Source organism: Martes martes, assembly GCF_963455335.1.
Source record: "Martes martes genome assembly, chromosome: 14".
NCBI classification, from domain to species: domain Eukaryota; kingdom Metazoa; phylum Chordata; class Mammalia; order Carnivora; family Mustelidae; genus Martes; species Martes martes.
The window spans coordinates 4,611,447-5,764,879 of NC_137902.1; the positions used below are offsets into that span (position 1 = coordinate 4,611,447).

The 1,153,433-nt window shown below is 46.6% G+C and overlaps 5 protein-coding genes across 6 annotated transcripts; 2 read left to right on the top strand and 3 right to left on the bottom strand.

The window, feature by feature from the left end:
- Positions 1-31,555: 31,555 nt before the first annotated feature.
- On the bottom strand, positions 31,556-33,295 carry FOXI2 (forkhead box I2; the record flags this gene model as incomplete). The annotated part of the gene is made up of 2 exons (XM_080823539.1): positions 31,556-31,998; positions 32,737-33,295. 2 exons carry the CDS (start codon positions 33,293-33,295, stop codon positions 31,556-31,558), a joined length of 1,002 nt encoding a protein of 333 aa, XP_080679665.1.
- Positions 33,296-170,294: 136,999 nt separating this feature from the next.
- Positions 170,295-183,221, bottom strand: NPS (neuropeptide S; the record flags this gene model as incomplete). Its single annotated transcript, XM_080822338.1, has 4 exons — positions 170,295-170,474; positions 173,595-173,676; positions 173,787-173,877; positions 183,158-183,221. The coding sequence occupies 4 exons, from the start codon at positions 183,219-183,221 to the stop codon at positions 170,295-170,297; spliced, it is 417 nt and encodes a 138-aa protein (XP_080678464.1).
- Positions 183,222-258,768: 75,547 nt separating this feature from the next.
- DOCK1 (dedicator of cytokinesis 1) lies at positions 258,769-753,932 on the bottom strand. 2 transcript variants are annotated; one of them, XM_080823568.1, is made up of 52 exons: positions 753,615-753,932; positions 697,766-697,849; positions 690,760-690,800; positions 688,167-688,222; positions 684,504-684,600; positions 682,040-682,188; positions 678,338-678,473; positions 677,273-677,430; positions 675,720-675,801; positions 675,172-675,307; positions 672,426-672,498; positions 669,156-669,235; positions 662,474-662,599; positions 657,562-657,686; positions 656,313-656,411; positions 655,281-655,353; positions 649,997-650,100; positions 649,453-649,636; positions 645,230-645,327; positions 640,666-640,755; positions 640,262-640,362; positions 635,610-635,744; positions 626,650-626,758; positions 585,349-585,419; positions 581,529-581,635; positions 563,909-564,036; positions 562,119-562,214; positions 445,707-445,808; positions 438,527-438,621; positions 357,889-357,967; positions 352,779-352,879; positions 343,457-343,515; positions 332,767-332,915; positions 322,291-322,376; positions 321,947-322,103; positions 315,070-315,110; positions 313,596-313,686; positions 310,606-310,725; positions 295,982-296,071; positions 295,102-295,206; positions 290,925-291,066; positions 290,712-290,790; positions 288,723-288,807; positions 285,709-285,795; positions 282,593-282,769; positions 281,504-281,587; positions 276,883-277,020; positions 270,726-270,871; positions 267,944-268,142; positions 265,732-265,885; positions 262,972-263,132; positions 258,769-259,900 (listed from the first exon to the last, which is right to left on the bottom strand). In XM_080823568.1, the coding sequence occupies exons 1-52, from the start codon at positions 753,658-753,660 to the stop codon at positions 259,805-259,807; spliced, it is 5,607 nt and encodes a 1,868-aa protein (XP_080679694.1). In that variant the 5' UTR covers positions 753,661-753,932; the 3' UTR covers positions 258,769-259,804. The 2 variants fall into 2 exon arrangements, with proteins under 2 accessions (XP_080679694.1, XP_080679695.1); XM_080823569.1 differs by lacking the exons at positions 258,769-259,900; positions 262,972-263,132; positions 265,732-265,885; ... (18 more) ...; positions 352,779-352,879; positions 357,889-357,967 and adding an exon at positions 437,662-437,775.
- Positions 515,349-553,020, top strand: INSYN2A (inhibitory synaptic factor 2A; the record flags this gene model as incomplete). The annotated part of the gene is made up of 3 exons (XM_080823570.1): positions 515,349-517,256; positions 537,438-537,509; positions 552,837-553,020. Exons 1-3 carry the CDS (start codon positions 516,070-516,072, stop codon positions 553,018-553,020), a joined length of 1,443 nt encoding a protein of 480 aa, XP_080679696.1. The 5' UTR covers positions 515,349-516,069.
- A 173,113-nt stretch (positions 753,933-927,045) lies between the features above and the next one.
- On the top strand, positions 927,046-1,130,734 carry LOC308355464 ((E2-independent) E3 ubiquitin-conjugating enzyme FATS; the record flags this gene model as incomplete). Its single annotated transcript, XM_080823688.1, has 9 exons — positions 927,046-927,285; positions 946,501-946,573; positions 1,062,034-1,062,125; positions 1,069,422-1,070,541; positions 1,111,161-1,111,360; positions 1,113,438-1,113,615; positions 1,126,498-1,126,561; positions 1,129,586-1,129,685; positions 1,129,775-1,130,734. 9 exons carry the CDS (start codon positions 927,046-927,048, stop codon positions 1,129,811-1,129,813), a joined length of 2,106 nt encoding a protein of 701 aa, XP_080679814.1. The 3' UTR covers positions 1,129,814-1,130,734.
- Between the last annotated feature and the right edge of the window lie 22,699 nt (positions 1,130,735-1,153,433).

A 1,153,433-nucleotide genomic window follows, 5' to 3' on the forward strand; every position in this document is an offset into this window, starting at 1 on the left:
CTCCTGTTCTCATTGGCAGTGACTCCCCATGACCTTCCAACCCCCAGCCATAGGCGGCCACTAACCTACTTTCCTTCTTCATGAATCTGCCTCGTCTAGATAGTTCACGTACATGGAATCATACAATAGCTGGTCTTTTGTGCTGGGCTTTTGTCACTCCCACCATGCAACTGTTGGGGTGCGTATCACTATGTTATTCCTGTGTATGGCTGGGTTACATTCTATCATATGGATATACCACATTTATGCATCCATTAGTCAGCTGGTGAATACTGGGTTGTTTCGACCTTTTGGTTATTACAAATAATGCTATTGTGGGTATTCACGTACACGTTTTTATGTGAACACATGTTTTCATGTCTCTTGGATGTGGAACTAGGATAGAATTTCTGGGTCATATACTAACTCTGTGTTTCACCATTTTAGGAACTGTCACGCTGTTTTCCAAATTGGATGCTCCATGTTACGTTCCCACTCCCAGTATGCAAGATTCTGTTCTTTACCCCATCCTTCTCCATCCTTACTAGGCTTCTCTTTATATTTTAGCTAGCCTAGGGGGAGCTAAATGGCACCTCATCATGGTTCTGATTTACTTTTCCCTGATAGCTAACGATTACAAGCATCTTTTCATGTGTTTGCTGGACTTTTGTACATCTTCCATGAAGACATGTTTATTCAGATCCTTCGCCCATTTTTCACTGGGCTGTCTTTTTAGCTTTGAGCCTCAAGTGTTCTTTATATAATCCAGACACAAGTTCCTTATCAGATATATGGTTTGCAAAACTCTTCTCCGGTTCTGCGGCTTCCTTTCATCCTTTAATGGTGTCCTTTGAAGCACAAAAGTCTTTTGTTTTGATGACGTCTAATTTATCTATTTGTTCTTTTGTTGCTTGCTTATGTTTTTGAAACCTAATTATAAATGGCTTTGAAATTTCAGATAATTCAGCCCTCTGCATACTTCTGATGTACATGGGTAACTGACCATATTGTCTGGGAGAGAAAAAAGTGCTCAGAGAATGTTAGCTATAATAATGGACATGATAGGGGCGCCTGGGTGGCTCATTGGGTGAATAAGCCTCTGCCTTTGGCTCAGGTCATGATCTCAGGGTCCTGGGATCCAGCCCCACATTGGGCTCTCTGCTCAGCAGGGAGCCTGCTTCCTCCTCTCTCTCTGCCTGCTGCTCTGCCTGCTTGTGATCTCTGTCTGTCAAATAAATAAATAAAATCTTTAAAAAAAATAATGGACATGATAATAATATAACAACAGAGCCAACAATATTCATTAATGACAATTATAATACTATACAGTATTAGACAAATTACTCAACTTTCAGGACTGTGGTTTTTCTATCTAGAAACAAATAAGTAAAGAGAAAGGACCTTCCAGTTTGAGTGTGGGTTATATGTTAGGCACTGTCCTAGGTACTTAAAAAGATAGATGGGAATCATGAGGCTCAGAGACATTAAGTAACCTGCTCAAGGTCACACAGCAAATTGTGGAACTGGAATAAATTTGAATCCAAAGGGATTGGCTCCAATATCTGTGCTTTTCCTGCCATCAGCGTGATGCATCATCACACAGCAAAAAATGTCTTGAGGACAATTTCATTACAATAATATAAATTATTCTACCAGCAACACAGAGGATCAAGTGGTTTGGTTAAAAACTAAGAACAAAACAATCAAACATAGAGCTTGAAAATGGGAGGTTATGGAGTTTTCTTCTTGTCCTTTGCAAGCTGAGACTTGACGGGATGCTATTTGATTAATGATATGAAATTCACTCACAAATTTAAATTTCAGAAAAGGGCAGTCTAGAGGGGCAGCCAGCCAAGGTGGTAGGGAGGATGCAGGGAGGTTCAGATGCAAATTGCATGACATCAGGGGTGGAAATACCCCCAAAGTGTCCAAGTCTTCTGCTACCCCATTTTGCAGAAGACCTGGCTGGGGGGCAGACTGGGGGGACTCTCCCGCACCCCTTTGTCTCTGACATCAACTTGGCAATCTCTCCACAAGGAATTTATTCTGAGAAGCCATCGCAGTAGTCCCCAGAATAAAAAAAAAAAAATACATTCTTTTGAAGCACTGATTGAAATTGCATATTGGCAGGAATCGAGTGCTGGAAGACCGTGAGTTTGATTGATTATGAGAGATAGTCTCTTTTTGAGATGACGCAATCACCATGTACATTTATTTTGCTGCTGATGCCTCTCTGTCAGGAGGGTTTGAAAGTGTGAAGCACTTGCACAGCTTGAACAGTAAGAACATTCATATGAAGTGATTGATTCCCTCTCCGTCTTGGGGCACTTTCTGTTCTGAGTGATAAGGAAATATTGAAGGCCCCACAGCCTCCTCAAAAGGCTCTTTGTCAGGGTGACACAGGCAATCCCTCCACGGCCTTGAGTTCCGGCCTCGCCGCTCTGTCACTGTCCAGGGTGCCTGCCTGTCCTTCCCCCCAAGCCAGAGGGGGAACAAGACTGTAGACTCCTGGGCTGCCAGACAGATAACGCCACCAGGGGCTGGCGTTCCTGTACCTAGACGGTGGAGGTCTGTTGGGCTGGGCTGGGGCAACCTCCCCAGGTGAACCCCATGGAGGGATGCACCAAGTTCCCTGAGCCTCCTGCACCATCTCCCGGCTTCACTGAGGCGCGAGCCAACAGCAGAGTTTTGCTTTTCACGTTTCGTTTCTTGTTGAGTTCATAAACTTCCCTGTGCTTCTGGGGAAGCTGCCAACTTCTCTAGCGGAACAACCTGCCTCAGCGATTTTGAGTGTGATTTTAGCCTTTGGACAGAATCCCCGAGAAGACAAAGTTCCCAGGGCTGCCTTTTCCTTCTGAGAAACAGCAGCAGTTTCTCTGCAAACTCCACTTCAGGTAAAACAAAACGAAACAAAACAAAAATAACCACAGAAGTCTGAAAACTGTCACTTTAGACCAATGAATGCCTGTCCCCAGGCCCCAGCTTTCCAGAGGCCACATCCAGGGCATTTACTGAAGGGCACTGGGTGGTTTCCTGATGTGCTCAGACAGCCTTGGGCCTAGACGTGCTACGTGGGGTGGGTGGAAGGCATGGCCTCCTGCCCACTCGCAGGCAAGGATGTCCTACCAACCCAAGCCCTCCTTCCACCGGGCAGAGGGAACAGCAGGACTGTGTCATCCTTGGGCACTTGCCAGTGGGAGGCTCTGCACTGCCCCCCGGATGACGTGGTTCCCCCAGTCCCTGTTGGGGCCACTATCGCCCCACTCCTTCCATTGCCTCATAGCACTATGTTTAAAGCAGACATATTCAAGACACTTCTTAATCATTGATTATTTGATCAACCAGTTGACATCCTTCAGAGATGAAGGAAACTCATAAATAATACTGTCTATTTCTCTCAGTCTTAGTTTAAGACTCAGAGAAGTCGACTTTGGGTCTGGCTATACAGCTAGTGGGTGGCAGCATCTCCTGAGCCCCCACAGGGTCTGCTAAACCAAGACAGACTGTCTCCATGTTAGATTTTAGTGACTGGTGGAAGTGTGGTTGGGGAGTGGAAAGACACATGGTTTGGACAGAGTGGAGTGCTATCCAAGAGGTCGAAAATTCAGTGCCAGAAGAGAGAAGGTGCTTTAATAACGAGTCTTCTAGAAACGTCTTCACCCCCAGACCTAGAGGTAGAGCATCTACAGCTTCAGTTATGATTAAAGGAAAATGTAAGGAAGGAAGACTTAGCTTACATTTGAAGAGATGCACGGCTTAGCTGACCTTATCCCCTGGTGTGTTTCCCCCTTCCTCATGACCTTGATTCACACAATCGCTAAAATGATCAAAGACTCTTCCTGGGTGGGATTTGTGAATCTTAAATCATAAAACGAGTGTGTGGCTTTAAGGTCTGAGGAGTTGCCACTGCTTTGGCCTTTTTTACCGGCACACGAGTCATAGTTTGTGTCTAATTCTCCTCAATTCTGACATTTTCTAGAGCAAGGATGCAGGTGAGGAGCGTCCCTCACCTTATGTCACCTTTTCGCGCTGTGGATTCGGTATGAAAGTTTAAGAAAGAGTAGATATCCACAGCTAAGTATGGAAATGTTCTCGGGAAGAAGGATGTCCAATATCTTTGACTTATAGAGAACACTGGCTGTGACAGCAAGAGACTTTACCTCTCTGTCCTGCAGGTGCCCTAAAACAGGCTCAGCCAGAGGACAAAGCCAATAAATGCCATCAAAAAGTGAAAGCTTGAAGTCCTTCAGAGACAAAAGTACTCCTCATTCTTGGCATAAGTGCCTACGGGCATCAAGTTTCAGTTGAAAAGTATCAGTAAATAGCATTTGCTTTGTAGGTAAATACTGGCTCAGAAGGTTGTGCAACAACAGCTGGTTTGCTCTGGTTGTATGCAAATTGCTAATGGAAGAGCGAGCCAAGGGCTCTGAGTGGTCAAACAGGGCTAGCATCCCTAGGCAGAGCTAGCCCAGAGGGCGCTCGCGCTGTGTGTGTGTGTGTGTGTGTGTGTGTGTGTGTGTGTGTGTGTGTTTAGTTGGGAAGAGGAAGTAGAGTTCAAGTTATTGTTTCCCTGAAAGATGAGGAGGGCCTTCCTCCCCTGCCCCTTTCTATGTCTCTCCTTTCTTCCTTCCCACATCCCTTCATCAAGCACTATGCAGTATCTCTCTGGGCCAGGCATAAAATGATAACTGCACCATCTTCTCCTTGCCAATACAAGTTGGATCCAAGCCTGAGTGGTGTAACAGCAGGATTTGCATGTCACTGCTTGTCACCAAAGCTCTAGACACCAAGCAGAGTGCTTCATGGGTTAGATACTCATCAAACATGTGAGGAAGGAAGTGAATTGTTGAGCCCATCATTTGCTTGAAGATACAATGGAGGGTAGAATGGGCACTTTTGTTGTGACCCCGCATCACAGAGTAAGTAAGGCAGAGTTTGGGTATAAATGGACAGTGTCTTCATCACTTCATCACTCGTGTCCCCTCTCTACTTCCCAGGCAGAAAAAAAAGGAGGAAGACAAGGAACAAAAGCAAAAAGATAGCACACAATCTGAATGGATGGCTTTTACCTCAATTTTAAGATTTTCCAGATCTTTACCAAACTACTTCTGATCGTATTTCATTGATGGGAACTTAGTTATAGGGCTACCACATTTCCATGGATGATGGGAAATTTAGGTTTCTTTTTTCTCTTTTTAACCAGGTATATTGCCAGTACCCTCTCACAGCATAATATTGAGAACTTGTAGATAAAGAAAGAAGAGAGACTATTTATTATGAAGGCAATTAACTATCTCCATTTTAAAATAAAACATTTAATTGATGAACATTGGAGAATGAAGCTCTATCACCAGTATACTCAAGGTATATAACCCACTGAATTAAAAAATATATGAAAATAAAACTTTGGGGATTTTTGTTGTGATTCAAATATATATGCAAACAAGGTTTCCAACCAGTTGAGTGGTATTGCTGGCATTTTTAAAAGGAGATATTGACTTTAAAAACAAGTTAGAATTTTAGAAGTTCTTCAAATGCATGATGCACGCGCTTTATGTCTAAGATTTATTACATTCCGTGTGACCTCTTGTTAGAAAATTATTAAAGAAAAGAAATCTGTAGCAGAATACTGTCGGTTAAAATAGTCCCTAAAACTTTAAATCCAAAACTTCAGCCCAAAGGTGGAGTGATGTGGCAATGAGTGTATGTAACTATTGGAAGAGGAGTTCTCTTCCTGCTTGTGTCTTGGCTGCATCATTTTTATATTAAAAGTTGTGCTTACTGGGATTTGTACATATCATATAAAAGTCCTGACATAAATTCTCCATTTAGCCATCAGCTATTATTTAGACTTGGAAATTACAAAATAGCATAAAAGACTATAATATGACGTTTTGAACAACTCATATTTGCTTTTCTTTCAGCTATCCTGAGTAATTAGTTTTCTTGTGCAGAAAACTCATTCTGATGACACGCTGTGTTTAAAACTCAACTAGCATGCACTGTGTGCCTGTTCTGGGTTGGATGCGTGCTGGGTTCTGGGAATATGAAGGTGACCAAAGGCAGACCCCGCCTTGGAAGAGCTGGTCGTGACATAGGCAGTAATGCAATGAACAGAAAGGCTCTGATAATGGGTAGCGTGGCATTGCACAGGAAGGCTCCATAGTATTCTAGGAGCATCCAGAAAGATGCTAGTAACTCTGCCTTCTTCCCAGGAAGATTGTCCTCAGTGATCCTTCATAGCCTGTCTTGCTATGCTTAATCACCATGTGTGGGTTCTTTCCTGGTACTTTGGCCAAAGATAATCACACCAGAAATTGGTGCATGAGCAGGAAGAAACCATCCATGGAGGTTTCCTACCAGAACACTACAGTGTTCAAAGCTTCCCTTTGAGAAGTCACACGAGAGGGAGGAGGGTAGATGGTGGTTAAGATAGAGGTAGGTAGAGGAGTAAGGTGGTCTAAAGTTAGAAGTCTTATCCATCTGGCTGTGACCCTTATGAATGCATGCGTGACCTAACTGACAAATAACCTTGAAAATGCCAGTACCCTTGGGCAAGTCAATCTCTAACTCTCGGTATCTTCATCTGTACCACGGGTGAGGATAATGCTTTTCTCAGAGAGTTGTTGCAAGGACTCAGTAATGGCATAGCATTACAGTGTGTATCACGGCTTCTGGCTTGTAGAAAAGGCCGAGTAAAGGATAACCTGCCTTTGACAGGGATGCTCGTGGGATAGGAGAAAATGGGCCATATGAGCTCCTGTGATGTCCAGTGATGCCAAGTGACTCACTGCTTGGGATATGTGCTGAGCCTGATGTACATTTTTGTCCTGGATATGAACGAATTTGGAAGGGATGAATAGCTGAAAAGGACATAGAATATTTTCCACCTTGTCAGTGTTCCTATAATATATTGCAGCAAAATTCTACTTAGTGTTATTTTTGGATCAGGAAAGGAATGCACAGATTAGTTTTAAACAACTAAAATCATGTCAAATGGGAAGAATATGTAACACAATAAAAAATTTATGATCGAAAAGACTTACTTAGAAGTTTTTTTACAACAATAAAGGTACATTGTATAATAAGGCTATAACTGCCATAATTCTTTATATACCAAATAATATTACTAGCATCAGTGTGCATAACATATATAATAATAAGAGCACCACTATGCATAAAATGTAAACTCCAAGAAATAAAAGAAAAAAGTGGACAGAAACATAATAGCAGTGGGAGTTTTCTCTAATTTCTAACAGCCTACCATAGACCTAGAAGACAAAAAACAATAGGTGATATGGACAACATTAAAAACATAATGGATACCATTACCTAATACATATATCAAACTTTACTCCATTCTACCCATGAATACATCTGTTTTGTCCAGTGCTTATGGTGCCCCATAAACAAATACTGACTATATCTTAAGCTACAAATAACATCTCAATAAACTCCTTCGAAAATGTAGAATGGATTTAGACTCTCTGAGATAATGAAATATACCTGTAATCTTTTAACAGAAAGCTTTAAAACTCTAGGAAGCAATGATAAATAATAATAAAATAAGTAAAACTTCAGGAAAATTTCTCAATTTCCATTACTGGCAGAGAAATAAAGTGGTCATGTGAATCTCTGCAGATAACAACATAAAAAATGGGTGAAATAAAATAACCAACTATTTAAAGATGCTGGAAAGCATCCAAAAGCAAACTGAAGCTAGAGAAGTTTAATTTCAAAAGACTGCAAATAGAAGAGATAAAAATTGTAGCTCACTGGAACAAGGATGCTCCTCCACCCCAAGGCTATGGCTGCAAGAAATGGTGGTTAGACAAAATATGATCTTACTTCCAGGGATCAGAGTTCAGAGCTGGCTGGGAAAGCAGCTGAAAATTGAAAGTGGAAATTATGGTAATATGAGAACTCCGATAGTATAGACCCAAAGTCAGAGAATAGACTCCACAACTCTGGCTCATAGTTGAACACACAGATGTAGGGCAAAGGTCCTTGAAGGGCAATAAGGGGACAAAAAGAAAACAGATTTTTGAGAGATTTGCTGTTCAAAACAGATAGGTGAGTTTGATGCTTTTTTTTTTTTTTTTTTTTTTTTAAACAGCGTGCATTCTCCAACCATGAGAATATTGAATGGCAGAAAACTGGAGCTCAAAGAGCTTAAGGTGTCAGACTATAGAACACAAATCCAGGAGAGCATGAAAATTGAAGAATTTCTAAAAGCAAAGAAAACACAGAGAGGTTGGCCCTTGCAGTTTCTTGGCTGACCACATTTCAGAGGCACGGGGGAGAACTATATAGGGAACCACCCCGTGAAAGGAGCAGAGAGCACCATAAGAACAGATACCAGAAGTCTCCCAATAGTAGGAGATAAGATTTGCAGCTTGAATCCAGACAAAAGGCCAGTAATCCTCAGAAGAGAATATGACAGAATTCAGGGCCATTACCATTCATCATTTACATGCTTCAGTTTTTAAGCAAAAATTACTAGATGTGCAAAGAAACAGGAAAGTGTGACCCATACTCTGGAAGAAAAACAGTCAATGCAAATAAACGGCAAGCAGAACCATTTGTTAGATTTAGCAGAAAAGACTTCAAAGCAGCTATTATAAGTATGCTCAAAGAATTAAAAGAGAAATGTTAAAATCCGGGGGAAAAATATGTTACCAATGAATGGATCTAGAATCTCAATACAGACATGAAAACAACAGAAAATATAGGAGGGACACCTGGGTAGTTCAGTCGGTTAAGTGTCCAGTCTTCAGCCCAGGTCTTGATCCCAGGGTCCTGGCATTGCACTCCAAGATGGTCTTCAGAGCAGGGAGCCTGCTTCTCTCTGTCCTTCCTCCTTTCTTCCCTGTTCATACTCTTTCTCTCTCTCCCTTGCTCGCTCTCTCTCTCTCTCAAATAAATAAATAAAATCTTTTAAGAAAGAAAATATTTGATCTAAAATGTTTGATACTGAAATAAAACTTTCCTAGCTGACTGCATTATCCCTTTGGAGATAGCAGAAGAATTAGTAAACTGGACAATGAATCAATAAAAATGATGTAATCTGACCAGAAGAAAAAATAATAAGTAGAGATATTGACAGAACCGCAGAGACCTGTGGGAAATATGTAGGGGCCCAACATATGTGTAATTGGAATCACAGGAAAGGAGAGAGAGAGAAAGGGGGCAGGAAAAAGAAAATCTTTTTGAAGAAAGAATGGTCTGATCTTGGAGTAAAATAATATTTTACAAATTCAAGGGTCTCAATAGACCCCAGGAAGGATAAACCCAAAGAAATTGCTCTTAACCATGGCATGGACAAATTGCTGAAAGACAAAGATAGAGGGACGATCTTGAAAGCATCCAGAAATTAAGAAACACGTCATGTACAGAAGGACAATGGCTGACTTCTCATTCAAAGTCATGGAAACTAAAGATCAGAATAGCCTATTCAAAGAATTAATAATAATAATAATAATACCCTGTCAATTAAGAATTTGATATCCATTGAAGTTATCCTTCAAAAAAGAAGGCAAGATAAAAAAATTTTCAAAAAAAAATTTTTTTTCAGTTAAACAAGAACAGCAAATCCTTTAAAAATAGACATGTTAACAACAACAACAACAACAACAATTAAAAAATGCCAAAGAATGTTTTCCAGGGTGAAGGGAAAGAGCACAGATAACTTGGATTTACTAGAGGAATAGAGAGTACCGGAAATGTTACATATATGGGCACATATAGATATTATTCATGTGCTTTTTTTCTTAACTTTCTTAACAGATATGTGACTTCTTCAAGTAAATGTGATAATACGGTATTGATGAGTTTATCACATGTTTAGATGGAATCTGTAACAGTATCAATGAGAATATATGCAGGGATGAACAGAAATATACAGTTTTAAGTTTCCTATATTTTACCTGAACTAAATCAATATTAATTCTAAATAGCTTGATATAAGTTTAAGATGTATGTGGTAATTCTTAGAGCAACCAATAAAACATAATGCAAAGGGATAGCTATAAAGCCACAAGATGAATAAAAACAGAATATTAAAATATCTGATCAACATACACACACACACGTACTCACACACACACACCCACACACACGTACTCACACACACACCCGTACACACTGGGGAGGGGGAATGAAGAAGAGATGGAAAATAAACAGAGGAGACAAAAAAAATAAATCATAAAATGGAGATCTTAAAATATTATCAGTAATTAAGTTCAAATGGATTAAACACTCTTATCAAAATGCAGGTTAAAAATTCAAGAACCAACTGTATAACATATGTATTACAAGATATATACTATGAGAAAAACCATGAGAGACTCTTAACCCTAGGAAACAAACTGAGGGCTGCTGGAGGGGTAGCGGCAGCGAGTGTATAGGGTAATTGGGTGATGGACATTAAGAAGGGCATGTGCTATGATGAGCCCTGAGTGTTAAAAGCAACTGATAAATTATTGAACACTACATCTGAAACTAATGATGTACTACATGTTGGCTAACTGAATTTAAATAACTTTTTAAAAAATATTTATTTATTTATTTATTTATTTATTTATTTATTTGACAGAGAGAGAGAGAGAGAGATCACAAGTAGGCAGAGAAGCAGGCAAGGCGGAGGGGGAAGCAGGCCCCCTGCCAAGCAGAGAGCCTGACGTGGGGCTCAATCCCAGAACCCTGAGATCATCACCTGAGTCAAAGGCAGAGGCTTAACCCACTGAGCCACCCAGGCACCCCTTAAGTAACTTTTAAAAAAAAGGTATATGCTTTGAGTACAGTCAGTACAGACTAAGAGTTGAACACTAAATAGAGATGTTCTATGAAAACTTTCAGCAGAAGTGTCTACATTAATATCACACAAAATAGATTTAAAGACAAAGAATAGTACTATGAAGGAGGATATTTTGTACATCAAGACAATATAAGCTTTTTTTTTTTTTTTTGGTCTTGCAAAAACTTTCCTTTGAGACATTAAACGTTTCAATCTTTTTCCTTACTGATTCTGGATTTTGAGTTTTTCCCACTCAGTCTGTATCAAACTGTGTAGACAAAATCACTCATTTATTTTGTCTCGTACGTATAAGGTTTCATTTTTTTACATTTACATCTCTTATTCATTTTCACAAACATTTAACCACATCCAGTACTTGTGAGATATTTTTGCCTCAGAATGTACAAAAGGTCTTAGATCTGTGTAACTGAATCAAACTGATACTTGACAGTTAAGAATGACTATATATTCAGTTGATTCTCTTGAGCATTTAATTGGTCAATAATCAGCATGAAATTTTGAGGGCATAAAAGGAAAATTCTGCAAATACGTTCGCTTTTCGCCATCAAAAGGGTGGGAAATTTCACAAGCAAGAAATACCTCGGGCCCCTCACAGCTTTCTGCTTGGGTTACTTTAAAGTCAGCGGGAAGCCGCGGGGGCATGGTTTGGACATGGATCACTTCTGGAAAAGACAGAGCTGTGATTTTGGTTCCCAGCATGATCATGGTCATTGCGTCCCTCCTTGTTATTAGGAGCTCTTAGAGGGTCTCTTGTAACTATCCCGCCAGGGTAATGAGCGGCTCTGTGCTCAGCCCAGCCCGAAAGCATGAAGACGGGTCAGGTTGTGGGCTGGTAATGAGCCGGGCAGACACACCAGCAGGGGGTGAGGCATCTCTACAGAGCCTCGTTTGATTCCAAGGGCTTCCCACGCCTGCCTTTGCGCTGCTATAATTTATTGATGGCATTAGCCGGATCCTGGTTAAGTTTCTCATTTTCTCGAGTTCGTATTGTCTTTTCAGAGAACACTTTTCCCAGGATTAGAATACTAGCATATATGTGACACGTACCTATTTTATCTGTCCTCGGCCTTTCTCGGTTCGCAAGTCAAGATTTACGCCTGTGTTGTGTCTTTTGAAAACTAGGATGAATTCGATATTTGCTGTTATTGTCAAGCACTATGTATAAGTAGTACATATAAGCCTGTTTGTAATGCACAGGTAAATACTAATACATGTGTAATCGTATGTATGAGCCACAGCTCCTGGGATCTGCAAGCGTTGGGGAATGGGAGGAGTTGGAGGTGTGGCTGGTGTGGGGCTAAGAGAAAGCACATCCTCCCCTTACTACAGTGCTTTGGCAGACCAGCGCACAGACGGCTACTCTAGTGATTAAACTGGAAGCTACCGGCGGTTTGTCTTTGGGAAATGGACCTCCCAAGCGGTGAGAAGGGCCCAGGAGTTGTCCTCCGGCTTAGATCAAAGACCTTGGGTGGTCTCATCACCGCTAAAGGGTCAGGTAGGGACCAGCCACTGAGACCGTCAGCCTCGACTTCCCCATATGGAAAGTTGTGATAAAAATGATCTGTCTCCCCTAGAGGCTTGTGGGGCTCCTATGGATCATCAATGAGCCATAGGCAACCTGGTTTAATGCTCATGGGAAGACTCAAGCCAGACTACTTGGGGTCCGATCCCAGCTCTACACTTAGGGCTTGTGTTATTTGGGGCAAGTTACTTAACCCTTTTTGTGCCTCAGTATCATCATCTATAAAGAATCAATAACCCTTGCTGCATAGGGTATGAGAGTTCCACAGATTAGTAAAAAGAAGAAAGAAAGAAAGAAAGAAAGAAAGAAAGAAAGAAAGAAAGAAAGAAAGAAAGAAAGATATATAGATATAGAGAACAAGGTACGGCACCTGGTATGTTAGTTACAATAATAACAAATGGAGGAATTTTCAGAGATGGTCGGGAACCACAGGATGATGTCCCTACACTGTGTCTCTGCCAGGTGCCATGCACTTTCCAGGCCCTTTGTGGATAGTTTCCCATTCAGTCCCCACAGAAAGCCTGCCAGGTAGCAGGTCCTTTACCATGGGGGAGCGAGAAGCCAGGGAGCTCCTGAACTGAACAATTGCCCAAAGTCATCCTGATGGCAAACACAGAGCCAATGTAAGAAGTGTCCACTCTACTGTAATTGTCTCCAAAAGCAAGGAAGCACACTGCTTCCACACAGTCCCCTCCTCACCACGTCAGTCCCTCTCATTACCATAAGCAGCCACTCCTTTGCTAGTTAGCCCTCCGGTCAAGTCCCAGCTCTGCTGAGGTTGTGGCCCCTGCCTACCCTTCCAGCCTCTCCACGCTGCCCCCGAGCGAGGTGCTGTGTCAAACAAGTCTCCCACTTCCCTCAAACAGGCCAACTTCTTTCTTGCCTCCAAGCCTTTGTTTGCCCTCGCTGCCTGAACTACTCTTACATTCTTGCTCAACTTCCAGCTGTTTGTTTGTTTGTTTGTCTGAAGTGGGCTCCACACCCAAGGTGGAGCCCAACACGGGGCTTGAACTCACGACCCCAAGATCAAGACCTGAGCTGGGATCACGAGTCGGACATGTAGCGGACTGAGCCACCCAGGTGCCCCTCCGCTTTTTATTTAAACAAAATGACGAGACACGATGAAACACAGTCAAAAGGCCTGGAAAACCACCTCAAGGACCCAAATTGATTCTGTTTGTTAGGGGGCTGTGCTGAAAAGTATCCTTCTTTCTGCAAGAGAAAACTAGAAAAGGAGACAGAATTGTCATCACTCAGCGGGCTGAACTCGAAAAGTGTTTATCTGACTAATCAGGTTGGAGCAACAGACATGAGGATAAACGTGGCTGTTCTTTGTTCGTTATCATTTTTTTTTTTTTTTTTAAAGATTTTATTTATTTATTTGACAGACAGAGATCGCAAGTAGGCAGAGAGGCAGGCAGAGAGAGAGAGAGAGAGAGGAGGAAGCAGGCTCTCTGCTGAGCAGAGAGCCCGATGCGGGGCTCGATCCCAGGACCCTGGGATCATGACCTGAGCCGAAGGCAGAGGCTTTAACCCACTGAGCCACCCAGGCGCCCCGTTTGTTCGTTATCATTAATTAGAGATCCTCTTCTGTGTTTCTTGACATTCAGTGTATGGCAGAAATGGGTCCCTGAAATGTCAAATTATTTTACTGCAGAGTCTGTTTTAATTTCTCAGGAATAGAACCTTCCAAGCAATGGCTTATGTTAACTCTAAAGTCGAAAACTCTAAAGTAGAAAAACCACATGAAGTCCTGAAAGTGTTGATTATAGGATCTCAGGATGTATAAGGATCTTTCACAAAGATGCCTGTGATGATGGGGTCGGATTAGAAATAAAAGCACCAGACCCTTCCCCCTTTCCTCTTTTCCTCTGAAATTGTGACCCTACCCTGGGCAGCCCCTAGAGACAGGAAAACGCAACCACCCCCAGCACCTTGCCTCTAATGTCTCTGGCGGTTTTGAATGCACACTTACAAGATGGATGTCTCTCTTCCATCCCCTACTCTCATCCCTACTCTCACCCACTTCCTGAAGCTCCCATCTGTCACTCCCAGAATCTGAGGCTTAGTCAGTGCTTATCTGCTAACGAGGGTGCCCCCCAACAGCACCCCACATGCACTCAACCATAGTCATGTGTCGAGCGGATTCTGGATGTGCAGACAGTGTCCTTGGGCAAGATTGGCACACTTTTCCTAAAAAGAGCCAGGTAGTCAATATTTGAGGCTTTTCCAGCCAGAGTCTCTGCCCCACATTATTCTTCACTTTTGTTCACTTGCTTTTTTGTTTGCTAGGATTTGTGTCCAACCCTCTAGAAACTTAAATGTCACTCTTAGCTCAGGGCTATACAGAAGAAGGCCACAGCCTCGGTTGGGCTCCTGTGGTATCCCCAGGTGATACTCTGATGGAAAATGCAAGCATGTCCCCACCTTCAAAGAGCAGTGGGGACTGTGTTGAGTCATCTGCAAGAGGGAGTCAGGGCTGTGAAGATAAAGAACAGGTTAAACCCAGGAGGGCTTCCTGGAGGATGTGAATGCTTATGGAGTGAGTGATGTTGTGAGGATGACCACAGCAGGTACACCAGCGAAAGAGTTCAGGCAGAAAAAGCTGTGTGTGCAAAGTGGGTGAGGTAGGAGAGAAATGGACAGAGCAGGCCCAGCACGGCTGCGTGGCTGGACCCTATATGCTGAGGCGTGTGTGTGTGGCCCGAGGAAAGAGAGAGACCTGTAGGAGATGTCAGCAAACTGGGTTTATAAGGAAGAAGAAGCTACTGAAAGGTGTCCAGCCAGGTGCCAGGAGTCATGAGCCTGGGACTGCGCATGTGGGTGGCTGGAGGGAGGCGGGGGAAGGATCCAGGAGACAGAGGGTGAGCCTTGCACTTTCTACAGACCGTGAAGTTTGCCAGCCCCTCTTAGGCAAATTAGAGACCAGTCAGGATGTCTGGGAGGTGGTCCCATCCCAAGCCCTCTCCTTGTAAGAGGACTGTTTGGGGAAGGGGGACCTTCCAAAGAGGAATCAGGCACCCTCTCTTCCCTATCAACTTACAGATGGAAAGCAAGTTTCTGTTAATACAAAGGGAGTGTCCAGGGCCTCCTCTGGGGTCCAGGTGCTCTTAGCAGGAACACTACACAGTGAGACACTCTCTCCACCAATGCTCCCTGTCTTGTATTTTAGAGTCCACCAACCTGTACCATACCTGGGTCTTGAGAATGAGAAGATGAATCGGCCAACTTTGTCTCCAGGGGGTTGACCATCCCGTTTGGGAGACCCGTAGGCAATGCAGTCAACACACAAGAAACAATAAAATAAGGATAAGAGCTGGGAGAGGCAGAAAGCCCTTGGGAAGAAGGGAAAGCTGGACTGATGGGAAAGCAACTTCCCAAAGGCCTTGGCACTTGAAGCCAGAAGGGTTTTATTGCTTATTCTAGTGGAACTTGAGTTCTAGGCAGTTTCTGTTTTCTGGTGCCCCCAGGGTATTTCCAGAGGTAAATGAGGTGACCTCTGTTTGGGGAACCCAAACTTGACCGCGGCGTGCATCATGAGTTGGGAAGAAAAGTGGCTGCTGGGGCAGAGAATCCACCAAACTTGAGTTGGTGTCTTAGTCGCCTTGATTCATTCCTTACCTGGCCATCTGCTTGCACCTGAAATGCAAGGTGGCTGCGTGACTGAGTCTTTCGTTTCTTGCTTTATTCCATGCCACACAGCCTCTGTCCTGAGTGCAGCAGTCATTAGCCAGGCCCGGGCTGGAGAGACGAGAGCAGTTCAATGATAATGACTCACATTCATTACTGAGAGATAGTAATGATTCAAGGGAAAATAATGACAAATTTCGCTTTCCCTTGAGCAAGGAACTTTGTGCCAAACTGGTGTTTGATGGTGCTTGAAAGAAAGCAGGAGGTCATTAAAAAATCTTCTCCCAGTTTTGTATCCTTAGTATAAAACTTTTAAAGGATCAGTTAGATTTATAATGAATAAAAATGTACAGCTTCTGGATCTTACATGAAATGTGCAGGAATGGGCATGATTCAGCGGAACCTTCCTCTGATTATGCTTTTCGGAAATGTATCCTCTCCAAAATTATAGGGTTTTCAGTAGGATGCCGAACAAATGGGATCCAGGGGAAGGACACAGTCAATTGCTTCACAGTCTGTCCTCACCAGAGGGCCATTGGCACCCTTTCTGGGAGAACAAAAACCCTGGAGAGAGGCAAATTTTATGGATGACCATATGACTGGATAAACTGGGACCGCCGTGTCACTTCACCCAATAGTCCCTATAGGTGGTGGGCCCGGGCTCTTATAGGAAACGCTGTTTTCAGTCCCATTGTTAGAATGAAATAGCCCTATTTGTAAACTCCAGTGAGGTTGAAAACAGTGCAGCCTTGACCCATAAGCCTTCAGCTGGGAAGGGAAAAGAAATAAAACCTTCTGACATCAACTTTCTGGGGCCTCGCCTGGTGGAGGGAAATTGGGCTGGAGAGAAGAGAGAAGCAACCTTCCACTTGAGCATGACCCCAGTCGTACCCTGTCACCAGCACACGGCATCCCAATCAGACTGCTCCTCTGGGTACGTGTCATCACTGTTCAGACAGGCGAGGAGATGCGGAAGGCTGATTTTCGGCCAGTGCAGCAGAAGAACGCTATCCTAAGTATTTCATATAAATTCAGCTTAAAAGAGGTTTTTGTAGTTACGGACTCTTTATTTCCACTGTTTATCAGACTATCTCTAAGTAAGAGCTAAGGCTATTCTTCAGAAAGATGACATTGGGAGAGATAGTTTCTGAAAGTATTTTCATTTTTACTACTTTTTATCCCTTCCAATTTCAAGAGAACAATAAAGCTTGAGCATATAGGTAATCCAATCAGGTCTTTCACTTTAAACCTGTACAAGCTTGAAGTTCAACATTATGATGATTTTCAGAAAATATCTGGAACCAGTAGGGTGCATTTAGGAAAGGGATTTTGCCTAGGAAATATCCCTTCAGAAGCTGTGTTGCCTGTCAGCTCCGAACTACTTCTGCTAATATTCAGTGCTTTAAGGGGGGTTCAATCTGGGTCATGGTGACACCACCCAAGGCCCCAGTGGGGAGATGTAACAAAAAAACAAACAAAAAACCACAACGGAATAGTATTTACCCAGCATCTGACTGTTGGCTCATTATTCATACAAAACCAGGGACAGAATAAACACACCTGTGAAAATTGTCTAGACCCAGTTGAAATTGAAGTAAAATTAAAAAAAAAATGAGTGACATTGGAATGAAAATATTAATTCTCCAGAAAGGTTGTCATGTTGCCAGTAACAGGCTTCTTTGGGGAAGAAAGAATTCTAGCTCCGGGCCTGGTATGAAAAGATCCAAGCCGTTTGGCAGGGACAGAGAAAATACAGTGATGAGTCAGAAACATCTCAGCTTAAGAATAAAAAGTGGGGAGGGGATGGCAGGTAAGGCAAATACCAAGTAAACCCTTCCAGCATCTTCCGGATGCCAGGGACAAAGCCGCATGCTGGGTGGCAGAGAAACACAAGTTCTAGGGTTTGTTTTTTGCTTTGGGGGGTTTTTTTTGCAAGAAGGAGAAGACCAACTGAGGAAACAAATTGGTAAACAATTAAGTCTCAGTATGGTGAGACAGGCACCCGGGGGCAAAGGGAGTCACTAGGAAGTGAGTGATTGTGTCCCACTGATGGCAGAAGGGGGCCCAGAGAAGGTGACCTGTGATGTGAACATATTGCCACCATAGGACTTTGGGGGATGTTCATTACCTTTTGTGCATGTCACATATCACAGAGATGCAATTCAGCTAGACTCACGTGCCTCGGGCTTCTGGTTGTCTTCCCAGAGACCACAGAGTAGACATTAGAGAGCTTTCCATTCAATAAATATTTTCATGGAAGGGGTGTTTTGTTTTGTTTTCTTTTGTTTTTTTGGAATCCACAGAAAGCGTCTGTGTGAAAATGCAGAGAAACAGAACCCCTGACTGAAATCTGAACTGAGTGACTGCTTCACCGGGGGTCTAGAATAAGTAGGATTCTTGTCATCTCAGCTAAAAAGACCAGGCACAGAGACTGCAACGGGAGCTTGGACCCCAGAGTGGTCTCCTTGGGGTCACAGCAAAGACATGAGAGCCAAGTTTCACATAGAATAAAATTCTAGGGGCACCTGGGTGGCTCAGCGGGTTAAGCCTCTGCCTCCGGCTCAGGTCATGATCTCAGGGTCCTGGGATCGAGCCCCGCACCGGGCTCTCTGCTCAGCAGGGAGCCTGCTTGCCCCTCTGCCTGCCTCTCTGCCTACTTGCGATCTCTGTTTGTCTAATAAATAAAATCTTTTTTTAAAAAAAGAATAAAATTCTAGCTCCATTAAGCCCTTTCCCTGAGAAGTTCTCCAGAGTGGTTAACCTGGCTCCTTCTCCCATTGGGTCTAGTGTCAGTGCCATCTTAAACTTGATTTCTGGTTGTTGTTGTTGTTGTTTTTAAATCAAAACTATGACTAAAGCCACGTCCTATTTCAGTCCTCTGCTACACTCCTCTGTTCACCTGACGGAACCTCAGTGATAGAGGTCATACCTTCATCCCTGCACTCCCTACATCTGTTTGCTGTTTCCATACTCCCAGGTCTTTGCTCACCTGGTTTCTGCCACCAGAGGTGCTTCCCACCCAGCTCACATGGAGACTCTCTATTCAGCCTTCCAGCGCCCATGAGTAGGGGTTCCTCATAATGAAGCTTTCTTGGGCCATGCATAGCCATGGAGTTGGATATAACCCCATCTCCCAAGTCAGGACCCTCTTTGATTTACTGACTCCCTTTCCCAACTCACCTACAAGCTGCCTTTATAGCATCCCAAGTATATGCTGAGCATCCAGTCATTGTTTGCTGAGAGAAGAAATACACAGACCTGTTCACAATTTTGATAAACTTTATTCAAGCTCCTCCAGTACAATAACATCAATTCAGTCAAAAAGTAATTAATCTGGCTGGCCCCCCCCCCCAACTACTTAAAAAATAACGTGACTCCAGCTTAATTAACCAGAAGCTGCTGTCTATTGTTTTATGAGGCGTGTCTGACTCAATCTGAAAACACATTAATGGAGAGTTTGTTTATCCCACTATTTTCTTCCTCAACGAATACTCAGGGTTCCTTCAAGTTGAATCTTAAACATTTAAGTCAAATAATTTACTCAAGAAATGAAAACAAGCAAAATGAGCCAAGCAAACATTGAAAGATGCATGGGATTCTGTTTACTTCTCCTAAGCTACATTATGGGTTAACACAACATTTGACTGTTTACCTAGTATGTGTCCAATGAGGCTATGATGAGAATGACAAGTGAGCAGGGACAGACCTGGAAATCTGCCAGGTCACCTCCAGGCCTCCATGAAGAAAAAGTCCGTGAGAAGGGCAGATTCTTCCATTCTATAATAGCAGCATCTGTGCAATAAAAATCTTAAATCAAACATTCCAATTTTCATAGAGGTGCTTGGTGCAGAAACTACTGTTCATTCCTTGTTGTGCATTGCAAGCTTGTAAGACAGTAAGAGGTAGATGAGGGATAAATGCTCTCAAAACAAAAAGCCACATCCTTTCCAGGGGAAGGGGGAAAAATATTTGAAAATATGAATAACCACTCCTTAGGGTGGGTAGGCTACCTTTTCCACAGTACCTTAGCGCAACAAAATGGTGGACTGAGTTGAGAAACCGGGCATCGAGGCTTAGCACTGCCGTGAACAACAACTCCCACTTTGAACAAACCATTTGACTGTTTCCAGTTTTCATTTGTGTTATCATGGCTGGAAGTACACTGAACTCCATGGGAGAATGCTGGAAGACAGATAACGGCTTCTGGAAGGACAACGGTGAGAAAGATTCTGAAGATGAGTCAAGATGGAGAAGATTAGAGCCCCATGATTACTGATGTCTGCTGTAGAAGGAAGGAAGGGAGCAACAGGTGCAATGTATTAGCCAACAGGGAGAATGATCTCAAGGGTCTTTCAGGCTCTAAAATGCTTGCATTTGTAACACTACTTTAAACCAATGTCACTTTAAGTTTTTCATTGGAAAAAATTCGTTGAAGATCCTTGGCATGGCGTTTTAGGTTTTAGGTGGGGCCTCAATGTTTTTGCCCCCACTGCTTGATGCCAGGATTCAGATCTGAGTAAGGAACCTGTTTCTGCCTTCATCTGGAATCCTGTTGATAGTCCTCAAAACTTTTAGGGACACTTACTCATCTCCTTTTGGTATTTACCCCTATAGCCTCCAGCACCTTCCTTTTAAGACCATTTCCTCCTTAACTCCTTCACTCCCTCTTTACTTTTACGTCTCAACAAGTTGACTTCCCCTTTTGCTTCTCAGAGAAAATAGAGACTCCCATGGGAACTGCGCCCTCTCCCCCACCCCCAGCTCCTTCCCTGGGGCCTCAGAGGAGAACATGGCCTTTGTCCCCTCTGGTTCAACCCTTCCCCACTTCTAAGTAGCCTCCTGCTTCCTCTCTCTGCTCTTCCCTCCCTGGCCTCTATTTTTCCCCTTGCCCTGCCTATAGAACCTTTATCTTCTGCATCTGAACAGGCTCCCACTAAACACCAAGCAAAATTAAAACGCATTTGACCTCCTCCTCCCCTCTCCTCTTTGGGATCAGTATTTGAAATAGCTGTCCACACCCTCTGACCTCTCACTGCTGCCTCGCCTTCCAGTCCTCCCAAAGTGTCTGGTACCGGTCTCAGGGCTGAAACTCTTGTCTCTAAAATGATTTCTGCTTGGAACACCCTGAACTTGAGGTGCGTGGAGGTCATCTACATGCAGATCTCCAAGAGGCAGTTGGATATACATGCTTGGAGTTCAGGAATGATGTCAAGTGTGAAGAAGCAGACTCAGGCACCATGTGACCTGTCAGGAGGCAGTGATGCCATAATCATTGGCCAGGGAGGTCTCAGGGAGCAGCTGGCGTGAAGGCCTGTAGGACCAGTCCTCCCAGTGCAATCAGCACTTCTGGGTAATGTGGTAGAAGGGACTGGAGCAGCCATCCTTCCCAGGACCGCTTAGTGAGCACTTCTTTTTCCTTTTCTTCTTGATCTGCCTTGCTAACATAAATTTATTTATTTTTTTCAGCTCAGGTCATGATCCCGGGGTCCTGAGATCAAGCCCGGAGTTAGCCGCCCTGCTCAGCGGGGAGCCTGCTTCTCCCTCTGCCTGCCACTCTCCCTGCTCATGCTCTCTCTTTGGGTCAAATAAATAAATAAAATCTTTAATAAAGAAATAAATAAATACATAAAATAACCTAAGAATAAAGGACCCACGCTTGGGTTTGTTGATTGTCTCTATTGTTTTGTTATCCTTTTCATTAATCCATGCTTACCATTTTGAGTCCCTTCCTTCTTGTTTCTTTAACATACTTCCTCTTTGCTAGTTACTTTCTTTTATTGGACATGTAACTCAATCATCTTTTAAAATATTTTATTTATTTATTCGACAGGGAAAGAGTAAGAGTGCACAAGCAGGGGGAGTGGCAGAGGGAGAGGGAGAAGCCGGCTCCCCACTGAGCAGAAGCTCTGGATCCCAGGGCCCCAGGATCATGAGCTGAGCTGAAGGCCAATACTTAACTGACTGAGCAACCCATAACTTAATTATTTTTATAGCCCTTGTTTTTCTAAATAAATTCATCAAAAATATATAATGCTAAATATTTACCTTAGCAACCATCTCTCAAGCATTTTTATAATTGTTCAATTTCCTTTTTAACCCATGAACATTTTTAAGAATTTTAAGAATATATTTTGATATCCAGACATTTTCTTAATGATCTTTTATTGTTGGTTTCTAATTTAATTGCCTCATGGTCAGAGAACATGGTCTATGTCACAAAGTTCTTCCATCATTGTTCAAATTCCCCCTGAGATCTAGCCTGTGGTTAATTTACAAAGTAACACTTGCGTAAAATGCATACCATCATTTTTAGCATATGATTCTAATTATCTCTGTTATATCAGTTTGAGTAATTTCAATGTCCTAGTCCACAATGTTGCTAACCTGTGTGTGTGTGTCTGCTTGAGTTAGGTAGAAGTGGATTCAGATCACTTACTCTGAATTTGTCAAATGTGTCTTTTTCTGTCAGTTTTTCTTTACTAAATTATGAAAAAATATTGTAGGTTGTTTATATTCCTTGTATATTCTTGATGTGACTTTGTTACTATGTAGACTTATTCTTTACCCATATCAATATGTTTTCACCTAAATTCTATTTTGTATTAATATTACTATTCCAGTTTTTTCTTGGTTAGAATGGGACCGCTGTGTCTCTCTTTCTTCACTTTTAATTTTCCTTGAGGTTTATTCTAGATATATTTCTAGTCAGCAGCAGTAAAAATAAATTCAGTCCTCTGTCCTTATTAGAGTAGTTTAGCCATTTACATTTATTATAATTGATCACATATTTGGGCTTATTTCTACATCTTATTTTGTGCTCACACTTAACGATTCTTTTCTAGTCTCCTTTCCTATTACCTAATAAATTAGGTGTAAACAACTCTTCTTCTGGAAAGGATATATTTTTGATACTTCTATAATAGGAGAGAAAACCAATTTCTACAAATTTTTGATGACATTCAAATTATAAAACATAATTATAATAGAACAAAATTGAAGACGTATGCTAATAGTCTTAAGTGAGTTTATTTTTTTTCTGGACATTTCCTGGGCACATTTTTCAGCAGCTGCACCAGATACAGTTTAATTATTTTATCATGAATTAATGGCTTTCCTTACCTAGCTGACAAATGAGACGCTCAGAAACTTACCATGACAGCAGCCTCATGTTCATCTCATTTTTGTGAAGAAATTTTGCTGTGCCAATATGCCTGTTGGCAATTGTCTGATTCTTCTGAGCATCGCTGTCCTGAATAAGGAAGTGCTTAGTCTGGTAATTCTGATGCAGCATTGTGTGTCTTTAGCACGGGTATGTTGTTACTGTGTAAGACACACAATGCCTCGCCATGGACCTCAATACCAAATAATCCACACTACCATATTTTCAAATTACAACACTTTTTTGTATTACAACACAAATTACAACACTCTTTTCTTCTTTTGATATAATGGGTATGCCACTGGTGATGGGGGAAAAAAAGTCTTGGAATGTCAACATATGTGCTTCTCAAGAGGTAGCACAGGGGCTGTCACCAGGATTGACAGTTTGTGGCTGTGTTAGTGGTGATCACGTCCAATGCAGCTGGGGTCTGTGATGAGTGTCAATGCAGCGCCAACACTGCGTGGGTAGCACATAAACAAATGGGCATGTTGTGTTCAGTACATCTGTATTTATGGGCACTGAGATTTTAATTTCATGTAATTTTCACACGTCGTGAAATAGCCTTCCTTTGTGTTTTTCTTTACCCAATGGGAAAAAAAATGCTCTTAGCCTCTGGGCCACACAAAAACAGGTGGTAGGTCATATATGATAAATAATTTGGAATTTCTTACTGTAATTCTTTTGTCCTTTCCATCCTATCTGGAAGCTATAGATCATATCTCTATTTATTTAGTGATTTCCCTCAATTTTAAAAATCACGTCTAATAAATTATATTTTATAATACAGAGGAGTAAGTCATACTTAATTTTTTTAAAGCGCATGCCTACTGAGTTGTGTTTCTTACAAGAAAGTCAAAAGTTGGTCATGTTTCTGTTTTTTAAAATCATTTTTACTAAATTTTTTATATATACACATATTTATTAATTAATTTATTTATAATAAAGTCCATAGTTGGTCATGTTTCTGTCCTGTGCCTCATCTCTCACAGGAATGGGACACAATGGATTCAGTCCTCAAGAGCTGAGCTCGAGAACCAAAGACACTGAGTTTCTCTGCCCCATCTGTCTGTTATAGGAAAGGCCATGTAGGTTATGGGAAGGTGGACTAGGGGGTCACACACCTGTGGCTTTCAACTTTGGTCTCTGGCCCCGCCACTTTAGACAAATCACTGAACCTCTCCAACCCTAAGTTCTCTCATTTGTAAAGCTTAGTTAACAATAACTCCCCTGCGTATGAGCTTTTAGTAGACATGGTGTCTGTGAAGCCCCTGCTCACGAAGGCCCATTCGCAGGTCACCACCATGACCTTCACTGACGCCCAAGCCTGTGCACCTCAGCTGGGTTCATTTCAACTGCAGGACTCTGCACTTCTACGTTCAAAAGCCCATCTCTGTGCTTTTACTCTCTTATGGAGAGTTCACTTAGTCTCTAAGTGTGGTATCATTTATAAAGCATTTGATTTGGTCAACTCTAGACTTAATGTGTCCATTTCACAATGGCCACTGCACCCCATCTGCTTTGGTGAAAGCCTGGTCCAGCAGGTGGGGAGCTAGACGATCTGTCTCAGCAGAGGCTCATCTTTCTACACTTGCTTACTCTGACAGTCCTTTCGACTAAGGATGCCCCATTAAGCCATCAAGGGAGCTTTGAGGTTGCTGTATGAATGAGCCCATGTGAAATCCGAGCCAAAGAGTGGGGTCCCTCCTGAGAGGTCAGAAGAATGTGGTAACATCCATCTTGTAGTTGCTTGAAAATGGATGGCCTTTTCCTGTTATAAATCTCATTTTAATTTTGTGCCTGAGATAAATGCATCAATATGGTTATGTGTACCAACAGACTCACACACTCAAACCCTGGAAATAAGTATTCCTGACAATGATGAATAAGAAATCTTGTTAATAAAAAAGTGTTATTGATGTGGATTCTTACATTTTATAAGTCTCTTATACATCTTTCATTCATTATAGATACCAACCAGGGTGCAGCAGAAAAAATGAAAGGAATAGTAAATGACCCCCCCCAAAAGTTGGGGGGCAATAAATCTCTGAAGAATTGCATAAAGGTGTTAAAAAGTACAAACTTCTGGCTCATAAAATACGCTATGGGGATGTAGCATACACCATAGTGACTGTAGTTAATAATACTGTACTGTGTATCGGGAAGTTGCTGAGAGAATAGATCCTTAAAGGTCTCATCACAAGAGAAAAATGTTAACCACGTGAATTGATGGATGGAACCAGACTTACTGTGTTGGTCATTTCTCAAGATACACAAGTATTGAATTATCACGTTGTACACCTGACACTAATATAATTATATGTCAATATCTCAAGAAAGTAATTTAATAACAAATGATCATTTAAAGTTTTTTCTTCCTTCCTTTTTGTACAATTTCTTTCTTATGCTGTTCTGTTGAATGTGACCAACTGTTTGGAATAGTCCCCAATTAAAATATATAATGGGATTTATTATTTTTAGCAGGAATTTAAAAATTAAAAAAAAAAATCAAAGGAAGGGATGTAAATGGAGCAATGAAGCAGTCATGTCCCACTCAGGATTCCAAAAACAGCATAGAGAATCCAGCACCGTACTTTTCAAGAACCCTGAAACAGAAACCTTTCATTAAAGTATTAATTCTACTCACTCCTGAAGTCCATCTCCCCCTACACTGACCTGCCCTCAGGCTTCCCGGAGTAAAGTGGACCCAGCAAAGCAAAGTCCAGTCAAAGGAGCAGGTGGTTTGGTTCAGGTGCAGAAGTTAATGTATGCCTTAGGCAGAGCCAAACCACTGATGCGTGCACGTGTGGGGGCCAGCCACAGTGATGGATTGTTGCAATGGATTGGTGGGGGTGGGAGGGAGACAGGCAGACTTCTGAACACTTGCAGAAGTAGATAGTGAAAATTATCTATTATATACACATGCTTTACCTCGCCCTGTCTTTCAGTCTTGTTAAGCCCAGACCCTGGGGAAAGAACCCAGAAATATGACACAATTCCTGTACCCAGATTCTTCCTGCCACCTTGAGGGCTAAGCCCAGTTCTGGATAAGGGGACTTCGCTCTGGGGAGAGCAGAGGTGGAAGGGAAGAGTGGCCTGGAAAATGCCCAGGCAACGTTGGCATTTATGGAATCAACCTTCTGGTAAAGGACTAGGTGGTTAACCTCTCATCAAGGTGTGGCCACGGAGTGTCAGCTTCATTGTCTGAAACATCATTGGGGTTGTTCTGATGGCTTTTGTGATCCAAGTGTGAAGCTCACGTGGGCTCACCGAACCTTACTGGTGTCTGAATTTCCTTACCCGTTGTCCCCCTGCTCCACGCCTCCAGTGTAGGTCATTCTGCATAAGGACAGTTATCCCCAGGGTTCTGTGCCAGTCATTTGTGTATCTGGAGGGTTCAGAAAAAGACCTGACCTTATGTATGGCAGAATCTGGCCCGTCATAGGGGACTGTGATGGTGGGGATGGGGGTTCCTCTGTTGAGACGGAGTGCATGGAAAGCTTAAGTTACAACTACACCCACTTGCATACTCGTTCACTCATTCCTTCATTCATTTATTCATTTAACTGCTACCACCTGGGTGTCTACTCTGGGATCTTACTGTGGATTAAAGCAGGAAGGATGCTCCCCTACATGGACTACAGTCAGGAGCAAGGTGGGGAGGCAGACCATCCAGCAGCTGCAAAAACAGAACAGAGGGACACCTAACTTTGACTTTGGATACCAGGGAAAGACCCTTGAAAAGTGAGATCATTCTGGAACCTGAAGGATGGAGTGGGAAGCAGAGAAGTCAGGGGCAGCAGGCAGGCCATTTCCTAATGACACTGCTTGGTATTATCTGTAGCCTCTGGGAAATAAATCACTTACTAGGTTAATTTCCATATCAGTAAAATGGGGATAATAGTACTTGCCTCACTGGATAGTTGTGGGGCTTCATGAAATACGTTCACAAACAGTTAACAGAGTCCTCATCACCTTAATGATCAACCAGTGTCTGATGGATGGATGTTTGATTCTTGGGGGTAGGAATCTACTCATCAGTTCTATTTGCTCTATGTTAAAGCAGGGATACGATTCTGAATTTTTAAATGAAAATCAAATTTGATATACTTTTCATTTACCCTCTCTGAGCTGAGTGAAACTAAAAATATTTCAAGTTCTTTGTGTTCAGCCACCGATGATCAAAGAAATAAGTCAATTTATTGCAGGTGCCAGGCAATTTGCCTTGAATAATGTTGTTTATCAAATTTTATATTAGGTTAAAAGAGGAAGAGTCCTCAGAATTTCAACTAATGGATGCCAAGACACACAAAAGGAATTCATACCCAGGAGCGCCGAGGAAGGACAAGCTCTGGGCAGAACTATTGCTGCCTCCTGTGACTATCAGACTCTAGATCTTCTAGTAAGAGGACAGGTTTCACATTAAGGTTCCTGAATGAATGATGCTGCGGAGAAGAGAGCAGACTAGACTGGGTCCAGCCTGGAGCAGGGCTCAACTCCTGGCCTCAATCACAATGAAGTTATAAAACTGAGAAATCAGTCAAACATATCCTGAGTTAGCACAGTGTGGAAAACACAGTGAGGTGCATTTAAAGACAAAATGCCCTCATCGTGTGTTCGCAGATGGAACGGCTTATTGGCTTGATCACAAAGTCGTCATTTTGGAGCCAAATAACCAAGATGCAGGCTGGAATTGTTCTCTCTTCTCTGTCTCGCCCACGGGAAGGGGGTCCTGGGAAAGCAGCATTGGGCCCAGGCGATTCGCTGCAGGGATTGAACACAAAGCCCAGTGTGTATCTGACACCTGAAACAATTTATTCAAAACCCTGCATTTCATTAGATGTGTGCGACTGGACCCCAACTGCAGTCTGTGATATTCACACGTGTTTCTCTCCATCCGAAGTCAAATCCTGAATGCGAATGTGATGTTCGCACACTATTAGTTGGAAATACTATGCCTTTGCACAGGTGCTGTCAGGCATGGCTTTTCTCTTGAGGATCCTAGCCACAGCATGGCACTATGGTGTGTGTGTGTGTGTGTGTGTGTGTGCACGCGTGCGTGGAGATCTTTGGGTATGAAGACGCACTTCTGAGTACGGGCCACAGGAAGACTGCGTGTCCATCCAGAATCCTTTCTAGCTTTCATTACATGAGCTTCTGGAGAACGCTTAGCCGACTGGCTCAGCTTTTCTTATCAGCGCAACGGCAATGAACTTCAGTTTCCTGCTGAGTCATAATACTTACTATAATGTTATTTCCTCGAATGAAAAACGCTGCTTGGATTGCAGTGCATACACTTAGGAAATTAAAGACTGAAAGTTGAACATTTATATCCCAGGGCAATATGACTAAAATACAAAACTTCTGTCCATAATAAATTAACGTACTCAATGTTTAATCAATATGTGAAACTTAAACCTGTATCTTGAAATCCAGTGCTCACCTTTTAGAACACTAGTTACTTCACTTTGAAAAAATACTTTTAACATATTTTAGAGTTTTCATCACGGATTGTTCTTTGCCTGGGGATTCCTCTTCACCCATGACTAACATGTTTCCGGGGGAGATTACAATTTATTTTATTACTATGTTCTTTATTTTATTTATTTATTTTATTATTATTTTATTATTATGTTCTATTATGTTCAGGTTTTCAATGACCTGAAAATTTCCACCACTGTTCAGCGATGGAAAGAATCCCAATAAGCTGCTAGCCTGGCAATTTCAGTTGTCTTTCCCTTCTGAAATTGAAGACACATTGTTTCTATATTTGCAACTACTTAGCACCAAAATGTTTACGCAGAGGAAGAGCAGAATATTCCAATGGCATACCATCCTTTCCCTATCGCGTCACACAGAAACACTTCTTTCGTCAAGGCTTACAGTTTTGGAATTTTCCATAGGCTTCCTTAAAGACTGAAGGGGCAGAGAGGCAGAGAAGACGGGGCCTGGGTGCCGTGATAGGGCTCCAAGCCAAGTCCCCAGGACAGGGGGTTCTCCTGGCCTCCTGGCAGCAGTTCCCCACCTGAGGAAGAAGAGTTGGCCCTTCAGTGGTTCATGGACAGGTTGCTTTAGAACCATGGTCAAGTTCATTGACTCCTGACCAAAGAAAGGATTTCATTATAAACTGACTACAAGCCGCTTTGTTTGGTTTATTTATTGTGGTTTCAGCACACACTTTCCTTTTTCTGAGAAAACATCTCTTTGGGGATTAAATAAGTGGCTCAAGCTGACGTGCCAGGGCCCAGAAAGGGCATTCGGGCTGCCCCTCCTCACCCCCCACTCCTGCTGTGAAAAGACATCCAGACGCCTGGACTGTCACCAAGGAGAGGAGAGACGGATTCTGATTTCTGAATGCCCCACAGGACTAGAATTATTTGTAATGATGCATTTTTCATGAAGTTTCCATCGATTTGGTTCTGACCTATGAATCATATAAAGCTTGAATACAGATGAACAATTTCAAACACCAAAAACTGGAAAATGTTTTTGAAAAGTTTTTTTTTTCTCATTTTTAACAGAAAACTATTGTTGGAAGGAAAAAGACCAGCTCTGCACCCATGTCTAGCAGTCATGCCACTAGGTAAGATACACAATGCTCGCCTACGGATTTGTCAGCCAACTTTCTGGAAGCTCCATTGATTGTCAAATTGCACAGTGTATTTTCCCAAAGCTGTCAAATATTTTTTCTTTTTAATTCTCTGTAAGTTTCCCGCAGACTCAGAGTCTCTGGTGGGGAGGCGGGGACTATGGCCGGGACTCTTCTTGTGTATAAAATAACACGCACATTCCAGTTCCATATACTGCTGTTTCTTATCAGCATTATAGTTTACTAAAATGGGCTCGAGATAAAATTCTTTTACTTACAGGATAAGGATTTTCTTTCTCTTTTCTGGCCTTCTTTAATCATATTACATTTGGGGAGTGTTTCTCCAAAAAAGATTTGCCCTTGGCTGTCAGTCGGCCTGGGCAGCACGGTAAGTGCCGACAGAACCAGCCCGCTGCTTACCTTCTTCCAGCGGGCCAGCGGCAGCCAGATGTCCTGAGATGCTGAGAAGTGAGCAGGATTGTGGCTGCTGCCAGGAAGGCCCAGTGACACAAGCCCCAGGATCCAAACTGGTTTGTCCTATTCTCGGACAACTCTTGGTTGTCCTATTCATGTCCCCAGTCTCTGACCTCTTCTTTCTCTCTCTCTCTCTCTCTCTCTCACACACACACACACACACACACACACACCACTGTTCATCAGGACCACTGGGGGTCAGCTCTGAGGACCAGAGGCAAGGGCAGCCCTCCTTTCGAGCACAGAAGCAATGCTGGTGTTCTGAATTAGGCAGGGAAAACCTGCTGTGGGTGGAGGCAGGGGTGCTTGCCAATCGGATCACTACTTTACTCCAGGTTAACCCCTTTCTCCCTGTGCTGCTCCAGGGAAGATGCCTCTCCAGAGTCCTTGGGTGCAGGGAAAGAGGGTGAGCCCGCCAAGCACCCTGAAATGACTGGTACCTAAGCCACCAGAGACTCGGAGAGAGCCTAAGTTTTGTGCCAGGGCCAAACTTCCTCCTCCTAGTGGCTGTGGGTGCCAAAGAGAACCTTCTGAGTAAATACAAATTAGGAGAGTGTGCTTCACTGGTCAGGAGGCTGCGGTTCCCCTCTGCACGCAGGGGGCAGCCCAGGCCCAAACTGGGTAAGGAGGGAGAGCACACTGGGTATGAGTGTGAGTGGGGTGGGAAGCAAACCGGAACCCATCCTGTGACTCTGGGGTGCCAGGCAGTGCTCCTGTGGTTCCGGGCCCAGGCACCCGGTCCTAGGGCAAGGTCGGTAAGAGCCAGGCACTGGGAGGGAAAGGAGCTGCTATCCCCTGGCCTCTGACAGCCCTACCCAGCAGGTGCAGCCACAAGAAAGTCCCTTCTTCACCATCCTGGTCTCAGGAGTCCCAGATCCCCCTCGAGGCTACACTGCCCATGAGGGTGAAGAGAAGCTACCTGGCCCCAGGGGGCTGCGGCTGACAGACCCCCCCCCCCCCCCGGGCTTCCCTAGAGCACTAAGGGAAGACCCCGAGCCTCCAGGTGAACCAGGCTGGGCTGGAAGAGGAAATGGACCCCTGAGAGCACCCAGGCGGCGCTCCCACAACACCTAGAACTCTCTTTACGGTCCCAGGCTCCTCTCCAAAAAGCAGGAGCTGGGTGCCCGTCTGTTGCCCCTTGAAGGTGGATCCGGCCAGAGCCGGGGTCGAGGCCCAGAGGAACTAGAAGAAGCCTTGGCACAGGGAGCAGCCACAGGCTCCATCTGAATGGTCGCTGGGGTGAGGCGCGACAGTGGGCCCCTGGGAGGCTAAGATGCGCTCAGCTGTCTGCGCTCCCTAAGCCACACAGACTCTGCGGCGGCGGCGGGAATCCGGGCTGGAGGGCAGCACCGCCGCACAGCACTTGGGACAATCCCCGCCTCCCCCTTAGACTTGGGTCCCCTCCGGACTGTAGACGAAGTGGCCCACGCGGAAGCCGGTGGCCGCTGTCTGATGGCCGGTGCTGAAGCCAGGTGCAGGGCCTGGGGCCTGCGGCCCGTGGGCGGCGACCGTCGTCGGTCTCCCGAAAGGAAAGTCTCCCGCCAGGCCCGCGGGGAAGGTACCGAGGCCGCCAGCCAGGGCCCCCATGGCCGAGGCGAAACTGGAGAAGCAGACGGCAGCGTCGGGCGCGGGCGGGGACGGCGGGGCCTGCAGGTCCGGGGAGGCCGCGCCCAGGGGCTCCAGCTCCGGTGCCTCGGCTCCTCCCGGGCTCCCGGCTCCCGAGAGAGCAGCGGCGCTCACCTCTCCTCTCCGCCTCCTCTTCCGTCGGAAGTTCCCGTTGTCGAACATCTTCTCGCAGTTTGGGTCCAGGGTCCAGTAATTGCCTTTACCTGGGCAGGAAGAGAGGACTCAGTTCAGAAAATCTGAGGTTTGACCGACCGTGGTGGGAACGTGAGGAACGCAGGTCAACTTCGAGATTTCCCCACCAGTCCCGTGAGTCCTCACCCCACCCTGAACCTTGAGTTTCGTACTCAAAGAGCCTCCGCAGCCAGACTGGGAAGAAGGTGGACATCCCAGAAAGGCCGGGGAAGGGCAACAACCAAGAATACCGAGTCGCTCTAAGCCCAAGGCCAGGGAGAAAGCGTATGGGGTGCACGGCCCCCTGGACTGCGGCAGTCCCTCTGCCCATGGAGCGGCGCGGAACAGCCTTGGCCTCTGTGCTGTCTCCCGCGCTTTGCGAAGTGGCCTCTCACTGGCTTTACCAGTTCTTTGGCTAGGCACTGTCCTCCCTGTTTTACAGCAAAAGACACTGAAGCCCGGAGAAGGAACCCCAAAGTCGCCCAGTTGACCAACTCTCCTGGTTCTTCCTCCGCGGGAGCGCACAGAGATTTCGAGACTCACAGAGCTCCAGACTTGAAGTCAGGGTCTGCGGGTCCCGGGGTCTTCTCCGGCCCTGGCCTCTGCCAAGCACGTCTGTCCTCCTCCCCCTCCTCCCGCCTCAGTACCCCTAGCTGTGCAGTGCCGGAGGGACTGGGTTGTCCCAGGCCGCCTCAGTCCTGGAGAGCCGGCAGCCGCGCTGCGGGAATAAGTGGAGTCCTGGACGGGGTGTCCACGCGCGCCCTTTTCACCTGGGTCGTCCTCCTCGCGGGGCACCTTCTTGAAGCAGTCATTGAGCGACAGGTTGTGGCGGATGGAGTTCTGCCAGCCCGCTTTGCTGCGCTTGTAGAAGGGGAAGTTGCCGGCCACGTACTGGTAGATCTGGCTGAGCGTCAGCTTCCGCAGCGGCGCGCTCTGGATGGCCATGGCGATGAGCGCCGAGTACGAGTAGGGCGGCCGCACCAGCCGCAGCAGCTCCTGCTGGCCCGAGAGGCTCAGCCACGCCAGGTCGGCGCCCGCCAGGCTGCCCGGGGCGCCGAGGAGGGGGCCGGGGGCCGCGTAGCCCGGGGCCGCGTAGGGCGGAGCAGACCCGGGGCAGGGCGCATAGGGCGCGGGGCTGAGAGCCGGCGCGTTCAGCCACAGGCGCTGGCCGGCGCCCGCGGCGCCCAGATCCCCGCGCCCGTAGCCCACCGGGTGCGCGGCTGCCCGGGCCTGGCTGTGCGGGGCCGGGCAGACACCCGAGCCGTCGCAGTACGAGGCCATGTTCAGTCGTTCCCGGGCCTGGCCGGGAGGCTGGGCGCCGAGGCTCATGGGCGCCCCATCAAGCGCGGCCGCCAGCAGCTCCCGGGTGCCGCCCGCCGGGCCCCGCCCTCCGCCCTTTAAATGCCGTCGGGGCCCTAGCCCGGGGTGAGTGTGGGTTACCAGCCCCCTCCCCCGACAGCGTTGTTAGAGTGTTGTCTGGGTCCCCGCCCCGGGGTCAGCTTTCTGCCCCGCCCTGGTCCGGACTAGAACCAGACACTCAGCCCCGTGACTCCCCCAGTCTGTGCCGCCTGTGCCCGAGACCAGAATCCCCGGGGATCTCACCGATCCCGGCCTCATCTGGCCTCTAGGGCCCCGAAGTCCCGTCTGTCATGGACCCTCGCTCAGGTACCACGTCTCCCGCAGGTCCCCAGTCGAAGGCACGGCACCCATGTTCGCCCATGGGGGACCCTGCCCTTGCCGAATCTCTCATCACCCCGGGCCGCTGTGTGGTTGGGGCCACCGGGAGGGGAGCAGAGGGCCGCTGCGCTGGGCAAGGATGAAGCCCGCGGATGTCGATGGGCTGGGGCCACGAGGAGAGGCAGCTCGGTGAAGGACGCGAGTGCCCGATGCCAGGCCTGACTGGGCCAAGACAGTGGCACTGGAGTCATACGGAGTCCCCGCGCAATTAATGCGCTAAGGTGGACCAGACCCCTGAGAAAGCCGAGATGCTGGAAGCTCGGGACACCCCAGCTGTCCAGGGAAGCCTCTTTTTTTCCCAAAACCCTGTCTGTCACGTTCGCGCATTGGCCTCCTACACGGAGTGCAGGGATTAGCAAAACCCTCCACTCGCCTTACCGGAACTCCCAAAACACCGGGCTTCTGTGTGTGCCTGATTCCGTGCTCTGGAGCCATTCCCCTGGCTCCCGCAAGCTCGCGGGTTTCCCGGGCTGCGTCTCCCCCTACCTCCCGGTCCCCCTGGCTCCCCGCGTCTCCCGGCTTCCGGCCACCCTAATCCCCACCAGCTCTACGGGGGCTCCCCCGATCCAGCGCTTCGACCCCGTGCGCCTGGCTCCCCAAGGCTGGGTGCCTGGGAAGAACGCCAGCCCCCAGGACTCCGGGTTCTTGCCACCTGACAGCGCGCACACGGGGAAGTGAAAATCCTCCGGTGATCAAGTTTCCGAGATAGTGGAAGGGGCCCATCATTCTGAAATGCAGCGCCTGCTGAAAGCGCCAGTCTCATTGAAATTGGCTTCCAGCCCTGGGTCTGTGGATCGCCAAAGCAAATATATTTAAATTCATTTAACAAACCAAAGTTTCAATCCCACTGCCGGCCTCCTTCTCCACTTAAGGAGGAGGGCGGCGGATCTGGGCTAAGGATGGGATGGAGGGAAGGATTTGGACTTTGGAATTAAGGGTCCCAGCTTGTGTCAGCCTTTTACTGTCGGGATGGGCTTGGGCCTCTCAAACTGTGATTTCAAATTTTCTGTAAAACAACCGATTTGTGGAACAATTTAACAAAGAGCAGAAGGCAGAGTCCCTCCATTGCAACACAGGGCTCCCCTTAAAAGTAATTGCCTTTAAGAAGTAGGGGGTGATCTCAAGGTGACTCAGGGTGTTCCAGACATCTAGAGGGTAGAAGCCAGCTTCTCAGTGGGTCTGTACCCACCTGTCCTCTCCCGCTCCCCTAGAGATTTCTAATTGTTGTCAGAGGAGTACAGGTAGTGAGGATCTCAGGTACCTTCCAGAAGCTCCCCAGGCTCATTGCTGCAGGGACAGCTGGGGGGGGCGGAGGGATGGGTGTTCTCAGTGTGGAAAACACTACCTGCTTCCTCCTGCTCCCATCACAAACAGCAGCCAGACCCGTCTGCCCGCTGAGCGATTCTCAGCGCTTCCTCACTATTTTAAACACGTGCATTCTCTGTAGGTGCGACAAGCTTTTTGGTAACAGCATCGTTAAAGAAAACGTCTTCCCATCAGCGAATATGGTTGCAAGCATGACTCAGATGTGTTCCTGATGAAGCAAACTGTCTTGGCTCATGTCCACGCCTCTTCCCCTCTGTAACAATACTTAGTTTGGTGAGAGTCTAAGCAGGTTTCCACATGGACATTTTGAAAAGACTGCTGGTTAGGAGGCAGCTTTCCAGAAACCAGGCTTTGTGAGGCTGGGACAGTGCAGAAGCCACCCAGCTTGGTCTTGACCCAAACCATAGGAGTCATGGAGAAAAAGCACCAGACTCAGAAGCACAGCCATGTGGGTGGGGCGGGGCAGGAGGGGGTGGGCGGGATTCCCAGCACAGCCCGCATCCATAGGACCTATAGCCCTTCTTCCCTTTGTTCTAGCAGTAGGTGTGGATGTGTAGTTTCTGCAGAGTCCAGAAGCTTCTGCTCCTCCCTAGGGAGGGGTGCGGGGAGGGAGGTTAGACTGCCCAAGACACTGAGTGTAGGAGACACTTGTCTTGGTGGAGTAACACTGTGATTAAGGAGGAAGCATTAAGGTTATCACAGTGAACTGCGTGACTGTGATAATAAAATCAGAGACACTGAATTTTAAAGAACACCTTGGCTCATCTCTTACAATGAAAAGGAATAAAAAAAAGATGATCACTCTTTCCAAATCCCCTTTAATTTTAATAGCCTTTCTTTCTGTTAATATTGTAATTAACACTTGTGAGTTTCAGGACTTCTAAGAAAATCGGATGAAGCTTCATGTAATTTCTCTCAATTTTGCTTTTATAAAAAGCATTACGGTTTGTGCAGGAAGGCCCATATTTTAATCATTGTTCCTGGCTTTCTGAGCCCAATGTCCATCTTCCGTCTCTACTGTAATAGTTTCCTATCTTTCAACAGATTGGACCCATAAAATGAGTATCTAGTAGATGGAGTACAGTCATTTGCGGGAAGAAATGCTTTAACATTTGAGTCAGAGTTGGATGGAACTCTGATGAGAATTTTTCAAAAAGGGGAAAAAAAACCCAAAAAACATAGAGGGATGAAATTACGTGGAAAAAGACTCCATCTTCAGAGTACCCGGCTCCCCCTGCGCCCTCAGCCCTTCCCACGTTTCCCAACAGAACCCCACCCCTTCCTCAAACCCTTGCCCCTTCCCCTTTATTCTCAAAAATGACCCCACTGCCTGCTTTGAGGATGGGTCTCCCCAACGTTTCCCACCCAGCTTCTGAGCTTCCTACAGCTGCACCCACACCTGTTCTCCTTCCTTCTGGTCACCATGGGAGAGGAGCCCCTCTTTGTCACACTGGTCTCTGTGTGAGGGAGGTAGGACTGGCACCAGGTGGGGCACAAGGGCCACCCGATGTGCACCATTTAAGGAGGCACTCCCCCCGAGGACCCGAGTGAGAGGTGCAGACCTCCCAGTTCTTATGCCCACACTTCTCCCAGGGGCCTCCCTCTGTGATCCTCCCCCTCCCCCTCCACCCTGCTGCATTACAGATCTTGGTGTCTCCACCCGGGGTCCCTCTCCAGATGCTGCTCCCTCTCTTTGCCTCTCTCCTGCTTCTGCTGGTGCTTGCTCTGCCCTCCCCTCTGGAAAACACCATCAACCCAAAGAGACAGCTGCTCTGGCATGTCTCTGGTGTCCTCTGTCTCCAGGACATCACTGGAGAGTGATGACTCTCTCTCCTCCTCACCTGACCGTCAGCAGCCCTTGATGCCTTCCAGATCCACACCAGTTCCTTTCCCTGTTTTTCAGCTTTGTTCTCTGATTTATCTCCCCTTTCCTGGGTTCTCCTCAAGCTCTAGGTTGGCCTGCCCCCCTCGTAGGGCTCTGTTTTAGGACCCCTTTCTCCATGCCCTGTGGGTTTAAGTACCAGCCAGTAACTCATGGTTTCTTAGACTCAGCGTGATTGACGCTGGGCTGGATAAGTCTTTGTTGTCCTGTGTCTTGTAGGATGATTAGCAGTGTCCCTGATGTCTGGCTCCTAGATGCTGGCCGTACCCCTCTGGTGTGACAACTAAATGGCTCCTAAGCATTGCCAACGGTTCCCTGTCAGGCCAAACCACTTCCAGTGGAGAACTCCTGAATTCCCTAAAGATTCTGTCATTTTTGTCAGCCGTTTGGATGTCCTCTTCTCTAACTCAACATGCCCCAACTGAATTCATCATCTTTCACACAAGAACAATGACAGCAACCTCTAGCAGCTGAGAGTGCCCCAGGCTGACAGCCGTCAAGGAAGCAGGAACTCCAGTCCTCCAACCATCAGGAACTGAGTCCTGTCAGTAACAGCAATGGCCTTAGAAGAGGGCAGGGCGCCAGAGACAGTACCCAACACTTTGATTTAACCCTCAACAGAATACCCAGTTATGCTTTCCAGACACCTGACCTACAGAATCAAGAGCCAGTGAATGGGCATTGCTTTAAGCTGCTAAGGTGTGGTAATAGCAATAGCAGACTTAAAACAAAGGCAAACAGGGCCATGTCATTCCCGTTCAGTGACCCCCACTCTTTGCAGTGAGAAGGAGGTTCCCACATCTCACTGAGTCTGGCCCTGCCCCTGTGCCCTTACTTCTCATTATCTCTTGTGTGGGACTCTAAGAAAGGCACATCCACTGATTTTTAAGGCTGGTTGGCAGGACCCACCCGGGGTGGAAATGTCTACCTAACCTTTTAAAAACATTTGAAATTGGAGAGAACTCCAGCTTTTGGTCCTTGAATGGATCACTTACAGCATCCACAAAAACTGTCCTTGACTTTTGCAGTTCTCGCCTTCCAAAGAAGGTCCCAAGTTCTAGAATGATATATGGATTTCCAGTTTCTCACTCTAGAAAAGGTCAGGCCAGGGGCCACTGTGGCCAAGAGCTCTGGCGGCACTGAACCCAACCTTGGCCTCAAGCCACAGACCTTAGGTCAGTGATTCCACCTCTGACTTCTATGTTTTCCCCACCTGTGAGGTGCTTTGACATATTAGGTTTCTCGATTAATACTAGAACTGAAATTTGCTTCAAACTCTTGTCACTGAGAAAAGAGACTAGAACATCATCAGGGTTCTGCAGATGCCAAAACATTTCTTAGAGACCGTAGAGGGTGAGAGATTACCTACAGATACACCTGGATCCAGATGTGGGCTCTAGTCCCAAACACACCTCATAGCCTCCTCCAAGCCTCAGTTTCTCTGTCTGCAAAATGGAACCAATCATGCCCATCTCATAGTTATTATGAAGACTACCTGAGTTGATACATGTAGAATATGCATGAGTGAGTGATTGCTATTGGACCTCTGTTGGCATTCTCTCTTTCAATTAATCAATCATCCTCTGGTCTAGAGAATGAATCTTACATGTAGCATTCATCCCCTGCTATAAGTTAAATATACTCACATATGTTCTTTCTATTCTTGACAGATAACTGAGGAAAGGCTTTATTTACGAGATTTTTTTCTCCTCCTTTTTCCTTTTATTAAGGAAAAACCTGACCATACTTAAATATAATATTTAAATAGATGACATATCACTGATTTTTCAGCTCTTAAATTTTGTATATTTTAACTTTCATTCTCACCAAGATCAGATGTTGAGTTCCAGTCTGTAAGTTCCGGCTGCATTTGCTTTGTCTCTGTGCACATGGGTATTTTGTCATTGAAGCCTTTAAGTATAAATTATAAACCTTTTGATTCTCTGCTCTTACACGTGTCAGCATCCATCTTTTAAGAAAAAGACATCGTCTTATACACCATCTCATAATCACAACTAACAAATTGGTAGTAATTCTATAATATTATCTAATATATACTTCATATCAAAATTTCTCCAATTTTTCCTAAATAACTTTTTAGCCTTTTTCTTTCCAAATCAGAATCCAGTGTACCTATGAGAGCTCTCCTGTATTGGTCATGTCCCTTCAGTTTCTTTTATTCTAGAACATTCCCTACCTTCTGCCCCCTGCCCCAAAGTTTTTATTTAAGGTACTGACTTGTGGGAGGTCCCACAATCTGGATTTGTCTGATTGTCTCCTCTGGTAATGGTAACCTTGTTAATGTATCTCCTGCACTTCTTTTATGCTGGAAGTTAGGTTTCAAGATTGATATGGATTCTGGTTAAGTTGTTTTACCCCACCGTATTGGCAGGCATACGACGCCAGGTTGGTCCCCTCTCACTAAGTGTGGTCATTGGGTTAAGGGAATGAGAGCTAGATCTCTCCATTGTAAAGACAATTAGGAACTAATCCGTGGTATGATGCTTGAATACAATTAAAAAAAACAAAAACAAAACCACGCAGCATTTGTGCTAATAGGTATCTATCCAAAGGATACAAGCATAGTGATTCAAAGGAGCACTTGCACGCCGATAGTCATAGTAGCAATGTCCACTATAGCCCAAATATGGACAGAGTCCAGATGGCTGTTGACTGATGAATGGATAAAGAAGATGTGGTGTGTATATATACACGGGAATATTACTCGGCCATCAAAAAGAATGAAATCTTGCCATTTGCAGTGATGTGGATGGAACTGGGGGTATTATGCTAAATGAAATAAGTCAGAGAAAGACAAATACCTTTTGATTTCACTCATATGTGACATTTAAAAAACAAAACAGAGGAACACAGGGGAAGGGAAGGAAAAATAAAATAAGATAAAAACAGAGAGGGAGACAAACCGTAAGAGACTCTTAACTATGGGAAAGAAACTGAGGGTTGCTGGAGGGTAGGTGGATGGGAGGGGATAATTGGGTGAGGAGTATTAAGAAGGGCACGTGACGTAATGAGCGCTGGCTCTTATATGCGACTGATGAAACACTAAATTCTACCCCTGAAACGAATAATGCAGTATATGTTAACTAAATTGAGTTTAAGTAAAAAATTAAAAACAAAAACAAAAATTCAGTTCCCCAAGTAAAAGGATCCGTAGGTAGGAATATCCACTGATCTTACTTTCTGTTGGTGGTGTCTGCCTGAATCAGTCTACTGAGGGTTACAACCCGGAAATTTCCTAATTCCATCACTCCAATAACATTCGTTACCAACTGCCATTTTTCTGTAAAATAGAGCTTTCTGTCATCAATTGAACTGTAATTCCTATTAAAACGACAACTCCCCCCATGATTCTTTCCCCTTATTGATCCATTTTAAGAGTAAGGTGTTGGTAAAACAGTCATCATAATTGGAAACAATAAGTTTAATAAGAGAAGTTTTTTTTTTTTTTGAGTATCACTATGGAGTCAGGAATTTTTCATGTACTTAATGTTTTAATAAATTCTCATTATTTTTGTGATGTCTTATCTTGCACATCTCCTGGCACACAACATGTCTATTTGTGTAGTTAGGGAGGTAAATAATGGTGCTTTTTTTTCTCTCTCTCTCTTCACTAGTCTGGATTTTTTTCCTAATAACTTTTTTTTAAATAATGAGTGCAATGTCTTCATTGTCACCGATAAATAGACCACGAACTCCAGGAAGCTGAGTTAAGACACTGAAGTCACCCTCTTCGTGACCACATGATGGCTTTGCGTGTTGATCGTCCCTCTTGGGAGTGTCTCTGTCCCTAATTATGTGACTGTAATGCCATCTAGTGGGAAGTTAGAGTCTATTTCCTCAAGTAGACCCATTTGATGAGAAAAATCCCACGTGTGTGTCACGTACCAGGTAGCTTCAGTTCCATTACTTCCAAGAAACTTAAGCTTACTTAAGTAGTGCAACTTAAGTAGTGAAACAGATAAGAGGAAAATAATATTCATAATTTTTTGAGGATATAATCTTTCTCCAAGAAAGATACTGTACAAAGTGGACAAGTTGTTTTTATCATAGTTTTTTTATGTAAATTTTTTAGAAATCAACTCATTTGACCTTTTCTTATTAGTTTCAGAGGTAGAATTTAATGATTCATCAGTTGCCTATAACACCCAGTGCTCAGTCAATCTCGTCCCCTCCTCAGTCCCCTCACGGTCCCTCCCTGCCCTTCACCAGTTACCCCATCTCCCCACCTCCCCTCCTGCAACCCTCAGTTTGTTTTCTAGAGTCCAGCCTTTCTTACGGTTTGACTCCCTTTCAATTTTCGCCTTATGTTTCCTTCCTTGTATTTTTAAAATTTGAATTAAAAATTGTAATGCCTATTTTCATGATAATTCTATTGAATTTTTTCTTAACAAAATGCTCTTAAATACACAGGACTTTGTAATAGGTGTAGAAATTTTATTTCAGAGAAAGATCTGCTGAAGTTAAACACCGTGAATATCCCCTTGATTTAGAAAGAAAAAAAGAAGAAGAAGAATGTATTTGAAAGGATTTAAAGTTTCACTGATTATTCGACAAAATGCACCCAGCTCCTAGTTGGAGGCAGGAAGTGTTTGGGGGCCAGTAGACCCGAGTTCCCACCCATGACAGGCGACCTCAGCTGGGCAGAGCCTCCTCCCAAGCTTCGCATATGAATGATCAGGTCTGTAAAAGCGAGACCTGCTTATTACAACTCTAAACTCGCCAACTGTATGAGCATCTAAATCCTATTTTTATTAGGAAATGCACACAGTAGCATGCATGTAATAGACAGGATAGAGGTTAGGATGCTCTTGACCCCTTGCTTGCTGTTACCCAGATGCGATTCTGGCTACATCCTATAATGACAAAACGTCCAAAATCATTTTATTTTTCAATTTCTTATCATTTGTTTTCCTCACGTTTAAGTGATGTCCCCTGATTTCTGGCCACATTGGTTCGGTCTTGAATTGGGCCAGCACAGGGAGGCAGACAAGGGGTCGGGCTCCTGGCTCTTCCTCACCAGGCAGGCAGGTGGATGTGATGTGGAACACTCAGGGGATGGGCACCGTATCTCCAGCCGTGTCTGGTCTGCGTAGGTGCCACAGAGAGAAGGTCGCTGCCGCTCCAGAAATGGAAAAGCTGGTTTTCCAGATCCTGCTGTGGCCCAGACTGCCTCTTACTGTTCTGTCCTGACACAGAGCATGAGCCAGGAATGCTCGTGCCAGGACCCAGATGGCCACGGGAGCCCACACCTTGCCTAAGCGGCAAGGAAATTAGCGTTTAGAAGTATGGACCCTGGAGGTAGGCAGTCCTGGCTTACAATCCACTTCTTTGCTCTGTCCCTTTGCCTAAGTTAGCAAACCTCTGTGAGTCTCATTATCCCAGTGGATAACCTATGTAGTAATAGGATCTTCTTCACTGGGTCATGGAGGGTAAGTGAGGTAATGCATGCAAAACACCTGTTTATTGCTCAATACGTCATTATTAAAGAATAACAGTTATAAATATCAAAATAATTGTATATTAATATATTAATAATGTAGCAATCACATCTTATGTTTTATCATATATAGTTACATGTTATAGAACACAACACAATTATTATATTAATATTTTATATAAAATATAAATTACTTATATATTTAATAATATATTAAATTAGATTAAAATATTGAATTAAAAGTTCAGTATATTGTTTAATACTAACCTGTTAAATTTTATTTACTGGTTTACTTATTAACTTAATTGGTTTTCTGGGAAACTTGGCTGAAGGAAATGATGTTCCTGTTTGTACATGATGATTGCCTCTAAATTGGTTCTTAGCTTTTGCCAACTCCACATGTCAGTTAGATGAGTCTGACTCCTTCTTCTTGCTTCATTTTCCAGGGATTTTTCAGGGGTTACCCCCTTGGAGTTTGCTTGTTTATAGTATTTTTTAAAAATTTTTGGATTGTGGGGGCACCTGGGTGGCTCAGTGGGTTAAAGCCTCTGCCTTCGGCTTGGGTCATGATCTCAGGGTCCTGGGATCGAGTCCCGCATCGGGTTCTCTGCTTGGCAGGGAGCCTGCTTCCTCCTCTCTCTCTGCCTGCCTCTCTGCCTACTTGTGATCTCTGTCTATCAAATAAATAAGTAAAATCTTTAAAAAAATTTTTTGGATTGTGGACAGCACTGAATATGGGAATATCTATTAAAATGGTTTGGTCCTTTGACCCACAAAGCCTACAGATTTCAGAATGCCTATGAGAAGAAAACTTGTCTTAAGGAAATTAAGATACTGCTTGGTCTTTTCTACTATTCTCAAGTAAACTCTGTTTTCTAACTACATAATTGAATGGAGAACAGAAGCCTACCAGATCCTAAGTATGTCTTATTAAAGATCTAGGTCTGTTTCTAATGTATCTATGAATTACAATAAAGATGACTGCATGTTAAAAAAAAACTTTTGGATTTCTGCAATTTTGTCAATTTTGTATGTTTGGGGGATGCTTTCTGGAGCAGATCAGGACCCTCAGGTCACACCCTCCGATCTCCATGGACTTCACCTGAAGGTTCCCTTTGTGCCCACATTGGCTCAAGCGTTGTCTATGATGGTCTGAAATGGATGGAAAGGGCACTGCGTTCAAAGGAAATGAACTCTTTGCCATGCCAGGCACTGTCTTCTTCCCAGCCGATGGCTAAGCATTTGCTCAGTTTCCATCAGATTCTCCCAGGGCCTGATGGAAAAGAAGTAATTTTCTCAGCATTTGATGACTATCCCCTGTGTCTTCAGTTACCTTCGGAAAGCTACTCACAGAACAGCAGCTCTGCAGACATGGAAGCAAACACCCAACATCTGTTTAGTTTGGTTACACATCTGTAGAGAATTGCATTAAGGAAAAATGAAACCCATCTAATTACAAGATGATAATTAGCTGTGGGTCTCTGCAGGCCCCGTGGAGCAGGGCACCAGTTCAAGGTTGGCCCGTGCACCTGGAGGCATCACTGGGTCGGTGGGCTCCATGCACCTCCGTAGTTCGCAGAGGATGGGTCGAGGAGTTGGGCTTCTTCGCCCGCGAAGTCTAGCTGCTTCTGTCTACTCCAGAGGCGTTCCTGAGGGAAGAAGACCCCAGGCCAGGGAAGCAGACGGATCACCAGCCCTGCGCCCTGGACATGCTCCTCAAACTTCCCCAAACCTCAGATTGCTCTATCCGTAAAACATGCCACACCTCAGAGAGGTTTTATGAGGGATTAAAAAAAGTGTTGTAGAAGTATTTGCAATGTACTATGCAAGATCACAGTGGGTATTTTTTTTCTCTGCAGAAAACACTTTGTTGAGAACCAAATAGATACACTTTTTAAGAAGAGGTTATGTTCAATGAAGACTTTACAACCAGAAATATCTTCTTACCACTTATTATGAAAGAATTATTTTTAAAATGAATTCTAACCCGTTGGTCTAGTTCTCCTTACATATCAGTGTGGTTATAATGGTTGGGGCTGGATTTAAAAATAGCACGTATTGAACACCGTGCGGGGTGTCGAGATGTCGTCTGCTGCAGCTCTTCGTACTTCTGTCCTTCCAGACGTCTCTACGCCCTTTGGTTCCGCTAGGATAGACGCCTTCGGAAGCAGCGCTCCCAGGGACACAGGCTTCCCGTGGACTTCTGGCAACGCAAGGCTGTATCTGGCAGGTGCACACAGGAGCCGCTCTGTTCCAGGCGGTGCCTCCAGCCGAGACGCAGCCATAGGTCAAGGGTGGGAACGGGAAAGTATGGGAAGCTGCCAGCTTTGGCAGGGGAGCTGGTTTCATTCCACAGAAGTGACCACCCACAGACGGTGGCTCCTGGAGTCCTGCTCAGGAGGGCAGAGATGGTGGACTGTGGGCTGAAGAGCATTGGCTCCAGCAGGAAGTGGCACCTTTCTGAGTCACTGTCATAATACCTTTATCCAGTAGTTACATCACCAGATTCCCTGCGTGAAGCCTGCCCTGTTTGTAATACCCAAAGTAATGTCTGTTTTCTTAAGTGGGCGCTGATATGTCGCAGGTGAATTCGGAGCTATTTATTGGATTATTGGGATCCTTTTAGCGGTATGATTCAGAATCTGTGCTATCAGCAAAAAAATTATAACTTGTCATTTTTACATGTGCTTTGGAGCATGCAAAACACCCTTACAGAGGTGGTGTCCTTTGAGGTTTTCCAGGGATCCACGAGGTAGGAAAACTGGATCACCATTATGCGGGTGAGAGCACGGATATCAGGCAGGGGGTGGTTCAGGAGAGTGTGACCGTAAATCTCCTGACTGAAGGTTGACTCCATCTGTCAGAGCCAGATGTGCAAACACCCAGCACGGGTACAGACATCGCTCCTGGAGGAAGCTCTCCTGGAAGGAGAAAGTGACTTCCCCAGTTTCAACTTTACCTCCTTCCCCCACCTTTGATTGCACAATACCCTTCTGGATCATGTCTTCTTCCTCAAGGCGTGTCCATGATTGTCCTTTCAACAAGGTGTCACCCGCATGAACATGTGTGGGGCAAGGTCATGCCAGTTCCTGTGATTTCGTTTTCCCTTGGCCACACTTCATAGTTCTCCTAAATTCCCAGAAGAACGTGTGTTAATGCTTCGTCAACCGATATTTAATCAACACCTAAGCTGTATGCCAGGATCTGTGTTAATTTGTGCAGGCATGACACTGTCTAGAAGGATGAACACCGGTAAGAAAGGACTGAGGCAAGCATCTAAGTGCAGAGCAGGACACAAAAGGAGAGAATATTGCAAAGAGGCCATATTGGTTCCCTGTGGACACATGATTTTGGCAGGGTTGGGAAGGCAAGAAAGTGTGTGCTAGGAAGGAGGCAGGGAAGGAGCAAAGGCTCAAAGACAGAGCAAGCTGGAACAAAAATTTAGAGCAGGTAAGGACAGCTAAGCTTGTTATAATGATATGTGTAGGCAGTATTTTCTCTTCTAAGCCAGGAATTTTTTTTTTAGGTTTTTTTAAATTTACTTTTATTTTTTCAATGTTCCAGGATTCATTGTTTATGCACCACACCCAGTGTTCCATGCAATACGTGCCCTCCTGAATACCCACTACCAGGCTCATACATCCCCCCATCCCCCTCCCTTCCGAAACCCTCAGTTTGTTTCTCAGAGTCCATAGTGTCTCATGGCTCATCTCCCCCTCCAATTTCCCCCAATTCACTTTTTCTTTCCTTCTCCTAATGTCCTCCTTGTTATTCCTTATGCTCCACAAGTAAGTGAAGCCATATGATAATTGACTTTCTTTGCTTGACTTATTTCACTCAGCGTAATGTCCTCCAGTCCTATCCCTGTTGATGCAAATGTTTGGTATTCATCCTTTCTGACGGCTCAGTAATATTCCATTGTACAAATGGACCACAGCTTCCTTATCCATCTGTCTGTTGAAGGGCATCTTGGCTCTTTCCACAGTTTGACAATTGTGGTCATTGCTGCTATGAACATTGGGGTACAGATGGCCCTTCTTTTCACGACATCTGTATCTTTGGGGTAAATACCCAGTCGTGCAGTTGCAGGGTCATGGGGTAGCTCTATTTTTAATTTCTTAAGGAATCTCCACAGTGTTTTCCAAAGTGGCCAGGAATTTTAGAATGTACCCAAATTTAACAGAGGGTACACATGCCTCAGAATGGATCAAATGTATCAAGACTTCTTCCCTAGTTCAATTTTATGTGTGTGTGTGTGTGAATGTTATTGATTATTTCTACAGAAAAGTCCCTGAGCCAAGTGTACAAATTGACAAATTTTCATAGCGAATTCATCTAATTCACTAATTCATCTAATTCATCTGTACCCAGAAGGTTACAGCCCATTAGAAAACTCCAGGCGGCCTCTGTCCTCCTAATCATGGGAGGATTTCTATGCTGATTTCTATGGTAGTTTCTGACATGGATGAGTTGTGCCTGGTTTTGAACTTTATACGAATGCAATCATGACTATGTGCTGTTTTTGGTCTAGATCTTTCATTCAACGTTTCTTTTGGTGAAATTCAGCTATATTATTGCAAGCACTTATAGGGCCTTTTTTTTTTCTATTATACATTCTGTTGTGTGACCATTTTATCCATCCTTCCTATAGGTGGATATCTGTACTGTCTCCAGTATTTTGGTTATTAGATATAGTGCTGCTATGAATATCCCACACAAATCTTTTGGTGAAGATACATATGACTTTCTGGGAGTAGAAATACCCACTCATAGGGTATGTATATGTTTAGATTTACTACACACAGATAATTTTCCAAAGAGGTTACACCATTCTCCATACCACACCTGCATAATTGTTCTGCTCTGGTCCTCACTAACCATTTAGGTATCCAACTTATTCATCTTATTGACTCAGTACACTTTGAGTGGGTGTAAGTGTAAGGTTTTTGTCTTCTGGATTTGTAATAGATAGGTCCATAAACAAAGTATCTCACCCTGAGCCCTAATAGGATTGGCAGTGGGCTTTGTTTTGTGAGAGGCCACTGAATTTTCAAATCACTGACATTTTCTTCCCTGAGAGCTCGTATTTCTGAAATCAGAGCTTCTTTTTATAGCCTAACACAGCTCTAACTCTGACACAGACCCAAAATCCAAGTTCTAGGGGGGAAAATGTTTCAACATAAATGAGAGATGTGAACAAGAACTTTAGCAAAAGTGAAATGTAAGACTTGAAAATCTAGCCGTAAATGTCTTCCAAACATTACTCACTGCTGACGCCATTTTGACATGAAGAAAAGAAAGATTGTGAGCACATTTTGGAGACTTCAAATTGCACAGGAATAATGCAAGATGGTGGTTAAAAACCAGACTGTTTGAGTTTGGAATTCGTTAGTCTTTTTTTTTTTTTTAATTTATTTTTTCGACAGAGAGAGATCACAAGTAGGCAGAGAGGCAGGCAGAGAGAGAGAGGAGGAAGCAGGCTCCCCACTGAGCAGAGAGCCCGATGTGGGGCTTGATCCCAGGACCCTGGGATCATGACCTGAGCCGAAGGCAGAGGCTTTAACCCTCTGAGCCACCCAGGGGCCCCTGGAATTTGTTAGTCTTGAATCTTCTTCCACTATGGTTTGTACGTAATCAAGTTACTTAACCCTGCTAAGCATTAACTTTTTCAGGCATTAAATTTCGGTTAAGTTGACTGTGACTACCTCATAGCACTTTAAACACCAAACATGTTAACTCATATAAAAGCATTTAACTCAGTAAACGGGCACTCAATAAGCTTTCAGTGTTTGTTAGCTTAAGGACATTTTCCTTTTGGTGGATTACTAAGATATTTTGATATCTATTTTTTAAATAATGATAATGTACTTAAATATGTCACTTTTTATCCTGTATTCTGTTTTTGCTATTAAAGCAATGGTCATGATGCTAAATGGGTGAAAGCAAAACATAAGGACCTCCTCTCCCCTCTCCTCCTTCCCTACTCCACAGAGGTGACCACTTTTGGTGGGCATTCTGACGTTTCTTCCATAATTCTAAAGTACATGCTAGTACTCATTTTCTTTTTTTAATTAATATTTTAATCAAAGTAATTCAAAGAACTTACAGCAAGAACTGATTTTCCTTCCTATCCTCCTACCTATTCCACTCCACAGAAGTAATAATTTTTAAACTCTATTGCCTGGTTTTTAAATTTTTACAAGCACATTTAAATAATATGCAGATATTGTTATTGCCCAACTCATCAAGTTTTAGCTTTACCTATTGGCTTCATTTGAAAAGAGATGAGATTTTGGTTCACTTATACCTAATCCTCCCATACAGTCTCTGAGTTTAGCATCTTAATTTTTATTTAAATTCATTCTCAGTATTTTATCTATTTTACTTCTGTAACTATCATTCACTGCTGACCAAGCAGAATGGTGTGATTACATTTTCTTTTACGTAAAATGTTATTTTTCCAGGAGTTAATGATTGCCTCCGTTTTTAAAATTTGCACTGTTTTCCTTGAACTTCTAAGTCTTTCCTTACCTTTAGTATGTTCTACAAGGCATATAAGTACAATTCTTTTTTTTTTTAAGATTTTATTTATTTATTTGACACACACAGAGAGAGAGACCACAAGTAGTCAGAGAGGCAGGCAGAGAGAGGGGGAAGCAGGCTCCCTGCTGAGCAGAGAGCCCGATGCGGGGCTCGATCCCAGGACCCTGAGATCATGACCTGAGCTGAAGGCAGAGGCTTAAACCACTGAGCCACCCAGGCGCCCCATAAGTACCATTCTTTACAAAGTCTAACTTGTCTGATGATAAATTACCTAGTTTTGTATATATGTCTGAGAAATCATCTTTCTGAAGTTCTTCTTTTATTTTTTTTCATTTTTTTAAAAAAAAGTTTTATTGAGGTATAATCAACATGCAAGAAGCTGCCCAGAAAATCAAAGTTTTTGACATACGAATGTCTAAAGTACACGTTTGACTTACACGTACGCTTGTGAATCCATCGCTGCCATCAAGATAATGAACGTAATGCTTCCCCCTTCTCCGGAACGAAGTTCTTCTTTTAATTAATTTCTCTAGACCAGAACCTGCTCTCTGTTTTCCTGTGGACTTTCCTTTGCAATTATCCAGGGAATTTCTTTTCCCTCTTTCTTCCCTTCTTGGGCCTCCTTCCCTTTCTGGGTCTCATACGTATCTTTTTCTTGGACTACGTACATCTTTTAAGGTAGAGCACTTCTTGTTGCTTCACAAGAAAGGGTGATTGGGAAGTGCATGTTTTTGAGAATTTTATACATTGAAATTTCTACCTTCACTCTGGTTAGTGGTCTATCAGGGTATAGACACATAGGTTGGAAAAGTTTTTTACACAGAATTTTGAATATATTTTTCCATTATACCAGCTTCAAAAGCTGCTGAGAAGTACAAAGTTATTTAAAATTCTTGATTCCTGGATTAGGGTCTATTTTTTTCCTCCTTAGAAGTGTTTCAGGTCTTCCCCTGCGCATCCTAAAGTGATCCATTATTTTCTTATCTTCTCTGTCCTATTAATCCTCTGTTCTTATTGCTCTACTTTCGGGGATAAATCCTTGGCTTTATGTTCCAGTTGTTCTATTTTTGTTTTGTTTTAGTTTTCATGGAAATTTTCAACAATTTTTTTTAACCAGAATACTTCCTTATTTTTTGCCTGTTCCTTGTTACAGCTTCTTCTTGTTTCATGGTTGCAAAATTCTCTCTTACAACTTTTAGGATATTAGCTATAATTATTTTGAAATTTTCTGTTGTCTCTCTTTCCTTTGAGCTCATTTACACTTTTTTATGTTTTAATCATTTCGAGCTTTATCTTTCACGTTGGAGCCTGTCACTAAAGGTCCAGTGACTCTTGGCTGACCATTCATATTTAGAAGTGAGGCAATAAAACAGTTTGTAGCTCGTGTGTGTGCGCACAGATGCACAAACGTGCAAAACCAAGGCAACTTTGGAGTTGACTGCTGAATGCCAAGTCAGGAAATAACATGGAGGCAAATTTCTTAGGGGGATGCCCCAGCGCTCTGCCTGGATACAGAGCCTGTTTGTGGTATTGTGGGCCTGGGAGATGGACTCTTGTGGAATTCCACTCAATCTCCCCGTTTGGGTAAGACATTTTACTTCCATCTCCCTCTGTGCTTGATGCTCTGGAGTCTGAGACCCTCTGGTTTAGTTGCTTGAGAAATCAAATGTTCTTTCTTTTATGGGCATAGGGTCTCAGAAAAACTGGATAGGACCGGGAGGTGCAATTACTCTTTGATATGGATTTTCAAGCCATTCCTCTATCTTTAGTCCTCTGCATCCTCCCGGCCTTTCTCAGTAATTGGTACTTTCAATTCTCAGGATATATTGGCTTGCTCCTGATAACATGATGAGTCTACTATTTTGTAAGGATCAGCGAAGTTCGCTAATCACCATAAAACCAAAAGTCCTTAATGTATTTGGGGACTCCTTTCTCAGCAGTTACTCTACCCCATCCTTGCCTTAATTACCTGCCCTCCATCCCTGCCTATCTAAGCTTTAAACCCTGTGAGAAGTTACAGTATTGACCAAGCAACTGCTGAAACCAGATCTTCTGACCCATTCCTGTAAAATCGTGGATCTAACATTAGATCAAGACCCACCTGAGTTAGGACCCAAAGATCATTTTACCATATAATGATTTTGTGTGGGAACCAAAAGGTGTACAGACCTGAGTGTCTGTAACCTTCTGTTGGGGGTGGGTGGTAAAGTTCCCAGACCCTTGGTGTCACAGAGGAGGCAGTGGGTGGAAAAAGAATCCCTCTTGTGCTTTAAAGAAAGAGTCTCTGTCTAATTCTACGGCAGGATACAGCAGGGTGTAGGTACCAGAACATGTCCTTATTTCAAATAAGCAGCTGACACAGCCTTCCCAGCACTTAATAGCCCAGTCAGACACTTCTGTGGAGTTATTACAGCATTTGTCCCTCATGGGGAGCCCTATCCCCCACCCCCCAGCACAGGCGAGCCAGCCTCAGGTAACTTAATCTGCAAGACACCTTAATTGACGATACAGAAGACGGGAGAACGGAAGGCTGGAACACAGACACCGTTAAATCACTCACACTAAGAATCTCTCTTTGTGGGTGAGCTGACGTCCCAGATGGCAGGACTCTTCAACAATAATCACACAAGGGGGAAAAATAATTAGGACCTTCTTAAGACAAAGCAAGATGGATACAAAAATTCTTTCAAGAAGTTACCTGGGGTCCAGAATCTGCCTTGAAGGAATCATGGTTTTATTTTCCAAGTCCCTTCCTATAAAAGCAGACATACTCAAGTTACTAAACATGAAAGACAGCCCCAGCCTGGAATGAACAACCCAAACCACCTTTGAACTTCGGCAGTATTAACTTCCTACCACGTGTATGACTAATTCTGCCAGTAGCTTCAGCAGCCGGAACCTCCCCAACAGACCTCCATCCTCGGAAGAAGACAGTGACAATGGTTTAGTTGACAACAGCGTCATTTCTCAGACAAAGGTCACGGGCTTAGTCTTTGCCGAAGCAAGGTGAGTGTATCTTATTTGGCTCTTAACAAAATAGGGGCTTCCTGGAAAAAGTGAACAGCTGTATCATGTGTCCTATCCAGTGACTGATTGAAGAGCTGTCAAAAACCAGACTAAATCCTTCTGGTTCTGATCTTATCTGAGGCAAGATTGAAAAGCGCATATGTTGCCAGACGGAGGGTAGCAGCCCTGAAGTTCTGGGCAGTATCCTATCCCTTGAAGAGTGGGACAGATCCTACCTGTCCCCCACTGCCTTGTCGATGTGGAAAACGAAGGTATTTTTTTTAAAACCAACAAGCTCTTTATTTATTTGTGGAGTTTTGTTTCTGCACACTGTGTTTCATAGAAGGGTCCATAAATATTGTATAATTCTTTTAAATAATGAGTTATATTTTTAAGCAGAAAGAAAGATATAAAAAATTGTCTCATAGTAATTTTCCTGGTGACTAAATGTATGGGGAATTACAGTGAATGATGATGTAATCAGAATGCATTTTGTGGGTTTAAAGACAAGTGTTCAAATATGTTTGTTCGTGGACTAGTCACATTGGATAAAATGATTTTTAAAGACACCTATAATAATTCTCAGTGTAAGAGGTTGTTGCTATTTCTTCTTGGATAAGTCACCGGAGAGCGATTTGAATCGAGTTGGTAGAAATTTACTCTTTACCAAAACCGGTTTTAAAAATGTCTTGTATGTGTTTCTAAAGTGGAATGGCTTTTCATTGTTGGTTGATTTACATGCTGTTAGTGGCTCCTTTGGAAAAGAAATAAAGTGTCTCAAACTGCTGGTGCTCTTCATCCTCCTCCACGGAAGGTTCAGAGCAAAACAGGAAGTAGAGACATCTATATTAATGTGTACATTCAAAATGAACAGACAAGTCTAATTTTAGGCCTATCAACCTTGATAGCTCCTTTTAATCATTTGGATTTGAACAGATATGCAAATACAGGAGTCAGAAGTAAAGAACTCACAATTTAGAAGTCACATCAGGGCTAAAATTGCTTGAGAGGTACATGGATTTGTAATTCGTTCATTACACTCTGATCCCAGAAATCTGTGGTTCTATTAAGAACGGAAGCCAGAAATCATCTATAATGTGCAAATCCATATGAATGGCATGCTTATCGGTAATTGTCACATCTGAGAAGCCACAGATGTCCCCTACACAGCTTCCTAGACTCGCCTGTGAATAGAGTGTCCCCCACTTTTAGGCACAGGGAAAATGAGGGCTGATCAATGCATCCTTCTACAAAAGTATTTGGTACAGGAGATGGGTCTTTTAAAAAAAACTCAGTAACGGAGAACTTAAAGTTTGAACTTCTACCTATCATTTCTCTCATTTCCGGGTCAGAATCAGTCCTATGGTTTATGCCAATTCGGGAGTTATCGAGTTCAACGATGATGCCAACAGAGGCTGGAGGAGAGCAAGATGCACATTCTCTAGGAAGCAGGAGAGGCTCCGATTCTATGGGCGTGTGGAACGTTAAGGTCAAGACAACACAGCATGGAGTCAGGTGAGCCCTACTTTATTTTCTGGTTGAAGCAGGACACTGTGTGGCTGGCTATAGTCCAGAGGCATTTTATTAAATCACGGCCTCTCTCGGAGCTCCTAATGCCCAGGATACGGTGTCCTACAACTCATCTGTCTTCCTGGCTGGTGAGCCACTGTACAATCAATTTCTCTGCAAAGGATGCTCATAAAATTTTTCAGAGGTAACTGCAGAACTCTCATTCCATGAAACATCATGTGGTGATGCGTTATGATCAATGTTCAGTCGAAGACAGGAATTAAAATATACGGCCAAGGCCCGTCGTGGTGGGAGAGATGCTTCTGGAATGTTGGTGCAAGGCAGACACAAAGCAGGTCCGGCTGGGCTGCTAATGGTCCTGGCCATTCTCATCCTGTGGCTTCTATGAAACGACTTCAGGCTTCATTTGATACATGCTCCCCCTCACTCCTCCCACCCCACTCCACCCAGCTGGCCCTCGTGCTGTGAACACTCCCCGTTAGTGCAGACTTCTAGCTGGGCTGGAATTCTCCGGCAATCGGGCTTGAACTCACCGGGCAGGAAGGCTCAACCACCCACACAGGAGCAGAGCAGAACGGCTGCCCGTGAGCATGTTCTGTGTTGGCCCCAAGTTCCAGGACAAAGAGGTGCTTCCTCCCCCTTACCCCGCAGGACCTTTAAAAATGGGAGAGCTGTAGGAGGGGCTGCCGGGCACTTGGAACATGCCTTCAGATTCCGGGGAGGTCTCTCCGGTCAGTCCTCTGCCTAGTCACAGGGAACCCTGGACAGACTTGGAATGTTTCAGTACTTCCCCCGGCCCGCCACAGGGGCAGGGGGAAGTACTGAATATCTGTACTGAAGTACTGAAATATCTGTTTGGGGTCTGTTTTTCCTCGTGTTTTATGAATAATGCTGTCATATGGGGCAAGAAGGAAACAGGAGAGCAGCAAAGCACTTTGACTTTGAAGGGAATTCAGAGGGACGGAGGTCTTGCTTTAAAAGCCAGAACCTGAAAGTACCCAGGGGACAGATCAGCACTGTCTATTTTAGAGTTTCTCCAGCGTCCCCTGCATGATTTTCCAGGAAGCCCTGGATGCGGGCTCTCGCTGTCCTCCAAGTGGCCACGGTTGGAGCGTTCCTATGGTGTGGACTGGCTTTCTCTGTCCCCAGTTTACAACATTCGCCCGTGAAAGTTATAACGGGGCCATTTCTGGCAAGTCCTCTCACTCACGGCCGGCTGACGCTTGCTTTCTCTCTTCCTTTTCCTCACTTTCCTGTTCCCTCCCGGGGCGCACGCACGCGGAGTTGTGTTTTGATGGCGGGCGTCTGGCGCTACGTATTCGTTTCTGCATACAGTCCAATGGTCTAACCTAATATGTCCCCAACAGGTGACTCTCAGGTCTTGGCATCACCATTTAGATGGGTGGGCAGGCTGCCCGGTACCCAGTGGGCACCCTTCAGACTGTTGAATACTTTCTGTGACGTGCAGGTGACTACTCGTATGGACGGTTGCCTAAACCCTCATTTATGGGACTCTCGTAGTCTACCGTTTTAGGAAATAATGAAAAGTATTCTCTCTCTATATTAGTATTTCACAACTAACACCAAGGAAGTAGAAACAATCATCAGAAGTTATTATCAACAGTTATATGCCAATAAGTTAAGCAGCCTAGATGAAATGGATGCATTCCTGGAAAACTATAAACTCCTAAAATTGAACCAGGAAGAAATTGACAACCTGAATAGACCGATATCTAGTAACAAGATTGAAGCAGTGATCAAAAACCTCCCAAAAAACAAGAGCCCAGGACCTGATGGATTCCCTGGGGAATTTTACCAAACTTTCAAAGAAGAAATAATACCTATTCTCCTGAAGCTCTTTCAAAAAATTGAAGCCGAAGGAAAACTTCCAGACTCTTTTTATGAAGCCAGCATTACCCTGATCCCCAAACCAGGCAAAGACCACACCAAACAGGAGAATTTCAGACCAATATCACTGATGAATATGGATGCTAAGATTCTCAACAAGATCCTAGAAAACAGGATCCAACAGCACATTAAAAAGATTATCCACCATGACCAGGTGGGATTCATCCCTGGGTTACAAGGATGGTTCAACATTCACAAATCAATCAGTGTGATAGAACAAATCAATAAGAGAAGAGAGAAGAACCACATGGTCCTCTCAATTGACACGGAAAAAGCATTTGACAAAATCCAGCATCTGTTCCTGATTAAAATGCTTCAAAGTATAGGGATAGAGGGAACATTCCTGAACTTCATAAAATCTATCTATGAAAGACCCACAGCAAATATCATCCTCAATGGGAAAAAGCTCGCAGCCTTCCCGTTGAGATCAGGAACACGACAAGGATGCCCACTCTGACCACTCTTGTTCAACATAGTATTAGAAGTCCTAGCAACAGCAATCAGACAACAAAGAGAAGTAAAAGGTCTCCAAATTGGCAATGAAGAAGTCAAACTCTCTCTCTTCAGAGATGACATGATTCTTTATATGGAAAACCCAAAAGACTCCACCCCCAAACTCCGAGAACTCATACAGCAATTCAGTAACGTGGCAGGATACAAAATCAATGTGTAGAAATCAGTGGCTTTCTTATACACTAACAATGAAAATACAGAAAGGGAAATTAGAGAATCGATTCCATTTACTATAGTATTTCAAATTTGATGGGTCAATAATTTGCATTCCATTTTGGAGGTAAGCTTTTTTTTAAAAGATAAGCAAAGCTATGTATAAGTAGTAGCTACCACCATCACTTGTCTTCTGAGCCTTTACCTTGTACTTCAGCAATACTGGCATGTTGATAAGTTAGGGTTCAGTTGTATTTTTAAAAAGCTAAGTAACATACTTCTTAGTGAAAAAATCAAATGAATATATGAAGTGCCATTTTTAAAAGCAGTAGGAAGATAAAACTAAAAATATGTGCCCATCTATTTATAAATACACATACATGTGTATAAACACATACATATGCATAAACATACATTTGCATATACATAAATATATTTGTGCACATATAGCTTTTATTTTTTTTTTATTTTTTTAAAGATTTTATTTATTTATTTGACAGACAGAGATCACAAGTAGGCAGAGAGGGCAGAGAGAGAGAGGGGGAAGCAGGCTCCTTGCTGAGCAGAGAGCCCAATGTGGGGCTCAATCCCAGGACTATGAGATCATGACCTGAGCCAAAGGCAGAGGCTTAACCCACTGAACCACCCAGGCACCCCTGAGCACATATAGTTTTTAACAAAATATTTCTATTACTTGACATTTAGGTTTCCTGATTTCATAGGGTTTCAGTCATCAGTTGCCTTTGCAAGGGTGGATTGGTTTCTTACTATATTCCTATGGGTTTATTACATTTTATTTACTGCTACTGAAACCCTGACTTATTTCTCTCTTGGGGCCGAGTTTGAATATAAACTGAAAATATTAACTATCGACAGGAAAAATGGTGCTCAACCCCCTCAGATTTCGTATATACTTTTATTTATTTTGTTTGATCTCGAATTCCTTTTAACTCTCATGTTTTCACTCATCCTACCAAGAAGTGGATTTCACTTAAAAATAAAATTTCTCTGAATGTTTATAGCTAATTTAGCTGTGTCTTTCCCAGCCTCCAGGTTATGCTGTCTAGTGGGAATGCTTCTGCATCTGACTAAATGTCAGCAAACAAACTAACATCTTATGTTGGAATGAAACAGAGCCTCCTAAAATGCATACAAAACTCAATATTATCTTTAAGTCTGTAATCTCTTAAAAATGCTTTTACTCTATGTTTCTAATTTCTAGCACATTTTCATTTGATTTATAAGTTTTAGAGCCTTTGTCATATTCATTTACTTAGCGCATAAATTTATTATGGTTACATTGAATTGTTTTCAATTGAACTTTGATAATGATCATTTATTATGACTGAAATATACTCAGACCTGTACTTTTATAATATTAGAATTATTTTTGTTACACTGAAAAAATAGGCTTGAGAAACTCAATCAATGTTATTTATAAGGGAAGGCAATTGGCTGAGGACTCCAAAATAGTGCTCTTCTCTCCAAAAGGGTCATCATCATCTTTCCCTGGCAGAAAGCTCTGAGAGGAGTATCTGTAGCCCACGGGGGTGGGGGGGTAGGGTAAGAGGGAGAGGATGGGGATGTGCGTTGCCCCACGAGCATCGTCAGCAGAAAGCAGTCATGTGATGCAACCAGACAACCTTAGTGGCCATAATTAAACTGAAGAAGTGGAGAAAGATGTTCAGAGAAGTGCACTATTAAAGTATAATACATTTAAAGTAATTTCTCCTCAAGAGTAGCCGTAATAGAGGTTAATGTGTTAAGTGAGGTCCCCATAATGAACATACTTTGATGATGAAAAGGAAAAGAATGCACAAGGGAGCAGTAGACTAACAAAAGGATTGCACTCAAAAAGTAACTCATGATCCAAAAGTCCCTGCTCATAATGGCTCTGCTTTCCCACATTTCAGATATCCGGGGTCAGCTACATTTTGGAACCAGATGACCCTCCTTCTGAAATAACAGCAGAAGGTCAGTAGTAGCCTCACCCTGTCCCACAGTGCCAGGGTCATTCACCTCCTTCATCTCATCATGTAGACATTTTATTGTCTCATATCATCACAAGAAAAAGGGCAAGTACAGTATAATAAGATATTCTGGAAGATAGAGAGACCACAGTCACATAACTTATTATATATATTGTTATAATTGTTTTTTTGTAAACATCTTACTTCCCTTAAATAATAAGTTAAATTTTATCATAGGTATGTACACGTAGGAAAGAACATAGCATATATAGGGCTTGGTACCATACAGTTTCAAACATCCACTGGGGATCTTGGAACACCTCCCCAGTGGATAAGGGAGGACTACTGTATAATATAGGTAACACTTCAAATAAACAGGGAAAAGGAAGAATATTTACTAAAAAGTATAACAAAACTATATACTGGAATTTAGAAAGAAAACAAAATAAGGAGTTAAGAGAGAAGGGGAGAGAGATTTCTGTTTACTTCTTACATCATGATCACCTCTAAACAGATTGAAGAGTAAGCTAAATAAAATAAAATAAAACCATAAAAGACAAAAAAAAAACAACTTACACATGAATTTGTTTATAATCTCACAATGCAGAAATCCTTTTTAAATGGCACAGAACTCAAAAGCCATAAAAGAAAATTGAGAGATTTTATTACTTATAAAATTGAAATTTCAGTATGGATAAAATATCTTAAGCAAAGTCAAAAGACAAATGACAAACTAGGAAGAAACATTTGTGACCCATATGGCAAATTATAGACTAATTTCCTTAATTTACAAAATGTCATAAAACCAATGAAAGAAAGACAGAAAACCCAACAGAAAATCAAGCAAAGGGAATAAACATGGAGTTCATGACAAAGAAAGTCTAACAACTAACTAACTTAAGAATATCTTATGCATAACTAAAGAAATGTAAGCAAAATTAATGATACAACATTTAAAAATCTGTGTGTTAAAAATTTGACAGTATCCAGTGCTAGTCTAAGTGTGAAACCTAAAACCCCGGTTACTAATGGTCAAAATATAAAATATAAAATATAAAAACATCAATACTCTTCAAAGAAAACCGGATAATTTTTAGAGGGCTCTGTTTGAATATTTTGAAATTTTAAAATTTAAAATTTTTAATTTTTAAAAATTTAAAAATATGAACCAGAATTTCTGCTTGGGGTAAGAAATTCTGGTAGGATAGCTGGTTTTAGACCCAATCCACATATAATAATTATAAAATATTTTAAAGTAACTATTTGAGTATATTAGAAAGTGTTCAAAAGAAGTCAGAAAATGGAGGGGGTTGAATGTTAAAGTGAAAGAAATGCATTGAGTGAGATTTACTTTTATGCAGCCTTTTGCTTGAGGGCACTCATCTTCTTCACCATGTGAGGTGGCTAGAAGTGAAGCAAAAATCCACAGATTCACTGCCTGAATATTCAAAATGTAGAGTTTAGCCTTACAGGGGTAGCTAAAAAGGTAAGAAATAGAGAGGGGTACAGAGGGAAGACTCAAAATCTGAACATAAAGTCTACTCAAATGCTTGACCGATTCCTGAACTACACATACTTGGGGGAAGACACCAAAAGACCTGACAGCAACAAATGAAAGATTGGAAGAAATGAGTGGGAATTTTAGCTTCTGCCCACCCCAGACCAGGGTCTGGAGTTTAATCTATCCAAGTTTATTGCATGCTGGGAAAACCATCAACAATCTTCAAAGAAACATAACAAAATCCAAGGTTTCCACATTGTTCAACATAAAATAAAGAATTACTGTAGAGAGGAAGGAACAGGAAAATGTTACAATCAAGAAGAAAGAAAGGCAATAGAAATTGATCCTCTTATGTGACTTGAGTGTTGAAATTAGTCTGTAGGGATCTAAGAGCAGTTATTATAGATATGTTCAAGGACTTAAAGGAAAATGAAGCATTGTGACTATACGGATAGGGAATCTTGGGAGAGAGATGGCAACTTAAAAAAGGACAAAGTTGTAATTTTGGAACTGAAAATAATACTACCTGAAATATAAAATTCACGGAAAAGGCTTCACAGCAAATTAGAGACAGCAGAAAAAGAATCACTAAACCTGAAGATAAATGAAGAGAAATTATCAAAGCTGAAGAATAAACAGAGAAAAAAAAAAGATTAGAAAAACAATTAACCTGGGGGGCACAGTTGGTTGAACATCTGACCCTTGGTTTCAGCTCAAGTCATGATGTCAGGGTCATGAGACTGAGCCCCAAGTCAGGCTCCACCCTCAGCATGGAGTCTGCTTGAGATTCTCTCTCCCTCTCCTTCTGTCCCTCCCATTCATGCTCTCTCTCTCTCTAAAATACATAAATAAATCTTGAAAAAGAAAAAGAGAGAAATTTAAAAAATTAACAGACCCTCAATGACCATTGGGACAATATCAAATAATCTTATCGACCTGTAATTGAAGTTCCAAAGAGGAGAGAAAATGGAACAAAAAGTATTTGAAGAAATAAGGGCTAGTATTTCTTGAATTGGTAAAATCTTAAGCCTATATATCCAAGAAGATCAACAAATGCCCAGAAGGATACATACAAAGAAAAAATCATCTAAGTACGTCATAGTTAAATTGAAGAAAACCAATATAAAGGGAAAATATTGAAAGCAGTCAAAGGAAAAAAACCATATTTTTGCAAGAGAACAATAATATAAAAATCAGCTAACTTTTCATCAGTGTCAATAAAGGCAAAGAGATAATCGGATATTTTTTAAGTATCAAAAATTGTCAGTCCAGAATTCTGTGAGAACATTCTTCAAAAGGAAAACAAAATAAAGATGTATTTAGATACATGAAAATTGGGAGAATTTTTCACCATCAAAACAACAATATAAGAAATATTAAAAGAAATTCTTCAGATTGAAGGAAATGTGAAAAGGAATGAAGAGCACTGGAAATGGTGAATATGGGAGTAAATTTTTTTTTTAAGATTATTTGAGAGAGAGAGAAAGATAACAAGAGAGAGCACAAGCAGTGAGGAGAGGGAGAAACAGGCTCTCTGTTGAGCATGGAGTGCCATGTGGGGCTCGATGCCAAGACCCCAAAGTGATGACCCAAGCACACAACCATCTGAGCTGTCCAGGTGCCCCTCTTCTTAACTTCTTTAAAACACATGATGGATTAAAATATTGATTGCAACACTGTGTTGTGTGGTTTCTAGTAGAGTTGGATATAATATATATATGATGACAATAGCACAAGGGATGAGAGATCCTGGGCAGGCTGTCTCTGAATACACATCATTACAAATAATAGGGCTTAAAGGAAAGAAGAAGTACCCTTCTCACACCAGGCCATCAAAGCTTGGTAAGCAGGGTTTGGGAAGAAACCCAGCCTCCATTGGGCCCCTAGTTCAGACAAAATTGTCCCCTGTACAAACTGCCCAACCATACGCAGAGATCCTGGAGGAAGTTATAGAAGCCTAGAAGATGGATATGACTCTGATCAAGAATCTTTTTATTTTGAGGAGTTTATTTTTTTATTATTTATTTTTAATTTTTTTTAGCTCTGATTTTTACCTGCCCCCTCAGTCACTTGGTAGTTATGGGATTTGAAGCAACATATTTAAAAACTCCTTCTTAACTAAAAGAAGAGAAAGTCTAAATATGACTTGTGTAGGGTTAAGATCATTAGGTTTCCTGTTGCTTTTCTCTTCTACTGAAAATGCCTGTAAGCATTGACCCCTTCATGTCTTTTTTCTTTTTTTTTTTAAGTAACAGCTTTATTGAGATATTATTCATGTATAATTCACCCATTTTAAGTGTACAATTCAATGTATTTTAGTAAACGCAGTATTGCACAACCATTGCCATAATCGATTTGAGAACATCCTCACCACCCCCAAAAGAAACCCTGTACCCTTTAGCAATCACTTCACAAGCTCTCAGCCCCACCCCTAGCCCTGAATAACCACTAGTTTACTCTAGATCTCTATTTGCTTGTTCTGGACGATGCCTAATATAAAGGAAATCATAAAATATGTGGCTTTTTCTGACTGGCTTCTTACACTTAGCATACCATTTTCAAGGTTGGTCCCTGTTGTGACATGAATCAGTACTTCATTCCTTTTTATTGTCAAATAATAGTCCATTGAATGGATATACCACATTTATTTATCCATTCATAAGTTGATGGGCATTTGGTTTCTTTCCACATTTTGCATCATTTAAATAATGTGACCATAAATATTCATGTACAAGGACTTTGTGTAGACATGCTTTATTTCTCTTGTTTAGCTATCGGGGGATCTCCAGACTGTTCTTCAAAGATGCTGCACCATTTTACACTCCCAGTCCAGTGTACACAGGTTCCAATTTCTCCACATCCTTGCCAACATCCTTGTCATATCTGTTTTTTTGATTCTAGCCATCCTAAGTGGTTTTGATTTGTATCTCCCAAATGACTAATGATGTTGACCATAGTCTTATGTGCTGATTGGTCATCTATCTTCTTTGGAGAAATATCTATTCTGATCCTTTGGCCATTTTTAAAATGGATTCTCTTTTTATTGAGTTGTGAGAGTTCTTTATATACTCTACGTACTTAAAGACCTCTTGCAGGCAGGTGTATTTACTAGATAATATAATAAGGAAAAGTAACATTTTATGAATTCTGTCATCTATTCATCAATCATTTATTCAACCTATATACCTATCTGAAAATGTAGGTATGAATGCACATGCATATATTTCAATAAAACAATGAACAATATTTAAAAATTTGAACTCAGGGATTACATTTTGTCAAATGATCGCTTGGGATTTTGCCAGCAATTGAGTTCTTGGTTCCCAGCCACAGACACCCTTTTTTCTCTGGTTTGTGGTCTAGGGCTAGGACTCTGCAGATTTGTCTAGCCCACTAGTCCCTGTTGGGAACTTCTCCCAAGTGGTACTAGAGGGAGGCAACAAGCCTACGGGACACAGAAAAGACTGTTCCCTGTGACCATCTGCGTTGTTTTTTTCCAGGAGGATTTGATTTCTGTCTTCAGTTTTCCCATCATCTAGACAATCAGCCTCATCATGCTTCACTCAGGGACACCTGCCCCGCCAAACAAGCAGTGACTTCCTCTCAAAGGTCTGGGTCCCAGCTCCAAAAGGACCCTCCTCCAAACTTCTTATACTTGACAATTCCAACAGCTTCCATTTGTTCCCCAAGCCCTATCTTTTAGTATTTATTTTCTTCCCTTTTCATTTCTGTAATACCTAACAATCCTTGTGTTAAATTCTCTTACTAATATAGCTGGAAAGGTTCCTGCCTCCTGACCAGACCCTATCTGATAGGTAGGCCATCTGAATAGTGGGCTGAATTTTCTGTTTTCATTTCAGTCCTCAGTCTGTTTCTCCTGTTTTTGTGGACACCAAGGAGACAAGATGTCTTCCTACTTCTCTTGATTTAGTGAACAAGTGTGGAAGGAGTGAATCAATGTGAAATAGGGAATTAGGAACAGAACAGGCATCCCTGAAGGACTCTGTGGATGGTCCCTGACGTGCAAGCGGTTTGGATGTCAGAAACCTCCCAGTCCCAAAGATACAGATGGAGTGAAAAGAAGGGCCATCTGTACCCCAATGTTTATAGCAGCAATGGCCACGGTCGCCAAACTGTGGAAAGAACCAAGATGCCCTTCAACGGACGAATGGATAAGGAAGATGTGGTCCATATACACTATGGAGTATGATGCCTCCATCAGAAAGGACGAATACCCAACTTTTGTATCAACATGGACGGGACTGGAAGAGATTATGCTGAGTGAAATAAGTCAAGCTGAGAGAGTCAAGTATCATATGGTTTCACTTATTTGTGGAGCATAACAAATAACATGGAGGACATGGGGAGATGGAGAGGAGAAGGGAGTTGAGGGAAGTTGGAAGGGGAGATGAACCATGAGAGACTATGGACTCTGAAAAACAACCTGAGGGTTTTGAAGGGGCGGGGGATGCGAGGTTGGGGGAACCAGGTGGTGGGTATTAGGGAAGGCACGTATTGCATGGAGCACTGGGTGTGGTGCAAAAACAATGAATACTGTTACACTGAAAAGAAATAAAAAATAAAAATAAAAAAAAAAAGAAAGAAACCTCCCAGTCCAGAAGGGGTTTGAAGGGACTATTTGGGACCTGATTAGAATGAGATGTGTGGCCCTCTGCAACAGTGGGCCATCTTGATGCTCCTCCCATGTAGTCTGGATGGGGGTTGGACTAAAAATCAAAAATAGTAACAGATGATCTGATCCTGTTGCACATTCCCACCTCCTGGATTCCTCTCCCATCTGACGCCCCACCTTTACTTGCTATGCAGCCCCCTTTGAATTAGCTTTCATACAGCCACAGGGGGGCTTCTAAACTGCAGTTCTGATCATGTTATTCTCCTCCTTGGGACTTGTAAGTTGCTTCTGTTGACACTTAAGACAAAACCACAAAGCATGCTGTATCCTCAAGGGTCTGTTGGTTGGCTCCTAACCACCACTGTGACTGTGATTTTGTCCCCAGCTCCTTGCTCCTTTCCCAAGCCCCAAATATATCGGCAACCTCCAGCTCCTTAAAGAAAGTCAGCAGTCTTTCCACATGTGAAGGCCATCTGCCCAGGATGTTCCTGCTCCAAGATTTACCTACTCAGTCCTACTCTTTCTTCAGGTCTGTTTTTTTTTTTTTTTAATTTATTTATTTTCAGTGAAACAGAATTCATTGTTTATGCACCACACCCAGTGCGCCATGCAATTTGTGCCCTCCCTAATACCCACCACCTGGTTCCCCCAACCTCCCACCCCCCGCCCCTTCAAAACCCTCAGGTTGTTTTTCAGAGTCCATAGTCTCTCATGGTTCATCTCCCCTTCCAACTTCCCTCAACTCCCTTCTCCTCTCCATCTCCCCTTGTCCTCCATGTTATTTGTTATGCTCCACAAATAAGTGAAACCATATGATAATTGACTCTCTCAGCTTGACTTATTTCACTCAGCATAATCTCTTCTAGTCCCGTCCATGTTGCTACAAAAGTTGGGTATTCATCCTTTCTGATAGAGGCATAATACTCCATAGTGTATATGGACCACATCTTCCTTATCCATTCGTCCGTTGAAGGGCATCTTGGTTCTTTCCACAGTTTGGCGACCGTGGCCATTGCTGCTATAAACATTGGGGTACAGATGGCCCTTCTTTTCACTACATCTGTATCTTTGGGGTAAATACCCAGTCGTGCAATTGCAGGGTTATAGGGAAGCTCTATTTTTAATTTCTTAAGGAATCTCCACACTGTTCTCCAAAGTGGCTGCACCAACTTGCATTCCCACCAACAGTGTAAGAGGGTTCCCCTTTCTCCACATCCTCTCCAACACACATTGTTTCCTGTCTTGCTAATTTTGGCCATTCTAACTGGTGTAAGGTGGTATCTCAATGTGGTTTTAATTTGAATCTCCCTGATGGCTAGTGATGATGAACATTTTTTCATATGTCTGATAGCCATTTGTATGTCTTCATTGGAGAAGTGTCTGTTCATGTCTTCTGCCCATTTTTTGACATGATTATCTGTTTTGTGTGTGTTGAGTTTGAGAAGTTCTTTATAGATCCTGGATATCACCCTTTTGTCTGTACTGTCATTTCCAAATATCTTCTCCCATTCCGTGGGTTGCCTCTTTGTTTTGTTGACTGTTTCCTTTGCTGTGCAGAAGCCTTTGATATTGATGAAGTCATCAGGTCTGTTTAAAAGTCACTCTTTAGGGAGCCTGGGTGGCTCAGTCAGTTAAGCAGCTGACTCTTGATTTCAGCTCAGGTCGTGATCTCAGGGTCCTGGGATTGAGCCCGTCATCTGGTTCTGCACTCTGCAGGGAGTCTGCTTGAGGATTGAGTCTCTGCTTCAATCTCTCCCTCTCCCTCTGCCTCTCCCCACTCAAATGAATACGCAAATCTTTTTAAGATTTATTTATTTATTTATTTGACAGAGATCACAAGTAGGCAGAGAGGCAGGCAGAGAGAGAGAGAGAGAGAGAGGAAGGGAAGCAGGCTCCCTGCTGAGCAGAAAGCCCAATGTGGGACTCAATCCCAGGACCCTAGGATCATGACCTGAGCCGAAAGCAGAGGCTTTAACCCACTGAGCCACCCAGGCGCCCCTACACAAATCTTTTTAAAAAATCACTCATCAGAGCAGTCTTCGCTGATCCCCTTCAGAAAATAGTCCCCCTGCTATCCTCATAACTCCTGTCCTTCTTCTTGATAATCTTTATTATAATTTATAACCAGGTATTTATCTGTGTGATCATCATTTGTGTAGTTTCAGTCTCCCAAAGCAGATCTATCCTCCTGTGGTGGGAGGCATGGTAGATATTGAATGAGTGAATGAACAAATGAATGCACACATGAACAGATGAATGCATGAGGTAGATTTAGACCCCTTGGAAAAATCTAGAAGTAGCCCATCTGCCCAGCACTGCCAGGTTTTAAGAACTGACCAAGTCTCAATTGTTTGAGTGTGGACAGAAATGGGTCTGTAGGCTTCACTCTCCCTGTGGCTCCGAACATTCAGCCCCATTGTCAGTCTGGTGGCTTCTGGTGCTTGATTTCTCCAAGCAAGGTGATGAATTCATGTCATGGCCTTGATGTGTCCTTTTTGAGAAAACTAGCAATCAGTTTGTTTCCTGATTACCTTTATCCCCCATGAATAATTATCAATGCTATTATTAGATCTAAAATGCAACTAATAAACAACTCTCTTGAAACGCCTCTTATGTTACATAGAAAGATCCTCAAGGTGCTGTTGACATTAGGTTGACAAGCCTAGGAGCACTTCATAGATTTTCTTTCAGGATTGGAGAAGGAACTGGGTCTTTAAAAGGGGTTTCTAAGACTTTGGTCCTACAAGGTTGGTTAGTGATAAATTCTGATATTTGAAATGGGGGTGTTGGACACATGCTGGACAAGGGGCCCAACACTTTGCAGGTGATTCCTCATTTAATCTGTATAATAACCTAACGGGATGTCAATGACACCATCACTGCCTCTTTGTAGGTGAGGACATTAGCTGAGTGGAGCTAGATAGTTTGCTGCAGGGCATGCAGAAAATAAATGGTTAGGCTGGCCAGGTCAAGCATAATCCAGACCACCCTCTCAAAAGCAATCTTACTTGTTGGCCTTGAGATAGAATTCCATTCCCTGACACTATGGAGACCCATAAAAAATCCAGATATGATCTTAAGGCTCAATAAGGTGATGTCCATGACCTCCCTTCAATCACATTTCAAAATGTGGGCTGTTGAAGAAGAGTCCAGACCACACCTGCATCTCCTGTAGTAAAGACCCCCACATGTTCTCATGAGATGTGCACACAAGACCCTCACTTTTGGCTCAATAGGGGAAATAATCATTTTCACCAGCATTACTCCTTACAAAGTGCTTAAATGACATAACATTAAAAGCACAATTCTTTTCTTAGATTTTTGTGTTTTGTAATCTATTGCTACAGGAGACCATGAAACCTTAATCAAATTAGGTCACTGCTTAAAAAGGGGGGAAATGTGAAAATCAAGTAGACTTCTGTATTTAGAGAGGCATGAATTTTGGTGATGGTACAATTAATGAAATGCTCTGGAAACTAATTTCAGTATCCGGGAAGGCAGATTAATTCTTTTCAGCATTGTGAGGACATTAGGGATTCAAGGAACCTCAGAGCTTAAAGCGACATTAGAGATAATGTTGCCCAATATGCTCATTTTACTGATGAAGAACCAAGCGGGGTGATTCACACTCGCACACCTGATTGTCTCTTTGACACATAGCTCTTCTGCAGATGGCCAATTCTAATTCTTATCAAGTAACAATGGAATAAAAATGGCCGAACAGGAGAAAATTGTCTTGGATTCAATTTCACTTAGCTCATGGCCTGTGTTCAATACAGCTTTCCCTTAAAGCAAAAGGATCCTGGGTTAGTGCTTTTATTATGACTAAAGCATTTGGCAAGACTTTTATACTGTTTTTGGAAGCTTTTTTTTTTTTTTTTTCAGAAGCAATCATGTACCCCTTATCCTGACCATCCAGCAATGCGTTGAAGGCAGATATATATCAGAGAAGCCAAAGCAAGCAGATCTGAAAAGGCACAAGAGAAATAAATCATTTTTTGCCCAAATGCTACTGATAACTTCAGTAGATAAAATTTATACAACAAGCATTTTTATTTGCAAGGGAGCCACAAAGTCGTTTATATGTTTTTTTCAAGAAGAAAAAATTCTTCAGAAAAAAGTTGGTTGAATATATTACATACATTGAAGTTAATATTTGGAATCTTGATATTTTCTGTATTTAAAAATAATTGCCTCCCTACCATCATTTAAAATGACTCATGGGCAAAGATAAACACATTAAGTTGTGGGGTGTGGGGGTTTTTGTTTGTTTGTTTTACTGTATATCATACTGAGCAGCACTCTACATGCAAAACTAGGTATACAGAAGTTCCAAAGCTAAATTCCACTCCTCTCATTAGAGTTTTTAGTGCTGAAAAAAAAAATGTTCTCATTTGATGTCACATTTAATTTGAAGCATTTTTCAGCTTCATTTTCAATTCCTTGTCAGAGCTATGCATTACAGAGTCATTTAAAACAGACCTGAGCTGGGCAGTGACCAAATAAATTCATTCCAAGGAAGAAGATCTATTGTGCTGTGTATTTTGGAATTATACCTTTTAGCTCATATTTTACCACACGCTGCCTAACTAGTAACAAGCCTCAAGATGTATTGTACTCTTGGGCACTTTTTGAAGGGAAAAAAGTCAAGGACATTCCTTGCCAGAAAAGTGTTTTTACATGAGGCAGAACACATTGGTGCGGTTCCATGGAACCTTCCTTTTCATTAACAGCCTCCCCTAAAAGCACTTGGCAAGAGTGGTGCCCTCCACCTTCTTGCTGCCTCTCTCAGTGCCCGGGATGAATGCCAGGGCCGTGGGTCGTTCATAATAGCTCTGGGGACACAGGCCACCTTCATGAAGAACTGAAATGCTGGATATAGGAACCCGTACAGAAGGGCTTTCAGGCTCCATTTCTCCCATATCAAGCTGCCTCAAACCTGTATAGAGAAAATGAATTCTAAGGAGAGAAAAAACTCAATTTTCAGGCCCGTTGAATCTCTGGCCTCTTTGTGAGACCCAGTGGTCCTGCAGGAGAGCTTCTCGACAGGCTGGGGGAGTTTTGGTGCATATGGCGGCCTCTTGTCCAGTGGATGGTGATTAGGTTCAGGAACGGTTCCTGGTTGTCACCACGAGCAGTATTCTGTCACTGACAACTTGGGGAGCTTTCAAATAATTAAGACATCTCAACACATGCCAAACAGAGAAAGGAAGAGAAACCCGATTTTATTACATTTGAATTTTAGCAGGCTGACGGGTAAGAACAAGTGAACTGGGCAGCGGCGTAGGCCACAGAGTGTTGGATCAGGAGCAGCTTCGGAAAGTGCCTACGGCTTCTACCCCATTTCATGAAAGAGCAAACGGGTTCCTGCATAGGGAAATGAGGAAGGTTACATGGCAAGCTTGCCTTTTTTATTATATACTAACTTTGTTCAACACTGAGTATAAAGGCTTGGACCTTTTCCAAGAGGTAGGGACATGATGTATTACATCCAGTCCTGGAGGCACAAGGATAGGAGTCACACACTTTCATGCCTGACAGAGTCTGGCACAGAAAATGAAGGAATGAGTTGGGCCGATAGAGGTATACCTCGGAGATATTGCGGGTTAAGTTCCAGAATACCATGATACCACAATAAAGCAAGCTGAATGACTTTTTTGGTTTCCTGGTGAATATAAAAGTTATATTTACAATTGACTATAGTCTACTCTGTGCCATAGGGTTATGTCTGAAAAAACAATATACATCCCTGAATTTGAAAATACCTTATTATTTACAAGTGCTAACTACTGGGGCACCTGAGTGGCTCAGTTGGTTAAGCGTCTGACTCTGGATTTTAGCTCAGGTCATGAGCTCACGGTCCTGGGATCCGGCCGGGTTCGGCCTCCATGCTCGACGGGGGATTCTCTTGCTCTTCTTCTTCCTCGGCCTCTCCCTACAACTTCCCTGCTCTCGCTCTCGCTCTCTCTCTCAAATAAATATATAAATCTTTGAAAAATGCTCACCATCATCTGAGCTTTCAGTCATAACCACTGATCCATCACAGGTCACCATAACAAATAAAATAATCATGAAAAAGCTTCAAAATGAAAAAAATTTTGAAAATTGCTGAAATGCGACACACACGTGAAGTGAGCAAATGCTGTGGGAAAAATGGCGCTGATAGACGTGCCCAGCGCGGGGTTGCCACAAACCTTCAATTTATAAAGAATGCAGTACTTGTGAGGTGTTGCGAGGCCGGGAGACTCTTGATCTCATGTCACCAAGGACAGAGAGGGTGGTGAGGGTTTGAGCAAAAGGAGGTGCTCACACTTTCTCCAAAAAGGGCAGCTGCCACCAGCCCCAGAGAGTCACGGCCCCGTAGGAGAGCAGGGCCAGGGTGTGAGCTCTTCCTCCCGCACAAAAGAAGCCAGAAGACCAGATGCATGTGTCAGGGTCTAAATTTTAAAGATGTCAGTAACTAATTTGATTTTGGAATTTGGTGAAAGTCGACCAAAATGCGTCCGCAGGCTAAGTTCCGCTCATGAGCTATAGCTTGAGACTCTGGTGGAGAGGCTGATCTGAACTTCAATTCCAGAAGCAGCTGGCCTGTGGACCGAGGAACTTCTCAGGCACGGAGATCTTCATCTTGGTTTACCAGCTGCTGCGAGTCAAGTGTCGAGGCATGAGTCACAGCTTCTTGGCACCCAGAAGAGCTTTGCTCTGCTGTTCTTCTTGAAGCCAAGGGAGTCAGCTATGGCTCCGACCTCTAAGGAAACGTCCCCACCACTTGGGCATCGCTTAGCCCAGAGGGGTCTCCATTCACCCATGCTGGGTGATCTGGGTGGACCTCCATCCCCAGGGCTGGATGCAGAGCTGGGGTCTACTGGGGACCAGCGCTCCTGGCTAGTGCTCTGTTGGTTGCCTCCACGCTTCCGGTATCTCTGGGGATCCTTATGCTTTCACATTAAAATGTTTCATATTCTATTGAGGAAAAACATAGTGGGGTAGCCTGCTTCCAAGGAGAAAAGGAACATTCTGTCTGTTTTCTTTGACTCCCAAATAAGGAGATGCCACAGGGTTTTTGAATTATCAAAGATACTTTCACGTTGTACAGATTTGCAATTATTTTCGCACCCTACAGACAAAAATAAACAAAGCGATAAATGCTAAATTAGTTACATCCAGTTATCAAGGCACGAACTCCACTGGTTTTCATTTTTGCCTGCTTTTCCCTTTCTCGCCCCTACATGTGTTTTCCTTGTAAGCCGCTTCATTTTCCAGTCATTCTGCCCTGCATGACTTGAAATGATGTTCAATAGCCCTTGCCATTGGGAACTCCCCTCGGTTTCGAACCCGAGCGCGCTCTCCCATGGTGTCGTAAGCCCTTGCTCGCTTCTGCAGAGGGGCGGAAGCTGTGTTGAGAGCCCCGGGATTTAATTCCTCATGTGCTGCCAGCCAACTGCACGCCTCAAGGAAATTCCTCAGCCTCTCTGGGACCCGTCTGCTCTGCATAAGAGGTGGGTAGGAATGTGTCTGATGGTGAGCTGATCCCAGCCAGGAGGCAGTAAATACAACTGTGAGAGCGAACAGTACGAGGCCCTCGGATTAGTGCGTGGAACAGATATTTTCTCATGAATCGACACTGGAAAAGCGAATCAGGAGACACACGGGTTGAGAGCCAAGAAGCACAATTTTATATATGAGATGCAGAATATGATATTAAATGTTTTATAAATATGACTTTTAAACTCAATTCCAGCCTGACTCCTCTGGTTAATTTTCCAGTTCACTTCATCATCGGTACGACTTTCGTGTGGAGCCTGCCGCACATTCCATTTCTTGTGTTACTTTTGCCAGAACAGTTTAAGTCATCTTTAAAGGAAACTTCAAATGGATAAAAATTTCCCCAATTCAAGTAACATATCACAACTGCAAAGCAATTATCTTATTTCTCTCTTTACTAAGAAGATTTATCCATGTATAAAACTTAATGTAGAGAGGCAAAATCATGATAAAAATTTTATGTTTGGGGGCTCCTGGGTGACTCAGTGGGTTAAGCCTCTGCCTTTGGCTCAGGTCATGATCTCAGATTCCTGGGATCGAGCCCCGCATCAGGCTCTCTGCTCAGCAGGGAGACTGCTTCTCCCCCCCGCCCCCCGCCTGCCTGTCTGCCTACCTGTGATCTCTGTCTGTCAAATAAATAAATAAAATCTTTAAAAAAAATTTTATGTTTGATTTATTGGGTCACCCCTTAGCAAACAAAATACCTTTTATTCTTTCTCTACAGTTTTATGAATTTTCATGTCTGCAAAATATCTCCTCAGTTATTTCCTTAGAGTTAATACGCCGTAACTCCTGAGACCTTCTCCCACGGGTGTGCCCATGCCGGGCTACAAACTCTGAGAGAGTGAAACCAAGTCTGATTTACCCTTTGCAACTCGGGGCTCAGTGCAGGAGACAAAAACACTGGAGGTAGTTTAAGCGGAGGGAGATTTAGTACAGGGAAGCAGGTGTTTCCACACCTGGTGCAAAGGCTCACAGAGGAGGAATTAGAGAATGTCACAGGAATTCCTGTTTTCAAGACACTGAGCTCGGACGGTGACTGCCGCCCCCACGTCTTAAGTTCCATGTCTCCACTGCTCAGCATAACTAGGGGAACAGCCCCAAAGCAGAATCGAGCATGGCTTCGGCCCACCTTCTGATTTCCACGTCTCATGTGAGTGCATCGTGCATTGAACTGCCGGGGCCTCGTCCGCATCCCCATCCCTGGCTGCCAGGCATTCTGGGAAAGTAGAGCTCTTACCCCCGCAGGGTGTGCAGTGAAGAGAGGTATGCTGGGAAGAAGTGGGCTCAGCTTCACCCCACACCCTGTTGCACCCGTCACGTTCCCAGTATCAAGACGTGTGCCTGGCATGGGCAAGGGCTCAGTTACTCAGTTCTGAATGGATGTATTAGTAGCTAGACCTCCTCTTTGAAAGTGCTTGTGGCTTTCCTAGGAGACAGGTGTGAAACAATGTACAATAAAAAAAAAGCCAATGAAATAATCTCTCAAGGCTGTACAGCGGAAGTAGCAATTCTCCGACCAGAAAGGCTGAGAAGGACTTTATTAATCATTTATTATTAATCAATTATTATTAATCATGCGGAATACGAAAAGATACTTCAAAGTGACCTCAGACAGACGCATTTATTGGTGGGGCTGCTTTCCCCTCCCTGAAGTGGCATAAAAGCAAAATGCTACCAGCAGACCAGACAGTTGCTGATGTGTTTTGTTCTCTCTTGCCCCCACGGATGTCTTCTGGAAAACCACCGTGCATACCAATTCCTTCTGGGGGGATTCAGCCCCACCGATGTGAACCACGAGGTGACTTAAGATAACCAAAGCATTGCCTAAGCTTTGCTGTTGTGACACACATGGGACAGAGGACTATTAGGCAATCTTGGGCCAGGAAACTTCCCTTCTGTTCCTTTGTTATGGGGGGGGGGCTGCCAAGGTGAAGGAAAGTGCTGGATTTAGGGAAAGCTGAAAGAATGTCTTAACATCCCAGCTTATGGAATCTTTGGGAACGCACACCTCTTTAACATTGACCTTGGGTGGGACATCGCTGGGGAGACACCAACGTAAGAGACCAATTCTAGCAGTCTTCCAGCGAAACGCTGTGATGGGTTACTCGAGTCAGTCATCAGTGCAGGAAGCGATATTTGTCAGGGACTTGGCACACCCAGCGGGACTGAGCGGCTGGAGCAACATAAGAAAATATCTCATGGCAAGAAAGCTCAGTTTGTCTGCGGAGGCACTTGGTTCAATAGGGTTTTGTTTTTTTTTAATTGGGTTAAAAAGAACACTGTGTACAATTCACCATTTTAACAATTTTTAAGTGTATATACAGCAGTGTTAACCATGTGTGCATTGGTAAGCCACAAGTCTCTAGAACTTCATCTTGTAAAACAAATTCTACACCCATTGAAGACCAACACCTTACTTCTCCCTCAACCCAGCTCCCGGGAGCCGTATTCTAGTTTCCACTTCCGGGAGTTTGACCTCTCCTAACATGAGTGGCTAAATTGTTTTCCAAAAACACTGTACCAGTTTATAACGCCACAAACTAGCATTGCACGGGTAGATCTCTTCCTCTTTGGTTTTTACAATCTCTTTGTGTTCCAGGCTTTGAACCATCCTTGATTTCCTGGGATAAATCTTGCTTCATCAAGAAGAATTATTCTTTGAATGCAGCTTTAATGTCCTTAATCAGAACTACACAGTGGCTCACTTCCTTTGTCATTATTTTTGCCATGATCGCCTTTAGCATCCGCAACCATCAACACTCTATTGTGTTAGCGGAAGAGCGGGGGTTCTCTGCGTCTTCTGGGTCGTGTTGGCGGGGAGGGTCCGAATCCATGGATCCTTGTGTATCCGTTCCCTGATTTTCTCAATCTCTGCTTTATTCAGAGACTAGATGTGACCAGCAGCCTGGAGCAGGACCAGCCACAGGAAAAATTGGACTGAGATCGGTTGAGAGCTGAGAAGAGAGAGATAGGAGGCCGAGGCTGCTGGGGTTAGAGCAGTGGTAAGGAGGCTGAAGGGAAGCAGTAGGTTCTACCAGTGATCCTGGAGCACCATCTCACAGTCTGTAGAATTAGAGTGTCTCTGTCAGATAAATGGAAGCATCAAAGTGTAGCTCCAAGTTTATCCTGAGTAAACTCACGTAGAGCGTTCTCTGTGATCACTAACCCAAAGCACCCTCCGAGAGGGCAGCCATTCTGGCCTCTTTTCCTTAGAACCCTTAACAACTTGATCCTCTGGGCTCATGTGCAGGAAGGGGTCTGTTTTGTGTGCGCTTGGAAGTAGAGATGGAGGCCTGGAGAGAAACCACACAGACCAGCTCCACCCGCAGAAGCGCTCAGAACTGTTAGACCATATGCTTCCTCCTTTACTACTGAACCTTACGTGCAAAGCTTCCTTCATGGCCATTATACGCCTAATTCAGGGCCAAATGGAGATGAATGTCTCTACCCTCATAGATGTCACCTAAAGAACTCACCTCCACCACCAGAGCAATTATGTCCATGAAGAACAATTTGTAGGGTGGACTTTCCACTTACCTGATGTGATGCTTCTACTGTTCTTCCACTAACTGCACTGAGGATGAAATGTTACGTTTTAATTAGTTCTTACATATACGTCAATCCAATTAGCAACATTTCCACATGAGCATGATGCGTGGATTTCCGCTAATGAGGTGCACATGCGCACACAGAGCGAGTAAAGATGATCGACGGCCCCACCCATGTGGCAAATAAAACATTTGACAAGCAATCTTCTGTTTTTAATAACATGAAACATTTTGAGGGAAGAGAAACAGGGAGGAGGATAAATCTATTTTTATAGAGCAGGAGAAGCAATGAAGTACCCTGTGAGAAGGCCAAGTATGTGTTCAATAAGATTATCATTATAGGTGATTTCAATTATTCCAGAGTAATTGGAAAATCTCTAAGGTATCCTGCACTCCAGGTTTCCTAAGACAGACATGCAGAACAGAGCTTGGCCCTGGCGTGATTCAGAAACTCCCTTGAGCAAAATTCCACATTCCTCACCACCAACCAAGATGGTGCCTACAAATTAGAATTAGCCAAGACACCAAGGTCAAAGAGGGCGGCAGATTTGTTACAAAGATGACAGGAGGTTTAATTTAAAACTGGTATTTCTCTCTGCTCCTAGGAAAGTGCCTTGCTGGCTGATTTTAGACTTGGTGGAAGCCTTCCAATCGCCTTCCAGGTTATCCAGGCTCTTCCTGGAGCCTGGCTTGCGTAAGTGGGGCCATCTTGAGTAATACATCATTGGTGTGTCCTGTGCAGGTTATTACACTAATATATCATTAAAGCAACAATTTGCTTTCGTGATGGATGGCATAATAGACCCTGGGAGGCACAATTCAGTCAATGATGAACTGCCCTCTTTCTGAAATATACTCACAATACTGTTCACTGGGTCCTTTGTGAAGGCGAAAGGACAGACTTTAGAGTGGGTTTTGTTCAAAGAAGGGCGACTGACGCTCTTTATGGTGGAGTGGTCCTTGTAGATCAACCCAGAAGAGGATTTGTGCTCTAACTGTCAGGTGGATAAAAGGACACAAGCCCATAAATCTAGCATGTCGCTAGATCCTAAAAAGCCAGGGTCTTGGGGAAGCTGAGGTTTTAAAGGGAGTGACCTCTTTAGGACATGTGTGTCTCAACCATCGGGGCAGCAGTGGATTATCTTTGATTGTCAATGAATGCATTGCTCTTGGTGTCCTGTATGTTGTTCTGAGCTATAGCTGCCCTGTTTTCTAATAGATTAGGTCCACTCTTAGGTAAGTAGGATATCCCTAAAAGTGAGACTCTCCCAATCCTAAGTAGGATTTGATTTCTGCCTTGCGATCTGTGGATTACAGGCAGATCCAACTGAGTGCAGGAAGAGGGGCCCCATATGCCTACATGAGCGTCATTCACATCTGGTAAATCTTTGCTATTCACTAACAAATGAGCTAGTGGGATTTAACATATCAGCTAATGAGATTTCCTCAAATCTATGCATGATTTTTTTTTTTTTTAAGTTAGTAGTGTAAGACCAACCCCGGGGGCATCTTTTTAACTGCCTTTGAATATTGCTCTAGTTTAAAAGTATTTCAGGGAATAGCTATAATGAAATGTATTAATATGTTGACCTGTACATTTCGAATCACCACTAAAATGATTAAGAACAGTGGTGGCCTCGTATTATTAGAGTGTTTTAGATTCTGAAAAATATTCACATTACTGTCCAATCCTTCAGGAGCTCCTCACATAGACTTGTCACATAAGCGGGCAAGTGTTAGGATTCCCCTTTACAAAAAAGGGAACAGATATGTGAGGGGTTAAGGACTTTGTCCTTAAGGTCAGAGCCAAGGTTGGACACATACCTGTGAGGCAGCACGTCCTACCTCTATCATGGTCTGTGTCTTCACCCCATGAATCACTTCCATGTCCCTGCAACCCAGAACATTCCTTCGAAGGGCCATTCCTGGGAAACCGGGAGCAGCACTGTCAGACAGTCATGCGTAGAGGTATTTGGCTGGAGCTACTCGAGTTATTTCAGCTGAAACTGACATTTCTGAAGTGAAGTAACCAGTAACCTCAATGGACCTAAAGAACCTCCATGTTGTCAAAGGCACCATCAGAGCAAAACACCTGTTGATCTAAAATCCATGTTGAATCCAACTGGAAAAATACTCTTTTTCACTTAGAAATATCCTTGATATTCCGGGAGCCTGGGTGACTCAGTTGGTTAAGCATCTGCCTTCGGCTCAGGTCATGATGCCAGGGTCCTGGGATCGAGCCCCGAATCCGGCTCCCTACTCGTTCTCCCGCTCCCTCTACTGCTCCCCCTGCTTGTGTTCTCTCACTCTGTGTGTGTGTGTGTGTCAAATAAACAAAATCTTTTTAAAAAAATTTGTTTTTAAAGAAATGTTCTTGAAACTCGACAGACTAACACAGTCTCATTCTCAGCCCCTCATGGAGAAATAAGGCCCAACTCTCAGCCTCCAGTCCTGCTTCTGTTAATGAAGGGTGTGTTCCAGGTGGACTGTCCTCCCGTTGCTCTGTGTCTCTGCCTGGGGCTGCAGGTCCTTGCTGGGCATCGCTGCCCAGGTAAGCTGCTCTCCAGCATCTCAGCACATCTGGGAATCCACCCAGTGGAGGTGAGACAGTCCCCCACAACATGACAGTCTAATGTCACCCCAGCTACCCCCTGAGTCCCACGTTGACCAGAGTGAGCAGACCGGCCAGCCCCACCTCTGCTTGTGCCTCCTTGTCTCCTGTCTCGGGCACACTGGCTCTTTGGAATAGGAGGGTTCAAAGTCAAGGCCCACAAAGGCAACCCCACAGCCTGGAACATGTGACTTTCTCAGGAATGACTGTGGACACCAAAGTTTGGTTCAGGTGGTTGTTTAACTGATGGCCCAACTCCAGCCCCTTAACATGCGATATCAAAGTATCACATGTTCATAGCCCAAAGGTACAGAATGTTCATGAACTGGAGGGGGAAAGGCCCCTGCCTCTCCACCTCCTCCAGCCCAGTGCCATTTCCCAGGGATGAGCTCTTATAGTGGTTTCTGTTCTGGTTCTTTCCAGAGTTACCCTCATCACCCTAGATGACAAGCATATACCTCTGCTTCCTGATACATTGACTTCAAATATTTTGTCTATTAGATTTCACCTGTAAGTTCTTTGGTTATTCTATAATTGGTATACCAGAGATCATACGTTAATTATTCATTTGTTACAATCCGCCCACGTTTGGTGCTTTTAACACTTGGTGGACAATGCAGTAGCCCTGGGGCTTTTGAGCTCGCTCCTTCTTATCCCACCCTTTGTGTTTGTTGTCATCTGCTCTCCTTCTACGTATGCTCTAAATGCCATGTGACGTCGAAAGCTGCTTTACGCAGGCAATATTAATTTAATTTACCCCATGCTTACCTTTCCAAAGCTCCCCCTACATTCCCCGGTTCTTTGACTCCAACCAACATCATTTTCCCTCAGCCTGGAGAATTGTCTAGTGTTACTGGTAGTGTAGTTCTGCGAGCGATGGTTGTTACCTGGAACTATAGGTCCTTCTTTTTTATGACTATGTGGAATTTCATTGTATGGATATTTATTTATTTATCTATTTACTCTTGATGAACATTTAGCCGATTTCCAGTTTTTAACTATTATGAATACTGTGGCTGTACACGTTTCTTTAAATCTTTTCCCCATTTTTTAAATTGGGATTTTTTTGTTTGCTTGTTTGTTTGTAGGAGCTCTTTGTATATTCAGAATGAAAATTCAGTGTTAAAGATCTGAACTGAAAATATCTTCTTCCAGGGTATGCGTTCTACTCTTCTAAAGCATCCTTTGATGAATAATATTTCTTAATTTTAATGTTAGTGCTTTTGCATTCCATTTAAGAAATCTTTACAATATTCCTCTATGTGTTCTTCTAGAAGCTTAATTGCTTTACATCTCATATTAAGTTTATGATACATCTTGCATTAATTTTACATATGGCTCATTCCTTTCTACATGGCTATCCAACTGGCATTTTTTCCCGTTGAACTACAGTGGTGCCTTTCCATAACAGATGTATGTGGATTTGGATATGGACACAAATCTGTTTCTGGACTCTGTTCTGTCTCATCATATGGGACAGAGTCTTTGTCTGCCTTGCACTGATACAGCACTTTTAATGTTTGTTAGGTTTTGTATCTGTGCTATACTAAAAAAGTTTAAGTAAAGTTAATATTTTCTCTTCTATAAATGCTTGGAATTGTTCACCAGTAAAGCCATCTAGACCTGGAGTTTTCTTTTCAGAAAGGTTTTAAATTAGGAATCAATGTACTTGTTATATGTAAGATTGTTTGGTTTTCTATGTTTTCTTTTGTGAGTTTTGGTAAGTGTTGTTTCATGAAATCCATACACATCATCAAAGTTTTCAAACTTACTGGTATAAATTTTTTTGTATTTTAAACATCCATAGCATCCTTTATGACATCTTTTTTTTTTTTTGCCTCTGATACTGAAAACTTATGTTTTCTCTCTTTTTTCCTCAGATGAAACTCACTTGAGATTTGCAAACTTGTTAAAAGAAGCAGCTTTTGACTTTGTTGATGTTCTTTGTTGTGCATTTGATTTCTATTTTATTAATTTTCATGCTGATTTTTATTATTTTTTCCCTCTATTTTCTTCAGGCTTAACTTACTGTATTTCTAGCTTCTTGAGAAGACAGTTTATGTTATTTATCATCGGCCTCTTTCTTTTCTATTGTGTACCTTTGTAGCTAAAACTTTTTCTCTGAACAGTTTTAACTATATTCTACACATTTTGATATATTATATTTTCATTGCAATTTAGTTCAAAATATTTTCCAGTTTCCATTGGAACTTCTCTTTGACCAATGGACAACCCAGAATTAAAGTGCTTTGTTTTCAACTCTTTGGAGATTTTTGTAGTTATCTTTCAGTTACAAATTTGGTAATATCAGCCTAGGAGAGTTCTAGATCTTCCAGATTCTCGCCAAGCTTTTGTATTCTTAGTCATTTTTATTTTTAGCTACTCTAGTGGATGTGCAGTAATATCTTATTGAGGCTTTTATTTTAATATCTCTGCTGACTACGAATGTTGAGCATCTTTTTATGTGCTTACTGACCATTTGTATATCTTCTATGAGATGTGTCTATTTAAATGTTTTGCCCATATTTTAATTGAGTTGTTTTTTAATTATTAAATTGTAAGAGTCATTTTTATATTCTATATATAGATATATATGTATCTATATATATCTATATATAGGTATATATATAGATATATATGTATATACATATACACATAATCACTTTACCAGATGTGTGTTTTGCAAATATTTTCTTATTCTGTGGCTTGTCTTTTCATTTTCCTAATATCATATTTTGAAGAGCAGAATCTTTTCATTTTTTTAAAAGATTTTATTTATTTATTTGAAACAGAAAGAATGAGAGGGGGTGAGGCAGAGCGGGAGCCAGATATGGGGCCCGATCCCAGGACCCTGGGATCATGACCTGAACAGAAGGCAGACACTTAACTGACTGAGCCACCCAGGCGCTCCTCTTTTCATTTTCATGACACTCAATTTACCTAAATTTTTTTTAATGATTGTTGGATTTTGATGTATTTACTCCCTGGTCACAAATTTTATAGCTGTAGCTGCTATGTTTAGATCTGTGATGCAATTCAAGTTAATATTGTGAATGTGTGAAGTAACAATGAAGGTTCATACTTTTGCATGTGGATATACCCAATTGTTTCAGTGCCGTTTAAAAAAAAATTATCCTTTTCACATTGAATTTCTTGGGAACTCGTATCAAAAATCAATTGGATATATACCCTTGGATCTATTTATAGACCCTACATTCTTCCATGCTGGTCTTACCCCATAGTGATTTCAGTTTGTCTTGATTACTGTACCTTTATAGTAAATCTTAGGATAAGATTCTCCAATTTTGTCCTTTTACAAAATTATCTTACCTATTCTAGGTCCCCTACATTTTGATATAAATTCTAAAATCAGTTGGTCATGTGGCATTACATTTCATAGATTGTTGAATTCAAATTATGAATATTTTATTTAGCATTTACCAATCTCCACAGATGAGTTATATTGATCTGATTTTTTTTCTAAAATCAGGGTTTAGTATTAAAGTTATGCTGGCTTCATAATAAATGAATTAAGATGTGATCTCTCCTCCTTATTTCTGATAGATTTTGTGTAATACTAGCATAATATTTTTATTAAATGTTTAATGTAATTCATCAGTGAATTTATCTCAGCTTAATATTCAACAAGACCAAAGCTTAAAAAGATCCTTCTACCTGGAAATTAAGAAGCCATCTATAAAACAATTATTGAGTGGAAATGCAAATACAATCAGAAAGTACAGAATGTGAAAAATAATGAAAACACTGTGTATCAGTTTATATGGAACACATCTGAAGTGGTGATAAGTGAGAGACAGGCAAGGCTAAGTAGGGAGAGACAGGTAGGGGGCTATGTAACCAGGCTCACAGGAACCCCAGATGTGGAGAAATATTATAGACGAGATATTAACCAGAGTGAAGGGAACATAACAAATCCACCCTGTTTGTTCTAAATATAGGTGAGATATTTTCCTAATATTTACAAATCCACTTTGTTTGTCTTAAATGTTATAGACAAAATATTAACAAGTTCCATAGTCAGTTTTCTATAAAAGACTGACCATAAAAATCCCTCAGTGACAACTCAGTTGGGACCCATCTCACTCTAGTTCCCTGATTTTTCTTAACTTAAGTATTTCTTCTCCAGTTGTTTTTTGTAGTATCATTTGCCTCCCACATAGCATGGACATGATTTGAAATGAGCTTATTCTATTTTCTCCTTCCCCCTTCCCTTTGTCCTCACTTTTAGTTACATTATTTTTACTTCATCCAAACATATAACATGTGGATATTATCATCCCACCTTTGTTTTGGTCTTACATCTATGGTTAAATGTTCACAATTAGTGTTCCTGCTGCTTCTCCCCTGTCTTCTCTTGGTAGGAGAAAACTCATTCTCTAGTACATTCCTCATGAAAGACCAATGGGTACAGAATTCCCTGCATTCTTGCATGTTTAAAATTGGGGTTTTCTTTTCTGTGCTTTTCTTTAGTATTTGAAGGACAGACTCAAATTCCTGGTTCATAATTTCTTTCCTCATGTTTCTTAAAAATGCTGCTCAATTTTGCTTGGCTTTATAAACTTTTTGGAAGTCCTGTGCTACTTGAATTCTTTTGCCCTCATAAATAATTTGATCTTTCTGTTTGAAGACTCTTTGAATGTTTTTCTTTACCTTTAAAATCTAATCATTTCCCTTAGCTATGGATCAGAGCCCACCATTCTGGGTGAGTTCTCACAGGTGCCCATGGAGCTCTTTCATTATGTAGACTCAGGTTTTTTCTCCTTTCAGAGAGTTGAACTGAATTATAGTTTTAAATATTAGTTCTGGTTCCTTATTTGCTGTCTAACTTTAGGAGCACCAATTATACATATATGAGATCTTTTTTGCCTAGCTTCCAGTTGAACCACTTTTCCTCTGAACATTTCTCCTCCTCCTCTTCCTCTTTTATTCTCATTTTCTCCCTCTGTATTTTATACTTTAGTTTTCCTCTATGCTTGTCATCACATTTTTATTCAACTATTTTCTCTCTCGGCCACCACGGAATGGAGCTGTCATTTCTGACTGATTTATCTGTGTCTTGCATTTTTTTTCCAAGCTTACTCCATTCTTGTTTTACATCCTTTTTAATTAAATTTTTAAAAAAACTCTGTTTCATGGTGGTTTCCCATATTCCCCAAATGCTTATTTAATGACATTTAATTCAGTTTAGGGCCTTTTCTTACATTTTTTTTCTCTGTTTTATGGTTGTTTGGGACAGAGAGGAAAATTATTACCAGATGAAATGCTGTCATTTTTTTATTTTTTTGTTTTCTTCTTGGGAGACTTTTCAGAGGAAGGTCTCCTATGTTTCAGTCCTTTTCGCACACAGAAGTTTGGAAGGATTACAAGAGCGGGCTTTTTTTTTTTTTTTTTTAATATGTTCTACGGTGTCTTCAATGGCTGGCTTCTTTTTGGAAGGAGGGTGTATACACTTGGATTTTATTTTAATTTTATTCTGTCATGCAGAACCCCAAACTTCCTCCCTTGTTCCCTGTCTTCCATCATCACCCAGTCTCCAGAGTCTCTTTCTTGTCATCTTTTTCCTTCAGAAACATTACTTTTCAAACTGGCCACACAAGTCTAGGCAGTGTTCTTATCTATAAGGATTCTTTTCCAGGATATTCACACTTACTGTGAACTTGCTATTTCTGAGGATAATTTATCTCAGCCCCTTTGTTCTTTCCTTTGCAGCTCTTTTTTTTTTTTTTTTTTTTTTTTTCCCAGAGCCTTTGCCTATTCTCTGGCAAAGGTTTGTAGTAAACGTTTGAAAAATCAGTTTGCTGGATCTTGATGTTTCTTTTTCTCACTAATTAGAAGTATTCAGTGTTCTGCATTTTTGTTCTTGTTTGTTTATTTGTTTTGTTTTTGGCGGGGGACTTTCCAGAGAGCATGGGATTTATGTGATTTAATTTGGTTTTCTTGAGGACTGGTAAAGTTTGTGGTGAATGTGTGGAGATCTCATATTTAAGTGGTCTCCTTGGCTACCTTGGTACCTTGGGTACCAGGAAATCCCCTCGATGCAGTTTTAATTCACATTTGTCCCTTCTTCAGCTTTGTCTCTTCATGCAAGCTCATTAAATAAGGGGAAAATTATATTTATAGAATAAGTGGAAAGACATTTCTTCAAAATTTGATTTGTGTTTTTGTTAAGACTTAATTAACATGTAGTATACATTCAATTGTTAATAAAATTGAAATAGCCATCAATATTGTGTATCCTTCTATTGAAAAACTCAAAATCACACATTTAGTTAAAATTTATTTCCTGACCTTTGAAATTCTGGACGATGTATGAATCCTGTCTGAAACAGTTGAACCACATCTCAACACGGGATTCTTAAATGTAGTATTCATCATGCTTTCTAGAGATAGGGAGCAGCAAGGGAACCAAAGAGGATTAAAGAGGTTTAAACTATACAATCTGCAGGATTTAACCTTGTTGAGATTTCTTTAGTGTTACATGTTCATAAATAACTTCATAACAGTGATTAGAAGTTTGTTTATACAAAATAATTATATTGCATAATGAGTCTTCCTGTTAGGCAGATAATAAAGACAACAGGGATGTGTTTTGGAGAAAATGCTGAAGTTTATTAAAGATATAAATTATGGATTCAACAATTGCAAAATAATAAGTTTGAACCATATTGTTTATGTACTCAAGTAATTATTCTCCTATTTTCTCCTAATATCCTGTTGTTATTAGAAATTTTACACCCTATTAATCTTCCTTGACTTTTTCCTAGAGTGTAATATTACTATTAAACACGCACGTATTTTTACATCCACACAGACATTCACACACAAACAGGCACCTAATGAGAATAATTATGAGCATGGGTCGTAATGGTAGTAAAATTGACACACGGTAGAGATAACAGGCATATCTTCCTAACAGTGTCTTAACCTATGTTCTAGCTTTACCATTAAAACACTGTGAATAAGGAAAATTTAAGGTTGAAGGAAGTCCTTGTCCATGTTAAATATATGACTTGAAGTTGGAGTGATAGTTTTTTTGTGTGAGACTTTGAGCCTGGCGTGAATTCATGGTAAAGAGATTTTGAACAACATCTGGCAACAGGAAGGTTTCTGTGGTATTTCATTCACAACCATGGAGAAATCTTGATTAAATGGATCTTCCTTATGGACCTTCGTAATTCCTTCTGACAGGTCTGATTCAAATTACTTTAATGTCACCCACGGAAGAAGGTTAAGCTTATTGACAAAAAGTCACTATCGGTGTATGACATTTATTCTCTAACCATGAATAATCAAGTGTTGACTACAGATCAGTTCACCTTCCATTAAATCACACTTTCTTCTGAAATATTGAGACTATATGTGACAAAGGTGGATAGAAAGAGAATGTTTAATTGCAAAAACTTTCTGTGATGCTTTAATGTCATAAAGATGCATTTATGTGCAGTCTAAACGAGCCAACTACAACCTGTTAATTACACAACACAAGTATTATCATCTCCCCTTTAATATACGGGGAACCTAAGCTAGCTTGACTTTGCTAAAATCAGCTGGCCGGCAAAGATAACGGGGACTAGAACAGAAGTCTTCTGTCTCTCCTCATTCAGTGTCCTCTCAACCACAGATGGTCTCCAACTTGCCATGGTTTGACTTAGGGGTTTTCCACGTTATGATGGTATGAAAGTGATGCACATCAGTAGAAACTACAGTTCAAATTTTGAATCTGAATCCATTCCCAGACTAACGCAATGCAGACAATCCTCCCTACAGTGCCGGCCTGAACAGCTACAGCCTTCAGTCCGCCAGAGATCACGAGGGTCAACAACCTTTGAAAAGTGTTGTTTTCACTTTCCATACACCATTCAATAATTATTATTCAACACTTTGATATACATAGGCTTTGTGACGTGATTTTTCCCAACTGTAGGCTAGTGCACATGTTCTGAGTACCTTCAAAGTAGGCGAGGCTGAGCTATGACATTTGGCAGGTGAGGTGTATTCTATGCATTTTCAACTTAAAGTGGGTTTATCGGTTTGTGACCTTATCGTATAATGAGGAAGACCTGTATACTCTTCCACTTAATTGCTTGCAAATTGATCCAACATTCTCTATTAGATTGTATTTAGGAAGCTGGGATTAAAGCTTTACTCTCAACTGAGGCACCTTTATTGACTAGACTTTAAATTGTTTCTACTTCATAGAAGGTTTTGGGAAATGGATGAAGATAAGGAAAAAAAGAATGAAGGAATGGAATCAATTATTGATCACTCAGTTATGGATGAGACATTTAATACACAAACCCAGTATGGCTGTCTGGGTCTTCCCCCACCTTTTCTGATGAAGCCGTTTCCATGCTTCATCAATAGAGCAGAAGTCCTTGTTACACTGGGTCTCTAAAACCATGCATGCCTAATCATTTTTTCAGTCCGTAGAGGGACGGCTATTTCCTGTGAAGCCTTCAATGTCTGAAGTCATTGGGTGCATTTCTTTCCAAACTGTTTTTTGAGCCAAATTCTACCTCTGCTCATAAGTCTTAATCAGATCAATATGAACCCAATGCTCACACTTTCTGACACATTCATCTAAATCATTTTTTTCCTTTTTCCTAGTATGGAAAATCCATCCTTAAGACAGGGGTGCAGTATATCTTTCCACATCAAAATAGTGCACACAGCAAGTCATATTATTTTTTTTGTCATGTGTAATAGACACTTATTATTTTCACCCAGGGAAGAGTCAGATTTGATTCCCATAAAGGAAGGGTCAGTAATAAGAACTTTATGAGTTTCAAATCCCTAGTCAGACTTCTTTAAGCAAGGTCAATGCTTAAAGATCTGGTCCTGAGGGCTGAAACCCAGCGTGTGGGAGCACATGTGCATGCACACACCCACCCAGTACATGAGTTAATGAGGATGAAAAGATTCTCACACCATTAGACAAATTCAGTGTTACTCAGCATTTTTGTACTTACTTACACAATAATTTGGGCTGTAAAGTCACCATTTCAAAGAAATTATTCAGAGAGGTAAAGTTATAGGATGCTCTTCTTTTTTAACCATACTGGGAACTGTGAAGTGGAAGTTAAGACCCAATTTTTGATTCATAGCTTACCCATAGGAATATATTTCAGACAGATATTTGACACATCGTGTAACCTCTGATTTATTAGAATCCGCTTTATGCATTTTTCAAAAATAGTAATTTGGTATCTGAAAATCCCAGGCCAAATACTCTAGGTCACATTATTGCTTGCTGTGTGATAATGACAGCCACAATTAATATTTTTAAAAATTGGTCTCTCTGGGACGTTTTAAAGTAATATTTTGATCTAAGTTTGTAAATATAAAAATTCTGTTTTTTCTACTAGTCTGGCAATGAGAATAAATCAGGTGCAGAAACATTTTCTTGATGTTTGCTGCATGCTTATCTTGCAAAGGATATATATGCTTCTTGATAAACATTAAGTTTACTTTTCTGGAAGGGTAGAGCTTTCCATCTATTCTTAGTTCATAAAATAGCTTTGCCAGCTTTCTAAGTAGTTACCCAGGCTAAAATTGAATCACCAAAATTCCAGAATTCTGGCTGAAATTCTTCTAATCAGAGAAATTCATGTCCTGCGGGTTGGGCATAGGTGTTATGATATATGTGAGAAGCGAAAACTGGTTAGAAAACAGTAAGTGGATAGCAGTAGACCTTTGTGCTCCAACAGGTTGGAAGATCTGGACACTTCCTGAGACCCTTTGCTACCCTCTTCTGATTTTAATTTTAATCATTTTAATTTTCATAATCCTTTATTATCTTAATTCACTTTTTTTAATGTAAGGTCTAGCCATGCTTTTTTTCCTTCAGCTTCTCTTAAAGATGGTTATACGTTTGGTTGGAATACTTCCGACCTCAACATCTTCCACTTGCCATCACTAGACTTAGATCGTGCTCCTGAAGTTAGGGACTTCAAACCTTGGTTTTTCTGAGGTCAGTTTTAGTTTTCATCTTTCCTGAATTCAGAGACCTGGCCTCCAGCGTAAGGACATCTCTCAAGCTGTGAAAACCTACCTTGAGGTGTCCTGAGGAAGCCTTACATCTCCCACTCCTGCTCCTGGCCACCCTCCCCTGGGGACTCATTGTTGTCCCAGCAGTCAGAGGGTCACAGGCTGGGAGCTGTGGCCCTACCTTCTGAGGTGTTTGGCTCATTTGTTCTGAAATAGGAAATCTGAAAACTAGCCAACCTCCTAAAATACTTTCAACATCTTTAGGCTTTCATCATATGTGTGCCAGATGCAAATAGGTGAAATTTCCAGAATTTTGTGTTACACTGAGAATCAAAGTAGTCTATCATTCTATGTAACGCATCTGATGGACTGTGAGGCTACATTGATTTGATACCCACCATCATCTAGTCACAAAATACACAACCTAAACTTTAACAGTCAGAAATTTTACATTTTCATTTTTTTTCCTATTTGAACTTGCATTTCTATGACCCTTCTGATACAGAATTTTCTCTAGGCCTAATATATTCATTCTATGATTGAAAGTCTGTTATTGATCAATTTAGTGCTTCTTAGAGAAAAACAAAAATATACATATACTTATATCTAAATTTTTAAAACACTTTTTGTGGTCCTAAAACTGTGTTTAAAAATTTATGCTGTCTGAAGCTACTATTAAAAGTACTATTAATATGCAATTGATCAACACAGCATAACGTGTACTATGCCATCTCCTAAGTCAGAGTTAAACACATATAAAAGGTTATGGGAAACACATCTTTTGGTAAGACAGGTAGGGATTTTTACAGTTGGTTTAAATATACATAAATGAATATGGCTGAGGATGATGTTTTAGAAGTGAGGTAGAGCTCAGCATCTATTTAAAAATGGATATAAATGCTGAGAGAGCTTGTTGACATAAGTAAACAGGTAAAGGAGGGTCATGACAGTAATGTATTGAAATGCTTCTGAGTTATATGTTAGCTGCCAACTCTGTTAGTTTCTCCTTCAGCTTTGTTCAAAAGCAAAGGTGTCAGAAACACCTGAATTGAACAAGGGCTTTGTACCTACTCCTTAGACTTGTTCCTGTTCCCACAGCACCCGGATATTTTCCGTCGCCCCTTTGTGTAGAGCTGGCTTTCAGCACCAGAACAATATACCATGGTAAGGGACGTGCCTTTTTTTCTGTGAAAGAGAGAAGGTGGTTCCACACGGCCTGCATCCACACGGCCATTTTTAGGAAAAGGTAAGTATGACATCACTGTTGGCTGTTCAGTCCAAAGTCCCTGTCAGAAGATGGAGGAGACAAAGCAATATGGCGGGTGTCAGGAGAAACCAGGGTGTCAGCAGAAGTCCTGGGTTTGGGGTGAGGACAGGCAAGTGACACAAACCTGTGGTCCAAACTTTGTGCTCTCACCCTACAAATACGGGGAGTTAACACTCATGGGGGACAGAATGCTCCCACATTTGACCCCAGCTGGGTGGTTGTGAAACACCTTTCCTAGGGCTCCCCAGGAGAATGGAACATTGTCATTCAGTGCAGTGGCCAACGTAATAAGGCACCCTTATTCCCTGGCCTACCTCAGTCCTTTACTCTTGCTTCTTGGGATTGCTTTCCAAGTAAGCTGCCTGCATGAAAGCCTTTGTCTCAGGCTCTGTTTGGGGGAAATTCTAGGCCAAGTTAGAACTCTGCTGGAAAGAGGAAACATTTGGATTTGACCATGAATAGCCCAACTTTATAGCCTGTATGTTTCACCAGAGCAAGAGTAAAGGTGAGAGTACCTGGCAGACCCCCATGAGGACCTGCATCATGGGGATGGATGAAGGGTCCCAGAGGCAAGAGATAAGAGTGATACATACTCACTAACTGTCCCTCCACCCAACTTCTTAGTACACAGATGGTCTAAGTAGGAGACTTGTCATTTTTTAAAGCACCTTAATGTTCCCCTTTTAGGAATAGTATCTGTTCCCATCTTGGCTTTCAGTTCCCTGTGATAAATTTTCACTCTACTCCCTTCAATCAGAATGTCTCCTTAGAAGACAAAGAGGAGCTACATGGGACCTAGATCCCCATCATGCCACCAGCTCTAAAAGGCTGACCATTTTTCTTCTTGCTCATCTTTTTGCTTTCTTTGTCATCCTAAAAGCTCTTAGTTGACCTTAATGTTGAGTAGGACCCAGGGTTTCCTTCAATTCTTTGCTGTTCCTTCTATCTTAGCCCAAGTGTCACCTTCTCATTGAAACAACTCTGACCACTCCATTTAAAGTTACAACCCACACCCTCCCTCTGTTCCCAGTTCTTCTTTAAAAAATATATTTATAGCACTTAGCACCTTCTAACACACTAAAACTTGTTTACGATGTCTATGGCTTATTTCAATTTCCACAGGACAAGGGACTTTCACTCTTGATTCACTCGTGTATCTCCAGCAACTAGAACAGTGCCCGACATTTGGTAAGTGCTCAGTAAACACTGATTGAATGAATAAATTGTAAACAGTGCAGCATATTCCTTGGTAAATGAAAGAAAGTTTAACTTGCAGCAAGCATGTCCGAATTTTCTCTGGACTGAAGCTCAGTCAAAGCACTCACTCCAGTCAAGGCAAAAGGCCCTGGTTGAATTAATGACTTGCCTTGAGAATAAAAACTTGAAGAGGTGCACAGTTAATATTATTTCATAACTGCTCACTATCAGGAAGTATGGGCTGTTGGCCCCCTTCCCAGTCCAAAATTAAAGATGCCAAAAAAGAACGAGGAAACTATATGGTTTCAGAAAAGGAAAAGAAAGCCCATGAGGCCTCCTGGGGACTCAGATGGAGTTGGGACCTGCTTTGGGAGAAAATGCTGGTGAAGCTGAGAGGAAGCAGATGGTGGGCTGGGCTGGGGGAGGAACAACGCTGTTCGTTGCCTCGCGTCCCTTTGCTGTGTCACACTCCGCTTCACGAACAAATATATTATATATATAAAAGATACATATATATAATTATATGTTATACAGCATATATAAAAGATGTCCCAGAAAAAAAAGTCAAGGAGAAAATATATGCAAAAATAATGATTAAAAATTTCCTCTAGAAATAAACAAGTAGTGATCTCAGATCACAAAGGCTCATCGAAAGCAAACTGTAAATAAGGAAAAACCCCCCACACATGTAATTTTAGACCATCTGAGACAAACATAAAATTCCAAAGGCTTTTAGGTAGGAAGTGCTGATCTCCCACAGGATACTTTGACTCTAGATTCCCCAACAGTAGTCCTGGAAACAGGAACATATTTCGTATTCAGCTAAATTATAATTTCAGTGTGAGGGCATAGCAAATATATTCTTAGGCACATAAGGGTCAGAAAGCCTATTTCTCCAAGATTTTCTTTGATCTTCCTTGAAGGATGTACTCCAGTAAGAAGACAAGTAAATCCAGAAGCATGCCATGGTAAATAAGGGTGAACAAATAACCAGCTAAAAGAAAAAATAACTAGATAAAAACAATTGGGGCTTAAAAATCAAGAAAAAACTAGGAAGGAAGGAAGGAAGGGCTGAAGGAAAGAGAGGGAGGAGGCTGAAGGAGGGAGGAAGAGATGGAGGGAGGGAGGGGAGAAATCATATTCATAACCCTTCATAAACAAAAATCTAGAAGACATTAAATTTCAAAAATGCTTTCATTGAGTTGATTTCAGATATTAGAGATGATGAACTTCATTAAAATTTCTGATTTCTTTAAAAGCATCTACAGAAGGCAGTTTCTTTGCGCTCTTGACCTAAGTTTAATGTCTTAGCCTAAACACTCAGGCAGAGCTCTTGGGCATCAGTCAAGGACGTGGATACTTGCTGGTACCTGGTGAATGCTCACATCTTGGTTCCCACTGAGGTGCTGGGAAGAGGAGTGTTAAGCAGATTAGAGCAGGGGAAGGGTCTATCAAAATCAGAATGTGTGTTCATGGTGATAAGTCGGGGCACCGCTGGCCGTGGGCTGGCCGGACTAACGGTGCAGCGTCCTCAACTCATTTCATTTCCGCCACGTAGCACCACCTGGGAACTTGTGCATGGATTCGGTTCAAACACCTCTGTGGAGAAGGGGTTCCTGTGGGTGCTCGGTGGAGGATGGTTTATGGGAGTAATTAACAGGCTCTTTGTCAAAGCTAATGAAGTCTTTTCAGTCATAGAAAATGTGACCGGCACATCAGTCTAGCACTTGACAGGCTGGCACACCAGGCTGTCAGCAATCTGGGGCTTACTCTGGGCTGGCTGGGTGTGGACTGGGGGCAAGCTGTTTGCCAGTCCAGGTCTAAGCTTACACACCTGCTAAATGAGGGCATTGAATGTTAGAACTCTCTGATCTCTTCTAGCCCAGATCTCCTGGGGCTCCTCAAATTGTGGATGAGATTTTGGGTTAGACTGCATTGAATAGTAACAGAAGGAGCACATTGAATTTGGCTGAGGTGACAGAAATAAGATTTCCCACCTCTGATGTGCCCTATGAACTCAACTAATAATAGCTACCGGTCATTAAACACCTGCTAAGGACTCCGTCTTGCCATTCACTGTTCCATTGAATGTCAACCACAGCTTTGCAGAGCACATGGGCTGCCTTCCCACGTCTCGAAGGGGAATTCTAAGGTTTTGAATAGGACTACAGGTGCCGAGAGTCAGAAAAGGATGTCAACCCAAGGCAATGAAAAAGGCCTTGCTTTGCCTCTTCCAAGTAGCTTGCCTTTCCCCCTACCTGGCAGAGGCTACCTACTGCTGTGTAGAAAATCACCTAAAAACTCCATAGCGTACTATCTTTCTGTATAATTCAAGAGTAGGTCAGTGGATTGTTTTGACTTGGGGTCCCTCATGTGGTTCAGCTGGATGTCGGCCAGGTCTGCAGTCACCAAAAGGCTTGACTGGGCTGGGGGATCTGTGTCCAAGATGGTGCATCCCCATGGCCAGCAAGATGGCACTGGACGGGTAGGAGATCTCAGCCTCTCTGTACATGGGTCCCTCCAAGGGCCGCTGAGGGTTTCGCTGCACGACCTTCCACTTCCCTCAAAATAAAAGAGCAGGCAGATGGTGGGCTGTTTTAATGACTTACCTTTGGAAAAGACATAGCACCACTCCCCACCATATTCTACTCCTTAGATGGGAGGTACTAGGTCTGGTCCACATTCAAGGGAAGAGAAATCAGACTCCAGCATTTGAAGGGAGGAGTATCAAAGCTTCTGTACCTCTTAAAAATTATTCAATATGTTTTTCTAATATATTTTAAACTGTGGTTTAAAAAACTGTATAATTTGCCACTTTAGTCATTTTTAAGTGTGAACCTCAGTAAGTGTTAAATATATTCATATTATCAGGTAACAGATCTCCAGAACTGTTTCAACTTGCAAACCGAAATTCTATACTGTGTACACATTTTGAAGGCAGCACGGGTGGACCAGGCTAACGAAGACTAAGAGGCAGAAGGCAGCCTTCTGGTTCGCTCACCTAGATACCTCCAGGGCCACAACAGCGCACGGTCAGGGGAAGAGCTCGGAAAACATTTGCTAAATGAATAATGAGAACCAGACAGAAGGGGTGAGAGGCACTGATATTCACACAGCAGCTGTGTCCTGTGTGAAATTCACATTGTGCTCCCTGCTTCTCTGCCCCAGGGTCCCACAAAGTGCCTGCATAGTACTTTGTAGACATTTGTCGCATTAAAATAGAGGACTATGACCAGGAGGCACTCCTGACCACTTGAATGGTTTGGTCTTGAATTTGTTTCAAAAAACAGTTATGGGGGCACCTGGATGGCTGTCCACTAAGTATCTGCCTTTCACCCAGATCATGATCCCAGGGTCCTGGGATGGAGTCTCCCATCAGGCTCCTTGCTCAGCAGGGAGCCTGCATCTCCCTCCCCCTGCTCGTCCCTGTGCTCGCTCTCTTTCTCTCTCAGACAAGTAAATAAAATCTTAAAAGAACAGTTATAAACAATATTTAAAAATGTCAGGAAAAAAAGGGCAAATCTTGCTTTGAACATAAGATGTTACAGTTTCCGACTTGACATCTAGGGCTATAGGACACATGATAATGGTTGTTTGTTTGTTTGTTTTCTTTTTTTTGCCACATTCTATATATCTACCTCTAAACCAAATTTAGAATCAAAGCTGCAGTTTTAGACAATAGCTATATTTTTCAGATAATCAAAACAAGAACCAGAGATCAGTGTACGAAACTGGCATAAAATGGATATCCTCTTATAAGTGAATATTTCACAGAAATATTTTGTATATATTCTGTCTTTGTGATTCAGATTTATTTCTGTGTCTCATTCGATCACATTTTGAGGGTAATCTTTCTATCTACTGTAAGGTGGATTTATATCTGAAGAAGCAGAACATTTTTTCACAAGGTCCACTTACTAGATTGTAATTTCCCTCTATGTATAGAAAGAAAATTTTCAAAAGAATTTTCTTTAAAGATTTTATTTATATATTTGGCAGAAAGAGGGAGGGAGGGAACAGAACCAGGGGGAGTGGCAGGTGGAGGGAGAGGGAGAAGCAAGATCTCCGTGGACCAGGGAGCCTGATGCAGGGATCGGTCCCAGGACCCTGAGATCATGACCAGAGCTACAGGCAGGTGCTTAACCAACTGAGCCACCCAGGTACCTCCCCAAAGAAATCTTTTAGTTGTTTTCAAGTACTTACCAGAACCTCTCTCTCTCTCTCTCTCACTCATTTATCCATCTATTTATAATATTGAAAATACTTTCAGTTTATAGGTATAACTTCATAATCTGGGTGTTTTTAAAAATTCGGTTTATCAAACTTTAAATTTGCAGCTGACTGTTGGGTCTGTAATCAAAGGAACGAGACTGATACAAAGCAAAGGTCAAGCAAAGCTTTATTTTGCGCCAAGCATCAAGAATCAAACTGACCATCAAACCGACCCGTAGGGGCGGCCTCTTACAGAGAGGGCGACCCCTCCCTTCCTTACCAACTAACTTTTACAGAGCAAAGGCGATGTGGTTGGGCCTGGCCACACACAGGTGGCCAATGAGATTGTAACACACAGAGAAAGCTGCACAGTCATGCTAGGTCACACACGGGGGGCCAATTGGATTACAATTTACCCTAGTAGATATTTGAACCGGCCTATCACCTTGGTCAGAATTGGCGCCCAAAAGGCGGGACCCACACTCCTTGGTAGATAGGGAGACAGTATGCGTGCCCCACTGATTGGATGTCTCTACCTGGCCTGACCTGCCCTTGTATTTGGGCTTTGTTACCTGGGACTGGTTTCCTGGACTTGCTTTTAAGTAAGTTTCCCGGGGGGGTGGGGGGTAGGGTCAGTTTAAGTTTTACTGCATAAACAACAAAATCAGTGTTTAATTGAATGGAATCACTCTGGCTAAATAGGCCCTTACACTGAACATAAATTAAATTTTACTTAATGACATTTCAAACCTGCTTATTTCGTATACTTGTAATTGGTAAGTCTTATCAGTGAGAATCACTGTCTTTAACAAAAATAAGTGGTCCAAACATTCTTTATAAGCACATTTTATAAGTATCAGCTCCACAATATTCATAAGTAGTCACATACATGAACATTCACATCATGAAAAATAAAGCACAGCCTCCAGATCTTAAAAGTTCCTGATGAGTTGAGCATTTCAGAGCATCTCACAACAGCAGTGCCCAGTATGTTAACAATTCCAGGGAAAATGACAGGTTCTAGATTTAGGAATACCAGCAGACTGCTGAGGCCTGCTTCTGCCCTGGAATAAGTGGTATCGTAATTATTTCTCATGCACAAAGTCCCCAACCTCGTATTTCAAAACACGTTCCTAAAGAGCATTCAACAAGAAAAGCAAATAAACTAGGGGATTACTTAAAACTCTGTAAGTGGTGCTAAAATAGAGTCCCGTAAGCATTCAACACAGCAAGCTGGTCATTGTGTAATAAATAGAAAATCCTGAACAAGAAGTGGAGTGTTTTTTGTCAGGGCGAGCATGCTGATGCCCCAAAGAAAAGTTACATAAAAGAAAAGGTTCTAAAAATGTGAAGTACCAGCAATTCACCAGGGCTGTACTTCCTCCTGACATTGCCCTTAAGTTTTTAAAAAATTAGAGAAAATGGTGGGTTTGGGTTTGCTTTAGGTCAGCTTTCTTTTTTCTCTCTCTTTCCATTCTCTATTTCTTTCCTGAAATACATATATATAGATAGATAGATAGATAGATATAGATATATAGATATATATATTATATAGTAATATAAATCTCTATAAATCTCTATCTTCACTACAAGTATAATCACTTTGAACTGAAAGTTGAAAATAGAGAAAAACATCCAAGGTCCTAGGATTCTAATGAAATAATCTAATCCCACTTCGATATATTTTTATCACTTCTCTTTGTTGCCTAGACTGAAACACACACACATGCATACTCACACACATAGAGTTAACTATAAATTTTCAAGGCTGCGTGTTTATCCACTCTTCCCACATTGTCCAACACTCAAGTTATTTTTAGTTCTCTTAAATTCTAAGTAATGCTGGGTTATATATCCTTATGAATACATCCCCCCATATTTAAAATTGCTACCTTTAAAAAGCAGAATTATTGGATTAAAGATTTAATACCTATTACCAAACTGCTTCCAAAGAAGTTGTACCTTTTTACGCTGTCACCTACAAAGTGTGGGACTTCCTGTGTCACCTCGCCCTTCCCAGCCGAGTGATATTAAGATGTCCCCTTATTCTAATGAATTGAAGTGGAGCCCATTCATCTAGCCAACTTTTTAATTACCTGCTGGGGAGAGTGATGCCAGAGACGAAGCCTCTGTCCTGGAGGGACTTCTTATCCAGTGGCAAGATGGCTGCAGGGGAATTCAGACGCAAGGCTCCCTTCACGCCAAGGGCAGTCTTCCCATGGGGCTAGGCACGATGCTCTGGTTTGTTGTCTCTCTCAAGGCTGCCTTTCTGCTGAAAGGTCGGTCAGCTTGTAGGATTTTTCCACTGTCCCCAGATCTCTGGGGGAGGGAGGGAGAAGGAGCACCAAGCCCTGCGGTTAAGCGCGGACATGGGTCTTCCTGGTCTTGCTCTTTGGCAAAGTTCTGACCCGTGCAGCTTCCTAGGGATGCTGGGTCCTTAGGAGAGACCAGACGATGAGCACGCCAGGCCCTCTCCAAACTACGCATTCCCTTTTTGAGAATAATAGTTGATGAGGTGCCTGCTTCTTTTTCCAGGTGCCATTTTTCTACAGAGTGTTTCTTTCCTGCTTCTCCGGGATTCTTCCTGATCAAAGGTGAAGGGCAGTGTTGCATAAGCATTAAGGTCATGGCCTTGGGTTTCTCCTCTGTAATGTGGATGTAGCGATCCTGTCCACCTGACAGGTGTGCGATGAGGGATACAGGTAAGACACATAAGACTTGTAGCCCAGCATTGTCTCTTCCTTCCACCCACTCCCCTCAGAGGATTTTGATATATTTGAGCTCAGCGATGTTGAGGGTGGCAGTCTTGGAGTGGCATAGCGGCTGTGGGTCTCTCCTGAAGTATTGGCAGAGACCAGGTCCCCAAGCTTGGACGACTAACTAGCAATTCTATAAGCTGGTGGTTTCCCCTGAGAAACTTCACATCATGAGCAGGAGCAAGCAACCCTAAGAACGGGCAGCAGATCAAACAAAGAAACCAGAAGGCTTGGTGAAGAATTTGATCAAAGAGAAGCAAAACTGAAGAACCATGTCCTCAATTAAGAAAAATCTAATTATACGCAGGTTGACAATAGCCAACATGTTCTAGACAAAATTAATTAGAAAATTATCACATTTTTGGAGAAGATAATCAAAGGAAACATCCTAGAAGCACCTTGGATAGATAAGGCATGTTGCTCCTAGGGACAGAAAACTCAGTTGTCTGAGACTTTTCTGAAAAACCATCGTCCAGAAAACAAAGGATCACTGTCCATAGGGGGCAAGTATTGTTAAGATCAAATTTTATACCCAGTCGGCTGCACATTTTCATCATGTGCAGAAATAATACAGGGATGTCCTCACCTGGGCAGGGTCTGAGATATGGTCTTTAAAAAACTCATGTTGACATACACACTCCTGCAAATGAAGAGATATGTCCTCATTAAATGTTCCAGGTTGGGTATGTCATTAGAAAACAGACAGCAAGAGGTAAGCCAATTAAACAAATAGCTACATGTGATACCTGAGACCATGGTTCTAAAAAGACCACAAATATAAATAAATATTCTGAAACCAGAGAGTTATACTGTACACTAATGCATACACTAATAATAATAATTATGGCCTCAAACCAAGAATATGCATAATTCTTCCTTTTACCTGGGGCAAGGAGAAATGAAAAGAAATCAATTAATTCTTGACTTTGTACCTAGAGAAATGCAGGTTTAAATATTTTGGGGAATGCATAAAGGTACATGTTATTTAATTTAAAACAACAACAACAAATGGAGAAAATTTAACCAGATATAGTTGGCCCAGGCTGAAAAATAAAATGAAGTAAAAAAGCATAAAATGAAACCATGTATAAAACAGGATGAGAGAAGTGAAGTGGAAATACTCAGTTGTGGCAAGAGGCAGAACTCTTTAATTCATGATTACTGAACAATGTTCTGTTGATTGGCTGTTTCAGAAACTGGTATTCTCTGCTAAAATGCAGACTCCTGGGCCCCACGCGGTCTGTGCTGAAGTAGGGTCTGCAGCAGAGAGAATAAGATTTTGTAGTTGAGTGAATTCCTCATGAATTTCCAAGAGTTAGGATTGGATTTAAGAAAATCCAGCAGCACACTGGCTAAAGACACACCTGAGGTAACAATACAGTGGAATGTTAGAAATGAACAGATGAGTAAAAAATTAGAAAAGTATAATCATAGAAAGGAACAGTCACATCAATCTCAAACATAGCAGAATTTTCTCTATTAAAGTATAATTAACATATGATGTTCTATTGGTTTCAGGTGTAGACCATACTGACTCAACATTTCCATATATTACTCAGTGCTCACCACAATAAATGTAGTCACCATACAACATTATTAATTATTGACTATACTCCCTCCGTGTGCTACAAATACAGTAGAGTTAAGGCCAAAATGATTAAGTAGGAAAAGAGTAATTTGATATTGATAAAAGGTGTCATTCCCAAGGAATATAATAATTAATGAACTATGTTGAATTAAACATATATGCACATAAAACAAGATATTAAGAAATTATGAGGGCTCTTAAATTTTCCCTTTTTCTCTCCTTCTTTCCAGCATTCTTTCTATCCTTAAATTAATAAGCAATCACAAAAATTAGGAGCATATAATACATAATAAAAATGAACAAATCATCAATTCAGTAATACCCAGAAAGCAAAAATTATTACTTTTAAAGATTTATTTACTTATTTTAGAGAGAGAGAACATGTAGGTGTGAATGGGGGTGGGGGCACATTGGGAGAGGGACAGAGAATCTCAAGCAGGCTCCTCTCTGAGCAAGAAGGCCCAAGCAGGGTTCAGTCCCACGACCCTGAGATCACGACCTAGAGTGAAACCAGGAATCAGATGCTTAACATATTGAGCCCACCCAGGGACTCCAAAGCAAAAATTATTGTCCGCAGCATCTAACCATGTTATAATTAAAATAGAAAATACTAGAAGATGACTTTAGCTAGCATCTCTACATTTTTCATTTTAATTTTTTTAACCTAGTTCACACAGTGTCACCTTAGTTTCAGGTATACAACCTAGTGATGCAACATTTCTATGCATTAGTCTATGCTCACCACAAGTATCACTACCTTCTGTCATTGTACAGTACTATTACAATATCATTGACTATATTCTCTGTGCTGTACCTTTTATTCCTGTGAATTATTCACTCCATAACTGGAACCTTGGATCTCCCACCATCCCCTTCACCAATTTTTCCATCTCCCCTTCCCTCGCCCTTCTGACAACCACCAGTTTGTTCTCTGTATTTCTGGGTCTGATTCTTTAACTAGTATCTACTAAATTTCTATAATATAGTCAGGTAGTAGGTTATCTATATCATACTTCTCATTTCCATCCTTTCTCTAAGTTTTCCAGGAAACAAATATTACATTTACTTAATAGATTAAGAAACTGTCGATCAGAAATCTTACAGAATGTGTCCAAGATCCCTAAGAATAAGAGTGAGAACTTAAAGCTGGGTTGGCCTGAGTTCTTTCTCTCATCACTACAGCTCATCCATCCATTAATTCAACACTATTTCTTGATTAACTACAGTGTGCCAGCCATACCTCTCCACGCTGGAGTCTAGGTAAACAAAACTCATGTGAACTTGCCTCATGGCTTTTACAAGATAGTAAGGAAGACAAACAAATATATATATATGTATATATATATATAAAATTAAAATTTGTGATACAGGCTAAGAGCAAAAATAATTAGAGGAATGCATTTTTAGACCCAGTGAGCAAGGAAGACCTCTCTGTTGAGTTGATTTCAAAAGGGAAACTGTAAGGACAAGAAGTCAGCCATGCAGACAACTGGGGAAAGAGCATTCTTACATGGGGCACAGTGTATGGAAGTGTTCTGGCATTGAGAGGGAGTTTGCTGTTGCAGCTGAACGACCAGCACTGAGCTGTGAGCAAGACTGAGAGGGATGGCCACTGAGCTTTGAGAGTGGACAGGATCTCAGTCTGCAGAGATCCTGCTGCTCTGTTAAGGTATTGGATTTCATTCCAAGAAATTGGGAAGACTTGGGGGGATCTTAAGTAGGGATATAACATCCATTTGTGGCCCTAGCTGCCAACTGGAGAATCGTTAGGAGGAGTGTGGGGATAATAATTAGAACTTTATTAAAGTAGTCCAGGTGGGAGGGAATGGTTCTGTGGATGGGTTAATAGGAGTAGAAATGGAGGAAAAATCAACGCAGCCAAGATATACGTTGGAGGTAGAATTCAAAAGAATTGATGTTACATTGAATGTGAAGAGGGATGAAGGTGGTGCCAAATGGCTCTCGGTTTTCCTGCCTGAACAATCAGATGAATGGTGGTAACATATTTTGAAATAAGAAGGTACTATTGTTTTCTAGATATATGTGTATGTGTCTGTCCCAGTCCAGAGAAACTTGGGCTTTTAAAAATAGTACTGATACCCAGTAGTGCAATTGCTGGGTCATAGGGTAGCTTCATTTTTATCTTTTTCAGGAAACTCCACGCTGTTTTCCAAAGTAGCTGTACCATCTTGCTTTCCCACCAACACTGTAGAAGGGTTCCCCTTTCTCCACAACCTCTCCAATATTCACTGTTTTTTGTCTTGTCAGTTTTTGCCATTCTAACTGGTGTAAAGTGGTATCTCAATGTGGTTTTGATTTGAATTTCCCTCATGGCTAGTGATGATGAACATTTTTTCATGTGTCTCTTGGTCATTTGTATGTCTTCTTTGGCAAAGTGTCTCTTCATGTCTTCTGCCCATTTTTTGACATGATTATTTCTTTTTGGGTGTTGAGTTTAAGAAGTTCTTTATATGGACTCTGAAAAACAACCTGAGGGTTTTGAAAGGGCCGAGGGGTGGGAGGTTGGGGGAACCAGGTGGTGGGTATTAGGGAGGGCACGGATTGCATGAAGCACTGGGTGTGGTGCAAAAACAATGAATACTGTTATGCTGAAAAGAAATAAAAAATTTAAAAAAAAAGAAGTTCTTTATAGATCTTAGATACCAGCCCTTTATCTGTAGTGTCATTTCCAAATACCTTCTTCCATTCCGTGGATTGTCTCCTTGTTTTGTTGACTGTTTCCTTTGCTATGCAGAAGATTTTTATCTTGATAAAGTCCTAGAAGTTCATTTTTGCTTTTGTTTCCTTATCTTTGGAGATGCATTTTGAAAGAAGTTGCTGCGCCTGATTTTGAAGATGTTACTGCCTATGTTGTCCTCTAAGATTTTGATGGATTTCTGGCTCACATGCTCACATTGAGGTCTTTCATCCTTTCAGAGTTTATCTTTGTATATGGCATAAGAGAAGAGTTTTGTTCTTCTGTATATAGCAGTCCAATTTCCCAGCACCATTTATTAAAAAGACTGTCTTTTAGGGATGCCTGGGTGGCTCAGTTGGTTAAGCGGCTGCCTTCGGCTCAGGTCATGATCCCAGCATCCTGGGATCCAGTCCCACATCGGGCTCCTTGCCCGGCAGGGAGCCTGCTTCTCCCTCTGCCTCCGTCTGCCAGTGCTCTCTCTCTCTCTCTCTGGCAAATAAATAAATAAAATCTTTAAAAAAAAAAAAAAAAGACTGTCTTTTTTTCCATTGGATATTTTTTCCTGCTGTTGAAGATTAGTTGACCGTAGAGTTTATGGTCCATATCTCAGCCCTCTATTCTGTTCCATTGACCCGTGTGTCTGTTTATGTGCCAATACCATGCTGTCTTGGTGATCACAGCTTTGTAATATAGCTTGAAATCAGGCAACATGACCCCAAAGATATAGATGTAGTGAAAAGAAGGGGCACATGCACCCCAATGTTCATAGAAGCAATGTCCACAATAACCAAAGTATGGAAGGAACCAAGATGCCCTTCAACAGATGAATGGATAAAGAAGATATGGTCCATATATACAGTGGAATATTACTCAGCCATCAGAAAGGATGAATACCAAACATTTGTATCAACATGGATGGAACTGGGGGAGATTATGCTAAGTGAAATAAGTCAAACAGAGAAAGACAATAAACATACAGTTTCACTTATTTGTGGAACATAAGGAATAGCATGGAGGTCATTAGGAGAAGAAGGGGGAAATGAAGAGGGAGAAATCAGAGGGGGAGACGAACCATGAGAGAATATGGACTCCAGGAATCAAACTGAGGGTTTTGGTGGGGAGGGAGTAGGGGGATGGGTGAGCCTGGGTATTGAGGAGGGCATGGATTGCATGGAACATTGGGTGTTATCACAAACAATGAATCATGGAACACTGCATCAAAAACTAATGATGCATGGTATGGTGACAAACATAACATAATTAAAAATTACCAAAAAGAGATGGCAAATAATATGTTATATGTATTTTACCACAATAAAAACTTTAGTAAAATAAAAAATAGTACAGAGCAATAAGAAGAAATAAGTTAATAAGCCACAAAAAGGTATGAATGAATCCTAAGTTCATTTTGCTTAGTGAAGGAAGTTAGTCTGAAAAGGCTACACACTATATCATACAAATTATATAACATTCTGGAAAAGGTAAAACTGGAATATAGTACTGAAATCAAGAATTGCTAGGAGTTTAGGGGAGAGAGGGGGAAGGTTGAGTGGGTGAAGCACCACAGGGTGGTGAAATGATTCTGCACGATACTGTAAAGCATTTGTCATGTTATTATATATTTGTTAAAACCCCTAGAACTTTATAGAATATGAATGCCAAATTTTCATTTAAAAAAAAAACCACTTAGTATATCAGAGCATCCCAGGATGGAATGTAGAATGTGATAAATGAATCTAATTATACACAAATATATGAAACAATCTCACTGAAGGGGACCAAAGTTGGAAATGTTACTGTAAGAGTAAAAGGCAAAAGAATTTGTACCCAAGTCTTGCATGCTGGTCGATTAGGTTACTACCCAGGAAAGTACATGTTAACAATGTTGACTGCAGACAGTGGGAGCAGGTTTCTCACTGTGACTTTCAAGTTCAGTGATTTTTTCTTCTCTAGTCTAACCCCTTGACAATCTCTTCCAGCGCTTTTCTCATTTCAGGTAATGTTTTCTATCTCTGACGGTTTTTTTGTTTTGTTTTGTTTTGTTTTGTTTTAAGATTTTATTTATTTATTTGACAGACAGAGATCACAAGTAGGCAGAGAGAGAAGAGGAAGCAGGCTCCCTGCTGAGCAGAGACCCTGATGCGGGGCTTGATCCCAGGACCCTGAGACCATGACCTGAGCCGAAGGCAGAGGCTTAACCCACTGAGCCACCCAGGTGCCCCTATCTCTGACGTTTGATCTGGGTCTTTTGATATTTTCCACCCTCTTTGTTGTGTTCATGTTTCCTCTACCTTCTGGAACCAATAGGGAATGTTTACAACAGCTGTTTTAACATCAATGTTTACTAATTCTATCATCTTTGTCATTTTACGTCTGTTACTGCTCACCAATTTCTGTTCTGGTTATGACTGCATTTTCTTGCTTCTTTGCATGCATGGTGATTTTTAGCTGGATGCCCATCATGAATTTAATGTTGTTAGGTGCTGATTTTTGTTTTATTTCTATATGCATATTTTGGCTTTGTTTTGGAATACAGTTAAGTGACATGAAATCAATCTGATACTTTTGAGACTTGCTTTAAAAAGAAGCATGTCATTATGATAAAGGGTTAACTCATCAAGAAGACATAATTGGAGCAATATACCATGTTCATGGGCCAAAAGATTCAGTATTAAGATGTGAGTTTTCTTCAAACTTATCTCTAATGCAAGGCAGTACTAATTTTTTTAAAGAAATGGACAAGCTAATTCCAAAATTAACCCAAAAAATTTATAAAGCAAAACCAAGTTGAAGAACATACTACACCTGATATCAAAACTTGCTCTAAAGTTATAGTAAGTAAGACAGTGTGGCATTAGCAAAAGACAGACATTTAGATCAGTGGAACAGAACAGAGAGTTCAGAAAATAAAAACATAAAAATTTGCCAAGGCAATTCAACAATGGAAAAGATAATCCTTTTGATATATAATACCAGAACAATTAGATTGCCATAAGCAAAGAGAAAAAGTTCTTTTATATTATATAATAAAAAGTAACAAAAATAGGTATAATTGTACCTTAAATAATAAAACTTCTGGAATAAAATATTTTAAAGAATTCTCAGTGATCTTTGCTTAGGAAACATTTCTTCACTAGGGCACAAAAACCACCAACTTTTAAAAGATGTGTGATTTAGATTTTACTGGAATTTAAAATGTTTGGTCTTGAAAAGACACTTAAGAAAATGAAAACAGAAGTTTTAGATTGAGAGAAACTATTTGCAAAACATGTATCAGAATGTATAAAGAATTATTTTTTTTAAGATTCTATTTATTTTATTTGACTGACAAAGATCACAAGTAGGCAGAGAAGCAGGCAAAGAGAGGTGGGGAAGCAGGCTCCCTGCTGAGCAGAGAGCTCCATGTGGGACTTGATCCCAGGACCCTGAGATCATGACCTGAGCTGAAGGCAGAGGCTTAACCACTGAACCACCCAGCCACCCCATGTATAAAGAATTCTTATGATACAGTGATTAGAAAATAAACAATCCAAATAAAAAAGAAAAAAAAATTTGGACACTTCACCAAAGAAGATATTTGAAAGGCATATTAGTACATAAAAGGATGCTCAATAACATTAGTATTAGGGAACTGCAAATTAAAACTATGATGAAATATGACTACTACCTATAAGAATAGATAAAATGTAAAAGGCCTGAAATTACAGTGTTTGTGAGGATGTGGAGAAATGTAACTCTTGCATATTGCTGGTAGAAATGCAAAATGGTACAAACACTTTTGGAAGGGGTTGGACAATTTTTTATATGATAAACATATACATAGTGTCTGACCCTGCCATTCTTCCACTCTTAGATACTTATTTACCTAAAAGAAATGAAAACATATGTCCACACAAATACATATACTTGGGTATTTATAACAACTTTATGCATAATAGCCAAGAACTATGGAAAACCCAAATGTCCATCAACTGTTGAATAAAACTGACCTAAAAACAAGACCAAAGCATGTCTATGCAAAATGTCTAAAAAAAAAAATAAATGAAAACATTAAAGAGAAAATATTAGAGGTGATTTGAGTTTCTATCCTAAACACCAAACTTCAGGGATTTACACCAAAGTCGCTATTTTAAGAAACATAAAATTAACTTATTTTCAAGTAAATTTATTTTATCAGGCTAATGTACAGTAGGTGACTTCATTAATTAGAAGACATTTTAATTAGCCTATCAAGTTGGTATGTAAATGAATTCATGAAAACACGGTTCTCTTGAGTGGTTTAAATGATGCCTCTAATCTTATTTATAGTCTTAGTTTGCCTTGCAAACTCTTCATTACAGAGGTAAAATTCAAGTGATCACACATTGAGAATGGAAACATCTGAGTTAATGAGGTTTTCTTAGATCTCACTTTTAGATTGTGTTCTTCATGGCTTCTTAAAAGAGGAATTTGTTGCAAAGTTGCCCCTGGAGCCTGGCAGATTCACTGGGTCCCATTCTTAGTTCTGGAATCACATGCCTTTTTTCTGTTTCAAGTAAAGCCATTTTTTAAATTTAAAAACAATTAATTAACATTAGTGTATTCTTAGTTTCAGGAGTAGAGTTCAGTGATTCATTAGTTGTGTACAACACCCAGTGCTCATGACATCACATGCCCTCCTTCACGCCCATCACCAGTAACCCCATCTCCCACCCTGCAACAATTCTGTTTGTTTCCTAGAGTTTGTCCCCCTCTCTGATTTCATCTTACTTTATTCTTCCTTCTCTTTCCCTACGTTCATCTGTTTCATTTCTTAAATTCCACATATGAGTGAAATAATATGACATTTGCCTTTATATGACTGCCTTATTTCACTGAGCATAATACCCTTTGGTTCCATCCACATCATTGCAAATGGCAAGATTTCATTCTTTTTGATGGCTGAGTAATAGTCCACTGTGTATACCTACACCACATCTTCTTTATCTGCTCATCAGTCAGTGGTCATCTGGACTCTTCCCACAGTTTGGCTATGGTGGACATTGCTGTTATAAACAGTGGGGTGCATGCACCCCTTCAAATCACTGTTTGTGCCCTTTGGATAAATACCTAGTAGTGCAATTGCTGCATCATAGGGTAGCTCAACTTTTAGTTTTCTGAGGAACCTCCATACTGTTTCCCAGAGTGGCCACTCCAGTTTACATTCTCACCAACAGTGTGAGAAGACTGCCCTTTCTCATGTTCCTTGGCCAGGTGTATGATCAAGTCTTCACCTGCAGAAAACATCGATTTCCTTGTTTTCTTCTTAGAGCTAAAATTGTATGGTATAAAGAATAAAACATAAAACCATATTTGGGTAATTTTTCACCACTAAAGTAGGCTAAGTCACTTGCCACGGTTAGACCACTATCAGTGGAGCAGCCAGAATTGAAACCACTACGATCGGCCTCCTGTGCTGAGAGGCCCAGTCACTGGTCTTCTCTGTCCTGCAACTCTGTCACCATCCTGTGCTCTCTGGCCCACTGAGAACAGACAAGGGAAGGTAGAGATGAAACTTCCTTTGTTTTCAGGGGAAGAAGAATGTCATTTGTGGTTAGACATGGACGTTGCCCAGAATTCCCTGGATTACCTTTTCACTCTGCCTCCTAGGATGCTCACACCAGGGATGGGGAGGACAGACATTTGCTGACACCATGCTCTGTGTGAAGTGTCTGTATCCTTCTAGAGCCAGGAGGCAGCTGCAGGACCCTCTTGGTCTAGACCCACTCTCCCCCCAACCCTCCAGCAGCTAGTCTCCCAACACACACCCACACCTTCCTCTGCCCTTTGATTCCTCCCACCAGACCACCAGCTCAACCCTTTCAACGCTGGGCACAAGTGAGGGACCCCGACTCCACTAGCCATCCTGTGGACTTAGGGGCAGAAGGCAGCTGTGAACTCTGAGTCTGGGAAGACAGGTGTAAGTCCTGGACATTCTCATCCCCTTGGGGCCCCCAGGGGTCTCACTGCACATTTGATGGCTGGGTCTGCACCCTCCCTCCCTGTTCGCCTGCAGATTTCCTTCTGTGCTGCAAGCTGGGCAATCCACGGCCCTCCAGGCCCTTCTTTTTCATCCCTGGCAGGCTGAAAGATGACCCCTCCGAAGATATCCACATCGTATCCCCACCCTCTGTGACTGTCCCTTAAAAGGCAAAAGATGTGATTAAATTCAGCATGGCGAGATGAGGAATTGATCCTGGGTTATCTGCAGTGAGCTCCAAACGCCGCCATACGTATCCCTGTGAGGCAGAGGGAGATTCCACACACTAGGAAGAGGGGAAGAGCAGGGAGATCACAGAAGCAGAATTTGGAATGTTGTAGCCACGATCTGGGGAGGACAAGAAACTGGAAGAGGCGAGGAATGGATTCTCCCCTAGAGCTTTGGGAGGGAGCACAGTCTTGCCAACATCTTGATTCTGGACTTCTGGTTTCCAGGACCACGAGGTAGCAAGTTTCTGTTGTTTTCTGTCACCCACATTATAGTCCTTGTTACCGCCGTCCCACAACCCAAATTCAAGGCCCGATGAGTTTTGGTTATGACGATCCCTCTGATTGGACCGGGAGCATCTCTGCTTCTCAGACTAGTGCGGGGCCTGATGGTTCTGGGCTCCTTAGACACGCACGGTCACCATAATCAAAGGCTCAAGACCTCCGGGCTGTTCTTCTGGGAATAAGGGTTCCCAGTCTCAGTCCCGGCTGAAGGGCGCCGCACCTGCACTGCGGACAGCCCAGCTCCCTGTCCGGAGCAAGAGAGGCGAGCAGGAGTGCTGTGGGTGGCTTCCCCTTCGCAGCAATCTTAACTCACACCTTAGGTCCAAAACTCGCACTGCGAGCCCTAGGCGTGCCATACCCCCAACTCTCCTTTGTGGTTAGTTGCTCTCCCAAAGGCGGTGAGCACCTGCACTGTGTGTAAGAAATGTCCTAGAAGCTGAGAAAAACCTTTAGCACGGCAAAGTCCCTGATTTCGAGGAACTCCTACCCTAGAAGAGGGCACAGAATAGGCAGCAAATAATTAAACAACAGAAGCCCAGTTCAATCACACTGAAGCTACAAATTATTTGGGTCATGTCCTTGGAAAATCCAAGGGCTAAACCCTCTTTAGGCATCAGGAAAACAACGTCATGGAGCTTTGCTTTTTTCTTTTTGATGCAGCCTGGCCTGCTTGGCTCCTTTCCAGCTGTCCCCAGGGCTCCGGAGCGACCTGCTTCTGGCCAAGCCTACCTGTCCCTTCAGCCTTTCCCCCGCACAGAAGAGGACGGGCCTCTCCAGGAGGGCTCTGACCGGCCTGCTCTGGTCATGTGCCCATCTCCCGACCAATCACCGTGGCTCAGAGGGCTCTGGGTGCCAGTTTGGGTCAGGGGCTCAGTCCTGGGACCAAGGAGGGGAGCCCAGCCTGTCGCCAGGCAAAGGGGTTGAACTGACTTCAAAGAACCCCCCCCGGGGGGGGGGGTAGGTTGTGACGCCCCAGGGAGGGGACGCTGAGCGGAGCCACCTGTCTACCACGTGGTTCTTCCTTGCACTACCCTGCGTCGTTGTCCTGGTATTCGAGCGCTGGGGTCGTCCCATGGGCCTCCTCCAATGGGGGACAACGCAGGAGGGAACGAAGGACAAAAGGCCTGGCCGCACCTGCCGCTCAGGGCGGTTCACCGTCCCTTTGGGGAGGGTCGCGTGTCTGGGCGTGAGGAGAGGGTGCCATCGCGTGCTCGGAACTCATTCCACGCGGACTCCTGTGTGTGTCCCGGTCCGGGGAGGGATGGCGGCTCCCGGGGCTTCCCCCCACCCCCCAGGCCCCGTTGGAGGATGACTGCTAAGGACCGGGGCAACAGGAAGGTGCTGGTACTTTCAGGTCGCCTATGCGGTTGCTCAAGGCCCTTCCGACCTGGCCCTAGTCGAGGGGGCACAGACGGTGGACGTGTTTCAGGAACAGAAGCGCCGCCGCCCAGCCATGCAGCACGGGTCATCTGGGCGGGCTGGCTCCGCCGGGCCTGGGCCGCTCCCGCAGCCCGTCCGCGAAGACGCCGCGGGCGCCCTGACCTGAAATCCCCAGGCGGCAGCGGCGCGGTGCACAGCTGGCGGCGCCCGTGCTGGGGAGCCGGAGCATCCTTAGACGCGCTCACCAGCAGCCTCTGCCAGGGCTCCCGAGAGCAGATTGGACCCCGCGAAGGGGGTAGACTCCAAAGCTATAATTTGAGCCAGGATCTCGTTACACTTACGTGCAGCTGCTGCATTCAGAAATACAATGTGTTTTTCCCCCTTCTAAACAGGCTCTGTTCATCTCAACGGCTTCATTTACTGCCTTTTTCTGCAAAACTTTGGCAGTGGGGTATAATAATGTCACTGTTGAACTCTCTGCGGTTAACAAGCTCCTTTTTGCAGCAGTCTTTTGAGGCTCCACGCACTTTTGAAGAAAGCCACGTTTCCCCTTTCTGTGGTTTTGTCAATCACCATTTCCTTTCTAATAGCATTTCATCTTTCCGCGTGTGGTGTAAGATCCCCGGTGTAAACAGGATAGAATGACCTACTGCGTAGTCACTGGATGACTCTGTAACGGGGCCAGCTCTGTTCATTAGCATGGTGTTGAGAAGAAGCGAAAGCACTTCCGAGCTTAAGTGCTGCCATCTGAGAGAGGGAGACCACTCTAGTTTTGCTCTGGGTTTTCTCGTGTTGGTTACTGTGAATTAATTCAAATAATTATCTCTTGTAAGAAAAAAGGAACATTTCTAGTGTCTGACCTCTGAAGTGGTTGCAATGTGTTGTTTTTCTTCAGCAAGTGGATCCATCCATTCCGTGAGTGCTTATCCAGCACCTACCCTGTACAAGTCTCCATGTCCCATTGTTGGGAGATTCAAAGATGAATCGTTCCCCCTCTGCTCGCAAGGAGCTTGCTACCCAATGAGAAAGTCAGGCAGGAAGACAGCTACCCCAAAGCAAAGCAGAGCACTTGGAGGGTTATCAACTACAGACAGCTGCCACTGCCCCACAGACTGGGACATTAGGGGACGGGCCATGGGGAGACATGGTGTTATCTGGGCCTTAAAGAAGGAGCAGGATTTAGATGGGCAGAGAAGGGAAGGCTGGGCACAGGTTCAGCAGCATCAAGTTGCTGGTGTTTTCGAGCAAAGGTAAGTGGTCAGCTGCACATAGGGAATAGTGGTAGGACGGGGATGTGATTACTCAAGCTGGGTTGGGAGAACCTGACACAGCAGCTCGGGAGACCGGACATTTTCAAAAGACAGTGGGATGCCGCCATGCTCATTTCGGCTTCATTGTCCCTTTTGGAAGAATTGATCCACTATGTCCATTATTGGCGGTCCTCATTTTTAGGAGGTGGTGTTGAGAGATTTTGGAGTTAAGTCTGATGATGTCTGAAATTTATTCCCAAGTAGTCCAGCAAAAACTGTTACACACAGAGAGAGACACACACACAATGAGACAAAGCATCAACAAATGTGAAATCCAGGGGCAAACCCAGGGGAAGGGTATGTGGATGTTCATTTTACTGTTTTTGCTTTTCTGGAAGTTTGCAAGTTCTAGAGACTAGTTGGTAATACCTGCCTAGCTCTGCAGCTATCCTGGGTCTTGGGATTTAGCTGTCCTAGCAAACACTCTGCTCTAACCAATGATCCCCACTCTACTACCTACGAGCCAAGGGGCCCCAGCAAGATACAGAACCCCTGCCCATGGGTTTCAGCATCTGTGCAACAAATGCAATGGGAGGGCCTGCTGGCCCACATGGCGCTGGGAAGATTAAGGAGAGAACCACATCTGAGGCATTTGATGTGGGGCCTGACCCATGTAATGGCTCAGAAAATGACTTGATTATTATAACCACTGGTACTATGTTAAGCTTTCTGCTTAAACCTTGCCGAGTCCTATTTCTGCCCAGCACGCGTGATCACTCCTATAGGTTCAGGGGGCCTGCTGACAGCTCTGCTGATGCCCTGTCCTCCCAAAGGGCTGAATGATCACACAGCATCCTGCGGTAGAAAATAACAGCATTATCAACAATAGCCAAACTATCGAGAGAGCCCAGTTGTCCATTGACAGATGAATGGGTAAAGACGATGTGGTATATGTATACCATGGGGTATTACTCCGCCATCAAAAGGAATGAAATCTTGCCTTTTGCAACAACATGGATGGAGCTAGAGAGTATTATGCTAAATGAAATAAGTCGGAGCAAGACAAATACCATATGAGCGGGCTTATACGTGGGATTTAAGAAAGAAAACAGATGAACATATGGGAAAAGGGAAAAGAGAAAAAAGAGAGTTGGAAAGAAGCCATGGGAGACTCTTAATGATGGAGAACAAACTGAGGGTTGCTGGAGAGAGGTGGACGGGGGAGGGCCTGGATGGGTGACGGGCGTGAAGGAAGGCACTTGTTACGATGAGCACCGGGTGTTGTATGTGAGTGATGAATCACTGGATTCTACTCCAGAAACCAAAACTGCTCTGTATGTCAACTGCCTAAAATGTGAATTAAAGAAAAAAAAAAAAACACTCTGCGGGTCCAAACTTGTATATTGTAAGGACCTCTCAAATTATACTGGGAGCAGAATTTGAATATTCAGATTAAATGTCACTATCTTCAACGGGATAATCATATGGTTAAAAAAATTTTTTAATTCAAGAAAGGGACGGAACAGTACCGTTTCTTCGGCTGTACCAACAACACCACTGTCCTTTTCAGATTTTATTCTCTAAACAAATGAAATATTTCAGTGTGACAATAAATTGTCACCAACGGGACACAAGTGATTTGAAGACAGAGAGAAAAGCTTAAACATCACTTTTCCCTGGAGTATTCTGGTCTTCTCTCTGCACTTGTCCCTATAAAAATGGCTTTACACAGAACCAAGAGGCCTCCTGCACTTTACAGAGCACATTCAAGAGCGCTCGCTCAACTAATTATGAGCAAGCTTAAAAATTCGGCAGATGTGAATAACTGAACTTGAATGTTGGTGACTGTGAATGCCCATACACGTGTACATATGCCTGAAGGACTAAGCAAAATAAAATGAGAGTGACTTAGTGCCTATGTGAGCATTTGCATGGCTGCATTGCCCGATGAGAACGGAGCTCATGCTCTGCAGGTACTAAGTGATGGGAGCAGCCAACCAACGTGCTTCGGTGCAGATGCACATGGGGTCTGGACCTCCACAGGCTCTTACTCTTTTTCTCTAGGTCAAATAGATTTTATTCTTAGGACAGTTTTAGATTTATAGAAAAACTGGGAAGACGGGAGAGGCAGTTACCATATACCTCACATCCGTATCCCTGATGAGTAACATCTCACAGGATTCTGGTCCATTTGTTATGATTAACCAACCAATATTGATATGTTACTATTAACTTACTTCCCTACCTTATTCAGATTTCCTTTGGTTTCACCTAACGTCCTTTTTCCATTCCAGGATCCCACAGGACATTTAACTGTCTTGTCTTCTCGGGCTCATCTTGAGTGGGGCAGATCCCTCAGATGACCCTCATTGTTGATGACCTTGACAGTTTTGAGGACTCCATGTCCTGTTATGGCTTCACTTTTCAGGCTTCCTATAAGCAGTAGCCTCCAACATCGCTAAACATCGTTAAAAGTGCTTTAATAGCCTTTGCAAAGGACATGTAATATCATGTCAGAGCAACTGCGATAGTTACACTTTGAAAATGTGCTTGTGGTTAATAATAGATTAGAACGTTTTATGCAAAACTGCTTCTTGGTAATTAGATATTTGAGATGTTTTGTAGAACCCCAATTTTTATTTAAAATTACAGTTTACTCCAATTATAAACATAATCCAGTTATATAGGATTGGTTGGGTAGCTACTATACATTGCGGGCATAATTACAACTACTCTCACTCTGTATGCCCCCCTCACTCTGTAAAAATATAACAATTGCCAGAAAGCCATAGTTGGAGGGAAATTCTTCGAGGTAAGAGCTGATCTGTCTCTTTGCTTCCAGGTCACAAAACCCCAAACCCCAAATGCCTATGTCAAGGGCGTTTTGCCCTAAACCCAGCTCTTAGGTCTTTGGCAATCCACAGGTCTGATTCTTCCAATTATTTAAAAATATATTCTGAGCAGTTTCCTGGACCAAGCACTTGGCACAGGTAGGACAAATACATGTCTCTGCCCTCACAAGTCAGTCTGGCCAAGGAAGTGGACTTGCAGCAGATAAATCACTCAGGACTTGACCCCCCATACGTTAGGAGAGTCTCCAGTCTTGCTTTTTCCCTCTCTGGTATTTCTGATGCTAACCTGTCACTCATGTGTTGGTCTGTCTGTGTGCATGCTGCATTGCTCAGATCCCTGCCTGTGGCTCTCCTCAGCCCACCTGGTCATGGATCAGCCCCATTCATGTCCATCTTGTTGCTCGGTTTTGCATGCAGATTTCCCAGCTGCCCACCTTGTTGACCAAGCCCCACTGCCTGGCCTGTGATGAGCCACCAGACTGCATTAGTGGCAGATTAGACACTTCAGAAGAAAAGAGTGGGGGAAAACATGGTGATCAAAATTACCCAAAATAAAACAGAGCAAAAAAGTCTGCAAACTTCAATAATCAGTGAGCTACTGGAAATTTTCAAGTGCCCTATTATATATGTGTAATTGGAGTCTGCAAAGAAGAATAGAAAGAGGGGGAGACAGAAAAAAACATTTGAAGAAATAATGGCCAATCTTTAAAAAATTTCCAACAAAGTAGATTGCAGAGCAAAGAACATTATTAGAAATAAAGTTATTTCATAATGATATAGGAATTAATTCAAGAGTATGTAAAATCTTAAACATTTATGTACCTAATAAGAGAGTTTCAAAATATATGAAGCAAAAACTGACAGAACTAGGAAGAGAAATAGACAAAATCAAACTTGTCAGAGATTTCAACTTTCCTTTCCAATCACTACAAGAACAAGAGACAGATAATCAGTAAGGAAATATAAAATTAATTTTGATATTAATATAGCCAATTCAGCTTTCTTTTGATCAGTATAAATAAATATACCTTTTACTATCCTAAGCCTTTTAACCTATTCCTGTCTTTGTATTTAAAGTAGATTGTTAACATGCAGCAGAGTTGAAGAAAGTATATTATCATAGAGTCTGTTATCAACCAAATTGACATAATCAAAAATTTAAGAATACTGCACCCAACACTAACAGAACACACATCTTTTTCAAGGACACAAAGAAAGTTTACCAAAATTAAGCAAATTCTGAGATATAAAAAAAAAGTCTTAATACATTTTAAGGGATTCAGTTTATACAAACTATATTATTTTACTACAGTGGTTTTAAATATATTCTAAATATTTGGAAACTAAACAACATATCTTCAAATAACCAATGGGTTCAAGAAGAAATTTAAAAATTAGAAAGTATTTTAAAATAGTATTTTAAAAACAAAAACATGATATTTTGAAACTATCTGGAAATACAACATGAGAAGATTTGTGGAATGCAGCCAATGCCACAATTTGAGGGAAATTTGTAGTCCTGAATATCTACATTAGAAGAGAAGAAAAAGCACAATATATGACTGCAGGTTCTACCTTCACAAAATTTTAAAAATAGGGCAACTCAAACCCAAAGAGAACAGAAGAAAATAAATAATGCAGATCAGAGTGGAAGCCAATGAAATATAAAATAGGAAATCAAAAGAGGAAATCAATGAACCCCAAAGCTGGTTATTCAAGAAAATTAATAAAATTGATAAATGTCTAGCCAGGCTGATCAAGAAAAAAAAAAAAAGAACAGACAAAAATTACCAATAGCAGGCTTGAAATAAATGGCACCACAACGTATTTTACAGATATTAAAAAAAAGAAGGAAACAGTATAAACAACTTTATGCCAGTACATTTAACAACTGAGATGAAATGAATAAATTTCTTGAAGGGTATAAAAATTATCAAAGCCCACTGACAAAGAAGTCATATTTGTAGTTATTTGTAGTTAAAAACCTGCCAGAGAAATACCATATGTTTCACTTATATGTGGAATCTAAAAAAACAAAACAAATAAACACACACATATAAAAAGGAGGAATAGACACCATAAAATCAGAGGATAAACTGGTTGCCAGAGGGGAAATGGGTGGAGGTTGGCAAAAATGGGTGAAGGAAGGTGGGGGATACAGGCTTTCAGTTATGGAGTAAGTCATGGGAATTATGGAATAGTGTCAATGGAATTGCAGTAGTGTCGTATGATGATGGTTGATGGTGATAATTGTGGAGAGCGTAGTATAACTTAAGAGTGGTGAATCACTTTGTTGTACACCCAAAACTAATGCAACATTATGTGTCAACTACACTTCAATTAAACATTTTTTAAAAAATAAAGAAAAAAGAAAAACCCTAGGCCCAAATGACATCAGTGATGACCAACCAATCGTTTCAAGAAAATATAATACAAATTTTATATAACTGTTCCAGAAAATTTTATAGGAAAGACTAATCCCTAGTTTGTTCTATGAATTTAGCTTTCCCATGCAGCCAAAACTATACCAAGACATTACAAGAAAAGAAAATGATCCACTAATACCTCTAATGAACACATATGCAAAAAAATAAAGTATTATGAGAAGGTGGAGTTTTTATCCCAGAAATGTAATTTTTTTAAAGATTTTTATTTATTTATTTGACAGACAGAGATCACAAGTAGGCAGAGAGGCAGGCGGAGAGAGGAGGAAGCAGGCTCCCCACGGAGCAGAGAGCCCAATGCGGGGCTCGAGCCCAGGACCCTGGGATCATGACCTGAGCTGGAGGCAGAGGCTTTAACCCACTGAGCCACCCAGGTGCCCCAGAAATATAATAATGATTTAACAATGGAAAATCAATGAATGTAATCCAATACATTATCATACTATAAAAAACCACCATATGATTGTCTCAATAGATGCAGAAACAGTATGTGACAAAATCTAACACCTATTCCTTTTTTAAAAAAATTCTCAATAGTTTAGGAAAAGAAGAAACTTCCTCAATCTGATAAACCATACTTAATAGTGGAAGAAAGAACTCACCACTTTTATTCAACATTGTTCTGGAAGTTCTAGTCTATGCGAGAATAAATGGAAGTGATCTAAATTTTACAAAGATGTAAAAATTATCCTTAATCATGAACAACATGATCATCTATGTACATAATGCTATAGAATACTGTAATTGACAAGTGAGTTCTGCAAGATTACAGGATACAATTAGTATACAAAATATATGTTGTATAAAATGTAAATGAAATAATTAATATATGGAGTACAGATTAATATTAAAAATTGATTGTAATGTTAATAAGAAACCATGATAAGTAGACATTTTAAAATAGTATTTTAAAAACAAAAACATAGCATTTTGAAACCATCTGGAAATACAACATGCGAAGATTTGTGGAATGCAATGTTTCCCCCTTTCTAGTCTTCTTTGCAGAGTCCAGTTACACATAGATAATAGGGCACTTGAAAATTTCCATGATAGGTAACCAACAATAGCATCAAAGGCATGAAATACTGAGGAATAAATCTGACACAGGAGTTCAAGACCCTCACACTGAAAACCGTAAAAGTGGAGGACATTCGAGACCCACATAGCAGAGAGATGCACCTCACTCATGGGTGGAGATCTCAGTATCATCAAGTTGTAATTCCTCCAAACCAACCTATAGATTCAACACAATCCCAGTTAAAATTCCAGCAGGCATTTTGGGGGAGTAGAAATTGAAAAGTTTATTCTAAAATTATATGGAAATTGCAAAGGCCCTAGCGTAGACAAAACAACAATTGAATGATTAGCATTCACAGCTGCTTTATTCGTAACATCCCCAAACCTGAACTCAGTGTGCAGCAGATGAATGGGGAGACAAACAACGGCTTAACCACACAATGGAATACTACTGAGCAATATAGAGGAATGATCTACGAGCACATATAGCAAAATGGATGAATCTCAAAGTAATTACGCTGAGTGAGAGAAGCCACATACAAAAGAGTGAATACTGCATGATGCCATTCATGTAAAAGTCTAGAAAATGAAAACAATTTGTCGTGACAGGAAATAGATCAGAGGTTGTCTGAGGACAGGAGAGAGGCACTAAAGACAAAGAGGGTGGATGGGATTACACGAAAACACAAGGAAACTTTTGGGGGTCATGACATGTTCTACTTGGATTGTGTTGATGGTCTCATGGGTACGTAGTAAGATTAAGCCATATCAAGTTGTATACTTTAAGTAGGTGCAATTGACGGTATATAAGTTATACTCCACCAAAAACATAAAAAATGCCACCTGCGTTTATGCTGTGCCCAGTAGTCCCTATGCTTTAAAAATTACATCACCTCTAGGTACAAATCATGTAAAGGGATATTTTTGCAATGTTTATCCTGGTGCTTATTAATAAATGGGCAATTAAATAAGTTCTGGTCCATATTTGCCTTGAAATATTATGCAGCTTTTTAAAAAGATTGAACTGAATCTCCAACAGCTGGTTGCTAATGTACCAAGTGTGTTGCTAAGTGAGAAAACCAAGATGCAGACATGTGCTTGCATATTTGTTCTCCTTTTGTGAAATAATGACCAAGCTCATGTCACATGACTCTGGGGGTGGGGGGGTTATTGTTAATATCGGTTTCAAGTTCCAGAAAGAGGGAGGGGAGGGAAAAGTAGAGGTAAACAAAAATAAAGTCTACAATTTTTAAAAAGAGGCTCAACTTGGTTTGGATACTAACCCGCATAAATTTTAAAATATGAAGTAATCGGGGAAATTTGCATGACAATATTTGGTGATATTAGGGCACGATGAGCGGGGGTTTTTTTTAGCTGTGGAAATGGTCTCGTAGATTTTTTTCAATATTCCTTAAAGCTTAGAGACACATACTGACGTGTACATTTCCAAAATGGTGCAATCCTGGAATATAATTCAAGGATTTGGAAAGGGGTTGGGAGAGACAAAACAGGCTTGGGAACACATTGATAATTACTGAAGCTGGGTGATGGGGTTAGGGAGCTTCTTGAATACTATATTGGTTCCTTTGTTTCACAATAAAATGATTAAAAACTGCGATTTCTGGTCTGACACATAAGGAGGCTAGAAGTTGTTACATCTGTTCTCACAACAAGAAGGAAGCTGAACAAAGTCTTCCTGGATTTATCAGAGACCCGAGGTCATGGGGCCAACTGCTACCCCTGAATCTGGGGAGAAAGACAGGCAGACACTGAGAATCACAGCTTCCTGGGACTGACGCTCGGGAGGGGACACACGGCTGGAAACAGGCGGAGTAAGAAAACCTACATTGTGATGGTCAAATCACAGGCCACGGAGGCTCCAGGGACACAGACTTCAAAATTAAAAATTCCCAGGGACTCAATTGTAGGGGAGCCCTGCACTTGTAGGAATTTTACCTCTAGGAGTCCCACCATGCTCTCAGGGTGGACATCAGAGAAAACAAAACAAAACAAAAAAAAAGCCCACTGCTGGCCAGGGTAAGGGAAAAGCAATCATCCTGAAGGTGAACTTCCAGAGCCTTCTACTGCCCTCAAGCAGAGCCTGAAGACCTTGGGGTTCACCCCAGCTTTACCGGCCTAGGAGGAGGGAAATACCCAACCCTGGCCCCTTGTAGTCTTCCTGCCCCCGGTGAAGGGGGGGTAGCAGGACAAAACTGAGCAGCACTTGTGGGGACAGGGGCTCACAAAAGACCAAGACCCAAGCACGGACTGCGGGACTTCCTCTCCCCATACCTCACCACCGCATCCCCGGGCTCCTCCGAAGCACGGGGCCTTCCAGCGGGAAGAACCGCACACCTCAGCCCTCACCGGAGAAGAGATCTCTAGAGAATCCCAAAGCCCAAGGGGGACAAGAACGGACACCAAAGGAAAGTAGCCGGTGACACCTGCCGCAAAGGCCGGCTGTGAGCTCGGCCCAACACCGGACAAGGTCCACAGGAGCCTCACACCAGAGGGCACCTCCCTCGCCTCCCCTTCCCCAGGACAGTCTGTCTGCCTTTCAACAAAAAGACTGAAAGCTAACTAAACAGCGCACAGAAGCGAAAGGAAGTACACTAAAAACCCTACACGGGCATAGACTCAGAACCCCACGCATCTCCCCATTTCTGCAGCTGCCACCCTGGTCCCAGCCTCCTTCCCATCCCGACGCCAGCCCTCCTCTGGTACAAACTCAGCATCTCATCTTTCCTCCCCTGACCCCGTAGGTCCGGAAATCCAAGCACAACTCCATGCCCTGAACACCCTCCCCTGAACCTGGCTGTCCTAGCCAGCTGCAAAGGCTAGGCGCACACGACTCCGTCTTGGGGGGGCGACCCCCTCTTCATCCACCTCAGCCCGCCCGACCCAGCCTGGAAGGGTCAGCTTCAGCTGAGACCCTCATGTCCTTTCCCGCCTCTCCCATCCGCATCCCCCTCTCCAAGTGTGGTTCAGCGCGAGGGTGCCTGCGGGAGGGCCACACTCTCACCTGAGGGGACCTTGGACACCCCACATATTTGTCTTGAGTCTCACTCACTTCAAAATGAAAAAAAAAAAAAAATCTCTCCCAGTTATCATTACCTCAGGATTGCTGGGTCAGGTCCTCTGTGAAGAACGTACCAACCCGTACACGGATGCATTCACACCGAGTGTGCTCTTGGAGAAATCTTGAATCTTTATTTCGCTTTCCATGCATTTGTCTTTGTCCTCAAGCTCTTTCCAGGGTGGGCCCCGCCATTGCTTTCTTTGTGGCACCGAGCAGCTTGTTCTGTAACGTGGGCATCACCAGGGCACAGTGAATGCTTTCCAGGACCAAGCACGGGTACCACTTCTGCAGCTGGGGACCACGGGCGTGCGATCCCGTCCCTGTCTGAGCAGCGACGTTTGTCATCCGGTACTTTGGGTGGAAGTCTCTGCAAACAAAATCCATCTCCGTCACTGATGTACCATCTCATTGTTTCCTCCAGTGTTTCGTGTTGCTTTCCAAGCAAAGCAACATGAAGGGGCTTTTAAATTTTTAAATCCACGTATGAAGTGAAAATCTTTTCTTGTCTGTAAATGCACCACATTTTGCTGATTTATCAGGTTCTTCCAGGCCGTTTGCTGGTGGTGCACATGGGGAGAATCCTGAGAGTATGAATAGAGAAGCCCGAGCTCTCAATGCATCAGAATTTCAAAAGGTACTGATATCCATGGACGCCTAATAGAATTTCCTAAATTTACTGTATTTGAGCAAGGTAAGCGGTATGTTTCATATTTGCCGGCTTCAAAGTGTGAGAAAGAGCTATGATTTTTCTTTTTAATCTTGACCTGTGCAACCTGAGTGCCATTGGCCTTGTCAGCCCAGATTTTACTTCCAGCCCTTCGGCTTGAGGGCACCGAACGGCCCTTCAAGGCAAACTTTAAAAGGGAGGGATCAGCCTTGGCGCATTTCGCTACCAAACCGCTACTCAACAGTGAAAAGGAATGTGCTTTTGGTACGTGGAGCAGAATGGGTGCATCTCGAAACTGCTGTGTGGCAGAAAAGAAGCCACCGGCAATGATGTCTATGATTCCATTTATGTGAATTCTTAAAAGGGGCAAGACTAATCTATAGGAGTAAAGTCCCGACTAGCGGCCGGCGAGGAGGTGATGGTTCCTCACTATGAAGGGCACAAGAGAACTTTCTGGAGTGATGGATTGGGAATTAGTGGTGGTCACGATGGGGCGTATACACATCTGAAATGTTAACCAGCTACGCGCTTAAAATTTAAGAATTTGTCTGTATGCATATTATAGCTTAACCAAGTGCTACTAAGCAAGCATCGTGGGACGACCTCTGCTTCTGGAAAGATGAGGTAGACGTACGTTCTCTCCTGCTCCCACTACGTACAACTGGACGTCCCATGTATAAAGCAAACATAAGGAAACTCTAAAACATGGGACGGAGAAAGCAGACTAGTCAGGGACCTTGGGACCGTGAAACCACAGAGCGGGCGCTTCCTTGGGTGTAGGCCTGAGGGTGTCCTAGGCCTGGAGCCGAAGAACGGGACAACTTGGACCTCGCGTTCGTCGCTGGCAGGAACGCAAAATGCTACGGTTGTTCTAGAAAACAGCTTGGCAGCTTCTTAAAAAAAATAAAAATTCAAATGCCACATGGCCCAGTGAAGGACTCCAGTACGTTAATCTCAGAGAAATGAGGATGATTGTTCACACAGATCCACACGTTTATGGAAGCTCCAGTCACAGTAACCAAAATGGGGACCCGCCCACGCATTCTTCCACAGGTGAATGGTTGAATAATCTGTGGCCCGTGCATGGACCCACGGACCCATGTGGCCCCTGGATCAGTACTCAGCAGTACTACGAGCCTAACTATTGGCATATACAGCAATCTGGTTAACATCCAGAGAACTATGCTGTGCGGGGTGAAAAGCCCATCCAAAACGCTTCTGTACTGTATGATTTCATTTATAGAACAGTCTTGAGATGACAAAATTCTAGAAATGGAGACAAGGTAAGTGGTTGCCAGGGGTTAGGGAGGCCATGGCTATAAAAAGAAGGTGAGTGAGGAGAAGGGTCCTTGCCAATAAGGACGCATTCTTTATCCGGCTCCATTAATGTCAACGTCCTGGTTGTGACATTGGATCTCATGAGACTGTTTTAAAAGATTCCACCACTGGGGGAAACTGTGTAAAAGATCTGGAGTATCTTTCTGTGTTATTTCTCAAAACCACATGCGGGGGCACCTGGGTGGCTCAGTGGGTTAAAGGCTCTACCTTCGGCTCAGGTCATGATCTCAGGGTCCTGGGATCAAACCCTGCATCAGCTCTCTGCTCAGCAGGGAGCCTGCTTCCTCCTCTCTCTCTCTCTCTCTCTGCCTGTTTCTCTGCCTACTTGTGATCTATCTGTCAAATAAATAAAAATCTTTTAAAAAACACATGTGAACCCATAGTTATCTCAAGATAAAGATTTTAGTTAAATGTTCAAAACTCACGGCAGAGCAGGGTTTGATTGGGAAAGGGCCCAAGAGAGCTCCGTGGGGTGGTGGCCCCAGGTAAATGCATCATTGGTAGGGATCTGGGCTAGACAGGTTTAAGCATGTTCAAGACACAGCAAATGGTCATTTAGGATCTCTGCGTATCATTGTATGTCAATTTCACATTAAAAAAAGAATTAGCTGCAAGTGCCTAACCTACCCTCCCTGCAGGCTGCAGATGGGCGGGAAAGCCAGCATCCTTTCCAGTCCTCTGAGGAAGCCTATGGAAGGGCAGGGGCTCCGCTGGTCTTGGCTGCAATGTCGCCGCTGCATTCTCAGTCCTCAGTGCTAACTCCTCCTCTCACATCGTCCTCTGGCTGGCTCCCTCCCCACACCGCAGTGCTTGGCTCAAACCTCTCCCCTACCGCGCAGCTCTGCGTGTGACTGACTTCCAACCAATCAACTGAAAGTTGGATGCTAGGCTTCCCTAGCCTTTAAAGTCTCTGAACCACGTCTGACCGCTCCCACCCCCAACCTCCACCGGTGGCTTCTCTTCCAGCTCCTGGGAACTGCCAAGGCAGCACTGGGAGGACCTCCCTCCCTCCCCTCCCCCTGCCACCTCCGGCCCGCCCAGAACCTAGAACCAGGAGGTGCAAGTGCCCTGGGAGGACCACCCTGATGAGCTCCTTCTGGAGCCTCAGGCCTCCAGCCGCTTGTGGTTGGAGGAGGATACAGCTCACAAGGGCGGAGGTTATCTTTAAAACAAAACAGAACAAAACAAAGAAACAACAGAGCATAATCTCCTCCAGTTCCATCCAAGCAAAGTCAATTATCAAATAGTTTCACTTATTTGTGGAACATAAGGAAAAGCATGGAGGACATTAGGAGAAGGACGGGGGGGGAAATGAAGAGGGGGAGTCAGAGGGGGAAACAACCGTGAGAGACTGTGGACTCCAAGAAACAAACTGAGAGTTTTAGAGGGGAGGGAGGGGCGTGGGGGGAATGGGTGAGCCCGGTGATGGGTATTAAGGAGGGCAGGGATTGCACGGAGCACTGGGTGTTATGTGTAAACAATGAGTCGTAGAACACTGCATCAGAAACTAATGATGTACTGTGTGGTGACGAACGTAACAATAATAAAAAATAAAAATAAAAATAAAAAATAAAAATAAATTTAAAGAAACACAAAATTCACTTTCTGCAAAATTGTGTGCTGTGGTAGGTGGAATGACGGCCCCCAGAGATGACCGCACCTCAGTCCCCCGGAACCTAAGGAATGTGTTAGTTACTCAACGTGACCATGAGGGATTAAGGCTGCAGGTGGAATTAAGGTTCCTAATCAGCTGACCTGGAGATGGAGAAATTTCCCTGAATTATCCAGGAAGGCCCATTGTAATCAGAAGGTTTCTTACACGTGGCAGAGGGAGGCAGAAAACGGTAGTAAGGGGCCGTGGGGTAGTAAGAAAGCAGGAGCTGGGACAGACACGGGGGGCCGGCTTTGAAGATGGAAGAAGGAGCCCCAAGCCATGGAACATGGATGTCTCTAGAAGCCAGAAAAGCAAGGGGATGGGTTCTCCGCTAGAACTTCCAGAAGGAACACAGCCGCACAGATCCCTTCCTGTTGGCCTAGGGAGATGCTGTCACAGATCTATCCTACAGGAGACAGGCGGGAAGTTGCGTGACTGCCTCCAGCGGCCGGGCAGGAGGCATACAGGGTTGACTACTGTTTGTGTGAGGCCTGAGCGGGAGGGAGCACAGAGAAGAAGAAAAGATGTCCAAGCTTTGCGAGAGAGTGGTTTGCTTTAACATTCTCGTCATAACTTATAACAGTCATCTCTGGGCTATCTGTGAAACAGATCAACCTCGACAGGGTTTTAATGACCTTTTTCTTAAGAGACTTACTACAGTCCAGCAGGGTCCGTTTTACTCTGACCAGCCATTTCTCTTCGAGAGAGAAAGAATGAGGGGCAGAGGGAAAAAAAAATGCTTTATAGAAAAAAAAAACTTTATAGTTCATGTATTTCGGCTATATTGGGTTAAATGAAACATACAGTTAAAATTACCCTCATTTCCTCCGTTTTTACCTTTTTCAATGTGACCATTAGAAGACTGAAAATTATAAATGTGCCTCCCCTTTAGGTTTCCATTGGACATCATTGCTTTACAGAAATGATTGCTAAGTTGTTTTTGTATGAAAGGTAATCAGAGTATGCAGCCAGATATGCAGGAGAATATTTTGTCTTCTGTGGATTTTGTAATGTTTGCAGATTTTCATCTTCTTAAAATTTGTAATTTGTTGCAACATATATCATTTTAAATAAACGTTTACTTGCATACCTACTTATGTATTTAGGAGACTGCATTCTTCTCCAAGAAGTACCCCAAATTGTATACATTTCTTGTCCCATCAAACCTGGATCTGCCCCGGAAATCAGGCCCCATTCTTCACAGAAGGCGTGGGGAACATTCGGGAGCCCAGGACTCAATTCCGGGAAGTGACTGTTTTCAGTTTGCTCTCCGGAGGTTCAAAGTAAGTGGAGGTGGGAGCGCTGAGAGGGGTGGAGGGACGTTGGGGAGGGGCAGCCTGGGAAGGAGGGGTGAGGGGAGCGCCGAGTTCCAGAGGCAAACAGAGAGCCACACCTGCTCTTCCCTCGCAGGTCACCCCTGCAGCCTCCAGTCCTTCCTCTCCATCAGCGATGATGTTAAAGAATAGGGAAGAATGGGTTAAGAAAATTCAGTTTATGCAAATGGAGCGAGAACAGAGCACCTCTGGAAAGAAAGGAAAATGTTATTATAGAAAGGGCTGAGCAAATCTGTGGGCAGGAATAGTGAGGAAGGAAGTCAGACACACCTCATCTGTGAATCTAAGTTTATTCTGCAGGACGCAATTGGAAATTTCCCAGTAACTGAATTTAAGGACAATGCAGACCTAGAATTAAGAGAGCCGGGAGACACCAAATCAGAGCTTCGGCCCACAGCAGTGTAGGAAGTGAGGAACTAGAAAAACTGACATGAAAAGTGAGTTCAGGCATTCCTGGCCTGTTAATTCCTCCAGCAGCCGAGTGTAGAGTACACTGCTGTGTGTCGTAAGTGTAGGGAGCACAGCGTGTCCTATGTGTACATAATACGCTGTGTAGTAAGCATATTTATTATATGTATGTAGCACAGTGTGTAGCATGTATAGCTGACACAGTGTGTAGTGTGTATGTGGCACCGTGTGTAGTGTGTGCATGTAGCACAGTATATAGTATGTATATATAGTACAGCGTGTAGTAAGTGTATACAGCACAGGGTGTAGTAAGTGTATACAGTGCAGGGTGTAGTAAGTGTATATAGCGCAGGGTGTAGTAAGTATATATACAGGACAGCATGCAGTTAGTGTATATAGAACAGGGTGTAGTAAGTGTATATACAGCACAGGGTGTAGTAAGTGTATATACAGCACAGGGTGTAGTAAGTGTATATACAGCACAGGGTGTAGTAAGTGTATATACAGCACAGGGTGTAGTATGTGTATATAGTATAGCATGTAGTAAGTGTATATACAGCACAGTGCATCGTATGCATACACAGCACAGCATGTAGGAAGTGTATATAACACAGTGTGTAGTATGTATATATAGCAGTGTTTAGTAAGTGTATAAAGCACAGCATGTAGTAAGTATATAGCATAATGCACTGTATGTATATATAGTACAGCGTGTAGTAAGTATATACGTGGCACCATGTGTAGTATGTGTTTGTAGCACATACATAAAATGTATATATAGCACAGCGTGTAGTAAGTGTGTACATAGCTCTGTGTATATTGTGTGCATGTAGCACACTGTGTAGTATATGCATATAACATGGTGCATACTCTGCGTATACGGCACAGCGTGGGCTAAGTGTAGGAGACATAGTCCACAGTAATGTATACGCCATAGCATACAGTATTCTTTCCTAAGCCTGGAGGAACGGAAGGAGAAGGGAAGGACAGCTTATGGCAGATCAGTGACGTCTCCAGTTTGTGGGGAGAGGGCTCGGAACACTCGGTCACCAGCTTTGATATAGGGCTCAGTCCACAGGAGCATCCAGTTAGTGACACATCATCAGCACCCAACTGCAGTCATCGCCCTTGACCCTGGTAATGACCTCTCAGTCACTGAACGCTACCTGGCTCCAAACGCGGGTGTATTTTAAAAATGGTTAATGATGGGGGTGCCTGGATGGCTCAGTGGGTTAAGCCTCTGCCTTCGGCTCAGGTCATGATCTCAGGGTCCTGGGATCCAGCCCCACATTGGGCTCTCTGCTCAGCAGGGAGCCTGCTTCCTCCTCTCTCTGCCTGCCCCTCTGCCTGCTTGTGATCTCTGTCTACCAAATAAATAAATAAATAAATAAATAAATAAATAAATAAAATCTCTTAAATAAATGGTTAATGACGAGCGACAAACAGAAGCACAGATGAAGTTACCCGGCGGTCGTGTATAAACAGGGCTTTATTGTCTTTGAGGTGACGAGAGCGTAACGAATGAACACTGGACTCACGAGTCACCATGGAGGAGAGCCGACGTTCGAGGCAGTTTCCTAACTTTAGGGAATTTGCCCACAATCTGCAGTGACATACAGTGGTGGTGGGTAGTTTTACTGACCAGCGGTCCTGAGGCGTTCGAGCGGGCACGCCATACCGTTATATCTGATATAATAGAAGGAAGATTCAGGACCCAGAGGGGCTCATTACAGGGTATACAAAGAGAGGTAAGTTCACTCTACTTGATGTGAGTGAGTCAGGAGATTGATAAGCAATATGCATTTGGGGGTTAGGCTGAATGATAGATTTTATCTTTCTAAAAGTCATGTTTTTAGAGAACATCTACATTGGAAATGTCCTTGGTTGCAGTGTTTAATATCTCCAGTAAAGAAATGGCACACCTGGGCTTGGGTGATCAGGCTGGGTGGGATGAGGGTGTGAGGCATAGAGAGAGCAGGATGGAATCAAGGTGTGGACCCGAGAGGACTGCAGAAACCCCTACACCTCCGGGTGCCTCTGGGCTATTGCTTCCCCTCCAATCCGCCCTCATGGATCCCATTCTCAAGAATAGGGGGTCTTTTGAAACCCTAAGGGCTTGTAATCATTTGAGATTTTTGGTAAGTATATTACTTTTAAAATGTATTTTACATGTAGAACATTTCACTTTTGATCGTATTATTGACTTTACCCAAATTAATTGTAATACAATTGAAAGTTATTTATAACACGTCTGACTTTTTTCCATTTAGCACGAAGTGAACACTCTTTAGTTTACTTTCAATTAATTTTATAAGAGAAAGCATGATGTGGTAAAGATAAATTTTGAAATTGCATATAGTGTCATGTTTGGGTTTGGGACCAAAAAATGTCCTTTGAAACATGGGCTTATTGTTAACTCCGTGTGATGAATGAGCTGTTCTGACCTTCCCAACTGGACATGGGGTGGAGAAATTGGGAGCCCCTCCCCCCATCTGTGGCAGTGGAAATTCCGGCCACGCAGCCCTGGCCTTCAACCCAGCCTAATCCTTTATTTATTTATTTATTTTAAAGATTTTATTTATTTATTTATTTGAGAGAGAGAGAGCCCACAAGCAGGGAGAGAGGCAGAGGGAGAAAAAGAAGCAAACTCCCCGCTGAGCAGGGAGCCCGGTATGGGGCTTGATCCCAGCACCTGGAGACCATGACCTGAGCTGAAGGCAGATGCTTAATCATCTGAGCCACCCAGGAGCCCCCACCAAATCCTTTATACCAGGCTTTGTCAATCCTGCAGTACTGAAATTCTGGCTTGATTACTTCTTTATTGTGTGGAGTTAACCCGTGCATTACAGAATGTTCGAGAGTCTCTCTGGTCTCCATCCACAAGAGGCCAATACCGCTTCCCACACCTAGGTTGCTACCACCGGAAATGTCTCCAGGCATTGCCAACACTCCATGGGGGCCAAATCTCCCTGGTTGAAGACCATTGTTTTATCTCATCACCACATATACTCTCCAGTTTTCCCCCAAATTGTGACCCATTGACATCCCTAATGTGGGAGAGAAGTCATTTCCAGAAGTTATCTAAGCACAAACATGTGAAAATTTTAAAAATCATTCTTTTGAAAGTTTCCCCAAAATATTTTCAAATCTAATGAGCAGGTGTTTACTTAACACTTACCTTTTGCAAAGCATTCACTGAGCTGGTCCAGTTTTCTCTTCCGACAGAGTTTTCAAGCTCTCCCCATGTTCCTTAATCAAACAATTTCTGAGGCCACAGACAGCCTTTGAGAAGAATATCTCATTTTGTCTTCAGTACCCCAAGTCTTACTTTGTAAAATCATTCTTTCTATGAGGAGGGAAGGAATCGGAGTCACCAAAACAGTCTAACTCCACTTTGTATCCAAAGCGACATTATAAACATCAGATTTTGCACAGTTTGGAGAGATTTTGCTCCACAAATTTCCAATAAAGTTGCATGGCTATAAATCTCAGAGAAGTGTGACATATACAGGAATCACTCACACATCCTTCATTTGTGCCCTGTGAGTATCACCACAGACAGTGAGTAAAGGGCACGTGGCTAACGATGCAGTAAGCATTCTCAAACAGCCCTTAGACTGAATTTGTCACACACAGATAGGACACTAGAGGCATCATCTAACTAATAAGACCAAGAAAGAAAATGTCATTTGCTTTAAAATAACCTACAAATTCAGCTTGCCTTCCTTTATGAAATCATGAGTATTAAAATAAAAGCCTTTGTTAACAATTTTTTCTGAAAACAATTTGGGAATTTTGGAAGTTATAACTTCTGGGATGCCTAAGTAGCTCAGTCCATTAAGCGTCTGACTCTTGGGTTTTGGCTCAGGTCATGATCTCATGGGTTGTGAGATCAAGCCCCGCATCAGGGGCCACGCTCAATGGGGAGTCTGCTCAAAGATGCTCTCCCTCTGCCCCTCCCCTGACTCTCTCTCTTGCTCTCTCTCTCTCTCCCTCTCTAAAATAAATACATAATTCTTTAAAAATTTTAAAAAATAGGAGAGCACATGTTCATAATGAAATCTGCAGAATCAGGAACGGACCCGTTCATAGAAACACTTAGTGCACGAATACCTTCAAATTTGAGCTTTTCCCACAAGCAAATAGTTCTGGAAATGTCTTCTTTTAATTGGTTGCTTAGCTGGGTCTTTTTTTCTGACCACGTTTTCCAAGGCTGCTTCAGAGCGAGGTTTTCCTTGGGCTGTTTAGAACCAACTTAGATGCCATGAAGACTAATTTTGTTTCTTGTCACTTCAGCCTATCCTTCCATCCAGCCACCAACCACCTACCCACCTTATCCATCCACTCATTGATCTATCTAGTTACTTATGAGAAATTCGTTGACTGGCGATTCACAGACCTGTACCCCTGGGGATAAAAATACATTATATGTTTATTAAAATAAATAAATTGATTTAAAAAATTAGTTGAGTGGCTTCTCTATGCCGTTGTGTGATCTCTCTATGCCAGGCACTATCTATTTCCCTAGAGATTCAGGGATGGGCTAGATCTAGTCCTATGCTCACAGACCTTGCAGACTTAGTGAGGGACTGGGTGTGCCTACACTGGCTTCTTAAGACCACTAGCGCTATCTCTTCTAGTAGAATTAGATAAATGCATCCGGTGAATGTGGTTTCTGTGGAACTGGGTAATTTAGAATCTCTTCTGATGTTACATCTGCAAGAGGCTATCTACACTTAACCATAATTAGACCCCCACCATCCTCTTAGCTTAAGTTAGCAGCAGTGGTAATAATAGGAAGTGATTTCTTCTAGATTCAACCCCTAAACCTCATTTGCTTCTGTGCCCACTTGCCCATGTCCTCTTGACCCATTGAGTGTGGTTCAAGAATCTGTCATTTCAGGATTGGGATGAATGATATCCATCTGCCATTTAATTTCTCTGAGTTCCAATGGCTTCCTCAGAAGAATCAAATTTGGCAAAGGGAAGAAAGTATTAGTATTTATTTTCAAAATCCAATTTAACTTTCTAGTCTAGAAGTAGCTCAAATCAAATAATGCAACTAATTAAAAGAAGATCTTTATTCTCAAAAAGCTCATCAGAGTTTAGTAGGACTTGAAAACCTAAATCAATGTGAAGACGATTTATCTCAGGCAATTTAGTGATTTAACTAGTTTCCAAAACATTTTCTGACTTTCTAGCAATTAGTATCTCCTTAGTCAGTGAAGTTGCCCAGGTAACCACATCCTTACCAGGACTTGATTATTATTATTATTATTACAAAGATTATTATTATTTTGTAACTTGGCCAATCAGATTGGAAAAGAAATACATGCTCATTAATGTTTTATATACATTTTTTATTATAAGACGTCTTTTTTCCCCATTGGTTTATTGCCTATTTATATTTCTTTATCAATTAGTTGTCTGTTAGAGTTCTTTCCCTATTTTTATTTGGGGCTCTTTGATATTTCTTGTAACGTGGGGTTTTGTTGTTGTGGTTGTCATTGTTACACACTTTCGAGACTTTCCCCCACTGAATTCCTATCCTCCTGGCTCTGGCCCCCGTACCCCTCACCCACACTCTTCCCCACCCCAGGGAGGACAGCCCATCTTTCCAATTGCTCAGTGAAAGTAACCCAGTGTTTTGTCATCTGTAATGTTACCAATACCCTTTCTAAGTTTATCTTAATGAAAACTCTTACTTATTATAAATAAATTTAAAAAGACACACACTGCAGACCATCCTTCACCCACTCGAGAGGATACTCCAGCCATCATCCTCTCTCTCTCTCCTAATCATCAGCTCTCTGAGCCGTTCCGGAAACACAGACACCAAACACACCAGACTTTCTCTCAGAAAACAAAGAAACAGGGGCACCTCGGTGGCTCAGTCCGTTCAACATCTAACTCTTGGTTTCGGTTATGACCTCAGGGTCCTGAGATGGAGCCCCAGGTTGAGCTCCCCACTTGGCATGGACCCTGCTTGGGATTCTCTCTCCCTCTGCCCCTCCCCTTGTGCTCCCCGCGCCCTCTGCCCCACGCACTCTCTCGCTTTCTCTCAATGAATAAACAAATACATAAAAATTGTAAGAATTAAAAAAAGAAAACAAACAAAACAACCCAAGCAGCAACAAGAACAATAATAATAATAACCCTTTCTCTTCTCTAACACCATCTGATGCATTCCCCGGGCTTTGGGGGACGCTGCTAGTATTTAGGATGCCGAGATCCCTGGAGGGTAAGAAGGACAAGCCATAGGCGATCTTGAGACCAACCTCAGTAGGAGAGGCTAAGGCACAAGGAATGTTTTTGTTTTTATATTTTTCAGAGTTTCGGCAACAGGAATTTTAAGTCTCCTTCACACGAAAAGATGGCACTAAAAAGGCAGGGCTGTTTTTCAGTCTGTGTCTGCCCGGAGACACCCAATCTCCTCTCAGGGGCCCCCAGGAATCAAGGGGACTGGGAGTTGAGTCTCAGTGGGTGGGAAATGCACTGGCCACCCCCACAAGGCTCTCAGGGAGCATCTCAGAGCATCCGGGTATCAGTGTGTGACCAATTCCTAATGTAAAAAATCAATCAAAGGGGCTTCTAAAGGTATAATTAATCGTAAGTTCTTGGTTAATCATTATTCATGTCATGGGATGATTTCAGTTGCCTCAAAACAGATGGGCAGAGCACAAACTTCTGTTTTAAGACTCAGTTTTCTAAAGTGAGTTGAGCTTTCTGAACTCTTTGCTGATTGGCGTGAACCAGTCACCCTTTGCTGCATACAAATCTGGACAGAGAACTTCTTGGCGCATTGACAGTCGTTAAAAAGGTACCCGACAGATGGCCCGATTGGTTCACGTTAGAAATAGATGGCGTTTGGAAAGGTTCTCACTGTGCGTCAGTGACTTACCAATCTGAACTCAAGGAGGGGAGGAGGGGGCTTCTAGATCCTGAATCTGCTTTGCCTGCTCTGCAGGGAGCATAGGAAGGAGGAGCCCAGCAGTCAGCTCCTCCCACCTGCTGGGGCTTAACACATGCCTGACACAGCGTAGATGCTGCATACCCCAGCTGGTGATTGCTTCGTTAAGGTGGGGAGTCAGTCTTGTACTTGCACTTGAATGCGTGACGCAGCTCACAGGGAAGTGGGATCAACCTCGTGCCCAGAGAATCCTTAACTGCCCTTGGCTCCAGATCCTTCCACCGCTGACCTCGATGCTGTCTACTGCACAACGCGCTGCTCCTTGATTCCAGCTCCCTCACTGCATGTTCGATAGTGGCTTGGGTCATTCTGAAGCGTGTCCCTGCTTGTTCCCTCTCCCATTGGCTCAGTGTGTTTCCTACAGGCAAAGGTAAATGTGTGGCTCAGGGACCATCTTGAACTGAAAGCTGAGGTGTGGGGAGCAGTGGGACCCCTGGTGAGCTGAAGATGAGCTGCTATTGAATTCAAAACATGCCCTTGGCCCTGTGGATCCGTTTGCCTCCCTGTAAACATTGTTTACAAAACAAAACAAAAAACAACCACCAGCAAAAAACGTCACTTAAGTAAGGGTCAGCCACAGAGTTTCCCTGATGACATAAATGTACTAAAAAACGGTGGATTTTATGAGCTCCTGTCATTCCTCATTTGACATTTTAAGATGTAATAATTTTTTTTTACAAATTTCTTCCCTTTTATAGGTTTTTTTTTTCTTTTACTGTCACTGGAGGTTTGTTCTGGGGAAGTAAAGACATGCCCTTGGTGCAAAATCTTGAATTGAAAGCCATTTTTCAAGTGAATGTGTCACTTCCTGAGCCAGTGTTTGATTACAGAAAATAAAATCGGCCCACACAAGCCACTTTAACTTCCTGCCATTGTTGTGGTGGTTCAAGCGTTTTGTTTATCAAAATGCAACTTTGCCTGGTTCCAGCTGCAGTGAATTCTCTGACAACAAGGACTGCAAACTGGCTTTTGCTGCAGCGGTGCCGTTCTTTATTTGCTTGCTTAAAACATAATTTAAAAATTATATTTTTAATCGGGAACTTGAAACATTTTGTTTTCAAAATGGGAAGTTAGAAGCCTAAGCTTGAAATGAGTGAAGACATGCCAGATAATGAAGACATTCAGAGCCCTCTGGAGTCACTGAAGATTGAGACAAACATCCCTTTGTCTCTGATGATTCCGACCTTGAACTTGACATGGCAGAAGTTGCTCCCAGACCAGCCAGCGCATCAGAAGTCAGCAGCACCGGCTGACATAGAAGGCATCATGTTCTTAGAAAGTTATTCCAGAAATGAATTTTATGATTGTGGCAAACATGCATGTTTAAATCTAATTGTCTCCTGTTCGGGAGAACAGAACAATTAATTACTTGAGGTCAAGATCATGACAGGGTATTTGACAACAAACCTGCAAGCTTTGAGGAAAATCTAAGGTCATTTTGCATCCAGAAAGAGCTTGACCAGAAACAATGAATGCAAAGTACAATTACCTAAAACTTGCAGAAAAAAAGTTGCTTGGCTCTTCCACCAAGCTTGGTCTCAGAAATCCCTTGAATGGTGGCATTCACATACCAGGAGAAAAGTCGGTGAAGCCCTACAAGATTAGTCTGATGAATTCTAGTCTGGATCCAATACAAGCAGCTTTGTTGGAAAACCTGCCCTTTTCAAATGGCATGACAAGAATGCATTTTATTCCCATTAAAAGTCACCCTTTGCTCAAATAAATGGTTAAGAGACTGAACTTCCCTCAATTTGCTACCTTGCTGTTTGTTGGCTGCCAGATACCTACCTGGATTTCCTATGCTTGTGATGGCGATACCTGTTAACAAGAGCCAGGTCCCGAAAAGCAGCTGATGGTTGGACCTCACACAGAAATTTTCAATGTGTGAATATCTTTTTAGTAATTGCTGGATAGATTAAGGAAAAAAACTGTACCTTTGGATGCACCAATGGGGCTAAAATGAAGATTGCTGATGTTATAGTTTGGGTTCCCGAAGCCCCCAACAAGGTGCAGATATCTGGGGAAGGGGTTTATTCAGAAGGATTCCCAGAAAAATCTGGCAAAGGAGGAGGAGGAGGAGAAGGTGGGACGAGGAAGGCAAGGAGTCAAGTGAGGGTGGGCGGCAGGTGGAGTTTCCGGAAGTGCACCTTTGCCCCCCTTCCCGCCCCAGGGGGAGCAGGGGAAACAGTAGGTCAAATCTCTTAGTGTAAAGAGAGCTGAGCTCTAATGTGCAAAGATGCAGATCCCCATGCCCTGCTCTTCTCTTCCTGTACATGAGCCAATTCCAGCTCCAGCCGCCAGAGACAGCCATCCAACAAAGAGATGTAGGTGCTGCCAATGAAGAGTGGGAACAAGTGTGCAGGAAAACAGTAGAGGACTGGGGGTGTGCCCATTGCTGGTGTATACCTGTAGTGCATCAAGCACATGTCCTTTCAGAGAGCCTGTCCCTTCCCTTTTGCATGTTTAAGGCAGGCTCCAAGTTGCCCAGCCTGTATCTACAGCCCTGTTTTCCCCACTGATGGAGCTCTTTGAGTTCCAGCACAAGGTGTCAGACTCAATACACACATTTCTAGACTCCTTGCAGCTGCAAGTGGCTGATGTGATGCTCCTTCGATGCTTCCTCTTGTTTTCTTCCTTCTGCTTGATGCTAGGCTGCAGGGACCATCTTGGGACCAGAGATGGCAAGTGTGATGAGGAGGATGCCGTGAGTGCAGTGGAGTGCGAGCATGGAGATGGCAATGGCCTGCAACCCGGGGGCACCTGAGCCAGCCCTAGGCGGCCACCTCCTAACTTCCTGTGCTGAGGCTGAACTGTAGCCCAAGCTGAGTCTTCCTGGTCAGAGGGTTATTTGCAGCTGAAACTGTTCCTAGTGAATGAAGCATTAAATGCAGGGGTAAAGATTCACCAAATGAAGCAGACAGTGGTTTATTGTTCGTTTTTAGTCAAATTTTAATAAAAATAGGAAGTACCTCTGAACGTTTGTCCTCCTGCCCCACGGACACGGCTGAGTCAGAGCGAAGCAGGCCCTGGTCAGGGTTTCCAACTCAAGGTCAAACTGGTGTTTTCCTTCCACGGAGGAAGAACAATAGACATCACTTGCGTAAGGGGAATGAATTCCTTGTTCATCCAAACGATAAAGAGTGGCTCACAGATCTGGTTTATTTCAGCAGATGTTTAACATTCTTAATCAACAATTGCAAGGCAAAATGGAATATGTTTATTGCACATGACAAGATTGTTGAAATGAAGAGAAGCTCGGGGACTGGATGAAGACAATTGATCGTGAAGATGATTAATCATTGGGAACTGCTGGCTCATTTACATGTGAGGAGATTTACTGCATTTGCAGCAAAATAAAGTACATCATTAACCATCTTTCCTCACTGAGAAATAGTTGTGGTGACCGTGTAAAGGACTGACCAGGGTGCATTCCGTGTGTTCAGTCCCCAGAGCTCCCCCACCTCGTGATAGCAGCAGGCACGATTGCCAGCTTTCTCCATCAAGTTCTGAGCTCCAGGAAGGGAGGAGACATCTCTGTTCTTTGTCTTATCCCTTTCCTAGGCCACATGATGGATTTGCAAATATCATGGATGCTTAATCCCAGAGAGGGCCAGAGACTCCTTCAGCCTGCCACCTGCACAAACAGTTAGCCTCCCACTCGGCGTTCACGGAGAGTCCCGCCAACGAGAGCCCGGCACTGTCCATGACAACTTCCTGCATAGCGTTGAGAGCATCTCTCATCAGAATTATTCTCCCAGTGGTGGTGGAAAATGATAAACACTGACACCATTCGTATTCACGCATTAGGCAGCCTGGATTCTTGAAATATTGCCCTCATGAGTCAGGAGATAAAAGATATTGGATACAGAACCTGATAGGCAGGGACAGCTTTTTGCAATTCAGTCCAGTTTGGGGAAATTGGCAGACACACTGCACCAACATTTCATCTGCTAAAGAACGAAGCAGGAAGGAAATCTTTTGTTCCTTCACAGTATATTTAAACTATTATTTTTCATGTTAAATAAACACTGAATCAGAATATAGAATTAACTTGTGATTGAATGGAAACAAGAAACTTCTAGGGGTGGGGAACAACTGGGAAGGACAAAAACATCAAAAGGAGTTTATGTTTTTTCCCATCTAATAACCCCCATGGTAGAGAGAATTAACTAGTATCCCCGGGGGTGTATGGTGAAGTGCAAAGAGGTCTTACAGGCATAAAGTTGTCCTTCAAGTCTAATAGTTCTGAAAAACTCACATTTTCCACAAAAAAAATCACATTTTCTATTAACTTTCTTTTAGTCTATAAAAAAGAAAATATTAACATAAATATTCTGAAGAAACAGGAGTTAGATAAAGCCTCATTAAAATTTGTTATATGGCATTAAATTCTAGTACTGAGGAGTGGCAATTAAATGCCCTGTTTATCCAAAAGTATCCTCAAACAAATGAACCCCTAGAAGAATGGACCCTTGGCTCTTCATCTTAAATCTGTAGACTTCATCAGTTAAAATTCCAAGTACTTGGTCGTTTCCCATGTGTGTACCACGGAGTCTAACATTTCTGAGTAGAATCTACTCTTCACATAATCTTTACTCTTGTGTACTTTTGTTTATAAAGAAGAGAAACTCAGTGCAGAAATAATACTCTTCAAAAGACTGTGCTGAGTAGCTGGACATCTACCTCCTGAACAGTAAACACTGATTCATACCTCATACTATATACAAAAATTAACTATGTGAGTAGTTCTAAATGTAAAAATCTAAAATTTTAAAACTGTTAGAAGAGGGATGCCTGGGTGGCTCAGTGGGTTAGGCATCTGCCTTTGGCTTGGGTAATGATCCCAGGGTCCTGGGATGGAGCCCCATGTCGGGCTCCCTGCTCAGTAGGGAGTCGGCTTCTCCTTCTCCCTCTGCCCCCCCCCCACCCCCGGTTATGTTTGCTCTCTCTCTCTCAAATAAATAAATAAAATCTTTTAAAAATAAACCAAAAAGTAAAAGCTGTCAGAAGAAAACACAGCAGAGAATCTTTGTGACCTTGATCACATTTTATTTTATTATCTCACGTCATCACAAGAGGAGGGGTGAGTAGAAGAACGAGGGATTTGGGGAGAGAGATACCACATTCACATCACTTTTGTTACAGTATAGTTGGTCATTCTATTAGTTATTGTTGCTTCATTTATAAAATAAATTGTATCAAGTGTGCATATATAAGAAAACATCATATGTTTCAGGTTTGGTACTATCTGCAGGAAACGCATCCCCTGAGGATGAGAGGGGCTACAGTACTAAAAAAAAAAAAATAGAAGAAGAAGGCAAGACACACACTGGGAAGACATGTTTGCAAAACACATACTGGATGAAGTACCTGTACCCAGACTATATAAAGAACACTCAACATTCAATATTAAGAAAACAACCCCATGGACAAAAGTTTCGAAGAGACGCTCAGGCACTTAACCAAAAAAGATGGATGATAGAAAGTAAGAATTTGAAAAGAATTTGAAAAGCACATCAGTGATTAAGAAAATGCCAATTAAAATTATAGGATCCATATCATACCTGTTAGGACAGCCTTAAAAAAGGGACAAAACCAAACACTGACTAGAGTACATAGCAACTGAAACTCTCACACAACTCAGGGGAACACACAACAGTGCAGACACTTGGAAAAGCAGTTTGTTAGCTTTTCATAAAGTTAAACATACTCTTACTATTCGACCCAGCAATCCCACTTCTGTATATCTACCTAAAAGAAATTAAGTGCACAAAAACCTACACCCAACTCTTTATAGCAGCTTAATGCATCATTGTCCCAAACTGGAAACAGCTCAAACATCCATCAGCTGGTAAATGGATGAAAAAAACTGCTCATCCACATGATGGAAAGCTGCTCAGTGACCCGCAGGAGGACACCACTGACCCTCGCGAGGGGAAGCATCACTCCCAGGAGCATAATGTTAATTGAAAAAAGTCAAACTCAACAGGCAATGTACCATGTGAGTCCATCTATATGACATTCTTGAAAAGGCAAATCCTTGGGAACAGAAATTAGATCAGTGGTTTCCAGGGAGAAGGGGACCGAGGTCATGATGGAAATCCTCTGTATCTTGAAAGTACCACCAAAGTAGCTTCCTTACTATATAAGTTTGCCACAATCTACAAAACTCTACACCTAGAGAGAGTGAATTTTACTCAGTGTCAATTCTGCCACCATAAGTCTGTGGGGGGAGGGAAGAATGAGACACGATAACCACGTGCGATGTGTGATCTCAACGGGAAGCTGATCCAAAGTATAAACAAACAAACAAACAAGCCCACCACATTTTCAAGACCCATGACATTATTGGAAGAGTTGGGGGAAAAAACCAGTGAACAGCACATTGGTTAATGTTATTGTATAAGCGGTAAATTTCTTGGACGCGGCAAAGGCAGCATGACTGCGTAAGAGAAAGTCCTCTCTATGGAGATGCAGGCTGAAGTGTTTACAAGTGAGTGAAATATCGTGACTTCTGCAAGTCACTTTCCAAAGCTGCAGACTATTCAGAGGAAAGCTTCTGTGGGGGGAGGGGAGGTGGTGAGAGCGAGAAAATGAACAAAATGTTCACAACTGGTGAATCTAAGCGAAATGGCAGTTTTATCATTCTATTTTTCTGTAGATTTGCAATTTTTCAAACAAAAAGTTGGCCCAAAAAGCATTAATTCTTTTTTTATGCAATGGTGAGCTTTGAAGAACTTTATTCAAATAAAATAATTGAAACTATACACAAAGTTGTAAGGAAAATATACTCCACACTCTGAAGATCATAAAACTGAAATGTTACAAAGTGCGGAGATGTCCAACACCGCAGGACCCCTAACTCAGACCGACACTCAATACATTTTTATTTTCAAAAATGACCATTGGTATCAAAGGTCAATGGGTAAATAAATTACAGGATAATGTAATGCAATGATATGCAAACATTAAATGTGTTTTCTAAATATATAATGAAATGGAAAATGCTTATGCTATGTTAAATAAAAAATCAAGTTACAAAACCTATATATATGAAGCTATTTTCTAAAAACATATTTTTTAAAAAAACATGGAGAGAAAACCCTGGAAGGAAATAAACTAAAAACTTAAATGAGGTTGTCTTTGGCAATGGGATTTATTTTTGTTTATCTTTTGTCCTTTTTTCCAATTTTCTACACCAAGCATATTCTTTTTTTTTTTTTTTCCCCCTCTGGAACATCTGAAAATGTGTTTGAGTTTAGCATTGCAGTGCATTGGGAAGGAAACAAAGTATATCCAGGAAAATCTCTCAAAACAAGTATCCATAGGTTATTTGACAATAGCGGTGAGACAATAGTAACACTGAATTGAGTTCAGTAAATGCTTGATGGACTGATTGATTCACAATCATTTACCTAATCATGGCAAACTCTCTGGATTTAAAGTGAGTTGTTCACTAAGAAATCATTTTTAAATATGCCTTAATAACATTATAGTAATTTCTAATTGTGCGTTACTCTTACAACATTAAAACAGAATGAAATAAACCCTTGCATCAGATGAAGTAGGAAAAACCCAGTTGTTCTGTCTTCCAGAGTTTTCACATCAACTCCCTTGACCCCCACCCCATCAAGTTCTACTCTAAACTGACAAAGGGGCATCCAAGAAGAGCCCCTTTTCAACTTACTTCCACCACTAGATTCTTCTTTGCCAGTTGAGTAATGTTCAAATAGTGATGAGAACTTTCTTCTTGAAATCATATGGTTGGGGCACCCGCGTGGCTCAGTCTTTAAGCGTCTGCCTTCGGCTCAGGTCATGATCCCAGGATCCTGGGATGGAGCCCCACATTGGCCTCCTTGCTCAGTGGGAAGCCTGCTTCTCCGTCTCCCACTCCCCATGCTTGTGTTCTCTCTCTCACTGTCTCTCTCTCTCTCTGTCAAATAAATAAGCAAAACCTTAAAAAAAGAGAGAGAGAGAGAGAGAAATCACATGGCTTAAGGGAGTGAGCACAAAACAGGAGAAAAACTGTGAAAAGGCCAGGTGGAAAAATGTGTGAGAATGTCGAGCTGTTTGTCAAAATCTTCCAGCCAGAGGCGGCCCTGGCACCAGGATCCTGTCCCTCCTGATCAAGTCTGAGTCATCAGGTAGAAGACCGTAGGCCTTGGATTTCTGGAAAAAGTCCCATTTGTGCAGCTGAGGTTAGCACACCTCCTGGAGGGGAGCTTGGCAGAAGGACCTAAGGCAGTGTGAGGTGAGTAAGCCTGGTAAGATGCTGCTTCTGATTCCTCAACCTCTGAGGTTGTGTGAAGAGGGTAATGAAGTGGAGGCCGAGAGCACCCATTTGGGGGAAATTGCTCTTTGGGGAATTAGGGGGGGTATGTATGCTTTGGGGGTTCCTCTTAGTGAAGGATTTGATTCCTGGACTGGAAAAAGAGCCCCAGCAGCCCAGACTCAGTCCCAGCAGAGTCAGAAACGTCAAGTGCGTCCTTCTGCACATGATAGAGCGTGCAAGGAGAGCCTGAGTCTTGTGGCAGAAAGGACCCAGGATACGTGTGGAAGATCTGGGACATTTAATAACTGATCACCATTTCTTGCTAAAATCAGTACCATGAATTCCTCTGGGCCTTGATATCATTAAAGCATCAGGTTGATTGGGTATTAAAAGATAAGGTAGACTGTAGTTCAGCAAGAATTTTTCAAACATAGAGTTTTTTTTTTTTTAATTTTCTCCTAAAACTCCCAAGCCCCATTTTCTGAATAAAAATTTTCAAATAAACACTTTTGAATAAAAATTATTTTTCTCTGCCTTATTTCTGGGGACCACTATGAGGGCCAGAGGGAACTTAACGTATTTGCCTTGCACCTTATTTTACGTTAACTCTACCATGGAATGCACGTGCCATCAGGCATTTATAATATCCTGAAATGGGCACTTGTCCCTCTATTACATAAGAGTGTTGCATAAATACTTTCATGCCTGTGAACTCAACTGAGTTAAGTATTAAGTATAAAGAGTTCTACAAAACCACGCAGTTAATAAATGATGTTGCAGCTTAATACCGGTGCTTAGGAACCTTTGAGAGCTTTTATCTTCATATTTTAAATTCTTAATGATTCCTCCCCCTTTCTTATTAAAGCCTGTTGGAGAAATGAATCTTTTTGTTCTGGAAATCCTTAACATTTTCCTCATTAGCTGGAAGGAAAATGACCCCAGTGAATGCCACCTCCTCTCTCTCTCTTTTTCTCTCTCTCTGGCTTCTATCTGACTGTTCACTTGAAAAAACTGGAATTAAATGTCAGTGTGAAAATTCAGTTGATATGATCATGATGTAAAGGTGGGACATCTACATGTTCTCCCCTACTTAGCTCTTACTATAGGGAGCGCACAGGCACATATGCGTGCGCACACACACACACACACACACAATCGTGGTTGTGGGAAACCTTAGAACTTAAAAAAAGCTTAAGTCCCCTAGAGATCATTTTGTCCAACAACTTCATTCTACATGTCAGAAAACTGAAGTCCAAAGAGGGCAAGTAAACCATTCAAGGTTACCGTCAGGTTCTAGGTAACCTTGAGGTCACTGCCCAGTCTTCTTGTCCTCTGTCCCGCCATGTGGTATGCAGGAAGCAGGAACTCATGAGTTTGAGTATCAGCCTGCTGCTTGCCCACTGCGTAAACTTTCACAGATCACTTTCCTTCTTTTTCAAGCCCATTTCCTGTCGTCAAAGCAGGGCCGGTATCACTCACCCCACCGGTGGGGAGGTGTTAGAAGGGTGATGTGCTTTCAAGCTCTTCTGGTGCCCCACTGGAAGCAGATCCTAGAAATATTAGAGTTATTCCCCAGCTCTTGTCTTTTGGGTCCCATGATGGTGATGCCACCCTGAGTGTGGAGGCCATGCGGCCAACACTGCCAGGTGTCCAGTGTGCCTTCCTCGGGCACATTTCCTGCCCCACACTTAGTAAAAAGGGATTTTGTAATGCAACGAGTTTGGGTAACACTACACATGATGCAACTCCAGTTAATTCAGCAGATCCTGAAATGATTGGACTTCATCCACCGCCATCTTGGTGAACGAGGGCAGTTAGGAAAACCCCAGATGTTGTTATAACAGTTAAAATCAAACCAAACCCTAGAAACAGAGCAAAAACCACTTCCATGGCTGACATTCTCCAACATGGGCACCTCAGATCACCCCCACCCCATTCTATAGTCACTGTGGCTGAGGAGTTCCTACCTCCTCTTCACACACTTCCTCTGTTCCCAGCCCCCGGGGGTGAGTCCTATCACCCTCCAGTGATCCTGGCTAAAATGGGAGCACTACATCAGAGGGGCTCCCAATGTGATATTCTTCACTCCCTTTCCTGGAGCACTTCCTGACCTTGAAAATCTAACTCTACCCTCTATGAAGAAGAGCCTGAAATGAGCCTGGCACATGGAACATGTCCATTACTTGCTCTATGAACTGTGTCAAAGGCCCCCAGCTCTCCTTGGTAAAGGATGTTTTCAAACAAAGTAACGGGCACAGCCCCTGATCCTGGTGCCACATTTGACTTCAACAAATGCATGGAAGTATTGAAGTGATCCCTCCGATTTTATAAAATTCGATCAGGTCTTGAGTTCTCTTTCACGCTTACCAGATGTAGCTGTTCTGGATTTTTCCCTTCTCTTCCTGTTTTGTGTCCTAACATTTGAAGAAATTGTAGGTCACTAAAAGATGTCCTACTGTCCAAATAAGTTCTTCAGAGCATATCGTGCACAAATGCGGAGATAAAGCCGGACTACTGTTTCTGGAGAATGAAGGACCACCCACCAAGCGTTGAGATGTTTTGAGGCTACCAGAGGACATTAGCTGTGATGGTCAGGACCCTAACCCAGGTTCTCCCTACTTCTGTGGAAGTGAGGACAACTGTCCCGTGAGCTAGATGAAGTGCATTGTGTGATCCACCCTCCAGAAATCACGAGATGCGACAATCCTGTCTGCAAGCTGTCAGTGCTCTATAGAACGATTCCCACTATTGCTGGGTGAACAGGTCTTTTTCAGAGCAGTTTACCCTGGAATTGATTGAAGAATGACAGGCATTATGAGATGCTATTAATTTTTATGAAAAGAAGAAAAATTACCTTTACTAGAAATTATGATCCTGTTTTAAATGAAGGGAACATGACTTGCTTATTTCACTCAATAAAAAGAGTAGACAAAACCATTTATTAACCAGATGGTGGCAGTGTTTTCATTAAGAAAAGATGAAGTGTTATTATGCACACTTCTGATCCATTTTATCAAACGATTAAGAGGATAGATTTTGGGGTCCTTCTTACTAAAATGCTTAAAATTCCAACCAAACAATGGGAAGCAGAGTCTCGGAGGTTCCTGATAATTATTGGTAGTTTCTACTACTGGGAAATTACATAGATTATACGAAGCAAAATTAAAATGTTTGACACTTTTTCTATTGCTACCCCTTTGTTAAGTAAGGTTTATAGAAATGGACTACAGTACTGCTTGGCTGGGGTAACCAGACTGGTTTACCAGTTGGCCTGACTTACATGGCTAAGATGCATTTTTGACAAGTTAAACATTTCTCTTTTTCATGTTCTATCAAAGAGGAGGAGAGAGTTATGTTCTGCTTTCTTCTCTAAAATTACCCAATGAATCCTTTGCTCATCCACTCCCTGCAGACAGCACCACTGAGTCATACGTCACAGACAAGCAGAGCACCCGAGTTTTATTTCTGTAACACAACCAGGTGACAAACAAGCCAGCGTCCTTGCCAACATTTAAATTCCATTATGCCAAAAAGGATTGCCAATCAGGTCTGAGAATAACATTGTCCTCCTACTGAAAGGCACCAAAAATATCCACAACCTTGACCTCTCCATCTGGGAATATGATGTTACTCCTCCAAGGGACTAAGTCCTCCCACCCGTATGTGCTGCCGGCACCATCTGCACCGTCTCCATCTGGGAATCAGATCCTAAGCCCACACAGATGTACTCAAAGCCAGTGCCTATACCCAGCAGACTCCCTGACCCCTGGGCCCGGTAGGAGATATTGAGCAGCAGAGAGCAATTTGTCAATCTCTATTGTGCTTCCTAATCTAGGATCCTTGTTCCTGTGCTTTCTTACTCTCCCTGGGACCAGAGTTGAGTTATTTTGGGTTGAGAGTTTTATTTCCAAAAGTATGTTTTTCTAATTGGCATTGTATTTAGGATGATCTTTGCTAATTGGTATTATAAAGCTCCGATGCCCTCCCCTGTAGCCATAAAATGCAAAGGCCTCCATACTGATGGAGGATCGGGGTCACCTGCAGAGTTGCAGAGCAGATTATAGGAAGATGAACTTGGCAGCCTTGGATTTACAGTTTTCAGTCCATGAAAAAAATTGCGTGTGAGCGAAATGCACTTTGCTGATTTAAATAAAAAGGAGTGCAGAGCCCACTCCAATAATAAAGATGCCATGGCCAAGAGCAAATGGGCCTTGAACAACTTTCTCTCGGGTGGTTACTCCAATCTTCGCACTGTTCAATCTGGCATAAGCTTCCAAAGATGACTAAATAAGTCTAATGTTTATAACAAAGGCTGTCACAAAGAGCTTTGGGGTAAGACCATCTGAGACTCTGAAAACCCAGTACCTTGCAGGGTTCACAAAATGGTCACCAGGGAGGAGAAATTTTCCAAATGCCCTTGAAGGTGACCTTGGTTTTTCCCCACTGAGAAGGATATTCGCTGTGGGCTTTTCGTAGATGGCTTTTATGCTATTGAGGTATGTTCCTTCTATCTCTACACTGTGGAGAGTTTTAATCAAGAAGGGACGCTGTATTTTGTCAAATGCTTTTTCTGCGCCAATTGAGAGGATCATATGGTTCTTGTCCTTCCTTTTATTAATGTGACGTATCACATTGATTGACTTGCAAATGTCAATGTTGAGCCACCCTTGCAGCCCCAGACTAAATCCCACTTGGTCGTGGTGAATAATCCTTTTAATGTACTGTTGGACCCTATTGGCTAGTATCTTGGTGAGAATTTTGGCATCCATATTCATCAAAGATATCAGTCTGTAATTCTTCTTTTTGATGGGGCCTTTGAGCTTTTCCTCTAAGGTCAGGAACATGACAGGGATGCCCGCTCTTACCACTGTTGTTCAACATAGTACTAGAAGTCCTAGCCTCAGCAATCAGATAACAAAAAGAAATGAAAGGCATTCAAATTGGCAGAGAAGAAGTCAAACACTCACTCTTAACATATGACATGCTACTTTATGTGGAAAACCCAAAAGACTCCACCCCAAAATTGCTAGAACTCATACAACAATTCAGCAACATGGCAGGATACAAAATCAATTCACAGAAATCAATTGCATCTCTATACACTAACAATGAAACAGAAGAAAGAGAAATTAAGGAATCAATCCCATCTACAATTGTACCCAAAACTGTAAGATACCTAGGTATAAACTTAACCAAACAGGTAAAGGATCTGTACTCTAAAAACTACAGAACACTTATGAAAGAAACTGAGGAAGACACAAAGAAATGGAAAAACAGTCCATGCTTATGGATTGGAAGAATTAATATTGTTAAAATATATAAGTTACCTAGAGCAATCTATACATTCAAAGCAATCTCTATCAAAATAACATTGACATTTTTCACAGAGCTGGAACAAATAATCCTAACATTTTTATGGAACCAGAAAAGACCCCAAACAGCCAGAAAAAGAAAACCAAAGATGGTGGCATCACAGTACCAGACTTCAAGCTCTATTACAAAGCTGTAATCATCAAGACAGTATGGAACTGGCACACAAAAAAAGACCCATAGATTAATGGAACAGAATAGAGAGCGCAGAAATGGACCCTCAACTCTACGGTCAACTAATCTTTGACAAAGCAGAAAAGAATATCCAATGGAAAAAGAACAGTCTCTTCAATAAATGGTGCTGGGAAAATTGAACAGCCACATGTAGAAGAATGAAACTGGACCATTTTCTTACACCATACAAAAAGATAGAATAAAAATGGATGAAAGACCTAAATGTGAGACAGGAATCCATCAAACTTCTAGAGGAAAACAGAGGCAGCAACCTCTTTGACCACAGCCGCAGCAACTTCTTGATAGACACATCTCCAAACGCATGTGAAACAAAAGCAAAAATGAACTATTGGGACTTCATCAAGATAAAAATCTTCAGCAAAGGAAATAGTCAACAAAACTAAAAGGCAGCCTAGGAAATGGGAGAATATATTTGCAAATGACATATCAGATAAAGGGCTAGTATCCACGATCTATAAAAAACTTCTCAAACTCAACACCCACCCCTCAAAAAAATCCAGTCAAGAAATGGGCAGAAGACACAAACAGACATTTCTCCAAAGGAGACATACAAATGGCCAATAGACACATGAAAAAATGCTCCATGTCACTTGGCATCAGGCAAACACAAATTAAAACCACAATGAGATACCACCTCACGCCAGTCAGAATGGTTAAAATTAACAAGACAGGAAACAACAAATGTTGACAAGGATGTGGACAAAGGGGAGCCCTCTTACACTGTTGGTGAGAATGCAAGCTGGTGTAGCCACTCTGGAAAAATAAGGAGGTTCCTTAAGAAGTTAAAAATAGAGCTGCCCTATGACCCAGCAACTGCACTACTTGATATTTACCCCAAAGATACAAATGTAGTGATCCAAAGGGGCACCTGCACCCCAATGTTCATAGCAGCAAAGTCCACAATAGCCAGGCTGTGGAAGGAGCTGAGATGTCCATTGACAGATGAATGGATAAAGAAGATGTGATTTTATATATATATATATATATATATATATATATATATATCAGCCATCAGAAAAGTTGAATACTTACCATGTAAATCGACACAAATGGAACTGGTGGGTATTATGCTGAGTGAAATAAATCAACCAGAGAAAGACAATTATCATATGCTTTCACTCACATGTGGAATATAAGAAACAGCACAGAGGGGGAAAAAAAAGAAACAGCACAAAGAATCATAGGGGAAGGGAGGGAAAATTGAATGGGAGGTCATCAGAGAGGGAGAAAAACCATCAGAGACTCTTAATTATAGGAAACAAGCTGAGGGTTGCTGGAGGGGAGGTGGATGGGGTGTGGCAAGTGGGTGGTGGGCATTAAGGAGGGCATGTGATGTGATGAGCGCTGGGTGTTAAACGCAACTGATAAATTATTGAACACTACATCTGAAACTAATGATCTACTCTATGTTGGCTAATTGAATTACATGACAAAAAAAAAAAAAAGAAAGTGACCTTGGCCAATGATCCAAGATGCTCATGTCCTCATGGGTGCTTATGCCTGAAGGACATTTAGCATCTTACCTAGAAATGGTGGTAATTGAAGTCTTAGCTTCCAACCATTGACTGGGAGGTCTGGAAGCCTGAAGAGCAGAGTAGCTGTTTTCAAATTCTTTAAGGGTCATCACAGCAAAAAAAGGAGCTGACTTCAAAGGCTGATTGATTCTACCTCAGTGCAAGGAAGAGCTGTCTAATAATTCACACTGCTCCCCAGAAATTACACTGGTGAGAACACTCCTACATGTGAGTTCAAATGATTTGGAGTCCTGGATTCAACTCAGCTTACCTACTTACCAGTTGGATGACCAGTTGGAGGTTTTTTAACTCCTCTGGTCCTGCTCATTCTGCTTCTTTTTTTTTTTTTTTTTAAGGCATTATCTATTTATTTGACAGAGAGAGAAAGGAGCACAAGCAAGGGGGAGCAGGAGAGGGAGAATTGCCCGATGCAGGGCTCAATCTCAGGACCTTGAGATCTTGGCCCGAAGCCAAAGGCGGACACTTAACTAAGCCACCCAGGTGACCCTGCTCATCCTACTTCTAGAGTTGTTCTTCTGGCCACGTAAAAGAATGCGTGTGATGGGTCCCAAGTGGAACTGTAGATGATACTGCTCGACGGGGTCATCTTTTTTCAGATGAAGTAGAGCCCGTGGTTATCGAGATTGAAGATGAAGCAATTCTTAGGGTAATAAAAGTTGCATTCATTGAACACCTGGTATGGTCGATCTTCTCTGCTTGTTTACAGGACCTCAGATAATCCTCTTAGGAACCTTTGAAAGAACATTGTAATCCTTATCTCATAGGTAAGGAAACTCGGGCTTGGAGATGTGATGTAAATTGCCCAAATGAACATCAGGGCTGAAATTTGAAACCAAGTCCAAGGGGCCTTTTCACTGCCCTCCCACTTAGCTGCCCCCAAGTCTCTCAAATGCCCCTTTTAGTCAAGCAAGAGAGTTGATATCCAGTGATTCTGACAGCCTGTCTTGCAATGCAAAATGGGAGGCTGCTACAAAGTGTGCCTTGTTACAAATCTCCTCCCACTGAGGTCAAATGACACCCAGGAGGTCAGCGTCAGTTTCAAGGTTGTTTGCCTCTTGTTATTCCACAGAAGTGCCCCGCTCCTCTGTTCCACACAGCCGCCCAACCTGCAAGTGCATAAATCGGGGAAGATCAAAGGGTTATCTTCACAAATCTGTTCTAAATAGCTGTAAAGTTCTCCTTCAATCTGGATTATAAATTCAACAAACATAGCTGTGATCTCCCGAGTGTACCATGAATGTGTGAACAGCTGGGCAAAGGCGACATTGGTGTTAATTGACTCACCTCAGACATGTCTGTCTTAGCCCAGCCTAAATTGGGAGAATTTTCCTGTGACATTCATTTGGCTTGTTAATGAATGATTATAGTCAGTTCAAAAGTAAGCTAAAACCTACAATTAATGTTGTGAAGAAAGGAGGGGAAATGTGCCAACACACGGTAAACCAATTTTTGCATTCTCAAAATTCTGCTGCCTGAGGTCCAGAGCCCTGTACACCAACAAGTTCATATATTAACCGAAGTGTCGTCTGTCCAGAGAAAAGAATCTACGAGGCTCTTTTCCTTTCATTCCTTGCCCTTTTTTTCATTCTTTCTTCCTTCCCTCCCTCCCTCCCTTCCTTCTTTCTCTTCTTCCTCCTCTTCCTTCCTCCCTCTCTCTCTCCCTTCCTTTCTTTTTTCCTTTCCATTAGTGTTTAGTTTTGCCAAACTCAAACATGTGTATACACAAAAGAGTCAATTAGTCATACACATTTCCTTATAAAAACAGTTATCCCCCACATCACTGCCATTTCCCCCTTTCCAGAGGCAACCCCTTTCAACACCTTCAGCTTATTATTTTGATGTTCATCTCCATATCTCTAAATACAAGCTTGTATCCTTCATTTCTCAGTTTTAGGCATTATAAAGTTAAGTCACAATTTTGGTGAGATCAATCTTTGTTGTTTTCGTCTTATGACTTTGTAGCACTGTTCCCAGGTAGGTCATATAGTAAGCCAAGTTTGCATTTGCTTTCTTGCACAATTTTTTTTTCCCCTGAGTTCACATTTCATCTCCCTAATTTGCCTGATTTTCTACACACATTTCATTAATCCCACCAAGAAAGCTTCATTAGTGATATAATCTCTCAAGACATTCAGACACATCGGGATTGTTATCAGTTTAAACTTCCAGATGAAGCCTCTCCCAGAGACTTCTGACTTAGTCCAATCTGGAGGAGCTGCCCTTTATGCCTGCACACAGCTGTCTCCTGGCTCTCCCTTCCCGGTCCCTATCAGGGCTCCCTTTATTTATCTTCTCTCTTTACCACCTGGTCTTTTATCCTGTGTTCCACTTCCTTGGTCTATCCTCTCTTCCAGTGAGAAGTACATCTTACTCTAGTGTCCTGAGACAGAACATATAAGAAGCACATTTCTGAGACCTACTTCTCTCAAAATATCTTTCTTTTCCTCTCATAATTTTTTTGCTGTATTAGTTAGGTATAGTATTCTCTGTAGGAAACCATTTTCTTTAGAATTATAAAAATCGCACTTCTTTGGCTTTTAGCAATTGGCTAGTGTCCTTGAGTAGCCTGAAGCCTTTCTGATTCTGAATCCTTCACAGTGACCTTTCTTTCTCTCTCTCGTTCATTGAATCGTAGGATCTTTTTTGTCCTAAATGTCCCAAAATGTCATAATGTGTGCTTTGGCGAGGTTTATTTATAACACTTGTACTGCATGCTTGCTGTGTTTTTTTCAAGCCTTAAACTTGGGTCCTTCCTTTATGGGAAATTTTCTTGTATTATTTCATTGATCATTTCTTTCTCTTTGTTCTTTCTTTTGGGTACTGTCAGTATTTAATATTGACTCTACTGGAGTGCTCCTCTAATTCTTTTCTCTTATGTTACATTTCCTCCTCATTTGGTTCTGCTTTCTCAAATTCTTTCTCAACTTCTTTTCAAACCTTTCCACTGACTTGTGATCTCTATGGCTGTGGTATTTGTTCCTGATAATTTTTTCTTCTACTGTTGTTCCTTGAATGTTCCTTTCCATACCATCCTGTTCTTGTTTTGTGGTTTCATTATATCCCCTTATCTACGTAATAATATCACTGACAGTTTGGTTGTTGTTTCGGTTTGCTTTGCTTTGGATATTGTTGTTTTCTCTTCCTGTATAGTTTTACTTCCTTTTTTCAATCTAGAAACCCTCATTTTTATCTTTGTCAAAGAATAAATTTTCAGTTTTGGACCATGCAGGATGCAGATGAAAAGTGGCCACCTAAAATGGGAGAGAAAATCTTGATCAGGAGGTCTGGTTGTTTCTTCACCAGACTTCTAAAAACCCTCTTATTTTAGTCACCTTACTTTAACCTACTTGCAGAGATATCCAGTGCTACAAATCATTAGGCCTTTTGAGGTTTATGTAGTATAAGTCAGCTTAATTCTAAATTTTTCCCACTGCCATACTAAAATTAAGTTTTCTAGGGTCTACTAGGTTATTTTTCCTTTTCTGTATTCTTTCTATCTTCCCAAATTTGGTTGTTATTGTTTTTTTTTTCTCATTCTCCTTAGTCTTGTGGGTTTATGCCCATTTTTAAAACCCCTTTGTTGTGATTTCAGTGCAGTTGCTGGAGGATATAAACATAGACATATGTGTTCCATCTTCCATGTTTAACTGGAATGCCAACGAACACTTCTCGGCTAAAGATTTTGAAAATCAGTGTCACCAGAAATCACTTTCTTATGTCTACCTCAAATATCACATACTAATGTCTAACTCATTTTCTCTTGTCTGATTTTAAATGAAGGTAAAAGACAGCTAATCAATGTCTTCCTTGCTTACACTGTCAAGTACTCTATTAAGCAACTCTCAAACATAAATGGAAGTGACTCTTCCTTTTCATTAAGAATCATCTTAGTTTCTGGGGCACCTGGGTGTCTCAGTTGGTTGGACATCTGACTTTTGATTTCAGCTCAGGTGATGGTCTTAGGGTTGTGAGATGGAGCCCTGTGTCAGGGTCCATGCTGGACATGGAGACTGCTTAGGATTCTCTCCCTCCCTCCACCTCTTCTCTGCACCCCCCCCCAAAAAAAGAGTCATCTTAATTTTTAATTTGCACTTAAGTGCACTTTATGATTCATTGTGATTCCTCAGGTCTTTCTTTTTTTTAGCTCTGTTTATTCTAACTAGTCATTTCTTAAGATAAAGCAAGGTATAGGTAAGTAAATAATTTATTCATTAAGTCAACAAGTGGAGTGATTGTGATTTTCCAGTCACTGTGATAAGTGCAAGGATTGCACCAGGAAATAAGAAAAATATACCTTGTCCAAAAGGTGTCACATCCCATTGCATAAATCCTGGTCGTCATTTTCTAAACTGATAATTGAAATTTGACATCCTAATGTTCTCCTGAGTGGCTATTTCTCAAATGTGTTCATGGTAACTTTGAATTCTTTTCTGAGGTTTTCTTCTTCGTGTGACAATCCCAGTAATATCTCAAAAAAATCAAACACACACACACAAAACTAAATAATCATTTTAGATGACATTTTGCCCGGGAGATGGGATTAGATTTCAGTTCCCTTCAACTCATAATGGGAACATCACTGGTCTTCTGGGAAAGATGGTTATCTGTTATATGTGACACAGAAATGCCACTTAACTAATCTTATCTTTTTTCCCAGATCCTAATGGGGACATTATGGAAAAGTAACGACTCCATTTCCTTCTATTCTTTTATGATACACAATTTTTTAACTTGAACATTTTACATTTCAGTATATTTAGATTTGCCTGTCATTAAACATTATGCTAAAATATTTATGTATTTATAAGAACCATGTTTGGGACATGGTTATTAATAAGGACATAAAATAAAATTCGAGAATATGGTGTTTGAAACAAATCAATTGCAACTGCTGCATTTTGGTATCAGGCTGGAAAACTGGCATAAAACTTGCTGCTCACCAGATATAAGAGAACCATACCAAAACTTAGAAATAAATGTGCACCTCTGCGGGCTTTGTGGGCATATTTAGTTAAAAAAAAAATTACCTGGGCATTTCCTAATCACCCCCACAGAAGTGGCTACCCATGCCAAATGGGCTCATTGTTGTACATGGCCAGGAATCCAGGAAAAAACATATTCTCTGAGGCAAGCAACGCCGAGTGCTTCCTCTTCTGCCTGAAACACTCTGAGTTCTCCAGAAAAACAGAACTAATAAGATATATGTATGGAAATTTATTATAGGAATTGGCTCACACAGTTATGGAAGCTGAAAAGTTCCACAATCTGCCATATGCAAACTGGAGACCCAGGAAAACCAGCAGTCCGATTCAAAAAGCCTGAGAACCAGGAGCTCTGATGTCTGAAGCCAGGAAACATGGACATCCTAGTTCAAGAAGAGAGAGGGAATTCACCTTTCCATCACTTTTTTTTTTTTTTTCCTATTTGGACCCTCAGCAGATTGGATGATCCCTGCCCATACTGATGAGGACAGACTGCTCTACTGGGGCTACTGATTCAAATATTAATTTCTTCCAAAAATACACCTACAGACACACCTAGAAATAATGTTTTACCAGCTATCTGTGCATGGCTGAGCTTGTCAAGATAACATAACATTAACTGTCACACATCTTTTTTCCAGGGAAGGATAGAATCTCTGTGTCCAAGGAGGAGCTACAAAAGCCAGCTGGTCCAAGGGGATGGTGGAGGTGACATTGTCATGTCTTATCACTCAGGTCACCTGTCCTATTCCAAAAAGCTGAGGGAAGGTGCTTATACATCAAGAATGACCAATCCTGATGACTAAGTTTAGTCTACATAATATCAAAGCAACTGGTTGATTTAATTTTTTTCCTACTGATTTGTCCTGACATTTTGATGTTTTGTAGACCTTGTGGAAGACTCAGAGAAATGCTATCTTTTTTTTTTTTAAGATTTTATTTATTTATTTGACAGAGAGAGATCACAAGTAGGCAGAGAGGCAGGCAGAGAGAGAGAGAGAGGGAAGCAGGCTCCCCGCTGAACAGAGAGCCCGATGCGGGACTCGATCCCAGGACCCCGAGATCATGACCTGAGCCAAAGGCAGCAGCTTAACCCACTGAGCCACCCAGGTGCCCCGAGAAATGCTATCTTGGAATGAAAGGCCAATAGACAGTCTACCTTCTGGTGCACTCCCATGGGATTGTCTTCCCTGAATGGCTCCCTTCTAAAAAGGACGCTCCACATCATTGCTTCATGGTTGTTACTCATAAATGAGGTTCATACATACATACATACATGTGGTTCACACCTGATTCAACATGATATCACATGCCACAGTCATATAAAGGAGGTTTAACTCTTGGTTGTAGTCAGTGGGTCCAGGAGGGGACCTCTCACTGAAGGGCTGAAGCTGTTAGATGAGCTCAAGGTAGCCCCACATCCAATTCTGTGAGGAAAGCATTCCCACAGAGTGAGAGAAGATTGAAGCCAACCTGGAGAAGGAGGAAAGCTGCCCAGACAGGCACCCTCACTGAGGCTCCAGCCACATTCCTTACTCCGTATCCTCCTGACACACTCCTTTATTCCTGAAGCTCATTTGGGTTGGGTTCTTGTTCAAAAAGGGCTCTCGACCAACCCTCCCATTGCAGCCCAGCAAATGCCATTTTGTGCTCCTCAGAAGCAGGTGTTGCTGATTTCCTGTGGTTCTTCCTGCCTCCAGTGCATGAAGCCAGAACTCTCGAGAGGCCCGTGCACCTCTTCCATTGGTGTTGCTCTTTCCAAACACTCACTTAATGCAGTGTTTCAACTTAGAGTGAAAAATGGGAGAAGAAAAGGAAAAAGAGAGACTGCTGGGATCAAAGTTGCTTTGAAATGCACAGAACACAGCCGGCCACAATGAAGAAATCCAACTGCCATGAGGGGTCACTCCACCCTCAGAGGGGAAACCTCTTCCCCTGTTTGCAAGAAAATTTCTTTTTGAAGCAAGGAGCCAACTGAGGCCGATTTGTCACATTTCTTTCTCCACTGATTTATTTGCTTACTTACTTGGCTACTGTAATATTTCAGGAAGCCTCCTACTTAATGGCAGCTGCTTGGAGACAGGGAATGCCTCTTCTTCTCCTGCCCTCCCTCCTCCTTTGACTCCTATGGAGTGGAAGAGGTACACAACAGACCCTTGGATATTAATAGATTACCAAGTGCCTTCCTTCACCAAGGATCTGCTTGCCATGCAATAAGCCAAATGTTTTTCCTGGTGCCCAGTAATATAAAAAATTTCTTATATGATTATGCCTATATCCCAAGACACCAGAATTATTATGTTTCAGTGTTTTGTAGTAGTGGCTTTTCCTGTGCCTCAAACCAATTAAGTTACATTAAAAAAAAAAAAAACCCAAATCCACAAAAATACCTAACACACAGCTCAGAGGGGTGGGCCTACAGTTTCACAAGGGCTAGAATTTTGGATTTGATACGGACAAAGAAATGCTGTTAAGTGTCAGCAGGATTGGGGTTAATAATAGTACAATATAAGCTTAGTTTTCTTTGTGTAAATATTTTCTCAAACTTGAGTGTCATCCTAAAATTAAATGTGGAAAGCAAAACTTATGCACATAACTTAAGCAAAGAAAATTTTAGCTGAAAGTAAATAGACATCCCACACAGCCACTCTACCATAAGAATTCAAAACCCTTATGATTTTTTACAATATGCAGTCTAAATGTTATAATTACTTTTCTTTTCAGAAACTGGATACCTTACTATGGAGGAGAGGAGGGAGGGGGGAACAAAATTAACTTTTCAAACCTGTTTTTCTTAATTCTTGGTGTATTCTGTTCCATCTGTCCCAGATTCATTCACCGAGCAGGAGATTTTCTTTTCTTTCATTACATCAAATTATACCCTGGAGACTCAAGAGCTTTTAGCAATATTTTTCAGCATAGTAAACATACCCAGATGAAGGGGTTTTCTAACAGTAAATGATTCTCCAAGCCATAGATTTAAAATATATATATTATTTATTATATTATTATTTATAAGTATATGTTATAATTATTAACATATTCTATAATTATAATTAATGTATTGAAATAATTGTATATTATATATTATTTATTATTTATTTTAAACCATATTTATATATCTATAGCTTTATATAAATAAATACATTTTATATATAGATATGTATATAGTTATTACAAGGTGATATTAATCAGCAAGACCGTGGCAAATGAAATCTTATGACTTAGACCTAGACGGAGCTCCAAGTAAAATGTGCCCCTTACCGTGCAGGGGCCTAATATGGATCCCTGAGTTTCCTCTTGGGCTGTGCTTCCGTGGGAAGCAGAGGGAAGGAAAAGCAGAGTAGTGACTACAGACAGCAAGGGAGGGTTGCAAGACAGTTAGCATCACAGCTGTGCAACAGACACACATGACCCTCTAATTTGTTGGTGCAGTGTTTGTAGAGTGACTGAGCCATTTGGCTTGAATGACATAAAACGCAATGTGTGTGTAAGAAATTGCATGTCTTGTCGTAGTTTATCCTGACCCTTGGGTGTGATGCTTGAGGTGTGCTATGCAGAACACATCTCTCCATCATGGGCAGACAGGCAAGGTCGTGGACCCTGGTGTCAGGGGGATAAACTACAGTATATCACAAGAAGATAGATAGCTAGGTCCCCTGAAAGAAAGACCTACCTGAGTTTTGATGTCAATGATGACAACAATGGTGGCGTTGATGGCAGTGGTGCCATGTTGAGTATGACGCTGGGACTAAAGGTGCTTTCTGAGTACTTACTGAGCATCAGGTATGGTACTGGGCATTTATAGGTATTACCTCATTTAATCTTCATAAAACCCTATAAAATTGTTACTGTTATCAAGGATGTTTTGCAGATTAGGGAACTAAATTGTAGAGAAATAAGTAATGTGGCAGGCTACCAGTTAGTCAATGCCAAGGCAGGATTGCCAGCTGGGGTCTTGATGCAGAGCCCACGACCCTGACAGGGTGTGGATGGAATCCAGTACATTCCAATCCCACCCAATGATGCCCATTGATCTGAGGCCAGGAGCCCGGGGAGAGCTGCCTGTCCACACTTGATTTGCAATGATGTGGCTGTTTCTAATCCATAATTGAGGTACGGTGTACTTTAACTGTCATCTTGCAAATGTCTGTCCCTCCTACCAGATACCACGTTCTGCTCCTGAAATGGTCACCTTTGAGACATTACAAATGAAATAATGACTTAACCTTCGAAAGTTCTTCTAAAATATTGGATGTACCTTTAAAATTAATTAGTTTTACAAGTTACTAATGGAAGTATAACATCATTTGGAATGCAGGCCCATTGCAAAGTCCTTCTGTGAACTGGAAACTTCCAGGGCATCTGACCAACCCATTCCATGTGCTCAACGGAAGCTCATGTATCCTCCCCTCAAAACCTAACATGCTAATATCCTCTGTAAATCGGAAAACAAGACAGTGATAATCATGAGAACTCCCAGAGTTAGATTACTCAAAAAGTACAGATTGGTAATTAGCTGTTTGTCCTTGGCTTATTCCTATGGGTCTCAGTTTCATCAACCGTAAAATGGAAATTCCAGTATCTTTCCTACTATGTCAATTCAGATATTGATGTGAACTCTCTCTGCGGAAAAAAAGAAAAAAAAAAAAACCTCATCCAAAAGGAAGTCATTGGATTTTATGGTTCCATCCACATGAAACCAAAGAAATTTTAAAATCTCTACCTCCTTTTCCCGCTCCTCCTTTATATCACCCTTTCTCATGCTCATTGGCGGGAATTTGTAACAGAAGATGCCCCTGCCTTTACTGCTCCTCACCGCTCCCGATTTGCACCCGCAGACAGTCAGTGCACACTTGAGACGGAGTGTCGTTCAGAGCTTTCCCATACCTGCTCTGGCCCTGGGAGTGTTTCAGCAGTCACTCTGAAGCTGAGGGAAGGGGGTCTCCCACCTAAGAAGAAGATAACTTTATATGAATTTTGCTTGTTGAAAGCTTTATGTAATACTTGTAGTGAAACGGCACCCTGAGGCAGGTTCCTCGGGCAAATGAAATGCTGTGACCAAGTTATTAGAGAACATCAAAGTTTTTTAGTAGAAACCAAGACCTGGGAGGAAGGGCTGACATCTGGCTTCAGCAGGAACGAAGAACGACGGCCTTCCAAGCCACAGAGGCGTACACCGTGGAACGGAAGTGCTTGTTGGCAAGCGGCAGAAAACTCAGCTCAAAGCTGTTTAAATAAAAGGGGATTTTATTGGTTCGCATCAAGGGAAGGGTTAGGGTGGATATGTCCTCAGGCTTGACAGACTCCAGAGCCGCAGCCCTTGCCTTCAGAGCCAGGCCTCTCCCCACGTCCCCATATCACTCAGCGTCATGTAAAGTCTTCCCTAACCGTGGAAAGACGGCTGCCAACAGCAGAGAACTGTCCCTCCAGGAAGGTTCAACAAAGTTTGATGTTTCATCTGCTGATTCCTGCAGTCATTCCTGGAGGGGAGCTAACTGGCCTGACTGGTCACCCCACTGGGACCACAGGGTCCAGCATAAGTGAGTGTGAGTCCCCAAAGCACAACCTTCCATTACCGATATCAGAAGGGGAAATGGCTACTCGGGTAGCAACCAACCAGTGTCCAAACACGCACGTGGAGAAAGCTTAAGGACCTCATGACCACGTCACTGCCTGACACCTCCTTGGCTTTGGAAGTCAAGTCCAACTGCTGCACTTTGTGGTTAAAAATCAGGCATTCTCCTGTCCCTATGGAAAAGTCAATTTTACCAGCTCTGTCGCTACGCGCATATCCCCAGCATTCTCAAATGTCATCTCTTGAAAACCGAAGGAAGTTACCAATAGAGAGAAGTTAATTTTTTTCTTTTTTCTCTGCAGAGATGTATGCTCCCTCCACAGGACAGCATTTATGTTATCATGACCCTGGTCTGAAGAGTTTGGATGGGGATTTGCATTAAGTCAGGGCCTGGAGCTGTGCTGAGTAACTGTTTAACTGCATGTGGTGGTCAAGGGGGCATCCTGGAACAACCTTTCTGAGCACAAAGAAAAGATCTACCCCAAAGATGTTTTCCAACTTTTGAGCTCTGAGAAGCAAAATTCTAGTTCTTTTCCTGTTTCCAGTAATCAACGATCCATTGCACTCTGCTACCCAATCAAGAAAATGTTGCAGGGAGAATGCCTGGCATTTGTGTCTGGTTTTTATAACTTCTTTTTAGCAGACAAGGAGCTAAGATTGAAGCCTCACTGCTTCCATCTTGGACAAATAGTGGCCCATGTTGAAAATCCGGGTTAGGTCTCCAAAAACCAGTGCTGTGCAGAGTACAGAGAAAATAGAGCCAAGACGCCCAGAGCCAGAAAGAACACAATTGAAACTGTGTCACAGATGAGGAAACTGAGCAAAAGTGGTGCAATTGCCTGGTCAAGGATCTGCAGCTAATTTGGTGAATAAACAAGGTTAAAAAGGCAGTCTACAACCTATCTGGGAGGGCACTGTGAGCACTCACACGTAGAAAGCACTCAGTCAATGGAAACAGGGCTTGGAGTCAGGCACAGCTGACTGAAGCCTTGGCTCCTCTGTGTTCTCGCTGGTGACCTTGGGGAATTCAATTAATCACTCTATGCCTCATTGAGATAATACTACTGATGTCATCGTTCTGTTGTGAGGATTAAGAGATAACTTAGGCTACATGCCTAACAACATATTTATCATCATAAGCCCTCAAAATGCATGATTATTCTGAAATTTTATTTTTTTTAAAAAAGGAAAAAGAAAAAGAAAGTGGAAATAAATATCCCAAAGCAGTCATTTTTGGAAGTCAAATAAACCAGGGAATTTTCTTCACATTCTTAGAGGGTAGGAAGGACAAAAGATAAAAAGTGGAGAAAGATAGCAGAATGAGATTAAAATAGATCGGGTCGGCCTAAATAAAAATAGAGAAAGAAAGAGTGTTATTGCAGAAATTGAAAATGTTCTAGGAGCTTCCATGATCAGAATCAATCCTTCAGAAACCTGCTTAACATTCGGGACAGAATGCAGTTTAGCATTCGGGACAGAATCTACCCTCCGCCATTGCTCCCAATGCCGCTGGGTGTGCATTGGCATGCAGCCCACCAGGATGAGACACTCCCACTCTTCCCACCATTTCCAGGCTCAGAGGAAGCCTCACATGATGGGACAGGGAATACAGTCTCCTTGGCAGCTGCCTGGGGCCCCAGGACCACACAGACTAGAAGGACAGAGGAGTGAGCACCCTGCTGGACGAACTTCAGTGAAAAGGAGCAAGCAGACAAATTTGACCGAAGCCTTGGGAGACCCATGATTTGCACCTCCACCTCCTCTCCAATGACCTGTTCCAAGACCCAATGGCTCCTGTCACCGCAGATACCAGCTGTGTTTTCTGATGCATTATGAGCAGCTCATGGTGTACAACTTTGTGTTTGCTTTTCCTCCCTCTTTGCCTAGCCTCTGTTTGTCTTTCATTGTCCCAGGGTTGCTCTCCAAACAAGGGGTTGCCATGAAGTTTTGCCCATTTTCTCTGTCCTGGGGAATTCAGACTAAAACAGTGATCAAAATGTGATTGGCATTGGAGACGATGTGGGTACTGGGTTCTACGAGCTGGAGAATAAACAAATGGAATTAAACAATATAAAAATATAAGAAAAGAGAACTTTCAAAGAAACACCATAACCCAGAAAGTTAATAGAGAATATAAATATGGAGATTTATCCTGGTAACACTTCTGAACTTTAAAGAAACTGGAAGACTTATAAATATTCAATAAGAAATAGGTAATTTACCAACAAAAAAATTAAAGACTGGCTAGGACTTACCAACAACATAGGACTCCAGGAGAAAATGAAGCTATCAAATGTTTACAAAATCTTGACAGAAAAAAAAATGCTAACCTCAAAACGCTATACCCAAAACACTGTTCCTTGTACAAGAAGTCAGCAAAAGGACATTCTTGATATGCAAAGAGGATTGAAATACCTTTATGAAAATACACCTGAGTATATAATCTGACTCAGCAAGAGACGAGGTCCTGGATCAAAGATTTAAATAAAACCTTAAAACCTTTTATTGTCTTGGAATGGGAACATTTTCTTTCCTGTGACTCAATAGCCAGAAACTGTGAAGGAGAAAAATGAAAGATACTTGGAAGCTAAAAAATAAATAAATAAAACAAAAATGTAATTATGAAATATGACAAAAATGCTTAATATCCTATTACATAAGGAGGTTTTAACATCAGTAAGAAAAGAAATCCAACTGAAAATGGACCAAGTACCTGATACGGCAATTCATAAAAGAATTCCACAAAGCATGTGTGTAGAGATGCAGACAGACAGACAGATACATAAATGTTTATCCTTACCAGTAATGGAAAAATGAGCAGTGCAAGTTTAAATAGTGTAACATTGCTCTTTACCCATCATGCCAGCAAAATTAAAGAAGACAATGTCCAGTGTTGCCGCAATGATATAAGTGTTCTGGAGGGCAATTCATCCTTATATGTGTAAATTTCAAATGTGTATATCTCTTGAATGGCTTTCCCGCTTCTAGCAATTTGTCATTATAAAGCAATTGGCCAATTGTATAGAAGCATAAATTATAGCATTTTTCCCCATTAGCACAATATTGAATGATCTAAATGTCCATTAATAAGAAATGAGATGGTTTATCTAATTGTGATATATGCACACAATTGAATACTATAGAGACATTAAACACAATGGTATATTTTATCATTCACAGACATGGAAAACCGTTCATGCATACTCTGGAATTGGAAAAACAGTTTTCGGACCTGGAATTGCGTGATCACATTTATGTAAAAATGTGTGTGCACATTTCCATCCACATCACTTAAGCATCTGAAAACGCTGAGGGGTTACCTATGGTTGTGAGATTAGGATTATATTTTTAGCTTCTTTGTCCTTTTTTCTTACATTTTCTGAATGCCCAATTTTTTAGTTTATAGTAAGATAAATTAAAATGTCTTTACTCAAAAGAAACACTTAAGGGGTACCTGGGTGACTCAGTGGGTTAAGGATCCGAGTCTTAGTTTCGGCTCAGGTCATGATCTCAGAGTCTTGAGATTGAGCCCTGCATCAGGCTCCAGGCTCAGCGTGGAGTCTACTTGTCCCTCTCCCTTTGCTCCTCCCTGCCCCCCAACAAATAAGTCAGAAATCTTAAAAAAAAAAAGTTCATGCCAATAGATTTTTACTTTTAATCCATAATGTGGAATTCCTGTGAAGTTTCCACCTTGGTTGCATCAGTGTTGTAGAAATGAATAGAGCACCCAAATTAGAACAAGCAGGCTACTGGTTCAGAGCTTGCTATAGAAAGGGAGTCAGCCACCATCATTTGCATTTGGCAGAGACTCACAAGGAGGCAGAGGAGGAGGAAAGCTTTAGAGTGGGGAAAGGAATGGCTTCGGTGTGCCCTAGCTGGAGGCTGAGGGAGCTGGAGGCACACTAACCAGAAATGGGGCATCCCATGTAATTGGTTCGGGAGTATATTTGCCTTTCTCTGCTGGCTTTGAGTTGGAAGTTGGGGGAGGGGAGAATAGAGAAACTGGAGGTTGTTGATCAAGTCCTGAGTATTTTGGGGCAACTGCTGCAAGATCGGCTTTCTAGGCTGGCTGCTGCTAAGGTTGCGTTGTTATATATGGTCTGGCCATTGCTGTCTGTGTACTCGTTCTCTCAGTGTACTTTCATAAATATACACTATTTGGCCACATTATTTCTAAAGAATATAGGAAATTTTCCCTGGACTTAGTCATACAAACATCTGTATTAACTTAGCAGTATATTTGAAATCATAGCCGATCTATTATTCCATCACTGACAAACAGTAGCTGCTTCCAATTCTTTGTAAAGTGAGTTTTACACCCACTTTTAAAAAAAAAGATTTATTTATTTGCAGGGCAGAGGCAGAGGGAGAGAGTCTTAAACAGACTCTGTGCACTGAGTGCAGAGCCAGATGCAAGGCTTGATCTCACAAGCCTGAGATCATAACCTGAGCTGAAACCAAGAGTTGGATGCTCGACCAACTGAGCCACCCAAGCGCCCCCACACTCAATTTTCTAAGCACTGTTAAACTGGAATGTTCATCCTTCTGCTGCAGCTGGCTACCATTTATGGACCATTCACAAGGTTGAGCACTGTGTTAGGTCATCACATGTACTGTTTCACTTATCTTTTACTACCACTCTGCTGTGATACCACTATGAGTTCCATTTTATAGATAAGGAACCTGAGGTTTGGGGAGTCCAGGATCCTGGCCACAGTCACAGCTTCTTAAGTGGCATGCTTTGGGGCTCACATGTGTCTAAATCCAAAGCCTGTTCTTATACATCTCAAGCATCATGAGACCCTTGAAACTGACTGACTGGGCCACACGCCTGGGTCTTCAAAGCCCCGAGGAACCCCGAGAGAGGATGCAGTGCACCAATATTGAGTTGCAGCTCTTGTTCCTTAAAGGCTATATAAAAAAGACTAAACTCATAATTATTTTATGTACTTGGAAGATTTCCATCATGGCGGCAGGAAGCAGGATTCTAACTAACGTCACCATTTGGCAGTGACTATAATTCAGTTTCATAATTACTAACCTGCTTGCTCAAGGATGTGAGACGTCCCATCACAGATAGGAGGACAAGAGATACAAACCTCCTTTAACCTGTCTTCTCCAGTAAAACCTTTAACACTTTTGCTGTTGTAGATGGAAAAGCATGGTCTCTCCATCATTTACAGGTAGGTTCCTGTACAATGTTCTGTCCGTGTTTACCAAGTGCATAGGCAGCACCTTCGTAATTTAAAAATTTTCTACTTGAACTGGATCCAGTCATTTTCTAATTGCTTCTTGGTTCTCTCCTTTGGGAAAACATTTCTCCATGGCAAACATGTCTTAGAAATTTCAGATATATCTTCATTTTCATTCACTGAGTCTTTTTTCCTTCTTTATTTACTTACTCAATGTAATGTCCCTCCCATAGTCCAGCTGTGGCCAGGTTTTCTTGACCCAGCTGTGCCATACAAAATGCCTGAAATTCCCCAGGAAATGGTATCTTTCTTAAGTCTAATTGGTCAGATTCTGAAGTGGGCGGGTGCTCCATCTCAGGAGGGAGTCCACCCAGGTTTGTATCTTGGCTCTATTGCTCACAAGTCATGTGAGCTTGGGCAGGTTACTTAGTCTCTGCACCTAATGCCTTATCTGGAAAATGGGACTAAGAAGAGCAGCTACATCAGAGGTATTTTACTGTATTGTTAAAGTTGTTATAGGAATCAAATGAGATCATACATGCAAACTCTTTAGCCAATGCCCGGCATATAGTAGGACACCAATAGTGTAATCTTCACTATGTGTTTAAACCTTAAAATGAATCCAAGTTATCCAAATTATTCCAAGATGATTTCATAGGACATGAATGTGCAGGTCAATCACATGGGGTGGAGAAGAAGCTTAGCTGAGGTGCACAAACTTGAGGATGTAGTACCTCATAGACATTTCCTTCCAGATGTTGCCCACATAGAGTGAGTCACGTTTGATATGGTTCCTCCTCCTTCTTAGGGCTCTAATCTAGAGATAGATGCTTATCTCCCATAGCCAGGGTAGTCACCCATCACTTCTATGGTGGACATACTCTGAAGTAGCCCCATGATTCCCACTTCCTGGTGTTCACATCCCTGTGTCAATCCATCCCCATGAGTGTAGGCAGGACATATGGCTTACTTTAGGCCAATAGAATACAACAAAGGTGATGGGATGTCAATTTCATGATTATGTTACATAAAACTCCAGTGTGAATTTTCTGGAAGATTCTCCCCATGGCCAGCTTTGATGAAGCTAGAAGCCATGGTGGGGAACCCACCTGGCAAAGAATTGTTAGCAGTCTCTGTGAACTGAGGGTGGTCTCCCCCAACAACCAGCAAGAATTTGAGGTACTCAGGTCTTCAGCCACAAAAACCAGAATTCTGCCAACAATTGAATGAACATGGAAGTAGATCCTTCCCTGTTTGAGCCTTGAGAATTGGCCACAGACCCGGGTGACACATGAATTGTATTCTTGTAAGACCCTGAATTAGGGGACTCAGTTAAGTTATATCTGCACTCCTGTCTCTCAGAACATAACAAATGTATGTTGTTTTCAGTCACTAAATTTCTGATAATTTGTTAGGTAGGAATAGAAAACAAATACACTGTATTACTCAGCGTTCTTCAGAGAAACAGAGCCAATAGGGTATATATGGAGAAGGAGGGAAAGAAAGATTGAGACAGAGAGTGATTATGAGAGATTATTATAAGCAACTGGCTCATGCAATTATGAAGGCTGCAAAGTCAGGATTCAGGAAAGCCAATAATCCAGTCCCAGCCTGAGTCTGAACCCCTGGGAAGCAGGAGAGCCCATGGTGCAAGTTCCGGTCTGATCTGAGTCTGAGAGCAGAAGACTCAGATGTCCCAGCTCAAAGACAGGGAGGCAGACAGAGAGAGAGAGAGAATTCTTTTCTTACTCAGCTTTATAGTCTAATCAGGGTTTCAACAGATTAGATGAAGTCCATCTACTGTGGGGAGAGCAACCTGCTTTACTTAGTGTGAGGATTCAAATGCTAATCTCATCCAGAAACACGCTCACAGACACTCCCAGAAGTAATGTTTAGCCAAGTGTCTAGGCACCCCACGGCCCAGTGAAGTTGGCTCATAAAATTAACAATTACATATACCTTCTCTGACTTCTCTTTTCCTTTTCTCCCATTCAGTGCTTGACATTACTCTCTGGGCAATGCCAACCTGCCATTTAGCAGGTATTTCACCCTGATCCTCCATAAGAAAGATCACAATCAGTCCAAGCATCAGTTTCCTGGCCTGTATATGGGGATAACATCCCAGTGTCTTCCCACAGGGCTATGGAGGGTGTGAATGGGACAGTATAGGGAAGTTTTTTGGCACAAAGCCCCAAACCTGGTTAGTGGGAGTTGATTTATTACTGCAGAGGAGTCTGTGTGTAACCACACATTGAGTCCCACTTAGTAAAGATCTTGTTCGATGTGATTTTTTGCGAGTTTGTTTGAACTAGAGCTTTCACAGTTGATGGGCAGAGGTCCGCCAGGAAGGTATCAGCCAAAAGGTCCAGGCTCAATGTCAACAGCACACCATGGAAGGCAGAGCTCAGGAACAGAAGGCTCAGCAGCTGGGCGATGCCTGCAGGACCTGGTGTGGGTCTCTGTCATCCCACGGAGAGGCATCCTGCACCTGCACGGCTGCATCCACCACAGTTTGTGCTCCAGGAGAGAGATCCTGCCAGCTGTCTCACTTTTTGTAGGGCAAGCAGGAAAATGGATTTGTTAGCCAGGGAGAAACAGACTGAACTGGAGTGTCAGCTGCTCAGGAAAGCTTCACACCCCGGAAGGGGGGGTCGCTGAAAGTGGGCCCAGCACTCATAAAAAGGAGGCGGCATGGGCCACACAGTTAATCGCAGGCAGCTCAGAAGAGCTGTCAGGCTACCCAGAAAACAATCTTTCCTCCACAGAGAGGAAGTAAAGCAATAATTTTCCATTGACAGTGAAATCCACCTCTACCTTAACACATGAGTCCACATGAATATTAGCAGAGAGAAATGAGTCCGGAGGGGAGGGGCAGAGAGCAGCCACCTGGATATTTGTTTTTTGCTGTTATTGTCTGACAGGCAAAAAATAGTTGAGAGTATTGAGCGTCAAAATGGGACTTTAAGTCAGAATGCTGTATTCTGGGTCTTACTATATGTGGGAAATGAAATCTAATTGTTTTCAGATTTTCCTTCCCTAAAATATTGCTCCTTCCTGGGAATGTTCAAAAATGAATGAGTGTTCGGAGTGGAAATTTTGTAGCAAACATCCTTGTTTGGTTTTTAATTCTTCTGCATTAGAAATAAATTGCCAGGAGAAAGAAAATGCAATGAGCATCCCAAAACTCATGTGTGTGAGTTGAAATCTCTATTCTTGTATTTCTTTGCTTGGGTTTTCTACCCACAGATTCACACACCCATGCATCACTCCCTCAAAATTTGGGATGCTTCTATGGAATTCTCGGTCAGTGTTTGTAAGAACAATATGCTCCTCACTCTTAAATAGGGACTCCCGTGGAATTTCTCCTTCAAGCCAAGTTTTGGTTGATGGGATGAGAATCAGATCTCTCATCAAGATTCTTTCAGTACCTTGGAGAGTGACAACTCTCCCTTCCCAAGGTCCTTACCCAGCCACAGGCTCCAGTTCACAGTGTAATTATTTCCCAGGGTAGAGTTGTGGAACAGGCAGGGAAGGAAGGGAATCAGAGTTCCTGGGTGTCCATCACAGAAGGAATTACTGCTGCTGTTGCTGAGACTTACTAGGTATGCATTTTATTTCTCGTGCTTACAAATTAATGATGGCTAAAGGATATATTTGATAATGTCATTTCTCTGCTCAAAACTCTTGAGTGGCTTCCCACGCCATTCAGAGGAAAGCGAAAATTCGGATAAGACTCTGCATAAATCCCCTACCCATCTGGTTCCATCCTTTCCACCCTCTCCCTGATCACTCCACTGTAGAAATTTTGGAATTCTTACTACTCAACTCAGCAACTCCTTCCCTGACAACACTATCTAAAATTACACCGACGTTCTTACCCCTTCACCTTCCTTTCCCCATTCCTGCTGTTTCTCCTTATCATTTATCATGATCTAACAAAACTATCATCTTTTCTCCAACTCCCCTCCCACTTCCAATAAAAGATCAATAAGAGCAGGAATTTGGTCTGTTTCCTTAATGATCGTGTTCCTATTGCCTACAACACTCTCCCTGGAATATACAAGGTGCTCAATAAATATTGGTCAAGTGACTAAATCAACAAATGATTAAGCAAATAGACAATCCTATAAGGGCAGGGGTATTAGCCCTATTTCATAGGTGCTGAAACTTGGGCTCAGAAAGATTCTAGAAGCTCAGGCAAGGTCATGCAACTGAGTAAATACTGCCCTGGAATCCAAACAGGTCCATGTGGCCCAGGGGTCAGTGGCACCATGCCTGCCCAGTCCTGCTTTGTATGCACCTTCTCCATACCAGCCTCTTCCCCTCAGGTGCCCATGGACCTCTTGAGTTCTTTTCTTTCCCCTTCAAAAAAAAAATCTCTCCAGATAAGAAATGAAACTTAAATGGTTTAAGGTACATTTGACCGAAACTAACTCACACCGTTCCTTGTCCCTGGAGATGTGTGCATTCTGAGGGCTTCCGAAGCCTTGCCAGAGGCAGTTGGCTCCAAAGGTGAAATTCAGCCCTCCATCAACAGCTACTGGGGACAAGGGAAGGGCAGTCAGTCATTAACATCTGGTGACCAGCTCATCTCCACCTCCCGTCATTCAAGGTCGTTCTCATGTGAACTTGGGAGCAGGTGGGCTCAGGGCCCTGTTGAGTGTCAGGTGTCATGGTGTCAGGGACTGAATGGTTGATGGGATTCATGACTGAACTGGTGTCGAGGATTGGATACAGCCCCCTGGCTCCTTCATTTCTACACTGGCTTAGGGTTCACTTTCCCCAGCTTGACATGGTTAGCCTTTGGTCACCTCTCTAATGACAACTATCCAAACATGACTTGTAAGTACTTTTCACCTTAAACATTTTATTCCTAAAATCTTAGCAAGAGGTACAATTTCTCATCAGAAAGTAAATTTAACTACTGCCAGCTTTTCCTCTGATACAGTTTTTAGAGTGCTACTACTTTTTCATGGGCCTTTTTCCCCCTTAGGTTAGAATGGGATTTTAGATCCAGAAGTAGGAAAAGAATTTTTCCAATTATGTTTTTAGTGTTTTATTACTCCAACCAATCCATATAAATGCAAATAGAAAATCAGGAAGACTCTTTTGCAACAATAATCTCTTCCCTACACAAGATGAACAATCGACATCACACTTACCATGAGCATATCAATGCAATAACTATTCTTCAACTTTGCAGGAGTAAATAACACCTATTGGGTTAGCTAATTAGCCTCCCTGCCAATAACACCAGGCAGATTAAAAAAAAAAAAGACACTAGATTTCTTGACAGTCTGCTGTCAGAATTTCCAGTTTATCGGAAGTCCTTTGCATCTCACCCATAGGCCTCATGGTGCCGCAGAGCCTGTGAGCAGACAGGACATAACTAACAGATAAATTCCTTTGCCACATTTCCAGATGCTCCTAAAGAAGTTTGGTCATCGAGGCTAGGGAGAGTGGAGCTGCAGCTGGCCTCCTGGTTAGACTTCTAAAGCTGTCCCCATAGGAACAAAGGCCAAGACCACAGGGAGAGAAAGAGAAAGAACATGAGGGTCCCTAGTCCATTTTAAAGCGCATGAGGACTTTTTCACCCCATCTGCGTCTATACACATAGAGCGAAGTGGAAAACATAATGATTTTCTCGGTCAGAATGCCCTTAGTGTGTTGCAGAATCAGACATGCACATACACATTTATTGAAGTTAGGCCTTTGAAGAAATAATCCATCAACCAGGGTTGCATTATCCTTTTAAAAGGAGTAATGTCAGGGGACAACTGGGTGGCTCAGTCAGTGAAGCATCCTACTCTTGATCTCAGCTCCGGTCTTGATCTTGGGGTCACGGGTTCAAGCCCCATGTTGGGCTCCATGTTGGGCTCCATGCTGGGTGTGGAGCTTACTTTAAAAAAGAAGAAAGGTAATGCCAGGGGTTTCCGTGGAAGGAAAGTCCAGGTCTTTTGTGGAGAGGAAAGGAGTGGGGCATTAATCAGCACAATTTAGGGAAACCGGCTTCCAAAGTTCTCCCCCCCACCACAGGGCAACCAGCAGTCCTTTTGTTGTCATTATTGTTACTGATGGTGTTTCTGTGTTTTAAGATAAAAGAAATCAACAAACTTCCAAGACAAAACAAAAATCCATGTGCAAGTATATTTGTTGGAAAGAACAAGAGTTACTCCCAGAGGGCACAGGTGATGTTTGTTTCTCTATCAATCAACTGGTGGAGGAAAATACAGTGGTGGCATGAATCTTAACTTTGGCTAATCTCACAAGACTCTCTTAGAAACTGAAATAGCACATCCCAAAAGAATTGGCCCTGCTGAGTCATTTCAGAACACTGTACTTAAAAGAAAGAGAAATCAGAATTATGAGAGTATGTGTTACAGGCAAGAAAGAAATCATACCATTGTCATTACAGTAAAAAATGTTCATACTTTCTGGCCAATTTAAGATCAAAGCAAATGTGTCCATCCTTAGCCAGGGAAGTTGCTAACTGATCACATGAATAGTTTATTCTCTTGCAGGGGAAGTTTGAGGCAGGTTTACATTTTTTTAAAAAACTCAATTTACACTGTACCAGCTCAGAGAGAAATGATATTTAAGCATTGAGAGCACACCAATACTTAATGATAAAGATATAACTGACTTTTAGCACATTAGTCACACTCTACAAAATTTGAGATCAATTCCCAGAGTCCTTTGCACACTTATTCATGATTTTGCTCTTCGAAAGGAAGTTTTTTTCATCCCTGTGCCAACTCCATTGCGAAAGGACCTTTTCATAAACGTCTTCTTGAAAATGGGCTTTAGAAAATCTAGTCCCTCACTCCTGTCCATCCTGGTTGGGCAGCTGTTCAACAGGATGAGAAAGTAATCAGATTTTCCAGACACCTGGCAATTCAGATGGGGGAGGAGGGAGAAAAAACAGGTTTAAGGTGAAAAGTTATTTCGGTTGTAACAATTTTCAAAATCTTAAGGGCTATAAATCCAATGTCTCCAAACTTTGTGAGGGAGAAATTACGCTAGAACACAACATATACTTCATCTAAAAATAAAGTGTTATTCAGAGCTATCTACTCTCTTGTCTAATTTTTATACCACTTATGTAATTGTTGTCCTTCAGGATTTGCATCATACACCCTACATAGTTCTTTTGTTGCTTTTACTTTATAAAGAATCTTTCAAGTGGCACTAATTAGTCCTGAGAGGTCTTCAAAAATTCACTAAGAAAAACAACCCATGATAACCAAATTTTAGGTTCCAGTCGGAAACACTTTCCCTCTGAGATCCGTCTTCAGCCATTCACCAAGTGTCTCCATAAGGCTGTCTTGCTACTTGAAAAATATCACCTTCATCTTTTGCCTTTGATTCAGTTCTTTATCAGTGATGGGAAGGTCTGGGTGGTAGAGGGGGTACTTAGTCTTGAAAGAAGTGCACGTCTGGAATCAAGAGCTCAAAATGACCATCAAGTATATTTTCCATATGAAGGAACCAAGTAAAGAGCAAAGGGCCTTGTCCCAAGAAACTGGGCTGGCTGTTCCAAGAAGTGGGCCCGACCCAGAGATCAAGTAAGAATTTTCAACACTTATCCTATGTCCCCTCCTTTGTGGTTTCAGAGGAAGTACATGCTGATGAGTTACAACTGCAAGTTCCATCGATAAATAGAACAAAGATTTATCAATGATCTTCTTTGTGGTAAATCCTTTACGGGCATCATCTCATTTTATCCCCCCAGAAAGTTCTCTGTATTAAGTGGTATTATCATTTCCTCAGTTTTAAGAGAGGAAATTAAATGGCTTGTAGGCGGGGCACCTGGGTGGCTCAGTTGGTCATAATTCCAGGGTCCTGGGATTGAGCACTGCCCCCCTGCCCCCGCCCAGGCTCCCTGCTCAGCGGGGAGTCTGTGTGTCCCTTGTCCTCTGCCCCTCCCCCTGCCTGTGCTCTGTCTCTTGTTTTTTCTCTCTCTCTCTTTCAAATGAATAAATAAAATCTTTTTTTTTTTTAATGGCTTGTAGGTGAAGCACGGATTTGAGTGGAATCACATGACTCCAAGCCCATTTCTCAAGCACATGAGAGCAATAAAAGAAGAGAGGGCTGAATGGTTTTATTATAAGGAAAGAAACATACTCCAGAGTAAAAATTACACATTTTCCTTTCCTGGTGCAGGGACACAAGTGTGGTTTCAGGTTACTTTGGAAGTTGAAATAGGGACAGAGTGAAAAAAAAATGTTCTCTGAGATGCTTCACCGCATGTCTGGGTAGGTTACTGAGGGTTCCAGCAGTCAGAGCACCCAGGCAAATCATTCTCACTGGCCTCTGGGAAAAAAAAAGATGGGCAACTTTTTTTTCTTTTTTTGGACCTGGAAAGAGTCAAACAGAGTTTCAGAAATATTGGTCATGGGAAACCAATCAAAAACTCTTATTTGAACGCCCACTATGTGTTTTTCCCTGTGTTAATGGAGGAAATCTAAGCATGATATAATGCCATCTATTTTAAATCCCCAACAAGGAGGACCCTATGAGTCATTCAGGAAGGGAAGCATTCCAGTTCTTTCCAGAAATACTCATGATACCACCTTTGTATTGCAAAAGAAATGCATCATTTCTGGTTATAAGATGCTGAAAACATCCCTAAAAAGATTCTGATGTATTTTGCTGATCATTGAAGGGAGTCCTTGCCAGAGCTGAGTTGTTAACAGAATAATATGGTATACGTGCCTCCTTGATGTACTTTATGAAGTTCACAACAAACATTACAAGAACCAACACATCTTTTGTTTGTAATTACTCACCTTAAACAGTCAAATTGATACTATTGCTACGTGATGGAATTGTAATGAGAATGAAATTGTCACATGCTAAAATAGAAATATGGAAAATGCATGGAAAGAAGAAACATTTCATTTATGGACAAGCAGATTTGTAAGTATATTTGAAAGTACATTCTTAATTTTTTAAAAAAGCTGGACACAAATGCCTCTTGTTCAACAGAAATGTCATGAACAAACCTTCGGGAAAAGGATAGAAAGTAATTAGGAAGACACTTGAGAAAATATACCAATTTATGGGTTGTGACTCATCGACTTGATCAATATGGTTTGTGTCTTATAGAATCAATGACTCAATTAGTGTTGAATGCTCATAGGACTAAATCAGGAAAAAAAGAAACTAACTTAAGTAAACAAAAATAGAAAGATGACAGATGCATAGATTAGTAAGAAGACCAATTATATAAACAGCTAGATCATTATGTTTGGATATATATCTGTTATTTTGGATATATGTAACATCTCATTATCCTAAAAGTAGTTCCATGAATTACATTGATTCAGTAATTACAGTATGCCAGGTTAAGTTTCAGTGAATACAAAACATTATCAGTGACAAAAAAAAATTTTTAATTTTAAACAAAATATTGACATTAAAACAACTGAAATATCATGTAGAAATAGTATTAAAATTCCAGAGAAAGACGCTCATTTTCTGAATGTTTTGAACAGTTCAGTGATTAACGGTAGACAATCAATATTTTTGAATAAACATATGAATTAGTGTTGTATGTGGTATTTCACTGAGATATGACATTTTATCTATATTCTGTATCTGAAAAAGTTACCATTTTTATAAAATTGGTAAACTCACTATTTTAAAAAACTGATCCATTGTATTTGTAATATAGTTCCAATGGTTAAATGTTCACTTTGATCATGAGTGGACACATGGAATAAATAAATTGTCATGGACAAAACTACATTTTACATTGAAATGAATGCTTTTTTATGTAGGAGCCAACTCCCAAATAATTCAAAACAAATTTTAATAAGTCTGGCATTATTTTTGTCACATAAATGCTTCTTTTTACTAATTTCATGACTCTACTTATTTTTTTTCATTGCAAGCTCTAATAATAAGAGAAATTACTCTTCTGTCACATATTCCTTGCAATTACTTTGAACTTAAACACTTATAAGCCATTGAGTCAAACATGAAAAACAGAGGCAAAACTCTTACCTTAGAAGGAGTAACAGGATAACACCAGAACATATGCATTGTAGAAATCAATAGAAGTAGAATAAAGCTGAATTTTAATGAGCTGTAGGGTAGGGAGAGAAAAACCCCTAAGATCAGTTTCATTTAGGCAAGTATAAGTAAAAAAGCATATATGAACTCAACAGTTTTCTTTGTGGAAAAAGGCAGTCTTACCTAATCATTTTGGATTTTCCAAAATTTCTGCAGGCCAGTGGTTTTATTGCCAAATTCCTCACACTTACTGTCAGATCCTCCGTGGGTGACCCTTTTATACCAGAAAAGTTCAGGAGTAAAAATGTCATCACGTCTCATCGTATGTGACTAATTGGTTCTTTTTTTGTTCTCGTTAAGTTGGAAAAGGACAATAATGCACAGGCATTGTCACTGAGCTACCAAGGATTGACTTCATTTAAAGTTTGCCATTTAAAATGTCCTTCAAAAGCATTGTCTTCTAAACTGTGTCATTGTGACACACATAGCTAGAGGTCTCAAAAGAAACCACAAGTTTGTTTTGCTTAGAGTTTAAAACTTGAGGGGGACAACTTTATTTCTTTGAATGTCCCAGCATCATGTTCCAGAGACTAACACAAAATACCTACGAGAATAAAGACTATCTACCCTCACAATGCACAGAGATTATTTAAGTTTTCCACAATGTATTTCCCTTCTTCAGGACTTCTGAGGTGAAAGAAGGGTCACTCAGATAAAGGAAGGGTACTGCGTCTACCCCTTTCTATGTGCACACCCAGAGTTCCAGCCCCAGCGTTCTGAAAAAGCTCCCTGCCATGGCCTCCTTTTTCTCTCCAGGGCATAGAGTTTCTCTAGGAAGCCTTTGCTGTCCTTGCAAACCAACGGGCATCCACATTAATAAATTGATTCAGGAGCACTAAGTGTGAACAGATGTTGCTGAAGCTTACAATGGAGAAAAACATCAAGGGAGGTGCCTTCTGCTTGGATAACTAGTGTTTCTGAGATGGAGCCAGCATTTTTTGTATACAAAGCAACTAAGGGAAATCCTTGCTTCCTCAAGATCAGCACCTTTTGGAGGACAAAGCTGCCCTGTGTCTGGGACATTTGTACCTATTTGTCAGTGCTACATCCCTTTCTTTAGGGAACTGTTATTTGGTATGATTCTCATGTAGCTGTCAATCAGATAGTCACCCTTTGTCTACCACGAGGAAAAGCAGGTGACCCAGATTCTTAAGAGAATAAAGATCACAGGGATTAATGCCGAGTTGGGAGTCGGCGTATGTGATCCAACATATATATCATAGTCTTTTGTGGGATATCACATGGAGGTTGGGAGATAAAAAGTTTTAAGAACACCAAAAACTGAACAGACGTATTTCCTTTTGGTGTCTCTTTAAACCCAGCTAAAATAAACACATAAGAACAAAAAGAATGGAAGACAAGATGACAGCAAGTGCTGTTTTGAGTGATGAGCAATTGACCAAGTAGATCCTGAGAAAGGTTCTTATTAAAATAGTTTAGTAACAGACCATCAACAGTCTTAAGTCTTCATGAGACCAGTTGCTTTTGGATGTGGTGAAGGTGGAACTAAAAAGAAGAGGATCAGCTGGAAGTTTAAGACATGACTCAAATCAATCCCACATCCCCTCTCTACTTCCCATGTCCAAACAACTTCTGCTCCAGTGGAGGACTATAGGTCTACGCTGCGGAAACACTTAAGCAGAATATCCCCGACCCAGGGAACCAGGTGTAGTGCTATTAAGGGGTTACATTTCTGAAAACAAAGGTTGAACAAGTGTTATACTCAGTGCTGAGACTGATGGGTCTCTTCCTTGGCACAGCTCCCACACACTGCTAGATGGGTCTTTATCCTCAAGACAAGTGAATGTAACACCTTCTCTGAAGAATCTGCCCAGGCCCAAGATGATAAACGTAGAGATACAGACATTCTCTCATAAAAGCAGACCAGGCAAGTGAAACCCACTAAAGTTCAGGGCTGATAGTACCCATTAAAACACACACAAAACTTATGGATATTTCAGTTAAGTTGTTTTGTATTCTTAAACAGACAACTCAGAGATGCAACTGAAAGGAGTACAGGATATTTATAAAGGCATAATTGGTTAGAGTGAAGAAAATGGGAGGGAAGTCCATAGCAGCAGTGTTTCATCCTGAAAGACAGAAACCAACCAACAGGAAGTGAAAGTAACTTGAAAGAGAGAGTAGAGAATGCAAGAGAAGAAAACGTAAAAAAAAAAAAAAAACAAAAACAAAAAAAAAAAAAAACACCCCACTAATATTCTCCCAGAGAGAAGAGAACATATTGTGTCTATAAAATAAGAAAAGAAAGCTATGTAAAGCAAATCATTTAGGGACAAATAGGAGTTCATGAAAATTAAAACTATACAAAAAACTCAGTGGAAGTATTGAAAGATAGGGTTGCATAAATCTCCCAGACATTACAGGAAAAAGGCTAAGGAGAAAATTTAAGATAATTAAAGAATAGTATCCATCCAGTAGTTCCAACATATAAATAGTAGGGATTCTAGAAAAGAAAATGAAAAAAAAAATGAGAGGAGAGGGAATCATCAATAAAGAAATTCAAGAACATTTTCTGTAACAGAAGATACTGACTTTGGGGAAGGAAGGGACTCATCAAGTGTCTGGCGCTACAGATAAAGTTGACACATACTAAGCTACATCATCATACAATTTCAGCAAATTGCATCCTGCAAACTTCCAAATTACCTACAAAGATTTGGACACCAGAAATATTTTGGAATTCTCAAAAATAACATTGAGAGCTTGGAGGAGAATAGAGCAATGCCTTCAAAATTCTGAAGTAAAATGATACCCAATCTAGAATTTATTCCCAACCAAACTATCCCTTCAGTAAAAGGCTATAATAAACATTTTCAGATATATAAGATCTCCAAATTGTATTTCCCCCATGTCCTTTGTCAGGAAGCATTTCAGAATATGCTCCACCAAAAATAAGCATATGTACCTATAAAGAAGAAAATGTGAGAGATACATGTAACAGGACATCAACACAGAAAACAAAGCAAGAAAATTCACAGGATGACAGTAAGAAGAGATCCCCAGTGAGATCTGCACACCAGGCCTGAAGGGCAAATATCCAGATCGGTGTGTTCTAAATGATTCTGGGAGAGATTTCTGTAAGAAAATGAAAGCTGTTGAATATCTGCATATCTTGAGAGGAGAATTAGACAACCGGAAAATTTAGTGACAAATCTACATAAACGTAAAGGAAAAGAAAAAGAAAAGCAAAAGTACAGAAAAAGCCATTTGTTCCAATTAAACAAAGTTGTGTAAGAAACAAAAGTCATCACAGCTAACTACTTGACTCAGCAGAGAGTATCATTTGCATAGTTATAGTAATGTAATTATTGAACAATGATCTAACCAAGGGGTAATTTAACTAAATTGGGAGCTAGATGTTGGAAAGGGTGTATTTCTGTAGTGTGGTGAATTGTCTAATTTGTACAGACAAAATTCATACTATACTACTGGAAAATCAAAAATCAAAAAAGATCATGTTATTGAGAGATAAATAGAAAGACAATCAGCCAAAAAGTTTGAAAGTGATGACTTTGAGATCAGGAATGGAACAGGAGGCAGAAAGTGTTGTTTTCACAGAAGTGCCCCCTTAGAGCTAGTCGATCCTTTAAATCAGGTGCATGTGATAAAACTGGGACAAAGGTAAGTTTAAAAAATTATGTGGTTATGGGCCAGATATATCTGGAGATGCCAGAGAACATATTTACTGTGATGTGTAAAAAGCTTGGCTGATAAGGAGACCTATGCCAGAGGTCAGAGAAAACAAAGATGGAGAAAGCAAAAATAGCAGCGAGGGACAGACATTGAGAGAGAGACAGAGGTAGAGAGAGGAAAAAACAGAGATAGAGACCTGTTGGTATTGTTAAACTTCCGGATCCATGCTTGAAACTAATTTCTCTCCTCTGACACCCCATTTATATAAGCGAAACCCCCTTTTTCCACAGACTAGTTATTTCACCGAGAAGTTTAGCCACCACACCTGAAGATGTATTCGCTTACTAAGCACTGACTGTGTGCTGAAGAATTCACCACCTCTTCCTCTGGGTCAGTTCAGGAAGTCTCCATCACTATTCTAAGAAAGCACTGTTACTAGTTCGAGCCTCAGTTGAAGAGACTGAGTCTCGTGGTGGTTAAACATCACCCTGTTTGTGAAGGGAACAGCCGGTTTTCATCCCAGTCCTGTGTGACTTTAGAGACCACACTTCAAACAGTATGCCACAGTCCCCTCTCATGGACCTAGAACATAGTTCATCCACTCATATCTGTAGGATACAGCATTTACAACATTCAAAAGCCCCTCCTTCACCAACCAACACACACACACACACACACACACACACACGCATGCACATGCCCTTAAAGTTTAATCCTCCGTGTCTTTGAAGCAAGATGTTAATGGGACTGTCTTGGTACTACTTCCCCATCCCACCACTTGACAATTCTTAATGCCTTCACGCCCATCCCCAACCCCAGCTCAAGACCTGGTTCTTCCTCTAGACATGGCAGCCGTTAACTGGTTGTCTCTTGTTATCCTACTTTCCAGGGCAGAGCAACCCTCCATAATTTTAAGGGCCACATTCCCCTTTGCATCCTCAGATCCTCAGAGATCCTCGAAGACCACCATCTGAGACACATTTTGCACTCACCTCAATGGCATCATTTGGATGCTTAACCATATACTGCCTTAAATGGCTTTAAAATGTTTCTCTTCTTTTCCAGCGTTTGCTTGGTCTCCTGAGAACTCCTTCTTGGGAGCTTCACATTTCTGAAGATATGCTGAGTATATTGCTGGTATCTTTCTTTGTTGAAATAATTCCATATCACTTGGAATTAGTTCAGTATAGGAGATCCAGGGACATTATCAAATCTGAAAATCCTGGAGTCCCTCAAGGTCTAGTTCTCAGGTAGAACAGACTCCCCAGGGAGTTTGATATCAGCATGCTCTCTAGAAGTCCTTCCTGATAACTCGGGCCTATCCCAACTTCTTCGGGCCTTCCAGGTAGAAGCTTTTAGACCAGTTGCTCTTGGCTAGACATCCATGAAATCCCAAGGAGATCCATAGGTGGACTTGGAGCCCTTAACTCCTCTAAAATTATATGTTGATAACTGTGCTTCCGTGTACATCGACATTCATCTGGGAAGAGGAAGAAAAGTTTTCATCACATTCTCAGATTTCCTGAGATCCACAACCTCTGCCCCTTCTCTACAGATAAGAATGACTGACTTAGACATAAATCTATAATAAGTCCAAATTATCTCACCACACAGCCAAATCGATTGTGGCTCTTCCTTCCTCTGTCATCTATCCTCATGACACTCATTTACTCATGTGTTTGGAAAGTTGGACCTGGAAGAGTACAAAGACTTACTAGTGAATGAGGCTGATGGGATATTCCTGGCACATGTTCGATATGGTAGATTAGATCCTTGTTCAGATAGATCTACTCCCTCTTTTCTCTCCTCTCCATGGACAGAGTTTACCTTCATAGTCCATGACGTCATCATTGGCTCAGAAGACGTAGTGCGACAAAAGCAGGAAAGCCCATTATGGTTGGGCTTGCCCTCCTCCATTTCTGTCCTGGCCCTGAAAAGAGCACACCTGTGTTGGCCTGTGATCCTGGGAGGAAGACGAGAGACCTGTGTAGTAGACCTGCCCAGACACACTCCCCCTACAGCCTCTGGCCGGCAATCAGCTGTGGACAAGTGGAAAGGCCTAGCTAAGGTCAGCAGAGGTGTCCAGCACCGTGAGCCTAGATCAGCCCTCCAGTCTGCAGAAATGTGAGCAATACTAAATAATTATTGTTTTAAGTCGGTGCATGTTGGGGTGTTTTGTGATACAGCAAACTAGCGCAGTAGCGGTTTAGTAAACATTCATTATAGGGAATAAATCACAAAAAGCCTTGAACGCTGTGAGAAGGAATCAGGATTCCTTCTCGGATCCAGCCCAGTAATTGTTCCTGGCAAACTGGCCTTCCCTCCCCAGCTCAAAAGATCACCCGGCAATACTGCCTGGAACCATGATTGGGGGAAGGGAACTCTCTTCCCATACTGGCAGCTGGCCAAAGAGCAGTCACCTCTCATACATGGTAACCAAAATTATAGAGCAAGGAGCTTTTAAATCAGTGTTCAACCCAGGCCGATATCCCCAGGAAAGACTTCAGCCTTCAAAAGTAACTTGCACAACAGGAACCCATCCCAGCAAACAGTGTTTCGCTGGAGAACTCTTCCATCCACTGTTTCCTCATTGGATATCTGTATTTTGGTCACCTGCTCTGTTCTAGGCCCAGGAGACACAGAGTAAAGAAGACAACTCCAGCTCTTGTCTTCATCGAATTGTCAGCTAAAGCTCCATCAGCAGGATTCTGGTTTGCATTTCGAGCTTATTAAAAATAAGACCCAGGCGGCAAGCAGGTGGACAAAACCTAGGACTGGACACGGCTGAGGTTCAGATCATGTAAACAGCTCTGACTTGTTTGTTTTTAAAAAAAGGTTGTATTTATTTATTTGAGAGAGAGCGAGAGAGAGAGAGCAGGAGCAGAGGGGGAAGGAAGGAGGAGAGAGAAAATCTCAAGCAGACTCCACGCCAAACATGGAGCCGGATGTGGGGCTCGATCTCATGATCCTGAGATCATGACACTTAATCGACTGAGCCACCCAGGCACCCGAGAACGGCTCTGACTTCTGAGGCAGGGCCAAAGCTCTACCTTCTCAGTTTCCTTTCCAAACTATTGGTCAAGGCCTGACTTCCTGTGAACCAGAAGCAGAGCCTTTTGCGCTTAATTAGAGTTTAGGATCAAAATGTTAGAATCCACAGCATTATCACCAATGTCTGCGAATGTCTAGTGCAAGACTGTTATTTCAACTGGGTTCTGATTGTAGAGAGCGGGTCGAATGCCAAGTACAGGTGACCTGAGTGTGTTTGGTGGCTTCTGGGCACAGAATGGAGTGAGGAACGGGATTGGAGTCGGATTTCTGCCTGGCACTGGCTCACAAGAGTTTTGCCTGGGACTGGACCGTCTTGGTGACCAGGCCTGTAGTCAGATGTCTATGACGAATACTTATGGTGCAGTTAGAACATTCGAAGACCTATTGTCAATCCCTAAAGGGCGGGTTAGTACTCCACTCAGCCTTGGAATTTAATGGACTTCGCAGTGAAAGTTTACCTCTCATTTATCACAAGGTACCTGTCTTAGAGACTCCCATGCCCTTCTCACAAATGTCCTCTTGACATCAGCATGAAAGCCAGAGAGAGAAGGAACAAATTCTTTTTGACTTTTGCTTCTCCTTGGTCACCCCTAAAGTTGGGTGACACTTTCTGAATCATGCTTCAGAAGTTCAAGCACATCAAGTCAGACAGATCTTGGACTGAAAAGGTCAAAGAAGGCCTCTTCTTTTACAATTTCCAGAACTTCCTGTTATAACGCAGGGAAACTTCCCAGAAACACCAACTTTTTTGCTATTGGGTTTAGCTCCTTGCTAAGCCTGCGATGGGGAACTGTGTTCAAATGATGGTAAGGAGACACATCACCAGTTGGAAACGACTATTAGCTCAGTGTAATTTAAGATTTTGGTGTCTTTAAAAAATATCTACAATTGATTCCGCCGCTCGTGCATTATGACACACATTAAGGCCTCCATCTTTCAGAATATATGAAAAAATCAGTTTACGTTTACCGCTTCTTAATTCATAGAACAGTTATACCCTCTGAAAGCATAATTATACTCTGAAAGTAGAATGTGGCTGAGTGAATTTTCTGGTATTATATTAGAGCAGGAGAAATAAAGGCTTGTGCAGGGCTTAGGTTAACTTATTGAAATAAATCATTGCTGTCATTCATGGTTCCTCCTAAAATGCTTCTATAGTTTTCATATGTGAATTTAGAGTGGGCCTAGTGCTTAAATATTTTTTTTCATTTATTTGACAGACAGAGATCACAAGCAGGCAGAGAGGCAGGCAGAGAGACTGGGGGAAGCAGGCTCCCTGCTGAGCAGAGAGCCCGATGCAGGGCTCGATCCCAGGACCCCGGGATCATGACCTGAGCTGAAGGCAGAGGCTTCACCCAGGTGCCCCTAGAGTGGGCCTAGTTCTTACAATCCAGGTCCTATGGAAATAAAAGGCGAAGAAAATCCAGAAGGTGATGATGGAATGTAAAAAAACACAAGCAACTCGCCTTGACTGTTTAGAGTCTGGTTTCGCAGCACTGGCAATATTGACGTTTGGGGCTAATGATCCTCGGTTGCTGGAAGCTACCCTGGATCTTGCAGGATGGTTAGCAGGATCCCTGGCCTCTACCCAGTAGATAAGAGTAATACTACCACCCTACCTGTGACCACCAAAAATGTCTATGGATACGACCAAATGTCCTAGGGTAGGGAAACGAAGTCACTCCCTGTTGAGAACCACTGTTAAGAAATAAAGAAGCTTGGGTGCCTGGGTGGCTCAGTTGGTTGAGCGACTGCCTTCGACTCAGGTCATGATCCCGGACTTCTAGGATCGAGTCCCGCATCGGGCTCCCAGCTCCTTGGGGAACCCGCTTCACCCTCTGACCTTCTCCTCTCTCATGCTCTCTCTCACTCATTCTCCCTCAAATAAATAAATAAAATCTTTTAAAAAAAAAGAAAGAAAGAAAGAAGCTCTAAGCTCTTTCTTTGTTCTGCTGGCGGCAGACATTTGGGGCAAGAATACGCTTTACAATAAAGGTATCACAGATAATTGGCGGCATATTTTTCTTTCTTGGTGATGCATAAAATAGTGGTGTATCTTCTAATTGACAGGGTCTTCAACTTAATGAGATAGAGTTATTTTTAGAAACCATCAAAAACATTTGAGGTTTTTGTATTTGAGGTAAATGACATATTTTACATGTTGATTTAGATAATTAGTAATAAAATATGCTACTAGGTTTTTTTTCACTAACATATGTTCTTAATCACAAACTTCTGCACATGGTTCTATTTTTCTTACACTTTGTTTTCATTTTAATGATTCTGTGAATTTTTTAAGAAGGCAGCTGTTATATATTAGACATAGTTTCCCCATATCATGAATGACATTTTATTTAGCAAGCCCATTAATCACTGATGTGTTCTTTACAGGATACTACATAGGTACCCAATGAGTAGCAGTTGGAAATAGCCTTTCTAACGAACGACCATGAGAGGGGAAAATCCTGTTATAAAGCACCGAGCTCTGCCAGAGGCTGGGCAGCCTCCTGAAAGCATTTTCGGGAATGTTCTTTGCGGCCGGTCAATGTTTCATTGATGGATTCATCAAGGAATCCGCAGAGTGCACTATATGCCGGGGACCGTGTGAGGCTCTGGGGGGCAGTGATTAGAAAAAGTCAAAGGAGTCAGTGAAGAGAGAAATGGGAGCTCCAAAGTTGGGATGGGGGGTAGTAAAAACATGCAGAGCTCCATCTTGATGGCGAAGAAGGGACAGAACGGCAGGTGTCCCAGTAGGACAGGGAAGGAGCCACAGTCGCCAGACGACCTACCAGTGACTCTGTCCAGGTGCCGCAGAGACCCATTTCCAAACACAGAGCGGGATCCCTCCTGCATAGGGCGTGCCCTGGACTCCACCCATAGATGCCAGTAGAGGCCTTGAAGCAGGAGTGATGGCCCAATCACATCTGTGTTTGAGAAGAATGGCCTGGCTGCCGGAAGCAAGCAGAAAAGGAGGGTCAGCCCCCCTCCATGGGCTGTGGTTAGAGTCCAGAAGAGAAGACGGGCCCATGCCCCAGGGGGTGGTAATGGAGGCGGAGCTGACCCGGCTCCTAGCTGGACGAGTGGAGTGGGGAGATATCACCAGCTTCCTCACCAGCTCAAATCGCCACGCAGAAGTACAGCACCTCCAGAATGCCACTCCCTCCGAGCCCGGCCGCTGCCTCCCGCCCGCCTGCCCCAGAGGAACCACCCCCAACCATGTGAGGTTTCTGGTCTGTGTTCTTGCCACAACCTCACAAGCCACCACCCACTTGGGGTCCTCCTCCCCACCGATCAGCTCAGAGTCCACTGTCCATCGTCAGAATCACACCCCTAAAAGTGCTTCTCTCTCCCTCCAACAAACACGACTGGCAAAACTCCGACCTTGAGCAAACCTATCTGTGAGCCTCCTTCAGGTTAAAGGAAAACCTGACAATCATGTCTCCTGGTCTCGTGCAAAAACTCATGACCACAAATCCCTAGTGATATCCGCTCTCCCCGGTAAGCATACAGTCCCTCATAAGTAGACCTATCCTCTCAAGAGATGAAAGGGGGGTGTCATACCCTCTCGTCTAACCCTCCTATGGTCCCATTGTACTCCAGCCCCCACTCCCCACCAACCCTGACACGCAAATCTGAGTTCATAGCTTTGCCTCTTACATTGTTGAGAAACCTGAAGCCATGAGTCACAGGCTTTGTCATCTTCTCACCACGAAACCTGTCCACCCACTCATGTCTGTCCCCCCGTACAGCCTCTGCCTGGTTGTTGTGGATGACAGTCCCTGCCCCCATGAGGGGTCAAGCCCCCCAGTTCCCCAAGGACTTTGTGATGATGGTTATCTCCCCACCCCTTGTGTTCTCTCTCTATCTCTCTATCTCTCAGAGATTCCTACTATCAGCTTACAAACATGTCATTAGAATCTTACAATTAAGCATCTGGATGTTTATTTTTCAATAGCCCACAGGCTGATACTTCCACCGTGACTTTTTCTGTAAGGTCACCAAAGATCTTTTCAAACGTGTGGTCACCTCTCTGTCCCTGTGCCCCCTATTCTCTCTCAGCAGCACTGGGCACAGATTATTAGCCTCTTCCCCTCTTGAAGCACTTTCTCCTCTCACCATCCATGACACCACACTCCCCTGGTTTTTTTCTCCCTCACTGATAATTCCTTTGCCACCTCTTTCCAGCTCTCCCTCCTCTCATCAAACTGTGACTGTTCCAAGTGCCCAGGCTCCATCCTGGACCCCCTTCTCATCTCTCCCTCAACACCCTTGTAGAGTCCCGACGTTTGCCCCCGACCCCCAGTTTGTGTCTCCTTCTCTTACACTCCCTCGGGTGCTATATGGACGAAGCCAGCATTTGACACAGCCTGCGATGAGCCTGAAGCCTGCCTTCACCATTTCCACTCTTGACTCCCAAAAATCTTTGCCATACAATTCCAGAGTGACCAGTAACAACCTCTAAGGATGTAAATTGGACACTGCACTGTCTTCCATTGCACAGAGAATGAGTCCACGCTCTTGTCCCTCGCCTAAAAGCCCTACTCAGCAGGTGCTGGCCTCCCGGGGGGCTGGAGATGAAAGGTGTCAACTCCCGGGTGTCACAATGAGTTGCAAGTGTTATCTGCATTTAGTGCTCAAAACCCGGATGCAGTCCTGCACGGTGAGGATCCCACCTGGCCGAAGTGTCAGCATGTCTCACCCTGAGAAACGATGCACACCATCCGGACTCAGCCCACCTCCCAGATTCATTTACCCTCTCCTCCCAACCGTACTGGCCTGCTCTCTCCCCCTTAAACCTGGAACGCCGTTGTCTACCTGGGATGTAATCCCCTCTGAGTCCGCGTGCTTGGCTCCACCTGCATTGGACTTGGTCTAAATGTCCCTTCTGCAGCGACACTTCCCTGAGCCCCCACCAAAGCACCAGGGAAGCCTCCACTTTGTTCCTTTTGTTTGCTCTTGGTACCCTGTCCCAATCCCCCCAGCAACAGGATGTATACTGCCGTGTTTCCTGCTCCATCATCCCCACAAAGAACAGGAAGGACTCAATAATTATTTGTGGAATGCCTGAGCAAGTGAATGAATGAAGAAATAAAGAGAATGAGCTGCTAAGCTGCAAAAGGACAATGGCAAGAGAGGTGCCCGGTTGGCTCAATCAGTAGAGCATCTGACTCTTGATCCCAAGGTCTTGAGTTCAAGTCCCATGTTGGGCATGGAACCACTTTAAAAAAAAGAAAGAAAGAAGTGAGGACTATGGCAAAGTCTTATTTTACAAGGAAAATAACCTGTTCAGTTTTGTTCTGGAAAAAGGATGTATTTATTCAACAAAGACTTTATAACCTCCTCCCTGGGCCACGTCCTGTTCTCATCAATCACAGGGTGGGCTTTGGCGAAACGAACTATATGTGCACCAAGGGTTGTCTTCTTCCTGCTTTTCCTGCCTGATGTCCCACCAGTCACCCACCCCCACACTCCCTCCCAGACTGGGGTGGGCGGGGTGGCCGGCAAATGCAGCAAGATTGATGGCACTGCTCGTCAGTGGGGAAAGCCTGGGGGATAACTGTGTGCACTAAGGTGTGGCAGACCCAGTCCCCTCATCACCTGTGCAGGAGAAAGGACAGACACTGGGAGCTGCACCAAGGATGCCAAGAGTGCCTGGCTTCCTAACTTGGGAATTAGCAATGGCTGCCTAAGAGTCTTGAGAGATGTCCAAGGGTGCCCATAAGGACGGCCCTGGCATGGCTGACCGGACGACACAGTGCAGGGTGTCATGGCCAAGTGGAGCCAGGAGGGGCTGATTGACTGAGTGTAGCTCCGGGTTTGATGAAGAGGAAGACAGAACTAATTGGAAGAGCAGAAATGAGGAGGAGGCAGAGAAGGAAGGACAGGTGAAAGGTCAGAGGAGGAAACCGGGGTCCCCTTGTCCAGTGGCAGTGGCAACCGCAGAGAAGCCAACCGGAGAGGAAACTCCGGAAGCCGAGAAGAGACTGCAGGGTAATAAATGGCCATCTCTTCCTTCCAACTCTCTCCCTTTCCCACCCCCTCCCGGAGGAGACCAGACTAAGGTGATCTCTGGGAAAGAGAACAATATGTCCCATGTGCATTCACACTGCCACCCTCTGCACCATCTGCATTGGTAGATGGGGACCCAGAGACACTGTATGGGCTCTGCTGTGGTCATCTCAGGTCCCTCTCATGACGCTCCAACCAGAGTGTGACACCAGCACGATGGTGTCCAAAGGAGACTAGAGTCTTTGAAGAGATGACCACCAGCTCTGGGACCCAGCCCTGCCTCTTCCTCCCACTCCCCTCCTTCACCTGGCAGAGGTCACTTCCCAGACAGTCTCACCAAGTATCATCAAGAGGAAAGCAAATTCGAAGAAAAAGAACAGCCTTCGCCCAGCTGCTGATGTCCCACCAGCTCCCATCGTGGGACTGGAGCAGGGACTCACAGCCCCCACAGAACCTTGGTGGGGCTCCCCAGTAAAGTCTTAAAGGGGAAAAAAACCCTCAGACCCTCCAGGCTCTGAGGGGAGAACTTGCTAGATTTGCCTAGTGCAGGCTTTTCCCGGAAGGCAGCCCTCCAGGACCCAGACATTCCCATAAGCCTCATCTCTCAGATGAACCCGCTGAGTATGTTCCTAATCTTGACCTCTCCCTGCATCTGCTCCCCCAGGAAGACCTCTCATCCGTGCATTCTGCCACCTAGCTTTTATGAGCATCATAGTTATTGTCCAACTATGTACCCATTTAAACTTTACAGTCTTTTATTAGGGTTGTATTCATTGGCAAATAAATACTAGGCCCTTGAAAGTTTATCTACTGGAAGCTTCGACCTTGGCCTACAAAACGATCCCATCTCCCAGCTCAACGGATTTCACATCGTTATCTCTAAAAGAGGGAGTCTTTGAGCCACAAATGCCTAAAAAGGGTGAAGATAAATTTCTGCCGAACCAAAATGCTTGTTGTTTCAGGCATTTTTTTTTTTACTATTTAAAAAATCATTTTATTTAGAAATCGGAAGCTATCAATGAATATTAAGTCTGCTTCGATTTTCTGCAAAAAGGAATGTTAACCTGGTTATAAATATGAAATCCACGCTACACACAGTGTGAGTGCGGGGTGGGGGGCTTCCCGCCCATGTGCCCCTGCTGTGGTGTCGCTGCCTCGCCTGTTCAGGCTAATTATTTAACTACGGTTGCCCGTGAACATTTCAAAGGCATCCAACTCATATTCTTGCCATACAATTAGTCACAGATAGCACAATTCCCTCCTGAACTAATGAAAGGTTCTGAGCCCACTGAAAGCATCTCACCTACTCTATGTGTCATTTCTCCTTCTCTTGTCAGAAGTTTAGTGGAGAAACATTTGTAATCGGGGTCAGATGCTGGCCAGAAGGAAAAATGTAACACCTGAGTAGTGAGGGTGTGTGGGAGGAAGGAAGGGAGACGAGGAAGGTTCAGGCAAGGAGCTACTTCATCAGAAAAATCTAATCAGGTTGGACAGCCAAGCCCGAGCACATGACCTCCCACATGAGGCCAGGAGAAGTGCCTCGGCTCCCGGGGCACCGGGAAAAGGCTTACGAGGCTGGCACGGGGACAGCGGGGGGGGGGCAGGGGGGTACTCATCTTTATCCCCTGCCCCTTCCTTCTGCGGGCTGAGGAGCTGTCACTGTGATCTGCACGTTCACTTTTCCAGTACCATTCCATCCTTAGGACAACTTTGTAGATACAAATGGGGCAGGCGAGCCACAGAGTGACGGGTGAGCGATAACCCCAGCCTCCGATTGTCTCTGTCTGGTGGTTTCTGTCCCTTCAGGAGCCATACCCAGATTTGTAAGGTAGGAGGAGGGTCTGGAAATGTGTTAAACTTTCCGTTTGAACATACCTCTGCTCCATAAGGATCTCCTTCTGTTTAAAGGGCCGCCTTCAGGTCGGCTGTTGGGCTGAGGACTCCGTGTCTGGGATGTCTCCCGCTGCCTCCTGCCCCGTCACAGAGGCACCTGGGTAAGGTGGGAACCGCCTGGTGGCAGCTGGGAGGGAGGGTCCCGTCGACAACTGAGACTGCAAGGGCTGACTGCTCTCAGGGTCCTCCCCTGGAGGAGCAGAAACGTCTAGATCTCTCCGTCTCCACCCGATGACCTGGAGGAATTATCTCGGGCTCTCTTTCTGGCTTGGAAAACAGAGCGGCACTTCCTGTGCTCCCATCGTCATCCCCAACAAAGTCCTTCCAGAAACTAAGCAGAGAGGTCGGACTTCTCTGCCTGTCTTTCACTTTATCTACCGGAGCTCTTGAGGCTGACCTGCCTGCACCCAGTCCGCACTGGGGAGAGGGCGAGGGAAGGGCTGACTTCCTCCTCTCGCCTCCTTCCTTTCCTGGAGGAACAGAAAATGTTTTCTTTTACCTCTACTTTCTGAATTGCAAGCAACGCCCCCAAACGCGACCACATTCCTTCTTCAGCGGGCACGGGCACAAGGGCACATAGGGAGCGGGTCGGAGAGCCGGCACCGGCCTTCTTTGGTTTCCTTTATTTAACATTCAGGAAAGAAATACCAGTTGCTCTAGGTTGAAAAGACGAGGAAAGCCCTCTAACTGGGGAGCCTGCAGCCCTTCCTGTGCACGGGAGGAATCGATGAGCGGGGCAAGGGGCCCTGACGTGGGGTCACATCGCCAAAGTCCTTTAGAGCTTGCGTCCGGGGCCGGCGAGTAGTTTACGTGCAAAGAACATGTGAGGAAGTATGAAGGCTCTCTGCCGTCGGCAAGGACAGATTTTGGACTTCTCTTGATCAAGTAGACCTCAGAGATGGGAAGAGTTAAAGGAAGCTCCTGGCGGTCACAGAGGGTTTGGTGTAGAATTGCTGGGCCTTGAAGCACATGAAGTCATCAGACCCAAAGTCGTTTTAGCATTTGCCTATTGCGGCTTCTTGCAAATGTCTGGGTGGATCATCCAGAACCGGCAGGGTGCACAAAGGGCAGACTACATTCTGGGGCTTTCTAAGTGGGACCCTGAGTGCCAGAGGCGAGCCCGGTGGGCCCCGCTGCGGTCCCTGGCCCCCGGGGCCGGCCCCCACTGGGCAGCGGGAGCTGGGAGGACCTTCCTGCTGTCGACTTCAACCCCAGATCTGAAGAGCACAAAAAAATCTGGTCTTGAAAGCATTATGAGGACTTACGAATTCTACTCCTTTGGGCATTATTTTACTTATTTTCAACACAAGCCTATTAAAGATTTGCCCAATTCAGCCTAGTGCATCACCGTATCTCCAAGGCAGACCACTCATTTCCTTTACATTCATACATGATGCTCTGAAGGAGGGTGGGGGGTTTGCAGGCAGAAAATAGGACAGTCGTGCAGTGTTTTGAATGTGACATACGAGGCCTCTTCTCGGCAGCCGCGGGAGAAGCGGAAGGGCTGTCTCTGCCAACACGGATCACCACTCACAAGCTGCTCGCCGGGATTCTAAAGGAAGCAGCTACTTGAGAAAGATGTCAGCGTTACGAAAAAGACACCTGTCAAAGATGAAACCTCATTTCACTTTAGAATAAAGAGCTCCTTTGGATTCTCAGCTGAGCGTATGATAAACATGTAATTTCTCCTCGCAGCCGCAAGAACGAATTCCCAGTAATACCGTGAAAACGCGAAGTTGCAAGAACGGGAGCAACATATTTCTTAACTTCCAGCTCGAACGGCTACTAGCACCTTTCTCTGGGTACCTACTGTGTGTCAGGTCTGTGCCAGGTAGGAAACAAACATCATTGTCATCACAGCCCGGGGAGGCAGGCGTGGTCACCGTGCCACAAGGGAGCACCTGAGGTCCTGCCCCGTTGGGGTTCTATGGTTGGAAGACACTGATGGGGGCTCAGGATAATTCAGAGTCCGAGGGAGATGCATGGAATTCAAGGAGGAGCTGAACAAGGGTGCCTGGGGCAGGGACGAGGCCGACCCAGCATCCAGCTAGCAGGAACTCGTGGTCTGCTACGGGATGTGGGTTACTGCTTGATGACGTTGTCCTGGGGCAAGTCTCCCACAAGAGAAGGTTGGAATAACCCGGCTGGGTCAGAAGACCTCCCTCTACTGGGTTCAGGGTATGGGAGAATTTGTGCACCAGAACCATCAGGAAAGCAAGCAGGGCCCTTCCCCAGAAGTGGAGTCCTGGAATGTCTGGCCCCCAGAGACACAGAGACAGACTCAGGGGAGGCTGGGCAGCCCCTGGAGGTAGGGCCCTGAGAAGAGACTGGATGGATCCCTGTCCTCCCACATCCTAGCTCTGTGACCTTACACAAGTGGCTTAACCTCTCTGTGCCTCCGTTTTCTCCCCCGCAGCATGGAGCTAACAATAAATCCCAGTAACTGCCTCATAGACTCGGGGTGAGATGTGTCCATGCACACGAGCTTAGAACAGGGCCTGGCGCCGCCATGGAGTTTGCTCCTGTTCTCATGACCTTGCCTGAGATCCAGGACCCAGCACATGGCTGCAGAGCCCAGAGTAAGGTGAAATTTTGGGGCTCCTTTTTCAAAAAGCAGTAGGGGTCCCTAGGCAGCAGCAGAACAGCAGGGCAGCTAGCGCGGGCCCTCCTGAGCCCCGGGCCCCATGGGACTGAGCAGATGCCCTGCGGGGACCACACGGCAGGCCCGCCCTGGCACTCCGAGGCTGCGCCGTCACCCCAGCTCACCCCTCCAGACGCTCTATCTTCTCATGCTGAAGACCTCTAGGAAATAGCTGGCTTCTCTTTGGAGCTCAGGAATTAGCAAACATCAGAGAGGCAGAGCAGGAAGCGGACATCTTCCCACTCTTTGGAAGGAGGTGAGCAGGCCAATCTGAACAACCGAGAACAGATGGCAGCGAGGGTCTGGGCACCGGAATCAGCCGCCTCGAAATCTCTCAGGTCTGTGGTTCTGGGGAGAAAGCTATGGTGGCAGAGTCAGACCTCGATGAGGGAAAGAAGGCAGGTGCGAAGAAGAAAGGCCAGAAGGAGCTCAGCACCATGCCATCTCCAGGTGAAATGGTTTATTAAGAAGTGACTGGCCGGGGAGAGCTGCCGGTGACGCTGTAAATGCCAGCAGGGGTCCGGGAGCCCGGGAGCCGATGCCCGGCATCCTATCACCGTCCACAGAGCCTCCTCCCAGAGAAAGCAGCTGCCCGTGTTGAGGAGCCTTGTCTGGCTCTGAGCCCCTGGCCCGTATGCACTCTTGTCGGAGGCTGTTAGACCCTCGGGGGAGGGAGGTGTTTCTCATCTCAGCCTCCTTTGACTCTGCTTTGCCAGCATCTTCCTCTTGACCCTGGATAGCCCGGCCACATTTTGTCTGCCTTCGTGATTTGGGACAACACGTTGGAAGGCAGGGAAGAACCCACGCATGTCTTTCCCTCTCCCACAGCCCGAGTCCACCGTTTTCCAAGAAAGAAAAATCAAAGCAGCTCCCTTCTGATGCTCGGTTCTGGTTCTCATCGGCTAAGCTCCCTGGTGACCACAGCACCCCCCTTTCCCTGCTGTCTTCCCTGATCCCCACCCGATATGTGGGGGCTCCATGAACAAGGACTCAGTTCTCGGCTCAGCAGCTCTCCTGTCCCACTTTGCTGATTCTGCACCCAAAGCTTCCAACGAGCTTTCGAAGACCAGCACCGCAGGAGCAAAGGATGACGTGGCAGGACCTGACACTGCAAACACCAACCAGGAGCTGTCCCTGCACAAAACCTGGCTGTGCCACCCCATTTGGGCAACACCGAGACATCACTTAAGAGAATCAGTCTGAAGCAGGACCCCATTACGCCTTTCTGGGGCCCGAGGCACTTCTGCCTTCATGGACCCCTTCATCCAAAAAGAAATATGAGTCCTTTTAAAGAAATATTGAAAGTTACATTTTATGACTGCATTTGTATGTAGACAAATAGAATCCAGACTGGCTTACAACCTTCTGATTTTTAAAAGAAATTAAAACATTTTTCTGAGCCCTGAAGTTACAGTGGGCCCCAGCCACTGGCCTTGCTGGGCCTCTTGGATGAAGTGTCCGGTCGTAGCTGGTTCCCCAGGGAGAGACTGGCCAGCGCTCACACCCTTGCTGGTCGTCCTCTTTTCCCTGGTGCTGTTTCCCACAGCCGACTGGTCTCTCTGGGAGCCATCCCAGCCCACACCCGCCGCCCCTGACTGAGATGTCCCAAGCTCATGTCCCACATCGCTTGTCCACAAGCGGGTCTATTTTCCCATCCGTCTGTGAACCCCGTGAGACCAACAGCCACTGCTTATCCAGTGACCCGTCCCAATACCTACCTGGACCCGTAATAAAGGACATATAACAAACACTGAATGCTTGTCAATTTCATCCATTCATTCTTTTACAAATAACCCATAATGATCATGATCATTGATGTCTGTAGGCATGTTTGTAACCCCAAAGCAACTACTTGGAAAAAACCCTAAACCTTACTTCCAAATTTGGGAGGACAAGAAAAATGATTCCTTTGCACTTCTGTGCTGTTCTCACCCATTTCGCCTTGGATGGGGATGACTTTCAAAGAGAGGAAAAGTCATTCAGAACCGGGGCTATGAATTCAGTAGGGGATCAAAACAAGCACTACTATTAGGGTAAAAAAAAAATGAAGCATGGCTGGGAAGCCACAGAATGATTTTCTGGAGTTTCAATACTGTGGTTCTGAACACCAAATCAAACAATTGTTTGAGCCATCACAGAAGCCCTGGAAGGCATGAGTAGACTCGCAAAGCGATGATTTTGAGAAGGGATGGCATGCTCTTGAATGCATCCGTTTGGGGTTATATTAAAAACCACACTCTCATCCCATTGTAATCATGCCTCGTTACAGCTCTGAAACGCGGCACGTGCGGATGATCGGCTAGCTCTTTAAAAGTGGGACGTGCTTCTCAGAGTTAACTAAATCAACAAAATTGCCGTTTATGCAAACACAGCGGCGATCACCAATAAGGACCCGAGACCTCTCTGCCTTCTTATTTCTGTAGTGAAGTGGGAATCTGATCACTCGCACACACACAAACGCACACGCACTTCACAAGGCTTCGGTGTCCCAAGCACTGATGCGTGGCGGGCAGGAGGTCTTCCCAGGCACCCAGGCCGGCCGGTTTTGATCCCGCAATGACTGTGTCTTTATTCCAGTTCAGCAAATGGCTGTAACTAACACTTTCTGCTCTTTCCTCCGTGATAGCTATTGGACATGCCAAAGTCTTATTTCCGTGTTGGAGTGCTAATTCATGACTTCACAGAACTGCCGTAGTGCTTTCTTCTGTGGGTGACCACATTTTCCAAGGACCGTCCTGAGGTGTGAGGTGCACACAGTCGGGCTACCTGAAAACCACCCTGGGCTCCCGTCTCCAGAAAGCCCGGCTGCCTGGGAATACCGTGGCTCCTACCAACTCCCTCTCCTCCAAACGTTGGCAGCTTGCAGTAGGAAGCAACCCGCCCCCCCTCCCCGGCCCCAAAAGATGCAAGGAAGCTTCTCGGGCATTTCACTCGGCTTCTTCCTGACGGGGCTGATTCTCCTGCCGTCATTTCATCTGCCCTGGGCGAATAGTGAGAAAATACTGAGAGCGCTTGTCTTCTCAGGGGGACCCTGTGCTTGATGGGGAAACCAGCCGCCCGCTGCCCCTCCGGTGAGCCTCCTCTGTTCTACCCAGAGGACATGTGAGCCTTGGCGCTCTGCTGCTTGCTTGGTGGGACGGCGTCACCCACTCCTCAATTCTGGTTTATGCGTTCAGTGTCTTTCCTCTCCCTGAGGAACATTCTGCACCGCCAACCAGTGTTTTAGGTGTTTGCGTTGCGCTGCAGAGTAGGAAAGCAGTGAGACAGGGACAGGGAAAGGTTGTGGAGAAGCGTGTGCAGGGAGAGATGCCAGGGCCTGGAGCGTGGGAGGCAAGAGGTTGAACGAAGGAGGCACCGGAGAAATGTCTCCACGCGCCGTACATCACCATTCACAGGAGTGGAAAGTACAAGCAAGGAATCTGGGTGATCTCGAAATTACTTTCTGAGCTGATGCTTGATCCTCTGCAATCAGGCTCTGGGGATTATGGCTTCAAGAGTGCACCCTATTTCCATGCTCAGGTGTCTTTGTCTCCTTGGGTCTTAACCCCAAGCCTTGCTGAACCCAGGTTCTGCTGAACGTCTGCACCTGTCTTAGCCTCATTGTCTTCCTTTGACACAGCCGCCCTTCACATGCCCATGACCTTCCAGCTGGACCGTGAGATCTGCTGCTACACTCGCCCTTCCCTGATGTAGGTGATCTGCCAGGGTGAGCTTCCAAAGTCATGGTGTGAGCCACTCACATCCGTGTTTTAAGATTACTGGCTCCTCACTGGCTAGAGGGTCAAGTGAAAAATCCTTCCCGTGGCCAATAGGTTCCTCCACCCTGGGTTCACCCGGCTTTCCAGCCTCATCCTATGACCCTCCTGCACACCCTCATCCCCTTCCCAGCCACCCCTTTCTCCGGGTGTCCTGCTGCCATCCTTTCCTGTCCTGAGAGGGGAACAAGTTGTCCTTTACTGGAAATTGCAGCTTCGTCTTGGTTGAAAATTTGTTGTCCAGATTTGTTGTCCAAATTGCCCTCTATTTCTCCATCACCTCTGCGGACTCCACGCCTGCGTGTCCTCAGAATGTTTGCTCCTCTGGCTCGCCCTGGCCTTTCTTGGTCCCAGCTGTAGCTTCCCACCAGGGGACCGTGCGCCTTCCCAAAGCTGGACCTGCGACCCACACACTGATGGCCTCGGAAGTGCATCCAAAGCCCACACTCCCTTCAGAGTCACAGGCTTGTCTTTCAAACTATGTGTTTGGCATGTTTACAAGAATATCTCTGGGACACCTTAATTTACTGTGTTCAAAACTGAACTTTGGCTTTCTTCCTGCTCTGTGGTCTCTCTCTCATTGTAAACAAGCCACCCGGTTGTTCATGCTTAAAACCTGAGAGTTGTTCTCTTCCCTCCCAACTCAATTCACCAACAAGTCCTGGTCATTGAACTCCAGGATAGAGCGGATGCTTGTCTCTGACCAAGCTCTGCGGGGTCCCTGTAATGTGCTCTGACCCAGAAGGTCTGTAGCGCTCGCTGCCTCTGTGTCCTCCTCGCAAACCCTCCGTCCTTTCCACCCCTGAGCCTTTACACATACGGTTCTCTCCCCCAGAAGCACTTTTCCTTCCCTCTCCATAAGTCTTGTTTCTCCCATCCTTTAGAGAAGCATAAGTACGGTTTCTTTGAATGGGCCTTCCCTGAATTCCCCCTCTGAAGGGCTCTCAGACCCCCCTGATGCCTTTATAGATCTTACAGCGTTTCTAATGTTTTTTTTCATTGACCTGAGTTTCACCTGACTGCCCCCACATAACTCACCAGTCCACAGTGACAGAAATTATATCCTCTTTATATGACTGGGTATCCCCAGAACAAACAAAATTGCATTCAACAAACATCTATTAAACAAATGCATCTGGGTACCACTCACGTCTATAAAATGATGGATGTATTCATCAGCTCAGGCTAGGCTGCGGTAACGAATAGACCCCGGTATGGGCCTCGGATCAGACACGACAGATCTTGCTCGTGCCATTCCCCACGGGGAGTTCCTGGTCAGTGGGTGGCTCTTCTCCATGGGGTGGTGAAGGGGCCAAGTCTCTTTCCATCCCAGAACTCCAAAGTCCTCTAGAGCCTCATCATTGTATTCAGTGGACAGAAGAGGAAAAGTGACCAGAGGAGCCATTCGCCCGCCACCTAGAAGTTGGGGTCCTAAACTGGATTCATCATGCGCTCCTAGAATGCAGTCAGGAGGCTGCAGGTGGGCTGGGAGAGGAAGTGCGTTTGCACGGAGAACAGCCATCTCTGCCCCAGGGTGAGTTGAAGGTTTTTACTTCGAGAGATGATGTCTAGGCTCGAGGAAACCAAGGTCAATGTTGGGTACAACTCAGAACACCCAGAAGGGCTTGGGGCAGTGCTTCTTGAAAGTTGACCTTTTGACTATTGTCCCAAAATTCCTCTCCCTGGTTGTATCTTTAAAAAAAAAAAAAAAAATATGTGGTTGAAACAGTTAATGAGCAGCATTAGTTTAATGCCTCTAGAAACATCAGCTCCGCTTGCTTTCTGCTTCCCCTTACTTTTATACTCATATAACCATTCCCAATTGGAATTTTAAATACAGGTAATTGAAACTATATCTTGTAGCTGGGAAATACGTGGAAGGTTGTCCATCTGTTGGCAAAGAAGGTAGGTACTATTTACCTCTCCATTGAATCTGCCTTCTATAATTTGGGTTGCAGATGGCACCATCTGTTCCCAAAGTCCACGTATCTACGGCAGCTGACCAAGACGGTAATAACCTTCCCGGGCTGGATTCCATCTACCCCACACTCTGCCCAGCCGCCATCCTCTCCATCCCATCTATGAGAAAGGTGGAGGAGAGACGACTGGGATCCCAGGCCAGCTCTGCCAGGACAGCCCCTAGTTCCCTCCGCAAAGAGGATGGGTCCTGCCCCTGACCAAATCCACAAGTCCAGGACGGAAGAGGCTGAGAGATCGCCCTGAACCTGGTGAGCTTGGAGATATTTCTGTTGCCCAGGAAACAGCTCCCTTTGTGTCCTGGGATCAGCAAAGACATATTCTATACATTTTCCTCTCAATGATATTCTCAGCTTGCCGACGTGCAGCATATTGAGAAAACCCTGACATTTGATAAAACTTGGATGGCAATCCACTAAATCTGATTAACCCTTTTTAGAGTTAACTGTCACTTCCTGACACCCACGGCAGTGCTAAAAAGCTTTAGGCATGAGCACAACTCATTTCAAGAGCTAATACAGCATCTTGGTTAGGGACCCGCCTCCCTCACTCTCCGACTTGAATTGGGTGAGGGGTGGGGTGGCGGGAATAGGGTTTTAAACCATCTGGTGTATTCTCAGTAGACCAGAAAGAACCTATGAGATAAGACAGCTGGTTAGTAGTCACTCCAAAGAAAGGTTGGGGGGAATTAAACTTCATCGATTCATTTAGCTGAGTCATCTGTGAATGATGGTTAAATATGGAAGGATCATTAAGAAGAGAATTTCCTCATTGAAATTTGTATGATAGTCGATTCATTCTTAACCACAACATGGTTAAGAAGTTGGGATCATTATTTCAGCTAAATCCAGAATCACAATTGCCATTTTATCAGCATCCCGTTCCACATACTCAATTCGAAAGTATGTAATAAAAAACTCTATTAGTATGTACATAAATTTTCAGCAGTTGTTTCCCCAAATTACTAACTGCTAGTGCCTCTGCCTAATTTAGAGATGTTATCCTAGAAAATTAACCTGTTCACAACTACTTCAACGCCAGACTTAGAGAACAGCTATTTGCGCATGTCTTAAACCCTGAGAGGAGAGCATTCTAACTTGTGGAGGGCAGAATAAAAGGAACCCAAGTAGGACGGGGAAGAATCAGCAGGAGGACACAAGCAACAGTGATCAAGGTGGGTTCACTTATGTGCCCGGGGCGCTCTGCGGGGAAGGGAAAAGAGACAGCAGACAAGGCTGCTCTCGTAGGGGCTTAATAACATAGAGTAAGAAATTCTGGCTCTATATAAGTGAGCATTTCAATATTCTGAGAGCGATAAAACACTTGTCTACAAAAGCCCCACTCTATGCCAAGCACTACTGCATGGTGCTAGGGACTCAAAGAAGTCTGTGTCCTAATTTCTGTCCTCAAAGGTTTCTAATATAGCTGGAGGGAGGCACACACAAAGAAAATGGGTGGTTCGAGTTGCATAGACATGCTAGCAGGATGGCATAGGAATGGGAAATGGACAATGCCACTACTCCCATCCTTAGTGTCCCCGGCAGGCATCACTAATTGATCATAGTACTCCTTTTGTCTGAACTGAGATGGAGCCTCAGAATTTTTCCTGGCATGGACCTCTAGGCAACCATTGATCAGTTTCAGGGGCCATATATAAGGACACCCATATGCCCTCCCTGGCACAGATGGTCTATGCTGGGGAGGAGAAGGAGGTGCCTCCATGGATGGGTTCATATCTGCTGACATTGCAAATGCCAGTCTTCCCCCCTTTTCAGAGATGAGCCAGAAATTACAGACAACAGTTGAAGTCCTTAGGAATAAAATATTTGACTATGGAAGAGTTACCATGACCCTTCTGGATAAGCTCAGCTTCTCTGGCATTAAGCTGGGGAGGTCTCAGGGGTGTTTCCCTCTTGGTGAAAGATGAGGTCACCTGTTCTAAGCCATTTAGCGGGGGCTAGAATGTGGGGGTCCTACTTGAGTCCCCATAAATAATTCCCAAGATAGGCAGAAAGTATAGTCTTACCTGGAAGGGCCATTTTCATTGCCATGTCAAGCATCCCAGTCTTACCACTTGGCCAAGATAAAGCATGTTTGGGACAGAAACAAACCCTGCAAGGTAAGACTGACATGGGGGTGCTTGACCCTGAAAGCAGATGACATAGCAGGAGTAACTTACTGTTACTCTTATGATGCAGAGACCGGAGCCCAAGAATTGCCGGAGTGAAAAGATAACGGGTCCTTGAGATGGACAGATGGTTGTCTTCAGAGCAGAGTTTTGAAGAAAGGAAATAATTTATTCATTCATTTGGTCAACAAATATCTCCTGTGTGTCTGCCACAGACAGACCACAATAGCAAGAAAATAGATTGGGGTTCACTCATGGGGTTTATGGAGCACTCAAAAAAGATGGCGTTCTTCATCCTCCCCCACCAATGCTGGCAGACTGGGTAATATCTTGACACATTACTGTACTGGTTTCTTATTTCTGCTGTAACAAATCATCACAAAAGTAGTGGTTTAAGACTAATCAAATTTATTAACTTCAAGTTCTGGAGGCCAGAGGTCCAAAATGAGTCTTACTGGGTTAAAATTAAGGCGTCCGCAGAATGAGAAAGAAGGGAATCCTGCCATTTGCCACAATATGGGCGGACCTTGACGGCGTTACGCTAAGTGCTTTAAGTCAGAGAAAGACAAATACTGCATGGTATCGCTTCTATGTAGAATCTGAAAAAGCCAAACTCAGAAAGACACAGTAGAACAGTACCAAGGCGGGGGTGGGGGGGAGTGTTGTTTAAGGTACACATTTGTGAGGCACCTGGGTGGTTCAGTCAGTAAGCATCTGCCTTCCGCTCAGGTCATGATCCCTGGGTCCTGGGACTCAAGCCCCATGTTGGGCTCCCTGATCAGCGGGAAGCCTGCTTCTCCCTCTCCTACTCCCCTTGCTTATGTTCCCTCTTTTGCTATGTATCTCTCTGTCAAATAAATAAATAAGTAATAAATTCTTTTTTTTAAAAGGATACATATTTATCACTAGTAGATAAGTAAGTGCTGGACAGCAAGCCCACAGCACAGTGATGACAGTCAACACTGCTGTATTCTAAACCTGAGAGTTCTTAATTGCTATCTCTACAAAAAAGAAATGATGTTTATGGGATGTGATAGAGGTGTTAGCAAACACTATAGTGGTAATTATATTGTAGTAAATAAATAGATCAGATCAACACATCGTGTATCTTAAACTTACACAATGTTTTATGTCAGTTGTATCTCAATAAACACAAATACATAAAGAATAAATTAAAGCACACTTCATTTTCTTTTAAAGGGTTGTGCTCCTTCTGGAGACCAGAGAGGATCTATTTCCCTGCCTTGTCCACTTCCAAAGCTACCTGAATTCCTTAGATCCTGGCCCTTTCTTCCACCAGCAAGGCTCATTACTCCCAACTACTGTTTCTTTTGTCACATCTTTTCCTGATTCTGACCCTCCTGTCTCTCCTTTACAAGGACCCTGTGAATACATTGGGCCCACCCAGATAGACCAAGATAATCTTCCCATCTCAAGATACCTAGCTTAATCACATCTGCCCCGTCCCTTTTGCCATCAAGGGTAACATCCCTGTCTCAGCGAGAAGGTTGTGCTCATCTTCAGTGGCCACTGTTCAGCCTAAAATAATAGTCACCTGTTTTTCCTTTGAATTCCTTTTACTCCTTCCCTCCCCTCCAACATTCCAGCAGCAAGAAGGGCTTTCTCCAGGAACTCCCTTCCCCCACCCAGAGCAGCCATGAGATGATGACCTCAAAAGCTATGGTGTTCTTTGCAAGGGCCAGGCTCCTGGGAGAGAAAAGCTGGTTTGAATTCTAAAAACCTCTATTTGGGAAACCAAAGCTGAAGTCTGAAGGATGAGGGCAAAAATTAATCCATATAAAATAGATTAGAAAGAAGACTCACTGGTTTCTGTCCAGAAGGTGGAGAAAGCTTTGCCCACCTAATCACAAGAGAGAGACCAGAGGCAACTGGCGTGAGTTTAGGAACCATGGGTCCCTAAGCGGTCTGCCGCCCTGACTTCCCACTAAGATCAAAACTCCAGAAGGGGGAGCGGTGTGACCACTGAGTCTCCAGGACACCAGGGGGCGGCCCACAGGCTCCTGCATTCTCGGGGCAGCCAGCTGTGCCCGTGGTCTCTCCCAGCTCTCCTGTCCTCGCCGGTTCTGCAGTTCTGTGCACCCTTCAGTGGGGCAGGAAGGCACCTGAGACATCCTTGTTTCCTTCCAGATGGGAGCAGAAGGCCCTGAAAAGGAACTAATGGGTCCCAAGTTTAGGGACAAGAGGAGGGTGAGCCTTTAAGAGCAGCCATTGATACCAAGGACTGGACAAGAGCAAAGATGAAGGCAGCCCAGGACCCAGGTGCCACCTCTGGTTCCAAGTGACACAGGAGCTCCTCCATCCCCATGGCATCTGGGTTGCAAGCCGAGAGAGTGGGGCACAGAGAAGGAAGGAGACAACCCTGATGCTTAGGCATCAGCCCCGTTTTGACCATATCTCAAGCAAGAGGCAACCAGTTACCTTTACTGGGGCTAAGGGGAAATGAGGGAGGCAGGTGGTTGGTAAACCACAGGTGGTAAAACCACAATTCTCATAAATTGCACTGAGTGTTCAGGAGAGATCCTGGTCTACACAGGTCCACAGAGGGTCCCCCGAGAGGAGGGATGTGGGATCCGAGACCTGGGGTCTTCCATGTGGTCTTGTGATCACAGTTCTTTACGTAGCACTGAAGAGAACAGCTGGCCAGGACCACGTTGGGGAGCTCGGAAAGAGGGGGATGGACCCGGAGTTGGGGATTCAGGTTTATTTTCCCTCGGTCCTGGTGATGGGAAGCCCCACCTAGACCTCAACAATCAGCCATCTATTCCCTGCTTCTGGCATCCCTGCACCAGACTCGGGGTGAGGGGCTGGTTCCGAAAGTTTCCAGATAAACCCTGTACATCTTCTTCAGCACCAATCTGCCTCCAAGACGTGCTAGAGAACAATTAAGTATTTAATTAGAAAATAATTTCAGTGTTTTCTTAAGAATAAAATCAAGCATACAACAAGTTTGAGCAGAAGCAAGAAATGGAAAAGTGAAATGTCCAAATGAATAACCACCATCTAACTCAGCAACTGTCTATAGTTACTTGTCCAGAAAGGAGCTTGTTGAACCATGAAAAATTATGTCTTGGGGCACCTGGGTGGCTCAGTCAGTTAAGCGCCTGACTCTTGATTTTGGCTCAGATCATGATCTCAGGCGTGGAGTCCCATAATCAGCCCGACGTCCAGCTTCCTACTCAGTGGGGAGCTTGCTTCTTTCTCTTCCTCTCCCTCTGCACCCCCCCAAACTCACTCTCTCTCTCAAATAAATAAATAAAATATTTAAAAATAAATAAATAAAAAGTATGTCACACATTCCTGACATTTTATTATTAAATAATTCAACTTGTATCTTTTAAAAATATGAATTATCACAGATGAGAGTATGACTGGTAATTTCCTGACCTTGTCCAATGTCCAGTTTATGTTCATATTTAATCTATGGTCTCCAAATACCTTTTATATCCAGTCTGTTTTCTAACTTAATCCCACCAAGTTGCATGTACTGCATGTAGCTGTTATGTCTCCAAATTAAAAGTCTTGTTTCCAATGACGTTGAGTCTTTGAAAAGACAAGCCCAATTGTCTTGAAGAATGCCCCATGTTCTGGATTTGTTTGATTGTTTTCTTGAAGTGTGGCTTAATTTGTGCCTTATCTATGGTACAAGCTTTCATAATTCACATTTTTAAAATGTGCATATTTTTAAAAATCTACAGAATTTGTATAGGATTGTGATAAGAAGGATAAGAAGTCACACTGAGCCAGAGAACCGTGTTAAGTGCATTACATGCATTGTCTTATGGAATCCTCGAGGCAACTTACAACGAACACATCCTGACACTTTCATTATATCCATTTTGCAAATGAGGACACTAGCTTTTGAAGAGGTTAGTCATTTTCTCAAGGCTGCAGATAGGTGGTTGCACCCGAATTTTTACTCTTTCTATCTCCAAAGTCCAAGGAGCTCTCAAGCCAGTGTGCCCCACCAGAACCCAGGCTCTTGCAGGATGAGGTCATGTTTTGGCCTCTCTAGACTCCCAGCTCATGGAACGGTACTTTTGCCCCAGCACAGACCCGGAAACATGAATACTGAGTGGAGCAAGGCCTCTGTCATAGTCCGTAACAATGGCTGGCGCATGGGACACATATTTCTTGAATGAATGAATGAATGAATGACCGACCATCTTTGGGGCGTTAACTCAGCCTTTGTGCTTCATGAAAACACCGGATTTAGGACCAGTTTTAACACCCGGTCATCCCAGGTTGTCCTTCGGGAGGACTTGTCTATCCCATGAGCTGCAGCATGGAGCTGGCTCTAATCTTGTGATCCTTTTGCAAACATCACCAGACTCTCAAACAATGTATCACAAAGAAGAGAGTAGCTTTGATGCTTAAACCTGTCACAGATTCCCACTTACTAAAACATTTTCTCTAAAGTAAGATTTGCCTCCCACTGTCCCTTACAATCTTGGCACTTTAGAAGCTGACTAGGAAGAATGAGGACAAGTCGATCCTCCTGCAGCTGGAGCATCTGTAAAGGGAGTGTTGACAAGAAAATAATTCTCCCCTAAGTCTCAGAGGACAGAGGTAGAGGGCACCCACGCAGCAATCCTGAACCTCTCTCTGCCTTCCTGATCGGAGGACAGGAAGTGGGTGCTTTGGAATTCAGCAGGATGGACACTCTAAGCTCATGGTGACTTACAGCAATGAGTCCACGCTGCTCATAGTTAGAGATGTACATAGACATCAAACAGTGTGTGTTTTCAGGAATAGTAAAACATTTTATGTCCTTTTTTTTTCTCCTGAGGATACCAGAAAGGAAAGAAATGCACAGAGACTCTTAAGGTTCCTGGATCACTATTTCTCCACCAGGATGTTATAAGGAGAAGTTTATGTCTGATTTCTCGGTGCTTCCCAGTAAAGAACCACAAGTTGTCTGCTTGGCATGGGCGTTCAGGTGCTTGATAAAGATTCTTGGGAGAAATCGAGGTATAAAGACTGATTTAGCAAGGACTCACATAGACCACTCGATTTCATCCACCTTGTTTCGTTTTTCAAAGAAGAAATCTAGATCCATGCTCATTTTTTTTATCCTCCATGGGTAACAATCTCTCTCTCCATGGGTAATCTCTCCATGGGTAACAAAGCAAGCCCTGTTAGCATTCAGATAATCATTTAGAGTTGTGGAACTTATAAAAAAGCTCTCCTTTCTGGTCTTCTCTCCTAGACATTCTGATTCAGCAAATCTGGAACTTTGCTCAGAAATCTCCACTTTCATTTTATTTTTTTAAAAGATGACTTATTATCTTGGCAATCTCTCCATGGGTAACAAAGCAAGCCCTGTTAGCATTCAGATAATCATTTAGAGTTGTGGAACTTATAAAAAAGCTCTCCTTTCTAGTCTTCTCTCCTAGACATTCTGATTCAGCAAATCTGGAACTTTGCTCAGAAATCTCCACTTTCATTTTATTTTTTTAAAAGATGACTTATTATTTATTTATTTACTTATTTGAGAGAGAGAGAGTGAGCAGGGGGGAGAGGCAGAGGGAGAGGGAGAAACACACTCCCTGTTGAGCAGAGAGCCCAACTTGGGGCTCAATCCTAGGACCCTGAGATTATGACCTGAGCCAAAAGCAGATGCATAACCAGCTGAGCCACCCAGGTGCCCCATAGAAATCTTCACCTTTAAATACCTTTTGGGATGGTTCTGAGCAAGCCCCTTCTGGGAACCACAAATTTATGACTATTCAAAGCCAGCAGCAAAGCCTACTTTGAAGGAGGAGTAATTCATTGCAAGATAATGGATCATCTCAGAGGGGGAGTCAAGCAGTTCAAACCTTTTGGTCTTGGCTGCACAGTCCAGTCCCTTGGGAGAGCTTTTTAAAAACATGATGCTTTGCCTTCTTTCCAGACCACTTAAGTCAGAATCCCTGCGGTGGGATCTAGGCATCATTATTTTTTGAGGGCTTCCCTGGAAGATTCTAGAGCAGCCCAGATTGAGGATGATTGAGTTAAATAAAACCCTGTTCAAATTCATGTCAGTTGGTCCCACTTGCTTGTCAGTTACCTTAATAATAGTCTATACTTTACTGAGTACACAGTCACACTCTGAATTAGGCAGGGCTGATCTTACGAACTCCATCTTTCAGGTGAAGAGAACAATGCTCAGAAAGCTGGTGCACGAGTTAGCATAGCTGCCCGTTATGGGACCAGCCTGTGGGCTCACAGCCCCAAGTCCATGGTCTTTGCATTGCACCATGTGGTCTGCACATGTTTAAAACTTTACTGCTGAGTTTGACCTCTCTCAGGTTAGAAGTTATTTGATGATGGTCTTTTGAAGACAATGTGAGTCTCTCAGCTTGACTTTGAGTGGCAGATAATTGTCCAGGGACAGGGGGGAGAAGATCAACATAACCACACACCTTCCTAGAAGACAGACAGCTAAGGATGGATTGATTCTCTGTGATGCTCAAAATTTACATCTTATTAAAATATGATATAAAGGGGCTCCTGGGTGGCTCAGTCATTAAGAGTCTGCCTTCGGCTCAGGTCATGATCCCGGGGTCTTGGGATCGAGTCCCACATCAGGCTCCCTGCTCTGTGGGAAGCCTGCTTCTCCTCCCACTCCCCCTGCTTGGTTCCCTCTCTCGCTGTGTCTCTCTCTATCAAATAAATAAATAAAATCTTTTAAAAATATATGATATAAAAAGAAAAAAAAACTTCAAAGACAAGCAGTTAAAGGAATCAAAAGTTTTCAAGGAAAAGACTAAATGACTCAGGGAAAGAGAGAACGAAAACAAGATAATATATATATTTAGGATCAGGCTTTCTAATTTACTGCAATCTGTAGTACTCTGAATCTGACTACATTGGGTATAATTATTTCTGTCTAAATAATTTTGCAGACTTGCAGCATAATAACTCAGGATCACAAATAAGAATCAACTGTGCTGTGCTCACCACACAGCAATAATTATGTTCTTGAGTTGGAACAGCTTCTTACAGCTTGGTGCAAAGTAATTATGTTTTTTCTTGGTGCAAAGCATATTAACCTGTGGAAATTACAAACCATGAAGTCTAAGAAAGGTCTTTGTTTCTAGTGGGAAAATACCAAATTTGGCCTACTAAATATTCCAATCTAAGTGAATTAGCTGGTGCTGTGAAGCCTCCCTGAAGGAAAGTACTGGTCAGTTTGTCAGCTTCCCACATGGCTGGAGAGCACTGTCATTGGAGGAAATATGAAAACAGCTGCTCCCATGCCCAACAAAGATAGAAATGTGAATTTATTGTGGAAATAGCACCAGAGTACTTGAGACCTAGCTTGGGTGATACAATGGTCCAGCCATTCATTTGCATGGCTGTATATTCTAGTCTATGAAGGTAGAATAATTTATCAGTTGGTGACTACCTCTGGGGAGTGGTGAACACTGCTGTGGGTTTGTGCCATGTGTTTGGAGGGGAATACCCAGTGGGCTTCTGCTGTATTTGTGATACTTTACTTCTTAACCTGGATGGTGACTATATGATGATATGTGTTATATCATTCTCCATATTTTTGTTCATCTGAAACAATTTATAATTGCTGTGATGGCTAATTTTATGTGTCAATTTGACTGGGCTAAGGGATGCCCAGATAGCTGGTAAAACACTATTTCTGGGGTGTTTGTAGAAGAGATTAGCATTTGAATTGGTGAACTGAGTAAAGCAGATGGCTACCCCCAATGTGGGTGGACCCCGTCCAATCTGCTGAGACCCTAAATAGAACAAAAAGGTGGAGGAAGGGTGAGTGTGAGCTCTCTCTGCTTGAGCTGAGATATCCATCTTCTCCTGTCCTTGATGCTTCTGGTTCTTAGGCTTTCAGGTTGACACTGAGACAACAGCAACTTCCTGTTCTCAGGCCTTTGGACCCAGATGGAATTCCACCACCAGCTTTCCTGGGTCCCCAGCTTGCAGATGACAGATGGTGGGACTTCTCAGCTTCCATAACCATGTGAGCCAATTCCAACAATAAATCTCTTCATAGACCTGTGTGTGCATATGTGTGTATGAATCTCCTAATGGTTCTGTTTCTCTGAAGAACCTTAATACTATTTCTTTTATAAAAAGAACAAACACAATTCAGGGAAGATGGCAGGAGGTATATTTTTTGGGTTTTCCAGAATCTGTATGGAGATACAGATAGAACAACTACATTGCAGGTCAAAACTCAAGGACAAAATTCATAATAAAACTAGACAGTAAGATATTCCTGCAAACCCCAAAGTGCAAGCAAGAAGAGAAGAATCTCCAAAAGCCACCAGACTTTTGGTGCCAGTGTAAAAGAAAGCAGAAGAACAAGAAGCCCTCAAAATAGTTAACATATTTACCGAGAAGCAACACATGTCCATCCAAGAACAGCAGCTAGAAGATGGAGGGGTTTTGACTGTTCTAATAATGAGTGAGACCCAGATTGAAGTGAAGAAGATTTAAAGGGTCTGACAATGTCCAGTCCCCATGAACTCTTGAAACTGACCGTTGGGGCTTCTGCCTAGGACAGGGTTCCAAGTTAAGAAGATCCTATTAGAATTCATCAAAACTGAGGAGGAAAGGGGTCCAAGAACAGTAGAAATAGAAAGTAAGATAAAGTGTAGGTGGAGGGGGCACCTGCTTAGTCATTAAGTGGCTGCCTTTGGCTCAGATCACGATCCCAGGGTCCTGGGATTGAGCCCCACATCAGGGTCCCTGCTCAGCAGGAAGCCCGTTTCTCCCTCTCCTGCTCCCCCTGCTTGTGTTCCCTCTCTATGTGTCTCTCTTTGCCAAATAAATAAATAAATAAAATCTTTTTTTTAAAAAGTGTAGGTGGAAGAAACAGAGCCATAAAAGTATTAGAAAGCGAGCAACCCTATTTTGAACATCATATCTAAACAGCAGAAGGAGTTCTGTGAAGCTCGAAAAGCTACATTTGAATCAATCTTCTTTCTAAACGTTCAGGAAAACTAATGTCATATGTGTATATAAAACCACAAATGGGGTACCTGGGTGGCTCAGTGGGTTAAGCCTCTGCCTTCAGCTCAGGTCATGATCTCAGGGTCTTGGGATCAAGCCCCGCATTGGGCTCTCCACTTGGCAAGGAGCCTGCTTCCCCCTCTCTCTCTGCCTGCTGCTCTGCCTGCTTGTGATCTCTCTCTCTCTCTCTCTGTCAAATAAAGAAATAAAGTTTTAAAACACACACACACACACACACACACACACAGACAATCATGATCAAACCCTGTATGAAGTTACAGTAAGGAAAAATAGATTATGGAGCAGAATAACATCCCAACCAACAGTGGAAGCACTCCCAAAATTTGTATTAAGAACTAAGGAAAACTATTTCAAAAGTAAATAAGATATTTTTAAAAACAACACAAGACACAAAAGAACAACATAAATCAAAATTAGATAAACTCAGAATGAGGTTAATAGGACTTGAGAACAACTAAAAATAAGAATTTAAAAATATCGTTGGAGAGGAGGATTAAACTGGAAGGAATGCAAGCATAAATGAGCATAAGTAATGTCTTTAAAAAAGTAAGTACAAATAAACAAGATATGAAAAAAAGAGATTTTTAGAAGATGCAAGATAGCACAAAAAGTATTGAAGATGGGCAAAGAAGGTCCAACATGCAGATCATGGCAGTATCTGAAGGAAAATACTACACAAAGAATGAAGAATAAATAAGACAAACTTGAGTGCAAGGAAGCCTTCCTGAAATAAAGAAAAAGATATGAAACTATATATTGAAGCAAGACAACATTAACATAGAACAACCAGTAAAAAGACACATTCTAGTAAATTACTATATTTATTAAAAGAAAAAGTGTGGAAAAATACACTTTGGCAAAAAGAAAATGGATTTATAAGGAAAATAAAATTAGGCTATTATCAGAAATTGTCCAGCACTGTTTTTGTGGCAGAAAATGAAGCATATTTAAGACATTTAAGGAAATATTAATTTGAGCCAGGATTTTATAACCAGCAAAGCTTATCCTCGAGAATCAAAAGCAATGACAAATGGTTATCAAGATAAAAGAACTCAGAGAATAATGTTCACATGAGATCTTCCTAAGGAATCTAGTAGAAAACAAGCTTTAGATAGTCAAAATGAGCAGAGAATCATGAGCATGAGGACTGGCAGTGAGCATTACACATATAGTTACTTGTAGAAATAAGAATAAATAAGCAAAAAGGGAATGTAATTAATATATGATCTGAAGAAATGGCTAGAGTAAAAGCATAATGAAAGAATTAAGATGTTTGCAATAATCATAGTTGGTGGCGGTAGCATTAGAACTGTCATCAAGAGATGCTAGTGTGTCTGCGTGGGCTGAACAAATCAATAATTATTAAATAGTCTACTTTTATCATCCCTTGTATTCTGTGGAACCAAGATTTTTAGTGCAAAAGAGAGAGAGAGAGAGAGAGAGATATTGATTCAGATATAATATATCTGAGGCCAAATTAAACCTCCATAGCCTTGAATATAATTTGGAAATATCAGTATGAATTCATGTGTTGTTGTATCTTTATTTTGGGGGAGAAATACATAGATCTCCTAACTCTGTCCACTCTGACATCCAATAGCAATGATCATTCCAAGAACACAGATTGTGGTCTTGAAATTTTTCTCAGTGAAAGAAACCATGGTTAGAGAAATGACTGATTTCAGGCCTGGACTAGAATATGTATAAGATGAATCTAGGACATGTTGTAATACCAGATAGCGAGGAAGCCCCTAAGACTACTTTCTACTACTGACCACATATGAGACAATTAGAGTGAACTTCAATAAGAATAAGAATGGTAGTGTTTACAAACATGTTTAAATCCAGGAACCAATGACAGGGACTAATTCATTGTCTTGGATGGGAAAAACAGGTAAAAGAGTCAAGCATTTCCTCTCCTTTTCCTGTAAGAATTATGCCACTGAATGATCAAATAGCAGGTGAAAGAAGTATATCCTTATAAAATTATTCCAGAGAATACATGCAATGAAATGGTAGAGTCAGGACAACCTGGGAATGAATGATCAATGGATTGAGAATCACGGTTGCTCATCCAAAAAGAGCACAAACCAGACCCTCCTAATGAAAGAATGAAACCTGTGGTCTTGCAAAGACGTCCAACCTGAGTCTGAACCACCGCTGGGATCTGGGTGCCAAATTCCAGGAGACACAGAGGTTGACAATGTTAAACCACATTGTCAACAGGCACCCAGCTAAGCCCAACCTATGGGAAACTATAGGACAAAGGGTCACATATATTAGAAGAAAAAAATAAAAGATGTTGATTACATAAAACTTTAAAAATATTGTTTTGAAATATGGGCAAGATTAAACTGTAATGTCAAAACAACACTTGAGTGATAAAAACATGGATGTGGCTCCAAGGATGTGGCTGTTCCAGAAGTAAGAGGGTCTATGATTGGACTGGGGCATGTGGAAGGATTTCTAAGTTGGCTGGCCAAGTTCTATTTCCTGATTGAGGCAATGGTTGCAGATTATTTGCATTAAAATAATACACTAAGCTATTCAATCAATAAATGCTAAGAAGAAAGAAAGATTGCCAGGTTCATGATTAAAACCCTCAGGATTGAAATCACACCCCTGGCCCTCATTAGCTATTTTGCTTGGGCAAGTCACTTAGCCTTGCTGAGACTTACTTTTTCTCATCATCAAAATGGAGTTGAACTTGCAGTGTAGCAGTTAAAAAAAAAAAAAAAAAAAAAACTGCTCCTACCTCCATATTTTTGTCAAGATGGAATAAAATATGATAACATAAGTAAATTTCACTCAGCCTCGCTGACTAGCACTAAGATCTTGGGAAATGATCTTGAAATATGAATATGGATCTCGAACATCTAGAGGCAGCTTTACTTTGGAAATAGTTCTGGATTTGCCAGTCATCCCCTTCATAAGCCGGAGGAGAAAAATCACTTGTAAGATAGGAATCATAATACCTGCATCCAAGTGATTGTGACACCTGGGAGAGAGGGTGGGCGTGGACACCTGGTGAATGGTCATTTCCACCACAGAGAGCCAGCTGCTTGTCATCAAGGCATGTCCTCAAGGCATGTGCTGCCTAATGGCAGGTGGGAGGAGCAGCTCCATCCCAAGGCCCTTTAGTCTATGCAACATTTATAAAGTCACGCTTTTGTTTAACCTAATAGGAGCCTTCTTGAGTGATTGCTATGTTTCAGGTAAGAGAGGTAGGCCATTTTCATGGATTATTGCATAAGCAACAGCACAGTTACCCCTCCTGTAAACACAGAGAGGTTGGGTCACAAGCTGGAGATGGGGGAGGGGATGGGATGGAAGCAGGACTCACACCCAGGCTTGCTGGCCACACAACTCAGCATTCCCTACTTCAAGGCCTCACTGAAGAGTGTAGATGAAAGAGAAAAGCATCAAAATCCTCATCCCGCCTGCCCTCCTACCCCCTAGAGCCAGCATGGCCCCCAGCCCTGAACACAGCTGTCTCAGGCATACCTTGTCAGGAAACCTCCAGCCACAGAGTCTCCCCGGGCCCCACAGCTCCCCACCATGGTACCACCGGAGTGCTTTGGGACCACGGCCTTTTGTTGACTCTTCCCAGCTTCTGCTCCCTTTTGAATCTCCATGTGGCTCCTCACCAACTCTTGTGGGCACCTTCCCTGATGGTGTTTCAACATCATGGGCTGCCATGTAAACCCAGACGGACTATTTATAAGGGCCTACTTAATCAGAGGGAGCCATTTTGTTGTTTATGCAGTAAACTTAGATTGACCCTGCCCCTCCCAGAGGAACTTACTTACAAAGCCCAGATACAAGGGCGGGTCAGGCCAGGTAGAGACATCCAATCAGTGGGGCACGCATATATCTACTAGGGTGAATTGTAATTCAATTGGCCGCCTGTGTGTGACCTAATATGACTGTGCAGTTTTCTCTGTGTATTGCAATCTCATTGGCCACCTGTGTATAGCCCGCCTAAACTACCTCTATAAAAGTTAGTCGGTGAGGCTGGGAGGGGTCGCCTCTTTGCAAGAGACGGCCCTGACTAGTCAGTTTGATTCTCGATGCTTGCGCAAAATAAAGCTTTGCTTGACCTTCGCTTTGATTACAGACCCTAACACTATTCACGACATTTTTATTGGAAAGTGGCCACTCACATCTACTATTTCTCTTTAAAAGTAGAAGGAAACAGCTGAGGGTAAAGGTTTAGATTTGGGGGTTAATTAACTGGAGGTTAACATTCTGTCTCCATTGGCCCTCCTGGTGGCTCACTTGGTTAAGCATCCAGCTCTTGATTTCTGCTTAGGTCATGATCTCAGGATCATGGGATTGAGAACCCCCATCAGATTCCATGCCTATGCTTGGAGTCTGCTCCAGAGTATCTCTCTCCCTCTCTCTTTGCCCCTACTTCTGCTTGAGTGCCCTCTCTCTCTCTCTCTCAAATGAAATAAATAGGATGTGAGGGCGATCTGGCTGTGACATCTGTCATCCCATTGATCACCAGGGTTGATTTGGCTGATCTAGCTGGATAGGCCAGTGTCCCCTTCCTTGCTCATGGCTCCGTGTGCATCCACCTAGAAGCTGCAGACCTAGTGGAAGAGGACAATCTTCCCTGATAGAGGAGGACCATTCTTCAGTCAAGGGTATAGAAGCAGCTGTTCTCCTTGCTAGAACTTCCAAACAAGCTCCCACATGAAATAAATAAGATCTTTAAAATCCCATCTGCATCCAATGCTAGCTAGATGGCCTTGGGCATGTCTCCTAGACTCTCTCCTTGTGCCTCAATTCCCCCACTAGCAATAAGGGAATAGCATGGACTACTTACAAAGTCTCTGGGAGGATGAAAATAAGGTGTTAAACACAGCCACAGGCTCATAGTCAGTGCTTAGTAATAAAAGGCACTTACTAAGTTATTGTTTTGTTATTGGAATGAGGTCCAGGTTGGGAAGTATGACCTGCCTTGCCTTTCAAACCCCCATCCAAAATGTTGCAAAGAGAGGTGTGTTCCTTAGCATGTAAGTTTCATATTTTATTTTGTATTTAAAACTCATATGATTTTTATTTATTTATTTTTCATATGATTTCTTAAAATCACCTTTATCCTGGCTTTATTGGAAAAGTTTCCAGTGTTCACACTAGCTGGATACTAGCTTTTGGCCTTATATTATAGACTGTGGACTCTGAAAAACAATCTAAGGGTTTTGGAGGGGCCGGGGGTGGAAGGTTGGGTGAGCCTGGTGGTGGGTATTATGGAGGACACTTATTGCATGGAGCACTGGGTGTGGTGCATAAACAATGAATTCTGGAACACTGAAATGAAATTTAAAAAATAAATAAAAATTTTAAAAAAAAAGAAATACCTGCTATCAACTCTAGTTCATTAAGATTTTTTGATCTTGACAAGACTTAATGTGAATTTTCTTAACATATATATTTTATCACCCATCAAAGTCATTTGATCATTCTTCTTTTATCAATGAGTATTGTGAATTATATTAACAGATGTCCTGATGTCAAACCATCCATGCATTCCTTGGGGGAACACATTTGGTGGTAGTAGATTTAGGCTTTTGTAATACATTACTGTGATCTATTGCTAATATTTGGTTTTAAATTTATTGCATCAGTATTCATACCTGAGATTGCCATGAGTCTTTATGGTCATGCTGTATGTGTCAAGTTCTATCTTCTATGTTATTCTGGTTTCAATAAATAATTGAGATTATGTGTACTTGGAAGTTTTGACAGAATTTGTCTCTGAAACTTATTGACAATCTTGTTTCTTTTATGGAAATCTGTCTTCTTTGATGTTTTGTATCTTTGTATGTGTTCCTTATTGCAGCATTGTGCTGAAATGAGCACCAACGTAGCATCTTAAAACAACATCCATTCACTACCTCACAGTTCTGTCCACCAAAAGTCCACACAGGATCTACCTGGTCTTTTGTTAGGGCTGCACAAAGCTGCGATCAAGGTGTCACCAGGCCTGGGCTCTTAACTGGAAACTCTAGGGAAGAATATTCTTCCAAGAATATTCAGGTTGTCAGAAGAATTCAGCCCCTTGTGGTTGTAGAACTGTTGTCCACATTTCCTCACTGGCTGTCAGTGGATGTCAGCTGTATTCCTTATCATGTGGCCCTTCCATCTCCAAACCAGCAAGGTATGCTGTGTCCTTCTTATGCTTCAAATCTTTGTGACTTTCTCTCTCACCACCAGCTGGAGGAAGTTTTCTGTTTTAAGGGCTCAGGTGACCAGATAAAGTCCACCCACATAATCTCCTAGTGTAGAGTTAGCTATGGTGTATAACAATCGTGGCAGTGAGACTTCAACAGTCACAGATTCCAAGTATTAGAGTAGAATGTCTTTGGGAGGCCAGTTTAGATACTCTACCACAATCTCCTAAAGATTAATTATCAAGTTTGGTAATTAATGTTTTCCCAGAACAAGTCATCCATTATTCCATCAAGGCATTTAATTATATTTATCTGCCCTAATTTTTTTCCATTTCTTTTTTGATTTTTTTATATTTATGTCTTGTGTCCTTTTCTGTTAATTATGTTAGCTATAATCTCTCCCACTGCAAAGAACCATCTCTTGAAGTAATTTATTAGTTCTACACTCTTCTATTTATAATACATTAATTTCTACATTTATCTTTATTAACATTTTAATTTCCTTTTGTCTTACTATTTTTTACACTTACCTATTTAAATTATAATTTATTTTCAGCCTTTCCTGTTCATAACATGGGTATTTAAAGCTATAAATTTGTTCATCCTTTAACTACTTGTAAGTTTTGGTATATAATTCTTTACCTACTATAATGTCCCTGGTCATTTTGGTTATACTTGCCTCTTACACTTGTGTTTAAGAGAGAGTTTTTAAATACTGAGGTGAGAAATGTTTCTCTATTAATACTTGGTTTTACTTAATTTGCATCAGCATTTGCATTGTGTATAATTTCTACTTTTTTGGAAATTTCTTTAGTTATATTACTTTTTAATTCTTTCAGAAGTTACCTATAACTTTAACATGTCTAAACCTTGACTTCCTTATCATGTTTGCTTGATTTATCATCTTTCCAAGCGTCTACTGAACAATGAAGAACCCACACGATTTACACCTCTCCCACCTCTACGCCCTCAACCTTCTGATACTTGGATTGTTCTGCATTTCAAGATTTGCAATATTTACTTTGTTTTCTACACATAATTATCACATTGACATAGATTCGATGCTCACCACAATTTTTTCATTTTGCTGGATTTTGTTATGTCACATTTTAAATAAAGGCTCAAATATTCCCTGTGTCCTTGTGAACTTGATTTTTATTTCCTTTTGTCTGAACTCACATAATTTGTCATTAAATTTCTGAGCATCTGTCTCAAGTTTTCATTCTGTACCCATTTTTCTGTACCTGTTCTCCTCTTCTGTACCTGTTTCATTCTGTACCTGTTCTTTCCAGGTTCATATGCAGGAATCCCATCATCACAGGGAAGTTTTCTTCTGTTATATCTTTGGATGTGTTTTCAGTTCCATTTCATTTTTTCCCTTCTCAAAGGATGCCGTTTTTATACTGTGCATCTCCTCTCATCTCCTCTATCTTCCATTTGTGACATGTTCTCTATGACTTTTAAACTCTGTTCTTTTCCATTTTATTGCCTCAATTTTCTCCTTCAAGCCAATCTCAATTTTCTCTATATTCATTCCAATTTGGCATTGATTTCTGCAATTGATATTTCTTCTCCATTTCTTTCCCAAGCTTTTCCAGGTCAGTCTTCACCATCTTCTTTTGTTTTATCATATGCTTTTGAGTTTTCGTAGCTCATTTAGGTGTGCTTGTTTCAGAGTGATTGTACCATCTTTTATTTGTTTGTTATCATAGAGAAGTGTTTGTCCACAAATATCTGCCGTCCCATGGTGTAATTCTTCGATTGTGTATTTCAGACCTACATTTGCTTTAATATGTTCTTTGTATCATTTTATTTTGCACTTTTACTTCTGAGATCCACATCTATTCCTTTTTGTTTGCTATTCATCTCTAAGTGAGTCCATTCAAGGCCAACCACTTGCTCAAATACAGCGTGGAGGGTGGGCCAGAAGAGTGAACTAGGACAGAAACTGAAGAACGCTGTCCTCTCCACTGGGTAATCTGCCCTCAAGACCCATGTTTTCCCAGATGAGCAGGAGATTTGCCTGGCTCACAGAGAAGCCAGGATAGAGCAGGTCATTCTGGTGATGACTTAATGGTTATGTCTTTTCTGCCAACGAAATCAACAGCTGCAGAGCTTATCACCACCAACTGTCTTTCTTAATACCTTATACTTAACACAATCAATTTTCTTGCAGAGATGCTGTGTCTGCATGAGTCCTGCTTCAGTACTTCCTCCCCTGGAACTGTATAATGTCACAACATTCTTAGGGATGCTCTGCCAGAACCCATGATTCCACAGTTTGGCTACTTGGTCCTGCAGAACCTGGTCCGTGGTGCAACATCTGCAGAGCCTCTGCACTTTCTTGGCACCTACATCGCATTCTCCTGCGGCTCAACTAGCAGACACACAGCTGTGTGCTTCCAGAAGCAATGTTTGTATCCTGGCAAAAAGAAAGCCTTCTCACTGGAAATCCACTCATTTTACAAAGAACCAAGGCAACACTTCCAAAAACATTGTTTCAAAGCCCAGAATTAACAGGTGAGGCTCTAAGTACTGAAACACAAAATGACATCTGGATGTTTGCCAGCGTTTGTCATTGATGATAAACTGAGTAGGAGTATTAGCACTTTATCTTCTTCCTGAGGGTTTCCACTTCTATTATTTCCTGTGAGCCAAGGAAATTGGACCATACTATCTGATAAAAATTCTGCTGCCTGCATAGCTTCCCGTGCAGTTACACGGAAACAGGAGAGTCCTGATAAGACAACTCGGCTGTGATGACAATATGTCTGATTTCAACTTTCCCTGTGTTAATTGGGGAACTTTCCTGACACATGGCATAATGAAGGTGGATGTGATGGATGCAGTCAATGATTACATGTCAGAGGCATTATCAGGAATGCTTAATGTCTAGATCTATTTCCAACTAATGACCAAGATGGTCTTAGGAAATTAGTGAGACCTAGACACGGGGTCAGGCTACTGCACAGTGATGAAATTGATGTAGTGTGGAAATAAAAAAAAATCTATTGGCAAAAATTAAAAAGTGTGACTCCAGCAGACAGGAAGGATGCTGGCGGAACGCATGCGAGTCAGAAGAGTTCAGCTCCTGTGAACCACTTTCATCGACAGAAATAGAACAAACAGAGAAGCAAGAGCTTCTCAGAAAGGCTGTGATTTGTTTACCCAAATAGCAATACAAACACAGTCACGAAAACAAGGGCTCATTATAGAGAGGATTTTGCAAGAAATCAAATAAGTATGGAGCAACATTAAGAAATGGTCGCGTTCACTCTGAAACGGGCTTCAGTTCTGGAATTTGATTGAGGAAGATTGGAGCATTGACCCCTCTCTTCCACTCTGTCATGGGATTATATGCAGACACAGTCAGAGCCATTTCAGTCCCCTCTGGCTATCAGAACAATATTCTTTCCCTGTGCGTTATTTTGGCCTTAGCCATGTGAGTTGGACTGATGGAGCTGATGGACTGTTTGTTGGTTTGACATGAGTAGAAGCCACGACTGTGCAGCACAATTGGCTCTGCTCCCTTGTACTCCTGCCATTTCCATGCAATGCCATGCCCCAGGTAGCTGCTGGTTCAAGGACAAACCCTCTAAGAAGACCTGAACCTGACCCATAGCCGGGAGCCATGGCCAGTCAACCCACCAGTGAGAGAGCTGGCCGGCCAGGCCTCGTGTAGATTCACCCCACTGCTCATTTCAAAGCTTGTTTTTTCAATTGAAACTAAATAAAACTTAAATCTCTGACACATAATCTAATGTGGTTTGCCTTTCCCAATGGCTTTACATTTTGTAAAAATTCAAAATTCCAATTTTATAAAAAGGTTTAAAACTTTGAATGAGTTATATCTGTATTCATATCACTTTTCTTAAATTGTGATAAAATACACATCGCATAAAATTTACCATTTTAATCACTTCTCAGTGTGCACCTCGGGGACAGGAAGTATAGTCTCACTGTTGTGCATCCACCACTAACCATCTCTAGAACTTTTCATGTGGCAGAACTGGAGCTCTGCGTCCATGAAACCACGCCCCATTCTCCCCTCCCCCAGCTCCCGACAGCCACCACTGCTTGCTGTCTCTGTGAATTGACCAGTAGAAACACCTCATATACGTAGAATCACGCCATATTTGATTTTGTGACGGGTTTATTTCCCTTCGCATCATGTCCTTGAGGTCCGCCCAGGCTGTAGCCAGCATCAGAACTTCCTTCCTTTTCAAGGCTAAGAGTCCAGTGTCGGGATCTGCCATCTTGTGTTTATCTGTTTGTCTGGGTGGACACTTGGGTTCCATCTGCCTCTTGGCTCTTGTGCATGACGCCGCTGTGAACGTGGTCATGCACATATCCACATATCTCTTCACAACCCTTCTTTTGATTCCTGTGGGTATATACCAAGAAGTGGAAAGTGGGGATCATATGGTAATTCTCCTTGAATATTTTGAGGGACAACCATACTGTTTTCTGTACTTCAAAGACTCTTGGAACGGTTGACCGTTGGAGGCCAAAATGCCCCTGTGAAGCCAGGGCAGGCCCTGCTCATTTTAAATGAGGAAACTGAGTCTTCAGAGGGTGGGACATGTGCACACGCTCACCCAGCAAACATCGGTGTTACTGGCAGGTAGCCTTGTTAATGCCAGGTTTGCTGGAAATCTGGAACATTCAGCTCAGCAGATGCTCCTCTCATTCCCCCAGAGGGAGCTGCCTTCCTCAGTGCCGTGGCCGCCCTGTTCCCTGTGGGCTGGTCTCTCTTTGTTTTGATGTCTGTCTTTTTGGATGTGACAAGGGCCACCAGGCACTTATCATCTCCTTTGAATGTGCAGTGATTTACATAATTCCTAAGTGCTTGCTTGACACTCACTGGAGATTCATGCAAAATGTCACCTCTGAATCCCAGTCCCCCATCCCCAGCCCTCAGTCCACCAGCATTTGGACCCCGACACAGGCTGCAACTGTGGCTCTCCGCAGCCCCTCAGGCGCCTGCCTTCCTGACCCACAAACAGGACATACCTGAGCCTTCCCTCTTTGGAACCTCCCTGCCTAGACTCTGCTCTGACTCTGTCGCTGCTTTCTGGTCATTGTTCCCCCTTCCTGGAGGCCTCCTGTTACTTTGTGTCCTTGTCCATCGGCTATGCCTGTTTCTCTACAATCACGGACCGTCCCATGCCCAGCCCCCCAGTTTCAACCGTGAACTCCATTCCTCTCTCTGACACCCACAGGCCCTGCCCCTGACATGTCTTCTGAGCTCCAGGACCACCTTTCTGGTGGCCTCACCCGGATTCCCACAGGGAGAGCCTTTGATCCTTCACCCTCACTATCTTCTGTCCTATCCCTCCCCTCATCCTGAGCTCCGTGTTTTGGTAATGGCCTTGCCATCTTCCTCGTCAGATCACCTGTCTCCATAACACCTGCGAGGGCACTAGGACTGTCGATCGGTGGTTCCCAAGGCCGGGCCTTCCTTCCCCCGATGCTGCCCTGCATTTGCTCAGGCATTTGCTGTCTGTCTTCCCGCCTCTGACTCCCCCTGCATACTTCCACCCGGTGAAGTCTCCGGAACACCGTGTAGATTATGCCAACCCTCTGCTCAAATAAACCAGCTGGTGTTTGAGTCTTATGACCCAGGCAGATCCCTGAGGAAGGCCCCATGCTCTCCCTCACCGGGTCAGCCCTCACCCAGCTGCTGGCAGGAAAGTGACGACGGGGAGCCCTGGTTTCAGCCGTCACTTAGAACACCCCTGAAGGAAGAGCACACACGCCCCTGAATCCTTCCCCTGTCATAAAAAATGTGTTGGTGTTTTCTGGTTTAAAAAAGAGATCTTAGCGCGTCTTCCATGTCGGCTCAGACACCTGCCCTCCTTCCCTGCCCTGCACAGTCCCGTGGAGAGCGCCTCTTGCCTCCCACAGCTCCCTAACAAGCTGCTTCTGTCCTGCCTTTGACACAAAATTTCACCCGAGGAGGGAGGAGAAGGCAGATGTCCCCACCCCTGAATTCCCTCTTTCCTTGCTGCAGACCCGTCTGCCGACCCCTGTAGCCCAGACATCGGCCGGCACGGGGTTCTTCGCTGTGGGTGTCCGTCCCCTTGGCCGCTGTACCCGCTGCTCAGGCCACGGGGTGCTCCGGCGGGGCCACGGGAAGAGGCTGCTGCAGCCGCCTCGCGGCTTAGCCGAGAGCCAGACGGTGTCCTCTCTGGAAATGTCGCATCGGGGCTCAGCGAGCATGAAGAGGTGAAGTCCGGGCTGGGCCGTGGCGCCGAGGGTTCCGCCAGCCCAAGCTCACAGAGGACAGAAGGAGCGTTTCCTCCGAGCCGCCGCAAGCCTGCTGTGCGCCCCGGGGACCCCGAGCCGCTCGCCGAGCTTCTGCAGCCCGCAGGCGCCTCAGGTCTGGGCAGCCAACGGGCCTCTCCAAGCAGACAAGACTAATCTTCGAGAGGAGAAGCCCACTAGGGAGAGACGGACGCATTCCAGAGGCTGCGGCCCCCGAAGAGCTGGGTCATCACAGGGCACCGGCTGGGCCCGCGCCGAGCCCAGCTCCGGACCCCCAGGCCCCGGGCCGCAGCAGAGCAGTCAGACCCCGACGGCTGGGCCTGGGCGGCAGAGAGGGGAGCCACCTCCGGCCACGGCCCCGTGTGCGCTCCTGGGACACATGCAGGCCCGGCCCCTGACTTGCCCGCGTCATGGAAAAACAAGTAAACTCCTGGGTCTGCTGCAGAGAGGCGGTGCAGGACGTCCGCCTGCCCGGAAGGGCCCAGGCAGCTCGGGTCGCCCGGCTGACGTCCCGGGGCTCCGGAGTGGGCTCGGAGCACGGCCGTGACGGTGCGTCTGGAAGCAGCTACGGACAGAGGTGATCCGGCAAGACCGTCCCTCGTGGCAGGCTCCCACGGTAGGAGAGGAGCCCGCGAGGCACAAGTGGGGACAGCAGAGTGGAGGAAGTGTCGGTTCACTCCACGGAGCAGATGTTACCCACTCACGGGGGAGACCAACGGAGCTTGGCCCGGACAGGAATCAGGGCCAGCAGGCTGCCAGGGCCATGGCGAGTGCAAGCCACGCGGAGGACACGGGCAGGGGAGGGCAGAGCGGCCCGGCGGGGGCCCAAGTAATCAAGGTCGAGCCAGGGGAGGAGAGCGAGCCTCTGGATAATGTGGGGGGCTGCGCCAAACCACAGAGTGACGTGCAAGGACGAAAGGATGGGGACAGAAGCAGCAGCAGTGGGGTCCTGATGGATCAAAGGCCCTAGATGGACGGTCGCCACAAGGCGAAGACAAAACAAGTAGGGACGCTTGCCACTGGGACCCTAAAGAGGGCACCCCCCACAGAGGATCTTTAGGGCAGTGAAGGTATCCACGGGGACCCTGTAAGGGCGGATACGTGACGAATGCATCTGCCAAAACCCACAGGGCGCACCGCACACGGAAGGACCTAAGGCCGACGACGGCTGTGAGTTGCTGAGAACGGGCCGGCGTCGGTTCGTCAGCCCGAAGCAACGCTCCGCACCCGCGCAAGGCGGCAGTTACAAGGGCGACTCCGGGGAGGGGAGAGAATTCTCTATATTGTTTGCTTAAATTTAAAGTAAACCCCAAACTGCTCCAAGGAATAACGTCTAGGGGCGCCAGGATGGCTCAGTTCCTTGTGTCTGCCTGCAGCTCAGTTCATGATCTCAGGGTCCTGGGATCGGGGTTCCCCGCTCAGCGGGGAGTCTGCTTCTCCCTCTGCCCCTCCCTGCCATGTTCTCTTTCTCTCTCTCTCTCTCTCAAATAAATAAACAAAATCTTTTTTTAAAAAAAGGAAAGAAAGTCTATTAATTAAGGAAGAGGACCTAATTGATCTCCCGCATACAGCTGTTAAATGTGACAGGCGATGAGGACATAGAAGCCATGTCCCCACCCAGTGACCCCGAGTCATCCCATAGTTCCCGGGGAGCCTCACTCACCACATCTTACTAGGAAACCTGCCCCACGTTTGACACGCGCTCACCTCGGCTTCCTCCTTTGCGGCTTCTGCAGCGCCCGAGTGGAGCTTTCGCGTTTGCACGCCCCTGCTTGGTGAAGGCCTCCGTTCCCTGGCGTTCATATTGTTGTGGGTTAGACGACACACAAACAAGGGGGACTTTCTCAAAAGAGCGGCGCCAGCTTTTCCGTCTGCTGGAACTCTTCCCCCAAATCATGCGCAATTCCTCCCACCGAGTGTCTTGTGCAAACAGCACCTTACCGTGGAACTTTTCGTTTGGAATCATGAACAAGACTAACTAGCAATTTAGCAACATCCTAGAACTTTCGTGATGTTAGATCTGTAGTCAGCTCAGAGACGCATGCAGAGAAGACCCGGCATGCTCCGAATTTGCCGCAAACCACTGAGGAGCATGAAAAGCCTGTCTTCCGTCACTGACGACTTCTTTTCAGTGACTGTCTCCAAGAAGCAGTTTTATTTCTGGTAACCCACGGGTGTGGTTAAATTCACGGCTTTGGTTTTGTGCGTCTGAGCTTAGACTGCTCTGTAGTTTCCCTTTGTCCTTCACCTCGGACCCGCTGGGGGTCGTGGTGCTGATGCGATGCGGCTGTGCAGGGGAACATGGTCGGAGCCTGACAGTAAGATCCTCCACTTCCCTCAGAGCCCTGGGGAGGAGACAAGGCTCTTCAGCGACGTGCTAAGATACACCCGGAGCTGCCCAGGACCCTGCCAGGAAGCCCACTGAAGCAACCCCCCCACCCCCCCACCCCGGAAATCAGAGAACCACAGCCCCTGCGCACAGGTTCACAGCGGAAGGAACCAAACTAGGACATTAGCATCCGCGCACACTCGCCCACCAGCAACAGAGGGCGTCAGCGGTCACGCTGGGTCTTTGACCCTCCCGTCGGCTTCCTCTTTTTTTATTTTTTTAAATTTCTTTTCAGCGTAACAGTATTCATTGTTTTTGCACCACACGCAGTGCTCCATGCAATCCGTGCCCTCCCCAATACCCACCACCTGGCTCCCCTACCCTCCCACCCCCCGCCCCTTCAAAACCCTCAGGTTGTTTTTCAGAGTCCATAGTCTCTCATGGTTCACCTCCCCTTCCAATTTCCCTCAACTCCCTTCTCCTCTCCATCTCCCCTTGTCCTCCATGTTATTTGTTATGCTCCACAAATAAGTGAAACCATATGATAATTGACTCTCTCAGCTTGACTTATTTCACTCAGCATAATCTCTTCCAGTCCTGTCCATGTTGATGCAAAAGTTGGGTATTCATCCTTTCTGATGGAGGCATCATACTCCATAGTGTATATGGACCACATCTTCCTTATCCATTTGTCTGTTGAAGGGCATCTTGGTTCTTTCCACAGTTAGGCGACTGTGGCCATTGCTGCTATAAACACTCCATCTGTATCACTACATCTGTATCTTTGGGGTAAATACCCAGTAGTGCAATTGCAAAGTCATAGGGAAGCTCTATTTTTAATTTCTTGAGGAATCTCCACACTGTTCTCCAAAGTGGCTGCACCAACTTGCATTCCCACCAACAGTGTAAGAGGGTTCCCCTTTCTCCACATCCTCTCCAACACACGTTGTTTCCTGTCTTGCTCATTTTGGCCATTCTAACTGGTGTAAGGTGGTATCTCAATGTAGTTTTAATGTGAATCTCCCTAATGGCTAGTGACGATGAACATTTTTTCATGTGTCTGATAGCCATTTGTAAGTCTTCATTGGAGAAGTGTCTGTTCATATCTTCTGCCCATTTTTTTATATGATTGTCTGTTTTGTTTGTGTTGAGTTTGAGGAGTTCTTTATAGATCCTGGATATCAACCTTTTGTCTGTACTGTCATTTGCAAATATCTTCTCCCATTCCGTGGGTTGCCTCTTTGTTTTATTGACTGTATCCTTTGCTGTGCAGAAGCTTTTGATCTTGATGAAGTCCCAAAAGTTCATTTTCACTTTTGTTTTCCTTGCCTTAGGAGACATATCTTGAAAGAAGTTCCCTATCAAAGAGGTTACTGCCTATGCTCTCCTCTAGGATTCTCACGGATTCCTGTCTCATGTTGAGGTCTTTTATCCATTTTGAGTTTATCTTTGTGTACGGTGTAAGAGAATGGTCGAGTTTCATTCTTCTACATATAGCTGTCCAATTTTCCCAGCACCATTTATTGAAGAGACTGTCTTTTTTCCACTGTATCTTTTTTCCTGCTTTGTCGTTGGCTTCCTCTTGAGTGGGATGGGTTAGGGCTCTGGGTAGAGGGCTGTCAAAACAGCTTTAACTTCCCAGTGCTGGATCAGCACAAAAGAAATCAGAGCCTAAGCAAAAGCTGAGACTTGCAATGAGTATGGTTATGACGGAAATAATGGTAGAGATGATTTTCGAGGGAACAGTGGTGAAAACAGGGCGTGTTTGTGTGTGCAGAGATGCACACATATACATGACCTTTGTATGGCCGGACGTGGCCCTGGGGTCCTGGTGACAGTCATTAGAATGGGCATCTGTGTATATGTATTTACATCCATTGACTCCTGGGAATGGCAAGAATTTTGATTCAACTATATGAGAACCGTGAGAAGCTCCTGAGGGGCTTGGGGGACGAGAGAAGAGGGCATCGGAATCAGGGATGAAGACAGCAAAGCTTAGTGGAATGCGAAGAAGCGGAATCTGTCTCTTGAAAACTTGCTAAAGAAAACAGCTGCTCCCGAAGGCCACGGGGCGGGCAGAGGGACCAGGCCCTCTGGAAAAGAGGGCGGAGAGGACAGAAGACCCTGGAGGCCAGAGTCCAGCTTTTCAGGGAATAGCGTCAGAAAGGTGATGCATATTTGGATAAAGATGAGAAGCAAAAAGCATATCTAGCAAAAGAAAAGAGCAAGAAAGTACACGTAGCCCATCAAAATGGCAAGCGTGAGGCCCCCAAACATTAAAGTGAGCAAAGGATGGTAAATACACGAGCTAACGTTCATTCATTTAACACATAAGAACAATCCTTACAAAATACGTAGCAAGTGCCAGACGCTAACGTCCTAAGAGCACTTCATGTGATCCTTGTGACGGGAGCTGTGACTGTCACCCCATTCTACAAATTGGGAAACGGAGGCATAAAGGGAGTCAATAAATCATTTGAACTGGACAGCGGGTGACTGTGGGAGCTGGGATTCCAGCCCCGTGTCTCTGCCCATCCCTGCTTCCTCACACTCAGCCATCCAGGAGCTCAGCGCAATGTCATTTTTACCATACTTATTACGCCCTTTTTTATTATTTTGTTTGAGCAATTATAGAAATAGTGATACAGTACGGAGATGAAGAAGAGTGCCTGCCACCAATATGCCCTGTCCTGGTCTGTAGGACCTGTGACTATGTTAGGTTAATGATGCGGGGTATGCAGGGTGCAGGGGCATAAAGATTGCTCATCAGCTGACCTTAAAATAGGGAAATTAGGGGCACCTGGGTGGCTCAGTTGGGTAAGTGACAGCCTTCAGCCCAGGTCACGATCCTGGAGTCCCAGGATCGAGTTGCACATCGTGATCCCTGCTCAGCCGGGGGTCTGCTTCTCCCTTTGACTCTCCCCCATCTCATGCTCGCTCTCTCTCTCTCTCAAAGAAATAAATAATATCTTTTTAAAAAATGGAGAAATCAGTTGGGATTATCTGAGAGTGCTGGATGTGATCACAACGGTCCTTAAAAGGGGAGACAGCATCAGAAAAGCCTTCACTCCTCCCCCCGTAGTTCCCCGTCACTGTCCCACACCTACCACACTCAACCCTTCGGACATCAGACGGGGGCGGGGAGTCTCCCCTCACCAAGCAACTCTCTGCAACACCACCTGGGGGACCTGCAGTTCAACTCAACCCTGACGCAACTGGAGTTAGCCCAGACGGCACAGGTGAAGGGCTCAGCCCCCAGGACGGCCCCACCGAAGACACCAACGCCAAGTCCAGCTCCTCCGGTTACCCACAGCTGCTGGCAGACGTGGCGACAGATCAGACGTCCTCATGACCCGCCCTCAAGTTCAATGAATTTGCTAAATTGGCTCGCAGAACTCGAAAGAACGGTCTACTAATTGCCGGTTTATTATAAAAAGGATATGACTCAGGAACAGCCGGATAGAGGAGCTGCAGAGAGTGTGCTGGGGGGGGGGGTGGTCAGGGCACGGGGCGGGGGGGGGGGCGTGGAGCACCCCTGCCCCCTCTGGGCCTCTCCCAGCGCCTCCGTGTGTGCCTCGATCCAGAAACTCTCTGCATCCTGCACTGGGGTGAGTTTTGTTTTGTTTTGCTTTTTCATGGAGGCTTCCTCGCCTAAGCATGGCTGGTCATTAACTCACTGTCCGCTTCTTCCCTTCCTGGAGGATGCGGTGGGGCTGAAGGCTCCGAGCTTCTCATCAAGGCGGGGTCTATCTGGCGTCCAGCCCCCAATCTGAGGCCATCCACCAAGAGTCACTTGGATAGAACAAAAGACACTCCCGTCATCCGGAAAATTCCAAGGGACTTAGGAGCTCTGTGTCGGGAACGCGGTCAAAGACCAGATACTAGAACAAAAGATGCTCCTCGCGCTCTTAGCGCTAGGAAATTATGAAGATGTTCGGTGATCTCTGCCAGAAATGGGGGGGCACAGAGACCAATACGTGTATTTTCTATTCTTTCCTAGAAGCAGCAGGGGAGATCAGAGAAATTCTTTGAGAAAAACTTGGCCGGTGTTTCTGGCTTTGAAGACGGAGGAAAGGGCCCAAGGAGCGCAGGAAACCTCCACGAGCCCGAGCAAACAAGGACGTGGATTCTCCCCTGGATCTTCCGGAAGGATGCGCCCCTGCTGACACCTTGATTTTGGCCTGGTGGGGCTTCTAGCCTACAGGACTGTCAGATAACAAATGTGTTTTATTGAATTTTTTGTTTTTATGCCATTATGTTGGTGGCACCTTGTTGCTGCCTCAGTAAAAAGCGAGTAGACCAGACATGACATTGACCCAACACACATTCACTGAGCACTCGGCATGTGGCAGGCGGGCACGGGCGTCCTTATCCCAGCCCTACAACAGCCCTAGGAGGAGAGCACCTTTCCTCTCCCCACCTTCAAGGTGCAGAAATTGAGTCCTAAGCAGGTTATCGTTTAAAGTAAAGAGGTGCCAGGACCAGAACCTGAAGGTGGCTTTAGAGAGCCTGCCGGCCTGTTTCCCACCGAGCGTTCGCAGTTAGAGAGAAGGAAGAAGCAGGGACGGCCTACAGCCCTCTCAGAGGCTCTGACGTTTCCTGGCAGGGAGACTCGTGGACAAGAGGAAGAGAGTGTGTCGAACAAGCTCAGCACCCCAGCAGGTGAGCTCTGGACCCTGACTCCTGCTTCCCAAGGCCCCTCTCTTACCTGTCATCTTGTCTTGCTGCCTGATATTTGCAGAGGCCCACAGCTCACAGCACATTGTCCTTCCTCCAAATCAGTCTTCGACCTGCATCTCGTAGCTCAGCAGGATTTCACGAGGTCACGTCCAATGGCGTGCTGCTGCGGAATCAGGACACCGGGATTCCAGTCCTTGCTCTGCGCGTGTAACCATAGTCAGCGTGCACACCCCTTCCTGGGCCTCAGCTCTTATTCCAGGTCCGGGACTGGTTTGTGCAGCCTGCCGAGCTGCATGAAGTCCGAGGCCTGCATCTTTCCAGAAAGGTTTGCCTCTGCTGTTGTAGTGACTCATGATGATGAAATAATATTCTCCTCTTCTAGTGACGTCACAGTGATTCCACTGTGAGAGAGAGTTTGAAATTGGATTATTTTGCCCCAATTCTTTTCCCATAAAAATTTTGAAAATAGTGAAATCATAAGCATACAATTAAAACATGGGAACCGAATTCCCATCAGAATCCACCTAGAGGCTCCTTCTTTGTGAATGTGGCGCTACTCGAGAGAATGACTTGTTATCCGAAACTAGTAAGGGGAAATCATGCACCTGCAGGGGAGAGAGAGCAGCCATTGTAAAAATAAGTCATCTGCTTTCTCGTTTCTATAGACACCACAGTCATTGGATAATGATGAAGAAGCGTAGTTCTGAGTTGGCAGGACAGAGCAGTACTGCAGCGGGAAGGGGGCAGGAGCAGTGGGGTGGGAGACGAAGGAAGAATTGCAGCCGCCCCTACGACCCTCACGAGATGTCCAGGAATCTGCTGTGTGAACAATGGGGAAGGAAATGCCTTCTCCCACACCCTGTTTGATCCAACGAATGGAACATGCCTTGAATTTAGATGATTATCAATAGCACTTACTTCAACAGACATTAATTGTGAGTCTACTGTGTGCCAGAACGTAGATACAGAGATGTCCATGCCCTCCAAGAGCTCACTTCTCAGTGGAGAGATAAAATAAACTGTGTACAGACAAGAGCAGGACATTAGGAATCCCATCACTGCCATTTCTTTTATTAAGAGGTCAAATGGGAAAACCATATGGTCATCTATGGGATGCCAAGAAGACATTTAATAAAATTGCACATCTGCTTCTAATAAAAATTCTAAGTAATTGGAGAGCAGACATAAATTTTTTTTAATTAAGAGCATCTACTAGAAACATGGAGCAGGATATCATACTAATAATAAATCTTTAGACGTTCCCATTAAAGTCAGAGTGGTAGATGGTTATAATGGCCACACATTTGCCCCACCCCTGTGTGCACACTCTTTTGTGGTGTTGCTTTGCCTCTTGTCCCACAAGTGGTGGAGTCTCTGACCCAACCTCTTGATATGGGCTGGCCTTGTGATGTGTTTTGACAAAGGAACTTGCTGGAAGTGACTTGATGTGAGTCCAAACCTAGGACCTTGGAGACCTTGTAGTTCCTGTCATGCCCCCTGGGGGTGCTGCTCTGAGAACACCATGTGAAGAAACCCAGTCTCACCTACAGGAGGTTGTGAGGCAACATGGAGTGGCGTTGAGCTGTCTCAGCCGAGGGCTAGCACGACCATTCGATATGTGAATGGGCCATCTTAGGCCACTCTGTCTTGGTAGAGCTACAAATGACCACAGCCACATCAAGGATCCTGGGTGAGACTAGCAAGGGGCAGTCCAATTCAGCCAGACCAACTGACTGACCCACAACACAGTGAATGAATAAAAACAGGAACTAGTCTAAACCACCAGGTGTTGGGATAATTTGCTCTGTATATTACTTTGCTAGAGCTGCCATTAAAAAAAAAAAAAAAGTACCCATACTTTGGCTTAAACATAAACAACTGAAGTATATTGTCTCACAGTTCTGGAAACCAGAAGTCTGAAGCCAAAGTGTCAGTAGGGTTGATTCCTACTGACGACTGGGAGGAAAGGGTCTATCTCGGACTTTTCTGCTTGGCTTATGGTGGCCGTCTTCATGTTCACATCCCTTTCTCCATGTATGTCTACTTCTAAATTTCCCCTTTTCATAAGGACATTAGTCATATTGGATTAGTGTTCACTCTAATGACCTCATTTTAATTCGATGATCTCTGTAAAGACCCTATTTCCAGTGAAGACCACATTCTGAAGGACTGGGAGTTAGGACATCAACATATGAATTTGGGGGACACACTGTTCAACCTGTAACATTACACAACAATAAATGACTTCTACAATTGGGGGCAAGAACAATGCTATCATTCAGCTTTTGTTCTGAAGGTTCTAACAATGTCTAAGTCAAGACAAAGAAGCAAAATCTTTAAATATTGGAAAGTAAAAGACAAGATTATTCTCTGAAATAAAAATTGAAAAGACAAGAATATTGTCACTGGAACATTATCTCATTTTCTACATAGAAAATCAAAGAGCATTAACTGAAACACCATCAAAATCAAGAAGAGCATTCCTTCGGATTCCTGCATACACATTAAAATATTTTCCAAAACAGCTTTCCTTGATATCAGTAATAACCAATTTGAATATATAATTTTAAAGACTACATACACAGAAAGACTCACATTTATTAAATAAAGACTCACGCTTTATTAACAATAGCCTCTAAATAGAAACAACTCAATTGTCCATCAACTATTTAATGTCTAAAGAGTGGCACTGTGATACGGTGGCGAACATGTGTGGCAAACATATTTATATATGAAAATATATTCATTAAGAACATAAAATTCATAAACCTATACTTAATACAGATGCATTCATTTTATTGTATGTAAATTATTTAAATACAATAATTATTATTATATTATAATTATTACAAAATTATAATTATATTTTATATTATTTATTATATTATTTATTATAATTATAATATATTATAATTAATACAAATTTAAATTTAAATTTAAATTACTTAAATAAAACCACTTAAAAATCCTAATTTTATTCAAGGGACAAAACTAAAATAAAAAAGGACATTAAAATGTCAAAAGAAAATTTAGAATATTCTTATAACCTTATTGTAAAAAATAATTTAAGTTTCATGACAGTTAAGCAAAGGCATAATTCAAAGATTAAAAGTTTATGTTCTATAAAACCTTTCAAGCAATTTTTATATCCAAAGGTGTCATCAAAGAGAGTTTAAAAATAAGCAACAAACCTGGAAAGATTGCAACATAGTTGGGTGGTGACCTGGCTTATCAGTGAATGTGATGTGATCAGTGGTCTATGAGATTACTGTCTTCCCTTCCTCAGATAAGACTACGGAATGACGAGAAAGATGTATATGCTATCAGTTCTCAAACCTTTTAGTCTCAGAAGCTCTTTACACTCTAAAAACCCATTGAGGAACAAATGGCTTTTTTAAAAAGTGAGTTGTATCTACCCGTATTTACTATGTTAGAAATCAAAACTAAGAATGCCTCTAAGTGTTTATAATACATTTTAAAAGAAAAATAATAAAGCCATTATATGTTAACATAAACAAATTACTTTATAAAAACTAGCCATGTTTTTCAAAACAAGAGGGTAATGAGAAGTGTACATTTCCCTGGATCTCTTGACTGTCTGACTTCCCAGAAGACAGCTGGATTGCTTCTACATGAGATGTGTGGTCATATGTTGGTTGACCTCCCGAAGACTTGTAATCCAAGGAAAGAACAATAGTGAAGAGTGTTTTCACATAATGGTGGAGATTCTTGCACATGACACTAAAATTCAAAAGAGTTATAGGTTCTTAAAGTTAGTAACCATGTAGAAACAGAAACCCATCAATGCATCAATGACCCTTTTCTACCCCACTAAATTAAACACTTTGGTTCATTTGTTACTTTCAATGGGTTTTTAAAAACCCACGTGTGATTTTGTATCATCAAGCATTGATCATCTGGGAAAATGTTGGTTCACTGAGTTATGCAGATCTTCCAAACGTCGGAACATTTAAACAATATTAAAAAATTATATTTGTCAAAAATCACCACCAGTCTCGTCAGTGAAGTCCTTAAGCCCTGGGAAGCTGTCAAGCCCATGGTGGTTGATGTGAGTGTTCCAAAATTCCGATTTTCACTTGAAAGTTTGAATTTTATCACCAGCAAAAAAAGAAAAAAGAAAAAAAAAAACCGCTGTCAGTCGCTTTCGTCAAAATGACAGGCTCACTCTGTTCATTTTTGAGAAAATGTCGAGCAAACACCCCAGTCTGAATTGCCGCAGCATGTCTGTCCGTCATCCTTTGAAGTCAAATGGTGTTCCAAAGAAGAAGCCACTCATTCGGCTCAAAACAGAAAGCATCACAGACGTGCTGTTCTTCCAGTCGGAGCAGATACCAGGGGAGGGAGCCGAAGTGTTTGTGCTCGTTCCCCAGAATATGAAAGAGACACACATCGGGTCGAGCTGTAATCAAATTAATAGTTTTTGTTGTTTCATCAAGGGCATTCTTCGGTGAATCCGGCTTTTTTTCTTTTAATCGGGAGTACACAGAATGACCTCGAGTGAGTGCCCCTCGCTGCCCCTTGCTTGCATTCCCACCAAGGCTCGAGCCGCTTACCCACCACTACCTCCAGCACCATGTGGCCACGCCAGCACGGTGAAAGAGAGAAAGGAAATCTTCGAGTAATTCTGAAAACAGTTCTGACCTCATGGATCTCCGGTAGGAGTGTCCGGGACCCTGGAGGTCTACACTCTAAGAGCCTGTGCTGGGCTACTCCACGGAAATAAGCAGAAGTTTCTTCCAAGACGGATGGTCAGGAATGTCAATCTCAACATCTTTAAGACAGTGGAAAATTGAAATCATCTGGATGTTCCTAAGGAGGACACAGTTTACATGTTGGTGCACCTGTGGAATGAAACAGAACGGAGGCCGGGCGTCGGGGGAACCAGACAAGAGACAGAGATCTGCCCCCTGGAGGGTTGCTGGGAAGTGCGTTCTGGAACATCTGTAAGGACACGGAGGGAGCAGGACCGAGCAGACGCCCTTGCAGAAGAAGCATCCGTTCACCTCCCCTTCCAGAGGCACCGAAGGGCCGGGGCACCGGGTCTCCCCGCCCTCTCATCGCGGGGCTCAATCTCCGGAGGGGGCGGGACCAGGACAGCGGAGTCCCTCGTGCCAAGCCAGTGCTTAGTCAGGCCCTGCGGGGCTGGGAGCCGCGGGCGGGCAGCTCCCCGGGCGGCTGGGGAGTGAGCGTCCTGTCTCTGGAGGAGGCTGTGGGCCGCGCAGCCCGGGAGGGCCTGCAGGCTCTCCCGGGAGACGAGGCCTTCCGCAAGGTCTCACAGGAGAAGCTGGTTTTGACGGAACGAAAAGCTCTAACCTAAACCCATTTTTTGGTGCTAAAAAATAAAAAGAGAGTTTCGGGGCACCTGGTGGCTCAGTCGGTTAAGCGTCTGCCTTCAGCTCAGGTCATGATCCCGGAGTCCCCGGCTGGAGCCCCACAGGGGTTCCCTGCTCAGTGGGGAGCCTGCTTCTCCCTCTGCCTCTTACCCTGCTCTTGTGCTCTCTCTCTCTCTCTCTTCTCTCTCTCAAATAAATAAGTAAAATATTAAAAAAAAATAAAAATAAATCAAAGGAGAGTTTATATAGAAAGCCCTAGAAACTGTTTCCAGTAATTACCTGCGGTGCTGGCATTTAAGGGGAATTTCTTCTTTAGAAACTCCTGGAACTTTCTAATGTTTAAATGAATATACACTATTTTTAGAACCACACGAAACAAGAAAACCTAAAGAAAGGAGCGCCCCGTCGGCCACAGTCTCTCGAACCAGATGGGGCACTGCACGTGAACGGCCCAGCCAATCCCTCACACAGACGAAAACCTCACCCCGTGAGGTTGAGGGACTCAGCCAGTTGGTGCAGAAGGGTTCTGAGTCCCCCAGGTCTGGACCCCTGTGCTCCTGATTCCCTAATCCTGAAAGCGATATAAACCAAGAGCTGAAGCTTGCCCCCGGAGGGAGCCTGGGAACAAGAGGAGGCGGCCTGGGGAGGACACGTGGTTCAGTGATGGGGATATGGACGGGGATGTGGACGGGGATGTGGACGGGGATGTGGACAGGACCTAAGCAGGGTAAGAGCCCAGGCAGAGGCTCAGAGGCCAGCGGTGGGGGGAGGGGTTCCAGGGAACGAGCCGTGGATCCACTGGGCAGGAGAAATGAGGAAGGAGCAGGCGGTCTAAGGCTGGCGCGGTGGCCCGGGCAAGACCGTGCGGCCTCAAGGACTTGTGCCCCGGAGCAGGACAAGCAGGGGAGCCGCCGGGAGCTTGAGTGAGCCAGCCTATGCTTCCGGGGTGGAAGCCGCACTCCAGGAAAACGAATCTGGCAGCTCAATCATCCAAGGAGACAGACGAGAAGCACACATACGGAGACAGGAAATAAGTGAAAATATTCATTAATGGGTTTCAAGAACAAAAATAGAGTCCTTAAAAAGGAAGGGTCCTAGAACCGCTCAGTGAGATGGATGTGCCCCACGCAGCTGGGGGTGCTCAATCCCGGGTGCCATCATGGCGGTGGCGTTCCGGACCCTCCACAGAAAGTATCTGCTCACGAACTGATTCCCTCACTCACTGCATCCGATTTCCCGAGGACTGACTGGGTACCAGGCCGGTGTTTGGTTGTGTACAAGATCTGATTAAACCTCACACTTGAAGCACGTCTATGCTGCCCACAGAGGCAATCTGAGAAAATTCAGGCAGCATGGGACAACGCTGAAAAGCGCTGTCATGAATTTTGAGAAGCCTCCGGAATTGTGTGATGGCAATCTGGGGAACACAAAGAAGTCACCTTCACGAAACTATTTTGCCAAGAGATTCGTGCCAGAAAGTTTAGGGCCTAAATCTTATGCATGGTTCAGCGGTGGGAGTGTCAGAGCTGTGTGGAGGGCACAGGCTCGGGTGATGTACCCGGCGTGGCTCAGCACCCAGGCCAGCCGGGGGGAAGCCTGGACAGCCCAGGAGGCCCGAACACAAGGACCCAAGTGCTGGGCACGGGGCATTGCCAGCTGCTCCAAGGAGGTGACACGGGGCAGACTCCCAGGCAGCCCTCGGCTGGTGGCACCAACCATAAGCTCTCTGCCCATTGATGCATCTTATCCCTTTCTAGAAAACCCACTCAAGTCCATTGCTACGCACGGACCCCTACCCTGGGCTGGGCCAGGCACCGGGGACTCAAAGAGAACAGTCCCCATTCTCAAGGAGCTCAGACCAACATATCCAGAAGCCCCACATCTAACAAGCTCCAGCCCAAGCCCGGAGCTGACAGGTGTGTGACAGGGGCTAAGACAGAGAAGGACGATGAGTCCAATGGTGACCGTGGGCCTCGAGAGACTCCGGGCATTCCAGCTGAGCCCTTGGTCGGTCAGGGTGCTTGCAAGTGAAGGGAGGTGTTGAGGGAGACTTTCTGAAATACGAGATGATTTTCCCTTTTCTCCAGCATGAATTTGTTTTAACACCGCTCCCTAAGAACGTGCGACCGTGCATTTCGAGAGTCCCTCTGCCTGTCTCTGCGGTGAGCAGTGCATCTTGAATGCTTGGGCCAGCGGAAGGAGTTTTCCAAAAACAGTTTTCATCATGTCACTCCTAGTTCAAAATCCTGCAGTAACTCTGCGTTTGCATTTTTTTCAAATCCATGGAACAGAGAGACATTCCCAGTAAAATGTGGGGGAGTCCTGCTTTCGGAGGAGTTCCCCTAAGAGAGTTCTGGGAATTACAGAGACGGACGCCGTTAGAACTGGGAGACGCCCCTGGGAGAGCACCGGCAAGGAGCTCGTCCACTGGAGAGAGGCAGGACCCCCTCCGGGGTCAGGTGCGGTCTAGGCCAAGGCGTCCCCAGAATCTGGAGGGGCCGTTGATCAGAGAAAGAGAGTGAGTTAGTTTCATTTAAGGGGGGCTTTGTCAAAGGGGGGACCCGGAGGTGCAGAGAGGGTGAAGGAGAGTCTGGCCACTGCGGGGATGGAGGCCAACGGCAATAGGAGAGGGTCTCCCATCAGAGAAGACTCGGCACTTCCTAAGAGCCGGGGGACGACTGACGAGGAAGAGTTCCACGGAGTCCCATGGACCTGGGCTCAGGAAAGGGAGGCTCTCTTGGGGGACAGTGGCGTGCTGAGCAGGGAAATCAGCTTCCCGGCAATCACAAACACCTGGTTCCTCCTCATTCCTTGTCCCACCGCAGGTGTCATCTTGGAGGCAGCAGCAAAGAACCATCACGTGTCGATCTCCACGCTGGGGACACGGCGGGGCAAGAACAGACACCGTCCCTGTCTTCACGGGCTGCATCGTCTCGAGCGAGGCTCAGCCAGCAGCCACCCACCCACCTCCTGTCCTTGTAAACAGTGTTCTTGGCACACGGCCACGCGGCTTTATTTCTGTGTGGTCTGTGGCTGCTCAGGTGGCCGGCGGCAGAACTCGTGACAGAGGCCACATGGCCCACACAGCCTGGGGTGCTCACATTCAGGGGAAGTTTGCCAATCCAGCCCCTGTCTGAGCAAAGGTCTGGTACGATACGGCCCACAGGTGCCCCAGTGCCTCTCGGGGAGTCTGTCCGTGTTCGAGGAGGTGGGTGACCCGGAGCGCCGAGCACGGTTCTTGTCACGGAGTCAGAGTCCGAGGAACCGCAGCTATTGACGATAACGACGAGGAGGAAGGAAGGTGTGCGGGATGCTGAAGGAGCACTGCAATGGCAGCTACGGGCGACATCAGGGAAGGCTTCCTGGAAGAAGGGGTGTCTGAGATGCTATCTGACGAGTCAGCTGGCATTACCAGGCGAGGTGCGGATCCTGGGCTGTCACACGGATCCCCGGTCTGTGTGAAACCAACGCAGCATGGCTGGAGAGGGGCACGTGAGAGACGATGCTGGGAGGGTCCGTCGGGCCTGGGAGACCTGCGACTTGTGTGGGGCCATCCTGAGGCCCCTAGGAATTCGACAAGGGTTTCCTGGAGGAGGTGCCATAAGCAGGCTTGTGTTTAAGAAATGATCGCTCTGCTTGCAGCATAAAGAATGCATCAAAAAGAGGAGTGCGGAGAGTGGGCGACCAGGCAGCAGGCCCTTGGGGTCTCCCGCTGCGAGGGGGGGGGGGTGTCCAGACAAGGCCAGTGGCAGGGGGTGGAGCGCAGCAGGGTTTGGGGTCCAGAGGAGCTTGGATGGAGTGGATGCGGGTGTGAGGGTGAGGGAGACGGCAAGGAGGAGCCCCGGTGTCCTGGCTGGGCTTCTGGGTGGTGTTTTGCCATCAGGGTTGCTGGGCAAGAGGCAAGGCAGGCAAGGAGAGGTAGAGTCAATGGGGAGGGCCGTGTCGGCCGCCAGGGAGCAGGAGACACGGGCACCAGGAACGGAGGGGACGGCAGCAGAGGCGCCAGTGATGACGGAGTGGAGTGGGCAGGCTTTAAGGCGCAAGGAGCGCCGGTGAAGGTGCAGGAAATGGGGGTGGGAGGCCAGGCCCCCCTTGGACGCCAGAAGGTAAAGAGGAACATCAGTTACCTGAGTCAGAGAGATTGGCTGCGTGGAAGGGGGGTTACAGGGTCAATCCCTTGCCCCCCAGGAAGGGGACTGGCCAGAAAACCCCCCACCTCAAGCTCCGGAAACCTGACAGCCTCCCAAGGGAGTGGAGGGCGAGGGAGCCACCCCGCGCGGTCCGCGCCAGCCAGGATCCTGGGGGAGGACGGAGAGGCGGCCCGGGCCGCGCAGCACCGCGCCGGATGCTGGGGTCCGACGGGGCGCGCAGGTGGCGCCGGCCCCGGGCGGCCGGACGCGGGCCCCGGGAGCTCGGGAGCGCGTCTGAGCTACAGACACACGTGCGAGGCGCCAGGAGCATGGACCTGGGACGGGCAGAGGGAGACCCACAAAGGACCCCAAGAAGGGCCATCAGGGAGGTGGGGAGACAATCAGGAGACCAAGGAGAAGATGCTTCTCAGAGGGAAAAGTCTACTGTGTAGCACGGTGGTCAGAGGAGAAACCAGCAGAGACTCACCACCGCCCCCCAGCACGACAGAGCACCCCTGGGGACCTCAGCCCTGGGAATTTCCCTGGCCGGGGAGGGAAAAACGCACCAGCGCTCAGTGGCAGGGGGAGGTAAGGGAGAGCAGGTGTCAGGGCGGTTTGGTCTGGAAGGGGGAGGGAGGCAGAACCGCATGACAGTGGGAGGGGCTTCGTGGTGCCGGAGCCTGGGGCTCCCGGGCGGCTGCAGAGTCCGGAACAAGGCTCCCGGGCAGATGCAGAGCCTGGAGAGCCCGGCAAGTCAGGGAAGCCCTAACAGACCCCCATTTCCTTGGCCCGGCCAAGTCTGTGGGTTTCGGTCCAAATAAAGCCCTGGAACCTCACATAAAGGATATTTGAACATTTTTCCTGTCCAGTTCCTTTTTCCTGTGCGGAGGGGAGCGAGGGTGACAAGGGGCTTCCCTGCATGCGCCACAGAGGAAGCCGAAGCGGAGGGCGAGCTGGTGGCACAGCCCCGTAGAGAACGGGGGGACGTGGGCTATGAAACACGAGACTTCCCGGGATGCCAGTCGCTTATACATAGTACGACCTCGAGAAAATGCCTCGGCCCCTTCAGGTTCGGACCTGACTTCATTCACTAACGGAAGATCGTCATATCCCTCCATAATGTCATGGCGACAGTTCCATGGGATGGTGAAGGTCAAATGCCAAAAAACGACTGGCACATAGTAGGTGCACAATACATTATTGCTTCTCCCCACTCCCATATGTTTCTGGACATGTTTATCTGCCTCTCCCATCAACAGAGAAGACTTGAAACCTGTAAGTTCAAAGGGAATGACCTGAGTATCGTGGTAGGGGACAAATGTAGAGAAGAGTTCACCTTCCTCCTAACGCCACAGGACACCCAAGTGTCTCCAAGGAGGGGTGTCCTAACCCGCAGCCAGCCGGTGGGTGGAAATCTTTAATGATGTAGAGGAACTAAAGAAAAGTACTTTACCAGATAGCGTTTCAGCTGGTATTTAAAATAAAAACAGAATAAACCTTTTTGGCAGGTCATTCAACCCTTATTTAATGTTGGTTTTAATTAGTTCAGGCTGTAGCTCCCTAAATTTTCAGAGGAAAAATTAAACCATGCCAGCTAAAAAAAACATTTAGCTACTAGCAAGCAATTGAAGAGGGCAGGGGAGAGGACATTCTATTTTTTTTTTTTTTCAGCATCTCTTAACTGTTCTTTTTCCACAGGAATTATGTAATTGTCAACAGATTTGTTACAAATTTATGAACCATTTTAACCTCTTTCTGTTGCATGGGGAACACTTCCTGGTGGAAGAATTTGAAGACATTGTTCAAAGCAGATTCTCACGTAGCCCTCCCCCACTCCCAGCCTCCCTGCAGGGACTCCGCAGAACTTCGAAAGAACCATCATTCGTGTCTGTAGATGGGAGCGTAGTATGTAGGACATTTGGAAGTCATCTTCCTAATACAATAAGTAGAATGAAGCACCACGAGATTAGTCATACCTATTGACCCATGAAAGTGAAAGAAATGATGTGACCACATTAGGAAAAAAAAGGAGAGTAACCAAAGTTCCTTTGATAGATACATTTTTTTAAACACTTCACAGTCTATCATTGATCAAAACACCCCCAAATTATTATTGGTTCATCTCCTGTTCTTAACCACAAGTCACCTCTGCATTCAGTAGAGGGCATCGCTACAACCATTATGAACTACTAGAAGACAGAATGTGTGTCCAATAAGCCAATGACACCGTCCCCTTCGGACAGTGACCCCCATGAGAGCGCTCGAAAACAGAAGACGAGGATTATATACCCCACGATGGCTTTACTACAATGAGGTAAATTGAAACATTTCCTTTCCCTCATAAATGTCATCATCTCTCCTAGGAGCATCGCCGATGGGAATTAGAATATGATCATTTAGCCAAAGTGTTGCCCTTTTTCTTCTGCAGGACGAAAGCTCTCAGGTCAAGTTCCTAAGCAATGGCCAGCCACTTTCCGAGTAGCGCGCCTCTAATTAGGCTTTCAGTCCCTGGCAGAGTTGATCCCATGAGCATTCAGGGAGTCAACAGGGTATCAGCAGCCTTTCAGCACTTTGGTCGTGGGCGTTTGCAAATTAAAGCTATCTCTAGAGCCACCTGGGTGGCTCGGTGGGTTAAGTGTCCGACTCTTGACTTCAGCGTCTGTCCACCTCTCAGGTTTGTGAAGATCGAGCCCCATGTCGAGCTCCATACTTAACGGGAGTCTGCTTGAGATTCTCTCTCCCTCCCCCTCGCCCCCCCCTCCACCCTTTCTCTAAATTGATTAATTAACTGATTAATTAAATAAATCTTTAAAAAATTATCTCAGAAGGAAATTCTGAATTTTAAAAATCCTAAATGATGAGGCGTGTAAAGAAGGCAAATCACAACCTCAGCTGTTCCTAATAAAATTAAAATGTAATATAAAAAGAATTACCCTCATGTAACACTTGGGAAAATGGTAAATATTCTTTCTTAGAAAATGTCTTGCATATACCATATGGTACTCTGCATATAACACATGGAACGACAGTTAGTGCCGGTAGGTAAGCATTGGGTAAATAGTTGCAAACGGAATGCTCTGAGGATTTTAAATCTCCTGTGTACCCTAGACCTTCTCAGGGAGAGCCGCTCACCCGCACTGCCACCTGTAGGAGCCGGGTAATTTGCACAGGGCCGTGGGTGTCTTCTTAACCTCCAACTGTCAGACCGGATTGAGAATAATGAAGCTTGACAAGACTGAAGTTGGAGAAGGGTTCATAACAACAGATCTGGGACAAGGGCTGAATTTTAACACAAAAGGTAATACTGTGCATTGATTGAAAAGGTAGCCGATCTGTGTTCTTCTAGAAAACACGACACTGCGCAGAGAAAATGTGTACCCAACTGACACTAGAGTAGCTGGCTTTGGAAATATATTATTCAATAAATACTTACTGATGTATGTATGAGAATACTACATTGTTCAAAAGATGTTTACCCCTTTGTGCCGAGCACATTGCTAATGCCTGGGAGGGCAAAGAGAGACCCGCCTGCATGGTGACAGTGACGGGGTCGACAGGTGATCTGGGAGAGCCATCTATGGGCCACCGCACCAGGAAAAGCTTTGTAGAGGAGTTTACATGTGGTTCTGTCTCTGGAAAAACTGAGAGTATTATTAAATATATAAATTGTATATATAATATACACTGTATATATATTATATATACATATGTGTATATATACATACATAGATGTATACACTATTAACTTTGTTACTGGTTTTAGATACTTAAGTTTATATACATGTATGTATATCTAAATATATAAAACAATATGCAAATATATAAAACTTGATACTCGCTAGATAATATACACTATTTCAAAATATCCATGGGGCAGCTCCGTGAAAAATGCTGATGGTATTTTGATCGGGATGGCACTGAACGTGTAGACTGCTTTGGGTAGCATAGACATTTTACCGAACGGAATTTAAGAAGCAAAACAGATGAACATAGCAGAAAGGAAGGAAAAATAAAACAAGACGAAAATTGAGAGGGACACAACCCCCAAGAGATGCTGAACTCCAGGAAACAAACAAACCGAGGGCTGCTGGACGGGAGAGGGGTGGAGGGATGGGGTAACTGGGTGACGGGCATTAAGGAGGGCAATGATGTGATGAGCACTGGGTGTTACACACAACGGATGAATCACTGACCTCTACCTCTGAAACAAATAAAAAAAAAAATCTGTGGGCCATGTACGAAAATGAAAAATATTCTAAGAAGTAAAGAATGCTTAGGTCACCTTCTCAGGCCACAGTGTAATAAAATTACAAATGTGTAATTAAAAAAATCAACCATTTGAAAGCAAAACCTATCAGTCCTTTAGCTAATACTCGAGACAACAGGATATCAGAATTGCAATTACTGGATGTTTATGTAATAATGACAATGGAACTCTAAAGGTAAAAACCTTAGTCTCATGCTCATTAGCTTGTTATTATTAAGTCACAAAACTTTAAATACACTGAGCATTCAACTAAAGAACTGAAGGGGGGGCCTGAGGAAAACATAGTGGAGAAATGGGATAAGATAAAAGCCAAAGAACAGAGCTGGAATATATAAAAAAGACATTGATGGGTCCAAGCAATGTTTCTCTAAAAAACAGTAAAACAGGCAAACCTCTTAAAAAATCTAGCCAGGGGAAATTATTGACAACAGAAGCACATCATTCTGAATGAGAAAGGGATATACAGGTGAGTCTAATAGATTTTAAGGTATAACATAACTCTAAGATAAGACATTTTAAAACTTAAATGAAATGGTTGATGTTTTAGGAAAACACAAATAAACACAAACAGCTTTTTTTTTTTTTTTAAAGATTTTATTTATTTATTTGACAGAGAGAGATCACAGTAGACAGAGAGGCAGGCAGAGAGAGAGGGAGAGAGGGAAGCAGGCTCCCTGCTGAGCAGAGAGCCCGATGCGGGACTCGATCCCAGGATCCTGAGATCATGACCCGAGCCGAAGGCAGCGGCCCAACCCACTGAGCCACCCAGGTGCCCCCACAAACCGCTTTTAAAAGAAGTTGAAATAACTTTTAAATCTATCAAGGAACCACTAAAAAGTCAAAAACCCAAAAAAGCCGAAGGGGACGTCTAAAATCTATCAAGGATCTACTTACAAAATTTAAAAAACAGAGCAATAAAGCCTCTTGCAACAAATGGATTTGTGAGTGACTTCTATTGAATTCCCAAGAAACAGATAATTTTGATGTGCTTTTCACCATCCAGAGGGCTGGAAAGTGTTCCAATTTAATTTTCCAGCATAACAGAGCTACATTAGTTACCCATTACCGCTTCATCAATTAGCCCAAGACTTAGGGGCTTTACACAACAAACACTTCTTATCTCACAGTTTCTGCCAGTCAGGAATTCAAAAGCAACTTGGGTGGGTGGTTCTGGGGCTTGGTCCCTCTGAGGCTGCAGCCAAGACGTTGGCGGGGGCTCTAGCCTCTGAAGCCTTCCCTGGCGCCCGGAGCCCCCCGCCCCCAACAGCCGTGCAAGATGGTTTTCGCTTTTCTGCCTCTTTGTTGGTGGCCTCAGCTCACCACGCAGGGTTCTCGAGAGAGCTTCATGAGTGTGTTCATGACAGGGCCGATGGCTTCCAGAAAGAGAGATTTCAGAGAATAAGGAGGTGGTCGCAGTGACTTGTCTGATGTAGGCTCAGAAGCCACAACCGGTCCTTTCCGCCTCACCGTATTCCTTCCACGGGAGTCCCTGCCCACATTCGAGGGGAGGGGAACGAAGTCTTACCTCTCAAAGGAAGGTGCATCAAAGGGTTCGTGGACATTTTGTAAAACCAACATAGTCTGTCTTCCAGCCCCAAGTTATTTACATTTCTCCCACATGCAAATACCCTCACCCCATCCCTAAATGCTTCCCTGAAGCCCATTTCCCTAGGGCATTAGTTCTCAATCCAGACTCTTGTCCTCTGAGTCGGGTTCAGACCCGGGAAGTCTCCTCCCATGCAACTCCTTAGAACAGCTCCTCAAGGACACGTCCTGTTCTTGGAGACTTGTGAACTCGGGACCTGGACAGAGAAGAGCTATCCGGCCCTCACACACCCGACATCTAGAAATGGGATGGAAACCCTGCTACGGACACTTGTTCAAAGGGGGAAAGGGAAGGCACAGAGAAGTCAGCATACCAATTCTGAAATCCAGCCAGGAAAATGCTGAGAGTTTTTTAAATTAGGACTCAGTCCTACTACTGTCTGGGCTCTTGGCTCTATCCTCTGGGCTCTTGGCTCTGCTTTCTGACTCATCCTTTCTTTTTCTATAAAAGGCAACCATGTTTGCAGTCACAAAATTTTCTCAGCTTGCTTTGTGCCCGTGGAACTTTGGGGGTCCCACTGCCTTCTTTGCTTTTTGTATTGTCTCTATCCCTTCCAGTCCAAGTTGGTGTTATTCTTGCCAATATCGCTTTTTTTCTTCTTAAAGTTTGTAGTTCTCTTACAAATCTTATTGGAGATTTAGTTCATTAAACAAAAGCTGTCGTCATAAATACCTTTGAGATAAATCCCGCTCTCCTTGAGCTTCTGCTAAGGGAAAACTTCCTTAAGATTCTTGTTTATTGGGGCACCTGGGTGGCTCAGTGGTTTAAAGCCTCTGCCTTCGGCTCAGGTCATGGTCCCAGGGTCCTGGGATCGAGCCCCACATCGGGCTCTCTGCTCAGCGGGGAGCCTGCTTCCTCCTCTCTCTCTGCCTGCCTCTCTGCCTGCTTGTGATCTCTCTGTCAAATAAATAAATGAAATCTTTAAAAAAAAAAAGATTCTTGTTTATTAAGATTCTGTTTGTTAATTGACTAAATAATTCTCTGAGCCACCACATTCCGCCCTTCTGAGGTCTACCCAAGGACACTCGGCCATACCCTCGACTTCCTTTGGAGGCCATGCTTTCCTACGAGTGCTCTGAATTTGACCTTTACTTGGCAACCATTTCTTAATTCCAGCATCATTTGCCATCTGGAGAGACTAAGAAGTTTTGAAAACATGAAATCCTAGCTCCTTTCATGTTCATGATCTTTCTTTAGGTTATTTTCCCTCGCTCCTATTTGAGTATAAACAGCAGGAAGAAACCAGACTGCGGCTTTCACCACTTGGCCCGGAATTTCCTTAGCTCGAGCATCCAGTTCAGTATTGTACTTTGGCCGTGACCTCGGGCCGCAGTGTTCCTCCACAGCACTCCGGCGCGCTCACGGTTCTGTCATTTTCTACCGCACCGTGGCGGGGACCTGCGCTCCTCCGGCGTCCATGACATCGTCCTCGCCTTCTGCGGGGCGCTCACCCGCCGGCGGCCACCACGCTTCCGCACGCAGCCCCTTCCGGGCGTCCGAAGCTCTCCCTAAACTCTGCTCAGGATCTTTCAGCTTCTGCCCGCCGTCCAGTTCCGAAGCCACGCTGACCTCCTCAGCTTTGGTTGTGACAATCCTCTGCCCTCGGTACCAAATTCTGTACCCGCAATGGTTCGGTCAGAGAAGGGACCCCTAGAACGTGTGTAAAGCGACTTGGCCCTACCGGTTGGGAAAGCTCGTCCGACCGTCCCGCTGAGCCCCTGCCTCCCCGGCTGCGGGTGGAGCCTGAGGGCCGCCGTGGGGGCGGTTGGGAAGAGCAAATGGGTGCGAAGTGGAGAACAGCAAAGGTGGGCTTGAGTCCGTGCCAGACTCGCGCCCTCGCCCGGCGTCCTGCCTTGTCTCTTCCTCCGGGGCAAGCTGGGACCCTGCCTCGCAACCGTGACCCACCACGCAGCTGGCCCCGAGTCCCAGGGGCTGAGGACGGCTCCGGGGACAGTAGAGAAGCTGCGGGTCCGGCCGCTGCCCCGTGCCGAGGACGCGAGTCGGCGGATACGTAACGATGTGTGTGAGCCACGGAAGCGCCTGCCTGACCTTCCAAGTGCGCGCGCGCGGGCACACACACACACACACACACACACACGCGGGTGCTGCTTCATCTCTACCTTCCAAATCTTACACAAAAATATCTCGCGGCTTATCTTAGCTCAAAGCGTACAAGGAAAAGACCTTGGAAAGCCTGGTTCGACCTTGCCAAATTGTACCATAAAGCCACCAAGCCCTACCACCAACGGAGCGTGAAACCAACAGCACACGGTTCCCCAGCACAAGACTGGAAACAAACCTCTTATAAAGACAAAATTAAAAATGCCCGCTACTATACTGCCACGTGGAATCCGCAGGGGCATTAAATGAATATTGATGCTACTCCGTGACCGAGGAAGGCGTGACACGCAGGAGAGAAACGGTGATTCAGTATTAGAAAACTAATGAACATCTTTCTCCCCCAACAAATTGACTCCATTATCTCAAAATTGATTTTGCAAAATAAGTGAGTGAAAATACATTCAGAAGGCTAAGTTAGCAATAAGAGCCAAGAAAAGAGGTTAAGAGACGAGCAGTGAGAGGGCCCCCCACTGTAAGATCTCTAAAAAGCCGGATTTTTTTTCCTTCATTCAGCAGCCATCAGGCACGCCTGGGGCAATACTGAAACTGAGCTACAACATCATTCTGGAATCGACGTGGAGAGAGTAGCGTGACGTTTGATGCTTTCTGGAACCCAAGGTAGAGACGTGGAAGCCATCAACCCTGGCGCTATGGAACGGGGCTGTCCACCGGGTTCAATTCCATCCGCGTCTACCACGAATAACGGTGCCCGCAGGCGCAGCTGCTCCACCTCTCGCCCCTCCCCTCTCCCTCCCCTCCTCCTCGTCCTGCTTCCCCCTCCCCCTTCTCCTCCTCTCCTGCATCCTTCTCCATTCCAGCATCACCACCATCCTTGCCAGAGCCCTTCCCGCGGGCAGCCTCCCTCACAGCCCTGCGGGTCCAGCCCCACACACCTCAACAAGTGAGCGATGTGTGTGTGCGTCTTCATTTCTTATCTTATAGAAATTCGTCTATATTCTTCTTTTTCAGAATTACGTTCTTGGTTCATTTTACAATGAACGAATCACTGTATCAGAACGAGCCAGGGAGCCGCGCGCAGCCACGCCACGGGCGGGAGGGCGTCCCCAGGCGCTCCACTCACCGGTCCTGCCACGCCCAGACTTGCTTCGCTTTATCCGGACTCACGGCTCGTGCGGATGTCCAGGAACGCATGGGCAGCCCAAATCTGCTTCTCTTCAAAACCAGTTGATGAGCACAGAGGGATGCCCAGAATTGTCGAATCACTGTATTTTACCCTAAAATAAACACGACACTGTAGATTACTTATCCCTGAATTTAAAAAGGGGGAGGAAACCCCCCGGTTCCGTAAGTGCCCGCTATCCTCAAAGGGAGCGCTGTGCTCGGGTGTCGGCGGGGAGGGGGTTAGAGAGAAGCACCACCGGCATCTCGTGGGCCGCAGACCAGGGAATGGGGTCCCTGCAGCAAGGCGGCCCCTGGGTCGTTTGTCTGTGGGGAACGAGGAGGACAGTTTTGAGTCCCGGTGGTATTAATGTCCAGAGCAGAGATGAGAGCAGGAAGTTCTTCCCAAGCGGCCACCCATGGGGTCCTTTGACTCCAGCCTGCGCTTCTACTCTGCTCATGGTTTCTGTTTCTGGGGAAGGAGCCCTCCTCTCTGACATCTTCCACTTTGAGGGATGCTACTCGAAGCGTGGAGCCATTCAGCCACCTGTCCATCATTCGGGCCAGGTACCCATTCCGGGCAGGCCACCAGGTGCCGGGGGAGCTATAAAGACAGACCAGCCCCTGGCCCACCCTGAGAAGTGGAGCCCACCCTTGGAAGCCAAAACCAGGCAACTTTGTGCCCTCCGTGCCCTAATCACAGAGCGATACTCACTCTGGAGCAACCAAACCTTTTTTCACTGACAAGTGCTACCCAGGGCTTAGTACCCTGCCCAGCATCCCTGGAGATTAGGTCTAGTAATGCCATCTGAGGACACACTTGCAGACTTCCTAAGATCCCTGCTTTCGTGTTGGGCAGACGGTGCCCTGAATGATCAGGCAAGTCTCGGGGGCTGTGAGGGAAAGCTGGTTTGGGATCGGAGACCATGGGAGGCCGGGAAGACTTTTGCCACTTGTGGGGCTGGGCTGGTGCCTCCGTGCCAGGATCTCCAGGCTGCGGAGGGCGTTCTCTGGTCTGAGTCCTCCTGGGGGTGGCTTTCCAAACCACCGCTGAGGAGCTTTCGGACTCGGGGCCCAGCCTCCTGAAGGCTGCTCTGTGCCCAGACTAAGATGGGTCCGCCCAGGCCCCGCGGGAGACCTTTGAAGGGAAACAAGGGTCAGTGCACACAACCCCCAAAACGGGGATGTGATGGCTCCCGGCTGGCAATGGCCAGGATGGCTGTCATCGGGACAGTCAGGGACACACTCCCCCAACGGCTCTGTCCTGCCTGCTCTGGGCTTCCAGCTTTCATCTCATCTGCTCAGGCCTGAAGCAAGAGCCCCTCCAGCCAGCATGTTCTGGGAGGGGCAGAAAAAGAACCAGAGCTGGACCTTAACTCAATTTGCTACATGAAAAGGCTCGAGACCACGAAGGCCAGAGTATTTCCCTGGACACGTGGAGTGGACCATGAATTTCTGCAAGACCCAAAACAGAAGAGTGGACTCTCTGGACAGTCTGTCCCTCCTGCTTGGTAAGACTCACATAAACTCTTACACAGGGCAGGCCTCCATACAGACATATTTTAGGTTCTAGAGTTCATTACTAAGGAGCTTAACAGTTTATTATAGGAAGTTCAGCAAGATAGGCTTGCTGGAGGTTTCCAAAGTCGATATGCTCCGGGGAGAGGTGTATATTAAAGATGATGTGTTTTAGAAGGTGTTTTTTTTTTTCTTGTTATTACTCCTGACTCAGGTTTCTGCTGGCTTCTTTTTTTTTTTTTTTTTTTTTTTTTTTTATTCTAGAAACTTAGTGCAGTGGCTTAACTCATTCAGCAATTACTAGCTGTGAGCTTACTGTATAAAGCGCTAGGAACGAAGAGCTAAGGGGAGTCCAAGAAAGTTAAAGGAATCGAAAGCCAAGCCAGAGGAGGCTCAAGCAGACTTTAAACAAGAGCGGAGCAGGGACGAGACGCGCATCCAGGTGCAGGGTGGGCCGGGGACCAGGCTCAGTCTGAATCGCGTTTGAAAGGAGGTCAGGGGCATGGGGTGACGGGCACGAGACGGGGAGGCGCGCTGGGTGAGGGAGGGGTGGCGCGCGCCGGGCTGCGGAGGAGGGCTGTGCAGACACGCAGCGGGTGGAGGGACGGGCGAGCCCGCGCCCTGAGCCAGGATCCCCATCTTCCATCCAGAGCACAACGGCCGGGCCACCTGGGACCCTGCTGTGTGCTCTGGGGTTATCCCGCTCTATGACCGCCTGCCGGTTTCAGAAGGTGGGCTGACTCGGTCCCCTGGGAAAACCGAAGGCCGTTCGGCTAGCCGGCCCAGCAGACAGGCGCAGGAGCTCCAAGGCCGCTTCCGGCTGCCAGCTGGCACGCAGGTCCGTGCTGGTCGCAGGCCCCACCCGCCCCCGATCTGGTTTGGCTGGCCTCCATTCTCTGTACCTTCCCCTGTCTTGGTGGGCCGGGGCCCCAGCCGGCGACTATCCTCTACATTTACTCTCTGATTCATCGGGTGCACGGCCTCTGTTTTGATCCAGACCCCGCGCCCCACGCCCCGCCCAGAAGCAGAGCCTGAGATCAAGAGTTTATTTCGGGAAGTGGTCTGTGCGCACACGGGGCACGATGGCGCCAACCCTCACCTGCCCAGCCTCGGCTGCAAGCGTGCGGAAGCTGGCGGTCACACGTGCCGCATCGGGCACCGCGAGCAGGCTGCTCTCCTCGCCTCCGGACGGCTGATGATACAAGGTCTCCTTCTGTGATGCCGCACGGAGGGGCCCGGCCCTGGAAGCAGCAGGGAGGGCGGCTGAACTCCCTCCCCACTGGGTCCTAGTTGGGTTTAGAACATCTATATCACCTCCTGAAAACAACGTGGGGTTGGGGATACATTGGGGGGTGGGCAGAGCGGATGGTCCAGCGAGAAGCTGGTGAGATCTGGATCGGAATGTCAGGCCTGCACCTCACTTCCTCTCCTGTGAAATGGATACAATCTTGTCTGATAATGTAGAGAAAGTATCTAGTGTGCCAAGAAACGTACAGTAGGTACTCCACAGACGGCCCTTCTGTCCTAATAACTATCTGTGGTCAGGGATTCCTAAAGCATCCTGCGCACGTGCGGGCACACACACACACAATCACACACGCGCGCACACACACACACACACACACACGCACACAACCACACACACTCCCAAATGCCCCAGGTCCCAGTACAGGAGCTGACGTAGCGATTCCCAGGAGCGAAGCCGGGAGAGCCGTGATCTACTGGGTCTTCAGCTATTACCCAAAGCCCTTGCGTCTCCCCGTCGTCTTCATTTACAAAGGAAGTGGAGTGGAGACGGTGGAACATTCCAGAAACATTCTGTCTACTCTGTGCAGCGGGCACAAACCCGAACCGGCTACACCCCTGGGCGGAGGCGTACCGGGAGCTGCTGGAGCAGGTGTCGCTCTGGAGTCCAGGGACACTAACTCGAGGCAAACTTCTGGTCTCTTGATGCATCGTGGGGGACGTGTGTGCCCCGAGCTGAACACTACCAGCACGCTGGCACGTAAATGGGAACCGTGGCCACGTCCCAGTGAAAAGAAGGATTAAATGAGAGGGAAGCCCCCGGCCGTTTCCCTCTATTTTGTGAGTGTGCAGACACCAACCATGCCGCGCTGGAGTTATCAAGATGATTTGGGAAAAACCATGGATGCGAGACTCAGTGCCTTCAGGACGAGGGGTCTGGGCTGCCCCAGACCCAGAGACACCTCGTGTACCAGCCCGCGTCAAGCGTGGGCCGGCGGCGTCCCCGTGAGGGCCTTGTCCCATCTCGGACAACGGAGACCTGCAGCCCAGCCCCCCTTCCGTGAAGGCAGGTGCGCTCCCTGCCTGCCAGCGCCTGAGAACGGAGCCCCGGCCGCACCGCCGCGTGGTGACCAGTCACTTTCAATTATGTGGCCCCGTCACCTAACGCTCTTTGTCAGGCAGAAATCAGAGCAGTGGAGGCAAGGCAGTTCTAAGAGGAAAATTGTTTCTTTAGTGCGACCGTGACCTGAAGAACAAGCAGGGAGACACATAGTGACAGGCTGGCGAGCGCTGGGGGACGCTCAGCGCCACGAGGCTTCCCCCGCTAGAGACGCTGCCCTCCCGTCAGCCGCCGGTCAGCGCCCACCCGCGGGGGAGGCTGTCGCCGGCTTAGGGACACTCCGCCACTGACAAAGGCGAGTGAGGCGTGGGGCACGGTGCCTCCGCAGCTCACGGGCCTGGAGAGTCTAACTGAGGAATTCGATCCGGCTTTGAATCCCAGCTTTTCCCCAGTGAGCTCTAGGATCTGGGCACATAACCTTCCCAGACACAGCTGCGTCTGCTGCAAAGTGGGGTTCATCGACGCGCCACTCCCTGGGTGCTGATCTTCGAGGGCAGATAATCACCACGACGGCTGCCATTCATTGTGCCCGGCACGGATGGGGCACTCCGTGCGCCTGGGTCACTTCGACTTCTCAACCACCACCAGGAGGGAGGTGACCTGGGGACATCTCACCGCTGTAAGTAACAGACGCCTGAGAGAAGAGCAAAGCAACCCAGAAGCGAACAGAAGGAAGGAGGCAAGGAACACCGGGAAGGGAGGAAGGGAGGAGGATGAGAGCAGAAATAAGTGAAATAGGGAGTAGAAAAACAGTAAGAGAAAATCATGGAAAAAGGAGTTTGTTCCTTGGGAAGAACAACAGAATGACAAGCCTTCAGCTAGGACGGAGGAATGATGGGAAGGAGAAAGCTCAAACTATTGAAATCAGGAAGGAAAGAAAGGACATCACTAACCTCACAGAAACGAACACTCAGCTCAAAGAATAAGCCAAAGTATTATTTTATGGAACTGTTGGCCCAGAGGCAGGTCAGGTGCAGGAAGGAGCGGATGCCGAGCTGCCAGGGCCCCGGCTGCTCTCTGCTTCTCCCCTCCGTGTTCCCCCAGCATTTCTCTGCCCCCCGCCTTCCCAGCACGTGGTCGGATTACCCTGCCCCCTCCTCGTGACTTGCTGTGGTTGGTAAAATGTAAGCATGTGTCACTCCCCGGGGTTGCATTAAGAACCACAGCCTACACCGGGGCACCTGCGTGGCTCCGTGGGTGAAGCCTCTGCCTTCGGCTCAGGTCATGATCTCAGAGTCCTGGGATCGAGCCCCACATCGGGCTCTCTGCTCGGCAGGGAGCCTGTTTCCTCCTCTCTCCCTGCCTGCCTCTCTGCCTACTTGTGATCTCTCTGTTCAATAAATAAATAAAATCTTATAAAAAAAAAGTTACTGAACTATAAATTAAGTCCTCTACTTAAAAAAAAAAAAAAAAAAAGAACCAGCGCCTACTCTTCTCATGCTCTTTTCTTCTGCTCTAACAATTGTGGACAACCTGGTGTTGAAATGGGGCCTCCACCTGCCTGGGCTGGTGGCTGAGTGACTGCCATGAGCAAGTCCCCCTCCAGCTCTGGGTGGGTGGGTCACACGGCATGAGGGAGAATGACCTGTGTGTGGTTTTAAGTGCCACAGATTGCAAGGGGACAGGTGCATGTAACTCACGCATTATCCCAGGGTAGCTTAACCTGCTCAAGGTCAAGTATCTGCACAAATTTGGTAAGTGGCAGAGCTAGAATTCGAAGGAGGCTGCCGGGTTCTAGGGCCCGTGTCCTTATGAGGATGGAAGCCCCGAGCGAAGGCAGAAGCTCTCTACTGGGTCGCTGCTTTGTCCCCAGCACCTGCAAAACACAGAGAGGTGTTGAATGAGTGAATACACCAAGCTCATCCATGGGGGTGCTGAGAGCATCGGACAAGACACTGGGGACCCCATCTTCCTCAGACACCAAGCTGGGTGCCACTCCCCTTCGTGTGGGAGGACCCAGGCTGCTGCTGACCCAGCTGCATGAGCTCAACTTCTTCGGGTTGCAGTTCTGCCTCCATAAAATGGGAGGGGAAACATGCTACTCCTCTTATTCTAGTACAAGGCAATTTGAAGGTCTGATGCGATAATAAATGTGAAAGTATTCTGGAAAGTAAAAATATTAAAGATAAAAATAAATTAGTATTATATTTTATTTATGACAATAATTTTCCAGCATTATCATTTTCTTAGCCCACTACTAAGTATTTTCCAAGAAGCAGGGATTAAAATCGGGGTCAGATTTTTCTCCTTCCCAGAATTGAGATGGCATTTCTGGTCCCACCAAATAAATCTCTGGGAGAGGGAGCAGGGCTTGGGAGCAGTTGGGGATTAGCCTGTGGGAAGGGCTCAGCTGCACTTGCCGTGGACACAGCCCAGAGCTTGCTGTTTGCTTCTTGTCTCTCTGGCTGCTCATTCTCTGCCTCTGTGGAGTTGATGGAATTTCCCCAGCGTTCCCAAATTCAGTAGAGCTGCCGTCCTGCACTTGGGCAAGATGTTCCTTTTCTCTCCTCCTGTTCTGTCCTTCCTCTCCTCTCCTGCTCCCTTCTCCCCTCTTAGGTTTCTGCCGATGTCCCTGTAAGGACCGGTTTATGGGACTGGGACTATATAAAGGAAACCTGTGCCCTGCACTGCTGTCTGACTTGGAAACCCGCTGTGCCCACGTGCACACACCTGCACTTGAAGCCCTCCTTCCACCTGTCCACCCTCCTTAACCCGACCCTGGACTCTCGCTGGTTCCCCTGCGACCTTCTTGAATGGAACCCACTTCCCCTCATCTCAGGGCAGGGGCTGGTGGCGAGTGGACTGGGCACTTGTCCTCTGTGCTCCTGGTGGCCACTTCTGGAACATTCCTCCCACAGCATCTTTCTGGAGCCTCCCCCAGCTGCAGTCCCTTAGCTCTCGGTCATCTGCTAACCTCCTGATCTCATTCCGCATTCAGCAGGTCCGGCCACGCTGTGCTGAGCCTCTTAGCACCTTACTCTCGGGGCGGCTGATGCCCTGTTCCGCCCTCTGCTCGCTCCTAGCCCATCATGGCACCTCATCCCCACTGCCAAGTTTGGGGGGTGCTCTCAGCCCACCTTGCTGCCCCATCATGGCCTCTGGGCACCCCCCACCGTCTGAAGTAAGGAGAGTGACAAGCCATAGCGCAGGGACAAGCAAACGGAACAGCAAGGCTTAGGCCTTCCCAGGGGTTGTGGAGGGAACCGGGAAGAGGAGAGAGTGTTGGGGGGCACAGCTGAGTTGGGTTGGGTTGAGGAGAGAGAGTGACAGGGCTGGGGACAGGGTATTCTCAAACTGTGCTGTGGGGGCTTTCAAAAAACTTACCTGTCGCTCCCCCTTCCCTTAAATTCAGTGGTTTTCTGCAAGTCTGCTGGTTTCGATGCTGTTTTTCTATCCAAATCTCATCTCTTTGAATCCACTTTTCCCAAAGACTGGCTCACCTAGGCCCTTGGCCTCAGATGAAGGCCGGTCCAGGATGTGCCCCTTCCGCCCGCAAAGGGAAGCCCCGTGGGCAAGACCTACACCGGCACGCGAGTCTCCTCGGTGTCAACAGGGTTATCCACGAGAGGTGATGGGAACTGATTGCTCTCCAAATTATCAGCAGGGTAATGACTTTGAGTAATTAATATGTACACAGTTTGCTAAGGTACTGTAGCATGAACAATCCTGCGATGCCGGTTCCTGATGGCACCATTGTGGGAAAAGGCCCCGCAGCCCTGCGGGCCATTTCGTCACACTCGTGCAGAGAAAACGACAGTGGCCCAAGAAAGCAGCACGACTGGCTCCTGAGCCTGGGGACTGAGTTGTGCTCAACGTCTGTTTGGGAAGGTTTGGAGCCTTAAGAAGAACGTAAGAAGTGCCTCCTAACCTGTCCATTTCTAATCCGAAGTGAGTTTTTTTTAAATGTCCCCAGACAGCAAGTGTGCTGTGTGACGTCAGTCCACCGCATGACCATTCTGTGCTCCAGCCTGGTGCTCTGCACCTGCCAGGCACGCAGAAAGCGTCCCAACAAGCGAAGAATCTCAAAACTGCGGTTTTGAGTCCTGGGAGCTCTAAGGGTCCTTACTGAGCCCAAATTCTAGGATTCATTTTCTACTTTTGCAAGTGTGAGTCTGTGCCACTTGTGGGCCCCCCAGTTTCTTTTCCCCTGACGGCAGTGCTCCTCCCGGGCACTGCAGGTTCGAAGGTTCCAGGCTGCCTTGCAGCAGAAGCTCTGGATGTCCCGTTCCAGCTCTGCTGGCCCGTCTCTAAAACTGAGCTGCTGGGTGCAGGCCTGGGATGGTCCCCAGACCCCTCCACGTCCTCCATCGTTCCAGGCAAGCCGTGTCTTGTCCCAGAAAGGAGACGAGAACGGTCCACGCCTCCCGTCTCCACGGTTTCTCCTGGGATATCCTCCCCTGAGGTGGCGTTATCCAAGGGGTGTTCAGAGGAGGAAAAGCTGCAGCCACCAGCCTCTTCTACCCACGGAGCCTTCTCTGGGGCTCGTGAAACGCAGGCGGCAGCAGCCTCTTCAGGAGAATGTGGTTTTCCTTTGTACAGGAGAACCAGTTCTGCAAAGCCGAGGGAAGGTTCCGATGCTGCTTTTCCATTATAATTGCTTCACTTTCCAAAATTCACTTTTCATGTGAAAGCTAGAGCTTTCGGAGGCAGTGAAAGCCCATGGAGGTCGTCTGTGCTCCCTGCGGAGAAACCCCAAATATGCAGGAGCTTAAAAATAACCTGCCTTCTGCAGGTAGCTCCTTTTTCGACAGTCAGTGCCCTCCGCTCCAACGCAAGTGTTCCTAATGCTAAATTAACTGTTAACAAGGATTTTTAAATAGGTATAATTTATGCTAATTCAGAAATATTCCTTTCCCAAACTGCTTATTTTTACCCCCAATTGCTGTGCTTCTGCATTAGGAGCCGAGGACTCGGGCTTTCAGGGCGGCTTCTAGACGCCTGCCCATTTCCACGTGTGGTTTCCGCACAGCCTGCCGCCGTGTCCTGCGGACATGCCCCGTCACGATCTCGGTGGGACGAGGGACGCCACCAGCCCTGGCCGACTAAGTGTCATCTCTCAAGGTCAGGGCAGCTCGGGAGAAAAAGACATCTGCTCCTGCCTGATCTGGCTTCACGGGGAGGGAGTGGCTCAGGTTTGCTCGTGGACACCCCTCCTAGGAGCATCTCTCTCTCCCTGTTCACCCCCAGTGAAAGCATCACGGACTCTGCGGGTGCCGCAAACCCAAAGCCCACCACCACGGTGAGGTGTGGCCATCGGCTTCATCTAACGGAGGACATTTCGGGAGACCCCGCAGCCACACCTTCCAGCTGCCTTCAGTCCTTCGCAGGGACGGTGCCCCCCTTGGCCCTCCCCCTGGGGAAAGCAGGTCCCTCCTGCTGCATTTGGCTCCAGGACTCGCCAGCCCCTCCCCCAGCTCTTGCCCCAGCACAGATGCCTACCTTAGGGCCGAACTGTTCCAGAAGGAAGGGAAGGGGAACGAAGGGAAAGGAGCGGCGCTTTGCTTTCGGAGCCACGGGATTTACGGAAGATCCGAGGGACTCTGTGCCCCCACGTAGTCTGCGACAAGGAGCGAGTCTACTTGGTAAGACAAGATGACAGGAGCGGTGCCAGGACGCAAGATGGTCCTGCTGCTGCTTGTGGCTTGTGACGCTGCCTGAAGCCAACAAGGGCAAGCGGGGCCACGGCCCAAAGACCCTTTCCTGGAAGAGCAGCTGAGGGCTGTTCGGACACCACTGACCAGGCGAGGTCTGACGAGGGGCCCCTTCACAGGCAGGTCCCCTGGGGATATGGGATCCATGCGTCCTGGAGCACTCACAGTCCCTGCCACGCCCGGGCCACCACAGTCCAGGATGTGCTCTGGAGAGGCTGGCAAGTCCACGCACAGTCCCCGCAAGCCCACCGCAGCCCTGCTCACACCGTCATCAGCTTCCGTCAGCCATGCTCCGCCCTGCTGCCCGTGCCCCACCACGCCCCCCGGGCTCCCCGTGCTCCGTCCTACTCCCTAGGCTCTGTCACGCTCCCTCCCCATGTTCTTCATGCTCCATCACTGGGCGCCACTGTGCCTGACAAAGCACAGCGCCTGTCGCTGTGAACACCATCCAAATGGATACAAAGTGGCACGCCCAGTTAAGAGAAGTAAGAGAAGGGATAAACCGTAGAGGAAATCCAGCACTTTCCAATGCTGAAAATAAACATGAGTAGCAACAGCTAGAGGGGCGGCCATAGGTGGGTAAAACTACAGGACACCAGGGAGATGCAGAAGCGCTGCCCCGGGGCCGGAAAGAGGGATGGGATCCCTTCCCGGGGCAGGGAAGGCCGCGAAATGGCTGGAGGACTGCAGGACCCATCGTGGAGACTTCAGACGCTGCGAAGGTAGGGAAGAGAACATGGAACGGGAGCCCGGCTGCTGCGGGAGGCCGTTTCCGCACCAGCCAGCTCCAAACCCGACCTGCAAAGGCTTGGGCAGCGCTGGCCCCCGGGAGCCCGGGAGAAGCTGGGACTCACTGGGACAGGCTGGGACTCAGAGGGAGAACACAGAACCCGACTGCGTGGGCCTAGAGGACGGGCACCCAGCACTGCTGCTGGGCCCCAGGTCACGCAACAGTCTCACAGTGGCTTCACAGAGAAGTACGTTCCGGGCAGAGTTTAAACAGGGAGAAACTTGGCCTTCCAAAGTCACCTCCTACAGATAAAATGGCCCTAGAGGATGAAAAACCACATCTACCAAGTATCTCCAACACAGTAGCTAGATTAGCGTCTGACTCATCAGATGCTATAGCTCGGTCGAGTTGACATGTAATAGTAATGGTCACAAATCTTTTGCTGGGGGCTGAAATGAACCCACCAGTATTAGCAAAAAGAGCTTTGCTGTGCATCACACACCGCACAGTTCCTGCTCCCCTCTCAGGCCCAGGCTGCTGGGTTGAGGCCGTCACAGGACGTGGATGGAGCACGGGTTTCTCTGTACTGGTGGAAGACAAAAGCCTCATCTGGCTTTATTCGGGTGCAAAGGGTTACTGACCCATCAGGTTCCCTGTTGGGTTTTTCGGAGGCATCACCAACTAAACATTAGAAGTTTAATTCAGAGAAGGCAGATTTAAAAAAAAAAAAAAGTAAAGTCCTGAAAAAGACCTTAAAAAATATGCAAAATGCTAAAAAGTAATCAGAGATAGAACGACAACACGAGAGCTAAAATCCATGATGTCAGCCAAGACTTCGGGGACGTGGACAAGAGCGCCCGACTGCGCAAAAGAATTGGAGTGAAGAAATCTGTGAGGGCATGAAACGATCAAATCTTTGGCAGAAAGAATGATCTTAACATTGATTAAAAACGAATTTCCTTAAATACTAGCGAGCACTCTTCAAGCACCAAGCGTGGTTTTTAAAAAAAAGACTTATATACTTGTAAAATACAGCTCATGCGCTATCTTCTTTTAATAAAGATTTGAGAAAAATATGTATTAAGCCGGGTAGTTAAAAATAAAATAAAGTTAAGTAAGGTGAAATCAAGATGGATTTGTAATAGACTAGAGAGCATTTTGAAAGGCAGGCGAGTAAACCCAAAATGTAGCTCGATGCGTGAGAGCTAAATTTGGCTTTGAGCTTCCTGGCACCCAAAGCAAAAACAGAACCTAAGATCCCCACCATTCCTGTGTTAGAGCACGCATTCTCAACGAGGCAATATTATCTCTAAGGGGGTGGAAATCAGTGCTTAGGGGACAAAAAAACTCGGTTGGCTCATGTAAAAAGCAGAGATACACATAAAATACATAAGTACTTACATAGCACATCTGTATGGTCAAAATTTCTTTTTTATTTATTTATTTATTTATTTGACAGATAGAGATCACAAGTAGGCAGAGAGGCAGGCACAGAGAGAGAGAGAGAGAGAGAGAGAGGAGGAAGCTGAGCAGAGAGCCTGATGCGGGGCTGGATCCCAGGACCCCGGGATCATGACCTGAGCCGAAGGCAGAGGCTTTAACCCACTGAGCCACCCAGGCACCCCAGTATGGTCAAAATTTCTTAATGGGAAAATGATTAGGAGGAAAATGTCTAAAAATGCTCCTTGGAAGTTAATGAGGAAAGAAAGGTTGAGAAACATCAACCAGAAAGACTTTCAGGAGGAGGCCGCATGGGGAGACAACTGGAACCAGAGGCCATTCTCGAAGAAAAAATATCTATTTTTTTTGTAGGGCCAGGAACTGCAGCAACAGCTTCTGCAGTGTGCGATGCTGGCTACCGCACAAGGACCCACCGCCAGGGGCCAGCCAGACTCTCTCGTTCTCTCCTCTCCCAGGTCAGGATGCCCAATGCACTTCTTTTAGGATCTCCGATGGTGTGCGGTTTCCAATACACTCAATGGAGGAGGAATATTTATCTCAGTTGAAGAGTAAGAATTCACAAAGGAAAAAATTCTATATTCACTTGAATCTCACACTTCCTTGGGGGTGGATGGGATATTTACAGCAAGGACGAATAAACTGGGTCGGGCGAGGGGAGCGATCGAGTAGGAGAGAAGGATCCCGAGTCTCCTGGGTTCTGCGGCAGGTTTCCTGGAGGTCTGGTAAACGGGGCCGTGGAGCACATCCTTAGGGTGGCAACAGGGACACATCTGGAACAGGCAAGTGAGCTTTACATGGAAAAGAGGACCCCGTCGCCTTCTTTGTTTCTCACCACTGAAGATCCAGAGAGCTCTGGAGTCTGATGCCGAATGACGCATCATCAAACAAAACCCTCTCTCAAGTCAGCCGCTGAAAGGCTGTAAGGGGCAGAAATGACGCGCAGCCGGAGCCGGGTCAGGCTGAGGGGGGAGCGTCAGCGAGCTGGGCTCCGCTCCGCTCCCTCTGTAGGGACACGCAGACACACGAGGGACAGACACAGGGGCTGTTGATCTGGGCGGGGCCGCAAGTGAGAGACAACAGAGGCGGATAAGAAACATGCACACATGTGTAAACGCAAGTCACAAAGCTCTTTAAGAAAGAAAAAGCACAACAATGGCATTTGGAGATACATGGTGTCACACCAAGGGATAAAAACATAGTGTTCAGACATTCCGTCTTTTTAAATGGCTTTTTATTTTTTGTTGTCAATGAATAACTTTTGAGTCTACTAGGAGAGTAGCATGATTATAGTGGATAAAAAAATATAGATGACAGAGTAAAAATATTAGATCATACAAAGTTAGTTGTTTTGTTTTTTTAAATCATCGTCCACCAACACTGTCAGGACTTCAGCGTTTAGGGGGAAAAAAATCAACAAAACTTAATTTGTGTTTTTTTACACTTCCAGCAGTTAAAAATTAAGAACATATATCGAGAATCATGTGTGGAAGCCTATCACAATAGACGGAACTAAGAACCACCATATATACAAACTTCTGTACAGACTGAGGACAGGAAGAACTCACCAATTAAAGCCATCTGGGTGCTATGGGCCTTTTCTTTTTAAAAAGAAAGAAAACGGACTTCCTATACTTGTATTCCCTCTCCCTCTTGATCCGGTATTTCTACTGGTGTTTCCACTCCATAAATTAGTAACTGTTCAGTAGCTGAGAAATAATCCTATTTTAAATTATACCAAAGGAAATCAGGAAACTGTCCCCCTCCTCCAAAGGGCTGACCTTAAACGCCCCATACAGTTTGAAGATACACTTGACCACAAAGTCACACCCGCAGGACCACGGCTGAGAAAACACCCTTCGGGGGCCAGCTGGGGGTCAGGCTCCGGAGAAATGAGCACTCACTCACTACATGGTCTCATAGGTGACAGCCTCGCCCCTCGTACTGCGCCAAACCTGGGTCAACCGTGTTCCCTGCTCGTGTCATTTGGCACAGACAGAGGGCTTCTGGGCGAGACTTGGGCTCTCTCCAGACAGACGCAGTCAGAAGCCGCCGGTTTTGATAAGTATAACAGGACGTTCCAGACCCTAATCCACGTCGCTCCCGATGTGGAAGGCCACTCACGCCACGGCTGGAAAGAGACTCCTCTGCAGGACAAGCGACCCCACCACGTGTCCGACACCACGGGCCCCATGAGGTAAAGAGCAGACACAGGAGAAGACGCGGAGGGAGAGGAGGGCGGGCCTGAGGCCTTCACTGCACGATGCCCGAGTCCACCGATGTCTGCTTGCGCGTCGTCTTTGGAGGGGGCGGCGGTGGGGTTTTGCTGGGCAGTGGAGGGGGCAGGTGCTGGAAGACAGACAAAAGGCAGGTGCCGGCGTTAGTGATGTGCTCTGGGTGGGGCCCAGCGGTGGGCTCAGGGCGGCCACGGAAAGTTACTCTGCACCCTTGGGGGGATGAGGGGACGGCCCTCTCCGTGGGACCTGGGGCCGGAGAGCTGGTGGTGACAGACCTTTCTGGCATCTCAAATCAGCTGCTTTTCGCAAAGTGCATCAGCCGTCTGTCTGTATGGACCTGAGAAGGGACACCACCGCTCTTTGCCTGGCAGCTTTCATTCCAGGGGCTTTCGGTCCCCAGGGCCCCTGGAAATGGACTGGTTTCAGAACTGGACAGTTTAAATGGTGAAGAGCCAGGGGATCCCAGGGGCAGAGCTGACCCAGGGCCACCCCGGTGGCCTGGGGCTGTCCCAGCCAAGTGCCCTTTGATGAGGATCCATGGGCCTTGACTTGTGTCCCCCGATGATGTCCCTCAACTGTGCAGGGACAAAGCGGTCCTGGGACAGGCTCTCCAGGGGTGGGTGAGAAGCACTCCCTTTGCTCTTGGAACTGGAAAAGCTGCACGAGAGAGGGTCAGCTGGGTACCTGTGGCCACGGGCCAAGAGACTCCTTTAAAGGCAGTTTTCCATCCAGGCTCTTCCAAAACTGCAAACTGGGGGGATGAGCAGCAGTAGGGGGGTGGCTGAACTATTCATGGGGGAAACACACCCTCCACGGAATGGACACAGCTGGGTCTCCATGGAACTACTTACAAAAAAAAGGTAGCTCGTCAGAACACCTGGTAGCTCAGTCAGTTAGGGGTCTGACTCTTGATTTTAGCTCAGATCATGAACTCAGGGTTGTGAGATCGAGCCCTGCGTCAGGCTCCGTGCTCCGTCGGGAGTCTGCCTGGGATTGTCCCTCTCCCTCTGCCCCGCCCCCCCACACTCTCTGTCTCTCTGGAAAAGAAAAAAAGAAAGGCAGTGGCTGTGCTTGGTCCACGGGCCATTGTTTGCCCTTGGAGTCCTGCATAGGATTCGACAATTGCCAAGGTGATGGGAAGACCTCCCACTTCATGGACCTGTCCGGGCTTGAGTGACTGAGGACAGCCGGCGGCACCCTCCCAATAGTCAGACTCCTGCCCCGTGGGAGACGCTCTGTAAATACACGTGGGCCGCAAAGGTAAGGGAATGAGTGAGTCAACGTGGGGAGAAAATGAAGCCTCGAATGAGCTGATGGAAGAAAACACGAGCAGACGGGCCACAGGCAGAGGGACCCGGAGGGAGATCGCAGAACACTGTCACCTGAGCGAGGGGGGTCTTGTGGCAGCCTCTCTTGGTGGAGACTCGTGTAAAGCAACGTGAGGGAAGAAGTTTCAAGGACAGAACGGCGACACCGTAGTTTCTCTGCCAGTGACCGAATTTCCTCCCGATTCACAGAGAGGGAACTACTAAGATGACCCTGAGCCTAACACACAGAAGAGAATAGGTAGGGACATGTACAGCCGAGGCACATACATTGAGACGTGATAAAAAATGAAGTAGCAAACAGACTCTTGAGTTTTCTCAAGGTTGATCAGAACAGTTAAAAACAGAAGCAAACACCTATTTCGAGATGTGATGAAATGGTCACTTCCGTACGCGTGCAAGCCACCATGGGGGTCGGAGTGAGTCAGGTGAACCCAGCCAGACGTGGACACAATGCTGGAGGTGCCCCTGTGCCAAATAGGAGGACGGCGGGTTTATTGCCATGAAGCAAAGTGACAGGTCGGATTATTGCTTGTAAGAGCCACTGGTAAAGAAATGACAGCTTAAAGTGGCGACAACCAGAGACAGGGTTGACCACAAGCCCGAGGCCGATCAATGACAGCGACAGGAGGTATCGATCATCCCCTGAAGGCAGATGAGCGATCGTTCCCCTACAACAGCCCGCAGGGCCTGCACAGAGGGGGACACCCTGGAAACACCACCGCCCCCAACGGATTATGACACACGAATCCACAGGCGTGTCACTGGAACTCGCTCTCGTGCTGCAGGGGAATCAACAAGACACACACAGCAATGAGACTTGGGTAATTAATCTAATTGAAATCACAACCCGTTTCTAACGGGAGCCAAAGCTCGCACATGTTCCTTCCTGACCCAATCGCACATGGCATCAGTCACTTCGAATGATGGAGCGACGGCACTGGAGATGAGAAAATGTTGCCCCTGCATTGATCTGTAACAAAATGAATTTGGTCATATTTCCAAGTTCAGAATTTTCAGTTCAGTGGTGTAGAGAGGCCCAGGAGACAGTCCTGCTTTTCCAATTAAATAAAGGTATGAAAACAAAGGTGTGATCGGTTAACTAAGCTGTTAGGAAAACAACACCCTAAACAATCAATGTTCTCACTCGACTCCCTGGGCCTCTCTCCTTCTAACTTAGAGTTAAAAGTCAGCGGGAAAGGTCAGACTCCTGTTTTCTGTGGTTAAACAAACCATCCCAGCCTCCTGCAGAGCCATCATGGAGGAACGTGGCCCCGTCTCCAGGGCCAGTCCCCCATTGTGCCATCTCTGGGGACAGAGGGCCGATGTGAAAGGTCTCAGAAGGTCAGTATCCCTTCAGCATCCAAGATGAAGTCCCACTGCTGATGTGTGTTTTTATATAAGAGGAAGAAGGAAATAGGTGTACTGTAAGTAAATCCCCTCTCTCTCCTGCCCCGCTCACAAGAGCAAATAATAAACTTGCAGAACAGCCCATGAAAAGTACTCATAGGAAGAAAGAAAGAAAGAAAGAAAGAACGAACGAACGAACGTAGGAGTTATATTGGTTTTTTGGGGGGAAGCGTGCACGCTGACCTCGGCCTGCAGCCACCTGAGAACAAAAACCCTTGAGAACCAGGAGAGGAATGGGCTGGATCTCCAAGGAGTGTTTCCAGAGCGTGTTGGATGCCACAGAACCAAGATCCCGTAGACAGAGCTCTTCTCGCTTTGACCTCTTTTGTCAAAATCAAACGTGGGCCGGCCCAACGCAAGCATGCTAACACTGGGAAGGCGGGATTCCTATTTGGTAGAGGAGGGAACGGTTTTAAAAATCCACATTTCGGGTTCCCGGCTGACTTACCCTCTGGTGAGGAGGAGGGGGCGGGGGTGTGGGTGAGCCAATCAAATCCTGGTTTTCCACCAAGTTCCCATAATCTGCCACACTGCCTTTGAGAGGAAGGGGCGGTGGGACCTCGGCCGTGTCCATCCCGGTCATGCTGCTCACGCCGTTCAACTCCAAACCTGGAAAACCGGATGGATTTAGAATCAAACTGGGCCACCAGGCCCGAGTGCCCACATGGCTGCTTCACCTTCTCTCCAGGAGAGGCAGGGGAGGCTGATGGAGAAGAAAGGTGAGCTGGGAGAGGTAGAGCAGGTGAAGGGTCGTATCCTTTCCTAAAGGAATGTTCTAGAACGAGAATACCAAGCGCCCTGAAGACATGTAAAACCCGAGTTTAAAGGAGGCATCAATCCATTGTAAACACAGCCATGTCAAGCCGGGACCCCTGCTGACCCCTCCTCGAGCCTCTATGCCCTGGTGGCATCTAAACAGCAGGGGGCACAAGGATTGTCTACACTGGCGGTTTCAGAGCCCCAACCAGTGTCCTGTGGCTGTTACTGGGAGGGCTGTGGGAAGGGAAAGCTAATGACGCAGCAGCCGGCCAGTCATCCAGCCTTCAAGCCTCTCCCGACACGGAAACCAACAATGGTCCAGAATACCGTTATTAGCCGTCACGGGCACTGCGGCTGCTACTTTTCAAGAAGCCGAGGGGGAAGTACAATTGATTTTTAAAGCCAACTGAAAAAACAGCCAGTTTCAAAGTTTCAACCCTTGTGGAGGCTTAGGGGAAAAAAATGTGTTTTTCTTTTACATTAGAAGTAAATGGACATTTTTAAGGATGGGTCTCTTGAAGGCTTCCCCACCCACCCACGGGATGAAAAATCCTTCTTTAGGGGAAAGAATTCCTGGGGGGAGTTGTGGGTTTCTGAGGGAGGCTCGCCAGTGAATCCAAGGCAGCGAGCGAGAACACATCCAATGGGACGACCGCCCTCATGACTTCTCGCTTGCGTATTTGTGAAACTTCACAGGACATACAGTTTGCCATTTCAACCGTAATTCATTGTATAAATCGGAGGCATTGATTACATTCAGTGTTGGGCAACCATTACCCATTTCTAAACTCTCTTATCACCCCGAATGCACAGTCTGTCCCCAGAAAGCAAAAAACTCCCCCACCCCCTCCCCAGCCTGATACCTCTAATCTACCGTCTCTACGAATTTGCCTGATTTAGGTATTTCACATAAGTGGAATCCTAGAAAACTTGTCCTTTTGCGTCTGGCATATTTCACTGAGCGTAATGTGTTTGAGGCTCGCTCATGATGGGGTTCTGTTCCTTTTTATGCCTGAGTACTACTCCACCATGCGGCTACGTCTTTGGATGTACGTCTCGATTATCCATTCATCGGGTGATGAACAATCAGGATGTTTCCACCTTCTGTTACTGTGAAGAACGCATCTGTGAAAGTTCATATACAATGAGTCCTTGTTTTTAATTCTTTGGGGTATAGACTTGGAGCGGCTTTGCTGGGGCCCGTGGTGATCCTAGGTCTAATGTCAAGACACCGCCAAGTGTTTTCCAGCTGCAGTGCTGTGTGATTTTTAATTATTAAAGGAAATAATAAAATATTTTCAGAAGCAGCTTCTGGGGCAATAGTGTAAGGATGTGAGGATAGAACACACAGAGACTGTCTGCTTCCCAGCGGCCAGGAAGCTGCTCCCTCAGTTGGGCTTGTCCGCGGCTGCAGTGCTGGCCCCCCCACCTGATGGTCCCCAGAACGGCCACTGCTCCCCTTTCCGCAAGAAGAAAACCAGGTGCAAAGGACAATGGTCCATGCCTTCCAGACCCTCTGCGCAGGGAAGAGGAAGGAAGGCGGGTTCTCCCGAAGAGGAAGGTGGCCCGCACTCCCGGATACCTTCCCCTTGCCAAGACCTCTCCTCTCCAGCAGGCCTGGATTTAGCAGTAAAAAGCTGATTACCACTGGTAGTGGGTTGAATTGTGTCCCTCCAAAATTCATGTCCACCCAGAACCCCAGAATGTGACCTGATTTGAATACAGGCTCTTTGCAGATGAAATGAATTAAGGATTCCAAGAAGAAATCATCCTTGATTTATGGCGGGTCCTACAGCCAAGGTCTGGTGTCCTTGTAAGAAGAGGAGAGGACCCGGGAGAGTAGGCCACGTGAAGGGAGAGGCAGAGACTGGAGGGGTATATCTGTAAGCTAAGGAATGCTGAGGACTGTCAGAAGTTACTAAAAGCAAGAAAGGCATGAAACAGAGTCTTTCTTTGAGCCTCTGGAAGCAACCCTATTATCTTGATCTCTGATTTTTGGCCTCCACAAGGGTGAGGGAATAAATCTCTGTTGCTTTAACCAACAAGTTTATGGTAATAAGTCACGGCAACCCTAGAAATTGGGAGAAACTAGAAAAATTAGTTATGTGCTTAGCTCTTCAGAACAGCCTGGAAATGCTTTTTCACTTTACGTTCCACCTCAACTCAGGAATGCCCAAGACCCTCGTGTGGCTCGCACCCTATGATACAAAGAGGGAGGCTATCCATGCGCCTCTCGTGCCCACAAGGGAGGTTCTGAGAGCTCACTTTTCCACCCAGGGAACTTGGGAAGACTGATCTGCCGAAGCCCGAGGGGATTCCCTGGACCCAGGTGCTTGTGGAAACTCTATCTATATCAAGGGGAGGAGGCGAGCCTAACTTTAAGCCTCTGGGCAAGGAGGGAGTCCCAGAACAAAGTCACAAATTCCAACGTGGAGAATGTTCCACTCACTCGACTGCAAACTGAAGCTGAGCTTGGCCCTTGGCGTGACCGGAGGGGGTACTGGCTGGGAGGACGGTGACGACGGGGACACTGAGAAACGTCGTTCACTTCCAGTGACGTTGATCACCTGGCTCTTCGGTCTCTGGGGCCGCAGGGGGCTTATCTACGGTGGAGGAAAGAGCATAGTCAGGGTTTGCCATGGCTGAGTTGTGTCCCCCCATGACTCACGGGTTGAAGTCCTCACCCTCAGCAGCTGTGACTGTGACCTTACCTGGAAATAGGTCCTCTGCAGATGAGGCCATTAGGGTGGGCCCCTAACCCAACAGGACTGGTGTCCTTATAAAAATGGGGAATTTGGACACAGACACATGCACTCAGGGAGAACACCAGGTGAATGTGAAGGCAGCGATCAGGGCGATGCCTCCATGAGCCAAGGTACACCGGATATTGCTGGGCCTGGGCGGGGCAGGGAGGCCTGGACAGGACGAATGTGCACGGGGACTGGCGACAGTCCTATCCCCCGAGGCACATTCTGATGACTCAGGACATCAAAGGATGCTTTCTTGGTGTGAAGCATACTGCCCCGGAGCGCCCCCCCTCCCAGCCCCCCCAGGCTCTGAGACTGAGTAGAAGGTCACGAGACTGGTGATGAGGCCAATCAAGCAGGAAACTGAGCCCAGCCCCCCAGGGGCCAACACGGGGCAGAAAGCCAAGGCCACCCTGGCGGGCCCAGGGAGCACTAGTAGGTGCTGGCCTTGCCCCGGGAATGGGGCTGCTGCTTCCGCTCAAGCAAACCTGCCTCCGACCTGCCCACCTGCTCTGTCCCGCGGCCCCTGGCTGGTCCTAGGCATGAGGAGGCTGGCCTAGGAAATTCCAGGTGCCCCTAAATCCTACAGACCTTGCTGACCCCTGTCCTCCAGAGGACAAGTCCCTCTGGAGAGAGATAGGTAGCTGGGCTGGACCGAGCATAGTGAGTCTGCCCCCAGCCAGAGGTCGGGCTTCCTGTCCCCGGGGCCACCATGGCTGTGGTTATTCTGAGAGTCATGAGAGGCTGACGGGGGACCGGGTTCAGTGCTCTGACCCTGGGCCATTCCTGTGCACTTGCCGAGGGCACGGTAGGCCTACTTTGGCTGAACTCACTCCATTTCTGCTAATGTCCCTGCAAGCCAACAGGGCCACAGCAGGGAGGGACAGACCCTGTGTGGAATGGCCAAGTGCCTGGCCTGACCTTTGACCCCTTTTCACACTATTTAACTGTGACCAGCTCTCCCATGAGAGCTCATCTTCTCTCAGGCCCTTGGTCTTAACAGCTTAAAAGGCAGCTTAAGGGGCACCTGGGTGGCTCAGTGGTTTAAGCCTCTGCCTTCGGCTCAGGTCATGATCTCAGGGTCCTGGGATCGAGCCCCACATCGGGCTCTCTGCTCCATGGGGAGCCTGCTTCCTCTTCTCTCTGCCTGCCTCTCTGCCTACTTGTGATCTCTCTCTGTCAAATAAATAAATAAAATCTTTTTTTTTTTTTTAAAAAAAAGGCAGCTTAAATGAAGATACATGAAAGGACGTGGACATCTTGAGCTTCTGTTAACTCCCCCGCCCAGTTCTGATATTCTAGACTTGAGATCTCTATCCTGAGCTTGAGAGATGGCGACCTCGGCTAGTGTCAGCAAGGTCACCGGCACCCCAGCTTTCCAGACTAGTGGACAGAGAACACTGGGTGGTTCACCAGGAACCGTCCGGCTCTCCGTCCGGCTGCTGGAAGCCCAGCGCCTGGGCACAAACACCGGCCTCTGGCCAGTCCCCTCCCCGTGCTCTGACGCCCCTAGCCACACTCACGCAGCAGTCAGAGCTGAGCCTGAAGGCCTAGAAGGGCATTTGCCTTCCTGAAGGCCATGTTGTGGCTCCCACATGGGCCTTCTGCCTTCAGACAGCCAAGCAGCATGTGCCCGCCGGTCTGACTGGCACGCAGTCTAGAGAGCCTAGAACCAGCGGAGCCCCTTTGGGACGAGGATGATTGCTAAGACAGGAACCTTCCAGAGAAGCTCAGCTTCTGAGCCTCTGGGGCCCCCACAACATTGTGTGATACAAGGGGAGGGTCGAGGGAGACCTCAGATTTGCAAAGTGACTGGTTGACAGAAAATTCAGTGAAATCCAATTGACAGCCCCCTTGGCTAAATGTGGAGCAGAGGTAGGTCCCAGAAGCTACCGCGGAGTGGGGACAAATTACCGTCTCAGAAAGAATCACGGCCTCAGACTGCTGCACGGCAACGTCGGTGGGTTTAAAATCCTTATCGAACATCTCCTGATGTTTGCTGTTCCTTTTCTCCTTCTTCTTGTCCTTCTTCTCCTTCTCTGGGTCGTCCTTGTCCAGCTTGTCCTGGGACCTACAGTGCATTTTCTTTGGCAGGAGAGGCTCCAGAGCAAACCTAGAAGAAACGGTTCCTTAAATCACTCGGGACTTAGGAGGAGAACAGTAGCTTCTCACCCTGCAGATGAATGCGGACTCGAAGCACTGACTGGGAACGTCGCAGGCTTACAGGAAAGGAATGATTTATAAAGAGAGGCCAAGGGGGAATTAAGATACATATTAACCAGCTGTAACAGAGAGACTGTGCAACCCGACAAGATCGAACTGGAAAGAAACAGAGACAAAGTGGAAAGAAGCAGAACACGTACAGGAGGACTGGGGAGATGTGAAGTCTGAGTAGCAGACAGGACACGATGACATAAAGAGATTATCGCAGATGTCTGATGGGAGGATGGCATTTGGGGTATGTTTCAGAAGGGGCACCCTCGCCTTATAGAGATTCATACTAAAATAGCCCAACTGCAGTAAGAATCGGCAGATGCTAATGCAAAGAAATTTCTGGTATATCGATTCTGACCAAGTTCCTATAGCCGGCTCAAGATTACAGATACGTCAGCTGCTTTAATTTGAAAGTCTTTTGGATGACTCGGGGAGAAGCTAGCAGATTCCTGCTCGCAGGTACATGAGAGGCCCTCAGTTTTTCAGCTGGGCACCAAGCTAGAAGACCTGGGTTCTGGCTCTGCCACCTACTGGGGAGTCTCGCCATGCCCTGGGGGCCGGACATCCCGTCTCAAGACAAAGAAAGGACACCACTGCCCCTGGGCCTACTAATGCCAACTGGCTGGTATAAAACCATGTTAATGGTTCTACTGAGTAGGTGGACCTTGAACTAGCTTCTAGGGCACGTGTCAAAGCTGACCACGCACACACTTCCACGTGCAATTGTGGTTTGCTATTTTAATACAAGACTGGGGCAGCCGGGGGTGAGGGGAGGTCCATCCTGTTTCTGTCCTAGTAAGCCACCAGGAGAGAGAAGAAATGACTTAGTCTGAGGTTGAAGTTACAGCCTCTGCTGCAGGAAGGAGTGAGGAGAGAGGGTCAACATGGATAATGGTATGAAAATATCTCAGAAACTTCATAAACTTCCAGTTATACAATAAAAAAAAGGCAGAGGAAGGAGAAGTAGAGCATAGAGAATATAGTCAATAAAAACAGAAAAATCCTCAAGATTTTATTCTAGGTTTCATATAACTTGAGACAATTAACATGGTGGGGGATAAGATCAGTGGACATCTTTCAGTTCGGGGGGAACAGCTATAAACATCCTGATGGGTGCGCAAAGAGCCAAGAGAAAGGCAGGTTATATGTAAAATTTTTCACATTATGAGAAGCACTTGTGGACAGGATGAACCTTTATTCTGCATGTAACCTGTGCCATTGGGACCGAAGTCTCATTTTCTCCACATTAATTACACAGCTAAGGGTGGTAACCCTAGAATGAACAAAAATCTGGAGTCTAGTAAAGATGCCTTTCAGTTCAAGGTTAAACAACGCCTCCTGGGAGAAGGAGGCGCGCATTCAGCTCACACGTGTGATGCACCACACCTCTAGCTACAACTGCTAGATCAATTTCCACCCTCACCCCTACGTTCCTGGAAATGTAAAAACCTTTTCATAACTAGCTTGGGGATTTTCTTGAGGAAAAGTTGAATTAAATTTCTTTAGCAATCTTGCTCTAAGTGACAAGCACACATGATTTAAATACCTCTAAATTGAGAATTTCCATATGGATTTGGCTTTATAAGTAGCAGACACTGATAAAAATTATTATTCAGAAAAAAAAAAGTGGGTTTAGTTTTCAATCCTCCATTGGGCACACCAGTCATCGGCAACAAAGGGCACTTAGATTTGAGCTGTTCCTTGGGGCGCTCTGGAAGTGTGTGTCTGCATGTGGCAAAGGCCGGAGTCTGCAGGTTTGGTATGGCGATAGACGGAAAACCAAATGGGGTTGTACACACACACCACTGTGCAAACTCACCAGTAAAATAATAAGCAGTTGTTCTCTGGGGTTTAAACGGCAGGACACATTTTTCCTTTTTATTTAATAAAAACAAACTTTACATGTTTGTTACTCAAAACCACAAAAAAATTATTGATGTTTTTTAACACTCAAAGTTAATACAAGAGACCAGTGGGAGCTCAACCAAAATTAACTAGTCTATTAGCTTCTTGTTTCGCTCTGAGGTCACTTTGTGCTGTTGGGTGCTCAGCAGCAAAACCGGGGTCTCCAGAGAAGTCTTGTAGAAGGAAGGCGGCCTTGCCAGCCCTCAAGGCTGACAGTGTGAGACAGTTCTGCGCTGCTATGACACCAGGGAAATGAGCAGGAGAGGAAAAGTACAAGCACACAGCCAGCAAGGGATGTACGGCACTCCTTCTAGAACTTCCGGAACAGAACTAAATCAACACTCACTGGAGTGTTTTAAAATCTGATGGAAACCTTACCCAAAGAATATTTTCTCAAAAACTCACAAGACCCTGAAAGTCATCGTGGGCACTAGAGTTGCCAAGTCTTGGAGGGTTTTAGTTTCAAAGATGGTTTCGATTTTGAGAAAAATCCTCTGCTGTGATCAGACAAACCCAGGGTCCCAGTGGCTGCTCACAGGACCCTCTATGCCCCCTCCCTGCTGCTGGGAGGACTCACCCATCAGAGCCTGGCCTGGAAGGGGTGCTGTCCGACGACAGGGAAGACACGGAGGCCACTGACAGAGGCCGGGATGAAGAAGGCATCGTGAAGGAGCGGACCATGGACCGGGGACGGCTGCCTCTTCTGTCATCCAGACTTGAGGGCTGACAGTGAGAGAGAGTGAGAGAGAGAGAGAGAGAGGCTTGTTTGATGCTCTTTACCAAAAGACTTCTGGCCTGCTGTGATCAGACCCTTGGGGCCAAGTGGTCTTAGCAACCGAGCTTCTAGACCAAAACTGTCCACATCTGGATGAGCAGTGCATACTCTCATTCAGAGTGAAAGATGAAAATGACGATTATTTCAGGGTTTTCTGAAATCTTACCTGATACTGTGAAAAATACAATAACTTCCCTGTTTTTCTAAAATCTTAAATGCACTTTTCTTTACCAACACCACAATCCATTGTAGAATGTACTGACCAGAAAATGTACAGAGTTGCATCTGGAGAAAGAAATCTGCAGAGTAGCATCTACATTAAAGAGAGTGTTAGGACCCTTAGATGAACTCTGCGCCTCTCTGCACGCTGACAGACCACACAGATCACCGAGTCATGTGTCTGACTCAATGTCTCTAGAACAAAGTAAGATACTCCTGCCGCTTATTTAAAGGCGGATTTGCTCCCCTGCCACTACAGCGGGGCCGAGGAAGCCACGGCTGGACCCACTCAAGCTCCTCCTCCCAGCCAGGCCGTGAACTAGAGATGCATTCTGGAGAAAAATGGCCTCTGGATGGAATTTTCCATCCTCTCTTTGAAATAGGATTTCTATCACCCAAACACAACTCACTGTACTATAGCTCACGTCACTATCTAACTACCTAGAAAACGCTAGCGTCTCTGTGCCCCAAGTCCAGCTGCTGCAGAGGCTCCTTCCTTTGACCCGAGGATGGAGGGCACTTCCTCTCTCTGCGGCTTTGACCTCTCCACTGCCCTGCCCCACAGCTCCGAAGCCAGTACCTCGGGCCGTCACCGGTAGAAGATGGGCTTAGGACCTCGGCTGATGATACCCTGAACACAACTTCTGCATCTGGAAAGTGGGCCCGTCTCTTCAAGAGGTATTTCGCACGTGAACTACAATTGATCTGTACGCTCTCCTGTTAGGAGTGGAAGGGTCACCACCACAAAGGAACAGTTTAAAGCAGGAGCTGGTACACTCGTTCTGTGAATGGCCAGACAGATTCTAGACTCTCCGTCCCCCCGCCCTGCTCATCCATCAGAGCACGAAAGCAGAGATGAGTGAGCAGGGCTGTGTTCTAATAAAACCGGAGCTACAAAGAGGGCAGCGGGCCCTGGTTTGCCAACTGCCAGTTCAGAGCCATGTGTGGCTGGAGTCTGCCCACACAGAGGGTAGTCTTGGGTTTGGCACCAAGGACGGCGCCATCGCACACCTTCAAGGAGACGTCCATTGTCACTAACTGGCCTTTGTGAGGAAACCAAAAAGGAAACGAAGTACAAATTAGTCCAAATCAGGGACGTGTTTCTTGTATAAGATCTAGCAACTCAAGGTCTACAGGATGCTCTTCTCAGGCTGAGACACATGATGAGCCATGGAGAAGGCCTGGTTCTCTGACACGTGGCTCCCCGCCACCACCCCTCCACCCCGGGACGTCCGTGTCCCACTGCTTCCAACACGGTCAGGACAGAGGCCTGTCTGCTGCTCTAGGCCCGCCTGACCGCCTCATCCCCCGGGGCCCCGCCTGGCCACCGCTCTTCTCTGCATCTCTATGCGGTTCGACCCTCTTCATGGTTTGACTGAGACCCGCAGGCAGCCTCTGCCTCGCGAAGCCCACACTATCCCCTACGATTTCCTCCACAGCAGCAGCATCTGAGGGCGGCTCATGGGGAGGGGGCGGAATCCGAGCAGCCGCCTGCCAACCCTGGGGGCCGCCTTCCCGCCTCTCCCCTGCAACAGCCTCGGGTTTCACTTCCACGGAGCCCTTCTGGACTGGAGGAAGGGGGGGGGGCGGGCGGCAGGCAGGGAGCAGAAGGGCAGAAAACCAGCGGGGTCGGGGTCAGGCTCAGGTGATTTCTGCAGCCGGGAGGATGCTGCCTCCATAGCCCATCATCTACCGGGCACAGGGAGGCTTGCATTCAAGGAAATACGGCTGAGCGTACAGAGAAGCAACGTGACCTGTCTGCCATCCGGGTGCCGCGAGCCCCGCTCCTGGCCTGATGGTTTCTGTCCTTCCGGTGAAATGACGCTCCCAGCTATGTCAGGTGCACAGGGCAGAGGAGGGAGCCAGCCATGGACCAGGAGGGGGCGACGGCCAGTAAGAACCACCTCAGTCCAGGAAGACCCTTGAACATCCTACCTCTGACCACAAAGGGCTGGTGATGTCTCTGGAGAAGCAAACTGCAGTTTTGGCAGATCTACCGGTAGGACTGGAAAGAACAAAGAGAAGGGGGTGGCAGGAGCAGGGCTCTGGCCAAAAGGGACAGAAGCCACTGCTGGGTCCCACACTTACAGGGCGCCCACTGGGCCATTTGTCTCACAATTCCTTCTTGACTGAGCAGAGCCTCTAAAAATTGAAGAATTGGGACTTTTTTCCCCCTTCTGAAGCAATATGAGTTTCTCCCAGCCCTGACAGGTGTAGCCCCAGCGTCAGAAGACATGAGTAATCTGGTGTCCCCGTGTCCCGGCACCAGGTCTGGCAGGGGTGGGGGTGGGACAGTGACAACGAGGCTAGAATTTTAGCTCTGGGACCGACGATGTGACCTGGCATCACGCATGGAAGGAACCACTCTGAGCCCTGGCTATCTCCGGAGCATGCAGGGATTAATCATCCCACCTGGAGAGAGGCCTGTGTGAGCACGAGATGGGAGGAGGCAGCTGGAACCCCGGGGCCTTGGCACACTCTGCCGGTAGCTTGTCCTCGCTGTCGTCATTATTACGGCCCGAAGCAAACACTCATTTTGCTTTTTACCAGAAGCGAGCCCCACCCTGCCCAAAAGGCTCTGATGTGTTTTGTGTCCTTGTCTTCCTGAGCCCAAATGCCCCCCCCTTGGCCCCCACGCCTGCCTACTGCCCAGAGATCAGGGGCGGGTGGGCAGGGCTGAATTTCATTGAGGCGACCAGTGTTTTATGGGATAGGGTGAGAAGCAGGCACGTTGCTTTTCTGGAAGACACAAGCGCTGGTGCTGAATGCAGCAGGTGCTCATGGCCCTTTCCTCAGGGACCTCAGGGTCTGCACTCCTCACTCCCTATGCACCTGGAGAAGCTGGGCTGTGAGCTTTTGTCCAGGGAGCTGTGGCCCCCTAGAGCCCCAGCACAGGCAAGGTGAAGCCCGGCGGGGAGGGAGCTGGGGTCTGGTGGAGCCAGCTATGGATTAAGAAGTCAGAGGGTGTCCAAGTCTTCTGTTTCTATCTATGGCTTTGGCTGGATCAGAAAAATTGACAAAATGCTTTATGTCTTTTCTATGGGGTTTTTATTTTTAAATCCATTTTTTTAAAAACAGGATGGTACTATATTGCTTTTCCAAGTATTCTGAGATTCTGCAAGTTTTCAGAGTAGATAAGACAGGAAAGGCTCATACCAAACTGCTTTTTATTTGCCACATTTCTCAGAACCTGACAAGGGCATCTGTCTGTCTCTGTCTGCTGGAGGGAAGCGGGCTCCCAGGACGGAGGACCCAGGAAAGCAGCTCCAACGAAGAAAGCATCCAAGGGGAGGAAATACAACCTTAATTCTACTCCTCAATACCAGTAAGCCTGACTAGCCCCTAGCTGGGCAGGGGTGGGGGGCTGTGCTGGCTGCCCCCACAGAGAGGCTGGCAGTTTGGGGGACATGACCATGTCCCACGATGGGGTGGACACTGCTCACCTCCAGCCAAAGATGGCTGCATAGGAACAGGGGAAACCTGTCCACGAGGAGGGGGACACCCTCAACACCCTGCCTCCTGGCCTGGCCTTCCGTGTCCCCTGGGCCCAGCAGCAAGCCGGCACAGACGTGACGCATCCCGGCAGAGAACGGAACAGGAAGGACGTGTGGTGAGCCAGACAGGTGTCTGCCATTTGGAAATATAAATTACATGAGCGGTAAAAGGGGAAGACTTTCACTTAGGACGCAAACTCTGAGACCTCACAAGTGTTTGTTTCTTAGAAGACTTAAGAGTGGTGTTAGACTTGGGAAGAGATGCACGACGAGGAGCTCTGAAATTCTGGCCCCTCGACTCCGACCACGATGAGTCACAAGCCCCGAGGCCATAAAGCCCTCCTTAAGGGTTCTGGCCGGCACGAGGGCACCCCAGTCCCCAAGCCTGTTCCCCGGGCGCAGATCCTGCTGGGCTGGCTGCCCTGGGTCCCCATGCCCTGAGTTTTCAGACCAGAGCCCGGAGGTTGCACTCTCTTGGCTTTGTCAGGTTCACACTCTGCTGGGGACACGTCGGCGCATGGGAGCCCGGCTGCAGCAGGCGAGGGCGGGTAGGCTGGGCCAGCATGGAGTGGACTCAGAGCCCAGTAGTCCCACCCTGGGGGCCTCTCAGCCTCTTACCAGCCTCCGACCACATGAGCAAGAGAAAGAAAAACTCTGCCGTGTCACCTGAGTGGTGGCTAGAAGCACAGACTTGGAGGCAGACCAGCAGGCTTCAAACTCCATCAGTGGCCACAGTGGCCACAGTGGCCACTGCTACTGTGTGATCTCACGTCCCCTTCTCCCCATCTGTCAAATGACAATGACCACGGTGCCTCGTTCGTAGTGTTAAGTGGATGAAGCCAGTTCGTACTTGTGAAGCACTTGGAAAGGCCTCTGGCATACGGTGAGCTCCGAACGAGTGTCTGCTGAGTGAGCCACGTGTGTGGAAAAAAGAAGTGAGTTCAACAGGAGGAGCACCAGAGAGCTGCAGAGAATGGCAGACGGATGGAACCGGGCCGAGAAAGAACCCAAAGTGGAGCCCTACATTGGACACCTGGTCCTTTAGGAAGGAGACGAGTGCCGTGCAATGTGAGAAGCGGAGTGCCTTCGAAAGCACGCCTTTCGTCGGCAGGAAGATGGAGACCATGTGTGCCCTCACCCCCTTCCTGCCAAGGGCTGGGATTCTAGATCGGACGCCTTGCTGCCTCTTTGTGTCACTGTTGCTTCCCTCCGAAAATCACGGAAAGCAGGCCTTGCGTCATCTGCTGTGCTGGACATCTCCAGAGTCCAGGGATGGCCAAAGTTAGGACCCACCAAGGCTCCCAGAGACCACTGTGTGGCGCTCTGGTTTCTGGTGCTCGGCCTCACCCCCATCTGGCTTCGACGCGTGGCTCACAACAGCATCCCAAGCCTGCCACAGGGCTCTCGCTGCCAGCCAGTCCGCATCACGGCGTATCACAAGCCACTCTGATCATGAGCTTGAACCCAGCCTCAAGCTTGAAACTTATACAAACTCCTAGCAAAAGCCCAGGTCTGCCCTTCATCCAGAGCAAAGCTTCCTGCCCCACACCGCCATTCCAGACTCTTGGAGCCTGGGCACCTTTCCAGCTTCTTCTGTGAATTCTCTTCCATCCAAGGCACGGCTATGTCTGCACGGCCTCTGGCCTGCCATTCGATTTCCAGTCTCCCGGCCTTTCTCCTCACCTCCTCCCCTGACTGCGTCCAGCTTACCTTTCTTGGCTCAGACCAGTAACCACTCCTTTAAGACCTGAGTCTTTGCTGACAATTTCAGACCTCAGTAACCCAAGCAACTCTCTCCAACGACTTTGACTTTGGACTGGACAAAGGCCCCAGCTCTGCGTCAGGACATCATGAGTACTGTTGCATGTGTTACCTCCCCCTCTGTGTGTGGGGTATGGCTGTAGGAGCGGCCTCTGTGACCAGCCAAAGTTGAGGCCCACGGGCCTCTGGGCAGTTTTGCTGTCGCCCCACCACACTGAGGATAGACTGTGTCCGAGGCAGGCGAGCAGGGCGCTTGGTGATCAAGCGAACTCATGAGTGCTTACTCACCCTGACATTTCCAGTTATCGAAAGGAGGTTGCTGGCTTACTGACAGACAGACTTCCGAGGGGGCCGAGGTCCTTCCAATCCCACTTCCCCAGCAGGCATCACGTATACCTCTTACTCACCCCGCCTGTGCGCCCGACAGAGTTGGACAATGTGACGCAAAGACGCCCACCTGCCCTTCTGCAGGGCTACCCACTTACCATGGTCCGGACGCCATACTGCTTTTCCACTTTCTCCTTCAGCTGTCTGAAACAGGCTTCCATTCTCTCATGAAATGGCCTCAGCGCTTCAGTGACTTTGTCTCCATGAATCCTGATCCCTTCAGCCAAAAACGGAATCTGAAAAACGTAGCAGTCAACACTCCTTATTTCCCGGTTAATGGCCTAGAGAGAGGCGTGCACACCAGGCAGAAAGTGGTGCTGTGTGCAAAATGCAACTGTTTTGTTTCCAAATCAAACCGTGAATCAAAGTCATCAGCAGGCACATTACCCCTAAAGAGCAAAATGCTCAAATTAAAATCCTTTGTGTTTTAAATTGGACACGTTCAGTGCAATGCTCGGCACACGATGGCCACTCGGTGACTTTGCCTGACTCCCATTGGCTGACCAACCCCAGAATAAACTCATCTGTGCCTTCCACGTGAATCTGGAAAGAACTGCAGTTTGAATCTGTTTAGCTGTAACTTGGTCTATTAGCAAAGGGTCATGTCACAGCGCAAAGATTTTTTTAGTTCAGAATATTGCCTTTGTAGGCAATTGAGAACCCTATTCTAAAACTTAAAAAAAAATCTAATTATATGTGATCTATAGTCCTGAAGGATCTTCTTATTTGGAAAGGAAAACCAAATCTATTCTTCCTTAAACCTAAAAATAATCGCTTCCCTGCCAACACTGCTGTCACAAATATCCGTGCCAACACTTCACTCCCAAGCGCAGAGATGTAGCTGACCTTTAAAAGCGTCGCAGGGAGACATTTTCATTCCCCAGCCCCGGAGGCCCTCTAGAATCACTGCTGTTGGGGGGTGGGGAGGCCTCCCAGGAGGGCTTCTCTCCCCAGGCTCTGCTTTCTTTCCCCCAATGCGCCGACCAGGAGTTAGACATTCCTCAATGCAATCAAGCTAAGAGGCTTCCTCTTAATAATTTATAATTAAATCAAAATCCTGATTAAAAACAGATTTCCCTAATATGACAGAACACCAACCTAAATGAGCAGATTTATTAGGAAGCAGGATAATAAGTACACAATTGAATTTCATGTGAACAAATTTGAGAACTCTTATCAAGATGAATCAACACATAAAATGTATTTGGTTGCCATTTGGAGCACGCGCTATTGCCTGTTGTGGTCTCCAGGGAAAGACGGAAGAAGTCAGGGCTCCCATGTCACAGCCCGCCCTGCAGCCCACCCAGCCTGCCCTCAGGCTGCACGGGCACAAAGCTTGTTTCGCTGACAGTTGGGCCTCCCCACCCAGGGTTCTGGCCAGGCGTCCCCTTCTGGCCGGTGACCGCCAAGAGGACGGTGGGTGTACAGGTGAGCTTTCACGATGGAGAAGACGTTCTAACATTCCACATGAATTACTCCTACAGATGGCAGCTTCCCCGGAGCTAGCCACAGTGTGGTCAGGTTCCACACTAGAAAATGCTCACAGTAATCCTTGTGCTTCCCAAGTTCCGCCTCGGGGCATGGCACAGGCAGGCTGGAGACAACTTTTGGTGGGATGGTAGATGTGCTGGATCTATCTGGGTGCGGAGTCGAGGATGGGGGTGCTGTCTCAAGATTAAAGCCCAGCCACTTGAGTTCCTACAAGCATTTTTTTGTGTAGAATCGACCATTTTCAAATACACAAAATGCAGTCTAAATGTCTCTGCATTTTTTTGTTGTTGTTGTTGTTTTTCTTGTTGGTTTGATTAAAAGCCTTAATGGGCCAGATTTGTTGACCTCAAAAGAAGCTACCTGCTGGACTAAAGTGAAGACCATTTGGTTTAGGTCCCTGGGGCTGTGTGAGCTGCAGTTTGGCAGGCGACATTTAGAGGGTACGAGAACTGACCACTTCAACAGGTCCCTGACGCTGTCAGATACGACCTTCTCCTGGGATGGGATCTGGCCTCTATTCTGTGTCCGACTGGGGCTAAGCCCCAGCTCTGCATAAAAAAATGCTCTGTGCAAACACTCTCACATACTGGGTGCTTAACATGTGAACACAGGGCATGGAATGCGTGTGAAGAGATCTCTGGGGACCCTGTAATTCAGTGGGTTCCAACCTGGAGACTTTTTCTTAAAAGTCTCCCAGAGCCCAGAGCAGGGAGAGGAGAGAGGACATCCCAAAGTTACACCTTGGGTTGTTCAAAATGAGCACACAGCCTGCTCCCCCGAGACACCCTTGGAACAGCAGGGCTGCATGTGAAGTTTGCCCCTGTGTGTCCCCTGCACTAACTCACAGCCCGCCAGAGCACGGAACATCAGGGAGCACAGCTCAGTGCTCCAGGAGCACCACCCCGGCAGGGCAACGGCTGTGCCCCTTATCAGTTGGGGATGCAGAGTGAGTCCGGTCTTTTATCTTTGTTATTTCGACAGAGACGTAGGTGCACAACACAGCGGTGGTGTATGGGTCTGTATGGACTCATCTTTGGGCCTTGGCAGGGATGCTCAGTAAAACAGCTGCATCTGGGGAAGGGCAGAGCTGTGCCTTTGAGGAAGGGGCTGGAGCCCGCTCTGACCTGGTGTCGGCTGTAAACATAGAGGAAGGCCCCATGCGCCTGCAGCCACTGGCTCCCAGCTGGGAGAAGCAGGTCAGCATCGTCCTGGTTTGGGGATGGCAAGAGCAGAGCCAAGAGCTGCCTGGGATTTAACAACCTGCCTTCACAACCAATTTCAGCACCGAGATGTGCTTATTGCTTATCAGTGATGGAAACTCTGCCAATGAGTCTTTGGGATTCCCCAGAGAAAGCCTCACTCTGCCCTGATGGAGCTTCCAGAAAAAAACCAAACCAAACAAACTCACAAACGAAAGCATTAAGACAGCATCCCGATAACCCCAAACTTCTTATTTTTAATGACCGCATGGCTCAATCAGTGATACTAAAATATGGGTTTCCAAACATTTGCAAATGAAAGCGAAATCACAGGTAATGTTTTGAATATGCATTTTCCATCACTCTTTGATTTAATGAAGTTGCTAGAAAATGGATTCTTTTTTTCGGCTTTCCTGTGAGCTGCTTTAAAATTCATCCTTTAATATAGTTATTAGGGGTGATGACATAGTGCTGACATAAAGTTCTCTCTGGGGAACAAATTATTTTCCTCTGTAGGACTTGAAACTCTTAAAATCCAATTTGCTGTAAAAGCTTACAAGAAAAAAAAAATCAATACAACTTTTGCAGACCAAACTAGTTTTTGTGTGGCAATGATGTTACAGCCTTCAACGCAGTTTGAATTTTGTACCCTTTGGTTTCTACATCTAAAATGGAATCACTTAGACTTTTAAACTCTCTTTTTGGAAACAGAGGGAGACCGTCCACATGAGGCTTATATTCCACGCAGAGAACCGTCCTTGGCCAGTCAGGTCGCCGGAGCCAGCCCCCCAGGTTTGTTATCACAGGGTAATTCTACTGCAAACGAATGTCTAGAGATTTGTGGCCAAGTCACACCCATGAGGACGGCCATTGTGAAAAACAAAACAAAAAGAAACTAGAAACTGACAAGTGTTGACAAGGGGGTGGAGGAATGTGGCTCCTCGGAAGATTGAAAAGTGGAATCATGGTTTGATCCAGAAATGCCACTTCTGGGAATGCACCCCAAGGAACAGAAAGCAGAAAAATGAACAGACATGTGTGTGGCCATGTTCACAGCCAAACAGCAGGAGGAGCCCAAGTGTCCATAGGCGGATGAATGGATGAACCGAATGTGGCCCGTCCACGCAAGGGGAGTGTTATTCAGCTCCACAAGGAAGGAGATTCTGATTCGGGCTACAACACGGATGAACCCCGAAGACTGTACTCAGTGAAACATGCCAGTCCCCAGAGCCCTATGACTTTACCATATGAGTCCGCAAACGTGAAGCACCTGGAACCATCAAGTTCATGGAGACAGATGGTGGAAGAGTGGTTTGCAGGGGCGGAGAATGCAGAGTTAGTGCAGAGATTTTTGGCGAGGTGGGAAAGTTCGGGAGACGGACGCAGGGGATGGTCGCACAACAGTGTGAATGTGCTTAATGTCCCCAGACTGTACTGCAAATTGGTCAAGGTGTTACCTTGTATGTTCTATTTATTATTGTGACGTCCTTCTAAACAGCAGGTCCCTCTAAGGTGAGACTCAGCGGTCTCAGGAGCACAAGCACAGAAGCACCATTATATGCAGAATTACAGCTGGGAAAACACGATGTGGACGCCCCCAGCCCCGGCCACCACCAGGGAGAATGTGAGCGGCAGGCGCTCTACAGTGGCCCGCTGTCATCTCCCACATGGGCAGCACTGGCCCAAGTGCCCTTCCCGGGACAGGCGGGAGCCAAGCTCTCCAACACATCACAGCTCTCACCTTCCCTCTGAAGTTCTGTCCATACCAGACAGAGATCTTCCATTCGAGACAGACCAGGCTCACTGCTAAGTGAGGACGATCTGTGTGTTCAACCTCATGACTGTAGCCTAGGAGCCTAGTTAATACAGCAGTGGGGGGGTGGGTTTATCTGGGGACACATGTGGCTCCGTGCCCTGTGGCGCATGTCCCAGGCCTCTGTGCTGGCTGGCGTGTGTGCTGAGGTGGCCCAGGAGGATGTGGGTCTGGCCTCCCCGCTCCAGCCCTGCAAGGTGGCCATCCCACACTTACCTGCCATGCGATGAGGTCCTTGAGCTTCTCGATCTTTTCATGGGCCTCTGGGTGCTCCTGCAGGTACCGCTCTGTAAAGAAGGCCTGGTGGAGACAGGAAGGGCCACTCGGTACACTGCTTCCCGGCCCCAATTCTGCACCCTGGCTGTGCACCAGATCCGGGGAGAGAGCCAGGCCCACCCTGTGTGTGTCAAACAGACGCGCCCCCCGGGGATGGGCCCTCCCCAGCACTCCGGGCTAAAGGTCTGGTTGGGTCAAACACAACAGGTGTTGAGATGTTGAACGGGCAGCCAGGAGGGGCATTTCGGGTAGCATCTCTGTCCTTGGAATCCAGCAAAGCCTCGGCTGACCTGGATGCTCAGCCCGCTGGGAGGCAACTCCCCAGCACCCTGACTCCCACCCTGCTCCCTGCCCCAGGCCGGTCCTCCACCTCCGGGCTGCTCACGACCAAGAGCCATCTCTAGGTCCAGGGCAATGACTCCTCTCGGCCTGCTCTCTGCCTCAGTTCTTACTCTGTCTGGACAAGGGCTCAGCAAACTTTTCTGAGAAGGGCCTCAAAGCCGCCCCTTTCCATCAGGAAAACAGCCACAGACACTAAGTAGTGAATGACCGCGGCCGAGTCCAAACTTGATGTCAAACACAGAGAGCAGCCCGTAGTGCAGACCGCTGGTCTAGACCACACCCCACATCCTTCGACTTCTGCCTGTTCCCACTGAGAGGCTTTCCAGGGAGCCCAGCCGGCCTTCTGCCGTGTACCCGCCATGCCTACTTACTCCACACATTCTAAGCCTTTCGTCTCTCACTAAAACCGTGTCTCTTGGACTTTCATGATCCTAGGACTCTTGAGAGCCACCCGAGGGCAGCCCCGCAGAGCTCCGTCAGCCCAGCCTGGGGGGACAACGCCCAGGGGAGCCTGGGGTCGGGCCTTGACCTTCCGCAGCCAGCAGGCGCTGCCTCTAGGGGGTCCCCAGCCTTGGCTCAGTCACAGCTGAGATCGGCCAGAGAGACCAGCGCAGCTTCTGGGCTAGGAGGTATGTCTCTGGAAACATCTGTCCCGGGACAGGGCTGGACCACAGGCATGCCACATGCCTTCTCATAATTCGCGAAGCCTCCCATGACGGCGGGGTCCACGATGCCGTTCAGGAGCATGGAGAGGGGATTGATGGGGAGGCTGGGGTCGTCAAGGTGCTGCTGCACCATGCTGTTCATCTTGTCGTTGGTCAGCTGCATGGTCTCGATGGCGTTCTCCAGGGGGCTGATCTCCACCTGAAGGGAGGGAAGAAGATGGGACCCCAGGCCGGCTGCTGCGTCCACCCCGCCAGGGTCTCCTGCTGCATCTCTGGCCCGTGGGGTCCTGCCAGAGGACGAGCACTCCCAAGGGGGGCCAGGCCTCCTATTCCTCCATTGTACCTTTCTTCCCGGGGCGGAGGTGGTTTCGGGGGTGTCTGTTATCACCCAACAAGAGCAGCTGGGTATCTCCGCAACACTGTACGTTTCCAGTAGGAGTGGCCCTTGCACGCAAATTCCAAAGTGATAATACAAGGCGGGCTGGCTCTGGGTGTGTGTGTGTGTGCATGTGCACAAGTGTGTGTGTGTGTGCTGTGTGCCTATACACGTGTGCACATGTGTAAGTATGTGTGCATACACATGTGGTCTGCTCCTTTTAATATGGGTAAGATTTTGGGCAACTGGGTGGCTCAGTCGGTGAACAGTCTGCCTTCGGCTCGGGTCAGGATCCCAGGGTGCTGGGATCGAGTCCCGCATCAGGCTCCCTGCTCAGTGGGGAGCCTGGTTCTCCCTCCCCCTCTGCCATTCCCCTCACCTCCACCCTGCTTGTGTTCGCTAACTCTGTCAAATAAATAAAATCTTAAAAAAAAAAAAGGGTAAGATTTTAAGGAATTCTGAGCACTCTATCACTGTCCCTGAGGCAGGAGGCCTCAGCACTTTGTAAGCCCCTGGTACCTGTTTGGTCAGGGAAGGGGGGAGGGCCCTGCCCTGATCTCCAGAGTAGACCATGTACTCTCTTAGGAAGGAAGAGCTCCGCTGCCCCGGGGGAGCACATTGCCACTTCCAATGGTACCTCACAGGCCTCATCGGAACACCTGCCACCGGTCAGCAGGACACTCCGTATGGGAGGCAGGGGACCGCGGCCCACCCTGCAATTGCCCTCCTTTGTCTGGGGGCCCAACAGCTCCCTGCAAGGCCCATCAGAGCATGCCTCTCTGGCTCAGCCCTAAGGTGCCACGAAAACATGGCTGGGTTTAAAACAGCAGCAGCCCCTGCCCCCACAGGCCTCCTCTAAGAGATGCTCAGCTGGCCGCAGAGCTGGCCGCAGAGCCACATCCAGGGGTCACCTCAACACAGGAGCATTTCAGTCCTACTGAAGGAGGTAGGAGGCGTCCCTCCCCATGCCTGGGAACCCAGGGTGTCTGTAGCAAAGCACAAAGAGAGCAGGGGGAACAGGGACCTGAGAACAGACAGCTCTGCTCACGGCAGGTCCCACATTGTAGAGCGACACTTGGGAGTCACGGTGGAGGAAAACACCCACTGCGCTCGTCCCGTGCCGCCTGGGAGCTGAGGGACAGGCCATCCCGTACAGAAAGGTGGCCCCCGTATAAAAAGGTGGTCGGCTCCGCGTCCTCACGGCATGTGGTCCAAGCAGGACTATGGCTCCCACGTGGACCCACGTGGGCCCTGGCGGGCTCAGAGCCTGGAACGCAGTGTCTCAGGCACACGCCTTCGCCAATCGCACACCCCAGGGCAGGACTCCATTCTGACTGACCGCTGACTCCCTGACACTGACCCCGTTTGCCTCAAGCAAGAATAGTTTCCTCTGTTCATTCAGCAGGAGGGCTGGCTGCCACCCCCTGGACATCCCCAGCGGACTGTCCCAGGGGGCACGCACAAGGCAAGGGCAGGCGGGATGGGTATCGAGAGCAGCTCTTCATTATGTGCTCTGGGATTACTCGGCTTCCGGCCTCTTAGTTTGTTAAAAATGGCAAACAGCGCCGGTGGCAGAACCACATCTTTACAGAAAGTCAGGACTCACCCCTCTCCACCTTGAGCTCTTAAGCTCCTTCCTCTCGAAATCTGGCTGGCTCACAAAATCCCGGATTACTGAGGGCTTTGGGCAGAGGCTCATTAGGAAGCTTAGTGCCTGTTTACGCCAAGTGTCCCCTACTCCGCCCTCTTACGTGCTACATCACCAGCTCTAAATGGTGCCAGCAAAAACTTGCCACCTGCCACATACCTTCTGAGCCCTCCAGGCATCTGGCCTGCCTGGGTGCTGGGGGGGGGCACAGAGTGGGCACTCCCAGAGCACAAAATGCAAGTGCCCAGGGCAGGGACAGGTAGAGAGACCCAAGGCTTCAGAGAAGTAGGAGGGGGCACCTGGGATGGGGGGGCGGCTGTGGCCCTGAGCTCAGATGGACATGGATGACAGAAAAAGAGAGGAAACAGAAACGGGGCTGGGAAGAGAGGTTCCAGCCAGGTTGAACTGAACAGGGAGTTTTGAGGAGACTCACTATAAACTATAGGGGGGGCACCAGCCCTCTGGATAAGATCCTGCTGGCTGAACACAAAAGGCATTGAGACATGTGAATTAAAATACATATTTCAATCAGATCTCTTTATCCCACTCTTGGATACTTCTGTGTATTCAGTAAGAATCTGCCGCCCGACTCCGGTTCACGGAGATGGAACTGTCCCAGGGCTCACCACTGAGGCAAAGCAAAGTTTAGCTAATGAGATGCGAGTCATTATTTCTTTAAAAAAGTGCCAGTGAGGGGTATATTCTCAAGCTATTTTTACTTGAAATAAGCAATTGCTATTAATCAAGTCGTTTGTCATGTAAATGGCAATAAAACCATCAGGAAGAAAGATCTTAAAAAGTGTATGTAAATTGGAACTTGTCTTAAACTTTTCATTTAGTTAACAGAAAGAGCTGTCAAAACAGCACAGCAATGACTAGATTTAAATATTTTGTAAGAAGAAAGAAAATCTTAATGCTGGTTTTCTCGTCAGCTAGCACTGGTCGTGATTACACAGCATTTCTACGACAATGTTCGTGGACCTGCACAGTTGATGGCCCAGGGAGCGTGCAGGGTGACGACGGGCTCAGCCTCGTCTGGCCTGGGGTCTCCACGTGCCCACCGTACCCTGTAACAGAGGGGAACGCACAATCCCTTCTGGGGGGGTATCCTTACCATGAAGACAGATTTGACCTCAAACCACCTTAAAATTCCAGGTAACTTGTACGCCGTGGTGTATATAGTTCTCTCGATCCACATGTTCTGCAAAGGAACACACACACGGTACTGGTCAGGAGGACGTCAGCAGGTGGACAGCGTCTGCCCTCATGGGGACTGACCACTCTCTGTGAGGCGCGTCCTGCCGGGGGACGGGTCTCCCGACGAGGAATCGCACGTGGCCCTTTTGCGTGCCTTTTCGCCATGCTCTGCCTGTGAGTCGGACAGTCACACGAGACACAGCAATGTCCCCTGCTTTGGCTGGCCAGTGGTGCCAGCCTCCCTGGCATTTGGCAAGAAAACACAACGGGAGAGCCAGGGAGGATTCTGTACGTCAAAACGAGGGAAGTTCCCTCTGAGCAAAGGGATTTTTGAAGAGGCTCCCACGCTGGTCTGACTTCGGGTTCAACAGAAACCCACAGGTGGAAGGGTGCTAAGGAAAACCAGGTTTCATGTAAGTGACCGCTCACGCCAGATACAGACCAGTCAGTCAGTATGCTAGGCTTCAGTGTGTTTCCTGCACAACCAATCTTTATTCACATCAGAAAATAAAGATGTGGACAAATCAGCCACCGTGGAGACAGTAACTTAAACCTTTCAGTATCTGTTGTTCAAGATTTTTCACTAAGCACTAGAAAGCCACGTAGATGCATATTTTCAATAAGATACCATTTTATAATCCAGAGTCTTCACAGAACAGTACATTATGTGTGGCAGGAAACTGCTGCAAGCCAACGAGCGTCACCCCCCTGTACCTCTTCCAGGCTGCGCGGAAACCCGCGGTGAGCTAACCAGCAGGGACCTTTCGGCCACCTGGTCCCGCCCAGGGTCTGCTACCGGCCACCCTCTCCCTGTCCTGGGTCATAACTGGGCCATGCAGGTGTTGTCGGGAGGGGTCCAGCCACAGTGGGCTGACGTCAGCCAGTCCAGGGGGCTGCATTGGATCATAGAGAAGCATCGATCCCCCCACCTGTGAGGCACCAGAGGGGAGAAGGAAGGGGACCCAGGAGAAGGCTCCCCCAGGCACCTGCCCGAGGCAACAGCGGTGTGACATTTCAGAGCACCGGCAGGGTCTCCCCAGAGGCTGACACAGCCCGGCTGGGGCCCTGGACTCCACCAAGGGCTTTCTGGACAACTGACACGGGCTAACCCAGAGCTCTCTGTCTGTCTCCCACCTCCTCGGCCGCTCTCGGGGCCCAGGGCTTCACGCCCTGCCGAGCAGCCGCGCAGAGTGCTCAGCCTGGCAGGGGGCCTCCCCAGCGTCCCGCCCGCAGAGCCAGGCCTCCCGCAAAAGGGCTGAGCCCAGCTTCCCATTGCTGCAAAGAGGCCCAGGCTTATCTGGCAGCTTTAGGCTTTGTCGGGCGCGTGAAGGACTAAATCCCACGGCTTCAGAAAGCCTCATCCAAGTGCGAGGGCCTAACGGGGCCATTAGGGGATTTCAGGGCCATTTGGAAGAAGCACAAAGGCTTAGTGAAGCCCCAGATGTCAGGGGTCTCGGTTATTCTTGCCTCTCCCCCAATTGGCTGCACCCCTGTCGGCAATTTGCCTGACCTCCGTGCTTCTCTTTCTCTACGGTATGACAGTATACGCAGCCACTGGATGCGAGACGTGGGAGGGAAATTCAAGAACTGCCTGTAAGTCCCACAGTCCAGAGATGCTACATAAACGGTCACGTTGTGGCCACCAGAGATTGCTCAGAAAGCTGCCCCCTTAGGGCTGATGTCTTGTCCCCTCCCTCACTATTAGAGACAACACTGCAGTGACCAGTTACCAAGTACGGGATCCTGGGACGCTGGCATTAACCAAGAAATAGGGTCTTCGTTTTGAGATCAGCAGTGTGGGAAGCGGGAATGACTGGGGTTCTTGGAATACGAGCTCGTAGTAGACACCCAGGCCACGCCTCGGGCAGGACGGGCCTGTGACTGGAGATTCTCAAGCCTCACCCTGAGGATGGGAAGACTGCAGGAAATGGACGGCTTTAGGGGGAGGCTGGATAGAAGCATCGTGGCTGGAAGTGCCCCAAACTTCACTCTGGGTCAGGTCACCTCTGACCTTCTGCGCCCCCCGACACCTCCCAATGACAGGCAAGGGGATGCAGTCCCCAGCAGAGCTGCTGGCCCTCCTTGGAAGTCCCTGCAGCGAATGGGTCATGGAAATAAGGGCCCACCTAGGGATTCCCGAGGATGTTTGCAGGGCAGAAGGAGGGGGAAATGTTAACAAGTTAAAGAACTGTGCTTTATTGCAAAGAATATTCTTTGCAAATGGAAACCATTAAACCAAGTGTACGCATATTTTTTTAAAAAGCTGCAAAAATTTCTGTTACTATTTCTATGACTAATGCAGGGGACAAGGTATGATGACCTTTTTGGTTGGTTGTCACAGCTGGGGAGGCACTACCAGTTATCTAATGGGCAGAGGGTCAGGGAAGCCGCTCGATGTCCTCCGAGGCACAGGGTGGCTCCGTCACAGAGAATGACCAGGCCCACGACTCTGTGGCGCCCAGGAGCCCCTGGGCCTTGAGCCTCAGGAAAACTCAGGCGCTGAACAGGAGTGTCTGTCTGGGTCTCTGCTCCGCTCACCTCCAACTGCTTGCCATCAGCAGAAAGCCAGAGTGCTCAGGCCCCTTTGCCTATTCGTATTAGAGACACCAACAGGGTGCCTGGGGGTCCAGGGCCCAGAGGGAGACAACTCAGAGAAGCCGAGGAGGGAAGCGAGGACACGAGGAGCATAAGAAGCAGACTCCCAGCACTCGTCCCCTTCTGCTAGCATCGTAAGGCCTTAACGACATCATCCGTGAGATGTTCATCCTTTCGCTACAGTTGAAGGGCTTAGGATTTGGAATTTGGATTTCTGCACGCAAGGCACAAAGGCATCGAATACTGCCCCGTGGTGGCCTCTGAGGCCATTTTCCACAGGCAGGGGCGGTGGTGGTGGAAGGAGCCCTTTGGGGGTTTTTTGGTTGTTTTCTTTACCGCGAATTCATTGTCTGGGTTTTTCTCTCCCTTGCGTATCGGCCGAGAATATTCAAACCGCTGGACTTCATTCACCCTGTAAAAACTGTACGGAGACAGATAAAGCGTTAGACATTTAACCCCCAAAGCAGCCGATATGCTTTTAAGACGTGGGGTCTGGCCTCCTTACAGGTCCCTGCATCCCTGAGAGCATCCCCAACCTTGACCCTGAGCAATCGCTGTGGCTTTCTCTCCCCGCCAGCCTCGGAAGAGAGATGTTGGCAGGTGGAAAAATTACCTTGAGTTTTTGCCTCTTCCCTGTCCCTGCAAACCCTCAGGGGAGAAGAGATGCTGAGTAAGAGTGAGGCGGGCACACACGGAGAAAAGGTGAAGCGAAGGAGAGGGCAACAGGCCTACGTCCCCCACTGTTGTGTTTCCTCCTTCAAAATCCCAATTTACTCTATTAGTTTAATTGAGTGATTCAATGATTAATTTATTAAAATAATTAATATTTTTTATTAATTTTTTTAAAAAATTATGTGTTTCTAATTTTTTTTCACTGTAAAGAATCCAGCTTTACTTATAATACTTTTCCTAAGAATTACTTTTCATTCTATAACACTTCCCATGGATTAGATGAGCTACTAATTGATATATTTATTTTTTTAATTTCTTTTTTTTTAAATTTCTTTTCAGCGTACCAGAATTCATTGTTTATGCATCACACCCAGTGTTCCATGCAATACGTGCTCTCCATAATACCCAGCACCAGGCTCACCCAACCTCCTTCCCCCCTCCGCTCTAAAACCCTCAGATTGTTTTTCAGAGTCCACAGTCTCTCATGGTTCATCTCCCCCTCCAATTTCCCCCAACTCCCTTTTCCTCCCCATCTCCCCATGTCCTCTGTGTTATTTCTTACGCTCCACAAACATGTTTCTTATTTTTAAAAAGACCTTATATACCTTAGTTTCAGCTCTACCAAAGGTAGAGTCTGCAACCAAAAGGATGGCACGCACGACAAGTATATCCTTTCTTTCCCTGGGGAAGGGCTGCATGGCACGCGTGTACCAGAAGCAGACATCCCTCATCAGCACTGAGACGTCGGCCGCCTCCCCACGTCCCAGCGAACAGCTGAGCATCAGCTACGATTCGGTATTGGCTTTAATGCCTCTCTCCGAACTACACCGTTGCAAAGCTTAAAACAGGTGCCTTGTGGAAGCCATTGTTCATGGGTAAACAAAGTCCTGGCTGGCCTGCCATCATGGCTGATACTAGGTTAAAGAAAGGAGAGGGAATGTGGAGGAAGAACACAGCCCCCCACGCTTCAGGAAATGAAATAAGCAGATTCTGAGCATTATCAGGCCACCAAAGAGGTTAATTTCTTAACCAGAGCATGGATTGCATAGAAAGAAAAGTCGGGACATCAACGGAACATCTCAAGCTAGGTCAGGGGCAACTCACCAGAGAGGCATAAACTCTCAAATTCGGGGACAGCCGGCCAGTGAGTCAGATGGCCAGCCCCATCATCCCATATTACATAATCGTGGGGTTGCAGGGATCTGGGGCTTCTCCACCCAGAAAAGCAAATGCCCCAATCCCTTGTCCTGCCTTACAGCACGCAAGCACTCCGGCCCTCCCCAGGCGTGTGGACTCGGCAGTGCTGGGTTGGAACTGGGCTGGAGCCCCGCTAAGCTCTGCAGGGACCACCGCCCCCGCCCCGCCCCCCTGGCAGGGCATAAGGAGACCAGAGTTTCCCTTCCGTCCTCCCGAGTTTCCCTCGTCTCCCCACGTCAGGAAAGGAATAGTTCTTGTACCCTCCGGCAACACACACTAACCTCTTCCCTCACCGTTCGGATGCTAGAAAGAATTTGCTTCCCTTGCTCTTCTAAGTCAACAGAAAGAGCATCTGGAAAGCGAATCGAAGGCTACAATCCACCGTCTGGAGGGTGAAATTCTTAGCGCCCAGCCCTTCTCCGGCCTCCCTGTGGGCGGGGGAAACGGGGTGCTTACCTCACAATCTGCTCCGACACAGGCCTGTGAAATTTCGGGGGCAGATCGAGTTTGGGCTTTACGGTGAAGCACTGGATATCTGAGGGCAAAGGGGGTTAAGGACCAGCAGGCGGGGTGCACGGCGGCCGCGACGGGGCCCCCGGGCCCACCCAGCCACCCGGGCGCACGGCGCGGCGGCCGTGTCCCATTCCGCAGGCTTGTCGGAAAGGATACACTGGCCAGGAGAGTTTTTAATGTCGTCGCCTGGTGGAGACGTTGTCTTCATTTTCTCGGCGTTGGGGAACTGAGTTAACAGCCGAGCTTCGAAATCTTCCCTGCGTTCATACTCCTTCCCTCGGTAAATGAAAACTTTCCCCTGGAAACAATGACAATCATTAAATACCAGCGGGGGAAAGGCCAGGACCCACGTACGCGCCCACGCACTGGTCTTCAAAATATGCTTTTTTTTTTCTTTTTTTAAGCCGTTGATTGAAGAACAGCTTGTACGTGCACCAGCCTTACTAATCAGCAGCACGCCGGCCCCGCACAGGAGTTCCCAGCGCCGAAGAAGCACCGAACGCGACACGCCCGCCGGCCGCGGATGCGCTTCCGCCCCGACAGCAGCAGCGCTCGGCCGGAGCAGCCGGGGGGACCGAGTGCGCCATCGGGGCCCGCCTCCGGGGAGGCGTGAGGCGGGCGGACAGGGTCAAGGCACGAGGGCAAGTGGGTCTTTTCGGGTAGGCCCCAATGAGCTGGCTTTCGTCTCCTGAGAGGACGTGAAGACCCCGCGAGTCTGAGGTGGGGCCTCACCGCTCGGAGCCCGAGCCCGACCTCCTGAGGCTTCTCAGACAGGTCGCAGCCAAGGGCACAGCTGAACCAGGGAATGGGGTGGAGACCCGAGGAGAGAGGCGTGAGGACCGCGGCCTCTCCGGTGGTGAGAAACCGGAGGGCGATGGCAGCACTTCCCTCACCGCACGTCCCCCTCGTGTGAAGAATTACCCACTATGAGCGGCGGGCAGAGTGTCAGAGTTCTCCTTCTGACGGCTGGCTTTGGTCCATCTCCCATGACACTCTGTCACCTCCATAAACTCCGAGTTGGAGAGTCTAGCTGGGGGGTGGTTTCTGAGGGCGAGGTGTCCTTGGGGGGGGGTGTTAGGCAGGCGAGTGTTCTTCCTTACACAGGTTGCCCTGTCGAGGCCATTTCTGTCTGGGTGTGACACGGTCCCTCAGGAAAGTAGCTCTGGGGAATTTTCTGATTCTAAGATGGAGCAGGCCTCTGTACCTTCGCAGAGTCAACAGTGTGTCCTGAGCTGTCAACTGGTCATGGAAAGGTGGCAATGGGTAGTGTGACGCCACCCGAGCCTATACCTCCTGTCTCCCAACACCCTGCCCGCCCCATCTGTCTGATCCTAAAGGAAAACTGTCACAAGGAAAAGATGCCACAGGACCCGAGAAATGGGAGGCTGGGGCTGATGCTTTTCCTCACGGGATCTGTTGTTTCAATCAGGGGACCCTGAGCCAGAGACCCTAGGCTGGCTGGCTGTGAGTCAGGTGCGGCCTTATCATCTGTCATGACCCCGGCCAGACGCCAGAGAGGAGAGACAGACAGCCAGACAGGAGAGCATTCTGCTGGATGTTCTTTCCCTCCTCTCCTGGAGACTAAGTGCGAAGTCAAATTAAAGTTTTTCTAATTAATGAATTTTTAAAAGATAAAGAGAGATCCTACGGCACTCAGTTTATTTCCTTCCTTAGCCCTGACTTATCTGAGTCCCTATAAATCACTAAAGAAGGAACAGTTTAAGAATTGAATTTTTTTTTTTTTCACTTTGTGCTCAGGTATGTCTTAAAGTACCCATTATGGAAGAAAAATGTTCTCTTTACCGAAAAAATAATGTCAAGCAGAAACCAAAGTAATATGTAGTCTTAATTAGAAATACAAATACAGTGTGGGCATCTTTTAAGGCTATATAAAGCCAAACATTTCAGAAATCCAGGAAGATTTAATGTATAACAGGCTACTACGAACTCACATGCATCTATTACTCCCTACCCTGGAAGAAAGACACAATAATAAAATGTATATAAAGGCTTTAACAGAAAAACACTAGTGAGTTACAGATGAAAACACCACTAACATTTTCTAGAAATGTCAATTATTGTGCATTCTGAAGCAGTCCCTTCAAACATGAAAATAAGGGAGAAATGTACATACAGTCAGATATTTATTGCTTTTAAGAGCCATAAGTATTAACATAAAGGCAAAAAAAAAAAACAACCCCAAAAAACAAAACCAAAGAAACAACCTAATGAGACCAATTCTCAAAGAAAAACAAAGCAAAAGGGACAGCCAGTTCTCAGAGGCATTAAACAGCCAAACATTTCACCTCCTTTTTTGTAACTGCTAATGTCATTGTCAGACTGACCCCTGACAGGTGATCTGTGAAGCATCGTAAATATATTGCTATAGTCCCACGAAATTATTCAGGTGCGGCAGGGAACTGAGTAATCAGTTCAATATTAATCAAGCCTGTTAAACTCTTCATTCGCACTTTGCATTTTGTCCTTTGGACGGGCAAGGTGACCCAGTGCAGTCCCTGGAGCACACGTCGTGTGTGCCCTCCCAGCACACACCAGGCGTCTCCTCACTCGGGGACTGCAAAGTGCCCGCCCCACCCCCAGCATGTCAAGAAGCCAGGGCAGAACCAGTCAGTGGCCTTAAGCCACAGCACTATCCCTGGAGGGCCACATACATGCTGTAATGACTTGGCACAGCACAGGTCAGCCGTGGTTTAGGGTTGGTCTCTCTGTTTCTTACAGACACAAACGGGGACACACCCACAGATTCATACACATTAATTAAAGCCTTTAACAACCTCGACTCCAAGCTCCTACTATAGCTGGCTTTTTTATAAAAAACAGAATTAATTTCAAAAATCTTCCCTGATTTAGGGGAACATTTATAACTTAATTTATAACGAAATGTCCTTTAGTCATTCTTTGGTAAGAAGACTGCTCCAGAATCTGGGCTTCTGGTCGACCACTGTCTTAGGTGTGTCCTGGCTCAGCTGCACAAGGAGAGAGGGTCGACCAGCAGTGAGAGGGTGGGGCCGATGCCCCAGTCACGCAGGACCCCGAGAGAGTGCATAAACCAACAGGTCACTTTTCGGAGCAGACCAGGCCTGCGAGGCTCACTGGTGGTTGTCTTACAAACAACATCAGGCCCTCAGCAAGGAAGTCCTTCCTGCTTGTGGCACCAAGGAGTATCTTATCCCCTATAGGGGACTTCCATGTAATCAGAACCACCAGGGCCAAAGGGACACACTCTGGGACGAGGAAAACCTCCTGACCAGATCTAACTGCCCCAGACAGCCACGTTCCAGGCGAGACCACCTTCCCGGAAACCAGACGAATCACGCATGGTCTCCCAGCATGAGAGAAAACCATGTGTCTTAAAAAAATATTGTAAGAAATGACAAGAAATCATGACCCACTGGTCAATGGCACCACGAGAAACTTCAAACAATTCTATTAGTAGGTCAAGAAGCATTTATTTACATAATTTCTCCTCCGGCCTCGTGAGCACCAGGGAAGGGGCATCTGGCGGACAGTCACAGTGTGTCTTCAATCGTGTGTCAAACGACACACACCTATCCAAGGGAGGGAGCGTGACCCAGAGTCCCTAGCAACGCGGCCACGGAAATCCACTTGCAATTGCTCATATAATTAAAAATATACATGTTCATGGCAATATTATTCACAGTAGCCAAAACAACCCAAATGTTCACTGAAGGACAGATGGACAAGTAAAATATGGTAAAGCTGTGCGGTGGAATATTACTCAGCCATAAAAAGGAGGGGAAAGAGACACGTGCTCCAACACGGATAACCTGAAGACGCCGTGCCGAGGGAAACGGACCAGACGCAAAAGGACGAGCACCGTATGACTTCACTTTATGAGCTACTGATAACAGGCAAATTCCTAGAGACATAAAGAAGCAGGGTGTTGCCAGGGGCTGGGAAGTTGGGGTAATGCAGACTTACTGTTTAACTGGCTACGGAATTTCAGTTTGGAGAGATGAAAAAGTTCGCAGATGGATGACTGCACAGCAGTGTACGGAACCGTACACTTAAAACTGGTTAAGATGGTAAATTTTATGTTATCTGTACTTTATCACAATTTAAAAAAAAACACACATAAATCCCCAGTTATGCTTAGGAAAAATCAGATGGAAGGTTTATATGCAATCAAAGAAAATATTATCAGACCGTCTTTCACAACCTAAGCTAAGCACAGAGCTGTTAAGAGCACAGATTCAGACTCTGACCCAAGTCCAAATCATTCCTCAGAATGGGAAGGAGCTCTCTGGCCAGGGAGCAATCCTGGCTCAGATTCAACAGAATCAAAATTTACCCGAAGGAATGTGGGGAATCCTTGTCCATAGTAGCCAACAGCAAAATAGTCTGGTTTAGGTCTTATCACTTTGACGATGTTTTCATAAAACTGAGCCTGTTTTTTCTGAAAGAAAGAAAGAAAACGTAAGGTTTGAATAGCATTCAGTTTCTTCTAGAATCTTCCGGTGGGCTCTTCAAGCTTTGGCAATTCCAGTTGGGTGGGAGGGTGAGGATGTGGGAGGCTCAGCCCAGGACAAAGGCATCTGGTCACCCTGCCATGCAGCTTTGACAGAATCTGTCACTCACCCCCAGTGTTTAGCAGAGAATCTGACCAGAAGAGCCGAATTCAGTAACCAGTAGGATTTATCTGTGTTTCTGATAACCAAAGAGGTGCCACAGAAATGTTGTTTTCTTATAATTAAATGGCTAGTCTTCAGGATTTAAAAAACTGGTATCAATTAGATACTGGGATATATTAAAGAAGATTTTAAAAGGGAAGAATTCTGGTCTAAATTAATGGCAGGATAAAGGTCTAGGCTCCTCTCCCACCACCCACCTGCCTCATGGACGGGGTCAGTTTTAATCCAGCAGCGACTCTCAGAGACTCTCGGGCCGTCAAGAGCCCTGCACGCATGGAGCCAGCAGTTGTTGACATATAAAAGCTCAGAAAAATCGTAGAGTCTGGCTTCCAAAGCCCTGCTGGGAATATAAGTGAGTACTTGTGGGCCAGAATCAGCCAGCAAATACATCAAGACTGTCCTCCTGGACAAAATGGAGGACCATGGCCACAGCCGCAGAAGACCTGAAGAGAATCTCCGAGTTAAAACGGAAAAGGAAATCCCAGAAAAACAAGCATAGATCACCCGTGTTCATTTAACTATAAAGAAAAGTGGACTTACCAGCAACTCACTGAGCTGTTCGTAATCAAACATCTCGTTTTCATACTGTTCGGCAAGTTCCTTACCAAGAGCAATGGCCTCCTCCCACATCTGTGAGGAAAAAGAAAGAGAAAGGAGAAAGAGAAACCCAACGCAGCATCGTGCAGTCAAGGAATGAAAGAGTAAAATACAACTGGTCGTCATAAAACAATCTGGAAACACACTTGCCGAATCTGAAAACAATACAGGAATAATGTTACAAAAATACAAGCACTTTCTAGAGCCTACGGTCCTTTGGCTCATGACCAGACGTCAGTTGACTAAACAGGTCCACTACTGGCTGGTCAGTCACGCTGGCCTCTGCCCAGGGTCAGAGCAGTCTGCCCACCAGGTCTGGCCCGCTCTGTCCTCTCTCCGGCTGCCAGGCATGGCTGCTGAGGCCCACTGGTCGGAGCAAGAGGAGAGCCAGCGGAGGGAGTCGCTGTGCAGGAGAGGCTATAAGGAGCCTGGTTTTGCTCCTTTCCCCAATCATCCCACTGAACAACACTGGACTGTCAGAAAGAACAGGATGTATTTCAACTCTAAATGAAAGCTCACAAGGAGTTGCTTTGTGTGTGCAAATACTGTGAGGCTATAAAGCCTGCCATCATTCTGAAAGAGGGAACCTTCTGGGGTATTAGTTTGAAAGAGGATTTCCAATCAGCTAACTGACTTATTAGAAAGCTGATAAATTTTGACATAAGGGATACTTTGCTGATGCATACGGTAAGACCTGAATTTCCCTTATTTTTCTTGGGGAAAACCAAGTGGTTTATGGTTTACTCAAGAAGAATAGGTCACATAGGGAGGAACCATCTCCTCCAGGAAGGCTTTCTGGGCGCCGACTCTCATGCCCCCACGATGACCCAGCATCCCCTGATTTCCAGCCTTCTGGTTATGTAGAGAAACTGGAGTGCTTCTCTGTCATCCCTTCTCAGAGACCACAAGCCCCTTGAGGAACTGAGCGTTAGTGGAAACGACTGGACCACAGCCGAGGGTCCGCTCAGGAATGTTTATCAAAAGAACTGAAGCTTGCTGACTTGGAATCGGGAAAGCATGACACCATCCCACATATGTCCGCAGCCAGGAACCATCCGTTTCCCGACTGCCACCATTCCCACAAGATGGTAGCGCTCAAGTCAGGACAAGTGACTCCGAACTTGCTCTCTGTCCAGCAAGTCCCCTGCCTTGTCAGGTGGGACTTCATTATGCCCATTTTGCAGATAAGGAGGTTGGGGATCAGACAGATCAGTAGGTTGCCCAAGGGCACAGAGAGGTATACCTGGCGCAGCTTGATCTTCTTCCAAAGTTCTTGCTTTTGATGACAGTCATAGTTTGGGCTGCTATATATAGTAAAGCACCATAGATGGGGCGGCTTAAACACCAGACATTTATTTCTCACAGTTCTGGAAGCTGGGACGTCCAAGATCAAGGTGCAGGCAGATTCGGTTCTTGGTGTGGGCTCTCTTCTTGACTTGTGGGCCAGCACCTTCTCACTGTGTGCTCCAAGGGCCTTGAGCGAGCTCTCTTCTTCTTTGTAGAAGAGCAGGAATCCCATCAGGATTCCTGATGGCGCCAACCCTACTCATGACCCAAGATGAACATAATTACATCCCAAAGGTTCCATCTCCGAATACTATCAGGAGGTAGATCGACAGATGAATTTGGTGGTTCGGAGTGAGGAGGGAGGAACGCAAACATTCAGCCCATAACAACGATGATGCCAGAGCATTTCCAGCTTCTCCCACCCCCTCCTACTGGGATGGGTTTGAGAGGATACTAGGCTAACCATGAACCCCAGGCTCCTGCTGAGAAACAAGCTGCTGGGCCCCTTCCTGGCACATCCTCGTTGCTGAGGACTCCTCTGCTGGTTGGTCTTTGCTACTTAGTAAAATGACCATCGAGGGCCTTACCTATTACTGAACAGCCCAATAGACTTAAAATACTCTTTAGAGCCACTACTTAAATAAACCATCTGCTATTTTTTAGGAGGAAAAAACGATTCTGGAATAAGAGTTACACTTTAATACTCTGCAAGACAAAATAAAAACAAGCCCAGAGCAGAAAAAGATTTCTGAGATGGGACCAGTGCCCAAGGAAGAGAAAGTGGCCAAGACGCCCTTCCTGGGTCCGCGCACCTGTTCCCCTCCCCAGAGCCATCAAGTCTCCATCCTGCTGGAGCGTTCAGAGCTGCCCTGCATTCTCTGTTTTAATCTGCGGCTCCAGATCCTCCTGGGTCCTCTGCCGAGGCCCAAACTCCCATTTCTAGGAAGGGGAAGCCTCTCGCACTTTGTATTTCTTTAAAGCTCCAGTGACCAATTCCTCCCTTAGAGTCTTTCCACTTCAAAGAAAACATTACCTTCACTTGTGATTCTCTGTCAAGGGAATTTTGTTTAAGTTTTGTGCAAGCAAACACATACTCTATTAGCTGCCTAGAATGTTTGGGCATCTAATTTATTACTGAGTAAAAGCTTAATCTGTTTTTATCCTAAATGACAGATGAGATGCTTTAGATACATATCAAAAGTAATTGTTTTTAAAAGAAATGTTAGTCTTGAATAAATACCTTATCCGGCTCACCCTGAGGTGACATGGTTGTGTTTTCTATCAGATTCTCTATAAATACACCTTCTCCCCACTCCCTCTCCCGCCCAGGGCCTTAAAGGATTCTCCATTAGGGAGATTTTCATCTACTTTTAATTGGATAGGGCTCGAAGGAGCGGGGGCAATTCCTATTTCCGATATGAACACCCTGAAAGATGCTTCAGTACCAGGGAGAAGACAGATCCATGCGATCAAGATCGAGATGACCTCCAAGAAAGAATTGCTTTGACCTGTGGGTTTGAACATCCCGCCTAGGCTCCTGGGCTAGGCGATGAGGTTTACCATAGCCATGAACGAAAAAGCACCAGATCCTCACACAGCCTTGTTTTCTGATTAAAATCCTTAATCCACTTTATTGCATTCTTGACATCCCCGGTTACTTGCAGCACAGAGCGCCGTCCCACCAGCTCTTGCCATCAGAGGATCTTGGCTCCTTCATGCTCGAGAGGACCATCTCGTTCCCCATCATTCTGAACCTCCCAGTTTCAGGAAGTCCCATTTCTTCACGTTTCATGAATATAATTTTTTTCCTTTCTTCTTTTTAAAAAGATTTATTTATTTGAGAGAGAGCACACAAGTGGGAGGGGCAGGCAGAGAAAGAGAATCTCAAGCAGACACCATGCTCCATGCGGGCCTTGATCTCATGACCCTGAGATCATGACCTGAGCCGAAACCAAGAGTTGGATGTTCAACCAACTGTGCCACCCAGGCGCCCGAAACTTCTTCTGATGAAACTATTCCCTTAATTCCCAGACAGCAGTGGCTGTAGAGAATAGGACAGCTACGTATTTCCTACGGAGAACTATTCAGTTGATGGTGAGCCACTCGGGCAGAACAACACTGACCTCCCTGGACAAAGGAGCCATGGCAGATGAGAGAAAAGACGCCAGCCGGGACAACTGTCCCTTATTGATAATTCAGGCTGGCGATGACTCACTGGGACTGCGTGGACAACTCTGGTTTAATTCACTTACTAGTCTAAGTGACTCACTGGTGAAGATGCTTTTTGTTTTGTTTTGTTTTAAGATTCTATTTGTTTATTTATTTATTTGAGAGAGAAAGAGAAAAAGCACATGAGCAGGGGCAGAGAGAGGGAGAAGCAGACTCCTTAATGAGCATGGAGGCCGACGTGGGCCTTGATTCCGGGACCGTGGGTGTGGGATCATGACCTGAGCCAAAGGCAGATGCTTAACCAACTGAGCCCCCCAGGAGTCCCCAGTGAAGACGTTTTATGGGATGCCAGGTTTCAGCCGTTCCTCTACCAGTCAGCTGTTTCTCCAGGCAATTGTTGGGGGAAGGCTCATATTCAGCAACCTCTGAATTTCCCATCCCATGTAGGTCTCTCATGTCTGAATGGATGAAGATGCTATGGCATGGAAGAATCCGGAACTCCAGCTGAGGTCCCGCAGCACAGAGGGAAGCGAGGTGGCCCAGAACCAGATTTAGGTCTTGTCCAGTAAGTGGGTCCAGGAGCCTGTGTGTCAGTCTCTTTCCAGTCCCTCCAGCAGGAGGGGAGGGAGTCCCCAGGGAAAATGTGTGTCATGAGAAGGGCCACGGTGACTCCAAGGGCTGTGGCTCAGCTGAATAAACAGAGACCCTGCAGGCCTCACCCTCTCTCTAGGCCTCTTGCTTTCCTGAGCCAAGCCCCATCCTGGGTCCTGGTGTTTTCACCTGGCGTCGGCTGATCAAATCAAAGGAGCCACATTTTTCCAAAGACATTTCTCAGGGACAGGGCCAGGCTCCCCCTTCCCAGCCCAGCAGGTACACTGTCTCTCTGGTCTGCAGCTCAGAGCTCCCCAATTGGGCAGTCATAATACCATCCTCTCCTTGAGGGTGCACAGACAGAGTCAGCACCCGAGAAAGCTGGTCAGACGGGGCAGGAAGCCAGGGGGACCTGGGACTTTGGGCTGGGCTCAGGGAGCCTCAATGACAAGGTTCTCAAACCACATCAACAATAAACCCTGCCCCTCTAAGCAGTCAAGGAATCACTGCCCATCTAAGTCACGTTCATGAACCTGGCCTGTTTCTCTCCGACAGAAATTCTTTACCTGTCGGGACAGGAAACTATCTGCTCAGCTTTTAACGCCCTGACAGGAAAAGCGAGGAAGGAAAGGTATCTTTATAACATAGAGGTTTTGCGGTTTTTCTTCTGGCCAGGACATCTGCAGTCCTGCAAGAAAAAAGCCTACATCAGGTTGCAAAGAAGGAACATTGCTTCGTTCCACGGGGAGTTACTGGGCATCTATGATGGGAGTGGGCTCTAGAGAACAGGGGAGAGGGACAGAAGTGAGGACAGAGAGCTCTTTGAGGAACAGTGCAGAAAGGAGGAGACTGACAGACAGTAGCTGGAGAGAGGAGTCAGAACGAGAGAGAGAACTTCCTAAGATGGGAGAAACAAGGGCACGGATGTAGGCGAATATGTATTATTAGCCTACAGAGAGCAAAACACGGACACTGCAGACGGGACAGACAGGCTGGCCTGACATCCAGGGACAGGCAAGGGGCTCCGGGGCACACGGTAGGAGCGTGGGGAGCCCATTCCTCCAACAGGATGGAAGCAGAGCACAGAGGGACAGACAGAGACCAGTGGATGAGGGTACACCAGGGATGTGTGGAGGGTGATGGGGCATCACATGCCGGGGAACTGCTTGCTGGAGAGTCAACTACTCGGAAAAGAGAGTGAACATGTGCCAGGAATGGAGCCTTATCCCCCGGAATGGCTTTAACTGCCTCGTGGGAAGTCAGACCTCACTGGGCTTCGCTGGAGCGTCTCTTCCAACTGTGCATCCACATGAGGACACCGACCCTCACCCTGCCTCACGCGACTGGGCTGTGCCGGGCACCCTGGCTCCTCCCGGCATTTGCTCTTCTGCCATCGGCCCATTTAAGAGGCACTCTGTGAACAGCTGACTTCAAGTCTCTGGAGACGTCACCTCCCTTTTGTGATCCCTGCTGCCGGCCACTTTGCCTGGGGCCCCCGCATCCCAGGCCTGGACAGCTGCTTTGGCCTCCCCGCAGGTCTCCACCCCCCACTCCCCCAGCAACACCACCTTCCTCTGCTGGGCAAGAGGAAAATGAAGTCACCGTTGCCTCTTCTCATGGGATCTCAATGGCTCCTTGTGCCTGATGCAGTAAATCCAATCCTCAGGAGACGTATGAGGCCAAGGGCTAAGTGGCTCTCAAGTCTCCTACGTCAGTGTGTCTCGGGACCCCTCACCCCCTAGCCTGTAGACACATTCCTTGGCATCCCCAGAAAAGCAAGATGGCCTGGGAGCCCTCTGTGAGCTAGCACGACTCCCACTCCTTACCATTCCTGCTTCTCCCAGCCATCGCCAGGCAAACTTTATCTCCCTCCTTAGCCAATCTACGTGTCACCTCCTCCAGGAAGCCTTTCCTTTCTCCCTAAAAGCAGCAGTCACTCCCACACTTGTTAGACAGGTACACCCAGCACCCACGAGCATGATGGACCAGAGGAAGGTTTTACGTATCTGCTTGCACACAAGCCCGGGGATAGACTGGCCACCCTGGAGGCAGACCTCCGTCATTCCAGCCCTGGTCATGGAACACCTGTTAGGGACCCTGCAGACAGTGGGGAGTAGTGTGGTTACAGACTCTAAGCACTGATTTTGCTCATGCTTTGATAAAAAGACAAAGTTATTCCTTTTTAATAGGAGCAAATCAATATCAACATGATCTCTGGGAACACATTAGCAGATCTGATTCTCCCTAACTGAACAGACGTTGGCAAATACCCAGATGCCCAAACATCTGGGGATGCTGAGAGTAACCCAGGAAGACGGTGTCTCTGCCTGTGCCCGAAGTCTCCGCAATCACCGCCGCGCTTTAAAAGGGAAACTCAATGGATGAGAAAACTTTACCCCAAAGACTTAGAGAAGAAATGGAATCATTTCACCAAATGCAGGCACTGACTCCCCAAATCCCTATTTTTAGTTCACAGGAAGACACGCGATGCCTCATTTTTGACTTGGGCACAAGGCAAAGTGCGAACTTTGTCGAGGCGAGGTTATTTTAAGGGAAAAGGAAATGGAGCTGCGCCTGGAAGCCGAGTCGGAGCCTCGCCCCGCACGCTGGCCAGCAGTCCCACTCTCCCTCTCCAGGCGCCGCCGGGCTGCTTCCCAGTTTCAGAGGTGGCTTAACGCGGCTTAATGCGGTCTCCCGCACTCCAACGCCGCTCTCCCGATAGCACGGCTGCTATTTTTGACTCATCCTCCATAGAGAAGCCTGGTAATTTTCAGCGAAGCACTTGGATTAAGGGCTTTATTGAAAATTACTAGGCCTCAACCAAACACAATAAGGCAGACAATGCAGAGCGTGTTCGGGAAAGAACGCCCGTCTGCCAGGATGAAACCCGACAGCAGGCTTTCAGGGGGACGCTCAAATGGGTGGTAAGAACAGAATGAAGAAGGAGCTAGGAGTGGTTATTAGCCCAGGAAGGAAGAACCGTAAAAGAATGAAAGGGGAAACAGATGGAAATGACGTTTTATTGAGAGAGAGAAAAAGATGAAAAGCCCAAGAGCTTGGCTAAAAGACATTCAAAACTTTTTAAAACGATAGAAAGGCAAAAATAGAAGAATGACTTCGTGTGGAAGAAACGCGGAAAGATAACAGGACATAATTCAAAAGCCAAGTGTCCGGTATTTAGCGGCAGAAAATCCATTCAGGGTTACAGCGTTCAGAGCACAAAGGCAGAGAAACTTTTAATATACTCCAAGCCTGGTCCCTTGTCCTCCATCGTCCCTACAGCCCCTGGGACGCGTTCCATGGGCACCCGCTCCTTCACTGCCCTCCAAGGTGTTCAAGGGATGTCCCTGCCTTGGATTCTGTCCCTGTGTCCCTTGGAAAGATGAATAAATTTAACAGCACAAATGAGCTCTGGAATGTGTAAAGTTTCCATACATTAAGGACATAATGAAGACTTTCTTAATTACACAAGGATCCAGCCACATGGTGACAGCCTATATCGATGAAGCTTTAACTGAGTCATACTTTTGCCAGACTGAGGCCCTGTTGAGTTTCCATTTTAGAATTTCGTGATCCCCAGCCTTTAAATGCAACCGTGCCGTGAGGTCCCCTTACCCGGATATATGTTTTTAAATCAGAGCTGTCATGTTTTCCCCTTAAGATGAAATAAATGTGAGATCACACCAAATTCTTATGATTTAAATGATCCTGCATCACACGATCGTGCAGATCACAGCACGCAGATCGTGGCATTGGGGATGGAACCTGGGTCAGCAATGAAATCAGAGGTCGTGGCTCACCCCGGACGCCCTCCCAGTGTGGTGGTCCTGCTCACTCACTGATGAGCCCCCGCAGCCATCCTGACCGAGAACTGTCATTTCTAGAAGATGCGCAGAATCCAGGAAGGAAAGGCCGGCTCAGGTTTTGCAAGACTGTCTTTGTCTGATCTGTAGGCTCTGCAGTGAACGTGGTACTGAAGTAGAGCAAGCTTCGGGCTTGGGAAGGGAGCCTGGGGAACGCTTCCCCAGCGCCCCCAGAGCTCACACACTGTAGAAGTGAGCTCAGGGATCTGCCCCCTTAGATCTCTCAGGGACTCAGTCTGGGCCAGGAAGCAAGACCACACAGAGGAGACAAACATGCCTAACAGAAGGCGCTTTGTGGCATGTCTGAGGGACGGTGCCCTTTCCAAGTCTTTTGCTCAAGTGCCGGCCAGAAGGTGCTCCACTCAGCAAAAGACGAACCAGAATGGCCGCGCTGATGGTGGGGGAGCTGTGCCTGTGCCAGGGCAGGGGTGGGGGGAGGGGGAGGGGAACTCCCTGCACTTCCCATTCAATTCTGTTGTGACCCCGAAACTGCTCTCAAAAGTAAAGTTTACTAAAAACGTTTTTCACCCGAGTGTCCAGTTTCTATGCAGCACCGGTCTCCCTGAGAGGGACACAGAAGCTCAAGGAGCTTCAGCCAAAGCGGGGCCTGGTGACTGAGGGGGTCCCTGGACCTGCTCCCTTGTCATTCCCAGGAGCTGCTTAGAAATACGCAGCCTCAGGCCCCACCCAAGACCTACTGAATCACAGTCTGCATTTTACCAAGATCCCCGGGGTGCTCAGGCGGCTGAAAAGGGTGAGATATTCAAAGCATGGAGAGACAGGAGACATATAAATAGTTCTAAGGCCAGGGCAAAGAGTGCCTAGGACGACATCTTCATGGACGGTGGGGGCAGGGAGGCTCCAAGATGGAGAGAGCGTGAGAACGCGACAGTAGGCGACAAAGGGACCTTCCACGCCCAGGGAAGACCATGGCAAGTCCAGGCGGATGGGAATCAAAGAGCATCTGGCCTTTTCTCGACAAAGGCCAGATGTTGTGGGTAGAGAGAGGATTGAAGGAGGGGGTGGGGGGACTGATGGAGGTGGGGAAATGGGTGGAGGAGGTAGGGGGACCCCAGGGGCACGGGAATCTTTGAAGTGCTTCAAGCCATGCTAGATACTGTGGCCACACACTTTACCGTATGTCTCATGAAGTGTGGTGCCCCCGGGGAAGAGCGGCAGGGAGAAGGGTGCAGGCCCCTGGAACCATACGCTGGGAAGACAGAGCTCATGAGAAGAGGACTGTGGATGAGCTGGCCCTAGAAGGACCTTTTCTGTCCAAAGACGGGAACTGCTCAGTGGGGCCTCAGGCAGGATCCCGGCCCAGCCAGTGCAGGTATCAGAGCGCGTCTGTCAGGGGCTGTCATTCCCAAAGGCACTCAGATACACAAATCACAGTGAGAGAACATGACTCATCACTTCAGAGCTTGGGAAACTGAGAGTGAGATTATAACTGATTTTGGTCAAAGCAGAAAAGAGAACAACATACCTGAGGGGCATAATGCTACATTTTAATAATAAAATAAGATAAAATAAGCACAAGAAAGCTGCATCTTGCTCCAACAAAGCTATGTTGATTTTTCTTGGTTTCTCATGATTTATCTTCATTCACAGCTCTGTTTCTCCCTCTTTCCTTCCTTAGCATTTGCCCCGTGTTTTCCCTTCCAAGAATCCTCTGCCATAAAGGAGCCCCTGACTCACGCATCCCCTCAAATTTCCTGACGTGAATAACTCCCACACTCCTGACAGGTTTTTCTCCCCCAAATTTTAGAAAAGACATTGGGTCACAAGAAAAAGAAATTCTAATTTTGATGCTTGTTATCATGCTTCCCCTTTCCGTTCTGACATAAGTTCTATTATTTCCTGGCTTTGGTCCCCATGTTCTAATTCTCTTAGATACTGTCTAGTTTTTCAAATATTCACTCAGCACGAGTGCCAACAAGCACAGAAGCAGTCCCAGCTGCCTGAGATGGCCCCGGAGGGTGAAGGGCAGACTCTCCCTTCACACCAGCATGTAGATGGACGTGCCAGCAGGACCAGGGTCTAGACACTCAGTAACAAAGTCTTTGGCTCAGATCAGCACCATCCGATAGAAACATGATGCACGGCAAGTATGTCATTTCAAATTACTAGTAGCCACATTTTAAAAAGTGGAATTCATTTTAGTAAAATTTATCTACAACATTACCATTCTGGCACGTAATCAGAACACAGAAATTAGTGAGATACTTGATGCTGGCATGAGTCGCTCTAGCTGCCATAAGTACGTACATCGACTGGGTACCCGCCCTTCACTTATGCCCTCAGAGTTCTAGAGGCTGCATGTCCAAGACCAAGCCCCTGGCTGGATGGTTTCTTTGGAGGCCTCCATCCTTGGCGTGTACAGGCACCTCTTCTCACTCTGTCCTCACAGGGTCCTTACTGTTTGTCTGTGTCCTAAAAGTGCACCTAGAGGTGCACAGGTCTGATTGGATCAGGGCCCATCCCAGTGACCTCGCTTTACTTTATCAACTCTTTCGTGGATGGAGGTCGAAACACAGTCACATCCTGAGGTCCTAGAGATTAGGACTTGACCATGTGAATTTCTGGCAGAAATAACTCAGCTCTCAACAACGTTCTTTACCTTACACTAAGTCTTAAAAGTCCCGCGTGTATCATATGCTGACAGCCCATCTTGGTTTGGACTGGCCACACTTCAGACGCCAATGACTATGTTCAGGTGCCAATGACCACATGTCCCTTGTGACTCTAGGATCAGAATGGTCAGGTTACAATCCCACCCACTGCCTGAGCGCCAGCTTCCCCAGTGCACCTGCTCAGGAGTCCCCCGCATTAACTGAGGCCCTTCTCAAGTTCCCATTGCCTAGAACACTCGCCATCCATCACCCAAGAGCCACTGTGAGATAGGTTCCCCCCAAGGTGACTGCAATCTGGGAACGGGGTATGGAAACGTGTCCATCGAGGCTCTCCCAAAATCAGCTTTGGTGATCTGCAGCAATGAGCACAGCCACTCGTCTTATTCCACTGTATTCCGAAAAGGCACAGAGGATGTTCTTTTTCTCAAGACCTCCACCCGGCAGGGACACCCATGTCTAAATGAAAGTGATCTGGCACAAAGTGCCCAACTCTGATCCCTTCTGTGACCTCCTACCTCCCTCCCTCCCTGGCTAGGCAGTTTCCAGGGTCCTAGCCACAGGGAACAGGAGGCCACTTTCTCCTGCTGTGCATGCCATGCCCAGCCCCACCCTGACAGAAGAAGGAAATTCAACTATGGAGAAATGGTGATCAAAGCCCAACACCAGGTTCTGTGAGATATCTCCATTTTCACATGTCCAGTTGTGGGGAGCTGTACTAGCTGGGGGACTTGTGTGTATATCACCTTTTCTAGAACATGCACCTACTGGGGTAATCTCCACGTGCCTTGAGAGGCCCCCGTTAGAAGCCCAACTCACATGTCTACTTCAATGTCCTCAGAGGGGGAGGTGCTGCACGTCTGCGTCTCCTTCTGGGCACTTCTACCCCCTGGGGCCCACTGTGGTCCCGTGACTTGCTTTAGCCAATGGCATGAGCAGAAACGCGTGGGTCATTTCTGGACAATGGTGTGCAAGGCCCGGGCTGGCGACTCGCCATCCCTTCATGGCTGCGTTTCTTTGTAGTGGAACCCGTGCCCATCTGGGCTCTGGGACAGCAGGACACACACGTGGCATGAATGAAAAACACCCCTGGGTGGCCCAGAGCCACTGAGACTTCGGGCAACTGAAACTCTAGCATATTCCTACCCATTGGGACTGATGGAGGCGATGAGTAATTGCTTCCTTCTGTTCTCTTCTTCCCAGGAAATGTCATGCTTGTTGATGTCAGACTGAGTTTTGTGCCTCGAAGCTAATCACCCGGATACTTCAGATCTCATCTGATGAATTTTCTCCCTCACCTGTGCTCACTCTCCAAGTGAGCTTCCGACGGATGAGGGGGCTTTGGTTCTCTGACACTCTGGTGGAAGAGTAACAAATCCTCAGAAAGTGCTTTTCAATCTGTTTTGCCAAGACAAGTCTAAAAGCTACTGTGGAGACAACCCTCTTACACTGTGATTAACAAGCACAGGCTTCCGGACTCCAGGTAAGCCAACTGGTCACTTTCCCGTAACCATCTCCATGTCTCCTCCGAAAATAGGACCACATGAGAGCGCTCCCTCTGCCTGCTTCTCTTTCTGCCTCTAATCTTTTGTCACTTGAGCTTTTTCAAAACCAGGATGTCTCAACCTTGGTAATACTGACATTCTGGGCTGGAGAATTCTTTGTTGTATGACTATCTGTACGTTCCAGGATGTTCAGCAGTGTCCCTGACCTTCATCCACCAGGGCGAGGGCTGTCTACTCCCCCAGTCATGCCAACCTCAAATGTCTCCTGAGGGTCCCGGTTGAGAACCACTCTATTCTAAACTGAACACATTCTTTTCTTTCCCCTCTCCATACGAGGCTGCCTTTGCTAAAAATGAAAAGGACTCCGTTCTTTGATTTAGTATTTATTGAAGGCCACTGACCTGCGATAAATGAGCATTTCCCACTGTCAGGAGTCACTCTTAACTGCTGAGTATCCATTCACTCTTTCACTGGTTTCTCCAACAAATGCACACCGGGTCACATGCCAATCATTTTGAGAATTAGACACACAGTGGGAAGAAAATGTGTGGCTACTACATTCTTGGCGCTGACAGCCTATTGATAGAGCTGCTGACAACCCACACGCACAAACGTATCGCTGTAAACTGTAGAGTGCTGTGGAGGAGGAGAGGACACCGTGGGGGTCAGAGGAGAGATGACATTCAAGCTGAGATGGGAAGAAACCAGCCAAGAGCAGGAGACGTAGAAGCCACTGGGCAGAGGCAGGCAGGGTTGGTGTGTGTGAGGCCCCCCACATTTGGGCGACGTGGCCGGAACACAGGGTGTGAGGGAGGGAATAAGGGGTGACAGGAGAAGTCTCAGGGCCGACGCTGTCGGAGGATGCATCAAACTGTGAGAGCTCAGAATGATCATGAGCAAAGGCACACATTCCTTCAGCCCCGAAGACATTCGGCTCCCCCAGGTCTCCCTCCTGCTCTGCCCACTCCAAGGCCCAGAAGACAGCAAGCCAGGAAGTTATCAGGGTAAGGAATGGTTGAATCAGCCTCATTGCTTCTAGGACTTTGCTGAGAAACAGGGTTCCCCCAGCTGAACTAATAAACTTTTAGTAATCAGCCTTAATTGTGAAAGCATCTCGTTGCTATGAAGAAATACATTCCGTTCCACTGCAGGACCAGGCAGAATCCACAGAACATTTCCAAGTGGCCTCTGGGCGATCTCCATGCTATTCTGAATAGTTTGATTTTTTGTCTATGTCAAGGACAGTAGGGAATGAATAAAACACACATTATCTTTTCAGCAGGGTTTGGTCTATATCGACAGCCACGAAAAGAGGTGGCCATCATCCTTTTGTGCTCTAAGTGCTGTTGTGGGTAGAACTGTATGTGTCCTGCCTCCCCCCCCCCGCTCCCTCCGCTCCAAACATATGTTGAAGTCTTATCCCTGGTTTCTGTGAATGTGACCTTATTTGGAAATAGGGCCCTTGGATGTGATCAGTGAAGACCGTGAAGTGAAGAGGTCACACCGGACTGGGCGGTAAATCCAAAGACCAGTGGGCCTGGAAGAGGGCAATCTGGACACGGTGACACACACGGGGTGGGTGCCATGTGCTGTCAGAGGTGGAGCTTGGGACGCCGAGGGTGGCCAGCAGCCCCAGGAACTAAGAGGAAGACATGGAACAGATTCTCCCTTACGTCATCCTCACACAGAGAGCACGGCCCTGCCAACACATTTGCGTCAAACTGAGAGCCTCCAGGACGGTGACAGAACCCACTGCTGTCATTTAAGGCCACTCAGTTGGTAGTGCTTTCCTACAGGAGCCCTAGGAGACGCACATGGTACCTCCATGGAGTCTCTGGTTACCTTCCCCCGAGTGAAGAAAAAAAAGCAGGTAACCAAGAGGAGTTCCGAATCCTGAGGAAGTCCCAGAAGGAGCTCCAAAGTCCCTTTGGTGGCAGATTTTCAAAACTTCCAAAGTTCAGGTACCTATTTCCCACCCTCCCCCTGAATAGTTACAGCTTATGTGAATCACAAACTATGCTAATGAGATCTGTTACTGGCTGGAAAAAATGATGGCAGGCTTCCTTTTCACAGAAGTCCAAGGAATAAATAATTTGTGGGAGCCGCTTAATCTAGAATCCACCAAAATGGAGCATTACGGGTCTTACCACAGGATTCATTTTTCAGTGGTCACAGAAAAACGCAAACTGTTAAAGTAATCCATTCGTTCTACGTGCCCAGAAGCTTTTCCAAGTCAAGGTTCCAGAGACGGTTCTCTCCGGCAGGACCAGCAAAACACTTGTGCTTTTTAGTCCTCACTTGCAGAGCCCCTGCAAAGGGAAGAACTGCAGGGTTTGGGGCGAGGATTTCTACTTAGAAGTCCCAGCGGGTGGACCATGCATAAAACCTTCCAATACACAGTCTGTGACAAGTGTCCGGTTCCACAAACGTCCTGTGTTACAAGACGTGCGCTGTAGGAAGGTACACATAAAAAGGAAAGCAGAGGAAAAAAAAAGTCTTTTTTTTTTTTTTTTTTTTTTTACCTTGCCTTTGTCGAAGTAGTGGATGATTTCCTGGTAGAGCTGTTCCTTCAGCTGGCCCTGTGTCGTCGCCTGGTACCCGTCCCGCTGGGTGAGGTGGGCCGCACACACGTCCTCCGACCACTGAGGCCAAAGCAAAGCACGAAACAGGTCAGGCGAGGGTGTGTCCAGTGCCACCCCTGGCCCACCGTTGGTCAGAATGCACCACAGTGAGGCCCCTGTGCCCTGCACGCACGCCGGCCATGGTTCCAGGGACACTCAGGGCTGCTGGGACCTGGAAATGAGGGCAGAACCTCTGTGCAGAAGCCCCATAAGGAAGGAAAGACAAGAGGGAGGCAAAGCTGGGCCTAGATTCATACAGAAGAGAAACCCAGCAGTTTCTGGAAATCACAGAACCATCCGCTTACTGGTAGCGTCTTGTAACTTCTGAGGTGAATTACGAGCCAGGCGATTTAGAGCTGTCCCAGGTGAGGCATCCCGGGGGGCTGCCCTCCATCTTGAGATGCTCAACATTTTAGTCAACAGCAGAGAAGACACTCGCATCTCACATACCAGTCGTACCTTTAAGCTTCGCCTTAAAATCAGACTTGCGTATCCTGTCTACAACCAGTCGTTACAAAATCATTAATTACAGGGTTCTCGCGGCATAGCTAGATTCCTACCTTCATGGGGGATAAACGTAAAATTTTAGGTGATTCTAACGCGTAACTACAATAAAATAAACAAAGTTCTGATCTCGAATAACTTCCTTGCATTTTAAAATCACTTAAAAAAATATTGAGTAGGGAGTAAAAATCCTTCTCCCATTTCCACTTAAACACTCACATGATTTCACTTGATTACTAGGGCTCCAGGCTAACAGTTTCACTGCTCTTATTTTTGACAAAATAACCAAAAAAGATTATATTTGAGAATGTTTAGTTAATGAACAAGAATATATTCGTCATGTTGAAGAACACTTCTCATAGCAATACAAATAATGCCTTTCTTCCCCCTTCCTTTTTTTTTCAAATAATACCTTCCGTAAGTTGATTAACCAGCATGAGTTCACGCTGAATGCAATATCAAAATGTATTTAGGGAAAACTATGAAATGTCATGGTGTAAAAGATATGGAGAGAAATTACAGAGCATTTGCCACTTAACTGGAAAATCCAAAGTCCCAGTGGAAAAGATAATGCATCCGGGCCTGTGGTTTGGGATGTGAAACGCCCTCGTGTAATCTATGACGAACCCATCTGTGCTCAACAGACGTTTATGTACGATGAGAGAGGAGGCTGAGTGAGCATTTTGTCAACCCCATTTCAACCCTGGTAAAAAGAAATACCTTCGTCTTTGCAAAAATGCCTTATCATTGAAATGTGGGCTCCTCACAGATGAAAACCATTAGAATTCCTAGTGGTACGGCTGGTGTCAGGTATGCCAAGGGAAATCTCTATCGTCCTAATCACATTCCTTGGGAGAGCTTTATGTGGTGTGAAGCCAAAGGGGGTCTATTGATGACTACTGATGAGGACCCCAGATGGAGCCTTCTCCTCCTTTCTTTGTCATGGACCCTTTTGTTTTCAAGCAAAGGTAAATGCCCACACTCCAGTGTCTCCATAGCAGCCTGTGTAGATATGTAGCATCAAGAGATGCTGGAGATTTGGGGGTTGGTCCAAAGGCTGGAAGATTCTTGGGAGTTTCACTCCCAATACAGTGTCCTCCTTACTGCTTCTCATCATTCTCAGACATTGCTTAATGCCCGTTTTAATGTAATCTTTCCTGGTTTTCTTTCATTCAGTTTTTGGTGCTCAAACGGCTGTCCTGATTTTGAAAACAGGATTCCTTGAATGAGTGGTCTTTCTGTTGGGTCACTCAACTACATTCTAATTCTCCTAATTGTTCTTGTCTATCTACTTTATAATTTTTCAATTTTTTTTATAAGGATGTAATAGGAAGGATGATCTAATGATTACCTGAAGTTTTAAAATGTAAAACTAGAGGTTGTATAGCATTTCCTTCATCCATCCACTCATCCATCCATCTTCCCACCTTCTCACCTACCTACTCATTTGGATAAATCTATTTACCCATCCACTCATCTATCCATCGATGTGTCCATCCATCCATCTACCCATCTATCCACCTACCCACCCACACTCCATCCCTCCTTCCTTCCATCCATCTACCCACCCATACTTCCATCCATCCATCCACCTACCCACCCACACTTTCATTCTTCAATGCAGCCAACCAATCAACCATCCAACCAATCATCTATCTATCCATCCACTCACCCACCCACCCACACGCCCATTCTTCAATCCATCCAACCAATCAACCATCCATCCATCCATCCATCCAATTATTTACTGAGGGTCTACTCTGTATGATTAGCTGGGCTAGAAGGATATGAGGGAAGAGCATGAATATATTATTGAAAACCAACCAACCAACCAACCAACCAATGTCAAAAGATGTGTGCATAACAAAAGAATCACTGGAACCAAGAGTTGTCACGCCAGGCCTGTGCTCAGGAGCAACACTCCAGGAGAATCAGGCAGGAGGTCTCACGTGAACTGATGGACCAATACAATACCTCAACGTGAACTCTTCTCTAAGGAAATCAGAGGTACGTTTCATCTTATCTCTTAACTGTCCACCTCAGAAATTCCCTCTCACTGACAGCACCCTCCTCTACTACTGAGTCCTGCTGGCATGAATAAGGACCTACAGAATCTCTAACTCATTGACAGCAAACACCCCAATGATGGGTGTTTATGATGCTTAGTGATAATTTCCTCTAACATCTTGTTAAATCTGCATTCAGTAGGGCCAAGTCTGTCATCAAGGTGCCTTCTAAATATCTTTGTTTATGTCACTGCATTTAGTCCAAATCCGTAAGAACTTAAATTATAGATTTATTAAAATTTATCATGGAAAAATAAAATTTTAAATCATCTTAGAATTTATAACAACAGAATCATGAACGTATGTAGCAATTTCTGTTACCTTCAGAAGTTTTGCGTGGAGAAGCAAGGTGTAGGCCGCCTCTGTGTAGTTGTCACACTCTCTGTGTAGGTCACACAGCTTGTACAGGTATCTGAGATGATGAAACAGAGTGAACGTCTAAGATGTCAACAAATCATTTGTGTTAAAGACTGCAAGAGCTAAAATCTACCTTCAACAGTAAATTGTACCTACATTTTCTCTTCACAAAGTTCACAATTCCCAATGCCTTGAACACTTTTGGTGCAGAAAGCACTAAGGAAAACCAACAAGAGTAATATACAATAGTATTTTGTAAAAAAATTTTAAGTGCTCCTTTTTCAGGTTAAAAATGAAGATGGCCCAAGAATGCAGAATTGTACTTCAAGGGTCTCTCATTCCTTTTCATCTTACATGTGAAATGAGATCACAAAGTTTGATTGTAATTTCTTATGTTTCTATTGAATACAAATGCATACCCTCCCAAAATCCATAAAAACACAAATCCATAAAAATAAAGAGCTCCAATGATCACAGTGAATGTGATAAAAAAATTTCTCTGCCATAAAGATATAAAATTGCTTTTTAATATAGAGTAAACTACATTTTAGATAAAAGAATCTGGCTGCTTTTGTAAAAGTTTGTTAAGTTTATTTGGTATATTTTAATAAAGGAGAAACTAAAAACATTCTTAGAAATCAAGTTAGGGGGCGCCTGGGTGGCTCAGTGGGTTAAGCCTCTGCCTTCGGCCAGATCATGATCTCAGGGTTCTGGGATCGAGCCCCACATTGGGCTCTCTGCTCAGCGGGGAGTCTGCTTCCCCCTCTCTCTCTGCCTACCTCTCTGTCTACCTGTCATCTCTCTCTCTCTCAAATAAATAAATAAAATTAAAAAAAAAAAGAAATCAAGTTAGAAGAGCATGCTTGATGTAGTAAACACATCATTAAACATTAAGCCACATGAACATACTCTCATTCTCGTCTAAGTTACCATCTTGCTAAATATTGACACTGGCCCCTCGAAATGACCAAGAGAGGGGATCCATCACAGCCAACCCCCTCTAGAGAAAAAGGCAAATGAAGGAGGAAAATCCAGCAGAAAATATAAAACATCAGAATATAGCATCAGTTAAAAGAATAGACTAAAAAAATAAACTATTGTCTATTTCTGATATAATTAAAACTGGTTTCTCATTTGATCATATGGTTTACTGTAAAATATGAAAATTGTGCTCTTGTCTCTTTTTAAAAGGGCCACATGAGTCAGCCAAGAGATACCAAAACCCTGTGAAATAGTATTTAGCTGGCTAAATATGACCCCTGAAATGTCAGCATTGGCATCTGCACAAGGAGTCAGGATACACCAAATTCAACCTCTAGGATTCATGACTCCTATAAGATAAACCCCTGTGGTCATACAACAGTTGTTAGCATGCACTTGACAAACAGCAATTATCATAAACGTGCAGAGGGTACGGACAAGTGGGATGCCTACATACCTTATATACATTTCTTCTCTTTCAATTTCTTTGTAGAAATTCTGAAAAATCAAACCACAACACTGTTTTAAGAAGCCTGTTCTACAAAAGGTGTCACATAAGCAATAAACCCTCAAGGTTCTTCCACTGTTGTCAAGCACAGCCAAAGGGACCCAGCTCTTTGGTTTAGAACCATAAATTCACATAAAGTACAAAGATGTCTTACATTGGTCTTCACTTTTTTGGGGGGTGGGGTGGCGATGCTAATGATTCCACTTCCTACACTGAAAGGACTGAAACCTAACTTTTGTCATTTGAAAGTCACCAGTCTTTAGCTAAATAAAGGTATTACCCCAAAGATATGATGCCTTAGACATTAGAAAGTCATTAGAAAATGAAAAATACATGAAAGATCCCATATTTGGGAGTGAGCCTCACTAACACGATTTAAACCATGCTGGGCCCAGCCTTGGCAAGAGCCGCGAGAAGGCAGTGTGGTATTCTAGACCCAAGGTGGCCAATACAGTAGCCACGCTACCTGTATGCGATGTAAAGTAAATTTAATTAAAATTAAATAAAGTTAGGGCTGGCTGGGTGGCTCAGTTGGTTAACCATCTGACTATTTGGGCTCAGGCCATGATCTCAGGGTCAGGGGATCAAGCCCCGAGTCAGGCTCCCTGCTTCGCAGGGCATCTACCTGAGATTCTCTGATTTTCTCTCTCCCTCTGTCCCTCCCCACTGCTCTCTTTCTTTCTCTCTCAAATAAATAAATAAATCTTTAAAAAAATTAAATAAAGTTAAACATTCGCTTCCCCTGGGAAGCCCTCTGGCCCTGGACTCTTGTTTATTGGGAGATTTCTGATTACTCCTTCAATTTCTTTGCTGGTTATGGGTCTGTTTAGATTTTCTATTTCCTTCCGTTTCAGTCATGGTAGTTTATATATTTCTAGGAAGTTATCTGTTTCTTCCAGATTGCCTAATTTGTTGCCGTATGACTACTCTTAGTATTCTCTTTTAATTGTTTGCATTTCTGCAGTGTTGGTTGGGATCTCTCCTCTTTCATTCATGATTTATTTACTCTGCCCTTTCTCTTTTCTTTTTGATAAGTCTGGCTAGGGCTTTATTAGTTTGTTAATTCTTTCAAAGAACCAGCTCCCAGTTTCGTTGATCTGTTCTACTGGATTTTTTTTTTTTTTAATTTCTACATCATTGATTTCTGCTCTAATCTTTTATTATTTTCCTTCTTCTGCTGGACTTGGGCTTTGTTTGCTGTTCTTTTTCCAGCTCCTTTAGCTATAAGGTTAGGCTGTGTATTTGAGACTTTTCTTCCTTCCTGAGGAAGGCCCGTATTGCTATATACTTCCCTCTTAGGGCTGTCTTTTCCGCATCCCAAAGGTTTTGGACTGTCGTGCTTTCACTTTAATGTGCTTCCATGCTCCCTCTGTTATGTTTGCCCTACCCTGAGGACTCAGTAACCCTGTGGGGCTACTGTTACTGTACCAAACGGTACAGACAGAGAGTATTACCATCATCACAGAAATTTCTATTGGACAGTGCTATTCCAGACAGACCGACCTTGCAAACCACAGTAAAGAAACCAGTTGGCCCTTGAAAGCACATTCTATATTTCAATGCTTATTGATGAAGAAACATTAATTAGCAGGTTATAAGCAATGGGCTATTTCCACATATTGTAAAATATCTTCTGGGTGACAATGAAAATTTCTTTCAAAATTATATTTCTTGGGGCACCTGGGTGGCTCAGTCGGCTTTAGCTCAGGTCATGATCTCAGGGTCCTGGAATCGAGCCCCACATTGGGTTCCCTGCTCAGCAGGAAGTCTGCTTCTCCCACCCTCTCAGCCCCTCCTGCTGGTTGTGCTCGCTCTCTCTCAAATAAATAAATTAAATATTTTTTAAAAAAAGAAAAAAATTCTATCTCTTAATGTAAACATCTCTATAAATACTTTAAAATCTTTTTTAAGATTTAAACCTTTTTTAAGATTTGGGGCCCCAAAAAGGTGCAGAACACTCACCTAACCAGGCCCAAGGGAGGGCAGGCACCATCACAGCCACTTTCAGTGTGAAATTTAGCACATGAATACAATGTGAGGACTCTAGGATTAGGCCCCAAGATCATAGTCCATATCACCATTATAAAGGACTCCAATTATCCCATAAGACGGAATAAGTTGTTTAATTTCATGAACAAAAAAAAGACCCTGCTTCTGAAATTGATCTCTCTGAAAAGAAGTGATAAATAAATATAGAAAGTTAGAGGGGGCACCTTTAGAAAAATGCTCCAAGATTTTCCTATTTTACTGCATCTGAGATTTCAATGTCCTCTGGTTCATATGCTATGGCTCAGTAATGAGGATATTTTCAGCCGACAACTCAGAGGGACGTAACAAAGAGAATCCGCATCAAAGGGAGAGGATGAGCCCTTCACTTCCAGCTCTAACTCACCAGTATTTACAAGCTACGATTTTATACTATCCTATTTCGCACTGGTATTTTTAATCTTTCCCCAAGCTTTTGATCATTCTCCTTTACAATTTCACAATGGGTATATCAGGTGACCTTTATTCCTCTCTCACGGATATGGAAATGTCTTCTATTTCCTGCCTGTGCTTAGTTCTGTTCCCTTCCTAGGACTTCAAAACCTCTCTACAACTGAAGGACGCTCATCTCAAACACCAGTTTCTATATAAAACTGTGGTTTCTTACGTAAAAGGTCACATTGCTCCGGCGCTCCACTTCTGGGCCCTGCAGGCATCAGCCCCTCCCATCATTCCCCCTTCTCAGGTCCCTTCTGCACTGATGCTGGGTCTGGGCCAGGTTCCAGCTCTTTGGATCTCTGTGGATCTCCGCAACCCTTTCAGGACTAGACCCCCAGTGCTAATGCACCATGACACACCCATCTTCCAGAACTTACACATTTGCTTTATACTCCAGTTCTGTGTTCCTTCATGATGACAACAAATACTGAGATTTTTAGAATTCTCATGAGAGCCAGCTTAATTAGCTTTCTAAAGGGGCAATGAAAAAAGTAACTTACATCTAAAAAATAACAAGGAGTCTATCATGTCTGAGAGAGGGCTGTCTTGATGACTGTGTAGAATAGTGATGACACACAACAAAATTACCAACCAGTCATGAAAGACTGCACGACTGTAAGGGGACAACAAAACTCTACTTCATTACAAATGCACATTCTGTCCAGGGGCAACCCTGATCCAGTGTAATACAGATGTGCTTCAGGGATGGGTACGTGTAGGGGACTCCGGTCCCTGCACAGAGTGACTGCTTATCAATTATTTTAAAAAAATTATTTTTAAATGCAAGGAATAGTAACACATTAATGAACCCACACAACTTAGAATGTTCCATTGATTCCATTAAAAAACACACACACACACACAAGAGCACTGGTTCTAAAGGAAATTTGGCAATGGGCTTAAAGGGCATCAATAAATCCTATGTTCTTGATTCTGTTTATTATTTTTTTTATTCTATTTTTTAACTTTAGGATTTCCAGGTTAGTAATTAACAGAGTGCATTTTATATATCACTAATGTATGCTTATACATCTATTTTCATCTAGAGATGGATATACATATTCATAATTTGTTTCATAAGGAAAGTACCAAGAGAAAAGGTGAAAATGGACAAGGAGATAAAAATATATTTATGTTTTTACTTATGTGACTAAACATGAGCTGGGTAGTGACTACTAAGAGACAGAACATTGGTCTGTAAAAACCCGGGAAGGCCTTGTGATAGGTTGGGACCCGTCTCATGATCCCTAGGAAAAGGCTAAGAATGGAACACCTGACTCTTCCTTGAATGATTCAGGGTGTTCCAAGTTCAGAGAGGTTAATGATGTCAGGTGTGCTTCTTGGTTAGAGCCTGGCTAGTGCTGACTGCAGCAACAACAGGTAGGTACTGCATGAGGCTCTGTATGACAGAGGAACACAGGTTAACATCAGAAACCGTGACTGCAGGTGGCATTTCGAGAGCTGATTTTTTGCCCCTGGGTTGTGATGATAAAAGGCCACATTCAGAGCACATCTCCACTAGGTTTCACATCCTGGTGAGCATGAGAGATCTTGCTTAAAATAAAAAAAAAAAAAATAGCATTCTCAATCATCAAAGTTGGAAAGTGAAGAAACGTATTAATAATTCTTCCCTCTGGACACAAATCAGCTTCTTAGATCCCCTTAAAAATCCTAGGGAGCACTAGAAAAGTATGTCCATAGTAGGAAATTATTTTTAAAAGGTTTCCATTTCTCTCCAACAGGAAAATACTGATTTCTATTTCATGTTAATCATTTTGTCATCATAAAAGCAAATTTCTCTGAACAGCTGTTAGAATGCAAGAAGACAATGAAGCAAAGGTCAGGGAACTCCTGAGCAGAAGACTGGGGCCCTCACCCAATTAGCCTCCAAGTGATTATAAAAGCAAACTTAGCAGTAGACCAGATCTCAGGGACAGAAGCCAGAAGACAGTGATGCTCACAGTTGCCTAACACCCTTATGACATCCACGCACTTATTTAGATTTTTCTAGCTCAATGATTCCTTCCTTGGCTCTGGCCAATCTACTAATGAGACCAAAGAAAAGGGCGCCTGGGTGGCTCAGTCATTAAGCATTCTGCCCTCAGCTCAGGTCATGATCCAAGTGTCCTGGGATCGAGCCCCATGTCGGGCTCCCTTCTCGGTGGGAGGCCTGTTTCTCCCTCTCCCACTCCCCCTGTTTGTATTCCCTCTCTCGCTGTCTCTCCCTCTTTATCAAATAAATAAATAAATAAATAAGGTCTTTAAAAAAAAGAGAGACCAAAGACATTCTCTATTCCATTATAGTTTTGGATTTCTAGCATTTCTTTTTGGTTCTTTCTTAGAGTTTCCATCTTTTTGCTTATATTACTTCAACATTTTTGCATAAGGTCCACTTTTTCCATTAGAGCTCTTCACATACTAATCATAGTTCTTTTAAATTCCCAGGCTGAAAATTCCAAAACTTGGGCCATATCCGAGCCTAGCTCTGACGCTTGCTCTATCTTTTCAAACTGTGTTTTCTGCCTTTAGTATGCCTTGTAATTTCAGGTTGCCAGCGGACACAAAGCACCAGGTAAGAGGCATCTAAGCTAGTCCTGGCCCTAAGGGTGGTTTCTGTTCCACTGAGCTGTCATTCACTGGATTCTCTTGCCTCTCCAGTCTGGGGGGCAGCAGGTTTCCCTGCAGATCTGAGAAGACGGATCTAAGAAGATTTGTTGATTTTTGGTTTTTCAGCTTTTTTCTTATGGTGAAGAGTCCAAGCTCCTTTTAAACCGGGAACCAGAAGTCCTCCACATTTGGATGTTTAGGGGAAAGAAAACTTGCTACAGAAGGTATTTATCATTAGAATGGGCTGCCTATCCACAGAAGGTAGGGGCTGAGGTGGCCCATGAGCCTTCAGTTTCCAGTTTCTCACGCAAAGTACAAATTCAGTATTGACAATAAACTGGATGGAAGGTGAAAATATGTTTTTAAACCTATCACATCTCTGGTGGTTTTCTAAAGAATGAAGGATGGGTCATATTCCTCTTGGCACAAAAGTCCATTTTCACGAGCTCAAAGTGCCTACAAGTCCATTCCCATGGAGGGGGGCAGGTATGAAGTGAAGGCAGAACATCTACATGTCATCTAACGACCAGATGGTGATATACAAACTCCTGGGAAGTGAAGTAGGCAGCCCGAAGCAGGAATAGTGCTTTCTCACATTCTTGCCTTGGGACAGGCAGGGGCAAATGGAAGCAAACCCTCTCAGGGCCCAGAGTCTGCTTTTCTGGCTCCTTCTGGGAGTGACAGAGGAGGATGACGCAGAGAGAGGCAGAGAGCTCTGAAGGGAGATATAGGAATCATGTGGTTCCTGACAGTGATGAGGCTGGCCAACCACTCCCTGCAGCTGAGCTTGTCATCAAGCTTCCTGAAAGTGCACTGTCCCAAGCTCCACACCACGGCTAAGCTGGGAAGGGGGTGTCCGTAGGACCTGGCCATGTCACAGTGATAGCAGGTGTGCAAGAGGACTGTGGATGGCAGCGGCCACGTTTACCCGAGCCCCCGCTCTCCAAAAGGCCATGAGCTAGTTCCTCGAGGCTGCTGTAGCAAATCATCATAATCCTGGTGGCTTAAAATGATATATATTCTCTCACAGTTCTAGAGGCCAGAGTTGGAAATCCAGGCATCACCAGGGCCACGCTCCCTCTAAAGGCTCCAGGCAAGAATCCCACCCAGCCACTCCTCGCTTTTGGGGACTCCAAGTGCCCCTTGGCTGGCGATTATATCACTGCAGTCTCTGCCTGCACCTTCACGTGGTCTTCTGTGTGTCTCCCTTCCAGTCTCTTATAAGGATGCTTGTTATTGGATTTAGGGTCCCAACTGGACAATAATTCAGGACAATCTCATCTTGTGACCCTTAACTAAATCACATCTGTAAGGAGGCTTTTGGCCCAAGTATGATCACAGGTTCTGAGGATTGGGAGCTGGACCCATCTCTTGGGGGCCACCACTCAACCCACGACAGGGCATGTTTGCAATCTCCTAATGACTAAGCACTAGACACCTGTCATCAACGAGGGTGCTACCTGGCAACAAAACAGTTTGGCTGATCATTCTCAGCCCCAGGAAGAACCACCTGGAAACCCCCAGGGGGAGATGATTCTGCAGACTTGTTTACAGTGGAGCAGCAGGACTCTTCTTCATTTGCCCTTCCCCGCAGCAGACGAGGAAATGAGCGAAGGAGGCTGCGTTCCCCCTCAAAAGGCTCCAAGGCCAGCTGCCATGAGGCCTTTGAACTTCCTGGTCCAGTTTCTGGCTCCCTGTGAAGACTGGAAATTTAATTAACTCGCATTTCACTCACCAGCACGTTGACAGTGCAGCTCATGCGATTTTCTTTGTTCTCATCATGCATGATGGTTCTGTAATCCAGAAGTCTTTCCATCAGGCGCACGACGAGTTTGACGAAAGTTTCTCCTGTTTTGGCGAGGTATTTGTGTTTCCTGCAGTGCTCCAAGAGGCTGAAAAATAATTATGCACACCTTGTTAATCACGCTCGGAAAAAGAAAGTTGACTGAGGTGCAATTTAAAATATTTTCCATTATTAACACATTTTAATTATTTTCTGGGCTACAAAGTTCATTGTAGTCTAATTACAGTCTCTCTGTCTCTATTCTGACATAAATCCTACTGTTAATCAACACTTACATTTTATCAAATAACACTTTGTACTGTTCATCTCCTCGGCCTCCTTCCACTTCATGATCCAGCTTGGTGATGATCTCATTTTCAAACTATAATTAAACACAGGAAGTGTAAATAATCAGCATGGCTGATATTTCTTTTTAAAACTGAGCATCAGTAGTACGTAAATCAGTGAGAGATCGTCATCAGACAGTTACCCCAAGCCTTTGAAGCCTGACTTCATTGAAGAGTTGCCATCCTGGAGCCCTGGAGATGTCTGACGATCCCCTGTCACGGGGGGACCCTTTCATTCCCTCCCCTGGTTAACTGAGTTAATAAACATGTATATTCTGATAGCAGGAGCAAGAACTAGAGAAAGACAGACGAGGGAAACACAGGAAAAACAACCAAGGAGCAAAAGCAAACAGCATCTCAAACTTCATCTCCACGAACAAGTAACATCGAAAATAGCTCGGTGGTTCCTGGAAAGGAACAGATGGCATTTCACTTGCCAGCAAAGAGTTCTCTGCAATCGCAAAACATCCAAGAGGCCACTTCACTGCCATTCCTTGATGGATCTAGTGAAATAGCTCACTTTGGTTGGAAAAAAAGTCACAAAACACAGGAGAGACATGTCTCTAAAAGACCGGCAGACGTCCCAAGAAGGTCCATCTGCAGGCCTTCTCCTTGACACCCCAAAGCTTCCGATCAGAATTCCAGAGCACAGCTGTGGGCAAGGATCCCCAGAACTGTCTCTTGGACCCAAACTCTGTCTCTTGGAGTTTTTGGGAAAACTCTAAATTCTGGAGAGGTACAAATATCCAGGCTGTTTTCACAGGGGTCAGGAACCTTGGGCTGACCGGGCCGGAAGCAACTACCTCACTAATGACAGATCTGAGCCCATCCTTGCTGCCCAGTCCCCCATCCTTGGCAGAATTCAGGGCCCACTCCTCTGGGATTCTCCACAGTTGATCTCCATGTTGCAGGGGCCCCGAAATTACCCACTGACTTAGGTCAGGGAGGAAGGAAGCCTGTGAGAAAGTTAGTTTCCACACAGAGTGGGAAAATCCACACCAAACTGAAAGAAGGCAAGTTTAGGAGGAATTGAGGGAAACAGCTAAATTCAGGATTCAGAAAGCAAGAACACTCTGTATGTAGGCAGGGGTCTCTAGAAGCCCCTTATATTATTTTATTTTTAAAAGATTTTAGGTGGGTATTGTGGAGGGCACGTATTACACGGAGCACTGGGTGTGGTGCATAAACAATGAGTTCTGGAACACTGAAAAGAAATTTTAAAAAATGAATAAACATTTTTTAAAAAGGATTTTAGGTGTTTATTTAAGAGAGAGCATGCACGAGCAGGGGGGAAGTGGGGAAGGGCCAAGGAAAAGGGAAAAGCAGACTCCCTGCCAAGCAGGGAGCCCAACATGGGGCTCAGTCCCAGGACCCTAGGATCATGACCTGAGCTGAAGGGAGACTCTTAACCCACTGAGCCACCTACGTGCCCCTAGGATCCCCTTAAAATACATGCTCAGGCAATGCTTTCCCAGGGAAGAATCCCCAAGTCTCCCACTGTTACTAGGATCCTGTAGTTATTTAAGCTGCGTGACAGAAAGAACTTCCGTCTCTCTGGGTCTCTCCTAGAACAGTCTGTGGTGTTTTAATGGCAGGAAGGCGCTATGTGCACAAGGACCCTTGGGGGATCAGTGCTGCATTGGAGCTGGGGAGGGCTTCACAGGTCGGCAGGGGCACAGTCCAGCAGGTTGCTAAGACACAGCCTGGGCTCTTGGCCATGCAAGCCAAGGGCTGGACACACTCATCTGATGATGGCTGGCAACAGGGGCTGCAGGCATCTGGTCCGCACCGGGCACTCGGGGTGCTGCTGCCACTGTGGCCCCTGTGAGGCAGAAGGCAAAGGGTCTGGGGAGACCCAGGGAGGAGCCTCACATAGGCACAGAGCTGCCTGACCTTGACTTGCTGCCTGCAGCCACAATTTTATCACAGTGCAGATGAAGTGGAGGCTTAAACGGGACTCAAGAGGTGTATTGATTCCTGCTTGACATCAAGGACTCGGCCGCATCACGGAACCCAGACCTCGGTGCATATCCTGCAGTTCTCTCCTTGATCGTCCCTGTTGCCTCCTCCCCAAATAAACACCCTCTGTTTGATTCTGTTTGGCCTGAAAGGTTCAGGGATTTTAGGAACATAGATAAAAAGGCAGCTCTAGTGAAGAAGAAAAAAGCTTGTTTTATTGTTTTTACCTGAAGCCTCATGATAACGACTCTCCTGTAAAATAACAACCTTTTGATACTAATCCACTAGTACGCTGTTCTTTTCAGTCAAGAATTCTGCAAAAGGTGGGCCGTTTGGGAATCAACTAAGGCAGATCAGCTGCCATTAGCCCAAACACTGATGCTTCAAGCCGGTCCCATTTCCCAGAGGGGACCATGATGGGAGACCACAGAGATTTTGGAGAATGCTGGTTCTTCAAAACAAAAATAATTGAGGTACAAAATAAGACTCAATTTCATTAAAACACACGACTGCATGTCGCACATGTTTAATGAGCATACAATGAGGAAGGCAGAGAGAATGCAGGAAAACGGGCTTTATCCTAACGTGGATCAACACATGCAGGCATTTCCACTGTTCATCCCTAGTTAAACGGGTGTATTTGAACTTGGAGTCTACTTTATGGAAATGGCATGCCTTCTCTGCTTCCACGTAAACGTAGCTGTCACAAACAAGGGGCAATAAGGAAACGCCAGCTCTTTAAGTGTGCTGCTTATCAAATTTTGACTGATGAATTTAATGTTTCCTAAAATGAGCGGATGAATGATAAGTAAATCAGAAGAACACAGCTGATTCTAATTTTACTAACCTCTAAACCAAGTAATTTGCACAAACACCTGGCAACCCTATTCTGTTTATCAGCAAGGATTCAATACCCCAGGATCTGCAGCCAGCCTCTCATTCCAGGGTCTGCATTGTTTTTTACAGAATATACCGGAATCAATTTGTTAGTGTGCTGCGAACCATGATCATCATCAGAACTCAACGATCCTGTCCAAATAAACGAGAGAAAGTCCATTTGCTGATTGAGCAGAGCTGGTTTTACTAAAAAGTTTGTTGATTATAGGACTCATAAATGCACACTGTCTGCTAACGTGCAGCAGGGTTCTCGATGGTTAGGTTAAAATTAGCAAGGGTTTACCGCGTTGCTTAAAAGGTGGCAGAGGCTCACTCATGTGATAAGCAAAATCATTACACTTCTTCTCTTTTCAGAATCACCAGTAGCACTACAAAAATGTCCATAGGTGTTCAACTTAAAATGCCGACCAGAGCATCCCTAAGCATCTGATACCAGTGGCCTTCCAAGAATATGGAACAGAGTCCACATATAAGTGGAGGGCTTTTTGGATGGCTGCTGTAAAGCCCAATGTGGCAGAGCAGGGGGCTACGCTTGCAGGGGTATTGACAGCGTTGTTAATTCAATTAACTTTGAAAGTGATGACTGGTTTCGACCCTCAACGCTACAGTTATCCACAGGTTTTTGGCTCCAATTTAAGGGATCACAGGGTGAAAGAGCTCAGTAGTGGATAATCCAAAAGCCAAGTCTGTTTGGTTTAGAATGTGTCATTTTTCTTGGGAGTCAGACTGACCATTCCCGGTCTAATGCACTTATAAATGTTTTGAACCAGGCCTGCATTTTCCAGGCATCCAAGAACACATTTATAAAAGAGATCTGAGCTTACGTCAGAGCAAGGAAGGGAGCTGGATGGACCCAGATGCAAGGGTTTGCACAAATGGTTCACCACATCGATAAAGTGCTCGGAGGTTGTCAAGAACGGGGTGAAATCTAAAATCTAGGCACAGGGTCTTCTACGTGCTTTCGCAAAAGTGCTTCTTGACTTTCATACAAATAAGCTTCAGTGAGAGTGCTCTTCGTCCAACGCTGCTCTGCCTTCTCCTGTTGTTCAAGAAAACGTGCTCACAGGTGCCACAACAATTCGCGAGCACGCCCTGGTCTCAGAGAGCTCCAAGGAATCAGATTCTCAATATCTGACCTTCCAGAAGGAACCAGGACAATCCATTAGGACTGCAGAGCCATGTCCCTTCTCATTAGTGTGGGCAGGAGGGGAGGGCAGGAGAATATCACTGAATTATACCAGCGGGGAAAGCAGGACCGAGGGACAAAGGAGCCAGCATGGCTGGGCAGGGAGCAGCCTGGCACGCCCACACTCTCAGGGCTCCGTGCTCATGCGACATCCTAGAACCCACTGAGTCCCCCCAGCCTGTCACAGCCTTTAATCCCTTTGCTCAGACGCACGAATATTTTTATGTATATGGCATTCCTCTTGCTTAACCGCTCTGTAAACTTAATTACACAGTTAATCTCCTGCACTCCATATCTCACATTCTAAAATCCCCACATCCTTCCAAGTCCAACAAGAAGGCTATTCACTGACCTTGAGCTTCTGCCTAGAGCCCAAGAGCCCCAAGGCTGGGGAACTGTCCGCTGCCTGGTTGGCTGGGAATGGCTCAGACAGGTACAGCCGCTCCCCATGTCCACACCACACACACACACTGACAAGTGGCTTTTGGGTGGTATTCAATGACCCTGGACTCCAGGAACATGCTCTTAGAGTGCGTCCTGTTTGATTTAGCTAAAAGACATACAGAAGTGCGGGCATCTCTCTGCTGGAGGGCTTGTAAGAATAGAATTCAAGGTAATCAGAACTCTTAAACTCAAGGGCTTTCATTTCCATGATCTCTCAAAGACTCTTAGGTCTGGGATTCAATGAAATAAAAGCCTAGTTCTTGTGCTGTACGTTCCCTTTCAGGGTCCAAAACAATAAAATCAAGTAGTATTTTGAAATCGAAAGCAAAAATAAACCAAACAAACAAAATCCCAAAGAATTAAAGAATAAGCAGGATAAAATCACCACCAAAATCATATCCACAGGCTAGTACAAACTATCCTGCTCTCCCACCAAGTGGCAGAAGCTGCCAACATCCTCTTGGGTCACTCAAGAGTTCCCAGCATGGGCCGTAGGAAGAGATTAATTGAAAGAAAGAAGGAGAAATCGAGAGAAAGAGATTATTGAAACAGCACCTCAAAAACATCGAAGATGCCAAGATTACTCATGTTCTAATAGTGTTACAATGAAACAGGAATTCCCGGAAGTTGTGGAGCATTTTACTGACCCTCACAAAGATGACAGAAAATAGCTCCATGATTGAAAATATGATTTTGCTGTGGGGACTTTTCCATTCCGTTTTTATTAATGGTATACAGCCCAGACGGTCACCGGCCACAATTCTCAGCTGTTAGTTCTGTTTCTCCCAAAAACATAACAAATGGAATTCTTTAAAAAGGTGCCAGGAGGGAACTTAAAAGTATGTTTTTTTTTAATGAAGCAAAATCCAGTGAAGCTGAGACTTGGAGTATTACTGATCTGGAGGGGGGGTGTTGGTGACCCAGGGGAGAGGTCAGTTTCAGGCCCCGTGAAGGTTCGTCTCGCGATAATGTGGTCCAGCGGGTGCACAAGGATGATGTAAGGGGCCCAAAGATGCCGGTGCCTCCAGACCTCGACACGCTAGCGGAGCAGATCCTGAAGTTGTCCCACGTCGGAGCTTTTCTTTGAAAAAAGTCAACTCCAGGACTGGGGTCAGGCTGGGGGCGGGTGGGCACTGGGGACAGGGAACTCACTGTCGGGATGACTTGAGAAGTGGGCAAGTGGCAAGGAGAGAGACCAGAAAATGCGTCCTCCAGGACGAATGGGTAGAGGAGGAGCAGTAGAGGGGGACAACGGAGGAGAACGGATGTGGCATCCACAGCATAAAAGATTCTTGGGAAGGACCGGAAGAGCCAGGAACTGCTGTGCGCTGGCCTTTGCAGGGCTTCTTCAGCACCTGTGAGGATCTGCCCAGCACAAATGGTATCAAGGGGACAAAAGGCACTGTCCCAGGCCCTGGAAAGCATGTCCCAGACCAGCAGGAGGACAAAGCACCTGAAAGGTAACTCCACGCCTCCCCATCCCACAGCCAGGTGAACCCATCCAGTGGCTGGATCCAGGAGAGGCAGGGACAACGACAGGGACACGCCTCTTTTGGATGAAAAGTCACGCTCTTTCTTGCAGAAGTAGAGGAAAGAAGTAGACTTTTGGGGAAATGTATGTGTACGAACACTCTAATGCAATTCCCTCCTCTGCAGCAGAAGAACACAGGAGCGGCAGCTCCGGGGAACTGGAGAAAAGCGCATCTGGAACGCAGGCTTTGGAAATTCCAATAGCGGCTTGATGCAGTCTTATCTTGAGTAAAACGGCAGGTCCTTCTTTTTTTTTTTTTTTTTTTTAAAGATTTTATTTGTTTATTTGACAGACAGAGATCACCAGTAGGCAGAGAGGCAGGCAGAGAGACAGAGGGGGAAGCAGGCTTCCTGCTGAGCAGAGAGCCCGATGTGGGGCTCAATCCCAGGACCCTAGGATCAAGACCTGAGCAGAAGGCAGAGGCTTTAACCCACTGAGCCACCCAGGTGCCCCAAACGGCAGGTCCTTCTTCTGCGTCCAGAGGGTTCGCTGTCCACTCCAGCGGGAAGAGCACACTACCCCTCCCCCGACAGAATGCACACCTCACCGAGGACAGCACGTTAACAGACCCACTCAGAAAGACACAGCACACTTTAAAAAAGAAATAAGCGACAAACCAGGTTCAAAACACGGATGTTCTGTAAAAACGAAAAACCCTAATGTCTTCCCGCACTTCATTAGGTTTGCGCATCTGCTCTAGAAGTGAAGCCAATTTAAGCCCTTGTTGATGTGACTAATAAGGTTAGGTAATTGGATTGGTGGCGGATTAGTGACACAGCAGCCAGCCAGCCCCAACCTGGAACCTCCGGGGATGGAGGCGGGGCTGCCCGCGCTCCGCTGTTCTGTGCGCGCGCCCCCTCGCGGCAAGAGCCCGACACCCCCACCAAGGACAGAGGGCACACTTTGTGCCTCAGGAAGAGGAGGAGCCCCTAGGAGATGAGGGCTGACCTGAGACTGGGAAAGAGTTAGACAAGATAGAAGAAGTCAAGAGACAGGTGCTGGGGTCCAGAAGACGCCTGGGCGAGGGCCCAAGAGAAGCTGCTGCCGTGCTGGAGATGAGACAGAGGAAGGATGGACGAGTCACCGCAGCCCACCTCGGAGGCTAGAAGACCAAACAAAGACAAGACGATTGTAACCTGCACCCATCAAACCAAATGACGAGGAGCCTGGCAAAAATGGGGATGATAGGGGAGCAGCAGGTCTAGGAAGGATGATACTGTGAGTGACATTGGGCCTGGGAGGCTGAGAGAGATCAAGAGAAAAAAATTAATGGAGGTTATCACAAGAGAAAAGGAGACTGATCTTTTTCCCAATTCCTAAAATGGGATTAATAGAGCAGAGAGATTTTATTTATTTATTATTTCCTCTCACAAGTTTTAGTTTTTCTGCCTTTAAAAACTTTTGGCCTTGGGGCACCTGGGTGGCTCAATGGGTTAAGCATCTGCCTTTGACTCAGGTCATGATCCCAGGTCCTGGGATCGAGCCCAGCATCGGGCTCTCCGCTCAGCAGGGAGTCTGCTTCTCCCTCTGCCTCTTCCTCTCTCTCTCTCTCTCTGTTGCTCATGAATAAAATAAATAAATAAAATCTTAAAAAAAGAACCAAGAAACAAAACAACGGTTGGCGTATCCTACCCTTTGTCTTTGAATGTACGAGTAGATGACAACACAGATGAACAAACAGTCGATGATTACTGACCAAAAAAATCTAAGTAGCAGACCACCCTCAGCCTGACGGCAGGTTGTGGGGACCTACGTCTTCAGGTTGATGTTCTTATTCACATATATCCAAGCGGGACATGTTTTTTGGACGTGAAACTGTGGAACAGAATTAAATGTACAGAACTACTTCTTGGTATAACACAGACGGTTCGGTTTTCTGGAAAGAGGTCTCCTGATATGAGACCGTTTTTGAACCCACCACTGGGGGCAGCGTTGAGAATGGAGGGAGAAACACCATGACTCTCCCTCATCAACTTCCTGCCCTTTAGGGAGGAGCCAGAGACCCTGTGAGTTGGAGAAAATGAAGCCCTGCCACAGGCAACTGTGTAAGATGTTTTAAAGCTGCAGCAATAAGAACCACAAGAATGGAAGGAAGAAGAGGAACAACTCAGAAGCCAAATTCTCATTCACACCCTCGTCCTTGTTCCAACTGCTCTTGACCTTAGTTTGACCCAAAGTTGGCTTCGAAGAATTACAAATGACACAGTGTTTTAAAGGCCTTTGATCTTAGTTTTCTGGGCTCATAACACTTATCATATAAACACAGTTTTCTCCTTTATCTGATTCTTTTTTAAAAAAAGATTTATTTATTTATTTGAGAGAGAGCAAGAGCACGAGAGAGCGTGGGCGTGAGAGCACGGGGAGGGGCTGGGGGAAGGTTTTGGCAGAGGGACAGGGAGAGGGAGAGACTCCTTGGCAGACTCCTCACTCAGTGTGGAGCCCAGCGCAGGGCTCGGTTTCACAACCCTGACAGTATGACCTGAGCAGAAATCCAGAGTTGGATGTTTAACAGACTAAGCCATCCAGGCGCTCCTACCTGATTCTTTAATAACATTTTTTCATAAGGTCCTTCTTTGGGGCTTGATTCATATAAAATTCAAAAAGTCAGATGTATTTTCAGCCTAGGAAAAGGCATTTTAAACTAGTTCTGGTGGGTTGGCAATGAGCTGGACCACGACTTAGTGCCAGTGGCAGTGGAGATGGATCAAATCTTATGGCAACAACACCCACAAAAAAAATTGGTGATGTCAAAACTTACAAAAATATTTTGAATTGGCAATTCCATTTCTGAGGATGCATACGAGGAAAACTTTCCAAAGAAAGTCAAGCTATATGCATGCATGTGTTCACTGCACATTTACCCACAGTAGTGAGAATGTGCAAGCCACCTAAATGCTCAGCGAAAGGGATGGGTACGAGAAGATTACCCATTTCATTTTATGAAATGTTATGCCATCATAAAAATCATGGTTACTACGTTGTAATCAAGAAAGATGTCTGTGATAGATTGCCAAACAAAGAGAACCCCCAAAATTTGGACAATGTTTACAACATTACATTACATGTGTACAAAGACTGATTGCAAACCAGAGGAATAAAAATAGCTGTTCTTTTAAAACAATCTCTTTAATTTTATAGATAAATAAGTGCAAGGAAGCCCTCTTCCCTTATGCAAATAACAAGAGAGAGAAACAAAGAAAGGGGGTGAGAAGCAAAGGAAGGGAGGGAGGGAGGGAAGGAGGTGGGCGGGTAGGCGGGTGGTTTTCACAGGTCTGTTTTATTCCCTTCCTACACAACATCCCTTCAGAGTTGGTTCCATTCTGTGCCAAGATTACGGCCTGAATCGAAGACCGAGGACATTCGGTCATCTGCCGGAGATCCAGGCGGTTCCGGGAGTCATGGTCCCCCGACCTCGGTGTGGGCAAACCCAACTGTTTCTCACAGAGCAGAGGTTTTTTTTTAGCTTTGTATCTGTTTCTGGCTCTAGAAAATACCAAAATTATTCTTCCTGGCTACCACCTTCGTGCCATAATAACAAGGACTGGCCAGTGGAAATCTATAAACAATGCACAATCAAAGAACTAAACAGTATAAAGGAGAGAAGGAACATCTACTCTTTAAATAAGAGATCCCACTATGATCATGCTGTTCTGGTGCAGTTTTGGTTTCCTTCCAATATAGGAGTTTTTTCCTTAAAATTTCTCAAAAATCCATGTGAAATGGATACTCATGTACTTGAATTATTATAATATTTAAGCAAAGGTTGCTTTCAGTATGGCGGACCCACTACCATTTGGCTCTTCTCGTGCACGTGAGTGTGTTACCCGACAGCGAATATGTAAACACATACTTCTCTTCATGGAATCCAGGGAAGATTTATTTAATCTTCCAACATAAATACTCAGATTTTGTCTTTCCTATTGATACCATATGTTCTGAACACATCACACAGACTTTCTTCAAGGAGCTCTTATCAGTTCCGCTGCACAGGTAAACACCAAGACCCAGGTGAAAGACGAAAAAGCAAAGACTTTTTTGACTTGAAAATAACACACGTTGGTAAGAAGCAGCCACTTTGACAGAGCGTGGTAACATCTGGTTAAATATTCGGAGGGTACGTACCAAGGGGGAAGAGACTTTTATCTAGGGTTGAATGTGTAGTAAATCTAATTAAAATAAGTAAAAGCTAATAATAATTGGAAATATATCTCCCTAAAGATGAGGACAAAGGATGATAGGCTTCTTCAAAAAGGGAACTCCTAGGGTTTTTCTCTTTTAAACTGTAGGGAATTAGGTTTTCATGTTCAACAACTTTACCTCCAGAGCCACTTAAAAAGCCTTTTTCAAGGTTTTCAGCCTTGTGTGACTTCTCCCCAAGCTACTTACCGCACACCTACTATGCCCTTACCATCTGGAAGCTTCGCGTCGAATGGAATTCACACTGCATCATATCGAAGAAGATGGGGATCGTGGCTTTGCGCAGTTCTGTCTCAGGAATTAGCGTCATTTCTAATATCGGGCCAACCATTTCTGGAATGAACTTTATCTTGTGTTGACCTTAAATACAGAAAGGCATTATTCAGAATTTTTTCTTTTTAAAGGATTTTAAATGAGCTTTGATGGACCAAACTGAACACAGATCAGTTTGACTTTGAAAGCTGAGATATTGGGAACATGCAACCATTTCTCATCCAGAAGAATTTTCAATGTGTTTAGCTTTTAGCATATGAAGTGGACTGTAGGGGCTCCTTGGTGGCTCAGCCAGTTAAGTATCCGACTCTTGATTTCAGCTCAGGTCGTGATCTCAGGGCCCTGGGATTGAGTCCCACATCAGACTCTGTACTCAGCATGGAGTCCGTTTGTCCTTCTTCCCCTACTCCTCTCCTCCCTCACTTTCTCTGTCTCTTTCTCTCTCTCAAATAAATAAATAAAATCTTAAAAAAGAAAAAACAAGTGGACTGTATTTGAAATGTTATAAGGGAAGCTATTAAAATATCCATCCAGTTTAAGATCTGTAGTCCGACTTACGTGTTACATAAGATAAATGCTATTTCACAATCAGACAACATTATCACAAAAATCAAGGACATGAGCGGGGCTCTATAGCAGGGCTGGGAGACAGCATACCTGGGATCTCAGTTGTGCCATTTTGTTATTAACACTCGCAACTTATCCAGAGTTAATCTATCTTACTCATCTTTTCTGCACAATCAGAAAAGAGAATGGATCCTCTAAAGAATTTAGTTTTGTTTTTTTTTTGTTTTTTTTTTTAGTTACTCAGCTAATAAGGATTTCTGTAAAGAGAGCCATAAAATAAATCTGGCTATTATAAATAGCCACACTTAACAAAGTTCATAACCCTCCTAATAAACCTTAATTAATAGATTTCTAAAATTTACATTAAGTGGACACATATGCAAAATGTAACCTCCAATAAGGAATCTGAATAAAATGAAAATCTTATTTTCAACTTTTACTAAATATGTGGTATTTTGACTAAGGCTATAAAAACGTGATTCTCATCACTTCCCCAAATGCTTAATGTCTCTGATAGGCATGTAACTGTGGTAAAGCATTCTCTTAAAAATGCTATTATACTCAGTCTCTCAGGTGACACTTGTCTTGTATTATGCCTAAAAGATGTCAGAGCCAATGTTTCAGAAAACAGATGATAGTGACACCAAGTCGTTCATCAACACAATTTGAGTGTCATGGAGTGCTCGGTCTGTCGCTGACAGCTTTTACTGTTCCAAGCTGGCAGCGACATTTAGAAATGGAAGGAGCAAGTGGTCGTAGATGCAAGGATTGGAAAAACAGGTTATAAGAATGACAGTTTTCTAATCTTCAATTATTGACCTTCCTACCCCTTAGTACGGGAACCTGGCCAGGGGCCAGTGCTGAGCTCTACCTATAGTGATAACCCCGGGGATTTAACCTCTGCGAACAAATGGTCCTCACAGTGAGCAAGGCTTGGGTGTTCTCCAGGAATCATCTTTACTTTCTTGTTTTTCCTCCACCCCCCCCCCGCCTTTTTTTTTTTGCATTTGCATTATGGATTTCCCCTGGAGCATATCTTGCTCAAATTTAATGATGAACTCAGGTTTGAAATCAATGAGGATCAAGGTGACTCTTGCAGTGTAGACTTCAAGAAAAAGAGGATTCACTTTTTTCCCCCTTTGAGACAAAGGAAGAACAAGGTAATTATCAGATCACTATAAGAACGCTTTACCTCGGGTCACCTTGCCAATCCCCTAGTTACAACTCCCAGATTCTTTAAAACCCACCGAGAGTCTTTCTTCTAGTTACAAAACATGGAGCCGTCCCATTCCGTCTGGACACCGGGCCATGCTCTCTCCGGGGAGAGAAGGTCTCACCCATCCGTAGCCTCTCCCTGGGTGAGAGATGATCTCGGCAATCACGAGGGTCCAAAAATCCGGGACATTAAACCCAGTCTTACCCCCAGAAAAATCTCCAGGTACACACAGGTAGACTGAGCAAAAATGTCCACTATCCAGGCAAACTGGGGACCTTTGATGCGGGCTTTAAGGAACGCACATAATTTGTCCAGTCCCCAGCATGAACCACGAAGGGACCCCCCGGATGAAAACTATCCCAGACAAACCCAGCCAATCAGGATCTTGCCGCGGGCGCGCTGGCTCTGGGGCACTGGCCCTGCCGGCTGGCCCGCCGTGTGTAATAAACAAAACGGAAGTGGAGGTGCGTGGGCGGAGGTGCGAGCAGGTGCTCTTGGCGGCTGCTTCCCCAAGCAGCTTTGATAAATAACTGAAAAGCTCGGGAAAGAGGCACATCCCTCCCTCCCCCTCCTTTCTCTGGGAGAGAGTGTACTTTTGATTTCTCCTTTCAGACTCAAAATGTGACAGGTCTGGGAGGGGAGAAACACGCCGCTCTGTCCCACGGGGCAACGTCGTGTTTGCAGTCCTTGCTCTGAAGCTCTGCTCGGAGGGGAGATCCGAGATGTTCATCTCAATGTACCACACATATGATTGCAAGGACTCAGGGAAGAAACAGTCTCGTGGAGCATTCGGCTTGTTAAAATCAAAAACAAATGGAGACCAGCGTGGAACATTCTCTGAGTGGACAAAACCAGTTCAGTCCTACAAGCAAAGCTTCATTTAGCTGATTTTGCAAGGCTAACTTGACCTGAGGCATTTTGTGCTTCTGCCTCTGGAAATCGTAGGCATACACATACACAAACACAAACAAAAACAAAACATTTTCCAAAGACTGATATGAGGTAACCACTAACCAATTCCCCTCATTTAAGAGAATTCTAAAAGTATAACCGATCACTAATATTATAACCAATAAACAGTCCCTGCTTTCTCACAACAGAAGCTGCTTCCTAACATATACCTCTGAGCCTCCCCCCACACACTGGTTTGAGTGTTCTCCGCCTGCTAATTGTCTCCTTGGTGTGTGCACAATAAACCTTTACTGATACTACTTCGGTGACTCCCTCATTTTGCTTCTGTTATTGGTGACCTTTTGAAAGGCTCAAGGCCCCATTCAGTGATAGATGACTAATTTTAAGATTATAAATATACCTGACTTCCATTTTTATTTTGTTGGCAGAGCTGGCTAGATCGAGCTGCCAATATGTTCCCAAACCTGAGCCCATTAGAAAAAAAAGGCTGTGTAGAAAATAGGTTGTGTACATTCTGGGGAACTGAGATGTGCTGTCATAAACTTCTAGAGTGGGGGCCTTGGCAGTGACACTCGGGGCAGGCTCCAACACCTGAGATTCGCAGTAGGAAAGAGCCAGGCAGCCTGACGTGACCCCAGGGAGCCATTCTTAGCTCTTCTGATGGGCTGCTCGGGGCAGATCTTTTGGGCAACTGATACTTTTTATTATGTTTTTAATTTTCCAAAAATAATGCAATTATTTTATAAGCAAGGAACCCAATCATGTTGGTTGGTGGTAATTTCTTGCTGTTACCAGATTCCGACCCTTCACTGACCAAGGTCATGGTACATTTGACCTTTTGGCGGCCTCTCAGGCCAGAGTCAAGGTTACTGGCTCAAAAGTAGCAGAACACAGATCTTCCGCATTCACCACCGTATTCAAATCAGTCACTGCCAGGATGCAATGGGACATTTGCTCTCCTAACTGCATCCTTTACCTTGCAAATCAAAAGATCTCCTGCTTGACTCAGCCTATTTGAAGCATAATGACAGATAATGTCAAGGGAACCAACTGCTCCAAAACAGCTTTAAAGACCTGATTTCCACCGAAGGGGGTGTCCTCAGAAGGTCCAGCCTTTCCCAGAGCCTGAAAGTGGCGTCACAAGGCAGCTCACACTACCCTGGGCCCTCTGTACCTTCCTTCACGACAACCATGGAGTTGCAAATGGTGGCCAGTCTCAGGGACTAGAGAGATGACTAGGAACATAATTTTTATAGGAAGAAAGAGAAGCCAGAAAGGCAGGCATGTCCATCAGTCAGGCCAGTCATGGCCTGACTGAGCTGAGTTCTGGAGCCTTCCATGCCAGGCAGTGACCCTTCAGTGACCCTCACAGAGGGGAGGGTCCTGGGGAGCACTAAGGGGCCAGGGTGGGTGGAGTTGGGGCAAAAACTATTTATCAAGCAGGAAAAAAGCAGTTTATTTTTTTTTCCTTTCTTTTTCCTTTTTTTTTTTTTTTAAGATTTTTACATTTATTTTTGTTTGAGAGAAAAAGAGAGAGAGAAAGCATGCGTACAAGCAGGGGGAGGGGCAGAGGGAAAGCAGACTCCCCGCTGAGCAGGGAGCTGGATGTGGGACTCAATCCCAGGACCCTGGGATCATGACCTGAGCTGAAGGCAGACGCTTCACCTGTCCGGGTGGATGTCTCTAGTCATCCTAAATGATGCACCAGGTATCAAGCCATTTCAGTTAAGCACTGTCATTGGAAATCATACCTAAAATTCTCTTTTGGGGGGAAACACACAACTTACAGTGTGTACTTGGGAAATGAAACTGAACAATTTACAAGAGGGTGATGCCCCTCTCTTGGGAAGGGCCAGTGTGTTGACAGATGGCCTGGAGACTCTCATGCAGGGGTGGGGAGGCAGGTAGAGCCCACAGCACCTGCCAGGTGGATGCTGGCAGCTAGGAGAGCCCTGGATTTCCTCTCAGCCAGCAGACAGCAATTCCCTCCATGCCACTCTCTAAACGTCCCTTGTTCTGTGCTCTCTATTGGGGCTGCATTTGGTCCCTTGCTGGCATGAGTTCTGCAGGGTCTGGCCTCCCAGGGCAAATGACAAATGCATCTGTCAGAGCATGATCAATTAAAATGAATCATGGATGGCCCTCCTCCCTGTTCTAGAAGCCTTGGCATTTCATTACTGAGATCATCATACATATCTAAAGAATTATGGAGCGTCAGGATTGGAAGGCTCTTGAAAACTTCGGTCCAACCTCTCTATCTTACAGCCTGGAAAACGGATGGAAGCCCAGAAAGACTGGGTCATGGGGGAGGCTACACGGCCAGGCAGAGGCAGGGTAGGACGAAATCTCCGGTAGGACTCATGTCTTCACTTGGAGCCAGGGCTCCTCCTCTCTTCCCCCGGGGGGGGGGGGGAGGTGATGGGGGGGGTTGGCAGGAAGATCAAGGACAGGACAAGGACTGGGAAGGCACAGTGTTGGAGATGCAGGAAGCCCTTTGACAGCCTGGAGCTGTAACTCAGATTCTGGGCATTTAAGCTGCTACAGGAAAGTCCCTTCCAATGACCCAGCAAAGAGTTTCCTTAAGGGGTGCTCAGTGCCTGAGCCCCAAACAGCACGCCGGCTGCAGGATCCTCGTGGCACGAGCAGATGGAGCCACTCCGACCGGCTCCGCATCAGCTCCTGGGAGCTTTTGTGCTGGAATCTGATCCCTGCGAACCCAGCTGCTGCCTCACCTTAAACCAGACTTCTTAATTTCTATGTTATTAGCATTATCCACAGAACATCTTATAGCTTTTTCCCCAAGGCCTTCTGCATTTGTTTTTCATGTAACAACCATTTGAAAAAGACTCCATCCTTCATATAAACAGGTGGACAAAGGATATTGGCAAATTCTAACTTTCCCTACAGAAGTGATAGGGCCTGCCTTTACACATGTTTGCTGACATCTGGGGACTCAAGAAGGATGAGCCAGCAACCCCCTGTGAGGAAATCTGGCTCAGGCTGAAAACAAGGGGCCGTGAACTTGCTGACCGCAAAGCTGGACTACAGGTGGGGTCCCCAAACCCCGATCCCGTCTGCTCGGAGGGACCTCGGGACAGCGATGGAGTCCAGGTCCCCACCTTCAGGGGAAAAAACCATGTTCCATGTTTATCATCCTGTTTCATTCTTCCCAAGGAACAGAGATATGTCAGGGGATCTTTCTGGCTCAGGTCTCTAGCCACGACACAGACAGCAGGAGTCTATTCAAGAACGGAGCAACATGGGACACAACTGAGCTGCTCCAGTCTTGGGGGAACAAATTTAACCTGGGTCCTGTGGGGAAACTAGAGGGAGAGGTGGACAGACACCTGCCTCCTTGGAGAGGAGAACAGAGTCACTGGGGAGAGCGGGGAGGGGAGGCCCTCCGTAGTCATTTCGGGCTTCGTGGGCCAAAGTAAGCAAAACGAACATTTCATTTGGGAAATGCCACAGAAGTGACAGGACCCTCCACAGGACCCTCCATGAGGCTGAAAGAAAGGCACCTGGATGCCTCGGCACCAAGCGAGCTGACAGTGGAGAACAGGTGCTAGGAAGAGTTCCATCTCCCAGCAACTGGAAAGAAAACTACCATATGATCCAAACTAGAAAACTCCTAGAGTTTTCATCTAGGAGAGAGGCAGGTCCATTGAGGACCCATTCAAGATGGTGACAGGACACCCAATTACCAGTTCTTTATTCCATTAAGGAGCTTACCTAACAGAATTACATGGCATAGTGACTAACATTTTATCAGCAAATCCCATGCTATTTTCATTAATAAAATTTTACTGGGGCTCCTCGGTGGGTCAGTTGGTTAAGCGTCTGCCTTTAGCTCAGGTCATGATCCTGGGGTCCTGGGATCGAGCCCCGCATCAGGCTCCCTGCTCAGCGGGGAGTCTCTTTCTCCCTCCCTCTCTGATACCCCCCACCCCATTCATGCTCTCGCTCACGCTTTCCCTCTCAAATGAGTAAATGAAAAAAATCTTTTAAAAATGTTTTATTATATTCTTTTTTCTTTTTATTATTTACCCTCATAAGAACACTTAAGATGAGATCTATCCTCTTAACAAATTTTTAAATGCAGGACACAGTATTGTTAAGTTTGGGTGTTACGTTGTATAGCACATCTCCAGAACTTTTTCATCTTGCATAACTGAAAGTTTGTACCTTTTGACCAATACCTCCCCATTCCCTCCTGCTCCCCTCAGCCCTGCCTCTGGCCACCATCATTCTACTCACGGCTTCTGAGAGTGTGACTCTTCAGAAACTCATACAAGTGGAATGTTTTTGCATTTGGCAAGATTACCTTTTTACTAAAAAAAATAAAGCTGAATAAAATTCCATTGAAGATGCACATGCCACATTTTCTTTATCCATTCAGCCATCGCTGGGCACTTAGGTTATTTCCATTTCTCGGCTATTGTGAATCATCCTGCCATGAACACGGGTGTGCAAATACCTCATCAAGATCCTGATTTCAATCCATTTGGATGTACCCCCAGAAGGGAGACAGCTGGATCATATGGTAGTTCTATTTTTAACTTTTTGAGGAATCTCCATGCTGTTTGCCACATTCCCACCAACCCTGTGCAAGTATTCAAACTTCTGTAAATCCTGGCTGACACTTGCTTTCTTTGGCTTTTTTCATAATAGCCATCCTAACAGGTGTGAGGGGACATCTCACTGGGGTTTTGATTTGCATTTCCTTGATGGTCAGTGATGTTGCGTACCTTTTCATAAACCTACTGGTCATTTGCATTTTTTCCTTGGGGAAATGTCAATTCAAGTCCTTGGTCCATTTTTAAATTGGTGAGGTTTTTTTGCTATTGAGTTGTAAGATTTCCCAATACATTTTGGAAACTAACCCTTTAGCAGATCTATGGTTTGCAACTGTTCTCTCTCACTCCACAGAGTGTCTTTCATTTTGCTGATTGCTGCCTTTACTGTGCAGGAGCTTTTGAGTTTGACGTAGTCCTACTTGTCTATTTTTGCTTTTGCTGTCATTTCCAAGAAATCATCGCCAAGACCAGTATCAAGAAGCTTTTCTCCTATGGTTTCTTTTAGAGTTTTAAGGTTTGGGGTATTGTGTTTAAGTTTTTAGTCCACTATGAGTTGGTTTGGGGGTATGATGTTAGACAATGGTCCAGCTTCCTCTCTTTGCATGTGGACACCCAGTTTTCCCAACACCATTTATTAAAGTGGTGACCCTTTCCCCATTGTGTATTCTCGGGTCTCTTGTCTAAGGTCAGGGGGCTGCATACATGCGGGTTTAGGTCCAGGCTCTCTTTCCTGTCCTGTTGGTCTCTGAGCCTGTCTGTATGGCAGTACGAGAGTGTTCGGATTCCTGCAGCTTTGTCACATATTCTGAAGTCAGGAGGTATGATGCCTCTACTTTTGTTCTTTGTCAGGACTCCTCTGGCGACTTAGGGTCTTTTGTGGTTCCATATGAGTTTAAGAATCTTATTTTTTAATGTCTGTGAAAAACGCCATTGGAATTTTGATGGAGATAGCATTGAGCCTACAGACTGCTTGGGGTAATATGGACATTTTAACACTATCAAGTCTTCCAATCTACAAAGATGAAGTGTCTTTATATTTATTTGTTTCTTCCTTCATTTCTGTCATTGACTTTTTGTACCTTTCACTGTTCAGGTCTTTCACTTCCTTGTTTTAAGTTTACTTTTAGTATTTTATTCATTTTGATGCTACTGGAAATGGGATTATTTTCTTAATTTCCTTTCCAGATAGCTGTTAGTACATAGAAATGCAACTGGTTTTCCTATGTTCATTTTGTATCCTGCAAGTTTTCTTAATCTGTTAGTTCTAATAGCATTTTTGATGGAGTCTTTAGAGTTTTCTATATAAACGATTATGCCTTCTATAAACAGATAATTTCACTTCTTCCTTTGTGATCTCGATGGATTTTATTGCCTTTTCTTGCCTAATAGCTTTGGCTGGGACTTCCGGTACTATGCTGAATAGGAACAAGAGAGTGGGCCCCCTTGTGTTCCAGATCTTACAGGAAAAGCTTTCAGTTCTTCACTCCTGAGTGTCTTAGGTGTGGGGTTGTCCTATGTGGCCTTTGTCATGTTAAGGTACATTACTTCCACACCCAGTTTGTTGAGTTTCTAACATGAAAGGGTATAAAATTTCATCAAATGCTTTTTCTGTGTCTATTGAAATAATCATAAGACTTTTATACTTCAATCTGTAAATGCAGTGTATCACTTTTGTTAGCATGTATATGCGGAACCACCTTTGTATCCCAAGGAAAAATCCCACTTGATCATGGGGTATGATCCCATTGATGTGCTGCGGAATTTAGTCTGCTAGTATTTTCTGGTGGATTTTTACATCTATGTTCATGAGAGACAGTGGCCTATAGTTTTCTTTTCTTGTAGTGTCTTTATCTGGCTTCAGTATCAGGGTAAAGCTTGCCTCATAAAATGTGTTGGGAAGTGTTCCCTTCTCTTCGATGTTCTGAAAGAGTCTGAGAAGGACTGGCATTAGTTCTTTAAATGTTGGGTAGAATTCATCACTGAAGCTATCTGGTCCTGGGCTTTTCTTTGTTGGTAAGTTTTTGACTGCTGATTACCTGTCATCTGTCTGTTCAGATTTTCTGTCTCTTCATAATCCAGTCTTGGTAGGCTGCATGTTTCTAGGAATTTTACCACTTCCTCAAGGTTGACTGATGTATAATCATTCATAGTAGCCTCTTTTGACCCTTTTTATTCTGTGGCATTAGTTGTAATGGTTCTGCTTCCATTTCTGATTTTATTTACCTACATCTCCTCTGTTCTTAGTTAATCTAGCTAAAGGTTGGTCAATTTTGTTTATCTTTTCAAAAAACGAACTCTAGTTGTGTTGAATTTTCTATTGATTTTTTTCATTCTCGATTTCATTTATTTTTGCTCTAAACTTTATTATTTTCTTCCCTTTGCTGACTTTAGGCTTTGTGCTTTTTATAGTTCCTGGAGGTGTAAGGTTAGGTTGTTTATATTTACTGATCAAGGCAACATTATAGACCAAATGGACCCAACAGACACCTAGAACATTCCACTCAGAAGCAAAAGAATCATGGTTTTCTCAAGGGCACACAGAGTGTCCTTCAGATATGTCACATCATAGGTCATAAAACATTTCTTAACAAATTTAAGGAGACTGAAGTCATACCAACGACAATGGAATGAAATCAGAAATCGAAAACAAAAGGAAAACTAGAAAATTCACAAACAGAGGAAATTAAAAAGCCTGTTCCTGAATAACCAATGGGTCAAAGACATCAAATGGGAAATTAGAAAATATCTTGAGACAAATGAAAATGAAAACAAAATCTACCAAAATGCCCGAGATGCAGCAAAAGCAGTAGTAAGAGGGAAGTTTGTAGTGACAAACACCTACATTAATTTCTCATCTTAGCACACGAAGCCACTAGTGTGTTTTCAGTGTGCAAGCATGTTCTACTGTCACCACCTGGTGGCAGTGTACCTACATACAGTGTCCGGTTTTGAGTAGGCCAAAAAAAAAAAAAAAAAAAAAAAAACCCTTTGAGGGTAAAATGTGATAAACTGAATTCAGTAAGCAGTGGGCCTTGTGCCGTGGGATGAGCCACCCGGTCACCTGGTCTGATGTCTGAGAAGCGGGATGAATGTTAGTGATGCCCGGAAGCAAGAAATTTCAAGGCCGAGCCGTGTTCACCTGACAGAGGGGCACTCTTACTGATTTTTCCATTTGCCCCACCGATCAGAGTTTCTTCCTACCTCTTACTTACTGAAAACAACCACTGCAAAGGTAGCAATCGCTCTCGGAGATAGAGAAGCAATTCAGACCTTCAAGATTCCCCGGCACTGACAGCCAGGGCCAATGTCAGTTTCAGGAGAGTCAGCACGATCCCCCAGAAATCCCAGCTACTCACCAAGGTTGTACCACATGTCTCTGATTTCGAAGCCAATCTGTCTCCTCATATCTCCATACCTGGGAACCGAGGACAAGGGAAATGCTGAGTCACTCTTTTGAGCATTTGGAAATCAGACTTAGATTTAAGTGAAATGAAAGTCTCCCAGCACGGAGACAAACAAAGAGAGTATCAAAGCTTCTCTTGCCACCAAAGGGAAATGAAGGAGGAAGAATCCAGCCAAGGGAGTCTCACCTACCCATCACCCCACCACCGCGGATTATGTAACTCCCCCCGCCCCCCACCTGCGGGGACTTGGGCGAAGCTGTGGGGGGTAAGGACGGCATTTTCCTTCTTCAGTCTCTAATGGCAAGAGGAGGACGACCTGGGTCCCTGGCCTGAGGGGAAGCTAGTTTTTTCAGAGCCTGCTCTCAGCATCCAAACCATGCAGACACCAAATGACATCCTCCAGCCCCGCTCACAAAAACAGCTTTCACATGTTAAAATTAAGCCCCAGAGTGGACAATCAGAGCAGGGAAGGCCTCTTTCAAATACCTCCCATCCTTCTTTAGCATTTTCAGTGTAAGGAAGGGCTCTGCACCAAAAGATGTCAACAAACATCCTTGTTTTTGTTTATCAGGGAAAATAAATGTTAATTTTCCTCCCACCGGGTCAGCAGAGGAGGTGTACGTTTCATGAGTAAACAGAATTTGATGCTTCAGAAGATAAACGTTTATTAGTTTGTGAGCAATTTCACTTTTTCCTTTATTGCCTAAGGAAGGAACTGATTATATTAAAAATAATAATTTGCGCAATTATCATACAGGATTACAGTTTAGCAGCTGGGTCATCAAACTGCTCTGTTCGTCCTCACGTCAGCTCACATGGAAAGGGAAGTGGTGTTTACAGATGACCTGGTTGGGGCTCCCGAGGCAAAACGCCTCCTGGTCAACCAACAGCCATCCAGGGCTGCCACCGTAGAGAAGTCTCCAGAGCCCTAAGCACCCAGCTGTCACTTTCGGCAGTAGAGGTCTGCAGACCTCCTGCTCTCCACCAGAGATGAGTGCTGATGTGGGTGAGAGAGCGAGGATCTGGGGAATGCACCCATCGCCAGTGCCACAGGGAGAAGACGCCTGTCCACTGTCAGCAAAGCTACTGGACCCAGCCAAGGGGGGACAGGAGAGCAGGCTCCAGTGTCTAACTGGCACCCAACATCACCCACGGTCCATATGATTGAAGCCCCCTTCAGTTGTACACCCTTCCTGGCCTTGGAGGTCCAGTTTCCCGATTCCCATCTGGCTCATGCATAAATGACAGAGGGCCCCCAGCGGCCGCTGCAGCCCGGGCCGGGAGAGGATGCAGCCGGCATGCTCCTGGCATCCACCGGCGAGAAGCACAGCGCAGCACAGAGCCACGCTCAGACCCAGTGCTGGTGCTCGCCGTGCAGGTGGACGAGTAGCGTCTCGGCGGAGTGGGCATGTGGTGAGCCAGGGGAGCTCCCGGTCACAGGCCCGACCCCCCAGGGCCTGCCAGCGCATGTTCAGATCCCAGCCTACTGAGCTGGCCTGAGCACCGCCCCTTCCCCCGCCCCCGACCAATGGAGGTGGTGCGAGCTGGTCACAGCAGCTGGCCTGCCACAGACTGACTCAAGCTTTAAACACTCTTCCAACAGCTGAGCGAATCCTTCTGGTTCTGGAATAATCTCTCTCACAAAAAAGAAGGATGGCTAAAATCCTGGGTGGTTTGGGTCATTCCGGAGTGACCCAATGTCTGGTGTCCTGCAGTGATGTGCCATTTCCCCAGAGCTGGGGTGGACACCTGGAGACCAGGAGGCCCACGTGGAGAGGGAACCCTCACCACTCCTGCCTCTCTCCCTGGACGCCCTCTCTCCTTGTGCGGTTGGCAGAGGATGACATGCTCATGGATGTCCGATGCACATTTCCCAGTGACACTATTCTGTCCTGGATGTGGAAAATGACATGTCCTCACAGTATTTGAGGATGGGGGATGGGGGATCAGCAAAGATCTGAGTGTACAGCCCTCGCTAGAGCCGGGCCTGCTGGAGCAAGAGTCTAAAAATGCCGTTTTCATACTCAAATAAGACAAAGGTGCTCAGAGCCAGAACAAAGGTAACAAGGGGAACAAGGTGCTAAAAGGTGAGGGGCAGGGCTGACTCTCTGGCAGAGAGACTGATCTTTCCTTTAGTTTTTATAAGAAGGCAGCTTCGATGAATCTCTACGCGTCTCAGCGTAATCCCCCAATCTGGTTACAGCTGCCACCAGACCTCAAGAGGGACTCCCGAGCCGTTCATACCTTCCTCCTGGGGAGGAGAGAGCAGCAGTGATGGGGAGTGCGGGGACCCATGCTCCTTACGCAGCCACAGGCTCCCAGGGCTGGTGGCAGTCTTACGGAGCACAGCCAAGTTCAACTCTGACAACTGACACTGGAGGAGGAAACGGAAGTGGTCCTAGAGGGAGAAGCCAAAGGACTTGGCCGAGTCACAGGCAAGGAGAGAAGAAAGAGAACCCGATTTTCAGACCCCAAGGTCCATGCTCAGCCCCATGCACACATCTCGAGGCCTGGCAAGTCTGGACCTCCGTGACGGCACGGCACAGCGCTGTGTCACATTTCTCAAAGGGCCCTGGTCTCATCTGACTCAGGTAACAAGACTACCAGGTGAGCAGAGAGAAGCTGCCGCAGCCCTCTTTCCACTGAGGGAGCAGAGATTCCCGGGGCTGAACCGCCGTGCCTGACCCCGCAAGGCTACAGCAGCAGGAAGCGGAGTCACTGGCGCTTCCCATCACGCCCCACGCACCGCACACACACAAGTCAGAGCGCACCTGAAGGCTGCCAAGGGGGTCGCTGAGGGGGCAGGCTTCCCACAGCCAAAGCTGTGGTCCACATCCAGCCCCGGAACTCTGGGCTAAAATAGCACGAATCTGGTCTCTGGGGCCTTATCTCAGCTCCTGGTTTTATGAATCTTCATCCCCAAAAGCAGAAAACCCATGTCCACCACAGATAGCCCAGGCCTGGGGATAAGGCTTGACCTGCACCTAAATCTAAGCACTCTGGGCCAGTGACCTGGCCACTCTGACCCTCAGTCTCCTCATCTGTAGTACCAGAATAATGATGTATGATGTTCATCTCCCAGGAGTTTCTGAGAATAAGAGAGATGACGTCCTTGCATGTCCTAGAGAGCACTCAAGCCAGGCTAGCTGCTTCCTTTAAAAGCCCAGATGAGGCCTCATCACAGGAACCCCCTCATGGTTACAATGGTCATTTACATTGATTCATTCAGGGAACATTACTCACTGATGCACTGATTACTGAATACTCACTAGAGGCCAGGCTCAGAGCTATTACAGGAAAATTAATATAACATGGAGAACAAAGTCCACAGACCTTCAGGGTCTAGTAGCATGGTAGCAGAGTCATTAAACAAATAATCACACTAGATCAACACACACATATGTACATACAGTAGTCCTTCGAAGTCTGTGATCATAGCCCTTTAGGAAAAACAGGAGTGAGAGTGTAACAGTGGGCCCAGACTGCCGTGGCAGTCCTCAGATATAAAAAAGGAAAGACATAATCCAGGCAGAAGGGAAGGAAGAGCATTCCAGGCAGATGGACCAGTAGGTGCAAAGGCCCTGTGGCAGGGAGTGGGTAGGTAAGTATATGGACCAAAGGAGGATGTATGGCTAGAAGACGGAGAGCCTGCTCTTTCCCTTTAAGAGACCAAGGGGGATACAGTGTGACCAAAGGCCACAGAGGCAGCTTTTTAAAGATTAATTTTCTAACTATTTTTGAAGTAAGAAATGTTTTACTTTACTAAGCAGCACACATATAAATATCTGTGTAGGACTGTTTTATGAAATAACACTTAACTGTACTATCTTCAGTAAATTCTGATGCTTTCTTACATTTTATTTCACTGAAAAAAAAAAAAAAAGTCTGTTGGGCATGACTGTTGTGGGTTGAACTATATCCTCCACAATACCATGTTCAAGTCTGAAACCCCGGGACCTGTGAAGGGGACCTCATCTGGAAACAGGGACTTTGCAGGTGTTGCCAGGTTAAGTTGACATCATACTGGACTGCAGATGTCAGAGGGGAGTTAAGTCCAAGGACTGGTGTCTTTACAAGGGGAGGGATTTTTATTTTTTTAAGATTTTATTTATTTATTTGACAGAGACCACAAGTAGGCAGAGAGGCAGAGAGAGGGGGAAGCAGGCTCCCTGCTGATCAGAGAGCCCGATGCGGGGCTCGATCCCAGGACCCTGAGATCATGACCTGAGCCGAAGGCAGAGACTTAACCCACTGAACCACCCAGGCGCCCCAAGGGGAGGGATATTTGGAGACATGGGAGGAAGGCCACAAGAAGACAGAGGCCGAGCGTGGAGGGAAGCGGCTGGAGCCAAGGAGCGCCAAGGCCTGGGGACAACCACCAGCAGTGAGAGGCACAGAGCACGTTCTCCCTCTGAGCCTCCAGAAGGAACCACCTCTGCCCACACCTTGACCTGGACTCCTGGTCCCCTGAACTGGGAGACAATAAATTTCCGTAGGTCTTAGCTGCCCAGGCTCTGTTAACTTTGAGGGCAGATGACTGCAGGGAACAAATACAAACACCCATTAAGCTGCCATCATGGCCCAAGGAAGGGTGGAGATGCAGAGCCGAAACCCGCCATCTGAAGGAGGGAGGATGGAATGAGAAGACCGAAGACCAAGGCATGAGGGGCTCCCCGACTTAAAGGTCTGATGGAGGATTCTGAGCCTGGCAAGGGAACAGAGAGGCCAGAAAGGAGGAGGAAAATCTCCATGAGGTTCTGCAGACAAAGGAAAGAGGAAGACCGTGTGGGGAGTGGGTGGAGGCTGGGGAAGGCAGACAGACGCAGAGGTTGCTGGAGGAACATGATGGGTGAGGCAAGATGCGCTGGGTTTAATGGCAAGTCCCTGGGGGAGGTGAGAGGCGGTGGGACCCCATCTGTGACCCAGGGAATAAATTTATACACAAAGGGCTTGGATGTGCCACGGTGCCCTGCGCCGTCCAAGGTTTACCATGTTGGACAGAGCACATGGGACACCTCCCTCAGCCAGGGACTCAGCACAGGTCACTCACTGTTCATTAAATCTGTCTCCCTGGGCCCCCTGCTAATTCTGGTTTAGAGTGGAGTTATTTTGAATAATTGGAGTCTCTTAACCAATAAGCATAAACACAAACTCTACTTTCTAAACCATTCCTTATTATAATCTGGGGTCCCCAATCCCAGCTTCAGATCAGCCCACACTGCAAGGTGGGACTTTTTGCAGCTTTGTTTGAGTTTCCCTAAAAGCAGTGTCTTTAGTTTGACCTAACGCACGAACATCTCAGAACCCCATACTCGGAAAGATGGAGATCTTTGTGTATATGGAATTTCAACCTGGTCACAAAACCTGTCCTCTCAGAGGGTGTGACTCCTGCACGAGAAAACACATATAAATAAGTCAATAAAGATGAGATAGAGTGTGGAGACCAACCGAGGAGAGGGTCTTCATGGAGGGTGGTCTCCGCACACAGGTTCAAATGCATGGACCTGGGGTTGGCCTTCAAACTTGACTCTCGGGCTGAAAATTTTAAGTGAGCCTTTTATGCTTAGATATGTTGGACGCCCAGTGCCTGAACCCCTTTCTCCTCCAGAACTAAGTCTGGTCCTGAACACAGAAGGCTGTTTGCAGTCACGGGTCACATTGTCCCACACAAGGACACACATGTCCTGCATACTAACGTGGTCAAGCTGGCTGCTGATGAAAAGCCAACTTTTTTCTATCTGAATCATATTTCCTAAGTCCCCATAATGTCAAAGGCTGGGGGAGGGGGTGGGGGTGGGGGATGGGGCGAGGAGAAATAATGGTCAGTTTTCGCATGCCTGCAACACCTCTGTCCTTTGCTGGGAGTCACTAGCACCAAGGTTTTCTGAAGGCTGAGTCAGTTACATTTTCTTATTATAGACTTTAATTCCTGGTGGTTATTTATTTTGTGGTTCATTGGAAAATCTTATACTCAGTTTGGGTTTGATATAATCAGTTCTCTGCATGGTCTGTCCCATTATTTTATGCTACTCCCATGCACGTTGGGGAATGTCTCTGGCATGAATATCCTAATTATCTCCCCAACCTAGGTCATCAGGAGGGCAGAGAGCTTCACATGAGGGAATGAATAGGCAGATCTTCTGACCCTGGGATTTCCTGTTGTCTGGGGCCCCATGCCATCAGCCAGGCAGACAGGAAGAGAAGGGCAGGCAGGAGTGTGAAGGGTGTGAGGGGAGGGGAGTTCCTCACTGAAGCCCTCACTCAGAGATGCATTTAGTTGACTTCAGGAACCCCAGAGCAGCAGACTGGCCCAAAGGGAGGCAGCCAGAGGCTCCTGAAGGGGTGTGGCATCCCTCCACCTTCAGAGCTCATGGGCTTCCGCTCTAGAAAGAGAGAGCCAGGTGAATTATCCGGTGTGCTCTGCGTCAGCACCGGACCCTTTGCTGAGACCCGTGAGGTCGATTCCCAGATCGCTGGGCCTCCCAATCTGCCCCAAGTCAGCAGGGTCTGGCCACTCACTTACACTTCAACAATCCAGAGCATCTCTCTGCTTGTGAAGCAGGCCATGACCTTGGGGGCTTGATGTCCCCTTTGAGGATTGGCTGTCCGTGGACCAGTGGCTCAGCCAGCCAACCTGGAAACCTCCCTGCTCCTTCCCCACCCAGCCTGGAAGCCTCTCCCACCAGAGGCTTGGGACACCCCCCGTCCACTCCCAAATGCCCATGTGCAGGCTGCCAAGGTGCCCGCTGGGCACTGATACTCCATGTGATCACCCACCTGCCCGAGACTGTGACCTTCTCACCTTGGCGTCCCGAGCACCAGGACCCTGAGCACGGGACAGGCACACAACCTCTTTTCACTAGAACCACTTGAAGCAGATTAAAACCTTTCTAGGCACTGGGGAAATGTAACCATGTGGGTAGGATGACTTCAAATATGTCTTATGTAGATTTTGGTATTTAGAACTAAAACGGCACATTGATTATAAAGTGTTTAAGGTAGAGACAGAGGCATGATGAGTACAACAAGCACAGGTGAACCGGCCACGCGTCTGAGGCACATGGCCTCCCGGACCACAGGCACTTGTCTCCGACAGAGAACACTTCTACCTGGTGGCCCATCATGGCCACACACTGAGCCTAGGTCCCTGGGAAAGGGCCCCTCGGGGTGCATAAGGGGCTGAGGCCGTCCTGCCAGAGTCTTGCAAAGACAATTTCTAAAACGCTTGGGTTCCCCACTCCCCCTTGGGGAATCCATGAGAAAATTTCAAAGGGAAAATCTGCAGTCTCTCCTTGCCACGGTTATGAGGAAGAGAAGACTCAAAGCTCCATTTGGAAGCCCTGCATCTCTGGAAGGGAGACACCGGCTGGCCGTGTTTCATTTTCCTTGGCTTTGAACCCTTTGAAGGCACACGGTTATGTGGGAAGCAAGTGTTTTCTTTGGCAGTCAAGGCCCTGTGTGGCCAATGCTTATATGACGTGGCTTTAGCTTAGGCTGTTAACATCCACACGCCGAAAGGAGGCCCAGCACAGAGACACTCAGCCCTGACCTGGAGAAAGCTCGGAATCAATGGTTTTACTCTAAAAACCTCACAGGAGATGCCAGCTCTTTTAAGACAGATTTCTGGTTTAAATTCTCTTGTCCTGCAGGCATCTTGAAGGGTTGGCCATGCTGTGCGCTTGGCAGAGAATGGGTTGTGCTGCCGGCTGGAGCTGAGTCTGGATTCCAACCTCACCGCACAGCGACCCCCGCACACACATAAGTACGAAATCCACCTGCCACGTCCTAGCTGTCCTTCCGAGGGACTGGATAACAAGGCGTCCCAGGTGCCCGGGGCTGGCTGTGAGTAAGCTGTGCGGTACTCAGAGTGTGCGAGTTATCTCTGCCTCTACTATGGAAATTTCCACCATGAGCACATCGAAACAAGGACAGAGACAGCCACCAGGCACCATCCCCAACTTCACATGAGCCCTGAGAAGATGTAAATTTGGCAAAGTGGAAGCTTCCCGACGGAGCCCGTCCCCAGAAGGTGCCACCTGGCGTCTGTCTCTGGAGCCAGGACTGGCAGTCAGACCCCACATGGTCTGCGTGAAGGCAGAGCCTGCCTTCCCAGCAGTCACCGGCGGGTGAACATCTTGGTTCAGAACCGCCTGGGTTAGAATGACTGGGCGTGTAGCAGCGGCCATGTGACTTGTTCAAAACATGTTTCACCTTCCTTTCTGGAAAGTTAAAGATGAGAAGGGAATCCAATGAACAACTTCCATTCTGGTTTTAATGATGATACGTGAAAACTGCACTCGGAGCGCTTAGAAAGTCACTGGCATACAAGTTCGATAAATATTTGCTGACATAATTCTCACTTTGAAGGGATGATGTGCTATTGGTGAGGCCAGCAAGTGAGAGACACACTCAAAGAGCATGAGGGGTGCTGAGCCGTGCTTTTGCCATCTTCTGTGACTACCTCTGGAGTCCCCAATGTCAGGGAGGGACAAAGTCTTAGAAAAGTCAATGTAAAGCAGAGGAATTATGAAACGACACACAGGGTCCGGTGACATGGAGACGTGGGAGCAGCAAGAGAACTCTTGTCAAGTATTTATGAAAGGGGTGCTCAGAAGAGAGAAGTCAGGGAAACTGAGGCAGAGAGGCGGCGAGACCCTCCGGGGCACCCAAGGGCAGAAAGAAAGCACGGCAGGATTCTTTTCTTTGTCCTGAGCCAGAAGCCAGGCAGGACTCAGAACTGAAGGACCAAAGCAGCGACGCAGGGCTCCTGAGAGGTTAGGATCACCCAAGAGCTAGTCTAGCCCTTCGGATCTCCCACCTTGAGCAGGACCTGGGTAACCTCTCTCAAAGGAAGAGACCCTGGGCAGCTCTCACTCTAACGGAGTTCATCAACAATCCCAACTGTGCCAACCGCTTGCACGAGATGCTTCCTTTCTCGAAGGAGCATTGCACAGCAGACGATAAAGAAAAGCACATGTGGAAAGACATCAGGACGGTGCAGAGCAGAAGCGATTATCTCCTAAAACTCCCATTCTGGGTGGTGCTAGCAGTGGTGAATGACAATGACTAGAACTCATCAGAATGAACCCCACAGTTTTAGATCTTGATTCGTGGGCTAGCAAAGGCAGCACCAGAGTCAGGATTTGGAGCCGACCTTTCATGACACCAGGATTACATCTCCCGTTGCACACCCAGCTGGTTTAGACACGACCCAGAAACGATGCTAAGACTTGCAGGCTCCCGCCCGAGATTTCAGGGCTGGACGCAGACTTACTTGTTCAGGATTTTGGCTCTCTTCGCGCTTGAAAAATTCTCCAGTTGCAAGGACTCCTGAGTAAGGAAAGCAACAGCCAGGTGGAAGTAGTTGTTCCAAAGCTGAAAACCAAAAAAGGGGAGACGCTGAGTGCCGGACAGCTTCCTAGCGGATCTCAGAACGCTCGGAGGCATTTCTCATCTTCCTGTACACTTTTCTGAAATCCACGGCCACTCTGGGCAGGCAGCGAGCCAGCCGGCCACGGTGTGGTTCACGGCCATGTGTGGGCATCGAGGTCACGGTGCGCGTGCTCAAATCCTAGCTCTGCCACCTCCTCGGGCAACTCATCTAATCTCCTGGGGCGTCGGTTTCCTGAGAGGCAAAAGGGGAGTCTCACAGCATCCGTCTCCGGGGGTTGCCGGAGGGGCACAGGTGTGAGCAGAGGAGAGGCTTCGCGGCAGGGGGATGGGGGGCTGCGGAGCGAGCGGTAAGGACGTGATAATGGCGGCTCCTGTTCCCGGGGCATCATGGAGCCCCTTCCTTACTAGTGTATCGATTTCTATAATTTACGACTTTTTCAGCTACCAAAAGTGTCCATAAACACTAGATAACTAAGGAAGCAAGTTGGAAAAACTCCGAACATTTTATATTTCAAAGACTTACAGATGATACATGGCTTAACAGACGATTTACTAAGAAATGATTTTTTTTTAAAGATTTTATTTATTTATTTGACAGAGATCACAAGTAGGAAATCACAAGTAGGCAGAGAGGCAGGCAGAGAGAGAGGAAGGGAAGCAGGCTCCCTGCCAAGCAGACAGCCCGACGCGGGGCTCGATCCCAAGACCCTGGGATCATGACCTGAGCCGAAGGCAGAGGCTTTAACCCACTGAGCCACCCAGGCGCCCCTGAAATAATTTTATTATAAAGCTCTAACCTGTGGAAGCTTAGTCTACTTGAACACGGTAACCTAGACTTACTCGTAACAGTGTCATTATGGGGGTGCCTGGGTGGCTCAGTCGGTTGAGCATCCAACTCTTGGTTAGGGCTCAGGTCGTGGTCTCAGGGACCTGCTTGAGATTCTCCCCTTAGCCCTCTGCCCCTCCCCACTAAAATTAATTAATTAATTAATTAATTAATAGCATCATCATGTGTAGATTCTTAAAGTCATGGAACTAATAGCCCTGGTTATATCAGTGCTTAAGAGCAGGTCAAGAACATCATGATGCAGGAAGAATTCTTGGATCACAAACAGGGATGATTTGGACATACTCCTGGCCTTTACACATAATTCCTACACCCACGAGCTTATTCCAGAGGACAGTCTGGTGGTGGATGGGGGGGTTTCCACCTGCTCCCAGGAGGGAAAGAGCCTGGACAGAGCTCCCATCACACATCCAAGCTCGAAAGGCTTCCACAATCTTTAGAAGAAACCTGGAGGTGTGGGTTTTCTCGTTTACCAAATAGGAAAAATATTTATTATATCAAATGAGACAGTCGCAAAAGGCTATATAAAAATAAACAGTAGCGACTCTATTTTTGGTCACCTGTGAAGTAAGTGGGAATTTTAGAGCCTAGTTGTAAGAAAGTGTGGTCTTCCATTTACCTAACACTTTTCATGAACGGGGCACTTTCTTCAGTAGCACAGCAGCTCGTTTGATTGCTGCAGAATTATCCAAGTAAGTGCTGGGCCCCTGCTTCCTGGATGCGGGGCAGCGACTCACACAAAGCCATGGGTTAAATGTGACAGTCTTGAGGGGGGTGTCCCGGGATGGAGCCCATGTGGGGCTTCCTGCTCAGCAGGGAGTCTGCTTCTTTCTCTCTCTCCCTCTCCCCTTCCCCTGCTTGTGCTCACTGCCTTGTGCACTTTCTCTCTTAAAAAATTAAAAATCTTAAAAAAAAAAAAAGGTTGTAAAAAATCACATAAAAATACAAGCCAAAAAACAGCATGCCCTCCGTGATTTGAGGTATGCCAAGCTGTGACTGGAGTGTCCGAACTTGAACAGGGTCTGAGCACTGGACGGTAGTAATAATGTGAGCTTGGTGTGGGTCCTTTTACAGTAGTTATGCAGAAGAAAGTTCCTGTTTGTAGGAAATACACATTATAACACTGGGGGGTTGGATGAGGTCCTTTGTGCTGTATTGCTGCGAACGGGAGGCAGGCTGGGCTGGAACACGGGGACACCGAAGGGGAAGTGGCTGGCAGCCCTCGGGGTTGATGAATTCAGTGCGAAGGAGGCGTCAGTAGATAGAACTGTGCGGTGAACACGATGATGTAAGAACATAGAAGCGTGCCCGTCAGAGTACCAGCTCCCTGGAGCTCACATTGAAGGCCGCTGCCGCCATATGACACCCAAGCCCTCCAGCCGAGGGTGGGCAGGTGGGGCTGCTGCTGGCTGGAATGGCAGGCCCGATGCACTTCATGCTCTCCAACGGCCAAAGAACACAGGGCCGCTAAGGTGTGTGAGCGTGAGGGAAGCAGCCTCGGGACCTTCCTCAGGAAACCATGCACGAGAGCAGTGATAACGGACACGCTGGGGAAAAGGAGCCCAGACTCACAGCAGCCACTCTTCCGATGCATGACTATCTACCCAGTGAGTACGGCGTGAGGCTCACAGGGATAAAATGGAAAACCCTAATGAAGGATACAAAAAGACGACCTAAATACTCCTGTATGGGATGGGAAAAAAGAAATACGGCAAAATACTCCCCCTCATCCTGTAACATTTCCCCTCCATTTATTTATAAACTCAATGGCTTACCAATAAACAAATGCCGCATTTTGAAAAAGTAAGGCTAACAAGCTGATTTTGCATTTCGTATGGAAAAATGAAATATAAAAGGGGCGCCTGGGTGGCTCAGTTGGTTAAGGTTCTGCCTTCAGCTCAGGTCATGATCTCAGGGTCCTGGGATCAAGCCCCATGTTGGGCTCAGGGGCGTCTGCTTCTCTCTCTGCCTCTGCCAGCCACTACCCCTGCTTGTGCGCTCTGTCAGATAAAGAAATAAAATCTTTAATAAAAAACAAAAAAAAGGAAAGGAAAGGAAATACAAAAGAGAAACCAAGATGGTTTTGCAATAGCACACTAATGGGGAAGTTCTGGCTCTATTAGTAGGGTATAAAACCAGAAGGTAGTAACGCAGGGAGCTGAATGGATAGATACACACACACACACACACACACACAGTTGCAATTATGTTTTTTACGGTGGCGTTTTTAAATCACAGGGAAATGCGAATCTATTCATGAAACGATATGGGAAAAAGTGAAGTTTCAACTCTTAGCTCTAATGCTAACAAAAAAATTCCAGATAAATTAATCATCAGGAAGTTTTAAAAAAAGGGCAGAATTATAAAGGTATTAGCACATACTAACTATGTAAAAAAATAGTTACCTTTATAACACTGAGGCAAAGAAGGATTTGCCAAGCAAAACATAAAACCCAAGAGGCATAAAAGAAATGACAGATTCAACTGCAGAAAAATTAAAAATTTCTATATGATAAGCCTAAACCCATGACTAGACTATATTACGAATTTCAACTTAGAAAAAAGAATGACAAATAGCCCAATAGAAAAATGAGTATAGGGAATGATCAGTCGGTTCCCAGTAGAAATCACACAGACAGTAAGTATTCTCAGCCTAAGTAGCAATCAGAGAAATTCCAACAAAAATAAGAAACAACAATTTTAAAGAAATTGGTCCTGGAGATGGTTTTAGAGAGTGGCTGCTCTCAAAGAAGGCTGATAGGATCGCAAATTGCTACAGAGGATAATTTATCAGTGTCCATTCACGTACACTTTCTTACCACTCCACCTAGCAGCTACCCTTCCAGGAGCCCGTTCACAGCAATACAGCACAGAGAAGCATTGCCCAGAGCAGGGACAACCCGGAACAGCATGGAGGTCCTCAGTGCAGGAGGGCCTGTGCAAATACTGGTACACATATACTGCTAAGTGTGACGGAACAGAGCAAAAAATACAGAATATAATCCGATCAGCGTTAAAAGCCAAAAGAAAGCACGCAGGGTCTGGATGAATGCTTAACTAGGCATCAGGAAGCGCCCACAGTTGGTTAAAAGTCACTCCGCAGAGGGGAAAAGGGTGAGGAGGGGTCTTTCATATTTCACCTGATGTGCTGGTTTGCAGTGCATGAATATTTTACAATGCGCATATACCTGTGTTTTAGGATGTGGGAAAATAAGCATTAAGCAGAGAAAATGATACAATCCTAAATATTGTAAAAAAAAAAAAACACTTTTAGATCTACAGTTCCTGATACATTAATATACACTTCTATTTCATAGTGTAGATAGAACAGACATTTACCATTTAAAAATTATTAAGGAAATACAGGCACAGGTTCCATCTCAGTGAAGAGTCCTGCCCGGGGAAACCAGTACCATTTACATCTGGATTTTTATGTTTATGAACAAACTTTAGTAAACTACGTAATAAAAAAAAATCATTATTAGCAGAAATACACCCAGAGTGCAATGAAACTGAAAGCCACAAACTCCAGATGTGTGGTAAATCATGCCAGGCAACATCAATCCTTATCATTCATTCATACTCACACTCACACACACACACACACACACACAGCCTCCCTCTCCCTCCCCAGCTTATCTCAGCAAGCACTGAAGAAACAGGGCCCAAACCCATAGATGGGCTGATGCAGCCCAGAGCCGTGTGGGGGAGGGTCAGTGCCAGGAAAGGCCACTGCAGGTAGCACCCGCAGAGAACCCAGTTCTCAAAGCCAGCAGAGCTCAAGGATGCAAACCACGGCCACGTCTGCGGATCCCTCCCTCCCGACGTGTGGACAGTGTGGGTCTGAGTCAGTCTCTCTGCTACAACACACGTGGGTGACCTGCCTTCTCACTCCCTACGTGTCACTCTGATTCCTACTTTTGCTCTGAAACCGCTCCATCTCCCTCCTTGCTAATCGAGCAAATACTCCAAACGCATAATTTTCAGTCCTCGGGTTCCAGTAGTACATCTTGTAAATTCCATTTCCATACCTTGCATGGGAAACCAATTAAGTTCGGGGATTAGAAACCCAAGATATTGGCTCCGACCAGCAATTTGTTTTAGCATATTTCCCAACAAAGGGCACGTCTACCTCTTCTCTTACCTGTAGCTCAAAGTTGGCTTGATCCAGAAATTTTTTGTTCAGCATATCTGCATACTGATTAATCGCTCGCAGGAAGACTCTGAAAAGATCAAGAGAAAATTACATAATTACACACTTAGGCTTGGGCACCTCTGTCAGCTTGGCATTTCAATGAGACACAGCCCGTGTCTGTCTGGAAAGTGAGCGCTCGAAGTCTAGTGAAAAGCTATGAGGTTGTGCCAATAAAAAGCCCAGAGAATTATATGCATATGTGCTCCAAATTAATCAAGGAAATTAGCACATGCAGAATAAAAGAAAAAGACCAAAATGCTAGCATCTGAAAGTAACATATGAAAAGTATCATTAAAAAAAACCTAATTTTTTTTTTTAAAAGGAAATGGTGCTAATTAAAGTCTCCTGTCAAGTCACCATGTCTTCATGGAATATTATTAAACTGGTCTTTGCTTAGCAGGCTTTTTACAGGTAAGCATTCGAAAGTGCTGTGATACACGATCCATCAGGCGTGGCGTGGTCTGGTGACTATCTGGAGTTACGGCTTAGTTCAGTGTTATTCATCCTCTGATCCAAATGTTGATTTTGGTAACTAACGACTTATTAAAAAAAAAAAAAGCTATGGTAGATGCATAAGTGATTTGACAAGAGGTTAGCAGGAATTTTAATGCATTGATCCATTGATAATGGACAATTTTAAGCACCCAGAGCAAACTATCACATCCTTTAATACCTGGACTTTTGCTTGTCTGTGTTGACAGGTTACAGATGACCCCGGAGGTCTAAGCCTTCCCCCCGCTTGTGCCTCCTGCAGATTACTTTTATTGTCCCTGAGTGCTCACAATAATACAGCTCAATCCAGATACTTCTTTTTAAAGGATGCTTCTCCCTCTGCACAAAGGCAGGATGCATGGAGAATTAACATTAGGTCACAGATAATAAACTTAATTACACTTCCTCTGTTTAGGCAGCAGGAAGCAGCCAGAGAGTGTAAGAAAAATCTAGGTTACTTCCCAGGAACCAGCGCTCTCCGAAAGCATGTTTTCTTTAGCCATGCATGCCTGGAGAAGCTCCCCGTGCCAGACTGTCCCTGAGTCCCTGAAGGTCAGGCAGCCTGGGAGGAGGAAGAAAGGGGCTTTCTGCCTGGGGCTTTAAGGAGGTCTCTATCCCCCACCTCCTGCCCAGCACTGCAGCATCTCACACACTCGGACAACTCCAAGAAAGGGGGTTTGCAGACAGCATCTCATTAAGGGACTGATCGGTTGGATCCAGGGCCAAAACAGGTATGACAAAAGGGCTGGGATGGAGTTTGCCATCACAGCTGCTGAAGAAAACTGTGGTCAGACTTATCCAAATTCTTCCCTGGGGACATTAAATAGAACCGAAAAGGAGGCGTCCGTGTTTTAAGTGACTCTGAGTGGAGGGGTGTGGGGATCCTGGCCTTGTCCATTATTAGTCAGGGGCACAGAAGGGACAGCAGCATCCAACAGCCAGAGGGTTGTCTGACAATACGACTACAGGCTGCCCAGTTAAACTGAAAAGCAGCTCTTACAGCTGAAATTTGGGACTTATTGGGAAAAGCTGAACGCAGGGCACTAAGGGTGTCTTGACGAATTAATAAAGGACCGGGATAAAAATCACTCAAGTTAGGATGGGTCTTGAATCTAGAGTACACCCGGCAAGCCTCATCAGCCCTCCAGGCCTGGGCTGGGGTCTCCTGGGCCAGGGTTAGCCCTCAGAAGCACAAGATGCAGGCCTGAAGAGAAAATGGTCTGCCCTGTCCATCTGGCCCTCAGCAATTGTGTTCTGAGAGCATCTGGGGACCCGCACTGGCATGAACGCCAGCAGCCAGAGAAGTTCTCCCGAGTGTCAGTGGAGTGGGACCACTCCCTGTCATTAGAGGGGGGCTCTCACGCAGCACAAAACCCTGGGCTACTGACCACCTTGCAATTTTTTCTTCAGTTTTAGAACTCAGCTGTTGACTAGGGTCCCCCGGGGTCCTTCTGAGCTTGAAGGAAGACCCTCCCGCCAGCCCTCTAGGACAATAAAGGCAAGTTTACTAGAACATGTGTTATTATTACATGGTAATGATTCTGCCTCAAGATAGCACCCAAACAGTTGCAATGTGCTCCTTCTAATTAAGCTCTGGAACAATTTCAGTCAGTTAAATAAAGATATTTCTCAAAATGACTTTAAAAAAAAAATAATGCCATGCTGAAATAATATGAATGCCAAATAAAAACTTTTTAATGAACCAACAGCTGAGAAAGTATGGGGCTGAGAGATTCTGTAATTTAGATTCACTATACATTTTTTAAAGGGCAAGGACAAAAAGCAAATAACACAGAATGAGAGTTGTAGCAGGACAACTAAAGGGAAGATCAAATGAAAACTGTCATTAGTGCCATCAACAAGGGCGAGCTGCTCGGGCTCCACCTCCGGGCCCTCGCACCTTCTACAGAAGCAGCCGGGACCTATAAATTGTACACATCCCAGAGCCCACACCTGATGGGATTAAAAGCTAAGCCATGCCAAGGCCTTCTGAAGATGAACCAATGACCTAACTAAGGAAAAGAAACATGAACAGGGGTTAGTTTTTGCATAAGAACATCTATTATCTGCTATAATTCATAGGTTATTTCTAATAAATATCAAACTAGAGAGAATAAATAAGAAAATCACACGAGAAGCTTTTGCATAAAAATCTGCTGTCAGTCACACAGAGGAATGTGGAAAGGATTGCAGCTAAGCTGAGCGACTGGACAGCAGGACACCTTCCCAGTCTGAAAAGAAGAGCTCAGGCGGGTTCCACATGGCTCAAGATCAAATCCTTTTAGTCAAGAGGCAATGAGAGGGGGGCAGTGTGAATGGGCTGGCTCTGCGGTCCTGGTGACTGCTGGAGCTGCACTCAGGGACAGGGAGGCCCTCCGGACTGTTCCCAAATAGTCCTGTCTGCTTATTCATTCCTGTGCCTGTGATGCTAAGTCAGGATCCAGCACGATTTCATATGCCCCCTAGGTGTCTGTCATAGGAATGGATGGATGGATGGATGCATGCATGGATGGACAGACGGACCGATAGATGATGGACGGATGGACGAATGGATGGATAGATGCATGGATGGATGATAGATGGATCGACAGATGGACAGATGAATGATGGATGGATGATGGATGGATGGATAGATCGACAGATGGATGATGGATGGACAGACGGATGGATGGATGATGGATAGATGGATGTGTAGCTCAGAAGGTCAGACTCTAACTCAAATCAGAGGGCACAGAGAGGCTAGAATAGTCAGTAGCCCCTGATATCCATGAGTAGATTGTCCACTGTGGGGTTCTGCTGTTTTGAGTTTCTTGTTAACCAAATTTCTCATTTGGCATTTGGCATTTATCAGTGGGCATTGCTCCCTCATTCTCCTCTCCACCTCCCAAGCTAGTCCCCTCATTTTCCTCTCCACCTCCAGACCTAGTCCTACATTTTCCTTTCCACCTCCCAGAGCAGGTCCTCATTCTCCTCTCCACCTCCCAAGTTAGTCCCCTCATTTTCCTCTCCATCTCCAGAGCGAGTCCCACACTTTCCTTTCTACCTCCCAGAGCAGGTCCTCATTCTCTTCTCCACTTCTCAAGCTAGTCCTACATTTCATCTTCCTCTCTACCTCCAGAGCTGGTCCCTCATTCTCCTCTTCACCTCCAGAGCTAGTCCTCTCATTCTTCTCTCCACACCTAGAGCTGGTCCTCCATTCTCCTCTTCACCACTGGAACTTGTTCCTGATGACAGGAACCTTGTCATTTATATATCAGGATCCCCTAGAGCATTTTAAAGGACCCCTTCAGCACCATGAATATTCTGAAGTGTTCTGATCTAAGAAACCTTTGGTCACTACCTACACTAACAGATCTCTTAGAGCCAGTGGTGTGTCCAGGACTGGCACCAGCCAAATACAACAAAACAAAAACAAATAAACCAACACACCCCGAGCCCGCCCTAGTGCAGAGAGAGAATCCACCCTCCCTATTCAATATTATTGTACACAAGCACAGGACACAATGAGGAGAGGTCATGCATAATCTTCCCCATGTGCCAGCTTCCAAAACATGACAGTGAGATGCTGCAGGGGGTAGAGACTTTGGGCAGTGGAAGGTGGGAAACGGTACAGACTGGCATTGCTTCTACTCTGCCAGAAAAGTGAGGTACTCGGGGGAAAAAGATTCATAAGTCTGTGAGCCAAACAAGTTATGTCTATTCCCAGCCAGGAGGATTAAGTAATTTCTGAAAACAAAGCTAATGGTGTGAGAATGAAATGCTTCCATGGATGCTGTCCCATGTGGTCAAATGATTAAGAAAAAGTGTGAGCCTGTGTTTAATAGAGTTATTTCAATCATTTTTAATCTTTGAATGGCTTTATTTATAACCTAAAATCTTGGAAGATGAAACCAAACATACAAATAAATAATGTAGAGCGAACCACAGGCAAATTATGTCATCTCAAAAAGACTTAAAGAGCCATAAGGTCTAGATGCACTTTTCTCTAAGACACTCAAATTACTCAAAGCAAATGACTGCAAATTTTAGTTTTAATGGTCGCAAGGAAAGGACTTGATCTCACGCTTCTTGGTAACTGATTCCCATCTCCCCAAAGTCAGAGTCGTCCCCTTTACCACTCCTGTTACAATGTTCCCATTTTCAATCACGTAGGGGTTAGTGTGAGATGGAGTTCATTCCCAAACCTCATACAACTAAAACAAACAGGAAGTTTTCCTGACCTCCTTCTCTTCTACGGGGACACTTAAACACAGTGAGCTCCCACTAGAAACAAAATGCCTACTGTAATTCCTAACGGTGTCAGATATGAGCTGGATTCTTGTCCACACCCCCCCCCCCCACACACACACAACCAATTACAGTCTGGATTCACTTCTTTCTATCCATTATCTACCATCTATCCGTTCTCTCTCTCTCGCTCTCTCTCTCTTTTTCCCTCCCTATCAATCAATCTACCCATCTCTTCACATCCATGTAAACATTTAGCTACGAGACCTTCAGAAAAGTCTTCCTAGCCATCTCTCATCTACCTGTCAATCATCTATCTATCTACTGATCTATCTTCTTCATGTCCATGTAAACATTTCGCTCCAAGACCTTCAGAAAGTGACTCACGTCCTTGAGATTCTCCTATTTTCAACCAGCAAAGGAAGTACTAACTGAGAAACCTCTGAACTGTGAACTTTGAATATAAGGGTTTTGGGTTTTTTTTTTAACGTTGAGATTAAAGGTAACACAGAGCTATCACCACGTAGTCCAAAGTCATTTTAACACCATGACCTCCACCAACACTTTACAGAATGTTAAGTGGCATTTGGCAGACTGAAGAAGACATGCCGTAGAGTTCTACACTTCGATACACACCTTGGGAGACCGGCTGGGTATGTGGAGCTCAGTGGCAGGAGGCACCTGCGGGGATCTAAGCCCCTCAAACACGAGCACTTCACCAGAAAAGTCCTGCGGGCCTTGCCTCTGGGGCCACATCCTGCTCTGTCCTGGCACGGAAAGGGCCAGGGATGCCGCGTGGGCTCCAACCGGGGCCCTTCCCGATAAGCTGCCTATTGGAAAGCAGTGTGTGCAGAGCAATAAAAGTATCAGAGTCCTAAATAATTATGTGTTAATTGAGTGGAGGGGGGTTAGCAAGCGGAACATAATCAGGAACCAATTTAACTGTTACAAGTTCCTGGCACAATTACAGTCGCTAAAATGACTTTATCGTGATGAAGCCTCGGGCTTTTCTAGCATCGCTGTTACCCGGTGTTTGCTGCCGATGAAACTGGAAGATGAGGTGCCTCGTTACGACACCGGGAAAAACAGCAAGAAAGCCAGTGAACTTCCAGTGGAACCCAAAACCCTGTTCTCAGGCGGTGAACCTATGGGGTATTTCATTCCTTCCCTGAACTCACTTTAAGTTCCATAATTAGATCGTACAGTTCACCATGAGGGCATTTAAATACCTCTGGCATTAAGACAAGAGATGCTCTGGGGCAAAAAAAAAAAAAAAAAAAAAAGCATCTTTTAACAAAATGTTTTGCCCAAAACGAGTGGAAGAAAGGAAAAAAATTTAAAGTGATTAAATATGCCCTTAAATGATTTCCGCAGAATTCAGGAATGCTGGGAAGGAGGGAAGACCTGGGGGGAAGTGACAGGCAGATGTAGAGAACATCACTTCAGCCAGCCGGCACAGAGAGAGAAGGACCGGGTTATCGCCGTGAGCACAGCCCACACCCAGCAGAGGCTTCGGTCTAGGCCACGACCAAATGGGATCAGCCGCTTCCTCTACCAGGAGCCCGGACGGGCAGTGAAGACCACACGTGCACGAAGAAGTGACGTCCTAGCAAGACCCTGGGATTGCATGTGTGGAGCGGAACATGGAAGGCAGCCTGGCTGGGACCTCGGCTCACATTTGTTATTTGGGAGATGTTGGGAAGACCAATGTCAAGAGAGCCTCCCAGGGAAGAGGCTGGAAGGGTCGGCGGGGGTCAGACTGTGGGAAGCTGGAAATGCTGGGGTGCAGCCCACGGCAGTGACTTCAAGCAGGGAAGGAGCAGTAAAGCCCAAAGAGGCAGGTGCCATGGTCTCCCCAACACACTAGAGGTGTTTCCTTTTGCTGAGATGGCCGGATTTCTTTTTCCTTTCAGGCTTTAGCATCCATCAAACTCTGAACTAAAATCCAAAGTGCTGTGAACCATCGCGCTGGCCAGCCGTGGTGGAAGCAGGCTCAGCCCGCGGGGTGCAGGGGCTCCCAGGGAGCGGTCGCTCAGGGCTGAGGCCACATCACCCCTGCTGTGTGGGTTCCCAGGGCAGACATCCGTGGCACAGGGCCCCCTGTCCCACCACTCTGGAGACATACTCTGTCTCCAGGTCCCACCAAAATAGGACTATGGCTAAGGAGCTACCACAGTGGGTTGAAGGTGAGAAGCCCTGATGGTGGCCGAGACCCACCCAGCTCGTCCATGCCCGGCCACCCCTCAGCTCTGCGGCTTTGCTGGTTAGCACTTACCGAGTGCCTTGTATATTCCCAGTGACTTCTGTCACTTCGTAAAAACTGTGCCAGTTAATGCACCCAAGTCCTGCGGGGTATGAATTACCTCGTATTTTACCCAAAGGGCTCCAAGAGGCAGAAGCACATGGCCCTGTAAGGGCACAGCAGGCTCAGCCAAGCCCATGACCGGACCCCACACTGCATAGCCTTCCTTAGGAAGCCCAGCCGGCGTGGTCGGCAGAATACAAATAAATCCCGGAAATTATTTTGCTTTTACAATATATTCCAGAAAACTCCAGGCGTGTACAATAGTAGACCCCATAAGGAACTCATGTCCCCTTCCCTGGACTTCATTGATTATCACCTTCTGCGTGTTTTGTCTTTCTCCCATCCCAAACCCTTTCACGTTATTGTTATTATTAGTGTTTCCTTGGAGTGTAGAGGACAGAGGTTCCTGGATGTCCCCTGTCTCCCCCGGTCAGCGCCCTGCACTGGGGCTACACAGCCTTCTCTGGACGAATGCACACGGTCACGGTTATGCCCCAAGTCTGTGGTCTGTGGGAGGGCACACTCCTGTGAACATCCTGCGGGTTTGGAGACACGTGTGACAACGGGAATGCAGGATCACGGTGCCCTGCTGAGCGGCTACACCGCCCTGAACACCCTCTGAGCTGCACTATCCCTCCCTTCCTCCGGCTGAGCCCCTGACCACCGCTCGTCCTTCTGCTGTCTCCACTGCTCTGCCTTTTCCAGGATATGCTATAGTTGGCATCATACAGTAAGTAGCCTTTTCAGATTGCTTATGTGATCATTATAGTATTTCCTAAGTCCCTTCTTGCCAGGTTTCAGACCTCCGATGCTTAAGGCGCTTTACAGTAAGGGCGTACAACTCTCTCTCTCTCGTGAGGCTCTCTTCTTACACACCTTGGCCGTTGAGAGGGCCGGCCTTCTGAAGGGTTTCGGGGCCATTCCCAGTGTCAGGGCATATAGTGCCCCATGCTGCTACCTAGCGCTCGGACACATCCCTGCCACTAACGAGCTGCGTAGTTTTGAGCAGGTCACTCTGCCCCCAGAGCCTCAGTCTTCACCTACGTAAAATAGGCTGTTGACACCAACCACACAAGGCTTTTACAGAGTCCTGTGTCTGCAGCCCAGCAGGTGTCCCGTGAATGGCACCGAGGCCCGCGTAACTTGTACAGTATAGGTCGAGACCAGCTGGGATGCACATCACACTCGAGCTAATTCCCCGCAAGCTCGCTGGCTGGAACTCTGTTTCTTACACTGGCTACAATCCCCACCCTGTCCCAGGCTTCAAAGCAGCAAACTGAGCCCCACAGCCTGTTTTTGCAAATAAGGTTCTTCTAATAAAAGAAAACTTGAAAAAACCCTGGTAAAATGCATATGACATAATTTTACCATCTTAACCATTTGTAAGTGGACGCTTCATTGCCATCGAGGCCATTCACACTGCCGTGGAGCCATCACCCCCAGAGCCCTTCCCTCCCCAACAGAAACTCTGAACCCATGAAGCAACAACCCCCCATGCTCCCCTGCCCCAGCCCTGGCAACCACCATTCCACTTCCTTTGTCCAGAGTCAGACTAATCTAGGCACCTCACACAGGACTTGTCCTGTTGTCACCGGCTTATTTCCGAGAGTGTCGGGTCCTCCGGGTGCATCCGTGCTGCCGCACTGTCTGAACATCCTTCCTTTAAAGACTGGTACGGATGGACCACATTTCATTTCTCTGCTCAACCGCAGACGGACACTTGGGGGGCCTCCCTCTCTGGCTACTGTGAATCATGTTGTGGAGAGCCTGGGTGCACAGATGTGTGTTCACGTCCCTGCTTTCCATTCTCTGGGGTGTATTCCCACAAGCAGACTTGCCGGACCACGTGGGAATTCTATTATCGACGTTCTGAGGAGCCATGACACGGTCTTCCCCAGCGGCTGCACGACCTGCCGTTCCACCAACAACCCCCAAGGATGCCGATGTTTCCACATCCTCAGCCACGCTTGTCAGCGTTTGCTTCTGGACACGGTAGCCACCCTCCTGGATGTTCGGCGCTATAAATAAAGTATTATTAGAACACAGCCACACCCACTCATTTAGGGATTTTCTGTGGCTGTTTTCCTACAGGAGCGGTGTTGAGCAGTTGTGCCTGCCACGTTCTCTGGCTCTTGAGGGAACATTCTGCCATCCCTGGGAAGCTGTGATTCTATTCTGATCATCCTTTACAGGGTTTTGGAGAATTTTTTGCCTGTAGATGGTTGGGAATGGGGCTCACATGGTTCTTGGTCATCAGAAAAGATGTGTTGATCAAAAAGGCCCCAGACAACCCCCTTGAACATTTACTTGGGAGGAGGTTACTTCGAGCTCTGAAGCAGAGTTTGGGATACAAGGGATTTAGAATCCAAAGCAGGCAGGGCCTTGCCACTTACATCTCTAGGGTACCAAGCATGTCTCAACCAGCAGTCTTAGTTCAGGGTCAAGTTTTAAAAATTCAGAAAGCCATCCTTTCCCTCTACTCTCTCATTTCCTCCTTTTTACCCTCCTCTTCCTCCCAACCCCCCTGGTTTTCCTACATCCACATCACAAAATAAAGTGTTGATGGATTTAGGAGCACCACGGGCACAGGAAAACATTCCCAAGACCATGGGAACCACGGGTGGATCTGCCGCACGGGCGAGAGGCGGACGAGAGGACAGAGCAAGCAGAGCATGGGGTCACCACTGCCCCGTCCCTTGGGCCGAGGCCCACGCAGCCTACGTAAGGGTGCGTAGAAGATCACCTGTCACTGCCGTATTTTCTGAGTTCCAAATATGGGAACGGGGAGGGGAGGGCAGGCATGGGGAATTAAAGTTTCTGTTTGGTGATGAAACATTCTGGAAATAAGCCCTGGTGATGGTTGTATAACATTGTGAATGTAATTAATGCCATTGAACTGTACCTGTATAAACGGTTAAAATGGTGAATTTTAAGTCACATATATTTTACCACAGAAAAGAAAGAAAACATGAGAAGGAAAGGGAACCAGACATTTCCAGAAACTGCAGCAGTGGGGACCATGATTTCTCTGTCTATAACTCTACCATCAGTGTGATTCGGCTCCACGATTTCACACACACACACACACGCATGCGTACGTGTTTTCAGAAACAAGAAACTCTGGCCTCTGCTTCTCAAAGAATAAGACTGTTCAGATCTGTTCTGGGAGCAGATAGGCCGGTAAATAAATAAGCATAAACGTAAGTAAACAGAAATAATAATGGCAACGACCATCCACCCAGAGTCCTTTATGGCCCCGTATGTCACTTCTCACTTGACTCCAGACACGACAGTGGTCACAGACATAGTGTGTTCCAGATCTACTGTGAGCCCACTGATGGCCCATCTGTGCTGAATCTTTATTCCCTGTAGCACCAAGCAATGTATCTTGTATAAAATAAAATACAGTATAACTGAATCCATCTAGTGAGCCCAGGGAAAAATTAAGTGGTCGGAGGCCTTGAGCCAACTGTAGGGTTCAAGGCAGAAATTCTAAAGAGAATCTAGGATAATTACAAAGGGGAATGCTTTCCAGTTATTTCATGCTTGGAATATCCCAGCCATGCCGAGGAATTTATTCTGGTTCATGTTCAAGACTTGCTAAAGGGCACTGCCATCATTTAGCAAACGAATGTAATTTGCTTTAGGCTCATTTGGTATAGAATAAAAATTGGGTCACATTTTTTGCCCTGTTGGGGGTCTAGGTGCTCATGAACGTTCTGAAAGTGACTAGCTGGCAATGGGTGACGTTTTACACGCTTCCCCATCTTTGCTGGTGTTTGGCTACTTCTACTTCTACTCACTCCTGGTTTAGTTTCCTTCTCAAGAGGCCAGCTGGGCCTCTCTCTGTGGTGTATCCCCACGGAGAAATGCACGAGGAGGTGGGGCGGTGGAGAGAAGCAGGAGTCTTGAGATCTGTGCCTAAGTCGTGTTTCTCACGTACAGGCTGTGCAACCTTGGGCAAGTAAACGAACAACTCTGAACTTGCTTTTCCTGGTGGGTAGGGGAGACTAGAGGGAGTCGGTGTTTGTAAAGGGCCTGGGCCGTACTAGCTGTTCAGTGACTGGCAGCTACATTGGGGAGTATGAGAATGATACTAGAGATGAAAGCCTCGACTTCTCCTCTTCTATTTGTTTCAGAAGAGGCATCCGAAGGAAGGCACAGGAAAAATTAGGAGGCCAATGTTCATGAAAGCTCAGCTGTTGACAAGATGTTAGGAAAAGAGAAAATGTTACAACTGAGAGATTCTTGTTCTCTGATTTTATTGTGGCTCAGAATTCTCACCACTCAGCTGTTGAGTATATGGTGATTTCTTCAACCATCTTTGTCCACAGAGAGTAGCTCTGAGACTTTGATGGAAGGGGTTAACTTCCCCAGGTGGATGGAGATGGGTAACCTGGTGAGGTCTGTGCTCAGAGCCTGAGACCATTTTCTAAAAGGTACCAGAGACAGGTGTCACCGCTGGACTCTAGCTCACCCCCGGCTCCCAGCGCGACAGGAGCCTCCTGTGGGGAAGGTCATCATCTTAGAAGGTTTTCTTCTGTGCGTAACAAATGACCACAAACCTGGTGGCTTAAACCAATGCCCAGTAATTATCTCACTGTTCTGTGGGTCAGAATTCCCTTGAAGGTCATCGGGGTCTTCTGCTGAAGATCACAGAGGGCCCAGGTGAAGGTGTGGACCAGGCTGCGTTCTGATCCACGGCTCCTGTCTCCCCAGCTCATGCAGGTCACAGGCAGAAGCCATCCTTGTGGTCTGAGGTCCCTGTACGTGTGAGCTCCTTGTTTCCTTGCTGACTCTCAGCTGGGATCCACTCTCTGCTCTTAGGGGCTGCCTGCATTCCTTCTCCCACCGTCCCTCCATCTTCAAATCAGCAAGGGCATGTGGTATGTTTCTTCTGCTTCAAATCTCTTACTTCCTTCTTTTACTGCAAGCCAGAGAAAACTTTCTTTTCAAAGAGCTCTCGTGATTACACAAGGCCCTCCTGGATAACTCCTATCTAAGGCTAATTATTACTGTTCATGATATCGGCAGGACCCCTTTGTTCATAACAAAATCATAGGACGGATAAGGTGTGCTTTTCATGGTCCCACCCATACTGACATCCTTTAAGGAGGAGGGCCCTGGAGACCCTCACTGATCCCTTGGAGCCACAAACCTCAGAATCAGACTGTTTTTCTGGGCCCTACTCCCCTCTTCTTGCAGCCTGAGACTAAGCCAGAAGGACAGGCTGCCATCCCGTAATGCTTCCCTTCGCTGGCCCCTGAGCTGTTCTGAGTATTTGTGACAAGATGAAAGACTTATAGGGGAGAGGAGGGTAGAAGACAGAGCTAGAAATACAAACCTGAACCAGGTCTTGTGAGAATGAAGTGCTGTTTCAGGAGGCCACTTGTCTGCAATCCACTGAGTGACACTTTCTATTAACAGGTATAACCTTATTCAAAGCCCGCGATGTCATCTGATTGCAAGCTCATCTGTTCACCGGATTCAGTGTAGCAACCCAGACTGCGAAGGGCTCAAGAACCGAATAATGATTTTCTTCCCCATACAGTCCCTAATATGCACCTAAATAGTCCTTCACATTTACATAATTCCTCCGATCCACACGAAAGAGACGAGGCTGTCTCTTTACCGAGAGGAGTGTGGTCCTGCACACTAAATAATGAAACCACATCTTCCACACCTGCGATATAACCCCGAACAGGGACATATAAAATTGAACAGTATCCTACCCAACGTTCAACAGCACTCTGTCTCAGAGATGGGCAAACTATAGCCTCTCGGCCAAGTCTGGCCCGCTGCCTGTTTCTGCAAATAAAGTTTTATTAGTACACAGCCACGCACCTTTGTTTATATGCTGCAACACAGAAGGCACAGCCCACCAAGACGAGAATGGTGGTCTATGACTCAGTCAAATAATATTCAAGGAGAACAGATATCACTACCTAATCCTACCTCTAAGAACAGGTTCGCTCATTAATCCTTCCCTACTTTTTAAATTAGTATCTATTCCTTTCACTACTGAGGCCATTTGATCTTGTTTATTCTTTCCTGGATATAAAAGTCAGCATCTCCAAGACCTTGGCCGCAGTTATCAAGCAACCCTGCGCTTTCCCCACAACAGAAGCCCCGGAGTGACATCTGGAAGGCTGGGATTCCACCCCCGTTTGGTGCTGGAGGCAGCTGAGTATGCGCAGACAGCAGGGGCTGCAGGAATGAAGAGCCTGAGAAGAAACCTAGGCTCTACCATTGACCAGCTCTGGAGACCTTGAGCGGGTTTCCGCATTTCCCGCATCTGTGAAATGGGTATCAAGACAAGAGTACATTTACTGGTTTGGTGGTAAAGATTCAGTGAGCTGAAATGTGTGCAGCATCTAGAACAGCTGCTGCAACGGTGAGCACCAAGGGTTAGGAGGCCTGCAAATCACTCTCAGGCACTTCAACTGTGAGCACAAGCTTAAGGGATACAGTGTAGTCATCAGCTGGCCTAACCCTCCATAGGATAAACCACTTTCCACAGGAGTGCTTTGGCTCTCCTTATCTTGATCAAAAGCAGAAACACGAGAATAATAATGGTTAGAAATTACTCTTTTGTGAAATTTGGGCCTTTTTTTTTTTTTGAAAGATTTTATTTACTTGACAGAGAGAGAGAGAGACCACAAGTAGGCAGAGAGGCAGGCAGAGAGAGAGGAGGAAGCAGGCTCCCTGCTGAGCAGAGAGCCCGATGCAGGGCTCAATCCCAGGACCCTGAGATCATGACCTGAGCTGAAGGCAGAGGCTTTAACACACTGAGCCACCCAGGTGCCCCAAATTTGGGCCTTCTTAATGAGTATAATGGGTAACAGAAATGGGCTCTCCCACTTGAAACCAATGCCATGTAAGGTATGTGGACAAACTGAAGTATGTTAGGGCCTCTCCCCTACGGTTCTAAGAAGCCTGGACTCAAGGGACAGGGCCTAAAGCTGGAGCCTGTGTTCTAGTTCCTGTCACTGGTTTGAGGACCCTAGTGGCCTGATGATGACTACAAGCTTCAGTGAATTTTGCCTCCAGAACACTTGCTCAGCACTGAAAATTACAGGGAACTGGGGCTTCATGATTGTACCAGCTGGTGAAGAAGTGTCTTTTAACTGTCTGTGTGGCTGCCTTTGGCCTGAGACTTGCCTTCATTATAAGCTGGTAGCAAAGAGAACAGGTAACTTTCCCCTGTTTTTAATGAGGAACGACTAACAATATCTAAAGAAAAAGAAAAAGTAAAAACCCAAAACAACACTAAGACTCGCCTTGGGTCAGTTCCCAACAGTGTGGCTCGGCCCCTTTCAGAGGTGTGTCTTGGGGCTGGACTGGACTTGAGCTGCCGCATCTGTAAAATGGGCTATGCACAGACAAGAGGTGCACACATCGCCTCAGCTGGGGGCCAGACAGGTGCATCTTCTCAAGCTGCCCCTTTGGAAATCAACCTTCTGGGCACTTCTGAATTCTAATATTGGCATGCTGCTTAGTGAATGCCCAATTAAGGGCAATACGAGATGACAGGCAGATGACAGGGCCGCCTCCCGTTTCCCAGGAGATGTGGCTGGTGCTAGCTTGTCAACTGAAACTGAGACGGGTTATTTCTGCTCAGCCTGTCCCTTTGTCATTTCAGAGCCATGGGCTGAAGGCATCAGAAGGCGACTTCCCTTCCCACAAGGGTCTACTCTCAGCATCTACATTACACTTGTCGATGGCCTTGAGGACCTTTGTTTGTGGCTGTTTCCAGATCCCGTGACAACATAGGATGAAGCTGGGGAGAGCCAAGGACCCCTCCTGCCTCCTCAAGAACCAAGAAGCAGCTTCATGTGAGCGGCGCCCTTCACCTCTGCTGCAACACCTCGCCTTGGAGGGACTGCTCGGGAGTCAGACGTGCAGTGGCTGACTTCACAATTGACCTTGACACCACCCAGCAGCAAGGGAAACAGTGGACATGGGCTGAGTGCTGAAATGCACCGGAGGGGAAGAGCAGGCTCCTGCTCGCCAGGCACAAGGACAGGAGAGTGGACTCATCAAGCAACGCTGGCAGGGGCCTGGCAGGTGAGGGGCTCCCACGCGCCCCCATTTGCTCTCTGCATCGGACAGGTGGCATTCGAAGGATGCAGGAGGCTGGCTCTGGCTGCCCAGCTGGAAGGCACAAAGCAGCAGGAAAAAACCAAGTTGCTGTTCGTCCTTGTCCCCAGGCAAGGCACGCCGGCCACAAGGTGTGAGGGTGGCGGCAGGTGTCCAGATCCAGGGACCCTCACCGGGAAGCCCCCCGAAATCTGACTGAGCTGCCTGGGGTCACCACGGGAGCACCTTCTATAGATCACAAAGTGGGTGAGGGAAGATACGTCAGGGAAACCAGCGCAAGCAGCTGCCTTCGTGTGTGCACGATGGACTGAAAGGGACTACAGCACATCGCTCCAGCCCCAAGCATCCATGCACGAGACACGCCCACCACAGGGGACCTTGTGGGGAGGCCAGGGAAGCGGGTGAGGGGCAAGAGCACTCAGGGCAGCGGACACCTCCAGGCATCGTCACACTCATTTGGCAGAGTGGCTGCAGACCAAGGTCATGCCTCCAGTCTTCCCAGGACGCAGGAGTGGCCCATCACACGAAGCAGCAGCACACGGCCTAGCCCTGCGTGCAGCCACTGCTGTCCAGGTGAGCTGTGTGTGGGGTGCGCTGCCCAGCTCCAGAAGGCTATCAGGAAAGCCTGCGTGGACACTGCGTCTCCCCCACCAACCCTTTACACCCACAGGCTTGGAGCAAAGGGACTTGCGAAAGCGGGATCTTCTACCTGTGGAAGTGCCTGCTGTTCACCCTGGAAGTTAAGTGTTCCATTGGATTAGTCTTTGGGATTCCTGGGGCTGTGACATGGGGTGACCCGATGACATGTGGAGCACCCAGAATTTGACACGTGGGCTGTGAAGGGCCCCAGGGAAGCGCTCATCAAGGGCTGGAGCACGGGCTCTAACAGACCCCTCCCTGGGGCCATGGGCAGGACACTGCCAATGGGGACAGAGGGCCCCAGGGGGCCAGGGAGCTCCACAGAGAGGAGCAGAGCCTTTTCTAGAACTGGGGGGACACCAGAATAAACACCAAGTGGACCCACCTGCCCAAGGTGTTAAGAACCATTAGAACTGCAACAAGCCTAATGACTTTTTACACTGAGGTAAAGAAAATCTGCCACTTATAAACTGCCACTTAGAACAAAGTTCACCAATGCCAAGTTACAACAAGGGGACTCTGCAGCCCTCCAGCTTTGTGCTGATTTTCTTCTCCGGACCACAGACAGCCAGCACCTGGAATCCCGGACCCCTGCCTGACCCAGTTTGGAAAGAGGGAAGGCCAAGGACAGGGAGAGCCAAGTCAACGTGTGATCGACAGAAGGGAGACCAGGAGTCCCGGCACTTCATTTGTTTTTAAGTAGGAAATTCAAATGTAATATTTCTGAGTGCACATGTTACTATAACTCAGCGGCTTAAAACAACCCAAATGCATGATCTTATAGCTCTGGTGGCCGGACGTCCAGAATGGGTCTCCCTGGGCTAAAGCTCAAAGGTGAGAAGAGCTGCACGCTTTCTGGAGGCTCTAGAGAAGGTTCCAGAGACTTCCATCTTTTTGCCTTTCCTGGCTTCTCACATCCGTCTGCATCTGTAATGAACAGCCCCTCGCCATGTAGCACGCCACTGTCCCAGGATCCATGGGTGAGGATCCGGACACCTCCAGGGAACTCATATTCTGCCTCCCGCACTGAGATAATCAAAGGACCTGGCAACCGCAATACTGCATTGATCCAATGTATCAATACAGCGTATCGCTCCTGCTGCTGCCACCTGCATTACTTCCCAAGGCTGGTATTTTTCACTCTCCCTTCCATGGTAACGGTCTTATCTCCTGGAAGCCAGAATCCACATGGAAGTCACTTTCTGGGTCCTTCATCCCACCTCCTCCATAATAGGTCCCCGGTTAACATCAGAATTATTGATTATTGATTACGTTTTTAAAGATTAATCATTGTTGACAGCATGTGAATAACTGTATCTGTTATTGACACAGCACGTTACACGCTAAACGGTTCAGTGCAGGGATCAGCAACCTTGTTCAGTAGAGAGCAAACAGTAAATAAGTTAGGCTTTGCGGGCCATATGGTCTCCGCAGCAATTATCTGAGTCTGCTGTTTTAGCAAAAAGAACCAAAGGCAAAAATCAAATGAGCAGGGAAATGGCTAGGTGCCAATAAAACTTTATTTATGGACACTGAAATCTGACCTCCATATAATTTGTGTGTGTCATGAAATAGCATTCTTCCTTTGACTTTTTGTTTTCAACCATTTAAAAATGTAACAACTAAGCTCATGAGTCGCAAACAACGACCACCACCAGTGGCAGGACCACTCTGGCCCAGAGATGATGTTTTGCCAACTCACGGCTTAGAAAATTATGTTTGGGGCCACTTCCAACCGTCCCATTCTCGCCCATTCATTCTTTATCAGGACTGAGCGCCCACACTGTGCCAGAGCCTGAGCAGGTCAGGAAGGGGTGATGGGCTGGATGTGGGGTCGGGGAGAACGACGAAACAGGGCACCAAGACGAAGGTGGGCGCCACGTCCGCGGAGTTTAGGGAGGTGCGCACTGTGCCCAGAGGGCCCCTGCAGGAGTTAGACCCTGGCTTCAGGCTTTGGTCCCCCAAAGGTCAGCAAGATCTGGGATCAGAGGAAAGGTCAAAGGGGGATGTATATTTGGAACAGGATCTGAGCCCACATATAAACAAATCCTGGAGGATGGATGAGAGTCCAAGGAAGAGAGATGTTAGAATAAGCAGAAAAGAAAAAGAAAAGAAAAGAAAAGAAAAGAAAAGAAAAGAAAAGAAAAGAAAAGAAAAGAAAAGAAAGACCGGCCAAGCACAGAGACTTGGGGATCCCCAGCAGTTGTTCTGGGCAGAAAGGATGAACTTGTGAGGGAGGCGAACATGTGAGGAAGACTGCAGGAGAAAGAGGACAGAAGGGGTTGGGAGGGGATGGAGGAGAAGGGAGGGGAGGGCAGAAGAGGGAAGAGGGCAGGGAAGGAAGGGGTGGGGTGGGGGGAGAGGAAGGGGAGGGATAAGGAGGGGTGGGAGGAAGAGAGGTGAGGGGAGAGGATGGGAGACAGGTGACAAGGAGGAGGACTGGGAGGGGAGGGGAACAGAGGGAGAGGAGAAGAGGGGAGGCGAGCAGGGCTCTTATGGGCTGGGCCTGGGGCTGACTCATTTCCACACCAGCAGGGGCTGCTCCATGAACATTTCCAGAACGAATGAATGTCCAAAGGCACGCAGGAGGCCAGAGTTTGAACCTGGCACCTGACATCTTTGTTCTCCTCCCTTTGGCTGAGCGTCCCGTGTACGTCCTGACGTTGGACTCCTTACACCGGCTGCTCACACCCTCCACCTTGAGCCCATTCCTCATTTTGCCTCTGGTTCACACCCCTAGCCCCACTCGGTGGCTCTGACCTCATTTCCCGTCCTTCATCCTGCTCCATGGTGTCCAATTCGATGCTATCAAACCCGATGTGATCGCAGCCACGTGGCCGCGCAGGAGGGAGCCTTGGGCATCTTGCGCCACTTACACAACTGTGCTCTGGCTGCACCAGCCCCTGTGTGTCCACAGCCCCAGCCTTCCTAGCCAGCCTTCTGGAAAGGCTCGAAATAGATTAAAAAAAAAAAAAAAAAAACCCACGAACTCCACATCTGCCTCTGCTCTTCCTGCCAGATTCCCTCTCTCTCTCTGTTTAAATGACCCCTTTATTTCTTCCCTGCACTTCTCCTAATCCTATGTATCTGTGCTAAAGGGGGGAGGTGGTCCGTCAAAGTGCGGGTCTGCAGGGGCAGGCCCCAGAATCCTCTGGCTCAGCAGATGGCTCCCGGGAGGCAGGAGGAGACGGGAACTGACGAGCAACTGGGAGCGCGGGCAAGGCGCAGGAGGATGCTGGCTGCTGGCTTGTCTACTCTTGAACAAAAGGCCCAACTCCACCGCCTGTAAAACAGGAATGACTGTGGCTCCACCTCGTGGGTTTGACTTCAGATTAAATGAGACTCGAGACCAGGGGACAGGCTAGTGCCCTCACTTCCCCTTGGCTGAGGAGCCCGCAGGGCTGGGAGGTGGGGAGCAACACCAAGTACGGAGGGGAACCAAGCAAGCCATGGAGTCAAGACGAGAGTCGGTCTGCTCCCAAGTCCATGTTCCTTAGACGTAATTAATAAAGCTGTGCAGACCCAAGGCCGTGCTCTGCTCTGCTCTGCTCTGCTCCGGAGAGCCTGGTGGTGATGATCTGAAGGCCACCTGCCCACCCGACCAGGATTATAGGGACCCAAGCATTGCTTGGGCTTAAGGGGACGGGTGGGAGGATCCCTTTGTTCTGCCGAGCTGTGTCACATTCAGCTACACGACAGTTTCATTTTCCACACTACTCCACTTTTTACCACCGAAATGTGGCCTGGCGACGGCATGCATTGACTTTGCTATTAGCGGAAGCAATTGGGTGATCATGGGCTAATGATCGTCTACCTTCTTAATGCTAAGCGACTTATTCCCCATAAACACACACAGAAAGTGCTCCGGGAAGCTCCCGCCAGCCGAACACACACAAGTTGAGCTTCTTAATTGAAAATATAATCTGTATTGCGGAGATTAAAATATATTGGATTCATTTTGGCTCTATTCTTCCCTATTGTCCCACATACATTTTCTTTATGCTACACAATCAAATTAGTTCCCCTGCTACGGAAATTATTTCCACACAATAAATCAATTTTATGGTGAAGCTATGACTGAATGTCCTATTTAAAGGAAAAGCAAATCAGGGATGGAAACAATTTTCTTACTGATGTGATCAGTGTTCACGCCACATGCTTTTGGCGATCTCTGTCGGTTTTATCCCTTTTCGTTTCTTCGTTCTCCTTCCCTCCCCTCCATCATCCTTGGGGAAGCTTCAGTTTTGTGGGTGGACAGGAGGCAGGCGGGAGCAAGCCTGAGAGGGGAATCCCTGGCAAGGCCGCGGCAGCACCCCAGTCCCTGGTGGAGGAGAGTCCATTCCCTTCCTCCCAGGAAGCTATCCCGACCTCCCTGCCAGGAGCGACACGGCCACCAAGCACTCCCCGGCCCTGGCCGTGTCTGTTTCCTATCACTGACACCGCATGGTCTCGCCGTCCGCTTGCTGGGTGACCATCTGACCCCTTGCCCGAGCAGCAGGCCACCTCCACGAAGGGAACAATCAGCATTAGATGCCCATGTCTACAAAGGGCCCGGCACAAACGTAGGTACGGAGTCACACCTTCTCAACTGAGACGATGCCACCATCTTGAGTCCAAAGCACAGTAAGTATCATTCCAGCTGGCAGGTGTAGGGAGGGAAGGTGTTTATTGAAGGCGGCCTCGGGGCTTGATCCGTGACCTCAACTCATACGCTGAACACAGTGCTCGGCCCCACTGACCTTTATTCAGTGCTTCCCATTTGCAGGGCCTTCGCAAATGCTATTGCCTCTCCCTGCAGGGCTTCCACTTCCTGCCTTGAAACTCCTGGCCAGCATCTTCCACTGCCTCCGTTTCGAGCCTTCACAGACCCCCTCGTCCCTCATGGCATGCTGCACGGATCCATGTGCCTCCCGGTCAGAGTGCGAGGGTCATGTCTGTCGGTCTAGGTTTTCTCCTTTGGCAGTCTGAGCAATGTCCCGCATCTCCCCTGGGATTCTTGGCTCCCTGACAGCAGACTCCGCATCTGCTTTTGCTCACGTTTACCCCCAGCAGCTAGCGTGCCGCATGACCCTTAGTAGGCATGCAGTGAACCCTCGAATGGAGCAACAATAAACATGCATTGCCATGAAAATGATCCCTAAGCTCATTCACTTGAAATCCGAAAGTCGTTGCACGGAGCACGTCACTTTCCAGTTGTGAACTTATGTACACTTCTACATTAAGGTGGGAAAAGGGAAGGCGAGTAACCGCTGAGCAGGGTCTGTGGCCCAGTCACGCGGCACACAAGATACTCTGCTGCCTTCAGTCTACCGCTCGAAGTCCGCTTGAGCACAGCCGAGGCCGAGCGGAGAGGGGCTGGAACAGCAGCACGTTCCCCTCAGAGTGACCGCTGAGTCCATCCCAGCAAGGTGGACACTTTGGGGTGTCCACGGAAGAACTCGCAGGGTCCTCCAGTAACACACAAAGCAGGAAAGGCGCCCCCAGCTGTGTGTGAGCCCAGAATATGCAGGCATGTTCCAAAGTTTGCAAGGCTTAGTGCAAGATATCCAAGGCCTGCCAAATTCATTCCCTCCACCGACCGAACCCCTTGAGATGGCTCCAGGAAGCCACAGCACGAGGAGACGCTAGTGAATGACCTTCCTGAGAGGATCAGTGAGTGGATTAGATCTAGAACCCACAGCGCCTGCTCTGGCCACATGTGCTCTCAGTATGGCTCCGTCAATTTCTTAATCATTCGTCATGGCAGGTGATCGGAGGAGCTGTGCCGTGTGTGTGCAGCAGGACACCTGGGCCCAGGGTTGGATGTTTTAGAACACCTCTGTGAACACGGCAAGCAACTCAAGAGTGGGAAGTCTGCATGACTTCAACAAATCAAAAGATGCCACATTATATGAAATTTTCGAGAAAAAACAAACAAACACCGTTTTAATGCTTCTTTTTTTGTAAAAGGCTGTAGTGGACGAAGTCTTTCTCTCCTGGCCGAAATGCTGACACACAGAGAGCTCACAAAAAGAGCAGGGTTGTTTTTAACTTGGGATTCTTGACTAAGAATTCGGCGCGTGTTACTGCACCCGTACCCACAGGCTTATACAAAAATACACATTTAATGAGGTCACAGAGTTAAGACTGAAACGGCTGAAACACATAGTGTGGGCCCAGAAAAACTGTCAGCAAAGTCTCAAAATAGCTTTACTAAGGTCTGTCAAATGTTGGGAAATCATCCAGGAAAGGATACAAGAATGTACACAGAAGCATCGGCTCGTTTTAGCTAATGACAGCAGCGAACAAGATTGAAGTGCAACATTTCCTTATTTAAGGGGAATTTCTATGCTCCATGCTGATGTGTTTCTCATGGCCTAGCTGGGGGTGGGCAGGGGTCTTTGCTCTTGGCCGGGGGGCCGTGGGGCTGGGGGGTAGCTATTTCCAAGTCCTTCCGCACGTAAGCCACACAGGTGCACGGGAGCAGGGCTGGGGCAGGGGTGAGCTGCAGGCGGAGAGCGGCTCCCCACTTTTGCTTTGGCTTCTCTGGAGGATGATGCTATGTCCCAGGCTCAACCTCAGTTATCTTGTTACCATTGCCCTTTGAAGCTAAAAGTCATCCTTCTCGGCCCAAATCACCCATAGTCCAAAAAAAAAGGCCCGAGGTGTCACAAAAATAATAACGCAGACATAGTACTTCCAAATATGAAAAAGAGAGGAGAAAGAAAGCAAAGCTTTTCGGTGTTAGTGCTCTATTCAAAATGAATCAAAAAAACAAAACCAAACAGAACACAAATGGCTTTTCCTTTCTCTCAACATGATGTGGAGTTCTAAAAACAAGAATCCCACAGTACCTCCCACCTTCTAACCAGTATCGTGGAGTTCTACCGTGGGATGAGGAGAGTCTGTCATTTGCCTTTCCCCCAAATTCTAAGTAAGAGAGTTCATTCTAATGATCTCATTCTAACTTTAATTATCATTGTAAAGGCCTCAGGTCCAAATACAGTCACATTCTGGAGGTACTGGGGATGAGGATTTCAACAAAGGAATTCGGGAGGAGAGTACATAATTCATCCCATAACAGGTTCATTCCTGGGGACACTTCCACATCTATTTTTAGACTATGGACAGGTTTCCCCTGTTGTACCTATGTGTATGTGTATGTGTATGTGTATGTGTATGTGTATGTTATGTTATGTTATGTTATGTTATGTTATGTTATCCTTGCCAACATTCCACACCAACTTACGCCATTCCTCTCATGGAGGGGAGGGCAGCTCTCCATTGTGCCATCCGGATAACCCCAAGGGGTGTAAGGGAAAAGGAGCTGGCCCGGGACCAGCCAGGGGGGACCAGAGGACTTGGCTGGCACTGTTCACATCCTATGTCATCACTGCTTCACAACTACAACTGTCTACACTGTTTACCTATGTTCATCTGCCCATCTGAACAGCAAGTATTTTGAAGGTAGAGCCTAACTAGGCCATCTCTGAATGCCCAGCGCACAAAGCAGAGACACAACACATGCTTTGTAAACACGACACAGCCCTATGGTGTGTGTGCTCGTAAATGCCGGTGCTGAGCCCATCAGCCAGTCCTAGGAAGGGGAGCCGGGCTGTGGCTCACACATAAAGGAACTTCCACATGAGACAGACAGACAGACAAGATTCCTGCCCCCACAGCCATTTCTAAGGGGAACCTGGGGAGACTGTGAATACCAGCCTCTCTCATATGCTTCTGTGGCCCAGGTGGGCTCCTCTCAGTTTGAGAGCAAGGGGATTTAAGTCACATCGTGATTCCTAGTTTTCAACAGAAACCTAACAGAGACCACAACACATGTGGCTTTGCCTACATACACACGTGTATTCAAAATTCCTTACAGAGATGGCAGCTTTGGAGCCAGAGAACATTCAAAATAACTCACAACTGAACGAAACCCATTTATAACGGAAGTTGCGAAAGTAATTTTGGACTTTCCCCAAGACCAATGTGATGCTCATCTCCCAAATTATCAGGTAACGGGCGCCTGGGGGGCTCAGTCAGTTGAGCAACTGCCTTCGGCTGAGGTCATGACCCTGGAGTCCTGGGATCGGGTCCTGCATCAGGCTCCCTGCTCAGCGGGGGGTCTGCTTCCCCCTCTGACCCTCCTCCATCTCATGCTCGCTCTCCTCTCTCATTCTCTCCCTCAAATAAATAAATAAAATCTTAGAGAAAGAAAGAAAGAAGGGAAGGAAGGAAGGAAGGAAGAAAGAAAGGAGGGAAGATTAGCAGGTAGGGACACCTGGGAAGCTCAGTCAGTTGAACGTCTGACTTTAGCTCAGGTCATGAGCCCAGGGTCCTGAGACTGAGTCCCGAATTGGGCTCTCTGCTCGGCAGCGGGCCTGCTTCTCCTCCTGCCTGCCACTCCCCTTGCTTGTGCTCTCTCTCTCTGACAGATAAATAAATAAAATGAAATTTAAAAAAAGAAAGAAATTAGCAGGTAAAGCTTACCCACAGCTCGCCCAGAACCCACCCCAAGGAACCATCATTCATTTCCAAGTGGCTGTTGGCTTCGGCCCTCTGTTATTCTTTTTTTCCTTTCTTTACCTCATCATGAGAAAAATGGTGTATCAAAGCAAACACACACACGTCCCCACAATCTCACCAACTCTATACATTCCCCCTGCAAAGGAAAGAATTTCTGTGGCCTGCCATGTCTTGTTTTTAGGTTCCACTAAAAATAGTCTTCAGTATGATAACCCAGGTCCCTGAAGGAATTTCGGGTCACGAGCAGACTCATCAGCCACAGAATAAAAACAGGTGCATGTAAGATGCTCCCAAGTCAAGAGAAACGTTTCCAGTTTCAGTATTTGTGGGCATGAAAAGTCGTTCCTTAAAGGGTGCAAGGCTCCAAAAACTACCACATAAAATCTGTTGTACACAGAAAGTCTTCACAAAACAAATCAACTGCATACATCACAGGGAGCCGCTATACAAAAATCACACACACACACACACACACACACACCCGGATCGAGTACAAGCATGTGCAAAGTCAGAACTGCACAGTGGGAGCCCGTGGGAGCTGAATCCCTGGAGTGGCCAGGCAGGCCATTCAGGTCTAGATCAGGTCCCTCTGCCCGCAGGTGAACGGTCTCAAGAAGGAGAGCTGGCTGGCATCTCCGGAGGGAAGCTAGAGAGCAGCGGGGCCCAGAGAGCTGGGTGAGGAGGGGGAAGGGAAGCGAGAGACGGAGCAGTGGAGGCTGGACAGGGCGGAGGGGGGGCGTGCATCGAGACCTCTGGAGGGGTATGACTAGGTCCTAAGCAAACTCACAACAACATCAGACAAGGAGAAATGAGCTCATTGACTCAAGGAGGAGATACTCCATTTGACAAAGTCTCTGGAAACATATCAGGGATTTCGGAAACATCGTTGGTCACCATCTCGACTCCAAAAAAAATCAGACGTGAGCAGTCATCTATTGACTGTTTGAGGTGTGGTGGGCTTCTGGGGCTAGCACTGCCAGGATGCTCCACAGGGAGAAGGACAGGGACGCGCGATGCAGCTCCATCCCCACCCATCCCTGCGTCTGTCCCCTGGACACATTTCTTAGCAGCTCAGAGAGTCTTGATCTGTAAAATGAGCACAGACTGAGGCGTTGCATGAGGATTATAATGGGAAGCCAATATATTTAAATAAAAAACAAAACAAAACATGCCTCATGCCCATAAGGATGTCTACTATAAAAACGGGGGACAGGGAATAAAACAAGTGTTGGTGAGCAGTTGTAGAAAAATTGCAATCTTTTTGCACCATTGGTGGGGATGTAAATGTCACAGGTGCTATGAAAAACACGAGGGCTGTTCCTCGAAAACTTAAAAATAGAATGACCATTCTACTTTTCAGCAGCCTCACTTCTGGGGATATACCTTCTGGGGAAGGTGTATCTTATATACCTTATAAAGTGTATCTGGGGATATACTTCTGGAGATATACCTCTCAAAATTAAACAGTAGGGTCACAAACGGTATCGGCACACTCCTGTTCACAGCAGCATTATTCATGATAGACGAAATACACAAGCAACCCAAAGGTCCATCCACGGCGGGATGGTTAGACGAAACAGGGTCTATCCGCACAATGGACTATGATTCAGTCTCCAAGAGGAAGGAAACGCCGCCCCCTGCTCCAATATGCTTAAACCTGGGGACAGTACACTCCGCGAAATGAGCCGGTCACAAAAGGACAGATACTGCAGGATTCCACTTACATGAGCTATCAAGAGTAGCTGAATTCATAGAAAAAGAAAGTAGGATGGTGGATACCAGGGGCTAGGGAGAGAAGAAAATGGGGAAACAGTGTTTAATGGGGAAAAAGTTTCAGTTTTATAAGATAAAAAAAGCTTTGGCACAACAATGCTAATATTCTTAACACGAGTGAACTGTGCACTTAAAAATGTTTCAGATGGGGCATTTTATGTCCTAGGTACTGTGTCACAATTAAAAATTTATTTTTTTTAATTAAAAAACACACAGTCGGGGCACCTGGGTGGCTTAGTCAGTTAAGCGTCTGACTCTTGATTTCGGCTCAGGTCGTGATCTTGGGGTCATGAGATCGAACCCTGGGTCGCTCCATGCTGGGCATGGAGCCTGCTTGGGATTTTCTCTCTCCCCCTCCCTCTGCCCCTCCTTGCTTCCTCTCTCTCTTAAAAAGCAAACACAAAAAAACATAGTCAACGTGCTTATGATACAGGAAAGGCTCAGTACCTTCCTTTGTTCTTTTCAGCCATGGATTTTGGTACAGAACCAAAAGGCCCAAGACGGCCGATCTCCACTGGCTCCTTCTCTAGGTGAGTGAACAGCAGGTGAACTGGCACCTTTTTCGCACTGTGAAATTAGGAAAGCCTTGTCTGCTGCGGGTACCAGAAGCACCATGCAAGATTAAACAAGATTACGTGCTTATCACAAACTATAAAATGGCAAGACCAGTCCAAATATCCAGAGAAAACCAAGACCATCTCGTCTAGAGTGATTAAAATGAGGCTCGGGGACCCCAAGGACAGGAGCAAGGCTGACTCAGGCCTGAGGGAGATTGGAAGGCAATACTTTAAATCCCTGAAGTAAATCCTGGGCTGCTCTGTGATAGGCGGGGAACCCTCTTTCCCTTCACTGGGGAGGACACAGGAAGGGAACGGACGTCACTGAAGGGATGCAGGAAGCCTATCTCTGGGAGGAAGGGCAAACCCGCTGGAGGAGGGTGCTCCCTGCTCCCCGCATGTGCACAGGGAGGGTGCCCTGAACAGGATGACAGCCAGCTGGCTTGCCATCAGCACAGGAAGGTTAGGAGCGCACCGCTCCCACTGTGGCCCCGAGCAGAGCTGCCTTCAAAGCACCTGGGAACCTGTTGGAAAGGCAGAGTGCAAGGCCCCTTCCCAGATCTTCTTGATTTGAATCTGCATTTTAGTAAGATCTTCAGGGGAGTCCTGTGCACAAGAATGTCTGGGAAGCACGGGGGGAGAGGGCCTCCTGGCCCACTCTTATGCCCATTCCGCCATATTTGTGACCACAAGAAATAAAATGTACTCTAGGAGCACTACGTCCAAGCTTGACTCGAACAGGGTGTTGTTCTGAATCACGCTCGTTTCAGATTAATTTTCTGCCATTGGCTCTGCTTGTCCCTTTATTTCTCTTCGTCCGATTGCCATCTAATAAGACAGAACAGGAGATAAATCAGCCTCCTAGTTTGGGGCATTAAGAGATTGTAGTGATGTGTTCTAGCAGCCCACTGGAGTTTATTTTCTTCTATTTCATGACAACTGAGGCATTAAATAGTCTTAAATCATCACGCTGTCCCTTGCCTGCTCTGTGACCACTCCTGCGGCTTAAGAAATCCAATATGAGAAACCATTCTTTACAGCAGCGCCCATAGCTGCGAGCAAAGCAATTTAGAGAACACTTTTATGAGAACAGTTTCTACATACTCTGCTTCTGTTACAAATTACTCCCTCGCTTTGACAACACTTACAAAATATGCAGTTTAAGTAATACAAATAGGTTATCAAATTTCCGGGATGTAAACAGTCGGAAAAGTTGCTCCCTACCAAACCAACCCGGAATCAGGCAGCAACGAGCTCAACTATTTACTTGCCATCCAGTCGTTCCAGCTAATTTAGCACTCGGTTACGGAGGACAGCGTTATACCCATTTCCTTCGTTTCCCAAGGTGCCTGCTTAATGCAGCGAGGGCTGCTCCAATCTTCTGGACATTAGCCAGATTAGTTAGTGGAGGCGTGTGGGATGCAAGGTGTAATGGGCTCCCATTCATAGAACATCCCAAAACCTAGTCCTCGATTTTAATTATCACCAGGAATGTAATAAGAAATACAAAACATGGAATTCCTTTGTCCTAGAACATAAGATGTGAAAGGAGTTTTTCTACGCTGTGAACTATCTCGGTGATTAAAAAGTGCTAACACGGAGAATTAAGGAAGTTCTCCATGAGATTGGTCCCAACAAGCCTAAGAAATGCTCGAAGAACCAGAGAAACATGGTTGCAGCTGCGTCCTTATTAAGATGATGCAGATAATCCCAAACTGAGATCAAAGACAGAGTAGGTTCAGTATCCCAGGTCACCTCCACCGAGCCCGAAGAAGCAAGAGGCAGGATCCCACAGCACAGAGGCGTCTGGCTAGCTGCCAGACACACAGGCAGGTCCCAGTCTGGGACCAAAATTCTCGTGAGGATTAACAAAAGTAAACGTAAGCTCACAGCGCTGCCAGGCTGGGACAGAGTCAAGTGCGGTTTTAATTTCCACAAACCACAAAGCCAATAGGACTGGATCAAGAAACACGATCTGAGCCTCCTCCTGTAGGACAGCTAGAAACACAGCCATCTCACCTACCATGTCAATGTGACAACTCTAGCCATTTCCCCCACGGATTTCTTCCTGCTTCAAAAAGCAGTCCTAAATGGAACCAGCCAAGCAGGAGGGTGTCCCGTCACCACACAGGGGCCATTACCGAGACAACCAGAGGGCTACCTGCCCGGCCCCCAGCCCCTCACCACAGAGCCTCACCTGGGCTGTGACAACTCAGGAGAGAAAAGGTGGCAGAAGAGGAAAGAGCTCCTGGGAGGAGCAGCTTCCAAGCAAAGACAAAGGTGGCAGGAGACAAAGAGACAGAGAGGTCTGGTCAGCAGGACGTTCCAGGGACGGTGGCATTTGTATCATCACGTGATCAGATACTCAAGGGTGGGGAGGGCATGCATCTACGTGGAAGCCGGTGACATCCGACAAGGGCCAGGCTCAGAGCACAGCCTTGCCCAGGAGAAGACACCCCCAACTCCGAGGGCAGCACTCCCCTGCCAGGGGCCTCAGAGGTGTCTGGCTTCCGCTTCTGTCCCAGGCCAGGGCTGGGGAAGGGCCACCCCATGCCCACCACCCACCAAGGCTCTGGGAAGGGTAGCCAAGACGTTGCGCGCTGAACACCAGAATATCCTTTGGGAACTTGGTTTCTAGTTTTAGAGATGAAATGAAGATCTAAGTCATCTCAGAGAGAGGAGGGTGGGAGGTGAGAGTGGACAGTCCCACAGAGGAAGAACAGACCCTGAAAAGGTACAATGGAGAACAGCGACAATGCCATTTGTGCCAAAGGACCTCACTGCCCAAATGCGTGCGTCCAAGGAAGGAGCTTCATCTGTCTTTCATCGAATGATGGAACGGTCAACACGAGGCTGAAATGTTCCAATAAAGTAAGGCAGGGCCAGAGGCACCTTCAAACCGATGAGCACGGTGCCAGTGGGCCCTCTCACCTTCCTTACCCACTTTCAAAGCAATATACCGAACTTACAAATTACCATTACAAAAACCAAATGAAAATATTTTCTTATAAATGGATCCTACTTTTAATCCTAAAACAGTTCCAGATTATTGTCAGCATATTACATCTTTTCAATTATGGCTAATTTAACTGTTATACTTTGCATATAATACATGTAAATATTTTTCTTAATTCTTATCCAGAGAGAGATTACGGCAAAATTCCTTTTAAGAAATCAAGACATTCAGATTCTGAAACTTCAATTTTAATGCCCCCCATTGCTTCACTTTTGGTTTAATTTCATAATAGCTAAAAATCTAGTACATAGAGATAAATTTAAAAGCCCCCCAAACAGTTATCCACACTTCCCATAATATAGTCAGTATAAACAAAACACATTTCCCTGATAAATTCCTAAGACCATAAAATGTCAAAGTCAGAGAAAGTAGGCCCTATACTGAATGTGGGAAAAATCTCTACAAGAAAGAAAAAATTTCTCATTCCCATCAACACAAAATGTTTTCCAACATCCCAAAGAGCCCCTATGATACAACATTTTGCTTCTACAGGCAGTTATAAAGCAGGGTTCTAGTACTATTATTATTATTACTATTATTATTATTATTAATTATTCATTGTGAAGTACAGCTGACATACTATGTTAGCTTAGTTTCAGGGGTACAATACACTGGTTCGACACTCCTATACATTACTCAGTGCCCCCCCCACCCCCACCGCAAGTGTAGTCACCATCTGTCCTCAGACAACATTATTATAATATCACGGACTATATTCCCTCTACTGTGCTTTTCCTCTCCGTGACTTATTTATTTTATAATAAATCATCAATTTCGCCCACTCCGCACCCTCCTCCCCTCTGGCAACCACCAGTTTGTTCTCTGTATTTCAGAGACCGTTTGTTTGTTTCTCGTGTGCTTGTTCACTTGTTTGTGAACCAGGTTTTAGATGAACATCTTCAGATGATTTGCTGCTCCTGATTGTGCGAACCAGAGACGCTGCCACAGAACCAAACACCAAGAGTCTGCTGAGATGAGTCAGTGAACATGGAGACATGTCCCTAAGAAGTTCCCGTGTTTCTCACAAGCACTTTTGAGGTTTTCAAGTTCATATACCAACTCGAAACCAAACAGATGTCTAAAATACACTTGAGCTAAACACAAAAATCATTCAACCTCCAATTACCTTGATTTCCGTACACAGACCAGGGTTGAAGCCATCTGGTCAGCCGGGTCCTGTGAAGGTCACGTGCCTGGTCTAGGACGCACACGAACAGTGAAATGAACACGGGTCTGGGAAAACCCACCTCTGAAATTGACTAGAGGACATAAATCAGCAAACTTCCACCTTTGTATAGAGATGCCACAGCGAACCCACATCTCAATTCCGGTCATAAACGTCCTCCCTCCAGATTCTTTTTGATGGCAAATAGACTGTCAGTCTCATGGAAGACTGTGTTCCTGAGGACTGCTGCTGAGGCCTACACATGGTCACCGCTACTCCCTGTTTGTCCCCAGGAGCTCCTTGTCTTGTCTCCCTGAGGGCACATCTCATTCTCTGCACCGTGTTACCGGATGGCCATCCTGCCTCCTAAACTGTATGTCTCAAGGGCCCTGGTCACATAGATAGATTGTGGGTGCTCCTCTCAGGACCTCACACATGGAAACACATGTATTGGACACTCAAGTCCAGTAGAAATCCTCCAGAATTATTTTCAGGGAAACAAGTTCCCGAGTTCACGGATGCTTTGCAGAGCCTCGGTAAAATATGCTGACCAGTCGCCACGGTACATTAACCACTGAAGCCAGAGCCTCCTTTCTAGACATCCGGGCTCTTCTGCCTGCACGTACCCACCGAGGCGCACAGTCCCAAGGTGAGACGGGCAATTAAATACAACAGGAAACGACGCGGTAAGAGAGCCCAAAAGAAGAACCATTGTGGAAAACAAAACTGAATCTTTTAGGAAGATTATCACGGTAAACAGCTTTACAAATTTGGCGAATTTAGGTGGTGGTGGGGAGGAGACAAGTGGAAAAACGAGAAAATATGAAAATCTACTAACTCCATGTGAAAGGAATCTTAGGTGAAAGTTAATCAGTGGAACCATATTAAAAGCAGGCATTAGCCCTACATAACAAAATTAGCGAAAAAAAAAAAAAGAGAGAGAGAGAAAAGTGACAAAGTTTAAGGTGTATGATAATCATAAAAAACCTTCCACTTTTTTCTAAAATGTATTTAGTCATTTATTTGAGAGAGAGAGAACACAGGAGAGAGGGAGTAGGGAACCCCAATGCAGGGCCCGATCCCAAAGATCCTGAGGTCATGGCCTGAGCTGAAGTCAGATGCTTAAGGGACTGAACTGCTCAGGTGCCCACAAAATCCTTCCACTTTCTCAATTAATCACCTAACTTCTTGTTTAACCACACTGCGGAAGACCCCCTCCTAGTCTGGAAGGCCTTAAAATTTAACTGAAGGTCACGAGTAGGCATAAGACTTCAGGAAAAGGCACGACGGTTTTCTCTCTGGTATAAATGCAAAAATATGCTAGAATGTTCCTCATCACAAAAGAGGAAATTTATTTTCTGAAGTCCCACTGAGATGGTCTCAGGTCACCATCCTATGAGAAACAAGTTGCTGGGGTAGAACCTCATAGAACAGCACGGCTGGGATTCATTCACAAACGCGGAAAAATCTTCCCACTGCCTAGTCTCCAGTCTCCACTCCTAACCCTCTAGGGCCCCTTGGGCCCATCTGGGCTTCTGCATCCAGAGAGGCTGGGAGACACATGTGATCCTCACCGCTTTGCAAATGCTGTTGCTTTACCCTATGCCCTTCCCATTCTCAAATACTCCTAGCCCCAGCAAACTGTTAAAAAATCTTATAAGGACAATCCCCAAAATAGCCTCCTTGTTGAACTCCTGGCAGCGGCAGCCTGGGCCGGAGTGAACACTTCTAACGAGGAAGGCACACTGCACTTTTCAATGCCTTGAGATTGTCTGACACTCTCTTTCTCATCCTCCATTACAAATTGTTTAAACCCCAGCCAAACCCAGAAAACGTCAGTAACCGTTTGTTGAGTAATAAGACTTTAAATCAAGTGCCAACAAACAGACTCTCTCATTGACTAAACTTTAGGCAGGCTCTCCCGGGCCCCCTTCTCAACGAGGTCTTGACTTTCACCCCCAACCTTACTTACTGGGACGTCACAGGCTAGTTTCATCAAGAATCCTGGGGAGTCAGTGTACGGAGTCTCTCCCATGCTCGAGATCTGATCCTCCTCCCCAAGGAGGATGTAGGAGCACCTGGCTCCTTCAGCAGGATTCGTGTTAAGGTGCAACAATGCCCAACTCTTAGTAATTTTCCATCCACTGACCCCCACACCAGCTCCCTGACCACACCTCCCCAGCTGTTCTTGTCCTATTCAGAGCTGAGCCTGATCCCCCCGACGCCCATCACAACAGTCCTGAATAAAGTCAGTCATACTCACCCTCTTAACAAGGGTCAGGATAATTTATTTTTTTTTAACAATGTAGAGTGTTTTTGATTTTTATTCCAAACTTAAACACGGGATTTAATCATGCTACAGTTTGGTTTAAAAAAAAAAATTACAATGGTGTTCGAAGGAGCTAGAAATTTAAAGAACAATGCAGCTATTCTAGTGACCTCGAACCCGCCTTTTCACCCATACACAAAGCTGGCACCAGAGGGACAGTATCATATTAAATCTCCCATACTCAAATTAACTTGAACTATGACAAGCAGGCACAGGCTTCCTGCAGGAGCAGGCAGAGCTAACAGAGAATGACAGGACAGGCCCACAGTTCCCTCAGAGAGGGGCTCCGGCCTTCTGGGAACCGCCTCCCAGTGCCCACCCTTCAGCTCAGTGCCAGGTGTCTCTTCAGGTACACCTAAGCTGCGCCCCCACCCAGCTGCCGTCCCTCCTCCCTTGCAGGCGGGTGCAGAGAGGGCAGGCGCCCTGGGGCCCCGGTAAGCCAAGCAGAGGTCAAGGCTCATCTGAAATGCTCCAGGGCAGCCTGAGAGAAGGAAACACAGACAGTGGACAATAGCTGGGCAAGAAGGGGGTCTGGGTCGGCATTCGAGGCTCTGCCGTGCGGCAAAGGGACGTGAATTCTGAAGCCTATTGCTGAAAACAGCCCACTGGGCCACCAGAAGGAAAGAGGCCCAGGAGACCATCACCAAACAGAAACACAGCGGTCAGGTGGTGGCGGGCTCCTGGTGTTCCTTCAGGTCCAAGGATCCTCAAGTCACTGACTTGGTATAAACCCCTGCTCGGGACACATTCAGGTTTTTTTTTTTTTGTTTTTTGGCCAGTACTGAAACCTGACATGCATATTCATGGGTGACCTCAAACCCTTAAGAAATCATCATCCAGCACTGATGAAAATTGTTATTCCAGACCACGAAAGTGAGGCTATTTTGCAAACAGCCATCTTTCTCTTAGCCCTGCAAAAGAAAAAGCTGTTAATACTCATTAAAGTTAGTTTTACAAACTCTTATTTGTTAAATCAACCAAACATTTGGGTCATTTTGCTAGAATCAATATACGTGGCTAGAAGCTCAAACAAAGAAAGCAAAATTTACTTTTCAAAGCTTTTGTTGAATCACGCCAGTGTGTGAAATCACCTAGGAGAAACTCAGTCATTAACCCTCTGATCTAGAACAAAGCCTGCACACAGCAGAGCAGTAACCGGGCAGGCCTGCAAGTGGACTTCAGCTTCTCACCACAAACGGAGAAGGAGTCAGGCCCCACCCTCCCCTCCTTGATCTTGGCTTCTTTTTACAGAGACTCCACGACCCAGATGCGTGTCGTCGAGGCTAAGACAGAAACGTCGGCTCCTCTTCCCAGGGGAGGTATGATTCCGACATCTCTCCGACAGTTCGAGGATATGAACGAGGCTAGGAGATAAGGGAAAACTGGCGTCTGCTGGGAGACTGCCATGAGTGGGTGCGCCCAGCCTGGCTTCGTGGGCAGGGGCCGAACTCGGCTGTCAGGGCCTTCCATGCTGCTGGGAGGAAGGAATGGAACACATTTAAGCACAAACACAAAGTAAAGGAAGTCAGGTGGTGCCCAGGGAGGACAGGCAGGCCAGCCTGGAGAAGGAAGGAGGGAGAAAGTCCAGAGTAGTCATGACAGGTGTGCAGACCAAAGCCCCCCCAAAATGAGCATTCACAAAAAACTCAAAGCAGATAGATAAGGAATCGCAGGGCCTGTGAAGGAAAAGAGAAAACGCGGGAATATCATCCCTGGCCCCAGCGAGATGGGTAAAATTCACAACACGAAGGCAGGGGGCATCCCTCCTCTGTTTTGTGGCCGAACGACCAACCTCCCCACCATCCCCAGCATGCGGTCCCCGATGCTCAACACATCTCCCTAGGTCCTGACCGCCTTGTCTGGGGCCCTCTATTCTAGAACATACTAATCTTTATTACTTGGGCTCAGTGGCTCATTTCCTATTTGGTTTTCTCCAGGTAGCTTGGGAAAGAGAATTATCTGGAAAGTACAGGCCAGTGGGGACAGGCACGAGACCGAGGTGCGGAAAGGAGCTGGTGGAGTGAGAGAGGCCTTCTGGTGTCATCTCTCAACGGGTTCGACCCCTGTGACCTCTATCTTGCCATTCCCAAAGCTGAGGCGGAGCAGGTGCCCCCCAGGTCTCCCCCGCTGGCGGCTGCCACCAAGGGAGGCCGCCAGCTCCGTGTTCCCCCGAGGAAAGCAGAGCTCACTGCACCACTGGAGGCCGCCAGCCACCCTTCCCTTCCATGGTTCTCACAGTCTTCTCTGGGCACACGACTAACATGGGGGAACCAGAGTCAGCTCCAAAAGACCAGGATGCTCCAAGAAAGGACACAGAGTTGGGGCGCCTGGGTGGCTCAGTGGGTTAAGCCTCTGCCTTCAGTTCAGGTCATGATCTCAGGGCTCTGGGATCGAGCCCCATGTCTGGCTCTCTGCTCAGCAGGGAGCCTGCTTCCCCTTCTCTCTCTGCCTGCCTCTCTGCCTACTTGTGATCTCTCTCTCTGTCAAATAAATAAATGAAATCTTTTTTTAAAAAATTGAAAAAAAAAAAAAAGAAAGAAAGGACACAGAGTCTGGGATACAGCACACCACAAAGACACTTTTCTTTTCTTAAAACCCTATCTCCAGAAAGGCAGGGGAAAAGAGCCAGGAGGTAAGGCCTGAGGTGAGGATGGGGAGTGAGAGCTGAGCCGAACTGACCAAGTCCTCCCTTCCAGAGGGGCCAGAAGTGTTCGGTTAGGCGAGACCAGGACTCAACCAGACGTGCCAACAGTGATGTTCTCGGGTCGAGGACTGCAGCAGCAAAGGACCACACACGGGTGGCAAAAGACAACAGGAACTTTCCCCTGCACAAGGGCAAGAATCGAGGTGTCAGCTGGGACAGGCTCTCTATGTAGCCTGTGTGGGAGACTCTGTTCCTTGCCTTTCCCTTAGTTTCTCTCTGGTATAGTTGACATCCCTTGTGTATACGTCACTCGGACCTCTGTCATGATGAGTGACAATGTGTGTCTGTGTCTGGCCCTGCTTTCTCTTCTTATAAGGACACCAGTCATTGGATTTGGGTTCACCCTACTTCAGCATGACCTCATCTGGATGTGACTACGTCTGCAAAGACTCTCTAGTTCCACATAATGTCATTTCCACGGGTACCCGGGCTTAGGAACTCTACCTGTCTTCTAAGGGACATAATTCACCACAAAACAGGCACCCCGGCCGGCGGTTTCATACCTCCTCTGAACACCTCCGGATCACGTGAGGCGGGTAGATTTTCTCCCATCTCTCACCAGCAGGGCCTTCACATCCCTTCCACAATCAAAATGCAGGAAAGGTCGGACAAATGTGCCCAGTGGATTTTCAAAAGTGATGCTCTTCTAACTGTAGCCTTGGGCCTCGTGATATAAACCCAGATAAGTCTGCTAGGTGTTTCTCTTGAAATCAACCAATAGCCGTTTTTATGCGCCTTATTGGGTGTAACAAGCAGCAGCTCGGAGCAGATCGTCAGCCTCCACACTCTGGAAGCAGACAGCAATCTCAGCCGTGAGACAATTTATGGCCCAGTTGGGGGAAGAGAGAATGCTGAGGGGAAATGCTTTCTGGTTGACAATGGTCAAAGCAATTGCACGGTTCACTCGAGGAGAACTGAAGGACACTCCAGCAAATTTGAAAAGAAAGGAAAACTCCCCATTAACTCAACCATGAGAGGGAATTTAGTGAAAAGATTTCATTTCAGTTAATGAATGATTTATTGAAAATGCAAACAAATTCACCCTCTGCTACAATTATCACTCGAATTTGAAAACAGAGGATCACCATCTAATTAGTCACAAATTTAAATTAACCCTAAACAAAGGAATTCATCTGTGAAACATTTGATGGGCTTACCTGTGACTGCTGACACTAATCGCCATACAGATATTATTTGTATGGGTATTAGGTTTTAGGGTCACAGAACATGGTATCACAAAGTATGCATGAGCAAACACAGAAATTATGGTGCTCATAACTAGGAACCAATCCTATCTTAATCACAGTTTTTAAATTCACATTGATTCACACTTAATGGATTATTTTCCCTACAGATGGATTATTACACATGGTAGGAATAATATTGTTTTTACAATAGTAGGTTTGGTGGGGTTAATTAAGCTTCCCCTCCAGATAATATCAACAAAACCTTAAAAAGAGCCCTGTCCTGCCCAGGCAGTGAAGAAGAAGGTACCTGATAGGCTATGGGTGGTGAACTCATGCCCTGACTTCAGCACGATACCCATGGCCATCAACACTTTCCTATAAGAACAAACTCCCTCATTTCCTTTCTCATGAAGCTGTCATTGCAAGGGCCTCCCAAGCCAAAGGCATGAGAGAGTCTGGTTTACGTTTCCAACATTCCAAGATTCTCAAATGTAACTGCAGAGTTACTAAAATTTGTAACTGCAAATCAGGGAGGGACATAGAGTCAGAGGCACTCTGCCTTTCTGAGGAATATCATTCTACTGCCTAATTGCAAAACCTGGATGAGAACAATCCCGTCAAATGCTTCCTTCCCTGGGGTACACCGCACAATGCCAGGAGGGTCCTCCTTCCGTGCTCAATGCCCATCTGTCCTTGCTGTCCCATTCCGTGAAGATGGCCCCCATGACCGTGTCCTAAGTCTCCTAACCCTCTGACCCCCAGCACGAGGTCTCATTGTTCTCGTGACCCTTCAACGCTCACCGCCCACCGGGACAAGGTCCTCTGGACACCACTTGCTTCTGAGCCTCAGACCTGGGCTTCCGTGTCTTCCTGGCCAGCCCATCCTACCAGAGGCTTCTCAAACCAGGCAAACTCCACATCAAACCTGCGATGGCCTTCTGTCCTCCGAACCCACTTAGCTCTGGTCGTAGCTCCAGCCTTGCTCCCTTCCTTGCCTTCCACAGCTGGGAAGCTGCTGACACAACAGACTCCCAGCCCTTGTGTACACTCCCCAGCCACTAGTGTCCTGCGAGCTGTGACGGGCAGCCGCGTCCTCTCCACTGGTCTCCGTGTCCCCACGGCCACCCTCACCTGATGTCACAGCAAGTGTGCCTGAGGCCCTGCCCCAGTCCTTCTCCAGGTGACAAACAGGGACGACTCCACCTCAAGCCACTGACGGGACACAGCTCGTTCTCACACCACAAGGCAGACACAGCCCTCCAGGACACTTTTCTGGAAGGCTCTCTCTCCCTCACCGTGCCCCCAAGAGTCAGGCATCGAGGGCTGGCTCCTCTCCACACATCAATCCCGACCCAGAGCAGTGTGCCTCCTCCTTTCCTTTTATGAGCGCCACACAAAGGCCACCTCGGCTGGCCTCACTCCTCTTGCCCTCAGCACTTTGTCCTGCAAATGGGCTGTGCACAGGCCTGGGCCTTCCGAGGAACCTGGGTTTTCAGTGCTCAGCACTGAGGTAGAGGAGCCAAGACTACTTGGTACAGCAACCACTTTGCCGAATCAGAGTGGAGTGTGAGTGTACACAGGATGAGGACAACCTCAGCTCCTGCAAACGGGACCTCAGCGGCAACGACACAGAGAACAGCAGGTTTCTCATCTACTCACTGTGACAGCCTGGTAAAGAGACAAAAGCACACTCAACTGCTGGATCATTTGTTTGGCAAATCAGAGCATGCTTGACCTGGGTCGGGCTGCAGGGCACTAATGTGCCCAGAACAGGTCTGTGCGCTCAGGCGCTGGGAGGAGCGTGGGAACCTAACAGGAACCCACAGGTGTGGCTGCTCGGCTCAGGGAAGGTTCTCGATGTGGGCCCCACATCTCCCTCTTCTTCCGCTTTCCCTTGTAAGTAACCCTTGCAAGCAAGAAACCTGCACATTTTCAGCGGTTTGCAACGGTCCGTGTGAAAAGTGATTGGCTAGTCTGTTTCTTTAATGGAACCGGGGCTGCACGGCCATCATCAGTCAGGGATAGGGAGGAAATCCACTTCTCTGAAGCAGAGTCAGAATTCTCGAGTGAGAAGGGCCCTCAGACATCGTACAGCAAGTACAACATCTGCTCATTTCAGAGATGAGGAAGAATCCTAGAGAGCTCAGGAAAGTTGCTCAGAGCAGAGTGGCAGGATCTGCCGGGTTTGGAGACTCCAAACGGGGCCGTGCGCCAGAGACAGAGACACAGATCACAGGCCGGGTGAGCTCGGAGCGTGGCCGGAGGCCAGGGAGACGGGAGTGATTGGGCTCTTTTCTCTGAGGGTGCCCTGAGGAGCGGCCCGGAGCTCCCGGCTCCTCCGGGCGGAGACAGGGAGGCCGCCATTTTCATTTCCGTTCTCCAGAGCTCTACGGAAAGTGATCAGGGAACAAAAGCTCCAAGGGCGAACCCCAGCAGATTGCTTAGCCCGGCCCCTGGCAAGGGTGGCACAATTCTGCCTCAGGCAAAGACACTTAAGAATCACTACAACAGGCCAGAAGATCAGCAAGAACATCCAGCGAAGACCAAGCTCACTGACCAAGAAGAGCAGAATTCAAGAGGAGGAGAAAGCAAAGCATGGAATTCATGGCTTTCTCCCCATGATTCCCTAGTCTTGCAAAGTTAATTAAATTTTTCTAATTTTATTTTTTTCTTATTCTAATTTATTAAACTTTTCCTCTTTCCTCATTTAACATTTTTTAACTAGTTTTTCTTAAAGAAAAACATTTTTAAACCTTCAACATTATAGTCATATTTTATCCTTCATTGTATATAACTTTATTTTCTGTATACATACAGGGTTGTTTTTTCTTCTAAAAAATTTTTGGGATACAGTTTTTTTAATAGATCAAAATATACCATAAATCTACCACAGGGCTTTCTTCTAGTCTCCAGCCTGAGCAAATTCTCTCGAATTTCTTTTCCTTTCTTTTTCCAACCAACTTTCCTTATCAATTCCTTTTTTAGAATTTTTTTAAAATTTTCATCTTTACAGTCATATTCCACCCCTTCATCATGTTTACCCTTATTTTTGTATATATATATTTAAGTTTTTCTTTGTTTAAAAACTGGGGAGGTAGTTTCTTCTAAGAGTCCAAAATACACCCAAAATCAAGTTGATGGCTCTGCTCTATTCAGCAATCTAATATATATATATGTGTGTGTATATATATATATACACATATATATATATATTAGATTAGATATTATATCTAGATCTATATCTAGGTATAGATATAGATATATAAATTTTTTTTAATTTCCTTTTACCCCCCTTCTTCTTCCCCCGATTTGGGGTCTCTTCTGATTTGGTTAGCGTACATGGTTCTGGGGTCTTTGCCACTCTTTTAGTATTTTGTTCTCTCCTTTATATATTCTTATTTGGATAAAATGACAAGGATGGAAAAACTCACCAGAAAAAAAAGAAAAAGAGGCAGTACTGAAGGCTAGGGACCTAATCCATACGGACATTGGTAATATGTCAGATCTAGAATTCAGAATAACGATTCTCAAGGTGCTAGCTGGCCTCAAAAAAGGCATGGAAGATATTAGGGAAACCCTATCTGGAGAAATAAAAGCCCTTTCTGGAGAAATAAAAGAACTAAAATCTAACCAAACTAAAACCAACAAAGCCATTAATGAGGAGCAAACAAAAATGGAGGCTCTTACTGTCAGGATAAAAGAGGCAGAAGAGAGAATTAGTGATATAGAAGACCAAATGATGGAGAATACAGAAGCTGAGCAAAAGAGAGACAACAACCACTGGAACACGAAGTGAGAATTCGAGAGATAAGTGATACCATAAGATGAAACAATATTAGAATACTTGGGATTCCAGGAGGAGAAGAGAGAGAGGGGCAGAAGGTATGTTAGAGCGAATTATAGTAGAGAATTTCCCTAATATGGCAAAGGGAACAAGCATCAAATTCCAGGAGGCACAGAGAACCCCCATCAAAATCAATAAAAACAGAGAACCCCCATCAAAATCAATAAAAAAATCAATAAAAACACACCCCGTCATCTAATACTAAAACTTACAAGTCCTAGTGACAAAGAGAAAATCCTGAAAGCAGCTGAGGACAAGAAGTCTGTAACATACAATGGTAAAAATATTAGATTGGCAGCAGACATATCCACAGAGACCTGGCAGGCCAGAAAGAACAGGCATGATATATTCAGAGCACTTAATGAGAAAAACATGCGGCCAAGAATACTATATCCAGCTAGGCGACCACTGAAAATAGAAGGAGAAATAAAAAGCTTCCAGGACAAACAAAAACTAAAAGAATTTGTAAACACCAAACCAGCCCTACAGAAAATACTGAAAGGGGTCCTCTAAGCAAAGAGAGAACCTAAAAATAGTAGACCAGAAAGGAACAGAGACAATATACAGTTACAGTCACCTTACAGGCAATACAATGGCACTAAATTATTATCTTTCAATAGTTACCCTGAATATAGATGGGCTAAATGCCCCCAATCAAAAGACACGGGGTATCAGAATGGATAAGAAAACAAAACCCATCAATATGCTGTCTACAAGAAACTCATTTTGGACCAAAAGACACCTCCAGATTTGAGGGGGTGGAAAACAACTTGCCATGCTAATGGACATCAAGAGAAAGTTGGTGTGACAATCCTTCTATCAGATAAATTAGATTTTAAGCCAAAGACTATAATAAGAGATGAGGAAGGACAAAGGGTCTGTCCAACATGAAGATCTAACCATTTTAAATATCTATGCCCCTAACATGGGAGTAGCCAACTATATAAACCAATTAATAACCAAATCAAAGAAACATACCAACAATAATAAAATAATAGTAGGGGACTTTAACACCCCTCTCACTGAAATGGACATATCATCCAAGCAAAAGATCAACAGGGAAATAAAGGCCTTAAATGACACACTGGACCAGATGGACATCACAGATATATTCAGAACATTCCATCCCAAAGCAACAGAATATACATTTTTCTCTAGTGCACGTGGAACATTCTCCAGAATAGATCACATCCTAAGCCACAAATCAGGTCTCAACCGGTACCAAGAGATTGGGATCATTCCCTGCATATTTTCAGACCACATTGCTCTGAAGCTAGAACTCAATCACAAGAGGAAAGTTGGAAAGAACCCAAATACACGGAGACTAAAGAGAATCCTACTAAAGAATGAGTGGGTCAACCAGGAAATTAAAGAAGAGTTTTAAAAATTCATGGAAACAAATGATAATGAAAACACAACTGTTCAAAAGCTGTGGGACACAGGAAAGGCAGTCCTGAGAGTAAACTATATAGTGATACAAGCCTTTCTCAAGAAACAAGGTCTCAAATACACAACCTAACCCTACACCTAAAAGAGCTGGAGAAAGAACAGCAAAGAAAGGCTAAACCCAGCAGGAGAAGAGAAATAATAAAGATCAGAGCAGAAAACAATGAAATAGAAACCAAAAAAAAAAAAAAAAAAGACACCAAAAACAAAACAGTAGAACAAATCAACGAAATTAGGAGCTGGTTCTTTGAAAGAATTAATAAGATTGATAAGCCCCTGACCAGACTTACCAAAAAGAAAAGAGAAAGGACCCAAATAAATAAAATCATGAATGAAAGAGGAGAGATCATAACCAACACCAAAGAAATACAAACAACTATAAGAACATATTATGAGCAACTATACACCAGAAAATTTGACAATCGGAAGAAATGGATGCATTCCTAGAGACTTATAAACTACCAAAACTGAACCAGGAAGAAACAGAAAACCTGAACAGACCCATAACCAGTAAGGAGATTGAAGCAGTCATCAAAAATCTCCCAACAAACAAGAGCCCAGAGCCAGACAGCTTCCCAGGGTAATTCTATCAAACATTTAAAGAAGAATTAATACCTATTCTCCTGAAACTGTTCCAAAAAATAGAAATAGAAGGAAAACTTCCAAACTCATTTTATGAGGCCAGCATCACCTTGATCCCAAAACCAGACAAGGATCCCATCAAAAAAGAGAATTACACACCAATATCCTTGATGAACACAGATGCGAAAATTCTCACCAAAATACTAGCCAATAGGATCCAACAGTACATTAAAAGGATTATTCACCACGACCAAGTGGGATTTATTCCAGGGCTGCAAGGTTGGTTAAAATCTGCAAATCAATCCATGTGATAGAATATGTTAATAAAAGAATAAGAACCATATGATACTCTCAATAGATGCTGAAAAAGCATTTGACAAGTACAGCATCCATTCTTGATCAAAACTCTTCAAAGTGTAGGGATAGAGGGTACATACCTCAATATCATCAAAGCCATCTATGAAAAACCCACAGTGAATGTCATTCTCAATGGAGAAAAACTGAGAGCTTTTCCACTAAGGTCAGGAACATGGCAGGGATGTCCATTATCACCACTGCTATTCAACATAGCACTAGAACACCTAGCCTCAGGAATCAGACAACAAATTAAAGGCATCCAAATGGCAAAGAAGTCAAACTACCACTCTTTGCAGATGATACGATACCTTATGTGAAAAACCCAAAAGACTCCACTCCAAAAGTGCTAGAACTTGTACAGGAATTCAGTAAAGTGTCAGGATATAAAATCAATGCACAGAAATCGGTTGCATTTCTATACACTAACAACAAGACAGAAGAAAGAGAAACTAAGGTGTCAATCCCATTTACAATTGCACCTGAAACCATAAGATACCTAGGAATAAACCTAACCAAAGAGCTGAAGAATCTGTACTCAGAAAACTATAAAGAACTCATGAAAGAAATTGAGGAAGACACAAAGAAATGGAAAGACGTTCCATGCTCATGGACTGGAAGAACAAATACTGTGAAAATGTCTATGCTATCTAAAGCAATCTACAAGTTTAATGCAATCCCTATCAAAATACCATCATTTCTTTTTTCAAAGAAATGGAACAAATAATCCTAAAATTTATATGGAACCAGAAAAGACCCCAAATAGCCAGAGGAATGTTGAAAAAATAGCCAAAGTTGGTAGCATCAGAACTCCAGACTTCAAGCTCTATTACAAAGCTGTCATCATCAAGACAGTATGGTAATGACACAAAGACAGAGACAGAGATCAATGGAACAGAATAAAGAGCCCAGGAACAGACCGTCAACTCTATGGTCAACTAATCTTTGACAAAGCAGGAAAGAATGTCCAACGGGGAAAAGACAGTCTCTTCAACAAATGGTGTTGGGAAAACTGGACAGCCACATGCAGAAGAATGAAACTAGACCATTCTCTTATACCACACACAAAAATAGACTCAAAATGGATGAAAGACCTCAATGTGAGAAAGGAATTCATCAAAATCCTTGTGAAAAACACAGGCAGCAACCTCTTTGACCTCAGCCACAGCAACTTCTTCCTAGGAACATCGCCAAAGGCAAGGGAAGCAAGGGCAGAAATGAACTATTGGGACTTCATCAAGATCAAAAGCTTTTGCACAGCAAAGGAAACAGTCCACAAAACCAAAAGACAACTGACAGAATGGGAGAAGATATTTGTAAACGACAGATCAGATAAAGGGCTAGTATCCAAAATCTAGAAAGACCTTAGCAAACTCAACACTCAAAGAACAAATAACCTAATCAAGAAATGGGCAGAGGACATGAACAGACATGTCTGCAAAGAAGACATCCAGATGGCCAGACACATGAAAAAGTGCTCCACATCACTCGGCATCAGGGAAATACAAATCAAAACCACAATGAGATACCACCTCATATCAGTCAGAATGGCTAAAAATAACAAGTCAGGAAATGACAGATGCTGGCGAGGATGCGGAGAAAGGGGAACCTTCCTACACTGTTGGTGGGAATGCAAGCTGGTGCAGCCACTCTGGAAAACAGCATGGAGGTTCCTCAAAAAGTTGAAAATAGAGCTACCCTATGACCTAGCAATCGCACTACTGGGTATTTACCCTAAAGATACAAATGTAGTGATCCGAAGAGGTACGTGCACCCAAATGTTTATAGCAGCAATGTCCACAACAGCCAAACTATGGAAAGAACCTACATGTCCATCGACAGATGAATGGATAAAGAAGATGTGGTATATATATATATATATATATATATATATATATATACATACACACACACACACACATATACATACATACATACATATACAATGGAATACTATGCAGCCATCAAAAGAAATGAAATCTTGCCATTTGCAACAAAGTGGATGGAACTAGAGGGTATTATGCTGAGCTAAATAAGTCAACCAGAGAAAGACAATTATTATATGATCACCCTGATATGAGGAATTTGAGAGGCAAAGTGGGGGGTTTGGGGGTATGGAAGGAAAAAATGAAACAAGATGGAATTGGGAGGAAGACAAACCATAAGAGACTCTGAATCTCACAAAACAAATTGAGGGTTGCCAGGGGTAGGGGGATAGGGAGATGGTGGTTGGGTTATGGACATGAGGGAGGGTATGTGCTATGGTGAGTGCTGTAAATTGTGTAAGCCTGATGATTCACAGACCTGTACCCCTGAGGTTAATAATACATTATATGTTAAAAAAAAAAATAGAAGAAAGTAAAAGAAATTTGCCGAGAACCACAGGGCATGCTATAAGGAAGCCAGAACCTGTCCCTTCCAATGAAAACCCCTGTATTTAACTTAAAAGACCAATTATCAATATCCAATGGAGAAGGTGTAAGTATTGTTCACAAACCTGATTTAGGTTTCTTATATTGTCAAGACCTTAGTTACACCTAGAACTGTTTTTAGGAACAAAAAGAATATATTATAACCATCTGATTTTGGAATTAGGAACCCTGAGCCTCCATTAGCGCACATCTGTGGGCTGCATTTGTTAAAAAGGCTCCTCTCCCCAGCCCAGCCCCAAATTCCCCCTATCATAGTTCTGTCATCCTTATTCAAGAACAGGACAATTCACATAGGATACAATCCCTGGGAGGTGAAAGACCTGTACTCTGAAAACTGTAAAACACTGATGAAAGAAACTGAAGGTGACATGAACAAGTAGAAAGATATTCCATGCTCATGGATTGGAAGAACCGGTATTGTTCAAATAGCCATACCACCGAAAGCAATGTACAGGTTTAATGCAGACCCTATCAAAGTACTGACATTTGTCAGAGAACTAAAACAAACAATTCTAAAATTTGCATGGAACAAAAGAAGACCCAGAATAGCCAAAACAGTCTTGAAAAGGAAAAACAAAGCTGGAGGCCTCACAATTCCAGGTTTCAAGTTATACTATAAAGTTGCAGTAATCAAATCAGTACAGTATTGGCACAAACAGAGACACACAGATCAAGGGAACAGAAGAGACAACCCAGAAATAAACCCATGTTTATATGGTCAATTCATTTTCAACTAAGGAGGCAACAATATGCAATGGGAAGAGGTCTCTGCGCCAAAAGGTGTTGGGAAAACTGGACAGCTATATGCGAAAGGAGGAGACTGGACTGTTGGCTTACACCACACAAAAAGACATATTCAAAATGGATTAAGGACCCATATGTGAGACTTAAAACTATAAAAATCCTAGACGACAGCACAGGCAGCAATTTCTCCAACATTGGCCATAGCAACTTTTTTTCCAAATATTTCTCCTGAGGCAGGGGAAACAAAAGCAAAAATAAATTCTTGAGACTTCATCAAAATAAAAAACTTCTGCACAGCAGAAGAAACAACAAAACTAAAAGACAACCTACGGGATGGGAGAAGAAACTTACAAATGATGTATCTGATAAAGGATTGATATCCAAAATATGTAAAGAACTTACACTACTCAACACCCAAAGAACAAATAATCCAATTAAAAAAGGGCAGAAGACATCAACAGACGTTTCTCCAAGGAAGATATACCGATGGCCAAGAGACACATGAAAAGATGCTCAACATCACCGATCCCCTGGGAACACAAATCAAAACAATGAGATATCACTTCACACCCATCAAAATGGCTAAAATCAGGACACAAGAAACAAGAGGTGTTGGCGAACATGCAGAGACAAAGACACCCTCGTGCACTGCTGGTGGGAATGGAAACTGGTGCAGCCACAGTAGCCTCCCTGAGAACTGAGGCGGCTCGGCGCTTGAATGCTTGAGGTAGACCAGGTGACCACAAAGTTCTACGGGCAAGTCAGAGGTAAAGGGTCTGGCAGAGGAGAGGATCTGGGGATAGAAGGCTCCTAGATATTTTCACTGGGTTTTTTTTAGTAAACGAAGAACCCTCCTATTTCTGCTAGTTTCCTTTTCTTCATATAGTCATTCCACAAATATATCCCGGGTGCCACCTCCGTGCTAGGTCCTATGCAGTATCTATGGGCAATCTAGTCACAGAATTTGTGCCAGGTTCAGAGGGGCTGAGCACATGGCTCATTAGGCAGGCAAGTACCCTTCCCCTCTCCCAGCCTCCGGCCCTGCACTCAACACTCTCAGAGCTGTCAGCAGGTTGAAGAGGACAACCTGCCCATAATGAGGATGGAGAGGGCGAGAAGTGTGGCTTGGTGAAGGACCTATGTCCACACGAGCAACAGAGCCACTGCTCCGCTCACTGAAACTGGCCCACACACTGGGTCTGGGCTGGGTGCACCAAAGGAGGAAGGGAGCGACACATGAAACTCGGCCCTGGCCCTTCAGTGTCCAGACACAGGACCCACGCCATAGGTCAGGGAGAGCCATAACTGCCAACAGGCCACCAGCATCCTCTCTTCAGAGGGAGGCACTCTTTCCCTCTCACCTGTACTAATGTCTCCTTGCAAAGGCCCCTCCCACCAAGTCTACGCTTCCCTAGAGTCTCCTGACCCGGGCAGCCGTCAGCCCTCCTCGTGGTGCTGTGGGGAAGGTCTCCGGGTATCCCACGGGGGTCTCTCTGGCACTCTCCTGCTGCACACCCCCTCTCGTGGTCCTGCCGAGTTCCTGGTCAGCGGGTTTGGCGGGGCACTGCCAGGGACCTCGTTTGGTTTTTCCCCAGAGTCTTTCACAGTACAAACTGCACCTGTCAGGCTGGGACTTCCCACCCGGTGTTCGGTGTCCCTGATGACGAGGCGGCAAAGGAGCGGCCAGGACAGGCTCTGAGGTTTGTCCACCAGCATCAGCGCTCAGCTGGTCGGCTGTCACCTCGCATCAGCAGCAGGTTTTCCTCAGGGAGGGCAAAACCTAATGCCCACTGCTGTGGGTGAGCAACGTGAAGAACAAGGTTCCCTCTCAAATCGAGGTGGCCAACAGCACTCCTGATGGGCAGGAAGCGGAGGCACACGCACCTTTAATCCAGCGACAGGGGTGCGAGCGTGCAGGAAGCTGAGCCGACAGAGGCTCCAAAACCAAGTAAGTCCCTAGTGTCACCCCCGGGATCATCCATTACCAACTTCCTTTTCTGGCCAGCGTTGTCCCACTGTTACCTTGAAGGCCTGCGACACACGTTGGCAGCCCCTCTCTCTTGTGAAGACACTAAGAGACCAAAAGCACGGCTTCACACTCCCAGGTCCCATGAAGCAACGTGGACGGGCTCTGTGGCAGAGGCAGCCAGTGACCAACCTGCAGCAGCGAGGGTCCCCCCTCAACCCCCCGGAAAAGTCCCCTGAGTCCCCGAGGTCCCAGAGCCAGGGAGGACTCGCAGCTGCCTTCCTAGGGGCTGGCATTAGGGGTACACAGAGCCCACAGTGTCTGGAAATATCCCATCTCGGGTGACACAGGTTCCCCAGCAAACATTTTACAGAGAGAGAGAGAGAGACGGACCTAGAATTGTCATATTGAAAATGCACGTAGTGAAAACTGTCCAAAATCAGAGTGGTCTATTAGAAATGCTGTCAGAGGCCATCCGTGACAGCTCAGGCAAATCGATGAAATGTATCTGGAGGCACTTGGGACACAAAGACTTTCCAAGGATCCGCTGGAGCTCGTGTCCTTGTGAGGCCGCAGATTCTTGCTCCGGAGCGGTACTGCGGGGCAGAGCCTGACAGCACGGGTCCATGAGGACACTGCGGGGACAGAGGGAGCCTGCAGAGAGTCCAGGCCCACCTACTTCCTCACACAGACACTCCTGCTGCCAGCAACCCCTTGTTTCATTATTTATGGCCTGCATTTCACTCCACTTGGCTTGTGATTGGAAGTACCGTCTGTCCCCATGTTCTACCCAGCCAGGCTTCTCCTAAACGATATACACCCAGCACAACAGCAGAGCAGGGAGGCTGAGCTCTGCCTCTCAAAAAAGGAGAAGAAAAGATACCAGGCAACTGTGGCTCGGCTGCTGAGCCCTGTCTGACCTAGACCAAGCCCGCACCCCTCGGTTCTCCTAGGAATCAACCAAGAGTCCTTCTGGCTTACAACAATCCCCCCATCTCCAGCACTTGGCTGATATCTGGGCGGTGAAGGAGGCATGTGACCCTCCCAGGGGATTCGGAGTTCCACTCAGGATTTCTAGAACTGAAACAACGGTCACATATGACCTCTGAGCACAGGAGCTATGCAGGCAGGGCTGATCATGGCAAGTGGCCATATTGTCTGCCTGCCACGAGGACGACAGGACAAGGAAGAAGGAATGCAGCTGACACGCACTCGGGGAGAGAAAGACAACATTCAAGCTGCTAGTTCTGATTATCCCCAGATGCGCATCTAAATACCACCTACATCTGCCTCAACAATCCTTCCAGTAAATCCATGTCATACCTAAGCTACTCTGAGCCTGTGTCCTGATCCTTGTAACCAAGAGTCTTGAGTAGCACCAAACATTCCAAGGAGAAGACACCTGTTAGCTTCGCAATCTCTTCCCTAAACCAGCAGCAGCCAGGTCCTGGGTATGTGCCCATGGTTGAAGCAGAAGGAGAGACAAAGTCTCAGTTAGGCCCTCCATCCCCAAGGCTCAGCAACCTCGGAATCCTGACACCCTGGTTCTTACAAAACCAAGCACATGATTACCACATGACTCAGATACCCTTCAGGCACTGACCCCGCTACACAAATGACCACAGCAGCTTTATCATGATAGCCCCAAGGCTGGCCATGACCCAGATATCCTTTGCAGGTTACAAGTGTGTTACAGCCATGCTATGCAAGAGTGCTTAGCAATCAAAGGAAAATCTAACAATACATCCAACAACCCGGATGGCTCTCAAGGGAATCAGGCTGAGTGAGAGTGTCCACTCTCGGAGGGTATGCACTGTATGACCCCATCTACAGAACAACGTCAAGTGGAAAACGTAGGGAGGAGGAAGAGACTGGAGTTTGCCCGGTGGAGGGCGAGGAGGAGGGGCGTGACTGTGGCTCTCCCAAGGGGGCAAGCAGGGTCCTATGGTAGAAGCATTCACGTCTTGACTGTGTGTTGGCCCCAGGCACCTGTACATGGGATGGAACTACAGAGAACTAAATACACACACAGACACACAAACCGATGAGCTCAGGCAAAACTGTCAAAATCTCAACAAAGCCCATGAACTGCATCAACGTCCAGTTTCTTGGTTGTGACACAGTCTCATCCTGTAAGATGTTACCAACGGGAGAAATCGGGCGAAGGTACGTGCATCTCTTTGCAGTATTTCTTAATGCTGCAGGGAAATTTGTAATTATCTGAGAGTAACAAGCTAAAGAAGTGCAGTAAAAAATCTTTCTACTCCGGAGTACTCTGACCCTCATCGTGTATATAACAGAAAAAGGGGTTTGATCATACTCTCTAAATAAACACACTATGAAAACCACAGGAAATGACCAAAAAAAGTAAGTCCTATCTGAAGTAACATTCAGATCCAATTAATTCTATATATTTTTCACATGTGATCTCTGGCATTAATTTAAAAAATCCAGGCATGCAAGAAATCAAGATGCAACCACAGACCAAGACCCCTTTCCCCACAAAAAAAGACAATAGAAACAGACCCGCCAACAGTGTTTAAGTGATTAAAAGAATGGATGAATAATTTTGGTTTTTGTCAACAAAAATAACCAAATGGAAATTCTGTAACAGAAATTTGGGACATAATACATTGGTTTACCAGCATAACACAAGGCAGAAATGAAAGTAACCTAAACATGTCTTGTTAGTATATTTGATACACATAATTATAAAACACAGTAAAGGGGTAACCAATAAAAAAAGATAAAAAATAAAGTGAAATTATCCTAAATAGTATCAAAGTCATCAAATTGATGACTTTAGCCATATAGGGTAATCACTTCAAGTATGTGCAAAACAAAATAATTCAACTGTTTATTTCGTGTGGGATACATCCCCTCCAAGAAACTAATCACAATGTTAGCAATAATATTGACATTTCTATTCTGAAACTATTTTACAAACTTATATGTGTGTGTGATAAATAAATGTTATATGCCATTATTCTATATGATATACTATGTGTTGTAAATTGTATATTATTCACACATACATCTATAAATACACATAGATATGGACAAAGGAAAAAGTAATTACGCTAGCATAATTAGGAACAAAGATTTTCAGTGGAAGAAAATGAAATGTACAAATAAAAACTCAAAAAGGAAATCAGGAATTCCATAATCCTAAAATGGAATAGGAAATATCAGTCGGAATTCATGGTGTTGCTTTTTCTATTGGAAGCAACGACAAACACAGTCGCACTGAGTACCCGAGTGGCCCCTCTTCTGATCTCTAAACACCACGTCCCAGGAAAAGCACCTACAGTCTGCTGGCTGATTCCAGATATGGGGCAGGTAACGTACCATATCAGCCGGGGAAATTCTATCCTATCAGAGAGCCAAGCCAGGATCTAGGAGGATAAACACAAGCTCAGTCATGGTTTGTGATGTTACAGTTGAGTGACGGGCTGTAACGGGGCGTCCCTATACTATTCTAATTTTGCATACATGCAAAAGTTTCCATAATAAAAAGTTAAAAACGAACAAGCAAACACACTGGGATGAAAACCCCAATGGAGGAAGAGACACATCTCCTTCCGGGCAGCGACAAGACTCAACAGAAATAACAAAAGCCAAAGGACCGCAGAATTATCTTCAAGTCGCTGAAAAAAAGGAACAGGCAGTCGAATATTCTTTACCTAGAATAATCTTCAAAAATAAAGTCAAACCGAAGACATGTTTAGACAAATAATTAAGGAATGCAAAATCAGCAGATTCAAGTGTTCTTTGAGCAAGGGGAGAAGTTCCAGAGGGGAAGGAAGGGGTATGTGAAGGGACCACTTAATTACCGTGGCAAGGGAGTCAGGCGGAGCTCTCCACTAGAAGTTATCTGAAGGGAAGGCAGGACAAGGAGAACTAGAGAAAGGCAGGTGGACAGCTGAGTCTAGGGAGGCACGCTGGCATCTGAGTGGAGCGGGAAGCCCACCAGAAAAGACACATGCCAGGACACCACACAGCGACCATCAGAGGACACCTGCCCTGGCACATGACAGATGACGTGAGAGGGAAGGGCCGCCGCGAGGCTCCCCGGAGCCCCAGCCCATCAAATCAGCTCAGTGAATCATCTGCTCAGACAGCTCCACTGAGGCCAGAGGAAGGACTTTCAGGTAACCTCTGGCTACCAAGCCACGATTTCCCGAGGCTGGAAAGCACTGTGGTGGGGTTGTAGAAGCGTGTGGAAGAGCATCCTCAGAGGTCCACACCTTCCAGCCTGTCCCAGCAGCAGTTTATAAAGACCAAGATCCCAAGGACAGCTTGACCTTGTAGTCTAACTGTACCTTCACCAAGTGAGCATGCCTGCCTCACTCCTAGAACCCAGCCCCCGGCAGATGGGACAGATGGCATCTGGGGTCCTCGCCATGGAGTCCCTGTCTGACCTCCACACTGACAGGGCGCAGGGTGGGGAACCCCCACCACCAAAGCCAGTCAAGAGGAAACAAATGAATAAACCAGAAAGTTCTATGTAAAATGGTTAGCAAGGCCATTACTGAGTGACGAGCCATTTTACTTTCTATCTTCCAAGACTTTCCATGATAAACATGGATCTCTTTGACAAAATAAACAAAATACACGAAGCAGGAAATTCAGCGCCATAAAATGTGCCTGTTTCACACTCAGCTCAAATACAAATCCAATCAGAACTTGAAAATAGTTAACTTTTGAGAGGAGATTAGACAATATCATTTTCTTTTATTTTACCTGTTTTTAGACAATGTGACTTTAAATCTCATTTGGTAGAACAATAGTTAAGAATAATAAAGAAGAACCAGAGAAAGAAGGGTAAGAGAGCTTCTAGAGATGCCGGATATTAAAACATGCCTTTACAGCAATAATCAAAATAATGTGGTCCTGAGCCAAGAATGAAAGATGGTATCGCTGAAGCAACAGATCGCCCAAAAATGACAAATAATGTTACCTAAAAAATTTAATTGAGGGCGCCCAAGTGGCTCAGTTGGTTAAGCCATTGCCTTTGGCTCAGGTCATGATCCCAGAGTCCTGGATCGAGTCCCGTATCGGGCTTCCCCGGCTCTGCAAGAAGCCTGCTTCTCCCTCTCCCTTGGCCTGCTGCTCCCCCTGCTTGTGCTCACTCTCTCTCTCTCTGTCAAAAAAATAAACAAAATCTTAAAAAAAAATTTAATGAAAGATCATTTTTAAACTATAGAAGATTATGTAATAAATGGTGTGGTAGTAACTATTTGCAACTTCAAAATCAATTTATATACATTTAGCACAGAGCCAAATTCCAGATTAAACTAAAAATGTAAATATAAAATAATAAGCCCCAGAACTGAATATCCAAATTTGCACACAGAGGGGTGCCAAAGTAGAGAAATGATAAAGAGACAGATGGAAAGATGTGAAAAGTTAGTATTTGTACGTACAGTCACATAAACATATTATGCATTAACATATATATACACACATATATTTTATATATATATACACACACATACACACACACACATACACATAACCAAATGAGATGGCAAACAACAACACAGAATGAAGCACTCGTGAAAAATTAAATGGGTTCATATGAGCACGGTCTAAAAATGCTAATAAAATTCTTATGTAAAACACACTGAAACCCGATACATAAATATGCAAAAGATGAACAGTTTATAGAGCAGAAATTACAGTTAGAAAGAAAATGGATAGAAACGATTATCCTGCAAAAAAGGGAAAAACACACTTCTAAACAAAATGAGGCAAATGTTTACCTGTTAAATTAACAAAACTTTCATTTTGAAGATAATACTGAATTCTGGCACGGGCACAATAAACTGGTAAAAATCCTCTTGGAAAGCACCTTGACAATATGCATCAGGCCCCAGTAATCCCATTTCTGGGAATGCATCCTAGGAAATAATCCAAAATACAGAAACCATATGCATGGAGACACTCACCACAATGTTCTCTGTAACAGATACAACTTGAGAGCAGTCTGAAAGTACACAACATGAGAGAATGTGCTGGCAAATCACTGGCCTGATTTGCATGCAGCCAGTAAGAAAGTTGCTGACGACGGGTCTGTGGCGAGATGGGAAATCCTTGTGATAGACTGGTGCGTAACAAAATGCAGGGCACAGATGATATTTATACTACGACTGCAAGAGAGTAAAATAAACATGCATAAAGATCCGCAGGAATCCAAACCGGGAGGAGCTGCGGTGGTCACGGGAGTCTCACTCCTTTCCAGGTGGGTAGAGGACCGTTCTTTCCCTTCCGTAATTGAACGAATACAATGATGGGAAAGGAGCACTCTTCCGTGCTCCTTGCCCTAGGAGATTGCCCTGGGAGACAGCATGCCTTCTGGAGCCTTCTGTGAAGTCCATGCTGAGAAATCAGGTCAAGGCTGCATAGCGGGGCTCGGTGCATGCTAAGGGCTTTGTCCCCATCTCGCCAGCTTGCTTGGCTACGAAGTTGACTTCCCTCCCTCGCCTGCCCTGGTACTCGCAGCAAATACCGCCTGTGGCCCAGGAGCCCAGCGGTTCCCTGCAGGAGTGTGGCCACGAGAGCACAGCTGGCGGAGGCAACCTGCTGAGTCACTACTCCGTGCAGCCACGCTCCAGGGGCACAGCTCCGCAACTGGCCTTCAAGGTCCACTTCTGCAGCCAAGCAGAGGGCACCGTGGGCCACTGCAGACCCAGTGACACTTGGTCCCCCCAGATCCCCCACAAGGCCCTGCTCACCTACTACACTTGGAGCTCATGGGCCACATCGTCCTTGTTAGGAGAACCCCGCTCAAGTATCTGATCTCATGTGGCAGGAGGAAAGAAAACAGAGAAGTTGCAGAAAACCCACAGGCTGCGTGGGTTTGCCCCTTTCACAGGGACACAATATCCCTCTGCAGAGACTGCCCTTCCTTGCTGTTTTTTTTATAAAAGTCCTCTATGAAGAAATGACCACTGTATGTCACCAAAAGAGAATCTACTCTCAGGACTCAGCATAAGTCCAGAACAAGCTGAGTAAAGACAGCACAAAGCCGGTCACAGACGTGCTGCTGCTGAAGGAGCCCAGGGAAATGGCCAAGAGGAGAGAGGAGAGGGAAACCGTGGGTGGGAGACTGTGGTACTGAAATCGAAAGGTGGAGGGCGACCGCCTTGTGGGCTTATACTGGCTTCTTTAAATTCATCTCGGCAACAGAATCCTGACCACTGTCCACTCTGGGCAGACCCCACCTGATGGCTGAAGCCTCAAGGATTCTAGGCCCAACTCAGCCAGAGGCCGGCTGCTCACGGATCTCCCGCACAGCCCAAGGGGAACGGCTCTCGCAGCCACTCTCTGGGATGGAACCACCTGCCAGAAGCCCCCGCCTGTCCCGCAGCTGCACAGACACCACCAGCTCCATGGAGGGACCGGGGAGCACTGGGCAAGTCACATCAGTCTGCACCTTCGGCTTCTCTCCCATAAAGAGGACACAACGAAGTAGGAAGAGGAAAGAGGCCCTGAGAGTTTCCATGTTTAACACAAAGGCCCAGAAACTTTGAGCCTTCTGGGAGATTCTGTGACCCTGTACGCCTGAAGCCCTGAAGAATGGGATTACACTGAAAGATGAAACAACAGCTGTATTTTCAGGCATATGTGATGTAGCTGATTCAAGGAATCAGAATCATGGCTAATAAAGGCCGTCCCAGGACCACAATCATGAACTACCAACCTTTCCCCAAAGCTGTGCAAAAGGGTAGCAGCCGTTCAACTTCATTCTCCCAAGAGGATCTCGGAATCAGGTAGGTTTTAAAAAGTAATCTCTACACTTAAAATGGGTGAACTGCCCTAAACGTAGACTAAAGCTCTATAACCCTGACGAAAGAAAGAAAGAAGTCCGCCAAAGAGAACCAGCTGTAATGATGCTGCAGTGAGCAGTGACCAAGGATTTTCCCCCTCAGAAGTGGGGATATCTGCTTCTTCCCCCTAGGTTTTCCTCCCAGAAACGTGCAATCTGCCCCCATAAAAAAGAAAAGAAAGAAGATTAAAAACCACCAAATCATTAATTATCCTTTTTATGTACATAAAGTTTCACATACTGTAACCAACTCTGAAGATAATACTATCTTTTTGCTGGGAAAAGTCTTACAGTAGGCAAAGCCATTGAGTCTTTCCTAATTTGGGGGGGTTTTTGGAGGGGGGATTGCTTTTTGTTTTTTGTGGGGTTTTTTTGGCCAATGTGATGATGTGATAAGATGTAACAGGTATGGAAAAGTCTACAGCTGATTAAAATTTAGTTGATTAGAAAGTGTGACTCAGCAAGCCAAAGGAGACAGCTCTTTCCCTGAGTGCAACACCCACTGAGGATCCAATTGTCTACGATTTGTACAAAAGGACAAAATTCAGTCAGTGCCCCCATAAATCTTGTAGAGAACTTCCTACAGCAAAAAACATACATATCTCCCTAAGCACATTTTGTGGTGGGAAGGAGAAAAGAAAGAAGAAAGGAAACTGTGTGGTAAACCGACTGTGCTTTCCAGGATAATGCTGAGTACCTAGCAGGTGTCAAGCCCTATTCTAGGATTCACATATCAGGACAAACAAGAAAAAACATGCCCCTTTCAGCAGGCAAAATAATAGCTCCCACCCCGCAAGGTCTGCCATACTCCGCAGAAGCTGTGAACGCGGGTTATGTGATGTGAGAGGGGATCAGAAGGTTGCAGGTGGAATTAAGGAGCTGTTTGTCTGACCCTGAGATGGGAGCTTAGCCTGGACGATCCAGGCAGGCCCAGTATAATCACAACAGTCTTCCCAAGTGGGAAAGGGAGGCAGGGGGTCAATGTCAGACTTCCACAGCGTAAGCGGGTCAACTGGCCATGGCTGTCTTTGAAGAGGCAAGGGGACCATGCACCACGAAAGGCGAGCAGGCCCCCAAAACTGGAAAAGGCAAGAAAACAGACTCTCCCTAGGAGCTTCCAGAAAAGACTACAGCCCTGCTGACAACCGATTTTAGCACAGGAGACCATATCGGACTCCTGAGCCCCAGAACTGTGAGATCGTGACTGTGCTGTGAGCCTCTCTGCTTGTGGTCATTTGCTGCAGCAGCCATGGGGCGCCAGTACACAGGCCCTCCCACGTGAGAAACCCCTCAGTGGCTCCTGTGGAAACAGTTCATCCTGAGGTGGCCGTTCAGGAATCCTGTGATCTGGCCCGAGAGCCTCTCTCCATGGCCCTGGCCTGCTAAATCCCGTGGCCCTCTCCGCTCAGCCATCCTGGGTGACCAGATGATCCCCTAACAAAGGCCCTGGCATAGCCCTCTGTCTGTGCACACTCTGTGCCCTCAAGGAACAGGGACTCGGGCCCCCCCCCACACCTTCTGCCAACCAAATCCTACTCTCCCTTTAAAATAGGCAACCAGCTCTTCTTGATGAGAATGTGTGAGGGCTGGACGAGGCTGGGGTGACTCTGCCGGGCTCTGACTGCCACAGGCTCTCTGGTCCCCTCTCAGCGATGCCAGTGGAGCCAAGTCACAATGCAAGGAGGAACCGGGACCCGAACGTGTGCCTTCCAGGGGCACCACGAGCAAGAGGAGCACTGGCTATACCGATTCCCAAGGACCAGCACGATTCCTGGCAAATGACGAAAGAAGACTCCTAATCCTTTCTGGAATGATGTGTCCTCGTATGTTCCTCCAGGAGGGGTGAGAACCATCCTATTACAAATTCTCCCAGCGAAGGTGGGCTTTATGTCAATGGCTGGGTGCTTATGCACGCTAAACCATGTATCATTTCCTCAACAAGCCACAAAACTACTTGAGACCGTTACAATTTGCTGTACCATGGCTCAATGAGCTGATCCCTCTCTCTTGCTAACTTTCTACCAATTATGACTTTGGCAAAGCATTTTAGGAATGCCGCAGCTTTATGAATTTGCTTCTTGAAGGACATTAAACAAATCCACTTTTCAATTTAAAAATAAAACTGGATCAGTGTGGCAAAACCCTTGGGCCTCCCTTCCCAGCCACACTGGAAACAGAGAGACAAAGTCTCCAGCACAAACCAAACAAGGAAGCCAGGGCAGTTATTGAAAACAAATACTCACTAAATGGAAATATATTAAATAAGGCTGCACTGTAAATTCCAGCAGAGTAACTTCCTAAACTAAATAGTGTCAGTGATTCGCTAACTCAAGGAATAAAATGAGGACCGTGACCCTGATCTGATCTTTGTCTCCTCTGCACCATTTTGCAACTGGAAAAGTTGCCAATAGTCTGGATTTTCCCTATCTAGGAGCGAAGAAACCAGGAAGGCAACCTTGATTCGACATGAACAGGGTCACCTCCCAGCAGATGTTGAAGTAGCATGGCATTCTGGATTCTGGCTGTAAGCCCCCAGCTTCCCTGCTCATCATGTGTCTTTGTAGTTACCGATCTACACCCTGAATGCCCCGTGTCCGAGTGCTTGGGAGAATACTGAACAAATTGCCAGCCTTGTCCCCGGCAGTTGTCAAAGCTGAGTGGGTCCCCTGCATTTTGGCCTTCCATTTCCCAAGTGCCTGAAAGCCGTCTCCGTGGCGGTGAGGAGAAAGGTGAGGATGTACTCAGTGAAAGGTGTGGTGTTTTTGTCCATGTTTTCAAAAAAAAAAAAAAGAGAGAGAGAGAGAGATGTTCACTATCACGGTATTTTACTCAAATAATGAAGGTTTCCCCCTTTTTAAAAAATAAAATGTAATATATGAAGTTCATTTTGAAAGCCACCAAAATTTCTAAACCAATGAATGTGTTCTCCAAGCAGGACATCCGACCCAACTGTGAGGTTACTTTTCTACAATTCATTGATGGGTGGTATTCCGTGGGGAAAAGCCCCTGCTGTGATAAATGACAAATGATGAGCCAAACAGATCCTCCCTCAGTCCCGCCCCTCCCCAATGCTTCCCAAGTTCTGCACAGGTCAGTAGGAAGATCCTCTCCTAGACCAGCTCAGGCTCTCCTGAACTCTCCCCTCCGCGGGTCCTGTCTTTCGGCCTTCTGTATTCATCTCCACATTGATCTCCAGCAAGAAACCTGCTAAGTCAGTTTAGCCAGAATCACCCATCCTCGACATGGGACGGGGCATCTCCCCCCACCATTCCCCACCTGAGGTCTGACCATGCTGGCCGCCCTCACTGGGAATCCCATTAGGTCGGTTTAGCTAGGATCTCCCCTTACCCACGATGTTTCTCCGGTGGTTTTCCATCCACGGACCCCCACGCTCTGTGGCTTGCCCAGGCTGCATTCAGAGTGGAGCCCCGTCTCTCTCCCCCTCTGTAAAACCTGCTGGACCAATCTTTGATGAGTCTCACAAAGAATTTCTTTTCTTTATGGTCCCAAACATGTGCTTATTAGCTGACAGAAGGCATTCGTGGAGTAGGTTCTCCGTCTAAACAATAGGGGGAAGGCTTTTCCAATAATCCTGGACAATCGCATGCGTTTACAACCCTGTTCACCCCCAATAAGAGAAAAGAAGGTACAGGGAGGTGAAAAGTCACGAGACTAAAAAATTAGGACACAAGCTTTTGGGGCCAGACAAACCTGGGTCTGAATTCAGTCTTCTCTGACTGTTCAGTCCAGCGACCTCGTGTGAACCCCTAAATCAGTATCAACTTTGTTTGCAAAACAAGGACCATATGACCGGCCTTCTGCAACCCAGAGAATTAAACACAATGATGTACGTACAGCGTGTAGCTCAGACTAAGGCTTGATAAAGATTAGAGATAATGATTTTCATCATCCTTGATAATAATTCCTGCGAAATATACCTGGAATTCTAAGAAACAATCTGGGCCTTTCCAAGCTGTCTCAAACGTCACGAAAGCTACTTTATTGTGAAAAAAGTACATGCATACAGATTTATACCCTTCTGCAGGAGACACTACATGGGAAAATTATTAATTAAATATGACACAGGAACAACAGATTCATCAATTCATCAAATACTTCCTGGGAACCCAGATGTTCCCCTCAGCAGGTGGCGGGTCCCATGCTGGGGTTTCTATCGGCTCATCCCTCAAGAGTCCATCTCGGAACTCATTTCTTAGTTAGGGCCTTATTTCTGCCCCCATCATCTTAGAAACAGCAAACATTCTGTTTGTCTTACAGAAGGAAACTTCCTCTTTTGGTAAAAAATGCCAAGAGCATTTCATGAGTTTGCTGAGATGAGTGATTCCCTTTTGACAAGGAAGAGCACACGCCCTCTCCTCTTTCCACGACCCCCCACCCAGTCCCTCCCCTGCCATCTCACAGCCTGGGTGGTGCTTTCTCCACGCAACCCAGTCACCCCATCGTCAGGCACCACGCGCTCCCACCAATGACCACGTGATCAGCTCGTGTTTCCCCGAATGCTGAGGTTCAATACTCAGGGCTGGGAAGAACATAAACCTTTAAAGTTAAATCAACCTTCCTTTATAACTTTCTGAACTCAGTTTGCTGGAACTCCGTCACCCTCATGTAATTCTCCCCAAGATGGGATGAGGGCTATTCAGGAGGAAAATGAGAACAAAACCCTCTGGTCCACTGACTTCTGGTTCTGCTTCCTTTATTACTTTCCTCTCAGCTCTTCATAAAACTTGGTCTCGCTTTCCAAGGATCCAACCTGCCACGTCAGATCTCAGTGAACGGCTAGCTAGTGAGAGCGAACACCACCGGCCGTGTCGCTGGCAGGACTTCAACTAATGCCAGTTTATGTATGTTGTGTCTCTGCATGGGATGGTCCAACACGGTCTAGAGTGCAAGCCTCTGTTTTCACGTCCACGGGCTGCAGAGACATCCGTAAACAAAAATGCCCTACACCCAGCACTCACCAAGGAGGATCTAACTTCTACTTTAACAGAGTTGTTGGGCTTTTTTTTTTTTTAAATCCATACAACCACCACACCACGGGTTCCATTCGGGAGCTCCCCAGGGATGGGACCATGTACGGTCGGCAGCTAAGAAGAAAGCTCACGCACGTCCTCCACACGCTTGGATATGCTCTTCACCTGGTTTCTGCCCGTTAAACCCATCGGCATAACCGCCTGGTTTATGTTACATAAAATGATAAAATAGGGCTATGAAAGGAAAGTTGACTTTTATGTGAAAATGAAGTTGAAGCTTTGAAAAGAGTAAAAAGATGAGTCATTATAAAAATCGCTGTCCCATCAGGTGGGCCCGAGACACCTGGGAGAGCCTGGGCATTCCGAAAACAGCTCGGCTGCTGTACAAGCTGGCTTCCGTTCTGCAGTCTGAAGGCAGGAGAACCTGTTACCGGGGTGCTCTCTGCGGGAAGACGACACGAGAGGCTCATGAGGAGACCCTCCTTCCTTGACCGGAGTAAAGCCCCATGAGGAGCACAGCCGGTCACAGGAATGCGGGCTGACCGCTGCTAAGTTGAGTGCAGGGGTCTATGCGTATTGTTTTCAATGATTCACTACCTGACCACATTTCTCCATCAACCACCAACTATGCTATGATTGAATTGGATAAGCTGTTTCTGCAGGACTGAAACGAAAACCACGGGTCGAGTTAAGAGGCCATCAGATTACTGGTGCTCACGAGTTATGTCTACAGTGCCATCTTTTCTACCACAGAAATGGATCGGGATCCCAGGGCGCTCGCTCCCACCCAACATCACGGCAGCTGTGACAGGAATCCCTCCGTCATGGCTGCCCAGCTGGCATCAGGTTTCACCTGGGCCAAGAGAGGAGACGCCTCTGTAGGAACATCCTTGGTAAAACACATCTAGGCCATCAGCCTTCCGAGCTCGGCACGTGCCGACCGGCTACCCGCGGGCCCCAGGGACCTTGGTCTCCTGTTGGGAAGGAACCAGGAAGGTGAAGGCAGAGCCAGGAAATGGCCCAGAATGCTTACCGTGTGATTTCTACAGTCCCTTCATGCCTTCTGCCGAGGAGACACAGGGACAGTAGGGGCCTCGTGGAGACCAAAGAGTAACTAGGGTCATAGAGGAAGAATTTGATTCTCAAAATGTTTGCGGCATCCAAGATTTCCAGGGTCTGATAAGGAAGCCCTGCACAGAGCTGTATATTCTGTACCTGTAAACAAAGGACTGAAGGACAGCACGGCTGGGACCTGCAAGGTCAGGCCAGAGTCGGTCCTGCTTTTGTTGTCCTTACGGAGTGGAGGTGAGGAAGGCGGGGGGCCTGGGACGCAAGCAGAGGAACGAAGCAGCAGCAGAGGGAAGCGGTCGTGGAAGGCACCTGACCGAGCATCGCAGAACTCACCGCCAGTGGGGCGGAAGGCAGTGGGCGGGTCAAGGCACCTGCAACACCGTTTTAAGGCTGCCCCATTCCCAGAGACTAAAGTCCTCAGCTGAGCCCAACAGAGGAGACACACACATCTCAGAGAGTCCACACTCCAGACGCCAGGAGGCCCCTGAGAATGGGACCGCTAGAGAATGGCGGTGGCCCAGTGCCGCATCCCAGGGGCTCCGGTCCCTAGCGGCCCAGCCAGCATCCCACCCCAGCCTCGCCTGTGGCCACGCAGCCATGGTGCAGGTGTGTGGGGAGAAGCTGGAGGAGGGCTATTTTGAGAGACTGGACGGTTTGGATGGCTAATAGGGTTCGCTGAAGCTTAAAAGACAAGATCCATCTAGAAATGTTCACAGAAGGATGATTTCATAGGAGTTATTTAAAGCAGTGTATCCTTTTAGACTCGTCTGCTTATGAGGCCTCTCCTGGGCTTACATAAGAGGGCGGCACAAGCTACGGGGACCTCACTCATGCTCAGTGCCCAGGAGTGTGCCCCAGCAGGGCCAGGATGCGGATGGAGGATTTGCGCGGTCACCATACAGGGGCATTTAACCTTTGTTCCCTAAACCCCTTCTTGTTCATGCTTTAGGGAGAAAACAGGAAGCAAGTACACAGAGTTTTTCTCATCATCCATCCCCCACATCTAACCTCGTGCTGACATCTCTACCCACCGTGCCTTGTCTCCTGTCCCAGTGGCTCAGTTGTCCTTGTTCCCGTCGATGGCCAGCCCTCGACCTTCCGGACCTTCCGCTCTGGACCTCATGACCGCCACTAGCTTCCTCGATGACCCCTGACTGTGTCTCTCCCAACATGCCCCAAATCAACAGCCACAAAAGAAGTATCACCTCTCCCTCCAGGAACCACCTCTCTGACCCGGGCATGTCAAAATCCTGGAAGAGGTGCCGCTTCTTCACACTCCACTCTCCGTGTGACCCCTGCAGTCTGCTGTGCTCCTTGCCAGGCCAAGGGCGCTGCTCTGGTCCACACTGCCAGGGACCCGGGTGGCAGAAACCAGGGGCAACTTCCCTGTAACACCATTGCCCATCCCTGATGTTTCTCCTGATACCAGCAACTGCTTCGCTGACTTATCTGCAACTGGTAGGCCCCTAAAAATGAGGGTGACCCCGGACTTCACCTGGTCCACTTCTCTTCTCCAGTCTCTGTCACTCTCCAGGTGGCCTCACAGTCACCATCTAAATGCCAGTGACACCCCACACCAGACCTTCTAACATTACTTTTCTTCTCAACTTTGGGCTGACATTTCCTCTTGTCCCTAACTTCTCCCACCTGCCACCTCCCAGGGACCTCATAATTCACAGGGCCACACATTTTCCATGGGGGCAGCATCTCCCCCAAGGGGGTGGAAATGGGTTCTCGGGGAAGGAGCAGAACATTGTAGGCATTATATTGGCCTGCGCCCCTCCAAAGCATACCCTCCCCTACTAAAGCTTATTTCTTAGCATTTAATGTCCCTTAATTAAATGTAAATCTAATCTAATCCTTCTCCTTAGGAAAGTGATAATGAAAAACAGGCTGAGAACCACGGAGCAGCAGGGACAGAGCAAGTGAGCCCCACCCCCAATCCCGAGTCTCTCTTGAAAGCTCCACCAATCCGTGGCTCCAGCCAAAAACCTGGGACTTTTCCCCGATTCTTCCTTTTTCTTCCCTCCCTGCATATAACCTGTAACGGTCCGCTTGACCCGCCTCCGAAACAGGCCCCAAATCTTCCATTTCTTTCTTTCCCCAAAGTCCACCTGAGCCCTGGCCAAGCCTCTCCTGCTCGATTATTCCACGAGCTCCTACCTGGCTCTCCAGCTCAGTTTCCACCTGCGCTCTGTGCTCTCAACGGCAGACCGAACAGTTATGTGGAAACACAGGTCAGTGATGCCACTTCTCTGTTTTGAAGTGTCCATCACTGGGGCACCTAGGTGGGGCAGTCAGCTAAATGTCAGACTCTGGATTTCAGCTCAGGCCATGATCTCGGGGTCCTAGGATGGAGCCCCGTGTCAGGCTCCACACTCAGCAGGGAATCTGCTGGGGATCCTCTCTTCCTCCCCCTCTCCCCCAAACCCCACCCACCTCTCCCTCAAATAAATAAAAATAAAGTGTTCATCAACCTTCCACCTCAAAATGAACCCCGCTATGACAGTAAACTGGCCTTCCTTCTGCTCCTTCCACCCAAGAGCTTTGTGGTGCCTGCTCTCCCTGGAACATTCCGCCATCTACTTATCATTCAGAGTCTAGCTTGGCTGCCATTGCTCTGGGAGCGCTTCACCGAGGGCCAGATCTCAGGCAACACCCCCCCCCGCCCCCGTCTATCACAGCTGTGGACTCCAATCCTCGAGCAATCCTCACCACCTGAGACTTGCCAACTTGCTGCTTTTCTTTTTTCTTTAATTTGAAATAAACGTCAATCTAGAATAGCTGTAGTTTTATAGAAACGGTGTGCAGAGTTCTGGGATATGCTCCTCACTTGGTTTTCCTGTTTGCTGTGGTACATTTGTCTCCATCAAGAAGCAGCATTGCCTCATTGCCTTTTTTTTTTTTTTTTAAGATTTATTTATTTATTTGAGAGAGAGAGTGAGCATGCATGCATGGGGGGAGGGGTAGAGGGAGGCGGGGAGAGAGAATCTCAAGCAGACTCTCTGCTGAGCACAGAGCTGGACTCAGGGCTCGATCTTACGACCCTGAGATCATGACCTGAGCTGAAATCAAGGATCGGATCCTTAACCGACTGAGCCACCCAGGCTTCCCTGCCTCACTAAGCTATTAATCAAAACCTCACGACTTACTCAGATTTTACAGGTTTCCTCCTAATGTCCTTCCCCTGTCCCAGGATCTCACCTAGGACACCATGCCATTTGTAATCTTCATGTCTCCTCAGGCCCCATTGGCTGTGACAGTTTCTTAGACTTTTCTTCGTCTTTGATGACTTTGATAGTTTTGAGAAGCTGGTCAGGTACCTTGCAGAAGGTCTCTCAATCTGGGTTTGTCTTAAGTTTTTCTCGTGGTTAGACTCAGGCTTACTAATTCACCTGTCAGTTTCTTTCTGGTCCGTCCTTCCCAAATACCCTGAACTCTGAAATGCCCGGAGCTGTTGGAGGCTGGGTCTGCTCTGCCATGTTCCTTCTCTGTTCCCGGAGCCAGAACCATACCTTTCCCCCAGTAAACTATCAGTCAATAGGCACTGACCCAGGAGCAAGAATATATGCACCTACCACAATCCATGCGGCATGAAAGCGAAGTGAAATTGTCTCTCGTTACAGAGCACCACACAAAACCGTACATCCATCTGTGGCTGAGGACGTCCCACTGCGTTAAAGGTGTTCGAACGGAGTTAAGACGAAAGCTCCGTCTCTTGTTTATTTGTAACATCCTTCGGTCTGCTCTTACAGCGAGGACCAGTGTGCTTTCGGAGAAGTCTTTATTCTTACGGACATCAAATTCTTTGCTTTGTCCCTTAAGATACAGTGTGTCTGTTGCAGGCCAGTTTTCGGGTTCATAACATCTGAAATGCTCATTGCAAAACATTATTTTCTCCACTTCAGGAATAAGGAAGCTGAAACTCCAGAATTAATGGGAGTCACCTGAGACTCAATGTGCCTTCTACGCGAGCCTAGACCACAAGCCTGGGGCCGATCCCTCCACATGTTCTGAGTCCACTCACTGCTTCTGGGTTCCCCACCTCGAGCAGCCGTGCCGAAGAGGAGCTGCACTGTTCACTGAAACATGATATGTACCAAGTATCGCGGATGGAGGAAAGGTGCACAAAATCCAAGGGAAAAACACCAGGTGAGAGTCCAGGGAAGGTATGACAACAATGAAGTCTGGTATGGAGAGGTCCCAGCAACTGGAGAGCACGAGCGGCAGGAGGACAACAGGGAGGAGGCGGAGGAAGAGCGATAAGCTGTGGCTGGACAGAGAGAACGCAGAGGAGGAGACAGCCATCCAATGGCCAATGTTCATGGAAAGAAAACAAAGGTCACCCAAGCCATTTATGGAAAGTATAATTTCAAGAAACAGCTTGCCAATGATAAGGGCTGAGGATTGGCAAACTGCAAAGTTTCATGCTATTTTCATCCCTTATTTGTTCTGTCTGTGGAGGATTTCCAGAGGCAACTTTAGGTCCCCCTTTACCCCCTACACCCATTCGATAACAAGTGTGTGTGCAGCCCTGTGTTAGGGAGAAGACCTGTCCTTGAATAGCTCAACGCAAAGCAGAAACTGCTTTCCAAGAAGATGAATCGAGAAATCCAAAGGGAATTACTTGAAAGAAACAAAGACCCAAGAAAAGTGAAAATCAGCAATGAGGCAGAGCAGGATCTGTCTGTGTGAGAGAAATGTTGTCATGAATTCAACACCCTCATGATAGGACCTCAAGATGTTCTCTTGCTGTCTACGGGGCTCGATGCCCCCCATCACCACAAGCTTCCTACAGCACCCTAACACAATCAAAAGTTGAATAACTAAATTTAGCAAATATTTCCTTTTTATGAGCAGCAGAAATATCAAAACAATTAACAGAGAGAAAAGGAAGCAAATCCCTGAAATGGCCAGGCTGTGGGACAGTGTAACACCCTGCTTTCCCATTTCCCCTTTGTCACAATACCATGTGACCAAGGGTACAGAGTTCTGCCCCAAACCTTCTGGCCCCAGACATGTCCTCGCTCTGGGAGTCTGTGACCCTGATTTGCCCCTCACAGAACAAATCAGAAGGCCCCCCCCAAATAAAAGGAGGTCCCCTGAAGTCTAAACTCAAGACTTGTGACTAGTCTCAAAGCAACCACTGCAAAATCTGCCTCAAACTCCACCATCGGGGGTCCCACCTGGTGATCCCACATAGCTGGTCTCCCAAGTAGCTGAAGGAACCAGACCTTTCTTCCTCTTTGTCACACCCAGAACCCCGAAATGCTCCAGCCCTGGTGGCCTCACTGGGCCCGGTCTTGGGCACACTTGCCGCCATGTGTTCAGAGGGCGTGTTACACAGCAGACCTTAGCACACCAATGTGAAGATTGCAGCTCCCCCGCTACAGGAGCATTCCACAGCCACAGGGGACCCTATCCTGCGCCCTCCAGAAAAGGGTTTTCGCTCTGACTCCCCGCAGCTCTGTGAATGCAGCAGGAGCAGCTAGGAGGGGCTTCTTTGGTCAAAGCTGCCCGGGCTGGGCAGGGAGACGGGTGCTGCCCCATGAGGACCCCACAGCCTGGAGCACAAGAAGCCAGCTCTCCCATGCGGACCCCTGTCAGCAGGAGTCTGGCTTCCTCGGAACAGTGTTGTCTAGGGAGGAGAGAACTCAGGTTCAAGGCCACCAACACTGCGGGCAAGAGGAGGTTGGGGCAACTGGAGAACGTATTCACCCTGGAAAATGTGCCACAAGGATTGCAGAGAGCTGTCTCCTGGAATCTCAGAGGGGACACACGGACATGGCTGGAGCCCGTCCCGCCTGTGCCCACCACCAGGACCAGACTCAAGGCCAAAGCAAAGGCTGATACCCTCTCGGGTCAGTGTCACTGGCTGTGCACCGCACTTAAAATACAAAGTGGTTCCAGTCCCCACAAACACGGTGGGGTCGGGTTGTGCCAGGGCAGGAACACACTGAACCACACAAGTTTACCACTTGCGGTTCCCACGCTGGGCTGATCTCCGTCCACCAACTGGGGTCACTGGCTTTGCAGAGCTGGAGGCAGACCGCTCCACATGCAGCCCCTCCTGCAAGGGCAGCTCAACTGACAATGGGAAGGAAGAGCCCAGGGCCTCAGGAGACACTTGCTGTCCAGGCTCCCACAGCTGGACCTCTGCACTCCCCGCACGAGGGAATAATACAGTAGTGAAAATCCTGGGCATGGGGAGGTCACTCCCTCCAGCACGTGGGGAGTGTGAGTCTTTGCTGGACGCTTGGCATCCACCAGCATGAATCTGCATCTTCCCGACTGTTCTTCACCCAAAGGCGCCCCCAGGAACTCTTGCCCGCGGCCATCCAACTCACAGAGTGTGATGAAAACAACATGCACCCCGCGCTAAGGCAGGCACGCTTCCCCATCTACAAAGTGAGCTCCTTGTATGACCTGAGCTCAGCAGCCTTGGAAAGATCGTCACAGGAGGAGCGTTCCCTTTTCGGTTGGTCCTGACTCTGACCAGGTGACCACAGGGAAGAACACACGAAGAAGGTCTTACCACTTCTTCAAATCTTCCGGGGAGGACATCTTCTGTCGTGTAAAACAAAACTAAATAACTCCTGCTCAGCCTCTGAGGATGGCATTAAGAAATTTCCTTAGCAATTTGTGTCTGGGATTTGGCTCAGGTCATGATCTCGGGGTCCTGGGATCGAGCCCCACATTGGGCTCCCTGCTCAGTGGGGAGCCAGCTTCTCCCTGTGCCACTGCCCCCCACCCCGCCACTTGTGCTCTCTCTCTCTTTCTCGCAAAAGTAAATAAATAAAATCTTAAAAAAAAAAAAAAAAGAAATTAGTTTCAGGGAAAAGTGGGAGAAAGTCTGAACCTTTTTGATCAGACCTCATGAATGATGGAATCACACCATCCCTCACTGGGCTGGACTTGGCGAGGCCTGGGGGCAAAGCGGGTGCCTCACAGCGTGCTGAGTTCCCATGGGGTTCCCTCTGGTCCACTTTTCAGTGATGCCCATCTTACTACATAGTTACTTTCAGGTGTTGTGTTGTATGTATGGTTTCCTAAAACTGGAAAACCACCCCAAATTCATATACATAGGCAGAATATAAATAACAAGTGGGGAACTCCCCTTCTCTCGCATTTTTCTCAGTATTAGAAACTCACTTCATAAGGCACCGCACATTGGAGACCTCAGGGTCCAATAGAGAACACCCAACTGTCTGGACAAACACCACTCGGAAAAGCTGGGCCCCCCGTAAGTGACAGGCAGACTGTGTTTACCTCCAGGGGTGTCATAAAACGGAAACACTCCATTCTCTTTAAATCAAGCTTAATTCTTAGGTTTAATATCAAAAATAAAGAAATCTGTCCAATATTCAGCTTGACTCCGATTTTCCATGTCCCAATCATCTGCAGGTAAATGGCTAATTGAAAATACTGTCCCCACAGTAAGTTGTAGCATCAGACGGGAACTGAGATGGTCATTTACTTTAGTTGAGCAATAATATTGTCTGAAGAATCAAATCAGATTTCTGACCACTTAATCACTCGAGGCTGGGGGAAGTAGCACGGGGGCCACTTCCACATGGCAAGGACCAGAGTTGGGTGGGGAGGACCCTCCCAGGGTGCCACCTATCAAATGCCTCTGCTTTCCATAGCACCGCAGGTACTGGAAGTGCAACCAAACCAAACTGGGGACTATTTATAGTTCAGCCTCTGTCAAAGGAGCACAGCCTAACAAAACACTCACCCACCTTTCCAGAACACATCCCATCCCAGTCCATTACAGGGGAGGAACTCACTCTGACCATTTAGGGTTTTCTAGTTCTTGCAGGAAACCTCAGTGATTTCCCCCTTAGCGCAATGCGTCAGGAGAGAAGACAGGCTGTCAAGAATAATCACAGAAAAGGAGAGACAGAGGGGCTTCCTCTAACCGACTCTCCCCAACCTCTGCATCCCAAGCAGCCCCGTGTTCCTGCTGTAAGGACAACGTATCAGACAGAATAGGGGAAAGATCGTTCTTGCTATGAAAAATAGATCTCATGCTAAGAAAAGTGTCAAGTGCTAAAAAGCTGCCCAGACTGCCAGACAGCTAACGCACTCCTTCCCCTGCTGGACACGGTTAATATTTATATTCTCAAATAGTCACACTTAGCACTGCCTGTCCCTTCCCCGGGTCCTCTGTATCCGTGACATGGAGTTGCGGGGCACTGGGTCTTGAGTGCAGAAAAAGAATCGGAGCATCTCTGATGTGGCAACGTGGGAAAAGGCTTTCAGTCCAGGCTTTTGTTTTTGAACCATTAGAATCCAGTGAACTGAAAAGACCAAGCTGTCAGCGTTCATTTTCTTCCTAAATCAACCAAACTGTAGAATAACACGAAATATTTCACTTTACAATATAATTTGTATCTTCAATTTACTTGCAGCTCTGGGAATTTGACAGGTACAGTGTTAAGCAAAAACCCTCCTGCGAAGCCTCGGTGGAAAGGGCAACAGGAAACAGCAGACAGCACCCTCTCAGAGGATACCAGATGCCGGCACGTCGGGATGAATGCGTTCACCCTCCTGCGTCTGTGGTCAGTGTCAGAAGACCTTCAATTAAGGCAATTCATTAAGAGATCGTCAAGATAGTAAGAAGCATTCTTTTGTTCATTGGATACCTCCACTTGGAATTATTTCTTTGTGGACCTGAATATAAAACAGGTAACTGCATTTTATTCCAGGGAAAGCACTGCTACAAAAATATGTCATGTACTTTATCAGTTGACTTCGTAATTAAAAAACAAAAAAACAGAACACATTTCCCACTGGCATTCTTTTAGTCGGGTAGTTACTGTCTGTTGGGCACCTGCTCTGTGCCAGGCAGGATCACTGGGCACAGACCAGCCACCAGAATGACAAGAAGGGATTTTCCCCCACACGGCATCAAAGACCATGAATTCCATGAAGACAGAGCAAGGGACATGGAAAACCATCTTCTATGAGCAGATGCGTATAGAAGATGCCACAATCCTGCTGACATTGCTCATCATCAGGGAAACACACATCAGGTGACAGTGAAGTATCCCCTTCCACCGGTTAGGACGGTTATTATCAAAAATAGAAGAGAGAAATATTGGTGAGTTTGTGGAGAAAAGGAAACTTGAGTACTATGGCTGGAGCAGCCATTGTGGAAAAGGGTACAGAGGCTCCTCCAAAAAATTAAAAATAGAATCAGCACCCAATGCAGCCAGTCTCCTTCCAAGTGTATTTCCAAAGGAAACAAAAGCACTATCTTGAAACGCTATCTGCACCCCGACATCTGTTGCCATGTTATTTACAAAGACCAAGGCATAGAAACAACCTAAGCACTCGTCCGTCCATCGGTGGGTAAATAAAGAGTATGTGACGCAGACAGAGAAAACGGAATACAATTCAGCCAGAAGGAAGAACGAAATCTTGCCATGTGTGTCAACACGGAGGGACCTTGAGGGTGTTAGGCTGAGTGGGACAAGTCAGAGAAAGACAAATAGTTAAGTGATCTCACGGATCTACGAGCTCTTATTTATTTATCTAGAATTTATATATGAATATATTTTATATATCATATATTATCAACTAATATAATTTTGTATGATATATAATTATGTTTTCTAAAATGCACACACACAAACTCGCCCAGAAGAGATACTGGCTAATATTTTGTGCACGTGTCCTCCGTACCAGGTACGAGTAGGGGCAGCCTGGGATCTGAATTCCGATCAGTGTGACTCTAATCCCTACAACTTCCTCGCTCCCACTGCCAGGTGAGCCCGGGCCATGCCCACAGGTTTTCGCCATGAAGCCGGGGAACCTGACTGGGCATCTCAGAGAAAACTACCTCCGGTTCACAAGCACACCCTTGAAACGTCTGACCGTGACCTTTCACTGACCGTGAAAGGTCAGTCCCGGCATCTTCAGGGAATGGCCTCTAGTGTTTACTGTAAGGGACACTGTCGTTGCTGGGGTCATGCAACAGGGAGGGGGGTGCTGAGAAATGTGGAAATAAAGAGAAGAAGATCACTGAAACAAATCACATGTTTCCATTAATTACTTCATGTCACTGAAATTCTGTTTCCTTCTATCCATAAAATAGGGTTATCACTGGCATTTCTGAGTCGAATGATTCTTTGAAGGGGGCCGTCCTATACATGGAAGGACATTTAGCGGCATGTCTGGGGTCCATGCACAAGATGCCAGCAGCCTGCCTTCCCCCAGCTGTGACAACAAAAACGTGCCTGGACATGGCCACGTTCCATGGCGGGGGCTGGGGGAGAAGGACAAAATCCCCCCTGGTTGAGACCCACGAGAAAGGTACCAAGACCACACCGGGAATCCAGCAGGCATTCAACTCATGATGGCCGTCTCCTCCTCCTCCCATCCTAGCCTGAAAATAAAAGCACCCCAGCCCAGGGTCTTACAGGGCACACGATTTCTTCCAAGTCCCAGGAGCGCGGGAGGTAAACATTTAGGACGGAAGGATCTGGAGAATGACCTTAATAAAATGTATTTCCTCCTTTTTGATTTGCACATGGAGGGAAGTTTCATGCATCAAACAGAGAGCTCACTTGGCTTCATTTCTCATAAACTGAAGTACGTCCTCCAGGATTAAGAGCCCGCAGACGGCCTCATCAACACCAGCCACGAGCTCACAGCAAGGTGTGCGTCCGCTCTGAGAATTCTTAAACAGACTTTGCCCTTTCAAAACTTTCCTCTGAAGCAAGTTTCCCTAAGTAAGAGTCCTGGCTGAGAGCTCTTCATCACTGCCATTCCCCTGAGAGTAGCATGAGTTCTCATCTCTGAATTAAATAAAGAGGCGATCTGAATAAAACCCAACTGGATGAAGGATCCAAGTTCCGTGTAATAAATTGGTTACACATACTGGGGAAGATCTGGAATTATTTGTTTTAATTTCAGGCCCAGCTTAATTATTAAGCACAGAGCAAAAGCACGTATGCCGCAGAATAAATATATGGAAAATATTAAAATAATTTATGAAAAGGCCACAAAGGACAAAGGGAACTCCCACTGGTAGCCACGTACCATGCAGATGGGGTCCTTTTCCTGCTGGGGGACCCGGGGTGCCGTTACTAGATGTGATTCGGTATCTGTCTTGAAATCCCAGTGCTTAAAGTGGCCAACCCAGCCCCAGAGAAACACCTCGTGTGTTTCTCCAGGAGACTTGCCTCTAGCTCAGCTCTAGCCTGGCTTGGTCCAACCCGCAGGCGTGTGCCTCAGTGTCTGCAGACTGGTGTCTGAGCAGCAAAACATCTCAGGTTAGGCCAATTTCTTTGGAGAGCAAAAAGGTTCAAAGACGGATATTATTAAGTGTGTGAGCTGGGTAAAACGTGGGCATGCTGAGCTCTGGGGAAATTTTCATTCCAGAATGCTTTCATTATACTGACTTTGAATTCCTAGTTCTTCCCTGAGAAACAATATTTTTTTTTTTTTTCCTGTGGTCCTCAGCAAGTCGTGTTGTGACAATGTTTATGTCAACAGCCACCGTATACAGTTTCAAAGGGAAAAATGATTTTTAGGTGTGCTTAAAATCTTCAAGCCACTGGATATGCAAAACCTCAGTAGGAAACCAGTAAGTTGAAAAAATAAATTAAATTAAAAGTAACAACATCAACTAAGACCCCAGGCTTCAAGGTAAAGAAAAAAGATGTCGAGAAGAAATAATCCAAGAGTCTCTAGAGCCCAAAACGCTTTCTATCCGTGCTTTCAACTTGCACAAAGATTTTAGCTGCATGCCCTTCCACGGGAGAGGTGTTTCCTGAGGAGGAGGTCCAACGGGAAAACATGGTCCTCCCAGATGCCACCATTATCAGCTACCTGGTGGCAGAGCCCCTGAAGCAGATTCCCAGTGAGTGGGGACCCCCCACCTCTTTCTTTCGTCCCTAGGCAAATGGCACATTTTCTCTGCTCTGAGCCCAAGGCATGTGCTAGCAAGGACGAAAATTCTTCCACAACACTGGAACCAAATGGCGCTGTCCCTGCAAACAGCCTCCCTGGCAAATTTGCTTTCTGACCATTATCATGATTTACCCTTAAGAAGCCTGGCATCTTAAAGGTAGAATACCTTTCTAAGGCTTAAGGCCCTTTCTTGTCCTGACTACACGCCAAATTAATCTTGGCAGAAACATCCAGGAGCTTGCCATCTTGGACTCTGATACATCTGATGGATACTGCTTCTGAGTGGGGGAAATGTGCTCTATTTAAAAGGAGAGAAATGGCTCCTTTATAAAACTATGCATAGGAAATTTACTGCACACGAGGAGCCACAGGCGATTATGATTATGTGAATATGCACTGTGCACGTTAGGTTGGTGGAAACATAATGTGCCGTGTTAATGGACTGAGGCAAACACATCCTGGTCGTAAGATGCCTGACTCACAGGGGAGAGAAAGAGGGACGGAAGGGGGCACATCCACGCACTAACACTATAGCCAAAAGAAAGGTGATCAAAAAGGCAGATGGAACAAACATCAGCCTGGACTGTCCTGGGACAGTCTGCACGTGGCCATGATCAAAAACCATGACCTATGGGACGCCTGGGTGGCTCAGTTGGTTAAGCCGCTGCCTTCGGCTCAGGTCATGATCCCGGGGTCCTGGGATCGAGTCCCACATTGGGCTCCTTGCTCAGCAGGGAGCCTGCTTCTCTCGCTGCCTCTGCCTGCCTCTCTGCCTACTTGTGTGTACTCTCTCTCTGACAAATAAATAAATAAAATCTTTAAAAAAAAAAAAAAAAAACCATGACCTAGACCCATGGACTAAACGGCAATGATGATCTCACAAATTCCGAATAGAGACACAATTTCAGGGTTTCTAAGGACAAAAGTAAGATTAACTTGATTCCAGATAAAATAAAACCAGACCATCATTTCTGACTGATGGTCTTCAATATTTAAGTGGTCAACAATGAGACAAGACTATATTTGGCAAGTCAGCAAAATGCACTGTATTTGATAAGGCAGTGTTTCAGGCAGGTCCAATTATGACCGGACTCTGTCATGGCCAATATATGCCACATGGCAAGATTCTAAGCATTTTAAAATTGAAATGATGATCTCTTCCATCTTCCACAGGCAGAATCCTGAGTTCTCGTCTGATTCCTTAACTGTGATGTCCTCTTGCTACACGTGTCACTGAAGGATCTATACCACCCATTGTCAGTCTCCGCTGACAAACTACAAGGAACTTTTTTATCGTCCAGTGAGAATTCTGAAACCTGTTCTATTTTCTTTTTTGCTTTGTCTTCCAGGCAGCGTTGAGTCTCTCGGTTTCTAGAGAGTTTCGTGTTTTCTCTATGGTTTTCCATGTTCTATTTTATATTCAGGATCTATGAATCATTACTTGTAAAACAGACCAAGCCCTATATGAAAGTGTGCAGGATATAAACCACAAATCATAAATGGGCCCCAGCTTAACGTGTACAAAAGCAAGAAGTACCAGACACCAAATGTGTGCTAATACAGAGGGGCACTTGAAAATTATCGATAATCACCATTGCAAGCTTTGAGTGATCTGAGGAAGTAAAAATGGTGGTTTCATTTATTTTTTTAATCCTGAGAGAGGGACACAAGCAACAAAGCCTAGTCAGAATCCAATTCAGGGTAGCTGAATTTTTTAAAAATTCTGTTGCAAGACAAAATGATTGACAAATGCAGGAAGTGTTTTGGTCCATGTTACACACACAGCATGAGTTAGAAAGTCTAATGTTAAAAATCTGAAAATTAAACTCTGTATTGCCCTTTTCTTCACCCAATGTACACTGTAGAAGTGCCTTCCTCAGGTGAATTTATGGCAGTTAACAAGAAAAGCTTTCTTCAAGGTGAAAAAGGAATTCAGCCAAACCAATGAGTAGACTCATTGCCTCCCAGATCACTCCTATGCCTCACAATTCTAGTCTGGGATTTTTAGTGTACAGACACACTACTGGAATGAATTCAAGTCCTAAGACTAAAAGAAATACACAGAAACTCAACCAAGTGGCCACACTTCTACCATGAACCAGAGAGAACTCCAGGAGACCCACAGCATGAGTCTTCAGTATTAAACTCCATGCGCACACCGTGAAGCAAAAATCTGGGAAAGTTGGCTACTAGGAGTTCAAGGATGGATATTAGCACTTAAAGGCTAACACAGAAGGTCTCTGCTTCTAGTACAGCATCAGATCTTACAAGGAGACTTAGCCTTTGCTTCCCTCGGGAAAGATTATGAAGCACTTCTGGGAGATAACACGCAAGCACACTTCTACGAGACGTGAACTGTGCTCATCTTAAATGTCATCTTACCATCTGGCACCACCGTATCTGAGAGCAGAGCTATGATGTCAGGCCATCACCACTCAGTTGCTACCCTGAACATAGCAACCAAGTAACCCCTGTCCTTGGGACAGTCACTGGATCCTCTAACTCTGGTTCCTGATTTACAAGTGATTGCTCCAGAGCTGATGGGCGCCATCTTTAATGACACTGGACGGACGAGCCCCCGGTATTGAAGGATGATGGTACCTTTGCAGACACAAAGCTGAACAAGCACGCAAACATGTAAGAGACCACGGGGGCTGAGTCTGTCAATTTCTAAGCTGCGGATGGTAAAACTGCATGTCCAGCTGTGCCATTAAACTTAAAGACAGGCTTGTGCAAGCTTTGAGGAATTACTGCTTATCCTGCGGAAGCAAGGAGGTCTCTGACCCATGCTGGGAAGAGGAAGAGCATGGCAGTCTGGTGACATGGAAGGTATCAAGCTATGAAGTTAGAGATTAAAAAAAAAAACAAAACAAAACCAAATAGGTAATAGCACAGAGACAATGCCATATGGCATCTATATAATTTCTAGGAAATTACTTCATTACAATAGTAGTGAGCTTTTGTTCTTCTAGAAGTTTACAGCAGGACTCTATCCATTTCGGCAATCAGTGATATCCTCTTAAACAAGTACCCTTTCACGGTGAAGAAAGCCGAGTAAAGAACGTTTTGACTTCCGTGCTTAACATTCACTCAGGTAAGCAGGAGTCTCCCAGGAAAGATGCACTCGAAGGACACCGGGGTTAAAAACAACACTCTCTGAAGCACGGGAGACATATTCAAGGTAGCAAGGTGGTTTAGAGGGTGGGCTCTGGATGTAAAGTCTGGCCCTATCGCTTCCCAGCTGTGTGTCTTCTGGCAAGTTACCAAACCTTCAGGCTCCAATCTCCCCATCTGTAGAATGGGCATAAAACTGTCTCCAAGTGCTGCTGCGGGGACTGTGGGCATGATTCCTGGGCTATCCCCACGGCAGTGCCTGGCACATGGAAAGCCTGTCAAATGCTCATGTGCAGCCCTCGGATGCAAACACAGGATACATCACAAAGAATGACTGCCTCCCATAAAAAACTAAATAAGCTCTTCATTTGGAAGCAGACATGTAAGCAAGAACGTTCAAGAGAACTGAAGGGTCACACACCCAGGTGTCTTCCAAAACCCAACTGATTCAGCTTCTAAAAACCAGTACTGTTCACTCAGCAGAGCGGGCTGCAGTGGGACTCCCGAACGAAGCCTATACTCACTGCTACACAAACACTGACCTACATGCGTCCTTTGTGGCTCACTCCTCTGCGACACATGTTGGCTTGGGAACCTGTTACTATAGCATGTGTTGACCGTGACAGGAACCTGTGTGGCTCAGAGCCTCACACACCCAGAATCTCTGCAAACCCAAGTCCTTTCGCTTGGTACCAGCACTCGCCCAGGCACACGGACATGGGGACAGGCACACACGCACACACGCACACATACACGCACACACAAACGCTGCTCAGCCTTAGAAAGTTCTACCAGAGGAAGCACTCTCAGCTGGATGGCTCGGCCCCAGAGAGCTAGGATTTTAGATGAGACAGTTCTGTACCACATTTTATGTGTGACATAAACCATAGGGAGTTTAAATTCACAGTGTGTCCCTCATCAAGATGTCTCTTGGTGCTGCAGCCTCTGGCACCCCAAACAAGAGGAGAGGATGCACGCCCCGCCCCAGACTTGAATTCTATTATCACCTACACCAGACTTCATCCTCAAAGCGGCCGTCACAGCCTTTGCAATGAGGACACAGCAGACATGGCTTCTCCTTCGTAGAGGTTCCCTGCCCCCAGACAAGAACTCTCCTCCCTACAACAAGATGCAAAGGCTTGGCTCCCAGATGCCACCATACACCGGGTGTCTCTGTCACGCAGCTGGGTCCTACAGACGTGTGCCAGTGAGCTGGGACACAGGGACAGGGATGGCTTGACGTGCAGGGAACACATGATTCTGGAGACCACAGGTTAAGCCACCTTCTCACCACAGAAACAACAGAACACGTCGGGAGAAGCTGGACAGAATACCCAGAGAAGGAGGCTCTGAGCACAGTGCTCCACACTTTGAACCAGGGGCTATGTGGCTTTCAGCCACACTGCGGTTCTGGGGTGATGGGAGGACGCTCAGACATGTCAGCGTTGGCAGCACAAGGCTGAAGATGGACTAGAAGGGAGAGGGAATGAGGTGATCATCGTGGTAAAACTGAAAACAGATTCTCGCTCATCATCAAATAGCACCAATCAATAGAGTGTGGCTGTACCATCCGGACAGTTTACCCCGTGGGACCCTGGGATTGGAGGCGCCAAGTCAAACTTAGAGGTGTGACTCACATCTGACCTTTGAGGGAGCAGCGCCCCCTCAAGCCCCACCCCAGGGTGCGGAACGGATGGGCTGGCCACCAGGCCACGGTGGCCACTCTGTCTGAGAGATGCAGGTCACATTCTCGTGTGCCGTCACCAGGAAGAGAAGAGGGACCACACCCTGCACCAGGGCCTGCCTTCAGTTCTGGTCAGCACTAAGACCAGGTCAACGGTCTCTTGAATGATGCCATTGTTTGCTGCATCGGGGAAAATGTGAATCCAGACCACAATGAAACACACGGCACATCTCTCCCCAGGGCTAAAATGAGAAACAGTGACCCTGGCAAATGTTGGCGGGGATGCAGAAAAGCAGGATCATTATCACCCTGCTAGCGAGACCGTAACACAGTACAGCCGTAGTCGGGCAGTTTTTACAAACCTAAATGAGGACCGGGCGCAGAACCCTGCAGACCTACCCCAGGGGGTGTATGCCAGGGAAATGAAGTTATGCTCACACAAAACTCCATATGCCAATGTTTGTGGTGGCTTTATTCGTAACAGCCCCAAACTGGAAAGAGCCCAGCTGTCCTTCGGCAGGTGAACGGTTAAACCATCCATACCACGGAACGCCGCCCAGCAATCCAAAGGAACAAACGACCGATGTGCCCAGCAACCTGAATGCATCTCCAGGGAATGACGGAGAATGAAAAAAGCCAATCCTGGAATGTTACATTTGGTATAATTCCATTTACACATCACATTTGAGATGCCAAAATTTTAGAAGTGGAGGAAAAATTAGTGGGTGCCTGGGTTTCGAGAGGGTAGAGCTAGAGGGGCGAGGAGGCGGCGTGTGACATGGACAGCGAGAAGGACCCACGTGTTGGCGGATTCAAGAAAAGGCGCCACGGCCAAGCACAAGCACAGCAGGAAGACCTGTGGGACCCCGTGAAATCCATCGTCGCTGAGCCCCTGGCTGCAGCAAGGAGCTCTCGTTTTGCAAAATGTTATCACTAAGGGAACCTGGGTAAAGTATACACAGATTTCTCTGTATTTCTTTTTATAACTGCAATGCCTATGAATCTACAATTATCTCCATAAAAAATGCAATAAGGAAGGAGGGGAAAAAAGGAGGTCAACGGTAATTTCTTCCAGGAATCACATGTGACTGAGAACCCAAGGATTGTTACTGGTGCTTACAGAAATTATAAAACACAAACACTGGAAAGTTAACCAACAGCCTTCACAGGGAAATGATAAACAAGGCATAAGATTAATATTTAATAAGTACAAAGAAAATGCTCACTTTTTAAAGCTGAAATAGGAGAAATGCAAACACCTTTCAAAAACCTAGACAGAGGAGAATCACTTGGGCTAATACACACGTGGTTAAAATAAGATGGCAAACTGATGGCAAACTGTACCCTTGCCAGAGGCTGCCGCAGACCAAGGCTAAGGAGGGGCTAGGGCTCAGCTCTGTGTTTCCCCAGAAGGCAGAGCCCCGCGTTGGCATAAGGAAATCACCCACTCTCCAGGTCTGCTTCTCCAAACAACTGTTTGCACCACAGAATGTGGAGGATGTGTTCCTCATAGGAGAGCCCCCATGGTATCCAGGCAACACCACTGTTCCCAGCAGACGTGAATTAGACACCTTGTAAGAGGTGGGAGCTTTCCTCCCCATACTCACTTATTCTGCATCATGTTCATTATCACCCAGTCAAAAGGGTAGACATTCTTCCCAATGAGGTTCTTAAACATGATGAATGTTTCCATCAGGAAATCCTGAAAAAAAAAAAAAAATAGAACATTGCAACAGCCCACCAAGAGAAAGGAGAAAACCAATCCCCTCTTGAATAATTACAGTATAAATGACCTCATTTTTTTAGCGGAATGAAAACATTCTAAAGAGTAATGAAGATGTATTTCACAGGAGCTTTTTTCTTTCTGTTTGCTGGAGCACCTCCTGCCTGTGATAACTTTCTCAGGGATATTTTCAGAAACGGGACCTGGGCGGCTCTCTGTCATAGTCATAAAGAGGAGCTCTCCAGGTTACAAATACCACATTCTTTCTGCTTATAGGAAACATGCATTTTGCAAACATCACATGCAGGATTTACTCAAAACACATTTTTCATTATGAACAGGGCCCAGCAGGTTGAATATGGGGTAGTTATACCATTCCTTTTTCTTATGTAATTTACAAACCAAAGGCTCAGGTGGGAACTCCTGACCATCTACACCAGCTCGGTTCATCATAACCATCGGAGCACGTGGTCATGTGGCCACTTTCAGATGGCAGCTGCAACCCCACAGCCTACTCAGTGACGCTGATGCCAACCTTGGACACGATCCTCTCTACCACATGGGTCATTCCCCGCCATGCTATGCTGCTCGTGGCATCCCGAAGGGGTACCTGTGTCGGAGGGACTCCACCCTGGGCCTGTCAGAATCTGGAGAATTTCTTGAACCTGCAGGCCTGGCCCTTGTTCTGAGCTGACCAGAACAGAACGAGCGCGTATCCTGAAAAGCACACCTCTCCGGGAGTCTGCAAGCTCCCTCCAATGAGGGGTAGACGTGGGGAAAGCCACAGAGAACTCACTTAGAAAAATGAGGCCATGGTCAGAGATTACCAAATGAGTGGCTATTTCTCATTTATTTAATCTATGGAATCATAATTAGGTGCAATGGCTGCGAAGCCCACAGTGGTGTACAGAATTTAAGCAGCCAAGAAAGCAACTCTCAGCAAAGTCGTAAACAAGTGCTTCTCGCAAAAAGGCACCAGCTAAATTTGATAGCATCGGTGAGCTGCTGGGCCAAGCCAAATCCTTTCTTTGCAACCGAACTAGCCGTGCCGGGTTGTGGCAAGTCATGCCTACTGCATGCGCCCTACCATGAATAAAAGCTCAGGGAGCAACCGTGATCCCCTTTTGACAGTAGAGGCCCCCAGTCAAGGAGAAGATAATCACCTGGGCCTCTTCAAGAGAGAAAAGTCATCCCATGTCCTCCAGACTCTGCTCGCATGAGCTCTGACCGCAAAGCCCTGAGTTCACGCCGGGCAGGGTGCTCCGGGGGCCCTGGACACGATGAATGGGGCATCTCTCCCCAGGCTAATAACAGCAATTTATATTTCCCCACTTAAGTTTCCCCACTTTGTCAAGAGTTTCACATTTTAATGACCAGGTTGCATATTTGGCCGGCTGAGTGCCATCATTTAGCCACATCTCTATTTGCATGAAATTGCTTTCTTGCTGATCACTCCTCAAAGCCTAATAATTGAGATACAGGGTCTGGGTTTTATTATTCTGGAAGAGAAGCACATTTTCCCCAACTCCCTTATTTTTTTTTTCCTAGGAAACACAGTCCCATACTTCATTAGTATGGCTCAGCTGTTAAATTTTGGTACTTTGCTGATCAGGCAAAATGCTGCATATTGTGGAGGATGAGGTTTTGCAAGGCGTCCTTGTCCGTCTGCAGAATTTACTAGCCATGGCGATGGTCCTCTCCATGGCCGATGAGGCTTAGCAGACGATTACACTGCATCTCCAAGTCAACAAGGGGACACAGAGGACTAATATAAGATCTTTGGTGAAAATTTCCTCTTTCAGTGCCAATCCATTCCCACTGTCTCTTTCAGTTTGATTATTCACAGGATGCCCCGTATAATAAGTGGGCAGCTCTAACAACAGCCATCAGTCCACAGCCACAATCTTCTTGTCGTGAATCTATCTGCTTCTGTCCATCCCCATCCCCACCCACCTGAACAAATGGTCATCCTCTCTCACCCAGACTGTTGAGGGGAATCCTGGTCTCCCTACGCCATGTCCACTCTTGTCCCTCATGATCCCTCCCCTTGACCCAGAGTGGCCTTTTCAAATTACAAATCTGGCCAAGGCACCAACATTTCCCAACCTTCCATTTCACCCACATGCCTGGAGGCTTCCCAATGTTCTTAAAGACAAAGCGTCTTGACACTCGAAGGAAATCTTGCTATGCCAAAGGAGAAAGTGTTTCAGACAAGGACCCTCAGTAGATGATCATCAGATGAAGAGCGGTCAGGAGACTGGACACTGGCCAACGCTGTGGGGATGCTGAAGCATAAGCTAAAGATCATGAGACAATTGTGAAGGGCTAGGTGTCTTCACAATGGGGAGGTCAGGCTGGTGCCCGCTCTCAACCAAGCGATCAAACTCATGGTCAGGTCATGCTGAGCTCGGCATCTCCACCCTCCCAACGGGCATAATGGGGAGCACTTCACCCCAGCTCTGAAGCTCTCCTGCCGAAAGTATGAATCTGAACTTTAGGCCAAGCTTGCAGTTTGCAGGACGTATGGAGGGACAGGGCAGCACGCCGAAAACCATACAAAGCAGCATGAAGAAAGACAAGACAGGGTGAGGGACCTGTTCTAGAAAAGAGATGAAGGAGGCACAACCAAATGCAACGAGGGAATCTGGACTGGATCGTGAATTGAGGAAGCCCCTCATGAAAGACAAGAAAGACCGGAAGAATGGAGAAAATCTGAGTATGCATGCTTCTGTGTGTGACGTCCCGGAACGGCAATGAGGCTGCTGGGGGAGGTCCTAGTTCTTGAGAGAGGTTCGCTGACCCACTAAGGCAGAGGCATGTTTCTCACACACTTACAGGATACCAAAGTGCTCACGACTGGTGCATTTGGATGGCAAGAATCGTAGTGTTCATTGTGCTATTCTTTCGGGCTCCCTGCACAGTTGAAGGTTTGCGTGACAAACAGGGGAGAGAGGACAGGTAGAATTGGGGGAATGCTCCTGAGATCTGGGGACCACAGCCATGTCGCCCTCCTGACTGGATCCCAGGCTATAGATCTGTAAGATGTTAGCACCGGGGAAAGCAGGTAGAATATTACTTTGTACAGCCACATGCAATGTCACAATTATCTCAAAAAGTTTACTCAAAAAAAACAAAGGCCTGGAAAAATAATTTCAAAACAAAGAGGAACAAATAAATGGTGTAGAAAGTTGAAAACAAGCAAAGAACACAGCGTTTCTCAGCATGGTGTACAGGGTCCCGTGGTCGGATGGCCCTGTCGAGGCTCACCTCATCCCTGGTCCTCTCACTGCCCGTTCTCCCCACCCCCACGCCCCGCCCCCGCACAGCCTCCTGAGCATGACAGCTCTCCTCCCCCTCCCCGACCTGCAGGGCTCTGCCTTCTATTCCTCAGTGTTCCACGATCCTCTCTTTCGCAAAGGCTTCCTGCCCAGTGGACTCCATCCGGTCCGGCTACTTTAGGAGGACATTGTGCTGCAGCATGGACAACGGGGGTTGGGTGGGAGGATGCCCTGATTAGAGAGGATGTTCTCCGCCAGACTACAGGGCCCCGAGAACAGGCCTGCTTCCTTTGCCCGCTACTTCCTCCACTGTGCAACCATCAGGTTGACGCTCAACAGGGCACTGGGGGAATTCACTGAGAAAGGCTTCTGCACTCCCCAGACTCACCATCTAGTGAAGAGTACCTCCGCTATAGTTTTGTTTTACAAGGAAAGGGTCCCAAGAAATAAACATCCCACACAAGGCTCCCCAGCCACTGAAGACGCTCAGGTCGCCGTGTGGCCGCTCTCCATGTGGAGCTCAAGGCTCAGCCATGAGCGGAGGGTTTCGCAGACACACGGACAGCCACCTGCCAACATCCTTGCTTTCCTAAATCCCACGAGCATCCTCACTCACTACCATCTCTGGTGGGAGATGTCAGGACCACCTCAGGACAGGCTGATGGCTGAGTGGGACACACAGGGTAATGAACAATGAGCAAAGGGCGTGTGTCCACCTGGCGAGATGGGAACAGCTGTCAGGTCATGGTCCTGACAACGGGTGGAACTGACACTGAATGAAGGCACAGGGCATTCCAGAGACAGAAACCTGCTGGCTCACAGGCCTGCTCCCTGGGCTTCCCTAGGAAAGAACCCAGAAGTGGAGAAGCCACGGGACAGGTGGGGCTGCTTGGGGACATACAGTCGCTGTGAGTCCACGGCAGAAGCCAGAAGGCCATGGCCCTCGAGTTTTGCATTCACTCGACATTTATTTTTTTATTTTTATTTTTTATTTTATTTATTTATTTACTTGACAGAGAGAGAGAGAGAGAGACGGCGAGAGAGGGAGCACAAGCAGGGGGAGCGGGAGAGGGAGAAGCAGACTTCCCACTGAGCAGGGAGCCCGACGCAGGGCTCAATCCCAAGGACCCTGGGTTCATCACCTGAGCTGAAGGCAGATGCTTAACGACTGAGCCACCCAGGTGCCCCTTCACTCGACATTGAACCAGCAAGCATTACTTCTACCTGCACTGCCCTCGGTAAGGGCACTGTTCATTTGGTCACTCAACCGACATTTCTGAAGGGCCACCCAGTGGGAATCTGGGACATGTGGCAAGACAGCCGTCTTCCCTGGAAGGTCCAGGCTGCTCCTCATCACCTCTGATCTTACCACGGACACAGAGCAAGTTCTCTACTTGTGCTCCTGATGGTGCAACTGGACAGGGAAGAGCCAGCCGCCCATCCTGCCGCTCAGCATCTCCACTGCACAAGAACAGAACAGTCCCGTGAGGCGCACCACACTGGAAATCACTCTGTCCCAAGAATCTGGAACCGTACATGTCCACTGTTTCTCTTTTCTGGATCATTCTGCCTCACGCCATGCTCCTTCCACTCCCTGGCCTGGGGTCCCAGGGCCATTTGAGAGACCGTAAAAGTAACAGCGCTGACCCCATGACTTTGGCATTGACGGTAACTGCAGTTTTCCATGGGAATCACTCATCCAACCAAACAAGGGCTCAATTTGAAAACCTGAAGCAGCACCTGTTACAAGGACATGGTCCCGAGAAAATGGTCTAGGCTGTTTTCAGATCGCAGTACTAACTAACTTTCAATTACTGAACACAAAATGATCTCTCATTTTTGTGGGCAGTTGTTGGAGTAGAAAAACAAATACTTTCTATGTACAGTTAACAGATAGGAACACACTTCACAAAGCTTCTGACAGATTATCAACAATAAAAAGGTCTACAGTCCTTGCAATAGGAATTCATGATATCCAAACCACAAATGCCATTTTATAGCGGAAATCAAATCATCTGCAAATAATTGATTTTCTGAACTGCTGTGTCTAAAGGAAAAAAAAAAAAAAAAACCCTTGGGAAATCAGGACCACAACATGTAGTAAGTATCTGGTCATCTTCTCTGAGCAAGGAGAGAGGGCACCACTTGGAATTCAGCAAATTATAGTCATTTTTAAAAGCCACTCTGTAGAATCACGTTTCTCGAGGCACTAGAGCTTCCCTACCAACGACACCTCTTAATGGTTCAGACAAAATATTTTTCACGGTTTGCATGTGTGGATTTGGATCATAGGACTGTTCTGATAAAGGACAAATGATTAATCGCAGCCCTAAGTATCCAGGACGGGTAATGCTTCTCATTCTGAAAACTGTATTATTCAGCCTGGAATGCCATCTAGGAAACTGTTCATGTAGGTTCGGCTACAACTCCCTTCCACTGACCCAAACAGGGATGAAGGATACCGTTCAGATTCACTGCTGGCACGGAACGTTCCCCATATCACATGATTTCACTACGCCATGACAGCCGAGGAGTGACAGGACCAAAGGTAATAAAGATCACATACCGGAGCAACCCCTCCTTTAAGCTAAAGAACTAAACACCAAGAGACACAAACACATGTATATTCTTGCTCCTTCACTTTCATTTAAGGAAAATTGCTCTGATTTTAAGGTGCAGACCCATTTTTGTCTCCTTAGAAATTTATATATATGCATGCACGCACACTCAGAGTGGCAACAATTAATAAGGCTGTTTTTTATTAGAAATAATCCTTTGGGGGTGCCTGGGTGGCTCAGTGGGTTGAAGCCTCTGCCTTTGGCTCTGGTCATGATCCCGGGGTCCTGGGATCGAGCCCCGCGTCAGGCTCTCTGGTCAGCGGGGAGTCTGCTTCCCCCCGCCCCGCCTGCCTCTCTGCCTACTTGTGATCTGTCTGTCGAATAAATAAATAACATCTTAAAAATAATAATAATAATAATGATAATCCTTTGGAAAATAATCATCACATGCATTCTTCTTCTCCTCCCTTAGTAAAGTAAATATAATGATGTAAAGTGTCACCAACCTTGTTCTAGAAACACTAGTAGCATTTGCTAGATCCACTAAGAATCTAGGGGTCTCAGAAATGAAATGTGTGTTACTAGACCCCAGAGTTTAGGTCACCATCTAGCCGAGAACTCGGCCGAGTGTGGTGGCAGCTTCACGGAAGACATCTACCGTCCAGCCACGGGATTTCAGGTCGTTAGGGAGGTGCTTCTGAAGCACAAACTTCCCCTCTATCATGCTTGTCCTAATTAAGCCATATCATAGTTGCATTGAGGAAGACTGAAGAATTATTTGGAGAAATGCTGATGAGTTCCCATGATTAGAGCTAATTAATACGAGAGTATGATTTGCAGCTGAAAAGACTCTCTGCCTTCTGCTATTGAGAAGCCAATCAACACGTGAACAGGAGTTACTAGAACACTCTCCATGGGTAGGGTCTCCACATCTCCAGTGACCCCAGAGCATAAGGAAGCCCTTTCTGGGCTGACATGCTGAGTCACTCCCAAAATCAGTGTTAGGAACAAGTCTGTGTGTTGGGACCCTCATTTTCTTAGAAACACAGCTTCCTTTTTGCCAGGTGGCTTCTCAAACCAACTGGAGCCAAGTCCCCACGCAAATTCATACTTAAATCAGTCCCCATACGCAAAATCAAACTTAAAATGGAAACACCGACAACAGGGTCTTGCCTATAACGCTGGCCCCCAAACATACTCCTATGAAAAGGGCCAAAGTCACACTTACCACAACGTCAGTCCTCATTTTTCCAAAAGTCTTGATCAAATGGGCATAATGATAATCTTCCATTTGTCGTAAAATCGCTGTCATACAAGCCACAAAATTTCCCTGTAAAGGAATGAGAAGAATCAGTCAGACGGGGAGAGAACACCACTCCTAGGAAACGTTGGTATCAACTAAGATTCTGTCGTGGAAACGGTCAGGGGCATGGGCAGCGGGTCCCCAAGCTCCAGCCTCCTGGCTGGATGGCTGGCATTAAGAGGACCGGGCCCTCCGACCTCACCATCTTGGGCTTCGCTACACCTCCTTCTCTCGAACTGCATTAAATGCTTCCTGAGGCTGGAAAAACAAGCTCTAAATATGTTTTGCATTAAATATGCAAAAATTAGAGACAAGATTGAAAGCACTGCCGCTCCTGTTTTGGTGCTCCACGGAAAGTCGCTGCTCTTGTTACTGGGCGGACCGCGTGTGCAGCCTTTCCTCTTGGGCCATGGCAAAGAGAGGACTTTTATTTCTCAAACTCTGCCTGTGTCCCCCTTGGCCAATTTGGAGGCAATCACCACCGATTCCACAATGAGTTATGGTCCAATTCTCGTCCACAAGAAGAATGTGAAGAGGCAGGCAGGCTCATCAGAATGCAAAGTGGGCGAGAGAAGGGTTTCTCCTAGCAGAAAAGGAAGAGGAAGAGGGAACACAGAAACCAACCAACAGAATCAAGACCTCGAGAAAACAGCAAGACCAAAGCAGCTAATGAAGAGGCAGCCGGTATGTGTGCAACCGTGGGTATGCACACAGGCAGGTATGTGTGTGTGTGTGTGTGTGTGTACATGCACATGTGCATGTATGTGCACTGAAGGGGACTGAGCTTGCGGGGTGGGTGGAGGGCCAAGTGGTCGTGTTGCCACAGTCCACCATCTACCCCTTCTGGGGGTCACAGGATATCTTAAAAGCCATCCTTGCTCTTCCATATTTTCATCTAAATTAATGACATGGGACATATATTTTCTCCCACTAAACCAGTACAAGTATGGTCCAATTGTAGGATGAGACACACGTACAGGACTATGCCCAGTTTTGCCCTATTTAATGAGTTCCCAGACCGCGTTCCTTTAGGAACCCCACTCCTACAAGCAGCACACTCGATACCCCCATGTCCTCTGCATGAATCTAACACACACTCGACAGTGAACGGGACAGTCCACTATTTGCCCCAATCCCCTGTATTCCTCTAATACACATGTATGCTTCCAAATGAGTCCCCAAAGGGTACATGACGCAAATTGAACAAATACAAGTATGAACTACGGGAGATTCTGTTTGCACAGAAATGTAAATTACTTGTGAATGATGAGAATTGCCCAGATTCAGATTCCAAGATAGATTTCAAAAGAAGAGATGAGGGGCGCCTGGGTGTCTCAGTGGGTTGAGGCCTCTGCCTCCAGCTCAGGTCATGGTCCCGGGGTCCTGGAATCAAGCCCCGCATCGGGCTCTCTGCTTGGCAGAGAGCCTGCTTCCCCCTACCCTACTCTGCCTGCCTCTCTGCCTACTTGTGATCTCTGTGAAATAAATAAATAAAATCTTTAAAAACAAAAAACAACAACAAAAAAGAAGAGATGAAGAATGCTTCTCTTCTGCTGGAGGAATGATTTGTAAAATGGCACAATGTCTTTGAAGATGAACTTTTGAAATATGTAAATATTTGGCATTCCCATGAGCTCAGGAGAACCTGCCTTTGTCTCTCTACTCTTAACGAGACGCTAGCTAGCTCTTGGATAAGGGTCTTCGTGATATTATGTGTCAGTCAACCACCATGTGTCGAGGGCTATGCTGAAGCCTTGCTCAAACCCACCACTGATTCTCTTCTTGACCCATTTTACAGGCAGTAAGACTGAGGCTGAGTGCCCCCCACCCATGAGTTAGCGGCAAAGCTGGGCATGGCCCTAGTGCTGCCGTTGGCAGCGTGGGAGCCTAGCAGCAGAGCTAACATCTTTCCTCTTCTCCAGATATACATTTTAATTCTTTTTCTAAGAAATCTGAGGTCGCTGCTGATGGCCAACATGAGATGGAGACTCACATTCCTACAGGCATCAGAGAAAGTTGTAGGAGGGTGAGAAGAGGGCGTCACTGGGCACCCCCAATTTCCTCCCCGACACAGCCTTCTGTGGCTGGGCTCCTCCTCCAGAGACCAGGAGCTTTTCTGGAGCAAGAAGGGGCCTGAACTGGCCAAGATGCACCTGGCAGGGGCTCAAGTTACCTCACTGCAGGTCAAAACAGTTGAAAAATGGGGGCTTCCACATTAGAATCACTAAAATCCCAAAGCCAGCTTTGGATAATTCGATGCAGAATACCCCAGTACTTAATGTCAATATCAAGTCAAAAGAAAGAAAAGCGAGGCCCCAGAGCAGGTTTGAGAATGCCAAGAGCAGGAGCGTGGAGCAGCACCAAGGAGAAAAAGCGGCGCATCGGGAGCCCGGGCAGGTCCTCGAGCAGGTGGTACGGAGATACTCGATAAAGGGAGCAGATTGCCACAGAATGCTGCGAACTTCATGCAAGGCCGAGGCTGGGCTAGCTGGCACAATGCATAAAATGAATAAGTCAGGAGAACGTAGCACTTTCAAGGCAAGCCAAAGGCCTCTTACTTTATAGAGATGAGGACTAATCGGGAGGATGCCTAGGGAGGGACACAGAGGCAGGGCAATACCACGAGTTAGAGGTCAAAAGGCCAGGGAGTACAAAGGTGCTATTTAGTTCACCTACAGAAATATTCCAGAACATGTGTACTATTCAGACTTTCTTCCTTAGAGGAAGCAAATCTTGCTATTTTGTACTCTGTACTAGGCTGAAGCTTTGGACCCCAGCAGGAACAGGGTAACATGCCTGTTGGAATCCATAGCAATGCTTTTGGAAAGGAGGCCCACGCACGGGGTGCCCATATTTCCAGAGGGAAGGGATGTGAGGACCATGAGGCTTTACGCCCTCATGAACCTAGCAGAACTCTTCTGTACAGCGGTCATGGGTGGGGCAGGAGGGTTTGGTTCTGGGGGCGGACCCAGCGGGTGGTTACCGAAGTTGTATTTGAACCCGGTCCAAACCCAAGAAGCAGCAATGGAGGAGAACTGTGAAAAAACTTTCATGCTGCAGGCTCAAAAGAAAATTACTCTCCTATGCTTTTTAATTGATTTATTTGAAAAGCATTTAGAAGTCTTAGGAAGCTTTTGCTTTTGAACAATGGGTGGGTTGGCGGGTAGGCTGGTGAGGACTGTGCAGAACTCATCCTGAAACCTGAGCATGGGGACCAGGGTCTAGCCCCAGCGGCGGAGTAAACACAAGGAAATAAATAAGGATCAGACATATTCCTTACAGTTCAAAGCAATGCAAAGCAGGAGCAGAGAAGTCAGGATACGGTTGCAGAAAACTTCAAAATCAGGACACAGAATGCTAATAAAAAAAAATGTGAACTTCATTAGTAATCACAGATGAAAATGATTTATCATTATTTGCCTGCCAGAAGAGCAAAGGAGTATTTAAGTGAGGATCCTGTAGCAAGGGGGCAGGGCACAAGCACTCTTACACACTGCTGGTGGGAGCATAAATTGCTATAACCTTTTTAAAAAGCGATTTGGCAACAGCTTTGAAGTCTTAGAAAAAAATACTCATCTCCTTGGTAATTCCACTGCTAACAATCCACCTAAGGAAATTAATTCAAAATATGAAATTTTATGCCTAAAGATGTCCATCGCGTTGCTGAAAATACGTGCATTGTGTTGAAAAATAAGCAACTGTGTTAAACAATACGATGTTTTGTAGGACGGCGGAATAAACCATAGGGTGCCCAGTTCATTTGGAATCTCAGGTGGACAACAGAAAAATAGGTATGTCCCAAATACTGTGCTGGAAAATACTGCATGGGACACCATACACAAACACAGCCCTTTATCATTTAGCGGAAGCTCAGGTTGAACCGGGTCCCCTGTATTGCTGTTTGCTAAATCAGGCAACCCTCCCCCAGAGCATGATCGTGGAACGTGGTGCAACCATGAAAACATTAAACGTTAACATGCAAATCTGAAATATTTTAATAAAATGAGAAAATGCTCGAGGAACAAGCATGGAGATAATTACATAAGCCATATTTCAGCAGGATAAAGGATACAGCACAAGAAAGAAAAAAGATAAAGGAACAACAAGGAAGAGAAAGAAGGAAAAAATAGTCATCAGGGGCTGGAGGGCAAAACTAAATTATTTTTGTAAACTGGAAATAGGTTAGTATTTTAGAAGATGGTCCTGAGAGAAAAAGATGTCATCTGGCAGCAGGAACCAGCTGTCCCCGTCCCTGAGTTCCGTGTTTCCGGCTCCCCTAGCCTCAAAAATCTCAGCGGCGGGCCACCCTGTCCATGCATCAGTGCTCCGGTGTTAAAGCTGCTTGGACTCCCGGGGCACCAGGCAGATAGACAAGCAGGAGAGGAAACAGGAAAAACGACTAACAGGCAGAATCAAACACTTCCCTTGGAGGAGGGGACATTTTGCAAATGAATCTACTAAGTCACCGCAGGTTACAAAAGCCAAAGATTTTTGAAAAGGACACATTTGGGAGAATGGGAATCAAGGACGAGACCTACCCTGGAAACAGTATCTTTGTCTGCTTTGCCTTGTGTAAGGGCTAAGGGTGAGTGCGCGAATGGGAAGGAGAAACCCCAAGGATTCAAATGCCTGGCCCGGAGCAGTCCTGGGAGTGTACGCCTCCTCTCTGTACTAAAACGCAGGGTAGCCACGCAACGTGAAGGTGCTGTAGGAAACCGCTCTTGGCGGTTCTGTCATCGAGACAAAAATGGTACTCGTGACCCTGGAGCTCACACTTGGCACACAGCCCACCTCTTCTCTCTGGACACATGGTACAGGCAGAAATTTTAACTCTCTTCAAAGTGCTCCAAATGGCAAGGGATTTGGGGGCAGCTTCAAGCCACAGCAGAGGGAGCTGGGGACACTGACCCAGCGGCCCCAGGTGCGGGATGGGGGGGGCGGGATCCAGGTCCCAGATCCACTGAAGTCTGGGATTACGCTTCTTGACTTCCAGGGATGGCTTGTTAAAAGATTCTGAACACATTTTCACCGAGCTAAGCACTCTGAAGAGAAACTCTCGCTTAGATGTTGAAGTTTCAGGCATGGTGATGAAAACAGACCTCATGATCATCACTAAAGACGAAAGAAAAAGGAACCCTCAACAGGTGGGATACAGCGCTCAGCGGCACCAGGCAAGGATCGTGGTACGGGTGCGAAGATGGAAGCCTTGGCAAACTGATTTTCATTTTGCGGGGCATTCAAACCAAAGAACCAATACTGTAAAGCTACATTATGAGCACGGAAAGTAGGGAAAGGGAAGAACTGAGAGCAGGGTCTGCCATTCCAAAGGCAGGCAAGACTTGGATGGATGAGTTCTTGTTACAGCAAAGGGGAAAGCTCCAGGGCTCCTGAGGCTTTCTGTATTCAGAAAGGGAAAACCACAAGGGAAATGTGTAAGGGTTCTATTTGCTACGAAGAAATTTAAAAAAGAATAGGGAGTCCAAAATGTTAACAACAAAACATTTTGAGGAATACCTCAAAATGTTCCCTGGCCCAAAGATTTCTCCAAAGTCTCTGTAGAGATGATGTTTGTGAAAATATACCTCAGGGCTTCTGCATGAAGAATTAAAGATAATCCAAACACACCTCACCTCTGTTTCCTCACATTAAGCAGACAACAGAGAACACCGTTCACCTCACAAACCCACCAGGACGAAGAGACTGAGGAGAGGCACAGCTAAAGACAAGAGAATTCTGGAAGCTGATGAGGGAAGCATGAATGGTTATCGAGCGCCCCGGACGCAGGAAGGGGATGATCCTCTAACAGGAAACTGCCGATTCCAGGCACAGAGCCCTAGGAAGACTCAGAAAGCGAAGGCTACATTATGAGGCGGAAATCAATGGTGCCAATGTGCTCACTCCCAGCACGTCCACCGAGGGGATGCTCCCGCTCACCCCCAGGCAGGGGACCACATGTTGATTCCCGGCAAGGGGAGGGGTGCCTGACAAAGCCGGAGAGAAATGGGGGCAGGAGCCACCTGGCTGAAAGTATCTAGTGACAGGCAACCAAACACCGTTATGTTCCCCACTCTCTGTTCCGCCCAGCTCCCACATAGCAGCAAGGACATTTAAATGAACCCCTTCCACCGGTCTCAGACCCACATCAAACTGGGACAAGGGACCAGAAGAATCCTCTTTGGAGAAACTGACCAGCCCAAAGGAGCATATGCACTGTCTGCCCACAGAGGTTCAGCCCACCCAGGCTCACTGCCCCTCCAACCTCCATGCACACATGGGAAACAGAAAGTCTGATCAAGACCACGTGGCCTCATGAGTGAAGTTGATCAAGCATGAGTAAGAGAAACCAAAACGAACAAGCAAAAACAGACCCAGAGGAAAGAAAAACCTGGGGATATATAAGAGAATTCAAAGATCTATATTAATTACTATAAGTAGATTAGATAGATTATATCCATAAAATAAGAACATAATGTTATAAAAAATAGGAACAAAGACCAAGAACAGATTCTGGAATATTCAAACTACAATAGCAGAAATAAACATTTTAACCAAACATGGGGAGGGAAAACAAAATCTTCCAGAGAGTGGAACAAAACGATGCACACACACACATAGAGTAAGAACATCAGAGAATCCATTCAAGAGATTCAGTATCTGGAGCGCATGGGTGGCTTGATCGGTTGGGTGTCCAACTCTTGATTTGGGCTCTGCTCCTGTGATCTTGGGGTCATGGGGTCTAGGTCTGCCTGGGGCTCCGAACTCAGCGCACAGAGTCTGATATCCCTCTCCCTGTTCCTCCCCTCCGCTTTCGCTCTTTCTCTTTCTCTCAAATAAATAACATCTAAAAACAACAACAAACGCTCAATATCTGATAGGCAAGGATTCCAGAAAGAAAAAACACAGAAAATGGAGAGACAAAAGCTGTTTTTATAAAATGATAGGATAGCCACATAAAAACTATTTGAATAAACGAGTTCAGCTGATTGCAGGATACAGGATCAAAATATAAAAAACAACTGCCTTTCTATACACTAGCAATGAACAACCCAAGAATGAAATTCAGAAAATAACTCTATTTATAAAAACACCAAAAAAAAAATACTTAATGGAAGTATACCCCATGTTCATGGATTGAAAGACTTAATATTGCTATGATGGTGGCATCCCCCAAATTAGCATACAGATTCTGTGCACTCCCTATCCAAATCCCAGCCAGCAGCGCTGTAGAAACTGACCAGCCAATCACGGATAACCCCAGACTGCATGATTCCATTGCTAGAAAAGATCCAGAATAGGCAAACCTATAAAGGCAGAAAGGAATTAGTGAAGGGCAAGAGCTCAAGGTTGGGGGTAAATGGGAAGTGACTGCTCATGGGTTCGTATTTCTTTGGGGGATGATGACAATAATCTAAAGTTGATTATGGTAATAAACAACTCTGTGATCATACTAAACACTTAAACTGTTCACCTGAAATAGATGAATTTTAGAGTATGTGAATTATATCTCCATAAAGCTGTCAAAAACTTTTAAAGATAGAAAATAATTAAATGAGATAATTATTCTCAAATGGCACACACTGAGCGTCAAGCAGAACCAAGACTCTTCATTATGAGAGTTCACAATACTAGGGATAAAACAATGATTCTAAAACATTAAAGAGAAAAGGAAAGGGAAGAGTTGCCCTGATCAACCAAGGAAATGTACTACTCAGATGTAAAATAACAGTAAATACTCGGGAAAATATTTCCAAATTCTATGATCCTTGTGAAGTTGTTCTTTCTCCTTAGATTTTTTGAAATACACAGATGACAGTTCTTCCCTGTTGCTTTAAATTTTCTCACTTATGTGTTTCCATGTCATGTGAAACATCTTAACCCTTTCAGGATTGGAGGGCAACTATAGAGAAGAAATTAACATTGAAAATGCAGAGGTGGAACATGCTGCAAAATGAAAGGAAAAGCGTACCATGAAAAATACATCAGAAGGCACAAGTCATCGCTGTACTTGTATAAAGGTATTTCATACGTTGTTAATTAAATATTTGATGTAACATAAGATGTAATTGAAAGACCGAATCAGGTTCTATTGTTAAAATGAAGGTCCTCAGAAAAATGAGTATTCATTCACAACATTTGAACTTAGTGCACTTTTCCAGAAAGACAATCCATGGTAAAACTGAGGACTGTGTTATGTTCCTTTTCACATTTCAAGAGCAATTCAATCCCACGAAGCCTCTATCCAATGTATGGGCATCTTTTTATTAATTTAGTTTCCAAAACATTGCAATTCCTTATTTTATGAAGGACCATAAAATGAGGAATGTTGGTAAAAAGAAACTACACGAAATTAAAAATGGAATGGTTGAGAGACTACACTAATATCATCCATTAGCTTTCTTCCACTCCTAGTACCAAAATTACACCTGTATCTTAAATTTAAATTGAGTGCCTGGTTGAGTTCATAGAGTACTGGTATTTCATATTATCACAGACACTATAAGGAAAGAAATCTAATTTTAAAAACAAAATCAATTTCTATTTTACAATGGCAGTAATTGTAGGAAGACGTTTATAGGCCAAACATTCCGAAAGGAACTATCTGGATCTTAAGTTACCCATAACAATTATCTGCTACTTATTCAATGCAATAAATTAAATACATATTCACATTTGTTACAGAGGACAAAAATAAATTACAATAAAATTCTACATATACAATTAAACGTTAGGATACAATGAAGAATACATACTTTGTATACTACTTCTTAATATAACCCATTTGTTGCTAACACAAGTCAGAGAGTAAAGCAGAAAATTTTGTATTTATTTTCATAAACTCGGCAATCAGATAATATTAAAGCCTTACAGAGCTTAGGATTTTCCAAATCTTCTCCCATGAAATACAGCATCTTTAAACACACTGTAGTAGAAACAAGGATAATTCAGACATAATAAAATTTTACCATTGAAGGAAGGATCAATATGCCTACACATTTCCTTTAATTGACTTCTGTCCATAAAAGAGACTATCATCATCCTACTTATAGATTACAGTTGAAACTTCCTGGGATAAGATGAAATTCCTCTTCATGAATCATAAAGGATATTATCCTCAATATTATTTATATTGGTTGGATGTGTGGGTAAAGAGGAAACTATGCCAAGTGTTACAAAAATTAAGTTCACGAATCATAAGGAGATAAAATATATTTTGAAATATGAGATTATTATATAATAGAAAAATCTGTTATAATAACATTATTTCTAATACCTATTATGCATAAATGCACATATTATATATATATATACACACATATAATGAGCAGATATGTGCTCAAACACTACACATCACAATACAGCACTCATAGTTCGTCTGCTTACGACTCTATGCCCCCAAAGGTATATATGGAAGCTAAATGCCCCTGATACTTATTTTAAAAGTCTCCTGCTGTGGGGAAGTGTGACTCAAGCTGGGTGTATCCAAGAGGAATTCTGCAGAGCAATGTACCTGTCTAGCAGGTGTGTAAAGGAAAACACATCCCACTGGGGCTCCGTCCTGACCCGTCTCCACCTCACCACAGACCTGAGGAAATCAAAGTTTCCTGAGATTCTCAGGAAGTGGGGTCACCTGGAACACACCAGAAGAAACTGAGAGAATAAGGCCGAAATGATAAGAAGATTCAGAATGGAGCAGAGTATTAACAAGTGCAACACTCAATGACCATTTAAGCGTGAGTGTGTGTTGGCAGATGGGGCTCCTGGGGGGAGGTCAGAGGGGACTAAAAAGAGCCCTGCCCAGACCAGCACACATGGGGCCAGAGACACAACCTTCTTCCACACCAGGGGAACCAAGTCAAGAGGACACAGAAGGATGATTGATGAGGCTCCCTTGGCTACAGGTGGGGCAGTCGGGATACTGAGTTTCAAAAAGAATAGTAGGAGAGAAGGGTTATAAACACTAAATTTTGAAAACATGAATCTAAACTGATAGACTGATAAATGAGTGAGGGGAGTGGAAGATGAGAAGTAGGGGCAAAGCTCTTCCTCAGAGAAGAAGAAAAAACACAGATGGATAAAAGATTTTAGACAGAATAGAAGAATTCGAAGATTGCCACTTTCAACCCCAAAAGGACTGGTTGATTCCAGCCAGGGTCTGCTTTAGGTACTGAAACCCACAGGTCGAGGTCACTGGAAAGGAAGATAGCTGCTCAATTTGAAAGTACTGGATCCTGCCCACAGATTCTTCTGTGTCTCCTGGTATGTTGGCACACGAAGGACACATTATCACCTGGGTAGCGTTTTGTGCCAAAAACATTTGCTCATAAGGAAATGCAGGACAGATCCAGAAATGGGACATCTGGCAAGACAACTGACCTAGGCCTTCAAAAGAATCAATGAGGACATTTCATTTGGGTCATGAATTACATTTTAATAAGGGATCATGGTTAATTTTAATAGATGTCATAATCTTAGATTATGTAGCAGAATCATTCTTAGGAGATACATGAAACAAGGATGACCAGTCATGACGTCTGTGTTGAACTCTTGGTCTAGTAAATAACAAGTTTACAGGACACACATACACAACTCCACCAAGGAGGAGGGGCAGAGATAATGCATTTGGGCAAAATGTCCATAAAGGGTGGATCTAGCTGATGAGACTACTGGTTTCTATTATCATTTTTCCCCCAATTTCTTTATCTAAGAAAAAATTTCAAAATAAAAAACTGAGGGAATACAGAGTCTACCCACAGTCTAGTAGAGAAGACACACATGACAACAATTAATTAAGACACAATGTCACAAATACGAGAAAAGGGAGTTATTACAGACTGACAAGGGAATTCTAAGGAGGAAGTGTTTCTTTTCCAATCCCAGGAACTATTACTCAATATAATAACAGGAACACAAGCAATGATTTAGCTATTTTAAGATATGCTTGGGGAGGGGAGACCGGAGAAGTGAAGAGCTTTAAGCAACCCAAATTCAGGAATATTCACTCGGGAAAATGTTTGAGGAGCTGAAGTATAACCAAATGGGGGTGTATGTCTTTTGCATATAAAGCGCCACCACATGCATTCTTCCCGAATGCTGGGACGGCTGCACATATGTGTTCTCACCCTAACAAAACGGCCTACAGTGAAAGCACAAAGGGAAGAGCAGAAACATCCTGTTTCCCTACCAAATCGGGATCTTCGAATCACTCAGACTCCTTCTGACGTTTCACAGTATCATTCTCTTTATGGTAAGAGTCACACAGCTGCGTCACAGAAGAGTAGTTCAGCAGTCAAATTTCCAGAGGCAGACATTTTGGAATCACCACCGGACCGAGACCAAGAATACTATGCAAAGCAGAACAGACTTTTTCATGTCTCCGAGCCTCAGTTTACTCATCTGCACAATGGCAACAATGATTTTAAAATCTGGGCTTCCTGAAAGGTTTAACTTGATCACATATGTAAGGATATTAGCATAGTCGTTGGCTACGTAATGAGTGACGGCTCTCACGGTGGCCGAGACAGTGATGACGAAGAATAAAATACAAAAACACACACAGAAGATTATTTTAAAGCCACTAAGTTTATATACGAAAACTCACAACACATTCAAGACAGAACCAAAGAGGACCTTAGAAAAAAGGGAAGAGATATATTCGTGATCTGGAAGAATCAGCCTAGTTGAGAAGCCACCTATGATCTACTGTTACAAAACACCAGCAGGTGTTTACCGTAGAAATCAACGATCTAATTCCAAACTTTACACAGAAAAACCAGGGACATGAAACAGCCAAAGACAGACTGAACCAAGTAGGACACTACCAGATTTTAAGATTTATTATAGAACTACCAGCATCAAAGGAGCAGGTGCGCTGGTGAAACAGGCTGTCAATAAAATGAACTGACCATGCACCGGGCTCACGGATTCTCAAAACAAGTGCCCAAAAAACTCCATGAGGAAGTAGAGCATTTCCAACAAGTGGTTTTTCCAAAAGGTACAATGAGATAGGAAGGAAAGGGAGGGAAGGAGGGCTGATGCATACCCTACACCACATACAAAAATCAACTAAAAATAGATCGTAGTCTAAATGCTAAAGTTAAAACAACAAAACTTCTACAGGAAAACACAGGAGAAAACCTTCATGAGCTTGGGTTACGTGAATATTTCTCAGGATGCAAAAAGCTTAAAACAAAAGGGAAAAAAAGGATAAATCGGACTTCTTCAAATTAAAACCACTGGTTTTTTGAAAGACTTTGCAAAGAGAGTAAAAAGGCAAGCAGTGGAATTGGATAGTTGCAAACTGCTTATCCGACAGAAGGCTCGTACCCAGAGTATACAAAAACTCTGAAAACTCAATAATAAAAACAACCCATCAAAAACTTGGCAAAAAAGAAAACATTTACACAGATACTTCACCAGAAAAAGAGAAACCAATGGCGAAGACACACAAGAAAACACAATCAGTGTCACTAGTCAATAGGGAAATGCAAATTAAAACCACAAGGAGCTGCTAGGACACACCTATTAGAATGCCTAAAGTCTAAGGGAAAAAAAACAAAAGGCAGGAAGATGCAGGGCAAGTGAAACTCTCCTGAATTGCTGGTCTGAAGGCAAAATGATGCAGCTATTCTAGAAAACGCTGCGGCAGTTTCCTACACGGTTAATCATATACTTACTTGATGAGAAGATAAATCCATCCTGCTTCTAGGTATTTACCTGAGAGAAATGAAAATACAGGTCCATACAAAGACCTCTACACAAATTTTATAGACAGTTCTATTCCCAGCTCCCGCCAGGGAGACACCCAACACATCCCCTGTCAGTAGATGGGTGAACAAACTGTGCTACGTCCATAGGATAGAACAGCGCTGAGCACGACAGTGACAGAAGGAGGAGAAGGGCTCCAGACGGGCACTAGGGACTGTTGGAGGTGAACGGAAATCCTCCAACCCGTGCACTTGGTCCTGATGACGCCAAATGTAGATACTGTGAAAATGCAGAACTGAAAAGTAGGGATGTTACTGTATGACCATGAAAACGCACATAAAGAAGAAAATTTCATAAAATTTTTTTTATGAAGCATCATAAAATTCCCTGTAAAGGAAATGTAACTAATCCTGATATTATGAAGGATTCTTTCTCGCTCTTACACATAGAGAAACAGACTAATTTTAATAAAAGCAGGACCACACTTTAATTATTGTCACTTTCAAATGGCTTTGTTACTAGGTGGTGCGAGCCCAATCATTACTCGCGTCTTTCCTATTGTTCCGGAGTAGCTGTGCCAATTCATTCTTGCCCATGAACGTTACAGCCACGTGACTCGATCTGAAACGGGTCCCAATGGGATTTAACTTGAGATCCCACAGAATTTTTTAATTAATCAAGGAGGCTCAGGCTATCAGCCCTCTCATTTCCACAAATACAATGCGTATTCCTTTGTTCGAGTCTATTTTTAGGCCATTCAAGAATATTTTGCGGTTTCGTCACACGGATTGTAAACAGCTCTTGTCACTGTTGTTCCTACTGGGAGGGGCGCCTTCTTCAAAACCTTTTGAATTTTCTATCTTTATTTGTATATTTGGGAAATGACTGAATTTAATGTGTGTAGTTCGTGATTGAACTTAACAGAATTTAGTTATTACTCCCAATAGTTTTGGTTACTGGGGGGGTGGGGGAAGGATGGGATCTAAAGAAATATAATCTGTCAATAATTGTGTACTATTGTCACTGCTGCGCTTCTGTTTCTTATTCCTGTTTCTAGATTCATGACACAGTCCATCACCACCAAGACAATGTCAGGTTGTACTAATGACTCCTGATGTCTTTGTTTTCTTAGAGATGTTAGCCGGCATGCTGAAAGGGTCTGATTCTTTATTTCTATTTTTCTATTGAGGGAGGTGTAATGGGCCATAACATGGTATGAGCTGAAGGTGCAGGATGAGTTGATTTAACACATTTTACACTCTTGCAGTACGATTATGACCATACCATGAGGAGAACCTCTACCAGGACACAAAGTTACCACTTCTTGTATGCGGTGGGAACATTTAAGATATCTTCTCTTGAATATTAGCTGAGGACAGATCTTGTGTATCATGTTAAGGAAGTATTCCTAACTTAGAGATCCCTATAACAAAACATATGAGGCTAAACAAATGTGGTTACGGGTATTACTACAAGAGGCTTATCACTGAGGAGCAAATGGATCAGTAACAAAACTGAGCACAGGGAAGGGAGGGAAAATAAAACAAAGTGGAATCAGAGACGGACACAAACCATAAGAGACTCTTATCACAGGAAACAAACTGAGGGTTGCTGGACGGGAGTGGGGTGGGAGGATGGGGTAACAGGTGATGGGCATTAAGGAGGGCATGGGATGTAATGAGCACTAGGTGTTACACAAGACTGATGAACCACTGACTTCTACCTCGGAAACTAACAATACATTAAAGGTTAATTCATTGAATTTCAATTAAAAAATAAATAAAAACAATTTAAAAAAAATAAGCATCCAAAAAAGCACATAGGTGTATGCTTGTAAATTCTTACTAATGGGTAAAAATAGGACTTCCTAGGAAACATAAGTATGTAAGACAAGCTATAATAAAACAAAACTTAGAACAGTAACATTTTTAACAAATCTCATTTCCTAGGAGGGGAACGGAGCCACATTATTAATTCATTCATTTAACAGGCACTCCCAGAGGCCTGCTGTATGTGCAGCACATTCTGGAGCTCGCCCGAAGCTCACATTCTGCTGGACAGAGTTCGTTGACAGGGAGCCTACCAGCAGTGCAACAGAAACATCAGCTTCACTGGTCAGAGTGGGGTGGAACTAGCATGTTAACAACGGAGACCCTCTGGAACCTGGAGTAAGGTGATGTCACACACTGGACAAGCACACACTGCAGACATCTTCATAGCAAATTTTGTAAAAACAAAACAAAAGAACCTTCTTGGAGGGCGCCTGGGTGGCTCAGTGGGTTAAGCCTCTGCCTTCGGCTCAGGTCATGATCTGAGGGTCCTGGGATTGAGCCCTGCATCAGGCTCTTTGCTCCCCAGGGAGCCTGCTTCCCCCCCCCCCCCCCGCCTGCCTCTCTGCCTACTTGTGATCTCTCTCTGTCAAATAAATAAAATCTTTAAACAACAAAAAAGTCTTAAAAAAAAAAAAAGAACCCTCTTGGATGTCTGCTCGGTGAAAACAGTTAAGGAAATATCAATTAAAATATGTAGCAATTACCCAGAGTTAAGTAAATGTTTTTCATATTTCCTATTTACTTCTACATAGACATAATGAGAATACTAGAAGAAGCCACTGCACTAATCTGATTAAAATTTAGAGCTGCATTTTATAATTACTAAATTACTTAGCTTTGATCATAACAGTGACCATCATGATTTTAAATTAGAGAGTACAAAACATTGGTTTACCGAGATTAATCTCCTTAAACAAAATTCATATATTTTTAAGATTAATGTTTTTTTTTAAAGATTTCATTTATTTATGTAACAGAGAGAGAGATCACAAGTAGGCAGAGAGGCGGGCAGAAAGGCAGGCAGAGAGAGAGTGGGGGGAAGCAGGCTCCCTGATGAGCAGAGAGTCTGATGCGAGGCTGGATCTCAGGACCCTGAGATCATGACCTGAGCTGAAGGCAGAAGCTTAACCCACTGAGCCACCCAGGTGCCCCCAGATTAATGTTTTACCTTATGACAATCATGGGACACCACAGTTATCTGCCAAGCACATAAAATTAAAAAAGAAACCATCACAAATCAAATTGGTTTCCCATTACCTGAACCCAAAACTTGAATCACAAGTCACATAGAGAAGATGCAAATTGGAAGTCATTTTCCAACAGATGCTCCATCAAGATTTCTTTATTTTTTTATTAATCTTGCGTAGGCAAGATCTTAACAGCATGTAGTGGAAGGTAAATCCACAAAGTGGTACTACAGTGACTAATTTTAATTATTTTCCAGAATCATTACTTGTTTGCAAAATTCAGTATGTTTTTCACAAGCTAATTATCTGGCTACACAGTTAAAAGTTCGGGAAATGGAGTGCTCCTAGTTCCTGTCTAAACAAAAAGCAGCCAGGATAATGAAGCCCACTTGTTTTGAATTTAAATCAACTGTTGAGGTGTCAGGAAGAGGTAAAAGGCAGGAGTCTAGGTTGATCAGTTAAAGAGAAGCACAGCCAACAGGAGGCATTTGTTGGAGAGAATCACAAACCTCAAGCAGGACTACATGCAAATTGTGGTAAAGCAATCACCATTATTTGGGATAAAACTGTTACCAGACTTAAAAAGCAAAAAGGCACTATTAATGTGGATGAAGGTTCAGGCCTCCCAGACCATCCCTGAGTTGCTCTGACCCTCCCCAACTCCAGCTCTATTGCAGGCTGAATTGTGGCCCCCCCAAATTCATATGTCAAAGTCCCAATCCTCACCACCCTCGGAACACGACTATTTGGAAAGAGGGCCTTAAAAGAGGTAATGAAGGTTAAATGAGGCCATGGGGGTGGACGGCTAATCCAATATGTCATTACGAGAAGAGAAGAAGCAGGCAAAGCCACGCAGAGGGGGAGATGTATAAAGAAGCCAGAAGGCAAGGATGGGGTCCTTAGAAGAGGCACCCGCACCCAAAGCCTTGATCCAAGATTTCTGGATTTCCTCCAGAAAGGTGGGAAAATGAGTTTCTGTAGGGTAGGCCACTCACTGGGTGGTATTAGGGTAGGGCAGCACTAGCAACCTCCCTCATTACTCAAGCCACACTTCCCTGGGGTCCTAGAACCTTCACCAGCTCCCTCCCTCTGCAGACACTGCCTGCCCCTGCCCTTGGAAAAAGGCTCCTCAGCTAGAAGACCACCCGACTCCCTCCCTCCCCTTCCTCCTGCTCAGCTTCAAGGCCTCCTTTTCTAAGAGCTAAGCCTACAGCATCCCATTTCAAGCTTTAGCCCAGCTGTGCACACCATCACACCTGACTCCCATACCCTGCCTATTTCAGGAACATTGTAAGATCCACCAGCTTATCACCATTGTCTAGCAACTCTCCTCCTTAGAACGTAAACTCTGCAAGGACAGGGATCGTTGTTTGGCTACCAACAGACCTCTCTCATTTCTAGAAAAGAACAATGAATCCATGTATGCATTCAGTTGTCATTTTTAAAAAAAATAATGTCTAAAGTCTGAGAAAAGAACAAGGTCTAATACAAACACTAGAAGGGAAAACTATACCGTCTGGCAAAAGTTATGATTTGAAATAAGGAGAGACCGATTCTACCAGTGGACAGAAGAATGGACTTCTCATGAAGTTACCCACTGTTTCCAATCCTTTTAAAGATCCCTAAACTGGGGCGCTTGGGTGGCTCAGTAGGTTAAGTGTCTGCCTTTCACTATGTCATGATCCCAGGGTCCTGGGATTGAGTCCCATGTAGTCAGGCTCCCTGCTCAGCGGGGAGTCTGCTTCTCCCTCTGCCTTCTGCTCCCCCTGCTTGTGCTCTCCCTCTCTGTCAAATAAATAAAGTCTTTAAAAAAAAAAAATTCCTAAACTGATAGCTAACAGGTACCATTCTAAAGAAATTCATGTACAAAAGCAGTTTTTACAATAAACTCAAAATGCATATTCTGAGACAAGGGTGCTTCTGGAATTGCACTGAATGCATGTTTTCAACACATCTCCATGCTGGGGTTTGCCAAGAGGGCACCTGAATGCTAGAATCTACCTTTGAGCCACAGGTATTCCCAGGTGTTCTCCTTCCTCTCAAGTGTGCACTCTTGCCATTTTATCGTTTTCAAAGCAAATTAAAGCCTGCTCAGGAAAAAGGAATCACCAGATGAGTCTTAAAGAAAACTGCTTGCTCACTGAATGGAAATTGCATTAATAACGACAATCCGATATGCTGGAGAATTTGTGCAATTTTGTACATACGGCAAAAGCACAGGGCTCTGTTGTAAGACAAAAGTATGGTCTGCAAGTCTATTTACTAGACACTAACAAGGTTCTGCTCCAGCATCCAAGTGAAGCCTGTGGCTTCTCTCCCAGGCAAAGCTTCCCCTCAGGGCTCAGCCACATCCGATCATGATAAGCCTCCATCAAAACACATGGCAAAGGCTAAGACCAGAAGGCAGGTGCTGGTGCCCACCCAGCCATCACAATGCAGCCATGTAATCCAGGAAAAGTGAGGAAGCAGAAAGCCTCATTTTGCTAAAGGGCTTCTCTTGCCTTTGAGAGAACCTCAAGCCCAGTGCACTGTGCAGGTTGCTGCCCGGCAGATGAGAAACAAAGGGAGTCTTTCCCTGGCCCCCATGGGACTCGGAGAGAGTGAACGGGACCCAGACACGACTTTCTGGAGGGTTTCCTCGGCACGCTGCATCTGTATTGATCAGGACACAGTGAGGTCATGCAGCCAAATGACTCAATTCCCCTCACTCTACCACCTGAGAGCATCATTTTTTCATAAGGAAAGTAGGCAAGGGCAAATGTGGCTTGTTTCAAAATATCAAAATTATCTTCATATTGCTAACACTTTTGTGATTTTGCCAGATGGACAATCTACTTGATTACTAACATCAATTTTGAGTCAGGCCGTAAAATCTCAAGCTAAGGGTTATGAAGGTAATGGGGAAGAAACAGCCAGAGCTCAGAAAAATTTAATATGGCAGGTTTTAGAAAGGCTCAAAAAGTCCTCCCTAATCACATAGCCATGAGTGGGATCGCTGAGAATCCATTCTCAGACCAGCCTGAAAGTCGCTCTGAGATGTGGCTTCCAGAGCTAGCTGTGTCTGAGCCACAATGAAAACCCGGGTCCATGCCCCAATATTAGAGGCCCAAATCAAAGGCAGCCTCGTTCTGACTCCCGCCAGCCTTGGCATGACCATGAGGTCCTTCCCACCTGGAGCTGAGAGGCCCCGGGGCAGAGCGGAACATCACTGTGGCTTCAGCCCTGCCCTTTCTTCACACTACCTTCCTCTTACAACTACCATGATCTCAGCCTTTTGCAAACAGAGGGCAGCATTTCGGGTCCAGAAAGAACAGGGTCCTTTGCACAGAATCTGTGCAAAGTGTTCAGACCATTCCCTGCAGCCAGACATTGTGGTCAAGGGCTGCTAGCAGGTGGCTCAGAATGAAGACAGCAGAGGACCTGAGAGGCCAGCTCACATCCATTTCGTGTCCCTTTCCTGCAAGTCAGACGGGTGCTCAGGACACACAGAGGATACAGAGCACAGGCATTAGGAGCATTGCTTACAAAACGTGTTGCCCAGAAATGGTGCCAACTATGCCCAGAGCTACGGGAGCCACCGCTGCCAGAGGCTCACAAGTCCAGCCTCACCTCCCCCTGCCCCAGGGCTCTCAATGATGGCCGGCTCTCTCCATCTGTCTCATGCTGCCCTGTCACTGACACAGGGTGTCCAGACCAGAGGCTCTGGAGCAAAAGGACCAAGGACGAGGACAGGCAGAGCCAAAGAAGATGAAAGAAGAGGACTGATGGGAGATAATTCAGGCGTGTCCTTCAGGGCCTGCTGCCGAGCCCCAGAGTGGGTCAAGGGAGCCGAGAATGGCCACCTGGGGAGCTTGCTGGAACCAGGTCCTTGGGATGGTCCACTCACTGCTGCCAGCAAATGCGTGTGTCGTCCCTTGCTGCAGGCCAGGACCTGTGCTGGGGCTTGGATCATGAGTGACAATAAACCAATGAAGTATCTGCCCATGTCCAGTGAGAAACGACCAGTAAACGAACCATGTCTGCAGGGTGACGTACATGCTGCAGGAGAATGGAACAGGGGTCACCTAGCCAGGAGGAGGCATGGATAGGGGCAGACAAATTCAGTCCAGGCAGAGGTGCTGCTTAATTGCGTGGGGAAGGCAGCAGGATCCCGAGATCTGGGAGCCCAACAGGCCTCCTTATGGTAGGTGGTCAGAGAGGCAGATAGAGGGGAGCGAAGAAAAGCCTGTGGACACCAGGCACGTGATGCAGTGGGCTCTGCAGAGCCAGAAGGCCAATGCACCTGGCTGGCCGCATTTACCAATCCTGTTCTTATATGCAAGGCTTCCTTAGAAGCCAGGAAATAATGGGAGGAGGAGCACTGCTTCTTTTTATTTGCCTTTCAAGCCTCCTATGCCTACAGTGTAGTGTCCAATGGACACTAGTCCAGCCCACAAGTACAACCAACATGATAGGGAAAGAAAGCTGCCTATTATGGAAACTTCGAAACACCAACAAACTTGGATGTTCACTGGGAAATGAGCATATTCCATTAACTACTTCGTATCTGGCTTGGTGTTTACACGCTCTTCCACACAAATGCCATTCCCCTTCTGACAAGGACAGACTGAAAAGGGGGTTCTGGACTTTGTATCCAACAGTTAGAACTCATAACGCCGATGCCATGGAAAGACACAAGCAATTAAGCCCTGCCTTCGGTGGTTGCAGTGTGGAAGGACACGAGGCAGAGAAGACTGTCAACAAGAGAAGGCTTAGGGGCACTCTGTGGTCATTTCTCTTGATTCTAAAAGGAAAAAACAATGATCAAAGAAAATGTCAAGATGAGAAGGCAGAGGGCACACGAGATGTTCCCTGTGTCCCCTGGGGATGCACCTGTAGACGCCCTTCCTTGCCTACAGCTTGGATGAAGCAAGGGGGAGGGCTCTGTGCTTGACTGAGTACAACTTCTTCCTTTCCCGTCATTGCCAATAAAACATTCAATTATAAAATAAAATGTCAGTTTAGTACTTAGAAAATTCAATTACAAGGGACCTGCTAACAAATCACAATCCATGTTTTCCTTCCCAGTAATTATTTTTTATATTTTGACGTATAATAATATATGGGTTCCAAATCTCTCTAATTCAGATTTTCTGGCAAAGAGAGAATGGTTATTGGTGGTAAATGTGAATTTCAGCATATATTTTGTAAACATAATTTTACGTGTGTAGTAACCTATTCAACATTCGACTGCCAAAGTAGACGGTGATTTTTCTGATACCTACTTGCAGTCTGATGGTTATGTACAGCTTTTTCCTTCTGTTTCCTGTTAACATATTTGGGTTCATTAAAACATATATAAACTATCTACTACCTTGAGTTTAAAAGAATTTTTATTATATACACTCCTCCCTGCCCTTCTCGAGACTCCTGCTTCAAATCTTCATTTTTATTTGAAATTATTTATTTCAAATAATATAAGGTAAAAAATACATATATATGTCTTTAAATATATATAATATATAATAAAATACATAATAAATATATAATAAAATAAATAATATATACTAAATATATAATTATATATAAAATATATATCACATATAATAAAATATATATGTAATATATGTAATATATATCCCCTCTTTCTGCCTCTCTGACCACCTACCATACATTAGTATTGCTTAATCGTCTTTCTCCTCCTGAAAAGCATGATCCAAAGTTATCTTTGTATGTAATAAAACAGGGTATCTTTTCTTAATAAATAATTGATGGCCTGTAGAAACAAAACAAAACAAAAAAACGAACAAATACCTGATTTTCCAGGGACAGAAAGTAAATACATGAATTCTTAAGAAGACGCATGTAAGCCCAAAGCCCAAAACATGGTTATAAACACATACCCCCCAAAACATCAATATCTTACTGTTGTTATCAGTCTCCAACTCATTTTGATAAGCAAAGTAGCTGAAAACAAACCACAGCAAGGGCCCTCTCCACGGTCACACTAACTCATTCCCCCTTCTACAGCTGCTCCACACTGTCTCACTGCCTCCTGCACCATTGGGGGGACCAAGAAGCAGAGCTCCCCTGACCTTCACCATCCAGGAAGATGTCTAGGGCTCCCTTGCAACAAGGAGAGGGGGAGCGAACGAGGATGGACCGATGCTTTAGAGAGACAGACATCACTCCCAAAGGAGCGAAGCACTCATTAGCAGCTCGATTCTGATGTTCTGTCTTCTCCATTGGTTCCTCGGTGGAAAATATTATTAGAATTCTACTCAAGAAGTAGGAATTGAAGGTATAGTAGCAAAATAAATTAGGCTCAAAAAATTGTGAGTTAAGTAACATTTTATTAAACTAAAGGGCATTCAAAGATCATGTTGCTAGGACTAATTGATTTTTTTAGCTTTCAAAACAATAAGTGCACAAAATTTGATAGTTCACTTGTTTCTGTACACATTTCTAAGCTATTTTTATTCAAAATATCCTCAAAAGATACTGATTTGTGTTGTTTATAAAACAAAACAATGAAACATCGCCATGAACTCAGAGTGGGTGGGAGGGTTGACTGCTGAGTTGGGACATGGATCCAACAGTGACAGGAGACGCCAATGCCAGGCAAGGGATACCAGTGAACGCTCTGTGGGATCTTGGCAACTCATCCATAAATCTAACTATTCCAAATTATAAAGCTATTTAAAAACAACAACAACAACAACAAAAGGAGAAATGCAATACCCCCAAAAAGGCAGGATCTGTCTTTCTAGAAAAACTGTAAAATTCATCTAGTGAGGACAACTGTTTGTGATGTAAAGATTTTTTTGTACTTATGTAAAGCTGTCTAATCAAAGAGCCTGAACAAAAAGAACCCTGCATGAGTCAGCTACTGCCGCCCAGTGAGGTCCATCCTGCTCGTAATGTGACACACTCTGATTTGAGCTTTTTTTAATACTTGGACACAACAAAGGAACTGAGGCTTCAAGAGAGGCGTCTGAATTTCACCAAGCCCGGATTTGTGGGTGTGCTACATGCTTCTCGCTAGGAGCTGATCATAAAAGAAGGTAACCTACGTTGATGGATGGGGTTTCTCGAAGATGGGGTGTATTTTTCAGAGGTAGGGAGATGCTAATGACAAAAAGGTGATTTAGTAAGCTAATTATGCCATTACTTCCCAGCCGGCTATTTGTAAGCACAAATCCTGATTAAAAATGAATGCTGGCAATCTCAGCACGTGGAGAGTTGGAGGTCTGGACCCTCCGTGTGGCTCCAGGAAGCTCAGATACAGCAAACACCCCCCTCCATGCCCAGGTCCAAGACTACAGAGACAAAACCACCAGACGATGCTATTGGAACTGCATCCTGACGGAATGTCATGGAACTAAAGAGCCTCGGCCAGACGCTCACGTGTTAGGACCGCGCCCCCAGCAGGCCCGTCTACACCCGACACAGCACTTCACTCCTCCGAGGGAGGACGATGCCTCTGCTGCACTTTAGAACGGAAAATGCTGAATGAACGTCCAAAGATGCAGAATGTCCTCCCGAATGTTTAACTTCCATATTTTTTCATTAAAATAGCACTAAGCTCTATATATTAAATTAAGGAAATGACCGAAGGAGACCTAGTAATGGAAAGACAAGCCATAATGCGCATGTTCCATACTCAAGATCACCATTTCGAGACACATTCTGACTCGAGGCACTGCCCAAGGTGCCACTTCCCTAAGACGGACTGGCGAATGTGCCAGGAAGCCCTCTGGAAGCAACCACATGCCACAGAGGCCACGTTCACTCAGTCCTTCCATGTCACACTGGCCCCTCCAAGAAGGGGGCATGTGAGCTCGAGGGTGGACAGCCTTGCTGGGCATCCCCATTTTCAACCATGTACATGGTGGGTGCACTGAAGCAGCGAGTCCAAGAATGGGAACAGTCCTGCAGAGAAGCTAAGAGGGCTCTGGCTGGTCACGCAAGGCACACGGGAGAACCTCTACACGGCTCCGATCTGACAACCACATGGCAGCTCAAAGCAGGGAGGAACCAAACACAATACAAATGTGCCTTTCACGGGAACTTACCTCTGCACTACCAGCATGTTCGCCTGGACCTGGACACTAAGGGCTGCCATTACCAAATGCCACACGGTGGGAGCTTAGAGAGCAGAAATTTACTTTCTCACTTCAAAAGGCTGGATCCAAGATCAAGGGCTCAGCAGAGCTCTTCTCTCCTGAGGCCTCCATCCTGGGCTGGCCAGGGTCACCCGTGCGGCTTCTTCACACGGCCCCTGGAGCCCCTGCTCCCCTTCCTCTGTGTCCTCCAGACACCAGTCAGATTAGATTAGAACCCAAACGAATGACCTCGTTTTAACTTAATTACCTCTTTAAAGACCTGCTCTCCAAATCAGGTTGCCTCCTGAGGAGCTGGGGTTTAACACTGCACATATACATTTCGGGGAAGACATGGACAGGCCTTTTTCCTGTGTGTGGGTCCAGGGTGTGAAACACCGGCTCATCTCTGTCTCTTAAATCCTAACCCCGATACATTTTCTACAGTTTTCAGTTCCATTATGAAACTTGATGACATATGAAAAACAACCTGAATATAAAATTTTCCTTGATTCTTATAATTCTCCCCAACCTCTGACAGTGGTCTCACTGCACCCAATTCAACAACTGTTCAGCAACTGACTTTTCTTGGCCTTTCCCTAGCTTGTGGAAAAGAAAATATCTTCCGATGACAGGTAACAAAGCTAAATAATTTTAACAGGGAAGGTGTTATCACAACAGGTTTAGACACAAACACCAGTGACGCTTGACAAACACCCATGTCGAAACACAGAGCTCAGCTCACCTTAGAGCGCCTGCCCACCGGCTACTGCCCTGAGTACGCAGGCAGCACCAAGGCACAGGGCACACTCACCAGACCAAGGCGAGGGCATGTAAGAGAAGATGTTTGGGGACTGGGTTTATGAATATTCAAAAGAAAATAGCTCAAAACAGACAAAAGGGGGGAAAAAAGGCAAATTCCTAAAAGGTGGAGAAGAGTTCCACGTCCCCATCTCCCTTGAGCTTCTCGGAATCCCCACCCCCACAGGCCCCCTGCAGCTGGGCTGGGGGGGGCTCCTCTGCTCAGCTGTCCCCACCCCCAGACTCCTCCCTCTGCTGCTAAGGCTGCCAAAGAAAATGAAGGACACCCTGTTGGATGTTAATTTCAGATAAAGAGCAAATTACTTTTAATGTATATTTCATGCAATATGCGAGACATATTTATACTTTAAAACTTCATTGCTTATCTGAAATTCAAATCTAACAGGATATCCTGTATTTTCATTTGCTGGACATGGCAGCCGCACCTGTGACTTACTGTTGCCCAGTCAAGTCAAAGCTGCTTTGATGCACACATCCCTGAGCCTCTCTGTTCTCGGACTGGTCTCCCCCTCTACCTCCTCCTGTCTGCTCAGTCTGGGTGTTCCCCAAGGCCCCTTTCTGAGCTTCTGCTCATTCTCTCCCGGCAAACTTTAAACTTTTGTACATTTAAGTATCATGTCTATGGAGAAAGACGATTGCTCATCACCCAGGAAGATATATGGAAGGCCATTCGAGGACCCAAGAGAGGGAGGATCTGCAACCAGATGAAATCTTTGAACTGTTTTTCCTGTAATTTATCCCTACTACTCTTGGTATTTATTCTGTGCCCAAGGCTGAGCGAGAGGCTACGGATCCTGGAACATGAGGGCACAGTCTCAGTATGTGGGAATCTCAATCCAGAAGGGAGAAGACAGCGTGACCACTGGACGGTGCTGCATGAGGGCAGGTCAGAATGGAGAGGGCCAGCCTACACCCCCCATGGGTTGGGGCTGGGGCGCGGTGAGCATTACAGAGCATGTGAGCTGGGGACAGAGGTGCTGCAACCTGTAGGGCTGGGCTCCGTGGACTGCGCTCATCACTGAATGGGATTCCACGTCCAGAAATGCTGTCAAAATCAGCTTCATTATCCAGAGTGGTCAAATCCACAGAGACAGACGGAAGAACAGTGCCAGGTGGGGAGAAGGGAGACCTATTAATTAATGGGTAGTAAGAGTTTCAGTTTGGGAGGATAAAATGAAGTCTGCAGATGGACAGAAGTGAAGGTTGCACAAAAATGTGCATGTATTCAATGCCATTGAACAGTGCACTTAAAAAAGGTTAAGGGGTGGGGCGCCTGGGTTGCTCAGTCAGTTAAGTAAGTGTCCAACTCTGGACTTCACCTCAGGTCACAATCTCAGGGTCTGAGATCAAGTCTCACACCACACTCTGTGATGATAGGCACGGAAGCTATTTAAGATTCTCTCAATCTCTCTCCTTCTGCCCTTACCCACTCACCACCACCATGCTCTTGCTCAAAAAAAAAAAAAAAAAAAAAAAAAGTTGGTAAAATTTTGTTATGTATATTTGACCACAATTAATATTTTCTTAATTTTTAAAAAATCAGCCTTGGGGCACCTGGGTGGCTCAGTGGGTTATGCCTCTGCCTTCGGCTCAGGTCATGGTCTCAGGGTCCTGGGATCGACCCCAGCATCAGGCTCTCTGCTCAGCGGGGAGCCTGCTTCCCTTCCTCTCTCTCTGCCTGCTTGTGATCTCTCTCTCTGCCAAATAAATAAATAAAATCTTTAAGAAAAAAAATTCAGCCTTGACATGATCTAGTACCCCACTGACATGACCTAGCACCCCTATATGGACCAAATGGCCCAGGAGGGGAACAAGTAACATGATGGAGGTAAAAGAAGTCAGCAAAAAGAGAAGTAAGTGGCCGTGAAACAGCAGTCAGCTTCACCAAAATCTTCGCTTCCTTAGGGCTGGTCTGAACGGATAATGCATCTTCACGTTCAAGCTTGTTAGGGCCTGCGGAGTGTTCCCGCAAGTCTAGTTCAACCACAGTGAATGAATGGTTTCTGCTTTACCCCTTGATCTGTTTTCACCTAAAACAAAAACTCCAGAACAAATCCATAGGCCCAATTCTTAATTTGCAGAATTAAGCAAACAACATCCTCTAAGTTGGACCATAATTACACAGTTGTCGTTCACTTGGAAAATAACAGCAGGACATCAGAAGGGGAATTTTAATATGGCACAGACTACGCTTACCAGAGGTGCAGAGGACAGAAACGTGTGAACTTTGGAAAAACACAGCTTTATCTCAGTGCAAATTGCAGGAGGTCATTGCCAAGAGAGCACTGTTGGCTGGAGAACGGGGAGAAGCATGAGATGCACAAGTCTGGGCAGGAGACTGAACCACAGAGGGCCCTGATACCGTCTGTCCTAGTCACAGGCCGGCAAGCTACGCCAGGCACCTATTTTTCTTGTTTAAAGAAGATTCTCGTACCTTCTACCTCCAGCCAAAACACAAAAATAAAAACAAAAATAGACTCATAAATACTGAGAACAAACTGGTGGGGTGTGTGCGTGTAGGGGGGTGTGAAACAGCTGAAGGGGATTAAGAGGTAGAAACTTGCAGTTTAATAAATAAATAAGTTTAATAAATAAATAAGTCATGAGGATGAAAAGCACAGCATAGGGAATAGAGTCAATAATATCATAATAATGTCGGATGGTGACAGATGGTGGCTAGATTTCTTGTGGTGAGTACTGTGCAACGTACAGAAATGTCATGTCACTGTGAATGCACCTGAAATTAATGTAACATCGTACGTCAACAGGACCTCGATTAAACTAAAACAGGACAAATAAAGAGAGTCCTCCAGCTCAAAATGTTATGACTCAATGAGGCCATTGCGAACTGATGTTATGCGCCGGGCTCTACCATTAGCGATGCCCGAGGAACAGAGGAGATTCTCCTTGGACACGACAAGATTGTCAGTCCTGTGGTCTTATGCACGCAATGGCATATGATGTCAAATGATGCTTCTTAAATTTCTCAAAAGGAAAACCCCAAGTATCTTGATGGAGATTCTCTCAGATTAATGAAAGTATTTCTATTCCACGGTTTTAAACGCTCATAAAAATCTTCCCCATAGGGCATTTTCACCTCAGATCAAGGCCACCAGAGTGCAAGAGAACTTCACTCTTTAATATGCAAAAGCCTATCTGAGCTGCCCAGACTGCATTCCATGTCCAAAGCGTGACTTTGCCATTATTTCCTTGAAGATCTCCAAACAGACAAGAAACTATTAGGTAAATTTAAAATGTATTAAGTAGAAATATTTTTAAATTTAATTTTTTCAGTGTTCCAAGAGTCATTGTTTATGCACCACACCCAGTGCTCCGTGCAATATTTTAAAAATATGTCTTTGCTTTTTCTTTTTCTTTTGCTTTTTTTTTTTTTGAGAAGACGAGAACTCCATCGAAGCTCAGAATCCCCCCAAGAAGGACAGTACACACCACAGACGGTATATACACACAATAGGCGTCTCACCATTTTGGCTTCTGGCAAATCAGCATATTATCACTTTATGAGAATTATAATCCACACATGGTGTAACTAATGAAATAAAACCCAGCAGGAAACGGCCTAGACCGCTTACACTATGCAGTTTCACAGAAGTAATGTGCAGAATCCAATTAAAAAACCAGTTTTCATCTCTTAAAGCTGGAAATCAAGGACAAAGTTGAGGCCCCGCAAAAGAAGAAGGTGTTAGCAGGGATCCCATTAGCAGACGCTCATTCTAGGAACACTGTTCCGAGATGCATTTCTCTGGAAGTTTTCTTGCTTTAACTGCCCGTGCCCCCTCCCTCAACCACCCCCTTTCACTTTGTTATACCACAACATCCACAAGGGTAGGAACAGGGTTGCAATACAGGACTGAAGGCTCAGAACTGAGAATGTGGGCATGTGGTAACACCTTATAAATATGGTGGACAAGTGGATGAACAAATCTCACCTCTAACCATCCCCGTCTCTACAGTCCTGGCCAGCTGACAGACGGAGCAAAGAGTAGAAACAATGGTCAGTGTCCACCCCTCCTTGGACCTCACCGGACCAGAGCTATAGGACCAACCACGCCAGAACACCAAACCCTGCCCCTTGCACAGACTCAATGATGGAAAGGTTACAATGCCGCCAGCTAGGGGGAGCCCACCGCCCTGGGAGAATATGGTTTTCCCTCCCAATGACTACAAGGCATTCCTACCTCCCTTCAAGAGCAGCTCAAATCCCCACCCGCCCCCGCCATTCCTGGGAGAGCTCTTCCAGCTGACAACAGCAGGCTTCTGGCCTCTGTCTGACTGCAGCTATGAAAACATTGCTCTGCAGGCCAGAACCCCTGCAGAGGCGGGGAAGAATTAATTTATGAAATTAACGAACCAGAATCCCACTACCAGTAAAACCCTGCTTTCGTGTAAGGCCCGATCTGGGGCCCACGGTGGGATTTGGGACCTCAACGGTTGGCAGAATGGAATGTGGATGGTTACCACAAGGACAGGTGATGGAGTCAAACATGTTTGTAGAAACACCAGCCCCTGCCCGTTTACAGAGATCCGTAAGCGGCTTACAGCCAGCGCAACACACGGTTCATGACCATGATCAACAATAATATTTGATCTATAAATAAGCACTTAAATGCTTTCGATTTACAGATCCCATTTCATTGTTAGCTTCTAAGCTTTGCAGTCTCAATTTGTTTTCCTGTTTCGCTCATCCAATCTCTCACGTTGACATCTTTAAGTATTCCTTTCAACTGCTTTTGACTCAGCAAACTGCTTGTGGGAGCAGATCCTAGGGAAACAAACCTAAACAGAGAAATGTTTGAGGTAGAAAGATGGTCAAGGCAGCATTCCTTATCCCCGGTAATAACTGAAATCTTTCAGAGTTATAAAATAGTGAAGAAAAATAAGGAACTCTCTTTTAGGCTGATAAAATTTACAAAGCGATGTTTGGAAGGCAAAGCAATCACAGGGAGCCAAGAGCCAGACGTAGGATGTTCAGTGTGAACACAGCGAGGGCCTCCAGCAGACGCGGGGAAGAAGGATGCGGAACGTGGCAGTCTGCGTGGAAGACAAAGGTTCATGCAGTGTGAGACGGTTAAGAAACAAGAGAAACTGAAAGAGAAGATATCACAGAGTGACCAGGATGGAGGTAGGCAGACGGTGCAATGCCATAAAAAGACAGGGAGCAAAAGTGCTCAGGGAGGTGGAAGAACTAAGGACTTAAGGTCGTCAACAAGGGACTGTGGTGTATTTAACACACACAGGCACACATTTTGGTAGCATAATTCCAGTAACGGCATATATCACGTAACACAAGCAAATTACTTAATCTCTCTCAGTTATCAATGTGTGCATGTATATAAATTTAGGGTGACTGTACTACCCACTAGTTTTGTTTTGAAAATGTCTGATACCTCATGAATTGTCAAACGTGTGCATCGACAACAAGGAAAAGGTAACCCAATGCCCACGAGAGACTCCGAGAAGGACAACTATGCTCAGGGCAGCAGATGCGGTTGTAAGGATTCTGTCACCGTCCCCAAGGCAGAATCGTTCCCCAAGCGAGAGGGGAGAAGGCTGGAGGTGTGGCCAGAAATGGAGGCAGCAGCTGGACGTCCTCTAGGAGCCACTGAATGCTGATGGGACAGGAAAGACCAGGCCAGTTTGACCTGAGCTGAGGGAAGCACGCTGGCAGCGTGAGGGTAGGAGAGTTTGCAGCTCGAGCAAGACAGGAGAGAGGATGCGAGAGGACGTGGGGATCAAGAACGCAGCAAGTGTCAAAAAGGTCAGGGAGTAAAAGCAAGGATCAAGCGTGACTGGCTTTGAATGGGAGAGGACACTTTTGTCTCCGATTCAGAAGAGACCTGTAGACAGGACTGCAGTGACAGGCATGCCATTCTCAAATGACAAGAGAAGGGAAAGGAGCCCGCAGCCACTCATGTCTGATGGCTCGGACGCAGTGTGTGGAAGAAGGACGACCTCTGGGCGGGGGGCTCGAGGTGGACGGCCGTGCCATCTACGACGCAGCTGGTGGGAGACACAGACAGCGGCCAGAACAGCAAACAGAAACGACCGAAGTCCTATCCCACAAACCTCTGTACCCCACAGTGCCACGAACAAAGCAGAGCTAACGGACTGACGGGCGTGGGCCAACCTCCCAAACGCAAGGGTCGCGGGCCCCGTTCCCAAGGCAGGATCCTGGGGCTGTGCTTTTTTTTTTTTTTTTTTTAATTTATTTGACAGACAGAGATTACAAGTAGGTGGAGAGGCAGGCAGAGAGAGAGAGGAGGAAGCAGGCTCCCCGTGGAGCAGAGAACCCAATGTGGGGCTTGATCCCAGGACCCTGGGATCATGACCTGAGCCAAAGGCCAAAGTTTTAAACCACCGAGGCACCCCGGAGGCTGTGCTCTTAACCGAAGAGAAAGCATGCCGGTTCCAAGAGGACATCTCCACCGCAGGGAATGTGCACCTGCTCCAGGAGGGAGCACAAAGTCACAGCCTCACATAAGCCCTTTGTTACATTAGCAAGTTGACTTTTTTTCCTTAATGTTTCAAAACTTCACTGATTTTGAAAAGTAAGGAGAAACTACGAGCCTTCTGCCCCCAGAGAAGCGTACGTGGCGATACGCCCCCGTGTCCCTAGCTGCAAAGCTCTGTGGGAGATAGGGGTGAGGCATGTTATTAGGAAGACATTCGAGAAATTCTGAAAGATCAACAGCAGCCATTCGCTCAGGCATGAGCATGAATTCTAGCCTCTTCATTCTCCAAAAGGTGGAACAGGGAGGTTGCCCAGCCCAGACACTGCCACACCTCATCTAGCGTGGTGGCTCCTGGGACACACTGACTTGGAAAGAACAACAGATTCCCACTAAGTTGCAAGTGATCTTCCCTTTAAAAGCTGTCAATGCTTCTGAAGACAACTGACCTCTCTTGTGTTTGTCTCTGCACAGCGAGTGTCTGTGCCATTGCAATGTCTTGTTTCTTTCCTGGACCAGAAAGTCATTCCATGTGAAGTTTGATAGAAAAACTCACAGAAGGTACTTCCAAACTTGGGGACTTAAGAGACCACATAATGAATGACACCTTCACGTACAGGTTCCAATAAGTGACTCAGCAGTGACTCCACAGGGGAGCTTTTGTTCCTAGTTTGCCCCCATGCAGCCAAAGGACCTGGCAGATGACACACCTTCTAGAAAACTGTTCATTCGTGACTCTCACAACCAGTCCCTTCCCTGATTCCCAGGTACCAAGGATTCTGTGATGTCAATGCCTGTGAGTAAACCTTTCTGGGACAGTTCAGATACACTGACTGAGAAGCAACAGCCCCAAGAGCTTCCACATCAGATGGAAAGGGGCGATCGGACAATTCAATGCAGAAACACAGCCGACCATGCAGAGCCACACTGGGACAGATAGAGTGGTTCCTTCAAGCCAAAGGGACAGGGCAATACAGGGCAAGTCTGGCTCTCACTGCCCGTAGCATGTAGATGTTTCTAGGGATTTGTATGTTTGTTTGTTTGAATCTACAACAGCAATAACAAAAAGAGTTGGCTTTGACAAGTTTGAAAATGTCTGTAAATTATCTCCTGTGTGGGTAGGGTTTTTCTGCCTTTTCTTCTTTAGCTCTGCATAATTTATCCCAAAATCAACCTTGTGGAAGCATATTTTAAGATCCTGAATGTGCCTGAGTTACAAAAAGTGTCCATCAGCCAAAGAGCATTACCGAAGCCATCCTGTCTATTTCGGGGTCTAAAAAAAACAAGGCAGAGTCATTTGTCCACAATCCATCGTTGTTCATCCCTGCGAGCAGGAACTCAAGATCAACAGGGCACAGATGTGCACGGAGGCTTCTGCGCTACACGGTCTTCGTCAGGGGCCCTGAGCTTCGGCGGGGGTGGGGGGGGAGGTAAAGACAGCAGGATGGTGCTCAGGTTCAGGCCATTAAATGTCCCCATGACACAGAGCGGGACATGCACACACGTTAATAAATATAATTCTGGATTGGAAAAAGAGAATGAGGAGTGGCAGAATCCCAGAAGCAGAGAGTAAATGCCACTGTTATGGCACAGATTAAATCTGGGAGCCCAAGAAACACCGGGACTCCTTGCCTATGTATGCATTTGCCTTAAAGAGAAACTGAGCCCCCTTTCCACTCTGGGGTCTGTAACCTACAGGAATGCTGGCACAGCAATGCCAGGACACGGTCAGAGGGATGGTCTTCACAACACGGTTCCAAGGACACACACTGACACCACCCACATGTCCGTGTGGGAGGAAGGATAGCCTGGCCATGATGTCATCCTCCACCTGGAATTGTAATTTGTAAAGAAAAGGAAGGAGCCACAGCCAAACCCGTCCACATGGACAGATCACAAAACCATAACGTCAGGGGAAAATGTGTGTTCTATGATTCCACGTCAATGGAAGGCTAATGCAGGCAAAACAGAAGAAAATACTGTTAAGGACTATGTACATATGTGATGAGACGATGCAGAAGAACAAGGAGACGAATAACCCAGAAACCTGACAAAAGACGACATCAGAAAAAGAGGAGGCATTTGGTTGAGGGACGAGAACATCCGAGGATCTTGAGCTCGAGGCGGTACATGGCCCATTTTATTATGTTTTAACCTGTACACACTCGCATGGCAGTGCTAAATCACTACGTAGTACACTGGAATGAATATAACACTGTACGTTAACTAACAGAATCAAATAAACAAACTGTACACACTTGTATTTATTCTCTCGTGTGCACAACAATTATCGATTTAGAAGGAAGGAAGGATGCTGTTGAGCACTGACAATGAGGCGGGAAAAGGCAGAGCACTCTGCAGTAGGAAGGCTCCAGGATCCACACGCGGTGTGCAAAAATGGAGCCTCGTATCCCAAAGTGTATCCCCTGAAACATGCCCTGGCATGCTTCAACAAAATACGTAAAGAAAGAGCTCCTGGGGAAGGAGAGTCAGGAAAACGTTGTTAACGCTGAGCTCTAGCTCAGCCTTTACAAATTCACAACATACGTTCACCTATGAAAGTTTCTGCAAACGCTGCTGTCAGGAAACATTTTTATTTGGTTCAGCGTGGTATTACACAATCTTATGTGACCAATCCATTAAGTGGAACTGATCACGATCGCTCAGAAAATGTTTGACAACACCCCCAAATAAGATTCCAAATCATATACATTCTACCCTAGCCTAGAAGTAGACAAGAGTACCTTATGAAGCATACATTGGATCGTTCCTGGGAATGTTCTAGATATATCACCTTTTGAAGCACTAGAAAATATCATGTGATTGCTTTGAATAAAAAGAAAAATTATCTGTTGTTTTCTTTACCTAGGATCCTATTGCTGCTGAGAATGCTACCCCAAACGCTTATCTTGAAAGCGGTATGTTAAAATCACTAATTCCACCAGGAAGAACAAACATAAATGTATTTGCAGCAAAGATAATTAGTACTAATACATTTATTCTGAAAAATTAGGGAAGGAATGATAGCCTTCAGTTCATTACAGATGAGAAATGTTTAAAGAATATTCTGGTGGAATAAACAGAACACTTAGACCCCTTTCTACAGACTGCAGGAACGTGCATGTTTATTGTCAAATGAAAAAAAGCAACTTGACAAATCTTAACACACTCTTACCACAAGATCCAGCAATTGTGGCCCTTGGTATTTACCCCAAGTGGATGAGAACTTATACCCAAACAGAAGCCTGTATATAGATGTTTACAAGAGTTTTACTCATTGTGGCCAAAACTTAGAAGCAACCAAGACGTCCTTCAGCAGCAGGATGTATAACTAGTTACACCCAGATAACGGAGTGTTACTCAGCACGAAATAGAAATGAGCTATCACGCCAAGAAAAGAGAAGTAGAAACCCTAAATTCATATTACTAAGTGAAAGAAGACAATCTGAAAAGGTCACATACATGACATTTTGGAAAAGGCAAAACTCTGGAGACCATGAAAAGATCAGTAGTCACCAGGGACTGGAATGTTGGGGACAGATGAACAGGAGAGGACACATAGGACTTTTAGGGCAACGACACTATTCTGTATGATTTTACAATGGTGGATATGCGTCATTATACATTCGTTCTAACCCACAGAATTTCCAACACCAAGAGCAGACCCTCAACTGTGACCTTTGGGCGATGACGCCATGTCAGCGTGGGGTCATGAGCGTTAACAGTTGGACCTCTCTGGTAAGGGATGCTGACTGTTGGGGAGGCTGGGCGTGTGTGGGGACAGGGCATACATGGAAATCTCTGTGCTCCCCCCAGTTTTGCTGTGAGCCTAAAACTGCTCTAAAAAGATCCCTCAAAAAATGCAGAGTAATGTGAATATGTTGATTCCACTTTATAAAAACAAAACAAAGAAAACACCACTCTCCCACTCTCGGTAATAATCCGAGATTATATATATGTAAATAAAAATGTTGTCTAAGTACTCATGAACAAGAAGACAGGTGTGGAAAGATAATACGCCAGGCTATCTGGATGGCTAACTACCTGAGCACAGGTGTCAGCGGGGGGGAATAGGGGGACTGGGCGGAGAAGTGAGGAAATCTGATTTCATGCATCCTTTCATTGTGTGGTTATCACATATTATAAAATGCACATACTATGGCTAAAAGTAAATATATATATATACTTGAGAGAGAGAGAGAGATTTCTAAGTGAAAACACTTCTCCAAAGTTAAATTTAAGAAGTAGACATCAGGGGCACCTGGGTGGCTCAGTGGGTTAAGCCTCTGCCTTCGGCTTAGGTCATGATCTTGGGGTCCTGGGATCGAGCCCCACATCAGGCTCTCTGCTCAGCCAGAAGCCTGCTTCCCCCTCTCCCTCTGCATGCCTCTCTGCCTACTTGTGATTTCTCTCTGTTAAATAAATAAATGAAATCCTTAAAAAAGGAAGAAGAAAGAAGAAAGAAGGAAGAAGGAAGAAGGAAGAAGGAAGAAGAAAGAAGAAAGAAGAAGAAGAAGTAGTAGTAGTAGTAGTAGTAGCAGTAGACGACGACGACATCATTGGGACACCCGGTGGCTCAGTCGGTTAAGGGGCTGCCTTTGGCTCAGGTGATATCCCAACGTGCTGGGATCGAGTCCCACATCAGGCTCCTTGCTCAGCAGGGAACCTGCTTCTTTCTCTGCCTCTGCCTGCCACTCTGCCTGCCTGTACTCTCACTCGCTTGCTCTCTCTCTCTCTCTGGCAAATAAATAAAATCTTTATAAAGAAGTAGACATCATCATTTTGTTTCTTAAATTCCACATATGCGTGAAATCATACGGTATTTCTCTTTCTCTGAGTTATTTCACTTAGCCTAATACATAAGAGACTATTAACTATAGGGAACAACCTGGGGGTTGCTGGAGGGGAGGTGGTGGGAGGATGGAGTAACTGGGTGATGGCATTAAGGAGAGCCTTTGATTTAAGCAGCACTGGGTGTTATTTGCAACTGATGAATCACTACATTCTACTCCCGAAACCAATACTATACCATATGTAAAGTAACTTGAACTTACATAAAATCTTGAGGGGCGCCTGGGTGGCTCAGTGGGTTAAAAGCCTCTGCTTTTGGCTCAGGTCATGATCCCAGGGTCCTGGGATCGAGCCCCACATCCAGCTCTCTGCTCAGCAGGGAGCCTGCTTCCCCCTCTCTCTCTGCCTGTTTCTCTGCCTACTTGTGGTCTCTCTCTGTCAAATATATAAATAAAATCTTTTTAAAAATAAATAAATAAATAAATAAATAAATAAATAAAATCTTGAAAGGAAAAAAGAAAAACAAAGAAGCAGAACATCATCATGGAACGGAGATGGCAGGGACTCAGCCTGGAAGTGAACGTGATCCTCTCCATCTTTTTGGGGACAGCATGGGGGGTGGGGAACGAAGAAGAGTTGACAGAAAGGACAGCTAACTGATGAGGTCGTCCGTCCTTAACAGAGGAGCTGCCATTACAGTCAAGCACATTACAGACTCGATAAACTCCTCCTTCGGCAAGAAAAAATAGTCTGCACAAATTCATACAGGACACGAGAGGTTCTGAGTGACTGTGTTTCGGGGAAGCCCCACAGGGAAAGGCTAAACTCAGCCAGGTGATTGGAAAGCACAAAGGGGCGACCGGTCTAGGAAGTGAGGGTTCTTGGAAGCAAGGGGCCTGGCCCTCCTTAGTCAGCATGGGCCTGAATTGAAAGTTTATAACAATCAAGTCTTTCTACCTTTTAACAGAAACTCATTTCCAGATTCCATCTGGAGTCTAGCACATGCTTCCATAGCCCCTCAAGCACACAAATGTAGAAAATAACTAGTAGAATTAAAGTCTCACTTTTCTTGGAAAGCAAACAGGGTCACCACACAGCAGCCTTGCGTATGTCTGCTTGTAAAGAAATTGTTCGTGTGAGTTCAAAGACCAAACAGAGTGTTGGGGCGCTGGGTGGCTCAAGCATTAAGTGTCTGCCTTCAGCTCACGTCCTAATCCCAGGGTCCTGGGATTGAGCCCCATCGGGCTCCCTGCTCCGTGGGTGGCCTGCTTCTCCTTCTCCTGCTCCCCTGCTGTGTTCCTGCTCCAGCTATCTCTCTGTCAAATAAATAAATAAAATCAAGGAAGGAAGGAAGAAAGGAAGGAAGGAAGGAAGGAAGGAAAGAAGGAAGGAAAGAAAAGAAAAGAAAAGAAAAGAAAAGAAAAGAAAAGAAAAGAAAGAAAGAAAGAAAGAAAGAGAAAGAAAAGAAATTAATTTTGTGCTTGATCCAAGCAGACGCACATGTGGAGGCCTGCGGGTGGACAACTGAGGAATCAGCGGAAAGATTACATGATGCTTCTTCCTTCAGGACATGAACCCCCAAGTCACCGAAGAACTGTCCACCATGAAAATCTTACACCCACTTGTGACGGGTATTTCTTAAAAGCTACATTCGGTAAAACTGATTTTCAAATGGAGCCAAGACAAAAACTAGTTTTGAATAATTTGGTAATAAATGCTGACTTTCCAAAGCATTGACTTTTCCAAGGAGGAAAACACATTATATTTTCCAAAATAAATATACTTTTTTTGCAGGTTTAAATCTTTCTAAATGGCACTGTTTTCGAACCTGGGAATGATGGCGTGCCCGGCGGTTGGCACAGACTGGAAATGAGCTGCAAGTTTCCTGCTCCGCGGAAAAGGCGAGGGACCCGAGTGAGGAAAGGGTGGTGCTCCGGGCCACTGTGTGCGTCTCAGGGCACATCCCAGGGAGGACTCAGGGCCCCACGCAGGGGTGGCTGATAAGGAGAGATCCCCCCCAACGCCCTGTGACACCACTTTCCTGGGCCACCAGCTACCTCCATTACTTTTGAATATGTTTTTTTTTTAAAGATTTTATTTATTCATTTGATAGAGAAATCACAAGTAGGCAGAGAGGCAGGCAGAGAGAGGAGGAAGCAGGGTCCCTGCTGAGCAGAGAGCCCGATGCGGGGCTCGATCCCACAACACTGGGACCATGACCCGAGCCGAAGGCAGAGGCTTTAACCCACTGAGCCACCCAGGCGCCCCACTTTTGAATATGTTTTAACAGAAATCATCGTGTTGGAACTTTTCTTATTTGACCAATATGCAATTCCCACTAGAAAATAACATCTACTAGGAAAAAAAAAATCAGTGTATTAAAAATTCAATAATAAAAGTTGTAAAATGTCAGAAACAAATAAGATAATAATAAAAGTGTCCTCTAAGGAGGACCACACGCTGGTCAGAGCGTATCTCGAGACCCCGAATTCACAAGGAAGGGGAGGCAGTCACTCCGCACACCTCTGTAAAGACAGAAAATGGGAGACACAGATGTTGGTTTCATAAGGTCAGTGAGTGAGGCTTCGGAGCCCCCTGCCAGGAGCGTGTCTCCTCTCAAAGCAACCAATACCATCTGCCTGTAACCCTAGACTATTAACCCACTGAGTAAATTAAGAGAAATGCCCCACCCAACAGAGGAGACACACAAACCCCTTCCATCCAGCAAGGTGCACTTGGCCTTCCCCAGCTGCCATTCCTGCAAATGGGGTGCAGGGCTCTGCAGCCTAGCCCTGAGGAGAGACGCCCAGAGGGGCCGACTGGCACGCATTAAGTCATAAAGCCCTCCTCACATTCAGAAATCAGCCACAAGAGTCATCAGAGCTTTTAGTCTACTCTTAAAAAAAAAAAAAAAAAAAAAAAAAAAAAAAAAAAAAAGTAATGCCTAGGACAATGCGGCAGAGGGAGAGAATCTGCATTAGCCTTTCAACTTCATGTACCCAGGAATCCTTGGGGAAGAAAACAAAGAGAGAGACCAGCAGAGGTCATCCTGCTTCCAAACTCAACCAGCCTCAGCTCCTGCAGGGACTGGCAGAGCCGAGACCTCGCTGGGCCCCACAGACTCCAGATTCCGGGGCCTGTGCCATTAGGTTCTCGAGGTGCCCGGTGACAGCAGAAAGAGGAGGAGGGAAAAAGCAGCAGCCCAACTTGGCTCCTAGTAGGTTTGCTCGTCTGGATTCCCGAGCTCAACCGGAGAGTTATTTGGCGGTAATCACAGAAAGCCCCCTCCTGCCTGTATTATCATCCAGTTACACAGGGTCTCAGGCGCGGTCCCTTTACAGCGGCGCTAAGGCCTCCCGTCAACCTCCTTGGTGCTCCACGGCAACCGTGGGAGCCATTTGCAGAGCCGAGCAGGGGCCGTTCTTCCCGGGACGAGCACTGGGGCCCCGTTCTGGGCACTGACGGGGCCCACAGCACGTGCTGATGGCAGCAGAACGGAGTCTTTATGCTAGTTTCTATAGGTAATAGGACGGTAACCACCAAATTTAAGACTTCATAAAAAATTTCATTCTCACTGTGAGGGAACCAAGGAACAGAGATAGAAATCTTCTCTCTCTCTTTTATTTTCCCCTGATTGAAAACATAACAATAAAACTGGCATAGCAGGATGATGTGTCCAAGGAACGCCAGGGAGGGACTGAGGACTGCCACCGGCCCATGCAGCAGCCAAGCTTGCAGTTCCCAAGCCAAGTCCTCTTGTCCTTGGAAAACAGCAGAGCAGATGTGGAAACTACTAGGGCAAACTCCAATTAAAACGACATGTCTCAGGTGAAGTCAGGTGCTCAGGGGCTGTGCTGTGTGGGAGCACCCAAGGCAGCAGATACGCCCACTCCCGAGTCTTGTTGTGAGCCTGGGGTCTCGGCAAAGTTCTTTCAGGAAATTCTATGTGTAAGACTTAATCACCCAGTTGTGGGACATATTTGTTTTTACAACTTATCTGATGGAGCACTCACTGGCAGGAATCGCTTTCTTGCATTTATACTTTTTCCATTTTCCAGATCCATCATTTAAAAATGCAAGGCAGCTCTGACCAAGGGAAGAAGGAAGGATGGGTTTGGTGAGCCCACAAAGCTCTCCATCTCCACTGGGGCACTGTAGGATGCGCCTTGTCATGCTGTCAGTTCTGACAAGGGGATGACACCTGCCCTCAACCTCGCGTCCAGCAAATCATGAAGCCACCAGGGAAATGAAGGCCATGCGGAAGCCACCCGATCCCCAGTTCTGCTCTCCTCCAAGCTTCAACCTTCCCTTGCTCTTTTCTCCAACCTACAGAAAATCCTAAGTGAGATCTTCCCATGCAAAATGACCTCTGATTTTTTCTTTTATAAAATCCAAACCAAGCCCTAAAACACACGCATCCACACACACATACACGCCTACTTGTTCCCACCTCCAAAGGCAACTTCACCCTTCTCCTACCTTCTGTGAGTTCAACATCCTGACGCGTTGGTTCTCAAAGCCACTATGCGTTGTCAGCTGGCACAAATTATAAAACCAAAAATTGCCTCTGGATATTCAAGGGAATTTCAGTGCTTAAGAGAGTTATGCTGTGAGAAGATAAATTTTCAAATACATCCTTCAGTTAAACACACTTGAGAGAAACGAAGGTAGGCCAGGCTTCTTGTTGCTAGGTAAGCATGTGGCGCCACCAAAGAGAAATCGTACTAACGACCAGGAGGCAGATTCTAGCACCGCGCACAAGGAACTAATTTTAATCAACACAGGAGGCCCACACTCCCCATGACGGGCAACACAAAAACACTGTACGTGAAAAGTCCGAAGTTTGACCTTATGTCTCTGGAGAATTTGCAAAGCCCTATAGATAAAGAACTGACAAAAATGAAAGTGGGGGGGAACACACAACAAAGTTTACGGAATTAAACGATCACCATGTCACATCTTTGACAAGTTGAGAGACGTATAGGCCATGGGATCATTGTTCCCTAATGATACTCGAATCTGAAGAATTAAATACAACATTAATAAATGATATCTGTCTGCTTATTGATCCTTCCTTTGGTGAGAAAATTCACATTAAGCTAATAAGCATTCTTCAAATGGGTACCAAAGAACAATTACAGAAACTTAACTATTTATCTCAATTGCTTGGAAGCTATCAAAACAACAACAACAAAAAAATACATCGGTCACCATAAAAGCTCTAGTATGAAAAGCCTACAGCAAAGATATTTCATTTGGTCTCATGAAGTGCTTAAATAAATCAGCCAGAGATGAAAATCCAATATTAACTGTCCAGCATTGTCTTGTCTTGACTTATACAGTGTTCTCTCAGGGGGAGTTTGGGAAGGACAAAAGCCCCCAACATACATGGCTTTCCCATTGAAGAAACAAGTGCATTTTAGTTCCAATAACTAGAGTCTTGTCATACCCAGAAAAGCAAAATTCTTCTAGCACACAATGACAAAGATGTTGCCATCCCCACTTTAGTTTTTTTCTGTTTTTCCAAAAAGGTGCATCTCAAATACGCGCAAATAGCTCCATCACCATACTCTTCACCAGAAGTAATCCCTCATAGAATATACTGATCTAATTCTGCTCAGATCTCAAATAAGGCAGGTTTCTGAGAATCCAGCATATACAAGAAGCAAAAGGGAAAAAACAGTTTCCTGTGATGAATCAAATGCATTATAAATTCATCCTTAAAAACTGGGGTCTATGCATGGAATCAAAATTCTTACAAAAAGACTTATGCTATAAACCAGGGATCAGCAAACTACAGCATGGGGCAAATCTGGCCCACTCGCTGGTTTTACAAATAAAGTTTTATTGGAACTCACCCGTATTCACAGTTTACATATTTTCTACGGCTACTTCCTGCTTCAATAGCAGAGATGAGTTTTCACAAGAGATAGTATGACCCACAAAGCTGAAAATACTTATTATGTAACTCTCCAAGAAAAAGTTGATAACCACTGCTATAAACTATTCCTCCCATCCACAATTAGGTAGTAAAGTCAGTTGTCTATGAAGGCAATCCCAAAATGAGATACTCATCCACGTTCTCAACATGTACAATAACGAATGCTATTCTGTTGTCCTGGGAAAAGGGAGACAGTAATTCCAGGTCTCCCAAAAGGGGCACTGGTTCATTCAGGTGTAAGTTAAAAACAAACAAGGCTAAAATATGTCTGTTTTTTGCCTCAGTAGAAGTTGAATTGTTATCTGATAATTCTAGAGACTACTTCTAATCCTCCACAACTTCTAGTGATTTCTAAGGAAGATTTCTGGCTTACTTCATCACATTTGTTGACCTCCCTGTGCTTCTTTCTTCATCTGACAAATGGTGCTGATAACAGTACTTAGGTTTACAGAGATTTTAGGGTGATTAAGGTAGTGACTCATGTAAAGCTCTACAATCATGACCAGCAGAGAAGAACCAATCGGCATAAACTCAAGTTAGCTCAATGAAGACTAGAGAATGAGGGGAGTAGTGTTTTTCTATTTCTGCATGAAGGTCCCTAGTATAATAACAGTTATGGAGGAAAGACTGTACCTAAAGCCAGCCTGCACTTCATGGAGAATAGGACCTCAGATGCCAAGGCTTGCCTTTTACCCAGGAAAAAAATAGCATATATTCTGAAGAAAGTATTTAATAAGCAATGAGTCTGCAGTTGAACCTTGAACAACATGGGGATGAGGGGCAGTGATGTCCATGCAGAGGAAAGTCTGCATGTAACTTCTGACCTCCAGAAAACTCACCTACGAAGGACCTACCATTGACTGGAAGCCTGACCAAAACCAGAAACATCCAATTAACACATATTTTATATGTTGTGTATGTATTAACTGATGTATTCTTACAGTAAAATAAACTAGAGGAAAGAAAGTGTTAAAAGAAATCAGAAGAGAAAATTAGAGTACGGTATTTATATAAAAGACATTCACATCTAAGTGGACCCATGCAGCTCAAACCCGTGTTGTCCAAGGGTCTGCTATAGTTAGATTAGGGAGAGCAGAGCATTGGCGATCATAAAAATAGGAAGAGACAGCGTCAAACTGGAGATCTGTAGAAGAACTAAGAAGAGCACGTCAGTAAGTTCCAATTTACTGCAACTTTGACAAGAGGTATCGGCAAGGAATCTTCCACGATTCCTTCACACAGCAATACAACCAGCCCTCCAGTTTACATAGCACATGAACAGATCATGTGTTAGAGCTTCCTCGCACCGCTGGGGGGATGAACACAGGAGAAAAACGTCTAAAGCCCCAAGCACGGAGCCTGGCCCTGTGGCAAACACGTTGGCTTCTTTGTTGTTTGAGCTCTGGTTCTTACTTAGGAAATGCCGCCCAGACATAGAAGGGGACTTTAGGGAACTTAGCCCACGTCCTGCTTTGCCCTAGTCATGCCCAGACCATCCTCCTCATGGAACACGTGCAGGAACCCAGCACAAACAATGTCGGAAACTGCCCAGCGTACATGGGCCTTCCTACGTGCGTACATGCAAGAAAACACCAGAGATCACACTTGCTGAAAGAGACACAATGCTACACAGTCGCGAAGCAAATAATTTTCAAAAGACAGAAACCCTATAAGTGCATAACAGGCAGTGGGTCTTTGAAAGGAGCCTTATACAAAATGAGCATTTATAAAAGGGCAACCTCACAGCGGACCTGTGGCCAAGCCCTTCTTTCATACAAGGGGTTTGTTTAAAGTGAGCTGCACCCATGAATGAATAACTTCAAAAACACTGAATCTTTCTGTATACAAATGTAGAGATTATGCACGCTTGTCAAGAAATAAAGAACAGGCAAGTCTACAGGAGATCCTTGCGTTTTACATGGTATAGAAGTATTATTTCTGCTTTAGTGGGGGTTGTTTAAATTTCACGGTGAAGACCAGCCATGTTTCAACGCTTGTCATACGCCTCACACCTTAAGCTGATTTCACTTTGGTAATATTTTAAAATGTCCTTTCAGTACTAACAAAGTAGGTACTCCCATCAAGAAAGCAAGAAGTCAAAAAAGAACTCTGTATGAGCCTAAAGTATGAGAGGAAATCATTTCTTTGGCAAGCCACATGCTCTAAGGCGTGGACATTGGGCTCAGTCCACTTCCACAACCAGGAGGGGGTACCCTATTTTCTTATGAGAGGCTGTCCAAAATTTCAGATGGAATTCCTCCCCTTTGCCCACAACAGTGGAGCCTGAACATGGAATTCCCGGGGCTGAGTCCCAGAGCCTGAGCCAGAGAGCCAGAACCCTTATTCCTTGTCCTTGCAGGAGTCAGAAGCAGAGAAAGCTCCAGAAGTGAAAATGTTCATTAACACCCGGGGACCAAAAAGGAAAGAGCCAGTAACTTATGAACCCACAGGTGAAGCTGTTGGCTCTTTACTATTTTCATGGTGTGAATGAATCACAAGTCTTATTTTAAGGGACTCGGAAGTATCATCAGCAAATTCATGTGACAATATTTACTCTGCTGGGAAGGGGGGGGAGGCACCATTAAAATGAATTTCTTCATTTTCATACTTGGATTCAGTGAGCAAAATAAATCATCAATAAATTTTATCTTCTACTGGAACTTGAGGGCACAAAGCTCACAGCCCAAGACATCCTAACAAAAGGGCAATTTTACATTTGCCTTTGCTGTTCAAATGGAGCAGAGCGACCCACGTTGGAACAGGCAGAGAGATCTCACGCGCAAGACGGGCCGAGGGGAGACACATCACGTGGAAGGACGGCGTGCTGAACTGCGGCCAAAAGTGGCCTCTTTGGTCCTCACCTCTCCCGGCTTCTGGAACCCTCATTGATGGCTTAACTGTCTAACCCCAGGTGAACTTTTCAATATTCACTGAATTCAGGTTCAGGCTCAGGCTGAGAACACACATAAAGTGAATTAAGATTCCCTTTAAATTTTATACTAACTGATTTTTCTGCTGATGCTGTTTCATCTCACTGATGACAATCTCCAAATTCACATCTCAAACTTATTCTTCAAAGAAACACACTAATTTTCAAGTTTCTTCTTTTAATCCACCAGAACCACCAACCAACGAGCACAAGTGGGAAAAAGCTTTCCGTGATTTGCCTCCTTCACTTGAAAGCAACACGTGCTCTGGGATATCGAGATGCTTCCATCTTCCGAATCTGGGAGGCCTGGGGACCGCTCAGAGTTCCCCTTCCCGGGAAGGGAGAGAACCTGTCTTGGAGCGGTGATCGCTGGGACACCAGGATCGGGGAGAACCGTGACATCTTTACTTCTGACCATGGAAACACTGACCAAGGCGCACTGGATTTGTGTTTAAGAAAGACTGCTGAGCAACATCTAAAACCAAAATGTCTTCCTTTTCTTGAAATCCCAGACAGTTATGACTGGGCAAGAACTGTGTTAAAATGTGTTTTGATGCGTGCTTTAACATTGGTTAAAGGGACACTAGGGTTCATGAATGGCAACCTAGAAGTGAGTGTGTAAGGCACCATGCCCTTTTAGAGCCCAAAAAAGTTCCAGAATGTGCCAAACCACAAATTAGGCAAATAGGAAACAGGAGACCTGCAACTCTACAGTGCAGCAGAATTAAATTTAATTCTCCAAGGACCCGATGATACAGGGAAAAGAAAAGAACTGTTTTTTCAAAAAAAACATGGAGCTGAAAATCCATACATGACCTTAGAGGTCATCCAACGTAACTGGAGATTTTTAAATAATCCTGTACTCTTCTCATTTGGAACGTGGCATTTAAAAGCAAAATGCCTGCTTTCCAATAGTCGGTAGCTTGCTACCGTGTCATCCATGATCCACAGCCCTGAGCAGTACACCTGAAGTCGGGTGATGAGACCACCAATGGGTTGTTTAGGATAAATCAAAGATCACAGTAAGACTATGTCACCATCACTGGTGCCCAAAAAACCTGAAATGGTCTTTGTGGTAAATATGGAACAGACATATACAGCGATGGACAGCTGTTGTTATTCAATGAAGAAAATGCGTCATGATCTCAAGATTCTACTGGACGAGCATACAGTGCTATCCAAACGCACCACGGTGATGGCACGCCACTGCTCCAGGGACAGTTTTGACTTCGAAGTGTAACTGATACAGGGATAAGAGGAGCTAGAGCTAGTAAAGGTAAAAGATGACCCGCTCGAAGACACTCTTTAGTCAGCCTGGGTGTGTTATCTGCTTGAGAAGACAGTGGTCTTGGCAGTTAACATTTCGAGCCAGAATCTGACCCATGAGAGAGCCCCGCTAATACCACAAGAGCCCAGAAGAGAGGGTTCCAGTGTGGACACGCCATGACATCTGAGGAGCACGCAGTCCTTTAGAGTAACACTAAATGGTAACGTGTGCTCTTGAAGACTGCTCAAGTTCGCATCACAACAATGAGCCGGAGCGGGCAGCTGCATTGTGGCATCCAGCAGAATCGGACTGGAATCTAGGCTTCCTCACTTCCGAACTGTGTGGCCTTGGAGAAATTACCTAACGTCTCTGGACTTCATCTATGAAAACAATTTAACACTATCCAGTTCAGGGTGTTCCAGTGAGGAGAAAAGGAGATGCCGAGCAGCATCCCCGGCACCTCACGTTCTGTAGGCAGAAAACCAAAGTGGCCCGTCACCGTCAGACAGGTTCTGTGGCAGGAGAGGAGTGGAACAGGAGGGTTTCGCTTTCTTTTCCCTACCCCTCTCCCCATCCTGTCTTCAGGTCTAGGAAAGCTTGGGTGTGAATGGAGGGCATTCAGAAACACCCACAGTACACAGCCCACAGCCCACAGGGGGCGCTGTGCAAAACCTCAGGCCTCCCCTCGGAGCCCCCCTCCATCGGCAGAGGCCTTGCAAGCATGGGGCAGAGGGCCTTGGAAGGGCTGTCCATGGTTGACACCAGCAAAGTAGATTAGCAGAGCAGACACTGAAATCTGAAAGCAATTTTTATCCCTTCTTGACCTAATTCTGGTCCAAGGTATGGTTCTCCGGCCTGGCACACAACCTGCTGTGCGGCGGGCTCAGAGAGACACCGGTGTTACCAGAAGGGACTCAGAAAAGCCCCTTAGTCTTCTCCTCCTGCAGGGGAGGTCCTCTCCCCAACAGGTCAGACTTGGACAATGGAAAAGCCCCCACTCACAAGACGAAGGTCAGCAAAACAGTCTCCCTGCTTCTCTCTCAACATAGCCACCTGAAGGCAAGGAGGGGCAGTTACTGACTTAGTGGGGGGCCAAAGCCTTTGAAAGCCTTTGGGTTTGAGCAGAGCCCTACTCAAAAGGGGCTGAAGGGTGGAAGGGGGCCAGCCAGAAGCACAGGTCCCTCTTCACTGTCTCTTCACGTTGCTGTCCCTGTGGTAGGATGTGGTAAAGGAAACCTAGAGCCACCTTTGTTCTCTTGAAAAAGAAAATCATTCCACTGCCTACAGATACATTAGATTCACAATGATGCATAATAGAAAACGAGGGATTTCAACTAATCTGTGTGATGTTCAGTTTTTCCAAACCAAATTGTATTCCAGGCCAATAAACCATCTCTGGTCGCTCATCACAGAAGGAAAAGAAATTCGGGGTGTGGAGAGTCCCAGGAGCATGGGCCAGCATTTCAGAAACATAGCTCTGCTTCCCACCAGGAGGAAACACAGCTTTGTTGCCAGGACAATGGAAGAGCCACGGCATGGGGCTAGACACAGAGGGAGACTCTTTTGCTCAGAAAGTCAGTCCAGAAAGGGGAGCATAAATGCTTGAGCAGAACAGGACAAAGGAAGTGATTCAGAAGGGCTTCTCTCAGGTCTTCCAGGCAAAAGATGAGGTCTGGCTGGTGCCCCTTTGCCAGATGTCTTGTTCTTGAAAGAGAAAAGAGAAGCATTTGGGTGTTACTGATCTCTCCCCTCCAGGTTCAGGCCAACCGAGTTCCCTTTGTAGGGATGGCATACAGCTGATCTGCGACCACTGCTTCGGAGCTGGAGGACAGAACCTGCCATCACAGACACCGGCTCACCTGACAGTCACTCAGGACAGTAAAGGACAAGGTCGGAACATCCTTTTCAGAGGGAACCCCACCAAGGCTGCGTGTAACAGTCAAGCAGGTGCTCACGGCAGCCTCTCAGAGGAGGAGGTCCCAGTACTTATTTAGACAAGAAGTCTTACTGACATCAGCAGGGCCTGCACAGACGACCTCTTTTCTCTTACCTTGGGATGTGGAGAGAAAGCAGCTTTCACGATTCTATGAATTAGCAATATAGCAAGCCAACTTCACTGACCATAAGCCGGTCCCATTAAAGGGAAGATTACTAGGGGGCACGTGTGTAGATGCTGCAAAGACAGCGCGTCTGCCCAGACAGAAACGAGGCGTACTCGAAAGACGAGAACATCTCAATGAATTGATCCGTATGAATACGGTGTGTGACCACCTAGTTCAATATACAGACAATCCATACCACGAGAGGTAGTGTGGCCCGGGCCAAAGACAACCACCATTCTGACATTTGACTTTTTTGCATTCTTGCAACATCACTGAAATGAAATCCTATGACTACGACATGTACCCTGGTGCCTGGCTGCTTCTGCATAACGTTTGTGAAGTTATTCGCATTGACCTGGTCCTTTCCCCTGCTGGGTGGGCCCCTGCTGCAGGAGTACACCCAGAAAACCGGTATCCCTTCTACAACTGATAAATACTGGAGTTATTTCCAGTTTGGAACTCAGGTGGCCAAAACTTTTATGAACATCCTTGTCTGTCTCTGATTGGTACATTCCCGTCTTTTTAAAGGTGGAAACTGGGACATCATAACTTAACTCAACAAGAGGGTGGGCATCCAGCAAATCTCTGCGAGATACCTGCACGCAGCCAAGAAGAAGGCAAAAGAGGAGAGCCTTGGCTATTTTCTTAGTCATCTCTCTCGTACTTTCTCATCTCTTTAATTTTTAGGGCCTTCTGCTTTCAGGAAATCCCACTTTAAAAGTAGCTATTTCTCCTTTTGGAAGGCCATCTTTTTCAGCAAAAATCTGAATCAAAACCAATTTTACCTAATTGACTCCTACAATGAATCAACTCTCTACCAACTGTAACTCTTTTTCTGCGGAAACTGAACATAATGATTCATCCTAGACCCTAAAAACATGCATGTGTCTCATCTGTAAAAAGTACTAATTATAATGCAGGGGGGAGTCTGCAGGCAGGAAGACGGCATTCACGAATCCCCGTCTCCCAGGCCAGCCCCTCGCAGTGTTTGCTTTCAAGGTGAGAACAGGATGGACACAAGGACTCATCAGCCTCACACATGTGGAACATCCCTCCACAGGCAAAGTTACAGTGAAACGCGATTTCAACGGTATTTACACTTGTGATGTGAGGATTTGCAAGGTAAACACGGTAGACAAAAGATGACTTATTTCAAAACAGAGCAAGGATACCAGTGACGCGGATAACTGAAAGACAACTAGGAGTCTAGGAGACAACCAGACACCTAAAGATAGTCTTGACGATACTAAGAAGTTCATTAAGTTCTCCTCTTCCTGTAAGTGGGTTTTCTAACCTGCCACTTACAGTTTTTCTTCCTACAATTACACATCACGCGGATCTCAAGAACACTGTCCCTGGAGCCATTTTCCTGGCAGCTCACACTGCCCCCCGTGGCTCTGCTCCCCCCTGCGGTGCATGCATTTATGTTTATCTGTTTTTACTCAGGGTCCCTAGAAATGTGGTTGTCCATTACCACCAGCACAATTTCAGTATTTCCTGGCAGTTTTATTTACAGTGACATGTTTAAGGGATGGAAGGCAGATTTCGATTTTATGGATTAGCAATAAAGCAAGATTTACAGAAAGCTGGAGAAATACTGGGCCCACAGTGGCAATGGCACATCCCCAGGGGAATTATCTTGCAGCGATCCATGACAATGATCCCTTCCACCTGGCATCAAATGTCCCCAAGTCCGACATATCCCCAACATCAGGTCCCTTCCAGGCAGAACAGGGGGTTGTAGGTCTTCAGGCTACTCACGCATCTGCTGCTACATGTCTCCAGCCAGCTCTCACCAGAGAAGAAAACGGGCTAAAAATTAGACTCCGGGATCTGGAGTAAGAAAAGGAGTGAGTAGACAGAGTTTGGAGACCCAGGTTCAGGACTCCCTTCCTGGACATATCTGGATGCCAGAGGACTGCAGACTTGTATCCAGAAGGAAGCTAAGAGGTAAGAGGGGAAGGAGGAGGTTTTAGGATGCTGTTCTTTTGGAACATTTGGACACGATGCCCAAGTACCACATAAAGACAAATAAAGCATTACATATAAAGAAATGTATAAAGAACAGACACTGTATTACGTACCCTGCTAGGCTCACTTGAGCCCAGTGAACAAGGAACTAGCAATGGCTGGGTCCTGGGTACAGGGCTGGTGCTGCCACAGGGACTGGGGGAGGGGGGTGTGGAGATGGGTGCAGGTGTGTGCACCTGCCGCTCTGCCTGTGGTAATGGTACTTTCCCTCTTGTCCTCCCATTTCATCCCCCAAAGCATGCCACTGTCCTTGGATCCACCATTCCTCTGCCCTTTCTTGGGAATTATTCACACTAACGAGTGCGGTCACTTCCAAGTATGTTCAAGAAGAGTGAACTTCAAGCTCCAACCCTGAGAAAACTTGGGGAGCTGGGAGACCTGTGGCCAGCTGGCTGCTTGGTCCCAGGCCCAGGCACCAGGGTCTGCCAGGAATCAGGGAGGCCAGTGGCCCAGTCGCTTTGAGCTCAGAAGACCCACTACCCCCATTGGTGGACTGGGTGGATTTGCTGAGGGGGTGGGGAAGAGCTCCTTGGGCATCCTAGATCTGTTCCTCCCCAAGTGAACTCAACTCTGCTCTGTGACAAAAAGGACACATACCCTGTGGCGTCCGCAGGTGGGTGGTATGTGTAACACGGAGGGAGGGGGCGTCTTGATGAGGAGCAGTGGTGGTGCCAGCTCTGGAGTGTTCCTAATGGCCTTGGGCCACAGACCTGGGGGGTGGGGGAGGGCACTCCCACCTCTGTCCTCACTACTCTCAGCTGGCCTGCCTGTCAGTCTCCACTTAGAAATGCTGACCCTGGGCTGGACTCTGCAAGGAAACACGCCCCTGACCCTGGCCTCCCCTAGGCAGCAATCCGCAGATGAGGGGGCAGACGTCTATGCACCCCCCCCCCCCGGCGCTCCAGGATTTCAAAGCTACGCCGGGCTGGGCCGACTGGCAAGCAGGCAGCCATCACTCAGCGACCCCAGCGACCCCTCCCTAGAGAAAAACGCCAGGTCCCCCGCCCTCCAGCTGCTCCAGAGGCGGCTGGAGGGCAGACTCAACAAGTTCCCGGGCCGCGCAGCGCCGCCTGCAGCCCAGAAACCCTGAGGACGCGCCGCTGTGGAGCCCCGCGCGCAGGCGGCAGCCGCCGGCGGCTCCTTCCACCTCCTCCTCCAGCTCGGGCTCGGACGTCGGCGGGCGGGGGCTCCCCACTCCCTCCCGCTCCACTCCCTCCAGATCGCCCACCCCGCGCACGCGGCCCGTGGGGCCCCGCGCCGCCCCCGCCCCCGCCCCGCGGGGCCCGGGGCTCCGCCCGCCTCGGTGCCAGCCGGGCGCACAGGCGGCGGGCGCGCGGCTCCGGCGCCCTCTCCTCCGGCCGCCCGGCTCCGCGGAGTAGCGGGGACCCGGGGGCGGCTGCAAGGACTTCCCTCCCGCTCCCTCCCCCACTCCGCCCCCGCCTCCCGGCCCCGGCTCCGAGATCTCGCCGAAGACAATTGCAGTAAATGAGGACATCGGAGGAGCACGGAGCCGGGTGGCTGTGGCTGGTTCCGCCGCGCCGCCAGCGAGCGAACGCGCGAGCGTCCCCGGAGCCGGCCGAGCCGCTGCCTCCCCGTGCGCGTCGCTGAGCCGGGCCGGACGCGAGCTGCGGCGCGGGGGCCGGCCGGGCCGGGCGGGCCGGGCCGGCGGCGGTGGAGGGGGCGGGCGGCGGGCGCGCAGCCGGCCAAGTCCCCGGAGCCGAGCCTTCCTCCGCGCGAGCCCGGCGAGCCTCGCCGCGGATGCCCTGCCCGGAGTGCTCCGTACCGCGCCAGGCTTGCCTAGGTCCGCGGCGAGACATGCCCGAGCCAGGCGCTGCACCGACCTCGACTTATCTGTAAGCAGCCGAAGGTAAGCGTAGCCCCGCGTGCCCTCCTGCCGCGCCCCGGCGCCCGCTGCACTTGGCCGCGGGCAGAGCACCGCTCGGACGGGCGCCGACCCCGGTCGGGCGCTCCCACTCGCCCCCAAGCAGGCATCGTCCGGGACTCGGCGGCTCCCGGGACCAGGACGCGCCGGTGCAGCCAGGAGCGGACCGGGCGGCGGGCGAGGTTATGCAACTGCATCTGGCGCGGCCGGGTCGCCGAGGGGCGTCTGGCAACTTTGGCGACGGCCTGGGAGCAGTGGGGCTGCATGTCTACGCTGTTGGTTCTAGACAAACGCCACAGCCTCGTGAGCGCCGGAGAGCCCTAGCCAGGCAGAACTGGGGGATCGCGGGCGGCCGCGTCTCTGGAACGTTTCGAGGTGTTTAAGTATTTTCCAAACTAGAGCGAACTGGCAAGTGCGGCTGATTAACTTCGGGGGGATAAGTCCGAGCAGAGGGGCCCTGACGCCTGCCGCGAAGGAGAGGCGCGAGCGGGAGAGAAGGCAGATGCCCACGTGAAATACCCATTTCCTCCCGTGGCGCCAGGACTCGCTCGGGTCGGCACTTTCCCGGGGCTGCGGGCCGGGGTCGGCGTCCGCGGGGCTTCGGGGCGCGTGGCGTCCCGTGTCAGCCCGGGACAGGCGTGGGAAACCAACCAGCACTGCAGAGGGAGCAAGCGAGCTTGCTGGAGGGCGAGGGCAGGAGGGAGGAGGATGCCCCGGGCCGGCTCGGGGCCGGGGCCGCGCCTGGAGCCCGAAGTCAAGAGCGAGAGTCTGCGTCTTGCTGGTTCATGCTCAGGGTTCCCAGCATCGCTGGGATAAAGAACCTGTCCCTGTGACCTCAGCATTCTACTACCCAGAAACAAGCCACAGGGAGATGGAGCTAGTGATAAGGGGATGCCAGGAGTGGGGGAGGAGAGGCGCCTCTGGAGTCAACCAGGGGAGAGAATCAGTGCATTTGGCTCATCTACAGAGCAAGACTTCCACGCTGACCCCCTTCCCTCTGCAGGTCTGTGCCTGGGGGCTGCAAGCCGGGTTGGGCCCCAGAGCCAGAGGCGGCAATGAGGCAGTTTCATTTGACCTTGTCTGCTTAGGCGCTTACGTTCTGCAGAAGCGTGCCCAGGTGAACTGGCCAGCGTGGGAAGGAACTTCGGGGTGGCCCTGCCTTGCTCGGAAACCACGCTGTCATTCGCCAGGACTACAGCTCAGACTAGCAGAGGGTCGGGGTCCGTGCACTTGGATGTCTTCCCTTGGATGGACTTGCTAGGGGTTACCTTTCCATTTGCCAGTGGGGGCCTGTCAAGGTTACAGCGATGGGGACTTGACTGAAAAATACCACCCGAATCACCTGACCTGGGCCATTCCCAGCCAGTTGTACACGTGTGAAAACGCTCTTCCGTGATTAAGGTTATGCTAGAGATGAAGCAGAAAGTAGCCACCATTTCACTTTGCGGAGGCGGAAAGCGCGGTCTGTACTATTCACTGTGCTATTTATTGCATTCATATCCTGTTGAATGTTACTTTCCAAAGAAAAGTTCATATTTATCTTTGCCATTTTTTTTTACAAGAAGGATTAGCAAATGGGCACAAGCAGCTCAAAGGGAAAATGGAAGCCCTGCCATCTGCATGCCTCACCAGATATTAATAATTTACTACCCATGTTTACTACTTACATTAGATGGCACTGCTCCTCGTGATGGTTTTATTAGAGGCGCATTTGGATAAAAAATGTCTAGCACAGCTATCACTAATTGCATGATTTTGCATAAATTAGGTTAGCTACAGAGAGTTTGTGCTTTTCTTCACTAAATTCATCGTTTCCTTAAAGAGAGAAGGATGCTGTTTAATTTCTTTAGCTAAAGGAAAGACCTCACTTAAAGACAGGATGCCCTTGAAACTCAAATTATATGCCTTTCAACTTACTACAGTTGTCAGGACTTCATCTTTTTTTCTTGTGATGGAGACCTAGAGCTTTTACTTACATCAGGCCCATTACCCTATTGAGAAGCACAACTGCTGGTTAAGAAACCGGCTAATAAGGGAAAAGCTGGAAAGCTCCATGTTTTGCACAAAGAGCTGTCAAGAAGCCCGATGGAAAGTTGGATATTCTCAGTGCCCCCCCCCCCCGTTTACTTGGGGGCTTCTCTGTTCCACCACAATTATTTTCCCCATGGCAGCATAGAGAATTTTTGTCATGTTTCTCCCTCTATAGAGAAAAAAAGAAAAAAATTTAAATAAGCACATAAGTGAAAGGCTTGTGCACGAAAGGCACCAGTCGAGCAGGAAGACTCCTACACACTGAAATAAGCAGTCAGAAAATACAAATGATTCTCAGAACTAACACAGCTGATCACAGCCGAGCAGCTGGACAGATGCGCTCACTTAGCTAGACATTTGTATTCTCCTGGCTGTCCTAACCCGTGGCTGTCTCACTTAGAGCAACAGCCACGAACTCTCTTGTATGAGGAGCAGATTAGTTACTGTTGGGGACAGGCTGCTTCTCGGGGACTAATGATAAAGAAATCACAGCTACACTGCAGAGCAAGTCTGCGGACCAGCATCCAAGTAGGAAGGCAGAGGCAGGGTCGGTGGGATGTTTTATTCCGAGTCTCTGGACCAGCCCATCAGACACCCGGGCAGGTGCTGCTTAACCAGTCAGGGCCTCACCAGAAACAGCACTCCTGTTTGAGGTAAACCACAGCCATCTGGGGAAAGTGAGGTTATTAGGGCCTCCCCAGACAAAACCGGCAGCTGTATTTTAAACAATTCCTTCATAAACGTGAAAAACCCTTCCCCACCGTAATTCCACCGAGACCTTCGTTTCCAGCCCAAAATTAGCTGACATAATTTATGAGGCAGATCCTTTTCAGTCTCCTCACATATTTGATTTTAATATTTCATAACATTATGGAGTGACTTCAATATTTTAAAGGAAAATTTAATATGATTGATATTACATGACAACACTTTTATTACCATGAAATTCGCATACAAACATTTGGATAAGTCTTTCTCCAATATGTGAGCTAACCTATAACATGAAGGTAGCAAAACCTCATAATTTTTAACTTCTAACGTCATAATTTTAACTTCTAACTTATGTTAGAAGTTAATATATCTTCTATATGAAGGGCAGACTAGAGGATTGGTACCAAGTTGTGGGGCCCTTGCCGCGATTCCTACAATCAAGTTGTGGAGAGAGCATCTCATGACGAACAGTAAGCCACACAAAGCACAGGTCCGAACCTCCGGACCATGTACAATAACGTATCCGCCTCAGATCCAGAGGTGCTGAGGTGTCTTCAAGCAACAAGAACCCTACCTCTCTGAGCAAGAGAAACCATAACTTCAGAGACAGCTCCTGGTTGCAAATACAATTCCTGATAGAAACTCCATAGGAGCTTCCTCTACCTTAAGTCATCAGTGTGGGTGTGAGTCAGACGCACTTCAGCCATCATTCAGAACACAATGGATGAGTCGAGGGACTTGGGAGGTATACAAAGATATTATCAAGAGACGAACCACTGGTCTAAATAAAAACAAAACACATTAACCTGCAGGCTCTATGTCTCTCTGCTAAGTGCATACTTCCCTCTCTCGTTGGGACACCGAAAAAATTAATTTGAATACAGAAAAGCAGATATTAGGGACAAGAAGGAATCATGTTGCCCAAGTATAAACCATTTTTGCCGATACCATATTTCAGAGGGATTTGGAAAGAACTATCTCCCAGGTCATTACTCGTGAATGTTTTTTTTATAGAGCATGGATCAGATTATCCAAAGTACATACATCCCCAGGACTCTCTCCACCACGTCATCTTGCTGTTAGGGAAGTTTGAGCATGGAAAGATCAGAGAGGGATCACCTGGGCACAGCATATGTTCCCCTGAGTTATGCTAATAGAGCCATAACAGGGGCAAGGAAATTTTTTAGAAATCGTCACACCATGGCAAAATGCTAATCAAAGTTTATGTTGCAGTTACTATGGAAAATTCCAATTCAATCCTTAATAATCTAGCCTTGGGCATAAGATGAAATGCAGTAAACCACAGCCTACGAGAGACACGAGGAGGGGGCTGTGGGCTACCACAAATCAAAGTAGCTCTCTCCTCAGAAGTCCAGAAGGAAAGACGAGGGAGGGGAGGCTCATGGTCTGGGGCCTCCTGCCAGGTGCCCCGCTGAGGAATCACCATGGAGATATATCACAGTCACATTCAACCTTCATGGAACTGACCAGTCTTTGTTCATGTTTCTAGGTCATTCCAGTGGTGATGTGGGTCCCTCCACCCTGGTTGTTCCCAGGAAGTATCCTGTGTGTGACAATTTCTCATTTGTCTGTCTTTTGCATATGTCCTTTGTGGTTAGACTAAAGTCCTCAAATCATCCGTAATTCACTTTCATAGTAAGCAACTTTCATGTCCCGGGAAATGTAGTGGAACTATAAAATCTGGGTTCCGAACGTGGGCAAACACAGGAAAGACAGACTGACATGAAGATGGTTTTGTCGACAAAGGACTGCTGGTTCATGGAAATGTACTGAACACAAGCAGCAGCGGCCAAGGCAGCGTGTGAGTGTCCGAAACCAAGTGACAAGTCCTCAAGAAGCTCCAGGCCAGGAGGACAAGGTGGGAAGTAGAATCAGGAGAGGACAGACAGTACTCTTGGAGGTTCCCAAGAGAAAGCAATGCCCTGCCCGGGATGAAGGCTGAGACTGGACTCCTGAGCCCAGCACAGGCAAATCCTAGAGCTGACACCCAGTCACCGGGTGCTGAGAGCAAGAGATTGGTATGGGGAGAATGAGAAGTGACACTGGGAAAAAGTGGAGGAACAGGGATGAGAGAGTGAAGAACCAGTTTGAGGAAGAACCAGCAGGACAAGAGGGGCCTTTGTTCACTGGCCGTGGGCTACCACTGGGTACTTGGAACAATAACATACATGTCCAGAAGACGGAGTCTTGCTAGCTAGAAATGAACCAGAGACCTAGAAATGGAGACCAGACGAGAGGGTTTAACAGGTGACAATTAACTGGTATCATGGGTGACTGGTGGCACTAGAGATGGGAGCAGCTATGAGAGAAACATCCTACGTGGCAAATCTTTGTAACGTGGCAATATGAAGAAGGGATTAAAGATGGCGACATGGTGGTGGGTGATCCAGATGGAAACAGAGAAGTCAGGGAACCAGCAGGTTTTGGGGAAAAGATAGGCTTACCATTAGAAAGTTGAGTTTGAGTTTCCAACAAGAAATACTATTTTAAAAAATACTATAATAGTAAAAAAATTTTTTTAAACTTTTCATCATCTTTTACTTCTTAGAACATGAGGAATACTTCCAAAGAAGAGAACAATGGATCAAAGGATTCAATACAGAAAGACATTCTTACAGAACTAAGAATAGTAGTGTCTAATAACAGATGCTTAATAAATATTTAATGAGGCTATCAGATAGTCAACAATTTTGTTAGAAATTTGGGGACTCCAGATTGGACAATAATTTTTCTCTTCCACTTCAACTTGTAACTTTCTTGTAGTAGTAATTAAGATGAAATGCCTAAGAAGGTGGTAAAAGGAAGCCTGCTTCTAGAAATGGACAGTCCTTACATGTGGCCGCACGGTGGTGATTAAAGAAAAAGGTATCAAAGATTTGGGTTTTTCTACCACCAAACTCAGTCTTAGAGTTTTCCTTGGTAAAAATTCACCTGGGTAGAAGTTGAGTCTCTAAGGAAAGAATGTGTTTAAGTTCAATGGCCTAGTATTAGAGTAAAAGAAACAAATGAGAAATGAGAGATTCTAACTTGCCTCAATCAGACAGATCCAATGCTCTTATACCCCAAATGCTGACATTTTTGGTTGGAAGGAATTTTCACTAGAGCTTTTACCAAAATACTGGAAGGCTCAGTGGGTCAACCCAGATGGCCAGATGACATTCGTCTGCCTCTCAGCGTTGACCTCCCAACTCAATCTGACGTCATGACATCAACTTCATTGATCTCTGGGGCAGGCTCCTCGATTTATCACTTCTTGTTTATCAGAACCGCACTGGTGCATAAAGACTTGCTCTTTGTCTTTTTTCCTTGTGGGAATCACATGACACCAACGACCAGTGTCCTGTTAATTGTGCTGATGAGATTCGCACGGCTCAGAGCAGCATGGACAAGAATCACTCCCCAGAACAGGCATGCCACATGCAACGGTAGAGAATTTGAAATTTAAAAAATGCTGAAAAGGACAAGTTCCTCAAATTTCCAACCATATTTTTCACTTGACTTCTCTGGTCATTGAAGAGCCCAACGGTAACTGCATTTTTTCTCCCTCCCTCGCTGGGTATGTTTGCTTTAATGGTAGTTGTCAGCGCCGTGGCTTCACGGAACTGGTTTCCAGCCTGAAGGTGCTTGGTTCTGGTTATTTATGTTTGTCTCCGTATATGACGTTCACTCTGCTTCAAGTGTATCGCCACTTTATTTATTGTGTCTGTGAGATTTGCTAGTGTTCCAAAGATACCCAGGGAGAGGCTGAATGGTGGAATTTACCACGTGTTTGGAACGCTGGATCGGTGAAAAGACAACCGGGTCTTACTGGGCGGGGGGGGGGGGGGGGGGGGGGGAGGAGGGTGCGCAGGGTCAGCAGCTGATTAGTGCAGGATGGACTGTCATCCAGGGCTCCACACCTAACGATCATTACCTTCTACATCAAAGCACCAGTTCTAAGTCTAGACTTGAAGACCTAGTGAGAATGACCAGGGGAATGCCCAGCTTTAAGTAAAAGCCTAGGATGACTGTCTACTCTTCATTGGCCATTCAAGGTTGAAACTACCAGCTGGTTTTCAAGCATGTTTCTGTCCGGGAACAAATGGTATCTAGTGACATCCACACACAGGACGTGCTGTAAGCGTGCCTGTCCCTGTTGGCATCACCTCCGTCTGCAGCAGCAGCATGACCAGGACCACACACGGAGGGTTTCAAGGCAGCCACCTACTGTGCCCTGGTCACAGATGGGAGCAGTGAGAGCATCGTCCAAGCAAAGCTGCCTGCATGTGCACTCCCCGTTCAGCCAGGTGCTGTCTGTGTGGCCCTGGGCATGGACTCACCTATCGGTGCCTCGACTTCCCCTCCTTTATAAAAAATGGCACCGTCTCCTCAACACGGTATTTGGAAAATCCGATGTGAGAACACACATGGAGCAGGAGGTGGCACCGAAGCTAAGCCGAGCACCAAGAAGGATCGGCTCTTTACCTTCCTTCCCCAAGACTGTATAACGAGGTCCAGACTCTGGGCTAAGTCCAGGAATGGCCAGAACCAAAATCAGGCAGTCGGTGTCTACACCGCCTTTCCCAAGGATCATGAGCCTGCGCAGCCGGGAACTGCTATGTTCAGAGAAGCCTACAGAGTGTGACAGTGCCCAGCAGGTCATCTTGAGTGTCCACCCACCCCCACTCACCATCTGATAAAATCCTACATGGAAAACCCAAAAGTAAATCATTCTCTGAAAAGACCGGCCATGTACTAGTAACCGATCTCAAACCCCAGGTCCATGGTTCGGAAGAACTGCCCCCAGCCACGGAATTCATAGGAAGGGACAGAACTCTAGATCTTTTGCATCCCGAAGCAGAAACATGCAAAGAACAAAGGTGTGACAATGCCTTACTGTTCCTGCTCTTCCTGCAGTGAACTTGCCAGGGGACAATTTATTTGGACTCTGCCATCCAATAATCCGTCTACGTGGCAAAAAACAAAAAGAAAACAAAACACCTGTATTTTGTACCCTGACAATGGTCACTAACTGTCCCTCTGTAGAATGTGAATCCATCCCCACTGCTGCCCCACTAGCAAAGCCATGGAGAAGGCACGCTGCGGGCCATGGCCCGGCCTGTGGGGGCGATCAGCCCAACATCTGGCTAAGCCGCAGGTTCGCTGCAGGCCACATGGAAGGGGCGGTGTTCCTTGCTCCCCTGGGACATCACCGGTTCTTCCCTTCATTTGGTAAAGACTTGTGGGAACCTTCACATCCCACGTGTTGCTCTGTGCTCTAGCAACACAGCAGGAAAGAGAAGAGAATGAGGGATGCCTAGTGGTTCTTCACAGATGAATTAATACATTGACCTCTGCCGTCCTGTTTGCAGGTCTCCATCCCCAGAAATTCTGACTGACCTGGACTGGGGTGGGGACTCATCTATGTTTTCTGGAAAGCCGGGCTCAGGGGTAGAGTCCTTCAGGAAGATCCTACCTCCCTGCTTCCTGTGGGAGCGCACTCTCCCTCCAGAGCCTCTTCTGCATAACTGGAAATGCTTTGAAAAACAAAACAAAACGAAGAAACCAAAACTTGTAAAAGGTTCTACCTCTTTAACGCCTGTGCTCCCACCTATAGCTTCAAGGAGGCCAAAGCCTAGAGGGGTCACTTCAGGTTTTGGAAAACTTAAGTTTTCCTTTTGAAAAGTACTCTGAGGGTGCTGATGTGCGGGGAGACTTGCTTCCTGATCAGCAGTCCTGCTCACTCGCCGCGCTGCTAACTTCTCTTAAGAACCTACACAGTCCATTCCCGGCGGGCTTTCACTCCCTTTCCCACATCCCTTGTGAAGGAAGAGGCCATCTGATCCAAAGAGGTACCAGAGAGATGAAAAAGTAGAAGGAGAATACAGAAATATAAACTGAAGATGGGATTATTCATGAAATAACTTGCTCTTACCGAGTTGGGGGGTTCCTAGAGCAGGAGGCCTAGCCAAGCCTGAGGGGCTGTTCGGCTCCGATTTGGCTGGGATGGGAAGGGGCAGCTCCAAGAGCCCTTAGAGAATCCAAAAGCTGACAGTAGAGGCTCTCAGTAAACAGCAAGCAGATGTGATACAGTTTACTGCAACTGACTTTCCCGAGGACCACCCTTCCTCTCCCGTGTCTATCTGCGTGGTTATCACCCTCCCATTCCCCTCCTGCTCTCTAGCTCTTCCTAGTTCTCCATTCCCCTTCCCCTTCCTCTCGATGTTCATCGCGAACAAGAAATAATGGAGAATTCTACATATTGATCATATTTATTGAGCATAATTTTAGATAGCAGGTACTCAATTCAAAGTAAGGAGAAATGAAAGTTATTGATTTTGTTCAAAAGCGCTGTGCCTAACACCCCCTCTGAAGTAGGTGGACTCCCTGGGGTGCTCAGGACCCTCCATGCACCCCCCTCCCCCGCACTTCTCTCCCCCCTCCACCCCGCCCATCAATGGCTCCTTCTCTACAGCCAACACCAGAGTCCAATTAGAAGGCGAGATGAGCGAAGACTCCAGACTTTAAACTGTTTTTGTCATCCCAGGCAGTTAAGTTTTTTGGTTAAGTTCTTCATGAGTTTTGCCCCACCTCATCCCACTCTGGAGCACAGAGCTAGATAACGTAAGACCTGAAGGACTGTACTCCCCGGCAAGCCCTGTTTGCTACAACACAGAAGTCGAAAGGGCCCCGAAGCACCGCATGATTAAACAAACAGATGGCCTTGAACAACGTGGGTCTGAACTGTGCGAGTCCATTTATAGGCAAGTGGGTTTTTTCAGTCCAGTACTGTAAATGTATTTTTTCTTCCTTATAATTTTCTTGATACCATTTTCTTTTCTCCAGCCTGCATTATTGTAAGAATATAGTATATAATATATATAACATACAAAATGTGTTCATCGACATTATCAGTAAGGCTTCTAGTCAACAGAAGGCAATGAATAGTTAAGTTTTGAGGCAGTCAAAAGTTAAAAAATCTAAAAAACAGTTAAAAGTCAAAAAGCACATTTTTGACTATGCCGCGTCCCTAAGCCTCATGGTGTTCATGGGTCGACGGTATACACCATTTCTGAACCATACATTCATTTTTGTGAGTGTCTGGGTCATCTCTATCTCTTCCATGAGCACAGAAGAAAAGTTTCAGGTAATCCCGTATAACACTCAAACTCAAACAGTTCTGCCAAGATTCACAAGATCAGAATCTCTGGACATGGTTTTACTTATTCAACTCAGAAAACCATAGCCTTCTCCCTTCCATTCATCTGATTCCTACCCAGATTTCACAAAACAGCCGCATTCCCCCTGAGCCGAAGATCCAGCTTACACAGAAAGAATCCTTGGAAGCCACCAATACATCTCAAGCCTTCTAAAAAACAATGGGTAAGGCCCCACCTGTAAGGATACTGTGAAGTAGATCATTATATTCTTACATCAATTAGCAAGTTTCAAAGCTGACCCAGTTCAGGAGAAAGGAGGTGCATCCAGGGACCTCATCTACAATCACTTACATTTGTGTATGGAGAGAACCGACGCACATCAAAGAAGACGGACTCATGCATTAGGCCTGCTCTTCCGAGTCTCCCGGGGAGGCACCTTGGGCTGTGCCATTCAGAGATGCATGTCTTTCCCCAGCACCTGATATGGTCCGAGGTCACCCCAGACACGCACGTGCTCTTCTTCATGTCAGTGAAGGCAGCAGGAGGACTGGAGCAGACAGAGAAGATAGGAGTAGAACTGGACGATCACAGAGGCCACCCGGGGAGAGGAGGCTAGGGCCAGAGTCCTAGAACATGGACCACGGGAACTGAAGACCCAAAGCAGGGACAGGCCATGGCATGTTCTAGAGACAGAGCAGGACCTGCAGGATGGGGGATGTAAGAATGCCAAGGTCAGGGTAGGAGCAGTGGGAACAGAGAGGAAGAAGCCAAGAGGTAAAGCAATAGCAAGGAAAAACAACAATCAGTAAGACCCACAGAAGACTGGCTCTGACGAGTTAAACTAGAGAATGAATCAGACAGAGCACTGCCAGCACCCACTAGGGAGCCCTCACAATAGAAAGTGAGGGACTCTCCACCATCCTAAGTTGGGGCATGGGTCTTTGGACCCCACTGCAAGCCAAGTTCAGTCCTGCATTTAACACTGGGTGCCCTAGCTCTGTGCGTGGCAGCGGGAGCATAGTAGCTGTGTTTCTGGGTTGAGTATGGTCCACTTCAGGGTCGTAGGTCATGGCCCAACGCCTCTTGTTAGGATTCTGTACCTAGACTCCCGGGGCAGTAATTTTGCTACGTTTTGCTGTCTACTTATAAATAGAAGCTGATTATAAGAAATGTTCATTTCTCCCCATCTTTCTTGGCTTAGCTACCTCTGTAGTAAACTCAAGACCTTGCAAACGCTATGGTTTGGCTATACCAAGGAAACACAGGAGATGCACTACAGTGAAAAATACAAGGCGGGGGTCCGTTCTGATTGTAATGGATGGGCGCTCACATAGTCTTGCCAGAAAGACAGACTGCACCTTCAACTCGAAGTCATCGCAACTGCAGCGACTGGTTGATTCCACGCAGAAATCCTGCCCTGGGTACCCTGAGATTCGACTTAAAGAAACAGCAGGGAAAACATATACTTTTTTGACATAGTTATTTTTTTGGAAAAATCAACATTCTAAATTTAGCTCAAGGATATATCATGAGTGAAAACATTCTGTTTAGTAAAAAACATATGGATTCGTTACAATCAGTAAAGCAAAACGATCCCAAAGTTCATTTTGCAATGTGCATGTTTTCACTCAAGATTCCCATAAATTCTAAGAAAGGGAGGCCACCTCTTCCACATCCTATCAACTCGTTTCCTAGCATTGGGCTCCAAACTACCAGCCGGTTGTTGCTTAATTACCTAGAACCATGCAGGCATTAGAGCAGGAGGGACATTCAGCTACAGTAATCTCTACACATCTATGAGCTACGTTCAAACGAGAGCTCTTACACCGAACATCTTTTCAAGCTGTCCTGCCTCCTGGGGAGAAGAGAGGAGCAGGGAAATTAGTTCCTTTTACTAATCTTACATAGGATTTTGATGGGTTGTTGGAACCAGTTTTTCTGGACTCTCCACGGACATTGTTAGTTAGCAGAGCTAACTGCTGCAAATAAAAGTCGCTTCCTACACTGATGTAACAGCTCACTCAGAGGAGGCATTTTTCCCAGTTGGTTTTCGCCAACATCATAAAATTCTGCTAATTCATTTTTACTCATTTAGATTCCATTTGGACAAAGGATGAGCAAAGGTTACTATCAGTGTAAGCTGAAGACCAAGGAACTAAGTAAATAGTGCAAAAATGAAGGAGGAGGTCTGGTTTGTGGAAGAGGCCATTTTCTGGTTTCTCTAACCCTCAGTGCCATACCCCAAGCATCCATGTACAGCATGGATGGTTCACGGCCCCTCGTTAGATGGTTCCCCACTCATCGGAGACAGGCCAGTGTGAGTGTGGGACAACAGTGATTTACGCTGTGTGGCTGGAGTCGTCGGCGACAGGTTTTCTGTTGGTGGCAGTGTGTTTCCTGAAATTGTGGGTATGCATGAACGGGGGACCTCCCGCCTAGGGTGGTTTTCCTTCAGCCTCAAGCCTGCATCGAAACTCTGCAAGTGCCCTCCTTCTGACTGGATGCCCATCTGTTCTTAATGATGGAGGCCTGTCTGCAGTCTTCCACAAGGGACCGGGCTGCGACCTGGCCATTTCCTCACACAACAGCCTCCTTCGTCGGTGCCCCATCTCGGACGGATGTGTGTTTTCACTTTGTGACCCCATTCCAGCCCTCTTGAATCAGTGACCTTTGAAGAAGTGAACAAACGTCTGGAAAAATATCATTTCAGTGTATTAAAGGAAATTAAATGGGATAATGAATCTAACCAAGGCACAGTCCAAAATCTATAGCAGTTAGCTGTGCCCCGAGGAAGGGAGGACTTCCACTTTGGAAGAATCAATCAGTGCCTATAAAACAGGACTAGCGTTAACTATTTCACAACACAGCTGAGTTCAGTTAACGGCCGAGATACTGTCCTCCCTTCCTTTCCCTCCGGGAAGCTGAGCGTTAAAAGAAGGGTAGGTTCGTGGCCCCCCTTCCCCCGTCCTGACCAGCCTAATGCGCAGGCATTCCCTCAGCATATGGAATAAAATGCTGACCCAATTAATCTTGAATTCCAGCCAGCATCTGTGACTCTAAGGTGTCTCAACAGCGGGAAAGCCACTAGAAAAACCAATAGTATCACACAGTCCCCTTCCAGACTCATCGGATTGCTCGGCCAGCTCTTTTGCTCTCTGCCCAGAAGGATGGGACACCAGGGGGCATCTTGGTGAGACCAGTGCACTCACCAGCCCTCACGGTCAAGTCGGCTGCCCCGTGCCCAGTATCATCACCTCACGGGGGCCAAACCGGAAACCTCGAAGTTTAGGAATGGAGCTCATCCAGTGGAGAGTCTCCTGTCAGCTCTGGGGATCCCAGTTTAGTTCAGAAACTAAACACAGAGGATATGCCAAATCCATTTTCCATCTAATTAAAACAGGGCAGATCTCCTCCAGCCGCGAGTTCGCTCATGTACTGACATATCTTCAGCAGAACACCCCTTCTCCTAGGCAGTCCGTGCACACGTATGTACACACATGTACACGCAGACACCGTCTACATACGTACCACACACGCAAACACCATCAATGCTCTGAAATTCTTTTTCTTTCTTTATTCAAAGCGTCCTCAAAACAATAAAAGATGACCTTTGGGAGACGGCATGTACCCAAATCTAATCATTTCTGAGTTTTTCTTCTTTTGATCCGAGTGTTTATACTTTGGAGCGGCCTGACCCTGTCACCCTGCTTAAGGAGTGGCCTGACATTGCCCTGCTCTTTTTTTAACTGGCAAACAGTAGTACCACAGCTCCCCCAACCAAAACCGGAAAACAGAAGGGAAGATGGATCTCCCAAAACGCACGATCTTAGTACCACAATGATGACCGCGCTGGTTCATTTTCTTCCAGTACAATTTGGGAGAACACTTTCTTTCACTTAACATGAGTTCGTAAGTGTTTTTCTACGATCCTAAATAATCTTTATAATTATCACTGTAATGGCCACACTGAGTGGATGTACGCCATCATTTACTTAACCGTTTACCTATTGTTAGGCTTTTAGTAGCTGCCGCTTTTCACTCCTTTAAGCTGGAAAGAACATTTTTATATAAGCTATTAATTTAAAGCAGCATGCAGAGAGGACTCTCCATCACTAATCTAAAAATACAGGGTTTATATACTTACAACTCACATTTGATTATGCACTTTAATTGGAGGGTAATTAAGACATTTGCATTCCGAACAGCTCCTCGACACCAGCTCTCCCCGAGCCAGACGGGCTCCACCGTGACTCGCCAGAGTCACCTCAAGACGGCACAGTCCGATGAATTCCAAAACACAATTCTCATACGAAAAATAAACTTTATGAACTCCTGCTACTTCAGAGCCAAGAGATTAACTCCAAGAACCAGAGCCCCTGGTCCTCGGAGGTGAGAGGGCCAAGGCGAGCCGTCACTGAAAATGACACTGTGGCTGCCTGAGGGGTCCAGCACCTCCGAAAGACCTCACCGCATCTGTGCCCAAGGCCAGGTGTGTTCCTGGGACCAACCTGGAGGGGCTGTGCACAACCTGCACCCAGACACCTCAAGAGAAACAGGCCAAGGAAATTGCTCAGATGATTCCCAGCCATCGGATGCTTTGTGAAGTTCAATGCAGGGCACTGCATTCGGGCTACAGGTTTCCTTGGGCAGGGCAGGGAGTCAGTGCCTGCGGTTTAGAGGGATGCAGGCAGTGGTCCTCCTCCAGCTGCGTGTCTCCCAACAAATTACAAAAAAAAAAAAAAAAAAAAAAATCTGCAGCCTCAATTTCTCGATCTGCAGCTTGAGGGTGGTAAGAGCATCTCCCCGTGAGACTATCTTGTGGGTCAAGGAGGAAATCCAAGTGCAGAGCCAAGGATGCTGGCATTTGGGGAGGAAAAGAAGTACGTACAGACTGCATGCCGACATCATACGGTGGCGTACGCACACTCATTTGCTGAATGAATGTGTGAAAGGATGAGGGAAGAATAGCCCCTCCCCACCCCAATAAACAGTAAATGAACACGCTGGACAGGTATAGCCCCTTAACATGACAGTAGTTCTTTATGTCCAGGAAAACACCACTCTAAAGCTTTAGAAAATGCCACCCAGCCATCAAAGGAGCACCGATCTCCCATCTGAAGTCCAAGTAAACCAACTATGAGGACCTTCTGACAACCTTCTTATCTGTGGGATGAGGACAATTCCATTTCTACTACTTAGAAAACAAATACACCAGCAAAGCACCCTGAGAAAAAAATTCCTCTAAGTATCACCATCATTTTTACTAATAAGAAAATGACTTTTCTATACTTAGCAACTCCCTGTAAAACAGAGAAGAGCTTAGAATTGCTTTATTATTATTATTTTGCCACTGGCAATTAATTTTTTTGATTTGTTTTATTAGTGTGATGGTTGGGTCCAAGATTCAGAATATCTTTCCAAACCAGCAGACTGATGTAAGAAAATAATTTCAGTGCAGTTCCTGGCAAATCGCAATGATGAATAGCATGGTAGGACAAACTTATTCAGACACACATTTTTCAGGAGTGGCAGGAAAAGGCTGAAAAATTACTAGTAAATTGCTTTTTGTAAAAATGCTCTCCCTTTCAAATTTTCCCTGGTAGGAAGGTCTTCTGCAGAATGATGGCACAATATAGTCTGGCACAGCTGGACAACAAAGGCAGTTCAAGAACGACTTTGAGAGAGGAGGGTTAGGATTTAATTCTCTCTTTATACCCCCACGGCCCCCAGACCCACCCCACACCAGGTCCTTTTGTGTGTATCATTTTAACCTGTTGGAATAAATGTCTGTAAAAGATGCGTACTATCTATCCTTAGCAGGCGTGCTGTATCCCACCCACTCGCCAGAATCTCGTCCTCCCAGCACGGAGCCAGGAGATGATATGGCTCTGGTCTGTTCGTTTCCCTCTCCAGTCTCTCCAAAACTGCCCAGTATTTCCACTTCCAACTTACAAAGGCCTGCAGCTATCCTCAGCACCCAGTAAAGTTCTAAAAGCCAAAGAAGACTTATTCTGTGTCTTCTCCAGGCTACCTACAAGAGCGGTTGCTCTTTTGGGTAATTCTTTTGTCACAGGACACACAGAGGCAACAGTGGCATGAGGACGTGGCTCCCTCCTGGCTCAGCACAGAGCTGGGGCGTCTCCAGATGAGCCCTTCAAAGCAGCCACCTTCCAGACCACCCATGCATGCCTCCAGGTGCCCGGACAGTGCCATCTGTTCCCAGGCGTTCACTCTGCTCTCCCAGGCCTTCCCTTTCAGGGACACACTCCAGCCACCCAAGATGAAAGGTCTAGCGTGTTGGTTCTTCCCCAGGGATGGCTGTGCCCCTTCTGCCCCCCACGGCCATCTGGCGATGTCTAGAGACATTTCTAGCTGGCACACTGGGAGGGCGCTCCTTAGGTCTAATGGATAGAAGCTGGGATGCTGCTAAACATCTCTACGTGCACAGAAGGGCAAACGGTCAGCCGGCCTAAAATGCCAGGCTCTCTGACCTAAACCAAATTCCACAGAGCTGATTTCTGCGGTCCTCCAGCAGAACTGCCAGTTCATTGTCAGGGCATAAGTGATGAAATAATTCCATCTTCTCCAAGTCTTTTGTTCGAGAGCTCAGGTGGGGACCTGCAAAGTGCCAGTGCCATGCTGTCCCATGATGAGAGACCAGGCTCATGGGGTCCCCAGACTGCACAGAGAGGAAGTTCTAGAACTCACTCTCACATGGGGGCTTGGGGCTTCTCCCCACTTTTTTCCTTCATCGGACCACCATGACCACTGGCCTGCAATTCTAACGCAGTGAGAACTAAGGCTATGGGGAGGTGTCCTGCCTGTCTGTTAGACAACAGACACTGAAACAGCAGGAACTTTGGGATCGGGGACAGCAGGATGCTGCTCCTGCCTGTACATCCTACTTACTGTGTGATGTTAATAAGTAACATCACCTCTCTGAACCCCACTTTGCTCCTTCAGATGCGCGGTATGGCACTGAAGGTGGTAGGCACAGCCTCGACATAGCAGTGAAGCTCCCGATGGCCTACACACTCACTCCCTTCTCGAGCGGCCGCCACCAGCCACCCAGTTCCTTGTGGCATTTCTGGAGAAGCACTCCTGGGGGTTTCTGTGCTGGGCCCACGGCTCCTCCCAGGACAACCCGAAGGGACTGGGCAGTGCAGCCTGGGCCTGTTCTGTTCCACTAGCTCATGTCTGTGACCTTGCCTCTGGACACGGTGCTCCAACGCCAGGTTCCTACACACCCCAGTCCCTCCCATCGGACTATTTTCTTCTCAAACGCTAACTCACAAGCAACACAACTCTATTTTCTTCCTTTAAGTTCAGCCCGCAAGAAAATTCTTCCACGTGCAATGAGCAGCTGTGAATCTGCCTGATAAAGTAAAGGCATTTACCCCACTGGTATTCCCCAGAGGGATCATCGGCCACCTGCACCTTTTTAGATGCATTTAATAATTCAGCCCAAGATGAATTTGCATGATTAACATAAAGCCTTGTGATTTTATTTTCTTTCAGGATTTAAATACTCAAACCACCACCATTGTTTTCATTTTCAGAGGTTGTGATCAAAACACAAAACTTGATTCTAGAATGAATAATTTCTTTTTCTTTTTTTTAAGTATTTTCAAATACCACTCTCCATAGAATGCAAAGAAAAGAGTTATAGATGCAGGGAAACCCATGTTCTTTCTAGGGCTAGTGTTAACCCAATAGAAGAAAGCCACATCACAAAGATTAATCCCTTTAGGTTGTCCCATGGAGCAGGAGGCCCCGCTGTCCCATGATATCCATAATGGCTAAGACAAATACATTTATGTCAGCCCTTCATGAAGGGCTCTCCACATTTATCTGATCAGGACCTAGAGTCTCCAATAAGAAAACAGCAATTCTCTTGGATTCCAATAATAGATTAATCACGTCACCCTCAAAAACTAGTAAAAACCCAAACTGAGTAAGATGCATTTGGAAAACCATCTGCCTCTGAAGTGGGGACGTGTATGTGAAATGATAATCTGCAAAGCGGAAGAGGCAGCGTCGCTGGGTTTCTTGATGAAGATAGTGGAACAGGTTTGTCTAATGGGGAAACATGCATCACTATCAAAAGAAACGAGCGTATCCCACATGGAAAAGCAAGCAGGCTTTAATATCAGAGAAGCATTTCAAGCTATGCCTGCCAGCAATTCTCCGCCTGTCTGATTTTCCTTAACATAAAGGCCAACCTCACCTGTTAAAAATAACTAGGAAGCAGGCAGTAATAGTTTGCTCAGTCTGTGCTGCCCGTGTGTTCATGTGTGTGTTTCTATTGCACTGACGCCTCTGTTGGTGTTTCTGAATGCAGGAATCATGGTCAGTAAGGAAAGCGGCAAATGCGTACTCACGACATCGGAGAGTGACGTGGAGCCTGCCGCCTGCCTGGCCCTGGAGATGAAGTACGCGCTGGACCCCAACCGGCAGATCAAGAAACGGAATAAAGCCCTCCAGGTGCGGTTTAAGGACATCTGTGAGGCGCAGAACGAGCAGAGGGACCCGCAGCTCTCGGCGGGACAGCCGGGCGAGAAGCGCGAGGCCAAGCCCGTGTCCTACAGGGCAGCCTACCGCAAATACATGACTGTGCCCGCCCGGAGGTCCATCCCCAACGTCACCAAGAGCACAGGCGTGCAGACCTCGCCGGACCTAAAGAAGTGTTACCAGACCTTCCCGCTGGACCGCAAAAAAGGGAACCTCAAAAGCATTCCCGCTGCAGATGCTTTCAAGAGTCAAAACAACGGGTTTACGTCGGACACGAAGGAGAAGCGTGAGGAAGGACTGGGGGAGGAGGCCCAGCCATGGGGCGCCGGCCGGGTACACAAGACGGCAGCCTTGGTTTTCCACTCCGACGAACACATGAATGCGCTGGACCAGCCTGCCGGGGTCAACTGTGCAGAGCCGTGCAGAAACCCTGATGTGCACAGCTGCCGAGATGAGCCACTCCAAAACTCCTCCCGGCCTCCCTCCCAGGAGCCCGATTACCAGCTGCACGGGAGAACAAAGCACGACGGGGCGACACCGGACCCCGAGGCAGCCGCTCTGTCGGCCCACGGGACCGTGTTTAAAACTGAGGTGGCCACCGTTTATGCACCTCCCCCCAGCGCGAAGGCCCCCGAGGCTGCCTTGTCAAACTCTGCCTCCACGAGCGAGCGGCCCCTCTGCCCGGCAGCCGACCAGGAGCGGAAGAGAGCCCCGAGTCTCAACGGGCTCCAGGGCCCCCAGGGCCCCGCAGCGGCCTGCTCGCCCCCGATGCAGTGCCTGTCCCCCGAATGTAGCGAGCAGCCCCCGCAGACTCAAGCCCCGCCGGGGGAGGAGAGCCAGCCTTGCCCCTCAGCCGCCGCGGTGGGCGACGAATGCCGACAGATCGTGCCCCGCACGGAAGTTGTCGATCTGAAAGCACAGCTGCAAGTGATGGAGGACCTGATCAGCTCCAGCCAGGAAACCATCAAAGTGCTCCTGGGGGTCATTCAGGAGCTGGAGAAAGGAGAGGCCCATCGGGAAGGGTATGTATGCCCACATTTCTCATGAAGCTGTGCGGGCTCACCACCCCCAGGGTCCCTCTGGAGCCTGGAATGCCCCAGACCCCTCTGGAGACTAGTGCCAGCATTTCTGGGAGCAGGTGACAGTCTGAGGGCAGGACAAGTTCAAAGGGGTCCCGGGCTGCTTTATGAGGGCTGGGCGTCACTGCATGCTCGCCATAAAGATTCACGTGATGCTTAGTATCCATCTGTCTGGCCCAGAATTCAAACCCTATACCTCTGTTTTGAATGCATGAATTGACGGCTCTTAATTCTGTATGTCCTAGGACGAAAAGTTCATGCTAGGGAGGAAGTGTAACTGGTAACTGAAACTACTCGCCTCTTAGGAGTCATATTAGGGAAAAGAAAGAACTGAAATGGCATTGTGCAAAGCAGATGCTGACTTGGTTTTATTAAATCATTAGAATAACATTGATATTCAGGACTGTACAAGGCTTCACACAATAGAGGATATGTTTCTCGGTCCTGCTGTGGAGCTCCTAGAAGCAATGCCTACCCTCAGGCAAGGCCTCTCCGTGTGTGATTAGGAGACATGCCTTTCCTCCTGAGTGTCTCATGTGTGCAGCTGGGCTACAGAAGGAATCATACCCAGTCGGCAGCCAGAACCATCCAGCCTTGATAACAGAGCGCTAAACTTTGTTTCCCATCTTTTGAACTCGAAATTGTGCAATGGCAAATTTAAAAGCAAATGACCTAACAGAAGGATGCTAGCCTTGAGCCCCTCAGCTAGGAAGCCTCGTGGGGGGCCTGGCAGTGTGCTTCACTAAAACCAAAGTGCCAGCACTGTTCTAGTTCCAAGCTTCTCGAAACAGTGCCCACAGCTGACTGGCCCTTATCTCGACTGCCAGGTTTTCTGTTTCCCATTTCTCCTTGACACTCTGGATTCCCTGCCGCCCCTGATCCAGAGGTGGGATCTGAGGGAGGGCCCTGCTGCCTCATGGGGTTAGTTCCCCATCCTGGGGGCCCTACTCCTTGTTAAGTGAGCTAGCAGCCAGTGTGAACAGAAGGCAAGAAATGCATCGTCAGGGCAGCAAATCACCAGGAACCAGAAGTTTCCTCGAAAGGATTTTTGTGTTTCAGTTATGCGGTATTTGTGTATTGCAAACAAGGGAGAGGAGACAGTTTCTACTGCCCAAGGCAGCAGGTGAGGCTTACTTGGGCCGTGGCTCCAGAGGCAAGGTGCCTGGTGCAGGCTCTGGACCTGGTTTCTGCTTCTCCAGCACAGTGCAGGTGGCCCATCTACAAGGGAGATGATCCCCAATGCCTCCAGCCCCCCAGACAGAGCACAGTTTCCAGTAGATGGTATTCAGCTGCGGGCCAATGAGTGGTAACCTAACATTACAGAATGTTTTTGGAAGGCCTCTTTCAGTCTTGGGTGTACATTTCCATTTTCATCCCATTTCAGTCATTTATTAGACTTGAATATGTACACATCCCAAAGCAACATACTCAGGTGGGTGTACAAAGGACTGGCAGATCAGGAGACCACATCACACAGAATTCAAAGCCCAAACAGGGACCTGATTGCTGACTTCAATACAGCTCGTAGTGACTGAAATCAGACAGCAACATAGGAAGATATCAACATTACTTGCCGGGGAAAAAAGTGACCAAATGGGATAAAGCCAAATGCATGTGCTAGAGAACTGTGTGTGCTCACTAGGCAGGTGTCACACAAAAACCCTGCCGAGGCTGAACACCCACGAACACCCAGGAAAGGAGAACCACAGTGAGCTGGAGGCTCCTTACACTATTCGAACGAGTGTAGAGATCTGTTTTCAATGGGACCCTCTAGGTTCTCTGCAGCCCTGCCAGGTGACACACTGTTTCTGGACTTTCTGAGACACCTTTAGGTGGGAATTCTGACTCTGAGGACACGGGACAAGGGCTACACCCCTCTGTGCCCCATTGCTTCATCTCTAAATTGGAGATCATCACTCATCCTGCAGATGGAGGGAGATGATGATGTGGGGTGACCTTCTAATGCAGTGCCAGGTGCATCTGAATGTGTTAAGATCTATAGCGGCATGAGTATTAATTAGTCAGGTTGGTCAAAGACGCTGGGGTTTGGGGAACACGTAGCAGCCCACATCTGAGTCCAGTGTGATGAATGTACCCTCCACACTCCCAGCACACAGGCTGCCATCAGTATTCTTCCTACAACCCCTGAGCTGCTTGGTCCAGTGCAGTACCCACCAGCCACAAAAGGCTACCGAAATTCAAATTCAGATGAATTACAATTGTAATTTCAGTTCTTCAGCCAAAGAGACAACATCTCAGGTGCTTGAGAGCCATATGTGGTGACTGGTTACTGCACAGAACACAGAGCACTGCCATCCTCACAAGAAGTCCTTCAGCCTGGTCTTCCCAAAACGGGGCACAGTGCCTGGCTCCTAATTGTGTGAGGACTGAGCAGCACAGATCAAGGCATAAGGCGACTTCAAAATCAATCCCTAGCTCAGCTGCTGCCTGTGCAGTACAAGCTCGCAGCAGAAAGCAGTTCCATATTCCACAGCCGTTCCAGAGCCTTCCTTCCCACCTGTCTCTGAGCCCTCTGGACTCAGATCACAGTGAGTCAAGCGGTTTCAAACCTCAAGGCCACCCTGAAGGTGGCCCCTCTTGCCAATGCCTGAGGCCATTAATTTTGCCAAAACTCCTATTTCCACCACTCTTGTCTATGTCAGAATGTGAGGGGACAGCAGCCTCGCAGGTGCGCACAGAAGGGGTAAGCTCCTTCTCCATCCTTCTCCTGGGTGTCTGATGCCATCACAGAGCAGAGGGTGGAAGACAGGTGTGCCGGTACCTCTTTATCAAGGAGGATGGGGGTGAATAGCATTTGCTGATTTCCATGGTGTAAATATTGCTACCGTGGCCACTTTCAACCAGCTCACAGAACCCTGAAACTTTACCATTCTGTTCATCCGAGCACCAGACTGTGCCCCTGATGGGCATGACCCAGGAGGGTCACTCGAGAAGACTTACTTCATGTACCTCATCTGAGGCAGGGAATAAGGTGTTCTCCTTGCATCTCACAGTAAAAGAACAGAAAAACCCACTCTACTTTCACAGATTATTATACAGTCGTTATGTAACATGACAAAGAATTTCATGACCAAGTTAAAAAGTTCAGTAGAGCTTTCCTTGGAAAATATTCTAGAGTTTAAAAAGTCATCAACAGTAGAGAATGTGCAGGTGCTGGATAAAATTTCTGGCCTAAACTTCCACCCTCCATTAAGCACAGAGATCCTGCTCTGTCAAGAATTCACCTGCACTGGGGGGGTTCCAGTGGGGACAGGCATCTTATGTGCACTGTGGAGCCCACGACTTCGAATCCCAGTGACAGATGCTGCCTCCACGCCCACATCGCACAGTGAGGCCATGGGCTTGCTATGGTGTAGGATGGGAGGACAGAGCCAGGGAAGGCAGTACTCCTTGAACTTGGCAAGGCTCCATGGGCCAACTTATGTTTCTTGAACTACACTGAATGTATAAACTTTTTTGTGGGACTTCCCTTCACTACTGAGTTTATACAAACTGCATATCGAGTCTGTCAGACGAGCCTGCTGAAGTCGTTCCTCTGTGCACGGGAATTCCCGGGTCACCAACCCTAACCCTGTGCAGGAGCTTCCCAGTTATTTTTCATGCGATTCATTCATCTCACTTGCTTATGTCGATTTCCAAAAAGGCTCAGCAGAGTGTTTTCGGCGTTGGGAAGTTACTGGATCTCAGAGAGCCCCAATTTCATCTCGTATCAGACAAGGCTACCAGAAGCTTAAAGACAATGTCTGCAAAACAGACACACTGCTGCAGAAAGCAGCACACAGCGGGCACCGAAGAAAGGCCATGTCCTAGTATGAGCATTTCAGAGGATGCATTCCATAAGGAGGTAGCTGTGCAAAAAGTATTCAAAATCATGCCTTTCAGTCCCTTGTAAAACGTTCAGGCAGTTCATAAACATCGCTCGCTTTATGCAGGGAGGGCAGCATTTGGTCACTGCTGGTATGAACACCAGGAATTATCCTGCTTATTTCAGAGCTCTCAGTATTATGCTTGTCTCTTTCCGGGAAGTTCAGGGTCACACAGGCTGCCTCAATAGGCCACTAATGTAGTCGTTGAAGGCTGAGAACCAGGCGAACAGAGAACTGAATTTAAAAACCCCATTGCTTCGTGTAACAGCCATAATTCCCCAGAGCAGCCAGGGGTGGCCGGGCAGGAGACCCTCTGATGCACTGGCTGCAGGTTCGAAGTGCTCCCAGTGTGCACTCGCCAGCAACTGCGACGGGCGCTGCACGGGAAGATGGTTATTTACTTCCAGGACTGCACTCCAACACTCTGAGTGTCTTCATGCGTTCGGGGGTCGGTGACGGCCTAATGAGACTCAGCAATGCAGAGAAGACCCGAAAACTACATGAGCAGCTTTAGGCGAGCTATCGTGCATGATGGCAGGATCTGCTGTTGCCCAGAGTCAAGTAGCCTCTTTGGCCGGTCACATGTCTCCCCGTGTCAGAGGGGTGTTACCTGCCTGTGTGGCTTCTGGGAGAGGCGGGGAGAGAGCAGGACCCAGGCCATTCCGGGCTGTCAAATGTGATGGATGGGCAGAGATGAAATTTGGAAGCCAGAGGCTTTGCAGCTGTACTGAGTGAGAGCAAATGGGAGACCATCAGTTAAAAGCAGTGAAGCCTCAGCAGCGAGCCAGCCCAAGGACCCCAGCAGCTTGCAGGCAGGGCTGTGAACCCGGTGACCCGGTCTCCTGCTCGTCCCTGCTACGGCTCCCAGGGTCCCGTCCAGCCAGTTCAACCTCACCAAGAAAGAATATTTCTCCGTGATGTGAGGTCCAGGGCACATGGGACTAGCAAAGAAAAATAAGCCAAGGGAATCCCCCCTCGATCAGGGGCCCTTTGAGGGCAGTGCTCACAGTGGCTTTGAAGACAAAAGAGGTAGGAATAAAGAGCTGAGGGCAGCAACAAGTCCATGCAAACCCAGCGAGGAGTCCTGTGTTGTTGGCCCAGCTTTGCTTTCCTTTTAATCACTAAATCAAGGGGGCTGGGCACACAGCGGGTGAAGGTATGTGCAGACACTCACATCTAGGGGGGAAAAATCAGCCTTTCAGGATCTATGGTTATTTGAAGACTTCAGCGTCACCTTTCGACCTGGCAGATGTTGGCACACTTTATAAGAGGCCAAATACTAAATATTTTTGGATTTGAAGGCCACACCGTCTCTGTTCCAACAATTCAGCTCTGCCGCTGTATCATGAAAGGAGCCATAGACAGTATGTGCACAGAGGAGAATGGCTCTCCTCTGTTCCCGCGAAACTGCGCACAGGAACGGCCAAGGAGCCAGATCTGGGCCACAGGCAGAGTGTGCTGACTTGTGCCACACGGTCTTGTGAATGGGACCACATTTGCTCAACCAAAACCCGGTCAGAGGATGGGTGAGGGACCATCCCAGGTGCGTGACCGCCAAACAGACGGACCATCCATGTGCCTGTTCAGAAGGCCTCTAACAAGAGTCTCCTGTGTGTTGAGCCCTGTGCCAGGCAAGGAGGGGCTACAAGTCACATGAGCTCAGGTCCCCCTCTGAAGTGTCCCCAGGTCACTGACGATGAGTTTGTTCAAGCCTCCGCCTGACTGTTCATCCTCAGCCCATACAAACTTTGGCCTTCTGCCTGCAAACTCCACGTGTGTTATCCACAGCTACGTAATTTGTACATATAATACATGTATGACAGTGAAAGCATGTCTTGAAAGCATGAGAAAGGTCTCACTTTCCCACCAGCACAAAGAAGAGGTCGTCACAGCACAGAATTGTGCGCCGTGACTTGCTCTCACCCAGATACTGATGCCCCACGGACAGAAATGATACCCGTGCTTCATGTTCTATGGCCCTGTATTGACAGACCGTTCAGAATCGGGCACCATTCAGAAGGACCCGTCAGGGAAGGAGAAATCTCTCTGAGGTTTCCTCCATCACCCATGCCCTCACAGCATAAATACAACAACACAATTACAGAGGAAGCGTAAGGGGACAGTTGAAGTCCCAGAGCAGAAAGACCCCCATGGAAATCCATGCCCTGCTGCGTCGGCAGCCGGGCCACAAACACGGGAATCACCAAGGTCTCCATGTGAGCTTCTGACTGGCAATTTCCCAGAGCCCCCCTCCTAGAGCCGCGGGAAAAGCTGGGCACAGTGAGGCCGGCCCATCTCAGTGTGACAGAGCACGCTCTGGAGGGATGCTGGGGCTTGTTCTGGCCGGAACCCACCCACTGACTGAGATGGAAGTTTTCCGCCTGCTTAGCTGGCGCGGCCCCGTTTCGACGAGGGGAGGTGGGTTGCGTTAGCGGTTCTGCACACAGTGCTTGTGGGTCTCCTCTGGGATGAAGGCCGTGTGCTGACTTCCCAGGCGTCTGGCACGATGCAGCACAGAAACGCAGGGCACTGTAAGCAGCAAAGGGAAAGCAGCACCCAGCACGGAGATCAGGAGTGAAAAGGTCCTCATTCCCTGCCAAGGCACTCCCGGCCCTCTCTGCGCTCCCTATCTGAACAGGATGAAAATGTCAGCACTTCATTTTCTAATCTTCGTGATAAATCAGTTTCGATGTCTCTGCACATTTGTCGTCACCCAAACGTTCCAGCCAGCCGGCCGAGGTCTGCCTCCTGCTCACTTCGTTGTGCCATTTTCCGGGAGTGAGATCCAGGAGTGCAGCCGAGTGGAGCGACCAGGGCTCTGCAGTCAGCCAGTCCTGAATTGGCAACTTTGCTCGGCCCCTCTCTCCCCTAGCTGTGCTTAGGCACAGTGATTAACCTCTCTGAACTTCAGCTTCTGACTCTGTAAGAGAGCACTGAGCATACTGGCCTCGTGGGTTTCTCAAATACGGAGGACAAGGCTCTCAGCCCTGGACTGTGTTTGGTCTCAGCAACCCTCCTTCCAGGTTACTTTGTGGCTGAGAAGGAGCCCTCCAGGTTCTCAGTGCGGGGAGGTTAAGCAAGGGGCAGGCCTAAACCTTTCAAGTGAGATTTTCCTGCTTTCTGATAAAGGCCGGTTTCGTTCCGAAGCCTACAAGGCAGGGGGATTACAAAGGGAGACATTAGCTCCATGTTCGTTTTCAGGGACACGCACAGGCCAAGCAGATCTGGCGTCGTGGGCTGCAGAGTCGGGAAACACGTTCCCCAGCTCCTCCTGGCCAGGCCTTTCCCAGCTCCCTGTTCCCCTAAGAAAGAAGGACAGTCCAGAGGAGACGGGACCTCGCAGCTCCCTTCTGCTCTAAGAACAAATCCTCCAGAGAGGCCTCACAACATGATGACTTCAGCCACTGCCTTATATAAAAGTTGACAGACAGACAGAATAAAGCAACAGAGCCCTGTCTGCGGGCAGCCTTCAGTAAATGCGTCCAGGGATCCCGCTGCCGTATTTTCTTGTCCACTGACTCTTTCTTCTTATCACTTCACCTGTGACACAGGCTTGAACTGGCTTCTGTCCTTTTCGGCTGCCATCCTTTGAACAGATTTCAGAAACACCTTTCCGTTTCCGTTTTCTGTTGCAACCAATGGCTTTTATATACTTGGGATCAAATATTCAAGTTTAAACCCTCAAGTGTAAGTTATGTTCTGTGATTCTGCAATGGAATCACAGATCACGTCCCATCCAGCATTCTCTTCACTTAATGCACAAGACCACAGTGAGTCTTTTGTACAGCTTATGTTTACAGAACTTTGTAAACACTTTTTTTTTAAGTTCTTCAAAAATAATAAGCCTTTCCACGCTTAATGTGAAAAATGAAGCAAATACATTTTTAAGAATATAAAACACATTCCAAATTCTTGCTTTGGGCTTCATGTAGGTATCACACATACTTGAAAATGTAATTTAAATAATCTTCCTGTGCAGAATGACAAAACAGATTTCAAATACCTCCCTGGCCTTTTAAGTTGGTAGGTGAATGAATGCCTCACCACAGACTTCCTAGGCAATCCAGACACCACATTTGCAGATAAAATGAGCAATTCAAGGCATGACATGAACATTTATGGATTTGTATCCCAGAATTTGGGTTTTTTTTTTTTAAGAGATGAAATACAAGTTCTCATTTTCAAATATTTTTTAAAATCCAATACAAATTCTCCTAGGCTCTGCAAAAACGGCTTGAGCTCTGTTGCCCACTGGATCTGTGGAAGAGATCAGGGAAGCGGGCACAACACCCACAATGGCCGTCTATTTTGAGCACCTCCAATAGGCAAACATTCTGCACGGTTTCACAGAATCCTCAAAATAACACTGAAGGTAGGAATTCTCTGCACCAGAAAAGTAAAGCCTGGCTCTCTGTGGTGACATCCCCAAGGTCAGAAGGCTCTGAGAAATGGCAAAGGCAGACTTCCCAGCTAGATCTCTATTGGGCCCTAGTGCCCACCATCTCACTCTTGAGGAACGGCAAATCTGCTGTGTCCACACAAAATTAAAAAGCAGGCATGTTCATTGCTACTGCGCATCTGGATTTTTCCTCTAATTTGAAGGGACTAAGGGGTTCTTGTGTCCAGAGCTGGTGAGATCTTTGCAAACTTATTTTCTGGAGAAAGCAGAAAGCACCTTTTAAAGGGGTCCCAGTACTAAGGCATGTTTTTAGGGATTTATAATCAGTAAGAGGAATGTCCTCTCTGAGGTAATTTAGAAAACAAAAGTCAGAACCATTGATCTTGAAGTTCAGGGACCTGAGTGCCAAGCACAAAATCTATCCATAGGCAACATCCCTGGAGAGAACTCTTCAAGGCCTTCACGTGCCATCTGTCACATCAGTGGCTCAATGAGTGACTGCCAGGCGCCGGGCGCCGGGTGCCCCACTGGCTCTGCTTTCCTCAAATGCATGGCTAAATTCACGTGAACCACAAGTTGGAGGAAAGTTTTCAATGCAACAAAAACAAGTATGCGTGTATTCTAAAGGTCACATCTGAAAGGACATTTATGAGAGTCGAGGTCCTAGGCACCAAAAATGGAGTCAGTTTTTTCTCTTGACATCTCATTGGTTACGGCACTAGACTATCTGCCCAGATCAAAGTCTCATAATTGGACCTCAAGAATCTTATAAATGATGACACCAAGTTAAAGATTTTATCTTCAACTGCAAGAGCTCTAAGGCGATTGTTTAAAAAACAAAGCAGCACAAGGTCAGACTTTCAAGACAATGCAGATGCTTCACAAACAGTAAGTTCTGAGTCCAAATTAACAACTGTTCTAAAAAAAACAGATCAAAAGAAACCGTACATCAAACACGAAGGGCTCCATGGATATTTATGATCAGAAGTACCAGCAAATGCACACGAATGCTTTCAGATTAAAACCTCTGGAAGTCAGACTCTGGAAGAGAACTAGCATGGCACAAGCACGTCAAGCCAGAAGGAGTTCTGCTTTAGGACAACATACCCAGATCCCTATTCTCATTCCAGCTCGGTAGCCACTGCCACCATAATTCATTTTCATCAATATTCAATAAATTATCGCTTAAGCTTTATCTGTCTTCCAGGAAAACAAGTTAATCAACTCAGCCTCAGCTCAGCCCTAAAAAGTTGTTTTCCTTATTAAAAGCTACTCTTGGTGCCCTTTGGGGCAAGGGACTTGTCTGTCATCATGGTTACCGTTTTGCAACTTAGGAATGTAAAAAGGCTTTGCCCTGTCTAACATAACCAGGCAGTCCACGCACAAAATAATTATTACTATCTTCCCCAGTTTCTACCTGTGATGATTTTATATCATGGAAATATGATGATAAGACTCTAAAGAGAGAAGGCCTGCCCTAATAATAGTGTTTATCTCCGTGTCTGTCTCTGTCCAAGTCTGCGTGTATTTCTGACAGTAATAATAATGGATATGCAATAATAGTAATAATAATAATATATTCCTAGTTCTTTGTCATGCATGGCTCTGTGTAAAGGAAAGTGAGCAGGGAGACGAAGCAGAGCCTTAGGGAGAGGAGGGAGGCACTGTGGGAGGTGCGGCAGAGGGCCAAGGGAGAAGCAAGGGACACCAGCTGGCCCCCGGGGTCTCCTGCATGCTTAAAGCGTCACGCCGGCTGCCATGAGCCTCCACTGGCCACCATTTTGTTTCGCTTTAGAAGGAGAAAAAGCATTGCAAGCTTCCCTAAAAGCCACAGCCTCCTGAGAATTATAGGGTCACCACACTGGGGGAGCTGCTTGGCCAGTAAACTTTAATTTGTCAACACCATGTAAAGAAAGCACCTGCATTCATTATTAATCAGGTGTTTGTTTCTCACTGAAATTCAGTCACTAGGACTACTTCCAAGATAAAGAAAAGACATTTCCCAGGGATGATGAGGGGGCTGGCTGAGCAGCGGGCTGAGCCATTTATTTTAATATCTGGGTATGGGAAGCAGAAGATGACTGACCTTTTCCACTTGGGGAAATTTAAGGTGGGATAATGTTAATACTTTGAGACAGATGTTCTCACCTGATCCAGCTGGGAACATCACAAAGCTGACCATCCTATTTTCATTTTGGAAGCACAGGGTATGAGGTCAGTTAACCCAGCAGGAACTCATCCAGATTCTTCATTCATTCATTCCCTTATTCCCTCATTTTCTCATTCATTATCCAACATGAGCCCTGAACGTTCATCAGGGACAGACAGACAAAAATCTCTGCCCCTGTGGTGCAGAGATCTGTGGGGAGAGAAACTGAAAGCAAAATAATGACTAAAATGTATGGCACGTTCCATCTGATAAATCTTATGGAAAGGCTGAAAGCAGAGAAGAGAGGCACGGTACTCACTTTCTAAGAGTCATGCAAGAAACAGGTTATTTACAATGGACACCTCAAGTCCTCTGCTCCATGGAAAGTGCTTGTGAACTCAGAGCCAGGAATGGGCAAATAAATCTGGGGCCACCAAGATACTCTCAGTCACATGGGACAGAAACACCTCATCACATCATCAACATCCACCAAAAAACGGCTGCAAGAGAGCCACCAGCACGGTGCTGGGAACCTGCCAGCAGCCTTATGAGGGAACAGAGCATCTGGGCCAGAACAAGGACGTGCGTTTGAATGAGCGCAGAAACTGTCCCCAGAAATAGATCTACATCTCTCCTAGGTCAGCAAAGGAGCAGCTCCTTCCTATTGGAAACATATGTCCTCTAGATGCTCGGTGTCTTGCGGGCAAGGACTGTTTTATTCACCCAAGCAACTTCTCCCTGGAACAGGCCCAGCGCCGGGCTGACGCCAAGGAAGAGCTCCATGAGCTGTGACCATGCAACCAGGCTGCAGGCCAGCTCGCTGTCCAGGCGCCCTGTGGCCAAACCCGTTAAGGTCTCACAACCAGAAGATGAAGCAGAAATAAGCAGGATTTGGGCACTAGGATGTGTTTACTAAGATGACACGGGGCTTGCATGGGGAGCTGGTCCTTCAAGGATCAACATCTCCACTCCCAGCTCTGGGAGAATAGGCTGTGAACAACGTTGAGAACTTGACCCTGTGGAATCTGAGAAACAAGAGGATCACAGGAGAAGAAAAAAAGAAAGAAAAACAAAAAACCAAGACGAAATCAGACAGGAAGACAAACCACAAGAGACTCTTGACCATCGGAAACAAACTCAGGGCTGCTGGAGGGGCAGGGGTAGGAGATGGGGTAACAGGCATTAAGGAGGGCATGGGATGGAATGAGCACTGGGTGTGATATATGAGACACGTGAATCACTGACCTCTACCTCTGAAACTAATAACACATTATATGTTAACTGAATTTGAAAAAATAAAGAGATCGACTTATACATATTTATTAACTTAAAAGTGTTTATACTTACTCACTGTAATTTTGATTAAGGGAGAAAACATTTCATCAGTTGAAAGTACAGAAAGGCAATATTTGAATATAAATAAATACCCCTATTTAAAAAGTAAAAGATATTTCAAAGCAGCAAGAAGGAAGGAAGGAAGAAAGAGAGGAAGGTAAGAGAAGACAGAGAAGGAAAGGAGAGGAAAGAAGAAGAAAGGAGGGAAGGAAGGAAGGGGGGAGGAAGAAAGAAATTAAGGTTGAGACAAATGGGAAGAAAGAATTACCCCAACCTATGTGCTGTGCTATAAAAACATCGTTTCTTAGTAATCTGTTTGACCACAACACACTTTCCAACAAGCCAAAATGGTGTTGGGGTTCCCAGGCTCCAGGGATTTTTTAGCTATACTGCCACTCAACTAGAGAGTGCTACATAATCTAACCATCAGCTTAGTAATAGGGTGTCACTTCTCCATTCTAACGTGGAACTCCAAAAATAGACCCCCCTTAGGGGAGTCAGCTGGGACAACTCTATTTTTTACACAAGGGACGTTTGGAACATACACATTCGTATTTTGGAGGATCACATGAGTGTGCGTGGGAAAGAAGAGTTTGATGTAATTCAATGTCAACGAGACCTCTCTTCTCCAAAAAGAAGCCCTAGATGAACAGAGGAAACCAGCAGTATAATGGGATTGGCCTTCTTGCCTGAACTAGTATCTACAAGCAAAAGAGCAGAAGAAGAGAGAAACCAAGGTAATATAATAACTAATGACTGCTGGTTAAAATTCTCAAAATACAAATAATTTGGTGATTATGCCATATTCAAGATACTGAACAGAAAGCATGGATATGAATCTTCCTGACTTTTATTTAAACCAGGTTAAGAGCCGCTAAATTTCACCAGATCTGAGATCAATCCAACCCTCATAGATCTCCTGAATCCAAGTTACCTTCCCAATTAATTTTGTTACTTGTCTTCCATTCGTCATGGCATGTAGCCACAGCTTTATGGCCACCCCTCCTGTGACCGGCATGCAGGTCGTTGGCTGGGGAAACATAGGAAACTATGATGCATATGAAGACAATACCGAATGGCAGACATTGTGGCAGAGGAATGGAACTTGGAGCTGCCCGAAGGCACCTGGGGCACAGTTGACTGTGCCACTCCTATGGAACCCAGGAAGGCTTCCAACCAGTCGGCCCTCTCAGACACCCGGAAGGCAAGGGAAAATGGGTGCCACAAAGACCTGGGGCAATTGATTTGGCATCCTTTAAAACACCACTCACTTTCTAAAAGACACAAAATGCTTAGCCGGCGGGGCGTCCCAGGCCACTGATGAGCAGAGGACTGCTCAGCCTAACGTAGCAAGCCGGCCACTGGCTAACCGACGGCTCCTGTCAGCTTCTGGGGAAGAGGGAACAGGTCATACCAGTGCTCATGGAAGCCAGCATTGCCTTTTTTTCTTCAACGGACGACCTTGGGAGCTGGGTTAAGAAAATCGACTTCAAGTTCTTTTAACACTAAATTAAATTGGATGTTCCCCAAATTCTGGCATTTAATAGTTTAGATGCAAAACAGAGATACCGTTCAGTTTACATGGATATACAGGGAAAGTCTAAATTCACTTTCACTATGGAACAGCTAATATACGAAGTAACTGCACTTCCAGGGTATAATCTGGCAAATTCCTAGTGAGAACTCAGCCTTAGGAATAAGCCAAAACCACTGCTGGGGGTGGTCTTAAAACATAGTAGGGGGTCACTGAAAACAGCTGCCTTTGACTACTTTTTGAAGTTTAGTTTCTCCTGACAATAGTTGTGGTATCACTTTATGCCTCTAATTAAAGTCACTTTGAGACTATTAAATGAAAAAGCCCTTTAAGATGCTGACATAAGTGATGGCTCAGTTATCATGAAGGGGACAGCTGGAGCGCAAACCTGGGCTAAAATGTGGTAGAAAAAACATTTCTTGGCACCCAGTGAGAAAGCCAAAAGAACAAGAAGGATCAAAACAAGAATAAATTAAACAAGTGCATAAAATCATTACTGAGGGTAGAGAGCATGCCATTTTCTTTTCTACAGCAACCACCATCTCTAGCTAAGGCCCTAATACATACCTTGGAGTTAACGCCACGTGACCAATCCAATACTCTAGGTAATGCGCGTGTCTTGAAGACCGCAATTAAAGGACCATGCCCTGGGCTTAGCATCACCTAAGACACCATCTGTTTGCACGACAGAAATTCTGAACTTGCTGAAAATCACCTGCCATTGAAAAGACCAGCAGTGCAGCACCAGGGTCTCATGCACGGTGTGCCAATGCGGAACTCCAGGGGACAGGCCCACAGCACGCTGCACGCCAATGCACTTGTAACGTTAGTTGAGAGAATGCTTTTCTGAAGTCAAAAACCATCTATAGTCACCCAGGAGTGAAAGAAGGAAATTTTCAACTGGGAAATTAAGATCTTATGGAGAAAACTGGGTTGTGGGATGTGGCAGAAGGAATGGCATGGAGAGAGTCAATCCAATAATCCGGTGCTAGTAGTTACGGCTAAATACCATAGGATTAATTTCTACTTGCCAACCATTCTTCTCTGAGATGCTTAGGACTTTGCTGGACTTTGCTTCTGATAATAGGCGCAGTGAGAGGTTTTGTTTTGTTTTGTTTTGTTTTCCTGACCTTTTAACCAAACAATTAATTTTGGGGGCAGGGGGTGTTGGGAGGGGGTCGGAGTTATTTGTCCTGCCTCTCAGGCCTCATCTTCAAGGTCTCAGAGACACTGAGCAGCTTGGGTATGTGGCCAGGAAGAAAGCTTTCAGTGACCTTTCTATGACATTTCTCAGCACCTTTTCCTACCACCTGGGGCCTTGCTATCTCAGATCTCCCTGTGACGCATTCTCAAGAAAGCAGATGCTGTCTGTCAGCGACACCCCTGCTCTTCAGCCCCTGCCCCCCAGGGCAGAGCTCAGGCTGACACCAGCAGCCATCCATCCTTCCGCATCCCCACATCTTTGTTATAAAAGCTCTGCCATGGGCCTTAACTTCTTTGTTGCCGTTGTTGTTAATTCTACTTTCCATTACCTCTTGTTGTTGCTCTGCAACAGGAATGACCAAAGACTTGCAAACCCCAGATTCATCACCATTCTTCTCCTTTTTATATAAGCAAACAAAAGTATACATTTGAAAAGGATAACTAAAAATGGGAGCAGCTTACTCCAGAAGCCTGGGGTAGCTGGAGAAACTGGTGAACTGCACCCAGAGTTAACCTTGAGAATTCTAGGCCACTCCAGAAAGGAGGCCCCAGTGTTGTGTTTGGATAGGGCTGCCCCAACTAGAGTTCCACACTGTCTTCTATAAAGGACGCTCATCTTGCTTTCTGTAGAGTAGAGCAAGGTCTTATAAAGAAATCCACAAAACAGAGGTGGAAATGGCTCCACACCTGGACTCTACCAGAACCACGTAAAATTCACTTGTCCACATGCCTCTGCCTGGACAAATCCGGAGCAACCCTTCCCTCCCCCATTGTTTTCACAACGTCCAGGCTCTTTACATCCCTATTCATCTCGTAACTCATGTCTAGTCTCCTTTAGCTTTCAGCGAAGCCCTGAAAGGCCATCGAGCAAGGAGAGATTGCAGATTCTGGAGTCCGTTCCTCAGTTAGAACTGTGCTCTGGAGCAATGGGAGCAAGAGAATCAAGGGAACAGAAGAGAAAAAGGTCTGAAGAGAACACAGTAGCTTGGTGCTGTTCTTGGTGCTGAATATTATGTTCTTTCCAAGTCTCAGACATTGCTACGACCAGAGAATACTGGCCAATGGCAACTAACCACAGTGGACAATAGTGAGTGCTACAAAGATCAGTGTATTTAAAAAAAAAAAAAAAAAAAAAAAAGCCGTAGTTAGAATGAGCATGCCTATCATAGGGTACAAAGGGGCTCCTACTGGGAAAAAAAAGTGGGACCAGAGCTTTTCACAATGTATACTTTTCACTTGCTTTTTGTACTTGGTTGGAATTTTTTCATCAGATTTGTCTATTACCGAACTTCAATATGAGAACCCAAAGAGTGACTGTATTAGCTGCTCACATTACTGTTAACCAAATACTCCATGTACTGGGCACTCTGACAGGCAGAAAATTATAAACCCATACAAGGTATAACTCCTCAAAACAAAAGGAAAGAGAGCTTTATAAAGATAGTAAGTAACTTGCAAGATGGAAAACCTACAATTTTTGATCAAGACATTCTTCCTCTGCAGCTTTTACATCAATCATCTTAGCTCTCTCTTTTCCAAACATAGAGTCACCGAAGATCTCTAGCCCTGCTGTCACTGGAGAAGCATCTGGTCCAGCAGTTCAAAGAGTTTGGACTGCTCCTCTCCATGGCAGTGGTGATCCAGAAAGATAATCATTCCAAGTATTGGTTTTATGACTTGCTTCCAAGTGAGAAGGAAAAATTAGGGAAATTCCATAACAGCACTTTGTGTTCCCTGTCCTATAGAAAGAATTTATCGGTTTCATCTATATTTAGAGAACACATTCATTCAGATGCTGTAACACAATTATTAATGTGACCATAAAATTATCAGTGAAGCCAAACCCTACAGCTTGAAAGCTCCAAGGACAATTAGATGGATTATCAAAGCAGTAAAGCACAATGGATTACACTACGGCTTAAGCCCTCTACTGAAAACACCCTCATGCTTAATAAAATTTTGAAAGTATGCCTTGATTGACATTAGCTGCTGGAGGCAGCCCATGACTTAACCACATGATACAAGGGCAACACTTTCAATTTTATCCACAAATGAATTTGTCATTGACCTCTACTTCTATAAACTGCCTTTATGGACTCCAAACACTTGAATCCTTTAAACAAAAGAAAGGTCCTTAAAAAAAAAAAATCTCAGGAACGTAAGGGGTTTCTTCTAAGAAAAGTTCATCGCAACGAGATCCTGAAAATACCTCGCAGACACGGTGGAAATAGGACTGACTGCCTATTTCTCTTTTCAATTAGCTAACAACCAGTGAGCACAAATATGTCTCCATGCAAAGCAGGCGTGATGACTCATTTGCTTCTTATCAATAGACATCAGCCAAACCATCCTATATCTCAGGACAGAGTAAACTGGGTTGTGTTGTAAATAAAAAGCAAGAGAAAGGAAATTGGATGAAAGTGATGTTGGAGGCATGGGTCAGAGAAAGTCAAAAAGTGTTTTCCACGTCCCTGTTTCATCCAAGTATAAGAAAAAGTCTAGAGTGGCCTTCCCATTAAATTTAAAATAATGTCCAAAGTGTTTCCTATTTTACATGATCTGATCTCATCTCCTCCCCAGCTCCCGTATGCGACGTCTGTTCTAGCCAGACTGGCGTTTTTTTCTGTCATGCAAACGTACCAATACCATTCCCACTGCAGGATGTTCACAGGTGACGGTCCCCTTGCTTGCACCACTCAACCCTGGGTCTTCAGATGACTCCTTCTTTATTATCATCAAGGTCCCACTTCAGAATCCATGTCCTCAGTGCCAGCGAGCTACAGCCGCCTCTTCACAGCCATTAACACATGTTACCAAAACTCACGCATCCGTACATCCATCCATGTGTTCACTTCCTGCCCCTGCCTCGGCAGCTCTGCTGCAAGCTTTGTGAGGACAAGGACTTTGTCTTTTTCAAAAATGTCTCCTTGGTAGCCAACTAATCTAACACCTAATAAACACTGAATAACTATTTGCTTACTGACTGTAACAGTGTTTTTAAAAAAAATTGTGTGTGCTTTTAAGAAGGGGATAAGAGTAGAGTCTTTTCAGAAAATGCTTTAAGAAAGCAATTTCTAACCGAAAAATGCCAAGGTCCTGGAAGAGTCCTCAAGTGCATTTCTGGTACCTGAAGCCCTTGTCCTGTCATTGCTGGATTCACTGACTATCCCAAGCTGCCAATTACTCGTAGTGCAGAATACCATTCCCAAGGTAGAAGGAAGGCATCACGGAGAATCAATCAGCAGCCTGGGGTCTAAGAATAATGAGATCCTGGACGTGAAATGTTACTCTATTTTCCTTTTTAAAACGAGGATACCATAATTAATTTGAGGGCCCAAGGCTCTAATGTGAGACACTTGGGAACTGTACAATATTGGGCAATTAAAGGGTGCTGGTGTTGATGAGGCTTGATCAAGATTTTTCCTGGGGTCTAAGACAGGAAGGTTCTACAAGCTCGGAATTCATATTTTCCTCAGAACCCAGAAAGACTGCCCCTCAGATGAGGGCTAAGAAATGTCCCTGATTCTGCCTGCTTTCTTTTAAAAGCCTCACCTCTGCAATGTGCCTAGCTCCTATAAACAGCCACCTTGGCTGGTGGTTAGCATATGCTCGTGCAACACAAAAGCAGAACAGTACTTCAACTGCACCCCAATCTAAGAGTGTGACAACACGTTTCACATCACCTGTGTCACTGCTAGGACACGGGCTCAAGTGTTGCACAATATTGCATGGAATGACCTCGGTGAGACATGACCTTAGGGCAAGCTCTAGCAGAATATGGTGAATGGAGAAAGTCCCTTTATATACACATCAGGCATGGAAGAATGGAGAAGGTTGACATCATGACACAGGGGAACCCCGGAATGGGTCTGACCCATCTGGAGCCAGGTGGGAAGGTTCATGAGCAATATACGGGTAAGGTCTGTCAAAAGGAAAAGCCTAAGTAAGAAAGTGGCCATGTCCGGGGAGGAGGAAGGAGAGCTTGTGATGCACACAGGCTCTGAACTGCTCCTCTCTACAGACTAAGCCAAGGGGAGAGTAAAACACCAAACACACACAGCCAAGGAGCCCTACACAGAAAGTGAGGCTGGACAAAGGTCAGCACCCATGCAGCCGCACCACCATTCCAGGCCTTGCCCAAATGTACTGCGGTCACAGGCAATGATCAGCAGCACTTTGGGGCAGAATACGGCTACCTGATTAATAACTAAAATACACAGAATTCAAAGGGCAAGTCCCCAGTTTACCAAAGCTCACTGAGACAACATGACACTGAGTGGGAAATCTTTTTGTCAAATGTTTATGTAACACAAAATACAGTGAGGAAAACAAAAGTTATTTTCAATTCAAAATCCACGATGCACACAAGAGCAGTTTACATAGCGAAAGTTATAAAAATACTGACTATCGATATTGACGGAAAACCTGTGCATACTCTTACCACGTTGAGTGAGTCTATAAACGTAAATTTACCCCCTAAGTATACATAAGCCAATTCAGACGGAAGCTTTTCTTCTGCCACAAACTTAACAGGCTGTGGTTATCATGTTTGCCCCCTGGGTACCAAGGAATACTCGGAAAAACTACACCTGGCTGTTAAAAATATCAGAGAAGAAAGGTCAGCTGAAGTCATTACAAGAAATGGCAGGAAAGCACCCCTAATGCTAATTTCTTGAGGTGACCGGGCCAAGAAATAGTCAAGGCCTGGTCAAGAAAATCCTGCTTATCAACCTTTTAGTCAACCTTCCACAGTAGGCTTCAAAAAATACTCTTAAGTTTTTTTGTTTTTTTAAAGAGGAATAGAGTTACCAATCTTGCCACACCCCTCCACCCCCCAAAAAAAACCCCACAAAACTGTGTGGCCTCATTGGGCAGACAGATCTCACAGATGATACAGGCAGACAAGGGCAGTGGAAGGCAAGACAGCAGAACTGGATACTCTACCACAATTCTGAGTAAACTGCCTTCTCTCTGAAGCCAGAGAATAAATATTCTGGAATCTGGAAACCAAGAAGCAGAATGGAAGACGCCACACAGATACTTAGGAAAAAATGTTCACAATTTTTTTATTCTCAAAATCCTTATGGACGTCGTAATTTAAATCTCATTAATTTACACAGTTTCCAAATATTGTTATTCTTTCTTCTTTCTTTCCCAACCATTTAAAATGGAAACTCCATTCTTAGCTTGCTGGGCAAAATCAGACTGAGGACTGCAGACCTGTACTCCAGCAGGCCAAGAGGCTGTGGGGCAAAGTGAAGCCACGCAGTCCGCATATCAGGCACTGGCTTTCCCTCCATGTTTCTTTCAAATACCGTAAACATAAAGCTGCATTGAAACACCCCCAATTCTCTTTTAGCAAAATCAGATTATCTCCTTCATCCAGTAGCTTATGTTCACATTCTGGATTTATTTTAGCTATCATCTTAGCTGTAGACGTTGCAGTGATTTTGTAGGATAAATGCAGACATGAGCCAAATGGGAAACACACAGGAATCAGTTTCCATTACCATGACGAGCAATGGCATTGGGAAAGCTCTGATGTGAGGTGTCTGCTCTGTAACAGCCAGCGACCACCAGCCACCACTTGTAATGCTCTCCTGTTCTTATCTTGTAGGCTTTCATATCGGACGGGGCAAGACACAGCTAATTGTGACACATGCAGGAACAGTGCATGTATTATCTATAGGTATGTTAACCTCCTCCTCCCACTTTTCTATTATGAGTGACAAATGATGTTTACCCACGAATTCGAGAATCGGGGGCCATGCTGGGATGATTATATCAGACACAAAGTAAAGGGCCTTACTTGATCATAATTCTCAGCTCCTTCTAAATACTCAACCCCAGGTGTACGATCCCAGGATGAGAGGGAGCTTGAACTCACTTATCCTGCAAATGCACCTTGGTGGTTTCAAAAACTGGTGTAAGTTTGATGGCTTGCTCCCTCAGAATCGCCCACCATGAGCACTGTACTGTGTGTTCGCACAAGACCAGAAAGCGGACCCCTGCAGATGGTATAGATCAAAGATCGCAAACCACACTGGATGGTCCAGGCATACCGTGGAAGAACCCAGGCTGCCTGCACCAATATGCAGTTTATTTCCTTAGGAACTCACAAAGATCGTGGCTCTGGCATCCCTTGGGACATAATCCCGTCTAGAATCCGTACTGCTGTTCATCATGTTTTTTTAATATAAAGTTTGTTTAGGTTATTCACAGCAACAAGAACAGAGCAGAAACTTTCAATGGCGAAAAACTATGTTGGGCTTCTCAGGGAAATTTAGAATTTTCGGATGTTGTCACAACCTTCCGGGAGGTTATTATCTGTTTTCTTTTCGGAAATCTAATTTTTGCAAACAAGATGCGAGAGTAGTAAGAGATGCTATGATTTAGTTCAGTGTTGAAACTTAAGCCTGCAGAACAATTTTAGTGGACTTACCAAATTATCCAAAACAATTCTCACTGCACAGTTATGTATCTAGATATGTGTATAAGAACTCCCGTCTCCTCCTCCGTTCCCCCCCTCCAAATACACCTTCTAAAAAGTTCTTCAAAGTCACCATCCTTTCATCAAAAAGGTGGAGACAGGGAGATCGTGTAAATGTCTTCCACAGAGCAAAAAGCTTGAATCCACACCTTCCTGGGCCATCACACATCTCCAGCCAAGGCAGAACATCCCACATGGGACTCAGACTCTTTAAAAACAAAGTTGAGTCACATGGTAACCTTCTCTGGGGCCAGGCAGGAGAACCCAAAGGCAGACACGAGCACCGGGTGTCAGCCTAGCACATTCCTTACTGCAGATGTTCACAAAGGGCAATTTGGCCTGAAAGGGGACATCTGGCAAGGTCTGAAGGGAGACGTTTTCAGCTGTCACAATGAGAGAGGTGCCTGGGCATTGAGTAGGTACAGCCCAGGGATGCCACTAACATCCTAGAAAGCAGAGGCCAGCCCCGCAACAAGAATTCATTGAATTCATCGAGGCTGACAAAGCCGGCCCTGCTAGAACCATCCCCAGGTGAAGGTCTGTGAAAGCCAAGCCAAGCTGCCTGTCTGCCCACTTTCAACAAAGAAGAGGTGGAAAGCAAGCCCCCCGGCGAATTTTGTTTGTCAGGAACTCCCACACACTGCAAAGTACCCCCTCAGAGACCGCGCCTTCACAGGGAGGTTTGGTTAGAGGGAATATTTTCACTACAGTCACGTTGTGGAAGAGAATTTAGAATCAACAGTGAAGGGATGTAACTTGGCCATTTTCCCTTCGCTAATATTAGTCATTAGGAAAAGAAGCGAGGAATGTTGAGCGCCCGGCATCTACCCTCACTGTTTGGCCTTTGTTATGTTGGGAGCTGGGGCTCACCCAGTCTCTGAATGCAACAGAGCAGAAGTGAACAAGATTTTCAGAGAAGGTTCAGAGTGAGCCTGATGAGCGCAAACCCATTTAACATTTTGTGGGTGACTGAAAAAAGAATTTATTAGGGCACTCTCCAGTGTAACTGAAGTAATTTAAGTAAATTTAGCTCTAAATCCAGAAGTAACTTACATTAAAAGTGATATTAAAAGTGATTTAACAAGGCCGTGAAGGACAGAAATTTGTCTTTTTCAGGAATTAGCTTGGAGTGGTTGCTATTTAGAACTGGCTCAACCAGCATTCTGCACGAATCCCCATACACCAGCTACTGGCCCACTTTCTGAAAGAACCGTGAGTGTCTCAGAATCACAGGAAATTGCCAAAACTAACCAAGACTCACCAGTGAGAGGGACTGGGCAACTGGCATCACTATGGTTACCTCCTACAAAATGGGGGAAATACCCTTCCACTCACAGAGACCTTTATCATCAGGGATGTGACCCCAGGGATGGCTATGGGCTAGGGTGCTTCTTCAGGGGCGCATGACAGGACCCTCCAGAGCCAGGTACACCCCCTCCCCCAGCCCTCCCTCTAAAAGAGCCAAGTATCCCTGGAGAGGTGGTGCTAGAAAAACCGGAATATTAGCTCGCTTTTCGGGGAAAGTATCTTAAAATCTCTCCCTTCAGAGTGAGAGCAACACCAATTCCCCAGCCCCCAAACTTGTGCTACAAACAGACATTATTCTAGGAGGTCTCAGGAGCAAGAGTTCAGCTGGACCCCCCCAGTGTCCAGACCACCAGCTGCTAGTAGGGAGCTCAGTGTCCCTACCTAGGTGAACATACACAGCTCACCAGGTTCCCTTCCCAATCTTCCTTCATTTTACATTAGAAATCATGACAATTTAACTGTTGCTAACCTGCACAAGGTTACAGGTCAACAAAAGAAAAATGTGACACTGTGTGCCCTGGTTACTGAGGCTGGACCAGAGTTCTCCGAGCTCCAGCTCCGTGGATGCTAAAACAAGTAAAGCTCACTGCTAGTCAGCTAACCAAAACCCAGTCAAAAGGGAACTCATGCACTTAACCTGTTAACTGAATCTGAATTGTATAAATTGAGATCTTTCACGTGGCTGATTTAAAGGTATGCCAGGCTTTTGAGGAGGGCAGCCCAGATGCCTTCTGTGAACGTGGGCCCCGTGCTCGAGTTCCCAGTGATTACCCACGAACCACCATGTGAGGGATCTGAGTTCACAGCACTTCTAGATCGTGATCTGCCCCTACCTTTTCCACACTTGCTATCTGGCCACACCCTACTCTGTCCAAAGCAGGTAACTCACAGAAGGAATTCTCTCTTGCCCAAGTGCTATTACACTGGTTTATGCAACATTCGAATAAATCACATCGTTCGGATGCGGGGTACAAATGGCATGAATAGATCGCAACACAACATCCTCTCAGTGAGCACACAGCTGCAGAGCACGACCAGAGGGCTGTGGGTCATTCACCAGGAGCTACAGCTTGTGTGGGCATCAGTAATGTCCCGGGGGGAAGCACATGGTGACTAACCCTGGACAGGCGTTAAGGGGGCTCCCATCATACTGTCTGAATACCAAAGACTAATAGAACAGGACAAAAGGTTACTGGTCTGGTTCCTGGGAGACTCTCATCTCTCTGGGTCTGCCACGATGGCTGGCCATTGTGGACACACCTAACTTCCCCATGGTAGGATTCTCTTTCGTCAAAAGAGAAAGTACAGCAAGGGGGAATTCAGCCAGGTGACTTCTCGGTTTCAGGTCAGCCCTAGGATTTAATCCTCAAAGGCCAAATGCTTCATGAAGAATAGAGGTTTCTTTGGTATAAAAGCACTCAGAACTCAGTCCTTTTGCAGGACAAATCACCTGTCTCGGGGCCTGCAGCAAGGCACGTGGGCAGCCCTGGCATCTCAGAAGTGAGCCAAAGAAAGTATCCAGATTTCAGAGGCTTTATGACTTAGGTCTGTGTCTTCTCACTGAGGAAACATGCAAGCAAGTCCTCCTTCAATTTCTGCATACAACTCTACAGAGGGAGGGTCCTATCACTAAGGGCGAGTTAGCTCAAGATCATGGTCCTTGCAGTTGGTTCCAAGCATGGCTCTGGCACCCAAGCTCTCGGATACCACAGCCCACATCCTGGACTTTGGGACTATCGCTAGGAGTCCCCGTACCACCATCTCAGCCACTGTTCTTGGTCTTTCCCATGGGATGCCTCAAGTACCTCAGGACTGAACAGGTTAAAGGAGTTCCAAAATAAAGAAATTTTAAATCCCAAAACACTGTGCATATCCCAGAAACTGGGAGCACACAAGGGGCCATCAGAGCTGCCATACCAACATGCTGCAATTTGTCATACTTGTTCGCTGGCAGGCAGAGAGCCCTGGAGGTCAATGAATTTGACCCTGCCTGTCTTGCACGTATACAGTGCTTTTCACTCGAAACCCAATTACCCTCTCTGAGCAGCGTGAGAATCCACCATGTTTCCAGTAACGCTTAGCCCAGGGAGATGTAAAGGGTGCCATGTTCAAGGCCTGGTTCCCTGTGGTTTTACCAATACAGTCCTGTAATAAATGTGTACCTTGGCCAGGGGTGGCGGTACCTATTTCTCGGTAAAAAAATAAGTCTGTCGTGGAAATATACAGCACTTGGAAGAAACATTAAAAAGACAAAAGGTCTTGAAGCAATTTCAGGGAATAAGGCTGCCAGCACCTGAAGCCAGAGGTTGGCAACATCCACCTGCCCAAGCCAGGCACCCCAGAGGTTCGGCCGCACCCCCACTCTGGCTCTTTGGCAGGGTGTCCCCGTGAGGCAGCACGGAGGGATCAGACAGGGCCTTTCCAGCTCTCAAAGCTCGTTGACTCGATGATTTACAAGTGATTTAGTGCAAGAGTGAGTCTGAGCTTCCACAGAAAGTAGACACGGTGGGAAAAGCGAGGACAGGCACAAGGCATTCCTCAACCAAGGACCATCATTCCTGCATCGGCAAATCGATTTATACAACCGTTCCTGGGCAGCAAATTGATTGCCTCCTCCCTCGTCCACTGAAACCTCAAACCTCAAAAGTAGTATTTCCCATAACCGGGAATTTGGAGGTGCTTGACGGGATTCCATTTTTTCCCCAAGACGACATCCCTTGGATTGTGATGTGGACCAATTGTGAAATTCTAATGAAGACCATCTCAGCATGAAAAAAGATGAAGAGAGATCCAAGTTTCAGTTTTCTGTAGTAAAACTTTCCTGGCTAATCATCCGTATTTCCTGTCACAATACTCTGTAATTATTTCAGACAGTGTTTTATGGATAAATTACTAATGGAATGTTTGCTCATAAGCAGCTAAGATCCTCTGCGCCCAGCCCTTCTGGGTTAATTCTCTTGTCAGAGGAATGTGATGAGTCATGGTTCTGATGACTCACCTTTGTTCAGATTGTGTTTCAGAAAGGAACAATGAAATATACCATTTCCCTCCTTTACTGAAGTGGTTAATTTGTAAAATAATACCACAAAATGGCTTGAATTCAGATTCGTGCATTTTTATGAAAATAGCATGTGCCAACCTTGGTTCAAAGGCTTGTGGGAATGAAAGCAAGGTCTGAAAGGCAATAATGATGCTGATTCAGATTCACTAAATAAAATCTTCACCAGAATTTTAAATTCTCCTATAAGTGTTCGAATGCCCACCGTGAGAAGACCTGAGGCTGCTGTACCCCCAGGACAATACTGCCCACACCCGCTCCTTTTCGATACATCAGGGCCACCACACACCTGGCCTCCGGGACACTAATTACATGATGGACCAGTAACGGGGCATTTTCTGGAAGGATAGAAATGTGGAGGGCCTGCTTTGTTTTCAACACCACTGAGGGAGGGACCTTGCAGAAGACCATGTTGTCTGTGTCCTATTTTTGTCATTTGATGGGATCCACCGATGGTCAAGCACGGGCAGGATGTCAAACACTCCCTCTGACGAAATACCCGAGGCCCTTTCCATGCGGTGCTTATATGCATTTCTGCAGCACGCACTTTCAGCGGGACTCCTAGGAAATGACAGGCTTTGCCCCAGTCACTGGGAGATGGGAAGGAGTCTGTAATGGGGCTGAAGAGAACCCTGCGTACACCCCCTACACGAAGACCGTACAACAACAGAGGTCTGACGGAAGGTGTGCCACAGACACAAGGATAAAAGACAGAGAAGGAGAAGCTGAAGAAAGCAGGGATGCTCAACCTGTGAGGGGGCCGACTCCCAGGAGGCAGGACCGTCTTGGAGGGACAGCATGCTGGGGAGGGTTCAGATGTGTGCTCTAGAGACCAGTCCCCATGCTAGACAGTTGGAAACCACAGACAGGAACCAGGCAGAGAAACAGCCAGAGCTTGCCCAAGAGTAGATGGGGAGGCCTCCCTGCACGTGTACACTCATCTTTATAGCAGCTGGGAACTTTCTAGTACTTGCGATTCTCTGACTGCTCATCCAGTAGAAAGTTCCTTAATTCCGCACCTTCGCTTCCAAAATGACTGGAGGATTTCAGGGAAGATGAGTCAATGAACCTTATATGAGATGGAAGGAGGAATTCCCAGAATAAACGGGTGGCATCTTCTCAAACCGGCCTTGGTAATTCATAGCATCACCAAGAAAAGCACAAAATATAAGGACACAAAGATGCCAGATAAAATCGTGCATGGAAACTGTAGCGATTCCAGGGTACGGCACTAGCCGCAGAGAGCTGTTGAGGGTGACGAGGAATCAGCACAGCCACCAGGACTGAAAGCCTCCTGACTAATGAAGTCTTATTGTTAAGAGAGGTAATTGCATTTGTATGCAGAAATGGTGCCAAGTCTAGCCTGTCCAGAGCCCACTTGGAGCGGGATCTCTGCAGCCTTTGTCATTTAGTGATTATCTCTTAGTGGAAGTGCTCTTTCCAGTCCTGCTCTAATTACCGCCACTTGTGCATATTAAGTTTTTTAACAACATGAACTGATGTGGAGGAAATTAGCCTTTTGTCTAATATTTAGTGCTCTGTTCTTAGTATTTACCATGAACGACAGGCTGCGAGGAAGATGACAGCAAGGAGTCGCGGGACGACACCTTACGTGGTGGTTCTGGCGTAAGGAAGCATTGTTTTAATAAAGTAAATTAGAAGCCAGAACAGAAGATTAAACAGACCTCACAATTCTCCTTGAAAATTCCCAAAGCCAACAACCCAAGTTTTTTTGATTCCATTAGAACTTTAAAAACATATTATTTCTTTTTCCCTAATATATAAGGATTTAGGCTTTTGTAACAGTAACACCTCAGTTCTAACATAGAACTCTGGGTGCTGGAAAACAAACTCATTACTTATCTCAACATATTGTTTGTAAAGCAATTAGTTAAAATACATGTAGCAGAGAAAGGCTGATTACACTGACGACCCTCCTCTTCACAACTCTCGCTTTTGGTTATGCCCAGAGTAGTAGTTAAGGACGCATTCATCAATGTCCAAAACCATTGAGAGGAGGCTGCACTGTCACGATCATGAGAAAATGAATGTGATCTGTTATTACATGAACACAGATTTTGGTTTTTTAGGGGCTAGATGCAGGACTTGGTCCCTACCACAATGCCCTGAGTTAGATCATTTGAGATTCCACAGGAAACGTGGTGACTAGAGAAGATGGTGGTTGCTAGGGCCACCCGAAGGACTCTCCTGTCCACCATTTTGGAAAAAGTTCCTCTTTTTTTTTTTTTTTTTAAGATTTAATTTATTTGAGAGAGAGAGGGCGCACGCGCACGCAATAGCACACAAGCAGGGGGAGGGGCAGAGGCTGAGGAAGAAGCAAACTCCCCACAGAGCAGGGAGCCCAACGTGGTACTTGATCCTAGGACCCTGCGATCATGACTTGAGCTGAAGGCAGACTTTTTTTTTTTTTTTTTTTTTTTTTGAAGGCAGACTCTTAATTGACTGAACCACCCAGACGACTTGAACAAACTCCTCTTTTACACATAGCATCCCTGGGGGTAGAGCGGGAAGCTTGGGGTTTGGATAGTCACTGGTGACACCAGAAGACACGTACAAGAAGTTAATGGTTTTCTGGTCTGTGCAATGAGATTCTCACTGCTTTCCATCAGTGCAGATGGCATTCCTCAGCTCAGATCAGAACAGAAGGAGAGCTCCTTGGAGCATCTAGAACTTGAGTCCTGGGTTGGTGGCTCAGGGGATCAGCTGCTTTGCATACCACCCCCAGCACTGTGACCCCAGGAAGTCATTGCCTCACTAGGGAGACAAGTGCCCATCCTCAAAAGGGTAAGAACGAATGAAGTGATGGCCAAGGTGTTGGCCAACCCTCAGTAACCTTACATGTTCTACCCGGGCACCTGGCAGGCTCACTACAACCAATTTTGGAGAGTTGTGTGTTTTCTCCTTTTAACTGTTGTTATAATGTACTTCCAACCAAAAACTTAAAACAACAACAACAACAAAAAAAAAAAAAAAAAAAAAGAAAGAAAGAAAGAAAGAAACCTCATCCTCTTCGGTGAGGCCAAGGACAGCAGCATCAGGGCAGGCTACATGTAGTAAGTACAGTGTCCGTGTGATTACAGTGTATGATCTCTGTGGCTTGCTAGGAATATGCCATAAGATATGCTTAATAGACATGTGACAGTCTTGTCAATGATCTGGTCCCTTTCCTACTTGATCAATTATTGTGGGTGGAAGTTATAAACAGAGCTGGAGTCTTTCCACTTTGACTTCTCTGTGGCACCATTTATGGGAAGCTAACATGTGGTTCCTTGATCCTGGTGCATGTGGCCGGCCCATAAACTCAGGCACTTGGATGAGGCCTGGGTGCCAGCCCAGTGTTCGTACTGTAGAGGAACTCAAGGGTAAGATGTAGATCGAGGATGGAGTTCAGCCAAGCATCAAAGGAGCAGGACTGTTCTCCAGTATGGCCAGGATGAATAACGGCTCAGAAAAGTCAGTAACAATAGCTTTGGCTACCAGAGTGTAATTATAGCTAGGATATAGGCTGATGTTTTGGTTTTTATAACTGTAATCATAATTTCCTTGGAAAAGAATACGAGGCAAGGGGGACAGATCTTATAGTTTGAGTATAATATTATTGAATACTCATCCATATCTGGTATTTTACATCTTAGAGTTATTCTATGAATTTGAATTATGCACCTACTATGTGAAATAGTGGTGAGAGAAGGATCCAAAGTTATGATGAATCCATTCTATGTTCAAAGTGTTAAAAGCTGATAATACAAAATTTAGTATTTGAAACCACTGGAATGGGATCCACAGATAATACAGGTATATTAAGACATAGGTATATTTTAGAACATACATTCATTTTGATGACAAACTAAATACAATATAAAAAATAGACCAGCAGCATTCTGCAGAGATTAGAAGTGAGGGGATTTGGGTTCAGTTCATCCATTTATTTCAATTCAGTAATAAAGCATGTTCTGAGCCTGACATTGTACTAAATGCACCTTGAACATAAGATGAATTAAATAGGGTCCGTCCCTCAATGAGTTCACAGTCATGAGAAAAACAGCTACAATCCAATATGAGACAGACTTGCTCTAGTAAAGATGCGGAGACAAGTATGCCTGAGGGGCAACCTGTTCTGGGGGATTTCCGGAGAGGACAAAGAGTGGGCAAATGTGATTATTCTGGAAAGTCCACAGAAAGAAGAGGCAACATGTAGCTAGGCTGAAGGATAGCAGGACTTTACCAAGCAGTCTTGGGATTTCTGAAGGTGACCCTGGAAGGTAACTGGGAAATGGGTTAGGGAGGGAAGAGAGGGGGAGGGAAGAGAAGGAAAGGCAGAGAGGGCTGGAGAGAGGGAGAGAATGAAGGGGGAGGAGGGAGGGTGTAAACAGAGGGGAGACAGAAAGGAGGGAGAGAGGGAGGGGTACAAAGAGGGGGAAAGAATAAATGGGTGTTGGAGAGGGGAGAGAGAGGAGGGAGAGAGAAGGCAAGTCCACTGTTGGTTGTTTCGGTGGTCAGAGGGAAAACTTCTCCAAGTTTCAACAAGGGTAGTGGAAGGGGCCCAAGAGGAAGGATGCTGGAGCCTCCTGAGGGCAGATCCACTGACCCAGATGGTGGGATCAAGCACAAAGGACTAGAGGAGCTTGAGGCCAAGGTGCACGGTGTGACCTCCTGGATGAATGCTGGCTGTACACTGCTTGGAAGGACAGAGCAGCAGGCTGAAGGAAAGATCTGATTTAGGATAAGCTAGATTATGGTGCCCCTCAGATATTCAAGTGGAGAGGCATTTGGGAGAGTATGATGGCTATTTTGGGTCCTGGTTCTTTAACTACCTGGAGTCAGGGCCAGCGACATGTACATAAACCAAGGCCCAAGAGGAAGAGACTTGCCTAAATTCATCCAGCTTGCAAGGGAGACACCGAGCCTGAAACTCTGAGCCTAACCTCAGGCTCCCTTTGGACAGCGCTGGAGCTGTCCATGGTGCTGACATGCACCGGGCCAGATTCAAGCCCTAGACAAAAAGCACTGCACTTTGGGGAGCAGTGTGTCCCATCCAGATCTATACAGCAAGCACCATCACATGCCCCAACGCGCTGCATTTCCCTGCACTCGAGGTTGTGCCACAGAACCCCCACATGGGGTAAGAGCACATCTCCACCACTGTTTCACGACCCAGCAAGCTCAGGTCCCCATAGGTGAGATGATTTATCCACAGTGGCAGAGCGTGAGTCAGTCAGAGCCACAGACAGCACCAGGGGAACTCGGTGATCTAATTCAGGGAGAATTAAAAACAGATGCTACTGCTCTGCAGTCTACGGAGCCCGCCGACATTGCCGAGGCCGGAGAAATCCGAGATTTGAGGTTTTCCTCCACTCCAGAAAACACAAGCGCTTGGGAGCCAAACTCACTTGCTCTTAACTCCTAACAGCTACACACAGAGGACTGAAGGAAGGGATGTTTTAACTACATTCCCCTTAAATTAACTTGAGGAGTTGGCGACAGTGTGCTAAAGAAACTGTGGCGAGGTCCAAGTATTTATAGGAGCTGCAGACGAGCAGAGCTCTGACTGAAGCTACGAGCACGCTCCTCTTTGCAAAAGCACAGGGAGTGGGGGGAAGAGGTGTTACTACAAAGCTGAGCAGAGTCTCCGGGAAGGGAACAAAGCTTGCATTGCCAGCTGATGGAGCAGCCTGAGATTTAGGACAGATTCTTATTTCTTTGGAAATGTACAGAATAATAATTTTGCAAGAAAAGTCCCCATACTTAAAACTCCCATTTTTAAGAGGAAAAAGACTAGCCAAAGAAATGGAATCTACAGCTTTAATCATTTATCACAGTTGAGTCACGTGGAGTACGGAAAATGGCTTTGCAGTAGCACCGTGGCCCGCCTTCAGGTCACATGACGGTCTCAATGCAAAGCTTTGGTCACATGGTTCAGTTGTCTGACAGAGAAGGGGAGGCAGGCAGGGGAAGGAGAGATGTGGGGTAAATGTAACAGGAGCTCCTGGGGACTTAGGTCTCGTCCACAGTCCCAGTACTTCTGGGCACCGAGTCTCACCCGGCACAAGTTGCAGCCTGTGTTTTGTTCAGAGAGCACCAAGCACGGGTGAGCCTGGCCTGGCTCCAGCCCCTTCACATTCATGCTTCAGAACTCAAGCATCAGGACTTTTTCCAGATTGCTTTCCTTCTGACAAACAGCATTCAGCATGATGGGAGTCTCCCCAGGACAGTGCATCACGAACACCAGATCCTGCTGCCACACCAGCAGCCTCCCACCTTGTATGGCTGCTGGGCACACAGGCCCCAGAGGGTCCAGGGAGCTGTTTAAAGCCCCACCAGAGTCTGAAAGGACCATGAGGACTAAGCCCAGACTTGGAATACAAACATTCGCGTCTGCTCGTTCCATCAGGGGTAAGTCTCTGAGCTGGGACCGCTCTGGGGAAAGCAGGCCCAAACCTCGTGGTAGAGGCGGGTCACCTTTGACAGAATGGAAGACACCACCAGGGTCTCCAACTCAGACCCAGGCCTTCCTCCAACACACAGGAAGGATAAAATGCTACTCCCGAGTTCCCATGAGCAGAGCATGGGAACAGCTGGCCACTTGTGAGCCCCCTACTGATCCCATCCATCCTTACTGTAGACTCTTCCAGAAAAAGGGAAGTTGAAGTGCAGGGAACAAGCTCCAAAAAGATCCCTGTGTGTTTTGTAGTGTTTCACCATCTTCTTCGATTAAGTTCCAACAGAATGGAGCTGGGCCAGATTCCACCTGGAGTGGGCCCACCAACTTCTTTCAAAAGAAGCCCCGTTTGACTGGGGCAAGGAGTGGGCTCTCAGGGTGGGAGGAAAGAGGAGGTACAAGCCACAGCGCTGATGCAAACAGACCAACCAGGGCAACTCGGACTAAAGCCAAGGGGAATCTGTCTTTTACGACTCTGTGCTCATTTGTTTAATTCAGTAACTAGTATACAGTCAACCGTCAGGATCCAGGTCTCGCTGTAGGTCCTGGTGATGGGGACGGGACAGCATACCCAGTGCTCGCACCTGCATCTGGGGGATGGAGGCGAGATAATACAGGAACAAGTAAGCAGTTATCGGTGGTGAGGGCAGAGAAGGAGAAAAGAAAATGGTGGAGGGTGATCTGTCAGAAGATGGTAGAGAATGAGGAGGTCATGTGTACCTGGGGGACAAAGGAGTGGCCAGCCATGCCAGGAGCAAGGACAGGTGTTTCGGGCAGGAAGAAAGTAAGAGCCATAAAGACCGTAGCAATGGTGGCCACTCCCACACCACACCATCTGGCAGGCAGACACAGGGCCCCGTCCCCACACCTGGTATCACTCAGGTGTCCGTGCTAGAGCCCAGAGTGAGAGCAGGGGCTCTTGCCTAGGCAGCCTCCCACAGGCACAATCTGGATGTCTCACAGGGACAGGGGTCTGTGCACAGAGTCTTAGTGCCCTAAGTCCATCGGGGGTTTCTGTCCAGGACCTCTACTCTAGCCAGGACAGCAGGTGCTGCTTTCTTCTGGCCATCTGGCTAAGACTCAATGGACCTTTGCTCTGTGTCAGCCAGAGCTGGCCAGACAACTAACCTTCAGACGCTACCCTCTCCAGCGAGTTGTCTGCTTCAGATCAACCCGGTGACTTGGTGTGTTCCTTCCACAATGACAGAAGGTCCCCAGAGGACAGCAGTGTACACAGTGATACGCATCATGTGTCTGCTAGCCAGGACACACTGTTCCACAGGCAGATACCCCGACACTCATGAGTGACAGAAGGGGAGGGAGGGGCATGGCTCAAGGTCACTGCCAGCCCCACCAGGGGCATTTCCCAGAGGGCATCGGTGGACATACATGCTCCCTCTGTAACGAAGCCTGCTCCCGCTCCTGAGGGCAACATCTCAGTAATGGGGGAGGGCAAACAGGGATCAGCTCGACAGAGTCGAGTCATTCTGTTAACAAGAACTCAGATTCGATTACTCTGTGATTACATGGTTCCGCGGTGTGATAAATTGGTTAATAACAGGGTTCCCAATGTAGCGGCTTAATGGGAATTCAGTAATTACAGGTACCCAGAATCGTACTGTTAGCCTAGGAAAGGCGAGCACCCGCCTGCCAATCTAATAACTCAAAACCTATCTGGGACCGTTGACATGGTTATGATCTAGAGAGCACGCTTCCAGTATTAACCACGCACCTGATAAAATTACCCCTCTGTACCTAACATACCAGGATGGATACCACAGGATCTCCCACACTCAACTGCACAGTCCTTGTTTTCCTTGTGAAAGGTCCAAGCTGAAGACTTCTCCCATGGGTATCTTTGTCACTGCTAGCTCTGATTCGCATGATAAAATGAGGCATCATCAGATAATAAGGATTACATAAGATCTGAATTGCACCTTAAGAGTTTAGGACATGTTTTCACTGACTTTTCTTTGTGGGGGAGGGGGAGGTTGGAAAGCCTCACCATAATTCAGGGAGACTGTCAGGCGGGCACTTGGGGAAGCCCACATGGCCCCCGCAGCAACAAGAGGAAAAGGCCGGATGCTGGTCCTTGTTCCTCCTACCACAGCGCATCACTGAGCTCACGGTTCACAAGGGCAGCTGCACACCTGCCCTCAAGGGGAACTGTGCCTCCAATATCACGTGCTCTAGATTAGCAAGGCACAAGCGCACGAGGTTTCATTCTGCCTCCTATAAACTGCAGTGTAACCCAAAAGGGCCATCAAAAATGAAGGGAAAAAATAATTCTTGTTTTGGGAGCAGGGGTTAACTAGCCATAAACTTCTCTGACAATATTTTTAATTTTTCCAGTACTATTATAGTCTTCGACGGTAAGAAAAATGGAACAGTGGATTTAAAACATAAAATGGTCCATTAGATGGGTCTTGAACGTGTTTTTAAAAGTCTGGATAATACAGCTTTGCTGTTTTGTCTTTCCAAAATGTCAAAATTTGGCTAGGATTAATGGTTCTCTAAATCAATAGGATTTCATGTTTATAAATGGTTTACGGGTGTACTGGATATAAAATGTTATGAACTCATGTATTATCATCATTGCTGAGCCTTTACTGAAATCTACTGACATTTAGTCGGCCTCCAGACCAGATGTGGAAGGAGCCCAGGGCGGAATTCTCCAGAGGCCTGGCGCGATGCGATGCCCACGTTCAAATAGTCGGGGTACATGGGCAGTGAGAAGGGAGGCAAGGCTCATCATCACTGGGGCCATCACAGAAAAGTGTCACTGGACCAGGGCGTCCGATCCGCAAGCCCAAGGGGCACCCTAGAAGTTAGTCCGTTAGAGGATCAACAGTGGGCTTCCCAAAGCCATGAGGAGAAGGAAGGGCCCCAGGCAGGCCACAGTATTCTGTGGAGAAATTTCCTAAGGAAATAATTTCTTGAATCCTGCCATTGTAACACAAACATCGTCACTACTGCCAAAGGTCCTTCCTCATGGCTACACATCTGCACACTTTGGCTTGAGCAATGTAATCGCAATTTTAGGGAAAAACTTCCCTTGATCACCACTCAGTGACACTCAATGGCGCTGACCCCATAAACACACCATTTCCCCCAAGGCTGGATATCGTGGTGTCTACCACGTTGGTATAATGAGATTTCATAAGGAGAACTGAAGCCAAGGTCATGTCATGCCACTGTCTGAGGTGAGATCCCTGGATTTCTCTGATCTTGTGAAAAGGTGCACGGGCCCAGGGCTCTCACACCACTGCTCTGTATGAGCGGGGAAGGCCCCCCAACACTCACACTTCCGGTTCCCTGTTTATTCCATGAAGCACGTGTGTGCAGTCTATGGACAAGCCAGAAAAGGTTATTTGGAAGACACCTTTCTCATTACAACACACACAGGCCATACTCTGACACCAACTGAGTACGTTCATAAAACTTCAGAGGCTCACCACGAAAGAAAGGAAGTGATTTTCGAAGAAAATGAACCTATCTGAGACAGCTCCCAGTGACACAGAGCTAAAATAGATCAGAACTGACTGCTCACTACGGAGCCATGAAATTACATAATAAACATTAACATAATGCAAACCGGTCATCACCCTGGTTAGGATGTCACCACATTTTGTTGTCACTAAGGGGGATCTTTACATATGAAAGATCAAGCACTAAATTCTCCCCTCTCTTTTCTTCCCAGTGTGGAGCTGGACTTTAAGCAGCAAGAAGACAAGCTCCAGCCGGTTCTGAAGAAACTCCGTCCTTTTGAGGAGACTCAGGTCGCACCTTCGCCTTACTCTCAGGAGCCCTACTCCGCGACTCCCAAGCAAAAATCCAAACCCGAATCTAAAAAACACGGAAGATGGAAACTCTGGTTTCTTTAAAACTCATGGCGTGTGGAGTCTAAAGGCCGTCTTTAAAACCCACTGGAGTATGGTAAATCCTTTTCCAAAACAAACAGGATCGAGTGAGCTGCGGCGGCCTCTCGGGCGCCTTCCACTTCCCACCCTGCTTACCGAAAAGGCCTTTGTACCGACAGATAGTGACCAGAAGCAAGGTAGTAGATGTCACACCTTGCCGGCTGTTCTCTGCCGTTCACGGATGTGGGATGTAAACTCTGAAATGAAGTTTATGTAGTCAAAGAGGATAAGAAAAATGCTATGCCCCCACCCCACCCCCAGATCAGCAAGTGTTACGTTATCAGCCTGCCAGACGGTGGGCTGTCACTCTGTACACAGCTAAAACTCATAATTATTTTCCAGCCTTTCCTTTTTCTTTTTCTTTCTTTTTTTTTAATAATGAGAAGAAAAAGCAAGCCTTATGTTTGCAAAAGACTTCATTTTTATGTTTAGTTTTGCAAATAAGCAGGGGGTGAGTGCCATTTTCAGCACATCAAATTCTGGAGAAAGCACAATTTTTTTAAGTGGTCGGAGACCATTAAATAATCTCTAAAATGTGACTATATGTATATTTGCCTTCATGTGCTGTAGCGCTAAGCCAAGTGACCCCATCTCAGTGTCACACTGACACCTCAAACTTAGCATTCTCTTCATCTCCAGACCTGCAACATGTTTACTGCTCATTTTCCAAATGGCCAGCAGCCAGGAGTCCCCCAAAGTCTAGGACATGCCTTTACTCACTGAAGTTGACAGGGTCAGAGCTATTGGACACTAAGCTTTCTTAGATCTCATTTTTAATCTTTTGGTACCCAAAGGCCAAATGATAAATTCTGGCAAGAATTTGAAAACACACATAGAGATACACAATGGATAATGCCGTCACCAATAAATCATAGGTGTTCTCTGCCGCCGGGAAGTGTTTCTGTGGATCAGTCTTTGAGACCTTGTTCATCACCAAAAACGCGGCCAGACGTTTTATACAATCCATTCTGCTCTGTCACCACTGTGGAAGACCGGACCATCTCAAAGAGAAGCCGCGTGTTTAGTTTAGCTGCCGCCAACAAACTTAATGTCACCTACATCCAACCTATTAGTCAGTTGTACTCAATGACATACCTAGGGGAAAGCTGTGATCAAATGTTTTTAGGTATTTTTTAAATAAACAGTGACACTTAGAGTTCTCTTTTGATTACACATTGCAATACAAATCTTAGTTCCTTTATTTTTCCACTCATTCTTTTGCACCTTTACAATTATCTTTTTATAGAAATCAAAAGCGCCTCGTCTACGAATGACTTAGTCTGTCCATTTTCTGCTTTTCATGATAGGAAGTAGGGAATCTTATTTTGCCTTTTTTTGTAGAAGTAAAATTTTGAATAATTTGTGAACATACCAGAAAACCTAGTCTTCAAGTTTCTGTCCAAAGGTTTCACATCTAATCTCATGCTGACATGGACACCTCATTGATTAGATGCCAAAAGGATGTCGACCTGCATTTTTCCCATCGGAGCTATTTCTTGCCATGCGTCTTCCTCCTCATTCACTACCAAATCTATTTTAGTTCTAAGTGTTTCGATTCTACAAGGACCTAGTGATCAGCCATCAGACCCAGAAATGATAAAATGAAGAGTGTATTCTGTAAGCATTCGTTGGGGGTTACTCACACTATCCTGCAGATGTATCCTTTAATTAAAAAGAAAAACACACATCTTTTGTGCAAACACTATGTGAGCATAGAAATCCTTGAATTATCAGTAAACAGAATTGAGAAATATTTTTGTGCAAGGAAAAAAGGACACATTGATCTTGTACCATGAAGGAAGTGCAATTGTTTCATGTAGACAAAAATTTAAAAAAAAAGTGTTTCATGTATTTTATACTATTTTTAACTAAAGTTATAAAAAGGTTTGCAACTTATATCCCCTTGTGTTTTAAGAATCCCGACTATCTCAGTGAATTGAAATAAGGGTGTTAGCAGCTTTCTAATTAGTGCTATAAATCTGTCTCAACAAGAGGGCATCCTAGTAAACAGAATGACATCACTGTTTGAAAGCAGTCTAGATCAAGAAAAAAAAATTCGAAGTCAAAAAGGAAACTGAAGATAAACTAATTCCTATTTAAAACTATCTTCAGAATAGAAAAAAAAATTTTCAAAATCATTTCATAGTTTAATTGCAGTGTGTCATGAACAGACGCCTATTCTTCTCTTAGAAAGATTTAAGTAAAAACTTTGATACAAAACCAAGGTAAAAAGTACAGTGTTCCCTCATATGTACATGTACACATGGCATTACGTATAGAAGTTAAATTATTATACTTGTCACTAAGTTCTTTATTAATTTTTAAATAAAAAATCAAAGGTAATGTTTTGTGTGCTCTTAAACTTATTTCATTGTCTTGATAATTTGGGAAAATAGAACTAATCTAAAAAAGTATTAATAAAGGAAGGATACTGGGGCTAAAAAGAACTTCCTCCAGTGTTCAGGAGAGGAGATGATGGTCAGGCGGCCGCCGACTCACCTGGCCTGGCTGGAGAGGGCAGGGCTGAAATGCAGCTCAGACTGTGCTTGCCAGACCCAGGACCCTGGCAAAAGCATCAGCCACCAGGAGGACAGGGCACAAAGCACCACACAGGCTCACAGCAGGATACGGCTAACTCGTGTAATTTCTAAAGAACCTCAAAGAGACAAGTAAACTCATCAGTATTTCCAAGCCAAATCCTCTAACGGCCCCATAGAGACAGTGTCTCTCTAAATCAGCCACCAAGCAGGTCCCCAACCCCAGGGGATTGGTCACCTCATTTTTCTTTGGGGGAGAAGGGAGGGTAAGTGAAAGATCCACACCCCAGCTGGGCTGAGCACCCCATCCCTCCAGCAGAGATCAATCCAATACTCGTGCCTTTTCCCAAGGGAGAGATCCGCCTAGAAGCCTGGGAGCCGAGAGGTCTCACACCCTTTCCGGCTGTCTACACTAACAGAGTCCGCCTGCCAGGATGCTGGGATGACTGAGGCTGAGACAGGCTCTGCGGCCCTCACATGCTCACTATATGGGTGCAACCCGTATGCAGGGTGGAGAGGAAGACCCAGGGTGCCAGCCTGGGTTATCTGGGGAAAAAAGACTCTGGGTCCCACTCCCTACTCTGAGCCACCTACAGGTGTTGGCTCTACAAACTAGATAGGCAAAGGGCATTCTGCCTCGTGGGTACTTTCCGAGTGACTGGTTTGTGACTGCCTCCAAGGAGAGGTCCCAGGGCCTCTGCATCTCTGCTCCTTGGATCTCAGGCCCTCCCCCAACCACAGCGGAGTGTACACAGGGAGGAAATCAAGGTGTGGGCAAACCTTTCTAATTTGAAAAGGGTATAGGAAGTGGGCAGGGCTGCCGAGGTGTCCGTTGCTGGGGAGACGGCGGTCACAGTCTATCCACCAGCACCAGCTGCCTCAGACAGTAACCACGAGCCTGGCCAATGAAGCAGGGACTACTGTCACCCGGCAGAGCTGAGGTACACAATCCTGGGTTACAACTCAGAAAAGAAATCAGAGTGCCGGCTTTGTGCCTCTGGAGAAGAGAGAACCAGATCAGGAGCCTATCCATCCCACACCACCTGGAACAGCACAGCGCCTTTACAAAGCCCACCACCACCGGACTGACCCTTCCAGAGCATTTCTCTCAGCAAGTAAAATTTGACTTAATTACTAAGCAAGGCCATTCTGTCAGCGCAGTGTCACCAAAAGATCACAGCATCTGCTTTCCCTACTGAAATACCTCCTTTTATCTAGAAAAACTCTCTCCCTGACGTATCTGGCATGAGATAAGTGTGCGACCAGTTTATTCACTGGAGGAGCTACAGGATTCCGAGAGCACGTTCCATGTTGTGAATCGGCATCAATGAATTCACGTGCAGCGTATGTTTTGGCCGATTGAGAAGGGCATGTGAGGGCAGCATATCACCTTCTAAGTAGCTCGATAATTCCCTGAAAATACCTTTGGGGTTTACTATGAATATGCAAGAACTGCATGGAATATTTTACCCAGGCAGTGACATGAGTTTTCTCCCTCTGCGGTGAATCCAGTCAGGGACCAACCTTGAGAAAACACTAGAAATGTGAGAAAAGCAGAAAGAATTGCAGCACTGATACCAAGTAAAATGAATATATAGAGAGCCATTGGAGCTCGCATGCGCATGTGTGTCAGGCTATGCTTTTCTAAAAGCCATGAGTCTTCAAGGTAGATTTATTGGCAAACATACCATTTAAAGACACATCTTATGACACTCATATAGAAGAGGGAGACATTTTGAACTTTTATAACGTGTTACTTTCTTTTGCAAATGAAAATTAAGAACAGAATTTTTTAAAAAGCACAGTCATATCTCAACTCCTTTAGAGCAAACATCACAAAAATGAACGTTCATGCATGGGGACAAAATACATCTTGGTGAAAATACGGAGTCAGGAGTCTTGGTAAAAGGGCTCTCTTCACTGGGAGGCCAGTTCTAGAACACTCTTTTCCAAGTGAAAAAACATGTCAGGTCCTTAAAAGTTACTGAGGCCCAAAGAAAGCACTGGGTTCTCACCAACAGCGTCTCCCCCACCAGCGATGCCAATCTCACAATAAACCACACCCCGGGCCCGACCGTGTCGCCCTCCGTTGGTCCTCGGGGTGGAGACAGAATGAATTCCATCACAGGAGTGTAGTGAACAGGTGTGCCAGTCACAAGACCAAGGAGACAACGCAGGCACCATTTCCCCCTTTCCTAAGGACTCCTGGTGCATCTTGCAAGGGAATCGTTCCTTAGAAAAGGCCCACAGTTTCATTTTACTGAATTAGCAATTGCCAGTCTTCTGGTGGGTATCCAGGCCATAGAAAAATCTTTAAAAGTCTTTCTCACTCGATTACATTTTTAAAGGACCATTAGCAGCATGTAAATCAGATCGCTGGGAAGAAGCAGCAGCACCCTAATACCATAGGAAGAGGCACAGCCCTCGGATGCCTCATTGGGTCTTCCCTCAGCCCAGCTGTGTACAAGTGCTGCATTCCGGCAAAGACATACGTGTGGTGGGGAGGGGCAGGAGGGCTACCAGCTTACCCTGCAGAAGACAGGTCAGGCCCCTGTCCACAAACAAGAAGGCCTAACGCAGCCCGGCTCAGAACCATAGACCATGATGAGGAACGCCACCTGACACTGAGGGCCTCAGAAACTTCCAAAATGGAATAAAAAAATAAAATCTGAAATCGGACGATACAAAACTAAGCATGTCACTCAATGATTCCACAGTTTCAGACCCCAGTGGAATAAAGATAAAATGGCATCTCGATTCTGTGGCAAGGTCATTACAAGATTACCAGGTCAGGGCCTGTTTCAGGGATCTATAAGATCTACACTTCAGTACTTGCCAGATGCAATTTTATTTGTTAAAAAAGTATGATACTTAGGATTATGGCACATTTTTATCCTATGCATGAGATGCATTCAATAGCTCGCTCTCACACAGAATGCTGAAAGGTATAAAATGAACTAAAACAAAGAATACACAATCAACTATACAGTGTTTAGGAAACACCACAGACACAGATGAAAGAAAAGGCTCGGGGCACCTGAGGGCCTCAGTCGGGTAAGCGTCTGCCTTTGGCTCGGGTCATGATCTCCGGGTCCTGGGATTGAGCCCCCATTGGATCCCTGCTCAGTGGAGAGTCTGAGTATCCCTCTGCCCCTCCCCTGCCCCTGCTCTCTCTCTCTCTCTAATAAGTAATTTTAAAAATTTTTTAAAAGACTCACACTATACGTCAGAAATTCTCCCGTGATGGAGAAGTCCCTCATTCCTATACATAAATAGGTGGGAAAACCGTCAGCCCACAACAGCACTCCCAACTGACAACGTTCTGATGGAAACAGAGGCCACATTCTGGGTATCATTGTTGACAGCATCGTGGAATAAATCATTATATGAAACATAACTATTCAACACTTTTTAATCACTTTAATTTTTAAATCCATTTGCAGTGATTACTTAGAATCCTTAAGCTGACTTATAGTTACACCATTTCCATTCCATTTATGCAAAAATGAGTAGCAAACACATAGGGACAGAAATCCCCGTGTTACACTGGAATATTATAGTGTACCCACAACAGGTCTGGAAACCACTCTCTGCTCTTTTTCTACTCTAGAAGGTCCATTGATTGAGTTTTTGGTCCATTCTGTCATGGATATTTCTCTCTCCACATCTTCCTCTAATCTAAACTCACAGAACAACAACAGTGACATTAAGAAGCTGACGCATAAATCTGCATCTGAGCAAATCGGGAAAGCAAGGTCAGGCACACGGAGTAGGACAGCATTTCCGGTCTTCCCACTCTGTGGACATCACAAGGGCTCATGGTTCCTTGAGGACTTGAAGATTCTTCTGAAGAACTTATTTTCAAAGGTAATCATCCTTCCTGAAAACATCTTGATGCCGCTGTCGCTCACTGAATAATGACTGCGTTTTCAGAATCTATTTTTTCTTTTGAGATTCTTCCCATGACGGCCTCATTTTACAAAGGGAATCTCTGGACTCCTTTTACAGATACTGAAGATGTTGGAATTGGGAGCAGTCAGCTTAGGGCCTACATCCCCTTCCTGCTTCTAGAAATGTCTGCTGGAGAAAGTCAGGACGGTTGCGGATGGGCCTGGACATGGGTGGTTGGCCCTGCACTCCTGTTCCCAGATGGGGCCTTGAACCCCTGCCAACTGGTCCACAGGAACAGGTCCCCAGCTGGGTAAGACTGAGTGTGGGTCCTCACTGTCATCCCTCCTTCTTCAAACATGCATGGGCTCTTCGTCAGGAACTCCTGAGGGGTCTTCTGAGCCCTTCAGGAACGGGGCACCAAACCCTCCCTTGAATCTCCAGGAGATCCTAGTGTCCTAGTGTTTGGCCCATGGAAATGACTGAAAGGTGCTAAATGGAAAGACGTGCACTTGTTTCATTGGACAGCTGCCTCCTTACCTAAGATGAAGACCCAGGAGCGATTCACAGTCATCCTCGATACCTCCTGGATGCCACTGAGATGAGTGCCCCTAGTATTAAACTTACAGAAAAGACCAGAACCAGCGCCAGCACCAAGCCAGAGTGCCAAATCACAATTTCCATGCCAGCTATGACATCTAGACCCATTTCTTATGTCTCTGTAAGACATTTTCTGCAGTCACATAAGCACAGTAAAGTTGAGAGTTAAATGAGAGTCCTCCCACTCATTACATGGCAGCCAGCACAGAAATTAAGTATCAGTAACGTGCTGCTGCTGTGATCACCACGATGGGCATCATGCCTGAGATGAGAACTTTCCCAAGGCAACCAAGACCACATGGTCTAAGACATCACACTCCACCTGCTCTGTTCAACCTTTGCTAGATCCATTGATTGAAATCACCTTGCAATCTATCCATATTCTAAGCACCACCCAAACTTGTACGAGCTCCTTCTTGTCCTCCTCATCCCAGCTTAACTGCTTGCCAGCAGAGGATGGCCCAAGCAAACACCCTACTAGGGTCAGGGCCCTAACCCCAGAACTATCTCCTCAGCTCACTGGCCCCGAAACTGGCCACCACCCCCATCTGCCCATCATTCACTCCCTGCACCCCCACAGTGCCATGTCACCCCCAACTCTGTACTCCAACTCATTCCAACAGTTCTGCCAGAGGAACTTGGTTCAACTTCAAACCACATATCATCCATCCCACCACAGGGCCCCTCAGAGGTCCACAACATGAGAGTGTTCCAAGGACACCCATGGCACAACCCCAGGAAGGTGTTGAGGAACCACCCCTGGGGGTGACCCTGCAGTGACCTCACATCTTACTCCATGGGGCTCCGTCTCCAACCACCTATTCAAAGGTGTTACGATTGCAGAAAAGAACACGATAAGGTAGACATATCTACTACTGCAGAATAATGGAAAAGTCCACTGCAAATAAAGCCAACTTACAGGGAAATATTTGATTTCCTTATTTATAAATGTGATCGTCCAAACCTAAACCTAAACCTTAAAAAGGAAAATCTGAACACAACACATGTTGAAACTCTGAGGCATAAAGTAGGTTATTTCACTGGATGGAAACATACTAAGGCAGCAGTTGTCCCACTTCTGTGCTACCCATCTGTGATTTCACCAAAACCACATCCTTTACTCCTGCCAGCCACAGAAACCAAGCAGTCCAATGTTACCTGTGTTCCTGCCTTGTTGCCTGAACAGTCCTATATGTCACCTTACTTAAACCCTCCCAGGATGAGCAGAGAGAACTACGGTCACACAAGGAAGACCAATGTATCTGATCTGGTTTCCAGTGAAAACTCTGTAACTGGATGTTTTGTTCCTGGATTTGAAAAAAAAATTTTTTCCTTTTTGAAATGCCATCAACCAAATTTAGTGAAATGGTAACGGGTACTAGAAATGAGGGGAAATAAAAGGACTTATGTGTGCATCTTTTGCCTAAGAAACCAAACTTAAAAGTAATGGTTGGGAAGGAGAATGGTAAATTCTGGGGGGGAAAAAGGACCATAATACAAAACTTGAAAAACTGGCTAAATGATTGGTAAAACTTTCTTGAAGAAAACTCAGTTTTCTTCATTGTATGCCACAGTGATCTGTTGAAAAGAAGCATCTACAATATCTGAGAGCAGACAATAAAATAGCTGGTTTGGAGCACCTCAATTACTTTTTAAGGTCCTTCATAAAATTTTATTAATGGCACCTTAAATGTACATACGTAGAAAGAAACAGCCAGAAGAATAAAGACTTAAAGAAAATACCTATCCTTCGCTAGAAATAAATTACAAGTAAACTAGAATCAAATATTTCTGTCTCCAAAATGTTAGTTTGCTGACCCCTCAACTCTGACAATTGGTTCCAGAACCATGGAAAATCAGCCTATTTTATAGACCAGACTGTAAATAAATGTATGTCAGCTGCTTGCTACAATGCAGTAAAATAAACTCACTGTCAAAAGGCAGCTGTAAGAGGGTCAGGTGGATGACAGTGATATGCCTGAGAAAGACGGCCTCGGCCACCACTGCACACCCAAGCACACGTCACTGAGCACTTACAATGAGTTCAGAATCCCGTCCCATGGAAATGACGGTTCGGTTCACTGTCCGGAGAAGCTTTTCCATGATTATCTGGACATGCCTCTGAGTTGGCCCCTAGAGGAAGACACACCAGTAAAAACCAACACCTAAGACAATCATTAGCATGCAAGCCCTGGTGATTGTCACTGAATCCATTTATCCTGGAAAAAGTAAATCAATTATAATCCTTAACAAGATGAAGAATGTCCCTTGTCAAAGGCAAAAGCCTTCACAAAGAAAACACAAGGCGTCTTATTAATTACAGACCATTAATGGTGATTTGTTATATAATCATAGTAATTTAATTTAAGCAAACCTTAAAAATAAAACCAACCTGTGTAAACAATACAATGTTTATGATCCCTGATTAGCCCACCAATTAGTTTTCTAGAGACACTTTTCCATCTGCAAATGGGAAGCAAGACTGAACAACCTGGGGAACGACCGCTTGGAACACAGCAACTGTATTCTAGCACACTATCTAAGACTCAGACGCCACCGACTTTTTTCCATCAGTAAGAATTTGCCCTGTATTTTGTATGGGACAGGATTCTTGATTCTTCATCTTGAACTTGGAACTTGTTTACGTATGTCCTCCAGGTGCTCACACACAAGGCCAGGGCGGTACCACCTCCACGACGAGGATGGGCCACACAGCTCCTGTATTCCCAACCTTCTCCCCTTGAAGAAAAGGGCAGGCCCTGGAATGGGGCCACCGGAAGCTGGCTGTTGGACGGAGGTGTCTACAACCTTGCAAAGCAGCTCCCTGGAAGAGCTGCGGGGCCACCGTCGCTATGAAGTGATGTAATCTCACCTCTTCCTTCAACAGCACTAACCAGGCTCTGGAGTATGAGCCCATGCAGGAAGGAAGTGGGCAGGACAGGGAAGGTATACAGAGGTCATGTGGGGGAGAGCAAAGATTAAGCCCTGCTGACCTTAAAAACCTGGCCCATCTGTCTCCTGCTGGAGGCACAGATGGATGGACAAGGACCTATATGCCTTTCCAAACATACCCAGAGACTCAGTGAGTTCATGAGTGTGTGCACGGGTGCACAGATGTGTATGGTGGAGGGGCCAGGGGGTATGCTGGGGATGGGAAGCCATAGGGTCCAATTTTCCACATGCACCTGCACCAACTTCTGATTAAGAAAAAAGCTCAGGGAACTAAGCATATAATTTACAAATACAAAAAGAAACACCATTTAAAAAGAAAAAAAGTGCTATCTAAAAAAGCACAGGAGGAAATTACTTGTTAGGAGAGGAATGTGGGAACAGAGGCAGAGAGCCATTCTCAAAACTCTCAGAAGCATCAATGACTTAAAAAACAAAAACAAAAAACAAAACAAAACAAAAAAACCCCAAATCTCAGTGCATGCATTATTCTAAACTAAGAAATGGCAAAAAGAATATAGATAACTAGCCTCCATTTGTTTATTTCTAATTTTTAATATCAAAGCCATTTTCTGACATTAAAGATCAAAACATGTCTTGGGGAGGCATTCACCCAAGAAGTCACGGGAAAAACTTGATAGATTTTTAACTTGGAAGAATACACATTTTCATGTTAGTATCACACTTTATACATAAATACACACCATTAAAAGATACCACTCAATGGAGAGAAAGGCTAACCCTTAAAAGTAAGGTCATTCCTTCTGAAATAAATTCAAAGCACCTTTGTGCAGCGAGGCGGGGGCTCACGTTGATGCTAAGGGACCCCTCCTGCCGGGTCCCCGGAGGGAGCCTGGGCAAACGCAGCCATTACTCACCACGTCCTTCCTGTACAGAACCTCCAGGATGGTGCTGAGCAGCTGGCAACAGGCCTCCAGGTCTTCCTGTCTCTCCAGATGGTACTTGAGCTGATCCGTCATCATGGGAAGCAGGATCTCTCTGCAGTCTGCAGGGGACACAGGGCTGCCAGTCAGCAGGAGACCCACCAAGACACAACTCTATTTGCTAGAAGCTAGTTTTTCTAGCATGTTACATTGTTTCCAAGCACGTTACATTTACTTTCTTCCAAATGTGAAACTGACATCTGGAGGGGGTCAGATGGCTGGAGGGGAGGAAATCACTTATCTTCCTCTGTAAATACTTTACACACAAGCCGGTGTGCACACATCTATGTGCGGGTCCTTGTAATTATACAAGAATAATCCACAAACATATATAAACACATTGACACACGCATCCCCTAGAGTTCAGAGAGATAAACACAAAAGCACCTGTTGGAGTTCTGACTAGTTTTCTGTGCTGAGCTATAAATTCACTGATTTACAACTTTAAAAGAAATACTAGGTGCAACAAACATTATTTGAATGGCAGCTACTCTTGTTTTTTTCCCAAGAGGACCAAAGCGTGATTTCCTTCTGCTCCCATATGCCTCCTAAAATACAGGTTTCTGAGCTCAGCGGGGTCATAACCTGATCTTTGCTCACTCAGGGACAGCTTTCTGCTAGGGTCCCACCTACAGACAGTTTGCAGAGGGCTGAGGACTCAGATTCTGAAGAGGCTGGCGGAGTTAAAGTTCTCCCTTCCGAACAAAGCCATCTCGAGCAGCTCACATTAGCTGTCTGAGTCTGACATGGACACACAGCACGAGCTAGTCACACGCTTGGAATACAATGTACTCCTACAAGATTAAGTGCGAAGGCCCGGGCCTAGTTAGATGCTTAGGACAAGGGACTGGCTCTTATGACATGAGAGATACAGGTGAGGAGCCACAGGCTCTCTCTGGCTTCCAGACTCCTGTGCTAACGTGCAGGCACGTGAAAGAAGGAGCCCTGGGGGGCAAGCACTGAGTGTGGAGATGAGAGTCAAGGAGGCCTCCTTCCGAGGGGCAGTACCCTCACCTGCTGGCAAGAGGAATATTAATTTCTCACATGGGGCAGGCAACCGAAGAATGGGAAACCTGTACACAAAGTCAGGGAGGCAGGTGCTCAGAACACATTCTAAAGGAGGGGAGAAGAGGGACAGGATAAAAGGCCAGACAGGCAGGTGGAAACCAGCACGAACATGAAGGCAGAGGTGAAAGGAAGCTGAGAAATCGAACATGCTGATGGGGAAGAGATATGAGCAGATTTAAGGACTAGAGACCCTCTGGGAAGCACGAGAAGGACAATGAGGACAGGAGGCAGAGAAACCTGTTAGCTCCTGGGATCATCCAGGCAAGAAAAAGCAGAGCTCTGACCTCCTGTGTGGGGGTAAGTTTGAAAGAGGCTTTGAACAAGAGACAACTGAAGGCAGGCTGGACAGTGCTTGGTGATGGAAGGTGGCAGATAAAGGAGTGTCCAACCCAATGCCCAGCAACCTGGTCATACGTGTGTCATCCAAGAAGCCATGTGATGCCACCCAAGGAGAGGAAAGTGGGAAAACAAATCTATTTAAAAAAGAGAAGGGTTCAGTTTGTACAAGTTGAGTTTGAGTTGCCTGTTGGACACCCAGGTTGCCTCTACAAGGCAAATGGAGACAGGGTTCTACATGTTATTTCTGGCTTAGAAATGAAGAATCATCAGCTTCTAGGCAGTAATGAAATCCTAGAAGACTATCAAAGGGAATATGAAGAATGAGCAGGAAACCGTGACCAGCACCAGGAAGTACTAGAACAGGAGAAGCGCAGGACACGAAGGAGAAAAGGGCTGGGATGTGGAGGAGCCAGAGACAAGTGACGTCCCCAAAAAGGAGGAGAGTGGTCAACGTGGCCAAATACAGCAGCAAGAACAGGCGCATGTTCCAGAACAGGATGTGGCGGTTAGAGGCCCATGGGCCCCCTGAGGCAGCTTCCAGCAGTGGCTGAACGGGAACGAAAAATGGGAATAAGGGGGGGGGGGGGGCACCTGGGTGGCTCAGTCGTTAAGCATCTGCCTTCAGCTCAGGTCATGATCTCAGGGTCCTGGGATTGAGCACCGCATCGGTCTCCCTGCTCAGCGGGGAGCCTGTTTGTCCCTCTCCCTCTCCCCCTCCCCCTGCTTGTGTTCCCTCTCTCGCTGTCTCTCTGTCAAATAAATAAAATCTTTATTTTTAAAAAAATGAGAATAAGGGATAAAGACACAGCTCCCAGGAGAACAGCTGTGTAATGAAGGGACACTGGGATGTAGTAAGGACCAAGGAACATCCAGGTTCTCATTTGTTTTTTAGATAGAAGCAGAGAAAAAAATGTTAGGAAAATGAAAGAACAATAAGGAAACAAACACAAGGAGATTAAAGACAAAATGTAATTACTAATTGTCTCTTCCAGTTGGGAAATCCCATTTAAATCCAGTATCATCCTCCCTCCAACATGAGCAAGTATCTTCTTACCACGCAAGCTCTGCTGGTGAAACCAGCCCAGCCACCGCTGTTCCCTTTAAAATGCAGAGCACGAGACAGAAGATGGCAGAGCTCTGAAACATTAGATATACTTAGCTTGTTTTTAGGATTTTACATTTTAGGGCTTACATTAACGACACATAAAAACATGTTTTACACTATTGTTTTCTGAGGTTTTTTTAGTAAGAAAACATGGAGCCTGCAACACTGAAATGGTTCTTGCAAGTATGTGAGACCCACTTAGTGAGAAGACTTCCACAAGCACTACACGGTAATGCAGGCCCAAGGGTGTAGGTGCGAGCCACAAGGAGGAAGACAGAGCACACACCCTTCTGTCCCACAGACTTCAGGGAACCGCATGTGGGAAGCTCAGGCTAAGGTTTTTCCAAATCCCATGCTAAGTCCCCTGAAAAGGACGAATAGCAGCTCCATATTTCCAGAAAGAGTATCGTCCAATGATTATACGATTTCACTTGTTGACAGAGTAGTCAATACTTCATGCACGAGGGGCTGACGTGCTCTGTGTCTTCTGGACAGAGCCCCGGTTCACCCTGCTGGCTGTAACGTCGGGAAACACCAGAGGCCAGGGAGTGGGACAAGGAGAACGTGGAGAGACGCTATCCTCTGTGTTCACCGACATCAGGGGCCCTCACAAGATTCCCTTACATTCTCAGCCAACCCTCCCTGTGATGCCAATGGGGAAGTCAGACTCCCAGGGAGAGCATCTCCCCGAATACCACAGCCCTGTAAACTCACGAGGGAAGTGCTCCAAAGAGCCAAGGCCTACAGTCAGTGCAGGAGCGTGAACAGGTGTCAGAGAGCGGCCGGAGACCAAGCCAGTCCAAAGGAAATGCTGCAAGAAAATGACCCATGGCAGTGAAGCCAGCCTGAAAATGCATCAGTTCCAAATGCTAACCCACCGAACACATGAATCGCATAAGCACCCCAAGCTCAGTCTTTCCTACAGAATCTCAACGCTCATAAATGACATCTGCCCTCAGAAGCTCTTGACACGCTGACCTGGACCACAAGACCACATCCAGTGTAACGACTATGTACCAACCTCCTCGAACCCAGCAGGTTGGGAAGGTTTCCTGGCAAACCCGTCTGGGTCCAGCCCTGCTTGCATCCATCCTCATGGCCCTTGGCAAGACATCTCTAAGATGACGGTCTTCATTCTCTTTTGCCAAAACACATCACCTAGCTTGACCACCCCCACCAGGGGGCCAAGCTCCTTGGTCGCCCCTGTCCACTGGTTCATCCCTACCACTGCCCCCATCTTGGAGGCAAGTCAGATTTCCAAGACATCTCAGAGGGAGAAGTTGGAGCCACAAAGCCCTGGACCCTCACAACATGATAAAGGAGAACAAATGACTGGCAGCTGGGCCAAACAAGCATAGGAGGAACCCAACGGAGGTGGAAGGCCAGTCCAGGTTGGGAGGAGGACTGTGTCCGTGAGTGGTGTCAGAAAACCAGAGGAGCGCAGTTCTGGACTCAGAGATGGCAGCGATGTCCCTGTAGGCACCGAGGCCGAGATGCCCTGGCCGAAATCCATCTCCTACCAACCATTTATCTGTCATGCTGGACCAGCAGTTGTTGACATCCCCGTTCTCAGAGGTAATTGAGTGTGTTAGTGTCATTTGTCAGAATTACTCCAGGGTGAAGAAGTGACGGCTGCCCCATTCATCCTCGGCAGGAGATGCTGTCAGCCGTCTTCCGCTACCCGGTGGGAACACCCACCTTCTCCCCAAGCCAGGGGTCTGCAAGGGAGCTGCACCTGTTCATTATCCACTTCGCTTGATGAGAAATGACAAAACTTTTTAGAAACTTTGCTGCCATTTTGTCACATGGAAAGACGTTTCGTTTTCTTAGTCCCCTGAGAACATGAAAATCATGCTCCCAAGGGACCCAGAACCACAAGATAGATGCTTCCAGTAGCCACGGGAGAATGTAGCTCATCTGTCCTTTGTCACCCTCCTCACCCGCAGCTGGTCTCGGGAAAGTGGGAAAAGGGGAGCAGCAACCTTCCCTGGAAGGATGAGAGGAGTCGATGTCGGCAGGACTTCATGAAAGCAGCCTGACAGCCCAGTGTCAAGGATCACCATCTCCCAGCCCCAGAGTGGAGCTCTGGAGACGGGCAGCCAAGGTGTGCAGGCTTTCCTCAAAGACCACGCTGACCTCACCAGACATCTCATGCAGGTCTCTGAGGAAAGAGGGTCACAGGGTAGCAGCACACCTCAGAAATACATGCCAGGCCCACAGGAAGAAAGGCAATGCCCCAGAGACCTGGAGAGGCCAAGGGGACCAAAGCTGGAGACTGACCAATCAGCACATCTTGTTGGTGACCCATGATCTGCAGGACCCAGCATAACTGGGGCAGGAGGGCCCCAGGAACCTGGTGTGGGGACCACCGTAAATGGCCACCAGTTCTACAATCCTTGCTGGGATGCAGTCTTAATGAGAGCAGAGGTCTTGTTCTCACCCAAATGGACTGGCCCCTACACGTACACTAAGACCTGATTGTGTGTGTGTGTGCTCCCTCTTAGCAGGACAGCTGTCACACATGTCCCTCGTTCTTGGTCTGTAAACCACAAGGATTCAGGTCCTGATTGGTGGGAAGGAGGGACCTGCGGTCAGAGCCACCCTGTCCAGTCCTCGAAAGATATCAGAGGGAAGATGGCACCATAACAAGATCTCTCCCCCATTTCCAGTGACCCGGTTTCACAGGATGGTGTCCAAGGCAGTCAGGACGGGAGTGTGCAAGTACACGTGCACATGAGGACACACGTGTGAGAGCTGGTGTGGGCAACCTGCCATTCAAGGTGATCTCATCAGATCAAGTGAGAAGTGTGCGGCAAAAAGCCGGTCTGCCTCCCAGCTTCTCAGCTGTCCCCGACAGGGCCCAAGGGACAGAGGATCCCCAAGCTCATCTATCAAAGGCGTCTCTTACTCCACATTTCAGTGACTTCCAGCTTCTTCCAGAAGTGGTGGTTACAAGGTCTAAGTGACTCACAAATCTCACCATCAGGTCAAGACAAAAAATGCAGAGCACAAAGGAAAGTACACCACACACACTCAACACAAACACACACACATACATCTACCACACACACTCCTACCACACACCACACCACATACACTTCCTTCTACCACAAACACACAAATAAACCACACAGTCATATAACACATATACATACCACACACACACCACATTCACTCACACCACACCACATATATACACCACACACTCACACCACTCACTACACACACACCACACATACTCACAGACTACATGCACACACAACAAACACACGTTCATGCATGCAATGAAAAATTTTAAAGCATCAGATGCAGTCTCTCACAGCCAAGAAAGAAGAATCTCCTGTCATATTCTGAACGTCCCAACTCGGTGTCCTAAATACCCTTCCCCATGAACAGAGTGACATTTCTCAACCATGATTGATGCCAACAGTCCAATTAGGTTCAAGACAGATGGCCTGGGAAACTGACAATCCTCCTCAAAAGCAAACAAACCAACCTTTGAATTTTAACAGAGAATACATTTTAATAAACTGCCTACACATAACCATTGGAAAATAGCTACACTAAATATTTGACTAGAAGCCTAGGAACCTGGGTCACTCTTCAATTTTGGGAAAGCCTTTACTCTCATTAACATTCAGTTTACCCACACACATTAGGAAATGAAAAACACACCCTGCTTACTCTTTGCTTTGGATCTTGGGCAAGTTTCCTCTACTCTCAAAGCCTTAATTTTTTAATCTGCAAAATGGGGCTGCGTACATTATCTCTGAGGTTCGCTGTGACAATCAGATGCTATATTGTGTGCATTTGGCAAATAGGAGCGTTCAATAAATGAGAGCTGCCAATAAAAATAACAAAATAGTATCATCACGCAAAGTCAGCCTTTTCAACAAAAAGTACACAAAGGCGAATGCCTCAGAGCTACACGACCCAACACGGTGGCCAGTGCACACTTGAAATACAGCTGGTGCCAAGAAGGAATGAAATTCAAATTTAGTTAATTTTTAAGTAATTGAAACGTAAATGTAAAAAATGATACTTGCTTATCGGAAATATTAGTATGGAAGACTGGAACAACTTCAGGATGGGAATTTACTTTTCAGTAGTAAATTCTATGAAATGTTCAAAACACAGATTAAGTATCTGTGATGAAAATTAAGCATCCAAACTGAAATGTGAATTGGTGTCAAAAACACACTGGATTTCAGAGACGCAGTATGGAAAAAAATGAATGGAAACCAGGCCATTAGTAATATTTAGATCAAAGTCATGTTGAGATGATATTTTAGATAAATCATTAAAATTAATTTCAGTGATTGCTTTGTATTTTTTTTTTTTACTATAGCCTCTAGAAAATTATAAATTGCATATGTGGCTCACACTGTATTTGTCTTGGACAGCCTGGTCTCCAAGTATGTTAGGAAGCAGATGTTAAAGACCTCCTGTGTGATTTCTCATTTTAATGAACTCGTGTTCATCACTGGAAGGAGAATGAAGGCTACCGCAGATCTCTCCTATCAGATCTCTCTTCACATGGATGTGACCACAGGGTTTGGGAGTGCCCGACAGTCTGAGTTAGGCAGAGATCGAAGCCCCAGGGAAGCCAGAACTAGCTAACACAGTTCTCCTGATTTTCCCCGCCAGACAAGGGAAATGCAGGAACCCCGGTGGACCCAGACTCCACACAAATCAGCTGTGGGGATCAGAGGTCCCAGCCACCCTTCCAGAACCCCTTCTCCCAGTGTGATCCACTATGATTACAGACAGCAATAATTCAACATCTGTTCATCCTCAGCTGTGCGGGCTGAAGCCATGATGATTAATGCTCTGGTAATGGGCACAAAGTAAAAAATATTAATCTTTATAAAAGGTATTCAACAGGCATCATCAGCTTATAAATGTCCAAGTAGAATATCCGTCTATAACCCCATTACGGCTCTACATTAAAGCAAGATGCAAATACGAGAATGAATTTGTCCATTTAAAACATTCATTTTATGAACACTGAGTAATGCGCTGCTTAATTTTTAGTTTGGTCGCATTAAACAAATGATCCATAAAGTGCATTTAATAACCTTGAGCCTGTTACATTGAACTGAGATCCAGATTAACACTTTTAATGAGAATTAAACAGTAGGAGCTATATAAATGGGGGATGCTTGTTACTCATTTGTTATAGACACTCATCTTATTTTTCAACTACCTAAGAACTCTGTACTCACATGATTCAATTTATTCAAATCATTTTCTCCCTCAAGTCCTCAAACAACAGAAATGTAGGAAATGGAGTCAGCAATGGAAGGGATCACAGGAGCCATCTACTTATGTCCAGATTGACAGATGGGGGTGCCAGGCGCCAGAGAGAAGGGACGTGTGGGGATTATGCCACTAAGCAGCTGACCCAGAATTAGGTGCCTGATTCTGAAGCCATAGCTCCTTAGATTAAATGACACACACATGTAACCACATGTGGTTCTGGCTTCTTTACAAGTCAGATGCAGATTACATTTTTCCAAGTATCATCTTAATGTAACAAGTCATAATCATCAGTAGTACCAGGAGAATCAATGCAAATTGAGGAACCCTAGGTAAATCGTTTTTCCTTTTTGGATTTCCTCTTTCATTGTTCCTCTTTGTCTGTGAAATGAAGTAAATACAACTGTCCTGCACCAGTTTCTACTCCTATCATCTGGTTAACACCTTCATAAACAGTTTGGTCAGAAGCTCCTTGGTGCCACTCAGCTGAGTGCTGAAATTATCAGAAATAAGAGAACCTGCATGTCAGCTTTGAGGTACCCAATGTCATGGAATTTTAATTGAGAGGATGACATTAAAATTAAAAGAATCCAATGGATGCCTGGGTGGCACAGTCGACTGAGCGTCCGACTCTTGGCGTCCGCTCCGATCATGATCTCAGGACCGTGAGATCGAGCCCCATGTCGGGCTCCAAGCTCATGGAGTCTGCTTGAGATTCTCTTCTACCTCTCCCTATGCTGCTCATGTTCTCTCTCTCTCTCTCTGTCTCTCTCACTCAAATAAATAAAATCTTCAAAACACAAGACATTAAAAGAATCTTGGAAATTGGAAGGAGAATGTGGTAGCATACAGACTGTATAGCAATGGGAAAAAAAGCTGATCAAAGGTATCTTCTGGATGAAACCACTGGACCTAGCACAATACATATCGTCTTTTTAGAAGAAAGAACGGGGAAGGAGATATTTCTTATCTGTTCAGTTTTGAGAAGTTTAATAATAGGAATTAGACATTCATTAGTATTATAGTAATAAATAATTTTTCAGAAGAAAGAAATGAACGAACAACCAATGGAGAAAAATCAGTAATGAGTCCCATTTACAAGGAGATGAAAAGACTAGATGAAAAAATTAGAAACAGTCAGGTAAAGTCCTGGGGAATATTACGTGGGACGTGGCAGTCAGGCCAGGAAACTAGTCGCTAGGTGGATGGAGGTGCATTAAAGAGGTGGCTTAGTAAGTTCAGAAGAAATTCTACAGGTATGCCAGTCCTTGGGCAGAATCTCACCAAGTGCAGGATGAGAAAACAAAGAGACAATGTGCAGGCCTGAGGTGTGGTATGCATTCTTTTAACCAGGAAAGTGAGGGAAGATAGGAACCTAAGTCTTGGCCACTGTACTCCAGCACACACACAGCGTTTTGTTACTATGCACGTTTGTTCAGCCCCCTTGATATAACTGCCATCTGTCACTCAATATATTCCTACAAACTCTATAGCTCATTCTAGTCTTGCTTGTTTAAACATGTACAGGGCCATACTGAAATCTGAGGAGTGCTGCTTCAAGGACAAGTATCTCTGTCAAACTTCTATCTTATTCACTCTATGGAAAAGACTAGAGATGCTTAGCGTCATAGCCACATTTGTTGCAACTAAGTGGAGTTTCTGAGCTTTGTACTGATTAAGATTTTCATAAATGTTTTCTCACGGTGATAGATTCTTTGTAAATACACTGGCTTCCAAGACTGAGTTGACCAGCTAAGATAAAAACAAAAAACCCACAAACAACAACAACAACAATAACGACAACAAGCCTACAAACTGCTGTTTGCCCTGACAATGAAATGTATACATTAAAAACAGTGTCAAAACCCTACAGTCCAGTCCACTCCATCTTGAGAGATGGTCTGTGCACTCAGAAAAGGATTTATACAACAGAAAAAGAATGGGGTCTTCAAGGAGAACCTGGGAGAAAGCAGACTGACCTGGGGCTCCTCCAACTGTCCCAGGCAAGGTACTGTAGATAACACATCATGTAGGTACAGAGCTAATCTCATACGGCTTGGAAGGAATCATGAACTGGGGCGACACACAGACTTGCTGTCCTTATCCCCTGTGTGAGCATGAACAGATACAGGAGGAGAGAGGTAAGCTCTTCTAAGGCTGCTCTTCTTGCACCCAACATCAAGCAACAGGGATAGGAGGTCACCCAGAGGTGGGTACAGAACAAGGGGTTAACAGGCTATAATAAAGGTGGACCAACCACATGCTGAGGAACTACCAATCTGATCACAGATAAGAGTCCCCCCACCCGACACACACACACAAAGGAAAAAAGTATGAAAACTCCATAAACACTACACTGCATTTTTGCTTATTTATTTTTGCATAGTTTGTTTACATTTATTTATGTGTTTGTTTATCCACTATTTCTATTTTACCTTCCATATGGCACTGGAAGTGAATTCAGTATTCGGAATGTATTACTCATACAGTAAATGTGAAACAGTTTAAGAACAGAGTGGGTGATGGGTTTTTAAGAAGACAACTCCTTAATCAGCACCAGAGTGGTGGACAGCTCCCTGCCTGGGATTCTGCTTACAAATTAGTAGGACCTGTTGCTTAACTCCTGGGCCCTTATCTGTAAATTAAGAGAATTACTCTTTTCCAATTATACATTTTTAAGCTGATGGCTCTGAAGCCTCTCAAAGGAATCAACTTGCTAACCAACGGTCCTGAGCACATGCTAGGTGCTCAACAAATTATAATGGAATAGAAATAGATATAATTAAGAAACTGAAATTGAGTTCACCCTCCTAGACTCAATAAGCCCCTTCTAAAAGGCTGCACTGTTTTAAAAGACAGTCTTTTCAAACGCTCATATAATGAATGATATAGAGTGATATATACAATGAGGTATGAAAAAGGCACAGTACCTTACAGATAAAGATTAAAATTGTCTCAAAAACAGAAGAGGAAAAAATGATTTCACATTCCACCATTATTTCAAGAACCGGTCTTTGGGGTTCAAAGTAAGTAACATTCCTTAGAAGTCATCAGCACGACTACCTAATTAAAGTATCCGGGAATGCTAGACGGATGGTACATTATGTGACTGTGTCACACGAAGGCCCCAAACCTCAATTTTTCTTTCTGTACGATATCCCTCAAGTTAACAAAATTACTGTACAGTAGCTCTGGGTTTAAGATCCCTTCAAAAAGGAGAAATAGCTCTCCATTTTCCACAGTGGAGAAGCTCAAGAGATTTTTATTTTGATCTGTTTATGAATCGAAGCATTAAGAAGGTATATTGTATTATAAATCTGTATTAAATATATAGCTATTCTTTCTGCAATTTAAAGCAAAAGAAGTTGACCGAGTGATTTTAAGAAATATAAATTATATTTATATATTTTATATATATTTATAAATAAATATATTTGATGTAAATATATTTATAATATTATATATTAATCACAACAAAAGTAGTCTGGAAATCTGACTTCAATATTTCCTAATAGCTAGTCTCATTGGTATCTGAGCCTTTGCCCTCAGATTTCAAAGGGCTGCTGTAACTAATGTTTCTACCATTAAAAAGGAGAGTTTCACTATGCTTGATAACTGGAAGAATCATTCACCTTGAAAATAAGAATGAGGAAAATAATTCAAGCTCTCTAGGCCTACATCTTGAAGAAGCTCTGTATTGTTAAAAAAATGGAACACAAATGAAGTTTTATGAGGCTGACGAACACTGTCTAAAAGGAGCTTGTTTGCTATATTGAAAGAAAGAGCCATGGGAATGGCCAGGAAATGAGGGAATGGCACACATCCCATTCCTACTCACCGCTAGATTCCAACCATCAGGGCAAAAAAAAAACCCAAAAATGAAAAACAAACAAAGAGGTGCCGATGAATAGTGAGCTTAGAACAACGTAATCCACCAAGAGTATTAAACTACTGTCAAGACTATAAAAGGGATTATCTTGCCACCAAGTCTTCAATCTTCACTCTTCAAATCTTATACCACCTTCCAAAACCAAAAAAATTTAAGACACAACGGTAAGAACATAGTAAGCTCTAAAGAAAATCTGTCAGTTGGTTTGGTCATTTTCAATATGGGAATATGGAAAGGTCAGTTCCTGAAAGACAAAGAAATGATACAGTGTTAACTGGAATGAGCTTTCCCAAATGTCTCCGGTTCAGACCCATGGTGAAAAGAGCCCATGTGGGTGAAAACGTGTGTTCCAGAGGCTCTCTCATCTTAACTCAACGAGATCTTCCAAGTATGTCCAATGCTCTTGACTAATGTGAAAGTTAATGCTTTTTCAGGTTGATTCCTTTTTACCCCAATTGCTGTAACACTAGCGTAAAACATTTTTTGTGGGCATAAATCCTAAATCTTGGTGTCCCAGTGTTTATTTTAATTTAATTACATTGAAACTTTTCATTTCTATAATAGGATTTAAGCTTTAATTTTCACAGCTTTTGTCAGATATGTGGGCAACAATATAATCACAGGGGAACAAAGCTACAAATGCACAAATTATGAAGCTCTGACCTTTCTGTCTCTTTGTATCTTGCTTTGAAAATCTGCTCACTCCCCACCACAGATGATATGCAAGAGGCATCTTTTTTGTGAAGCACATAATCTATTTAACCAGCTTTCAAGTAGTCAAGTCACATCCAGAGACAACGCTGGGAAGCCATTACCACCCATTCATTGGCTCTCGTGCACAGCTTGCTAAGGAGCCTGATGCCCTTGGCCTCCATGCGGGAGCAGGAGCAGGAACATCCAAGGGGGAGTGGAAACACCAGCCCAGGGACCAGTCCCTCTGCACATCCTCCCTTTCCTGAAACAAATCATTCACTCTTTGAATACCACCGTACTTGCAAAAAGCCATCCCAATGACAATCTGGGGTGGCTGGGATTTGCTTCAAAATAGCTAGGGGAAGAACACAGAGATTAAAAACAAGGCCAACCAGGACATGATACCTTTGGAAGCTCAGTGAGGAGTCCGTATGCATGTTATTACACTCCTCTTCCCATTTTTCTCTGATTAAAACTTTTGATCATTTTAACAAAATCTACCTTGAATCCAGAGGTAGAACTGAACTGTCCTCCTCCCCCAGCTCACATTTCCACAAACTGAGGAAGAACTAAATCAGGGGCAAAAAGATGACCTTGATTTTACAGAACTGCTCACAGAGGACCCTCCACAGCTCAAGTCCCTCACTGAGTCTCCGTTTTCCATCTCTCCTTCCTCCTCAAAGACAACTCCTTCCACCACCATGATCAATCCATTCAGCGCCAAGGGTAAGAGTGACAGCCAGCCTCCATGGGCAAACACACAACCTCTCCTTGCTCAATCAACTGAACCGCGTATGTACGCAGCCGATCCTACTTCCTTCTCTCTGCTGCACCCTGAGAGAAGAAGTGCTGGGCGTGGACATCCATGACTAATTTTGTTCATGCAGACATTGTGGCCATGTCTGATGCCAGGCACTGTCCTAGGAGCAGCGATCAAGCAGCAACAACGTGAACAAGAAGGCCATGCTCCGGGATCTCTCATTCGAGGGAGAGACCACAGATCATTAGCAAGCCAAAAGGAAAAACTACCCCACGATTTTACCCGGTAGGGAGTGGCAGGAGCAGGCCTGGGGCAGAGTGGCTGGGGGTGTTCTGAACCAGCTGACCAGAGCACCTCTCAGGGGACGTTCCCTGGAATGCTTTTCTTCATTTGATCCAGGTCTACTGACTTTTAGCTCCTATTTCCAAAATGTAGGATGTAGGCAACAAAAACAGGGCAGGTGAGGAAGCTGAAGCCAGGAGGGTAACTTGTCAAAGGTCACTGAGTGAGTGGGGACTAGAGGCAGGATTTGAACCCAGGCAGTGTGATTGTAAAGCCCAGGCACTCAGCCCCACTGTGTACGCCCTACCCTCATCACAGAGAGGCTTTTGGAAATGCAGAATTCTTCATTAACGAGGAAGTAAAATCATTTGTAGGAGAAATGATGCAAATAAGTCATTCCTTTTTTTTTTTTTTTTAAAACAAATCAAAGTTAAAGGAGAGGGCCACACGCTCAGAGTCAAAGCTGATGACGCTGACAGTCAACAGCGCGCTGCGGGCAGTCAAGTCTCTGGGGGCTGGCGTGCTGGCTTTTTGGGCAGACTATGTAGCGAACACCGCCGTGGCCACCGGGTCCACCCCAGCTGCAGAAAAACCTTCTTATACTTGGGAGAGATCTCTCTATTACGAGCTGTCCCTCCCCTGCACAGAAGTCAGGACATGTCCACCACCACTCTTGGGACAACTGTAAGGCAGGGTACGTCCCAGGTGTTGCAGAGAGCCCTGAAGCAACTCGCAGCCAACGGTGGGCGGGACAGCTCTGTGAAGAGCTCCCACTCCCCTTCCACCGGGTGGTGGCTGCAGAAGCAGCAGGAGTTGCAAGGCCCTGATCCAGAAGGAGCATGGCAGCTGGGACACCTGTGCATGGACAGTGACAGTGACAGCAGCTGTGGTGTCCACACCCACTGGGGCCAAACACCCCTCTCTGCCAAAACACACACCTCCTGCCCCAGCCTCGCGAGCTCTGCTGTGTTTCCGTATCCTTCAGAGACTGGGGAAGCCGCAGTCAGGAAAACAAGGCTGAAACCCCAGAGCACCTCAAGCCTCAGCCCCCTGGGACCCGTGCCTGGCAAAAGAAGGCCTCTCTGCTGAGAAGCAATTCCAGTGTCCGTATTCACGGCCGACCTTGCTGCACACAGATCAGCCTGTCACTCACACGGAAGGGAGACCCTTCAAACGACGGACTGTATTCGATATTGCGGGGAGGAGGAAAGCAATGTTTGAGAGCAAAGCAATTAAGTGAGTCCCTTCCATGAGTGAGGCAACCCACATGCTGGTGAGCAAAGACAGGGCCTGGAGCCCTCAGTGGGGAACCTGGAGGAGCCACACGGCCATGCACCCAGACCACGCCCCCAAGAAAATGTTTACTTCAGGCTAGCAGCGTCGGTGGCTTACGCAGCTAACTCTGGTTCTATCAAGTTCTAGAACTCTGGACACGTGAGACCGTAGGATGACTGGCTCCACTGGGATTAGGAAGAGTACACAGACCAGGACCATTGTTACAAATCAGCAAGAACTGGAACAAAGCAGGAAAATCAGGGCCATCATATCTCATCAGAAAATACTGTGGCTTCAACAATTTATACCAAACGTGGCAGGGAATATTTTGCAACAGTAATGACATCTTCGTGCGAACAAACCAACGGGAAGACTTCCACGGATTCGTCTTTCCTGACAAGGAGGGAAGACGGCTGCAGGCTACCTTGAAGGAGCAGAGAGCCTGCAGATGAGAAAAATCAGGGTTGTCTTCGTGATCACTTCCCAGAAAGATTCCTGACACTCAAAACCTGGGGGAAGGGGGGGGTGCCCTTTTCCACACTGGACATTGGACAATGTATTCTGAAACACTTCCAGACCGCCCGTGAGCATCTGGAAGTGAGTCTAGACTGCCAGTGCTGGCTTAAGACAAGGCTATTGACTGGGCAGCTGGGGGGCTGCTTCCAAGACACTGAGGCTTCTGGTGAACAGTGGCTCTTGGGCCGCACGATCAGTCTCGATTCACATTATATCACACGACCTCCTTTTCCATGTTGGGTGCAGCTTGCTATGAAAACTAAGTCCCTAACTTTGTACTTAAAAAGATTCCAAGTTAATAATTAACAGCATGCTGCAAAAACTTCCAAAAGAGGACTTGAGGCGGTCTTTGATAAAAGACTTAGAGAACAAGAGTGAAAACAGAAACGGGGCACAGTAAAGAAGAAGAAAAACACCATCACCAAATACCCAGGCTGACAAAATCACCAAAAATAAATAGGGAGAGCCCCTTCCAGCTTTCTACTAGCAAAAGAAATGAAGTTAAGTTTTAATACAGAAAAAGATTCCCTTGAAATACATTTTCTTAATTCACATATGATATATTATTAGCCCCAGGGAAACAGGTCTGTGAATCTTCAGGCTTACACACTTCACAGAATCCACCACAGCACATACCCTCACCAATGTCCATAACCCAGGCACCCTATCTCTACCCCCCACCCTCGAGAAACCCTCAGTTTGTTGAAATGTATTCTCTGAAGAAGTTCTATTTTAAATATTTTAACTGAACCATTTATGTTTTAAGTCCTTACTCAAAGACAGCTAAACGATTGTGGCACAAAGTTCGGCAACAGTAATTATGCAATACAGGGAAGAAGGTCTCCCGTATAGCAACAGTCAGTAAAAGTCAAGTACAAATAATCCACTGACAGTTGTTATTAATTGATTAACTGTTCATTCAGTGAAGTGGTTTAAGTCAGTGGTGGTAGTCAGCCGTATGTGTCTCTTGGGGTTGGATGGTTAGAAGGGACATCAATAACCTACCTAACAAAATCCAAACAGAAAACTTCCAGGGGATTTTACTTGTTTTGGTATAAAATATCATCAATATGGAAAGAAACAATGAAGAAGTCCCCACCCATCACCGCATCATCATGCCCTCTTGCACCCCATGTTTTTTCACCAAACTTTGGAAGACACCGGGAGAACGAATAATTCAAGACCCAGCCCTCCAACGAGACCCTGAAGTATGGACAATCCGGATTGTTAGGTAAAGAAGATTCATGTGCTTTGAATCCCAACCAAGGGCAATGGAGCGGACTTCCATTTATGCAAGTGAACAATGGGCTTGTGACCCAGAGAGAGAGGTTTGGAAGGGATACAGAAACCCAGTTATTTCTTGGTCTGCTGGCTTCTCTCAAAAAGAAACACAACCACTCAAATGAAGTCTTAACATCTTCTCTTAACAGAAACCTTAGCTGTACGTGTTAGACTCCAGGGCAGTGATAAAGTTCAATCAAGAAATCAGGCTAAAACCAGCAGGAGAGCACAGGGTCCAGGAGCCCAGACGGTACAAAGGACTAATGTGGACATAAACTGAGTTCTCTGTGCAGCCAGGAGCTCAGTAGGAAATCCCCAGCCAGGCTGCTCCGCCCTTGAAACACCATACATGGAGACAAAAGAAAACGAATCCAACAGCCAAATTTCTGGACACAAATAGAAGAGTAGAAACCCGTGCCTCTCAGTCAGAATGTCACTCAACGGTCCCCACATCTGCCTCTGCTAAATGAGAAAGGTTGTGGAATTATGCAAAGGTTTTAAGCTTTCAATAAAACTGCTTGACAAGTGTAAAATATTAATTCAATCTGTCCAAATAGAAAGAAAATGATTAATAAAAAGGGTAGGGAGATAACATGGGGAAATAGAAGGTGTTCCTTAGGATAAATGAGTTGAGGAATCATTAAAATTCTTATTACTTTGAGCAGGGCTTGAGGAAACCCTGTCAAAGAATGCAAAGTTCAGGAAGAGGCAGAACCATTATTTCTAAATTTAAAGAAAACTTGACATTTTTCTTTGCAATCATCTGAATGGAAGCAGGTGATTGCCTCTCCAGGATAGACAATCACACATCTTAAAGGCTACAATGTACGCTGATTATCTTAGGGCTTTGGTGTACACCTAAATTACCAACTACAAGGTTTTCCCCTTCATCTTTCCATGATCTATTACTCCACCATATGTCAATTACCATTCTCTTGTAGGGGCTAAATCTTCCTGTCTTGTAATGGAGCTGTTTTAATTGGCTACAACCTCCACTCCTGTTGGCATGGAGGAGAGAATTCAGAAGGGATAGGCCTATAGACAATGAATAACGTGACATCCTCGCGATACTCGGGGTTCCACTCACCGTGCTGTGTGAAGAGGTCACTGTGAATGATTTCAATCAAGCAATATAGCTTCTGAATGGTCAGCAAACCCATGGGAACATTTAGGATGAAATCAGTGAACATTTTGCTGTAATGAAAAACACAAGTGAAAAGAGTTTAGGGATATACAGCAAGATGATCTACTGTGTTCAAGACCAGACCAAGATGTAAGGTCATTAAATGGTGATTAAGTTCTACCAGAACATTGGAGATGGCCCATTATCCAAAATGGTCCAAAATCTCATCCAACAAAATGATACTTTAAATGTTATTTTTCACTTCATACCACTCAAACGGCTATAATCCAAACGAAAGACCACAACAAGTGTTGGCTAGCTAGGATATAAAGAAATTGAAACCCTCCTACCATGCTGGTGGGAATGTAAATTGGTGCAGCCACTTTGGGAAACTGCTGGATATTTCCTGAAAATGTTAAACCCAGTTACCATATGATCCAGCATTTCCACTCCCAGGTATATATACCCAAGAGAAACAAAAATACATCTCCCACACACAGTCTGGTACATGAATCCCAGGAACATTATTCTTCATATTCTGTGGGGGGAAGACCCAGATATCTGTCGCCTGAGCAGTCGATAAACAAGATATACCATTTCCATAAAATTCATCCATACCAAGGAATGAAGTTCTGAAGCACGCTAACAACACGGGTGAACCTTGAAAACATTATGCCAAAGAAGAGAAGCCAGACACAAAAGGCTACATATTATATAATTTCATTCATATAACATGCCTGGAAAAGGCAGACTATAGGTACAAAAAGAGCCAGGGGGGACAGAAAATGACAACTCAGAGCACCAGTATCTGATGGGATCAAACTGCCCACAATCAGACCATGATGACAGGCACACAGCTCATTTAATTACACACTCTACAACTGAGGAACTTTATATATGTGAATTATTCTCACTTGAGTGTTTTTTTCAACTTTACTTTTACAAACAGTCAATAAAACTATAAAGAAGTCTCAGAAGAACAGTTCTCATTGGCAACAAAGAAAAGCCTTTCACCAATCCTATCAGCAAGGCTCTGTAAAAGAGTAATTCAAAGTACCCACAAAGTTTGGGAAGACAGACACCAACATGCTTTAGCAAAAGGTTGCTTTGACCTTTAGAGGGCAACTGGATCATATTTATGACAAATCATTTGGGACACCTGGGTGGCTCAGTCAGTTAAGGGTCTGCCTTTGGCTTAGGTCATGATCTTAGGGTCCTGGGATTGAGCCCCACCTCTGGCTCCCTGCTCAGCGGGGAGTCTGCTTCTCCCTCTCCCTCTGCTCCTGCTCTCTCTCTCTCCAATCAATAAATAAAATATTTTTAAAAATCTTTTAAGAAAATACAAAAGAAAAAAAAAGAGAGAGAGAACATAAGACTTTGTAATCCCACATCACTGTTCAAGCTAATGATATAAGGGCAAGATCCTACAATTAAGCTACAATTAAGCTAGGATAAAAAGAATTTATCCTAGCACGCTGCATAAAAACCTAACACCCCTACGGCACGGAGGCCTGTTCGCTGTAATCCAAAAGCTGTGTTGGCCTGGAAGCAGGACCACTGAGCAGCTCAGTTCTCAGGGACAAGTTACTTAGCATAAAAGTGGGCTAATAACAGAACCAATGTCACACCGTTGTTGCAAAGATTAACTGAACAATACATAGAAAGTGCTTCGTGGGAACCTCTTATGTATGGAAAAAGCAAGTGATCGATATGAGTGCCTAGTAAATAAATGATGGGGCCAGTATCGGATCAAATACCGTGGAAGTTACTAAAAAGACTACTCCACAATGTAGGAAAATAAGAGGTCTTATGTGCAGAAGCTGATTATAAAATAAAGAATATGACTGTTGAATTTTTTAGGGGAATACATCTGTACACATGCATGTGTATACATGTGTACAAACCAGATACTTCTAGTTGTTTTTAGTCAGTGGAATTAAGTTTGATTTATTCTCCTCTGTGATCTCTTCTGTTTCATCAAAACATCAATCAATTTTCTAAAAAGGAAAAAATACGTACATGCTTAACAAGGACATTAAAAAAAAAATCAGTAGATAAGGTGGCTCGGTGAGTTAAGCAATCGACTCTTGGTTTCGGCTCAGGTCATGATCTCCTGGGTCGTGAGAGTGAGGTGTCAGGCTCTGCACCCAGTGGGGAGTCTGGGAGATTCTCTCCCTCTGTCCCTCCTCCCACTAGCCACATGCACACACTCTCTCTAACAAATAAAGTAATCTTTAAAAAAAAAAAAAGGAAGTTATTGAAGACAAGGTGTTGAAACAGCATACAGGCATGCCTAAAGGGACAAGGGGCCAAGAGCCGACTGCACTGGCCCTGAAGAAGGGGGTCTTCCTTGGCTCTCCAAGCACAGGCACCAGAACCCAGTGGGAACACTGACGCTACCCCACTAACCAGTCAGTCTGATCCCTGGGCCCCCTAAGGACAGGCCCAGAGTATGGCCCATCCAACCACAGCTTCCCCAACTTGCTCTGTTCTCTAAACCTGAAGCTCTCGATCAAGAACCTTCACCAGAAGCTCCTGGAAGGTTCATTAAAACCAACCGGCTGGGCCCCATCCCCCATTCCTAACTCAGAAGATCTGAGAAGGGGCCTGAGATTCAGCATTTTTTTAACAAGACCCCAGGGGCTACTGATGGCTTCTTAGCAGCCACAATGCAGGGGCGGGCCACTCCAAAGACCCAGGGCAGACTTGCTCCCGATGGGCCCATTCACATCTCCTTTTCTCATTTAGGGCATGCTAAGCCTTCCCCCGCATTGTCAGTGCCCGCGAATAGAAAATAATGTGTCCATGCAGAACACTAAATCCTCAGGCACATCAGAAACCTGGTGATTCATGGAGAAGAGCACCACCGCCCCCTCCCCCCAAAAGCTCCTCCTTCCCCTCCCGGGCATGAGCAACCTAGAGTGGACATAAGGAACAGGAGGGATGAGCATTTCTTACTCAGCTTAACCACTCAGGGGACACATGGACCTTTACTAATATTTAGATGGGCTTTCTGGCTGCTAAAAATGGTGCCATCCCCTGCAGGTAGTTTATGGTGTTAAATGCTAAATCAAAGCCAAAATCAAAAGCAGACAAGGGCTGTGCTTTACATGTCTGGGGTTAAACAGGCTGCATATCCCCGTGGCGCTCAACCATCTTGTGAAATACAAGGCCCCTACAGATTACACAAGTAGGAGTGGGCTCGCCAGCCAGGAGGGAAAAAAAGGTGCAAAAGGAAGGATTTGGTCCCCAGCCTCTGTCCTTGGTCTGAAAGCCCAACAACCAGCTTCCTTGGCGCTTGTTGTGGTTTCGTTAATATTATCTTAGGTGACAACTCCTGACTGTTCTACCTTAGGATTGCAGTCCATCAGCTGGGAGCACAGAAGAACAGCCATGCATGCTGGGGGGCAAGGGAGGGGAGTGAACAGTCAGTCTCCAGCGTCAGATATTTTAGGTGTTGAAAACAGAACAAAAACCCAACCACCACATAGCGAAATTCAATCCTGAAAGAATACAAAATGCCAAATTTGTAAGATCTACCCATTGGGCTACAAGCAACCCTCTAAAGAAAATACTGTGTTGATAGATGATGTCTTTTCCATATTAAGTCATAATTAGGGAAGTGTCAGAGACACCACAACCAGCATGAGTTTGTTCTAGAACAATCCAGGGCACTGATGTCTGCCAACATGAGACTGAGCCCGAGCCTCTCGTAACCTCCCTGGCATGGGAAGGAGGCAGACCACGGGATGTGGGAAGCCCACCCCCCGGGGTGCTTCCTTACCTGAGCTCTTTGGGATCGAACACCAATTTCACATCGTTGACAATAGTCGGCAAGTACTTCAACGCTGCCCCCTGCAAACCAAGAGCAAAGAATGCTGAGCCTCGTGCAGTCTGGCAAGTGTTAACACAAATCTGTAATTCCTAGAAAGCACCGCAGACATAGCTAGAAGAGAAAGATCACTTTTTAGATGAGACGATGGAATCACCAAACACAACAAAAACAGAGCAAAGAAAGAACCTCTGGGCCACAAACAATGGCGATTTGTTACGTGGTCACCTTGACACATAATGACTTAACAGAGGCCAACAGTTGGTGCCTGTTGACGGAATGCCTACACTGTGCTAAGCTTCCGTGTGATTTTCTCCTGAACCCTAATGAAGCGACGGTAGAGGAAGATCTGGGTCCCTCAAAAGAATTCTCTACTGTCCAAGTCACTGCAGTTCCCTTGTAGTCAACATCTAAGATGACTTCTTGTTCCACCCCAGCACTGGTTTCTGTACACCCGTGCATCCCCTCATTAGGAGTCTGCTTTTTCTTTAGTAACTTTCTCTCTTCTATTCCCATTTTCTATCTTCCAGAAAATCCACGATCTCAAAAAACAAGAGTGATGGTAATCATGACAGCTCCTAGTCCATGCTGGTGCTGCACCAGGACCTTTGTGCATTCTCTCTTTCATTCCATCAGACCTCTGGCGGGGAGCCTGCTGCTGGACAGCAGGGGGACTGCCGATGGAGATGATAAGTACTCTACCCCTGGTCACACCGCGAGCACTGAACAGGGACAGCATCAAAACTCAGTTCAGTGGGCAGCCTGAGTCCCACCCCTCAGCTACGCCCTGCTGGGAAAAGTTCGTGGATTTTTTTTAAACACGCCATGTTGGCAGACATCAGTGTTCTGACGATGCTGGGGCCCCCTCTATCTGTGACTCTACACAACTCCTTGTACCAGGCTGGGCTCCACCTCCCAGAATGACGTGGGGGAAATAACGCTCAAACCAAGAACATCCAAAGGTTGTATTAAAGTTCAAAATCAAGCTGAAAAGATTAACACTTTGAATGCTGGAAAATACTATACTTACTGCATATATAATTGTTAGCATTATTTTCTGAATGCAAAAAGGTAGTGTTTTAAAAAAAAAATCAAAATGGAGTCATCTGTGCTTAATTCCATGTCAGCAAACCAAGGCTTCATATACCTAAAGAAACTGCAGTTGCAGCCTCTCTCAGGAATATAAGATCAAACTACTCAATCTGGAGCGGCGCCTGCGTGGCCCAGTCGGTTAGGCAGCTGCCTTCATCTTAGGTCATGATCCCAGAGTCCTGGGATCCAGCTCTGTCTCCGGCTCAAAAGGGAACCTGCTTCTCCCTCACCCTCTGCCCCTCCCCATGCTGTGTGCACTCTCTCTCTCTCTGTCAAATAAATAAATAATATCATAATATCTTTTTTTTAAAAAACTAGTCAATCTGGAACTCCCTGGTCAGCACTACTGAGGTAATTCACCTGACAGCCCCTTCCATCCCTCTAAGAAAGAAGAGGCAGCCTGCTCTTTCCTTGTCCCCGCCCCCTTCTGCCTATAAAAGTCTCATTTTACCAGCTCTTCAAAGCTCCTTTCTGCTTGCTGGACGGGATGCTGTCCTATTCACTTTGAATCATTTATAATCACTGAATCTTTCAAATTGAATCATTTTGAATCATTTAATAAGGCCAATTGGATCTTCAAATTTACTCAATTGAATTTTGGTTTTTGACAGGAAAAGCCCACTTTAATATACAGAACATATATGATTGGTCAACTGATTTGCAACAAAGGAAATGAAATGGGTTCCATACCTCACACCCTATACAAAAATTAAGTTAAGCGGATCATAAATCTTTTTTTTTTAATATTTTATTTATTTGACAGAGAGAAATCACAACTAGGCAGAGAGGCAGGCAGAGAGAGGAGGAAGCAGGTTCCCCGCGGAGCAGAGAGCCCAATGCGGGGCTCGATCCCAGGACCCTGAGATCATGACCTGAGCCGAAGGCAGAGGCTTTAACCCACTGAGCCACCCAGGCGCCCCAAGCGGATCATAAATCTTAAACATAAAACTTAAAACTACACAACTTCTAGAAGACATTTGTAATGGACTAAGCAACGATTTCTTAGGACACCAAAAGCACAATTGGTAAAAGGAAAAAAAATCCATAAACTGCAGTTCATCAAAATAAAAACTGCTCTTTAAAACACACTGGTAAGATAATAAAAAATGAGTCTCCCACCCAGAGAAAGTAATTGCAAATCACTTATCTGATCAAGATTTGTATCCAGCATATCCAATGAACACTTAAAACACAATAATGAGAAAATAGTCTTCCCCCTGCAATAGGCCAAAGATTTGAAAAGACACTTTGCCAAAGAAGATATATGGATGGCAAATAAGCATTTGAAGAGTTGCTCAGCAGCTTTAGTCACCAGGGAAATGCAAATTAAAACCACAGTGAAGTATCACTAACACCTATTAGAATTGCAAAAAAAAAAAAAAAAAAAAAAAAAAAAAAGACCTGACTGTATCAAGTGTGGCTGCCAGGCTGAATGCAAAACAAGGTCAGCAACTGCAGAAAAGCACAAGACAGCTTCTCAGGAAGTCAGACGCACACTCCCCACACAGCCCAGGGACTGCACCCCAGAGTCCTGACCAGCTGAAACGCAAAGCTAACTCTCAAAGAAAACCCTGCATGCAAGTGTTTCCGTAGCTTTATCTATAATCAGCCGAAACTACAAACTGCTCGGAAGTCCCTCAAGAGGTGATTCCACACAATGTAACATACTCGGTATTAGAGATGATTCCATACAATGTAACACACTCAGAATTAGAGGTGATTCCATACTGTGTAGCATACTCGGTATTAAAAAAAAGAAAAACCCAGGCTCCTGTTACACCCCACACGGATGAATTTCAGATGCCCTGTGAGAGATAAATCAGGACAAACTCAAAAGGCTACACACCATGTGGGTCCATCTTTCAAACACTCTGGAAAAGGCACAGCAATAGGGTGGCACTGGGGGAGGGCTTGTGTGCTCTGGGGGAAGGAGGAATGCCGGGCCATGACTCGACTGTATGACTCTGTGCAAACCAGACCTTCATGGTCAAAATGAACCTGGGGAGCCAGGCATGGAAAAGACACAAGAGAATGTTCTTGAATCTCAACACTGATGCCTAAAAGAAGAGCTAAGTGGTCTATTCCAGTCACTTCAAATGAGTTCAAGTTTCCTAATTTGTAGTGTAAGGACGTATTTTATGTTTATATTTTGTCAAGAGGCTTTCATTGAGGTTAAACAAAACCTTGTTGTTTAGCCCTTGAACTGTCCTTGCTCCCCTTCCCCCAGGGGATTCACTTAAAGGCAGGTCCCAGAAACCAGCTCCAGGTAACAATGCCCAGATACAAAGATGGGTCAGGCCAGGTGGAGACATCCGATCAGTAGGGGGTTGCATACTGTCTCCCTAGCTACCAAGGAGCATGCCCCGCCCCCTTTGGGAACCCTTTTGGCGCCAATCCTAATCAAGGTGTAATAGGCTGATTCAAATGTCTACTAGGGTAAATTATAATTCAATTGGTCACCTAGCAACACTGTGGAGTTTCCTGTGTTACAATCTCATTGGTCACCTGTGCGTGGCCAGGCCCAACCGCATGGCCTTTGCCCTTAAAAGCTAGACTGTGAAACAGAGAAGGGTCGCCCTCTCTTGTAAGAGGTGCGGCCCCGAACGTTCGGTTAGATTCTTGATGCTTGGCGCGAAATAAAGCTTTGCTTGACCTTCTCTTTGTATCAGTCTCGCTCCTTTAATCACGGACCCGTTATTGGGGCATAACAGTAGCTTGGGAATATTCTATCTACACCTGAGACTCTTCTGGATCCTCTACTCCGTGGACACAACATATCCTCAGGAAAGCATGAGAAAGTTCTGCTATCCCCTTTCACAGATGACAAAGTAGAGGCACGTAGGGAAGGCATGTGTCCGGATTCATAGTGCTGGGATCTGGAGTGAGGCTGAGCACATCCATGGGGAGCATGAAGCCAGCACAGGACTCATCACCACCTGCTCTGTGCTGCATGGTCTCAATGAGAAGGGGCAGGAAGGCAGGGTTCTGTACTGCACAATCACCAAGGCTTCTTTTCTACATCTTGACCCTGTCCTTCAATGCTCGCCAGATCAAGAGATCCCAACTCCGTCCTCTGAGATTCAACTTTGGAACACATCGAGTTATCGCAGGTTACCCCCATTTCACAAGGGTGAAGCAGACGGGGACAAACAAGACAGGCATTATGGGCTGCCCTGGGGTGGCCAGGTGCTACATTAACCGGGCACACTGAGCACCAGGGCAGGGTCAGGGCTCCCTAGGGCTTCTACCCAACCAGAGGTCACAGCAATGTCCACTAAAAGGGGCATGTGCCCACTGCGACTCCAAAATGCTATCTAACACAGAAGTCTGCCTAACAGACCGAGACCCTAGGGCCAGTACATCTTACAGTTCTGGGGTTTCAGAGAGAACAGAGATAACCACGAACCTGCCATCAAGCCCAGGTTAAGGAACCAAGGATGGAAAGAGGGCACGAAGAGGACAGGACCAGCAGGCTCAAACCTCTTGGACCTGGTGTCCATCCCTGTTCACGGTCCACCTTCTTCACGATTCTCCTCAAGCCTAGGACCCCACCCCTCCCAGCCCATCTTACCTCCTACTTCCCAGAAAAACAAAATCCACCAGGAGAGAGCAGAGACTCCAGGAGTGCCCACACCTCTGTGCGCCGCCCAGGCTGAGAGGGAGCACCCACCTCAAAAAGGGACTGAATCCTGCCCCTGGGCTCAGCGCAGACCCTCCACCCTCTGTCACACACACACACCGACCCGCCCCACCCCCCGCCCCGGCCCAGTCCCTCCAGGTGACTCAGTCCTCACAACCTGGCTCCTTCCCTCGGCAGGTGAGCCCGGTCTCTTGAAGCAACACCTGGGGGGCCCCAGGGACCTCCTCCCACCTGCAACAGCAGCGCCTGGGCTGTGGGCTGGCATGGTGCCCACTGTCCAGCACGCTCCCCACTCTGCCCTCTGTACCCTCTCTTCAGCCCCACCATCTCCATTCCTGCCAAGGCCACGAGCCTCTTCCTAGGCGACCCCTCCCTCACCTGCCTGGCCTTCCTCCCCACTCACTCCTCCCCAGCTTTCCATGCTGGGTCCTGTCACCACCACCCCTTAAAGGTGGGTGTCCCTGGGGTCCCATGCCAGACTTCTCTCCTTCCTCCACATACTCTTCAGGGACCCCACCTTCCTTCTGCGTGTCACACCCACACACAATGGTCACTGCGCCTCTGCGTGCAGCTGTCCCACCTGCCAGAGGCCGGGCGCGCCCTTACCTTCCCGGGACACCTCCGCTCAGGGCGCCGCTCGGCTGAGTCCCCAGTCACAGCCTCCACGGATGCCCCTTCTGCTTCACGGCCACTCCGGACCAATCACAAAGCACGGTGGAGCCTCCCCGTTACCTGCCTAGGGTTCTAGCCCCTTCTCCACTCCTACAGTCTCTACAACCTACAGACTAGTCCTCTGCCTCTGTCCTGCACTCCCGCCGCAGCCTACCGACTGACCCCCCGCCTCCACGTGGAGCCCCTCAAGCTCACGCCTCAGGCTGCAGCCAGAGTAGCTTTCCTGAGACCAGACGCACAGCTCATCTAGATGCTTGGGTGCCACCACCCAACTCTTCGGGCACCAGCCCAACTAGCGAGCACCCTCGGAAGTCCTCCTCCCTGGTGTCTCTGCTCAGCAACCTCCACCTACCCCTGCAGGACCCTCTCCAACCCGAGGAGGAGCCTCTTCCCGCCAGCAGACCAGTGTACGAGTGCTCCCTCTTCCCGGACCCCTGCTTCCCTGCCCATCACTCCCTCTGTTGCCCCAAAACACTCAAAGTTAACCCCTGATTACTCCTCAGTCCTTTTCTTCAAGACACACGGATTCCGGGCTGGGCATCTAAAGTGACTCCTGCTCTGGGCTGGAAGAGAGGGTTGGTGTGTCTGTGTCCCCCAGCCCAGAGCCCCTGAGGCATGGCAGGGCTATTCCTTCTCTCTGGGCTCCCTCAAGCTGTGCCGAGGCTCTTAGACACAGCAGAAACCCCGTGACAGCCAGACTGACAGAGCTCTATATAAAATCACCTCTTCATTCCCAAGAAACACTGCACCTGTTTGCTGCAGGCCCCCAGAACTCCCCCTCCCCAGCCAAGAGAAACAACTCTATCCTCTCCAGTCTGATGAGCCGGACAGAAGAGGCAGGGAGCTGATGTCCACGCCACCACGGGCTCAGACTTTCCCGACCAAAAAACTAGCTCTGCCCATTCCTAATATTGGTTATTTGTCAAGAACTTCAAGTGTTTTGGTTTCCTCTCATGCTTGCAGCAAAAGGCTTCATTTTCTCTCTGGAGTCAGGGGCTGCTTCACTAAATTCAGGTCTCCTGCAAGGAGCAGCTGCTGCAGGAGCCTCCCCAGATGTGCGGCAGAGGGACGGGAGACGGTGCTGGCTGCAATCTCATGGGCAGACAGACCCCTCGCGGACAGAAAGTCCCAGATGCAGGCAAGAGAACCCACGCCAGCATGATGCAGGGGGGAAGCGCAGTACCTGGGACACGGACCCACGTCCCAGAGCCATGCTGTGGGCACACGAAGCTCTGGCCCGTCTGGCAGTGGTTCTCATTGGTAAAACGTGCTGGTTACCCACACCGGCGTCCAGAGACTGCCAGCAGGATGGAAGGATGCTGCATGTGTGCCACTCGGCATGTCCTCCCGAACATGGATGTTCGACCCACAGCAGCCACCGCTGCCACCCGTCGTGTGGCAGGAGAGCCCAGGATGTGTGCAAACGCTGGCACAGAAACCCTCTTGAACAGGCACAACTCTCAAACAGGACTCTACCACATTCGGTGGAAATTTTATAAAGTCCTATACAAAGAGGTAAATAGGAAGGAGCAGAGTGATTTGCTGTATCACTGAATTCAAGGTAACAGGAATGGGAGGCATTTGAGGCTTTCTTAATTTTTTTTCTTTTCTAGTCCTATTTTTGTTATCTTTTTTAAATTTGGTTCATTATTTAAACAAAATCTGGCTCAGAGTATGTGGGGCCAGCCCACCAGCAGCCCCTGCCCACAGCACCTTGGCTAAGCTCCATATACCAGTATGACAATCACTAACCAGTTCCCTGGGCTGTGGCCTGGGGTCCGGGAGTGGGAAGGGCGCAAGGCCTGCAGGACGCATCAGGAGTCAGAGTGGAGGGGCGCCTGGGTGGTTCCTCAGCTCTGACTAAGGAGAGCTGAGCATCTGACTCTTGGTTTCGGCTCAGGTTATGATCTGAGGGTCATGAGATCGAGCCCCATGTCAGGCTCTATGCTGAGTGCTGTGTCCACCTGAGCTTCTCTCTTCCTCTCCCTCTGCCCCACTCCCCACTCGCACATGCGCTCTCTCTAAATAAACTGCCACATAACCTGTGAGATCACCTCCTTTCTGACACGGCCTAGCCAGAAAGAGAACAGCACAACATAGGGATTCAGATGACTTCACTGTGTTTTGCTTTTGTTTATTCATCTCCACTTTTCTAAAACATAACTGTCCTTATCAAATCAATGTTTGCTTTCTCAGAAAGTTATTTCTTTAGGTTTGACTTTAAAACTAAGCAAATTAGGGGCGCCTGGGTGGCTCAGTGGGTTAAAGCCACTGCCTTCGGCTCAGGTCATGATCCCAGCGTCCTGGGATCGAGCCCCGCATCCGGGTCTCTGCTCAGAGGGGAGCCTGCTTCCTCCCTCTCTCTCTGCCTGCCTCTCTGCCTACTTGTGATCTGTCTGTCAAATAAATAAATAAAATCTTTTAAAAAAATAAATAAAAAATAAATAAATAAATAAATAAATAAATAAAACTAAGCAAATTAATGAAATGGCTCTTTAAATCCTAGCTTGCTTTTCTCTTTGAACTTGGCAAAGCTTTCATCTGCCCACCTGAGGACGGACCAGTCCATTTCTATGCACTCAGGCCTCCAGGCAACGGACACGTGTGCACTGACATGCTGGGGTCACATGCCTGAGTCCCCTGCACACCCCAGCACAAAAGCTTTAAGGAAAACTGAAATCACCCCCAAATACAACAGGGCTCCCTACCACTGAGCACTGACTGAAAGCCAGTGAGTGGTGGAAAGACACCAGAAACAAAATTAGAAAGAACCACTGCCGATGGTAAAGCTGTTTCTATTTCTACTAAAAGACAGGCGAGTTGCCGAGGGCCCCTCCTAAAAGTGAGTCCATTGCCTAATATCCCGGCAATCAAGAACCCAGGATGTCCAGCCATAGCAGCTCCAGGTGGGGTAAGGTCAGACCTGAATCAAACAGACCAGAAGCATCTTAAAACCACAGTTTTAGAAGGAAAAAAATAATAATAATAAACACATAGGAAGGATTATAAAGTGGCAGGAAATGCTAAAAGTTTTCTAACCACTGAAAACAGTTCAGGTTGAGGAAGTTAAATAAATTGTATACTCTCCTCTGAGCAAATTTAATTATCATGCAGCTCGTGAGAATGCCAACTTAATCCAAGCCGTAAAACAACACAGAAAGTGTACCTTCTACCCAGTACCGGTTTAATGTTGTAAGTGTCTCTCTGGCTAAAACCGTTACTACTGATGATGATTAATAGACACTATTTTAGGGTAAAGTTCAGGCTACATTATTCAGTATAATTATTTTAATTAAATCCATTAGCATATCTTTATATAAGATTACAAGAGCTATCGGTGATACAAAATAAGTTTTCCTTGAATAATGTATGAAGCAATTATTAATTTACATATTTCTCAAGAAAACGCATATTAAAATGATTCCATTTGGAGGTTCTGAGCTCAAATATATATTTATATATATGGCCCACGTATTCTCCCTCCAGACTTCAGAGCTGCATCTTCGGAAGATTTGGGGCATGGCCAAACAACCTCTGAAGAACCAGGGCATTCTGATACAGGAAAGCGGGGCCAGACCAGTCCGGCCAATGGGAGCCCCTACACCTGAGCTTGTGCCTTTTGGGGGAAACGGAAGCAACAGGGTAGATGGCTGGACAGAAACACAGAGCACTCTGGAGAGAGTCCCCCTCCGGCAGGAATTGCTGGAATCCAGAACAACAAAAACGATGACAGTGATTTGCTTCTATTCCTTATACCCTATTATTAAAAAAGACTACCTACATCTAACGTACCCCAAATTTAAAAATAACTCTTCTGTTTTATAATCAAGCTTCCTTTAAGCAGACACTGGTCTTTAAAATAGCATTCCCCACCACTACTGCTAATGCTGGTTCATTCAATCCCACCTGACAACTTAGCGGTCGAAAGAAATCATTCCTAGGAGTAGTTTCATGTTTAATTATCACAAAGTCCAACCCCCCCCCCAAAAAAGAAAGAAAGAAAGAAGCACACATTTACTAAGATTCTTCAATAAATCCAAGATAAGCTCTTACACTTAAAAATCCATTTATTTCCAACAATATATGGGAAGGTCCATGTTATGGCCAACAATTCTATAGGTAGATGCACTAATGATTAATGCAAATCAAAACCACAATGAGCTATCACCTTATATCCATTAAGGTAGCTGGCAGGAAAGAAGGGAGGAAGGGGCGTTGGCAAAGACATGAAGAAACCGGAACCCTTGTCCACTGTTGATGGGAATCAAAACAGGTATAGCCACCAAGGAAAACAGTATGGAGGATCCTCAGAAATTAAAAGTAGAATTATCATATGATCCCGCAATCCCATGTCTGGCAATATACCCAAAAGCAACGGAAGCAGGATCGTGAAGAGAGATATGCACACCCATGTTCACAGTTGCACTGTTCACAACAGCCAAGTGGAAAAACCACCCAATGTCCATCGATGGGTGGATAAAGAAAGAAAAGGCAGTATATACACACAGTGGAGTGTAATTCAGCCTTAAGAAAGACAGACATTCGGGGCGCCTGGGTGGCTCAGTGGGTTAAAGCCTCTGCTTTCGGCTCAGGTCATGATCCCAGGGTCCTGGGATTGAGCCCCGCATCAGGCTCTCTGCTCAGCAGGGAGCCTGCTTCCTCCTCTCTCTCTCTCTGCCTGCCTCTCCGCCTACTTGTGATCTCTCTCTGTCAAATAAATAAAATCTTAAAGAAAAAAAAATAGAAAGAAAGAAAGACATTCTGGGCGCCTGGTTAAAGTCTCTGCCTTCGGCTGGGGTCATGGTCTCAGGGTCCTGGGATCGAGCCCGGCATCGGGCTCTCTGCTCAGCGGGGAGCCTGCTTCCTCCACTCTCTCTGTCTGCCTCTCTGACTACTTGTAATCTCTGTCTATCAAATAAATAAATAAAATCTTAAAAAAAAAAAAAAGAAAGAAAAAAAGACATTCTGACATATCCTGCAGCACAGATGATCCTTGAGGACATCATGCTCAGTGAAATAAGTCAGTCACAAAAAAGATACATTCTGCATGATTCCACTTATCCAAGATATCTAAGGTTGTCACATTCACAGAAACAGAAAGCAGAACAGTTGCTGCCAGGGGCTGGGGGCTTTGGGGAATGGGATGTTGTCGTCTAATGAGGACAGAGTTTAAGTTGTGCAAGAGAAAAAGTTCCAGAATGTTCCACAGCAGTATGAACACAGTTAACACTCCTGAACTGTAAAAACTGTTTAAGGAACGTTCTATTATGCGGCTTTTACCACAGTTAAAGACACACAGGTAACAGAAACAGCAATCCGTCATGCCTTCCTTGGAGAGTACCAACATCAGGTAGAGGGTCTCACCTGGGCGGGAGGGCTTTACTGTAGCAGAGCTGTACCACTGTCTCCTGCACATTAAACGTCAGAAATAACCTCTGTGCACACAACACACACACACCGTCACTGCCACAAGCAAACAAAGCCTGGATGTTCCCAAACGGGCCCTGGACAAGAACCTTCCCAGCCATGCAGCTGTGTCACAAACAGGCCCCCAGCAGTACGCAGAAGCCACAGAAGCCCTCAGCCCCTGCGTCAGCCTGGCCTGACCTGGGCCACAGGGTCTACTCTGGCCACAAGAAGCCACACTAACTAACAATGACAAGTATCTCTGCGCCCCGGTATGAAAACGCGGTTGGGGGGAGCCCCCACTCTGCTATGGGCTACCTTCTCTCTCAATGGTAAGGCACACTGTTCCAACGAGCGCCTGGGGCCTGCACCTGTTTCATCCCTCGTTCCCCACTGCTGGGCACACAGGACACCAGTGGGCATTTGGTTAAGAAATGAATGACTTATAAAACAATAAAGGGGCAGGTTGGAGCCGCCGTGACTCGAGGAGTGAGGACATAGCACAGGTGCCGAAGATGCGGGGCGAAGCAGCCCAACCCGGCAGCAGAAAGTGCAAGGCGAGAGAATGAGAAAGGGACAGATTAAGGAACCACGACACACGCAAGGATAAACCCTCTTCTTTGGAGCCACGGTGCTCTCCTTAACCTCTGAAAATCCATTTGCCAGGAATTAAGTCATGCTAAAAAGGGGTATTAACTGTCATCTAGGCAAGAACAAATCTGAATTAAATGTCTGAACTTTTATTTTGTCACATTTTACCAGCACAGCCGTGTAGCCAAGGAGGCTCGGGGAGACGGGGAGAAGGGGAGCGATCCTCTGGACGGGCCTCCACAGCAACAAATTGGCAAAAATTGGCTACCAGTGTGGACAGCTTCCAAGAGTAAAGCGTAACTTACAAATAATGGCGATTTTCTAAAAGTCACCTGAAATTCAGAAGTCAACATACGGGAAAATGGTCCAGTTCAGAACCATCTTAAGGGCCTGAACTGCAGTGAAGTGCTTTTGAAAACAGCAACTGGAGAACGCAACACCTCACGCTCGCGTCTTCCTCATGGTCTGAACAACCTCACAAAACAGAGCCTGTGAGCACCGGGTGGGAGAAGGGCCCCTGCAGGGCACGGATCGCAAAGATGCAGGAGGAGAGTGGGGGCAGCACAGGCAGGCCAACCCCAGCCACTTTCCCCTGCCCCCCTCGCTCAGCCCACACCAACCCTGAGCCAAAGCCCTGGAGATGAAGATCAAGGGGGGAGACACCCAACAGGCAGAGGCAGCCGACCAGGGTGAAGAAGTGTCCCCTGGGGAGAGAAGCAGTGAAAGCAAAAGGCTGAGTCTCCCGGGAGGCCAAGGACCAGCTGTTCCACTCTGACCCCAACCCCAAGCCACGTGCATAGAAGCTGCCCAGCATCCCATACACAAACCCATCCATGGCGGCCAGAACTGTTTTCCTCCAAAATGTATTCACGTCCTAACCCCAGGTACCCGTGAATACAAACTTAACTGGAAAGAAGGTATTTGTAGATGAAATTCAGAAGAGGTCATACCAGATGAGGGCAGGCCTTGAATCCAGTGCCAGTGGCTTTATAATAAAGAAGGGGGATGGGGAGTTGGGGCACAGAGGCACACATGTGTGAGGCAGAGGCAGGGTGCAAGCCGGGAACAAACACCGGTTTTGCTATATTACGAATGCTGTATTTGACATAAAATACTCCTGGAAAAGTCGCATATCTGTAACGGTTTCTAAAAATCTCAAGATGGATTTGCCATCCCAGGACTCTGACCCTAAGTGTTCTTCTCCTCCTGTTCCACAGCCCTCCCTCCTGCTCAGGGAACACCGCAGCATGAGCTCGGATCCCTCGAGGCTTGACTCAGGGAAGACCCTCTGTATCTGAAAATATAATGCCCAGCCCCTCAACTGCCCTACAGAGAAAGGGCACAGAAACTTGAAGGTGCAACTCAGGAGTCTGTGCAAAGAAAGCAACAAAAAGAATGTTTATTCCTCAATCAATTAAAGGGAATAGTTACCGGACCCCGTGGTTCCACTCCTAGGTCTGTCCCCAAACAACGGAAAGCAGGTGTTCAGAGAAAAACTCATACACAAACATTCACAGCGGCACTAGTGAAATCCCCAGAAAAGGGACACAACTCGATGTCCATCAACTGAGGAACGGACACAGAAACTATACATATGGAATAGGGTGCCCAAATAATGGAACAGAGTTCCCATAAAACAGAAGGAAATACTGAGACACGCTGCAACACGGATGAACCCTGAGAACACGCTGGGAAGTCAGACAGCAAGGCCATGTACTCTATGCCGTCATGTATATGACAAGACAGACAAACCCACGGAAACAGAAACAGGTGACTGACACAAGAGGCCATGGGAGGGAAATAATGGGAACAGGGCCTCCTTTTGGGATGACAAAAATATTTTCGAACCAGAGGGGGTGACGGTTGCATAATACTGTGAATGTACCAAATGGCCACTTTAAAATGGCTGAGATGGTGAATTCTATGGATGTATATGCCACCACAAAAGTTTAATTAATTTAAAAAATAATGACCTGCCCTCAACTACAAAAGGCCACTTTTCATTAAAATAATCATAGGACTGCTCTTAGCAACTCAGAATCACTGTCATTCATGCTGTAACACATGTGACTGCCCCACATGATGGTTTCTAGCGGTGACAGACCAACACCTTGGAAACAGCATGGTGCCTCCAGCTATTTCTAAAATGAGGCATGAAATTAGTCATCATAATAATGATCCCAATGTCATTGGTTCACTGGGACAGCTACGCCTCGCCTCAAGCAAGCCACTCTCAGTGCCAATGTTTTAATTAAGCAAGATGTAATACCATCTACCACAGCAGAAATCCAAGGAAACCAGAAAAAAAGAGCTACCCCAGTGTCCCCAATACCCATCATTGTCCCAAATGTCACCCCTAAACACACTTTCATATGGTTCTCTAGCTCTCTCTCTCATTTGTGCCTCAGCAAACAGTTACTATACAGGTCAGAGGATTTAAAATATGAACAACCAAATTTGTAACTTCTGGAAAAACGTACTCAGAGAATGGGAAATTTTTTTAAATGTTGCCAAAATAAAGAAAAGCCTTTGGTTAAGGTAATTAAAAATATTTCTGTGGGTCAGATCTTCTTCTCCAAAGGAAAAGCTGGTCAGGAAAACTAATTATCAGGGAACCCAGACACCAGCATCCGGCAACATCTATCACACCCACCCCCCGCATGCCCCCTGACCCACAGATCCTATGCCTGCAAAGGCAAAAGCTGGCCTGGGGTCGAGACTCTGGGGCAGCTGCTCCTGAGTGGGGTTTCCTATCCTTTTGTCCTAGATGCCAGGGTCTGAACATCCATTATCCTGTGGTCCCCCAAAGAAGGATGCAGGAAGGCATGGGGGAGGCTGACAGAGCAAAAGAATGGAAGGAACACGGGGAACAGGTTCAGGGGGAGAAACTCACAGAGACGGGCACAGATGACCTAAGACACCAAAGAAAATGGCAGCAGGGATGAGTCTCCAGGGAGGCCAAGGACCAGCGACTCCATCAAGGTCTGGCCACTTGGGCAAGGCCCCCTTCACTGGGCGGCTGCCAAATCAGGTGGTGAGAAAAGGTTAAGGCCTTTGGGAAGTACAGGCAGCTCACTGGGTTTTGTTGTTCAAGAGGCAGGAGTCTGTTGGGGAAGCCCCAATGCCCACAGACCAGGCAGCTTCTAGAAGCCCGAGGCCAAGGTGGCGGTGGGTTGCTTCCTTCTGAGTCTTCTCTTGGCTTGTAGATGGCCTCCTTCTCACTGGGTCCACAGATGGTCTCTCCTCTGTCCTAATCTCTTCATACCAAGACACCAGTCAGACTGAATCAGTGTCCTCTCCAATGACCTCACACAACCTTAATTACCCCTCTAAAAGCCTTATCTCCAAATACAATCACATTCTGGGGGACTCGGGTGAGGGCAACCTATGAACCTGGGGGATGAACTTCAACCCCTAACACAGCTGCTCCCTCTTCTCCCTCTTCATGCAAGCACATGTATTCATAAAGGAGATGTCTGTCTTCTACTTGATGGCATTCTCATTGTTACAAATTACTGCAAGGTCGATAACTGAAAAGGGGTCCTTTGAAAGGCAAGAAAAAGTAGGGAAAGTTCAAAATCTGCTAACAGAACCTCTTTTCAAAGTTCCTTCTCCAAACATCCCCACGCTCAGCCACAGAGAACATGGGCTCCCATCAGGACAGCACACAGACACCTTACTGACCTGCCCGCTGGCAGGGACTCGTCCCCACGATGCCGAGCATCGTCGGCACTGGGGGACTGAAACCCACGGTTTTGAGACGTTAGACTCCGCGTCCTGAGGGCAGAGACCTCGCTTGTGTTCAGGACTGTACCCGCCACACCATGCCCAGCACCTGACACGCAGGAAAGGTCCACAAACATTTGTAGAACGAATCGTAAACAGCGATCGTGTCGGGTGTTTCGTGCGGGTCTCGGTGGCTGCTGCAGGACAGAATGAAGCCCAGAGCCTGCCAAGAGCAAGTTACAATTCAGGAGAGCTATAGGTGTCCACGTACAAGCAGCAACTCAAGGTACTTGGGTGTGGGGCCAAATGGAATGGCTCTTGTTCTGCAACCTTGTTCTGCGGCGACACACAGGGCAGACACACGGGGCAGGCCCGCCACGGATAAGGAGATCCGTGAGCAGGGAAGATGGCCTCTGTGCACACCCACACTCAGCGCACTATGCTCCCCTCATCGGCTTCCCCTCCGCCCTCCACACCAGCTCACAGAGCTCAGGAGCGGAGACCGGCTTCCTTCGACACCCACCCCCTCTTACACCAGGCCACCTCCGCACACGGGGGGCCACGGCTTCCAGGCAGAAGGTTCTTCCTTCCCGTTCCATAGTCCTCTGCTGTCCACATCCCCACTGCTCCCGGGCACAGAGGGGTGCTTCTCCTCCCGCAAGGCCCTTGAAGCCTCAACATGCTCCCCATGGGGACAGCTGCCATAACCCTACAGAGAAGTTCAGCTGGCCGCTGAGGGCCTCCGGGGATCACAACCCCAAGAGGCCCAAGTCCCGGCTTCTTTCCCTGACACATGGGACCGTCCATGGCCACACACAAGGGTTTTCTTTTTCTTTTTAATAAAAGTTCTGAGGAGCAGTGCATGGTCCACACGGCAGACAGTGGATTCTCAGCCCCCTTCAGGCCTGAGTGCCCGGAGAGCGCGCCACAGGCAAACATGACGAGAGTCACCGAAGAGGCAACATAAATTCATTTAAATTGACTTCTCCCAAAACCTGGCTTCAAGTATGCTCTTCCAGTAACTCGAAAAGGCATAAAACGTACCTCTCATGTTTCCTTTCTTCAATACAGCTCAAATAAATAGTGAGTTACTTGGAAAGCGCCATCCTCATGTCACGTTCAGATGCAAGAACAGAAATGATAGATTAATTTCAATGAAAACAAGGATGAAGACAGAAAACCAGGGCAAATAAAAACACAACATTGCAGTGTCTACTGCGCACATAGATGGTCATCAACTTAATAGCTTTTAATAATTTCTGAAGAGTCTGTTTAACACAGACATGAGAGTGAAGACCCTGTTTGCAATCTGGGGGAAAGTGGTATTTTGCTCCAGAGAAGGACAGTGCTGCTCCCACAATTGACTGGAAGGATAGAGCAAATGTCAGAGGAAATGACAGCAAACAGCACAATAATAAGCGAAAAGGACAAAAGCACCAACTTCCAATTTATAAAAGGTTTGTTATTTGAAGACTCCGCAATGCACCTGAACGTATGACAAAGAAAAATCTGAGGCACTTGATGGTGAAACTGGTTATCAAGTGAAATAAAACTTGGAATAAATTTTGTAATTACACTTATAATTGCCACCATCCAACTAGAAAGTCGCCTAGTTTTCACTCTGCATTTGTAAAGGACGATTCAGAGTGAATCTAAGAAAACTCTGAAATTACGAAAGCCAACAGCAAGAAAATAATTCTACTTGTTGGGAAATAAATGATGTGATCATCCAAGAATATTCAATAATGTAGTTCAGAATCTGGGCAAGTCTAGAATTTGACAAACACAACAGTGTATTAAAAACCAAAGCTATGGAGAAAGAGTTCAGATGAAAGACTAACACTGATGTTAACAAACTGAAATTCAAGTAAAAACAAACAAACAAAAAACAAAAAGAAAAAGCTCAGGGTGAAGATTCTTCATTTATTTCCAACATTTATATCTGTAACTAAAGCATCATTTACCTCTTTAAAGATCAACATCATAATTATTTCAATTCTACTTTATTTATAAATGGCCCTAAAGAATGCAACTTCCTGGCATTCTATCAGAGTAAGCTCCAGAAGGATTACTGCAAACCAAAAGCCCACAGAACACTTGAGAAAGAGGAGGGGACCCACAATGTTTCTTGAGAATGAAGTCTGTGAACCAACATGCTTTCAACGCCCTCACACCTGAGAAGCTCCCACTCCCACCCAAGGGTAACCCGTGACTGCTTTCTGAAGAGTGACCAGATTCCTCAGGGACCCCCCTGGACCACAAAGCATCCTAACAGCCCCAGGGATCAACCCCCCACTCAACAGTCTTGACAAGATGGTCCATGAAGCAGCCCCCACTCCCCCACCACATGACCACCACAGACACAGCCAAGCATCAACTTCTGGAACTCGGTCAACACCAGGTTAAATCTTACACAGTTGTGACCCATCTTTCTGACTCGTTGCTCTGAACACTGCAGAAATTCTCAGCATCCACTTGAAAAGTCAATGTGTCCTATACTCTGCTTGGGAAACTACAAGCCCATATTCTGAAAACTCGTATGACTTCGACAAGTGTGGTAGAAATCTACGCACAGCACGAACAAAAGCCCTTGTGTGAGGGATACTGTTCTAAGTACAAGCTGCAGAGTACCTTTCCTTCTACCCAAACCCCACCACACACCTTTACCTTCTGGAACCTTCTGGAACGTTCTGGAGCCCATCACAAATGTCTCTTGCCATATCTGTTCCCACTACCAGCTGTCTTATGTCCCTACAAATCAGGTGACCCTGGGCATAAAATAGTCCCTCATTTTCCCAATGAGAGAATTTTACATCTGTTCAATTCAAATGCATCTACTTCTATAGATACAGATAAAAGCCAAGAGCCCACCAAAACACTTCTTTAATGTAACTATGCATTCCTATTTAACTTCACAGTATATGAATATTAATTCAGAAATATTTTTGCCCATGCTCACATTCCATGCAACTGTTCTATGTTAACTTCTACTTTTTCTATTACCTTAATCACCACCCAACACCCCCTTTTTTGTCATCATTTTACAACAATAAAAAATGTTTACAAGATGGCATTTTTTATGAACCACAGTAAATTGTTTCCCAAACCACAGGTCCCCATGTATATAATATCAGTAGGGCTTTACTTTATGTTAGGTTCATACTCATAGTCCTTCGTGATCTCTGCAATGTGACCAATGAGTCTGTTTTACATTTAAAACAGACTTGGTAAGACTTGACAGCAATTTCCACCAACTTCCACAGACCCCAAGACTGAAGGGCCCCATGTCCTTGTCACTGGGGGTCCTCTTGTATCCCCTCGCTCACTCAGGACCTCCCCCAAAACTGAGATGAATACCTTACCACACCCACAGCACCTTCCATAGTAATCTGGCCTTGACTTGATGCTGGGAAACATTTGTGGAATGAATCATGAGTGAAGAAAATGACTAAAATGTTTTCAAAAAGAAGAAAAAAAAAAAGGCATAGAACCCAGAGGTGAGATTTGGGGAAGACAGAGTCATGAGTCCTAATTACCTGTGTGCAACATGGGGTGCTCGATCACAGTTTCCCCACAGTTTTATCACTGGACTGTGATAAGAAAAATGGAAGAAAAAAATAATTTTATAACAGCCAAAAGTTTTAAAAATTTAGACCTGTTCCCTGTCATGAGATTGGCTTCCTCTCCCTCTAAGAAGGTGAGGAGTTTCTTAAATAAAATCATAGTGATGATAAATGGCAGTTTTTATCATTATTTATCACCAAAAGATGGATGACATCATTCTCCCCATGACAAGAACATAACCTCAGCTTACAGAAGCCCCCCTGCACGCTCTGACCACTAACAGGTCTCCATGCCTAAAACAGTGCCTGGCAAGTACACAGAGGCTAAAACCCATCTCATGATCATCTGTGATCATCTGCTGAAGGTTATGTAAGTAGATCCAGGAAGCCCACACAGTGCAGATGGCGAAGGGGTAGGAAGGGTTCTTAACCTCCCTTTCTTCCCCATCCCTTCCCAGACTCCAGGCCCAAGGCTTCTCTCCATGCTACAGAGGCCAAGGGTTGAGGGTGTACGAATTAGGTCAGGGCTAAAATCCAGAGTCTGGAATAGAAGATGATGAACAAACCACGAATCAAAAGGCAGTGGATTCTAGTCTTGCATCCCAGCTTGGGCTAAGGAGGTCTCTGCCTCTCTCATGGGCTGCCCCGAGTTCACTCATCTCCAGGACTACTGAGGTAGGATGCCTCAAACCAACCCTCTTTCTCAGAAGCAGTCCCCTATCGAGCACTGCCCTACCCTCTGCCTGCCTTTGTAAGATTCTGTATCCCCATGCTGAGGGTACCAGGGAGGACCAGAAGCATCCCTGGGAGGACCAAGACCATCCCAAGGATACATGTACTTGGCAAGGAATCTACTGCAGTGTTTGAGCTCTACCCTTGAATACGGAATTCCTTGTGGAAACTCACTGAACGACAGAGCAATGTAATGCTTTGCGGAGACAGTATCCTGTGTTCTGTTCTCACCAGCATGACCTAGGAAACGGTGATATCGCCACCTACCCTTCCATGTCAGGAAGGCAGCCCTGAAACACTGCACCCGTGGGAGCCTCAGCAACACTTCGGCTTCCTTTTGGGCTCCCAGGAAGTAGGTGCTGGATGCCGAGAGGACAGCCTCAACCCCATTACTGCTCAGAGGCCCATCTAGGGAGAGGGTCTTCTACACCATGATTCAACTTAATGTCTTGCCATGCTAGTGAGAGAAACAGGGTCAACCCAATGTCTATGCTTTACCAAAATAAAACAGGAGAGAATTCTAATGAGGCAACCAGACGCCACTGGAACCCAAGTGTGGTGGAGAACATACACATGCTTGGGGGTTACGACAGCTTCGTGTATTATCTTCCAATCGCAACATGCAACAATCAGTTGCCAACAAAAAGCTAATTAACTGCAAGTCATGAAACATCCACAGTATGGCCAGGAGATGATTGGAGGAAGGATTTAAGGATAAAGAAAGTTAAAAAAAAGTAGCATCCTTTAGTCACCCAGTGACGAGACAACATTAAGTAATAAGGTTTAGAAAGATTCAGTTTCAGAATGCTAATATTTTAGGGACAATACAATAACAGAGAAAAGTATAAATATCAGCTAAATCTAAAATCTCATCATTCCTCTGATGTCAAGAGCCAGCAGGTCAATACTGTGATCAGAAGACATCTAGCAATTTTGACCCCGAGATTAACAAAGCGCAACAAAATGGTTGCCGAGAATATATTTTCTCTCCTGTGTCACGACATAGTTAAGGGACAGAAAAATTACTCCGTTCTAAAGCTTTGAAAAGCTTCTTAAAGATGTTAAGTAACTTTTAGTGGGTTTTTCTTTTTCTTCTATGTATCACAGGTATTTTTTTGGAAGATTAAGAAATCACCTTAGGAAAAACAGAAAACAGAACTCACTAATCATCTTCCATTTAGCCTTTTATATGAGTAAATAGGGAAATCATTTACAATCACATCCATTATAAAGAATTTAAATTATTCCACTCTGTTTTATTATCTATCAACAGGAAGCAGCCTTCCTCACCAGGACGTTCAGTTAGTGAGTTTCCTGTATGATTAACTCCTATTTTAATAGCCAAAGCGTCTCTCCAATCCGTGCAGTGAAGTCAGGAGCGCAAACCCATGGCGGCACAGGGAGGTGAGAAGGCGCACAGGCAGCCGTCCAGGGAGGAAGGCCCACGGAGGACCGGCGCTGCCCAGGCAGCTGGGAGGTGGCCCAGACAGGCAAGCACCAGGTGCTTTACCTCTCCGTGAATGCCGGTGGCAGGTGCATTTTCAGAGTACTTTTCTCATCTCTCACTCACGTATTATTTGTTCCTAAGGTGCTGGCGCCCGTGGTACGCTAGGCCAAGCACTCAACAGCCAAGAGACTAGATTTGCTGGTGAAGCCAACACACCTGCTCGCCGCGGTTCAGTAACATTAGAGAGGCCTCTGCAGAGGCCTCTGGAGACATGAGCAAGAGGCACAGGACGCCAGGGCAAGCTGGAACAAGCAGCTCGCACACTGAGTTTCAGAGCAGACTGGCAGGTCCCCCGGAGAGAGGAGGAGCACACGTTCCAGGCAGAGGCCTTTGCACGCAAAGACGGGAAGACAGGAAAGCGAAACAGGCAGGAAATGAGCAGAACTTTCTGGGGTCATGTGTGGAAAGAAGAGGGAGCAAAGGGAAAGCAAGGGAGGAGGGCAGCTGACAGGTGTTTGGGGCCAATCAGCAGGGGACACTCATGGGGCAAAGGGGACAGAAGCCCAGGGCACGTTCTGGCTCCTTGTCACTTCTTCTCCCACTTAAGCCTCTATTTGTCCCCTCCCCTGCAAGCAGACCCAGGCAGACACCAACCCCCACACCCAGCCCCAGAAGGGCCAGGATGACTTACTGCGTCCACACCTGGAGAAGGAGAAAAGGAATGTGAGAAAGACAGGCTCTTGTGCCTGGGTGAGAACTGACACTTGGTGGGAAAGCTCCTCCTCTCGTTCCTACAGTTACCCTCCACTGGCCTGAGGCGCCAGCAGCCCCTCCTGGTCATGGAGAGGAGAGGAACTAAACAGCAAGACCCCGTGGCTTAGAGGAAGCTCGCAGCAGAAGCCAAAGGGAAGAGAGATTGGGGCCCCTGTCACCCTCGCTGGAGTCAGCCGCGTTCCTGTGAAGAAGTGTCACATGCACGAGCATCAGGGGCTGGCCGAAGGGCTCGTGGGGGTCATGAGATGGCCGGATTCTGGGCTGGGGTGTGATGAGAGATCACGCACTCACAGGCTGCACTGGTAAACCTCAATAAACTTGACCTTTTTTTTTTTTTTTTTAAAGATTTTATTTATTTACTTGACAGAGATCACAAGTAGGCAGAGAGGTAGGCAGAGAGAGGAGGAAGCAGGCTCCCTGCCGAGCAGAGAGCCAGATGCGGGGCTCGATCCCAGGACCCTGAGATCATGACCTGAGCTGAAGGCAGAGGCTTTAACCCACTGAGCCACCCACGCACCCCGACCTCAATAAACTTGATCTTAAAACAACCCACCGGGACCCTGATTCTGCTTGTCCACAGCAGGGCAGAGCTGAAGAGACTGCGGAAAATTCTGAACCAAGACCCAGGCATTCCTCCCCAGGCTTGTATTGTGGCTGCTGTGGTGGCTGTCAAGCGCAGGTGGCAACCACAGCTGGCTCCATGTCACGACACAGAGACCTACCGGAAAAGAGATGAAGGGAGAAGACCGGGAGTGAAGTCAGGGGGAGACGAAAACCATGCTGACCCCTTGGGTTTGGTCTGATGCATGAAGAGCACCCAGGGGCAACCCCTCAGACCTGGGGACCACGAAGCATCAAGCAGGATGAAAAGTCATTATCTACTCAAGGTAGAAGTCTCAAATGAACAAAAACACCCCACCCTTAGGGTCCGCACAAGTGCAAACCAGTGAGCAAGAACTGTCACACACACGGATCGAAAAACCACCCAGAAGGTAAGTATCCACTAAGAGTTACATAGCTGGGAAACCATGATATCTCCTAATAAAAGGAAATATAAATGGATGGGTTGGTTTTTAATTCTCTGAAAACAGTATTTATTTGCCAAAACATAACGCCATGGGTTCAAGAACATTTCAAAAAGAGATGACATATTTAATTCACAGAGATAGCAAAACCTCATTTAACTACCTTGGGGGGGGTCACAAAGGGTTGAGAGTGAGCTCACAGCAGACTCGGAGGAGGTTATGAAACAATTAGGAGCTAATGAGTAGATACTGGAAAGGACAGGCAAAATTGCGGGCTGGCTAACTCTATCCTTGCTCGTGACAAGTAAAAAATCAAAGGTGTCATTTAAAAAATATTAAATTATGGGGCAGGAAACTCCAGATTCCAACACGGAATAAATAAAACCGATTTTTAATAGGCTGGCATTAACGGCAGGCTGGTAGAGACAGACACTGTCCACTGTGATGCACAACTGTACGTACACACTTAGGGTTCCTTCCAGGAAGAAGGCACATGCTCAGCTCTGAGACCCAGCAGCCAGAGATGCCAGCAAAAACTCAGAGGACCAAGAGAGCAACCCCAGCATCTCCAGAAGACACGGCATCCACCAGGTCCAATGGAAAGAGGCTACAGAGAAGAGAACCTCAGGATAGCTGGAGAGTAAGCATAACTGTAATACAAAAGCAATCACCAATCGAACCCTGGAGTGGGGGTGGGGGAGATTAGTAGAACGTCTGTGAAGTGAGAGCGATAAATTTTCAAAAGATGAAATGCTGTCACTTTCAAGTTTTCAAAGGAAATTAACAACCCAGCTTAGCATGGTTATTGACAAGAACTCGGAATTTCCGGGCTGGGAGTGGGAGAGGAGGGGACTGGGAATTCATCACCTCTAAACTCCTTGGAAGCGACCTAGTGGAAACAAGACTTGGGAATGCCTCCAAAGAGGTTATCCTCTCCTGAAGTATAAGCGTGCCAGCAATGACTTAACCCAACTTACACTGCATATCTGCCTGGCAAAGCCTCATTTTCCTAACCAGAGAGGTGAATGGCAGCCCAGCCACTATAATAATTATCCCAAATTATAAATAAGTGGGGGTATAAATGAGACTATGCTCCACTGAACTTAACACAGTGTCAAAAAAAAAATGAACTAGAGAAAAGATTTGAAATATCACACAGCTGCCGTGCTAATTTTGGGAGCTACAATTAGTTTAAAACACAAAGACACATCCCTCTTACAGGACAGACTACTGCATTACACACACAACGGATTTCTTTTAAAAATCCATCTCTGTGCACACTTTGAAAAAATTACTTTTAGGAAGAACTGCAAGCAAATGATGGCATTTTGTCCTTTTCAGTCTATGCAAGGTTTGCTTTGCTGTTCACTGTCTGTTTTCAAGAGGTGACCGTTTCATTTCAGAAGAGCCGATCACAGAGCGTCAACGCAGAGAGACCCTCAGAATACAGTCTAACCCTTTCCTTTCTTTTATAGGCGGGAACAAGCAGACTCAGTTGAAGTAGAAAAGTTTCTGTCTGGACGAACTGGGATTCAGAGACTCAGATTCCAGAGAGAAGAACAGAAGAGGAGCCCCGGAGAAGCCAAAGCCCAGGCACCAGGGGCAGGCATATTTTACACCTTGATGGAGGGATATACACATGACGTACGCATCTGACAATACGGAGGATACGGTGCGCATCACATTTGGGCATTTCGATGTCTATGAATTATCCCTCAGTTTAAAATTCAGCTTTTTGATAAAGGGATCATAACAAAAATGTTTAAAGTAAGTATATTAAATACTTCAAATAAAGGAGGAAGGTTGTCAGCTCCAGAAAAAGGCACCAATATGCTGCTTACAACGTGCTGTCCTCAAACAAAGGAACGATGACATGTTGAAAACAAAGGAAAGAGATGCTCCATGATAACAAACATGAGCACACAGACATGGGTGACCGTAGTCAATCAGAAGTCACCAAGCTCTTCACACCCCGATAATACTGCTTGCACACGTTTTCTAGATGAGACTGTGACGAAGGGACTTGTCCAGGGTCTCCCATCCCCTGAACCAGTGCTCTTTCCACCCTGCAGAGGAGGCTTGGTGAAGAGGCAGGAGTGGGTGCAGGAGGAGAGTGGAAAGCCCACAGGGCAGGCTAAGGAGCGACTAGAATCCCACAAGCGAAGGGAAGCCAAAGCAGGGGACGGAGCCCATCTTCCTACCAGCGACTCCAGACGCATCACATCCTCCAGAGAAGAGGATGGACACACTTGGAAAGTGATCACTCTTTTCTACAAATAACTTTCACAAACGCAGCACACCACTTCTAACACCTCACCAGCTGATAGGGGCGTCCTGTGCGGAAACAGGTGCTGGGCCCACACACCCCCCCCAAAGTGGCTTCGCAAGGACAGACCATCAGGAGTCCCTGGCAGGACCCTCACTGGCCAGACACCCTGGGAAGGCTCCTAGTGACAGCCACAAAGCTCCAAAAGGAGACTTGCCTGATTCCAGGAAAACTTTTTTCAATTAAAAACATATATTACTTAAAAATGTAAATGAAAATAGTTATCCCATGATAAAAATAAAAGAACTAATAAAGAACATCATAAGATAAAATTTCTAAGAACTCATGTAATTTTCATATTGAGGGATCCCTGGGTAAAAGTCCGTTTCCCTCACCCCCCCCCCATTTCTTTCCTGGGAGATCCTGTCCTTTTCTAAAAATGTAATTTTAGATTCAGAAAATAAACCCATATGTCAGTTTTTAGTGAGTCAGTCCAGGATCTCAGATACTACATCTGATGATCAGAACACACTGTGCTCCCCTTCTCAGCTCTGAGGACACAGGGTAGGACCAAGAATGCCCCCACCCCATGCTTCCTGCTGCTGATGCAAATCTCCACGACAGCCCTTGGGTTCCTGTCTTCCAAAAAACCAATCAACTCCTGAAACCCCCACTCTCTCCTTTTCTTTCTCCCTGTCTTGCCCATCTCCCCCTCCTTCTGTCCCCTCCCTGGATCTCACCTCATCTCCACTCCCTCTCACCCCTCAGAGCTCAGAGCCAGTCCTCTCTGCTTCCACCAACACTGCTCTAAGGATTTCGGGACACCCGCCACTTTCTATGGGTCCTTGTCTTACCTGCAATCTCTCAATCAGATGCCCCAAGATGTCATGATGCACCACCTCACCTGTGACCTGTTTTGGGAACCAAACACTTGCTTTCCCCTACTGCAGACAGAAGGCCACACCTTTCTCTATACATTCCTGATGGCCTTGGGCCAGTACGACGTACAGCTGGTACCAGACAAGCACATAAAACACTAGGAAGTCACAGAATCCAATCCACATTATCTTGTACAGAATGTGAAAAGTACAGATACATAAAAATGCAAAACCTGACAATAACAGCCACAAAGATTTCACCATCTACAGCAGACCCGGACAATGGGGCCCCTGCGGGGCTCAGCCGGTGAAGCATCAGCCTTCAGCTCAGATCATGATCCCAGGGTCCCGGGATTGAACCTTACATCAGGCTCCCTGCTTAGCGGGCAGTCTGCTTCTCTCTCTGCCCCTCCCCACAGCTCATGCTCTCTCCCCTCTCTCTCTCAGATAAATAAAATCTCTAAAAATAAATAATACAAAGCAGAGCTGGGCAAGCACTTAAGGTTCCCTTCTTGGTAAGAACTTAATGAACATCAGCCAAACTAACTGCACAAATGTCTAAGTGACTACTTTCTTTTTCAAGAAGAGAGTCCTTCTGGCCACTCCCACAGAACCATCAGGTCTCTACCCTCTGTGAACACACCGGCTTCAGGCACCTGCCTACCTCCAGAAGGCCAGGAGGAAAGTGCCAGAGGCACTGCAGAAGTTCCACGCACCAAGAGAAACAAGCAGGAGAAATCCCAACTTGGAAATGCCACGAGGAAGAATGAACAAAGGAGCAGACGCTGGAAGAAGGTGAGACAGGCGGCTAGTGGGCAGAGGGCAAAGGGGAACCAGAGACGAGACCCAGTGTTACGTGGAGCAGACCCAAGAAGCAGGTGCATCCCCAGGGCAGAAAGAGGACGAGGAAGAATGGAAAGGCCTCTGGAGGACTGGAGCGGTGAAGAGAACCCGGGAGACTTCACAGTGGCAGTCTGCGGCCCCTATAAACCTCCCCTGCCCCAGACCTGCAGAGTTCCACCAGGAGGGACTCTGCCTTTGATCTTGAAGTCCAAGGTTTCTGCTGAGGTTGACACCAGGACCCCTGCTTTCTGGTTCCTTGCTTTGCCTTCCTGCATCTTTGCTGGTCATTCTGGTTGAGTTTTCTGGTGTCACTGGGTGTCGGGTAGCTCTCAATGTACCATCATTTCATTGGATACTGAGATGACCCAACACCAAGCTTCTGTGTGTCAATAAGGAGGTATTACCTATTCACATGGAATGGTGTTCATACATAAGCTGTGGGGACACAAAGTAGAGAACAACACTTGCCACATATCCATCATCGGCTTATGTTAAAACATTATCTATAATCCACATAGGACTAGAAAGAATTCAGAAATGATCACAACCAAACAGCTGACAGTGAATGATTTGAGTGGTAGATTCATGTGTTATTTTACTGAACTTCATTCTTTTTTGTTCCCTGTCTTCGAGAAGCCATCAAAATAAAGAAATGAAAATTTCATTTAAAAATAGTCCTCCTACAGTTTTTGTTGGCTCAAGATGCTGTGATAGGAGAGGTTTTGATAATGAACCACTAAGAACACTCAACACCCACATCAGCTTGCTACCACGCACAGCTGCCCACTGCTCTGAGGGTAGCTCTGGCTGCAGCCGGAAGGTGGGACACTAAGTCCCTACACTCACATACTAGACACCCCCAAAAGGGAAATGTAATCGTATCACCTGGCACGAACCTACGTGCTGCTGAACCAGCAGTTTGTGGTCATGCCCGCTATGAGGACTTGATAAAACGTGGCAGCAAAACTGAGAAGCGGCCAATTGGTCGACCTTGTAAAGCAACAAGGTCACTTCTAGGGATAACAGATCCACAAAGCTACTCCTCTGAAGAACGCACTGATGGGAACACGTGAGCAGAGAAGGGACCCACCAAGGAACAATCACAAGAAGACTGGCCTGACAAACAGCAGTAGTAAGAGTATTTTCTTCTATCTTCATATGAAATGAATCATTTAAAAGGCAAACAATGAAAAGACTTGGCAAATACCTCATTTCTCAGACACAGCAACTCTTGAGTGGTGACCACACAAAATGTGTAATGTCACAATGATACGAAATGTTACGAAAATATCATTTCCAAAATTTAATTACACATTTGTTATGTTTCACCTAATCAGACGATGAGGACTGCTGTTCTTCCTTAATCATTAAACTAGAGAGAAAAGAATTTATGCTGAAAAAAAAAAAATAGTGTCTCTAGGAATCAATCACCGTATCTAAAGGTTACACAGGCAAGAATAAAACCTGCTTTGTTTTAATAACATGCACCTTTTATGGCTTTTTTCCCCCCTTTACCTCTTCCCTAATTCAATGTACCATATTGAATGCATAGGATTTCCCAAGGGAAAAATAATTCTGCTTGAATTATAAAAGTGTCACATTCACAGTTCATAGAGAATAATACTGCTCAGCTTCTCATCAAAATTATACTGCCTAGCACAGGATTCTAAATAAAGCCAGTATAATGTACAAACTTATTATCTGACTCAGGATGTCACGGGAAAAGCAGTGGGTTGAGGGATGGAAAATCCTCCCTCCCAGGACCCACCCAGCTCCTGCATAAGTTACTCAAACAGCTCTGGATGTCACTGTCTCACCCCCCAGCTCACCGATCCCCCAGAGTTAACTACTTGAATGCTTTCAAAATTTAGCTTCACATAAAGTCTATGATTCCATCAATACACATACAAAAATAATTCATTCCACCATAAACTTCTGCACGACAGTTAGAAAGAAATTTCTAATTATTCACTACAATGCAGCTGCTGATTTTCTAAGCACATGTAAGATGTAGTCCTTTCTCACACTTGCTTATGCGACAGCTCCAGACGACATGTTTCTCAATAAATTTCTTCCTGGGCATATTTAAGGTCTGGTCTCTTCTTGGGCCTCAGCTTGGGCTACTTGGCATGCCGGCCGGAACACCAATCCTACATGAAGGTATTAAATACTTTTCCATCAGCCAGTGGACAGGGCCAGAGAAGAGCTGCAGGGCCCATTTCACAAAGTTACAAATTTGCACTGGCTTCAGCTACATGTACAAACGTCTCGCGCGCCCTCCTCCTTACCCCTGGCCCTTCGAGCTCCTTCCCCATGATCTCTGCATCATATGAAGCTGCTATTTCTCTTTTCAACTTCCTTGAGTCTATTCCTACCAGAAATGGTTACTCCTTTACATCCAGGAGGTTGATGAAGGTTTGTTCTGAAGGTCGCTATGGACCTAAAGAGACAGATGGACCCTCCAAGTCCTCTCGGATTATAAACAGTAAGAAAATACAAGCCCCTGATTACTGGTGGCCATTCTCTCCACAAACAGATAACTGAACCAAGGGAAGAGATCTTCTACCCCCTGGTCACAGTCGTGCCTGTCTAACACATTGGATGCCCCAGTTCCAAGAATCAATTATTCTACTTCCTTCTGGACCTAATTTGAGTGGGGTGTCAGCAATCGGATTACTGCAGCTTTCCAGTTTGACCTGAAATCAAGTAGTCCAGAGTTCTGCCACTGTTCTCATTCCACATCGGGCTGATTATTCGGGGTCCTCTGACTCTCCACACAAACTTCAGAATCAACGTGTCAATACCCACAAAGGCATTTGCTGAGATCCTGACTCGGATGACAACGCGTGTACAGATCAGGTGGGGAAGAACAGACATCCTAACAATGTTGAGTTCTTTTTATTCATACACTGGAGTATCTCCCCGTTTATCTCTTGTTTGAGATTTATGCAATTTGCAATCAAAAGAAGCCTCACTCCACAGAAACTCAAAATATAAAAATCAATCCACAAGACCTACAGCAAATGCATGTATAAATACCACTGCACCAGCGAGTTTCACACGAGCACTTACAGATGCCCTATCTTCAGTTCCCTTGTGAAGGTCTTGTTTTAGATGGGTCGGGCAGTTTTTTAAACCATTTTAAACGTCATCCTTCTTAGAAAGAAATCTCTGGGAAGGGGCCTCACGGGGCAGCTGCAGCTGGAAGATCCCAGAGAAGAGCCAGTGAACATGGGGCACAAGTGTTTCTATCAACAACTCAGCTTCTAAAATGCAGACTTTTTATATGATTATGCTGTCTGCCCATCCCTCGGGAGAGCTTTTCTGTTATTACTTCTAATGGACACCACGGTGGCGCTGGGAGGATCAGAGAGATGCCGTGCATCCAAAGGCTTTGACAAGGAAAAAACCACACAAATACAAGCGATGAGGATTATTTCACGCTCCACAATCCGGCTGGACAAAAGCAGCAGATAAATTCCCTCCAAACCATATGGGAGCCTGGGCTTGGTATCCCCTTGCACTGTGTTATATAACCAAGCATCCAGCAGCGACAGGCTCTGTATCTGCACAAACGCCAACAGCCCATTGGCCTGCAGCACCACTGAGCAGACACCGACGACGGGTGGAAACAGGATGCTGTCCAGCAAGAAAGGAAATGAGAACCTGGTCCTAAAAGACCGCAGTACACTCAGAAATGGCAGGTGGACGTCCATGAAGATATCCAGAAGGTGCCTGGGAAGTAAATAAAGACAGGTCAGCACCCAACAGCTGCATGGAGCCAGGTTTCCTATGACAGTGAGAAGAGTAGCTCACACAGCAACTCCCGGAAAGAAGTTTCCAGCGGAGTCTTGGAAGAAGCCCATGCTCAAAGCCCATATGCTCTACGACCCTCCCCTGCTCCGAGAGACGTCTCCAGCACGCATGATTAAGCCAAAGACTTTGTAGGTGATTATGACACCTCCCTTGGTCTTCCTCGCCTCCTATATCAGATCAACCACCACGGCCGGCAAATTATACCGCAGGTCTCCATCTCCTCGAAACTCGTGACCAGTACCGCAGCCCAAGAGATCTCGTGCAGGGACAATGCTGCCGTCCCAAGCCCAGGAGGCACTGGCAGGACGCCCGGAGACATTGCCGGTTCTCCACGCTCCCATGTGCAGATGGCAGGGATGCTGTGAACTATCCTGTACTCCACAAGACAGCCCCAGGACCAAGAACTGTTGGCCCCAAAGGTCAACAGTGCTGAGGTGGAGAGCTCTGCTCTGGCCCCAGGACCACAGTCCCTCACCTGGATTCCATTAACAGCCTCTCACCATACGGCTTCCTTTCTCGGATGCTCTATTCCATCCTGCAGATGGCAGCCAGATCTGATCTGACTGAACCCTCCCCAGGGGACCTGCTGAGTGGCTTCCGGGGATCCTCACCAGGCCCACAGCGCTCTGCCCCATATGCCCAGAGCTGCCTCTCTCCTCTCTCCTCACAGTCCTGGCCTTCTCACTGTCACCCTATCCAGCCACAACCACTGATCATCTTGGGATTCCGTGACAGCAACAAATACCTTCTTGTCTGCTGCCTCTACCTGGGGCCTCCCCACTTCACACTTTAACCAGCTCCTCCTTGGAACCTTCCTTGAACCCCCAAATTATTTCCAATCCCCACTTCCTGATATACCTTGTCATCCTCTCTCTTACTTGTCCTTAAGAGGACTCGTTATAATGTAAAGTGAGAAGCTTATGTCTACGATTTGCTTAAAATCATGTATTGCCATCTGCAACTCTATGCTTATGGGTATGGCTACTTGGTTAATTTCTAGCTCATTCTTAAATGCAATCACCATGAGAACAAAAGCCCTGTCTCTGCTATTTGTGCCCAGTGCCCAGCACAGAGAATGAACATATTATTAAGTGCATTTTAAAAATGTACAACCAGGGTGCCTGGGTGGTTCAGTTGCTTAAGCAGCTGCCTTCAGCTCAGGGTCCTGGGATCAAGTCCTACATCAGGCTCCCTGATGAGCAGGGAGCCTGCTTCTCCCGCTCCCTCTCCACTTGCTTGTGCACGGTCTCTCTCTCTGACAAATAAATAAATTAAAATTTCTTTAAAATGTTTTTAAATGTAAAATAATAAAACACACACATACACACATATGACCAAAGGATTAAGTGCTAGCCCTCAAGCAATCAGAGGCCCACTCACACTCACAGGGACACTGAATAAACTGGGACTGTGAGGGAAGAAGGCAGCCTGCATGACATCATGCCCAGGAGCGGAAGGTCGGGAACCAGAGGCAGAAAGCACAGATGTGGAAGGTATGGTGAGGGAGTGACCTCTAGAAGGCCAAGGTCAGGGGCAGAGAGAAGGAATTCACTGGAGCCACAAATTTAAAGGAGCACTTTTTCCCCAGTGAGCATCATGTCCAAGGCCAAGACAGAGGGGAGGGCGAGGAAATCCCTGGAATTCTGCAATCCCATATTAAAGGCTTGTCCTCTGATACAGGTAGGGACAGGGGGATGACCAGCATGAAGGAAACCTGCCACAGAATGTTTTAAAAAGATAAATGCCAACAACTACTTACCAACAGAATGATTCATCGCAGGGTTAAAATGCTAAAAGCAAACTCCTGGTATCCAACAATGGAAAAATTAATACGATGAAAAATCACTTGATTAACTAACTGAATGCACATCAATTCAGGTGCATGTTCTGAATGGGCACTGAACCACGACAATCGTAATTATGACTGCTCATGAATACGGAAAAACGCTTGTAATGTAATGGCAAAGAAGCAGGAAACTAAATGGCATGTATGTTGGAACCATCAAAATATGCATTCCCATGCACCACAACTGGTGGAAAACCAATACAGATGGTTTGATGGCTCAAGGACAGTGGCAGAAAGAAACTACTTTCATTTCTGCTACTGTTACAATGAGCCCTGTTCTACCAAGGGGGGTGAGGAGAGGCTCAAGGAGGCAAGTGTATCCATACAGATGTCCTGCCCATGGGTGGTATCCCAAGCATCCCAGGGGAGCACCCAAGAAGTGTGTGCACTGGGGCCAGAAGAGATTCCAGAAATCCAGAGCTAGGCAAATGCTCCCCAACTATCGGTCTGGCAGAAGCCAGAAGCGTGGTGTCTGATGTGTTCAAATCCCTTGGCCAGACGGTGGAACTCTCTGCAGAGTCTGGAAGCCACAGACCAGAAAGCAGTAAGAGGAAACTGGAAGCATTTTGAGCTGATGGGTTACTAAGAGACAGTCATAAAATACTTTCTTCACCTTTCCGTGGTTTTGTTTTTGCTGCTGCTTCTTTTTTGACTTGAGTCATGACTTGACCTCCAAGCATCTCTTCACCTGTGTATAGGGAGAACTTGCACCATCAGAACAATCCAGAACATCAGACAGATGAGGGCTGGAAGCCCGGGTAAAGCCAGCCCTGAAGGGAAACCTGCCCAGACTCGGACTCCCATGCTTCCCCTTCTGCTGGTGCTCACACAGAAGCCAGAATGTTCTGTATGCTAGGTCAGCCCTGGCCACTTCCAATTCTAAGTGTTACCCAGGGACCAACATGAGCAGAATTAACATGAAAACTCTTGGGTCCCCTTCTCCAGAACTACTGAGTAAGAATCTCCATTTTGACAAGACCTCACACTGAGGTCTGGGCCCCGGGCACCGGGCGCTGCCCCTCCAGCTCTTCCTGAACCGCTGGTCTGGGTGCCGCTGGCATCCCTGTAGAGTCTACACTGACTTCCGTTGTAGGATGAACTGTGTTCCAGAAAAAGATCTGTTCAAACCCTAACCCCTAGTACCTGTGAGAGTGACCTCATTTAGAAAGAGTCTCTGCAGACAGATTCAAGTTAACACAAGGTCATACGAGAACAGGGTAGGCCTCAAATTCAATAGGACCACTGTCCCTAGAAGAAGAGAGACACAAAAACTCAGACACACAGGGGAACCCGGCGTAAAGAGAGAGACAGAGACAGGAGTGAGGTGTCTACAGGCCAAGGACTCTTGGCCTCCACAAGAAGCCAGGAGAAAGGCATGCAACAGACCCCCAGAGCACAGTTACACCTGTATGCTTATATGCCCCCCAAATTCCTATGTCAAAACTGTACACCCCAGTGCGATGGTGTCAGGAGCTAGGACCTGTGGGGAGTGGCTAGGGTCAGATGAGGTCATGATGGTGGGGCCCGTGAGTGGATAAGTGCCCTAATAAGGATCAAAAGAACCTGCTTCCTGCCTTTGCTCTCCAGCATGTGAGGGAAAAGCAGTCTATGATATTCTGTGGCAATGGCTCAAGCAGATGAAGACAAGCACCTAGAAGGAACAGGAGAGAATACATTTGTCTTAGGAAGCCCCGTCTGAAATGCTTCGGTCCAGCTGTCGCAAGAGATGGACTCTTCCTCCAGGCGTGGCGTGGCTTATCCCCACAGCTGCTGAGTCCTGGCCCTCCCTCTCCTCTCTGTGTCAGTAGCAGAACTCTCCGGGAGGCCTGGCCTGGCTTCTCCCGAGCTGCAGACCCTCAACGGCTGGATGTTCTAATCCAACAGACTTCCCCCACAGCAGACAGCATGACCGGGAAGGTCACCATCCAAACCACCCCACGCTCGTCCTTGTGGGTGATGAGAGACAGACAAGCAACGTCCTGCCTCACATCTCTGCTACTCTTGGGTTATCACCACAGTCCACAGCCATCCCCAACCTCAGAACAAGAACGAAGAAACATTTCATTGTTTGCTGTTAGTGCACCTTCCTGGCTCAGATGCTACCAATCTCTTTAAGGTGCCTCTGGTTCCCTCAGGACCCAGAATCATCTGGTTGGAAGGAGCTGGATGGCAGAGCTCTCATCTTCTCGCCTGGCATGGCCACTGAGCTGGTACCGACAGAAGCGGTGGCTTCTGCGGACAGAATGGCTCTGCAGCCCCACGACCCTGCACCTGAGAGGCTGGGTCCCACGAGGCGGGCAGTGAAGAGCAAGCACAGGGAGAACCCGGGCTCCAGGGGAAACCAAGACCTGGCGGTGGCACAGGACACAACAGTGCAGAGGGGGACACACGAAGCCATAATTCGGGGGCACATCAGCACACTCGGAACTCTGGCTGCCTCCCAGGAAACCAGATGGAACCAGCCAGGGCTGTGCCACCAGAGAGCCAGCCAGGGAGGCTTCCTAAAGCTCTGTTTATCGAGATGAAAACTAGAAACAATCCAAGTTCCCAAACACAGAAAACTGGTTCAAGCAGTGAGGACATAACCAGGAGGTCACATGCAATCTTAAGAAACATGTTCTTGAAAAATACTACAGGATACAGGGAAATACATATGGAAATACACACACACACACACACACACGTACATATATGTCAATATGCATGCCTGTACATATCCTATACAGCACATATCCCCACAGACATCTGATGACATGAAGGAGAAAAAGCACGCCATTATAAAGACAAACACGCTAAGAGGGTAATTAATTCATGGGAGATGAATGGTAAATGAGTCTTCTTTTTCTTATCGATGTTTGGCATTTCCCACTTTTCTAACAAGATCACAGTTACATTTAAAAACGAGGGCAAGGGGGCACCTGGGTGGCTCAGTGGGTTAAGCCTCTGCCATAAGCTCGGGTCATGATCTCAGGGTCCTGGGATTAAGTCCCGCATCAGGCTCTCTGCTCGGTGGAGAGCCTGCTTCCCCCTCTGTCTCTGCCTGCCTCTCTGCATACTTGTGATCTCTCTCTCTCTGTCAAATAAATAAGTAAAATTCAAAAAAAAAAAAAAAAAAAAACGAGGGCAAGGGCACAAGAAACACCACATTGTTTAGGAGAAGCGGTAATTCACATCCTCACGAAATCTTGCAATCTCGCACACAGCACTAGAAGCGGAAACCGGGAGGGCTTAGAAGGCAGGGGCAAAGTGGGGAGCAGCCAGTTCTGTAACTGAACCCTGGAAGGTCCGGAGTTCCCTGTGAGCCTCATGTCCTCATCTGCAAGAAGAACCGATGATTTTGGATCCTTATTTGTCATCATCCCTAATACACCAAGACAGCTTTTCCTGAGGTCACAAAATTCTGAATTCTCAAAGTTGTGACAGGCGGTGTGGACCCCTAGTGCTAGCTTAGAAATGAGAGAAAGCAACAAAATCTTCTGATAAAGAAGAATTTTAGACAAGCTGTATGGCAAGTGAGTGCTGTTCGTTTCAAGTCAGGATACAGTTTTTAAGGAAATGAAACAGTGCTTCTCAGAGGACAAAACTCACCCAAAATGGCATTTACCACAATCACGGTACAACTTATTCCCAACACAGAGCCTTCCAGAGAAGCCCAGATGGACCAGCACCACAAATGGTAAGAAGAAAGCCCACACCCAGGGGCAGCCCTGGGAAGGAAGACAAGGCCTCCCGCATCTGTGTGCCAACCTCAACGTGGGGGCCTTGAATTCAATTACTCCTCACCCCGGCCAATCCACTCTCCGCGAGGGAAAGTCACCGAGCTACAGTGGCCCGAGTCTTTGTAAGTCAGTGGAAGACACACAGAAAATGAATCATATTCTCATATAAACTGAAGGAGAAACAGTAGAAAAAACCTGAAGAATGATAAAGAGCAAGGCTTTTAAATGTGGGGTGAAATACACAAGCCGTTCCGGAAAAAAATTTAGTGCCTGTCAACCCACAATTTATTTTTTGTTTTTGTTTCTGTGAAATATGTTAGTTCCAAATAGACTGATGGACATTAGAATAGAAAATACTGGAGGGTATCATACGGAATAAAGGTAAGAACCTTTCCATGAAACATCTTTCAGCTTTATACACACATACACACCAAGAATCTATTCCTTACTGTGGATCTTGGTCAAAGTTTCTCTCTACAGAAAGTTCTAGAATTCTCCCTAGACACACCAGTAGACCATGCCTAGGAGGCAAGGTGGTCTTTTCTAGGATCATTCCATAGAGTTAATATTCCAATATTTTGGAATTGAGTAAATCTGCAATGCGTGTGTTAACTCTGATCGTAAAACCCCAACCACCCCAAATCTAGCCTAGCAATCAACAACTGGTTAAGAAAGAGAAAAACCCACGGCCAACATAGTGGGACCATGACCAAGGACCATGACTGGTCCTCCTAGAAGCCTCCGTGACCAGCCCCATCAGACTCCCTTTATTCCCTTCAAACCCACTTTGGCCTTTGGTCAAAGTTGTTTTTGTTTGCTTGTTCATTCGTTTGTTTGGGGTTTTTTTGGGGGGGGGCGGGTAGAGAGGGAAAGGAAGGAGAATTTAAAGCAGGCTCCACACCCAGCGTGGAGCCTGACACAGGGCTTGATCTCAGGACCCTGAGATCATGACCTGCGTGGAAATCAAGAGTTGAACTCTCAATCAACTAAGCCACCCAAGCACCCCTGATCAAAGTATTTTTAATTGCTTTATGCATGAACATACCACATGTCCACTTGACGGAAAGGTCCACCAGAAATGATATTTATGCCTTTACAGCCCCAAAGCATCAGACACAGAGCTGCTGTCCACCAGTGTGGACGACAGGTATGAGCCGTTTCTAAATACAGTCAGATAGCTGGTACTTAACACTGTTCTCCAGGGGAGTTGAAGAGAAAAGAATGTGGCTCTGGAATTTAAGGTAGGCTTTAATCATCACTCCATTCCCATGCTAGTCATATGGCCTTGGGCAAGCTAGTTCCCATCTCTGGTTGTCTGCATGTGAAAGCAAGGAGAGTACCTAAGAGTTTTATCGTAAGGATCAAATAAACTGATAGATGTAAAGCAATTAGGACAGAAAGCGATCAATGCGTATCAGCTGTTGCTATTCTAGCACGGGGAGCTCATGATTCTATCAACCCCTGGAATTAATTCAGGGAGGCTTCCCAACATCCAGATGTTTTGTGTTCTCTAAGGAAGGCACTCTAGTTACCTTCAGTCTCCAAGGAATTAAAGGCTAGGAGGGTTGGTTGGGCTGGCAATGAAGGTTTCTGAAATGCAGAAACTGCAATCTGACCCATCTCTCCAGGCAGCTGGAAAACATCACAGCTTTCTAAGGAGGAGGCCACCAGCAGATGTGAGTTTTAGGAAAACATTGAAATACAGTCAGGAAATAAGAAAGGGCAGGTACAGCACTGAGGGTAGAGAGAGTAAAAAAACTTTCTGCACAATTTTATCAAGAAGAACTGCGGTCATGAGCAAACATAGACATGTGTATCACAGCCAAGGAGAACAAAGGGAAGAGAAGGCAGTGGACGGAATGGCCACGTCTGGCTTTGGAGAGCCCACATCTGAGTGCCATTGCATCAAACGTGGGGGAGAGATGGACCACGATCACACAGGGGAGAGCAGAGGAGAGAACCAGGGGGCGTTGACCATGGTACAAGGAACCCCTCGTGGGATGGGAAGGAGAGAGAGAAGTGTGACAGCAGAGAAGGATCCCACAAGCACCTGCTGAGTGTTGAGAAAGTCTGGGCATGACTGCAGACAAACTGAAAGGGAAATCTGATATGCAGACAAAAGATTCTAGACTGAGAGGATGAGTAAGGGATTGATCAAAACCCCAGAGGCAGGAGTGGGTAGGGGAGACTCCACACCTGCGGAAGGCTACTTTCAGTCTTCTGATGGGGATGAGAAAGGAAAGGTGACATCAGACAGATCCTAAAGGATCCTCTCGGCAAAGCAGACAGACCAGCATCATTTGCTAAAGGTGGTGGCAGGGGGGCGGCGATAAGCCTCAGGCTTGAGAAGTTGCCAGAAATAGCTGGTAAGGTAAATCCACTAAGCAATCTAAAGATAAAAAAAGAAAGATAAATTTAAAGATAAAATAATATCTTTTTGAGTAAAGTGGTACAGTTGCTGTGGAAAATATGGTAATTCATCAAAAAATTAAACATGGTATTACCATATGACCCAGCATTTCCACATCTGATATATACCCTACATATCGGTAACAAAGTAAAAGCAGAGACTTGAACAATTACCTGCAAACTTAGATTCACAGCATTACTCACAATGGCCAAAAGGTGTAAACAGCCCCAAGGTTGGGGGCATTCACTAAGGGACAGTAAAGCAGCACAAAGGTCAGTCTGTCTCCAGAAACACGCGGATTCCCCAGAGAAGGATCCAGAAGTGCTCCAGGCAGAGAAGGGAGAGACAGAACAGCCCACACAGCCCTGCAGTTTCCTCGCCCACATCACAAAAACATACCCCCTTTGTGTGCGTGCTCCCGTACACTCAGCAACCCAGGAACAATGTCTGGTACTGACTCAAACGGAAGGCAGCACCAATGACAATGACGTTGATGCCATGTTCGTCCTGCAGTTAATTATTCCCCAACTCCTCTGGCCTCTTTCTCCCTGAAGGCATAACATGCCGGGGCTGCACCCTCTGCGGCCAGGGCGATGGAAGGAGCGGCAGCAGCTCTGGGAAGGTGACTGCAGGACGCAGGCTCTGGGGACAGAGCAGGCACACCCCCACTCCCCATCCCGTCAGCTCACCCCACATCGTGCCGGGAAGACACGACAGCGTGCGGACTTCCTAGTCACAGATCTCACACAGATCCTCACAAAAATCAAAACGGCCACCAAGAGCCACCCTTTGGGGAACAACACGTAACCCTATGAAATGCCACGGTCTTTTTTTTTGTATCTTCTCTCTAGAAGATGATTCATAACTGTTATTTCCATTTCCGCAGAGCAAAGCCTGGAGGATGAGAACAACGCAAAACCCGGGGACCTGGGATGAGAGTCTTCAAATCTCACCCATGCAGAGAGCACCTATTGTGTAAAAACAAGGTACAAAATTAGCCACAAGGGAGGCGACGTTTGAAACAACACTCTGCCGCCGGCCGATCTCGCAGACATAAAGTCTTCATCACGCGTGAACATCCCTGATTTCACTCCCATCTTAGGAGAAAACACCCACTGAAGGAAGGTCTTGCAAGACTCCACTCACTGAATAATCCAACACAGAAGGAGGTGGGCAGACAAGAGTCAAGCCCAGTCAAATTTAATAATGTAAGAGTATATTTAGAAATCTAAAATTACAATAAGTCAATAGGAGAAAAACAACTATCATATGATCTCCCTGGTATGAGGAAGTGGAGATGCAACGTGGGGGTTTGGGGTGTAGGAAAAGAATAAATGAAACAAGACGGGATCGGGAGGGAGACAAACCATAAGTGACTCTTAATCTCACAAAACAAACTGAGGGTTGCTGGGGGTGGGGGGGGGGAAGAGGAGGGGGGTGGGGTTATGGACACTGGGGAGGGTATGTGCTATGGTGAGTGCTGTGAAGTGTGTAAACCTGGCGAATCACAGACCTGTACGCCTAGGGATTAAAAATACATTATATGTTTATAAAAAAATAAAAAATTAAAAAAAAAAGAAATCTAAAATTATGTCTGGGCTCAAACTTCCTGTAATTTTTATCTATTCTTACGCCCGCCGTGCCTGTTTTTCTGAAATGCCACAGGATGTAGTGCTAAGTATCCTGAACACATTGCTAATTTTAACCCCAGGACAATAAGGCAGCTTGAGGCATAGCAAGTCACCAAAATGGTTAGCCTAAAACTTCAACGACGCACCACATCCCTTTCCCTGTAGATCACCAGTTTTTCTACAAGAAGTTCACATCAAGTTCAAGCACGTCCATGGAAGAATCCAGCAGCTCTGCGGACAGCTGCACCACCTTGAGACGGAAGGCCCCGTGCGCTCCACCCAGGGCTGGTTGTGACAGTGGCCCTGGTCACAGCAACCGTGGGACACACCTGACACACACACGTCTTTGCTGCAGATGGAATGGTAATCACTTTCCAAAACATTTTCAAGACAACAGCCATAACAATGTTTTCTGAATTACGCATTAAAAGAGCATTAAGGGAGGAGAGTAACAGCAACAGCAGCTAAGTGAACAGTCGCGTGAAAGCCGCCCAGTGAGTCACTCAGAAGATTACTGTCCTCTGAGGGCACCAGCCTGGGCGGCAGCCTGCACACCACGCCTCTGTCTGCAGTCGGTCAGCCCCATGGAAATGGCCAGAACGGGGGAAGCCAGAGAGCAGGCCGGCCGCCCCGTGCTCCCGCCTCCCGGCACCTCCACACCACAGCCGACAACCTCTCGTGAGGTCCTTCCATGGGGGGACACCTGAGGTGGTAAAAAGAGGGGGACGGTGGGGACGCTGGATCCCTCGCTCTTCTGGGCAAGCGTGCGGGACCAAGACATATCCGCGTTCCAGCAACGTAGCCTGAGGTCCGACTGATGCCCGGGGCGCCCACAGCCTCAGCATCCCCACCTCTGCCCAGCCCCCGAGACACCCCAACAAGTGACACGCGAACATTTTTCTTATCAACATCCTTATGTTTGCATCAATTCAGAGCACGTCCTTACCGCGGAGCAAAGAGAGGGCGGGGGGCCTGAAGACACCGACAGAGAAGGGAAAACAGCATCTCAGGATACGGGGGGCCAGAAGCGCTCGCCACCAAAGCCGCCCCTGGGCCGCCACGCGAGCTCAGGCTTTGCGGGAGGAAGAGCCCCTGCTTCTTGCATGCCCAGCGGGGGAGCCCAGCAGCTCCCAGCGGGCGTGAGGATGGCCGCTCCCGCCACACCCCAGGGCCTACCTTCACCCTGACGGTCTGGTCCGACACGCTGCTCATCATGTCGCTGATGGATCTGAACAGCTGCAGCAGGGACTCCATGAAGTCAGCCTCCCCTTTGTCTTCATACAGTCTGCAACGGAGCACAGGACACTCGATGAGGCCTGGTGGACAGGGCCTCAAGCCTGTTTGCCCCCACATCACAGCCTTGCAAGCTGCTGCTGGGGCGGCAACTGAGAACACGAGGGAAAATCCGCCACATCCATGGAACACAGGAGGCAGCTCAGAAACGGGGTTCATCTGGGCCACACGGCCAGGGGGCTGGGGCCTCAGGCGGAAGAAGCTGGTTTTTAACTGTACCGTTTATGTGCTTTTTTTCATTGTAACATGATACATTTTCTAAATCTGCAAATTGGAAACGTATAGAAAGGGGGGAAGGAGAGAAAGAGGAAGGAAGACCAGAGGAAGGAGTAGCAGAGAAATTCAGCTTTAATTCTAGCCCACGGAGATTACACTGTCAATATTTTGGTGTATTTCCTGCGAGTGTTTTTTTAAACCCACAATGTCACATAATTAACATAAATTTAATTTCCTGAATTTAACACCATCTTGTAACCATTTGAAAATGATATTATAATAGTAAATTCAAAATTACTTTATTTCAGAGTAATGACACTATACAATTCATTCATCACAGAATTGCTGGTAATGGAAAAATTATCACAAGGTGGAGCATATTCAATAAATGGGTAATAAGGAAGTTGTGCATTGGTTACACAGAGACAAATATATGTTGCTAATTATAAATAAGTTTCACGTATAAATTATTTATTAGCAGTTACTTCAAGTTGCTGTTACTAAAAAGCAACACATTTGCATTTTAAAATGCTGCAACGCAGATGTTTTCTTATTATAAACTAGCTTTCTGCCTAATTAAAGTATACCATACCTGAAAACTTGTGTACAATGGAAAATTCTGTAAACTAAGTGATAATTAATTACCCTAGAGGTCATCTTATATTTAAATGAGTTCCAATGTAAAGCAACAAATCCGGTCGAAAATGGGAAACTGTAACCTAGTGTATCCATTTTATAAAGGATTTTATTCAATCGGAGTTTGTTTAAAAGGTGCATAGCCTACAATCATGAACTCCTGCTTGCAGGGAACACGAAGCAACAGAGTCATGTTTTACAGACCAGTCCAAACACTTGGGGAGGCTTTAAGCACGCAGTCACTCTCGTCCTCAGGACATCTGCCAATCCTAGAGCCGTGTGGGATAGGAGAGTGAAAATCTCTGTAGAGTGGGCTTTCTATCAGTCTCCAAAGATAATGAATGGTAATGAATTAGAAAATGCCAGGGAGATGGGTCGCACATGACAGAGCAGACTCTCCACTGAAAACCCTGGGGAACCAGGAGCCAACCAAATGTAGACCAAAGCTTACGAAGGCTACACAGAGCCTTGTTAGAGTAAAAGATCAGTCCCACTGTCCTGCCTAGAAGGGGAAAGGATGATCATCTCTGAAAGAAGAGACCATCACCTGGAGCTACATTTAAGTAAAAATTAACTAAAAATAGAAGAGACCATGTGGCCAAACGAGAAAGAAAAAAAGACAACAGAAACAGAATGACAGGTGGTCAAGATACTGTAGCTAGCTAGCAAGAATGTCAACATAAATGGAAATGGAAAAAAATGGAGAAAATAAAAAGATGGAAATATGAAAAAATTGATAGAGAAAACAGAAGATGGGAAGTTTAGTAAGAAATCTACAGAAAAAATCAAATGAAAATTTTAAAACTAGAAACTATAATATCTAAAATTAAGAATTCATTATGTGGGGTAAATTGAGATCAGATCAAGTAAAAGGTAGAATTAGTGAAGTGGAAGATGATCAACATGAAAATAAGTAAGCACAGAGGGAGAAAATAAACAAAAGAGTGTTAGAGATATGTAGGGTATAAAGATGGGTCTAATACACATATGACTGAAGTTCCAGAAGAAAATGAGACACACAGGTGACAAATATGATACCAGAATAGATAATGACAATAAATTTGCCAAAATGAATAGAGAAAAATCAATCCAAAGTTCAAGACGCTCTGAAAATCCAATGTAGGAGAAAAAAGAAAGTAAAAGCATTTCTATAAAATCCATACTAAAACTGCTCATAACCACAGAAACAACATATTGTAAGCACAACTAGAGGAAAAACACACAAACAAAAGACACCGTCACCTTCAAAGACATAACAAGAAGTCTGAAAGCTGATTTCTCACCAGAAAAGATGGAAATGAAGAGAGAAGAGCACAGTATCTGAAAGAACTAACTGCCAAACTATAATTCTATATTAAATAAAAATTTCCTTTAAAAACAAGGAGGAAGTAAATGATTTTCACACAAACCCTGCAGCAGACTTTTATTAAAAGAAATTCTATAAGGAGTTTTTTTTTGGGGGGGGAGCACAGAAGGAAACTAACCCCATGGAGAAACATGAAATTGAAAGTAAAATCAAAAAATGATAATAAATATAAAACTTATTGAATTAATACTAACTATACAAAATAGTAACAGTTGTATCTTATGAGGCATAAAATATAGGTATCTTGAAATGCGTAACAATAATAATTTTAAAAAGGAGATTTCATGTGAAAATAGAGTGCTCTGTTCCAGCCATGTCTAGTGTTACCAGGGGAGTGGCAAGAGTAATGATTTTAATTATTCTGTAAGAATTCAAACACACATGTTGTCACATGTAGGATAATCATTAAAAGAACAGTAGAAGAACATATCACTAACACATCAAAAGAGGAGAAAACGAGACCATAAAAAGAACATCAGGCTTTCTACAAAAGAACGCAAAGAAGGAGAAAAAGGAGAACGTAATACAGACGGATAAAAGAGAAAATGAACAGAAAATAAGTCTAAACCCATCACATCCAAACAAACTATATCCTCAGTTAAGAGGGCTTTCAGACTGTATGAAATAAAGATACAGCTATGTGTTATGCACAAGAGAAAGAGCTTAAATATAAGGACACAGAAAGGTTAAAAGCAAAGAAGAGAAGAGATATTGCATGCAAATATTAACCAAAAGATAAAGGGCAAGTTTTCATATTGATGAAAGGGTACAGGCATCCCTCAGAGACACTGTGAGTTCAGTTTCCAGACAACTGCAATAAAATGAGTATGGCAATAAAAAGAATCAAACTAACTTTCTGGTTTCCCAGTGCATACGAAAAATATGTTTACATTATAGTGCAGTCTATTAAATGTGTGACAGCATTTTGTCTTAAAAAAATACATACTTTAGGGGCGCCTGGGTGGCTCAGTGGGCTAAAGCCTCTGCCTTCGGCTCGGGTCATGATCCCAGGGTCCTGGGATCGAGCCCCACATCGGGCTCTCTGCTGCATAGCAGGGATCCTGCTTCCTCCTCTCTCTCTGCCTGCCTCTCTGCCTACTTGTGATCTCTGTCTGTCAAATAAATAAATAAAATCTTTAAAAAAAAAAAAAAATACATACTTTAATATTTAAAAAAATACTTTATGCTAAAAAGTGCTAATAATCATCTGGGGTTTCAGCCATTGATAATCACTGATCACAGAACACCATAACAAATATAGTAACAAGGGAAAAGTTTGAAATATTACAAGAATTACCTGAACACAACACAGAGATATTAACGCGCAAATGCTTTTAGAAAAATGGCACCAAAAGGCTTGCTTGACGCAGGGTTGCCACAACCGTTGGATTTCTAAAAACCACAGTGTATGCAAAGAGCAATAAAGTGAGTTTGCCTATAAATCCACAACCAAGAGATCACAATTCTAAATCCGTATGCCCCCAATAACAGTTTCAAAATCTATAAGGTATAAGTAATGAGTAAATGCTATCTAAATTTCTACCAAGAATCCCTCAAAGATGAAAACTTAGCAGTTTCTCTGCTGCCAATCAACATATTTAAAACACAGAAATGACAAGTATTGTACAGCATTCCCACTGACGCATCTTTCTGAAATGAAAGGGAAGCCTCTAGAGTCTCACCTCTTGGTTTTATCAAATAAACCAAGAACAGCCACTTGTTTGACCCACCTTCAGGTAGAAGAAGGGCTGAGGAAAGAATTCCGAGGGCTATCAGTAGATAACTAGATGAGTAAGAGCTAGTTATCATTCCTTGCTCTATTTATACATTTTAAGTATTCATTATCAGGGAATGACAAGACTGTTGTCTATTAGCTACATTCTATTTCTGTGACCCAGGAAATGATAGCAGAATGACAGGTCTGCAACAACTTATTCATGATCAATAACTAATTATGCACACCGGATGACAGGCAAAGCTTCCACAAAGCACCGGGAAGACAGAAGAAGAACACAGCAATAACTAGCTTTAGTAATTTGCTTCAGAAGGTCTGAAACAGGATGTGTCTGTTTTCTGGCTTTCCACTTAATGTGATCCACCCACACAGAAAACACAGACAAACAAAAACCAGTGGAGAAGTGCCCCTGGCTGTCAGGAATCTTTCTGTAGGTTCTAAACCAAATGTCTTTGGGCCAGAGTTTTAAAATTGCTGTTCTCACTTCAAAACAAAATGAGCCTTCTGAACAAAACAAAAAGTATGGATTTGCATAGTGAGAAAGATAGTGGGATAAGCATCCATATCTTTATCTCCAATGTTTCACCTCTTTGTTCACTGGAAGAATAATGACTGTCAATTACCCGGGAATTTTACAAAGTACTACGTTACCTGAAAACACAGCAGACCATTCTGAGAGAAGAAGAAAAATAAAGAACCTCTAACGTTTATTCCAACTGCAAAGAGGAAAACACTCTTGTCAACTCCAGCTGTGAGCACAATGGTCTTTCTCTGAAGCTAATAAATGTGGCGCAAGTAAGAAAACGGGAACCCTAGTCTGCTTCCTCCCCAGCTCCGTGAACACCACACGAGAGGTGCTGCCGGGAACTTCTCATGGAGCAAACACAGGGGACACCTGTGTAGGACACAGGACTGCTTTCTCTTTCAGAAGCCAACACGAAAGAGGAATATTATTTCATCTAGAATTCATGCCTTTGATGATCACAGAAGAAAAGCTACTGAAATATAGCTGGTGGGACCATGGCGAGTGGGGGTGAGCAGAACGAGATCCTACTCAAGTCTTCAGCCCTGTGGTCCATGATTTGAAGGCCATGATTTTTTTCTTCCCACAGAATCAGAGTTCTCAGTTTTGGAGTACAGATTTAAATGTAAGAAATAGTATCTTATCTACATAATGTGGCTGCAACTGTGTTCTAAGTTTTGAAAGGAACATATGTTCCTCTCTGCCCTCAGGAATCAAAGAAGGCAGCCAAGATACACATTTAGGAAGCAATTAGGAAAAAACTAAGGCCAATAAACTATTAAAGTCGGGGATGCGGTCAGGGCTCCCAAGCTCATTAAGTACTTACGTGGGAGAAGCAAGGGAGAAGGGAGGAAGGGCAGGAGGGAAGGACCTGGTCATCAAAATCTCCATATTCACACAGTATTCGGATGAGGTCAGGAATGCCCAGACAAGGGCCTTGGCAGCCTTAGGAAGTCTCACTGCCTTTTGGCAACTGCTGCTACTCATCTCATGACCTCTTTCCACTTCTGTCCTGGACAGTGTCAGCTCTTGACAAACAAGTTATCCCAGCAAAGAGACCCCTTTCGTGATCAGGCCACGGCTCCCGCAAAGGCCACTCCAGAACAAAAGCAGGCAGCAGGATGAAGATCTGTACCAACATGCTACCCAGTGCCAAAACAAAGGCATTCCTCAGGACATCAAACATAAAACACCTCCCTGGGTCACAGGCAAGGATCTGCTGAGCTTCTGTGCAGCACAGAAGACCGAACCACATCTTTGGGTCACACAGGGCTCCAGTGACTTAAAGCCAAGGAGATACTAGTGACAGGAGTCTCAGAGACTGACCCCAAACTAACAGCGAGAAAAGCTCTCAGGGGCCTAATTAAGTAGGACTTCAGAACCCAGAGTAAGCTAGGGGCATTTTGAGCTGTCAGGCAAGAGAAATTCAGGTTAAAAGCATAAGAAAGAGAATGTTAGTCACCTATCCAATATATATTTCTCCCTGTCGCCTTTACTATAAGAACTCTGATTTTGTTGAAAGCATCAATAATAAGCGCATCTAAAAGTCCTTACCGGGGCGCCTGGGTGGCTCGGTTGGTTGAGCGACTGCCTTCGGCTCAGGTCATGATCCCGGAATCCCGGGATCGAGTCCCACATCAGGCTCCCAGCTCCATGAGGAGTCTGCTTCTCCCTCTGACCTTCTCCCCTGTCATTCTCTCTCCCACTCTCTATCAAATAAATAAATAAAATCTTAAAAGTCCTTAACAATCTCCCTTGCATCTAAGGTGGTCATATGACATAGTTCGGAGATGACACTTTGTAGGAATTGGGAAAGTTCTTTAAAAGGAGAGGAACTGGAAGGCTGTTTACACCATACCTTCTCCTCTCTGTGGCTTGGAATGCAGTCCTGATGAAAGGAAGGGCAGGAACCAGTTTGGGGCCGTAAGACACAGAGATGGACCCTAAGGATGGCGGAGAAGAAGGGCAACAGGAGCCAAGGACATGGGGAAACCAGGAACCAAGTGCATCAACTCTGGAATCTTCCTCTGGGCTCCATGTTATATATATGGTGAGAAGTGAAGCTCATCACATTAAGCCATGTTAAGTCAGGCTTTCCTGTAAAAGCAGCCAATCACATTCCTAACCTCTATAAGACTGATAAAATTAACAATTTATGGACCATGGTTCTAAGATATCACACCATTTGTACTTAGAGATTGAAAGAGATTAAGAGAAAGAAATAACTTCACCACTGGTCCACTTGGATGACCCCAATCTTTTCAAGCCACATTATTTCATAAAAGATTAAAGAATTTACCACAATAACAGAAATACAGATTATCAATGCACATTTCTTTTGAATCCTAATCCCCAAATGAGAAGGAAAGTCAGCAGTGTGCTCAAGAAGAAAATGAGCATCATCAAACTCCTGACTCAATGTCATACTGACTATACATTGTACAAGATTAAGATTCTTTCAAACAAAACATGACAAAATCCATACATATTACCCAACTACACTGCTCTTTCAAGTTCATGCTCTCACCTTAGTGAACATTTTGGTTTAGAGCAAGTAATGATTTAAAATTAGTGGGGAAATCCACAAAAGCAAGATAGAGGGTACCAAGAAGTTCATTTTCATAGAATTAACTTTATTAGAAAAAAAATAAAATCCAGGAAAACAAAACCTACATTACTTTGTCATCTTTCACAACTGACAGTGGGAAAATCATCAATGGCTTTGACCCTAAAGAAAAGAGAAAGCTTAGGGGCACCTGGGTGGCTCAGCCTGACTAAGCATCTGCCTTTGGCACAGGTCATGACCCCAGGGTCCTGGGATTGAGCCCCACATCAGGCTCCCTGCTCAGCAGGGAGTCTGCTCCCCTCTACTGCTCATCCTAGCGCGTTCTCTCTCTCTCTCTGTGAAATAAATAAATAAAATCCTAAAGAAAAAAAAAATAAAGAGTCTACAGCAATATTCATGCCTACCCGTAATTAGCAAAATTAAAGAGCATGGCTTCCATGCCTTCCTCAAGAATGACAGCATGATGACCTCAAACTGTTGTCTTCATACAATCAAATGGCAGTGTAGAGACTGCTGTCTACATCGTATCAACTCCACAGAGAACACAAGCACAGTGATTCCTTAACCAGCCACACAAGGGCTGTAACCGTTGATCACCACTGTCATCAGTGTGGGGCCTACCCTGTGCAGGACTTCTCCAGATCTACACACAGTCAATAACTTGCTCCTCTGGCTTTTTTTTGCACCATCGTATGCACACGATTGGATTCTGAATACCCTCCCTTTCTCCTGGGCACTTCTGGAGAAGGCCACCTAGGCCAACAAAGATAGAGTGCAGACGAAGAGCGAGGGACTGGTTTGGGTCCACACTGGTTCAAGGACCAGTTTTCACTCACAAATTTCAAGCGCACCATGCTTTTAAAAGGTGATGTGTGTCCTCTAAAAGTCACAGGGATGTCATTTTGTGAAAATCCACCTCTGTGTGTAGAACTCACGACAAGAACATCAGCCTTGAATAATCAGCGTGAACCAACATCACTCACAGCAGGTCACCCAAAGCAGCTGACCTCCCAAAGAAACACGCAGAGAGAGTCACTCCAACACTCAACACTCAGTCTATCCTGCTTCCACATCTCGCCAGGCATACAGTTACATACCGTGGGCCACCTGGAGCTCTGCTTTTCACACAGATATCTGGAAAAATATTAATGTTCTCCAGAAATAACAAAGTCATCAGCACCCCAATCCACTTTAAAGTTCAAAAACAATGCATAAATTAAGCCAGAGAAGATGAGAAAGAAGTCACTGAGCTAAACGGCTAATTGTCCATTCCCCTGCCAACTCCACACATGACCCCATCGCTCCAGAAACAAAATAGCATTCTGGTTGCAGGAAAGAAAGAGAGGAAGCCCCACAGTCTTCCCCAGGGAGGCAATTTAACTTGATTTTGGCCTTTTGTTGCTTGTTTTGATTGTTTGCTCTTTGGAGACTTTTGTTCCGTAGGAAGATAAACTGAAAGGAACATCGGAATCCTTGTGCACGCCCTGCAAGGCCTCTGACCAGCGTGGAATACTTTCCAGGGTCAGTGCACTACTCACATGCACAAACTCCAGACGTGGGTAACAGGACTCGCTGCTCCAGCTTGTGCCTGCCTTTCACAGACCAGGCGGCAGTCACGAGAAGAGAGGGAAGCCCCAGCGCAGGACGGCCATCTCCTACGGTCCTGTCACATTAGACAGCAAAGCCAGAAAGGAAAAAGGAGAGAAAGGGAGGGAAGGAGAGAGGAAGACAGACAAGGGAAAGGAAGGAAGTAAAAGATCTCCCAAAATCCCCTAGGAGGGCTGACATGGATGACACTTACTGATTGAACAGGACCCTAGAGCGCACGATGAACTTGAAGATGTACTCCAAAGCCTTCATGGCTTTGTACAGCTGGTCGCTGACTCCTGGCTTCTCGGCATTGTCCACGTAGTTCCTTAACACTTTTGTCAGCTTCCTAATCACAGCGGAATCGCAAATTAATTAGTAAGTTCAGAAGATTATAGTATCTCAATTCTTTTTTTTTTAAGATTTTATTTATTTATTTGACAGAGAGATCACAAGTAGGCAGAGAGGCAGGCAGAGAGAGAGGGAAGCAGGCTCCCCACTCAGCAGAGAGCCCGATGCAGAGCTCGGCCCCAAGGACCCTGGGATCATGACCCGAGCCGAAGGCTCAGGAAGAGGCTCAACCCACTGAGCCACCCAGGTGCCCCCAGTATCTCAGTTCTTAACTGGGACAGAAATACACAAGTGGGCTATTGTTATTTTGATTCACCCTTGTCAGTAGACGTGTATTTATAAAGTGTATTAGAAACAGATGAAAAGTGAGCCATGAAATACACTCAGGAGTGAGACCTGAACATTGAAAAACTGCTTTTCTAAGTTTTGGATGTTTTTCTAAGCCTTTAGATGTATTATATAATTTAACTGTCACAATAACATAATAAGACAAGTACTATTTTGGAGTATAATAATAATAATTGGGCACAAGAACAGGTATATTATCCCTAATTTAGAAGTCAAGAAGCCCAGAGTTGGGGAGATAAACTACCTTTCCCGACACTAAATAAACCTGAAGATATTTTCTCCATTGCCATATATATTTTTGCAATGCCTTTTTCAACATCGAGCGTGCATTTTTTCCCAATGATAGAGGCAGCAGTGACGATAATCAATTTTTAATTCTGCCCAAACGTCTACATTTTCTACTATTACTGGCCCATAAACTAATAATCGTTGTTCACTGTTCATGAGGCTGACCCCTAAGCTGTGCTTCTATGTCATAAAAGAACAGCTAAATTAACTTCAGTGGGGTTTTGGGGTTTAATGTATCGGTCCGCACTCTAATTCTCCAAAAATTAGCCATACATGTGCAGCCTATAGGACAACCACCAACAAGATTAGCCCATTAGCCAAACTTCTCTGCCCCCAACTGTTCATGTCATCAAGAAGAACTCACTGTGGCTTTTTAAATATTCATTATACTCATAAAAACACCCTGCTAGGGCACCGCCAGCACCTCCAGCTAGGCTGTGAGCCCGTCCGTAACAGAGTGTGAGTGGAGCCTGTTACAAGATGCCCACAGGAGCTGCTGTAACGTGCATGGAGGAGGAACTTTGAATAGTCCTGAACATAACCCCTGTCTGGATAAATCACAACAAAGAGCTTTCCGGGTGACCAAGTGCATGTGAATTCATTTGTAACACTCATCAGGTTGCAGAACCCCAGCAAAGAAGCCTGACACTCTGAGAGGAGCAGCCCCCCGCAAGGTGTGGGGAAGAAGCAGGGCCAGAGAGGCCCTCTCCACACAGGCTCCCTAGGTTCCCATGCCAGGACGGGGAGCTCATCACACATGTCTTCTGGTGGTTCTCAAGGCACAGGAGAACACCTAAACTCCTGCCATAATACCTGTTTCACCTGATTTAACTTATTTCCTCAAGCTTCTTGACCAGACACCTTTTCTTATTAAACCCATGGATGGCCCAAGAAACATATACTCCATAGAACACGTCTTTGGAATTTTCCCAACAGATTAATCAAAAATAAATAAATAGATAGATGACAGATAGATACACAGATAGATGGATAGATAGATGGATGGATGGATGGAAGGGACAGAGGGAGGGATAGTTATGAATCTAGGAAGAGAATGACCAAGATCCGGGAAATAAATAAGGAAGTCCAATGACCCATATCCCTGTGAGCCAGATCATCTGCAATGGCAGAAAGATCAAGACCCTGGCACTAGCTGATAGGGGCAGACCGAATGGGGCATCAGGTAGGAGGAGGCAAGACCTGCACGACCTCCAGGAAAAGTAGTTCTGTGGACAAAAAGGAGCCTGCCCCTGCTGGTTTTCTGGAAGAACAGTCCCTGAAGCAGATGCCTCCCTCCCTCCTTGCCAGGACCAGCGCCTGCTGGAGTTCCAGCACCCAAACCACCCGTGCAGGGAGGTTCCCGAAGCACTTGGCAGGCAAGGGCTACAGCCCAGGCACCTTTCAGTTCCTCTCTTAGAATCCTTTCTGGAGAAAGTCAGAAGATCTCAACATTACGCAAGGGAAGACGTAAGTAACTATCTCGGAGAGAGTCCAACCTACATCTGTGCCTGCCGAGGCTTCTAGAGGGCCAGCGGCGGGGAGACCCTCCGTGATGATCCTTACGACCAGGGCGTCCCCCGGCCCAGCGACCACCACAAGCACTCCATTAACGCAGAGACAGCCTTCCACAATTCAGTTAGAGCCATGTGAATCAGAGTTATCTCCGTATTTCGAAGCTTAAAAACTCAGATTCACACTGCCAAGGAGCCACTTGGAGCTGCTATTTTATCAAAACCTGATAAGGATATTTCCCAAAATAAATCTCCTTTTCTGCAGATCACAGGGGCTGAATGGGAGGATACCGAGTCTCGGCTCAGTGCCATCCTGTCTTAAAGACAGAGCGGGACTCTTGTTTCTTCCATTCAGTAACTTGCCAAAGACTCCGTGACATTCACTTCGCCACCTATGACAAAGGCACAGAGAAAGCGGTGCCAACAGAAGGTCTGGAAGGCAGCATGGCAGGCTTAGTCACTGTGCTCACTCTCTGAAACTCTAATATGGAAGCTAATCTGAGAAGAGCCGGGTGGCCACATTTCAATAAAGACACAGATATGTGAACGTGACTCAGAGGGAGATCATGGCCCATGAGGAGCTGCGTACAGGTCACTCCGGGAGTCCCTGCTTGGTCACCACAGCAAGATGGCGCCACCTGGTCCGCCCTCCCCAAGGTCTGAAAGGAACTGGCCAAAGTATGGTTACACTAGACATCTCCACGAAGAGAACAAACTGCCTGAAACAAACATTTATTAGCAAGCACAAAGGACCAGTGGCAGCTTGTTCTGTGTGCATGCGGATGTGGCAGCTCTCTGCCCACTCAGCCACTCAAGGCAGACATGAAAAAAGCCCAGGACAGGATGACCGATGTCCCGCAGATAGCTAGCATCAGACCTCTGACCTTGAGTTCATGGCTGCGTACGGGAAAGGAAACAGATTCTGACAAACTACGGGAAAGGCACACGCAAGCTTTGACTCAAGCCACTGGCACTAAAGAGAACCATTTCTAGTGATTCTCAGGGGAGGGATGTTCTTAAAGAAATTATTTACATCTTTTTTTCATTGCAACATAACACACAATTCAAAGTTGGAATAAATGCCAATAAATCCCACTGTGAGAGAGGCAGAGGAACTCATCCTAATCATTCTAGTAATAATGAAACATAACAACGGCTTCGAGCTTTCTAAGTGCCAAGGATTACTCCAAATACTTTACGTGTAATAACTCATTAAAAGTCTCAAGAAACCGTAAGATCATGCTCGTTTTACTGAGAAGAAGGCTGAGGGCCAGAGAGGTTCAGAAATTTAAACTTGTAAGCAACAGAGCTACAGGTGAAGCTGGGTTCCCGGACGGTGCTGGTCTACACCAGGCAAGCTGCCTCATAGGCCTGGACATACCGCATTTGCTCTGGCTGCGGAGAGATGCCCGGTGGACAGGTATGGGGTTGTGGCGGCAGGTTCAGAGCAGCTGGGTGGGCAGTCAGAATATAAGTTAGTTACAGCTGAAGCATCTAGAATAAAAAGGAAGGCCCTCTTTAAAGAGCAAAAAAATAGGGAGCACCTTGGTGGCTCAGTCATTAAGCATCTGCCTTTGGCTCAGGTCATGATCCCAGGGTCCTAGGATGGAGCCCCGCATTGGGCTTCCCGCTCAGCGGGAAGCCTATTTCTCCCTCTCTCTCTTACCCTGTTTGTGTTCCCTCTCTCACTGTGTCTCTCTCTGTCAAATAAATAAATAAAATCTTTAAAAAAAAAAAAATTTTTAAAAGAGGGGCGCCTGGGTGGCTCAGTGGGTTGGGCCTCTGCCTTCAGCTTGGGTCATGATCTCATGGTCCTGGGATCAAGCTCCGCCTCGGGCTCTCTGCTCAGCGGGGAAGCCTGCTTTCCTCTTCTCTCTCTGCCTGCTGCTCTGCCTGCTTGTGATCTCTCTCTTCATCAAATAAATAAATAAAAGCTTTAAAAAAAATTTTTTTTAAAGAACAAAGATACACTAAGAGGTACAAAACTGAATTTTATTCACACTAAACAACCAATAATCTCAAAGCAGGAACACATCCATTTATTCATTTGCCAAAAGCTGGTTGGGAGGCTGCCGTGAGGCAAAGATCAGTCTCATCGAGTACAAACTGAAAATTTCAAAGACAAATGGAAGGTAGAGAGGAGAACAAGAATTTATTATAGAATGGTAGGATAATTTCTCATGCATATTCTTTCAACAAGATTTCTAGGTCTGTTACAAGGGGAACAACAATAAAAATTATCCCAGTAAATTCAGAGTTGGGGGCAGGGGGCACGTACACAACCACAGACAAAAGTACATGAAAAAGGCACTTAGTAACAAACTCACAAAATGAAGTACTGGTTTTGAAACAACAAAAATGAACTTACGTGTAGGCCAGTGTTGCGCTGAAGTGTTTCTTGATGTAGGTTTCCAGAACAGGATTAAAATGCTGAAATTTTCTGTCAGCAATTAGTCCAATGATAAATACCTGTTGGGCAAATCAATACGTTCATTAGTAAAATAACACAGGCCACATATGAATCAGCGGCACTGCTGGGCATCCGTGAACTAGAACGTTTTCAGACGGTCCCTCTTTCTACCTCAGAAACGGCCTTGGCGGAGCTACACTGTCCCACTGAAAGCGACCGCCTCACAACCCAACTGCTTTGACTGGATTTACAACAGAAAACACTCCCAAGGTGACCGGGAAGGATCCCCTCCCCAAGCCTCACATGCTGGAGCATGAAAAGCTCCTCCACACCTGAGCAGATGAAACACAGAGGCCTCTTACCAGAGCATCAAACACTAGCGTGTCAAACGTCTCGCTCTCAGAGTTCTCCATCATGATGTTGAAGAGGGCGTCCAAGGTGTCCTGGAGGAACTAGAAACACACAAAATGTCAGGAGACAGAGTAAACTCACCTCGCTTTCCCCCAACCTAGAATAATTACCCTCTTCGGCCATCCTCCAAACACCAACCTTTCCCAAATGTCACCAATGAAGCCACACACTTCAGGGGCTCTTCCCAGCCATGCGATGCACAAAACAAAAACTGAGATGAATGAACTCAGAACAAAGGCATGGCACCCTGCGCCAAGCAGAGGAGGACGGGTAACAGGGAAACTCCCTATGGTCCCCTCCCCATAAGACTTTCTCAACCCTTTTCCCGGTCTTCACCAGTCTGGGGACAAAGAGCTCAACAGCAGCTCTCGGAAGACTGGCTCTGCCTCATCCCAAACTCTTGAGTGTAGGACCTGAGCTAAGGAGTAGGCAGAAACCGCACAGGGACAAACGTCCAGCCGAGTATAATGAAGGACCTTCCACAGACCCAAATGCCCACAGATGGAAGAGGCAAGGGACTCTGAAACAGGGGCACCCGGCAGAACATTAGGAAGCATGTTTTATTCAAGAGGAATTTACCAATTCCTTTTATAGCCCTACCGTAATTCACCAAACAAATATTAGAGCCCCAAACAACAAACTATCATGAATTAATTAAAGAATGAAATAAAATCAGGAGACACCAAAGTTGTATCACACTCGAAATTGGCTTCTGATCCTATCTTCATCTTCTCCTGGAAGAAGTTTAAGACAGACCAAGAAAGACTATCTTGGAGGTAATGAGTTCCCCATTAGTGGGGGAGTTCAAGAATAGGCAGAAGGCCACATGATGGATTACTGGACATAAAACAGAATAAAGTATAGCTATGTCACCATGAGTCATCAGGGACATGCAAACCCAAACCATGGTGAGATGTGACTTCACACCCACTGAAAAAGCAATCATCAGGACTTGAGCAGTACAGTCAGTGCGGGCACAGATGCAGGGGAACTGGAGCCCTTGCACATCACTGGTGGAAATGTAAAATAGTACAATGGTTTCGAACACAGGGTGACAGATCCTCAAAGGGTTAAATGTACCTTTGCCACACGAGCAATCACTCGTAGGCATGTATCCAAATGAACAGAAAACAGACGTCACACAAAAACCTGTACACAAATATTCATGGCAGCTTGACTCATAAATGTCAAAATGTGGCAAACACCCAACCCAAATGCCCACCAGCTGATAAACGGGAGAACGAATCCATACATCGGAATATTTGTTACACAGCCACAAAAAGAGATGACGTTCTAACACGTGGCATGTTATGCTCTGAAATATACTAACTGAAAGAAGCCAGTCACAAAAGGATTATATAATTCTCAATTTATATAAAATAATAAAAAGTCATCTGAGGAGCCAAACCCATAGAGACAGAAAGCAGATACGATGGCAGGGACAGGAGGGAGTCACTGCCCATGGGTTACAGGGTTGCTTTCTCTTGTGATGGAAATGTTCTGGAACCAGACAGTGGAGATGGTGGCACCAACTCCTGAGCATACCGCCACCACGGAAATTAAGTGCACTTCGTGGTGTGTGAATTCTACCTCCATGAAGCTGTTACTCAAAACAAAAGAACAGGCTAGAGGGTCCCACAGCAACGGTGTCAAAGGGATGGCTGAATGGGATGTCCAGTCCAGGTTCTTCCTGGAAGGCTCAGCCCATGCACACAACACAGAACCACAGGGGCCCTCAGGTCCCCACAGTGGGGCTCCAATGGTTAGAGCACTCAGGCTGAGGAACCAAATCACCGGGACCTGCTCCTAAAACCAGCACTTGCCCCACAGCTCCACCTCGGGTTGTGAAACTTTGTGTAACTCCAAACCCAATGCCAAGGTCTCCCTCAGGAAGAGGAACTTACTCCCAAACCCAGTTAGAGATCTGAGACCCACCAGAGCATAAAAACCTCATTATGTTCTTTTTCTTTTTCAGTTTTAATTTAAGCTATCTCTACCCTCAGCGTAGGGCTTGAACTCACGACCCCAAGATCAAGAGCCACATGCTTTTCTGACCAGCCAGCCAGATGCCCCAAACCCTCATTCTACTCTGCTACCCACCCACCACCTATTTTATACCAGAAAGTGCCACATACAAGCACCAGGAGAATGAAATTCACCCCGACATTCTGGTCTAGACATCAGGGCTTCCTCCAGCCCACAGTTATTGGGGCCCACACCACCTCGTGACTTCTCTATTATCTCCCAGCATCTTCAGTTTGTAAAACCTTTGCAAAGGTCAAACCTTTACAACATCTGCTAACTGCCCCATGTTACCGCCAATGGGCTCACCAGGTGCCAAGCTCTGGCTTGTCTTGGTTCACACACAGAGTCCCTGCAGTCGACTACCCCGCCCAGCCAGACAAATGACATAATCAGTAGCCCAGAAACATGGCCAAAGAGAGCAGGAGCCGCCTGCACCAGGCTGTGCAGCCACGGACGCACAGGGATGCCAGGACCCCCAAGGAGGGCACGCACACAGAGCCATGAAGACACTCCTTTTGACACCTGCCATCTCTCGAAGGCTAGCCACTGGAGGCCCAAAATAATCACCATTTTCATTTACCACCAAGATGGGCACCTGTATCTTTTACTAAATAAGCCAATACTGTTCTTAATGCATCAAGTCATCTATCTCCCACCAGTTATAAATGGACATAAGGGTCAGGGGGGCCTTGGAGGAGCATAAGAAGCTCAGTCTGTGATGTCCTCAGAGGAAAAGGAACCCCATGCACACCGGGAATCCCTCCAGCCCTGCCCCCCATCAACATCCGTGTGGCCTTAGACAGGTCCTCTCACCTCTCTGGGCCAACAGGGTACAAAGGATACCCCAGCAATGGACGGACAGGTCATCCAGACCTGCTGGTACCAGTGCACACGGGAGGGAAGGGGGTGGTGAAAACCGTCTCCAGGGCTGAACAACAGTGTTTGATAATAGATTAGGTAAGGGGAGTGCAGGACAACAGTAAGACAAGATGGTTCTAGATCTTCTCCTTACGTGTAACAATAGGCCAACAGAAATACAGCTAATTCCTGATGTGATACAGGGATTTAAAATGAAAAAGGACAAAATCTCATTAACCGTATATCTTCTAAAGTTACGTTAACTTATTCACCCAGTTTCCATCTGAATCAGGGAAGTTACAGAACCCAAGGAAGTTTAAAATGCAATTAACATTGTCCAAGCCAGAGGTAGCAGACAAGAACCTAAAAAGATGATTAAAATTAGAAGATTAGCAAGGAGATGTTTGAATGGTTATACAATGAATCTCAGAAAGTGGTGCAACCAAATTAATTTATACTGAAGTTAACCACACTGCTGCTTAATTAAGGCCATTTTAAGTAATTAATTTTTACAGAGATAAGGCCGTCTCCTGCAATCATCTCTCACGGAGGGCGAAGGACTGAGCCAGGGACGGAAAGACCTAGCTATAGACACCTCGTTAACAGAACACCGCAAGTGTGGACCGGCTTATCGTCTGCAGGCCAAATGGGGCCTCCTGAAACTGGAAATGGGTTTCCTAATATAAAAGGAAAAGTCCGGACGTCTAGGTGGTACAGCTGGATGAGTGTCTGACTCTTGGTTTCAGCTCAGGTCATGATCTCAGGATCAGGGGATCAAGACATATGTCAGGCTCCAGGCTCAGAACAGACTCTGCTTGAGATTTTTTTTGTCCCTCTCTGCCCATCCCACTCAGGCTCTCTCACTTTCTCTCGCTCTAAATAAATAAATAAATCTTAAAAAGAAAAAAAAAAAGGAGACATCATCAGAGCCAATGAGAGGCAAGAACAGCCTAGTATCAGAAGCAGAGATTCCCTAAAGAAGAATTACAGAACTGGGCTCTCCAAGGGATCTCTGATCACCCCAGTCTGACTGACACTCTCCCAGAGCCTGCTCTGTGTAAGGCTAAGAAATGAGTCCAAGATCACAAGGGGGACAAAAATGGCCAAGAGAGGACTCGCAGGGCTGTGATCCTCATGCCACACCATCCATCTCTCCAGGTCAATTGCAGAAGTTCTAGGTGATTCATGAGCTAGGACTAATAATAATGCGGATGGTAATAATGCTGATAAGATGATAATAGGACTGAATGGTAGGGCCCTCATGGGCCAGATCCAGGCTACAGGTTTCATGAACCTCCGAACAACCCTATGAGAAGGCACTACCATGGTCTCCTTTACATAGCAAGAGGAAATAAGCCTGGAAGAGATTATTTCACCTTTGTCCGTCCCACAGAGAGGACCCACTAGAAGAAGGGCCAGAACCCAAGACTGGGTTGACCCCAGAGCCCACCACCGGGAAGCCAGACGGCCCTCCCAACCGGAATTCAAGCCTGAGCCTGTCCACTTCTAGGTCCATGTCCACGTCCGATCAAGGGATTATACCCAGGAGCCCACGCCACGGTGGCGGCAGTGCCTAGATCTGCTCCCACGGGGAAGAGAAACGGAGCAAGCCCCCGCCGCCCCGTGTGTTACCTTCACCACCTCGCCACCATCCACCTTCATCAGCTGTCTCAAGTTCTGCTGCAGCAGGCTGGTGTTGGAACGCCACTTCAAGAGCCCCAGCAGGTCCACTGAAAGAAGAGAACCAAGATCAGCTCCTCAGCAGCTTTGTCTCCCTTCGTCGCGGAGCAGGCGAGGGCTGCGACAGGATGTTGAAATAGAAAAATCCACCCTATGTGGAAACATTTTTCTGCTCCATACGTCATTTCTTTCTAGAACATACCTGACACCTAGTATGGCTGAATTCATGATTTCCAACGACATTTCCTATGAAATGATTTCCACACTGAAGCTTAATAATGCATTTGGGGGGGCACCTGGGTAGCTCAGGTGGTTGGGTGGCCAACTGTTGATTTCGGCTCCCGCCATGATCTCAAGGTCCTGGGATCGAGCCCCACAGCAGGCTCCACGCTCACTGGGGAGTCTACTTGAGATTTTCTCTCTCTCTCCCTCCCCTGCCCCTCCCCACACTCATAAGTCTCCCATCTCTCTCTCTCAAATAAATAAATAAATCTTTTTTTTTTTTAAGATTTTATTTATTTATTTGACAGAGACACAGTGAGAGAAGGAACACAAGCAGGGGCAGTGGGAGAGGAAGAAAGCAGGCTTCCTGCCGAGCAGAGAGCCCGATGCGGGGCTCGATCCCAGAATCCCAGGATCATGACCCAAGCCAAAGGCAGACGCCCAATGACTGAGCCACCCAGGCACCCCAGATGAATCATTTTTAAAATGCCTTCAGGAGCTTAAAGAAAAAGGGCTCGTCTCTCCAATCTGCAAGGAGGTAGACTCAGCCCAGCAGAGGTCTGGAAGAAAGCTGTTCGCCCACAAACACGGCCCTGAAATCTTCCATCAAATGGATTTTTCCCACTTGAGAGTAAGCTTCTTTTTTTTTTTTAATTAAATAACATAAAATAAGAAATGTACCTTCAGATACAGAAACAGCAAGGTCACAGGGAGCCTGAACCACAGGGCAACTGCTGCCCTCAGCCTGGCCTGGCCTTCCAAGGCTGCTCGTTTCTTAGGGCGGAATGTGTGTTCTCTTTGTTTTCTAACAGAAAAACCATAGGATGAATGGATGGATTTTTACAGGCTAAATGTGGAAGACAATGTCCAGAAATGACTTCGTTTAAGGCAGCAAGATGTTCTTGAAGGCATGAAGACAGAACGCACAGCATCACTAGGAAAGAACATGGGCCTACACAATCTTCCCTGGAAGTTATACTCATATCCCATTATGTGAAAAAAACACAATTAGCAAAGTGTATCCAATTTACCGTTTATGCTCATTGGGCACAAACTTCAGCTGCACAAAGTACCTCCATTTAAAAAAAAAAAATCCTAATTAATGCTGGAAAGAAAAATACCATTTTGGCAATAGGTGGCATTTCAGGGAACATGACACACCTAATAAGGACGAAACCATGCAGAAGGCATTATTCATGTGATGAGCACCCAAACATTTGTTCTCATTTCTTTGTCCTTACCCCCAAGTGCATCTGGCAAGGGGACCCATGGAAACAGAGAGGACAGGAGCTGAACCACCGTGTAAGAGACTCAAACACCTGCCAGGCCACTCTGCCATCAGGGGACCCCGGACAAGGAACCCCACCTCAGCTTACCTATCTGCACAGTGACTATGGTGTTGCCTAATTCAGGGCTGGTACCAGAACTAAATGGTGTGGCCTGATGAAAGTGCTAGGCAAGACAGCCAGCAAGAAGACGGACCACAGCAACCGTCCATCAACAAGATGATCAGGAAGTGAAAATTTTAACCATTCAAGGTGAAAGTTAAGAATTTTTCACTTTTAAATGAAAATTCATCTGTTTTCTTCCTTCCTAAAGGAAAGTAATGACAAAGGCCACATCCTGCCTGGACCTGCTCTTGGCCCCAAGGTTAAGGCGGATTTCCAGCCCACAAGAGTTGTTTCTTTAACTGGTTTTTAATAGCAACTAGCTAATAATCTGGATTCCATTCAGGCAGTGAGTGGCACTTTAGGTATGAGGGAGGCTGAGGCTGACCTCTGTATGGCAAACCTGAGAAAATGAAAAGCTGGCAAATGAACAGTGGGAGAGGGCCTCTGAGGAGGGGCAGTGTCTTTTAAGAAAACAGAACTCGACCAACCCTCCAGCTACCTGGTCGGACTAGCGCTCCCCGACCCAGCCCTCATTCCAGGGAGCCACCATGGTTTGGCCCATGGTCATTCTGTTTTGTGACTTCTCTCTAATTACATAGGAAGCTAACTGAAGAGAGGAATTACATCCTATACTTCTCCTTTTATCCCCCATAGCATCCAGTAATGCTGAGAACAGAGATGTTTAATACAAACCTCGATGAATAATTCAGCCACCGCTTTTCCCTAAGTAACGGAACTCGCACGAACAAATCACAGACGCAGAAAAATGACTCCCAGAATGAGAATCTGAGACTCGCTGCTCAGATGCCAAGTGGGGCAGCTCCATCTTGCAACACCACCTGCCACACCACCATCCCAAAAAGGAGAAGCATGGGCAGGTGTGCAATGAAAGCCAAAAGATGTCCCCTTGACTCTGTGTGAGCAGCATCACCCTGGAATTTCCTTGTTGCCCAGCAACGGCCGCTGAGGAGAGCAGGGCCCCCGCTCCCTCAGTTCCAGGGAGGGAATTACCCTGTGACTGATGACAGCCAAGGAGCTGGGAGATATGAGGAGGGGGTGGCCTCACACCCCTGGGAGATTTCTGCTTCTTAATACCTTGGGAGATTTCTGGTTCACAGTCCCCTTCTCCAGCAACACGTAGGTTAAGAAGGATTCTGTATGTGGGCCTCCCAACCTAACTGCTCTTTAGAACACTGTTTTGGTGGGGAAAACATGTTCAAGTTCCAAATAACAACTTCCAAACGTACTTCTGGAGCGGTGACCCAAGCATAAGATGGATGACTTCCTACGTAGTGAAAAGGGCATAACACGGCAGCTCTCATTCGTCTGGCATGTGATGAAAAGCCGAGTGCCACACATGTGGGGTAGTGACTCACCAGTGAGGTGGCCATTGCCCTGAGTTTAATGAGGCCCTGGACAGTGCAGCAGTCAGGCTAGGGAGGGAATTAGCAGGACCATATCCAGAGAGGAACATTTGACTCGTGGGGCACCCTTTCCATAATGCAGTCTCAAACCAGCACCTGCTTTGCTGACCACATGCTCCCTGGGCACAAAAGCTGCACATTCCCAGTGCATTCTTTTGCCCTCCCCACACTTGCACAGAGCTTGATGCCCAGGTAAGGGTTTGCATTTGCTTATGGAGATCACTGCACACCACCAGCTGGGAGAATTCATAACACTTCAGGCAAACAAGATGATGAAGGTAACATTAGAGAGACACGTCCAAATGGCCTTCCTGCATTTGACTGACACGCTCCCCCACATAGCTGACTCATAAGACAAGTGGTGAGGAGGCACAGTCTTTAAAGCCAGCGGAACAGCAGGGAGACAGTAGGCATGGACAGCAGGAATACCCAGCCCGCTCTCCACTCCAGTGCCATGGCTTCCTGATGATGGGGTCCCCTTGTACCGTGTTTATCCGGTTAGAATCCAAACAATGACTATGCCTCTGACAAATCCGAGACTACTGCCAAGATTTACGGACAATCCCCAGGGACACAATTCAAGACACCAACCAACATTTATAATCAAAATCCATACTGGGTGGCGAAGAGGAAAAAATTGGATTTTCAAGCTGAGTTTCGAGAGAGGATACAGTCCCTCTGCACGGCTGCGATACGGCCACACGTGGGGGACGCAATCTGTAAATGGCGGAAGTGTGCCGAGGCAGCCCTGCCGCATCCAGACAGCTCGCGGGGACCAAGGCATGCCCTGGGCCGCACGGCCACATTGCTGGCGGGTCTGCAAGCCAGGGCAATGAGGCAGCTCAACTGGCCCAGCACAGGACACCAGGCACCTCCAGACACCACGCTTCAGTGTGACTCAATCAGCCAGGGGCCGGATCTCACAGCCAGGGACCTAGAAAAGTCCTCCAAGCTGGCCTTTCAAAGTAAAGCTAACTGGTGATTCTCTGGGTGAGTAACTGGGAGATGGGAAGGCATACACACAGAGCGGGTAGCTCAAATCCTCTGGCGTGGAGAGGAGAGTGGGCTGGGAGCCCGAAAAGGACAGGGTTGAGGGAGGAAAACTGTGGGGTGAACACGGGGCCATCCGTAGACTCACCGTTCTGTGTAAGTTTGGTGGAACACACGAGAGTTGAGATCTGGAAGGAGTCTTTGCTGATCGTGCAGTTCCCAAGACTCTGCATGCTCCTGCCGGTGGCCGAGTGGGCCTTTTCCTCTAGCTCTGCTTTCGTGGACGGCAAGCTCAGGTATGTGGCGGCATCCTCCAGCTTTTTCGCCTCCGCCTGGGGGTTTAATCACGGGCATGTCAGAAGCAAGTCACAATCGACGACCCCTGCTTCTTTTTATCCGTCGCTATCCTTCATCCTTTTAACCATGGTGTTTGCTCTCTATCACTTCCGAAACTGTTTAACGGTTGCCCTTATTCGTGTAGCTTCATTCACATTAACATTTATTGCACATCCTGTTCTCTCATTAGGGACAGCAAAAGGGCTGGTCATCGGAGATGTGCATGCGGGTAAGTGAAACTAGAGAGCGGCTTTCTCACAAACACGGGAAACATCAGCTCAGCCCAGGAGTCCCGGAGAGGAGGATGGAGGAGAGGGGCTCCACACAAGCAGTACGGCACCAAGCAAGCAGCATACCTTGTAGACGATGAGATCGTGCTCCCCGTCCCTCAGCGTGGTCCCGTCGTATCTCATCAGCTTTACAAAGGCTAGTGCGAATATTTTCTCAGATTTATCCTTGGCTGCAAGAGAAATCCATCATCGTCAACCGCCGTCATGGCAATATCACATAAAAAACTACAAGGGCTACCCTTTACAAAAACATGACAAAACTGCACTGAATTAAAGGAAATAGAAATGGAAAAATGGGAGTGTGTTCACTAGGAGGAAGACTCCTCCTAATGGGACCAGTGGTGCTCAAATTAACCTGTAAATTCCAAGTAACTCCAATCAGAACCTCAGAAGAGATTCCTCATAGAACATGCAAACTGATTCCCATGGTCACGAGCAGCGGAAGAAGCTCAAGAGCACGAAGGGTGGGGAGGCAGGAGGTCTGCAAGCCTAGAAACCAGCAGTGTCTGGGAAATGACCACAAAGACCACAGCAAGGCTTAATATCGGGGACACCCAGAGGCAACGGGAGCGACGGGGTCCGGAAACATAATGCAAAGGGCAATGCAGTAGGGACTGGCCATTCCCTGAGAAAACTGGCTATCAGTATGGAAAAACAGAACAGATTCCTACCTCATTACATCCACTAGTATAAATTCAGGCAGAGGGAACGCATGAATGTGAAATTTTGTTCTCTGGCAAGACAGCTCCTCCCCCAGATACCTGGATGTGGGTGAGACTCATTCCTTCCCTTCATTCAAGTTTTGGCTGACAGATGCCCTGTTCCGAGGTGACCAGACCATCTAACGCAGTAAATCATAACTCGGGCACACTCTCTCCCCTCCCCCGATGTGTTCTTCTTCTTAACTGCTATGGACTGAATTATGTCCCTCCCCAGCCTGGCCTAGAACCCTAACCCCACGTGACTACAGCAGAGATGCAGCCTGTAGGAAGGGGCTCAAGGTTAGTGAGGCCTTAAGGGGGGAGCACCAACCCCACAGAATTAGTGCCCTTCGAAAAAAGAGAGCGAGGCAGCAGAGCTCTCCTCCTATGTGAGTTCACAAGCTGGACAAGCATCCCCACCAGACCCTAGGGGGCCGGCGCGCTGCTCTCAGACTCAAGCCGCCTGAACCGTGAGGAGCTACATCTCTGTTGTTCAAGCTGCACCTGCCCCTCGCCCCCTCCAGTCTATTCTGTGCCGGCTGCCCAAGCAAACCCAGAGGACAGTCCCGACCCCCACCGGGTCACCGCAGCTTATCATTCGTTAGCTTCACTGCACACTTGTCACTGTTTTTTGTTTTTTTTTTTTTAAGATTTTATTTATTTATTTGACAGGCAGAGATCACAAGCAGGCAGAGAGGCAGGCAGAGAGAGAGGAGAAAGCAGGCTCACTGTTGAGCAGAAAGCCCAATGCGGGGCTCGATCCCAGGACCCTGGGATCACAACCTGAGCCGAAGGCAGAGGCTTTAGCCCACTGAGCCACCCAGGCGCCCGCACACTTGTCACTGTTATTTCCCCAGTACCCGCAACAGGGCCTGCCGTCTATGAGGTACTCGGTAAGCGTCTGTTCTAGCTGGGGAGACGCCAACAAACCGGTCCTTTCGCTTGGTGACAGTGACGTATGAGAGGGGCATGGTGGAACAGGGATGAATGTCTAGATGGTTGGATGACGTCTCTGAGGAGATGGACAACACGTGAGCTGGTGCATAAACCTTCCCAGAAGAGACATGGCCAAAGGCAGAGTCCCTGAGCGGCCCTACGCTTGGCCCTTGGGGACAGAGAGCCAGGTGGCTGGTGAGCAGCGGGGGGTGAGCAGGCCAGGGCCAGAGCAGGAGGCAGATAAGGAGTCTCCACTGAAGAAGCAGATTCTGCACAGGTTCTGTGAGATGCCACTGAGTGTGGCACAGAAACACTGGGTTCCAGAGCTATCATCTTTAAAATTATATATCCTACGTTCTCTTTCAGAGATGACAAGAGAGGGCGCCTGGCGGGTTCAGTCAGCTGAACCTCTGCCTTCCACTCAGGTCATGATCCCAGGGTTCTGGGTTCGAGCCCCATGTCAGGCTCCACTCTCAGTACACAGTCTGCTCCTCCCTCTCTCTCTGCCCCTCCCCGAACTCTCTCTCTCTCTCAAATAATAAAATCTTAAAAGACAGAGAGACAGACAGACAGAGGTCAACAAAGGAGCACACCCAGTGGATCAAAATATCTACCCCGAGTCACCACCACTGCCAAAGATGACGCGTCTCGTTCATCTCTGCAGTCCTGGTGTCCATGAGTACCCGGCACACAGCGGGTGCTCAATAAATGCTGGCTAATTAGAAAGAGAAAGGAATGACTGACCTACCGAAGCAAAGGCAGGAATGAAGACAAAAAAATTTTTACTCTAGTTATAAAAATAGCAATAACAACTTTGTAAAAGGGCACAGAAAATGTGAACTACCATAATGTTCAGGTAAGAAAGAAGAGATCTCCGTGCGAGCAGCCATGGTTCAGAAGGACACGTGAGCACCCCCATCAGGACACGGGTTCCCCGATCCTACTAGTAAGTAGGACAAAGTAACACTGTGCACCTTTGATTAATGTCCTATACCTCAACCTCGAGGCCACGGGCAGGACTGACTACGTGCTCATTGGCACCGCTGGGAGGAGACAACAATTTTGCAGGACACCAGGGGCACAGGAGGCAGGGCCACCCCACCCAGTCAGGCCCCCTGAGAGCCCAGGAAACTCAGCCCCCGGCCAGCCGGACCCAGCGCCGCGCACCCGCTCGAGTTCAGGAGAAACAGGAGCAGATGTACCTGGAAGTGCTCACAGGCTGCTGGAGCGTCTGTCACATCAGCACCAGATTTCCCACCCCCGGGACGGAGCCCAGCCTGAGAAGCCCCATCACTGGTTCCCTGTGCTCACCACGTCTCCCTTTAGGGGGAAAAAAAAAAAAAAAAAAAGCAGCTCACTGCAGGGGGTCGGGGGGGTCTAACTCCCCTGTTTCTGACCCTGTGTTGTGTGCGCTCAGGCAGGCTGAGGAGGCCCCGGGGGCTACCGTCGCTCCCACAGCGGCTGGCTCAGGACGGAGTCAGCCTCACACTCCCGGTGTTCCACATGGTTCCAAAACCCCACAAGCCACGGCCAGGGAGCCTCATTAATTATGCAAATGTGTGGTGGTGTGTCGGGTGACAGCATCTTGTCTGTAACAAGTACTTAAAACTGACTAGAAAAACAAGGATTTTGAAAATTAAAATGCTACAGAGGATATCCCTCTGCCCTAATGTAATTTATTAACCAGAGAGAACAAGCTCGTCATAAAGGGCGAGCATGTCTTTTTAGACAAGTTTCTGTGGATTCTAGAACTCTCTCCTAACCCGCCAGTGCTCCCACCTTCTTCCCTGCAGCCTGCTCCCACTCCCAACCGTTCCACCCGGCCCCCTGCTCCCTGCTTTGGGCAAGGAATGACCTCCCCTGAGTGCCCCCCATGACGCCCCCCCGCTCCGTTCACCCCACACCCCTGTCTACTGCTCCATGATCCTCCCAGGCTGACCTCACAACTCATCTCGGACTAAAGTTTGGAAAGAGGATCTTCTCTGTGAGGTGGAGACAGCTGGTGCTAAACTAAGACCAGAGGACGTTAAGTGGCCTCGCCACACCCCCGAGGTGCGGGAGTGGGACACTCAAGCACACAGACCGGGTCTGAACCCGAGCACCCCCACTGACAAACCGGGTGACTTTGGGGACTGAGCTGGGGTCTGTGAGCCGCAAGTTCCTCCACCGGAAGTGCAGAGCAATGACCACAGTGAGGGCCCACGGGGCTGTCGTTGGTGAGGACAGATCCAAACAGCACAGTAAGAGCACACGAATGTTAGCTCACATGTTTGAGTCACTGTTCCTACCCCACGGTTATGGGCACCAAGGAGGGCCATGCACAACCAGCAGACCCCAGGCCACCCCATGGCGGGCTGGCTCTGGCCGTCAGGCAAGTCCACCATGGTTGGGGACTGCTTCCCACGCTGCCCAGCCCTCGCCACCCTGCTTCTCCCCGTCTCCCTGAACCCCAACCCCTCATTAGCTAGGGCCCTGCTGTGCTGAAACCCTGGGAAGGGACAGGAGATGGGATGATGCTTCAGATCCACTTGCCCCATCCCCACCACAGCCCGTCTTCAGGCTGATATGCGTGCTCTGCACACAACAGCCCTGCGGACCGCAGGAACACGCCTCCCCGGAGCTTCTCAGCAACAGCGGGGTCCTGGCTCCTTGCTGGCCACACAGTGAGGCCCACCTTCCCCCTGCTTCACACCGCTGCGCACGCACTCACTCTCCTGCACCCCCTACATGTGCGGGTCCCATACTTCGGAAAGGGCCCAGGTCAGGCAGGCCCCCTTACAGAAACAGCATGAAGGATGGACATATTACCACACAGAAGTGGCTTCTGAGGGCCCACCCCCCTCCTCTATGCCAAACATTGTGCCATGGGCTCTGCAACCTCCGTCCCACTTGGTCAAGACCCCCAGGCACTTATCCTCCAGATGAGCCAGGGCAGAGGACCCCCCCACTCAAGTGGTCCCCACCCAAGTGATAAACACGCTCCCAGACCACCCTTCCCCTCAAAGCAACAGCAACACAATGCAGCCCATCTTGCTGGGCATTACTGCCCCAAATCTTAGCTCACTGCCCTGGGGGTACAGACCACAAAGGGCAAGGAGGGAAACAGCTGTCTGTCGTGATGTCTTAGTGTCTAGTACAAGGCTACGTCCTTAGCAGATAAGAATGAACATAAAAGGGGAACTCCAGTCATCAATAAAGAACTCTTCTGGAAGGGCAGGGATCCGAACCCCAGTTCTTCCCTTCTTCTCAGCATCAGTCACTATACCAACATCTCCCATCAGAGAAGTGCAGTCTGAAGCCAGACATGGAGGCTACCCGCAAACACAAAACAGATCTCGAGGTTTTGCATTCCAACACAAACATCATTAAGAGCCGATTTCTGAAATCTACTTGTATCTCAGTGACTTTCTGGATGAATGGAACAGTGTTAGAAAGTCACGTGGAAGAGAAGAAACAGAAAGAAAGAACAGGAGGTAGCAGCAGGAAAAAATCGAGAAGAAAATTAAGATCTCCTGTAAGCCTCGCAATGAAAAACAGTCAATAACACCTTCCAGACACAGGTCAACATGGAAATGAGCTAAAGGATTAAAACCGCATCTGTTAGGATCACCTAGTTCTAGAACAATCCAGAACAAGTGACAAGTGCAGCCGACGGAGCTTTCCCCCAGTTTCCCCTTGCAAACAACACGGGCTAAAATCAAAGGATTACTCACAGTCCTGGGACGACCTGTGGCGGAAGGTAAACCGAAGGTGACTGCGGTTGACGTCCTCAATGGGAATGGCCACCTGTGCAATTGAAAAAGAAGGTTTCAGCACAGGTACCGTATCTTCTCACATTAATGGTTTTGTTCAACTGGAGATACTGTGCGATTGCGCACTTCCTCCCTGCAGGGATGAAAATACAGTATGCCTAATCCCCGACGGGACTTTCCCAAAGGCAAAATGCTTTTGGAAAATTTAAACAAGACAATGTTGCAAGGGATGCCAAACCGATTCTGCAAGACAACAGAAGATTTCATAAATGTTCACGTCCTCACTGTTAAAATCTATTTTTTACAAGTTGCCATGTTCCTAGTAGCCCTTATTGGAGGTGTCCACAGTCCCTCCACAGCTGCAGGGACCTGCCCTCAGGCAGCAGGAAGAAAGATTTCCTGTTGCGACGAGCAGTCAAAGAAGACAGACCCCATGCACGCTGCCTTTAACCAAAGACTGTCCCCAATTCTCCTAGCTATCATCTGTCTTCTAAGGCCAACCCCAGGCTGGGTTTCCCAATGTTCAAGCCCTTGGCACGGGGGCTGTGGTGTGCCACGGTGGGTTGCCGTGCTGACGTCAGCGAGCCGCGTCGGGAGAGCAGTGTCACCCCACAGACGGGGACCGATCTCCCCAGCGACGTCCTCCATACATTGTCACCTCTATTTTTTCCCATTTGGTGTAACGACAGCATGCCACACACATAACAGACCCGGGAAGAGAAAGATAATAGCTATCTTTAAAGGACTTTGTCATTTGTCTCCATGAAAGTCCTATTTTTATGTCCAAAAGGAGATGGGAGTAAATGTATTCCAAGAAATGCCGGCATGGTTCCTTAGCAACCTTGAATGACTTTGTGGGGAGAGCTCCTCTGCCTGCTCAGGGTGCCCGCTGGCGAGCAGCCCCGGGCTGGGTGGGAGCTGGGGACTTCCTTGGGATACAAATGAGCATTTCATAATCAACCCCGTGGGATAAAATGACCATGTAAATGATACCTTAACGGTCTCAAACCAACGTGGCTGTTTTACTTGGTAGTAAATCACAGACTTGTACTCTGAAATCGCTTCATCACCAGCACCCGGGAAAATCACATGCTTTAAAAGAAGGCATAAAGAGTTCACATCAGACCTCATAGAGCTTGACACTGCATCCATCTCCCCACCTCCCGCCCCCATTAGATGAGCTAAGCAGAGCGCTACAGGAATGCCAATAAACCCCATCACAAATGGAATATGCTCCCAGCAATGGAAGGACAGATCCATCTGGAGCCACCGCGGCCAGCATACAGTCCCGCTCACAGACATTCCAGCATCTTGATGGCTATCAGTATAGGAATGCTACTGTCCTCTGTCCTTCCGACCCTCACCCCTAACAGCCTTCACATTCAGATCTGCAGGAAGTTGCCGGATTCATGCAGTACGTCCAGGATGAAGAGCTAGAAGCGAGAAAGAGATGGCAACGCTCCTTCCCATTCTACCAGCCGTAAACTGACCACTCGGCTCCAGCAGAAGCTATGCCAATAAAGCCCAAGTGGCAAGGGCAACATCACCCGGCAGTGACCCTGGACATGGGCCGCCCACACAGAAAGGATGCCACCCTCACCTCCTGACATAGCTGAGCCTCAGGTGCACACACGGGGCATTGCTCTCAGACACGTGAGCCCAGAGGAGCCCAGTCCACTCCCCAGGGTCCAGAGGGGCAGCTGGCAGGGACAGCTGCTCTGTCGTGGCCTCCAGTCATCAGAGGAGGTCACCATCCCTGAGCATCGCCCAGCACGCCGAGTCCTGCAGGCCACCGTGGTAACCACCACCACCCATGAGAGCACGAGGTCAGAGTCCCAGATTCAAAACCCAGTTCCAACCCCCACTTAACTCTCTGACCCTGGACAAGACTTCCCCGGGCCTCAGTTTCCCTATCTCTCAGATGGTGATAACAACGGTGTCTGAACTTCTAGTGTGACCACTAGACCTCTGAGGCTTGGGTCTATGTTGGCAAGTGAGGCCCTGGGACCGGGAAACAGGGGCTCAGGACCGCAGGGGTCTCTCAAAGCAGGCGGCAGCCAGGACCCCGAGGACGCCAGCCCTTTATGGCGAGCTGGAGAAAGGGGTAGAGAGTAAACTCTCATCCCCAGAAATGGGATCAAGCAGCCTCAGCTATGTCTTTTCCTATTCTGCAGCAGAGCCAAGAAAACACTTGGAAAATAAAGTTTCAACACCACAGATAAAGCTTTGCAACAATAAATACCTCCAGCCGTTTTCCGTCTTCATCGTAAACAGACACTGTAACCTCCACATTCTTTGCTGTGGTTTTGCTTCCTTTATCAAAATCTCCTTGAACTAATGTTACGTAGATATCATTTCGAACATCACCTGGGGGGGGAAATTATACCTTTAAAACCAATCCATTTTTCATAAAGTAATGGGGAATTCTGCAACACTGTTGAAATTGCTACCAATCCTAGCAGAGAATTATAAATACTGTATATATAATTACAAAATATTTTCTACAAAACAGTCTCAGCATTTAAACACATGACAAAAGCAGTTCTCAGCATCATCATCGTAAGATCACAAGGAGGAGAAACTTCAAGACCCTGAATTATCTGCACAGTCCTTCACCTCAGTGGGCAGCTCATGCCCACAGCGACTCGAGTGTCGCCGATGGGTTTGCAGTGACTATCTCCTCTCCAGTGTTCATGGCCCAGCGTGACTCCCATCACCATCGCATGGTGGACCACGGGCTGTGTTCTCAGTATATGGGTAACCCAAGATCATCACACCATCAGTGGCACACCTCAGATGACAATGAGCAATACTGGCTTCCTCTACATTATTCCAAGGACTTGAACAAGAAGCTGATCGAGAATTAGAGCCACAAGCCAAGGTTCTGAGTTGATGTCTGGGATCAGGGACTAGGAGCAGGTCAAGAGAGAAGTTTCTCTCCTCCTGGTGGGCAGCTGCCAGGATCAGAACAGACCTGTGTGTTTTAAAGTGAGATGGGCCATAAACTGTGAAAACAAAAACAAAACCCAGACACAACAAGTAAACTCAAGATGCTTCTTCCTCCTGAGAGCCTATGAGGCCCCTGGTAATGGTCCGACTGGGAAAACTTAGCAAGCTTCATTAGCCGCATGATTTAGAGCAAGCACCACTACCCAGTGCTTCTCCCTCTGCTGTGTGTCTGGTCACGTCCCACATGGACCCACCTGCCCTCCCACAGGAGATGTGAGGAACCGGTCCATCAAAAGAAGCAAATGACCCACTATGGGCCAAGAACAAGTCCCCTTGCATTCTTGTTTTCTTCCTTTCTTTTTTCCGCTCTATTCTGGCTTTTAATGTCTCCAACTATTAAATTAAGCCTTCATTTAAAAGTCATTATTATAATAATCCCAGTGGGTTGTTTCCGCAGCCACAGACGCTGCTGGGAGAGGGAGCACGGCTGCAGTCAGTAATACTGACTGTGCGAGAAGCTAAGAGCGATGGAGCCCAGGCCAGGGAGGCAAAGCTGCCAGGCCAACACCTGCCACAAAGCCGTGAGCGGCCGCAGACAAGTCACCGAACCTCCCACACCACCCGCCGCTGAACAGTCGATACGGCTGGGGAGATCTGCAGGACCCCTCGGCCTGCACATTCTACCAAAGCACAAGACCTGTAATCAAAAAGGGCTGTAAGAGCTTCTTTTTTATTTTAAGATTTTATTTATTTATTTGAGAGACAGAGATCACAAGTAGGCAGAGAGGCAGGCAGAGAGAGGAGGAAGCAGGCTCCCTGCGGAGCAGAGAGCCCGATGCGGGGCTCGATCCCAGGACCCTGGGATCATGACCTGAGCCAAAAGCAGAGGCTTTAACCCACTGAGCCCCCCAGGCGCCCCAGGGCTATAGGAGCTTCTTAAAGGCCTCACCAGCCAGACGGCCATGACACGCTGGGGCAGGGAGGTGGTAAACCCCATGGTCTCACTCTCCCAATGGCCCAGACATCCAGACGCAGCGCTGGCCCAGAAGTGAGACCCTATTTATGGCAGATGAGCCCCACAGATGCACACTCACAAGAGTGTCCTCGGTGGAGGCCTGCAGGGCCCCAGGGTTCTCACTCTGGAGAGAAAGGAATTGCAAGCAGGCGTGGGTGGACTCACACCCCCTCTGCCTCATGCAGGCCTCCCGCCACCTTCTGGGCTCAGGAGAAAACTCTGTTCCCCACCAGGATCCTTCAGAAAACCTGCAGGATTTCCAGTGGCTCATAGAAAGGCAGAAAAGCTGGCAGAAAAACACAGGTGACACAGCAGGCTCTCCCACTGTGCGAAGGAGATGCACATCTCTGTAAAACACATCTCCATGGGGCGCCTGGGTGGCTCAGTCGTTGAGCGTCTGCCTTCGGCTCAGGTCATGATCCCAGGGTCCTGGGATCGAGCCCCGCATCGGGCTCCCCGCTCAGTGGGGAACCTGCTTCTCTCTCTCCCACTCCCTTTGCTTGTGTTCCCTTTCTCAGTGTCTCTATCAAATAAATAAATAAAATCTTAAAAAAAAAAAAAGAAAGAAAGAAAGAAAGAAAGAAAAACATCTCCATGAGACAGGACAAGATGGGAACAATGCACAGGTCCTACCAAGCTAAAGGCCAGGGACCTGAATGAAAACACCCCAGGCTGTCAATCTCTCTCTCTCTCTCTCTCTTTCCCAAGGGTACCATGCAGTACCCACAGCCTGTCGATGATTCCCTGGCCATAGAGAACATGGTGGCTCCCTCTAGAGTCCCACACTACAGGAACCCCAACTCCCAACTCAGTACACAGAACCCGCTGAACAGTCAGCTACAAGGCTTCTGCAGGAATCTATGAGGAGATTATTTTAGAGGGCTAGAGTTACCTTATAGGTTGGTCAGTTATAAAGGGAAATATGACCAGTACAAGCTAGAAGTTTCCTGGGCCTCTCTTTGAACATGAGGCCATCCCAGGCCACCCAAGACGAATGCCCAATGTCATCCTAATCTATAAATTTCATCTCAAGTCCACATGCAAGCAATGCATCCACTAAGAGCTCCAAATTAATTTGCTGCACACACCCTTGACTCCCGCCCACTGAAGGTATCCCTCGGTTTCACAGCGAGCTGGAGGTCATGCTTTCCTCCTGTATGGGTAAGCCGCTACATACCAGCCTAACCAATCTGAGATGTCCTTTACATCAACTCACCAGCCAGACAACACAATGACCCAAAACAGCCCTGAGAGATAGAGGAAGCAGAAGGAACACGTCCCCACCTACCCTACACTACACAAACCGGTAGCTCTGATAGGGCACACAGTGAGCGGACAGCTCTTCCTGGAACGCGCAACAGGGCCCTTAAAGGGACACCACAGGGAATCCTTGAATGTGCGGTGGTGTGGCCCCATTTCTACTGCTCATTAGTTGTGTAACTTTAGGCTGCAGCTTAATTTCAATTGCAATTAGTTCAACACCAACGTGTAGACTTCCGTGAGCATTATCAGCAAACCAAAAAGTATCCCACAGATATAAAGGATAAATATTCACGGGCTTGCCCAGGATCTCGTGAGGATCAAATCAGATTATTAATATGAATGTTATTTGGAAACTGAAAAGTATTATGTAAATATGAGATTAATCTTTACATGGAATTCCATTATTGGTTTAAGAAGCTTAACATCCATTACCGAGCCTGAGCGGTACTAATAAGTAACAGGAACTGAGCAGGTTTCAGGTGTCAACGTTCACTTGCTGCCCCTCCTTCCTTGTTTTGATCAGATGTCTACCCAGACACGCGTCCGGTGTCCTTGTCTCCCTCCTACAACCCCTGCCGCTGGGAGGCGCGGACATCTAGGTGGCTGATGTGCACACCCCACTGCCTAGCCCATCGCTGTCTGGGGGCCACGGGACAGGGGCCTGAGCAGGCCAGGCTGCAGGACGCCCAGGCTCCCTGCAGGGCAACACTGGGTCCAAAGCACACTATCTCCTTTAGGACACTGGGGTCTGGGAAGAACATGGAAGCCAGCAGAGCCCTTACCCAGAGGACAAAGTCAGTACGCACAAGAGACAACGCAGCAGAGGCTACTATGGAGAAAGGGAGCCCGGCTGTGTCCATCGCTCAGGGACGTGAGACAGTGATTATGCTTAGGGCTCAGCCATTTGAGCTAGCCTTGTGTTTTCTGTGACTTTACCGACTACAGCATCCCAACTCCAACCCGCCCTATGGGTAGGAATTATCATTACTTTCTTCAGAGCAGCAAAGCACAGCTGAGCAAGGTCGGGGAGGAGCCCTGGCACAGCTCCAAACAGAGGCCAGACTCCAGGTCCTGCATTCTCACCTCCGGGCTGAAGGTGAAGTTTGAGGTTGGGGACCACAGCGGTGAAGAAACATTTAACCCACAACCGACCCTCAGAGTCTGGAACATAATAGGGTGCATCTACCTGAACTGTGCCCCTTAACTTTGAACACGTTCTGGATGATTCCAAAGAAGTAACAGGACCTTCACTGTGAACCTACGTTACTATCAACAAAGTGCTGCCTTCATCCTACAGTGAACCAACCAGCACGACTGACCCACTGAGCACAACCTAAAGTGAAGCCCACGGGGCCCTTGAAAGGGCCCCATGCTCCACTGCCCTTCGTTACATTTTAGGCTCCCCAACCCAGCTCCGGCAGCCTGGCAGCCAGGGTCGGTGGAATGTCTCACTCCCATTCTTCCTTTTCACCAGACAATATGGGGCAGAGATAACCTGAAAGGCTTCTAGATTAAGGGTAACAAAGGGTTTGCTTACAGAAATGATGATGTTCACTCCAGCTGGTGGTGGAAACCCACCTCAGGTTCTCAGGGCTGGGTTTCTGGAAACATCCATTCCCTCGTTTGTCCTTATACAATGCCACCAAAAGTCACTCCCACCAGCAGGTTAAGACAACCAAGAGAAGCCACCTCCCCGCAGCCCAAACCCAGGTGGTCAGCTCTCAGTCTGGTCTCAGCTCCTGCCTGCAGGGATGAACTACGACCATGCTGGGGTTCACACATCACCTCCCACCAGCTCAACCCTCTGCTTGCCAGAGCTCCTCCAGGACACCGTCCCCACACTGCGCCTTGCAGCCAGCTGTACAAGCTCCTCGAACGCCATCCACATCCACACCACACCCAGAGCACAGAAGGAATCAGTTCTTACCAGGCATGATTATCTCCGGAAACCCCGTCTTCCGAGCCACCGCTGTGGTCCTGTCCACTAAGTGAGGAAACTCTTTTCTAATCTGATGGATATCTCCAGGAAGTAATTTCAGTGTTACCCACAAACCTAGAAAAACAATGGACACATGAGTCATGTTTTATCTTCTACATTTTTGAAAGATTACTTCAGGAAACCTTTTCAGGAAAACCTCAGTGAATGAGCAACTGGTAATTCACAAGTCAACAAGTCAACATCTTTGGAGAAAACATGGGTGCATAAGAAAGAGAAAGAGAGGGGCTAGGGAAAGGTAGCTGGCACAGGGGAATCCCCTGCATCTGACTAGCGGTGGTAACAAACCCTACCCTGGAGGGGCCCCGTGCCCTGGTGAAGGCACATGAGCAGCAGCAATGCACGGCACCTGCCCAGAACCAATGACTCTTCTCACAGGCACTGAAGATAAACCAGAAAGAAGCATTTTTCTAGGAGTGATTGAGAAAACTCTCCTTTTCTATTGTCCCCAGAAGGATGACAGCACAGGAAGTGAAGTTCAGGAGGTAAATACACAGCTTCCCTAACCCAAGGAGTTTCATAGACTCTCCAGAAGGTGGGCAGCATGGTGCTGGGCTGCGAGCCACCAGCAAGCCAGCTCCCGCACAGCCAAGGAAGCCTGGTCCCTCTGTGGCATGACATCACAGTGAAGGAGAACTAATGTTCTGCCCCCCCACTTGGCTCCTCCCTCCAAGGAGGGCAAGTGAAGACTCCAGAACCCCGAGCTAGACGGGAGGGCTGCCACACAGAGAACACGGTGAATTTGCTGCCAGCTGTGAGCTGAGGCTATCTGCCAACCTCTCCCTCTACCATGCGAAGCAAGAGTTGCATTTTGTGGAAAATACTGCTGTGCAGCCAGCACACAGGAAGCAAAAAGAAGAGGGAATACAGCAGGCACTTTTTAACAAAATCAAAGGCGGGAGACAAATCAGGTGCATGGCTCTCTCAGCCACTCAAAAGACAGAGCCTCGCTTCCAGGTGGGAAGGGAGGTTGTCGCTATCAGCGGACACATCCGGGTCTCCATCCCTGGGACCTTGGAGGCCAGGCCTGCTTGCTCTCTAGTCACTTGGCCCATAAGAATACAAAGGCATTTGCTCTCATTAACACTACTGTGTATGTGTGTTTATCTGTCTGTCTGTCCAGCCCATTCCTTCCCTAGGATGCATGTTCCCAGGAAGCAGGGACCATTCACCACCACTCAGTTCAGCACACTGCCTTCAGTAGAAGGCCAATGGGAAAACTGTATACTCTGTCCACCAACGTGCATTCCAAGGAGAACTGGGAGACACCTGATGGTCCCACACAAGGAGCATCACCTGAGGCTGCTGCTGCCCAGAGCCGTTCTGCTTGAGGAAACCCCAAACCTCACACCCTTTTTCTCGAGCTTCCTGTCTTATCAGCTGGCCCAAAAAATCCATCCTCTGCTAAGACCTACATCACTTGTGGTTGAGAAAGTCCACACTCACTGATGACATTTTTTTCTCTGCCAGGTGGTGAAGCCTTCTCCTCCTACCATCTAGACAGTCCCTCTGATCTACTCAGAAGTGTCAGTAAGCACCTACTGTGTGCCTGACACACACTGGGCATGGCAGACACAGAGCAAACATTCACTGTATCATCACCAGGGACTCAGCTTCTGCCCCACGAGTAAAATACTAAACCTACAGGCTCAGTGAACTATGCAATGGCTAAGAGCTTTGTAAGAAGAAGTCCAGGGCACCTGGAGAGTATATCCCCAAGATGGGGATCCTGAGGGTCACTGACGCTCTCCCAAAGGGACATCACAAGAGATCAGGAGATGAGTCGACCCTAAGCAAGGAGCATGCAGACCTGTTCCTACCCGGGTGCTGGATGACCCGAGCCACAGCGGGAGACGCATGAGAGGAGGCTCAGAAGGCAGCAGGGTCCCAACCCTGCGGGGCCCAATCAGCCATGGCGGGAACTGCTTCATCTGAAGGAGTGGGGAGGCTGGAAAGACAAGCAAGTACCAGGACCCCACTTGACAGTACTCTGGGGGTCGTGGGGGGTCATGAGCAGGTTGGAGCGGGGGACAGTTCAGAGCCAAGTGAGGATCCCAGCAGAGAAACCACTGCAGGAACCCAGGCAACACCATGGAGGTGGGGGTGGAGAGGCCTGTGTGGAGATCAAACCAGAACTTGACGAAGGAGGGGTGGCCACAGGGGAGGGCCATGGACACGGCCAATAGCAGGTGCCGGGGATACCCATCCCTGAGCCAGAAAACCCCGCACCCCGGCCACATCCTGAACAGTGAGAGCACAATCAAGGATAGAAAGAAGAGGACCCTGAACTACACAGTGAATTCCCAACATTAAAGCTCACACAGGACATCAGAGGCCAGAGAAAACGGAAAGCCCAGAGGGGTGGCACAGTGTGGCCACTGGCACAAAATGCAGCCCAGAGAACAGGGCACCAGGGCAGTGTCCTGGCACAGAGCAGCCGGGTGTTACCGCAGACCTCAGCAAGTGCACCCTGGTAAGGCCAGGGGGTTGGGGGGCAGGCAATGCTGATGGGAGAAGGACAAAGGAGGAACAGAAAATAAAGGTCAGAGGGAGGAGGCATAAGCCTCTCTGTTGAGAAACCGGGAGAGAAAAGAGGCAAAAACAAAAACACGTGTGTTATCTAAGGAAGACTGTTTTGTGTGCGGTATTTCCCTTTCCTTTCATAGTTTTTCCTTTGTTTCTTTGCAGAATCTAAAACTCCAAATCGTAAGAGGGAGGGTTTGAAGGAAGAGGAGAGAAGCATAACCAATAAAAAGAGGTCCCTGGGGTGCCTGGGTGGCTCAGTGGTTTAAAGCCTCTGCCTTCGGCTCAGGTCGTGATCTCAGGGTCCTGGGATCGAGCCCCGCATCGGGCTCTCTGCTTGGCGGGGAGCCTGCTTCCTCCTCTCTCCCTCTCTGCCTGCCTCTCTACCTACTTGTGATCTCTGTCTGTCAAATGAATAGATAAAATCTTTAAAAAAAAAAAAAAAAAAAAAGAGGTCCCTAAGATGATGTCAGGGCGTGACACCAAAACAGGGGCCCATGTCTCATGGCTCAGAATGTGCACTGCAGGGGCACCTGGGGGGCTCAGTCGGTTGAGCATTTGCCTTAGGATCAGGTCATGATCTCAGGGGTCCTGGGATTGAGCCCCACATCAGGCTCCCTGCTCAGTGGGGAGGCTCCCTTCTCCCTCTCCTCCCTACTCATGCTCTCTCTCACACTATCTCTGTAAGTCTCTCTCTGAAATAAATCTTAAAAAAAGAACGTGCCCTGCCACAAGGCCCCAGCAAACAAAGCCAAGTGGGAGCTAAGCCTAATCCACACTCTTGCTCCCCAAGCTGTGTACCCAGGCGCTGCGTGCAACTCCCTACTCACCCAGATGACGGGCACTCTTTTTCTAATTCCCAAAAAAGCACCACAGGCTGGTGATGCTCTGGACCTGCAGGAGAGGTCCCTTGAAGGGCCAGGCACTGAACGCATGGCCGTGTCCTCTGGCAGAGCAGAGGCGTTATGAAAGGGACACCCGTGGAAATGCAAGGGGAGATTATCAGAGCAGGTGACACAGTCGCATGGGATCCCTACTGGGGACACCAGGGTGCTGCGGACAGGCTCTCAAATCTCACACAAGTCCCCAAAAACCTGCCAAAGCAATGAATGTCCCCAGAATGAATGGGACTCGAAGACATTTCACAAGACCCTGTAGGACATGGTGCGGTGATCACCTACAGAGGTCAGAGGCAGAGAAATGTTTAATAACACCACGCAAAACTCCCGCGGCCTTTCCAACACCTTTTCTTTCTCACAAATACCAGCTTGCTCAACCATCTTAGTTCATAAACGAAGTAACTTAATGACACAATTCAATTTGTTATAACACGATTTAAACACGGAGATTAAGCTCTCCTGATTACATTGGGTTTAAAACACTTTCCTCAAAGGAGAAAATGAGGCCAATTTCCAAAGAAAAAGTGCATTCTAGGTTGACTTTTGCTTAACTAGAGTAGCTACAAACCAAAGAGATTAGCATACATTCTCTGGCAAACAATAGGAATGGAAGTCCAGGTCCGGGTGTGTCTGCAGTCTCGCTGTCCACATTAAACACCCACCATCTCTGGCGTCAGGGTTCAGAATAATTTGGGCCAAACATAAAAAAATGTCAATTGTGACAAATACATGTGGACGTCAACCTAACATGGGCCAAAGCCTAGAGAGGAGCTCAGAACAGATGAGCATGGGAAGCTCTCCGGTTCTTTGTGAAGACTGCCCACCTCCCATCCCTTCTGCTGCCCGGGACTCCGCTACAGCCCGACTGGCAGGCAGACATCACCAGGGGCAGCGCGGGTCACCACTGGTGAAAACACGCAGCTCCAGGGGGCAAACCCACACGCCTCACAGCTCTCTCTCTCTTGGGTCTCCCTGCTACACACAGAAGCAGGATTGCCAGTGGGCCCCAAGAGACACATTCACTTTAGCTTCAAGGACAATCTAAAAACCAGCCAGCAACATTGCCCGGGGGCACTTCAGTTCAGGAAGGCACCTGGGGTCCCCTTGAAAAAACAATGTTCTTATCTCTCAGTTCTCACTGTGACCTGGAAACACCCCTCCTCCTAGACTTCAAGGAACTGAGCCCCCACTCTCAGCTCTGGGGACACAGGTTTGCACCCCGACACCCATGAGCCTGGTTGTGGGTCCTCCTGCTGGCCTGACACCAACCTCCACTTCTCCTGTGTAACTCTGGGACAGTGTTTCTCAGAATCTGATGGCTCTGCAAGAGAAATTCAATCCAGCGGAAGCCTGGGGTCTGGGGGCAGGTGCTCCCAGGCTGAGGCTGGCTCCAATCAAAACAGCTTTAATTGGATCTCCCTATGGTTTTCAATTAAAGTGCAAATCAGAGAGCTGGTAATTGATGAGAAGGTGGGTCCTGGGTCAGCTTAAACCACTCTGTCAACAGAGGCCACAGTTCATTAATGCTTTAGTTGGGGTTTTTGTTTTGTTGTTGTTTATCAGGGAAGGGGCTGGCTGGTTCACACCAGAGAAAGCCAAAGGCTTCTCCCTCCTCCAGAACGTTCTTCAAACTCAATTCATACTCTCCTTTATAACAATGGGAAATGAGGCAAGAGAATCATTTCTTAAAAAGCTAGTGACATAAGATAACTCGACAATGAAAGAGGTCTAGCCACTTAAGCTCCACTGAGTTTCTGGTAAGTCTGCATCTAACCGAGGACCAAAGAATGGGTTCTCCCACTGCTGCTGAGAGCAGCCTTAGGTGGAGAAGTTCTGAAGGTGACTTGCCCTAGAGCCAGAGGCGAGGCCTCCATAAACAGCTGTTTTCTGGCAGCGGTCCTGGCCAGCCCGAGTGCCAACTGTCACCAGCCCTGGGTGATTGATTCATTGCCTCTGCCAACAGAAGGTCAGCTGCTGGGAAACCTGTCAGCGTGGGATTAAAAACGATGAGTGCAAGATGGTGGAGTCAGGAGGAAAAATCCCTTCCATTACAAAACTGAAGAGAGATTCGTCTCCAAAACAAAGCCACAGCTTTGGGGGGAGGAAGAAGAGGCCCAGGAAACCATGTGCTGGGACCAAGCATGTGACAAGGGCATGGAAGAGAGAATCAACGGTGCACGCAGAGCTGGGCTGTGTCCGGTGCCTCCACATTTCTCTGAGCAGCAAAGATGGAGTAACAACCAGTGGACAGTGACTGTATTCTCTTGTAAAATCCTTTATGAGCTTTCAAAAATGGTTGGGAGGAGAGGGGAGGGCTGGAGAAGACTCAGGAAGGCAAACAAATTACTTGCTTCCAAGTCTCATCAACTCTGGACTCTTTGCAAACATGTCATTGTGTCCCGCTCACCCTTTCCCCACTCATCCAGGGGTTGGCTCTCAGCCATGCTCATAAGAGGGACCAGCAAGAAAACCTCCATACACTGTACATCCATTGTCCATGTAGATCATGACCCAATACTGCCCATATCACCATCACCATCAGCAGCATCACCACCACCACCATCCTCGTTCTCATCATTAACATCATCATCATCATCACCATCACCATCCTCATCACCAACATCATCACCACCATGAGCACCATGACCAAAATCATCACTATCACCATCACCAACAATATCATGACCATCCTCAACACCAACATCATCAGAACCACGAACACCATCACCAACATCATCACTATCATCACCATCATCATCACCATCATCACCACTATTATCACCATCACCATCATCATCATGACCATTCTCATCACCAACATCATCAGAACCACGAGCGCCATCACCACCAGCATCGCTATCATCCTCATCACCAACATCATCCGAACCACAAGCACCATCACCACCATCATCGCTATCATCACCGTCACCACCATCATCATCACCATCCTCATCACCAACATCATCAGAACCACGAGCACCATCACCAACATCATCACTATCATCACCATCATCATCACCAATCTCATCACCAACATCATCACCACCAGGAGCACCATCACCACCATCAGCAGCAGCATCTTCATCATCATCACCACCATCATGATCGTCAAACTAAAACGCAAACCATACAGGATTATCCCAAGTTCATGTAATAAGTGAACATTTATAGCAATAAAACAGAATACATACCCTGGCCCTTGTGGTTGACTTCTTTGGCAGCAATGACTTTGTTTATAACAGTCTGAAGGAAGTCATTCTCCCCTGCCACCCTGGGTGAAAAACGGGATGACATGTTCAGCGGCTTGTGTCGAATGGCGTCGTCCAACGCGAGCCTGGAGGGCACGGGACGACCAAGACCACAGGAGACAAAGGGGCACAGAGACCCAGAGGTCACGGTAACAAGGGAACACAAGAGATCATCGTCACCGAATGCGAGAGAGTCATCATGAATCAACGCACGACAAAGGACAGGATAGGTGACAAGAGAGACAGGGAAGAGCATTGATCAGGAAAATGCTGAACCACACAAGAGAAGTAAAGCAAACGAGGTCGACCCTATCCCCAGACATAAACATGCACCAAGCCTCCACTCCATTTCTACCAGATAATAAAAAAGGGCACTTATCTGAAAATAATGTGATTGGACAGCATTTAATTACAAGGAATGTTAAGATCTGTTTCTTCAATTTCAGTAATTCCTGACCATGGCATAGGTCAAGGGGCAGGTGGTGCAAAGGGAAAAGCAAAATCAAGACCAAAAAAAAAGATCCCTACAACTTAATTGCTTGGGGAACTTGGGTGATGACCAACCACTCTGCTCCATCGACCTGTGTTACCCAATGTGGCCTCCAATAATTAAGTGTGAGAAGAATGGCACAGTCTTTGGAGAACATAAGCACCCTGTCTGAAAGGTCAAACTGTGACCCAATTATGAATGTAAACTATCAACATTTGGGGGTCCCATGGGCCATGAGTTGTTCATAGAAGCTACACTAAAACCAACAGGTAAGTACAAACAGGCACCACGTGCAAAGAGAAATACCATGTAGCACAGCAAACATAGCATGCAATGAGAGCAAGAAAATGGACATCAAGTCCCTAATGCTTAAAATCATTTCCAGAACCAAGGCCAAGCGTTATTTATCACGTGAGCCCACATTACTCAAGAGAGCTGAGGACTGCTTTCATTTACTTCACCCAGTTAAAAAAGACAGAAAGAAAAAGATGTACTCTGTTTCCTTCCCTAAAACTTATCCTGCGATATAATAAATCAGTTTTAATGGAGCAAAAAACGGTTTCATTAGCATGGTATTTCCCAAAGAACTGGTTTCATTGCTTATTTTGCTATTAAAATCATGCTGCTCTTTTGTTTCAAGCACTGGAAATATTAATCTGTATATTAGTCTTCTTTTAATGGAGCAAGGAGTCACAAATTACAGTAAGAGTTGAACGTGTAACAGTATTTTTTAAAATGGGTGTTTTGCTATAAGACAGAAAAAGATGGCGGCAATATGCTATCTCAGATGGCTCCTAACATGTCCCACTGAAATTTAGACTAGGGAATCTAAAACTAGTAACTCACCTAACTTTTCAAACAATAACCTACAGTTCCTTTTTTTTCCTTGACTTTTCCCAGAAGATACTAGCAGGCAACAGGTAATTTCAACTCAGTGGTACATCAGGGCATCAGGAAACTCTGAGGTCTAATAGATAAAACAGCTTTCAAATCAGCACTGGGCTACATTATTTCTCATGGGCAAAAGAAGCCTTAATATTATCATTTTATAAGGGTATATTTTATTTATTACCTCAATATCTGCCCATGTTCAAAGATGATGTTTCCCTTGTTTACTGAGGAAACTTCCAGATTGTGCAGAACTGATAACTATCCTCGTAACTATCTTCACTGTGTGTGATTACAAGCAAGTACTATCCAACAGGATGTTCTGCAATGATGGGAATGCTCTAGATCCATAATGACAAATACGGTAGCCACCAGCTACCTGTGATACTGAACACTTTAAATGGGACTAGTGTAAATAAAGAACTAAGTATTTACTTTTATTCCATCTTCACTAATTTAAATAGCCACATGTAGCTCAAGATTACCATACTGGACAGAAGGTTACCATATTGGGCAGAAGAGCAACTCTAATAGAATAAAGCCACAAAACAACTGTGTCTCCAGTTGTGTGTAGCAAGACACCCATTTCAAGCTAGTTAATGCAGCGTTTTCAGTTAGTCTCATGTTGGGAAGATCACAAAAATTTCCACTGAGCAGACTGTGGAATTTCCTAGACTAGACTAGAATTTCCTTCTGACTAGACCACCTGCCAGCGAAGAAAACCACTCTAATCCCATCCTAAACACGTGGTTCTCCAGCCTGGGGCTGAGTGCGGGGATCCCTCATGCAAGAATGGGTAGTACAAAGGGAAGCCTAGCTCACAGTTCCAGCCCACCTTACCCCCAGGGAGACTCGCTCAGCCACACTCTGGGTATCACCAGCCTCCAAGCCTCCTCGGCCAACACCTGAACACAAGGTACAGGTCCTAAAATAAAATTTGTTCCAAGCATGGAACTACTTAAGTAAAAGCAGAAATGAGAAGAGGCAGAAGGCGGAGCACTCTGACAGGTCATGCCAACACGCCTTATGGTCTCCTCTTCTAAGACTTTCCACCCCCAGGAGGAAACTGTCTCTTCTGATTATCTTAAACCACTCTAAACCTCTTCTTCTCCATGGCTGTCTGAGATGGAGAAGTGCCCAGTGAAATGGCTGCAGACTTACATAGGTACTCTCTCACCTTACTCTCCAAGGAAATAACCGATTCTTTCGACCATTTCCACGGGATCTACCTTCCAATCAGAGAATCAATTTAACAAATCTCCTCTAAATGTTTTCCAAGCTTCCCGCACCTCTCCACACACTCAGCTTCCGAACTAGATAAACCCTAAGAGTGGTGAGCACAGACCCAGTCCACTCAAAGCAACGAGACAGAAAACCAGCAGCATGATTATTTGCTTCCAGCATTCTTTCTCGCCTTATAAAACAATTCATCATTATTTTGTTCGGTTTTATATTTTAAAAGGAGCCACCTCCCGTGATGAATTTGAAAGTACTGTATTTTGAGTATGTGAATAGCTACTAGAAAACATCCATGATGCAGAGAAACACGCATGCTCACAGAAGGGTATTTCTGCGTGTCCCGTGTGATATAAGGTGACTCCCCTGAAACACACAGAAAACTTCTCCATGCAAGACCATAAAGCAACTGTAACCCAAGAATCTTGGGGCTACAAAAATGCCATGCACGACGGCAGTGATTCCACAAATTCTTCATTATTAGAAAAGAAGGAATCGCTATTGGTGCTGAATTTATAAACTTAATTTCCAAGAGAATTACTACAAACACATGTTCTCCATGTTCTATCTCGTCGATGCTCTGACCGGTCCGTACTTACGGCTGAAAGGGGATGAAGTGCTGCTTGTCTTCGTCGTCTACTTTCCCATTTATGATATCTGTTACGTCCATCACTAGGGACAAGAACAGAACATTGTTTTGTGTAAGTGCTATAATCAGAGAAAACAAACAGAGGAACAACAGATTGTCTTCTGATCAAAAACAGCATAAACCGTGCGGCGGCCATGTTTTTTTTTAAATAGCTGAGTTTACAGCACTTCCATGTTCAAAAGAAAAATGAAGTTATATGAAAATCCTGGCCCAATGGGGTTCAGACAGCAGAGTTCCACTTAGCACACTCTTTTGCCTGGGGGCGCCTGGGTGGCTCAGTCAGTTAAGCGTCTGACGTTGGCTCAGGCCATGATCCCAGGGTCCTGGGATCGAGCCCCATGTCACACTCCCTGCTCAGCTGGGAGCCTGCTTCTCCCTCTTCTTCTGCCTGCCTCTCCTCCACTTGTGCACACTCTCTCTCTCAGATAAATAAAATATTTTTAAATAATTTAAAAAATAAATTCATTCATTCATTCATTCATTCATTCCTTTGCCTAGGACACAACGGACACTTTAGAGATGCACTGCCCAGCAGCACGTCTTGTGATGAGATGTTCTGGAACCACAAGCACCTGAAATGTGGTGGTAGGACCGAATTTTTCCTTTGATTTCATTCATCTACATAACAACCGCCTGTGGCCAGGGCCGACCACATTGGCTGGCCCAGCTCTGGGGCATCTGAACGTTCTTGCATTCCCCCGAGTGACATCACGATAGTAAAGTCACTGCCATCCACCCACCCACTCCACTCCCCCATCTGTGGACACTCTTCCAAGCGGCACCAGACAAGTGATTCCTCACCATTACCTCCTACACAACTGAGGAAATTCAGGCTCAAGGACACAATCGGATGACCCTGCCCCAAGTCAGAGAGCCAGAAAATCTCCGCTGGTCAAGCTCTGGGCCACGACACAAGGAGTCTGAGCCTCAGACACCACCTGCTGCCCACAAGCCACGGTGGACCGCCTGCCTATGTGTCTACACACCTCTCTCCTCCGTCGCAGAGCTGATCCCACCAGCTGAGTGTGTCCCCTGGTCAAACACGCCCAGTGTCTGCCCCGGAAACACATCAAGAGCCCAGCCAAGTCTCGCAGGAAGGCACCGAGGAAGCAAGGATGGTGACTCGCATCCAGGCAGGAAAAGGCAGCCTTCATTCCCTATGTCCTGGAAGTGACCGCCCTCCCAGCTCCCAGGAACCCCTCCCAAGCCCGGAGGTGAAGGCCGTGACAATATGGACAGATTTCGCGGAGTGTCTCCCTCATCGCCGCCTGCAGCACGCTGGCCCGTGCCACGGAAGTTCTTTCTCTGTCTGGGAGTCTGGCATGAGCCCGGCTATACAGAATCCTGAATGACATATGTCTTAACGACGCTTTTTGCTTTTTCGTAATTTTTATACCCCCGCTGTTGCACTATATTAAGAGAGAAATGTGACATGATATTTTCCATAGAAGGCTTCCAGAGAACTGTGGGCTTAAAGGTCCACAACACATGTTCATCTGGGCTCTGTTGACATAAACACGCAGAAGTTATTCTGGATAAAACCTCAAAATTAAGTTCCTATGTGGGAACTGGAATTGCACCAGAATGGGCAGAAGCTGATTACCAAAAACATGACCCACCTTCTGAGGTGGGGAGAGAACAGCCGGTGGGAAGACGTCCTGAGATCACAGGTGCTCATGACTTCAGGACGGCCCGACCGGCATGCTCAACGCCGCATGTAACGCAAGGAGGAAAGACAGTGTAATGGCAGCGGCCCACTGTCTGCTGTCTATTTCAAGATAACCGTGTCCTCCTCACAGCAGAGCCCATAGTGGCTCACAGGTGATGCTGGTTAAAGCAGCAATTCTAATTTAACTGGCAGGCTGTGGGGGCTGGGCAAGAATACATTTTTCAATAGTTCTCCAAACCGTTCTCAGGTACAGTTAGCGTCAAGAATCACTGCATTAAAATATCTATCTTTCACACCAAAAACGTAGCTTTCTTCACCCTCCCCCAGCAGACTGGGGATACCTCACCTTCCTCCAGCAGAATGGGGACACCTTCACCTTCCCCCAAGCAGACCGGGGACACTCTCACCTTCTCCCAGCAGACTGGGGACACTCGCACCTTCCCCCCAGCAGACTGGGGGGACACCTTCACCTTCCCTCAGCAGAATGGGGACACTCTCACCTTCCCCCAGCAGACTGGGGGGACACCTTCACCTTCCCCCAGCAGATGTGACTAATCTGTCCCTTTTCTTGAGCTGTCACCAAAATAACAGAACACAAACATGGAGGACAGACGACACCTATTTCAAGATAACCGTGTCCTCCTCACGGTCTGTTCTCCTTCTGCCTCTTCATCACTTTGACTATTCAGTGCAAATTCCCTCCTAAATCAATCAATCACCAAGTCCAGAAACCATGAAAGCATCCAGTGGCTGGCTTTCCTCCAGGCTGAGAATGTGGGTCAGGGTCTCCCTCAGGAGATGGGATCTGCTTGAAAACCAAATATATGATTTACATCTGAAACTTGCAGACTGAAGCCTCCTGAGCTGCATGTCCACAGAAACCACAAAGAAAAGAAGATTTTTTTTCTTCTAACAGAAGAGTTTATAAATCAGAGCAGCCTGCTGTCCAGCATCAGCTGCAGCAGCGCCTACTCACAGTGAAAGTGAGGATCCTGAAACTCTCAGGAAAAGGAGAGGAATGCATTACCGGCCACTCCGAAAGGCCGCCGCAAGCCCGAGGTCAGTTTCCTGGTGTTGTTGTCCCTCAGCTCCATGCGACCCACTCGAACAATTTGACAAACAAAACTGATTTTGTCCCTTTTCAGGTCTTTGCTTCCGAGGTCCTAGAAATATTAATTTCCATAAATTATTTTAGAGAACCATTACTCAGTGCAGGTTCAATTGAAACAGACAGTAAAAAGATGGATTGAGACGCTCTTCTCTGACCACTTTTTAGCATCTTAATAAGTTATTCACATAACAAAAAGGAACTGAGAAACAACAGTCAATTAATGTTAAGCAAACTTCAGATACAAGTTTAAGAGAGTGCTGGGGTAGATCTCTGCCACGGGGATTCACAGGGAAGCTAGAGACCCAGAACAGCTCTGGGAAGGCGTTTTGTTATTACTGAATTCCCGTGGATTGCAGGCATCCCAAGGATCCATGCTCCAGCAGGGAGGAAAGACAGAGGGAGGTCGTTAAAAATAATCATTAGGATGGTGGATGATTCAAATGAACTGCTTTGGGTGTACTTACAGTAAAGACAGCTCGCAAATTATGTAATCTGTCTATATCTTTAGGCAATCCTGAACTGGACCAGCGAACCAGGTAGTTTTCACTTGAAAACAAAAGAAATAAAAGCGAATTCATTTTCCAAATACAACAGGGCACTAAACAGATACCCACACTGATTTATGATTACCATCACGGAGGTCCATGATGCAGGAAACTGCACGAGCTCAGAAATGTCAGCCACGCCACACAGAGCGGCTCTTCCATTAACATGGAAGTCATCTCCCACACAAGGTAGCAGTCACGAAGGGTCAGTACAAAACCCTTGAGGGGCTGTCATTTGGGATGTCTAGGGTTACAACCGCAGTGGAACTATTTGCAAATGTCATTTCAAAGTTCATTATTTTAAGAGCATCACCGGTTTATTTAGACTGATTATAATCCAAAATTCACCATTCATTCATTTACAGCATAAAAAAGTACTGCACGACTAGTTCACAGTCTGTAACAAACAACTATGCCAAATACACAAATTGAATCCTAAAAAGAAATGAAGTCCATATCAGAAATGAGGATGAAATTCATCCATTTATTGTTTTCTGTCACATACTAACTCTTTAATTTTTGAATAATACAGGGGTGCCTGGGTGACTCGTCAGTTAAGCACCCGACCCTTGATTTTCACTTAGGTCAAGATCTCAAGGTCATGAGATGGAGCCCCGTATCAGGCTATGCGCCAAGAGTAGAGTCTGCTTAAGATTCATTCTCTCTCTTTCTCTCTCTCTCTCTGCTCTTCCCCACCCTCACACGCATGTGCACGCTTTCTCTCTAAAAAAAAAATGTGAATAATATAAATGAAGAAGTTTCAGTTTTAAATGCATACACATGCACACGTCACACATAATCTAAACCATAATTTTTCCATATGGACAAAGTGAAAGTTATACTAAGAGACAAAAGCAAGAACTAGGAAAAGAGACCATATTACAAATGACAGGAATGGCAGAGACAAGATTTATAATATTTAAAATATTTACATTTATACTATTTTGTTCAACAAATTGTTCGACATATATTAAGTGAGAGCACTGTAGCAGGCACTGGTCTAGATGCTACTTTCCAGCCAATTGTGTTGCAGAAATAACAACAGGCCAAAGGTCCAAAAATAAAACTGACAAAAAACTAAAAGCTTAAAAGATTAAGACAAGAATGATACTCTTTTGGGGGAGAGGGGGCGGTCTGGAAACATAAAAACATAAAACCCTATAAGGACAATGCAGGAAGCAATCAGTTCAATCTTCAGTTGCCAGGTCCCTGGAACATTACAAGACCAAACTCCATGTTCAATAACCCACATGCGTGCAGGGAAGAAGAAAGCGGACGCTGGCCCAGAGCCCAAGCGCTGCCATTACGCGGTCCCAAAACAGCACTGGCTTCAGCTGCTGGGGGAAGCCTGGCCAGTGGACGACCCCACTGCTATCTGTGAGAGCAACAAGTATGGTGGTTCCAGTGCCGTTCTCCTAACACTATACCCACTAACCAGAGAGGAAAGCCTGCAGCAGGGAGGCGTCACTGACCTGATGAATTTGGACTCCACAGGGTCATAAAGAGACATGAGCACCTCGGCATCTTCCCCGATTTTACAAACCACATTTTTGAGGTTGACAAACAAGGCCAGAGAAGGGGTGGCAGCAAACTTCGCTTGTCTGTTAATATCTATGTTCTGCTTTTGGGACTAAGTAGAAATAAAATAGAAAGTGGAAATTAGCAATACCCTCGCTTGCTTTATTCTCCCTCGCTTTCTTTACCATTAACCCTTGCTTTCTTTATTTTGGACAGAAGAAGAAATTATGTGCAACCAGTTGGCATAACACAGCAAAGCCACAAGTCACTTCCTTGCCCCACTTCAAGTTCTCAACACACGCACACACCCAAAGGAAAAGTAACTACGCCCTCTGCAAAGGTCACAATCCCATCAAAGTTTGTTTGTCCTGAGTCCTGTCCTCAGGTACTCGATGGTCTCCTCAATCAATCACAATGGCGTTTGCAAGCATACTTGCTTAATTTTCGTTTCTGCATGCGGCTAAATCCTCCGAGGACATTTCTGTCTTATTCATTGTTACGTCCTCAGGAGGAAGCACACAGCAGGTGCTCAATGAAGACTCGCTGAACGAATGGCTGACTCAATCAGCTGATTTCTGAATAGCTGCTAGAGAGAAAATCCCGTTACAGACTAGAGAGGATGAAGAAGATCAGTGAGACATGTGCTCCCTGACCTCATCGAGCTTAGAGTATGTCACTCCGTGGGTTCCTATCAAAGAGGAAATGCAGAATCAAGTCCTGTTTCCCATGATATGAGAACACGAAGTCAATGTCATTAAGACCCTGCCTCCTAAGACAGAGCAAGTGCTGTCCAACCCTCCCCCCACCAAAGGATGAAATTCTTTCTGGTCGTCAGCAGCATGTTTTGACCTGGGCTCCTTTCCATTCGTCACTGCATGAAGTGTGTGGTTCAGTTGTGCTTCTGGGGGGTTTTCTAGTGCAAATTCTGGGCTTCGCTGGTGATTCATTAGTGCTGAAAGCAGTTACGGAGGAAAGGTACTCCAAACGTAAATGGGCACATTCTGGAGAACAGAACTTACCTTTTCTTCCTGCAATCTTTCCTCCACTTGTTTAGAAGCTATTTCGTGAGCTCTAAAGAGACTAATCGTGCTAGTTAGTTCTGGATCCAAAATGTTCCCGTCTTCATCTCTCACCACCAAGTCCAGGTCGAGAATTCTACAAGAAGAAGAATTCAGAACTTCATGGACACAAACCAAGGGCTTTGAAGTGTGGGTTACTAAGTACTACGTAAACAGCGTGGACAGTTTGAAGCATACACCTGCTGTGTATATTCGGGGGGGGGGTGCGATACATAGCATGTACAGACAGAGTGTCTATATGTACGTAGTCATTACTCATATATGTGTATATATGCAATGACATACAAACCCACGTGCCCAAATACTTAAAACTGGTGGTTGTGACTGTCCCATCATCACTAAGCTGGGGAGAAGAGGGAGGAGGAGCTGGAGCAGAGGCATACTCTATTCTGGTAAGTTTTATCACACAGCTTTCCTTGTACCTACAGCCAGTTCTAATCCCCAAATCATCCCATCAGAAGATCTTTGATAAAGACATGCTAATATGTTTCAACACCAAACATGTGGAAGTTACCCACAATAACATTAAGCAACTTTCTGGCCAGATGGCTAGACGTAGTAGCCAACTTAAAACACGAGCAGCATCTGTCTAATAAGCCTGTCCATCTATATCTGGAAATGTCTTTTGGACAACATTCTGTTTCCCCAAATCCAAGAAAACTGTTAGGTGATTTTTAACAGTTTTCATTTAAAGAATAAACAAAGACCATTATGTAAAGAAAGAAACCAGGAGCTGTGCTATGTGATGTGTTACGGTTTTCTTTTTAATAAGATATGAGGATCTTAACCACAGATGCCTTATACTTTGCCTTTGGGATTTTCTTCCTGTGATTAACAAGTCTATAGAAGCAGGAACTTTTCGGGGTTTTTTTTAAGCATACAGCAATGTAAAGAGTCTGCTGAAGGAAAGATAAATTTCAATTAAGTAACACCTTTAACAATTACAGTTTTAAGAGGGAAGTTGACTTGGTAATAATGACAAATTCATCTCTGACCTCTCTTCTCTGAAGGTCACACACCTTAACACTGGATAGGAGTCTGGTACCATGTCAGGCAGGATCATTCTGCTAGATATGCTGGGCCACTGCACCATTTGGAAGGCAGTCACAAAGACCTTGTTTTTCCCTGTAAATATCTACTGAGCAAATCCACTGATGGTGAAGCAGAACCAACTGGGCCTGTCAGCAACAGGAGGGTAAACAGGCTTTTAAACAAAGAGTCAGAGGCTTTTTGCTCTGCATGAAAACAGCCTCAGTAGTTGCAGTGATTGTGGGGTGCCTCAAGAGGAAGAGAAAAACATTTTAAAAAAAGAAAAAAATAAGGCTTTTGGGCTCTATCAGTTGTCTCTGCAACATGTTCCACTAACGAGGAAAGCCCCTCTCCCAAATATTACAGCTCACCCAAACCATGAACCTGCCCCTGGGAGGTGTCAGCGCTGGTATGGGTAGGGTCAATGCTAATGAGGTGGGGAGAGAATCCTTTCCTGCATGGGCGGAGCCAGTGCTGGTGTGGGCAGGATCAAGGCTGGTATGGGTGGAGTCAATGCTAATGAGGTGGGGAGAGAATCCTTTCCTGCATGGGCGGAGCCAGTGCTGGTGTGGGCAGGATCAAGGCTGGTATGGGTGGAGTCAATGCTAATAAGGTGGGGAGAGAATCCTTTCCTGTATGGGCGGAGCCAGTGCTGGCCTAGGCCTATCTACAAAGCACCTGGCTTTAGGAGGAGGGGGCCAGAGATCCCATGGGCCACAGAGAATCAGGCTCCCTAAGGAGCAGAGGCCCAGGCTATGTACCAGCCTGCTGCATACATCTTGCCATGTGCTCCTCCTCTCACTCCTGCCAGGACAGGTGGTCAGATCCATTTCAGAGAAGCAGAAACCTAAGCTCAGGGAACCATCTAGAAGAACCCAGACAGAGCCTGGATTCTGAGCCAGAATCCTCTCATGGCAGCATCTAGGCTCTTTCCAGAATACCACATGGAAAATGGTACAGGAAGTGGCCTATCAGGGGTCTTCTTCATGCCAACATATGCTGCATATTTTGCAGCAACCGGTGCTCACATGGCTCTGATTCACGGTGAGCTTCTACTATGAAGGTAGAACTTAACAAAGCAAGAGGTCAAAAACTGTCTTAATAAGGGCTGTATTTCCGATCAAAGTAGTAATTTATGTTTTGAAACACTTCCTTTCTTAACTAGATTGTTCCATGACATGATGTACTTTGGTTCTTCCCACAGCCAAATTAAGCAGGTGGTTTCTGAACATGAGTTTAAAATACAATACTCCAACAGAAAACAGAATCAAAGCTCCAAAAGTTTGTTGTTGTTTTTTGTCGTTTTCTTGTTTAAGCAGGTCCTCATAAAATGGGTTTCCCTGCAACAATATCTAATATCCTACACACAGATTTAGTGGGGCAAGGGGGTAGGGAGGAGACACCTTCTCCTGTAGGTCTTTTAATCCAAATACTACATCTAAGTAATAATTTTTTTTAGAAACTTCTCACACTTGAAAGGATGAAGTACTAGAAAACAACATTATGTTATAATTCTGATTTTACAGAGAGGTTCTTTAGTTTACCCAGAGCACCTTTCAGCTAAACAGCTAGGGGCAAACCTCTCCCATTCTCTGAGCACACAGTCCTAATATGTAAAATGAGAGGTTCCGACCCTCCCAGAAGTTCCCCAATCTGCAATCCAGCATGGTCCAACCCTATTTTTAAAATCTGCGATTTCCAACCAGCATTCCACATCTTGGAAATCAGAATCTTCAGGAGTAGGTCCCACAATTTTACATTTTGAAAGCTCTCTGAGTGATTCTGATACAGACCAGCATCTGGGAATCATGTGACCAGATCATTTTTAAACACTTCTTGCAGCTCTGACATTACAGGAATAACCAGAGAGTTATCCCGTGGCAAAGGGCAGGGCCTCACTCAGATCACAGACTTGGCAGAATCAGAATGAGGCAGCTCAATCCTGCTCAGCATCAGGAAGGCTTGCGAACGCTGGCATGCCCAGCGAGCGCTGTGGGGAAGGGAGTGCACCACTGCTGAAGGCATTCAAGCAGGGCCGAGTGGAGGCCCGCTGTAGACAGGAACTTTTGCAAAAGACATCCTTACACAAAGCACAATTAGTTGTTGTTTATCTGAGATTCAGATTTCGCTGGCTGTATCTGGCTTTGCCAAACCTGGAGCCCCTGGCCCGGTGTTGGTGTTAAGTTTCAAGGTGACCTCCAATGTCCCTTCCAACTCTTAGAACTTAGGGTTCCACAAAGCAACCCGGTGCTTGTTATTGCACAAAGTACCCCTTGGTCTGGACTCCAAGTCAAGACTTGTAAGCAGAAAACAAAAGAAGTCCCTTGTCAGGGAAAATCACAGCGGTGCCACCCATGGAAGAGTGAACATGACAGGCCACCCTGGCCCCAGCTTCTCACAGATCACAACAGGTTTCGACAATGTCTCTGAAAACTCCTGATTTTTAGAATCCAACAGAAAATAACCCACCCTTTCAAAAATGAAAACTATGTCCTTATTGTGATGTTAGAAATTTTTTTTATGATAAAACAGGATTTCAGCCTCCTCAAGGCTTACGGTAATGTTATTAGATTGGATAATTTAAGCATGAAATCATCTTTCAAATAAACAAACCTGTTTCCATAATCAATTTTGGCAGTGACCTTCTTCTTCAGTTCTTTGAGCTCATCCTGAGGCAGAGTTCCAGAAAGAATCTGCGACCGCCACTCAATGAGGTCATAGATCATGTGCCGCACACTTCGGAACATCTCCCTGTTGTCTTGCTGCAGGTGGGACAAAAGCCGTGCATGAAGCTCTTGGTAGAAACAAGCACTGCAGATGGTTTTCCAAATGCACGTGCAGCACATGCTTTACGTGATGGGATTCAATCAATGTCAAAAGCATGAAACAGGAACACATGATATAGAGTCTGCTTCCCATCAGGCACTCACAGATCAAAAGGATAAGAAGTCATACACAATCCTCAATATTCCAGCCAATGTTCTGAGTATGCGCCCCTGAATCTAGAAGTTAACCAGAGCAAGATCTCGACATGGAGCTGCAAACTGAGTCTGTGAACTAGTCTAGAAGTCCGTGGCCCGAAAATTGGCTACCCGGGAACTCCCACATATTCAGTGTGAGCCTGAAGATCTTGCCATGGAGTCTTCAATATTTGAAGACTGTGCCCTGTGCCACGCTCAGCACACCAAGCAACTGACCACCTGGGCCTGGCATCAGCCGAGTTAGAGGGAATAGCATCTCACGGAACCACACGCACCAGGGTTCACTCAGCGCACGCAGAGTGGTTCTGCAAGGAGTAAAACCTGAATCTACAAGCTCTTGGTGCATTTACATCAAAAGGAAAACACAAACTCACATTTTTATCACTTTCTACATATTTTGAAGGCATTGATGGTACCAAAAAAAAAGGCAACAGTTTTGCAACAGCCAAGAGCACAATTCATCAAGGAAATTTGGGATTGCCCCTACCTCCTAAAAGAAGCCAGTGGTTCCTTCCGCGAAAAGAAATCTAGGAAACACTCAATTTGATAAAATTCTCAACAGGGTCCCTATAAATATTAAAATGTGGCCACTGCTACTTTTTAAAATAACTTCTGCTCTACATCTCTGAAACTCTCATCCCACTATTTCTAGCATGTGACCTTCTTTTAGCAAGTTCTATGATCCCCACCCCAGTAGATTATCCTGCACCCCACAAACTCCTCTTCCCAGCATTGTCCTAGTGTTCATTTCTTAAATAATAACTAAATGGCCAAAAATAATGGTGTATTCCACAACTAGGTTTATCTCCTCTTAATAATTCATTTTTCTAAAGCCTTATCAAATATCTAAACTCCATAATATTCTGCTAACTTGTCTACAACCACAGAGCAGAGCAAAAAACCAATTCGTAGAAAAGTACTGTGAGGAATTTCTTCTGGCTTTGTACAAATCCAACAATGTAAGTCCACAAGAGGCAAACCCGCATTTCTAAAAAGGAAACCAAGGTAATGGCCAGGCATGCCTATCCCGGGTGGGAAGGCTAAAGCCGTGCCCACTAACGGATCACTCAGCATCAGCCCTGTTTGTTTTGCTGCCATATTTTTGTTTAAAAATTGCTAAGTTGAACATGAAAGACCGACTACAAAATTGCTCAGATTTACACAAAACATTCATGGCTAACTTTACGCTTTTCGGTTTTTGAGAACATTTGATGACCAATTACTGCAACTGCTTATTACTGTGCATTTACAAGAAACCACTGTATAATCAAAAACAACAAGCCTGCCCAGAGAGCAGCTGTGGGACTTTTGCAAGTTTTCTGTGTTCCCAAGAAATCGATGCACTGACTTCTCTCCAGAGCCCTTGCTTTGTGCTGACAACATTAGCATATGAGAAATCAACACTCTGAATAGAAATACAGGCTTAACAAAAGGTAATCTTCTGCAAATATGAATTTATGTGCAAAGAAATGCCCCGAGGGAATAGGAAATGGAAGATGTCAGAGTCTCTACCTCCCTGCGTTAATAAGGCTTCTCCCATGATTGGGAGAACCGGACAGTCGTACATGAAACCAGAATGCAAACGACTTCCCCACCTCTGTAACGGGCATGCTTAGGTCTGGAAGACTATGTAGTCTTACTCAAACGATAAGACACAGACAATGGCAAAAAAAAAAAATAAACAGCAATTGTTCTCTACTGCATCCATAAATAAGCACCCATTACAGCTCAAAAGCAGATTTTAGTTTTCATGATCAAAATATAAACGCTGCGGGTTCATCAATGCAGCCTGCCTACTCCCGTCTTCCAAAGTGCTCGAGCAGCCAGTCTCCCGTTCTGCACAAGCAGGCGGAAATCCTCGGCCCTTCCCTGCACAGTGAGCATGGCCACACCCCAACACAAAGCAGGTCCAAGAGGACAAACAGCCCCCCAGGGTGGCCAGAATAATGGGCTCTCTTCGCCCTGAGCATGACTCAGTCCCAGAAGTTCTGCTTTTGAAGTTCCCAGGGAAAGGAAAAAAAATCCCATTGGTACAGCAAGGTCCAAAAAGACCATTCTCTGTTTTTAAGCTTAGATTCAACATCCCGTTTTCTCACCACGTAGAGCTGCCTCCAGATGGTGGACCACTCCCGGAGTGTCGTGGTGACTTCCTGTATGAGCGGGAGGTCGCCCGGGATGACCGTTTCATGTTGCCTAAGGGAAAAGAGGAAAGGACAGCCATGTTCATGGCTTCATTAGAGTCTGCAAGTTGTACTTATAAATCCCAAATCTAGTCCACAGAATTAAATATTTAAGCAAACTGAGAGAAAATATACAAACAAGACTGTGTCCACACATATGAACACACACACCTCTAAGAACGACAGGGCATATCTGTACATAGCCCAAGTGTGTTCACACATTACCTACATGTAAAGGCGTCCGCCTTGCATGTAAAGGTAAGACAGAGGCGGCAAATAATATCCCATTAGAAGTCTTCAGAGCACCAGGGTCTGAGAGTACATTCATAATACGTGTACCCATCTATCTTACAGACACAATCAATTATAGCCAGTCTGTGCCGCATTAAGATGCAGGCTCGGGTTAAGATGATTTTTACATTTCCATCATGCATAAAACTCATTATATGATAATACATGAAGCAGTTACCCTTGGTGAAACACAAATGAGGCCTCGGCTCTCTCCGATGTCCGGAGGTACTCCATCTGACCCCAGCACTCGATTACCCGCTCCCTTTTCCCTGCACCCCGAAACAGCAACCCTGGCCTTATTCTTAACTTGCTATCTCTTTGTGCCTTTTTTTTTTAATCCTATCAGCCACTGTCTTCCAGTCACAGGCCCTGGAAGGGAGGGCTCAGAATACTTGGGACTAAGGGAGAGACGGAAGAGAGCTCAGGAAACTGGGCGTCCAGAACAGACCATACTCCAAACACACGGAATGTGCAGGGATTCTGAGCTAGCTCCCCACCCCATCCTGATCTGGCCACAGCCCACCTCAGTGGGCGGGACTCTCACTTGGGCTCACATTGGGGTTTAGGCCTGCGATGACCAGCTGATGGTGGGGACTCCCAAAGGCAGAGACAGTGGAGTCCCTGAGAAAAGGCCAGGTTCTGTGGACAGGTGTGGCAGCCTGAGCCTCCTGGAGCAGCAGGGATGAGATGTCCGAGGTGTATGGGACCACCCCCCACAAAACTACTTTCAGGAATTCCCCTCTGATGGGATGTTGTCAGTGTCTATCACATAAAGTGGCTGTTAGCACAGCCCTGTCAAGTCTGTCTCCGCTGTTCCCAGGAAGGATGCTGATGAAAATGTGGTTCATCACACTCTGCGATGCCATCCTTAGAAAGCCTCGGGGGTGGGGGGGCAGATTTCTCTTCTCTCGCAGAATGAGCATGTGTGGCAATAACTGGGAGGCTTCTGTCCTCCAGATCCTGAACTTCGTGCTGAGTCTACTGGGCTCTTGCATTCACTCTCCGAAACTTGGAGCTCCATCAGACAACCCTGTTTCTACCACAGAGAGAGGGCCTCACTGCTCACACTGTGTCCTGGTCTTGGTTCTGGATCCTTCTCACTTTCTCCCTCTCTGTAGGTCTGATCTGTCCCTGGAACGAATATGCGAACTGGCTCTTATGTATCAGATCTGGCTTCACTATATTACCATCTCGTAAGCACCTCGTTTACCTGCAAGGGGTCAGCAGTGTACAAAGCCAACAGCGGCTGCCTCATAGCGTTGTTTGTAAGACCTAGAGAAAGAACATCATGCAGGGCGTGGAAGGATGGGCAGGCCACAGCAGACGCTCAGCCAGCGGGGGTGGCTCCTTGGTCACTTGGCTCTAAATAATCAAGCTAGGCATTAAGGGACAGTCAGGGCTGGAGGCCCCGATCTAAGCATCACCCACAGAGAGGAAACACAACAACATGGGCCATGTCAAACAGAGGGGCAACACAGGGCTAGGAGAAGGACAAGGAGAGTCCCCTGGGAGTAGTGGGCAGCGGGGAAATGGGCTAGGAGGCAAGAGAAACAGGGTACAAAAGCATCAGAATAAACAAGGGGCTTCAGTGAAGGCGCTAGCCACCAGTGTCCCACACTGCAGGAAAGTGCCGGAAGAGCAGCCCTGAGAAGATACTAGAAGCTCCGACATGAGGAGACATTGGTAAGCCACGGGAGCATGAGAGAGAGGACAAATGGGAACAGCCTTGGTTATGGGAGAAAAGGTAGAGAATCAGTGGCAGGCAGCACACAGCAAGGATGTGAGAGTCAAGGGGACACAGAAAGAAAAAAACCCGGCAAGAGAGATGTGGTAATGACCTTGGAGAGCAAGCAGGCAGGTTGGGGGGTGGGATGACAGAGCACCCTGCCCTGGAAAGGAGGAAGGACCATGGGGAGGGGAGGTCGAGGTCCACAGATCTCCGGAGGAAAGGAGGAGCGCTGAGACCACCTGTCAAGTCTGAAGGCAGGAGAGTCTTTATAAGGATGGAGGCAGAAAGCAGCTGAGCGTGGGTGGGAGGAGCCGCGGAGAGGCAGGACCAGAGAAGCAGCGTGGGGAGAAAACACAGGGAGCCCCAAAGCATAGGCAGAGAAACTGTTTCTTAACTGCTTCTGTCCCCAGTGCACCGTTCAGTCGCTCAACCTGGGGCATCTCCCACGAGCCCCAGGAACGGGAGGCAATGTGTCTGTCTATGTGGGTGTGACTCTACTCGCTGAGAATCAAATAATCTCTCATTCACATTACTAGTATGCTTCATAATTACATTCTCTATGTGTTCTTTTGTATACTTACAGTGTTCTCATAAAAATTAATCACGGTCTCACTTCTATACTGACTGCGATACAGACAGATGTAAAATACGTTCAATGCATACTTTGTTCCATTATTTCTACAAGAGTCAAAACTTTGCTTTTTTTTTTTCTTTCCCTTTAAAACTCTGCACACAAAACATTTTATCGCTATAAAAAAATACCGTATTACAGGTCATCCCCATCTATGCCTCTCAGTTATTTTCTTCATTTTAATCACCCGTCACGCAACTACAGAACCCGAGCTAGTCCTTTTCATATGTTAAAAGTACAGTGCTTGGAAAGGCAATTTTGTAATCAGCCGAAGAGATGTCATTATGCAGTAATCATATGATTAGTAATTTTATAATTTACATATTTAACTGAGGGTGAAGATGTAGAAGAGACAAAAAAGGAAAACATTTTAATGCTTCTTCTTCCAAGTTCACACCTGGCTATTCATTTGCCATTCCTGTCTAATGGGTTCTCGTTCTATAAAAGTCCTTTTAATGATCTTATACATCAGTTTTATGACCTCTAAGAAACATACATCACAATTACACAAAATGTAAATTCACACACGTCCCAATTTACCAACTGTTGCTTCAGCCTAAACTCCACTGGTCTCAAAGCGTTCAAAGTTTTCCAGAAAAATGGACTCAGAGCTGGGGGGCTGGAGCCTCTACCCAGTGGGATTGCTTGCGGAGAAGCACAGAGCACTGGGCCAATGCTACCCAAAACCAGCCTCTGGTCTGAGAAGCACGGCTGCAGGTCCAGTGCTGACTTGAGACTTTTCAAAGGTCCAAAGCCATGTTGTACACACATCTCTATCCCAAGCCCCCTCTCTCTAGCCGGAACTCCTGTCCCATCACGGTCACTCACACCCACATCCAACCCCCTAACAGGCCCTGCCATGTGGACCAGCAGCAAAGTCAAATACAATCACCACGTTTCTTCATTTCAACATTAAAACCAGACTCACCCTTTTCCTTCAACTATGGCTTCTTTAAGATGAATATATGAAGCAGGAAATATACCCTTTGGGAGGGGAAAAAAACAGTAATTTCATTATCAACTTGAATACCAACCAAAAATCAAAAACCACCCTGACAAGGTGAGGGTAGGGTTGGCTGGATCGCTCTTAATTCTGCAAGGCTTACGGTAAGTCTCACATACAACACAGTGGGGCAAACAGGAAGTATGAGCTCAGCCTACTCGTGTTTCACGGAGACTACAGATGTCTCGGAAGAAAGGAGAAGCGATCCGTGTGCCAGGAAAAAAGTGCACAGGACTGGCCTGTGTCTTCCCCACCAGATGCACCTTGGGTCTGCTAATGCCCTGACTCAGGCAGCTCCAAAGCCAAAGGATGCCTAAAAACAATTTCTGATGATGGTCTCTGACAGTTCCTTCTTTCCAGAAAAGCTAAAATGGCCATGGAAAGTTGATTTCCACCACTTATCATCACATATGCATGGAGGACTATTTGCCTGACCCACAGATTCTTATCAACCTCCCAAAAGAGGGGCCATGTGAGAAAATACAGAAAGTGGGCAAATTTCGCCCAATCCAAACAACTACCAGACACCGGTTTCACAGCTCTCGGCATCCCCCAAGGGCAGCATGCACGGGGGCTGAGGGCTTAGCAGCACAGTGTGCGAGGGAGAGTTTCTCAAGCGCAAGTTCAGTGTCGGGTGTGGACGGCAAAGTGCTAGGGGCTTTAACCAAGACTTGCTGTCCTGCTTCCTGAGCAAACAAAGAGTCCCCTCTCTGGAGTGAGGCAGAAACAAGGACCTGAAAGCGGGTAGTGGGGCAAGAGGCGCTGGGATCCGGGGCCGCCCAGCACAGCCAGAGGGCTTCCCGAGTGAGATTCAGTGCGTGCAGCAGAAATCTACTCAGCGGCACTGGTGGTTTCCAGGCACCTGTTGTGTGAAAGGAGCTTCTGACTGTGTTTCCCTGGCATCTGGCCCCAAAGGATTTACACAGGAGGACCAGAAACCACAGCTACTAATCTGTCTGGGAGGAGCACGGGCACCCCAGATTCACGCTCCTCCTGCGTACACGGAAAGCCGGAATTTCACATAAAGAATTATCACAGAGACAAGAGCGGTCAGGCAGGCAGACAAATGGCTGAGCAAGAAAGCAGACTAAAGGGCCCCGAGGCTGGGAGCTCCACAGGGTCCCAGTTGTTCTGGACACGCCCAAATCCCAGGATGCCTCCAGGAGCACATGAAATGTCAAGGTGTGCGCAGAGGTGGAGGGGGAAGAGGATAAACAAGGCAGCCTCACCCACGTCCACAAGCAAAGACAGCCCTCCGTCTCAGTAAACCTGCTTCCAGGCACTATCAAGCCACAGAAGGAGGAGTGGAAGGCAGAGGGGGGACACACGCGGAGGTGTGAAAGGAGCAACCACTCCAGCCGGGGTCATTCAAACTAGTCCAGACAAACTCCATCTGTGTGAATACCTAGACAAAGGATGGTTTCAGAACTCCTGGGAGTTTGCATGACTGGGGGCCAGGTCCCTTCTCTGCACTGCCTGCAAGGGCCAACTACGAAACCATAGTATCTTTAAAGGCTTCGCAAATGCCTGGTCTTCCAATGAGGATTTCAGAAGGAAAAATGTGGCTCGAGCTGGGCCCTTAGCAAATGACAGCTACAAAGGACAAACGGCTCCCACCTGTCCAGCAGGGCCCGGCTGCAGGGTTTCTGGGGGAAGCGGGGCAGGCAGGTCCTATGCTTCAGCCGCCGGACCTCGGAGGCCTTAAGTTACAGGCTCAGGACCACGTGAGGAGTCCAGCCCAGTAAGGAGATCATGAGAGGCAGAGTTAAGAAACAGAAGTAAAACGAATCCTCTGTCAAGCAAACGTAGATATCAAAGTGTGTGAGTTAACGTGGACAGAGCCTAATCACAGCTCAGAATGGACATTATTTCAAAATCACAGAATAAAACTGGAGGGCTGTAATTAGGTTTTGCGAAGCTAAGAACAGAAAAGCCACAACAGAACCGTGTCAGGGAGTGTCCGCCACAAGGATCGAGGCGTAATTGCAGGTCTTGGCTTCAGAAGTTCAAAGAACCTCACATGCAAAAGGCCCTGGAAAGCAGAACCTTTCTTTTGCAAGCAAGTCAGGCAGTTTAAAATAGTTCTGTGCAAGAGGAAAACAAGCACGCATGAGCTTTGCAAATCTGTGGTCACCGAGGATAATGTAAGACTGAAAATCATAAGTGGTATTTTTTTTTTCTGAAGTCATTATCCCCAGGGTCCTTCTCTCCCACCTCCCGAGCTTAAATAGGATGTGATGTTCTACCAGGAAAAGAGGACTGTGCCTTTCGTGATGACAGGTCAGGACTGAGCCACAGCCCAGCAGTCCCACCACGAATGCAGAGCTGCTGTTTCTGTGCCCACATACTGTTCAAAAGAAAACAATTCAGGGTAGCCCACGTGTCAGCCCACACATTTGTTAAGTTCAAAGAAAGAGATATATACAGAAAACTCGAAGACACAAATGGGATGGGATTGATTTTCTCTCTCGGTGTGATGAATGAATGGAAATGCACAGGTTTAGAAAAAGGGACTTACCTTCTTGGACTTTTTTCTTAAGGTATAACCTCTGTACCACCCTAAACAAACACAAAGTTGCAACAGTTAGAAGGAGGAGACACCCCAGGACCCTCATGATATCTTCCTGTCCTGGGGAATTCATCCGTTTGTCACCAGAATTCAATATTATCCTAACACTGTGGAGATACACTAGAAGGTTGCAGAGAGTTGCATCTCAAATCATCCTGGCTAGTGACCTTCCCGAACACCCCAACAGCCCATTCATCTCCGTCTGCTGCTGGCGGACTTAAAGCCATCACCTTGAAGTTAGGTCACACCGTCCCAGGAGGAAACATCCTTTTGACCACTCACCCCGGAGAGGGCTCCTTACGTACCCATTTCCCTATCTGTCCCTCTAACTACTTGGATCGGGGTCACTGCCAAGTGCACATACCAGCATCCCCAGATCATCAGGAACTGCCCTAAGACAGAGGACCCATTGAGTGCTAACTTCCTCCCTCCTCAATCCGGAGACGCCATGCCCCAGAGCAGCCGTGATCTCACAAAGTGTGTCTGTGGCAAAGCCTCAGCACCCCCACAGGAAGCACCAGGCCCAGGAACACGGGCCCACCTAGCCCTGGGGGTGCGACTAGACTCAAGTTCCCAGTTGCCTCCATGAGGGGAGGAAGCTGAAGAAGGGCCCGCTACAACGGCTGGCATGAAGAAGTACTCCGTGGACCGGGCCAATGGACGGCAGAGCAGCTCTGACCACACCCCTGCCACCTCCCCTCAAGCCCACAAGCTTGAGGACAGAAACGTCCCTGCAGGTGCCCTGGGGGTGCGCAGCCAGTCACCAGCCTCCCGAGAGCCCCACGACAGCCCACGACCACTGTGGAGCTGTCCTCACCCCCAACGTCAAGTCGCTCTGGCCACCTCGCTCAGGGAAAGTGGATCCAAAGCTCAAATTCTAACTCTGCCCACGAGAGAAAAGACGCTATCAGAGAATTACAGAAGCGTGCAGAGTGCAGGTTGAGTAAATTCCTGGAGAATAACCAAATATTGGGCTCTCGCACGGTATCAGAAAGTCAAAGCTCAGAAGCAAGCAATGTCTGAGTGAGCTCGGAATAGTGCCCCAAGAACAGCACCTTCTTAAACAGCAATCATGTTATCAACCAGAGGTGAGAACGGTCACAGACCAGAAAGGGATGGGGTGGAAATGAGCAAAGTCCTCAAGGGATTATTAACAGATGCTCTTCAAGCATTCAGAACAGGAGACGGACATTCCCAGGATCCCTGCAAAGGATTTGCTAAGACCGAGTGGTGACCGCGGGGCTCTCTTGACAAAGGGGCCTGGCAGATGGACCGGGGACACTGCAGACGCGAGTGTCTGGAGCTCAGTCGCACGTGCGAAGGATTATCTCCATAGAGTCACACTGTCTGCTTCACCGGTTCCTGCACCCGGCCCAGAATCCGCGCCCATCCAGGGCAGCGTTCCCAGGCAGTTAAAGGGAGAAAGAGGGGAGGTCTATGCAGTCACCGGCTTACATCTAGAGCCAAATAAAGGCTGTATTTAGTCAGTTCTAAGGATGGTCTTCCATGCTGTCATTATAACCTTGCCATGTCTTCATTATTAAACATATCCCTTTGTTCCTGAAACTGACAAGGGATCAATGTCCTAGAACATAAAAGGAAATACTGCCTGATGTCAAGCCAGGATGATTTGAGATGCAACCATATGAAAAAGAGCCATACTTACCAACAGTGTATAGAAGGAGCCCAAGGACTTACACACATATGAAGAGATTGCTCAAACTTAACGATAATCAGATACAATTTAACTGAACAAACTTCAGTGGTTAAAAACTGTAATGCCCCAGGATATAGGCAGCCCCGGGTGCTGGGGAGGGCAGGAGCCTGCAGCAACTGAATGGGAGCAGCCATCCTTGCTTATCCCAAGTATCTGACCCCAAGGCCTGCAACCAGCAACCCCCATCCTGGGAATGCATCCCTGGGAAAGACGTGTGTGCATCTCCCTGTGCACAGGGGACAGCTGCAGGATCCCATGGCCACGTGATGTAAAGGTTGGGTTAGCACATGGAGGAGAGCTAAGTGCTCGGAACTGGGAAGGCTGTCAGTAAAACACCGGGAGTGTGCATACAGCAGTGGGAACCGTGAACTAAACATACACTAAAAATAAACAGAAGTGCCTCTTAGAGGACAGCACTGAATAAAATAGTAAGAAACAGAACAAGAGCGAGAGCTACACCCACGTTCATATACATGAAAACTACATGCACGCCAAACACTACAAGAACACAGGCAAACACAAAAATCCACTTCAGACACAGTAAAAGGGTTTTCAGTGGGAAGAGGGAAAAGAAAGGGGTGAGCCGTGGGGATAAAAGGTAGGGAGTCTTGTCTTTTTTTTTTTTAATGTTATAATAATAGATGGAGTTTCTTTTTTAACTGCCTTCCTAGGAAAAATGAAAACCTACCGCTTCCCTCCCCAAGATCATCTGCATACATTACTCCTTCAAGCTCATACACTATGCCGGAGACTGCACTAGACAGAGCAAAATACAGAAAGAGATAAGACCTCATTTCTGCCCTCCATGAGCTCACAAATGGGAAGACCCCCTAAGACAAGCAGGGGCCCAGTCATGTTACAGGACAGACTTAAACATGAAGGAGAGAGGATATCCCTGCACAGGTTTCTTGCAAGGGAGGGAGGGGCTGTAAGGGAATGCAGGCCTGGATGCTCTGAGGGGAAGGAGCAAGATGGGGTGAGGCTAGGAGCAGGAGGGTCCATGGTCCGTAGCAGCAACGGGGTGATTAACTTCTCCCAGGCAGGGCTCACGAGTAGTCTCCATGGAGTCAACCAACCTAAGAGACAGGCAGGAATGGGCACGACACAGCCCTGAAACTCAGGGAGCACACAGTCCAGCACAGGAAAATGGCAACCAACCAAGTCAGCGAGTCCCATACAGTGTCCCCAACAGAAGAACAGGGAGGAACACACATACACACTCAAGTCCAGGGACAGTGCCACGAGGGAACAGTATCAGGCAGAGCAAAGGAGGTGGGGGGGGGGTGGTCACGAGGGAGGAGGCAGAGCAGCAGGTGCACTCACTGTGCCCTGTGAAACCATCAGCAGCAAGGCCAAGACACGCATGAGGAAGAAGCTGGAGACTCCTTCAGGATAGACAGGTGAAGACCACATCACCACAGCCCTGGGATCAGCCCAGTTTACAAGGAGCTGCCTGAAGATGGACAGGACATTCCCTTCTGTCAGGAGGACAGTGGCCTGTGCTCTGAATGGCAAGAGAGCCAAGTTCCAGAAGCGACCAGTCATGTCCTGATGGACAGCATCCACACACACAACGGGCCTTCTAGAGAAAGAACCAGCAGATGCTCTCTGTGGAACATGCTGCAGGCACCACAGGTGCAGACTGGAGGCTCCGGGAGCAGCATGTCCAGCACTCTCAGAAGACAGTACCCATAGCCACACCGGTTTTCCACAGGCCAGGACCAGGTGGCCAGTCACCTACGACAAGATATAAAGGATGCCTGCTGAGTGGAGGCTGGGCTGGGGGGCTCCCAGGTCTAAGAAATGAGAACCTCACCACTGTGACTGCCTTTTCCAATCTGTCACAGGTTCACCTGTGTCCCTCAAACTAGACAGTGAAGTCCTCACTCTACCTGTGAATGTGACCTTATTTGGAAATAAGGTCATCTCTACAGACAATCAGGTTAAAATAAGTTAGTTACAGTGGGCCAGAAACCAAAATGACTGGTGTCCTTACATAAAGAGGAAGCAGACAGAGACACACCCAGGAAGGCCGCCACATGAAGACAAAGGCAGAAACCAGAGTGTCCCATCTACAACCCAAACACCACCAATGACTATCGGCAAACACCAGAAGCCGGGGAGACCCAAGGAATGGCTTCTCCCCCATAGCCCAGCTGACGCCTTGATCTCATATCACAGCTCACAGCTCCCAGAACTGGGAGACGACACACCCCTGCCAGTTAAGCCACCCAGCGCAGTCCTTTGTTATAAACCGTGGTCCTTAGTTACAAAGGCCCCAGGAAACCTCACACTGTCTCACAAGACCTTCAGTTGACAGATGCTGACAGCACAAGAGGGAAATAAGGTATATTTTGGTAGAAAATACATTACTACCCTTTAAAAACTGGAATACATTCAGTTCCAGTGTAGTGGTTTAATCAAAAGAATAATTTCTTAACCTTTGTACCTTGCCTGCCTGCTCCATGATGTCCAGTTGGTCCAGCGCCCAGAAGGCAGCATGGAAATGAGCAGGCAGCAGGGCCAGCACATCCCTGGCCACTCAACAATAACCCTGAAAACATGGGATCTCGGCTCACCTCTCCTGTGGCTGAGTCTGGACACTGCTTAAAACTGGGGATATGCCCTCAATGACCTCTCCAAGCTCCTTCCACCCCCACAGCGACCTGTACCCTGCTTTTCCTGTGTCCTCTGCTCCAGGCCTTCACGAGCCTGAGAGAGAGAGAAATTAACCATAAATTAAAGGTAAATTTTTTCTTTGAACTTTACTATAAAGAGCCATCATCTAGAATTTATATTCTCTGCAGAAAGCCAAGTAATATTCTGAAAAGGATCACAAAGAAAAAGAAAATTAAATTTGACAAACAGAAATACATTTTCTTAGAGGAAACGTAGGAGGGGAGAGGAGGAAGGAAAAAAAAAAATGCCAAACACGAATATGATCTGTGAAACTAAAATAGAACAAAAGGAAAGAGCAGAAAAACAATTATTCCATTCTTATTTGATGAATAAAGACACCAAGTTTCCCAAAGTCAAAACTACTTCCCCAAAAGCATTTCTCTGATCAGATTCTGATTAAAACCAAAATGATAGTTGTCAAAGAAAAGAAATTTGTTTTGTGTTAAAGGGTCTTTATAAAGACTGGAATATTTTAATGAGAATCTCGAAGACTGACTAGCCCCGAAACAAAATGCTCAGTGAAGAAGCGTTTACCATCATGCTCGCTACCCAATTTGTTTTTAAGTCAAACGTACAGCAAGGATTTCTGGCGATAAGATCCCACTGTTTAAAGAGAACATTCTTCTTGGGAAGCAGAGAACAAGAGGTGGCAGTCCCCACATACCCAAGCTGACCGGAAATTGCTATCTATTCAGGAATGACGTCATCGCCCAGTGTTTATTAACCAGGATTTCCACTTCAACAGAGCAGGAGCAAACATAAAGAAGATGTAAGAGCCTTTTCCCTTCAGATCAGTAAAGTGTCTGAGATGAGAGGTTTGATCCTTAACCTCTGCTTAATTTCTCCGTGCCTCCTCTCAAACACGGGCAGTATATACTGAGAGCAGATAAGGCAATCCAACTGTCAGCTACAAAAATTGAAAACAAGCAGAAGGCACCCATCACAACTACTCATTCACTTAAGGACAGGGTCTGTTCTCACAGAGCTACAGCTGCTTCCAGGCATACGCCACTAATGCTGATTTTTTTTTCCCCAGTGGGAAGATTTGAGGGTTAAAGAGGCAAAGGGCCGGGGGGGGGGGGCATCTGGGTGGCTCAGTGTGTTAAGCCTCTGCCTCCGGCACAGGTCATGATCCTAGGGTCCTGAGATCGAGCCCCGCATCGGGCTCCCTGCTTGGCAGGAAGCCTGCTCTCCCCGCCCCCACCTGTCTGCCTACTTGTAATCGCTCTGTGTCAAATAAATAAAATCTTAAAAAAAAAAAGAGGCAAAGCGACCGGAATTCTAAGTCCTTGTGCATTACAAGGGGAACTACAAGACACAGCCATGGGTGTCTAATAGGTTCCTGCTTGCGGGTGGTTCTGGGAGAGGCACTGGGGCAAGCTGCAGCCTGCCCAGTGCCGGGAGGCTCATATCCACTTCACTCTTGTGCAAAGTCCACAGCCTGAGCCTGAGGGCCAGTTCGCAGATCTCTGTGGGTTCACTGTGGGCCGGCTGCAGTCTCCTCTCCCACCCCCAGCTCCTACGGGAAGGGCTGAGCTAAACCCACTCTGAAAGCAATTCTTCTATTGAAACGATCCATTTTAATCAGTTCTTTTCATTCATCTGCTATATGGGAGTCACCCCTTCAAGCAGGAAGTAAAGCCACCAACGCTAATTACACAATTTTACAAAATTTCCAAATCTGAGGAGTCTCAGAAAGCAAGCCCATCATGGCTTCCCTTCTGGCCACAATAACCACAGAATAAAAGGAAGGGCGGGTCGCTCCAGTGCTATCCAAAACACTAAATATAAAAACCAACTGTGTGGGGCATCTGGGTGGCTCAGTCGGTTAAGCGGCTGCCTTTAGCTCAGGTCATGATCTTGAGGTCCTGGGATCAAGTCCCGCGTTGGGCTCCCTGCTCAGTGAGGAGTTTGCTTCGCCCTCTCCTTCTGCTCCTCCCCTCCTTGTGCTCTCTGTCTCTCTCTGTCTCTCTCTAATTAATAACTAAAATCTTTAAAAAGAAACCCGACTATGAAAATCCAAGGACACTGAGAAACTACTATTATTATAGTATTATCTGGATTTCTAATCTATTGGATAATATCTGTTTCACTGGCCCACAACCCACAGCTGGGTCAAAGGAAAAGTTTTAGTTCCTTTCTTAACAAATCTAAGTGAAAACACAGGAAGTCTCGCCATTCACATCAAACACATCAAAACGATGACTTGAACATGGAAATATCTTAAATGTACTTTTTTTTTCATAGTTTTTCAAGCGGTCAGTTATTCACAGTCAAGATTCACATACATTTGCAACAAAGGAACCAATGTGTTCTGTTGCTTTTAATGAAAATAGCGATTTCTACAGAAAAATGTAGAGGCAAAAAATTGGAATTTTTAGCTCTAATTTCATGTTAATCAAGTATTATTTAAATAATGAGAAGCCTCACGGCTGCCCTCACTGGAAAAGGCATCCACTGCCTGCAGGAAGATGGATCATATGGACGTACTTCTGAAACACTGAGAACGTGACCCAACCGCCCAAAACAGTAAGGGAAAGACACCAGCAGTATACGCACCTTCGTATGTTTCCAAGATGTGCACAGTGTCTCCTATTTGTAAAGAAAGTTCATCCGCTCCCCTGGCATCGTAGTTATAAAATGCTGCAAAGGAGAGAGAGAGGTAAGGAGACATGAGTTAGAGGTGAAGTGACTTTGCTGGCTTGTTTACCTGTTTTTAACGGTGGACTAGAGGCAGTGTCTGCCTGGATCAGCCCCTCTGATATCCACAAAGGTAGCCTTCTCTTTCAAGAGACAAATACAAAGGGTCGTCGACTAGAAGAAACTCGAAACACCATGCAATGGCAATTTTATCTTTTTAGTGTGGTCTGAAGAGCACTAGTGACCAACGCTGTGTGGGGCTGGCACAAAAGTAAACACATAGACCAAGAACATAAACCAGAAATAAACCCATGCTTACATGGTCAGCACAGATGCCGTGACATCCCGTGTTTTAACCATCTTAAGTGTCCAATGTGGGGGGAGCGACATTCAGAATGTTGGGAAACCATCACTGTGATCACCTTCCACAATATTTTCATCCCTCTAAACAGCAACTCCGTACCCACAGACCAGTTACCCCCATTCCCTCCCTGCAGCCCCTGGAGACCTCGAGTCCACCTTCCATCCCTATGGACGAGACTGCTCTACCTGCCTCACAGAAGCACACCAAACAATACTGCACTTTTCCTGCCTGGTTTATTCAACATGATGCTTTAAGGTGCTGTCCCATGTATCAGAACTTTATTCCTTTTTACAGCTGAATAATGTTTATAATAGGAAGAAAACTGATACTGTTAACAGTTTAATTATCACTTCATATACTGCCTTTTATTCCCATTAATAGATTTTTTAATTGATAAATTACCTTCTATGAATCAATTATACATGGGCTGAATATTTTTTTTAATTTGAAAAGATATACATACCCCTATGTTTACTGCAGCATTATTTATAATAGGCAAGTTATGGGACCAGCCCAAGTGTCCATCAACAGATGAGTAGACAAAAATCTGGTATATATACACTATGGAACACCGCCCAACCGTAAAAAGGAATGAGATACTGGTGGGCCGAATGTCTTTGGAAACCAACCTAATTTTTAAAATTATCATATAACCAAAAAAGATTAAATTAATTAAAAAATAATCAAAATAATCATATAATTAGAGCTGATATTAAGCCAAAAGGCTACATTACAATCAAATGGCAAAAATATGTCCAACATTAAGAAATTCTTAAAACTGGCATACTCAACACACCTCTGAAATCCCTAATGTGTGTTCTAACATAAAACAGTTCCTATTCCTTTCAGATAAGCACCTAAAAAACTCATACCATTAAATGCCAAGCACACCTTTGCTCAAGCGTGATGAGATGAAGGTAACAGTCCAGTGGGAAAAGAGCATTAGAAAATGTTTAATATGCAAAAAACACTCCTGGCACCTGGGTGGCTCAATCGGTTAAGCGGCTGCCTTCAGCTCAGGGTCCTGGGTTCGAGCCCTGCATTGGGCTCCCTGCTCAGCAGGGAGCCTGTTTCTCCCTCTCCCCCTGCCTGCCACTCCTCCTGCTTATACTCTCTCTCTCTGTCAAATAAATCAATAAAATCTTTTTAAAAAATGGATTAAGAATCTACATGTGAGACTTGAAACCACAAAACTCCTAGAAGGGGGCACAGGCAGTAATTTCTCTAACATCGGTCATGATCCCAGGGTTCTGGGATGGAGCCCGCATCAGGCTCCCTGCTCAGCAGGAACCTGCTTCTCCCCTGCCTGCTGTACCCCCCGCTTGTGCTTGCTCTCTATCTCTCCTGCTCGCTCTGTGTCAAAAATAAAATAAAATATTTTTTTAAATATGCAAAAAACACTCAAGTAGCAAACTCTCATAAACAAATAAATAAATACTTGAGAAAGAAAAGCAGAGCTGGAGGCATCACTGTCCCCTATTTCAAACTACACCGTGAAGCTGCAGTCATCAGAACAGTATGGTGCTGGCACACAGACGGAGGCACAGACTCACGAACAAGACAGGGAGCCCAGAAACAAAGCCAGGCCTATACGGCCAATTAACCAACGACAAAGGAGGCAAGAATATGCAATGGGAAAAGGACAGTGTCTTCAAAAAATGGCACTGGGTGGGGAAACTGGACAGCTACATGAAAAGAAGGAAACTGGACCACTTTCTGGCATCATACACAAAAATAAACTCAAAATGGATTAAGGACCGGGGTGCCTGGGTGGCTCAAGCAGTTAAGCATCTGCCTTCAGCTCAGGGTCCTGGGTTCGAGCCCGCATTGGGCCCCCTGCTCAGCAGGGAGCCTGTTTCTCCCTCTCCCTCTGCCTGCCACTCCTCCTGCTTATAGTCTCTCTCTGTCAAATAAGTCAATAAAATCTTTTTTAAAAATGGATTAAGAATCTACATGTGAGACTTGAAACCATAAAACTCCTAGACAGGAACATAGGCAGTAATTTCTCTAACATCAAACTTGTTTCTAGATATGCCTCCTCAGGGATGAGAAATAGGAGCAAAAATGAACTACTGGGACTCTAGCAAGAACAGACACAGACCCAAAAAAAAAAAAAAAAAAACACCTTTTGGGGCGCCTGGGTGGCTCAGTGGGTTAAACCTCTGCCTTCGGTCCAGGTCATGATCTCAGGGTCATAATCTCAAGCCCCACATCGGACTCTCTGCTCAGCAGGGAGCCTGCTTCCCCCTCTCCCTCTGCCTGCCTCTCTGCCTACTTGCGATCTCTCTCTCTGTCAAATAAATAAATCTTTAAAAATAAAAAAAAAACCCACCTTTTGTACAAGGAAAGAAATCATCAATGAAACAAAAAGACAAACTACTGAACAGGAGAAGATATTTGCAAATGATATCCGCTGGTAAGAGGATCGTATCCGAAACATACAACACACTTCTACAACTCAACACCAAAAAAAAATCCAATTAAAAAGTGGGCAGACAACTTGAATAGATATTTTTTTCCAAAGAGGACACACAGATGGCCAACAAACAGATGAAAAGATGCTGAACATCACTCATCATCAGGGAAATGCAAAACAGAACCACAATAAAACATCCCCTTATACCAGTCGGAATGGCTAGAATCAAAGAGACAAGACATAACACGTGCCGGCAAGGATGTAGAGAAAAGGGAACCTTTGCACGCTCTTGGTGGCAATGTAAATTGCTTCCACTGTGGAAAACAGTATGGAGGGTCCTCAAAAACTTTAAAGTATAAACATCATATGATTAAGCAATTCCACTACTGGGTAGAAAATGAAAATACTAATTCAAAAGAATATATGCACTCCTGTGCTCACTGCAGCATTATCTACAAGAGCCATGATACGGAAGCAGCCCAAGTGTCTATCAGCAGATGAATGGATAAAGACGGGCTCTATGTAAGCAATGGGATATTGCTCATCCATAAAAAGAGTAAGATCCTGCCATTTGCAACAACACAGATGGACCTAGAGGGCACCATTATGCTAAGTGAAATAAGTCAAAGACAAATACCCTAAGATTCCACTTTTATGTGGAATCTAAGAAAACAAATGAACAAAGGAACAAACTAAAAAACTGACATAAAAACAGAACAAAGCGGTGGTTGCCAGAGAGGAGCTGAATGTGGGATGGTTGAAACAGGTGTAATTAGGAGATACAAACTTCCAATCACTACAAAAGAAATGAAGAGAAGAGAAAAGAAGACAGAAATACAGTGATACAGTGATAATCCTCCTTTCCAAAGGATCCTACTTGAAAACATAGCAGACTAAATGTAAAACTCATCATCAATGTCTCATCCATCCATCCCGAACACTCTGCCAGACCAAGCTAGTCACAAAGGGTCCTTCACTGTGTCCTTCTCTAAAATTCTCCTGGATCGTAGCGTGTGCAAACTCCTCTAGCAAGCATGGTGGGTCCTCCTCCACCTGACCACCTCACCTCGCCTTCCTCCAACCACACACAGTATGGGCTCCAGGAGGGCCCCTGTCCCTGCTTCTCCCTGAACAGCAGAAGCCAGCCTGTCCCATACCTGTGTGGACCAACCTACCCTCCCCACCATCCACAGGGTCTTCCCAACAGCTGCACCTCTTCAAAAAGCCAACCCCTCCTCCAACCCCTCCTCTTATCCCATCTCCAAACATCCCCACCACAGCATACCGCCTACTGTCCGCTCCATACCCGAGCTACCGTGGCTGGGAAGGCACTGTAGGCCCAGGCAGCCTCCCTGGTTTTCACATCCATGGTCCCTGCAGCCAAACGAAATACGCAGGGTCCCACCTCTACCCCTGAGGATCCGAGGGACCTCCAGCAAATGACATGTCTTTTCCACATTCAGCTTTCCCCATAAAATAAGGCTCTTGATATTTACACCTTGTAGGACCATGTGTGCATTCTGTGTCTTGAAGACAATCATGCCACTGACGGATGTGGGGATATGAACACTGGGTGTCCTACACTGAACACTCAGTAAATGATAAAGCCTCTTACTGTGGTTGGGAGTATTTTGTTTTTACTGCAATAAAGATGTCCATCCCTACCACAATCCTTTTTAAAAAACCAAAGCGAGCAAACAAACACATGTTCACAAAAATCCTAAAACGTCAAAAACCATATACAAGCAGAAAATTCCATTTTCGTAGTTATTTTTCCTCTATTTCCACCAAAATTCATAAAATTTCAATGTCCTCAAACTGACATAAATGGTTATTAGTAGTTATTAAGTTTATTTAGCATTTTATGGTAGTGTTTAACAAGAAATAACTGCATTAGGCAAAGGAAGCCCGGAGCATATGCCAGCCTTTCCTGGTTCAGCATAACCATATTCCTAAGCCTTTAGGAGCCATAAATGTGTTTCTGACAGTTCTTAACAGCATCCTGCCAGCATGCCTATTCTGTTAGAGACGTGCAAAAAATAAACACATCAAAAATAATAAAATAAAATGAACAGTCCACTATAAACACATTCAGGCCCATATGAATTTGTAAGGCACACATGCAAAAATCTAAGTACCGGCCCCCTCCCACAGAAGGAGGCAGACAAAAGCAGTTGTGGGAAACTGAACTTCAAATTTAGCTATGAATAAGCCGTAAAGACCCCTGACTTTACAGATGAAGGGGGAAAGAGCCTCTGAGGGTTCAAGCCTGTGGTCCCAAGACTAGGCAGAGGGAGGACCACCACAGTGGCTGTCCAGCCCCTGGCCCTCTGTTCATAATATCACAGCCTAAACAATCCCCTATTTAAAGGCAAACTGAAAGATTCAATTGTATAAGATTATTGGCCAAAGGAATGGGAGGGAGGGGGAAGTGTGAAAGAATGACTGCCTCCCCCAAAGACGTCCACATCCAAGCCCTGGAAGGCCCGAACCCTGGGAGGCGTTACCTTACCTGGCCAAAGGGGGCCCCTGCAGGGGTGTCACAGGTAAGGACCTCAAATGGGGATGCTAATTCCACATTGTCCAGGTGGGACCAGTACAATCAGAAGGGTCCACAGGAGGGGAGCAGGGGGGCCCCAGTCAGATGTGACACAACCAGGTTGCAATGACTCAAGGAAGGAGCCACAGGTGGAAAACAGGTGGTCCCCAGGCAACCAGAAAAGGCGAGAAAGTAGAATCCCCCACCCACATCCCCCACCAGGCCCTCCAGAAGGAACATAGCCCACACCTTGATTTTGGGAATTCGGACCTCCAGAGCTGTAATATAAATACATGTTGTTTTAAGCTCCTGAGTCTGTGGTGACACATTACAACAGCCACGGGAAACACGGGGGGAGGTATGCAGAAGACAATGTAAAAGCAGTGTTTTATGGTTAATTTATTCACTGCTGAAGGCAGCTGGAGCAGAGCTCCCAACGGCCCATATCAGAACCTGACCAGTCCTCGGCTGAGGTTCCCCAATTCTTGGGTGATAGAGAAATGAACACAATGCAATGAATTTTCCTTAAACCCAGAAGTATTCAAGGTAAGAGACTATTCCGAATTCTGGTTATTTGACCTTTAAAGCCGTCCCTCTTTGGATAGTGAGAACAGGACAAGAAAGAGCAGAAACGTCTTCTTTATTAAGAGGACGATGACAGATGACCTCTGGGTTTTAAAATGTCTTCACTTGACAGAAGCACAGAGATGGCAGCCTCTTTGTGACTTGCCCATTTGTCTTCTTTATTTTTCTGATCTGCTAAGATCTGGGAATAAGCCCACAGAGGATATGGTCATCCTGTGTCCAATGACATCTCTGGATTCACCTCCATCTGGCTGGTGGGCTGTATGCTTCATACATTCCTCCTCCTCAAACCCATTTGCCATTTTTAACAGCCTGGCTAAAGCCGGTGTCACTGCGTGTACACTCACATTCAGCTGAATTTCTCGGTCCTGGACTGTAAAGCCCAGTGTAGCAGCTCGCCACGCTGCTTGTGGGAAATAAGCAAGTGAAATGAGAAAGATGCAGAGATGAACTCAGCACGGACGTTCTTTCCCAGAATGCTGGGTTTTGTTTCTTTTCTTTCTCTTTCTGGAAGAGTCGGCAGCACCCCAGGGTGAGTAAGCACATGGACCTTTTTTCCCCAAAATAAAAACTAACACGCTGGTCTGTGCCTCATTTAGCTTCTATGCATCAGCAACGTGAAAAGGCAATCCCCTAATCACCTAATCACCTAATCACCCTAAAATCACCTAATCACCTAATCACCCTAAAAATGGCTGCCTGGGGATGTAAAGAAAGAAATGTGGCTTGAAAATGAGAGAAGAGGGCTTCCACTTTTACTCATACCATCCATAATACTAACAGCGATGATGCTGTAGATGAAGCTGCTACTGATGATGATGGTACAATCCTGGAATACCTTAGATGGTGATCATCATCATCATGGCAATGGTGATGACAGTGGTGATGACAGTGCTGGTGGTGCTGCTGGTGATGATGGTGATGACAGTGGCAGTGGTGATGACAGTGCCGGTAGTGATACTGGTGATGACAGTGACGATGGTGGTGATGGTGATGATGGGGTGGTGATGGTGATGATGGTGATAGTGATGACAGCGGCAGTGGTGATGATGGTGATTGTGGTGGTGGTGATGAGGATGGTGGTAGGATGGTGATAATGGTGATGGTGGTAACAGTGGCAGTGGTGATGACAGAATGGTATTAATGACGGTGAGGTTGGTAAGACTAGTAACGACAGTGAAAATGATGGTAATGAGGTGGTGGTGGAGGTGCTGGTGATGATGGTGGTGGGATGGTGATAACGGTGATGGTGGTGATACTGGTGATCATCATGGTGACGGTGGTGGTAGTGATGGGAGCAGTGATGGTGGTGTTGGTAATGGCGGTGATGATGATCGTGCTGATGGTGCCAGTGGCAGTGACAGTGGTGATGGTGGTGATGGTGGTGATGACAGTAATGTTGGTGGTAGTGATGGTGATGCTGGTGATGACAGTAGTGATGACGGTGGTGGCAGTGGCCGCAATGCTAATGACACTGGCTGACATTTACTGATTACATTCTGGGCCAGGCAGCAGGCAAAGAACTTCACATGTTCACACTAATTTAACCCTCACAACAGTCCTATGAGGTGGATACAGAATTTTTTCCATCTCCTTCAACAGAGTTTATAGCAGCCTAGAGTCTGCCATGTCTGAGCAGCCCCTGGAGGGTGGTACAGGGTCACGGCCAGCCTGAATGAAGGGTCTCAACACCAACACCTTCTTCAATCCTTGGCCAGTGTCAACCACAGCCCTCCCTGGGCCTCAGATGGCTCTCCCGGTAGCTCCTCTGAAAATCGTAACATCCAGCCTGGAGTTCCCTGACAGGCAAACAGCATGCACACTTCTGAAGTCCCCCAATATCTAAAGCATCCCACAGACAGTTTCTCATTCCTTTTTTTTTTTTTAAGATTTTATTTATTTATTTGACAGAGAGAGATCACAAGTAGGCAGAGAGGCAGACAGAGAGAGAGAGAGGAGGAAGCAGGCTCCCTGCTAAGCAGAGAGCCCAACGTGGGGCTCGATCCCAGGACCCTGGGATCATGACCTGAGCCCAAGGCAGAGGCTTTAATCCACTGAGCCACCCAGGCACCCCGGATTTCTCATTCCTTACAAAGAACTCAAGTTCAGGTTACTCCAGGAATGTAAGGTTGGTGTAACTCCCAAAAACCAATCAAGGTAACTCACCACGTTAACAGAGTAAAGGATGGGAAGTCATAGGATCATCCCAAATGGCACAGAAAGAGCATTTGAGGAAATATAATTCCTGCTCAGGGAAAAACAAAAAAACCCACCTGACTACTCTGACGTGAGGAAAAAAGCCACTACCACCATCCATCAGCCGATTTAACAGACGAAAACACGGAACCCAATGCAGGAGTTCTGACCTGCTAAAGGTGACCCAGGGGGTTGATGGCAGCCCTGGGACCCCACAGGGTCCCTTCCAGACTGTCTCCATCACTCCCCACTCCTGGCCCAAGCTTTTCCCACCTCTCACTGCAATGAAAAATAACACCTTAGCTGATCTCCTTGTATAAGCTCTCTTTTCTTCCATCCCGTTACTCTCCAGAAATCTTGCTCCAAAACACTGCCCCATCTCCCCCAGCTGTGTGAATAATGGGTAAAGTCTTCAGCAGAGCATCCAAAGCCCTGAGGGATGGGACTTGAACCCATCTTTCCAATTTCGTCTCCCCCCTCACATGCCTCCAGCTGCCCCACACACACCACAGGCCTTCCAAGAGCTGCTCTGCCTGTGGAAATGCTTTCTTCCCTTCACTTCTGAAGGCCCCTCACCTACAAAGCCATTTCTCTTTTCACATTCTTCTCCAGAGCCTTCCTGAACTCTGACTTTCTCCACTGACCAAAAAAAGGTACGTGCATACCTAAATTAATTGCGTGCTCCACAACTTTTTCCTATAAACTATCTGACATCCCATGGCCTTGCAAAAGTGCTTATCTAAGAATCTGTCTCTCCCTCCAGACCAGATTTCCTAGAGGGAAGTAAACATTTATTAATCACTGGATTTCCCACAGTAGTTAATACCATGCCTCACAGGCAACTCAATAAAAATGCACAGAATTAAACCAGATCACCGAGTACTCCTTCCTGTGTGGTCTGCCACAGAGTGAGAGCAAAAAGGATATCATATGTTCCTCTTCTTCAAAATGACCCTGCCCCCTGCAGAAAGATCTAGGAGCCTGACACATATTCAATCTGTAAGAAAGAGAGACAGCATTAGCTTTCCTGTCTCTGCTTTGGATCTCTTCCATCTAATGAGATAACTCACCGTCAGTGCTCAGATTCAAAGTCGCCTTAAAATATCGAAGGTATGGGCTTGACCACACATTACTTCTAAAATCTGCTCAGCTCTTTCTATCCCACACAGTGCCCCTTGAAATATGACTTCAGGATTTCAAGTAGCAATTTAAAAGTTAATTAATTCTTTTAAAAAGTCAATTTGTGAAAATTAATTGCTCTGTTTTTTATCTCATTCCCTTTGTCTTGCCTTCAGGTGAAGAAAAATGTTCAATAGCATGCATCTTCTCAGGGCTGGGGTAAATGCAGACCATAACCTTAAGGGGACCTGGGCAAGGGCCCTGTCTGTGCCTGGTACAGGGCTTCATTCTAAGGGGCCATCCATCTGCTGTCTAGTCCATGCCAGAAACATACACTCGGTATTTCCCAAGACACTAGAGGGCTCCTGCTCTGGTCTAGAGCTGAGCTGGTCCTGGGGTTTGAGAGATGCACTGGGCCTAGTGCAGCCTCTGGGAGCAGTAACCCTACAGCCTGGTCCTCCAAGGAGCAACCCTTTCACACACTGGACCCAATCAGAAAAACCAGAGCAGAAAGAACCAGAACATTTGAGATAGAGATAGAGACAGAGATATCCTTTGAACTTCACTCTGGACAGAGACCAGCCCTGCACCCCCAATCTGTATTGGAGCTGAGGGCTGGGTTTCCTAAATTCTGTCTTCAAAAAGAGACTGGCAGCCATGCCATTACTAGCTTCTATGGCCGGTAAGCCAGTCCTTTCCCCTCACTGTTTTGCAGGCCTACCACTCAGGCAAGGTGAGAGTGTCCCAGAGCCCTGAGCCATACTGAATCAGAGCACTGCTTTGCCAGTAGTCTCAATTCTCCCAAGCAGCTGAAGGTACCTGGCACACGACAGGACCTTTAAAATGGATGGGTGGACAGATGCATGGAAGGAAGGGAGGGAGGGGAGAAGGGATGGAGGAAGGAAAGATGAAAAGAGATGAAAGACCTAAACACAAAAACTACAACTATAAAACTCTTAGGAGAAAACATAGGGGAGAAACTTCATAGCCTTGGACTTCACAATGATTTCTTGGATATGATGCCAAAATCAAAGGCAATAAAACACAAAACAGATGTTGGACTGCATCGAAACTTTAAATGTTGGGGCACCAAAGGAAACACCAACAGAGTGAAAAGGCAGGCCCACAGAATGGGAGAAAATATGTGCAAATCATGTATCTGGTAAGGAAATGATCATCAAAATACTGAAGGAGTTCCCATAATTCAACAACCACAACGAAAATCAAACAACAGAATTTTAAAAATGGGCAAAGGACCTGAACAGACCTTTCTCCAAAGAAAATATAACAATGACCAAGAGGCACACGGAAAGATGCTCCACATCACCACGACACAGCCCTTCACACTCGCTGGATGACCGGTATTAGAAAACAAGAAAACAACGAGTGTTGGCAAAGCTGCAGAGAAACTGGAAACCTTGTACACTGCTGGTGGGGCTGTGAATGGGTACAGCCATTGTCAAAAGAGTCTAGCTGTTCCCTGAAAACTTAAACTCAGAAGTACCCTATGGCCCAGCAATTACACTTTTTCGGGACCCGAAAGCAGAAACTCAAAGAGGGAATGTGTATGGCCATGTCCACAGCAGCACTATTCACAACACCTACGACGTGGAACCAACCCAAGTGTCCACCCAGGGATGAATGGATAAGCAAAATGTGGTCTGTCCATATAATCAAGTATCATTCCATCTTAAAAAGGATGAAGATCTGACACCTGCTGTCATGGGGATGAAACTTGAGGGCATGATACTAAGGACGTGATGAAATAAGCCGGATGCAATAGGACAGATGTGGCATCATTCCACCAACATGAGGTTCCTACGGTCGTCAAATTAACATAAAGGAGAATGGTGGTTTCCAGGGGTTGGGGGGAGAAGGGGAATGGGACGTTAGTGTTGAATGGATAGGGGTTCAGTTGGGGAAGACGGGAAAGTTCTAGGGATGGATGGCGGTGGTGGAAGTTGCACTATAATGTGAACGTACTTAATCCCCCAGAACTGAAGACCAAAAAATGGTTAAACTGGTACATCCATGTTATACATATTTTACCATGATAATTTTAAAGGATGTAAGGAAGAAAAGGAAAGGCTGCTACAGAGAATGAGGAAGTTTCCTAAAGGATTTTGCATCTCCCATTCCTGGGAGCTGTGAAATACTCAACAGCTCCACCTACAAGCCCCCTGGGGTGGGGCCTCTTCCCTCCCTTACCTAGGTCCACATGGGAGGTTCAAACCAGAAGGGGAAGCAAGAAGAAATTAGAGGTGATGGGCCCAAGATCAAAGAACACCTCCAGGTACATATGACAGAGAGAGAAAAAGAGAGGAGACAAAATACCCACATTTCTAAAAAGGAGACCACTTTCAAAGTTTCAAAGTCACAGTGTTCTTTCTTTTGGGTTCCTATCTTGCTTTCTTAGGAACAGAGATGGTTTCCCAGCCAATCAAATCCCCCATGGCAGGATTTCCTGCAATGTCTGAATTTCAGAATCAAGGAACTCATCTAAATAATTACAAGAAGGAGCAGGGGCACGGCAAGATAAAGGACCAGTTGTTTGCTATTCAGGATTTCTTCTTGCCTTCTGGATGGAGACAGGTGGGAGGGATGGTGAAGATAAGAGTGCAAGAAGAAACATACAAAAGAGCCTTTGCTCAAATTCTAATGCAACTGACAGACACAATTCAAAGATATTTTAATATCTTTCTCCAGAATGAAATGTCACTGCGCGCCTCGCCCACAGCGAGCCAGGGACCGACCACCTGGCTTCCATCCGGCCCCAAAGGTCACAGAGCCCACAGCACGTGGCTTTCCGAAGAAAGACACTGGCTTGTGGAGGGGTGTTGGCGTTCCTGCTTTTCTCTGACAGAAAAAATCAGAGTCCACTTCTCAACACTTTGTCTTTCATAAACGCAGTGCCAGGAGAGGAAACCAAGGACTTCATCATTGACAGTATTTCTGGATCCGCCCACAAATAAGAAAAGACTTAGATGACCTGAAAATTATTTATTTTTGCGTTTCATTTTGCCCAGCAGCAAAGAAGGGTAGAGACAAGATAGGGGGAAAGATTTCATCTCTTGAATCATCCATCTTTAAGGCAGAAAGGTTACTGCCGCTTAGGAAAATATATACTACAGAAATAGTTCGGCTGTTATCCCTCGGCCGTGGGGACTTGACAGGACCCCATGGGCCTGGGCAGACCCCACCACGGGCCACCCCAGGAGGCCCCCTGCAGATGGGCACAAAACGGACCCAATGGACTCCACAGCCGGGACTGGTCCCAGGAAGAGTCCCGATGGAGACCACGCACAGCCAGGACCCCTCCAGTGTCTGACTGGATGCAGGGCTTAGTTCCTGTGCTGTCAACCCCACCAGACTTGCACTTCTCCCCACACCAGTCCAGCAAATTCCACCCAAAAGGCACCCTGAAAATCCACCCAAGGACATCAGGGCTTGAGGGAGAGTCCCCACCACAGCAGATGCAATGGAAAAAAAAAAAAAAAAAAAAAAAGGAGCAGAAGAAATGGGCTAAGACCTATTTCTCTGTGATACTAAACGATAAGGGTGCTTTGTTAAGTTCCCGAATTCCTCTTCCTGGGCTTTAGTAGAAAAGTCTCAGGTGACTTCTTCCATAGAATGATGCCACTTCTCGCGTTTTCACAACATTCAGTCTAATATTACCAGCGACAAAGAAAGAAAGGGAAGGACACAGGAAACATTCCAGAATGCTCTTTTTTCTTAAAAAAAAAAAATGTACATATGTGTGTAAATACATATTTTATGTGTATTTATAAACATATATAAGAACATATGTTTATATGTTACTTCATATTATATATGAAAATCACAAAGCTAGCAACTGCCCTGGGAGAAGCCTTTGTCATTATGCAAATGCAAGCAGAGGTGTTCCCAAGGAACTGAACCACAGGCACCCCATATCCCCCCCAATTCCCACATCAGGTCTTTATCTAAAGGTTGACTTCTGTCTGGAACGTCCTTTTTCCCCTGCTCACAGGGCTAGGCCCTGCAGCTCACCCATACCTCGGGAAGAAGCTTTCCTGTCATTTCCATCCTTGCAGGGGGTTAAGGGAGCAGGCACCGTGCTCCACAGCTCCCCCTTCCCACCCTGACAAAGCGCCAGCAGAGACCTGCCCGTTAGCTACTCAGCTGGATGCACCCACCACATCACAGGTGCCCGACATCGCTCAAAGAGAGCCATGAAGCTTCCCATTCTGCAAATAGTCCTTCTAGAACACCGGAGGCCAGCTCTTCCCTTCAGCTCGCTGCTCCCAAGCCTCCTCTCACACCCATCCTGCCTCTTTTCCACCTTTGCCTCCAAGCTTAACAGCGCTGGGCACCCAGCACGACACAAATGTGGACTGAGTCACTTAACAAATCAACCCAGGGATTTGAACCTGAAATCCCCGGGAAAACGCTGCAGTTGTGTTTTCACTGAAGTCACATGAGGAACTGAAGACCAGATCAGGGTCTCAGTTAGCAGAACCAACTTCCTATCCCTGTATTTCGACAGCCAAACCAGGGAGCCAAACCATTGGAGGTCCACCTGTGTGCCCAGAAATAAAGCACAGCTTCACTTGGACAAATGGTGTGGAAGGTCCCATCCGGACAGCCGCACACGCTCAGCCTCGCTGGTGAACCCCACGACCACGACGGGCTCCAAGGGGCAGCAGAGACTAAGCAGGTCACCCTGGGCTCTGAGCGGGGTTCTGCCTAGGAGAGATGCTTCCCGGCACCCCCTGGAGGTTCTCCCTTTCCCTGACCACTCCCTGGTAACCCTCCTCAAAGAGAGATCTCAGTGGACAGGAACCACAAGAGCTGAGCTGCACCCACCCGAGAATGAGAACCCACTAAAATCAGGATGAAGTCACTGGTGTCACGTAGGATGTACTGCAGTGCACTGACACTGGCCCCCAAATTTCTGGAGAACAACCAACTACCTGCTCTTCCTAACAGGGCCCTCAGCCTCCAATAGCATCATCTCCATACTCCCCATCTTCCTGTCTTGTAAGTCAAGACAGCCTTGTCACCCACGATGGGCTTCTGCAGAGACACGGAAAAACGCACTGTGCCAAATGTCAAAAGACAAAGCCCCACCTGTGGTCCCCACAAGCATTCCTTCCCTTCAACCTACCCTTTGGAAGCCACAGGGGTTTAAAGCTTCGGGTAAGGAAACAATCACCTGTGTGTTGCATGAACACAGAGGCACCCAGTATCTCTGAGTACAGAAAAAAATGAATGCAGTGACCACTTAGCAAAGGAGAATACGCTCACCTGCCTGCCCTCAGAGGCCCATGTTTCAACGAATGGGGTAAAATGCAGCATCTTAGGTCATCACTTCAATGAGTGTAAGGTCGTTCTACACCCCTCATCAACCCAACGTAAGAGTTCCAGAAAGTACTCCTGCACCCCTCTCCAGGCAATTTCCCTCCCACAACACCACTTTCTGATTTGTCTCACCATAGCTCAATTCCGCCCACTCTTGGATCTCATGGAATCCAAACGTACCAACACATGCGGTCAGCTCTTGGCTGTAAGAGCCATTCTATCACATGTACGTCTTTATCCCCGCCTTCTCTGGCTCAGTGTTTCCAGAGGGACGCACAGGGCCCCCTCGCAGGTCTGTTCTTTCTGGGGGTGTACAGCCTTCTGCTGTATCAACACATCCCAACGCACCATCTGACCCAAGGACAGACATTTGCGTGATTTATTTCCCGTTTAGAGCTGCTCATTAGAGGCTGCACCAAACCTTCTCCCATGACTGTTTCTACCAGGGGGAATTTCTGCCTTGCCCTGAGAAGCAGCACGTAGCGGAAGCACCTAGCAGCCGCCGAGCAGGCCGCAGGCCCAGCAGGTGCAGGCAGGCTCGGGGCACAGGCACCCCCCCACGCCGATCTCCCAGGGAAGCCGCGCTCCGCTCCGGGGAAACATTTGGTTCCTCTGCAGCTTGTTGCAATTCCTCCTCCTGAGTGTTACATGACTTAGCTTTGATAAAATACAAAATTGAAGATTAAAAAACAATCAGTCGCTCTTGGAGGGAAAACAATAAAGCCAAGCACACATGGGGTGTTCGTGAAGGAACCTCAGCAGGCACTGCTGGAGGGGAGCCCCCGGCAGCCTCGGGTTTCCAGACATGTGCTCCAGGGACAAGCCATCACCCCCCGGCCGGTGGAGGGGTCTTTCAGAGGACAAGGCCCTCTGCCTCTGCTGTGCTCTGACCTGACTCTCCCACACCACGGACCCTCCCACAGCCAGTCCACACACGGCCCCCTTTCACAGGTGAGAGCAGGGAGACTCGTGTGTGATGTACCTGAGAAGGGGCCCCGGCAACACCTCCCGACCCAGGACCCCAGCCCCAGGGCACGCCACCCCCACCGCCCAGTTGCACAGGCCATCTCCAAGGCCTGCTGGCCCCTCGATGCAACAGGTCACACTCTCTTGCCCTCTACAGACCAGTCAGCCATCCCCTCTGGGCAGGGCACTCACACTCCAGCATGCAAACACAGGCCCAACGCCAAACCCCAGCTCAAGCCCTTGGGCAAGTAACACACATTCTATGAGGCTCCGTTTCTCCCTCTGTGAAAGGGGCTGATGGCAGACAAAGCAGCAGCCCTAGGTGCACCTGACACCATGCATGGGAAAGCCACCCAGCCAAGGCTAGCCCTGAGCACGTGCACAGTAAATGTCAGCTCTGTGTTGGAACGGGTTCAAGCACAGAGTGAGAATCTGCTTTCCACAGGCTGCCATGCACGTGGAGAGTGAAAGAAGAGCTCTCTCGCCATCTTCCAGGAGGCATCCTCGCCACCCCCTCCTCCCTGCTCCCTGCCCTCCTCTTCTGAGGCCCGCTACTCTCACTGCCTGAGCTGGCCCGGGATAGGGTCCAGTCACTTCTGCAAGAGCAAACAGAGGGAAGATGCTTACGGCCACCAGGGCCTCAGCACAAGCTGCAATTGCAGGGAACCAAGTTCAGAAGCAGCATGTGCTTCTCCTCCGGGAGCAGTCCCCGCCTTCCAGAAATCCCCATAAAGGGCTGCCCTCCGGAAGGAAGGGGAAAGCTGCTCCGATGTGTTTGTACCCTGCGGAGGCTAACTGCTAATGAGCCAGGCCTCGGCCAGGCCGCCCAGACACAGCCCTCTTGTTCCAGGAGAAGAGAAGCAACACTGGACAGCTGCAGCTTGGCCCGGACGCGTCACTGGCGGAGAAAGGGACACTTCCACACTTGCAGGGAGGAAGCGGGGAAACGGGAAGGGAGCCTGTCCCACCGTGGCCTTCAAACAGGGAGCCACCATCCTGACATGGCCAGAACTGGGCCACCCGCCTATCACGTCTGTTTCACGAGGCGCATGGACACGTGTGATCCCGAGGCCTCCTCCGGCGTCCCGTCTGAACCACCTAGTGAGCCGCACAGGTTCCCAGAGGAAGCAAGACAAGTCCTTCCTCAGTTAAACACTTGATGACCCTGCCCTCCGCGGGCAGTGCCCAAAGAGGGGAAGACCACGTGGTAAGAGGAGTGCTTGCAGCTGGGCTGCCCGTCGCAGAGCAGGCACAGGCTCTGCCCACCAACATGGAGCATGGACACCCGGGCCTGAGCAGAGTTCTAAGATAAGGCGTCAAAAGTCCAACAGAAGCTCGCAGCCTCGCTCTGCCTGCCTGTCTGCTCCTCGAACGCCACTCTGCCCGGACCCAGGCCAGCCAGGAACAGCCTTTAGGCTTGAACAGCACGAGCCTCAGTCACCGCCCCCACCCCCGTGCCCTGCTGATGGGAATGTGAAGGGCACAGCTGCTGTGGAAAGCAGTTTGGTGGTCCCATAAAAACAAATATAATCAATACACAGCCCGGCAATTCTTCCTCTGGACCGATACCCAGAAGAACTGACAGCAGGAACTCAACCGGTATCTGCAGTCACGTTCACTGCAGCAGGACTCACAGCAGCAAGAAGGGGAAGCAAGCCAAGCTCCCGTGGGCAGATGAAGGCATCAACAAATGACGAGCCATCCGTGTGATGGAACAGTGTTCAGCCTTGGAAAGGAAGGAAATTTCCACTCAGGCTGCCCCGTGGCTCAAGCCTGAGGACCTTGTGTTAAGTGAGATAAGCCAATCACAAAAAGCAAATACTGGACGACGCCTCTTAGATGAGGTACTGGGAGAGTCAACCTCATAGAGATTACCGCAGAATGGGGGGTGCTGGGGGCAGGCAGAGGGCGCCGGGGGAGTTCAGGTTTCATTGGGACAGTGTCAGTTTTGCAAGATGAAACAGTTCTAGAGATGGATGGTGGTGATGGCTGCAAAGCCACGCGAATGTCCTTAATGCCATGAAATGGTACACTGAAAAATGACTAAAATGGCCAACTTTATGTTATGTACATTTTGCCATAATAAAAAAAAGGAAAGAAAGAAGGAAAAAGAAGTAAGCGTAGGGTCCTATGTGACCACGCAGGTCTCAGGCCCATGACTCCAGCTCTGGCTTCCAGAAGCCTCTCTTTCTAGGCCGCCGCTGCCCCATCTTGCAAGGGCAGTGTTTCTCCAGCAGAGCTACTGTGAGCCTGACGAGCTATGTTATATTTTAATAGTCATCTCAATTGACTATAAAAATACAGCATCACATAACAAAATTGCTTTTGCACCGTGGTAGAAATACTTAGCAAGAGATGAGAAATACTTAGCAAGAGGCTATAAAAACCTATTTGCTTGCTTATAGAGTTGCTGCTGAACAAGACAAAAGCAGAAGAGGATAAAGGAAAGGCAGAAGAGACTCTATCCCAGAAAATTCATCCAACAGTGTATCCGCCACGATACCCCATAGACAGGAGCCACTCGGTGTTTCTTCTAATGCATTAAGCAAACAATTGAATATTTCTCAACTATTTCTTTGTTCCATTTTTACCTTTTAAAAGCCTGACACTGGAAAACACTGACTTCCCTACCATTCCCTGTTGTTCCATCTGAGTCGCACACAGCACGCTCTAGATAATGCTGCAGCTGACCACAGAGAAGCCACAAGAGCCTCCGACCCCAACACACGTAGAAACTATTTCCTCCGCCAAACCAGTTTAACTAGGAAAAATCCCACAAACGAAGGATATTCTTCTCACACTGTTCCCTTGAAGCCCTTGCCACGAAGGCACTGAATGAGAAAGACCGGGGGGCTCACCATCACCATCATCACTGACACCACCAATGACAACACAGCACCACCGTGATCAGCATCACCACTACTACCAACACCAGCAACAACACCATCACCATTACCACCATCCCCAAGGCCACAGTAATAATCGCAGCTAGCTTTCCTTCTGCACTTCCTAAGACCAGACATCCCACTAAAGAACTCACGCATTGCCTCATTTTGCCCTATACCAGCCCCATGACAGGGGTCCTAAGGGCTTCCCTTTCTGCATAGAAAGCTCTGAGCCAGGAACAGGGGAAGGAGGCTGAGCTGCTGGAGCAGCCTGGGGCATCATGTGACCTCTGGGGTGGCAGGGGGAAGCCCTCCCTGGATGCTCCAGGCCTCCCACACAAAGACGCTACGCTGCTGCTTCTCACAAGCAAGGGCTTCAGAGTGCCTCCGCCAGAACAGCTCCCCTGCGCTTCGAAGGGACTGTGACAATGGTGAACACTGTCAAAGGCCTCCTATCCCTTACTCGAGAAAGCCCTTGAGACATCATGAAATAACAATTCCATTAATCCCATGAAGGGAACCCCAGGCTAGAGGAGAAACTGCCTATCCAGGTCTCCTCAGGCCGAGCTCACCAGAGCCTCTATGACCATCAGCCAATCCAGCCCAGCCACAGAGCAACCTGGACCACTGAAGATCCCAGGTACACCCCGAGAGCAGGTGGAGACGAACAAGACAAGACTCCTCCACCCAAGACAGCTCACAGTCTCAACCAACCTCCCTCGGTCCAAAAAGCAGAGAGAGGTCTGATACAGAGACACTGCCACTAGACTCCAACTGGAAGCCAGGTCCCCAAAGGACAGAGACAGCTGCGATGCCCTTCACGTGGGATGGCCACAGCCAGGTACTTCTCGAGGACGATCCAATGCAATCATCACAAAACCCTGCCGGGGAAGTAGGACACTCATCATATAGGTCAAGAAATGAGGCTTAGAGATTGAGGCTGCCTCAAAGTCCCAGGCCTTTGGAAGGCAGGGAAGTTCAAGCTTGGGAGCCAGGCGTCCTAAGCGAATTGCTACAAAACACCCAGCCCGAATTCAAAAGGAGCCCTGGCCCCCCCTTACCCCCCACCAGCAGCTGGACGGGCTCTTCCTCCCTGGCTCTTCTCCCTCTGGCGCTACCTAAATAGCTCCCATAAAACCAGGCGGAAAGATGTCAAAACAAAAGTCACACAAAATATCATCTAATATTGCACAAGGACTATCACAAGCAAACCCTGTCACCAAGTTCTTTTTAGGTGAAATATTCTCTACTAATACTTTCCCGCTGCAGATCTTTTCTACATCTGTCAAACTCCTACATTTTCCTGTCCGACACAAATTTATTGCTCCTGCACGAAAAGGACATTCAATACCCCATGCTCCCAGAGCATGATCGCACAGAGAGATCCATCCATGTCCCAGCTCTGCCCTGCTCCTCCGAAGTAAAGCAGGGGCTGTACCAGTGCCCAGGAAGAGAAGGGGCGTGCAAGGGTGGGCCCCACCATGGGATCATCTCCCACGCTCAGGACCGTCTTCTGCATTTGGTAGGTTGCTGACTTCACAAAAACGCTCAGTGCCAAAGGGCAAGTAGGAGCTGAAATCCCGCACCCCCACCCCCACTTGCCAAGCAGCATGCCCACCCCAAGGGGGTGCCTTTCTATAATTTACAAAGGCACTGCATGGTTTAGGGGCATCCTAAAGCTCCCTGTCCTTGTCCAGGTCTATATGAGCATAGAAGTGAGGGGTTCTTAAGTCCAGGGCCCAGCACACCGTGTACTTGTTACCTACATCTTCAAGGATTGGGCAGGAAACAAGACACAGAGAAAGACCCACTCAGGTGGAACCCCTGAGTTAGGAAAGCCCTCCGCCCCTGTCAGGACCTGCACTGCCGTCCGGTAAGGGTGGACAGGATCCAAATGGGTGCCCAGAGTCCCAGGGGCAAAGGCAAAAGGGTGGTTATAAAGGGAGAAAGATCCAAAGTAGGCATGTACAGGGAGGAAGGCCTGGGTAAGAAGTTGATCTGAGCCCAGCTCGCCAGCCTGCTGGCCGGGCTGGCCAGCCCTCCCTCTTGCGCCAGCACCACCTTGGGTGGCTGGGAGGGCAGGTGAGCTGACACAAGCCAGGCCAGCATACATCCCCTGCCTTGAGAGGGCAGACAGGTGCAAGGGTCCCTTGTGAGGGACAGGATAGAAAATCACACCCAAAGGACCAGAGTTGCTCAGACACACCTGCAGGGACGGGAAGCTTGGGGTTAATTGTAGCTCAATAGCTGAATATACAAATCATGGGTTTCTTAAGAGGCTAAGATGCTGGGGAAACATGGCCTCAAGGCCCCACAGTCTTCCTACGCCAGAGTGGTGGGAGGGCCTCCCCCACTGCTCCATCCCTGACCCCGCTGCAGAAAGGAAAGGTTCTAGTATACAGATCTCACCGTAACCTTGAAGAGTTAATAATGTGCTAACTGAAACCATTCCACTGCACTTCAAGTAAGTAAAGTGCATCATGTATGAATAATATCTCAATAAAGCCATTTAAAAACAACACAGTGTGTGCACAGTAGCCCTGTCCAGCAGGGGGTCCAAGTCGCTCAGTGAGACTTTACCAGCAGCTGTGAGATGTTCCATAACTGGCCACGGAACCCTGTGAGCACGGCCACACCAACACTGGGTCGCCTCCATCAGCAGACCACCAGAGCTTCCAAGAAACTGCCTCCACAGCCAAGAAAACACAAACCATGAGTGGCAGAGCCCCAGGCTGCACCCAGCAGGGTGCACAAACACAGGCCTCTTAGGACTAGAGAGGAAAATTAGGGACCCAGTGCACAGCCCAGCAAGGCGGGTTTAAAGAGTGTTTCACTCACACCCACGTCTTTCTGGAGAACCCATGTAAATACCATAATCCAAATTCGACCTGTATCTTGCTATTTAAGAATACAGCCAGGGGCGCCAGGGTGGGTCTGTCGGATGAGAGTCCGAGTCCTGGATGCTTTCAGCTCAGGTCATGATCTCAGGGTTGTGAGATCGAGCCCCACGTCAGGCTCCGAGCTGAGAGTGCAGTCTGCTTGAGATTCTCTCTCTCCCTCTGTCCCTCCCCGCACCGCTGTGCTCACACATTCTCTCTCTATTTTATTATAAATAAAATTTTTAAATCTTAACCAAAAAATTACAGCCCTGCCCCCCAAAAAAACCTTGCTTTCAAAATTGAACATTTCTTTTCATTTTTGATCATCCCTTTGACCCATCCTGGGAAGAACGTCCTTGGGGTTGGCCCAGATCTCTGCATGGAGGGAAGAAGGACTTCACAACACCTGAGCTCCTACCTCGTTTCCTCACACCCTTGCCTCGCCTTCTCCCAGGCACCCTTCCCCCAGGCATGCCAGGGGATGCCAGGGATGACCCGGAGCATAACCCACAGCATAACCCACAGCATGACTCACTGATTCCAGAACACAGAGGCCAGGCTCCGTTCCTGGGGGGCATCAAATCCCCAATGCTCTTCCGACTGCAGAGCTCCCGGTGCGGTCAGGCTGAGGCTTCTCCCCCATCCTGTCCCTTGTCACTTCCCTACAGCTTTCTCCTAAGAGCCCTCTTGGTCAATTACTCGGACAAGGATCGGGTCTCAGACTCGGCTTCTTCAGCTACCATTTTCAAAGTGCGAATACTCCCAACGAAGAGGCAAGTGCAACAAACTTCTCCAGGCAAAATCTAACTTGTTCAGATGCCCAAGGCAAGAGAAAGTTAGAGAGAAGTGAGAGAGGGATGGGAAAGGGGAGAGGGCAAGAAGAAGAGGGAGGGGGGAGAGAGAGACAGAGCGCTCGATTTTTTAAAATAAACCCGGATAGGTCATTTGTCTGAGGTCCCAGAACTTACAAGCAGCCCTTGTCAGGAAAGCAAAGCCTCAACCACCACTCCCCCAGCACCTCTCCAAATTCGCCATCCCATCGCCACAAGCCCAGCGCACACACTGTACCAGGGACAATAACACACAACAAAAAATTGTAAATGTGTATCAAGGACAGTTGGTGCAAAGCATCCGAGGCATTTTATTTGCTCATTCCATAGATCAGGAGTCAGCAACCACCGCCTACAGACCCATCTGGCCTGATGCCTGTTTTTTACAAATAAAGTTTTATTTATTTACAACGTAGCAGGACAGCTGAGTCGTTGCCCCAAAGTCCTCAAACCAGGACTCCTAGAACAAGCACAGCTTACGGGCCCTGGGAAACACCCTACACTTCATCCCCGGGAGCTGAGGAGTCCAGGGAGCATCGCCATCACTCCCCCCACCACCCCCAGGGTCCTGCCTGCAGCTCGTGACGGACGCTGTGCTCCTGAGCAAGGCTGGCCTTCACTTATGCTCAGGAAGGGTGACCAACTCCCGCTTCCCGAATGTTAAACCCACTCGATGTAAGACAGTTTATAAAAGAGACTGAATTCCATGAAGACTCAATTCCATTTTCTTTTTCCACAGTGGCGTCTCTCAATCACAGCATCCGTGTGATTCAGGTCAGCATTTGCCTGCTCCTTGTCGATAAAGGGACCCCAAGGGGGAACCAATACTTCCTGTCTAATCATCATGGTATGGGGAGGGTATGTGCTGGGCACCCATGACAGCCAGATGGGATGAGGTCACCAGGACATCTCAAGGCTGAGAACCCCAAATTCAAAGACTGGATGGACAGACTTCCAAAATAGCTACTTCGATCCGCGTCTCCCGGGGCTCGTGCCCTGGGTGTTCCCTTCCCTCTGAGTGTGGGCTCGACCTACTGATGCATTCCAGCCAACAGAACCCAGCAGATAATGGGACGTCACTTCCATGATGAGGTTCCATAAAGGACCCTGGCTGGCCCATGTGTCTGCATCGCTCTCACAGCTTACTCATTTTGATAAAACCAACTGCTGTGCTGAGCCGCCCTAAGAAGGGACCCACGTGGCAGGGAACGGAAGGTAAGAGCCACTGAGGGATCCTGCCAACAACCGTCCTGTGACCGTGGAAGCGGACCCCGTCCGGGCTGAACCCAGACATGAGCTCGCTGGAACGCAGCCTCCCGAGACACCGCGAGCTGGAAGACCCGGCAAGCCATAAGCACATTCCTGTCACACAGGAACTGTGACATGACAAACACTCTTTTAAGCCACCAAGCTGGGTGTCATTTGGTACACGGCAGCAGATAACTAATACGGACACACTGGCAAAGCTGAGATTCGTCCTCTGCTTTCGTCAGTCCAGCAGGTGCCCAGCTCGAGTTCCAAAGCAGCCCTGCGCACACACCTCCCTCTACCTACTTGCTCGGGGCTCTCTCCCTCCCGCAGTTGGACCTCTGACCCCAACCCGCCCACTCGGGCTCCAACCCCTCACCACCAAGACCCCCCCCAGGATCACAGACATCCCTGGCAACAGACACTCAAGGTGTGGAGGCACACACATCATACTCGGCCCTTCCAAACGGGGCTCACTGCTCATCGTTTAAAGCAGCAAGCCCTTCCCAAACGTCTGCCACGAACAAGTCCCCGTGCCCTGGTGGAGTCCACGCTTCTTCAGGACTACCCACCCACAACAGCAGCAGCACAATCCATGCCGTCTGCATGCCCCTCTCGCCGCTCCCCCTACAACAGTCACAACACTGCACCGCGGACCCCCCTCGTGCTTCTCAAATGCAGCAACTTCTCCAGCACCTCTTGCTACTGCTGTCACCCAGGCCACCACCACCTCCTAGCCGAGTAAACACCGGAACCGCCTGACCTCCCACCCCATCTCCTTCCTCCTTCTTGATCTTCAAACCAGCCATGGGATCTTTCCAGAACAGAATCAGATGAGGTTACTCTCCAGCTTGAAACCCTTTAATAACTACTCACTGATCTGAAGATAAATGCGGATCCCTCTGAAAAGCGCAGGAACCACCTTAGCTCTCCTGCCCACCTTGCAGTTTGCTCCGTCCCCCACCCATCCTCAGAACGATCCAGACTGAATTTCAATGTCGCAGGCATCTCGTGCCTCTGGGCCTTCAGATATATCTACATGACTCCCACCTGCCTTTTTTCATCTCATTAATTCATACTTATTCTTCAAATCACCTACGCAGATCTCACTTCTTCCAGGAAGCCTTCCGTGATAGTCCTTTCTCCCTCCTACCATACACCACTCTGTGGTATGGTTGTCTAGTTACTTGCCATCCCTCCACATCTACCTCAGTCCACACTGTACCCCACGGCCTAGCCCAGTGGCTGGCATTCTGGAGGCATTTGGTAATTATTTCCTGAATGCAGGCCTTTAGCCAAAATCGACTCATTGATTGCAAACTTAAATAATATTTGGTAGATGCTTTCATGTGCTAACTCATTTAACCATCACCTCAGCCCTGTGCCAAGACCACGATTAGCATCTCAGTTCTGCAGAGAAAGAAACGGAGGCACGCACACGCTGACCCTCCTGATGTCACCCATCCAGAAGTGGCAGGGCTGGGATTCGATCCTAGGCAGTCTGGCTCCAAGAGCGTGTGCTCCTGACCACAAAAAATTAGCCTTTCAAAGAAAGTAAGGCAGTAAGGTTCAAAGAAGGTCTTAAACTTTTGTTTGTTCATTTTAATGATCATTTCTAGATGAAAAAGGAAGGGAAATCAATATTTTTTAGGATAGTAATTAAAATCACAAGTGCTCGTGAAAAGTAAAAGAGCCTATATTGAGGTTGTGAAACATGTAATCTATTTAAGTATTTTTTGGAAAGAAATGCCTTGTAAATAAGTACCCAGCCAGAGGAATCATCTGCTATCCCCTCCTTTCCATTACAAGCTTCCCAAAAGGACAGAGCGTAGTTATCTCTTAATGAATTTGTGTAACGCTGAGTGTATTTACAGTAAAAACAAGCAGGATGATATTTCTCTGCTTCATCATAGGTCCCAGGTTCCCAGAGACGGGCTGATCCCTGGAGGCCAGCTCATTCCATTAAGGCAACTTCCTGCAAATCAGAAATAAGGAGCAGATTCATCTATTACCCTTTGATGCTACTGTCCGAAGGTCTTTCAAGACACTTCTACCATAACATCAGGCAATCAGCTCCCCAACGAATCCAGTGCGCAGTTTCCACTGGAAATAGAAAGGGATCGCACTCCAGTGAAAAACTACGGAGAAGAAACAGGCTGAACTCACCTCTTCCTGTGCCCATTACTTAGCCTGCAGGAGAACTGGGACAATGAGCCAACATAACACAGCACCAGCACACACCCAGAACCTCCCGGCCCTCAGCTCCTCCCCATGTGAGCTTACCACCCACATCCTAGAATACCCAAACAAAGCAGCTTCAAAGACATGCAGGCAAGAAAGAAAAAGTATTGGTGAGGTTGGGGAGAAAAAGGAACCCTTGTGAACCACTGGAAGGAATGTAAAATGTGCAGCTACTACAGAAAGAGTACAGAGGTTCCCCCAAAAAACTTAAAATGAAACAACCATATTTCTACTTAAGGGCATTTATCCAAAGAAAATGCAAACACTAACTCAAAAAGATACATGCACCCTATGTCCACTGCAGCATTATTTACAATAGGTAAGATACGGAAGCAGCCCAAGTATCCATCGACCAATGAATGGGTAAATTAAATGCGTAAATTATATATATTATATATATAATATGCATATATATCATCATATACACATAAACACACAGAATGGAATATTACTCAGTCATTTAAAAAGAATGAGATCGGGGTGCCTGGGTAGCTCAGTGGGTTAAGCCTCTGCCTTGGGGCTCAGGTCATGATCTCAGGGTCCTGGGATCGAGCCCCGCATCAGACTCTCTGCTCATCAGGGAGCCTGCTTCCCCCCACTCTCTCTCTGCCTGCCTCTCTGCCTACCTGTGATCTCTGTCAAATAAATAAATAAAATCTTAAAAAAAAAAGAATAAGATCTTGCCATTTGCAACAACATGAGATAGACCTAGAGGGTATTACATTAAGTGAAGTAAGTCAGACAGAGAAAGACAAATACCATGTGAGCTCACTTATATGTAGCATCTAAAAACAAAACAAGGGCACCTGCGTGCTCAGTCCATTGAGCCTCTGCCTTCGGTCCTAGGTAATCCTGAGGCCCTAGGATCAAGCCCAGCATCTCCCTCTCCCTCTGTCCTCTCCTCACCCTGCTCGAGCCTTCTTTCTAATAAATAAATAAAAAATTTAAAAAAACAAAAATAAAAACAAATGGACAAACAAAACAGAAACAGATTCACAGATACACAGAACAATACGGTGGCTGCCAGCGGGGAAAGGAGCCAGGAGACGGGCAAAATGGAAGGGGATTAAAAGATATAAAATTCCAGTTACGAAATAAATAAATCACAGAAATACAACGTACAGCATAGGGAATGTAGTTAATATAGTTAATAACAGCTAACAACTTTTTAAGGTGACAGATGATTTATGGCGTGATCACTTCCTAACGTATACAAATGTTGAATCGCTACACTGTACACCTGAAACTAATGCAATAGTGTATGTCAACTATAGGTCAATTAAAAAAAAAAAAAAAGATGTACAGAGAACCACAGGCAACAATGTCTTCAGTATCTTCACAAGGGATCTTGAACTCTTAGCACCCCACCTGCAAAGGCTGGGCGAAAAAGGAGAAAGTTTCCAGGAGAGGAATTAAACATTACTCAGGTAAAACCCACAAATTCTGTTTAACTATGACTTCACCAGATTTTTGTTGTTGGCTGATTGATTTGCTTTGTGTTTATGTTTTAAAGGATCCCTAGAGTCAAAACTGGCACCATGAAGTAGAAAAGTTCTTCAGGACTTAGGTATGTGCAATATATTCGTACAATGTAATCTCTTTCATCTGTTTCTTCTGGGAAGACTTCTTTATACAATACACCATCTCCTTTCCTAACCACAGAACACATACCATCAAACTTTCTCTTCCTCTCTGTCCACTGTATCTGGGTTATAGTGTCTCCAAACGGTATCTGGGAGGTTAAACTGCTAACACGCCCGCTCATCAGATCTCAGAGCAGATAATCAGTCAAGCAATATTGTGACTATCCTTCCAGACAATGACCCAACAGATTCCTCCGGACCAGCCAGTCCCTGAAATATTGCGATGGAAAAATGTAAATGTACAACTGATAATTACTCTGGTTGTTTATCCATCTGTTTGCTTTCTCGTATATATGGTTTCACGATTACATTTAATCACCCTCAAAAGGATTATCTTGGTGAGTTCACAGAGCAACATAATAGAGTCACCATAATTCAATAGACACTTTTGATTTCCCTGATAAGATAAAGAGTCAGCAATTACTGTTTGTTATCACAACTCCAGTTCTTGTCAATACGATTCAAATTTTATTTGATACCCTAATTAAACAAAACCTGGCCAATGACAAAAGTTGGCACTCTGAGTTATTTGGAGTGACGAGTCTGTTTACTCAAATAGGTACTTGGAAAAATTATATTGAGTATGAAATGCCCCAGATTCCCTCTGTTACCTAATTTGGAAAATCACCCTGGTTTGAAAGAATAAGCAGAACGGTTGCATGGATCTCCTCCTCCTAGGACGGGTTTATTCCAAATCATTCTCAAGCAACTCCCAACAAATTAACCAAAATGAAAAAGCAAAAAGCAAGTTGCCGAGTCCTCAGATGCCCCCTGGTCTGCCCCCGCTCACACAAACCATGCTTAATTCACAGCGTCCATTTCTTGGTGGTGATAGAAACTAAAGAAATGTAGGTTACTGTTGCCTCTAATTCTGACAAGCAGACTTCTCAAAGCTTAGAAAGGCATTTGTGAGGAAACATAAATCGTTCCTTCTTTCTTCTCTCTCTTGCCCCTCCTCCAAAATCTGTCTTCACCTGGAAGACACGGCCACTCCAGCCCTGAGCCTGTGCTAGCGCCAGCCAGGAGCTCCCTGACCCTAACCCCAACCTTAGCCTCTGGGCAAGGCCCCCATGGGACACTGGGTCCAAATAAGGCCATCCCCCGTTCCCCAGGAGCAAGTACTTGTGGCCACCAGGAGAGGGATCCAAATACAGAAAAGCCTAATACTCTGAATTTTGGGTTTATCCGATACCAAACAAAACACTCAGGAAGAATGACAGCAGCTACACCAAAGCCAGGTCCCTGAGCTAGGCTATCAGAACATTAACCTGGTAGCTTAAAGGCAAATTATTACTCAATCAAGCCACAACCAATAAAAAAAATTAAAAGATAAATACATTTAAAATACACCAAATAGGGGCACCTGGGTGGCTCAGGGGGTTAAGCCTCTGCCTTCAGCTCAGGTCATGATCTCAGGGTCCTGGGATCGAGCCCCGCATTAGGCTCTCTGCTCGGCAGGAGGCCTGCTTCCCCTCCTCTCTCTGCTGCCTCTCTGCCTACTTGCGATCTCTGTCAAATAAATAAAATCTTTAAAAAATAATAATAATAAAATAAATTAAATTACACCACATAAAAATACTGATATCCTTTATCAGCATAGGAGACAAAGCTAAAGTAGTCAGCTATGTGCAAAAACAGAAAAATTTATCCAAAAATTCATAAGGAATCTCAAGGGACCCAGAATAGCCAAGACAACACATTGCCTGATTTCAAAACTTACTACAAAGCTACAATAATCAAAACAGTGTGTTTGAGGTGCCTGGCTGGCTTACTTGGTAAAAGCTTACAACTTTTTTTTTTTTTTAAGATTTTATTTATTTATTTATTTATCAGAGAGAGAGAGAGAGAGAGCGCGCACCCGCGCGCGCACAAGCAGGCAGAGTGGCAGGCAGAGGCGGAGAGAGAAGCAGGCCCCCTGCTCCAGCAGGCCTCAAGCCCGATGTGGGACTCAATCCCAGGACCCTGGGATCATGACCTGAGCCAAAGGCAGCGGCTTAACCAACTGAGCCACCCAGGTGTCCCACAACTCTTGATCACAGGGTCATGAGTTTGATCCCCACAATGGGCACAGAGATTACTAAAATAATAATAATAACAATAAGTTAATGATTTAAAAAAACACTGTGATTGGTAACCCCATAAAAACACATATACAGACCAAGCCAACAGAACAGAGAGCCCAGAAATAAATCCTCACGTCTATGGCCAAGTAATGTTCCTTAAAGGAGCCAAGCCATTCAATGGATAAAAGACGGTCTTTAAAACAAATGCTGCTGAAACAAATGGATACACACACACAAAACAATGAAACTGGATCCTTACCTAACACAATACACAAAAACTAACTCAAAATGAATCAAAGTTCCACTTATTGGGGCAACAATAATAATAATAATAAAAATAATAACACACCTAAGGAAAAGTAAGCAAGCCGGTATGCCAAGGAAAGTTTGAGGAATCCACTTGATCTGGCAGATTTACTCATTTTTCTTTGATTTTACACTAATGTTTTATTAATCTTTTTAAGTGGAAATCTTGCCCTTGTAGGAGAGAATTTGAATGCGATCCTAATCTCTCGTAACCATATGTACCAAAGGTCTGCAAAATACATCCCCCGGTGACATCTGGCCCACCACCAGTGTTTACATTGCTGTGACTCCAAAATAGTTTTTTTACTTATTTTTTACGATTTTTATTTATTTATTTGAGAGAGAAAGAGGGAGAAGGAGAGAGGGAGAAGCAGACTCCCCACTGAGCAAGGAGCCGGACACAGGGCTCAATCCCAGGACCCTAGGATCATGACCTGAGCCAAAGGCAGACACTTAACCAACTGAGCCACCTGGGGAGCCCAGTTTTTACATTTTAAATAGTTGGGAAATATCAAAATAAAACTATTTCATGACATGCAAAAATTATACAGAATTCAAATTTCGGTGTCCAGAAACAGTTTTGATGGAACACAGCACGCTCATACACAGATGCCTCATCTGTGGCTGCTTTGGAGCTAAAACAGGAGAAATGAGAAGTAGCATCAAGCCAAAAATACGTACTTTTTGGCCTTTAGCAAAAAAAATTCGTTAACTCTTTTCTCTAACAGCCCCAACTGCAAATGTTCTGCAACACTGCTCCCACAAATTATCAAAAGGTTTCCAGAACTTTAAACATTTCAACTTCATTCATTCAACAAATATGGACCAAGCACCAGCCCCATGCCAAAGTCAGCAGCAGACACCAGGGATATAAAGAAGGGCTGGCTGACGCAGCCCCTGACCTCATGGAATTTCTGGTGCCACAGCAGAAGTGGCGCAGTAACCAGATGGTCACAACACAGCCCGCCACCTTGGACGCGAATGCACTGGGTGTTGTGGACAGCACATGGGAGGGGCACCTCAACCAGACAGGAGGCAAGGCTCCCAACCCTTGAAAGAGGATCAGAGAGAAATCAGGCAGAGAAAGGAATGGAGAGGGCAGAAGGAAGGGGGAAGTGCTGGTGAGGTAAGGAGGTTGAGAGAACGGGACACCTTCACTTAGTGACAGCTGCAAAGACATGGCTCAGCCTGGCTGGAGAGTGGTGATGAGGCGTACCAGGGTAGCCACAGAAGCCAGGGCAAGCTCAGGAAAGCTCTTTTGACCCTTTAAAGCATCTCCCAGCAGGTCCTTCATCTATAAGGCAGCCAAAATCCTCTGGAGACCACCCCAGTCCCCATCCGCCATAGAGCGATTACGAGCTCCAGCTTCCTGCCCTCCTCCAGTGGGCTGCACGTGCCCAACACACACTGAGCACTGTCTGGCTAAAACCACGGGATCACTGATCAGAAACCAATGAAATGCATCAGTATCACAACTGCTCTTCAAACTTCATGATGTTCTCAGTAGAAAATTCTAGATCAAAATCAGAAATACCCAACGGCTTTTTCTGTAGCTATGATGTTACAGTCCACATTCCAAAGGAAAAGTTTCATACTCTTCATAATCCTTCTTGTCACCCTAATGCCTGAAAGGGCTCCAGCAAGTAAAGACAAAAATTAAAAACCCAGGGATGCCTGGGTGGCTCAGTGGGTTAGGCCTCTGCCTTAGGCTCAGGTCATGATCTCTGGGTCCTGGGATCGAGCCCCACATCGGGCTCTCTGCTCAGCGGGAAGCCAGCTTCCCTCTCTCTCTCTCTGCCTGCCTCTCTGCCTACTTGTGATCTCTGTCTGTCAAGTAAATTAAAAAAATCTTAAAAAAAAAACCATAAATTCCAAATAGACCATGGCTAGCCATGGTATCAAGCCACCTACAAGCCAACCCACAGCAGGTAGAGAAATAGATAAAGCTGACACCCATCTTTTAAGCAGAAATCAAAGCCCCAAAACCTGCAAAGTGGATTTAGAGAGGCTGCCCAGGCTTGCTCCAGTTTACTGCAACAGATCAGGTAATAGCGATTTTTTTAAGATAAAATTAAAACTCATCTTCAAGTATTTGCAGAATTTATCAGGTTTGGGTCCTAAGCACAAGGGTTCGATTAGGAGAAAGTGGATCAAGTGCATGGCTTCTCTTCGGAGGTGAGGGTGGGCAACGAGCCACTGTGGTATGGCAGGCTTCAGTTTCAACATGCCCATGACGCTCAAGGTCACCACTGAGAATTTGCACCTGTCACATGAAGGCACTACGCTGACCCCCAACGTGGACGTCCAAAGTGCCAGTGACAAGCAAGTAGCAGGCTGTCTGCGCTGAGTTCGGGGTAGTGAAAAGCTAAACTGCACTAAGATGAAAAGACAATGTAAACGCTACTTACAAAATAAATAATGCCCTAGTGTTAAGAGTAAATAAAATAACTTCAAACTCCCGTAGCTGAAGATTGCTGGAGAACTCCTGTCCTAGACATTCGAGCTGCTCCGCAGGAAACGTCTGGCACAAAACACAGTCATCTCAGAGGGAAGCATGACGAATAAGCACATCATCATTTAGAGTTGGATAAAGTCACTACATGTCTCTGCATCTCAGCCGCCTGCTCCCCCATACCCACACAGAGCATCCCAATGGGAAGGGGTGCCTCCTCCACCCCTCTGAGGCTCAACCCAGGCCAGCACGAGGACACAGAAGCCCTAACAACAGCCATGTGTAAAACTCACCAGGCTCAACGATCTTCACAGATCAATGTATCTAAAGCAATTCTTGAGACACTGAACTGAAGAGGCAGGAGGCGGGGCACCTGGGTGGCTCAGTGGTTAAGCGACTGCCTTCAATTCAGGTCATGATCCCAGAGTCCTGGGATCAAGTCCTGCATCGGGCTCCCAACTCCACGGAGAGTCTGCTTCTCTCTCTCTCACCTTCTCCTCGCTCATGCTCTCTCTCACTGTCTCTCTCTCAAATAAATAAATAAAATCTTAAAAAAAAAAAAAAAAAAAGATATTGTATGAACAGGCAACCCTGCTCCACGGGACCTTGAGACCCTCTTTCTTGTCCCTCGGACAAGGCAAAAGAGAAATCCTTCCAGGAGAACACTGTCGCTTCTGAGCCTCAGCCCTGCTGGTAGGAAGAGCTTCCCCTGACAGGGAAGGCCTCAGCCACGAGATGCTGCTGCTGCTGGGCTCTACTGTGTCATGGCACCAGCAAGGACCGTCTTCATCAGCTAAACTGGTTCCCCCAAAATAAAGTCATGCTTCCACCCCTGCGAGAGCCACCAATCTCGACACCATGCCCACCAGCATCCGTCCCAACTGGGGGACGTGGCTCCCAGCAGACCAGCACCTGGCATACAGGGCAGCCTCCCATGGGTCCAGGCTGCCACCCATCAGCGCTATGTTGCCGAGCTCCTGGACCCTGGCCATTCCACTACTGTCTGCCCGAAGGCAAAGCCCTCACTGTCTGCCTCCACCAGCCACAAATAGGCCTACAGGCTCCCTCAGTATCCACCCCAGTCAACCCACAGAGAACACACTACCAGACAGGATGTTAGAGCTGGAGAACAAATGGAGAAAGGAGGGGCCACTCGTGATGATGCTATGCAGTGACCTCACTCCTAGGCACCCGCTGCTATAAAAAGCTCCCCCAAGACCAGCAGTAATTGAACTGCATCCCGGGATAAAGAAACTTAGAGATCTGATTCCATCCCCATCCCATCCCTGGACTTCTGGAGTCACATCCACTCCACACATCAAGGTGGGCACACATTCATGGTGGGTTCATGGTAACCCAGGGGACAGTGCACCCCCTATCCACCAGAAGAGCTTCCCAGTACTCAGCAGGGGTCTGGCTCCTTCAACCTGCATCCCTGGGCCACAGACCAGGCCTGTCTGCTGCTTTCGGATAGACTTCGACGCCAGGAATGGGCCATGAAGCCTCAGATCTCTCCCCAAACCTTCCAGATGCAGGTCGCCCATCTGCTTCTCCAGGACAGACTGCGATGCAGCGAATTTTGCTTTTCTAGCAACCTTGTCCCCCTGGTGGTTGAGTTCACAGAGGAGGATCTCCAGTCTCCCTGGGAGGCCGGTTTTGAAGGCCCCACTCTGCCATCTTGCAGTTTGTCAGGCAACTTGGGCCCTAACTGTAAGACCCCACATTTGGCCCGGCAGGTGTCCATCCAACGTCTTCAGGCCTGTGGCCCTAGACGGTCCTGTCACTCAGCTCAGACTACCCTGGACCTGGTAGAACCCAAGAGGCAGGATCTTCAGAGAATCACCATCTATCCATTCCAGCCCCTAAGACTGTGCCCACACTTTTCCTCTATCTTGTTAACCAAGAACTTAATGCCATTTTAAGACCTGACCATCCATGTTACCTTTCTAATAACTTTCTGGAAAGGCGCACTGAGTCTGAGCCACCTTCAGCAACAGGAATGCCAGTTACTGTGTCCCAGGCACAGCACTGAGCACTTTCCATCCTGTCTCTCACTGGCAAGGGAAGGCAGGGTCTGCGTCCATCGTGAGCTGACAGATGAAAACACTTTGGTTCCTGGAGATGAGAGGAGTGTCTTACTCCACAGCCCGAATGCATGAACTCTATGCTGTAACCACCTCCCACCGTAGACTGGTTTCCACCAAAAACATAGAAAAACAGGGCCAGAGAGAACCACAGAGAAGCCAACCATGCCATTCAACAGATGAGGAACCAGAAGCAGGCGTGACCCATCCCAGGCCAACTTCCATGCTAGCTCTCCATGTTGGAGCCCATAAGACGCTTCCCATGAAGACACAGTGCTGTCCTTCACCCCACTCCCCCAGGTCATCTGGGAAAACACTGTCTAGATCTTATTTCTGAGGCGCTCCGATCCCTCTGGGGGTCACTGGGCCTTTCAGGGATTTTATTATCAGTTCTTGCCTGTCTCATCTTTGAAGCTATTGATAACCCTTCCCCAAATCCCTGGTTGGCTTCTTTAGCTGGTATGACCTCTGGGATGAAGTGTAATGATCTCTCTGGGCCCAGTCCTGCCCACTTTCACTTCACTGGAACCCAAGCAGCTGTTGCCTTCACTGGTCCCCCTAACATCTAGGAGCTACAACTGTCAGCCCAGCAAGTTAAGAGTTAGGGAAGCTCCGCTCAGCAAAGGCTTCAGCAGGTATCAGATAAAGGAACTCACTTGTCACCGCTCTTTGCTGCCCGGACCTGTTCCCTAGTGTGCATTAGGAAAGTGCTGTCACTCGGGACCACATTCCCCCCAAGGAATCAGGGCTCACCCAGGTTTGCAGCCTTCCACACATTCTACAGCCCTTGGTCAGATCAGTTTGTTTTGAGATGTTCGTTATTAGAAGCTGTTGTAGGTGAAATTTTATACCCCAAAAGTTACATTCAACTATCTAACCCCTGGTACCTGTGAATGTGACCTTATTCGTAAAAAGGGTCTTTGAAGGGGGGGCGCCTGGGTACCTTGGTTGGTTGGGCAACCACCTTCGGCTAGGGTCGTGAACCCGGGGTCCTGGGATTGAGTCCTGTATCAGGCTTCCCCTGCTCTGAGGGGAGCCTGCTTCTCCTTCTCCCTCTGCCTGCCACTCCCCCTCTGCTTGCCCACTCTAAGAAATAAATAAAATCTTAAAAAAAAAAAAAAGGGGGGGGGGTCTTTGCAGATGTCATCAAGTTAAGATTAGGGTGATCCCTAATCTTATGACTGGTGTCCTTGTAAGAGGGAAGTCTGGACACAGACACTCAGAGGCACAGAAAGCACAGCAAGCAAAACCACCGGAGACTGGAATGGTGCTGCCAGGAGCCAAGGAAGCCCGAGGATTCCCAGAAGCCACCAGAAGCTAGAGAAAGGCAAAGAACAGATACTCCCTCTGAGGGAGGAACCAATCCCCAGCACCCTGATTTCAGACTTCCAGCTCCAGAACTGAGAAAATACACTTTGTTTGTTTGAAGCCACCTGGTTTGTGACTACGGCAGGAAGCTAAGACTAGAGCCACCACTAGTCAATCACGCTCACCATGTGGCAGGCAATGTCCAAGTACTTTACACCCATTAGCTCACATTATCCCTACCATGACCCTACAAGGCAGGCTCCTAATCACACTGCTTGGAGATGAGGACACCCAAGACTTGTAATTCACCCATAATTTCTTACTAGAGACTGGTGAGGGTGGGGCACAGACCCAAGTCCTCCTTCATCTCATCCTCCCTCTTGCAACCTGAGTGCTGGCATCCCAGGCTGTGTGACACCTGCCTCCTGTTGGAGGGTACACTAACATCAGCAGACACTTCCACTCTAAGCGGTGGTATGGAACTCAGACCCACTATTCCCCTCATCCCTCTCCCATACCATTTTTCCCCTTGAACTACTGGAAGCCAGGACCACTCCACATCCCGGATGTCAGAGCCGCTGACTCCCAGGGCACCAGGCAGAGCAGGGCTCCTGGACTACCTGCACATCTGGGGCTCCAGGAAGACCCGGAGACCTCGTTCAGTGGTGGGTGTGTGGTCACTGGCCCAAGAGAACCCCAAACTCCAAAACTGACCTCTGGAGTCTGCTACTCTGTGATGTCAGCAGCGCATCCCAGCAGGGAGATCCATCTTTATCACCCAGCACACGTCCACTGTTCTGTCCAAGAACCGTGCAACGAAGTGAAACACAGAATCACCATATGGCCCCACAATTTCACTTCTAGGCCTATCCCCAAACGAACCAAAACAGGTGTCTGAACAAATACTTGTCCATGAATACTCAAGGCAGCACTATTCACAATACCCAAAATGTGGAAACAGTCCAAGCATCCATCAACAGCCGAGCGGATAAATAAATTGCGTATGTGCCCAGACAATGGAATATTATTCAGCCATAAAGAGGAGCGGAGAACTGACACAGGCTACATCATGAAAGGAGCCAGACGACAAAGGCCGCACGCTGTCTGACTCCATCTATACAACAGATCAGAAGGTAAATCCACAGAGAGCACAGGCTGGTGTTCACCAGGGCCGCCTCAGAGGGAGCGGGGACAGAGTGCTCAGCAGGCTGGGCGTTTACTTCTCAGTGATGTCAGTGCTCTGCAACCACATGGAGGGGATGGTTGCATTAAGGCTGTGAAGGTACTAAACACCACTGAACTATCCATGTATCATGCCTGATTGCACATTACGTGAATGTCCCCTCAAGGCTTCAGTTTAGTATGCCCTTCAACTGGTTCGTAAACTTACAACCGTGCCAGCAAATGCCCCCCTGCCCCACCCTGCCCCCCAAGCCTGCAACTGTCACCCCGAGAGGTACGTTTCTCCACCAGACTCTTGAAAGCGAGGCAATTAAGGAACAACACACCCCGGGTGTCGACGTCTAATCCGTGGCAACAGAAGGGGCAGCTACGAGTACTATCCATGGTTTACAGATGAGCAAACCATGGCCTGGAGGGCGAGGCTAATTCTAAACACGTCACAACCTGCGGGGGTACCACCAGGCCTCACCCCCTGCTCAGCGCAACCACAAACCATCCCTGACCCCTCTGGGATCCAGGCCAGGGACTATCCAGCCCGTAACAGGACCTGAAAAGGAGTTGCAGAATCAATTCTGACACAAATAAACTTGCATGGATTTTCATCCGCACTTAATAGATCTATACGCGGCTGTAAACCCCAGCTCCTTCCACCTCCCCAGACAATGGCAGCTTTCACGGTTAGCACCGTTTCTTCCCTGCGGTCCTCCTGGACAGAGATGCCATTCTCAAACAAGACATATGAAAATGCCTCAAGAGATTAAATGCCCTCGGCCAAGGTTCTGAAAGTGACCTGATTAAATACTTAACCGTAATTCCAGTCTAGACTCAATCCATCAGCCCTTCTGGCTCCGGGCAACACTGCCTGTGCGGCGATTGTGCAAAATAACGCTTATAAACGGAAGCAAGAAAGCCCATTTCTCCTTCATTTCTGCTAAATTGGAAGTTGGAGACTTAATAATGCCGGCCAAGTTTACAAGTCAGGCTACGGGCTCTGCTGAGGCCCCCAGGGGACGGGACCCAGCCGTCAGGCCAGGACACAGCTCTCCAGAATTAATCAGGGCGGAGAGCCAGGTGAAGCCTGCCACAGAGCAGCACGCACCAGAGAAATGGGTCTGCTGCTCCCTCGCTCTTTCTCCACCCCTAACCCCCCCCGAAACCCGGAGGGCTCTGAATCCTTCGCCTCACTCAGGTTTTATATTCTGAATCCAGGGAATCTGTGCTCAGTTCATGTTTTATTCTTTTAGGTTCTCCAACAAGCCACTCATCTGAGCTCCAAACCTCAGGCACACAACTCCCTCCACGGAGAGCACTGCACCCCCCCCCTCCTCCCCAGGGTATTTTTTGGAGGCCCTGCAGGTGTCTACAAGGGATCCTTGCTCTGAACAGTTCCCAGACCGTCTGGCCCCCGGGCAGGTAGCCCTCACCTGCAAGTCGGGGCACTCACTCTGGGTCGGTCCCAAGCCTGCTTTCCCACCAGACTGTTGGCAACTCAAGGGCGCACACCAAAGCCTGCCCTGTTCTTCATGGGGTCCCCAACACCGAGGAGGGTGTCAGCCACGGAGGCCTCTGTGACTCGGTATCCGCTGCAGGGAGGAGTGGAAGGAGTAACACCCCGGCAGAGATTCTCTCAGAGGGAAAGAAGCCGTCTACTCATACACAAACCCCCAAGTTAACTGCACAGGAACTATCCCCAACGTACACTTCAGGGCCTGACTCCTCGGGGGGATGGCAGTTAATTAAGCATCTCCTATTCACCTCAAGCTCTGGTCCATGAACTTCACACCAAATCCAAACTGAAAGAAAGAACCAGACCCAAGAAAGACCAGCATCACTTAACATCATCACGTACCTGGCGCACGGTTATCCATCTCAGTCTCCACAGTTCTCAAAAACGCTAACACAAAAGTCACTGGCCATGACCTCTCTGCAGGACAGGAGATCACGCCTCCTGCACAGAGACAGAGCACAGGCACAGGGTCTCAAGGGGGCCCCTACAAGCTCACCATTTTCTCTCTCCACTGGCCCTCTGCACCTGCTCCCCAAGTGCGTCCCCGCCCTAATCCTCTGTCTTCGGGCTGCCGTCACCAGTGACTGCAAACGTGGGGACTTAAGACAACAGAAACTGATTTCCTCACAGTGCTGAAGGCTAGAAATCCAAAACCAGGGTATGGGCAAGGCCATGCTCCCCCCAAAGCCTCTAGGAGAGGATCCCTTCCCCACCTCCTCCAGCTCCCAGCAGCCACAGGTGCCCCTGGGCCTTGCGGCAGCCTCACTTCCACCTGCTGCTCAGTGCCCACAGGGCCACCTTCTCGTGTGTCTCCTCCCTTCTTGTAAGGACAACAGTCATACTGACTTAAAGGCCTACTCTGATCCAGTATGACCTCGTCGTATCTAACTGTATCTGCAATGTCCCTAACTTTCTAATAAGGTCACATTCTGAAGCACAGGGGTGACAACCTATCTTTGGCGAGAGGGCGGAGGGATTAACCCAAAACATCTCCGTTTTCCATCATGAAGTATTTATTAAGTGATCCAGTCAAGTCATTGCTTGTAATCATAAGGAACTGTGCTTTCCTTGACGTTAATATGTAAATGTATGCAAATACTCACGTGAAAATGTTGGTTTTCACTGCTTAGTTTTTTTTTTCTTTTGCCTCCTTTTCCTGGATATCTAAATTCAGATTAAAGCTTATGAGTAATTTTGAACTTTGAGAACAAACATCAAGTAATTTATGTGGAAATCTAATGAGTCTACTTAACAGCACTCTAACCTTTTTTAAATGTTTTTTAACGGAAGACGGAAGTACGCTAAACTTGGGTCGTTCTGTCACCAGGGACAGATTTTCAGGCTGACGCCCGTGTTAGTGTTCCAAGTACCATGTGGGGACGAGGTGCCAGGCATCACACTGAACACTGTACACGCGCCGCGCTGCTAGCTCTCAAACACCACAGTCACAACCACACCGGCCTGCCACACTGCAGTCTCCACCCCCGCACCTCCCCGACACAAGCCGTCACCACACCAGCACCTGACACACTGCAGTCTCCACACCACAACCAGCCAGGCTAATGCCTCAGCTGCCCCTCCCACGCCCCCAGACATCAGGGGTCACTGATGACTTTTTAACCTTTGACTTAAAATCGCCACAGCGTTTTATGCCAGGCACAGAGCGCCGCACGGACGCCGGAGGCCGGCCTCCCCGCCGCACAGGCCACACCGCGGAGGCTTCCGTCCGAACCGTCAGCCGCAAGCGCCCCGGGCTGTCCGCGCCGTGCTGCAGACGACGGGCTCGTCACCAACCAGCAGCAGCAGGGAGGGAAGGTTCTTTCCCGGTTAAGCGTCATCTCTACTTGCCGTTCTGTGTATCCCCTCACTTACCTTCTCAGAAGACAGAAACCAGAAGCTTCCATGATCTAGATGTGCCCCCGGAAAAGCTAACGACATGACTCCATCCGGGTCTCGGCTGCCCCCCCACCCCACCCCCGCGCTCCGGAGTCCGTCCGCGCAGGCGCGCGCAGGCGCACCCACGCGCGCTCCGAAACGCGCACTTCCGGCCCCGGCCCAGGAGCCCCGAGCGGCAAAGACACGAGGGACCCCCCGGGCAGTGAGGGGGCAGGACTCGGCGGTGCCAGCACTTCGCGAGGCTCTACGTCCGCGGCTAACGTGCGCGTAATTACACGGACTCGCGAACAGAAGCAGAAGCGAGCGGAAGGCCAGCCCGGCCGGCCGCCCCGCAAGGCGGGCTGCGTGGAGCAAGTGCTCCCCTCGACGGCCGGCAGGACCCAGGCCCCGCGCCCTACGCCCCGCGCGCGTCTGCGGGCTGGCGGCGCCCTCCCGGCCACGACACCGATCACCGCCCGGTGAGTGCGGAAGCGGCGAGCGCGGTGCACATCACGTAAGCTCGTGGAAAGAAGGAAAGAAAAAACGTTGCAGGCGGCCACATTTCAAGAAAATCTGCAAAGCGGCCGCACACGCCTGCGGGTAAGCGACGGACTTGGGCGGGTAAATAGAACATGGACTTTAAAAACAGAAGTACTAATGCAATACTGCTTATGCCACGATTATTAAACCGCTGTCCTCAGGAAACACTTTCATCCAGTCCTTCACGTCCAGGGACTTAGAGATTCTCCACCCTGAAGGCTCCTTCCACGTTACTCCCACTTTTGAGCGCCTGCCTCTCCATCACGGAGATCAAGGAGGGGAACGGTGCAGGCAGACGTTTCGGAGCCCTTGACCACATCTGGTCCCCACCGGTAACTGCTGGTCAGAGAAAGTGCAAAACGGAGATTTTATTTTCTGTTCAACTGGAAGCAACACGGTTGAAGAGGCAGGAACCCGAAAGAATTGGATTTCTGTTAAAGCATCTTTTTTTTTTTTTTAACCTTTCGCTCAACTTTCACTGTCCCTCCCCCACTCTGAGCATCTGAAGGGCCCCGGTGTTCACTAAAGCTCTGGACCGGGTGCCAGAGAGGGTCCCAGCTCTGCTCCCACCACCCCCAGCTCCTCAGTCTGAAAAAGCAGGCGACTAAGTGCCCTTTAAGCCTGAAAAGCCTATGGACCTTCCATTTCTCTATCCACACTCAACACAGGAATACAGATACACTTGGAAGGGCAGACATTTCTAAACAGTACATTATTTAGAGCATGCCTATGAGATTCTGACATCTTTCTACCTTTCGTACAGCTTGCCTCCTTTTCTAATTAGTACATAATTCTATGACAAAACAGCCATTATTCTAAAGTGAAAGGATCATGAAGACTAAGCCAGGGGCTGGCAAACCACAGCCCGCAGACCAAATCAGGCCACAGCCTGGCTTTGTACTGCCCATCCACAAAGAATGCTTTCCATCATTTTTTTTTAATGAGGCAAAACTCATGCAATTTAAAATTAAATTAACCACTTTAAACCGTATGATTTGGTTAAAGCGATTAGTTAAAGAAAATTCGGTACCTCGGTCTCCTCTGTAAAATAGAGATCAAACATAGCACTCCCTTCGCAAGAATGTTGTAGAAGTCAAGTAAATGACAGTATAAATAAATAAAGGAAGTGTGCAGTTCGGTAGCATTTAGTACGTTCACAACGTCGCGCAGCCCCCAACTCTACGTTGTTCTAGGTCTAAAATACTTTCGTCTCTGGCCAAAGAAACCCCACCCCCATTATAGTAGTCACTTCCATTCCCTCTTCCCCCAGCCCCCCCCGCAGCCAGTAATCTGCTTTCTGGGTCTACGGACTTGCCTGTTCTGGACATTTCCTATACTGAGAGAATCCTGAGATTTATGTCCTTTAGTGACCGTCTCCTCTCACTCTGCCCAGTTTTCTAGGTTCATCCATGTTGTAATGTGTATCTGTGCTTCACTCATTTTTATGGCTCAAGAACCCGCCATTGCACGGCCACACCGTATTTCATTCACGCACTCATCTGCTGATGGACACAGGGACAGTTCCCGTGTCCCGAGTATTATAAAAACCACCACTCTGGATGTTTACGTACAAGTATTTGTTGGAATGTCTGTTTGCAGTTCTTCAGGGAACAGACACAGGAGTGGAATCTCTGAGCCATATGGTAGTTGTGTGCTTAAAACTTTTTGATGAATTGCCAAACTATCTTCTGATTTTTACACTTCCGACTGGTTCCGTTGTTTATTTGTCCTTAAGCAGGCACCACGCCCAATGTGGAGCCCAACCACAGGCTTGAACTTATGATCCTGAGATGAAGACCTGAGCTGAGATCAAGAGTCGGACGCTTAACCAACCGAGTGATCCAAGCGCCCCGAGGGGGTTCATGTTTTTAATGATTATATACATACCCACACAGTCCCCTCTGTTCTGCCTCCTGGCCAGCAAAACCTAAGGTATTTATCATCTGGACCTCGACAGAAAAAAGGCTACAGATCTCTGTTCTCAAGAAAAATGTCTGGCTGTTCCTTTCAGCTGCTCACGGCTCTACAGGTACAAAGCACTTCAGTGTGTAAGGTCTACTTTGACTTCACTGGTGCCTCATCACTATGGTGCAGGGCACGAGAGACCAGGGCAAAAGCCTCGCTTTACGGATGATCACAGGCCCCGAAAGCTGCTCAGAGCCTCCTTCGGGTTCCGCAGCCACTAGGACCCAGAGCTGGGACTCACCCTGCCATCTTCCTTCACAAACTTGGTTTTCCTTCTCCACTCATCCACTCTCCACTCCTGCTCATCCAGTCCCTGCCCTTGACCCCAGCAGCTAGACTGAGAAGGCATGTTATTGGAGCAACACATGCAGAAGGACTTGAGAAGCAGTCTGAGAGGACGGGAAACTTGGAGGGGTCGGGGAGGCAAGTTCTAGGAACAGCCAAGTCACAAAGGTGCTGGCGATGCCCAAAGGTGTGGTTGAGCTGCCTGGTCACCAAGTTTGTACGCAGCACGGCACCGGGCGTCTCCTTTCCTTCATGACAGATCCTCTTCTTAGGGAGCCACCCCGAGTCCCGGGTGGGGGAGCTGTAAGTCCATTTAACCCAATCACACAATGGATTCCTGAGCAATTCTGTCACACGTCCCAGAAGGAGCCACACACCCAGAGATGTGACTCTCCAACAGGAGATCTGGAGCTTTCAAGTTAGTTCCCAGTGCTTGGCTGAGATAAAATGCCTCTGTCCCTCTGCCTTCATCCAACAGGAGTGTTAGGGAGCATGTAAGGTGCAGGGAACAAAGAAGGGAACACAACTCAGCCCTTGTCCTCAAGGACCCTCTGTCCAGCAGCAGCCAGGGGTAAGGTGGGAAGGAAGTATGTGAAAAAACTGCAGAGAGCAGCAAGGAGGCAGGCCCACATTCACCCTGGGGTGGGGGGTTGAGAGAGGTTTATAAGTTGAGCAGAGCCTGGAGGTGGAAGGCAAATAAAGACTGTCTACAGGCAGAGAGAAGAACATATGATATGCAAAGGCCCAGTGGCACTGCCAGAACAGCAGCGTTGACTGTATCAGAGTTTGGGTAAAGAAGTAGCTCCGGACATCACTGAGGTCAGCCGGACTGAGTGCCATCCATCCCTTTATTCTGTGGGATCCCCAGTATCAGCTCCCATCCTCACCTCTCCCTCCCCTTGGCCTCTCCAGGATGATCCTCAAAGCAACACTCCCCAAGAACCAGCTGAAGAAACTTGGCAGCCTGGCCACAGTGCCTGGAGGACCAAGACGCATTCCTGCCTTTGAAAAATAGGCAGTAGAACACACATGACGTTAGAAGGACTTGAAAATAAATCTTGTGAAGTTAATAGAAGCACAGCAATTTGGAAGAAAAATAATCACATTTCCCTCCTGCTAAATCATTATTTGCCCCTGGAAAAGTCAATTATGTTAAAGAAAATAAGTTATTATTTTCGGGGGGGAAAAGGAGCCTTGATAAGTGCCTTTATTCCAGCAAATACAACCCCACTGGCGAATGCCTGAGCTCCTGTACTTCTGGAGGTCTCAGGGCAGCTGGAAAGGTGTTGCTAAGGAAGAATGTGGGGAGGGTCCCAAATTCCCCTGGTAAACTGCACATCTGTCCTAGAACCTGACCTCAAAACTGCCATTTATGTTTCTCAGAAAGGAGAAGAAACAACAGCTGGCTCCTGACCGCCTTCCCACAGCCAGTAAGCCTGGTCGGAGGCCCCCACCTCCTCCCCTTCCTCCCCGCTTCCTCCCCTCCAGCCTCTCCCCAACACACACCCTTCAGGAAGCGGTCCTGCAGGGCTCCAGCCTGCCTTCCCATGTATCAGGAGAGCCTCTGCTTCCAGCGACACTATCAGGATGCCACAGCAGACAGCCAGGGGGTGCTGCCTCAGAGTATAGCTTCACCCCTGCGGGCTTCATCCCTGCACTTCGTATCAACGGTTCCGGCAGGGGAGCCATCTTGCCCACAGGGGACATGTGGCAGGAGCTACAACTATGTAGGCTGTCACACTGAGGGGAGGGGAGCGCTACTAAGATCTAGTGAGAGACCAGGGATGCTGCTGAGCTGAGCCCCCAACAAGGCACAGGAAAGCCCCCCACAACCAAAAATCACCCAACCCAGAATGTCAAGAGTACACAGGTCCCGAAACCGAAGTTTACAGGAATTAGCTCGTTTAACCACCAAGCAATTCTGCAAGGCAGCAACTGCTGTTATCCACGGTCGACAAGTGAGCCAACTGGGGCACCGGGCGGTGCACGGTCCCCCGTGCACACACCCCAACTTAGACGCTAGCCCTGGCTTTGACGGGGCAGCCTCCACAGGCACTGATGCGCCTGAGAACTCAGAGGAAGGAGGCGCTGAGCCTCAAACAGGTCACTTCCCGGGTTCACCACCAGCACCACTGGGGGGAGGTGGGCCTCTCAGCCAGATCCAGGACCAGCTGCTCCAGGCCCCTGGCGGCGGAGGGCGCCCCTCCGCCGAGAGCTCAACCTCTCCTAGCCACACAGCTACACCATCCACATGTCGGCATCAGGAGAGTGTGGCTAAGGAGATCAGGAAGAGAAAACCACAATGCTGTGAGCTCTGGGGAAAGGCAAGCTTCTCCTCAACCCTGACTCCCCACCCCCACCCCCCGCTCTCTCTACCACCCCCCATCACTCCTTCTGCCCCAAGACTCCCAGGCCCTGGGACCCAAGGCCATTCCTGCTGGGCCCTCAACGCTCACACACACTTGTCCCCACAGCCTGGGCTGGGAACAGGGGCAATCTTCCAGAAGGGGTCAGGAGGCAGACAGAATAAGGCCTGCGATGCTAGGGCCCCAGGCACAGGTCCTAAGAGCTAAGACAGGAATGGGCCGATTACAGACTGGGACCTGGGACCAGCCTGGCACCTGGTTGGACAGGACTATACCAGGAAATGAGGCCAGAGGGCTATGAAGGACATTTTTTTAAAAGGTTTCCAAGCAGGCAGCAGCCCCTACAGTCTGAAAACTGATCTGAGAACCTGAGAGCCCAGGACAAGCACTGAATGTGTTGGTTTTGCCATGAAAAACACCAAACCCATCCCTGTCCCTGCAATCTCCCAAAGCTCCCAAAGAAAAAAAAAAAAAAGTTTTTGGTAATTCACTGAATGGCAAAAACTAAACCTGCTCAGAAAGCAGGCTGATCACAGGTCACCTCCCTCACATCACAGGTGACCGTACAGCACCCCCACAGCATCAACGTGTCTGACTGCGGGGACATCCCCAGACCTGAGGGGCTGTGCGGCACACACGTGAGCCTTCTGCACAGGTACCATCTTCCTCTCCACGCCAAGACCAACCTGAACTCGGAAACACCACTAGCCCCAAGGATTCCCATAAGGCACTGCTGACCCATACCATGATCTACATCCCTAGAGGGCGACTCTGGATCCCCCACATCTAAGAACGATGCTGGCAAGCAAACCAGAAGGAAGGTGGGAAGGCACAGTCCGGAAGGCACAGTCTTATCTGACCAGTAATTCCTCTGTGACTTATATCACGGCGTTCCTCAAGGAAGCGGGGACACACTCACCTTCATCACCACCCATCACACACACCGGTTCAACCGCTCGACTTAGGGCTTACTCACAAGGCTCTGTGGCTCACACTGTTAATCAATGACTAGACAACTCGTCTAGTAATAAAACAAAAGTTACAAAACCTTAGGAAAAGTAATGCTCACTCTGCCTCACTGCCCCTTTCCAATGAGAAAGTTTCGAACCATCACCAGAAACCATGTATTTTCTCCAGAACAGGCTGACAATACTACAAAGTAGTACTTTCTCCCTCTGAAAGAGGAAATACTAGAAAGTAGTACTTCTCCTTCCGCAAGCTCTACCACATGCATTCTCTTGCTAGCTCCTCTCCGCGCTGGTGGCAAAGAGGTAAATGGAGCCCCCTATTGCCCCATCTCCAAGGGCCTGAGGCCGGGGAGGGTAGATAAGGCAGAAGAGTGGCAACCTGGCCTGGATTCCAGGCATTCTGACTCCCAGGCCAAGTGCTCTTTACCCTGTACCATAATAGCCCCCCAACCTAGCTTTAAGTTACCATAGCTGTGACTGATTTACTGATTTTCATAGCCTTTTTTCAGCACATGCTTAGTCATAAAGTATTATTTCAAAACAGTAAGATTCCATCCTAATACACAAACACCAACACTCAGAAACAAAGCCACAGTTCTAATGAGCAGGCTTTAGTTCACCACCTCCTGAGGCCAAAAGGATTCCAAAGCCGCAGGAATGGGATCTGGGGGTGCTGCGTATGCCTCAGGATGGTGAGACTAGGAACCGCCAGACAAACATGAAGGTGACTCATTTAGAAGGCAGTCTCGCTTAGGCTCACGGGTCCACCCCAACCCCCTAGAGTACTCGCTGGGCCAGGTCTACAGTGAAGGATATCCTGGAATCTACAGGACAGAAGGAGCCGAAAACAGGCCAAGGAAAAAGGCAGCACCTGTTCTGACTCGCATCTCTTCATATCTTTGTCAGGGTCTGGACATCTGTTCTGCCAAGCGACTCTCACGACAAGATGGTGTGACAACTTACAATCTCTGTGTTCGATGCCAATAACGCTGAAGGGCCTAACTCCTCCTGATTAATAGAAAGCAGGTGTCGACAACAGGGACCTATTAGAGGACAGCCCCAGTACACACATCCTCTTCTTGCAGAGCACACAGCTAGACTCTATATCCAAGCCCCTGGTGCTCTTAGGTTGGGCCAGACACTGAGCTCTGGGATGGGCACAGCCTCCGGCCCCCGCAGGGGAAAAAAGCTCCTGTGAAAGGTCCTCCGTGTCTTGCTTTCCCCATCCACAAGCTCAAAGGCAAGGAGCCCAAGAGCCTAGTGGAGGGCATGGCCACAGGAAGGAGCCTGAGTCCCCAGATGACTAGAGGCAGTGGAGCCCCTGTGTCCCCTCCCCACCAGCCACTGGGACTATGACATAAACAAATAACAAACTTCCGGGGCACCTGGGTGGCTCAGTCCATTAAGCGGCTGCCTTCGGCTTGGGTCATGATTCCAGGGTCCTGGGATTGAGCCCCATGTTGGGCTCCTTGCTCAGCAGGGATCCTGCTTCTCACTCTCCCTCTGTTGATCCCCCTGTTCTCTCTCGCAAATAAATAAATAAAATCTTTTTTATTTATTTAAATAAATTTATTTATTTATTTACAAACAACAAACTTTCATTGTACGAAGCTAGGAAATCTTGGGGCTCTTTGTCACAGCAGCCGCCCAACCCTGATTCAGAAATCACAAGAGTTAATTTACATATAAAAGTGGACCTAACAAATCTAAGTCTGTTAAACAAAATCACTCAAGATGACACACAAAATTTGTACCGTGCTCCGAACGAAACGCGGCAGCAAACTGCACCGATGAAGAGCAACCCCAGCTGTACAAGGAGTCCAAGTGACATTTTTGGAAGAGATTAATCCACATGAGCTTTACTGGGCTCCCTTCGCCTGGTCCCTTCAGGAGCTCTGGGGATCGACCCGACAGGACCTCAGAGCAAACACTGAAATTCTAGGGAAGCCATCAAACATCGCTCCCCGTCTTGGACCCTCCCTTACAACAAGTAGGGGCTGCAGAGACAATGGGGCCCACGTGGCTTCAGTCACACAGTCAGAGGGGCCGAGGGGAGCATGAAAGAAACAGCTACCGAGCATAGATCGGGGCCAGGTTTGTGCTGGCTTATCTCTCTCTTCATCCTCGGAAATGCCCAAAGAGGATGGTATTATCATCCATTTACAAAGGAGAAACGGCTTACAGTAAATAACTCACCCAAGGTCACCCAGCTGGCAAGAGATGAAGCAGAGCTCCAAAGCTGCACCTCCAAGCCCCCCAATCTGCGTGCGATCTTTTGGCACGTACCCCTCACAGAGAGAACACCTTTTCCTCCTCGAGGCACCCAAATGAAAAGTTACCGAGCTGACAGACATCTGTCTAGGATGAAACCACCTGGTTTTTAGAAGCAGAGTGCCCGGGTATAGAAAGTTCAGCATCTCCCCAGCACGTGAGGCCGTGGACGGCTGCCGGGTGGCCTGCTACCACTGTGCTTCTGAGCCATCATCAGGAAGCATGGGGCCGTTTATATGTCACATGCCAACACCTGCCCTCACCCCATTAGCTCCCAAAACTAAAACACTCCCGTGAGTGCCCAGAGCCTCCGCAGACTATAGGAGGGTTGGAAGAGCCAGCTTTACGGCCTACACAGTGGAGAGAAGCCCCCAGAGCTGTGCACTTGACCCAACAGTGACTGTGCGATGTTGATACCAAAGGCGGTCCTTGCCATTACTGGACAACTGGCATTCTGGAACCACAGGGAGCCTGACCACCCTACCCACACACCAATACTACAAGTGGAAGGAACTGGAAACACAGCCAAGCTAGAGGTCTCCACTCCTAATGCCACAGGCAAGTGAGCACAGACAAGCCAAGCGTGCCGGCGAAGAGCTGTTCCCCAGCTGCGCTCACCATGTGAATGGTCACACTTACAACACGCTCAACTTCCTGTTCGGGTCTCAATCCCCCTGACTGTATCACCCCGTCACTAACTTGAATACAAGCAATCTCCAGGGCTGGACACAGACACTAACGTGATTCCTTATATTAGATTCTGAGAGCCTTGTCGGGGAGAGGGGGGCTGACACTGCAAGCTCCCACCGCCCATTCTCCCTCCTTCCTTCTTCCAGGCATCCCCAAGGAACTGGGGACCCACGACCTTGCAAAAAATTAATCATTCAGATGGTAGCCACCAAAAGCACACAAAAATTGAGGGACTCTTACTTGTGATAATCATGTTATGGCTTATGTCCCCCAAAATTCAAACACTGAAGTTCTGTCCCCCACCATAATTCAGTATGTATATGGAGACAGGGTTTTGAAAGAGAGGATGAAGGAAATGACATCATGACGGTGGCCCAAATCCAGTAAGAGGAGGTGAGAACACAAACACCAGGGAGGAAGACCTTGTAAGGAGGTGAGAAGGAGGTGAGAAGGCGGCCAGCCACACAGCAAGCAGAAGGCCTCAGAAGGAACGAACCCTGCCAACACCTTGATCTTGGACTTCCAGCCTCCAGAACTGAGAAAATAAATTCCTGCAGTTTAAGCCCCTCCGAGTAGACTTGTTAAGGCAGCAAACTAATGCACATACTTCACATGTTGACTTGAGGGAGGGTCCCAAAGCACTCCCCACTTGATTAATAAAAGCTAACTCAGGCACTGCTGATTATATACGGCAGCTAAGCTGCTGTTGACATAACAATGTTTCCAAAGCGCCTTCTTCCTTTAGCTCCTGTGAACCAACCATCAGCTGATCTTGTACACAAGGCCAAGCGTTATCCTCCATTTTGAAAATGTGGAACCAGCCTGGAGAGGCTCAAAGACTTGCCCCAGATCACATCAATGAAGAGTGGCCACACCAGGGCTAAAACTCAGATTCTGACCCCTCCCTGGGTCCCCTCCTTAGGGCTTACCTCGCAGAAGACCTTCTCAAGAAACTGGGGAGGAGTCTGAACATCGTGCCCTGCCATCCGCCAGTGGTATAGGGCACTGCTTGCCTCCACGCTGTTGGACAGCGCTACCTGCCTTCCACGCCATGATCTCCTCTTCCAACTGCTCTCAGGACCCTAACACATTCAACACCTGCACAGCTCAGTGGCCTCAGTGCAGCCCCTGCTGCACCTGGCAGCCGCCTTCCTGCGTACTGCAGCTCACAGCAGCCCAGAGGCTCGTCTCTCAAATGACACCAAGATATCCTTCAAGGAGGGGCTGCAAACAGGGAAATGCAAACCCAAACCAAGACGACGTACCACCACACTCCACGAGACTGGCTAAAATAGGCAAGAGGGACAAGAAAGGCTGGCAAGGGGAACCCAGATCACACATTTGTGGCTGGTGGGAATGCAAAATGGTGCAGTTACTCTGGAGCAGTTTGGCAGTTTCTTAAAAATCCAAACACACAACTACGTACAACTCAGCAACAGCCCGCCTGGGCACGTATCCCAGACAACAGAGACTTGTGTTCACGCACAAACCTGTGCATAAATGTTCATAGTAGCTTTACTCACAACAGCCAAAACCCAGACATCCTTCGTCAGGTGAATGGTTGATCCCTCTGGGTACCTCCAGGCCACAGAACACCACCCAGCAAAGAAAAGGAACCACCCCCCATACACACAAGGACCTGATGAATCTCCAGAGAACTACACGACCTGATAAAAATCAATCCAAAGAGGTCTCCTACTATATGATTCCATTCATGGAACATTCTTGCAATGATAAAACTATAGAAACGGAGATTACTAGTTGCCAGGGATTATGCGGGAAGGAGGAACAAGGTGGGTGTGGCTACAAAAGGACAAGAGGAGGAGTCTGGGGGTGATGGCACTGCTCTGTGCCTGGACTGCGACCACGCCAGCATCCCGGCTCTGTGCGGTACTGTAGTCTGGCAGGATGTCACCTTGGGGGAAATCGGCAATGGGTATATGGAGTCTCTCTGAATTAGCTGTTACAAACATATGTGTTTATGACTATCTGAAAATACAAAGTTAAAGAAAAAATAAAAACGAGGAGGAAGGAAGGATGGAAGGAAGGACAAAGGATGGAAGGAAGGACAAAGGATGGAAGGAAGGAAGGGAACAAGAGTGGGAACTATTCACAACCCCTAAGACAATCCCATAAGATGCAATATTCTAGGAAAACATTGGCACAACAATAAATTTAAAATTTTTATAATGTTTTCAAAGTAAAATAAGGTTTGTAGAAATATAATATGCCCTAATTTGGTTTTTCTGCAACTCCAGTGAATGAAAATGTCCGCATTTCTATTTACTTACAATCAAATCTAATTTTTCTTCCCCAAAGTAGCAGCTTGCTTGCTACTCTAGATAACAAAAATGATCTTTCTGCAACTCCCACACTCCCAAATTTATTTGGATATTACACTACTCCTAGCAGTTATCATCACTCAGAACTAATCTAAATACACACAAGTCATGCTCCCCTACACCAAGCAAATGAGACTTTCCCCCAACAGAGGGGCAAAACACACCATTAAGAAATCACCTTTTGGAGAAAAGTATTCTTGCAGCAACTGTGCCTGTCAAGTGCAAACACAAAATCACTTGTCACTACACTTCTGAACCGCACTTTATTAAATAAATATTAATAAAAGCAACACTCCATCGAGTGCCGGGCTGATCTCAAGCACGACGCCCCCTGCTCTGCCAACATTATCTCAATGCATCGTCCTTGGTCTTCATGGTAGCCAGGCTTAGCTCCGCCTTCCAGATGGGGAAACCAAGGCTCAGGAAGCTGAGTAATTTCCCTGTGGCCCACACAAGGAGTAAGAGCCGGGAGTTAAAGGTGTCCGCAGCACCAACACCCGCATCCCGTTTGAGCTCCCCACAGAAAAAGCCAGAATAAAGCACCCCACTCGGGTCCGCTGGTGTTCACCCCCCACCCTAACAAAGCTGAAGGCCAGCAAGAGCACCTCACTCTCCCGAACTGCTCTCAGCACCACCTGTTCCGTTTCTCTGGCCGCCTTAACAAATGGCCACATCCTGAGCAGCTTCAAACGGTCCACAGGGATAATCTCACGGTTCCCCAGGTCAGACACTCAGCGGCTCTGGGTCTCAAAGTCCAGCTGCTGGCCGGCTGGGCTCTCGTGGGGAGCCCAGGAAAGGATCTGTTTCCAGGCTCATTTGGAGTCCTGGCAAAATCCAGCTGTGCCTGTAGGACTAAGGTTCCTGTTCCCTACTTGGGTGCAGCTGCCCTGAGCTCCCTGGACTTTCTCGGGTCCTTGTAAGGGGGCTCCTACAACTCAGGGCCAGCAACTATGCCTGGGACCCTGCCCAGGCTCAGAACCTCTGACTCCACTCTTCTGTTAGCAGCCAGAGAAAGTTCTCTGCTTTGGGGGCCCGTGGTAGGTAATGCAAGATCATCCCTTCAACTCTAAGTCCCATTACATTAACCACATCTGCAAAGCCCTTTCTACCATGTCACATAACGTATTTACAGGTTCTGGGGATTAGGGCATAGACATTTTGGGAAGGAGGCCACTACTCCACCTCTGACACCAATGAGAGAGGTGAGCACACCATCCTCAGGTGTGACTCCAGGACACACTGCATCTTAGGAACAGGATCCACAATCATTTTATCGGCATTGAGACCTCAGCCTCTGCCCAGCTGGGGGATGATGGAAAAGTTTACCCCCGTCCGAGCCTTCCCTGTGCCAGGTAGGTCAAAATTCATCCCTGCGTTAAATAACCAAATCCATAAACACTGACTCACCCAGTTCAACCCCAGGGGGAGACATTAACAGGCTGGTAAATTTCCTGGGGGGGCAACCCCAACCCCACTGGAATAAATGGGGCAGGGATGAGGGGATGAGCACTTCCTGCCTCAATGAGGAAGCAACAGATCAGCTGTTTACTCCCTTCCCCAATGTACAAAATAAATAAATAAGTGAAGTGTCTCATTTACAAACAATGCTTCTAACAGATTCCAAGTACTTCCAAACAATGAGCTGTGATTCATGTTTCCAAATGAGATGGAGTTTTATCATTTTCTTTCCCCTCGTGATTCATTCATCCCGCCAAGTCAGTGGTCGGAGTGGAAGCGAGGCCCACCCACGACCCGCCACAGCCCTCCAGGGAAACACAGCCCTGTTGTTAGGCTCCCCCAAAAAACGCTGTGGTTGGTAAGGGGCATGGCCGGTAATTTTCCCTTGGACGGAAACAGCCCATTAGCAAATGGGCAAAAATCCCTGCCCCCCAGCACTTCTGTCTTCCGTTCCGAGACCCTCCAGTGCCAACTCCTAGAACAGTGGAGAGCTTGGGCTGACCCGGATGTGAGCATCCTCGCCTTCCCTTCTGCCCAGAATCAAAAGAGTTGTCTGATGGGCCTTGCCACTGATGCTGAGCGAGCTGTGCTGTCCCCTCCCTTCTCCCCCATTCTGTGGCCTCGGCTCCACCCTAGTGAAACCAAGCAGAGCAGAAACTCTCTCCTCCACCTGACAGCCATTCACACTGTTCCTAGAACTGCCTGGCAAAACCATCACGCACATGGTCCTTTGGAAACTTCCTAACAGACTTTTCTTAAAACCACAGCATTAGCCAAAGGTGTGATGTTGGAAGTCACCATAGCAAGTGGTGTGTGTGTGACGTAACAGGGAGGGACACGGCCATGTTCTTGCCCCCAGTCACCTCCCCAGCAAGGAGACCCCCTCGCTGTGTCATGAATGGTCCCTCTGGTCTTCTCTAGAGAGCAAGTCAACAAGTGCCACACTTAGTGTCCTCACTGACACCTAGTGTCCTCACTGAAACCATCAGGTCACAGGTCATGCTGGGAGCCAACAAGAGACATCAATGTACCTTAAAACGCCCTGCTCCAAAGAGAGCCGCCTCCCGGCCTCCTGGCTCTCAGTGGGATGGTGTAAGCTCCAGGACCAGGCTTCCAGTCCCACAGGCCTCTCCCTGCCGCCTCTCCAGGCCCTCCTCCATCTGCCCCTATTGTGTTCCAGTCCTCAGCTCACTATACACACACACACACACACCCCAGCAGGCTCTCCACAGCCCCGACCCTTACTGTCACACCTGAATCAGTGCCAACACTGAACGTGCACCCCACACCTCCCCCACCTGCTGCAGATGCATGGCGACTTTTCTATCAGGATGGCCGGGATGAGACCATATGGAGGCACCCAGGGTGCTGCTTACACACTCAGGTCTCCCACCCTGTCACTGACCTCCATGCCCATGTCTGGGCCTCCCTTCCTCATCTCTAGAAATGGGACGGGACGAGAGCTCAGTCATAGCAGTCCTGGAGCAAGAAGCGCCCCCACACATGGGCATGTGGAACAAGAGGAGTGTGGGCCCAGAGGACCTACGACTGTCTCAGGACTGACTCTTTCCCCAGCAGCTCCACTGTCACACCGCAGACATCTAGTAGAGACAAGCCACTGGAATCACAAAAAAGGAGGAAGCCTGAGGGCTGGAGCGCCCCCCGAGGCTTGCCCAAGTTCAGAGGGCCAGCTCTGGAGGAGACCTGCAGTGGGGACACAGGCATGGCACCACAAAAGCTCAGGGACCCTGGGGGAGGGGGGGCGGCTGCCCACCGTGGGAGCACAAGTCCCAGGAGGAGGAGCCCTGAGAGGGCACAACCTGATGGCAGAGGGGAGGCCAAGGTCACAAAAGTCCTTACAAGTCAGGCAAAGTCTAGCCTGGGTGACGGAGGTGATAAAGGAGCAGGAGGAAAGTCAGACGGAAAACGGGGACGGTCCAGGATCCGGGATCCCGGAGAGCAGCCACGGGCCCGACACCGGTGGACGAGAAAGGCCGGACCCCAGACCCTGACAGGCTGCAAATCCCCGGTGAGGAGGAGAGCAGGGCAGGGCGCAGCGAGGGCTGGGGTCCGTTTGTTCTGCCATCAAGGAAAGCCTCGCTCTCCGGAATGCGTTCTCGCTCGGTCCGAAATGTAAACTTGCAACCCGACTCCCCCCACTCCCCTCAGGAAACGACAAAGAGCGGCGGAGCCAAAACAGTCCCGCCCTCCGCAACCCGCTCGCGGAGCCCGTGGACGCGGGAGCCCGAGGACGCCGGAGCGCTCGACCCGCCGCTCCGCGGCCGGGGTCCCGCGCGGTCCAGGCCAGGACCACCAAGGGGCGGGCAGGGCGCCCAGCCCGCCCAGGTCGCGCGCGCCACTTCGCACCGGGAGAGAGCACAACTCTTCGCTTGGGTCCCCGCCACTTGCAACCGCCCGCCCGGGAAGCTCCAGCCCCTGCACGCAACTTCACCCGAAAAGCAGAAAGCCGCGGCCCAACAATGACCGCGGGGCGGCCCGGCCAGTCCCCCCCAAAACCCCACGAAGACTTCGGCCGCGAGCAGGATGGGGTCTGAGCTCGGGCGGCCCGGGAGGCTGGAGGGCTCAGCCACCGGGTGCCCGGCCGGGAGCTGGGGGCGGGGGGTGGGGGGGGCGGGAACCCCTCGGGAAGTGACACGGCCCGCCCCCGCCCCCGCGTGTCCCCGGCCCCGCTCGCGCGCGCTCCGGAGGGGGCGCCGGGCACTCGGGCCGGGCCGGCGGCAACAGGCTCCGGCGCCCCCGCCCGCCGCGCCCCGCCCGGCCCCGCCGCCCCTCCGGAGCGCGCGCCGCGGGGAGGTCGTGCCGGCCCGGCGCCGAGTGGGGCGCGCGGCGCTCACCCACGCCGTATTTCTCCTCTCTCTTGGTGGGCACCCAGCGCGTCATGGCGCCGCCGCGAGAGCCGCCGCGAGAGCCGCCGCCGCCCGGGCAGGAAACTCCGCGCCTAGGCCGCCATTTTCCATTCCTTGCGAGCCGCGACAGGATGGGGAGGAAAAAGTTTGCGGCGGAGGCGGTGTCATGTGGGACGGGGCGGGCGGAGCGTCGCGGGCCGGATGGGAAAGGCCGGGAGCGCCGGCGAGAGGCGGGCCGGCCCGGGGCCTGTGAGCTCGGCCCCTGCGTCGGGCACCGCGCGCCGCAGCCCGTGACTCCCGCGCCCCGCCCGCGGGACGACCCCCCGCCCCTCCCCCTGCGCGGGATCCCCGCCCCGCCCCCGGTGTCCCACGACGAGAGGGGGGCGCCCTGCGCGGAGGGGGGCGAGGGGGACTCTGAGATTTATGAAGCTTGGGGTTTGCCCGGCACGGGGCTCCGGCCGCAGACTCGGGTTCCGCCTCGATGCCTGGAGTCCGGGAGCGGCGCTGACCCGGAGGTTCCCTGGGAGGAGCCTGCCCGAGCACGTGGTCCCTTCCCCCAGGAGACGGACTTTAACTGAGCACCTATCCTCGGCCTGGCCACGCCAGCCAGACTGGGGCAGCGGAGGTGCCGGGTGGAGTAACCACAGGTGGATGGGGGTTTGCTCCTCGTGCTTGGGCGGGGACGCCCGGGGCCGGCGCGAAGGGGTGGTGAAGTGCCGATCGCCGAGTGCTTCCCGGGGAGGTGACCTCTCTCTTGAGGGTTGAATGAGGGCGGTTCCCGGGGGAAGCCGGGAGGGAGAGGCAAGAAAAGCCCCGCCGACGCCCAGAGACTTCATCCTCCTTGGGCTCGCAGAAACTTCTGTTAGTTTGGTAGGACTCAGTGTGAAGGAGGGGAAGAGAGGAAGTGGGGAGAGGAGCCAGCTGGGAAAGGAAGGCTCAGGCCAGGCGGGGAGCAGCTGCGCGGGGACACTCTGGAACGTGGTCTTCGCCCTCTAGGTGAGTTCTCAGACCCTCAGGGTTTCCACACCAGCAAACACGGGCACTTCAGATTTCTCCAAGGAAAAACTGAACACACACACACACATAGATGTATTCTTACCATCATGAGGTTAAAACCAAGAAAAGAAGGAAGGAGAAATCTCAGAATGCTCAGTAAGTGGAGTTAATTCAGAATAATATTAAGTGGCGGTCCTCTGTCATGCCTCCAAAGAGTGACAATGGCAGTAGGCCTGGGAGCCTTCAAGGACTGGAGGAAGGCAGGTTAAAAAAAAAAAAAAAAGGTGAAAGGCTCCATTGGCTTGGAAGGGCACTGGGTGGCAGAGCTGGGAAGGGAGCTAGTAGGGCCTGGGGAACTCCAGGTGGGCTCCCATTCTGTATAGAGAATGCCCTTGCCTCCCATTGGGGCCACTCTGAGCCAGAGAAGTCTCAGCATCCCACCTAGGATGCAGATTAAATACACTTCAGAATGCCCTAGGGGCCTTTCAGCCTACGTGGGTGGGAGAACCTGCTAAGAGCAAGAGGATAAGGTGTGTGTGTGACTCCAGAGTTCATGGGTATCAACCACAGCTTCCTAGAAAGTTATAGGCCTTATTCTACCAATAAGGATCTTCGGTCCCGCAGAGGAAAGGGGCCTAGACTCCAATCCCACGTGGCCTCATGCACGCACTTAAACCCTTCTATGGAAATTAGGAACCTTAGGGGCTCAGACCCTGAACCCATGGCCTGGTGACTCTGACCACTTAAAAGAGAAGCTACTGTGAAGGGGCTGTGTAGGAGTAGGAGGGTGTCCTAAGACAGGTGACATGGTGGCCTGGCTCCTCCAGGTCAGGAAGGGCTTGCCTGAGAAAGCAATGTAAGCCCCATCTTTAAGGACAAGCAGAAACCAGCTAGGCGAACTGCTGAGGGAGCAGCATGTACAAAGGCCCCGGGGTGGAACATAACACATATCCCTCAAGGAACTGAAAGACTAAAGCATAGGGAAAAAAGAGAAAGGGACACAAAATGAGCCTGCAGAAGAAGGGTCTTGCCAGGAATTCTGATTCTGCAAAGAAAATCTGGCAAACAAATTTTGGTGATACTTACCTTCTCTTTTATGCTCAATTTCAGTTCTGCATGTGTGGCTACACATTGGGGAAGATGGGTGTGGTAGTGAAAGACCAGGGGCTTCAGAGTCACACAGACTCAGGAGGCCTGGGCTAGCCCCTGCCACAGTGTGGCCATTCTTCTTCCATCTCTGGTCATTATAATGTTCTGAGCCTTAGGGTTCTGGTCTTCCTACGTATAAAGGAGGGGTCATGGTCCCAAGCTCACGAGGCTCTCCTGAAGATCGCAGGAGAATGTGTAACTCTGCTTGGCTTCCTCCTGTGATGCTGCCCCCAGATTCTTCGTCTGATAGCCTCGCGGTTCACATTTTCTAGAACAGTGGCCACTTGCAGTCTGATAAAGGTGACCCACTGAATATATAGATAAATACATATTTATGCATTTTTATAAGACTGTCACATAAATGATTTTCTAAATCAGAACTTTAAAACTCCAGATGGACCCCGGACCATGTGTTTGAGACAGAGGCTTTGGACCCATTCTTGCAAAGTGTGCCCGAGCTTGGCGGAGATACTGTACATGTGGCCACAGTTCATGCAGCTCTGAGGTTTGTCAGCGTTCCGTGGCTGATTCCAGCAGTGGTCTCATCTTGTGGTTCTAAATCAAGTCCATGGCCCTGGCTCCTTGCCCTGTGGTTACATGAGCTTGGGACTGACTACATCTCCAGTTCCAGGAGCCCTGTTGGCATTTTTAACTCCTGAGTCTACATGCCTGGGCCACAGATCTCAGCCACACCCACCAGGCCTGGTGCAGGACTTAGGTCTGTGCTGTGCTTGTAGGTGTGATCACCCATGAAGTTCACACCATGGAGTTCCTAGATGTCCCCTCCTAAGCATCTCGTCCTAGTGACCTCCTCAACATGTGGGAGAAGCGAGATGGAGCCATGAAATGTCATAATCTACAGAACAGTTTTCAATTTTGAAAAGTAAATTAAAATGATTTTTAATTTGAAAAAAGTTTTCCATATTTACACTACAAATTCAGGAGGTATATTCTTGCCCAGTGGAGATGCCAGAAGGCACAGTGACTAAGGGGAGATATTTATTTGCAGCAGGCAATACAGATGAAAACAGGACCTGGGGGGGGGGGGGGTTGATTCTTCAACAAGGAGCTTGACCACAGGCTGCTTGTCACGTGAAAGGGGAGGCCATGGTCTTGCACTGAGACCACTAGTTGCTGCCCCTTTGAGCCAGTGGCAGATGTCCACAGCATTTTAGATGACCAGGCATGAGGTCACAGTGCACAAGGTGACATAGCACAGAAAAGGTATATCCAGGACTTTACATCTAAACTTCAGTTTACAGAGACAATCAAACAACAAGTTAAATGATTGACACGAAATACAGACATAGACAGAAGGTGGGACCTTCTATAGGACGCTGGTCTGGTGTCATCAACAAGAAAGTATTACAGGGGGAAAAAATTGGTAGATAAGAAAGAACCATTCTAGATTTTGAAAGACTTAAGAAATATGACATTCAGGGCACCTAGGTGGCTCAGTTGGTGAAGCATCTGCCTTCAGCTCAGGTCATGATCCCATTGTCCTGGGATTGGATCCCGCATAGGGCTCCCTGCTCAGCAGAGAGTCTGCTTCTCCTTCTGCCTCTGTCCGTCCCTCCCCCATGCTCGCTCTCTCTCTCTCCCCCCCCCCAAATAATAAATAACATCTTTTAAAAAAATAAAATACTGCAAAAAAAGATGAAATTGTTCAATCTAGGTGATAGGTCGATGAGTGTTTCACCTTTACTTTTTTATATGTTCGAAATTTTTTAGAAAATAAAGTCAGTGGGGAAAAGGAAGGGCTTGAGATTTAAAACCCGACTTGAGAAACAGTAGCCTGGACTGGCCTCCCTGGGACAGCTCAGCCTCTGCCTGGCCTCCCAGGTGTGCTGCTCAGCATTCTCTGTGAAGATTATGAAGACAGACCCTGGGTGTTAAACTTCAACCAGCTCCGCAAAGCAAATATGTTCAGTAGAGGATGCTGGCTGCTGCACCAGTGTGCCTTGTGGGCAAATGTAACTACAAGTATAAATGCACACCAAGCAGTCCTTCCCACACTGAGTACACAAAGAAATGAGCTCTGGAGCTGGGGGCCAGGACACCTGCCGGAGACGGAGTGTCCTGACATCCAAGGAGCCCTGGGTCTGGGTGGCAAGGCAGCCGAGGCCTTGCCCTTGGAGGCTGGATGCTCTCACAGTCCCCCCAACCGTGAACCTCAGAGGAACAAATGGTTTTCAGGCGCCATATGTTAGGCAGTGCCAGACTGTGATCCCTGACAGAAGGGAAATGAATGGATTGTGTTGTCGCACAGTTGCCCGGCTGGCTTTCTAGAGGTGGATTTGGGGCGGAAGCCTAGGTAGGGGAGTCACCCAAGCCTGGAGTCTCCCTCATTGGAAACAGAAAGTGGAGTTCAGAGAAGCTACGACTGCTAGGACTTGCGGGTCAGAGTACCCAGGAGGATGGGGCTGTCCACACAGAGAGAGAGAGAATCCCAAAGATCTGCAAAAAGGGCTGCCTTGGGTCTTTGAATACTACACATGTGTGGATTAAAGCTTCATGAAGCTGTCTGTGAAAAGAAGACCAGAAAGTAGCAGGCCCCAGATAATTCCCAGAGCTCATAGAGTAGTGAGTGCTCCCTCCAGGCAGTGTGCAAAGAGCTCATAATATAGAGTGGGACAAGTACGGTCCTCCAAAGGATCACACCCTTGTAGTGGGGCTCTGTTAGCCCTAAACTAAAGGCTTCTCTAGGCCATAATGAAGCTGAAAAACAAGCTCAAGAGAATGAACCTGAGCCCAAGTAACTTAATATCGCCAGCACAAAGTCCAATGCTGTCTAAAAGAATACAACAAAACCCAGCACCCAACAATGTAAAGGGCCATGATGTCTGGCATCCTACCAAAAGTGACCAGGCATGCGAACATGCAGGAAAATATGACCCATAAGCAGGGGGAAATATCCATCCATAGAAACAGATGCATATACAAAAACCTTAAAGCAGTATTATCAGTATGCTCCATGTACCCCAAAATGTAGAGGAAAACAAAAAATACTGAGGAAAAAAAACCCGAGACCATAAAGTCAAAGTAAGTGCCCAGAAATGGGGGCTATTACAGTCATGGCAGGATTGGTGGTGGATATCGCTAAGGTACTGTATTCTATCTGGGAAATTCTGGGATTCTCTAAGTCTCTTCCTTTTAAACTCATTCAGATGAGATCCTTCCTGTCTCGGTTCTGCACATGCTCACTGCTGTGGGCATGGGACCTGGGCATCTTGGCCATGTAAAGAGATGGTCAGGCGTTACAGTGGGCATTTGTTTGGGTTTGTCTGCCCCCCTCTTCCTATGGACAGCAACATCTTGGTTATCCTTTGAGGACCCACTGTTATGCACTGAACTGTGCCCCCCAAAGTTCATATGTTGAATCCCTAACCCCCAGTACCTCAGAAGGTGACTGTATTTGGATATAGGGCCTTTAAAAAGGTGACTGAATCTTCAACAAATGACGCTGGGAAAAAATGAATAGCCACATGCTGAAGAATGAAACTGGACCATTTTCTTATACCATACACAAAAAAAAACTCAAAATGGATTAAAGACCTAAATGTGAGACCTGAAACCATGAAACTCCTAGAAGAAAATGTAAGCAGTAATTTCTCTGACATCGCCGTTAGCAACATTTTTCTAGATATGTCTCCCGAGGCAAGGGAAACAAAAGCAAAATTAAACTATTGGGACTACACTGAAATAAAAAGCCTTTGCAGAGCAAAGGAAAACATCAGCAAAACAAAAAGGCAAGCTACGGAGTGGGAGAAGATATTTGCAAACGATCTATCCAATAAGAGGTTAATATCCAAAATATATAAAGAACTTGTACAACTCAACTACAAAAAAACAACAACAAATAATTCCATTACTGATGGGCAGAGGACCAGAATAGACTTTTTTATTCCAGAAAAGACATACAGATGAACAGCAAACACATGAAAAGATGCTCAACATCATTCACACTAGGAAAATGCAAATCAAAACCACAAGATACCACCTCCCACCTGTCAGAAGGGCTAAAATCAAAAAGACAAGAAATAACAAGTGTCAGTGAGGATGTGGAGAAAAGGAACCCTCGTGCGCAGTTGGTGGGAATGCAGACTGGTACAGCCACTGTGGAAGACACGTGGAGGTTCCTCAGAAAGTTAAAAATAGAATTACCGGGGCACCTGGGTGGCTCAGTGGGTTAAGCCTCTGCCTTCAGCTCAGGTCATGATCTCAGGGTCCTGGGATCGAGCCCCACGTCAGGCTTTCTTCTCGGCTGGGAGCCTGCTTCCCCCCACCCTCTCTCTCTGCCTGCCTCTCTGCCTACTTGTGATATCTCTCTCTCTCTCTCTCTGACAAATAAATAAATAAATAAAATCTTTTAAAAAAAAAAAAGAATGAAATCTTGCCATTTGCAACAACATGGATGGGTCTAGAGAGTATAATGCTAACGAAAATAAGTCAGGGAAAGACAAGTACTGTGTGATTTCACTCATACATGGAATTTAAGAAACAAAAGAGGGTCACCTAGCTGGTGCAGTCAGTAGAGCATGTGACTCTTAATCTCGGATTTGTAAATTTGAGCCCCGCATTGAGTGTAGAGATTACTTGAAAATAAAAATCTTAAAAAAAAAAGAAAGAAAGAAAGAGACAAACAAAAGACAGACTCTTAAGTACAGAGAACAAACTGGTGATTGCCAGAAGGCAAGTAGGTAGGGGGATGAGTAAAATACATCAAGGGGATCAAGGGCGCAGTGATCGAGATGAGAACTGAGAAATGTATAGAATTGTTGAATCATTATACTGTACCCCTGAAACGAATAGAACGCTGTATGTTAACCGTCCTTCCATCATTCGATCAACTGATGATTGAGTTAAATGAGGCCATTAGGGATGGTCCCAACCCAACCTGACTGGTGTCTTTATGGGAGGAGGAGACCCGAACACACAGATGGACATCAGGGATGCATGTGCACGGAGGGAAGGCCGTGAAATGGCCATGGAGAGAGGCCTCAGGGAGAGCCCAACCTGCTGACAGCCTGACCTCAGATTTGGAGCTTCTAGAAATGTGAGAATAAATGTCCCATCCCTGGCTTGTGGCAGTCCCCTGCATGGCAGCTGCCAAGGCTTCCCACTGAACTGCTGGTCACACAGAGTCACTGGGAAAGCCGGGGACAGGATGTGGGCCGCAGCCCTGAAGGCCAGACCGGCTCCAGGGCCTGGTCTTGCCGTCTGATGTTCAAACGGCAGAGGCAGCACCTTCCCGTCTGAGAGCGCCACAGCCTGATCCCTTGACCCAGATGTACCTCCTCAGACGCCATGGGGAGTCTCGGTGTGTGCCAGCCTACAGAAGGCTCGCTGTGGGGGCCCCAGGGATGTCCGTCCGGGGCACAGACACACATGCGCGTGCATGTGCGCGCGCACACACACACACACACACACACACACACTCCTGCCTCCAGAGACTTAGCAAGAGAAGGAAGGAAGGAAGGAAGACAAGGAAGAAAGGGAAATGTGTATTCCCGGGAAGAATCAGAGAGAGTGATGATCTGGGAAGGGGAGATAGAAAGGTAACATCTCATTCTGGGCAGAAAGGAGCAACAGAAGTAACAACAGAAGTAACAGGGAAGCTGCACCGAGCCTGGGACTGGAGGATGGGGGTTGGGTGAACAGCAGGGGTGGACTCTCGGGTCGGCGGGGAGGGGCTGCACCTGCCAAGCCAAGGGGCCAGCATGACCCAAATGTGTGCCTTAGGAAGCTCACTCTGGTGGCAGAGGAGCACATGGACTGGGGAGAGGAGGAAATGGGTCTAGAGAACTAGTTAAAAAGAAAGCAGGGAGAGGTCGGGACACCTGGGTGGCTCAGTTGGTTAAGCGGCTGCCTTAGGCTCAGGTCATGATCTCAGTGTCCTGGGATCGAGTCCCACATCGGGCTCCTTGCTCGGCGGGGAGCCTGCTTCTCCCTCTGCTTCTGCCTACCACTCTGTCTGTGCTCGCTCGCTCTCTCTCTCTAACAAAAAAAAAAAAAAAAAAGAGTAGAAAGGGGGGGTGATGAGTTTGGGAAATCTTTTAGAGTTTTGACATTCACAAATTAAACACATGCACAATAACAGCCAATTTACTGAGAATGTTCCCACCAGCGCGCCAAGAGCATTTAATCCTCATGATAACCCAGGCGTTATGTGCTATGGTTATTCCCATTTTATAGAAGAAGAAACTGAGGCTCCTAAAGGTTCTTGAGAACTTGCTCAGAGTTCACAGCTAGTAAGCAGTAGACTCAAGACTAAACCCAATCATTCCAACGTCAGACCCCAGACTTCTGGCCAGCCATGTGGCCCACTGTGGCAGCCAAGCTGCCTTTTCTTTCCTCAAGTGCAGAGGCAACTGCAGCCAGGCCCTCAGACTTCTAGTCCTCAGGGACCGGTGCTCCTGCTAGGTCCTAGCAGCCCAAAGGTGCACAATGAAGCTAATGGATGCCCACGGCCCGAACCACACAAGGGCCACCTGTACCGCTAGGTCAAGTGGACACCGCTGTCCTCTTGGAAGGGGTTAGACACAGTTCTATGTTTCTTTAGAGTGAAAGTCAAACTGCCTGAACAGGCAGAGCCCAGTGTCCCAGTGCCACGAATGGATGGAGATCCCGGCCCTCTGGGGACAGCCTGCTGGCTCTTTTTGGTCCCATATGGCCTGGGCCCGGGACAACCTTACTGGGGCTGCCTCTGCACCCAGACCGTACCTCCCAGCTCACCACCCACCCACCGGCTCACCGCAGCCCACCTGCCCCCCCACCCCCACCCTCACCCCACCCTACCGTAAGCACAGTGCTAACCCAATGCTCTCAGGGTCCACACTGCTCTCCACCTGGCCCCAACCACACCTGCTCTCTCCAGGTCCCCGGATACACACAGCCTGCTCTGCCCTTGAGCGCAGAGAGTTGCCTGAAATCAGCCTTCTTCAGCCAGTGTGGCATCTCTGCACCTTTCTCTTTCTGGCGGGGACTAATGCCATCCCAGCCCAGGGTCAGAGGTCAGCCAGGGGGGCTGAGGTCAGAGGCCCACCCTACAGGCAGTGGGTCATTCCCTCAGTAGCACTCACAGAAGCCCTTCCCTCTTGGATCCTGTAGTTATCTGTGTCAGCCCCGCAAGCTGGGAGGGAGCCTTCTGCATCCCCGTGCAGAGCGTCGCACCTGGGGCTAACAATAGTCAGATGAGAGTAATCATAACACAAACAGACAGCCCTTATTGAGCTCACACAATATCTCACTCAGTTACAGCCTCTCATTGGCAGATAACTATGGAAGCATTCTGATCACTGTGAGTGTGCAATAAATGTTAGCTACTATTGGGCCTACTATTTGTGCCTGGGGGGGCACAACTGGTTAAGCGGCTGGCTCTTGGTTTTGGCTCAGGTCTGATATCAGGGTCCTGAGATCAGGCCCTGCCTTGGGCCGCACACTCACCACAGAATCGGCTTCAGCTTCTCTATAAATAGATAAATCTGGGGGGAAAAAATGTTAGCTACTGTTCTTAATGGAAGTTTGCTGAATGAATGAGTGAGTGAATACAAGGGCAACTCGGGCTCCCTGCTGGGTGCTACAGGAGTCACAGTGCACACTGTCCAAGCGCTCCCAGCTCGCGTCTGGGGCCTGCGGGCCAGCGGATCTGGCTTCTGCAAGGGTGCAGCCCAGGGACAGTGGAGACAGGACCCATCCCAGGGAAACTTTTCTTGAACCTGCACAAGCCTGCTGAAGCTCAGTGTCATGGAGGGCCCAGTCCCAGACCTTCTGGGGAGAGAACAAGCCTATGACCCGTGAACACGTTCAGCAGCAAGTACCCTTGGCTCCGGAGCCTTGGGGCAAGCTCTGCGGAGCCCCCAGGGGAGGAGAATCAGCAGCACAGTGGGTAGGAACCTCTGAGGCACGGCCACAGCCAGAGGCAGGCAGGCACACAAACCCTGTCCCTTGGCCGTCGTCCAAGCACCAGGACCACAGGCAATGAGGAAGTGGCCTCTGGGCCAAGCCAGCTGTGTGGTAGGCCCAGCTGGATCTGGAGCACATGGGGCTCAGCCCAGGGCAGGAAGTATGCATGGTGTACTCACTCCCTGCCAGAAACAGTGCATGTCCTGGGGACCCAGCCACAGCCAAGAGATGTCCCCACTCCCCAGGACCTCAGTCTGGAGGACACAGACCAGGAAACAGCTCCAGAGAAAGGTGTAAGTGGCAAGAGAGGACAGAAACTGGGGCCACAGTTTCTAAAAATCACAGCCACACCCAGCCCTGCTTGTGCTCTCATTTGCTTAATTTTTTTTTTTTTAATGAGAGCAATCGAGCTAGCCGGTGGTTGGGGGGGGGGGGAGGAGCGGAACAAGCAGACTCACCAGTGAGCACAGAGCCCAATGCGGGCTTCAGTCTCACAACCCTGAAATCATGTCCTGAGCCAAAACCAAGAGTTGGACGCCCAACCAACTGAGCCACCTAAGCGCCCTGCTTAATTTTTTTTAATCACGAAAATGTAACATTAAAAAATATATAAAAATATATAAGATGCTTTTGAAAAGGGGAACCAGTATTACTTACTGTAAGTAGAAAGTAACTAAAAATAAAGGCCTAACTACCTTAAGAAAGAAGTGTTCATTTCTGTGCCCACTTCGAATCCCCTCCTGTCCCACACTCTGGGACACTCTGTGCCCCCTGCAGCCCCCCTGCCCCACCCCGTCCCACTGAGAGGAGGCAGGGCTGGGAGTAGGGGGGACAGGGGAAGGGTTTCCAGGAGCAGGGGTTAACCCATGAGTCCGGGGGAGGGATCTACTAGCAAGGGGAGCAGAAGGCACAGGGGCAGTAGGAAGCCGCTGGGGGCGAGTGCGCGCGTGCGTGTTTGCTACAAGACCCCACCATCCAGAAGCCCCGGCAGGGAACTGTCCTAGTGTATTTGGCCTGCTGTAACAGAATACCACAGACGGAGTGACTTACAAACAACAGACACTGTTCTCAAAGTTCTGGAGGCTGGAATCCAAGATCAAGTTGTTGACAGACATGGTGACGGCCTGGTTCGTAGCATGGTCTCAGTGTGTCCTCAGAGAGCAGGAGAGGTGCAGGAGCTCTCGACCATCTCTTTGTAAGGACACTCATCCCACTAATCGCCTTCCAACGGCCCCATCTCCTAAAACCATCCTGTTGGGCACTAAGATTTCACACATGAATGGGGCGGGGGGTAGTACAGAAACATTCAGACCCCAGCAGGAATGGTCACAGGGTGGGGGGCGTGTGGAATCACGCTCCCTGAAGGTCTGGGTCAGGAGCAGGTGGACGTACAGAGAGTTTCAGCAGGGAGTGGTATGCGTGGTAAGATGGGAGTTAAAAAGCCATTCTGCTGGCTTGGAGGCCAAGGCCAGAAAGCAGGGCAGCCTGCGTCTGGAGAAGCAGGGTTTGCCCGAGGCTGAGGCTGCAGGCTGCCCACTGCTGGGCCTGCTCAGCCGGCCCTTCTGTTCTTCTTGGTAAACAGAAGATGGCCAAGACCATGCTGCACCCCAGGGCAAGCTTGCAACTCTGGATGTGGGCAGAAAAAGTCCTGAAGACACAGTTGCTCCCCCTGGCCCTCCTGGCCCCTAGCTGCCCCGCCCCCCGCCTGGCTGCAGGTTGTCCTAGAAAGAACCCAGCATCCCAGACAGGACAGGAGGGAGCCCAGGTAAGATGTGCCCGTGGCAGGAGTTTGGTTTGAGCTCTTTCTGCACCTACCACACTAGCTTATGATGCAGAGCCCCCCTCCCACCCCCGCCACCACCACCACCGCCTCGGGACCACTGATGGACACATGCATATCTTCCAGGGTTTATCTGCCTGGTTTTTTATCAGGTTATAGAAAATTAAAGCTTCAGGCTATTTGAATTTAATTTAAGAAGCGATATGCATGGAATTCCTATTTTGGGTGAACGTAGTTTTCAAGGAGATCTTCGTTTTCTGAAGTTCATTCCTTTTTATTTATTTATTTTTTTAATCAGCAGAATGAAACAGTTTTAAGAAACAGGTGCTCTTGGTGTATTTTAGGCATCCTTGATTTTCTCCTTTTCTTTCCTCAAGTGCAGAGAGTCGTGGAGAAATTCTGCTGGAACAGCACCACTTGAACGGGATCTCCTAGGGCTATAAAATCCGTAGCTCGGGGCTTCCCCACTGCTTGTGAAAGAAACTAAGGAAGGAGGTGATTCTGGCAGAGGAGCTCCGAGGGCAGGTGTGTCCCCCCTCCTGCTCTCCATGCCGCCTAGCCGACAGGGCCACAGAGTCCTCGGGGGGCCCTTGGGAGGGCAGGAGGGCGGCTGGCGTGCCTGGGGCTGAGAGCTCACAGGTACTGAGCGCTCGGTGGCGCGGCTGTTGTTTGAGACACGGACCTGGCTTGTTCCATGACGGGTTCTTGCATTCTCTGTTAGGGGCAGCGTGGGGGCCCTCCCCGCATACGCTCCCCCCAGGGGCTGAGGGCTGGAAGCAGGGGCTGCTGGCAGTCAAGAGCCAGGCGACCTTACCTGCAGTGGCTGTGAGTGTTGGCAGCCCCTGGGGTGAACAGCTGCCTTTTCCCCCACCGCGCCCTGGTGGGAGCCAGGAGCCCCACCCCCACCCAGACTGGGGACAATGACCCACTGGCCCCAACGCGGAGGCCTAAGATGTTGACTTCTCACCTCTGTGTAGATCAGGGAGAGGAGGGAGGTCCTCCAGGTTGAGAAGAGACCCAGGGTGGGCAGGCGCCCCAGCCCTAAGCTCCCTGCTCTCCGGCACTTGGGGCACTGACCTCAACAGCCTGCTGGGCCCTGACACGGTGATGGTGACACCGAAGGCCAGGGGCCACCGCTTACCTTCTGGTCCCCAGAACACTCTGGGAGTCGGGTGGTGTTCTACACGTTTGGATACGCAAGTGGCAAGGATTTCTGCTCTGATGAGGTTTACAGTTTAAGTTAAGGACGGCAAAGAATCCAGCAAGCAAATAAATGAGGTGGATGACGGGCTTCCAGGAAAGCCTCTGGAAGGGGATGACTGTTGAGCTAAGAGCTGAATTCTTCCCCCCGCCCCCCCAAATCTGGAGGCAGAGTATATAGAATGGAGGGAACAGCAAGTACAAAAGTCCTGAGGCGGGAATGTGCCTGGTGGATGCTGGGATCCAAAAGACCAGGGAGTGTGACTCAGGGGAGACGGTAGACGGTGCGGAGGGGCAGATGGTAGAGTTCAGCTTTCAGCTGCTTGTTTTTTTTATATGTTTTTGTCAGCGCAACATACACCCCCTGTCCAGGGCAGAAACCATGCCCTAAAATTACTCAGTATTATGTACGATCATTTATTTATATGAGTGTTGTAGTGTACATTATATGCTTAATATAGTACAAATATTTACTACTGTGTATTATCACTCATGAGGACCTCTGCCGTGCCGGGCTTCTGCTGGAGGCTGGGGGCTGGGAATGAAGGAAACCTTTTCTGCTCGAGCTCTCTCGAGAACCCGGCACCCCAGGCTTTGTGAGGGCCATCGTAAAGGTATAGTCCCACTTTCTAGAAGCCTTTATAGATATCATATTTAAGATTCACGAACACACTGCTAGTAGCTAGGGAATGACTGCACTGGCAGGCAAGGTTACGTGAATAGGTATCCCCCAGTTTCTACCTTGGTGAGTTTAGGGGAATACAGCTGCAGAAGGGGCTATGGACAAGGCAGACCATCATGCCTTCCTGCTTGTTCCCTGTGCTGTGAGCAATGCACGAGGGAAGTTTTTACTTCAGCAATGGGGTTATTGGGTCAAAGTTCAAGCCCAGTATCCCAAGAGCCCTCGGTATATTTGCTAAGTGACTGATTCTGGAAGCTTATAAACAAGGTGCACATGGAAGTATCCAGCCTAAGGGCATGAGAGGGAGGCTTAGAGAGAGCCAAGGTGTCCCTGGGATGCAGTCTATGCTTCTAGCTTCCTAGATCCATTCATTAGTTTGAGGCAGGGACCCCTTGGCTAGCTCAAGCTCAAATGGGCACCAGGCATGGATCACCTTAAGTGCCCAAACTGGGCCATAGTTTTCTAAAAGAATTACAGAATCTCAGTCTGTCCCTCATCCAATCTCAAGCAGATAATAGAGAAGTACGTTTTTGTTCTATTGAAGAAACGTGACTTAATTCTGTACTGAAAGTGAGAGTTGTGTGGGTGAATTTCTCTATTCTGCAGACTAGAAAAGCCATTCTAAGCCTTGTGAAACCAAGCAAGAGGAAAATTCTGTGTTCATTCAGATGCTAGGTACAAGTTCCTGGAGAGGTTTTAAACACTTCTTTGTTTTATTGAAACAGTTATTTCATAATGTATAGAGAAGAACACAAGACAAATCAGGTTTCAGCTTTCAGAAAGGAAATCATCCTCATGGGACACACTTTTGTTTTTGCTTTTTAAAATCCTTTTATTGTATAATAAATCGCAAATACAGAAAACTTCACAAATCAAATCTTTGGCTAAATCATGGGAATTATTTCAAGGCAAACCCATCAGGTTATGAAACAGATCTTCAACAGCCCACCCCAGAAGCCCCATCCAATTACAAGCGCCTGTCCCGACGACAACCCTTCCTGTGGCCCCATACACAACCATTATGTGGACTGTTACATAGTAACTTTCCTGTGCTTTTTAAAATGCATCTTTATCACCCAAACATGCATCCCTATCCACGATTAAAGGAAAACTTCCTCTCACACAACACTTCTGACACCAAACATGCAGATTTCCTACACCAAGCAATTCTCCAATTCTCCGATTCCACCTGGGAGCAGGGGGCTACAGTTTAATTCAGTTCTGACCCTAACTACCCAGTGTTAGTACTAACCGCACAGGTTAAGGGCTCAGTCCCACTACAGTGACTCCCAACTTCCGATGCTGATTGCAAGGAGTGGGTCTCCAGGTCACCTACACTTCCATCTGATTTGGCTATAACTTAACTAATTTGCTCTATCGACTCACAGAGCTCGGGGACACACTTTATCTACTGTTACCTGTTTATTAAAAAGGGTTTAGTAGAAGACAGAAATGAGCAGCCAGATGAAGAGCTACAGAGAACGAGGTCTGGTAGGGTCCCAAACACAGGAGCTTTTAACCCCTTGGAATTTGGAATGGACCATCCTCTTGGCACGTGGATGTCTTTACCAACCCAAAAGCTCCCCAGACCCCATCATTTAGGGGGTTTTGTGGAGTTTCTCCTATGTGGGTCTGATGGATTAAATCATTGGCCACAGTGATTGACTCCATCTCTAGCCCTCCTGTCCTCTCTGGAGATTTGGTGGGAGCGGTCAGGGCGAGTGGGGATGGAGGGGGGCTGGTGGGGGTTAAAATTTCAACACTAATCACAGGGCTCGTTCCCCTGGCAACCAGCCCCTACCAACTAACTAGAGACCCCCAAGCCTAATGTCATCTCATTAGCATACCGAAGACACACCTAGGACTTTGGAGATTCCAGAGGTCTTGGAAGCTCTGTGCCCGGAATGGGCAGAGACCAGATCCGTATTCCATGTTATGTCACAACTACTGTCTTACAATAAAAGTGTTTATCTTTGGGGGACCTGGCTGGCTCAGCCGATGGAGCGTGCAACTCTTTTTTTGTTGTTGTTAAGATTTTTTTTAAAATTTATTTATTTGACACACAAAGAGAGATCACAAGTAGGCAGAGAGGCAGACAGAGAGAGGGGGAAGCAAGCTCCTCGCTGAACAGGGAGCCCGATGTGGGGCTCAATCCCAGGACCCTGGGATCATGACCTGAGCTGAAGGCAGAGACTAAACCCACTGAGCCACGCAGGCGCCGCAGAGGAGCATGCAACTCTTGATCTTGGAGTCATGAACTTGAGTCCCACGTTGGGGGTAGAGCTTACTTAAAAAAATATTTCTCTTTCAAGTCTCTTTTAATCTCTTGGTTCCTTTTCCATCCTTTTGTTTTCTTACAATTTAATCTGTTGGGGGACCTTTGACCTGTAAAATTTCCCACAGTCTGTCCTTTGCTGATTACACACTTAGGTATAGTTTAACACGTGCTTTTGTCCTTGTGTTTCCTGAAAATTCGCAGCTGGCTTCAGAGACTGGATCAAATTCAGGTTAGGTCCCTTTGGCCAGATTAAGGAGGCACTTAATTCACTGTCTCTTTTTCTTTGTCCCTTAGCAGGCTTTGATGCTTCATGTCTCTATCTGTTAAATTATTGGAGATTGCTAAATGGTGATGTTCTAATTCTACCATTTCATTTTTCATTTCTGAGCTGGAACACAATTTTAAAGAGATGCTTCCCTTTATCTACTGCTTGGTTCCCAGTGGGATGATTCATGTAAAAAAGGGAGAATAAGGCTTGACTCTTCTGTAGCCACCTGTTTTCAAGATCATGACTTCTCTCCCTGTCATCTTCCAAATGCAATCCTTTTTCAGTAGTAACTTTTGAAGCTGAAGACTTAAACATCTTGGGGGTGGGGGTGTTTCACCCAATGGCAGTTGTCAGCATTATTGAAGCTCATTGTCCCATCTTTGGTCTGAGGGAGGCATTTCACGTTGCCTCCCGGCTCCTTTTGACATGACCCTGGTTGACTGTGATAGCCTCCATCTGATGTTAAAAGATATTTTAGGTCATCTCTATGTTTTCTGCTCCAGGCCTGGAACAAGTCATTTCTCTAAGAAGCACTAGTTTCTTTCAGTGAGAGACTATTTTAGATGACAATTTGAAATCAGAGATGCTCTCTCCTATCGAATTAGTTCTCATTTCTCAGCCTTTTCGGCAATGTATATTTCATATAGGAAGCAATAATTTTAATTTTTTTCTTTTTGTTTAAAATATTTTTCTGGTTTTATTGAGATATAATTGACACATATTACTGTATGAGTTTAAGGTGTACAGAATAAAGGTGCGATTAACACATGTCATGATTGATTACCGCAATACACATCATCTTATACAAACATAATAAAAAGACATGAAAAAAAAATCTCTTGTGATGAGAACTCTTAGGATTGACTCCCTTAACACCTTTCCTACATATCACCAGTTATCACCAGTGGTAACTACAGTCATCAAACTGTTCATCCCTGGTACTTATAACTGGAAGTTTATGGCTTTTGATCATACAAATGTCTGTTCATATGTAGATATGTATATGTGTATATATTATGCATGAAAAAATGTTCCCAAATTTGTATTGATTTCCAACTCAAATTTAAGACTCCAGCGCTTTGATAGAACTTCTCCTATAGTTCTATTCTAATATATCCATACCTTTTCTTCGATACCGAGATTCCTGGTTCTTAAGGACACAGGGATGATAGAATTAATATAGCTCATAACCACATATTTGTTCTCTCCCATACTGAGCACACAGCAGCCTCAGAATAAAAGTACCAATACTACCACAGACACATTTAAAATCTTTTTTAAGCGAATGTTCGCCATATTCTCTCTTCCCCCAGTTAGAAAAACAGTTGTCTTTACGTGCGCTGTCACAGAACGCCGTCGTGACTCACGCGGGCCTCTCGTTCACCATCCCGGCTCGGTTCTACAGGTGACCACGTATTCCATGCTCACCACCTAGTCTTCTGGCTGATGACTGAGCCTCCCTGGATTTCTTGCTTGTCCACAGTAATTTGTGTTTATATTTGAGAGTCAGTTTTGCTGGATATAAAATCCTTGACTTACAGTCCCTTGAGTTTCTTAAATATGAGCTCCCTTTTCTTCTGGCAGGAAGAATTCCAGTTAAAAAGTCTGAAGCTGATCTCATTTCCTTTTCCTTACCAGTCCCAGGTCCTTTTTTCTAAAAGCCCAAAGTGGGTTTTTTGGTTTTTATTTTTCAAACTCAGTAATTTTACTAAACGGTATCTTGGTGTTGGTTATTCTAACTCAGTAGTCTCAGGTGTGCATTATGCTTTTTCAATATGGACTCCCATATCCTTTTTTAATTTCTGGGAATTTTTCTTGAGTTATGTTTTTAATATTTTTATTCCCTTGCCTCTGTTATCTTCTTAATAGACTCCTACTATCAACGTGTTTAATCTTCCTTGCCTATTTTCAATACTTGTTATTTTTTCCTCAAAACTTTTTAAAAATTTCTTTTAAAAAATATTTATTTATTCATTATTCTAGAGAGAGAGTGAGAGCATGAGTGTGAGCTGGGGAGGGGCAGAGGGAGAGGAAGAATCTCCAGCAGACTCCAGGCTAAGTGCTGAGCCCAAGGTGGGGTTCCATCTCACAACCCAGAGATCATGACCTGAGCCAAAATCAAGTCGAACACCCAACCAACTCAGCCACCGAGGTGTCACTTTTTAGTTTCTTTCGGATTTAAAATTCTTCTTTTTTCAATCAGCTATTTCTTCTCAGGCATGATTTTTGTCTATTCACTACTGTGTTTCTTCTAATTTAGATTTCATTTTTTTAAAGATTTTATTTATTTATTTGACAGATAGAGATCACAAGTAGGCAGAGAGGCAGGCAGAGAGAGAGAGAGGGGAAAGCAGGCTCCCTGCTAAGCAGAGAGCCGGACATGGGGCTGGATCCCAGGACCCTGGGATCATGACCTGAGGCGAAGGCAGAGGCTTTAACCCACTGAGCCACCCAGGTGCCCCCCTAGACTTCATTTTGATACAAACTTTCTTTGACTCCGAATTGTTTTGAGTTCTGTTGCATCATTTCTGAGTTTTCCTAAATGTTGTTTACCCATATGTTGTATCATTTTAGCTTATTTTGAGATAATAGGTTAATTCTGATATGTTCTGTTGCCACATCTTTCTGGCATGATTTGATGATCTGTACGGATGTTTATTCTGCTTCTTACTTTCTTATAGTCATTTCATATGGGATTTGACCTCGATATTTTCTGTTACGCTTTTTTTTTTTTAAATATGGAATGCTTCACAGATTTGCATGTCTTCCTTGCACAGAGACCATGCTAATCTTCTCTGTATCGTTCCAGTTTTAGTATACGTGCTGCTAAAATGAGCACGTCTGTCACTTGTTTTTAAGTGGAATTAGTTCTTCTGAACTTTCCAATTAAAGCAGCATTCAGAAGAGCTTTTCTAACTCCACAGAACTCCCCTCTCTGTTGTTTTTGTGTATTGTTCAAACCTAAGGCGCCTTGCTTTCTGGGAAAACTTTCCTGGGCCCGTCGCCTTCCCCACTGTGGTCTGGGTCTTCTCTTGTCTATGTCTCTATTGCCCTGCCCTGGACAATTTTGATTCATTTTCTGAGGTTTTTCCTCTGTGTGTGCCCTGTTCTAGAAGCCAATCCTGGCAGGGCCATTTGGAGCTTTCAAAGAGACTGAGCCTCTACAGCCCCTTCTGACCTTCTTCCTCCCGGGACCATGGCAGTCACTAGCTGTTGGAAGGGGCAAAACCTCTCCGGGTTTCAAGTGCTGTTCTTGAAATTCCCCCGTCCCTTTGCTTTCTGATGGCTTTGAATCACGGTCCCGTTCTTTCATCATAGTACTTCAGCTACAAGTGGAAGATCCCAGAAATTGTGCCACTGCCATGTGCTCTCACAGTTGGAGGAAAAACAAAGATTATACGCTAGATGCTCAGGCATAAGCCAAGAGGGTTTGGCAACTGAATTTTCTCTAAAAATTAATGGTTTGTAATGTGGTTCAATAAATACTGTAGATAAATAGCAGGTTGACTGTCTCTGTAATTGCATCACGAGCCGAAGGGAGTGTGAAGTGTTTGTTTGAGTATTGCATCTTCAGTTGGAAAATTTTGACTTGATTGTAATTTAGGCACAATTAATTTTTTTTAGTTTTCCTTAATATCAATAATAAATATTTAATTCTAAGATATTAATGGAGTAAAAAGACAACATCTTAAGTCTTGAGTCGGTCTGTTGATCTCTATACTAAAAATAGAAATGAACTGAAAGATGATTTTAAATATCGCTACCTTTTTAGGGGCTGGCTTAGGTTGAAAAATTAATCTTTATTTTTTTTTAAAGATTTCCTATTATTTTATTTGACAGAGAGAGGGAGACAGAGAGTGGGAGGGGCAGAGGAAGAGGCAGATTCCCCGCTGGGCAGGGAGCCTGATGCGAGCCTGGATCCCAGGACCCTGGGATCATGACTCGAGCGGAAGGCAGACACTTAACCAACTGAGCCACCTAGGTGCTTCGAAAAATTAATCTCTAAAATGAACTGAAAATTCATATTCTGTGGCAAGTGGGGAAAATCAGATTATGAATCATTTATAGTTCATGGTAAATGAAAACATTGGGGAAAAAAGAACAAACTTTTTCATGGAGTATCCTTCCTATTCTTGGGCTTGAATTCCTGGGCTGAACGTTCTGGGACCACGAGCCCAGGGCAGGGGCTTGAACAGAGGTCACTGGGAGACTGCTCCTCAAGGGGAATAAAAAAGAATTGAGTATAGGACAATTAGTCACTTGTGGAGCAAGTTATCTGATTGCAACTGTGTAGCTAGAGGGATCTGGGACTTCTCAGCTACAGCATAGTCCGTGCAGACACCCCTGAGTTCATGGGCACCTGCAGACAATTCCCAGGGCCCTGGCATCTCCCCACCTTGGACTCCGCTTTCTCTCTCTTCCCCTCTGCTTGAAGGCTTTCTTTGACACTTAAAGCATGCTAGAAGGTGTGCTGGACAGTAAATAAACAATGGAGAATGGAATTCGTGGGAATATGCTCTACTGAGCTTTCTTCCCACGGTATCTCAGACAGCCCCTCATGGAGAACAGAGCACTGTGACACTAATGAACGGGCACTGACTTTTCTCCCTTCCTTGGTTCATTTTTCTCATGTCCTCCCTTGTGCTTCCTGGGATCACCGTCCAAAAAACTATCTTCATTCAAGTCTTTGTCATGGTATCTGCTTTCGGGAGCTCCAAACTATGACATCAACTAATTTTGGTATTACTCCCAAAAGTCTTAAACCTGATCCCTTATGTCCATTCTGAGGAAGAGGGGCCAGAAGATGTGCAGGCAGAAAGCAAAAAAAAAAAAAAAAAAAAAAGGTCCATTTAAATGCAAGTTTCTTTTCTGCTTTCTTTTTTAGAGAGGAGAGAGAGGGAGAGAGAGGATGCAGGAGCAAGCAAGGAGGGGGAGGGGAGAAGGCAGAGGGAGAGAACAAATTCCAAGCAGGCTGCATGCTCGGCATAGAGCCCGATACAGGTGTAGATCTCATGACCCCTGAGATCATGAGCTGAGCCAAAATCAAGAGTCGGAGATTTAACTGACTGAGCCAAACAGGTGCCCCCAAATGCAAGTTTCTGATGAGTAAGCAAGACCCCACCTTATGCTGGAGACAAGGGCATTGGCTGGTAGAGTCCCCTGGCTTTAGGCTTAGACTCACTAAACCAGCAGCCTTTGCTGGACTCTGTGTTCCCCAGTGCACCTCACTTGGCGGTGTGACTTCCCTTGCAGGTCTCCCTTCAGGGGGAACATACAGAGATCTGTAGATGTGAGTGTTATGGGCTACTTAGCATTTTATTTCTTAGGTTGTTCTGATCTATACATTCACTTTTTGGAAATTTTGCTAACATGAATGTGTTCCTACGTCTCATCATCCCTGGAGTCAGTTTCTGGACCTGCGTCACTGATGTCCAGTACCCGGTACATGGAGGGCTCTGCCAGAACACACCTGGCTCGTGCCGCTGCCACGTGTGGTGGGCACAGTTAGTGGCTTCGTAGGTGACAGCTCTGGCTTATCTTCACTATTGCAGCAGAAACTCTGAGATGTCAGGGATTTGCAGATCCCGAGGATGGAGACTCCATCTACCACTCCTGCAGAGGGAAGCCCACGCCCCCAGGCTCCTGGCAGCGGATGCCTGCTCCTGGGATCTGCGCTGAGTTTTTACTTTATTTTTTTAGAGAAGAAGGTCATGGGGGGCAGAGAGAGCATCTTAAGCAGGCTCCGCGCCCAGCACCAAGCCGGACGTGGGGTTCAGTCTCACAACTCTGAGATCATGACCTGAGCCAAAAGGAAGAGTAGGACGCTCAACCGACTGAGCTACCCAGGTGCCCCTGTATTTGTACTTTATTATTTTTTAAAATATTTTATTTATTTGATAGAAAGAGAGAGAGAGAGAGTAAGCATGGGCAGGGGATGGGGGGCAGAGGGAGAGGGAGAAGCAGACTCCCCGCTGAGAAAGGAGCCCAGCGTGGGACTGGATCCCAGGACTCTGGGATCATGACGTGAGCTAAAGGCAGACACTTAACAACTGAGCCCCCCAGGCGCCCTGTATTTGTACTTTGGAACAGAGGCGGGGGCTACAGCGGGAAGGCTGGACTGAAGATGCCGGTCTGGAGATGAGGAGTCTGGGCCATGACGTGGGTGAGTCCGCCAGGTGAGAAGCGCTGAGGGCCTGGCCCCAGGCAGGGAGGAAGGATAGGTGTTGGTAGAACAGATGGGAGATAAGATAAGAGACCACAAAAAAGCTAGATCTCTGGCTGTTAGACGGATCCTTAGGCACGATTCACAGGGCGGGTAAGTGGGGTGACCCCATTCAACCCACATGTTTAAGTCACAGACCGAACATCTAGAACACAGTGATATTGAGAAGTTGCTTATTAGAACTTAATACAACGTGAATAATGCTATTTTCCTCAGGCTTTAAGACATCACATATTATAAAACACACTAAGATTTTAAAATCAGGAAAGCCCGGGTGGCTCAGTCAGTTCAGTGTCCAGCTCTTGATCTCGACTCAGGTCTTGATCTCAGGTGCTGAGTTCGAGCCCCGTGTTGGGCTCCATGCTGGACATGGAGCCTACTTAAAAAAAAAAGATTTTGGGGGAAGATTTTATATATTTATTTATTTGAGAGAGAGAGCGCGAGAGAGAGTGTGAGCAGGGAGGAGGGCCGAGGCAGAGGGAGAAGCAGACTTCCCTCGGAGCAGGGTGCCCAGCCCGTGGCTCGATCCCAGGACACTGAGATCATGACCTGAGCCAAAGGCAAATGCTTAGCCAACTGAACCACCCAGATGCCATCCCTTCTCCCTACAAAGATTTTAAGATGAAAGTCTATAGCTATATGTCATATGGCATCCGAGAGTGTCACCTGTGCCAAAAGGCAAAACTTACTGCTGGCCGGGGTGGGGGGAGGGTGTGCAAATCCTGCATATTTTCATTTAATAAAGACTAATCCTTCTTATTATGCTGTCTTTTTTTCACATCCGTGTGACCCAGACTGGAGCCACCATGGAATAATCCGCCACGATGACCACTCTATGACCTGGAGCCTTCTGGAGCATGGGCCCCTCCCCCTCTTCTCTCCTTTGGTCTAACTGACCCCCTTAAGGACACCCTGGACCTAAGATTCTGATCTGCTCTGGAGATTGGACTAAGAGTGGGTGTTCACCATCCTTCACTGTGATAAATCAGGTTTTCCCCAAGGTGGGGGGCACTGCAAGTTACTATCTCGAGGCAGCCCATGACACGCTTCTGCCGTCCGTGCATCCTCTTTGTAGAGCATTTCTTGTCAAGCTGGACTTCTTGGTCTTTTCCTTCAGTCATATGGCCCCTTCCGCCTTCCAGATCTTTTTGCATATACCTCCCTTTCACAAACAACATCCAAAGACTTTGTCCATTTGAATAGTAATAGCATTAAGTTTTGACTTTGCTCAGCTGTGGGCCACTCTGGCTTCCAGATTATCATCCAACAGAGGTTCACAAGCCTTTCTTGTGCTGGTGCGTTGTTTTTTTTTTTTTTTTTAACATCTAAACTTAATATCTATACTTTTGGCTTCAAAGAGGCTTTCTTCCTGAAATATAATCCTGACATGTAATTATAGAAAAATGACAGATCAGGATCCAAATCCCAGTGAAAGAAAACCCAGGCAGGTGGCCCACAGCACGATTATAAAGCTATTACTCACTGCACAGCACCGAGGGGCCAGCTCCAAGGGTCAAGGGTGAAAGGAGAAGTAACATTTCCTTGACGTTCGGAGACTGCGGATGGTACAATGGGCCCATGTCTTCTCTGTCGTTTCCGGTGTCATTGATTTGCCATCAAGCTCAGGTTGACCATAATGTCAAATGTGCTCATTGCAATGATGAGATTGATTTCAAGGAGGAACTAGAAAGAGGGTCCTCGTCTGGACTTGCGGGGATGACTTTCATTTATCTTTGGTCTTTGGCAATTAGAAGAACAGTGATCTCATTGGTCTCGTAGGTGGTTTAATTCTCAGGGGACTCTTGGGGATGCCCATTTGTGAATGGGCACAGCCTGCTTCCCCTCTGTTTGGATCAATTCAAACATCCATTCAATCTTAACCACTCAAGTGCTTCTCACGACCACCACGCTCAGTCACAGCGCCAAGCATGGGCCCGACTGTGTTGGGGGGGCGGGGGATAGATAATAAACAAATACGTATAAACCAGAAAACAAGCAGATGGGTTAAGGGCTCCGTGGGGAGTTACAACGGGGGGAGGTAAGAGAGACCAGGAGAACCTTTAGATGTGCCAGCTGGGGGTACACATTCCGAGGAGAGGGACTGGAGAGAGCCAAGAGCTAGCCGGAAGGGTGGGCTTGGTGAGTTTGAGGAACAGGCAGAGCTGCATGCCTGGCGAAGTGTGCACGGTGGGCGATGGAGCGGACCCGGCCTGAGAGGGAGACAGGGATGGGTTTTACTCTGAATGTGGCAGCCAGCCTTGCATGTTTAGGCTGAGAGTAGACAGATCTAATGTTTTGTTTGGTTTGGTTTTTTTTTTTAAATCTGCCAGCTGCTCTACTGTGAGTAGACTGAAGAGGGTCCAAGGCAGAAAGCCCCCGAGGAGGTGCTAAAGATCTCTGGGGATCAGGCTGTCCTGGTTCGCACTGGCAGTGGGGCTATGGCAGGACCCAGTAATGGGCTGCAAGTGGGACGTGCGTGAGGAACAGAGGAGACCCCCATGAGGATTCCCAGATGTTTGGCTTGGAAATCTGGGTGGGGTGGGGCGAGTTATGGAGACGGAGGGGATGCAGGAAGGTGCCAGCTGTGGGTAAGGGAAGGAAATCAAGGATTCTTCTGGCCCTGTTAAGTCTGAGATAATTCCTAGGCATCTGAGTGCCATGTCATTAGGCAGTTGGATCTAGGGATCTGGAATTCCTGGAGGAGGTGAGAGCAGGAGATATGGGGGGTAGAAGAGAGGAATGTCAAACACCCCGCATGGAGATCCTGGAGACAAGATGGTGTTACCTGGGAGAATGTGCAGAAAGAAAAGAGGAAGGCGGCCCAGGCAGACCCTGGATATGCTGTCAGGCTCAGAAGGAGGGGAAGTTAGCAAAGGGAGCTGGGAAGGAGCACCTGAAAGATCAGGAGGGAAGCTCAGGAACAGTGGGTTCCCAGAAGGCAGAGGAAGGTGGTGTTTCAGCGGGAAGGAGCGGCCGCGAGCGTCGGTGAAAACCTGGTGAGCAAACAAAGGAGAGCCCGTTTGTGTGGCGATGGATCTCCTGCCTGACCTCGATACCAGAACCATGACTGGAGTTGTGAGGTCTGTTTGCGGTGAGGTCAGGAATGGGAGAGAGAGCAGAGACATTTGTTTCAAGTGCAGGTTTGCAGGATAAGAGGGAAGAAAGCGATGGAGCCGGGAAAGGGGTGGGAGCCCAGCCCTTACCATACCCTGGGGGCTGGGGGCCCGAACACTGGGACTCTCATTGAATTGGGAGGAGACCCCACCCCGCCCCTCGCCTGTGGATGTGGCTTCTAGACACCAGGAGCAGAGTGGGGGCAGGAAGGAGGCGTGGCCGTGGGCTCAGTGGCGTGACTGGATGGTTGATGGGAGACATTTCAAGCATCCCGGGAAGGTCACCTGTGATTCCAGTACAAGACCGCCCAGCCGGGGCACACGCTCTTTTGCAGGTTTCTGTCTGCAGGGTCCACATGACTTGTTTCCATGTTACTTCTGGAGATCCAGCTCCTTCCAGAGCCACCAAGCTCTCAGCTTACGAGGGAACAGAAGTGGCTCACTTGGGTAGTTCACCGTGGGTCACAAGAAGGAGGAAACTGTTGGTCTGCGTGCCTCCCAGGGAGCCCTGGTGTTCACCTGGAAGGTGTTCCTTGTAGGCAACATGGGGTGAAGGCTCTGCCCACTGCACACATCCCGGTGCCAGCCACACAGAAAAAATGACCCCCGGGAGCTGGATGACAGAATCCCCTCATAGTGGCAGGGCTCTGAGTTCTTCAGGAATGCCGGGTCCCTGAGTCTAAAGCTCCCTCATGTCTTCCTATATCCATTTGCCTCTTGAAGCTGCTTCACTGTCTTCTAAGGAACTCTGCCATTTCTGCCCCATCCCCTTCTCTAGTTCCTTGCTTCTCTTTCTTTCTTTTTGCTGTCATGACTCATGCCACCCTTTGGTGTGGCCCAGTTTCTTGTTTATGTGCTCCAGTTCTAGGCCGTGAAGCTGGATGACCCAGCAGCATCTGGAGGGACTCAAAGAGTTAAGATGGGTTTTCTCTAGGAGCCCTGTGCTGTTGTGAGTCATTTATGACTGCCTTTCCCGGACTGTGGAGGGGAAGAGGCAGGGACTAGTTGCTGGGGTTTCGGAGCAGACCTGTGAGGGTTCCTCCATGTCCGTTCCTCATAGTGGGATGTTTGGCAAGTAGCTTAACCTTTCTTAGACAGGACTCCTGAATATGTTGCACAGGCTGCACACTGCACAATTCTAGACAGCTCCATTCATATAGAAGTCCGTATGAATAGCATCCCGTGGGTGTGTTGTGCACAACACCCACAGCCCACAGGCAGCGGCCTGTACTGTCTCCTTCTCTGTAAAACAGCTGATGACCACATAGCAGAGTCCTTGGGGGAATTATGAATTCCACAATCCTGGTCTGTTGCAGGGCACAGGGTGTTGGCCAAACATGTGGCAATATTGTGTAGGACTGGATGTCAAAAGGCAGGGCAGTGGCCTTTGTCTTTGGACAGGTTTATGTTTTAGTTTGAGAGGCAAGATCTACCCCTTAAAAATAACCCCTGGGAGCGGTGTGACCCTTGGATGGACACCGTGAGCGTCCTGGCCATGTCCCCTCCCCCCTTTACTGCTCCAGGGCAGATTGGCTGGAGTCGCAGCACCAGCAACCAGCACAAGCTCTTCACCCACAGCTCCTGAGGGCTCTGCTTGCCGATCGAGCAGTCTATCACCTGTGCGCAGGTCAGAAGGGCCAGAGAATTAAAGCCCTGGGAAGCAGGTTTATAGATGAATGCTGGGAGTTGACGCCTAAATGCCCCAGCTGCCTCGTCCTCACTGGGATGGCCCAGAGGCAGGCATTCCACACTGGCTCTCGGTTTCCCTGGCAGGATGAAGCACCTTCCTCCCGCAGGGAAACTGACTCTAGAAGGCAGGATCCCTGGTGCTTTCCTCCCTGTCTCCTTCCCCTCTCCCCTGCCAGCAGACTTGGTACTTCCCCAGCAGCTCCTGGCATTCCAGTTCTGGCCTCAAGGTTGGCTGCCAGGTGCCTCCAAACCAAAGGGCCCCTCTCTGCTGTGCTCCACAGGTGTCCCCATCACCTCCCGACACAGGGCTTCCTGCAACCTCGTAGCGGACAGACCCCTCACGGCCACGGCAACCTTGCAGCGGACAGACCTGTCGCGGCCCCTGCAACCGTGCGCCCCTTGCAGGCTGAGCCCATGTCTTCCTCGAGGCTGAAGCCCCAGGACCCGGCATAGCGCGTGGCCCGTGGAAGCCCAACAACATACGTGCCGAGTGCGGTAGGGGCTGCTCTCATGGGGCACGTCTCCAGGGTGAAAATGATCGGAGTGAACGGCGTTCTCCCACTGCCTCCTGGGGAATGTGCTCAGTCTTTCCCACGGCACGTTCTACCAAGGGATCATTAAAAAGTAAGTCTGCAATTTCAGGCAGATTTCATTACAGATTCTGAAGAAGGGGCAGGCGGAGGACCCTTGCCGAGGAGCTGCCTGCTCCTTTTCTCTGAGGACGTGGATGTCCACGAATCGCCAGATCGGGACCCCCACTGCACGCATCCAAGGTCTTGCTGGAGTGTGTGTGGGTGAACCCCAGGGGTGGGAGCCCGCCTTCTCTGCTGGCACAGCTGCTCCGTGTCGCTCGGGCATTCTCTGGGAGCCAGGTGGCCTCGTGGCCTGGAACTCACTGTCTCGGGGGTAGGGGCCGTCTCTGTGGCCACTTTCTCTATAGCTCTATGATTGAAATACCAACCTACCCTCTGATTAATACGAACGCTTGGCACCTGGATGGCAGTTTAGTCCCAGCTTCTGACCATCTGCCTGCAATCACTGGCAGGTCTTCAACATGTGTTTTCACAGCGACCCAGCCCCGGGGGCTCAGCTCTTTATCTTGATGTATGATGGTGCTGACTGGCCTCCCCATGTTTGTCCCTACCCAGGCATCACACAGGTCCTAGAGCAGGTCCCCTGACGGCTCAGTGCCTCCATTTCCTTAACAGGAGAGTGGAGATAATGGAACACACTGTAGGGAGTTACCGCAGGACCGAAGGAGAGAGTCCATTGAAAACTGCATCGCACGGGGCTCACCACCGAGCTGATGGAAGTTATCACTGTTGTTGCTGTCGACGAAGCCATTCAGTTGTGTGCAGGCATTGCTGTTTGCTTTCGGACTCCCGTCACAGTCTTGCATGAACCGTTCCGGACCATCTGGGTGACCTTGGCTCTGAGACACATTTTCAATCAGCTTCCGCCCCTTCACCCAGCCCCCACTGATGACCCCTCTCCTCCCAAATCTCGGGGTTTACTCTTCACCCATCTGAGGGCACCTGCCCCAGCCAGCTGGTTCCTCTTTACATCCCTAGCCGGGGCCAGGGCTGACTGTGGGGGGAGGAGGAGGCAGCATAAGGACGGGGGAGCTATGAAAACCTGTGGACCTGGGTTGAGAACCCAAGTACAGCTCAATATGGGGCCCAAACCACAAGCACTAAGAGCAGCAAACCGCTCGGGAGGTGGAAGAACGACCCAGGGAGGGCCCTTGGCCCAGCCCCCTCCTTCCTCTTGCCCTCCACAGTCGCCTTTGTGCCTGGATCCCCAACCCAGCCCTGTAATTAACGTTAGCCATGGCCTGTCTCCCGTCCATCCTTCACCTAGAGGCACCCTCAAGCTTCTTCAGTAGACACTTTTATCACCGCGGCTGACATCCCTGACACCCCTGGTCATATGCTCCTGCAATATTTATAGGCTTGTGGATTGCAGATCCCGATAAGGGGAGGAGGGCTAGGGAGGTGCATTGGATGCCAACAATGCAAAGTTGAGCTGGGCAGGACTCTGCTCTCGTTAATGTCTCTGTAAATCATCCAATTGCTTCGGGATGCTCAATATTTTCTTATTCATCTCCATTTTTCAAGGGGAAAGTGTTCAATCTGTCAAGCCAATTCTTCATAAATGACTTGTCAGTTGTACAGGCATCAGGTTGAATCTCTGCGGACCTGTGATCGTATCAAAGAGCTAGGCAGGCTTGACATGTCATGGTAACATCCTACTTAGGGTCCTAATTGATCAGCAAATACCGGCTGAGCCCTGGTCATGGGCACGTAACCGCTTAGGGTCCATGGCTACAGAGACCAAAGGAATCAGGTCATCCTTTTCTTAAAAGGTCCCTTATTTATTGAAGGAAACACCTCAGTAAGTAATTACGTGATGACCGTTCCCCTGCATCAATGGAAGTGTCCAGAAGACCTTAGATGGATCTGGGTGGGAGTGGATCACCCATGTGGGGGCTCGAGGAAGACTCTGCAAGACAATGGGCTTTTTTTTTTTTATTGTGGTTAAAATACACATACCATGAAAATTACCATTTTAGGCATTTTCGAGTGTACAGGTCAGTATTGTTATGTATATTCACATTGTTGTACAATCAAGCAGTCCACAGAGCCTGTGGATCTTCCTAAGCTGCACCCATGAAACGCTAACTCACCATTCTCCCCTGCCCCCAGTCCCTGGCAACCATTCCACCTTCTGTCTCTGTGGATGTGATGACCTTAGGGATCTCACATACGTGGAACCACATGCTATTGGTCTTTACTGGCTGGCTTATTTCACGTAGCATATCTTCAAAGTTCATCCACACTGTAGCATATGTCAGAATTCCCTTCCTTTTAAAGGCAGAATAATACTCCATTGTAGGCATCGACCACATTTTGTTTATCCATTCATTCATGGATGGGCATGTGGATTGTTTCCTCCTCTTGGCTATAGTGAATATCACTGCTATAAACATGAGTGCAAAAAAAATTTTTTTTAAAGATTTTACTTATCCATTTGAGAGAGAGAGCGAGAGAGTGCAAGCATGAGTGGGGGATGGAGAGGCCAAGGGAGAGGGAGAAGCAGACTCTCCACTGAGCAGAGGCCCGATGCGGGACTCGATTCCAGGACTGTGGGATCACCACCTGAGCTGAAGGCAGATGCTTTACTGACTGAGCCACCCAGTCTCCCCTAAAATGAGTCTTGAAGATGTAAGATTTCCCTGGTATAGCGGGGGAAAGCAGAGACCAGGTCAAGCTGAGCATATGCAAAGGCCCCAGATCATGACAACATGGTGGCTCTGGGATGCTATGGGGTGTCTGTGTTGCTGGGGTCCAGGCAGGTTGAATAGAATAAGGAGACCTAAGTCTGGAAGCTGAATAGCTGGGATCATGACAGGTCCACATGCTATAGAAAGGGCCCCTAGCCACCAGACATCACATTGTGGAAGTTGTACTTTGATGTCATCTCACTCAGGAGTGGAACACGTTAAAAGTTTTCTGGATCTCAGTGGAGCACAGGAAAGTAATAATTTCTAGAGCTCCTGCTCACCAGTCATAGGGACCTAGCTAAGTGCACTCTCTGGTGGGCTGCTTATAAAGCTGGTCTGAAGCCAAAGGAGGATTCAACCCCAAATCCCACTATTTTGTTGGCAAAATTTTCCATCGCCACTCAGTCCTAAGGATTGCCGCGAACTGGGATCCAGTCTAATTCTAAGAGCTCTGTGGTCTTGGATGGCCTAGTTGACCACCCCCCCCCCCCCCGGACCTCACTGTTCTTGTTACATGAATGGTATGGAGGACTTTTAAGAACCCTTAAAGCTCCCAGAAGTCTATGCATTTGTAAATTCTGCTAATGTTGGTGTCAAGTATGCTGCTCGGCTCCCCACAGCCCTTCAAGAATAGGATTCTACAAATCATTGACCTTAGACAAATTGCTTAATCTCTCTCTCTCTGTCTTTCTCTGAATCATCATCTGTAAAAAGAGGTGTTAGAAATAATACCTGCCATTTTTTCCTGCAGGTCAGTGGGAAAAGATGAAAGGAAGCATTCAGAATCAGATGTTACTGTCCCTTTCACAGTTTATCTCATCAGGGAGTTTTCCCCCCTCTCAGATATCCATATTCCGTGCATATAATTTCTCTGAGCTCTTTTATCACAAGTTTCTGATCTTCCTCTGTGTGTTTTCTTTCTTTCTCTCTTTCTTTCTCTCTCTCTTTCTTTCTTTCTTTTGTTTTTTTTGTGGGGGAGGGAGGAGTAGACTCTCCCACTGAGCAGGGAGTCCAATGTGGGACTCTTGGTCCCAGGGCCCCGGGATCATGACCTGAGCTGAAGGCAGAGGCTTGATTGAATGAGTTACCCAGGCACGCCTTTTCCTCTGGTTCTAACATCCTCCTTGACTTGTTTGCAGGATAAGGTCTTCATGATTCATTAGGGAGGGGCCTCTGGGCCTGAACTGAGGTGAGGTCAGGAACAGATCAGGAACAGGTCAGTGAGGCTCATCCTACTGCCGGACACATACACTGGCGCGGCCACAGACCCTGGCCCGGCCACAGCAGGTTCTCGCCATCTTTGGGACACGCCTCACCTTCCCTGACTTCTCATCTTCGCTCAAGTGTGTCTCTTCTGGTGAGATGCCTTCCCACCTGGGGCCACCAGAAGCCCTTTCCATCCTTCACATTTTTAGATAAAATTTTCCTCCCACCCCCAACAAGACCAACCTGACCATCCAGGAAGACATTTTTCTCTCTCCTTTTAGGGAGGATCATTGGTGTTTTGTCTTCTCCTTGTTTACCAACCTGTGTGGCCTCCCCTCTGTCTTAGGCGAGTTCTGAGAAACAGGTCCTATGAAAGAGATTTGTGTGCAGGAATTTTTGGGCAGAATCCTTCATATCATCCTCTTAGATGGTGGAGGGGGACACAGCAGAGGAAGCAGAATTTGGCAACGGAAGGCGCTGACCGGTCCGACAGCGACACCGGCCTCTGTCTACCACATAGAGCGCTGGAGCTGGGTGACCCCCTCCGCTTGACCTTCACACCCCATCACCCATCACAGACTGGCCATAGGATGCGGCTGTCCCCAGGTGGGATGCAGCATCTTTGCCTGGTGACGGTCTTTGTGATACCTGGAGACTCGGCTGAGAGCCACCATCTGCCAACTCCCAGCAGCTGGGAGAAAGCGGGACTCGGTTCTGAAGCGGGCCTGGAGGGCGGCCGTCCCTGGCACCCAGTCTCTGGCCTCAGCCATGGGCGGGGAGGCAGCAGGTCTGCGCATGCGCATTTGCCTACTGTAGCTCAAGCGGAGGCCGCCAGGTGGGGGGCCCTTGGTGAATACTTGCTACATGAGTGAATAAATCCACAAATGAACAGCCCAGAGCAGCTGAGCTGCAGTCGTCATTTTGTATTTTTACTTGCAAATAATTTTTTTAGTTCCATTGTTTTTGTTCTCTTTTTAAAATGAATGTGGACAGTTAACTCGAGGTCTTTGCTAGTCTCTCCGCCTAGAACTTCCTGTGACAGTCCTGGGAGGAGTCCTAATTTTTATTATGATGGCGAAGTATACACAACATAAAACACTCCTTTAACTGTTTTACCTGTCCAGTTAAGAGGCTTTAATCACGTTCACGTCGTTGTCCAGCTGTGCCCAATGCTCCTGGTCAGAACATTCTCATCCCCAGTTAACACTCAGCACCCATTGAACAATTACTCCTCATTTTCTCATTCTCCCAGCTCCTGGGAGCTCCTCTGTTCTACTCTTTGTCTCTGTACCTTTGCTTGTTTCAGGCACAGTGTATAAGTGGGATCATATCATGTTTATTCTCCCGTGCCTGGTTTGTATGTTACTCAGCATAACGCTTTTAAGGCCAACCTTGTTGTGGCTTGTGTCAGAATTTCTTTCCTGTTTAAGGCCGAATAATATTCTGTTGTATAGTTGGACCACATTTTGCTGATCTGTTCATCTGTCGAGGGACATTCAGTTGTCCCTTGCAAGCATTTGGCTATTGTGAATCATGCTATGGACACTGGGTGTGAGACTCTGAGTCCTTGCGTTCAATCATTTTGGGTATATGGCTAGATCCATTTTTAAACAAGAGATCTCTTTCTTTCTTTCCCAGACGTGAAATCTTCAGCCTGAGGGAATAAAAGCCTTCCATTGTATATTTGAGGGTTTGTTTTTTTTTATGGGACATGTTAGTGGGGCAAGAAATCCTTTTGGAAATAAGATCTCTGCTTCATGCCATCCGCCTGAAGAAACAGCAGTCGGCTTAACACTGCACCAGGTTCGTAATAATGGCAAATTGTGGCTCATATGTGTCTATGTTCTTTGGAGGTGGGGCGTCTAGACCTCTCATCAGATCTTCATCTTGGAAGCCAATGACCACCTGAGTCTTTCCAGCATCACATCTTTCTGATGCCGACTCTCCTGCCTTCCTCTGCCACTGAAGAGACACTTACGACTACAGTGGGGACACCTGGATCATCCAGAATAATCTCTCGATTTTAAAGTCAGCTGATTAGTAGCCTTAATTCCATTTGCAACCTTAATTCCCTCTTGCCATCAAACATAATGCATGTATAGGATCTGGGCATTCAGACGTGGACATCCTTGGGGGTCCTAGGGTTTCTATAAGGAAGTACCAAACACTGGGTGGCTTAAAACAACAGAAATTTATTCTCTCACAGTTCTAGAGACCAGAGGGTGTCCCACGGCTATGCGCCCTCTGAAGGTTCTAGGGAAGCATCCTTTCCTGCTTCTTCCAATTTTGGGTGGCTACATCAGCAAGGTGTTCCTTGCTTATAGTTCTATCACTTCAAACTTGGCCAGCATCTTCACATGGCTACCCTCTCTCCTGTGTCCTTCCTTCTTATCTTAAAGACACCAGTCACTGGAGTTAAAGACCGTTCTGACCCAGTACGATCTTGTCTTGATTTCATCTGCCGAGAACCTATTGCCAAAGAGTCTCATTCTGCGTTTCAGGGTAGACACTGATTTTGGGGGAAACGTCATTTAATTCGTGACTGGGGGCCATTATTCTGCCTGCCACAGATGTGAGAGAGGCCCCCAAGTTCAGAGTGATCTAAATAAGATGATCTTATTTAGATCATCCCACCCCTGGGGCTCAACACCACCCACAGATGAATTTGAGGGAAACCCTAAGAGGCTCACATGTCCCTGATAAGACCACACTCCCAGATACCACCACGAGCTGCCCATCTTATCTCAATAAAATGCCCCGGAGACTAGCTTAAGAAAGCATCTGTAATTAGAACTGGATTTTTTTGCTCTGTAGCTGTATGCAGACTTCAGTATCCACATAAATAATCACCGGACAGCTTGGCCTTGTGGTTCTGTATCTCCTCCTTCTCACCTTATCCACTCCCTCCCATGTCCATACCCTTGAGCAGTGGTTCTCTGTTCTGACAGCAGAATTGTTTGGAGAGCTTTTAAAATGAATGGATGCTGGCACCTCATCCCCAGAAGTTCTGATCAATAACCTGGGGAGGATCCAGGTGTTGATATTGTCAAAACTCTCTTGAGCTGCTTCTGCTGCACACCCAGGTTCCAGAGCCACTGCCTGGCCCACTCGCTGGGGCTCTTCTGTGTATGTATGTATGTATCTATCTATCTATCTATCTACACACACACACACACACACACACACACACATGCATATTTTAAATGTATTTAAAATATATTTATTTTTAAATGCCTCTTAATTTTGCCACTGGGTAGGATTTTTTCAGAAATGTTAAATTTTGATGTGTAGCTCTCCTGGATTGTGATTTCCCCCTTTCCCCACCTATTTCTAGCTCACTTCTTGCAGCACCTCCAGTACCCACCAGGATTGTCCAATGGTCACCAACAAAGTCCTTACTCCCTTTGTTACATGGCTGAGATCCATGGGCCACTGTTACCATCCCAGTCTTGTGTACACCCTTGTTGGAGGGTGTGAGCACAAGAATGACATGATTTGATGTAAAATTCTAAAGGTCATTCCAGTTTCTGCATGGGAAACCGAGGGTGAGGTCAGACCAGCAACAGGGAGACCAGTAACCCAGGTAACTTGGAGGTCCCTGCAGGAAAGAGGGGGCAGTGTGAGGAGTGTTATAGGAAGGAAGGGGTCATCTAGGGATACGTGGGAAAGGTAGCACCATCAGGACTGACTGGTGGACCAAATGTTTGTTTTGTGGGAAATAATAAAATCAGGATGAAGATGTGCTTTTTGCCTGAGCCTTTGGGTTTACTGTGCCATTTGCTGTTATGAGAATAGCATGTTGGACAGGAGGAAACAGAGGGACCTGGAGTGCAGTCTTGGACATGTCAAGTTGGAGAAGCTTATTAGAATCCAAAGGGAATTTTCTGAGTCTGCAAGCTCAGAGGAGAGGCAGGACTGGGAATATGGATTTGGGTCTCATCAGAGGACCAAATGAGGTCACCCCAGGAGTCAGTGTGGATAAAGACTTGTGTCCTGAGCTACATGATGGTCAAGAGGAAGGGCAGGATTGAGTCGGAGAGATTGAGAAGGAGCCAAATAAAGGGAAATCTAGGGAAAACCAAAAAATCCTGGCATCCTAAAGGCTAAAGAAGAAGTTCCACGAAGGAGAGAATGATCAGTTGATCAAATGTCGCAGAGACCTCAGGGCACAGCAGGACTGAGACCTGACCACTAGATGGGGAGCCATGGAGATCACAGGTGAGCTGGCAGGAGCAGGACACTTGTGAGATAAAGGTCCAACTGGAGTGGGTTCTGGGAGAAAGATGGAAGATGTTGGCAGGATACTGATCTCTCAAAGATGTCCACGTATGAGAGTTTGTGACCTTACACGGCAACAGGTGCCATTCCAGATATCATTAAGTAAAGGATTTTGAGATTGAGGAAATTATTCCCGGATGATTTGGGTGGGCCCAATGTAATTACAGGGTCCTTGTAAGGGGGAGACAGAAGGGTCAGCCAGAGAGAGATTTGAACATGATTCATTGCTGGCTTTGAAGATGGAAGAAAGGACCAGGAACCAAGGAATATGAGTAGCCTGTTGAAGCTGAAAAAGGGAAGGAAATGGATTCTCCCTGGAGCCTTCACAGTAATGCAGCCCCCGACAGCTTGGGTTTCACCCACTAAAACCCATTTTGGACTTCTGACCTGTAGAACTGGATAATAATAAATTGGTGTTGCTTTAAGGTTCTGAGTCTGCACAAATTTGCTGGAGCAGGCACAGGGGTGTAGGAGGTCCGCCAGCGTGTTTGCATGGTGTTGGGGGTGGCCTGGGTTCAAGAGGGATTGGGGGATGCGGGAGAGGAAGGGGGCTCCTGGGGAGGAGGGAGGTCAGGCTCCGGTGCCCGAGCAGAAGGGCTGAACTTCGCCTGCTCTGGCCCCTTCTGCTCGCTCAGTGGGGCACAGAGGGCAGGTCGCCGGCTGGGATGAAGGGGAAGAAAAGGAAGAAGAAAGGAGAAATTAGGAAATGATCATTTACAGAACTTAAGACGTACTTCTCCTCCACAATGAGGTGCACAGGAGTTTACCTTTAAAAATGTGTCTGACAATATTGTGTAAAATAGTAAAAAACTGGCAAGAGCCAACATGGCTGACAGAAGGTTGTTCATTGAAGAAATATGTTATATCCGTGATGGATTACGCTGCAGCCATGCTAAACCATGCTTTTGAGGACCACTTCATTAAATATGAGAAGGAACTCTCTTGTTCAGTGAGAGTGGTTACCGGAAAATGAGTGCAGAAGGGGACTGAGTTTGTGGAACTAGTGCATGTAAACGTATGCGTTAACAAAGACTGTAAGGGAAATACTCGAACATTTAAATAATAATTATATCCGTGTCAGAGAATGACAGATATCTTAATTTACTCTTTGTATTTGTCTTCGTCTTTATATTAAGTAAAAATTATTTGTAGAAGGCCCCTATGTGTGTGGGAAAGCAAAAGGGAAAAAGTCAGAAAGGTAACGTTGGTCAGTTAGCCACTAGGGACCCAGTATGTATATTGTCCACTGATGGAAACAACCCAAGAAGAAGGCATGACATTTACACATGACTGATGAGGAGATGAAGGCTCAAAAAGTCCAGGAACTCGATGCCACCTGTACTAAGAAGCATGTTTTAGAATCAGCTGCAGTTTTTCTGGTCTATGGTATCACATTTGCTCACGTGCCCGAGTTTGGCCAACCATCTCAAGGGCCACTGACCTAAGACAGGCCACGTCTATGCCTCGGGGCCCTGCCCTTTGGTGAACGAAGGGAAGTTTCTCCTGAACGTTAAGGGCAGACACTGGCCTGCCCCACCCCCATTGCCCCAAACCGGACACTCACATTATGGCAAAAACATTGCAATGGAAAACACACACACACCCACACGCAAATGAAATTAAAGATAGTCAGTGGTGAAACCATACCCGGTCTGGAATGTTCCACTTTGGGAAAGGGATTCTGTCCCAATGATAGTTGGGATCTCCGATGGGTTCAGTTGTGTCTCCTTCCCCCCCACCAAAAAAAAGATACACTGAAGTCCTGTTACCTGGGAATATGACTTATTTTGGAAAAAGGATCTTTACAGACGTCATTAAGTTGAGATGAGAGTATATGAATTAGGGTAGACTCAAAACGAATTTCTAGTGTCCTTAGAAGAAAAGAGAAATTTGGACAGAGACTCAGGGAGAGCCATAGCTGGGAGAATGCCATGTGAGGGTGGCCGGGGGAGGCAGAGATGAGATGGCTGCTGTCAAAAGCCAGGGACACAGAGGATGTCCAGAAGCCACCAGAGGCTAGAAGGGATGCATGGCGTAGTTTCTCCCTCTGACCACTCAAGAAGATGCTGACCTTGCCGACACCTTGATTTTAAACTGCTGGCCTCCAAAGAGAATCCGTTTCTGTTGTTTGAAGCCACCGGTTCGTAGTCCTGGGTCAGGGCAGCTCTTGGAAACAAATGCAAGGTCATATGGGAGAGAGCCAGGGCTGGGCCTGTCAGGGTCGGCAGGAGCCTGTGGGCTGGGATTGCTTCTGAGTAAGAAGTGTATTATTGCCAGGGGAGTCTACCCAGGCTCTCACTGTGTGTGCAAGGCCCTGTGCCTGTTTTCTGCCTACAGGGACTCTGCGGATGGTGCAAAGGCAGGAGCTCAGCCCCAAACCTGGAGACTGGAACTTGGGACAATGGCAGTAGATACATGGCAAGATCGCTTGGCCTGACTTTGTGGTAACCAAGGAAGGGTGGGGCCACTTGGCAGAGTTGGAGGGAACGGGACAGGAGTCAGCATCCTGCCTTTAGCCTGATGCCTTTGTCAGTGAGGCAGGAAGGCCCTTTATTGAAGTGACGGTTTGGGGAACCCTTTCTAAGCCAAAGAATCTGTTGGTCAGGTAAGCTCAGGTACATCATAGCTGATGAACATGTAGACTTTTTTTAAAAAAAGGTTTTACTTATTTATTTGACAGAGAGAGAGAGAGAGAGACCACACAAGCAGGGGGAGCAGCAGGTAGAGGGAAAGGGAGAAGCAGATTCCCCGATGAGCAGGGATCCTGACGCAGGGCTCCATCCCAGGACCCTGGGATCATGTTCGGGGCCGAAGGCAGTTCGTGTAGGCCTTTTTAAGTGTTAGTCTAGAGCTGCACATCTGATTTGGTAGCCACTAACCACTGCAGCCAATTAAATCTTTACAATTTTTATTCTCAATTCATATATAATAAATTCACTAATTGCAATACAGTATTTTTCATGTATGTTTCCTTTGCTTTGACAATTAAGTAAAGTCGCATAACCAAGTCAAGACCCAGAAGAGTTTGTTCACTTTAAAATATCTGCTGGGGCTGTTCCTTTGGGGTCAACCTTCTCCCAGCTCCTAATCCCTGGTGACCACTGATCTATTTTATATTTCTATAATTTTTCCTTTTAGAATTTAAATTAATTAAAATGAAACAAAATAAAAGGTCAGTTGGTCAATTGCACCAGCCACACTTCCATGTACTCAATAACAACGTGCGGCTACTGACTACCATTTTGGACAGCGCACATAGGGAATATTCCCATCGTTCCAGAAGATTCTACTGGGCATTTATCCAGTGGTTCTTATATGTCTGGGGGTCATATTCCTTCTATCGATCCTTTTCCTAGAAAAGGCACAGGATGCAGACATACAGAAAATAATCTGGTGCCAATTTTCAGGGCATCCATCGATCCCTCTAAGCCCCTTCCTATGGGTTAAGACTCCCGAATTTCATGTATACTTGGAAGTCTAAAAGCATTTTCCTCAAGCCTAGTGTCGGCTTTGTGTCTTCAAGTTAGAAATCAGACCAAAGCATTGTCTCGTAAACTTGCTGTTTTCTCTTTAATATGCTAGGCTGACAGGCAATTATTCATGGAGATTACTCTGTGCACAGTGTTTGCCTGCTGTTCTGCCCGCTCTTGGTTGCAGGAATGAGCTTTTGGAAATCATCATTATTAGTAAATACGAATCGGGGGTGTTTGAGATGACTTAATGGAAGTTTAGCTTCCCTCACATGAAATCTTCTTTGTTAAAATGTAATGGTAAAATAATTTCAGAATAAGCTTAGATATGGAAAAGGTAGGTTGTTCCTTAAAACAGTGTTCTTGGTAATTCTCTCCCAGATCAATTTCCTTCTGAAAGTTATTTCCTTCCATCTCATAATTTAGGGGGAAAAATGGTGTTAGCTTTACTGATGCTGTCCTGTTCACAATTTCTGTTTGACGTTGGCTCCGGCTCAGCTCCCCAAAAGACTTGGGGAAGCCTTTCTTTATTACTCTCCATCCATCCTATGCTTATAAAATGCCCCGTGCAAATGGGACAGGACCTGGCTTAATCGGTGCTCAAATACAGACAGATCCCGGACCACTGCAGCCTTATTATCGGAGGAAAACGTTTTATTTCCTTCTGGGGCCTCTAGGTCCCATGCCATCTGGATAACAGTGACGCAAATACCCATTCTGTGCCTATCCTTAGATTTCTGCAAATGGTCCTTAGGTCACCTTCTTAGGAGGAAGTCAGACCAGAATTCTTGCTTTCCCCCCTTAAAGAGTTTTCCTTCCAGATTCTGCCTTTGTGGTTGCTTTTTATTTCCACCTTACGGTGAGCCCAACTGTGACCCTACAGCCCTTCCTCTGGATTCGCCACCCACCTTCCAACTACTACGAATATAGGCTGCTTCCCTGTGGTAGAATTTTCTCTGAAAGTTTATGGGTCACAGGGAGGATTTACTTTCCTGGGTCATGTCCCGCTGTTTCTGAGCCCACGCTGGAGCCCTGCCTTCTGCCCTCTTCCTGACTCTTCTCTTCTCCCTCCTCTTTCTGTCCTGTCCTCTCCTCTCTTCCTCAGAGGTGTGACTAGGTATTGCTAATGGGTATTTCTAATACAGAGCAGCTTGGGACTGTCTTTGGTGTCCTTGGCTCTTGCCAGCACCCACGTCCTGGGAACCTCGTTCCTACTCCATATTCATCAGGACTTGGGGGTTGCAAACAACAGAAACCCAACTCAAATTAGCCTCGGGGAGGGGGAAAAAGAGTATTCTCTTGATTCACAAAACCCAAGGGGGAAATAACAGGGGAGGCTGACCCAGAGGCTTGGAGCAAAGTTTTCTCCATATTCATCCTCTCTGCCTCCCAGCTCCTGGGATTCTTGTGAAACAGCTTTCTTCAGATACTGCAGACATCACTTCAGGCACCATGGAGCCCCACCAGTCTCTACAAAGAAACAGCACCCTCAGACAGAACACTCTGCACAAAGCTCTGATGGGCCTGCCCCGGGTTACACAACCAGCTCTAGACCAGTCACAGTGGACAGGGGCAGGGGACAGGAGACGGCAACCTGGACTGGGCGCCCTCCCCTGCAATGAGGGAAGCAGATTCCAGATCTGGGGGCACGGTAGGGAATGCCAGGGGGATGAACATGGCAGCTGATGCATACAGCAGGCGGCTCACTGGGGGGCTTCCCTCCGCTAAGAACCCTGGACAAGCAACTGGGGCTTAGAAATCTTGACATGTCACAGGTCCCATGACTCACCCACGAGAGACGTGGGGCCAGGGCCAGATAACACCCCCTTTCTGCCCCCAGGAAGGGTATGGGCAATCCACGCAACAAGAATCTTTTGGAAGCCTAGACATTATGTCTAGGCACTTTTAGTTCAACGAAGAGCTCTCTGGAAGGTATTTTAGAGAGATCACCTCCCTTGTCCCACGTCCACCGCTCAGACTGCTCCTAATACGGCCTGGGCTGACAACCAGCCATCGTCCCCTGAATCATTTCCAGGAGGTGAAGCTATAGCCTCTCAGCAGTTAGGATTTAATAACCTTAAGCATCTGGAAATCCTTCCTTATTTTCCAACCGAAATCCTTCCTGATGCATTTGCAAGTCATTTCCTCTCTGTGCTCAGGAAAGGGAAACCAGATGGTCACTTTCCCACATGAAATAACTTTTAATAAACTTGCCAGAATTAGTGACCCATCGTGTAGTCGGTTTCTTCCCCGGGTGAAATTGTCCCAATTCCATCAGCTGAATTCCTCTTTGGTCTTATTTTCTGACTCCTAAATTACCTGAGCTTCTTTTCTCCAGAAGAGCCTCAAGTTCTTGCAGTTATTCAATGTGTGTTGATGTGTGGGATAGTATTAAACACTAGTTAAGCGGGAAAGAATCAGCAAAAAATTTCCGGGGCTAAATAAACCCAATTCCAGAGCAGGGCAGGTAGTGGTCTTTGAGGTGATGTTCTGAGTACTCCAAACGTTGGTAGCTACAGAGTCTCTCCATACCCAACTGGATATTTTTTTTAAAAAGATTTATTTATTTTTTCATGATAGAGAGGGAGAGAGAGGCAGAGGGAGAAGCAGGGTCCCCGCTGTGTCAGGAGCCCGATGCGGGACTCGATCCCACGACCCTGGGATCATGACCTGAGCCGAAGGCAGACTCTTAACCATGACTGAACCACCAAGGTGCTCCTCAACTGGCCATCTTTAAAGGCCACGACAGATGCCTACTCATTGCTTATTCGTTTCTATGTTACTTATGAGAGATTTTTTGGGTCAGCTCTAAATCATTTGTTGGAATGCAATTGGTTTTGCTGGGCCTAAAGTGAGGGCACATTTCATGGGGTGGCTCTAGGCTACTAGCATGAGGAGGGCTTGAGGAGCCATTTCATGTTCTGCTGGGTAGAGTTAGTGACCATCCCAGACGCAAAACCGAAACTGGCATAAATCGCCTTCCTCGTTGTTAGAAGGCACCAGGTTCCAACTCACAAACCCTGGGGACAAAGAAAGATGCACCCAGGGGCAGGAACATGGGATGAAACCCTTCTAGCTTGCTGGTGAGATCATGGATCCCAGAGCGAGGGCAGACCGAGGAGTCATGCTTTCTGGTAGATGCAGGAATCTACCTGCATCCCTGGGGGTGTATGTGTGTGTGTATGCACATATTTAAGAGCTGAATGAATGAACAAGCGAATGAGTGAATGAACGCATTGAAGGTGGTTCTGATTACTAAGGAGTCCTTTTTTTTTTTTTTAATAATTGGAAGTTTGTGTCTTGGGACTCTCATTTCATCCCCTACCCCCCACCTCTGGCAATCATCAATCTGTTCTCCATATCACCGAGCTTGGTACTTTTTTGAGTAAGATTCTATACCCAAGTGAGATCATACGGTATTTGTCTTTCTCTGTCTGACTTATTTTATGCAGCATAATGCCTCAAGCCTCTTTCATGTTGTTGCGAAGAGTGAGATTTTATTCTTTTTCCTAACCAAGTAATATCCCTTTGTGTGTGATATATGTATGTGTTTGTATACATACAGTTTCTTTGTCCATTCATCCATCCGTGGACACTTTAGGCTGTTTTCATGTCTTAGCATTATAAATAATGCTGCACTGAGCACGGGGCCCAAAACAGAGTCTGTTTTTGTTTTCCTCAGATATATATCCAGAAATAGGATGTTGGAGCATACAATAGTCTTATTTTTAATTTTTTGAGGACCTGCCATACTGTTTTGTATAGAGGCTGCGCCAATTTACATCCTTACCAGTGGTGCACAAGAGTTTAGGGATTTTTGTTTTTTTTTTAATTAGAGTTCAAGTTTGCGTTCCTTCTTGGTTTTGTTCTTCTGGGGGCACATGGGTGGACTCTGCCCCTCCCTCAATGTGATTCAGGAACTCTACAGCTGTGTGGGCTGTGCACTATACAGCTCCAGAAGGGCCTTTTACATCATTCCTTATGTCAAAGGGGGGTCTCCTGCAGTTGTTCAGTATGCAACCTGCATGGCTGTCCATGACAACCCCATCAGTCTCAGGCCCCATAGACCGCATCAAATGATTTTATCCATCTGTGAATGGGCTCACTGCCACCAACTACATGAATGGTGGATATATGCAGGGGAGCATTTTTCTGAGTGTAGTATACAAAACACAAATTTTGACACAGTTCTGTTAAGTTTCTGTTGATATTTGTAGACATCTACTGCCTCATAAACTTTGTTTTCAATTATGTATGCTCACAAGCTGTTCCAGTTTTGATATATTTAGGAAAAGTTCAGTCACATTTTCAGAATTGTAATGATTTCCCATAAAACATCTGATTCCGAAAATTTGTATCTATACAGTACAAATAACATAATGGTAAGCAAATCATGCTACATAGTACCTTCCTTTATGCTGTAGTTAAAGTTATTATAGCTTTCCAAACAGTTTGCTTTTCAAAATCATAAATAAAGATCCTTGGGTAATGGCTATTTAAAAAAAAATGCATAACGTGGAGACTCAGGATCTACCCATCTTTCCAATACCCACTGTATTTCTTCTCAGTCCACTTTCTTCAATAATATTTGTATGAAGTTAGAATGATCTCGGGGGCACCTGGGGGGCTCAGTTGGTTAAGTATCTGATTCTTGATCTCAGCTCAGGTCCAAGGTCTCAAACTCCATGTTGGGCTCCATGCTGGGCAGGGAGCCTACGTTAAAACAAACAAACAAACAAACAAACAAACAAAAAAGCTCTCTTACCTAGGGGTCTAGTTCACCTGGAAAAGGTGGGCATATCTGGGGTGGACTCACAGTACAAAGGCTTAGCTGGGAGGTCTGTGCATCTCTGTGGACCCTGGTACGATCAGCCAAAGCAATATGGGCTTCTGTTTCTCTAAAGCAGTGTGGTTAAGGATGAAAGATTAAGGAAGGTTTGACATGCCTAGGGCCTTGCGCTCTAATGATCTTTGCAAAAGTTAGCGTTAGAGAAGATCTCTATCCTTAGGAATAAGATGAGGAGGATGAAGAGAGTCACGAAGGAGAACAGTGACCGGGAGAATGTTGGGGGGCTGGTCCGCATGTGGACAGGAGTCCCAGAGTCTCCCTCATCTCATCTGCTTCGAATGGCCAGCCATGGTCCTGACGGGCTGTAGGAGCAGCAGAGGCCTCTGGGACGGTGAAAGCTGGCATTCCCTCAAGTGTTCATTTGTGTCTTCATTTGTCCATATATCCATACATTCATCTAATTGCTTTACCACCAACAATTTGTCCAGAATCTCTTTTGAAATAAGACAGGTTTGAAATCAGGCAGAGAGGCAGGTAGCAGGGGCCGTACCCAGTCCTGCCCCAGATGCTGTTGGGGAAGGTACATCTGGCATAAAACCTGACGGCAAGATGCTGACAGACAGCGGGAAGGTGAGACACAGGAGGACAGAGATGCTGAGCCACAGGGTTGAAAGGAACCTTCCTAAACAGAGACTAGAAGACATGAGGAGGGGTCTCAACTGGGGCAATCTAACTTCCGGTTGGAAGGGTGGGGTGGTTTTCTCCAGCTCTAATCTTTTTTGCAAGGCCTTCTAAAACCACATCTCTAACCACCTCGCTCCTGTGTTTGGAAACCATCAATGGCTCCCTATTACCCACACAATGAAGTGTAAGAGCCTTCACAATGCATTCAAGGGTGTTTAAAAGGAACCACCTTCTCCCTTTGTGGAATGACCTCACACCCTCACCCTCCTACCTTTACTCCCCCACCTCACAGTCTCACTATTTCCTCAACCTTAGTGCTCCCTTTCTCTTCTCTTTTTAGAAAGTGGCGCGGGGATGGCCCAGTCTTACAATCTCAGTGGAGGAATGGTGATGTGGTGGGTCTGCACTGGAAGTCTTGGGAGCCAGAGGGTCCGAGAAGAAGACAGAGAACCATGTCGTTCAGATGACATGGCTCCTGGTGTCCCGTGGGGCAGGAGAGGAGATGCCACCAGAGCCGAGTGTACAGGAAGGTGGGGTTTGGGGAGAGAGATTCAGTGACCTAGACCATGTACGTGGCCACTGGTCAAAGCACGTTTGATTGTTGGATTTCAGAAATAGCAATGGATCAAAGGAAATGTGCCCTGGAAATTGGGGGTTGATGGATTCCAGTGCCTTTAGAAACTAAATGGTACTGTGATAAAATTTCTGTCTTATCTTTGTGAATTCAAGTGACTAATGTTCAATAAGTGATTTAAAAAGGGATTTTATCCCCATGACAGCAATGCTTTAGGTGCTGTTAAATAAAATCTTAATGATTTTTATATAAAAATGAAACATTATAGGAAGTATGTGAATATTTGCTGGTTTCCCTGGGCGGACAACGCAGAGGACATGTCCACGTGGGGAGCACATTAGCGGTAACAACCACACGCCATTGACACTTCTAACAGGACTCCTGAACAATCCTTCCTACACACACTTCTACGTACAATTATCACCGGTTACAAAATCCCTTAAGTGAAGTCACACCATGGCACAGTGAGAAATTTCCTAGTGGGAACTCAGGCGGTCCCTCCCCTGTGACTACAGTGGCTTTGCTCTTGGGCCTAGCACTTGGGACTTCCTGCCCAGCTGCCTTTCCCCTTCCCCAGCACCAGCACTGTCTAGAGACCCGCCTCACCCTCCAGCCCTGGCCATTCTCCCCCACTACCGGGATCCCCCACCCAGAGCCGAATCCAGCGCTCGTCATGCCTTAAGCGAGGATGCATTCTAATGAGATGACAAATAACACCTAACTATTTCTTAGAAGACCGTGTATAAATTGGTTATTGATTTTAAAGCGCCTTGGCAACGTAATGTGGAAGGCAGAACAGCATACAAGCCTGAATAATTAACGAGAGAAGCAGAGGTAAGAGCTCGGGCCCCATCCCTCAACCGACCCTGTTATCTGGAAACTCAGTCCTCAGTCCCTGGAAAGGGGGGTTGCCAGGGGGCTCAGGGCCTTGGACTGCCCTGCGGCACAGACCCGGCAGCCCCCCAGGGATGGGAAAGCCTCCTGGCCACACAGATGTCACCAGAACCCTCTTTTCAGGAAAACCAGAATGGTCATCTAAGCCAGCTGTGTGCATAGAGGTGACTAGAGATCCCCCTCTCTTAGAATGAAAGAGCCTTATGGTTTCTTTATACAATAAAAGTATCACATGCTCACTGTAGAAAATCTGGTAAGTATGGAGAAGCAGAAAGGAGAATAAGCATCTTTTTTTTTTTTAAATAAAATGAATGTATTTATTTTTGTATTTTTAAAATTATGTATTTATTTTTTTAAATTTCTTTTCAGTGTTCCAGAATTCATTGTTTAGAATAAGCATCTTAAACTCATCATCCAACGATAGCTTTCTTGCTGCTTTCTTCTGGTATCATATTAGAATTCTCTGATTTTTTAAAGAAATGCATTTGCCGTAATAGTCTTCATATAACATGGCACAGACTATTTTGTTTCTTGTTGCTATTAGATCATAAACAATTTTTCATGTTATTATAAGTGCTGTATAAACATCATTTCAAATAGTAACTTAACGCACTACTGTTCTGTTCTTTCCGTAACCATCTCTCGGTTGTTGGACACGTAAGTTACAGGTCATTTGTTTTGGGCAATGACAAGCCAGGCGATGAGCAGAACCTGCAGATGATGTGCTGAAGAAATTAGCCAGCAACCCGCGGCAGGAAAGGCGCCTTCTCTTCTCAGCCTCCAGGGGGTGCGGCCCCAGAGCCGGGGTGGTTTTCCAGGAGCCTGATGACAGATTACAATCTGGCTTCAGAGGTCCAATATTAATCCACGTGCCTTCTGATGCCATAGAGGAGCGCTCACAAGCATTTGCTAAAATGTCATTCATCCATCCATCCGTCCGTCCGATCGTCCGTCCGTCCATCCATCCATTCCACAATGATCATGCACATCTACACACCAAGTCATGTAAAGCTCTGAGGGTGTGCGGCCGAGCGCAGGGAGGAAGGCTGGTCACCCAGGGCCACGCTGGCCTCCAGCCAGTCTCAGGAACGGGGTAGCTGGAGGCTCCTGGGGAGGGGGCCTGACGTCCCTCCAGCAACAGGTAGTGCAGGGGGCAGGTGGTCAGAACATCCCCTCCCAGTCTTGTTTGGAGATTAGACCGACGGGGACGGTGGCAAATGGGTCCGTGCGTGTGGCTGATGCATAATGCTGTCACTCCAAGGTGTAATTAAAGAGATGTATGCTAATTTTTAACTTGGTTAAGGGATATTAACTCAGACAAATGAACCTCTCCTTTCCCAATAATTAGATATCCAAACAAACACACACTTTTCTCCCCAATTAAATGAGTGGAAACTTTAAACTATGGAGCCCAATTTCAATATGCCCTATTTGTTACTGGTTTCCACTCCACTGCTTTCTTTAACTTCACAAAAGCAAATGACACTATAAAGAAGCATAATAAAATCATAACAGCAAAAATATCCTTTTGATTTTTGCAGGACATAAAACGCTCATTCACAATTGGGGAAAAAAAGACACTGTGTTCAGCTAAAATGTCATGTTGTTTCCAAGAGAATATAGTTTACAGGGCTTAAGAGATGGTGGCATCCAGGTGGCACATTTCAAAATTTTATTTATTTTAAAGCAGTAATGCCTATCCCTTTCGTATACAAAGGATGGATCATATCAAGCAAAGTTGATTGCTTTTTTTAATTAAATTATGAAATTCGTGGAAGAAGCAATGCTTTTAGGAAGTATGAGGACAAATCCCTTTTCTTTTCCTGCTGATGGCAGGTAGCTGGCTGATCCCGGCGAGGCAGACTCCAAACAGGAGGAGGGGCCCATTACTTTCTCCTGGTCCCCCTGTTTTGGGTTCAAGAGAAATTCCCAACACTAGAGTCACTGAGCTCGGCCCTGGTCACCCTCTGCTGTCCAGGACACAGCGTGGGACAGGAGGGACTGCGTGTGCCATGAAGCCCCGGACTAGTGAATCTACTGAAGTAAAAACAAAATGAGGAGGTATTAAAAAAAAAAAAAAAAAGGTGTGTTTACCCCCAGTGCCTGTGGACTCCTGGCAGTGAGCATCCACGTGGGGAGCCTACTTGGAGCTGTAGTGGGAATCCTGCTAGTAGGGAAACCTACTTGCAAGCAGAGCCCCTAAAGAACAAGCCCCATGGCCCTCATTCCTGGGGCGCAGAGTCTACCTGTGTCTAGCGTCTGAATTCACACAGCAGAGGCCCTACCTGGTAAACACCATGGTGCCCTCTGGGAAGCTGGCCGCAGTGATGGTGGGGGGCGGGGGGCTGCGCGAGGTCCCGCTGGTGCTCCAGCAGGGTGGGAAAGCCAGCACACTGGCTGGTGCAAGTCATTTTGGCCAGGAGAGCAGAGGCCCACCTGGAAGCAAGGTGGGAGGAGATGGGGGCTGCTGCAGAAGCAGAAACACTGAGTGGCCTGAACTTGGACGTCTGGTCCTCCGAGTGGTTCCAGTTCTCTTAGGACCCTGAGAGTCCCTGCCCACTGCAGTGGGTCACTACAGCCCAGGAGGCTTTTTGGGTCAAACCGGAAGGCCAACGATGAGTCCCCCAAGGAGGGGACCTGACAGTGTGATGACAAGTCACACCGTAGGTTTAGAGTTGGGCCATGTGAGGTGGTTCATGACTGTGGCCGACTGAGGGCTTCCTTCCTGCGGCCAGGCGTGCAGGAGGCTGCACAAGGTCACCCCAACACCGGCAATGAAACCCTAAACCAACCCAAGCACAAAACATCTTTCACAAAAGAGATAGGGACACTACTATTCCCGCTTCACAAACGGTCACGCAACAGTCCTGCCCAGGCCAGCAAGCCTTCAGCAACAGCGACAGGGCACGGAGAGAAGGACACGGGGGCTGGGAAATGCCCACCCAGGAGCTGTTGTGTGGTCTCTCTGCCCTTTGGTTACTTTGCTGGTGTCGCTCTCCTCTAAGCAGTGCTGGGCGTTGACAACGGCACAACAGCATGACAAGAAACACAGCATCACCCTCGAGGGAACCGGCAGGCAGACCTGGGAGGATTCCAGAATAGTCTGTGACTGTGGGCACATGGTCCACTAGTGCGCTCCTTGCTTGCCCTGTGGGAGCAAAGCCGCCGCCCCCAGAGTGCCCTGAGGACCAGATGTTCTGGGCAGGCAGCAGCTGCCCGGGAAAGCACCTCCTCGTGGATAAATCTGCTTGTTCTATCTGTGAGGCCAGCAGGGATAGTGTCCGTTTCCCCACGGAGATGCTGTGAGGACTGGGTCAGGTTTTGCATTCCTCTGCTTAGCCCGGCTCAGGCTGGTGCCACTCTGGCCTTGAGACTTAGGTGGAGCCCAATCTCCTATTCCATATCCAGGCTATTTTTGCCATTTCCAAGGGACTATGGGGTTCCTGCACTTGCCAGGCACCCCGCGCCCTTCCTGCCTCTCCTTCCGCAACACTTATGAGAGGCAGATCCACCCAAGGTCTGCCAGGGACGAGAGAGTTGATGGCACAACGGGAACAGCGCAGTGTGGACACGAGCACTCTTTGTCCTTCAGAGCCTGCTGACCACAGTGCCCTGGACACGCCCCATTAGCCTCCCTTCTCTGTCCTCCTGGCTCATGCCCCCTCGGTCTCATCTCCGATCTGCTCTTCTGCAGCCCAGCTTGGCAATTTCTCAGCCGCCTCTTTCTAAATCCGAGATCACAAACTGGTGGCCTCCAGGCCAGAAACGTTCAGCTCACAGGTGTGCTTTGCTTGGACCATAGCATTTAAAAATTTTCGATACGGAGACCAATATTTAACACTTGGTGCACTGCCAAAATTTTAGTTTCTTTTGAAAATTTGGACAATTGGGCAAAATGGGGACCTCTTTCTGTGTAAATCAGTCTGTCCCTTGAAGGGGAGGTCCATGCTGTCCAGTTGGCCGGAGTCCTGCCAACCCTACCACCTTAGAGCAGCCCGCTGGAGAAGCCCCGTGCAGGCTGACCCCTGCAGTCACCTGGCACAACCCAGCAGGTTCATCAAACTGGTCCCCTGAGCCACGGCAAGTGCTGATGGCAGTTACATTCGTGTCTGCCTGCCATCTATCTATCCATTATCTATCTGTCCAACTATCATCTTTCTGTAGATCCATCATCTCTCTCTCTCCTTTTTTTTTTTTTTTAAATGTGTACTACATTTGTGTCTGTAGTCCTAAGAGGAGTACCTGGGACGGAGTGGGTATTCAAGAAATATTGGTCAAACCAGTTAGCAAATACAGGATAGTGATGCAGGTAAGGTTCAGAGACGCTGAGTTATCAGGTTGTCATTGGGCTCACAGTAGGGAGAGCCAGACCCATTCTTGGCCTCTTCAGGGACTCCTTGGCTCTCTCCCCTCTGGGTCCAGTTTGGGTTAGGGCTTGTCCTGGCCATGGTAGCCCATGTCTTCACTTGCCCTACTTTCTGACCTGTCCTAGGTAGCTGCTGGGTGCGCTTGTTGGCTTCCTGGTGACCACTGTGTCGGCACCTCACCAGCCACAAAGCCCATGCAGTTGGGGCACCATGGAGAGACCCCACTCACCTCTGAAGAGTCTATATTCCCACCCACGTTTAATAAATGGGGGCCTCTTGGGACGCCTGGGTGGCTCAGTTGGTTAAGCAGCTGCCTTCGGCTCAGGTCATGATCCCAGAGTCCTGGGATCGAGTCCCACATTGGGCTCCTTGCTCAGTGGGGAGCCTGCTTCTCCCTCTGCCTCTGCCTGCCTCTCTGTCTGCCTGTGCTCACTCTCTCTGACAAATAAACAAATAAAATCTTTAAAAAATAAATGGGGGCCTCTTTCCTGATTGAAGCATCCTGGTCTTCCCTCAACTTGGCTTCATTGGCTTAATTAACTAGTAGGCTCCACGCCCGACATGGGGCTTGAATTCAAGACCCTGAGATCAAGAGTCACATGCTCTGCTGACTGAGCCAGCCAGGCGCCCCTCCATTAGCTGTGACGACAACAGTAACCACCGCTGTTTATTGGTCACTTACTAAGGCACAGACTTTGGGTCTTCTCTTTCCCCTTGGCAGCAGCCCTCTGAAGCAGGTGCTAGGAAGAGGTTAAGTGGGTGGGTTAATGCCACACAGTCAGACACCCAGCTAGGACTTGACCTGAACCTTGTACTTGTCCTCTAGATGAGGTCAGACTGTGGCCCATGAGCCAAATCCAGCTTGCTGCCTGTTTCCTGTTTTTTTGTATGGCTCACATGATAAGAACTTTTTACATTTTTAGATGGTTGGGAAAAAAATCAAAAGAGGAATAATATTTTGTAATGCATGAAAACTATACGAAATTCAAATTCAAATGCAGTGTCCATAAATGCGGTTTTGTTGGAATGTGGCCATGTGTGTTGGCTTACATACTGTCTATGGCTGGTTTTAAGCAACACGGGGGGAGTTAAGAAGTTGCACAACTGAGACTGTGGCTCAGAGTCTAAAATATTAGCCATTTGGCCCTTTATAGAAAAAGCCTGGGTGGCTCAGTCCTTAAGCGTCTGCCTTCGGCTCAGGTCATGATCTCAGGGTCCTGGGATGGAGCCCCTCATCAGGCTCCCTGCTCAGCAGGAAGCCTGCCTCTCCCTCTCCCACACCTCCTGCTTGTGTTCCCTCTCTCGCTATCTCTCTCTCTTGTATGTCAAATAAATGAATACAATCTTAAAAAAAAAAAAAGAAAAGAAAGAAAAAAGCCCGTGCATTCCTTCTCTACACAGTGACCTCCACATCCAGGGTCCAGGGGCTAAGCCCATCAGGACCAAGTCATTTCCAGAGAGAAGCAGTGAATCTGGAGAGTCTGGGGCGAGTGGGCTGTGCTCATTTTGGGCTTTGGGGGTGAGGGAATTTGGGTGTGAAGGTTGGGGGCAGGGCTGGGGAGGGCTTGGGGGGGGGTATCACAGCAGAAGCAGGTGTTGTGTGTCTCATTACCTGTCCTTGACCAACAGCCCTTTTGTCAAGCCACCAGCATCCATTGGCCTAGACCAAGCTGTAGTGGGACCACGGAGTCAGGACCATCACCACCTTGCTCTCAGGACACGGGGTCGGGGTGCCTCTCAAGGAAGGGCAGCAGCCATCACCCTGTTGATCGGTGCAGTCAGCTCAGGGCACGCTCAGCAACTCGTTATCTGGGAGGGAGCCACACCCTCTCTTTCCCGCGGCAAACACCTATGACTGGGCACACGCACATCACCGTATCGGAACCATCTGGCCACAGAATTAGTTGAATCCCAGGGACCAAAAGTGCCTTAAATATCACGCAGTACGGTGCTTTTCGAACTTCAGTGTGCGCACGAACCACCTGGACAGTCTTGTTAAACTGTGGATGTGAATCAATAGGCCTGGGGTGGGTCTGAGCGTCTGCATTTCTAACAGGCCTCCAGGTGCTGCTGGGGCTGCGGACCACCCGCTGAGCCACGGGGCTCTAGTGCTGGGTTCTCCCTGTGGGGTTTCGGGACCAGCAGCAGCATCTGGGGACTCGTTAGGGCTCAGATCAGAATCTCCGTGGGGTCTGGCCTCGCCATCAGCGATGAGTGTGTCCCGCTGGTGCTTCGGCTGGGTCGGCTGTTCTAGTCCTTTCTACGAGGCTTCTTCCGTTGCCCTGAATCTCTTCCTGTCTGTGCAGAAGGCAGCTGGGCTTCCTGCCATTACCTGAGAACATCACTGTCCTCCATACCTGAATCCCTGAAGCCTCACCAGGAGCAGGTGACCTGCGGGCACCCTCGGGAGAAGCAGCCGGATTATAAGCCAATGTCTACAATCTGGAGCCTCTGCCCCGGTAATTTTCCATTCGGGGGCTCATTTTTGAAACTGCTACTTGCTTTCTCTGTCTACATTACCTTAGTACGCAGGGTTTTGTGGGTCCCCAAGGAGGGGTCACGTGGGGCGCGTTGGGATGCCAGCCAGACTCTTTGAGGTACACCCACTCGGGGCCCCTCAAAGCATTTCATAAGCAGGAGCCTTAGGTTTTTAAGTTACGCCTTCCCAAACCTACTCTCCCAATTTCACGATAATCTCTTCAAGCATCTTTCTGTGATGCAGCAATAAGAGGGAATCGTAATTTTATCTTTAATAAAAGCTCTAATTACATGTTTTGATGAGTAGAAAATTATTGCAGAGATAACGTGTTAGTTTTTCTAGGAACCTAGCTGAAAAGCCTTTTTCTACAGAGTGAGAAAGTTAACCTAAACCCACTGAAGTTTATATGTGTACTGCTGATTCCTATTAGAAGAAGAGCAAATTTTTATTTTCACATAGGTTTTAATTTGTAAAAATGCCCTTGCATTAGCAGGTGGAGCTCTGGGGTTCTGGAGCCCTTATTTTGACTTTTGGCTCATAAATAAATGAAGCTTTAAAAATGTTGAGAGTAATGCTCAAATAGAATGTAGTTAGATCTCATAGTGACTCTAATTGTGATTACAATTATATGACTGTAATGATACAAAAGACACATTATCTTCATAATTTATGATCCTCCTGGACCCAACGCAACTTCTTAAAAATGCAACATTTCAGTACCATCTGGGAGAATTGCCCAACAAAATTATGTATAAACAAAGTTCTTTATTGACTCGCTGAGATCCAAGTGGAATCAATTATACATTATTGTTGTCTTTGCCGGCACCGCAAAGTGTAAGATCGCTAAACACACACATTCCATAAATCACCCAAGTGTAATTTCCCAGGGGGCTACATTTTGTGTGGAAACAAAACATTGTTGGTGTTTTCTGTTCGGACTTTCTGATCGTATTCAGAGGGCGAGTCTATCCATTTTCCTCGAGATCCCCAGTGAGTTTTGGGAGGTTCACTAAACTTGGCATTGGACACTGCTCTGGCGGTTTCAGATCCCCGGAGCCGGTGCTGGGCATGTGGAGAAGGGGAGGTCCTTTCAGGTGATTGCAGGGAAAGCCACGACCATTCAGTTCCATTATTTTCACTTACAGCGTAGACTCAACCTCAAAATGCCGAGAAGTTCCTATTTTGCAGTGTAAGTGAGAGTTTGTACTCAGCTCTATGTCACTGAAGGGAAAAAATCATTTGATTTCATAAATGTGGCCAAAAAAACACAAAATCCTCACACCCTGGGGGCCTCGAATATGTACTGTATTATTCTGTGGATGGTTGTTTCAGAGCTCACGAGGGCAGATGCTCTGAAACACACGGGGTACCTACATTTAAAATAGGAGGGCGGGACTCCTCTCAAAGGAAGGAATGGTACCAGGGAGGAAGACGGACGTGCGTGTTGACTGATGTTTGTGTCGATTAGAGGAACAACACTGTAGTGGACAGAAGAGCAACTCTGGCCTTTCACAGAAAGTGCCTGTGGTTGGTTTGTCGTCACAGAGTCAAGGAGCTGCTTGATCTAACGTGGCCCTTCCCCCTGCTCTGGCTTGGTCGAGACTGGGACGGCAGCTGGCTTCGTAGGCGTCCTTCCGCCCCTCTTCTTCGATATGCTCATCCCACCAACATTCCCGAACCTCCACCCCGAGCTTGCCACTGGGCTGTTACCGTCAACTTCAGCTGGGCAGGCAGTTGGGCAACGGTCACCAGTGTGGTGGCCTCACCATGAGAGGAACACAGGGGCGGGGATATGTTTCGTGGACATGACCCAGAGGCTTGAGGAGCCAACTGGGCAGGGCGGGAGGAGGGAAGGGGATGAGGCTTGAGGCAGGCCAGCAGGTGAGGGCCCAGAAGGAAACCTTAGAGGATGGAGTGGGTCTGAGGTGACAGAAGAACTCTGGGAAGCAGAGCCTATGGAGATTGGTGGGAACAGGTCAAGAAGGGCCTTCAGAACCCTTGTGAAGAGTCTGCCATTTTGCTGAGGGCATGGGGGCCACTGCAGACTTCTGTCAAGTGGGAGCAGTGACGAAGTCAGATCTGTAACCCAGAATGCTCATTCTGGCTGCTGTACAGAGCATGGTGGGAGGGGACAGTTAGGAAATGGACATGACTATCCAAGAGGAGAGGATGATGGCTTGAACAGGGTGGGGGCAGGTCGGATAGAAGATTCCAGACATGCAAGTACATGTTTGTGATGTTTGACTTGGGTGAAACCCTCACCTGCCGACTTGCTCTTTGTAGGGATTGGGTCAGTACTGGCGCCTTCCTCTGCCCAGTACCGACCATCCTTTACCCTTCCTTCTTACGTGCTTCCCTCACATGCAGGGGTTTTTCACCCTGCAGACTGGGTCTCCCTGTTTTTTGGCTATAAGATGTACTTTCACATCCTCAAGGTAACCTTCCGGCCTTCAGTACTCTCCTGGCTCCCTCTCCAGGGATGCAGACAAGGACCCCTGCTCTCTAGGTCCTGGGAGGGGAAGAGGAAAGGCCTGCCTTCTTTAAGGCCATGAATGTCCACAAATGTTCATTGGCTCCTAGTTCAGTAACTGCTTGCTATTATGCTTATCACATGCATTTATCAATAACAATACTGTTAGGCCTATAAGAGGTGCCCAATACACATTTGCTGAATATTTGAGCATTACCTAAATGAGGGTAATTGTTATAAATTGTGGCTTAATTATTTACTGTGGGACCAGGAAGTGTTTCAGTTAAGGATTTTCCTCATAGCAAACTACTAAGTTCTAGTTAAAGGCATTCATCTCTTTCTCGCTTGTCAAATAAGACAGTTATAGGAAATCACGGATCCTAGATTCTCTGCCTTTTGAGTAGGTGAAGCTGACACCCGATGACGAATGTTCTCTTTTTCTCTCTTCTTTGTGCCATGGGGAGGACCTATAGATAATGAAGCCATTCTCTGATATTGAGAAATTCTCCAGCCTAAGAAAGGCTTTGCAAGGAGCAGGAAAACCGGCTGCCAGGAACTCCTTCGCTTAGTGACAAGCTGATACTATGTTCTCAACTTTTCTCAAGTGTCACTGTGAGAAATGCTCCCAAGAAGAAGATCTCTGTTCTTTCCAAGATGGCCCCCAACAGATCGTTCATTAGGAAATTGCTGGTCTCCTGTGTGCGTCACCATGGCATATTCCCCTGAGCATAAAGGTTCTTTCCTAAAGAAACTTTTAGCTTCCCCTTACTAAATATATAAATTGTGGTTTTCCCTTGTGACCAGATATCCAGGAAGCTCAGAGCTATGTTTCGGGGCACCAACTGCAATAGTGCGTTAACAATCATTATTACTAACATTGTGTTTCTCTCATCGCAGCAAGCACTTTTGCATACACTTCCTGACTGGGCTCTCACAACATTGCTGCAAGGGTGATACTAGCATTACCCCCACTTTACAGAGGAGAAATAGAGGCTGAGATGAATTTATTGAGCCATCTACCATCCCTCAGCTGGTGAATGATAATGCTGACCGAGGATCCTGGAATAATTCTCTCCCTTCTCTGCTTGTTTCTTTATGCTGGTAGCTCCAGACACACAAGGGCAGGGTGACGTGTCCTTAATGACTAAGAACAGAATATGAAAAATTAAATTCAGTCTATTCTGAACAATAATAGGAACTCTGCCTGGAAGTATTGTTTACAATACACACTGAAATCCTTAAAACCAATATATATTTATGTAAACACAGCTCCTACTAAAGATTTATTTGTTCTTTGCAAAGACTGTTACTGAAAGTTAGTAACTCTGAATAATTCTTATTGCATTTAAACTGTGTATTAGGAGATCCAGACTGAATAGACTGGGGCAGCGTAAGTGTTCACTCCATGTTCTGGGGGAGATGAGCATCAAGTTCAATTTGGCTGGGAGTCGTAGAGGTGCTACTACGTACTGGGCTGAGCAGGAAACACGCGATGAATAACGCAGGGTCCATTGTATGCCTCGTACAACTTAACCAGGTAACAAGAGAAATCCCAGCTTGCCACCAGGGGAGGCAGCTAGGAGGGCTGCTCTTGGTGGGGAGGGAGAGGAAGTGAGGGCTTATCATGGGTCATCCCACCAAACCCTCATGGGAACTCTTCCACGTGAGAGTCGATGCCTCTGTTTTACAGATGGGAGACCTAAGGAGCTTATCCAAGATCATATAGTGAATGGAAAGCAGAGCCGGGATTCAAAATCTGGTGGGAGACACAAGCACTTTCCAGGACACCATGAACCTCCACATACCCTCTGGTTTCATTGAGAGAGGTACCAGATGCCATATGTGTGGAAAGGCAGGTAGGGGCAGAGCTGGGGAGCCTGGGAGGTAGGGGCTTAGGGTGGGAGGACAACAGTCTCTCTGGGGAGGGATATGCGGTCTGTGAGGGTTATTTGGAAGGAGGATTGGCTTTCAACAGACTGGGTGGGGTGGCATTTTTGCAGAAAGAACAAAAGAAGCAAAGACATAGGGACAGGAAAGCATGGGACACTGCTAGGGAGTGGTTTGTGATAAAAGGAAATGAGGCTCACCAGTGGCTCTGTACCTGGGGTAGAGGTGAGCGTGCCCATATTGGATCTGGATCCTGGCTCTGGCATTAGTAATCGCTGGGACTGGGTGATAAAAGCTATTCAGAGAAGCACTGTGCCCAGTACCTACCTAGCACCCAGGGAGCCTCTAGTGAACAGCAACGATGTGGTACTAGACATGAGTTAAGAAATGGGAAGCATTTGGGGGTATTGGAGGACAGGGAAGTACATGACCTGTGCTGTTGAGGTCCTCAGTTTCAGGAACCTGTTGGCTTGGACCATTGCGAGAGCTAAACTTATTTTTCTAAGCTATTAATCCATTTTATTTTTTCTTATGAGGCTTCCTTCTTGTCCACTGTGAGTGAGAGCTGGCTACTCACATAGCAACTCAGTGAAAAAATGTAAAATGATCTTTAATTCTTTATGATTGTTGCCTCAATCTTTCAAAAAAAAAAGTGGGCAGAAATTGTGGGGTTTTCTTTTTTTTTTTTATCGTTTTGTACGTTCACTTATGTAAAGAGGTCACCTATTACAATCATGATGGTCTTGGACTTGAACCAAATACTCGAGCTTCCCCTAGCTTCTGTTGGGACATCGCTGTTCTGTGACAGTCTCTTGGAATGCTCATGCCTTCCATGAGGCCCTGGCTCCACTTATAATGATTATAACCGGCCATTACAATGCCTTCCTTCCTCCCAGGTGTTTATTTAATTTTATAATATTAAGGGAAAGGGGAAGGACAGGGCCATAACTCATTATTCTAAAACAGTTTTTTTCCTTTGCGTTTGGGTCTTTGTGCCTCTGCAGATCTGTTTAGGTACCGTTGTGAATCCTGGCGAGAGCAGACCTTGGTTTATAACCGTACTCGTTATGATTTATTGCATGTTTCCGGTGTTTCCTGAGCACGAAGCCTTGGGCTGAGGGCCGTCCGTGCTTTAGGAAGTGTGACAAAGTTCCAAGCGCTGAGGTCATGCGGCCTTGTGTTCAAATCTCTGTCCCTCTGCACTTCGTCCTGCACGAACCCTTATGTGGAACCGTAAATGACACAGCGTCACCTGACAGCTAGCTTCCACTGAGTGGTTCCCCTCAGCCAGTCATGGGCTAAAGCCTCCCACACATTCTTTGTTTATTTTTTTTAACACCTCTATCAAGTATGTGACATTATTATTCCCATTTTATAGAAGACACCGGGCTTACATGAGGTCACCGAGCTCAGTTAGCATTTGTCTTGTAGCATTTTGGATCAAGCTCTGGTGGACAGAGCACAGCTATTTGAGTTAATGAATGAGTCAAGTTTCCTTCAGAAAAATCTATTTTTCTGATTCTTCAAAGAGAAGCCCCGTAGACACATTTAAAAGTCATGAGATCAGCTGGATTTCAGGAAGCTCCAAAGCGGTCTTCCATTCTTTGTACCCGTTAGTGAAGAAGATATTTTAAAAACGGTGTTACCATTCGTGGAAAGATCACCTCTCGATTGGTATTGAATGGGAAAGCAAATAATGCAGGCAAACCCTCACGGAGGAGCAGACCATCCCTTACGGAACACTACTTGTCATGACGTGGATTCATGCGTGTCACCAGGAAATCATGCCCCACACACCCCCGCCACGTGTTCTAAGGTCTGACTTTGCCCTTCTCAAGAACTCAGGCCGAGCCCAAGGACTTATCACTGAGGAGCCAAGGGAGGGCGGTGTCTTGTCAGAATGGAGGGAGGCGGCTGGGGGCGGGTGGACAAAGTGAAAGCTGGGAGCTAAAAAGAACCAGCTGGAAGAAACCCAGCATCACCACAGGGCCAGGCCCGGGAGGCCACTCGGAAATCCTGGAAAGGTGATGAGCAAAGTGGTTGGGTTTTAGAGATTATAGAAGGAGACTGCATTTCAGAAAAGGCAAGCCCATGCATCTGGAGGAGGAAAGTTCCAGAATGAGTGTGGGGCTTTGTGGTCTACCTACACCCTCCTCTGACAGAAGCACGGGCAGCTGGAGGCTCCCATAGCTGAAGGGTGCCTGTTTACCTTCTGACCTGGCCTCAGCCTTGTCCCCTGACTCCTGTGGCTGCATTGATAGCCTGGACCTAGGGGCCCCAGGGATCCACCTTCCCAGCAGGTCTCCTGGGGGCCCTTCTACACTGTTCCTCTCCTGCTCACTCCGTTTCCCGTCCCCCAGGGCAGAAAGAAGGGCAGGTGGGGTTGCTCCCAAAAGCCTCAGGGCCTTGGTCTGAGCACTTTTGGTAGAACCCAAGACTTTTCTTTTAATGGCTCTACGGCAATTTAATTCACACGCCACACAGCTCACGCATTCAAAGCCCTTGTATACTTCGGGTGCTGTCAGTGTATGCCCCTTGTGCTGCCCTCGCCAGAGTCCATTTAGATCACTCCCGTCACCCGACAAAGAAACCTCCACACCATTTGCCATCACCCTCCCCTGCAATCCCCTCACCGCCCCCAGCCCCTGGCAACCATGAATATGTCTTCTGTCTCTTTGGATTTGCCTGTTCCGGAACTTTCTTATGAATGGGATCACATGGAATGTGATCTTTTGGGTCTGGTTTCTTTCGCTCAGCATGCTGTTTTCAAGGTCCCCCCATGTTGTAGCATATTAGTGTTTTGTTCCATTTTTTGGCTAAATAATATTCCAACCCATGGATAGGTCACATTTTGTGCGTCCATTTATCATCTGATGGATATCCGCACCATTTCCACTTTTCGACGATTAGAAGGCTGCTAATTCATGGCCAAGTTTTTGTGTGGACATATGTTTTCATTTCTCTATAGTGTAATCCTAGGAGTGGGCTTGCTGGATCATAGTAGGTGCATTTTAAGCCTATTTTCTGATGTATAGCTTTACCATTCTGGAGTGCCTGGCTGGCTCAGTTGGAAGAACATAGGACTCTTTTTGTTTGCTTGTTTTAGACAGAGTGAGTGTGCGTGCATGCTCCGAGGCAGGGTGGACAGGGCTGGGGGAGGGAGAGAGAGAGAATCTCAAGCAGGCTCCACGTCCAGCACAGAGCATGACGGGAGGCTCCAGCTCACAACCCTGAGGTCATGGCCTGAGCCGAAGTCAAGAGTCAGACAGTTACCCACCTGAGGCAGCCAGGTGCCCCAGAGCCCGCGACTCTTGATCTCGGGGTCAAGAGTGGGAGCCCCGCATTAGGTGTAGAGATTACTTCACTAAAAGCTTAAAATAGCTATACCATTTTCCATTCCCACTGATATTTGGCTTGTTTAAAGAAATCCCCACAGGCACTGTCAACACTTAATAAACATTACCCTCCGAGTAGGGCCACGGTGGGTCATGTAGATATTTGAAGGTTGAACCACAGGCCCGAAGAGCAAGGTATGGGTTCTCAGCCCAGCTCCGCTCTAACTGCCTCTGGGACTTGGGGCAGATTACTTAAATCCCTGAGTTCCTGTGGCCTTATTCATTATCCTTAATCAATGGGTTTGTTCTAGAATATTCCGTAAAGTCTTTGAGCTAAACTCTTTATGACAAAATCCACTCCATTTAAAAAAATTATGAACATAGAACATAACTCAAATACTAAAAAAACAATAAAAAGAAGTTTGTAATGAGAAGCCTCTCTTCTACCCTGATTCTAGCCCCCTACCTCCAAAGTAACCATTCTGTTATGGATATACTTTCCTATATGTCCTTCTGGAATATGTCATATGTGTGGCTATCTATATATAGGAGGTCATTTTATATATTCCAGAATATGCAAACATGATATATTTTACATAATCTCATATATACATATATGTATATATATATCTTAGTTATTTACATGTATATCTTTTTATTGAAGGATGATTCTATTCTAAAAATGACGTCTGCTTCGCTTTTCTTCAGTCGATAATATATTTTGGCGATCTCTGCACCGCCTTCCATTTTATGTCGGTTTCATAATTTATTTAGCCATTCTCCTATTGATAAAGTGATGTCTAGTTTTGTTTTAATTACTTCCGTGCTTCAGTGACGATCCCTCTGCATTCATCTCTGCAGCTGTGGGTGTATCCGTAGGCTGGCTTCCGGAGCTGATTCTGCATGTGTAGGCTGTCCTCGCCGTCCTCCCCGTCCTCTCCGTGGAGGCTCAGCAGAGCTTTTAGACACACTGCTTAGTGCTTTGGGTCCCACAAAAGCTGTGCATGGGCAGGGAGGGAGGGTGGAAGGCTGTCTCAGGAAAGCCGTCCTCATCCGCTCGTGTCCCTTCTCCCCGCCTCGTCCACCGCAGGCGGGTGTCATCCAGTCCCCCCGCCACCAAAGTCAGCCTATCATCTACTCTGTTCCACTGTGGTCATTGCTGGTCAGGCCCAGTGGGTGATAATTTATAATCCAAAAGCTTCTGAGGCTCCTTCCTTAAATTGGATTGGAATTAGGTTATTCCCTAGAGGCTGGTTGGAGGCTCTGATATTCAATGACCACATCTCCCCAAGGGGCTAATATGTGCCCAGTGGTGCATTCAACTCTATGATGGGTAAAAAGATGAATGATTTTAGGGGGGGATGGGTCTTCAGCTTCAGAAATCTTGACTCGTGTGCTAGTAGGGGAAATAGGAGAATCTATGTAAGTGTAAAGTTACATCATGATGGCCAATGCCTAGGGTTTAGCCAATAAGTGGGTGACCATATGGACTGAACTGGGTGATATGATAAGGGCTGTGAGAAGGTTACTGCCCAACAAGCACCCTAGCAAAGAGGAGGAGAAGATGAGCAGAAGGCCCTCTGCACAAAGAAAGCTTTCAGTACCATTCCCGATTCCTTATTATAGGATGCAGTTGAAGTGATGGGCTGAGAAAGGAGAACGTTAAGCGTGGCTTTTTCCCGTCTCCATTCGAATCTGTCCATTTTGCTTCCTATGGTTTAAGCTTCATTTTTAAGTGCATACATTTTCTAGGGTTGTTATGGCTTTTTGGTGAATGGCTCCTTTTTTTTTTTTTTAAGATTTTATTTATTTGACAGAGGGAGGGAGAGAGAGAGAGACAGACAGAGAGAGAGAGAGAGAGAACAAGCAGGCAGAGGGAGAGGGAGAAGCAGGCTCCCTGCTGAGCAGAGAGCCAGACATGGGGCTCTATCTCAGGACCCTGAGATCATGATCTGAGCCACAGGCAGATGCTTAACCAACTGAGCCACCCAAGAGTCCCTGATTCCTTTGCTATTTTGAAATGTCTCTCTTTGTCTCTAGTTACTCTTCTTGATTTGAAGTCTACCATCAGTAGAGTTCTACCAGCTTTCTTTTTCTTTTTTTAATATTTTATTTATTTGTTTGACAGAGAGAGATCACAAGTAGGCAGAGAGGTAGGCAGAGAGAGAGGGGGAAGCAGGCTCCCTGCTGAGCAGAGAGACCAATGCAGGGCTCGATCCCAGGACCCTGAGACAATGACCTGAGACGAAGGCAGAGGCTTAACCCACTGAGCCACCCAGGGGTCCCTCTACCAACTTTCTAATGTGTAAGGTTAAGCCTGGAGGTCTTTCCCATCATTTTACTTTTAATCTGTGTGTTTTTTTATTTAAAGTTGGTCTCTTGTAAAATACTGTGGAGTCTTGCTTTGAGATCCAGTCTGACAATCTGCCTTTTAATTAGAGTACCTAATTAATTTGTGTTTAAGGTGCTAATTGATATGGTTGATTTAAATCTACAATACCTATTTATTTTCTTTTTATTGATTCTGTTCTTCACACTTTTGTTCCTATTTTCCATCTATTTTTGGTGTGTGTGCTTATAGAGTGCTTGTTAATATTCTACCTCCTTTTTAAAAGATTTTATTTGAGAGAGAGAATGAGACAGAGAGAGAGCGAGAGCTGGGGGAGGAGCAGGGGAGAGAGACAAGCAGACTCCATGTACTGAGTGCAGACTGACTCAAGGCTCAGTCTCAAGACCCTGAGATCATGACGTGAGCCTCAATCAAGAGTCAGAGACTTGGGTGTCTGGGTGGCTCCGTGAATTAAGCCTCTGTCTTCGGCTCAGGTCATGATCTCAGGGTCCTGGGATTGAGACCTGCATTGGGCTCTCTGCTCAACGGGGAGCCTGCTTCACCCCACCCCACCTGCCTCTCTGCCTAATTGTGATCTCTCTCTCTGTCAAATAAGTAAATAAAATCTTAAAAAAAAAGAGTACAGAGGCTTAACTGACTTAGCCACTCAGGCGCCCTATTCTACCACCTTCTATTGGCTTTTTTTTTTTTTTAAGATCTTTTTTAATTTGGCAGAGAGAGAGAGAGAGAGAGAGATCACAAGCAGGCAGAGAGGCAGGCAGAGAGAGAGGGGGAAGAGGCTTCCCACCAAGCAGAGCCCTATGTGGGGCTCAATCCCAGGATCCCAGGATCCCAGGATCCCAGGATCATGACCTGAGCCGTAGGCAGATGCCTAACCCACGAAGCCACCCAGGCACCCCCTTCCATTGGCTGTTTAGCTTCCCCTTTACCTAGAAAACTGTTGTGTGTTTTGTTGTGCTGGTGGTGGTAGTAGGAAACATCACGGGCAATGTTAACTTACTACACTACTTCAGATGCAAAGGAAGAATCCCAACACAGTATCATCATGTAACAGTATTGATCTTCCATTTACTGTGATAATATGATCATTTACTTCACCTCTACCTGTGTCAAAAATCCCACAATGCATTATTTTAATTTTGCTATAAACAGTAAATTAACTCTTAAATAATTCAAGAAAAATAAAAAAGGAGTCTCTTATATTTACCCATGTAATTACTACCTCTAGTAGTCTGAATTCTTACCTGAAGTTCTGAATTTCTGTCTGGTTTCATATCTCTTCAGTCTGATAAAATGTTCTTTAGTATTTCTTATAGGTATGGTATTGACAAGCTGTCTCAAGTTTTCTTCATCTGAAGAAGTCTTTAACCTTTATTTTAGAAGGATCTTCCCACTGGACATAGAATTTTAGTTTGAGAGATTTTTTTCCCTCTCAGATCTTTATTTTTATTTTATTAAATGATTTTATTTATTTATTTATTTATTTGACACAGAGAGAGAGAGAGAGAGAGAATGCGGGGGGCAGGGAGAGGGACAAGTAGACTCCACGATGAACAAGAAGACTGACTGGGGCTCGATTTCACGACTCTGAGACCACGACCAGAGCCGAAATCCAGAGCAGAGGCTGAGGGGACTGAGACACCTGGATGCCCGGTTCCTCTCAGCTCTTTTTTTTTTTTTTTTTAAGATTTTATTTATTTATTTGACAGACAGAGATCACAAGTAGGCAGAGAGGCAGGCAGAGAGAGAGGAGGAAGCAGGCTCCCCGCTGAGCAGAGAGCCCGATGCAGGGCTCGATCCCAGGACTCTGGGATCGTGACCTGAGCTGAAGGCAGACACCCAATGACTGAGCCACCCAGGTGCTCCCCAGACTGAGTTTTTGTGCTGTTTCCATTCAGTGATTTTTTTTCTTTTGACCGTGAACCATATTTCTGAATCTTCTCATGTCTACTAAATTTCTTTTAAAGACTTACTTATTTGAGATAGAGAGCATGTGCGTGCGCACACACACACACACACACACACACACACGCATGCACTCGCACATGAACAGGGGGAGGGGCAGGGAGAGGGAGAGATAGAGAATCTCAAGCAGACTCCCCGCTGAGCACAGAGCACAGCGAGGGTCTTGATCTGAGACCATGAGCTGATCTAAAATCACTAGCTGGAGGTCGCTTCATTGACTGAGCTACCCAACCTTGTAGGGTTGACTAAATTTTTATTAACATTGGGTACTGTGATTTACATGTTACAGAGAGGCTCAGAAGGGTGCTGGCTTGGGATGGCTGGGTGGCTCAGTCAGTTATGCGACACCTTCAGCTCGGATCACGATCCCAGAGTCCTGGGATCAAGTCCCTCCTCGGGCTCCCTGCTCCAGTCTGCTTCTCCCTCTGCCCCGCCTCCCACTCATTTTCTCTCTCTCCCCTGCCTCAAATAATACATAAAAATCTGAAAAATAAAAAAGAAGAAAAGAAGGGGGCTGGTTTTTGTGACAGCAAGGGTTAGATTTCTGACAGACCATCTTGAACTTGTACAGGCTTGATTTTAGATTTTGTTAGGGCAAATTGTTCCAGTTTTGTCCTCAATCTTAGGGCAAGTCTCTTAGTCCTGGGATAGGGACTTTACCTTCAAGGGGTGGTCTTTCAGGGGTGACCGTCCTCCTAACTTGGTAACTCGAATTCCAAACTCTTTCCCTGTGGGACGTTGGCGGCTGAAATCTCTGCGCTGCTCGTTAGCCTCCTGTCATTCCTCTCAACTCGGCGTCTCATGGCCTGTGCAGTTCAGGGCCACTCAGTGATTTGGGGTGGGGGTGGGGGAGATTAGTCTCAGATGCCAGGGCTCCTTTTTTGTACCTCCCTCCTTTATTGGATTTTCTCCTTAATTTCTAGTCACCCTGGCAGCCCCCAATTTCTCCTCTGATTCCTGCTGCCGACAGGACCGTGCCTTCCCTTGAGATCTACGTGACCCTCACCACGGAGCAGAGTGTTCTCGAAGGAAAAGCAATTAAGCAAGGATTACACCTAGTGATTCCTTTCTTCCAAGGGTTGAATTACCTCCCGTTTCTGCTTGAATTTGGTTGTGCTCCAATGCCCTCAAACATTATTTTTTAAAGATTTTGTCCAGAGTTCATAATTCCTATAACCAGTACGAGACTTGGTTTGACATGAGCGGTTCTGTTCTACAGAAAGGCAGAACTCTTACGAGTTCATGGCTTTGCTTTTGGCATTTTGTTTTGCCCCTGCAATGCTTCTGAACAATGATTTTGGCTATTTTCAATATGTTTGAATGATTCGATGTTTTCATTGTCCTTAGGTCAATTTGCTTATCTTCTTCTGCTGCCTTGTAATATCTGTTTTGAATCTTTGCACCTCTTTTTGGATCTTTCTCTCTCTTTTTAAAAGATTTTATTTATTTATTTGACAGAGAGAGATCACGAGTAGGCAGAGGCAGACAGAGAGGGGGAAGCAGGCTCCCTGCTGAGCAGAGAGCCCGATGCGGGACTCAATCCCAGGACCCTGGGATCATGACGAGCTGAAGGCAGAGGCTTTAACCCACTGAGCCACCCAGGTGCCCCTGGATCTCTTTTATCAGAGAATCAGGTCACCTATTGTCCAGACCATCTGGACTGTTATTACAGGATACCATCAGCTAGGTGGCTTCTACAACACACATGTGTTTCTCATGGGTCTGGGGGCTGGGAATCCAAGATCACGGCAGGCGGATTCAGTGAGGGTGAGAACCCACTTTCTGGATCATTGCTGGCATCTCCCCCGTGTCCTCATGTGGTGGAAGGAACACCCGGGAGCATTAATCCCCCTCGGGAGGGCTCCACCCTCTTGACTCGAGCATGTCACAAAGACCCTACCTGCTAATAGCCTTATTTTAGGGATTAGATCTCAACATGGGAATCTGGGGGGGAGACGTAAATATGAGGTTCACTGCAGCGGTGATATGTTTGAGATGAAGGAGAGGTAATGTCTAAATTGTCAGCAACCAGAAAGCCAGCGGAGTTTTATAAACTCCTTGGTGATAGCCTCTGTTTTCTGACCTGGTTACGGCTCCCTCCTCTTCGTCTTTTCCTGTGGCAGTTGCCCTCCGTTGGGATGCTATGTCTCCGATAATGAAAGGGGTGACTTGTCATACTTTCCCCTTTACTGACCTCCTCTGACCATTGATCTGCTTGCTTCCTGCATAGGTCTGCCCTTCACAGATCTAATTGAAAGCCAATGACTAGAGTAACCTTTCACGGCCGTGACACTATTATGGACATTTGTGAATAGCTTAACATCTAAGGACCTGTCTTCTCTCTTGGCGGTTTCTCTCTCCTAGACCACACTTCACATCGCTGACCAGGTGTGTGTACTCTCATACTTTGGGGTTCTCTTCCTGGCTCTTTGAGAATGATGTTTTCCTGCCATTTTCCTGTGGTTTGGGGTGGCCGTGGAAGGCATGAGAGAAGTAGGTCTACTCATGTATCTTTAATCAGAAAGTGACCAGGACTCCTCATTCTAAGGAGTGGAAAATTACTCAGCAAGAACGCAGACCTCCTGGATTTTCCATGGACCCAGTGAGCATGCATTCAGTCACACGGTGCCAAGCAAAGTGAGGACCGCCCATTCTGGTAATGTTCCAGGATGTTTTAAGAAACGAACATGGTCATGTATTCCATATTTTCCCTCAAATATTATTATATCTTTTTTTAAGACAGGAAGGTATCACAACAAAAATGTTTCTGGGGCGGGGCACCTGGATGGCTCAGTTGGTTAAGCGTCTGCCTTCAACTCAAGTCATAATCCCAGGGTCCTGGGATCGAGCCCCGCCTCAGGCTCCCTGCTCAGTGGGGAGTCTGCTTCTCTCTCTCCATCTGCCTGTTGTTCCCCCTGCTTGTGAGCTCTTTCTCTCTGTGTCAAAAATAAAATAAATCTTAAAAAACATGTTTCTGGGGTGCCTAGATGGGCTTAGTCAGCTGGATGTGTGATTTTGGTTTTGGCTCAGGTCATGATCTCCTGGGTCGTGAGAATGAGCCCCGAGTTGGACTCCGCACTCAGTGGGGAATCTGCTGGAGATTCTCTCGCTCTGCCTCTTTCCCCGCTTGTGTTCTCTCTCTTTCTCTCTCTCTCTAATAAATCTTTAAGAAAACTTTTCTTTCTTTCTCTCGGTATTAGTTCTGTTGTGTCCAAAAGTTAAGTACAGGCTGAAGACAATCCATGAGCTCAAAGGATGCTCTCCAGGTGGGTTTGGGTAGTCTTGACGCATGAGTCAGTTTCAGAAGTTAGAGTGATCGGTGTGGAACAGTGCGATGTGGACTGTTTTGTGTTATCCGAAGAGAAAGGGAGACTTCAAACTGTTTTAACCAAAGCTTAGCTGTCACAGAAAGCAGAAGGGAGAAACTGACCTGGAAGGCAAGAAGGACCAGACCTCGGAGACGTGTCCCAGTTGTCTCTTGTCTGCTCCTCCACCCCCACAGCCAGCGAGGGGCCCTCCACCTGCTACTGGGCTGTGCGCATTGTCACTACAGCGTGGGGGCCACGGTGGGGGAGATGGCAGCTTCCCGTCCTAGTTTGCGTCCTGTATGGTGACTGCCCCTCTCCAGCTGGGGTGGGAGGGAGCTCTCTTTGTCTGAGGGTTTGCTTGCCCCAACGTGTTTGCCAAACCAGAATGCCAGCTTTGTAGCCGGAATGTGGATTCTCTGACAGTTTTTAAACTTTGTGTCCATTTTTTGAACTATTACATTTAACGAAAGAAAGTTCACTTTCCTGGACAATCGGTGCTGTCAGGTGAGTGCCCTGGGACGTTCAGGGCAGCGGCTTCACAGGGTGACGTAGGACCAGCGGGTGGAGAAGTCCCCAGGGGGCAGGAGGGTTGAGTTTGCTACGGCAGGGCTCGAGCCTGTGGAGGAGGAGCAGCGGGAGTGGGGGGGAGTGATATGAACGATCCCACCGATGTTGCCAGGCACTGGGTGTGCCGAGAGAGTGGGAAGGTCTGGAGACGCACGGGAACAGTAAGGGGGCAGGTGGTGCCATTGTTCATGGACGTGCCGTTGGTGGGGCACCACCATCAGAGAGAGTGCTGCCCCTGTGTGTGTGTGTGTGTGTGTGTGTGTGTGTGTGACGTATAAAAACCATCCATGAAGGACCACATATCCTGTCCTAAACTTAAATTCTAGCTTTCATGTTGCAAAATTCCAAACAGACACAGAGTAAACAGAACTAACTGTACAGTGAACCACCCATGGGCCCGTCTCCAGTTCCAGCAATTATGAACATTTCTCCACAGTTTTTTTCTCATTAGTGGTTCTACTCACTCTTCTTCACTGCACTCTCCTCTTACTTATTTTTACAGTTTTCTTTTGAGGTAAAATTTACAAACTCTGTAGCACGCAAATCTTCACTGTGAGATTTGACCAAGGGATGTACCAAGGATGCCAGCGTATCTATCATGATGTAGACTATTTCCGTCTGCCCGGAAAATTCCCTCCGGTCCCTTCCCAGTCAGTTCCTCCCCTGCCCCACAGACAGCTGCGCTCTGATTTATTTTCCACTTTAAATTACTTTTGCCTGTTTTACAACTTCTTAAAAATGGACTCATGTATGCACTCTCTTGTACCTAGCTTCTCTGTCACCATAATTTAGGACAGATTCACCCACATTATTGTATGTCAGTAGTTTGTTCTTTTTTATTGATGAGTAGTATCTTGTTATACGAATAAACCACCATAATACATAATAATTTAATCAATATACACATAATAATCTTGTTTATTAAATTATTACATTTATAATTATTATATGATATGGTAATTAATAACATTACTGTATTATATAACTATATATAACAACACATGTAATTATATTACCCACGAATTACAACATATTATATGTTATAATAACCATATATTCTATATTTATACTTGTAATTACATATAATCATATTACATGCTATGTTGTATAGTAATATATAATGATACATATGTTAATTTTTGATTTGTTACTATTTTGTTAAGAATTCTTGCCCCTATGTCTGTGAGGGAAATTATACTATAAATTTCTTTCCTTACAATGTTTTTGTTAAGGTTCAGAGTCAAAGTTATGCTCATCTTATTTTTCTTAATGCTCACCTTATTAAGTGAGTTGGAATGTGTACCTTTTATTTTTGTATTTTCTGAACGAGCAGACATACAATTGGTATTATTTCATCCTTAATGTTTGGCAGACTTCACCAGCGAGAACATCTGGGTTAGCATTTTCTTTTTGCTGCATTTCTTTTAAAGATTTTTTATTTTATTTTTTTGAGACAGACAGAGAGAATGAGTGGGGGAAAGGAGCAGAGGGAGAAGAAGAGGGAGAAGCAGGCTCCCCGCTGAGCAGGGAGCCCAGTGTGGGGCTCGATACCGGGACCCTGGGATCACGACCTGAGCCAAAGGCAGCCGCTTAAACAACTGAGCCACCCAGGCGCCCCTGCTGAATTTTTTTAAGGAACAGATTTAATTTTCAGGACTAGATAAATGTGAATCACATTTTATATTTTATGTAATTTCAATTTTAATCAATTATGTTTTTCAAGGACTTTTTCCGTTTCTTTTTGGCTGTTAAATTTATCGCCATAATCTGTTCCCAACTGCTTGTCCTTTTGATGTTTGCAGGAGTCACAGTGACGTCACTGTTCTTGTTCTTGCTGCTCAGGATTGGGGTTTTCTCTTTTTTCTATCCTTATTCTTACCAGGGACTTAGGAACCTGATTTATCTATTCTAAGAATCATCTTTTGTCATTTAAAATTTCCTCTATTGTTTTCTCTTTTATTGGATTTTACTTTTCACTTCATTATGTCCTTCCTCTACTTCCTTTGGGTTTAGTCATCTTTTCTCTAGATATGTGAGGGAAAACTTAAATATTGGCATAGGTGTCTCGGTTTATTATCTGATTAATAGTTTATTTAGAAGTTTATTGTTTAATTTCCAATACTTGAGACTTTTCTACATATCCTATTGATGTGTAGTTTATTTTAATTTTGGTGGGGAAACATACTCTCTAAGATTTCCATCTTTTTTCTTGACACTTATTGAGACTTGTTTTATGCCCAATGTATGGCCTATGTCATGAGCATTCCACGTACATCTAAAAAGAAGGCACGTATTGTATGGAGCACTGGGTGTGGTGCATAAACAATGTATCTTGGGACACTGAAAAAAAATAAAATTAAATTAAAAAAATAAAAGAATGCATGTCTTGTAGCTATGAGCTGCAGTGTTCTGTAAATATCTATTAGCTTAGGGGTTTTATAGTGTCATTCAGTTCTTCTTTGTCATTGCTATTTTTTCCTAATTATTCTATCCATTACTTAGAGAGAGGGGTATTAAAATCTGCAGCTCTGTGGTTTTGTGTATTCTACTTTGTTTCTATTAGTTTTTGCCTCACGTATTTTGAAGCTCTATTATTAAGGACACAGTTATAAATATGTTATGCCTCCCTGCTATGTTGACTTTTTTTATCATTATAAAAGGCTCTGCTCTATCTTCAGTAATGCTTTTTGCCTTAAAATCTATTTTGCTGGATATTAATGTAGCCACTCTAGTTTTGTTATGATTAGTGTTTGCATAGTATATCCTTTTTCTCTTTTCATTTTCAACCTATTTGTATCTTTTTGAAAATGTTAACTGTATCCTTTGTAGACAGCATATATTGGGATCTCAATTTTTTTAATCCCATCTGAAAATCTCTGTTTCTGGATTAGAGTTTTAAATCCACTTAATAATCAATTTGGTATCAATTTAATAATTACTGATAGAGATGGATTTAGGTGTGAATTTTGCTATTGTTTTCTGTTTGTCTCATTTGCCTTTTGTTTCTCTGTGTCTCCTTTCTTTTCTCTTTTTAAAAAAATGTTATTTTTTTATTAACATATAATGTATTATTAGCCCCAGGGGTATGGGTCTGTGAATTGCCAGGTTTACACACTTCACAGCACCCACCATAGCACATACCTCTCCCAACGTCCATCACCCAGCCACCCTCTCTGTTTCTCCTTTCTCGCCTTCTTGTGAGTTAGTATGATATTCCCTTTGGTTCTCTAGGCTTTTCCTGTTATCTCTACTTTATTTGATATATTTATTTTTAAATCACATCTCCTTTTTAAAAATATTTATTTGAGAGAGAGAGCATGAGAGAGAGAGAGAGACATGAGCAGGCAGGAGGGGTAGAGGGAGAAGCAGACTCCCCACTGAGCCAGGAACCCAACGTGGGGCTCAATCCCAGGACCCTGGGATCATGACCTGAGCTAAAGGCAGACACTTAACTGACTGAGCCACCCAGGTGCCCCTGTTATCTCTATTTTAATTATTTTTCTAGTGGTTCCTGTAAGGATTACATTATGTGTCTTTAACTTATCAACTTAGACTTAATATTTTACTGGTTTCTGTATAATATAGGAACATTACAACAGTATCTTAGTGGCATGAATCTACTCTGTATTGCTGGAAGCTGTAACTTACCTTTCCCTTTAAAAAGTCACGCAGTAAGGTATGTTATTTTTCTTTGGTATAGTTTTATGAGTTTTGACCCATGTGTGTATTTCTGTAATCAGTATCACAATCAGGATTCAGAACAGTTCCATTACCCCCTGAATGCCCTAATGCTATCCTTCCCCAGGGATACCTTCCCCTTCCCTGTCTTTCCTGGCAACCACTGATCTGTTTTCCTTAGATATAGCTTTGTCTTTTTTTTTTTTTTTTAAAGATTTTATTTATTTATTTGACAGACAGAGATCACAAGTAGGCAGAGAAGCAGGCAGAGAGAGAGGGGGAAGCAGGCTCCCCACTCAGCAGAGAGCCCGATGCCGGGCTCGATCCCAGGACCCTGGGATCATGACCTGAGCCGAAGGCAGTGGCTTTAACCCACTGAGCCACCCAGGCACCCCTATAGCTTTGTCTTTTTGAGAATGTCACAGAAATGGAATTGTACGTTAGCCTTTGAAGCTAGTTTCTCTCACTCAGTATGTCTCTGCCATCCATCTAAGCTGTTCCACGTTATCAAAAATTTGTTCCTTTTCTTCTTTTTCATTGCGGAGTGATAGTCTATTGTATGGATATACCAAACGTTATTTATCAGTTCACCTCTTGGACAGTATCTGAACTGTTTCCAGCTTTTGGTTGCCACAAAGAAAGCCATTATGAATATTTGCGTATAGGTTTTTATGTAAACTCAAGTTTTCATTTTTTCTAGGACAAAAACCTAGGGATGGGATTGCTGGGTCATAGGGTAAATACATATTTAACTTTATAACAGATTGACTATCTGGTTTCCAAAGTGGTCATACCATTTTGTATTCCTATCATCAATGTATGAGAATTTGAGTTGTTCTGCATCTTCGCCAGCATTTGGTATTATCAGCATTAAAAAAAAAAAAATTCTGTTATACTAACAGGCCTGTTGTGATATTTTATCATGATTTTAATTTGCATTTCCCCAATGGCTAATGATGTTAGATATCTGTCCATGTACTTATTTGCCATCCTCATATAGTCTCTGGTGAAATGTCTGTTCAAAAAATTTTCCCATTTGACTAATTGGGTTGTTTGCTTTCTTATTGTTGAGTTTTAAGAGCTCTTTATATATTCTGGATTCAAGTCCTTTATCAAATACGTGATTTGTGACTATATTCTTCCAGTTTATAGCTTGTCTCTTTATTCTCTTGATAGTATCTTTGCATAAGCACCAGTCTTAAATTTTTAATGAAATTCAATTTGCTAACTATTTTTTAATTTTTCTTTGTGGATTCCTGCCAAATGATTGTTGCTCAGGGTTGTAAGGGTGTGAGACCTCCAATTCTACCATCTGCTCCTGTCCCATCTATTGGGTTTTAACAGATCATGATTTGGGTTATTTCTAGGAAATCTGTCTAATGCAGGCTTTGGTGGTTTTCCTCTAAAAAGTGTTACCATCTGTTTGTATTTTCATCTCTGACTATTTTGAGTTAATCTTTATGTAGGTCAAGTTTTATTTTTTTGCTTATGGATGACAATTGTTCTAACAACATTTGTAGGAACATCCTTCTTTTAAAAAAAATATAAATCTCTCTCTCTCTCTAAATAGGATATTATAGCTCAGTAAAGATATAGGGAGTACACAGTGAAAAAGTACATCTCTTTCACTATACTATGCTAGTTACTTCCCCAGGGAAAACACCTGTTACATATTTCTAATGGACTCTCCCTGTGAAATAGTGCATATCTGTAAGTATAAGGATATATATCTCCTTTTAAAAAAAAAGCACCCCCCCCCGGCAGCACATTTTACCTACTCTTCATGGTCTTGCATCTTTTTTTTTTTTAAAGATTTAATTAATTTATTTGACACAGAGAGAGAGAGCACAAGCCAGGGAACAGCAGGAAGAAGGAGAGGGAGAAGCAGGCCCCCCACCGAGCAGGGAGCCTGGATGTGGGGCTTGATCCCAGGACCCTGGATCATGACCTGGGCCGAAGGCAGACGCCTCACTGACTGAGCCCTCCAGGAGCCCCAGGTCTTGCTTCTTTCACTAAAGAATAGTTGTCCTGGAGACCATTCTGTATCAACACAGGAACGGCCTCTTTCTTTTAAGTAGCTTTATAATATTCCACTGCACTAATGCCTTCATTTATTTGGCCAGTTTGTGCTGATGCATTCTTCTGACGTTTGGATTCATTGGCCGTTCAGCTGTGTCCTTGTAATTACCTTACTCTCCAGAGCGTCGGGTGCCCATGAAAGTCCAAAGCACGAGATGACACCCCTCCGTTTAGAAAGAGTGGCGCGCCATGGCGGGGCTGCTCTTCTTTCAATGAAGAAGAATGAAACTTTCTGCAAGTGCAAAAGAATTATCTTCAAATAAAACTTAGACAGAAATACATCAAGAACGTCCCCCACCATGAGACTTGCCCCCAAGAACAGGGAGGTAGTAACTGTCACAGCACAGCCTAACAATGGGATTAAATGGTCTCATTTCTTTTCACAAAGTGCCCTGCCACAGAAGCTATTTCTGACAAGGGCTTCTGTTTCCATCTTCCGGCTGTAAGCGCTGCTCACTTGTCAAGCAGACCTATAAACGTGGACACAGAGACCTTCTTAAAGTCGCAGATGTACCTCTTCTGCCAAGGCTGATGGAAGGGCGGGTGCAGAAAACAACAGGACCGAAGCAGTCTGAGCTCTCGGAGGCGCCCAGACCACGCTTGCTCTGGCCGAGGCTGGCTATTTCGACGATTTGCCCAGATGTGGGAAATACATAATCACAGTAAGAGAACAGGATGCAATTTGGGTACTCTGTCATCGTACCCCAGGCCACAAGAACCCGGGACTAATATTTAAAATTAGAGGAAAGACACTGATGTCAAGAACAGAAAGCAAAATCCCTCTTCATCACCTGGGCATTGTGGTTCTAGGGCAGGAAAGGTTAATTAATAATGTCTCGTAATTATTATCACTCTGTGACTGAACTCTGAGGAGGCATTTTTTCCCCCTGAATTCAAAGGACTTGGCTCAGTATATTTAAATCTTCTGAGCTAAGAGCTTCATAAAGATGAACAAGCATCGTCTTCTGTTTAAGCTGTGCCATAATTTTTATTTATTTATTCATATTTAATTTTTAATTGTTTGAGAGAGGCAGAGGGAAAGGGAGAATCTTAAGCAGGCTCCACGACCAGCACGAGCCCAGCATGTGGCTTGACCTCATGACCCTGAGATCATGACCTGAGCTAAAATCAGGACTTGGATACTTAACCACCTGAGCCACCCAGGCGTCCCCGTGCTGCAGTTATTGAGTTTAGATCCTACAACGTGAGCGACAAAAGCTTCTAGAGGGAAGGTTTCTTGCTTGAAGTAAGCCGGCTGGGTCACTGGGTCTCTGTTATGCTCATGAAAGTCAGCTACGGTGGAACGCAGATCCTTGTGTTTATGACCTAAGAACTCTTTCCGCTAAATGGAAATGATGATACTAGTACAGTAACACGATTACCCCATTTGGTTCCGGGAGCACATACAGAATTGGTCCCTAACGTGTTTTAATTGCTCATGTAACTTTATGGAATTTTTAAGAGTCTGCAGTAGTTACACACATTTCTTCCTGTACAGAGAAGCTTTCCTACGATTTTCTGCCATCCCCATGCCCTGGTTATTTGACTACTGCTTGGGGCATACCGTTGGTCTCCTCCAAGTTCTTTGTTCTTCTGATAATGTGAAATGTTCTCTTCTGAAACGTGGTTAGAGGCAGCGACAAAGGTTCCAGACGCCGTGGGTGCGGATGGCGGTTACCATCTATTACGCACTTAGTACATGCCAGGCTTTGTTCTGAGCACAATAATAAGAAATCAACATTTGCTAACACCTATTGAGCACTTGCTATGTGCTAAACACTGTTCTAAATGTTTTACATAACATTATCCTTTAATCCTCATGAAAACGCTGTGAAGTGTGGTTTATTTTTATCCTCATTTTTTAGACAAGGAGGGCGGAGAAGTTAAGTAAATGCCTGGCTAGTTCAGCTCGTTGGCAATGGAGAATGGAAGCGAACCCAGGTTCTGAAGCTGAGGACCCCAGCCACTCCGGGGACCGACCCCCTAGCTGGCGGAAGTATGTTGGCACACAGATGTTGCCTGGTCCCCTCCCTGGGCAGGCCCCTGTGCTGGCATGTGGACCTGCCAGGTGTGGGCTGCCGTGCCAGCCAATATGGAGCTTGGTGGACTCATTCATTCATTCGACAGGTAATTGTTGAGCTCTATGCCCATTTGGGAAGTGAAACACATACTCATTTGCTGTAAAAGCTAAGGCATAGACAGTACTACAGACTGGCTGCTGTGGGAGTTAGAAGGTGATAACTGGCTTCAGTGGCTTTGGGGGTGCAAGAAAGACCATGTGAGTTGAGAAGAGCCCTGCAGGATGTATTAGATGAGGACATTCACAGAGGGGAAGGAGGGGATTTCTATGTAAAGGGAGTGATGATCATAAGCAAGCCACTTGAATACTCTGGGCCTTCGTTCCTTTTTAGGAAAATCACAGGCAGAATGAGAAAGTTAAATTTGATGACCTCCAAGGTCACTTCCATCTTTGAAATTCTGATTCTCTTGACCTAAGCCTTATGGGCACTGATTAATGAACATGACAGTATACTCAGGAATTCAACAAGAAATATATTTAATTGTATCTTAGCTACATTCACCCTGGAAAGTCATCTGCCAGCTCTTATTTGCTAGGAGAGGGCTCTCAAACTTTTTCTTTCCATGGAGCCCCCCCACCAAGGCTTTAACTCCTTTGCTCTCTCGCACACCCGCAGAACATTCCCTAAAATATCATCCTCCTGCCTGGCAGATCAATTAATGTCTTCAAATCTCCATTAAATGATCCACATATTAGACTGTCATTGTGACTAATGAATTAATGGACATTGCAACATATTTAGTCCTCTTAATTAATCAATTAACAGTAAGCCTTTGTTGCATATCTATTAGGTGTGGAGAACCATGCTAATAATAGGGAATACAACAGTGAGAAAATTGATCCCAGCTCCTGGTGCCTTGGGGTTTCTACCCTAGTGTGTTACAGCATTGTCATGGAATCAGAACTCAGATGCCCACCCTGGCCCCACCGCTGATGAGCTGTGTGACTCTGAGCCAGTCACTTAGCCCCTCTGTGTATCCTTTTCCTCCCAGGTAAATGGAGGATAATGATAGTACTGACTTCATAGGCTTGTTAAGAGGATTCAATAGTTATTAGTAGAGGCTTGGGATAGACTTGATGGAAGAGGGTATGAAGTAAATAAATTACTTAATGGATAGCTGCGCGCTTTCTCGGCACGTCAGCACGGGGTGTCTTAGTGTCCTTCCGAATGTCACTGAAGTTGTACCTTTTGCTGGGTGCGTAACTTAGGCAGGGGTAGGACTGCTCGTTGAATCACCTCCTGAATTGCTTTTCCAGGCAGGCTGAAATCATGACAGGCATAGGTACGAAGCTCTGCCATTTTTGACATTTTGCTCTGTAATCCAGCCCAAACTTCCACTTTCTGACCAAGAACCATCATTTCTTAGATGTTTTATTTCCCTCACCAGTGCCAGTTTTCCTTCTGGTGTTATTTTGCTCAAAGAAACAATATTAAAAAAGGATGACTTTTGGAGAGCTGCTCCTGAGAGATGGCCCGTGGGGAAGAAGAAAGCTTTGTGGGTGGAAGGATCCCAGGCTCAGGGCGCAGGTGCTCAGTATGTCTACGCTCCAGGGGGATTAGCCAGGTGTTCTGGGCAGAGGAGATAGGGCGAGGGCCCGGAGCAGAAGACAACACGCATGCGCACCTGCCACGCTGGGAGGACGGAAGTAGGCATGCAGCCAGATCTTAGAGAGGTCTGCAAAGGTGTGCTGTAACATCAGGGCAGTGGAGGGCCACTGAGGAAGTCCATAGGGGTTGTGAAGTATAGCATTTAACCCTGCCCCCAAAGAGGTCTGGCCTTGTTCTCAGCTTCCGGGAACAGCTTCTTTGCTTTCCTGGGCCTTGGGCCAACCAGGATCATAACAATTTGAGGTAGGGTGGGGACTTAGGGTTACATGGTATCAGTTGACCTCTGGAGGTGCTGGTGATCACTCAGCTCCAACAGCGATCAAGCATGTCTACATTATGATGCCCCAGTAAAAACCTGGACATCAAGACTCCGGTGGGCATCCCTCACTGGCAACACTCCAGGCCTACTGTCACACATCGATGCTGGGAGAGCAATGCTGTCCCTGACTCCACAGCGGGAGGACGTTGGAAGCTCTGCATTTGGTATTTTCCTGGATTCTTCCCATTAACCTCTTCCCTTGGCTGATTTTAATTTGTATCCTTTCCTTATCATAAACCAGAACCACAAGTAGAAGTTTTCAGGGAGTCCTGTGAGTCCTTCTAGCAAGTTATCAGATCTGAAGGTGGTTTTGGGAACTCCCTCCACTGAACTTGCAGTTGGTGTCAGAAGTGAGAGTAGACTGTGCACCCTCCAACTTTGCAGCTGGCTCATCTTTGCAGGAGTGGTTAAAATTTTCCATGGGCGACACTCTCAAAAATTACATTTAATGATTATAAATGTAATAATATTCATTATTAAAATTATAGAAAATTTAAAATATGTAAATGAGCACTGTTCTCTCTCGCATGCATGCATATATGTGCACACATACAGAGATTATTAGATATTTTTTTCTGTTAACCCAGGTACCAGGCTTATTTCACAAGGCTTTCCTGGGACATGCCTTCGCCGGGCAGCAGCAGGGAGGAAGAGGGAAGGAAGCAGAGATGGAGAAAGCCCAAACATCAGGGGATGCATTATTGAGCTATCAGAAGCTTCACGAGATACGAGAGCAGCCTGTCTTCCACATCTCAGAACAGGCTGTTGGGTTTGGAAAGGAGAGCTGCCTATCTGAGGGCTCCTTCTCTTGCCCCTCACAAGGCAAATTTTGCCCCTTGGGACACCACCTTCCTCGCATTTCTGTGCTTCGTGCTATCAGCATCTACCTGTAGAGGTAAAGGAGAGAGCCTGGGGCTCAGGGCCAGCCCACGCTGGTTTTTGATGAGGACCTGGCTGCTAGAGCAATGGGGCCTGGGCCCAAGCTCACACCCAGCCCTGGCTGGGGGAGACTGAGGCAGGCAGACTCAGGAGAAGTCATGGTGGCAGAACCAAGGCCCTAGGTGTGTGTGCGTGATCAGGAGAGCAAGCAAACTGGGTCCATTACAGGATAATGTATTATTTTCTCATTAGACGATATGCCGTTTATTAAACAAATATTTGACTCGCGCATACACATAATTTTTAAATGGCTGTATAGTTTCTTACCGGCTGTAAATTATGTATTAATGCTCAATTGCTAGGCATTTATATTGTGGCCAAGTTTTTGGTGTTCAATCAGTGCTCTGATGAAAATCATTATATGCATTTTCTTGGACCACATTTCCTTGGGATATGTTTCCAGAAATAGAAAAGTTAGGTCAGAGAGGAAAATCGTGCTTTCATAGTTACATAAATAAGGTTTCTGAGTCTTGGACTCTTGAATGTGTGTCTTGAGCACCTGACAGATTGCCTTGGCCTGGGAGGCAGACTTGGGGTCAAGACCCCTCCTGAGAAATGGCCGAAGTCCCCAGTTGGCCATCACCACTGTGTCACAGAGAAGACACTGGTCAAGGAGACAGGAGGCCTGGTTGAAGGCACAGAAGTGTCCACAGGCTCCTGCTGACGGCTGAGGGTATTGGGTAGGGATGAGTCAGTGGGTGGCGATCGGAAGGTAGACAAATGCATTTGTGAATGGCGAGCACACGAAAGCTGAAAGCAAAACCAAGCCAAGATATGTATGCCGGCCCAGAAAACCATGTGAGAAGAGGGAAATCTGAAAATCTGTGACCCTGTTTCTTGTGCTGTGAATGCACCCCCACATCCTCCCCCTACCATTCTCAGCCACAGGACATCTTCCAGAACTTTCCTCCCCCCAGATCTCATTCTGGGAAAGACTTTGCATACAAAGCACATTTATCAAATAGCAGGTCAGTGCTACTGCAGTGACGTGCTTTGAAACCAACCAAAGCAATTTTAAAAATGAGTATTTTAATGAGCATCTGTAGCCTTAGCCAGAGAAGCGAATAGGAAACAGAGACCAGAACCCTGTTGCTACCTTGTCAGACTCCATCCCAGTGGGAACAACCACATGGGAAGCAAGGGCACCCAAAAGTGCTTGTGGCTTTGCATCTGGTGGCGTTACAGAGCCTGGCTTCTTGGAGCTGCCCTGGCTGGTTTCCTTTCTTAACAGTAACTAGCGTCTCACAGGCCATTCTGCTCTGTCCACTGCTCAGCAGGGCAAGAGGGCTGGGCCTGGCTAGTGACATTTACCTTGGATGCTAGAGCAATGTCATGGCACACCTGGGTCGTGTTAGCTGGCCTTAGCTTCCATGGGCTGAGTGCTACATGGTCACTGTGCTCCCAACCCTCCTTTTATTCCTCTTGGGAGGAAAGCCAGCTTTTTTAGAATTGTAAACTCAGCTCTGAGAGGTGACACAGGCTGCATGGTCATTGCAGAAATACAAGGATCAGAAACCAGGTTGGCAGACGCCATCCAATTTCCAGTGGGCTGAAATGTGGGCAGAGTCAGGGAGGGCTCCCTGGAGGAGGTGAGCGGAGGTGTGACAGGCTGGTCAGACTTCCCCCGGTAATCAAGGAGAAAGTGGGAGACTGAGTGGGTGTGAATGAAGCTGGATTTGGCAGTGTTGGATAAACATGAATCTGGACTTAGGTTTGGGGGAACTTTGTTTGAAAGGATCACCGAGGTAAGGGGAGGGGACTACTGGGATAAGAGCACTCCACTGGTAAGGGGAGAAATCAGAGCAGGAGACGAGAGACTGTGGATGCGGAGAAACAATCTGGGGGTTTCAGAGAGGAGGAGGGTACGGGAGGGGGTAACAGGCTGATGGCTATTGAGGAGGGCACCTGCTGTGATGAGCACTGGGTGTTATACTTAACTAATGAATCACTGAACACAACATCAAAAACGAATTATCTACTATACAGTGGCTAACTGAACATAAAAACAAGATAACTTGTTGCCAGAGGTCTGAAAAAATAGGTAATATTTGATCATTCTTAATGTTACTGCAAATAGAAAATAAAGGGACTTCAGAGAAAGGTTCTTAAAAAGAAAAAGAAAAAAAAAAGAACACTCGACCCTGAGATGCACAATCTCCCAAAGGTCCCCCAACCGGCAAAGATTTTCTTTTCAGAGGGAGCCGTAAACAGGCTGGAAGGAACAGGTGTGGGGGAGTGAGAGGAGGGGATGGCAGGATGGTGGATCAGGGAATGTTCTCCCTTGAGGTCGGCTGATTCTCAGGACGGTCCCCCCAGTAGCTGTTCCTTGTTCCAATGCTCCGGGACAAACCCAAGAGCCTGGGGAAAGGGAGAGCCTGACGGGAGTTTGGTCAAGTCCCATTAGCGGTGTTTCCTCCAGATTGGACCACGAGGACAAATAGTTCAGCCAATCCCTTAGAAGACAAAGATTGGGAATGTGCTGGGAAGAGGTCAGCATTGGCTTTATTGTAGGTAACAGGGGGTCATCTGGGAATTGTGAATATTTATTTTTTTAATTATTAATTTTTAAAAGATTCTACTTATTCATTAGAGAGCGAGCGAGCACACAAGCAGGGGGAGAGGCAGAGGGAGGAGACTCGCTGAGTGGGGAGCCCGGCTACGTGGGGCTGGATCCCAGGACCTGGAGATCATGACCGGAGCTGAAGGCGGCCGCCCAGCCAGCCACCCCGGGGCCCCATGAACTGTGAATATTTTTAAGGGGAGCCCTCACTACAGTGGGGCGTGGGGCTGGCAGGGGGAGCGCTCACGCCCCACCACTGGTCCTGGGTTGCCAATGCAACAGGAGGAGAGGGACCTCGCGGGTGGATACAAGCTACTCTCCGCGCAGGAGGGGAAGGCTTCCTTCCCGGCCCCGAAACAGCCCAGCCAATGAGAGAGGCTCGCAACGCAGCCAACGAGCAGCCCCCATACCGGGACCTCCCGCTTGCCTCCGGGGACGTCTGGTTTCGGGACAGGCCTCCCGACGACTCTCCCCCGCTTTGTTCTGGGACTTGCCTGCGCGTTCTCTGCCGTTGCTGAACACATCCGCTCTCGCCGGTCCGACAAGCTGCCGTCTCATTTGGAAGGTTAGCGGCATCTTCCCAAGCCTCACGGGGAAGGTTCTGCGCAGGCAGCCACGCCCCTAAGGCAAAAGGGTCGAAGGGGGCAGGACGTGGCCCTCCTCCCCGCCGCCGGGCAGAGCTGTGCCCAGCGCCGTGCTCGAGAACATTCCACGGTGAGCAGACGCAGGGGGAGCCGCGGAGGGCGGCCGCGGAAGGGCAGGCGGTGCGCCGGGGCCGGAGGGCTTAGCCCACCCCGCCGCAGGCGAGCGGCGGAGCCTCGGTGGGTGCCGTGGCCCTGCTGTCCTTGTCGCCCGTGCACGTGCCTTCGACGGCGGCACCTCTGTCGGGAGCTCTTCTCTCCCAGCGGCGGGTCCCAGGCCCGGCCTTCTCCGGGAGCCGAGCGGGAAGGCACCGCCCGGGAACAGGTGCTCCGCGTCCCGACCCCGGACAACGCGCCGGGCCTTGGGGTGGGCCGCTTCCCCAGCACGAGGCTCAAGGTTTGCAAACCGCTTTGCTTGGAGGCACCGGGCACAGTAAGGACTCGGACGGATGCGCAGGAGTTCGGCGGGTGGGATCGCCTTCTCGGCGCCCGCAGAGGCCTCCCGCTGGCCGGTTACGGCGTTGGACGGTGAAAATCGAACCGGCAGCTGCGGGCTTGGGCACAAATCAGGTGGACGCGCTCGGTCCGCTTGGTAAGTTGCAGCTTTCAATTAGAAGCATGTGCTTAACTATAATGTAGTCTCACCGGCTGGTCTCTGCCTCGAAAGATCCATTTAATTATCTTTGCTTAAAACCTACAGGGTGTAAATAGAAGCGTCTGTGGGGGAAGACGACTGAAAAAATCCCAAGTCTGGGGCAGAAAGCGGGTTTCCTTTCTTTTTGGTGAACCAAGAAATGTTTCAGGGGTGCTTTTGGGTGCAAGATGGCTGAGAACGTGGTTGTGAGTTTTCTAGAATGCCTCGGGGTGCCTCTGAAGCGGAGTCTCGGGACACAGTGGCTGGTGAGGGTGGTAGCCGGGACTGTGGGGTCAGCAGTTCCTGGAGATCCCGCTTCCAGCCTGGCAGAAGGTCTTACCTGTTCAGCCCTGGGGGACTTCCTGGGACATGGCAGGGAGGGCCCAACCCTCGTCCCTGATCTGTTGAGTTCCAACTCCAGAGATGCTGTGCCAAGCTCTGGAACTTTCCTTTCATCATCAAACAGGCCTTGTGTGCAATACAGGACCTTATTCTGACTTCCCCTAACTCTGTAGGGGAGCCCTGCGTGTTCCCCACAGTTTACAGATGCCACAGAAGTATAAACTCTGTGAGGGGAGGGATTTTAGTCTCTCATTCACTTGTCCATCCTTAGCAGCCACAAATACCCGGCACGGGCAGTTAACGCGCCTGAGAGCAGAGCCAGAGTTTAGAACCGTCACTTCTTTCTCTTTCTGTTCCTTATGTGACTGTCACGAACATCTCCCCCTTCTGCAGGAGTGGCTGTGTGGCTGGGTTCGATGCGTTCCAAGCCACCCCCCACCCCCGGCAGATGCTATGACTACGAAGAACCACATGTAAAGTGTGGACCCCGGCGGGAATGATTCTGCTCCGATTTTTGGACGGGCTCTCTTGCACAGTTGGCCCTGGAGGCTGGGGACGTTACTTCCTCACTTTCCCGGTGGTGAACCGACACTTGTGGCCCATCCTGATGACCCAGGTAACGCAGAAAGTCTGCTCCCGACCGGAGCCCACCTGGGTACCTGGCAAGGGTCCTCGATGAGCCTGGGCTGCATGAGTGCGCGTGCCAGACCCGGCGGCTCCCGGCTTTTCTGATGCCCCTTTGGCCTGGACAGTGCCAGGCTGGCAAGTGGTGGAGGATGTAAGACTCAGGGGAAGGGTGAGCCATGTATTTGGGGCAGAGCCCTGTCCTGGGTCAGGAATGTGTCCCGACTGGTGGAATCCCTGAGGCCTTGGCACTGCCCCCTCTCTGGAGTGGAGAGCAGCTAAGCAGTTGGGTGTTGGGTGTGCAGTGTTCACTGGGCTCTAAGTGCCCAGCTCATTACCTGACCGAATTCAGAGGAGAGGGAAAGGCTCTTCACTGGGAGAGTCAGGTGAATGGAAACCCAAGTGTCTTGTTTCCTGATGATACTCAGTAAGAGGACAGGCTCAGGCGTGCGGCCACATGGAGCCCCCCATATGGCCGCATGGACAGCATCCTGTCTTCCCCCCACCCCAGCGCTAGAGCTGCCCTGTCTCCCTGACTTCTTGAGATGGGGAGATGGGAAGGGTGCGCTTCCTCTCCTGTGCCCCGAACACTTCGGGCTCCTGGAACACGCCGCCTGCAGCACGACTCAGGTCTTCAGAACCATCCACACGGGGCTATGTGTTTAGTGGGGCTCGCTTTGGAACACTTACTCAACAAGGGGCAACCTCCTTGGGGGGTGGGGAGCACACACTTGGGAGCCCGGCAGCTCTGGTTATAGTCCTACCTTTGCCATCAACTTCCCTGGGGGCACCCCTCGTAAAGTGAGGTGGGGGTAATACCAATTCCTCCCTTAAGGGTCTTGTGGGGATAAAATGAGACCAGGCATAAAAGATGCTTTGCTCTGTGGCTGGCACATGGTAAGCACTCAAGAAGTGCTGTCTGTTATTTTTATTTATTTATTTTTGGGGGAAAATAATGGTGTTAAGCAATGTCATCTACCAATGACCTCTAAAGCTTCCATTATCATGAGTCATAAAGTTTTCAGACATTGGGTTTCTAAGATCTCTCGAACTCTTACACTCTGTGGTTCACTTAGAGTGTGCTCGGTTCTGAAAACCACCTCCGCATTTGTCAAGCATTTTAGGAGTGTGGAATTCCTTAGCTCCTCGTTCTTTGGGAAGAGCTAGCGCCACACCCATGCCTCCCCAGCTTCCTGGAAGCCCAGAGGTTTTGAACTTACACGGGAGGAGCTCCACTGGCTTCGTTGTCATACCTGTAGACCCAGAAGAGGCACACGCCGCTTGTTTACCACGCCGTGTTCCTATGGGGTACAACTAATACTTGATCTTTCACTCCTTGATTTCTTTTGGCATTTCTTTTAAGCATCTCATTCCTTGTGACTTTATCTGTGTTTGGGATTATTTTTCCCAGATGCTTTACCTGGCCTTTATCCAGCTGGAATCTCATTTCCTTATTTTCTGACTCTGTTTATAATCTCCTTAGGGCCATGTTTCTTATTTGTCTTTCTTCCCTGGTGTTCTTCAAACTGCCCGATTTAGTTGTAAGGATGCCACACATTAGCAGCACAGTGTTTTGAGCTTCCATTTGCCCGGCTCTGTGTGGATTTAGCCCGCATGCAGGGCTGGATTTTCCTGCTCTGATTTCGTATTGTAAAAAATAAGCCACTCATTCTGTTAAGATATTATCCCCAGCCCATCTGACTCTTGAATAGTTTCATATGTCTCTGAATCTTGCCTGTAATTGGATGTAGCCCAGAACCAAGTTGTATCAATCAATGATATTGTTATGATGGACATACTGGTACACTTTGAATTTTTTTTTCAAATGGGTGCCTGGATTTCAGAATTCTATGAGTTCTTTCAACTTTGACCTCTGCTTCCTATCCCTTTGACTTTTTTTTAAAAATCAACTTTTATAATAACAGTTTTAGATTACTGAAATTTTGGGGGCACCTGGGTGGCTCAGTCATTTAACTGTCCGACTCTTTGTCTCAGCTCAGTTCTTGATCTCAGGGTCCTGAGTTCAAGCCCTGTGTGGAGCCTACTTAAAAAAAACAGTAAATAAATAAATAGATTTACAGAATTAGTACCAGAATAGTACAGACAGTTCCCAAATACCCATATCAGTACCCTTTGTTGTTGATATCTTAGATTAATACAGCATGTTTGTCACAATTCATGCACCAGTGTTGCTATATTATTATTGGTTAAAGTTCATTGTTTCTTAGATTTCCTTAGTTTTTACCTGATGTCCTTCTTTCTGCTCCAGGATTCCATCTATGATCCCACATCACACTGAGTTGTTCTCTTTCCTTAGGCTCCTCTTGGCTGTAACAGTTTCTCAGATTTTTCTTGTTTTTGACGACCTTGACAGTTTTAAGGAGTACTGGTCCTATATTTCTGAGAATGTCCTTTAATTGGAATTTGTCGATGTTTTTCTTATGATTTTAATGGGTTACACGTTGTGGAGAAGAAGACAGCAGAGGTGAAGCGCTATTCTAATCACGTCCTATCAAGGGTACATACTGTCAATAGGACTTGATGTTGACCTTGACCACCTGGCTGAGGTCATTCTGTCTCCATAATTTGCCTTTTCCAGAATATCATAGAATTGGAATCACATAGAATGTAGCCTTTTCAGATTGGCTTGTCTCACTTAGCAATATGCATTTAGGATTAATTCATGTCTTTTCTTGATCTGATGGCTCTGAATAGTATTCCATTCTATGGCTATCCCATAATTTGTTTATACATTCACCTATTGGTGGGCATTTTGGTTACTTCCAGTTTTTGGCAATTCTGAAGGAAGCTGTCCTAAGTGTGTGTCCACAGTTTGTGTGTGTGTGTGTGTGTGTGTGAGAACATAGGTTTTCAGATTATTTTGGTAAATACTTACGAGTGCAATTGTTAGATCTTACGGCAAGACAGTGTTTAGTTTGTAAGAAACTGCCTTCTAAAGGAGCTGCATCACTTTGCATTTCCAACAGCAATGAGTAGGAGTTACTGTTGTTCTGAATTCTTCCCAGCAGTTGGTACTGTCAGAATTTTTTGGCTGTTAGCCATTCAGATAGGTGTGCACTGGTACCCCGTTGTTGTATCACCTTGCAATTCACTATGGAGAGATGACATTGAACACTTTTTTATATGCTTATTGGCCATCTGTATATATAATTTTTGTTGTGGTGTCTGTTCAAATCTTTGGCCCATTTTTTAATTGGGCTGTTTGTTTTACTGCTGAGTCTCACAGTTCTTTGTATATTTGGATACAAATCCTTTATCATATATGTATTTTGAAAATATTTCCTTCTACTCTGTGGCTTGATCTTTTCACTCTCTTAACAGTGTCTTCTGCAGAGCATGTTTTAGTTATAATAAAGGCCAACTTAGCAATTTTTTTTCCTTCATGGATCATTCCCCCGGTGGTGTATCTAAAAACTCAGCACCAAACCCAAAGTCGTGTAGATATTCTCCGGTGTGTTCTTCAAGAAGTTGTATTAGTTTTGCATTTTGTGTTTAGGTCCATGATCCATTTTTAGTTAATGTTTGCGTAAAATGTAAGGTCTGTGTCTGGGTTATTATTTTTGTGTATAGTACTATTGTTGGAAAAGCTGTTTTTTTTTTTAATGACTTGTCTTTGCTTCTTTGTCAAGGAGCAGTTGCTGTACTTGTGTGGGTCTCTCTCTGAGCTTTTTATTTTGTTCTACTGATCATAGTGCCTATTCTGTCACCAATATCATGCTGTCTTGATTACTGTAGCCCTATAGTAACTCTTGAAATCAGATACTGTGAGCCTTTGAGCTTTGTGCTCCTTCAGTATCGTGTATGCTACTCTAGGTCCTTTGCTTTATTTCTGTAAACTTTAGAATTATCGAGATCTACAAAATAGCTTGCTAATATTTTAGTTGTGATTGAGTCAAATCTACACAACACATTGGAAAGAATTCACATTTTAACATTTAATTTATTGAGTCTTCCATTCCATGAATGTGGAATCTCTCTCTCTTTAAACAGATCTTAGATTTTCGTCAGTGTTCTGGATTTTCCACATGTCGCTCCTACATTTATTTTGTCAGATTTTTACCTGCGTATTTCATTTTTTGCATGAGATTGTAAATTACTTCCTTCTTCATCTCAAATTCTGATTGTTCTTGCTGTTATAAGGAGAGCAATTGACTTTGGTATATGAACCTTGTAATGTTACTATACTCTCTTACTAGTTCAAGAGTTATTTTCTGTGCGTTTTTTTTTTTAATTGTTTTGCATTTTCTACTAAGCACAAAGAAGTTTTCTTTCTTCCTTTCCAATCTGCATACCTTTTACTTCCCTTTCTTATTTCATTTTGTTAGTTTACATTTATAGTATGATGTTGAACACAAATGGTGAAAGAGAATGTCCTTGTCTTGTTTGTGGTTTAGAGAGAAATTGTTCAGTTTCACACCATTCAGTATGATATTAACTATTTGGCTTTTTAAGATGTTCTTTACCAGATTAAGGAACTTTCCTTCTATTCCTAGTTTGCTGAGGTTTTGTATTTTTTTTTTTTAAATCATGAATATGTGTTGGATTTTGTCAGATGCTTTTTTGGTGTCAACTAATAAGACAGTGTGATTTTTCTTTAGTTTTTTAATGTGGTGAATTACATTGATTGAATTTCAAATGTGGAACCATCTTTGCATTCCTGGGATAAATCCCACTGTGTTGTGGAATTTATACATTGTTGGATCTGATTTTCTTGTATTTTTTGAGGATTTTTGAGGCTCTGTTTAAGAAAGATACTGGTCTATAATATTCCTTCCTTGTAATGTCTTTATTTGATTTTGTTCTTAGGGTAATGCTGACCTCGTAAAATGAATTAGGAAAGGTTTCCACTGCTTTTATTTTCTGGAAGATATTGTGGAGAAGTGGCATTACTTCTTACTTAAATGTTGGGCCAAGTTCACCCATGAAACTATGTGGATCTAGTGCTTCTTTTTTGAAAGTGTATTAATTCAATTAATTCAATTAAGGGTATTATTAATTCAATTTTTTAAAAAGATATATGGCTATTCAGCTTGTCTGTATCTCCTTGTGTGAGTTTGTTTTTTACAAGGGATTATCATATTTTATCTAAATTATCAAATTTGTGGCATAGAGTTGTTTGTATCTTCCTTTGTTATAATATTCATGTGGATAAAATAAAATATCCATATAATAGAATATCATGAGATACTCATGATATTGACAATTTGTGTTTTCTCTTTTTTCCTTAGTTAGCCTGCCTAGAGTTTTATCAATTTTATTGATCTTTGGCTTATAGATTTTTCTCTTTTGTTTTTCTGTTTTCAATTTTATTGGTTTCTGCTCTAATTTTTATTATTTCTTTTCCTTTCCTCCTCTAGGATTAATTTGCTCTTCCTTCTCTAGTTTTTTAAGATGAATGTTTAGATAGATTATTGAAATTATAGTTTTCTTCTTTTTTAACACGTGCAGTTCAATGCTGTATATATTCCTCTAAGCATTGATTTCACTATATCCCACAAATCTTGATAGGTTGTATTCTCAGTTTAGTTTAAAATATTTTTACATTTCTCTTGATACTTCCTCTGGGACCCATGTATTATTTAGAAGTGTATTGCTTAAATTTCAAAGTTTTGAGAATTTCCAGCTATATCCCAGCTAGTTTAATTCCTTTGTGGTCTGTGATTTTTTTATTCTTTAAATTTATTAAAATGTGTTTGGTGGCCCAGAAGGTGGTCCTCTATTATTTATTTATATTTGTTTGTTTGTTTATTTATTTATTTATATTTGTTTATTTTTTGAGAGAGAAAAAGAACGTGCATGTTGGGGGGAAGGGAGAGGGAGAGAGAGAATCTTAAGCAGGCTCCCTGCTGAGCTCGTAGCCCAACTCAAGGCTTGATCTCACGACCCTGAGATGACCTGAGCAGAAATCAAGAGTTGGAGGCTTAACCAACTGAGCCACCCAGGGGTCCCTCCTCTAGATATTTTAATTACACATTTGTTACATCTTTTTAAATTGTGCTATCACTCTTAAGATATTCTACTTTTCTCATTCTGCATGTTTTAGTTTGGAAAGCTTCTGTTGACCTATTATTAAGCTCACTGATTCTTTATGTGGCCATATCCATTCTGGAGATGAACCCGTCAAAGACATTCTTCATTTCTGTTACAATATTTGATTTCTTGCATTTCCTTTTACTTTTTCTTAGAATTTCTATTTCTCTGCTTACATTTCCCATCTGCTGCTTGTATATTGTTCATTTTTTCCCCATTAGAACACTCAAACATTAATGATAATTATTTTACGTTCTCTATCTGGTAACTCTAACAGCTGTGTTATACCAGAGTCTGGTTCTGATACTTACTTTTTGTCTTTCAGACTGTGTTTTGTTGTTGCTGTTGTTTTACCTTGATTTTTAAGATAAAAGTGAACCATTTTAAAGGGTAGAGTTCACTGGCATTCCATGCATTCACAGTGTCGTGCAGCCATCGCTGGGCATGAACAGGGTGGGCGTGTGCAGGATGCATGAAGAAGGTGACATAAACAAGGCAGGAATCCACGGGGTGGGCTCGGCACCGCATCTCCAGGCCCAGCAGAGCCCTGCATAGAGCGGGAACCAACTGAGTCATGAGTGGATAAATGGAAAGAAGCAACATGTTTGCTTTTTTTTTTTTTTTTTTTTTGCTGATATTTGGCTTTAACCTTTTTCAGGACTAGAGTGATGAACCTTGTCACTTAGCCTAGGGGTGTCTCAAACTTCATCAAGCATCAGAGTCCTTGGAATTGTTAAAACTGATTGCACAGGTCTGGACTGGATTCTGAGATTTTCTTCTTTTTTTTTTCATTCTCTCTTTCTTTAAATTAACATATAATGTATTATTTGTTTCAGGGGTACAGGTGTGTGATTCATCAGTCTTAAACAATTCACAGTGCTCACCATAGCACATACCCTCCCAGTGTCCATCACCCAGCCACCCCATCCCTCCCACCCCGCTCCACTCCAGCACCCCTCACTTTGTTTCCTGACACTAAGAGTCTCTTATGGTTTGTCTCCCTCTCTGGTTTCATCCAGTTTCATTTTTCCTCTCTTCCCTTATGATCCTCTGCCTTGTTTCTCAAATTCCCCGTAACAGCGAGATCATATGATAATTGTTTTTCTCTGATTGACTTATTTTGCTCAGCACAATACCCTCTAGTTCCATTCATGCCATTGCCAATGGCAAGATTTCATTTTTGATGGCTGCATAATATCCCATTATATATATAGACCACATCTTCTTTATCTGTTCATCTGTTGTTGGACATCTAGGTTCTTTTAATTATTTGTCTATTGTGGACATGGCTGCTATGAACATTGGAGTGCTCTAACCACTGCCCAGGCACTACTCATGCTGCATATACTGGGACCACCTTTGGCATGGCTCTCAGCCCATTCTCTGGCTTTGTACTGAATGCCCTTCAGAGTTGGGTGGTTTCCTGAGTACAGCAGCTGCCCCATGTCTAGTCACCAGGCTTTCCCAGGTGCATGTGCCCTGCAGTTGGAGTGGCAGAAGAATTAAGCATGTGTCCCCCCTTAGGCTGCAGTGGATTTCTTAGACCCTATAAGAGGTTATTAAAACCACAAATATAAGTGGCTGGTGCCCCTGCTGGGGTGTACACTGTGAGTCCAAGGTCTCCCCAAGATCAGGGTGATGTAAAGCTAGAGGATGACATCTGTGAGGCTGTTACTCTCTCCACACCCCAAAAGGACCAGCAAAGGGAATTTCACTCCATGAACTTGGGAAGCCACATTGTTGTAAGAAGCAGCCCGGAGTCAGTGCGTCACGTTTTTACCCCTCTTCTCCCAAAAATCTCCCTCAGCAGTAAACGTTCCGAAAGGCAGGTGTGTCTTTTAGATGGTTGGTCCCAGCGGTTTGGCATCAGCCTATCTTTCTGACACAGACAGGGACCTGGACACGGCATCTCATCTTGAAGAGTCTTCTGGGTGAAAAGTTCCACTTCCCAGAAGTGATTATTCAAATCAGATGCAGCTGTGATCATCAGCCAGCCGAGAGCTGCAGACCTTGTAGAGCGGGGCGTGAGCTGGCCGCCGAGGCATGAGCTCTCCATGGCTCTTTGCCCCCGGCGCACACGCAGTCGGGGCTTGGAAGACTTAATATTCGAGAACAATGCTGGTAGCGCCATCAGGTTTCTTTTCTGGGTTAAGAGGCTAAAATATCACATGTGTTGGCGAGAGGAGTTCAGACCAGGAGCACAAGTCACTGGGACCGAAAATACGTTCAGAAAATTAGACCAGCCTCCCCTCTGTCCGTTATGGCCATCCCACCAAATGTGGACCGTGGGAGTTTTGTTCCCGTTGTCACTGCGTGAATGTTGCAACAGCCGCAATTCTTAGTGTGTTCACGGTGGTCTTGTAAATGGTGAAAACCTTCACGCCCTAAGATCTTATGCTCCAAAGAAGCAATTACAACTTCTAACGTATATTTTATTAACCCCCAAAATGGAATATGTGACCTGTAGACTCAGGGCATTTGTTTGACGGGCCAGTGAGTTTTTATATACACGTACACACATGAACGAAACTTACTACTCGCTCCAGCAGGATGCCGGCTTCTGCCCCCCACACTCCCCCCGGCATGGCAGGCTAGACACGATTCCACAGGCTATGCAGAGGAATCCGCGGGTGGGGCTGACTGGGACCACTGGTTTTCTGTGATAAAGGACTTTCCATGGAGCTCCAGGATACCTTCCATGTCCCAGACTCCCCTCCCCACCAGCAGCCTGGAGTCCCCCCGAGTGTCTAGCAGTGGGACAGTCACGTTTCTGTCTGGGAGGCTAGATCAGACGTAAGGTCTAAAAGTCACTTCATCTTTGTCAAGAGCCTGTGGGACCCTGGATTCCAAATGCTTTTGCCGAGGAAGATTAAGATTCACCTGAACCCCTCTTCCCAGGCCCCCAAATTTCAGTTCGCTCTAGAAGCTTTAAAACGCAACAGCTCTTCTCCGCGGGATTGAAAATCATTTTATGTTTGAGTCAGGTTCAGAAACTTGTCCTGTTTTAGAAAGTGAGTGACTCTTCTCGTCCCCAGCCCTGAGCTGTTAAATTTATTGCTTCTCTTTTCCTGTAGGTGTAAGGAATTAGCATACAGCTCTCTCCTAATTGCTTGATTCTAATTAATCGCCTTTGTGTGTCTGAGTGCTATCTTTTATGTTTGAAGGAATGACAGTAGAAACAAATGGGGTGGCTGTTTGGGATTTAAAAAAAAAAAACCCACAAAACTTTCCTTGATGCTGGGAGGATCCAGCAGTACCCTCAGTGCCCATCAGCGCAGACAGTCACTGACTGCTTGTGTTTCTATACTTAGAAAACTCCCTGTGACTGGCTGTCTCATACGCTGTCGGGCTGCTCTATCCAAAATGGAACCCAACAGCCCTGTGTGGCAGTGGGTGCTGGAAATGAGGCTGCTCCCGGTGGAGCCGAGCTGTAAGTGTGAAATACACTCAGGGCTTGAAAGACTTAGTAGGAAAAGAATATAAAAATAGGTCATTAAGATGGTTTATATCGATTACGTGCTGTAAGAATAATATTTTGGATATGATGGGTGAAATACAGTATACCGTTAAAATTAACTTTACTTGTTTCTTTTTCTTTTTCTTTTTTCTTTTATTTTTTTTTAAAGATTTTATTTATTTATTTATTTGTCAGAGAGAGAGAGAGAGAGAGGGAGAACACAAGCAGGCAGAGCAGCAGGCAGAGGCAGAGAGAGAAGCAGGCTCCCTGCTGAGCCAGGAGCCTGATGCGGGACTTGATCTCAGGACCCTGGGATCATGACCTGAGCTGAAGGCAGCGGCTTAGCCAACCCAGGCGTCCCTCTTTTTATTTTTAAATGTGGCTACTCAAAAATTTACAATTATATGGCTGAGATTACTTCTGTTGGACAGGGATGGTCTAGACCATTCAGGTTTAGGTCAATTCAAGCAAGGATATGCGCTCTTCCTCGGGCTTTCTCACGTTCTGGTTGTCCACTGCATAGGAAAGCTTCCATGACATGACAGTTGATGTGAAACTCTTTTTAACACCCAGCCTGTCATGCTGTTTGAAGAGTTCTAGCATTTTACAAAAGACCTCTGGGAATTTTCTAATCCAGAAAGAATACAATTGGTTATAGTGTTAGCTCAACGTTGTACATATCTAAGAGGGACTTTGATAGTCAATCACGAGTTTGACTGAATGAGCCGCATGTCTGTTTATTGATGGCAACAGGTAGGGTCTCTGCTTTGTGAAAGTAAAAACCTGAATTTGATTCACGCGTTGTAATAACATTTTTTGAAATACATATTTAGTACCTGGGAAAAACTGGCCAAGTTTCAAAAATGTAGAAGACCTACATTAGAAAAGACAATGAGATTAAGATCAGGGAAGTATTAATGTTGAAATAAGAAAGTATTAAGGGAGTTCTGATTGTAATTTATAAAATCAGTGAGTTCTGTATGTAGTGTAATTGTGATAGCAAACCTCTCCAAGGGCTTCATCGTAGGACATTAGCTCCCTTGAAGTACTTCCCTTCCAGAGGCTGTGAAACTACTTCTGTGAGTTCCCCAGTGGTTTTTAGATTTAACAAATAGAAATACAGGACACCCTGTTAAATGTGAGTATCAGATAAACCATGGATCATCTTTAGTGTCAGTATGTTCCGTGTAGCATTTGGGTTTTGCTCTTACTGAAAGTGATTTGTGTTAATCTGAAACAAAGAATGTCAGGGAGCTCCTCCTGATCTGTCACCCTGGTCTCCTATAGTTTGGGGCTCTGCTGCCTCTGCCCTGGCAGCACTGTCCCCTCGAGTGAGCTCCCAAGCAGGGCGTAGCTGTGAATGCTCCGTGGGGCCCCGGGGAGGAAGGCTGGGGTAGCCTGAGTCATGTCCCCAGGTGTGGCGCTGCCTTGTTGCCTGGACCCCCATGAGTGTGTTTATCCCACGTGCCAAAAGGGACTTTGCTGATGTGATTAAGATCATGGCCATGGGGAGCTTCCTCTGGAACGCCCGAGTGGCCTCACTGTACTCACCAGGGACCTCAGAAAGGAAAGCAAGAAGGTCAGAGTTAGAAAAGCAGACGTGAGGATGGAAATGAGCTTGTCGTGATGCAGCCGTGAGCCGAGGGATGCTGGCGCCCTCCGGAAGGTAGGAGAGGTGAGGAACCTGAGCCTCTGGAAGAAGCACCCGCCTTGGTTTCAGCTCCCTAAGGCCCATTCTCGATTTCTGACCTGTGGAAATGGAAGAATGGCTTTACCTTGTTTCAGGCTACTAAGCCTGTGAGCATTTGTTACAGCAGCAAAAGGAGACCGATACCAGGGAGGAGCTGGCATTCTCCTGGGCTCCTCGGGGCCCAGACAGCACAGCAAAGACCAAGTTTCGACTTTTAGGGAAATAGTAATGGTGGGTCCGTGATCATAGGAGGTGAAAGAATCCTACTGCAGAGAGCCCTCTACCGGCCCCCTCCCTCCCTGGGTTCAAAGCTTATGTCTGCCTTGTCACTGGTGCAAAGCCACGACTAACTGGCCCCAGACCCCGAGGCTAAGAGGGCATTTTCCCCTTTTACCCTGGTAAGGATAGAAAGTCCATCTAGGTTTGATTTCATCAGGATCATTGATTGGCCTTACCACCAGCCATGGGACAGGAGCACCAGGTCGTTTTTTAAAAAATTAATTAATTAATTAATTAATTAATTAGCAGAGATCCCAAGTAGGCAGAGAGGCAGGCAGAGAGAGTGGGGGGTGGGGGGAAGCAGGCTCCCCGCTGAGCAGAGAGCCCGATGTGGGGCTCGATTCCAGGACCCTGGGACCATGACCTGAGCTGAAGGCTGAGGCTTTAACCCACTGAGCCACCCAGGCGCCCCCCAGAGTACCAGGTCTTGAATCCTACCTGCCATCCAGGCTGGGCTGGGCTGAGGTGAGCCCCCTGTTCTTCTGAGCCTCTCTTGGAGGGGGGTGATGCATAGGCCTGCATGTGCTTCCTACAGGCCTTGACACCCCATCCAGGCCTTCCCAAACATTATGCTGTGGGCATACTCCTGCCACTCTGTAAGAAAGCATAAGAATGTATGGATAAAGGGCAGGTAAAATCCTTACTTAGGAAAGAAGGATTTTTCCATCACTAACACCCTTCAGAGTCAGCAGCTCTGTCTGTCCACAAAAAAATAACATCCTCGTGGAGGACCATGCAGGGGGCATGGTATAGCCAGAGCCACGTTTTCTCAAACCCCTTACTGGTAGAGTCTTTTTGCTTTGCAAATACTGAAGGCTCTTGGCTGGTTTCCCTGCAAGGGAGGAACAGACTACATCAATATGCAAATTCAAGCAACTCCCGCTTAGAAAGGAAGCTGCTCACAAATGTACATAAGTTTTCCTGATTTCTCTTCATCTGGGTTCAGAAAACTTCAGTGACTCATCTCACATCAGGCTGCCAGGCTGAGCAGTTCTGGAGTGAAGTGCACTTAGTCGTGGTCTTCCAGATCCTAGAGGGAGGACTCCTCCAGAAGCCAGAGGCAATGGTTTTGGAATTGACAGGCGGGTAAGCCCTGGGTTTACGGAGCAGGGACAGGGACCTTGGCCTCAGCTGTAAGTGACAAGTGTGTATGACTGGTGGTTAATTATGTGGTTTCGCTACTCCAGTGGGTGCATTTTCCCAATATTTTCGTCTTTTTACAGACATTTCTTGATTTCTTGCTAAAGAGGGAAATAATTGCTTTTAAGTCAGGCTGCCTATGGGTTGGTACATGACACAGCTGATGTTTAGAAAACACATTTTAAGTGGATGACGGTTGAGAGGGAAGGCAGGAAGAGGAGTGAGTGAGTTGGCTGGGGAGGAAGAGAGAAGGGAAGGCAGAGCCCTGGGGACTCCTAACTCCAGCAAAGATGCCACCAGTGGCCATTGCTCCGGTTTCTTCCGCAGAGCATTCCCGAGAACTGGGAACACCGATAGTCTGGCCATCTCAGTCCGTACTGAGAAAGGAGAGGAGGAAACACCCAACAGCGGAGGCGCGCGTCCATTGTTTGTCCTTTGTGTGCCTGGCCCCAAGGAAAGCCTTTTGGGGGCAGGGTTGGAGTTGGGGGTGTCACTGAGAGGCTCTGTTGAGAGTCATGGTGGATCTTCTAAATCAGGAAACAATTAGTATGGGAAAAACATTCCAGGGCAAAACGTTTTGTTTTGGAAAATTAATGGTAATATTGAGAAAAGAGACTTTCATATTTTTTAAATGATTCTGTTGATTGATTGATTGACTGATTGGGGGAGGGGAGGAGAAGACTATGTATGTGCTGAGCACAGAGCCAGACTTGGGGCTCAGTCCCATGACCATGAGATCATGCTCTGAGCCGAAATCAAGAGTCAGAGACTCAACTGACTGAGCCACCTAAATGCTCCCCAAAAAGAGACTATTTATTTATTTGTATTTAAATTCAATTGAATTAACATATAATGCATTATTAGTTTCAGGAGTAGAATTTAGTGGTTCATCCGTTGCATATGACACCCAGTGCTCATCAAATGACCTCCTGGATGCCCATCCCCTGGGTACCCCGTTCCCTCACCACCGCGTCTCCAGCAAACCCGCAGTTTGTTTCCTGTGGAGACTGGTAAACGCAGGGGATCCCCAAGGGCCACCCAGAAGTCCACTCGTGTTCCCTCTTCCAGCCCATTCACAACTGCAGTAAGTCTCTGGGTGCATTCAGCTTTTGTCTCTGTCAGACCCGTGGTCTCTCTGCTCCGTTCCAAACAGCCCCTTCGCTAATTTTCTGCACAGGAGACATCTGTGTGGGCAGTGAACTTGAAGGGAACTTAGGGGGCTGGCCCTGATTGGTAGCTCACAGTTAAGTGCTAACGGTTGTGTTCTTTGTTTTAAAGATCCTGTTTATTCATTTTTTTATTTTGAGAGAGAGCGAGAGAGCAAGTGCAAGCAGGGGGAGGTACAGAGGGAGAGAGAGGGAGAGACCGAGAAACCCCAGCAGACTCCCCACTGAACCCTCTATGGGGCTCTATCTTATGACCTACGAGATCATGACTGGAGCTGAAACCAGGAGTCAGACACTCAACCCACTGAGCCGTTGGCGCCCCAACCACTATGTTCTTAAACGCTTCGGGGACCCTCTGTTTCAACCTCTCTGTCTCCTCTCCGTGACCCCCTCAGCTTGAGCACATCTTTTGTTGTCTTGTTTCCAGCCCAGTGGACAGTGAACCCCCCTCAGTGGAGCATGGGGGTATCTTCCTAAATAAACAGAACAACCAATCTCTCTAAAAGAACGTTGGTGTTTCCATTAAGGTAATTTAAAAAGCCTCTCTATAAAAATAAATACCGATATCTGCACTTTAAAATCAGATATAACAAACTACATTTTTTTGGTAACGCATATGAAAATTCAACCTTATGTTAAGGTTAGTAAAAAATTAATATTATTTCTATAATTGAAATAATGGATTAAGGAGATTCAATGAGAAAGTGCTGTAGTGCACCAGATTATCTTATTATCTTCATTAAATATTTCCTGTGAAAGCAGTAATTACTGTAGTCAAGCCATCAAAGCCAAAATGAACCACAAGACAAATATTATAGTTAAACCCTCCAGTTCCTCCAGCGTAGGCAAAAACTACAGGTTTCTGAGTTCTTCTAATTAACAGAGGAGTTTGTTCTTAGGTGAGATGGAAATATGATCCCTCCCCCCATTTAAGAAACTCTCAAGTTGTGGATGTAAACTATTTATGGTCATGTAATATCATTTTCTAAAAGGGAATTAGAAACGTACTTCAGAAAACCAGCAGCCAGCTGCATGATTTGCAGTGAAGACCTGCCACCCTGGAGTATTTGTAAGCCTACTTATTAACATTTATGCCAGAGACATTTGCATATTAAAATTTTTAATTGGTCTGGTGATTCCACATGGAAAGTTTCAGCTGAAAATTTTCATGGGAAATTCGACTTCCTGTTCTTCGGGATAGAAGAAAAAAATTCCAAAATGCCTGTGGAGACTGGCTTACAAAAGAGAAAAGTGTCTCGTGTCATCTTTCCTAGCAAAGGTGAGACTTTTTCCGGGAGAGGAAGCGTTCCCCTCTCTGCCCAGCAAGTGACATTCGACCTGTGGCGTCTCACTGATGCTGCCACTTCCTTGGCATTTCTAGGTCTTCTGCTCCTCTGACCTCAGGGGCCCCAGGCCAAGATCAGTTATGTCATTTGTGGGACTTCTTATTCAAAAGTTAGTAATTGCGAGATGGCTCTGGCGGAGCCTCAGGGTAAGTTCAGGGTTCTGGACCCGGGGCTCCCTGTGGCTGCCTGGGTCACACCGCCCTGAAGCCGGCACATTGAGACCTTGTTTGGCTCTCTCCACCCCGTCAACCTGTTCAGACTTGCCAAATCTACTTTAACTCCCCAAATCTTCTAGTTCAACTCTGGAAACAAAATCTTCTCTTCTCCTGGCCATGGAAACCGTACCCCACCCCCCCCCAGCTTTCCGGGAATTGAGACATCAAGCGTGGCTCTCCTTGTATTTGGTTCAGTTTCCGTCGATCACTACTGATTCAGTATTCAGGTGGCATTTCTTTCTTCCTTGGGCGTGTTGTGGTTCACAAACATAAACCCTTATGTAGCATTGTTCTGTTATTCCCAACGAATCTCGCATTATTACTCTTTAACAAAGTTGCAAGAGAAGTGTGTGGTTACCAACTAACCCCGTCCATCTAGATGATTGGGAATAGAAACCTCAAGTCTAGGGGCAGAGTTCTGAACGTTTCAAGAGGATGAACACATCAGGAGGCAGCAAGGTTGATTTCAAAGGAGGTATTGAATCCTCTCCCAGGGAATTTATTTTAACAAATGGATTTATCACAGCAAAGAAGTATGGCGCGCTACTGAGGGAGGGATGCTGAGTGGCCTTCATCAAGCAGCAAGACGGCCTGGTCCCTAAAGGAATTCATGATCTAGTGGAGAGAGTGGGCATGTAAGCCCCTGGTTCTGAAAAAGGCAGCAGGAAAGCACGTTCCACGAAGCTTTCCTGGCAGGTGGATTGCAGCTGGGCCCAGATGATATTGCCAAGTAGAGATGGGAGGTGGAGAAAGAGCTCCAGGAAGAGGAACCTGAGTGAACAAAGGCCCAGAGCAGAGAAAGCCCAGGCCGTGCTTGGCCAGTGGAAGATATTCTGGTTATGGGGGAAAGTGCAGTAGGTATGAGGGAGTAGGAGAAGGAAGTAAAGCTGCCAGTGTTGGCCAGGATGAGGCCAGAAAGGGACTTGAATGCCACACTGAGGGCATTCAGCTCTACAGAGAGCATGGTGAGAGGTGGCTGTGAGAGCCGGGGGCTTTTAAATTTGGAGTTGAAAAAAAAAAAAAAAAGGTCTCTTAGGGAGACCTGCTGGGCACCTGGGTCAGGAAGGAGAGATGGGAAGCCCGGGGCTGGGCGGCGAGAAGGCTAGTGTCCTGAGCAAAGGTGGCAGCAGAAAGAATGGGGGAGGGGAGTTAATAGGGCTGGTAAGGAATAGGAGGGAGCACTCAAGAGTGATGCCAAGGTTTGGAGTCTGGATGACTGGAATAACGTTGGGTCAACTGTTGAATTACAGAAGTTTGAAGTAGGAGGTAGTCTGAGGAGGAAGGTGAAGATTTGGTTGGGCCTGGAGTGAGCATGAGTGTCTGCTGGGACATTCAGGTGAGGATACCCCATAGACGGTGACGACGTGGACCTAGAACCTGGGAGAGGGAGGCTCTGGGGTCACAGGGAGGGGTGAGCTGCTGGTTGGTGGACAAGGTTAAGGAAAGACGATGTGGGGAGATGGGAAAGACTTGGGCCAAGAGACGGGTCTTCACTTAGGAGGTACAGGGCGGGGGACAGAAGAGGTGGAGAGAAGAAAACCCTTCTACTTGGAAGACCACACAGTAGGAGGAAGTATTTTCTGCTCGGGGAAGTCTAAGGACTTCTGTGGCTCGGAGCTAGTAGAAAACAACCCGTGTGAGCTGGAGAGCCACAGTGGAACAGGGAGTAAGTGCAGGTGGGAAAAGGTGCCGGGGAGGAGGCCAGGTCTACGGGAATGGTTGTTTGAGTCAACGCTCTTCTCTTTGCCATACAGAGGCCACAGACGTGATCTCTGGGAGATGTGGGTTAGATGAACGGGTGCTGCCGTGGTAAGACTTTGCAGTGTATGGCTCTGTCCAACCATCAGACCTACCTGGTGAGGCCATCAGTCCCGGGGATGGCAGAAGGCCAGCATCACCTCAGGGGGAAGTCGGGGATTGCATCCTGTCGAGACTGGGCAAATTTCCTTAATCCATTTTGCTTTCTTTTTGCTCTGATGCTTGATGTCTCTATAACCACTGCCCTGGCATCTAAATATTGATGATATTTTTTGTGTATTGGAGACTGTTTTACATTCATAGTTCTTCCCCATGTGTTTGCTCCTCATTGTGACCGTGCGGTCAGGGTAATTACTGGTTTCTACTGGTCTGACCAGCAGCCTGAGCTTGGAGGCTGGGTGACTGACCGTGGTCACACAGCGACTGAGCTGGGACCAGGAGGGGACTCTATAACATGACATGTGGGATTAGACTTTCCCAGCAGTCACTTGACATCTCTGTGACACTCTGCTTTGAGATGGCTGAGTCTAGGCCTTCAGTGTGAAGGTAGGGTTTGGGGTCATGCCTGCAGCAGCCCTGCTGGGTATGGTCTCTTACTGATTACTCCAAAGAGTGGGGCTTCTGTTTCTGGAGGTGTTCTGGTCCTGAAGATGTTGGGCAGGTTTTGTGATGGTCTACACGATGGTAATCATACACAGGGTCATGGGAATGGACCATCGGATGCAAGAAGCCCCAACAAATATGGGGAAGGCAAGGCAGAGGGAGGTTGGGAAGAGGGAGGTAAAGTGTTCCAGATGTGTACTTAGCATTACAATAGGGGCAGTGCCGCCGAATAAATCCAATTTATTTTTCTGATAAATAACTGCTCTTTTGTCATCCAGCGGTGGTATCAGGTTCCCTTCATGCCGCCACTCCTTTCATAAAGAATCCATTAGTCTTGCATGAATCTTCAATTATCCCGCTACACAGTCTGTAGGAAGCAAAGTTATTGCAGCTGATGGAAAATCTCCTTTTTACTCTCCTAACTACTTAGACAGGGATCAGACCCTAGAACACTAATAATCTTTTCTAACATCACATGAAATACTGAAGAAAAATTTTTATGGATTTTCTGTACAATCAACACTTTGATGCCTGTGTGCAGGATCCATCCCTATCCATTTACTCATTCCAGAAACTTCTGTAGAGTACCTACCAGGTGCCAGGAATCGGGATAAATCCTGGGTACTTTGACCCATTTGACAAGGGGCCCATCTACCTTGTTGAGGAGATTGGACACGTTTAGGGCTATCAACCCTAACCAGAAGAGCCTTACTGTTAATACCATTGTCAAGTTGCCTTTACTGAGGACAAGCCTACCAAAGAGCTTAGACTTTTTAAATTTTTAATTAAAAAAAATTAAAAAATAATTACAAAGTTATGGAGAAGTTGCAAGTGGAATACAGAGAACGTATTTTTCCTGGGCCATTTGAGAATAAGATGCTGAGTTGATACTCAACTTCCCTGATCACTTCAGGGAAGGCAGCATTTGACCTGTATCTTGAAAAATGAAAACACTTTGGATATCCAGCAAAAGCATATTGTAGAGGGAGGGATTAGTTTGAACAAAGCCAAGTACCTGGAATATTACGAAGCACACATAAAATCATGAAAAGCAAGATCAGATTGTGTGTCACTTAAGGTTCTCGTTTGGAAATGACGAGCTCCAATGCCAGTCAGCTAAAGAGCAAAGAAACCTATTGCTGGGGTACCTGGGTGGCTCAGTCGTTAAGTGTTGCCTTTGGCTCAGGTCATGGTCCCAGGGTCCTGGGATCAAGTCCAACATCAGGCTCCCTGCTCAGCGGGAAGCCTGCTTCTCCCTCTCCCACTCCCCCAGCTTGTGTTCCCTCTCTCGCTGTGTCTCTGTCTGTGAAATAAATAAATGATATTAAAAAAAAAAAAGAAACCTATTGTTTCACTTAAGGGAAAAGTCAAGGGTATCTTTAGACATGGCTCAAAAAACAAAAACAAAAACGTTCCAACCCTGTTTCTCCACATCTTGTCACTTGGCTTGACCCATCCCAGACAGGCTTGCTTTTTATGATTACAAAAGGGCTGCAACATCTCCAGACCTCACATTTTTCAGGAGAAAATAGTGTGTCTTTCCTAGGACACCCGGAAAAAGTCTCATTGCATCTCATTGCCCCTGACCGGTTATGTGCACATCCTGAACCAAGCAGGGTGTCAAAGGAAATGTGATCACCCACTGACTGACTTAGATCTTGTTCCTGGGCTTCACCATGGGAACTTATCCTCTGCGATGAGGCCAGGTCTCCAACAACAAGGAGTGAGAGGTGGTTTTCCAGAGGGAAGTAAAGGTATGGCTGGACAGGAAAGTAGAATAGACTCCAGGAGGTCATGGCCAAAAGCCTGGAGGTCTATAACAGGTTATGCCAGGGTAGGCTCACTCAGGACATTCATCGCCTTTGATGTCTGTTCGGAGTGGTGGTGATGGTAGTGGCGGTGATGGTGATGACAGGGATAATTTGTTCTGTGCTAGACATTGTCCCAATGCCACTTACATGAACTAATTTTTTACGTTTACCCAGCGCAGTGCTGGCCATACACTGGCAACTCAGTAAAACCCACTGATTTCCCCACTGTTGGTGAAAGACACAGCCCTGAGGGCAGAATGGCCATATAGGGAACCAGCCATTTCTGGGGTGTGTGATGCTCCCACTTTTTAAAATGTTTGGAGCTCAATAATAGGCAGCTCTTGACCATAATGCCTGGATACAATTCCAGACGCAGGGGATTTGGATGGATCCTGCAGGGTAGGACTCTTCCGTTAAATAGCAGTTCACCGAACTACAGAAATTGGAATTATTAACTTTGATGACCTCAGTTAACAAGTCCAAGGACAAACTTGTTCATTACCTTATTGGTATCAACTGGGAGTAAGATGCTATTATGTCAGATTAGATGCTGAGAAGAAGCACGGGCGTGCAGAGAAGAGGCTGCCAGCTAATGTTGATATTGTGGACAGCAGGGGATCAATAGGTAAAAGCTGTCAATGAGGAGGAATTAAAGAATTATAAAATGGTGTTTGTATAATGGTAACGACTTTTACAAAAATAATTCCTCATTTCCAAAAGATAAAGGACAGAAAGAAAAAACCGAGGAGAACACATACTGGAAGACTATTATATGTATCTCAGTGAACGCCTCTGTTTGTGTATAGGTGTGTATACATGTGTGTAAATATACAAATACACAATTTGAAGATGAGACAGAATTTGTTGATTTTAATAAAAATGGGTCAGCCTATTAAAAGAAAGATTTACAGGGGCTCCTGGGTGGCTCAGTGGGTTGAAGCCTCTGCCTTCAGCTCAGGTCATGATCCCAGGGTCCTGGGATCGAGCCACGCATCAGGCTCTCTGCTCAGCAGGGAACCTGCTTCCTCCTCTCTCTGCCTACTTGTGATCTTTGTCTGCCAAATAAATAAATAAAATCTTTAAAAAATTAAAAAAAAAGAAAGAAAGATTTACAGACGTGGCTACCAAAGGAGAATCCCAACAGTATGCCCATATAAAAGACACTCCTAAAAAAAGGTCTAGGGAGGTTAACAGTTAAGGATTGGACAGATGTTTACTATGCAAAATCATGGATAATAAAGAGAAAGATAAAAATGCAAGAAAGAAAACTTGGTATCTGGCAAGGTGGAATTCAGATCAGAAAGCATTATAGAAGACCAAGAAGACAGTTTATGATGTCAAGGCTTCAGTTAGTAATGCAGTTACCATACTAGTATCTGGGCTCCCAATAACACAGCAACAGTCTTATAATGCAGAATCTAGGAAAGATTCAAAGAGAAGTCATCAAACACGTTGACATTACACATAACTCCTTTCTCTCGATTAAAAATCTACCATGTGGGGGCACCTGGGTGGCTCAGTGGGTTAAAGCCTCTGCCTTCAGCTCAGGTTATGATCCCAGGGTCCTGGGATCGAGCCCCCCATCAGGCTCTCTGCTCAGCGGGGAGCCTGCTTCCTCCTCTCTCTGCCTGCCTCTCTGCCTACTTCTGATCTCTGTCAAAAAAAAAAAAAAAAAAAAGTCTACCATGTGGACAAAGACTTAGTAAGAACATAGAAGCCCTAACCAGCATGAGCAATGAGCTAAATCTTATGTATGATCTAAAGAACAAGGTAAGGGAAGACACCTTATTTTATTTCATTTTTAAGAAAGATTTATTTATTTCATAGAACAAACAGGGAGAGGAGCAGGCCGTGGGATGGGGAGAAGTAAGCTCAACTCAGGTCTTGATCCCTTGACTCTGGGATCGTGACCTGAGCCGAAGACAGATGCTTAACTGACTGAACCACCCAGGCACCTCTATTTTATTTTATTTTTTAAAGATTTTATTTATTTAGAGAGAGCATTCACATGTGGGGGAAGGGCAGAGGGAAAGAGAGAGAATCCCAAGTAGACTCCCACCAAGCATGGAGCTTAACACTGATTTGATCCTACAACCCAAACGATGACCTAAGTCAAAACCAAGAATTAGATCCTCAACTGACTGAGCCACCCAGGCACCCCAAGAGCCCTTCTTTTATTTATTTGTTTGTTTATTTATTATGTAATTTTATTTTATTTTTTCAGTGTTCCAAGATTCATTACTTGTGCCCCACGCTCAGTGCTCCACGCAATAAGCGCCCTCCCTAATACCCACCACCGGGTTTACCCATCCCACCAACCCCCTCCCCTCCAAAACTCTCAGTTTGTTTCTCAGAGTCCACAGTCTCTCACGGTTTGTCTCCCCCTCTGATTTCCTCCAATTCGCTTTTCCTTTCCTTCTCCTAATGTCCTTCGTGTTATTCCTTATGCTCCACAAGTAAGTGGAACCATATGATAATTGACTTTCTCTGCTTGACTCATTTCACTCAACATAATCTTCTCTAGTCCCCTCCATGTTGTTACAGAAGTTGGGTATTCATTCTTTCTGATGGAGGCGTAATACTCCATAGTATATATGGACCATATCTTATCCATTCGTCCATTGAAGGGTACCTTGTCTCTTTCCACAGTTTGGCAATTGTGACCATTGCTGCTATGAACGTTGGGGTATAGATGGCTCTTCTTTTCACGACATCTCTATCTTTGGGGCAAATACCCAGTAGTGTAATTGCAGGGCCATAGGGTAGCTCTATTTTTAATTTTTTGTAATGATTTCATTTTATTTATGACAGAGATAGCGAGAGAGGGAATACAAACACAGGGGAGCTGGAGAGGGAGAAACGGGCTCGTTACTGAGCAGGGAGACTGAAGTGGGGTTCGATCCCAGGACACTGGGAATATGACCTGAGCCGAAGGCTGACTCTTAACAACTGAGCCACCCAGATGCTCCTCTATTTTTAATTTTTTGAGGAACCTCCACACTGTTTTCCAAAGTGGCTGCACCAACTTGCATTCCCACCAATAGTATAAGAGGGTTCCCCTTTCTCTACATCCTCTCCAACATTCGTTGTTTCCTGTCTTGTTAATCTTTGCCATTCTAACTGGTGTAAGGTGATATCTCAATGTGGTTTTGATTTGAATTTCCCTGATGGCTAGTGATGAAGAACATTTTTTCATTTGTCTGCTAGCCATTCGTATGTATTCTTTGGAGAAGAGACACCTTTTAAAGTACATTTGGTACATTAAGAGAATTGAAAGCATTAAGAAAATCTTATCCCACAAGAAAGATCTCAGTGAATTTAGAGGATAGAAATAATACATTGAGATTCTCTGACCACAAGCCAGAAATTGAAAACATTAACAAACAAGAACATCCTTCCACACCAAGCTCTGATAAGAAAAGCTAAAATCAGAGAGTGTGGCTACAACAGACTAAAGGAGTTCTGCACAGCAATTGAAACAGCAACCTACAGAATGGGAGAGAATATTTGCAAATCATATACCTGATAAGGTGTTAATAAACAAAATAAATAAAGAACTAAAAAAAAAAGCCCATAAAAAAAACCCACCACCACCACCACCACCAAAACAACCACCAAAAATTCCTCTGTTAAACAACTCTTGGGTCAAAGGAAAAATGCAAATTGAAATTGCAGGAGTTCTTAAAAGTCAGTACAGGTTGGGCCATCTGTGTGGCTCAGTTGGTTGGGCGACTGCCTTCGGCTTGGGTCATGATCCCAGAGTCCTGGGATCGAGTACCGCGTCGGGTTCCCAGCTCCATGGGGAGTCTGCTTCTCCCTCTGACCTTCTCCCCTCTCATGCTTTCTCTCTCTCAAATAAATAAATAAAATCTTTAAAAAAAATTACAGGTATATGACCTGTCAGAATCTAAGGGATACAGTGAAAATAGTTACCAGTGAATAGCTTGTTAGCATTAAATCCATATGGCAATAGTTAAAAAGAAATAAGCACCAATGCAAAAAGCTAGAAAAAGAGAAATATAGCAAACTAAAAGGGAGGGGAAGTTTTGATAACAAACCATAGAGAAGTCAGTACATCAGGAAATAGAAAAGCAGGGGGCTGCCTGGATGACTCAGTTGCTTAAGCGTCTGACTCTTGATCTCACTCAGATCAGGTCTTTATCTCAGGGTCATGAGTTCAGTCCCTATGCTAGGCTCTATGTTGGGCAGGGACCTACTTAAAAAAAAAAAAAAGAAAAGAAAAGGCAGTAGAGATCATAAGGAAATTGAAAAGTGGGTTTCTTTAGGTAAAAACCAACAAAATGGATAGGCCACTTCTAATCAACGTAAGACTTGGGGAAAGCAACTTAAGAGTAGAGAAAGCAGAAATTCACAACTTAGGGGTGACAAAGGGTGAAACTCAAAAAAATTTAAAAAAATCATGAATAGTTTTTACAACTCTTTGGGAATAAATATGAAACCCTAAATAAAATGGGAAAATTTTTAGAAAAATACAACTTACTGAAATTGAACCTAGTAAAGACATTAAGTCTGAATAGACTGGTTACCACGGAAGAAATAGGAAAATAAAGAATTGTCCTCCCCAGGTAACATCAGGTGTAAGATGTACCTTGCAAGTTCATATAATCCCAATACCTCCCTAACTATTCTAGAGGGTAAAAAATGAAGAAAACTTCGTTATAAAGTGAGTCTGTCATTAATCCTCAAATGTGAAAAGGTTTCATTGAAAAATAAAACTTCTGATTTGATCTGGCTTATAAATATCAATGATAAATTTTAAATAAAAGTTATACACAACTAATGAATCATTGAACACCGCATCAAAAACTAATGATGCACTATTTGTTGGTAATTGAATTTAAGTTAAAAAAAGTTATCGAGGGGCTCCTGGGTGGCTCAGTGGGTTAAAGCCTCTGCCTTCAGCTCAGGTCATGGTCTCAGGGTCCTGGGATCGAGCCCCGCATCGGGCTCTCTGGTCAGCAGGGAGCATGCTTCCTCCCTCTCTCTCTGCCTACTTGTGATCTCTCTGTCTGTCAAATAAATAAATAAAATCTTAAAAAAAAAAAAAGTTATCCAGAAGAACCCAATAGCATGTTAAAAGAATGATGCATTAAGAGTAGGTGAGATTCATTCCAGAATGCAAGGATGGTCCAATATATTAGGAGATATATTGACCTGCCATACTGGTCATAGTATGGGGCTAAGTCACATGGCCATCTGCATAGATATGGAAGAGGCACTTGGCAAGACTCCGCACGTGCAGTAGTCTGCTACAGGTGTCACCACCAGAGCACCTCAGTCTGGGTGGCATAAACGATGGATATTTATCTTCTCACAATTACAGATGCTGGAAGTGAAGTCCAAGGTCACGATGTTGGCAGAGGGGATTTCTTCCGAGGCCTCTCGCCTTGGCTTGCACAGTCTCCTCCTTACTGCCTCATGTTGTCTTTCCTGTGTGTGTGTGCACTTCCAGTGTCTCTTGGTGTGTCCAAATTTCCTCTTCTTACAAGGACAAGTGTCGGATTGGTTTAGGACCCATCCCAGTGGCTTCATTCTAACTTCTCACCTCGCTAGAGGTTTTTTCTCCAGATATGATGACATTCTGATGTCTTGTACTGCTTCATTATATGAATCTTGGCGGCCACAATTCAGCCCATAGCAACACTTACTCCCTTTATCAACACTTCCCCGTGCTGATACAGGAATTGATGGATGCTTTCACCACATGTAAAACATCCTCAGAGCAAAGTTAGCTCATTACTTAATGGGAAAACACGTGGGGATTTGTTGCCAGGAGCTGGAACAAGAAATAATGTCCACTCTCTTTGTTACTGTCTAATATTGCGTTATTAGCCAATACAACTAGACACAGTAAAGCACTTACAGATTAGATATTAGAAAAGAATAGAAAAATATTTCTAGTTATAGATAATATGGTTATGTGACAACCCAAAGAATCAAGGAGAAGCTGTTATAATAAGAAACTTTGGGAAATTAACGAGTGATAACATCAACACACAAATCAGTAGATGCCCTATATATAAACAAAGACCAACTCAGCATAATGGAAGACAAGACTGCATTTACAACAGCAAGAAAGTGCAATATGTAGGTATAAATCTGGAGAGAAATGTCTAAGACCTATGTGGAAAATGGAAACACCCCTAGATGATACAAAAGGGGCCATGAGCAAATGGGTAAACAGCTGATGTTTCGAATGGAAAAAAACTCATTTTCACAAATATGTCAATTCCTCCCAGGCCAATTTGTAAGGTAAAGGCTGTTTCAGAAAAATCAGTGATTATTTTTTAAACTGGACCTAGGTAAGTCACTTGTGAAGTTTATTTAGAAGAACAAGCAAGAAACATTCACTAGGAGAAGTGGCAGAAGGTGAGTTACAGAGGTGACGAGCAGAAGTTAAACCCACTATGAAGTTTCTAGAATCGAAATATTAAAAGATGCTATAAAGCCTCTGTAACTAGAGTGGAACTGGCACATTCATAGACCAATGGAACAGAGTAGAAAAATCTGGAAATAGACTCATTAGCGTGTGGAAATGCGGGGCTTGATCGAGTTGGGATCTTAAGCCAGATTCCTCAGTGAGGACATATTCATGCTTTGGTCAGAAGAGTTTGCCGTTATGGAGTGTCTTAGGTTGGATGCTGTTCCCCCAAATTTGTGTCCTTCCCCGAACTTCAGAATGGGATGTTACTGAGAAATAGCCATTGCAGATGTAAGTCATTGAGATGAGATCATAGGGAGTAGGTGGACCCTTAACTGAACGTGACTGGTATCCTGATACGAAGAAATGCAGACACACAGAAGAAAATGCCATGTGACAATGGGGGCCAAGACTGAGTGACATGTCTGCAAATCAGGGAACCCAAGGATGGCCAGCGACCGCCAGAAGCTGGAAGAGACAAGGAAGAGCTCTTCCCTCGAGCCTTCGCAGAGAGTGTGGCCCTGATAGCACTTTGATTTCAGGTTTGTTGCTTCCAGAAAGGTGGGAGACCAGATGTCTGCAGTTCCAAGTCACTCGGTATGGGGTGCCTTGTTACATATGGCAGCCCCAGGACGGGAATGCACAGGGCATTGAGACAGCCTGCTCCACGGGAGCTGGGACTTGCTAGCCAGTGGGGACCTTGGGAGGCAGGGAGTTAGGGGCATAAGCACTCTGATCTTACTCCCTTCCCCTGTGCTGGTTGGAGCTACTCAGGATGGCAGCCATCACCACAGGGACATGAAATCTGGTCAGTGGCAACTGAGATGCTGTGTGTGACGCACACATGGGGTCCTGAAGACTTAGAAAAAATATTATAAAATATTTCATTAATAATTTTTTAATATTGCAAATTGACATGGTAAAGCTTTAGATATGCAGTGTTAAATAAAACGTATTATTAAAATGAACTCTGGCTGTTTATTTTTACTTATGAAAATGTGGCTACCAGCAAAATTGAAATCACACGTGGCTCATGTTGGTGGCTGGGCTTCCATTTCTGTTGGACAGCAGTGCCGAAAAAGGCGGAGAGCAGGCCGTTCTGCTGAGACGATCCATCGGGCCGGCTTCCTAGGCCCAGGACAGGGAGGCTGGGCACAGAATGAGATGGCTTTGAAGAGACAAGTACAGGCTCCTACTATGTGCCAGGAATCATTTAAAGGCTGGGGAATAAAGCAGCAGAAAATCCAGATGAGAGATGGTAGTGCCTTAAAGTGGGAGCCATGGGGATGGGGAGGAAAGGACAGATTTAAGAAGTATCTAGAAGGTAGAATGATGATACTTGGAAATTGGACTGGGAGAGAGAGGGGAGTCAGGTTTGTAGATGGAATGAATACGTGGTGATGCCATTTTCCAAGGCTAGAATAGCTACAAGGAGTGAGTTTGGTGTGCGAGGGGAAAGACGCATGCTGTTTTGGAAATGACGGGTTTGTGAAACCTGGTTGAATGTATAGAACCAGAGCTTAGGGAAAAAGAGGGGCTAGAGATTCTGATTTGGGAATTATCAGCAGTGGCTACAAACCGTTGCAACTTTAATGCTTTTGACGTTAGTTATTAGAGACACAGACACTGTAGCCTCAAACCACCCCGTTCCACCTTTCTAGTTGAAGAAACACTTTTTTAATAATCACAAAATTTCACTGTCTAAAGATACTCTGAGATTATTTATATAACAACAAAATCACATAGCATATTTATGATTATATAATTATCTATAATAACATCTCACAAATCTTGGCAAGAGGCATCTGAAGGGTTCATATTTGTACCATTACACATTGTCCTAAATCTGGGCCCTGGGAAATTATGGGCCAAAGATGCTGTCGATGCTAATAGGCATCTCATTATATAGCAAACCAAATAGCTTGCAAGAAATTAAAGTGATAATGATGAAGTCAAATGAATAAAGGTTTCTAATTAAAATGGAATAATAGCAGCGAGTACTAACCACAACAACTCAGGGCAGTGTTGACAATGCATTAATGACAAAGCATTATCCCTGAAAATTCCAAGGGCTTATTTGCACAGGACGTAGGAGAGAGGCAATACTGTCAGGCAAAATCCTCAGTAAATTCTAATACAGGGCTGATTTTCGTTTAAGAACTCCAAATTTAGAAACACATTTCATGGGTAACTCTCAGTCCTATAAAAATAAAAGACTTTGAAACTATATGCCATTTGCCTATTAGAAAAGAAAGTGATTTGTACAAAGCCATTTGCACTTCAGTATTTTCAACCTGCCCCATCCCCTTCTGAGGGGGACCCTGGTGTTTGGTTTGTCGGTTTCTGCTGTGCTCATCTGCGTCGTGAGTGAAGAAGGAAGGAGGAAAGCTAGATTGATTATGTAAGAAAAGAGGGGAGAGATTTGTGGAGGAAAGACGGATCTCGAAGGCCAAGATGGGTGAGGGGTTTCTGGAGGAAGGTGAGGAAAAACTAGAGAAAGGGGTAAGATTCTCGGGAGGGTGCAGTGGGGCCCGAAGGGGGATGGCTTTGAAGGAATTCAAATAGCCCGACACAGAGCCACGCAAAGTTGTTCACTCTTTTGGCTCATGTTTGAGAAGCTTCACTAGCAAGTGAAATGGCTTGTTACGTCTTGGCTGTTGTCTTGGTTCTATTGCATTTTTACTGGGGTAACCAGAAGGAATTTCACAGCCTCTCAGGGACAGTTTGTGAAAACCTGCTGTGGGTGGTGGTTGGATGTCTGTGAGTTGACGAGATGGCTCAGGGTCAGGGCATAGCATAGAGTTCTTCTGGTCAGCACACCCTCTGCCCAGGCATCCTGGAGGACCACTGTCAATGGCTCTTGGATGTGGCATCTTTGGGAAGATCATTGTTCTCTCTGTGGCTTGATCAAAGTTCTTTGATATATAACTTCTAGTGTGCTGCACCGACTCAGAGAAGGGAAGCCTATTTGGCATGAAATCTCTAAGTCTACCAACTTGTTTTCAGGGTTCAACTTCTTCAAGCACTCGGCTTCCTTCTGCTTTCTTTTGTCGTTGGGGGGTGAGAGCTAGAACCTTGGTCTTGAAACCTGGGTGAGAACCAGCATCCATGTATCTTAAGTGGTGGCAGGACTGGCCGAGCTGAGTGTGGTATTGGTGTGTCTCAGATACTCCTAGCAATTGTTGTGGACCCTGAAGAACTTTTGTTAATTTGGGTTGTGTCTGTTGAGATGATCCACATTAGAACTTAACTGAGACATTAGAAATTACTTATTAATTAATTAAAAATAAGAATAGACCCATTGTATGTTAACATAAATGACACTGAAAAGAATTGGATCCCCCAAGAAAAAAACAACGAGAAGAGTGGCATTGTTTTATATTTTTGGAAATCTCTTTAGTGTCTGGCTTCCTAGAAGTCAGCGACATTCTCATATCTGCTTCTTCATGAAACATCTTGTGATAGGTTTGATGGGAGCATAGGAGGAAAATCTGGCCTCATACAGGTGCGTATTTGGAAAAAGGATGACTATTCTAATAGTCTTTTCAAGTAATTATGGATATTCTTCTTCTATACAATATCAAATCTTGAAGGTAGTTTCTCAAAAGCGAGCTGCAGTGGAACATGGAATGATATCAATGAACCTTTCATTCTCTGTTATAATAAAGTACACTTTTCTATCTTGTACTTTAAAGGGATCTTTTACCTATGCATGATTTCGTAACATCGTGCACTGGTCGCTTGGAAAATGTTGGCTCACCTAGTTAGCTCTGTTGAACACTGATGTATTTCATTAGCTGCTATCAAGAATTACATGTTAATATCAGCACCAATCACATCAGGAAAGTGTTTAAAGATACTAGAAGGCTCTCCAGCTCATGATGGCATAGGCAAGTTTTCCAAAATGTAATTTTCACTTGAAAGCTTGAATGTTATTATTGGCAACAAATAGTATCCGTTACTTTCCTTGATGTGACAGACTCATTTCCTTCACCCTGGAGAAAACGCTGCCAGTTACTCAACTTTGAATGATCATAGTTTATTAGAATTTCTTTCAAGCAGAAACAGTGTTCCATGAAAAACTGGCTAATTCTGTGTGTGACTCAAATAATTGCTCCAAAACTTTTATTGGAGACAACCATCTTACGGGATGCAGCAGAATTACTCTATGTGCAGGTCCCAATTTGTCCCCATGGGGACACATTTAAGATGTCTCTACCGGTTCTTACAGGTAGAGTCAAAATAAAAGTAATAATTTTTACTGCTTCACATTTTTGGGTGAAACTGGCTTGTTTTGTCTGAGTGCTGATGGTGACAAACACAGTGAACATGGTGATGAGTGGTGGCGTTTGGTGCCACTCCTCACCGGTTGCTGACGTACCAGTATGTTTTACTACTATTATTTTACTACTATTGCACTATTGGTGCAAATGTCAATACAGAGGAGAAGGCAAATGACATCTTGGTGGTACTTTGCAAATTGTTTTGATCTCACGGACTCTCTGAAAGAGCCTGGACATGCTCTGGGTCCACAGACCTTCCAGCCTTCCCAGCTGGGTCGGAGCGAGGTGACACTCTGCCTTCTCATTTTGGCGCTCATACCGTAAGCAAGTAAACTATGCAGTTAATTTAGTTCCACTTTTTTAGCTTTAGTTTTGTACTTTTTGTTGGTAATTTCACCATTTAAAATGGCCCACAAGGGTAGTGCTGGAGTGTGGTCTAGGGTTTCTGAGGCCAAGAAGGCTGTGATGTGCTTTTTGGAGAAAATATGTGTGTTAGATGATAAGCTTTGTTCAGGCATGAATTATAGTGCTGTCGGCCGGGAGTTCAATGTTAGTGAGTTAACAAAATAGATTAAATAAGGTGTCTTTAAACGGAGACACACAGGAAGCAAGGTTATATATTGATTGGTTATTGAAAATGTTGCGACCAAAGAGACCAGGTACTTATTTGTGATTTAAAATAAAATTAGTGGGCACATTGTTCATGATCTTTACTCCTTGAGATACTTTGGATGGACGTGAGCAAGTAGGGTTGTTTAAAATAAGAATTCTCTGACTTTGAAGTAATCTGTAAGAGTTTTTAAAGACCTGTTGAGGTCTGGTGGTTTTAGAATGAGGGATAAGGAGAGTAGAGAGACTGAGGAAGGGAACGTAGAGAACACGTGTGACTGTTCCTATCAGATTCTTCGTATTTTGTGATTCCATCTTTAGAGACAAGAGGCCACAACCTTATTGCAACATCTGTGATTTAGAAATGTCCCTTGTCTCCCGCGTTCTGCTCAAGGTGTGTGAAGCATCTAAGACAATGTGTGGAGTTATACCACGCTTTAGTGACACTTGCCATGGAGAGACCACACTACGACATAAGCCGTGGCGCCCATTGTCTCGTTTGCTTGGACAACGACCTCGTGGAGTAGGATTTCTTCTTCCCATTTCACAGATAAGAGAACCGAGGAGCAAACCGTGGAAGCTCAGTGACTTGCCCTGTGTCTCCCAACCAGCATATGACCAAGCACCCTGTGTCTCCCAACCAGCATATGACCAAGCACCCTGTGTCTCCCAACCAGCATATGACCAAGCACCCTGTGTCTCCCAACCAGCGTATGACCAAGCACCCTGTGTCTCTCAACCAGCATATGACCAAGCACCCTGTGTCTCTCAACCAGCGTATGACCAAGCACCCTGTGTCTCTCAACCAGCGTATGACCAAGCACCCTGTGTCTCTCAACCAGCGTATGACCAAGCACCCTGTGTCTCTCAACCAGCATATGACCAAGCACCCTGTGTCTCCCAACCAGCGTATGCCCAAGCAGCGTCCCACACCCAGCTTCTTTGACCCCCAAGTCTGCGATCTTCCACTGGGCATGCTGCCCCTCTTCACGGCTGGGCATTTTTCCAACAGATCTTCGGAAGCCACCAGAACTTACAGGGCCAGTTGCCTTGTCTAAGGTGCCGGTGCTGGATATGACACGCAGGAGCCAGACCTGCACCTCCTAGTCACTCCCATTTCGACACGCTGGTTGCTCACTTTCAATTCAGACCCAATTCCTCTGGGCCTCCCGTTTCTGAGCGCCTTCCACGGAATGGAGTTGCCTTTGTCTGGGGTGGGGCCAATTAGGGAAGTCAGCCATTGGGCAGTGCGGGAGAAAACAACCACCACCAGAGGGCACTGTGACACTTGGCGGTTGGGACCTGGAGGACAAATGGCCCCAGCCATGTTCCCAGCAGAGGAAGGTGATTTCTCTGAGATTTACATTCTATTTTGGCTCAGACAGTGCCTCATGAGGATAAATCACAGTGGTTGCTGCACGTTATAGAACCCTTATGTGCCTGCTGGTATATTGCAGTTGAAAGAAAACGGACCACTTTGACGCATTTTCCCTTCCACCTAACGATGATGGATGAGCATGGCTGAGGCTGCTTTATCCCAAAGCACAGATGTATTCAGTGGCACTCTTTAGAACCCAGCATTCAATTGACTCCAACACTAAAATATAATAAGTGGTGTCAGAGAAAGGTCAGCAGATTGCTTGGGATCAGAAGCGAAATCCTAGGCCGTCCTGGCCCTTGTTGATTTTAGTTAAATGCCACGCTGAGGTGCCGTCAGGAGCTCAGTCAGCAGAAGGGGAGCTAGAGCTCAGGATGGGGAAAGAGAAGATTCCTCTGTGTAATGGGAACTACAGTTACTTCTCATTTCAAGCAGCCCCTATGTACCTGGCTTACGTTCTTCTGGCCAAGGAGAGAATGTGATGTGTAAAAATATGATCTGACTTGAACATTATGGAAAGGAAGACAGGCACTGGGTAATGGGCCAGTGCGTTTACAGTTCGGTCCATTGGTTTTCACACCCTGTGCATGGGCAGCTTCTCGGAGGAAGGAAATCCTTGGCAGAGACAGGACACAAGATGACTGATGCTGGCCAGCGCCGTATCACTGTCCATCCAAGAAGGAGGGCGATGCTATTGGGCAACCCTCCACACATCCTGCTGTGGCCCCGTGCTCTTCCCTGGTCTACAGGCAGGGAATTACCCCAGACAGGGCACCCTCACCCTGAGGCCTCTGCCTGGGCTCTGCCACCGCCTTCTCTAGGAACATCCTTAGGCTAGTGCTCAGCAGGTTGTGTAATAAATGCTCCATCCCGTGGCTCACCCAGGCTCCAGTCAAGATGCTGGACCGGCAGCACGGAATGACCTTCTAAAGAGATCTGCATTTTAATAGGAGATTGAGGACTTTTAAAAATTACACAATTAGTCCATTCTAATAAAAGAATGAAAATCTCCTTTATCATTCCCCACCTATCAGCTGTATTCTCCAGGTATAATCACTATTCATAGTTTAGTCTGTATTCCTCTAGAACTTTTTCTGTTCACATGAAAACATCTATTATACCCCGGTACATAATCTTTTACTTTGTTAACAAAGCTGTGTCTGTATGCTCTACAGGAATCCCCCAGTAACCAGTCAGGCACGGGTACCCATCCACTTGACACAAGCAGTTACCTTGTTTAAGGCAGCTGCTGCACAGAGCTCCACAGCATGGGGGTGTCGTAGTCTACGGACCGATGTTTTTTTATCCGTGGGCTTTTGGAAGGTCCCCAATTTTTTGCCATTACAAACAAGACTGTAGTGAACACCTTCTCACAAACAGCCTTGACTGCATGGCGTCGCTCTTACTAGGTCTCACAGAAACAGTCCCATTTTATTTTCAGTAAAGGGATTTTGAAGAGGAAAAGTTTTAATGCTGAGAAAAATGACCATGAGATAGTGGGATTGGGGTTGCTGAGCGCCTAGACTGGGGGAGGCTGGTCCTGCTGGCAGGGGAGGCGTTGAGGGGCTGCTCATCCTGCCTAGGCCTAGGGGAAGGGCGTCTGTTCCACCGTGATGATGGACTCCGCAGCGTGCTCCCTTTGTTTATGACCGAAAACATTACACATCCACACACACATCATCTAGTGTCTTGACTGAAAAAGATTCATTAGGAACAAAAGCAGCATCTAAAATCCCCCTTCCTGGGGCTCCTGGGGGGCTCAGCCAGTTAAACATCTGACTTCAGCTCAGGTCATGATCTCAGGGTCCGGGGATGGAGCCCAGCGGGCAGCTCTCCCTTTCCCCTTCCCCCTACTGGAGCTCTCTCTCTCTCTCTCAAATAAATAAAAATAAATAAATAAATAAAATTCCCCTTCCTATGTTTGTAGAACTCAGATTCTATACAAGGAAGTGGTAGCAAGGTAGGGAGAATTGCTCACCCCTACTGATGTGGAAAAGGTCAGTTCATCTAGAGAAGGGTAGTATTTCTGTCCTTCCTGTCTCTTGCACACCCACCTCCCCCCCCAGACTTGTACACACACATACACTCTTTTTTTAAAACAATTTTATTTTATTTTATTTTTTCAGTGTTCCAAGATTCATTATTTATGCACCACACCCCATGCTCCATGCAAAGCTTGTGCCCTCCTTAATACCCACCACCAGGCTCACCCAACCACCCACCCCATCCCCTCCAAAACCCTCAGTCTCTCATGCTTCGTCTCCCCCTCTGATTTACCCCAATTCACTTTTCCTTTTCTTCTCCTAATGTCCTCCATACACTCTTGTTCTGCCATTTCAAATTAACCATGATACTTTGCAAACCACACTTTGCTCTTGTGAATCTCTACAAAACATGCGCTCCCCTTCTTTAAAACAGCCATCCGTTTTCTTTCCTCTTCCGGTAAACAATCAGTAGCCAGAATCCTACCTTATCCCTAATAAAAGGCCCAAGGGATGTCACATTTCCGCACTTTTTTAATTGTAAGAACTGCTGATGCCGCAATTCTGGTGAACGAAAATGGCTTTCCAAGATGGCACCTTCCAAGGGCATGACACCAACAGGAAAAGTTGAACGGAGAGCAGTCAGTTTAAATCGTGTCTGGCAAAGACTGATGAATATGTCCCTGAAACCATTGATGGGGCATCTGCTCAGGGCCACACAGGGTGAAGTGCTGGATGGGCAGGGACGAAGACCGTCTGTGTCCTCGAGCAGACAGACCACGGTGGTACAACACAGGCCTCGAGCTGCGTGGTGCCCACCCGGCCCTCCCTGCCCACACGTGCCTTCACCTGTACAGACAGCGCCATTGTAAATGGCGCTTGTCTTTGCATCTGGCGAGAATGTCTCCCGGTGCGGGGCCAGGCAGAGTGTTGACTAGACCCCAGCTGCCTGCTCCAGCGGAGTCACTGCATACCTGGGCTGAGGTAAAAGTTAACGGCGCGTGAGAACCGCCCAGTCAGGCTATTGTCAGGTGGGCACAGACGAGCAAGGACTAACCAGGAAGTCAGGTTGTACAGACAGGTGAGTGGTCACTGGCCTCTGGCGGCGTCCGGGCTTGGCTGCTTCTCACAGTGTTCACCCATATGTGACAAACCCCAGGCCACTTGCCTCCGAACCTCCCAGGACAACTTGTTAAATGTGCAGATTCCTGGGCCCGACCCACAGGGCTTCTGATTCGATGGGTCTGGAGTGGAGTCTAGCAATCCGTGTCTTGAACAACGTCTCGGGTCATTCTTATTAAGGTGGCATGCGGTGGAGGCGTCCCAGGTTAGCAACCAGCCCAGGGGCTGCCTGTGACCTCCACGTTCTTCGTCCCTAAACTGCCGAAGAATAGAATAGAATTTGACTTCCTTACCACGTTAAAAAATCAGGATTTTGTCTTCCTGGAGTCTGAAAGTGGATGAGGGGTGGAAAGTGACTGAGAGACAGTTGGAGTGAGCCTAGGGACCCCTAGGCTCAGGACTGGAAAGCCCCAGGCTCGGGGGTGGGGGGCAGGGTGGGATATTAGGATTGACTGAAAGTCTGGACCAGAGCAGTTGGCTCCATGGATGGCTAGGAAAATCGTTCTCTGAAGAAGCTGGGATGGAGGACATCTAGGCCACAGACAGCAGGGCTGAGGCACAGAGCTGGACATCGGGGATTATGTGAAAGTCTGCATCCGGAGCCTGGACAGCCAGCTCCCACACTCTGCCTTTTCTCCAGAATGTTGCAGTCAGGATGCGTCCCCAGAGGGGTCCCTGGAAGATTCTACTCCAGGGACATAGGAAGAGCTCTGGAGAAAAGACCCTGATCCCCTGGGCTGAAGCCCATCAGTCAACAATCCCAACCCCTAGGCAGAGCTTTTTCAGGCCTTCCTCTTGGATATGAACAAACAGCCAAGGATGACCGGAGCTTGAGGAGGAAATCCCGCCCCATGAAAGTGAGAGAAGTAAGCAAGTAGAAGAAAGAAATCCCAAGGAAATGTGACTGTAGAAATCAGCAAATAATTTCCAGGTTTATTTATTATTTTCAGAGAGATTGGAGGACACAGTGCGTCCAGAAACCAAGAGCAGGATGCTGATGGGAAAGAAACCATCAGGGAAATAGAATGAGCTCTTGGAAATTGAAAATGTAGTAGCCATCAATAAACTTGGAGGAATTGGACAATATAGGTCCAGGAAATATCAGAACGTAGAATACTACTAATAAAAGAGTAATGGAAAATATGAAAAAGTGGGAGAGGAGAGGGTGAGTCTCGGAGTCCAATATCTGACTGATAGGAATCCCAGGAAACAAGAAGAGAGGATGTGGAGAGAAGGAGTTACTGAAAATCCAACTCAAGGGGAACCTGGGTGGCTCAGTCATTAAGTGTCTGACTTTGGCTCAGGTCGTGATCCCAGGGTCCTGGGATCGAGCCCCGCATCTGGCTCCCTGCTTGGTGGGAAGCCTGCTTTCCCTCTCCCACTCCCCCTGCTTGTGTTCCTGCTCTCGCTCTCTCTCTCTCTCTGTTTCAAATAAATAAATAAAATCTTAAAAAAAAAAAAAAAAGAAAATCCAACTTAAGAAACAAGTGTGAAGGACACAAACCACTCTACTGAAAGCAGAAGCAAAACAAAGAATGAGGAAGATAGTATCAGTAGTCGTAAAACCTGATATTGGTTGGCTGTGCGCTCAGTGCCAAGCCCTGTTCTGAGGGCTCTGATGTATTGTCTCGTTAATCTGCACCCCCCTTACAAGAAGGGCGCTCATGTCTGTTGGACGGAGGCACAGTCTCAAGTTACATGCCCCAGATGGCACGGTTCATAAATGGCATCATGGGGTTTTAGACACAGGTGTTCTGGTATGTGCTTTTGTCACCATAACATGTCAGAGCACCCTGCATGAAGAGAAAACCCTAAAGGTTGCAAAAAGAGACGCAGGACACAGCCGAAGGCATGTGAATCGGAGAGTATGGGTTTATCTAACGCAACCCTGGAAATGGGACGACCGTGGCGAGGTGCTTTCAAAATTGTGAAGGAGAATGGTTGTCAAGGCAGAAATCTCTACCAGCCGAATTTCTCCAGCAATGGAAGAGTAGAAGACAGACGTTTCCAACAGATGAGACCTCAAACAATTTACCTCTCAAGCAACATTTTTAGGAAGCTACCAGAACTGTGTTCCAACAGAACAACAATAAGGAAAAACATGGAATCCAGCAAACAAGGAACCCAGCTCAGGAGGGGGCCTGGGGGGTGCCCGCGGTGGGGGAGGGGGGAGACAGAGGCTCTGGGCAGAGGGAGGGATTAGCTGTGAGAGCTAAAAAATCCTTAACCTCTGTGAATGCAGGAAATAAATAGGTAACTAAACTAACAAAGAGCTGAATGGGCATATTTTTCAGTAATATAGAAGAAAATACCAGAAGAAATAAGGAGTTAAAATTGTTACTTACTGAATGGGCCTAGTGCTTAGAGGGGTCAGGACAAGGGAGCGCTGTTGTTATATGCCTTTGCTTTGTTTAAATTTTTCTTTTCTTTTGATTTTTTTTTTTTTTAGATTTTATATTATTTTGTTTTGAGGGAGAGAGAGAATGCATGGGCACATGAGTGGGGGGGAGGGCAGAGGGATCTTAAGCAGGCTCCACGTTCAGCACAGAGCACAACGCTGAGCTCGATCTTACAACCCCTGAGATGAGATCATAACCTGAGCTGAAATCCAGAGTTGGGCACTTCACTGGCTAAGCCACCCAGGTGCCCCTTTTCTTTTGATGTTTTCGGGCAGTTTTAGGTTCACAGCAAAATTAAGCAGAAGGTCCAGAGGTTTCCTCTCTACCTTCCCTTCTCACAAAGGCACAGCTTCCCCCACGATCTGTGTCCCCCAGCAGGGGGTACATATGTTACAACTGGCGAAGATGTGTGGACCTGTCCTCATCACCTGTGGCCCATAAGTGTCACTAGGCTTCCCTCTGGGTGTCGTGCGTTCTGAGGTGTGGACCAGTGTGTACTGATGTGTATCCACCGCGACAGTATCGTACCGAGTAGCTTCGCCGCCAGGCAGAGCCTCCGTGCTCCTGCCTAGTCTCTCCCACCTCTGACCCCCCGGCAACCAATCTCTTCATGTCTCCATAGTTTTTCAGTCTTTGATTTTTCTAATGATAGGCATGCATTAAGTTGATTGAGAAAAATTCAGCGACTTTCACCTTAAAAAAACAGTAAATCTTTTAAAAAGAACTGTAAATTCTGGCAGCTCAGGGCTGCTTTGGTGCATGGGGGTTTTGGATGGAGCTCCATAGCGGTGAATCCTTTCGGATAGGAGTTTCCCTTCCAAGTTTGCTGTCATCCCAAACAGGTCAGCTTCCCTCATTTCTTTACTTCTGTTCCTTGTAGATTTCAAGTGTGTGCCTTAGAGTCGAGTCCAGACTCTCCTTTAGTAGCCTCCTCAGCGGTCACCCTGCTAGGAGTCAATATGCAGAAGAGTCATTAGCCACAGGGACGGGTCTCAGGCGCCACAGCTGAGGCTGATACCGGCAGTTCCCTCGTACTGGAGTCCCGTTCAGTACCCCAGAATAGCTTCCTGCTGAATCACACTGTTTTTAGAAAGCCCTGAGTCGTAGATTACGTAAGTGGGATTAACACTGATTTAGTGAAATCCCACTTTGAGAGGCTCGTCTTTCAGGCAAATGCATTCAAGCCCAATACCCTAAATGGGGGTTGTCTCCGCTGAGCAGATGGCAGATGGCCCATCCGTTCTGCTTCCAGGAGCTTCTCCTACAGCAAATCCACAAGGATGACAAGGACAAAATCGTCTAGTCGGAATGTTGTCAGTAGGAATTATGAAAAGTGTATTTCATGCCCCTAGGAGTCGACACTCTGATTTTAGTGAAGTGCCACACAGATCTTTGATCTTTCGGTGTGTTGTTTAAAGGACGATTGTCATTCTCATAAGAGGAACAAGAACTCATGGAGCCCTAGATCAAGGCGGTCCTGGCATTCAGAAGGAGCAGTAGGGATTCCTTTTTGTTAAGACAGAGGGAAAGACAGAGAATGTTTGCACAAAAGAGCAGCTGTTGCAGAAGCCAGTTCAGTGTGTGGGAGTCTCCCTCTGGAGAGGTCTCAGGTTAGGAGCTGGTAGGTTAATTTCTCCCTTCAGATCTCTTGTCAATAATGCCAAGAAGGCTTCAGGCTAGAGGCAACTTTGATGGGCCTTCCAAAGCTGCAAGCCGTTCTCTTAGTAAGTCTGCCGCAACCAGCCTTTCCACCTGGACATGAGTTTCATTTTAGAAAATGTCAAGGGACTGAGGACACGATGGCGGGGAAGTAGGAGGAGGCCCCGTTTCAACCTGTCCCCTAAAGTGAGCTGATTACCTACTAAAGAACTCCGATCACCCGTGAAATCAGCATGAGATCAGAGTTATACACGTCTGGATCTCTACAGGGGCAGAAGACGCCAGTGGGCGGGTAAAGCGGAGTGGGAACATCGGGCGGATATCGGAAGAAAATGTCAAGAACAGGAACCATTATGGGAAAGACTTTTAAAAGCTGGTGATGGGAACCCACAGCCTTGGGCATCCCAGTAGTGAGTCAGTGACAAGGCAAAGATTTGAGTGCAAGTGTCGCTGGGCCCCCCGAGAAATGCCTTCCATCAATACGCTCAGGAAGTACTAACAAATGACAAAGCACAACCAAAAGATTTGTCAAACTCAATATATTTTAAATAAACTTTTCTGCAATTATATCATGTCACTGGCTTAGTATTTGAGACAGTGGCTGATCACATCGACTTGGAGAAATTTTTCAGCCACGACTACACTGGAAATTTCCCCACTTTTGAGCAACGCATCCCCAGAGTTGTAGATGTGATTGTTCCTCAACTTCAGCTTCACCTTGGATGTTTGGGAGCTGCTAATCGTCTCTCTTCTCCTGACTTTCTCCAACCTCCTGACTTTCCTTACAGAAGCCAGCCTGGGAGACAAAAGTTATGGTTTAACCACACAGTGAATGATTTACTAAAATTAATTCACTTCTGTTCTGAAGTGCTGGTAAGGAATTTGTTGGGAGATGAAATAAACAGATGTGTATGATATTAGCCTCATATGTCATGTCCTGTGTAATGATCTGTGGGACGAGGAAGACTATAGCAATGCTCAAAACCTGGGAAGAGCTCACACTACTGAGTTCTCTTTTAGTTGGGTTTGTTTTCTCTATAAATCGATGTTGAGTATGAAACGTTTCTCAGGCACTGATCATGTCAGAGGTAGCAGAGTGGGTGAGGGGCATCCCTGACTGGAACCCTGCCCCCCCATTATTCAGTATTTTCCAATTTTTTTCTGTGGGACATCCACAAGAGCATTACCTGTAGACCATGTTAAATATTTAGACTGTGGTGCCCACCTCCTGTCCCCAGACCAGATGAAGGAGTATACTGGAGCAGAACTGGGGAATTTCTTCTGTAGTGCATACATATAGAATGTAGCAAACAACCCAGGTGCTTCTCAAGCATGTTAAATTTGGGAATCCATGGATATGTCTGAAGGTTCTATGTGGCGTGATGCTGTATGTTGTGGGAATGATAAAGAACTAATGACAAGTTCAAAGTATTCAGTGTCCAGTCTGGTGGACAGAGACACAGGGTCAACATGTCACCAAAGGCTGAATGATTCGAACCCTCAGATGTTTAAATGGTGAAAAACATGTATTTGTTTCTACCGAATGCCTCATGTTTCAGCTTCACCTCAATTGACATAAAACGAGTTATTTAATCTACTTCAAACCCAATTTTGTTTTTCTCATTAAAGAAAGCAGTGGTGGAAACAGTTGAATTTTAATCCTCACCTTCATTTAGTATGAAGGCCAAGGACAAGAGGGTCACTTTAAAAGATGAACATTCTGCTAAAGTGTAGATAATTTAAACGCAAATGCACAGCAACCTTTTGAGAAGAGAAACTCAGGTATGAGCCCAGAGTTCGATGGGGAAATGGATGAAATTGGAAGATAAGCAAAGCAATGAGGTGAAAATGTCAGAATGATGGGAACTACTCAAAATTCTACAGCCTTTTCCTGCTCCTCCCGTTGTCTCACTCCCTACCAACCCGCAATTCTTCTCTGAACCACTGGCATTTTGGAAGATAAATGTTTTGGAAGCGGGGGGGGGGGGGGGGGAGGGGATGAGATGCAAGGAGGGAGTATGGGAGAAATGGACGGGGGAAAAAGAGGCACGTGTCTGTGGGGCACATAGCTCATGTCTCCAAAAAAGTGAATGGGAGTTAAGTGATCAAAAATCCTTGGGCCGTCGTCCTTCTGGCCCCAAGTACTGCGGACATGGTGTGGCCTGAAGTCTCTTCACTATGACTTATTACCTGCTTTGTCCATGTTGGGCTGTTCTGCTTTAAGAACAAATTGGATGAGTAAAAATCCTTTGCTCAGGGTGAAAGAAAATGCATTTCTAGGGAATCTGAGTTCGTAGACCAGTTTCAGTTACCAGGTAACCCATGGAGACTTTGTTTATGAGTAGACTTCTGTGCTTTTGCTTGATAGGTTCTTGCCTTTCCATTTGATTTATGTATTCTTTCTCTGCAGAGAATAGCAAATACTTGAATATTGATCATACATGTAGTAAGTGTGAGAGTCAATATAAGGGACATTCCCATACTGGATGGAGGCACTAACAAAATTTTGGGAGCAGTGGTGATAATGATTGGCCAAGGCCGTTTGGGAAAATAAATATGCTTTGCCTATTTTTTTTTTTTTTAACAAGCAAGTTGTTTAGCAGGGGTTTCAGGAAAATGTATGTAATTAGTAGTTACAACAAGCTTAAGACCATTATTTTTAATAATACACCTATATAACTACAACTCTTTTACTTAACAAATGAATACAAGTAGTAATTGCTCTTGCTGGAATGTCATAATGATTTTGTAAAGTACATTATTAACCTTCATGACAGCATGGGAAGTTATTATCATTCTAACCATTTTTGCAGATGAGAATATGAGTAATAGAGGTTAAATGACTTGATTGTTGAAGAAGAAAGCTTATTTTACCAATCTAAAGACTTTTTCTATCATACCTGTCACATTTCTTGAAAGAAAATCATTAGAACCCAGTATGGGGGTGGGAGTACCTGGCTGGATCAGTCAGAAGAGCATGTGACTCTTGAGTTCAAACCCTGGGGGAGGTGTAGAGATTCCTTAAAAATAAAATCTTTAAAAATCCAGTACAGGGAAGTTGGTTATTTTTATCAACTTATTATGGCTGAAACAATTGTCTTGGGGAAACTTTAAAATGCACTAATGCATGTGTTTATTGCATATCATTGATTTTATCTTGCTATCTGCTGTCTAATATTGAGAAAACCCAGTGAAAATCTAGGTCAGAAGAAAGATCTACATCTTTTTGAATATTAATCCACTGAGATCCTTACCTAATTGAGGGAAAACACATAATGAAGTGTGCCTGATCTTTTTCCTTTCTTTTCCATAATGAGCTTTCATGATTCCTTAAAATAGAAGATAAATGTCTCTTAGATTGAATGTGTAGATAATGGTGTGTGTAATAGGGTATCATTGGGGACCCAGGACAAGTTTGATTTCCCAAGAAGAAAGACATCATTGTCCAGGTCTAATTCCATCCATTTCTCATGCTGTATTACTAGCCTGAGAAGATAGACATTTTCAAGTTAATGGTCTCGTACCCTAAATTGGGATTCAATATGGCGGTCACTTTGTTGATGCTAAGTATCAGCCGTGAGTCCTGGAGAGTAAGGTCTTAAGAGTGCGGAGGGCACGTGAAGCCAAACACGTAGAGTCCAGCTGGGTGCTGGCTACCAGGTGTGTGGTTTGGAGCTTCTCTGCAAGTAGAACACTTCACAGGGGGGGGTTCTTTCTTTCCTTCTCAAGCTCTGGTCTCTTCCAGGGCTCTATACTTCCACTCAAGGCACTGACACCCTCTGTACCATGCATTGTTCGAGTCCTTGTCCCCAAACACCCGTGTGGTGTCTGGCATGAAGTCAGCACTCAGACATGTCTGCTAATAAATAGTCATATCCCTGCCACCTCCTCCTCCTTTGTCCCTAAAGCCTCCTGTGCATACTCACATACTCTTGGTGCTGCCAGTATCTTTAGATATCCCTCTGTCCTGCCCTCTCCGTGCCTTCTGAGTTCAGGCTTGTGTTAACTCTCATTTGAACTTAACCATTCCAGAGCATATTTGAGGACCTGTTGTTTGCCAGGCAGTTTCTAGACACTAAAATGTCCAGGTACAGTAATGATCAAGTTCAAATCACAGCAGCATCGTGATAGATGACATTGCTTTCCTGAAACTGACGTACTGGTGTTAGGTTGCCTGGTAAAAAGGTGCATTTTCATATTTTTCTGTTTGTTGTCTAAATGATCTTTAAAAAAGATCATTTTCCTTTGATCCCAATGGGCCTCTTCGCACCCTAGCCTGAGACTAGAGACACGGATAGCATGTTTGAAGGCTGATGGAAATGGTCCCACAGACAGACGAGCAAGAGATCATAATTTATGTAACCAGCCCCATTCTAGTCACTCAGCAGTGAGTATCCCATGAGGCTCCACCTGGTCTCCTTGCTTCTGGATTTTTGCTTTCTCACCTGGTCTTCACACTGCTGCTGGATTACCCTTCCTGGAGTCCAGCTCTGATTACATCACTGCCCTCTTTTGCTCAGAAGTCCTTGGCGGTCTCACTTCTAACCAAATCAAGTCCTCATGTCTTGGTCAGCAGTCATGGTGCTGTCATCTCTGGTCCCAGTGGATCTTTCTGTGGAATGGCGCGGGTTTGTGAAAGTGTCCAAGTTGTGTCCGTTCATGTTTCAAACCCACGTATTATCTTCCACAAATCCCTGTCCTTTACCGAAGGTCCAAGCTACTCTGAGCTTATTTCTGTCCCAGGAATCCATGGGGACATGTCCTCCATGGTCTCAGCTCCTGGTTTTACTTCTTTTCACATGGTGCCTCCTTGGGTGTTGGGGTCCCCAAATGCCACATCCTATTCTATGTTCTGGAGCCCCTCTGCTGGCTGTTAACGGCTTTCTCACATTGCATCTGTTACCTGGGCCCCAAGCTGTAGGTGTAGTTTTGTCCTCCTTTATCTTGACCACTCCCCCCACCCCCATGGCTTGCCCGGTCTTGCACTCAGCTCAGAGTATTAACAGCAGAGCATAGCATCCATAGGACACACATGGTGCTATGCTCGTTGCTTCGTGCATTATATAATTAGTCTTTGAAGAGTCTCCAAAGAAGGTGCTTTAAATGGAGGAGATCCTTGCCCAAGGTGAAATATTTGGTGAGCAGCAGAGCTGGGATTGAACCTGGGTGGGGAGCTTTCATCCACCATGCCATACTATCAGGTCTTTTTTGTAGACTTCCTGGATGAACGAATGAATGAATTAGTGGTGCAAAGGGTACCTGACCGGGAAATGGAGAGTGTTTGATGAAAATCATCATCTGTCCTAGGAAACAGCAAAAGATATGCCTTCTAATGGATGGAGAAGCTCCCTTGTAACGTTTTGGTGGCTTGGCAGTAATGCTGTGGTGGGTGAGAGCTGCTGAAATGAGACAGAGTTCACAGGGCTGGGTTCTAAGGTGCTAATAGCTCACATTACAAATGTATATTCTTGCCCACTTGTATAGATCATTGAGTATTCTAACCCAAATATTCCATAGAATTAGACACTATCCAGAAATTATTTCTTGTCCTCTTGGATGCAGCATCTTCATTTTGAAAGAATCAATAGCCTGAAAATGAATTTTTAAAAAGACCTTTTTAAAAGTCAGTGTTATTTCAAAAGGGGAAGGTGTCCTGTCTTTCACCTGCAGATAAATAAATACAATCTGTGGTTCTCTGTGTTTCATCCTTCCAGACTACAAGTTATCAAATGCTTAAATATTTAAGGCCTCAAATTAACTTCAAGATAACACTAAAATGCACCAATGTCCTTTACCCTGATAAGAAGAGCTATGAATGATTTTAAATTAATGCCAAGTGCACATGCTCTGAATATGTTAAGGAAACCCTGTAATTTGTATGCCTGGCTGAGCCTATGCTTGCTCTCTGCAATCAAGGAGGACTGGTTGGTGCTTATTTAACAATACTGGTGACAGACGGCATGGTGACTTCCAAGCACAGGCAGGCAACGGGAGCAGGTGGGCTGCAGCTCTGGCCACCCGGCCCAGCAGCCCTTGAATCCCTTGTTGTGTCATCTCCAGCATTGTGCCCCATGCCACGTGATTAGCAGTATGGACCTGTACTCTGTCCAAGTTGGTTCTCACCAGCATCCTGGGGGGTGGGGCAGGAGATGGATTACTAATTTCCCTTTTGCAAGTCAGGAAGCTGAGGCACAGGACATTTGAATTGCTTACCAGAGTTGAGTGCTATTTGTTACTTCTGTCCTGTGGGATTTTTGGAGGTCAAGTTGATATTGTCTTTCAGAATTAAAATATGCACAGACTTTGACCATGCAGTTGCTTCTTAGATCTTATCCTGTATATACCGACATGGGAAGGTCTTGTAGGCATATTGCGAAGAGGAAAACAAAAGGCAACAAATAATATAATGTTTACATAAAAAAGAATTCTATGTATTTCCATGTGTAGAGATTTATGTTTGCAAGTGCTAAGGAGACAGATAGCTGGCAGTTGTCAGCAGTGTTTACATCTGGGGAGGAGTGTGGCGGGGAGTGTTTCAGGGGAATTTCTCTCTATAATAATATTTCCGCTGTGAGCAGAGGTAGTAGATGGCTGGGGCTTTAGTGCTAGTAGCCTCATTGTGGGGATTCTTGGTTTTTTTGATAGAGTGAATGCTGTAGCCGAAAATAAAAAAAGTTTAGAATATCTGAGCTTTGTGCTACTCTGCCATCTCTCATGCTTCAGAAATGGCCCTAGAGGAAGCAAGCACATGTGTGGGTTTGGATATCTTCAAAGGAGCATGAGAGCTACTTGATGCCTGGTATTTAACCCAAAAGTCTGCAACTATCTCAGGTGTCCCTGTTCAGAGTTGGGTGAAAACTTGTACTTCTTTTCTTCCCCCTAGTGCTCGTTATAGTTGAAATCAGCTATATTTCCTAGTGTGTAATTATTTCCTAAGTGCCTGTTTTATCCTTTGGACTGTGAGCTTCTTAGGTAAGGATGATGGCTGACTGACTGAATGGTAGAAGGCATGAATGACAGAGGCCTTGCCATTCATTCAGCCATTCAGTGTTCGTTTCTGGAGCTGCCATGACCAACTGCCACAATCAGGGTGGGTTAATATAACAGAGATTTATTCGATTGCACTTCTGGGGTCAGAAGTCTGAAGTTGGGGTGATGGAAGGACCATGCTCTCTCCAAAGGCTCAAGGGAAGACTCTTCTGGCGGTCACTGGTGATCTTTGGGGTTCCTTGCCTTGTAGAAGCATCATTCCACTCTCTACCTCCCTCTTCCCATGAATTTGGGGGGAGGGACCCTATTCAGTCCAGTAGAGGAGCTAGAAAGTAAAAGAAAAAAAAAGAAAAAAGAAAATTAGATAATTCAGTGGATATTGGGGCCAAGTATTTCACTGTTGGAAGAGTAGAATAGAAAAGGAGGCTAAAGCAGAAGCAAGAAGGGAAGGACATGGACAAGGAGAGGGCAGAGGACATTGCTTTGACTGAGAAACATCTTGTGAATCATTTCTTAAATTGCCCTGCAGAGTACTATGTGGTATTGAGGGAGTGCTGACCTCTGCCCTGAGCATCTTGGGCCTCCTGGCTCCCTTGACTCTGTCACTACACATCGGTGACCCTGTCCTGCTGCTGAGACTTTGATTGGGGGGGGCTGGGTGACATCCTCCTAAATTGCCTTATGAGATGGCTTATGGGAAGCGTGCAGAAGACTCTTCATGAAGAACATGTTATTGTGCCAAGAAACCAGCCTTCCTTCTCCCTTTCTTTTGCTCTGAAGGAGAGGCTTAGACTGCATTCCCCAGGGGAGAGAGATCCTTGACTTCATAAGTATAAGCCTGAAAATGTTCCCCAGACGTGTGCTGGCTCTCCAGGTATAGAAGCTTCTAAGTGTTTAAAAGCTTGCTGTGAGCTCCCCGGACCATGTTCTCTTACCTGTAGAGCACCTCTAGAATACAGGTTGTTTCTCAATAGATGTCCCTCAGAAAAATAACAGGACCCCAGCTAAGTGGCTCCAACTGTGGAAATCATAATCACATGGTAGAAGGTCAAAGGGAAGGAGGGTATGGACCTCCTTCTTTCATTCAGTGAGCTTGGCATGTGCTTGGTGTAGATGTCATCGGATTTGAAGTCCATGGCTCCTGCTTTCTAAGGTTCCCATCTTTTCTAGGGTTTTGTAACCAGGAACCCATAGCCTTGGTGACTCATTAACCCTCTGAAACCTCTGACACAAGTTTTTGCCTGTGTGTGAGGGTATGTGGACGTCGTCACTGGTACTTCCCAAGTACCCATCATCTGCTGAGGATGCTGGTCTGGGTGGCGTTGATTATAGTTTAATATCTTTCAACATTAATGGTCCCTTTAGCATCTTTGCTGTTTAGCCAAGTGTACTGAAATATTTACCTAAAAATTCATCTGCTTTGTTTTGTCCTCATCACTCAAACTACCATTGCCAGTGCTGAGTTGAATGAGGATGTCAGCTTGAGGACCCTGCGGAAGCACGCTGCATCCCTGGTGGGAGATCCCACTTCCCTTTCAGGGAATGTTTAGAACCTCAGCATCTCAAAGACAAAGCTACAGTCTGAGATCCTCTCAACTCTGGCTGTTCATTAGAACCTTCTGGAAAGCTTATGAACTACAACATGGATGAGTGGGTCCCATTCCCCAGAGATTCAGATTGAAGTCATCCCCTAAAATGGCCACGGCATGAGTGTGTTCTAAAAGTTCTCTGGGCGACTCTACAGTGGAGCCAGGAGGGAGAACTCTGAGTGGAGAGACGGTAACATCTCAGGCACACCTGGGCTGTGGAGACAGATGAGGTGAAAGCAGAGCTGGGCCCACCTGCACCCGGGGCCGTGGACGTGGGGGTTCTGTGAGCTGCTTTTGCAGACTTGTGCAGTTCTTGTCTCATGGAGCCAAAGAATAATAGTCCCGGACAAAAGGGCGAAGTGATGTGAAAGGGTTTTTTTTTTTAGATTTTTATCTACTTATTTTCCAGGGGTGGGGGCAAGAGAACACAAGCAAGGGGAGCAGCAGGCAGAGGGAGAGGTAGAAGCAGACTCCCCGCTGAGCAGGGAGCCCACTGCGGGCCTTGATCCCAGGACCCTGGGATCATGAAGGTGGATGCTTCACTGACTGAGCCACCCAGACATCCCAACATGAAAGTTTATTAAACTTTTAAGGGAAGGGAAGGTGAGAACAGAAAGGAAAGGAGCTCTCTAGAGTGAGAGGGGTCCCAAATGGGTTGCCTCTGAGCGCTTTTCTGGTCGGTCTTTTATAGAAAACTGGCCGGGGAACTTGGGTAAATATCTTGTCTATAACATTTAAAACAGAAGGTGGATTTGTAAATATTACCAAAATATCTCATCTATATTTAGAACAAATAGGGTGGGTTTGTTATGTTCCCTTCTCTCTGGTTAATATCTCATCTGTAACATTTCACCCGGATCTGGGATTTCTGTGAGCCTAGTTATGTAGCCTGTTGTGTGAGCCTGATCATCTGGTCCCCTACCTGTCTCTACCTAGCCTTGCCTATCCCTTACTCAAGCTGACCCCACAGTTGGCTGAAGCCTGGCAGGAGAAGGAAGCTTGGGCTTCGGGCTATGAGGCAAAGAAATCTGCCCAGATATGGAGGAGTGAGTGGCAAGATTTACCAGATACCAATAGGTGATGCCCTCCAGGTGTGGGCAAAGAGCCTGTCTTCCTGCTCCCTGCAGGTTCAAGTGAGAAAGAAGCCTTGCTGCAGACAGCAAATGGATTTGCCAAGGTGCTGGGGAGTGAGGTCAAGGGCACCAATGGGCCAGCGCAGGGCTGGGGGCTTGTGGCGCTGGAGAGGGGTTCCAGACTCCAGCAGCTCTTCCAGCCCAAGCACCTATAATAAGTTCCCTGTTTGGTTGTCATTAAAATAAATAATAATTATCATGAGCAACAGCAAGAGCCTGTAAGTACTTAGGTGGCAGCCACTGTGCTAAGTGCATTATTTTGTGCATTATTTTATTTAAATATCAGTAAATGGTGTGATTTGGCTTCCTCTTGCTCAGATCAAATGTGTGATGGGATCATTTTTTTTAATGAGATATAATTGACACAGAACAGTAAGTTTAAGGTATACAACCTGTTGATTTCATACCTACTGCAGTATGATTACCACCATATCGTTAACTAACATCTCCATCCTGTCGCGTAACTGTCACTTCTTTTTTGTGATGGGAACATTTGAGGTCTGGTCACTTAGCAACCTTGAAGTGTATGATGCAGTACTGTTGACTATAATCACTGTACTCTACATTAAATCTCCCCAACTTCTTCATCTTCTAGTTACAAGTTTGTGTCCTTGGACAACGTCTCCCCAGCTCCCCCTGTTCTCAGCCCCTGGTGACCACTCTGTTTCTACTCTGTGTCTATGAATTTCACTCTCTGAGATTCCACACATAAGTAATGACATGCATTATTTGTCTTTCTTTGTCTGACTTATTTGACTTGAGTAATGCCCTCAAGCTTCATCCATGTTGTTGCCCTGGCAGGATTTTATTCTTTCTCATGGCTGAATGTGTGTGTGTGTGTGTGTGTGTGTGTGTGTGTGTGTATTTCATATCTTCTCTGTCCATTTGTCTAGTGTCGGATGCTTAGGTTGTTTCTGTATCTTGGCTACGGTGAATCGGTTGCAGTGAATACGGGAAGCAGATACCTTTTCAGTATCTTGTTTTTATTCCCTTAAAGTACATACTGAGAAGTGGAATTGTTGGATCGTATGGTAATTTTAATTTTAATTTTTCGAGGTGCCTCTATACGGTTTTCCCAAGTGGCTGAACCAGTTTACATTCCTGCTAACAGTGCACCACATTCCCTTTCTCCACCTCCTCACCAACCCTTGTCATCTCTTGTCTTTTTGAGGATGATTGTTCTAATAGGTGCGGTACCTTGCTGTGGTTTTGATTTACATTTCCCTGATGATTCGTTCTGTTGAATGCCTCTTCATGTATCTGTTGGTCATTTGGAGTCATGCTTGATTTTCCTTTTACTCAGAGTCCTGACCTGATCCTGGGGCGTCTGGGTGGGCGTCTCATGGGTTTGAGGCCTGCATCAAGCTCCATGCTTGGTGAGGAGTCTGCTTGATAGGTTCTCTCCCTCTGCCCCTACCCCCTCTCTCAAATAAATAAATCTTAAAAGAATGAAACAAAATGAAGTGAAATGAAGGAATCCTGACCTGGTCCATTAGCATGTTCTGTCAGCTTTAACTTCAGAATACATTCCCTTTTGGACTATTTCTCATTCTCTTCCCCATTGTTACTTTTCTCTTTTGCCAAGACTTCTGCAGTGATACCCTAGCTGCTTTTCTTATTCCCAGTCTCTTCCCCTTTCTTGTGTTCCCATCCATTCGTTGCACAGCAGCTAAAGCCATTTTTCAAAGCATATAAAATTCATTGTGTCATTCCTTTGTTTAGCCCTACCCCACACTCTCTCCCCAACAGCATATTCTGTAATATTTCTTATATGTCAATTAGGACACATTGATTGTGTTGTTCACATCATTTATACAGGGTCCTCATTACAGTTTTTTTTTTCTTTTCTTCCCCTATAAACTTTAAAAGCAATGTGTGGAGATCTTCCACTCTTAAGTTTAGATTTATCTACTTCTCTTTTAGTTCTTTAAGTTTTTTGCTTTATATGTTTTGAAAGTATGTTACTGAGTGCATATATATTTAGAATTGTGACTTGTTTGCCATTATGAAATGCGTCATGGGTTTCAGGACTTAAAGTTTATTTTGATACAAAGAGATATTTGATGTAGTATACTGCATCATCTTTCTTCTGGTTATTGTTTGTATGACTTATCTTTTCCCAACTTTTCTCTTTCAGCCTTCCTACTTATATTTTACTCGTGGCTCTTGTAAACAGCAGAGTTATTTTTTATTTTATTTTTAAATATTTATTTTTTTGAAAAGATTTTATTTATTTTTATTTGAGAGAGAGAGTGAGAGAGAGCACGAGAGGGCAGAAGGTCAGAGGGAGAAGCAGACTCCCGATGGAGCTGGGAGCCTGATGCGTGACTCAATCCCGGGACTCTGGGATCATGACCTAAGCCAAGGGCAACGCTCAACCAACTGAGCCACCCAGGTGCCCCAGAGTTATTTTTTAAAAATTCTTCCTAACAAACTTGTCTTTTAATTGAAAATTTTATTCATTTATGTTTAATTTAATTATTGAATTTTGGGTTTATAACTATCATTTTATATTTATACTAACATAAACAAAGCCCACCTGTTTTATATTCCTTTTTCTCACCTTTCTTGCCCTCTTCTGGATTAATAAAATATTTTTTATTGTTTCATTTTTCCTCCTATTAATTATACATTCTTCTGTTCTTTTAGTAGTTATCTTAAAGATCACAACATGAGTCTTGTCTTATTCCTATCTAAAACAGATTTTTAATTTTACTATTTCTCCAATAGTGGTAGAAACTTAGAACACCTTAGCTCCAGTTACCCCCTTCATCTTTTGCACTAGTGATTGTCATATAACATTACACATTTTTTTTTTAATTTTAAAAAGATTTTATTTATTTATTTGAGAGAGAGAAAGAGTAGGCAGAGGCAGAGGGAGAGGGACAAGCAGGCTCCCTGCTGAGTTCAGAGCCCAATGTGGGGCTCAATTCTGGGACTCTAGGATCACTATCTGAGCCAAAGGCAGATGTTTAACCAACTGAGCCACCCAGCTGCCCCTACACATATATTTTTTAAAAGATTTATTTATTTTTATTTTTATTTTTTTAATTTAATTTTTTTTCAGTGTTCCAAAATTCATTGTTTATGCACCACACCCAGTGTTCCATGCAATACATGCCCTCCATAATACCTACCACCAGGCTCACACAACCTCCCCCCCAAAACCCTCAGTTTGTTTCTCAGAGTCCACAGGCTCTCATGGTTTGTCTCCCCCTCTGATTTCCCAACTCACTTCTCCTCTCCATCTCCCCATGTCCTCCATGTTATTCTTTATGCTCCACATGTAAGTGAAACCATATGATAATTGACTCTCTCTGCTTGACTTATTTCACTCAGCATAATCTCTTCCAGTCCCATCCATGTTGATACAAAAGTTGGGGATTCATCCTTTCTGATGGAGGCATAATACTCCAAAGTATATATGGACCATATCTTCATTATCTATTTGTTTGTTGAAGGTCATCTTGGTTCTTTCCACAGTTTGGTGACTGTGGCCATTGCTGCTATGAACACTGGGGTACAGATGGCCCTTCTTTTCACTACATCTGTATCTTTGGGGTAAATACCCCGTAGTGCAATTGCAGGGTCATAGGATAGTTCTGTTTTTAGTTTCTTTTTTTAATTAAATTTTTTTTATTTATTTATTTGACAGACAGAAATCACAAGTAGGCAGAGAGGCAGGCAGAGAGAGAAGGGAGGAAGCAGGCTCCCTGCTGAGCAGAGAGCCCGATGCGGGGCTCGATCCCAGGACGCTGGGATCATGACCTGAGCCGAAGGCAGCGGCTTTAACCCACTGAGCCACCCAGGCGCCCCTGTTTTTAGTTTCTTAAGGAATCTCCACACTTTTCCAAAGTGGCTGCACCAACTTGTATTCCCATCAACAGTGTAAGAGGGTTCCCCTTTCTCTACATCCTTTCCAACATTTGTTGTTTCCTGTCTTGTTAATCTTTGCCATTCTAACTGGTGTAAGGTGGTATCTCAATGTGGTTTTGATTTGAATCTCCCTGATGGCTAATGATGATGAACATTTTTTCATGTGTCTGTTAGCCATTTGTATGTCTTCTTTGGAGAAGTGTCTGTTCATGTCTTTTGCCCATTTTTTGACATGACTATCTGTTTTGTGTGTGTTGAGTTTGAGGAGTTCTTTACAGATCTTGGATATCAGCCCTTTGTCTGTAGTGTCTGTTGTGAATATCTTCTCCCATTCTGTGGGTTGCCTCTTTGTTTTGTTGACTGTTACCTTTGCTGTACAGAAGCTTTTGATCTTGATGAAGTCCCCAAAGTTCATTTTTGCTTTTGTTTCCTTTGCCTTTGGAGACATATCTTGAAAGAAGTTGACTTGGAAGCTAAAGACCACCCTGCTTAAGAATATTTGGATCAACCAGGAAATCAAAGAAGAACTTAAACAATTCATGGAAACCAATGAGAAAGAAGACACTTTGGTCCAAAACCTATGGGATATGGCAAAGGCAGTCCCAAGGGGGAAATAGATAGCCATCCAAGACTCCCTCAAAAATTTTTGAAAAATCCAGAATACACCAACTCTCCTTATACCTTAAAGAACTGGAGAATCAACAACAAATTAAGCCAACCCCACATACAAGAAGGGAAATAATCAAGATTAGAGCAGAGATCAATGAGATAGACATTAGAGATACAGTAGAACACATCATCAAAACTAGAAGCTGGCTTTTTGAAAGAATCAATAAGCTCAATAAACCATTGGCCAAAGTAATCCGAAAGAAAAGAGAGAGGACCCAAATTAATAAAATTATGAATGAAAAGGGAGAGATCAGGATTAATACCAAGGAAATAGAAACAATCATCAGAAATTATCAACAGTTATATGCCAATAAGTTAAGCAACCTAGATGAAATGGATGCATTCCTGGAAACCTATAAACTTCCAAAACTGAATCAGGAAGAAATTGACAACCCGAATAGACCAATATTGTAAGATCGAAGCAGTGATCAAAAACCTCCCAAAAAATAAGAGCCCAGGACCTGACAGATTCCCTGGAGAATTCAACCAAACATTCAAAGAAGAAATAATACCTATTCTCCTGAAGCTGTTCAAAAGATAGAAACAGAAGGAAATCTTCCAGAATTTTTTTATGAAGCCAGCATCACCCTGATTCCCAAACCAAGCAAAGACCCAACCAAAAAGGAGAATTTCAGACCAACATCCCTGATGTATATGGATGCCAAGATTCTCAACAAGATCCTAGCTAATAGGATCCAACAGTACATTGAAAAGATTATCCACCATGACCAGGTGGGATTTATCCATGGGATGCAAGTGTGGTTTGACATTTGCAAATCAATGAGATAGAACAAATCAATAAGAGAAGAGAGAAGAACCACATGGTCCTCTCAATTGATGCAGAAAAAGCATTCGACAAAATCCAGCATCCGTTCCTGATTAAAACCCTTCAAAGTATAGGGATAGAAGGAACATTCCTCAACTTCATAAAATCTATCTACCAAAAAACCACAGCGAATATCATCCTCAATGGGGAAAAGTTGACAGCCTTCCCTTTGAGATCAGGAACATGACAAGGATGCCCACTCTCACCATTCTTGTTCAACATAGTACCAGAAGTCCTAGCAACAGCAATCGGACAACAAAGAGAAATAAAGGTCTCCAAATTGGCAATGAAGAAGTCAAACTCTCCCTCTTCGTAGATGACATGATACTTTATATGGAAAACCTAAAAGACTCCACCCCCAAACTACTAGAACTCATACAGCAATTCAGTAATGTGGCAGGATACAAAAATCAATGTACAGAAATCAGTTGCTTTCTTATACATTAACAATGAAAATATAGAAAGGGAAATTAGAGAATCAGTTCCATTTACTAGAGCACCAAGAACCATAAGATACTTGGGAAAAACCCTAACCAAAGATCTGTACTCGAGGAACTACAGAACACTCAGGAAAGAAACTGAAGAAGACACAAAAAGATGGAAGACCATTCCATGCTCATGGATCGGAAGAATAAACATTGTTCAAATGTCTATACTGCCTAGAGCCATCTATACTTTCAGTGCCATCTTGATCAAAATTCCACCAGCATTTTTCAAAGAGCTGGAGCAAACAATCCTAAAATTTGTATGAAACCAGAAGAGACCCCAAATTGCTAAGGAAATATTGAAAAAAGAAAAACAAAACTGGGGGCATCACGTTGTCTGATTTCAAGCTTTGCTACAAAGCTGTGATCACCAAGACAGTATGGTACTGGCATAAAAACAGACACATAGACCAGTGGAACAGAGTAGAGAGCCCAGATAAGATTTATTTTAGAGACTGAGAAAGAGAGAGAGAAAGCGCACACATAAGTGGGAGGGGCAGAGGGAGAGAGAATGTCAAGCAGACCCTGAGCCTGACACGGGGCTCGATCTCACAACCCTGAGATCACAATCAGAGCTGAAACAGTCAGGGCCTTAACCAACTGAGCCACCCAGGCACCTCTACACTTCTTTTTATTCTTCGTATGTTTTGAAACCCACAAGAAATCATTGTAGTTGTTTTGTACACTGCATTTTCAATCAGCATTTATATTTATCTGCATGCTTACCTTTTCCAGTTTTCTTGGCGTTACTTTGCACTTGTGTGTTTCTCTCTGGAAATCATTGTCCTTCTGCCTGAAGGAATCTCTTTAATACTGCTTTAAGTGACATTTGTCAGGTTTTATTTGTCTGAAAACTTTATTATTTCACCTTTGTCTTTGAAGGAATTTTTTCCCCTGAGTTTTAAATTTTAGATTGGCAGTATTTTCTTGCAGAATATTAAATATTTTTTATTGGTGCTAGAATCCATGGTTTCTGTTTGTACTTCAGCTGTTAATTTTTCTGTTGGTCTTTTGAACAAAAATTGTTTACCCTTCTCAATTGCTTGAATGATGTTCTCTGTATCTTTGATTTTTATTACTGTTATCATGATATGCCTTATTCAAAGTTTTTTAATATTTATGTAGGACATCTTGGGTACTGGAGTTGATATCTTTTATCACTTTTAAAAAATTCTCTGCCACTCTGATTTCAGCTCTTGCTTATCTCACATTTTTTTTTCCTCACCTCCTTCTAGGCCACTAATCATACACATAATTAGATATTTTGATTGTGACCAACCCACATACTTAAATGTGTCTTTCTGTTTATATTCTGTCTCTGTTTCCTTTCCGTGCTTTAGTTTGGACATTTTCTGTTGATCTGTCTTCCAGCATAGGTCAACAATGTTGTATTCTGCCATGTTTAATCCAACTAACAAGTTCGTAATTTCAAACACCATCCATTTCAGTTGAAGAATGTCCATTTATTTTCTTATAGACTGTAGTTCAGTGTAAAAATGATCTATCTTATCATGCCTGGTATCCATTTTTATTATCATAAGCTTGTTAATTATGGTTATTTTATGGAGTTTGTCAGCTGATTTCAGCGTCTAGGTCCTTGTGGGTATGATTCTCTTGTTGAGGTTATCTGAAGGGTTTTTTTTCCCCCTCTTGCTGTATGATCATGTGATTCTGTCTTTTGAACTAGTAATTTTTCAGTTTAGAGGACCCAAGTGGTTTTGTTTTCCTCTGGATAGAACTTAATCCTTTTCTCTGCTGGGAACATAGAACAGTGATTGGGTACCCCAGTGTAGTCGAGGTCTGATGGAGTTGACGATGGGTTGCAGCGTTAGTAAGACTCAGGAAAGTTCGGAGTGCAAAATCTTTGTCTCATAGAACTGTGCTTTTCAGAAGTTTCCACCAAAATACCTGGTTTACATTCTGCTTAGCTCCAAAATTCAGCAAATGTTCTAAGAAACCAGGCCCACGTTCTTGAGAATGCCCAAAGGCATGTCAGAACTCTGCTGGGGATTTTTTTTTGTCTCCCTTGCAGGGGCCCTCTACCTCGTTTTTCACTGGTATTACACAAGATGTTTAGCCTCCTCTTTGTACTCAGAACTGGGACACATCCCACAGTAACAGCAGCCGGTGATGGAAAGCTTTTGTCTCAAATTCTTCCTTTTCTAGAATCTGTTTCGAATTCTCATTGTCCTAGCAGCTTGCTCCTGCTTCCAATCCCTTCCAAGGGATGTGGTGGACACGGAATGAGCCTCATACTCCTACAGTTTCAAGGAGCCCATGTGACCAAGAGCCCAGCTGCTGAGCTCTGAGACCCATCGCTGTTTCCATACCAACGCTGTACCCCTCCAGTGGCTGCTCTCAGCCAGCGATCCACGGTACCAAGGCAGATGCATTCCTGGGAGGCAGAAGACAGCTCTGCCTCAAGACTTTGGCTTGAGGGCTCCCTGAGGGCTCGGCCCAGCCTTCCTCCGAGTGCTCCAGAGCCTGGGCTGTGTCCTTCCCTCTCTTTTTCCTTTACTTGCCTCGACTGCATCACAGTCTGATGACTCTTCCCGCCTTTTCCGAGCTCCCCTGGATTTCTTCTTAGAAAGCATCTTTTCCTAATGAAGTCATTCCACAGTCTCATCTGGTACCTTCCTTTAGGAGGACTTGGACTCACCCAGGTCATTTCTGGGTTTTATCAGCTTGTGGCTATTCTGGGAGCAAGCATGGGTCAGTCACCATTTACCCCAGCCCATTTGAAAGCAGGTGTGTCAACAATATTTTGACTGATTCATCTGTGTTTTTTTTTTTTTTTTAATCAGCATTTTTTTCTACTCTCTCTAAATGTATGGTCTTTAGGGGAGAGTTGGTAAGGTTAGTTTAGCCAAAATGCAAGGAAAGGAAGAGAGGAAATTTTATTTTATTTCAGAAGTTGGGTATAGATAGAAGAGAAGATGTAGAGAATTACCTAAGGAATTAGTGTCCTTTCTCTAGAGGAGAAAAGCTCTTTCCCTGGGTGGTACCAAGGACCTCCCTCCACTTATTTGCTTGACATAAGATCAACTCCACTCCCCAATTTAGAGGGTACCCTACAAAGAGGGTACCCTACAAAGAGGGTACCTTCGTTGACTGGGCTGACCTTGAACAATCTGAAGTCTGATTCCTGCCACCGGTGAATAGAATTTTAGAAATAAAGTTCAAGTGTGAAAAAAACAGTATTAACTGACGGAACCACTCAGGCACCCCTCTTACGGAAATTGTCTTCCTGCCTGTTTTCCCACTGAACAGAAGCTCCTTGAAGGCAAGAGCCCACCTGTGTCCTGCCCAGCTGGACTCAGCCTTCACCATCGAGTCTGGCGTGAGAGTCTGCGTGAGAGTCAAGCCAGAGCTTTGAACCAGAATCACACATTTGGACTCAATATTTGGGTCCGTAACTGCTCCCTTAGGATCTGGAGGATCTGCTGCTCTCTTTGTCAGAAGGCCTGGCTTTGTTTGTCCCAACAGTCATGTGTGGGGTGTTTATCGAGGCTGTGCCCAGAGCACAGGAGAAGTGGATGTGAGCAGGTCTCTATTTCAAAAGGGTTTGCTTCCATGGAGCGCCAGAGAGGTAAATGTCAGTAAGGAGGCTCAGCCGACACGGTGACGGGATGTGTTCATGGTGCCGAGGCAGCTCAGCGGAGGGAGCTCCCCCTTCAGCCAGGGGAAACCCGGGTGGACTTCTTAGAGGAGAGGCCATCTGAGCTGGCCCTTGATAGCTGAATGGAATTCTCCCAGCTGGATATGGGGGCAGGTGGAGATGGAGAATTTGGAGGAGAAAACAACGCGTGCAAGGGGACAGGAGGGCTTTGTTTCAGGAGTGCTGAGCCCCTGGGGCCGCTGGAGCCTCCCATGTGAGCCTGGAGGTCCGAATTGCCCGATGCTAGGGGTGGATTTCTGGCTCATGTTTTCAAGTGTCAGATAAAAGATATTAACTTTCCATTTCTCTAACTAAATAATTATGGTGTGATTGCAGCCTCCCTGGTTTTAACTGCGTTCACACTTCTGCGGATTCCCAACATCTCCTGGTTTATGAAGATAGTGTACCCAGGCTGCGTAGAGAGTGTCTGTCTGTGGGGAAGCCCTTGGAAGGTCAGGAGTTGCCTCAAGCAGGAGAGAGGGAAGTTCTCCGGGACCTTCAGAAACTCTGTTAACACTCTGAGCCATCCAGTGTGAAGACCCAGGAATAGCTCTGCATAGTGCTGAGTCTTGGGGATCCCAACACAGCAGATGCTTCCAAAGCTGAGGGGTTTGGCTGCCTTGAGCTAACCAGACTGTGCCCAGAGTAGCAGGAAATCATGGGGGACCTGGAAATTCCTGCCTGATCTCAGAAGCAAGGTCCTTCACTCCAGCACCCCAAGGCCCCAAGGTCCTAAGGGGAGAGAGCACTCCCTTGACAAGTGTATGAGGAGACATGGGGTGTGGGCAGCCCAGCAGGGTGCTTGAGGGAGAGCAGAGGAGATGACAGCCCTGGGCCAGGCCCTGCCAGATACTGAGCATTGGCTGAGGGAGGCAGCTGGCAGGGGGCACCGGGGAAGTTGGAACTTTAACTGGTACTGGAGATTCAAGTACCTGGACACCCAGGGTTGAATTTTGGAGGAGTGGGATCAAAGGGGAAGGTCTCGGCCATCTGCTCTGTGAGCCTGGGTTGATGGGAGCAGGGGCAGAGTGAGTACAGAGCAGAGGATCTCAGGAAGGACCACAGAAGGAACACAAAGAAAGCCCCAGGTGCCTTCTCCATCTTGGGCTCTGTCTCGTCTCCCCTCCCCTTTTCCCACTGGCCATGGAATTAGTGCATAGGACTGAGCTCAGGCTGTTTGCATTTGCCCCTGCACTGTCTGAGAAAACCGTGTAACATTCCTGACCCTCAGTTTTCTTCTGTGTGAAGGGGAGGAGGTATTTCATAGGAGAGATAGCGTGAACCAAGGTTTGAGTGTCATTGTCATTTATTCCGGGAAGGCTCCACTACTCCTGTTTCTGCCCTCTGTCCTCTAAGACAAGGGCCCAGGCACAGAGATGGGCTGAGCAGGTGACTGTGGGTGCTGCAGAGGTGCTGGGAAGGTTAGAATGTTCTCCTGGTTTCCGCACACCTTTTTCTGATGGTTTGCCTTGGGGTGTTGCTGAAGAGGGAGCCAACAGATCTCCCCTTTGTTTCTGCCTTGAGGTCAGCAGGGACAGGATGGCCAAGTGTGGACGGGTACAATCCCGTCCAGAGGGCATGTGCACCCTGACCTCTGCTCACCAGACTCTTTTCTCATCATTCCCCACCTTACACTCTGCCCCTCCAAATCCCCTGAAAGATGCCAAGACGCTTTTCCCACTGGGCCTCTGCACCTGCTGGGATGTCCCCTACTCTGCTCACACCTCTGCCCTGCATCCCCAAGTCCCAGTCCAGCTAACGCCAACATGGCCTTTCCCCTTCGATATCACTGCCTCCAGGAAGTCTTCCTTGTTGACACCCTCCCCTCGTCCAACTTACAAAACCCCTTTTCTGCGGCCACACTATCTGGCCTTCCCCTTTTGATGCCTTTATCACATGGATTGGCCTTGCCAACTTCTCTTTTGTTTCTCTCTTTAAACCACAGACTCTCTCTGATAGGGCTGGTAGGGCTCTTCTTTTTCTATTTATTGAAATACACATAATAGCATTTAAAGCATTTTAAAGCATACAGTCACTGGCATTTAGGGTATTTGTAGTGGTGTACAACCGTCATGTCTAGCTGCAGGACGTTTCCATCACCCCAAAAGGAAACTGCACACGTGACGCAGGCGCTCCCCACTTCTCCCACCCACCTGCCCCAGCCCTTAACAACCACCAATCTACCTTCTGTCCATTCGGATTTGCCTATTCTGGACATTCCACAGAAATTGAATCATGGTATGTAGCCTTTGGGGCCTGGCTTCCTTCACTCAGCGTATCACCAAGGTACACCTGTGCTGTGGCCTGTATCGGGACTCGATTTCTTCTGATGGCCAGATAGTTTTCCATCGCTGGCATACGTGTTATTTATCTGCTCACCTGTTTGTGGGCACCTGTGACGTTTCCACCTTTTGGCTGTGGTGACTAATGCCTATCCTGTAGAAGGTTGTGCTTGAACACCTGTTTTCATTCTTTTGGGTGTATTCGCAGGAGCAGAATTGCTGTGGCAAAGGGTCATTCTGTGTCTAACTTTGGGAGGAATCCTCGACTGTTTTCTGCGCGGCTGTGCCGCTTCAGTCTTCTCAGCGATGGACGAGGGTTCCCGTTTCTGGACAACCTGTCAGTTCTTCTTATCTGCACACTTTAAAGAAAATTATAGCTACCCCAATGGTAGCTATGGGGGGGTGGGGGGATGGGCGTGTTCACAGTGGCGTCCCCAGGTCCTAGGACATAGTCAGGCAGGTACCAGGACCTCAGGAAGGATTTGCCCAAGAAACAAATCATTGTTTCCCTCACTTGGTCCAAGAAAAGCCACCTCATGCTCTGTCGGACTCTGAATTGTGGGGGTGACTCGGAGGACAGCTGCCCTCCTCCCCTCTTTCCCACAGCGCTCTGGATGCCCATTCCCATGGGTGGGGATAGCTCTCACTGGGGTCTCCAGCCCAGGTGTCTCCTCCATTCTGGGCCCCGTCTGGCGGTCACCAAGCTGACATCCACCTGTCGGACGCGAGGTCTCACCCCTGCGCTGGTCCTTTGGTCTCTAGTATGCCAACTGCTGGGGGAAGAGCTGTCCCGCGGTGCCACAGCCAACGGCTGTCTGCTCTGTTTCCTCCTTGTTCTCTCACCGGCACTCGTGTCCGTCGTCACTCAGCCTCCCTGGGTCCTGTTCATCCTCTTCAAATGCTGCTCACAAGAGGCAGGACTTTGCCTTCAAGGGCTGTGATTTCATGTGAAATCATCTGGAAGCAGTGTGAATATTAATAGCTGTTATTGTAGAAACCAAGAACATGACACTGGTGGGGTTTTTTCTGTGTTTTCTTTTAGTTGTTTGTTCGTTTGTTTGTTTTTGTCCATTTCTATTTCGGAGGCAGTCCTTACTGAGAGGCCCTCTTGGCACGGACCCGTCACACTCCTGTCCACGGTGCCGGAGCTCGGGACCAGGTCCCGGAGCAGCGGTTCAGGTGTTTGTCCGTGAGCAGATGAAACTAACATCAGCTGGCGTAAAACCAAGGGTGGAATTTGCTGGAAGGGGGGTGACAGACAATTAGAAAGCTGAAGAACCTGCCTCAGAGGGGCTGCGGTGCCCAGCTGGGGAGCAGAAATGAATGGGTGGTCCCTGCAGGGAGGTCCGCGGCCAGTGCTGGCTGCCGGACGGTGGGGCCGGGAGCCTTGACGGGCAGCCCCACCGTCACACGCCCTGGGTTGGAGGGGACGCCCGAAGGCCAAGTGCTCCTGCACTGCTCCTGCAGCAGGAGGGATGGGACAGGCCGTCCTTGGCAGGTGTGGCTGCGACTCAGAAATTCTTCAGCCTTTAGTGGGGAACTCGTGCAGCCCTCCTGTGTGACTTCTGTCATGACATCCAGTGAGAGAGGACAGAAGGATCATGATCCGGGGGTCTTCTGAGGTGGTCCCTGGATGCAGGCATCAGCGGGGCCTGGGGAGCTCGTGGACCCCGTGGAAGCAGGGGTAGGTAGGCTCAGAGAGCGAGCCGGTGCGTTCCCCGGGCATTTTCTGCAACCTTCGTCTGGGACTCAGCGCTCCTTTCAAACTCTTTGATCTTGAGACCAGCGCATGGGCTGTCCTCCGGCCGTAAGAGTCACGTTCCAGGAATCTTCACGTGTGAAGCGAATTGCATCCAAAGACAAGGAGCCACGGAGGCTGGGAGGTGTGATGAGGCTCAGGTGTGACCTGAACCAGGCCCACGCGCTCTGACAAGCCATCAGGCGGGCCTGGAGGGTACAAACGTGTTTTTCTCCATTAGCGACAAAAGCTGAGAGTCCTGGACTGTAAGAAAAGTAGAGACTTCTTTTAATGTGTAATAAATAAATAATACATATCCTTTATGGAGAGCTTCATCTTTGCATTTTATCTTGGCAGCTCTGAAATGTAGATGCCTTCTAACCTGCTCCCCGGTCTGTAGGTCAGGAAAGGGAGGCACAGAGACATCCCCAAACTTGCCCCCGGCCAGGCAGCTGGTGGCGACAGAGCTGGAGGGCGTCCAGGGAAGCCTGCGGCGGAGCCAGGCTCTTGACCCTGTGCTGCCCCCAATTTGTTGACGCAGAACTTTTCCAGATGGTGAAAGATCTGCTAATGTGGCCGATGGAGTCATGTCTTTGTGTGTGTGTGTTTTTTTTCCCAATTCCATTCTTTTAGGACACCATTGGCTAAGAGCTAGGCCCTGGGGAGCGAGAGGTGGCCCAGACACTGTCTTTGCCTTCAGAATGTCGGTTCTGGGGAGGGCTATCCCAAAACAAACCCACAGTGCTGAAGTAACAACACAACGCATGAGTGTTTTCAGTCAGGGGCCCTTTCTGTGTGGCACAGAGCAGTGGGGGACAGGAGTGGAATCAAGGAGGGCCCTAGGGAGGAGGTGACCTTTGAACTGGGCCTTGCTTGATGAATAGGAGATCAGCACATAGGCAGGTTGGGAGAGGAGTGGGGAGGTCCAGGGCAGGCATGCCAGTGCCTGAAGCACTAGGACTCCAGACCAGGTGGGTCAGTGGACATTGAATGGGGGGAGGGAGGTGTGAAATGGGGCGGTGGAGAGTTGGAGATGGAAGGGGTTGGATACTGTCAAGTAGGCAAGGTACAGAGTCCTGCCTGCATTCCTAGGCAGTGTTCATTAGCCTGTGCGTTAGTTTTCTATGATTACTGTAACAAATGACCACCACTTAGTGGCTTAAGCGATACATTTTATTATCTTAGAGTTCTGGATGTCAGAATCCAAAATGGGTTTTTCTCAGCTGGAGTGGGCAGGGCTGCCTTCCTTCTGGAGGCTCTGGGGAAGACGATTTTCTTACCTCTCCCAGCTTCTAGAAGCTGCCCTCGTTCCTTGCCTCCTGACATCCTCCTCCATGTTCAAAGCCAGCAATGGTGGTGGGACCTCGTCATGCTCCTTCTATCCGTCTCTATTCTACTTTTAAGGACACTTGTGGTATGTTTGGATCACCCAGTAATTCAGGACAAGTTCTCTATCTTAAGATTAGCTGATTAACAGCACCGATTCTATCTGCCACATTAATTCCCTCTGCCATGTAACTTAACATAGTCATGGGTGCTGGGGCCCCGGATGTGACCATCCCCAGGCCATCGCTCTGCTTACGATGTCCTATAATCACTGAGCAGTAACATATCGGAGTTTGAGAAGGATGATCTTGGCATTTACAAGTATACAAATAGGATCACGGATTTCCTTTTTCTGTTCCTCATGTTGCTCAAGACATCATTTTTTTTTTAATATTCTCATTTTAATGTCACTATATGACACTTGCGGAGAAATGTGGAATGGCAAATCTAGATGTTTACATTGTGGTGTTTACTTACCTGTGCTTTGTCCATATTTTATTTGTATTTTGCTTCAGTCCACAGAGGATTTGCTGTAACTTCCAAAAATGTGAGTAATACAAGATGTTGGAATCAGTAGTGAGGGAAAACAGGTAAGGGGGAATTTTAAGTAGAAAAAAATGAAGCTAGGGAGTTTGTTCATTGCTGACTGAGTTAGTTCATGAACTTGGCCCCACATGTCCTAGTCCACAAAGCAAGGAAAGAAACAGTCACTCTAGCAGGAAGATAAATGCAGGTGAGTTGTTCCGCAGATGCCCAGCCTGTTCTGTGGCTGAGAAGACTTTCTGCCGCAGGCCCTTACAAGCAGTAGTGTTGGTTGTTGCAAACTTCGTCCTTGGGAAAGCTCTCATGGACACAGTCATGACCTTTGTATGACCATCCGTTTCTCACAATGTCCCTTAATGGAAGCAGATGACCATTACCAAAGCACCTGTCAGTGAGAGATACCATGAAGGGTGTGGGGATGGGGGGGGAGTGTTTCGGTTATCTCTTGCTGCATTAAAACCCCCCAAACTCAGCGACTTGACACAACAACCACACTTTATTATCTCTCCCAATATGGTGGGTTGATCGGGTTCACCTGGGCAATGGCGATGACGTGTCTTCTGGGGCTGCGTCATCTGTGAGCTTGGCTGGGGCCAGAACATCAATGTGGCTTCCTCACACGGCTGTTGGTGGGGCTGGCTGTTGGCTGGAGGCTCAGATGGGCTGTTGACTAGGATGGCCGGGTTCTCAAAACATGACACCTGGGTTCCCAGAGAACCATTCTAAGAGGGAAGGGGAAGCTGTAGACATTTTGGAATGTGTAGCGCTCTCAAGGCCCAGCCTTGGAAGTTGTATAAAGTCACTTCTGCCACATTCTGCTGGTCAACACAGACCCTCGGGCTGATCCAGCTTCCAGGGAATGGGAAGCCAACTTCACCTCTTGAGGGGAGAAATAGCAAAGAGCAAGTGACTAAAATGATGGCCAGGTGTGATGGTCCCTTATCACCTGACTCAATGTAGGAGTGAAACTTGGACAATCTTGAGGAGTGGATGTTTCAGCCTCTCTTTCCAGCATTCCCCCCAAATCTCAGTTATGGAAAATGGGGCTCTTGCTGAAAATCAGAGAACAGAGGGTCGCGTATGTATGTCCCAGGCAGGGTGTGGAATACGGTGTTCTGTGTTGCCGATTGAAGGAGAAGCTTGTGTTTCAAGAGCCAAGCAGTAGGATACTTTTCTCCCTTTGTGTGTCCGTCTACTCTTCATCATGGATTTTAGTTTTGTCGGTCACAAAAATGTTGCTCATCTAACAAAACTGGGTCTAGTTAGTCCTAATAGGCCATGTGCTGTTGGTGGTCGTTCTGCATGGTGTCAACTTGGCCAGGATGGGGCTAGGTTTCTCCGCACGCTGCTGTGTGATCCTGAGTTAGGGTTTGTCGAGGAACATTTGTGTGAGATTGGAAGGTTTTGGTGAGAAATCCAACTCTATTTTTTGATGTTTGAGTGCTTACAGTTTCTAAGCCTCATCCTTGCCTTGTTCCTCTGCTCAATGTCTGGGTGAGCGGAGGAGAAAGCCACGTGCTCCCTCCTTGTGGTGTTGGTGGGAGATTTGAGCCACAGAAGCCCTTGCCTGGCTCTAGAGCCCCCCTCAAGCCCACGTTGGCCTCCCTTCTGGGTTCTCTCAGACCATGTCCACCACCTCCCCCAGAGACCTCAGCGGTGTGAGTCATCAGCCTTTCCAAGTCCCCTTGGTGCAAACGGGGCATCTTTAGTCTTGACATCTGAACCAGATCTGAGGGTGGAGGGTCCATTCTGGCTGCTCTTTGTTCTCCCTGCCCCCTTCCCGCTCTTTCCCCGACTCCTGGCCTTGTCGGCGAGTAGCGACCCCCAGCGGAGGCGGCACCTCCCAGAGCTTCTCTGCTTGCTCTCCAGGCCTCTGTGGCCTCTCCCGGCAGCTGGCTGAGCCCGGATTCAGGGCGCTGGTGTGAGCACACGTCATCTCTTCTTTGCGTGCATGGACAGTGGAAGCTCTGGTGTCCCCTCCTCTTCTTATAAGGACACTGATCCCATCATGGAGGCTCTACTCCCATGACCTCACCTAGACCTAATTACCTCCCAAAGGCCCTACCACCAAACACGATCCACTGAGGGGGGGCTTCGACATATGAATTTGGGGGGCACAAGAAGTCCATGGCAGCTCTTCCCTTCCCGGGAGGGGAAATCTGAGACCTGTTGCTCTGTCACGGCCAAGCACAAAAGTCTCAGTTGAGTTTTTGTTTAACACCTTGAGATGCTGCATTCGCATGGGACTGTCCTGTATTTTAACTCTTGGTCACATCCCCAGCCTGGTAACATGTTGGTGGAATAGATTCAAAACAGCATAATTTGGGACTTCAAGGCAAGAGGAAAATCAATTCTGTATTGTGGAAAACAGAATAAACTCATTTCTTTCAGCATCTCGTGGAGCCTTCAGGCATTCATATTTACTCATTTTATCCACTTGTGATATCTCTCAGAGAGGAGCGTCATTAGCAATTCCAAATCACCAGTGGCCTTCTCCTGTGTGATTCGTTGTCTGCAGGTCATAAAAACACTGATATTCCTGTATTTGTTTGTGTGTTTTCATTTGTTTTGCCCTGACTTCTAAAAGCCCAACATAGCACTTTTTACAAAATTGGGAAAATAACATGAAAGTACGAAGAAGAAACTTAAATCCCTGATAATGTCACGGACAGATAACTACGGTCGCCTTCAGATTTCCCAGTGTGTTTGAAATTGGCACACCTTACTTTCTAAGTTTTCTTACTTTCAGAAACCTCAACATACATATGAATTGTTGAATGTGAGAGAGAAAACAACCTTCAGGGACCTCTTGTCTCAGTGCCTAATTTTGTAGCAGGGTAAATTGAGGCACCTACTCAGGAGTGTGTGGCTCTCTGGACTATGTTGTGTGTGTAGCACAGATTACACCACTTCTGTACTGTTTTCTCAGCATTATCAGAATCTTATATCATAGTAATCACTTCTCCTAATAGTGCCTTGTACTAAGATTAGAACATTTGCTCCTGTACTGTCCCCAGTTCTCTGAGGCACCCTACCTTGTTCATTGTCCCCAGCAGCCAGTGCGAGCTGAATGAGGGAAGGATGTCTCTAGAACTCCCTCAGTCTCTTGCAGGGATCTCTTCATAAATCCCAAATTATGAAATGCATTGAGAAAATCGTACAGTCCTAGGATTCTCATTTTTTAACTTGTTATTTTAAATAATTCTGAATGTACAGAAGGGTTGTGAAGACAGTAGAGGGTCCCCTTGACCCAAACGTCCCCCATGTTTGTCAAAACTAAGACATTAGCATCAGTACAATGCTGTGTTCTACGGGCTTCTCTGGGTCTTCTCAGACTTCCCACGGGGGTCCTCTTTCGTCCTGGGGGCTCATCAAGAATCCCACATGGCACGGAGTCCTAATGTCTCCTCAGCCTCCTCCAACCTGCGAGGCTTCCTCCGTCTTCTCTTGACCTTCAGAATCTCCATTCTTCTGAGGAGTAGTGATCTGTCGTCTTGCAACAGGTCCCTCAGTTGGAGCTTCTCTGATGTTTTCTCTTCATTCCATCGCAGTTACAGATTTGGGGGACGAGAGCCACAGAGGTGATGTGCCCTCCTTGTCACACAGCACAGGGAGGCACGTGACACCACGTGTCTCATCATGGCTGGTGCTAACCTTGACCTCCTGTTGAGGCGGCGTCCACCAGCATGTCCGCTCTGCCTCCGCCGTTGTCCCTTTCATAGTTTATTTGTTAAAGGCGTCTCATTTTCAGGACTGCATCGATCGGGTAGAGCCGAGGCACAAAGGACCCATCTAACGTTCTCCTCGCTGCCTCCCTCGGTGGTGTCAGTCCCTGAGTAGAGGTACAGCCTCGATGATCAGGGCTGGCTGCAGACCCTGGGGATTCCTGGGTACTTCCTGAGAGCAGTGGTTCTCCCAGTGTGGTCCCCAGACCAGCAGCATCCGTGTCACGGGGAACTTGTTAGAAATGCAAATTCTTAGGCTCTACCCTTGACCTACAGATTGGAAACCCCGGGCGTTGGGGCCTGCCTTTTCACAAGCTCTCCAGGTGGTGCTGATGCACGGTGTGGAGAACTTCATAGAGTTTCTGGTGTCCTTGGTCTGGGATGTGGCCTGATCACGGGGAGGTTTTCAGAACTTCTCAGGTGATTCCCAGGTGCGGCCCAGTTGAAGACTGACAGCCGGAGCCCCGTGCAGACTTCAGGGCCTGCGTCTCAGGCAAACTGCCTCCTGCAGGCGGCTCTTCAGCTGAATAATGGCCTTTTCTATTGTTTATGGCAGAGTTTTCTTCATCTCTCTAATCTGTATTATAAAAGAGTCGAAATGTAATTTCCCAGTTAGCTTCTATTTTACATGAAAAATGGCTAGTTTGAATCAGACAAAAGGAAAGACATCTTTCAAAGGGTAATGACCCCTGTTTATTCAAATGGCAGCTCTCCAGTCTCATTGCAAGAGGAGGGAACAATTCATTTTCCCTCAATTGGATTTCTGCAGGGGAGCTTCCCCCCTGCCAAGGAATACTTCTGAGAGAACCGTCTGGTGGGTAGAGCGGGGCCGGCCATCCCCAGAGCCCTCTGGAGATTCGATCACTTTGTTCGTGGTGTGAGGGGGGATCAGGACCTTTGCACAAGCTTGGCCCGCAGACCTGAGATTCAAAGCAGACACTGGAGGAGGGCAGACACCTCAGCAATGTGCAAACCGCGGAGAAGAACATCGCCACCGGGCACCGGAAACTTCTGGCTGTCGGGAGACTTTCGGCTCGTGGGTCAGGAAAGTCCTCAGGCGTGGGGGCTGTTCTGCACATTGCGGGATGTTTGGCCGTGTCCCTGGCCTCTCCTCACCAGATGCCGTGGCATGTCCTCCCAGCTGTGATAGCCACAGGTGTCTCCAGACATCACCAAGGTTTCCCCAGGGGCGGGAAGGACAAACTGGTCCCAGTCACGAGCCACTGGTCTCAGGAGACAGAGGTCAGGGGGACTTGAACCACGTTCCAGCCCAGCGGGTCCAGTGGCCCCACCAGTGAGCTCCTCTGCTCCTTTGGGCCCCTCCTGGCCTGACCCTGGGGGTTCTGCCCTGGAGCAGCCCCCAGCTCCTGTTTTAAGCCCACCTGGCTCAGACTCTGTCTCTGCCTGTTTGACTCTGTATGTGCTGCTCACTGGCCGTGGACCCCAACCAGGTCTCCTCTGACTGTGAGGGACAGCCAGACGGCCTCACCAGTCGGTGGGTGGACTGTAATCCTTAGGCTTCTGGAGTGTGGAGGACACCAGACCCCCAGGCGTGGGGGCTTCAAGGAGTCCCCCCGCTGCTGCGTGATGCTCTCGTTTTCCCCGCACGGCTGAGCATGGTGCCGGGCCTGTTACGTTCCCTGACTGCATGGCCGTGGTTCCTGCCTGCTTCCCGAGGGACAGGTTTTTTTCCACTTCTGTATAAATATTTGTGTTGCCTCTTTTCAAAGCCAGGTTCCTTTTATTAGATGCAGCAGATTAATGGAATAAAGCCTTCAGTGCTCCAAGCTATTCAAAAAACCCATATCCCTCTTTTGTCCTGGTCTCTAGCTGCCCAGGGGACTTGGTCCTGTGAGACCAATGGCCACTGGCCTCTGCCAGTTTATTCAGTCCCGAGAGCACGCATCTTTCAGTGGATTATGCGGAGTATTTCACTCCGGGCCCCTCAAGGCAAGCGCACATTTTCTCTTCCGGCTGTTTCACATCTAGAAGGAAGAAGACTTTCCCCGTAGGGAGCGCCTGTCCTTCCGTCTTCCCAGGAGACAGGCAGGCAGAATAGCAGGTGCGCTGAGGCCTGGCTTTGAACACCTCCAGTTTAAGCCTCAGCGACAAGCAGCGGCCCTCCCTGTTCACATCCGAAGGCTTTGAGGACCGTCAGATGTCTGCCAACAGTGGGATTCTGGTGGGAGCCTCCCACAGGTCGACTGCACTGACGGGTTGAACGGAGCGGCTGGCGTGGCCTCCATACCCTCTTGAGGGCCGGTGTTCAGGTCGTGTGGGGGTGGAGTGAGAAAAGGGGGAGCGGCATGTGGGCCCTTCAAGATCCGTCTATATTCTCTCTTCTCAGAAAGGTCGGGGCACGTGGATTCGGGCATTGCCAGGCTCCACTTGCTTTGGGTGAGAGGGTCTGGCTTCTCGCCTTATTTGGATGTGGGTGAGAACCAAAGGTGAAGGCAGGGAAAGGAGGTGCTGAAACATTGACTCCAGCGCCCGCAGGAGAAACCAGGGTTAGCCGCTCTTCTGCCCTCCTGTCCGGACTCAGAATGACAACAAGTAGACCCGCTCCGGAGCTGTTTCTGGTCCGCCCGCGGTGTCTGCCTGGGGGAGTCATCGAGGAGCCTGAGGCGGTGTCCTGGGTCAGTAGAACCTCTGCCTCGATTGACTCAAAGTTCTCAATAGGTCCTCAAAGGAAGCGGAAGAGTATGGCGGGTGGGACAGAGATCACCACAGAACCAAACAGATGCAGTGAGTTTAAAGAGCGCTTGCAGAATCGGAGGCTCGAGTGAGTGAGGGCAAGTGTTGAGTTTAGGAATCACGGAGGGCTTCACTTAAGGTAAGACCTTATTTTCTACCCATGGGTCTGTAAGGGTAGTCCACCATGAGCGGGAGGGCCTCCGGGGTCTGTGATCATGATTCATTCCCCAGGGACACACCAATGGGCAGCCTTTTGATGTGCATGTTTGAGGAAGCAGAAGGTAGACGCCTCGGAGGGAAGAAACCATGTGCCCATCGGGCAGAGGAGGAAGGAACTGGGGCTTGGCTGGTTCACCTCCGTGGGGTCTGCGTTGGGCCTTCATTGATCTACCCTTGGTCTGATTGAGTGTGCATTGCAGGGTTCCCTTCCAGGTTCCCTAAGTTCATGTGCTGCTCTACTTTGGGGCACATAGACAGCCTCCTGGAAGGAGGCCGTGCATGGAGGAGGCCAGCCATTTGGCCAGGTGGTCTCTTTCCTAGGGAGGTTTTCAAATCTGCGAAGCAATTTGAAGTCCTCTCCCCAGATCCTGGCAGATAGTAAATAGCATCTTTAAAATGACTAGGAAGACTTGATGTACGATGAGGAAGGTCCTCTCAGAGTCATTTCTGCTTTTGTTTCCTCCCAGACTGCAAGTGCAGGATTAGCACAGCCCTCGCTGGGCTGGACTGTGAGCCACATCCCAGCGGCACAGTGCGAACCCTCCTACGCGTCTCATGGGCGACCGGCGGGGCCCATCCCTCAGACGCCTGGTAGGACCAGTCCCCACCGTGGTCCACGGGCTACTTGGCCACTAGCTATGATGATGATGACAAAAGATGAGCCAGATGGTCAAAACATCACTGGCATGTGTGACTTTGTTTTGTTTCTCAGAGTTTCCAGAGCCTAAAGCTTGTATGCTTGGTTTGATTAGACTTGAAGTGCCAACTGTGTGTGTGTGTGTGTGTGTGTGTGTGTTACCATCTATTAAACATAAGTTATTTCTAAATAATTCTCATAGCAAATGACCATAGGAGCTAGAAACGTAATGTGAATCGTTCTTTATGGCCCCCCAGTGCACAGGTTATAGAGTATCCTGTCTGATTCTTGGCTTGAGAAGACTCTACTTGATTTACCTTCAGACTCCTCTGATGACTCTTTTCCTCCGGGTCTTGCGTGGCTCCTGCCCTATCTTTGGGCTGCCTGGCCCCTCTTAGCGAGTATCTCCCTCCCCTCGGTATCTGACCCTCGTGGCCTGCCGTTGGCAAAAATCCTCCTGACTCTTGACGTCTCATCTTAGGAATTTTCCACCCACTGAGCCCCTCTCTCTGCTTCTCCGCTGTAATTCTCCATTTGTCCCCGTCGTGCTCAGAGGTGGGTTTGATCTCTCCCTGTTGCAGTGGTCTTGAACAAAGTCTTCCTTACTGTAGTAACAAGTGTCAGAACAATCTTTCTTTAACTGCTACTGTCTAAGGTGAGGGAAGCAAACAGGGCCCCTGTTTTACTGAAAGAGAAACTGAGGCCCCTAGTGTTGAGCTCCCAGTAGATGACACATGACAGTACTGGTCACCCTGACTTTTTCTGGTTTTGAAGACTATACAATCTGCCCTTAGCCCTTCAGGCCAGAAATCCGAGTTTCCTTACTTGATTTTTCTCCATGTGTCCAGGAAACTCCATTAGAGCTGTGTAGGGGAGAAAGGGACCCATCACAGAAAGGACAGGGAGGGGAGAGAAGGAAGAAACAGATCCTTCTTTGACCTCTGGGTCTCCCCAGTGACCAGGCTTCCCTAAGTTGCTGATTTAACCAGTTTTGACCAGTTTCTGCTTCTGTTCCTGAAATTAATCCTCAGGGTGGAGCCTTTACCTTGTATTTAAGATGACCTCTAATGGCTTTCATTTATCGTAAATAGAAAGGGCCCCTCTAGTTGGCTGTGTGACCTTGAGCAATTTGCTTAACTCCTTTATGCTTTGGCTTTTTCTTGTGTTCCGAGAAGAAAAGCCAGCACGAAGGCTAATTCTAGCCAAAAAATTCAGTGAGACTAATATTCAAGACCACCGATGGTGAAGGAGAGGGTGCACGATAGAGGGAGGGAGGAGCCAGAAGCCAGTTCCTGACAGAATTTGGGATCAAGGGCTCAGCTCCCCTTCGGACTGTACTTTCCTCTCTGCCTGCCCGTGCCAGCTCACCAGGGGCCCTCAGTAACCGTGACTCCGCGGACCGAGTGGTGGCTGTGGGTGGCCCTCCCGTGATGCCAGACTCAGCAGCGTCAGAGGGGTCTGACGGCGAGCAGGGAGGTGGCTCCCCAGCCTGGGCCTCGGCTGGGCAGGGTACGTGACCTGCATCCTCTCACGCACTGATTCAGGGCAGGAGCTCAGGTCGACAGGAGCTAACCGGCTTCCGGGGGAGGGTGGGAAGTGGAGAAGGTGGGACGCGCTTCTGGAGTCTACACTGAGATGAATCTCTCACATGGGCCCCGTCCCAGAGTGGAGGGTGACTGGCCTCGGTGCCACAGGGGAGTTAATTTCCATTTGTAGGTCTGTAGCAGACCCTAACGAGCTTCTTTCCTGAGCATCCTCCTGGGTCTTCCGTGGAAAATTCTGAATCTTCTACCTACTGCCATCACAGTGCTTGTCACAAGCTGCGATTGTGTGCTTGCCTACATCCCAGTGGGATGCATGTTCCTGCAGGCAGGGACATTGCTTTGAGCCCCTGGTGATTAGCCCCAGGAAGTACTTAATGAGCACCTGTTGAAAGTACTATATATATTCGATATACTATTGAGTTTCCCGGAAAAACCCAGACCAGAGGTGGGATGAGCCAAGTTGGGATCCCAGGCCTGGCACTGAGGGTGTGACCATGGTGTCAGGGAAGGAGGGCTGCATCTGCCCTCTGCCTTTTAGCAGCGGGGTGGCTGTGGCCTCGTTGCCTGACTTCTTGTGAGATTTGGTTTCTGCGCCCAGGGCAGGATCCTGACAGAAACTCCATGAGCAACTTTTCATGGAGCATCTTCTCTGAAGAGGATGGACTTTGGTGGGGTGACCTGCTCCCCGAGAGGTTTGGAGGGTGGGCTCCCAGTCAGGTAGATTCCCGTCCACCTCTGGGCGGGGCTGTGCCCCGGTGAGTCAGGTCACTCCCTTTCTTGCCTCACTTTACCTTGCTGTCAAGGGCAGGGAAGTGTGCTGTCAGCCTCAGGTGGTTGTGAGCCACTGCTCCGCTTTACACACCCTGTGTGGTCCCGGGCACACCAACACGCCCGGGGTGGAACCATGAATGAGTGTTCATCCATGTTGAGTGTGAACCATGTGTGCCGTTGGCGTGTCACCCTCTGACTGACGCTCAGCTACCTTTCTTCACACTTCAGTGTGATCTCTGAGGTACCTCTCTTCAGCAGTGAGAGAGGTTATTTTGAAAAATTTTCCTAAAATTGGTTTTCATGAAGAAGAATGCATAGTCACTACCGAGAGGAAAAGCAGTAAGCACTGTGATCTCATCGCACAAACAGACCATGGTTCATATTTTGTCATGTTCCCTTCATCTGGTTTTCTGTGTGTGTATCGTTTTGGTTTATGAGTTATAATTTGATTTTTTTTTTTTTTACTTAGATGTTCCAGGTTTTTTTTTATATTATAATTAGGACCTTTTCTGTTGAAAACAGAAGTCTGTTTCCTCATTTCCGATAATTGCCTTTGGATCTCACCTCAGGAGGGTCTTGCTTCAGACCTAGCTATGTGGGTGGGGCAGTTCTGTCTGGGATCCTGTTGTATCTTCTGTTTCCTTCAATTTTGGTACCTGTAACTTACTAATCGGCCTTAGTCAGTGCCATTTGCTTTGAGAATGCTCACTTATTTTTAAAATCAAAACTTACCTGCTAATTCCAGAGAGTTATCAGTCTTTCTGAGTGAGTCCAAATTTATTCTTGAATCTACAGAGATTTTTCTGAATCAGTTCCATGCCCCGTATAAGGACATTTTTATTTTTCTAGCTCTAGATATTCCATTTTCATATTTTGTGTATCTGTGCATTTGCTGGAAACTCAGGAGGTGTGGCTTCCTTTGTGATAATGTTTTCTTCAAGATAATTTCTGCAACTGTCCTGGGAGTGGGAGAAGTCTCCGGTTTTATGAGGAAAGAATGTCTCTCTTGGACTCAAAGATGTCTGGAAGATTCTTTCCAATTGCTCGAAGGTGCCTTTATCTCTGTTTCCCGCCGACCCCTTTCCTGTGGGCTTGCATTTTCTATTTCACCCCATGTCGGGTAACAAACTGTATGTTCTTGGGCTTTCCTCCATTTTGGTCCCCACTGTTTCATAATTGCCCTGAGACACTTACAAGGGGAAATGGGGAGATTGGTTGAAATTGATTGAGCTCCTCCTTTATATCATTCTAGGCCTTTCCCTGAGGTATTTAAAATTTAATCTTTGCCCGAGCCCTCTATGGGAGACAGTATCCTCCCACTTTCTTGGTAAGTAAGCTAAGCCTCCGTGGTGTCGGCAACAGGGAAATCCACACGGAGAATCCAGTTGTTGTTGATTCCCGGAAAATCCTTACCCTCTGGTAGTTTGATTTTTTGATCCATCCTTGGATTCCTTGAGCCATTGTGTTCCTCTCTTTGTTGATGCTGGTGTAGGAGGCTTTGTGTCCTTTGTAGCCCCAAGGAATCCTAACACACTACCCTTGTTTAACCTTCCACGAGACAGTGACCTCGTCAAGATTAGCTCCTGGGGCCCTGCTTATTCTCGGATCTCCAGCAGAAGAAGGAAGGAGAACATTTACTGAAACAGAAATAAGAATAGATTGGCTGAATGGTTGAACAGAATATTTGAGATCGGGATTATCTTGCAAATTGGGGCCATATGGTTCTTTAATATAAAGTTCCTTTCAACTTGAAAATTCTATTAATTATAACCAAAGCATGAGTGCACTAGGCCTTGAACGTTCCCGTCATGAGGACTTGGGCTTCTTCTCAGAAGATAATTGGTGGTGTGTCCCTGAAACCCTCTCTAGAGGCCATTCATGAATAGCTGGTCAATTAGAAAGAGAGAGAAAAGGAGTCAGAGCTTGTGAAGCTGACTGCCCGGGAGAAGCCTCCGGTGTTGAGGAAGAGGAGTTGATGAGAAGCCCCCAGACACTCAGGCTACATCCTCCAAAGCATCCCAGCCAGTGTGATTGCCCGATTCCAAGATACAGAAGTCTGCTCAGGAAAGAGCAAGAAGGTGGACTTTAGGGTTAGAAATGTATTCCTTGGGTCCTAAATACAATAAGGACAGGCAAGCCTGAGTAGAGTGTCCTGGTATCTCTTTCTCCTCTTTCATCTTTGTTGCTGGTCTGCTTTTCTCTGTTCTATGCAGGCTAGCTTCTCTGTGCATCCCCATGCACGTGGTTTGGTCTGGCCCCAAATGGCGGCACCCAATCCCATCACCTTCCTAGCGGGTCATGCCTAAGCAGTTGACTCTGTCTCCTTGTCCCGGATCACCGGGCTTCTCTGAGGAAATCTAATTGGCTAAGCTTGAATAAAGCCCTCATCCCTTACCCGATCATTATCTGCAGTCAGTGGGATTATGCGACTTAAAGAGCTCTCTTTGGAGAGAGAAGCTGTCAGTCAGCTAGAATCTGCTGGAGAGAACGTAGCAAGGGCAAACTTGGGAGTGACTGTTGCAGGTAATTAACACTACCATAAACATTCTTGACTGTAGAAAGCAACTCCAGTTTATTTAAAAGAAAATTCCAGGTCCTTTTATGTATTTCAAGAATGATACGATATTCTTGGTTTACTGTGGGTTTTCCAGGAAGACACCAGCAGCGTATGGTACGGTAACCTTGAACTCCACCTACAAGCCTGCTTTGTCTACAGTGGCTTGAGGGGCTGTCAGGTGGCAGTATTTTATGCAAATGCAGCTCCTTTTCACAAGGTTGTATATTTTTCTGATTTAACACATGTGAGTGTTCATGTAATCCTTGAAGGAAGTTGGGTGAGAGAGAACAGCAAGACAAATGAGACCAGGATAAACAGTTGGGGAAGAATAAGCTTCTGTTATGTTAGTTTGGTTTCTTTCTACACAGTAACGTGATTGATAGAACAAAAGCAGGACAAGACAAGATAACATAAAAATGGGGCTTAAGCCTATTCATCAGATTAGAGATCACAGGGTAGGAAGCATCCTGTGACCACAATTGGCTGAGATATAAGAAAACATATAGAAATGGCTTGCGTCCCCTGATAGACAGGTGGGATAGGAAGACAATGAGTTAGCTCTGGGGACCTGAGTGACAGTAACAGAGATGCCTGAAGTGTTGGCGCTCGGCCCCACCCCCGCTCCTAGTAGATACATGCGGTCTTGTCTTCCTCTCTTGTTGTCTTTTGTGTGCGGGCTTGGGTCCCTTTGTAGAGAGCCGTGGTGCTGGAATCAGAAGGGTCAGTGATGACAGCATGATGAAGGATGGCTCCTGAGAGAGGATGGACCACGGAAGCCAACGTGTCTCTCCTTGCCCCACTCTTTCTTACTGGAAATTGTAAGAGGCTGAGTGAAATCCAAGGACGTTGTAGGCCATAAAAATGCAGTGGAACCAAATCAAAGATCATGCAGTTGGGATGCTTTTGGGTGCCAACAGTGAATTCAAACTGAGGTTAAACAGTGTTGGAATTCGTCTGTGTGTGAGGCTGGCAAGTCCAGCATAGGGTGGGCTCTCAGGATACTTGGATTTGGCTGCTCCCTGCCATCAAGGATCTTGTTGCTTTCTGTGTGTCCATGCTGGCTTCCCTGCTGTTAGCTCGTCCCCAGGGAAGAGATGGCCACAGAAGTTCCGGACTTCATGGCCTCCTCCTGTTCCATGAACAGGGAATGAGTGTCTCCCAGTGTGATCAGATCAGGGATGAGCATCTCTCTTGAAAGCCTGAGAAATTCCTCCTCCCTCCAGGGTAGACCCGGGATTCACCCAAGATGGAAGATGGTCAGTGGCGGGGCCAAGGACACTCTTGAGGGCTAGCGGGAGGCTAGCAGGAGGCAGCCCCAGACAGCGCCATCCACCTCATCCCAGAGGAGCATGTCACACGTTCCTTTAGAGTAGGGGCTCCAAGAAGATCAACCACAGTAGGACACCTAATGGCAGGCTCTAATCCCGGTGGGGAGAGAGCCCATCCCATCACTTTGGGGCAAGTATGCAAGCCTGGTCCCAGGCCCAGAAGTGGTAATGATGCGGCAATGGCTCTGCTAGGCTCCGCTGCCCACAGTTTTGCAGAGTGACAAGCATGTCCTGGAGCAGCAGCAGAAGTCCCCAGAGAGATTAATGCATGAAAGCTCCATGACTCTCCAGCAGAAAAGGGAGGGGGGTAGGGTCACTGCTCTTAAACCCTCCACTGCCCTTCCTGGTTGGGTTTGGCCGTCTGGGGGCCACATCCCATTGCCACTTGTGGTTGTCAGGACAACTTGGATTATTATCCTGCTCCCCCTTACCCTGCCTGAGGAAGAGAGGATTCCAATTTTGGGAAAGGTCTACGTGCCCTCTGCAGAGGTGCAAAAGCCCATCCTTGTAAGACAGTGGGCTCCAGGCAGCACCCAGTCAATCCGCCTCACTGGGAAGGAATTTTTAGTGCACTCAAGATAGATACCCAATTTTTGTCTACAAGGTGTAATCATGAACTATACTGTACTGCTATAGTACTTTATGGAACCAGTTCTATACAGATATTTTAAAAGATGAGTTTAAAGTAAGCATACCTAAAGTTGCCATCTTGTCTTCCATCCCCGCCGTGGACCAGAGAATAGTATTTGCAGAGGTGCCTAGACCAGCTTGGGAGACTGCCGTCCTGGAATTGCCAGATTTCCACTGCCTCAAGAGCAAGGACTCCTTTAAAAAAATATATTATTATTATTTTTAAAAAGATTATTTATTTGAGAGAGAGAGTGAGAGAGTGTGTGCATGTGCATGCACACGCAAGAGGGAACAAGGGTGGGCCAGAAGGGGAGAGAGAGGGGAGACTCTCCAGCAGACTCCTGGCTGGGTGTGGAGTCCAACGGGGGGCTTGATCTCACAACCCTGAGACCATGTCCTGAGCCGAAACCAAGATGCTCAACTGACTGAGCCACCCAGGCGCCCCTAAAATTATTTTTAATTGCGGTAAAATATACCTAACAAAATGTACTATCTTAAAACCCTTTGGGGGCATACAGACCAGCAGCAGTAAGTCCGTTCCCACCGGGGGCTGCGATCACCTCCATCCATCTCCAGGAGCCTTCTCATTTTGCAAAGCTGGAACTCCATAACCGTTAGGTAATAACTCCCCTCTCCCGCCTTCCCCAGCCCCTGGAAACCCCCATTCCACCTTCTGTCTCTGTGAATCTGATGATTAAAGGTACCTCAGGTAACTGGAATCCTAACGTGCTTTTTGTTTTGTATCCAACTCATGTCACTTGGCATCATGTCTCCACGATTCATCCTTGTCATACCACATGTCAGAACCTCATTCCTTTTTGTGGCTGAGTAATATTCCACCCCATATCGTTTATCCACTCAGCCATTACCGTACACCTGGGCTCTTTCTGCTCTTTGGCTGTTGTCACTAATGCTGCCGTGGATGTGGGTGTACAGGGACGTCTTCGAGACCCTGCTTTCCATTATTTCGGGCACGTTCCTGGAGGTGGAATTGCGGGCTCACGTGGGGGCGCGTTCAGTTTCTCGAGGGTCCACCATATTGTTTTCCATAGCGGTCGCACCATTTTGCCTTCCCACCAGCGTGTGCGGATCAGGAGCCACGTTCTGCCTGACTTGGAATTCCTGCTGCCAAGAACTGTGCCTGCCGTCCGGGCGTGGGGTCGTCCAAAGTCCCGGGCAGGAGCCCACGAGCAAGAGGCAGCCCGGCCTCGCTGAACTTCCAGTGGGCTCGAGGCTGTGCGGGGCGAGGCAGGAGCAGGAGCGGGACGGCCTGGACACCGTCGTCAACAGGAGGCCCCAGGAAGAGCCGCCCAGGGGGACCTGCTTGGACGCTGAATGACGCCTTTTGCAGCTAGGACGCCCAGAGGGCTGCCACTCCCTCTTCCAGACGACCCGGGCTAGAACTTTTAAAACTATTTTAGCTCTTCCGCTTGGCTGGCAGGATGAGTTCTTCGTGCGAAAAACCAAAAACTCTCGGAATTTCTATTTTCTTCTTTTCAAAGAGGGTACTGGCCTGGTCAGGGCCTGCATGCTGTGTTCATTTTGGTTCCCCAAGAGAAGGCTCTTCCCTTTGCTTAAAAATAGGGCTGTCGGCCGACTTGAATTTTAACTGCAGGGTGAGGAACCCAGAGGGAAACCGAAGCCGGGTCAGAGAGAGCAGGCAGGAAACCTGAGGACGGAGCACTCGGGGTCAGCCCACAGGGAGGAGCGATGGAGCCCGAGGTCTGGGGACGCGGGCAGGGCAGGGCAGCCACAGGGTGAGAGCCCGGGGGACTATGAGAGGGGAGAGTGCGGATTTGCACGGTGAGGTGGCCTGGCCTCGTCCCTGCTGGGCGCCAGCCACAGGAAGTGGGTAAGGGGGGTAGCGCGCACTGGACAAATACTGGACGGATACTGGACAGACTGGTCCGGCGGGTTCCACTCTCCTGCCAGTGAGGGTGCTGCAGTTCTTTTGTGCTCCTTGGCTCGTGGAGGCCTCTTTGAAGGCCTCTCAGTCGCTGGTGGTGGCTGGGAGAGGTTGGCCCACCGGGTGATGAAGAGGGAGCACCATTGAGGGAGATGATGCAGGTGTCCTTGTGGGTTTCCTAGCAGGGTGTGAGATCTCCTCAAATGCACGCAGCGTGGAAAAGGAGTCCTGTTCTAAAGAGTTGGTACTTTGCTGTGTTATACCCAGACCTGTTAATAGTCCCCAGTAAGGAGACTCCTATAATGGGAGAGCGGTTATCCACTCAACAAACATTTACTGTGCCCCACCTTATAGTAGGGATGGGTCTAGAAAAGCCTCAAGGTACCCACGCTTGTAAGATTTGGAGAAACGGTGGGAGAGAGGGGCTCCCCATTAGGGGGGTCTGTGTTTTTGCTGGTGCCCAACAGTGAGGTCCAAACAGGGATGGCCAAACAGTGGTCCTCGGGGGTGATGCCCAATACTGATGCCCAGTGATGCCCGACAGTGATGACCACAGAGGCAAACGCTGCTCGGTCTGTATTTACTCTTTCCCTTCACCTGTTTTTGAACAACGGGAGATGGCCTTCTACTCCTTTGGCATGTGTTTAAAAATAACCCCTTGGGATGTTCTGTTACGTTGGAATCAGGAAAACCTAGAGGTTGGTGTGCAGCAGCTTCTTTGTGATCTGCAGAGTGTTTGGCAGTCCTTCATTGGGGTGCCCCGGGGGAAAGACAGAGACCCTCAGGTGGGGCCCTGGAAGGCGTTCCTGGACTTCTGAGTCACCCCAGGTGCTTTTCATGATGGCGACTCATGGCAGTATCCTTATACACAGGATTTATCCCTTATATTACATATATGTGGCTTGTTTGTTACTGTGCTGTTGCGTGTAACAAACATTAATTGGGATTCAGTTACAAGCAAGGCATTGAGCTAGATGTTTAGAAGGACCTAATGGAGATTCTGTACTGATCCCTGTGAGAGCATAGTGGGCACTGCCAAAGGGTCTGGGGCACTAGAGTTCAAAGTCCAGGGAAGGACCGGTCACTCAGTGAAGAGGTCCCTGAGCCATCTGGGGTGTGGTGAGGGGGCGCCATAGGTATGTTGGACTTGGGCTCAGCCTGGGTTCTCCTGAGAGCAGAGTCTGGGAAACCACTTGCAGTGGCCGCCGACCTGGACGTTACACCCGAGGAGTTAGAGTGAGTGAGGACTGGGGTGAATGCAGCTGGGAAGCTGGGAAGGCCCGGTCCGGAGCGCTGGGAGGCCGGCCAGCCGCGACAGCTCCCGCTGCATCACGGGCCCTGCTGACGGAACTTGCAGAAGTGCATCTTAGGCCTGTCCCTGGGATCTGCCCAGCCCTAGACCCCACTGGCCAGGTGGACCTGCTGACCGAGGGCCACATTTGGCTCACAGGTCAAAGTTTGCTGACCTCATATTCCTTGATGGACAGGTGAGATGCCTAGAAAATTCTTACATAAATATGAAGTGACTTAAAAGGCAGATTGTACTGGGCCCATTTTACTTTTAGAAAATACACAGAATATTGTACATCTTTGTGTGTGTGCGCGCGTGTATGCATGCATGTACATACACAAGCGGTCATGGATATAGAACCAGTTTTTATAACGTTTGGGAAGTCAGTAATCGGCCCCTACTGGCTGTTGGTATTGGTGTTTGAAGATGACCCAACCAGCCACATGCAGTGGGGAGGGAACCACCTTCATACCAATTAAGTGGATTCTCCGGGGGCTCAAAGAAGGCCCCTCCTCTGCCTGGGCCAGGACCACCTAGCCCGGGACATGAGCCAGACTGACAGCTGGGTGTATAGGTAGAAAGCCATTGTCTTGAGATAAATGCCAACTGAGGCCTGGGATCTGGGACTCGTCTCCACAGGTGCTGGTCACTCTGCATTGAGTGTGAGAGTCTGGGTGCCCCCCAAGCCACTGTCTACTCACTGCCCCAGTGATGAGGAGGGATCTGGGCTGAGCAGACCTGGGAGGCTGCTGGAGGCTACAGTATGGGAGGGCACTAGTTTTGCAGTTTCCCGTGGGGCTCGGGTATGTGACTGATAAATACTGCACTTTAGGGATTTGTTCAACCTGTTCAATCTGTTTTCTTTCATTGAGAAATTAATGCATACCGGAAAGGAAACATGCAAGCATGACAACGAATGCATCTACGAGAAATACACGTAGAGAAAGTGGAGTGTCTATGCTCAGGTCATAGCAGTAGACCCCACCACTTGCTGCACCCAGCCCCGCCTGGCATCCCTCCTTCGTGGGAGGGCAGTGACAGGCAGCCAAAACTCCAGGGGGTCCTTCTGGGTAAAACTGACCCGGGATGTAAATGGCAAGTTGAGTTTGATGTTTCCCTAAAATTTCAACCTAATGGTCACCCCTCCTTCTTGCTTGCCAAACCATGACTTTAGAACAAGGATAGATTCTTAAAAAGTCATTGATTTTCTTTATTCAAAATCTGTTCACGTGCTCGCTTCGGCAGCACATATACTAAAATTGGAACGATACAGAGAAGATTAGCATGGCCCCTGCGCAAGGATGACACGCAAAATCTGTTCACTCACTGGAAGGAAAATATGAAAATACCATTCATTGCTTCAAATCGCACACTCCTTTCAGTGAGCTTGAAGGAGGGATCTAGGGTGTCTCCCTAAAGGTGTGTTGCTTTGGTCTTGCAAGTGGCTTTGACTATGTAATCGGAGTCATTGCCGCAGAGCTGAAACCCCAGTGGGTGCTAAGTGAATGATTATCGATCACTTGCTGAAGGGGGAGGAACACGAGCCATGGCGGTGAATTGACAGTATTGTCTGGGCCACGACCTCCAGTTTCCTCCTTGGTTTTGCTACTTTTTGGAAAGCTGGCGGATGCATCAAATCGTTGTAGTTTCCAGCGTTGTCTAAAGAAGTAGAAAAAGAAGTTTTGCACTGACAGACAAGGAAGAGGCATCCTGTAAGAGAAGACAGCTGATACCTTTTCATTTCAATCATACACCGAACGAATATTTATTGAGTGCCTGTAACTGACCACAGAAACGATGACACCTTTTCCGTCACTATAACCAGCGCGCTAGCCCAGCACGGCTGAATGACTTTCAGGGCAATGGCGTTCATTGAGCAAACTTGCATTCTCTTCCTAACTGGGTTAAAGGGTACAAGATCCCATAATCAGCCATTCTCAGCCTCCTGTTTTGTCCTAGAACCCCAGCGGGTGGGAAGAAAGAGGACACATACATTGCATTAGTCCTATGTCCAACAGCACTCTGGATTCCCCACTTCTGTGTCGAGAGGCTGATGGTTTAGTTCCACTTACGGTGTGCACGGTGCCTTTGAGAAGAGAGAAGACTTCAGCTCCCACCTGATGAGTGAAGCACCCATAAATAAAAATGCCGTTTCCCCTCCACCCCCGAAAGGAAAACCAAATTGTGAATTCAGAAATTCATAGTCATCCGGTTTTATTGTCGCCTAATGCTTTTTAGGTCTGTGCAGGCCCTGCAGAAAATCAACTCTGAAACTCTGCATAATTAGGACATCTTTCATAGTCGTAAATGCTAATCCCATTGGAGAACAGATTAAGAATTCACAGGCATGAATTTCTGGCACCAGGTACCTGAGTTCCTTTTCTTTTTGAATAATTCATTATTTAAATACTTCACTGCGCATTCTATGCAGCCCTGCGTGTTGTGTCAGGGGCAAGGGAGAAATAAGAGATTAATTTCACATATATTTCATCACTAAACACATTCAAGCCTCGTTTATGTTGATGTGGTGTCATTGGATAGCAATTGCTAATGATGTTACGGTTTTAGTCAGCCACCTTAGGGACCAATTTGGGGAAATTAAATAGAATTTCTGCAGGACATTAATAAGGTCAGAGATCTAACTTTTATAGTTGACTGAGTGATTTGCTTTAAGGAAAAAAACAGCAAAGGATTCAGAAAGTTGTTTTCCATGGAGTGATGATTATTTGTAATAAATATGGTTTCGGTTAGTGCTTCCCCGTTTTTGGTCCTGCGCTTTATGAAGAAATGTATGGACAGAAAGGGAAAGGGTGACTTTGATCCGGACGCGGGGGGCGAGCAGCACACCCCTTACCCTTCAAAACTCTGTGCCCTGTCATTTCCTTCACAGGGTCTCTGGAGGTCATCCTCGGCCTGGTACAAACCTCTCTCCTGGGGAGGGAGGAACTGCTTGTCCCCATCTGTCCCACTGCTGAGCAGCGAGCTCCTCGTGAAAATAGTGTGAGCTTCATCTGTGTGTCTCTGCTGCTGGCGATGCCTGGTACCCACGAGGACTTGATATGTGTTTGTTTAATACACGAGTTAATTTTCAAGGACTTTGCCCAAACTCTGTTGGTTGTAAGAGAAAGAAACTCCATTCAAATATCTTAAGCCTACAGGACAAAGTAGTAGAAAGATACTAGAGTCTCTCATTGGACCATAGGCAGGAACGGGGCTCAGAACCCTCAGGCCAACGTCTGGCCTCTGCCTCACTCTGTGACCACTGCCCCCTCCACCAGCAGTGACTGGCGTACACCATCTCGTGGCCTCCGCCACCACTCTTGCGAGATCCTACAGGATGGGCTCTGGCTGGCCCTGTTCCAGCTGTGTGCACACCCTTGAGCAAGCCAGGTGGGGTCAGAGACAAGGTGTTCTAATAAGACAGGCCAACTTCCATAGGGTGGGGATTGGGGGAGAATTCACAGAACAGCGTTCCGTGTCCTTGGGTGGTATGGGCCTGGGAGATGGCATCCCAGTGTCCGATGCATTCTCTCTGATGGTAGACGTGACGGGCTTTCTGTCCTTGGGTGAGAATTAGCTCCGTGTGGATTTGTGCCTGTTACTTCCTCCTTCCACTGGGTTTGGTTTTGTTTTGTTTTGTTTATATCTCACGTGAAAACTTACATTTGAATAGTTTTTTAAAAATAGATACTTCATAAATGTTTCACACGCTCTGACCACCTAGCATAGGGCTCATCCCGGTCTGCTCCGGGAGTGCGGTCTCCATGCTGCACCTGAATGCGTCAGGGCGGGCCCCAGACCCCCTTCTGGGCACCACTGCATGGTGGAGGGAGTCCTGGGATTCAGGTCTCCATGCCAGGTCAGTCCCTGTTTCCTCCGACCCGTGTTCCTGCCTTGCTAAAATAACGTGTCTGGGAGTTGACTACCTTGAGAGTGCTGGCCCTTTCAGGGTGATGATGGCTGGTGGTTGCCAAGCATGCGACCGGCGCCAGGCTGTCCCAAGCCCTTTACGTGTTCCAGTTCCTTCCATCTTCATAGAAACCCACAGAGCAAGGTCCTGTTGTCATCCTCTCACACACATGGGGACACTGAGGCAGAGGGAGGTTTGCAGTTCACCCCAGGTGGTAGGGCCAGCGCTGTGAGCACCTGAGGGAGCAGGGGCTTCTGACTTTGAGACTGAACTTGGGCGGTGCAGTGACTAGACTGTGGGGTGGGGGGGCTGCTGAGAGTGAGGAGCGCTGGTTCCAAGGCTGGACAGGAGGTGTGAGCTGCATGGCCCTATCGCCCCCCGCAAACCCCCCCCAAAGCCCAGGCAGGAGGAGGCCTCCACCTGCAAAGGATCTGCTACCTTTCCTGGGGAGGCCTGCCCTGGGCAGGGAGCTGCTGTCTGCTCTGTCCACATACAACCTGGATCGACAGGCCCGGCACGGAGCAGCCAGGAGCTTGGTGGCAAAGGAACTGAAGGCTGAAGGGAGGGGCTTGTCTGTAATCACATGCCAGTTTGGGAGTCGTCTCCCCAGCTGTGCTCTTTCCTCCCCCCTGGGCCTCTGCTTCCTGCTGGGATGAGGGAATGGATCTTATCCTTCCAGGGCTAAGGACCAAGAATTCTGGAGACCTATGGAATGTCACAGTACGGCTGTCTCTTGTGGCTGCAGTGGCTGCTTGGAGCCCAGATCCTGCCTGTGGCCTTGGGAGAGAGAAGAGCCACCTACAGCCTTGGGGTCTTTCGAGTCTCCCCAGACACTGCAGCTGACGCAGCCTGTGGCATACGGCTGTCACCAGCAGCCAGCCAACAATCAGTGAACCATAGGGTGGAGGTGGGGGGTGGGAGGGGACACACTAGCTTCATGATGGCTCTGGTCCCAAGCCAACCATGGGTTCGGGTCTCAATGCAGTGGGATGGGCAGTTCCATGGGCCCTGCATTACACGGCGTCCTTTGGTGTGCTGTGCTGATAGGAAAGACCCTCTCTTCCTCCCTCCCTCCCTCCCTCCCTTCCTTCTTTCCTTCCTTCCTTCCTTCCTGGCTTGAAGGAATTGCTGGTTGGAGACAGGCATCAGCAGGAGCCGGTTCAAAGGGTGACCATCTAGACATAGGCAATGGCCTTCACAGCCCCCAAAGAGCCAAGTGCATACCCTCTTCTCTTGGCATCCTTGTTTAATCTTCTTTCTTTACTGCTCAAATTCTTCCCTAGCAGTCTTTATCACAGAGCTTCCCAGTTGAAGATGGCGCCCCATGGTGTAACTCACTGGGGAGTGTCCAGCGTGGCTCTCAGGCTTGAATCCTGGTGTGCTGCTCTTCCCATGGGAATCGTGCTGCCATCCGTTGGGTCTTGACAATGTCCTTGACATCCTGGGAGAACCACAGGGAGAGCAGACTGTGTTTTGCTTAAGGAACAGGAAGTCCCACTTCACTGTGTGGATCACAGCGAGTGACTATGGCTCTCATGTCCAAGCACTGCAATGAGAATGTTGGCCTCAATTCTCTCTGAAGTCTCTTCCTCTCCTTTGTTTTCATTCTCAGCTTCAGCATTCCCATTGCCTCAAAAGGTGGACGTTCAACATTCCCCGTCCAGGTCCTAGCTGCTGACTGCAGCAGGAGGGGGTGTGGTTCTGGGCCAGGGACTGTTGGCCTGTTTCAGGAAACGGATTTGGAAGCACTTCCTCATTTAGCCTCTTCCCTCCCCGCCCCAACCTCCGCCCCAGCTTTCAAGTGGGGCGCGGGCACCGTTCAAGGGGCTTCAGTGCTGAGAGCCACGAGGGAGTCATCTGCAGAGGAGAGTGCCGCGTGAGGACTCGGAACATGGCCACCGTGCCTGTCATCAGCTTTCTCCTGGCCCAGCCCTTGATCCCAGGCTTGTAATTTTCACCCTCTAAATTACTGGGTTAACAGAAATGGTAGCAAAACGTGAAATGAAATGAATAGGAGCACATCATGCACCTGCATTTCCAAATGATTCACAAGCCAGTGATTCTCAGCATCGTGTCCATCCCTGCGACATTGTAGGCATCAGGTGAACTGTGTGAAGTAGGTTGGGCAGAAGACACGCAACCATACCTTGGAAATGCTGCCTCTGTGATATACGACACATGGCTCTTTCTTTGCTATTTCACTCACCTGGCCCTCCTGATGTACCTGGGAGTGGCAGGTATGATTATTCCAATTTTCCTTGTGCAAGACTGAGGCTCAGCGTGGTGATGGGACTTTGCATGGTTGTCTTGGGACCAGAGCTGTCACGAAGCTAGTACGTACCCCTCACCCCCACCCTCCGGACACAGCGCTTCCTAACAGAGCCCTGCTTTCCATGCCTGCTTACAGCCATCCCTCCTTTTGTGTCAGGCTCTCTTCTTCACTTGAATGTGTTTCTTATCTTCTCCAGGGCTGAGGTCACTCTTTGTGTCCGCGGGAGTCCGCACTAGCTCCTTTCAGCCTTGGCAAGAAAAAGCAGGAATTCTAAAAAGCAGCAGTGATCACTCCCGGCTCCTTTGTAGAGCCCAGTAAATAATTCATCTGGATTTGAGGGGGTCTGACACTGAGAACGTATATTGAGCCTCACGGTCACCGGCAAACTCCACGTGCAGAACTTGAATACAGCGGGAAGGAGAAATGTGTCTTTGAAATCAGAGACGACTTTGAGTGACCTGAGAACACAGGTAGAAGCGCTGGAGGCGGGTGGACAGCAGCCAGCCAGAGTATTTTTAAGGCACGTAAAGGTCATTCCTGAGGTTTCCACATATACACATCCGGCCCAGTTGGCAGCTGGGATCTGGGAGAAAACAGCTCTGGACTTGGAAACCACTAGGCGAGGTCCTAGCGAGGGCCCTTCCCAAGTCCCTCCTGCTGCACTCGATACCTGGATTCAACAAAGAAAATTGTGTCTGCCAGGCTCACTGGCTGAAGTCACAAGATTCCGAGTATCATGCGGCGCTCCGGAATTCCTGCAAAAACTCATCAGAAGGGGTCCACTGGCCGCCACACGGAAACAGCCGTGCCCCAGACTTTTCAGATCAAAACATTTAGCACTGAGTTGAAAAACCATGTGATGGTCATGGATTTCGTGAAGAGTAACTGCTTCCCCTCCCAGAGAAGAGCTAAAGTCTGCATCATCCGTGTGTATCAAGGCCTGAAGACAGCTGAGCAGACAGCTAGCCGCTATGAGGTATGGCTGAACCCCGGGCAGGGAGCAGGGGGCACACAACCTAATTCAGGGAGACGGAGCCGCTTCTCATCAGACACACCGTTCAGGTGTTTTCTCTGGTCCCGTGAATTAACCACCTGTTTGTCGTGTTCCCCCAACAAATTTGGAAAGGACGTTTTCATCTCTTCTCTACGTTTTTGAAATAGGGGGTGGGGGAGGCCTGTCAGATGAATGTCATTTACACATGACACACATGTGCATTTGCAAACATTCAATAGTGACTGCCAAGTTAATTTGTAGCCACATTTAGGAACAGCAGTATGTTTCTTGCAAGTTAAATATTCCTAGCTCTGTAAGTTTGTAATCATCTGTCTTTAAAAACAAATTCCCATTTGTTTCCAGACGTGTTATGTAGAAAAATTATCTATGACTTGCCTTGATCGAATTAAAATAAGTAGGCCTGGAAGAATGGGCTTTTCTTTTTTTGCGAGTGAGTTCTAATTTTTAAACAGAAGCTACTTTGTGGTGGTCGGGGCGGGGGGAACTTTGGAGTTTAGAATGTCAAAGTGAGATAAACATATCACTCAGACATATTTGTATGCTGCGGCTAGGCTTAGTCACTGAGCAGTTATCCTTCAGAGTAAACACACATGAAATCTGACCAGCTCTTTGTTGTATATGGAATCAATTATGAATGTCATTGTAATTGAGTCCTGTATAGCTCACTTACCTATCTCTTTGGAAAAATGTAGCATGTAAATTACTAACGTTTTTGAAGCGGTCATCTTTCTGAATGTTGATGCTGTTGTTGGGAGAGCCTTCGGCTTCCTGCCGGCAGAAACTCCAGATCTTTTGTCCCCCACCCTGGGTTCCTTATTCCAGGGCAACGCGAGAACCTGTTCTGCAGGGTTCAAGGCCGGCTTCTTCTGGTGCCAGCCCTGGGATTGTGAATTTCCATGTTCACAACAGAGATATAAAGGCCATAGAAATAATGGTGTTAATTAAATTCAGTAATAATTGTTCATTAGTTCCTTGCCCAATCAACCAGAGCAAAAGGTGTGCAATTAGAATATAATTGAAAGAAACCAGAGATATTATTATTCACAAGTAATTAATCGGATGGGACAGAATTTTATCATTGTATAATTTCTATTCAGGTTAGTTTTCAATCCTCCAGAGAGAGTAAAACTTGTTGAATTATACCATCTTGCATTTTACAGAAGTGTTCATGACTCCAATTTAAACCTTAAATGACAAAGAGCAGCTCTGTGTCCCCATTTTTTTAAATGAATAAAACTTCATTTATTCCCATAGCAACAGTGAAGATGGCAATGTGGAAAAGTACATCTTTGCAGGAGATTGTAAAAAGCTTCAAGTATGCTGATAGTCACAGCTGTCTTTTTTTGGTGGCCCCTCCCCCACCCCCCATTACCAGTTATAGTCAACAAGTGGAAGTTGGATGCCTGCTGCTTGATAGTAACTTGGAGTCTTAATTCTTATGTTAAAATGAGTCTGAGACCCTCCCACAGCCCTCAGGCCCTCAGCTGGGTGGTCCTCTTTGTCTGTGATTTGGGAAGTGGTCTAGACAGGGCCCGCTTGGCTCAAGGGCAGGCCAAGTTGGAAAACCAACATCTACTTGTGCCTCCTATTCCTCTCACTTCTGAGCTCTGCTCTTTAAGAAGCAAACATTTTAAAATTCAAAATATTCTGTGTCCATTGAGCTATATCCATATTATTCCCACTGGGGCATGTCAGCACCATTTAGATTAGGAATTCCAGGAAGAAGTTAACTTCTTGCTCAATTTCCAAGCTGAACTGATGATAGAGCCCAGTCAGCAGCCTCGGGGCCCTGTTAGACTTGGCCCCGGTGATCCCTTCTCTCTCACTAGCTCCTGGGCCGTGGGTTCACCTGCCTGGGCTGTGACCATAGAGAACCTGATGGGTGAGAAATGAACAAGGTCACTAAATAAACTCTCAATGCACAGAGGTACTAGTTAACGAAACTAGATGGTTCTCCAGTGAAAGTGAGTTTTGGAAATTTTGTTTCTATAAAAACCTTATGAATTTCAAGTCCCTCCCAGGAGGACCTACAGATCTACTTGAGTTGAGTTTAATGTCTAAAACTGGCATTTCTCTAAAACTGTGGCCTTAGTCCTGGGCCCTGTTAACCGCTTGGAGATGCTGCCTCTCAGATGTGAGAGGTGATTTGGCCTAACTCTGTCCCAGGGGTGGTCCAGCTGTACTCATTCCCTTACTTGAATTGTCTTTTGGAAGAATGGCAGACCTTTAATGGGACACCAGACCTGTTGTGTGAAACGTAAGTAGGATGGGAGGCAGATGGCAACCAGGGTGCTGAAGATCCTTGTTTGCGAAGCCTTGATCCCTGCTGACCCCGAACTATTAAAAACACAGTGTGCTAAGGGCCTTTCTCTCCCCTCGCAGGTAGATATCTGATAAACTTCAGACAGTAAAATAGCTAAAACTGAGTAATGGGGCAGAGATCTGTTTGAGTTCTGGCCGCTGTCCACATTGCAAACATGGCCATATCCCCAGAGTCCTTCTAAAGCCGAGCAGGGATGGTGTTTCCATCGCTCCATGGAGTGAAACCACGTGGAATTCAGAGATGTGCTTGCGTCTCCTGGAGTGTGGGTATGAGCCGGCACCTCCTGGTTGATTGCTGAGAACTTTCTGATGATGGGCACAGGCTGGGGCATGCTAGTCAAGTCTCATCCATGTGTCTTCTCTTAGTGATAGTTTCTAATACATTTAATCATTGGATGAGCCAGAAAAAGTTTCTATATGTAATAATCACCTTTTAGCTGTGCTTTTTAACATTTTCCAGAACTTATATCATTTCTATCTCTCCTTCCTACTCATCCTTTTTTTTCCTCCCCTTTGGATTTGGCAGTGATGCTCTATTCTGGCTGACTGTAAGAATCATGGCAAACTGTTATTTTGTATTTTTTTGATATGCAAAAATTGCACACATTTAATGTATACATTTTGTTGAGTTTGGCATATGCACACACCCATGATACCATCACCACAATCAAGGCGCTACACAGACCCATCACTTCTGAGTATTTCCTGTGTTCTGTGTGTGTTACTTTTTTGTTTTTTGGTTTTTTTTTTTTTTTTTTTTGGTTGGTAAGAATGCTCAACTGAGATCTGTTCTCTTAACATACTTTGAAGTGTGTAATCCCATGGTGTTAACTATGGGCACTTGTGTTGTGCATCAGAGCTCTGGACATGTTAAGCTCACATAACTGAAACTCTACACCCACTGAGCAAAACCTCCCCATTTCCCCTTCCCCAGCCCCTGGCAACCACCAGTCTTTTTTTGCTTCTAAGATTTTGACTAGTTTAGCTACCTCGTGTCAGTGGAATCATGCACTGTTTGTCCTTTTATGCTAGGCTTATTTCACTGAATGTGATGTTCTCCAGTTTTATCCCTACGGTCACAAATAGCAGGAGTTTCTTCATATTTAAGCCTGAATAATATTCACTGCATGTATATACCACATTTAAAAAAATCCGTTCCTCTGTCAATGGACATTTGGGTTCTTTCCTTATGGTGAACTTTTAAAACCGACATATGCCTACAGCCCAGCCAAGGCCATTGTGACCCAGAGCGCATGTGTGATTTCGCTGTATTCCCTTAAAGAGCGTTGAACTTGGTCCTGGCATGAGGTGAGGTTACTTGAAAACAGTCTGATCCTTTTTGAGGCTGACTTTTTAGCACTTTAGTCTAGGGTGTTAGTTCTCTGTAAATGAAGATTTTGGCCTCAGGTGATGTTTGGGAAAGTCTGGAGACCTGGTTGTGACAATGTGGGGAAGACGCTGCTGGTACATACTGAGGAGAGGCCCGGGGTACTGAAGACTATACTCCTGGGTTCAGGGCAGTCTTCTGCCCCCACCGACAAAGAATTGCCCCACCTGAAATGTTCACAGTGTGGAGGCTGAGAAGCCCTCGACAAGGGCTAATTTAGCCCCATTGTAGAGGCATGACCCTTGTGAGGGCTCTACTTAATGCCCCATGTATGTGAGATCTTCCCACCAGAGCCAGGGGAACATGAACTGTTTCCAGTTCTGGGTAAGGTCTCAGATGTGTCTGACCTGCTACTTTCTGGTAGTTCTTTCTCTGGTCTTTTGCAGTTTTCTCTTAAGGATGCGAAAATCAGTATTCAGCTAAAGCCTGGAGGGACCCGTTGCTGGTTACTAGAACTCTCTTTCACTCCTCTTCAGTATTTAGCCCCAAATTGAAGCTGGCTCAGCTTCTCCAGTTCCTGATCTCTGCCTTCTCCGCTCAGTGAGACACCAGGCTCTCTTGATCTTCCCCTTTATGCTCTGTGGCCTGAAAACTGCCTTTTGGTGGGGACAATTATAGGGCTCCCTTCTCTTACACCCCCTCCCTCCAGGATCGCAGACCCCCGTCGCTTTTCGTTTGATGTCTGGACACCATGGCTTCCTAGCTTTCATCTGTCTGCTCCATCATAGCTGGAAGGAGAAGTAGCTCCCTGGGCAGGTTTGATGTCCCACCAGGGTCAAGAGATACCACTCTGGGCTTTGCAGAATATTTTCCTGTTGTTGGAGTGAGCAAGTGCGAGAGGCAAAAGATGAAACAACCACTCTTAGGTCTCGGTGCTGCCCACTGGCCGAATTCTTCCAGCCCCTCCCTGCCTGGGTCAGTGGGAGGCTGGACGTCAGAGGGCAGGGTTCTTAAGAGGTACAAGGGGGTCAGAGGACTGAAACTGGTTTTGTTGCCTCAGGAAGCAGAGCTGGCTATGGGGGTCTCCAGATTAGCTGCACTCTGAGTGTTTTGTTGTGGGTGACCTTCAGCTCGACCCAGAACACTTGTGGTCTCTTGAGATCAATCTGACACTGTTATGGCCAGCGTCCATCAGCACGTTGGGCATGGGTGGGGGACCCGCGTCATCTTTCAGCCAAACCAAGGGAGGAGCTATGGCAGGTGAATGGTGGCGATGTGCCTAAGAGTGAGGGCACTGGGTTGCATCTTTCTGGGGGTCTTGCTAGGTGAGTGACCTTGGAAAGTTTCTTGACCACTTTGAGCCTTAGTTTCCCCATCTGTGTTCATGTGAACCAGGATGGTATCTACCTCCTGAGTTTGGTGCAGGGATTAAGGGAGAGAATCTCTACAAAGGGCACAGCCTCAGGCCCGGCAGAGGCAGCATCTCTTAAAAGTGGGTTGCTGCTGTTCAAGTTCCAGTATACCTTTTTCTGCCATCCCCAACCCTGCCCTAATGCCGTGGCACAGAGACGGGGCCCCTGGGACCGGGCTAATTGTAACCTGGGCTTTAAGGATGCTGCTTCTGGACATGTAGTCCTGTTTAAATTGGTGTGAACATCTGTCTTCCTCCTTCCTCACACTCAGAGTGCCAAGGGACAGGGACCTGTGACCGTCTATGCTCTTGGCTCCGGGTAATCTCCGTTTCCCGAGCAACTCAGACATTAGTCAGCAAACTGGCCCTGAGCTGAGTGCATGGTTCCCGGTTAGAACCCACCTAGTTCCTATGGTCAGCTGCAAAATCCACCTTTGAGAAGGGACTGTTGAGAACGTGAGTTTTTCCACATCTGGTTCCTGCCTGGGAAAGTCGGAGCGAAGTATTAACAGGACATTTTTTCCATGTAAGACGCACCCTCCCTCGGAAGACGCACAAGGATATAAAGGAGTTTACCACCCCAGGAAGGTGTGAATGGCCCCGCTTTAGTGTCCTTTAGAATCCTCAGGAGAATGGTCTAGGAATGTAGAGCCTTGGGCTCAGGGAACGGTGGGATCCAGAAATTTCTGTTTTTAACACGAAATCCAGGTCATTCTGACGCAGGTCTAAAACCCCGATCTGGAACGTCCAGACGGTTATTTTCCAAAAGCATGAACCAAGGAGGAGATGACAGCGAAGCCAGAATGACAGGCCTGTGTTGAGAAAGCCAGAGCCAAGGGGCATGGGGAGGGGGAGGGGAGGCATGGTCAGAGAGGAGAGTGGCTGGGCCACTGTGTGCCGGGAAAGCTGAGAGAGAGAGATGGAACAAAAGGGGCTCTTGTTCGATCCCTGAATTGCCTCATTGATCCTCACCACAGCTGTGTGAAGCACATGAGCCCTAGTTTTCCAAAGAGAAAGTTCTGTGAGGCTCGATCACTGGAGCAGGCTGCATGGGGACGAGGGAGCGGGGGAAGGAGGGTCCGTCTCAGTCGTGTCCTCGTCTGAGGTTGTGCTTCCGGCATGGTGCTGGGGCATGGGGAGATAGGGGAGCAGCGCTCGTCCTGACGGCAGCCACTGGGAACCCAGGGCTGCTCAGGGTTGGCTGTAGACAAAGCCATCTGTGCCAGGATCGGGTGGTGAGAGGCCATGGTACACCTGTTCTGTCTTGTCTCTCTGTCTGCTTCAGAAAGATTTCCTTCCTGTAGTTCTTGTACCAAGCGCTTCCTCCTGGTTCTTGGGTCCCGTGTGGGTCCTTGCTTCCCACCGTCTGTGCTGTCCCATGTTGTCAGCCCTCTCCTGTGGAGCAGGGTTAAAGCTGACTTGAAACAAATTATCAAGGACCTACTCTGTGCCAGGAACTGCACTAGGTGCTGGGGACACGGAGGTCCAAAAGGCAGGATTCCTGGCTCTGCTTGTCATCTGGGGAGGGAGGCAGGCATCCCAGGGAGTGCCAAGTCAGGGCGTCTACACTGAGCTGTAGGCCCAGAAAACTCGGCAAGGCTGCACAGGGAAGGGGACCTTTGGGCATGTTTTTCATGGAAGGTTGGGAGTTTTCCGTGACTGGGAGGAAAGGTGGGAATATGGGACACATGTGGAGAAGGAGAAGGCATTCCAGGCAGAAGGGTTGGCAACTCCTGGGGGGGCGGCATGAGAAGACCATACCTAAGTAGGACCCAATGGTCTCTAGAATTGCAGCTAACATTTGCAGGGCACTCTACCTGAGAGGAGGGAGCCAGGTAGAGAAGGAGTTTCAGAAATTGGGTCTATGGCTAAATATTCATTTGTACCATGAGGCCAGACACAGAACAGCTGACAAGGCAAGTACAGTTGCTGGAAAGCAATAAGGTGAACAATTCTTGGAGCTCACTCAGGGCCCTGGGTCATTGAAGTTGCTCACCATCCAGAATAGAAAGACCCCACTGAGTCGAGGGTAAATTCAGTAGAGATTCTAGGAAGGTCACACCTTGGAAAGTTGCTAAACTAGGTCTCGAGTAAGGGCTACTCTATATCCATCCCATAAGAATTTTAAAAACAATTCTGGAAAGAATCAGGTTCCTCCACAAGTAGTTTAATTGCCTGCCAAAACAATGTTCAACATTCTTTAAAGGATTACAGTAAAATTCAGCAAGCGATAATATAAAATTAAAAAATATCTAACATCCAGACCAAGTTCCCTAGACACTCAAAGGAACAGGAAGGTATGATTCTTAACCAGGAGAAATCATGATTATAGAAACAGATTTACAAATACAGCGATGATGGAATTAAAAAGCAAGGATTTTTTAAAAAGGTATTATAAAGCTGTGGTTTTCCCTTTAAATTCAGGGGTTTAATGGAAGATATTACCGTGATGGGGAAAGATATGGTTGATATAAAAATGAACCAAATAGAACTTAAAAGAAAGAAAAAGACTCTCTCTGAAGGGGGAATTTTACAAGATGGGATTAACAGGAAATTGGATGTTACAGAAGAGAAGGTCAGTGAAATTTCTAAATGGAAGAGAAAAAGAGAAAGAGGAGAGGAAGGGAAGGAGGAGGGGAGAGAGAGAGTCAGAGAGAGAACCGAGCCCGAGTGACCTACAGGACAACAATATCAAGAGATCCAACATACATATAATTAGAATCTCATAAAGTGGGGAGGGAGGAGGGTAGACAAATGTTTTGGAGAAATAATGGCTGAAAATTTTCCAAATGTAGTGGGACATATGTCAAAGCATTGTTTGTCAAGTACACGTATATAGCTTGGCCCAAGCTGTGTTAAATAGTCTGTATTTCCATGTTTCCCAGTGGTGGTCACGGGGTTATCAATCAGCATTCTCTGGTGCAAGGAATATGTTTGTTTCTTTGTGATCACACTGCATAATTAACTGAGGCAGTTTTCTTATTTATTTATGGCTGAGATAATATCATTTTAGTGTAGGATTGTTTCAGCTCTGATGGGCTAGGAGAAAAGGGGAAAGCAATCTGGCAGACACTATTTGTATGATTTTTCTATTCCTATAAAACAAATTATATAATTGGCTTAAGGTGACACCTATTCATTATTTCACAGTTTTGTAGGTCAGAAATCCTGGTGTGAGTTAGCTGGCCCCTCTACTGAAGTCTCTCCAGGCTGAGCCGAGGTGTCACATGAGGCTGCGAGGCTCAGGGACCTCTTCCAACATCACTGGCGATTATTCACACTCAGTTCCTTGTGGCTGGAGGACTGAGTCCCCATTTTGTAGATGGCCTTCAACTGGCACTCTCAGCTCCTGGAAACTGTCCTCAGATCCTTGCCACGTGACTCCAGTCATAGGCAGTTTGCAGCATGTTTGCTTAATTTTTTCATGGCCAAAAGGACAATCTGCTGCTTTGAATCTCTCGGACTTCTTTTGGAGAGACACCTGATTAGGTCAGGCCCACCAGATATCATCTCCCTTTGATTAACTCAACATCAGCTGATTAGCATCCTTAATTATACAGGCAAAACCCTTCTGCCAGAGAATATAACTTAATTGTGGAAGTGAGAGCCCATTGCACTCACAGGCTCTGCTCACACTGAAAGGAGAGGGAATGTATGGGGCATGTACATTGGGGGGTGGGGCGCCAGGGGGCTGTCTTAGCATTCTCCTACACTATATTATAAATTTTTGTATCTGTGCAGATAAGGAAACAGGAGGAGGCCTTGGAATTGTAAGCACATGGGTTGGAGCCTCTGTCTAGGAGGTCCAGAGGACAGGTGCCCTTAATTGCCTCTAGCTTACCACTATGCCCCGAGCACCAGGTGACCTTTAGGAGCATTGTGGGACACATGTGTGAGTGGATGCATCCATGGATGAATATGGATACACAAAAGTGTGAGATGTGTTTGAGATGAAAATCTGAAGCCATTATGAGTGATGGTTGCTGACCTTGTACACGCAAGGGACCTGCCTCTGATTCGATTCCATGCTTGTATCAGGCTGCCTCCAGGCTCCCTCCAGCCTCCCTCATTTGCGGTGATCAACAAACAGACCTTGGCGTTAGGTAGCCCAAGTGAAGGTCCAAAATGGAGGTCCCTTGTTTCATTACCCTTTTCATTAATCAAATTCCAAATAGAGACATTATCTAATTTTCTCTCTGGGGTTCTAATTTATATCCCTTCTCCATCTAGAAAGGACTTTAAGACAGCTCCAAAAATAAGTATGTTGGAGAACATCCAGAGTTTAGGAATGATAATTTGTCAAGAGAAACAAATAGGGCTGAAGACAAATAGGGGAATTATTTTCTTAAAGTAGACAACAAATTGCTTGCCATTTTCTATTGAAAACAAGAAGCTTCTTCCCAGCAAAGCAGCCAGCAGCCAGCGGTGAGCCGGTCAGCCCCAAAGAGCTACTCTCTGGCAGGACTCAGATGCCTCTGATCCAGCCCTCTGGTCACACAGAGTTCGTGAAACCCATGATTTTAGCTACACAGGTGCTCGACTCCTCACTAATGAGCTCCGGACACTGCTGGCTTCTAGGCACTTGGTTCTGGTTAGTGGCTTTGCTTTGCTCCCTGGAGTCGGAGGACACCTTCTGCAGGTGATGGTGAGCTGGGCCCTGTGTGCCAGAGGGATCGGGTCTTGGCTGATGGATATGCAGAGAGGGGCCCGGGATCACAGGGGAGATGCAGTGTGCTCTAGTGGGCATTGTTTGTTCCTCACCACTGACGTCATGTTCAGGGAAGATGCCTCATTGTTTCTCCAGGGCACATGTGCCACCGTGCTAGCTACCAGACACCCAGGAAACAACAGTATGAAGACTTTCTGGGGAAGAGTTCCACGATAAATGGCCACTTTCTCAGTCTTGGCTATATGTAGTTCATGGGGCCCAGTGCCAAAGGAACATGTGGTCCTTATGTCAGAATGGCGGGGAGATATATAGTCATTCAAGGTACTGAAGTGTCTTTTTCTCTCCTTCCACTGTCTTCTCTTGATTTGTCCTGGTGGTTTTTAATGTGTTCTTTAATGTTGGCTTAAGTAAAGAAAAATTAAGATCTTAAATTATTACCACGAATTTAACGGTCATCTTTATACTGCTTAATGCCATTTTAGCACAAATATAAAAGCATTTAACTCATGTGAAATCACTAAGATGGTAGTTTTTATTGCACTAATCCCATACATGCCAGTATGTGTCTCATTCTCCCTAGAACAATGGAAACAGTGCAAAAATCAACTCAAACTTTTATTTCATTCTATGATATAATCTTATTTTTTAAAAAGATTTTATTTATTTATTTGACAGACAGAGATCACAAGTAGGCAGAGAGGCAGGCAGAGAGAGAGGAGGAAGCAGGCTCCCTGCTGAGCAGAGAGCCCGATGCGGGGCTCGATCCCAGGACCCTGAGACCATGACCTGAGCTGAAGGCAGAGGCTTAACCCACTGAGCCACCCAGGCACCCCCATGATATAACCTTATTTGACCAACACTCTGTACCTTCAGTTTCTTGCTGGGTGAGGAAGGGCTGAGAGAAAAAGGCGCTGTGAGGGTCCTTCTCTCCCTCTCCTTCTGAGGTGTCGTGTGCAGCACATGCGGGTGGCTCACACAGGGATGCCACATGAGTAAGAGAGGCTGTGGTTGGGTTGCTTGGTCACACGTGTTCCCAGAAATCCACTGCCTTCTTTCTGCGTTTGAAGTAAGTCTGTTTCCAGTAGGGAGCGTGGCCTCCTGGGGCTGTCATCATTTAGCTTATTCGATCCTAGATGTGATTTGCTTGCCTTATATTCCCTTTGAGTCTTGATGAACTTCCATGCATGGTAGGCTCATTCGAATCCCGGGAGCGAGGGGCACCTGGGCACTGCCTGTGACCGGAGCATCAGGGAAATCAGCAAGCACACACCTTGCACCTGTCTTCTGCCCACCGGCGTCCTCCATCATCCTCTGGGATTTCACGTACGAAACGCAAGTTCAAAGATAAGATTATTTTAAAATCCAGAGTCCATAAACTGGACTTCATCAGCATGAAAACCTCGTGTGCATCAGAGGACATTACCAACACAGCGAAAGGAAACCCACCGACTAGGTGGGTGAACCTGGAGCGTGCGAGGCTGAGTGAAAGAAGCCGTTGCAAAAAGACAGGTGTTGACTGACCCCACTTTCACGAAGTCCGTGGAGTAGTGAAATCCATGGAGACAGGAAGTACACTGGTGCTGCCAGAGGCTATGGGGGCAGGGAGAATGGGAAACGAGTGTTTAATGGTACAGGTTTGCAGTTTGTGGGGGTGGAAAAGTTCTAGAGACAGACGGTGGTGATGATCACGCAACATCATGAATGTACTTGGTTTTACTGAGTTATGCACTTAAAATGCTAAATTTTATGCTACGTATATTTTACTACAATTAAGAGGAATTCAAGATGGCAACCTCAAACCTGCGTGCGGCCCTTCTGAGTACACGCTCCCTTGTGCTGCCTGCATCTCACACCTGTGAAGCTGGTCCTGTGCTAACTTGTGTTTATAAATGCATAAGGTGGGGCGCCTGGGTGGCTAAGTTGGTTGAGCGACTGTCTTCGACTCAGGTCATGATCTTGGAGTCTCGGGATCAAGTCCTACATGGGGCTCCCTGCTCAGCAGGGAGTCAGCTTCTCCCTCTGACCCTGCTCCTTCTCCTGCTTTCTCTCTTTAAAAAAAAAAAATGCATAGGGTGATTCTCTTTCACTAGATGATGAGATCTCTGAGGTCAGGGTCCCTGTCTTATTTCTCTCAGTAACTCTGTGTTGAATTGAAACTCTAACCTACATTGAAGCTTGTTCATGATACATTTAAAAAAATGGAGCCTTATGTACAATTTACATACATTAATATTCATACATTTTATAAGTGTACAGTTCATTTTGTTTTGACAAATGCATAGAATCATGTAACCAGCACCGAATCACGATGTAGGGCATAGCCACGACCCAGAAAGATCCCTGGTGCCCTTTGTACTCAATACCTTCCCCCAGCTCTGCCTCCAGCAGCCACTGATCTGCTTTCTGCCATTTAACTTTTGCCAGGTCTGGCATGTCTTTAACTGAAATCATGCAGTATGCATGCAGTATGCAGTATGCAGTTGTGTGTGTGTGTGTGTGTGTGTGTGTGTGTGTGTGTATGTGTGTGTGTGTGTGTGAGACTTGTAGTAAGTTTCCATTACAACTTTCGGCATCTTAATTAAATGGATGATGTTCTATTGGCACAGCGGAGAGGCGAGGGCTCAGGCCCTGATGCAGGTGCGCATAAAATTTTAATCTTAACTCTACCCTTTCTTAACTCTTACCCTGACTTTGCGTAAACTCTCACCTTCTCCAGGATCAACTGCTTCCTATACAAAGTGGAGTTAATAATAGTCCCCTCCCTTCATCCCGTGCATTTGCAGGGGTTGAAGAAAGTGGTGGACAGAAAGCGCTCAGGACAGAGCTGGGCTTATAGCAATAGCTCAGTAACACTTAGCTGTTTACCATCCTATCATTGATGCCATCATGCACAAGAATCCCAGGCACGCCTAGCATGGCAATATCATGGTACCTTCCTTCTGGTGTTGCCATGGAGATTACTTAATGCCTGTGAAGCATTTTGTACAGTGCCTGGCACATGGTAAGCACTCTCTCGAGTCGCTGCGGATATTATTCTGTTCTGTAGCCATTAAGGACCCAATTCTGCTATTCCTCACTAAGTAAAAGTCATCACCTTCTCTAATTGTGAGATGGTGTGAAAGGGCCCCATTTAGACTGCTTTCTGCCTGTCTAGGTGAAAAACACCGTTGCAAACAGCAGCCACGGGTATGAGATAGTAAGGTCTTTCTCCCGCAGGCCCAAGGGAGGAGCTCCACGTGAACAGGGGAGCAGAAGAACAGGAAATAGCCTAGTCCCTTTTTGTTTGTTTGTGTCTGTTCTTTTGAAAGAAGAAAAATGGCAGCGATTGAGTTAAGAGTCAGAGGGTGGAGTGGGTAATCGAATCCTCCCAACTTCGTGAGGTGTTCGGAAGTCGGGGTAGTGCTCGAAGCAGTTCGGGGCTCTAACCGAGGGAGAGTAGTCAGAGACCGCGAACAGTTCCTGGGGAAAAAGGTTTCCACCTGGTACAAGAAATGGATTCGGCTTCTGGCCTCATCAGCTCACATTTTCGAGTAAGGAAAGAATGTTGCAAATGATAGGAAACATAATAGAACACGCTGAAAGGAATACTTAAGGAAGCAGGGGAAATCTACCTCTTTGATATACAAAATAGTTCAGCTCAATTTGACTTTGTGACTGGGTAATTAACAGGCCCATATTACGGGCATTATTTTCCCCCCACGCCTGATGTTTGCACAGAAATCTCCAGCCAAGTGCCTCGCCGTGGCTGTTCTCATTTATCCCTGCAAACAGACAGGGGCTGAAGTCACCCTAGCGGGAAAATGGAGAGTGAACTGTCCGTGGACCACTTCTCATTAGGCAGCTGGGGGAAGCTGCTTTCCATGAGTCTCACAAGAGGAGGAATGATCAAAATAATGCATCCTCCTTACATCCTGATTTGCCTTATTTTCCAACCAGAACCCCACCAGACACCACCCTTGACAAGGAAAGTGAAGGAGAAGCAAGGAGAGAGGGAGGCATCTTCCTGCAGATCCTAACAAGGGAACAGTCCTGCCATTTGCAATCAGATAAGGGATATTATCTCCATAATAAAAGGCAATTGAGAATCTAAATGAAAAATCTAAAGCTTTTCATGCTGATTTATTTTAGATTAGAAAAAGTTAAACCAGATGTAAACATGCAGAGATGAAGCATGAAGAGGGAACCGTGGCAGAGTGATACATCTCAGTTTTGAGTTATGATAGGTGCAGAGCGGCGTTAACCAGAAAATACACTGTTGATCCCTAAACTGCTCTGACGTTAATTACTGTTGCAGAAGAGAATTCATAAGATTGAGTACAAACGTGCAGTGCTGGCAAAGATCAATCACGCATCCAGATTAGCCACGGAGAGTATATTCCAGCCCCCAAAAGCTGCGTTAACCCAGTGGCACTCCATGCTGGAACGTGCCCTGTACAGTGCTGTCTGCCTTCTAGTAGGATCGCCAACACTGGATGCTAAAAAGAAATGGCCCTGGTTTTTTTTTTTTTTTTTTTTTTTTGGAGCCCAACAACGTCTGCCATCATCTTAAAGAGAAGACCCAGCCAAAATCTACCCTTGGTCTTTGATTCTTGGGCTATAAACAGATTTGGAATCTCCCCTCTTTTCTCTGTAGACCCTGCTTGTGTCTAGCAGAGCCAGAGTGAAGAGATATTGGAGGCAGGGTGCTGGGTAGGCCAAAAGTTCCTGCCTGTTTCCTCTTCTCTCTTCTTTCCTTTCTCTTTATTTGGTCCCTATTTTACTTGCTCAGTGCTTCTCAAAGCCCTGATGATCCCTACACACACACACACACACACACACACACGCGCGTGCGCGCGCATGAACTACACACCCATGCACATGCATACTCACACACATGTGCTAACCTAGGCAATGTTGAGAACAGTATGTTCTAGCTGGAGAGGGTCCTGGCTCTGGCATTTAGTAGCTCTGTGACCTGGAGCAAATTACTGAATGTCTCCATGCTCCAGGGCTCGTATCCATAAAATGCAAAGATACTGACTATCTCCTGGGAACTGGATGAGGGGCTAGATATGGAAAACCTGAACCCAGGGATCGGCAAGTTTATTAGATGTCTGTTGTACCAACCCACAATTCTCTACCCAGAACTCTTGGAGCCAAATGTGATTCAACAATGATTTCTTAATTTTATTTCTGCAGGTAACGCTGCACAACATTTCTAGCGGGATTTGAGGTAGCACCCTGTAATTAAGCTCACTGATGTTTTTGCAATAAAATGTATGAATATTCACACTAAGTGGAATAAATTAATATTATAAATAGCCTCAGGTTAGCTCAGGTAAGGTTTGGCTGTCAGATTAGTTTCCTACAAACTCAGAGAAGAAAAACCTCTCCGAGTTCAGAGCTTTATGGATTTTAGAATTGCAGATAAGGGATTATGGATCCATAATGAGGACTCAGCTATCTCGAAGGGCGAATTGGTAAACAACAGAACCAGCAAAAACAATAGCATATTTGCTCATTAGGGCCCAGCTATTACGACTGGACTTGGGAGGATCAAGGAGGAGAACAAGAGAGCTGCCTTGTAAAGTGTTTAGTCTTCTGTAAATGGATAGTTCTAGTATTACTGTATCCATGATGTTCAGATCTCGCTGGTGCTCAGCTTCCAGCTCCTGATGGAATCCATAGATCCTTTTGTGGTCAGTGTCGTCCGTATCCCCGTTGGTGTCAGACAGAGTTTCTGCTGGTAGTGGTGCTGGTAAGTCTGGACCCTGTAAGGATAGCAAGCGGTGAGGTGGCGTGGAAGGAATGCCAGCCCAGGGGCCAGGAGGGCTGGTGCTGGGAGTCGGAGCCCCGTTTTCTTGTCCGTGGGCAATGAGGTCCCTCACACTCTCTGGATCTTTGCTTCTTTCTGAAATAAGAAGTCTGCGTGTTCTGCCCACCTCTCAGGGGCTTTGGAGAGTCAGAAGGAGGGAATGGCCATAAAAGAGCTTTGCGAGCTGGAACACCCCTTATGATTGTGAGGGGTCATGTTTCTTTTAATGTCCTTGACCCTAATCGCAGCGTTCTCTTCTCAAGGAGTGTTCTTGATTGCCTCATTTCCAGTCTGGTCTTCTTCCACTTGCTTTACTCTAACTGAACATTAAGCACTCACTCGCCTTGTTCAAAAATCACTAAAACTTCCCCATCACCCAGGAAATAATATCCAAGTTAGCATAGCATTCAAGGCTGCCCGTGACACATTGTTACGGTCTGTAGCTGTGGAGACCTCCGCTCGGACCGTGAACGCTGTTATCATGTTAATGGATGCATTAACACGTGTGCTCTGACCTACGGAGCTATTCCCTGGTGTTGGATATTTCAGAAGCCTCTGACGCTTAGCCATTATGAACCACGCTGCAAAAATGTCTTTGGGAATAGAGCTTTAACTGTATGTGGGATGGGTAAAAACTCAAGGATTTTAAGCTGGGAGGGACATAACCAGCTTTGCTTTATGGAAACATGGCTGGTGATGAGGGCGAGGCAGGAGGCCGCTGGGCTGAGAATGGGGAGGTCGCTGTGGTCTAGGCCTTTAGGACGGGGGCGCCATGAAGTGGGTGGGGAGAGGGAGCTGGAGACCGAATGGAGAGGCGTTTCAGACATGTAACCAACAGGAGTTGTGGGTAGACACAGCCACGGAGAGGGCCCTGAGGGGGGCACTGGAGAGCACAGTGAGAAGCGTTTCGGGGACACAGATCACAGCGGCTCTGTCTAGATTGTGGTAAACTGAGGACTGATGGGGGGTGAGGAAATGGGACAGAGACAGTGTGGCCATCTCCTCCAAGATTTGCTGAGTGAGTGAGAAGATGAAGGGAGGAAGGTAATGTGTGTGAGAGGGAGGTTTTGGTTTTTTTGTTTTGTTTTGTTTTTGTGTTTTCAAGGGGAGAGCTGGGGGAGAGGGAGAGGAGGAGAGAGAGAATCTTAAGCATACCCACGCCTAGCCATGAGTCCGACGGGGGGCTCGATCTCACAACCCTGAGATCATGAGCTGAGTAAAAGTCAAGAATCAGAGGCTTAACCGACTGAGCTACCCAGGTGCCCCTGGTTTTGTTTTTGAGAAAGGTTTGGACGTAGTTAGAAATGTGGGGAAGGCAGAGTTGAAGACTGAGGACAGAATGAGGGTCCTTGAGGGGCATGACCAAGAAGACGGGAGAGTAGATTCCAAAGGGCACTGCATAGAATTTATCCCGGAGAAGAGGCTTTGCTTTCATTTGTTCCTTCCTTCCTTCCTTCCTTCTTTCCTTCCTTCATTCTTCCATCCCTTTTTTCCCCCCCAATAAATATTTATTGAGAGTCTACTATATGTCTGGGCCCATACTAGCAGCTAGGAATACATTGGCAAGCAAGGCTAAATAATTTTATTCCAAGAGCGGTTAGTATCTAGGGCAGAAGCAGACATCAATTATAGGTTCACATGAATTCATGTAGATTTACAGTCCAAGGTGCATATGCTGAAGGATGGGAGTGCTTCTAAAATCTTAAAAAAACAGGAAACTGGTTTTGAGATGGGTGTCTACAGACACTCCCATGATCAGGTCATGTGAGCCAAGATCCAGAAGAGGACCAAGGAAACAACATGCTTTGCAGCTGAAACAGCATGTGCAAAGGCCCTGTAGTCAGGCAGAGAATTTGTATTCAAGGGGCCAAGGGAAGCTCTAGAGAGAGGTGTCTGGTAATGCCACAGAGATTCCCTAGTGTAGACCACACAGGGCCCTCTTGTCACTTTGTCCTCGGAGCAAAAATTGTTGCTGTTCTATAGGAAGGCAGTACAATGAACAACCGGCAGAAAGTAGAGTCAAAGCCAAGTCTTCCCAGGATGTCTCTATTGGATTGAGACCCGTATTGATGACAGATTCCTGAATCCCCCTGTCACTGGGAATTCTTGGATTGGTGGTGCCCCGTACCAGTGTACAGGGTCAGCCTATACAAGATGGTGCCAGGTTTTGACGACGCAGAGGGCTGTGGGGCCTAGTCAGCTTGCCATCCGCTGGCCGTTGCTAGGACCCCAGAGAGAGAGGACGACCCTCGTTCCAAACCAGTGCTCTTCAGTATTTGTTACTTGTTACTTCACCGTGGGGTTGGGGGGGGGGGGTGGCGCTCTTACTAGGACTGCGCAGTCAATCAGAACTTGCTGGATAAAAATTAATCGTGAGTTGTCATGTCCCAGGGTAATGAAGTTGCTGAATTTGATAGCATTACTTTAAAAAATGGACATGAATATCTTTCTTAAAAGAGCCAGACAAGGCAACAGCCTCGGAGATGGGAAGCTTAAAACCTTTGCTCAGCCAGAGGGGTCTTCGGCACGTCTGTTCCCCCTTCTCCCAAGGTGGGGTCCAGACCCACCTGCTTGATCATGTTTAAAGCAACAGGGAGATGCTTCTTCTGCTGAATTTGGGATTTAAATCATTTCTCATCCTGGCATCCAATGTTGCTGCCCTTTTATTTCCTTCCTGAAAACGTTTCATGGGTTTCCGGTATTCCCTATGACATGTCCATTATAAGAACTCATAGTTCATGTCGCTCCTAGGCAACCACAGAGCAGAGAAGCCCAGGGAGTGGCAGAGAACCGTGCCTGACTCCCCAGATCTTAGCCCCACCCTGCTCTGGGTCCCACCGCTTTTCTCTGTCCCCAGATTGGCTGCCCAGATGCTGGCGATGAGGGGGGCCAACACGGGAAATGTACAATGGAAAGCTTAACTCCGCTTGGGACTAGGAAGTTAACTGAGATTCAGAACGGGAGACTGTGCTTACCGCAGGGGTTGGCAGAGTTACTCCTCAGTGCTAAGGGAGAGTCCTGGGGTGAGCTGCGTGGGGCGGACCCAGGGTGGATTCCGGTTATAGATTGAGAAGCCCAAACCCAAATTCTCACCCACAGCCAGCTGCTTTCAGAATAAACGTACAAAACAAATCTTTGCCTTTTGGCAGAGAACGTCTGCATCATAATCATACTTGCAGACAGCAGAACACTTTTGTATATATTAATCTTATTTTCATTGGGCCTTGAAGGCTAATTCCTGAAATTTGATTGCTTGTGGTTAATCAATTCATCAATATTTATTGAATGTCCAATTTTAGCTCAACACCCATTCAGCATTATGATGGGAGAGAAAAGAAATATTAGATGTGGTCCTTCGCTCTACTAGCAAAATCCACGGCAAAATCCGCATTAGCTGATTATGGTTTTTCTCCCTCCCCTCCTCCTCCTCGTGCATTTTGAAATCGCCAGAAACTTACCCTTTATTCATTTGCAGACTTAACACAGGAGAAAATGGAAATAAGTCTTCATTAAAACCTGAGTTCTTTCTTAGGAGATGGGAGAGATTCTAGAGATGTTTCTGGATGCTTTAAAAATAATAATGCACATTATTGAAGATTTTATATCTGGCAAATAAAAATATAAAACTGGGAAGGATTCTGTTTATCTTCCAGATCCACAGTCGGCTCTTCTCGTCCCCCAAAGATCATTCTGCTTGGGAAAGAAATGAAGGTCTTTCAAACGCAGGTAACGAGCTGGGCTTGACCGGGTGGCATTCCCATTCAAGCCTTTATTTGCTGTCTCTCTCCTTTATTTTTATTAATAATGAAGTGTGCTTTGGAGCCTCATCTCCCCCCACCCCAAGATGATAGCTCAGTGGCTCTGACAAGATTTGAAGCTGATTTGAATTTCTAAACACCCAGGCTTTTAGGTTGGCCGTCTCTGAAAAAGCAAACAATGCAGAAGAAATATCGGTTGCCTCAGGTAGTGTGTTTGGGACCCAAGATTGCTGCAGACGGTGGGGGTTTGGGCCAACGCGCTGCAGGGTTCCGCCAGGAATGAGTAATGGGACAAATATGGAATATTCTCGTAGCGGAGCAGCCACAATTTAAGTGTAGGCATCGTCTCTGCGCCTTCATAAATCATTTGTCGGGAAGCTTCAGTTCACAGCCCCTACACGGTTCCCACACCAGCGAGGTGGTTACAGTTCATAACTTTTATTAAGTTTGTTAACATAAGTGGTGTGGAAACAAGCTTGTTTTTCGTGTGTCTGTGAGAGGAATCAGATGGTAGTTTAGGTCCCATTTTCTGATGACACTGTAAAAAGACTGAGCTTAACAGAGTATTTCAAATGAGAGACTCTAGCAAAAACTAAGTTCTAAAGGCATGTTCCCCTGGACCAAATTTTATTTTTCATCTTCGTCTTAATTTGTAAATGTGGCAGGTGACTTGGTTTCTATGAAAAATATCCGTGTGTACATGTGCATGCTTGTGTGTGTGTGTGTGTGTGTGTGATTATACCCACGCATAGCTTCTCTCTTCCGCTACCCCTTTCTGCCCGCCCATATCAAAGGTATCCGGGACCTGAGTTCCTCTCTGTAACTGACACAGTCAGCCCAAGACAAGGATATGATTTGAAAGAAGCTTTCGTAGTTAATCCTTCCTGGAGCCCCAAAGCATGGTTTCTAGGTTATTCTTTAATAGTGGCAGGAATGTCATTTGGACCCTCAGAAAACCTAGCCCCCAAATTGCTTGTGGTGAGAACATGAGTCCCCTGGCAGGTGTCCCTGGTGGCCCGAATGGCAGGCTCGTGAAGCGGGTCTGCCCACCTGCGCCCCACAGTGGGGCTTGGGGACGTTGAGAAGGATGTCATATTTTCCTCAGAGCACTCGAGGTCGTGGAGAGAACAGTCCGTTCCGGGTGACCTAGGGGTGGACATGTCAGTCTGTTTTTCCTTGGGACGAGCTTAGCTCGAAATGGGCCTAATTGGGCGCTTCTGCGGTGGACATCGGCTCACGAGGTACTTAGCCGCTTAATGACTTAGGAACCTCACACATGCTGGCCCAGAGGCCACAGGTTATCGTCCGGGCTGCAGGGGACGTGCCCGAGCAAGCCCAGGCGAGCAGGAGAGGAGGAGATACAGGTATTCTGGCTCCCCCCCCTTCCCTCTTCTCCCCGTTTCCCTTGCCTCCTCTCTTTATTTTTCTTTCTTTTTAAATCTGTACTTTCCAAGTTTTAATTATAGAAAGATACTTAAAGGTTGTGATAACCCTTGGGCATTCTCGTATAGAAGGCAAGCAGTTGTTAAAGAAAAAAAATCGCTCATAACGCTGATTAAAGGGGGTGAAAGAGAGAAATTTTATTCAGGGCGGCCACTTTATGGGGTCTTTGATGGGGAAAGAGCATCCGGCTCCCCCTTCGAATATAAGGGAAAGTAGGAATTCACCGCCAAGGAGCAGGATGGGGGCCCATGGATGGAAAAAGCCTACGACGTAAGGGGGGTTGGCTCAGTTGGCTTGACAGGTGGGGCATGAGGAATTTGATCAGATATCAAGGGTGGGGGATTTTTTTTTCTAAATGGAACCAGCAGGATTCTTTCTAAAAGTGGACTAAATAGGCCAAGGACAGAGCCCAAGGGGGAGGCCTCGTCACTTCGAGTTCTCGGAGAAGCCTGACTCGGGGTGAATGGAGGAGAGTGTCTGTCAGAGTCAGGCTCCTCCTTCCCTGGCTGGCCGACGCTCCGGGGGGCCGTCCAGGCTCTGTGCGTCTGGCTGCGAGGCCATTCCCATCTGTTAAAGAGAAATGACACTGTTAACTGGTCTAAAATGACCAGACTTGGGAGCTACTGCAGGAGAGAATGTCAACCCCAGTGGAGAACTGAGCTCAGCTCTGAAGGCAGCCAGGGCAGCCCGGGGTCTGCAGCCGGTCGTTGTGGGGGACTCGGTGCCTACAACATTACCAGGGAGAGAGAGCTCGATTGGTGTCAGGGGTGGGGGAAAGTCCTTTAAACCGGCTCAGCAGGGTTCTCTCTAAATCTGGGCTCAGCAGCATTCTTTGCTAAAACTGGATGTGACAGGCCCCCGGAGGCGCAGAGGAGCCTGGCTCAAGTTAGGTCGAGGAGGGTGCGTGGACACATCTCTTTTCTGAAAACTGGCCCGAGCAGCCACCTGTGCCCTCGGGGCTCTCTGTGGTCCGGTTTGGTGGCTCCGGGAAGAGCAGGAGTTTGCTTTGGGAGTGAGAGTCCCTGCCCCACCGTCCTGAGAGGGGCCCAGCACAAGGGTGAAACCTGGATCGGTCTTCTCTGTGGACTTGGGGGCCCGAGGGAGCAGAGTTTTAGATCAAATTAGGTGTCACAAGGACTAGAAACACACACAAGGGAAACCACGGTTAGGAAACCAGTGAACGTAGTGGAAGGATGCTCCGTCAGGTTGCAAAAAGCCCCAGAACCCAGGGGACTCCGTGGGCTCCGGCAGCGAGAACGTGAGGGCCCTCGTCTAGAGCTACCGTAATAGGGCTCGATGCCTGCTGCCTGCCGCCTGCCGCTTGTGTCTGTCAAATCACCTTCTCAGGCTCCACCCTGATTCAGTCACCTCAGGTCAGGAAGCAAGGTCAAATGTCAGAAACGTGGCTTCCGAGGATCTGATCCTCTGCGTACCTGGCTAGCAGGGCAATTCTTCCAGAAGGAGCCCACGGGCCAGGCAGATGCCAGCTCCCAGAATCTCAAGTCTGGGAAGGGCCAGTGGGTCCTTTTGTCCAGGTTCTGCCTGGTGTTGGAAGCCCTCCTACTCATTCCCATGCAGAATCGGGGCCGTCTCTGCAGAGGAGGCTGACCCCGTACGGCCCCACAGAAGGCGGGCTTACTCTCTGAAGGAGGCTCACGACCTGCTCCCACGGCTGGAATTTTTAGAAAGCCTTTGAATTGTGTTGAGCCAAAATAAAATAAGTTATTTATTTGTTTTCAATCTGTACTGAGAAGCCAAAGAGGACTCAGTAAATACTGAGTTCCTAGAGTGCACGACCTGACCCACGTTCTAGGAAGTCTCCTCGGTGTGCCGGTCCAAGCAGGAGGTGATGCGGGTTTTGTCCAGTGCAGGAGCGGGGGTGTGGGATCGCTGGAGCACTGGGGAAATGACAGGATATTTGCAGTAAGGAGGAGGTTGAAAGATGTTTCCGGGCAGAGAGTGCTGGCCTTCGTGGGGTAGGGAATTCAGGGTCCAGGAGGTTCATAGAGTTGGGGGGGGGTACTCGTGGGAGGATCCTGAATTTGTGGGGTTTGCATCCTGTCCTCGTGAGAGGCCGCCTGCCTTAGATGGCCAGGAAGCATTCGGCAATTTGGTGTTGTGATCTGAAGACCGGTTAGGGTTGTAGAGCCCAATGCGACCATTATTTCCAGGCAGGGTGTGAGAAGCCATGAGAACAGCTGGGATTGATGCAAAAGAAAATGCGTGAGCGGGGTGGAAGAGGGCGAAGCTGCAAAACCAGAGGAGCCCGCGTGTGTGGGGTGGCGGCTGGGGGTGACGGTGGGGACAGGGAAGAGCAGCACTGTCCTGGGAACCACACACCGGTGTCAGGGTTTTGTTTTCTAAGATGAGGTACTTAGTGCACGGCCGACTTTGTCCTCACTTCGCTTTGTCCTCACTTTATCTTTAGAGAAGTCTCTCTACTTGCTCAGGTCTAATTTTGATCTCCAATAACCGTGGTTCTGGGCGCCCCATCTCTCCTGGCCACTCTAGCACTCAGCAGTGTGGGCGGTACGCCCCTGTTGCAGAAGCTTAGGTCAGGGGAGTATCTGGTGCAAATAGGGCTCAAGTGCTTATGCACGAAATCGGAAAGGAACGTCTCCGGATTTTCATTTTTGCTTCCTTTGCCTGCACGTTGCAACTACCCACGGTTTCTGTCATTGGAAATTCCAAGAGTGGGAAGGGCGGGGAGCCAAGTTTTTATGGTAAAATCATCCCATTGGCAAGACCTTTGGCATCTGGTTGGCCTGTGTGAAACTTCGGATTGCAATGATTAATAGGATCCAAACACCAAGAGAGAAAAAAAATGCAGGAAGGGCGACGGTGTCTGCCCAAACTCACATCTGTTTTCAAAATCAGAGGAAGGTAGGAAGTCGCTTTGAAATTTCCATTCTGTGTGTTATAAAAAGATTCCTTTCACTGGTTCCCCCATCACTGAGCTACCTGTCTGCAGACAAGGCTGCTTAATCTGAGGACTGAGCAGCGGTTGAAGGTTTAGGTGCTTCGTTAAGCCATTGCTGGGGCATCCTTTACGGGAAATGTATGGAAGGGTAATTGATGAAGGTCACCGGGAAATTTTAATTACTAATTCACTTGGCTTAGGAAGGAAGGTGGGACGGCATAAAATTTTCTCCCTCCTGATCAATTAAGCCCGACCTTTATAACTGGCAGTTTTTAAAGGGTGGGTCTTTGATTGATGAGTGGGATGAAGTCATTATATTTCACTTAAAACTCGAGGGTCACTGTTTCTTTTCTCCAGCTTTTATAAGAGCAGTGAAGTGCTCCCTTCATAACCATACTTTTCACTTTCATCAGCATCGAGTCAAACAGCTCCCGACACAACACATACCCTTGACTATCCCTCAAGGAAGGGTTGGTCTGTTACCCCTTAAAAACCACCTTGAGAGGATGTGAGTTGTATTTTGTTTCTCTTCTGCAATCTGTAATTGCAGTTTCTCTATGAACAAAGTCCAGCAGGAACACCGTATTTATGTTTTCCCTGAAAAACCTGGTTTTTATTCAGGCTCTAATTGTTGAGGCAGAAATATGTGGATTTTTCTTTTTTTTAATGCAGGAGCCGTTTTGATCATATTTTATCACCATCTGCCTCATTCTCACAGATCCTCCCCGCCTGTGAGGAGAAGTCATCTAGGGAACACGGTCTAGGAGTAGCTTTAATCAGTGTAACTTCTCTGCTTAGAAATCACACCAGTCCTCAGAGGGCACAGCATTTGGTGCCACTCCACATCCGACCCTACACGTGCCCATCACTCTCCTTGCCTATGGGGACTCTTCGGAAACCACCTTCTAGATCTTTCAAGTGTGAACATCCTTCCTTTTGTCAGATGCGTTCCCTGATGCAACTGGCCCATCCTTGGTACTTAAGGCTTTGTTTATTCCAGAATTAGAGTCCTTCCTGCGTTGCCTTGTTTCCCTTGTAGACTTGTCTCTTCCCTCGAAGACTTGTCTCATCAAGACCGTTGGTTTGGAGGGCAGGGGCCTTGTCTCACTCAGCTCTCTGTTCCCAAGGTCAGGGACCAGCGCACGCAAGTTCTTCACTGGCTTGCACAGGCTTATTTGTCCGAAGGAACCATGTAGAGCCATCTCCAGGGACCTGCCTTGAGTTTCCCAGGAGAGCGTGCAGAGCAGCCTGGGAGTTGGATCTTGTGACAGCAGTTGAGAGCCTGTGGGGGAAAGCAACTGCCTTTGGGTTTTTCTAAGACTCTTTCAAGTGCCTTTCCTGTTCTGTTACTCAGCTTCCTTTGTGGAAGGGGGTGGAAACCTCCCTCCACCCGGGTGGCTCCTACATAGGCTGCTTGGTGCCCACTCTGTCCGGGGCCCAGGTGGGAAAAGGCAGCATCCCTTATCTGACCACCCAAGAAGAAAGGACATTTATTCCTGTTTTTCTGCGGAAGATGAAAGGGACACATTGGGGTCTGTCGTACCTACTTGCGTAGAACATTATTGGGGCGAATAGAGACCAAGTAGCTTTGTCACAGGGGTGTGTGACAGTCCCCTGCTTGCTCCCTGATGGAGAACCATTATGCTCCAGCCCCTTCCTGACTTCTGCCCGGTGGCTGCTGGGTCTTGATCCTCCGTTTTGTTGCGATCACCCATACTTAGTGCCATAAGCAACTTCCCCCCCGACATGAATTTCTGCCTCTGGCCCCATCTTTACCCATCACCTGGTCATAAGCTAATTTAAAAATAATTGGTAAAATAATGGGCTAAGCAAAGAGCTCGGCTGAAGATTTGCCAGTCTGTGTAGCTCTGTGTCAGAAAGACGCGCACCTGGCCAGAGTTAACTATCTCCTCTCCAAGGCCTAGAAGCTTAGTCATTACCTCTCGGGTACCGAGGAGCAAAAGGGGCTCGTCTAGAAGTGTGGAAATCCGCTGCTGCGGTAGACAGGAGCTACCGGTAGGGGTCCGTGAGGGCCGCTGTGTCTTATTCTTGGGAGGACGAGGAGGACCAGTCATCATGTCCATTCATCTCCCCTGAAGCGTGTGAGCCCTTCCGCCTTGCCATGGCTACCAGGGCGGGCCTCTTTGGGTTTCGGTATTCTCACCTGAACGAAGGGGCTGGGTCCAAGAGCCAGGCATCCAGCACCACGCTTTTGCTGGAAAGGAGCACCTGTTGGTGAAAGGGCATCCAGAAGCCCAGGTCCAGTGGCCAAGCGGCAGCCCCACACTCTCCAGCACGGAGACAAGATTTTATGGAAATCGCAGTGCGAGGAACATGCTCTGCTCTAGCGATGGTGCCCGAGTGGAGGAGAGCGTCCGAGTGCTCCGTGGAGCCTGAGCCAGAAACAGGTCTCTCGGCTCCCCCCAGACCTGTGGCGGCGGAGTCTGTGGGTGTGGAGCCCAAGAAGCTGTCACTGGCATCTCCTGTGGGAACCACCGCTGTGGGTCTTTGGGAGTTTGCTGTGTTTTTAAGAAATAAATGGGGTTGTCTTTCCTTCACGTCTAGGGGTCACTCAGCATGGAGCTCTTCGACAAGGGCTGTTTTAATTGCCTCGACTTTGTGCTGTGGGTCAGGGAGGGGTTCCTGCCCCTGGGTGTTGGGGGTGGCCGGGCACGACGCCTGACCCCTGGCAGGTGACACAGTGGCAGTTCATGGGTCACATATAGCTCATAGCCCCGGGGACCCAGGGACCAGCATGCCACCGGCCACCTGTCACCTGCAGGGCCACATGAGGCTTGCACTGCAGGACAAAGTGAACGAGTGCAGGCTTTGTACTGTTGGGGGGGGGGGTGACCCCTGCCTCCTGTGGGAGGACGTAATAGGATTGTTTGAGTAATTCCATGAGTTGGAAGGGAAACGAAGCTACAGCCCAGGGACAAGCAGGAGCTGCTCCTGCTCCCCGTGATAAGGAGGGTTGTTTGGCCGGGACTCTTGTCTGTGGGAGCAGGGCTGGAAGGGGAATTTGCCATTTGGCCAGATGAAGCCTTCTTAGTTTCACCGGATGTCAAAACAGCACACAATATGGGGTCTTAATTGTAGGCCTTACACCACGAGGGCCTGGTGCGGGGAGAGCGAAGATGTGGTGGACTGGGCAGAATGACATGGTCTGGGAGCTGGGGGGTTAACACGCCTGCTGGGGCAAGGAGGACAGAGAGCTTGGACTCAGCTTCTGAGAGCATGGTGAGAGCTAGGTGTGGACACTAGCTGGGCAAGAGGTCAGCATCGGGGACATGCAGCTAGAGGACACAGTGTCCTCAGATGGAGGAGTGCATCCTGGTGGCTGGGAATGTAGGGTGGGGGCACGTGGAGAGAGAAATGGGCTGGATCTGACTCAGGGTAGGTCTCGCCCAGAGTGCCTAAGGTCCCAGCATCAGGTACAGGAATCGGACGCAAGCCAGGGACTCGATCCCCAGCAAGGCAGGAACCCAGGTTCTAGACTGGGTTCAGATTGGGCACGAGAAGCGATGGAGCTCTAGTATCTCTCTAAGCCAAGACTGCTGCCCGTCTCGGGAATGGCATCGCCATCCATGTGGCTGCTCAAGCAGGAGACCTAAGAGTCTTTCTGCCCCTGCCACACCCCCATGCCCAATCCACGACCTCATCTCTCTGATTTATCTCCTGATCATCTCCGAGACACATCCCTGCTGCCACGTTGGTCTGGACTACTGCAGTGGTCTGTGCTTTCTCTGTCTAGTCCCTGCTCACGGCCAGAATGAGCTGGGTGGGCCGTGCTTTTCCCTCCTTTGAAGTCCTGCCATGTCCTTCAGTTGCTCATGAGGATAATTCTATCGTCTGAGAGGCCCTGGGGGCACCAGTCCCTGAGCTCCCTCTTTCCCTCTCTCCCCCTCTCTTCCACCCCTGTTCTCCATCTGTGCCTCCTCTGTGGGGCCCCTGGGCAAGCTGATCTCTTTGCTTCAACCATGCTGCCTGTTCCCTTCCCCCTAAGTGACCTAGGCTACAGAGTCTCACCCATACGTCCTAGGGAAGAATCCCTGATCTCAAGACCAGTCCTACTCCAGGCACTTGGAGTCTCCCCTCCTCTTCCTTGCTGCACTGGTGATGATCACGTGGCATTTATTTGTACTTGATAAACACCTGCTCCCCCATCCAGACCGCGAGCTGTGCGGGAGCTTGGATTTTGCCTGCCAGCCCCTGTACCAGGCTAGGTTTGCCGTAAACAGCTGTTGGGGGGATGAGCCAGGTGGGGGGAAGAAGGAGCTAAGTCACCCGTGGAGCCTGGAGCGCCCTGGGGACAGGGAGTCAGGCACATCCCCAGGGCTCACTCAGAAGGACTTTCAGAGGACACTCTGGGACACTGTGTACACCCCTTCCTGCCCTGTCTTCCTCCTCCTCTCTGAACTGGTGCGACGCTCCCTTCCAGCCTCGGGTTTCTGAGTCTCCTTCCTCAGACGTCACCCACCTCTCTCCCGGTGGCATCACCTGCCTGCCGCAGAGCCCACAGCCCGGGGGGCTGACACGCGATTGTTGGTGGGATGTTCAGCTGCCTTAAGTTAAAGAAGCTCATCGGTTTCTACTTTCTTACTGTTAGTTGGATGTCCAGAGCCCCCGAGAGAAAAAGAACCTTTACAAATAACTGTCAAAGTCCCACACTCCTTCTGAAGGGTCGATGTCACTGGGGAAAGGTTGCAAATAAAAGGCCACCCCCACCCCCAGCTCCGTGGGCCCGGCTGTGCCGAGCACTGCGTGTTAGAGTGAAATTCTGTGAAATTCTGTGAATAGGGTGTGGGGAGACAGACCTGCTGAAGAGCTGACGTGTCACAGGTTTTTTGTTTGTTTGTTTGTTTTTTAATATTTTATTTATTTATTTGACAGAGAGAGATCACAAGTAGGCAGAGAAGCAGGCAGAGGGGGAGGGGGAAGCAGGCTCCCCGCTGAGCAGAGAGCCAATGCGGGGCTCGATCCCAGGACCCTGAGATCATGACCTGGACCGACCGAAGGCAGAGGCCTAACCCACTGAGCCACCCAGGCGCCCCATGAGCTGACATGTTACAGGTTTGAGTAGCTTCGTGCCCAGCGGGCCATCTAAAGAAGAGATTCTTTAAAAGAAATAAGTACATAAACAAAGGCAGCCCAAATTGAAAGTGACGCGTGGAATTAAATGTGTTTTTGAAGCTTCTCGTGTTATTGAACATAATGGTCATGTTAGTGTCCGGCTTTGCAGCACGAGAGGAGAATTTCTGTGGCAGCTGGACTGTGGCTGAGCCCAGGGGATGGGGACGCGGAGGAAAGGGCCTCCCGAACAGAGCAACACCATCTACCCCCACCGCCCGTTTGACCTCTTGGTACATACAGTAAATACAGCAGTGCTGGCCATAAGATGGTTCTTGCAAAACACCTGCTTTTGAACAGAGCGTCTCCCGACTCGCTTCCTCCTCTCCTGCTTCCCGCCGGCGATCTCTCTCTCTTTCTGGGTGCGGGTGCAGGCGGCCCCTCGGCCTCAGGGCCGGGGGTACTGGGCTGGGGGTGGGCGGCCCGTGCCTGGCCGAGAGGGAGCTCGCAGTCAGAGGTGACAGCTGCTAGAAAAAGAAAATTAGCGCCACTACCCCATTCCAGCTCCCAGGGGAGTGCAAAGACGTGGTGTTTCCTGGTAAAAACTGCGTTTCTGCGTTGGAGTAATTTGACAGGTAGGAGCTGGCTTCTGTGTTCAAAGAGGCCACTGTTCTGGAAGAGGCCTCGGCTTCGTGTCACATGCCTCTTGTGGGCACAGGAGGAGACCTTATGTTTATGAAACCTCCTGGAACATTTCGGCCTTAGGCTGGCATGTGCCAGCGCCGCCTGACCTCTGTGCTGAGGAGGGAGCTCCTGAATCTTATTTTAAGAGCTTCCGCGAAGAACTTGCTGTTCTCCCCGAGCTACCTTGACCACAGAGGGCTGAGTCTCCTTAAAGCGGCTCAGGCTATTTTTAAATGGAGCTCTTTCTTCAGATGGAACCTCGTGGGAAGCCAGTTTGGGAGACAGACCGAACAGAGGTGCCCTGGCTGCGGGGGGCCCTGTCCCCCGGGAGGGGGTCTGCAGGTCCCGCCAGGCTGCCCGCCTCAGAGCAGGATTTGAAAACCACCCTCCGCAGGACTTGCGGGGGAGCGCACAGAGCATTTGGATACAGATTGATTGCTTTCTCTCTGAACGTGGAGGCTGCCCATCGTTAACCCGGAGCCCGTGCAATGAGCAGGTTATCACCGTGGACAGGCCATTTCCACCTACAGCCCTCCCCCGTGTCTCTATCGATCGGCTCTCGGGTTCCTAAATCCTGCCTCATTGAGGGCTCTCCGGAACGCGCTGCTCTTGGAGCCTCTGAGCTTCAGCGGCTGGTTCTGCGGGTGGAGGGCTGGCCCCTGGCCCCGCGAAGGGAGAAGGGGTGGGAATGTGCCCTGGGTTTCAGCTGGAAGAGGGGATGTGGCAGAGTGTATAATGGGACGATGCTTTTAAAATTCCCTTCCCTTTCCGGTATTAAATGGCTTTGCTTTCATGACCCTCAGCTCACGGTTTCTTTCAGTTCCTTCATGCCGGCCCTGGCGGGACTCCAGCTACTTACTCAGCTGCGAACGTGGCCTTCTCTAATGCCTTGCGTGTGCCCCGGGTGGATTTGTTCTTTTTATGGGACTGAGGAGACAGTCTCGGGCGGTGATTAAACATCGAGACTGTCAGCCTGCCGAGGGGGCTGAGCCTCATTCCCGGACGGCTCTGGACGCAGGCAGGGCCGGGGTCAGGGCGCTCGCTTCCAGAAAGCTGTGCCCTGCGATGGGGTTGGGGTATGCGGTGTCCGAGCGCAGGGTGTCTGAGGGTGAATTACAGTTGGGGTCAGAGGTTCCTGCCTTCGGGAACAAGACTGGAGTCAGCGTGGGGGCCGGGGGGCGAGACTAGAGGGCTTTGGGCGATCCCAGCTCCTTCACTGTTCACTCTTTGACTTTGGACAACTTGGTAGAGCTCTGTGAGACTCAGTTTCACCATTTGTAATGGTGGAATAACACCTACTGTGCGTCGTTATTTCAAGGAGCAGTCATCTCAGATAGAAAACACTAATCCCAACCATTTGGTAAAAGCTTATTTTACTGTGGTGAGAAGACTTAACATAAGGTCTACCCACGTGACAACGTGTCAAATGAACCCTGGCTGAGCACTGATTACGGATACAGTGTTGTACAGCCGATCTCTTGCACACATTGCTTAACCAAAACCTTATGTCCATTGATCAGTAATTCCCCATCTTCCCCTCCCTGTCGCCCCCGGCCCTCACCACCCCCGGTTCTGATTCTAGGAATCCGACCATCTCACACACGTCACGGACGTGCAATTGCGCAGGGTTTGTTTTTCGGGGACTGGCTCGCTTCACTCGCCTGGTGTCCTCCAGGTCCGTCCGCGTTGTTGCATACGGTAGGGTTTCCTTCCTGCTGAGAGCTGAGGAGTATCTCATCGTGCACATTTCCCACACTGTCTTTATCTGTTCATCCGCTGATGGATGGGTGGTTGGGGTTGTTTCCACATCTCGACTTCTGTGAATGGTGCTGCGGGGACCATGGGGCTGTGAGTATAACTTCAAAATCGTGATTTCAGTTCCTCAGATAAATACCCAGAAGTGGGGTTGCTGGATCCCAGGGTGGTTCTGATTTTTAACTTTTGGGGAAAAAACCCACATCATTTTCTGTGGTGGCTGCACAATTTTGCGTTCCCAACAACAGGAGACAAGGTTTCCAATTTCTCCACATCCTTGCCAGCATTTGTTACTTTTTTTCCCCCAGCTTTTTTTTTTTTTTTAAATTAACATATAATGTATTATTTGGTTCAGGGGTACAGGTCTGTGAATCATCAGTCTTACACACTTCACAGCACTCCCCACAGCACATACCCTCCCCAGTGTCCATCACCCAGCCACCTCATCCCTCCTACTCCCTCCCCTCCAGCAACCCTCAGTTTGTTTCCTGACATTAAGAGTCTGTTACGGTTTGTATCCCTCCCTGGTCTCATATTGTTTCATTTTTTCCCCTCCCTGCCCCCACGATCCCACCCCCCTCAAAATCCTCATATCAGAGAGATCATTGATAATCGCTGTCCGGACAGGGGTGAGTTTAGATCTCTCATTGTAGTTTTGATTTGCATTTCCCTGATACTGAGTGGCGAATGTTCGTTGTTGATATTTAAATGAGCATTGCAGGCTCTCAATGTCTACCACTGCCAAAAATATACTGGTACTTACAGGTTATGCCCTTATATTCTTTTTTTTTTTTTAAAGATTTTATTTATTTGTTTGACAGACAGAAATCACAAGCAGGCAGAGGCAGGCAGAGAGAGGAGGAAGCAGCAGGCTCCCCGCCGAGAGAGAGCCTGACACGGGGCTCGATCCCAGGACCCTGGGATCGTGACCTGAGCCGAAGGCAGAGGCTTTAACCCACTGAGCCACCCAGGTGCCCCTATGCCCTTATATTCTTTCTGGAGCATTCTATTTGAGCTGCATGTTGGAGGAGGAGAGAGAAGGTGAGGCTGGGGGCCACAAGAGCAGGGGAAGGGTGAGGTAAAGCACAAGGATAGAAGGACAACCTGCCAGATGACCTGTGGGCTCACTCCAGGTCTGCCACAGCTGGACATCTCTATTCATAAGTGACCCCACAGTTGGTCGCCATGCTCAGCCTGTCCCCTTGGCTTCCTTCTCCTTTATCCCCACAGCTTTATCCCAGACAGGGGGTGCTCTTCTCCTAGCTTATCCCAGAGCCTCATGCCCTATCCCTTCCTTGGCCAGGAGCCCTGCAGTGACCAACTTTGTCCCTGTCCTAGGCCATCTGGGCAGGCCACCCCAAGGATGGGTCAGGCTACACCCCTGGCCTGTGCTTCTGAACCCTTCAGCAGATGTCTGCAGACTCCCTGCCCTGGGTGCTGCTCTGTCTCAGGCAGACACTTCTGTACCTTCCCCAGGGAATCCCCTGGTAATTTGTGGAACGTCCTCCATCTTCTCCTCTGTAACATGTCCTGTCCAACAGCAAAATTCCGTGTGGGTCCTCATGGGTCTCATGGGTCTCATGGGTCTCTGGGCAATTATTGGAAGATGATGGAAAATGCCTGCAGAGCTGCGACGTTGTACCTTCCCAGACAGGTTTTATCATGTGGGTGACAGTGGTGAGGGCCACATCTGGGTGTTGGCTGCAGGTCTGACACCAGGCTCCATGGAGTTCCAGAAAGACCAGTTTGTCAGAGAACCTAGGGGGAGAGAAGGTATAAACACCAGCAATAGGCTTCACATGCCCGTGACCACAGTCATGCCAAAAACATACCATCTCCAAGACTCATTGGCTCATAGAAGCATAAACATTTCTTTGGCTCTTAAAGCACAGGTCGACAATTCTGGCTCCTGGTTTTTGGCTTTGGCTTTGGTCTTGTCTGGGCTTGCTTATGTGGTGGGGGTCAGCAGGCTATCCGCAGGGGAGGATGGCTCAAGCAGGCTGCTTGGGAATGCTCCCAAGGTGAAGGCCAGGGACAAGACAGAAACAGAAGTGCAGCAGCATGTCTTCAAGCCAAAGCAAGTCAAGTGATGGAACTCAGAATCTAGAGGTGAGAACCTCAGCTCTGAAAGGGCTATGGGGGATGCAAGGACTTGGAACTCTTAACGCCGTCCATCTACCAATGGTGCACCTAGCAATCTAGCAGTCTAGCATCCACCGACCCACGATGCATGCAGCAGTCTAGCAGTCCAGCACCCATCTACCAGCGATGCATCTAGCAATCTAGCACTCTAGCATCCATCTAGCAATGACGCTTCTAGCAACCAACAATCAAGCAATCCAGCATCCATCTACCAACGATGCATCTAGCAATCGGCATGGACAGGGTTTGTGCTCTTTTTTTTTTTTACAACCACTCCATGGTGAAGGTACTTTTCTGCCCATTCAATAGATAAGATTATTGCAATTCAGAGAAGTCTAGTTACGTATGAGGTTGCTGAACTGTTCTTCCCTAAGATGGGGTTCTACTCTGAGTTTTGTGATGGGAGTTAATGCAGTGGGGCACACTCATGCTAAGTGCACCTGCACCTGGCCCTTGGTGATTGCACGATGAATGCTGGCTGCCCACAGGTTTGGGGCCACACGTGTCTAGGGACCACACACGTCACGTGTGTCATTGCAGCCCCAATGCCTGGCACACGGTCTGGAACCCAATCAATAGTTGTTCAGTGGATGCATGACAACACGTAGAGTCTTGGGAAGGTAATACCTCCTAGTCAGTTGGCCAGATCTGGGTCTGAGTCTGATTAGTCATTGATTACCTACAGGACCTCTGGTTTTGGAGTCCAGGAGACTTGGTGTCTCTTGAAGGTCACCCTTGAAGGTTTCCAATCCCATCTCTTCCATGTGAATTTTGCCTGTTTATGTGCCTTGGGATTCTGCTCCCTAGAATGTTGGCAATTCCAGCTCTGTTAGGGCCCCTGTAGCCACATAAACAGGGATAGTGTCTGGTCCCCCATGGACATCCGCCCCATCTGTTCTTGCCACTAAGCAGTGGCTTAGTCCTTGGCCTTCAGAGGAAGCTCTACTTGGTGGCTCCTTCTTGACGGTTTCATAGTGTTCGTGCTTCTGTTTCTGTATCTGCTCCTTGGGTGTTGGTATTTGTGCTACCTGTCTTCCATTTCAGTCATTCACTGTTCAAAACCCTGCCATCCAGGAAGTTCAGAGATCTCAAAGTCCTGGAAGATAGAGATTGGATAAATCGGGATGGCAGTCCCCTTTTACTGAGCACTCAGCATGTGACAGGAACTGTGCTGGGCACGGGGTGTGCAATGTTGAACATAACACCAAGCGAACTTGCCTTCCTAATATTTATATTCTAGAGGTTCAGGATGGACAAAAATCAAGTAGACAGACGAATAAGCAAAATTATTGCTTGATGCATAAACAATGAATCTTGGAAGACTGAAAAAAATAAAAGAAAATAATTATAACAAGGAGAGGAGAGAGAAACACAGATGGGTGACTGCTTCAGGTCCGAAAGGGTGGAAAGGAGTCTGCCGTATGGGGAGCTGGGGTGGGGACTGTTTCAGGCCGAGGAAGCATGATGTGCAAAGTTCCTAAGGGAGGGAGGAGCCTGACATGTTCAGGATGGGAAAAGGAAAGCTGGTGTGGTTTGATCATAGCGAAGAAGTAGGGGGTAGGAGACATGGTTGGAGCGGTGATCAGGCAGAACCTGGAGGGCTGGCCAGCCTGGTGGGTTTCTGTGTACCACAGACCCAACTGAAGGGTTGAACCTAATGCATCCTGAGTCATTTGGCTTTGTGAGAAGGCCACCTGCGTGTGTGAGGGCAGATTCAGGTGTCACGGGGCCGCAGGGAGGGTGAACTTGTCTGGGACATAGAGTGCAAGAGCGTCAAGTACAAAACTGCCAGGGCCCCTGCCGGAGGTGTGGACGAGTGTCCACGGGGGCGAGGAGCCTGTGGCTACTTCCACTCCTTGATGGCAGGGGTGGGGGGCAGGCTTGAGTTCAGGAAGACAAGTTCAAGGCCCACAGCGGCCGTCCAGAGAAGGGAGCGTGTGATGAGAGTGGTGGCCTGGGGGTGCTAGACGTGGCCACGCAGGGGTTGGAAACGGAGTCTCCAGGTTGTGCCTAAGGGTTGGGGGTGGGTGGCAAGAGAAGGGAGGAATTGAGGATACTGCCTCACCAGCGCCCCCTTTAATCCTCTCGCTCCTCCTTGGAGGTACTGATGGTCACCCCAAGTCCAGAAGGGGGAAGCGGGCCCCGGGCGGTTAGGAGCCCGCCGTGATTCGGGATTGCTTCATGTCAGGCCTGAGCCCAGGCCGGCTGCGTGCAAGCTGGCTGTCACCGCGTGCTTGCTGGGGCCGCAGGGCTGGTGAGGCGGCTCACGGGCTTGTCCACCTCAGACTAGACAAGCATGGGACCTGTCAGATAGACGGGAGCAAGGGCTTTGCCCTCCCTTCTCTTCTTTGTCCTCGGTCTGTGTGCCTTCCTCCTGCCAACTCAGCATCCCTAACCCCAGGATCCCTCTGCTACTTCTCAGAAGCCTGCCAGGCCACCTCATCTGAGACCGTCACCTCTGCCTCCTCCTCGGCTTCCCCACCCTAACGCCATCAGCTCACGCCCAGGGCGACCACACTGGGGCCACGCTGGGACCTCTGCATCCCAGTGTCTTAGACTCCACACTCCGTGGGCATCCAGTCAGATTTTGTTGAATGAAGGTCTTTGACATAGAGGCAGAGTAGTGAACAGGTTATATGCAGGGGGCCCGGGGATTTTTGGGCTCTTTGGTGGGTGTTCTTGTTACGAAAATGGGGGCAGTGTTCGTCTCTGCATAGCAGGGCCATCGAGGGCATTAAACAAGGTCATGTTAACACCTACCATACCTAGTATAAAGTACACGCATGAGTGATTGCTCCTTTTACTATCTGCATTTGCAGAGGAAAGAAAGAGGCACAATTGTATGTAGTGAGTGTAAGATAGGACCCCGAGAAATATTTGCAAGTTAAAAGAGAGCTTGGTGAATGCAAAAGGAAGGCTCCCTAGCAGAGAGGTTCATGGACGTGTCTGGGGTCTGAGACCCTCCCGCCTGCGGACCTCTCCTTGCAGCTGGCACTCCTCCAACCCCGCACTGCCTGGCCCCACCCCCGACAGAGCTCCGCAGGGTGGGTGGCTCCTGTCTTTGCTGAATACAAAGTATGTGTCCTAGCCACACTGAATACCAAGCATGCCGAGCCCTATTATTTATAAGCCCAATTTTCTACAAATGGCTTCTCATCCCTTGTGAACATTGGGTTTTCTGATAAGTTTAACGAAAATTTTAAGTATGTGGAATGTAAAATTACTTTGAAAACTTCCCCCCTTTCAAGCCGTTGCATAAAGAAAGATCCCTTCAGGGGGCGCCTGGGTGGCTCAGTGGGTTAAAGCCTCTGCCTTTGGCTCGGGTCATGGTCCCAGGGTCCTGGGATCGAGCCCCACATTGGGCTCTCTGCTCAGCGGGGAGCCTGCTTCCCTTCCTCTCTCTCTCTGCCTGCCTCTCTGCCTACTTGTGATTTCTGGCTGTCAAATAAATAAATAGATTCTAAAAAAAAAAAAAAAAAAAGAAAGATCCCTTCAGATGTCTGCATCTGTCGGGCAGCTGGAAGCCGCCTCTCCTGCTCTTGCTGTCAGCACCTGCCATTTGTCTCTGTGCAGACTTTTCCTGATAATTGAGATATGTTGTGCGCAAAGCAGGGGTCTTGTTTGAGGATGCCGAACGTGGTCTCTGGCCAGATGTTTCCCCTTCATTAGAACGTGTCCATCAGACATCTTTGCTGGAGGGTGTCTGCTTCTGTCGTCCTATTAGTTGGGATAAGCTGGGCTTCTCGTTCCCGCACCGAAAAGATGAAATTAGCATTTAAGAAGCTGTCGTTATAAAAGTTTTCACCCTTCACAATTAATGCAAGAAGAGGTCAATGATGGTGATTTAATGCTGCAGAAATCAGCCCTCATCATTCATGAGCAGTTGGGGCCCTAAATGCCATCCCCGAAGGCCGCCTCTGCCTTCCAATCTCAATGAGGGTGTAACACTATGGAATGCTGGCCCGTGTGTGGAATCTTAATTTCTGTATTGGGAGCATCGCGGAGAACCCTGCTTAGACCACAGTTTCTTCCACAAGGGCCACTCACAGGTCTCTCCGAGGGCCAGGGTGTGGCAAGTGGTAGGACAAATGTAAGTGACAGACGCTGCTACTTCTGCGGGCGAGGATGGCCCGTGGAAGGAGCTCGGTGTTTGTAAGGAATGATCTAGTCATAGCTCAGCCCTCCCTACTGAACTGGGATCGCCAGTCGCACTCCTGTGAGGACAGCCGAGAGTGAGTGGTGGGTAGGTGAGCCTGGTCTCGGAGAAGCTGTGGGGACCAGATGAAGGACAGGGAGGTGATGGTACGTGGCCAAGGAGGCTCCCAGCATAGGAGTGGTGACTGCCAATATTCAGAACTGTCCACTCGGCAGATCAGTCCCGAATTACTTATTATTGAACGGTTCTCGGTGCTGAGAGGCAGGGGCCGACGAAACTCATCTTGAAGGCTGACCTCTAGCAAGATCAGAACCCCTCCCCTTGGCTCAGTGTTCCCAGTGATGGTCGAAACGCAAGCAAAAGGTGCATTTTGAGTGCTGGAATTCTCCACAAATAAGGAACACGCGAATTAGTGACAAACGAAGCCTCCAATCGCCCAACACCATTCTTTCCTTTCCCCAACCCTCCTTCCCTCCCTCCCTTCTTTCCTCCCCTCCTTCTTTCCTTCCCTCCCTCCATCCCTCTGCACTCCCTCCCCCCCTCCTTCTTTCCCTCTTTCCCTCCTTCCCTCCCTCCCTCCCTCCCTTCCCTTCTTCCTTCTTTCCTTCTTTCTATTCATCCAAACTTTCACTCTTCCATCCTCCCACCATCCACCCCCTACCCCGCCCCAGCACCAACTTTGAGAAAGGCCTGAAAATACATAAACAAATAAGATGCAGACCTTGGGCATTTGGAGACCCCAAGAATGTAAAAGCCAAAGGGATCTTTTAGGGACCTCTTTGCCTTATTTGACCAATGAAAAACCCAAGCAAAGACTAGATGAATGACCCGATCACGTTGGACTGGGACCCAGGCTTCAGAAGTGCCCCAGAAGGAGTTTTCATGCATCAGGCTGAGGAGCCTGTCTTCATGACAAGAGCACACCGAGGCTTTACAGACTGGGTAAAATTCCCTGCATTTTCCTGAGAGACAACTGCTGGTTTTGACAAGGACAGGCAGGCTCCCTCTTCAGAGAAAAGTGGCCCAGCATGCTCAGAAATATTCATGAGCAGATATATTCATGTTGACATGAAACCGGGCTCTGCCGAGGAGCTGGAATCGGAGTCTTGTCTTCTCTGGGGGTGCCAAGAGGAGTGAAAGTGCGTGACCTTGGCCCCTTAGACATCCCCTGTCTTACCCGCAACTGTCAGGCGCAGACGTAAACTCGCAGTGATTTTTCTCCAGTTGTGGGTCTCCCTCTGCCCCATGCCTCGCCTTCTGTTGTCTAACTTGGAGCGGCCAGAATTCTGGAGCTTCCGTCTGGCTTCGGGACTGGAGGCATGAACCACATGGAGACGAGAAAGGGCTAGGCTGCCTCACGGCTCTGATTTAGGCAGCACTCCCGGTGAATCCGAGGCCCCTGTGTGACCATTCCACGAACACGGGCGACGGTGAGGTTTTCCTAATCATCCACGTGGGGCAGTAAACTGGAACTATTCCTCAGAACTTAAAGTAACTGGTTTATCTCCATTATTTATTTTTTTTAAATCACTGCTCTTCTATGGCTGACCTGGTTTCATTGAGTTTTATTCCAGTTTAGCAAGACAGCCTTTGTCATGGCAGCTGAGATAGCCGCTGGGTGGGGATGTCCTTGCAGAGAGCCAGGGGAAAGCTTGGCAGTGTTGACAGCCCCAAGCACAGTTACCCTTTCACTTAGAAATCAAGGTTACGTACTCCTGGTGAAGCGGTTTTAAAGCCAACCCCATCTCTTTCATTGCGAGCACCGGCCTCCCTGGGAAGCCACAGCCGCCACACTGATAGGGCTCCGTTATCGATCCTGTGATTCAGTGTTTCTGCTCAAGGCATATCTCAGCACTTTTAGCAGATCAGCACAGTAGTTCAAGGATCAATCATTATTTCTCCCTACTGATCCATTTTAATTGTGATATCAAAGATGCAGTAATCCTTTCTTAAATTGGAAGAACACATCTAAAGCCAGGAGAAGATTTTATTAGCACAGGAATGAGCCTTTCACATGACAAGGTAGGAGGTAGGAGGCTCAATCAGTGCCTGACGGGACCCCAGGAATCCACACCCCTGAGTTTACCTGAAGCTGCTGTTCTCAGTGATTCAGCCAGCCAGGTGACCTCCTTCCCTCCTCCCTCACCAGGACCACCGTGGCTTCTGGGAGGCACATGGTCTCAGAAGGATTTTCCTGGGCTAGGAGGGTTGGAAGGCAGAACGGACACGGAGGTTGAAGTTGAGGTCCGCTTTCCATGATAATCTGTCTTTGCAACAGAGGAGAGTGCGTTGTACCCTGGGAAGAGAAGGAAGTCTGAGGCCTTTCTATGCTTTGAGAAGTAACCCAGCATTCCGTGGGAAGGCTCTAATCTCAAAACCACCCACTGTAGGAACTCAAGATTGCAGTAAAAATTCTGGTGAACAATGTAAAGAAATTAAGCAGCTGAATTTCAGTCCTCAAGTTAAAGTCTGCATTGCCCACTCTCTACCTCGTTTTGAGTCCTTGATACCTTCAGGGAAATTAAGGAGTTGCCCAAATAAGGTCAGGCTATCGAGAAAGGATTTATACTGTGTTGGCCTAGTACTGCTTCCCCCACACTCCTGCCCTCTGAATTTCTCTTCTTCCTCAGAATACTTGGAACCAATCAGATGTAGGATGGATGATAGAGGAGACACAGCCTAACAGACCACTGTATTCTGGGTCAGTTTTCCCAAATGATATTCTAGTCTTTCCCATTGAAGTGGGATGTCAAATACTTACATATTTTATAAAAACATCACTTGGTCAAGTCCTCTTGGGAAACAGGGGGTTACCAGGGTGAGGTGTTTTATTTAGTGTGTCAAGGGCATGTTGGTGCGGGTTCTGGAAGCCTGCTTGACCTTTGCATGATGGGCACCTTGCGGCACAATTGTCAAAGGGAACGCGCATGAGGAAGTGCTGCTCTGGCTCCCTGGACATTTCCTGAATTCGTGTTCTAGAAGGCTGGGCCCTGAGGCCCCATGGGAAGGGGTAGACCAGTGTCTGCTTAAATGTAATCTCTTTACTCCCCATAAGGAAGAGTGTCTGGGGATGCCGGGGTCCCATCGGGCACCCTCCTCAGAACCTCTGCCTCCCTCTGCGTCAGCATGGCCATTGGGCCCTTGAACTCGATGCATCTGTCCGCTGTGATTGAAGAGAAAACACTGCCAGCTCCTTGAGGGCAAAGGTGGAGTGGGTACTTGTCCGTCTTTGGCTGCCCAAGGTCCTTTTGTGTCTCCTACCAGCACGCAAAGTTCTTTCCAGGGATATTTATTCCTACTGCACCCAGGCTTGTTGGAAATAAATATGGATGCCTGTTCCCCACTGTGGAAAGTCAAGCGATCCCTAGGCAGATTTCCTGTCAGACTCTTCCTCTTCCTGCTCCAGACTTTCGGCATAAATCCTAAATGTGAGCCACCAGAAGCTCTTTCCTAAAACTTTGGCCCTGGAATGAGAACCACAGGGAGAAAAGAAACCATCGCAGGTGATGTGGCTCAAAGTTCTTACCTTAACTGCATGTGTGGCTCTAAGACCATTCCTGACTCTCTGCTGTTTAGTTCCCAGGAGCCCTCTTTGTTCCTGCCCCGGTTCTCTGTCTTCTCAGCAATTCCGTGAGCTCCCCCAGTGGGACTGATTTAGGTTAGCCGGAGGCAGTTCCTGCCGGGAACTCTGAGTGGAAAACATAAAAGGACCCAGGTTTATTATCTTGTAATCATTTTCCAGTGGCCGAGCCAGTGAAATACCTAGTAAGACTTCAATACCTACTTGCTGAATTGACCAGTGATGTTCCTCATCTCTTTGTATCATGGGGGTAGACCTAAAAAGTGCAATGTTGGGGTTACTCATTCAACAAATACTTATTAGATAAACATTGTGTTTTAGAAACCATTCTAGGGGCTGGGACTATAGCCACAAGCAATGATAGACCTTGCCACACAAAGCTCTCATCCTACTTGGGGGAGGGAGGATAGGCAAACAAAGATATAGATTGCCAGGTCGTGGTGTGCTCTGCAAAGAAATATAAACTGAAGGAAGGGGTAGAGTGGAGCTGTTCTGCCTTGTATAGATGGCCAGAGAAGACTTCTGGGGAAAAGGGACATTTGAGAGACACGAAGGAAGGAAAGACGTGAGGTATGAGAAATGTGGGAAAGAACAAAATCCCGAGTCTGGGATGTGTGGAGGGTGTTTGAGAAGAGCACAGAGGCCAGTCGGGAGCTGATGAATGAGGGGATAGTGGGGGATGGCATCCCAGACGAGAGGATGCTGAAGCCATGGTAACTCACGTTGAAGTCAGGAGCCCAGGGGAGGTTTTGAGTAGGGGAAGGCATGCTCTGACTTAGGTTTTAAAAGTATTACTCTAAGGTCCACAGTGACATCCAGCTGTGAGCTTATCTAAGAGCTCATAGAGTTGCTGGTCAGGCAGGCATAGGGGCCTGAAGCCTTGGGCTGTGCTGTTTGCTCTAACTTCTGTGTCTCCCACAGAGGACAATTGCACAGTACATTTTGAAATCAAATTACGTGGTTAATATTTCATGTGAGCCTTTCCAGTATTGCTACTTAATTTGTGGCAATGCTAAGTATGTATGGAAATATGTGCTTGCACATGTAAATTAAATAATTTTATGTCAAGTAGCTATCTGAAGGGTTGTTGAGGTTCCTTTGCATAATGGGAGTGTGTGCACCTTTCTAACTAGAGCATGGTTAGCACTGTTGGAGCCAAGGACCATCGCTGCCTGCCAGGGCACTCTGGCCTCTCTAGTAAAATCCTCCCTTGTCATTCAGGCTTCTGGGGAAACAGACTGCTGGGTGATGGCTGTTCGGGGTGCTGAAATAATTGGAAAGGTTTTCCTTGAGCAGGGTGGGTGTGTCAGCCTCAGCACTGCTGATATTGGGGCAGATAATTCTCTGTGGTGGGGGCCATCCTGCTGGAAGGGTAGTTGCATCCTTGGCTTTTGCCTACCAGGTGTTAGCAGCACCTTCTTCCCCATCATGAAAACGAAAAACGTCCCTAGACATTGACTTCTATCCCCTAAAGGTAAGGTGGCCCCAGTTGAGAACTGTGGTTGGACTTAAAAACAACAGGAAGAGGAATCTGGATTTTTTTTTTTTCTTGGTCACAGGAGGAGTTGGCTGAGCCCACCGATGGGCAGGGGTGATAAAGGGTGGAAAGTAGGGTTTGGGTCTCCTTTCTAAGCCTGATAAAATCATTCATCAGTTGAGCTAGAGAAAGTTGATATCCGTGGAGCTTATTTTAATTATTTTTGTTCACTCAACAATAAATCCGATAGCTGCTATTTCCCAGGGGCTATGTAGGTTCAAGGGTGAAGTGGAAGTGAGTATAAGAACGAACCAGACACAATTCTGCAGATTCTAATGTCTGAGGCAAAGTGATATCGTAGGGAAATATTTGGGGATTCTAGGAAGAAAATAGGGAGAAACACCCCAATAAGCCCATGGGGCAGAGAGATGGGGAGGATGTTTGCTAAACTGGGGGTCGGAAGGAACTGAGTATAAGCCAGTTAGGGGATGGAGATGGTACAGGGTGGCAGAAATGGTGGAGAACAGCGTGTTCAAGGCCAAGAAGCCGGAGCGTAGTTCATTCAGAGGACTGTAGGTAGCTCAGTTTCACTGAAATGCGAAGTCATTGTAGAGTGTGAGTAGATGGGTCTTGATGAGTTAAAGCAAAGAGAGAGAATTCGCTCTAGATTTTCCTACTTTTGCTACATTAATTGTATGGAGGAATTTTTATTAATATCAAGAATGAGTGAAATGGTTTCAGAAAAAAAAATCCATAAGATTGCCACACTGAAATAACTAAATTGGGGGCTCTTATTCATGACAGATGCCACTAAAAATAAATACACCATATGTCATCATTATCATAATAAACAATCAACAGTTATTAATTCCTTCCATGCACAAAGCACAGATGGCAACAATAGATAGGGGAGAATACTTGAAACAAATATGACTTCATTCACTCAGCAAATATTGATTGAGCACATGCTGGGTGCCTGCAGCGTGTTAACCCCTGAACATACACAGATAAATTCCACACCATCTCCGACCTAAAGGAGTACAAGTTTTAAACAAAAGACAGCTACTATTTTTGTCACCTAGAGATGTGTCACACAAATTGAAAAGGAAAATATTAAGACCTCACTAGATCGATGCACAAAGGATAAAAAAGAAGATGAAGCTAAAAAATATATAGAAAAATATTCAACCCCATTAAAATGTAAATTAATTCACAATGTGTATATTGAAACTGAACAATGCCCATGGTCATGTAAAGTAGTAAAACCCACTGGGAAGAAATAATTCAATAGAAAGAAAACAGCCATATTCTTGAAGATGTTCATTGTAGTATTATCTATTTTAAGAAAAATCAGGACCAACCTAAAAGCTCGATAGTAGGGAAAAGGTTGTGTAAATTTTGTAATTTGCAACAGAAGTTATGAATAGGTTACAATAGTGCAAAACATGTAAAGCATTTTCTATCCTTCTGGAGGGCTGTTCTGCAAGAGGGTCAGAAGGGACCTCATTCATTATGGGCACTCAATAAATATTAAGCATAATACCTGGCTCAAATTAAAAAGCAATGACTAATTAAGCGCATGAAATAAAGAACAGGGGGCGCCTGGGTGGCTCAGTGGGTTAAAGCCTCTGCCTTCGGCTCAGGTCGCGATTCGAGGGTCCTGGGATCGAGCCCCACATCGGACTCTCTGCTCAGCAGGGAGCCTGCTTCCCTTCCTCTCTCTCTGCCTGCTTCTCTGCCTACCTGTGATCTCTGTCTGTCAAATAAATAAATAAAATCTTGAAAAAAAAAAGAAATAAAGCAAAGGCAGGGATGCATTAAATTTGTGTTAGCAGTGTGCTAAGTGAAAGACAAATACTATGATGTTGTTTATATGTGGAATAAAAACAACAACAAGCAAACTCATACGAGTTGAGATCAAACTTGTAAGCACCAAAGCTTGGGGAGGGTAGGCAGTGGGGAATTGGAAGAAGGGGGTCTAAAGGTACAAATTTCCAGTTACAAGACAGATAAGTACTAGTAATGTAATGAACAAGATGGCTATGGCCAACCTGGCTAAATGATGCATAGGGATGTTGCTTAAGAGAGTAAATCCTAAGAGCTCTCATCACACAGAAAAAACCAAAATTTTTTCTTTTCTTCCTTCTTTTCTTTGTATTATATCTATGTGAGAACATGGATGTCTCCTAAACCTGTTGTGACCATTTCATAGTATACGTAAATCTAGTCATCATGGTGTACGCCTTAGACTTGCACAGTGATGTATGTCAATTATTTCTTGATAAAACTTGAACGAATTTGTAATTGTTGAGTTCATTGGGAATATAGATTATTCCCCTCCTCCTATTTCCTGAAATTTACAAAATATCTATATGGCTTCTATAAGTTGAAAACCAAAGGAAATTCAAACAAATGATTAACAGTGAGTCTTTCCAGCATTTCCTCCCCCACAACCAGTCAAAAGAGTCTGGATTTGCTGAATTGTTCTTCCCTCTGCCCCTTCCATCCTCCAGGGAGGGTCTCCCATCTTTTCTGACTTCTGTAATGGAAAACAGGGGAGTGGCCTGAGCTGGGGAGGAGGAAGGTGCTCAAGAAATACAAATAATGCTGTTCAATTATTTTAAAATTCCTTTAGTTTCAGCAGACTGTGTTCTTTTGATCAATACACTGTCCTGAGGATGAGTCACATGGGTGACATTTTTATAACATGAATTTTTAATGTGGTTTAATTTTTTTATTAATTAAAGCAATAAAGCTAAAGTAGTCAAGGCATTTAGAATTGGTAATGGGATAAAATACAGAGCCCAGATATAAACCCACTATTGCCTGATGAGTGACACAGGGGCCCCAGCAATGATGTGAGAAAGAACTTGTCCTGAAACATTTGGAAATACACAAATTCCATCCCAGGTGGATTGTAAAAAACAAAACAAGTAGGTTTTATTATTTTTTTTTAATTTTTTTCAGAGGTTTATTTATTTATTTGAGAGAGAGAGAATGCAAGTAGAAGGAGGAGCAGAAGGAGAGGGACAAGCAGACTCCAGACTGAGCACAGAGCCAGGTGTGGGGCTTGATCCCAGGACCCTAGGATCGTGACCTGAGCTGAAATCAGGAGTTGGACACTTAACCAACTGAGCCACCCAGATGCCTCCAAACAAGTAGGTTTTAGTAGATAACATGAAAAAATATTTTTAGGATTATGGGGTGGGTAAAACATAAAATGCTGACTATAAAGGAGAAGATTGCTCCATTGGATTATTTTAAAATTAAATTAAGGGCAACTGGGGGGCTCAGTTGGTTGACTGACTGCCTTCAGCTCAGGTTGTGATCTTGGAGTCCCGGGATCGAGTCACACATTGGGCTCCCTGCTCAGCGGGAAGTCTGCTTCTCCCTCTAACCTTCTCTGCTCTTGTGCTCTCTCTCTCTCTCTCTCTCACATAAATAAATTAAAACAATTAAAAATAATACAATTAAATTAAAATTGAGGATTGCTGCTCATCAAAAGACACTGTGTGAAACAATAAAGAGGCACTCCGGAGAGAGGCAGAAGCTAATTATGATAGACTGGTAGATTGATAGGTCCACCTAACAAAGGATTTGTGTCTACTATCAAATATATAAAGGATTTCAATAAATTCCATAAGGAAAAGCAACACAATTTTTAAAAAGGCCAAAGACTTAAAAAGATCCTTCACAAAAGAGGAAATCCAATAGCCAAAAAATATGTGAAAAGGTTCTCAAGATCACTAGTCATCAGGGAATTGCAAATTAAAAGTGCAGTGAGATATTACCCACCAGCATGGCTGAAATGAAGTAGACACAACCAAGTGTTGGTGAGGATTTGGAGCAGCAGGAATGCTCATGCATTTCGTATAGGAACATGGAATAGCTCAGCGACTTTGAAAAACTCTTGAGTTGTCAGTACTTGAGTTGAGCACACTCAAACCCTATGGTTAAGTAATTCAACCCTTATGTGTATTCCCAACAGGAAAGTGTGCCTCTGTGTCTTGGCAGACATGTGTAAGAATATTATTTGTAAAAGGCGTTAGTGGGAAACAACCTAAATATTCATCAAGAGTGAATATGTTGTAGAAATCAAAAGGAACAAACTACTGCCACACACTGAGAGATGGTGTACGATGTTGAGCAGAAGAAACCAAACACAACGGATTATATATTGTACACTCTTCTTTATGTACCGCTTAAAACAGACAAAATGAATCTCTGGCTTTGACTGAAGTCAGAATGATTAACTTGGGGGTGGGTGGAAGGGCAAGGCATAAGGAGGCTCACACTTTTAAACAATCAGAATGGTGATTCTGCAGATGTGTTAATTTTGTAAATCTTACCAAGTTATACATTTGTTCATTTTTGTATGTGTATGTCATACTTGGTTAAAAAGGAATTGAAATTGACCTATAGGAGGAAAGACTGGGTGCTCAATTGTTGTATTCAGGCAAATACAGGATTATATTTAAAACAAAGACAGAAGTCTAGCTTGTATCCAGGTAAGTGGAAAACCAAACAAGTATAAGTTAAAGCAAAAGAGAATCTGGCCAGACAGGAAGAAAGACTTGTGGAAAATAAGGCTGATCAAATAGAACCATGGTTTGTGGGAAGATGGGAAGGGTTTGTCCTAGAATCTTCTAGAAGAAAATAAATGGTGTCCCAACACCAAGGAGATTCCATGTCACAGTCATGAACAAAGCTAGATAAAATAACTATTTATTTGATTCTAAGATGTACATTTTTCACATTTTAACATTTCTGAGATCTAGATGTGTCATGGAGTCCATGGCACTTGGCAGTTAATGGTAGTATCTGTCTCTTTAGGTCCGGAAAATAATGGTGCATCAATATAAGATTGTAAGATTGAAAGGCACCTTCAATTTGTTGAAATATGGTAATAAAACCCCTTCCAGCTTTAAGATTCCCTTGTGAGCCTCATAGTGAGGGAGGTTTATTCCCTTAGGAAAGCATTTTTTTATCCCTCCTGAGGGTTGTTCCACAAGAGGGTCAGAAGGGGCCTCATCCATTATGGGCACTCAATAAATATTAAGCATCAGCCATGGCCCACAGCCAGCTCTGAATAAAAATTGGCATACGTTAACATTTATTGCTCATGGATTTTGTGACTGATGGTCTCTCTCTCTCTCTCTCTCTCTCTCTGTATAAACCACATTTGTAATGGCAAACCCCAAGGTAGAACAGAGGGAGAGCCCATGGTAGATGATGCTTTCCTCTGCAGAGATGGAGACTGGGATGTGGGAGAGCAGCCTGGATGATACAGAGGTGTCCAGGACACAGGCAAAGACAAAAGTCTTGATATCAGAGCTTGTTGCCCTAGCAGGGATCTCAGAAGCCATTCCCATAAATGAAGTGTGATGTTGGGGAGTGTTTCTCTGCAGAGAATGAATCGAGGGGCTTGTATATCAATGTGTGTCCATACCCAGAGACTGAATATCTGCCCATGACACATACACTTGTGAAGAAGACCGGCTCTGAGCTGGCAGAGTGTAAGAACCCAAGCCGTGCTGGCAGAAGAATCCAAACCAGTCCTCATGAGTGGAAGGCGCAGCGTCTCTGTGTGAGTACGCAGATGGGTGGTGGTGTCTGGCTGAGGTGCTTGTTTTTGCCCATCGGCCAGCAGAACATTCTTCTCACTCGCACCCCAGGGAAAGGAGTGGAGATCTTGCGCCACTCCCTGTTGGAGATCAAATTGGAAGCAATGCCCCAAGTCTCCTCATTTGGTGTGGGGTGTAGATGGATAGAGTGATTTGGGGTAGTTCAAGAGGAGGCAGCTCATAGGAAATTAGCCTAGCATACATCGAGGAATTTGTACTATTTGATTGCACTTTGACTCTCTCCTGCTTTGGGCTATCAGAAAGAGGAGATAGTTTCCATGGGGAGGAATTAAGTCATCTAGGTTTTCTCACAGTAGAGGATACCTGAAAGATTTAGTAGAACCGCCATCAGGGGTTTAAGTCTCCCATCGTCTTTCAAGCTCGATTAAATAGCTCTGGTTATAAAAGGGAGATGCAGGAAGCAAGACGCCGAGTCCCATCAGTGTTGCAGGCCCTGCTTGGCCGGGGCACTGAAGGTCACTGGATCAAGAAAGGGAGACTTGTTGTTATTTTTCTTCCTGCCCGAGATTTGGTTAGGAGGAGACAAGCAAAGAACAGAGATCAAAGGTTTTGCTCTCCAGTGGCATGAATTGCCCCGAGATTGGCTTTAGCCGTGAATGGCCATTAATTTAAGGAGATGGATTGTACAGTCTGCAAAGACAGAGCTCAAATACCTGAAAGCCCTGCTCTGCCCTCCAGAGTTACGTTAGTGGACAAAGAGCCACCATGTTGCTGCCCAAGGGATTGATTCTAAAAGCAGCCAGGGGACTCACACCTTTGCTCCTTGGGCATAATCACAATGCCTGCCTGCCTCTTAAAATCCTCCCAATGGCCCTGCTCACCACTCACCTCCTACCCAAACAAATGCCACCCGCATGCAAGACTCTGGTAGATTCTGTGGGATGGGTGGGATTATATTAGAAGGATTATGTGGTGTGTGTCTCCCTGACCGCCTACCCCTGTGTTCATCCAAAATGGGCCCTGAAAACCTTTCTGCTAGGACAGCTAGACATGAGTCAGCTACTGCCTGTGGACAGAGGGTTGTTACAGAAATAGAAGCATAGATGGGGGCGAGTACTTGATGACTGAGTTCAGTAGCCGTTGGTTTAAGTGTGAGGCAGATAGATTTGGGTGTACATTTGCACAGCTAGTTTATTCTACTCCCAGATTAGATAAAAAACTCGCAGGCGTGGAAGGAGGGCACGCTCAGATAGGAACACAAAATCAAGAGATGATCAGCTTCTGGCAGACCACACACATTAGAAGTGTGTGTGTTGGGGGGGGGGGGTTGCTGTGTATCAGTTGTCTGGCAGAAATGTGCTCACTTATGCTCCGAGACACAGCTCAGCCCCATATCCAGCCATCCCGGAGAATAACCCTCTGTCCAGTGGTCTGGGACATTTGGAAGTCCCCATCACTGATGCCAGTAAAGGTGGTAGTGCTCTGATGGGAGGTCTCCATCACATGGTCAAGTTGGAATTAAATGGAGGGTGTTTGGAATTTCATGAATTTATAACAGTGAGATATACATTGGGCCTGAGCTTGATTCCACTTGGACTTTCGTCTGACTCTCTATTCTTGTGATGTTTTCTCCCCTCTTATGATAAATATTACAGTGATCTGGGTAGAGACTCTATCTCTCCTGGTGGGGTAGAGATCATATGCTATGAATCTTTGGATCTTCGCAATGCTTTAGACATCATAGGTACCGTAAAAAAGATATTTGCAGAAAACTGAAGGAAATCTTAAGGAGATATGGTTAGAGAATAAAATATAAGTAAATTAAAAGTATGAGTCAAATCAGATTTTTGTATTTCAGATTTCATACTTTGTGGTCTTGCTTCAAGTGCATCTTCTCTCACAGATAATGGTTGTTGCTGAAGTCCTGTTATGAAGTATTACCATGAAGTATAGTCATTTGGCTTAGACACTATTTCCTTCTTCTCTGTGTTTCATTCAACAGAAGACCTGAACTTCGCCGGTTTATGGCACTCATCTCATCTGGAGTAATTTGTTATGGATTGCTGAAGACATGACCCCCAGTGGCCTCCCCGTAGCCGTGCCCTAGTGCTGTTCCTCTCATCTGACTGTGGGCTGGGCCTATGTCACTTGCTTTGGCCAAAAGGACATTAGCAGCTGGAAGACAAGCAGAAATTTGGAAAGCCCTTGTGAAGTGGGGTTCATCCCCCCCTAGTTTCTGGGAAACTTTGTGCCTTTGTATGAAGAAGTGCCAGCTAGACTCCTAGAGGAAAATGCTTGTGGAGAGAGCTTCAGGATCCCAGCTGAGAACCCAGACATGCTGGTGAGGCCCTTCTAGACCCTTGAGCCTCTGTTGAGCCAGCCTAGATCAGAAGCATCCTGTCAATATGCAAAATCACGAGAAATAATAAATATGTTGTTGTCTAGGACACCCAGTTTTGTAGGACTTTGTGGTGCTATAAGTACCACCTGATACATGATTGAGCCTAAGAGTTGGCATAGAAAAAAGTATTTCTGCTGTTCTGTTCCACAGATGATTTCAGATACTATCAAAGCGTGTGGATATATTAAATAGAAGCTAATGCCATGTCTCTTTCTGGTTCTATGCCGCACCTTCTAGAGGAATGATGGCCTTCAGGGTTACTGAGCAGTGATCTTCCCTACTGACTGATGGGCATCAAGTGTGAACCTTTAGTAATGTTAGAAGGCTGAACTGAGGTTAGGAACCATGGAGGAGTATCAGATTGGGACCTACCTGATACAGCTGGTCTTCTATCCAAATCCCCCATGTTCACCCCACATGATAACCTCAGTTCCAACATGGGAAGGAAAGGGGTTGTCTGGAGTTGACACCTTAGCTTCAGGATTGAGCAGAGGGTGTTACAAGGCTCTCTGGACTTCATGTGGCTTTCTCTAACCCTGCATCCATTCCACAGAGACAAGCTATGTCTATCCTTGCCCTTGTCATATTCTTGGAGGTTCTTGCCACGTTATGTGGATGTTTTTATTCCCTTTATGGTGAGCAGACACCTCAATTCTCATCCCACCCCAAGGACTTTCAGTCAGTCTTTTAATTTCTGGGCCTCCTCTGTGGAGTGGGGATAAAAAGATGCTGCCTCTTCAAAAGTGGGAAGGTAGAGCTGTGGGAGTTCAGGGCAATGACTTCTATAGTCTCACAGCTTCTCTCTGTCCCTAAAAGACTTTAGATTGTAGCCGCTCTTGAACCTGCTCTATAGCTACATCGACTTTGCCTGATACCTTGTGGCTGCTTTGGGGACCCATGACACAAAGGGATGTGTGATGGCACCATAGGACCTGCCCGTGTATAATAAAGAACATATACTTTTAAAAGGAGAATCAGCTTCAGCAGAGCCCATGGTCTCCTGACCGCCTTCCAGGGAGTACAGGGCTAGGCTGCGCATTCACATTCACTGGACAAGTGGTGGATGTCAGGCCATCACAATCGGCAACTTCTCCCAGGGTACCACATATTTTGTTCAGATGTAAAACATTGAAAACCTTGGCTCAGGTATAAACTGGAGGCTCATTTCCAGAGAGAAGGAGTTCCCCAGGAATCCTTCAGTCTTCGCTTAAAGGTCACATAGGTTTGCTTTGTCTTGAGTGAGAAATTCCTTGTTGCTTCTTTAAAACAAGACCTGGCAAGAACTAGTTTGTCTACAGGATTTAAAGGGAGAGGAAAGCTCTGTGAAGAATTTGACTTTTAATTTGCTTTATGTAGTTTTTTAGAACTGAATTAGTTATTGTGAACTTTTATATAAGTGGATTGAAATGATCACCTGTAGCTTTGGTCCTTGGATTTCATTGAACTTGTGGCAAAGTACAGTATTATGGCTTTAGAGATAAGGCCAGTGCCCATTGATTTATACTAATAGTAAGGAGTACTTGCCCACCTTTCAAGGAATAATGAGTATACTCTTTGAATATTAATAGTCATAAAGATGGGTGAAATACAGCATTTGGTATGCCTCACCAGATACCAGCCCTCAGAATTCAAGGCTGACTCTGCTTTAGTATGTAACACGCCATTTCTGCTTCGAGGGCGAGTTTTTCTCCTATGAGCCACTTGGTTAACATTTTTAACATGCTGGAAGCTCAAAAGTGTTAATTGACTGCTAATTATTAATAGCACATATGCAAAAATTCTTTGTTTTAGAAATGCATGAATGTTGGCAATCCTTTAGAGAAGAGTTTTCAGAAAGAGATCATTTTGGATGTTAAATATTACTCATAGGAGGCATTGAGGTTTGGGTAGTTGGACTCTGAGGAATGCAAAGAATAGCTTGAGGTTGTTGAACTGATTGGAAAACATAGTCATCCAACTGTAAGGTCTCGAGGTCTACATCTCTTCATTTCTACACGAAAATACATACCCATCTCCCCTTCCCCTAGCATCACTATGGATTCTGAGCGTCTTTGGTTGACTGGCAAAATGGGAATGTGTGTCATGGGGTGCTTGAGAGAAGGGGGTCTGGAGACAAAGCCACTCTGATGAACATTTTTCACAGGGTGGTGATGTGTAGTGTCTTCTTTTGTCTTTCCTCTTTGTTGCGATCCCATAGAACTTTCTACAGTGATGGAGATGCGCTGTATCTGCATTGACCAATATAGCTGTTGAGAACTTGAAATGTGATCAGTGTGACTGAGCAACTGAATGTTTAATTTCTTTTCATTTTAATTAATTTAAATTTGAATAGCCACATATGGTTAGTGGTTATCGTATTGGACAGGACAGCTCTAGAGTATGCAGAATTCATGCCGTAGTGGAATTTGTCCAGACTCTCAGTGTGCCACTTGGGGCCACATCTACTCAGTGCCCTTGGAGCCTGGATAGGACTCCAGAAATTGTGAGGTGCTGGGGAAGCAGTTCTAGACTAGCCCCTTAAACACTATCATTTTAGTGATAGAGAGCTGGTTGAAGCCCCATTTAACAAAAATCCTCTCCCTTGGAGTGTTTAAGAAAAATTATAGAGCTATCATTAAAAAAAAAAAGATAATAATATGTGTTGACAAGGGTGTGGAGAAGTTGGAAGCCTCACCCACTGCTGGTGGGAATGTAAAATGGGGCAGTTGCTTTAGAAAACAGTCTAGCACTTTCTCAAGAGGTTAGACGTAATGTTACCATATCACCCAGCAGTCCTACACAAGAGAAATGGAAACCTATGTCCACATAAAACTTGTACACTGTTCATAGCAGCATGACTCGTAAGAGCCCAAAAGTTAGAACAACTCAGATGTCCATCAACTGATGAATGGATCATGAAAATGTGGTATACCCATACAGGGGAATATTATGGGGCAATAAAAAGAAATCAAACACCGATACATACGACAGCGTGGATACATCGTGGATACATCTTGAAAATATTAAGCTAAGTGAGAGAAGCCATTACAAACGACCACATACTGTGTGATTCCATTTATATGAAGTGTCCAGGTATAGACAGTGGTTCCTAGGGCTGGGGGGTGAGAGGAAATACGGAGTGACTGCCAGAGGGTGTGGGGTCTGTTCTGAAAGGGATGCAGAAGTTCTGGAATTGTGGGTATGGTTGAACAACTCTGTGACTGTACTAAAAGCAATTGATTTGTGCACTGAAATGGGTAAATTGTATGTGGTTGTCTGTGAATTATGTCTTAATCAAGTTGTTTCACTTAAAACTATCATAAATTAGATGCAAATGGAAACAAAGAAAGAAAAACAGAACAAGTATAGAGACTCCCACCCCTCCCCCAGACGCAAGAATGTTGCGGGGGGACATGTAGAGTCCTCGGCGAGATTCCAGATGGGGCTTCATCTAAGCTCTCCTCTCTGCTGACTTGTTACGGGTCTGGTTTTCATTTATTAACTGTGGGTGGGTAGAGGTTTGATTATATCTATGGATTAAAATAATGACTAGGAGAGACAATGAATTCCTGATCTAAAGTGTTTTGAAGCATTTGATTGAATATGTGGACAAAATTAAAATGGAAATTCATTTCTCATTCACTCATCCAGCAAATATTTAGTAAGTACATACTGTGTGCCTGGGACACTTCTCAACCCCAGAGAATAGCAGTGAACAGGACAGAGGAGACCCCTACCCTCCCTGTGAACCATCCAAGATCCAGGTGCTGGGTTGGAACCAGGCAAGTCCTTTGGTTGGGTCCAAATTGGAGACTGATGGCACACTCCATTTGGGTAATTTTAGGAGAGATTTAAAAGGGGCCATTTAAAACATATGAACAGGCGATGGTACAGAACCCCAGGACTTGTGTCAGCAGCTTCTCCCTGCTGGAAGTGGTGAGGCGAGGCTAGGTTATAGATGGTGGAGAGTGGGGGGCTGGGCAGAGGGAGGACCACCTGCAGGAACTGAACTCAGCCCATACATGGCCCAAAAGGAGGAGCCAGGGAGTCAGTACCCCACCTTCCCTCCTTTCTACATCCCACCTGTGGTCCCTTTTGGATGAACCCAACTGGAAGCCAGAGACGAGGGAACCCTGTTGGCACAGTCCATGCAAGTCAGCCTGCCAGGGTAGAGCACAGGTGGGGAAGGGTAGAGTGGATCTGGAGAGGTGGATGGGAGACGTCAGGACAGGTGGATACAAGGTCAAGAGGGATGAACTTCTAACCCACACACTTGTGATCTTTAGGACCCAGAGGTGAAGCCAACATATTTCTTGGCTTCTGAGAAGACTCCAAGTAAGCGTCCAATGGGAGCAGTCCTTGCTTCTCTCGGTGGAATGTGAGCACCATAGGGTTGGGGATCTTTGTCTCTTTTGTTGGCTATTGTTTCCCCAATTCCCAGAACAGTGTTGGCACTTAGTAGATGCTCGATGAGTAGTTATTGGGAAAACAGTAACAGCTAACACCCTCTGCGGGGGTACTATGGGCCACGTGCTACACTAAATGACTTACCTACCTTGTTTTGTTGTTACTCTCATTTTACAAATAAGGAAACTGGGGCACAGAGGATTAAGTATCTTGCCCAAAGCCACACAGCCTGTCCATGGCAGAGTCATAATCTTTTAAGCTAGTAGTTCTGTAAGTTTTTGGTTAGGACTCCTAGACCCTCTTCAAAATTATTTAGGAGAACTTTGGCTGATGTAAGCTATATCTATTTGTATTTATTGAGTTAGAAATGAAAACTAAGAAAAGTTTACGACATTAATTTTTGGGTTCATTTAACAGAGCAGTAATATATCTATTACCTGTTGACATAATAACATTTTTTATTAAAAATACTATGTGGAAAACAAAAATCATATGCATTTTTGCACATTTCTGTAAAGTCTGGGTTAATAGAAAACAAATAGATTCTCACATCTGCTTCCTATGTAATAATCTGTTACAAATGTGTCGTTTAAATCAAAGTACATGAGGAAAATGAGAGGTAATACAAATACACAGCTGGGGAAGGGTGGATGTTTTAACAGCCTTTTCATGTAATTGTGGATTTTCGTCCTTGATACTATGCTACGGCTTGTCAAGTGATAGTTTTCTGAAGGTCAGCTATAATGTGGAATGTGAAACCCTATCTGTGAACTTTTCTTACTTTGTGGCTTTAAAACTTACTTGCTGACCTGGCCCTCGAATGGGGCTTTCGTCCATGTTTGATTCTGTAACATCATGCATGGGTGATCTGGAACATTCTGATTCCTCGAGTTATGCAGATCTTCTAAATGTTGGCACATTTTGTCTTATATTAGAGAAAATGAATTCACTGGTGTCACCATCAATGTTATTGGAAAAGTCTTTAATTCTTGAGATGTCAAGGTCAAGGGAGCATGATACAAGTTTTCAAAATTCTGTTTCCACTTGAAAGTTCAAATTTTATCTTTGACAATGAAGATTACCCAGTTGTTTTCCTTAAAGTAACAGGTTCTGTTTGTTCATTCAAAAAAAAAAAAAAATCTGCCAAACACACACGTCTGAAGGACTGTAACTTGTGAGTCAGTGGTTCATTCAAGTTAAAATGGCATATCATGAAAACAATGGCTAGTTCCATTTGCAGCTACAACAATGAACAGTCGTACAAGTGCTGTTCCTCAGGACAACCCATGGACTATGACCAAAGTGAATTTCTCATTTTGTCACACAGAATACTAAGAAGTGGGTCCCCAAGTGTGGCTCTATGACGAAATCAGTCATTTTTCTGGTTTTATCAAAGACATACACCAAAGGACATTGGCATTTCTGTTTTGTTCCATACCATGAGTGTGCGCTGGTAGAGAATACAAGACTGTTAGCAGAGTTTGGTGCTGCTGCCTCGATTCATGGTAAAGAGGCAGCTGTTTTATCCACCATTACTGTGACCATCAGTGCAAATGTCAGCTCAGTGGGGGAAGGCAAATAGCATTTTTTAAGATTATAGCAATAATTTAAACTTGTGGAACTCTAAAAGGATCATGACGATCCCCATATTTTGAGAACTATGATTTCGAGCGATGCCTCCTTTTGAATATCTCCTCCTTAAACCTTTAGGTCATTGCCTTGACTATTCTGATGGCTATTGTCCCAGATTCTGTTCTTCATCATACCATGGAATACGAGGTTTGGAAAATAAAATTCAGGACCTATATTGCTTCCCTAACCCCAGCAATTTCATCATGGAAATGCAGGGTAATTCTCCAGCATTTGTACACACAGTCCAGGATAAACACCCCAACCAAAACAGCTACATCATAGAAATTTTTGAACCTGATTCAGTTAAGTTGTACGAACCTTACTTCCACTTCCATCCATTCCCTCACTCCCAGATTCTAAAAGGATACTATGTTGCTGACCTGTCTCCTAACATTAGAACCCCTCAAAGTTCTTGGAAGTAAACTCTAGAGCAGGTGGAATGCCTAGAACTTTTTGTTTCCCTGGCAGTAGGTTAGCTGATTTTACTTGCCAAGAAAGTTCATATTGGACAACCCACTCTAGGATAACCTTCAGAAGTGACACAGATGAGCTGTAGTATCTTCTTGTTGCTCAAAGAGAAAAGAGAGAGGAGATAGTCACAGGTCACAACCAGGATGAGGCAGCCCACAGCCACTAGTAAGAACCAGAAGGAGCGATGATGTTATGGTAGTGGGCTATACTTGTTTTCTTCTCCAAGTGTTTTAAAACCAAAATCATTTATCATACTGATTATAACCTACAAGAGTGACATTATTCATTTTTTTAATATCATTTCATGTCTCAAAGGACATTCTTTTAATCATAACATCAGTACAATCCCTGATGAGTGTTCTCCTGTCTTGAAAGTTGCTTTATGTACTGCGGGCAGAACTCTTAGGAATCCGTGGGTCCCCTGGGCTCCGTCTTCACAGACTCTAACTTAAAACCACATTGCCCTTGAAGAGCTACTCTGTAGTCTGAGCCGTTTCTTCTACTTAATTTCAAAGCTACTAATTTGGGTCTCAATAGTGGCCATCCTCTACTTCAATATATAGATGGAAATTTAGAGGTCTTTTTTTTAGAAAAAGATTTTATTTATTTGTTTATTTGATAGAATGAGAGAGTACAAGCAGGGACAGTGGCAGGGAGAGGGAGAAGCAGACTCCCCGTTGACAGGGAGCCCAACGCGGGGCTTCATCCTAGGACCCCGGGATCATGATCTGAACCAAAGGTAGATGCTTCCCCGACTCAGCCACCCAGGTGCCCCTACAGATAGAATTTTAAAATTAAAGATCATATTCAGTTAAAGTCTTTTTAAAATATGTGCTGCAATTGAATGTTACTTTATTATTATTATTTTAAGTTTTCCTCTGTACTGTCTTGTAGCTCTGTTTCTTAAGGATCCCCATTTTCTGGGTTTCTGTTGTTCCTCTCTTCTTGGGTTGTTGGGTTCTCTAACCCCAGGCCCTAGTAATTTTTGGCTCTGGGTCCAGAGGCAGCAGTGTCACCCCTGGCAGGATGCTCAGCAGGCTCCATCTCTAAGGGCAGGTGTTGTCAAGACACCAGCAGGAAACCAGGAGACCCGGGAGCCTACTTTTCTCCTTGGCTAATAAGGCTTTAGGGTTGAGCGCTCTTTGGGGCTGGCGGCTGGGGTCCAGGTACAGCCCATCTTTTCCCTTCTCCTGGGTGTCTTCCCAGGCCCACGGACACAGGCTGCTCCCAGCAGGGATCCGGGGTCCCCATGGAACGGCTATTTTGCAGGGACATTGGGACCTTTCCAGGGTCTTCCACAGTCAACCACCAGAGGGAACAGAGTCTCACCTTGTACCCTGCAGGGCTGGCCCTGCCCATCACCCCAGGCCCAGCGGCTGTGCCTTTCATCAGAGAGGCCTGAGCCCATGCCAGAGTCGGAGGGGGGAGGTCTGGAGTCAGAGAAATGCCTTCCTGCCTCTGCATCTCAGGTTTGGCACATCAAGGGCCATGCTCCTTGGACGGTGTTTACGCTCATCCATATTCATGATCTGTGGGCCCACATTCTCTCTACTGAGAAAAAATATGAAGCCGTTTTCCCGAATGAAGCAGTTTTTCCCCCCATGTCTTAGTTATAAGGTTAAAAATGGCCATTAAGTGATTAGCGGGACTGAAGTCACGGAGCAACATTCATTTGAAAGTCGAGTTCTCTTTAATGTGCGCAATCTATTTCATTATCAAGTGTCCTTTACAGCCAGTTTCGCCTTTTTTTCTGAGCTTTCCTGGTGTGGCACCAGATCAAAAGGGTACGCTGGAATGAAATGTCTACATTTTATACTGAGGCTACGTGACCAAATCCCAAGATCCATTAATGGAAAAATATGCATCCCTCTTGTGCCCTATTATGAAAATACGCCTTATCTTACCTGATTAAACTGTCAGCTCTTATTAAAATGGATTCATGTAGCTGAAGAAACTCAAGCTTGGTGGAACTTGCAGAGAAGGACAGATAAATTGTTACCTCAGCGAACTCGGAGTCTATTACCAGAACTTCAGCCTTTCTGACCCTTAGGATGCTGAGCCATGTGGCAAAACCCGATTGTCTCACTCTGTGGCTTCCGAGGAAAATTAAAAAAAAAAGAAAAAGCCCTAAATGAACTTTGCTTGTTGTCTGGGGAACCGGGGAAGACATCACATCTGCATTTTGCATTTCTGTGTTTTATAGATTATCTTTCTTGTCTTGAATAGTAGAGATGAGATTCTCCGTGAAGACTGGGGACTTTTTGTTCAAGCAATTTTCTCTCTTTTAAAACAACTGCATATATACAGATTTTTTTTTTTCCCTTTCAACTAAAGATCGAGTCTGGAGAAAGGAAATAAAGGATCAAGACAGCCAAATACTCAGGCAAAAAAAAAAAGTATTGGGTAAATTACCTGAAGGCTTCTTTCTTCCCTTGTGAAAATGCGACCCTGGAACGGGCTCCCGGGTAACACAGAAGGTTTGTGTTTTCCGTGGTGGCTCAGTTTTACTTAGATATCAAGGAATAATTGGGCAGAAGGTCAGGGCCAGGCTGCCACCAGGAGAGCCGGGAAAAGCCCACTGGCTTCTCCGAAACTGTGCTTCTGGAAAGAGCCGGGGTGGCTTCAGGGGTGGAAATAAGAACGTGAGGGATTTGAGAACGTGGAGAGCCACATTCAGGGAAAATGAGGGCAAGCATTTCTTCTCAAGCTTATCCAGTCTAATTTCATCTCAGGCTTTGTACTCACCTGCCTTTGGTGAGTGTGTGTCTCCCCCGACTTTGAGTCCAAAGGAGAGGGCCACCCTGGAGCATCTTCTGACGTCAGGCTTTGTGGATGGCCTCGCATCTTTCCCCCACATTCCTCTCCTTCCGGTTCCTTTTGGCATCCAGCAGGAGCTTCCCCCAAATCCTGGTAATGTGTGGATTCAACCATGCTTCTTCCGGCACTGCCTTTTAGGTCTGGAAACAGTGTAAGATTTTTTTCCATAGCTAAACTACAGATGAATGCACTTAACCTTCACATTAACCTGGGAAGTAGGTGCAACTATTAGCCCCCTTTACACGTAAGGGAAACTGAGCCCTAGAAGGCTTAAGCAGCTCATCGAAGGTCACACAGCAAGTGGGGGCAGCCAGCAGTCAAACCCTGGGATATTGTCTTGTTCAAAGGACAGATGGCATGGCTCATGCCCTGACTTCCACCTCAGGCTGGGGCGCTCCACTGTTTCTCCAGTATGATGGCTGTAAAACCCCATCCCTGACCCTGGAAGCTGCCATCTTCTGTGTAGTGTCCCTCTTGTCACCTCACTGTGGCCCTCTCCCCGATTTGCTACTCTGCATCATTCCTATCACCCATTGTTTGTTATTCTGAATTTTGAAAACCACCCTGGGGAAAGCTCTGTCCTACAATGGGTGAAGTAGATGTTACCGTATTTCCTCAAGTCCAGGGTCCACCGTTGGTAGGCTGCGCCATTGTTTTATGTGTGGCTAAGAAAGACCAAAAAAAGAAAACCAAAAACCTGTCAACTTAACTATGACACCGTCCTTTGGAAGACACTTCCTGACTTCGGAGAGGTTCAGCTATTTCCAGAAATTTGGGCTCATTTGCTTACACATAAGCCTCTGAGCCTTTATGTTGAAGGTCTCTGACAAACCAGGAAAGCAGTGATGGGCTCAGCCCTTACTCCCAAGGGGCCAGATGCTCCTGAGACCTGGCTGTGCACCCCAGAAAGTGTGTCAGAGCTGGAGTTCTGCAGCCCGACCACCCTAGGTTGAGACTCAGGGGCACCCACTCACAGCTGCCTGAGCCTGGGGGGGCTTGCCCTGGCTCCGCGTCCCCAGGTGGGTAGGAGATGAGGTGTTCTGAGACAAACACGGGGCAGGGAGCAGAGCACCGGCTCAACTGTTTCCATCAGTGTTTGTTGACTGTGCTCCCAGCAGTTTGCTCCCCAAGGTGGACGCTCAGGGCTTAAGGGAAGAGTTCCCCCAGCAGGTGCATACAGCACCTTCACTGTAGCCCCGAGCCCAGGGAACGCGGACTTGTGTCGCGGCTGAAACCTCTGCCAGAATGTGATTCATCGGAAAGGCTCCTCCCGCAATGCGTGCAGATCGTCCAGGGGACATTGTTCCTGGAGCTAGGTCCGTGGGCCTCGTTCAGAAGAGCTCTTCTGCTCTCCCGTTCAGGAGGAGGCTGGCTTCGGGATGGACATTTGCATAGCAACATGAAAAATAGTGTTTAGCAATGCGTTTTCCTTCTGTGAAGTGCGTGCTCTGTGTCTGTTTCTCCTGAAGGACATTTTGTGGCATTTGGAGTTGAAACATTTGAGGGAGAATTCAGTGTGGGAAAGTGGGCTGTTTTCCTGCTTCCTGAAAGCCCCCCGAGGCCATGCTCCCCACGTGGTGAGTGTGGTGCCCCAGCCTGGGCATCATCAGATGTCCTTGTCGTTCCTTAGGAGGGCAGTTTGCTGGCTCTTCTGGGTCCCCAAAGAGTGTCTGTGCGGTAGGAGCCTCAGAACATGGAACTTTTTCCAGCCTCTGAATCCTAGGGTATAACTAGAAAAGTCATTTTATTTTATTAAAATAAGAAAAAAAAATAAATCAGATTGTTATGCCCCAATAATGGGTCCGTGATTAAAGGAGCGAGACTGATACAAAGTGAAGGTCAAGCAAAGCTTTATTTCGCTCCAAGCATCAAGAATCAAACTGACCGGCCAGGGCTGTGCCTCTTACAGAGAGGGCGACCACACTCTTCTTTATGGACTAGCTTTTAAGGGCAAAGGTCATGCAGTTGGGCCTGGCCACGCACAGGTGGCCAATGAAATTGTAACACACAGAGAAAGCCGCACAGTGATGCTAGGTGACCAAATGAGTTACAGTTTACCCTATAGTAGACATTTGACCCAGCCTATCACCTTGGTTAGGATTGGCGCCCAAAAGGCTCCCAATGGGCGGGGCCCATACTCCTTGGTAGCTAGGGAGACAGTATGCAACCCCCCACTGATCAGATACCTCCACTGGCCTGACCCACTCTTGTATCTGTGCTTTGTTACCTGAGGCTGGTTTCCTGGGCTTGTTTTTAAGTGAATCCCCTGGGGGAAGGGGAGCAGGGACAGTTTAAGGGTTAAACAACAATGGAATGGAAGCCTCTGGTTAAATAGGTCCTTACACAGATGAGATAGTTGGTGCACACATGCACCAGAAGGGCAGGGGACTGGAACTGGTTGGTTGAGGTCAGGCATCATATAGGATGCTTCGACAAAGAGAAGGAGATAAACATGACACATCCCTGGCTTTACTGCCCCTTAATTAATGTAAGACATTGATTTAAGCACAGACACGCACATGCACACTCTCTCTTTTAGTGTGTAGCTGGGCCCGCAGTACGTCTTGTACATTTTCTGGTTGGAACAGAAAGGAGAATCTAGGTATCTTTCTTCTTTCTTGGTTTGCAATTCGGTGGGTGAGATGCATTTTCCCCCATCGGGTGAGGGTGTGTTTCCCGTCTCTCCCAGTGCCTTCCGAGTCCGGCGTGTGGTTGGCTTTGCTTTGGTTGTTGTGAGTTTGCTCATGAGCCTCTCGCTGCATCTGCCTTTCGTTCCCTGCGTGTGTCTTCCCTGCACACAGAGCAGGTTTCTGCACAAACCGGGGCTCAGTGAGTGTGTTTGTCCGAGGGCCACAAGAGGAGATAGCGGTGCTGCCCTTGGGAGAGTCTATGGCATCTTCTCCGTGGCGTCTCCCCGGGGAGGTGGGGCACCTGCAGAGCTCAGAAGGCTGGACTCAGCATGTCAGCTGTGGCGAAGCTGGCCACCTGCTGGGCCTCTCGGGCCAACTGGAGAGTCACCCAACTGCACACACACCCCCACACCCACACCGTGGCTCCCACTAGCTGAGCCCGCTCTGCTTTTATCTAAATAACTTGACTGCAGTGGCCAAGGAGACAGTTCTTAGGGGACGTGATTAGGCAGTTAACATCTTGGAGCTTTCAAAATATCTCATCTAAGGAATGGGTGAAAAGAAAGTGCTCTTCTCTTCCTCCTCCTGTGTTACTCCTCCGTCCCAAAGCTTTGTTCTGAGAAGGAAAACAAGAACATATTGCTTTCCTGGCTGGAAAAACCAAGCAAATGTTACCCTCCCAAGTCGCATTCTCTGGCTTGTCCTTTTAAAAGAGTATGAGTGTTTGTTGCATACTGAAAGAGGGAAAGCTCTTTAATGAATATTAACAATTGGAAAGGGATTAGTGCCCAATCCCCTACGACTAGTTTTTCGAATCCACCTCTAATTGTGCACAGCTATTGGTAGACCACTTAAAAACCCCGCAAAGCAGAGGAGACAACCGGAGGGTGGTGCTTCTCCCCGGAGTCTCAGAAGGGCGTCCATAGGTGCTGTGTGGGCTCTGTCTCCTGGTCTTTCCCTTAGGGCTGCCCTTTCATCCACTAACTGGCCCCAGGAGCTGCTTTCAGCCTTCCTTTCCAACAGTGGGACACCAGCGGGGCCCAGCATCCCATCTCTGTAGCACACAGAGTTCCGTTCCACGTGCAGGGGAGAGTTTTACCAGAAAGAGCAGAGATTGGGGAAGTGGGCAACAGGCTTAGGCAGAGGCCCACCGACCCCAACAGACATGTCTTCATGCTTCCAAGTTATTGTCAACAAAATAGCAACTTGAAGTTTGCCAGTAGATACATGTGAAGGTTTGTTTCAGAGATAGAGCAACACCAATTATAGACAACCACAGCCAGGAAATCCTTCATCATTTAATTAGAAGGAAGAGAGAGAGGAGAGGAGGAGGAGGAGGGGGAAGGAAGGAGGGAGAAAGGCCGGGGGAAAAGGAGAAACAGTAGGTTCCTGTTTCCATCCCCACTCCACACCCCAGTGCCAGAGCTGGGAACGCTCTCTGGTAAACTCATTAATTTCGCTCAGTTTTGACAGCCTGCTTCAATCAGTTCAGAAACGCCACCACTGAATAAGCACATCCATGAGCTGATAACTGCTTCCTTCCTAAAGATCAGCTCACATGCCAACTGCAAGTGAAATGGCGTGCTGACACAGTAGCTTAATTACAGGTCTGGCAGAGGAGGGCACAGGAAACGTGTAGGAACCGAGGAGAGTGCAGGCAAGGGGCGTGAAGTCGTGCAGGTGTGATGGATGTTTAAATTGTAACCTGTTGGTTGGCACAGCTGGAGAACAAGGTGGGTTTTGTGCTAAGTATCCGCTTCCAATGGACTTGGGTTCGAAGATATTAATTCCCCTATGGTCAGATTATAGGATGTTTGGGAAAGAAAGGTGTCAAGAGGATATTTGCTGTTTCTTTCTCTCTACCAAGAAAAGCATGCCAGATGGAATTATTCACCTGAGTTTACAGGCACCTCACAGAAGGGTCAAAGGTCAGCCCAGCTAGCTCATCTCAACGCTGGAGCTGCTGGAGAAGGGGCACGAGTGCGTGGTGCTCAGGGTCCTGCGTGTGGGACTAGCTCTGCCACCGGTCGGTGATCAAAGACCCCAACCAAGTCCTTGGAGATCTCTAGGGGGCCGGGCTGGTTTCCAAAAGAGTAAGCCACGTTCTCCTCTCCTTCTTTCTCTAATGTGCTTCCGAGAGCTGCGGTTCAGAGGAATGGCAAGTAATGTGGGTGCTCATGGGGCATCGGACCAGGTCTTTCATGATATTGAGGGAAGAGCAGAGAAACGTGGGCTCCGTGGATTCACGGTGAAATAAAGAGCATTGTTCCAGCTCAGCTTGGAGGGGAGAGTCGTTCGTGCTATCATGTTCCTTGTCTTGTTTCAACATTTGTGACAATGACTCAGATGACACAAGTAGTCACTGATCAGATTTGCAAGGAATTGCTTATGTGCTGGACGATGAAACCAAAAGGAAAGGCAGAAGCTAAGAAGACAGAGTTTAACAGGATAAGTACCTCATTTCTCCAGACCCAGTTAGTCATGACGTTGTGCTGGAATGTTCTCTTACAACAAATGCACCCGCCTCTCCGTCATCACCACGTAAGCCCAGCCACGGTCATCGGGTACTCCTAGCCGGTCTCTCCCCATCTTCCCCTGCCCCTTTCCAGTTAATCTCCTCCTGGTCGCCAGCCCATCTCTTAATGCACATCTGACCAAAGCTAGTCGCCTCATCCCTTTTCCTGCCCTTAGAACCAGTCCAGGCGATCCACGCTTCTCAAGGCTGTGTGGCGTCCAGCGCCAGCCTCCTCCCAGCCTCCAGGCTGTTCTCTGGCCTCTCTGCCCCTCGGACACACTGTGTTCCCTCACCTGAGCTCCTGAGAACTTCAGTCCCGCTGCCTAGAACACCCACCGGCTCCCCTTCTTTACTGAGTAATATTCCGTTCCACTCCATTGAGTGGATGGACCACTGTGGTGATGAATGCAGTTACAGACACTTTGATACTGGATCGTTGTGTGGACATATATTTTCTTTTTTGGGGGGGAGGGGACTTAAATTGTTCGGTTGTATAGTAAAACTTTGTGGTTTATCCTTATAAGAAATTGCCTTTTTCCCAAAGTGAATTGTACCACTTCACGCTCCCTCCAGCAATCCGTGAAAGTTCGGATTTTTCCACACCCTCATCAACATTTGATATTGTCAGTATTTTTAGTTTAAACCATTGGCAGGTGTCTGGGGATATCTCTGTGTTTTCATTGTACATTTCCCTGATGACTAAAGGTGTTGAGCACCTTTCCATGTGCTTGTCATTTATACCTTTTTAAAAAAAGATTTCATTTAGTTATTAGAGAGAGAGTGAGAGAGCAAGCGTGAATGGTGGGGGAGGGGAGGAGCAGAGGGAGAGGGAAAAGCAGGTTCCCCACTGAGCAGGAATTCCAACATGGGGCTTGATCCTGGGACTCCAGGATCGTGACCTGATCCAAAGGCAGATGCTTAGCCAACTGAGCCACCCGGGTGCCCCTTATTTGTCATTTTTCTGACTTTATTTATGAAGAGTTTAAATGGAGTTGTCTTCTTTTCAAGTTAGTTATACAAGTTCTTTTTTTTTTTTTTTAAAGATTTACTTATTTATTTGAGAGAGACAGCATGCATGAGTGGGAGAAGGAGCAGAAGGGGAGGGAGAGGGAGAGAATCCCTAGTAGACTCCCCACTGAGCCTGACCCGGGGCTGATCTGACAACCTGAGATCATAGACCTGAGCTGGAGTCAAGGTCAGACGCTTAACCAACTGAGCAACCCACTCACCCTGTGATAAAAGTTCTTTATATAATGCAGGTACAAGCCTGTTGCCAGATATAAACGATGCCAATATTTTCTTCCAGTCTGTGGCTTGCCTCTCCCTTTTCTTCATGGTGTCTTTCAAAGGCCAGATTTTAATTTTGATGAAGCCCCACTATCATTTTATTCTTTTATGGTCAGTATTTTTGGAGTTCTAAGAAATCTTTGCTACTGTAAGACATTGAGATTTTCTCTTATGTTTTATTCTGTAAGTTTTACAGTTTTAGCTTTTATATTCAGATCTATAATCCATTTCAAATTAATTTTTGTGTATGGTACAAAGTAAGGGTCGAGGCTCATTTTTTTTTTCCCTGTAAGGGGACAATCTGGTGGGTTATTTTCTAAATGGTATCGTCCGGTGGGCTTGAACATTCCCAGAGCTTAAGATTTGGAGTCATGATGGGTTATGTGTCCGTGGAAAGGTAGGTCTGGGGGATCTTGGATTGTCCCCCAACCCCAACATGGCTCCTCCACTTTTATTCGTTCTTCACTGGTCTTCTGCATAGGGTTTCGTCTGAACAGACTGCTCCACATCGGAAAGTGTTTTCCCTAGGGTATGCAATGGGGAAGCTGGGCCTGGGAAAGGTTGTGGTTTGCCCAGGTGAGTCTGTGTCAGACTGGAGCTGGAGGCTGGATCTCCCCTGACCTGCACACCACCTCCCCTCCTCCCCCGTGCAGCCTCTGGTTGAGAGCTGCTGGAGATTCCACAAAATCCCTTATTTGCAGTTTGCCTTTTCGGCATTTTAAACATCGAGAACAGGCAACCCGTAAAGCTAAATAATTTAGTTCCTCTTTTTCTGATGCTGTCACTTGCGGGGGAGATAAAAGATGGGTTTGGCAGGAGGGGTGGCAGCCATCCAAAGGCTATGCAAGCACATTCTGCATCTCAGGGGAAGAGCCCCATCTATCAATCAGTGTGGAGCAGAGGTCTGCTTCATGGGTATCAATTAGAATTTTTTGGTCCACTTTGTGCAGGGCAGCCTGACATTCTAATGATCTGCTTGGGTTTCCAAAGACTCCGCATTCTCGCAACCTAACTAAAGACCGCAAGTGCAGGTGGAAACACAGTGAGGGCCGAGTTCCACAGTTCAAGAGCACGGCCAGAGAATTCCGGGGGCCCTTCACGAGGGCTTTCAGATGGCAGATGAGAACGTGACCCATTCTCTCTGCAGCCCACTTTGACCCAGATCATCTCCCTCCCACCACTGAACCCACATGGTTCAGGGTCAGGGACGGCCATGTTGTCATATCTCTGCCTCACCGTGCTCCCGGCTCAGGGGCTTCTGGGACAGCAGGTCACTTTCTCCCTTCATGAACTCATTGCTGCCCTAGGCTTCAAGGCCACTCTGTCACCTGCAGCCCTTTTTCTTTCTCTGTCTTCCTCAAAGGCTCCTTTCCCTTGCTCAGAGCCGGTCTTGCTGTGCCCCTGAGCCCCATTCTCTTATCTACCTGCTTCATCTCTCCAGGTGATATCATCTTGCCCCATAGTTGGGATAGCATCTGGGGCTAATGACAGCCTCTCTCGGTCACGGCCTCAGTCTGCACCTTCTCCCATGTCCCACCCCTGCCTACAGGGCCGCCCACTTACATCTCTTGGATGGCACCTCTGTTGATCTTCCCTCACCCAGTCCGACCAATCTCAACAGGGAAACCGTCTTCCACGGAGTGGCTCAGGCCTTCCTTCAAGGGATATAGTGGTCCTTCTCTTTTGCCACATCCCACGTTGAATCTGTAAGTCCTGTCAAACTGTCCTTCAAAAACAGATCTTGAGCCACCACCACTTGGCACCATGTCTACTGCCTGTCCCCTTGGCAAACCGTGTCATTCTTTGCCTTGGCTGCTGGACTGTTCTCCGCATGGGACTGTCTCCCTGCCTCTGCAGGAGCCAGTGTGAACTTTCTCGGTACAAACCTGATCACATCTGTCCTCGCCACCTGCGAGCTCTCCAGAGTCTTCCCATTGTGCTTAGAATACAGTCCAAGTCCTTGGCCATGCGGTGAGGCCCCTGCCTACCTTGTGGAGTCCCTTTTCACCTCTCTGTTCACCACTCTCTGCCCTGTGGGTCTATTTTCTATCCCTTGAACATGGTGAGCTCTTCCTGACTTAGGACCTTTGCTCTGGTTGACCCTCTTGCCCAGAATGCTCTTACTCTGAACCAGCCGCCATCCCCTCTGTCACTTAGCTGCTCAGAGAGGACTTCCCCACCCCTACCTGCCCCTCTCTGTCATCCTCTCCTTGGCGCTGATCTGCACCTGATTTTACTCATTTTTGTGTGTGTTTATTGTCTCCTCCCCTGTGAATGTCACTGTCTGGAGGGTGCTGTGTCCACATCTGTTTCGCCTCGTGGACGTGGCATTGAGCATGGTGGCCAGCCCAGATGAGGTGTTGACATGTGCTGCCGGCTATAAAAGACTCAACAGTCCACTTGCAGCCCAGTCTTCCCAAGCTCCCTCCCCAGATGTATCCTGGCTCACATTTTCCTGCATTTCCTTCCAATCCTTTGGTGGACATTTACATATGTATGGGTGTATTTATATTGGACACACACAGGATTCGTGTGTTTTGGGCTTCTTTTCTTTTTTTTTTTTTATGTAAATGAGATCTTTCCATTCATACTGTCCTGTAGCTTGGGCTTACCACCTACGAAGGTACGTAGAGGAAACATACCCACTTCAGCATGTAGAGACCTACTTCATTCTTGGTAGCATCTGCCTCGCCTTCCACAGTTAGGATACTGTCCAGCTATCAGGGATATATGGGTTGTTTCTGCTCTCGTGGTTCCAAAACTTCACCCGCATTTCCTTCCCGGGGTTCATGCTACTTTTCAGCCTTCATTTTAGCTTTCCTGGATAAGCTCCTTCACAATATGGTCCTCCCTCAGTCTTTCCCACCCTCCCCACGCAGAATCAAGGCAGACAGTATCTTGTGCAGAATGCCAGGGATGTTATTTCTGGAACATAGTTTTTGTAAAACCTCCTGTCCCAACACAGTGTTTGAGAACAAAAAAGCACTTTTTTTTTTTTAAGGATTTTTTTTTTTTTAAATTTATTGATTGGACAGAGAGAGAGAGAGAGAGAGATCACAGGTAGGCAGAAAGGCAGGGAAGCAGGCTCCCAGCTGAGCAGAGAGCCTGACATGGGGCTCGATCCCAGGACCGTGAGATCGTGACCCAGGTCGAAGGCAGAGGCTTAACCCACTGAGCCACCCAGGTGCCCCAAAAAAGGACTTTTTTTTGAAGACTACAGAGTATCAGAGGATACAATGTGTGGTAGGAAGTAAGTAACTTGAAAACGACATACATCTTAGAAAACACCGTATTCCTGATGACGTCAAGCTACCCCTGCCCTGTGATCTCTTCAGTCCCTTCTGAAACTCTGCTCTTGTTGTCACTTGCTCCTCCCTGGAAATCCTGTGTCTGATCCTCTTGGCAACTCATCTCCTGTGCAGACCGAGGACTGGGCTGTGGAATGTGCAATTCACAGTCGCAACTCACTAGGGCCCTTCCTTCTTTGAGCTTCTGTAGCCTTCCCAGCTTCAGCCTGACTGCTTCTCAGAGCTCTGTGAGATGGTCGGGGCCTAAAAAACCCCCACATTTTAATGGCTCCAAAATGTGAAAAGAAAGAGCATGAAGTTCCTAAGTGCTTGATTAAATGTCTACAAAATATCACATGGTCCCAACTGATCCAGCACATCTCCACTCAACTCTAAAGGTTCTCTAGCGCCTGACTCACAGAGGTCTTAAGACACCCGGGATCCCATCCATGCTCTAAAACACTAATTATCCAATAAAATATAAATGTGGCCAGGAACGGTGAGTCCTCCCTGACGTCACTGCTGCTGTCACTGGGCTGTGACAACCCAGCGGTCACAGCTTGGTGGCTTCTGTCCTCTGTAGGCATGCAACCTCACAGCTAACCCTTCTTCCGCCATTACAGTGGCTTGAGTGGAGAGTGGAGAATTACAGAACCACCTTTACATCAGTCCTGTTGCTTTGATATCGCTGAAGCCTGGTTGCCTCCTTTGTTCATCAACAAGAGGCCCTGTGGGGTCCCTTCCTACTGGCCTCTGAGAGCCCCTTCCCCTTGGACTTTTGTCTCGAGGCTTGGGGCGGGAGGTGGGGTCACGGGACCTTGCCCAGGAGCAGAATTGCGGTTCCAGGAGGAAATACAGATTTTAAATGGAAGAACGTCCTCCCTGGGCCGGTGTCATCCTCCCTGAGCCGGTGTCGTCCTCCCTGGGCCAGTGTTTGGGTCTCTGCCTTGATGTTCTAGCCTCTCCCCACTTCTCTCCAGGAGCTCAGTCTCCAGAGTCACCTCCACATCGGACACTCCCTCCTCTGACACTCCCTCCTCTTAATGTTTGGGGATGAGGCGGCCCAAGGAAGAGAACTGTTCTATAGGCATTTTCCAAGCAGCTTAGGACAGTAAGCACTGCAGGGAAGAAACAGATGCAAATGACCATTTGGAAGAAGGGGCCAGGCAGCAATTACTGACCTGGTTTGTTCCTCTGCTCTGTTGTAAACAAAGCAAGAGGCAAAGAAAGGCACCTCCTGGCAGCTCACAAAGGCAAAGGCTGAATTAACCCACGAAGGGGCATCATGGCTGATTTTTCTCTCACCTGACCTCTCGTGTCAGCGCCTGGCAAGGCTTCTTTGTGGCCCTGCTCCACCAACACTTTCTTTTTGCTTAATGAAAGCAAAGGTCTCAGGGCCCCGCAGCGGCGCAGCTGCTGGCCCAGGGATGCTAAAGGCTCTGGTTTCAAGACTGCTCCTCGCTTCTCCTTCTTTCACTCTTCACGCCTGGCTATTGCTCTAGGAAGGCGTTTCCGCACCGTAAATATTAAGAGTAGCGGAGCCGTCCCTGAGACAGCAGAGGCCCGACGTTAGAAGATGTGCTGAAGGCAAAGGTCCGGAATGAGGGCCTGGAAGCACTTACCCTCGGAATTTACCATTCGTATCTGAGAGGCTGGAAAAAGTGAGTTTCTTCGGTCTTTAGGACAGAGAGAAGGGGCTCGTCGGCCCACTCATCTTCACTGATTCCCTGTTGCTCGCAGCAGTGGGTCTCAAGCGTTAGAAAGCCTCAGAATTACTTGGGTTCTTTCTTAAAACTCAGATGGCCCAGCCCCATGGCAGGGGTATCTGGAGGCAGGAGAGGTCACTTGAGAATTTGCATTTTTACCTAGTTCCTGGGTAGCAGTGCTGAAGCTGAGGCTGATGCTGTGGTCTGGGGACCCCCGCTTGGAGAGCCACAAGGACCAAGGACTTAGCTGGCACTGGACTCTCTCCCTTATCTGGCCCTAATATGCTTTTCCGAATGGTCCCCAACTCAAAAATCCTTTATTTCATTGGAATAAATGGAATGGAATTTTGGGATGCTCCCTGGTCTTTGTCCTTGCCCTAGGCATGCGGATCCTGTCCATTCCTCCTTCCTTCTCTTCCTCCCTCTCTCTTTTACTCCTTCTCCCTGTCTTTCACCTTTTCTTCTTCCTTCCTTTCCTGTCTCCCTCCCTCCCTCCCTCCTTCCCTTTCTTCCTTTTCCTCCAATGCTCAAATCCCACCTTCAGAGATTGAAACATCACTTTAATGCCTATCTTTGTTATCTATGTCCTGAGCAGCTGGAGACTAGCATCCCAATAGGGATCGTGCCTCCAGTTTGGTGCTCCTTCATCCATCCTCCCAGCTGCTGGGAGAAATACCTTCCGGATAGAAATCCCATACCATGTGCTCCTCTGTAGCCTCCTCCAGAGGCTGTGTTGGCCATAGGCAACATTTGCCATCCTGGGAGAGATGTGTGATGTGTGTGTGTACACCTGCAGGAGATGGGAGGGGTAGGGGACCCACCAAGGGAACTACCCAAATACACAACCATCATACTGTGTCTCTCAGGGACTGATGTGGATGGTCATGAAAATTGTAAAAAACTGTAAAAAAGGAAATAATATTCTAAAATCCAAAACCAAAATAAAATTCCAGAATTCTAAAAAGTAATAATAATCCACAACCATCATTTCTGGGTTCTAGAACTGTTAGCTACTCCCAAATCAGCTGGATTCTGAGAGGGGGGCTGTGGGGGTCTCCTGTTCTATTACCATGAGGAGAAGGACAGTACTTGGGGCAAACAAAAACCATGAATTTTCCTACAGGTGGACAGGTCCAGGCAGCTTCGTGGGGCATTTCCCACATAGCACAGAGCACAGCCACAGCGTGCATATGGCTCCATTCATGCTCCTGGCCTCACCTAGTAGTTGGAGACATTCACTAGCTATGGCGGATGTGTCTACAGGTGCTGCTATTGCTGCCGGGGTGCTGGGGGTGGCGGTGTCCCTTCCCGGTCAGAGCGCTGCCCGCTTATCCAGTTTGGTTGATGATTTCCACTAGCCTATGAGGCACCGGGGAGATGAGCAGCTGGACTGTCTTTCCTGAGAGAGTAGGGTGGGTGAGCCCTGACAGCTGGAAGGGCTGGAAGAAGTTGGAAGGGAGTAATTCGCAGGAACTCTGCCCAGAGGTGGTGAGTTTGGATGCAGAGCCGGATTGAGGGCTCTGTCCTTCCAGGGCTAGGACTTCGGCAGGGCACCGCTCCTTCCAAACTCTGAGAGAGACTGCCCACTGTGCCAGGCTTGAGCCTGAGCAGAATAATGCCAAGAACTGATTATTTAAAAGAACAGAACTGATAATGTTCAGCCTCATAAATATGAAACAGAATGAAATTCAAGAATATAAATTCGATGCTTTTAAGCCTGAAAGGTAAAGTTGGATAAGGGATCTTTTAAACAACCCAGGATCTGTTTTCGATATCAAATCTCAAATAGAGGGAATGACTTTGAGGTTGAGAGATTTCTGAGCTCTTTGTATTAGAATTCATAATGATTTTTCCTCTCTAAATGTTTCAGAGATAAAGGAAAATTACCTTGAGATTTAATGTGTAACTCTTGAGTTTTTGACTGAGAAACATTATTCCTGAAGCTAAAACATTTGTGCGCACGCACACACACACACACACACACACAGACACATTGCCATGCTTTGGCAAAGTGGCCTATGGTGCCTAACTGCAGAGCTGTCGTTCCCAGCTAGGGGTGATTTTGTCCCCAGGGACTATGTGGCAATGATGTCTGGATACATCTTTGGTTTGGGAAGAGGCCAGGGATGCCCAGGACAGTGCCCACAACTGAGGGTGACCCAGCCCAAAATGTTGGTAGTGTCAGCCAAAGTTGGGAAACCCTCCTGCAAAATGACATTGAACTGTTGGCGGGAAGAGTCTCTTGATCCGTGATTTTGTGGCCTCCCCACTGCTTCCTCAGCGTGGCGCATGGTACATATTTTCACGTTTTAAGTAGTCCAATACACCTTTTAATTCAAGACTTTTGGCTCACTGCTTGATATCATGGGAGGTATCATGGGATACTCTGGGTTATGCCATTTTTGTAATGTTTAGAAAACAGTCAAGAAATACTCATGCAGAGAAAATAAAGAGCCAATTTGGGAGATACCTATCTCCTCATTCATTTCCATAATAAGTTGATATCTATGTGCCCTCCCCTCTCCCATACGAATTGAGGGGCTTTGTCTCACTTGTAACTATGGAAATGAACCTGGGATCTGGAGACACCTGCCCCCTGTTACCATTCTACTGCAGATCCTTCTCTCAGTGAATGCTGGTGTTGTGCACATCCACACCCGCCTTGTTTCACACACCTTCTATGCAGACCTAGTAAGTGTCCTTATAGTTCATCAGAATTGTTGAAAAGGATGAAGAAAAAAGTGATTGACCAGGGAAGCGGAGGAAGGCAGACAACGGCCTGCTTTGGATCAAACTAGAAGCTGTTGAGGGGGTGGGAGTCGGGGGAAGAAGCCCTGTCCTTTGAAAGCGTCCTTGATATACACCAGCACAGACCTGGGGAATTGGCTGGCGTTCTTAGTTGCTGACCACAAAGCCCCCTGCTGCTAGTTCAGGGGACGTATTAAGGGACATTCCTGGAGGGGCTCCGGCAGCAGGCCCCAGGCTTACTCCAGGAACGGGTTCCCAAGCCTCTGAAGAACGACCTGGCCGAGGAGATGCCCCTGACCCAGGATTATGCTGCGCCTACCACAGCCAGGAAGCTGCTGTGTCCCCAGGCTCCCTCCTGGGAGCCCCCTGTCCCTGCCACAACCAGAAGTTGGCACTAGAGCTGCCAACCTTAGAATCACGTTGCCCTCTGAGACTGGGATGCTGCCCTTGTGTCCCAGTTGGAAGCCCCAAGAGCTTCCACCTGTAGTGGTTTCTGAACCAAGGTCCTGCAGGGGTGCCTCTGATTGGTGGATCTCTGAGTCACATGCCCGCACCCTAGTGGCAAAGTATGCTGGGAAATGTAGTTTTGTCTGTTTCTGTATAAAGTTCTATGCTATGAGTTTAGGAGTCACAACGTGGGGATATTTCCAAATTTGAAGGTGTTTATCGTATTTTATGCTGCTGCATGTGATAGCTGCCCACAAGTCCACAGCAAGTGTGAGCTGCTGTTCAGTTTAAACCCTGGCCATCAGTTTTGTGCCCGTGATCCAACCATCCTATGAAAGAACAGAGGACAAAGTCGGCCTGTAAGGAGGGTGAAGAAAAGAAGTGTGGGTGATGTGATGAGGGAGCCCTGCAGAGAGCACCTCGGGACCCTCTGCAGGGCTTCATGGGGCAGACAGAGGCTCTGTGACAAGACAGGCTGGCAAAGGACTCCACACCATGTGACGGACCCCTAAGATCTCTCTTCTGGCCATCCCGACTCAGGGATGTGCTCCTAGGAAGATGGCCAGGGTCTGTCTGTCTGTTCTCCCTGGTGCACTCCTGCTGGTCAAATGAACTCTGGCGCTGGGGTTCTCAGTGTAAGAAGGCTTTTTCCTTTCAGTTCCTCTGAGTTCTTTAGAACAAAAGACCCAGCATGAATGTTCCTGCTGGTCTTATTTTGCAGAAGGAGCTAAGTGAGACAGAGGAGGGAGAAAGTCGATCTAGCGCGGTCCTAGCTATGCAGCAGCGGAAGACGGAGCCTGTATTCCCGGGGTTTTCACTCTGCAATGCAGCTGGTCTAGGTGGGTTATTTCGCAGCCAAGCTGTGAGTGAGTTCTTTGGCAGGACACCTGAAGTTTTGCCTTGTTAGTGTAATTTATTTATTTTTTAATTTAAAAAAAAGCTTTATTTATTTATTTATTTGACAGAGAGGGAGAGAGAGAGAGTAAGTGAGCGAGAGCGCTTTAGTAGGCAGAGAGGCAGGCAGAGAGAGAGGGGAAGCAGACTCCCTGCTGAGCAGAGAGCCCAATGTGAGGTTTGATTCCAGGACCCTGAGATCATGACCTGAGCCGAAGGCAGAGGCTTGACCCACTGAGGCACCCAAGTGTCCTGCCTTGTTAGTGTAATTTAATGCCTCTTGTAACAACTGCAAATGTTAGTCATGACTGTTGGAGAATTAGGATGGAGAATGTGGGAGAAAAAGGACAATATAGGTAGCCCCTTATGGGTGGGACAGAGCGAGGGTGGAAATCTGTCCAGAAACATGCACACACACACACATGCACTCACACATTCTTGTTTGTACCATGGGCAAGAAGAAGATGAGCATCTTGTTTTAGGGGCCTCTTTCTTTCTTTCCTTTTATCTTTTCTTCTCTTTTCTTTCTTTCCTTCCTTCCTTCCTTCCTTTCTTCCTTCCTTCCATTTCACTATAGTGAGAGAAACCAACTTGAGTTAGCTTTTGGAAAAATAGGTTTATTAGAAAAGGCATATCTCTTAGGATCTAAAGACAAGTTACAAATGTGGGTCACAGGAAGAGAGTTAGGGCATCCTGAGACTCTAGATGAAAGAATTCAGGTAGGTATTCACTTTAATGCATCTCTCTCCCTCTCCTCTTACTTGGTAGCTTTTAGATCAGATTATGAATGCTGGCTAGCAGATGGATCACTACTCACCAATCAGGGGTCTATACTTAGGAAATCTGCCATGGTCCAGGAGAGACATGTTGATACAGCACCAAGACCAACAGACTCACGTTTGTGGGTAAAGATCATTCCCGGGTAGAATCATGAGTAGGGGAGACAGGCATGCGGGTTTGATTCAAATTGGCTTCATATAAGAGATCTGTGATCGTCAATACATGGTTTAACCACTTAGCTTCCCCGTCTGTAAAATGGAGTAATGATAATCCTACCTTATGGGGTTGTCCTCGGGATAACTACGTGTTTCTGCATGCAAATAACTATAACTACATCTTCCGTATGAGTGCTTGGTAAGAATTGACTCTTTCCTCCATTACTTCACCAACGTATATTTATATGCAAAATATTTTGCAATAAAATGGTGGTAGATTCAATAAGAGACCACTCCTGGAAAACTTCACTTCCGTTGTTTTTGTCATTTCTAGCTATGAATAATATACATGCTACACATTTTACAAGTTTCAAACAGTCTTTGCTTTGAACATAGTTCAGTGAAATTGGCTTAGTGTAAAATTGCATCATGAAATACAGATTTGTGAAACCCTTTCAGAAGGAAATCTCCCTGAAACACCTGTATGCAAGTGGTTGATAAGTCTGACCCGGTGGCATTGTCTCCTTAGAGAAAAGAATACTGGTATTCCCTCACTACCTGGGCAGTCAGCAATAAACACCTGCCAAGAGCAGAACTGACTCTTTTAAAAAATTTCTAATTGAAGTATACTCTCTATACATAAAAATGCACATATCATAGTCATCCAGTTCCAGGCATTTTCACAAAACAAAACACATCTATGTAACCGGGGCTCAGATCAAGATATAGAACCTGACCCGCCTCCCATAAGCTCCCTGGGGTCTCCTTCCTGGGATCAACACCCTGACCAGATGTTTGGCCTGTTCTCTGCCTTGTGCCACGGGGTTTGCAGTCCGTGCTTCGTGCGTCTGGCCTCCTTCATACGTTGTGTTTGTGAGTCATCCAAATCATTGCACGTTTTTGTGGTCCCTTATTCTCATTTCTGAGTAGAATTTCTTTGTGCAAATGTACAATTTACCAGTTCTATTGTTGTTGGGCATTTGAATAATTTCCAGTTTGGGGCAATTACGGACATTCTTATACATGTCTTTGGTGAAACATATGCAAGGATTTCTGTTGAGCACATACCCAGGAGTGAATGGGTGGCTCAGAGAGCACGCCAAACAGTTTTAAAGAGCAATTTTACTAATGCACATTAGCAGCATCCCTGACTGAGAATTCCAGTGGCTCCACGGCCTCTCCAACACGTGGCACCTTGCAGTTGTTTTCTGTTGGCCGTTCTGATGGGTGTCTAATGGTTTTGATTAGCTTTTCCTTGTTGATTAATGAAGTGGAGCACAGTTCCCTTTGTTTATTAGCCATTAGGATATTTGCTTTTGTGGAAAGCCTGCTTAAGTCCTTTGCCCATCTTAAATTGGGTCGTTTGTCTTTTTCTTACTAATTTGTGGGAATTCTTTATGTATGCTGAACATGAATTCTTTGTTGGATGTATGTATTATAAATACCTTTTTCTACTCTATGGATTCTATTTTCACTCTCTTACTGATGTTTTTTCATGAACAGTTCTTAATCGAATATGGCTCAATTTATTAATGTTTTATGCATTCTGAACACATTATAAGTAATGCAGGGTTTTTTTGACACTTTTTTGCCTACTCTGATGTCACAGAGATATTATTGCCTGCATTTTCTTCTAGAAGCTCTATTTATTTTTACCTTTCACATGAAGATCTTGACCATCTGGAATTGATTATTGTGTGTGGTGTGAGTTAGGGGTCCAGACTTGTCCTGTCTCCTTGGATATCCATTTGATCTGGTCCCTTTCATTGAAAGAACATCCTTTCACCACTACATTATGTAGCACAGCCGTCATACATCAGGTGATAGTCTGTTTCCAGACTCTTCATTTCCATTGGTTTGCCCATTCTTTTATAAGTATCACACTGTTTTAATTTTTGTAACTTTATGATGAGTCTTTATGTCTGATAATGTAAATTTTCCAGCTTTGTCCTTCAAGCTCACCTGGAATTTCCATATGAATTTTAGAATCAGCATGTCCATTTCTATAAAAAAAAAATCTTGCTGGAATATTAATGGGATTCTGATGAGTTTATGGGTCCCTTTGGGGAGAATAGACATCTTTACGATAGAGGGTCTTCTATTCCATGGACATAGTATATCTCTCCATTTATTAGTGTCTACTCTATTTCAATAATCTTAAAAATTTTTAGTCTAGATGTCTTACACGGATTTTTGTTTAGATTTAGCCCTAGGATTTAAAAAGGGCTATTATACAGAACATAATTTTAAAAATTTGTTTTCTATTTCTTCGTTGATAGTAAATAAGAACACAGTCAAATTTTGTATCCTGCTCTCTTACAATCAGACACCTTACTACTTTCACTTATTAATTCTAATAGTTTAAAGAAATAGTGATTCTAATAGTTTTAAAAATTCTTTTGGGTTTCTAGTACATAAACACGTTTTATCTCAAAATAATTAGAGTGTATTCTTTTTTCTTTCTAATCCTCTGCATTTTATTTCTTTTTCTAGACTTATTTTACTGAGTTGGGCCTCCAGTACCATGTTAAATAAAGGTGATTGTAGGAGGCACATTTATTCATTCTGGTCCTCAGAGGGAAAGCTTCTACTGTTTTACCATCAAGAATGAAATTTGCAGGGCCCTTGGGTGGCTCATTCAGTTAAGCATCCAACTCCTGATTTCAGCTCAGGTCACAGTCTCAGGTTGTGAGATTGAGACCCACATGAGGCTCTGTGCTGGGTGTGGGGCCGGCTTTAGATTTTCTCTCTCCCTGTCCCTCTGTCCCTTTCCCCCACCTGCTGTTCCTGTGTGCCCACTACTCACTCTCTTAAAAAAAAAGAAAGAAAGAAAGAAAGAAATTTCCTCTGGATTTTTTTATACCACTTGGCACATTATTTTTACATCTTCAAGATGTTTGTGTTTTTTTTTTTTCCTCTTTTTTTCCTTTGCTGTTGCTGTATATTATGTAGATTGATTTATGAAATGTAAAGCTACACTTGAATTCCTGCAACAGACTTCACTTGATCTTGATGCATCGTTCTTTTTACATATCACTGCCTTTGATTTGATAATATTTTGTTTAAGATTTTTACATCTATGTTCAAGAGAAAGACGGCTCTCTAATTTTCCTGTCTTGTAATATTCTTTCCAGGCTGTCATAGTTTTTATTTCTTTTTTTAAACTGAGGTTAAACATATTTCCATATGTTTAAGAGCCATTTCTAATTTTTTTTTTTCCTGTGAACTACCCATTTGTGTCCTTTGTCCATTTTTCTCTTTGGTTTTGAGCCCTGTCTTATTGATCTTAGGGGCTCTCTATGCATTAAGGAAATTAATTTTTTGCCTAACAGATGAATGTTCAATATCTTTCTGCCAGTTTGTCATTTATCTTTTGACTTTGTTTGTAGTATATGATTTTGTCACCATGCAGCAGAACATTCTAATTTTTCATATAGTCCGAGTTTTCAGTTTTTCATGGCTTTTGGATCTGCAGTCTAGCAAAAAGGGTGTTATTGCTCAGATTATTTAAATATCCCTCTTTTCATACTTGGAAGGCTTCATTTCTTACTGTTGAAGTCTTTGATTACTAGCATTTGTATGGAACAAGGAACATAATGCATTTTTGCTAAAACAAAAATATAAAAATACTTGGACCTAAAAAACTAAAAAATAAGTTCTCCCAGAGCAGGACTGAGCCCGTTTTCTTCATGACCCTATCCTCATGCACTCTCCTTCCATCAGGTAGAATTTGAACAAATCCTTCAAAATGGCGATCACCACTTATTAAGGGTTAGAAAGGCAATTAAAAATTTTTTTTTTATTTTTTATTAACATATAATGTATTATTAGCCTCAGGGGTACAGGTCTCTGAGTCGCCAGGTTTACACACTTCACAGCACTCACCATAGCACATACCCTCCCCAGTGTCCATAACCCAATCCCCCTCCCCCCACTCCCTGGCAACCCTCAGTTTGTTTCATGAGATTAAGAGTCTCTTATGGTTTGTCAGAAAGGCAGTATTTTTAATATCCTTCTTCTGTTTCTGAGATGCTTCCTAGGTGCTTCTGAGCAAACTTGGTGTTGGGTGCAGAAGGCAGGCGGGCAACAGCAGAGCCGGTGGTGGGGCGGTGGGGGGGGGAGCAGGAGTGCACGACCGAGGGGCCCCTGGAAGAGCGGTCAAGGCAGGGGCAAACCAGGGCTCTGGGAGGCTTCTGAGAGCTCAGAGGTGGGCCGAACTGTAGTGGGAACGTGGGTATGTTTCCAGAGCTGAGGCTGTTGACAAAAGAGGCCCGGTGGCGGCGCACCTCACAAAGCCCATCAAGGTTATCTGGTCTGCCACCTCCCTCAAGGTCTTCCTCGGAGGGCTGCCGGGGCTGGCTCTCCAGCCAGGAGCACGCGGGCCTCACGACTTGTTCTGCGTGTGTGGCTGGGGCCCCCTCGTTTTGGCAGACAGAAGCTTGAAGTCTTGGATTTATGTATGCGTCTGGTCTGAAGTCCCTTACCTCCCCTCTGCAGCCCTGTTCCTTTCAAGTCTCTGGTAGTGAAGCGTCCTGCACAGTGTGGCGGGTGGGGTTTTGGCCCGGGGGCCGCGTGCTGGCTCCTGCCATCTCAGGGCCCCTCTCTCATCTCCATCCCGGGAGGCAGAGGCTGGGGCTCTCATTTTAAGCCGGGAAGAGAAATGGATACTTCCTCTGCCTGGCTTAAGTAGAATACTAAGAAGGGAGGGAGAGCCTGTTCATTATTCACAGGTTGCCTCCTACCTGGGCCTCCTCCCAGGTGGAGCCCGGGGTGACTGCCCCGCCCAGAGTCTCCGCAGCAGGGGCTGTGCGAGCAGCCCCCGTCCTTGGTGCCTCACGGGCTCCAGGGCTCCATCCCAGCCGGCCCTCCTGCCCTCCTGAGAAAGCCCTCACCCTGGTGAGTCTCAAATGCCCCTTGGTTTGCGGGAAGTTGTGGGAGCCCCTGTCAGGGTGAAATGAAGGATTTCTGTGTCTAAAAAGTGATCACTCACCCTCACTTCTACAAGAAGTCTCAAGGTCCCCAGAAGGACGTTGCCAGTGGGAGCCCAGTGCATCGCCCTCACTGGCTGCGTCTTTGAATAGCATTTCCCTTTCCCTTTCTGAGCCTGACTTCTGTCCAAGGGACCGGCGCCACAACCGACGTTTCTTTCCAGGACAACCTCCTGCAAGCAAGCCCATCTATTTTAATGGAAGTAGATGAAGTTGCTCTCCAAGGATGAGTTTGTGTCGAGGGAAGGGATGGGACACGGCACTGAAGCTGTGGTCTGTGGGTTCAAGGCCAGTGAGGGCGTGGGAGGATGTTCCTAGAGTCTTGGTACAGATTCTGTTAGGGCTCAAATCGTCTTACTTTTCTTTCCTTTTATTTTTTTTTATTTTCTTAAAAGATTTAATTATTTTAGAGAGAGCGCGCGCACGTGTGTGCAGGAAAGCATGAGTGGGAGGGGCAGAAGGAGAGGGAGAGAGAGACTCTCTAGCAGACCCCCCAGCCCTGTTGAGTGCAGAGCCCCACTGCCTGGGCTCGATCTCACGACCCTGAGATCATGACCTGAGCCAAAACCAAGAGTTGGATGCTTAGCCAACTGTACCACCCAGGCATCCCCTTTTTCTTTCCTTTCAAATGAGGTCAGGTTAGTTTGTGAGACTGGAGAGACACCGGAAGTGCGGAGAGGAGCACAGGTGGGTCCGGTGAAATGAAACAGGAAGGCGGGGCAGGGGGGTCTCCCTGAAGACCTTGGGAGGAAGATGATAATATGGATTCACTTCTCATAGGAATGGGCATTCTTGTTTGGTTTCTTATTTCTTTTCAGTGAGATGCCTTTGGTGCAACTGTGAGAAATAGCACCCTTGAGAATGATTTTTACAACAGCTCACAAAACCCTTTCCGGGATTTCCATGAGATAAATCTCAGGAATATCAGTGCATACTTCCAAGTTTTCAGAAATTCAGTAAGAATCCTATATAGTCTCTAAATTTTCCTAATTAAGTTTTAAAGTAACTCCTTTTATTGCCTAAAAAATCGTTGAGCCTTGCATTATAGTACCACGAAACAGAACTGTGCTAACTGGGTAATAATATATTAACTTCCGGGGGTCCATTTCAATGCATTGGATTTCTTGAATCTTAAAGCACAAGCGGGCATGGTGGGAAGTTCCAGGAGGAGGGGAAGGCAGTGCATAAAGTTCATGGTGCTACTGAAAATGCACATAGCTCTCCCCTGATTGACACAAACCTTAATGAAGTCCCTGCTCTAAGGAGTTTCTGCGTCTGCAGGCATAAAGTATGCTGTGACCGTGAGTTAAAAGAAGGGAGATAATGCAGCATAAACCAGGGTCTGCAGTAAAGTAGAATATGATTGGTGCCGAGCTCGCCAGGCAGGGTAACACCAGGAATCATGGAGAGCTTTCGCTTCAGTTAATTTTTAAAGAAATATTTCTTTTGGTTGCATGCTGTTGCCTCTGGTTCACAAGGGTTACCGTGAATCACTGAGCGCAGTCATCACACAGTGCACTGGGTCACCATCTCCAAAGAAGCATCACTTTCTTTCTGTTGGTTTCTTGCCTTTTTTTTTTTTTTTTTCTCTTAAAGCCCGAAGGTGGCATGTATCTGCTTTCCCTGTGGTTCAGAATTACTTCAGGAGTTTTGGGGCTCCTTCTAAAATTGGATTTCATGAGCCAAGGTTGATTTTTGCGGGGACAATGAGGAGACTGTCCATTGTAATGTTGTTTTGGCGAAGCGTTTCTAACACTCAGCCGTTAGGAGGGGTTGGCCACAGACACCCACCAGGCGGTGCTGGGACAGAAGACTTCACACCTCCTGTAAACTCCCCCTGCCTGACGTTTCCCAAGACACAGTCTCCTTTCTGCTCACTCTGCCCTTTACGTCTAATGTTTCATATTTTCACGCCTCGTCCCCAGACTTTTTGCAGGATACATACTTGGTTCATACTCCTCTTGTGGTCCGTCTCGGTCTCATCGTTGCAATGATTCTCTTCAGGTGGGTTTGCATCAGGCTGTGGCATCCTCCGAGAAAGGACCAGCGTCTCTGTCCTGTCTGTAGTGGACACAAAGCCTGGCATGGGTTGTGGTGGGTGCCCTTTCCAGGCTCTGAGGGATAGAGACATGGGCAAGTTCCTTCAGAGAAAGACAGTTTATTAAAAGAATTCATGTTACAGGAGTGGAGGCAGGGATCTCACTGGATTGCAGGAAGAGCTGTTGTCTTGTTTGGTATTTTTGTTTTGCATCGAGTACAGTCCTGAGAACACTTTCTCTTATTATTCCAGAGCCTTAAGCATTCCTAGCCCTGCTCCTTCCCATGGCTGCCCGTTGACGTCTGCTCCCCCGCAGTCGTGATTTTTCTCCTACACCACCACTCCCAAGGTGGGGATTAGAGGAGGTTCCTTGATCCCCTCTGTGCCCTGCTACTACTGTTACTACTACTGGACAGTTTTTTCTTTCCTCTTTGCAAAGCCTGGCTGGAGTGAAGTGCCCGTCACTGTGTTGGCCACACATCCCGTTCCCAGCAGCCAGTACCCGCAGCACCCATTATGCCTTCCAGCTTAGCGCCCCCCATCCAGCCCTCCTCCTGCCAGTGGGCTGCTGTCTTCCCTCTTCCATCTTCCTGAGCTCACCCCTCCACCTCCCTTATGGACAGCATGCCTCGTGTTGTCCTGGGAAACAGACACTATGAGCTCCAAGACTGTCTTCCCCCACCTATGCTCTGCCCTTTACCATCGGAATTCTAAGACTCCGGTCCCCTTGGATATGTGCCCTGTAAGATCCCCATATGTGTGGGCCAAGCCTGCAAACAGGATGGAATATCACTCCCATGATGAGGATACTGACCAGTTGAATTTGAGTTAATCAAAAGGAAGAGTGTCTAGATGGGCCTGACCTAATCAGGTGAATCCGTAAAAGGGTTCCTTGCTTCTAACACGAGGAAGGACGTTTGTGCTGACTGAATATGAAGGGGTGTTGTGGCTGTTATGCCCATTTAACGGGTCTGTGATTAAAGGAGCGAGACTGACACAAAGCGAAGGTCAAGCAAAGCTTTACTTTGCGCCAAGCATCAAGAATCAAACTGGCTGGCCAGGGCCCCACCTCTTACAGAGAGAGAGCGACCCTTCCCCGTTTCACAGACTAGCTTTTAAGGGCAAAGGCCATGCGGTTGGGCCTGGCCAGGCACAGGTGGCCAATGAGATTGTAACACACACAGGAAACTCCGCAGTGATGCTAGATGACCAATTGAATTACAGTTTACCCTAGTAGACATTAGAAACTGCCTATTACACCTTGATTAGGATTGGCCCCAAAAAGGCTCTCAAAGGGCGGGGGCCCATACTCCTTGGTAGCTAGGGAGACAGTATGCAACCCCCCACTGATCGGATGGCTCCACCTGGTCTGACCCATCCTCCTATCTGTGTTTTGTTACCTGAGGCTGGCTTCTGGGGCTTGTTTTTAAGTAGGTCCCCTGGGGGAGGGGAAGCTGGGACAGTTTAAGGGTTAAAAAACAATGTTATTGTTTAACCTCAATGAAAGCCTCTGGCTAAAATATAGAAATATAAAGTAGGTCCTTACAGTGGCAAGGAGCTGAGAGCAGCCTTTAGGTGATGAGAGTACCCTGCAGCCAACGGTGACCTCGGTCCTACCACTGCAAGGAACCAATACCTTTGTCTTCCAACCCGAGAGAGCATGAAGAGCGCCTCAGGCTCCCGAAGGGAACACAGTCCTGCTGATGGTGTGATTTCGGCCTTGGGAGGCCTTGAGCACAGAGCGCAGTTGAGTTCTGCCCTACCTCCAACCTGGACAGCTGTGAGGTCCTAAGGGCTAAATTTGTGCTTGTCACACAGCAACCGAAAACTAGCACATTCTGCCTCTGGCTGGGGCAGCTTGCCCACCTCTGATCTATGGCCAAGCCTCCCTTTCTCTTCACCCCCGCCACCTTGCTGCCCCTCCTCACACACTCGCTCGTACGCCACTCATCTTTTCTCTCCTGGGCTGTCTCCACCAGCATACAGATACGTCGCGTTTAAAAAATATTCTGTCTTGATCACCCATCTCTCCCAAGATCCACTCCAGGCTCTGCTTCCCTTCGGGCTAAAGTGCACACTGCCCCCAGCCTCACCCCTGCACCTGCTGTGGTCTGGGGTTTGCTCTTGGTAGCTCAGCAACGCAGGCAGCCCTGCTCTGCCCTGAGTGGTGCGACCTCCTACCCTCGAACGACAGGGCACCTCCCTCTTCGAGCTGAAAATGCCACTTTGTCCTGGTTGGCTTCCCCCACTCACGAGCTACAGCTTTCGGGCCTGCTTTGGTGGTCAGTCTCCTTTATCCAACCCAGGCCTGACTCTGCTCTGCTCCGTCGTCTCTCACACACTCCATGGATGTAACGTCCCCTTTGTGCCGAGACTTCCAGCTCCATCTATCACCCCCTCCCCCGACCCCAGCAGGCTTTCCTCTGGGCCGAGCTTGCTCAGTTGTCCACTCTATGTCCCCCTTAGGGTGGGTAATGCGCACCTCAGTCTGCATGTGTCTGTGATGTTTCCCACCTTCAGTAGGGAATCTGGAGGTCATCCCTCCCTCCTCCCCTCCCCTCCTCCCTACGTGTGCTCCCTCGGGCTCTCCCTCCTTCGCTCCTCCTCTCTGTGCCGGCTGCGTCCTCCCCACTGCCCAGCCAGCTCTTCAGAGAGGCCAGCCCTGCTCTCACCCACTGGAGCTGTCCTGTATCCTGTACTTCAGCCCCTTGGGATTTCCATCCTAGAACTTTCTGAAACTTAAAAGTAATTCTTAGGTTTTCCCCCGTCCTTTTTTTTTCTTCTTGCCTCCTGAAGGGCATGGATTCAGTCCAATTTCATCGCTCTTCTATCTTAGCACAGAGCACAACGCCTGACACACAGGGGCCCTCAATTAATATTAGTTGAATTAAAAAAAATAATGAACAACATCAATTGTTGGCTTGCTATCTTTCAAGCACAGATACTCCATTTGATCTGCTCAGTAAGCCCATCACGTAGGTATTATGATCATGAATATTTAAAAGGTAAAGAAACCAGACCCAAATGGGTAAAATAATCTCCCCGAGGTCATGCTGGTGTGAGTGCAGGAGCCGGCGTGGGAGCCTGGTTCTGGGCTGCCTCTGCGTCCTGCGTCTGGCTGAGAGGGTCACCACTCGCACGCTGTTGAGGGGAATGGCTGATAATGACCACTGGGAAGTTTGATAAGACATAGAGACGAGAGAAGGGAAGTGGACTTCGATATGGATATTGAGCTGGTGGGAGGCACGGAGGGGCGATGCTTATCCTCACCAGCACCTTTGTCACGGTCACGGCCATAGTGCCGTGTCAGCCGCCCCTGCGTGCTGGATGGGGCTGTTGTCTGCAAGGCTGGATTTGCTCAGTTTCAAACAACAAGGGGAGCTGCGGGGACCAGCGTCTGGAGCTTTTAGGGAGGAATGTGACCACAGGGCCACATCAAAGGCTGCCGGGGCTCTGCTTTCCCCTCCAGAATGGAGAGTGCTTGTGTGGGGATGGCTCTTTTCTCATCCCTTTGTTTTCTGTTTCCAATTTGTCCAAATGACAAGAGCTTTGAAGTGTCTTCAACCAGCCCAGTGCAGGGTCTGGGAGCCCTGAGCGGCGAGAAGTTTCCCCCTTCACTGGAAACATGCCAATTTTCCAGATGCTAATACGGAAAGACATTTTTTATTTTTATTTTTATTTTTTTTTGGAAAGACATTTTTTTTTAAAGCAGAGATTGGGGCTCCTACAAGGGCCCTGTTTTTAGGGAGAGTGACAGTAAATGGATTGATTTACTTAGTTTGGAAGATGTGTACATCTTTCATATGTGTGTTTGTGTGGGTATGTGTGAATACATATATATTTTTTATATAAATATTTTACATTTTATGTATTTATATATTATATATACTATATATTTATATAAATACATATTTTAAGCATGTATATATTTTAAACCTTGAGTCAAGAGTCTTATTTCTACATTTATTATTGAGTCAACACAAAGATGTCTTTGCTTTGATATTGAATTGGATGACTTGGGGGGGGGTCAGGGCAAGTGAAGGTCACGTCACAGTCATGCCACACACAAGGGGGAGGCAGAGAAGAGGAAGAACAAAGCCCATCTGCGTGCCAGCGTGGATGAGGGACAAGGCTGGCCGTTCCTACGTGAGATGGGGGAGGTTGCTATGGTTTCCGTCGGTTGACTTTTCCAGGCTGCAAACGGCAGGCCCTTTCTTTCCAAATGTATCTAGAAGGTCTTTCAAGCAGAGTTGAGGGTGAGGGGTGGTTGGTGGTCCACACCTAGATTGGGCAGCTTTCTGTGTAAGACCCTCCTGCCGTGGGGCCGTCCCTGTCCGTCCCCTCATTCTTTTTTTTTTTTTTTTTATTCATTTTTTTTTGACAGATGGAGATCACAAGTAGGCAGAGAGACAGGCAGAGAGACAGGCAGAGAGAGAGAGAGAGAGGGAGAAGCAGGCTTCCCGCTGAGCAGAGAGCCCGATGTGGGGCTCGATCCCAGGACCCTGAGATCATGACCGGAGCTGAAGGCAGAGGCCTTAACCCACTGAGCCACCCAGGCGCCCCGCATCCCCTCATTCTTCAGTGGGAAGTTACGTGGTTCGGGGTCAGGAATGTGGCCTCTGCTTACATCTCACATTCAGCTCCGGCTCTTTCTGTCTGGGGCCATTGACAGAGTGGTGGCCCTCGCCCCGTACCTGACTCACTGGGGGCCTTGGAGATGAGATGCAGCGACATTCTCAGTTCTTGGCCGAGCCCCGCCCCTTGGCCAGTGCCTGGGGGAGGTGGCTGTTGGGGGGTCATTATTCTTTTCTTGTTTCTTAACATTGTCTGTGGCTGACATGTTCTGACCTTGGGAGAGTCACTTTTGGGACCACAGTGTGCTGAGCAAGGGCGGGGAGGTTCATTTGAACAACAAGGCCTGTGTATAGTGAGGCAGGCATTGGTGGGCACCTAGGACAGAAGCCCTGGTGGGACTCAGTCTCTCTGCTGCCGGGACTAGCCTGGGCCCCTCTGAGAGCCAGGCTTCTTGCACCCTGACGGTCTTAAGGTTGATTGTTGGCTTGTGTCAGGGACGGAGGGAGGGACTTTGTCCCTGCTGCCGCCTCATGGAGGCCACACTTGCTGCCTGCGAGGCCTTGGCCTTTAGGACCCACGTCTGGTCACCACCTTCTTGTTAGACACAGGGTTGCTTACAAAGGCCAAACGACACTAAAATGGTCAGTTTGGAAAGGAATGTCACTGCTGACACTGGGTGATGTGTTTCCAGATTTCCTCTGAGCTCGGAGCTCTGCAGACCTGGCGACTCAGACCCCTGTCCTCACAGCCCCCGGAGCAGAGAGCCAACTGTCTCCCACACAGGTCTCCACCAGAGCCAGTGTGCCTCGTCTGGAGACAGTCTGGGTTGCCATACCTAGGATGGATAGAGTGGGTGGGTGGAGGCCAGAGATGATGCCGGGCACCCCACAGAGTGTAGGGTGGCCCCCCACAGAGAAGGCGCTGGCCCAGAGGTCAGCAGTGCTGGGCTGAAGAAAGCCCATTCTAAGTTCTCCGGCTCCGGGCTCCAACATTCTGGCCCCTGCGCTGGATGGTGAGTCACTTGAAGGCAGGGACTGTGTCTGGCTGGTCCTTAGCAAGTGTCTGCAGAATGAAGGATGCCGGTACGTATCTTAGTGTATTTGCTGCGGCAGCCAGCTTCTCTGGTCTATGGACCAGATAGCGTCACTGCAGGCAAATGCGCAAAGTCTTGGTTTAGCAGGATGCCCCGGGCTGAGTTCTCTCTGTTCTGAGCTTGCAGATCGCTCAGCAATGCAGGCTCCCCTCCCCACAGCCCCCCTGCCACACCCATCAAAGTGCCCCAGGCCACACTGACTCCTCACAGCAGTGCTCTAAGGGTCTGGGATTGTCCACCTTGTACAGATGGGGAAATGAGTTCAGGAGGTCGGAACGCTTCTGTCCACAGCTGGACATCTAGTGAGCGTGAGAGCCTGCATTTGGGCCTGTGTGGCTCCCAGTCAAAATCCCAGTGAAGCCAAGGCAGGACTCTACCTGTGCTACCTTGGCTGCTTTGACTGTTCATTTGGAGTGAAAGCTGGGGCCTCGGGACCCGTTCTGCCATAGGGTGGATGCTGGATATGGGGGTACATGGAGGACATGCCGTGGGCCAGGGTCTGCCTGTCTGGCCACGTACGGCCGTGTTGCTGGCTGAGCTCCGGCGTGTAGGGCGGTGCCCGGACAGGTGCAGTGGGCTGCTGGGTCCGTCTTTCCCAACAACCAGGGAGAAGGAAGGAGTCACTCTGAGCTGTAGCTCTTGTCTCTTTGTGTGGTGCAAATGCTCCCACCCTGGCCAGTTTCAAAACATCAACGTGATGCCATGGAACCCAGAGTCAGGAAGAGGTGCACACGCTGCCTCTCACGTGTGCTCTGGCGCACCCCTGCACGTGGCCAGGAGGAGTGAGCTGCGTCAGACACCTGACTCACTGGGAGTCTCAGTTTCCACTAAGGGAGGAAATGCAGCCTCACACTGGCAGATGGCATAACGTGCATTTGGTAGATTACAGAAGGAGGGGTGCTCCTGGTGGTTTTACTGCCCTGGGTGGGGGGCTCTGGCAGCTCTGTTCCCTGGGTGTTACTGACTCTCAGATGGGTTCGAGGGCTCTTCGCGGCAGGCTCTGGGCATATTGGCTGTAACCACGCACGGATTCCCATTAAAGCTGAAGGTGACTTCGCAGGGGAAGGGACGGCAACCACTGACAGCTCCTGCAAATGGCTCTCTGCCCCTTTGACAGGTGCGGCCGTGTGCATATCAGCAAGGTCACTTGGCCTACCCAGGGTGGCACAGGCATTCCCGTCTGGCCTGTCTGGGGCTGTTCCGTCTCATGCAGAGACCAAAAGGGTTCTGTTGAGAAGACTGTCTCCCATGGTTCCATCCTGGGCTAACCCTTTGGGCTTCTGGAGAGCATGAGTTAAAGGTGTCCCTCCTGAGTGCTCCCAGCTGTCCAGCTTTCCTGCCATTGTGCTGGGGGCGGGGAAGGCAGTGGTCAGGCACACCCCTTAGAATCTAGCAAGCTGTGGCCACCCACAGAGCAAACAGTGGGGGAAGGGCCTCCTTCCCTCCCTGCCTCTGGGCTCCCCAGGGCTGTGCTCTGGACAGTGCCGGCAGAACGGCCCTGCCCTCCCTGCAGCTTCTCCTGGGCAGCCTGTCCTACTCAGACAGAGGGGGAGAGGCCAGCCAGCACCTCCGCTGGGGGGCGCCTCTCTGGCTCGGCCCCTGCCAGGAACTCAAGCTGCCTCCCAGGCCTGAGGTCTTTCGTGACTGTTCCCTGATTGCTGGGACCTTCCAGGGCACAGCTTTCACCCTCCTAATTCAGCTCTCAGTGGGAGTTTCCTTCTCACTTAACTTCCAAATTTACACCTCTCTGGTCTTCCGGGCATCTTATCTGGAGGTGTTGATGGGTGCTTAGCGGGCCCCTGCGGCAGCCTGGGGAGGGGGCCGGCTCCCCGCATCCCGCCCAGCCTCTCCACCTGCCGCCATCTGCCCCTGCTCTCCGCTGGCAACCGGGCGTTGTTTCTCCCAGACTGTCCTTGTTTACTTTGCAGCTGCGGTTCCAGAAGGTGACATTTGTCAGTCACATCAAGCCTCATTGCCCTGCACCCACTGGGCAGTTCTCCGCAGCACGAAGCACGAACATTTGCTTTTATGGTTTTCCTGCAGCACCACTGGCACTGTCCCCCTCCTCCCAGCCCCCATCCCTAGAGCACATTTTAATGAACCGGGCAGGGCAGCTGAGCCAGAGTGAGATGCCCGCAGGATCACACCCACGCTCCCACGCTGGCCGCAGGAGCCTGGAGGGCTGGCCACTTGCAGCTTTGTCGTTTCATCACCGCACACCAGCGTGTGAGGTGGTCCAGCCTCACACATGTTTGAATGAGATCCGGTGAATTGTCATTGGGATTCCCTGAGCAGAAGCCAGCCGTACTGCCATTAAGATTAATTAGAGGGTGAGGCCCGCACTTTGGAACCAGGGGCAGGCTATGAATTATATTCTTCGGGTACTTGTCCTAGTCTTTCTTCCACATCTCTCAATTTTTTCCCGGCTGTTCTGCCATCTTTGACTACATACATTGACTCAATTTTTCGTCCACTCCAAACACATCTTTGAGAGCAGCCAGAGTAAAACCCAATAGATCACGCTGGTGTCCTAAATTATCGGCAGGAGTTTCACTTACTCCAGAGGGCTGGAGGGATGCATTTTCCATGCAGGCTTTGTAGGACCCGTGGATACTGTTCTAGAAAATTATACTGCCTGTGTCTATAAGCTCTCTGAGCTAAGAACCTTTTTTTTTTTTTTTTAAATTCTTAAATGGTGGGAAAAAAAATAAAAGACATGTTTTGAGGCATGTGAAAATAGTATGAAACTCACATCTCAGTGTCCATAAAGTGTTAGCAGAACACAAGGCTAGGTCCATTTGCTTTCACGTTGTCCGCGGCCCCCGGCCTGTGGTAGGGGCAGAGTTGAATGGTTGTACCAACAACTGTGTGGCCTGCAAAGCCTTCGATATTTACTCTCTGGCCCTAAGCAGAAATCATTTGCTGGCCCAGGTATGGAAGAACAGGTGCCTCGGTGGGCCTGGCCTTGGTCCCTCAGCTGTGGCCAAAGACCTGTTGTGCTGGTCTCTTATTCAGCGATAAGCTATATTTTTGGCGTTGTCCGTGAGGTTACTCTGGTTTGAGACTCTGGTGCTCCACTGTCACCAAAGGCCTTAGCAAGTCGCAGCCCAACGTGGGAAGGTCACGTGACTGTGCCCATTAAAGCAAAGTTGAGAGGCCTCCAGCCAGGCACTGAGAGCACCGGCGGCTTATTATTTGCCATTTATCACTGTGCCTTGAACGTTCAGCAAAGTGAAAAATAGTTTGCCAATGAACTAAAGTGGAAAATTAATTTCAGTTTTCCTCCCGTTACACGGAAATGCAGAAATTAAAAATGAAGGCTCTACTCACGGGCATATTTTCATCTTGGGCTGAGTCTCACCCACCTTGTCGAGGGGCCCTTGCTTCTTTCATTCAGAGAGTAATTCTTACCGGCCAGTGAGGACTGTCCAGTGAGAAGGAAAAAGTGATCTTTTATGTGCGGCTTTTTTTTTTTTTTTTTAAGATTTTATTTGTTTATTTGACAGAGAGAGACACAGCGACAGAGGGAACACAAGCAGGGGGAGTGAGAGAGGGAGAAGCAGGCCTCCTGCTGAGCAGGGAGCCCGACACGGAGCTCGATCCCAGGACCCGGGGATCATGATCTGAGCCGAAGGCAGACGCTTAATGACTGAGCCACCCAGGCGCCCCTGTGTGGCTTTGTTCAAGAATGTTTGGGAAAACAAATGGAGTGATTGTATAGAAATATGACATTTATTGTTAAGAACAAATACCGTACCCTTGACCTTTAGGCAGCCTAACTTCACATAAGCTGCTGTCATGAGAAGATCGGAAAAGAACCAAGAACTTTTTTTTTTTTTTTTTACGATTTTGTTTATTTATTTGAGAGAGAGCAAGCATGAGTGGGGGGAAGGGCAGAGAGAAGCAGAAACAGACTTCCTGCTGAGCAGGGAGCCTGGTATGGGATTTGATCCCAGGACCCCAGTATCATGACCTGAGCCAAAGGCAGATGCTTCACTGACTGAGCCACCCAGGCACACTGAAAAGAACCAAGAACTTTACAATCCAAATGTCATGCAGTTCTTCAGGTTTCTTACTTCACCTGGTTTGTCAAGTGGGGATAACACATGGCTGTGTTTCCCCTGAAACTGTGGAAGGTCTAATTTCAGTCAGATTCCCACCACGTATTTTGAGTATTACCAGGAGCTCTTAATAAACTCTAAGAAAAATATCTCTGACTTGCTTACTCAAGGAAATCAGCTCTAGATTATGCTGTTAAATTAAATATCCTCACTTTGCCAGTTGGCATCAGATAGGAACACGGTAAGCCTTGTTGGTTGGTTGGGTGGTTGGTTGGTTTGCTTCCTTAAGCCAGTGGGCTGGTGCTTAAGTACAGAAGAGATGATTCACTGCCCCTTGTACCCACCTTCAGATCAGTCCCACCAGCACTGACCGAGGGTGACGGTTACACAACTCCCAAGGTTCTGGGCAGAGGTGGTGGTGGAGGGGAGCTGCCGCCATGCCAGGGTGGGTGGCGTTTCCTTGCTGCCCTCAGTTCTGTTCCCGTGGCACGTCTGAGCAGCATAGCGAGAGGCATGGTGCAAGCACGGGACGTTCCCTTGTTGACTGAGAAGTGACAGTGGACAGTGATGGCCATTGGCAGAAGGGATATCAACTGTCCATATCCAAGCTTGGCCGTATGGAGCCCATTGATGTAGGGACAAAGCCTCGTGTGGATTCCACCACTCCAGGATGGATACTTGTGATAATAGAGCATCGGGAAATGATGGAAATCCCTTTATTGGTTACTTAAAAAATTCAAGGAAGCAAATAAATCAGGAGTGGTTTTTCAAAATATTTAGCAAGTGTTGGACACAGGCCCTGATGTATAAGAATCAGTGTGGTTGGAGAGTATCGGTCCAGGCGTACCACAGAGTATGGGCCAAATGTCAGTGGCATTTATCACTTTTAGAAAAATCTCCAAATAAATGACCAAATAAAAATATTTCTGGTGCAGACGGTTGAATTTCAGTTATGTAGAAATTTCACTGTTCAAGAGGGCCACGTGTCCCGATAATGCAGGGTCTCTGTGGGCACGTGGCCCTCATGTACCCTCGGGTGTGGGTTGAGCTGGGTCCTGGGGAATCAAGGTGCAGGGCACAGCCCCAGGAGCCCGGCTCTGTGTGAGCACTGATCAGTGTGAGCACCCTGGGGGAGAGGCGACGGGAAGGGCACCAAGGGTCATGGGGTGGGGGACCCAGCTGGGACGGAGTAAGGGGTTAGAAAAGGTGGCTGGTGGTGGCTCAGAGGGCTAGTAGCCAGCAGTGGCTGGGCAGGGAAAGGAGAGAAGAGAGCACAGACAGAAGAAACCGTAGGAAAAGTGAGAGGGTGTGCGGCCAGCCTGGAGAACTTCAATAGCAACTCATGGTGGATGTGGTGGGCAAGAGGCGGCCGGACCAGATGGGCAAAGATCGCATTACAAGGAGTCTCATACGTCATACTTCAACGTTTGGATTTCATCCCAAGACAGTGAGAAGTCGCTGAAGGATTTTTAAGGCGGAGCGGATGGTTTGATAAGGCTCAGGTTTCTGTTTTAGGAAGGTACTTCTCGCGATGAAACTGGGGGCAGGAGCCCAGTAATGCAGCTGGTAAAGTAATACAAGCACGAGACGATGAAAACCTGACCCGGGATATTATCAGTTGGGGATTAATAAAAGTGGATTGAACTAGGGCATAGCAAGGAGAAGGCTGGGCAGACACATCGCCTCAGACCAGGTTGAAAGGGGATGGGCTCCTGATAAGAAAAAAAGTGGGTTAAGTGAGGCATCTGGGGGCGCTAGGAGAAGCAGGCCCCAGGCCTGGCCATCGGCTGGGGGGTTGGAGGATGGTTCTAAGTTCCAACACCGCTGTTCCCCGGGAGAGAGCTTGGAAGAAGGAGGGAGAGTCCTGTGGAGCCGCCTCCCCGAGCTGATCTTTGTTCCTTGTCTGATGGTGGAAGTCATGCCTGGTGGATGTAGGAAATTTGGGAAGAGAAAACCCAAAGTGAGGGGAGTGGCAAATCAGGTGGAACTACGTGTGTCAACAGGGGCAAATCTCAAAATATTGAGCAAAAAAGCAAGTTCTGGCTTGATAGAATACTGTCCACATACATTCGACAACATTCGAAACAAAACCACACTTTGCTAAAGGAATCATACATTTGTATGAATTTACGTCATGGGGAGGCTGCACGCCAGTTCAGTTTATCTGAGAAGGGGGTGTAACTGGGGGAAGATAAAATTACAGAAAAGACATCAACTGTTTTGATAACATTTACTTCTTCAGCGGTAGTATGTCATTGTACAATTTATTATTCCATCATAACTCTATGTGTCTGAAATACATCACAATTTTTTGTGATGGGCATCAAAAGCCCATCACCCCCGTCCATCCTTTTAGCATATTCCTAGGAATAACATAGCACTCTTTTCTCTCCCTCTCATTTTTTTTTTTTTTTTTAAGATTTTGTTTATTTGACAGAGTGAGAGAGCACAAGCAGGGAGAGCAGTAGAGGGAGAGGGAGAAGCAGGCTCCCTGCTCAGAGGTTGATCCCATGACCCTGGGATCATGACCTGAGCTGAAGGCAGACGCTTAACCATTTGAGCCACGAGGTGCCCCCTGCACTCCTCTCTTATCCAGAGCCTCCACAGAGATGTCCACGTGCTACAGTCCTGGCTGCCTACCTCAAGGTCAGGGTTTCTGGCTTGTGCACAGGTGCCCTGTCTGGGGTCACAGGTGGGGGTGCACCAGTGTGCCCATCCATGGTATTTGACCCTCTTGGCTTCTTCAGGATCTCTCATGCTCTTCTTTTTAGATTACATAATAGATTGAAGAAATGGGGTGTCTGAGTTGCCACTACTGATTAAGAATCCACAATCCATGATTCAGCGCACTGAGAATGACCTTGAAGACCACCTTTCCCCTTAAAGAGTTCTCCTGGCCCTGGGAGAGAAGACACACCGCCCGAGGACCCAGTCCTGCCGTCAACAACATGCCGCCAGAGTGTTGTGCTCAGCTGGTGTTCCGTACACTGGCTTCTAAATTGGATTTCATTTTCAGGACCAGGGTGAAATGAAGAAATAATTTCACATACTGTACATTTATTGAAATCATATCAAAATAAGCAATGAAGGAAAATTTCTCTTGGTGATATAATTTCAAGGATCATTTCATGAGTTTGCAGCTAGGAAAATATTGAGGTGTGATAACCACGAGGAGAAACCGTCCTCGGTCTATTTAGAGCATAAACGAAGAAGATGGGGTCACCTGGTTCCCTCTGCCGAGTCCTTGCAAAGTCTCCCTTTCCTGTCCCCGCTTCCTCCATTTTAGTACCTCTTTGCTACCTGCTGTTGATTTTTTGTTTGTTTGTTTGTTTTTTGTTCTTAATCATCCATCTCACAAGTCAAGTATCATCTCTTTATCGTGACAGGGGACCTGAAATGATTATTATTGTCACTTTGGCCCATGCATTGCTTTGACTAAGTGCCAGACAGCCAGCTGGTTTTGATCATATCAGAAAGCAAAGATTCATTTATGATCTGATGCAGGCTGAGCCAGACATTTTTCACCAATTTGGGTTAACCTGAGGACGACTCACTTCACAAATTTACAGGCATTCACCAAAATTGTATAATTTCACAGGAGTTTTATGCCAGGTTAAAATGTGAAATTGACTCAGGCACAGACAGAGTGATATCTTTGTGAAATGTAATCATTTCTCTCTAAGAGTGAGCAACTTCTGAAGTGAGCTGACTCTTGAGGTAGAGAGAGACTCCTATCTGCCTGCTTCCCTCGTCTCTCTGTGATGCTGATTGCACTGACGCTGACCCAAGTGTGAATTTGAAGGGTCTGATGAGCTTGTTTTCAGCAGCGTAGGATGAGACCGGTAAGCTAATGTGTCAGTCTCCTCCATGTTCGTGTCTGCAAAGCTGGTGTTTGGCTACTGCTGAATTTTATATTTCCTTTACCATTCGCCCCCCACCCCCGCACCCAAGCCCAGCCTGTTTATCCTGTACACATTCAAGGTTAACTCAAAGTCAGGTGGTGAATTAGTAAGAAATGAAAGGCTGATAGCCGGGTGGGACGGGCTCTGTCACCGCCCCAAACTTCCTTCTTTAATTTCCTGGTTCTAAGGCGGAGTTCCAGGGTCACGTACAGATGACGCCACTTGGGAGAGGTTGCTTCTCTTGCGTGGAACACAATCAGACTGTCTTCCCCGAAGGAAAGGGACAGTCAGCGGGAGATTCGCCAGTGTTTTAAGACCCCCGAGGCAGGCAGGCACTGTAACCAGTGCTGCGGCTGTTCCCAGGTTCTCAGATGCCTCTGATAATCAGAGTCTGCTTCCCTGTCTTCATGCCTGCTTGATTGTGCCCCACGTTTTGCTGAATATCTCAGCGAGGTGCAATCAGCAGGAGTAGTCATTTACAACAAAGGTGTCTGACTTTCCTGCACATTTCGCGAGACGAAAGGGAAAACGGAAGTAGTTCAAAATCTGCGATGTTAAAGCTTAAAACGTACTGTATTGTTCTGCAGTGTTTCTGAAGAAAACTGGTAGCAGGGAACGGGGCCGGGAAGGAATCTCTCATTATGACAGTAAATTAACAGTAATTTTATGTCAATACATTTTTGAGTGATTACTATGTGTCTTGCACTGTACCATGTGGAATTTTGTTATTATGTTTAACGGGCTGTCACAGACACGGAGCGGAGCGCACAGAGGCTAGGTGTGCAGCGTGCTATATTTTTACATGTGTGTCTACTCCTATAACCACCACCTGCATCAAGATAGAACATGTCCAAGTCAGAATCTCCTTCATGTCCCCTCCACATCCACACATACCACCTCCATACCTGCCTCACCAAGCCACTATTCTGACTTCCGTTGCAATAGATTACTTTTGTCCATTGAACTTGATGGAAAGGGAGTCAGACATCCTCAGCCTTGGTATCTGGCTTCTTTTGCTTGATAGTAGGTCTGAGATGTATCCACACCCTAGTGTGTTTCAATGTCTTCGTAGTGTTGCTTTTAATACCTACATAGTGTTCTATTATCTGAATGGACCACTGTTTATTTATCTGCTCTATTGTTGGTAGACATTGGGTTGTTTCCAGTGTTTGGCTGTTACCAACAAATCTGCCACAAGCATTCCTGTTCGTGCCTCCAGTGGATGTGTGACGTGTTCATCCATTTCTCTGTGATATATACCTAGAGGTGGAACGCCGCCTCGTAGGTCCGTGTAGGATTTTGTTTATTTGTTTAGCTTTGTGGATAACATCCACCAGTTTTCCCAAGTGCCTGTATCGTTGATCCACATACTGGTCATATGGAGGGGCTGTGGTCACTCCACCATCCTCTTCAGCACTTGGTGCTGTCAGACATTTACATTTTAGCTTTTCAGCGATGTTTTCCTAGTTTAGTTGTTCTGATGACTGATGGTGTTGAGCACCTGTTCATAGGTTTGCTATTCCTCCTTTTTGAAGTACCTTTTGATGAACGCACTAGGATATGGATAAATCGCAGACATAATGTCCAAGTTCCTTGCCCAATTTTAAAAAAATTGTGTCTTCTGTCTTTTCCTTATTGATTTGTAGGAGCTCTTTATATATCTAGCACAGATATATGTGTATATAGATATCTTTTCTCCATCTGTGGCTTGATTTTTTCATTCGCTTAATGGTGTCTTTTGATGAAGTTCTTGATTTTTCTGAAGTCCAGTATATCCATCTTTTCTTTTAAAATTAGAGTTTTTGTACCTTTTTATGTTTTTTTTTTTTAGTACCTTTTTAAAGAAAATTTTGCCTGCCCCAAAGTCATGAAGGTATTCTCCTATGTCTTCTTCTTGAAGCACTATAGTTTGATCTTTCTTTTTTGGGCTTATAATTTATGTGGAACTGATTTGTGTTTATGGTGTGAGGCAGGGGTCAAGATTTGCTTGTTTTTTTTCCCCCCTAAACTGGTGTCCATTTGGCCTGAGCCATTTGTTGGAAATATTTTCTTCCTTCTAGTACATGCGGTAGTATCCTCTTTCACACCTGGCCATGCAAGAAGAGTGTAGGGGTTAGAACCTCACTCTCTCCCCCTTTGCAAACACATGCTGCATTTCTTTTCATGCTGGGTAAATGGTCTGAGAAAGTGGGCAGGGAATGCCACATAATCAGACTGCAGGGCGAGTGGATTGCTTCACATCTCAGATGAATGTCCTTTACCACAGTGTCTCTTGGCAGGGGTCAGTCCAGACTCAGGTCAAAGCAGACCTGGTGATTTCTCAACGTGGGAGAAGCGAACACTGGTGCGTCCTGAGGAAGAATCTGGATAACTGGGTTCCACCCTTACAGAGTGACATCTGGGTCGAGGACCACTTGTGCAGGAAGACTTCCCTGACTAAACATGCCCAGTTCCACTGCAACTCTGTGTCCTCAGGTTTTATGAAGGAAGGTCCTGGACCAATGTAGAGATGTCAGGATGGAGCCTTCCGTCCTCTGGCTTTAACAGAGACAAAGGCAGACTGCATTCAGTGCTGCCATCAGTACCCTGAGGCACTTGGAGGTCATCGAGGGGAGCCCTTCATTTAACAAATATTTACTGAGTGTGTACTGTGTGGTTCCAGGCGCTGGCAGTGAGCAAAAGGGATGGGAGCCCCTATTCCCAAGGAGCTTATATTCAGAGAAGAATAATATTATAAAGGTACTTTAGGCAGATGTACTGGGAGCTGCTTTCCTTCAAAGATCAGTTGACCTCCAGCAAATTCCTTCCCTCCTCTGCCAAGCTTCTCCACTCTCAGACATTTGAGAACCCAGTATTTCCAGGCTGTAACCACAGATAGTCTCTCAATCCCTTACCTATTTTCTAGTAATTTCCACCTTATCTCCACTTGATGTGCCTTGGAAGGGTAGTGGGTCCTCTCTTGTTCCAGTGGATGAATTCAGGTGTAGGCATTGCTGTCTGTGCTTATCCCACTGACCAAGTGACATACAGCTGTCCTCATCATCATTCTGGAGACCTTTTCAAAACTGCCTTCAGCAAGAGTACAAGCCTCTCCTTATTAATAAGGAAATCGGTTTTGGACTTAATCCTCCAAATCGCTGGTTTCTCTTCTCCTGGGCCTTTTTCCAGTGGACATTATATCTAATGATCTCAAATGCATCCTGTGGCCCAAGACAGGAATTTAGACAAATTGTGCCTGGTGTAGGAATCTTATGCTCCTTGGATCTGCTGAGATACAGCAGGTTGCATTTAACAAGGTTGTTTCCATTCTTTTATTGATTTTCAGTTTTTCTGTCACTTTTCCCCCTCATCCCCCCACAGTACTTTATTCCACGAATTCAGTCCAACATGCATTTATGATGTATTTACTGCATGACAGATGTGATATGTACTGGAGGAAAAATGACTGAATAGGACTCAGTACTTTGTGCAAGGAGTTTTCAGCCTACTCTTGGAGGAACCCCTGTACCATCAACTATTGCACCGAGCAAAACGGAATAAACCCACATAGAGGTGCTGATGGCAGTAGAAGCATTTACTAGTTATTAAGCATTTATCATGCATGAAACACCCCATTTGCATGTTGCAAATGTTCTCTTTAACTTCAGGGCAACCCTTCAAAGTAGATTTAATTATCCCTCTTTCACAGAATTGAGGCTTGGAGGGGATGAATGACACACTCAAGGTTTTGCAGCTGGCATATGAAGATCAAAGACTTAAATCCAGACCACCTGGCTGCAAGGCTGGCTCTGCCCTTCCCTCCCCGCCCCTGACCCCAAGAGGGAGAAAACAGAGGAGAACCAGATGAATTCTCATTTAAGGAAAGGCAGTGATATCTGAGATGTTTTTCATCGAAATTTTTTTTACTTGGAAATATTTGGAGGTTCACATGTAGTTTTAAGAAATAATACAGACATGCCATGTAGCTTTTACCCTACTTCCCCCTGATAGTAACAGCTTACAAAACTACAGCACCTGGGTGGCTCAGTTGCGTAAGCCTCAGACTCTTGATCTCTGCTCAGGTGCTGATCTGAGGGTCTCTATCTCAGAGTTATGAGTTCAGGCACCACATTGGGCTCCATGCTGGGCATGAAGCTTAGTTAAAAAAAAAATAAAGTAAAAAAAAAGCAAAACCCCGACAGTGCAATCACAACTAGTATGATGAGGTTGATACAAGTCAAAACACAGAACATTTCCATCCCATAAGGATGGGATGACTTTTATAGCCCCGCCCACTTCCCTCTTGCTCCCGCCCCTCCTTAATCCCTGGCACACATTTACCTGTTCTTCATTTCTGTCATCTTGTCGTGCCAAGAACATTATATAAATGAAATCAAACAGCATGCGGGACTGGCTTGGGGACTGGCTTTTACACTCAGCATAATTAACTCTTTAGAGACGCATTCAGGGCTTCCATGTGTAAATAGTTCATTCCTTTTTAATGCTGAGTAGTATCCCATGACATAGAAGTTCTACAATTTGCTTAACTATTTGCTCATTGAAGAACATGTGGATTTTTCCCAGTTTAGGGGCCATTATAAATAAAGCTGCTGGAAACGTTCATGTACAGTCATTTGTGTGTGTGAACACACATCTTCATTGTTCTGGGATGAGAGCCCAGGAGAGCAATGGCGTGTTGTATGGTGCTTGCATGTCTATCTTTTCAAAACACTGCCAAACTGTTTTCCAGAGTGGCTGCACCGTTTCACATTCTCACCAGCTAACCAATGGGTGATGTAGCTTTTCTGCTTCCTTGCCAGCCTTTGGTGTTGTCCCTGTTTTTCATTTTAGCCATTCCGAAGACAGTGATGTCTCACTGTGGTTTTAGTTTGCATTTCTGTGATGGATAGTGAAGTGGAGCATCCTCTTGCATGCTTATTTGCCATCTGTATATGCTCGATGGTGAAATGTATCTTCATGCCTTTTGACCATTTTCTAATTGGAAGGTTTGTTTGTCTTACTGCTGAGTTTTGACAGTTTTTAAAATATATTCTGGAGACTAGCCCTTTGTTGGATATGTGGTTTGCAAATGTTTTCTCTCATTCTGTAGCTTGCCTTTTCATCCTCTGAACAAGGTCTTTGCAGTGCAAAATATCTTAATTTTGATGGGGTCTGGTTGGTCAGTTTTTCCTTAATGGGTCATTCTTTTAGTTCAAGTCTAAGAACTCTTTGCCTAGCCCTAGATCCTGCAGATATCCTCTTACTTTGTTTTTCCTGTAGTAGTTATAGTTCAAAATTTCCATTTAATTCATACCCCATTTCGAGTTAATTTTTATATAAGCTGTGAGACTTAGTTCAAGGATAATTTTTCAACCTTTAAGTGTCCAATTGCTTCAGCATCATTTGTTTTAAAAGATATCTTTCTTCCACTGAATTGCTTTTGCACCTTTATCAAAATCAGTTGGACATATCTGTGTGGGTCATTCTACGCCATTGTTACAGGTGTCCAACAATCTGCTAGTACCACATGGTCTTGATTACTGAAGGTGTATCATAAATCTTAAAATCAGGTAGATTGGTCTCTGCCAGTTTATTCTCCCTTTAAAAAATCATTTTAGCTACTCCAGATCCTTTATATTTCCACATAAATTTTATAATCATTTTGTCTGTATTTATAAAAAATCTTTCTGGGATTTTGATTGAAATTATGTTAAACCTGCATATCATTTAGGGAGAACTCATGTCTTTACTATATTGAATCTTTCAATCCATGAACATGGGATGTCTCTCCATTTATTTATATCTTTGATTCCTTTTGTTCATGTTGTGCCATTTTTAATGCACAAGTCCTGTACATATTCTATTAGATTCCCACCTAGTATTTTATTTTTTGAAGCAATTACAGTGCATGATATCATAATTGAGCTTTTGATATCCATGTGTTCATTGTTACCGTATATAAACACAATTGATTTTTATCTGTTTATGTTGTCTCCTGCAGCCTTGTTGAACTTACGAGTTCTAGGAAATTTTTTGGAGACTTTGGGGGTATATTCCATGTAGACAGCGACATGTCATAGAAGAATAAGGACAGTTTATTTCTTTCTTCCCAGTCTGGTTTTTGTAGTAGGGTAATACTAGCTTTATATAATAATGGGAAGTGTTTTCTTCTCTGGATGGAATTGTGTAGAATTGATGTTAATTCTTCCTTAAATGTTTGGTAGAATTCTCAAGTGAAACCATCTGGGCCTGGGAATTTGGGGGAACAGAGGGTTTTTTAAAAGATTTTATTTATTTGTTTATTTGACACAGAGAGAGAACACAAGCAGGGGGAGCAGCAGGCAGAGGGAGAAGCAGGCTCCCTGCTGAGCAGGGAGCCCATTGTGGGAATTGATCCCAGGGCCCTGAGATAATGACCTGAGCTGAAGGCAGACACTTAACCCACTGAGCCACCCAGGCACCACAGGGGAGCAGAGGTTTTAATTATATATTTCATCTTCTTGATTGCTATCAGGCTAGTCAAATTATATATTTCATATTGGGTGAGTTGTGGTAGTTTGTGTTTTTAGGGAATTGGTCTATTTTATCTCAGTTGTCAGATTTATGTAGGTAGTTATTCATAGTATTTACTTCGTTTTTAATGTCTATAAGGTCTGCAGTGATATTCATTCCTGTTATAGTAATCTGTTTCTTCTCTTTTTTTTATTAGAAGTTTGTCAACTTTATTTATACTAGCTCTGTTCTATTGATTTTCTCTATTGTTTCTCTGTTTTTGATTTCATTGATTTCTGTTTCACCTTTATAATCCCCTCCTTCCGCCTCCTCTGGGATTACTTTGCTCTTCTATTTCTAGCGCTTGAGGTGGGAGCTTAGGTTGCCTATGTGAAACTTTCCCCCTTCTGCATTGTTTGCATTTCTGTTTGCAGTTAGTGTTAGACACGCATTGCTGGAGCTATGTCTCACAAATGTTGGTATGTTGTATTTTTGTTTTCATTCGGTTCACTTTTTTATTTCCTTTGAGATGTCCTCTTTGACTCATTGATTACTTAGAAGTACGTTGCTTAGTTTCCAAGTGTTTGGAGATTTTCCTGTTATTGATTTCTCGTCCGATTCCACCGTAGTCAGAAAACACACTCTGTACGACTTCAACTCTTAAATTCGTTGATGTTTGTGTTATGGTTCAGGATATGGTGTGTTCTGGTACACGTTCCATGGCCACTTGGAAATAATGCATATTCTGCTGTAGTTGGGTACGGTGTTTTATAAATGTTGATCAGATTCTGCTGGTTCATGGTGTTGTTAGTTTCTTCTCTATCTGTGCTGGTTTTGTGCCCATTTCTTCTCTCAGCAGCTGAGAGAAGGGTGTTAAAATCCTCTAAGTATAATTTCAGATTTGTCTGGTTAATCCTTTCAGTTCTATCAGCCTTCACTTCCCATGTTTTCAGCTCTGTTGTGCGAGACATGCTCAGTTCTGATTCCTATGTCTTCTTGGTAGACTGACTCTTTTACCATTATATATTGTTCCTCTCTTACCCTAGTAATTTCCTTTGCTCTGAAGTCTACTTTGTCTGATATTAATATAGCTACTCCTGCTTTCCTTTGATTAATGTTTCCATTCTTTTACTTTCAACCTGCCTATATTGCTATATTTAAAGTGAGTTTTTTGTGGATAGCAAATGGTTGGGTCATATTTTATAAACGAACATTTGTCTTTCCCTTTGTATATTGAGACCACTTGCATTTAGTGTAATTATAGATAAGTGGGGGCTTAAGTCAACCCTTTTATTTGTTGCATTCTGCTTTTTCTCTCTGTTTTTCATTTCTCTGTTCTCTATTTTCTTTTCCTGTCTTCCCATGGCTTGCCTGAACATTTTTTATAATTTCATTATGATTTAACGATTATGTTTTTCAGTATGTCTTTGTATAGATTTTTTAAAGGTTATTCCAGGGGTGAGATAACAGATGTAAAACTCTAGGCATCACATTATATACATACATGATATATACACACATAATATAAATATATACCATGCATGTACTATACGTGTATGTATGACATCATGTATATATACTATTTACATAAACATACACGAGATATAGATCATAATATATGTGCATGATATATAGAACATATCATATATTTATGTGTATATTTATGTATTTATACATCTCATGTATGTATGTAATGCAAAATGCACAAATTAAAAGACAAAAGCTTGTGGATTAGATTGTAAATCGTGACCCAGCCATTTGCTATTTCCATGAAACTCACTTTAAATACAGCAATCGAGGCAGGTTGAAAGTAAAAGGATAGAAACAGGGGTGTCTGGGTGGCTCAGTCGGTGAAGCATCTGCCTTCAGTTCAGGTCACGATCCCAGGGTCCTGGGATCAAGCCCCGCTTCTGGCTCCCTGCTCAGTGGGGAGCCTGCTTCTCCCACTCCTCCTGCTTGTGTTCCCTCTCTCGTTGTCTCTCTCTCTGTCAAACAAATAAAATCTTTTTTTTAAAAAAAAGAATGGAAACATATATCATACAAACATCAATTGAGGGAAAGCAGGAATAGCTATATTATATATATATATGTGTGTGTGTGTGTGTGTGTGTGTGTGTGTATAAAATCAGAATTTCTTGTCATCATTTTGCTAGTTCAAGTGAAGTACAGAAACTCTACCTCCCTGTACCTTCTTTTCCCTTCCCCCATTTATAGTACAGTGGTTTAAAATACTTCCTCTACATACATTTAAAACCATAGACAGTGTTGTGATTTTTGCTTCAACCATTAAACATAGCTCACAAAATTCAGGAGGGGAAGAAAACCTATTGTATTTATCTATACTTTTGCTCATTGTGTTCTTGCTTCCTTCCTGATGTTCCAGTTTTTTTCTTTTTTCCTTTCTGTTTGGAGAGAACTACATTTAGCATTCTCTTAGGGTAAATCTGCTGGCCACAGATTCTCCTAGTTTTTTCTTTTTTCTATCTGATTTCCCCTTCATTTCTGAATGATATTTTCCCAAGGTATAGGATTCTGTGTTGAAAGTACTTCTTCTTCTTCTTCTTCTTCTTCTTCTTTTTTTTTAAGCAGTTGAGAAATACTGTGTCATTTCTTCTGGCCTCCGTGGTTTCAGGAATTCCGGTAAATGTATTTGCCAAAGGGAGAAAAAGAGAGAGACAGTGCTATTTAAATATTGTGACAAGTTTCTGCCCCCAGGTTCCTCAGCCACCTTGGGATCACAGGCAATGGAGAGATTCAGCATGTAACATTGGTAAGAGTTAGCACATTGGTAAGAGTAAGTGGGTACTTTTAAAGATTTCTTTATCAGTGACCATAAAGATTGAGGCACTGTTGTCATTCACTTGGCCAGGTATAGAGGTCATGATGCCTTCCTTTACGTAGTAAAAAGTAAGGGACAAGGAATAAATTACGTCCACAGAGACAGTTGAACCAGGGGTTGGGGTATTAGAAAACCCACCATAGCTAGTACATTTTGTACCCAGATGGTAGTTTATGGGAAATTTTTACTGTGCTCAGTGTCATCTCAGGTCCCATAGGTCCCGTGGGTTCCTGGGGGAGGGGGTGCTGGCTCTGGATGAGAGAGATCAGCAGGCTGGGGTGTGACGAGGTGGATGAAGGTAGGAAGGTTGTCCTCCTCCTCCTCCGTGATGTGGCGGGAGGGTGGGGGTGAAGGTGTATTATGCTTGACTTCAGCTAGGCTGTGAGTCACTTTCAGACAGAGGATAACAGGCACCATGTCTTTTAAATAATGGGTTGGCATTTATCTCTTCTAGAAACGACTGTAGTGTTTAGAAGTCGTTTGCCCTTGTCAGATATGGGAAATCTAGGCTAGAAATTGTCTTCAAAATCCATCACCCTGCCAGTGCTGATCAGGAACGAGGGAAAGATACGGAAATCACCAGATAATCAAAGGTCCTCTGCTCTTCTGGCCGTGCCTGCTGTGGGATCACTAGGGCAAGGCAGGGGCATTCCACCATCTGGGAAAGAATGGGTTTCAGAGGAGCTCTCCCAGGCCCTGCTTTATGCCATTATTCACTCCCCTCAGTCAGGAAAAATCAATTCTGCTCTCACGTTGCCTGGTGGCTCTGTACTTTCCCTTGCCTGATTCCATCATTCCCTTTACATTCATTTAAGATAATCTTTCTAAAAGCTCCACTGACAAAGGGGAGGTGCCAAATGTCACAAATTCTGTTGACTTTTCAGGGGGAAATGAAGATAAAACTCAGTGTGCTTTCTTGGTAGAGATGGGTCTTGTGATTTACTTTTGTTAAGTGAGGCGTATGTGCCGCCATGCACAGAATGACAGGTGTTATCTGAAATGACGACCCCCAGCCGGGGAATGTGGTATGGATAGAGGATTGGGGCGGAATCCTGGAGGCAGATGACTGACAGGCTGGGGATGGGGAATTGACTCACATCCAGCAATGGGTTTTGCTGGACCCAAAGAACATAGCAGATTGTTTTCCTACGACATCCACAGCCACGGTCTATGAGCACCTTCGGATGCCCGGTTTCAGACCGGCCAGGGCAAGTGTGTGTCGCAGAAGCCACTTGCTGGGGCCCCTGGGCCAGGTTCATCCCACAGATTTGGTTGGGCCCAAGAGGGTCTTGTTGTTTACTTTGAATATTTAAAAAAAATGGGGGATTTTAAAAAATTCTGGCATAGAGTTTCTCTTGAAAAACTGGGTTGGGCAACATAATCCTATGCTTCCAAACGGCTGAAGTGAAGGGCACTCAGCCCTGAGGGGAGGCTCTCGGGTTAGCCCAGCCCCACCCGGCCTGCTGTGCTCTCCGATGGCACCTGCTGGCTTCTGTTGGCCTGTTGTCTCTGGATGCTGGCTCAGGACCGAGGGGGAGAAGACAGCGTTGAGGCTCCAGGCAGGAACTCACTGAGGCCCACGGGGAAGGTCAGAGTGACACCAGGTTTTGGAGTGTCCTCTACCACTTTCATTTGAGAAAGGATTTTCCTGAAAGTAATAGCACTGCTAATGAAAATCGATTTTTCTTTCCAACAGTTTATTTTCCGGAGAACAAACACAGGGAATTCTTAAACACGTGTGCTAATGGTAGATAGCACAGGTGTGGAGAAATGAAATCCGTGGGCCACCAGGGAAAAGCATGTTCGTGTTGGTCAGTATCGGGAAGTGGGTTCATAGCCAACTTTCAAATGGACCGAGAGAATGGACCACCGTCTGCGTGGTCAGCCTGCCCGCAGTGCCCCTGCTCTATTTCCCACTGTACCTGCACCCGCAGCTGCTGGAGCCCTCATCACACTCTATGCTGTAAAATTGTGGTCTACTTCCCCTTCCAGAATGTCAACCCCTTGACTGCCTAGAAACATCCCCCATTTACCGCATGCCGAAGATATGCCAGCTACGGTGCTGGGCTCCTTATCTGAATTAACGCCGCATGTTTTCTCGGTGACCCTTTGAGCGTGTGTCCCATCCCCATTTTTCAGATGAAGGCACCAAAATGCGGGGACACTTCATTATTCACTAGCAGGAAGAGCTGGCAAGTTTGAATATTTACAGATTTGTTGAAGTGTGTCTAAGCAGTGTAGCACTTGAATGATTCAATTTTTATTGCAACTACTTTACGGAACATAGTATACATTACAGTGTAAATGACGTATTTGTACATTCTTATTGCTATGCCGAGTTGTTTACACAAATCACATATATGTAATTTCTGGGTGATTTAAGGGATGTTCAAGGGCAATTTGAGACCAAATGGTGCTTCTGTTTTTCTCTTTGAGGCTCTCAGCAAAACCAACAGCACCCATTTGCCAGATTTTTTTGCTTCATTTTTTCAAACAACTAAACATCAGTGAACGTACACATCTCTCTTGGGGCACATGTGGAATTGAATTTCATTAGTGAAACTGATGGGTCACAAGGTATATACATTTTAAAGTTTGATAGATATTTCCAAATTTCCCTCCCCAGAATGCTCTACTGGTTTACGTTTGAGCCAAACGTGTAGACAGAACCCACTTTCCCACACCCTAACACTCGATTTTTATAGATGTGTGTATGTATGTGTATGGGCGTGTTTGCCAAACTAAGAAAAAGATAAAGTATCTTGCTTTTCCGAGGTGAAATTCACATGACAAAAAATTAACCATTTTAAAAATGTACATGGCAGCAGCATTTGGGGCATTCATGATGTTATACAACCAACACCTCTGTCCAGTTCCAAAACATTTCATCACACCGACTGAACATCCTGGACCCCTTTAGCCACTTCCTACTCATGCCTCCCCACCCAGTTCCTAGCTACTGCTAATCTGCTTTTCATCTTTGTGGGCTGACCTATTCTGGACATTTCTTATGAAGAGCATCAGAAAATATATGGTCTTATGTGTCAGACTTCTTTTGCCCGGCTTGATGTTTTTGTAGTTCATACATGTTGTGGCTTGTGTCATGGCCTCACTCCTTTTCTAGCTGAATCTTTTCCAGGGCATATATGTGCATACAGATACAATCCATGGTATGACATGGAACTGCTTGTGGATGCATTCATTTGTGGATGGACATTTGGGTTGTTTCCACCTTCTGACTATTGTGATTAGGATTGATACAAACATTTGCGTACAAGTATTTGGCTGTTTTCAATTCTTTCGTGTATACGTATATACATGTATATACATATGTGTGTACATATATGGCAATATGATCAAATGGTAATTATATTTAACTTTTTGAAGAACCACCAAGCCGTTTTCCATAGCAGCTGTACCATTTTGCATTCCCACCAGCCCATGTAGGAAAGTTTCTACTTCTTCCCATCCTCACCAGTACGTGTTACTTTCTGGGTTTTGGGGGGTGTGTTTGTCTTGTTTTGTTTTGTTTTGTATTTGATTATAGCCATTTTCGTGGGTATAAAGTGGTGTCTTATTGTGGTTTTGATTTGCATTTCCCTCATGGGTGATAATGTTGAGACTCTTCTTATGTGCTTGTTGGCCATTGTGTAGCTTCTTTGGAGAAATAGCTATTCAAGTTCTTTGGCCATTTTAAATTGGGTTGTTTGTCTTTTTGTTGATGAGTTGTAGACTACTTTATATATGCAGGATTCTGGATTTATCAGATATATGATCTGCAAACATTTTGTTCCATTCTGTAGATTGTCTTTCTACTTTCTTGATAATATCCTATAATGTATAAGGTATTATTTTATTTTCTTAAATGTTTTAATTTATACTTTCCAATTGCTAAATAGCTCCAGAATCTTTTTAATGGGATATTATCCCATTGTATTTATTTTTCTGTGAAATCCATGTTCAAATCATTTACTTACTTTTATAAAGTATGTTCTTCTAATATCATCATGGAAGTTATTTTTATATCCTGTGTATTTTTCCTTTTAATGATTTCTTTCAGTCTGTTTGTTTGTCATTTAATTTTGCATCTAACAACATTTGTCATATAAAAGTTACTCCTTATTTCATACTTCAGTTGTTAATCTTTTACGGCCTTTGGGTATTTTGTCTTCTTTAAGAAGACTTCCAGTATTATACAAATTTTAATTCGTTTTGTGAGTGGCTTTAAATAGAGCCATGAGATTATTTTATCCTTAAATGGGTTACCAATACCAATCCTATTCCCTTTGATTGGTAACGGTCTCATTGGTGGTAAATCCCCCATCGTACGCGGGTGTCTTACTCTCTGTTCTATTTCACTGCTCTCTCCATCTGTTCCTTAGCAGGGACCACACTGTTTGAATTGTAAGTTTTGCTATGTATTATGGCAGTATCACACTCTTACCGTATATTCTCAAAATTGACCTGAGTGTGCTTATGTATTCTCTCTCCTACATACATTTAGGAATCACGTTTTCAGTTTTTTATTTAATCTTTTACTTATTTATGGTCCGTTTTGTTTTTAGATTAAGTTTGGAATATATAAATGCATTTGGGCGGAACTGACTTAACAATTTTGACTTCTTCATCCGGAAATGTGGCGTGCGCCCCCGTCCACTGGGCCTTTCTTTTGTTTCCTCCAATATAACTTCATGATTTCCTTGACGTAGGCATAGCAGATTTCTTGTTAGATGCATTCCTGGATGTTTCGTAATTTCCTTGCCATCTTTAATTTTTTTCTTCCAATGACTTGTAATTGATTATTGCTGCTCTTTGTGAAAATAGTTGCTCTTGGAAGTAGTTTTTGATGGTTCTTTAACCACTCAGCTCTGCCAGTGGTTCTGATCATTACAACTTAGACCCTAGGGTTCCCAGGTAGACCATCACATCGTCTGAAGTCACGAGAGTTTTGTCTCTTCCAGGCCAATTGGTCTCTTCCTTCCTGATCTTACTGCATCCACAGCACTCCTGTGATTTGGGGAATGCTTGCTTTGTTCCCAGAAACCAGCGTTTTCTTATTTGGGACTTCATATTTTATCACAAGAAGTCTCATTATTTTTTGTTTTTAATCGCAAAAAACCAAGAAGTCCTATGATGTGTTTAATAAGCACCAGCTGGGGAAATTTTAATTTATAAGCTTTTCCAAATATAGTGGTCTTAGACATTTTGCCCATTTTATAAAAACCGCAAAATAAGCATTATATTTCTTTTGCTTCATTTTAATCAGATTTTGATATTTGATCATTTCATGTATGCTGCGTTTATGGAGTGAATTTATTTCTGTAGCATTTGGCTGAAGGTTTGTGTGACTGAAGAGTCACTAAGTGGCATTTGTTTATATGATTTGGCCCTTTAAACAATGTGGTAGATGGAGATGGCTTCTTTGGTGAGGAACTTTGTCAGGTCATAAGATGCTACTACAGAGACTCCCACTAACAATAAAGATATTTCCACACCTCCCCCCCACCGTGGGTCTAGTTTTCCTGAACATGGTGACCTTTGCTTATGATACCAATTTGCCTCACTTGCCTGCGGTGATTTTAGCCTCTCTTTGTCGTGGAGCAGAGCCCTACGTGGGTTTTTACTCTGTGCACGGAAGTTTGCCTTCTCTGCTAAATGCACGTGTTGCAGATGTGAAAAATACCTTCTTAAAGGCTTCCCGCTTTGCCATTGCGGTGGGAAGGTCCCTCTGCCCTGTCTTGGCCAGCGCTGGGACTGCGACGCCCCCACCAGCCTCATTCTCTCCTCGGCCCTCGAGACACGGAGGTGTAATAAACTTCAAAGCTAACTTTGCTCCGGGCTCAGCTGCTGCAGCAGACGTCTCTTGCCCGTCAGCCAAGGACCAGTTCCTGGCTTGAGCTCAGCTGGCAGAATGCCTCCCGTCGACACGTTGAATATTTCATTGCGCCTTGGTTTTCGGGTTTCCCTGCCCTGGTTAGCAGTCAGCTTTGCTGTTAGGTACTTCTTGGGGGAAGCCCCTCGCTGCGGGGTGAAGGAAGCCACCTCTAGAATGAGCAGAGGGAGACCAGCAAGGGGGTTAGGAGCGTGGTCTTCAGAGGCCCCGACATGACCGTGAATTCCGGCTCCTGCTCTTGGGAGCTGTGGGTGTCAAGTCACATCATCTCGCTAAGCCACGGTTTCCTTGGGTGCTAACCGTGGTGAATCGTACGTGGGGAGCTGTGGGGGCTCCATGAGAGAGGGAGTGACACCTGTAGCAGCGTATCACACGTGGGGAACAGCAGTGTGGGTTTTCTGCGCCCCCCAAATGAAGGACTACACATTGGGTGGCTTCGACAGCAGAAGCGTATTGCTTCTCAGCTCTGGAGGCCTAAAGTCCAAAATCACGGTGTCCTCGGCAGGGCTGGTTCCTTCTGAATCTGTTCCGTCCTTCTCGTCTCCACTTCTGGGGGGATGCTGGCCACCTCTGACGTTCCTTGTCTTGTTCGTGCATCACCCTCCCCTCTGTCTTCATCTGCACGTGGCCTTCTCTCTGTGAGCATATCTGTGTCCAAACTCCTCCTTTTTATAAGGACACTCACCATATGGGATCAGGGCTCCCCCCGAATGACCTCATTTCAGCCCGACCACCTTAGGACCTCCAACATGTGAATTTTGGGGAGACACGGTTTAACCCATGACCATATTCAGTAAACCATTTTGATTTCAAGATGTTCAATACCAAATCGAAACCCAGAGAATTACCTCCAGGGGAGGGAGACTGCAGGTTCTCTGCTGGGCTCTGCAATTTCTTGAGCATCCAGAGAACTCTTCAGACAGAAAAAAGTAAGTTCTGTTGAGCTGAGTTGCAGGACACCCTAAGTGCGGAAGAACCTGAGGGTCTTCATCTCGGAGGGAAACAACCGGGGAAGCTCAGACGAGGGTCTCTTTTGCTCTCTGCGTCACTGTATGGGAAAGCCCCTTGGGAGGAAAGAGGGGGTGCTCCCCTGCCAAGTGCTTTGCTTTGGCAGCTGCAGGCAAGACCTGTGTCCTGTTAAAGATGTTCAGTTGTCGCAAAACCCAGGTAACTGGCAGGAGTTTTGGGGGGCCAGGTTGCTAGGCAACAGCTTCCTCCCTCCGTGGGGAGGCCACGAAGCATCTCATTCCCCTCGTCCAGATGTCTCTCTCTCTCTCTCTCTTTTTTTTAAAGATTTTATTTATTTGACAGAGATCACAAGTAGGCAGAGAGGCAAGCAGAGAGAGAGGGGGGGAAGCAGACTCCCCACTGAGCAGAGAGCCCGATGCGGGGCTCGATCCCAGGACCCTGAGATCATGACCTGAGCCAAAGGCAGAGGATTTAACCCACTGAGCCACCCAGGCGCCCCCAGATGTCTCTTCTTTGGTAAATGCTGCATTTAGAGAGTCGATGATGTTTAAAAACTTTTTGGGGGTGGTGGTGAAGGGGGGCTAATTGTGTATATGTGATCAGTTAACAACATCTACACAGAAAGCCCTCCTGTTGGAGATGACGTGGCTGACATTTCCTTTGCTGCTTCTTGGCTCTTTTTCTTATTGAATTATATACGAGCATCAGGGTTGTTTGACTGTTGGTCCTCAGCAGAAGTGGAAGTTAAGGATCAATGGACTGCCAAGTTTGGTGTGATATCAAGCCTCGCTCCTTCTTTACTTTCAAATTTCAAGTGCTAGTGATAAAAAAGCAATTACCTGTTATCTTTTGTTGGGAAAAAAGATAAGCACCAAACCCACTTACATTTCCCTTTATTTTTACGCCCTGTGTTTGTTTAATCTTGGGCATTTGTATTCCAGCTTCTGAAGACTTGGCAGGGGAATGGTTGACTTGCCAAGTCCAGCCCTTGGAAGCTTTGTTTTAGGGGCAACACAAAGCCAGTGATGAAGGACCCCGAGCCTCCTTACCAGGTCTGACTTCTTGCTGTGGGATTTTCAGGGCAACTTTTGAATGGCAGACGTTTTTATCAGACTCAGGCAGGGCGCTGAAGGAGTTCAAGGGCATTTTTGTCTGTAAGAACACACATACAGCTTTATGCGTTGTTTTGTGGTGGACGGGCTCAGTATGGAGAGCACAGGTGGAAACTACTTCCTCGAGGCCAGCGCAGCCTGGTGGGGAAGCTTTGGCTTGGTGTCGGGCAGGACCGGCTTTGCATCCTTGCCACACTCAGGAGACGGGGACGCTCTTCACTCTTTCCTGATCTTGGGCGGAATCAGGACTAGGGCAATGAGAGGGTCTCTGGCATGTTTGCCAGAGTGTGCTTACTGAGCTCTGCCTGAAACCACCACCACCCCAGGCGCCCCTCTCCCAAGTTGAAAGTAGTATCAAACCCTCCCATGCATCTACAGGTGGAGGGTGTCCTGTGTGTTACAGCGGGACTGCTCATCCCAGACCAGAGACCTGGTTCTCATGTCAGGGCCCCCTGATGCCCTGGGCAGTACCACTGAAGAGGCCTCTTCCAGAACCCGTAATATGCCAAGGGTTGGCTTCCCCCCAGCCATGTGCCTCCTGTACCCCAGATGGCTCTTTGGGACGGTACCTTTGTTCCAGCCCAACAGGGAAGAAGAGTAGGAGTCAGGATTCTGCTCTACCTATCACCTAATCGTGGTCCTTGAAGTGAGAGCTCAGATTGTCCTTGGAGAAGAGGAACCACGTGCAGGGATCATAGCATTCCCATGGGATGCGGGCATGAGCTGGTGGAGCCATTTGCTGTCCTTGCACTCATATCCTTGCAACATGCACTCCAGCCACTCAAGGACAACTGTGCTGCACACAGAGGTTGTTATGGCTCGTTGTTTTCCATGCCATGCTCCCCGACACAGAGGTTCTGAGGGGAAAGGCCTGACTGAGTAGGCAGAAAGTGGAGAGTGCTTGTCCGTTGAGCCTAAGAAAGAAAGAAAGAAAGAAAGAAAGAAAGAAAGAAGCCTGCTTTTAGTTCTAATGGCAAGATCCAAAACACATTAAGGGAAAATGAAAAAAAAAAATGATCTATAGGATCAGAATCCCTGCTGCGGTGGGTTTCTGTTGTAAATATCTTTCTCCCTGTTACCTTTCCATCCACGGATTTCAAACAATGCACGTGATTACTCGAGGTCTGTAGACCACGACGTCATGTTTTCCCATCTGGGTAGTAGGAATCTATTATGAATGTAGGGATATATCTGGAGATCTGTTTTAAAATTTCCTGCGCCTGAAATGAAAGTATGTGGCTCTTCCCACGAGCGGGCAGGACCTCCGATGCTTCGAGCCAGCCACCTGGGCGTCAGGTCCTTCTCAGCAAGGTGGGAACGGCTGGTTTCTGCTGCCATGTGAAGCGTGGAGTTGATGGGGGCAACTGGGACCCCGCGGACCCTGGCCAAAGGAGACAACCCTGTGCAGACCCTGCCAGGGTACGGAAAAACAGTGTTGTGTCCCCACAGTATGCGTGCCAGGTGAATGGAAGCCTGCTGGGAGTTTCCAGATTCACCGGTTATGCCCCATTTCTGTCACTTTGCTGAGGAAGGACGGAAGCAGAACCAGAAAACAACAGCAACAAATAAACTGGGAATGCATTCCAGGGATTTTGATATTTATCAGTAGAAAAAGGAAGGTTGTATGGACCCCGTGGCATCATCATCTTTTCTTCCCTGGTGAGTGATGCAGGAAAGCTACCTCTGTAGGCGTTGTTAAAGACCTGAATATGCCTCTTGGGTCTTGGTTTGTGACACCAGTGATACTCCCTTGAAAGGGGGGACCGTGTATCCCGAACACTGCAGTAGCTTCCAGCCAGATCCAAAGGACTGGGAGATTAGGAGAGGAAAATGTCCTGTTACAACCATAAGGACATGCACAGTGGGGAACGGTAAATGCGACACCACATTTTCTCAGGCTCAGATATTCTCTGGTGACAAAACCAGAGTAGCTGGGGCTCTGAAGGGAGGCGTTTGGAGGCCTGCATGGGAAGCACAGATTTTCAGGTACCAAACAGAACTGGGTTTTGCACAAGCAGGTAGACATGGAATCTCACATGGATGGTAGGGGGCTCGGTGGGACAGGACGTGGACCTTGGATGATTAATGCACAGGTCTTCCCCAAGAAAGCTGATCTCATGGGGCTAAGAAGGACAGTCTCAGCCAGCAGGGGCACCTGTGACTGGTAGCTCTAAGTAAGGGTGTAGGGAGGGAGAAACACCAGATGCCTCTTGTTTTCAAAGAATCCTTGCATTTTCTTCTTCCTTTTCTTTATTTGCAGATACATCTTGGGGGCCCCGGTCTAACCCAGTCTCAGCTCTTAAGGGACTCTCAGCTCTCAGGGAAGGTGCCAGTGGACACACTGAACCAGGCCCACCCTTGTGGAACCAACACCTGTAATTCAGCCTAGTTGAGCAAACTTTTCATTTGCCTTTAAACTCATTGGCAGCTGCCATTCTTAACCTCTGCCATGTGCCGGGCACTTGCAGTAAGCAATTCCCTAAAGTGAGTGGGGCGCATATTCTCACGTCACAGATGGGAAATGGGCTGTGAGAGGTTAACTTTGCCAAAGTCAAAGTTGGTGTCAGGTCCTCCAATGTCTGAGTTCATTTCTCATGACTCCCCAAGCATGAGATTAGGCAGTGGGGATGCCAAGGGGGAGGCTCCTGTCCTTACGAGATCCATCCCACCTAGGAAGCAACTGCTGACCACTGCAATACGTTGGGGAGAATGCCCTGGAAACACAGAGAGTAACTGATTTTTTTTCCTCTGGGGGCAGATCTTCCAGAGGGAAATAGTTTGAGCTGGGCATTGAATGGTAAGACAGGTTTTCCCTGATTTGAAAGGGACGTACTCCAAAATGGCACTATTGCAAATCCTGCTGGGTTTATATGAATGGGATTTAGCCATATAGTGGCAAGCACCGACCCCCCCCCACCCAGCCTTTATTAAAGAATGCTTGCTTTTTGCTCACTCTGCATATGAGTCCTGACTCCACTTATCACTGTACTTTAACGGAGCCCAGTAAAGGCTCCAGGCCCAAGGTCCGAGAGTTCCTGGGAATGATGGAAGTGCTGAGGCACCAGACAAAGAAGTAGTTGTGATGCCAGCCACTCAGAGCCCAGCCTCCATGGCTTCTTGGATAGGAACATCTACAACAGTGAGTAGCACCTGCTCTTCCAGGAGTGACAACCAGAGACTTCTGCAGGTAGTGCCAGATGTCCCTTGGGAGGCAAAATTACTCCAGCTGAGAACCACTGATCCATGTTCATGAGGGATATTGGTCTATAATCTTTCTTTGTGTATATATATATATTTTTGTAATGTCTTTGTCAGGCATTGCTGTCAATCTGTGGTTGGTTATGCTGGTTGCCTCTAATTTCTCAAGAGTCTTGCAGTATTGGCATGACTTTTTTCCTTAAAGTCCATCTTTCCCCTATATGTCTACAGGCTGCCTGAGCTAAGACTTGGTTTTCTTCCATCTCATTCTGTTCCTTGTTTTCAGGGAAGCCATCTGTGCCCGGAGTTTTCCTTATGAAAGGGTTTTTAGTAATGACTGGATTCCTTTACTAGCTAAAGGACTCTTAAGAATTTCTGTTTTATCTTGTGTCAATTTTGGTAAACTGTACTTTTCTTAAGCAATTTGTACATCTTTTCTATGTTGTTGAATGTATTCCCATAAAATGTGTTCATAGTATCTGCTCATTATGCTTTTCTTCTTCTTTTTTTTTATTGTGTTCCTTATCCTTTTCATGCCTGAAGTTTCAACACATTTCCTGACGGTGGCTGTTTGTATGTGTTTTTAATGTTTCTCTTGATTGATTTTATTTTCCCCTCAAAAAAAACCAATTTTGACTGTGTTAAGTTTTTCATTTTTTTCTGTTGTTTCATTAATTTCTGCTCTTATTTTGATTTGCTTTTTGTCATATTAATGAGTACACCTGTAGTTTGTTTATTTTCACTGCTGGATTGTTGAATATCTCTCTGCTTATAAGTTCTATCTAAGTACATTTGGTTGTTTTCAGGTTTTTGCCATTAAAAACAATGATGCTATTGTCAGTCTTGTAAACCCAGGTGTCAATGAATAGGTTTCTTTTACATACATACCACATTTCTTTTATCCTAAAATGTGTTTTTTTAATATTATAATACATCTGAAATCAGAATGTGTCTTAAAATTAGTGGCATCTTGGTATCTTCTTTTTCTTTATTGGTGATACAGAAAATAATGGTACATCTTATAATCGATATGTTAGACTTTGATGAAATACTATAAATAAGAGCTAAATTGTTCATTTTCACCTTCACTAGGTTGGTTTCATTGTGGTTTTACCAGCTGGTACTCACCAGCCATGTGCGGGAGTCGCTGTTGCCCCTCGCCTTTACCAATAACTAGTATTGTTATTTTTTTACCAGTTGGGTAGATATGAAGTGGTCTCCTATTATGATTTTTATTTTCATTTCTCTATTTACTAATGAGGTTCTTCAGCCTCATGAATAACCTCATGAATGAGGCTGAATAACCTCATTTCATGTGGCATTGATTTGCTAGTCTTTCTGTAATTAATTTATAGAAGCTTATAACTTTTTTATTTAAATTCATTTAGTTAACCTACAGAGTATCATTAGTTTCAGATATAGAAGTTTTTTTAATTAGTTTTGATATTCTCCGTTTTGTGGGTTACAAATATTGTTTTCTAATTTGTAGTTTACTTCCTCTTTTTATCACAGTGTTAATGGTCAGAAATTCTTCAATTAAAAATACTTGAATTAATCAAACTTTTATTTAGTAGTGTTTGCCTTGGGAACATTTTAAAGATATCATTTCTGACCTAAGATCATAAAGATATTAATTATTTTATCTCTTAATAGTCTTTTAAAAAAGATTTTATTTATTTATTTTTTTGATACAGAGAGAGAGACAGCTGGAGGGGGAATACAAGCAGGGGTGGTGGGAGAGGGAGAAGCAGGCTCCCTGCTGAGCAGGGAGCTCAATATGGGGTTTGATGCCAGGACCCTGGGATCATGACCTGAGCTAAAGGCAGATCCTTAATGATTGAGCTACCAAGGCACCCCCAGATTTTGGATTTTTTAAATTATTAACATATAATGTATTATTAGCCCCAGGGGTACAGGTCTGTGAATCATCAGGCTTATATATTTCACAGTACTCACCATAGCACATACCCTCCCCAATGTCCATAACCCAACCACCCTCTCTCTACCTACCTCCCCCCAGCAACCCTCAGTTTGTTTCATGAGATTAAGAGTCTCTTATGGTTTGTCTCCCTCACGATCCCATCTTGTTTCATTTTTTCCTTCCCTACTCTCCACAACTCCCAGTCCTGTCTCTCAAATTCCTCATATCAGTGAGATCATATGATAATTGTCTTTCTCTGATTGACTTATTTCGCTCAGCATAATACCCTCTAGTTCCATCCACGTTGTTGCAAATGGCAAGATTTCATTTCTTTTGATGGCTGCATAGTATTCCATTGTATATATAGACCAATCTTCTTTATCCATTCATCTGTTGATGGACATCTAGGTTCTATCCGTAGTTTGGTTATTGTGGACATTGCCACTATAAACATTGGAGTGCGTGTGCCTCTTCGGATCACAACATTTGTATCTTTGGGGTAAATACCTGGTAGTGCAATTGCTGGGTTGTAGGGTAGCTCTATTTTCAACTTTTTGAGGAACCTCCATGCTGTTTTCCAGAGTGGCTGCACCAGGCTTGCATTTCCACTCGATAACTAGTTGTCCCAGCATCATTTATTATGGTTTGCTTCTGCCCATACCACCTCATTAGTTTTCACATATCATAGATGAGAGTGTCTCTTTCTGGGTTCCTTATTCTTTTCCACTAAGAATTTTTTGTTTTGTCTGTTTGTTTGTTTGTTTATTCCTATAGTTATGCATTGATGTTTTCTTTACATCTTTAAGTTTTTATATCTGATAGAGCATATTCCTCTCTCCTATTTGTGTGTCTTACTTTCTCTAAAAAGAAGCCCGTTGATATCACTGTCCTCCTAGGTTTGACATATTCCCTCACACACAAAGAGACTGTGGTCATCTGGGCATCCCAAAGAATCCCACAGTAAGCCAGGCGTCAACCGCTAGGTTATGCTAAAAGTCTCCCATCCCAGATGGAGGGAATGTTCTCGTAGAAGGACTCGAGTCTAACCTGCTGGATGAGGTTGGAATCCATGAAACCATTTTGCAGATGAGGAAATCAAAGTAAGGCAAGCAACTTTTTGGGTTCACATGGCTAGTCCATGGTGAACCTGGCCTTGAGTACAGGCCTTTTGTGTGTTTCCACTGACCTCCCAACAGAGGAGGGTTTCCCATGACCCTGCACCCTTATTTGCTCAGGAAGGTTTTCCTTCCCATGCCCAAATGAACTCTCAGATGTTGCCCTTCATTTAGTTTCAGGTTCAGCCCCACTTGGCCCTACCCCACCTGTTTTTCAAGAAGCAAGAGCTGCTCTGGTGGCTCTTTCTGCCCAAGAATGCTTCTCATTTTCTTTGTTAGCCCATTTTAAAAAAAATGATCTGTCTTAAGCTTCTAAATCTCCCTTAGGTGATAAGTGTGTTATCTTTCTCTTTGTTCAGACACCTAGAAGTGCTAAATCTTGGTGTTTGCTCCCTTTTTCATATTCCTAAGACCTGGTGGACCCACTGGTGGGTGTTTTCCTAGGCATCTCTCCTTCATGTCTCTGTGCAAGTGTAGAGGAAGGAAAGGGCCTTCTGGGGAGCTGGCAGGAGAGCTGTAATTACTGAAGCTAATGCTTCATCTCGCTCTAAAGTTCAAGTTCATTAGGGAAACTTTATCTTGTCATTCTAGTTTCTGGTTTCTGATGAGCTGGTACTTATTTGGCAATCAAGAGTAAAAATGTTGAATTATAATAATAACTGGAATCATTAACTTTTGCTAAAATGTTAAGCTGCACATAAGCCCCTCACAGGCAGAAATTTTCTCTCTATTTTGCTCATTGCTGTGACTTCAGGGCTGCACTTACCCAGGTTGATGCTATAGAAATATTCACTGAATAAATAAATAAATCAGAATAGTATTGGGAGCTTCCTGTACACTAAGCCACGTCTACAGGGTTTTCAGTGTGTCTTCTTTCTCATTGCTCGTTAACATTCCAGTGAAACAGAAATCATGATCCCTGTTTTACAGATGGGGAAACCGAGGCAGAGAGAATTAGGTGACTTGTCTAAGGTGACTTGTCTAAATTTTTTTCGTTATTTATTTCTTATTGAAGTATAATTAAAAATACACAGTGTTATATTAGTTTCAGGTGTGCATATAATGATTCAACATTTCTTTTTTTCAAGTTTTTTTTTTTTTAATTCCACTTAGTTAACATACAATGTACTATTAGTTGCAGGCAACTCAACATTTCTGTACATTACTGTGTGCTCATCAGGGTAAGTATACTCTTATTCTCCTTTATTTTACCCCTACCTTTCCTCCCACTTCATCTCTGGCAACCACTTGTTTTTAAGAGTGGTTTTTAAGAGTATTTAAAAGTCTGGTGTTTTGTTTCTCCCTTGAAGTGACAAAGTTTTTACACAGTCAAGCTAAATTCAAACTCTTATCTGCAGGATGCCAGAGAACATTCTCTTAGCCTCCATGTAGTGATGCCCCTCTCAGTGAAGGTACATTGACATGAGATGCTGTCTTATGGGAGTCTGTGAATCACTGTTGTTCTGTTCACTCATTCGTAGGGGTGGGCGAAAGGGAGGCATCATTAAGCATCTTTTTCCTAGCATAGCTATAAAAAGACAAGTTTGCGATTGTGGCCGTTGCTGCTATGAACATTGGGGTACATATGGCCCTTCTTTTCACTATGTCTGTATCTTTGGGGTAAATACCCAGTAGTGCAATTGTTACACTGAAATAAATAAAATTAAGATGTAAAAAAAAAAAAGACAAGTAACCCAATTTAAAAATAGACATTTCTCCAAAGAAAATATATAAACAGTCAATAATCACATGAAAAGGTATAAAACATTTTAGTCATTAGGAAAATGCAAATGAAAACAACAAGATGGCACTGCAACCCCCCGGGGATGGCTCTAGTCAAAGGATGCAGGGGCACCTGGGCGGCTCAGTCCGTTGAGCATCTGACTTTGGCTCAGGTTATGATCTCAGGGTCCTGGGATCAAGCCCCATGTTGGGCTCCCTGCTCGTGGAAAACCTGCTTCTCCCTCTCCCTATGCTCCTCCCCCCTGCTAATGCACTTTCTGTCTCAAATATATAAAGAAAATCTTTAAGAAAAAAGTGGAGAGGAACAAGTCTTGGCAAAGATGAGGAAAGAGTGGAACCTTCATACATTGCTAGTGGGAATTTAAAATGGTGCAGTTTAAACATGGAGTTACCGTAGGGCCCAGCAGTTCTGCTCCTAGGTACACAACCATGGGATGGAAAACCTATATCTACATGAAACCTTGTGCATAAATGTTCATAGTAGCATTATTCATTAAAACAAAAAGTGGAAACAATTCGAATGTCCATCAGCTGGTGAACAGAGGCGCGGTATGTGCTGTGTCATTGGAGCGGGGTGATATTCAGCCCTAGAAAGGAATGAGAGCCTCACGCATATAGAGAATGTCCAGAATAAGCAAGTCCGGAGGAAGATTAGTGGTTGCCAGAGACTGGGGTGAAGGGGTGATGGAGGGGCATGGGTAGGGGGCTCCTCAGGAGGGCGATGAGCATGTCCTGGAATCAGATAGTGGTGATGGGTGCATGACTTTGTCAATAAACAAAACCATCGACTTGTACACGGTAAAGGCTAAACTTTATGGTATGTGAGTTATAGCTCGATAAAGCAGTTACTTAAAAAAAAAAAAAATCAGCTGTGGAAAGGGAAGGTCAACCCAGCCCGGGGGGTGAGGGGCTACAGTGGAAGACAGTGTGAGGGAGAGCCTGAGATCAGGGCTGTTTCCTAGGAGCAAGCCTGACTCCCGCACTGCGCTGCTCCCACAGGCCCTGCCCCTCACGCAGCCTCGGTTTCCTGTTTTTGCAAAGTGGCAGGTGTGGACAAGCGGGTATCCCTCCATGCTGAGGTGCCTCCACATTTCAGGGGGTGGTTTTCCTGGCTCTTGCCTGCGTTCAGGGTCTGTTAGAGCAGGAGGGACGAGTAGGGAACTTGGAGCTCTGGATCTTCTCTCCATTAAACGAGCAACCGGGATAGCAGCAATGACAAAACTCACCCCATCAAAACCCGAAGCACACCCCATGAGCAGAGAGACCTTGTCCACCTGCCGCTCAGCTGTCGGAGGGGAGAGCTATGTAGGGAGGCCACCCAGATTCCTGCGTAGACCCCCCACCCAGAAGAGCCTGGGCGTTTTCTCCAATGTGGGGCTCCCAGGCATGGGTCTGGGCCAATGTCTCTGTCCCTGGTGCTGCCTGAGGCCTTTACTCCTGAGGTTTGCAAAAATGAGAGATGGGCAACCAGGTGCCCTCGGGGGCAGCACCATCCGCGTGTGGCCAGTGCACGGGACAGCCTGGTTTCCTCTCCGTGGGCTCCCGCTCCAGGCTCCAGATGGGCCCGGGCCGAGTCCGGCAGTTGGCAGTGAGGAAGAAGATCCCCGAACCAGAGTCACGTTGCTCCTTGGGGAGGAGAGGAAATCCAAGCTGATATCTTATGAAAATCCTTGTTCTGCTTGTTTGCATAACAAGCTGGAACTGACAGGTTCTGTTGAGGAGTGCGTGGCTTTGGAGTGTGTGGCTTTGCAGCTGGGCCAGACGGAGCTCCAGGTTCTTCGGCGGAAGGCTTCTGAGACGGCCCATTTTTCTTCCTTGCCCGTTGGTTTCTGTTCCTGAACTCAAAGCAAACGGTTCATCCGCACTCATCCATCCTGCAGAAAGCTGCCTTGGTGGCGAGTCCACAGAGCAGGTCCTGTGGCAGCCTGGGTCACACCGGGGAAGTGTGGGGGTCTCTTTCTAGTCCCTGTTGTCCGTACCAGTGTCCCAGTTTTTTGCCACCACCTGTGAAGGCAGAAGGGACCCTCTGAAATCAAACCGCTTGGTGACTTTTAGTACCAGGTAATAATGACCCTTGTTCAGCAAGCTTGGTGTTCCTTGAAGCAGAGGGGGCGGTGATGCTGTTTTCCATTCCACACACACACCTTCACATGTCCTCGACACCATGCAGCTGGCTGTCTTGGGACAGGGCCGCATGGCACAGCTAGATGGTGTCCCTGAGGGCACTCCACATGTCACAGACGGGGAAGCTGAGCCTGGAAGATGGGCTGACCTGCTCAAGGTCATAGCTGAGTGGCCAGGGATCTGAGCCCAGTGTCCTTGCCGCCCGTCTGGACTCTGCCCTCCATGTCGTGCTGTGTCCCTTTTAAAGCCAAAAGAAAGGAGGGAACACTGCATTGTTTCAGCCTCTTACACTGTTCCTTCGTGCTGCCCAGATCTAGGCCCGCTGCTTAGGTGAGCCTGCACATTCCCAGGGAGCCCAGCAGAACCCCTGCCCACCCCCCACTTCCAGGCCCTGGTTCTCTCTGCCTGGGCTGCATGCCCCCGCCCCCACTCATTGAGTCTTTGTTGAGAGGGGAGGCGTGTTCTCTCCCTTTCACACTGGAGCCCACATTGAAGGTATTTGGGTTTCATGACAGAGGACGCCTCTGCTTGCTTACTTCTGTTGAGAACTTAAAACAAGATTCCCTCCCTGTGCCTCTCCCCACTGTGCATGTGGGTACAAAAGGGGAAATGATAATTTTTTGAAGATAATTTTTTTTAAAGATTTTATTTATTTTTGGGAGAGACAGAGAGAGCATGAGTGGAGAGAGGGAGAAGCAGACTTCCCACTGATTAGGGAGCCTGATGCAAGGCTTGATCCCAAGACCCTGAGATCATGACCTGAGCCAAAGCAGACACTTAACCAACTGAGCCACCCAGGTACCCCTCAAAGATGCTTTTAAGAGGACTACTGAAATGATCTCTCCATGCGTCTCTTTGCCCTACCCTCCCTTCAAAAAAGAACTCTAGTGTTTGCTAAGAAAAGATTAGGCAATAAGACACACAGGAAATCAGAATGAAAGGCAGGTGACCTGCAGAAAGAATTGAAAGCAGGAACTCAGAGCAATATTTGTATGGCCGAGTTCACGGCAGCATTGTTGACAATTGCCGACATGTGCAAGCAACCTAACGTCCGCTGACACATGAACGAAGAAACAAAATGTGCTCTAGCCATATGATGGAATATTACTCAGCCTTGAAGAGGATGGAAACGTTGACACCAGCTACAGCTTGCAGGAACTCCAAGGACATGCTCAGCGAAACAAGCCAGGCGCCAATAGACAAATGTACATGATTTCACGTATGTTAGGTATCTAGAGTAGTCAAATTTATAGAGACGGAGAGTAGAATGGTCGATTCCAAGGCCTAGGGGATGGGGAATGGGGAGTTCATTTTTTTTGTTTGTTAGTTTTTCCATTTTTTTGTTTTTAGGATTTTTATTTATTTATTTGGCAGAGAGAGAGAGAGAGAGATCACAAGTAGGCAGAGAGAGAGGGGAAGCAGGCTCTCCCCGGAGCAGAGAGCCCGACGTAGGACTCGATCCCAGGACCCCGAGACCACGACCTGAGCCGAAGGCAGAGGCTGAAGCCACTGAGCCACCCAGGCGCCCCAGGAGTTCATTTTTTATGGGGCCAGAGTTTCAGTTGTACAAGATGAGAGAGCTCTGGAGCTGGATGCTGGTGGTGGTCACACAACAGTGGGAATGTACTGTATGCCGCAAACTGGACCCTACAAGTGGTTGAGATGGTCACTTTATACTCTGTGTATGTCACCCCAGTGCAGCAGTAAAAAAGAAGACAGTCCGTAAGAGGAAATGATCAAATCCACACCACATCGAAAGAGGTCTAGTTTTGGGTCTTCTTCTCCCACTGGATGAGGAGCTTTTCAGAGACGGGGACTTCAGTGCCCTATCCATCTTTGTTACCCCCACCGAACTCAGGCCCTCACAGATGTTGGGTTCTCATCAGACGTTTGTGGCCCCGAGGTCGTGGTGTGACTGCATGGATACCGTACACAGGACTCACAGACCGGTGTGCACGCGTGATCATACTTGGTGCCCAGCCCTCGCGCTGTCCCCCAGGGAGCCAGCCCCACCCCAAGGGCCAGAGACACAGTGCCTCAGATTCCGGGCATCTCAGAAATCAGCTACAAAATGGCTACAAAATCGGTGGGTAGACTTTGAAGACATTTTTATTACCTTAATTTTCTGAGATACGGCTTTTTCCCATTTCTACCTTTTCTACAGGTGGAGTGACCATTAATATTGCAAAGTCTTAGCTTGAGGCTCACTGAGTAGGTGACCCTTGCAGGTTATATAAATGAGGCACAGCTTCCTCACCTGTAAAATGGGGGTGATACTAGAACTCTCTTCCCAAGGCCACTTTGAGCATTGAAGGAGATTATATTGTATCCAACATCGATTGTCTTACAGAGAGAGAAGAAGAAATTTTAGCCATTAAGATGTATTAACAACATTGACCAGACTCAAAGCCCTTTGGGGTTATCCAGTGAAATATACATAGGTTTGGTGTTTATGAAAAGGCTTACAGAGGTACTGTCCACTTCTGTAATGACCCGTGCTTTCAGTGTCTTATCCTAGGGGATGAAACCACTTTCCTTATGAAACAGCATATTTCATTTGAAAGGCAATAACTTATGCAATTTATCATGTCCCCCTTTGGCCTTGGCTGTTGCAAACACACCCTTAGGTTGTGATTCATCGTGTCAGTGTCATCTTTCATCCAGGTGTTATGGGTCAGGAATTCTCCAGCTCATCACTTGCTTCTTTTATCAGTTTTACCTTTTTAAAAAAACAAAAACAAAAACAAAAAAACCCTGTTGCTAATTATAAGCTACCTCAAATGTGGTCGGGCATAAATTATAAAACAATGTTCGTTATAATTTACTGTCAAAGGTGTTTTATTAAATTGTATGAAAACCAATTGTTCTTACAATAGCTTGCATGGTAAACAGACTGTCATATTGCCCAATATTCTAGATAACCCGGTTTGCAGAATTTGACAACATATTAAAAGTGGGTTAAACAAATTAATATTGTGATAGTTTCTGAATGTATTTTCATACTTAGGGCAATTTTAAATAGTAAAAATGCGGCTTGGCAAGCATGCTTGGGCAAGCATGGTGAACCAGAATCATTGAAACCAGGCAAAAAATCAAGTAGTGACACAGTGGGGAGGAAGAGAAGTTGGTATCTCACTGCAGGCAGGAGAGAGAAGAGCTCCTTGTCTTGAATCTCAGTGCTCTGCAGAAAACTTTTAAATAATGGTCCTGGGAACTTTTCTGACTTGTCAGAGAAGCCTCAGATAGAAACGTCAAAGTGATGACTGCTGCTACTGCTAAGGAGAAATGGAACCCAGGAGGACTCCCTGCCCCCCGTCCCGGTTGCCGCGTAAACACTCTGGTGACGTCATCACAAGTAGAACACTTAGGTTCTTCAGCCCAGGGCTGACGGTGGGAGCCTGACTCATTCCAAGAGTACTTACAGATGTAAGCTGTGCCTGATTTTTCTTCTCCTCCTCCTCCGTCATCTTCTTTTTTTTTTTAGCCAAAAACATCCTTGTCATTAATAGACCTTTGGAACTGAGTCAAATGTCTTTGAAACACCAGTGGAATATGATAAAACTGCCTGAGGAAGGTACGTTGTGATTTATTCCCCCGTAGATGTAACTCATATCAAAATATAAAATAATTGGTTCCCTTGGTCAACATTCCCGGAGCGTCCTGGCCAGGTGCTGGACTAGGCATGGGAGGAAGGAGATGAATAGGGCGTCCCCTCAAGACCTCGGTCCACCCAAGACCTCGGTCCCCCCAGGGAGACAGCCTTATCAACAGTTAGTTACAGTGCCGTAAGGATGGGCGGTGATGACAGCCTGTCAGGGGCACAGATGCGGGTTGAATTGTGTTCCCCCAAAAGATATGTTGGAGTCCTAACCCCCAATACCTGTGAATGTGACCTAATTTGGAAATAGAGTCCTTGTAGATAGAGTCAAGATGAGGTCAGACTGGCTTAGGGTGGGCCTTAAATGCAGGGGCTGGTGCCCTTGCAGACACAGAGACATGTGACAATGGACACAGTTGTGAGAGTTCTGTTGCCATAAGCTAAGGGACACTAAGGATGCCTGGCAACTACCAGCAGCTTGCGAGAGGTGAGGGAGGGTTCTTCAGAGACAGCATGGCCCTGCCAACACCTTGATTTCAGATTTCTGGCTTCCAGAACTGTGAGAGAATAAATTCCTATTGCTACCTCATTTGTGATCATTAGTTATAGTAGCCCTAGGAGATGAGGACAGGCATCAGCACAGACTGGAGGTCAATGCTGGGTAGGGGCAACCCTTTCTTAGAGGAGAGGCTCCCAGGCTGTATCCAGGGGTGAGGAGTGAGCTGGGCAGGACAATTGGAAATGTGGCCCCTGAGTTCAAAGAGACACAGAAGCTGCCACATCTGGGATGTAGCAGCGGGCTTGTTTTAAGGATTTTTAGCCTGGTCTCCTGAAGCCCCAGGAGCCCGTGCACACAAGCTCAGGTTTTTATGTGTATGTTTCCCAGGCCCTGTTTGGGGGTCGAGGTGGGGAGGGCAAGGGTCACATCCTTTCATGAGATTTTTCAAAGGAACCACTAGGTCCCAAACTGGTGATATCAAGGGGATTTGGGGGAACCAGACAAGAGACGGGGCTGGTGGGGTCACCAGCTTGACTGTGACCTTGCCGAGACCAGGCTGTACTGGGGAGATTAAACAGATGGATTGAGCAGAGGCTATTTCATGAGAGAGAAAAGGCCGTGGCTTTCTACTGGACATTGGAGGTCAGAGAAAGGAGGGGTGTGGAAGGGGACACTTCAGTTTCTATTGTGGGTGATAGGACGATGGGGACCACTGGCCAAGACACAGGATGCGGGGTTGGAAGGGAGAGGAGAGGTGGAAGAGGTTGGTGGTGGCAGTGACTTTGGGCGAGTCGGCTGCTTCCCTTTCAAACTAGCCGAGTTTGAGGCAGGTTTGAGAGCTGATTGCTGATGGATGAGATCCGCATCCTTCCTTGGCATTGGTTTATAGATCAAGCAAAGGCCACGATGTGTCTGAGGTTTGGCACCAGAGCCCAGAGGGATAATAGGGGGGTCAAGAAGAGAACCCACAAAGGAAAGCCAGGAGGGAGGAAGATGGGAGACCCATCATTCTAGAAGTCAAAGATGGAAAGATCTTCGGAGACACTGGATAGCTCACAGGGTCAGGTCCCACAAGCACTATTTCCATTTAAATTTGATAAGTGATTGAGAAACATCTATTTTAAAATATCTTCAGAGGGTATTGTTCGAGCATGGTGAGGGCTCTGAGCCAACTGTGGCTCCCATAAGTCTAGAAATGAGGAAAGGCACTTAGAGTCCCGGACGTGGGCAACTGGCTGCGCCATCTTTGTTCCTGATGCCGTGACAGAGGAAGGCAGACTTGGTGCCCACTTAGCTGACTGACGACCAGGCGCCCCTCGGGTGCACGCGACTCTGATGGGGTGACCTGCAGGGCACTGTGCGATGGTGCTTGTGGGCCGTGTCTGCAGTGACGACTCGAGCATCGTTGGGGGCTGTGTGGGGACTGGAGGGGATTCCTCGCTCCGACCCTGTGCCTCACCCAGTGGGCCATAGGTCATTCTCCAATCTGCCATGTTTTCCTGCTCATAGACTTTTCCTTAAGCCATTCCCACTTCATGCTCTTTGCCTCAGCGGGGTCTGTGTCACCTTCCTTCCACCCCACTTCCACCTCTGTCCAAATTCACCCCATCCTACAGGGCCATTTCAAGTGTCCCTTGTCCCAAACCCTGCCAGGATCCCTTGGCGGGCGGGGCTCTCTCTGCAGCTGGCTGAGGCCTTGGTAGTGGAGCCGTGGGCGGAGAGCTGCTTCCCAGGTCCCCCGGCCCCAGTACCCTGGGTGCTTCATCAATTCCTGCTCTGGGTTCCATGGCTGACGCACATCTTCCTCCAGAGAGGAAATCTGGATTCCTCATGAATGACCTGATGCTTTCGGTCTCTGGGAAGGGGCTGGGTGGCTTCAGATGAGTGTTTCAAGCTGATGGAGACAGAATTACATATAGTCCCTCAACCATCTCAGCAGAGAAAACCTCTCCAGACATGCCCACGTGCTGACATGCTCCCTGGGGCCAGAGGACCAGAGCTCTGGGCACCAAACACAACTGATCTGTAAACCGGCAATGAATTATTGGCTAATTGGGCTGATTTTTAAGTTTATTTGAAAATAAAAGCATGCTGGCATCCTTGGTGGCTTCACGTTAATTGAAGCCATTGGTCAAAAGTCCACTTAGATCCTCTGGATACGGTTTTCTAAAAGCCATGGGCTGGTTTTGCATCAAAAGCATGTGGTTTCCTCCCAGAGCCTCAATGTCATCATTTGTAGAAGAGCTTGTTGGCCTAAGACCGGCAGTGTTCTTGGACCTGAGCTGCATCGAGTGTTCTGTAGGGCTTGCTAAATGTTGATGGCCAAGACCCACCTGAGTTACTATTCAGTAGATCTGTAGGTCAGCGGGTGGGGCCTGAGAAGTTTATTTCTAACAAGCTCACCCATGATTCAGAGACGGGTGGTTTAGTAGCCCCACTTGGAAAGCCCTCACTCTTGAACAGCACTGTGAGATAGGACCCCATTGGGTTTCCAAGAAGCAGAGCCTGAGGCAGGGATTGAGGGACATGTGGGAGAGGACACTGTCCGGGAAAGGATTGTGAGAGAATTGAGGAGCCTGATGGGGTCTCAGGTACAGTCTGGCTCTTGGGTTATACTTGGAGCATAAATAATAGAGCTTCCCTGGCTTTTGTACCCATTTCGTGCCCTTCTGTGGGCTGCTGGGGGCTGTGATGACATACGCCTGCCTGGAGTATATTCAGCAGGTGCTCAGGGCCTGCCCACCCTCTGCCAGTTTCCTTTCAACCGGGACAATTTCTTGATACAGAGTGGACTTCATTTGCCCCTGTGAGAGGTCAGGGCCAGACCAGCTCCCACTGTGGAGAGAAGGAGGAGACTGTTCTGGACCCCTCCCGTCCTTGCGCCAGGAGGAGGACCAAGGCCAGGCGCAATCCATTCTGGTTAATGCGTTTTCTGTATTGGAGACATGAACCGTTTTCCCGTGAAACTGTTGTATCCCAGCTACTGGAAAAGCCAAAACTATTACTCTTGTTCTTGCTAACCTGGTCCTAGTGTCCCTCCCACCCCCAGCTTTACCTTCCTCAGAGATGCCAGTGCAGGTCACCTGATGGTGGGGGCCTTTACCGGTGCTGACCAGTTATGTGGTCGGGTGGGAAGGCACTGGGTGGGGGGCTGTGTCGTCACCACATGCTGGGCACTCTGCTCTGGTCTTGATATTCATTGTCTCATTATTTCTTATCACCGCCCTAGCAGACAGGTCTTGGTTCCTCTGATACATGAGAAAACAAGACCCTGGCCATTTAAGTAACTTACTCCAAATTACTCAAATGAACCAAGTGGTTAGTGATAGAGACAGATTTGAATCAGGGTCTTTCTTTTCCAGATTCTATGCTTCTAACCACGCCGATATCTCACTTCCTCATGTCCTTTGAGGTCATTATGTCAGGTACCCTCCTGTATGGTTTTAGTTCTACCTCATTTTCACTCAAAACTAGGTTCATGGCTCTGAGTTACACATTTACTGGTTTTGGAAATTCTCACACATACTGAAAATTTTCTTTTAATGTTGCAATCATGTGGCTCATAAGTTTTTGTTTCCTTTCTTTCAATAAACAGCCCATTGTAAGTGCTTACCCTTGTTTGCTACATAGACTTTATAGTTGTTGTTTTAAAGGCCCTACATTTCATCCAGCGCCTCTACCTCGGTCTCCCCAGGTGGTCTGTGATGGGCATAACAGTGGTGCCCCCAAATCTGTCCATGTCCCCTGAATCGGTAGACATATCACCTTTCATGGCAAAAGGGACTTTGCGGATCAAAGAACCTTGAGATGGGACAACTCTCCTGGGTGATCCGTGGGCCCAGTCGAATCACAAGGGTCTTGGGGGGAGGGAAGATGGAGGGTCAGAGAGAGGAGAAGAGATGGTGGAAGCCGAGTTTGACATGGGGCCGGAAGCCTAGGAAAGCCAGCTGTCCCTTGAAGCTGGAAAAGGCAAGGAAACAGATCTTCCCTAGAGCCTCCCAAAGAGTGCAAGCAACTGAGACCTTCCCTGAGCCCCATGAGATGTGCCCTGGGCATCTGACCTCCAGATCAGATAAGAGATCACGTCTGTGTTGTTGAAGCCTTCAAGGTGGTGACCACTGAGGCAGCAGCCACAGGCCACCAATGCACAGCCTCTGCTTTTCTGACCCCGGGGCCGTTCCCCCTCGCCACGAGGGTGAGGCCACTTCCCTGGAGCTGTTGTTGATCCCGTGTCATTGTGTGCTGGGTATCATGCTGAGGGCTAGTTAGTTAGGCCTGTTCATCTTTTCCAGTCCCTCTATAAAAGTGGCTTCCTTGTCATCTCCACATCCCAGCAAGGAGCCAAGGGATGCTGAGTGACTTACCCAAAGCCACACCTGTAGCTAGAGATGCTTGGACTGAGTGTGGTCTGCCGCTAGTGACCATCTGGGCCCGGGGTGGGAGGTGTTGTCCCCTTGATGATGCACACAAACAGTCACAAGCAGTGTGGTTTGTCAGGTGTTAACCCCAGATCGCTCCCCGGGCCACGGACTTTACCCACACGTGCATGCCTCAGTGCCTTAGAGACAAGGCTGGGCCAGAGAAATTCTCTGCATTTTGTGGCCGAAGAAACTCTGAGAGGATGAGCCACCCACGGACTGCATGTGAACTTGGGGCTGGGCTGGGCTGCAGCCCGGGCGTCGCTGGCCGCAGCCGCTGCTGACTTCGGAGTTCTTAGCACGAAGCCACCTGACTAGAGCCAGGAGATTTCCATCTTCATCAGCTTTATTGTCAGCTCATCATGACATATCGACTCTGCACAAAATCCACGAGATCTTTCAGGTCTCGTATTGGCGCTTCATGGAAAGTAATCTGTGTCCATCATCTCGAATGCCGCTCGCTGTCATTCAATAACGGGCAGAGGGAGAGGCACAGGCACACGTGTGGGGTGAAGCTGATGGAGGCTCTGTCGTCACCCAAGGACGAGGGGAGACAGGAGAAGCCTTTGGATGGGTCAATAGGGACCCTTGAAATTCCCACAAGCCATGTCCTGACTCCTTGCAAATCTGCCAAACATAAAAATACTGTAGCCTATCAGTTGTTCCAGAAAATGCTTTGAATTATTATAAAATGCTTTAAATTGAGTTATTTGAATATAGGTAAATTTTTAATGAATACTTCTCATGAGTTGATGAAGACAGGACTCTAACTTAGGGAGGTACTTCTTAAAGCTCCTTTTTCTTATCACCAGCACCAGCTGCTGGGGAACCATTCTTTGTAGGTTCTGGAAAATTCACTGTCCCCAAAATATCCACCTTATGAGGACAGCATTGTCACCAGGGCTCCAGAGAGCGGGCCACACAGACTTTCTGCTCTCTACCTTCCTGTGTTTGTACACATTCCCGCATTAGCAACAGGTGTCCAGGCGGATCATAAGGCTGCTGGGTTGTGGGTTCTAGCCAGTGCTCCATGAGGAGTGCAAGGTGGGTTTGTTGGATCAAGGAGTCCACATCACCCATCGTTACGAACTCGTGGGTAGTGGGGTGGGAACTGGAATCCAGGTTCATAATTCTTGACCACCAGCTGTGTGCCCTTGGACCTGATGATATCCTGGGCCATCAGGGAGGCAGGTGTCTCTGTGGAGGGCTGTCCACATGGTCTCACTTATCCCTGTAGTATTATTACAAAATTATCCCCAGCTGTTCCAAAGCAGCTTCAGTATTCATATCCGGGCCACTCATGGCTCCTTCAAGCACTGTTGGATTAAGAGATTGGATGAAAGTGGGGCGCCTGGGTGGCTCAGTGGGTTAAAGCCTCTGCCTTCGGCTCAGGTCATGATCCCGGGGTCCTGGGATCGAGCCCCGCATCGGGCTCTCTGCTCAGCGGGGAGCCTGCTTGCCTTCCTCTCTCTCTGCCTGCCTCTCTGCCTACTTGTGATCTCTGTCTGTCAAATAAATAAATAAAATCTTAAAAAAAAAAAGATTGGATGAAAGTTTGTCTTATGTTTCAGCCTTTCTTAATTCTAGTGGTGTCGGGAACCTCTTAGATGTGATTTTCTCTCTTGCTGGGATGAGGGAGAATGTGAGCAGTCCAAACTTGTTCAACTCTTACTGAATCTAGGAACATAAACAACTGTGTGGAAGAAGGAATCTTGCATCTTAGTTGTAAAATAATAATAATAAAATCAGAGAGCCCAAATCAGGGAGTGGAATGAATGAGGGAAATGTACAAGGATCCCCCCCCATACCTGAGTAGGTAACCTGAAACTTTGTAGGAGACTTATAGATTCCATTGTATCCTTTCATATACTAAAAAGTAGCAATATTGTCTCCTTTTGTCTAGGATTACGGGACAAGCAGTACGGTACAAACAATCAGATTGCCTTTCAAAATCTTCAGTCTGATGCTACAGAGAAGAAATCTGACTTCACCGAGGTAACTTTTTTCTAACTTTTTTCTAACTTCTCGAGTAGTCAGCAAAATGCGGCCAACTATAAAGCAAAATCATTGGCCTGTTTATGATGTGTTTGCATTTTATTTTGTTTAGTCAAAACTGAATTAAGGCAGCAGAAAATCTAACCATCGATGACTAAGACTTGTTACATTAAAATATGCACTGTAAATTTAATTATTCTTTTAGAATCTTCATCAACAATTTGTAAATTTGCAGTATCGTACGAGAATATGGTGATTGAATCTCAATTTTAAACCAAAATTAATCTGCTGGAGAGAGACAGAATGATGCCATGCAGCACTTCGAAGGTGGAGAAGAGATAATTGGAAATCTAACAAGCTAGTATGCATTGTCATAGCTGCAAAAAGCATCACTTGTCTGAAATAGGGAGAAAATTAGAGGTCATATTTATAAAATGAAGAGTTTCTGATTCCAGAGAACAAAGCACTCTGTGTGCAGGGGTTAATATTGCCAATGTGTCCCACACCAGGTTCTGGCTAATTGACCGACTCCTTGCATCCCTCCCACAATGCCGGGAAGGAGGTGTTATCATTATACCCATTTTGCAGGTGAGAAAAGTAAAGCAGTAGCTGCAGTAGTTGACTTGCCCTGAAGCTCCCAGCTCATTAGCTGTCAGGCTCCAGAGCTTCTGTTGTCGATCTTCTTCTTCTTTTAAGATTTTATTTATTTATTTGAGAGAGCGGTGAGAGAGGGAGGGTCAGCGGGAGAAACGGGGGAATCTATCCCTCCACTCCAGGATCATGACCCGAGCCAAAGGCAGACCCTTAACCGATGGAGCCACCCAGTTGTGCCAGAGCTTCTGTTCGTATCTTGCTCTAAAGGGCTGGCATAGAGGAAGGCTCATTCCAGTTAACAGATCGTAAAATGTGGACTTCCTGCCTGCAGGAATCATCCAGGGGACAAATGGATAATCTGCTGCCATCTTTTATGATTCTGAGAGATTGTGGGATTAGAAGAGTTGATGCCTCATGACAGATTAAAGTGGCAAGGATATCTGTAAACAATTTTCCCCCCAAAATGCTTGTCTTAGGTATTACCCTTTGATTTAGCTCTGCATTTAGTGAAGCCCAGAGACCCCAGGCCTGCTATTCTGGGTGTGAGATCTAGTCATCAATACTTAAAATATTTCCATCAAGCCCTTTCTTTGTGGAAGCACTGAGCTCACTGTCTGAAGATGTAAAGATGCCCGGCTATGACTCATCTGTTTCCAGGGAGCAGGAGCCGGACTCTCAGGTCCCAGGGAGGGAAATGAGCAGGAGGAACAGTGGGCCCCTGAGAACCACCCCTGGAGGGAGGTACCCAGTTAAGAAAGGAAGGATAATGATGAAGTTGATTGCTACTCTTTTTTTTTTTAAGCTTTTACTTACTTATTTGAGAGAGAGAGAGAGCGCGCAAGAGAGAGTGAGCAGGGGGAGAGGGAGAAGCAGACTCCCCGCTGAGCAGGGAGCCCAACACGGGGCTTGATCCCAAGACCCTGGGATCACGATCCCAGCCAAAGGCAGATGCTTAACCGACGGAGCCACCCAGGTGCCCCGAGTGCTGCTCTTTTTAAGAAAGACGCCAGCAAGGTCTTTCCCACCTGTTTTTCACACTGAGCTGGCAAGTTCCAGCATTTTCCTGTTGGTGTTAAAATTAATGAGTTTGGTTATTAGTGATCTAGATCTTTGGGAACATGCGGCTGGGTCTCTCGAACACACACACACACAGTCATTTTCTGTGACTGAATTAAATAACTCCCAGAAACCACACCTTCTAAACATCTGCTTTGGGATGATCTGGACCATCTACTTTGATCGTATCAGTACTATGACTTTCAAATTTCCCTCCTAACTTTGAGCTTTTAAAGCTCGTCCCTGTGTGTTTGTTGTAAGGATGCTGTAAGATGATGAAGCACTCGGAACGGATGCCCTTCGTTGGTAACTGCCATAAATCTCCGCCTCTCCGTGCAAGCCCGTGCACGATTGATCACTTTTCCTTTCAAAACTCTTCGAAGCTGTAGAAATGATATGCAGGCTCTTCTTCAAACAACTGATTATTTAAAAGGGATGAAATAGGGAACAGGGTTTTCATCTTTGCAAAAACAATGTTTAAATTTTCCTGATAACAAAAGTAATGGCAGCTCCATGTAGACACTTAGGAAAATATAGAAATATACAAGTAAGAAAATATTTATATATATTTCGTTCCCTTCTTTTTCCCATGCAATTTTTTTACATAAAACCATAATATTTATCAACTTTTATAGCTCTCTTTTATTACATAACATTCCATCACAAGCAATTTCCCATGGCATTTAAATTCTCTGTAATCTTTATTTTTAATTTCTACGGAATACGATGCAGTTGTGCCTACCATGATTTCCTTACCCGAACCCCTTTTAAAAGACATTTGGCTTCTTTCCAGCTTTTCCCTGTTGTACATTACACTGCACTGAGTCCTTTGGTTTCTTGCATGGAAAGAGACAAAAGTTTCAGAACAGAGATGGAGAAAAGCTCTAATTCTTCCATCGGTCTCAAAACGGTCTTCCCCTAGTGCTACGTACCGGAGTGAACTCCTACATTTGAAAGCACTCTTAACATGCATGATGAAATGCCACTAGGTTGACAGATTGCTCAGTGGTGATGATGCTGGATGGACTAAAAAGGAGTAAGCATGCTTGCAGCTCGTGCGGTGGGACTGGAGAGAGGATCTGGGCAGACATGGGGCCAAGGAATCCATCTGGCAAACATAGTTGAGGGCTGCAGAGTGACCACGGAAAAGGGAAGAATTGTCAAGTGGAGAAAAATATAGATTTCAAAGCCACAGGTTGGATTAGATGCTTATCCTTTCGAGAAATAAATTGCTACAGAAATGGATGCGTCCTCATCCCAGTGGCTCAGGATCTGATTTCTCCGACCATCCGCCGCTTATCTCTTTCTTCCTTCAATTTATGAAATGGTGCCTTTATAGTAAAATACCTTAAGGCATAAATATAAAGTTAAAAACAGTCAATAAAATGCATAAAACTAGGAAAGCGGTTACCAGCCCCACACAATCATGTCTGAAACATTTAAAAGAAATCAATATCTTAAAGCAGCATTTATGAGAAAGAAAATGTACACAGGCGAGTACTGTACGAGGATGGTCAGGAAATGGGTGATTTATTGCCACGGCGAGACACAAAATCCCACTCTTCATTTGACCTTCCTCTGACCTTGAATGTTCTACTTTAAATGCAAGATTATTTTCTTTTTAAATCAAATCTTCCATCAGCTAATCTTATTTTAGATAAAAGATACCCCCCCCCCGCCGCCCCAGCTGTGTTCAGTTAACCCAGTAGAAAGAACAGACGGAGAGGCATCCTGAAATAGCTTCATTGGGAAAGATATTTGATGTGAAGGATGTGATCCCTTTTTTTTAAAGTTGCCCTGCTTTATAAGTAGTGGGCCAAGTCAGGGACATCAAATAGATCCTCTGTCTCATCTCTTTCTTGGCGTCCCAGCCCCAGAAGAAGAGCGGGACACAAAGTGCTGTATTGTAGTGTGTCGTGGACCGTCTCCCCCGCTCCGAATGCATGTGTGGATGTCCTGCCTCCCAGCACCTCAGAGTGTGACTGTGTTCCGAGCCAGAATCTTTAAAGAGGTCATTCAGGTTACACGAGGACATTGGGGTGGGCCCTATCCAGTATGACCGATGCCCTTACAAGAAGGGGACATCAGGACATGGTCACACATGAGGGAGGAAAATGTGAAGCCATGGAGAGAAGACTCAGAGGAAGCCAGTCCTGTCGGCTCCTTGATCTCCGACATCCGGCCTCTAGAACTGGGACGAAATAAAATGTCTGTTTTTAAGTCACGCAGACGGTGGCACTTTGTTCCGGCAGCCCAGAGTTTTAAGAGGTTGGAATTTATCTCTAATGATTTAATGGATTTTGATGAGAAAATAGGATCTGATAAATAGAACTTCCCCTACAAGAGTAGGATTAGTGTTTTGACGAGCAAAGCATACAGTGTTTCCTTTTTAATTTCTCTCAGTCTGTCGGTTGGGGCTTTTTCCAAAACCGAGTGTAAACATCTCAGGAAGAAAACCGCAGTAAAATTTAACCAATAATCCCAGTCCTGACAATTTGGTTGCCTGCTTGGCGTTCTCTCCCATTTAACTCCATGGGGCCAAGAAGTTTCCTCCACTTCTGTAGTAGGAGCTCAGCAGGTCTGTCTGATGAGTTCATGGAGAAATGGGTTGATCGTGACACTGTGCTAGGATGACAGAATTTACATCTCGAAAGCTTCCGTTCACAATGACAAGATTTCAACGTATTGGGTATGTGACAGGTCATCTCCATTTGTGTAATTCAAATAAACACAAATGTGTTCATTGTAAATACTCCCTCACTCACCCAGAGGTTTGCGGCCACCAGACATCCTCCGATCTCTGCTAAATCACAGAAAAAGTCATACCCTGCCGTGACGTATCATGTCCACATTTTGAGAGGTACCTTCATGTCCTTCCTTGTTTCTGGTTTCCAAAACTTCCTGGTTAAGGTAGGGAGGCAAACTGGCTTTCCTTCGGGACTGGGCTTCTGCCAGCATCTCCTCCCTCCAGAGCAGCGTCTCCCTGACGTACGGCGACGCCCCGGCTTCAGACTTGAGTCCAGAGTCACGTCCTTGTTGCTCTTCCTTCATCCGTTTGCATTTGATGGACTCAGAGTCCGTCACACCAGCCAGGCCCAAGGGAATGCGATGGTGGGTGATTCCCTATCCTATCCTTCTGGGCCTCTAGGCTAGGCCTCCTACACTGGCAGCGGCAACCTCCAGTGTAGCCCCAGGGCGTCCCTCCAGCGTGTGCTCAGGGAGGGACTCCAGGAGGTCTGAGTCCTGGCCTGGCATTCCTTCTTCCCTATCTGTGCAGAAACTCACCTGGGAGCTGGTTAAAAACAGAGCTGCTTGGCCTTATCCCCAGAGATCCTGATTCACCCTAGGTCGGGGAGGGGGGGGGAAGGAAGGGTCCAGAAATCTGCATTTTTAACCCTCCCCCCCCCCCGCACCAGTTGTTTTTTTATGCAAGTGGCCACTGGCCCAAACTTGGGGAAACATTGCTATACGGTATAAAATAAGACCAACACAGCACACTTTCCAAGAGGAATATTTGCTTTTCCTTTCAAAGACCTGTGTCAAAGGAATTCCTACCAGGTACAATTATGCACCTGGTAGGATACGCGAGCAAATTATTATCAGAACTAAATTTAACGAGGGAGGGACTGCGTACCAAGTCAAACTGCCTGGGGTAGATGCCAGGCGCATTTCACTGTTCTCCTTTGTAAACCACAGCCGTGGAGAGTGCCTCCTGGAAAGGAGAGGGAGGTGCCTCAGAAGCCCCAGGGGCTGCTTCACCTGCCTGCTATAATCACCCTGGAGGAGAAGACGGGGATGCCTGGCCCCACCCCAGGGCTTCTGATGCCCTGGGTCGGGGCTGAGGTTCTACAGGCTCCCACATTGTTAGTGTAATGGGACATGCTGAAGGGGAGATCCCCCATCTTGAAAGAGGGTTCAAGCAGAGCCTGGCACTCGCTAGCCACCTGGAAAAGGGTAGCCCGTGATAGTCAGATTTTTTTATAAGACAAAGGGACATTTAAGACGACTCTGTTTCTTCTTCACCGGTCTCTGGCTGTCTTTTGAATTTACAACTTCCCATGTACCTTAAAAATCTCACCGAGTGTCAGGTGATAGGGATTTCGATGAAAAACAGGAGAAAAAAAAAAAAAGGAAAAACTGAGAATCTGACCACCTTCCCGTGGCTAAGAGTCAGAATGCAGTGCGCCTTGGCTGCTAAGGTCCCATGGGCCGGCCCCCCATCACATGTCCAGGTGGAGGAAAGCATGACCTTAGTGGCATAAGTGAGTGCTAATCCTTCTCGGAAGAAAAGAAAAATTTGTGCTTTCTCATCACATCTAAGGAAAAGAGAACGATTGTCTCTTCTCAAACACAAGCCCTTCCCCTCCTTCGAAAGACCCGCAGCTGGAGGTTTTCAGAGTGGGCTCGCTGGATCGCCTGCACCGGAATCCCCGGATCCTGGTTAAAACGCAGAGTTTGGGGCCCCAGCCACAGGCCTACGGGATCAGACGCCCTGGAGGCCGGGGAACCTGTAGCTAACATTCCAGGTGGTTCTCAGGCCCATTACGGAGTGAGAATTCCCGCGTCCCTGCTGAGCCCCAGTTAAGCCTCCAGGCTTCTCGTGAAGGCTCTGCTCCCGGTCGGGCTCCCGGTGGCGCTCCCCGTGGGGGTTGAGTGGTTCCCGGGTTATTTCCGGTCCTGTGCTGTTCCAGGCAAGCGTTCGTTTTAAGCACGTAGAATACTGAGCATCAAAATGGGGGCCTGCGACCCTGCGAGCATTCACGGTTCAGCCGCCCGCGTGGCTTCCTGCAGCGTCTTACACATACACGTACAAAAACAAAACCAGGAGGAAACGGCTCATCCTCCCGGTGCTGACCTGGTCAGAGGCTTTATTAGAAGTCTCAGCACATTGTTTTGGACACACTAGCAGTTTACTGTTAGGACACAGATCTGCTGATAAGGGAGCATGGAACACCTCGATCCCTCTACTGGACAGAAGCCGTGGCTGTGCCCCTGAGCGTTGAAAGGCAGACAAACCCCATCTGTCCCGTCTAACGCCCCCTCCCCTGCTTCCTGATACTGATTCTCCTGGTCGCTGTGTTAGTCTAGTCCAGCTTGGGTGTTGCCTGTGTTCCACTACCTGGGATTCAACCCCCACCGTGGCAGGCATGGGGAGCCACTGAACCCCACTTGTGAATCTGCAAAGGTAGAGAATTGTGTTAGGGGGTTGGGGATGCAGGCAGAGAGGCCTTCCCCGACCCCACCACCCGTGCTAACTCATCTCCCACATAAACCCTTGTCCCAAGTCCCAGCCGTGCTCCAGAATTCCGTCTTCCCTCCCCCTTGAGGCCGTGGACCTGTTTTCAGGTGCTCCCAGGCCTGGTGAAGGTGATTATTGAAATCTGATGGCCCCCATCGACACAAACATCGTTAAATAAACCGAGAATTGACACCCAGCGGAGAAAACCAATCCCTGGGTCAGAAGAATGATTCCAGGTGGATCTGGGTTTCCCGCCCTTCCGAGCACGTGGAGGTGGAGTCAGGTGCGGGGTAGAAGGCCTCGGCCGAGAACAGGGCACCGGGAAGTCCTCTTGGCCCTTGAAAGGGAGTTGACTGCCTGCCTTGCGATAGGCTGTTTGCGTAACTGCCATCTTTTCCCATTTGCAGGGGACTCTGGCATCGCAAAACACGGAAATGATTTCGTCGCTATTCATTTCACAGCTGATTGATGAGAGTAAATCGAAGGTGGACGGGGCCGCGCTGCCCGCGCCCTGCACCCCGGCTCTGCACGCGCATCCGGCCCGGCCGTCGCGGGGGAGCCGCCCCGGGGTCTGCATCAGCCGGGCGTTCGGCCTCCTCCCCGGCGGGCTGGGCACGCCGACGCCGGCCGAGGGGCCAGGACCCCACACGGAGCCGCCGCGCAGCGCGAAGCCGGGCAGCGGCCCCCAGAGGGGCTTTGCGTCCATCACCATCACGGCCAGGCGCGTGGGCGCCCCGGCCAGCCCCGCGGCGTGGGAGGTCGTGCGGGACCCGCGGTGCCCCGAGTGCCGGGCCCAGGGCGCTCCGCTCAGGGACGCCTCTGCGCCGGCTGGGGGTGCCGATCCGCGTCGGCGCCAGGGGCCGTTCGCCTGCGCGGATTTCTCCAGAAACGGCTCTGTGATGAGGCTGAGCGTGCCGGGGACGGACCCCCGGCGGTGCGAGGGTCCCCAGGACTGGATCACCGATGTGGACAGCCGAGAGGGCAGCTTTCCTGCGGGCGCCGCGCGGTCGGGAAAGGGGCCGCTGGTGTTCAGCTCCTGCGTCCGCGTCAGGGTGACCCAGCCGTGCCCGAATTCCATTTACTATCTAGACCGGTCCCTCTCCGTCCCCGTGGAGCAGCCCCCGCTCGCGGGCCCTAAAATGCACAGGTCGGTCCTGTCGCTCCACCTCCGGTGCAGTTCGCACGGACCGACAGCAGATGGCGCAGACGGCCCGGCTAATGCGGGGCCCCGGAGCGGCGCCGGGGAGCCCGTGCTCCGGGAGGGAAACCAGAGCCCTCTCGGCCCCCGCTGGAACCCAGGTCTGCAAGGAAGCTTCTTGCAGGAAATCCCGTCCTTGGAGCAGGTGCATCTGGGGCCCCGCACCTGTCCTTGGAGGGGCTCGCGTCTGTTGGAAAAGCAAGGATTCTCAAGTGCGGCAGCTCACCAGGTCACTGGAAGAAAAGGGAGAGGAGACTACAGGACCACGACCGGTGGTGGTGGCGGCAGCCAACTGTCCATCCACATTCCTGGCTGGAGTTACACAGCAGGTGAGTGACACAGTCTCGGGAGGTGGGGCCGCCAAATGCAGACCTCCAGCCCGCAGGTGGTCTCTGCGAGTCCCCCCGCCAAGGTGGATGGTGAGTTTCTTCTGCAGGACTTACTCCAAGAGGTGGTTCTCAGAAGCATCCTCTCTCTGCTCTGCTCTGAGTTGGCCATTGGCAGCTCAGTGTTGACGTCTGCCTTAGGTTTTCACAGATGCTGTTATAGATTCTAAGGGACCTTCCCTCAAAGTTTTGTTTCCAACAATAGCTCCAGACCCTGTAATGTCATGAGCAGGAAACTGTGGCCCCCACAGGAAGTTATTTTAGGCCCGTGTGGCTCCAAACAAAGCAGGGAGAAGAGGAGGAAGTGCTGTCCATGCCCAGAGGTTTCGTTCTCTTGTCTGAACATCTGGGCATCTGGAAGGGTCCACAGTCCTGCTCTCCTTCACCTTTCCCTCCAACAGCTGGCATTTACGGATTGCTCTTAGAAATACTGTGTACAGTGGAGTTGATGTGTATGGGGGGAGATGGTTAGTAACTATGGGACGTTTTCAAAAAGAGGCAAGTTGGCAGGGAGAGCCAAAAAGCAAAACAGCAGTTTTCTGGGATGTCTGGGCTAGAATTTGTTGCTGTTTTTGTCATTGCCAGGACAAGGCCGACTTCCCAGGGTGAGCAGCCCTGGGCACCCTTTACCTCAGGAGACCGGGAAGAGGGAAACAGGGCTGAACCTGACCCCAGATTCCTTTCTCTGTATAAACTTCCAGTTTTCAGTTTTACTCTCTAGAAGAGACTGTGATTTATGAATTAGTGACTTTCCATTTGGGGGAAATATTTAAAGGTAATAGCAGTAAAACTGGAAATGCAGCATACGTACAGTAATTTCATAGTGTAATTTTTGTCCATTAAGGCTTTATTAATTAATAAAAATGACTGTAAAACATTTTAAGCTATAATGTGTGTAGAAATGGTCAACGATGTAATTAATTTTAACAAGTGTGTATATATTGAATGCGCAGAGATTTTTAAGGCAATTTGACATGGCTTTCAGGTTGATTAGACCACTGAAATGCCTCTGAGTCCTACAAGACTTATTGCAAAAAAGGAAGACGTAAGCCCTTATCAGTGTTGCAAAGATGGGCCTCAGTCTAGTAGAGAGTCCGCCACTCTCTCTTCCTCATCGATGAAGATTCTGGAAATGTACAACCTACATTGTTGTGTACCTACCACCCCTACCCCCACCGAAGCGTATCCTTGTCTTCATGTTGGGTTCCATGGTGTGAAATAATCATTTGGATTTATGGCACTTCGACCAAAGGCTCTTTAAAAATCACTAGAGTCGAGTCCCAAACATTGATTTCAGAGGAGAGGTACATGAGCAGAGAAAACCCCCCACCCCACCCCAACTTATTTTGGCTTTGGTGCAGAGAATATACTCGATTTTGATTTTGTGGAACGACTGACCATGTAACTGGTGTTCTTAGGCAGAGTACTGAATTCATTCTACTTCCCATGGGCCGACTTCCCTCAGAGTAACTCCAGATCCCAAGGATCCCATGAGGAGGATTCGAGTGGTTCTGAATCATGTGGCGTCATTCTACCACTTGAGGAAAGATCTTCACCGAGGCCAGGCCACCTCTTTGAGAGGTGCTGGTGCATGATTTTCTCGGGCAGTGAACGTGGACAAGCCAACCCGAATTCTCAGAGCCTGTTTCCTCATCTGGGCAGCTAGAGAACGGGTGCATTTGGTGTTCTCTCTGTTTGCCTGAGGTGAATCTGTGAGGGAGAGTGTCCATGTGACTGTGCGTCCTCAGTCGTCAAGCTCACGACCACGGAAAGCTGGAACTCACCATTTTGGGCACACGCCTCAGATGTGTTCGTGCACACACTCACTCACACAGCCCTCCCGGGACTTTCAGACCTTCTCACTCAGAAACTCATGGGCAGTGAGATGTATTTCTTCCCAGTGACACAAATGCCCTTTGTGTCCACACTACTGGATTCTTGCCTGAGATTTCTAAGCACGACTCCTGGGGTCTGACCACCACGGACTGTCCCGGGCTAACCTACCCAGCACTCCGAGGGTGAGCTTGCTGACTTCCCGTCCCGACACAGCGCTCTAGCCTTATTGCAAGTACTTTCTGGAAGGGGCCGTGCTCATTAAAACTCCGAGGCGCTGTTTGTGTTTCCTGTCTGGCACTGGGATCTTGTGGGAGACTTTCTTGACAGCCTCCTGTGTTACACATGCTATTAGCCGTCTTCATATTTCATTGTTTCGGAATCTGATTCTTTTTATCTGAAGGATCCCCAAATCCTGCATGAGCAGCAGCCTCTCTAGCCGCCTTGCTGACATTCCGCCACAAGGGAGGTGCAGTCTGGAAGATTCTACAAACAGAGGCAAGGCAGTTTCCGTTCTAGTTGTTAGGTCACCAGACAGGATGTCCTATATACGTTGTATTCTAGAATGGGCATGCACACAAGTTACTAAGATGAGGGAAGACGGGAGACTTGCAAACAGTTGGTGCAGGTTGGGTAGACCGTGTCTACCTTGGTCACGTCTACCGTGTCGCGTTCTAACTGACACACAGGAACCTGTTCTCTTTCTAGAGGCTGAGCAGTTGCTTCCTCCTTTTTCCTTCTCCTCATCCCCATATGTTTATTCTTTGTGTCTCCACTCTGGGTACACCTCCTGCCGGCACCCGCAAGACAGGCATTGTTCAGCTCCCTGGCCTGCTCCGAGGAAGTGTCGCATCGTCTTCGGCACCCATCCTGCCAATGACCCCAGCAGAGATGGCGCAGGTCCTAGATGCCAGGCCCTGGCTGACATCGGTCGTGTCCATTACTTGGAATCCTCCCTTCTGTAAGGACAGTATCATTATCCCTACTTTGCAGCTAAGACAAATGAGGCTTGAAGATGAAATGATTTCCCCGAGCCCACACGGCTGTTCAGTGCCAGAGCCGAGAACGGTCCCGTGCACTTGGCTCCGGCTGTACCCTCTGAGTGACGGCTCTAAGCAGAGCAGTTTGATTGGTGGGGACTCTCTCAGGGGTGGGCCCCGTCTCCACGGTCACCACGATGGGACTGTTTGAAGACCACTCGTGGACGTATGGAGTAATAGTAGTCTCTGGTGGCCAGAATCTATCAGGAGAGTGACGTACACAGTGAATTTCTAATTAAATGTGATAAGCCACGTCATTTGGTATACAGTTGGAATTTATTGCTCGGAAATCCTTCCCAGCCTGAAATCCCATTCTTCGTGCTGTTCTGTGGGGTGTGCAGTATTGGTCCGAGTCGTTGTCTCTCTGCCGGTTGTTGCGTACTTGAAACAGCATTGACTTTGATACATTACTTATTGCTGGTTTCATCTGGCATCTGTGGCCTAGATCTGAAGCTTTCCCCTGTTTCCAAGACATCCATGGAAGTTTGTTAGATGTTTTTGGAGAAGAGACTTCCAAATGCACTTTTTTGATTTGCCCCAAACATTGGTGTTCTGTGATGGAATCTCTGTCTCCCTGTGCCCCGGCCAGCGGTTGGGCTGCTGGTGGCCTTGGTCTGAGAAGTCCCCAGTGGAGCTTAGCATCACTGGGGATCAAAGATGTGCGTGGCTGGAGAGGACTCCCTGGAGAGGAGTGATGGGACCCCCTGCAGGTTCACGAAGTGACCACTGTGTCTGCCCGTGTTCTGATGCACTAATCTAACACAGGTTTAGTGAGCAGCTTTATGTCCTGAAAAAAGGGCTTCCGTCGCTCAAGGGAAAATGACAGACTCTATGCAGACACATCAGGCCTACCAGAAAAATCTGCATTAGGCTCTGCTCCTTCAGTCCCATGAGAACTTCTTACTAGAGGAGCCACAAGACATTTGAGGAGCCCTTATTTTACAAATAGGATTTTTCTTTAATGATCTAAAACTGAGGTCTGTGAGCTTTTTTTGGTAAAGAGCCTGATGGTTTCCATAGCAACTGCTCAACTCAAGCAGCCCCAGACAATGCATAAGTCAGTGAGTGTGGACATGTTCTAATAAAACTTTATTCCCAAGAACAGGCAGTGGCCCGATGTGGCCGACTGGCTGAAATTGGCAGGTTCGGAATCATTCATCCTCCAAAACAAACTTTACCCTATTTGCCAGTCGTGCGTGTGGGACCCTCTGGAAACCCGACTCTGAGGTGGAGGTTAACGGGCATTAACTGGGGAGCAGTCTTGGCCTCCGAATATGGGAAGAGAAAAAAATGCAGGACTAAGCAGAGGGAGAAGTCACTCTGTGATGCAGGCGGGGGTCAGCAAGAGGTTTCTGAGGGAGGGGCTTTTAGAGCGATTCTTGAAGCACAAGTAGGGCAGCCTTCACGTGCCAAAGCTTTGAATCGGGGCACTTCGGAGTGGTTGAGAAGGTCCTTGCATCCGCCACGTGGTAAGTGGGGCCATGAGGCTGGGAGGTGAACTTGGATCACAGTCACGGTCAGGGTTAGGGGCTGAGAGACCAGAATAAGGATTTAAAACTTTATCCCAAGTGTAGCGCGAGGCTACGATGAAATAGATGTAAGAAGATGGTCTTGCTTCTCAGAGGGTGAGAGATGAAGCAGGTGAGGCCATTGCTGTGGAGAACGTGAGGGCTGGACTGGAAGCTGGGGAGGGAGGAGAAGTCCGAGGGTGGAATTTGCAAGCCTCGGGGAACTGGTGAGCTCGAGAGGAGGGAGGCAGAGTGGGGGCAAGGTGGACTCTAGATTTCTGACTTAAGCATCTAGAGAAGGTGCTGTTGTTTTGTGTGGAGACTGTTTCTTAAAGCAGATTTAGGTTCACAGCAAGTTTGAGAGAAAGGTACAGAGATTTCCCATATATATATCTCACATTGCACACACACACACAACCTCCCGACGCTCAACATCCCCACCTGAGCGGTACATTTGTCACAACCAGTGAACCTACGTTGATATGTTATCATCACACGAAGTCTGTAGTTTACGTGAGGGTTCACTCTCGGTGCTGTGCATGCTGTGGGTTGGAACAAATGTATAATGACACGTAGCCACCGCTGTCGTATCAGAGAACAGTTTCACTGCTCTAAAAACCCTCTGTGCTCTGCCTGTTGATCTCTCCCTCCCACTAACTCCTGGCAACCACTGATCATTTTACGGTCACCATAGTTTTGCCATGTCTGGAATGTTCTGTAGTTGGAATCATACACTATGTGGTCTTTTCACATGGGCTCCTTTCACTTAGCAATTTGCATTTAAGATTCCTCTCTGTTTTTTCTAGACTGGATAGCTCATTTGTGCTTAGCACTGAATAACAATACTCCATTGTCTGGACAGACCTGCTTTCTCGGCTCACCTCCCGAAGGACATCTTGGTGGCTTCTAAGTTGGGAAATTATGAATAAAGCTGCTATAAACATCTGGGCAGAGGTTTTTGTGTGGATGTAAGTTTTCAGCTCCTTTGGGGAAGCACCAAGGAGTGTGATGGCTAGATCACGTGGCCAGAGTATGTTTAGTTTTTGTTGGTTTGTTTGTTTACTTCTACAGAAAGCTTTCCCAGAGTATGTTTAGTTTTGTAAGAAGCTGCCGCGCTGTCTTCCAGGGTATGACCGTGCCATTTTGCTTTCCCACCAGCAAGCAAGGAGAGCTTTTATTGTCCCAGCGCTCACTAGCGTTTGGCGTGGTCCACCTTCTGGATCTGGGCCGTTCTCACGGGCGCGAAGCGATAGCTCACTCTTGTTTACTTTGCAGTTCCCGGATGACATAGGCCGCGGAGCGTCCTCCCGCAGGCTTATTTGCCCTCTGTGTCTCTCCTCCGGTGGGGCGCCTGTTAAGGTCTTGGCCCGTTTTTTAATGGAGTTGTTTGTTTTCTTGCCAAGCTTTAAGAGTTGTTTGTGTATTTTGGATAACGGGGGAGAAGGGTTTTATCCAGATGGGGAGGATGTGAGGACAAGCAGAGAAGACGCGAGTACCACTAGGGGGTTAGGGTACGTTTGAAGTGCCAGTGGGACCTTCCAGCACAGTCAGCAAGCTGGAGGTTGGGCCCGTGAGTCCAGAGCTCGGGAGAATGTTCTAGGCTACAGGTGTGGTTGGGAGGCTTCTTCCTAGAGTCAGTGTTTTATGCTGCAGGAGAGTTTGGGAAAGTCCAGAGAAAGAGAGGGACAGGCACTGAAAAAGGTCGGGATGCAAATATTTGAGGTCTGGCAGGAGCAGCAACATTTCCGCTCCGTGGTGGTGCTCAGACCACCCCCGATTTTCCGTACTGGGGTCTTCGCGCCCCCTGAGCTGGGCCGCGTGCTTCTCGGCTTTCATCCCTTTACTGCTCCCTCAAGGCCATGAGAGGGAAATATTGTTTACTTCCAGGTTCCAGGTAAACAGGTACAACAGGTAAATAGATTTGCCCCCAGCTGCCGCTAGTTGTGGGGGAGGGGCAGGCTTCATGCTCATCCATCTGGCTGTGTCCCCCAGGCCTCCTGATGCCATATCCCAGACCACCGTTGTCACCTTTGAACTCCGATTCACTTGCTTCCGTTCTTGGTCTTGGCCATCTCACCTCCGGGACCCCAGGCTCACAAGTCTGGGTCCTCTTTGAACTCCTTCCCTGTCTCTTGCTGCCCTATTCAGTCACCGGCAAAGCCCACAGTCTCCCTCAGCTGTCCGCTGTCTTCTGTGTCCACACCCCCTACCCCGACCCAGGCCTGTGTTGCCTTCATGAACTTCTGTGCCCAGATAGATTTATTTTCCTGACCATTAAATTAGTATGTTATAGGCAACTGGGAATAATAAAATGCAGAATAAAAAGTTTAATAATCATTGTTGATACTTTGGTGTATTTGTTCCATTGTTTTTTATGCATTTATGTTTTTTCTTTTAAATAGTTGAGGTCCTGCTATGTATGTGATTTCCCTCTGGGTCTCTGCCACTTAGCGGTATGTCATAAATATTTCCTGATATTAATAGAACATATTATTGACTGAGATGGTGTGTTTTCAGGACATGCCATAGTTTATTTAACTATTTCTTCATGCTTGGCCTTTAAAGTTCTTACTCCTTTTTCACTTTTTGGAATAATATTAATGCGGACACTTGGTGTGTAAGGCTTTGCTAGATTATTTCCTTTTGGAAAAAATCCTTTAACTGGCATTTCCAGATTAGAGCGTATCAACCTTTTTAAGGCTCTTGGGGCACAATGCCAAGTTCAGCTCCAGGAGAAGCCTAGGTAGAAGCTTCTTTTCTCAGCGAAGGCCCTTTCCGTATGTGCTTGGCCAAGACTAGGTACTGGTCTGCTAAGTTTTGCTAATTGCAATCCAGCCTTGCGGTTTTAGCTGACGACTCTGCGATGGCTGGTGGGTGTTCATTTCTGCTTCTCACCTTGACCTTGGCTGTGGCTGCCCCGATGACCCTGCCCCTCTCGTCGTCCTCCTCTAGGCCTCAGCAGCTGGACATTTGGGGCCTGATCTTGCTCTATTGCAGGGGGCTGTCTGCACACTGTCGGGTGATTAGCAGCCCCCTGGCCTCTGTCCCCTTGGTGCCAATACCGCCCCCCCCCCCGCGTTGTGACCAAACCAGTATCTCCAGACATTGGTTGGTGGGGGCACATCAGAACCCCCTGTGGCTGAGAGCCATTGGCCCACACTGTGCCCAGACCCCCTTTCAGCCCGTGGTGATCGTGGACCAGCCCGCTCAGCTGTGCTCTCTTTGCTCACAGACTGAGACGCAGCCTCAGTGCCTGGTCCAGCTGTCTCTCTCAAGTACTCAGCTCCTGGGACTTTCACAGCCTATTGATATGATGGATTTGCTATATTGCGGGGACCATTTCCTTCCTCTAGATTGCATGGCCCTTGAGGTCAGGATCCAGGCCTGAGTCTTGGCACTGACCTCTCCAGGGCCAGCAGAGAGGCACAGAGCCCTCGCACAGGATGTGTGTGCTGGGTGGAGGGCAGACACTTTGGTGACCCAACAAAGCCTTGCTGATGTCAGGGTCACTTAAAAGCCAGCTGCCTTGTCTTTCCTCAAACCACCTCTCCCCGTGGCCGTATCTAAAACCTCTCTGGCCAGGAAAGGGTGGGGAGCCATGTAAGATTCACTGTCCAGAGGCAGGTTGTAAAAAAGCGAAGTGAGAACTATTATATTCCCACTTGGTTTTAAAATTTAGCGGGAAAAAGTTTCCAACTATCGTTTCCCTCCAAGAACTCAATAAGAGTAAGTATGATCATGGAACAACTCCTTTATTATCCTTTAGATAGCCAAATTTAATATTAAAAGAGAAAACATATGGACAGAGTTGCAAAAACATTTTGAAGGGGGTGTGTGTGTGTGTCTGTACGTTTTCATCTATCTCTTGGTAAATCTCGATGGGATTGTGGTGTTTTCCCCATAATCTTGACTGTGATGTTCAGATCATCTCCTAGAGTATATGATCTCTAAAAATTGTTCAGGTCAGCTACCCCAATTGAATTTATGGGAAAAAAAGTCCCCCCCCACTCCGCTTTTTTTCCCAAGTATTTCCCTTAGTTGGATGAATGGCTTGTGTCCTCTTGTTTTTTAGGAAGTGGTCATGGGCCACTGGCTTAGGTTTGCCTAAGGGACGAGATGCAGAGGCCTGGGTTCAAGGGCTGCGGCAGGCTGATGGGATATATGGTCTGATCTTTTAAATTAGGTGACGGCAAAGCCAGCCTCTCTACCTGCCTGAGAAATAGTGATCATCAGGGGGACCCAGTGGAAGAAAGACCACAGGTGTGGGCACGAGACCCTCTGTGTTTCAGTTGAGGCTGTGCTAGCTGCCGCCCCTCTGTCACGAGGAGCGCTGCGCGTGGTGGGTGTGCAGCGGGAACTATCTTTAGACCTTAGTGCCCCCCGAGCTGTCTGTGGGAAATTCATGTGGACGTGATCTTGGAAAAAGGAGTGGTCATAATAGCGAATTCTGTAAGGAGAAGTGGTCCAGAAATGGACGACCCTGAAAAAAAAGGAGAGAAAAATACGAGAAATGGGTGGTGTGCTTAACTCCTTCGGCGTCATGAGTTTTGCTGTTTTCCCCAAGATCTTAAAGCAGCAGCTCAGGTCTTTCCAAAAAATGTAAATGTATTTTCCGTGTTACCACCTAACTTTGGGAGAAGGCGAGATGAATGCAGATGGGAGGACCAGCCTGGAAAGTCCTCTTAAGCCATGTTGCCCCAGTAGCTTGTGCTAAATGCAGAAGCTGTTCCCACATTGTTACACGGGGCCTTTTATATCCTGGATTAGGTCAGAGCCCCGTGAGGGCATCACTGTGGACGAAGCACCACGGTCCACACGGGGGGGGCATTCTGCTGAGCTCGTGTGGCTTCGGGGCTACGTCACAGCGTGGAGAATGTGTTCCCGGCCAGGGGAGGGCATCACACACCCCAGAGATACTTTTTCCAGAGGCCCGTCCCGGACTCTCTGCTGAAATCCAGTGTCTCCTGGGCTAAGAGCCCTTCTCTGAAGCTGTAGGGGAGGGAAGATAATTATCCCCCCACCCTCCTATGTGCTCTCTGGATCCCCTATGAGAAAAAAAAAAAGGCAGATTACCAAGAGAAAAGCAAGTCTGTTTATTGACACGCGTACATGGGAAAATGTGTGCATGGGAAGTCTGACTCTGCACAGGGGCTTAAGAGCCCAGCTTAGATGTAGACCTTCAACAAGAGCGACGGGTCTGTGAAGAAATGCCAGAACGAAAGAAAGCCAGCAGTTTGGGGCTCCCGGGGTCAGCAAAGCTGGGAGGAAACCACTGGCAGATAAAGGCTGATGTTTGTTATGTCCGTTCCGCTGATGCTGTCTCCTGGCTGATGGGTTTAAAGTTGTCTCTGGTGATTAACTTCTGTCCTTCCTGGTGGAGAAGGGAGGAGGGACACCTTTGTAAATTTATGTCCTGCTTTTAGGCAAATAGGGAGGGCAGAGAGCTTTTCATTCTGTCTTTTCTTAGTTGCTTTCAGCTCAAAATACTCCTCACGCAAAGTGACATATTTTGGGGTGGCAGATGCTTCTACCCTTCAGGGACAGTTCTGTCTGGAGGACAGCATGTCCCTTCTACTGTGCATCTTGATTCTCGGCTCTTAGGGCTAACGATCAAACTCTTCAAGTTTGAGGTTCCCCGAGGGGTCCTGAAGGGCAGATGCACAGGACAGGTGCTCTCTTTGCAAGAACAGAGCCTTTGTCATGCCAGGTAGGGTGAAAACCGTTTTCCCCAAATGCCTGCCCTTGTCCACTCCCATTCTTGTGATAAGTGCCCCGTAGGAACTCAGAGTAAAACTCAGAGTCTGGGTGAGGACTATGTAAACTGGCCTGTTAAGTGGCGGTTTTCTATAGGCTCAGAAGTTAGAGCAAAAGCTATAAAAATCCAGGTTTTCTTAATTAGCTGAAACGTTGGGGATACAAGGCCTGCATCATTTGGATGTTCTGTCTTCACGGTGCTCTGGTGTGCTGTGTCAGGAGCCTGCATGAAGGGTGTGGATCGGTCATATTGGACGATGCTATTTATGTGGGCCCCGTGAGGAGTAACACCTGCACGCTCCCGGCTGCCAGAGCTCGGCGTCTTCTGAGTGACTCTTACCTTTCAGGGCATTTGGGCCACGTTTTCCCTTCCGCAGGACCAGAACATCCAAATTCAAGACCCATCTCTTGTCAATATGCAGAGTCTTAGGGCAACCATTTGGTGTCCTGGCTTTGTCTTATCTTGTCCGTGTACCAATGCCTAAGTTGGCTAAAATGAAGGGGGAAATTGTAGAGTTTTGCTGAAACCCTGCTCCCTCTTTGGGCAGGAGGCTAAATGGAAGGCCCGGGCGTGCGTTGCAAGGCTGGTGCGTAGTCAGCGGATGAGCAGCTCTGGCGTCTTAAGAAGATAGAGGCTTATCCACGTTTTGCGTCAATGTGGACTGTATTGCGGTGATTTTGACTGGAAGGCCTGTGTAGATGGTGAAACCGACCTTGGGTTCCAGCGGCATCGTGTCCTGCGCCCCGATACATGCACACGTAAGACAGAGTAACCTGCTTCAGTTCAGAAGTGATCGCGAAGGAGCTGTGAGGAGAGACATCGCATCCCAGCCAGCAGCGTTGAGGAGACGTGGTCCTTAAAACGCACTGACTAGCCCGGGGTCGTACACTTGGGAGATGTCGCTTACCTAGACATCGGCGGGAATTCGTGCCGATGTCATCGGTGTGGCAGAGCCCGCCCTCACTGTCTCCATCACAAGCCCTCCTTGGCTGTTGGCACCACTGGGAACTGGGTGGTTTCTCCCCACATGTCCCAGTGTCCATGTGAATGCTTAGATAAGGCTGTAAATCTAACGTTTCTCCTTCAGTTCTTCTGCTGTTGTAATGTTTTCTTTCTCTCGTTTAAAAAAAAAAAAAAAAAGATGTGCACCGAAAAAGTTAAAATGTAGACAAGTGAAAAGAGGAAAATGAGCAGCCATAACTACCCATAGGCAACGTCACTGTGAATGTTTCTGTAGATCTTTCTGAATAGATTACTTGGGTGCAACAAACTTTTTTTTTTTTTCTTTATTCTGTTTTTCTAGTCTTTTCTTAACTGAAAGGGGACCATGTAAATCATCATTCTTGGAGGATGCTCATTCTCAGCAGTGGACTGTGAAGTTCGTATTCGTGTTCTACAATATTTCTGTTAACCACATAATGGGTACCCAGGCTTTCGTTGGGTGGATTTACCTGGGTTTGTTGCTGTTATTGTTGTTTGGTTTTAAACCTTCTTGTTGAATAGATTGTTTCCATTTTTACATTTTTGTAACAACGTGTCAATAAGTGTCCTTGTATAGACATCTTTGTGGGCACGTCATATCCTTTCCTTAACCTCCATTCCTGAGACTTTCTGGGTCAAAGGATAGGCAGAATTTCAAGGTCCTCTGCAACAGGTGTATGAAGTGACCCTAACAACACTTAAAACGCCAGCTTCCCAGAATGTGCATGAACATTCAGTGCTGGCATTACAAAAATTTCCATGCCATTTTGATAAGTGAAAAATGATATTTAGGATAATGCCTGTTTTTTGATGTTGAACTTTTCCCATGTGACATATCTATATTTCTGCTTTTGTTAATTGCCTATATATTGTCTTTGCCCACTTCAGTCTTTTCTCTTTTGACTTTTTATTTTTGTTAAAATATCCTTTTGTATTTTTGAATGTCATTTATCCTAATTTTTTCAACTTTGAATTTCGAGAGAATTTAAATGACATAAGGGTTTCAAAGGTAATACAGAGGGTTCCTGGATAGCCCAAGTATCTAGCTTCTCCTTATGTCACTATCCTTCATAATTACAGCACTTTTCTCCAAGACAGGCTTTCTCAACCTCGACACTGTAGCAGCACATACCCCCCACCCCCCACCCCCAGCTGTAAAGGGAAAATGTCTCTGGACATTGTCACATGTTCCCCAGGGAGGAAAATCACCCACAGCTGAGATTCCCTGACCTAAACCAGGCAATCAATATCGCTACAACACGATTAAACTCCAGACTTCACTGTGATTTCACCAGTTTTTCCACTAATGTCCTTTTTCTGTTCCAGGATCTCATCCAGGGTACCACGTTGCATCTAGTCACCAAGTCTGTTTAATTTTTGACAGTCAGTAATTTTTATTATTTTCCTAAGCTCGTTCTCCAGCTCCTTTTTGTAAGTCTGTAATTCCTCTGGACGGATGTCCTCAGATGGTGGAAGCTTGGCGTCTCTTTTCCCTAAATGGTTTGCCAGTGGTCTGTGGACGATTGATGAGGTAATCCATTATTTCTCTACTGGCTGGAAATGTCGATCCTGTATCAAATTTATGTTTATATGAGGATTTCCCTGACTCGTGCAGTTTCTTTCTAGAAATTTCCATGCCTTTCGAATATTATGTGTCTCACAGAACCTGCTCTGTTACCATGTAGGGATTTGAGAGGTGGGGAATCTTTTCAGATACTCCTAAGTGTAAAGTCCTGTTGGCATCTGATGTGTCATGTCACTGCAGGGGTTGGGTGTGGAGGGGCTCTGGCTGCCATCATACTTTCTCACATTTTCATTTTATATTTTAGAAAAAGCCCTCTCAGTTTGATCCCACACCTTGTTGTTTGCTTTTAATCAGCTATATGGAGGCTTACCTTACTTACCTTAAAGTACACACCTTTACATATGTGCCCATGTATCCAGCACCACAGTGGGATACAGAATATTTCAGAAAAACATTTGGCTCCTTCCCAGTCAGTCTTCCCCCTGCTCCTGTACCAGAAAACTGCCGATCTTCTCTTGGTCTCTGTTCTAGAATCTATATAAATGGAAGCAGATTGGGCTTTCTCTGTGGAAGGTTTCTTCCACTCGAACTAATGCTTTCAAAATTCTTCTACATCACGACATCTTTCTTGAATTTCTCTCCATGGTGTTTTGTGGTTTTCATGATAAAGATTTTTCATGTATTTTGTTAAATGCATCCCTACTTATTTCATATTCTGAATGCTCCGTAAAATGAATGATAGTGATATTTAGACATTTCGTTTCCTTTCCTTTCCTTTTTTTTTTGTTTTTTTTGCTTGCACATAGACACACACAGTTTTCTGTAAAGTGACCTTGAATCCTGCAATGTCACTGGAAGCACTTAATAATTATAACAGTGTTTTTTGTAGATTTCCCAGGATTTTCTATGTACACAGTAGTATTATGTATGATTAAAATTTTACTTACTATTTTCCCACCTTGATGTCTTTACTTCCTTTTTTCTTGCCTTAATGCACTAGGTTAAGACTTACCAGTAAAATGTGGAATGGCAGTAATGAGGGTAAGCATCCTGATTTAGTCCCTTGTTAGCTGTAGGGGTTTAAAAATATAGATAGGAAGGTAGGTAGGTAGGTAGATTTTGTCTGCCAGTTTGAAAATGATTCATTCTATTCTGATTTTTTTCTCTCTTTTAAAAAATTCGGATAAAAAATAATACTGAATAATAGTCCACTCTATGGACGGACCACATTTTGTTTTATTCATCTGTCATTGGACACTTTGTTGTCAGTGGACCCACCTTCTGGCCATTGTTAATTACGCTGCTGTGGACAGCGGTGTACAGATATTTCTTTGAGTCTCTTGTTTTTAACTCTTTTGGGTATATGCCAAGAGGTAGAATTGCTGAGTCATATATATTTCTATGTTTAAATTTCTAAGAAACCACCATATCATTTTCCACAGCAGCTTACTACTTTACATTTCCACTAGCAAAGCACAAGGCTTTGTGCCTTGTTTCTCTAGATCCTTGTCCATAGTTGTCATTTTCTGATTTTTTTTTTTTTTTTTTTGGTAATAGCCATTCTAATGGGTATGCAGCAGTATCTCATTGTGTTTTTTTCTTTTTAAGGTTTTACTTATTTGATATATATATAGAGAGAGAGAGAAAGGGAGAGAAAGAGCACAAGTTGGGGGAGTGTCAGGCAGGGGGAGAGGGAGAAGCAGGCTCCACACCCAGCAGGGAGCTGGACCGGGGCTCAATCCTGGCACCTTGGGATCATGATCTGAGCCAAAGGCAGACGCTTAACCCACGGAGCCACCCAGGTGCCCTCATTGCGTTTTTGATGTGCATTTCCTTAATGATTCCCTAAGTGATGTTGAACATCTTCTCATATGCCTATCAGCTATTTGTAATGTCCTCTTTGGAGAAATGTCTATTTGAGTCTTTTGCCCATTTTTTATTCTGTTTGTTTCATTGTTTCTATTCCTAATTTGATGAAAGCTTTTATTATTGTGGAATACTTATATACTTTGTATGTACCTATTAGAATAATAATAGTGTTTCTCTCCTTTATTTTGTAATGGGGGAATTATACAAAATTTCATGACAAATTGTATGTTCTAGGTTCAACTCTAGTCATGATACGTTTATCCTTTTAAAAATAAATGTATTGCTGCATTCTATTTGCTAATATTTTTAGGAAAATTTTTTTTATTTGTTCTTAAGGAATGGTGATGTGTCCTTTTTTGAAATGTTTTGGTTTTGGTACCAAGAAAATACTAGTTTTATACAAAGAACTGGGAAGTGTTTCCTCGAAGTGTTTGGTAGAAATTACCAGTGAAGTCATCTTGGCCTGAAGTTTTCTTTGTGGGAAAGCTTTAATTATGAATCCAATTTCTTTAATTCTTTATAGGACGAGTCAGTGTTTCTAATACTTCTGCAGTTTTTTTGGTAATTTGTATCCTTTGGGGAATTTGCCATTTCATCAAAGTTGTTGAAATTATTGCCACAAAGTTGTTCATAGTATTTTGTTAATATCCTTGGATCTGTAAGATGTTTCCTCATTTTTTTCTGGTACTCATAATTTGTGTCTTCTCTTTTGTCCTTATCAGTCTAGCTAGAGATTTATCCATTTTACTGAAATTTTTCCAAGGATCTAGGGTTTGCTCCATTGATTCTTCTTATTGTTTATTGATTTTCTGTTACACGGATTTCTGCTTTTAGCTTTATTGTTTCCTTGCATCTGTTTACTTTTTCCTAAGTTTGCTTTTCTCCCGTTTACTTTTTTAGCCTAAGAGTGAGACTTTGATCAAATGTTCCTATCAGATATTTTCACATAATTCTTTCAAGATATGAATTTCCTTCTAATTTTCATATACATTTTTCTCTTTAATTCAGTTCAAAGTATTTTCTGCATATCCTCCACCAATATCACTCTATGTGTCTTCATAATGGGATTTAATATCTGATATTTTTCCATAATGTTATTGGCTATTCTTACTTAAATAGAAAATATGGGCCACTTACAATTATTTTGTGATAATTGTAATTTTGTAATTATTTTGATTACTGGTATATGTGGATTTATTTCCATCATGTTATTTAGTCTTTCTCTTTGTCCTACCTTTTCTTTTTATCTCGTTCATAACCTTGTAATGAATTAATTTTTTCTGTTCTATTTTTTTCTCTGCTATTTGGAGGTTATACTTTTTATTTCTATTATTTCATTCACCAGCTGCAAGTTGTAACATGTGAATTTAACGAAGTTGAAAGTTAGTATTTTAATCCTCTCTTTAGAATCTGAACTCCCACTACCCCCTCCTATTGATTATTATGTTTTAGTTCTTTTTTTTTTTAATTTAAATTCACTTAGCCAACATATAGTGCATCATTAGTTTTTGGCGTAGTGTTCAATGATTCATTGGTTGCATGTGACACCCAGTGTTTTAGTTCTATTACATGTTATAGTTCTATCTTCTTTTGTTTTGTGACTCCTACAAATCTGATGTTACTTTTTCACAATCAGTGTTTAATTTACCTCACGGTTACCAATGCCTGGGCTCCCCTTTTCTTTATGTGTGCCCGATCTTTGCTGCTGATATCAATTTTCATCTTCTAAAATACATATTTGAGGTGTCCCTTTTGGTGGTACATCAAAATGGAGGGACTTTTGGTGATAAACTCTCCAAATTTGTCTGGGGTTGGGGAAGGTGGGAATTCTAAAAACACCTTTATTTCACCAGATTCTTGAATGAAAACTTTGTCAAAGGTATAGGCTTTTACATTGACAATTATTTCTTCTCATCCTTTTGAAATGTTATGCCAGCACTTTGGGCTTCCAGTTGTAGAAGGCAGCTGTAGGTCTAGTTGTTGATCTCTGTATCTTTTTTTTTTTTTTTAACTTTTTAAAGATTTTCTGTTGGTTTTTGGTATTACGCTTCACCATGATGATTTTGGATGTGGAATTCTTTTTTATCATTTACATGGTTGGTTGTGTTTCACGAATCCGATGATTCTTTTTATTAGTTTGGGAAGTTTCTCAGCCACTTCCTTATTTCTTCTCCTTCGTTTCCTCTATTATCTCCTTTCAGTTCTGCTCAGATGAATTTTGTACTCCTTCCATCCTCTTTCCTCCTGACCTGCCTTTCAGTTTCCATTTATTTGACTCTCTATGATGCATTCATTAAACTTGTTTAGGCTAGTATTCCATTTCACTAATTCTATTCTCAGCTCTATCTAAATTCCTCTGAGTCTTAAATTTCAATTAATGCATTTGTGTGTGTGTGTGTGTGTTGCTTTAAAATTTTTTTTAAATAACTTTGGTCAGTTTAATAGTCTCTTATTCCTTACTGATAATTTTGATTAATTTTTTTATTCCTTCAAATATCAGTTATTTTATATTCTCTATCTGATATTTCTAATATCTGAGTCACATATGAGTCAGAATCTATGGTTCAGCTTATCTGCTGGCTTTTGCTAATGGAGGTTGTTTCTTGTATATATTGTGATTTGGGGTTCGTAGATGGGTACTATGGTAACCATGGTCACCATACATGGTTCCTCTTTGGTTACTGTGATTCTGAGCACATGTTCTTCAGAACTTTATCTGTGGAAATTCTGTGTCCTAGATTGGGGAAAAGTTTCTCCAGGGATTTTCATGCTTCTTTCAGGTGGGCTCACATTATGCTAAAATTCCAACTTGTGGTTGTTCATACTGAGCAGGTTGTGTGAATTTTGGCCCCAAACCTGAGAGGGGATCAGCTTGGGATTATGACTTGGTGTTTCATGCAGGGCTTTCCACCCCGAATTCCCACAGTCTCTGTTTCCAGATTTTGTCTGCTAGCTTGTTTGTCCTTAAATCCAAAGCTTTAGGTGACCAGAAATCAGCAGTTGCCCTTAGGGAAGGTGGATTGGTCTCCAGTTTTCTTCTTGAGCTCTGAAGGGTTTCCATACTTTCCTGCAAGCTGAGCCATGTATATGTATTTGTACTTACGTACAAGGTTTTTAGTTGCTTTTTAGCATAAGGGTGTTTTGAGTATCTAGTTGCAGGAAGTAAAATATCTTACTCATTTTTTTTTCATTAGAATTTTCTTAAGTTGGCCATCTACTAAAAAAAAAGTGTTGGGATATTGGGGTATGTTTAAAAATTAAATTTATAGACTAATGGTCATCATTACAACACTAATTTTTAAAGCCTGTATATTATATGCCTCTTCATTTACACAAGGAGACTTAAGTGGTGCTTCTTTTAAGTTGGGTTTTTTTATGACCTGATTAGGCTTTTTCTAACATCATTACAGTTTTTCTCAAGCTATGAATCACAGTGACTTGTTTTCCATGTTATTAAAAATTCTCTGTAACATTAGTTTAATATTCAGATCATATATTGGTATAAACTTTTTAACCATATTTCTCATGTTGGGCATTTTGATTGTTTAATTTTTCACCCTTATAAATGATACTTAATACTTACTGTGTATCTTCATGTGTACATCTTTGGCCCCACTTCTGCTTGTGTTCTTTAGCTCTATTCCTGGAAGGAAGATTGTTGGATAAAGTATTTGGACATTTTTAAGGCTTTTGAGACCACATTACCAGTTGCTTTACAAAATCTTGCCACAGCATGTAGCCATTGGCATTGCAGAACTGGTCTCCTTGTGTCCTCCTTAAAATTGAGTGCATACACACACACACACACACACACACACACACATATATATATATATATTTTAAGATTTTATTTATTTGACAGAGAGAGACCCAGTGAGAGAGGAAACACAAGCAGGGGGAGTGGGAGAGGGAGATGCAGGCTTCCTGCTGAGCAGGGATCCTGATGCAGGGCTTGATTCCAGGACCCTGAGACCATGACCTGCGCTGAAGGCTGACACCCAATGACTGAGCCACCCAGGTGCCTGAGTGCATATGTTTTTGTGCTTTGCTAATTTGATAGGTGAAAGAGTGTATCTTAGTCATGTTTAATTTCAGATGACATAGGATTGTTTATTGACCATGTATATTTCCTGCTTTGGAAACTGTCTTATAGTCTACTTCCCCTTCAGCTCCTTGACCATTAGGGTTTTTCCTAGGAGTCTTTAAGTTACTAACTCTTTTATGTCACCAGGGACCATGATGATTAGCCTGTACCATTTGGGTCAGTGTAGAGTCACCCCTACATCATTTTGAACTTCCATTTTACAGTTCTGCTACTATATTCTGACTTCTTTGTCTTTAGGGAATTGAAATTGTTGTAACAACACAAATAACGATGGATTTTTCAGAGAACTGGCATGTGTCTGAAAGACCTGAATGCAAAAATAACTCATTTCAAAGTTTTATTGAGAACAGAGTAGAGATGAATGACTGTGCTTGGTGCCGTTGGTGGTATGGTGAAGGGGAAGAGAACTTTCTCTGTCTCAAGATGCTCACAGGCGAGAGGGAAAGAGAGGCATGAAAGATGAGTCAAAGTCAGGCCCATGGGATAATCCACACCCCATGCTGAGCCGGCAGAGTGAGAGGGGATTGATTTCCAAAGAGAGAACTAGCAAAGTTTCAGTGGCATCAGTGGGATGGAGAAACACATCCCAGAGGCTGGAAAGCAGCACGCGGCAGACATAGAAGTTCAGAAGATCTAGGAGAATGACAAATGGAACATGTGCTTCTATCCCTGAGGACTTGAGGGGTTGCTAACAGGATATGGTAATGGAAAGAAGTCCAGGACCCCATGTGGAGGGCTGTCCACAGCGGGGATTTCAGGCCTCACTCTGGGGACACTGTGAAGCTCTCCCAGGCCGCAAGGAGTCAGGTGGCAATACCTGCATCCAGTTGGTAGGGAAGCCGTGTTGGTGGAGCTGATGTAAAAGTCTTCCTCTGAAGATGGCCTGCCTACTACCTTAGGATTTTCTTATAAAAACATATCCGATCTCAACTCACAAACAGAAGGCAGGCATGTGTTTGACCAAAGCACCAGTAAAGATCATCCCAGGCTCACCTCTGTGCTTGCAAATGAGCTTTCCGCTTTCCTCCTGAGTTTTGATCAAGTCAGCACGCAGGCATTGAGTCCAGGATTAGTAGAGAAGGGATTGGAAGGAGGTTTTTAACATGATGTAATTGGATGTGAATCGTTAATTACATCATGAAACTTAACGTACGAAAAACAGAGTCTCTTTGCAGCTGAGTTGAATTAGTTACTCAACCAAAGGAAATTAGACTCCAAGTCAAAAGACTAGCAAAGACCAGAATGCTAAGTGCACTACAGTGTCTTTCACTTGGGCTCCACCTGCTAGCCCCAAAATGCTCTTTAATATGGTGCAACCCCCACCTGTCCCTACCTTGTTCACAACCTCCCAGCCACATGCCCTATCAGGTGGGTGAATGGTCCTGCTTTTTTAAAAGAGTGATTGAATAACCGCTTCGTTGGGATTTAATCCACATACCGTAACTGTCCTGCATCGTGTTGTCTCCGCTAGCAATATCTTCCAGAACGTAACTTAAGAAGTAGTGGATTTCTGCATATTGCGTATTGCTAGGTATTATTCAGGAAGAATAATGGAACAGGTGCAGGGAACTAAAAAGTAAGAGGACCAAAACCAAAGTTGTTCCTTAACTCCTTTTCAGAAGAGAAACTGCCCTTTAAAATTGGAACTATTTTTCCCATAAGGAAGTGCTCATCTCCTGCTACTCTCAGACAGAACCTGACCGTCTTGTTCTCCCCGGGGACACACCAGTGTTTACTGTCTGGTCTGTGTGGCCCACAAAGCCGATCTGCTGCTTTCTTCCTGAAAATTGCCCTCACGTGGCTAGACTGGTGGTCTTGTCAGAAGTGGGAAACATGTCTTCCACATCATGGGGAAAGCCAGAGTGATGACTTCTCGCTCTTTAGGACATAAATGATTTCAGTCAAGGTGTAGTGGAGCTCTTTGCTTCTCTGCCTCCACTCTGCCTTCCAGCTGGCTCTTGTCTAATTTTCTCTCCACCCTTGCTTCTGCTAAGAAAGTGTGCGGAAACTGTGAATTAGAATTGGTGAAGTGTGCCACTTGGTTTGTAAAAGTTTTGGACGAGAAAGGGGCAGGAACTGTTGTCCATGAGGACGTGGTTATAATGAGATCCGTACATTTGAATTTAGCTAAGGTCCAGTTCCCGTCAGACAGGGACGCGCTCATGCCAGATTCTCCACTCTCCACGTCCCTTTCAACCAAATGGATTTGCAGTGCCCGCCAATACAGTTGTCCAGGTAAGGACAAGCAAGGCTTCCAACATCTTCCTGAGTGGAGTGAATGATTAAAAGAAAAAAAAAGTTGTAAGCATGCAGAAATGGCTCTATTCAGGAATTAGGCTTAGTCTTGAAACAATTTTCCTTTCCTTAAGGCCACTGGAATGGAAGGAACCCAGGTGCTTCTAGAATTACCTGGTTTTGTTACCATAAGAGTGAGGATGGAATTAACTGTCCTTGGCCTGAGGCGTCTATCCTTTTGTCACAAATACCCCAACTTGGCCACTCTCTGGGGCCAAGAACTATGTCTCTGTTCACAGTGTATCCTTTATTCATAAGAGGAATCTGGACTCTACGAGGTACCTAAACAATACTATTGAAGAAACTATCAGCTCCCTCCCCCCCCCCCACTCCACGATACTTTTGGGTGCAGACCCTGTATCTCTTCATCATCTCCTTGTATTTGGTAGGCAAGTGCATCTTCACTGGACTCCTCATGGACCATAAGCCCTTCCTGAAGACCTGAACCATCATCTAAACGATGTGAGTCATGTGACAAAGGCTTAGCGATGGTGGGAGCTACCCTCTAGGTGTGTTAGGTGTTGCAGTAAGCAATGCGACGTCCCTGCCCTTAGGGACCTTACCTAGCGAATGGTTAGAGACGGAGGCAAACAGATGACGCGTGTACATGAGAAATTCCCAGTGGAGAGAAGAGCTTTAGCAGAGCCCTGGAATCAGGTGGTGTGATTGGGCTGATGGCTTGGCTTGTTGGCTTCTTCAGATGGGGTGGTCTTAGCAGGTGTCTCTGAAGAAGGGATGTCTCAGTCGAGATCTGTGTAATAAGAGCCTACTTTGTGGAGGCGGAGAGGACGAGCACTTTAGACAGAAGGGACAGCTGGTCAGGAGCCCCTGATCTGACACAGAATGGAGCTGGTTCATCTGAGAGACAAGACCAAGGCCAGTGGGGGAGTGTAGGGGGGCCAGGGGCGGCCGCATGAGCTCGAGAAGGTGGGCAAGAGACAGATCGTGTCGGGAGTTTGTGATTTATTTTAGGCGGAATGAAAGCTGTTGGAGAGATTGAAGCAGAGGGTTGTCATGATGTGACTTACGTTTTTTCCAAGATCTCAGCCGGAAGCAGGACAGTCAGGAGCGCAGGAGTGAACCTGAGTGGGGGTTGAACGGTTTTTGGTGTTACAGAGTTAATACAACTTGCTGCTGGACTCCTTATGGGGTGGGGGAGGGAGGGAAGGAAGGAAGGAAATGCCTAGGTTTGGGAGTAATGAACTCACTGAATTACGGGGCAGGATTGCTGGCTTAGGTCCCACCTAAGTTTCTTTTCAGATATATGAGACAGCTGACCGCTGTCCAGTGTCTGTTCCTTGGGGGGAGGCATCCATTGCCAGGCCCAGACTGGATGCATCTGTGGGTTCCCAAGCCCTGGGCCAGACTGTCCGTGGAGGCGTGACCGTGTTTCAAGATGCCTGCAAACAAGTGTTGGGAAAAACAAAACAAACAGAAGGGGTCCTGGATGGAAAACTAGAAATGTTCATGCCAGTAGAAGGCTGAGCAAAGGTAGCCAATTTTGACTTATTAATACTACACTTATGTGAGACAACGCAGATCAGAAGTTCATTTTCAGTTGTTGCGATTTTGTGAGATTTTGAGATTGGACCCTGGCGCAGTTGGTGTTAACGTTGTATTAGCATCGTCTCTTTAAATGTGTTAACTTGAAAAGGATGTTTTGAAGTGTTTATGTTTTGAAGTGTAATTTTGTTCTATCCAAGGGGTATTTTTTTTCATCCTTGCCATATGTAATTACAAGTGAATAATGCAACTCATTAGGAAAACAAAATTCCCTATTTAGTAATTTTCTTTACAGCAGACTTTTCTGGAATATAGCTCTTCTGAGTATGAACCACAATACAGGACTGCTCCACAGTCCATTAACTAACAAAGACATGTCGGTGTCCTGGTCCTCAAAGTGAAGATAGGATGTAGTGTTCAGGGATACAAAGAGCATTCGTTACACTGTGCTCACATAACACGTTGAGCAGGATTTCAGATGATCTCGCATCGAAACCGATTTAAGGACAAGTAACCTCCCAGTCGTCTAATCGAGAAGGAACTGGATCTCTTGGACACTGAATTTCTCTGGTCCCTTTTTTGTTTGTGTTTTTACAATCCCAAATAGAAACAATACATATGTTTCCCTTTTCCACATTTTATTTTTAGAAAAGCGGGAGAATGAAATGCCTTCAGTTCAGCCACATGAGTCCCATTAGCTTTAATGGGAGAAGGGCATCTTCACGAAGGAAAGGAATCATCCAGAGCGTATAAATAACAGCGGGCCCGCGACCGCAGAGAGGCCTCACGACAGCACACATCAGCTGTGTCCTCAGAGGCAGGTCCTGTCCAAGTCTGACCTTACTTGGGATGAGTTAGGACCGAACCATCGGGGTCCCTTGGGAGCTCAGCTCTCAGAGGCTCCAGACCCAGGCAGGGTGGGATCAGCTGTGCTTGTTGGGAAACCCCGTGCATCACTGATTCCCAGTGCTTTCTCCTCCTCAGTTCCAGGGCGTACCTGTGTGAGCCTAGAGTGAGTCCCTTTGTGATTAGACTTTTCTGAAAAATCCCAAATATTTTTATGCAGCAGTTGACTGTGAACGACTGTTGTTGCCCCTCAGGGCCTGGGTGGGGTGGAGGTCTGGGCATGGATCTCACTGTGTGTTCCTCTCCCCTTTCCCCACCCTAGTGCCGGTATTTGTATACAGCTCAGTCTGGCTGAGTGGTCAGGGCATAAAGGAAAGGGAAGAGTATAGAAGGGCCACGGGCTGGTCATGCCCCCTTCCACCTGCTTTTCATCTGAAGATCCCCAGAGGGTCTCATATCTTCTCCAGCCCCTGCAGGTGGTGCCTCACATCATTTCCTCTCACCTGCTCCCCAGCAGAATAGCTCTGGACACGGCATAAGGAGGGGAGATGGCACGTTCAAGGGACAGACAAGGCCAGTGGGTCTGGAGAGCAGGGTCCATCCTGCAGAGCCTCTGCAGGCCCAAGAATATGGCTCCGTGTGCCCCACCAAAAGCTCATTGGTTATCCTGCCAGATAAAGGGACCACAAAGCATAACCCACACTGACCTTCACTGGCCTTCTAGTGAGTTTGGCACAATAGGCAGGAAATAGCAGTCTGGGCATGGGGGTGGGACGTGGGTCAAAGATTGAGCTGTCTTCCTGCCTCTCTCTCTGCCCTTGGGTGTGTATTTTCCCCCTTGGATTTGAAATAAAGGACAGAGTCCATCCATATCACTTTTAAGTTTGTGCCTTAGATATGGGCCACCTTAGGGCTGGGTAACCAACAAAGGCTCCCCTTGTTTTCTGCATAATTCTCCTTGAGTATGCACATTTCCCCATCTCACCCTCACAAAGCAGGATGGTGCTCATCCCACTGTAGAGATGAGTGACTTAAGGCCAGATGGGCTGGGTGAACTGTGGAGTCACACAGTTAATGGGAGGCAGACCCAGGCTGGAGCAGATCACAGGTCTCTGGTGTGCATTCCAAATCCTTCCTGTCATTGGTATTCCAAAGGCGTTCCATCTCTCTGAAACAATATCGCCTTGCAAACTTGGCCAGCCTGGGAGAACTTACGCCATGCTCTGAGGGACCATGCAGCTACCTTGTTAACAGAGCTGACCTTGGGGGGATTCTCAGTAGCTCATGACCCATCTCCACTCACCAACGCATTGCTGGAAACTGGAAACAGAGCTGAGATGCATCGGATGTTTTAATAAACACAGAGCAGGATTTTACAAACATGCTTATGCCCCTTCTGGGACATCAAAAATACAGAGATTGAGAGCCACGTTACAGCGTTACTGAGAAGTGACTTTCAACTCTATGAAGGACGCAACCCTGGGAGGAGGGTTTTTTAAGTTCCCACAAATGACCGTTTTTAAAAACATTCAAGTTTAAACTAATTCTAGACTTTTAGGAATGGTGTGGATAGAATACAGAGAGTTTCCTAGCACCCCTCACCCTGCTTCCCCAAATGCTAATAAGATGTTGACAATGACCATTTAAAAAACGAATTTCTTAAATGAAGTACCAGTGCACCCCATAGGCCCCTGCTTGAAAACCCACATTTTAAAGGGTCCTGTAGTTACTCTACAGCTTGACCTAAAAGACTTCTTTGAAAGCCATCAAGATGAGAAACAAAGATGGCTCAGAGTTTGTAGGAACTGGATAGAACAGTGGGAAAGGCAGTTTCCCTTCCGATGAGAGGTTTAAAAGCCCAATGAAAACCAATCAACCATCTTTTTTTTTTCTTACTCTTTTGAAATCAAGAATGAATTGAATATCCTGACCGAAAAAAAAAGGGGGGGAGGCAGTGGTGTGGGGAAAGAAGACATGAATCCTACGCTAATTCAGTATGATTCACTGCCAGCGTCGCAAGTTTATGTAGAACGATGCTCAGCTGCTTTAGCTGAAGGCTTGAAATGGTCAGAAGGAAGTTATTTACTTTGCTGGCCAACGTGAGACAGCCAGAAAGAGTAAAAGTGCATGGGGTCTCTCTCCTTCCCCCAGGCTTGTATATTAGACATCAGCTCAGAAAAAGCTAGTAATTCGTAACAATTTTGCCTTTCCCACATTGCTCTAAAATGACGACTTTTAATAAGACAATGATAAGTTTATTTTCACACACACACACACACACACACACACACACACACACATATCCCTCCCCTCTGTGGGCATAAGGAAGATGCTGACTAGCTACAATCCTCACTGTGGCTTTTAAAGACCAGTTAAGTGTATTTCCATTTTTCTGTACCTAAGTGATCTCCTGGGGCAAGCCCATAAACGAAATATGTTTTGTTTCTTATGAATTACTCCGAGAGACGAGAAATAAATAACTCGGGAAATCCACATTAAATGGGAGTAATGGGAAAACAGAGCATTTGTCTGGTGTGACACCACCTGTTTATTTCATTGGGCGATGGTGGTCACTCAAGAGGGAACAGGGGAGGAAAGGGCGGGACGTGGAGAAGCCTGGCACCTACGAGATGAGGCAGAGAAAGCCAGCCGGCGTCGGGGTCTGTCCGCGTGTTGACTGCGGTCCGCCCGGCCCAGATTCAGGCTCTTTGTGTCGCTTGGTTTATTCTTCGTTACTATTTTTGGGTGGCATGTGCTTCTCTTCAGAGGCCCTGGGGAGGCTCTCCAATTCTGATTTTCAAAAATAGTTCTTCAAAGGGCACAGCGTTCTTAGAAGAAGACGCACACAGGACCATGTGTTTCCGCTGAGTTTGGCTTGACATGATTGAGGTTTGTGCAAAGTGTCTGAGAAAACCAGAAAAATGATGTCAGCCAGGCAAGGAAGTGCTTCTCGAGGTCCCAAGAGCACTGGGAAGTAGAACCCGGAGCCTTTTCCACGGGAATCCTCCAGCCTTGGAATTCACTTCCTTTCCTGACATGGAACCCTTGGAGGTATTTATATCTTCCCCAAATGATGTTTCCAGATCTTGTCATGGAAATGAGTGTCTGACTGGGGTTGGAGGGAGGAACGGGACCGACTGGGCAAGGCAGGAAGCGGAGGTATTGTGTATCAGGCCAGCCTGTCTCCTTCCTGGCCCCAACCCCACTGAAGCAGCAAAGCAGGGATTCCTGACAACCAGGGTCCTGGGAGCTCCAGTGGCCATTGCCTGGGAGAACTGGAAAGCATCTTGAGAAAAGGAGGATCCTGCAGGCAGAGCCCTTGGCCATATTACAGGACCTCTAACGTCATACCCCATACCTTCGGCCCGGGCTTTCAGCGTATACATTCACCACTTCGCACTGGCTCTTTAACTGTACTTGTTTCCTTCACAACTCAGCACGGAGTCAATCCCTTTCTGGCTCGAGTCCAACGAGTGCAGAGTGAAGGTTAAAGATTTGCTGCTTTCGGGACCTGATGATTCCCGGCTTCATCATAATTGTGTTAAATGAGTCCTAAGCAGGTTCAGGCAACTATTTTCAACTCCTTTTTTGTAAAGTAGGGACGGTGTGGCTGGCATATGTTTAAACTATGGCTGGAAAAGAGCGGTGCAAGCCGCCCTGGCTTTCGTGCTGGTGCTGGAGGCAGGCATCACCCTGTGAGGTTCTGTTTGTCCCCTGTGGTGCCAACGCTCAGCCTGCAAGTGCGGATGCTGTTGAGGGGTGCTCTAAAACGTAGGAACATGGGGCGCCTGGGTGGCGCCGTGAGTTAAGTGTCTGACACTTGGTTTCGGCTCACGTCCTGGCGTCTGGCCCCACATCGGGCTCCATGGTCAGTGGGGAGTCTGCTTGGGTTCTTTCTCTCCCTCTCCTGCTGCTGCTCCCCCCACCCTCTTTCTCTCTCTCTCTCTCAAACAAATAAATCTTTAATAAATGAATAAATAGAATATAGGACTGTCAAGACCTGCGCGTGTGTGGACTGCCCAGGAGCTAACACCAGAGCTCTTGAAAGGGATTAAGTCCTAATCTAGTCGGATGAGCCTTTGCCCGCTGGTTTAGCTGACGTCCCCCCGCGCCCCATTGGACTGCCTGGAAGTGTTCGTGTCATTAGAGGTGCTTTGTGTTTTGCTGCCTTTGACTTTCACATTTTTTTTTATTCACTTTGGCCACATTCACTAGCTGGAGGACCCTGCCGGGCTCTGTCAGCTCCCGCATATCGGGTCCGTTCACTGTTTTGTCGGACTTCTCAGAACAGGTGCTCAGTTCAGCGCTGGCATCAGGACTGGCTGTTTATGGGGCGCCTGGGTGACTCAGGTGGTTAAGCATCTGCCTTCGGCTCAGATCATGATCCCAGGGTCCTGGGATTCAGCCCCAAGTCGGGCTCCCTGCTCAGCAGAGCGCCTGCTTCTCCCTCTTCCTCTGCTGCTCCCTCTACTTATGCTGTTTCTCATTATCTCTCTCTGTCAAATAAATAAATAAAATATTAAAAAAAAAAACTGGCTGTTTGGTGGGGGTTCACCTATGGTCTGCCAAACACGAACCCAAGTGATATCTGTGCATTCTACAGCAGGGCTCTTACTCCCTCTAGGCCTGAGATCTGTCCCTCTTGCCCTGGGCTTGGTTTCTCTCCTCTGTCCAACAGGAGCAAATGGGCCAGTGTTACCAGCAAGGTCTGGCCAGACTGTCTCATGAGCCCACTAGAGTGGTTTCCTAGTGGGGGAAGTTCTAGGCTGAAAGGTGGGTTCATATGTGGTTCTGCTGGGTATTGCCAAGGTTCCCATTTTGCTGGTCTTTGTGTTGAAAGTCTTCTTTTAATAAACAAATTAAACCTGTTTGCATTTATTGATAGGACTGATATTTGAGTCCATCTTCATCATAATTTTATAATTATTTGTATTTTGTTATTTTTGCTGAATTTCTTTTTCTCTAAGATATACTCTTTGCTTTTTTATTCGTAATTTTTGGGGGGGATACTTAAGACGGTTTGTGTCTTTGTTCTAGTGGTTATATTTGTACTTATGCCTGTTAAAATTTCCTTGGTTCCTACTCTGAGAATAGTTGGGGGGGGGGGCGCGCTTGGAGAATCTGGGAAACCAGGAGGCCGACTGTGGTTTCATCTTTAAGATGTTCTTTCATGTTCTTGTTCTTATGGGCACATGGCTGGACTGCATGTCCCTCCACTCTGACATCACACTTTGGCTGATGAAAATCTGAGTGATTGGAGGGCTTGTGAGTAGAAGCCCTGATGGGCCAGTGCAGACTGTCTGCCTCAGCAGTCACGAAGCATGTGTCAAGGTCCTGAGGACAGTGATAGGCTCAGTCTGGTCATAGAACTTGTGCTGGATGTGCCTGGGGATTGGTTCAAAGGCAGATTCTGAGTCAGTAGGTCAGAGGCAGGGTCTGAGGCTCTGTGTCTGTAGAGTTCCCAGGTGATGGCGTTCATTGGCCACATTTTTAGTGGTAAAGTGCTGAGCCGTGAAACGTTGTCTTTGCTTTTTGTTTAACTATTCTAGTTGCTCTCAAAGCGTGGTTCCTGGGACAGCAGGCTCAGTATGATGGGAACTTAAAAATGCACATCTGGGCCCCAATCTGGACTTAGTGGGAAATCCTGGAACTGTGCCCCAGATTCTGGGTTTTAACAAAACTTCCATGCGATTCAGAGACATGCTACCACTAACCCAGCCACTCAAGATTCATGCTGTGATAGATGGGCGTTGTATCCTTTAGGACTTTTGCGTAGCTTTGAGTAACTAGATATCCATAAAGCTGTGGCTTGAAAATGTAAGAATTTATTTTTGTTGTAAAAGAAGTCCAGAGATGGGCAGTCTGAGGAAGACATGGCAGGCTGACAATGTCATCAGGAGTTCAGGCCTCTGGCTTCTTGCTCTACTTTCCTTTAGATCTGACCCCTTATTAAGCTCATAGGATGGTTGCTGGGACCCCAGCCCTCACACCCCCATCCCCAGTAAATACCAGCTGAACAGTCCTTCCTGAGACCTTATAGAAGTTCTCCCAAAGGAATTCTGCTGTTAGGTCACTGGCCAGATCAGTAGCCTAGGAGACCAAAATCTCTGTTTTAGCTGGGCTCATGGCCATCTTGAACAAAATGAGGATCTTCTAAGAAAAAAGACAAAAATGGAGATTAGGTAGGAAGCCAGCCATGTCTGCCACAGGGGTGGTGGGGACTTGAGGTGTCAGTGATGAAGAATGAACAGCCTGGAGGAAGTAGCATTCTGTGAGCTGGGGGAGTTAGCAGCTGGAGTCAGAGAGCAGGAGGTTTCCATTTACCAATTCAGAAGAACAGCAGCTCTGGGTGCAGATACATTCCAGGTATGGAATGTGGTTGTGGGAGTGGGAGCTGGAGTGGAGGCGATGTCATTGATTGTAGGAGTGGAGGTGATGGTCATTGGCTCTAGGAGGGGCATGGCAGTGGAGGCGATGGTCATGACTGTAGGAGGGATGTTGTAGTGGAGGTGATATCATTCATTGGTTGCTGGAGTAGAGGGCACAGCGGAAGTGATGTCATTGGTTATAGGAATGGGAGGGGAGGTGATGGTCATTAGTTGCAGCAGTGGTCACTGGCTATAGGCGTAGTAGGCTCTGGTGGGGGTGATGTCGCTGGTTATAGGCATGGGGGTGACTTCACTGGCTGAAGGAGCAGGAGTGATGTCGCTGGCTGTGGATGTGGAGGTGATGGTCATTGGTTGTAGGAGGGGGCTGACATGGATGGTCCTTGGCATGAGGGCAGGAATTCTTTTGTTTTCACTGTTGTATCCCAAGTGCCCAGCACATAGTCGGAGCTCAGTAAAGGGTTGTTGAAGATCGAGAGGTCAGGCATTTTCTTTGAGAGGGCAGGAGAGACCAAAAGCAAACCTTGCTTTCTCACTTTCTGGAGTACTAAAACCTCAGATGAAGGTAATGGGGTAAGACCTAGAAGCCCCTGGCCATGTCTCTCTCTCTCACACACACACACGCGTGTGCACATGCATGCTCATGTGTACCTACACATACATGCACACACTAACACACACACGCAAACATGCACACACATGCCCAGCAGGCATTTCACTCTGCAGGAACTTTGACTAAGATTCTCCTCTCTCGTTCCCTTTAACACCTGGCGGATGGGCTGGATCTTTTTTTTAGTCAATTTTTAATGTGTGGCATTACCTGCTTGGTCATTGTCGGAGCAGCGAGGAAAGCCAAGAGGAGGAGGTGAGATGAAAGTCTGCCAGAATCATCAAGCAAAATGGGAAGAGTGGCCGTCAACAGACATAAAGCTCTCCCAACAATAGCGTGTTAAGGAACCTGGCTTTTATGTATCACTGGGTGGAAGCGGGGGTCCTGTCTTGTCATAAGCGATACCCGTAATGGGAATGAGAGAAATAATGGGAAAAGTGGATTAGTCCACAGGAAACGTGTCCTACTTCCCAGAGAAAATCACTGGGAACATTTTTGAGTGACAGCTTGTCAATGATTTTAATTTTTTATATGCTTTCCTGTATTTCAAGTTTGATCATTTATTGCCTTTGTAACTTGAAGAGAGTTTTTTAAAGAAAGTGCGCCTTAATGAGAAAATTATCTGCCCAAATGCTTGCTTTGGGGAACGTTGGCATCAAGTTTTGTTTTGTTTTGTTTAAGATTTATGTGTTCATTATTGTAGAAAAAGAGCACAAGTGTGAGGGGCAGAGGGAGAGAGAATCCCATGCAGCCTCCACACGGAGCCTGGCGCAGGGCTCATTCACACTGAAACCAAGAGTCCAATGTCCAACCCACTGCGCCTCCCAGGCACCCCTAGCATCAGGTTTTAAGAAGAGGCTTAAAATGTGCTTTTTCTGTACTTCAGGAAGAGAAGTCATGTTTTGAGATAAAAGATTATGGACAGTGCAGTAAACTGGGACTGTCTTTTCCGAGAGTAAGATAGAATGATCTGATCTGTCCCTGGACTTGTGTCTCTCGACCACCACTTGCAATGTGTTCACGGTAATCGCGTTACGGAAAATGGACAGGCATATATGTGATGTGTGCACGCCCGTGCACGTGCATTTTAGTTCTGCCTTCCAAATACTTTTTGTATGTTCTAAGACTTTTGTTCATCAGCCTTAAGACCTCTAGGATTATGACATAGTTGGGAAAACAGCTCTATTTATCCAGTGTCCTTTCTAGACAGTCTCTGGGAGAGGAGGGCTATTATTCATTTCTCTTCGCAGGAACTGCATATATGAGCCTTCGCCGTAAGTGAGACTTGCGTGCATTGTTTCCCACATGGTATTTTGCAACTTGATCTAGAACAGTAGCAATGGAGAGACTGCATTTCCCCCTTGCTCTCTGAATGCAGAGCTCTTCGGATCCCTGCACGGGCGTGTTTGTGTCCTGACACCATCTAGACATGTTAACAACATAACCACTCTCCCCTCCCCCGCTGTGTGCCGACGTTCCAGAAAGGGAAGGCTCTTTTCACAGATTTTTAGGGAGAAACGGGGTTCTGGTGTTTGATGCCTATACCAGAAGAGACGTGTTTACTGTCTAGGAAGGGCTGGCACGGGCAGGAAGTCTCATTTCCGGAAAGGGCTCGCTCCCCACGTGTTTCCTCTGGCCCAGCTGCCTTGGGACGCCCATTCATCTTTACCCTCTGATTCCTGGGTTGCCTGTCGGTTCCCTGGGCTCGATCATTTCTTCCCTTTTCTCTTCCCCAGGGCGGCAGCTCAGGCTCGGCTCCTGCTGTGTGGTTTGGCTCTGGGGCTGGCTGCCCCCAACCTCTCTGCCCGGAGCTGTTTATCCCATTTGCTGCCCGCCCCCCTCCCCTCTTCAGACTCCCTTCCCAGGGGCGACAGCTCGCATAGGAACCGAGCAGAAATATGCTGAAACAATTATGGGCTGATTTTAAACAGAAGTCTGGATTGGGTGGGATGTGGGGTCCCATGTGGAGACCCATTTCCGCGTGAGCTTTCACCGGCAGCCCAGAGATCAAGCCTTGACACACAAAAAGGACAAAACCTCCACCGACCTTGCTCATTGCAAAACACTCTTCTTTTTTCTCTCTTGGTGGTTCCTCGGTGGGCCGCCAGTTGACCTTCCTTGATTTCGCCTTCTGCATATGGTAATTGGAGGTGGTTGGAGGTTCTCTCTTTGGTGAACGGCGCAGAGCCCTTGCTGAAGAAGTTTGGTGCCACTGAGCATCCGTGGTCCTGTGTCCTCTCTCCCTGCATCAGCCTCTGTGTCCAAAAGTTAGCCTGCCTTGTGCAGAAGGCCCCATCTTCCCCCTCGGCGGCAGCCTCCTGGGTCCCTGCGCCAGAGCTGGGGACAGCAAAGTCCTGCCGGAAGCAAGGAGAATCTGCCGTTGACCCCAGGATGCCGCGGAGAGTGTCTTTCCGATTGATTGACACACGGTCTTGTCAAGCTCACTTCTTTGGTTTCCGGTGAGATGCGGGGCTTCCGGGATTTGCTGGAAGAGTTAGGTAAACTGTACAGAAAATGCAGACGTGAGAGCTTTAATAAGTGACAGGGGAGGGCAGTCGGGACTGCAGGGCACATAGCATCACCCTCTAGGAGATCCTCAGGCTCGCCCTATAGTTTAGAAACTCGTATTTATATCGATGACCCAGAAACATTCAGTTACTCTAAGACCCGGTCATTTGTAAGATGGTCCACCTTTCAAGGGGGGATATCCCCAGCGGGAACACTGAAATGTGGGAGGAAATGCATGTATGCCTTGGATTCCAGGAAGCCAGCTTTGTTCAGAAATGTCTCTGTGGCTGATTGGCTGGGTTCGGTCCGTTTTAAGAAGGCAGGAAGGTACGCAGAGGTAGCTCAAACCCTTAGGACCTTGCTAGGAGCTGAGTTCCATCTTCAATGCCGAAACACCTGAAACAAAATCTAAACTAATCTGGGGATAAATGACTCTAAAATGTATTCTGTCGGTGACTTACCTGCCTTGGGCTCTTCAGCATCCCCCAGACAACTATCCTCTCTGGCTCATGCGTGTGTTTCCCTGTTTTGTTTTTGTTCCCCACCCCCACCCCCCACCCCGCTCTCCCTTTGTGATTCACTGACAGACTGTCCCTGCTGCTTGGTTGGTCCTTCTTAGCAACCATTGCGCATTTTCTAGCTTCTGTTTGAGCTGAGCTGTCACAGGCAGGACTGGAGGCCTGGTGGGGGGGAGGGGTGCTGGTAATGGCTCACTAGGGCCTCCCCTAAGAACATAGAAGATTAGAGGGGCACCGGGGTGGCTCGGTTGGTTGAGTGTCTGACTCTTGATTCCGGCTCAGATCATGATCTCTGGGTCCTGGGGTGAATCCTGCATCAGGCTCTGTGCTGAGTGTGGAGGCTGCTTAAGATTCTCTCTCTATCTGCCTCTCCCCTTCTCCCCCCACCCCTACTTGATTCTCTCTCTCTTTCTCTCAAAAAAAAAAAAAAGAAAACATAAAAGATTATGCATTAAAAAAAAAAGATTATGCATTGCCTTAATATTTGGAAAGAAGCAGTGAAGTATCTTTTTCTATCAGATTGGTTCATTATATTTTCCGGCCAATGGCGGTAAAGGGTCTTGGGGAAGGGGTGCCTTGTCCTCATTATGTGCTAAGGACCTAGTGGCAGCCTCACCTGGTGCAGGTTCATGGATCTTGGTTAGCTGAGATGCTGTGTGTGTCCCGGAGGTCCTCACTCCCTTCCCTGCCCTGTGCTTGGGTCAGCGGAGGCCACCTCTCACCGCAGAGAAGTGTCCCGCTGTCACACACAGTGAGGGCAGGGACACAAAGTCCAGAGCAGCCCACTCCCCTGGCTCTCTTCCTGCTGGCCAGCCCTGCCTGCTGCCCAGACTGTGGTCAGCCCCTTGTGTTCCAGACTCATTTGTGGCTTACCTCTGTCTTTCCCAGAATCACGCCCCATCAGCTCTCAGGGAAGCTGTGGCCGAGCCCGCCTGCTGACTGATCTCTCTCCTCCCGGAAGCTTTTGAGTAACAGGTGCAATGACATCCTCACCTGAAAACAACTAGCTTTGAGCTTGCTCTTGGTATTGGAAATCTGTTGTTTATGGATACTGACATAGGTGGGAACATTATATACAAGATACTCATTGGGCAGGATCTCTGATTGCTTTCTGTTCACCTCCCGGAGCATGGCACAATTTTGGATAGGTGAGTTTGCTCAGTATAGAGCTATAGAAGACCAACCCGTAGGGTAATGCATTTTATTTTAAGATTTTATTTATTTATTTGAGAGAAAGATAGAGTGCGTGTGCACAAGCCAGGGGGAGGGGCGGAGGGAGAGAGAGAGAGAGAAACAGATCCCCCTGCACAGGGAACCAGATGTGGGGCTCGATCCCAGGACCCTGGGATCATGACCTGAGCCACAGGCAGATGCTTCACTGACTGAGCTGCCCAGGATCCCCCAGGGTAATGCATTTGAGAAGAAGCAACAGAGGGAACCTTACTGCTTCAAGGAAACTGCAGTGCTCCAGCTCTTCCAAATTCAGGCTCAAGGAGGAGGCTTTAAGTTTGAGTCCAAGAAAGAAATGCCTGTCAGAGGCTGCTGGTTTACTCACGCTTCTCTTAAGACTCTTAAGACGGGTGTATCTTTCTCGTCTGGAGCACACCAACCATGTTCTACTTTCTGGGAGTCGTTTTAACTCTTCCAAGATGTGAGGGGACCCATCTGACCTACACTGAAAGCTTCACATAAGAGTTTCTATGAGGGGGCACCTGGGTGGCTCAGTGGGTTAGAGCCTCTGCCTTCAGCTCAGGTCAAGATCCCAGGGTCCTGGGATCGAGCCCCGCATCGGGCTCTCTGCTCGGCAGGGAGCCTGCTTCTTCCTCTCTCTGCCTGCCTCTCTGCCTACTTGTGATCTCTGTCTGTCAAATAAATAAATAAAAATCTTAAAAAAAAAAAAAGAGTTTCTATGAAACCAGATTGACAGGTACCTGATAGGGCGGTAGGTATGTCAGTCTCCCTTAAAGAGCCCAACACTGGTGCGCGAGGAGCAGACTGGGACTGCCCCACTGTTTACTGATTTCATTTTTGATTCTTTAAAGAGAGCTTCTCATAAAACGAAGCAACAGAGAAAGGAATAACTATTTTGAGACTTTTTGCTTATGGCATTTCATACTTAAACAGAATTGGCAGTTTTTGAAATAAAAGTTTAGAAAGATATTTTCTGTACAAATGAGCAAAGCCCAACCTTTACCGGGGGAGACCATATGTCCTCTCCAAATGACAGGACCAAAAAATAACTGCCATTTTCGTAGTACCCCCAGTGTGCTGGGACCCACTAGGTGCTTTCCTTCATTTTGTCTGGTTGTTTATAAGAACATGGAAAGCCGGCTTTACCCCCTGTGGATTCCCTTGCTCCAGGTCCCCGAGCCAGGGAACACACTTGCGAGGGCCCTCTGTGTCCTCCGTTCTTCCCGCTGCCCTGCACCGTATCGCCACACTCAACCTGTTCTTACTGTTGGGGACACCAGGGCTCAGGAACAGAGGGGCTGGAACAGTGCAGACCGCTGAGATATTTTAAAACAGGTCCCCGTTCTGATCAATGCCAGGTGCTCGTGGGCTCATTCCCTTGTTGCGCAGGACATCTGAGAAAATATTGCAAGAATCTTCTAAGTGTCCTTATTTATTCCAGAGGTCCTTAGGAGTTTTTTTCTCCCCAGTACCCAAGGAGGTTGGGGACACAAGCTCCTGGCAGCAGGAACTCTCTCCCCCAGGTGGGGCCCTACCCCTTAGGGGGTATTAACATAGGAGATGATGCCTGTGAAGAATCACTAACTTATTTAAAGTGAATAACCTTTAAACATTTATAGAGTATCCCCCCCCCCAAAAAACCCAAGAGTATAAAAGAGGCAAACAGTGAAAAGGAAGTCTCTCCCTCCACTCCCAGCTCCTAGTCCTGCACTGCCCTCGAGGTCCCGAGGTGTCCAGCACCTTCTGGGTCCTTCCGGGAATGTCCTGAGTATATCAGCACTTAGCAGTGGAAGCAGACCTGATACGTGGTCCCGAATTTTGCTTCGTTCACCTGATAACACGTCTCCGAGAGTACTCCACATCTGCACAAGAGCATTTGCCCTATTCTGTTCTTTTGCTGCGAAGCGTGGGAGCCCTAGGATCTCGTAGTCCCCCGCTGATGGGCAGCAGGTGCTTTCTAGACTCTTGTAGGACAGTGGGACAACAAGCAACATGTTGTATACATTTTTGATCCACTGCGTTATGAGAAGTCTGCACCGTGACCTCATAACTTACCTCCTACCCCTGTACTTGCCGTGGTACAGACCCTCCGTCAGTGTTTCTGCATTAATAATGATAGGTAACACTCAGTGAGAGCTTACTGTGTATCAGGTGCTGTGCTAAACACCTTACACAGATCAGTGTTATTTCATATTGCCTCAATTTTAATTGATATAATGTTATTCTGTGAAAATGACATAAATTATATAAATGTGTTGCTACTTATATGAACATCTTATGAAAATAGACAATAATAAATAAGTAATATTTAATGTGATTACCTCAGTTTTATAGATGGGGCCGGATAACTTAGAAGTGATAGAGGTGGATTGGAACCCAGGTACTCTGGCCCCGCAGTCAGTGTGTGACCTACCCACTCTCTTGCCTAGTGTTGAGAAAGCCATTTGAGTTTTTTAGGGCCCTGGCGAGCACAAAGTCTTTAGACCGAATGCATGAGAGTGGTGTATACAGTGGAGCTCCTCGGTGAGCTGGGGGAGGTCCTACCCAGTACGTGGTCACGTGACGAATGCTGCCCAAGCCCGTGAACGTCGCCCCCCACTCCCCCTGCCACGGCTCAGGCCTTCTGGAGGAGTGCTACAGCCCACGTGCCGTCTCCAGACGAGCAAGGTGTGCCAAAGTCAGTACCTTCGAGGAGCACTCGTCAGATGTTTTGAGCACAACTCTTGTTTTATTTTTAGTAGAAGCAAAAGTATTTTCTGGAAGCAGCAAGAAGCAACAAGGAGAAGCACGTGTGACTCTGTCTGCTCCCCCAGTGGAACAGAAGCTGGTTCAAGAGTTCCTTCCCGATGGGTATAGCTCTCCAAGCAACGGCTGTCAGTCTAGCAACTTCTCTGAGCCCTCAGAGAGTCAACAGCAAAACTTCCTGAAGTCCGGAATCCCTTTATCTGGGTTTCTTTGCCCCTCACAAGATTTATGCGCATCTCCGCAGGAAGACAGTGATGCTCAGATAGAGAGAGAGAGCCCCGCAGGTAAGGAGCAAGGGACGTAGGGCTGAGGTGATTCCTCCTTGGTGTTCATAGGGAAAATGGTCTGATGTCTTCCTGAGGCCTGGTTCACACAAGCTTACCTCATGAAGCCGTCCCTTCTGGACCGCGTGAGTCACGAGCAAGCAGAACTTGCAGCATTCCATGGCGGGTGAGTCCTCCCTCCCGAGCAGGGAGAAGACACCCCTGTGGGGGTCAAGGATCCTAGCTCCGCTGTGCACCAGCTCAGTATCCACCAAGGCCGAGAGGAAGGCCACTCCCAGGTGCATGGCAGGCTCCCAGGCCTAACTGAGGAAGGTTTGAGATGCTGGTGCGGCTGCTCTGAGGTCCACCAGGCCGCCCGTGGTCTTCTGTGCCTGACTAGCAAGGAGCATGGCTGAGAGCTGCAGGCCCCGCAGTGTCCTCCAGGCAGGTCCCAGTCTGAGCCTCACACCAAGGAGGCAACCAAGAGCTCCAACCCAGCCATCCCTTCTCTAAGGCCAAGCCCCTGACCCCTACTAATACTGCAGTGAGCCCCGATATATAAAAGACTATAGAGGTAGAATAGAAACGAGATCTGTGGTGTCCGGTTTTCAGGGAGAAAATTTAGATTTCCTGTCACTGTAAAGATTTTCCCAAACAGCTACAGATGAGGACAGAAAGAAACGCACCGGGTTGTAGATCTTTGGGATACAAAGGTTAAAATGGCTATGATAGTTGATAAAACTAATTTCACTTGGGAGCCAAGTCAATCCCTAGCTCTTCATCCGTTAGTACATTAAAGAAGCATTTATTAAACACCTACTATATACATACCTACTGTGTGTCAGTGACCATGCTCGGTGCTCCCTGCCCACCAATGCTGGAGACAGCAGGGTCATACCTGTGTCTGTGGCAAACTGTTAGGAAGCCACAGGTGGCCGCAGGGGTCCCAAGGAGGGGCTGGACAGAAATGTCCTCGAGGAAATGATTCTGAGCAGGGACTCAAAAGCTGACTAGGAGCTTATAAATCAGACCAGAGAGCATGGAGGACTGAGGGAAAGCCATGCACAAAGCAAAGAGTTGATAGAAAGGATACGATTGATTTGAGATCAGGGGGGGCCAAAGTCCTAGGAGGCTGGACGGGGCTTAATGAGAGTCTGAGGTTACGTGGTCAAGTTGGAAAATCCTTAAAACCCACTCAGGGTTGGACTAAAGGTGGGGCCAAGCCCTTGAGGGGCAGACAGCTAATTAGATTTGCTCTGAAGGAGACTGTCCTGAATGATGGGGGGTGGGGTGGGACGGAAGGGAGAGGGTAAGGCCGGGGGCTGAGGCCCTGCCAAGGAGCGCAGACTGGAGGAGAGGCCACAGTGGTGAGACTTCGAAGACACAAGGGAGCACTGATGGGAGCACTGATGGACACGGTCATGCCCACACTGCCCTTGGGTTGCGGGCTCTGGTGGCGGAGTGCAGGAAGGAAAGTATGCGAGGCACCGTGGCGTCCCTGTGGTTGAGGTAAAGCAGAGGAAAGTCCACGGCAGGAAAGGGGGACAGCGTGGTCCGAGGTGTGTAGTTACCTCTGGCTGCGGGGGACTTGGGGGACGGGTATCTGGACCAGCCTCTTAGGCCGGAAGCGGGAATAGGGGAGCAACAGGGAGACCCTCCAGAAAGCACAAGAGCAAATGCCTGCGGGAAGGAAAGAGAATGATTTGGGAACCTCTACGTCGTAGGTAGTTGGTCCCTTGTGCAAGGCGATAGCGGGAAACGGAACCGCCGCGAACAAGATGCGGGAGCCCCGGGCTGCCTGCGGGACCTGAAGGTCTCAGGGGACGTGGTGGACTCGTGTCAGAGCGAGGACCGCTGGCTCAGTCCAGAGGGGATCCAGGCACGGACGGCGGGTGCTCTAGCAGGGGCTTCGCGTAAGAGATTCAGGGGACCACGGAGCTGCAGCCCACGACCCCGCCGGCCTCCTGAGGGCCCCCGCTCCACCCCCGACAGAGCCCGCTCCTGGCAGCTCCTGGGCTGCCCCCATGGAGAGATGCACGGTGACTATGATGTGGTCCAGCCCTCAGAGGAGCCACAGGCTTGTGGTGTCAGAACATCCCGTTATGACCTGCCCGGGTAACCAGTGCTGCTGGGCGTGTGATGCGTGTTCTGCCGCGTGGACACACGGCGGGCGGGATGGAGCCTGCTTTGGGAAGAGGGGCACTTCCTAACGATGGGGCTCAGCCTGTAGGTCGGAGGACCCTGGGTCCAGGAATCGAGGGGCTTTGTGGCAAGAGGAGGACATATGGGTGAGGAGTAAGATGCTGTTGAGTTTCAGGCCTGGGGGTGGGGGAGGCTGTGTTGGGGGGTGGTGCGGAGGGGGGCAGGGGAGCTCCCCTAGGGAGAGTGGGCTGGCCCAGCTGGAAGGGACGGTGTGTTCCTGGCGGAGCAGCAAGGGGTCGGTGAATCCGTGTTAATCCGTCCCTCCACACGCCAGAGGCCGCCCTGCCCAAAGCGCTGTTGACTCCATGCGCTCCCTGACCTTTTCCACAAGGGAAGGTCAAAATGGTGTCGGGAAGTGGCCAGATCCAGCATTGAGAGAGAAAGGGAGAGAGATCATTCCGGTTATACACGTAAAGCAGGGGTGGTCACTGGCAAACGAAGGGGAGGGATAAATAACGGAGCACCGTCCTTCGGTCTTACATCATCAGTGTAGCAAATGTAAGATAAATTAACACGCGGCCCCAAACAACTGAGCTGTAATAATTGCACAGGGCACACATAATAGGAAGCCCGGAGTAGAAAAGTTTCGTTTCATTGTGAACAAAGGCATTTTGAACCCTGGAAGCCGAGGGAATACCTCCGTGGTATAAGTAGCTGGTCGCGAAGTCCGGCGGCCCACGGACCTTCCTCCCTGTGACCAGGGCAGCTGGCGGCGGGGGGGAGGGGCTCTGTTGAGGCGGGAGCTCATCGCTTAACGAGGCCCATTAATAAGCACGGGGGTTTCTATTTTCCAAATTGTCTTCTGTGTCTCATGGTACGAGGAGCCAAGGGAAAATCTTGCTGCCCCTTGTCAATGGAATTCTAAATCTTCTCTCCCAGGGGATTGCAAGTGCTGTGACTTGGTTGTAAAAATAAAGGAATGCAGGAAGAGTGAGGAGCCCGAGCCAGCGTCCCCCAAGCCAGCACCCCCCAAACCAGTGCCCCCGGAGCCAGCGCCCCCTGAGCCACCAGAGACCCCTGACCTGTCCGAAGACTGTTCCGAGGGTCCACGAACACCTGCGGGCTCCTTGACCTTGCAGGTAAGGCCCTCTGTGCCCCCCGGCCGGATCCCCACGGAGGGGACACCTCTCCAGGCAAGTCCACGTGGGCGTCGTCTCACGTTCACCTCTGAGACTGGAGGCTTAACTCCCTCCGTAATGGCTGTGTGACTCTGGGCAGGTCCCCCGACCTTTCTGGGCCTCTGTTTGACAGTGTGAGTGACGGAGAAATGATGTCTACTCCGGCTGGGTTAGAATGAGGGTCCCGCAATATCCGTAGTAACAATGATCATAGCAGGGACAGCATTTCTTGAGAAGTGATGGGTGACACTGGGCAGGTCACCTCATAGGCATCAGAGCCTTCCCTCCACACCGCCCCTCTATGGGCCACTGGGCCCTGTGATCTCATCTTCATGTAAGGATATTAAGCTTTGGAAAGATTAAGGAGGTTGCCCTCAATCACATGGCCATGAGATCAAGGATATGAAACCTTTCACTTGGTGTCCGTTCCTGGTTGTAGAAGGAATATGTGCCCATTTCTTAAAGTTCAGAATTATAGAGGTATATAAATGAGAAGAGCAGACAACCTCGAGAAAGCTCCCACCAGCAGGATGTTGTACACTCAGGCGTACCGTCCAGGAAAGTCCCTGCAGGTGTGGACATGGTGCCATTGGTCGGCCCTGCATCCCGGCGGTCCTCGGTCAGTCCCTGGTAAGAGACTCTTGTTGCCCCCGGGGCAGCCACGCTGGGCCAGTAGGCTGTTCCCAGGGGCTCTCTGTGCAGCCCTAGTGTGCCTGGGACCAAGGGGTGGTGCCATGGAGACCAGGTGGCCAAGAAGACTCCTTTCCTGGCGCAGCTGCCGAGGCCACTTCCGTGACACAGGTGGAGTCTGCTCTGCCCTCCCCACAGGAGCTCTGAGCTCCCAAAGGGCTGGGCGAGGAGTGAGGCTGAGGAACAGGTCTGCCATGGTGGCGTATCCAGAGGCCTTGCTAAGCACCTACTATGTGCAGGGCTCAGGGCAGTGGAGGGAGGGATACAGGGTGGATGAGACGTGGCCCACGCCGTCCAGGAGCTCACAGCCCAGCACGGCTGTCAGTGTACATGAATCCCTTGTACGATGTGGTCTGTGAGGTACCAAGAGGCTCAGGCTGGATGGGGAGGCCCGACAGCTCACTGGGAGAGCTGGGATTCTCACTGACGGGTGTGGCTAGGGTCTTACACCAGGCAGTGGAACAACCCAAGCAGAGGTTTTCAAGGATTGGGGAGTTAAGACCACGAAAGGCAGCGTGGAGAAAACACGGGCATCGCTCAGATCCACCAAACCACTACAAGCCTTGGGTTTTGCATTCATCAAATGGGGAGAAGTATATATGCTGTTCAGAATCTATGTGGGGATTTCCAGAGATGAGGAATCCACGTAAGGCACGGAGCCCAGGGTCTGCCTCCGTGGTGGTTTCTCTTTGTCAGTGGACCAGAGCGTGTGGCTTAGTGCAGGGGTTGGGGGTGTATATTGAGGGACATGGCCGACGTGGAGGTCTGGCCATGGAGACCTCCCCTAGAAAGCTTGGAGAGCCAGTTTGCATAGGCAAAGCTACTTGGCCAGCTTTTTCTCCCTGGGAATAGACACTCCTGTTAGCCAGGATGACAGTTTCTCCTGGACAGGCATGAATTTCATGCCGGTGGGTGATCTGGGTCCGCGTGAGGCTTCCAGCCCCCAGCAGAAGCTAGTGACTCATGATGCCTTCCTTCCCTCCCCACCCCGTTACTCTGGAATTTGGAGCTCAGGGCACTCAGAGTTCAGGCTGTTGGAAACCGAATGGATGGTGCAGGGAGGAAGGGATGGGTAGAAGTTTGCCACCTCGCTGTCAGTGGCTAGGCAGTCATGCTGCAGCAGGGCCCTTGGGGCCGGCTGGGACCGCCAGCAGGACCTACATCATCAACACGTCTGTCACAGTCTCCACAGGAGGCGGGGGCAGAAAATCTTGGGGTGCGGGTGCCCTGTGGCCCGTCGTCCTTAAAGCTTGTGCTTTTGGTCAGCTTCTTGACCAAATCAGAGGGATGCATGACTTGCCCGCATCACTTCTGTTAAAAAAATAAAATATTTTCTTGCTGCCGTCAGGAAGCGCTGGAAGTCCGGAAGCCCCAGTTCATTTCTCGTTCCCAAGAACGGCTGAAGAAGCTGGAACACATGGTACAGCAGAGAAAAGCCCAGCGGAAGGAGAACCTGGGGCAGAAGCAGAGTCTCTTTCCTGCCCGCGCCAACAAGAAGCAGTTCACCGTTCCCCACCCTCTTAGTGGTAAGCCACAGGGGGCTTGGGAGGGCAGGTGAGACTGGGTGGGGGGTGTCCGAGGGGCCGGGACCTTCACCCCCGGCAGTGGTACACGTGATACCCCCAACATGCGGCAGACTCCGGTCACACCGCGCATCCAGATCTCAGGATCCCAAAGCCTGCCCCAGAAGCCCGCCGTTGTGGGAGCTTACCGAGGGCACTGAATTCTCCAGAACTAGCTTGGGACACAAATTTACCACCGTCGCTGGGAAAGAAGCCATACAAGTGTAGCAGCCAGGGTAGCAAGTTCAAATTCTTGGCTCCTGACAGACATTTGCAAGAGATCCCCTTTGCCCTTTATAGATTGCAAAACAGATCTCAGGGTGAGAGGTTGACTCCAGCTTGTCTGTGTCAACATTCGTCATCTTGAAACCCCTTTCCTGCTGTGAGCTCAGAGTGTGGATGGCCCGCTCTCCCAACACCGCGGAGCCAGGGTTGAGCTGACCCTGTGAGGGGCCGCACGCATATGCTCATTAGACAGGGAGTACTCAGGAATCTTCTCGGGGCCAGGCACCATGCCAGGAGCTGGGATAGCACCGTGAGCCAGACTGGCCTTGGTCCTTTCTTCATGGAGCTTATAAACAGACTATTAAAGCAGCAAGAATAACAAGAAGAGATGAGAGCAAAAATGGGGACATCGGAGCACATACAGACGGCCTGCCAACCCAAATCTGAAAATCTGGAGGCCTGGGGGAACCTCCCTTTTATTCCTTTGGATAGAGGAACAGGATCTTTCTTCCTAGGAAAATGTTCTCGCCCCCAGGAGGTGAAATCATAGGTATAAATCAGAATAAAAGTCCTCTAGGGAAATAACCATATTCAATAAAATGCAGCTTAGCAAACATTACAGACATTGTAGGGGAGCCTGGGTGACAGAGGACAAAGGGTGTTATTCCAGAATTCCTGCTCACTTCCTTGGCCCGTGGGGAGGCTGTCTCCTTCATCCACCCACGGTGCTGCAGGTCAGAAGACCTCGGGCAAGGGAGCATCCTTCTCGTGGCGCAGGATTGGGCAGGACATTTGCTGCTCCCTCCCAGTGACATTTTCCGGTATGCGTTAAAAAAATTTTTTTAAAAAGGAAATCAACAAAATGTACGTGCAAAGACTTTTCCTCTTTGAAAATGCATCTCACCAGCGTCTCGAGCTGCTTGGCAGATCCAGGCTCGATTTGAGGTGTGTCGTCCTGGGGACTAAAGTCTCTTGCTCAATAACGCGCAGTCAGGTTCAGGTGCAGAATTTTCAAGTCACCACGAGGAACCATCGGCCACACGTGGGAGCCCCTGGGCCCATGGACATCTGCGCTTGTCCCGGGAAGGACTACAAGGGTGCTTATGATGTGCGGGCCCCTGGACCTTGGCATTTCTGAGGATCCTGCCTGTTAATAAATGGTTAACAAACGTGCTGTCAACAAACAAAACAGTGCCTCTGCGGAGCTCCGTGGCTCCACATATGAAAAATGGCATCTGATAAGCTTCCTTTTTAGTCTGATCTCTTTGTGTGGGAAGAAATGGGGACCCAGAGACACTCAGGAGCATCTTCTGTGTGGGGCCGTTCCTCAGCAGCAGGTGCTGGGCTCTCCATCCCCCGGGCCAACTGCCTTCCAGCTGTGCCCACGGTGAGTGCCGGGTACTCCAGGATTTCCACCGTTGCCAATATTAGAGAGATGCCCGGTGGTCCTCCCTAGGGCTGCTTTAACAAGTGACCACAGGCTGGGAGGCTAAAATAATGGAAATTTATTCTCTCAGAGTCCAGAGGCCAAATATCCAAACTGAATATATCTAAATGGTTGTTTTTTTGCTGGAGGCTCGGAGGGAGAATTTGCGCTCTGGCTGTGTTCTCGCTTCTGGTGGCTTCTGACAAGCCTTGGTGTTCCTTGGCTTCCAGATGCATCACTGCATTCTCCGTCTCCCCTTGTCTGCGTGTCTTTGTGTTCAAATTTCCTCATCTTAGAAGGACACCAGTCACGAGATCAGGGTCCGGCCTTATCCAGTGTGAACCATTCTCACTCACACACATCTGCAAAGACCCTGCTTCCCAGTGAGCTCACCATCACAGGTTGGGTTGGGAGGTAAGGACTTGAACTTGTCTTTTTGGGGAGACGTATTTCTACCTACTACATTGTCCATCCGTGGCATTTCCCCCTAAACAGATCTTAGAAGTTCACATTCAGTGACATCTTTTAATGAAGTTGACTTTAAATGAACATCTTCAACTCATCTATAATAAAGGGTGATCAGACCCAGTCAGTTCTTTTAAATAACCGAGGTACCTTTGTAGCTCCCCAGTTCTGAGGTAGTTCCAGCAGCTAGGGTGCTGCGGGCGGGACTCTATGGCCACTCTGCCCTTCCCTGTGGTATTTATGTGTTGATGAGAGCTTTATGCTTCTGTTTGTTTGTGTAGGTCAGTTAAATCAGACAACGTCTGGAGCCCGAGTCTCGTGTGAGCCGGGGCAAGGGAGAAGGGAGTGTTTAGGGCCCCATTAAACAAGTCTACAGTACACATCTTGTCTTCAGCCTGTCTTCTGGCAAGATGATAAAAGCGAAATGCAGATGTTTTTCTTACATGCTAAATTAGTTAATAAATCATACGTGTGAACGAGCTCTGGCCACAGCGTCAAGACGTTGGTCAGGAGGAAGACGGGGCTGCTTTCCCGAGCTGGGCTGGCTGCCTCCTATCATTGGGGTCCGCCCAACAGTCTCGTCTTCGGCTCAGGTGGGCGCTCTGGTAGCCAGCAAATGCCTCATGGGGTGGGGACTGCTGGGACAGCAGGCACCCAACCTGCAGGGACGAGGACAGCGAGGGCCATGGGGCCAACTCGGCTTCCGGTTGACTCATGAATTCTGAGCGGTTTTTAAGGCTCAGGGCAGGGACATGCGTGTACATGTGTGCATGCCTGTGTGAGTTCACTGGGCTCCCTCTTTGTAGATGGGCATCTGCACAAACAACGGAGACTTCAGAGAGACTAGGAAGTAGCCTGATGAAGTTTCTGTCTACCCCACCTGCCCCACCTGCCTTTATGGTCTTGCCGGCTGTAGTTCTCTTTCCTTGCCCGGAGCCACCTGGGCCAACCTTGTGTGCCCGTGGCAGTGACCCGGGAGCCTTCTCATCCATCACTTAGCAAGCCTTTCTTGAGAACTCACTGTGAGGTACAGTCCTGGTCTCATGGACCTCCCCGCCTTGTGGGGAGGCTTCTGCTGGGAAGACCTCCAGACCGCCCTGGGATGAGGCTGTGCGGGTGCACCATGGTGCAGGGTGGGGTGAATGGGGTTGGGGGTGGGGCATGAGGGTGTTGGTTCAGCTCAGACTGAACTGCAGAGTAGGGGACAGAGGGGGAGACAGAGGGGCCACAGATGAGCCCCAGAGGGCTAACAGGGATTGTGAATGCTGCTTCCAGATGTAACCTTACTCTGAGGTCAAGAGCCGAGGCGAGATAGGCTGCAGGCTGGACGGGACGGGATGGTGTCAGACAGGGCAGTGGGATACAGGATGGGGCAGATGTGACAGGTTTTGTGGTTGTGGAATCGGTAGAACGTGGCGGCTGAATTCTGGAGGAGGGAGGGGAGAAGGAGGAGAGCGAGCCAGGGAAGCGGAAGGAGGAGGGTCGAGGCAGGCTTTGCTGGCCGGCTCTGAGGTCAAGGCCTCTGCCGTCTGAGGGCCTGCCTCACCTCCCCACGGGAGGGCTCTTCCTGCTCAGCTCAGCACAGTCACTGGACGGTAGGCAAGCCTTCCCCATCATCCCTGCACGGCTCCCGGGGTTCCGGGGGTTGGTCGTGTTTAAAGGCCGCCCCGACCTGGGAATTGGAATGCTTCAGAGTTAGGCCTTGCTTCTGCCTTACAGAATGAGTCTGGGTGGGATGAACGGAAAGCATGGGGTGCAGCACCCTCAGGTGCAGGGGTACAGACCTGCCGGGAGCAGATGGCTCCGTACCCACAGGGGTAGGCAGTCCTCGCTATCCCCCGCTTGACCTGTGTGTGGCTCTCGTCTGCTCCCGCTGCCGCTACCCAGCCTTGCCCTCTTCATCATGGGGAGTCTAGCCCTGAGCCCCCCTGGATTCCATCCCCACCCTGTGACCTGGACCCCTCCCAACCTGACTCTGCCCCCCCACCCCCAGGTGATCTCCTTAGCTGTCCTTCCTTAAGTTAGGGTCCCTAAACCACCTGATAGAAGCCTTATCTGTCCTCCTTGTCTCTGCCCTACAGAATCTTGCCTCACCTCGCTGGCCCAGCCTAACTCCAGCCTCTTCTCTCATCTCTTACTCCCAAGACCGTTTCTTCTGCTTCCCGTAGTGCCTGACCTGGACCATGTGGTGTTGGGTGATTCGCCTTCTATGAATCACGGTCGCTACCGCAGCCCGTCCAGAACCCAGCAGTGCTCCAACACAGTCCTCTCCACTGTGCTTCTGTCTCAGCTCGCTCTTCTCTGCTTGAAGGGATCCTCCTCGTGGCCCACCCAGGTTGTCCCCCTAACCTGCGAATGTGTAGAAAACCCATGACGAATATCCCCTTCTTCCAGGAAGCTCTCCCTGATACTCCCATCCCGTCCCCCGCCCCCTCCTTCCATTTGAGCGCTCATGACACTTGTATCTCTCTGGATCCCCAAGCTTCTTAGCTTCTCCACTTTGGATTATGGTCAGGTGGGGAAGCCAGTAAAGTCTCCCCAGATTGTAAGTGCTGATGGGCGCGTGCCGCACAAAGCCGCTCTGGGCAGTCCTGCTGCGCGGCGCCACAGACTGAAGTCATCTGAATTGCATTATCCACACTTCCCAAGGTGATCCAAGTCGGAGCCATTCAGATCACGGACCAGTAGAGGAACGGAATTCTGCTGCAGGCACTGCAGAAATCCTCCTCCAGCAGATCTGCCTTCAGACTGATGATCTTGGCTGGAGCGAGTATTAAAATGAATTTGCATTCCCTGAGCATCGAGCTGGAGAAGTGACCCAGCAGATATGAGATGGCAGGGAAGTCATCGCAGTAATAGAAATGTGGTGTTCATCGTGCGGCTGAGCTGAGCCCCAGCCGCATTGTCCCTATTATTGCCTGGTCTGATCTGGGGAATGTTTTCCCATAAAACATCTGAATAAATATTTGGAGGTAGTTCTCCCGTTATTACTCACAAAGGAATTTTTTAATGTGCTTATCAGATAAAAGTAATTGTAAATTTACTTCATCAGCCTGCAGAGAAAACAGCAGCATGAATTAGCTAAAAGACTGTTGCCCTGATTCAGAGTTACCTACACGTACGCTGTGACGGTGCCCTTCACAGACTGATGATAAAGGTGGTGTGTTTTTTCCAAGAAACATGGAAAGAAAAGACCAGTTTACGTCTGTGGATTCAAAGGACAGTGTTATTTCCAATTAAAGCCGTTCAAGGTGGAAACAGGAATTACAGAGTGGTACAGGGGGAAATAATGTTCTGGGAGATTCCTTTTCCCAGTTGCCTGGATTTTATTTTCCAAATGATCTCCCTTTTATCTCGCAGTGCAGCTCAGTAGTAAACCTTGCAGTGACACTGAGGATATAAATCTACTTGGCAATGAGAAGGAAAGTTTATTCATCATCTATAAATCACCATATTTTGTGGTTCTCTTAAAAATGCTGGCAAACCCTGGAATTGGAGCAAACAATGACTCTCATATCAATAGTTAATCTTTCAGATTTTTCACTAACTGTTGCTGTTTTATGGTGAAGTGGGTGATTTGAGCCATTGTTAAATACTTTTAAATGAGTAATTTAAACTTGCCATTTAACACCCACACATTTTTTCAAAAATATGGGGAAAATACACCATGTTTTCTTTTTAGGATAGATTAAATCTTGTTCTATAGCTACACACAGTAACTTTGAAAACTGATGATTATAACTGTTAAAGACACTGATAAGTTGTGCAACCGTGAAGGCTGCTTACATTCATTTGACAGTGTTTGCCCTAAGCTTTTTTGACCTTGGAATGATTTTATCCAATTCTTGAGAGTCCAGATATTGGAGTTCCAATATTTCTTTGGAAATATTGCTCTAGGAATCTTTGCTTATGGAAATAGCTGCCATGCTTCACTAAGGAAACCCCAAGCAGAGTTTAAGTCTTCCATTTCCCACAGAAACCTGGGACTGTGGAACAGAGATTTTACTCACCTTACTTGTATCCCTTTGTTCTAGCAGTGCCAGGAAGCAAGGGTTGAGGGCCCTGGGCCCCTCTGGGCAGTAGATTGGTGCCAACTTCCTGGTCTTTGGTTGGGTTTGCCTCGTCGGAAGATTGTCCATTGATAGGCCCTGCCTAACCCTGTCTCCATGTAGGTTCCCCTGGCATCCGTAATAATGCCATCATGCTGGTACCCTGCACAAAGTCCATCAGAGGAAAGGAGCCAGTCACAGTCCCTTTGGAAAGTATGTCACAAATGCGACAGCATGAAATGATGGGAGAAGGAGTGTCCTTGTCTATGCCAAGAGCTTAGGTAGGAGCAATGCCGAGGAGAGGTGTGACTGATACAGCTCACCTTCCTTTGTGTCCTTGTGGCTTTTATGAGAGCTAGCAGAGAGCCTTGGACCCCTTTGTCCTTTGCTGGGTCTTTGAGGAGTAACCAGGTAATACAAAAAATATTGACATTTGTTGTCTTTGGCCATAGGGATGGAGTGTGGATGGAAAGGAGCCAGGGTATGGGGTGGAGGAGTGATGAGGAAGCAAAAAAATAGAAGAAATACCCCCCTTGTCCTCTAGGGGTTCCGTGTCACTTGGGAAGAGAGCTGGCCTGGCAGGTAGCTGAAAACCAAGCCTAGAATCACAAAGTGGGCAAGGAAGGGCTTGGGTGGCTGCTTTTGGTCCGATGGCAGGATAGAACCAGGGATTGCGTTAAGACTCCATTTCTCTCCAAAAATGTTGTTCATTGACCTGTGGGACTTGGGGACCTGGTTCCTCTAGCTGGGGTAGCTGAAGTGTCCGTCCCTGGGGCCCGTGTGCCTGGGCACAGCAAGGGCTCTCCCATTATGAAGATCTATGGGGGGTGTCTCATGGGCTGCTAGTGTTCTTGGCGGGTTGTTCTCACCACCAGCACCCCTGCCCCGGCCCTAAACTCAAGGACAACTCTCTGAGCAAGAGGTGAGCTCTCCATGGAGAGACCGAGTCACTTCCTGAACCAGGAGGCTTCATACCTTGCTTCTCAAACTGAACGTGAGAAGAGAGAAATCAGTATCCCTGGGGACCTCTGGTTTATTCTTCATTTCCTTTTTTTAATTTAAAAATTTTTTTAAAAATTTATTAGAATAAGTGGGGGGGGGTGGAGGGGAAGAGGGAGAGAGAAGCATTCTCTCCACTGAGCAGGGAACCCAACGTGGGGCTCGATCCCAGGACCCTGTGATCATGACCTGGACCAAAGGCAAACACTTAATGACTGAGCCACCCAGGCGCCCTGTTCTTCATTTCTTCATGGTGTATGCCTTCACCGGAAGGATCTGAGAGCCTCCCTGCATCTCTGACGTCAGCATCTCTCTTGTGTAGCTGGATGGTAATTGGCACGAGCATCCTTTTCACATCAATGTCAGCCTCTCTGCCACGTCCCCCACCTTCCAGGCCCCAGCGTTGGCTGCCCAGCGGGTGGAACTGTCATTCAGAGCAGGAGTCCCCGGAAGGCTACAAGTCGTCTGAGAAAAATGAGAGCGTTTACCCAGTACAAGATTTTATCGTAAGAGCACATCAGAGTCAGACAGCCCAAGAGTCTTCCCACTCGCCTTCGTACAGGGCAGTGTGTACCGTCTCATTTCTGGAGAGCTAATGAGTCCAAGCTAGACCACTCTGTCCTTGCCTGTGTCCAGCAAATTCAAGGTCCCTCCAAAGCAGGCTGAATAGAAATCATGTGCAAGTAACTGGATTTAACTCTTGAAAACTATGATGTAATTACTCCGGCGACAGGATGGTCAGCTGCTCCTTGGCTCTGAAGCTGACAGAGTGAACAGTCTTGTGATCTCAGAATACACAGATACTAGGCTCCTTTTTTAGGGGAAAACCTTTAGAAACTTTCCCCCCAAACCCACACCCCATCTCTGTTCGTTTTGGGAGGCCTGGTCTTTGATCGAAGAGGCTGAGTGCTGTAGCCTTGGTGTTGATCCTCCAAAGTAGTTGGCTGTCTCCCTGCTGGATTCTGTCTAACAGGCATCTCTTGGTTTCGGTGCTTCTAAGGGCAGGGGGGTGGGGGAAGCAAGCACTTGACGATTCTTCCAAGTGTTCAGGGTGACAGTGAGATTGAGCTTCTGGGAGGGCACTGTAGTTACAAATCCAATGTGAACTTGATCATTGAGATGACTTGTTCAATAGGGAAGAGGAAGCTTTGCAAGCAGAGCTGTAGATCGAGAGGGCTCTGTGGAGGGAGAAGAACCCGGGCCCCATAAACAAGTGATCCTACTGGCGTGTGGGTGACCCTTGCTGCCTCCTGGTGGCACCGACTGCAGAGGCCACGTGTGTGTGTGTGTGTGTGTGTGTTCACACACACAGGAGGTGAGGGTCATTAATAAACACCCATGTGTGTTTACAGAGATCAAGGGGGTCTCCAGACTCAGCCTTTGCTCAGCGGCTCGCCCACGACAGCCTCAGAGGCCCTAAAGGCTTGGTAGCTGGTTATTGGCTGACCTTGAAACAGGCAAGGGCTTAAGTGTGTCTGGCCTTGCCAAATTAAATTATCAACAGGCCCCGTGGCTTGGATAGAATCATGAACCAGACACACCACAGATTGGGGGGGAAAGGGGGAAGGATTTCCCAGAAATACAGAAATGGGCAATTTACCGCCGTAATTTTATTGAAAACACTGAAAACCAACCCCAAACCTCCTCTATTTGGATGTTAATGAGAGGTAAATACAACCATGGTTCTCTTTGCTCTCTCTCAGTGAGTTGGAATAACAGCACTTCAAGGAAAATCCATAAAAGACCAACAAGCAGGCTGGATATTTTTCTCACCACTTTAATTTCGTAAAGGCAGAATTTCCTTCGAAGAGAATTGACAGGTGCAATTTGCTGTATTTCTGAACAAAGCACATGCAGGACGGTTTCCATTCCTTGAAACGATGCCCCAGTGGGTCCTGTTGCATGTGTGTGTGCTTGGAGAACCATCTTTTGCTGCAGGCAGGTCCCAGGGGCCCTGCTGCATTTTCCCCCCGGGGTCACCCTGCCTCCAGCCCACTGGCTCCTCCCCCAGAAGGCTGACCACTCCCCCAGGAGCTCTCTACCCCATGCACACTGTTGCTCCTGGCATCCAAAGGCCTTACTTATCTGGCTGTCACCCTGGGCTTTGAGCCCTTCGTCTTAGCAACCTTTGTGTATCTACTGCAGAGCACCGGAGAGGCGAAAGCCTACCAGTCATCAAATGAATGGTCCCTCCAGCTGCCTGGAAGTCATCCCGATCCTCTCCCAACCCACAACTCGCTTTGCCCACAGGCAGTGTCGGTGAGGCTGGAGTCCCCCCACTTCACCCTCTGAACACTGCCGTCTCTAGTCCCGTCCCCCCACACCCCGGCCGCAGATGCCTGATCTGCTTCCCCATGGACTGCGTGCAGCTCCTCGACCCAAGTTTGTGTGTGAACAGCCGCTGGTCATCTTTTAACAACTCAGATCGGCTCTCCTGTTTAAAACCCCACATGGCCCTCCGTCTTGCTCTAAGGGAAAACTCCTTACCGGGCTTGCGGAGTTCCTTAAACAGGCTTACAGAACCCAGTTCAGATGGTTCCCAGTCTTGGTGCCCAGTAGTATAGTCCAGACATTCTGGGTCCTGTTTCCGGGGCCTGCACATGTGCGTCGTGGTCAAGGTCCCCAAGCAGTTGTCAAGCATACCTGGGTGGAGGACGTTGCTGTCTTTGATCTGGCGTCACCTGCTGGCCTGACTTTGCCTCATGTCTCGTGCCCTCCTTCCCTCATGCTGTATCCACCTGGACCTTGTTGGCCTCCCTTCTCTACCCCCTTCTCCCAGATCCTCCCACACCTGGTCCCATGGTCATTTGGGTCGTGGTTTAAATATCTCCTCCCGCAAAGGGCCCTCCCGACCTTCCCAGTCCCCCTTTACTATGTGGCCATGTTTCGATTTCTTCAGAATACTTGCCTGGTACGTGATAGCCGGCTGGTTAATGATCTGATGCCCCCCTACCCCGCCCCTTCCCCTGTAACAAATGAAGTTTACGGTGGCAGGATCTTATCTACTTTTCTTTCTTCTGAGCATTCCCTGGTGAGATAGGAGTTGCTCATTAGACGCAGGAGGAAGGAGTATAAAAGAAAGAAATTTGGGGTCGGTCTCCTGGGAAGTGCACTGATGCTCGTCAGGGCCCCCAAAGACAGATTCTGCAGTCCGAGTGGGGAGCCGTGTTCTGAGGTGACGGGTGTGTGTGGACGGGGCTGGACTAACTCAGGCTGATTCTTCACTCACTCTCTGATTTCATGAGCCTGAACAGGAAACAGCCCTTCGAGCTCAAGTTTCCCCAATCTTAAAATGCAAAAAAAATCATGGACATGTCACGAGGTTGGTATGAAGATCACGTAGGGAAACATCCACCAGACGCTAGGGGTATTGTTATAAATAGTAACACAGACCCCTCAGGTCCGACATGCCGTTCCCTCCCCACCCCATGCCGTTCCCTCCTCTTAAGTGCCAGATAGGGTTCCGTGTGCTCTGGGGAGGTTGGGCGCCATTGGCAAGACACTGCTTTATTCAAACAATTTCCCTCAGGAGGGTAAAACCACTGCTCTCTCTTTCCTCCTCGCCAGAAAGGTCTCACTACTCATCAGATGGGTTTGGTGCTGTTACAAAAACTGGAAGTCGGCCTGCAAGGAGCAAACACTTCCTGCGAGTGTGGGTGGAGCCCGCCAGCTGGGGAGGGAGGACCTGGCCTCTTGCATGCGGACCCGCTTGTTTGGCACCTAATACGGGCAGCTGCACCCCGAATTTAAATTTCTGCTGAGGCCCAGCAGGCCACGAAGAGTTCAGAAAACAAAACAGTGGAGGTGCCAAGGAGCTTGCATTTGCTTTTGTTTCCTCTTGGAAATAAAACCAAAGCTTCGTTGTGGTATCAGGTGCTCTAAAGAAATAAACTTAAAAAAATATATATATAATGTCCCAAAGTAGACAACATACAATTGGATTAAGAGTTTTAAAATGTTATAAATATATTTTTTAAGTGTTACAAACTATATTTGTAACATTTTTATTCCCTTGGAGCACCATTATCTCTCTGGGTTGGTGGTGCCCTGATCTTGAGTAGGTCCTGAGGAATGCTACTCCAGACTTGAATCTGATTTTTTTTTTTTTTTTTTTTTGTAGAGGTTCCTTCTCCTTGCCTGAGTAGGAGTCTTCAGGCAGTCATAGAACTGCTTCCCCAAGACCTGGCTGCCTGAAGGCGGCATCCTGTTTCTTTGGGAAAGTCATCAAGATGTTTCTGAGGCTCTCCACGCTGGGCTGGCCCTAGTGGGAGTGAAAGCCGAGGGTGGGCACTGGGAGGCATCTTGGAAATCTTCACGGTGGTGTCGACTGCTCCTTTCTCTCATGCCTTTCCAAACACTGAGGACATTTTCCCTGAGCTGGAAAAATTCCATTGATTTTTTTTTTTTTTTTTTTTTTTTTTTTGGTCCTCTCTCCTATTTCTCCTTTGAATCTTGTCTTTGAAGTTAAGTAATGGTCGCATTTTTTTCTTTTATGTTAAATAACTAGACAGAATACAAGTCAGCTGTTGTGATGTTTCCAGTTTGTCAATCGGTAGCTGTGTTTTGTTTCTCCAGAGGGGAGAAATGTGTTTTATCCCTGTCTCTCCCCCACCTTTGTGCATATTCGTGGATAATTCTGCAAGCCCGAGAAGCCTCGGGGGGGGCTCTGCGGGAGTGCTGAGTGAGGGCACAGGCTCACGTGGAGAGATTAATGGAAGTACATGGGGTCTTCACGGGGGATCACAGGGAGCCCATGTCAACTCTGTGATGCTTCGCTAGGGTGCTGGCTTGTCTGTCTGCTTATGTGCATGGAGGAGGTGAACTGGTCACTGTCCAGGTGTTCCAGAAAGTGTGGCAGCTTCTCAGATGTACTCCAGGCGACACGTAGCCCCGAGAGCTTTTTTGTGTGACAGACTCTTGGCTGGTCTATAGGGCCGAGAGCCATGTGGGAATTTGAGTTATTACAAAAGGGTATACACTATTTTTAAAAAATACATATTATTTTTGAGTGTGCCATCTGTAAACATCATTGTGGTTACTAACGTGTCCTCTCACTGGAAAACATTCCAGACTCATAGTGATTTTCAGTCACGCTGTACTCTCAAGGGACACAAGACAGACATTCGTCCTGTGTTGCTGTCCATTGCATTTTCTGATTTCGAAAGGGCCGGTCCCCCGTGAGAATGGATGTGGAGGTTGAGGGTCCCTGATGGAGGGTCCCAGTTATGAGCATCAACTCCTGCTCTCAAAATGCTCTCGTGATGGCTGGGAGATTTCCTTATCCTCAGGAGCACCAGGAGTCTCGTGGGGAGATCTTCCGCCTGACACCCAGGGACCTGCACCCACGGTGACCGTGAAGCACAGTTTGGTCACTGCCCTCTGCACACGATGACCGTTGCTACCTGAGGCATGCAGAAGGGTCACTGTCTGCAAAGTATGTTAGATGTCAACCTTGTACCTCTTGCCTGTGTTTAGACCTGTAATCGACCAATCTTCGTTGTCAGTTTCAATATAAGCGTTTCTGGTGTATGAGTGTCTCCTGAGTCCTGCACCGTCAGTAGCAGGTTGGGCCTTAGACTAAGGATCAATAACAAAATGTGCACAAAGTCCGCTACAGTGTTTCTCTAGAAATGCGTGATATCCAAACCTTCCCAAATTAATCCTCTTTCTATTTCATTCCAGATAACTTGTTCAAACCCAAAGAAAGATACATTTCAGAGAAGGAGATGCACATGCGATCTAAAAGGTACTTGGTTATTGTGTGAGGTCGAAAAATGTGTGTGTGTGGGGGTGGCTGCTGCGTCCAGGCGCCGTCCAGAGGGGTCACTATTTCCAGGTCCACCTTTAATGTCTGAGGTCCTCTTGGCCACGAATGTGGAACGCTGGCTGAAAGAAGTTGTTCAGTTGCACCTCGGAATGTTAATGCCGTTCTTGGAAAAGCCTTAGGAAAGTGGCGGGTCTTGGATTCTGAGCCGACCCAGTAATTGGTCTCTAAGAGATCCCCAGACTCGTAACGGGAAAGCTTCTGCACATTCTCACCGTCTCTGTGGGCAGGTGCTCCTTGTCACTGTGCACCTTTGAAGGTGATTTTATGAGGAGGAGTGAGATGGTTTCTCCGGAGGGCCCTGCCAGTGTCAGAGCCTGTAGGAATGACTCCAAACTTGGAAGCCCGTGGCATGGGGGAGCCAGCACAGCCACAGAGGGCCACATGCTGGCCTTCCGGACACGCCATCCCCGGCGGGCTTGGCGGCCTCGCTGCCCACAGACTCTCCCTGTTCTGCCTGGCTGGTTGCTATTCTAGACTCCGACTACTTCTCACCCACCCGAGCACACAAAGGCGGCCATTCTTTCTGAGCCCTGGCCTCCTAACCAGAAGGTAATAACTCAGTGATGTTGGCCAAGTTCATGCAAGAAAATGTCATTAGTTTATAATAAAGTATCTAACACTGGGAGGAACGGTAAGAATTAAACCCAATTGATAGAGCCCTTAGAGAAACTGCTGAAATAAGAATATGTTTCTCCACAGTCCAGGCACAACAGTCTCTGCTTTTAGGATCGTTTCCGTGATAATTGGCCAACTTTGATCGTGGGCAAGGAGCTCTTTGTAAGTCCAAGAGTGGGAGTGAGAAGGGGAGCATCCCATTAGTGGTCGGATTCATGGCATTCTAACCGGGAGTTCTGAGGGGCCACTGGGTTTTCAGACTTGCTGTTTGAGACGTGCAGGGTTGTGTGTCCCTCATGCCCAAAGTAGTCCTTTTTCAATTTAGCAACAAATTTCAGCTGAATTTTCCCTTTGCAGTCCCCAAACCCAAAGTTGCTATTATGGAGACTGGCAGTTAAAGTACTAGATCTCAAAGCAGCATTCGGGGGCGACAGGATGGCCCCAGGGCTTTCCAGAAGCGGAAACAGAGCTCAGGGAGGATGCAGGAGCTGGGTCACGGCGCGTCCCCGGATGGAGCCCGTACTTGGGTTTTCACTCTGCATCCTGGGTGGGCTCTGACCCTGGCTCTCTCACTCACCTGCAGTCATGCTGGAGTTTTCTTTTCTTCTGTCTTCTTTGTTATTAGTTGTATGGTTGAATCACATTAGCAGAGATAAAGCTAAAGGCCCTCCTAGCCGACGGTCTTCCCTCCCACCGCATTTCCCTGAGCCCAGTCCTTTCTCCAGAGACTCACAGTACTCAGCCTTCTGTGAATCCTTCCAGGCCCTTCTGTCTGCCTGCAGATAGACTTACACCTGTACGTCAGCAGTTATCTATTTGTTCATCATAAATGGGATCATACTATATATATTATTTTTCTGTAGCTTTTATCGCATGAAAGATACAGATACAGACCATTTTCCTCATTGGTTTTAATTATTTGCTGTGTGGTGCTCTGTATGGATGTATCCTAATTTATTTAGGAAGCCCTTGTAACAAAATATCACAGCAGGAGCTCCAAGAGTGAGACCTGGGAATTTTTATCTTAAACTGCCCATATAGTTCAGACGGTCAGTGTCAGGAAGATGGTCTCTGTGCGTCTGGGGATTCCCACTGTGGAGCTTTGGGACATTCAGCTCTCCTGCTGATTCCTTACGGTCCTCTCCCTGGCCCTTCCTGGAATAGTTCCTAGATATGGCAAGTGTGTGTTAACGGATTCATTTGAACCATACGCATGGAACAAGTATTTCCCAGACACTTTATACTACGGGGTTAGGGGGCAGTGTTGCGTTGAGAGTCCACGGTTCGACCCCCAGCCCACCATGAGCCAGCCTGGGGACTTTGCAAGAGCCTCCTGACCTCATTGGGCCTCGCGCTCCTCAGTCGTATCGTAGAGGACACTATGTGCCTCTTCGGCTGCTGTGAGGGTTGACAACATTTATGCCTGGTGATTAGCCTCACGCTCAGTAACCAAGATAACGTCACCTGCTAATAATGTCATTTATATTTTTATACTTTGTTAATTATTATTTTAAAAGTAGAACCTATTAAACAAATCTTGTCTGGCTTTCGGACGTCCAAAAAAATGAAAAAAAAAGGTGTTTACCCACAGGCCATGTATACAGCAACCCCACAGCTCAGCTACTGTTCCTCCACTGTGTCTGTGGACTCCGCAGAAATATCCTTCGGCATCTGGACACAAACAGTTTCTATTAAGAGGCAGGAAATAAGAGTTCAGAAGAAGGTCTCTTTCTTGGGCCCTGCTTGTTACGTGGAAACTCCTAATTTTACACCAGGACAAGACCGTGATACTTACGTCTGAGTTGTATCTGGAAGCAGTTTAATTAGGAAGGCAACAGGTTAAGAGGGAAACCCACATGTACGCGTGTGTTATCCCAGTAGAGTTCCTGCTACTTCCTCCATTTATTTGCTGCTCTTTTTCTAAGTCGTAGGAAGGCTTAAAAAAACGTGTAGCAAAAAGGCATCTGGGCAAGTTTACAGAGTGGGAAAGCCGTAGGTTTGGAATCTCCCACTTGATGTGAGCAAGTCATTAATTATCTCCAAGAATAGGGGGAGAGGGAAGTCCCCCACCCAGTAGACAACTGGCCTCTGAGCTTTGCCCTTGGGGGGAGGGGACCCCTGACTGTTGGCGCCGTCCCAGCCTCGGCGGCCCGTTCTGGAGACCGTCAGGCAGCCCTGGGTCTCGGCGTCTCACCGATCCGGGATGGCCGGTCTGCAGCTGGTCTTGTCTTTGAAATGGAAGAGCCTGCTGACAAGACAGGACACAGACCCCCCCCCAGGCACCCGTTGTCTCTCTCCCCTTCAGAGTGTTTTCTGAATCTGTTTCAGAATCTATAATAACTTGCCGGAAGTGAAAAAGAAAAAAGAAGAACAAAAGAAAAGAGTGATCTTACAGAGTAACAGACTCCGTGCTGAAGTCTTCAAAAAGGTAATGGCCTGGCCGCCAGCAGGTGTGACGTGTGTGTGGCACGCAGATGCTGAACCTGACCTTGACGTGTCTGTCTCCTGCTTCCCTAGCAATTACTGGACCAGCTCCTTCAAAGGAACGCTGTCTAACCACAGGCTGCGCGGCTCACCCACTCCCTGGACCTGGGATGGTTTCAAACACTGGATCCACCATTAAACTTACCATTATCTTCATGATATGAAACACTTACTTTACTTTTGATTTGTTTTTTTTTTGTTTTGTTTTGCTTTTTGTTTTTTGTTTTTGTAAAGGAAAACATAGCTCCTGAATTGCTTGCCCAAACCACACAGACACAGTAACCCTTGAGGAAATGGGCCAGCAGACCATGGAGGGGTGACCCATGCGATGTAAACCACTAGGTCTAGTCCTCTCAGTTTTCCACTTTGGAATTTACCTTTTGCTTCTGATTCCCCCCACCCGCTGCCACCATTTCCCCCGAGGGAGAAAAAGGCCTAATGCGTTCACATGGGCCCAGATCCCAAGGGGTTATTTTCATTCATCAGAGTTTTGGGATGCATATCTGTCACTTTTTAAGTATCAATCCCAACTTCTGCCAGTTCTGCAAACTCCAGACTTTGGGTCAGCACCCAGGATGTTCAAAAACCCTCTGGATGTGGGGGCCTAAGCGATGCTAGACGCTGACCTTGGAAGAAGGTGGGCACTCGGGCAGGAACGAGGGAGCGTTCGGTCTGTGTGTCCGCGACCAGAGTGGGGAGAGCCGTCCTCACGACCCCACCCCGCTCTGAGGGCTTCTCTTCATTTAGAAGAAAGAGTCTATGTCCACAGAAGCTGTGAGGGCGGGATTGGTGGGAACAAAAAAACTACAGGCGACTCCGTGTTTTCTGCAAAGCCCCTCCCAAGCCAAAAGCCGCGTGGCTGAACGTGGCCGTGGCTCCCGCTTAGCCATGTGCTCTTCCAACTCTGATGACGTTCGTTGTTTATCAGTGTGGGTTTGGGGAGTGAAGAGCTAACTAGTTTTTATCAAAAATGGAAATAAATGCAATTATGACAAAAATGGAAGTATCGCTCTGCTCTGTGTTCCGCGCCGTGACCAAGGCCGCTGCTGTGGATGATAGAATGCCGTCCCGGCCCGGCGGGGACCTCGGACCCCTCTTTGGCCACCTCCTCACCACCATGACACCCAGGTCCAGAGCCCTGTGCGCCCCGATGCCCCGGAGAGCAAGCGAGAGAAGCAGGGAAACAGAAGGGCAAGGTTTAGGATCCCGAAGGCCTCCCGCTCACTAGGACTTGCCCCAGAATGAGGAGGAGGTTTGGGGGAGTCCACAGAAGCCCTGTTGACACCTCCGTCCCCATCCCCAGGCTGTCACTCACCTTCCCTCCTTCCAGTGCTGCATACGCCATCCCTTTTCTGGAACGCCTTTTGTTTACGTGTCTATCGATCAATCGTTTGAAAACTCAGCCTGCGGGTTCTCTCCTGATGCCTTCCCCGCGGCCCTGTCCTCCAGGATGAGTCGGTGCCGTGCCCTTTGGGCACATGGTCTCAGACCCTGCCAGCCGGTGATGATGGACAACATGGTCCCCTGCAGACTCCGGATCCCGGTCTTGGCCGCACTGCTCCCCAGTCTGTGCCCGGAAGGCAAGGGTATCGGTCTGGATCCGATCAGGAGAGAGAAACCGTGCAGTAACTTGCCCCGGGAAGTGTGATGTACGTAATTATTTACCATACCGGGAGTGCAGAACGAGGGATCGGCTAGCGAGAAGGAGAGGGAACTCGAAAGCAAGCAGGTGGGGGCAGGAGGTGGGGAGCATCCCGTGAGCTGAGATCCCACAGGATGGAGAGGGAGCAGCTGTGGCTCAGCAGGTGACCGGCGTTCCTGTGGTCTCATTGAAAACCCACCCTCTGGAATTTGCTGGAAGCCAGCTCTCTAGGATGCTTTGGGGGGGGGCATTTTTCTGCTGCAGTACCACCCGAGGGGGCAGAGGGGCGCCCCCTGACCCATAGAGCCCGCTGAGCAAACTGTCCCAGACCTAGAAAGAAGTGCCCTCCGTCCCGCCGTGTGTGTTTCGTCTATCAACAGAGCGTAGCCTTGTGCCCGCAAGCAGAGGGAACACCTTTGGGGGCCTGGATCCGTTTCAACAGAGGAGGCAAGAAGGGCAGCTTTGCTAGGGCAGGGCCACACCGCCCGGCGCTGGCCCGGCCTGCTCCTTAGCCTTGTCGCCGTTCCCTCAGCTGGAAGACGGAGACCATTCTAGCCCCTCCTCCCAAGGTTGCTATGGGAATGGCATCATCCGTGTGAATCCGGTGTTTGGAAGTGTGCCTGGCCCAAAGCAAGCACACCAGAGTGTTTCCTCTCACACCGACGCAGATGTGGAGGCTGGAGTGTCTTCGGGAGCCCTTGAGCCCAGGGGTCCTGAGTTGTGCATTCCCGTCATCCCTCAGCTCGGCACTGAGAACACGCACCGAAAAGACCGTCGACCCTGTGGATGTTGCCACAGAAAAATCCGTCCTACAAGCAGGATGCTCTGCAAACGTCCTTTTGCTCTCAAGCTCTTCTCCCTCTTAGAAACAAACTCAACTGTGGTTTATGCTTTTACCCTGAAGGTTAATCCCAGCTTTCTTGAACTTCCGAGACGGTATGCTGAATTTCTATTCAGATTTTTCACGCGCTCTTAAATCGTTTTAAGTTGAATCTATGATATGCGTTCAGGCTAGTCTTTCTCAGGTAAAGATCCTGCCACACATTTTCTTATTTTTTCTTCGCTGTCTTTAGAGAGTTTCAAAGCTTTTCCTAACCAATAATTTAAATTCAGGGCCCGACCACTTCTAGACTGTTCTGTGACGTTTTCTAAGAAGTGGGTTTATGTCACCGAGCAACTAAATATCTCAGAATTCCTAGATGCGGCCGCCTTCCCAAAGTTGCCCATGAAGAGCTCACCCCCTTTGCAAAGCAGATGCCAAGTCTTAATGCTGACGAGTGACTTTGGATGCCCAGCATTTCCTTTATGTTTTAATAAGGTTATAATAGAAATACAATAGTGTTATAATAAACATGGAAGAAAAGGCTTGAAACGTAGCAGTCATCCCTTATATTTCTCTCAGGAAGTGGTGGCCCAGTTGCTGGATTCTCTTCTTAAAAGCAGACTTCAGGAAAGACTTTAATGATTTTGAAATTCTAAGTAGAATCTACTTTTTTAACTTTAATAATCAAATTCACTCGGGAGCCGACTTCTCATCTGAGTGGGTTCGAGTTCCGGTGTTGGAACGACGCTCCAGTGACAGGAGCAGGTGGCGGACGTTGCGGATTTGCCGTGGGCAGCTCATGAGCTCAGACCAAGCAACATTTGAAATCACTGGAGATGGGCAGCCGGTAACAGGCCCGGCCTGTCTCACTGTGGTCTCCATGACTTCATGTCAAAGGAGAAATTCCTATTTTGGTATTTATCCTCTCTGCCAGCTGGTAATGGAATAATGGAAAAACAATTGCCTCGGTTTTCGTAGCCAACACGGATTGCCAACCAAACTTCCTGGAAGCTGTGTGCTCCCTGAGTGAGTCAGCAAATGCTTGCTCACATGAAACGAGGCTCTTTGAAAGAACTATTTGTGAAATACCGGTTGCTGGAGAGTGGTTGAAATGCCGTTGCTTAGGAAGTTCTCCCGTTTCAACGCTTGGCGTACAGGTTGTACGCTGTGGACCTGGTCTCTGCCTCTCAGATGACCAGCGGTCTGAGTAGGAGGCAGGCCAGATGCAGAAGGACGAGACGGTGTGGCCAGCCTGCGGGAGGCCATCTGAGAGTGGGGACCCAGGCCTTCTGGGTTAAGGGAGTAAGAACGAGGTACAGAAATGACTCACGGTGGCTTTATGTGAGAGCGCTGGCATGCACATTAAAAGCGAAGGAAATGATCTGCGATGTGATTAAAATGAGTCTATCAGCAGACGCTTGCATTCTGTGCCCTTTCGTGCACACTTGAGAGGTGCCCACGAGGGCCATACTGAATGGCAGCCTTGGGGAAGGTGCTGGGCCCGAGCTGAACCGGCCCACACCGGGGACTCACATGCTGTGGCCGTCTCTCCAGATTTTTCTCCTTGTCTGTCTGTCGCAAGCTGCCAGGACGTCTCCCCACTCATCGGGAGAGCGGGCTGTCAGAAAACTCTGGGATTCCACGAGGGGCCCCCTTTCTCCTCGAAGTCGGGCTGCTCCTTGACGCAAATGTTTTCTCCACATGGAACCTAGCAACAACTTTGGCAGGTCTCCCCGAGAATCGAGGTTTTTTTTTTTTTTTTTTTTTTTTTTTTTCCAAGTCCGTCTGCTGCCTCAGGCACAGTTCTGATCCAGAGACCCCAAGAGACTGTCTGAGGTAGTTGTCTAGGGTGTGTGTGGGGGAGGAGGCATTGAGAAAATGTCCATTTTTTTCTCACGTCTCTAGAAGCTTCTCGAGTCCCCATGCTGAATGCTGCTGGTCCCAGCGAGGCTGCAGCCAAACCATGACTGCAAGCGGTGGCCTCTCTCTCCGATCTTAGCACTTCAGGAGCTTGAAGCCGGGGAGGGAGGGGCGAGCCTGTACTTGCCTCTAAGATCTTAAAAAATGCTGCTTTATTCTTATCCAAGCCTACAGAGGAAGAGAATGCGGTTTATGGTCCAAATGGCAGCTGAGAAAAAACAATCATGAATTTCTTTCAATCTTTTTTATGAAGCAGCACTAAGAGTGAGAGGCACAGGAAAAGCGTCCCGTCGATGACGGGCAGAGCGTGATTCCTTTGTTCAGTGTCTTTACTTTGCTGACCTGCCTGAAACAGGGCAACAGCTGGGATGACATCAGGGAAAAGATATTACAACCGTCACCCGCGTTAAGTACATTCGATGTGTAATATCCTTTCATCGAAGCCAACGAGGCTGCCTGCTTACTGGCCCACGGATGTCAGGGAGAGGGAAATTATAAATCTTTTCACTGCTGCCGACTGGTAAGGAAGCAAACCCACAGCGTGTGTTGTATCCATTGTGGCTCCTTGTGACTGATGTTATGCCACGAATACCAGAGGAATTTATGACGACGAGCCACTTAACAGTTACGTGTTGCCAATTATGTCCTTAACATTGACATCTATTGAGCGCATGTACAGAATTTTTTTGTGCTTGTTTTTGTTGAAAAGTATGCAGTGAAGGCTGGTTAGGTGGATTTAATTATTATAGGATGACATAATCATAATTCCAAATCTTGCTCGCTTGGCTGAAACATTTGTTAAGTCAAAATGACAAAATGATTCAGGAGAGTTTTCTGGGACTTTGGTGGCCTGTGACGTTTCATTAGCAAGGCCATGCCTCTGTGTCTCCAATGGACAGTGAATATTTTCGCATGGGTGACTGGGATGTGTGGATGCTGGTTAGTTCGAGATGTGAAATTGGCTCAGATTGGGGGAAATACAATGAAGCCTTTTTTCAGATTGGGGTGTTTTGACCCTAATTCTCAGCTGGTGATTGAGTGAGATCTCACCCACTTCCCAGCCCCCTGATGGATGAAATGGTTTCTGATGGATGGGTCAGGAACAGACCAGAAGAGAAACCCGGACAGAGACCTGCTGAGCCCGGGACCCAGTTCGAATGTCTCTAAAAATAAAGGCTTAGGGTTTTGTGTTTGTCTTGAGTGCTGGCCACATGCCACATGCTTGCCACGTGCTGTATACTGTAGGCGTGGAGAAACTTTTCCTCTCTCTGACCTAGGCTCTCAGCTAAGGCTTGAAACAAAGGACAGATTAATAAAAAATGAACATGAGTTTATTGATTTGTGCATTTCAGGTCTCATCTGTAGACATGAGACAAGGTCAGGGAGGAGTAAGACAGTTTTCACACCTGTTTCCAGGGTCCTCAAGGAAAGGTCCTGTGATGGACTAGGTGTTTGTGTTCCCCACAGATTCACACGTTGAAACCCAATCCCCTCCCTATACAGCCATGTTTGGAGGTGGCACCTCCAAGGATGTCACTGAGGCCAAGTGAGGTCATGAGGTCGCGGCTCTGAGATCATGACTTGAGTCTGAGGCGCCTTAAAATGCATAAAGAGGTCACGTGAGCACACAACAAAGCCAGTAGCTGTCTACAAGCCAAGAGCGGAGACCTCAGAACGAAACGTAGATTGCTGGCACCTCGATCTTGGACTTCCCAGCCTCTGGACCATGAGACCTCTCTGTTGTGTCTACAGCCCATGCACTCTCTGAACTTAATGCCTTTCCTCTGGGCCACCTGGAGGAAATAGATTTCTCCTCTGGGTCGTCTGCTGGATTCTCTCTGTCCCTGGCATATTATCCCCAGGATCTAGCCCCTTCGGCAGAGTGCTTGATAGGCTCATGAAACTCAAGGAATTTAGAACATTACTTCCTCCTCCCCCACGAGGCTTGGCTTCAAGACCATTGTCTCACAAAAGACATCAGGAAACTGAGGTTTAGGGCTCGGAGCTGTTCAGTGGTCTCTTTTATTTTCTCAGATATTCCCTTTGTTTGTTTTGGAGTCAAAAAGTCTGGACATTTACAAGTCATGCCCACGTCATATTCATTACCCTCAGAATAGTGCACGCAGGTGGAAGGTAGGTAGGTTCTGGACCGGCTTCCTTTTAATAAGAGCTAGAGCTGCGATGTGTGAGCATAAGGGGGGGTTAGAGCTTCTAAGATAAGAACAGAATAGTATTATTTCAGAATCATTCTTGAAAACCGCTTCAGTACCATCTTGAGACAGACTAACTTCTCTCAGTAAAGGTCTGCAGCCTCTCAGTGTTTCCTCCAGCTCTGAAACAGATCGGCTGAGCGTCAGCTGAAGAAATCGACATGTTTAGGGTACTTAATGTGCCCCCCAAATTTCTTTTAAAGTACTAGAACCCCACTCAGCACAGTGAGAAGGTTGTACTTTGAGAAGAAAGGGATGACAGATCCTACAGCCCCTCTGGTCCTCGGGGGCTTGGAGTAGAAAGAGGAGCATCCCTGAATTTCCTGCCCCCTGGAGGAAAAACTTGTCTTTGACCCTCTAAGGGTCCCTGGCTGGGTCTGAAAATCAACAAAAACAGATTCACAGGAGACAAGCAGGCTCACCTGTTGATATAAATTTTCTGTGACATGAGCGGTCATTAAGGAATGAATACTTAAAGGGGCGCCTGGGTGGTTCAGTCAGCTAAGCATCTGCCTTCGGCTTAGGTCATGATCCCAGGGTCCTGGGATTGAGCCCCGCATCGGGCTCCCTGCTCGGCAGGGACCCTGGTTCTCTCTCTGTCTGCCATGCCCCCTGCTTGTGCACACACACACTCTCTCTCTCTCTCTTTCTGACAAATAAAATCTTTTTTTAAAAAGAGAAATGAACGCTTTAGGAAAAGTTTAACATTTTTAAAAAATATTTTATTTATTTATTTGACAGATCACAAGTAGGCAGAGAGGCAGGCAGAGAGAGAGGGGGAAGCAGGCTCCCTGCCGAGCCAAGAGCCCGATTCGGGGCCCAATCCCAGGACCCTGAGATCATGACCGGAGCCGAAGGCAGAGGCTTAACCCACTGAGCCACCCACGCGCCCCTAACGTGTTTTTACACTAACTCTGGTGAAGACTGGACAGTCATGGGAAAACATGGCAGGACCAAGGGTATGAGCAAAGGGTAGGAAAGGGCAGGAAACTTAGGAAGGGCTGCTCACCTGGGGTCCTCTTGGTGTCCCTCGACTCCGGAAATAAGGATGTTCCTTTCCTCCGAGCACGGGGAAGCACCTCTCACACGAAATCTTACAATTGCTTCGGGGAGTCTTCCCTGCACCTGCATTTCTCAAATTCCTTCAGCTTCACGTATGCTTAAAACATGGTAAAATGCCATATTTGGGGACTGTGTGTTCTGAACTCCATCAGACTTAACATATGGACTAGGATACCTCAAGACTTCAGGGAAATAAAATGAGAAAATATTTGCCTTGGATACTTGCATCCTTAGCGGCGAGATGTCAGGGCTGCAGAATAAGGAATTAAGTAGGTTCATCGTGACATGGGAATAATGGAGTCCTGTGATGATTCAGCTAGACTGAGAGCCCCCGGGGGCAGGAGTGATGCCGTGCTTCTCCTCCTCAGCACCTGGCAGGGAGCCTGGCACCCATGGGTGTCAGGACGTTCTCATTTCATGTCACCAGCTGGTTTTTCATTACATCTGGGCCTCACCAGCTGCTTCTCACTCGTCTTCCTTTCATGTCTCACTCCATCTGGGAAAGTGAACATTGCATAACTCGTCTCTTCAAACTCAAAGGTAATAGGAGAGACAGAGACTTTCCAATTCTGAACAAAAATCATTGTTAGGTTGAAATCACATTCTGAGGTGAGATGACTTCTTACGTATTCACATAGTAAGGGCCGTTCCCATGCCCCAGCTTGAGGCTTCAAAGCCCCCATTTTGGCATTGGCAGTTCTCAGAGCCGTGGCCGAAGTGCATGATGGGTAAGGAGGGGGCAGGGGGTGCTGTCAGCATCAATCTCAGCCGGAAGCAAAAACAAACTTCTGAATTCTGAACCTTCCAGGTTACATCAATGAAGAAACTTTATCCTCGATACAAAATAATGGCAAGTTTTCATCCAATATAGGTCACAACTGTGCTGTGATCCAAAGATGTGAGATTCACGGTTTATAACTTTCTCTTCCTTCTATAGAATATATGCATTTCCCCAAGCACATATATTATTAATAGACCATAAAATATTAACTTCATCTAAAAATGCATTATTAACGGGATAATCCGTGTGGTACGCACACTGGTTTTCTCCAGAGGCTTTATTTCGAAAACTCAAGTTCTCTTTTCCTTGATGTTGGTGAAAGAGACGGTTCTACAGATGTTGATTTGTAATGACCAAGAGAGTTCATGATCTTGTAGTCAAGGAGTCAACACAGAATCAACAATTCTGTCAAAAAAAACCCCTCAAGATTTCAAACAAGAGATTGCCCCCCGCCCCCCGCCCAACGTTGAAAAGGCTCAGGGGCACTATGGGAGAAGTTTGTCTTTAGAAGTGTACCACATGGTTTTGGTTTGGGTTTGGTTTTCTGTGGGCACATTCTCAAATGAGGCCTAAAGTCCTGGAGCCATAAGGGGGCCCAGCACGATGACTTTGTTGTTGCCATGTATGTGCTTAAAGACATCGTGAAAAGACTTGTGGTAATTGTCACCTCCTTGCCTCGGGCTTGTGGACACCAACTTCCACTTTAAAACAAGGCGTTTGTCTTGCTCCTTGCAGATGAGCCCCGTATGACCAGCTCTATGAATTTTCAGAAATCATCACTGCTAGGAGGTACACCTCATAATCCAAATCTCAGAAGGGAGAAAAGGAAGATGTTGACTTCAGCCTTCATTTGGTCCTGTTATGGGACTCCCAGGCTCTGGAAAGGCAGCTCCTGAGAATATGGTCCTGGGAAACACAGCCCCACATATGGTTTGAATTCAATTAGCCAGATCTTCTGAGAGGCACTGGGGTACCATTTAGGACATTGCTTCTTGAATTCTCATTTGCAGCCTTGCAAATAATGCTCAAAATCATTAGACCATAAAGAATTTTCACTCTTCACCTTTCACTCAAGTCAACAGCAGCCATGTACTGGTTGGACGCTTACTTGGGCTGCCTGGTAGGGACCACATAGGTGGGGTAGGAGGGGATGCGGTACAGAGCTCCAACACTTGAGCACACGGAAGGCAGACCTTTCTAGCAAAAGCAAAGAAAGAAGCATTTCTGTAAGTGTTGAGCTGTAGTGAAAAACAAAACAAACCCGCTTAGATTTGATGATACAAAGAGGAGAAATTGCCAAATGTCAAAAGGCACTGTAAATGCTGTAAAAAAGTGAAATAGAAAATGGGACGGATATTTGAACTCTATGACCAAGGGTGATGTCCTTTATAAAGACTTCATGCAGATCAATGAAGGAAAAACAATGCTCAATACATATATGATGGAAGGACATGCACAAGCCTTTCCCAGAAGAAAGATAATTGGTCAACGAACATGCACAAATACTAAACAGCACTAACAGCCCAAGAAATGCAATTAATGAAATGTTTCAAACTATCAAATTTTCCATTCTCTCTCTCTCTCTCTTTTTTTTTTAAGAGTGAAAGAGAACTGTAGTAAAAGGCACAGGGGACCGTGTGAGTTGGAGGTGTGGGCCATTGCTTCTCTGGTCCTGCTCTGTTGTAAGACGTCTGTGCTCTAAACACCCCACGCCCAACACATACGCTACCCCACCTGTGCGAACCATGGAGAGCTGCTCAAACTGCAAGGTCCAGAAGTGGGAGCCAGAGTGGACACCACAGGGAATCAGAGGCTCCCTCGAGTGGGAGTGAAGAAGGGGTGAGAACAGAGATTTGCAAAGAAGCATTCACTGGGAGGTGGATGGAGCAGGGGAAATGCTGCCCAAAGGAGACACACCGGGTCCCAAATCCCAGGCTGTGCTTCCCACGGCTGGAGCCCCTGAAACCCGCCGCAAGCCTGCGGGAGTGCCTGCTTTCCCCCTGAGCGGCTTTGAGCCGGATTCGGTTTTGGGCACTTGACAAAGCAGTCCTGCATGGCAAGTGGTGGAACGAATTAGCGCAACTTGTCCAGCAGCGTTTGGCAATTTGCATTAGCAGCCTTTCCCAGTAAAGAAATTTCCCAAAGACATGATTAAAGATTTGTGCACAGGGACACTTACTGAAATATTGTTTTTAATAGTGACAAATTGGAAACAACTTAAAAGTTCCACAGGAAGGCGACTACTTACATCCATAAGGGGATGGATGTACCAAGGTCAAGGCAACATATTTATGGTAGAGTGAGGCTATGAAGCTGCTGCTAAAAAACAAAAATTTTTATGTTTCCTATGTTTTATGCATAGGAAAAAAACCCCAGAAAGCATATTATCAAAAACCAATTTATGTTTTATTTTAGAATAGTAACATATTTATAGGTAAGTTCCAAGAGTAGTACAAGGAATGCTCACGTACCTTCGCAGACCTTCACCCAAGACTCACCAACTGTGTTAACATTTTGCTGCATTTGCTTTATTTTTCTCTTTCTCTCTCCACACACATACACAAACATATACACACTATATATTGTGATTCTCTCCATAAAAAATAAATATTATACATAATATGTATGTACATGTAAGTGCATTATATAATCTATATAGGATTGTATAGGTGTGTGTATATGTGTGATATTTCTGTTTCCTACGTATGACATAAAATATGCATGTAGAATATATATGTGTGTGTATATATATATATACACACACATGAGTATATATGTTATATGTGTCATACTGTATGTGTTATGTAAACCTGCATATATTATTTTTCTGAACTATTTGATATTAAGTTGCAAAAATCATCTCCTTCTCCCTAGAACTGGTGATCTTCACACTTTATTTTTATTTTCTTTCACTTATATTTTCCAAATTTCCTACCTTTGTAATTAGATTAAAAACAATTTATGTTATCTTAAGATATAAATCACAACTGTTTACTTCTCAAATTTTTAAAGTAATTTTATTTTTTTAATTTAATTTTTTTTCAGTGTTCCAAAATTCATTGTTTATGCACCACACCCAGTGCTCCATGCAATGCATGCCCTCCACAATACCCACCACCAGGCTCACCCCTTCCCCCACCCCACTCCTTCAAAACCCTCAGTTTGTTTCTCAGAGTTCACAGTCTCTCGTGGTTCATCTCCCCCTCTGATTTCCCCCAACTCACTTTTCTTCTTCATCTCCCAATGTCTTTCGTGTTATTCCTTATGATCCACAATTAAGTGAAACCATATGATAATTGACTCTCTCTGCTTGACTTATTTCACTCAGCACAATCTCCTCCAGTCCCGTCAATGTTGATACAAAAGTTGGGTATTCATCCTTTCTGATGGAGGTATAATACCCCATTGTATATATGGACCATATCTTCTTTATCCATTCGTCCATTGAAGGGCATCTTGGTTCTTTCCACAGTTTGGCAACTATGGCCATTGCTGCTATGAACATTGGGGTACAGATGGCCCTTCTTTTCACAACATCTGTATCTTTGGGGTAAATACCCAGTAGTGCAGGGTCATAGGGAAGCTCTATTTTGAATTTCTTAAGGAATCTCCACACTGTTTTCCAAAGTGGCTGCACCAACTTGCATTCCCACCAACAGTGTATGAGGGTTCCCCTTTCTCCACATCCATTCCAATACTTGTTTACTGTCTTGTTAATGCTGGCCATTCTCACTGGTGTAAGGTAGTATCTTAATGTGGTTTTGATTTGAATCTCCTTGATGGCTAATGATGATGAACATTTTTTCATGTGTCTGTTAGCCATTTGTATGTCTTCTTTGGAGAAATGTCTGTTCATGTTTTCTGCCCAAATTTTGACATGATTATCTGTTTTGTGTGTGTTGAGTTTGAGGAGTTCTTTATAGATCTTGGATATCAGCCCTTTGTACTGTCATTTACAAATACCTTCTCCCATTCTGTGGGTTGCCTCTTTGTTTTGTTGACTGTTTCCTTTGCTGTGCAGAAGCTTTTGATCTTGATGAAGTCCCAAAAGTTCATTTTCGCTTTTGTTTCCTTTGCCTTTGGAGACATATCTTGAAAGAAGTTGCTATGGCCAATGTTGAAGAGGTTACTGCCTATGTTCTCCTCTAGGATTTTGATAGATTCCTGTCTCACATTGAGGTTTTTTATCCATTTCAACTTTATCTTTGTGTATGGTGTAAGAGAATGGTCAAGTTTCATTCTTTCACACACAGCTGTCCAATTTTCCCAGCACAATTTATTGAAGAGACTGTCTTTTTTCCACTGTATATTCTTTCCTACTTTGTCAAAGATTATTTGACCATAGAGTTGAGGGTCCGTATCTGGGCTCTCTACTCTGTTCCACTGGTCTATGTGTCTGTTTTTGTGCCAATATCATGCTGTCTTGGTGATCACAGCTTTGTAGTAAAGCTTGAAATCAGGCAACGTGATGCCCCCAGTTTTGTTTTACTTTTTCAACATTTCCTTAGCAATTTCGGTTCTCTTCTGGTTCCATACAAATTTTAGGATTGTTTGTTCCAGCTCTTTGATAAATGCCGGTGGAATTTTGATTGGGATGACATTGAAAGTATAGATGGCTCTAGGCAGTATTGACATTTTAGCAATTTTTATTCTTCCAATCCATGACTGTCTGGACAATAAGTTGATACAACTCTTCTGAAATCAAATTAGAAATACATATCTAAGCTATAAAATGTACATTTCTTTTGAACCAAAAATCCTACTGCTAGCATTCTAGAAACTTCAAAAGTTTTAAAAGTGCATTATGTAAGAAATTAAATGACAGTTTTCTTTTTAAGAGGAAAATAATGTGAGGGGCACCTGGGTGGCCAATTGGTTAACCCTCCAACTCAGTTTCAACTCAGTTCATGATCTCAGGTCCGAGATTGAGCCCCACTTTAGGCTCTGTGCTCAGTGGGGAGTCTGCTTGAGATTCTCTCCCTCCCTCTGTGCTCCCCCCACACCAGCTTTCTCTCTCTCTCTCTCTGCTTCTCTCAAATAAATAAATAAATAAATAAAATCTTTAAAGACAAAAAGAGGGGAAAATATGAGTAAGGCGAATGTCCAAGAACAGAGAAATGGTTACAGAAACTCATATATCCATCTGAAGAAATCTTACATGCCCATTAAAAGGTCATGTATGAAGTACTTACTACCACTGGAAAATAGATAGCAATGTTACAGACTGAAAGTCTGGGTGGGTGGGATATGTGTCTGGGAGGGGTCATCCTGAAAAAGCTGTAACAAAGCCCCATTAAATGGAGAAGCCCTCTGGTCTGTAGGCCAGCCTGACCTCTCCTGATGGGGAGAGAGAGTCTGGAGTCTCAAATACCACTTTCCAGAGGACCCCTCTAATAGGGACAGTGAACACAGAGTGATTCCCCAGGAGTATTGCAAAGAGGACTTAACTTTCTCCCCATTCTATGCTCAATACCATTCCATAACAAATAGGTGCCTCCTCTCCTCCTGAGTCCACATTCAGCCTAGGAATCACTCTGGAAACTACTGTACCACCTGGAAGTGACTGTATGAATAAAACTATCTGCTCCCCTGAGCCAAGACTTGGGGGTAAAAAATATGCAAATGGAGATGCATGGGCCATTAAGCTTGGGGTAGGACAGGTTGGGGGACAAAAGAGGGAGTGAGTTGGTCACAAACAGAGCAACCAACACCTAATAATGAAGACTTACCTCCAAAAGGGTCAACTTTCAGAAATAATGGCCCCCAACCTGGGGAAAAGTGTCCATGTTGACATTTGGTGACTGGTCATTTTCATTGTCATATCACTTGAGGTCATGTAGACCCACAGCCTGTGCCTTTGGGCTAAGGATGACTGTCTTCCAATGTCCTGAGCATAGACTTCTGGTTTGCTTGGTAGAAGTTTTGCTCTGTGTGAACATGGCGGGACCTAGCATTGACCTTGAAAAGCAGGATGCTGTTCTTTACCAGCCTTCTTGCCAGAGTCCAGGATAAATTCAGGCTCTACCTTCTGAGCAGGGGACAGACAGAACTGATTGTCCCAAGGAGCAGGAAGACTTGACTGGCTTAAGTCTTGTGGATGCCAGTCCAGGACAAGAAGGAACTGGTCATTCTCTACTGAGATCCATCCTATCTTACAGAAACAATCATTTCTAAGATGAACGCAACCATAACTGCTGCTTGAAGAGACAAACAAATCATTGAAAAATAGCCATCTTCTCAATGCCAAAATGCACGGTCACAGCAGTGGTACATCCTTGGAGATGCCTCTTTAAGTTCAGATAGGAAAGATTTAGAAACTGCAAGAGTTCCAGGATTTGCCTGAGTGCCCTATACATCTCTGTCAGGATGTCAGACCCCAGGGCTGAGCCAGCTGAAAGGCAGAAAGACACACAATCCCTAGGAATTAAACCTCCAAGTGCAAGTTTTAACTTTAAAATCAGTTTCATTTATACCAAACGAAATCTGCAAGGAAGTGACATTTTAAAGGTTCCAGTCCATCAGGGATAACAAAGACAACCATTATGTCCAAGGGAGCAGCTGTCCTTTGATGTTTTAAAGAGTGCCCAGGTGGAATTATGGCTGGATTAGGAGGCAGGCGAGTTGAGGGAAGAGACTGGGAGAAAGCATTCTACAGTTTCAGGCTTTGGTCTACAGACAGTGTGACACGTGGACACAGAAAACACTCTCAGGCCCCAGAGAAAGCCAGGACCATGGCAACTCACGTCTATCTCCCTTGCTTGGGAAGATGCTTTGCTGGGGAAAAAGAGGAGGGTGTTGCTTAGCATGACTCGTCCCCTCCAGTCTGGAGACAAGAGTGGGAATTACTTCATTATTCCAGGATAAAAAGACTTGGAACTTCTGTGAGTAGACCCTGCTGTTCCCATCTTCTGCTTGGGAACAAGCAGGGCAAAGTGAACCTCAGTGCTGAAGCTCTTGCTGGAGATGGGCCAATCCGGCCGGGGACAGAGGGAGTGTTTGACAAGGGTCCCTGAGTGTCTTACCTGTATCCCTGAGGAGGAAAACAGACTCCCCACACAACTCTCTGTTGCCCATTTAAGCAGCTGCTTGGAAGTCAAGGGTCTTTTATAAGAAAACCCAGACCAGAAAACGGAGTTCCAGAATGTGTGGGGTGGGCATATTGTACCTGCTGAGGTCTTTCTGCCAAGGCTCGTTTGTATTTTGGTAGTAATTAAATGTGTTTATTTCTGTGTCAGCCATTTCAGTTCTGCAGTGGGTTGCTGTCAAGAGATTAGCACAATCTCCACTTTCCATAAAGGCTTCAAGGTAATGACTATGTTGAAGCAACTCTCATTGAATGGGGTTTTCAGGTGTTGGAGCATTATTCTAGGAAAATCCAGTTTGCATAGATCTTACCTGGAGTAATGGCCACAACTCTTTTCCAGAGGGAAGTCCTAAGTCAGTTGTCCACAAGGCATCTCCTTGAAAGAAACAGCAACAGGACCCAGATAAGAGGATGGTCTTTCAGAGGATGCTTTCCCAGAGGTTAGGCACATCAGTGTTGAGGGTCCTCAGGGGTCTGTCCCTGACTTTCCTCCTGCCCCCCACAGCCCCCGCTATACTCTCTAGACTAGAAGGGCAAGCATGCTCTGGGCTCATGTTTCCGCATCTTTGTCCCCACCATTCCTCCTACTGGGAAAGTCACCCTAATGTGTTCACCTACCAAACTCCTACTCACTCTTCAAGATTCCCTCTCTTCCAGAAAGTGGCTCCTGTCCACTACTAAGTTCCCATACCCTGTGTGACCTCTCCAAAATCACTCCTAAGATCTGATTAAAATTCTATTTTCAGAGGGCATCTGGGTGGCTCAGTTGGTTAAGCATCCAACTCTTGATTTCATCTCAGGTCGTGATCTTAGGATCCTGGGATTGAGCCCCATGGCAGGCTCTGCGATCAGCAAGGAGTCTGCTTGTCTTTCTCTCTCTGTCCCTCCCCTCACTTGTGCTCTCTGTCCTTTAAAATAAATAAATGAATCTTTAAAAAAATACTACTTTCAGGGATGGAGAAAACAATCCATTGACACAGGATACTATCAATATCTGTTAAAAACAACAACAAAAAAAAACAAACAAAAGGAATTATAAAATATATGTCCAGTATGCTCTCAGATTGGGTTAAGATAGCTAAATAGATAAAAATATATCTCAAGTAAAATGTGATTAACTAGAGATAATAATAATATGAATGGTTTTTACTTTTTTTTCTTTGTGCTTTTATATAGTTTCTAAAATTTGTATCATGAACCTTGCACTGGTTTTCGATTGCTGCTATGACAAATAACCACAAACTTAAAGCAACACAAATTTATTATTTTATAGTTCTGTAGGTCAGAAGTCTGGTAGGGGTCTAAATAGGAGAAAATCGATGTGTCTGTAAAGTTGGGCTCCTTTCTGGGGGCTCTAGGGATGAATCCACTTCCAAGCTCATCCAGGCTGTTGGCAGAAGTCAGTTCCTTATGTGTGGGTTCCCTTGGGGTCCCCATGTCTGTCCCCCATGGCTGTCCACAGAGGGCCATCCTCAGCCTCTAGAACACACTCACATTCATTGGCCCATGGCCACTTCTCCATCTTCAGAACCAACAGCAGTAAGTCAGATCTCCATGAAACCTCTAATCTCTCCTGCCTCTTCACCCTGTGCATCTCTCTGTCTCTCCTGCCCACCCAGAAAATCAAGGTAATCTCTCTATTTAAAGGTCAGCTGATCAGCAACCTTAATTCCATCTGCAAGCTTCCTTCTCTTCTGCCTTGTGACTTAACATAGTCACAGGCAAAAATGCTGGGGGATCAAAATACTACCTCCCACAAACATTTATTTTTAATTAATGAAGGAAAAGTCCTTGGCAAAGGAACCATTTGAAATGAAGTGAAGGAACGTCCACCATCTCTCTTTAAAATAAATAATAATTGATCTTGGCCATAAATGACTCACTAGTTCTATGAGCATCTCATATTCTTAGAAACCTCTGGCTTCTTGAACTCTCAACCCAAATTCCAAATCTCTTGACAACATTTTCTTCTATCCTTTCTTAAAGAATGAGCTTCTTTCTTCCTGATTTCAAATGTTGTGTGTGTCCTCCCACGTGGACATGGGTTTCCTCCCTGGGTGCCTGGCCTTTGCCACATGGGGTGGATGGAGTCTTGTCTACCCTGCCACTCTGGGTGGGCATGTTACTTGCTTTGGCCAATGGACAAGAGCAAGTGTGGTCCAAGCAGAAGGTTGGAAAGATCATTAGCCATAGGACTTGACCTTTCTTCATGCTCTTTGCACCCATGAGACCACCACACGGTGAGCCTCTGCTGGCCCACAGGAAATGAGAGCCAACTCCATATAGAGATGCCAGCCCTGAAACCAACCAACTTGCCAATCACCAGAAATTCGAATTCGGTCACATGAGGCCATCCTGACCCAGCTTCACTGTCAGCTGTCTGCAGAGACCCATCAAGTCAGCCCAGACCCAGTGAACAGCCCACTGACCTACAGAATCGTGAGGAATAGTGTTTCTTGTCTCTCGTTTGAAACAGCTAAGTTTTGGAGTAGTTTATTACATGGCAAAGGCTAATTGAATATAATTTAAGAAAAATTTGAAATTGCAAAACATTTTAATAAGGAAAACAAAAGTCACCTACAGTCCCATCAACCAGAAGTGACCAGTTGTTAATATTTTGGTGTATTTTCTATCAATTTTTATATTCAGTTGCATGGCTATAGAGAGGGAAATTAAATGATGATAGAAACACACCGAATTGAATTTAAATAAGTTAAAACAAATAAGATACAACACCAAAACAAATTTTGAAAAGAGAAAGAAACCCACAGAATTCATACAATAAGGAATTTAAATCTTGCTTTCTCCCCGCATCCCTACTAACTAGCATTACTTAGCGTCCTTGGCTCTTTCTGGAAAATAGGATGTTTGTTGACTTGGAAACGTCTTTCGAACGCTGCAGTCTCACTCATAGCCAGTCATGTGTGCAGGTTCCTTCATCAACCTGCGTACCTATGAGTCCAGAGGCATAAATAGTCAGCCTAGTAGGGCTAAAATGAAGCAAGCCCAACTGCCCATCAGATGTTGTTCAAATTTATCTGAATGAACGACTAGGGCTTGCACTTCGATTGGTCACGTGGGTCACTGGGGCCAGAATGCAGTTCTTGTGAAGGACTCTTTCCAGGGCTACAGAGCCAGCCTGGGTGGACAGGAAGAGCTGCTGGCTGAAGCCCTTCGTGGATGTTTATTTCTGTTTCAGCTTCACCCCAAGTCTCACTCACTGAGGGGACACTGACCTGGACCAGCAGCCTCCTGCACAGGACTCATCCTGAGGGAAGAGATAGCCCTTCTGGCTGTAGGTCTACTAGGAGGGCCTGGTTTATTATCGAAGAGGGTGGGCCATTCTGAGCGTGCAGGCTGCCCCATTTTTAGATTTGTTCACATCTCAGTCCTGGGAAGAGGGATCTTGTGAATGTGACCTACTCAGGCCACTGCTGGGCTCACTCAAGGACCATGGTTCAAAAGCCACACACAAGTTGGTAGGAAGTCCAATCTTTTGGGAGGCTCCAAATCAAAACACTTAGGAACTTACACCCTATTATTTGGAATCCCCATTTTTGATTCATCCCACTTCAGCTGTTCTCTGCCCTCACATCATGCACCTGTTACTCTATCTTCCCCAACCCCTTAGCTCTACCCTACTCTTCAGCTTTCCTATGCAAATATTCCCTAATGCCACCACCCTGGGCTTCAAGTGAAGTCCTCACCTCTCTTGCTGGCCTTTCTCTGGTTTCTCCTCTGCCCACCCTCTCTTCCTGGATCACAAAGCCAAGGAGTCAGCCCAGCAGAAGTAAACTATCCCCAGGAGGCTGGAAAAACGAGGGCCATCCATACAGGGCTTTCCTTCCTTGGGCCAACAGGGGAGGTATGAGAAGACTCCCATGACAATATCTTTTTCAGCTTGAACTGACAAGTACCAACATCGCTAAAATTCCCTGGGGACATTTGCAAACAAGGTGGCCTGACTGGGGTCACATGTCACCAGGCTGTGGGAGCCCAGTGCAGGTCATCTGGCCCTTGTGGTGGTCCCTTGTATGCAACTTTGGGAAGGTGGGGCTTAGGGCTGTGCCTGGGTGGGGAGGAAGACAGGGGAGGCCAAGGACATCTGCACCTATCACACATGTGACAGTCCTATGGATCACCTGGAAGTAAAGGGCTGAGTCCTGTGCCTTCATGGGCACAAGAGCCAGTTGAGAATGCAGTGGAGACCCAGATAAATGCAATAAAACACAGCCTCATCCTCACCTCCAGGCTGGTGTGACTCGAAGGAATGAAGACTGGTGACATGAGAAGCACATTCGTTCCAGTCTCCTCGGTCTTCCTTGTAGCCCTGCTTCTGTCAGCACTCAGCCTCTGTGATTCCTGTTCTCCTTCTGCAGCACCCTCCCCACAGAAACGCTCAGGAAGCGTTCACCACTGAAATTGCCGATGTCAGTCTGCTGATGTAATCATTTTGCGGAAGTCAACAAAAGCCAACTATTTGCCTAAATGATGGACATTTTCCTTTAAGCGCTGGCGGTTACGATATTCACCCAGCAGTGGGTTCTCAATCCCCCATCCATCCTAATGGCAACCTTTACACAGACCTCTCTGTCCAAGCTGACCCAGATAGCGCCTCTGTGATCATTCTCCTTTTGGTGTGTGTATCTGGACCATGAGGTCAATTTGGAGAATTTCTGAACCCAGAGATGGGGTCAGGAGGGCTAGCGTTTGCATCTCATGAAACCTCCACAAAGAGAAGATTGCTGGTCTTGGCAAGGACTGAAAACGTGAGCGTGGGAATGCTGTTTTCTGTGCTTAGGGCAATATGGTGGCCAGCGGAGAAGAGATGAACTTTTCAGGAAGAGATCCACACTGTCTAAGCTTGGAGCCAACCCTGGCAGCTCCCCTCTGGCTGCTGAGTCCTGCTTCTCTCTGTGCGTCCAGTCCTGCAGCACATGAGGACTTGGAGATGGGAAACATTTTCTAATCCCCAAGACTTCTCTGAATTTCAAGCCAAACGGATTTTCTCTGTGTTACAGCCATTTAAATAGGTTCACGTGGTCCAAAGAGTTTAGTTGCTTATGTAAACTGTGTACCAAGTCCTTCCAGGAAAGTAGGTTTTAGGTTTTTAAGAATATTGATTGACTGGTTCATTCATTCAGTCAGTCAGTCAGTGAATCAAACATTGAACAACGACTATGCACAGGCCCAACATCTTCGTGGGATACCGAGAATAGGCTAATGCCCTATGCTTGAGGGATCTTGATCTTCATGTCAGTGACACCCCAAAAACAAATGGTCCCACGAAGGTGGTAGGAGTTGCAACAGGGGGAAAAGATGCTGTGTGAGCCAGGCAAGAGCCTCGAATCCTGCAGAAGAAACAGGACTCTTCCTAGGGGGGCTTTCCAAAGAGGGTGATAGCAGGGTGGCAAGACCAGTGGCAGTTGTGTCACTGTGAATGGGAACCAGCTGGGACTTTTGTATGTTGCTGTTGGGAGGAAAAGTGGGGATGACCTTGTAAATGGCTTTGCCAGTTACCTGCTAAAGGTAGAGAACGTCATAATATTCCCATGACCCACAATCCCACTCCTGGGTTTACAGCCAAGGTACGTGTGTGTGCACATGCCCAGCAGATGACATTTATGAGAATGTTCGTTGACGGTTTACTCACAATAGTTAAAAACTGGAAACATCTCCCGCTCCCATCAAATAGGATGGATTCAATAATTTGAGGCAGATCCTTTCATCAAGGGCATAGTATGCAGCACTAGAAGGATAGTTTGCTGCTTCCTGCAGCAACACGTGGGAATCTCAGGGACACAGAGATGAATGAAAGCAGTCAGATGCACAGACCACCGACTGGGAACCTATTTGTGCCCATATGGTGGAAGTCAGCAGAGTCCTTACCTGGGGGCAGGGTCTTGATTCAAAAGGGGCTCAGGTGATGGGGTGCTGCAATATTTTAGAACTTGATCAGGGCGGCAGTACCTAAGTGAACGTTTACATAAGTGAAACTCATGAAACGGTATACTTAATATTCACGCACTGTGTGTAACTCAGTAAACATTTTTAAGTAAAAAAAAAAAAAAAACAACAACTAACAAATACACAAAACAATGTTACTACTTAATGTCCTAGGATATGTAAAGGACCCCCAAGCTTGCAGGAATTATAAACAGATGCATTAGGGCAAAGAGTTTTGTTCTCAGATATTCTAATTCCAGCAGGGAAAGGAGTAGGAAGAGCCCTGAACTGGACAGAGACAAAGTGGAACCTGACCTTGAACTCAGCATGGTGACCCCAGTCAGTGCCTCCCTGGGCCTCCCTTCCTGCAGTCTTAAATTGATGCTAGTCACACTCAGTAACACCTGAGACAGTGTCATAATAGAGTGCACACGAAAGTGGTCAATGATGTTTGAAGAAAATCTGTGAGTTTCCTACAGTGATGCCAACTTTTTAAGCATGAGAACCTACTTCAAATTGTTTCTGATGAGGGTTTTTGTTTTTATGTATGAATATTTTCAAGCAGAGAGAAAAGCTTAATAACCACCCTAATATATCCATCAATCCATGTAACAATTGTAATATTTTGTTATATTTACTGTATTATTTTCCTGAGTTAATCCTTGTTTAAAAAACCATATTATAGAAAGTGTGAAATACTAATAAAACAGAGAGAGAGAGAGAGAGAGAGAGAGAGAGAGAGTGGTGTGAGCAGCTCCCATGCACCCAACAGCCAGCCTCAATAATTATGAAGTCATGGAAATCTTGTTTCTGTCATAGCCTCACTTGTTTCTGCACATCCCACCCCAGAATTATGTGGAAACAAATCTCAAATACTGACATCATTTCATGCTCAATGTAGGAGTATTTTTTGCTTAAAGAAAGGACTCTTCAAAATACAACCACGAGACCATTATCATCCCTTCAAAAATTAAGTGACTTCTTAATATCAAATATCAAGTCAGTGTTCAAATTTCCCCATTTCCCTTATAAAAGATTTTTACAGATTGTTCAAATAAGAAGCCACACAAAGGTCACATACCCCAACCAGAACTTTTCAGCGCATAGAGCTAGAAAATAAGTTTTTAAAATAAAATGTGTAATGAGTTTGTAAGAATACATTTTATTTGATCCCGTCAATCTGAAATCTCAGAATAACAGCTCTAGCCCTCTAGTCCATAATATGGTCCTTAAAAACCCTTTGTTTTTCCTTTAGTGTCTTCTTTTTGTTCTTAGCATATGTCTAAGGATGTATGGTCAAATGAACGTTTTGAAGTCACGTGGGATCTTCGTGGCAGAGCCATAAATCAATATATAGCTACATTTGTTTCATTTTGCTTTTTACTTTAAGGGGCTGATTTTTAAAAATATTTTAATTTGTCTTATAACTGTATAAATGTTTTCATGGTTTCAAAAGCAAATGTACAAACCGAAGTGTATTTGGAGAAGTCTAATCTACTTCTCCCTGTCTGCCATGATCCTTTCCTCCCCTTATAAGGAATGATTTTAAAAAATTATGGTTTATCCTTTTGTTTAAAAATCAATATAATAGAGACGCTTGGGTGGCTCAGTTGGCTAAGAGGCTGCCTTCGGCTCAGGTCATGATCCCAGCGTCCTGGGATCGAGTCCCACATCGGGCTCCTTGCTTGGCGGGGAGACTGCTTCTCCCTCTGCCTCTGCCTGCCACTCTGTCTGCTTGTGCTCGCTCTCTCGCTCTCTCTCTCTCTGACAAATAAATAAATAAAATCTTTAAAAAATATATAATAATAGCATAATATTATACACATACACGTATTTTCATATCATATCTTCTTGGATAAATGGTAGCATGCTATCCACGCTTTTCTCCTAGCTTTTGAGGCTGCTTCATAGTGTCAAGAATGTTTACATTAAATAGATCCACTTTGGGAATTTATTAAGAAACTATACAAGGACAAAAAAACTGCAATGCATTTTGTTGCACTTTTAAAGAAACAAATTTAAATAAATGTGTTCATCCTGATGCACTGATGTGTAATTGAAAATGTCAGTCCACGTCTCCATCCAGCCTACAATAAATACTTGGTTCGAATCTCGACAATCAGAGACTGCAGGAAGAGACCTACTATTTTTCCATTCTTTTCCTTTTATTTATTTAGATGTCTCTTTTTACAAAAATAAAAGCTTAAATTTTGGAACAATTTTA

What these genes read in the sequence shown, in the direction of transcription:
- DOCK1 (XM_080823568.1), bottom strand. Translation starts at nt 753,660, where the DNA reads ATGACGCGCTGGGTGCCCACCAAGAGAGAGGAGAAATACGGCGTGG. An exon ending in GCGGCCTTTCGGAGTGGCCG is followed by an intron (nt 672,499 to 675,171) that starts GTAATGCATTCC and finishes TCTTGTCCCTAG; the next exon opens with TGATGGACGTAACAGATATC. An exon ending in CCACAGGTCGTCCCAGGACT is followed by an intron (nt 650,101 to 655,280) that starts GTGAGTAATCCT and finishes TTTCTCTTGCAG; the next exon opens with CCAAGGATAAATCTGAGAAA.